The following is a 1067270-nucleotide window of genomic DNA, read 5'->3' on the forward strand; positions in this document are numbered from 1 at the left end:
TTAGTATTAGAAAGTTGTTTGAATAGAAAGTGCAGATCGCGAAGGGCAAAGTATTCGTAGGGACGCAAGGGTGGCTGAACTCGCTAGGGCAGAAATGTAGGTCAGTTTTTGTTTCGCGCCGAAATTCGGTTAGTGGGTTTGTCTTGAGTCGTATGGAATGCCGATAAATCGAACTTTTCCAAATTCAATTTTTAATTTTATATTTAATAATGTAATTTTTGATATCATGATTTTAATACAATAGTTATAAATGAATTGAATATTTTGTGCAATTTTTAATAGGATTAGAATTTTGAATATTATTCTTACAGAAGAATTAAATTAATATAAATGTTTTTTTTTTTAATTTTAAAATTATTTTAGAAATTATTTGTACACAATAAATCCATCTAATCTTCTTTTCGATTAGCTAATTATTATAAACGAATATTTTTATACTACATTATTATAATATATATTGTAATAGCAAACATAATAACCCATCTCAAGACTCGGGCCTCGTTGAACACCGTACGTTCTAAGTTTCATTCCGCTCCGCACGAGATGGCGCCACTAATAGCAAAACATATTTTCATACAGTTTGATTTGAGGAGATTAGAAAAAATAATACATATTTTTGAAAACCTATATTTTTATAATACTATTATAATATTTTAGAGTAATTTAGAATTAAGAGAAAATAGTTTTTTTAATACTAAAAAGAACGTCACAGAATCGATGAACAATCCAATATCATTTGTGTCGTGTACTAATATTTGTTACGAATAGGCTCCAAAACATTCCAAATTTTGATTGATTTTGATTCTAGCACCATAAGAATGCAAATTATCTGAATAATACAGGCCGATATGAATATTTAAATATGCCATACAAAGCCAAGACACACCGCAAGTGAAACAATAACTAAAAATAACGTTTAATTATTGATCGATTGATAATTCAATAAACGAATTTTAAAATCCGATTATCTCATATATTTAAAGCTTAATAAGTTGCTACGGGTTAAAGATTTTTAAAATACTTCTGATTTCGTCCGCAATTTTTATACATTAAAATATATAGCGAGATCAAAGACAACCGACACGTAAACATAGTAAAACATTAATAATTAATGAAGCTTAACGGCTTTATTAAGTGGTCGTGTTTCTTAATGTATTTTTATTGCTTTAACAGCTACTAAACACCTCTAAATTGCAGACATAAGGTATAAAGTTGTATCTTTATGCGTGTGTCGTATGCGTCAAAGATTCTTCGAAATTTCATAATAAAAGCATTTAAAACTATTAATTACATGTTAAATGTCAGGAAATCATCATTTTATTCCATGTTTATCGTTAATATTTTATTCGATTTTTAAATATCATTCAATCAATATTGTATTCCATTTTTGAAAATCGTTAAAATATAATTTTAATTGTTACATTTTTAAATATAGTTAAAATAACATTCATTCTATTTTTGAATTTCGTTTAATTCATATTTTATTCCATTTATAAATATCGTTAAATAAGTATTTAGTGCACAGTAGATAGCATGCTCTTAGCATCCATTACACAAGGGATTGTGTGAACGCTCGTTCACAGTTCATTATCGGTTCTTTTTTTTATATCAATTTGTACCCAAATTTTATTTTAACATTTAAATGAAGCTGTAACATTACTACATGAATATTTTAAATGTAGTCCAGAAGATTATACGCCACCTGTGCTTTGCTCGTCCATTTATCGTCAACCAGATCGAATTGTTTGTGAAGAAAGGATAAAGTGCTCTTCCGACCATCCCCAAAGGCAGTTGCCGAGACGTTGTCTGTGTACAAAGTGGCGTAATTCAGTATAATACATACATTAATAGAAAACATATTTGCCATATACCGATATAGAGCGTATTCTAAATAATTAAATCTCCTTGGAGATACAATTCGTGAATTTTTTAAATATTCTGTGTAATAAATTACTTTTTATATTCTGTGTACAATTTTTTTATTTATGTAATTTTCTCAATGACAGCCCGCACAAGGTTGGTGGCAGGGTATAATGCTTTTTGGACCCTGGATCACTTCGAATTGCCATCAGCCTTCATTTAGGAGTGCCCATATGCCCCCTCATAAATGTCCTCGTGGCTTTGAAGCCTAGCTTTGGACATAACAGCTTCCATTTCCAAGACAGTGCAGGTTGTTTTTCGCCACATACTCTTTTCTCTCCGTGAATATTTCAACTATTTTGGGGCCATCTGCGGTCGCTAGACATGATCCCTTGAAGACGGGTTAATTAAATTTGTATTATATATTGTTATATATTATAAGTATTATATATAAGCTATGTTAAGCTTTTAATAAAAACACTTTTAACTGTAAAATCACAGCGTGCGTGGAACGCTGTGAGCACGCAAAACGTCGGATAAATTTAAAATTTATGTTTAAATAATTATAACTTTACAATTATACATCTATTCAATCCGGTAAAAAAGTGTTTTCTTTAAATGTAATAATCTAGATTTCAATTTTTAATTATAGTAAGTAGTTTATGAATATTGGAAAAAGTGTATATTTGTGTGTCGTAGAATCACAATACACTAATATCCAGTGAGTATTCAAATGAAAAATGATGTTAAAGAATTCTTTTGCGTCTAATTAATTCTATTGAAAGAAGCAAAAAACCCTTTAAATGAACGTTTTTATTTCAAATTAACTTTGATAGAATTTTTCATAACTTGAGCTAATAAATCATTGGAAAATTAATAATTAATAACGCGACGCGACGGGGTGAAATCGGACGTGAAATTCAGTATTTGCATAAGAAGGGATGTTTTTTGAATTTCTTTCTCTGATGGAGTTGTATGGATAGTCCTATATTTTGGAAAATTTTTGCGGGTAAAGCAAGAGATAACTCCGCCCATTGCACAATATATTAAAATATATTTGGACATTAACACATTGAAATCTTAAATAATGGATACAGATAGCCGGAAACCAAAACTTTTATGGCAAATTTTGATTAAGTGATTATGAATGTTTGAAAATATGTATGTACATTATAAAAATAAAATAAACATTTTTCGAATTCGAGTGCTCGGCATATAGGGTGCTGAATACTCGGATCCGAGAGCTAGGGATGGCAATGGTTTAAAAGAATGAACGGGACGTTGCCTCCGTTTAGGCGGCATAGCTACCATGACCCTACTCCACTCGGATCCGAGAAAAGAAAACTTCAATGTGTTAAAGTGTTAGTAAAGATGGTGTTTTAGATTAACAATTACACACTGCAGTGTGGGTCTAGTGGATTCAGTGTGCGAATCTCACCCGTCAGGGTACAGGTTCGATTCCCCGAACACCAATAGAGTTTCTCTCTATGTGCGTTCTCGAACGAAGGCATCGTGAGGAAACCGATTTTCCGTAGACTCGTAATGATATGACGAATCTTACATGATCATTAAATTTCATAGATAATACACAGATAGATGATCAGCCATCTGTGCCTTCACGTCATTTAGAGTTTTGGATTTAAGGCAAGTTAGCAATATTTTTCGAATGTTAAATTCGCATATAAAATTCTATCGGTGGTCAGGGATTGAACCTACGGCCTCAGGGATGAGCCGCACGCTGCAGCCACTAGACATAACTTTATTATTAAACTTATTTAATAATAAAGTTATGTCCATATAAGTTAACCCCAACCCTTTCTTAAAATCGAAGGGAGTAGAACAGATGTCGTTATGTCTAAGATAAAGATTTCAATTCTTTAAAATATCTAATATCCTAGCTTTCTCTTTGGTAATGTAAATTAAAAAAACAATTCTTAATAGGCCAGCAACGCACTCGCGAGGACTAGTAATGTTACTGTCCTTGGGCGGTGGTAACACTTAACATCAGGTGAGCGTAATGCCCGTTTTACTTGTATTTTTGTATTATATAACAATAAGAAAGGCCGGCAACGCACACGCTTTCTGGCAATGTGAGTGTCCATGGGCGGTGGTATCATATAACATCAGGTGAACCTCCTGCCCGTTTGCACTATATAATACATATTTTAATAAAAAAGGCTGGCAACGCAAAAGTGAACCTTCTGGCAATGTGAGAGTCTATGGTGGTGGTGGTATGACGTGCCTCCTGTTATAGAAAAACACTTTCTATAACAAGAAAATCTAACTTGAAAATCTTCTTTTTGAAGCGGGTTTTACAAAACTACAAATCAGTATGATGACGTCATATCCTTCAGATGTTCAAAAATTATACGCTATTGTCCGCGATCTTCCATTTTTAAATTAGTACGCTATGTTGATGTTTGACATTTAACTATAATCCCATTCGGTGTCGAGACCCTTGGTCCGTGGGGTCCTAGCGCATTAAAGCTTTTTAAGGAATTATCAAAAAGGTTAGTCGACATCACAGGAGATCGAAGAGCTGGCAGCTACCTCGCACAAAGAATTAGTCTAGCTATTCAAAGGGGCAACGCTGCTAGTATCTTCGGAACCTTGCCTAAAGGGACTCCTTTTAATAATATTTTTTAATAATTAAATTTTAAGGTTAGTTATTAGATATATTTTTATGTATTAGGTGATGTAGTTGGGTTAAATATATTTTTATCTAAAATGTATAATACAATATTGAAACATGTCTACGATTTCAGATCTTAGAATATATTTGGCGACGAGTGTTCGATTTTTGAATAATGCCCACATGTTCCATTGTTTCACCACAATCGGTCTTATTAATTAATACATCATTAGGCACTTACAGTTGCAGTGTGAATGATCATAAATGTAGAGTTAGTGATACCATAGACACGACACAGACCAAACATAAAATTCCAAATTTAAATTAGTTAAAGAACATCCTGTAATGTCGTTTTTTTATATTTTATTTTATATTGGTAAAGGCTTAACCAGCTTTTGTAATTATCTTTGCCAAAAAAGAATGATAGTTGACGTTATGTTACAGTTTAGATTTTAATGTTATTATGACTTTTCTATTTGAGACAAATATTCGCTTAAAATTAATTTTAAATTTAAAATATTTTTTTTCCAATAACCGTTACTCTCATATGAGAACCGATAAATTAAACTCTTTATATATTTTATATCTGTGGTAAAACAATTAGAATTAGATGATGCGGGCGCAGTGTTCTTGCACTCTGCAATGACCCATTATTTCGTTCATTATAATTTTATACATTTTGGTTTTACACTCCCACTCACTCACACAAACGCATATCATTCCTTTGTCGAACCACCTCCATGCTTAAGTGGTACGTATGTCTTGTATATATTTGGGGTTTGACTCCCTGTAAAATAATTTCCTGATTTTTCTATTTATGCAAATAGTTGATTATCGTGAGCCTGATAATACGATACTATCAAATACAATACTTTTATAATACTATAGATGGTCTTGGCTTTAAATATTTCTTAGAAATTTTGAAGAGTGTACTAACCCGCGACCATAGGGTTGTCTACTTATAATATTTATATTAGTAATCGAAAGTACAATTGAAATACAATACAAGTACAAGACAGCTGGTGTCAAAGGATGTTGCAACAGCTGATAACTTTTTATGTTTTTTAACACTCCAAACTTTCGCTATCTGTCATATTTTTTATCTCCCATCGAATTTAAATTTAGAACACATATCTGTATACATTTGAATTTCAAAACAAAATGATTATAACGAATATAGAAAAAGAATTTATCCATGATTATAATCTTTATTTTTTTTTTAAATCGAACGCAAATAAACAAGCTGCGAGCAGTGTCAAAAATAATTTATAATCTATCAAAGAATAATTGTTATAATTACTTATGCAAGAGCGAACAAGATCTCCCCTTAGTTTATTTTTTTATTATTCAAATCCACTAATGACTGAAGCCATTGTCAGTGTTTGATCAACGTCCGGGCGCTCGAATAAATCAATGGTTTGTAAAAAATATGACAGGATATGAAAAAAAATGCAGATCAATTGCTATTTTTGCGAAAACCATTTTTTTAATATTGAATTTTAATGCTCTTTATTCTATTAGCTGTATTTTCGTCGTCAGTAACTTATGTAACTTATTAATGAATTACACATTTATATAGGTCACAAATAAAAACTATTTTAAGTTACCTCTTTATACAAATATAATTTTAAAATAAATAAACAAATTTCAAAAATCGAATATTATTCGCTCATATTTATTTAAAAATGGAACAATGCAATCGGGCAAATGTGGATCAATGGTTGAATACGATCCAATCATCCATCTTTGTTGCTTATGTCAATTTTTTGACAATTTGCATATGAAAAGCGCATTGTTAAAATATGGGACCCGTGTCAGTTTGTGTTTTACGGATGTTTGCTGTTTAATATAAAAGGATTTCTTATTGTATAAATGATAAAAGAGTTTTAAGATGCTTTGTGGAGAGATAGCTGGGAGCTGCATTATAGTAAGGTCGATTTAATTACGTCAAGTTGAATAATCAATTGAAGAGAAATACTTTTTTAATATAGTTTTAGGTCGTAAAATATTTATGTTATAGGTAGGTATGTTAGGAGTATAGTTATGTATGACGGTATGTCAAAATCAATGTATTTGACATATCATCATCATTCCCGATACTCTAAGAGGATTTATTAATTTTGTCGGTTGCTACAGTTTTTCGAAAAAAAAAAATCTTAACTATTGTAAAATTTAAAAACCGGCAACGCACTTGCGGGACTTCGGGTAATATCTTCCACTTTCACTTAACACTGTTAAATAAAAATAAAAAATAAATCACACATTTTAATTTCAATAATAATAATAATTGGTCAAACATGAGATTTAGCCCATAGAATTGAAGTCTAAAAAAATGGCAACATCACCTAATGATGCTGAGGCTAAAAAGAGATCGGTGATAGGTTACACGCTAGTTGGAGAGAGAGAATCGATTCGATTCACCGGAAATGACATAATATATGGTGCATTGTTAGTAATGAGATCAGTTTGTATGTCCGTCCGTGGGCGGCAACTTACTTTTTTGTGTTATCATACGCTTGTTGAATAAATTGTATGATATTAATAGAATCGAGCTATTTGAATATTATTTATTAAGAATTCTCGATTTTGTAAGTAAATTCTCCTCTGCGTTGGTTTTGTGTTCATTTTTCAAAAATATATAGGCACAGACCAGAGTTTACACTACTGTCAGCAGGCTACTATCTAGTTAGTAAATTAGAAGTTCTAGAATAAAGACTTCTAGAAGTGATACTTTTGTAATGGGTTAAAAATATTATATTAGTCGTACCCCATGTAATTATTTTTTCCCGCTGGCCACATTTCTATACTGTATAGCCACTAGCGGAACTGACGTTCGATATTTGAAATTCAAATTCGGATATCCATTAGTGCTCGTCATTTTAATGTGACACCGTATTGAGTTACTCTAATTGATGGCATTGCTCCACTTTCGATGGGTGTTTTTTTTAAATTCGAACGTAAAAAGAGTTCGAACATCCTGACATTTGAGATTGAATAATTTTTGTTATTCGATATTTGAAAAGTCGAGTTGTATTTTGGTGGCGTGTCTGCACTTTAGTACTTGCTGCTATGGAAGAATTAAGCTTGTAAATTAATATTTTAATAATAATTAAAATATTAATTTACAAAAGTAATATTTTTTAAGTATAGGCATTTTATTTGATTGACTGTTTTGTATACGCAAGAGTAGTGTTGGCCTAGTGGCTTTACTGTGCGACCAATAGACTGTCTATGTGCGTATTTATCATTCGAACGAATTTTTTATTCCATTTTTAACTGAATATGAACAGCTGATGAACAATAAAAGCAAAGATGTTATTAATCGATTCGCAATCGAAGCGTATAATTAATATAGATGATTTCATCGATTGTGACATATCATTAATCTAATTTTAAATCCGTTTCCAGATTCATTTTTTGAATTCGATTCGCATTTTAAAATTGTAACGGGGTAGTTACGGAAGGTGAAAAGATAAAATGGCCCTCAGATGTCTTTTTCTTTATATATAATGATTTACACGCAGTCGACTTTTTAGTTCTAAAACAACATGGTCTTACGATGTTTTCCTTCATCGTTCGAGCAAATGTTAAATGCGCATATATAGATGCGATATATGTACAGCCGTGGATCGAACTTACGACCTCAATGAGAGGTCGATGATGCCACCAGGCAAACACTGCTCTTTTCTATACTACTTACGTAAATAGATTGCTCTGGGAAAAGTATTGGAAATATAAACGTCTTACACAATTAAAATTATATTTTAGAATATTTAAAGTTTTGTTAGTCCCTTAGCACCCGGTATCACCACGGAACAGCTGAGTCACTTAGCGCGGTCTGTGACGCGTGTCCGCTAACCGACTTGGAAGGAGGTCACATGTTTAATGAAGCGAGAACGCACCTGTCGGTAATCACTACTGGCTCGAGATACTGGAGACAGTTTCTTGATGAAATAAACTACTAACTAACTAGAATTCTTTTTTTGTATGACCTCATAAGAATTAGAACACTTTTTATGGAGCCTAAAGTCACATTGGTTCGGAAATACTTCAGTGGGCAGCTCACATGGTAATGGTGCGCGGCAAAAATTAAGAAAATATCTGTTGTGGAACGACATATATATATATATACATATGTGATTTTTTACTATTACGCTTTATTAACGTTTTATTACAGGCCAAATCTTGTGTCTTCAGAACGTGTTTCAGAACTGTGTGGACTCAGTTTCAGTTAGACGCTCATTTGGTCCGTTGTGCATCAAGTCCTGGATAATGACGCCAGCCTAGCCCCTTCCAGTCGCTCAGAGCTGGGGACTTCACTGCTGGATTTATGTTTAATGGAAAGCCACTCATTCCAGGACTACTGACTGATTCCTCTACGCTGAAACAGCCTCTGGTCCCTATAACTATTATGAGATTAGTTTGTTGAGGCAGTGTCATATTAACATATCGGTACCAGATCGGATATTATTAATTCGGATAAGACTTTTGCTTTAGACCTGCTTTAGGCATTGTTATATGTATAGGATTTGATAAGTTTCTATTAAAATCAGCAAGATTTTAATGTTATTAAGACATGAAGGATTGGTGAATGTCCAAAAAGTTCAAACCATTCAAAAGCTCAACTAAGCCGTCTCCATAGTGGCATAGCCTTAAAGAAACGAAATTCAGTTATAATTTCTCTTTAATGATATTTGTGGGCATTTAATTGATCGATTGATCAACGAAAAGGGCTGTCATACTGTAAGCATCGTAATTGTGTAGCTCCGTATTATTGAGTGCTAAAAAATAATTTCGTACACTGTTCTTGAGACTGCGACGTCACAAAACACAAATTGAAGTGTCGTCCGTGTAGTGGAACTACCGATTTCACACAATATCACGTAAGTTCTTGAATTTCAACAAAAGTATCTCCAAAAAGTGATAATTAGAGGTTAGAAATCCACCAATCATATTGAGCATAGACAAAAGAGCAATGACATTGACACTTGTCACAGTAACAGCTAACTAGTGTTGCCAGAGCAAGTAAATAAAAACTACCACTAATTACGTTCCATAACACGCAGATTTAGTTTACAAGAATGGAGGATCAGTTTCAACTATTGTTTGATAAAATGAAGAATGAAATCTTGAACCAAACAATAGAATTGAAAGATTCGATAACAAATAATATAATGGAGAGATTAGACGAAAAACTTCAACCTATTATAACAGAAAATAGAAACTTAAAAATAAAAGTAGAAAATCTCGAAAAGGAAGTAGAAAGTTTAAAAAGAGGAAAGAAGCAAAACAATTTGATAATGTTTGGAGTAAATGAAGGCGAAAGGTCTACACAAGAATTAATACAAAATACAATACATATTTTCAAAACTGACCTTGACATACAATTACAAGAACATGAGATAAACAAAATATATCGTCTAGGAAAGGGAAAGTCTTCTGGAAAACCAAGACCAATTCTGATTTCCTTTACGAGCGAATGGAAGAAGAATGAAGTTATGGGAAAGAAGAAAAACTTCAAAAATGTATATGTTACAGAAGACTACACAAAGGAAGTAATAGAGAAAAGGAAAACGTTGCAGGCGCAGCTAAAAGAGGAGAGAGAAAAGGGAAATATCGCGTACCTGAAATTTGACAAACTAGTAGTAAAAGGAAAAAATACTAACATAAATAAGGAAAAGCGCAAAAGAGAAACATCATCATCCCCACAAAACAATGCTCAACCAAGGAAACAACAAACTCTAATGCCGCCGATTAACAATAGACCAAATGCTTTCGACGTAATGAGGATTAGAGCTAATTCTCTTTCGTCTCTTCCCGCTAAGACAACAACTAACAAAGAATAACAATTAACTGTCGGTAAACGGAAAAATAAACAGCTCAACAACATGAACCAACATAAAATAACAAAACAAAATACTTCCCCAAGCCGACTGGTCATCGTGGGGAAAAATGACCACGACCCTCTAAAGGAAAAAAATAACACTAACATGAAAAACAAAGTAAATGACATCCACATAGCAACTATTAACTGTCGATCTCTTAGAACGTGCTTAAAGTGGAGGTGGGCTGGGCATATGATAAGAGAGAAGAAGGAGAAATGGACGAGAATAATAACTGAATGGCAACCACGAGATAGTAAAAGAAACAGAGGCAGACAGACTAGAAGATGGGAGGACGACATCAAAAAAGTGGCGGGCCCAATATGGACGCGCATAGCGAAAAATAGAACAGAGTGGAAATCTTTAGAGGAGGCCTATGTCGAAAGACAAGCTGAAATGTAGAAACGACCGTTTACCGATACCTGATTTATGAAAAGAAAAGAAACTGTTAAAAGTTATAAACGTATTTGTAAGAAAAATTACTGTAAAAATAAGTTCAGCAATAAAGGCTATTTTATTTATTTTATTTATTTTTATTTAATTGATCGATTGTTAGAATTTAACTAAATGTTATACAAATATAATGTTTTGACAGTTAACGGCCCTAAACTCTTTTAATACCTCACCGTTAAAGCTAAATCAGTATTTCAAATGTTCCGTGAGGGCGTGTAGGGGGGAGGGGGGGTCTTTGATTTTCTTATTTGGTTACTACGTCAACCAATATTTTTGAGACCTTTGCTAACTGTTGCTGACAACACTGGAAGGAATTGGTGTACAGCCGGGAATCGAACCTACGACCCCAGGGATGATAGTCACAAACTGAAGCATTTTTTTATAATCTGGATATAAATTTTATGTTTGTAAGTAATTTTTAGTTTATTATTATTATTTATATAATCCCCTGTAAATAGTCGTAAATACAAAAGAAGCAGAAACTTTTTAAAACATTTGAAAATTTTATCTGAAACATGATACGATGTTTTTAAAAATATCTGTGCATCTGTCATCGGCATATTGATGCACCCCAAACTAAATTTGCATACGCCATTTATGGGTTAACGAACATAATGCTCATGCTAACGAATCAAACATTCGTAATTTTGAGGGATTCAAGTCTTACAGAAACTTATAGTTAAAGAACATTTTAATCAAATATACTAATCGTTTATGAAATTATTCAAAATTTTCTTCATCAAAAATCAAATCATTTATTCCAATTCCACCTAAAATGGCACTTTTTAACGTTAAATAAAATATAAAGATGATTCCAGTAGCCCCTTCCAAAAGAGTTTCGCGTGGAGAATGGGCAAGAAACTCCACACTTACTCTTTTCATACAGAATTCACAATATTTGTATACAAGTTAAATTATGTGAAGACAATATGTACTCCTAGAATGAAACTACTATACAGGTCTATTATTATATTGTCAGTAATACATGTTCCTCACATATTTACAAATATCGAACACGTTGAATATTACCTATACATTAAAGATTAATAAACAATTAAACAGCGTGTGAAACAATTTAAAAAAAAATTGGTCTCTGTGGTGGTGGAACCTTTAACGCTGGCAGCATTTTCTGACTGTATTACGATACTTGATGGTAAAAGTACCAGATCTGGGGTCACCCTTATCTACCAGGTGCAAACCTAAAAAAAAGAGTGTGTGTACTTATGTACACGCGTTAGAAGTTATATTTCTTTGGCGTAGGAAAAAATAACTTAAATGCAGTAGTGATTAACGATAAATATTAAAATTAATAAAAATATTTTATATAAATAAATAATTAGTAAATACTGTCACCATCGTATATGAAATTGATTTAAAAACACCAAAATTTATTTATTCACACTGTTTAATTGTACTGTTACGAAACACGTGTTCTAAATATAAAAATACTAGAATATACAACTTGAACATTGTTATCGATTTCCATGCCACCTAGACCTAACTTTACGATGTCGAATTTAGGTGTGCGCGCGCATTGTAAAAATTCATCATTTCTCTCCAACGCGCCAAAAGAAGTATATCTTCAAAATATGTTATATTAACTTCGAAATCACATTGGCAGCTTACAATTGTTCAACTTAACCATGTTCCGAAAGCCGTAAATCGCGTGTCAGATTTCGTATGGGAATCACTTAACCCTCAATAGCTTATGTTAATTTTTAGCGCGGATTTATTTTTGCTATCATTTTTCAATAGCTCATTAAATGCCGCTAAGCCAATTCGGGCGTAAGTGCCGGAGATTTTGAATAAGTATTGTGACGAGGCCGATTTTATGGGTTTCATTTTGGCTCTTGATGGGTTATTTGCATGATTGTTATTTATGGTTTATTTGTGCATCTATTTTGCATTAAGTGCGTTTCCTTGTACTATACCGACGGTGAGAGAAGTTCGGCTTTGGCGCGACTCTCATCTCTGAGGTCGTAGGTTTGATTCCCCGTGCACCAGTGAACTTTAAAAAAAAACTAATTCTGAAAAATCGTGAGGACATTTTGCCGGGTGTAAGTCGACGTGAGTTTACTGGAAGCTGATCTACTTGTTTATAGATTGATAGAAATCTATCAACAAACAGATAGAGAAATCTGAGGCCCAGAACTAAAAAGGCTGTTGTAGTTAGTTGTCGCTAATTCATTTAATCTTTTCGTCAGGGCTGGAATAACGGTCATTATTGCATATCTGTAAAACATGCCATGGTATGCCATTTTTTTAGCCTGTCTACATCCACTGAACACAGGTCTATTCTCTAAATTGCCAGTACAGCCGATTCCTTGACATCCAACTCCTCCACCTGTCAATCTAGTGGAGGCCGTTCCACGTTTCGCTAACTGGTCCCTGGTATTAATTGAAAGATTTCAATGCCCTATCTGCGATTGGTTCTTTATGCACCAGTTCAGACACAAACTGGCAGTATTGGGCATCTTTTTTTATTAAAGACTTTTTAATTGTCATACACAAATATTAGATATACGTTTTCTTATCGTTGTAAAGAATTATAACGCAACGACTCCAAAAAATCGTTAAAACTTCGATAAAATCGATAATTAAAGGAGCCATCAGACACATGTCGCTAAACAAAACCTCTCACATGAGCTAATTAGTAATTACTGTACCCCTAAAGCGAGACAGGCACATCGATACAGACGTGTGCGATAGAGAAGCGATGATCGGAAGCCGATTGTGACGCACCACTGCGCACTGACCGAATGTGGTTTTTTGATAATTAAAAGCGCCTGATAAATGGATCTTAACTTAAGGGTCATGGGGAATATTAGTTCACTAAGATAACTACAAGTGGGATAATGCATTCCCGCGGCACGGTTGCCTGGTGGTGAAGGGACTCGCTACTGTGTATATCCACTAAACCCCACTGCGCCACCAACAAACGCCGGAGGCAGGATACGGTAACAGCCTGTCCGTATGAGCTTTCCTGCCTAACCTAACCTATCATCATCATCCACTTTGTATGATTTTAAGCAAATTGGAAAACTTGTATTGTGCAATTTTATATTAAGAATATTTGTGTATGTGACAAATTATAAAGATGCAAGGATCAATTAAGCGGCTAATAGGCACATCTTAGACAGGCATCTGATAGACTTAGACATAGACACATCATTTATTACAAAAAAACACACACAAATATAACAATAATTAAAGAGAAAAATGTTATAGGTATATAAATTCAATAGGCCGCATAACGTCATTTACCAGATCTGTGTCAAAATTAAAACTTCGCTATGCCCACGTTTTGTACCAACCATAGACAAGTTACTGTTAAAACACACCAGACAGGACTATACGAATGTTGGTAATTATTTTAGAATAACCCAACAATTCAACGTTAAAATCTAAATATCGACTGATTGGTATCTATCAATACGTATGGCTTACCAACTTCCTTTGCAGACCGCAACACACATACCCTCTAATTGCTTTTGTATAGCTTACAGGTGCACCCAGTGTGACGGCCCGCTCAACCAGAAACATATGCTATTCAGTTCTTTATTTATATGACAGTAAAGTATATAATTGTGTGAGACAATTACAATGGCCGAAATGAGTAGAGGTTCCGATGTTTTTAACTTCGTTTTACTTAAGGTCAGTAGCATTGGTTTTAATTTATTAGGTCTTTAAGTAATTATTTTTGGCTCACCAGGGAAAAGAAAGATCGTCTTCTTGCACGATGGGCTGATAAGCCTAAAGGAGTGGCTGGGAGAACTAAGATAGAGGAGGATTGGAGGAGAACTATAAGATTCATAGTAAAATATGATTATATCTGAATTTAATTAAAAATTAATTGTTTATCAAATAAATGTTATGTAGTAAAAATTTACTTTATTAATAAAACCGGATCCTTAAGAAATTTAGCCTAAATTAATGCATAAAAACATGTGAAACATCAGCAAAAGTGAAGTAAAAATAATCTTTTTAACTATAAATTGAGTTTATAATTGCAAAATAACCTTAAAATAAACAGAAAAACCGAACAAATTATTATCAATTTAATTTTAATACGAATTAGAATAATTTATCTGATTTCTAATAAGAATAGGTTTTGATGCATTTTTTTTTATTTAAATTATTATTCATATTCATGTAATACTTTCTAGTTTCTGTACTTTTGATTAAACTGATTAAAAATATTATGATGAAAACGAATCCATAAATTTCACCCCCTTTTTCATTCAAGTTAGAAAATTCCAAACCGACCTATATTACTTTCATATTGATAATAACATGTATGGATTGAATAGCAGTTTAAATTCCTCATACATCTAGGTACTAAAGTGCACCAATCCATCGATTCTGACCCAAGTCCGCAATTATATCATATTTTAGCGCCACGAGAAAAGAAACTGATAGTGGTTGGTCAAGAAAATTACATGGCTGTTCCAAGAGGTGTACCAAGTGAAAGACTCATCCTCTTCAAAGCTATATAAATAAAGAACCAGTAGAAACAAGTCGATGTTTTGTAGCTGACAATTACCAGTCATGAGCTACCGACTGAAGAGAGTATTAGATAGATAGATTAAAAAGAAAGTCATGTTTGAATGTTTACAAATAGATATTTTCATAGAATAAAATAGGATAGGTAATAAAAGTTCGGTTAACACGCCACCGGTCGTTCGTTAAAATTATGTATATTAAGTCTCAACTGACTTTCTTATCGACATCAAAAGTCCGCTATAATGCGATCGAATACACTTGATACTTGAATCTTCGTTTCAAGTAATACAATTCGTTTTAGAAAAAATAACAGTAAAACCCAAAATAAATACATTGGACATAAAGAAAAACACTTTTTTACGGATTATCGTTATGTATTATTGTATTTAAACTTATAATTATTTATAATCCGTAAAAAGTGTTTTTCTTTAAATTTGTAAAAGTTATGTTATTAAAGACAATACTACATTGGATATATCCACAAAAAGTTTCACTGATAAAAAATATAATACAAAGCATAACAAAACATGACAGAAAAAAAAATTTAATTAGGACAACGAGAAACAAACTAGTTTCTATACATTGTGTCTCTATCTGCTTCACCTGGATGACCTGGAAGCCTTCCACGTTTTACTTGGTAACACATTAACTTTGACGAACTATCTCGACGCGACTCACAGTCGCGGTCTTCCCAGGAAGAACGACCTCCAATTGTTTAAAAAACAGTTCACTCCCTCAAAGGCCGGCAACGCACCCATTAAAATCAGTATCCACCTATAAAAAAAGAATAATAATATTTTCATACAAAATATTTAATGATCAAAACTTGTTGCTCCATCCACATGACACATTGATATCGCATGTAACTAACAATCTAATTACAACCCACGGGAATCGAACCCCGATCCGTCCGATAGCCGATCAAGGGGCCGATTGACCCGCGCCCTTTTTTAAATTAATTCAAATTGTTTAATAGTGATGTGGTCGGTTTTTGTACATGTATTGGGAATGTGGCTATGACGTAATTATGACGTCCAAAGTATTTTTGGGGTATGGGACATTTGGAGATTAGTTACGTGAAGAGTTTCGAACTTTGGTAGGGCAGAGTTTAATTTAGTTTTTTAATATCGTCCATGCAACCTTTGTGTCTATGACATAAATATGGTCATTATTTTCAAGAGTGATAAACAGTGTATTTTAACATAATAAATTAAATAATAATGAAACAAGTCTAAATAGAAAAATAAAACTAATTAAAAATAAATGGCAGTGACCTTTAACGCTGGCATTTCTTTGCTTACGAGACAGAATCATTCAAGTAAGCTGAGTTCACCAGTACTGTCTGACACCAACTCAAAGATTTTATTAAAAAAAATCAGTGGCGCTACAACCTCTTTAGGTCTTGGCCTCAGATTTTTGAATCTGTTTCATGATCATTTTTAAATCTTATAGGCACGTAAGTGATCAGCGTCCAGTACCTGACACACGTCGTCGACTTTTTGGGTCTAAGACATGTCGGTTTCCTCACGATGGAATATAAGATACAGGTATCACTTATTCTACGTCATTAAAATTGAATGAGCATCCCTACTAATAGGCAAAGAAGACAGAGGCCGAAAGAAAAAGCGGGCGTATAGAACTCTCGCTACTCTTTTAAAATAGCAAATCATTAAACAACATTTATTTAAAAACAAATATCGCAAATTGTTAGTAATATACTTTCTTTTAAAAGGTCTGAAAGTGACATACTTCATTGATAACGTTGAATTTATTTTTAATTCTATTATCAAAAATCAGGAACATATTCAAAAGTCCCAAGTCTGAGTGGGGGTTCGACGCCGGGCGACAATAATTAAATCGAAAGGACATTGCAGTGCGGGGTGCACTCACAATTTACAGCCTTCACGCTATTTTCAATTAAAACCCTAATGGCTCACGCTTCGCCAATCTACCGATTGTCTAATTGTAGATATCTATAGAGCTGCTACAACTACAAGCAAACTGTAAACGTAAAATTATGCTTTCTCTTTGGTTCACTCATTCAAGGCTTTGGGTCCCAAAAAGAGGACAAGGCTCTTCCATAACGAACGCCGCCTTTGCCTCGCGCGCGACTCTAATTCTTGTGATCGTAATTTCGATCCCCAGATTTCCACCGATGGACTATCATTATCACGAACATTAATAGTTGCTAGAATCGTGAAAAAAAACATCGTGAGGAAACAAGCTTGTCTTATCCCCAAAAAGTCTCTTTTCTATTACATCAAATTGCTCTTGCGTATTAGATTGTTCATGATCATATGCAGAAATTTGAGGCCAAGACCTAAAATTTTTGTAGCGCTACTAATTTATTCTTTTATATTTTAGAACAGACTATTAATAAGTTGATTTTGTAATATATTATCTATTACAAAATCAACGTTCCTAGAAATCTAGAACAGCTCATTTCACTTATCAAGCATTTTACATGCGTAATAGCAGCTCTATATAAAAACACTAGGTCACAACCACACCCTTTCTGAAAAACTTTACTCTTAATCGTTTTACATTACGATCGTGTAATGTGCTAAGTTTAAATTTCATTGTTATTGAAAATTTTCCAATATGCCCGCATCCGAACGGTTTCCTCAGAAGTTTCCCACATTGAGGGGTTTTCTTAATAGAAATATTAATCATTATATAATACTAATGTAATGAGACTGGTTGAGGATAGAGTGCTGTGGAGAAAGCAAGTCAAGGAGTTTTTCAAGACAGGCTCGACGATCAATGTTACGATATTAATGATAATGTAGACAAGAATCAGTACCGTAAATCGGGCTCAAACTCAAAATCAAAACCACTTTATTAAAATAGGTAACCAAGTACACTTATGAACAGAAAAGATGTTAAATTAATTCTTAATTTACATTTATTACTTAAAGCGTAGAAGATCTTTTTAATCGCCAAGTTCTGAGTCTTAATTTTTTGAAAGGTAGGCATAAATATTTGAACTGGAACAAATTATCCCAAGAACTAGGATCATAGAGATATCCATTTAGATGCCCGTAGACAAGTTGCCCGTCACCAGTAGCGACCTCAAGTAACTTGGCAGCAGCAGCCTTCTGAGTGGCATTCAGTAAGTCGTAATTATTATATAGGGCCAACAGCAATATGCTCTTAACTGATGGAAATTTTTTCGCAATAGACGAACATTACAATAAGGAAAATGATGTTTACGCTTACAGTTCTAAAGAAGCTGAACGGAAAGGAACAATGTGGTCATCATCCTGCGTCAGTGATGGTTAGGTGGGTTGTCAAGGAGTCACAATACTGCATTTTTGTGAAAAAGGAGTGAAAACTCCAGCCAAAGTAAATCAAGAGTCTTGAATCATGATGGCACCCCAAAAATATACTTTTTTAAAAATGTACCGTAGACTTTCCAGCAGTTTCTGGACTTTATAAAAGCTGAAGGCTGCTCATCATCTAGTTCACACCGCAACCCTTTAGACTTCAAATTTTGGTCAGTTTTAGAGGATATGAACTCCTCTAAACAACACGGCGCTTAAAAATCTTAGAATAAAGCAGAAAATTCAGTTGGAAACAGTGCGTAAATCCATAGATTCATGGCTAAACAGATTAAAGGCCCGTGCAAAAGTTAAAGCTGGCAATTTGGAATAGAATATTTTTTCCGTTTTCTTCCTGGGATTTATTAAATATGTTATATATTTTAATAATAAATTTCATTAAAAAAGTGCATTTTCATTTGTAACAGAACTTTTCTTACATTAAAGTTGGAGTTCCTTAATGATTTGGTATGAAGTGGTCATGAAGAATTAATTGCATAGTTTATTTGTGGATAATTATACAAAGACGAAAGCGAATCACGTGTCGCCTTACGTTTTACGAAATATTTTAGAGAAATCCTCGCCTCGCGTAATGAGTGTCATATTCGATGTAGCGTCAGCACAACAGTTGAGGAATTCGAGACAAGAGAGTTCTAAGCGTTTTTATTTATTTTCAATAATAATAATAAATGCACGTTTAGTTTCCAATCGTCAATTTATTAATCAGTGGCGCCTTCAACCTATGAAGGCTTCAGATTTGTCATTTTTCACGGCAAGATGATCAGCCTCATTGGCAACGCGCTTGTGATCCTTCTGGCTGTGCGAGTGTCCATAGGCGGTGGTATTACTTAACATCAGGTGAGCCTGCCCATTTGCCATAAAAAATATTTGTTTTATAGCAACAAGACATTATATATGCTTTTATGCATATTAAAAATAATCTTCTGTCGTCACTTTTTTGCTAAAGCTGGATATGGGCATCATGGCAGGGTGATAAAGGAAGAAGTCGACCATCTAAGTTGGCCATCATTACATTGCCAGTCCACGCCAAAACAATGAGTTTTTCGTCGTAAATGGAACCAGGTAGTAGAAAACGTCTTCAAAACGCCTATCCGTCTTGCGGACCCTACAAACACTACACATCCGACACATCCGAAGTGTAGCGACGTGTAAAATCTGCATTTCTTTGAGATGCACTTGTGTCCCCCTCGCCCCTCCCCCGCCCCCCGGCTCTCAGATAAAGGGGGCTCTAGTTTCGCGCTTTGAACACTCCTAGGTTTTGTTAGAAGTGCCTAGGTAGATAGGTGTTGTTTTGTTTCGCAAATAAAACGCGTGAGTCACAATTTCTATTGTGTCTGCTCGATTTTTTGTGAGGAGGGTGCGATTTGAGGGATTTTTAATAAACTATGATGGGCTCAATATACAATAAACGCCCTCATGAGAGCTGAGATCTGCAGGCTTTGTCTAACTTACCTATACTGCATATATCACACATTTTATCTCGTTCTTGTTAATGATATATATAGTCCTGATTATTGGAAACTACAAATTCAGAAGGATGTGGAAGAACCTGAGACTTACTTATTAATATGCACATTGTTATATTGTGACATTGGTTATTTTTTCCTTCAAGAAAAGATTGCACCAATTCTTGAAAAGCCGACAACGTACTTGCGAGCATTCTGGCATTGAGTGTCTATAGTCAGCTGTATCACTTAACATCAGATGAGCCTCATGATGAGATATTAACTGTCCAATGTTCAAAAACTGGTTTGGTAGGCCAAAAACGACCACGATATTAAAAAAAGGATCGGCCTATACCAAGTTCTAGGTAAAATATTTTTTTCAGAGGTCTCGCGAGTGCTGTGCCGGCCTATTATTGGTACGCGTTTTTCTTGAAGGACCCTAAGACAATATCATTGCTGATAAGTGACGGTATCTGATTTAAAAAAAATCCAAGGATATTCAATACTCCAACATAAAATATTAAAGTAATTTCTTTACATTTACAACGTATAAAGAAAACTCGGCGAAAAAAAACGCAAAGAGAAGCGAGGAAAATGCATTAATTGCACTAATTTGTAATTCAAACATCGGGACCGACACACATGAAACTTTTATATATATTTAATTTTGTATATTGCAATACAGCGGTGTTAGCCAAGTAGCTACAGCGTGCGACTCTCATCCTTGAGGTCGTAGGTTCAATCCCCGATGCACCAATAGACTGTCTATGTGCGCATCATTCGCTCAAAACCTTAGACCTAAAAAGTCAAAAGCATGTAATACAGATTGCATATCACAGTGACATATGATCATGACACAGGTACAGAAATCTGAGGCCCAGACCGAATCTCAGCTGCAGGATCCGAACAACTCTGAACACTCTCCATGGTAACCTCGGACCCCACATCTCTACGCATTGCCAAGGACTCCAGCCGCACGGAAAGTGACTGGCCCTCTGATTGATGAGACTACTTTGTGTGCTTTTATCTTAGCTCTCTTAGGATTTAATTTTAGCATGGGAGGGGGGGGGATAACGAGCCTACGAGACGTCCATCGCATCCTATGAATACCCTTTTTAGTAGATGCCATGCTGGCTTTTGAGGGGTATAAGTTCTTACTTTGAGCAATGGAATGGAATCTCTCAGAAAAGTGAAGCGGACTGTAAAGGCATCAAGGTGATGTCGATGAAACAACGTGATGATCGGTCTGCTATCAGATCCTATTCTTGAATATTGATGCCGATAACTCTGTCCTTCTACTCAGTTTTAGATTTTATTCCGCCATTATCAGAAAATCAGCATGTCAGAAAATGTACCTTACATGAAAAAAGCGTGTTTATGTAGAAAATAGAAACAATAAATTCGTGTTTCTAATCGTTTTATTAAAATATGTACATAATCAAAAGACAAACAATTTGAAATACGTCAAACGAAACCGCGGCGGGTACTAGTTAGCACATAAAAATGTCAATACCACGCTCACAACAAAATACGAAATAAAATAGTAACGCACACATTGGTATAGTGTATATGTGTGCGGGGGGTGGGTCATACATTTTCAGGAAGGCTACGTCACAGGCGTCTTTCAGCGTTCCAATGGCGCACACACCGCCAGCTATCGGTGAGACGAAGTAAAGAGCATAGATTATGGTTGTATAGAGATTTTTAAAAATCGATTTTAGCTTTTGAATCTGTAGAAGATATTTTTAATCTATGGTGTTCGATTTTTAAAAATCGAATACGTACCTATACCTACCGAATATTCTATTTAAAGATGGAATAGTATCAGATCTATAGTGTTCCATATTTAAAAATTGAATTAATTTTGGCCGTCTAGGTAAATAGCTAAGTTTAAGTGTTAATGAACAGTGATATTATATACTTGTATTGTAATTTCCTAATATCAGTATTTTAACTCCAAATTCGTTCAACAAATAACGCCCACGCCCCACTTTCGAATGAGTTTTGATAGCAATTTTAACGATTTAAATGAAACGTTTGGTGGCTCTGTTTTTCTCCCAGCATTAACCTACACAATCGAGCTTCAGATCAGTGGGGGTAGAGTGTGAGTCTGGGTGGGGGGGATACGTATGTGTTCGGAAAAATGCCTTATGATCCGAGCAACCGAGCGCCCGGACGCTAAGTTTTTCCCTGAACATTGTTTGAATTCGAATTCAAGATTATTTTTCATATACCCATTGTTCAAATATCAATACGAGCTTTGCATTCGAATCTGCTCGTTAAATATTTCATAATATTTCCATTTTAATGTCATTAGATAATTAGACAATATTTTTTTTGTATAATACGTAAAATAAGTAGGTAGAACTTTATTAAAATCTATGTATTTTGACACATATTTTTTTCAACATATCACTGATAAGATAAGAACACTCGATACATACTTCTTTATGTAATAGAAGGTTCACCTGATGAAGTGATATCACCGCCCATGGACACTCACATTGCCAGGCTCGCGTGTGCGTTGCCGGCCTTTTAAGCATTCAAGACAAAAGCGTCCCGCTCTTGTCTGGAAAGGCCCTTAATCGAATTGGTTCGGAAATACTTCAGTGGGCAGGTGAAATATAACATATGTAATTAGGAGATATTTGGATGGTTTCGTCGTTTTAACCCCGGTTAAAAATCTGAAATTGTTTAGTTCGGTACTAGCAGACTAAAAAACTACTTGTTGAAATTCTATCTCATCTAAACACACTCACAACTCATCAAAGAACGACAAATAACATTTAAGTTCCAACGTAATACATCAACTTAAATTATCTGCATAATAAAACGTGTTCTTAAAAATCCTTTCGCACCCCTCCCCCCTAGGATCCCTCCCAGGGGGGGGAACAGGTGGGGCCACGTTGTATTAGTTGCTAGTATTGACTAAAATTTTACAGCGTTGCTTTTTACGTATGTGAGTTTAATATTTGCGAAATGAAAATGTTTTGTTACGAAAAATAGTTTTCACAATCACTTCACGTTTTAATGATTTTGCTAATTATGAGAATTTTATAGGGAAGTTGTTCTGTAATAGTAATTAAAATTAACTCTATGTATAATTAGTTTGAGTTTCATTACATGTATAGTTGATATAACAAAAAATACTGAAATAATTTAAATAAACGTCAACTGTAACCAAAATTAGAATATACTTGATTTTTAACAATATTCATATTTCGTTTTTATAAACAGATTATTAAATATTCCCCTCGATGCCATCATCAGATCCTGGTTTCCTTATATCACGGTTTTTGAAGACCAGCTACTAGAAGAAAAGACTTTCCTGTATGCATGTCTTTCAGTGTTCTACTGACTTTGATAATGTCTCATTTGGTTACGCCGTCGTCCTGTCACATCAACGAAAGACAGTTCACTTTCTAACCAACACAAAGGCCGTACTGAAGGCCATCTAGTAGAAGAAAAGACTTTCTTGTATGCATGTTTGTGCTGACTTTGATGATGTGACCTGCAAATTATCAGCCCTTGACCTAAACTGACAGCATAAACCTTCTACGTGAGGAAATACGTGTCCAAAACAACAAAAATGGCTAAGGGTATTTTATTTCAATTATGGCGAACATCTGTATGCCAGCTGATTTATCGCTCTCTGCTCGTGAAAGCTAGATATCTTGGCTCTTCACATGAAATACTTCGTACCTGTGTTTTATCATACTTTTATAAGGAACTGCTTCTGATTGAAGTCATAATAATATATTGGTAAAGGTAGATTTAGCCTTTGTTTTTTTTAGTGCTGATATAGGACATAAATTAATAAATTATTTTGAATTTGACTTTACCATGCACGAGCAGTATTGACCTCTCAACTCTGAGGTCGTGTGTTCGAATCATTTATGATTCTTTCTATGTGCGTGTGATGATTTATAAAATTTTTTTTGGCATTTTTAAGGCTGCCTGTTACGTAAAATATGATCTGTAGTTCGGCAATTTGTAGCTATCCTTCCACCATAACCAAATATGTATATTATACAAAATATAATTGTATAAAAAAACAGTAAATATGATTACAATTCATATACAACTCCCTCGTGTGTGCGATATGCGAATTTTGTCACTACCCTTTTGTTATAAATAAAGTTTTTTATTATATTATTTTTAATTTAGATTTTAATTAGTATATAGTAAGTTTTAGCCCATAGCATTATTGGAAGTGGCCCCAAATGTTCTAATACCTGCGCGAAAGCCTGAAATTCGTATAACGAGCACAAAGGTTATTGACCCTAATTTAAATTAATTTGAAATTAAAAACCGAACATTTAAGTCCGTTACAAATTCCGAGCGCGTTCTATATTCAAATTGGGCTCCACTATTGGCTGCCGGCGGGCTGTATTTTACATCGAATGAAATTTCGCCGGTACAGCGTAATGTCTATGCATAAAGTATTTTAAACTTGTTAAAATGCAACGTATTCCGTTGAAAGTGTAGCTCGCGTTATCAAAAGGGGTTATTTAGTGGATCTTCTTGTCCTTTGTGAGGTGTAAAGGTATTTTCAGAGCTCCGATATAAACTTGAATTACTTTTAGGTTTAATAGTTAACTAAAATATGTTAGATGAAAATTATGTTAGATTTTTAGATAAACTCCGGAGGATTTTTGATATTTTAAAAGTGTAGCCAGTATTTTACACTAGGCAAGAATATTTATAATATATAGAAAGTATAACTTTACCGTCAATATGAGACCTTAATCGAAGACCTGGACGCCGTCGTCCTGTCACGGCAGTAGAAGACAGATCACTGTTTAACCAAGAGAAAGGCCGTAGTGAGTACCACCGCACTATGTTTTCATTCACTGTTCAAGCGTACATGAAAAGCGACTTAGAAAGGAAGTTTATTGGTGCACAGCCGCGGATCGAATGGAGGAATACAAGGATGAGAGCAGGCTAAAGCCACTAGGCTGCTCTTTTACGAATTCACCTTTTAAGAAATGCTCCGTTATTTTCTTTGTATATTGAGTGGTACATATATGAGATTATGGGCTTTACCTCTCTCAACGCAGTCGGTTAGAACCAAGAAAGATAACTGTTTCATTTATTTTGTATTTCGGTAAAAAGTTCCAGTTTAACTTGGCTTTAATCAAGCTCAAAACGAGATTTTCATTTTGAAATTTTTCAATATTCCCTCGGCTAACTTAAACTTATTTTTCACCTTTATATAAAATCAAAGTACCCGCAAGTTCTGAGATTTTATGAGCTCTATAAAGCAAGATATCCGTTATTTATTTTTGCCTTTTTACCGACTTCGAAAAAGGGTATTTTCAGACGGTTTTATTCGGTCTTAAGTATCGCTATAGAATGTTACTTTGACATTAAAGTTTTCTAGTTTAGAATCCGAGTTTACTGAAAGAAGTTATGAATCTAATTATCTTCTAAATAGCATTAACAGTACTTCGGCAAACGGACCATCAATCTCCTAGGTTTTAATATAGGAATTAAAAATCAATCAAATTATATTGTTAAACTTAAAACTTGTTTTAATAAAAATTTTCGTGTGTAAAAAGCATACATGTCAGAAGTAAAACGTCTTTGTAAATTAACTATTACTAAGATAAAAGATGATCAAGTACCAGTACATGCTCACTTCATGTGATTGTATATATTCACACTATTTACACACTATATACGTGCTAATAATGTTAGCACGTATATTACGATAAATAAAAAATCTGCGTTTTGCAATTGCAATTTAAAGTTCTGATATGTAACTTCCAAACGAATACATCCACCAATAGCGTATTACCAAATTAATATTTTTTTCTTCTCGATCTCCCTTTCTCACTCTCTCTCTCAATCGCTCTCTCCCAAAGGGGTAAAGATAAAATTTAGTTAAAAATAAGTAAGTTTATAATAATATAGAAATAAAATAAGTATTTATTATTATTATAGATATTATAATAAATTTTCGCATAGTTTTTAAGATTTATATATAATTTAATGGGTCAGATATTTAGTGCGAGTTCAAATTTTATGTAAAATACAACTCAAGAGTCACTCGTGGGAATTTCGGCGCATCACTATTTAAAATTTATAAAATATTGGATGCGCTATAGTGATGTTAATATGTCGATAAAGTCGTATATGCATTTTGTATTTTGATGCTCTTGAAAGCCTAATGTGTCATATGCAAATACTACAGGATTCCATTATCACTTATAATATCACAAGCAGGAGGCTCATCTGATGTTTACTGATATCGCCGCCCATGGACACTCTCAAAGCCAGAGCTCGCAAGTGTGTTGTCGGTGCTTAAACAATTGGTACACTCTTTTCTTGTAGGACCCTAAGTCGAATGGGTAAATATTATTTACAATATTCTTAACCTACATGATAATAATTTAAAAAAAAAGATATTATGATAGATAGATACTAAAACATATTTAAAATGTTTGGTCCCTATGGCAGCCGAATTGCCTTTCTGTAATGCAAGAATAATTATTCATTGAAGAAAACACCAGCTCTTGTGTCACCGGTACCATCAACCTGTGCTTGAACCACACGACCCAAATGTTTACTCCATTCGAAGAGTATTTACTCTTATATTTCAGACGTTTATTATTCTGTTAACCTTTATTTATTATACTTTACCCATTTTCTCCTGCATTTCCACTTTGTAGTCTCGATTTTCCTAATCGCTTTAATTCCGGTAATAAATTCTCCCTAAATTAGTACATATATTTGAAATTTTGATGGTACTATTTTAAAAGATATATTAATGATTTCGACAATATATATATCGATATAAGTCCAACAATATTTCACTGAGATCGAGTGGAACCGACGCGCCGTATATCGAGCCCGAGCGCCACCGAACGTCATATACCGAATTACCTAAAGATTGGGATATACTGGGCCCATGTAACATTTATTCTGTGGTCATAGATCCGACAATGATAAGTACATGGTTTCTCAGTATGACTTATCATATTCTGCCATGTGGCCACAGTATTATTTTGTCAAGAGTGTCATGCTACTTTACTTACTTAATATCCTATAACCTTGTGATGGGGAAGAGGTTATTCACAGAAAAAGGCCCATTCGCGTCTTTGAGCCTGGTATTTCACCTCGTTCTGGCTTGCTTTGCCTCATATGTACGACTCCAACACGCTTGCTTGGAACCGCCAAGCTTTCCTTGCAATCAAGTCAAGCCGTTGAGCAGGCATATGAATAATTTCAATAAATTATTTTTATTTGCCCCAGGTTCTACAAAAAAAAAAAAAAAATTCTAAAAACCCTTGTTTAGCTTGTATTCATTTTTCGGTTAAACAAAGCCTACTTGAAGGTCTACTTGAATTAAAACTAATCAAAGGATTCGATGAATGTGTCTATGTTTCATTGAATACAAATGTTAAATTTGCAAGCATCAACTATTGTTAACAAAGTTGTTTTTTTAGGAGACGCAAGTGAGCCTCTATTGGCTTGCCTGCATTTGAGGAAACTGTACGCTCTTTTCTCGACCCTGGACCCTTCCAGAGTTGTATCTACAGTCAGCTGGTTTTGGCCTTAATAGAGCGCTGTAGTTGGACCGTACCACGCCACGGTTTTTGTCAATTTCACTATTTAATTGCACCTATTGTGTCCCCAGATTAACGTCAGAGCGACTGCTGCGATTCTTCGACCGAATGGTGAATATCTACCTCGCCCCACGCTACGTTAGTATGAGGTTATAACTGAAAATTCTGTGATTTTCCACATTTTCAGTAAGGATTCACTTCCACCACTAATGAACTGACTCGATTGGATATATCCTGAATAATTCAATAGTGCGCAGGATTTAATGTTTTTAGGACCAGATTTAAGAGATATGGCCAAAGTCATTTGAAATCATACTCTTAAAATTATAATACCACTCACTTTTATATATGTATTATAAACAGAACACTAACTGGTCATTTGCTACTACCGATCTTTAGTAACACAGTTTTTATACAGCTAGAAACAAACTCCAAAGCATACGTAGGCAGAATTTTTACGCCACACCTTCATGCCTTTTTGTGTTGTATGCAAGGTGGAAATGCATTTGCGCATGCTCCCAAAAGAGCTGCAGAGGTATGTGGAACCACCCACCTCTGTCAACCCACACCAGAATCTTTGCTATTGACAGAACCTGCGTGAGCAAAACCCACTAAAACCAACTGTAGTCGGATTCTACCGGCATGTTACATTCAATAAATCTTCACCCATATACTCTGCATCTTAGGATTCGTCCTAAAGCGCATACTCTCTTATTACGCTGTCTCCGTCAGTAGCATTACTTGCTCACAGATGGATACCACTGCATTCCATACCTCGTTACTGATGACCATTTCTTGGACAACACAAAGCAAGCCTAACACAGAACAAAGATTATGACGCAGCTGGAAACGTAGATAAACATCAACAAAGAGACTTGCTGGTAGGCGTCATTATAGCAATATACAGCCTAGCGACATTATTGCTATAATTATATTTTAATCCTGCTTGTTTCTTGTAGATTTGTGCATCACCAAAGTGGAGGGTGGATCTCAACTATTTCAATCTTCTCCATCTCTATCTAAGTAACCCATTGAAGAACATTTAAATATCTCATATGCACCCGTTTCCATTCCGTCCGCAGAATGAAAGTAGGAAAAATATTTTTCCATTTTAAATAAGTTTACGGAAAGCGCATATATTTGCCTTACCTATTAAGGCTTGAAATCGCTATTTTATTAAAGGTTAGTTATAGGTATATTCTTTAAGTTTTCCTAACATAATTCCACGTCATTAGGTTAGGTTAGGTAAGTGGACTCATTTTCCGCAACTAGACTCAAATTTGGTCCGTTTTGCGTAAAGCCCTAGCTAGTTTAGCCAGCCTAGTCCTTCCTCGGCGTGGTGATCATTCCATAGAACGCCTTGTCGTCCAGGGGAAGTGGAAGGCACTAGACCGCGCGGCAGGTCACCTACACGTTGGACTGATCAGATTAAGTCTGCCCTAGGAGAATCAGTGAATCAGTGCAGCAGGATGACCTCCAGGCAACGATGGCGGAACGTCGTGAAGCGCATCACATCTGCGCCTTCTATGTACCACATAGCGATCACGACCGCTTTGTCAAGAGTGTACCGAATAAGAAGAAGAAGAGAAGAGCTCCTTCCAGAATCACAGAAGTCTCCTGGGCACTTCACAGGCTTCACGGAGCGAGGATTTCTGATCGTTGTTTAGTCACAGCCTCGCATTCCAGGACTAAGTGGGTGACTGATTCAATTTCAAGCCATAACAAAATTCGGGAATTTTTCGGGTCTAGTGGTTTCAGGGTACGTCTCTCATCCTTGTGGTCGTAGGTTCGATTCCCGGCTGTGCACCAAACATCGACATTCTATAACATATTTAGAAATCTGAGGCCCAGACCTAAAGAGGTTGTAGCTCCTACTGTCTTTGTTGTTATTGTCACTTATTAAATTTGAAAAATAATTATGCCATATATTTACATTTTCTTCCAATTCTCATATTAAGGGCGTATACCTAAACAAGAATAATGATAAGATACATACATATTATAGTTACAATAACAGAGAAGTTGTCACTTACTGTAATATTATATTCTTAGAGTCTTAGTAAAGATAAGCTCTTAATAAAGTTATTATTAATGAACTAGAATTTATTTAGAAGGGAAATAAAACGCCAGTACAAAATTTCCCATACCTACACTCTTACCAATAACGTTCAACATACGTGAAAAAAACGTAGAAAATCTACGTAACGTGAATCCCAGCCAATGGTAGGTTCAATACCCGATCGGTGGCCAGAACCTATTGAGCCCCGAACGCTGCATTTGTGCGCCGAAGTACCCTGTAATTGGGTTGAATGAGCTCTCTATCAGAGGTCACTGTGTTCTGGTTATTCGTAACAAGTGCGAATGGCGTGCCCTGATTGGTTGATCGGTTCTGCGCGATTGGGCGCGCGCATACTCGATATAGGTATCGCCTATCGATAGAGTATCAATACGTAATATATGCTGGATTATTTGTATGGCTATAATTTCAACTTAATAAGGCAAGCGTTGATTTATTTTCTAAGGAGGCTATATGTTTTGAATTAGCAATCCTTTTAGAAGACTAAGGGCCTGTTTCACAATGTATGGATAAAGTACCAAATAGCTATGCAACACATAAATAATTCAAAAGATAAAAGTTACGAATAAGGTACTTCGCGTCATGACGATTAGCGACAGTCGTGAAACGCAAAAATACTGTTTATCCTACCAAGAAGTAATAAATAGCTTATTTGGAACTTATCCGGACATTGTGAAACAGACCCTAAGGCTAAATACTAGACAGGCTCTCATCCATGAGATCGTCGGCTCGGCGCACCTCGGACAATATATCTATGAGCAGTGAGCACAATTAACAAGTTATGTACTAGATATATAATAAAGAGCAGTGTTGGCCTAGTGGCTTCAGCGTGCGACTCTCATACAGGATCGTAGGTTTGATCCCGAGCTGTGCACAAATGGACTTTCTTTCTATGTGCGTATTCAATATTTGCTCGAACGGTGAAGGAATACATCAACATCATCACATGTCTTAGACCCAAAATGTCGATGATGTGTGTCAGGCATGGAGGCTGATCACCTACTTGCTAGATATAAAAATGATCATGAAACAGATACAGAAATCTGAGGCCAGGACCTCAAGAGGTTGTAGCGCCACTGATTTATTATTTATTTATATAATATAATTGGGTAAAAATGATGACTAAGCGTTTATCATTTAAAACTGTTATAGTGTTTCAAAAATATTTTCCACAATATCGAATACGAGACGCAATATAAAACGCGGCGTACTCAACTAAAAAGCAATCGTGTTAATGGAATTTCAATTTAACAGCAAAGTTAACTAGAAATCCGAGCGGCAATATCGCGACGTCACTCGCAAGATACGTCTACACTAAAAATTTTCTTTCAGTCTGTATTTTCCGATCCGCTTTAACTTTGTTCTTTGGCTTTCGCCAGGGAAAAAGTGCCTCAGCAAGTAGGTAGTAAGCGCAAATTCGGCTGTACTGGAGAACTGTTCTCACCTCTGGACTGAAACTCCCTTCCGCTGGAGCGTATTGAACGAAGAGAGATTCGAGTTGTCGACGTCCAGTCACTTTCCATGCGGCTTGATCTATTGGCGTTGTGTAGATGTGGGGTGTCTCTGCATCTTTTACCACATTTACCATGAAGAGGTGGTTCAGAGGAGTTGTTCAGACTATCTGCAGCTGAGTTTCATCATAGGACGTCAAAGCATAATATAAAATACTGTCTGTATCATCTCCACGTTTCACAACTGAGGGTTTCTTGAGGCAGTTTTTGCTGTGCACTACCAATGTGTGGAACCAGCTGCCCACTGAAGTATCACCAAGTCGACTTAGGGTCCTTTATGAAAAGAGCGTATCAATTCTTGCGCTTGCCAAACTTCTGGCGGTGTAAATTGCCATGGGCATGGTATCACTTTTCATCAGATGAGCGGTCCGTTCAATTACCTCCTGTAATATAAAAAAGATGGTCTCAATATCCCTAAAGCAAGGAGGATAGAGTGGTGAAGAGGCAGCATATCGGGGTCAGGACTCTTCAATACAGACACAACTTCCACTAATGGAGACTAAGAAGAAGAACGTAGTTATCATAGAACACGAGAATGTGTGGCATAGACACTTATTGTTGGCATCAACCCATGGCCAGACACACTGCCTGGTTTTATTTAAAAGAACAGTATCCACTAAGGAAATATTAGGATATACAAGGATTTCAGGTTATCATTTTTTTTTAATTTTAATTTCCGATTAAGTTTAAAAACAGTTATTACTAAGTAAACCAGTGGCGAAGTTATAGTGCATATCGGCGCGTTGCAGGCGGTAAAAAGAAAAATACATAAAGACGACAGCGGGTGGGGGTAACGGGTTGCCCCCTGGGGTATGGGGCATCTATCCGAGGTGCTAGCTCTTAGGTGGATGTACGGTATTACGAACTTATTGATCTGACGTACTTTGTAAGGCTGCAGTTGCCTTAATTTAAAAATTAAAGCATTAGAATTTTTAATGAAATAAATTGTGATATTTTACTATTTTACTGCCAAGTGGTTTGCAGATCCAGTTCTCGGGTTCCAAGCCGAGTGAGTTACTGAATAATATATAAAGTTTTCTTGGAATATTTTAATGGTAGCCTTTGATTAGGACGTCATTGGTTTTTAAGTATCCCCATGTTTCGTATGCGCTTGCGTTTCTCAATAATCGTCGGGGTAAATACGCTCAAAAAAATTATTAGGGCATTTTTGTGTAGCAAACTAATAGGTGCGTACCTCTGTTGCAGTAGTTCAACTTTTCTCTGTGTGTATATTTAAGAATGTCCTGATTGACAAAAACATAAATATTTAAAGTTAATGGTAATAAACATATGTCGAAGTAGAGGCATACATTCGATTAGCCAAAAATCTGGAATTCTATAGAAAAAACATATTTTGTATGGCAATCAAGTTTTATAATTATTTACCAAAAACATTAAAAGTTGAAATATCGTAAATGTGAATATCAATTATTAATATATTTTTTAATAACAAATAAAATTAAAGCAAACGGGCTGGCCTCATCTGATGTTAAGTGATACCGCCGCCCATGGACACTATCAATGCTAGAGGGTTCGCGTATGAGTTGCCTTTTAAAAATTGGTACGCTCTTTACTTGAAGGACCCTAAGTTGAATTGGTTCCGAAATACTTCAGTGTGCAGCTGGTTCCACAAAGTGGTGGTGGCGCCAAAAACTGCCTTGAAAAAGCTTGCAGTTGTGGAACGGCGGACGTCGAGGTGATAGGCGATTGATTTAGGCTTAGGTAATCCTTTTTGGAGGCTAAAGATCCTATAAAATCGTATAGAACGAGAAACGTCGTATAGTATGACCGCTATTATTTTTTTCCGCCTACGAACTTTTCAGCCCTTCTTTAAGACCTGCTTGAAGACGATAGTAAATAAGAAGCTATTGTTGATATATCATTTCTATATTTGAGATTACTGAATCTTTATTTATAATCCTACATCTATGAATTATATATAACGAAAAATTACATAATATGTACAAAAATGTTAAAAGGCAGTTTTCTGTTTTATAAAATTGTCAAAAACGTGTGATTACTTTCCAGTCTAATAGGCAAATAAAAAAATTCTATTCTATTGACAGACATGCACATTTAAATGTGAAAATCTGTCACATTAGACAATGCAGACATTTAATCCTTTTGTGAATGATTAAAGAAGCACAATGTGTGAACGTCATGGTGCGTGGAGATGTTTAAAATGACATTACTTGTTTCACGCCTATGCATAGATTTGAAAGTTTGGTAATCGTTTGGTTAATGAGCCTTGGTTTAATGAGATTCAAAAGCATATGCTCTTATTTGGATATCAAACAAAAGAACAGAGTTGTTGGCCTAGTGTCTGCAGCGTACACCTCTCATGCTTCAAAACCCAGCTGAAGGAAAACGTCTTGAGAAAACTGGCTTGTCTTAGACTCAATAATAGGACGACATGGATCACGCACAGGAGATAAAAATGATCATGAAACAGATACAGAAATCTGAGGCCAAGACCTAAACAAATTGTAGCGCCATTGATAAAAGAAAGACGAAACATTTTGTTTTCTTTATGTAACATTTATTTTAGCAGGGGAGTTACTTTGGACAAAGCGTTTACCGCTGCCCATGGACCTGCAACTATGGGGAATAGCGAGTTTGGGGCTGACATTTCTTGGATTGTGCAATAGAAATTGGCACCTCATCATTTCCATTTCGTGATGATGGAGCAACAGAAGAGAGTATCTCCGATGTATATTCACTGTGTAATATTTTTTGTTATAATGGTTATTTAAACCGCACTTCGCTTGCATGTGCTATCACCATTAAGGATCAATGCCGAGGTGATGATGATGAGGCAAGGAATCTTAGAGTTCTTTACTGAAGGCCAGCTCACCTTGCTGCAGCCCGAGTATTCTATAAACTTAATCTCTAAAATACAACAATTATTAAATTGGTATTGGTTCATACAAAAATTTATATGAATTGTACAGAAAACCACATTTTGTATAACAATCAAGGTTTATAATAATTTACCAAAAACATTCAAATATCTACATCAGTTAAAAAAAATATATTACCGTATCAAAATTTCAGCGAAACATAATTATGTAATATAAATTTGACTACATAATAAAGTATATTAATAATGAAGTGATAAAATAATGCAGGAATAAACTAATATGTAAAATACAATTTCTTAATTTGGTTAGACAAATTTGCACGCCATCACATGCTTAATTAAGAATGTACCACCTTAACATTTTTGTACCATATTCTTACAAAATATATTACTAACAAATCACACAAGGTCAACCTTCAGGAAAAAGAAACATGAAAAGACCACAAAAACTTTTTTTTTAATGTTACACGAGGCAAGGAGTCTTACCTGATGTTAGGTGATAGAGCTGCCCATGGACACTCACATTACCAGAAGGCTCGCAAATGCGTTGTCGGGTTTTAAGATTTGGTACGCTCTTTTTCTGAAGAACCCTATCGAATTGGTTCGGGTATACTTCTATGGGTAGTGGATTCCACATAATGGTAGTGCAAAAACTGCATTATGAAACAGTTGTAAAAAAGTGGCTTTATTATTTAAAAATCATAGGCACTAACGCAAACTTGGAATAAATAATCGAACCGCAATGCATTCAAGCCTTTTTGTCTATTTACGAATGATTCGGCCAAGCACAAGTATTACCGAACCCGTTATAGACAGTTATTGATGATAATGTTAGAATGTTGGCACTGCGCATCAGTCGTCATCAGTGATGTCTATATTTAGTTTTATGAGTTCAATATATTTTCCAGCGTTTTGACTAATGTTAAACGTGGAGTGTTATTCTATTACATTATACGGTTTGTAGCTTATAGGTCAAGTCTCGAGGTTCTTGCACCTTCTCCTTTCTGTGTTATCAGGTCTGGGGTTTGGTAATCTGACAGACGGGTGTCCACGTCCATAGACGATGGGGAGATATATTCATAATTATGATTGGTTATTAATACATAATATATTACTTTAGTTAAAATATGACCTAATATTGGATTTATTTATTTATTCAAGTTGACCATATCATACATAATATGAATAAAAATGTATGAAAATTAGGGAAAGAGATATGTTAAATACATTTAAAACATATACAAGATAAAATAAAAATACCAGAAGTTTTCTGTTAAGGTAAAAAAAAAACCGCATAATCACGAATAATTCTAAAGAGATGTACCTGAACTGTTATAAAATGTGCCAAGGTATTGCTATTTTACTGTGCCTAAGCAGAAACATAAGTTTTCCGTACGGAAAATGAAATCTGTCTAAATTATGAAGCAGTCTTAATACAAACTATGACTCAAAAACCCATGACATTTTTTAGTCGCAATTAGCGCTAAATCTGGACTCAGGAACTTACATTAAATTCCTTATTTAACTATATTAATATTATAATTACCGAACAACTATGAAAAGATATATAAATACATAACCCTTATTTAAATTAAAGCAAAGTTTAAGAGCGTAATCGATAACGCATCGGCAGCGCCCGCGCATGATTTGTGTCGCACAGGTGCAGACGCAAATATCGTTTGGTTTCACTCGCAATTGGCATTTTGGGTGTACTTCTCAAACTGTTTATTCGTTATTAATAGTTAAATGAATAGATAGTAATCTATCGTATATTACACTAAAGAGTAGTGGGCTTAGTGGGTTTAGCGAGCGATACTTAGGTCGTGTGTTCAAATTCTGACTGCACCAATGGGCTTTTCTTTCTATGTGACTTAAAAATCAGCTCCCTGATAAAGAAAATAGTAATCAAAGAAATTAAAAAATTGATTTCAAGACCGATATAGAAACCCTGTTTTATTTAATGTATAATAATACTAATCCAACTCATGTACAATGTAATATATTTAAAAAACCCAGCAACACAGTCAAACACAGAAAAGAAATAAAATTGCAAAAGGCGAACGCAAGAATGCATTAGACATAGTTACTTAGATAACATAGCCAAACAGTTGAAACATATTTTAAAAAGGCAATAATAAAAAAAAAACATGAAAAAGAAAAAGAAAAGACACATTTTGCAGCGATTTCAATACAATAATGGTTTTTTTTGGACTACCTCATTTCTGTAGTGCTTCGGAGATGTTCGCCCAAGCCCGTAGAAATGATTTCTGGTCTACTAGAATTAAATACAGGATCTTTGTTAAGCCGGATACGGGGCAGTCGGAACAGCATCTTGAAGACTGTGACAGATGACCTGTCATCGCCTATCATGAGACATTTAAGGTGTACACTTGTCGGTACAGATTGACTGGTATACATTCTTCATGAGTTTTTATGTTTCTTTATTTCGCTTTTTAAAAATAATATACTAACACTAGTCTGTAAGTTTATACTAACATAATGATGGATTATTTTATCAGAACATATATATTAATAAATCATAATAATAATAATGCTGTGTAGTATACGTGTTCCACAGCGCTGGTTATTCTGCGACTACTACAGTTCAGAGACTACTGCAGTTTGTGTAGCAATATAAAATATTAATGTTTGAGAAACTGCAATCATAAGTTGAGCCCCGTCGATAAATCTATGAAAATGAACGTCGCTCTTAATGTACTGGAATGCTTTCATGATCTGCTATACAGGGACTGACTGGACATTTAACTAATGCGAAAAAGACGGATGTTATTTGTCTAAAGATTATTTTTATTGCTTGTTGCATATAAAATATCAAGAAATAAAATTTAATAGTCAAATTTAAATAAAACCATGTTGTTGTTAACTAAATTATATCTTTAAAAATTCAAAATCATTAATTCATTGGTAACATAATGTACACTTATGAACGTCAAAAAAAGAAATATACATTAAATGCTTATAATTTTACATTTACTGCCAGTTCAAGTATAATATAAAAAAACTTACACTTTGGGATATTGAGGCAGCGACACACTTATCAATATATATGTACTTTATTCTTAGCTTACACTCTAAGCCATATTCCTCCATACAAGTTACCCGTAGTTCTTTCTTCGTACAAATGCAAGTATGGATCAAGCAAGACTCAATGTTGACAGTACGCTTAATCACTACTCTCGATTGATATAATATTTTAATAATATAATTATATGAGTCCGTCCCTCCATAACTAACAAATGATACGACAAGCGCCGATGTCCAGTCTATATTTAGATGTACTTCGCAGAACACATCAATGTTATATGAATTAATATTCTCAATATCATATTTTTATAGTCTAACAGACGCCAGTGACAATGTATGGTACGACAATTTAGATTACATAAAGCTGAGATAACTAACGCCAAAACCCAATAAATAGGTTATGGTCCATTTTTGACCATCTGAGATAGACATCTTAATCCGAATATTGATAAATGTGTGCCAAAAACCATTTGTTAATACAAGCTATCCATGGTAGGTCGGATCGGTGTATGTGGATAGACCTTTCCTATCTTAAGATTAGAAGCTATTTGATATGTTTTAAACATAGAAATGTATATTTTAATATTATTAGTACGGTTTTATTTACTTTATTTGGTTTATATTGATTATCAAATGAGTGTAAAGAGCAAAGAGACTGCATTCTATCCAACGCCAAAAATGGATTGTCTTCTAGGGTTTGGTTATTGGGATGCAGATAGGAGATCGATCGACTGTCTCGGTCCGATTTCAGATTGTTTTCAAAGCGAGATTGTGGATTAATTAATGGGCGTAAATGAAAAATCTTTTGAAGTTCCGAGTGACAAACTTTAAAAATATTAATAAATGTGTTTTCGTGTATTGAGACGTCCAAGGCAAAGAGATCACCTTGGAAACAAAGATTTTATGTTGTAAAGAAACTTGTTAGAAAATAATCGTTACATTTTATTGCGATCGGTAAAAGTATAAAAGTTCACAGTAGAGTGATTGTTGAAATCTAGATCAAACGTCGGATAGATCGGATCGACGCAAATCGACGCGCAGCGACGCGTGCGCACTTCCTAGCATTGTCTTATGTGACAAATACTGTGACAGGTTGTAATCAGATTATGTATAAAAATGTTATACAGACATATTTATTTTTATGAGATAAATATCGGAAAGTGCTGTATATCGTACTCATACAAAGATAAAAAGGAACACAGTATCTATTATTTACAACATGTATATATACATGTTATACTTTATATATAGGACATAGGACACCGTTTGCAAAGGAGTGGTTCAAATGGAGAGAGCATGTTTCCTTCTGGTAACCGAAGAAAATAATTGCGTCTGCTAAGAACCAGTTGAAACCATTGGAGGTAGCCTCTGCCAGGCATATAGATATATGGGACATTAACTTTAGTATATTTTAAAGGGATTTTTTTTGTAAATGATCATAAATTTAATAGATCTATAATATAACAGTCCAACCCCAAACCTATTAAGTATGTGACTGAAGGAACGAAATAACGATGACGTTCTATCAATAGAAACTTATACAGAAAAGCTGTAAATTATTGTAGAAATAAGCCACTTATGGGAATTAATTCCAATTTTGAAAATCGTGTTTGCTCTGTCAAATGTTTCTTATAATTTTGGAAGTACGTCATCGAAATTAGGTAACACTGTAAAAGCTCAAAGCTCATCGCTATTCGATTGTCTATGGGAATGCCAAGTAAATAGTTACTAATTGGCTTTCTCTATGTAATTTGTTTTACAGTGTAAAGGGTACTGAATAGTTTTCACACTTTCAGCGTGTTCATACATCAGTGATTCATTCGAGGCGGAAGTAAGTTTTTGCGGATCTCTAAATCACTCGCCGCTCCACCAGGATACTGTTATCCTGGTATTTAATTATGATCACACTATTAGGCTGAGTATACACGATACGTAAGTTAATTATATTATGATCCTATACTTCTTGGGGCATTGATCGTGAGATCGTTCGCCTACGAAGTGTCCAGGAAACTTCTGAGCTTTTGGAAGGAGCTTTATTAGCTAAGACTCTATGTGCAACGGACAGTGGTAATTCATTCTACATGATCCTAAACTATCTCCTACTAGGATCCTAAACTTGGGTATGTATGAGTGAGTAAGAATGTCACGTTTTATTGCAATATAAAATATTTATAGTTTCCAACTGTTAAAACTGAGTACGAAGTCCAATTGGGACATAGAACACATATCTGCATCTGCTTTTCGGGAATATATCGTAAATAAAGAAAACATTCTGTGCCTGAATCATGATTTTTGGGATTTAGAAGGATGCTTGACGATGTCGTTTCTGCTATTGTGAACCATTGTTTCTTGTGCTTATAAAGAGTAAAATAAAACCACTAGGATAAAATTCAATCGTCTCAATTACGTTTAGGATTAAATTTCTTGTGGTTTTACCCGAGTTCTTAATCTAGCTAAAATATCTAATTAATCATTGCCATTAATTATGTAGCTTATATTTGAAACATTTATAATTTCCTAATAAGTTAATTAAATTATTCTAATGATTCTCGCAAGTGTACCTAAGATGTCATCTAGTCTCACGAATCAAGTGTTAAGTGTCAACAACTTAATTACTGAAACGTAAATTATACGGAACTATTTACCTAATATTAACTGGACTACTTTTCACATAAACCCGAACATTTCACCCGTCTATTCATATAAATACTTTAAAATAATAAAAAATTTATTGCACTGAGACCACCTTTGTCTCTTTTCTTTACAATGTAAACACCATTTGATAGTAAGAGACGAAACAGAAGTTTATTTAAAAGAATGCAACTTATTCAGTTTTATTAATGGGGTGGTTCCAAATTTACAAATTTAAAAATTATCGATCAATTATTATTCATTTATTTATTCAATTTCAGCCCATACATGGCTGTAAACTAAAATATATTAATTATAAAATAACATAAATACAGTAGATGCCATACTCTAATACCCTCCAAGTATACCCTCAAATCAGAGTAAACTACCCCCATACTCTTACCAAATAGGTCGCTCTCTGGTGAATTCTGTTATATTAAAGCAAAAGGGTTTACAAGGGGGTACAAGTAGAGCTTTTTGTTTAAAATGTGTGCCGAAAAAGGGCCATTTCTGTCTGCATTCTGCCACTCTCTGCTATATACCTCCTGGTGATTCCATTGCAAGATCTATTAAACAGAGAAAGTCGATACTAAAGTAATCATTAAGGGCATGCGTAAAACACTATTGAAACAAAGAGTGGAAAGCGCGGTCGCCGGTCTCACGCGAACCGATCGTAATAGCGCGATTATCTCGACATCTTAACGCTCCACACCACTTCCTTTGCTCTATTGTCGTTGCTATCAATCGAAGTAGCTAAATTGCTATAGCATTTTACACTAGTGAATAGTGATATCGCATCACATCTCCGTGATTTTTCACCGCATGACTGAGATTACGTACGTTCCACAACTGAACGTTTTTAAGGCTTTCTGCTCTGAAGTATTTCAGAACTATTTGACTTAGGCCATGCAACGCACTCGCGATTCTTCTAGCAATGAGTGTATCACTTAAAATCAAGTGAGGCTCGCTTGCTTGTTTGCCCTGTCCTATAAACAATAATAAAAGTCACTATTTTGTTAGTTTTAAAGTATCGTTTATGTAGGTATACGTTATCGATGGACGATGGGACAGAAGAGTAAAGATCGCGAAAGAGTCGACGAAGTGTAGGACGGCGTCCTAATAAGTGGATTGAAGATCAGGTGAGGGAGGAGGAAAGGCATTTGATGAGCGGCGATCGTATGGGAAACTTCGGGGATCTATGTTCAGCTGTAGATAGGCTCCACGCTGTAACTAAGTATTTTCATAAATTATTAACCTATATATTCCCGACATATCGGTGGTTCATACCAAAGAATTTACGCAATAATTTGCATACATCACGTAGGTATGATGTGATTTCCCGTCATACAGACCAAAAATCTACTAACTGTCTAAACGTACTTAGCCAGTATAGAGGGTTATCTAAAACCCAGGAATATAATTCTGCTCGCATAGTATAGACGAAGAAGTCTCCATGTCCCATTAGGCTTGTTCGTCGCGAGCATCCTGTACTTAAAATAAACATGATTCGCATCGTTAACCCGTCACCTACGATATTGATGTTAAACTACCCAAAAGTGTGGTGTCACGGGCCATTAGGCCCCTAAAGGTGAGGGCTTGATTGATTCGTCCCACCACTGTTTACGGCTGGATTGTCCCACGCGACCTAAGTGAATAAGTTGGGAACTCTTGCGCATCCACTGATGCTTTTGTATGACGAAAATATCCATCTGGGTTCACTACAGCAGCGGACGTCCGCCTGACATAAGAATCGCTTATGAAGTCTTAAAATTACTTATGACAAGGTTTTTTAAATGCATATAACAGTAGTTTTTTAATTTACTTTTTAGGTTGGTTAATGTTTATTTAATAAGTGACTGGGTAGTCCATTTATCAGCCGTAAAGCAAATAAATCAACGATGTTGTGTTACCACGTGTGAGTCATACTCAACTCATTGTTTTATGTCATCTCGAAAAATGTATTTTTCTTCCTTTTATTAGATAGAAAACTGAATTCAACTCAACTCGTTTCTAAGTTGCCTCTTACCTATACGTGTTGTTCCCAGGAAAATGTTAGTGCGTGCTCCTATTTCACCATGCCTTCTTCTGATAGAGGACAAATATTTGATTTTAATTTATTTTATTATTATTAATTACTTACGATGAAATATGGAACATGGAGTAATGGTTGCAGCTCCTTACAAAAATTGTGTAAAACAAAAAACGATTAGAAAGTGTAGCACAGAGCTTTTGCCAGTTCTTTTGCGTTCTAAACCCTTGATTTGAGAACTGGCAGTACATGTACAAAGCATTGAATATTTATTTATTTTGACATTCACGTTACATTGTGTTACTTAAATGAATAAAGATTTTGATTTGATAAGAAGAACACTTCTGTTGACCTTCGTTGGCGGAAGACAGTTATAACGTTATAACGTGTAGTATATAAGTTATAATAAGTGTTTAAAAGTTTTTATTACCAATTAAACAGTTCGCGATCAATGATCAAAGATGCCGCTAATTAATAATTCTTCAATATAATGCGCATGATTGCTCGCAATTACACTACTTGTTATGTAGACATGTGGTTGTTATCATAACTCGAAGTCATGCGGCAATGAATCTCAAATTATACATTTGAAATTATACAACAATGTACAGTATTTTTGACCGACTTGAAAAAAATTGTATTAGCCGTCTTCAGACCTACGACGAACCGTATTTTCAGACATTACTTGCGGCGTATCACCCTGCTGCAATTCCAGGTATTCTCTGATGTCAAGCCTTCAAGAGAGAAGAACCTCTAAGGCTAAGAACGCACTTGAAAGCCTCTTGGTATTGCAGATTTCTGGGAATATGGGTGGCGCGAAAAATTTAATTCTCACTGACAAGCGTTCTCATCTGCTTGCTATCCTATACAAATGACGTGTATGTTTTTTTGTACACAGATAATGTGATATGCATGTCTTCACTGCCAATCCTCCTAAAATGTTGCTCTTAGTATTTGATGCCCATCTTTATATATAACTTTAGACTATGTATGTGTATGTCTCTGAATTCCTCTTAAACGTCAGGATCGATTTGAATGAATATTTTTGTAGGAATATATTTGCGTTTGGGTGGTGCCCTGAATGGTTTAGATTCACGAATCACACAGATTGCGGAATCTTTATATGCGGATTGCAGAATATTTAATTAAAGAATTAGATTTTTGTCTAAATAAAATTTAATTTTAACAGCCTTTTCCTTAACCAGCCCATTGATTGATGTTTGTTTAAAGTTGTGCAATGCATATTTATGCTACAATATGCAGTGAGAATCTTAACTATTTAATAGCGGACTTAAATAACTATTAAACTTTTGTTCAGTCATTAAAAAATATGGTAAAAACTTTCTCCATATGTTCATAGATCTTTGAAGTGTTTAAGTTTAAAAGAGTATAATGACATTTTCAATTCAATCAACAAATATCTGTTTATTTTTAAAACCATGCTTATTGATTGTATCACAAAAGAGATCGTCACAGAACGAAAAAAATTGTTTTCCTGATTCTTCATTTGTTTGTAAACAAATATCTAACTATCAAGGCTAAAGAAAACCTTTGTCAATCGTTACTCCAGATTCATTTTTTCATTAAAGTTCATTAACTGTACTAAGGTATAGGTGTTTAGATGAAATCTAAATGTAGGAAGGAAGCGAGCAGTCAATGGTGACATTCGACAATGATTACAGGCAGACAGGCGTGACGCCCCTGTAGTGGCTTTAAATATATTACTAGTGTTTTGAATAAACTTGTTCGTATGGACACTCTGTATTGGAATGAATCACCCACTCTTACACATATTTACTCTCACAACCTATGCTTTTAGTTTTATTTTATTTTATTTATTTAAGTATTCCTACAGCTAATAACTAAACAATATTCAAACAATTACATTACACACAAAAGCCAAAACGGAATACACATTGAAACAGAAACATAAAGCACAGTTTTACAAAGTACAGTTGTTAGATTGATTGATTGGTAGATTAAAATATATATTTAATTTAAAGAATTTTTTAGTCACTTTAAATATATCGATTTGCTGGTAATTTATGTTGTAAAGTTGTAGAGTTTCGTTTATTATTATAGTTAATTTATAGATAGTCACTTGTATTCATATTTTCTGTCCACGATCGAATACTGGTGACCTGTTATTTACATGACATCTTTAATCCAATTACAGAGAAGCCTCTAACAAAGATGCTGCATATAAAATCGCGAAATGGATTATTTTTATATCTCATAAAGAATATTACAGCATACATGTAAAAATATACTAACTAGGAATACACTAGTGTAATACACAATTTCTAGAAAGAAAATATACACATACAGAAACACAATCAGAGATGTGACGGTATTACAATATTTATTGTGCTACCAGAATTTATCCCATATTAAATGTTTACTTTTAAAAAATTTACAAAATATTCTTTATTGATTGGAGTTTTCAGCCAGTTTCCTTTTGATTTTTTCCCCTTCCTTACCACCTAGTGTTTAATGTACATATAGAAGGAAAGGGAGAAAGATACGATAAGATGTCATGTAGAACAACAATTGTTGCAGCTCCTTACAAACGCTGTGTAAAAGAAAAATTAAAAATAGTGGCGGAAAGTTTATTGTCAGTTCTTTTCTTCCGGTTTACGCGCTTGTTTTAGAACTGGCAGCAGGTAAATGTGAAATTAGAAGCGTTCAATGTATATTTATTTCTTGATGTTATAAAAGTACACTGTGTTACCTACATGAATAAATTATTTTTAATTCATTGATTTGATTGATTTTGGTCAAGCCATAAGCTCAAAAAAAGTTTAGTTTAGCTTTCAAAGATTTAGCCAATTCCGATGACCTTTGATGCCCTCGTCATATTAACTGGTTCCACATTAGTGACCAGTGTAAAGTAATGATTGTTTCCTTTCGCTAAGGATGTTCTACAAATCAGTGGACGGTCGGTTGGTTGCGCTAACGACCAGCTATTATAAGCAAGGACAAGGTTTACATGTTGAATATTGGGATTTTGGCTCTTACTTTGCACGTGGTTCGGTTAGTATAAACGAATTATTTAATAAGAAGAAGTCTTAGAACTTCGGCTGAGGTTACTCGTACAGCCAAATTAAAAACCAAGAAATTTTTCTTAAACAGACTAAAAATATGATTTTAATTTCTTATAAATAAAATTTAAAATTTGGTAAATACCTAAACTTTGGATCACGACGTGTTTCAGTCACTGGAGGCTGATCACCTACTGGCCGATTAGATTTAGAAATGATCATGAAACAGAAATCTGAGGCCAAGACCTAAAGGGGTTGTAGCGCCACTGATTTCATTGATATATTTTACAACAATCTACCAAATTATTATTATTAAAATTCAAAAGTATTTCCGAACCCATTCGACTTCAGGGTCCTTCAGGAAAAGAGTATACCAATTCTTAAAGGGCTGGCAACGCACTCGCGAGTCATCTGGCATTGAGAGTGTCCATGGGCGGCGGTATCACTTAACATCAAGTGAGCCTCCTGTCCTATTCTATTAAAAAAATATATCGTTACATTGTTTATCATGCTCTTGAGAATCTCTCCTTTAGTTTTAGTTATAAATAATGATTTTTTATTTTGTCGTTCTTGTTCATGTTCTGATATTGATGTGAATACGTGTAAAATCTGTGTATGTAATATTGGCTAATAAATTTATCCATGAAATAAAAACCATATTACTTTGTAACACTAAAACTAAGACAATCTCTAATAGCAAGCGAATTCTTAAACCTTGGATATCACTAGGAGCCCTACGCTGTATTAAACTTCGCAATAAAATGCAACTTAAACTAAAGAAAAATCCTTTTAACGTAATCTTAAAAATAACATTTAGACGCTTTCGTAACTTCTGTTCAAACTTAATTAAAAAACTTAAACGACAATTTCATAAAACTCAAATAGCTAACTCAGTTAAAAATCCTAAACAGCTTTGGATAAAAATTAATGAAGTAACTCAATTTAAAACCCCCAAATCCTCAAATACATGTCTACTGAATATTACTCCGAATCCGCTTGACTCACTAAACCGTATCAACCAATTCTTTGTTAAAATAGGGTCAACTTTAGCTGAGGACATTTTACTTAACTTCGGTAACCCAACAACTACAGACATTTGTTCTCGGGTGTCTTCGTTTGTTCTTCTTGAGACTAGTCCTCGTGAGGTGGATGCTATACTCATGGGTCTCGATTCTGGGAGCGCACCTGGTTGGGATGGTATACCCACAAAGTTTTTGAAAATGTCCAGAGACTTTATTGTCCCGCTCATTAGCCAGCTGGCTAATTCCTGCTTCAAAACAGGAATATTTCCAGCCGTATTTAAGAGATCGTTGATTACGCCTGTGCATAAGAGTGGGGACCTGAACGACGTCAATAACTACCGTCCTATATCCGTACTGCCATGTATCTCTAAAATATTAGAAAAGTTACTGAACAATAGACTGGTCAATTACTTAAATAAATTCAAAATTTTATCCAACACACAATACGGATTTAGGAAGGGCCTGTCTACACAAGATGCCGTGACTGCACTTACTAATGACATAATTGATAATGTAGACAGAGGTATTAAATGCGTAACAATATTCTTGGACCTTAAAAAGGCATTTGATACCGTTTCCGTTCCCATTCTTCTGCGCAGGCTGGAAGCCATAGGAATTCGTGATACAGCTCTCTCCCTTTTTAGAAGTTATCTACAAGGTCGAAAACAACAAGTTAAAATTAATAATTTGATAAGTGAAGAAGAAACCGTGGAATATGGCGTCCCGCAGGGAAGCGTGCTTGGCCCGACATTGTTCCTGATATATATAAATGACCTTTGTAATATTCGGAGCAATGGCGGACGGATCTACTCATACGCGGATGATACCGCGATTGTGTACACGGGAGCGACTTGGATGGCTGTGAAATCCGCAGCTGAACTAGGTCTGGCTGAAGTAGCTGGCTGGCTTAATACCAACTTACTTTCACTTAATGTTAATAAAACAAATTTTATATGTTTTACTGCGAATCAAAGATCTCAGCCGGGTTACGACTTTGGAGTTAGGATTCATAGGTGTGGTGATCCGATTGCCCAGAATTGTAGCTGTCAGACCATAGAACGTGTCAACTCTACCAAATATCTTGGAGTTACAGTGGACCAAAGGTTATCATGGCACTTACACATCGAAACAATTATGGCCCGGGTTAGAAAACTTATTTGGATATTTAAAAACTTACGCTACGTCATGCCCGCGTCATTGCTTAATAAAGTTTATCTAGCCCTGGCTCAATCTATTATAATGTTACGAGCTAGGGGATCGGATAGAAAACGCCGTCGAATTATTCAAGGGTTTATTTCAATAAAATCTATGAGGAGTTCGTTTACACTAATATCTTGAAATTACGCACAGAAAAACACTAATAACACACACAATGAAACACTGTCACTAATCACTTAAATCACTCAGTACTTTATCACTGGTATCACTTAATCGCACTTTTTCTCTTCGCTGTTTATCGCTTGGAATCGCATTCAAAACTGAACTGAGTGGTCGCGTTTTGGCTCGCTTATATATCCCTAGGAAGAATCTCGAACGATGTTTCCGATGTTTACGAGAACTTTCTAGGCGGGAGCGCTACTGAGTAGCGATCGCCTAATTCTAGAACGCGCGTACTTGCTATCTCTTTCGCACACTGCTACGTGCTTGTCGTACGGCGTTCTAGAGTTCTCGGTCTAGCTTCGAGAAGGTTCTTATCTTTTCTCTCTTTCGCGTATCAAACAGTGCTTGTCCCACACCTAGAAAATTCGTTCTAGAATATTCCTTCATCGAAGGGCTATAACCAGGCCTGAAAACGCCTGAAAACGGGTCTGCTGAAAAGTGTACCATTCGTCTATACGTGTTCTGAAACCGACTGAAAAAATGTTTCAGCCTCCTGAAAACTACGGCAACATTACGTAAATTTCGATTTTCTAATATGTGATTGACCCTCTCCTGAAACGGTCATAAATCATATTTCAGCCTGCTGAAAAGTTCTCTAAGTAGTGGAAAAATCTAAAAACATTGCAGTTGACCCGTCTTCGTAACACTACCCTCTCCTTAGACATGCTCGTCCCGAGCATCATCACTTCCTGTCATCATTATCCTTTTCCATCGCGACCGAGTCTGTGAATCCTTATCGTCTGCACAAGCTTCACATTTCTTGATCCAGTCTTCTACATCTTCACGATAATTAATCCAGTAAAATGTTTCTTTAACCTTCCTAAGAGTCCCTTTTACTCCTGAATGTCCACTAGACAACTCAACATGACACATTTCTAATATGTCGCGAACCTTGGATCTTGGCACCACTAACTGCAAATGATCACCTTGAGCATTTTTCAATTTGCGACATAACACTCCATTATGTAGAACTAAACTTTCCCATTCAGCCCAGTAACTCTTAGTAGTGCTACTTGTAGATGCAACTTTACTCCATTGTGGCTTGACAGCTGAAGATTTCATCCAATCCAGAATTGGTTTAATGTCACAATCCTCTTGCTGTGCTATCTGCATCAATCTCCCACCGTAATCTGAACGAATGGTATCTGTTCTAAGCATCCTCACGTGACCATCCCTTCCGTCCTGTTTGGTGACTTTTTCACTTGGCCTTTGAGACGCATCATCTGAACTCCTTATTAGCTCTCTTTCATGGATCGCTAACATATCAGAAAATTTCTTTAATTGTTCCTCTGACTTTGATAGGTGTATTGACAAGGCTTCCTCATAGTTATCCGGAAATGTTCGAACTGCGTTCAACTCTTGTTGTTTACTGGCCTGTCCGTCCACATCGATTACTCTACAGATGTTATAACCACAATTTGAAGAATTGCCTTTTAAGGAGACTTCCTGTTCTCCGCACTTGAAGATCCCCTTTTCCAGATCTATCTTACATTTGTAAAACTTCATAAAGTCTAAACCGATTATACAGTCATCTACTATGTCAGCAAGAACTACCTTGTGTCTGTAAAAACGTTCACCAATCTTGAAGGTCGCGATACCTTCTCCCCGATCGGCTATGCGTTGACCCGTAGCTGTAACAAGCTGTGCAGTTCCTCTAGATGGGCTTCTAGAAAATGTCTTCAGAAGTTGGTGTCTGATTACTGTTCGTGAAGCTCCAGTATCAAGTGTCACATCACACTTAGTTCCATTGACTTCTCCGTCGATGACTAAAGTATTTCCACGTCTAGCCTTTACATCACCTCGGAAGTCTTTCTTAGGGCACGAAAACCTCATGTGCCCTACTTCCCCACAGATGTAACAGGTTGGCCCACGTTGACCAGTAGCTCTTTCCGTGACAGCCCTAATACGGTAAGGTTGAGGATCTTTCTGAATCGCCTCTACCTCCAACGCATGGGCTAGAGCGTCCTTCAGGTTCTTGTGGTGACCAAGGTTCACTCTCAGCCTGACTTCACGATCTCTTATTCCATCTATGAAGGTTTGCACTAATATCTTGTCTGCTACATCTGGTAAGGATGCGTAAGCTTTCCTTACCAGCTTCTCTATTTCCAGACCCCATTCTTGCAAGCTCTCACTTGGTCGCTGCATTCTCTCTCGTAATTGAGCCCTGTATACTGGCTCTAAATGTGAGTCTCCATAACGTGACTCCAAGGCATCCAGCAGTCGCGTCAGCGTCACATCTCCTTTCATAACTTCCAACACGTCCAGGGCTTCACCTCGCAGTCCCAACATAAGGGCAGCCACAGCCTGATTATCTTTCCAACCGTTTATCTTGCATAAAGCCTCAAACTGTACCTTGTAGGCGTCCCAAGAAGAAGAACCATTAAAAGTAGGTGCTTCCATCGTTCCAGATGATTCCACAAATCCAGACATCTTAAGGCACTGAACCTCCTTTTCTAACTCAAGCAAGCGTTTCTCCTGTTCGGAAAACCTACTGTCCAGGTTTTCAAACTTTGATATTAGAGTCTCCGTTTTCTTTGTCTGCATCTCTGCATCTGCTGCAGACACTGTCACGAACTCCTCTTGATTCTCCCTTGGAGTAATTGGCATTTTTCTATCCCCAATTCTGACACCAAAATGTTACGAGCTAGGGGATCGGATAGAAAACGCCGTCGAATTATTCAAGGGTTTATTTCAATAAAATCTATGAGGAGTTCGTTTACACTAATATCTTGAAATTACGCACAGAAAAACACTAATAACACACACAATGAAACACTGTCACTAATCACTTAAATCACTCAGTACTTTATCACTGGTATCACTTAATCGCACTTTTTCTCTTCGCTGTTTATCGCTTGGAATCGCATTCAAAACTGAACTGAGTGGTCGCGTTTTGGCTCGCTTATATATCCCTAGGAAGAATCTCGAACGATGTTTCCGATGTTTACGAGAACTTTCTAGGCGGGAGCGCTACTGAGTAGCGATCGCCTAATTCTAGAACGCGCGTACTTGCTATCTCTTTCGCACACTGCTACGTGCTTGTCGTACGGCGTTCTAGAGTTCTCGGTCTAGCTTCGAGAAGGTTCTTATCTTTTCTCTCTTTCGCGTATCAAACAGTGCTTGTCCCACACCTAGAAAATTCGTTCTAGAATATTCCTTCATCGAAGGGCTATAACCAGGCCTGAAAACGCCTGAAAACGGGTCTGCTGAAAAGTGTACCATTCGTCTATACGTGTTCTGAAACCGACTGAAAAAATGTTTCAGCCTCCTGAAAACTACGGCAACATTACGTAAATTTCGATTTTCTAATATGTGATTGACCCTCTCCTGAAACGGTCATAAATCATATTTCAGCCTGCTGAAAAGTTCTCTAAGTAGTGGAAAAATCTAAAAACATTGCAGTTGACCCGTCTTCGTAACAATAATATACTGCATTCCCGTATGGGGAGGAGCAACTAAAACTAAGTTTTTAGATTTAGAGAGATCTCAAAGGGCCCTTATTAAAGTAATGAACTACAAACCATATAGATACTCTACCGATGACCTTTACAGAAATAGTGGCTTATTGAGCGTTAGAAAATTATACATTTTGCATATCACCCTACGTATGCACAAAACACTACCATTTAGTCCAGGTAAACTAAAGAAGAGACGTAAAGATATTGTAGCATACGCCCCACGCGTGCACACAGTTTTTGCTCAACGTCAATATACTACACAGGCTGCCTACATCTATAATAAACTGAATCAGAAATTAAATATATATCCGATGTTATTATATAATTGTAAGAATACCGTAACTGGGTGGTTGAAAACTATCACATATGAAGAATCAGAATTAATTTTGACGAGAATCAGATAAACACACACACACACACACGCACGCACGCACGCACACACACACACACACACTCACACACACACACACACGCGCACACAAACACACACACACACACACACACACACAAACACACATGCACGCACTCACACGCACGCACGCAAAGACCGTGCGTTATTATTTGTTTAATTTAGTTAGTTTTTAATTCAAAAATAAATAAATAGAAAAATAATATATTTTGTAACTAAGTTTGTCAAGTCATATTTCAGTTGTTTTGGTCCAAACATTGTAATCTATAATTTAAGGGAAGTTGCGAGGTTGCTCCATCACAAGTATTATTTAACTTACTGGGGCTACCTCAATTTTACATGTATGTTAATGTTTGTGATTCAATAAAATACTTTTTTTTTTTTTTTATGTAATATTTTCTTGTATAGTTCCATGCATACATTTATTTAGAAATAAATTATATAAATCTGTTATAAGCGTATTTATAAGAAAGTACTTAAATACTAACCTGGTTTACAAAAATCCTCGGAACCTGAACCTAACCTAACCTGCCCAGGAAGCTTTTCTGTGCTTTTGGAAGGAGTTAGGCACAACGAACCTATTGAGTGTCTAAGTGCGGAAACAGAGTCCACATACATACATACATGTATACAGGTTACACAAGTAAACCTCCAATGCGACCATCTATAAAGTACCAAAAGGTATGACTCAACCAGTAATAGTTGAAAATTGTTAGTTCCTTTTACAAGCAATTTGCATTATGACATTGTTCACACTACATTGTGTGACATCAATTTGACCGAATTCCCGAATTAGCAACATTATACTTTTGGAGTGAGCTGTTACGATATCTTTAATATTTATTGAATTTTTCTATAAAACAGGGGGCAAAGATCACCTGATGTTAACCATGATACTATGGACATTCTCAATGCCGGAAGACTCACGAGTGCTTTTCCGGCCCTTTAAATCTCGGAATATTTTTGTATATAACAGGAGGCTCATTTGAAATGAAGTGATACTACCTCCCATGAAAATTCACATTGCACACTAGCGAGTAAGTTGCCGGAAAAGAAAGAGAAAAGAAAAAGAAGTTTAGTTAAATGTGGAATTAGAGAAATATAAATAAATCAGTCATCAACGTTTTTAGGTCTAAGCCTCAGTATTCTGTATCTGTTCCATGATTATTTGCAAATCTTATAGGCAAGTAAGTGATTGGCCTCATATGCCTGACTCATGTCGACTTTTTGGGTCTAAGGCAAGTCGGTTTTCTCACGATGTACCTATGCACCGTGACTGTGAATGTTAAATGCGCACATGGAAAGAAAGTCCATAGGTGCACATTCGGGAATCGAACCGGCAACCTCAATTCTCTAACTTTTGAACAGTTACGTCCACATCCTATTCCATTTCTCACGTTAGTCATGTAATCGGATCTTGCAAATTGTGTTAATTTGATCATGGTTGTTGTTAAGGGATCAAATATCTGGTGCTGAATGAACTAGATCTGGAGAGACTATGAAGAATCAGACATAAGGTACAAGATGACACGGAGACATCAAGTAGGCTGGTAGCTTAGAATTAAATGCTGTGCGGCAGCACATGCATCACCAGAATCGCAAGTGCGTTGCCGACCCTCGAACGATTCGAAAAACTTGGAAAGGCAGGCTCCATACGGTGGTGGTGCGCAAGTGTCTTTAAACGCAATGTTGGAATTTGAGATTTTTACATTATCTGCAGGAAGTAAAGTTCTGTTCCTCTAAAATTCTGCTCTGATTTTGACCAGTCCAGCTACTGTCTGGGCTGAAGACCCTGATGACTGACGTTGAGAGTATACTCACTGGTCCGTAGCACTTTGATAGGCAAAATTTCCGATGATGAAACACAGCTACAGGTAGTAGGGCTACAGTCCGAATAGCTCCACTGAATACTCTCCATGGTAAATGCGGTAGAAGATGCAGATTAATTTTTAACTTTAAAGACTACAATATGGAGAAAGATATGGAGAAGAAAGAGAAGCGGGTGCCCCAAAGGTGAATAGAAGAAATAGAAGCGTAAGCAGGAAGCGAATGAAACTAAGAAACTGACTACTAAGAGACTGAGAAAAAGCTGCCTTAAAAATATAAATCTTTAATTATTTGAATGTTAGCTAATTTGATATTAAATGTCAAATGTGTTATGAAGAGTATAACATGTATAGTATGACAGTACAATATCTTCGACAATAATGGCGGAATTGCGTCAAATGTCAAATTAGACGTTTGCCTTCTCGTCGTTTGCATTTCGTACTGTATTAGATCACATTGATTATATCACACTGTTGTGTAACTTATGATGCCAACTTAAAGTTCTAAAATAAAAATAAATCACCTTGGAATTTGCCTATTAAATTGACAAATGATCATGAGAGACATACAAAAATCTAATTCTATCTAAAACAGTTGTATGGCCAGTGATTTTTGTTTCTTAGTAAAAATTGCAAGAGAAATAAAAGTCAAAAACGTAATCATTATCAACCAGTTAATTTGTTCAAACGGCATATTGATACAAAGAAAATTAATTAAGTGGAGAATATAATGCGATAACTTCCTGTATTGAATATTGAAAACAATAATTATTTTAATGGATTTATCTGTTCAATAGATAACCATAAAAACACTTCGCGTGTAAGCTCAGATTATTCTTATAATATAAGTCTGTAAGCCATGTCTGTCTGTATATACCAAAAAAACGTTCATTGATTGTCCATAATTGAATTTATGCTTAATTAATTTTACAAGTATAAAATAAATCTTGACCTCGTCCATTTAAGCAATAGGTTTATCCGATGCTATGTGATAACCCAAGGAGGCTCACAATCTTTCTCATGTCCTATAACCCCTGGGGCAGATGGCGTCCACAGCGAGTCTCCATCGCGTTCGGTCTTGGGCCTCGTATTTCACCTCGCTCCAAGTCTTACCAACTCTCGTTGCCTCGTCCGTTGCTGTACGGAGGCTCACAATGCCTGAGGATATATCCCTATGTCATTACAACTAGGGACGCCTGGAAGATATTGTTTGTTAGACACAAAACCGCAGTGTTTTGCTTTAAATTTTAAGGTTTATTTCATAATAGATTTATATATTAATTATTAGTGATGATCGTAGAAAGAAAAAATTGCAAAAATTTATGGCTGCATTTGTGAATATGTACAGCATCTACATAATAACTTATTTATATATTGTTTAACTCCATGCGGCTATTTTATTTTATTACAGTAGTTTTTTGTTATAGGTCTTCATATATCATTATCAAATCAAAGTATACAAAATGTTATAAAATTTTGTACATAAACATTAACATTCTTCTCCATATGAAACTACCTTTAGCTTGGGATAACTCCTAATTTCGTTAAATAATTTTAACTTGTAATTTTGACTTTTAAATGTGTCTTTAAAGGATTAATTGAAATAAATTTGACTCTGACTAAGTATTGGTATCTGTATACAGCTGATGCTGCAGACCGAAGCTAGTTAAAAATAACGATATCTATTACACAGTTTTACCCAGTTTTTTGCGTTAATAAGTCGATAACGTGACGTTGTTCAACGGTCCATTAATTTCAAAAATCGTTACGGTTCGGTGTGATAAGCGGCCCGTTTCGTGGTTTTTATAAAGACTTATTGGATTCTATTGAGAAAAAATGTCGCTTCCAATATTAAACTGTCATGTCACTTAATGCAAAAGATCAGAAAATAGACAAAGACGAAAACAAATAAGACAATTACAATAGATTTATTTCCAACATACAACTATATATATGTACGTTAGCAACATTTACAATATTCTTAAACTAATTTTTTTTTATAGAACAGGGGGCAAACGGGCAGGAGGCTCACCTGATGTTAAGTGATAACGCCGCCCATGAACACTCTCAATACCAGAGGGCTCGCGAGTTCATTGCCGGCCTTTTATATAGTAGTTTTTAATAGTAATAATAATAGTAATGATAAATAAAAATGTATAAATATACTTATACAAATTTAAATAGTTGGTTCCCTGCGGTACGATAATGTTGCACAAGACACTTGCACTTGTCAATTATATTATTTACTTTGAGTTGAGGCGTTAATAGGTTAGCCTAGCCTTGTTTAAGACTATTAAAGAATAGATTTATTTCATACAAGCACAGTTCATCAGACCAAAGACAATAAAACCACAACATTTCGTCGCGATGTTTTCTTTCACGGTTCGAGCGAATGTTAAATGCGCCCACAGATAGTCCATTGGTGCACGGCTTGGATCCGAAACTACGACACCAAGGATTAGATGAGACTGTCACCATTTAAACACAAGACGTAAGAATAGACTTGTTTTTCCAGCTTTCAGACTGTTGAACTGTCATTCTCATACAAAGGTCTATCCACATACACCGATCCGATTTACAATGGATAGCTTGTATCGACAGATGGCTATTACAATCCGTCGATTGATATTTGGCACAATTTTATCAATATTTGGATTAAGGTGTCTATCTCCGATGGTCAAAAATGGATTAAATCAAATCAAAATATCTTTATTCATATAGGTAAACATGTACACTTATGAACGTCAATAAAAACAAATTAAATTAATTGTAAATTTACATTTGCAACCAGTTTGCAAGTCAAGGGCGTAAAGCGGGTAAGAGATTAAGGTAGGTTATTGGGTTTGGGCGTAAGTCAAATTGGTTCGGAGACACTTCTGTGGGCAGCTGGTTCCTAAGTGATGGTGCGCGGCAAAAACTGCCTTAAAAACACTCAAACAGTTGTGGAACGATGGACGTCGAAGTAATAAGGGCGGAATTTGTATAACATCAAAATTATACATTTCACATCGGAATTAACATACACATACAATAAACTTCGATTTACGAATAACAAGTCAATAGTTGTGTGTTGTCCATACTAATGTGTATGTAATGTGTGAATGAACAGAATTTTTAAACAATTGTGTGTTATACGGTGGGGAAAAATTGGTAACAGTATGGTGCTGATGCAGTGATTTTTTTGGGGGCACATGGTAGGAGGTTTACCTGATGTTAAGTGATACCACTGCCCATGGACACTTTCAATGCCAGAGGGCTCGAGAGTGCGCTGTCGGCCTTTATTATTGTTATATAACAAGGGGCAAACAGGCAGGAGGCTCACCTGATATTACGCCATACCACTGCCCATGGATACTTTCAATGCCATAAATTATGCACAATTAAATATTTTATAATTATAAAAATCTCATCACAAATCTTAAAACTATTTAGGTTTGATTGACAAACTGAAATATAATATTGGAAGCATATGTTGTTAATTATTTTGTCTGTATGTAACAGGCGTCTGTCAATCAGTTTAACAATTATTGGTGGTTGGCCAACCGTGCCTAACTACCGACCCATTGAAATTATTCAGCTCTTTACATCGGATATGTACAGACATTTTGATTATTTCAATAAGAGACCCATAGACAATACCATAGCAGCAGGACTACTGAGTAAATATGGAGTATTCATTTTATCAATCCTTACCATTATCGAAGTGCAAAAGATAACTGTTACGTCATTATAGTTTGCCCCCTGTTCTATAAAAAAAAACATCTTAATACTTAATATGAAAGACTTAAAGTAATTGACTTAAGTAATTCTCTTTGATTAAAAGAAATATTATATTAGTTCGCATAAATGCCAAAACTCGACTATAGATTTTCAATATTACGTACGGCTACCTCTAAGTCTCGAATCGAATTAGCTATCCGCGTATCTTAAAAAAGTAGTTTGTGTATTTGTGTATAAATATTATTTCTTCACATTTACTTTTTATTTACTATACACTTTTACATAAGACTTTATTACTAAACACTGCAAACTTTTTTTTTCTACTAAGTATTAGTATTACTACATTACTATTATTTTTTTCGATTACTGGCTGATTGACCAGCGTCGTAGAATAGTCTGCTCCTCAGCATAATGTTGAGCCAATTACAACCACACACACGCACTACATATTTAAAACATACCTTGTTCTCTTTTTTCTTTTGATTATTGTTATTTTGTCTGTTTCTCTGTGTGTGTTTTGTTAGTAATAAATGTAATGTCTATGCCTTTTTTATCCACTTTTATTAAAAATTATAGATCCATTTTATCGGATACAAATAAATTAATTCCAAGAGATTTATTAAATCAATGAATGTGCGAATCCAATATATATATATGTATAATGTATATAAAATAAGTGAAAAATGTTCTATAAATTTAAATATCTATATCTAAATATATTTATCTACTTAGTCCATATAACCATAACAATCACATCTGATATTTCATAATCTTTGTGGTTTCGGTTCACAGATTTCGTGGGATGCATTGTATCGGCTGATGATGGGGTTGGTGGTGAATTGATTGATGTCCTCTTTTGTATTCAATTGGTCACGCTTCGTATGTTCATTCAAATACTATCAAATTTACACTATGTTACCTTACTAACATTACTATTGTTACGAGCCAGGGTCATCACAATTAATATACCTTACGTACGTTACGTATTCTAAATATGTAACTACGGCTGAAGTCTTATCGAAGTTTGAGAGAAGAGACGAGGATCCTTGCATTCTAATAATTATCATATAGCAATTCTATAACAGTTTATTTAATATTCTCTATAAGTATCGTTATGATATGTTGTGACTACCTCCAAGCTTCAGGTTGTTCCAGATGACAATGGGCGGCGGATACTTAACTATAACTTGCCTTATTTTTCACCACTAAATAAATTAATAAATTTTTACTTCACTATATGAAACCTATACTGAAGTATTTCAGAACCAATTCGACATAGGGTCCTTCAAGAAAAGAGCGTACCAATTCTTAATAGACCGGCCATGTACCCGCGATCCCTCTGGCAATGAGAGTGTCTATAATATTGCTCAACATCACGTAAGCTTCCTGACCGTTTTCTTTTTTCGTGTGCTTTTCCATTCCTCTCTGCACTGTGCCACTCTCTGCCATGTACCACCTGCTGTTTCTTTTATATGGACTATCTACTTTCTAAGGGAGCGTTCAAGTATTACATCACGCATTTTTTGGGGATCCTTGGCCCTTCTTTAACTAGAAACACCGCGACACGAGAATTTTATATATTAGATTACTTACTATTATAAATATCACCGAAAAAATCTATTCAAGTCAATGGGGCAGCGCCCGTTTTCACCCCGTTTCACAAGAAAAAGATTATACCAAAGAGAAATACATAAGCAGTAGCAGAAACGTATTAACTTGAATCGCTAGTGAAATAAACACTTGTTATGTTTAAAACAATATTAATGTAACGCAACCATTGTCAAAATAACAATTGGTTTGCGAAAGGAAGTCGGAATGTCGTGACGAACAATAATAGCTGTGCTTGCGCATTGTACAAATCTATGATTACTTTTGTAATCGTATATTTTTACGAAAGAATTATTTTAAAAGGGAAGTGAGAGTATCTTCAAGTCTAAGCATGCTGTGAGGTCATGCGTTCGAAATACGGCCACGGCTAATGTGTTGGTAGTAGCACTGATAGGATCCAATACATTTCTGAGGAGTCACATTTAACGCCAAATCATGGTTCTGAGTCTAACTATTACGGCTAAGACAACAGACGAAATTTATCAGTCACGTAAAACTGACCATCTCGTCACTTAAGAGCAATGTTATAGCCTTATTACTATTAGTAAGATGGCAAGAAAAGAGATAGAAAAGAGAAATATTTTTTTTAAATAAATAAAAAATATTAAAGTGACAAATTAGGGGAAATTTGTCACTTTCACCACCACCCCATAAACACAGACCATCGTTGTCTCAATGCGCCAACCTTCTACCAAAAACTATTTTCTATAAGATGATCTCTAGTTGACGCAGATATAGAGTGCATGGTGTACTGCAGAAAAATGAAGGAAGCCTTCAGAACTTGACCAAAAGTAGAAGCTGATGATGATAGATAAAAATACTAAGAAGAAAAAAAGATTACAGAAATCATTTCATGGAAACATATCGAGCTAGGGTGCCTGTTGTATGACCTGCAAACTTGAAACTGCAATTTGGTAACACTAGTTACCAAAAATCATGGTGGGTTCCTTCTATTTTAAAGGTCGCTAATGCTTTGCCGGCCTTCTTAGAATCTTATGTAAAGATTGACCCATTTTTACCTTAGAATAAGGTAATTCTAATTACATTTATAACCAGTGTTTGATTTGTTCAAAATAAGCATTTCACATCATTTCATTTATTATAATATTAACCTAAACCATAACAAAACCTATACGGCGCCATCTATCGACACTCATGCGCAGCCAAACAGTCGTTAGCCATAAAAACATCGGTTGGAACATTCTAATTAGGCCCAACCGATCACAGATTGTGATCTCCCCTTGGTGAACTGATGCGTTAAGTAGCTAAAACGCAGATGTATTTTGACTTTAATTTTTCAAAATCATTAGGAGCATTCTTAATATTAAAACCATAAGACGGTTAGACGAGCTTATGTAGTGTGTACCGCCTTATATGAACTCAGACAGGCCTCAACAAGGCCTTTTAAAAAGTGTTATAGATGCACGCTCTTTTCTTCTCAGTCCTATTCTTTTGCTAACCTACTAGCTAGATAGGTAACTTTTTGGGTCTAAGACAAGCCAGTTTCCTCACGATGTTTTATTTCACAGTTCGAGCGAATGTTCCATTAGTCATAGAGGATAAAACCTACGACCTCAGGGATAAATCACACGCTGAAGCCACTAGGCCAACACTGTTTGACTAAAGAAGTTTGAAAAAGGTGGCTGATCTTAATCGTTTCAATTTACTAAATAGATTCTTAGAATTTGTTTATGTCTCTAAAGAATCATTTATTCTTAGAAAAATAATAAAAGAGATTAATAAATGGCTCAAATATAAGTCATTTCTTTAACTGTGGTTTTGTTTTCTGTGGAGTAGAGACTCTTGGGCAGAGGAGTCGAATAGGCAGTTCTTCTCTTCCGTTCTACTCCATTGATTTGAGAACTGACAGTAAATGTAAAATTAGAAGCATTCAAATATATTTGTACATTATGTTACCTACATGAATAAATGAGTTTTGGATTCGAATTTGAGTGCCAGTGACTCTAGACCTGATGATTTCCGTCCCCAACGAATAAGTATCACAATGCGGAGAAGAATACCTGCGTTATACGTGTACTGCCACAGGGACCAAACTTTTTAAAATTGTCTTAGAATATTAATACATTTTTAATTATTATTAGTAGGTTAAGAATATCGTAAGTACTATATTTTTGTGTGTTGGTAATAAACGCTAATTGCATTGATTGTACACAGCAAGTTGTTAAAAAAATAGGGTGTGTGTACTTATGTACACGCGTTAAAAGTTATACTTCTTTGGCGTATGGAAAAAAATAACTAAAATACAGTAGTGATAAACGATAAATATCAAAAAGATTTTATTTAAATGAATTATTAATAAATACTATCACGGTCGTACCTATATGTAATTGATTTATTAAAAACACCAAAATAATATTTATTTATTGACACTGTTTAATTGTACTGTTACGAAACACGTGAAAATTACTCGAATATACAACTTGAATATCGATTTCCATGCCACCTAGAACTAACCTTACGATGTCGAGTTTAGGTGTCGGTGTGCGCGCGCATCGTAAAAATTCACTCTCATCATTTTTCTCCATCGCGCCAAAAGAAGCATAAAAATCCACGTAAAAATATCATCATAGTTATAAAGAATTTCTATACTAAATTTATCTGACAATTATTTTTTCTATTACATATGAACAATGACAAGCCGTGTTACTTAATTACAAATAATTGGTGATATCCTACAAATTTTGTTCATGGAATTTTAACCACTATTCTCTAGGCATAAGATGTAAATTGCTATGACAAATTAACGTATTGTTGCACAAACATAGAGTTATTACATTTAATATAATTTTTATTAAGGTAGAGTGCAGAGAAGCGAATCTATCTTGAAACTAATCGTCGCCAGTAATGATAGAAGCCTCTTGTAATTATTTTGAACTACTGGCTGACTTATTCTGAGATATAAAGAAACTGGATGTGACTTGATTTATAATAAAGTTTCAAGATTAATCTAATTAAAGATTACATTGCTACATGGACCAAACCATTTAAATTTATTGTACCTATTATATGTTATATATGATAAAGTAAATTATGGATATGTTAAAGTTTAATTAATTCTTAAAAGGCTGGCAATGCACTCGCGAGCCCTCTAGCATTGAGAGTGTCCACGGGCGGCGGTATCACTTAACATCAGGTGAGCCTCCTGCCCGTTTGCCCCCTATTCTATAAAAAAAACTTAAAATTGCCTGCGCCTGGTACCTGTGATCCCAGAGCTGGTGCTGTCCTCGCTCAGCGAATAAGTATCGCAATACAGCGAAGAAATGTCAGCATTAAAGTTTTATACCAAACTTTTTTAACCTAACATATAGACAGTCTATTGGCGAAGGGGTCGATCTTAGTGATGAGAAACGAACTCTGAAGATACTACGCTACCAATGCCAAAAAATCATATTTTTTTTAAAAATATTAACGAGTTCACTTAAAGTTAAAACTCACTTTTTCATATAATATAACCGTTATAAAATTAAATAATACGTGGTCTATTGAAATCGTCTTATATCTCGGCTATATTCATCACATCTAGGAGCTTTATATACCTACCACTACTTTATTACGGTAATAGTAATTTTTACGTAACCACTGGCGATAGTATCACGCAGATTGCGAACAGCCTGATTGCTAAACTGCGGCTTCGCGTACCCACGCTCGTATTCAATAGATCAGGGTAAGTAGAGATCGGGACGGTTTGTTTTGTGATGGGTGTCACATCAATTAATTACCAAATTTACTATTTACCTGTAAGTTGTGGGTAGTTAAGAGCGTTAGCAGAAGAGGCTCTAAAGGAAAAATTTACGGGTCTACAGTATTAAAAATTACGTCTGTATGTCAATACCAATTCTTTAAGTCAAAATCATTTATTCTTTTAGGTACACACATACAACACAATGTATACTTATGAACGTCAATAAAGCAAAATGAAATTAAAAATGTAAAAGGCCGTCAACACAATTCTTCTGGTATTGTATCTCCATAGGCGTCAGTGTCATTCCTAGAGCCGCTAGAACGTTTGCCTCCTATTACATAAATAAAAACATAACTTAATTTTATTATTGTTTACTCACTTCAAAAAACGAAGACTCAGGATAAACTGGTTTGAGAAGATAATGAGAGAGTCAGGCACAGAACATTGATCGGCCACTTGCCTATAATAAAAAGCTCTGTGAAACAGGGGGCAAACGGGCAGAAAGGCTCATGTGATGTTAAGTGATACCGCCGTACATGGACATACTCCATGCCCGAGTGATCGCTAGTACCCAAAGTCGAATTGGTTCGGAAATACTTCAGTGGGCAGCTGGTTCCAAAACATGGTGTTGTGCAAAAATTCCCTTGAAACTCGCACAGTTGTGGAACGGCGGACCTCGAGGTGATACGGGTGGAATTTCCATGGTAAATGCGGAAAGATGTAGAGACGCAAGACTTATTATTAGTACCTACGTGTTATTTTTGAGTTTATCATTGCACCAAGTTTTAATATGGGAAATGGGACGTTAAATGCTTGTTAAACCCACAGTAGCGGTACAATAAAATAGTTTCTGTAAAACGATTTGTAACCGGTGACAATTTCACGCGTAACGGGTGTAATATACATACACACAATCTACATCGGCATCTTGAAAGTGGACATGCGAGTATGTACAGGCGTGGTCAGAAGTGAATTATTTTTGTTACAGTGGAAACGTTGATCTCATTAGATTTAAATACTTAATCTCTTTAGTTGGTAGTAAAACATCTAGAGACGAATCTGTTTCCACCGGATTCCAGCACATGTCTTACAGTGAACAGTTTTGGCACGATGAATCTTGATCGGTCCATTTATTTCGTGAGTGGACACGTGATTTACCCAGGCGAAGAGTTTATTGCCAGTTCGTTTCTTCCGTTCTGCGCCCTTGATTTGAGAACTGGCAGTAAATGTAAAATTAAAAGCATTTAATGTATATTTCTTTTTTGATGTTCATAAGTGTACATTATGTTACCTATATGAATAAATGATTTTTGAATTTGTCATGATACAATTATTGTAAGTAAGGGTTTAAGCGTCTAGCTTTGTTTTACTCATCTGTGGCTTATTATTTAACCGTTCAAAACTAATGCAGTGAATTAAATACTAACACAAAGCAAGACAGAGAGAGATTATTATAAATATTATTTGATGGGTAATTTTTAATAGTTTGAAATTAAACTGGATTTATTATAATGTGATTTAAAAAGAGTCTATTTATGATTACATTAAAACCAATTTAGCACCCGACTGTCCACGGTTAGTCATCGCTCTGTCTTCTAAGAAAAGACTATATTCATAATATTTTATGTAATATAAATACAGGTGTGATTTACTTCAAGTTTTCTTGGCATTTGTCGCTTATCTCGCATCTTAATTGTTATGTTTATCGACACTTCATATAATTAGCATTTGACTAACCCTAGGTCATCTATGATAATTTTGCGTATTTTGATATGAAAATCATATGTTGTTTAAGCTAGACTAAATGTAATTGTTTCTTATTAACAAACGTACAAACCATTTTAATAAAATGATAGTTTAGCACAAGTGTGTGCACGCTAAATATATGTTCTTTTCCTGTCATATGAATCTGGTATGGATTACTCGTTCTAGGTTAGTGGACTCAGTATCCGCACTTAAAATCTTAATTGGTCCGTTGTGCCTAAAGTCCTGGTTAATTTAGCCAGCCTAGCTCCTTCCAGAAGCACCGAAGTCTCCTGGGTATGCACGCATTTCTGCGCTTGACTGGACTGATTTACAGATTAAATGTTTGAGCTGTCTTGTATTGCCTTGACTAGTTTAAGCGAATGCTAGATTAACGCATGGAAAACAACAATTTGAATATTTTCGTATTACAATAGAAGAAGAAGTTTTGTTTATAAATAAGTTAGAATTGTTTATAAATAAAATAAATAAAAACAATTTGAAAACAAAACAAATTACACGTATCGCGTTTAATCGCTTTCCGTAAATTGAATAACAAATCTTAATTTATATTGTCAAAAACGACCCAATTAAAACCGACTCCCATATTTATTAATTGAACGATCAATAAAATCCACTACAGCCACAATAAAATGTCCGAAAGGGCGATAATGCTCCACGAAGTGAATTTTATTGGTAAATGACACTCATTATGTATCGGTACTAACTTAGCTGCCTTCAAAAATAATTATCAAAGTAATAATATGGTATATTAAGTGTCGGAAAGAATTGTGAATTGTATTGGTATTAGCAATTAATATTGAAATATCTACTGTTTTATGTAGTAATGAGTAATGTTCGTCTAGTGCAGTGGTTCCCAAAGTGGTCTATATCGACCCGTAGGGGTCTATGGCAAGGGGTCTACGTCAGCGAAAAAAAATTTGGGGGTCCATGAAATGAAAATGGATACGATAGTGAATCTCAACACATACACTGATAGTATCTATTTACTGAGATCATACTATCTTATCTTATGTGTTTTTACTTTAAGTTTTTAACACTAAACTTCACTACAGTTAGAAATTTACAGGAAATCAATATCAGGTTAGTAGGGGGTCTACCCAACACGGAAAAACATGGCAAGGGGTCTAAGACACAAAAAAGTTTGGGGAACTCTGGTCTAGTGGTTTGAGCGAAGAGCTCTGACTGTGCAAGCCTAAATATTTCTTTCTATCTTCTTCAATGAACGATAACATTGTAAGGAAACCGGTATTAGATCTAAAAGTCGTGTCACAGATCTTGTATCAACTTGCTTATACACGAAACAGATGTAGAAATTCAACGACCTACTGATGACGTTTATTTTTTAACTCATACACACAGCTAAATAATGTATAAGACAAAATAAGGCAAGTTTGTTGCTTCAAGATACGAATTAAGATCGGTGGCTGTTCTTGTATGAAGATATTCAAACGCTTTGCTGGCTAACAACCGACTTTAATGGTTTAAAATATAAGTTTATAAGTAACATAAAATTACGGGTAGTGGGGTTAACAAAAACTAACTTGACTTATGTATTCACAAATCTAAAATACATATATGTTATAGGACATTATCGCAAACGGGAATGTCCAATTACTTCAAGCGATGTTTTTGTTTTCGCTTAGTAACTAGAATATATGAAACTTAACTAAAGATTACACTAATATAACTATGAATTACTACTACAATTATGAGCCTTCTGTAAGTGTTCATTATCACTTTACATCCTAAGAACTGTTAACAGTTCTATAAAAAAATACTTGGCCTGTCAAACATAACCCTTTAAAAATCTCAATATACAATTCTTAAGTCTTTCCTACAATTTCTAATTGCCTTCTAAACATCTGATACGTATAAGAAATAATTATTACTGTAATAACATGGCATTATAACTCCTTTATATTCAATACAGGAGCCAATTCTCGGAATAGGACGTGCATCACCTTTTTTACCGATTTTATCGAATCGAAACGAGTTTTTTGGACGAAAACATTAAAAATCTCGACACCGATTCGACGAACAATAAAATTTTATGTCTCTATCAGAATTTGTGATTGAAAGTGATAAAATTGATATTTTTTAACATTTCTTCACGTATCTGATATACGCTGGTTTAATGAGCTAATCATTTAGGTATTAATATAATTGACAAAAAAATAAGAGATAAAACAGGGTTTGTTGTCGTTAGATACAAAACAAAAAATGGAAATGGGCTGGTCATACCACAAGAGGACCAGATAAATGGAGCAAAATATAACAATTTCAAAGGTGGGCCGATGATATCATGAAAAGGGCTGGAAACACTAACACCTGATCAATATTGGAAAGACGAAGGAAATATTGAGGATTTTGCACGTAGGCACAAAGAATTGGTTTTCATATTAAGACAAATAATCACTATAATGTATAGAAGTTGTATTTTTAATATAAATAAATAATTTATAAAATAAGTGTGTCCATTTTTATTATTATATTCTACTCCTGGCTTAGGTTCTTATGAATGTGTGTTTATGTATGACACAACATGCTCCATTACTGGAAGACAAATATCTTAATTATGAAATACCTGGCTTTTGGTATCTATGACATCTCGCATCGGCTCCAACTCTTCGTCAACAATGTCAGCCGTAGTTTTGGTATCACCAATTGAGAATCTCTAACGAGCAACTTTGGAAGCCCTGTGATGAAGACTCACTGTGGACGCCCTTTGCCCCATAATATGATATGCTAGTAAGTAGTACAATTATATCATACACAAAAGATTAAAACGGAATACACAAACGAAAAAAAAGCACAGTTTTGCCTATTTTTACAAAAAAATATAACAATGCACAATTTCACACAATTCTAATTAATAAGTTCTAAGACTCATTGATGATTATAATAAATATTTAATATAAAGGAAGAATAACAAAGCCATTATTTATAAAAGATACCGGAGTATTTTTTTTAATTTTAAGCATTTTTAAGTCACATCAAATATCTATTATAATACATAATTTCTTAGTAAATATATATATTGGACCCAATCAGTATTTTTATCAATTCTACTAATATCTATCTCAAATTCCTAGCTTTACGACTTAAGATAAAATCGCCCTGCATTGGTTTATATGATTTTGAAATCGTTAAGTAGAAATTTTATTGTCAACTAATATGAGGACGAGACTTAGGTATTTTAATACGTTTTTATAATTAAGTCAAACAGTGATTCGTTTTAACATTTTATTTCAAACTTTTTATCTACACTAAAATAATCAATAAATTCCTCGATCTAAGACCAACTATTTACGAAACTCGGTTATGTATCGTATACCTATAGATTACAATATAAATTACCAGTAAATCGATATATTTAATGTGACTTAGATTCTTAAAAATATTAAAAAAAACTCTGGTATCTTTTACTAATAATGGCTTTTTTCCATTATTAATATAAAGGAACAATTTAATAATATATATTATAATCTATCAATCAATCAATCTTAGAACTTATAATTTAGAATTTAGTATGAATTTGTGTGTTGTAAAACTGTGCTTTATATATATTTGAATGTGTATTCCGTTTTGGCCTTTGTGTATAAAATTATAATTTGAATAATGTTTAATGAGTAGCCGTAGGAATAGTTTAATAACTAAAATAAATAAATACACTAATGTTATAAATAGCAGAGAAATGATTGTTTGTACAATTCTTTCACCATTGGAACCCTACGTTATCCCTGACGAACATAGGCAGAAAATTAAAGAACAGAAGGAAAAAGGGCAGAAGAATCATCTGTTCTTAAGACATATCGCCGCCTATGAACGGCCGGCAACGCACTCGCGAGCTCTCCGGCATTGAGAGTGTCCCTGGGCGGCGGTATCACTTCATCGGGTGAGCGTCCTACCCATTTGCCCCATTTATTTGTTCTATAAAAAAGATAGGTTATATAATTTCCCTTCTTTCAACTGCTTGACAAAGCTAAGTAAGAAATGGTGTATGTAACGGTAAGCTTACAATGTCTTCAGACTTAATTTCAACTTAATGACTTAAGATAGAGCGTGTCCCAATAAATCGTGCACGGGCCGTAGTACGTCCAAAACCCCATTGTGTCTAATCGTAACAAAATTCCTATTGTAATTACTAAAACCCTTTCTACAGTAAATTTGCGCTTCGCAATAAAACAGTGGCATGAATGTGTCGTTTTATTACCACTGCTAATTGCCTGAGGGTCGAATCTATTAATAATTGTTCATTACTTTCGGGAGGTCATAGATCGTGCGAATAGTTTATTAAATATTGACGGTTATAATGAAATAAAAAAAAAATTAAATCACTACTACACTTTTTAGGTTTGGGCCTCAGATTCTGGATCTGTTTCATTATCATTTGTCAATCCAATTAGCAAGTTGGTGATCAGCCTCCTGACACAAGTCATCCTCACGATGTTTTCCTTCATCGCTCGAGAGAATTTTAAATACGCATATAAAAAAAGAAAAACCGTCCAAGGCCGGGGATCGAACCTACGATCCCTGGGATGCGAGTCGCACGCTGAAGCTACTTGGCCAATAATTTTCTATTATATAGTGCGTACAGTGTGTTGAAAAGTGATAAATGGATACTTTAAGTACAAGTAATTTAGTTCCAAATAAATTACTCAAAAATAAAAATTAATAGATATGAGTATTAGTTTCCGAGAAATTTGTGGACTAATATACACGAATAGTATACATGCTCGTGATCCTAATTATACTTTAACATTATCAATTTAAGACACCATTTTTTTAGCATTAAAATCATTGTTAATATACCAGTAAAGATAATCGACATGTTCTCAATGTTCTCCTGTCGACATCACAGGAGAACGAAGAGCTGGCAGCTACCTCGCACAAAGAATTAGTCTAGCTATTCAAAGAGGGAACGCTGCTAGTATCTTCGGAACCTTGCCTAAAGGGACTCCTTTTAATAATATTTTTTAATAATTAAATTTTAAGGTTAGTTATTAGATATATTTTTAGTTTGTAATTATATATTAATATAATTAAATGTATTTTTTATATATAATAACATACAATATAAACATTTACGTAAGGTTATATTTAAATAAACATTATTATTCATAACTAAAGATAATTAACATACAAGTCTACATACATATACAAGTCTATCAGTTAACCAAGATAATGCACTAAGTCGCTTTTTAAAGACTCTAGTTAAAAGATCTTTTAATTCTTTCGGTAATTTATTGTAAACTTAAATTTAATACTTAAATAATAAAAAAGTTTTTCCGAAACAGTTCTAAATTTATTTTTGACACAGCCAATTTTTTTTTTATAGAGCAGGGGGCAAACGGGCAGGAGGCTCACCTGATGTTAAGTGATATGGTCACTCTCAATGCCAGAGGGCTCGCGAGTGCGTTGCCGGCCTTTTAATTTCTCACTACTTCTTACTTCAACTTCAATAAACAGTATTAAACAGTACCTAATGTACTATACTACAATAATAAATATAATTGATGAATAGAAAATGAAAATATATTTCAAAAGTTTTGCCCCGGTGGCTGTAATGCTATACTTATTCGTTGTCGAAAGCACCACCTCTGGTCATCCTGATCCCTTACATCCCACGACCCAAGAGCCTAAATAGAAAATATTGATTATTTCCCAATAATGTCTATACAAAAATGTATCGTTACAATTACGATATCTAAAATATCTTATGTTCCGTTCAATCGGGAATATTGTAATGTCGCCCCAAAGAAAGGGGTTGATATTTATCGTGAAGTGTTTATTACGTAAATTATTACCCTTAATGACTTCCCAAACCCCCCAAGAATATCCTATTGGCAATTAACAGCAAAGGAATGCTAAATTATTGCTCACGACATTTTGGAGGTACATTTGAATTTTGTGGGTAGTTGGTAGCCGTGTGATGAAATTAATACAAGAATGGGATAGGTGTATATTAACAGCACTATATAACCGTTACAATGATTTCTTTTAAAAAAAATATTTTGTGCTGTTTTTAACATTATTTTAAGTATTTATATGTCTGCAATTAACGCCTACTCTCTCAGTTAAAACAGATCTTTGGACCGAAAAATACACAGAAGGCTTCCCTTTATAAAATAGTAGTTATAGATTTTACCCTACGCTCTACCAATTTTTAGTTGAGGGGATCGCGGGGTGCGGAGAGTTAGCTCCGAGCATCAGAAAGCATCTTTCACTTGATATGATACTCTCACCTGATTAGTCTATTCATTGTAGTGTGCGTGTATACCGATATACCAAACATTGAGGGAAGCTTGCACACATATACTATAAACGGATAGGAGGAATGGTGGGGCGCGTCTTCGTGGATGGAACTATCTGTACTAGTTAGTTTATTATAAGTAGAACATAAAACAACGTAATGTTGCGTAACCGGCCCACTTGTTGGACCGCTACTACCTCCTTCAATTAAGTATAAGTCCGGGGTAAACGGCGTGTTGGTAGAAGGAAAAAATTTATGGCTTTGCAACATTAGGGAGTGTGCGGGTATTGCGATTTCGGAAGCGTTGTTGCATCTTTAATTGTATTGAAACTACTCAATCTGTGATAATTGGAACATACATGACAGATTATTGGAAATAATCATGGCTTGGCTTATGCAAGTGAAGAAAACTGAATAATAACTTATTATAAATTCTAGATGAAAATGTCCTTTCTGAAGATCGTGTTAGTAGCGCCATACAACTTCCTCCACTCTCCCATGCCTTCAGCAGGCCTCTGGCTTGAGCACTGTAGCATAGAGGTTATTGCATCGAAAGGTTTTTCGTGGGAAAAAGTTTTTACTTGAATTATCTTCCTGACATAACAGAGATGTATTTATCTATTATTTAATTGGTTCTTACAAAAAGTGTTCTATATAGTTTTATTACTATAAAACTAATGTACATAGATACAAGAGGCTTAAATAAATCTACCCTATCTTAATTTATTCCTAGTATTTACTTCGGTTCGATTAAGATGCGATATTTGAGGGTAGAACAAAAAGCAGCCATTCCGGACGTCCACACTTGCAATTTATTGCTCAAGGGGTTGGCGTTCGATTTTCGCTTCAAACATGTAAGGTTAAATTGTTTTTATTAAGGAGAGATTTTTTATCGACATAATATTGCATTTTTTTCCATGGAAATAAATTGTTTAAAGATCTTTTCTATCTCTTTTGATCATAGATTAACCATTTCTGATAGAACAAGACGAAGTAGTAGCAGTACTTTAGATACAAGAGTTACTTAATTGTTTTTTAATAAATGGGTTTAGTTCTTTACTCGTGCCAGCCACTGACTTTGAGATTGGTCCTTTGAGCCGGAATTTTTAATTCTGTTGAATTTCTGAAGCCCCATTTACCAGAAACTTCTGCCAACGATCTGATTCTCTTTATATCCATCCGACCGTTATCAGTGTACAAATTTTGTGCAATGAATCAGTGGCGCTACAATCTTTTTAGGGCTGGGACTCAGATTTCTGTATCTGATTGATGACCAATCTAATAGATAAGTAGATGATCAGCCTCCTGTGGCTGACACACGCTGTCGACATGTTGGGTCTAATGCAAGCCGGATTCCTCATGATGTTGTTGACTACCGTTCGAGCGAATGTTAAATGCGCATATAGACCGAAAGTCCATATTTAATTTTATGTTAATTTAATTGTTTATTTCAATTTAAACAAGGTTCCATAACAGTGTTAGTAATTACAACTTAATAACTTAGATCTAAGTGTTAGTTGGTTTACATTATATTCATACCGGAATCATTCCGCATGAAAAGTGGAACAGTGATTGAGGTATGGGCAATTGACTCGGTCCGCGATCATGCGGAGGATGCTGTTACCGCTAGCTCGCATCCTGCGCACCAAGGATGCACATCTCTTGCGCATGGTGGCGTACAGGCGGCAGTCCACCCGCGCCTCCGCAAACATCAAATTAACGCCATTAGCATAGCCAAGCGTCGAACCTACAACCTCCGGGATGAGAGTCGCACGTAGGAGCCACTAGGCTAGGCTCTTGTGTTTGTTATACATACATTAATACTACATTCATCCGCCGAACAAAAACTCGATACAATTTTGTAATTACTTATTAAAGTATTCAAGTTGTGTTTTTAAACTTATATGAAGCGACTTTTTGCGTTTTAATCCTTACCTCACCTTACGTAAATTATATTTTACTTAATTCCCATAAAAATAATTTAAAGATTAAAACATAAAATTTAATGATTGTCGGCGCAGTGATATAAAAATGCATAAATCCTGCTTTATGGTCCAAAGAGCATTTTTATCGATATTTATCGAGATATCGGTACAACACTGATTGTTTTGTTGTGCTATTGATTTGTTTTATTGTTATTAGTGGTGTAATCTGATATGTTTTTCTGATGTTCGATTAGTATAGATCTTTTAATTCGTATAATTATTTAAAGAATTGAGCAGTGTTGGCTTCAGCGTGAAACTGTCATTCTTGTGGTCATAAGTTCGAGCCCCGTGCACCAATGGGCTTTCTTTCTACATTCAATTTTTGTTCGAGCGAGGTAATCACGATGTTTTCCTTCAGCGGAAAACTTTGGAAACAAGTCGAAGGCTTGTCTCCTACTTGCCTATTAGATTAACATATGATGATGCAATAGACCTAAAAACTAGCGCCATTGATTTTAAGTGTTTCATAAAATACTAAATTACATGTTCTTACTGGAAAACAGCGAAAAACAGTTTTGTGGTTATTTCAATGATTATTCCAACTGGAAAGAATTTCTCTTCTACTCACGAATATCCATACTGTTATACGCCATTAGCCACGTAGGTGTTTTATAAAATTGGCGCTACCACCCCTTAGCCTCAGATCAGACTAATACACGTCGGCTTTTGGATTCTGACCTCATAGTCCGGCAACGCACTCGCGAGCCCTCTAGCATCGAGTGCCCATGGGCGGCGGTGTCACTTAACATCAGGTGAGCCTCCTGCCCGTTTGCCCCCAGTTCTATAAAAACCATCAACGGACTAATTATGATAGAAGAAGATAAAAATATTTTATACTACCTTAACAGTACCTTTTCAGTAAAATTATTTTAATAAAGTATTTTACAGATATTGTTTTCATAAGTTCACATCCACACTATTATAACTTATCGATGTCGTATCGTTATATTTATCGTTATCGTTATTATCGGTCGTTATATCTGATTTAACGACGAAATGAACAGAAATTATCTCTTACCTGCATTTAAATTTAGGTTTACATCGAGTCTATCGGAAACTTTTCTTTTGACGACATTTTTAATAGACTTTCAATAATGTTATTAGTGTGACCTTCTAATATTGGTCCTTCCTTTGTTTGTCTACGAATTATACATATACACGAGACAATGATAATTTACCAAAACATTCAAACTTCGAGTTTTTAAAAATCGAATTAATATAATATTTATTTACTTATGAACACTTATAATACAATTGACACAAATAAAACTAAGATTTGTGAATTTAGGAATTCTAAATACATCTAATATGATGTTTTGTTTGTTTGTCTAGACTCTAGTCAATATATTTACATAAGTTTTTGTTTATATCTGACATTAGTAGATTTTAGAAATACGAAATTCCACCCGAATCACGTCGAAGTCCACGACTGAGAGTTTTTAAGCCAGTTTTTTTCGTGCATCACCACTATGCGGAACCAGCTGCCCACTGAACAGGTACGGTACCAATTCTTAAACGCCCTATGTCATTGAGAGTGTCCATGGCCGGCAGTATCACTCAACATCAGATGAGTCCGTTTGCCACTTTTCTTATGTAAAAAACATGAAATAATTTTAAATACGCCTTCAAATCATATATTTAAAAATATGTATAATATTTTTGGGAATAAATTAAATTCGATGTCTCGAAGTGAATTTTCTGTATTTCTTTTACGCCTAACATCCTCAATACTTGAAGAATGTGCGTCCCGTCCACGTGCACCTTGCACTTGGGGATTCTTCAATCCCCAGGTAGAAGTGCAAAGTAGCTGCAAAACCACACCAAAAACGAATTATTCAAATGTCTTCTTTAACTTTGGTCACGATACGCCAGACGTCGCTCGGTCGCCGCATTGTTGCTCTTCGAACCAGAAACCAAAGCCTTCAAAATAAGGTAAAGTTCGATTAGAAAGCTCCAAGAATTTGACTTAACGATTCACGTTCCCCATACGATTATTCTACTCCAGGCAATAAATACGTCTTACGAATGTTTTAGAGTATAAACTATAAACCCTTTCACAAACAAAATTAAAATATAAACAGATAAAATAACTGAAATAAATAATTCTTTCAAGTCGCTTTATGAGGGAATTAAAAGATTTTTATTTAAAGTTCAGGCGCATATGTACAAAGTATTACGCTTGATTAAAAACATCAATGTGCACGCTCGATGCCTTAATTAGAACTGTTTTAGTGATGTGCTCTTTGTCGATAATTTTAATTGTTTGTCGATGAATCATTGTCTATTGTCTCACTTTTGATTTTAGGAATGTTTCTAATAAATTTCAACAACGACACATTTGTATACTGTCACAATATCAAATGTACAGTGGTTACAATTTTCTTAAGATACTATTTATAATAAAAATAACTTTTTAAATTGCTTTTTTCGCAGCACTTTCTCGCTGTATTGCGATACTTATTCGTTGAGCGAGAAAAATTTTATACAGAATTAAATATATTCTTTTCAAGGACCTCTTATAGAGTACAGGCTTTCCAACTAGGTCTATCTTTATAATTTTTCTCCCAATCTTCTTCATCAGTGTTTAAGCTCGTTACTCACCATGTAAGGGGACAACCTCTCATTCTTTTTCCAGGTGGCTCTTAGACGCAGTTATATAGTAATCGAACTATTTTTATTTTATTATCATCTTTTTAGACGACAAGTTCCAGCATCAAGAAAGCGAGCCTTTGTCTGTGAGTCAACAAAGATGCATGTATACTTAACATCAGGTGAGACGCTAATAAGAAATCCACTACTACGAAGAAATCAATAAATCATCGACATAAATATACATCACTAGTGTTAATAGATGTAACACCAGAGTCATTGAATACGGTCGTAATCGTAATTATTTTTAATTAATAATCAACACGCCATTAGAATGGTGCTGTAATAAGGATGCTCTGATGTCGATGTCCCTTCGGCTAAATACATTTTATTATTAGTCATTTCGTGTGTCTGTTTGACACGTTTTAATACACATCCGGCCTGTTCATTTAGATTTGGGCGTCAATTGATGTTCAAGGAATAATTTGCTATTAACTGTTAAATGTCAATGTAAACACTTGGTTATTTTTACGTAAATTGATTTTTTATTAACATAATTCAAATCCTAGCAATTTAAAGGCATTTTTACCGACGCATTACTATGTTGAATTACCGTACCTATAGCTGTTAATAGGCCGACATCACACTCGCAAACTAAGTTAAATAAATACACCAACAGTTGTATTTATTTAACTTAGTTTCAGGTATGAACCGCAAATATTTGCAACAGCGTTGGTATTCTGTCATTCCATTTAGTTCTCACAAAATTCCAACAAAACGTTATCGATCTATAGGAAGCTATTGAGAACCTGCGCAGGCGCATGACCAATAGTACATATATTTCCACTTCCAACATCAACCAGTGTGCCGTATATAAACCAAATAAATTAAAATTCTTACAATTCTAACGCAAGTGTAACAGACACTTACCAAAACTTTAAACTTACCGACATGCGCCTGCGCAAATAAAACCCCCAAATCATTGAAAACACTTATCACAACCTGCCGTGACGCATTCACAACACCTTTGTATCAATAGGAAATCAGATCAATTTGATTTATATCTGTAAATCACGACAAGAGATTATAAGACTTAGATCATTTGGATAAAGTTTAAAATACTGTGAGTATTTTGGAAGATACATGAACAATTATGTATACGGGAATTTGGAGTGTAAACAGTTGTAATAATGTATACTTTCGCATGCATTATTTTCCGAAGACCTACCACCTAAGAAGAATTGACCAGTTAGGATTGATTTATTTCTGATACGGCGTATTAAAGTTTCGTTTTTGTTTCTTTCAAATGTAAAATCCGTTATTTATGGGTTCAAAATCGAGAGGTTTTTAAATTATGTCCGATAAAATGAGATTTATGGCGGCGTGTTTCCCCTATTTGTCTATTATAAGGTGGGTTTTTATATCAAAAATCTGTGACTAATTTGACGTTATACAAAAATTTGATTTTGTTTTTGTGGGAATGATTTAGGGGCTATTAAATTAATTGCTTTATTGGGACTTAATGTTCTGATCAACAGATTGTTTTAGTAATAATATTTTTATTACATTCTTTTAGGATGTTTTTTTAGTGTTTATGCTTTCTGTAAGTGATGTCTATGAATTGCTAGTTCAAGTACTTTTTTGTACTCTTTGTATATTTTAAACATTATAAGGACAAAAAAATAAATTTAAGTAGCTCTTCAGGCACTAAGGTTAAGGAATCTTATTTTTTTTATCTTGCCTGCACTGTTAAAAAATAATTAAAGGTTTTTTTCTAGCTCAAACTGAAACTCAAAATACCTTTATTCATATTTAAAAAAAGCACACTTTTAAACGTAAAAAAATTGTAAATTTACATTTACTACTAGTTCGCAAGTCTTACGTGTTACTTAAGTTAAAGTTTTTTTTTATTTTTTTTTTATAGAACCGGGGGCAAACGGGCAGGAGGCTCACCTGATGTTAAGTGATACCGCCGCCCATGGACACTCTCAATGCCAGAGGGCTCGCGAGTCCGTTGCCGACCTTTTAAGAATTGGTACGCTCTTTTCTTGAAGGACCCTAAGTCGAATTGGTTCGGAAATACTTCAGCGATTCTTATTCCTTGAGCATCAGCTCTGGGGTCACCGGTACTTATCCGGCAAACTTAGTAACCGCACAGCCAAGTAGTATAACGTATAGTAGTTATCCAAGTAGAAGAAACACAAATTAACTACCTGAAGTCAAATCAAACCATAACACAAAGTTCGACAATAAAAATAAAAACAAATCGGGCAACTGATCTAGCAACAAATCAAGCAACAATGCCCGATCAAAGTGCATATTAATCAGAAGGATGTATACGATCGATTCAATTATTAAATACGTTCTTTACAATGCCTCAATGGATGTCGTGGTATTTGTTATTTCGACTTTTACTTATCCCGAGCTCAGGGCTGGTTGGTGTGGAAGCGATTCTTCAAATCTAATATAATATTAGAAAATAATTTACGCTCGACGGCTTTGCCTTTAGGCTATATATATAATATTTTGTGATATTTATTTATAAAAAAGCCTTTGCATTCAAGGAATAAAACGCTTTGACAACGTTAAAATTATTTTCTTAATAATATAATTTAATTACATATATTCTTTTAATTAAATATAATTTAATTATTTTCTTAATAATAATTCGTTTCTTCGTTCGTTTGTTTTTCTTAAATTGCTAGTTTTTAATTGCGCAAAACTGTCAACCTGGCTATTTCTTATGTGTTATATAAAACCTCAGTTTGGTTTAAATATATGTGTAGATTTTACCAAACAGAGTTCTTGAGCGTCTAAGTATTTTTTGTAGCTTTTAAAATTCCTGTTTTATTAAAAGCATACTTGGTCCATTCGTTAAGACACATATCTGCACGTGTGTAGAATTACCTACCCAAACGTACTTTAAACTAATAACTCTATGAAATACATAAATATAATAAAAGAAAAAGTTTAAAAAGTGAGCCTCCATACAATTTAGCATCTAGTAGCTCTTGGGAGGGCCGATCTAGCGTTGATGTTGGCTACTGTGGGTGTACTGTGCCCGGTCCCTTACAATACAGCCTCGATCGTTCACCTTTACATTTGGCCTTAAAGGACCTTATGGTCAGAAACTGTTTAATTTATCGATTGTAAATCCTTTACAGTAAATGATTCAACACGAATTATTTTTGTTTGTTTCTCGATTACTCGACGTCGGCTAGAGGTGTGTGATTAAGTTTGAGAGCCCTTTAGCTAACTAACAAACAAAAAACGTATAGTATTTTCGGGAATGGATATGATAATTGAGCAGATACAAACTATCACTTACGATATTGTGTCTTATTTAATTCAAGAAAAGTACGTACCAATTCTTAAAAGGCCGGCATCGCATTGGCGAGCCCTCTGGCATTGATCAGTTAACATGTTCTATATAAAAAAAAACATTAGTTCAACTTGGGGCCAAGTAACAGTTGCTTTAAAATCAAAAGAGCGTATCAACTCTTAAAAGGTCGGCAACGCACTCGGGAGCTCCTCAGGTGAGCCATAAGCCGTCTACCACCTGTACCATAAAGAAACACATATCATTAATTATACATTAAACCGTTAAAACGGTATAAAACACTAATTAAACACAATTTGACATCGTCCAAAGTGTGGATCGCATTAATTATCAAGCAAAGCACTTGTACTTCATTTAACATATTATATCTTAAGATCAGGCGTTTTGAAATTCGTCCGCTACCAATTTTTAATTTAAACAACTAGTTACTTGCCCCGACTGAGCTGGGAATATCATAATAATAAAGCTGGTTCATTTCCAATCTTTACAAATGTAAAAAATCAAAACTGTATAGTGTATACGTCGCAGTAAAGTAGTGAAATCAGAGACTTAATTGAATCTCTAGACAGTTAATTAAATATCGATATTCAATCAAGTCGTAGCATTTTGATTTAAATTTGCTAAATTTCTCGAAAACGTTTAACTATATCTATCTGACCAAAAGCCAACATGTTGATTATTAATGTAAACTATATTCTTACTTCCTTCAATAAGTATCTCTATCCATGGCTTTCTGTCTCCATTCGCTTCCTGCGTCTATATTTTTTTAAAAGGAACTGATCTTACCTGATGCTATCCACCGGATGTGTTTTGTTATGTATCACTTGATTCAGCCGCCCATGGACACTCTCAATGCCAGAGGGCTCGGGAGTGCGTTGCCCTTGCGCTCTTTTCTTATAGGACCCTATCTACCTATCTCCCGTTTTTTAGGGAGTCCTCTTCTCCTTCTTCCCCTTGGTCGGTTTCCATGTAGTTGAAAGTATATATTTTATCTGTGCATTTTGCTATAATATGTAGCTCATTACCACTTCAGTTTTTACTTTATGCATTCTTCTTATGTACCTGTAGAGAATGTAAATTGTTATATACCTAAGTACAGACGCAACAGTGGGTTGAAGTTAAAATTACTCTTAAGTTAGTCTTCTGACGTCACAGATGGAAAAAAGAAGGAAAAAGGAAAGGAGTCCTGGAGCCCACGAACAAAGGCTACACCATCACCATCACGAGAACATGGAAGGACTATCGAATTTAATGATTAATGTTAGTCTTCCTAATAGTGACACACAGATCACAAGAACAGAGTGTCCTCTGAATAGAGACTGTAGTGCTATAGGAAATTTTATGTTCCCAACTACAACTAAAACATATATAGAAAAGTCTTCGTTACATTATTAATAAAATACATAATATTGCATATTATTAATGAAAACGTATTCAATTGTATTTTAAGTTTCACTAACTTATATATTTTTTAAAAGAGCATTTCTTAATCCTAGATGGGGAAGAGAGCGTCCACAGACCCTAGTGAATAAAGTTTAAGGTACTGCATCTATACTTTGTAATAACAGCGATTACTTTCCCTAAGTTTTTGTATGCAAGTGCGATCTTCGTGGTAATGCGATGGAAGTTCCTGAGTAAGGACGCTTCACGTACGTTTATATACGGTTGAGAAACACACAGACAGTTCAAACATTTTATTAACATCGATTAAAATCAGATCGGAATTTCTCACTTGAAACAGCTGATACAATCTTAAAATTCATTTTAAAAAGCTTGTTTTCCCCGTAATTGGGTGCCGTATCGTTTGTAGTGATAATGTCGAAATACAATCTAAGTGAAATGGGTTTGTATTGATTTTTCGAAAAATGATAACCAAATCGAAAATTTCACATGTAATGCACCTTTTATTGGGATAAAAACATATAAATTTTAAACTTATATTAACAGTTGTCAGCCATTGAAAGTAATCAGACATATAATTATAATTGTACATTATACTTAACTTTATATTACTTTTATGTGTGTTGTTGTCATGTATTATTTTTTGTATCATATATAAGTGTAACCTGTTGTAGATGCATCCAGTGTGTTTGTGTTTGTTTTATTTTTGACTGTGTTTTTATTAAGGATGTCTCTGTTTGGTTTCCCAATAAATAAATAAATAAAATAAATACTAAGAAAAACGATTATTTAAAATAATGTTTGAGTAAATAATGCTTATTTTTATTATTTTTATGCATTTCAAACAAAATAGAGACTAAACAATAGAAAGGAATATTCTCGGAATTCAAATACGCGACAAACGTAAACTAAACGCTGACGCTGAGCAATATGCCTAAAACTTAATTGGAGATGGGCAAGCCTTGGTCCAATCCTGGACTGGACTGGTCCAAAGGAAACAAGAAACAAAGGAAGACTAATACTGACGGGATCGAGAGGGTAGCTGGAAGAAATTGGATGACGATGGCACAAAATAAATTAGGGTGGAAAAAGTTGGAGGAGGCCTTCTCCCGGACAGTAGCCGCATCTTTGTTAAAATTGTATTTATATCTATTTTTTTTATTTTATGTAAATAGGATGTGAATAAAGGCTTACTATTATTATTATGTTTAGAGACATTCCGCTATTGGTGGCATAATATCAAATAAATTGTAAAAAAAAAACCTACATGGATTAACGTAAGACTCACAGTCGATACTGAGTGAGTCCTTAACACGCGTAATGCTAATTATTACTTACCTAACAATATGTAATTATTATTGTTGATTTCCATTATGTTACCTACATGAATAAATTATATAAACATTATGTGTGTAAGTATTTTAGACGAAATATTCAGGGATATTTAGTTTCAGACCATTATTTACCGAACAAATCTCGAAATAGTGCGCTCCATAATATAGACATTAGCATTCAGAACACTACACTATGTTAATGTTAATGCAATCGATTTTTCATACAACAGCATCGTGAGTATACTAAGATTAATAGCCAATAGGACGTATGTTCTGGACGTACAAACAAACAAACGAACGGACAGAGTGGCGTGCGACATGAGGGCCCAATATGCAGGCAATAATTTTAACATTTGCAACACCTACGTAGGAATGTAGAGAAAGTGTTATTCTTGATTATTTAAACGATTTCAAAACGTTACTTAACTCGAAGTTTTTATTCAAACATTCTTAAAAGTATGCTTATACGTAATATTGTACCTACCTCAAAGAAGAAAGAAATCTTCGTTTGATTGTCTATTTGGACTACAAAAGAGCGTTCTTGAAAGGCCGGCAACTCACTTGCGAGCCTTCTGGTAATGTGAGTGTACTAAACATTGGGTGAGCCATTTGCCTCTTATTACATGAAAGTAAAGTACAAACACATGTTAGAACAAGTTTAACTTCACACAAATTTATATTAATCTTTTTATATCTAATTATTTGAAATTCAGTGACGCTACAACCTTTTTGGTCTAGACCATATAGGCATCATATTAGGCAAGTAGCCGGTACTGACACACTCGACTTTCTGGGTCTAGCCGGTTTTCTCACGATTTCCTTCACCGTTTGAGCGAATATTAAATGCGCACATTAACATTGGTGCAGGAACAAAGCTTCGACTTTAGAGATTTAAACAACTGTAACATTTAAGAACGTCACTTAGCATGTATAGAACATAAAAGAACCTCAAAGGAGCGATTAAGTCTCCAGAATACAGCCTTAAAATCACAATCGTCTTGAAGGATTAGCTTGGTCGCACTCACTAAATCAAATAGTCGATAAAAGGTAAATTCTGTCCGATTGTGTGGCGTGAACTTTTGCATGTAGATTTATGTACTCCTGATAAATTAAGTGACGGCGTGCAGTGAGTTATGGCTCGCCTTTTGTGTTTACATTCAGCGGGACAGTGTTCGATGCCCACGTGTTTCCTTTATATTTTGGTTTTGGCACACTTATTCACAAACTTGCTCGTTCCAGGATTCTAGACGTTTTCGACACGCAAGGGCTTTGGTCATATTAGATGGAAAATAGAGATATTACGTGTAGGCCTCAGAGTTCTGTATCTGTTTTGTTATAATTTTTTTTTGTAACGAGCAAGTAGGTGAGCGGCCTATTATCCCTAACACACTACATCTTAACTTTACGTTATGTATCCTATATCAGTTTAGTTTTTTTTTGTTCCTTTTAAGTTTTTTTTCTTATTATTATATATGAATACTATTTGCACTTCTTGCCTACCTTATGTAATTTAATTTTTTTTTCTGTACTCTCACTGGTTGCCTGGAAGAAATCGTTCGAAAGCAATAAGGCCAGTGGCCCTTATTTTCATTTAATTAAGTTAAATTTTTATATTGTAATGTAACGAAGTGTTAATAAAATAAAAAAAAATACTTCTTAGGTTCCCAACGTTTTTCGCGAGCGATTTAAGGAACACAGAAAGAAAAGTCCATTTGTGCACACCGAGATTCGGATCTACGTCCAAAAATAATTCGCTGCCTCATTTGTGTATATCACTGAATATCTTATTTATTTAATTTACATATAAAATTAATTTAACAAAAAACAATAATATACTAACTAAAACACATTATTATTACTTCAAACTGCATAAATTTAGGACCATTTTTTTTATTATGAATTTAATAAACAGGATTTCGTGAATTACTAAGAAATTTTAGCTATAAAAGTAAATCAAATACGTCTATCGACTTCAGAGTGACTGATTGTAGCATCATCTTTTATAAATTGCTCGGCTCGGTTTAATGGCCCTCCGATTACTGATAAGACGGTTGTATCCCAGATGGTATACAGTCAAGTTTATTCCTAATTTAACTAAAAAATAAGAAATTTATATTTTTTTTAAATAATCTATATCCTTTAAATTTTTTTGTAACATCACTATATATGCCTAGTAATTTTTTTGGACGCCAGAAATCCATTCTTTGTCTTAATCGTTTAAAAACTGCCTTTACCAGTCCCAAGAGTCGTTAGATGTCAATCAAGCAATATAATTGTAGGTATTTATTTTTTGGTAAACATACAGATAACATCTATATTATAAAACAGATTACATCGATAACTGTAACAGAAAAAGGTAAGACAAAAAGAAAGAAAACTGAAATATAACATTAAATAAAGGACAATTGCAAACAAACTAATTTACATTTCCTTGCATTCTCTATGGTGAGGTGAAAAATATCAACATCTTCATTATTAGTATCATAGCTAAAACCCGAAATATTGATGAATTATGCAGGTAACTATTTTTCTTACGAGGCACATGGAACAAGAGATAGAAGGTATCGTATAAGATTATATTTTGACTAACATGCTGTCTTTGTCTTTTGATGTCTTTTTGATCAGTAACATTCTGTATTAGTCCGTCACACAATGACATTTTCTTATACCCAAGAAATGTTCTTTGATAGTTATACATTTTTATTTAATCCTTTTATAAGACAGACCAGGAAGATAAAGTCAGGCTATAAAAAAACGTAGGCAGAAACATTCCTATTGAAAACTTATTAAATTACGATAATTACAGAATATAATTAAATTGAGAGGCCGCATTAATTATGACGACCAACGCAATTTATCAGAAACTTGATTCCTACGACTTTATTATTTTTAGACACAAGTGGCATATACATATGTTTGTAACCAGCGTTTTGTATATAGTATTATAGGCGTATTATCTTTTCCTGAGGGAAACGTTTGAACCTCGACTAATTCCAATTGAGATTGTATCTTCATTTTTTCACTCGTACGGAGGCTAACCTGGCCTTAGACCCAAAAAGTCAAAAGCGTGTGTTAAGCACAGAATATCCCAAATATGCAAATTGGTAATGGGCCAAACAGGCAGGCTCATCTGATGTTAAGTAATTCCGCCATGGACACTCGCACCGCCGGAGGCCTCGCAAGTACATTGCCTGCCTATTAAGTTTTAGTAAATGCTATTTTCTTGAAGGGCTCTAAGTCGAATTGCTTCGGAAATACTTCAGTGGGTCGCTGGTATCACATAGTGCGCGAAAAATTTCCTTAAAAACGCTCAGTTGTAAAACGACATTGAGGTACAAGGTTCTTGTCAATTGGAAAAAACATATGATATCGCATAAGATACAGAGATCTGAGGCTTAGGGGTCAAAGGGTGTAGCGCTTTTTCATATTTGTGTATAAAGTTTAGATTTGATAGATTTTTTGAAGTGAAACTTCTTTAGGCGCCTGCGGGCAAAATTTTTGCGGAACGTCACGAATATGTGCAGCGGTTTTGTCGAAGAAAAGGGAGAGAGCGATTGAGACCGATTGAGAGAGAGTGAGATAGGGAGTTCGAGAAATACATGCTATGGGTTGGGGTATGGTTAGAACTTTAGATGGCAATTCTGTCACATAACGTCTTGTGGAGAAAACTCAGATTATTTATTTATATCATTAGCACGTATATAGTGTGTAAACAGTGTGAATATAGACATACAAATACATGGAGTGATCATATATTGGTGCATGATCATCTATAGGGGCTTTTATCTGTGTAATAATTAAGTTACAAACAAGTTTCACTTCCGACTTGTGCGCATGCGCGACATACGCACTTTTTTTAAATCGGATACCTGTAGGTTCGTTTGACTTTATTAATTTATCATTAGTGATAACTTGATGGACTGTGAGTACAGCTGTTACTAATTAAACAAAACCAATTGAATGAAAAGTAATTGTCGGTATTTGGTACTGGCCTTAATTGGACAAAAACGGACATATCCGGGAAATAAGTACAAGTTTTGTGAGTTAAATTTAAACGATAATTAATAAGGAATTAATAATTTATATTGTTAAAAAACCAATACACAACAACAAAGCGTTTGCCTTAACAATAACTGATAAACCCTTTTTTAGTAGATTAGAATTAAATTAGGTATAGGCTAGATCGTTATGTTAAATGATTTCTTAAAAGGTTTACAGTTTAAAACTGAAATTTATACTAAAATTAATCCAATACGCACGTTCTAAATTCTGGGTGAGAATAAAGTCAGAACTTCGCAGAATTTATTTGTATGATTTCTTACAGTTTTCTCATATATTGACGACCAACCAAATATAAAAAAAATATAATAAGGCCAATTCCTATATGAACCTTTGACGAGCAATTTACAGTGCACCTGCGCTATGTCGATATGCGGCCTTAGGTGGATAAGATATTAAAGCTTTCAAAACCAACTTCATTTCGATACATTTAAATTGTTTTCTATAGAATATTTTGTTTTAGCGAATCACTTGGTAAATGTAGTTCCAGTTACATGACAATGTTATTTAACTTTAAACAAAACTCTTGTTAAAACACTTAATCAATTGTATTCTTTTAATATAATATACCTTTCCTTTCTGCCAAATACAGTTTTCGTTGTGCTAAAAAGGGACAGAATTCTTACAGTGGTGTAATTATATTGATTTATATTTTAAAGATAAGGGGACAAAAGTAAATATTTCATTACAGTATTAGAATTCACAATATTTTAGCAATCAATATTAATAATGATTTTGCCCAAGGCTTACTGGCTGTGCGCAGAAGGATCATAATACATATAATTTTACAAGGTTTACTTCGGTCATGGTAGCGTGTGAAGTCGGGGCGAGTCGTTAGTTAACATTGAAGAAATTTTCCGAAGTAGCCAAAGTTTTAAGATATTTTTAGACCTTATCCACAATTTCCTTACACAATAATTTTGTGTGTTTGTCATTCCATTGCTTAATAAGCGTTCGACTTTAATGATTAAAATTTTATTCCCTTTAATGATCCTATAAACAAAACAAATAAAAAGTATTTACAATTAATGATACAATTATATTTTAAATTGTTTCTTTTCACTAAAGCTATTGACGTATGACTAAAGATGATTTATCCAATGACAAATTCAGAAAAAGTTTTAAGCTTTACTTTAGAAAAATGTTAAAAAATTTGAAAAAAAAAAAACATAAGTTTGGTCCCTGAGTCAGTCAACCTTTGCTGTCAGCTTTTTCCACGCTGTATTGCGTTGCTTATTCGTTGAGCAGGAAACCACCAGCTCTGGGGTCACAGGTACCATATACCATTGTACCTAAATCAGTTCTAATTTGTATAAAAATTCTAAAACTGATTATTGGTAGTAGCGAGGTGAAGAATGCGGAGAGCCTCTCCCTGAGCAAGTAATGCTAAAGAAGAAGTTTGCTGAAAGAGAGAAAAAAATGGATAAGAAGCTATGCACACTTTGTCGACGCTATTAGCAGTGGCGGAGCTACTAACAGGCTGAGTAGACTGGAGTAGGACGGCAGATTTTTAAGGCAGCAAATTTGGGATTTTCTGATACCTCCTAGAAATCAAAAAGTTTTCTGCATGACAGTTTTCTGATGTTTTACGAATCTAGTCAGCAGCAAACTTTGCTGACGACTTTCCCCTCTTACTTGGTGTAGCAAATTTCCACCACTGTAAAAGAACCTTTGCTGCGGTCGTGTTGTCTGTGGTTTTAAAGAGTATAAGGTCACCCAGTTCACTGCATAGTGAGTCAAGTTCCACATACCTAGTTAATAGTACCTTTGTGACTTTTGGTGCAACATTCATATCTTAGTAAAAACCCACAGTAAAATATTTTCAACATAGAGTTATTTTTCATTAAAAGATCGGACTTTTTTTATAAGTAAAAAAATCATATAAATATGCAAAAGCAGGTGGAAATCTAAAGTATTGAAGAGTTCTATTCTAACACAAATCTGCATGAGCGCATTGTAACCTCTTGAGGTGTATGATCGAACATCGCCACGGGACAACAGAACAACAATACAATAGCATCTGTTGAATCTGTCATCGGGATTAAAAAACATAACGCCATGACAAAAATGGGGATTTCATAGACAGTTTTATAGATTAAAGTTTTGAGATATTGTATTAACTGTCTGTATCTTTATAGTATATGTAGTCTATGTGTGCAAGCAGTAGATAGCTAAATACATAAGAGATGTAAGAATCTAACAACACATTTATAAGCCAGACATATCGGAACACTTAAATATTGAATATATAAATACATACATACGGGATGTCTGCACCAAGAGGCCCAAGGTAACAGACGGAGGCCTATTTGTAGGATCAAAGCTATCAGGCAAGCTCACCACGATAATTAAGTAGTCTTCGCCACTTTGAGAACAAGTTCGCTTCAGGGATCTTTTTTGTGTCACTTATATATTTATCAAACTTTCTTGTCAAACAAATTTGGTTTGTCTGTGTTAAAGAAGCTAAATAAAATCATTTATTGTATGTCTAATGCTAATGTGGCAGCCTATTTGTTTCGAGTCATTTGGCTTGTATTTACAAAAACGTTGACACCAAAGGAACGTAGTAATAACTGTAATACATAATTTACTTAACTTAATATTTTTTTATGGCCTTTAAGTTATCTTTAGCTACTATCTATTGACGTTGTTTATTTTATAGAGGTCTCGCGAGTGTTGTCGTCCTGTTAAGAAGGTAAGGTAAGTCCAGGTAAGCTCTTTTAAATATCCTAAGTCAAGTTGGAATAAGTGTTAATTCTCAATACGAATCAAAAATTAATAAAAATGCTTAATCACTACATCTTAGAAATCCCCTTTACACCCACAATCGCGTTTAATCCGAAATCTTTAATTTTTTACCACAAAAACTGATCCATCTCACAGCCGAAGAAACACGAATCGATGGGAACCAAAGAACATACGATTCATCGGAGGTTTTAATAGAAAATTGTCAAGTTGATCTTCGAATTACGACCTTATCAACCAGTTACGGATTAATCTATAAATCTACTATACTTAATGCAAGGCGATAGAGTTGAAATTGAATACAAAGAATTGACAATCAAATCGATGAGGATTGATTTCAATCAGATAGACAGTAGGTGGCAACCGAATTACGACTGACCGTTTGAAAGTTGCTTTACTTGTTCCTTAAATTCAAAATTATTTATTTTTATTTAGGTAACACAATGTAAACTTATGAACAACAAAAACAGATGCGTATGAAATACTTCTAATTTTACATATACTGCCAGTTTTCAAATTATGGGCGTAGAATGTAAAAAATGTTTTGGCTTCCGGAATGAGAAACTTTCCTGTGCTACCTCCCACCAATTGTTGAAGGAAGCCTGCTCAACTAAGTCTGTTTAGTAGGTCTAGATGAGTGGATGACCTGCAGCAGCTGAAAGCGGCCAACTTTATTTCATCAGAAATTCATTTTTATCATTTTTTTAAAGAAAACATTGTCCAACCAACTAAACAACCACCAAATTTAAAAATACTATAATTACTAGAAAAAGAGAAATACAATAGTCTATTTGTATCACGGGTCTTATAAGTTTAGGCCTAAATAAGCATATTAATTTAGCACTAGAAGCGCCATCAATGTCTGTGTCTTCATGTCATCTATGTGCCTATTACTATGTTCTTTTTAGCCTATCTAAAATTTGTCTATATTCAATACGTTTTTATGCAAATTATAAATATTCAGGCAAACGAGGCACCTATACTAAAGAAGATTGAAAGTGGAGCTACCTTCAAATATACAAAAATCACGTAATTACTATAATAATTCTAATCCAAGATCGTTGAACTTGAATTCAGGGAAAACCAATATTTTTTTCGTTTCGATAAAAACTATTGGATAATTTAAATTATACGTGAATTGACAACAAAATGAGCAGGCAATTTCTATAACAGTAATAATAATTTAATAAACTCTATTAAGTTTAGTTAAACTTACTTGATGATTAACGTCCTATAACATATGTATATAACAATATATACATATGGATATTTGGGAAACTTAAACGCGTACCATCTGTATTATAATAAAAATATTTATTTTATGATATAAAATATACTTATTCCTTAATTAAATTTGAATGGGCATCCCTACTCATCGGCAAAGAAGACAGAGTAGGCCGATAAAAAAGACGGAGTAAAAACCTCTCAGTACTCTTTTAAAATAGCAAATCATCAAACAACACTTATTTTAAAACAAATATCGCAAATTAATTAGAATGTCTTTGAGTAGTCCAGTATCGACACTTACTCAATGCTTTCGGGGCTTTGTTAACATATTAATGCGGCCCAGGTGTTCCATTACCCATGAAGGAGATAAAGATCTGATAACAAAAGTATTATACTTCCTACGTTGGCTCTGCGACCCAAAAAGTTTCTTGGCCAGCGCCCTTCCAGCGCGCCTGTCTGTCCTATACCTTCCGCCAATTACTGGCTTTCAGCTGCAATTCCGAACGTAATTACAGGACAATCCAAGACTAAATTTCCTTTCTATGTAGTTTTAAGGTCCTAAAAACCTTTGGGAAAATTTGCGTTATAGAAATGCAATTTGAAATTAGTTCTACAGCATCTATTAGTTAGATATTTCAAGTATTTAGTAGTAGTTATTACATTTCGAAATACACTTAAAGGCCAGTGCACATTACGTTGCGTTAACTATACAAGATATAAAGCTATATTTGTTTATTTCCTATTATACAATAATCTAATACTAATACAATACAAAAAAAAATTACAACATAACATATTCGATAACTGTTTCTGTGTGCCAGCATTGTGCTCCATTTTTCCTTATTGTATACCAATCTCATCCAAGTGCAGCTATTTCCATGATCACATCAGCCCACCATTTAAATTTCCTACCTCTCTTTAACCTCCCTTTTATTGCCTGCATATTCTATTTTCTTTAAGAAAAACTGTAAAAACTCCAATTTTTAAAAGCCAGAGTGCAACTAAATATATCACGTGCAATAATATTTAGGACACGAACGATACGCATAAATGGTGCTTCTATGAGCTATCAGCTGTATTGCTACAAGGACAAGCAGATATTTCTTTAAACCTGAGACCTGTAAAGATATGACAAGAATCTACATTGAGCAGTCAACATCTGGTTAAACCTGTATATATTCATGGCATGTTCAGACACTGGGTGAGCCATACCTACTAAAACCACCTCGAGTAGTTTCTACAGAGTCGCGTTACAGGGGCTCCGGGGTCGCTCTCAAATTCTACCAGGACCTCAACAGCATGTTACACTCAAAAACCTCCACTACACACTACATAGTAGGTAGGAGATGGGCATATATTTTCCTACTTACTCCGCGTCTTGAAAATATTGAGAGGTCACCCTCTTGGACTGAACCTAAAGAAGATGGTGTCGAACATTGGCAGCTCAAGATAGGAATAGATGGAGCCGGTTGGACGAGTCCTTTACTTTTTAAGGGAAGAAAAAACTATTTCTGTATAAAATTGTGTGTATCATATATTAATGACGCTTTATTAATTAATATGATAAATAATTATGAATGAAATAAAACCTCTCAGTCCACGATTACTGGTTAATTAGCGAGGATCTTAAAAACCTAATAACTTTAGAATATATGTATGTCTTACATAGTTTTCGGCTAAAGAATAGTATAGCTATAGCTGGTATCAAGACTATTTTATAACGCGATAAACGCCTGTACATACCGCGGCTCGACATCACACGGTTCAAAGGCCGTTTTTTATTCACCACATACGCCCCTCCCTGTCACATAGTTCACGCGTGAGCGGGACGGATGACACGCACCAGGCCTTTGATGTGGCCGCTCATGTTTATCGTAAAACATTTGCAATTTTTTCCATATCGAAAACTAAGAAAAAACTATAATGGCTTGGTTTAGTAGTCATTCTGTGTGATCCGAACGTTTGGCAGCTTATATCAATTACAAACTTGGTTTTGCGGCGAATTATGTGACATTAACATTTATTCCATTACATTAAGGTCGATTTTACTAATGATATGATGTTACAAAACCAGCAGCTGATTACAAGGGCTTAATTGATTTTGGCGGGCAAATACCAATTTGAAGGGCCTGGAATTATTCTGAATGGTCGTTCTGCTTGTGTAGTACCGACGTATGCGCAATTAGACGCCTCATGTTTCGATAAAAAATATCGATATTATCATTTATCGGCGTCGTTTATCGATAAATGTGTCCTTATGATGAATACTAGGGAAGGGATGTATGTGATCTTGAATGACGTATATCTAAGGGTACAGCAGTATTGGCCTCGTGGCTTCAGATTGCGACTCTCATCCATGAGATTGTTGAATGTACTTAGTTTCTATGACGTATTTAACGTTCGCTCGAACACTGAAGGAAAATATAGTGAGGAAAACTCTATCCTTCATGAATCGTGTAAGACATAGCACCAATGGTATCTAGTAGGCTTTCCATGCCTCACTTGCCACAGAGCGGTCGTGATGGCTAGTAGTAGTAATAGAATGGGTATATATATATGGTGTATATTATGTGTATTGGTGCAGCTCCTTACAAACATTTTGTAAAAAAAAAACGTGGCGATTAAATAAGGTTTTCTTCTCTTCCTTCTACGCCCTTGACTTGAAAACTAACAGTTAATGTAAATTTAAAAGCATTTAGAATGTAATATGTATTTCTTTGTCGATGTTCATACGTGTATATTGTGTTACTTAAATGAATAATTAATTTTGACCAGCAACTTCGACCGTTCTTTAGAACTCGTGACGACATATATCTACTCTTATATATCTTGATATATATGGTTAAGAAAATTTACGATATGCCACTGAAAGCTCTGATGAAGCTTTCAGACAGAAGCCACTTGATATTTGGCAAAACGAAACGTGCCCAATAATTTCGATACTAAAGAACTTGAGGATCGGATAAATTTTAAAACAAACTTCAATTTGCAAACAATCAAAACAGTACTCGAAGTGTCTCGGGACGTCAGGGGTCACCGAGGACCCTTCAGCAGGCAAGGGTTGTTACTGTCTCCGAGAATTTTACAACGAATGATTTGGATTTCCTGATTGGCTCGGGGTTGATTACGTAAAGACAGTGACTATCATAAGGACACTCTATAAAGTAACGCGAAACTATGTACATTCATTATCCATTATGCTATATGAAATACATACATAAAACTTGGCCCTAGCAATGCAATACGCACACCAACGCTGTGCCTGTAAAAATCTTAAGACACGAAGAGTTGTTAAAATGACACTTATAAGGGCTGATTAGGTAGCGTGATACACTATTTCTGATAAGTCTTGATGCAATTACTATGAGTTATAATAATAACATTTGCAAAAATAACATATAAAAATATTATGGTGGTACAATGAAAAGTTCGAATATTCTGCCATATACACCACTCGTATTGTGCATCCAAATTTGCCTAAAAAGATAAAATTTAAAAGTAACAAATCAGTTCACATTAGTCAATTCTTATGATTCATCACATAATTAAAATTTATTATCACGTTAAAAAATTAATTATTAATAGATTTTATACTTCATTTATTATAATATATTTATTATTGAATTAGTTTGTCATGGTGCCTTATCAAATAATGTATATGTAACCAGTACCTGATCGGGGCGTGACATCAGTTTGTTTTTCACTTGTCATTTTCCAACAGATTGTGCCGTAGGGCTCTACACTCGATGGCTCTCGAACCTGCCTTTGATGCATTGTTCCATCAATCACTCCCATCAATAAAGGAAAATCAAGGAAATGTTTTGTATTAGTGAAAAACTTTGTTTGATTGAAAGTTCATTAAAGTACTAAAGATATTTGGCCGGCAACGCATTCGTGAGTAGTGAGAGTGTCCATGGGCACAGGCGGTATCACACAACATCAGGTGTTTGCGCGTTCATTTACAGAAAAGAAAAACAAAAATCTACCATACAGTATACTAAACCAACCTAGGTAATGAGAGTACAAATTTTTAAAAGGCTGGCTACGCACTTGCGAGCCTCCTCTTGGCAATTGCCTCGTAATATATAAAAAAAGGGAAGGGAAATAAAAACCTAACACACGATGACGTAATATAGTTGCAGCCAATACGCGTTAGAGCGGAAAACAACACATACTGCGTCTCACATTGGTCTGGTGTGATCGGTGTCGTAGCGCAGGTGTGTTAGAGTGGGACAGAACGCATACTGTGTATTCACATCTCTATGCCGAGATCGGTGACGTAGCGTAAAGGCAGCCGTTGCAGCCGGTACGCGTTAGAGTGAAACAGACTATATAGGCCTGTTAGTCTGAGTCTGGTCGAGTGGTAAAGTAGTAGATTGAATTAGTATCAAAGAAAGCAAATGCTATGCAATGTGCCACTCGTTTTTTTTGTTAATGTGTTCTATGTATATATTTTCCTGTACAGAGTCTGAGAGAAATTTCTATAATTCTTAAAGAGTTTTAAGACGACATTCCATTAAAAAAATATAATCTTAATGGAGGCCTCCTGCTAATACTAATTACTTAGGAATACCTATTGGTTATGATTAAAATAGCGTTAGCAAAAAAAATCATTGAGCTATTTGGTTTTTGTACAATAATATCTAATTTAAGTATACCATAGAGGCTAGTGTTAATTTTTTTTTCTATTACATTATATTAAATTAACAAATAATTGTTTATGATAAAGTAAATTTCTAAAGTAATACTGGTGCAATATTAAGTTTTTATAATATACAAAATCTAACCTGTGCATTCTAAAGTGGAGGAAATCTAAGTTGAAGGAAAGACTCATATACTCTTAAACAAAATTGTATTGCTTTGATTAACTTATATACAATACTAACTAATACAAAAAAATATACAATATTTATTTTATAGTTTTTTGCAAACCATACTAATTTAGATTAGCCATTTTCCATTTTGTTTTTTCGCATTTTCAACAAATGCCAAATTCGTGTCTCGTGGGATGTACTTAACGCGTCCCTCAAACGGTTCACGAAAAATATAAGCCCCTCCGCCAATCTATAAGATACGGTTTCCTCCGACTAAAACATACTCATTATGTTTATTTGTGGTTTCAACGTGCGACTCTCGACCCTGAGGTCATAGGTTCAAAATTTTGTTGTTCCAAATACAGAACGTACTCAAGAAAGGACAAGATACCATAACCGACGAGCATGCATGGTGAAGGAAGCGAGAGATGTATGTAAGGACTGGTCAGTCATCAGTGGTTTTTAAACCTTTATGAGAAGGCGTGAAAATATAAAAAAATAATAATGATTGAATTTTAATTGTATATAACAATTAATTTAACTGTTTTACGTTCATAAGTGTAATTGTTCACCTATATGAATAAATATATTTTGAGTTTGACTATGAATACTTTATTTAAAAATGTGGAGCTGGCCGCTTTTATATTTTCGCATGTATGTTAATTTTAACATCTGTTTGTACTAATTTTGTGATCCAAATAAAAAAAAGATAAATAAAAATCATGATAATATATAAAAATAATTACAAAATACACCGAGCAAAAATTTTATCTAAGAACACAGAACCTTATTAGCGACCTATCTTGGTTTGACACGGCTTAATAGTTATATTAATTCTGAAATAATTTTTGAAATCTGCCAAGTAGTTATACGATAAAGAACATGAACACATAATTAAAATACGTAACAAAATTGTCAAATTTCGTGTAAAATCGAAAATGTCTGCATTGTTATATATAAAATAATAGGAAGGAAGAAATTAAAACAGCTAATTGCTTATTATTTTGGACAAAAAATAGTATTGAGAGCGTCCATTGACTCGACATCCGCCACCAAATTTCCACTCAAAAGAATAACAGTTCGTGTACCGAAAAATAAAAGCGGCAATGGTGAGTTGGATATGGAAGATGGGTTCTGTTAACAGAAAATAACTGTTCTAAACAGGAGAGTTAAGTAAACTTATCACTGTTTAACCGAAATTTAGAGTTTATTTTGGATTGGTGATTATTTCTCAACTGAAATAACAAACTCTAAATGTTTTATTCTATATATTAAATGCATAATATATAGAATATCGCCACTATTTTGTTTACGTGAATCGGTGCAACAGATTGGTTCTGGCCTTGGCTAACAACCTTAGTCTTTGCCGTCGCACATATACGAAGTACTTAGAGAACACTTGGGTTGCACACCACCCCCCAAAGACGGTAAGGTAGGTAAGAATATTTAATTAGGTCCTTATTAAGTCCTTTATAAGGTACAATACCTGTGTCTATCAGTCGAGTCGTAACATTCCTTTCTTAAAATTGCTGATGCAGTATTGCATCAATATGATCAATAAAACGGGACCCTAAAGATTCAGCAAGTTAATGATGACGCAGGAAACAATTCGGTCGGCCATTGAAAAGACTGAAAAATGAACGCAATCGTTGTTTGGAAGAAATCTTCAGAATAATGCGAATATGAAGAGAATGAAAGAAACAAAGGGGCAATTGAAGATGAAAATAATGAAGGACAAACAATTAACACACGACCGTCTAATTAGTCTAAGAGTTAAATAATTTAATAATATTTTTTTTTCAATGACATTTTATTTCAATGAGTTCAAAAACACTTACTTATTAGTAAGAAGAAGATAAGTTAATTGAGACGTGAGTGAACACGAACGGTACCGACTTCTTTAAGTCATTATGATGGGTAAGTTCGAGGGAAAGGACCACAGAAAGAGGAAGTCGTGGCTCCACAATATCAGAGATTGAACAGGAATGGCCAGCATCGAACAGCTAATGCGCTTGCCGACGAATAAGAAGAAGTATAACAAGCTGACCACCAACCTGCAGTTGTGGCGAGGCACTATGAGAAGAAGAATTAGTAAATACACAACTCATAAATCATAGACTCAGAATCAACGTGTCAGGAATGCTGATTAAACACATGCCGTAAACCATAGTAAAAAGGATTTGATTTGTAATGAGTTCATGGATATTAACAAAATTACTTTTGTTAGTGCATCTTTACAATTAAGTATAGAATCGATCTAACCGTTTTATAAACACAAAAACTTGTGTAAACCTTATAAACATGTAAACTTTGCGTGTGTGGGTTTCGCACACGAATTCCTAGATTCAGAATTGACGCGGTATTTAGAAATCTCGTATGACATACCAATAAGTTTTTTACTTATATGTTGATTATAGCGCCATGCCTCGTTTTTAATACTACCTTTAGTATTAACAAGGTTTCCGTGGCCTTGTGAATACTTAAATCATGGTTTTAACAAACTGTTTTTATTCCCATCAATAGGATCAAAAATGATTCGCAAGCTCCGAATGCAGTTGTCAAGTATTTTAGTAGCAACTCCTATCGCATATTATGTGGTAAAATTAATTAATTACGTTAGCTCTTAGACAAAAATGCCTTAAAAATCTAAGTAGACATGTATTGTTAAAAAATCTCCCCAAAGGGTTGTTCTCCCTTAAAGAATCCGCTTCAGCAAACCATGAACTTCAGAGGTTTCGTTTTGTGATAATTTCTCGTTTGTTTCAAAAAGCTTTCAAATTTCCACCGCCATTATTTTACAAAATACATTATTTACAAAACCGAAGTATGTCGCAAAAGCAATCAAAACCAGCTTTCCTCGCTCAAGGAATTATTTTCTATTAATCAATTTTTGGTTTTATTATTTTTGGTTTTATCTTGGTTCAGAATGATGTAAAAACTGTGTATTTTTGTGTTGGATTTAAATATTGTTGATGAGTAAAAATATAGAACAATCCTTTAAACATCTTACCAACATATGTCGTTGTATAACGCGTTGAAAAGTATTTTTTTTATGAAACTTTTGGCGCATAAGTGTAATTTTTACTAAACGTCACGAAGTTTTTGTCGAAAAAAGGAAAAAAGCCATAAGACCGATTGAGAGAGGGTGAGAAAGAGAGATCGATAAAAAACAATATTGTGTTATTTGTGTTTCTTTCTAGCAACGAAGTGTGAATAAATAAATAAATAAATATTGGTTGATGAATTTCTTTAGTAGATACATATTAGAATTAGTGATGGAAAATGCAGATTTTTTTATATATTCATGTTTTCATTAGCACGTGTACATTGTGAATATAGATAAACAAATACATGGAGTGATCATATACTGGTACATGTCCTTGGTAATAATTAATTTACAAAAAAGTTTCACTTCTGACATGTCTACTTTGCGCACGCATTCTTTTTTTAATTTAAGTTGAACTTGAACAAACCCGACCATGAATCTAGTAAAACCAATATAAACAAAAGTATGGCGATACAATCTCGCACGAACAAGATACAAATCCAACGTTTTTTGGAAATGCCGCGGCCATAATTGAGTGTTTACGAATTCGGGGAACCGGACATTTTATTGTGTCTTTTGAGTTAAGGGTTTAAATTCGTGATGTTATTATACCTTTGATAATTATACATAAATCTATTATATACCTTTTCTCAGAATAAAAATATTCATTTAATCTTGTAATCGAGTAATACTGACTGAAATGGTGCGTTAGAACCCTGGCTGTGTACGGGGTGAGGGGGGAGGGTAAAAGTTGGGAGTATTGTCATGTTCCTACTCATATGGAAGCGGACATTTTAGCGCCTTTCGATTTGTGGAATTCTTGTAAAATTTCGGTTGAAGAAATTTTGATAAATTTTGAAATAACTAAACCCGATAAAACAGTTAATGTAGTCAAATAACTTCTTCTTCGTGAAGACTAAAGTATCTTGAGACATAATACTAAGCTACCAAATGTTCAACATGGATCGGAATATAAAAATAGAAGCTAATCTAAAAGAAATAACGAGAAGAGAGACACCGAGAACGGAAGAAACATCTTCCAAAACTTCATTTGTAATTAGAAATTTTAACAGAAATACATAATAATATTAACATATTAACGAGTATATTAGCTAATGATAATATGCAATTTAAAATAGTATAATCGACGACAAAATAGGCGGCGATATGAGCAAAGACTAATAAATATAAAACAAAATACTTTCAAGATTACAAAACCAGTTAATAGAATATCAATATTCAAGGTATGAATCAATTGATGCAGACATTGAAATTGTAGCCGGTTCGATATCCGAGAGGACAATAATCATAAGTCAGAGAGGGCTCGTAAAGTGTGCATCCCTTGCGTCTTAATTTGTAAGGAGCGGGTACACACACATAAATAATGTAAAAACAATGAACAACCTAACACTGTGGGAGCGAGAAAATATAGCCCTAGGAAGATTTAGACCTGTTAAAGAATATCTTTATAAATTAATTTTAATTATTAAAAGAGCAGCGATGGCCTAGTGGCTTTGGCTGCGAATCTCCTGCTTCATTGGTTCGATCCCCGTAGTTACAGGAGGCTGATCACCTACTTGCCTATTAGATTCACAAATCAGTCATGAAACAGATACAGAAATCTGAGCGAGAAAGTAATGGTTACAAATTTATTATTTTAAAATTATTTGTTTTATTTATTCAAAAGATTTACAGCATAATATAGAAATAGATGTATATATCCCTGATAAATTTGAGTGTCCATGTGTAGTGTTACTTAACATATGAGACTCCTACCAATTTATTCCCTGTTAAAAATGTAGATCCTGCCACAGACTTAATGGCAACTTTTGGTAATATATATTAAAGTAATTTCTTAATTGATGGGTAATTTTACAACGAATACTGGTAACCCTAAACAGTGTCTATCGGCAGAGAACATCCTGCCACAGGGCTACAAACATACAACAGCATGTTACTCATGACAATATTTATTAAATATAATAGAGATTCTCTAAACATTGTTAATTCTTAAGACACGTTTACTGCGGCGACTTTGACATGTACAGAAAAGTCTAAAATCATAAAGCACGAACCGCTGCGGTATCGGATTGCGATTGCTTCTTGAATGCTAATCATCTATCTATCTCGCTCGCACTTGGGATATCTAAATATAGTAGGTTTATGACAATTATTGCATTATATTATTTATTAAGGGATAAATTCAAAATCATATTAAATTTTGTTGCGAAATGTTTATGTTCCTTTGATATTTATCACTGAAGCTGTAGGTTCAAGATGTATCCATAATTGACACGTGGCATCTGCCTCGGAATACATCTTCCTATTAGAAAAGTATGACCACGGAATAGGTTCAGAAATTTGTGCTCATGTCTAAGGGTGGTTCTACTGGGTGTAAGTATGACCTTTACATCATTCATGGCAATAGGGAGCCGTGATTCGTGACCTGACTGGAGGATTGCTGGTGATGCTGTAGGGTTTTAGTGGGTAATCACAGTGAGTTCCACATAACCAGCTGCCCACTGAAGTATTTCCAAACCAATTCGACTTAGGGTCCTTCAAGAAAAGAGCGTACCAATTCTTAAAAGGCCGGCAACACACTCGTGAGGCCTCTGGCATTGAGTGTCCATGGGCGGCGGTATCACTTAACAGTAGGTGAGCTTTGCCCGTTTGCCCCCTGTTCTATAAAAAAAAACCTTTTAAAAAAGCATCTTTTAAAATCTACTTATTTAAGTAATTGAAAAAGATCAGGAAACTCAATTCGCCTTATTATTATATATATTATTAATAAGCGAACTTCTAGATTATCAAATGACATAGGGTTTCAAATAAAAACACAAAAACTAATTTAAAATCAAGTAAACAGCTCAAGCAAAGGAGATTTTAACATAGTTTTATTGTTCATGCGGCGTATATTTCGCAAGATATGACTAGCGATACAAGATAATGCCGGACAGATTTGTGAACATACGGACAATCGTAAACTCTGCTTATATTTTTATATAATGAACTGTTTGTATGTTTTATATGTACACTAACACTGTGTTAACAATATATACAATAAATTTATAAATAAGAGTTCGTTAGCCTGCAAGTGAAGAGGTACAAATTAATTTTAACAGATTTTTCATTCAAGGAAAAGTGAATAAATGGAACGCTGACACAGAAGTATTTCCGAAACGAACCAGTCCTTTTGCGAGCTTTCAGGCAATGAGAGTGTCTATGGGCAATCAATAGACATTTTTTTACAGTTTAAATTTGGCCATACATCCGTTTTCTATGAAAAAAGAAATATCTGCTCTTTAGTCAAAGAATTTCAAAATCAGCACTACATAAAAAATATTTTCTCATTTTAGAAAAAAAACCTTTGAACGAAATCAATGTGGTATTTTCTAAATCGTTATCCAAATGCAATAAATCATAATTAGAGCGAAGGCTTCAACGGCTGCCGATCCTTACGATCCATTCACTTGGTACCTGACTTTGCGCATAATTTATCGACTGTGAGCTTAAAATGACGCTGGAGTTCTGAAAAAAAAAACAAAAACGAATTTTAAATTCAGGAATAAGTCAATATTGAAACAAATATAATTATAATTTAATTAATAAGTAGAGGAATCGCCAGGGTACCTGGATCGACAGAGTGGAGGACCGTCTGCAGCTGAAAGCCAGCAATTGGTGTTCTCCTTATTATCCTCTGACACACGTCGTCGATGTTTTGGATGTAATTCAGGCCGGTTTCATAGCAATGTTTTTCTCTATACAATATGTACGAGTTGTTTAATCCGCACATAGATATAAGAGTCCATTTGTGCACAAGTGGGGTTCGAACCTAAAAACTCAGATATGGCAGTTCCACTTGCCAATAAAACATATAAAATACAATTGTTTGAAACTTCGCGTTTATTAAACAATGCATTATTTTTCAATTAACTTTCTATCATCTTATCTTATTTCTAATGATCTCTATCTAAGTGTCGACTGGTTTAATGTACCACGGAATATAGCCACAGCACTAAATCTGCATCATGAGCAAACCCCACACATCTCCAAATACATACCCTCACTTTCACACCAACACACAACACAGCTGATTATTACTTAATGTATTTAATATTGTTTATTAATTTATTTCCTTTCGCAAATATTTATTACTTTTGTATATATGTATTCCTTTGACTACATCGTTTGTATAATTATTTTTTGTTATGTTAGCTTTACAAAATCAATGTGGTATTAACGATTTAGTCTTTCCAAGCTTCATCTTACAGCCACATTCAATCAAAATATTGTAAGTTAATTTTATTTATTGATCAAGTGTGGGCGGTGCGACAAGTATCCATAAATACTATTCAATACCTTTCAATTATCTCTTACCGAAACCGATTTTTAATAAACAAAACATGTGCAAACTCGATTATATCGACACGTAATCGATGCATGATTCGATTATTTCCAGCAGCGAGCGAGTTGTTTTGACACAAGTGACTAATTGGTGGCGAGTGGCTGAGATTCATTGCCCTTGTTCGGTTGGAATAAATATTGATCAATTGATTTAATTTATCAACAAAAATACATTATACGATATGTGTGTATGTCCAGTTAATAAGTATTTATTTCCAACACAGTATTAACAATTTTCTTAAATAACATAGAAATAATAATTTAAAAAAAAAGATTAAAAAAAGTTTGCTCCTTGTGGCAGTACTTTTAACGCTGGCAGCATGGAAATGCTGCTCTGAAGTCTCGGGTACCATGTACCAGGCGCCAACTTAAATTTAATTTAATTAGCGTCTGGGCACTTGGATTCCACTCACACATACTAGTGGTTCAGTGTGTCAACTTTATCCCTGAGATCGTGTGTTCGAATGAAATAAATACTTGAATAGTCTTATACTCCAAAATCTTCAAGGCTAACCTATTAACGCCTTAGTTTAGACTCCAAAATCTTCAAGCCTTATATATATATATACGCCTTAGTTTAAAGAAAATAATACAATTGACAAGTGCGTAGATAGTACCGGTGTCTCCAGACCTGGTGCTTTCAAATACTATTACTATTAAGAAAAATGCTGCAGCATTTTCTTTTCTGGCGGTCCACAGGGACCAAACTTTAAAAATTTGTGTTAATATTCTATGTAACAATTTATTTTAATTTTTTTATTATTACTATGTAGTTTATAAATATTGTTTATACTGTATATATCTGTCCTGCAAATAAATACCAGTACATAATACAAAATGGTGTCAAATTTATTTGTAAGACTTTCGTTCAACACAGTAGGTACATGTGAATAATAAATAATCGCGTAAGATTGTAAATCAATTGATGAACGATGCGTCGCGTCGGTTTAATTGCGCGGGCGCACCGTGTGACGTGTCGCATTAATGGAGCCGGGTTTATTTTTGTGTCCGACACTTGATCGCAAATAGATGATGCGAATTCAAATCAAAAGTTTGGAATTGTTTAAATTTTTAAACCATTTTTTCACAACCTCCAATTTTTTTGTTTAAGAGTATACTTACTCTCTAAAAGGCCTGTAACACACCCACTAAAACGGGTGTCTATGGACTGCGATGACTGCCCTTTTTGGGCGTACCGTGGGCTCGTTTTCCCATTGACCGAATATTAAATGCGCTCATAGAAAGTTCATATAACCTTAGGGAAGAGAGTCGCACGCTGAAGCCACTATAAATAGGCCGACATTCCTCCACTCATACGATTATGACAGCAATTCCTATTGCGGTGACCAATAGTTTAATTAAAATACACCTAACGGTTCACTGGTAATGTACATATGGAATCAATTGAATAATTTCGTTTATAAGTTGTTATCTACAGAAGACGTGTTTTGTGTATTTCTATTAGCAGGAAATTCACATCTAATCCTAAAGAATTTCATTGATACTGACCCATCGAATTAATAACACAAAAAACATACAGCATTTTAATTCAAGCAAGTTTAAGTTTTAGTTGGTTAGGTTAAGGTTTATTTTCTCGTGTAGTGGAACAAATTTTGATTAATAGTTTGGGCTTACAGTAGCTCATTTTTTGAACGTCCGGCGAGTTTCGATATTTTATTCGATACATTTATCAAAACGTCTAATTATGACTCGAATTGATCGATTGTTGGACATAGATATTCGGATGATCGGGGAATTTACCGATTTTAAAAAGACGGTAATGTTTACAATTTTTTTACTTTGAGATATAACATATAACTTTTGTATTAACATTCATATCTATTCACACCCTTTTGCTAGGAATTTGTTCTCATAGTCGTTCATTAAAAGTAAAGGAACCTTAACCTAAGTTTACATTTACATGAACCTATTAAATTTCGCTTTGCTATACAATTTTAGGGATACAAATATAAATCTAGCATCAAAAATAATTAAATAGACATCAAGAGTCTTTTATATAGCCTATATAGTATACTATAATTTTAATCTTATATGAATAATTTCAATTTGAATCACGGAATCGATTTGATTGAAATTTGTTATAAGGTTGAACTTGATAAAGAACATAGAGAGAAGCGCTTTATCGCGAAAATTAACAGAGTGTATGAAAGTCTATTTGATCTGAATGATTTGAATCTATTGAAAGATTATTCTTAAAAATTGTCTTCAAAAGCAGACAACGTCGCGAGCAAAAGCTTGTCGTTTATAAATAAAACACATCTGAGTGAAACAAATGGGTGGAAGCATTGAACGCTGTTCGATTCCAAAGATTATCTATCACGGGGACACTATCGCGGTTTCTATCGGAGATTACAAACACAGAGTGTTCAATAAATTTACTAGAAAAAATATTTAATATACGTATATTTGAAGAGTTCTAATACATTTACCTCCATCGGGGCCTATATGTAGACGACGTCATGTAGTTACTACTATATTACTACTATACTACTATTACACTACTATTATACTACTATTACATTTAAGAAATAGCAATAAAGATTACTTAATCGCGTACGCTGCGGAAGCGATTGACGGGTAAAGCGATGTACCTACTATACGTACAGTTTTATAAAAGACATTAATATTTATTTATTTATTTATTTATTTTCCATTAAATTTTCCTATCTTTACAGTTACAACTAATGCGATAGAATTCCATTATATTACCCACACCAACTAACCTACATACAAACATTAAAAAATTAAACTAAAATTCCTAAATCTTATAACTAACAATATCTACAAACAAATCTGCTAACATAAGAAAAAAAAATTGTTTTGCAATTAAAAGTCGATTTTACATTTTGCTAAGACAGCAAAATGCAAAATGTAATTTCATGGTGAAACAGCAAAACAAAATAAATAATAAAATAATAAATCGTTATTTAGTTATTTTTATGAAAACTATGATATATTTGTTGAGTTCTTCAACAAAAATATATATGTAAACTTTCTTCTTTTAACCAACACCCTGTATGCACTTTATCTTAGGTATCCCGATCTCATCAATACACCATCTGATCGGGTTAAGCACTACGATCGATCAAGTCTTGCCGATACTTAGTCTTCTGATTAGTCAAGTTTAAGTTCAGTTGTTGAAGTGGAATCTTTTATATTTGTTTAAAACAATTTCAATGTCAAACTTGACTTATAGTCGAGTCTAGCCTGGAAAGTGTTTTTTTACATTCTAAACATCTGGAATGGAGACAAATATGTTTGATTTAATTATTTGTAAAATTTCTGACTGACTGACTAGAATATAGGATACAGATTAAAGGACTGGCATTTATCAAGTAGAGTTTTCACAGGAGTTTGTATTATTAAGTTACATACATATATATAGATATATAGAGATATCCGCACCAATTCTTGAAAGTGCGAAAACCCACTAGCTCTAGCGGCAATGTGAGTCTACGGTATTACTAAGATCAGGTGATCCACCTGCACGTATGCTATATAAAGCGATAGTAACTTCCGAAAGCGATAGCGACTGCAATCACGTTTGTATATTATTCTTTGTCTCTAATGGCCAAAAGAGTACTCGGCTATGCCTTGAGCTTGCACCTTTAAACTGTCAGGTCTACCGTTAGAATTACACAAATGGTATTTTCCACTGTGTATATCTGTGTGTGCATATCAGGCACTGGCTGTTCATGCTTAATATGAAAAGCCCATCGAAAATAATTATAGAAATCTCAGGGTCTCTTAATCTCAAGATTTTTTAAAATTAATATGTATTGCACTTGTGTTGCAACCTTAGTCTAGCTAACCTAACCTTGGACACCAGACAGACCTTGGAGTACTGAATCTGTATTTTACAGAAAATACAATCATTAACAAAAGCCCCACCCACGTTTATCTCGGTAAATTTAATATATTCAATACAAACAATACGTCCATTTGAATATGAAACAATATGAATCCTTCTAATCCAGCGTCTCTGGAATCGAACTCGCCTATTGTCTCGTCAGTGACAAATCTCTCGATGCTTTATTGAAACCAATCTGGCTTACAGTCCATCTGTGTGTCGAATTCTTTGAGGTAAACATACCTCTATCCGTCCAGTTTACTGAGCACGATTTTGTGAGTATCTGTTTATTAAAGTTTACTACATGATATATAATACTATATCTACAATATGGCATAATTCTTACTGATTGGGTTCTGTGACACTAATTAAACCAAATACACATAACAGACTCTTATATACTATTAGTTTCTGTCTGTTTGTGTATGTCTTTCTTGCAAATTACCGTATCGTATGCCCGCTATACTATAATACACAACAATGAAAATTTGATTTCATGACTAATGTTTGGATACAACTACATATTTATCTGAATATTACATGGTTTAATTATTTCTAGTCTTAATTTTAACGGCAATGCATCTATAAGCCTTCTGGAAATGTGTCTATTGACGGCTTCATTTAACATCACATGAACCCGTTTGCCTTCTGCAAAATAAAAGAAATATAAAATGTTCTTACATTTTGTACTGGTCACATAGAAAACCCTTTACCCTACCATCAAATCACCTACTTATTACGAACCAGCACACAAAGGCATATGTGATATTTTATTGTCAGTGTTAAATAAAGACATTATTTTGATTGAAGGCTTCGCGTGTTTTTTGTCACTTCGACCTTTCGAGACAAATCGATCACTAGACCTTGTGATTCATTCCTAGAAATAGGGCTCAAAGTTGCTTAGCAGAAATATATAAAGATGTTTAGGTTTGATATTGACTAATAACCGTTTCAATCGTATAGAAACGAACAAATGAGTTCTATAAGATTGCTAAGAACGTGCGATTTGTTGTATTTTTTTATTATTGGCGGCTCCATTGATCCATAGCTGGTAATATTTTATAATGAAAGCGATATAATTTTAAATTTTTACATTATAATGTGAACTAGACTATAAAGGATTTTTTATTTCACTTTCAGTACTCGATTAACATTTAATTGAACATTATGTTGTCATTATGACAAGCTTAGTAAATATAAAAGGCACTTCATATTTTTGTCGGTCTGATTACTGAGTTTTATCATGGATTAGTACGATATGTTTAGGATTTGAAACTTTCAAATTAATTTAAGACTGTTCATATTTTCGTTATACATGGATGATTTAACTTACTATTATACATGTGGGAAGATTTTGACGTCCAAATAGAATGAATTTTCATTGGAAATCAAACCCAGGTTTCTTATATTAAGTTTAGTTTTAGTTCTTATTTTAAGTATTTAACGTAATACTAAGCAGTGATGTATTTGGCCAGCTTTATCTACAATTGTTTTTTATTTATCAGTTTATCCTTTCCCTAATACAGAAGTGACTTTATTAAATGCAAGAAAGTACTTTAATTAGCTGGGACTATATTATCTTAATATATATATTTCTTGTGTGCGTGTGTAGGTATGTGACTGAACTCCTCCTAAACGACTGGACCGATTTAGACGAAATTTTTTGTGTGTGTTCAAGGGGATCTGGGAATGGTTTAGATTCACAATTTTGTCCGCTGGACAATGTTTTTTTAATTAATTTTCAATTTATTAGTTGTTGATTGATTGATTTTGGAATGTTTTACATTGGATCCGACAGACGGCGCTACCATCGCAGTGTCAAATTTTAAATAATATTCGAATTTTAATTTTAGTCTGTCCCGAAATTTAAAAAAAGTTTTGTTATCATTGTGTTATATTGTGTGTGACCATGTGCTGGATCGTTAGATATTGTCGTAACATTTGTATAATAATTTTCATCAAAATGGCTTATTAAAAATTGAAATTTTGAAATTAAAGAGGTGTAGACAGGACAACGTCTGTCGGATCCGCTAGTATATATATAAAACTATTTAAATTTTATTTCTTACTGGAAGTTGCTTAGCTATCCGCATCCTCCAGGTAAATTCTGTGTTCAGCGTGAGTCATTATCTGGTTCAATGATATTTATTTCACAGCCACGTTTGTTTTCTGCTATAATTCGCACCTGGATGTCCCATACGCCGAACTGTCCAGAAGCCTGTGGAACTTTCTTTCTTCGGTGTTATTATCACAGTGGTTTACCAGCTACAAATCTGTGTAAAAGGCATTTATGATTGGAGTAGCTTTTAAAATAATTCAAAAAAAGAATTAAAATATGAAATCGGTGGGGGTGGGGTTGTTAGAAGAGCATCGCTTTAATATCAATAAACAGTCGATGTACAATGAAAGAAAGCCTGTCTTCGTTAGAAAACAATCGGCAAATGATTCGAGGGCGGGCTTAATGGCAAAATGGCGATTGCATTGTGATTATCGGCGACGCAGATGTGGCGTTGAATATGGGTGAGAATTTTTAAAGAATTGTTGTTGCTTGTGATCATAGTGGTAGATATATTTTAAACCAAGAGTTTATTTCTTTCTCAACAGCCGCAAAACATCTATCAAAATATATATATACATGGGCGGCGATTCCATTTAAGGTACAAATAAATGAATGAAACCAATTGAGAATAAATGGTCTAAATGATGATGATGATGTTTTCCTACAGCGGATGAACACGCTACACCTCGACGTCCGTCTTTCCACAACTGAGTGTTTTTTAAATAAGTTTTTGCCGCGCACCACCACTATGTAGAACCAGCTGCATACTGAAGTATTTCCCAACCAATTTGACTTAGAGCCCTTTAAGAAAAGAGCCACCCATTTTAAAAGGGCAGGCCCTTCTGCACAAAATTGGTGACTTAAAAGTAGCAAAGAGAATTGCCAGTTCTTCTCGTCCGTTCTACTCCCTAGAAAACTGGCTGGTTTATAAGTGTTAAAGTACACTTTAATTATATTTGAAAATGCGTTTATACTTAGAAAATATTGCATCTCATACTGATCATGCTACCAAAGTAAATATTGTTGCATATCTGTATTTTACTCTATGCCAGGCTGTACGGGTAACCGTCATTAATGTAAGTGACTCCGCGTTCGATGCGAACGTTTTTGTCTACGTGATTGATAAAGAAATGCTATGGATGCGACAATATGGGTCTGATTTACCTCAACCAAGGTATTGTAAGCCTTATAGCTATAGAGATAGAAACGAAAATGCTTGGTATATGAAATACTTTTGTTAATTGTCAAAACCTATGGTATTAGGATAAAGCGATGATACCAGTTAAAAGTACTATTTATTCGAAGCCATGTTAGCCTAATAAACATACAAACTCTAAGTAAGGTTTCAGTTCAAATGTGTACCATGAATGTACCATTGTTAGCTGGTACGAAAGAAAAATATCGTTAAGAAGTCGCCATTTTAAAATCTAAAAAATTAATTTTCGAGGCTGCTAACTGCTCCTGTTAAAATATATGAATATGTTCATTCATGTATGATGATGATGATGATAATGATGGAATGATGTTATCCTACAGCGTTTGAACAAGGAATACTGCAAGTACCTATTTCCTATTTCCTATCTATTATATTCTTATCTCTTCATTCTATTTTTTTTTTTTACTTGGGGAAATGCATTGCGCATACCCTTCCGCGGCGCGACTGCTTGGTGTAGAAGGATTATGTGGGACTCGCCATTGTGCATACCCACTAAAACCCCAAGGTGCCACCAACAATCGCCTTATGCGGGATGCGGTAACAGCAGAGCCTTATCCGCTTCCCAACACGCGATGCGGCGGTTGCGTCCGCCTCTTCCCGCCCATTGTTGGTTTGTGAGGATGCTTGACACAGCAAGCACCTTTACAGACCGGGCCATACGCATTTATAAATAGCTAGGGGAGATCGGGTCCAGTACTTGCAGGGATGGGTCATCATCCCTTCTTTTAGACTCATGGACCCCTGCTCCCCGCTTAGGCACTTTTTAGGCGGCGAGAATTTGGTGAGCGCGTCGCGCGTTTACGCGACGGGCCTGCGGTTTTCTTCACCGTCGCGGATGGGCATCGGGACAAAGCTCCCTGGTCCTTTCCGCCTCTTCTTTTATTTTCATGACCGCCTCGCAGAAATTATAAAATATTTTCCACGGGCCGTCATTTCTCGTGCTCACTAAAACCTTCAATACATTTGGAAGTGTTGCGTCCTCGCCCTGGAGTGCATCCAGCAACGGTCCCCTTTCCACGTCCCATGCTGGGCAGTCCCTCAGCGTATGCAGGGCGTCATCCGGGCTGTCTCCGACACAGTGGTGGCAGGTTGGTGCCTCTTCACACCCTACTACTCTGTGCAGATAACTACCGAAACATCCGTGTCCGGACAGGATCTGCACAAGACGATAGCTGAGCTGGCCCCAGCGCCTCCTTACCCAGTGTTGGAGCAGGGGTCTGAGGGCTTCTATAGTATATTTACCGGCAGTCGCTCCCGCCAGCTCCTTTTCCCACTCTGCTAGCATTTCTTGGGCTTCCAGGGCTCGCCAGTCTCTTCATTCTATGAGCGAGGGTTAGTTAACCAAAAATATAGGATGATGATGATGCCTGAACTCTAGGTTAAAATCACACATTCAAACCACTGAGCCTGCTTTCTACTAAATACAGATTACTGTAAAAAACGAAAGAGGTTGTCATCGACGAAATCTCTTAAAAAACGTATTATGTGATTTTGTATTAAAATTCGTTTAAATAGAAACTTATACAAAATGTCAACAATACGTTTCTTTTGTTACTCTTTGGTACTAAAAAGTATATTGAAAGGCTTATCGTCAAAGAGATGTATACCTGTTTTGTTTGCTATATATTTAAATGCTTTTTTTAAATTGACTTTCTCAATTTTCAACTCATCTTTAAATTTATACATACATATATATTATGTATGATGTTTAATAAAACAAGTATTTAAGTATTTGTTTATAAGCAAGTACATATATGTATATATATATATATATATATACACATGCAATATATATATATATATGTACTTGCTTATAAACAAGAATGATCAGTCAGAAACGATTTCCACTATCACTATATAAGTTAGTATTAATTATTTTAATTATTAGCATGGGAAGACAGGAGTGGATCAAGTTGTGCGGCGCCGAAACATAACCTTCAGGGATGAAGAGTGCGACTGAAGAAGATAAGTTGCAGTTCAGCACAATTCTTTTATAATTATTTATTGTCATTATTATAAGTTTATTTTAATTCTTTTATGAGCAATGTGTATCACTAGGAAACCCATGGATTCAAGCTTATCTTGGCATATAGTCCCGACAAAATTTGATTCGATATACCTACTGCCATTGGACTAGACTTCAATCAGCCATGATATAATTTTAATTACAAACACATTGTATTTGAATTAATGTATTCATTATAGTATTTAGCTCTTAGACTATTTTGATATCAATGACACGCAATGATCCTTTACCTGCGAGACACCTGGTATTGACAAGTGGTGTTTCCAAATATTTATCGGCCTTACCGACACCGGAAATGTGAGTCATGATTTTTTAAACTGATATATTGATTTGTTTAAAACATTAAAATAAAACCATATTGTAACTTAATTATTAGAATTTAATATTGTAAAGCGTTCTATACAATAAATTCGTGACGGAAATATACAACTCTCGTGTCTCAATGTTCGTTCCCATACTCTTACGGAACGGCTCGACCGATTCTTATGACATTTTTATGCATATTCTGTAAGTCTGTGAATCGGCTACTATTTGTCTTTAAAACCCTTAAGTGTCCACCCCAAAAAAGTATTTTTTTTATTTTATATAAAATTTTATTTTTGTTTTTATTTTTTTATGATACAATACACAAAAATACATATAACCCATAATTTTCACCCCTCTACAATCCAACCCCACTTTTTATTATTGTAGATAGTTATTTTTATTATACAAAAAAAATGTTTCCTAGAAATAATGTAACTACCTACATGGCAAAAAATCATTTGGCGGATCAGCTAATAATATATGTATAAACAAAACGTTCAAACATTCACAAAAAGAAAAATCTATAAACAATTCTTAATATTACATAGAACTAAGTAATGTTGTGTGATGGTGTGAAAGTGGTATGTACATTATCGTGTATGGTGTGTACTCATCTTGAAGGTTAAGCATATCCGCGATAGCTTTTTTAAATAATTACTTCAAAAGAAATATAAAAATACTTTTAGTTCCTTAACGACAGTCATTTTAAAGCACACAGTAGCCAGACAATAATCGAATAAAAATAAAAATCAACTCAAGATAATTATGGCAGGCAAATCGAGTCGGAATCGATTCGTCGGCGGCTTTGATGGAACCATCATACGAAAGGTTTTTTTATTGTATTTATTATACGAGATGGGATTCGGAATTATATTTACTTCTGTGTATTTTACAAGTTATAATGTTTTCGAATGGTTGAGGGTAGACGTGAAACAACTCGTATCGTGTCCCCAATTCTTTGTATTTTTAAAATCAAACAAGAAATAATATCGTTTCAAAAGTAGAAAAAGTGGTGTAATATTTCGAGATAAAAAAGTGTAAATGTTATTCCGCCGAGAAACATTGTAAAAGCATAAATAATTCGCCAAAATCACAACGCTTCAAACGAGTGACTTTTGTAGATAACTTATGTTGAAAAGAATACCTAAAATGCAGGAATTGTGCACAATGAACAACATTAAAGTGAAATAGTGTAGTGATGTGAAGTGAACTAATTTTTGCAAAAAATAAGGGCACAAGTGTCAAGACTTGGTATAACACTGACTCATTTAGTGTCTGTGACGCGTGTAACTTGTACGATATTTTCAAGCATATGCAGTAAAGACACTTAGTCAATTCGCTTGCGGTGCCGGTGACGTTCTCATTGGGTTCGAGTTCGAATCACTCTAGAGAAAAATAACTTTCAAAAATTTATTTTTCAATAAATATTGAACACTTAATTTTAATATAAGAATATCACAAATAGAATATAAAATATATATATACATCTTTCATAGAGGGCACTAAGTGCATCATAACAGGCGATGGAGGAAATAAAAAATATGTTAGTTATCATGCAGCAAGATATAAAGCAACAAAAACAAGACATGCTAGATATGAAAGAAGATATTAAATGTACAATAATCAACAGCCTCAACGAGAAGTTTAATCACTTAGAACTAAAAAACGAGCTTTTGGAGAAAAACCTAGAAGAACAAACAAAAAAAATAAACAACCTAGAAAGACAGTTTAGACGCAAAAATCTAATCTTGTTTGGCGTAGAAGAGAGCGAAAAGTCATACGATGGACTCGAAGAAATGGTCATAAACATAATAAATACATACATCAAAATTTCATGCGAAACTCACAATATAGAAGCTGTTAGAAGACTGGGGAAAAAAGGCAAAAAAGTTAGACCTATAGTAATAACATTCAACACATTGGGATTCAAATTAAAAATCCAAAAAAATAAACATTACCTCCAAAATACTTCATATTACCTAAAAGAAGACTACCCAATCGAAATTTTAAATAAGCGTAGAGAACTTCAAGTCCAAGTTCAAAAAGAAAAAGATGCAGGCAATACTGCCTTTATAAAGTACGACAAAATTATTATATTGAACAACAAACAACCGTTGTATAAACAGTCAAACAAAAGAAATCTCTCTGAATCCCCGGAGACACTTCACCCCGGCAGCCAAGATGTTCAACAAACTAAAAAGCAACAACCTAAGAAAAACAAAGGAAGCATGAAGAACTATTTTATACAAAAGCCCAAACTAATCCTCACTCAAGCAGAAACAACTCAACGCCAAACGAATACATCACAACACAACACTGAATAGCAATCTCTCCCAACCTCAAATCTCCCAATACGGCCGGTCACCGCGGGAGAGTACGACCAAAACCCTCCTAAAAAAGCCACACAGACGGTGATCAGACAATACAAAAACACAACCAAATTAAAAATCGCAGCTTACAACGTCAGGACCCTATCTTCACATGAACGCTGTTTGGAGTTAAATGAAGCAACAAAAAAAATCAATTCTGACGTAATCGGTATCTCAGAGATCAGACGACTTGGTAATAAAATAGAGGAATATGACAACTTAATATTCTGCTACATTGGTAGTACACCAGGTAAATTTGGAGTGGGCTTCATTATTAAGAAGTCTCTTAAAAACAACATCGAAAGCTTCATCGGCCTAACAGAACGAGTGGCAATGCTAAATTTAATACTTCACGAATTTAAGATATCCATTATACAGGTATATGCACCCACAGAATCCGCAAAAGAAGAAGAAATAGAGGAATTTTATAAAACTATTGACAAAGCTATGGAAATAACACATAAGAACATTATACTAATGGGCGACTTTAATGCGAATGTAGGGGCTCCTAAAGAAGGTGAATACTTAATACTGCATCAACATGGGGACGGTGAAAGAAACGATAGAGGACAGAGACTTGTCGACTACGCACTTGAACACAATTTAACTATCATCAATACATGCTTCAAGAAAAACCGTAGCCGGAGATGGACGTGGCGATCCCCAAATGGACAACACAAAAATGAGATCGACTATATACTATCCAACCAACCAAAACTATTCAATAACTTTGAAGCCCTGAATTTAAACTATCCGTCAGACCACCGATTAATTAGATCAACATTAAAAATAGCGAAACAAAAACAAAGTAAGACAGAGACAAATGGGCATCTTTGGAGGAGGCCTTCACCCAATAATGGGGTTCCTACAAATTATATTATTTAAGTATACTAAAATCTAACCAAGCTAGCTAATAATACAAAAAAAATAATGTAATAGTAAATATAATCTAGTAGTAAATATGATATATAAAGTAGATGGTATTAATTTTAATTAGATAAGTAAGCGTATATTTGTAGGAAATAAAAAGGCTTTTTATTTATTTATTTATTATTTATAATGTTTTCGAAATCGATTAGTTTTATTACGATTAACTTGGGATTTTTTTAGGCGAGGCAAACGGGCTGCAAACTTATCTGATTTCAAGTGATATAGACCTTTTAAGAATTGGTACCCTGTCTTGAAGCATGGATTAGTTGTGTATCAATTTGGAACTTAAATATACATATGAAGGAGTCAAAGTCAAAGTCAAAATTTATTTATTCATATAGGTAACATAATGTACACTTGTCAAAAAAAAAAGAAATATTAAATGAATCTAATTTTACATTTACTGCCAGCTCTCAAATCAAGGGCGTAGAACGGAAGAGAAGAACTGGCAATAACCTCTCCGTCACTCTTTTTAATCGCCAAGTTTTTTTACACAATGTTTCTAAGGAGCTGCAACCACTACACCATGTTCCATATGACATATTGAGTAATAAAGTTGGTAAGGAAGGATCTTTTTAAAGCTCGGTGCACTTATAGTCTTTAGAAATAAAATTTGTGATATTTTAGAACCAATTGAGCTTATGTTAAAAAAAATATTAGAACGAGACAGATGTGGAGTATCGTTTAAGAGTGAAAGTGATAGAGATGACGCCATCGGGATTGCAGTCGGTAAAGCCCAGTAGCAATCGCAATTACAGTGATCTTGGACTGAGGCAATTTCTCGGTTCTTCATAAATATGTTAGAATAAAATATGGTATGGACAACGGGAAGCTTTCAATGGCTGTCTCGCTATGTTGACTGAATCTAAATCTAATTTTAAAAGTTACTTGAGAAAAAAATACTTTTTTTTATTTTATTTCCATAGACATATGACACTGGAAGATAATAAAATCAAAATCAATAGGTAATTTGTAAACTTCCGTAGGATTCTAAACGAGAGATAATATTATTTTACGCCCAACTTTAAAAAAAAACCCTAATTCTATAGTAATAAAGTCTATTTTGCTTTTGAAAATAAATAAATAAAATTTAATTATTATAACTGCTTTAGATTGAGTAAAATGCATGAGAATCTTATTATTGAATATGATAATATTCATTGTATAGGGCCAAAAACCTAACGAACAAAACTGAAAGGACGGTCATCACAACCTATGGTCACCTATTTTAGTGGATGCTTATCCGGCTTGTGAAGGTGGAGCATACTCGGTCTTTAAACAATTGGAATTCGTATTTCCCAGGGATCACCGGGAATCGATTCCACAATTCGCTAATTCGCAAACGAAACTATCTGTTGACTTCTAGCCATCAAGGTGATGATTAAACTCTAATTTTATACAACGGTGTCGAGTAGCATGCCCATCACAACAGCTCTGTCATCTGTATCTGTTCTGTATAACATAAAATTATGTAATTAGTATTTTATGTCTGTATGTATATGACATACGGTACTAAAAATCTAAATTTTGTACAGCCCTATACTCGCCACCATACCCTTTATTATCTACCATGTTTCAAACTATCTACTAATTAGGTAGTCTTAGTAATCGAATTGCGGCTTATCATTATTCTGATTGCATTCGCAAATCGAATTTAGTGCTGTGTAATTGTGAGAGAAATGAGGTAAAAACTGCGTTTATGTTTTGTTTTTATAAGTTTACGCTGATTGGCCACGTTTATTTATATAATTTGCGGTGTTCGAAATTCAAAAATCTACTGTCATATTCGTACCTTGATTCGTAATAGTGTTCGTCATTTGGGTTTTATTCTGAATTTTATTTGAAAATCATGTTAAGGCATCCTTAAAGGCCGTTAATGTACTCGCGAGCCCTCTGGTGCCTACGGGTGCTATCACTTACCATCAGGTGACACTCCTACCCATTTGCCCCTAGTTCTATGAAAAAGGCGTAGAACTTACCAGAAACTTAGGTATTGGTTTCCAAATCCAGCTGTATGACCTCTCTCAAATTATATTTCGTATATATAACAGAGATGCCCAATACTTAGCTTTTAGTCTTAAAGGCATAAAAAATATTATTTTAGTTTCTGATTTGTTTTTAAAATATTATAACTCTTATCTATCTTATCTTATCTAATCTTGTTCATATCCTATTTATATATACATTAATTCTAAATCACATAAAATATGATTTCCAATGGTGCATTGTCTGACGTCTGACGTTTCTAACTATACTAAAGTCTAGTTTATATCCCGAGTAATATTAGCTTTAAACTTATTTATTAAATCACCGTACAGCCATTCGTCAAGTCAATGACCCACCCGTCGACATTACACCAAAATCTCAACCACGTTGAAACAATACAACACGAATCATCGCATTAAGATCACAGCGATAATGTTATGGTGTATTTTATTAAAATTTATGTCTTATTCCAACTTCTGGGAATTTATTAATCGGCTAATATGAATTCCTTGTACGTTTACCGACAAAACCTGATATTTTTACTTCGATAGGCTTTGACAATTTATTTCGAGATTTGAGACCGTTCGTTTTGTTTATGGCAGTGTTTAGGTTCTAAATTTGAAATACTCTACCGGATATCCACTTGTGTCGATTGCGTTCTAAATTTAAACAAAGTAAAGGTTGTTTTGAATTTTTATCGTTTTATACGCTTTTATTAATTAAATACAATTTCAATCGCTGCAGTAGTTTCTAGGCAGTCTATTTATAGGAATAGTTACCAATCGCTGTGTTCCAAAAAAAGCATCATATCACTGAATTATTTCGACTATGTACATATTAGATAGTTGTTCCCACTAGAACGTTATAGAGTGATCCTATTCCTCACCTCATCTGCTGCTCACACTACTGATGGAGATGGTTGCAGCTCCTTACAAATATTTTGTAAAACAAACAAATTGACGATTAAAAAGAGTGGCGGACAGTATTGACAGTTATTCTTGTCCGTTTTACGCCCTTGTTTTGACTGGCAGTAACTGTAATATTAGAAGCATTTTTTGCATTTCGCTTGTATTTCTTTATTGACGTTCATAAGTGTACATTGTGTTACCTAAATGAATTAAAAAAGGAATCAAACAACATATCCTTCCTCGAAATTAAAGGTGATAAGCAAAACACTACACCGGCCCGACCCCGGGTTAGAGAAACCGACTCCAAACTGCCGTATTCAGTCATTTGTCAAACCGTGTGGATATTTATTTATGATCGACCCTCCGCGTACAAGAAATACCTGATACTCTTAAAACCGACAATTTCTAACGCTCAGTAATAGGGTTTAATTTGGATTAAATAAATTTGTTGTCATTAAAAACCCGTGGTAATGTGAAGGTTGCTTTTGTGTGGAATTGTTTGAGTCGTAAATTAGCAGTTCGTAAAATGGAAATAAATTTAAAATCTATACGGTTTTTGGACCCAGGCCACTGTTTGGGTGTTAATAGATTATGTGTTTTTTGTTTGTTGTTATTTATGTTTTTATTAGGCGGGATAAATGGTTGCTATGTTGGTGTGTTTGTTTAGACTACGTGTTTAAACTACTTGAACGGGTAATCCAATCGGGATGGTTTTAACTCCTATGTATAAAAATAAATAATGCTTTTTAGGCCTGGGCCTCAGATTTATATATCTGTTTCTTTGACTTTTTGGGTCTTAGACAAGCTAGTTTCCTCACGATACTTTCCTTCACCGTTCCAGCGATTGTTAAATGCGCACATATAAAAAAGTCCATTGTTAAACAGGCGGAGGAATCGAACCTACGACTTGAGGGATGAGAGTCGCACGCTGAAGCTACTACTGCTCCAACATGTCCATGTATATCCAAGGCTTTATTTATGTACCTGCATTCTATGGTCCAATAATGGTCAAATCATGGAATCCTGGAGATTTGGGCAGTGATTGCACTATTGAATTCTACATACATGAGTGACTTCTGTGGATTTTTTACTGACTCCAAAATAAGTGGTTATCAAGTTGATCTATGTAGTATTTTTGGACTTGGTATTTGCACGTGTGCTGTATGTTTGTCCTAAAATTACTCGGAAACTCAGTCATGAGATAATTTTGATTTTCAAAAAAATCCAATATTCTGGTTACGTCTTATTTATTTGGAGTCGCTTAATTTTGTTTCATCTACACCAATATTGTATAAAGAGGAATGATTTTTTTCATTATTTGTTTGTATTGAAACAACAAGACTGATTTAAAAAAATATTTTCACAATAGAACCATCGGTATTAATTGATAAACATAGATAGAAAGAATGCGCTATATCATATGACTAACAAACAAATATTACTTTTGTATTACATAGACATAGCCATAAGCATCGGCTTGGGCCTTTGCGGGGTGGTCAATCGCCACGGCAGGACGGAAACTCTTTGGAGTGAGCGATGTAAAATAAAGTAAAGGTCCTCGCCTTCCCCGGTGAATGCGGTTTTTTACCCTATTCTGTTTATGGCTATCAGCTATCTTGATTGGATCATCTAGATCGGTTATGTGTCAGGGCCTCCTACGAGCCTTTTTCAGGAACAGTTTGCTGACAACAGATGCCCTTCTATTAAAAATATCGCAGCAATCAAAACAATTCTTCGCTTAATTTAGTATCGTCCTAAATTAAAGTCTTGTCCTGCGATGTATTGAACAAGATGTATCTCTGTGACAAGCTATTATTTACCCCGGATCTGCTTGTTCGAGGAACCCACATACAAAGGCACATAATATTAACAATATTAATAGGTACGCGAGCATATACTGCTGGATAAGCTAGGCCAAGATATATTTTGAATAAGAGTAACCATAGACAATAAACAAGAAGGGTCGCCAATCTGTGGTGATACGTGGGTAACACTGAAAATGTTTAGAACAGGCCAGTTAGAAATATTGCTACTGAAAACTTTTTTTTAATTTCAATTTTAGAACTCTTTGTTAACCTAATGTAGACTATATTGCATTCATTTGTCATTTGTTTTTGTTAATTGGCGGAAAATCTAAAACTCTTGTTACACGTGAAAATGAACCTAACGCGAGAAAATTTTTGGTCAATGATTTATTATGACTTTCGTTGGGGGCTTACTCATCAACAAAGCTATGATAGGCTACGATTAGTATTTCTTTATGAAGCACTATCTCGTGCCACTGTTTACAGTTGTATTAACGAGTTTAAGGACGTAACAATCTCAATGATGATCACCTACCTAAGAATAAATACTGTCATATTAAGTCCAGATTTAGCCAGGCTGTTTTAGGTTTTTACCGATATATGTGGGTGACTCCACAACGCCTATTTTGGCTAGTATTTGAAAATTATTAAATATTAAAAGAGAGAGTTGTCAGTTGAATAAACCTCATATCGTTTTTTTTAAATAATCAATAAAGTATGGAATCAAACACACAATTTGAGTAATAAATACCAGTTCTAAACAATCCAGCTATCCTAATTCCGTGGTAACCGTCCGCGGTGGTCAGTCAGCTAGTCTATAATAATTATACAACACATATTGCCCTCTACAAGAGAAATCACGACATAATAATAATGTCATAACTAGATAGCTTATATGTTTTTATGGACAATAATATTAATAGCATTTGATTCTAAAACTTAAGTATGAGTATAGAAGTTTCATTGATTTTTTATTAAAAATAAAGTTTTAACATTAAATACACTTTAACATTTAAGAATAATCTTGTAAAGCATGTCCACCATTGGACTTGGGCCTCCACTCGTATCTGTCGTGATCCAGGCGCGACCCTGCGGACGGTGCATGGATGGATTCTATGGACAGTGGCGAAATACTGGGTCAGGTGTTGGAGCTCTGTTGCTCGGTAATTGAATTTCTTTATGTCTTGTAGCTTTGCCTGGCTCACCTAATGTTAAGTGACACTCATATTTAAAGAAAAACATTTTTTTACGGATTATAGTTATGTATTATTGTATTTAAACTTATAATTATTTGTACTTTTTGACATTTAACACCTTTGTCTTCAGTCACCGTGACCACGCACGCTGTAAGGCACGCGAAACGTCGGTTTAAATTTAAATTATGTACAAATAATTATAAGTTTAAATACAATAATACATAACTATAATCCGTAAAAAAGTGTTTTTCTTTAAATGTGTAAAAGTTATGTAAATAAAAGACAATACTATGTGACACTCATATTGCCAGAAGGCTCGCAAGTGCATTACCGGTATTTAAGAAGAGGCACATTCTTTTATTTATTCTTAAAACTGTATTGAACGTGTGTTTTTACTATTTTCAACAAGGCTTTTAACCTCTTGTCAGTTTCTCATACAATTGATTTTATTTGAACCCAATTCAAACGATGATACCAATTTAATTCCACAGCAGTGTTTTGCAGCTCAATACTTTTGCGTATATGCTGAAAAATAAAACGTGTTTATCCATCTGTCCCTTTCATATTCGTGTCATCGTAAAACAAAAATATAATGTTTAAAGATATTGTTTGTACGTGATGCGGCGAGATGTCCTATCACTTGAGTTCGTTCACTTGTGACCATGATACATGGCGATTACAGGATACTCGTACGTGCGATTGTCTCTAACCTTCTCTTTGGTTTAATGACCATCGACTAGAAATCAGGGCTCAGGTATCAGGTTATTTTTTAGATTAAAAAAAAGAGGGAACTTATCCTTGGAATATCCTAACCCGAGATATCAAGTATGGAAGCTATGCAATGAGGTGACAATTGACTAGTCCAGAATGAAGTGGATCCTTGGATGGAAGATCCAAGCACGATAGCTTGCTTGGATCCTTCCGGAATCAATGCAAAAGGAAGGATCAATGCAGCGGCAAAGTCAAAGTCAAAAATCATTTAAGTATTCATATATTGTTGTACACTTATAAAAAAGAAATATACTTCAAATGCTTCTAATTTTACATTCAGTGCCAGTTCTCAAATTAAGGCCGTAGAATGGAAGAAAAGAATTGGCAAAAAAAATCTCCGCCACTCTTTTTAATCGCCAAGTTTTTTTAAAAGTATTTAAGGTGGAATGACGTACAGTGTGATACACGACTCTTCCTCATGTCAACAATTTATATGAAACCTGAAGCTTCCCTACCCTGAAGCTACAGAAAGTATTTTCGAATCAAATCAACATAGGGTTCTACAAGAAAAATCTTACCTATTGCTAAAAGCCAACGTACTTGCGAGCCACCTGGCAATGTGAGTGTCCATGGGCGGATTCACTTATCTTCAAGTGAGTCTCCTGCCCGTTTGCCCTCTAATATATAAAATAAAAATAAACATTTAGACATGTTGATTATGTCACGGAGTTATCATTTAAATAGTATTCAGGATATATAAAACCTTACTGCACGGCGTTTAAACGCTTAAAGCTCAGGTAGATTTTAACCACGTATGCTGTGTAACACGTTTAAATATTTAAAATCAGAACCTACAGATCTCTTATTTCCGTTCAATTTCATATTTCGATTGTTATCAATTTTTTGTTAGTATTTTTCTAAATGACTGCATAATGCTACCGGATCTTAATCACATCAAAGGAACTGGATATATCATCAGCCATTCTAAATTCAAACACATCCCGCTTTAATAGAGTCAAAATTCGCTCAATGAAAATATTAATCGATATTATTTTTCGATTATTACATTCGATTTCCAAATGAACGCGTCCGAGATTGGCGCTTCAATCGATTACAAATTCGAAACGTCAATTCGACGCCATGACAGTTTAAATGTCAATCTTTATTGGTTAATTAACTTTTTGTCGTCCATTAATGTATTTTTAAATTTAAAATATGTTACGGTAATTAAACACTAGAAATTATAAATATAATAATTTATTACGTTTCACATAAACACTAATTTATTACTTTTTTACAAAAGACTATATGCGCTCAACAACTTTAAAACCGTTAATAATAAAGTAAAATGTTAGTATATGCAATGTGTCACAATCTCGTCTTGAGCGCGATCAAATATGTTTAACTTAATACATTAAAAATGCTTGAACATCTCTTAAACTAGATTTAAGATGACGTTGTATGCGCCAAACAAACAAATACAGCAATAACTAAGTACTAAAAATGCTTTTTGTGATAGAGATGGCAGAACGATTCCAAAATGGCCGCCGTTTTTAAATACATATATCAAGGCAGATAGTTAGTCGACTTTCAAAGTTTTTTTATAGTCCTATTAGAATGTTCAGATATTAACATAATATATAATATATGCATTGTAGGTGTAAATTGAAAAGGTTAAAAAGAGGTCGTGTCGTCACCAAAAACATGTGTTTTTACATCTCAGCGGGTATCGTGTCTTAAGGAATCGAATAATGAGGACACCCAGACGTAAACTGAAGAAGACATACATTACAATAAACAATTATTATAATTCAAAGTGGACATTATATTAACGTGTGGTACAAGCGATTAGGGAACAGCGTTTCGATTTTTTTAAATTGATAAAGATATAATTCAGATCCATCGTCGAGGTAGAAAACAAAATTCCACCTATATCACATTGACGTCCTTCGTTCTATAGGCTTCTGTGACAAAATCCATCCATATGTCATATTATGTCTATTACGATTTTGTCACAGTTTGCATGAGTGCTTGTTACCCCTAAACATTAATTGATTTTCTCCTTCTTGTTGTGCCTTCCAGTAGTGACTGGGGGTTGGCAATCAGCTCGTCATACTTCTTCTTATTCTTCGCCAAGCGCATCAGCTGCTCTACGTTGGCTACTCTCCGTCCATAGTCTGATATAGCGGAGCAACTTCTTCCTTCTGCCAGCGCGCCTTTTCCCGTCTACCTTGCCCATCATGATAATTTGAAGAGGTCGGAACCGTTCGTGTTGAAGCGTATATCCCATAGGATAACTAATCTTGATCTTAAAGAATCGTTAAATCGAAGGTCTGAGTCAGTTGAATCATCCTTACGAACAGTGTAAAGCTGCTTAACTCATCTCCGCCTGCGAATCTGCGCCTGCTTTTGCTGGGAATCAGCGAACTGTGACAGAGATAGATAATTAATTAGCCTTTAAAAATCAGACGCAAGAATTTGTCAGCACCACGCTTTGGGAGCTCAAACTCCATCGCTCACCGCTTATGACGTAAACCAAACCAAAAGATTCCATTTAACTTAAAAACTGACGATTATTACCCGAATGCAATTCCGATTACAACAGCAATTTGTTTATCGAATTCGGAAAAATGGCGGAATAACATTTATGGCGGATTTAACGTCGAAACCCAATAATACACGACGTCTCCATATACGGCCATGTCAATGATACTTTTGGCTGATTTAAGATGCCAATTATAACTTTTAATGGGATTTTCTGCATACTTTCCCTTTTAATTGAGTTATGGCTTTATAGTGATGTGGAAAGTTATCGCGAGGTTGATTGCCTGCATTTTCCGCATTTACATGGCTGCAACTGAGTTTCATCATCTACTTTCGACGCAGTATTTTCCACCAGCATCACCTCGATTTCATTGCGCTCACAATTACTATGTGGAACCTATTGATGTAATTCCGAACAGAATTGAGTTAGGAGCCTTTAAAAATAGCAATTCGTAAAGGCCGGTAACGCACTCGCGATCCTTCTTGTAACACCTGACATCAGCCCTTTGCCTGTTTCCCTATTCCATTAAAATCTTACACGTAGAATTAACTTAATTCTTTATTTTATTTAGGTCATTAAAATATTGATTTTCTCTTTTTATAAATACTAGCTGCCCCGGGAACTTCGTTTCTCCTTAATGCCTAGCATACCTTTTTATTACATATCACCATGAAACATTATGTCGTGCTACCCATTAAGGGTTGTATGTATTTTTGTATGATGTATCATAAAAAAATAAAAACAAAAAAAATGTCTAAAAATATAAAAATAAAATTTCGAGTGGGCACCCTTTATACCTTAGGGGTTTAAAATATACATAGTGGCCGATTCTCAGACTTACTGGATATGAATAAAAACTTCATTAGAATCAGTCGAGCTGTTTCGGAGAAGTATGTGAACTTACATTGTGACACGAGAATTTTATATAAAATATATGGCTGAAATAATATTATTATAAGAGTATTTCCTCCAACTACTATATATTTTATCGTTATATAGATGAATCGAATTGGCCCCGTGTGTGGGGAATGGACTGTAGATAGATTTTTAAATTACAAGTGATAATAAAAATACATAGCGCAGAGATATCGTTTCTCGTTAAGGTAGGAGCGCATTTAAAAAGTTTGATTGAAGCGACAGCTCGAAGTTTTGATTGTATTTGAAAGTTCGGCAAAAACATCGTATAAATAATGTCGAAAAATAAAGAGGGCAATTTCATTACGAGAGCATTGAGTTGTTTGTTCCTAACGATTTGCTCTCTCGACGTTTCGTAAGTTTTCGATTTTAATGAAACCCCCTAATGGAAGGTTTGTTATATGTAATGTAATGTAATTTAATTGTAAAGAGTGTTAATGGAATCTCTAGACAGTTAATTGAATATCGATATTCAATCAACTCGATAAAGTTCCATTAGACAAATGGCTGAACGAAACGTTTGACGAGTGTCCTAAACAAGGCAACAAGACTAACCTAAAATAACCATTAACAATAAAACAAAACACGAAATTTCCAAGCTCTCAGTTCTTCACGATCACACCGAAATATTCATGGTGGATTCGACGACAAGTTTACAATTTCACCAAGGACAACAATTTGAAACAAAATCTCTAAAAGTTATCTATCAGCTGTTATCGTGACCGCCATATTGTTTAATCAACTCGCTGGCTTTCGGTCAGATAGATAGTAAAACGTTATCGACGCTGCTTTAAGTGCTAGCGACTTGATAGAATATCGATCTTTAATTAACTGTCTAGAGATTCAATTCTCTGTTTAACTATTTTACTATACATACCAGCTGTCCCCGCAAACTTCGTAATTAAAGGTATGTGTTTATGTATGAAGATCATAAAAAATAAAAACAAAAAATGTACTAAAAATAAAAATAAAATTTTTGGGGGACACCTCTTATCACTAAGGGGTTTGAAAGATAGATAGTAGCCGAATCTCAGACTTATTGAATATGCATTAACAAATTCATAAGTTGACTCCAGAAATTGTTCCTGTTATGAAATGCCGAATTCGCCTTTCAATTTCTGGTCAGTTGTCCTTGTCAATGCTTCTCCTAGGTAAACATACTTGTTTGTTTATTTCAGAAATTGTAAATTAAATTAATATTCAATATGTGTAAAAATCGATTAACAAACCGATGTTAGAGCATTAATTAAAACATGTAGAGTTTTGCATTTTAATGTGTCTGACTGCATCAATTATTTAATTTAAATAACTAATTAAAATTAAACAGCAATTTTAACCTACTTAAAGTGAAGGATACTTGCAATACCTTTTCGAATTACGAATATTTTCTGCCTTACCACTTTTGATGTTCAAACAAAATTAGCCTATAGTCGACCATCGACACAAAAAGCATTCTTAATTATGAACCAGTAATGCCAGAGATTAGCAGGACCATCAAATAAAATTAGTTTTACACGTTTACATAAATATACTATCGTATACACAAAGATTTGGAGGCAACATAATATCCACCTAAACAAGTTTTACAAAATTAAGTAATAAGTTGTGGAAATACTTCTCTAGCCTATTTTAACTCTTCTTCTTCTTTCTAATCTTCTTTTAGTTTACTTTAACTTTATTTATATTTTTATTATATTAAGATCCACCATCGTATATCTATTTGTTTATTGGTTAAGCGAGAGGTGCAAAAAAACCAACCCTTATTATTTCTTTTTCTTTCGTTTATTTTCCATACTTGGTTGGCCTGGAAGAGATCGCTTGTTAGTGAGGTCGCCTGTTGCATCCCTAATAATTTATAATGAATTTTTAATAATTAAAATTTAAATAGTAGTAAAACAGCCACTATAACAAACCCTATGACATCACTACTAAAATGCAAATTAGCTGATAAATGAAGAATATAAAACGAAAAGGAATCCTCGATTTCACATTACAATAACAAGTTTGACAAAAATAAGATGAAGCCTGTTATGATATTGTTCGTGCTGCTTCTGCTATGGACTGTAATAGGTATGTTTTTTTTATTTATTTTAACTGACTTATTACCAATATCAAGTTATTTATCGTCCGTTCCTGTGGGTGTCCGATCAGAAGATGGGAGTACCCCTGCCAGGGACGTTTTCCATATCTTATATGTTATTTTTTTTACTGAAAAGACACATAAAATAGGATACTTATTTATGTTGCGCGTCTCACGAGATACGCCCCGGCTAAATCGGTTTTTTTTTTTTAATTTCCAATATTCATGGGCGAGCCGGGGCATTTGCTCGCGGACCCCGTTCTTTTATTTTTGTTGGCGTCATTTACCGGTCTTTTGGTTACTGCTGAGTTTCAATCCTCTGTAACCGTACGGTCTTTGCACCAGTTCTGTGGTATTGGGTTGAGCCATCTGATTGAGTAATAAATATTGTCCTTCAAGACATGGCCCGCCTTTTATAACTCAAATATGTTTTTATAACTCCTTTTTTAAAACAAATAAAAAATTTCTATGAATCTTATTGTTTCATTAATTTTTGTTACATGCACTACATAATTTATTTATTTAAATCGGTGAGATATATTATCGCCTTTTTTAGTTTTTCATTTTATTGATTAAATTTTAGGAGGTCAAGTTACAACTGACTGTCCTGAGTGTTCTAATATGACTAGGATACCGGATTATGAGGAAGTTGAAACAACAGAAGTTCCCATATATACTACAGACTACACATGGAACCCTGGAACTGATAACATAACTGATCACACGGTACAGAATGAAGGCTCAACGGAAGAGCCACATGAAGAATAAGATATTGAAATATTATAAGTATATAATTAGGAACTGTGGACGTATTTTACAATAAAAAATCAAAAGTTGTATTAGTAAACATATTTAATAATTGCTCCAGGTTTATAACCTGGAATAAAATCTGATATTCATATGTTTTTGTTTTACAGTAGCAATATTGTGTTGTTGTGTGTATTGGGTTAGTACTGTAAGGATAATGTATATATTTATGGAAATAAATAAATATTTATTTAAACCAATCTTAATTGAATCATGCAGATCTTTACCAGTTTGATTACACGAAAAGTGAGAATTTTTTCACTTAGGGAAACCAATGTATATTCTGAATGTCAATACAGAAATACATTTTAAATGCTTCTAATTTTACATTTACTGCCAGTTCTCACATCAAGGGCGTATTAGAATCGAGAAGAATTGGCAATAAACTTTCCGCCACACTTTTTAGTTGCCAAGTTTTTTGTTTTACAATGTGTTTGTAAGGAGCTGCAACCATTACACCATTTTCTGATTGGGTCAACTGTCCCTGGAAAGTAAAAGTAAACCTTCGTACCTACTCCAGCATCAGGACCACATTTTAATAGTAAATTGTCAAATTTATTCACAGATAACACAATAAAAAGAAATTATGATTTCAAAATTTTTTTTTCTTACAATACTGCTAATAACAAATCGGTCAAAATAACTGGCATGCCTTAATCCCAAAAAATACGATATGTATCAGTGACGCAGAAGGCTGACGTTCTACTTTAAACTCTGTGACATTATGGCAGTGTCAGCTATCAGTAGCGGCAATAGTTCGACATATAATATACTATAAGGCCAAGCGTTGCTGTGGCTAAGGTTTTTGTTATATTACATAGTAGTAAACTATTCAAGGGAAACGGTGGGAGAACTTATGTGACAGGTAGATAGCTTATGATATATGATATAAAGATCTAAGCTATCTTATTTCTTAAGTTGGATCAGACTGCTCAAGGTGTGCCAATTTAATTTAAAATCGGTTAAGTAGTTTAGGAGTCCATCGCGGAAAAACATCGTGACAGGAGATTTATATATATTAAGATAAACAATATATGCCCATGCGAAATTATAAAAATCGTTTGAAACCATCTCAAGGCAAATTAGGATAATATAATTGTTATTATATATATATATATATATATATATAGTTTATAATTACGTTATTAACTTACTAAGTTTATTACCAACCAAAATCTATTCATTAAAATAAAAATAAAACAATAAATCAGTGGTATGGTATATAATGGTCTGGGCCTCAAATATATGTATCTGTATTCTGTGTGTTTGATCATTTGTCAATCTAACAGACAAATAGACTCCTGTGGCTGACACACGTCGTCGAACTATTGAGTCTAAGGCAAGCCGGTTTCCTCACGAATTTTCCTTCACCGTTCTAGCAAACGAGCCAGACGCTCATATAGGGCAGTCGTGGTAGGAAGTTTGAGGGAGGAGTACTTACTAACTAATAGAAGGTCGTATCTGCCAGAGAAGACCCCACTCACTTTTTAGAAAACAAAAAAAGATGCAATGTCGCTGCGTAAAGAGAGAATCTAAATTAATATAAATGAAAATGGATATTCTGATAGAATATAGAGGCAACTTCATATTAATTTAACAATAAATAAGATAACAATATTATTAACAATTTATTTTTTTATTTAACAATTATTGTTAAATCAAAACATAATATATATTATGTTTATCTGTTTCACTGTCAAAACAAATTCTCAATTAAACTGGTGTTATTTAACTGAAACTAACTTAATTCATATAGATAACTAAGTACACTTAAGAACGTCAAAAGAAAAGATATTTATTCTAAATTGACATTGACAGTTTGCAAGTCAAGAGCGAGCAACCAGAACTGTCAAGCTTTGAGTCCTACAAATTTTTCGAAATGAAATAAATACACAAAATGGCTGTATTAAGCGAATATATCTCATACCGATTTTAATTTTAATAACTAAGGCAATTGTAAGACTTCTCATTCATGTAGCATCGACTGCGCCTACGCATTCTGGGTTGTCACTTATTCATTTAAATTGTGACTATTTCATTTACCTTAAATATAATAGCTAAAATTTAAATTGTCCAAATCAAGTCACTTTAAATCAAAAACAAACTTAAATATTACTCTTGTTATAGTAAGTATAGACTAAACGCTAGCTCTCCGAGAAAAATAGATTTTGAATACTATGCTGGTAACCATCGCCTGGTATCAGCCTTGCACGTCGTCAATCCTTGAATGTGTAAATAAAATCTAAAAAATACCACATAGAATGTATTTATGTAAATACATGGGTGTAGGCTTCGAATATGGTTTTGTCCCATTCGGTGTCGAAACCCTTGGTCCGTGGTGTCCTAGCGCTATAAGCCTTTTTAGGGAAATATAAAGAGGTTAGACGACATCACAGGAGACCGAAGAGCTGGCAGCTACCTTGGAAAAAGAATTAGTCTAGATATTCAAAAGGGGAACGCTGCCAGTATCTTCGGAACCCTGCCTTAAGGGACTCCTTTTAATAATATATTTTGGTTATTACATATATAACATAAGTTGTATGTCAGATTTGCATTTGTTAAGTTGAGTTCATTATATTAGAATTATTTTTATATTTTAATACTATTACAAACAATATAGGATTTCTAGTAATGAATTGGATTTATTTATTAATTTTACCTTTTATACATCCTCCCTAGTAAGACATGCGATGAGAAAGTTTCACTCTTCTTTAATTATTTTTTTTTAATATAATGGAAGGCAAACGGGCAGGAGGTAAGGTGGTAAGAGATACCATACACTCACATTGCCAGGTTTGCCTTTCAAGAACTGGTACGGCTATTTCTTGAAGGATCCTAAGTCGAATTGGTTCGGAAATACTTCAGTGGGCTGCTGTTAATGAGCGTTTCATGTACTTGAAGTTTTGATTTTGAATATAATTCACGTAACATTATTTATACTTATTATATAATACACACAAGCAATCTATATAATCTGTCAACTTGATGTGGCAACCTCTTGAAATAGACAAGATTAATACCAAATTGCAATTTTAACTAAATTTTGCGAGGTGGCAACCTTGTTAAGATATATTGTAAAGTTGACATTTTTACCTGCAACTATACGGTTTGATTCAGTACCTATTGTGCGCCTACGCTGCTTGCTAATTCATTCCTTTTATTTCACGGGCTTTTGCGTCGGATTGTTTAGAGTACGCTGGATTAAATCATATATCATAAATCATATACTTCATACAGTATGAACGACAAAGATCGTAAGCTTGGACATTAGAAGTAAAGAGATGTATGAGTGATTAAATATTAAAAAAACTTATATATGCTGTGACAAGAAGCAAATACGTACATTCATGAAACACACACACACACATACACAATCTCCATGTGTTTTACTTCAATAATTATTTCGTTAATGTTACAACCTCTTATGCATGTTTAATAATAATTGTTTATATTGTATTGTATATGTATAATACAATATAATATTAAACACAGGTACCTTTAACAGGCATCATCACAAAAAACATTTCACTCTAAAAAATAAATATTATTATCGTACATGGTGCTTTAAACAATTTGAATGCACATAAGAGCAAACAGACACATTTCTGTATTTCAGACATTTGGATTATATCTTCATTTATTAGACATGGCGATGGGTTAGAATACAATATATATGACTCTATAGGTTTTCTTGATAAACGGACTGCAAGATGTCTCGCAAGTACGTCACCGACCTATCGAGAATGGCACTCTCTTGAAGGAGCTTAAGTTGAAATACCTACATCATTGATGACATCATTTGTGGAACGCCGGATGTCGAGGAGATAGAGTTGATGAAACTGCAGTTATTAATCCATCTCCTCGGAAATCTTCATGGTAATGCGTTAGAAGATGCAAAGCAACTATGCTAACTAATCCTTGGAATTGGAAGGCAATCTTACTTCTTCTTCTTTATTTCTTTTAGATAAGAGTTAACTTTATGTTAATATTTATGGCGATAAATCATAATCACTTTCGCTCAAACCCAATAACCTATCTCAATCCATTTATGACCATCTGAGATAGAAATCTTAATCCAAGTATAAATATAATGTAATAGCAATCTGACGACACAAGCTATCCATGGTAGGTCGGATCGGTGTATCTGGATAGACCTTTGTATGAAACAGTTCAACTATGCCATTATCCTATCTTAAGATTTATATTTTAATATTAGACATGTATATTTTAATATTATCTGTACTCTATTTGTGTACTTTATTTGTTTTATATTGATTATCAAATATGAGTGTACAGAGCGAAGAGATTGCATTCTATCCGTCGCCAAAAATGGATAGTCTGCGTAGGGATGCAGATAGGAGATCGATCGACTGTCACGGGCTGATTTCAGATTGTGTTCAATCTGAGATTGTGGCTTATTTATTGGATCGGGCGTTAGACTCCTCATCAAAGTTGCATTGACATAGTGATAAAAAAAGAAAAATATCGTACTGAGTGACTAAGCATCATACCTATTAATTACTATAGTTTATATATATTGTCCACAGCTTTATTCGCCAAGTAATAAATCATTATATAAGCCTTACTGCGGTAAGAGATCCTGTCACCGCCTCTAATCCTTTTTCTTATAACTCACATTATAGTATAGGGAAAAACAGATGCATACTGTTTGATTTCCTAAGTAACATTTTTAAGTAGACGCACCAGCCCCACTACGATAGCCAAAAAAATATATTATTATCTATATTTTTTTATCCTATAGTATTGTAAATTGAGTCGCACGCTGAAACCTCTAGGCCAATACTACTCGTGCCGTTATAAGTTACAAAATCTACACTAATATTATAAAGAGGAAAACTTTGTTTGTTTGATTGTAATGGATAGGCTCATAAACTACTGGACCGATTTTAAAAATTCTTTCACCATTCGAAAGCTACATTATCAACGAGTTTTATATTTATTATTATTATATATATTTAGTTTAATTTTGAACAAAAATAGAGTTCGGAGTTTTCGGACACAAGGTGTAAAAAATCATCCAAAACAGTTACTTATTTTGCGTACCCTGCCTAAACTATTAAAGATAGAACCATAAAATGTTCAAAGTAATTGTAGATCTTATAAATATCTACAAAAAAGTCCCCGACACACTATACCTATCTATGTCGAGTGAGGCACAATAACCATAAATGATATACATGGCAAAACGACGTTTGCCAGTTCAGCTAGTATACAATAAAATGAAAATGATGCCAAATTCGACTTGGATAATTTTTTAATTGGCTCTTTTTTTTAACAGCCTAAATTCACGGTTCCATCATCATCTATAAATGTCGTTCAGAATCATCAAATACTTTTTAGCATTTCTTCTTCTCATTTGTATTCTTCATTGCTAAAAGTGTTACTGTAAGGTGCCTGTCTGGTGTGATAACACTCCACTTCTCTCCTCGCAGCCACGGAGCCCGTGAAAATCGTGACTTGTTCATACCAGCAGTCTTGCCTTGCGACAAACTTGGCAACAGAAACCAGCTTATCCAGGATATCTGGATGACCAAGGTAATAAATAAATAAAAATACCTTTGTCGTTAGCGTACGTTTTTCCTTTTACTATATTGAAGTTTGTTTGAATTGAAAGTCACAGTCAATAGGGACAATGAGGCTTTTTATCATTTTTATTAATTCAATCTACAGTGACATAGCCTTTATGATATGATTAATATACTAATAGCGATAGTAGTATTTAATTATAACTAATTTCTTTTGACATGTCTTTCTTAAGTGTCGTATTCATCTGGAGTCAAGTTTGATTTGTCTTTTGTACTAAAGCTGAACAAACAATGACATTATTATATCCCTTCAGAATAAGAAGTCATCTCCATATTAGTATAAAAAAAACAAAAATCATTTATTCATATAGGTAACGTAATGTACACTTATGAACGTCAAAAAAAAGAAATATACATTAAATGATTCTTATTTTACATTTACTGCCAGTTCTCAAATCAAAGGCGTAGAACGGAAGAGAAGAACTGGCAATAAACTCTCCGCCACTCTCGCTAGGAAATGCTGCTAGCGTTAAAGGTACACTGCCAACAGAGAAATAAATTTGTTTTAACTTTGTGTTTGACCGACATGTCTTAGACCCAAAAAATCGACGACGTGTATCAGGCACTGGGGGCTGATCACTTGCCTTTTAGATTAAAAAGTGATCAATAAACAGATTCAGATCAAGACCTAAAGAGGTTGTAGCGCCACTGATTTAATATTTTTTTAATTTTATGTTTAATTATTATTAGGTCACGAATAGGCTTAGAATATATAATTGTTTGTCTGTGGTTCGTTTATACTCTTTACTTACTTCCTTTTGATGACTTTGATAAACTTAGGTTGTGGGTACATATAATAATCTCAAATAAAACTTTTTCAACAAGTAAATGATTATTCAATTACACTCTGCTAACAATAATAAATGTAATTTTATCTAGCGCCACAAGTCGTGTGCGATTACTCAATTGTTAAAAAAACTTCAAACGCATGCAAGTGTCGAATACTCGCATAATAGTTGAATACGGAAGCCGGTGATCATGTGACGAATGATTCATTAATTATAATCAATCGACGCCTCTCTCACAAGCATTAAGCCCAATCTAATCTTGTTAATTTAATCCAGCCCACGCTCAGGAAGACAATCATCTTTTTAACAATATTGGTGTTACGGTGTCAGATGGCATTGTATTGGCTGTTAGCGAATTCGCTGACATGTCTTGAACATGCTGCAGGACTTTAAACCACAGCTGATACAGCTTGAACAAGATTATTATTATACATTTCACGAGGAAGACAGCTTCCTATTGAATCATCATCATATTTATACTCTGAATCTGGCGTACCAAATACGTATGCAGTTACCAAGTTACTTATACGATTTTTACCAGTAAGAGCGTACCAATTCTTTGAAAGGCCGGCACTTGCGAGCCTTTTGGCATTGTGGCAACTTAACATAAATTAAGCCTTCTGCCTGCCTCCTTTTAAAAAAAAGCTTACCGCCTAGCTTTAATGTTTAAAGAACTTTATTTCTCATTACAAAACAGAAATATTTTATTTACATGAGAAACTTAATATTAATATGTATATATTAGATACGAGCGAGATACACGTCGCCATTAGCCGTAACAATTTTAGTCAGCCATGTTCATTCTAACATGCATCTTTAATGCCTTTTTGAATTTGTCAAACACTCCAATATTACGAATTTGAGATGGTAATTGGTTAAATAATTGCACACCTTCATACCTAATAGATTTCTTCAAATAATTTGTACGCGGCTTCGGTAAGATAAGCAAACTCGCTCGACGAGTATTGCGTGTCGTTGTGTGTTTGATTTTTTTAAACGACAATGACAGCTTTAATAATTGCCATTTGAATATAAAAATGATTCTGTGTTTTGAACATCGACACTATATATAATACGAGCCCATGATTTTTGTATGTGTTCCATGATCATTTGTCAATCTAATAGTCACATAGGCCTCCTCCTATGTCTGACAGATGCTGTCGACTTTCTGGGTCTAACGATGTTTTCCCTCATCGTTCAAGTGAATGTTAAATGAAAGTAAATTGGTGCACAGCCGGGTATCAAACCCGGAGGTAGGAGTGTAACGAGTGAGAACGCTTATCCCACTAGGCCAATACGGATTTAAATGTCACTTATTTGGAATATACTACATTTAAGTAAAAACCGATGGTTCCGATATGACTAAACATTTAAAGCCGAATTTTACATCATTGACAAATACAATATTACATGCAGGTCAAACTGATAGCCTTTTTTTAAGTAGGTTAAAACATACTATAATATAACACCTCCAATTACCTGTCAAAAATCGTTTTTAACAATATAATACACCAATTTCCTTTGGCTTTGTCACAAAGTGCAGCAATTATCATACAATGCAGTACAAAATTGATCTGATCAGACCTTGGATGTAAGCATACGTTGACACGTGTAAATTTGGTGGGCTGTCACGCCATTGTTTATTTGAGATTTTATCTGTTATGGTAATCTCATAATTTGGTTTTCGATTACAAAAAGCTATGCTATGATCCTGTAACAAAAGTTTACGAACGTGAATAAAGTCTGGTGGCGATTTTTGAAGTGAACTTCTGTATCGGAGTTGGACAAAAATGTATCGTCACAATTTTTGGTTACGCGTTACATTTCTCCGTTACGCGCCATCTTAAACAATATATTTTAAATTCCAGTTATCATAAGCCATTGATAACAAAAATTTATAATAACGATAATTCTATTACAATTAATGAAATTCTGTAATAATCTTATTAGTAATAAGGTAAAATAATATAGTTTTGTCAATTGAGTTCTAGTCTAAAAAGTCGGGGTTTAAATATCATTTAACTAAAGTTTGCCTTTTTATCTATGTGTTATTTTATTTGTTATCGAATCATGCGCATCTTGCACGTGGCTCCATCTAGCGTCGAATAGCGTATCTTCATACAAATATCAATACGTCAACTATTTCTCTTCATTTATTCGCGATAACTAATATTTGTGTATATAAATAGATTTATAAGTAATTTAACGATTAAGTACAGTATAAATAAAGAAAACTGATTAATTATTGCATTTGTTAAGGATATAAATAACACTGTTTATTGTCTCTATAAAATTAGCCAGTGACAGAGAACTGTGTCAGTATTACCAGTTTTAAAAAACCTACTAAGAATATGATACCATCTCAAGACAAAACAAAATCGTGGCATCAATGAGTATAAAATTTTTGAATATTCACTTCTCCCACGTTTGAGGCAATAAAGATAATTTTAATATGAAACTTTGTTCACGATCTCACTGTCATGATGCGATAAAAATCGTGCGCTTGCATCTCGGGGCGTGGCCTCGCCGTCTCTCTCCAAACATTTAGAAGCCTTAGGTGGGAGCGAGATGGTTGTATGTCACGGTTGATCAGTTTCCGAGAAGGTTTTAAATAGTACGAAAAAGTTAGTGATTATAATTGGTGTATTTATTGCTACCGGTTTTTTGAATTATTTGTTAGGTCGTAAGATTAATTCGACAATTTGCAAACGCACATGCTATTCTGTGGAATTGCTGTGTCAGAATCTATGAGATAGTATATCTTTATATATTGCAACAGGAATTAAGTTCAGTGTCGGCTGTTATAGATCAGATATACCTATCGTTAATGAAATGAGCAGAGTTGGCGAAGTGGCTTCAGCGTGCGACTCTCATTCCTGAGGTCGTAGGTTCGATCCCGGGCTGTGCACCAATGGAGTTTCTTTCTATGTGCGCATTTAACATTTCTCGAACGCTGAAGGAAAACATCGTGAGGAAACCGACATGTCTTAGACCCAAAAAGTCGACGATGTTTGTCAGGCACTGGAGGCTGATCACCTACTTGCCTATTAGATTAAAAAATGATCATGAAACGGATTCAGAAATCTGAGGCCAGGACCTAAAGAGGTTGCTGGATAATTATTTAAAACATGATGCTTATGACTAAGATAACATTAAGGGTAGTGAAGTGGCAACGTTGAATTAACAAAAAACTAACTTTACCTACTTATTAAGGAGTTCGTAAATCTAAGTGAGACTTTAGACATTATTGGAAACCAGAATGTTAAATTGCAATTGAGTTGGTACTATAATTATTCAGATATAAACTATATTCAACGTATCCTGCGTCAAATGTTGCGTCTTAAACAGAATTGGTGGTGATGTTCTAACAAAGTCGGTTCTTGTGTTTTACTCCAAATATATATATTAAAGAAAATTATATGTAATCTAAGTTGCTCTTATATACTATAAGCAGTTACCGAATCATACGATGCCAGCACACTACGAATTGTCTGAATATAAAATCGTATCAAATAACTGTGTGTTTTCAACAGTATATGCATTCTTAAATTCTATATCAGAAATATAGAATTCTAGATTATTTTCACATCGTTTCATTATGTTTGTACCAATAACAGGTCAACGTCTAAACGGAATCGACTGGTTCGATACATAGATGGAAGAAGGAAGCATGGTTCACAAGTATATAAACCTTCTGTAACACATTTATGTATGTTAGCGAGCTGTGCACCACTAGACTTTCTGTCTATTAAAGACAGAAAGTCTAGTGGTGCACAGCCGGGGATCGAACCTACAACCTCAACACAGTTTATTGCTATTAAAATTCCCTATTACGATTGACTATATCATTACAAATGTACTAATTAGAAATATCTCAAGCTCAAAATCGCTCCGATCCGCATCACGGTTGAATTTTTCCGTAACTCACATCTGAAGCCAAATTAATGATCCGATGAGTCTAGTCATACGGTGCCGCCATAAAAACGCTGCGAACAATTTTGTTTCGCTACCAACGTTTGAAAATTAGGACGTGGTATATAGAAAGTCTGAGTATATTATATATTTAATAGTATGGAAGTATAAATTCTACTATTTGTTGCCGATGTGTTTGTTTACGATTATATATTTGTGTAATATATCGTTTAATAAAATCTGAACATGACGATTAAATATTAGTATTTTTAGTCATATATAATAATAGTAATGATATTATTGTAAATACAATATTTTGTATAATTAGATCTTTCAATAAGTAAAACACATAATAATAATAATAATCAAAACATAAAAATAACAAAATGTTTTGGAATTATGTAGTAATATTATGGAAAACACTTAAAATGTAGATATCTAGGCCGGCAACGCACTCGCGAACCCACTGGCATTGAGAGTGTCCATGGGCGGCGGTATCACTTAACATCAGGTGAGCCTCCTGCCCGTTTGCCCCCTATTCTTTAAAAACAAAATTATTTTCTTTTTCCATAATTTCCTGTTATTGTTCCTTTTTTATTATTATTATTTTGTGTGTTAGTAATAAATGTTGTCTTTGACTATGTTATATGTCTATTGGATATATTGAAGTATCCCTGTATCTGTTTCTGAGAGCTCATATAAATGTTTGAATAACTGTCCCGAAATTCAAAATTCAATAAAAAAAAGATCATGAAACAGGTTCAGAAATCTGAGGCCAAGACCTAAAGAGGGTGTAGCGCCATTTACTTATTTTGTTGTTGTTAAAGTTCAAGCCAAATATTTTTTGTTGAGGGTTCTAGAACGAATTTTTGCTATAATCACATCACTTCTAGAGTATATCTAGGGCACACTTTTCGTGATCACCTTGGCAATTTGCACCGTGCAAGGCCTGGGTGTATACAGAGGCATCCTGGTCGAGAAACACTTCAGCAAGTGACTCATTCAAGGTTAGTCTACAGAGATTTGATCGGGGCCCATTTAACTATTAAGAAAAGATTAATATTTTTTTCCACAGGCAATTAAGTGTATGTTGTGTCAGCCTGTAATAGAATCTGCATATATACCTCATAGGTGTCTTTCCTTCAACTTTGATTTTGTTCGCTTTGGAGTGGAGACTCGTGGGTGTGGTTCTCTAATTAAACATATATGTTGGCACCTAGTAGATAGAACCGGTGACTCCAAAGCAATTTTCAACAGAAATTCTGCTTGATAGGTACACTGCCACAAGTGCCAAACTTTTAAAATTTGTTTCAATGTTCTATTTAACATTTTTATGTAGATTAACAATAATGTAAATACTATATATTGTACACTAATTTGTCCTACTTTCAGGTAACAAGTCCATGCCACATCCAAGCCAGTGTCACCTATCAGTTCGTAGTTCTGAGGGGGACCTTTAATTGCTCTCATCTTGATACGGGTGGTACATGGAGCGAGGAAATGGGTTTTTCGCGGTAACTGTCGCAACTTTGTACAATACCATTATCGGATTTGTTGAGGAATTTTAGCTTTACCGCTTTGTACAGACATGCGTTTTAGAATACAACCTTTTATGATAGTCTCTGCCTATCTGAGTTTTACTGACTGAAGGATGCCATTACTTAATTATATATGCAGAATGGTTGTTGTTGGAAGGAAGAAGGAAAAAGAACTAACTTAACTGAACTTAAAACTAGAACTATAGTTTAAGAGTGAGAAGGCTTAGAGCAGTTTTCCCCAACCATTTTTGTGCCCCATACCCCAGATTAGGCTTTCTAAAATATTTATGAGATATAATGTTATAAGTTTAAAATTTATATTATTAAGATACCTATATAATGTTAATATTACAAAAATGTTCACTCAAGAAAGAATATTTGAGAAAGAAATTTTTAACAAAACAGAGTAAGTATATTATTTTCAAACAAAACTATAATATTTTCGAATATATTAGAAATTGAGTTGCCCCTCTGTAAGAAACACTGTTTTAGAGTGTTTAATAACTACTTGGTTATGTTCTGTCAGTTCTTCTTCAAAATTGGTGCACTGGAAATTGGAATCTTCTCAGAAACCCTGCTAATGATGACGCCTTTCTTGTGTATCTATGGGAAGGTTGGTTTAGAACGTTCATGGTTTTATTACTTTGACTTCTACTTCAAGCACCTCTCCTGGAAATATTAATAATATTATAATGAGAATGCAATAATTATTATTATGAGATTTTTTATAGAACAGGGCAAACGAGCAGGAGGCTCATCTGTTGACACCCTCAATACCAGAAGGCACGCGATTGCGTTGCTGGCCTTTTAAAAATTAAATATTACTGTCCAATCAATTATAACAAATTTAATTTGCAGCAGACCCAAAACAAATGATCTTTCTTGACTGACTAGTAGTCAGGTGCCTACACTGAATACAAAGATAATATCTACTCATTAAAACCCAGTAAAAATGTCATTTGCAAACTAATCAGATTATCCACGCATCGATAAAAAAATGCGGTCAATTAAAATAATTCCCCAGTTTTTGTGCCCTCTGGCTCATCAGTGGGAATGCTTCAAAATAACAATAATTATATGTTCTGAACGAATAATGATTGAAAGCTAACTTTATTATAGAGTAGTTTATTTTTAGATTAGGGATATTGTACTCTTAAGGTGAATATTTAACTTACGACAAAGATGTTTGTGTCATCAAGTGTTTTCTAAATTACAATGCATTGATTGTAATTCTTAATTACAAATGTTTCTTATCAATACAACAACATATTATAATGACTACCTATCGCAAATGAATATACCTATTAAAACTGCAAAATATATTTTATTATTTTCTAGCTATCTTACATTTGTATATATATATTTTATTTTGTAATTATATACAGTCATGTAAGAATTTCTATGTCTTGCGTTAATTCATTACATACAAAAAATAGTGTGGATTTATTGATTTAGGCGCGAGAGCATTTATATATAATTGTCAACCCCTTATGCTCAGTGGTTGACGCAAATTGTCTTTAGTGATGAAGTTCAATTTCCGGTGAGGCCCAAACACACTTGTAAACATTTACTTTGTGTTTACAAGTGTGTTTCTCCCATATCGGATTTGTCTCGTCCGAAGTTCGTAAGTCCCTCTGTTATGACTTTACTCTATATCAAAGCAAGAGATCGCCCGAAGCAACCCATCTGAATCGTATGAACGCTTGTCGAACGAAAACCTCTGTTATTAAAAGGCATTTAGGCGACAACAAGTATGAAACAGCCTTTAAACACACGAATTTAAACCTTAAATCCTTAAAACAAAGTCTATATTAAACGTAGAAACACGACTAATCTAGCTTAATTGACAAAGTTATCTGTCGAAATATCAGGGAAACTTAGACCTTATTTATTGCTAATAAGAACTAAGGTGTCTGAAGTTAAACTTGTTCCACGGTCATCTGGATTTGTGGTGATTAGTACAAATGAATTAACCACCGGTTATTCGATTCTGTTCATTTATAAATTATATTGTTTGTTGAAATATCGTAAACGATGGTTCATTTCTGTGTAATAATTTACAACTTGGTAGTTAACTTATCTTAAAGGCTGCAACGCACCTAGTATCCATGGGCGGCGGTATCACTTAACATCAAATGAACCGCCCGTTATCCCCTCTTCTAAAAATCAAATTTTAGTAGGTATTCTGGTATTGAACGTCCATGGGCGGCGGCACCTGATATTTCAGGTGAGCCACCTGCCCGTTTGCCCCTGTACTAAAAAAAAGTTAAAAAATATATATATACTTAGGATGTATAGTATTTATTGAGATGAAACTAATGGAACGAATCAAAGCAATTCAACAATTATCCCTGGGGCTTAGATAGTCGTAGTATGTAGCCTTTTTTCAGTGAAATTAATATATTATCTTAATAAAAATGAACCCTTCAAAAACCAGATAAACAATGTACAAAGCGTCCCTTTCTTACCACAAAAAAGTTTTCGCGGGCCAAACGGGCATTTTTCCTTTCCCTCACAAACGGACCACAGTGTTTGAAAAAAAGTTGCACGCCCGGACAAAGAGATATTTTTTTGTATTTTATATTTCGAATTTCGTCTCGTAATTTCGTTCGTTAGCGGTTAACATTCGTTGGATATTCGAAATTATTCCGTAAGCTTTCAAAAGTTTTTTTCGCGTTGTTATTCTTTTTTCAAAGTTCGTCAAAGGGTAAGCTTCTTAAAAATTAAAAACAATTTTATGCAATTAACTAGTAACAAGGTTGGATATAACTGGTATGAACGAACGTTTTATTCTGTTTTAATATTGAATTATCTATTGCAATGATATCACAAATAATATAATATATTTTATTTATGAAGCCTACTCAACAGTCTATCATATACAACACAATGATTTAATAATATTAAAGATATAAGTAATTTAATAAAAGCACTGATAACTAGAAATATTCTAGCAAAGTTTACATGAAAATTCTTATGTGATAATTTATTAAAACGCACTTTTTTGACTTCTTGATCTCTTGGCATTTCTTGACGTAACACATTTACCATGGAGAGTGTTCAAAGGAGTTATTCGGACAAACTCTTGCAGCTCAGCTGCATTTTTTTATCAGACGTCAAGGCACATATTAAAATATTTTTCATTTTCATTTTTTTCATACAAATTACCATCCGTATCACCTCGACACCACAACTGAGTGTTCCATAAGGAAGTATTTGCCGCGAAACATCTCTATGTGGAACCAGCTAGCTTACTCCACATAAAGCTGGTTAATAAACCATTTTTTGGTGCACTCTTTTAATAAAAAGAGTTTTCCAATTCTTAAAAAAATCGGCAACACATTCTTTCTTTTTTTCTATTTCTTTGTGAGTCTTTTGGAAATGTGAGTTCCTTGCCCGTTTGCCCGTTTGCCCGTGTACCTTACATAAATAATAAATAAAAAAAATATACTTACTTTTACTAACTAAAAACTGCACAAAGACTTTTAAAATCATATTTGTATTTTGTCAGTGGCGGAGAGTTTATTGCCAGTTCTTCTCTTATATTCTACGCCCTTGATTTGAGAACTGGAAAAAATGTAAAATTAGAAGCATTCAATGTGTATTTCTTTTTTGACGTTCAAAAGTGTACATTGTGACTTTGACACAATTTAAAAATTGTGTCCGTATAAGCGTCTTTTCTACAACAATTTAGTTAAATTGTCAACAATCACCAATAAAATTGCATATTGATACAAACGATGAGAGTTATTATCAAATTGTCTGACGATTTCCGAATCTCCATTGGGGAAATGCACAGACGCTAGTTATTTTAATTACCTGCTGATTTAGTAGCATATTTAAACAGTAGTTAGAGGTGATTTCGTGCAATTCTCGGTATAATCTCAAGGGTATACTCAGGTATTCAGTTACGAATATTACACACCAATCCCAGATACAATGTACCTACTACAGGTGGCAACCCTTCGATCGTATTGTATGGAGCACTTGAACAGGCCAGTGAATATCTCAATCGTATATTAATATGTTGTCGTTAGGCCAGTGTTAACCCAGAGACATTCTTTCTATTGAATGAAAATATCCTGAATTCCTGTTCACCTTGCCTATTAATGATGAACCACCAACTATACACAATCATGATATGGAAATCTTAAATTGTTAGCTTAAATTGTTGTAGTGCCCAATGGCACAATAATAATAATGGCAAATCAATATATATTATTATGTTTTTATGTGGACGTTGTTATTATAGCCTCTTTGTATCCTCAGAACTTGACACTGGAATATTAGAAGCGATGAACAGAAACCTATCAGAGTATAAAAAAATGGCCAGGGGTTTATTGCCAGTTCTTCTTTTCCGTTCTAGGCCCTTTGAGACCTGGCAGCAAATGTAAAATTAGAAGCATTTTATATATATTTCTTTTTTTGACGTTCATAAGTGTACATTATGTTACCTATATGAGTAAAATTTTTTTGATTTGATTTGATATCCTAAGCTACCAACTTAAAATATTGTGGTGTCGTCTGCCCGCAACTGTTAACAGAAATTTTATTTAACAAAGAAAATAGACAAGAGAAAGAGATCCTTTAATTGATAAAATACTTTAAATGCAACGCGAGTAGTTCAAACACAGCACAGGTATATGCAATCTCTTGAGAGACAGCTGAGGACAGAATTATCTCAACTAACTGTTCGATTGTCTCCGTGCACCACGTGAATCGCTTTACTCATTCATGATCATTTGCAATACTGCTGATTGCATTCATTAAATATACATTGGTTTAAATACCTTTGTTTTATTAAGACCATGTTCTACTGTTCTGCGGAAGCGGAGCGGTGCGCATTCAAAATTTATTTATTTATTTATTTATTCAGAAGATTCACAGCACAATACAAAAATAGATGAATATATACATAACAATATGGGCCAATTATAAATCTTCATAAATAGTTAATTTTTTATATATATATATATAACAAGAAGGTAAACATTTCAAACATTTTTAGTGTTAAACAAAAAAAAGAAAAACAGAATTTAATTTGTTGACAATGAAAATGAAGTCAATAAGTTACAATGGCTAAAATTTTCCTTTTGACGTATGTAAACTTGTAAAGAATTTAGCTCAAACAGTTATTGATACGTAAGAATTCATTTAATGAGACTGATTTAAAAACCTAATTTACTTGATGGCCTTGATTACAAAGGAAGATTTTTGTCAACGTTTTTATATCATCAAACACTCGCGAGCCCTCTATCATCGAGAGTGTCCATGGGCGGCGGTATCACTTAACATCAGATGAGCCACCTATCCGTTTGCCCCCTGTTCTCTAAAAGAAATCGTCAATATAATATCAAGAGACATTTCTAAGTCCAAGCGTTGTAGTGAAATATTTTTTATCTGGAGTTATCTTACAAATTATTGCTTAAAACTACTACCGATTTGATAAACGCTTTCATCATTAGAATCCTACACTATCCCTGATACATGTGGGCTATAGAATATTTTCTATTAATTGAAGAAACCCTAAGAAAACTTAGAAAATGTAATCCATGTGATAAAATACCCAATATCGCGTACGGGAACTATTGTTTTTAAGATAATCTACAAAGATCCAATAAGTCTATAACATATCTAATTAAATAGATATACTAAAGTAGCAGTAGTACTGATACTTCATGTCAGGGAGTCTTCTTATTGAACATACAATTTTTTCGATTACTTCGGCCCATCCCTCTATTGGTCTGCCCTAGTTCCTTTGGACCAGTTCATCATATTAACCAACTATGTCATAATAGTATAACTCCAATAGTTCACTAGCAAATAAAAAGCTAGTAAAGCTCCTGAGAATTAAAGACAAAAACACAAAGCTCTTAATATAAATTCATTATTTCGAGACATTTTACGAACACGGGGTGGTCTGCGTATAAAAATAAACTGCTATATAATATTATTATCATAAACCGAAGTGGACTCCACAAATGGGCATAGACAATATAAGCTACAATTTCCTCTTTCTTTAAGAATAGAGCTATCTCCTTCAATGCAATTCTTAATCGGATACTTATTCAGTTGATGGTAAAGCTGGGGACACTCTGAGTGTTCCTTCTCTTTGTAATTTTATCTGTTATTAGCATTTTTTTCAACATTTCTTGTGTATTTTGACATGTTCTTTAATATTGTGGAAGATTTTTTTTTGTTTTATCATCAATAAATTTCTCAGTCCATGCGATGAAATGTATTTTATAGTCCAATTTAGACCTTGGGTAACATTATTGTAGTTTTAGTAGGGCACATTGAAATAGCATATATTTATGAGTGATAATGTACTATTAAAAGGGTGGAAGTATTTTTTAAATCGGTCAAGTTCTTTTTGAGCCAATTCGTTATAATACATATCATACATACCCTCGAATATGTTGTTGTTTTATGACAAAACACAAAAAAACTTTCGTAAATTTGTGTTTATTTAATTTTGTTATTAGCACTGAGTGTATCACCAGCCTTTCCGTAATATTACGAGTAAAGTCGATGTGTATTTACATCGAGGACGTACAATGGCCCACCCCTAATTTGAATATCTTGCCGTATTGCGATCCGCCGACTCAAAATATGAGCAATAAGCCATGCTACGTCAATTCACCAATGGTTGCCACAAAGATATTAAATTAATCACTCTTATTACTATATTAGTATTAAATTTTAAAAAATATAGCCACATTAGAAACGATTTATATTGGACGATTTCATGAAATTCGAATACGATACAATAATGAAAAAGATTTATTAAAAAAATAGGATTTCGCCAACCCTATGACGAATAGTGAACAATACGGAGTGGACAAATATGAAAATAACTGGAAGCGAACAGGTATCGGCATTGTACAACTCATTTGACTACCGTGCGCGGTACAGGCGAAGAGAAAAGCATTTCCAATGTTTTAGGTTGCCCTCGAAATCCCACTATTCCTGTACGCACTCTGCCACTCTCTGCCATGTACCACACTTTTGCTTCCATAATTTGGTCTATCCACCTTGGTTTATACCTTGGACATAAGTTTATAGGCGTTTATGTCCCCCCTTCAACTTAATATCTTAATAATAATAATAACCTTAATTCAGATTACACATTACATTTGCATTAAAACAAATTTATATTCCATTGCATTGCTTCTAGTGTATTGCCCTTTTTGGCAAAGGGCTCCTCCAATGCCCGACATTACTCTCTGCCATGTACCTCCTGCTGTTTCTTTATTACATTAATTAGCCGTAACTGATTATAAAGCTAATTAATTTCCAATAAATATATGTGGAATAAACAGTTTAGCTTTATCCTATCTTCCTTCTTCCTTTTGCACAATGATCACATCTTCATGTGAAAAGGCCTTCTCCAGGCTTTCTCTATCCATGGCTTTCCTTCTTCATTCGTTTCCTGCTAATACTTGTATATCTTCTATCCATCTTGTTTTAGGGTGCCTTCTCGCCCTTTCTTTTAGTTTAGTTAGTTGTATTTAAAGTCCAACTTAAATTACGGTAAATTGTTTTGGCTGTCTTGGGAGGGCTCCCAATTTATTGTGTCCTATTTACCAAACCACATTTTTCACATATTTACATATCAATACCTTTCTTACACAACTGTACATACGCGACGATTCAATAAATAAACAATCATGATGTTTTGCTTTGTTTCGTATTTGCGATCGGCCCGCGACGGAATGACCACATGCACAATGCCCTATACTGCCTAGGGGTGCCTATAACCTGCAATTTATTAGGTCTTCAGTCTTTCGTATGCTTGTTATACGTAATTATTAATACACAAATATACAATAGTATTAATTCAATACTTTTTAATTAAATGCAAGATATTTATATATGTAATTATTAGTGTGCTGATTTATCCAAGTTTCACAGAGAAACTTCATAAATGTGGAGTTTGTAAATGAGGCAAAATGTGTTTGTTTCATTAAATTGTATTCAGGCTTATAAGCTAATTAAAAATAATTATTGTATCCCGAATGCAAGTCAGGGTTACTTACTAAGCTACGGGTAGAATAAATAATAGAATATAAATAAATAATAATAATAGAAAAGGCATATAAATGTTAGTTTTCCTCGAAAAACAATATGGTAATACCAGTACGGTAATAGTATGATATTACTATTACTGTACTGTAGTATTACAGGTGATACAATTTTCAATATTTATGTCTTATACCAGCCCTATTCATACTGCGATGCATTTATTGATTTTTAATAAGTGGCTACTATGCATAATGCAAAACAAATATGAGGTTGATAGCAATAAGGAGTTGAATAATTGTTGGACGATAATTTCAACTGCAGGAATCCATTGTTCCCTTTAGCTTAGTTGACAATAAATGCTACATATTTCTGCTAGGAATATTCGAATAGTTAAATCTGTGTATCATCATGAATGGCTCATTGAAGCGAATACAGTCATTGCTTACATAGGCGATTTCGGCAGTTGTTGCTCGAAAATAAGGAGACTGTTCATTCTTGCTAAGGGTCTAGGTTTCAGAACTATAAGTCAGCACTGGTCCCAGCAGTTTTGTACAGACCAAGCTTGGTATTCTTCTTGAAGACATTCTAAGTGCTAAGCCCAATTCTCTCGGCTGAGCATGACGAAATAAAGAAATCCGTCACCGCTTTAAGCTTATGTTTTCCACTATAAAGGTGCTTTTTTGCTGCAACCTCCGGTGGCATCATTTGGTATCAAAATTTATTAACAGACCTAGACCCCAGATGAGCTGGCATTTCGAATTATAAACATTCATGTAACTGGCTTTTGGTCAGGTCTATAGTTTTACCAGATTCACCATGAGAGACACCATAATCTAGGTTCGGCTTATGTCGTACTAAATTATAATGTGTAGGTATACCACAACGGTTTGCATGCCATTGTATTATTATTAATGGCAGACATATTTATGTCATTTTAATTTTTATTGTGAATCTGTCAATACGGTCTGTACATAATCAAAAATTAATAACATACTGTATTGTTTTGAGGGGCCTCGTTGTCTAATTAACGGAAACAAATTATTGTGACTGATTCCTCTGTGCTGAAACTCTGCACATGTGGCTGTCTGTCACGCCTAGAACAAAAAAATGTTGATTAAGAGATTAATGGGCCGTAATTTTCCTGACCATTGTTATGTGATAAGTTGTGTTCAGACTTAGGCGCGAACTAGTGGATTAAGTGCTGGCAGGGCCATTATGGACTGTCTGCAGTCCGCGCTTTTATACCATCGTTTATGTTGGAGTTCTGCAGATCTTCGGCGTATCCGTACTTGCTAGAAGAGCAAGGAACAGGTAAAAAGAATTAATAATTATAACGTATACCAATTAGTGGTTAGCCTAGTCTAAGATTGTCCCTACAGGTCATAGGACATTGACACAAGAGTAGCTCCGTCTTTCCTCCACTTCTACTTAAACATTTTATCCAATCTTTGTTTGTAAACTCTTTCGAAGCCACTCAAGCGATTTGCGCAAATCAATAAAAAAACGATTTAATAAGAGAATTTAAAAAGAACCGACATGTGTCGGTAGGATTAACCGAGCTATCAAGAATTAGAAAAAAAATCGATGATACGGTTTTCAAAAAATTATGAACCGAATTGGACGTCCAGCTGTGAGCTCACAATGTATGGCCGTTCGTTTAGGGATGGGTATTACTTTTGGAAATTAAAAAATATCTTATATTTAATTGTAAACGGCATTTTAATTTGTAGCCGGATTTTATATAGCTTTTTACTGACGCCCTAGAGGTTTCTATCCAACAAAATAAATACAATTTACATGAAATAACAAAACGATGCAAACTTAAAAAAAAAAACAAAATTAAAAAATCATTTATTCATGTAGGTAACATAAATAACATTTGCTAGTAAAAACGGATTAAATATTCGATATTTCAAAACACTTATGATATAGAACAAAAATTACAAATAATATTCTATTACAAAGCAGATAAAAGCAGACACAAGACATGAAAATGAGTGGTCTCACTTCTGCACAGTTTCTTCCAGACAACGCAGACGTAATCATTAATCTAAACATATTTATTTATTTATAAAAGCACTCATGCCTTAGTGACCTTAAATTGACAAGAGTGAACAATAATAATATACTTTACACACGAAAAAACACAAAGAAACAAACATATAAAATTAAATAAATTAAAGAAATTTTCTAACTATAGGCACTAACAAATATTAACTTTTGTAGCTGTGTAAAAAGTAGTTTAAAAATAAATTATTTTTAACCCTTCATTTATATATAAATCAAAATAAATCGCAAAAAATTGTAGCGCAGTTCTCGAACCGTGGTCTACTCCATTCGTCAAAGTCTTTTACATAGAATAATTTAAAAATTATCTCGAAAATATCTAAAAACCAGTTTTTATTTTCTGTAACTATGACCGCAACCTCAAGGCGACAAAATATTCCATATGGCCAAGTAAATAAGGCGAAACAAAGTTCGCGGACGCAGTAATAAAAACCATGTTTAAATTTTTGTTATATTTAATTTAAATTCAAAACTGACGGAACCCATACACTTTTTTCTTGATTCGCGATTGAACCTGCATCTACTGTCCATGTCAATCATTGTGCTCCGCCTTCACGCACAAATCACATACTTTTCACATATTTGATACACAAAATAATTTGTATAATTATTTTTTATAAAACTGTTAGAAAATCTATTGGCATTACGGAATTGGGGAAATGCACTTAGAATAGGTCTTTTAAAAAACAATATAACCCAGTTAAAAATAAATATTCTCATTTAATAATATAATGGGGTTATTCATAATGACTGAAATGAAAGATGGTTTATAAAAACCGCTATTTAAGATGCACTTGAAATTGCTAATATTCTGGCCAATTTTACTTATTTTATTTCGCCCATAATCATGTATAATTTAGTGATTTATTAAGGCTATTGATGTTATTAATTTACCTCTCTTATAGTTTCTATAATAATTGTTCCATTGAACCGAAGACTAACTAAAACGTGTTTTATCCAAAGAAATATCAGAGGGAGTTACGTATCTTTTACATACCTTACTTATTTGTAAGTAAATTGTGTGGTATTAAACATATTTTAATTTTACACAAATTTTAGTTGCCTAAATCTTATCAAAAGAATTAGTTATTTTCTTACAACTTGTTTAAAATTAGCATCAACGACGACAGAACCGTTCTTTGTAATGGGTATGTGACACAAATATATTTCGTTTTTATTTATTTGTATGTTTGTTTTATTTGTTGTATTTGATTGATCAGTTCACTTTTTATTTAGCACTCGTGGTAATTGTGGTAATATCAATTTAGTTATTTAACATTTATTTATCGATTAAAAATTTAAAATATAAATGTAGTTAATTCTAATATAATAACTAACCCTAAAATGTAATAATTAAAATATATTATTAAATGGACTCACTTTAGGCAAGGTTCCGAAGATACTGGCAGCGTTTCCCCTTTGAATAGCTAGACTAATTCTTTGTCCGAGGTAGCTGCCAGCTGTATTTCCTGTGATGTTGACTTACCTTTTTGATATTTGCCTAAAAAGCCATATAGCCCTAGGACCCCATGGACCAAGGGTCTCGACAGTGATTGGGACAAACTCATATTCTAACCCTAGACCCCTGTATTTGCAGGCTTTAGCTTTTTCAGCCGCATCACATGCCGGACCAGCTCTGTTGTTGTTGGTAGATGGGAAGGGGCCAGTGTGTCTGAACACTAATTCATTATAATGTTAAACTTATGTTAAGTTTGATTGACAGATTACAATTAAATACGTTCGTATCCAAAAAGTATTCAGGGAAAATATTAAAAAAAGTAATTAGTATTTGTATCCCTTTATTTCAGGTTTTATCTGTAATAAATTAACCAAGAACGTGCACGAATCACATTGAAGCTATATTAAGTGCAACGCGAATCGGTCTTAGATACTCCTACCTCGACATTGATCGACAGAGAATTAAAAAACGATCGCGATTTTAATTACAAACCCATCCCATCAAACCGATACAATAAGACAATCGAAATTCTAAAGTGTAATATTTCGAATTATAATTGGCTATCGCTTGACTCTTGGCCCTTGTGTGTAAAAGGAAAAGTCGATTCTATTAACAGGAAATTGAGTTCAAAATTGGAAAGCACTCAAAATGTATAATATTTATAAGACGTATCACATCCAAGTCTTCCAAGCCGATGACGTTTGACGTGCACTGACATCCCCTTTACGCTGGTACAAGGGATAGGCCGCGAAATTTAAGCATTTATTTATATTTAATATGAATTTATTCATCATTGAGTAATTTCCTTCAATTATGTTAAATAAGGTTTTAATCCTTGATTGACGTCAGTTTCATATATATATGGCTGTCTCTCTCTCTTAAGTGGGTACCTCATATCTGAGCGTCCTGGAAGTCAGGAAATTTCTGGAGAGGAAAATCTGTTTAGACTGTCCTCTCCAGAAGTTTCCTGACTTCGGTTGACCGTCGGTGGAAACCCACCGGTTTCTGTCCTGCGCTTCATTTATAACAGTTTTGAGGATCATGACACTTTCACTTCAGTCCATCTGGTTGGTGAACAGCCAGGTGATTTGCATTTTATGCTATCACCCAGGATCAGTTTCTCTAAGCTCTCGTTGCCTCTGCGTATGACACGTATGTTGACGCTTTTACCAAGCCAATAGTTTGGTTCGAGAAGACAAATCTCTGTACAATTTAGTTTCAACATGTATAGTTACTGAGGTAAATAATTATATACAGTAAAGTTACTGTCCTGTGCAGCATGAATGTAGTAGATTGAAGAGTCTACTGCCTTCTGAACGTATAAACTTTACGGTTAATAAGTTATATAAGGAAGGACAATGTATAAAGGGTAATTAAATTTGAATTTTTGTGTAACTTTTTAGTAAACAATAATTTTCTCTTTACAATAAATACAGTTGAAATCGCTACAGTTTATCAAATATACCACAGAAATAGTATCGCAACTCGATGAGCAAATAAAACTCTTGAAAGATCCCATAACACGAGCTTTGAATAAGTTAGAACCAATATGGAGATTGTTTATCATATATATATATCCATATTATGTTAGGGAAATTTATTTAAATACTTAACGTTTCACTTATGATATGGTATTTAATTTAACAAATAAACGAATCGACGACGACCTACCGCACAGTTGATTTTCTCTGCACGCTGTCATACCCCCTAAGAATAAATATATTATCAGTGGCACTTCAACCCTTTCGTATATTTGTTTCATAATCGTTCGTCAGCCTAATAAGCAATCAGCCGCCTGTGCCTGACCCACCCCGTCGACTTTTTGGGTCTAAGGCAGCCATTTTCCTACACGTTTCTTCAATGAATGAGCAAATGTGAAATTCATGTATAGAAAGAAAGTACATAGATGCTCAGCCCGGATGGAACCTTTAACCTCAGAGTAAGAGTGTCGCCCTGAAGACACTTGGCCTACTTTTCAACACACTGCAACTAAGAATATACTCCTACTTTTCTGGCGATTCCTTCAAGGTCTCTGCAGTAGCAAGGCTATGGAATTCACTTCCCGTCCCAATTAGCTTAGCTCCTTCTCTATCTTCCTTTAAATTTCTTCCTTAAATCTTTCTCTTCTTTAAATACATCCTCTTTGGTAAGGTAGATTATTACGATATTTGTGCTCTTCTATTCGTACGAGGCACATCAATTGTGAACATCGTTGAATATTGTTTATTCACTTCCTAAGCCGCAGCGAACGAAGCCTACAACTACTTTTAATATAAGAAGGAAAATTCAGTTCAAACATTGTATTGTGTCTTGAGTGGCGTCTCGGCAATTTTTGATATTAAAATCTTCAATAATACCTAATGGATGTCTCTGATATTGAGTGCACCCTTCAACATTCATTTTTTAATATCCTTTGTACTCTTTTGTCTTTGCTCCCCTTTTGTAGTGTTATAATTATGTCATTTGGGGGGGAATTGGTAATGGTTTCATCAAACACTTGAAACGATTTTAAGGTGATCGAATGAATCTCTGGGAGTACTAAACCTATTTTAATGTATCACCATTAGTATACTATTTCTCTGTCTTTATTGACTTAAATACATTATTAGTATAAGTTTAATTATTTGTTTTTTTGCTTACTTAATACTGTTTTTAAATAATATAGAAATCAATCAGTCTATAACCATTTCTTAGATCTTGGTTTCATGATCAATACAAGATATACTTCTTGGGCCTAACAGGCTTGACATTTTGATTCTAAGTCAAGCCGGTTTCTCCAGATCTCTTTCACCGTTCGAGCATATTTTAAATGTGCCTGTAGAAATAAGCCCACTGGTGCAAGACCGGGGATCGAACCTATGACCTCGGGGATGAGAGTCGCATACTGAAGACACTACGACAACACGTATGGTTGTTTTTCTTAGAGGAATATAAAATAATCTAATTTTACATAGATATAACATCCTTAACATAGTTGGATAGAAGTTGGGTTGTTTGCCTTGTCGTATTTTTTTTCTGTAATAGGAGCCAATCGGGCAGGAGACTCACTTAATGATAAGTGATACCGCCCCTGCACACTTACATTGCTAGAAGGCTTCAAAGCCAACGCAGCTATTTATTAATAATTCGTAGCTTTTAGCATTTCTTGTAGATGTGCTTGCCAATAAATTAAATATCTTATTAGAAAATAAAAATTTTATCGACACCAGATCCAATATGACAACCATAAACAAATTATATCGAAATCTACCCTCAAAGAAACGACGAAAAATGCCCGACCGTAATAAAGAAGCGCGATAAACCGAGCAAAAAAATGGCGGACATGAATTCATCGGTATGACATTTGGGGTTTCGAATGGTCACGGTTATAGCACAAATTTTCCTCTAGACATATTTCCTGCTTATAGTTTTATGGGATTGCATCTAAATAACGCAGTTGGAGTGTTAAAAAATGCTCCGAAAACGCCTTAAATCTCTTACAAAATTAAAGTCAATTTTTTTTAAAACATGTCTACTAAGACATCATGGAAAATTACGATTTAGCCTTAGCCTAACCTAATTTACTAATCAGGATTTTTAATATAAGAAAGTGTCCAATAAAACTCGTGTGCTAATAAATTATCAATGACACAAAAATATGTTTATTCACGCGTAAAATGAGTTTATTCACGCGTTGTCTTACATTTCCTGTTAATTATAATGTAAAATTTAATTTATTTAAAAAGCAAACAGGCATTTAATAAACATGCAAAGTAATTTGCTAGAAATTAATAAGACTCTTATTAGAATCTCAATTTAATGGTGAATAATAATGATATAGTATAAAGTTTATTTGGTATTTATCGTCTTTGTTAGTTGCCGCTGCTTATATGAAACTAAAGAAGTCATGTGGAAACCGGTTACCAAGCTTCCCGGACAGACTAAAACGTCGATATTAAAATACCGATGTTCAATTAACTAAAATTACTTGATACTTGTGGGTACTAGTAATACGTCAGGTTTGAGCACACGTACTGTGCGTATTACGTCTTTATTCCTACTGAATTAACTATCCTGCGTTATCTGTCCTATCTTTTATTGGCGGCTGAGAATCTTGTCAATCCTATTACGCCGCGGTCGTTTAGTCGACGGCCTCTTTTTAGGGTTATGACGATCCGATATTGAATGTTCAATAGACATTTATGTATTATTTATTACGTCATCACTTCCTTAAAGCCTGTGCGAATTTGTAAATTTTTGTGACGTCATTATTTATTTATTTTTAGAAATTATCCCAAAATAACACTTTATGTATTTTATCTATACAATATAAAAAGACGAGAATGTAAAAACGCGATCCGAACGCGAAAAAAATTACTACTAAAACCAGTTAATTACAGACAAATATGTATGTTTGTATAGCCTTCATGGGTATACAAATAACAAAGTTCGTTGCGTAAGGTATAAGCAAGCAACGCACCCACGCACAAGTGATATCCTAGTGATTACTACCTTTTAAAGAAATCTGGGGTTATTTATTTAAAGGTTAAAGTTAAAGGTAATATATATACATATACAAAGTGTATTTTTATCCCTCTTTAAAGAAATGTATACAAAGTGTATAATCGATTTTAAAACCAGATACTACGTACTGACACTACTATACTGATTCAATATTAGTTTTTGGAAAAGTAGTCAATAACTTAGTTATGTGTTAGTAACTAACAAATAACAAGTAACTGAGTTCGTGTATTATTACTTATTGTGTTTTTTTACTAAGCCTACCTTTTCAGCAAGCACATACCAATATATGGAACATTTTGAAATGCTACACACCATAGACTATAGATAGATATGCTTTTCCTATTAAATTTTATTTTTCTAATTTTCCTCTCAGGTAAGAATAAGAAATACACGGATTTTTAAGTCATCTTCATTTTTATTATATACAGATAGGATAAAACAATATATAGTTCTAATATGTACAAATGAGTCTCACGTAAAATAGTTACTAACACTATGAACATATTTACGAGATCTATTTATAAAAATTGTTCAATATACATGACAAAAATAATATAAAGGAAACTAAAACACATTTAAAAACTTTGGTCCCCATGGCAATGTACCATAAACTCTGGCAGCAATTCCTTGCTGTATTGCGATACTTTTTCGTTAAAATCACCATCTATGGGGTCACTGGTACTACCTACTAGACGTCTTATTAACTCTATTAGGCCCTGAACACATGACAATATGCCTAAAAGTATTCATGAGTTCCGTAACACTGTGATAATAGATATCGCCGAAAATTTTGGCTAAAATGGCCGAAGAAAATCGAGGCGGTTTAAGCGCAGAATAATCTAGAGCTATTTAGGCTAACTAAAGGTAAGTGCAGAGGCGGTTTGGCCAGCCCGGGGCGACAACCGACCGATATGTTTTGTCGCTTCAGACCTACCCTGAACGCGAGTCCCAAGGATTACGTGTACATGGATGAGGTAGTTTTTGTTTATTATTATGTAACCTATTTATTTTTTATTTTAATTTCTTCTTGATCTAATAATTAACTGATAATAAGCTGCTGCTGATAATTGATGCTGAAACATTTAACAACAGGCTCCTGTTGGATTAAGACTATAGTTTCTAATTAGAATCGCAGCAATTCAAAGCCACATGTTTGCCATAGATAGATAGAACGATATAGGGACAAAATAATATATACAAAAACACATAATTAAGAAGAGCAACTATGGTAGCAGATGTTATGAAAAATTAAATAAGCTTAAATGGGAATGGGCAAGAGGAATAGAACAGTGGAGCAAGAAAGTTTGATGCTCAATGTAAACATCTAAAAATAATTCCAATAAGAATGTTATCACAATATTGGGCTGATTTATATATAACGTAATGTTTATTATTATATCAGTAATAGTAGTAATAGTAGTATTAGTAGTCAAGTTATCTATGTGTTAAATAAATGAAGCCTTGTAATCTGGAAAGACCTCTTCAAGGTGTACATAAAGAAACATATTTTTAAATATAATAGGGAAACATGGCAGTCACATCACAAATAAAAGATATTTAAAAAATATATATACGAGTTATAGAAATTATATAGTTTTACAGATAAGAATTGATTTGAAGCACGAAAACATCTCAACGCAATTTTTATATAGGCCGTCATCGCAGCCCATGCTAATTTTAGTGGGTGTGTTGCCAGCCTCTTTCTTTAAATTATTTGCTACTTCGCAAAAGAAAGCGTCTTGTGAACCAGACTGACTACCTGAATTAAGACATTTTTTTTAATTTTAAATATACTTGTCAACCGACTCCATTAAAAAAAAAAGGAACGGTCGCCTCCGATCTTCGTAGCTCGACGCGCAATGTCCACGATCCGTGTGGCTAGCCGAAATTTAGATGTCACGAATACAACGCTTTCCTACCTAATGTCTGCTGTACGCAATTGCTGTTTGTTAGTGACTCGATGCGGTAGGCACAAGATTGAAGATAGGGCACGAATTATACTTCCATGCGAGTGTAAATCTTCCAGTGCGTTCAATTGTAATTGCAGCGTGATTTAGTTGCATTCATGATTTCAATTCATTGTGTTTCTTGGAGCATTCCGTTTGCGATAGAGTTTAAATTGCAATGATTCAATAATTTTATGTAATTTTAACACGCTAGCTATTGGCTTTAACAGCGATTCTTATGTCTGAGATCGTAGGTTTGATCCCCGGCTGTACACTAATGAATTGTATTTTTATGTGCACATTTAATAATCGAACGTTGAAGGAAAACATCGTGAAACCGGCTTGGCTTAGACCCAAGAAGTCGAAGGTGTGGTGTCAGGCACAGGCTCATCACCTACTAGCCTATCAGAATGACAAAAGATGAAAGAAACAATATGAGTCCCAGATCTAAAAAGGTTGTAGTGCCACTGATTTATTGAATTTTATCACAAGTTTTATTTATTTAAAATTTCTACTTTTCACATTACAAATTGATTTATGGAGCATATGGGCAAAGATTACAAAATTTATCACATGTCAAATTGAATTTGGTTTTACAAATCTAATCTTCATACGTAATAATACTAAAATGTTGTTTAATATTAATTTGAATCAAAAGAAAAATGGATTAAACATTCAAATGAGAATGACAATAGTATTGATTAGTGCAGAGTTACAATCAGAGCGGGCTGTTACAACGACCCTCGCAATTAGTTGCATGTTCACATCGATATGAAATACAGCCTCCCGGATCGGCTAAGACATATAGATTAGTTTCGGACACACGGATGTTACGAGTGGCGGAAATGGAATAGAATTTAAAAAAATCTAGTACTATGCAGATACTTAGTGTCAAGACTAGTGTTAGATCAATTCTGTCACAGCTTCTGTTATGAATAAATTTTACAATTTTTTATTTATTTATGATCAAGTACACAGTTTTCTACTTTTACAGCTTACATTTCGCAGCGACTAAAGTCTTAGTAGAGATCGAAGTAATATTTAAACTAGTAAAGTCTAATATTGGTTTGTATTCAGGAGTTACAGCAGCACAGTTTTCTTTATAAAGAGAGTAGGATTTGGGAGTGTAAATGAGGGGAGTTTAAGGCGTTATACTTACTGGCAAATATACTTACAGTGGAAACAGATTAAAACCTCTTCATATTTCGTCGTTCCACTTGCAGTACCAGCCTTTGCGAGTTATACACTCGGTTGTCATATTTCAAACAAACAAAGACAAACTTCGTAGGCCATCGAACCTCATACACAAACATTGAAAATGAATGTCATACAGAGACGCAGAAGTCTGATCGAAATGGGTGAAGATATTATAGTCCAAAAAATATATCTGAGGCCAAGGGTTGTAGGGCCACTTTATTATTTTTATTGGCATCCCACAGACCTCTAAAACGCATTGATTAAATTTACAAGTTATTTTGATAACAGTTAACACATGTATCCTTATATACTCATACACACTGTAATAGGCACTATAAAAGTAAAATTTACGTCAAAAATTAAATTACGTGGATTTGCATATCAAACGTACACCTACCGTCATGTTATTTTTAAGATTTGTATTTTTAGTTCTGTTTCCACCATCCGTAAGTATCAGCAATAGTTCCAACACATGCCAAATCCACGCTTCAAACGTTTTGCATTCAATGTCCCTTTTGCATGACGTCACTGTACATCATCAACAAACGTCAGAACTACCCTCAAAATATTTTTGTAAAATTAAACCGTAAATTCACCGATTTTGGTTGAATATCCTTTGTCTGCTGTTAAGGCTGTATCGTATAGTTTCACCTTCATTGAATCCGTGATAAATTGATTGCAGGGGAAGATTATTGAATAACAAGTGTGGTCGGTTGATCGCACGTCATTTGTAAGCTTTGCAGTGCGGTCGGGGCCTTATGACGAATTCCGAATCGGAATTTGTAATCACACCCTGTATAAATCACGGATTATTGAATGTGATTAATTATCTGATTGCTTATTGGCGCATTATACACGCTGGAGTGATATTCCTAACATTTAAATGGATTTGATAAACAATTAAGAAATAAGCAAACATTTAGAATTTTTCGGATTAATGTGTTTAATAATGATAATATTTATTTTGAATTAAATAGCGCAAGTAGGTTTTATTAATTTAGAAGAAAAATCTTTAGCCCGAGAAAAACCATTCAAAGTGTACGGCTGTTGAGGTGACATTAAGTCGGTCAGTTTTAATATAGTAACATATATATATGTCGAAGTGTGAATTCGGAGGCTATTTAACTCCCTGACAACACGGGCCTAGTGAGAGGCCTAAAAAGGATAAAATGATTTGAACTTGAGAATTAGTGTTAGTGCACGTTAGTATTAAGTACTAAACTGTGAATGAACAATAGAGCACAATAACAGAGTGTTTTCTAATTAAATATAAGTGTTATTAAACACTTTCTTATGTTAAAAATGCTTTTTAGTATATAAGTTGTACTTAAATTACAAAAGCCTTAAGTTAGACTAGATCGTTATGTTCCATTGTTTTGTAAAGGCATGTGTATAAAAAATATATAATTCAACATTACAATTAATTACAGTTTAAAGATGTCTGGCAGTTGGCAGCTGTTAAAACTGTACAGAAATGAATAACGTGATTTCTAAAGTTATCCTGCAGAAAATATAAAAAAATTACTTTATTCTATTAGGTATTCATTGTACTATTTGCCACACCTTTACGACCTGTTACCTTTTAATCGCTGGTTGTTGTTACATGTGTTTTAGGCATATACTTATAGCTTGTATATATAACTATATAACTATTCCTATCATATTTTCTGTTTAAAATTTAATAATGTCAATGCTGTAGCTTCTAGTTAACAGACTATATACTCGAATCACAGAGTAAACGTCTCTATTACAAATGTGATCAGTGATTGTCTATTGATTGTTTTAACCGGATGTAGACAAGTGATTAATGCGCAATGCTACTGTCATATCATTACTGAGTTATCGGTTTGTAGGCTTGTTCATGATTATAATTTAATCACTACCTATTACAATATATCCTATCTAAGTTATCGATAAATTTCTGTTTGATTGATTTCAAAAAATCGCCCTCTGAATCTTCCAAATAGCAAGTGTTGCCATATAAAAATCTATTAGTAGCCGGCGTTCGAACGCCTGATTAAGAGGTTAAGAATCCCATTATATATTGTAAAACAAAAAAGCATATTATAATGACTCTCTACGTATTCGTTTATATTAAAATTTCATTTTAATACTTTGTATACTTTGTATATAGAACAAAGATTTTCATATTTATTGTCGCAAACGAAATCCTTAAAAGACATTTTTACTATAACCTATTTCCGTACACACAATATGAAGACTTTGTCTTTTTGGTGCGCCATAGTAAGATGGTTCCAACCCTGGCACCGAGATAATCTTTCTATGTCCGCATTTATTATTAGCTTGTACAGTGATAGAAAACATCGACCCAAGTATATATATATAATCACAAAATAGATACCAAGGAATCCATGTCTTGGACCAATAGTAAAAATGATATATTAAAATCTCTAATGCAAATAAAACAATGGCGTCACTGCTACGTCCTCATGATGCGTCCCTCTGATTGATTTATATATCCGCCAGCGCGGCTCCATTTCCCCACTGTCGCGTCTAATTACAACAATAATTCATGTCTAATAATAATCTTGTACTATTATCGGTTTGTATGAACAGGTGAGGATGCCCTATTGTACTGGCGATTCGAAATTATGAGGAACAAACATGTTTCGCTATGACCTATAGAATCTTTTTTTCATAACCGCTTCTTTTACTAAAGGAAGCAATTGTTTGTTGTTAATTCCAGATGTCAAGTATTTTATATATGTGTTCATAATTTGAGTACAAAGGGCCGGCAACGCACTTGCGAACCCTGTCACTATGGGCGGCGGTATATATAATTTTTGTGCTGGAGGCTCGTCTGATGTTAGGTGATACCACCGCCTACGGATAATTACATTAACTCCCATGTGCGTTGCTGACCTTTTAAAAAATATGTACGGTTCTTGAAGGATCCTCAGACGAATTGGTTCGGAAATTCTTCAGTGGACAGCTGATTCCACATAGTGGGATTGCGCGGGAGAAAGTTTGGTGGTGGCTTGTAGTACAGGGAGCAAACGGGCAGGAGTTTATCTGATGTTATTATGTGCATTCATCCCGCGACTGAGTCGTCGGCCTTTTAAAAATTGGTACGCTCAGTCGAAGGACTTGGCTATACTCAATGCGAACTGTTCATATGATAGGAAATAAATCACCCAAACAACAAAAAGGACATGTATTATGACAGACCTATGAACCCACAAATCTTAGTTTACACTAACATCTCACTAATGTGATCTGTTTATTGCGTGTCATTTACATGTCAGTGTCCCGTTTACGACTAATTAACGATTTTAATGTTACGCTAAAATCGTGACTTATAAATGTAATGTGTGAATATATTCTTAATTGCGTATATAAATATGTTAATAAAGCTAAATTACAACGTTATGTTTGTCTAGAAATACTAAACTGATTTTCACCTACATAAAACTCTGTTATTCCCAAATATTATAAAACTCTGCAAATTATGGTGGCGTATATTGAGAATAAGAGAAGATAATAAAAAAGAAGGGCTAGGTTCCACAGCTGAGCGTTGTTTAAGGCAGTTTTTCACCATCGCTACGTGGAACCAGCTGCCCACCGAAGTATTTCCGAACCAGTTTAACTTAGAGTCTTTCAAAAATAGAGCGTACATATATATAATAACTCTTATAAGGCCGGAAAGCCCTCGCGATCTCTGGCATTGAGATTTCTTCTTTTATAAAAAAAGTATTATAAAGCTCTAGACACTGATAAAGAAGAAGATACGTCCCTTGTCAAATTTGTCATGTGTCAAACTGTTGTCGAAAACTACACGACGTTACAACATCGTATCGTACGTTGTAAAGCGTCCAGCATATCTGCCACAGAATAGTGGCCGCGTCTAATATTGAAATAGTGATTTATTAGGCTATAAATCCGTTGAGTGTCCACCCGACAAACGGATAATCGCATGACATACGCCCAAGTGTCCAGTGTTGCCAGGTGTCATCTGACGTTTTAACGTTGCCAAGAGACCTACCTAAATTATTTCGTTGCATTTTGAATTTCCGCTTACACCAGTTTATTTATGAGGTTTTTTAAGATATTTGGAATAATTGATTTGAATAAGGTTTTAAATAAAAAGTTACATTAACACTTTTTTAATTGTTTTATTTTTATTATCGACGTCTACAAATCTATACATAAGACAAAGCAGTATTAAATTATTTTATTGACATTTTAGTATTGCTTTTCAAAAACTCTTTAATTTTTTTTCTGCTATGTAAGATTTCTGTAAATGAATATTTAGCAAAATCTAAATTTTTACTGTTATCTTCGGTGTTTTGTGGTCAATAAAATGATTAACCTTTTTTGCAAGACGTAGCGCACCTCGTATAAAAATAATATCAAAGTAATAAGCCCGTGTCTGTATTGCTGACATAGGTACAATCCAGAGATTTGATACATATAAAAGTTTTATAGATATACTATATACATTATAGTAAAATTATAGATATACAAGTAGTATAACATAGCAGAAAAAATCTTTGAAATAGTTTGTGTATAATATATATGTTAAAAAAATAATTTAAAATTACATGTATAGAAAGGCTGCAAAACAACAACCAAGGAGTTCTCATCTCTCATTCGAATCCTTTGCGAATAAAACAAAATAAAAACTACTTACCTAGAGCTTAATATATTCAGTATTCTGATTAATTAAAAAAAAATAACAATTGTTAAGTGCCTATCTGATACCATATCCGCTGCAATATTTTTCTTCATCTATTTCAGAATACCTACTTTGACTCATGTACTGTAGATATCGATATAGATTATATGATATTAACTTTAATAAATAAATAGAATCTCATTCCAGTAACACATTTATTACTTTAGCCAACTGTATTAATCAGCTCCTAATCTAATTACGATTCTAATAACCTTCCCCTGACACAATCGGGTTAAATATTCAAATGGAGGGTGCATAGGTGTGGTGTATGGATGACTTGTCACTTTCAGAGGAACACGTCGTTACGCCCGGCTTGTACCGCACTGCAAAGCCTATTGCATATTTTAGTGCGAGAGATTTGTATGGACATACTGTTATTAAATCTGTAGTCAAAGTCAAAGTCAAAAATCATTTATTCTACGCCCAAACCGAAAACCTATCTCAATCCATTTTTGAAAATCTGTGATAAAGAGCGTACAAATTTTTTAAAGGCCGGAAACGCACTTGCGAGCCCTCTAGCATCGAGGGTGTCCATGGGCGGCGGTATCACTTAACATCAGGTGAGCCTCCTGCCCGTTTGCCCCCAGTTGTATAACAAAAAATATAAATATTGATAAAAGTGTGCCAATAACTAATCGACGGATTGTAAGAGCCACCTGTCACCTATCAATGGTAGGTCGGTTCATGTGAAGACCTTTGTATGACCATGACAGTTCAACTGTGCCAATAGATTTTAACTTACAGCAGTTTTTGAAATAATTAAAAATATATTTGATATGTTGTAAACATAGACATGTATATTTTAATATTATTTGTACGGTTTTATTTACTTTATATTAATTATAAAATATGAGTGTAAAGAGCGAAGAGATCTCATTCTATCCGTCGCCAAAAACGGATTGTCTTCGTAGGGTTTGGTTATTGGGATGCAGATAGGAGATCGATCGACTGTCACGGCTAAAACAAGACTGATTAATCCCAGGCAGAAATAATTTGGACCAAGATTTAGCAAAACACACAAGATATCTTCTCTTATTTCAAACCCTGAATCCTTGATGTGATGTCAATTCCATGTTTTCCCGACGTACTAACCGCACTATTTATATCAAGCAAGTGCAGACCAATCACTGTGCACAATTTGAATTCGGAACTCTGAAATCTTTACTAAAGTACAAATGGCAATTACTGGCTATATGTTTTTTTTACATGTATTGTACAATTCTAGTAATGATTATTTGTTTCATTTATTCGGCGATTAATTCTTTTAAATATATCAAACATTAAAACTTTTTCTCTTTTGATACACACTTAACTTGAAAGCTCAATATCGGTTTTAATACAATAACTATAGTGATTTTTTTTCACTCATTAATATTAAACAAGAGAGGTTAAAAGATACAATATCATGTATTTTAACGATATCTATTCGTTTTTTATGCTAGTCGTTGATATAAGTTAGCCTTTCGCTTTGCGTGTGTGTACGTTGTGATTTATGTGATTGTTCGATGAATTATTCCTAGGCCCGTGTCGCAAACTCGCACTTTGCGATAGCTTATTGTAAATTGTTATCAATTTGTCTTTACGTTATCAAATAACATATATTTGTTGTGAAGTATTTATTGCCTTTATGTATGAGTGTCGTTCGAAAATCTGATTCTTGAGTAGAAGTAAAATCACGATGATGTTTTCTATAATATACCGAACAGCACTGCTCATCTGGTAAAAGCTTATTTTTTGGAGACCAGTCGATCGGCTTATATACCGCTGGATCGACATGTGTAGTGGAAGAGGACCTGCTGCAGCTAAAAGCCAGTATTACAAATACAGTAATAATAGGTATCAATATGAATTTAAAAAGAGAAAATACAATTAGGACAAAAAAATGATTTACAAAAGAATATACAACGACAAGTGAAGAAAAAACTTAGAGGTACATAGAGAACAGAAACATTTACATTTTAACATGTCAACAAACTCGTGTAACACTCAATGCCAATAAACAGAGCAAGTGGTTAAATTAACCTAAACTTGTGATAATGTGTCGTTAAAAGTTCTAAGCGCGATGTCAACATCAACACCGCTAAATATATTCTATATCTGCCACTTTCACTGATACTTCGCGAGTGACTCGAACGACTAATTTTGGTGCGACTTTACAAGCCACAGTCTGTTTGAATGTTCATAGATTGATTTGATGTCAAAGAATTTCTTGGCTGAGAAAATTTAAGCTAGGTTAGTTGTGTAAATCGTGGTATCAAATTATTAGAAATCAGCAAAATAAAATAAATATATTTATATATTTATTAGTATAAATATATTTAATACTAATATTAGTTACTCTGCAAATATAAACAATGTTTAATGTAACTCGTGTAAATTGCAGCGTCATGTGCCGTGCTGATTTGTGAATAAGTTCCATCTGGAACCCATACGAAAAAAATCATTCAAATTTGTCCAGCCGTTTAAGACGAGCTCAGTGACATAGATACGTAAAGTATAATTATATATGTAAAGATAGATTAAATATATTTCACATAAAAATATTAATTTCATTTAGTACTACGGCTTATGAAGTCCAAAGATGTCACATGTTAACATTAGGATTCGTGTGACACTACTTTTCGTCGAACGTAGAGTGATTTCATATGAAACTGATCCCAAAGGCGCACACACAAAACTGTTCTTATCGCGCCCGCCACTTACGTTAGTTTTAATTAGGTAACACTCGAAATTTTGTGCTAGTCGAAAATTAATCAAATCATTTATGCTAGGGTGAGGTATTGTGGATGGCTTTATGCAATCTTACAACTATGTGCATGTGATGTAAAATACAAATTCATTTATACAGAAATTATATCATTTGTAAAAAACGATTTACAATGCCGAAATGTTCAAGTTCAAATTAATTATCTTACTTACGCTAAATTTCTTATATTGTTCTCTTTTTCTCATGTGTTTTAATACGTATGTATGGTATAAGTTTCTTGTGTTATACCTGTTTTATATAGGTGGGATCTCTAGCTGTGTCAGGATGAACACAATTGACTTTGCCTTTTCAATTGATATGTATGATACCATCCACGTACACAAGAAGTTAAAAGCATGTCAGAGTGTATGGGGAGGCAATCTGAGAGCGACACCTGTTCACTAAATTAAATAAAATACTATGTATGTATGTATAGATAATACATTCCCCATTCAATCTTTGGTTACACATGTAATTTTCATAATAAGAAATGCCGGCAGTCGGCAGACATGCACAAATGATCAAATAATGTAAGATGGACACTAGACGGAGCTTGTCACCTCTATCGGCTGAATAGATACACCTAAAAAACATGAAGAAACAGAAAAAATCATTTCTGTTTAGCGTAGTTTTTCTTAAAATAAATCAAGTTATACATATAACCTAAAGATTCACAAAAGCTATTTGATTCAACACTTGTATAATATATGATTATGCATTATATAAATATTTTTAATCCAGTTCGAAGGACCAATTTTTATTTATTAATTTATTCACCAAAAATGCACACACTAATCTAACAGTACTTAGTCAATATGATAATGTCGAAAAAATATATATATCAAATACATAATATATACAATACTGTGAGCTCACCCTGCCACCATATAAAGATGTGCAACAGATGATTCTGGACCTTGTTATTGCAACAACCTTCTTCGAGTCCAAGTTCCAACCAAGTCTTCGCCATCGCCCATATCCCCAGTAACAAAGAAACTGAGTAGTTGGAGAACACTTGAGTTATTCAGCTGCCGCAAGACTTTAGGTATATATTAGGCCAATGATAACTACTGATTCTTATTCATAGCAATTTCAACTGTAAATAAACAAAATGAAATTAAAATCTTGTATGTAACATTAGAAACGCTAATGTAAAAATTGCGTTGTTTTGTTTCCCAGCCAGCGTCAAGTACTTGCGAAGTACTATTGTTTCCTCATGTCGAATCAACAGCCTCCCTTTTTACGAACCGTTAGACATCACCAACTACAAGTGCAGTACTTAATAACAACTTAGCCTCCCCCCTCCCCCCGTGTCGTCTGTCAAACGTATGACAGGCGCAGATTCGCTTTGTACTTGTCAAAAATATAGCAAACAAAAGATACGGCGCACGAAATGAAGTGAGCTGATGTATTTCGCTCGCTAGTGATGTGTGATTTATCGATAGTGATAATAGATAGAATGATTGTTGATTTTAATTATAAGAACATCGTGTTTTTTGTTGCATTAGTGATATTTTTTTAATGTAATAGATAGCAATCAAGCAGGAGGCTCACATTGTGTTAAATGATACATTGAATTGCCAGATGGGCGCTCTATTCTTGAAGGCAGATAAGTCGAATTGGTTTGGAAATACTACAGTGGTCAGCTGGTTCCACATAGTAGTGGTGCGAGGTGTAAATGCCTTACAAAAGGCTCAGTTGTGGAACGACGGATGTCGAGATGAAACGGATGGCATTTATTTAGTACGATATGAAATTTTAAAACTTTAAACAAAGTTATTTGTATTAATTTATATTAAACGGCAATTATGCATTCAAATATTTAAAAAAACATTGCTTTAGTAGGTATATTTAATCTTATATAAATTCAGTTTTCTAAAAGTATAATATATATCAACAAATCTTAAAACCCTAATTATGTACATGTCCCGTTCTATCAACATCATAACGATAACAAATAAGTTCTATCGATAAAGCACCCCATCCCCAACAACAATACGTGTAGGCTATATAATATAGCAGACATATCGCACACTGACACCCAGGCATCCGCGAAGTATGCAAAGAAGTTGTTTCTTTACCCCAAACAGTCTTGATACTAGCACAGCCCGCGGCTGACAACTGACATGTGACGCTCTCTGTGTAACTCCTTGATTAGAATTTTCGATTACATGTGTTCTAAATATGAAAGAAAATTAAAGGACGCTTTAAGAGTAATTTGTATTTTTACAACTATTATTTGGTTGTATGGTTTTACTGTCGTGTCTTACTTTGACATTATTGCACAACACATGGTATGTAATTTGAAGTTCCTATACTTAATAGTACTTATAAATGGATTAATTCTTGAGACCAGTAATTGTGTTAAGGAAAGTAGGAGTTGCTATTCCTTTCGCCTAAAGGGAAAATGCTTTGGACTGTGATGACTAAAGAAAAAAGTGACTTAACTGTCAAGTAACTTTTACAGTTTTTTCGCACACCTCATGGTATATAAGGTAGAGTTTCTGCACATAGCAGTGTTGTAAGTATATTTGATTGCGGGACAAGAAACTGTGTGAAAGAAGTACGGTGGTGCTCTTTCTCCGACCTACAGGGAAAATGCTCGACCAGTCTAACCACAGACCGGCACGACCCCCAGTTGAGATAAGTTGTATAGATCCTTGGAGGCTGGATAAGTTTGACAGTGGGTTTCAGTGTTGTCGTAGCAAATTGTAGGAACAGATTGTGGGTGTTGCTTGAATTATTCTACGTTAGCGGCTGGCTTTAATAAGTTTACAATTAACCTGACGAAAAGACTTGATAGGTATATCTACTATATATAGGTACTTAAATCTATCTCCTTTATAAGAAAGCCCAATCGTAGTCAAAACTTTTTTAAAGTGAATTTAAATGCTAAGTATTTAAAGTTTCTTCGTATATAATGAAATTTTGAAAGTGTGTACACTCAGAGCACGTATATGAAGGACATAAATATTTTTAAGGTTAATTTTTGACAGAACCGTAAAGTATCAAAGTATGTCAGTCCAAATACATATCGACAGTAGCTCTAACAATAATAGTTCCATATCCCATTTGAATATTAGAACATCCATCTACTGAAGATTTCTCTCCACAGGGTGCCCCCCTACGCCCCCAGCACACAGTGATTCTGTGTCACCGTATATAAAGAAAATTTGACATTGTATAAAAAGACTAGCGTGTATAAATATTTTGGAAACGGTAATTAAATTAGTAAAAATACATAATTTTATTATTTAAAAATTTAAACATCGCATATATAGATTTTATTTATGCGATTATAAATAAGAAGTTCTGTTATTATCCTATAATGGGCAAACGACAATCTTGAATTAAACCTGTAGATTCCACGACCACTTCGTTCACAACAAATTTTACTAAAATATTATAAAATACTCCTCTGTATTCCAGAACACCAATCAAATCCAAATCCAGTTCTAATAAGCTGAATGATGTTTTGTATGTTTGCATGCTCAATCGTAATTTGAGTTGCCAGTTGACATCACAGCATGTCATCATAATAAAAAACTAGCAATTAATAAACCTACCGAATTCCCCTTACGCCAGTAGCATGATATCCACACACGCTTCGAAATTAACAAAAGAGGATATTGTTCTACTTATTGACTAGAGGCAAAATATTCATAATTGTTTATCTTGTATTCAGAAAACCTTGTCAAATGCAGTATAAATACGCCCATATTCAAGTTTTTATAATTAAGGCTCGGGCTCATGAAGTTCCGCATTTTTTGTCATTATACAAAGTAGGTACATGATTCTGTTTTAATATGAGCATTTTTTTTATAGAACAGGGGGCAAACGGGCAGGAGGCTCACCTGATGTTAAGTGATACCGCCGCCCATGGACACTCTCAATGCCACAGGGCTCGTGAATGCGTTGCCGGTCTTTTAAGAATTCGTACACTCTTTTCTTGAAAGACCCTAAGTCGAATTGATTCGGAAATACTTCAGTGGGCAGCTGGTTCCACAAAGTTGTGGTGCGCGGCAAAAATTCTGTCAATTTATTTATTTCTTTTTGTAGATAATCTTTTCTTACATACGTCATCGATTCACCGATTTTCTGACGATGTTGTCTTACATTACCAAGTGTCGATTGGGCGCACAAAGACGTCTATTACCTCAATCACTTTTCCAACGCACCCCACAAACAAACCGAATATATTAATTTTGTTTCTTTAAGTTCTTTTATAATCGTTTGTTTATCGGTTATGCAAACTTCAATTTAACATTTTAATTTATTCATTAACGATTTGCATGAGTGTTTAATCATTGTTAATAATCATTATAAATACGTCATTAAAATAACCAAAAACGCCACCTTAGATTTCACGTACTGGAAAACGATAAAAATATTTTCAACCAGCGAATGGAGGTTGGTAAATACATAGATGTGGTCCATTAAAATGTATCTCACTCATTTGCGTAAATGCAAACCAACTTACAGGTCAATGTCCTCATGATTTTATACGGAATGCCTTTTACAAGAGTTTAGATCAGTGTAAATTTTGCGTAAAAAATATTTTGTCTTGCCACGAACCAAACCCAGGATAGAGGTTTGATATGAATTCGTTCGTTTCAGCATTGACATCCAGTACTGGACTCAGGCCTCTCCTTTAAATTACCATTATCCCCATCATATATTTCCATGTTCAATTATCCAACTAGTGAAACAGTCTTCTTTTCATCATCGTCTTTGGGCAATGTACTCCACCATTCAGCCCATCTTGCCATTTCAGCTTATACGCTTTTTTCTATTTCCCTTTGTTCTTTAACGAATGTCTTCTTTTCTTTCCATCGCATACAGACACATCCACCACATCAGTATTTATATTTTTTTTATAGGCTCTATTTCGTAGTGATTCTTTCACATACACGTTGACAAACAGGGGCGAATCAATTTATAGAGGCATTTATGCAAAAGGGGAAGGTTGATATTGAAATCGAAAATCCACGAAAATATATAAATATGAATACAAATGGCATCGTAGGCTGTATTATTTGAAATATGTTAACAATAACGTAAATATACGAGCCACTTATGATCTATAAATCCGATATAACGTACGTTTTAGTGAAATTGGATATTTTCGCGGCGCCATGTTTTTGATTGTTTTGTTTATAAAGAATTAAATTATGAACGAAAGCCTATTTTAATTTTTTATATAAAAATGGTACCTATAACCGCTATATATGCTCGAAGGCAAATCAAATTAAATCCTATGGAAAACATTTCTTGTGTTTCTCTTTTCAGGCCACATACCTAGTATAAATAACCTGTAAATAATTATTTATTAATCGAAAAATATGTAATAAAAAACTAATTGATTTTTATGATTTCACGAAACCGTCACAGATTAGTCGAATCGACGACGTAGCAGAATTATAAAAAAATAAAATTTGTGTAATAATATAAAAAGTGTTAGAATGATACCTAAAAAACTTAAAAGAAAATCCGTGGCGTATCATAGAGACTGGTATGACGTCATCAAGAAGAGAAGAGTTTTAGCGGGCATGTAATTATGAATGTTTAATTTGAATTTTAAATACAAACAAACTTAATAAAATCAAAAATAACAATTCATATTGGATATAGGCACTAGTAATTGAATTTGTTTATAATCTAATCAAATAGATTATTAAATGAAGTAATAAATATTTGTTTTGACGTTTCTAATTCTATCAATCGGTTTATAACGCATATCCATTACCGGAAAAGTTTCACATAGGGTTCACAATGTTACCAGCTTCTTGATGTTGGGGCGGTTGAATTTTTAAGCACATATATCTCTTAGAATGTTTGCATAATGCATGCAAACGAACCCATTGAGCATTCTAACCAAGCAATTATGAATTCAATACTAGTAATAATTGACTTTTAAATTGTCTCAAGTGAAACGAAACTAGCTTAGGAAAGAGAATACTGTCAACGATTGCATCAAAGAGCTGCATTTTAATTTTCATCACTACGCTGTAGTTGTAAAAGGTGGAAAAGAATTTTCTATGGATTTAACTATAAATTATTGAAGCATTGTTTAATTATATTTAATGTATTAGACTATACGGACAACATGACCCCATACAAAATCATCAGCGGCTATAACCTGCAAGTTTCATGATGATTTGTCAATCTTATTAGATGCTTATTGGCAAGTAGGTGATCAGAATCCTATCTACGCCTGACCAACCCGAACTCATAGATAAGAAGTTTCCTTTTTGTCTAAGGCAAGTTTTCTCACGATGTTTTCCTTCACCGTTGAAGCGAATGTTAAATGCGTACATAAAACGAAAGTCCATTGGTGCACAGCTGGGGTTTGAACCTACGTCCTCAGGTATGACAGTTGCACGGGAAAGCCACTATGCCAAATGCATAACAATATTACTGTATCAACTATGATCCTGTGAACCTGAAATTATTATTTTTATAGAATAAACCTATTTGATGGAAAAATTTGTATCACGGCTTAACCTTACAACAGCTACAAATATTTTTCTACGGTTCTTTACGATATTTGTATTTAACCCAAATAGGAAGATATTAATAAGGCGCATAGCTTTGTTTGTACTCCTTAATAATATTATAAAAAAACATATAGATAATATTACATGCATGATGTAAATGAAAGTCTGAATCTCTGTGAATTATATTAGCTAAGGTTTTTTAATCTAAGTGGCGTTTGTGATCAGGTTAGGTTAGGTAAAGCCAAAAAATACCGTCTTTCATTCATTTCACAAATCATGATATATGGATTAATTTCTATAGGGTTAAAGAGCATGTACCACCACATTATTGCATGGAGTACGATGCAATAATGGATCCGATTATTCGGCACCCAATGTGCACTGCCGGCCACTCGGGTCCGAAAAATATTTTATTTAAAAAAATAAATAATATACTTTCATACATATTTACTTAATCACCATTCGCCATAAAAAGTTTTGGTTTTCAGCGATTACTCTTATGTCTTAAGAATATTGTCAATACTGTATATTACTTCACTTATACGCTTCAGTCATAAAAAATACAATGAACCAAACAAAACAATTCACATACAGCATCAGAGCAGAGCGCTACTCATCCATATTCAACTTGAATGCATGTTGCATACATTGTCTGTGCCGATAACTTTGATCATAGTCAAGGGTCTCAAATCAAAAATACGCCAATCTCACTCAACGAGTATGAAGTATCATTGTCTTTGTTTTGATTGAGTTACTTTAACTGAATTGTTTGTATGTGAAACCCTCTGAAGCTCACTGTAGAACAGATGATTATGAAACTCAATCGTTTTTGTTATCTAAATGGATGTAATTCAATCAAAATTATATTCAAAAATCATTTATTCACGTTGGTAACATAATGTACATTTATGAACGTCAATAAAAGAAATGTAATGTATTTAGATACTTCTAGTTTTACATTTACTGCCAGTTCTCAAATCAAGGGCGTAGAACGGAAAAGAAGAACTCGCAATAAACTCTCCGGCACTCTTTTTAATCACCAAGTTTTATATAGAATCTATTTTACGTCTCCCTCGTAGGTTTGATCCGGCTGTGCACCAATGGACTTTCTGTGGGCATCTAACACTCGCTTGCACAGTCAAATCATAATCCATAAGTCAGATTTAGAAGCAGATACATGTATATTAGGAAAACAAATGATCACGATTTTAATACAGAAATCTCATGCCAAAAAGATTGTTACACTGGTTTTTTGTACCCCTATACTTTTTAATTAGTTAATGAATGCCGTATCACATTATCAACGATACTTATTTATTTATTTATTATAGAAATACATACATTACCCTTACAGCCTATGCCAATACGTTAATGTCGAGAAACATTTAATAAAAATATAATAAATTACACACAACATATATTAAACACATAATGTACATAATATCGCTACTGTGAATTCACTCTGCGAACATACAAATATGTCGAGTGTCGGAGATAGCATTCAGTAGTCGCAACGTCTTGGATAACGGGCAGCAGGCTTGTTCTTGCCTTTAGTATCGCAAATAACCTGGGCCTTCGACGTCACACATATCCCGTAGGTATTAATAAAACCCAGTTCTTGGAGTACACTTGGGTTACACAATACACGAAGACTTTCAGTACGTAGCAGGCCATCTGTACCGTCTGGTTTCCAATTTATTGTACCCCACCTCTAAGACAAATAATGTTTGATACATTATTGGCGGTATCACTTAACATCTGGTAAGCCTCCTGTTTGCCTCCTGTTCTATAAAAAAAACATTAATGGTAAAAGTATCAGCATTATATAACATAGTATTTATTAGCATTTATTTCTAGAGACTTGCCAAATAAACAAAGCCATTGCCAATTTCCATAAGCGTAGGACAAATGGTAGACCATAAAAAGTCAGTTTTATTGTCGATCTTGATAATGTTTTTTACTTATGATATTTTATTTTTAAGTCCATGCTTCTAGGTCACAATAATTATGTCAGTAATAATAACATGTAATAAAGTTAATATTAACAGATGTTACAATTACAAGGTTGTTAAATATACAAATTTTTGACTAACATAGTGAAAATGATACAGTAAGTTAAGTTACGAAGCTCATGCATTGGTGGCCTTTTCATAAATTAACACATAAATATTAACTGTAACAGACACAAATGACCAAAAACAATTCTTAATTGGCAAATTAGGTCTAAAATGTTTTTTTATAGAAACGTTGCCGGCCTTTGAAGTAAGATTTTTCTAGAACGACCCTAAGTCGAATTGGTTCGGACATACTTCAGTCGATTGCTGATTCACTCTCCATCGTAAGAGAAGATACAGGAAGAAGATACAGAGTGACCCCACATCTCTATGCAACGCTAAGAGATCAAGGCGGGCAAGGGATCATGAGAGGAATTGTTGAAAACGGTCAAGCGGAAGGAGCTGGTGGATAAATCACGTTAAATGTTCAATATAGGCAGCAACTTCCACTTGCCAAGGTCCTGACATACCTTCTCATCAGGAGGTATATCACCTCTATCATTCTAAAAATACCCTAAAAAACCATTCGCATTTATGGAGAGTATACATATGAATCATCATGATACACCGAACACAAATGCCGCGATACAATCTAAATTGTCTCCGAGAAATTCAAACGTACTAAAAATTACCAAAAACTTTGAACGAATGACGTTAACTTTTATATTTACTTATAACCTGTGACCATAAAAGTTGGATTATTACTGCGATTACAGTTTAAATCACAGAGGTTTAAACTATTGAATTGACAGTTCAGTGACCCGGATCTTTCATTTCACGTGAATATTTGTCTTTAGAAACAAATAACAAGCCAAGTAGCCGTTGAAGTCTAAAAATGACGAGTCTGATGCAGTTGCTATGTGGAAAGGAAAAGAATCCGGCAGTGCTAGTGCTAAGGCCTGTCAAGAGGCGACATCGACCGCAGTTACTATACGTACCCTCATAGAAAACTAATCTCTTGTGTACCCACATGACACCATGTAAGAAAATAATTAATAAAATACATAGGTTATACACAGACATTATGAATTTTCCGTTAAAGTGAAAAAAGGTCTTCTTATTCATATAATAAATAACCTTTTTTGAATATTTAAATTTATGTTTTGTGTTGTGTTGTTTTTTCTGTGTACGTATTATTTTGTTTGTGATATAAATTAAATAAAAACGCATTAAAGTTATCTGTAATTATATCTTATTAAATAAACAATATTAAAATTTACGCAAGGTTTCGTGTAATATGTTTTCTTACTATTACAGCAAAGAAATATTATATGCTTTTTAAAATTTAAATATGCTTAAATTCTCAATACGCATATAAACCAATAATTTACATCACAACAGCCTTGCAACCGGAAGCACTTCGTCTCAGCATGACATCTGCGAATCGTCGTTATAGCGACACTTAACGCCGTTATATTGACAGTGCATCCGCGCTTTTCTCAAACCCCTTTATTGCTTTTTATGGCTTTTCATATTTCCACTTCCCGTTGAATTTAAATCGATTGAAGGGATGTCTTGAGAATTTTTAAGAAAATATGGTGTGAATATTATCGGATCAATAGAAACTACTGTATTATGAATTTTAATTCTACTCAGATATCTGTACCTAACCCAATTTATTTATATATATAGACTACGCCACGGCGTTTTTTTTAATTTTTTACCCTCAAACATCACATATATTACAAGGAGGGCAATCAAAAGGCAAACTAATGGTAGGTAATAATATATTATAGAAAGGATTCACACGTGTGAAAATAATATGACAACTTAAGAACCAGATCCATGCAAATTCCTGGAGGAGCAAAGCATCCGCGAATGTACACTGTATATACATTATGTAGGGATGAAGAAAATAATAATAATATCAAATAATTAACACTCGTTATCTAAAGCGATACTGTCGCAACGACAATATTTAGGGACAATAAACATTTGAAAAAAAAAATTTATTTAACACATATTTAATATCGATACTGTAAGCTTGCTCTACGAACAAAATATCGAATAGCACTTGGCCACAACGTCTTTTGAAATTAAACTTGTCACTATGTTCACTTACATAAGCCTAATTCACGAGTACGTTGCTAGCCTTTAAACAACTAAAAACGGAGTAGGCACCCATTTCCATCACCATTAGAAGAGTGTTGGTAGGAGAAATAATTATTATGGAACATTTCTAGTGAAAGGATATGTTTATGTTGCTTTTATTTGTCATCAAAGCTTTGTAGTCAAAGTGTCAGTTCTCACTTGATAGATGTATGAGATGTCATATTGGTTGCAGATTCCTATAAGCAACATACAAATAATTTACTTAGAGTGTTTTCAATTGGAAGCATGGGCTGTAGAATCGATGAGTTACCGCTCCGCTAATTATAATAACCATCATAAATATATATAATTTCTGGACAGAATGCAGAATAACGAAGAAGATACTGACGGTTCGGAGACTTAAGTATTTCGAACAAGTTATATAATACTAAGAAATAGCTACTTAAATAAAAATCCTTCAGTTAGAAGTCGCGGTCGCGGTCGTTTCGTCAAAGCGCGAAGTCATTGTTAAGAACCACGGCATCCAAAATTAAAAGCTATGATGATCACCAACCTTAGCAAGGAGATGGCGCTATAAGAAGATTTCCTTAGATTTATTAGTTTTTTTTAACCTTCTTATACCTAATTTAATATAATGATCTTTATTTATGTATGTACCTAAGTCGATCTGAATAAAATATTATTATTATTAACCATGCTAACACTGACTCGACTTGCATGTATTTTTATCAATAAGGAAACATGACAGACAAATAATGTAAAAAAAAATGTATTCAAGTTATAATCATAGAAGTGTTTTTAAATTGTTTTACAGATAAGATTTTTTTTTTGCAATAAAACTGTAAGTAACTAGCAAAATACTACTACTACTATATACTACTATATATATACTAGTAAAATAACAGCAATTTTAATTATACACTTATGTGTTTATTACATTTTATTATTCAAATTAAAGTCCATTTAACTACAAATTGAAATAAAATAAAAATCCATTTCAAAGTAACCACAGCCAATAAGAGAATAATTTTATAACATTCCGATATTTGTTATAGCCGATTTTAATTTAAAACTTTGTTAATCTAAGAGCCAGCCACAAAGAGTGGATCAGAACGATGAAAAATTATTGAAAGGGGGTGAACGCAAAAGGGTGGGGGGTGAGGCATCGACTCTTAGCTTGAACCAATTTAAATATACCACAGAGCTGTCAATGTTCATCCTTATTGCGTTTGAGTAAGGTTTACTTTTCCATGGCATGTGTTTTTGACGAACGAGCGTATTTTGTATGTAACCACAAAGGGGGCAGAGTAATAATCGTGATTTTTTAATCAAATTTCATCTGTACGGGAAGAGAGGTTATATTTTTTCATTATTTAATTTTCGGTTTTCCATGCTCCTTGAAGGGACAATGTTTGAAGCGTTTTTCTATGTTTGAACAATTACACCGCAGTTTAATATTAATTGAAAAAGTATGAATACACTTTATTGGAATATATGATTATATAATGATATTAAACATCCAAAAGATATTCTCTATTAAGTACTAGCGGCTCATCCTGGCCTAGCACTAGATATTTGTGTTTTTTAAGTTGTAGATATTGACACGTTCTTTAATATTGTGTAACATTTTTTGTTCTAACATCAATAGTTTTCGCAGCACATGGGATGAAAGATATTTTATAAGCCGTTTTTACACCTTGGGTAACATTATTGTAGTTGTAGTAGGAATCCTTATTTTAACTTGCAATTAAAATTAGCCTGTATAAATATAATTAGTCATAATGACACATTCAAATGGTGTAAGAATTTTTAAAATCGGTCCAGTATTTTTGAGCCAATCCTTTTTAAACATATTTTTTTATAATATTAGGTGTTTTTTGTTTAAGGTTTCTTTTTTATCTATTGGTGTACCTAAATTTCTGTTTGATATATTTTGTTTACCAATCTCATCTGTTTTAGATTTGTTTTGCTATAATAATATGGATATTTGTTAGCTGTAAGATTAATAAAAATTACAAAACTAATGTAATGAGATTATAAACTATGAGTGCAAATTCAAGTGTTGTGTTTAAACAAAATTGTGCCATTAAAGGGCGGGAACGCACCCACTAAAATGGGTGTCCATGGGCTGAGATGACTGCCCATTTTGGAAGTACCGTGGGCTTAATTGCCCCCCCCCCCATGCAATAAATAAATTCATTCATTTTAAAGCAATAAAAATTTATTTTTACTAATGGTATATTTTTACGAGCGTCACGAAGATGTGCAGCGTTTTCGACGAAGAAAAGGGATAGACCGATTGTAACCGATTGAGAAACAGTGAGACAGGTAGTTCGAGAAAAAATCACGCCATTGGTATTCGTTATGTCTTCGTTTAATAGTTACATATTAGATGGAATTTCTGTCTCATAACGTCTTGTAAACGCGGATTAGCACGTATACACTATACAGTATGTAAACAGTGTGAATATAGATATACAACTATATGCAGTGATCATAATATACTGGTACACAATTAACTTATGGGGTTTTTACCTTAGTAATAATTAATTTTTCAGAAGTTTCACTTTTGACATGTGCACTTTGTATGCAGACACATTTTTTAAAGTAATTCCAATTTCATATAAAACGAACCTCATTTGTAAAGTCGGTAAAAAATTACATCTCGGTGTAACACAGCCTCAGGTTCATTTCATGGTTAATATAACGTTTGTTCTATTCCGATTCAGCTTATAATTGTTATTGCTAGATAACGATGTTGAAGTTTCAATTTTTTTGATTGGAGTGCCTCAAGCGATTCATTTTACGTTACGCTTCTGTCTGTAATTGTATTAGGGTTTTTCGTTTTATTTTCAAATAAAAAAGCGTGGTGTAATATCGCCTGATGTTAACATTATCATATATTATGCATGAATTAAACTGTATAATATATCAAAGCCTTGATTACGATGCAACAGAAATTTTGAGGCCATTTGATGTAGACTTTAATTCACACTAATTATTATTTTTACAGACGTTTAACTCGCACACTATTACACTATTGCACAGTCCACTGGCCATTTATTTTTAGTTTCTGATTTTTTTCTATATTCAAATCTGATTTATTATTCAAAGACAAGTATAGTCCTATTATGGGCACCAGCCTCTCATAAAGATGGTCAACCTGGAGCATGCCAATCTGAAAAAGAGGCAAATGAAATTTTTTAGTATTATAATATTATCAGTAGAATAAAAAGTCACTGTCACACGGTTTCGTGGGTAGCCAATGCTTCGAAAAAATGTAAGGGTAGACTTTTGAATTAATATTAATCAAACTCAAACTCGAAACTCAAAATTTATCAAATATAATAGTTTGTGTTATCATTACATATTCATATGCTTTTTGAAGAATTCTTATTGGTATCGTATTAAGATGGGAAACTGTTCCATGAAGTTGTTGTATGTGCTTCCTTAACGCGATTCGTCAATACAGACGTCGAGGTGATGCGTATGTGTATATAAAAAAAGACGCCATTATGTAATTGATAATACAAAAATTAATTAAATAATTTATGTAATATATAACTTGGCTTGTTACTATCGTTAGCTATACATAAAAGCAAATCACATATACTCCAAATGGCAATAAAGAAAATTGATAAAAAGTCTGAAATTTCTTTTCAATCGAGGACTAAAACCAATAAAACAGAAATTCACACCCAGAGCAAATCACAAAGGCTTTTCAATTACGTCATTAATTCGAAAAGCCACTTAGCAATTCAAATCGAACATTACCGATCCCCGTGAGAAAATCCAGTGAAAAAGTGAAAAATAGCCAGGAAAAACCCCGGCAAATGTCCCGTAGACAATCCTGCTTGTCGATAGGTTTCAACGGCTTTTTTATGTGGGAGCTTATAGACTTTTTTGTCTTACATAAATGTATCTCTACTTATTTATATAAAGACTTTTTGAATTGTCTGATTCAGAATTAAAAAACATGTCAACCACAATTGACTATTCTTGTTACATTCTTAACTCCCTGTTTAGGCCGGCAACGCACTTGCGATCCCTCTGACAATGTTAGTTTCTTTAAGCAGCTTCAGGTCAGGCTCCTGCCCATTTGCCCCTGTTATATAAGATTTTTGTTTTATTATGACCGAATAAAAAAAACATATTTTATCTCTTTTCATCACATCGTAGCACAATTTGAAATAATGGATCGAAAAAGTACTTTAGTTTTAAAGAAATATGCTTTCAAATACCGTTACAATAGTGCAGTTATGTTGATATGGTTTTATGCATACATTTTAAGAACGAAAAAACATGTCACACATTAAAAAGGATATTTAGTTTAAATAGAAAGTGTACTAGACATTAGCCACCACTGGCATGGGCAGCCTTTTTTTTAATTTGACTCATCAACGGTATGACTTTATTTATCAAATTACCGATATAACCTGATCCGATCAAATTTAAATTTTTATATAGACAGAGTATTAAAAACAAATTATGCCTTGACAACGTAATTAAATAAAAATGAAGTTAATGAAGCTAGACATTTGTAAATTTATACTGACAATTTTGTTTCATTATAATAGCCACACAACTTTTTATAAGAACATAATTAAAGGTAAACATTTTTATTGTAGAGCATCATTAAAACCAACTGAAAACTGAAACCTATATTTATAGATTCGCTGAAACCATTGAAACGTGTGAGGCTCAAGTGGGACCCTTGTGTATCACCTATCTTGCTCTAACATTAAATTTTTCCTATTTTACGTCCCGTTCTAGCATCCCATTGAAGGATATCGAATGTTCGACGCAACAGGTTGTATTGGCTTTGGTTTTAGGGTTGGTACTTTGATCGGTTCTAAAAATATTTAATAGGCAGTTGTATAAGGTTGCAATAACTTGTTAAAAAAGGGGCAGCTATTAGGTCGTGGATATTATTTTCATTAAAAAAAAATAATATTGTTTATGTTGTGACATCATCGCAGAATACGTAATTCCACCCGTATCACCTCGACAGTGGTACGACACAATTTATCGTTTCTAAGCCAGCTTTTGCCGCGTATCACCTCTGGAAAAACCATCTTCACATCGATTTATTTCAGAACAAATTTGGCTAAGGGTCTTTGAAGTAAAGAGCGCACCAATTCTTACAATTACAGTGTCTAATAGAGGCGGTATAACATGGGTGAACCAACTGCCCTGGTTGTGGTCGTTGTATAAAAATAATGTTGAAACCTAATTTAAAATAACTAACTGGTAAAACATATCCAAATACCTAACTCGATGTCTTAATTTGTTAATAGAAATGTCACGTCAAAATATCAACAAACATAGTATCTGCTATAGACAGATGTATGTTTGTGTAGACGTTGTAACGTTTCTGTATAGAAACAACTTATGCTTGTTTTGAGCGTTAATAAACGAGTAATAAATTTGATGTGCCAACCCTAAACTCATCGTTTTTCAACAGGATAATATCGAAGGCTGTACGGGCCGTCCCATTCCCGGATATCAGGTGTTCGGAAAATTCCATATTCACTATTAATTGCTCAACACTTTTTGATCTTTTCGTGCCATAGACTCAACATATTGGCGTACATTTTTTAATACAAGTGAAATGTGTTTTATCGTGGAAAACATTTGTCTTTTAAGACTTAACTTTACATATTATTTTGGTTGTGTATTGCTATTATTATATTATTGTTGTAGTAACACTAGTTGAAGGTAATGTATCGAAACAGGCAAATCTTAGAATGCTGTTCACTAACCTTAAAAATTATGGATGAAATACAGACAGATACAGATAAATAAATGACATACAACTACCGGTTCCATGCTTTTGGGTTATTAAAGTTCAAGACAATAACATAATATTTAAAATTATAATAAATACTAAAATGGTAGCGATTCAGATGATAATATCTCACTTTAGAGAGATATTATAACTAAAATACACTTTTTAATATGTTATATAGTGGTTAGTGGAAAAGAAGTACACAAGAACAGAGTTTATTTCTTTAATGAAGACTGAAAGTCATTTAATACATTATTTTAATAAATATGTATTAGTTACGATAGACGAAATTTTCCAAATTCCGTATGCAAAAACCAACCCAGGAGTTCAGGCATCTCTCGAATTCGACGCGATCATAACTGATTAAACAGTACTTATCCAGGTATATACATATTCGGTAATTGGCTGATCTATTTTAAAGAAAGCATTGTTAAGCTGTTTAATTGGTATTTTATTTTGCAAAAGAAATACTTATTTTGTTTTATTGTATTTCTTTTTTATCTTGTATTTATTTTTATTGTGTTAGACAAAACAGTTTGCAAAATTTACCTACTGTAGATATAGTATTATGTATGATATGGTAAACTGGATTTAATAAATATACTTAAATTAGTTATTAGTCTAAACTATATCATAATGATAAATGTTTTAAAAAACTTTGTTCTTTGTTCTTATTTTTTTAATAAATCTTTATCCAAGTTTTATTCATAACAAACCTAAAGGTTACACGTATCCAACCATAAAATAAACACAGTTTATCGCTAACAGGTGAATAGCTAACAAGCACTTAAAGTGGAACAGTTTGAAGTGTCAGGTTAATCACTAATTCACTAACTAGAGATTAGTTTAACCCATAACCTCAACCTTGAATTATCAATCAATCTGTAATAGTGATTAGTTAATTGAAAATAGATTTTTGTTGTGCGACAGGAGACAAACGAGCAGGAGTAGGCAACTGCACATGGTCAACTGTAACGCCGGGGGCTAGCGGGTGTGTTGCTTTCAGGGAATGGTACGCTCATTTTGTGAAAGTCGAATCGGTTTGCAATCATATTTACTGGCAGCTGGTCCCACATACAGGTGGTACGCGGCGGAATGGGTAGGACCCAAAGGTAAGAACAGTACCTACTCCATGTTGGGCCGAATTTGATATTTATATACTACTACTACATTTGATTTTAAATAAAAGGTAACGGAGATTAATTAAAAACTTTCACCAGGTGCTTTCACCGTCAGTTACCGCTTATTCCTGGCTTTTAAGGGAGTTATCAATTATTTGTACATCATTAGGCCTAATAAAATTTGTACAAAGATAGTGTGAATAAAGGGGGTACTTGCAGAAACCACAAAACAGTTGAGGAGTTACTGATTTTTATAATATCAGGCACTAGGCTTCATACAGATTCACATACACTTGACGATAAGGAAAATTGTTTGGCTTGCACCTTGACCTTCGCCAGATTTAAGAAGCGCCACTTAGTTGACAGGGACACATATAGTTGGTATCAATATGTGCTACTTACAATACATGGGTGCAAAATGTTCTATGTAAAAAGCTCTTCAAAGCTCAGCATTCTTTTGGATCAGGACATTCTTCATGCTAATTGATACGTTATCGCAAGTGTCATAATATAAAAAAACTGATTTTATTATAAATTTTGTTCGTTGTTGATATTAAATGTAGGTATAATGTTAGTTAAGAGCATTGCCACATTTGCTTTGTGGAGACTTCTGTACATATGGCCTGAGGGAAACATAGAGTTGTAATTTACAGACACTATATTTAAAAATCAATTATATTTCACTCATTACATCAGATATGTTTTGTATGTTAATACTAAATGATACGAAGCAATACTATGTTATCTCACAGCAAATTCTTTTGAATGGCTGTCATAACGAATAAATAACGAGCTGAGAATATATGTATAACCTTGATTGTCACTCATATAGTGACAATGTACATATAAATCTATGTATATTATATGAAAATCGAAAATAGAATTAAACTACATTCACCTGATTCTAATTTATAATCTCAAGTCACAATTTCGTTATTAGCGATGTGAAATGTCACATAAAAAAACTTTTTGATATATTTTGAAACTAGATATAAGTTATATAAGGCCAAATAATTGTTATACTTGCTGTAAATGTTATCCAAAAAGTTGTTAACCTCTCACAACATCGTCTTGCCTAACCAAGGTCCTTATTGTTATAGATTATAACGTGTCACTCGTAAAATAGCATAAGGAATACAATAAAGATTTGATTTGAGTTTGAGTACATATTGTGTATCGCTGTGTTGGAAATAAATAGTTTGTCTAAATATTCTACGAGCTATGTCCGTTTGATCCCACTGTTATGGTAAGTGATATGTGGCTAACTTCTTTGTCGGAGCGCCGCGGTCATTGGGCGATATTTCACATGACTTTCGGATAATTTTCGTTAAGTATGACATGTTTGACACTACTTTATGTGTGTGAGATGTTTTTTAAATTTTATTGAGCGCAAAGCATAATAACACAATTCATTTTGTATCGCTTCGCAGAAAGAAGTTCCTTTATAATAAAATTTCCCAATCTATGGATTCTGAGATCAAACTATCGAGATACAAACTTACAAATTACGCTAGCTGCATTGGATATAGAATCTACAGATGCCTTACTATCGTCTACTACGTACTAATACAGGCACAGCGTCCGCTTATACAACTCTTAGCTACGCTCTTAAACACATGCGCACAGACACATTCACACATACATAATCGCTTATAAGACTTGAGTTTGATTAGTTGTAACACTAAACGTCCACTGAGCCACCTCAAGTGAGCGTTTTTAAGTCAGGTTTGGCGGAAACCACTACTATGAGGAACCAGCTGCCCACTGAAGTACTTCCGAACCAATTTGACTTAGGGTCCTTCGAGAGCGTACCATTTCTAAAAAGGACAGCAACACAGTTGCGATCATTCTGGCAATGTGAGGCAAATGTAAGTGTCCATGGGCGGCGATATCATAACATCAGATGAGCCTAAAAAATTGTTTATTTAGGTACATATCTTATTATAATATCTTATTATAATAATTTAGGTTAAATTAACAGTAATTTAAAATGGAAATATTGTTTCATATAATTTTTATATTCCTCGGAAACGGCTCGACTGATTCTTATGAGATAGACCGATAACAACCTATAAAGTTTTCATTCCGAAAAACCGAACAGTCTCCGGGGTAGCATAGCAAAATATTCCATGTTGGTATGTACTAAAAACATAGGCTAAGTAAAATTACATTCAGGAGGAACGAAGTTCACGGAGGCAGCTAGTTTTTATATAAAATTGTATGCCGGCAACCAAACCATTCTTTGCCTGTATTAATTATCATGTTCTTACAGAGAGCACAAATTTTCACCTTTGTTATCAAATACCAAGTAATAATGCCCGAAGGTTGCTTTGGCCAGGAGCGGCGGCGTAAAGGAATAGTTTAGATGCTGACAGCTAGCTAATACTAAGATGTGATGGAGCACATGTCCGTACTATAACATCTTTCTTATAGTTGAAGTGTTACATGGGGAAAGTTAAATGCATTTTGCATAATGTTAGCCCCCTATTAAAAAAAGGGAAAAAAGGGCAAACGGGCACGAAGCCTACCTGATGTGAAGTGATAAACTCTCAGTGCCAGGCATCCAAGTGCTGGTTTTTAGAATTGGTACGATCTTTTCTTGAAGGACCTGTTGAGGTGACACGTCCGATGATGAAACTCAGCTGCATGTATACTGCATCTCTGTTCACCGTCCATGATAAATCCGGTAGATGCAGATAGACCCCGTAGAGTGGAAGGAGCTGCACTGGGGAGAAATCTCCTTTGAACGCTGGACACTAAGCCAATAGGCTCTCTACGCATAAAATACGAAATTTGGAATATGCAGTACAAAGCATACATTCAGTGAAGTCATGTGAAATTTCCAAAGGATCGACCGCTTTGTCACGAAGTGAGCAATTGTCTTTGTGACGTGTTATTATGGAAACGGTTCAAGTCAATTGTCAATTGTTATCATAATTAGGAGGCCAAAGCGATTCCCGTGCGTCTGTATTCTCTGTAGTACAAGATTGACGACATCGTATGGAGAGCGGCAGTCTTGTCAGTCAGTCCCGAAATTGCTGGCTGGTGTTAAGCTACTCTTCTATTTAAAATAATCTTTTTATTTTAGTCCATTGATTCACTAGGACCTGATATTGAGTATAACGTAATTTATTTGTTTATTAATCTTACATATAACATACATATTATAAAACACTTAGATAATTTACAAAGCCAAAACAGATTACATAGAAATACAATATATATGAAACAGAAAACATAAGTAAGTACATTAATAGACAAAAAATAAAAAAATAAAAGAAAACTAAATTTAACACTAAAAAAACGACAGTTGATTATTTTTAAAGAAAAACCTAAATTGTTAGCTAGTGCTAAACAAAGTCTTCCCGCCTCTTCAAATATTTCCTCACGTCCTCTAGTGAAGTGGAAAATATTAAAAAAAAAATCAGTGGCGCTACAACCTCTTTAGGTCCTGGCCTCAGATTTCTGAATCTGTTTCATGATCAATTTTTAAATCTAATAGGCAAGTAGGTGATCAGACTCCAGTGACTCACGTCGTCAACTTTTTGGATCTAAGACAATATGTCGGTTTCCTCACGATGTTTTCCTTCACCGTTCGAGCAAATGTTGAATACGCACATAGAAAGAAAGCCTATTGGTGCACAGCCCGGGATCGAACCTACGACTTCAGGTATGAGAGTTGCATGCTGAAGCCACTAGACCAACACTGCTCACAACTATAGAAATCTATGGTTAAGCACTCAATTTTTTTGTGTGATTTTTTATTGCGATTTCAATTTTTTTTTTTTTATAGAACAGGGGGCAAACGGGCAGGAGGCTCACCTGATGTTAAGTGATACCGCCGCCCATGGACACCCTCAATGCCAGAGGGCTCACGAGTGCGTTGCCGGCCTTTTAAGAATTGGTACGCTCTTTTCTTGAAAAATTCAATACTGAGGTTTCGTACCACATAGCGAACCAAATAGCACACAACGAAAGCAGCAGTACGGTAATTGAGAACTACATCGAATAATTTAGTAACTCTCAAAATGATTGAGACTACTATTATAATCGGTATTGGCTTTATAGAGAAGTAATAAAGAATTAATATTACAATATGTTGACAAGATACAAAACGTATCGCTCTTATCAGTATAATAACCAAGATAATATTAAAATAAACGAATAAAAACGTTTATTTTAACATTATCTTTTGCTCTTCCTTTACTATAGTTTCGTGTCACCGTTGATAACGTCTTATATAACATTTAGTTTATCAGTAATATGTCAACTTTGAAAAATGTAAGTATATAATAAACAGCTAGAATCTTGTTGGCGGGTTTAGACCTTTTTAATTTATTTTATTGATATTCTTGGATTGCCCTTATATATATAAACTTATATATACTTTAGTAAAACTATATAGAAGTGGGCGGGTTTTTGGATTTTCTTATTTATGTGATTACGTCAACAGTAATTATTTACTTTTTTACCCATATTACCTATATTACCCATACATTGTCTATGCTTGAAAACGAAGAGCATTTGCATGCATTGCATGCATTGTCGAGGATTCCTAGAAAAAGAAATATCCGTGTATATACTGTTATTTTTTAGAACTTTGCTAGCAAGGGAAGTGAGGGGGATTAAATTGCAATAAAACTATAATACTTGAAGGGCCGGCATTTTCTAAGACATAAATTATGTGTGTGTGTAAAATTTGCATTTTTCGTTGTTGTTTTGTAGTTAAAACTACAAAACTTGCTAGTTGTGTTATCAAAACTATTGTTCAAATCATTTTAAGTATCGCATTTCTTTTTGTTATCTAAAAACACAATACTAATATACATAACCTATATTTTTCAGGTGTTATTCAAGGCTCGTGGTTTAATGCCACCAGTTTTTACACCACTTAAACAAGACCTTACCATCAACTATGATGTCATACCAAAATATGCCGATTTCATTAGCAAAAGCGGAATTAAAGGAGTTCTGGGTATGCTTTTTAGACGAATCTTTATTTATAATAACGTGTGTATGCCACTGAACTACTCTTAAATAACTGGACCGATTTGAATGAGTGTTTTTGTACGCCTTGGAGAGGATGGTTTAGATTCAAAAATCAGCCCGGCAGATGGCGCTGCAGGTTATTTATATTACAATATCATGCAGTACAAAGTCTTTCGGGTCCGCTATTTATATTCCTACATGAGCCTTCTTTCACTCTGTATACCTACGAACAACGGTTTTTTAGATTGGTCATCTATTACGTTGGTGAACCCGCAGAAGAACACTTACATCTGAACACCAGGAAGTATTGGGTCTACAAACAACAGCAGTTCCTACTGTCGAGTAGCTCCGACAAGTCTACTTCTCTTATTTTGAATCTTCTGTCTCAATCACTTACTTTTCATTTTATGAAAAAAACCCTTTCCCTGAAGGAAGACAAATAACGCTTTTTCTTGCAGCAGTAACTTCATTAAAAAATTAATTTTGACTTGAATATATACATCAAAGTAGAAGACCACGCGTAAGAACGTCGCTAAAGATTAAAAACCGCTCCTTGGTCTACTCTCCTCTCGTTTTTACTGCTCTCTTTAGTAGTATTAGTAACCTTAAGTCACTCGTTAACTGTCGTAATATGTTACAGTGTAATCAAATTTTCCACTTGTTATTTTATAAATAGTTGTTTTTATATACAAACTTAAAAATGTATTTATTTATAAAATCAATATAAATACATTATATGCATTATATGCAAAAATAAAAACCATTGATTAGTGGTCTGTGGGTGGTGTCAAAAATTAGATTACCATAAAAAATTCGGGTAGATCAAGTAGGCAAAGAAGACTAATCTTAATCATTCATCTTTCCTACGGTATTTCGAAAATAAAACTTGAATCAATTTACAGTTGGAGGTACAGCAGGAGGACACATGTCCCTCTCAATGCCAGAAAGGAAGAAATTAGTAGAAGAATGGGTGAAAGCAGCAAGAGCAAGAGATCTTCACGTGATGGTGCAAGTTGGGGGTGCATCTATGCCTGACGTACTTGAAATGGTAGATATGTTAATATTATATAGTGTCTAAAACAGCCTTTGTATACCTTCAAATAAAGCACTCTTTCTGTCGTGTATGCGAGTTGGTTGATAAAAAATAACTATAATTGAAACTTCAATTTCACTAATATTTCTAATCACCTGGAAGTGTCATTCCACTGAAATGCCCTCTTTTTCTACACCTATTTCATGAGGTGCAGAAGAAAAGGTATATTAATATACCGTATAATATGTAGGCAGATATAACAGCCTTGTTTCAATAACAATTTTTTGATGCATTTTCTATTTCTCTCCAGGATTCATACTTTTTATTATCCAGGTAAGGTTACTCTTATCATTGTCTATTACTCAAGTAGGAGGTAAAGGGCCGTTAAAAGACACAATTTCTTACAATTTAAACCTATTTTTCAGGCTGGTTTCTGTGCCAAGAGTTGCGTGGACTCCATTCTTACGTTACCAGAAACCTACTTCCGACCGAAGAACATAACTGAACTCGTGGATTATGTGGAAACTGTCGCAAAATCTGCCCCCAATCTTCCAATTTTATATTACCACATACCGCATATGACCAATGTTTTAGGTACTTAAGAGTTTTACTTAGAGAATAGAACTTTAAAATGGACGCCAAGAGTACCATGCACCTTGTGTTAAATACGCACATAAGACGTTTGATTTCATACATTTGATTTGAAGAAACGGATAACAATTGTGTTCCTAGGTGCTCGCTAATAAATAATTATTTTATAAAAGAATATGATCCAGATGACCTGATGAATTTTTAAAAGGCCAGTGCAGGATTGTGAGCCTTCTGGCAGCGTGAATGTCCATGGGCAGCGGCATCACTTAAGATCTGGTTAGCCTCCTGCCCGTCTGCCTTATGTAAAATAAAAAAAGAAAAAGAAAAATGTCGGTAGTAATAAAACTAAAGTTTTACAAAAATGAAGGTATTTATAAAAAAGAAACGATTCGATGTTAAATTTGCAATTGTATTAACTAGACGTACGTATGGTTGATGTATATGCCGGACAAAGGTCATGGGTTCGAAACACTATCATACCAGGGCAACTTTTTTGCCTAGATCATCTCGTCTGGGGATCTACCTGGGAGATACTACCTCCAATTGTTTAAAGAATTTACCTTCGTTACGTCGGCAATCCCCTAAAATCGGTGTCCATAAGTGGGTGACTGCCCTTAAATAATCCACTCGCCATAAATACTTATACATTACAGTAAATATGCCAGCGTTCGTCTCCGAGGCCAGCAATCGTATACCCACATTCAAAGGCATCAAGTTTTCCTCCAATGATCTGAGCGAGGCGGCTCAGGTGTTGCGGAATCTTAAGGTTGACCAGCAGATTTTCTTGGGAACAGCCACTGTAAGAAATTATTTTATATTTACACTATTTGCCGGTGATATACAACGGTGTATATGTGCCACGGTTCTCTCTTGGTATTAACACTATATTATGTATATAGTTTAGGTAGCTTAGTAAACTCACCTTAGAGAGCCCCTACAATTATTTATTTTTTACATATTATAAACGCAACAGATTTTAAATATATAAACGTTGCTATTAAAAAAAAGTGCGTGCGAACAAAGTACACATTTCAGCAGTGAAACTTCTTTGTAAATTAATTATTACTAAGGTAAAAGCTCCAATAGATAATCATGTATCAGTATATGAGCACTCCATGCATTTGTATACCTATATTCACACTGTATACGTGCTATTGATAATATAAATAAATAAAAAAATCTGTGTTTACTGCACAAGTTTTAATATGTATCTACTAAAATAATATATCAACCAATAGCGTGTATTTTTTCCCACTCTCTCTTAATCGGTCTTAATCACTCTCTCTCTTTTCTGCAACAAAACGCTGCACATTTTCGTGACGTTTCGTAAAAATTTTACCCTCATACGCCTAAAGAAGTTTCACTTCAAAAACTATTTTATTTATATTTTAGTTACTGGCACCTGCGGGTCTACTCGGCATAAAGTCCAGTATTGGAACCGTGTACAACTTCATGCCAAAGCTAGCTCTAGAAATACAAGAAGCGATAGAACAATCCGATGTTGAAAAGGCCAGAAAATTGCAGGAGAAACTCAGCTTGGTCATAGAGGCTTTGGTGCCAGAAGGTATTTTTATAAAAAAAAGTCATTTTACATAATCGTTGATATAACTATAATATCATTTTTTATAATTTAAACAATACTTAAATAGTTAATCTTTAACTTGGATTTATTTGATAAAAGACACATAATATGTTTCCTAAGCCTTTTTATTTCCTGTTTTACAATGGTTGTTGTAGTTGTTATATTACAGTTACTAATTATTTTGTCAGTACTTTAGCTTTGATTATGTTAGTAATATCTATATATATTATTCATTTATGAATTAACAGGAACCACGATTTGGGTAAAGGCTGATTTTGTAAACGCACTATAATACTACGTTAAAAATATTTAATAATGTCGCTTACAACTAAGGGCGTGTATACATTTACAGGTGGTTGGGTGCCAGTTATGAAAGCGGGTATGGAAGTAGTGACAGGTATAGAAGTTGGTCCTGCATCAGCACCACAGAAGCCCGTAACAGAGGACGGAAAGAAGAGAATAGAAGAGAGACTGCGAAAACTTGGAGTTATTTAAAAATATGTTGTTAATGTAATACAATGTTTACAATAAACTTATTTATAATTAATAAACCAGTTTTATTACACTAAACTCATCTGTTTCTTTTTATCACAATTCGAAAGACAGAGACAAAAAAATACTTATCTTTTTAGAATTTAAGCTAACAAAATTTCTGCAACCATATTATATTAAAAATAAACATTCCAGTCGATTTTAAAACCAAAAAATACTACTAAAATTTAAGAACCGAATATTAAATAGGAAAATGAATCAAATTATGTTTCATTTTTTGTAAGATTCAATATATTATGACTTTGTAACAGGTCATACTTAGCGCTTAGTATCGCCTCAGAATTACCTTTTGTGTTGTAGACTGTGCAGTAAGCAAAAAAAATTACACGCCAAATTCTACACCTATACACATAATACATGAACATAGTACATATATATTATAAAAAAACCTCCTTAAATTGTGATTACAAATCCAATTAAACATCTTGTCAATTGATCTGAGAGGGTTGTGGTTCCTCCCAGGGGGTTCCTAAGAATAAATGCTTTACATAAACACACGAGAGAAATGTACGTGAGGATTCTTAACACCCCGAAAAATATATCCATATAGAGCTGCTTACACAAATATTTTTATTTTATACGTATAGCAATATTTTTCTACCTAAATTTTATCGTATTGCAGCCTGTGTCTGTTAACGTGAATTAATTATCGTAGTTAGGATCAAACTTCTAGAATACCCTGACAGGCTAACGAAGTAATTCAGGAGTACTCAAGAGTTTTTTATATATAATAGGGGGCAAACGAGCCTACGGGACCCCCAAAAAGGGCGGTCATCGTAGCCCAGAGACACTCAAAACGTTTTGCCAGCGAATGATGAGTGAATGATCTTGTGAAGGGATTTGTTTGTGTTCTTAAAGCAATGTATGAATTTAAAGAACGTCTGAGTGTGAGACTACATAAAAAGGCACATTTCAACTTTAATTGAATCATTAACAGCTCTATATAATTCCCGAACGTACACCCCGCGAAACGCGTACAGTATCGCATTATATCATTTATAAACAAAATGTGTTAAAATAAATCGCGACGTTGGCAGCCGCAGATACGCGGATTTAATGTACACGCTACGATTTTCGGTACAATTTGCGTGAGCCCAATGTATGTGGAAATAGATGTAGATATGTTAATTTGTTCTATATTATATTTATAGTTTAACCGTCGGTTAGAATACACTTAATATTTACGTAGAGCGAAATTTCGCGAGAATAACATCGCTGTGATATTTGAGCCTTCTTCTGACGTCATGACTGCCCACCGAACCAACCCTGCTTTCTTTTTTTGACAGGGCTTTTTTTATAGAACAGCAGGCAAACGAACAGGAGTCTCACCTGAAGTTAAGTGATACCGCCCATGGATGAAAAAAAAAAAAAAAAAAAAAAAAAAAAAATGGATGCAGATGATGAGTCCACATATCCACGTAACGCCGAGGTTTCAAGCCGAACGGAGAGGCATTGGTTGTCGACGATATGCACCACTCTTCGTTGAATATGCTGAAGTGAATGGAGCTTGTAGAGGACTGGACTGGAGAGATGAAAACAGTACTCCATGTGGGGCCAAATTTCCTTGCGGTGGCCCGGAGTGAAGTACCGTCTTACTTTATTGAGCTTAGCAAGGTCCTTTAAGAAAAGGGCGTATCGATTCTTTAAAGGCCGGCAGCGCGCTTGCGAGCTTCCTGGCGGAGTGTCACTGACCATCAGGTGAGCCTCCTGCCCGTCTGCCTCCTTTTACATTAAAAAACGGGCTTGTTAAACTTACCCCACTTTTAATAAAGATCATATTAAACTTACTACAACCATATATAGACATATACAAAGGATCAATAAATATACAGCAGGCGAACGTATTCCTTCTTAGTGCCCCTCAGTGATATATCACGGCATTTTCTCACCTAATAAATAATACGTGTTCCTTGAAATGTGTATTTTGTGTGTGAGGGCTTGGAAAATAAATCTATACATCACAATTAATGCACTATTATGATTCCGTTTTAATTAAGTTTAGGTTTTTAGGTTTGAGCGTTAGATTTCTGTATCTGTTTCATGATTAGTCAATCTAATAGGCAAGTCGGTGATCAGCCTCGATGCATGGACACTTGAACTAAACAAAAAAGTTAAGTAAAATATTGTTTAATTTGATTTTCAAATTAAATTTTTAGAGCGCCACCTCTGATTACCGTGAACCATGGACTCTGTCAATGCCGCAGGGCTTGCTGGTGCGATGCCGGCCTTTTAAGATTTGGTACGCTTTTCTTGAAGGAACCTAAGTCTTTTTAAATTGCACTTGAATGTATGATAAAAAATTGACGTGATAGGATGGTTTCAGATGTCAAAAGAATTTCTATGACATTTGCTTAATATCCCAATTATTTTATCATTTCCCTAAAATATCATCATTGATCATGTCACGAAATTTCAATATACCGAACATTGCGTAGAAATTTGAATATTATGATTTATTACAACTATTTCGGAAGCCAACAACGACCACTCTATGTAGACCTCTACCACGTCAAATCTGGGGTCACATTCTGATACAAATAATGGGCAATATATTATCTTCGAGTGCGGTAAAACGTTTACTTACAGTTATTCCCGTTTACAAACATATAAAAGAATTAGGCTATTCGGTAAGCAAGTGACTTTCTACCCGTTCTATGTGTATCTATGTATATTATCTTCTGTTTGTATCTAAATAAGTTAAGCTCATTTCAAAAACATCGTAAAAAGATACGCTACACAAGGACAGTATAAAGTTCTTGCTTACCTATTTTTAACAATAATTTAGTTTAATTTAAAACTTTTGAGACGTTACTAAGCCGTACGCGTAAGATGATAATATTACAATTTTAAATTCAATATATTCATATTTTCGCTGTCAAATACAAAAGATCTGACTTTACCAGAAAAGCATCAAAACAAAAATTTCCCATGGTTTTTTGTATAAGACTAAGAAATACAAAACAAAACAATTAGATATCTTTAATATTAAATCCTACAACTTTCTCCCGGTAGCTAAGTTCAATATACATTGGTTTCTCTCCCCTTTATACAAATATTGCAAGGAATACCTTGCGTATGTGTCATTTTTGTTCCAATAAATCTTTAACTTAATACACTAGAGTCGATAGGATTAGGTAGGGATATTTGTATATGCTATTGTTTTGGGGCAAGTAAAAATTAAAAAAAAATACGATAAAAATGCACTGTAAAGAGTGCATGCACATATACAACGAGAATATGTTGAATTACTTAGAAAATATTTCAAAATTCTGAAACCAAGTATTTTGTTTTACAAATACGGTATCGTTGTATGTTTGAATGCGGACATAGAAAGAAAATTGATTGGTGCACAGCCTTTGATCCTTGGACCTCATGGATGAGAATCACTTTTTAATATTAATACATACCTAAGTAGTTAATAATAGTGGGTTTAAAATGAATCTCCGAAATAATATTGTTTATTATTAGGAATATCTATCCACTTGTCCACAACATATCTTCATAACAACGAAAGCTCTGAAGGGTAAACAATAAAAACCTTTGTTCATTCATGCCCCTTGTTTCCGAGAAATATCTCTTATATCTTCATTTCTGACACGTATTTTTTTAAATATGGTTTTGGTTTATAGAAGTCATACTTACCGTCATGTTATTATCCTAACGTCGACAAAATACCATCATACAATACCTCTGCATAGTTTTCTGACTGTTGCTAAAACCTTTGTGTATTTGAGTGATTGTTTGGGTACCGTTTGTAAAGACTACATTTTACAAATGCCATGTATTTAAAGTCATTAAATAATTAGTTTAAATAGGCTTTTTATGATACAAAGCAAACACGGGATCCCTAATCGATCAGACACTCGGAAAACATTGTGAATCTGTAGAACAACGTTCGTCTTGTTATCGGAACGCAAACATGATTTTTGGGGGAACTTATTGTTTGGGAGCGATAAGATGACGCTTTTGAAATGTTACATCCATCAAAATACGATTTTTCTCCTCTACCTCTGAAGCGTTGGGATCACATTCATCAGTGCTATGTAATCTTAGATTTTATGTCGTCACGCGGTTAATAAGAAAGAAATTTCTTCATCGTATTTCGAGGTAGAATACGAAATTCCACACATTTATTTATTTATTTTCCATTTAAATTTTCCTATCTTAACAGTTAGGTACAACTAATGCGATAGAATTCCATAATATTACCCACACCAACTAACCTACATATAAACATTAAAAAATTAAACTATCACCATATCACCATCATAAACATATCACCTCGACGTCCGTTGTTCCACAATTTTCCACGCAGCACCACCATTTGGAACCAGCTACCCACTGAAGTATATATTTCCAACCAATTCTAAATTAGGGTGCACTCTCGACTGATATTAAGTGATACAGCTGCCCATAGACACTCAGACGGGCAAACACTCATTGCCTTACATATATACAATATATGTAATGTATATATGTAAGGTAATTAGTGTATGTATGTTTATCCCCTGGTCTATTTAAAAAAACTAGCAATGTATAATCTTAATATCAGCTCTTTTTAATTGAATTATATTATTTTGAAACTTTTAAGGTACTAGTAATTGATATTTGAAGTAGTAATTAAAGGTTGTGTTATTATCTTTCTAAAATAAAAGAAATTGTGTCTTTCGATAGGAAATACATAAACAGACTTAAGATTATGCAGCATTCTATCACCCCACAACCCTAAGACGCCCTAACCACTGTTTTCTTTGTTCGAATCCTTGGCCCAATATTTGGTATAATTATACACTTGATTTCACACTTAGACTAAATTTTCGTTTGTCTTTCTTACAAATCATTTCTCAGGGGCTTTAAACCGACTAAGAGAGTTTAATACGTCAGTCAAAATAATTTGATAAAATTACGAAAATTTTGACAAATAATATAATATTATCCTTTAATTCATAATATTGAACGCTCTAGCAAAATTTGAAATATACCTTGTTTTATTAAAAATTGCTGTCTCGCATTCTTTTGGTTATCATTACGGTGTTTGTAATAGTTTTTTTTGTATAAAGGGGATAGACATCGTAATCCACAAATAACACCAGACGGATATCCGACATCTATCGTTCCACAATTGAGCTATTTTCAAGGCAGTTTCTGGCGCACACCAACACTATGTGGAACCAGCTACCTAGATGTAGCTTACGTTACAACATTCGTAGATTGATGAGAATAATAATAAAAGTTATTTACAATAAAAATAATATGATGTCTTATACCATTACTTATACAGAACTTAAAAGCTTTTGTAGAAGCAACAAGGTCGATTTATTACAGCTACGAAGTTTAATCAATAGTTCAATGCATAATGTAACCAAGCTGAGGGGAATCACGGCAAAGATTAAACATTTCAAGCGAACACTATTAATCAGATCACCGATTGCACTCACTAAATAGTTTTAGTGCTGAACGTAATATAACGATAAAGGTTTTATTACCTATTTTTAATAAAAAAGAACAACCCATGGACATCTTAATGAAAGAGAAAGAATTGGTACGCCCTTTTCTTCAAGGAATTCGAATAGGTTAGAAAATACTTCAGTGGAGTGGAGTCCACATATTGGTTGTGCGGCAAAAACAGCCTTAAAAAACTCGCTGTTGTAGGAGTAGTGGCCAAAACAGTGGGAGAGATTGGCTGTGAATGGCTAATTGTTTATAGCTTTACATTTTTAGTTTTGCAATGAAAAAAAGTGACTAAACATGGCCAGAGATGACTGACTTACAATTTAAACTAAGCTATAGAAGAGATACACAATACACCAATGTGATAAATAAGAAATATGTAAAATAATGAAGATGGCTAGCAAATTAAATAGGTTTATCAACACGCACACACACATACACACGCTAACACACACCCTAGCATTTGTTCTATTCCTTATTTAAAATGTTAAATTTGTTCAAATTACCCATATATATATGTACTTTTTCTTACCACCTGTGAAGCCTTTCTCTCAATACCTTCTTAACTGTAATTATTATATTTGATTTTCAAGGACAGAATATTCCATATGTATCGCATCGATAATAGCACATCCCTAAAATCAAAGGGTTAAGAGCGCCGCCTGGTTAGTGTGAACTAAATGAATCATTAATAATGTACAGTTAACGCAACCCAGCGACCACCAAACATCGATGTCGGCAAACTTGTTTGGAACACTGTTTAATACGTGTTTATACAATTACACGATTTAAGGCTTTCAGTGACAAATGCATGTAGCCAATTAGACAACAGTTTATTCGATGTTTTATTTTATTATTATGCTCCAACGATCGGCACATTGATACATTGTTACAAGAAAAATACAATACAATTTTTTTTTCTTATGTATTAAGTTTGTTAAGAAAGAGCTGGAAACATAAAAGTGTTTCCAAATCTTATACATTTCTGTCAAATGAATAAACCCCTTTTTATATAAGACAAAATTGCATGCCTTTGTGTGTGCCAGAATATGCAGTGTAGAATGTACCACGATAGTAATTTTGTATCATATCCTTACAAACAGATACATTATTATTATTATTATAAATAAAAGAAATCAGATGTGTTCTTTCTTATAAATTCAGAAATGAAATTCACTAGCCTACAGGCAAACCGAAACACAATTTCTTATTTATAAAATATAAACTATGAACACATAAGGGTTGATGAAAAATGGTTTCAATAAGTCAGGTCGTATTAACGTCGAGATCTGAGTGTGAATAATAGAAGGGAAATCACATTCGGGACTCAATCGTCACTGTTCAAGCACCATTAGGATGGGATGAAACGGGTATGGCGAAAACTACTTTAAAATAAACTTATTTTTGTAATATTAATAATAGACTTCGACTTAGGGTCCTTCAATAAAAGAGCGTTCCAATTCTTAAAAGGCCGGCAACGCACTCGCGAGCCCTCTGGCATTAACAGTGTCCATAGGGGGCGGTATCACTTAACATTAGGAGCCTCTTGCCCCTTTTGCCCCCTGTTCATATATAAAGAATAGTTTCATTCAAAAGAAAGTAAATCAGATTGATTAATTATAATTAACTGCAGAATGACTCAAATCATACTCAAACTCAAAGTATTTTATTCATATTCAGGTAACAAAGCACCCTTTTAAACAGAAAAGATGTTACATTGATTTTAAATTTAATGCATCGCATGCTATTATAAAAATCTCGTAGCACTTCATAAAGCCTACGAATCGCGTAGCACATCCATAATAGGAATTAGTAAACAGAGCATTTATTCCAATTTTGAATTTGATTTTGAATAAGGAATACTTGTGGTGCACAAGTCATATAACTCTGTACTAAAATATATGCTGTATCAGCACTTTTACCGTACAGGTAGTATATATATAAAAGTACTGGTTGTGCATACTTACATTGAAGATATACATGTTAATGTATTTTATATATTGATAAGTAATGTTACAGCTAACACATATCGATATTAATAAAAATTAATAAACAATTAGATAATATAAAAACCTAAAACATTAAATTGATAAACATAATATATGGACCAGATTAGACAGAACAGATGAGAAATTAAAGCAACAAACATCTTTTCTATTTTAAATACTTATGTTTTAAAATATTTTATCTTATGCATATCCATATCAAGTGATTACTGTACATTACACGATCAATCAAAATCTCTAATCCGGGTTTAATTCTAACCCTTCTCCGGTCCATCGCATGTCATTTGTTACAAGCAAATCCGCGGGGTACGGCAGACCCACTCCTTGATATCTCTTATTTATTGTCAAAACGCCGACTTGGATGGGGTGAACACTATTTGTCATTGACAAAGCATTTTGCGAATCCACTATGGTATGTTCGGAATATGTAAATATTTCTTTTTTTTTTGTTTCGCATCCATTTGGTAAGTGGTATTGACTGTTGCGGGATTTTGCGTATGGTTTATGTAGATTTTGCTTATTGGGTTTTTGATAAATGGATTGACTGAAGATAAATGTGTATGGGTGAATATACTTTTATTAAAAGTAACCTAAAGAAAATGAAATAACCTACCTATGCCTGTTAGGGCATAGGATATATTTATACTTTCAAATTATGTGAGCAGCAGTTGGCCTAGTGACTTCCGCGTGCGACTGTTATCCCTGAGGTCATAGGTTCGATCCTCGGCTGTGCGTTAATGGACTTTCAATTTCAAAATATACAAATATAAAAACAGTCAAAAAATATTTTGCTAGAAATTGAAGGGTTTTTTATTTAGTATTAATATGTTACTTATCTATTGTAACAAACGAATTTTAAGAACTATTGTATGTGTAATAAACAGTATTTAATTTTGATCTGATAGAAAAAATATAATATGAACCTAAAATCCATACTTGTCTATGCAGACGATTTAAATACTATGCAAAACGTTTCAAGAATAAATCAGTGCGTCCACAATACCATTCCAAATTTAAATATTTGACGTGACATTTCTAATATCGTCGTCAAGCACGCAACATTAAAGTATCATAAATAACTGATAAAGGGTCCGATAGTCCCCACATTTGCGTAGGGTTGACAATAACATATCGTCAAAGACGCCAATCCCTTGTATCGTTATAAAGACATTTTGTAACGTCCATTTCTGATGTTTAATATATACGTCCCATTTGTGAGGGTACTAATTGTTCAGTATTATTGTGGTACATAGCATTGAAGGCAAGCCTAAGTTTTAAACTATTAATTTTGTGTTTTCCTGGAAGAGAAATGACATGCTTAACGCTTTAAGCAATATTTTTTGGTTGGCACTAAAGTAGTGGCCAATCATATATTCTATGCTTTGAGTTGTTCGGCTCAATACCTGCAGAAACGAAATATCACCCGTATCAACTCAAGTTCGTCGTTCCACAACTGAGCGTTTAATTGTAAAAGGATGGCTACGCACTCGCCAGTCCTCTGGCATTGAGAGAATCCCTGGCGGTATCACTTAACATTACGAGAGTCTCATTTGTTGTGCTCATTCGTTTGCCGCCTATTCTATAAAAAATATGGTAAACGTAAACACAAGGCACAGACAGACAAGGCTTTTAATCTATATGTAAAGAGGACGGTGAAAACTAAATGTTAATGGTGCATGCTTAAGATAATTCTGTGAAAATAGGGATATACCCGGATCGAGTTATCATGCCCTATGTCCAATTACTGTTCATTTTTCTTGTCCAAATCCAGCCAAGTGACGTCCGTCCGGGTAAGGGTTAGTAATCGTCCGGTGATAAATGATCCGGGTGACATCGGACGGACTTAAGGATCCGGTGTGTATGAGTCAAATAGTAAGCGATAAAAAAGCTACGGTAATGCGATAAAAAACTAATAGCGGTTCTATACTTAAATGGTTGATTTAGTTGGTTACCAATTCGTGGTTTACGACTTGGGATCCCCCTTTAAAGATAGCATTCATTGTCAAGTCTTGAGGTATGTCAATAACGTATTGGATGTACATGACAATTGGGTACACGGGAGGCAAAGGCAAAATTAGCTTTTTAAGTTTTCAGCACTTAAGTAATAGCTTCGTATCTGCAGATAATCGAAGCTTTCGTTCAGAAAAGTTTAGAAAGAAAGCCCATTGGTCCAAGCCCAAAGGTGCACGGCCGGGGATCGAACCTACGACCTCAGATATGAGAGTCGCACGCTGAAGCTACTAGGCCAACACCGCTCAAATTATGAATGTTAGCCTACTTTACATTTATTACTCTGACGTAACGTTAATTATATAGCTTTGACTGTCTGACTGAAGCCTAACATAGGATAACCGGGTCACAAACGTGAAATACAGGTTGAGAAGATAGTCACAATTGATGGTTTTCTTATTATTTCTAGTCTCGGAGCTTTCGTTAAATGCATATATTTTATGCCTCCATGCCTTTGTTTACAAATTGTATACACATAATAATCAATAAATATAAATTTATAGGAAATATCACTCAGTTAAAATTTTGGCAAATCAATATTATTTAGAGTTGATAAAATATGCATCAGACACAATTTATTAAATCTTTAATTAATCATTTATGATACTGTAAGGTATTTTTTGTATAAAATGGAGCTAATAGGCCACATTACCCGATAATACTGATAATAACCGAAGACACATACATATAAAATATAGTTGTAATAGTTATTTGCATTGGAGCATGTGATTCGGAAGTGCACATGAGTTCGTAGACTGTTCAATTGAATTGATTCACACACGTGTTGCCATTTCGATAGGAAATTATTACGCAGGCATTTTTGCGTTTGTAAAAATAATCGAAGCATTGATGATATTTAAATTTTCAAACGAACCATTTTTTTGTCAATTACGACAAATATTTTTTTTAAACAATAAATAATAATACATTTGTTGATTGAAACAGATTCATGGACTAATAAAAATTTTAAAAACTTATTTATAGTAAAAATCAGCTCAGCTCAATTGCAGTTCTAAGTAGTGGCTGCAGCAGCTTCCAGTGGACGACTAGGATTTGAATGACTATGACTGGCCTAGGTTTTACTTCCACTAGTGTTCCACTACATAACACAGCAGGTACTTAGCTTTAACAGATTTATTATCAACACATATGACCTCTCTGATATATATTGTACGTATATACACATGACAATGTGATCACCCTATAATCATTTGACCGGAAAGGGATTTGAACCAGATGTTTTATCCGGTCATACGTATCATCCCTACTGAATTAATAGAATAGTGATAATACTGACTTAAATTATTTATTAAATAACACAAAATATGATCGGTCTTTCGGATTTCGCTCCTATTTCACCTATCCTCCTATTTTACCTCCTATTTTATAAATATTATTATTATTTATTACTTAAGATGTTATGTGGAACATGGTGTAATGGTTGCAGCTTACAAACGCTGTGTAAAACAATAAACTTGGGAATTAAAAAGAGTGGCGGAGAGTTTATTGCCATATCGTCTCTTCCGTTCTATATACTTGATTTGAGAACTGGCAGATAATGATATAATAATTAATGTATATTTCTTTTAACGTTCATAAATTTACAATTTGGTATATGAATAACTTTTTCGACTTGACTTGATCCTTTTCCTCCTGTTCTGTAGTCTTCATATCTGATGATCGTGCCTGCCTTGAATAACCGAAACTATTATCCGCTTTTTTCAGGGTTATAGGGATATTAGGACCCATAGTTGTCTTTCTTTGTTCAGACCAACGGGCAACGGGTAGGCTATCGACCTCAACTTCTTCTGCCGTCACTCCTCCCTACCACCACATTTATCGGGCCTATTCGGTTCTCTCCCGGCAATTTGGCCAAAGGATCTAAGCACCCGTATGTAAGTAATAGGTGGCAATCTTGTGGTGATTGGTTATTTTTGCAGAATTTTAGAACTGTCAATTAATTTATGATACATTTACAAAAAATAAAATACTAAGCAGTACATAACATTCGCTCCCGAAAAATGAACATATAATATCGGATAATAGCATTACAGTAAAACAAAAAGGCAATAGCGAAGTTGTATGAGTTGTGAGCACCGCATCGCTCCATTAGTGATTATTGTCCAACTTGGGCTAAGTGGACGCTCACGTTCATAAAGTACTGGATATGACACTTTATACTTCAAATGTAACCACGCCTACATTCATCATTCCGTTTCACCTAACTTGATTTCCACACTTATTCTCTTGTAAAATACAAAACCATCCATAGCACCTTGATTTCCAAAAGCGATTCTTAAGGCAATTTATTCCGCGCACCACCACTATGTGGAACCAGCTGCCCACCGTATTTCGGAACTAATCGAACTAAGGGTTCTTGAAAGATGAGCGTACCAATTCTTAAAAGGCCGGCAGCGCGCTTGCGAGCCATCTGGCAGTGCGAGTGTCCTTGGGTGGAGGTGTTACTTAACATCAGGTGAGCCTGCTGTCCGACTGCCTCTTGTAGCATAAAAAAAATCCTGAGAAATAAAAAGTAATTGTACGTGACAAGTAATATGAAAACACAGATGGCGCTGTCCTGAGATTTTAACGTATTTTACAAACAAAAATATTCGTAAAAGTCGATGTTAATTTTAGTTATATGCAACATATTTGTTTTTTGGGGTCGGAGGCAAGATAGCACCTTGAATAAAGTGGTAACCGCCGCCTATATATTACAGTATCCAGCGATATTATTTTTTTTAACAATCAAAAAACATTATAAAAGTTTTAAAAATAATACTTACAATTATTTTTTTCTTAATGTTTAAATAAATTTGATCAGTAAGCCTAAAAACCATTTTATATCCATAAGCTGGACAAATCCTTGTCGTTTCGGTAAACTTTATGTCCACGAAACTGGACTCTATGACTGCCAAATACTTTGTACTTATTTACGCCAGCTGTAATTTATGAGGTAAATATCGACTGCGACCCTTGGGCTGCCAAAACTGTATTAGTTTGGCAAGCTTAAGCACTTCTAGTATTTTATTTCACTGTCATTTTAAACTTTACAATATACTGACCGGGATTTGATTTTTAGTAAAAATATTATTTCATGAAACCTACATACTTTTGAATTATTAAATTATTTTCACTTTTTTAACAATGGTTTACTAACAGTTATAGAATGAACCTTTCATATAATTGAACTTAAATCAACTAACATATCAAAAATTTCCCTTGACTACTTTAACACAAATCAAAGGAGACTTTTTGTGATGATTATTAGTATATTTTGCAAAAAAACTTGACTATAATCTGTGTGTATAATTTATATTTTTTGTCGGCGGTAAATACGATGCATAGACATAGACTGATAACAAAATGCATAGACCATCGATGACTTGATGCCTTCAATCATTGGCTTGAGCGTGAGTCGTAGGTTCGATCCCGACACTAATGTTACATACATCTTTCAGTTTGCATTAAGCACTGGCTGACGATGGAGAACAATCTTGAAAGGAAAGTCCGAAAAATTCCCTTCACCTTTCTTATTGAGGATTATTAAGAAACACATAATGAAATCTGTGCATATTGCTTCTAATCGAGCAGTAAGTTCACCTATAATTCCGCCGCCCATAGACACTGACTTTGCCAGAGGGCTCCCAATTGTCAGTCTTTTAAGAATTGGTACGCTCTTTTCTTGAAGCACCTTCATCAGTTCGGAAATATATCGGTGGGCAGATGCTTCCACATAGAGGTGGTGAGCAAAAGATGATTTGCCAGACCAACGCTTTTTGGAAGGCTCTAAGTCATGTAATTTAGCGTACGAGAATTTTAAATGCGAACATAGACAGAAAAGTATGTTACATTGGGTGGACCAACTCTCGCTCAAACCATTGACTATTCATGATACACAAGCTGCTATATATATTAAAGCTCTTCCGGGTTTAGGTAATATACAAGCAAATATGAACTGCGATATATTAGGCTATACGCCGTGATGCAATCGCACCGCTAAGGCCACCTTAGTCGCCATACTTTATGTGCACTCACAATTAGTTGCCGCGAGATGGCAGGTGAAACTATGGGACATGGGAGCCATGGAGCTGTCTTATACTAGAATATTGAGGCTTACGTATTGTGTCCAAAATTCAGTATAAATTGCCTTATCCAAAATGTCTAATTATTTGCAAGAGAATTAAATAAATGTTTATAAGTGTGAATATTTAAGTAACAGATGATACTCCGAAGAGACTTTAGAACAAAATAAAACGAAAAATGGCTGAAAATAGAATATTTTAACATTCGTATAAAATAAAGGTATGTGCCCGAGGTGTCTGTTTTATGATTAATTTACAATCTAATTGGCAAGTAGGTAATCAGCCTCCTGTACCTGACGCACGCCATCGACTTTTCGGATCTTTCAGGAAATCCGCAATTTTTTCCTTCACTGTTTGAGCGATTGTTATATGTGCACATACAAAGTCAATTGGAGCAGTCAAGGATCAAACCTACGATCTCAGAGATGAGAGTCACACGTTGAAACCACTGCTTATTCTCTTACATACACAGTATCAATCACACAGTAAATAGCTAATTACTATAAAATAACATGATAAACTACTCCATTCCACTGCTATGCTCTCGTAAAGCATCTCAGCGCAAAAGTCGTTAGTAACAAACTCCACACATTTGTGTCACCGGATACAATCCTATTATAATTTTAAATTTTAAGCCCATCCATTTGTGTTGCCACCAATCTGACGCCACTCTACAATCTTTGATACTCTTTTAATCTTTTGGAAGAGCAATCTTGTCTATGTTTTCTAACTTAGTACTCTTTAAAGTTTGCTACTTAAAACAGAACTTTAGTTGCTCTTTAGTATACTAATAATGAAAGTTTTCTTATAGAAACCATTCTCTATTTGACATGGATTTAGGAGGCTTTATAATCGTTGTAGGCCTATTTGTGTACTACATCTATAGTAATGCGAGCAGTTGCAGGACGAGACAAGGATTTGGACCAGGAGCCGATCACTTTGAAAACAGTGCACGATTAAAAATAAGACTTCCCTGTATGCAAGCAGCTGAAACTACGGCTATCGGGGTTTGAAAACCACTAATATTTGTAATAGTAATAGCCTTTATTTCCAAAACTTAATAATAATAGATGATAAGTTTCATTGATTTTTAATTGAGAAAAAAAAAATACACATGCACATGAACTCTAATTACCAGAATGATCGCAAGTGCGTTGCGGGTCTTTTGAGTATTGCTTCGCACTTATATTACTATATAATATTAGTATAGTCTACTTATGAGCAATATTGAATTATAGGTTAATGATATAGTGAATAGACTGTATTTGTTTAATTAAATATATAAAACAAATAGCCAGCTATATGATAATCGAGAAAGGATACTTTTTAGAGGATGATTTTCTGAAATATGCAGAAAGATTTTCAATTTACCAAGACCGCCATTACGTACCGAAAACGTTGGTTTTTCCTAACGTTAGGCACACGTAAAATTTTAATTAAAAAGGGATTACACATTTTTGCTAATGTACAGGATTCTTTCTTAATTGTTTCGGTGCAAAATACCTCTTGAAATTACATAAGAATTGAGATTAATTTTCAGTGCAGTTTGGGTTCGTTTTCATTAATTAGATTTTACTATTTTACAAATGTACACCTGTAATAATGTAAAAGTAATAATATTATATTTAGTACTGCCCACAGGTGGATATTGGAAGTCACTATATATGCTTTGAGCCACCATGTATGTGTTAATTTATATATTTGAATTTATTCCTGTTCGTTAGTCTCGCTGGAATGGCTTCAAATATTCCTTCAGAGAAGGTTTAAACGGAGAAACGCGTATAATAGATATTCCAAAAAATTATACAATGTTTTGCTGTCAAATATATACATATAATAGAAATATAAACATATAAAAGAATTTTTTTAGTTTTATGGCAAAAGTTCGAGAATATTTCAAATTTATAACTTAATGTTTATTTTAATTTTATAATTAAATCATACACCTCACATAAAATATAGGTGTACAAGCCTTTTTTACTCTCAAAAATGTATTTGTATTGAAATGTCTTAATCGTGGTTTGATAGAAAAATACTGTTATACAATCAAATAATATGGTCAATTAATAAACGTACTAAAATTCTGATTTAGTTAAATGAACGCAATTTGCTTCGTTAGAGTAAATGAGTTATTTAAGATTTCTAAGGTTTTATTAATAAAGCCTAAGACTAATAATTATTAACCCATAAATAATAGAATAAGGAAAAATAAGAAAATACAATCCATACTTTACATCGCACCTGGTCAGAGGAGACGGGGGACAAATGGTACAGCGCTAATTAAATATAGCGAGAAATATTTTAATAAGTTTATGAGTGTACCGTCGATAAAGCAGTCTATACACGAGTAGGTTTCACGCTTTGTAATCACTGCTAGTTAAGTAGTTTCTTATACCAGTGCGAAGTTGTGAACAAATTACAAAGTACGACAATTGTTTGAAATTATTTGAATAATTATTTGTTACTATACATTACTTTTTATTGAGTGTTTAATGTTCATGATTTTAATTTGACGATTTAATTCATAAGCAGATAGATGGAAGCTCTACGAATAATAATACAGCGAGAAATGTTGCCAGCAAGGGTCAACTGCCAAAGGGTCCAAACTTTTAAAATTTGTTTTAATTTTCCATTTATTTATTATTATTATTATTATATAGGTTAGGAATATTGTAAATACTGTCGGAAATAATTTTAATAATTTTGACTGGAACTGACGAATGTTTATTTATTGGTTGTATGCTTATTATAAATCTTCTTCATCATATTTATTTCTGCTTCGTTATATTTGATTCAGACAGGAACCGTCAAATCTGGATTAGCCAGCATCGTTATAAGTTCTGCCTACTGGAGAGCCGTATTTAACATGTGACGGATGAGAGCTGTCGGAATCACAGGTTTAGATAGAGAGAAAGACTGCAGAAGATATGCAGAACGTTTCACACGTTCGTGTATACTCAACCTATCCTTAAAACAAATATTATGTTTAGGTGCAGTGTGAGTGTTGAATTTTAATATCATTACTTGAGCTGCGTTTTTAATTTTATAAAAGCACTGCCTTCTTTTTGTTATGTCGGTTTAGATGTTTTTGTTTGGACCTGGCTTTATTTATGTGGGATTGGCTTTACCGAAACAGATACAAAAACTTTTTGTCTCTTACCCTCATTATTACGCTATAATAGAAAGAGAAAAAACATTGCTTTTGTTAGTGGGATTTTTTTTTACAAATTATATTCACAACAAAACTCATAATAAGAAATGTTAACTAAACTATTTTCAAAAGACATCATGAAAAATTACGATCGAACCAAACTTAAGGCTAATAGATAATTTAAGACTAACCGAATTTACTAAAAAGGATTTTTATCATAAGAAAGTGTCCAATAACACTACTTACAGTCCCTATTAAAGGGAAGCCACTCTGTTATTGTGTTCCATTGTGTCACTCACTGCTTAGCACTTTATACTAACGTGTACTAACACTAATTCACTAGTTTACATGGTTTTATCCTTTTCAGTCTTCTTACATGTTGTGGAAACGTAATTTACATTAAGGTTCCGCCAGAGGTCGATAACGATAATAAAAACTTTATATTTATATGAACCCCTACGGGTATAAGCCTCCTCCACCATTTATAAAAATTTGCTGTCTCCAGCCATCTTTCTCCAGCCATCTTTCTCCAGCCATCATTCTCCAGTCGTCATCTCAATTTCGTCTGTTCTCTCGATTTAGCGCCTCGTAGCCATTTCACCAATATTTAAGTCTTCGTTGTAGCTGGCCACATGTTTAACCCATTTTCTTTGAAAGTGCATCAATGATAGTTGTTTTTTTCGGATATTAACTACAAAATTCTCCTTACAACAAATCAAACATTTTCAGACAACATAACGAAGAATGGAGAGATGTTGGTATTAGGCAATTACGTAGACAACACAGTTTTAAAACCAATTTTAAAGCCATAATAAATAAATTATTCCTTGTCAATAGTTAGTTTAACGGTCTTTTACAAAATGAGACGAATAAATTGTAATGTCTACCGATCAATCTCCTTAATTGAGAGCATCTTCGTAATTTTTCCCAATAACATTTCTAATTACTTTTCTCGTATCCATTCTTCGCTCAATCAACTCGACTCTTTCAGCCGCTTCACTGTTAAGGCGGGTGCAGATATAGAAGTTCTATAAAATCGTATTTTAAAAGGTTATTATGTGTTCTATATATATAGTAAAATAATTGGACATTAAAACGCTAAAATATTGTGTATCACATCTTGACAAAGATACTATAGATTATTACATATTTTTATTAATTGACATGTGATATATAAACTGACCATAAAATGAAACAACTAAAATATATTATTAAAAGGACTCCCTTTAGGCAAGGTTCCGAAGATACTGGCAGCGTTCCCCCTTTGAATAGCCAGACTAATTCTTTGTCCGAGGTAGCTGCCAGCTCCTCGGTCTCCTGTGATATCGACTAACCGTTTTGCTATTTTCTTAAAAAGCCTTTATCGCTAGAACCCCAAGGATCAAGGGGGCATTCAACACCGAATGGGACAAAATCATATACGGAACCTAGACCATGTATTCGCATGCTTAAGCTTTTTCAGTCGCATCACAAGCCGCACCAACTTTATTGTTGCTCCCATGTAGATTGTAAATAACCAGTGTGTCTAAACGAATGAAATCTTAAAGAATGCAACCTGCATTCCATACCACCATCGTTGGATTGCATTCATGGAATAAAACTCAAACCGTCCGGTCTCTTCCCATCGTCAGGTTATCAAGTAGTCACATCGTTATATAAATTAATAACCACCGATTCGATCTTTTTCGGAAATATGCAGACTATTTAATTAGTGTTATGAATATGAGCAACTTAAATATATGTATACTATGTTACATACAACTATCTTCGACCGTGTCTGTTCTCGCCTTAACGTTATTAAGGGGGTGCGGAGAATTGCAGTGCTGAAGTGGGGTGTCCTCGAAGGAGGAATCAAAAATTTAAATTGCAGACATTCTTCACTCGTTTGACGCGTCTTTATTGGACGGATACGGGCGTAGTCTGTTCTTTAAAAATTGCTTCTGATATTCGCCTAGACTTGACTTTAATACGGACAAGTAAAACGATAACTGCTACATGGGACTAGTACCCAATCAATTGGTTCCAAGCAAATCAATTGGGTCTTTCTTGCGTTTCTCATGAAAGGCCTTCGCAGTCACAGGTCTTCTTGTGTTGTGGCCGTCAATTAGCAATAGTAATTCGAAATTTTAAGTGGATTTACGAATCAATATGACAGCAATGATCGAATAACTAAAAAATATTATACATAAAATGAAAAAGAATCACATAAGTTGATAAGCGCAAAACTCGTCGCGACAATAATAAAAAAAAAAGCTTCAACCTACGAACTTCCACCACGAGGTTCCACCATTACTTCAATTTCGTTATTTAACTTCTTGACACCACGGGTCAGGTGAGAAGAATGAAAAGGCCAAAACGATTTGAATTAGTGAATAAGTTTTAGTGCAGGTAAGTCTTAAGACAGTGGTAAACCGTGAATAAAAAAAAATTAACACAAGAACAGAGTGTCTTCCCTTTAATAGAGACTGTAGGTAGTGTTGTTGGACTCTTTCTTATGATAAAAATCCTTTTTAGTAAATTAGGTTAGACTTAAATTACTTATTAGTTGTAAGTTAGTCTAGATCGTAATGTTCCATTATGTCTTAGTAAAGATATATGTATTAAAGCGCCCAACTTTCTCTCAGCCCAATTCATTAAAAAAAAATTACGAATTTTGATTTTTATTTCGGAAAAGCGAACAGTTTTATAGGGTAACAGGAAAATTTCTCATATAAGTGTGAAGCTATTACAAATGTAGACTAAGTAAAACAATCATATCACGCAGCAAAGTACGCGGGGTCAGCTATTATATAAATAAAACTCAAAATAATTTCGATTCTTATATTTTGAAAGAGAATTACGGAACAATATATTGTTCTCGCATTTGAATCAACTTTATATTTCACCCAATTATATTAAGAATTGTTAGTGGTCTTCGTATCATCCACATAAATATGTGTAAAAACATAATAAAACCAAAATAGCTATGAAACACAAATTTATGAAGGTATGATAAGTACCTAAGTGAGATTTTTTTTCTGAACACACAAAAGAACAATATTTCCCAGCTTGGAATACTTTTTGTCAAATAAACACAATTTTTACTTTTTTACTTTTATTTCTCACCATTAACTTTTTTTGTGTTGTGGCACCACTGTTTTTTATGAAGTATTAATAAAGTAAGCTATATAATCTTCTACTGCATTTACCATGGAGAGTTTCAGAGATGTTCGGTCTTATACCTGCAGCTTCATTCCTGAGTTTCATTATCGGACATCAAGGCAAAATACAAAATACCATCCGTATTACCTCGAAGTCCGTCGTTCCACTACAGAGCGTTTTCTAAGGCAGTTTTTGCCGCGCACCACCACTATGTGGAACCTGCTGCCCACTATTTACGAGCCAATTCGACTTAGGGTCCTTCAAAGAGCGTACCAATTCTCGAAAGACCGGCAACGCATTTGCGAAGCTTCTAGCAATGTGAGTGTCCATGGTGAGCGTCCTTCCCGTTTGCCTTCTATTACAAAAAGACATATTTATATAAAAAAAAAATGTTTGGACTTACACCGACTATAAAGTTTTGACTACAATGAATCCCTTTAAACGCAGTAAAGCCTACAAATTCAGCCTTTATGTTATGAAATCAACCAACTATCGAGGGAGTATGAATTATGGCACTTCCTTAGGTTTGTAAACGCAGGGGCGGAGAGGGTTAAGGACGATTTTTCCTGTTTCTAGTTCAACAGTTTTATTTTCACCCCTGGGGCAAGATGTCGATAAACTACGCAATCTTGTTTTGTGGCCACTTTGAGTTATTGGTAATAGTTTTGATTTGTTGTTAGATATGCAGTCGTATAAAATGTATGTGAAATGATATAAACTTCAGATATATATCTAGCCTAGATAATTATCATCAATTATTTTTATTAAGACCGTATCACGCCATTTCATCTCCTAAGTAAAATAAACTGCTATATGGTATCAATGATAGCATTAATAATATTTTTTATTTGTATTTAATTGGGCGATTATAACGTGCCAATGGTTCTATACTAGACTATGTGTGGTTTGTGTGTGTAAAGAGTGTGTCTGAGGTGTCTGAACTTTTAAGTTGGTTGCTTGATTAACTCTGCTGATTTCAAATCAAGGGAATGAATTTGGGACGACGATATCATCATCTAAAATCAACATACAACATATTTACAAGTTAATTAACTGTAACAAAATGCGAATCCAATTAGTAAAATCTACGATAAGACATCGTTTTCCATCCAACCATCCAAAACAATTTGCGAACTAAATAAATCGCCTGTCTATAATCGTTGAAAGGGTCAAATAAACATGGGACTACCCTCCGATGTCTTCAATAAATAAAAGTGGACTGGAGGAAAAAAGCGACCACTAACAGACCAACTTCCGAACCGGGATATTTATGGATAGAAGGGGTGTTTTATTGCATGTACCATTTTAACCCACTTGCCCTGGGCTATCTATTTGGACGTGTCTTACACCGTACCTTTTTGACATATTTTTTTGGCTGGGAATCATTTAAGGCTTTGTTCGTGTATGATTAAATAACAGACAAGGTCACATTTCGGATTAGTAGACACAATTTTAATTTTTAGTAAGTAGTTAGTAAATTGGGTAGTCATACATGTAAAAAAAATTGTTTAAGCTATTGCATAGATTTTATCGCGGGCTTTCAGCACGGCGACCAAAACAAGAAATTCCGTAACGAAATTAAAACCTAAAACACGAGGACGCAATATTGGTGTGGCCAATACGCGTTAGAGCAAGACGGTACGCATACTGCATGTCACAGCGGCCTGGCGGGACCGCTACGTAGCGCAGGTGCGTTAGAGTGGGACAGAATGCATACTGTGTATTCATATGTCTCTGACGAGATTGGTGACGTACCGTAAGCGCGGCCGGTACCTAATTCTAATATAATAACTAAAATATATTATTAAAAGGAGTCCCTTTAGGCAAGGTCCCGAAGATACTGGCAGCGTTCCTCTTTTGAATAGCTAGACTAATTCTTTGTCCAAGGTAGCTGCCAGTCTTCGGTCTCTAGAACACTACTGTTAATGAACATTATCTTAGTTTAAGCTATTTATTAGTATTGTAGAAAATTAAGTCAACATAATATTACTTATTGACCATAATTATTGTATAGGCTAGATTGTAATTCAAGTAAAGTTGCACTCATTTTTTGTGAACTTTATTTTAAGAAAAAAAATGATTACTAATAAACAGTTTAGAAATTCGGAACGAATCAATTTGAAACACTTCAATCCGGCAAACGGTGTAACACAGGGCCTGGTTTATTCGGCGTTTTGGAAAAATAACTTTATTTTTATCTCAGTATTTATTCCTTATAGCGGCCCTTATAGCCCTGATAAGGTCATTCGCACTGATACAGCATATTGTTACGTTTCAACAATTTTTATATTTGACAGGTCATTCGGCGTTATGGCGTCTCCTTTTGATTTGTGTCGATATTTACATTTTTATCGCTCTGAGCAGTTTAGACACGGGCTTGCTTTTAGGAAAATTGGGTAAGTATTTGAAAATAATAGAACATGTATTTGTTAATAGGTGTTAGTAACAACATATTTGTATATATCATATAGAACATGCTATGATCTACCTACATATCACAAGTAATATTATGTAGCATACCCTGTATGACATTTTGCTACGTTTGCAGCCTTTTATTAAAATTTTACTAAAATCATAGTATATACTAACCACAGATTTACACTTTGCATTGGTCAAATGAACAAGAATTATTTCGGTGGTTTTATAGATAGAGTTCATTTATATTTAAAAATTATAAATAGACTACGAAAACTAAAAAAAAAATAATACAGTACTCGTACAAATTTAATTTTAATTTCTAATAAACTGGAGTAAAAAATATACAGTCAATGCAAAATCTCAACGAAAACAATAAAACAAATAAAAAAAAACATTTTTATGCACACTATCTTAAATTTAAGGAGCCAAGCACAATACAGATTGGCCAAAAAATTCCCTTTTACACTTTTCGCGTATTATTTTGAGATTTTACAATAAACAATTAAGAAGTAGCGAAACATACAGACAGGCAGACTTTTATAATATGTAAGGATACATATCTACAGTTAATTTATTGGTAATTATTTTGTTTAATTCCCATAGTTCTTCTGTCATTTGTTTATTGAAAGGTTCCGTTTTTACGACATTTTCCTTTAGCAATTACAACTTGCTAGCACGGTTAAAGAAATAAAAATATTGATGCATTGTCTACCATACGACTTACTAATCTTTTAAAAAAATACTTTATTTAGACGCATTATAATAAAACAATATCTCTTTCATCCATTGTTTATAGCCCCTGTCCATAACATGAATTGTTAAAAAGAAAAATCTCTCGGGCCGATAAAAAATATCCGGCGATTGGGAGATTGAAAGGGGCGAATCACTTAACGTCTTCAATTTATGGCTAAATCTCTCCCGGGAGAGATCCGTGGTCAGACTAACAATATTACGCTATTTACCCGGGTGTAGACTGATAGGTGTCCAAGATATTTATATGGGTATAAAATTGGCTTTTTGCAGAGGACATATAAATTTAGGACGGGATATTTGTTAGAGCAATGTATAATGGGAGAATTTCTCATATGAAATAAATTGAATATTATATGGCATTTAAAATCACAATCTGTTTTCTGATAAAAAATTTCTTAACACATTCCCGTGCCTGACACATGTCAACGTTTGGTTCAATGTCTATTTTGCTTCACCGTTCAAGTGCGCACACAGAAGTCCCATGAAGTCTAGCTGGAATTGGAAAACACGACCGCAGAAGTGCCATGCCACCAACACTGCGTTCTAAAAACGAACTTCTCATATCTTCTGTTTCATGCACATTATTTCGACCGTAATGTTATATTATATAAACTATATATTTCTCTGGTAAGACGATAGAACAGAAAACCTTTTACCTAAACAAGCTTTAGCTTTATGTATTAGGACAATATTACTTATTATTTTATTACATACAGAACACTGAAACAGAAACAGAAAAAGTAAAATTTGGGAAAATCAGTAATAAAAACAATATTATGGGAGTTACACCTCTTGCAAGCTGTAGACAATATAATTGTGACCTTTTGACAGTACCAAGTTTATATATCTTTGAAGCAGTTATGACTTTAAAAAATCATCCTAAATCGTTCAAAACATTCAAAGAAACTTATTTACCGAGGAATTTAACACAATTGTTGTACCACGATATATTCAATTATTTTTACACCATGGCTATCAAACTATTTAATTACCTTCCTAGAAGTTATAAATCACTGACGTGTAATGCTTTAGATGAATAAATTTTTAAAGGTGCCTTTAATGAGAAAGTATTGAAACCATAATTTTGACAATTAAAAATAACTTGGCCTATTATTACGACATTAAAATTCTTATTATATGATTTTATTAAAATAAGGATCACATTTGCACGCTTTTTATATGGTTGTATGTGTGTGTATAAAATTAAAATAAATACTACGGTTAAAATAGAACATTTCCTTTAATTTAAAATAATTTTATTTAAAACGGCAACGAGCCCTCTGCAGCATTCCATGGGCAACATTAAACATCAGGTGAGCCTGGGCGATTTCTCTATTAAAAAAATATCAGAATTTTTTTATTTGCATTTTATAGAGGTTCTTGTAATATTATCTAGGCTTCAAGACAATTGAAGCAGTGACCTAGATAGGGGAAACTCAATAGTGTGGCCACAATGACTAGACAATGACGCTACCGATGTGAGACCGATACACAGAGTGCTTCTTCTATTCTATAGATTATACCTTCTTATACAGTGTGATCTTTTATGTCTGATACAATGTTTTTGGTGTGTTTGTTATGGATGTTTTTAAAGGTTAGAAAGGGTATTTTTAAAGCTAAAATTAACAGTAATTTGTTTTGGTTACATTAAATGCATTGACAAAGACAATTGACAATGTCTTATGGCGAAGTTAATGAATAAGTATTATATATATTTACTCATATATATAAGCCTATGCTTATGCCTTTTACATGTATATAATTATTTCAGTAAGAATTGAGTTCGCCGGGCGTCTGAATTTTTAAAACTTGTCAAACAAGAAATCACTTTAGATTATGTATTAAGACGCGTAATTAATAAAAAAGAAGCTGCAGGACATCCTGTATCAAACAAGTCTCGGGTGTCAAGCAACACGCGACTATTGTCAACACATTGCCACGTCATTGTGACGGCCGCGCATCGGTGACCACCATTTATCAACACCATCTATAGGTATCTTATCAACAATTCCATTATTGTAAGGGTTCTAAGATAAAACCGATATTAATTGATCTAGCTCTTTCTAAGCTTTTGATTTTATGAATACTTTGATGTATTTTGTATGCATGAGGCTTAAAAGGCCGTCAGCGTGCTTGCGAGCCTTCTAGTGCGAATGTCCATGGGCGGCGGTATCACATAAAATCGAATAAGTTTCCTACTCGTTTACCTCCTGTAATAAAAACAAAACCTGTAAGTTGATATAGTGGTTAAGCGTGGTACTCTGAGGTCTGCTTATCTTTCTATGACATCCCAAAGAAATCTAAATACTAAGGTACCATTGCATTTCTATCGTTCATAAAATTAAAAGAAAGAGAACCGCCGTGATAGATATACGAGACCTCCTGTCGAGGTATTCCCGAACTGTTTGCACTTAGGATCCTGCAAGTAAAGAGCGTTCTCGATAAAAGGCCAGCCGGTAGCAGCATTCTGCTATAAAGAGATGAGAATCCAGGGCGCTATTCTATAGATGTATTTATTTTCGACCTATTTTTTTTTGATCGATAACAGTAACTCAATGGACACCTCGCTACAATATCAAGCGAAGGAAAGGAAGACCAAGGAAGAAGGAAGCTAACGGTCCTCTGTGGCAAAGACCTGCCAGGGATAGGAAGCACTGGAAACAGCTGGAAGAGGTCTTTGTGCCACAAAGCAAGCTGTACAAGAGGATAGCTGTGCAACAAACCCTTAAAAAACTTTCTTATCTTAATATATATATTTCTTGTGTGCGTGTGTATGTGACTGAACTCCTCCTAAACGACTGGACCGATTTAGACGAAATTTTTTGTGTGTGTTCAAGGGGATCTGGGAATGGTTTAGATTCACAATTTTGTCCGCTGGACAATGTTATTTTAATTAATTTTCAATTTATTAGTTGTTGTTGATTTTGGAATGTTTTACATTGGATCCGACAGACGGCGCTACCATCGCAGTGTCAAATTTTAAATAATATTCGAATTTTAATATTTTAGTCTGTCCCGAAATTTAAAAAAAGTTTTGTTATCATTGTGTTATATCGTGTGTGACCATGTGCTGGATCGTTAGATATTGTCATAACATTTGAATAATAATTTTCATCAAAATGGCTTATTAAAAATTGAAATTTTGAAATTAAAGACGTGTAGACAGGACAACGTCTGTCGGATCCACTAGTATACATATATATTTTTATAAACTTCTCTTGTATTAGTTGTAATAAAGACTTTGAAATTGAAATTTATATTTAAGAAATCTATTTTGTATTCCTGTGTGTGTGCTATTCAGAAATCCAACGATCGAATAAGACAGAATTCTTAAGTGCATCAAGCTCAAACGTAATAAAAGGCAACATTGATAAATTGAGATCATTAAATACATTTTTCCTAGTCAAGAACAGTGTCAAAACAAACTCACCCCAATAAAAAACAACGAACCATCAAACCATCCCTCATTATCTATTCATTACGTTTAAAAAAATTAACATCAAAGACAAATATTCTTCATCCGAATCGGAAAAGGCCATCAATAATTAATCAGCCATCTCGTCTTGAATTAGCCGCCGTTTCAGTGAAGTTTGTAAAAAATCCCTCTCTACGCCCTTAGGGAAATTTTATATAACTCTCTATCGATTCGGTGTATTGCTATAGAGAGCTGGATAGGGCATTGAACTTGCTGCGAAGTAATCGCTACGAGAGAATTCTCAATCATGTTTAGTGTCAAATATGTATCCCGATAATAGTACCAGTCGATAAAACCTAATTAATTAAAAGAATACAAATAAGTCAATGTTATGATCATGTGACTGAAGCTGGTCAGCCGTGAATATCACAAGACTGTTTTTTGTGATATTATTTTATTTAAAAAATATATATTCGTCAACGTATTGTTGCGTAGTTGTTATTTACAATTTGACCTCTTTTTTCTTATATTATTCCTTAATCCAGTAATATATAAATTTTACGTTAAATCATAATCAATTTCACGTCAATTTTGACAATAGACAAGAGAATGGATTTAGTTATGTATGTTATACATAAAATTATCAAAAGCCAAGGATAGATACTAGTGTTGCCCAAAATCGGTCTTGGTCTTGCAGTCTTGGTCTTGTTCTTGCATTTTTGCAAGACCAATACCAATACCAAGACCACCTTATCGTAGCAAGACCAATACCAAGACTGAAGCCTGCAAGACTTGAGCAAGACAATACTTAAGCCTGCAATACTCTTGCGTCTTGCAGTTAGGACAAACTGAGATTTGGGCGTTATCAAATTTTCAACTTTATCACTAGAGAAATAAGGTTCAAGGTTGATGTGGAAAATGTGACGTTCTGCGAATAAACTGTTGGTCGGTCGGTGTATTATATACCTACATATTTGATAATTTACGAACAAAGACGCCGCGGTTTGCAACAAGTGTATCACAGCATTTGACACGCTGTCTCGATAGTGGGTGATTTAAACAAATTTGAAACGTGGAAAAACTCCAAATATGAGCGACGTCATATTGCTTTACGCATTTGGTTTTAAAATCACACATTTCCAAAAATCGAGATTTGCAGTGTCGGTTTATCAACTTCTATCGTATCTACTCTAGTAGCTAGTAACCTCCATAAAAACAGCAGGCAACGTATAGTTCCAATAAAAAAGGAACATAATAAACAATATTATTTGCATAATTATCTACACTTTATTTTTGCGTAGGCACAAAACCTATTTGATTTTGATTCTGATACTTCTGTTTTTTAATCTTTCAAAGATTTATTCTATCTATCAAAGAATGCCGCATTTTTCTTTGTCGGTCTTCGGCTTGTGTGCTTATAAATATGAGTTTTTATTTCAATTTCAGTCATTTCTAATTGAGTTTCGCTTCGAGTCTATCTTATTTATTATTCTCGCCCATTTACCTAGCTAGGTACTCTAAATTCTTATTGCTTTCGGAGTGAATGTTTACAATTTGACATGAGTGACGAACAAATAGCAATAGGCTAATAGGTATTACAAGTCTTGCGAGACTTGCGAGACTCTTGCTGCAAGATCAAGACCAAGACCAAGACTGAGAGCGCAATACCAATACCAAGACCAAGACCAGGTGTATTGACGCAAGACCAATACCAAGACTGGTCTAAGTCTCGTCTTGGTCTTGCATTTGGGCAACACTAATAGATACATAATCTTGAGTATTTTTCGATGTCTTCCGCAGAACCTTCCTTGGTTCTAAAACATGCATTCCTAGGATGTGTAAATATATAAAAAAATCCCCCAAAGTGCCATCCACCTCTCTTACTCATACTTTTCCAAAGCTATCCTCTCCGATGTTTACAATATCTTATCATTTATATCGCCAGTTTCATAACTTATACTTATTTGTAATATATGTTGGTATAAATATAATAATAATATACAAAACTTTTTTAAAATAAATATTTCAAACAAACACGTGGCACATCCAGTTGACTATATCAATTATCATGACCCCTGAATTAATGAAAAATGAAATCGACTTGGAAGATTTAATTTTTACAGTCGCCGCTATCCGACTTCGTCTATAGATGTACAAATAATATGAGATTTCCCTTTCAAATACTTTGAAACTGTTTAAGACCAATTTTGTAACTCACTAATTAGGCTTTCTGTCTCCATGTGTTTTGGGTTTAATTGTTTGGTGAAAACATTTCTCTGCTAGTTTGATGAGATTATTTAGAAAATATAAATAGTAGTTCAATTAATAATTTACTTGATGCATGAAGATTTAATAATTTGACGTTTAATATGCAGTATTTTAAATTTAAATAATTATCTATAATATGCTTATTTTATTACACGAGTGTATAGTGTGATACATACATTCTCACTCATTAACTCAGGCGTGTTGAAAACAGTTGTAAAAACAAAATAATACTTGTAATTAAATTATAAATAACATAGTTTTTTTATTTTATTATTTCTATTATTACTTTGTATGTTAACTAAATTGTAAATATCAAAGCAGGTTACATAATTTACTAGGCAACGGGCAACTTTATATACTTATCCAAATTTATCATATTTGGTTATTCCAGATTACGTCTCTTAGCTCGTAGAGCGTACCAATTTTTAAAAGGCCGGTAACGCACTTGTGAGCTTTCTGGTATTGTGAGTGTCCATGGGCGGCGGTATCACTTAACATCAGGTGAGCTTCCTGCCCCTTTGCCCCCTGTTCTATAAAAAAAATCTACAAGGAATATATGTATAACATATTGAAACTTTGTATAATCAAAAGTAAGGAAAAATATTATGCGTATTGCGAAAAAAATTGACAAAACCGTCGCCGAAATTTGACCGAAACATCCCTTGAGGACGCATTTTTAAACTGTCATTAATTTTAAGTACCTCCCCCCACAATTGCCAAGGGGTGATTAAACACTCTTTAATGTCACCCCAAAAAATAAAATCTTACTAATCAACAGATTGGTTCGAAATTTTTTCACTCGGAAAAACTTTTGGAAATCCCCCGAGTATTTTTTATGTCAATTTTTGAGGATTTTAGGCCTGAATTTGATGGCGTAATTCGCCTGCAGATATTCGTATTTTCGAGATTTGAAATTATAATATTTTCGCCTTCAGCTCCTAATATTTATTTGTTGAGGCTATCGTTATGTACCTACCTACGCCAGATGTATATTGGTTATACAAAATACAAGATTATAGACAATCAGTTATTATAGTATTCAAAACTAGTTTATTACGGTTATTGTAACTTGAGAAAAAACACATGTGCTGTTTCCCTGACTTGACTGGACTCTAGAAATAACTAACTATGGGATATGTGCGACGCCTACCGAGTTCACAGAGAGAATTCACACTAGCGATATTGTGTATATTATGTGTTATTATATATGCAGTTTATTTAATTTTATTAAATAATTCTCGATATTATCGTATTGGCAAAGTCTGTAAGGATAATGTATGTATTTTTGTAATAAATAAATAAATAGGCTTTGTGAAGTTATTTAAAAAGTTCCAAAACCTTTAAAAATAAGCTTATTATACAGTATTTACAATTTTCTTAACCCAATAGTAATAATAAAAATTAATAAATAGAAATTTAAACAAATTTTAAAAGTTTGGTCCCTCTTACCGTGTACCTTGAATACTGGCAGCATTCCCTCGCTGGTGAGCTCATTATTATATATTGTCTTGAGTCTGATAAAGTCTTTATTTACCCTTAAATAAAAGGAAAAAAATTACATTAAAAATCCCATTTGCTAAGTTAAAATCGACGTCATCGGGAAATATTTTTTGTTTATTCGCGCACAAACGATGTATTTGGGGGTCGGTGATGGGAGGTGGGTGGTATAGCTGATTCTTTGTATTTGGAAATGGTATTAGCAATATAAAGTTCTGTTGCTTGATTCATAAGTATGATGAATAAATTTGGTATGTAATAAGTGTAATTATTATTAACTATTTTTAAATATAAGTGACAAATAGAAAATGCTTTGTAATTTGTCACTTATATTAACAGATTTCATGATGTCATGTGGAAGGAGAGTTTATTGCCAGTTCAGTTCTTCAGTTCTACGCCCTTGATTTGAGAACTAGCAGTAAATGTAAAATTAGAAGCATTATAGGTATATTTCTTTTTTTGACGATCCTATGTGTACATTGTGTTACCTACATGAGTAAATGATTAGGATTAGGAACTCCGCTACTAAGTTGTGGAATAGGCTGCCGGTCTAGATTGGCTACATAGCTATCATCTTTTAAAACTTTTCTGCATAAGCTCTCGTGAGAATAGCTTTTAAGTTTTTTTGTCCTATTTGTTATGTATTACTTTCGAATAAGGTTCTATATATCCTTTTTTTTCATGTATCGTGTTATGAATTTCTTGCAGTTTAAACATCATATTTTTTTGGTATTTCCCTTACTTAGATCGCTTGTTAGCGATAACTCCACCCGTTGCATGCTTTTTAATTTTATTTTTGTGTATTATGTTATTTGTGTATTCTTTATTACAATGAAGTGTGAATAAACTAAATAGATTTTAAAAGTTGGTTTCTCTGGCACTTTTTATGCTGGCATTTCCCCGCTGTATTGCGGTTCGTTGTTAAATATTATAATTATTATTTTCTTATTTAGGCAAGTAAGAAAGTAGATTCTTCAATGTTTGATACATCCTCTCGACGGAAGTCATGTAAGGTGTCATTGGTGAAAGGTAATCAGAATATGGTTCAAAGCCAGTAATTATAATATTAATCTAAATTTAATTAACAGAAATTTGTATATATTTTGTACATAATTTAAATATCGCACAATTCTCGAAAGCGGAAAAGATTTAGTTCTTCACATTATCGTTTACCCTGGAACGAACGAGCGGACTAAATCGACCATGAAACTGAGCATAAAAATTAACAAAAAAACAATAGAATTAACATAGAAAACATCTGCGACTAAAATCATTATCTAATCCTCTACTACGGTATGCGCGAAATAATCATCTAAAAAAACTCGAACGCAAACATTCTCATCTAAAATCTCGAATGATGTTCGCGCTTATTTGGTTAGTTCAATAAAAATAAAAATACAGTAAATTATATTAGTAATTATAACTATTAATAGAAATACAGAACAGAGTTCACTGGTTCGATCCCCGGCTGTGCACCAATGGTTCCTCTTTGTATAGATGCATTAAACATTCACTCAAATGGTGAAGGAAAACATCGTGAGGAAACCGGCTTGCCTTAGACCAGAAGTTAATGCCTTATAGATTTACGAATGATCATAAAACAAATACAGAAATATTATCTATAAAAGTATGTTGTCATACTTGTAATGAAATGTTAATTTAAATTAACTATCGCATCCTTTACTTGACAACATTTTATTTCATGTTTAATTTTTTTTAATACATTTTCTTTGCTTCCGAAGGAGTAAGTCATTGCAAATGTTCTCTAAGAATAAAAGAAAAACGTTAAAAATAATAAAATATATTTATTTATCATTATTTTTATTTTAAAGGGCGTATCAATTCTTAAAAAAACCGGCAGCGCATTTGCGAACCTTCTGGCAGTGCTTATGGGCGACGGTATCACTTATCATCTGGTGAGCCTCCTGCCCGTCTGATTTCTGTAACATAAAAAAAATTAATGAGCCAAAATAATATTTACGAGAATTAATACCCTTAGTAGGGGCAAATCTTACCGCATTGATTCCTCTCCCCAGGGGGTGTTATCTGGCAAAAAGCAATAAACATTAAAAATAAAATGGCGAATCCACCCCCGATCGTCTTTCTCGTCCTATTTCGATCCACTAAGCTTTGCACAGATTGCTAAGATCTTAATTACTGTCTCATCTTTTTGAATGTACAAGAATATTTTGTATTACGAAAGAAAAGTGCATAACCAGCTAACGGAATGGAAAAAATAAGACTAGTTGAATTTAAAGAAGAGAAAGTCAGCTTGACTCCTGCGATTTTATTTAATAGTTCACGTAGCAGGCTTGAGGCATTACCTATTTGCTAATTAAAAGCCAGAAAACCTCACTCGAATTCGACAATGTACCCTGGCAAGACTATCAACTATATTGAATAGCTCAAATACATTTAGTGGGAGTGTACAATGGAGAATTTTCTCATAATGTACACATATGAACGTCAATAAAGAATACATATTAAATGCTTCTAATTTAGTATTATCTTTATTTTACAAAATAATATAGTATGTTACAATATGTTACATTAGAAAACCGCTGTGGTTTGTATTAATGTAACCATAGCAGTCTTGTTTAGGAGCGCAACAAATGCATGTTAAAGTAGTTTTTTAATTAAGAATTTATGTTGGTTAGTGTTAGGCTATCTGTTATGTGATTGGATAGACTATTAATTATTAGCCGCGGTAGCAATTACCGCAACGTTCTCTCGCCAATGGACACTCTTTACGCCAAAGGGCTCGCCAGTGCATTGCTGACTTTTTAAAGAATTAGTATGAAAATACTTCAGTGGTCAGCTGGTTCCACAAACTGGTGGTGTGCGGCAAAAACTGCCATAACAACGCTCAGTTCTGGAACGACGGTATTTTGATATATTTTGTATTATATATTAATTTGTAGAAGAAACCGAAATCAATTTAACAATGATACAAGATAATAACCAATATACAGAAAACACGTGTCTAACAAAACTATAAAAGCGGGATCAATGGAAAAACTCGGGAGTGGTGAGGAAAGATAACACAACATGTAGAAAGACCACATAATATCGAAGGATAGTGTATAGAGAACTGGAATTGACACAATTATTTCTTTTCCCATTTGGCCGTATTGAGAAACAGAGTAGTGTTGGCCTAGCTCACGCATGCTTCTCGTTAAGCCGTAGATTCGAACCCCGTAATTTAACGGCAATTTAACGATCTTTGGAAAAGCCTACTTGGTATATACCAAGTAGGCTTTTCCAAAGAGTTTTGATGTAAAAAAGGTTTGATGTAAAACTAAAACACATTTAAAAATAAAATAAATCAGTGGCGCTACAACCTCTTTAGGTCTTAGCCTCAGATTTCAGAATCTGTTTCATTATCATTTTTAAATTTAATAGGCACGTAGATGATCGGCCTCCAGTGCCTGACACACGTCGTCGTCGGTCTAAGACATGTCGGTATCTTCACGATGTTTTCCTTCACCGTTCGAGCAAATGTTAAATGCGTACATAGAAAGAAACTCCATTGGTGCACAGCCGGGGATCGAACCTATGACCTCAGGTATGAGTCGCACTACATAACTTTTAATCTTTGTAAAACAAGACAAAATTATATAGTTTTTTTGTACTAATTAGGTAGTTTTAGAGTCAGTTTTATTTAAAATGACCGTATAAGCAATATTTTTGGTGGTATAACCTTTCATCTAGAACTTTATATCCCAACCAATACTCGTAATAAGAGGCGCATGGCACATAAACTTGATTCTGCGCAAACAAAGGAATATCACCACCATCTCCTAAGGGAATACGCTTCTAAGGGTCAATATTGCGCGAAACATAACTTCTAATAAGATAATATGCTTTCCAATAGGCCGGCTAATGATGGTGAGATTAGAATTGATGTTTCTTTTGCGCTTTGGGGAGGCGCTATTGACAATTGTATTGATTATGAATTATTTTCGCCTGCACTGTAGTACAGTGGTTACATTTAGAATGTAAACATTCATTAAAATCTCTTTCTATTTGTAGTTCAATTAGTTACATTAGTTGAATTTCAAGACACTAAGCGAAATAAAAATTAATATAAAAAAATCAAATGTTTTGTCCCCATGATAGTTGGTAGTTCCTCGCTGTATTGCGATACTTTTGTTGAGCGAGGAAATAACCAGCTCTGGGGTCACCAGTACTATACCAATTCTTAAAAGGCCGGCAACGCACTCGCGAGCACTCTGGCATTGAGAGTGTCCATGGGCGGCGGTATCACTTATCATCAGGTGAGCCTCCTGCCCGTTTGCCCCCTGTTCTATGTAAAAACACACCAACTTAAATCTTTAATTACCGTCTGAGCACTTGTACCCCACAGCCTGAGACTCTCTCTGGCTCCAAAAGAAGAAAATCAGAGACTAAACACTTTTACTATGTATATTATGGCAAAAATTTGTTTCTCTTTTTTGCAAAATATGTGTCATCACATCCAAAAAGCTGATGAAGGAATAAAAACATTCGATCAGTATTACTGGAATTTCAAGGACTCAAGTGAAATCTGGGTTTAATTAAGACCTCGAAATATAGAACATCCTATATCTGTTATTACCCACGTACGAAAGAAGGAAACGTATTAATACATGTTAGACATTAATGATGTGCCGATTACGGTTATTGGGAAATATGGGAGGGGCGGTAATGATAAAATATGACACATTCGATAACTTTTCATTGAGTATTTTTGGGGAGGTAATATTACCGCCATGAGTTTGCGGCCTAGAAAGCTTCTTGGTTCGATGGCTAGACAATAGTTATAATAATAGTAATGCTATGTCTAAGTTTTTACAATATTATTAACCTACATCTTAAAAATAATAATAAAAAATTAATACTTAGAAATATAGAATTAAACCAATTTCGACTTAGGGTCCTTCAAGAAAAGAGCGTACCAATTCTTAAAAGGCCGGCAACGCACTCGCGAGCCCTCTGGCATTGAGGGTGTCCATGGGCGGCGGTATCACTTAACATAAGGTGATCCTCCTGCCCGTTTGCCCCCTGTTCTATAAAAAAAAAAAAAAAAACCAATTGTTAAAAGTTTGATCCCTGTGGAAGAAAACCATCAGTTCTGAAGTCCCCGGTATCTGGGTACCCAGTCGCCATCCTAATTTTTTAATTAGCCTGTGTCCACGGCCCAAGAGTCTCCAAAGGGTATAAATTCAAAGTTGGAGGAAATATTCTTATATTTGAGATGTTTATTACGTACCTGATCTCGCCCGTACCATAATTTTTTAAATAAAAAAAAATACATTTAAGCATCAAAGTTCAAAAATTTTTTAATGAAAGTATAGAAAATTGATTTTCAAATGTCGTCCAAACGTCCTTGGTACCTGTAGGGAGATACCAAATCACTTCAATTGTAAAGATGAATTTAAATTTTAAATCAGGTATATTTCAGCCAAGTTCCATCAAAATTGGTTTAGTGCTTATTGTGTATTTCGTTTCAATTAGAATGTTTTAGTTATTATTACAAAAGATAATCTACTAAAATACATCTGCGTTGTATCAGATGCTATTCGTTAGTACGAAACAAAATAACGTGTAGCCAAATATAATCTTATTTATCGCGAGGGGATGTCTTCGGTAAATGGGATTCGATGAGCAAAGAAGCACTTAACGCTTTTGATGTCCACCCGCGCCCAGTCTCCCCTATAAAGATGTGTGTATACTGAGCTCTTTATGTACTAGCAAGACGTTGTATTCATGTTGAAATTCGCAAGGATATTTGCAACAATACTGCGGTGTTGATCACTTTTAAAAATCGTTCTTATTGACGATATGATTGTGATTTGAAAAGAATTGCTGCACCATAAGTAGCACGTCTTATGTATTAGATTAAATTAGTAATTCATGTAACTTAAACAAGTGTTTATATACATTATACTAAGTGTAATGACGGCATAATAATAATAGTTAGGATCAAATGTCAATCACGCACCTACATTTCATGTGCGTTGTGAGCTAAGTGTACCACAAACTTTACGTCGTTATAGATATGACAAAAATTTTCTTTCTTTGATTATGGCCATTAGCCGTATTTACCAATAATGTATGATTTACAGGGATTAGGCCACATGTGGTTATGATAGGGGCTTCTAATAAGTAACTAATGTGTCTTATATGTCGTCAAAAGGCAAGAAAATATCTCTAGTATTTTCACCTAATTTAAAATTTTATGAAGCGGTATAGTGTAAATCATTTTTTGGATAATGTTGATGCAGTCGTCTGATCTAAAGTAAGGATTATCAATGCCCCACCAATACCAGTTATAACCTCTTTACGTCTAGGCCTCAGATGTCTGAATCTGTTATATTATCATTTGTCAATATAATAGGCAAGTAGGTGATCAGACTCCTGTGACACATGCCGTCGACATTTTGGGTCTCAGGCAAGCCGATTTCCTCACGATGTCCCCATGACTGTTCCAGCAAATGTTAAATGCGCACATAGAAAGTCCATTGGTGCACGTGATCGAACCTTATGCCGCGTATACCCAACTTAAAAAAGACGTGTCTGTGTAGAGGACTATACATACATCAGTTAAAGTTGTTACTTATAAACACTTAAGTATCCAAAATAAAAGTCCAAATATTCAAATCTTATTCTGAATTTTAAAAGGTATTAACTCGATCCAATTATATAGTAGCTTGGCATATCGAATGCAAATCGAACCTCGGTCCCACGAGCATCTGACGTGCTGATTGAACACGACACTTGACGTATATATATATAGAGTTGTTCCAGCCTTAAGTTGATTTAATTTATTAGCAAGAAAGCGTATTTTTATACAGATAAAGTAATTTTGCGAACGATTACTATCTTTAAAACACTTCTAACTGAAACTGTTGGATATTGACAATATTTTTAATAAAACTGGTAGATTTCTTATTAAACCAATGTTTAATTACTTATTACAATTTGCATTACAGTGTTATTATATATTCTTAATAAAAAGTATACACAAGGTTAGTGCAAAGTTGACAGTTTGTCCATTGATACACCTATGAACTAGTTACTAGATTATAAATTTATTTGAAGAAACAATTTGAATTAAACCTTGTTTAGTATTTGAATTGGGTCCAACAACTCTGTATATATCCGACAAATCTTAAGTCACTCGTCTTGGATAATTTGGTTTGAATTTAATTAAATACTGGCATCGATTCCTTACGTGAGTGACGGAGGCGATGTAATTTGCAGCTAGGAATGCCGCCCTGATTGGGGTCTGTCTTCGCGTCATGTATTCACTACTGTTTATAGGCAAAAAATGCAAATATTAAACTACACTTACCTAATATATCGATCATTTGTTAATCGTGGAACGAAATAGAAATAGTATTAGTTTATTATTAGTCTTAATAATTTTTAAAGTGACTGAAATTATAGTGATTCATGTTCTTTTTATGTCATAGGATGCAAACGGGTTCCTACCCGGGTTTGATGTTAAGTAATCGCAAGTACGTTGCCGGGATTTTAAGAATTGATACATATTGTATCCTTTTCTAGTCCTTTTATCGACTTTAGTTTTAAATGATCTGGGTGTAAGTAATGGCCTATATTTTCGCAAAGTACTCCAAAATTATTAATTTGGTTGAAACCAATATGGCCTACAACGTTTTCGATCTAAGGCAAGTTTCCTCATGATATTCATCACCGTTCAAGCGAATGTCACATAGAACGTAAATCCATTGGTGCACAGCCGGGGATTGAACCTACAATCTCAGAGATGGCAGCGGCACGCGGAATGAAACCAATACTGCCATCTATGAACCCATCTAAAAACTCCATCCAGAAATTTAAAAAGAAAACCGTTCAACGGATGTAAATTATTTTCCTTTAAATATGAAAAATTATGTAAGCACAAGTCGTATTTATTCGCTTATTGCGATTTCTTTGCAAAGTTTTCACCGAGTTCATTATTAACGTATGCATCAAAGGCTGTAAACTCATATGGTTTTTTGTAAACCGCTTTGAGAAACGTCGACTAAGTTTTCCATGTGTTAATCGATTTTCAACGCTGAGTTTCGTAAAGATTTCCATGTCGGGAAAGTCTTTGTTCCTTTTCAATTACGTTTAATAAATGTACGAGTTTATATGGCCGTCAATGCCATGTTGGGTGTGGAGTGTTCATGGGCGAGTAGGTGGCCAGCCTTTTAAGAATTGATACGCCCTTTTCTTGACCCTAAATTAGGTAGGTGGACTTTCCGCAACTAGAATCAAATTTGGGCCGTTTTGCGTATAGCTCTGGCTAATTTAACCAGCCTAGCTCCTTCCAGAAGCACAGAAGTATCCTGGGCACTTCACAGGCTTCACGGAGTGAACTCACTGTTCCGAGGATTTCTGTACGTTGTTTAGCCACATCCTCGCAAAAAAATTTTTTTATTTAGTTTGCTATGGGAGATGGAAATCCTAACACAGATATGTGTTAAATCTTCCCATATCTCACAATTTTAATGCATACTGGTAGCACACACACATATTTACTATATTTTTTTATATATATCTTTTTCTCAATTATCGTTTTTATATATCTTGCCAATTATTGTTTATTGATGATTGAAATCTATTAGAGATTTAAAATTACCTAGATTTAGGATTTATCTTTGTCATCCCTGAGGTCCTAGATTCGATCGGCTGTGCACGAATTGACTTTCTATCTGCGCATATAATATTCGCTCGAACGGTGAAGGAAAACATCGTCCGATGCCGGCTTGCCTTACGTATCAGGCACAGGTGGCTGATCAGCAACTTGCCTGTTAGATTAACAAATTTCGAGCGCAGCAATTGTCAAAAACGACAAAAAAACTGCTCGCCTTATACTCTTCGTCGTCGTCGTCGAACGTATCTTAAAAACAAGAAAGAAGAAATTACAAATTTATGTGTTACGAGTTTTTAGTTCTTGAATAAATTAATCCAAGGTAAATACAAGATATAAGAGATTCAGATAAATACATACAATATATCAAATATAGATATAGCTGAAATAGATGTGCCGCATTAAGGAGTTAGCCTGCGGCAGTGCTTCTTTTAAATGAAGAGGAAAATTTTAATTTCCTATCGCGTACCGGACTAGTGTTGTTTGGTGCTATCGATAATTTATCACGTTATTTTAAAACTTTGTGTTATCGACTACGAATCTTGGCATAATGGCCTGGGTTGTTTAAAATATGTGAACGGTTTATTTAAGATTCAGATTGCCCCAAGCTAAATTTAAAATTAAGTTTCTAGATTATTTCATTTGTCCCTTGCAAAAACACGCGTTTTGGCATAAAAAATCTCCTATATACAATATTTATACAACAACATTATAGTTATATATAGTTTCCTTTTTTGATGCTTATAACATTAAATACGGTATTTTATTTTTATTGTACCAATGTAACAGTGTACTCGGTACATTTGTCTGCAAGCTGTTATATATAAATAAATAATATAATAACCAAATACCTATGCAATACATAAATTATTCGAAAGATAAAAGTTCCAAATAAGATACTTCGCTTTTCATGACGAATAGCGCTATCTCACAGTCGTGAAACGCAAAAGTACTGTTTATCCTACCAATAAGTAATAAAAAGCTTATTTGGTACTTATCCGGACATTGTGAAACAGACCCTTAAAGTGTTAAACTTATATATATTTAACTATATGTTTAAATTTAGTGTTTAGATTTTTAGACGTTATCAATAATTACTTTGTTATTTCAAAAAATATTTTTTTAACTTAAATAACGTGGTCTAAATGGCTACAGAACATGCAAAGATTTCTGATTTTGCATTATTATTTTACCAAAGACAAATAGGAAAGCATTATAGTTGTTATGAGGTTCAAACCATGGCTGATTCTGATGTCCTGGAGTTTAAACGCCCGCCCTCTAGATGGTGAGGCCCACTTATAGCTTAATTTATATATGATTATAAATTTAATATCAAAAAGGTTTGTCGACATCACAGGAGACCGAAGAGCTGGCAGCTACCTCGGACAAAGAATTAGTCTAGCTATTCAAAGGGGGAACGCTGCTAGTATCTTCGGAACCTTGCCTAAAGGGACTCCTTTTAATAATATATTTTAATTATTAAATTTTAAGGTTAGTTAGTAGGTATTTTAGAATTAATATAATTGAATATTGTTTAAGAACAAAGTCACTAATAGAGAGATGACCTCATGAGGTGTAGAATCAATTTGACATCAATAATTGAATGATAACAATATGGGACACTATCGGACGATCAAGTGGTGATGTCATATCGATTGACAAAATGTTACTGATTCACATTCGGTGATATTTTACGTACAGAACACAGTAGTTTTTAAGTATTGAAGGATTTTCTTATATAATTAGGAAAATTCTACTAATACATAATTGTTGCTAATCATCCTCATAAGATCCACGTAGGTACTATTGTTAAAAAAAGTTTTTCAGTTGGGGTCGATGTCAACATCCCCTTGCGTTGAATGTGCATTTATAGCTATCAGTATAGCCACGCCTACTCTTGTACCGTAAGTCAAGAGTATGGTCTGGAGTAATCCAGGACCATAAGGTCGCTGGAGTTGTGTCGGGCATCTGTTCCATTAAAATTTGAGTTCTGAAATTAATAGTTGCTATCGTGGCCTATACTGCTTAGGAAATTTAAAACTCTGTACCAGATGGAGAAAAGAAATCACCTAATGTGCAAGTGTCATAGACAGAAATTGATTGTATCGTGCAATCAATTTGTGCATCATCAGAGTCACATTGTTTAGCGATCGTGTCATCACACTCATTGATATTATTTACTAGAACCAATCAATTTCTGATCTCATCGTTCATTCAAGATTCCACACGTAATAAACCAAATTGTTCTAAGAATTGATCGTACAGAAAAATTCAATAAATTTTCGTGTTGTGACTCTTATTTCTTATTTAGTTTATAAATAATTGTAAACAAAAATAAATATAAAATGCAGCAAGATTTCTATTCAACAGCCTCACAGAGCAAATAGTTTAGCTCGATTATTAAATTACTTATTAAGGTTTGTAAATATGGTACATTCTTACAACTTACTTACTTTACTAAATGCCTTACTAAAGTCAAGATTAATATGTAAGGGAAATCAAGGCCCTAACTGGTCTTACCAGGCCGAAGACAGGGGAGAAAGAGTAGTTATGCGGTGTCACTAGACTTAAGTGAAGATGATTAAAGAAAAAGAGAAGAAATGTAATGAAAAATATTTTTTAAAATAAAAAAATATTAATTTCTTAGTCATACAACGATAGCCAATCAAATGAATTGCACAAGGTTGATTGTTACAATTATTGGACGCTAGATTAATTACAATTTGTACCAGTCACATGCCAATATTAATCATAATCATTTTATTAGTTATTAATAGATGTCACTCTTTCATTATCGTTAAAAGAAAAATGTTGACTGTCGAAGACTACTGTACGTTTTATCGAAAATACACCGGTATAAATATCGTGTGCTTAGATATTTCAATAATTAATAGGTATAACATAATAATTAAGGCGTATCTATTCCTTGAAACATTCATCCATCTTTACAAAATACACAATATTTTATACAGAAAAAATATAAATATATTTTTCCAAGGACCTCTTATTGAGTTTATTCTCTCCCAACCTCCACCAACTACTTTAAGCCGTCTGACACTTTTACAGCAAACAACGCTAAATACTCACTGTTTGGTTAGTGACAGAACTGGCAAATAGAATGTGTGTGAAAAAATGTGTCCAAACAGTCTGCAAAGATGGGTCATAATATGATGAGAGAAAAGAAGCAAAGGAACAGAAGTGGGAAAAAAAGAGAGGTAGGTCCAATGTGGATTTGAACTAGAGAACGTCAAAATTGGAAAAATTTAGAGGCATCGTCCAAGGTGTAAATAAATAAATAACCGTTTAACTGAACATAATACCAATATGAAGAATTATTATATGCCTATTATTTATTTTATATATGTATATTTCTATCTAAAAAATTATAATGAATCGCTGCCTTGACATGACATGCAATGTGTCGCTCAAACAATCATAATTACTACATTAGCAATTTATATATATTTCTTTTTTCGACGTTCAAAAGTGTACATTATATTACCTACATGAATGAAAATGATTTTGAATTTTTCAATTTGTTTATTTAGTTATTAGTTAACTATAACTTAACGTTAACTATAATACCATTTACATCCCATATAACTTTTATGTATTATCTACTTATGTGATTTGTTTTAGCATAAATGTAGCTAAATACAATTACTATTCCACTGGGAAACGAATCAATAATCACCGGCTTTTTTATGTCACGGTAGGATTCTGAGATAATAGTTACCTAAAATATTCAAAATTAATTATCGATAAATGTGGCCCAGCACTAAACCTAACCTCCGTCGTTAAAAATATTGCTGTTTGAACGCGGAGTTCGCTTAGCGTTTTAATAAATTTGGAAAATTAAAGATTCATATCTGATGGTTTCACTAGTTAATACGTTGGGCTCCCTTTGCTGACATTTGGGAAAATGCACTGAAAGAAAATTATAGCTTTATATATTATCTATGGAAAACATATCTATATCTTTCATGTATTGAGTGTTGTGTTATGCTATTTGTGTGTAAAATTGATTCCCTTGATTTTCATGATTATATGCTTAGCTAATAATGTGTTAATGAAACATTGGTGAAGTATTAATTTATAAATGTCCTAGTGTAACTAAATTAATTAAAAATAAAAATTTTAGACCCGTGTTGGCCTGGCATAGACCGACCTTTGGGGTCCTAGATTCGATCTCCGGCTGTGCATAGTCTTTCTGTCTATGAGCGCATTTAACATTCGGTCGAATGGTGAAGGAAAACTTAATCAGGAAACCGGCTTGCGTTTGACTCAAAAAGTTCGGCGTGTGTCAGGAAAGGTTAAAAAAATTGAATTGTATTAGTTTTTGAGTGTGCACTAGATAGACAGATTTTTTGTGTCATTAAAAAGAGTAAGGTGGGGCCTTACCCTTTTAAAATTGGTATGCCCCGAACCTAATGTCGTTTTTAATATTAAAAAAATGATTTGAATCGTTCATATAAGAAACTCAAAAATTACTAGGAAATTGTCAACGAAACTCAGTAAGTAAATTTTAAAACAATGCAAAACTTTATTCAAATTTTAAATAATCGTAATACATTTTTGAATAACCCCTCTTAGCAATCAAATTGCCCTCTGGGGCATGGGCCCCATGTAGGGAAAACATTGCTAGATATTATGATATCTTCAATACACAAAATAGTTGATAGAGTATATTGAGAAAAGCTGTCAAAGAGGTAAAAAAAACCTGATGTAGACTTCCCAGATTAATGCCAAATTCAGTTGCTCATTGGTTATTTATTTTTAATTAGCAAAAAGGTGGCTTCTAATTATACCATCGCTTATCTAAGGGATGATTTACGGGGTCTTCCGCTATCATTTTTAAGGTTTTTTTTCAATTATAAATTGCTTGGGGATGTTTAATTTGATTATGTTATTAATCAATGTAATCTAATTAATTCTGTCTTGTGGTTTATATCTTTCGGTGTTTTTGATCAGTTCTTTCAAATATTTGGTCTGCTATTTTGAAATATTTTGTGAAATAAATACTAACGAAAAGCTTCTTTAATTTAATTAATATTTATTATATACTTTGATAAAATAAATAAAACTAAAATAGTCTTTATTTGACTACCAGTAACCAGTGGGGTGGCAGGTACTATTTACTAGACGCCTGTCATCTTTAATTAGTGCCTATCAACCTGAACCCCACGGCCAAGAGACTCCAATGGGAAATCAATCTTTAAAAAATTAGTCCTTAATATCTATTATAATTGGTAAATAAAATGCATATCATATATCGGCAATACAATTTCGGTTTTGCGTAAAACAAAAAGCGAAAAGCCAACACACGCCGCTGACCGCAACTATTGGCGAACGAATGCAATTGACAGGCCTGCTCAATTTATGGGCCATACTGTCTACGGTGGGACCTGGAATTAGAGCACTAGATGTAACTTCGGAGCATTGTGTAAATTGATCGATATAAATTGACGTTTAACTGTTTTTTTTTTTATGCAAACTGCAAACAGCAGGTTCCACATGGTGGTGGTGCGCGTCAAAAATTGCCTTGGAAAACGTTGTTATGGAACGGCGCACGTCGAGATAATACGCAGCTGCATTTATTAAACATAACAACTTATCAAATTTTGATAAAAGAAAGGAATTTATTTGGTCTTTACAACATTTTTAACTTCATTTTTTTTTAATATTATATATTAGTTACGCTAAAAAGACTACTCAGATTTTTCTGAAGAGTTCTTTTAGCTGAGCCCTCCCTTCTATTTCTTCTCATATTTTGATTGGTTTAATTAAATATTGGTCTTGACGTGTATAATAAATAATTAAAAAAACTTGTGTGTACTTATGTGGACCCAAGAAAGTAATCTTAGAAAAAAACGACACTAATCATTTGACAACAATTCATTATAATTTGTAAGATTTGGGAACCCTTTTAAAAATTTACCTGTGTTTTCCACGTGTATTCATGTTTATATGTTTTAAGGGTTATTCATATCTAGGTTCTATATATCCATCGGTGGGCTGTATTTAATTAATTCTGACATTGGAATAGTGTGAATTTTGACTGCAACTGAAGCCAACTGTTATTTGTTTTGTCGTTTTAAATTAACGTTGAATGTTGGTAATCACTTCACGCCTATTACTGTGAAATGGGTTTTTTAGAACAAAATACTCACCTGATTTACGTTACACTACCAGAAGGCTTGCAAGTGCGTTGCCGGGACATACTTACAATCGCTGTAGTACATACCTGCTTTGATTCAGTGTTGTAGTTAAGCGCCAATATTTTGACATACGAGATTATAGTTTCTGCTATGTCATACATTCACAAAGGAACAATTAAATGTACAGATCTCCGGTGAGAGTGTTACAAAGTCGATCGTATCGTATTGTAATCGTATTCTCTCTTTATATATTTTTATTATATGATAGTACTAACATAGTTGTAGCTATTGCTAAATAATAGTTAATCCGGAAAACAAGTGCAGGTCTCTACTCTACCAATAATTATGCTAGGAACTGAACCAGGGCGTTTGAAATTCACGCCATGCCACGCAGTTTAGTTTGAATAAAGAACTACGTCGAACTGCAAAGTCCCTATATTGCGTATTATTTTCAAAAAAATTTTAAAAGAATTAAAAATGACGGAATAAGCGTCATATCTAATACGTTCTATTAATTTGATAACTTGTACATCGCCTCGGTGGCGCAGTAGGCAGCGCGTAAGTCTCATAATCTTAAGGTCGTGAGTTCGATCCTCACCCGGGGCATATCTTTTTTGCATTTTAGACATTTTTATTATAATAATTTATACTAACATACGCATACTATTTTAACTGGCTACTTACTACAAGACACATTTTCCTGTTATGACAAAGTATAATGTATTTCTTATAAACCTACCTTATCTAACTTTGAATGTAAATTGTAAACATTATCAAGTGATAAGTGCTCGGCTCCATTTACCGCTAATATAATATTAAAAAAAGGTTTGTTTATGTGCTTTTTGACGTTAATATAATTTTAAATATTAAATAATTAATATGATTTTAGCTTATTACATAGAAATAGCCTATTGTCGCATATTGACAAAACGTCAACATCGGTGAAAAAAAATTTAAAACCTTAATCATTGCTTGATCTCCATGATATGATGAAAGTGACATCAATTGTGTTCTCGCTTTAAAGGTTACACAATAAATCAATTTTATTGATATTAAATCTTTCCGATCGGTTGTCCTACATCGTAAGTGGTTCTAGTTAACTCACATCTATATTTAGACCAATTGATGAACGTCTGCTTTGTCTAATAATAGAAACTGCATGTCACACGATGCCTGAGTGATTCAATTGTCAATATCATTAGTCACATGGATGTTATATATTATAATCCTTCCATGTATATTTCTATTGCAAGAGACGATGGCAAGAGACCAGACGGTATGAATTTGATTCCATGGAAGATTGGCCGGGTTTTGGTATGGGATGCCACCTATTCAGACACACTGGCCCCTTTCCATCTTCATGGAACCAACAACAGAGCTGGTGCGGCTTGTGATGCGGTTGAAAAAGCTAAAGCCAGCAAATATAGGGGTCTAGGCTCTGAATATGATTTTGTCATATTCGGTGTCAAGACTCTTGGTCCATGGGGTCCTAGCGCGATAAGGCTTTTTAGGGAAATATCAAAAAGGTTAGTCGACATCACAGGAGAACGAAGAGCTGACAGCTACCTCGCACAAAGAATTAGTCTAGCTATTCAAAGGGGGAACGCTGCCAGTATCTTCGAAACCTTGCCTAAAGGGACTCCTTTTAATAATATATTTTAATTATTAAATTTTAAAATTAGTTATTAGGTATATTAGAATTACTATACGTACAATTTGTAAATGTAAATAAATAAAAAATAATATTTCTATGTAATTAAGTCTTTATTAACATAAGAATATGTCAAATAACACTACTTACAGTCTCTAAGGAAGACACTTAGTTCTTGTGTTCTACATTTTCACATACAAAAGAAGTTTTGTCCATTTCAGTCTTCTCACTAGGCTCGTGGTGTCAAGGGTTGAATAGCCTTGATATTCACGTGATGGTGGACATCCAGTGTTTTCTATTATTGTGGCCGCGTCCTCTATATTGAGGTCCAGATGGAGGTCGTGATGGCGAATGTACCAGAGAGCATGGTGACTGGCCGTATTTGAACTCGTATATGCGGCGATGTTAGTTATTTTGACTATGTATTTGTTTATTGTTCCCACGAGAATGTAAGTGCGTGCTCCTATTTCTCCTCTCCTGCTGATAGAGGACAAATCTTTGTTTTAATTTATTATTTATTACTTAAGATCATGGTGTAATGGTTGCACAATGGTTGGTTAACGATAAAAAAGAGTGGCGGAGAGTTTATTGCAAGTTCTTCTCTTCCGTTCTACGCCAATTCTAAATAACTTAAGGAAGCTTTTATTATTACATTATTTTAATGTACTAAACGAATATAAGATAAGCGTTTTATATATCTTGTAGGTATATAAAAACTTCAAGTTTTGATTGTAGGTATACCTTAATATTTTGAAGTAGGTATAAAGTTCGCAGTCAGAGCAATAACGATTGATAAGAAAATTGACCTGGCGCTGCACTCAGGCGCAGACAGACGTCGGCCCACTCTAATAACTATTTATTGCGAATTGTGACCTATCTAAGTGATGATCTATTAATAACTGCAGTTTAGATTCAGTCGATTACAGTGTATTTTTTATGAGCTGTAATTCAACAATATTTATTTACTAGCGACCCGCCCCGGCTTCGCACGGGTGCAATGCTGATACTAAATACAATAAATCTGTGAACGTTGTATATAAAAATGTGGGTTATCCATAAGAGATAGACATATACCATCACGTACTTTTCTGTAGACCTTTTCAATGTGTACAATACTTAGTACATTATTTTGATAAAACTCGTAGGGTTCAGCTTGCGTTTGCAGTTTAAGCGGAAAAAATGTAATTATTTACGACATCACATTAGAAACCTCAAAAATAACAGTACTTCTCCACTATTTAATGGATGTTATTATACATATAAACCTTCCTCTTGAATAGTGATTCATTTGATAGAGTGCTATCAATTAAAAAACTCTTTAATACTTATCCACTATTTAATGGTTGTTATCACTACATAGTATAAAACAAAGTCGCTTTCTCTGTCCCTGTGTTCCTTGATATGCTTAAATCTTTGAAACTACGCAACGGATTTTGATGCGGTTTTTAATAGATAGTGAAACGAAAATAAACGAAGATAAACGAAAATACACGAAAATAAACGAATGTAAACGAAAATACACGAAAATAAACGAAGGTAAACGAAAATACACGAATGTAAGCCAGAGTACAACATATTATACTTCTACTTCGATATTAATCTTAATATATATAAATCTCGTGTCACAATGTTTGTCCTCAATGGACTCCTAAACCACTTAACCGATTATAATAAAATGCACACCATGTGCAGTTCGATCCAACTTGAGAGATAGGATAGGTAAGATCTTTAATTATAGTCGCAATTTTATTTTATTGCAAATTATTTGTTTATTATTTGATACAATTCTAACAGATGGCGCTGAGTTAAAGGTAGTTTAGTTTAGGTCCGTGTCGTGGTACCAACGTTTCACATAAGTTCTCCTACGGTTTCCCTTGATTAATTTACTACTATGTAATATAACAAAAACCTAAGCCACAGCAACGCTTGTCCGAGTCTGCCAGTTTATTATATGTATCGCTGGAGTGGCGCCTCGGTAATCAAGTGTAAATCTGATCTAAATGTAAAGTGTGCTTTTGTGTGACCACGTCCTTGGTATGAACTCGTAGACTACGCCATCCCTTCGCAAAACTATTACGTATACGATTTAAAGTGTGTGTATCTTTTGTAAAATGGTGCAAGGAATAACAGAGACTTGATTATTTTTATTATGTGACAGCAATACAACCGAATCTAATGAGTATAATTTAAGTCATTCATAATAACTCAGTTAAAAGATGGTCACGCTTAATCGTGGTATCAAAATATTTATGAAAACGTACCACCATATAAAATGACCCAATTATGTCTCAGCGAAGTAGCTGAAGCCAGTATCAAATAATTAATATAACGATGGCCAAAAATGCAAAAGATATTAATTAAAACTCCTCAAGCGCCATAAATCTATAAGTTTTGAAAATTTAAATTAAAATGCTGCTATCGCGAGGGAGCTGATAATTCCGGGACAATACCCACAGAGAAATATTGGTTTCGTTCAACGATAAATAAAACTAAATTTATGATCAAAAAGTTTACTTAAATGCAAAGATAAAGAATGAATCTGTGAGTGCTTAGAGACGCCTGTTAAATTATCTTTAATTATAGATTAGTAATTACTACTGGTTAAGTCCTACCCAAACGTACTTGGTTTGGTTACTAATTAACCAACCTAGCTCCTATATGTTCAGAAGTTTCCAGGGCACTTCGCTAGCTACACAGTGCTACCTTACTGGTACAAGGATTTCTGTTAGTTGGGAATCTGCAGCCAGCCATTTCACGACTACGTGGGTGCTGATTCCTCTGCAGCTAATTTTCAGAAAGGTCTCTTAACACTAGAAAGACGGGAAAATCTAACTACCTACAAAGACGGCGACCGGTCAAATGACTCCTCCAATATATTAAACCTTTTTTTATTATTTTAGCTGTTCAAAATGGTAACTATAGTAATAAAACAGGGTTTGATGTATGATTAATTATAATATTTATACACATATTTTACATTTTAACATTTTCTTTACATTACAAGAGCCGCAAAGTGGCTTTTTACAAGCGTCTTTATTAGTTTTAATTTTGCACTTTTGTACATTTAACATTTTCCGAGTTTCCGGATTTTGAGTAGCAGATCGAGAAGAATTGAAAAAATGTACGGCCACCTTCGAGATGCCGCTTTGACACTATGATTTTATGCCATCTGGTAAGCCACATCCACGCCGTACTTGGTGCATTGTAGAAAGGCACAGTTTTTGGCTTTTTCTTAGGGTGATTGGAGTCTATTTCAACATTGTTATGTAACGTGCTAAGGAATAACACGTTCTTTTTTCGTTTTCCTTGATAAATTGTGAGTGTACATCTATCGGATTTCAGGATTTTTGTTTCAAACAAAGTCATATGAAGTGATTTGACGTAAGGTGGAATCTCTCGTAGTGCCCTGTTCATGGTTCCTACAATCGTAGTGCGTTTTGCGAGCAAGTTATTTACCAAGCTTATCGATGTAAAGAAGTTGTCAGTAGTTATATTTCGGCCAGTATTTGCAAAAGGTTCCACGAGACGCATAACAACGGATTCACCAAGGCTTTGGTTTTGTGGCCTGCTTTCGTCCTTTCCTAAATAAGGAAAGCCGTTGCACAAACTGTGAATCCACATTGACACAAGCAAGAAATTTTATTCCAAACTTATCAGGCTTGTTAGCAATGTAATGAAGAAACCTGCATGTAACCTTAGTAGAAAACAGTTGTTCGTCTACTGTAAAATTTTCTCCTGGCTTGTAGCATGATAAGCAGTTCTCAATAAATTTCTTCCAAACGTCTGATATTAGTGCAAATTTGTTTAATTGAAGTGACCACGACGTACCGTCGGTAGAGGTGATAAGACCTTGAAGCTCAGAAACTTTTAAAAACTTAAACTTGAAACTTATAAACACTTATCGGATCTCAGCCGTCAAATGACTGCCGCCGTCTTTGTCGGTATATCAAGATTTTAAATAATAAACAAAAGCGATGTGAGTTATTTTGATATATAGTTTCATTTAACTACTAATATTAATAAAAGTCACAAAGTTTCAATACGTTACGTCAAATGGTTTGTGAATTATTCAACATTAAATTCAAATTGACAGTCAAATGACTGCTCCCGTCTTTCTAGTGTTAAGCTTTGACATTATTTCTTTGAAGTTTGTCTATAATATGTTCATATCTATAGATGTTTAGTGTTCTACTCTACTACTACCTCTTCTTGACGCTTTCTTAGCCAGTTAGAGTTCATCGGGAGTCACTATATCTTTTATTAGAATGACTAGTTTTCTATAATTTTAACACCGTATCAGCGCCATCTTTAAAAATAACACGGAACTATAATAAATTCTGAAGGTCAACGTCGTTTTCGATTGAATTTCGATTTATCAATTTCGTAACGTAATTATCTATGAGATGGCGCTTTACTGCGTTACAAAGAACTTCATATATTTTATTTGCGTATTAAGTTTATAGAAATTATTGATATTTTAATATTATGTATTTTAATATTTAATGTATTAGTGAATACTATTTTATTATTTTGATTGATGCTTTACAGCGCCATCTTTCCATTATTCTGACAAACTATATTGACGAACTATCGATCCGTTTTTGTAGTTCTTATTGTATACAGTAGATGGCGATTTAAGTTTTATTATAATATTGTTATTACTCTTTTATAATTTGTTTGCTTTAATTATTACAATTTAGGATATTACGTAGTTTCAATAGACTTTAATTCATAGAAATATACGGTTACGTTATCGGCTTCTCTGGAAACCACATTTTGATAATATTTTTAATTGTATCAGTATATTGATAAGATAAGGGCTATTTGTAGTTGAGATATTGATAACAATAAAAACGAATGAATTTCCATTACTTCATTAAAAAATAAAATGTTAGCTCGTTACTTTAATCGCGTACAATAGAAGTACATCATATATATTAGGTATTTAGCATTGAAATATTGGAGATTTGTATGAAAAATTTAAAATATTAAAATAATCATCTTTCCATTTTGATGGCTTGGATGGTTTATCCCATTACTGTAGAAGTCAGCCGGACGAGAGGCGATGAAGTCAGTAAAAGCATTTTGTATGTGAAAAAGCTTTAGCGCAGAGTGTGAAAGCTCTGCTTCTGGAAGGATCTAGTCTGGCTTGGTTAGCCATGACTTTACGCACAACGGAGCTTGAGAGAGTCAGAATGGGGAAACTGTCCACCAACCTTTGACCTGTTATCAGCTGTTTAAAGACTTCAATTACATAGGTAAAGACATTAGATTTCAATTCAACGCTTTAAAATATTATATTTAATCACGTAAATAACATATGCAATTAATTTTAAAAGTAAGGTAAAAATAATTTAATTCATTCAATTGTTAAAATATTTATTGCCTTAATTGGTTTACAATCATTAGTTACAATTATCCTAGTAAATTGTTTGACTAGCATTGTATGTTCTTAATAAATCAAAAGCGCAAACAATTGAAGATCATGAACAATGAAACACTACTTAATAAAATTATTTTATAATATTTCCATACTGACTAGATGCACTCAGTATTTTGTCAATTTAATAGGAATCCAGTAACGATTCGTTTAAGTTACCGTATACATTATCTTTTCTACGTGTAACTTTAATCTCCGAGAGACTATCATAGGTTTAAGCTTTGTGGGTAATAGATCTTTTGTCCTTATCAAGCCATACGGCTAGTGTTCTTCCATCCCTGAACAATAAAGGGTTCTTCAGGAATATTTGCTATTACTGTTCTGTCGGCTCCAGGAACCCGTGGACTGACTGCGATTCGGGAACATTGGAGCTGAACCCGTGGGGGTGGTTGGTGGCGATGGAGGTATCAGATTTGTCGCCGGGTGGTACACACGCGCTGACATTGTGGTTTCATCTGGAAGAGAAATACGTTATTGAATGATGCTTTGAAATTTGAGGCATTAATACTGATGCTTTAACATTAATCATGCGATTAGATTCTCTCTAAAAGCGTCACACGTCCTTAAAATTAGAGACAATCTCGGGAAAGTGGTGGAGAGCATTCTAGATCGCCTGATTTCGCATCGCATTCTAGGTTTTGTAGGCAACTAAGTCAAGAATTCCGGCGAGCTTCAACAAGGCCCTTGCTTTTCCTTAATTTGATGAGCTCACTACCGATAATATCAAGTAGTGTTTATTCTTACTGACCAAGATAAACTACACAAGTATTTAATAACCTTGAACTATAATATTATCAGACTACACATAACTTTGGTTTAATATTCAATATTTCATTATAAGAAATATAAGATCTTTATAACTTTTACTATACAAACAACATATGGACATATAAATTGGTTTGAAATAAATGATTTTTTTTTTATTTATTTATTTATAACCAGTTGGTATGAGCGCAGATGTAAAATAGATTGTATATATAAGAAAGAAGAGAAAATAGGTAGATAAAAGTACTTACTATTAGAAAGTGACCGCCCATATGCAGCTTTTGCGTTGTAGTCTTTTGCTGGCGGCATGATGAATCTGGAAAGAATAGAAAATTACTTCTAAAATCATATTTCAATAAATTTCTATGGGTTTAAAAAACACGGAACATTATTGCATGGTACACCATTGCCATAGTGATGAAAATATGTAGAAAAATTTAAGAGCTGTTTCAATGTGTCGTGGTTAAAAAAAGTACCTATATTTTAAAATACATAATATATAATGTGTATGTATGTCCTTTTCTAAATTGTACAGGTATGTGTGTAAGCCATTGTTGATTGATGTAATAAAACATGTAAACTGGATAAGATACAAAATCATAAAGAATTGATTGCTTTATAAACATCTGTCTACATGGAGGACTTCAAAAAGTCTTTGTAATCAATAAATCAGTACACGTAAAATTCATAAAAAGATCAAAATCCCTTTGTGTATCGAGACGCGGCTAATCGCACGAAAGCCTTCGATGGAGCCTTACCTCGATCCCGTTCTATTCAATTAAAATCAATCTTTGAAGCGTTTTTGTAAAGAATACGATCAAAAGACGTCAAACATAATCAATTTTACAAACACCACTTTCCCCCTTTTGTGTATTTCAGCGCCATCTAGTGACAGACGATTGTCAACTTTATAACTTTGGAAAAAGGTATACATTTCGAGACATGAGTCGAAAAATATGATTTATCGAATGTAACTTTATTAGAATGAATGTGTTTAGAAATAGAATCCTTACAAGTCTTGGTTTAAGGATGAAATAGGCTTGAAATTCTCAGTGGATTTATAACGTTCTCACCATGAGTTGTAGTCATCAATACTGTATCGTCGTATTATCGTTATAACATGGTATTAAGAGTAAATCGGTGAAGGGAAAAATTGCTTAATAAATGCTCATATGAAAAATGTTCGTCCACAAAAAGGTATTGTATTATTACTTTGTATTCACCGTGTACTGTGTACTGCGTTTAGTAGTAGACAATTTTTATCTTTGTAGTTTGCAATTTGATTTTATTTAATATCTACGTCCTTATAGGCTGTAAAGAAAGTAATTAGTCGTTGCCTGGAAGAGATCACTCCAAAGCGATAAGCGTCCAGTCGCCATTCATTTAATTATGTCAATTGTTTTGTTTATGCAACGAAGTGTTAATAATGTAAATATAATAAATAAATCGTTTGGAAATTACCGACTTTTCAACAGATCAGTTTGTACTATGATTTAAAAATTATAAAAAAAACATAACTGTGTAAATTAGTTCCGGATTTTATATAACTTGTAAAAAACTTAATTTTTCTTAATTCTTAAATTGTACTGGCTTATTTAACATAATTTAATAAAATACTTAAATTTTCTAATAACACAATCTTAAAACCTTAGAACTGATAAGATAATTATTATCAATCCTTTTGAAGGCACTATTATTGTTTGTAGGTTCCTCAGGCGATCATCAATTTCCAATTCAATAGGATCAGTTATTTATGTTCTAGTGTCAAGATACAGGGATCGATGTGCTTCCGTTTCCGGTTTATTATCAGCCTCATTATATTAATATTGGTAATATATTACAGACATTCGGTTGAACATTTATCAGGTACTTCGAAAATATATCTTATAATAAAAAAGTACTAGTGTACCCACGTTCGAAGTGAAACATCTTTATGGCCCGGCTTTATTTTTCTAAAAATGATCTGCTATATGCAAATTTACAGAAATTGGTTAAATAAAGTTAATTTAGATACAGTTTAACAAAAGGCTATTATTATCATAGACATGAATACAAATATTTCATTTTTCCTTATATACAGAATTTAATTAACTGTAATATAATACTATCATTGTTATCGTTATTTTTTATATTATTGTTATTAATGGCTTTGAATCTCTGCGAATCAAACGATTACAAGATGGCGCGTAACCGAAAAATGTGACGGTAAATTTTTTAACATTTTTTATTCAGATTTTTGGCATAGCCACGTTCTCCCACTTCGACAGAAGTCTATTCCCGTTGACTTAAAAATATTTATGCGAAACATATCTAAAATATACGTACAGGGAAGAGATAAAATTTTGAGTTTCTTGAACAAATTTTCGCAACTATCAAGATAGTTTGCACCACAAATAGCTCTAAATTCATTTTTTAAACTTTAAATACCCATTTACTTCGACTGAATTTTCCCAAACTATAATATTAATCATTACTGTTTCTAATTTTTACATATTACATTAAATGCTTGCATAAATAACTGTCCGAAATAACGTTCGAATATAAGGAAATATAAGTTTTATTTCTAAAGCAATATGTATGTACTAAATATTTGTGTAAGGTAGAAACTGTATCGGCGCCGCTTTCACGCCGAACACAAATGCGCTCAAACTTTGCCTCGCTACAAATGCTTATTTTATACGTTGTATGATTATGGACATACTTTTTCACTTCTAATTGTCAAAATATTAACTTGTTTAGCTTTTGTTAAATGCATTTATTTAAAGAAAATAATAAACATAAAATTGTTTTTATAACACATAGTAATGTGGTTTGACTACTTTAGACTTCAAAGAAAGAGGTAGGTAATTCTTGTGTAAGTACCAAGTGATGATTCAATTACTGAAGACCAACGCAATTAATTTATCTATCATTATCTACAATTAAACACGTTCATAACTTTATAAGCACGTGTCGCCTAAAAATCACGAATTCATTGTGAACTTCTCACGTTTGGTTCAGCAGATTTCTGTTCAGATGAAAATAGATAAGAATAAATGTATACGTCAAAATTGAAATCATGAACACCTTAATATACTTAAAAACAATTGTTTATTTATTTCAACTAATACGGTAGAACCACACAATTATTCTAAAGTAATATAAATATTTAAAAAATAGATCTCATTACAAATAACATACCAAGAAGGTTCTGTGTCAACACAACATAATATAACATTTATTATACTTTATACATACATTTACAGAAATATACATAACAATAATTAACAAGGAAAAATTATAAAATTTTAGGACCATAAGGTAAACCGTATAAATTAAATGTGTAATGTGTGTGCGTTGTGTTTGTTACTGGCTCAGCATCATGCGCTGGTCTTTCTGCCAGAGATTACAACATTTAATTATAATAATAGTAAAAATTATCAGTGTAAGTGAAGATTTGATTGAAAAATATATAGTAATATAGTCGAGGCAGAATACGAAATTCCACCCGTATCACCTCGACGTCCGCCGTTCCACAACTGCGCGTTTTTCAAGGCAGTTTTTGCCGCGCACCACCACTTTGTGGAACCAGCTGCCCACTGAAGTATTTCCGAACCAATTCGACTTAGGGTCCTTCAAGAAAAGAGCGTAAAAAAATATAAAAGACCGACAACGCACTCGCGAGCCCTCTAGCATCGAGAGTGTATATGGGCGGCGGTATCACTTAATATCAGGTGAGCCTCCTGCCCGTTTGCCCCCTGTTCTATAAAAAAAAAGTAAAAAAAAAAATAATGTAAGAGTTGAGATAGTTTTTAATGAAGCATTGCTCAGTTTGGCTAGTTCATCGTATATGACACACAGATGCACCAATCAAAACGAAAACTATGTCAACCATAGTTGTTCTAAAGAGTGGTTTCAAATTCGTTCATGAGTCATCTATCATAGCTTTCACTTTTTCAAAGATGACAGATAACTGTTTCTGGGAATTCCCTGGGCTATTAATAATGCGCATGAAAGTGAACTTTTACTATATTTCAAAAGGAAATACCTAATACTTTTTTATAGAACAATCGCGCATAGCTTTCTAACTTTTAAAATATTTCCATTGGTAGCTGGTTCTATTGTGGTGGTGCGTGGAATAGAGCGCCTAAAGCACGCTAATATGAATGACAGACATCGAGGTGATACGGGTGGAATTTCGTATTCTATATCGATAAACTTAGCTGCAGGTATTGACACGAAACTCTCCAACAAACACTCTCCATGTGAACCCATCACATGGAAGATGAAGAAGCGGCATCACAATTAACTTCGAAAACTAAACATAGTCGGTAATTATTTTTTATTAATAAAATCACTAAAATAATAATAAAAAGGTCTTCATTCATTTTAAGTACATTTTCTTTTCAAAGTGTAAGATTTGGAAACTCTTTTAAGTAAAAATACCTGTGTTAGGGTTCCCAGCTCTTCCATAACAAACTTAATTACTTAAAATAATGACATTATTGAACCTATATATAACTATAGATGATTAGATCCAATCAAATCCTTAAAAATGTATTTTGATAGGTAGGGAGAAGGTATATGAATTTTGAAGCGAGTTAATTTCGTGATAGCACCATTTTATATACATTTATAGTTATAAAAACCAGGGGCGCTTCAACTCTTTTTAGATCTGGGCCTCAGTTTCTGTTTCGGGATCATTGTCAGTGTCTCGTGCCTGACACACGCCGTCAGATTTATTGAGTCTAAGGCAAGCCGGTTTCCTCACGTTTTCCTTCATTTGAGCGAATGCTAAATATGCACATAGAAAGTCCATTTGTTCGCAGCCGGGGATTGAAGCTCAAGTATCTCATAAACAGTTCGATTGAGGGTCCTTCAACAAATGAGCGTACCATCGCAATTGCAAGCCTTCTAGCAATGTCCATGGGCGGTGGTATCACTTAACATCAGATGCCAGTTTGTCTCCTATTACATAGAAAACCTTTCGAATTTCTCACGCATCCTAACTTTTCATATATTATATTTAAGGTGTATCCATATTAATCTTTTTCCTGCGAGGCTTTGTTAGGTTCGTTCGTAGTGCATACAAGTTGCATATCTATTTATTTATGTATTTACTTTTCATCGGTGACAGCCATTCTAGTTATCAACTTGATGAAATGTGTTGTTAGTAATATCTGTGTTAAAATCAATGTTGAATTACTTTCCCGTACTGAGTTGATATTCTTGTATTCTTTTGTCTGTCTCAATTAATTGATTTACAACATTAAATAGCAGAAAATTCTTCTTCAATTAATATTGGATAAAATCCAGGATAAACGCGTGTTGGTAGAAGGAAAAATCATTGAAATGTGATGATGATTGAAAATTGAAATCTGTTCTGTGTTCTACATTACTTGGGTCGATTATTCTTATAATTAGACGATAAAAAAGAGCCAATTTTTAAAAGGCCGCCAACCCGCCATCGAGCCTTCTAGGAACGAGTATCACATTTTTTTATATAGAACAGGGGGCAAACGAGAATGAAGATCACCTGATATTAAATAATACCACTATCTATAGATGCCATCGACGCCAGAGGGCTCGCGAGTGCGTTGCCGTTCTTTTAAGAATAGATAGGCTCTTTTCTTGAAGGACCCTAAGTTGAATTGGTCTAGAAATACTTCAGATGAGCCTCCTTGTCGCTTGTTAATTAGAAAAAACTTATTTCCCTATCCTATTATTTCGCTGTAATCAGAACGTTTATTTAAAAAAACCTATATATTAAGTTAATTATCATCCCATTTAATTGCTTGAATCCCGCGATATGTTCGCAAATCCGCCAATTTCTCACCGTCCCTTCATTAGTCAAGTGAAAAAAATCATCAATACAAAATGGCCACCCCCACCCCGGCAGAGACAATCGCTAATTATACAACGTAAGCCATACAAATCGCCAAGAATGTTGCCTCGTTAAAAAAGTAAGAGCGAGACGTGATCTGGGTTCTGTATAATAAAGCCTGTTTCTTATTTCCATACCCTTAATTTCTATTTCAAATGTTAGTAGTGAAATGTATATTGCCTGTGGGTAACATACATACAGGCAACATACATTTCACTATGGGGCTGTTTTCGCCATTTTGTCGTTTAAAGGCTCCAATATCGGTTGATGGTGGCTTTTCCTTTTTAAAATTGGTGATCGATACTGTCTTTATCTCAATAGTACAAGAGAACAGAGTGTCTTCTCCTTAATAGACTGAGTAGTGTTATAGGACACTGTGTCTTTCTGCAGACACATTTTATACTAAAAAATCTTAATGTGGATGGTTTTCTCTATTTCCCAACGTAATCCTAATAAAAAGAAGGAAAAAATTATACCCGCCAAACGAACTTATTTAGCCGGGCGGGATTTAATAAGGATTTTTCAAGGAGTTTTCGCTAAAGATTTATATTTTCTTAAAAAAAAAACGTTTTTCATTCAAATGAAATTAGTTAGCAAATGCTGTTTTGTAGAAATGTTAATCTATGCTAGTTAATTAATGCTAAGGTTAATTAAATTATAAGACAATTTCGGAGTTGTTTCATAAGTACTGGCGTATTTGTAGACAAATAAATATATGCGATAGAGTTTTAGTTCTATTTTTTTATAGAACGGCGCAAAGTGAGCTTCATAAGTGATACCGCCTATAGACTCAAATAACAGACGGCTCGCGAGTGCGTTACCGACCTTTAAGCTACTCTCCTTTCTTGAAGGACGCTAATTGGTTCGGAAATATTATTATTTTTAAACTAACAAACAAGAGATTATTCCCCAGAAATAGAAGTATGGTATCATAAATAAAATATTCACTAAAGTCTCTTGACGAGGATGTGGCATCCCATAGGCACAACGCTAGTGAAGCAGTTTCTGCCGAGCAACACTACTATGTGGAACCAGCTGCCCGTAATTCTCAACCCATTCGACTTATGGTTCTTGAAGAGAGGGTAACAATTCTTAAAATACTTGCGAGCCTCTACCAATGTCTATGGGCGGCGTCACTTACATCAGGTAAGTTTGTTTTCTCTCAGTTATATAAGAAAGGTCACTAAGAAGTCATAGGAGGAAGGTTACTTCTGTAACTCCTGGAAGTTGCTTTACAGACAATCAACACTTTTTATTTTATTCAAATAAAATCAAAAGACTTAAATCAATAATTGAGTATATGTAACCAGTGTTTTACCAGTGATTTTGGCGATTATATAGATTATATAGGTTTTATTGTTTATTTGTTTCAAACATACGAAAATTCCAATATGTAAAATATTAGTTTAGATATAGGTAACGTGGCAGTGTTGGCTTACGCCCGAACCCAATAATTAATCCACAATTTCAGATTGAAATCAATCTAAGATCAGACCGTGACAGTCGATCGATGTCCTTTGCGCATCCGCATAACCAAACCCTAGGAAGACAATCAATTTTTGGCGACGGATAGAATGCAATCTCTTCGCTCGTTACACTCATATTTGATAATCAATTTAAACCAAATAAAGGAAATAAAACCGTTCAAAAATCTTAAAATATACATGTCTTTGTTAAAACATGTCAAACAGTTGTTTAATTATTTAATATAGGATATTGGCACAGTAGAACTGTCATTTTCATACATTGGTCTATCCACATACACCAATCCGATCTACCGTGGATACCAATGGCTTTTGCGTGCGAATCTCATACTTTCGATCCACGGCTGTGCAACCAAATCGGACTGACATAGGTGGCTTATCTTTCTTCTCGAGACCTTAAAAAATTTTAGCGCCACTGGTTTTATTTTTTTGAATGTGTGTAGAAAATCATGTAAAGAAACAATTGTTTTAACAGTAAGTACATACATAATCTAGTTGTGTGTCTATAAAGTGCAAACCAAATAAAGTAAATATGAAATCTAGACATTATCAATCTGTTCTAACTTGAAAGATAAGATAAGTTTGATAGATTCACGATAAACATCACATTAAAGTGATAATCTTAATGAATTAAAAATTAATTTATGTATTTTGCAGGCTGTTATAAATGCTGGATAGATAAAAAGGTCGCCCTCTGGCCATAGGCGGCATAACTTTACAACAGAAAAGAAAATGTTAGCCAGTAACTATGGTCTTGGTTCTTTCTTATCTATGAATTTATATGTTGTGTAAATATGTCCATCAACAAAGATAATAGGAACTGGCAATGTATAAGTGTTACCTAAATAGGTAATTTAGGTAATCAAATCAAATCATTTATTCCAATTAGACCACCTAGAATGGCTTTTTAACGTAAGGTAAAGTTGGAAGGAAAATGCCCTTCTTCGTCACATTTCACACACGTCGACTGCGGAAGAGATGCCAACCTCCAGTATTGGAGAGGCATCGGAGAGGAAAAATATTTAGAATCTGCATAGTAATAATACTAATTAAAACTTGATAAATTAAATTAATTGTAAAAAGTTTGGTCCCTGTGGCTGTGTAACTTTAGTGACGGCAGCATTACCTCGATGTAATGATAAAATTAAAAAACAAATACTAGCAGTTAGAACCTACACTATACAATATTCCCTCGATAATTTTTGCTCGCCCCTTCGATCGAAAGAATGAGATTAAAAAAAGCACCAGACTTCAAACAAAAGCTACAAAGGACCCCCACCAAATATTAAATTACTCAATATTTCATACCGATACTAATTTCGTTATCTTAACCCTTCGCCGGCCGCGGAAAGACACGAAATATTGCCGAAAAAAAAATAAGAAAAAACGTCCCAGTTTAATTGACATTCTTTATGAACGTCAGCCTTGAGACGGGGATATTTTTTAATTAGATATATTTTATGGGCTTTTTTTCGAAGGGGGAACGAATAAAGGGTTAACATTTGTTTGAGGAGGGGGGTCAATATTAGCGTCCCGGTAATCAGGCGGGAAAAAATGGTCGATTAGGCCCCGAGGTGGCGTAAATTTAAGATCATTGGAGTCGGGACGTGAGGTGCGTCAACCCTCGCTGCTTAATGGGACACTTCCTGGATAGCGATTAAAGATATTTTTAAATGCAAATGAAGGGTTAAGACTTTATGTCGATGTAGTTGGGGGTAAGATACGTTTATCTTTCTATAGATTACATTTTTAACACAGAGTTGTTTCAGTTTCATTGTATATCAGCATTTTTACCGACACCAATAAAAATATTTGCCAAAAAAAAAAAATAATGAATATAAAGTTAATCGGTCTGTTACTGGTTTTATGATCAACGTCGTCGTGGTTGACTTTTTGGTCTAAGCCAAGTAGGTTTCTTCACGACTTCCTTCACCGTTCGAGCGAATTAAATATACATAGACCGAAAGTCCATTGCGCACAGTCAGGGACGTGTATATTAATCCCGTAAAAAAGGAATGTTCTTGCTATTGTTTATTCTTAACGGTTAATGAATCATTTTTATCAATGTCATTGACATTGCAAGCTTTAAACCACAAACGATAAATTGACGTCCCATTATACTTAAATGTAAATAGGGTAAATTAGAGATATAGTATGTTTTGAGGTTCATGTGCAAACCCCAAAACATACTATACACTTTCACACCAAAGCACAGCCGAATTAGGCATTACATATTTTATATTCTATTTATCCTTTCGTAAATTTTTGAACCTCTTATATTATTTACTGTATAATTTTTCATTATACTTCGTGACTTACACTGCTAATATTATTTTTTTTCTACTAAGTATTGATTCATGTCTTTGGCAGAATGACCAGGGCTGTGGAACAGTTTCATTACAGTTTGGCTGGGTTGGTGTGTTGTGGTAGCATTATGCTGAGGAGCAATTACAACCACAACACACACGCGACACACGATTAGATTTGTTCTTTAAAATATTTAATCTCTCATTATTTTTTAAATTTATTTTGTGTGTTTCTGTGTCTATGTATATATTATATCCATGTATACATTATATGCCATCTTTATATGTTATACAATTGTTTTTGTTCTACCTTGGTTAGAAATAAAATTTCCATATATGATTGCATCTAATTAAATCTTCGGAAATAATTATGTATGAGTAAATACTTTTTTAAGATATGCCACCATTCACTCCTTGCGTTTTACTTCGATAAGTGAAAATTTCGTAATTTCAAAAAAATCCAGCCCAGTTTCAAATGCCGGCTTTTTTTATAGAACAGGCAAACAGGCCAGAGCAATCACCTGATGTTAAGTGATACCGCCGCCCATGAACACTCTCGACGCCAGAGGGCTAGCGAGTGCGTCACCGGCCTATTTGTACGTTCTTTTCTTTAGAAAAGTTAATTAGGTTAAAGTTAGATTCACGTGCCTAGTTGTTGATCAAAAATAGGACAGAATATGATTGTCTTTCTAAGAAGAAACAGAATCACTCGGCACTTTGATTCAGTAGTCGTTAACATAATATAACATCGCTTCTCGATATCCTTGATTGAACTTAATTGGCGAAAGGGGAACACTCAGTCGTAAGGATATAGAGAACAATTCATCAGGAATAATGGGACCGGTTAGAATGATAAAAATATACCTAACCCAGAGAACAATAAAAGTTCACAAAACTCTGACCAAGTAATATAATTATTAAATAAAAGTTATAACGACAAAGAGAAAACATTATGTCAAATCAAACAGGCGTTGTGCCGTGTCAAAACAATAGTCTAATACAAAACTTATGATATATTATCTATTACAATAAATTACTTGACCAGCACCATACAAATTTGTTCAGATAAAACCTACGGCTGAGTCTCATCATCGGACGTCAAGGCAGAATACGAAATTCCACCCGTATCACCGTCTCGCACCACCACTTTGGGGAACCAGCTGCCGACTGAAGTATTTCCGAACCAATTCGACTTAGGATCCTTCAAGAATATCCAATCAATTCTTAAAAGGCCGGCAACGCACTTGCGAGCCTTCTGGCAATGTGCGGCGGTACCATTTAATACCAAACAAATACTAAACCGTTTTAATATATAACATGCAGTCTTTTGTCTTATAACAAAGAAACCCAAATTAGTCAATGAGGAAGCCCAGATCTTTAATTACCGTTTGTCAAGGTCAAACCACAATAGGAACCTTCATTCATTATTGGACAGGTCAGGGTCAATATTAATTACTAACAAATACATTTAGATGTGATCTAGTTACGCTAATGATATTGATAATTCGGCGCACGCGTCTCACGGATATCAATGAGGCTTCTGATAACGTATGCCACGGCGAGACTAATGTATGCAATTTTGATATAAAAACTAAAACTATTTAGATCTGGGCCTCAAATTTCTGTTTCTGTTTAAGGATCATTTGTTAATCCAACAGGTAGGTGATCAGCCTCCTGTGCCTGATACACGTCGTCAACTTTTTGTGTCTAAGGCTAGCCTCACGATTTCCTTCACCGTTCAAGCGAATGTTAAATGTCCATGAGTGCTCAACTGAGCATCGAACCTAAGACCTTAGTGATGAGAGTCGCATGCTAAAGCCAATAAGCCAACACTGGTCTAGTTAGATATAGTTTTCTCAATAATTGTCTGCCGAAGACAACATTTTACAAAGATCTAAATTTATGCTCATTGAAATTTGCTATTATAGGATAGATAGATTATAACTGTACAAAATTCTATGATATGCTATTGCTATTGCTTTATAAATAATTAGATAGCGAATACAGAAATGAGATATTTTTTGATCCCTAATCAGGCATGATCAGGCAGATCGTTGGCTGTCTCCCGGCATACTGTTAATTCTTAGAGAGGTTTATACTCCTTCTAGCAGGTAGCCAAGTTAAGTAAAAAGTAACTAAACAAAACTTGGCGATTAAAAAGAGTGGCGGAGAGTTTATTGCCAGTTCTTCTCTTCCGTTCTACGCCCTTGATTTCAGAACTGGCAGTAAATGTAAAATTAGAATCATTTTATATTTCTTTTCTTTTTTTGACGTTCATAAGTGTACATTATGTTACCTATATGAATAAATTATTTTTGACTTTGACTTTGAGTATGTTCTCTGCGGTCGAGATTCAGTATTAGAGTATATACGTATTTATTTTCTTTATTATATTTACTGAATTAACTGTATAAACTCGACCTTTTAACTCGAATCCTTGCGCAAGATTTCGCCACCTTCCGACACAGAGGTCAATGACCACCGCAAATATTTGCAATAGTATAGAACCTGTATTAGTGTCCCTGTGTTATAATTCCGTTATTTAATATGAACTTATTGTACTTCAAAAATCAGAGGCACGTCAAATACACGTCATACGTCTAGCATACGTCGGTACGATAATTTGTATTTGGCAGCTCCAATCGACATGTCACAGAATTTGTTTACTACTATACAGACTCCGTTTAGTTTATTATCCTTGGTGATGCGTGTGCCGACACTGTAAAGATAATGTGTGAGGGGATAATTTTATAATGATTTTGTATTTTTATTACTGAACATACCTACTAATTTAATATTTAGGTAACTAACACAATAAACGATAGGATTTTCTGCTTAAATAAATAAATTATAATTATTATTTACGATATACTTTCCTATTACGATATCTATCCGATTATACGTATTTCAATACAAACAATCAACAAGTAATAATAATATAATTAACTAATTACTACCACAAATCTGTTGTTTTTAACAATGATTGACATTTAATTCTTTTATTTACAGACAGAAATGGCGGCATTTGGAGCCTTTGCGAAATAACCGCACACAGATAGTTTAATGTAAAATATCTAAAATACAAGGCTTTTCTTATTATTACTTTTGGTAATTATAAAGTCTTGTAATGGAATGCGTAAGTAACGGTTACTTTACTCTGAGTCATAGGCAGGTAGACGGAATCCTAATTATCTTGACTCATAAAGAATGAAATCGGAGAGAAAGTATCAAAGAACTAAGGAAAGAACACGAATATCTTTATTCATGACGAACACTATATTATAGAACTAGTGACATACTGATATTTTTTTAATCTACTGCATTGTATATGCGCGCCTATTTTATTTTAGTTTAGTTCTAGGTGCATTGTATTGCAAATAATTATATTATTATTATTATTATTATAAAAACTATTTCAAAAGAGCAATGGAGTTTCTTGCCTATTCTTCTACATATGAAACTAATTATTTTTTTAGAAATATCGATATATAACTAGTAAATTTGACTTTCAAAAGTGCTTTTTTGATAGGCCAACTTGAAATAAACGATCTGTCTTTTTAGTGGGTTAGTGGGTTTTAGGTATACATGCAATGTACACCTTTTCTTGATGACAATCAAGCAAGAGAAATCCAGAAATAGATATCCCGCAGACGTGTATAATGTATAAACTAAGCACGGCATATAATGTTTTTCATAGAAACTAAATTGTACTCTTTCTCTAAGGTGCTCTGTCATCTCTTTCTGTTACTGTACAGATGAGATTTTAATTTTTAAGAATAAAGAAGTAACAGTATATTTTACAATCGGTTTTTGGTTATAATTTGGCCTATAATTGTGTTCGTCTTCCAGCTTCCCACTGAAATATTCACGAACCCATTCGACTTAGGGTCCTTCAAGAAAAGAGCTCAGCCTTGTGGCACCGTGGATGTCCATGGGCGGTATTACTTAATATCGGGTGAGCCCGTTTGCCACTCATTACATAAAAATACACTGTATCTCTGCTAATAAACGAGTTAAATGCTTCATCTTAGGTTTAAAAGTAACTTTTACTTTTTCATGTCCTTTTTTATTATTGTTATTTTAACTGTTTATATGTTTAAATTCCATTTCTTTGTTCCATTAGTTTTGTCTATATAACTATATGATGTCTGGAAGAGATCGCTTGAAAGCGAAAAGGCCGCCAGTGTTCCTTTTTTAATATAATTTTTTTATAGTAAGACGTTTTTTTTATCATAATACGTTTCTGTACAGTTACAACTAAGTGGTTATAAATAAATTCGTTCTAAAGGTTAAAAGTGCACTTTAATTTATGTTAATCTTTCTTTCCCTCTTTAACTGATCCATTTTAGATGTAAGTCTTCCACGTCTGTATATATGAACAGACTACTGTTAGTGCGGTTTTTTACCAAGAACTACATGATTTCTTAAGTGTGAGAAAGGTTATATGGCTGAAATAAGTATGTATTGTTGAGGATTGGACAAAATACCAGAAAACCACGCCACTGAATGCTTCCGCTGATAAACCACAAAACTTGAACATTTATCTAATTAACATAGTTAAACAAACGAAAATGATTTTTTTAAACAATTAAAAAAATATAAACTATATATTATATATGTACCTAAATACTGTAACAAATAGTGGAATTTAATATTATTATATGTGTTATCGGTATAATTAAATTGTATAAATGATAAAATATGATTAAAGGAAGTGATACGATAATTTAAAAGTTATTTCAAAGTTATGAGATGTATTTTAAAAAAATATTTAATTTTTACCAGATATTTGTTATTTAGGTTTGTTTTGTGTACTTAGAAATAGACTACCAATAATTCGTGTATATCTTTGGTGAGTTGACACAGACAAAAATAAATTTAAAATAAAATAAGAAACAAAAACTTACAATAAAAATCCAAATAAAATCCAATCACACAGTTACAAAATAGATTAAATAAAAAAATTAAACACAAAACTGCCAGCATTCAATGCAACCACACTACTGAATGAACTATCCGTTTGGCACACATTGACAAAGAAAATCAAGAACAGCGTATATACATTGAACTGTGTTATTCAAAATTCGACTTTATTCGAATAGCATAAAGTGTAATTTCAAATAACTGTACAATATTACCGTATTGAGGTCAGTGACGTTGTTTTTTATGTTGCGAATGTGAGATAATTGTCGATGTGGGAAAGGGATGGTTGTGGTCAAGCCGGATATTCTAAAAATAATAATAAGTAATCGGGTAAAATTTTCGAAATTGAAAAAAAAAATTATGATAATATGATTTAAATAGAAATAGAATTCAAAAAAATCCTTCAACAAATCTTTTTTTTTCATTTTGAAGTTATTAAAACCTAAAAGAAAGCTTTTATAAAATATTATGTTAAATAATAATTTTTATTTAATAATATTTAATAGATATTAACGGGAATTTTATTATTTGTTATTTAAATTAAAACAGCTGTCGTAATTATAGAGTTCCTAATTATTAAAAACATCAATAATCACACTAAATTAACTAAAGTACCTACTGAAAGAGAAGTAGAATCCCAACCCATAATCATGCGGGAAGCGAATAGACTGTACTGACCACCTACAGAGCGTTCGTTCAGCGTTCTCTTATCTCAGACTCACTATGGGCGCCAGCGGAGAAAGTAACGAATCTGTCTGTCTCTTTTCATCTAATAGTAAACACAATTTGATAGAAAGATACGAAATAGTAATTTCTTAATATGTATATATATTCATAAACATATACGAATATTATATTGTCATAATCAAAACTAAATTTAATTAATTGTCAAAGACTAGATACTTTTTTTTTATCCAGAACTGGTGAGCCTCCTGCCCGTTTGTCCCCTGTTCTATATAAAAAAAACATAATCGCACCTGATGCAAAGTGAGATGCGGCTTAATAAAGGAGATACGCCTATCCAGAAGATGCCCACTTAACCACCGCTTAAATTATCCCATAATAAACTGTGTCGGGAAACATGCATGAAGAAGAATGGAAGGAGCAAGGAGTTCCACGCTTTTGATGTTTTTACCAGAAACGCCGATCCAAAGAGTGCAGTGCGTTACTTGGGTATGTCAACTATGAGAGCATAGAACTCCAGCGTCCTCCTAGATAAACGTTCTTTGAAACGGGATGACGGAATCAGGATGTGTAGTTCCATGAAGCATTCTCCATAACATTATTCAATGTCCTAAAAGTTATAATTTTGATCGAGATCTAGTGGGATCGATACGGTTTATTTATTTATGTATATTAAATGGAAAACACATAACATAAGCGATCTCATCCAGGTTTTTTTTTATAGAACAGGGGGCAAACGGGCAGGGGGCCCACCTGATGTTAAGTGATACCGCCGCCCATGGACACTCTCAATGCCAGAGGGCTCGCGAGTGCGTTGCCGGCCTTTTAAGAATTGGTACGCTCTTTTCTTGAAGGACCCTAAGTCGAATTGGTTCGGAAATACTTCAGGTTACCCTGGGACGGAAGAAAATACATATTTCTGGGGTAAAGTGCAAGAAGTGTATAACCAAATCAACAAAAATTAAATTACAAGCGGATATAATGTATATATTAACAAGCGTGCTTTTGTGTAAGGTCTGACCGTCACCTTGCTTGCATGCATGAATATGGAAAATCTAATTATTATTATCTGCGGTTCGCATACGAACAATTGAATATTTCAGCGAACACATATGAATATAATTCGTACTAAATATATCAAATACGAGGAAGATCAGCTATTGTTGAATTCTTAGGAGTCATTTATTAAATAAAAAAATACCTAGGTAACACTGAAAATGTTTAGAACTGGCCAGTTAAAAACATTGCTAATGAAAACTTTTTTTGAATTTCAATTCTATAACTCTTTGGTAACCTAATGTATGCATTCATAAGTCATTTGTTTTTGTGAATTGGCGGCAAATCTAAAACTCTTGTTACACATGAAAATAAACCTAACCCGAGAAAATTTTCGGTCAATGATTTATTTACTTTCATTGTGGGCTTACTCAACAACAAATCTATGATAGGCCGCGATGAGCATTTCTTTAGGCTGGGCCCATGTACCACAACAATTGGTTTAACGAATTTAAGCATGGACGCAGCATCTCAATGATGATCCACGTAAGAAACGTCCTATAACAGCGACTACTGAAGATAACATCAGTGCTGTGCGATGCATGATGGCGGAAGAAAAGAGTGACCTATCAGCAGCTACGGGCAAGCCTAGGTGTTCATCACTAATCTCCCAAATAGCAAAAACCTAGCTGAGTAGAGGTCTCAAACTGCAGCTCTGAATCTCAAAAGTCAGATCTGAATCTCTAAATGATAGCGTCAGAAATGTATTGGATACAGGAACAGCCCAAAATGTCAAAAGCCCTCACAATAGAGATATATTCATAATAATCTGACTGATAATCTGATCTATACTTGTTTTCAAAATAAATTATGTATTAGAAAACTCGAGTGAGAATATTATTATTTTATAAGTAAAACATATTGCACTGAACAAAAATTGCTTACAAATGATTTTGTAAATTTTCTTAAGACTTCACTCCACTCCACTCCCAATTGGGATTAAATTTATTTTATCTTTATAAATTGAAACAGAAGGTAAGATTTTGTAATCTAATGATTTTATAATCCAATTGTACTGTTATGCAAGTCCTTTGTCGATAAAAATAGTATTACTTGTAAAGTGTTAATAAATTTATTTATCTTTCTGTTCTTCGTTTTCATTGGTCTTCTTTTTGGGCTTCGGCGACCCAGGTGGTGTATCTGGAGGCGTGCTGTCTCGAGAGGGAGGTAACTGATTTGTGGGTTTTTGGTACACCCTGGCTTCCACGAGCGAAGAGGAAGCTGAAATTTTTCATAGTAGTTTTGACAGGTGTTTTAATAAAATATATAGGTATGAAAGCAGGTTCAGCAAGCTTACTATGTCTTAAAATTCAGTTAAAATTTTTTGCTCCTCATATATTTATTCTCTATAAAGGATATTGTTAAATAGATTTTTTTTATATAACAGGGGGCAAACGGGCAGGAGGCTCACCTGATGTTAAGTGATATCGCCGCCCATGGACACTCAATGCCAGAGGGCTCGCGACTGCGTTGCCGGCCTTTTAAAATCGGCCTTTTTACGTATGTGAAACGGAAGATACTAGTTGCCCACGACACAGAGAATCCAATTTTTTACTAAACATCCTATATAGTACGTGTTATATATATATATATATTTTACTAGTCGCTAACCCACGGAATGACTTGTTATAAGATTTATTTCTTTTGCGCCTTTCCAAAAATGATGGGCAAATCATAGAATCGTTACTCAATAGTAAGGATACAAAACCTATTTATATCTAATTTACACAGTTTTCCTTATTAACAGACTTTTATTATACATAAACTCAAACCAAAATAACTGTATTCATATAGGTAAACAATTACTTGTATACGTCAACAGAATGGATGGTAAATTTATTCAAAATTTTGCATTTACTAATTCGCAAGACAAGGGCGTAGAGCGGGAAAGAACTGGCAAAAACTCTCTGCCCCTCTTCGCTAAGTTGAGATAAAGAAATTATTTGAACTCGAGCAAATCAATCCTAAGGAGCGTTTAAATAATTGTTAAATAAAAATAATAATAAGCTTATTGATTAATTTACGTTTAACGAGACGTAAAAGTATTAACCTTGTGATGTAAATAATTAAATATAGTTAATTTTTTTTAAAATTCGCCAACGTTATCATTAATACAACTAGAGGAACTTTATTTTCTGTTAGTCTGTTGTATCACCGACAATTTCCCAATAAATCCCAGGAGGAGAAGATTCATCAGATGTTAGGCAATACCGCTGACCATGGACACGCACATCGGCAGAACACTCGCCAGTGCATTGCCGGCCTTTTGAAAATCGGTACGCTCTTCTTCCTGTGATGTACAGTCGACTCTGCTTAGAAGACCATGGCAGTCTATTGATACTTTATTGATCATTATCTTATAGCTTTGTGTTTTTTAACTATGTATTATTTGTGTCTAAAAAACAAAATAAATACTTACTTCGTGGTTCCGATGGAGGCAGAACACTTTTAATAAATTTAAAAAATGAATCCATTTTTGAAATGTAAAAGACACGAGCGTCGCTCACCAAAACGGAAACGTCTTTGATAAATTGTAAATATAAATTATTATCTGCGGTCAGCGTGTAATATTTGACAACGATTGACAGCTTTATTCACATTTGGATTTAACTTGAGGAATGTGCTGATAAATGTTCTAATTTTAACAGGTTTTATTTAAATAAAAACGCACTTATCACACATTATTATTATAAACAAATACAGCTTTCGATACAAATATTACAAATTTAGAGTCTTATCAACCGTTTTCGTCTATAAATGTTCTAAGATAACAGAAACATTTGACAATCATGAAGCGTTCTCGGAGAATTTATACGTTATCAGCAAAGCTAAAACATCACCATATCAACATCTTTAAACCATTTTTTTTTATATTCATGTAGAACTTTAAAACGAATGTGGTGTTAATGTGTGTTTAAATAATAACATTTGTGAGCTAATTTTGTATGTGCAGCTGTACTAATATGTAAAACTTTGAAGTTTGACAATTCAGTCAAAATAATGCTCATTGTCGCGTAGAAATCTCTCGTGTACATACAGTACGCATTTACAGGTGATGCCAGGAAATCTCTATAACTCTCTCTATTTACATTAAAATATCAGAATATCTGTAATGATTTTGATACGATAGCGGGTCAGGGTCATCGAAATACACATTTCGAATTCATTCTTATGACATGTAGCTTAAGAAGTAATGATACTAAAAGTTAACTAAAAATTCTTAGCACATTTTCATTTCTTGATTTTGTGGATTTCTGATAGCTTTCTTCCCATCCGCGGACTTTTCAGGTGGGATTTTAGGTAATAAATTAGTAGGTTTCTGGTAAACATTAGCGGCGATATATTCTGAAAAATAAAATAGATATAAAAAATCTAAGCGATGGATGCGTTTCATTAAACAATATAAATTAATATATAACGGGTATATATAACGTTGAGGAACGTGATGCGTGAATGTGAACGACTCATGAACAATAATCGTTGGAATCCTTTTTGGGCACAGTATTTTTTTTAAATAAGTGATAATTAACGTTATGCCGAAATTTTTTCTTAACTAAAATTAATCTTAATACTTACGTGGATATTTTTTATTTCCACTCATTTTCACTTGTTATACAAAGACGACTACTCTTCAAAATACCTTATCAACAACTGTTGCAGTGATTTGTCACTATGAATGACTTCATACATGGCAGGGACTTCCATTGAAGGGGATTTTTTGAGTGTCATATTATTTATAAATATAATTTGTCAATAAATATTTGACATTTCTAAGGGTATAACCTTATGTTATTTTAATTACTTTTACATTTATTTGAAGAGAGGTTAAGTGTTGATTTTAGAGAGAAATGTATGGGTAAAGCTAATGTTCCGTGTGCAAAAGATTTCGTTTCTAATATTAAAATTTTCACCTAAATATGGTCATTTTTTAAAACTTTAATCGTGATGAAATAGGGTGTGAAAGTATTCATACATCGCTTATCACCAAACTAGGAAATTCAAGATAGGTAATAAAATTCATCAGTAGATCGTACATTTTATTTGTGTACTAATTTAAGAAAAATTTAGTTGATAAAAGAAAATACATATTAACTGAAAATAATACGAATAATTAATTATTTCACTATTATATAATATTATACCCATATATCACAAAAAAAAATATAGAGCAGTGTCCTAGTCAGTGGCCTAGTGGCTTTAGCCTGCGCCTTTCACCCCTAAGTTCGTAGGTTCGATCCCCGGCTATGCACCACTTTCTTATTGGCGCAGGAAGACATTGCGAGGAAACCGGCTTAGACCCAAAAAGACGAAATCGTGCGTCAGGCATAGGAGGCTTACCACCTACTTGCTTATTAGATTAACAAATAATCATGAAACAGATACAGACATCTGAGTCCCAGACCTAAAAAACTAGAGACCCGAATTGGATTTATGTGTTCCCATAGTTCGAATAGACCTCATTTATATCGGTATAATTTATTTGATTGGTTTCAAACATTATTATTATTAGAATTAAAATTTCACAGCAATTTTGAAAGTGTGTAAAATTATTTCTATAGTACTTGGGAACGAATAGTGATACAATTTAATAAACATTTCATGTTAACGTCTTGCAAATATCTTAGTAGATAATATTGAATTCAATTAAGATGAACAAAAGCGATCAACACAAAAGCGCTAAGAGAAGTTCTCACTTGTACTTGATTGTAAGTTAGCGCGACCACGCGTCATAATCTTGGGTGTCCGGTTGGAAACTTCTCCTTAACCGGACAATATGTTGGACAACTTCCTTTTACATAAATACCTATATATGCCTGCTTTACCACAATGCTGACATATCTATTAAAATCTATGGCTAGCTTTTATAACTCGCTGTATCCGTCTGTCTGACTTATGTCATCCTAATACTTGTATATTTGAATAAGAAAGCCCACTTAACATGTATACAAGAAAAATATTTAATGTTTAAAGAACTTTATTTCTCATTACAAAAAAAACATTTTATTTACATGAGAAACTTAATATTAATATGTATATATACGAGCGAGATACACGTCGCCATTAGCCGTTTCAATTTTAGTCAACTGTTTTCACTTTAACATGCATTTTTAATGCCCTTTTGAATTTGTCAAACACACCAATATTGCGAATATATGGTATTATATATAGCGAATATTGATACAATAATTGCACACCCTCATATTTAATGGACTTCTGCAAATAATTTGTACGCAGCTTCGGCAAGATAAGCAAACTCGCTCGACGAGTATTGCGTGTAGTTGTGTATTTGATTTTTTTAAATGATAAAATACTATGAAGAGAGTTTTTTATTTTTTTTTAAATTAAGATACAGGTGCCATAGACATATAGTTGTTTAATCGTCATAATTTTGCTTTCTTAGTAGATTTTATTAACCACCGAGCGTTTTAACAGAAACTAACTTGGTAGAGGCATCGCTGGAACGGGTTTTATGGGTGCTACTTGTGTGGACGCTAGTTTTGTCTTATCTCCCTCGGACATAAGTTTTAAATAAAACATTTGGTAGATAAGATAATATTAATTTTACGTTCACTTCATCGATAAAGTTGAATGTACGATTAGGTAGTTTGCGAATTTAAGTCTTTACTAAATAGCTGTGAAGAATTATAATTGTAAATACTAAATAGGTGTATGTCGGCGCGAAGGGCCTGTAAATAACGAATCCAGATTAATTAAAGCTGTCATTAAATTATTGAAGATAATGACGTCAGTAATACTGGTGTCATAGATTAGTTTGTTGGCATCTGCCATTTAATTTCGACATTAGAGTCTACACTTTAAAGGCTTCTGCTTGGTTCGACCGCTCAATCGAACTGAGGCTCGCACCAATCAGTTCCTGTATTTATAACAACCAGAATTTGTAATAAACAAGCTTCGTAACATTTCGGGTACTCGTTCCACGACCGAACCCGAATAGACCACAGAGTCAAACAGAGTCGTAGGAACGAGTGTCAAAGATTACTTTAATATTTATTGTTATTAAGTCTCTAATATTTAAAATTATGATAAATAACTTTCCATAATAATAATTATGACTATGGAGTCATAATTATTATCGATCATTGAATAGTGATTTATTATAAGATCTAGCAACATTGACAAGTTAAATGAACTAGTCATATTAACGGTTTTAAAGAGATTTGACTTCGATGTCATTAAATGATAATGACAGTGGCAGCTGACACTAACACGCCATTGCTGTAACATAAATAATAAAGAATATAAAATTACTACAGACTATCATAAAATATGAATCCCAAACATTATTAATATTTTTCGTAACAATATATAAATTTGCGCCGATATGTACTTATAAATACTTTTACCAGCAATTGCCACCTAAAAGGCTTGTGTTGAATATCCCGTTAGTCGTCAAAAGCCCGATTCAGGATACTTATTGTAGCAGCAAAGTCGCACATAATTTTAAAGATAATTATTTTGAGTGTGTTACGGTTAGTAAACTTTGTTTAAAACAAGTGTCTTATAGATTTATCAAACACTGTACAAATTTTAAATAAAGAATTCCTTTCAAAATTAAAAAAAGGAATTCCGCGAAAACCGATTTTACCCTTTTCCGATTTCCAGACACATTTCTAATACAAATTGGGTGTTAAATTACAGTGCTACGTGACATTTTAATACAGCTCTTTTCTTTTTGTAATAACGAGTCAATTTTATGAAGGGCTTTTTTATTTCGAGGGTAGGCTTAAGGACTATTTTCGAACGAATAATTAATAACATTACAATTTATTCAGAAGACCAGCACGCTTTAATAATATTATGATAGTTTATTTTTTAATGCTAATACCCACGCAATCAGGCAGGTCTCAAGAAGCTAATCAGCAGGGCAGTGTCAGATCTCCCTTTTGGAGGACATTATTAACCAAAACTAGATCTGAGGCTTGGCTTCTCCCTCCGGGCTGGGTCGAGGACTACTCTATTACAGACTTAAATATTTGTGTTATTATTTGATAGTGGCAGTATAACAGTGGCAAATGTTATGTGATACCACCGCCAATGGACACTGACAATGCCAGAGTGTGAGTGCGTTGCCGGCCTATTAATAATTTGAACGCTCTTTTCTTGAAGTCGCATTGTTCTCGACCAAATCAAGCTCTGCAATTAGGTCGAATTGGAAGATGTGGCCCCTGCTAATGTTCATTTCACATTGGCCACACGTGTCCTTCGTGGGGCGATAGCTGGTGGCGCTGGGTTTTAGTAGGTATGCACAGCAAGCCCCACATAACTCTCCATCACAAGGCACATGTGAACAACAAAGGCATCGTGATGATGTCAGTTTCAATTAACGTGTCGTTAATCCTCAAAATTGGGATTGCTATAACAACAGCTGGTATTGTGGTCGCAAGAAACATTCTAGGAATACAAAGCCGCGTTTACACCCATATATTACCATCGCGGGTAACGCAGTCTTGATAACCTATAAAGAAAAATTAAAAATCTGCAGATGGAATATTATCCATTTGCAATACGTTTTTCGGTTTTAAGGGTCTCCTGGGACATCAAAATCAAAATCTCTTTAGCCTCGCCCGAATATAAAGTTATATTTTGTGGTATATAATCAATACGTTACGACGTTTCAATAAATGTCTGGTTTTTACGGTAGCGAGTGTCTTGGGAGTATGTTACGGCTAACTTTACTTAGTGATTTTATATCACCTATCAATCCAGCAGCTCTGCACTTTGACGCGTACTATGCCATTTCATACAAACCTCGCAATTGAATAAAGTAGCTTTTTCATGCTAAATGCAGTCATTGAAAGGCATTGGCATAGCAGGAGATCGAACCTACGACCTCAAGGATGACAGTCGAGGGGCATATGACCTACGTAAAACGTACCTTAATTATTCTAAAAAAATATGTTATCTCTCATTCTTTTCGAAGGAAAACTTCTTAAGGTGGATTAGGTTACATTTTTACGGATACGTCACGAGGATGTGCAGCGTTTTTGTCGAAGAAAGGGAGAGAGCGATTGAGACCGATTGAGAGAGAGTGAGAAAGGGAGATCGAGAAAAAATACAGGCTATGAGTTGATGTATTCGTTCAGTAGTTACATATTAGAATTTTAGATGGCAATTCTGTCGCATAACGTCGTATGTAAACTCAGATTATTTATTTATTTGTTTTATTATTAGCACGCATACAGCGTGTATACAGTGTGATTACTGATTAAAGATATACAAATACATGGAGTGATTATATACTGGTACATGATTATATATTGGGACTTTTTGCTTAGTATTAATTAATTTACAGAGATGATTTACTTCTGACATGTGTACTTTGTACTGTATTGTATTTGTATCTATGAAATAAGAGAACGCCAAAGCTAACTCGCACACGTTTTCAAGTCTTGTGAAGTGGCATTATATTTACAACACTGTCAATCCGCAGTTTGTCTGTTTTATCGTCCTCACCTTCCGTCTGATGCGCTAAACCACTACCCTCAATTATATCATTGTTTTGGCTCACACGGATTTTATTATTTTCCTTACTTAGCTTTATAACCTAAGTAAGGAAAATAATTGTACTGTTTTTGTTTAATACAATTTATTCAATACTTAATTATTAACATATGCTATTTTGTCTTAGTCTTAGCCCTGTTCTGCAGCTGACGACTTTTATCCCATAGTTCCTAGGTTCGATCCCCGGCTGTGCACCAATTGACTTTCTTTCTATGTGCGCATTTAACATTCGCTCGAGCGGCGAAGGAAAGTATGTGGATCAGTAATGACGGATCCGTTGAACGTTAAACGGTGCCTATGTGTGTTAAATACGTACTAGTAAAATGGACACGTGTGAACGGGCCGTATCATTGAACAATGATAGAATCACCAAACTAAATCTAAAATTATATAAAAACAATTAAAAAACTAGATTCTAAAAAACGGAGTTATGAATTACAATTCAATACAAACATAATTCATATTTAGTTAAATACTTAGAGTCCTTCAAGAAAAGAGCGTACCATCAGGTGAGCCTCCTGCCCGTTTGCCCCCGGTTCTATAAAAAAAAAACTAGTTGAACCCTGTCCTGAAATAACAGGACGTAGAAAGTGAACTAGCACGCAAGATCCCTAAATCTGAGTTTCTTTACTATAAGGCAATTTGGCCCACGGGGTGGGGTTATTGGTACAATAAAATGGGACATCCCTGTATTGACCACAGTTTACTGCCAGTAAATGGGCCGTAAAATTTTTATACCCAACTTATGGGGGTTTAATGGCTAAGGGAAAATTATTTTCAGGTTGGTTGCGAATCTTGAAGATTTGTCATACGAGTTTAAATATTAACTCAGTTAACTGTGTTACGAAGCTTGGGACACGAGTGATTTTTCTTTCTATATCCGCCATCAACACTTGCTAGTGCGAAGTGGTAACCTGCTTGCTTAGATCCAAAAGTTAAAATATAACAGGCATAGCTGACAGCTGAAGTAATAAGAAAGATAGACAATTAAACAGATATCTGAGGTTGGCAAAACTTTAAACGTAAAGCGAATTTTACTATTTTGACAACTCCAACTCAAATCATATTATATACTTTTAATATTTATTTAAAAAATATGGTCACAAATTTGTCACTATTTCTCCCTTCACCAAGGAATTGTCATTCATCATACATCATATGTGTGATTGGGACAATATATGTTAATACATCTGTGTAGTTCAATTTATTACCAGAAATCTTACGTTATGCATTCAAATCTGTATGTATTTTATTACAATAGCTATTCAATTTCTTTCGAATAACACTCGGTCATACAATGAAAACATCTTGAAAATACCTGCATGCCTTACACCGCAGCGTAAACACAGAAGTTTAAAACAGATACAGAAAATTGAGGGACTAAAACTTTTTAGCGCCATTGATATTTCCGATTAACTCTTCTTGGACTAACGGGACCCAAATGACTTATATCAACCTTTTATTCAGAAAAATAAATTAGGCCTGTACAACCGACAGCAGCAAAAGACGCAATTTCATAAGGTGACCCAGGTTATTAGAGGTAGTGTATATTAAGCCCGGATTCGCTCGTAAAAATCCTTCAGCACTGCGATAAAGCATCGTTGGGTTTAGTGCTAGTATGCTGCCGAATGTGGCTTACGTGATTCTTGGCTTTGACCAGAGATATATGCACTAATAGATCTACAAAATCATTGTTGAAGACATTTAATGCTTAAACAAATAATACATATATGGATACAAAGTAAAAGCCGGATACTAAAGCATTTTACGGTGACTTTTGATTAAGTAAATATGAATGTTTAAAAATATGTATGAATGTATATTATTATTTTTATTAGGGATTGCAATGGTTTAAATCAATTAACGGGACGCTCGCACGGATCCGAGTGGCCGGCACCACAACTATGGTCCCGCTCCACTCGGATCTGCGAAAAGAAAAATATATTTTCTGTCAAGTAACGATAACGTGTCAAAGGAGACTAGCTGCCCATGACATGGGCTTCGTAGTGTGAGGGCTAGTTCACTTTCTTTTTAACAATAAAAGTTAGGCTTTTTAAAAGCATCCATGCACCATTAGACATTCCGTTCTTATAGTTGAAAAACAAAAATTAATCGATCAATATAAGAGGGCCCAAAATATTTATCATTAGAACAAACCGTTTTTAAAGAAAAGGTTAATACATTTAGATAGTGAAAAAAGTCTAATTTACATATGATTCATTATAAAAACTTTGTTTTTGAAGGTTTCACTTCTACCACGTGTGAATTACACACATGTTTTTATGTAAACGTATTCTATAGCTCTTTCAAACTAATCTCCACATGCATTTAATATTTGTAATCGTTAATAACTGTGCATTTTAATCGCGTCTAAAAGCTTGTACACTCTATACAACGCGTAGGTAAATATAAGTGTGACGGATGCCCCGGGTGCGTTTGAAGGATATCCGCGATAGATACCCGGCTATACCCGGCTCTGCCCACAATACCCGGCCGTGATGTGAATAACTCTGTATTCTTTATTATTTTCCCGAAGAAACTCGTAAAATGTACGCATTCAAAGATGTATTCCCATGATTTATACTTTGCTACAAATGATTTAGGATTTTCTCTGGACGTTTCGTCTTTTCGTGACGGTAATATATATTTATTTATTTAACTAAATAAGCCATTATTACTATCCAGTTACTATTTACATATAAATACCATACAAATCAAAACATACACAAAAAAAACAACACAACATTAAACAGTAGTGTATTAAAATATTCATAAATGATTAGCTTTTTATTTATTTTTAAAACAATTGTATGGTGTTCCTACAGCTTTTCTCGGTAAACAGACTTTGAATGTTTTTAAAAGACATATCGCGGACATAGTAGATATTGATGTTTTCTATAAAACTGTAGTACATCACTTTGCTCTATTGTTTATAGATTTAAAGCGTACGCGATTTACAAATTGTAGTTGTCTTTGGAGTTACTGTATCGTAAAATAGAACTTTATTTAAAAATATTCTATAGTAATAAGAGCCTTTATTATTATTACTATTATAGAATTATTTACTATAATAATACTTTACTATAAATATTCTATAATAATAATAAAATAAACATTAATCATTCTATTATACAAGCTGTATGTCCTTGGAAATAGGCCTCCTCTAAGAACTTCCACACTTTTCGTTTCCAGATTTGTGTAGCCACATAGGGCCAGCTGCTCTTCGCAAATCATCTTCCTATGTTTTAATTGTCTGCTTCGTTTCCTTTTGTAATAGCGCGGAAGCCATTCCGTCACATTCACGTCCATCTATCTTCTCTTATAATGTGTACTATAAATATTCTAATGATGGGCAAGTGTGTTGCCGGCCTTAAAAAAGATATGAACTGTCTAACATTATCAGATATTATCAAGCATTCAATACGTATTAAATCGCGGGGAAATACCTAGAGTAGTGTTCCTAACATGAATTTATGTGCGATATAATTTTCCAATCTCCAAGAGCAATGTTTCGTTGAAACACATCGCTTGCCGCCATACATTCTCTGCATCGCTAGTTTGTGTACTCTCCATTTAGGCAAGTGTATTAGACACTATCCGTTATCTTTGTTTTTCATTTCATTTCAGCACCAATTCGACCAATTTGATTTATAGAAAACAGTGTACAACTTCTTAAACCCGCAACGCACTCGCAAGCGCCGTGGCCCTCTGGCATTGAGAGTGTCCATGGGCGGCTGTATCACTTAAAATCAGGTGAGCCTCGTTTGCCCCCTGTTCTATAAAAAATATGTATAAATAATACTTATAATAATTGTAATGAATGATGAACAATAACGACGTTTAAGAACATGTAATTTAAACTGTTATCATTTTAGGTGCATATTGAATAATTTGCGTTGTTATCATTTGTTTTTACAGATGTCACTGTCTGTACTGATAAGATATGCTTATCAAGAAATACGTTAATTATCTTATTTCTAAGGTTATATTGATAAATTGTTGTTTATCTTTTTTGCATAAAAATACACAGCTGTTTCACTTTCTTTGTTTAATTGATTTATAATTATTTAAAATGATATTGATTATTGTGTCAAATACAAGATCCGTACTGTAAGATCTCATTCAAATACAGCAGAGGAAACGTCGTATCACGGGAGGAATCAAACGCCGGAAGCGGAAAGGAGCGTATTTTTCGAATTTGAATTTCGAACTCTAGCTACTTCCAGCGGAAACTGGAGCATTTACGAGATGGAAGTTTTAAACGGAATTCGAAATTTGAATTTTACTCTCCAATTCAGTTACAGTTATATGAAAGTTTATTTTTCGGTTTTACGCTCTAGTTGGGAACATTTTTTTTTATTCTTCAACATTCCTAATAACGGTTTTTGTTAAGTATTATTAGTTTATAATTTCCCATAATAATTTAGAGGCCTTTTAAAAAATAAAGAAAAAAATTATATGTGGTAAGTTGACTGTTTTTTATTGGCTTGAAAATATAAACACTATCTCTTAATATCAAGGAAAAAATTGTGAGGAAACATCCATGTCTTAAATCTAAAAAGTCGAGTATCACACAGAGCACTACTTGCCAATAAGGAAAAACAAACAGATACAGAAATGTAAAACTTTTTATTACGATAAAATTACGTTTCGTATTTCTAACCAGTCGTAAGCGTTCCACCCCAATGCAACAAAATAAATAATTCAATATGCCAACTATTTATATTGGATCCGTCTTGGAATGTATTATTTCGCCTAATCTGTCAATCTACAAATGCTCCGAATTCCCGGCTTTTGGTTAAGATTTCTATGAAATGGGAAAATCATGTTTATTCATTTTACGTTTTATGAAATACTTATACATATCGAACGCAAGACCATTCTTTAACATCCCCATGTGGGTCTTTGTCCTCTTAAGTACACTTTGCCCAGTGGTTCCCGCGTCCAATTTCGAACCCCTGTTTCAAGATCCTCTCCTCCATCCAACAACTCCATCCCACCAACGCAGCCTCGGTCTGCCAGCTTTTCTCTTACCACCGCGGGCAAGTTTCAGAACCATAAGTGAGATCTTGTCGTAGCAGTTTTGTACAGAAAAAGCACTCTCAATCCAGTAGGCCAAAACTTTTCTCTACTTTACGACAATAATTAAAAAAAATATATACATTAATGCAGGGTTATATAAACAGAGTTTCACAGCACGAACTCAGTCAATCACAATTGAATTTCTGTATCCTGCCTATCTGATAAACGCCGTCAGTGACGGTTATCAGCTCAGGCCAATTTCCTCACGATGTGGTTCTTAGCAATTCTAGATACTGTTAAATAAAACGTAAGTCTGTTGTTGGTGAACCTGCGTCAGAAAGCGCTGAAGGTACTAGGGCAAAAAGAAAGTCTCACGAGTAGCAAAGTCTTATACAATATCTTCGCAAAAAGATCACATTGATTGAACAACAATCAAAGACCACTTAAGGTAACATATTCCAATTTGACATCGCTCGGGGCGGACGCAAATTGAGACGCGATTTGATTTTATTTTTACAATTCCTTATAAAGGGTGTGGGGAAAACTGAAACGATGATGGGAAACGGTTCAAGTTTTCTGTATGTGTGATGGTGAAAACATACGGTCGATAACAAGTGATAGAAACTAAATTCCTGTACACGAAAGTTTTTTTTTAACGGGCAAACGGGCAGGAGGCTCAATTGATGTAATGTTCCCATGGACAGACTCAATACCGGAGTGCTTGCAAGTTGGTTGCAGTCACTCCAGAGGAAATTAATCGGCATTATGCTAAGCCAGGGCCAGAAAAATAGGAAAAAGATTTTTTTTTTATTGTTCTTGATAATTTTATTTTTTTCTTTGATTATTGTTATTTTGTGTTGTTATGTGTGTGTGTTTTTGTTTATAATAAATGCTATGTTTACGTCTATATTCTTATTATTGAATCTGCCTCATTTATATTTGTAGGAAGCAGAACCCTTCCAGTTGCAACAATTATCTTATAGTATATTTTGTTAAATAAGCTCACACGAATTTCGGAATATTCATTTTCATACTCAGAATTACATAGAACTCAATTGTCTTCAGAATTATTATTAACTGCGCGTCTTAGAACAAACTTCTCACCCGTATTTTTCCCTAAGCGAAGAAAAACGGTGCCTAATGTTCGATTCTTGATGTATATCAAATGTGATCTTTTTGCTCGTGTAATGGCACGTGTGGGGGTGGGGTAAGGGGGGTAGGGGGCGTTATTGATGTTCCCTTCAGATAAACATGTCTGATCTTGTTATTTGATGTGTTGATGTAACTGAGCTTGTGGTTTTGTCGATTTGATTTTTTGAATTGTTCCTTTATTTAAAATTATTTTTATGTATTAATAAAAAAAAAACGATCGTGTCCTGTGCCCTTCACTTGTTGCTTCATCACTCATCAGAAAAGTTAAATTTAGAATTAATTATTCTTCTCTTCTGACGCTTATTAGAGTACTTTTTTTATATACATTTCATATACATTTCACTAAGACATCATGGAACATTACGACCTAACCGAGCCTAACATAACTATTAAGAATGGAGCGTACCAATTATTAAAAGACCGGCAACGCACCCGCAAGACCGAGGCATTAAGAGTGTCTATGGGCGGCGGTATCACTTAACATCAGGTGATCCTCCTACCCGTTTGCCCCCTGTTCTATAAAAAAAAAACAAGAATATAATATCTTTATGGAAAAGGTAGTATCCTAGTTCCTTTTCAGTAATTAAGGTTAGATTTAAATTTATCTATATATATATATATATATATATATATATATCTAACCTTAATAGTAATTAAGGTTAGATATTAATTATTCTTAATTGAGACTGTAATAATTAATAACTTAATTTACAACCTGTAAACTCGGTTCAATATCCTTACATTTTGCCTCAAATAACACGAAATTCCATTTAAAACATACAAAAGACGGGAAAAAGTAATACAAAATCTCCCCTTTAGATAGCCAATAGATATGTATCGGAAACGACGTCTCAATTGCTGAGTTTCAAATTGACACAATTTACAACAAGCGACACCCTTGTATTGGAGAATTTTCACTTGCAAAGAATTGCTCAAATATTTATTTGATTGAAATATTTTCAATGTTTATAAATTATTTTAAAAAAAAATTAAAAAATATTCAATGCAGCTACAAACCTTTAGGTCTAGGCTTCAGATTTCTGAGTCTGTTTCATAATCATTTGTCATTCTAATTTGTAAGTAGGTGATGACATACGCCGTTGACTTTTTGAATCTAAGACAAGCCGATTTCTCACTTTGCTTTCAGTCACCGTTGTTAAACACGCACATAAAAAGGAATTCAATTGGTGCACAGCCGGGAGTTAAATCTTGTGTTGTGTGGTGGCGTGCGACTCTCATCCCTGAGGTCCTAGGTTCAATCTGCGGCTGTGCACAAATGGACTTTGTTCCTTTGTGCGTAATATTCGCTGGAACGGACAGAATGACATCATGAAGAAACCGACATGTCTTAGACCGAAAACGTCGACGGTTTGTGTTACGCAGCAATCGGTAATCAGCCTCCAGGGCTGATCACCTACTTGCTAAGCTTAACTACAAAAAAACTTTTTTTATAGGTTAAAAAATTTTAAATACTGTATATTTGATTGTTCTGTTTAGGTTTTGTTGACCTTAAAAAATATTTATAAAATTGGTCTGATAAAAACAATAATACCAATAAATCAAACTATCTACATGATGATAATAAGCATCTATTATCACTAATAGCGTATGTGCCAGCGACACATGTGCGTGACGTGTAAAACTAAGTTAGCTCCACTCCTAATTCAGTGTCCTATTTTACATTCAGCCGCAGTTCTTTCACAAACATTCACATATTCAATAAATGACCGTCATCACAATTAAAAATAGAATTCAAGAACTATGTTTTTCTAATTTAATAAATTTCATATTTTGTAAATAGATTTTAAATCTTTTATTTTAACAAGCATGACAACGGACAGAAGACTCAACTGACACCGATGAAATCAGATGAGCTCGATGCCAGAGGGCTCGCGAATTCTTGCTGGCATTTTAAGAATTGGGACGTACTTTTCTTGAAGGACCCTGAGTCGAATTAACTACAGTAAGGTATTATCAGTCAGCTTGAAGAAAAAAACCTCATTAAAATATCCCTTTTTGTAGGAGGTCATAAGAAGATATAAGTGTAATACTTAGTAATAATATATTATGCGATGAAAGCAATAGATCCACTCTCACTCTCTTCAGTAGGTAATACGTAGTCAGTAAGGAAACATCTGGAACGGACAATCCTTTTCCACTGGCTTAGTCCAGCGCCTCTACTATAACATAGTTCTGAGGACGTATTTTCTCGTATATAGTTTTATGGACAATAAGTCTTAATGCATCCATCTGGTTGATGAAGGGCCACGTGATTCACCTTACCACGATCGGTTTCTCCAAGTTCTCATCGCCTCTGCGCATTGAATTGTTTCTCTATTCAGCTTATATTTAATACGAATGCTTGCCAAAAAGGACCATACCATCCCTGATTGCGAATTAATCAGCTAATGCTAATCTATTGGTGACGCTAATCAAATCGTCGTAATTGCTATTTGCTGGTCACTCCGCCGTTTGTCACTCAAACTACATGATATTTCTATTATCACCTCGTGTATTGCATCTAACAGGCTTATTAGCAAGAGTTTATTACTATTTAAAAAAAATCTGTGGTGGTACTGCCTTGAACCTCAGATTTCTATGTTTGTTTGAACATCAAATAGGTGCAGGTGCGCCGTCGACATTTGGGGACTACTGTAACCTGCTTGCGATGTTTTACTTCACCGTTCGAGCGTTTATTAAATGAACAAATGGTCAGAGAGTCCATTGACGTAAAGTCACTTGGGCAACATTGTTTTCTGCACAATTATTATTACTATTTTATAACTCTATAAATTTGATGAACTTGAACTCAATAGAGTAAACAAACTCAGAGTAACTTCGTTAGAGGGATACAGGCTATGATGTCACCGCAGATATAAGCAGAGATCGCTACAATTGATTATGGATAATTATTATCGTTTCCGCCATTATTATTACCAGTTTCATATAATACATCTAAGTATCGTCTGTGAACGATAGAAATGTATAATTGTTCATTATTACTTGTTGGCGTCTCAAGAAAATATAACCAATATTACAATACAACAGGTAGTTTCAGTTTACAGTCACTGATCTATCATGTACAGATACATTTTTAAATTAAGAATTTCATTATTTGTTTTTATTACTAGCATGTATGCATGCGCTAAACGACTTAGCACAATTCATAGTCATAGATGATTTATAAAAAAGTCTTTATTAATTATAATTATGTATTATACGTTCCTATACAAAATGTTAAATGGCCAAATATTTTTATAAAACGCGTTATTAAGCGTCTATCGGATCCCATGCTCGCATTGTGAAGCAACAAAAATACTAGTAAAATCTTAAATTGGAAGTGAAATTTTTGTCTTTGATATTTACCATTATTGTCATGTATTTTAAAATAAAAAACTTGTTAACATACTGTTCATGTGTGTTTTAGAATAACTTGTAATATACTTGTAAAGAAAAAATATTTGATGTAATAAACTTTAACAAATACATATATAACAATATATTAAATATAATTCAAATATTAAGCTCCATCACACACCAGTTTTCTTGTAATTCCTTCGTACCAGAAGTTTAACGTTTACTAACATTACTTATAAACTAAGTACTTTGAAATAAATTACTTAAACATTCAACACCCATCCGAATTCGGTCGATTAAAATGGGGATAGATCTTTATTCGAAGTGCAATTTTACATTTTTTACCCCAAGACGTCGACAGATCTAAACGATTCCGGTCGATCGAGTGCGCTTAAATTCTGCGTGACAAATTTTACACTCGCACGCTTGACGTTGTTTTATTGTAGGCTTAATTCCCCTTTTGGGTATGGTACAAGATACAGGAGAATGTACCTAAACCTTAGCGGACTGGAAGTAGCGGTAGTAATAATGATAAATCATTTATTTCCAAAGAAAGTGGTACATTTAGATTGATTAACAATAAAAAACCGCACAAGACATATAAAAATATGAATTCAATGTCGCAAAATTGAAATATTGACCACACAAAAATGAAACAACTAATACAATTGTATATATAAATATATCACTTCGCATCAAATCGCATTTAAAATAAGCTTTTTTGGAATCAATAGTTAGTTTTAGTTGAAGTCTCTAGGTAGATAGATCTGCCCACTTAACATCAGGTGAGCCTCCTGCCCGTTAGCCTCCTATCTCATAAAATAAATGCTTAACTATTTTGATTCTTAGATAAGGTAATTACACTTCTAGATAATTTTGTTTTATATTTATTATTCACGACGAGGTATTAAAAATATACTTTGCAACTGACGTCACAAATACAAATTATAATATTTATCGCTTTCGCCTCTATTTTGAACCAGTCACTTTAGTGAGTATCGAAGTATAAACTCCTTTTTTCGTAATGTATCCCGAATGTGATCGGGAGACTGCAATTGAAATGAATGGATGTGGTGTATACTGTAATCCTCAAAAATCCTTCAGCCGTGCTACGCCACGTTATTGTACAATTATAATATAAATTATTGTAATATAAAATAATTGCTTATGTTTTCAGATAGTCTTCATTTAAATACATTTATATTTCATCTCATTATCTGTGTGCCATGTTTTGATCTCCTCCAAATATACCTGCAGGTTAAATCTGGTCTATCAACTTTTTCCGTTTATTGTACCGTATTCACCCGTTTAATATACGTACTTTGTTGATCCAGTTTTCTGTTCCTCTTGCCATGTACCTCGCTGATTATATTAATTCAGGTACAAAGTTGCCATAATAGAGTGGATACAATTTTGCATCCGTTTCATTGATTTTTCTTAAATCTATGTATTAGCCTTAAAAGCAGGGATTCTGACAATGAAAAGATGCATACAGGACTTCACTGTCATGCACTTAGCCTGTAGAATTTATAAATGTATGATAACATTAAGTTGGATTTGTAATATAACCTTTACATTTACTCAATAACACTTGTAGACGTGGTAAACCCAAGCTACGGCGTAGTCCACTACGATTTTGCTACGAAATCGATTTGGATTAGCTTGCACATAATTTTTACGTTTGCTTTTATTAAAGAAATATCTGTTATGCATTTAAGTGGCTGATAATAAAATGTATTTTTCAAATATAATAAAAGATATTTTTATATATTTGCCGTATCCATATAGCCTAGCGCGAGGTATCATAAAAACCTCAAGCTATTGGATGATATACTGTGGTAAGTTCCACGGAATGTGACGTCATGAAACATTGAGCCGACTGATCCAGTGATAAATATCTGTAAGTTATGGGGTTCGAATCTTAAGTTTTTCGATATCCGAGGTGGAAATGTAATTGTAGATACTCCCAAAAATAGCAGACATATGTATCTATCTATTTAAAGACTAGGTGAGCGATACCCACTAACACCACCTCGAGTAGTTTCTACAAAGACTCCGGGGTCGACCACATATTCTACTGGAACTTCAAGCGCAACTGGTATACTTGAAATCTAAAATGTGTACCGGACATAACACATGGCATAGATAGTGTAATCGTTTCCATGGTTACAGTTTTCCATTTTGAAACGGTAACCATAGTAACAAGAAATCGTTTAAGGCGGCAAAAAAGAAAACACGATAAAAGTCTTCTCGGTCAATAAAACCTCAATTCAATGGAAATTTTAGAAGCCTCAATTTTAAGTAAAATATTCCTGCTATTAGCGCAAGTAAACAGGCCGTGAACGAAATATATGACTTGATTATTTATAATTTTTCATTATTATTTTCTTCTAACTAGCGATTGATGACATGTTGGAATAATTAAGTGTATATATAAAATTAAATAACAATGGCGCTACAGCGTATAAGGTTTGGGATATATGATCATTACCAATAGGCAATTGGGTCTAAAAAAATCGTATGATGAGTATATGATCAATCTACTATGCCTGACCCACAGTAGTCTTTTTGGGTCTAGATCTGATTTCCTCGCGATTTCCCTTCACCGCTCGAATGTTAAATGAGTACTTACAAAGTCCATTGGTCGAAAGCCGGGGTTCGAACCTACGACCTCCCCTGAAAGCCACTAGCCCATCTCTGCTCTTCTATATGAACATATTATATAAAGTATGTTTATAGTAAAATATTACGATGTTTTCAATATCAGAAACCCTCCCTTATTATACTTAGAAGACATTTTAAAATCTGTCAAAATCCGAACATTTATTATGAAACGCGACGGTCTCGTGTTTTTAATATCAACCGCATAATAAATAGGTTAAACATTCTCTTTATGAAGGGAAAACCTATTAACGACCGGCAAATGTATCAGGGGGTGGATTATCATAACTTTCGTAGAGGTTATAATTATATAATATTTATGAAAAAAAATTGGTGGAATTAAAGCCTTTTTAAGTATGAGTCTCAGATCCCAGTATCTGTTCCATGATTATTTGTCAATCTAATAGGCAAGTTGGTGATCAGACACCTGTGACACGCACCGTCAACTTCTTTGGGTCTAAGGCAAGCCTTCTTCACGATGTTTTCCTTCACCATTCGAGTCAATGTTAATGGGCATATAGATAAGAAGTCCATTTGTGCACAGCCGTGGATCGAATCTATGACTTATAGGATGACAGTCGCACGCTGAAGCCACTAGGTGAACACTGCTCAGTCTCTTACAAAGTTCAAGGAAATAATGTTGACAAAACCAAGAGACATATTTCTAGAATTTGCTGTAAAATATGTTATACAAACAGTTTTAAAAAGAAATAAAGTAGTGTTTAACCATCGTACTAAATAAGACGTTATCACTTCAAACAAATTGTAGCCTCAAACTTGTTCATTACTTATTGATTGATTTATTGCCAGTTCTTCTCTTCCGTTCTACACCCTTGATTTGACAACTGGCAGTAAATGTATTTTTTTAAAATTAAAAGCACTTAATTCATATTACTTTTTTTGACGTTCATAGATGTACATTATGTTATTTGATTTTTGATTTGATTTGATTGCATTATATGTGAACGAGTGCTAGGAGTCGAAATATAAAACAATTAAATAATTAATGAAATAAAGCATACTTAGAGATTCCAACTTTTTTGGTTTCTGTCCCATTTCTTAGTTCTTAGTTGGTAACTTTTTAAACCTACAAACGTGGCAAGTTCATTTCTGTTGAAAACTCTAATAATTGTCATCCTTAAAGTCACCGCCCATATCAATGCTGGAAGCCTCGCTAATACCCACCTTTTAAGCATTGGAACACTCTTTCTTGAAGAACCCTAAGTCGAATTGGTTCGGAAATACTTCAGTGGGCAGCTGGTTCCACTCAGTACTAGCTGTTTGTTATGACAATTCCTCGATATAAAAAACACCGTTTTTCGTCTCAGTATCGTGCATCACATTAATAGCCCCCCCAAACGTTGTATAAACACCCTAAAAGCGACAAAATAAAATATCTATTACTATTAAGGATAACGATGGCTCGTCTTAAACATGACTTAATATCTGTAGGGAAAAAAATTAGAGCCATCAGCGAGCGGTATTTATTTTTCAACGCTAATGCAAAGGTATTTACGATATCACTCGACATTTTGTGTCGTTCGCATAATGAGGGAGACGCTACTTAATAGGCCCTATTATAGATAGCTTACAATATTTAAATAAGCTATATAGCTAGGTAATAAGCTAAGAAGCTTAACGTTCGAGCTATGTTGGCCTAGTGGCGTGAATGTGACCCTCTAACCTGGAGATCTTGCGTTCGAATCACGGTCCAGCAATGGATCTTTCTATGCTCACAATTAACACATTAAGTGCCCTATTCTCGGATCCGAGTATAGCGGGTTCCTAGTAGCGGTGCCACCCATTCGGATTCGTGCGAGCGACCCGTTCATTTTTTTTACCATCCCTAGAGCACCCAATGTACTGTACGCTGACCACTCGGATCCGAAAACTACATAATTTCAAACATTCATATGTACCTAATCAAAATTTGCCATAAAAAGTTTGTTTCCGGCTATTATTTTGTATCAATTGTTTAAGCATTCGATGTGATAACACTTGCTTGTACGTTGAAGGAAAAAAGTCATAGTATAATATTATAGTTTGGCGTATGTCAAATCCAAGCATAGTTGAAATGTGTCAGACAGACTGATCAAAATTGGTTGCTTCCACGGAAATTTTTACAAATAATATGTATTACTTCCAGAGATTGGCCACACTGTATATATCTATTTATGAAAATGTCTATTTTTTGTATAAACAGTGCAGCAAAACTATAGAAACGATCTTTAGCGGCTCTACTACCTCTTTAGGTCTTGGTCTCAGATTTCTGAATCTGTTTCATGATCATATTTAAATCTAATAGGCAAGTAGGTGATCAGCCTCCAGTGCCTGACACACGTCGTCGACTTTTTGGGTCTAAGACATGTCGGTTTCCTCACGATGTTTTCCTTCACCGTTCGAGCAAATGTTAAATGCGCACATAGAAAGAGACTCCATCGGTGTACAGCCTGGGATCGAACCTACGATCTCAGGTATGAGAGTCGCACGCTGAAGCCACTAGGCCAACACTGCTCTTTGAATTAATATCAAATAAAAAATACTGCATGAATAAAAATAAAGTAAATATATAATATAATAAGCATAAAATGCCTAACCGTGGTAGTCCCCTAATCCCACACGTTTTTATTTTTCACTAGCTTTTGGGCTTGTCTAAATATATTACTTATAATTATTATTAATGTAGGTTTTCATTAAATATCATTTGATCTTCTACTATCAATTAAACTGATCACAATTAGATATATGTAACGACGATTCGATTAATATATAAGGATATATTTTCAACTTTTTGATCATATAATATTTAACGGATAAAAGCCGAAAGAATAGACGGGGACCGCTAACGAGTATAGTTTGCGAAGAACCGTTTATCATCGCCTATCTCATGCTGGCTGTACTCAATAAATGTACTAGACGCAAAAAAGTTATAATATGGTAATATCTTGGAGTTTTTTATGTAAATATATTTCAGAGATTTAAGTTAGATTTTCGTCCCAGAAGTCACACTTTCTACTACTTGCACACTGGTTTTTGTGAGCAACTTGAAATCTTGATAAAGAATCAAAAAGAAGTAAAAAAATTGTCTTCTTTGTCGAGGATAGATTGTTTTAAGAATAATGAACAAACAAAAGTCAAATGTCAAAAATCATTTATTCATATAGGTAACAGAATGTACTTATGAACGTCAAAAAAAGGAATATGCTTCCAATTTAACATTTACTGCCAGTTCTCAAATGTACCAAGATATTCTTCTTTTTCTTTATTGTTGTATTTTTCTATCCTTACCAATATAAGCCAGTAACTGAAACTTTCATCATTATCGAAAGCTCCTAAGCATATGTCCACGTCTTAATCGAGCAGAAAATATTTCTAAAAGTTACCACTACTACGGCAACTCGATATATTTTTATTGGTATATATAAACTGCATTAGTGTAAAAGTACTTTTGTACTACTATTATTGTTATTTCAGAGTACTTTAGGTAGATAGTACCGGTGACTCCAGAGCTAAATCCAGATACCAAAATCGCAATACTGCGAAGAAATGCTGCCAGCATTAATATCAAAGAAAAAAAAGTGTGTGTACTTATGTACACGCGTTAAAATGTATGAAAAAAAAAAACTAAAATGCAGTAGTGATTAACAATAAATATTAAAATTAAGCAATAAGATTTTATTTAAATAAGTAAATTATTAGTCGTATATGAAATTGATTTAATAAAAACACCAAAATAATATTTATTTATTCACACTGTTTAATTGTACTGTTACGAAACACGTGTTCTAAATATAAAAATACTAGAATATACAACTTGAACATAGTTAAAGGTAAACTGTACATAAACTTTTTAAATTTATGAGAATTATTTTATTTTTTTAAACATATTTTGTCGCGATAACTATGTGGAACTAGTATATTGCAGTATAGCATATTGCAGTATTTGCAAACCAATTCAATTAAGGGCTCTTTAAATAAAAAAGTGCACAAATTCTTAAAAGGCCGGCAACGCACTCGAACTTCTCTGGCATTGAGTGTCCATGGGCGACGGTATCATTAAACATCTGATGAGCCTCCTGCCCTCTCCTCTCCTCATATATACCTAACTAAATTTCTAACTTAAATAGTTGTTTTAAAAGCGCCTTCGTATATGAAATATACCCTAAATATGAACCTGGCTTAACAATAGTAGTGGTGAGGTCCAGTAAATTATTTATAGAGGAAAGTTTTGTATTGTTTTCCATTCGGAATAACATTTTATTAAATATTGCTCTAACTGCGACCGAAGTTCACAAACTCCGTACTATTGTTGACAGGGTACAATGTAAAAACATCGTTAAAGAAAAGTCAGTTACAAGCATTCATATTGTTTCTTTCTATTAAGAAGTACTTTTAATAACAGAACTTGAAATTTTTTACGCTGATACAAAAATTTACCGACGAATTAAAAACTCAATAAATAATTATTTGCCATTAAAATTACATCATTAAACTTAAAATATGTTTTTAAATTTAGAACAACTGAGTACTTTGCAGTAGATACCAAGTGTGGAACCAGCTGACCACTGAAGTATTTCCGAACCAATTCGACTTAGGGTCCTTCAAGAAAAGGATGTACCAATTCTTAAAAGGCCAGCAACGCAATCGCGAGCCCTCTGGCATTGAGAGTGTCCATGGACGGCGGTATCACTTAACATCAGGTGAGCCTCCTGCCCCTGTTCTATAAAAAAAAAGTTGAGGCCGTGCCTAATTCACTGAATTAAACGCGTCGCGTCGTACCATAATAATATAATAACACTGTAACGAATTGCTTCTGGATCTGGCCACCAACTTTTTCCTCTTCTCAGAGCTCATGAGAATTCTCTGGACAGAGTGCGCTGATGAGGAGGTAACCGACGAAAGTGAAGCCTATTTTGAACCGAGAGTTACTTTAAAAATTGGTATTTAAATGTATACCCACTAAAAAAGAATCGCTCTCGAAGACTACTGTAGTGAATAATCAAATCTAATTCTATCAAAAAACAATACTTTTTCTAAGTTAACCTATAAACCTATGAATAGCAGCTTTTTGTGCTACCATCCAATTTCTTTCGTGTGATTTTTCTTCATGCGTGCGTAATAATTACTATGCAGTTTCATATTTATTTTACTATAAAAAACACAGAATACTAATAATTAATAATAATAGAAGTAAATTAACCAGTCAACGATGCTTTATGAAAATTGACGGGGGCGCACCTGTCACCTGCGCTAAACGGGGTGAAATTGATTCATTTATGTGGGGAAGGGTTGATTTTTCGATAATGTGCTAACAATTTTAATATACAGATATTTGACAAAAATTTTGAAATTGCAGCTTTTGACATTGGGGCATCTTGGTCTATTTTTCGATATTTGACAGATGGTTTTTGCGGTATCTAGAGCTATTTTTAGATATTTGACAAACAGCTTTTGACATTGGGGCATCTAAGAATATTTTTCCATATTTGACAGATAGCTATTGATATTGGGGAATCCTGTATCTGTTTTATGATCATTTGTCACTCTAATAAGCAAGTAGGTGATCAGCCTCCTGTGCCTGACTAACGTCGTCGACATTTTAGGTTTAAGGAAAGCCAGTTTCCTCAGGACGTTTTCCTTCACCGTTTGAGCGAATGTTAAATGCGCACATAGAATGTCGATTGGTGCATGGCCGGGAATTGAACCTACGACCTCAGGGATGACAGCCGCTGAAGCCACTAGGCAAACACTTCTCACAATACATCATACAATAATTTTGATAAGTAAATAATGTAATTAATAAATAATACTAGTAAACCTTGTTATGCAAATAACGTGAGAAATATATTTTTAGGAGGGTCAAAATCCTAAATAAACTTATAAACTATACAATTAGTAAAATGAGCTTATAATATAGGCCTAAACAATATCAGGGAATAAATATTTAGCGAAGGGCTGTAGTGTCCACTATTGGGTCAGGTCTTGAATCTACTATATTTGGACGAGGTTATAAAAAATATATTTGAAATATTAGTAATAATATGTAATTTATATAATAAGAATTTATAATTAATGCTAAGCATAATTTTTTTATAAAGCAATACAAATGTTAAATGTTACACACAACACACAACAAAAATATTGTTTATTTTAGCAATTGAACATGAATGGTATCATGAAAGTGGATGAAGCGAGAGAGGTATGTGGTAGATCCGTGGTCGAGAAAAATTCTTCTGGAAAAAAGGTGTATGTGTGTAGATAGATAACTATTTTAATGTATTATTTTGCTTAGCAAGATTATAGGACAGTACTAGGAGACCTGAATGTAAAATGAAAGATCCGAGACGAAATGTGATTTTTTTTCAAGATGTCTACCTCTCTCTTTGTAAAATACTGTCATGTTGTTCTTTTAAATACAAGTTCAGAATAAAAATTGCTTCGATTCTTGTCAACAGTCCCTTAAGAAAGCTGGACAAAGTATTATCTTCTCATCTTAAACGAAACGCAAATTCACTAACACCGATAATACTTTGACAATCATAATTTAATTGATTATAACTAATTGCTATATTGGAAGTATTATCTATGTTATCAAACAAATATACAGTACAATTCTTAACCTAAAAAGTAACAATAATAATTAAAAACAATTTTAAATATTTTGGTTCCTGTGCATGAAAAGCATCAGACCTGAGGTCTCCGGTTCTATATTATAATATTTTGTAAAAAACATTTCCATATACTTTAGAAATACATTCATGACATATTGCGATTTATTTTAGCCGTATCCATTTCTCCTTCGTCAAGTGTATCATAGTTTGGTCAAACGTTAAAATATGTAAGTCCTGGGTACAGTCCCCCGCGCAACGCCAGCTACATTATTTAACGCCCGTTGACAAAGGGCATATTTAATAAGAAATTCAAGTAATTGTTGCGTTAAGCGTTACATATTCCGATCGTAAATGTGGTCGTACATATAACAAGCATTGTTGCATAGCAAACGCTTTTGGATTGCACTAAGGATATTCTTTATTTATTAATGAACTTTGATAAATGTAGATGTTAATATTTATTTATTCTCAATAAACCTTACATAATATATATAATAAACACAATATCGCTACTGTGATGTCACTCTGCCTATGTGATATAAAGCCGGAGACAATATTCAACGTCTATGCAACTGACTGATTCTGGCCTTTCGTATCGCTAATAACTTACACCCAAGCGCAATAATTAATCCACAATCTCAGTCAGACCGTAACAGACGATCGATCTCCTATCTCCTATCTGCATCCCAATAACCAAACCCTATGAGTCGGTGTATGAGGATTGACCATTGTACGAAAATGACAGTTCAATATTATCCTATCTTAAGATTTTAACTTACACCAGTTTTTAAAATGATTAAAAAGCTATTTGATGTGTTTTAAACATAGACATATATGTTTTAATAATATTTATACGAGTTTAATTACTGTATATTGATATTCAAATATGAGTGTAAGGAGCGAAGGGATTGCATTCTATCCGTTGACAAATATGGATTATGTCTTCGTAGAGTTCGATTGATCGATCAACTTTTACTTTTGTTAGTAGCTATATTCTCTGAATTCCAACCACACAATTTTATCAATCCTAAAAGTATCTAAATAGTATGTCTTTCATCACGCAATCAATTAACAGCCTAAGTAAAGGGGTTAAAATTTGAATCGCGTGTATTTAACGTTTACACCCATTAGCTATAACTGACGATAGATAATTACTTTATAGGGTTTGGCTGGTAATAGCTTTTTATGCTTTGTTATATAACTTTTTAATTGAATTTTTGGACAAGCTTACAGTACGCCCAAACAGGGAAGTCAATTGTGGGTGCGTTGCCGGCCTTTGTTTTTTTTTAAAAGATACTACTTTGTCAATCTCTTTATACTAATTACCTGTAGCAATATTTTAAACCTGCGCCTCTGGGATTTCTATATTTGTTTCGTAATCGTTTGTTTTTTTAGTTATTTTGTGTCTATGGATTTCCTGACAATTTTCCTTCTACGTAAGAGTGGGTAATGCGCACTTGGACGGTCATTGCACAGCTGGTCTTCAAACTTACGATTTATGGATTTAAGTGGCACGAACCTTTAAAGAAAAACACTTTTTTAACGGATTATAGATATGTATTATTATATTTAAACTTATAATTATTTGTACATAATTTTAAATTTAAACCGACGTTTCTACGACGTTTTTACGGATATCTATAATCCGTTAAAAAAGTGTTTTTCTTTAAATGTGTAAAAGTTATGTAAATAAAAGACAATACTATGGCACGAACCTACTAGGCGAACACTACATAAAATAAATATCTAGATATTAATAATAAATAATTTAGTATGGTCTCTGTCGTGCTAAAGTACCCGAGGGATATAAAGCGACAATTTCTAACAAATATTTATTTTTACCTATCACCTAACGAATATTTGTTTTCCTATTCGATCACGCAAGTATACAAAGAATGTCCCTAGAGGCTGAACCTCTATTGAATATATTTTTTCATATGTTACATACGCTTAAAAATAAACTTGTTGGCTAGTAATATCACCCAGGTTAGTTGCATTTAAAGTGAGCAAGCCTCTGAAGGCTCTTACATATATTGATTTGTATGTTTAAAAAAATTATTTACTTATTAATTAATTATTTAATTATTAATTACTTATTTGTATAAGTAACTTATTCTAAAGACTAATGTAAGAAGATCTAAATTACCTAATACTAATAATTTACTAGTACTAATTTACTACTATAAATACTAATAAGATGCCTGCAGCTATGTATCGTCATCGGTTATCGAGGCAGAGTGCCAAATTGTATCACTTTGACGTTCCAAAAATGAACAAATACAATTATGTCAATTTTTTAATGAAGGCTGCGGAACGCGGAGGCCGATTGTGCCTCTTTGTCACTCGTTCTTCGCTCTCGCTTGCACTTCAAGGTTTAAATGTAACGCCTCAGAGCGAGGTAACGCCGCATGTGTCATGTTTTTTCGTGCGTGCAGCCGGCTCCATCGAATTATAAGACGTTGTCACGTCAAAAACTTGTAATGAGTGCTATTAAATCTGCCAAATCATGCAAAGAAGAGTAGTAGATCTTTAATCTCAAATCACTTCAGAACGAGATAATTCCTACATTTTTACTTTCTACATAAATCAATGGTACACAGTAATGCACTTATAAATCAGAGCATTTCGAACGCAAGCCCACTCGACGCATCCTCAACGAAATTGATGCGTTCAATAAATCAACTGTATTCTTTACCACCCAAACACTTCACTAATAGGGATTTATGCTGTGCTGTTCGTACATACAGGGATGAATCAGATCTCTGTTTTGAAAAGGAAATGCAAAGTAATAAAGTAGGACTACTACTACTACTTAGCTATGTCAAATTAAATCGTATATATATCGTATATAAATCGTAAATATAGTCCATTCGGAAATGGACTGTCAACAAAATTATAATTATTATATTTGAAGGTTTTGATACATGATATTTTAAAAAATCCAGTGACGCTGCAACCATTGCAACATTATTTTTAATTTTTGTATCTGTTTCGCAATTTATTTATTTATTAATTAAGTTTATCACATCATGCATAGTATTAAATCTACGGCAAATTTAAAATAATCATCGTTCCAAAATGTATGACAATTGATGTAAACATAAGTGATACAAAAAAAATACAGCTACTAAAGCTACTACTGTGAATCTTTTCCTCAAGTTTATTATTAGAAATGTTAATACAGTAAAAATATATTATAACGATACTAAGTACCTAATACAATAGAATTCAGCCGGGACCTTTGATTTTGGTCAATATAAGCGGTATGTTGTACTAAACGATGTCGTCGTAAACGACTATAGTAATATTTATTAATAATTATAGAGAGGTTGTGGTCTCATAGACTGTACACGCAAAACAATGAAACATTAGCGCAGGTCACATATCACCTATCACATACATTTTTCGAAGCACCGATCGGCTAATGGCCGACCTCGAAAAATCTAAACTGATACAGTGAAAATATTCGTACGAAAGAGAATAATAGAAGAAATATTGATATTATTTTAGGATAAGTTTCTTTTGTATTTTTATATTTATTGGCTTGTTAGGAATCATATCTGGACCATATTATATCGGACGATTTATAATAATATAATAATAATTGGGTATTTATTATTACTCATAAGTAAAGAAACCATTTTTAATTTCAACACTAATCAGTGTTATCCCCAATATTGTCCCATGCCTCATTTACAGGACTCCACACAATATTTAGATGTTTTTTTTGAATTCTGAAAGCGGTCATTAAAAATCTTTGTTCTTAATTCATCAAAATAAATGGAAAAATGTATTTTCCTATTTGATTTTTCCATTTGCCAAACATTGTTTTTTACGGTTTTGACATATGATACATTTCCCTTGAAATATGTGCCAATATATATTTCTCAATTAGAAAGTGGGGAACGGTGAAATATGCCCGATTTTTCGCGGAAAAAATATCATTTTTCGCTTCATCGGGATTTATAGGGTGTCAAATGTTTTCAGTGGATAGTGATAAAGCCTTTTTTGAGAAAACATCGGTGACAAATAAGTTATAAAAACTTGTATATAGATCCCAATTTGATTGATATTATAATGCTAAAATAGGTGTTAGCACTACTTTTTATAAATGGAAAATTAGGATCAATTTTTCTTTCTTAAAGAAAAAAACAAACACATACTATCTCCACCGATACTCACTACAAAGTTATGTACTATGGATATAATATACAACTTCTGAAACTTAGCCATTGTGACCTATCAGTGTTTAATCAGGTCGAGAATCCTCTCTTTAGGTTGGAGGAAGACATTTGTTTCTTTACATATATTATATAGCATTATCACAGTCCTTATATACTGCTGTCCTTATATACTGCTGTCCTTATGTATAGTATTTACCGTAAATCAAATTATAAGGAATAGAACATGTCTGGCATTATAGTGAAAAAAGTAAATACACCTGCAGTTATATTAAAAACGCATGGGAAATACACGAATCGTACTTAGGTATCATGAATCTGAATTTGAACTTTAGATTCACGTCATGCACCGGGTTTTAATCACCTAATTTAAGGGGATTTAAGTAACAAGCCCTAAATCGATTCTAAGAAAATCACGATAAAGGGGTGCGAGTGATCGATTTGTACAAATTACACCTGATTTCAGTTTAGCGTGTTTCCATGATTGTCTCAATTACATCTCCAATTTGTTTTCAAAACGACTTTCAAAACATTCTATCTACACACGCCTTTTAGGCAGAGGCTTACCTTCAGGAAAAGGTGGAAGACCACGGATCTCCACTTTCTGACGGTCCTGACTTCTCTTGCTTCAGATGTATGAATGGTTTATTTTATTATTTATTATTATATTATTTAAAAATCATAGTGCGATTTTGTAAGTAGGGTCAGAAGAAAACTTAGCCTGTTTCTTAAAGAGTTTTACACTTGTTTTATATAGAATACCAAAAGAAATGTGATTTTGAGGCGTAATATATGGGCCGTCATCACAGTCCATGGACATTTTTAGTAGGTGGCGGACTTATAATTGATTTCAGCATAAACACACACAAACAGTAGATAGTAATGACAGTTAACAGTGTCCTCTTAATGTTAAGGCGTGGCATTGACAACCCCAATTTCGTTCGTATCCCAATCAATCGATTGGGATACGAACTATGAATACTACTACGAATTGTTTGCTACCCCAAATTCGAATTTTATTTAAAGATGTAAAATAATGTAATAATGTTCATAAAACATTTTGTTTTATGTAGCCTGCTGTTCTTTTATATAGAGAAGTAGGTCGTTAGTAGATAGATCAGCCCATCGTTTTTGTGGTCTTCCCGAATTTCTGTTTCCTGGAGGTTCCTTATGATATCGCGTTTCCATTAATTACCAAATGCATAGATATGTATGACAACTAGAGAATTTTTTAAATCTTCTTGAGTCCTCTTCCAATTATGTTTTTAGTTTAGAGCAATTAAAGTTCCATTAAATTACCAATCGAATCAGACTAGATAAGTATCCGATGGAAAGACCTATTTGTATCAATAAAAAGGTTTCCTACAACGCAGTTAACCCTAAAATTAATACACGCTCAAGAGTATTATTACATCGCTTCAATGGACCACAAGTACCTATAAAGTAGAAAGATATAGACTGCGTATGGCTCATTTGATATAAAATAAATAAATGTTTAAAGCTTCTGTGTATTTGTACTTTTATATAAAAAAACGAGTGAGAGGGTAAGTATTTAATTGTTGTTTATTTCATAAATTCTTACTAATAAATTATATAATTAAACAAAATTATGCAAAAAAAAAGAGCCAAAGATCATAATATATAAAAAAGATTCAAACATCAACGAAAGGAAAAATTAAATAAAAATCTATTAAATACGCAATACCCAATTGAGTATGTGAGTTGTGCTCATGATATATTATGTAATTTAGCACTATGGATATTCTTATTATTGCTTTTAACCACATACCGCGATATGTATTTATATATTTAAGGAAAATGTATAAAATACAATTTTAAATACTGTATTTATAATGAATTTAATATATAATATCTATAAACAGAATATTACATAAATACTGAGGCAAAAATAAATTATATTGCATATTAAAGATACAGAATACTAGTGCTTACCCGAAAACTTATATCCAAAATTTAACATCGTATTTTCGTACAATCCTCTACTTAATACAAAAATGATCACTAAACAAATTTAAAAAGGCCATGGCTTGTACCTTGTATGTAGTTTTAATTTTATTATTCATTATTTGTATATACCGTCGTCCATGGACAGTCGCAAGTGCGTCGCCAGGCTTTTCTTAAAGGACCCTAAATCGAATTGGTTCGGAAACACTTCAGTGGGCAGCTGGTTCCACTCAGTTGTGGAACGTCATATTGTAATTAGACGTTTTCTCGACTTAAAAGTTGCTGAAGCAATTCCTTTGTTTGTTTACTCATACACGCTACACGCGCTCTATATCCCCTGTACCCGTCTTGTTATATCACTGATCATTTTGACCCCCGCTCCATGCTGAGTCCTTGCAGAAAAACTGCGGCTCAAGTGTATTCAATCTTTCAACCGACATAATTATCGTCGGATAGACATTGAGATAATGATCTAGTGATACTGGATGAATAAAAAAAACCAAACATTCCAAACATTAAGTTAAAAACTAAAATTAATCAGCATCACATTCCATGGAAGCCTGCCATAGTCTGCTTCATGTGACATTTAATTCTGCGAACTAGCTAACTGTGGAATCAAACGGCTACCATTTTTTTTTATAGAACAGGGGGCGAACGGGCAGGAGGCTCACCTGATGTTAAGTGATACCGCCGCCCATGGACACTCTCAATGCCAGAGAGCTGGCGAGTGCGTTGCCGGCCTTTTAAAAATTGGTCCGCTCTTTTCTTGAAGGACCCTAAGTCGAATTGGTTCGTAAATACTTCAGTCGGCAGCTGGTTGTTCAAAGAACTATACTACTCCCTCAAAGGCCGGCAACGCACACACTGTTTGCGGGCTGCAATGCCCTTTTGGGCGTCCCGTAGGCTCGTTTGTACCCCTGTACTGTTGTTGTGTTCTTATAAAAAAGTTATTTATTATTTATAATTTATTAAAGCAGGGTTCTTCATCATGGATGATACTACCGGGGCCCCGAGAGCTGATGATGATTTCTTCGCTCAACGGAAGAGTACAGTGCCACAGATACCAAACTTTTTAAATTTGGTTAAAAGAGTTAAGAATGTATTATATACTATATATTTGAGTATTATATTTACTAACAAAGGTTATTTGATTACGACAACATAGTTTAATAAATATTTGTAATGCTTATGTTACCATCTAGTTGTCAGTTATCCCTGGCCCTCCCTAAGGGGTATGGGGTATAGGGAGATTGTCTCTTGAAAAAGTCTCAATAACTCGTCAGCGCGGAACGCCGAATGACATCGTTAGCGGAAGTGGTACGAAGAAAAGGCACCACTTTCTAGGCGCTACAATATCTATCGGCCTATTATATAGTATGTTCACATTAATTTTAATTAATTTTATTACAATTTATATCTTGTATTGATTTGTTAACATTGTTACATTTAAGAACCCTTTCTAATATCAGATTTTTTGGACCTTGTTTATTTTATATCGTCCAAAATAAACAAAGTACAAATTTTTTTTTTTTTATTATCTAAATTGTAAGGAATACTAAACCACCAATTAGGCAAAAAATAGCTAATAGAAAAACTTGAGTAATCGGCATAATGGGTTTTAATAAAAGAGCGTACCGATTCTTAAAAGCCGCCGACGCATTTGCGGGGCCTTCTACCAATGTCTAAGGACGTCGGTATCACTTTGCATTAGGCCTCTTGCCCGTTTGCCAACTATTGCACTAATTCCATAGATAAATAAAATGATAAATTTAGTCACTTACCAATAAATTCCATAGACATTTATGGCTTATTCTATAGTATTTCTATTAATATCAATATTTCCTCAGCTTACAGTTACCAGATTGAAACTGCCCATGAGCGCAGATGTGTGTGTTTATGTGGCAAACAGTTTGCCTTAGACCCCAAATATTGACGTATCCTGACATACGTCAATATTTGGGGTATAACACAGAAGGATTACCTCTTTGCCTAGATTAGATTGATGGTCATGAAACAGGTACTTACAGACATCTGAGGCCCAGACCTAAAAAGGCGCCATTGATTATTATTATTATTAATATATTACAAAACAACCTGTACACGAATATTGGCACGATTTGAATAACGTACATAATAAAGCGACTTGTTCATTTGGCGGACAGACTATTCACGGACCCTCGAGCATGCGATGAATTTAAAACCTTATTATCATATAATAAAGTCGAATTTCACATAACAAGTGGTACACTCGACCCGTGATCATGCATCACTTATTCCGAACTTCACGTAGCGAAATCGTAGTTTTCGGAAATGAAACCGATTCGAAATTCAAATATTTATAAATTAAACTGTCTATGATTGAGTTTGGGATTTGAAACATACAATTATACAAAGATTTAGCGGGTTCGTAGCGGTGGAAAAAAACTTCATTGCTTACTTAATTTGTCAAAAATAGTCTTGTTAAATACTATGTTTATATTTGTACAACTCTATACAATGTATACGATTCCTATCTGTACCTACTCCTACTGGCGATATGCGCTCTTGACAATCGGCTAGCGACAAACTAAATACAGTATACCTGAATATTTTTATAATTTCTAATTATTTAATGATAATCTTAGTTAAAGTTAAATAGTGTACGACTTTTTAATACCGTATCTTTACAATGTTCATGGGTTAATTAAACGATGAGCTTTTTAGGATAGGGGTAAAACTTACAAAGCCTTAAAATAAGCTTAAATTGTTTTCGTTAAAAGTTAAAACATAAAAATAGTTAGCAAAGAGAGCAACCTAATTGTCTTAGTTGTAGTTGTTAATGAGTTAAATTAACATCTAACTTGCATTCATTAGTAGTTAAAAGCTAATCCTTTGTCATGTTACACGCCATTTTAACTAGTCTTTTCGAAAATTCAATACACCCGTTACTTTATATGTAACGTAAAAAATGTAATCTTTGTGTGTTATTATTTTTAACTTTTACACAGATATTATTAATAATATAGTTTTATTGTATTGCGTTAACATACTAACACATACAGGAGGCATAAAAAGTATGTAATAAAAATGTGTATAAATATATAACCCTACGAGTAAAAGCCTCCTCTAAGGAATTCCACCATTTTCTATGTTCTGCCATCCCAGCATTTCTACTGAACAAATTATTTAGAAAAGAAAAAAATACGGAAGACATACAGGAATAGCGATGTGCTGGAAAAATATTGGGTGCACAAGGAACTGTTTATCATTAATGACGTAGTGGTTTATGACATTTTCCTTTGAAAAATTGTTATATAGAGGGAGGGTAAATCTTGCTGAGTTTCTTGCCCGTTCTTCTCAGAACAAGTCTTCCTAGTAGTTTTTCGAACTGATAGCGTACTCTTGCCCTTTACGAATTTTGTAGAAAATCTTGACATTCATAAGCATGCCCTAAGACGCATCTAAACTAAATAAACTTATTTTAATTTACAGAAATCATACTTATGGTTGCCAGACTTGGATGTTTGATATGAATTACATAAATGATATAGTTAAATTTTCTCAGGATTTGTGTATTTCGCACTTTTTCGCGATCTGTTTAATATATATATGGTATATGTCAATAAATTTACATACAACCAAAATTTTACATCTAAGCCTTCCTAACGCCCTCTATTGGCAAAAACCACACGTTCATTCGGGTCAATAATATATGAATTAAAATGGAAATGTATTGTAAAAGCTAACCCACATATATTAAGCTCGCAAAAGCATATATATCTATAAACTCCGTACAAAGAAAGCTATAGCAGCAATATCCTAGGTAAGTTATATCCTTACCTAGAAACCGAGAAAGCCGGCAACACATAAATCCACAAAGGTCGCCTGTCTACTTGCTATCAGTAAAAATATATTCCCTTCCAATAGCCAAGATAAGACTTTATGAATGCAACTGTACTTACATTCTTAGGATTGTCGCTATTGCTGGTTCAAAATGTATGGAGGAGGCTTTTATTACAGTAAAATCATTAAATTAATGATTCACAAAAAAGCACTTACAATGAACATAATGCCAATATGATAGAGTCGAAATTAAAAATTATATATGTAATATTAAATGCTAACATATAAAGATGTCAGATATAAATATGTAATGTGTCAGAGAGAGCATTAATTAGGCAATGTCTGTTAACAGGGCTCTGTGCAACCAACTGGTTCTGGCCCGTGTTATCGCACACAACCTTCGCCTTCGTCGTCGCATATATCCTCTAGTATATCAAACTGCCTCTTACTTAATATAATTTCATTCAAACATCAAAACATCGTGGTGAGACTACAGTAGAAATTCCGTCGCTAATATACTGTGTTAGAATTATATAAAAAGTGAAAAACAATCAAAAATAAAATAGTAGCTAAAGCAGACTTTTAAAAAAACTCTTCCGTCTTTAAAATCTATTTAAACATCAAATATATATTTATTAGGCTCTTCAAATTGACAGGCTTGCCTAAGGTTAAGTGATTGATTGATAGGGACAATTACGGTCTACGTTCTATGGTTCCTAAATAAACATATCTTTGTCCTTGCCACGACAGTCCCTTGTGCAGAGGTTGTTTAAGCACAGAGGAATCAGTCACGTAGTATACAGTCTTTGTAATACATGGCTTTCCGACGACCTGCCTGCAAAGTTCCCAAGAAACTTCTGAGCTTCTGGAAGGAGCTTCTTCTTTTAGTGCATCTCCATTAATGGAGTTGGCCGTCAGTCAACCCTTAATTTTCATCCCTCTACTATCAACCTATTTTGTATTATAGTATATAGATATTTTTATTGTACTAAAAAATTGTTTTTTTGAAATAATATAGAGTAGAACAACATTTGCCGGATCAGCTAATTAATTATCTTAATTTAAATGGTGATTTATCTATCTCATAAATGTATTTTTCGAAATTAAAAATTTGTAATGTACTTATCAATCAACACACTTAATTAGAATCCTTTTCCATGATCTTTAGCCCTTTCTGGGTTGCAATAAACAAGAGACAACGACACTGCACTCGATATTTTCTATCGAGATCGCATGTCGATCGTGCGATAGTATTTTATAGATATTATTCATAACCTAATTTCCTCAACCAAGGTAATTCGGTTAGCGTGGCCTTCGAATCGAAAGTTATTTATAAAATATCTATGTCAGCTAAAATTTCTTTATTTGCGCATAACAGCAAGTTTTGGATTCAATTATTTTTTAAATAGGCAAATGGATCACCGACGATTACTAGACACGTATTTTGGCCTGCTGTAGTGATATAATATTTGAACGTCAAATATCTAAATAGCAGTAATAGGTCAGCTGTTTTTTTTTTTTTAATTTTGTTAAAAATATTTTTTTAAATCTAAGTCTCTGCCTTAATGAGCAGACTTCATAGGTTTTTTTTTCGTGAGGAAATGCGTTACGCTTACCCTCCCGCGGCACGGTTGCCTGTGAAGGGTTATGTGGGACTCGCCACTGTGCATACCCACTAAAGCCCCACGGAGCCACCAACAATCGCCCGAGTAACTGCGGTAACAGTTTAGCCTTGTCCGCATCAGACTTCATACGTTAACTTCTGGTTAAAGTTAAAATCATTTATTCATTTGTAACACAATGTACACTTATAAACGTCAAAAAAAGAGGTGTCAATGGACACCCGGATGTGTGATTCGATGAATTTATAATTTATAATGGTATCATAACAGTATAATAGATTTTCTCGACACAAATATTATATTTCATCGTCTATTAAAGTTTTAAGAGACCAATTTAAAAGAGGAAGAAGGATAATATCGTACTACGCAGGGACCAAATATTAAAATTCCCTAAATATAAATTAAGTGGCAAAATATGTTTTAATTAAGTCTCATCTGGTTCAGCTCCTTCTCTTCTCTCCATCTTATATAAGCTATTCTCGATGTGATAACAGTTCACTAAGTTTTAAATATTATGAATTTCATGACATTTTCCTGAAACATTATTTATTTATTTATTATAATGAATATTTTTTTAAGAAAGTTGATAATGTATTTTGCAAGGAAACTAGGGACCCCGCAATTATTGTACAGAGATTCTGGTGTACGTTTGATCTCTCGAAACCAAAACAAGACTTGTTTTGTTAAGTGATTCAAAAAATAATTTTTATTTTTTATCCCTACGAAAATAAAAGAAGCCAACATCACGAGGTGTTCCCAGGCGGTCACCCATCCAAGTACTGACCTCGCCCGACGTTGCTTAGCTTCGGTGATCGGACGAGAACCGGTGTATTCAACGTGGTATGGACGTTGGCGATAGTTTTATCGAAATTATAAAATAAAACTGTTTCAAAGTGTATTTAACACTTTTGGCTTAATTTTTTCCATTTAGCGTCTTTTATCAACGCGCTATAAGAAAATTCGGTCCAAAAAGAATAAATTTAATATGCTTCTAATGTTACATTGACTGCCAGTTCTGAAATCAAGAGCGTAGAACGGAAGAAAAGAACTAGAAAAAAACTCTCCGCCACTCTTTCCACTAACGTGAACTATCAAATGTGTCAAGACAAGAATATCTATTGATGGCACAGACAATAAAACGCACCATTTATAGAAAACTTTATTACATGTAATAAAAAAGGATTCCCTGATACGTGGTCATCTCTTCCATTTGATATTTGATGTTAGGATGTTGCTTAAGATTGTTTTTTGAATGTATAGAATCGATAGTGAAAATTTTGACGAAATTGGTTAAACTGAGTGGGTGAAGAAAGTCGGTTTTTGGGTAGATTACTTATTTGTATATTTTCGTTGTCTATAATGTGGTGTGGCGTTATTTCCAAAGTCGACAAACTGCTATTAAATATAATTGTCTAAAGGTTAAAATTTTCGTTGTACTATTATGAATTTCGGTAGCGAAAAGTTATTTAGGAATTCTTATTGTGCAAATAAGAATTTACGAACTAAGTATGTATAGTATACTTGGCACAAATAAGAAAGGAATGAAGGATTGTAAAATTCTGCCAAGGATGAGAGATAAGTGAGAGAATTTGGGAGAGGAATGCATATCGAAAACTAATCAACAGTCAAAATCAAAAATCATTTAGGTAGTAGTACAATGTACACTTATGAACAAAAAAGAAATATACATTGATAGGTTCTAATTTCACATTTACTGCCAGTTCTCAATTTATTTTTCCAAATTAATGATATGGATTTAATGTAATCTAAGAATTAAGCAAAATAAATAAAATAATATATTTTTGTTTTTATTTTAATTATAAAAATAAATTAGATATGTACTAAGGCAAAATAAAAGGAAGCCGCTGTAACCCTAAGCAAAATTGTTTTGAAGGGGAATCCTAATTATTCCCAAACATACATTTCTCGAAGACATTCCGTATCGGAGTTAAGTACGGTAGCAAATGCTACAGCTAAGGGTTGATATTTATCTGCTTGGCCACTTTTATTGGAAGGACGCTGGTCACTTCGGAATTTGCGCTATTTATTTATTGTACTGTAGCGTCTTGTGACATATGCCTGGGATAATCGTGTGGAAAAGTGATTTTTATGAATAAATTTTTGTCTTGTCATTGTTGAAGCACTGTGTTTTTCAATTACAATTTATCTGTGGGAGTACTTCACTACGATTCACATAGTGTAGTTTATCACAATCAATATTTTTGCCTACAATGAATTATATTTTATAACGAACGATTACGAAACGTATATTGAAATCTGTCTTGACCAAGGGTTTTAATACCTCACCTATCACTATTTTCCATTATTTTTTTTTATGTAGTCAATACACATTTGGAATAATACATATTTGGCAGAAGGCTCACCTCATGTTATGACACCGCCCGTAGACACACTTAATACCGAGCCCTCGCAAGTGCAATGCCTACCTTTTAACCCTATACCCTATTGTAAAGTATGATCATAAGGGATGCAATAAAGATTTGTGTTTGGCCTTGAACCTACGTAGAATTGGTTTGGTAATGCTTAAGTGGGCAGTTGGTTCCATAAAGCGGTACACGGCAAAAGTTGTCTTAAAAACGCTTAGTCGTATAGCTCAAGTTAATAAATAATTTTTTAAAAGCACTTTTCTTAGCGACTGTACAGTGTAGTATATTAAACGCGGGACAGGACTAGCATTTGGTTTTTATACACCAATACTTTGTCGCATTCTTGCCGACTTTTGTATATTGGCCAACATAGACATAGAATTTCATAGACGCGAATTCTTTTGCCAAGTAATACTTACATACAGAAGAAACAAAAGGTATAATAGGATTACACACCTGTACTCAGATGGGGGATATCCACAGATTTTTTATAACATTTTAATTGGTAAAGTTCGTGGTAGGTTAAGACATTTCAAATCTAGTCCGACAACCAGGTCATCAGATCAGTATGAGAGTCAGTGTGTCATACTATAAGTGTCATAAAAAATGGAGGGTAGGAGGTATGAAAGTGAAATAAAAGACGAGATATTCACTGTCCTTCGTTCTTTTTGAGCCGTCATAATGTGCGGACATTCCTAGACTTAGTGAGAGTGACAATATTTAAACCAATTTATCAAAGTATTGTTCTAAATTGCTTCTCTTTATTATGCTTAAGTTGTATGCTTCTTCTGATAATTATATTAATACGGTCCTACATAATTATATAAGTTTAAAATTTGAGTGACCGTCTACATGTTTCTATATCTATTCGTCTGGCCGTCTCAACTAATAAGCCTACAGGGGGCTAATAAATCTACCATAATGTTGTCTGCCCACGTTATTGATTCCAGTCATTGCGTATTTTCCTGTTTTCCCGAATAAAAGTTAATTACGATATACACACAATAAACCTGTTTTTATTTTAATTAAATGCAATTATAAAACTTGGTGTAATGTTGAACGTAAACTTTTCTCAAATCTTTAACACTGGTATCACGCCCAGGTTGGCCTATTAAGAAAAAGCTGATGATCACGAAATGGTTAAGACTAAGGGTTATAGCGCCTAACTCATCACAACTATTTCATTAGAAAAATGGCTCGCCTCAACAATACTGCCACTTCTAGACACTGCAGAGGGTGCGTGAGTGCGTTACCGGCCTATGAAGATGAAGATGATGTTGGTGCGGACCCTACGTCGAACTAGTTCCTCATAGTGGTGGTGCGCGGCCGACTCAGCCTTAAACGCTCACTTTTAGAACTGCGGACGTGATACGAGTGGAATTTCGTAACCTTGGCGTGATGATGATGATGATGAAAAGCTGCAATCAGCTGCAGGTATTCATCCGAACAACTCCTCTGAACACTTTCCACTGTAGACGGACCAACAACTCTTTGAAAGTAATACGTATCAGTAGACAAGACCATACATTATTTAAGAATCTTTTTTATATTTGACAAATGAATATCGTATCTCGTTTTTGTTATTATCACATTTTGTGAACATAAGTTCATGTATATCATGCGTAAAGTAAACCGATGTCGACAAAATATTACACTAGCAATTATATTATTGGTTGAATAATTAATTAAATTGCCGAATTACATTGCCACAACTGTTATTGAGTGTGTGAAATGGACAGGTCCTAAGGATGGCGTCAGTTTATATCGATACATTTTAAATCAATAAAATTATTTGACGCGAATTTATTATACTTTTACATCCGATGTCTCGATTACTATTCGGCAATCAATCAAGAGAGAGAGAGCAATCTTGGTCGGAAGGAGACGAAATATATTATAATTTTCATATTATTATTGTTATTATAGAAATTTCCAGCTGGTGGTCACAAAGTGACTTGTATGCATCAATAAAATAAATCTCAATATAATGTAATATAGATACGGGCCACTGTCTCCTAAAAGATCGTATCGCTTTATCCGTGCCGAGACAGTCCCCTGTTTCAGCGCTGTAGCCCAGGAATCCGTGATTGTTGATAATGAGTAGAAAGAAGAAGAAGTCTGTGAAGTGGGCAGAAAACTTCTAATCTTCTGGAAGAAGCGAGGCTAGCTTAATTAGCCACGCCTTAGCAATCAACCAACTGGGCGTATAAGACGCGTACATACACTACACACTAGATTAAATTCTTTATAATATCCAGATTTAATTTGTTAATTGTGACCTCCATAATCTATAATTAATTCGTGACATTCCAAGCCTGCGTTTCGTGACTGACGACTGACGACTGAAAAATCTTAGTTAAAAGAAGGATGACCACTTACGTGTATATGAAATATAATTGATTAAAGAAACCCATGTAACCTGAGGCCATCACATGATTATTATATAAATATCATTGTCGGATATTTAGACAATAAATATTGTTTACACAAAAAAGTTTTGTTTATAAGTCCATGCATTGATCACCAAACTATCGTAAAGAATTATCGATATAAGTACATCACTGTACGATAAATACTATCCAGGTTGTTCAATACACAGTGGGCCATTACGTCCGGAGCACGAATTAATGCTGATTTTATTCCATACAATCCACCACTCAACTGTTATAGCTCATATCGAAATTATGTACCTTAATATGTTAACTGACTACACAAAAGGATTCGATATTACTTTTGATTACCAGATACCATCATAGTGTTAAATGACTCTTTAAACTTTAGACTTTGTTTTTTTTGTATTGTACTTGTTATTGATACTTAATAAAACGCACTAAAGTTAGTTAGACCTCGCAGTTATTGACAGACCTTCAAAACATATATTTAACAGTGACCAAATTTATCAAGTGTTTTTTAATTTACTATATATCTGAAATTTTCTGTACTTAAAGTCACGAAAGTAACTTAAAATCATTTTGTTATATAACTTTCATATTATTATTACATACTGTACAGTGTATCGTGTATTAAAATATATTTTGTAACATCAACAATATTAAGTTCAATTGATTTAACTAAAGTAAAAATTGGCGGTAAAATTACAAGAAACTTTTTTTTACCATCTTTTTTCACGAAGTTTTTATAAAGAGCTGCTTCTAGCAGTGTTTGTTGATGGCATTATTACGGCATAATACAGGCAAACTTTCTTCCCGCTTCTTGTTCTGTATATAAAATATATACTTTACACATCTATTGGTGAAAATTTATATTCATAGACATCATTTCTAATATAATTAAAGCGTATTTCTACGCAACACAATATAAACAAGTGTATGTTTCAATCGTTTGTGTAGGCTGTACTGTATCGAGTTACAATTAACCGAGCAATAAGGAAAACCGTTAACCGACCGAGAGAAATAAAAGATAATAGTACAACCACTTAACGGTGGCCAATCGGCGATTTGTAATTGGTAGGGCTTGTTTCGAATGTTTGGTCATTTTGAACCAACTATTACGAACCAACCGAATATATGAAACCAAAAATGACTGTAATAAAGTCATATGGGCCGGTCCCAACATAACCAATATTACAATAGCATTATGGTAAAATTAACGATGTCCACGTCTACGCCAAGGCGACCTATTGAGATATGCCATCGAAGATTTACTATAACGGATACAGGTAGTGCTACTAACTACTACTACTTAAATAAAAACACTTTTTTAACGGATTGAAGTTATGTATTATTGTAAACTTATAATTATTTAAACATAATTTTAAATTTAACCGACGTTTCGACGTTTCGTCCTTTACAGCGTGCGTGGCCACGGTGACTGAAGACAAAAGGTGTTGAATGTCAAAAAAGTATCACAGCTGTAGAAAATATTGTATTTATTATAAGTTTACAGTAATACATGACTTCAATCCGTTATAAAAGTGTTTTTCTTTAAACGTGTAAAAGTTATGTTAATAAAAGACAATACTATGTACTACTACTTTATTAGATACTAAGTAATTTGTGTAGATATCTAGTCTGTTTATTACTATTATTATATTATTATTATTTTTTTGTAATGTTTCATGTGTCCTTTTAATTGTCTACATATGCATTGTTTTGTTCCATTATTCATGTCTAATTACATACTATGTTTAAGTCTTTCGCTTACTTTATTTTTCTCCTTACAGTGGTTGCTTAGAGATCTCCGCTTTTTATTGAAGTATTATTGTATTTTATTTTAATTATTAATTCATTGCTTTATGACGTCATGTATGTATACAAACAGGCGGGAGGTTTGCCTGTATTAAATGAGTACGCCCATGGACAATAAATGAAAATGGCGTCATAGTTGCAAATAGTAACGTAGAAAAAAGTTGGGAACTAATTGTATAAATGTAATAACTAAATCAAGTATGATAAAAAGAGATAAATAAATATAATTTGCATACATTTTGTACTTTAATAAGTTTGTCTTATACCAAAAATTACATCGCTAATTCATGTTATAAAGCAAATTTAAAAAATCCAATTTATCTCAAACGCCGCGAGCCAACTCAAATATTCATATTATAAAAATACTCGTCGAACATTGTCCCCCATTACGACCAAAAAGAGTAGAGGTGTGTCGGTGGAAAATTAAAACCGCCTCGGGCATCAGTAATATTCTCTTTCATACAGACGATTGCCTGCGCCAGGTATTGTAGTAAACTGTTGGCTTTGTACCTTAAAGTGCAGTGCGTGGAAGATATATGGTTGCGGTTCGATTTCGACTTCTCACTATTAGTATAGCCTCAGATTTGTACCGGTCCTCTTACATTTTCCTTATAAAATATCGAAGGTGAAGAAAAATGTAAATCCTTCGCCATAGCAAGTATCAATTATACTCACTAAATAAATACATTACACACTGCGCAAAGTCGATGAGGTATCTAACTATCATATATTACCAAATATACTTATTTGTTTTATTATGTGTCTATGTATGATTATACATTAATCATGTTTAAATGTGACGCACATTGCAGCAAATATGTTTCGACGACTTATCACAATATTTCGATCTTAGAAGAGAATAGTTTTTGCTTGAAACACGTCTGCATCACCGCATTTACCAAGGATTTATTTGATACCACAAATTATGGTACATAACTATTCTACTAAAAATAGCCTAATTGTCAACTGTCATTTGTTTAATCCGATTTTCAAAAAGATAAATTCTTATTGAAAATCAAAGACTATAGAAAAACAGTTCTAATAATAAATATGAAGCGTAAAAGCCTCAGGAGTTCTAAGACTTAATTACTGTCCTCTGGTAAATAAAATAAATATAAGTTAATAGAACAGTGAAGCTATATTGTGATAAAGTACGTCGCGGTTGGCTAGAATAAATTCAGGTTCGCTATTTTGTTGGTCATAATGAACGCTAAGATTAAGATTTGTGCGCGATTGTCCTTTTGTTTGCATTGTGCTACCTGGGTAAAGTTAGCAAAGAAAAATTGTAAAATTTATTTTTATTTAATTTATATCTACTGAATTGAAACTGATTTTTTAAGTAAAACCTTACGCTTTTAAAAAGTCTCTGTTAATTGATAAATCAATACACATATTTTTTTTATGCAGAATAAAGTATAAAAGCTATAAATATTTATAAAATTTTGATACCCGGTCATCACATATAATTATCAAATCAATGTTTACAAAATAATGTGAAAAAAAATATTTTAAAAGTAGTATTGAGTTGTTAGTATTTTATATAAATGGTAAATGAACACGTCTCTATTGAAATATGGCATAATTAATCAATAAAACTATATAAATTCATCAATCAATAAAGCCATAATTTCTGGTTTTTGTATATAACAGGAGGTAAAATGGCAGCTCAGTGGCCGGCATTTTTAGAATATGAACGCTGTTATCTTCGACTCCATGTCGAATTGGTTCGGAGATAGTGGCGGCGGCAAAAACTGTCTGTTGGAATGACGAAATATTTTATTACCTAATACTTTATTTGCAGCCAATACTTATCGCTTGAGGCAAGTTTCTCCAGTTAATGCACATGTACTCTGCTACCGAGTTGACAGGGCGATGCAAACGAGCGACTAATCATAGGAACTTGCGATTTTACAAAATGTATATTCAATATTAATGTATATAATATTGTTTACATATTATATAATGTGTATAATTGTGTACAACAACGCCGTATGTATAGTATTCTTCGCCATAGCAAGTATCAATTATACTTATTAATAAATACATTACAAATTGCGCAAAATCGATGAAGTATCTTACAATCATAATATATTACTGAATACACTTATTTGTTTGATTATGTATGTATGTATGATCATTAGTCATGTTCTATTAAAGCTAATAAAAAAAAATAAAGATTATTTGTGTGTAATACCCCTACAAGATACATAAGTTTTATATCCCTAATGAAAGGTAGGCTTAATGATAATCCTAATAATAACATAATATTTATTATGACATATTATATCGCCATTAAATGGGATAGCATCGTAAATTGTAGGAATGTTGTCTTCCATAATCGTAAGGGTGTATAGAAAGAACTTTAATTCGCAATTCTATTATAAAAAATATTTTAAATCCAATAAATGTCTAGTATTAATAAAAACATCTGTAAGTAGACGATCAACTTCTCTTCTCTTCTCATGTTGAATTACTGAAACTCCTCCTTCCATTTCCGTAACTTGAAAATTCACAAGTCGGGTTTAAGTTTGTTTTTTAGGAAATTATTGTCAGAGAATTGATTCCTATATTACCTATACACAACTATACATGCATATATGTGTTGTCAGATATCTTTACGAGGCAACAATAGCCTGTGTACACGATCACTATTAGCTCCCATAAACGTTATTGGATACGGTAAAAATTATCGTAATAAAAATTGTAGCATGACAGGAAATTAAAAAAATACACAAGTTGGTTCTGTTATTTGGAATCTATCATTTTGTATGTTTTGTATTGCATCGCAATTCATGAATCAGTGAGATTAGCTTTGTAGTTTTTATTTTATTTTTTAAATCAAGGTTATTAGATTCTACAAAATTTTTTAAAAGATTTGGTTATGCACTTTACCCATCATGTTTATTTTTTTAGTTATTCTATCTAGGGTTGTCTGGAAGAGATATTAGCGATAAGGTCGCCCGTTGCTGCCCTTATAATTTATTTGTGTAATTTGTTTTTCTAAAAATATAACAAATTGTGAATAAATAATTAAATATGGTTTTATTATCTATACTTATTAACTTCACTATTATTGATACATTTTTGTTTTTCTTGCCAGTTTTGTGTACACTTAATATATCTTACAATTGATTCGTTACTCCATGGTCCATATCTTCCACACACGTGTACACAGAGATCGTAAAAGAAAATGCTTCTACTGTCCGTTTGCAATTTGGGAATGTCTATGGGTATTGATTCGTTGCGTTATATAAATTGACCAAAAATATTAGGTACGAAATAAGAATCATATTTATGCATGAATATATACTACAGTTTTTTTCTTTTTGTAATTCTTATTGAAGTGTGAATTCAACATATTTTTTTCAAGGTTGTAATTCATGAAACCTGTACGAGCCTCATGTTTTCTAATTTGTTTAATTAATTTTATTGATAGACTGACTCACCTATCTACTCCATATATACGTTTTAAATATGGAGTAATTTTCGGCAGGAATTCGAACTTAAAGCTTCACTGTCTGTCTAAATACTAATTGCACGAAATATGTATTATATTTGTTAACAGATTCTTATAGAACCTTCTCCATTTAAAGGTTGGCATTTTAAGTTGGTATGCCGCGATTCTAAATGACTTGGAGACCTAACAATTCTCGAACATTCCGTTCATTACATTCCATATACGGCCAGGCTACCTTAGTTTAAAGTACAAATGTAAAACATTAAATCATTAAAAACGAAAGCTATTTATAAATCTAGACATAACAATCACATACATACATTTTCCTTACCTAGTAATAATATTTCTTATTATTTTCCACCTGCCCTGCACCTTTTTGCTTGTCCGATTTGCTTCGTAAATCTACCTAAGCTTTTTTCATACGAAACATCAAGGCCATAATAATAAATAGCCCAATAATTATATAAAATATTATACACCATAAAATATAAGGGTCTGGGAGCTTAATGACTAAATGATAGTCGATCGTTAAATGCCTTATTTGGATCGGATTACTCCACACTTGTACGACGCTTTATGACTTATGAAACTAGGGAGACGTTGATTAAAGTAAAAGGTATATAGTCATGGTTACATTCTATTATTTAGATCAATCAAATCATTTATTCCAATTAGACTACCTAAAATGGCAGTTTTGAACGTTAAATAAAATATAAAGATGATTCCAGTTGCCCCTTCCAAAAACTAGACACTTACTTTTGGACTATGTGCTGCTTAACTTTACTATTTGAAATTCCCATACGACCACTAGTGTTCCCTACAATGTGTGTGATAAATTGGAATACCTAATACCAACTGTGATATGGGGTTTCGAAGGTGCAAGAGAAATAAGAGACGAGCGGAGTAGAATAGGCTCTACGCCGTAGCATACCGTAGCAAGACAGCTCTACCGAAAGACATAATATAAGACATGTATGTAAGACATGTATGTAAGACATATAAGACATATAAGACATGTAAAACGTATAAGACATGTTGGGGTACCAATTGTACAAATCGTATTACTGTTTAAAATACCGAAAATTCAACTCATCACAACTTAAAAGTTGTTAGCTTTTTTTAAAAGTGTCACGTGTAGCATTGTGTATTGGTTATAGCTCTTTATAAGCATGTCTTTAAAAACATTAATTAAAATTAGCAGAGGTATTACCAGTTATTATCGTACCTCCTTCAGTAAATTTAAATTAGGAAATTAAATATTTTGCTTGAGTAAGTATGATGTAAGTGTAAATACTATTTCATATTATTTTAAAGCCATATGTTATAAATATAATATAGAAGCGGTCTTAATATATGTTAGATCAAAACCAACAAATAAATATTATTTAAGTAGTATTGTAAAGTTCATTAGGCAAAAATAAAATAGCAAAAATTAAACGCGACGCGATGCCGTGGTCCGAATATTTTTACACGCTGTTCCAACAATCCGCTGATAAGCAAAGTTACTTGTGGTACTTAAAATGTTTACTTAAATATATTATTTGTTTAAGTTTTTAATTTTTCAGTAACACTTTAATTAATCTAAAAAAATATATATAATAATAGTTTATTTTAATAAGGCCTAAAATACACTTGTGAAAGTCAAAATTACAAGTTAGTTACAAAAGGTAAGTCTATACTTACTGTTTTAAAAAAGTTTTTACAATATTTTGTAAAAATTGATTTGATAATTATTTGTAAAGACCCTGTACATGGAACAACACTAATATACTGATATTAGTCCGGTCAATTTAGACCAAAAAATACCAACAAATATATTATATATAGGTTTATATTTTTAACTTAATGTAGTTAGATTAGAAACCAGTTGATTTTGTCTGGTTTGATTGTCCTTTAGAGCAAGACCAGTAGTTCTCCAAGCAATTTTAGCTTGAAAATAATTATATAAAGAGTATTTTTAAATATTGTTTCATTTACAGATACCAAACATTCTTCCATATCAAACTTTCGGGGATATATTTTATTTGTATTTTTTTCCGCAGATTGCAGCAACATTTTAGCACTAAAACCCAATGCAACACGACCCTGAGATCGACTAATGTATTTAAATTCATAGTCTTATAAAGTTAGGGGGGGGGGGGGGGTTTGCTCACAGTGGAGGATCAGTTTCGTGACTACGTTTTAACGTAAACCCATTTTTTTTAAGAAACAATTTCAATGCTTTGAATAATTAGATTATAACGTGTATAATTTGATTGTATAAATTTTTTTTTATTTTACTATTTTACCTATTTTTACATTAATAGGGTAGCCTCTGGCAATATTTTTTAGATTAAAATATATTAAACAATATGTGTGCTTTCTCGTTATTGTGGCTAGTTCTACTTCCTTGTCAGTCTAACCCCTTCTACCGCCATTTGTTTTTATCATTCCTATTGCCTTAATCTACTCACTAATGTGCCCGTCATATATAATGCAATGCGATAGAGTAGAAAAAACCTAGGACCTAATAACATACCTAGTACGGCACCCACATGTATGCTACATTTGTCGTAATATATCAATACATCTTTAATATATTTTTATATTATGATTTATTCAGAATAATCATAGAATAATAAATATATAGTTTTAATTACATAAGATACACAGTATCGCTTCACTCTGTGAACATATAAAAGTAAAGTTTCGAGGACAGCATTCTGTAGGTAATGTCATACGCCCTAATATTAAAATCGGAAATTCAACGCTTATCAAATCTTATTATCCCTAGAGCATCAATAAGTAAAACAAGATACGTGTCGGTCATAAAATTTGACTTATCACCGCTAACCCGACCCGCGAAGGAGTTAAAATGTTACAGACCGTGTCATAGCATAAATTAACGGCTAAGGAGCCCGCTCTATCGCCATTTTGTTTAAGATTAACGTAGCCTATTAATATTCATAATGCGACCACAAAAACTGAAACTTTCGATTAGAATATTGACTTAATCAAACTTTGATGAGAGTTTTAATCAATGTATGAAGTTTGTGTATTAAGTAACGTTAAATTATTGTTTGTATTGGAAGTAATAATTGAGTGGCGGTTCATCCCTTATTATTTAAGTGTGTGTATATTTTCAAATAATTTCAAAAAAGGAATTATGAATTATTTACGAAAATGAACAAGATACATGTACAATATAGGCCTAGCGTTACAAATAAATTTTTAAAAAATTAATTATTAATTACGGTATTGGAATCAACTGATACAAACTGAATAAAGACGTATTATGCCGAACATGATTCATGTCCAATTATACTTCCACACATAGAAATAAAAATTTCAATCCAAAGAGTAGAAGGTGAAAAATAAATATTGCACGCTACTACTTCTAATATTTAAGAATCATTCTTTTTCTTCTAATATATAATGCCTTGATATTAATGAAGTATTTCGTCTTATGTGTAAATTTATATTAGGTCCTTATACATGAAATTAATATTTTGGCTTACTGGCCACTTTAACCCTTAAATATAGAAGATATGTTCTTTGGTTAGGAATTCCAAATTATATTTTTTATAGTTATTTACTTGTGCATTTGTTTTTCGAATACCCGTTTTATTTTTTTCTTTATATCACTATTTATAAAATGGAAAATGAGTACGAGTTGAAAAGCTGCTAAACAAGTCGAAGTCTGGATAACTTCTTCTTTGGTAAAAAATTCAACTCTGACAGACAGTCAAAACCTGCTTCGAAGATTTTATTGATTCCCGTCCAAATGGTTTTTTATTAAAGGAATGATGGCAAAAGCATAGATAGCAATGCTACATCAATCCATACAAAACACCAATTTCATATGTCATGCATGTCATATACAGTAGGTATTACACGCGCATAAATTAAAGATTGTGTTAGGTAATATGTAACACCCAAATGTGACTGAAGGGAATATAGCACGATTAAATATAATATTCCACTAATTAAATAATTACAAGAATACTATTACAGACAGAAGCTATCGACATTTCCACAAATGGGAACCCGAAAAAGGTCTTCCGGATATATTTTCCGCTTGGTTAGGCGATTTTCCGCGCAATTGATTTTAAGGCCTCCACTCAAATGCCGGAGTCGAAGCCGCGACCCCTCGGACAATGGGCCGATAGTTTATCGGTGTTGCCATTTCGAGAGAGCGATTTGATAATGTTAACAGCTTTGTAGGCGTGATACAGGATGGGAAAATGTTTTTATTTTCAAAGTGAAAATGGTTTAAAGGATTTGATCAAAATAAGTGTATTTTTACAATCGGTTGTAAAAATACACTAATAGATATAACACTTACCTGAGTGTATAATGAGAAAAAATAAAAGAAAAAAATATTTAAAAATCTTCTTTATATTATTTTTTACTATTTAAGTATGGATATTTAAATAAAATACTAACGAATTAATTAATTACAAACAAGAATAATAACTGACCTTAAAATATAATAACTAAACATAACATAAAAAATAATATTTCTTTTTATGTTAATTCTAGCAGGAAAGAAAATTATAATTTTAATAATAAATATGTTATAAATTTATTATACACACTTTAGTATGGAATGGAAGTTTTCGTAATTATTTTTTATGCAATTTTATATCGAAATTCCTTTCCGTCTTTGCCAAACATTTTCTGAGTTCAAAGCTAAACTGTCCCTACTTCTACAAAAATTAGTCAACGATTACATAGTAAATTGACTAATAATTATTTATTATAGATATGCTTATACATAACACTGAGTGTAAGACACACAAGCTTGCAATCCCGTCTTTGACGGTGCATGGAGCACATTCATGATTTTTTTTCTTTATAAGCATGTGTTTTGACTTCGATATACTCAGATTTTTAGTGTACAAGTACTTATTACATACAAATAATTTTGTCCGAAGTTTAAACGCCGTGATGAAAACTATTTAATTACGAGGCTAACACTGCCCTTGATATACACCCTGTATAAAGTACAAATCGGTAGTGCTACTGCGTGTTTTATGCCAAGGGTCCAGTTTTACGAGCGACCTATAATTGGAAGTGACCACTATACGTGGATCCCATTAGACAACATAAACTATCTATAGTGCTAATCACTAGTTTTATATGAAAACTAAAATTGGTTGACTTAATTAGTTGATTTTTAGTTTGAGAAATCTACTAGGCTGAATATTAATGGAATTGACTTTAATTTTGTTTGGGTCGTGCCTAGTAAAGTGTGTGTGTGCCTAGTCACAAGGTATTTCAAGCGACAATTTTTAACAAATATAAACTGTTACCTATCACCTAAGGAATAAATAGGAAAAAAATCCTATTTTTTTTTATAGAACAGGGGTCAAACGGGCAGGAGGCTCACCTGATGTTAAGTGATACCGCCGCCCATGGACACTCCCAATGCCAGAGGGCTCGCGAGTGCGATGCCGGCCTTTTAAGAATTGGTACGCTCTTTTCTTGAAGGACCCTAAGCCGAATTGGTTCGGAAATACTTCAGTCGGCAGCTGGTTCCACAAAGTTCCTATTCGACAAAGCAAGTGTACAAGGAATCAGTCAAATTTATTATAACCACTATTATATATGGAACCAGCTACCTACAGAAGTAATTCCGAACCAATTTAGTGTACAATAAAAGAGCGTACCAGTACTGTTTTTTTTTATAATGACTAGAAAATGCATAATTCCATTATTATTATTTACGATTTGAATTCATAATAGTTATTTTTTTTCAATATTCAGATTTGAAATTTTCTTCTAAGAACATATCTGCCAATCATATACTTATGCAATACGTTTATAAATTGTATTATTTTGAGTTACGTGCCCCCTCTCTTTCCTTTCTTCCCTTTCTTCTCTTTCTTGTGTTATGAGTAACTATCACCGTTTTGTTACGTGACAAAAAAATTGTTGTAACCTTTTTGTAATAGTATTATAACTGTAATTTTCTCTCAATTTTATACGGAGATTCAAAGTTATATTTTTCAAAGCTATTAAGGAACATCTGAAATAAAAAATGATATAAATCAAGTCAAAATATACGAAACGAGCTGGTCACGCTTGTGGTATCTCGGGACGGCGAGGACAACTTCCTCTCATAAATTCATTAAGCACCTGTGATATTTTTTTCATTACCTCTGTTTAAACTATAAAATATTGAGATAGGAATACAAAGTTAAGTTTTGTACAATTTATTACAATGTAATAAAAATACAACTGTGTGTGATTGGGTTTTGATTATTCTAAACTATTTATTTATTGAAGGGAAACTTCTTTAGGCTCATGAGGGTAAACATTTTACGGATGAAACGCAATAATAATAATTTTAGCGTCACGAAGATGTGCAGCGTTTTTTGTCGAAGATAAGGGAGAGAGCGATTGAGACCAATTGAGAGAGAGTGAGAAAGGGGAACGTACAATGAATCTAATAGCCATGGAGCAAGAGTAGCAAGCATGTGAGAAAGATCAAAAGAAAGAGAGTGAGATAGAGTAAACGTCGCATCACGCACAGTGCCATGGACCGATATGGGATAGAGGTGGGAGATAGCTATAGTGAGAAAGATTGAGAGAGATCAAGAAAAATTCACGCTGTTGGTTGATGTATTCGTTTCATATTAAGTAGAACTTTAGATGGCAGTTCTGTTGTAATATAATATATTCTAATAAGAATTAAATGAAGATGATTTCTCATTAATATCATTTTTGATATATTTTTTTTATTTAAATTTAATATTGCTTCTTGTTATATTAGTAAGAAATAAAATTCTATAAATATACACATCCTTTTTATGTTTCTACCTTTTTAACATTCACTTTAAAAGCATGAAAACCGGTAGAGATAATCAGAAAAACTAACCACAATTCTAAGGTACCAAGTATGGGAGCCTTTAAGTAAATAATTTCGTTAACTTTGTTGTTTCTTCTAGAATAAAGATCGCGAAAGTCCAACATTACATAAATTACAATCGTACACAATAATTATGGCTATTAAGTTATTAGCCATAATTAAGTTGTTACACATATAATTTGACTTAATTTTCTATAATACTAGTGAATTAAAGTAAAGTAGGTAATGTTCATTAACAGTCTCAGTTCTATAATTTTTGACAATATGTTCGTGTGTGTAATACTGCTTATATTCACTACAATAGGTCTATTACATAAAAAGGTTTAATTATCTTTAGGCGTCTTGTTCCTGTTACATCAAGAACTTGAATTGCCTCAGCATTCTTCTTCTTATTCGCGGCGGTCGCTAGCGGTCGTGACTGCTATGTGGTAGAAGGCGCAGATGTGATGCGCTTCACGACGTTCCGCCATCGTTGCCTATTGGAGGTCATCCTGCTGCACTGATTCACTGATTCTCCTAGGGCGGACTTAATCTGATCAGTCCAACGTGTTGGTGACCTGACGCGCGGTCTAGAGCCTTCCACCTTCCCCTGAACGACAAGGCGTTCTATGGACTGATCACCACACCGAGATGCGCAGCATTATAATGGATACAAACTGAATCGCAAATTTCAAAAAATTCGCATCTAAGTTCTGTAAATACTAAACATTATATAAGCAAAGTGAATCGATCTTTACTGATTACAATTATTTTTATTTACATAAAATGTTGACTTTTATTTAACTATGTCATTGATTACTTTTAAATGTATGTAAAAGAAAAATCCATAGTCCATCCATAGTAGAGATATATAGAAATAATTTACACAAAGCTCAAAAAAAATAATTACCCCACAGATCTAATTACCTATCAAAAATGCGTTTGAAGAATGGCTACAAAGTGGCTGCTATCTCTGAGTTTTATGTCTTTTTTGTTGGGTAATTAAAAATATTATAGGTATTTATTGCGATGGGTGCCCGTTTGCGTGTTTGTAAGAACAGCTAATCGTTTTGTTTACATTAATTAACCATATTTCAGGAGTGTTACCTAACTTAATTGCTAATATAAATTTCGCCAGAATTTATGAAAGGAAGTGCTTGTTTTTTTGGATAAAAAAAGATAATTTGTACGTGCCATCTGTCCCTAGTAATATATTGTCCATTTTGCTCATTAGCGTTTGTGTTTTAAGGTAATTGCGATATAATTTTAATGTTAATTATACATTTTATTACATTTCAAATTAACTGGCTTTCGAAACCAATTATGCATATTATTACATTCAAATTATGTGCAAATAATGAAATTTAGTTACTAGAAACTAGTGACAACATTTATAAAACAATCAACAAGAATAAAATAAATCAAATATGATATAAATTTTCAATCAACGCCAACGGAAGTATGGTAATACTATGAAACATTTCAGTAATTTACTACAAACATATTTTTGCGTCTGATTCTATATCTTTTGATAATGAAACTATATCGTATGCAAATATAGAAGCGCGGCAATGAAGGCGCCAGGCTTTGATTGCTGCCGACGGCTATTGCGCCCGCCTCGTACGATATATTACTGTGACTAATCTGCTTTGATACTTGACTTTTTTTTAAACCGTTCTCTGTAGTTATTGGTTTAAGGTTAATGAAAAGGATTAGTCCTTCAGCCATCATCAATCTATACGATGTTTCTTTTGTCTGTACATATATTTATCATTATCCCCATCGCACGACTCTTTTGGTGCATGACCTTATATTATACACATATTTTGTGCAAAGTATATATTTATCCTTTATTTATAGACGAATGGGGGTATATATACAGTATACAGTATACTCGCCTCCGCTCTAGTTGTAGTGAGTGATGCATTTCACCATCTTACTGCAGCAATCTTCCAGTTGCATCTGAAGTTTTTTAATGTTTCGACGATGATGTCACTAACCTACGCTCTATGTTAAGTTAACCTATATAATACATATCAATTTGTATTGCCGTGTATTTCATATACTAGCCTTGTGTGTTTTTGGAATCACAAAATTTGGTCATTTTTATTTTTAACTTTCATTAAGAAATTTTCTATTATATTTTGCTGTATGTACATACATATTGACTTTTAATTTAACTCTTATTTCCTTTTCTTCTCAGTCTGTTTATTAATTTAAATAATAAAATGTATCAAACTTATAATCTAAATATTCGCTCATGCTATAAAAACACTTTGGCTGTATAAATTTAAATTAAGTATTCAGTACAAGTGGTATCTAACTTGCTAAAGTATCAAAACTGTTCACCCGCAGTATGCAGTATGCAGACTCCTGACCCAAATGTTGTGATAGTTCCCAATAACAGCTGGGGGCGGTCAATTATTGCTGTTATTAATTAAATGGGCCCACCTGCCAGAACTTTACATCAAGTTTCAATTATTTCTCCACTATGCTATAATGCCTGCCAACTGTATCCTCCTATATTTATAAGCCATGGGCTTGATAACCATACAACTCAATATATATATATATATATATATATATATATATATATATAAACTTTTCTATCGCAAATTCTTGGGAATGCCGCGACCTTTAGTTTGATTGAGCGGTCGAACCAACAGAATCATTTAAGAAGTATACTCTAATTAAATGGCTTGGAATCAAAGTAATTTTTGAGAATCTTCATTAACACATTAAGTGCTTTCTCGGATCCCAATGGAAGGGGGCCATATTATCAGTGTCGCCCACTCAGATTCGTGTGTGTTTAAAAAGTTTTAGTTTCCGGATATTATTTTGTATCCACTGTTTATACGTTTATAATAATTAATTGGCATTTTATGTTTTTGTTAAAAATCACGTGCTTTCTTGTTGTTGTCCCTATTTCTCTGCCCACTTAGTCTATCTTATCTCTTTCCCGTCATATTTATTATTAGAATAGTGTGTAAATCTAACTAAAAAATATAACAAAAAAAACCCTAATCTCTAAACGATTAAAACAATGTTAAACTCAGTTAAAAGAATAGCGAATCGGAAATGTTCCACTTGAAGGCTCCCACGATATCCAGTCATTCGTGAGATGTGATTAGGATTTTTCCTTCAGTTCTTTCCAAACTTTATTGAGGTTACTTAAGGAACAATCAACCACTGAACGTAATCGAATTGATGCGTAGAATATAAGAGGGTTTGGTCATTTCTTGCTGTCGTGTTTTGGGTGTAAGTTACTTATGAATCCTTTGATACTGCTGTGGTCTCTGGCATAATGACCAGCGCTGTGAAACAGTCTGCTCCTCAGCATAATGCTGAGCCAGGGCCAATTACAGCCACAGCACACACGCATTACTCATTTGAAACGAGCCGAATGAGAAAAGATTTTTTTTTTCTTTTTATTGATTTTGATATCTCATTTTATTATTATTTTTTTCTTTGACTATTGTTATTTTGTGTTGATATGTGTGTTTGATTGTAATAAATATTATGTCTGTCTATCTAGATAGATATATGACATATGAGATTAGTGCACGGCTAATTTCGAACTCAGAATAGAGAATCGCAGTCATGCCTAAAGTTAAAATTTTTAGGATACCTTCTTTTTGTGTTATGAATATTAAAGTCAGGTAGGACCCTTACAACTTAATATTGCAAAACAAAAACGCGGGTCGCAACAAATTTTATTATCTTTATTTACATATTAAAATAATTATAATTAAACACAGAGTTGGCATGAATTTTTATCTTCATAATTTATTTTAGCTTTTATCGAAAGTTTAACACTTTTATTAACTTTTTAGTTAAAAATATATTTTCAATATTTGAATATCTCTGTCCTGTATAACAAGATGTCCTGTATACAAATAATTCAATTTCACAAATTCTTTATTTAATGTTCAATAAAAATTAAAAGTGCTACATGTCCAGTGTACATTAATTCCTGGAATGTAGCAAACTTATAACTAACACGTTTTATTAAAAGCCGTATTGCTTTTTTAAAAAAACTTATGAGAAGGAACAGATAAAAACTAAAGTTATAATAATTCGAGATTTAGCATTGATAATAAGGTAAACTCTGCAATCTTTAGCTGAGATTTGCGATTTTTGACATATCTAGATTTAACTAAATAATGAATTATAACTAACAATAAAAATAGGGTATAATTATAAAAATAAAATTAAAAATAGGGTATTATAGCACCGAGAACAAAGGAGCGGACGGCAAGCAATCATAATAGGAACAGTCACCCGCTAAGGGCGCGAGCATCGATAACGCGACGCGATTGAAAATTGATTTGTATACAAATAGGCAAGTACACTTACGAACGTCAACAGAAAATATGTTTGATTCTATATTTACATTTACCACCGTGTCACAAGTCCAGGGGTAATGGGGGCAAGAAGAACTGGTAAAATCTCTCCGCTTCTCTTTTAAATTACCAAGTTTTAAGTCATACAAAACAGTGTTTGAATGTCAGTGTAATCGTGTCACGGGTACATTGTACCAAAATATGGTCTAATACAATAAATTTGCACAGTAAATAAATCATTTAGTACGAAGAGTAATTTTTGTTGCAATCTTTACTGCGACTTAAGTAGTATGCAGGGTACATTGCATCTTAAAAAGTTTACACACTGAATAAAAGTTGTTAAACACTTGACGAATAGATTTTGTCTAGCTTTATTTCCATGTTATGTAAAATTAAGAGCAGCGTTTTTTAATAATTTTTCGGGTCACAAATATTAGCACAAAGGTCCGAAAGTAGATGAGGGCCCACATAAATTACATTTAAATATAAATGAATACGATCGCCACTATGTGAAAAACTCTGAATATAAATAGGGGTTTTTGATATTTTAATATTATCATAATATAGAAAGGCTGCCACGTGTTTTTTTTAAAGTATATACTGTTTAATATTTTGGTTGCTTTTTGAATTAAAATTTTTGCTTCTTTGCGAGCCTTCTGACAATGGTAATCCATGGGTGGCGGTATATATTAACATAACATGAGCCTCCTGCCCGATTGCCTCCTATTACATAAAAACAAAGTAATTCTTGGAACTAACATTCAGAGTAAGGACAACGTTAAGCATGACTCTTTTGTTATTAACATGCTGGTACTCTGAAATCTGAATATTACGACACGAAATCGTCAGTAACATTTTTGAAAAAAAAAAAACACCCGCTGCTTCACATCAAACAAGAACAAACCTATATACAAGCAACCCAAAGATCGCACTTTCTTCGCCCAAGGCTTTTTCTCCTTCCGATGCCTGATGATGATGATCTTTAACCACTTCCTTAAATACAAAATTATCAGTAACAGTTTAAAGTCTCAAACAATATCTTGTTGACTTGTCCCATAGGATTGGAGAGACATTTTAAATATTTTTAAAAATAGTTAATAAATAGAGTTATGTAGAAATTATTAACTAAATTACTGTTTACTTGTCAAAAGAATACAACACAGGGAATCCTTTAAGGGGGTAAGTGTAGTTTATCTAATCCTTCATATTGTGTATAATAAACTTATTTCTTTACGTTCTATTTAAATAAAAATATTTCTAAAAAAATAACAACATTCGAAACAGTTTTCCGAACTATAAAATCAAGAGGAAACAAATAAAATTGCTCCCCAGTCAATCGTTGAAGGGGTAAATATGATATATTTTTCTTTATATTATTCCCCGAATGATATAGTGAGGATAAATCGACTGATACGTCACCCTTGGGGCTGTTTATCGGCAATATCTTTTGTTTTTTCGAGATTTCCGCTATTTTTATGAAAGGATAAGTTCGCCGAGATTCTGTCTCGATATTGTGTTAGAGGAAATACAAATCTCAATATAGTTTTGCCATTTAATTCAACCTTTTATAAGAGAATAACTTTAAACATAAAAATACAAATAACGTAATCGCACACTCAAAAACTTTGTTTTTTAAAATCACAAATCAAAATTAAACTCAATAAACTTTTTTCGTACAAAACTTGAAATTTTTAATCCGAAATTTAATATTGGTTTTCTGTTTTTTTTTAAATTATTGTTAGCATCTTAAACCAACTTTGTTTTAAATTAAAGATTGTGCTTTAAGTAGACAAGTGCTGATCTGTTCTCAGTCAAATTAATACTTAATAAGCTATGTTCTATCGATCTTAATAATATGATTAAAACCTCATTTGCCTCCAGAACCGTCAGTATTACCGGTGGATATTAAATAACTCAATTCGTTTGTAATTTGTCGACGATTGTTCCCGACAAAGGCAAGGCACGAACGAGTGCTCGCGAGTATGAAGGAAGTCGGCAGCTAGAGGGTATAGGGATGGGTCTATTCCATCGTTATTAATTCAAGAACTTCGATGATAATATTAGATTTCCTTTCAGTTTTTTAGATTATCTCTAAATGGTTAGGTAATACCACTACTACTAGATATAGTTGGAATTGCTCGTAATATATCTTAAATTTATCATTTTTTTGAATAGAACATCATTAAAATTAACTTTGACATCGCAAATTCTCTCAAATAAGTTAAATGAAACATTTGCATTTTGATTACAACAACGAAGTAGTGAAAATCCTAGTAAAAGTCTATTCTCGATTGAAATTCCCCAATACCAATCATTACTCAATTGAAACATTACAAAAGTATAGATATAGACTCCTTTTGTTTATGTTCAACCTACTATATCCATAACTGTCTATTCTCAATTATTTATTATCTTTTATTGATCCGAAGTGGTGGAGGCCTGATGACCTGTAACACAGGTGCTCTAACCTTTAACAGGCATCAGTCTCAAAAAAACAATAATTTTGATAATAAAGATAATTATTATTATAATCATCGATATCAATATATCATGGGCGACATATCCCATCACTAGTCGTACAAAGCAAACGCCATTGCCACTGGCGTTGTCGGGGCGGTGCGCCGATGCGTTTATAATATTTCATTTATTCATAATAAATTATAATCGTATACAAGCAGTAAATTACATTTAATCTTGCTATTTAGCGGACATCTTGTGCGTCTGAGATTTCCTTTGCATCGTGAATTGAAATACTTTTTCTGGAAAAATGCATTCAAATCTATTAGGATAACTGCAATAATTTAAATTCAGTTTTTGATGGACTGGATGGCATAGATTTTTTTTATATCTGTCCGATAAGAAGGACTTTTATACACCATTTACTAAGTCTTGGGCGGTTTGAGCAGACAATATTTCTAAATTTGTTCGATACACAGTAATCTGTGGGAATTGCACGATGTTGTCGGGGCGTCAAATTTCTGAATCTATCCCATAATCATTTGTAATCGGTAAGTAAGAGATAAATCTTCTATTCCTGATACACAACATCGACTTTTAAATCTTTTAAAAATAATTTTTTTACGAGCGAGTATTGAATGCCGGGAATCGAACCTATGATCTCAGGTATGACAGTCTGCTGCCGTATGTAACTTTCGTAGCATCTATTTTGTTTCGAGTACCGGTCAAGAATAAAACTAGCTGTATCCTACAGTTATTTATATATATACGGTTATTTATATATAATAAAACTAGTTGTACGGACTAATACCTATGGCTGAAATTCGTTATCTGACCTCAAGGAAGAATACAAAATACAAATGCATATCACCTCTACGTCCATCGTTCCACAACGTTATATTATTTTGTTAATAAATAGATTATCCAAACAAAAAAATGCAGTTAGAAAGATTATTTTATTACAACAAAACATACAGAACCCATATAATATTGGCATATATTTAGGTTTTTCTGTTAATATAATAAATTCTCAACGAATAAAATTGTAATGTATGGAATATTATAATGAACTATATTTGTAAAGGACATGAATGCGTGGAGTTAATATTCTCTATAAATCAATTATTCTTTCTGAGTTACATTTAAAAATAAAATGTTTATGTAGAAAAACTGACAAGAATTAAAAAAAAACTCAAATAGCCACAAACTGTACAAAATATCTCTGCCAGGAGTTCACTCGCTTAATACAAACCTAATCCTTAGAACAATTATGGGCCATTGTATCCTTAATAATCATCTTTTTTTCCTACAGCGATAGACAGTCACATGTGCAAAATTGTTTTAGCGTTTTTTAAGGTCGTGAAGCCTACGAAGTACCTATGAGACTTCTGTACTTCTGGAAGGAGCTTCTCATACAGCAGTTAGCTGCGGAAACTGAGATCACCTATCATGCACTATTATTTACATAAATGTCTGTACCGAACTTATAAATATCATATAACCCATATTGTTTCGTTAGCCTCGACTATTGTTATGTGTAAATGTATGTGATAATAAAAAAAAAAATTTAATTTTAATACATGACTGAAATAACGTATGACTAAATAAAGAGTGAACATTAAAAGCAGAACTTCTAAGCATCACAAACTATGGAGTCAAAAATAATCAAACAATGAGTGAGTTCCGTCGCGGGGTCGTATTTCACTTACACAAAGCAAACCGGAGAGAACCGCCGAGAACCGGTTTCTTGAGACGATGAGAACAAAGAGCGAGTTATTGCTTCCGCCGGAACGAAAAATGAGATATGAAGACATCGATTGTTGAAACTTCACTATTGTATGATTTTCGATATTAAAAAAAATATTTGTAAGATTTTCTATGCAATTTATATATTCAAATCTTATGCAGTCATAATATGTCTAGCTCAACGCTTGTTTCGTGCAAAATGTTAATATTTAACGGATTAATACCTTTTTAAAACATAAGTTTAAGGTCATACATAATAAGACGCTATTAATGAGCAGTGTTTTCCTAGTGGCTTCAACGTGCGACTCTCATCCCTGAGGTCGTAGGTTCGATCCCCGGCTGTGCAACAATGGACTTTCTTACTACGGTGCGCATTTAAAATTCGCTAAAGATAGTTTTCTAAAAGCCAAAAGTAAACCGGTTACCTTTGGCTCAAAAAGTCGACGACGTGTGTGAAGCATAGGAGTCTGATCACCTACTTGTTAGATTGACAAATTATATATATTATATGTATATATAGGTATATTATAATATACAGAAATCTGAGGCCCAGACGTAAAGAAAGGAGGCACTATTTGTTTATAATAATTACAGCCTAAAATTATTTTTCAACGTACATCAAATAAGATATGTCCTAAATATATACATACAGGGTGGCCAGAAAATCGTGGATCAAACGCAACTAGGGATAGATGGGGTCATCAGCTGCAAAATATTGTTCTGCGGGAGGTTCTTCAGCTCAACTCCTGCATTTTTAATTTATTTTGCGTTTTTATAAGAAAATTAAATTCGAAAAAATCTACTTGCTGTATATTTCTCATAATATCCACTAGATTGATACTGATAAATCCTTCCGTTAGACATGCTATTTATGATTGTTTTTTTGGGTATATTGAAGATAATATTACGTTATACTATATAAAACTTTTTATTTAATCATAACTTTCCGTTTACTTCGGACGTCACTGTTAAAAAATACTGAACCAAAAAGTGACATTGTAATACAAAATGTGTTGCATTTAATGGGAATTCTGAAAAGGTATTACACATGGCCATGAGAGGTTCTGATGTCTAGCTTTCGCCACCCTGATTAGAATAGGTTGATAGCCACTTTAAACATCGAATTGCATGTTAAACATTTCATATTATTAAAGATAATAATATGTGCTATTAAACGTTTTAGGAAGGAAAAACTATAATTAAAGATATTATACCATTCCGGTGTAGGCTTATATTATTAAGTCTTAATAAGGTTTATCATCTCTACACATCCTAGTCTTGTCTTAGTTCATTACAAAGTTCTAGTCACAAAATGCTGATAATATAATAAATACCTTACTTATAAGGACCTTGTGTAAAGAAAGGTAAAGGTTGTATAAATTTTTTTTTCCTGAATCAACTGCTTGAATGAAAGAAACGTGAACATTTGAGTTACCGCTAATAATGGATGGTGACAAAACAATTTTGCCTAAGCGTCGTAAAAAGGGCTGTGCCGACATGTATCAAACTGTCGTCTTAGACTTATTTATGAGAGTTTTTCCTATTCGTTTCTGGGAATGGAAATGGAAAATAATATTCGTTACTTTTCGTGAAATTTGTATTCGAGTGAAACGTCAACTTTATTTTTGAATTTATTTATTTTAGCACAAATACTTGTAAACTATTAAAGAGTTGAAAATCTCATAAATAAAGCTCCTCAACGTGTTACGAGTGGCATTACATTGAATTTTGTATATTATTCTATTTATTAATCAAAACTGGAATTAAAAAGCAAGTTCTTTTTACAATAACAACACAACTTTGGTTTTCTTTAAAAAATAAATTATTTTATTTATAATGCTGTACATAATAAAACTAAATATTAAAAATTATACGCCTTAAAATATATTACAACTACCGCCATCTGTTGGAGAGTAGCTGAATCAATCGTAAGGGTCTTTACGACGCTTATTTCGTCAATTTGCTAACTAAAACTTTATTTTTGTAAGAAATTGTTAATTTATATAATTAAACAGGACTTAAAACTGATAAAAATAAGATAATAGAAATATTTTTATTTTACATTTTGAAAAGGTCTATCTACTGAACTTGCGGTTCAATGATTTTACCTTTAATCCTACGACGTAGAACTTAGCTACGCCGTAGCTATAATTCATTTCATTCAAGTGCCTAAATGAGTAATAATTAGGGTAATAATATTTCATAATCCCATCACTCCCCGGGGAAACCCGAACCCGGCTACATAAAATCTTTAAAATAATATTAATGCTATAATAACCCTTCCCAAACTCAAAAGTGAATGCAAATAAATAATAATAAAGTCTTGACTCACCTTAAAACGAAAATTGTGTCTTTGTTAAGGAAGTGAAAATTTATGGACTCCGCAATTATATGACTTAATGAGTGCTAGTGTGCTGAAATTTTATAAGTCTGTATAAAGTAGTTTTTTTAGCTTTAAAAACTACAATTCATATTAGGGCTAATTCAGTGTACTCTTGGTTACTTTTCTTTTAGGAATTATTATACTTGTCGTATTAGCTATCCAAATAATGAATATGTCATTAATTAATTAGTAATACAGAATATCCCACAATTGTATAAGTAAAAAATTGTTCTGTCAATTGTACTAGTGGTTCGGTGACACAGGGGTGGGATTTATCTCTTGTGTTTTCTTCCCTGTGATACAATGTTAACAACATAGTAATCAGTTATCATAGTAATGCTTAATTTGTGACTTATTTGCAAACTTGTAATCAACACATAGCAATCTTTTTAACATAATGACAACTGTAAAGTAACCAACATATTTGAGAGATAAAATAAGAGATAAATAAGTTATTAAAAGTAGTCATTAAATCTAACCTTGATTCCCAAATGAAGTTACTATAAACCAATAGTATTCAACAGAAGGTAGGTACATCAAAGACATTTTAAACTATCAATAAAGCTCCGCCCAACATTTATCGGTTATCGGTTCGAGTCTGCGCAGATGTGAATAGAGCCTTAAACAGCCTTACAATTCAAATATTAAAATCTCTAAATTTCTACTGGACATTGAAATCTTGTCACAAATATATTTCGTTTTGATTTATCGAAATAGCTTTGCATTGCTCAATAAAATTAATTATATTTTAGATGTCAAAAATACTCCTTAAATTTGTTATGAAATAGGGTTGAACAACTGAAGTAATTGTAAAGGATTTAAGATTATTTTGCAGTAAAATATTGTTAACATAAAAAACAATTCTGTTGTGTCAGCGCTGATTATTAGCACGAAATCCTTTTAGTACGTTGTTTATTACCGAAAAGTTCGGTTAAAAGCAATAAAAATTAGTTTAATCATCGCAGATTGCTGCTAAGAAAAAGCTGGCAGCGCTCAGCAGTCGCAGCAGTGTAATTCGCTTTTGGGGCAATCGTGAACTATAATTTAGTTACGTGTTGAGTTTAAACTGTCAAAGTTTTAAACGCGTTTGTTATCGTTATATTTGTTATAATGTTTATTGTATTAATTTAATAATCTTTCATGAATTTTAGTCAACAATCTGGAATATATTTTACGTATAGACTATTTTATTTACTAAGTCATATATAACTAACTAACGTAGTATGATTAACAGCTACTTAAAAATTCGGTAAATGGAAGCTGACATGCACACACTCACTCACACACACAGCACACACACATACACACACAAACACACATAGAAGCAATTCATAGCCATTCTATGAGAATAACTATGAGAATTTGTATAAATAAGAGAAGTAGTGAGTCGACCCCAACACAAGTGTCTCTTGACTACTTACGGGGGCTGTCTCATACTCATGTATTAATGTAAAATTTGAGAAACAATAAACATTTTTATGATTATTATTATTAAAAATTCGGTAACTGGAAGCTGATCGACAAACGATATGAAATTTATCAAAGATCAAACGTCATTTTTTTTATAGAACAGAGGGCAAACGGGCAGGGCTTTTTTGATTCACTAATCTACCATTAAAGATAATTGACGCATCTGATTCTTTAAAATGAATTGCTGTAAAATTTACTGCTACATATTAAACGTCTAAAGATACCTTCAGACTATGTTGCTGCTATTATATTTTGTATCAAGAGGATATTGAAAGGTTTTCCGCCCACATCAAGGCGTATTCAATATATCGATACCCGATCGCCACGCCCTGGAGGAAAAAAATCAACTCCAACGGCGCATGTCCAATCCTCTCTAACCGATAACGTTAGGAGAAGGAAAAGAATGATATTTTAAAATATTAACTGAGAACTTTTTCTGCCGTTATTCTATTGATGAACGTTTAATCTTCTTCAAGTTTGTTTGCCCGATGACAAACAACAATTATTAGGTCACTAATAAAAGTAGTGCTTGCGTATGTGAAACTGCTGAGGTATTTATTTTATTTGATTAAATATACATAATTCTATTAAGTACTTTTTTTTAACTACGGAACAAAACAAGTCTGCGGTCTTGCAATAAGGATGATTCAAAGATGTTTATAAATATAGATAAGATTTTGATCTATATATTTTTTAATTAAACATTAGATTTTAAGGATCATTATAGGTTTAAAATTTTTAACTTAATATTGAGTTAAGTGTAAGAAATTTTTAAGTTGTAGTTTTTAATCATGGTATTTTAATGTTTTAATATTAACATTTTAATAAATTTACGTCTGGATTGTCTGGAAGAAACTGCTCTTAGCTGTGACTGTTCTTAATATCCCTTGTGCACTTATATTTTCACTTGTTACAACAAAACGTATTTTAAAGTCATTATTAAGTAATTATTATTTTCTATAAATAGTTTTTCTTATTTACGACTAACCAAGAGGAAGTCAATAAATAATATTGAAAAATTTGATATGTTACACTTATATTCTGACACCAACGCTATTTTTTTTGGAATATACTCTAATACATTTTTACAGTTTAAAGAATCCATTACACCAATTTTCAAATCAATATTTGCTTTGAAAAATAGGTCTAATGGATTTGCAATATCATACTGCTTTTCAAAGGTACGTCGTAGAGTTCGGAAGATATTTTGACGTTTATAGTCAATACATATATATATATTGAGTATGAGGGTATACTTGGAGAGTCTTAGGGGTTAGAATAAACTGTGTTTTATGTTATTTTAATTAATTTTGTACTGTATATATTATAGTCTATTTTATTGTGAGTTTAGCCATGTCTGTAATTAATAAATAAATAAATATATAATGTACTAGTTCTATACAATTTTTTAAGTAAAAAGTTTACAAATTAGATAAAGTAAGCGTAAAAAGCGTAAAGCAGACTGTACTTTATAAAAGATAAAAGCTTGCCAACGCTCAGCAAACTAATACAACGTGAAGAACCGCAAAATACATTTTTATTGTATGACAAGAAGATATATGCTAACATGACATATACGAAGAGATCATACAAATATTAAACAAAGCCTTTACCAATAAAACAATATAAAACTTGATTTTAACGTGTGATGGAATATGGATATCCAGACCTAATTTTTTTTGGGCAAACGAGCAGGAGGCTCACCTGATGTTAAGTGATACCGCCGCCCATGGACACTCTGAATGCCAGAAGGCTCGCGAGTTCATTCGCGGCCTTTTAAGAATTGGTACGTTTTCTTGAAGGACCCTAAGTCAAAAAAGGACCTAGGTCGTTTTATCAGAATTTTCAATCTGTATATCTGTATATGTTGGCCTAAACGCGTTCTTCGGAAGGATTGGAATGTAATGCCTGGAAGGGGATTACTTTAAATATTAAATGGTGCAGAAAAGTTTCGGTCCCAAGTCTCGTTTTGTAGTTTTGTAACAAGTACCTTGAAGTTATAGATGTGTGAAACTTAATTATATCATCTACAAATTATTGCATCTAATTGAAGCATACATAAAAGTCACATTCAGTCAAAAGCACTCACAAAGTTCCTCTCAATCCTCTCAAGAAACTAAACACTCACGAAATCTCGTTTTCGTAAAAAGATACGAAAAAACTCCGCCAATGCGGTGTGAGTATTTGAACTTAGAACGCGTTATAGGTTATCGATTGGTTTCCAATCAGCCAATAGGGGCAGAGTAACACGCCCGGACACACGCCTACCATGAAGGCTCTATTGAATATTGATTCGTGAATGTGTTATAGGATATGTATAGGAGAGATTTAGAACCATTCGACGGGTATTGGTTGAACGCTTAGGTTGCCCAGAATCTCAAAAGACGATTAGTCTATGTATTTGTATTAATAAAATCAAGTATTTTATATTGAATCATAATTCAATACAGGTGGAGTGTCTTACAAGTGTCTTGTTAAACAAAATATTTGGCAATTACAAGATGTGCCGGAGTGTCACTTGGCAGTTCTCAACGTCCGTTCTATGTACTTGATTTGAGAAGACATTTGATGTTTATATATAAAATGAAAAATAAATAAACGAATGGCGCTAGAACCTTTTTATGTCTGTATCTCAGATTTCTGTAACTATTTCTTCTAAGTTCTAGACTCTATGCCAGAGACAGCACATCGTCTTTTTGGGTCTATGGTTTTGTCATGATATCCTTCACCATTTTGTTATTTGGCTGTATAATTAATAATGTTCAAACATGTCAGAATAGTAGAATTAGATTTCAAAGCTTACTCAATTTCTTAAGGCTGTTTTCGTCATATGAAAATTGTATGTTATTAATTTATACATGTCTTAGTACGAATAAAAATTACAAAACTATTAATAATATATAAATAGTAATGCAAACGTTTTCCAATGTTATATATTATAATGTAAAATTTAATTATTTTTAATTAGACAATTTTAGTATATATGAACAAAAGTTCTACGTATCTTCTCCTAACCTAAACCTTGTATAATAAATATAACGAAATATGATTATTTTGTGAATCTAAATAAAAAACCTTAAATTAAAAGTTTTTATTAGTAATCAGAAAAATTAAATACAGTATTAACAATTTTATACCAACATAGTAATAATAAAATACATATTAATGAAATGGAAGTTAAAACAAATTTAAAAACTTTGCCTGTTGCAGTTTACCTTTAACGCTAGCAGCATTTTCTCGCTGTCTACTTGGAAGTTATTTAAATTTAAGACTTATCAAATAATAAGTATCGATAAAAATTTTTTGATTGGAGAGGGTTATTATATAAGGAATAAACACAAAAACTACGTATTTTTTACCAGAAACAGAGACAGCTTAAACGTTAAGGAAATTACGAAACGAAACTTAAAGACAATAACCCTGAGAAATATTTACACACAACTGACCCAGTGAGAGTCAAAGTGCGGGAACTGAGTCTACCAACATTAACCCTGAAAAACATAGTTTTTTACATTTACTTAAATGATAAATCTCCAACCAGGCAAAATTGCTAGTATATACTATAAAGGCCTCATTAAAAATCAGAACCATTACACTTGAATTATCGAAAAAGGAAAAACAAATATAATTTATTCATAAAAATTTCATTAAATTTATCACGGCTTCAAAGAGAACAATGCCAGTCATACAGCGAGTGGATCGGACAAACTAATTTGTAGGACTCTATCTTAAAGGATAAAAATAATTACAAGATAAAAGATATTCCTTCAACGGCGGACATTTTTTTACGTTTTGTTTTTTCGGAGACGCGATCCGTCGACTGTAAATCGGATGGGCTGGGCATATTGTGGATATAAGGCTATTAAAATAATAAGTTAAGGCTTTTTGGGGAATTATCAAAAAGGTTAGTCGACATCACAGGAGAATGAAGAGCTGGCAGTTACCTCACACAAAGAATTAGTCTAGCTATTCAAAGGGGGAACGCTGCTAGTATCTTCGGAACCTTGCCTAAAGGGACTCCTTTTAATAATATTTTTTAATAATTAAATTTTAAGGTTAGTTATTAGATATATTTTTATGTATTATGTTATTTGTTTTGAATTGTATGTAAATAAGTACATATATTTAAAGTCCAGAATATTTCATTATTATTATTTTTAATACTATGTAGGTTATGATATTGTATATACTGTATATTTGTATGTTGGAAATAATTAAACCTGATGCTGTCCTCGTCAGCTGTGTCGGATGAGTGAAATGATATATTTTTTACACTACGTTTCCTTAAATACATGAAAATAAAAATAACTGTCTGGGCCCCAGATTTCTGTATCTAATACATTATCATTTGTCTATCAAATAGGCAAGTAGGTGATCAGCCTGTGCCCACGTGGATGTGGGTCTAAGGCGATCTGATCTCCTCACAATGTTTTCCTTTACCGTTTCATAAATGCGCACATAGAAAGTCCATTGGTGCACGGGAATCGAACCTACGAACTTAAGGATTCACACGCAGACGACACTAGACCAACACTGCTCCTCAAATAAAGCTTCACAAAAATATCTAATCCTCTTATCCATGCTACACCAACGTGCCATTTTAATTCAATTCTCGGTCCATACTAATTAACCCTTTCTAGAGAATTCTTCACAGAGACAATAATAATAAACGACGACCTGAGCTAATTCTATATTCTTTTTACGCTTTTTACAAGAAAAATCAATATGTAGAACTCACAACAGCTTTACTAAGTTTTATTTCTTCAATTTTAGAACCAAATATCTTAAATATCAGCGAAAGATATGAAGTTACTTAAAATTAATATCATATCATACATCACGATACGGTCTTTAGTGTTTAAACAATTATATCCGAGCCAATTCGACTTCGGGACCTTCAAGAAAGGTCTGCAACAATTCAGGACGGCAGTGCGCTTGCGAGCATTTTGGCAGTGTGTGTCCATGGGCGGCGGAATCATTTAAGCCGTCAGGTAAGCCACCTGCCTTCTGTTATATAAAAAAAGATACCTATACATACACATTGTTTTTTTTATAGAACAAATTAAAATTTATAGGGTAAAAGGGCGGAAGTCTCACCAGAGGGCTCGCGAGTGAGTTGCCGGCCTCTCAAGAATTGGCACATTCTTTTCTTGAAGGACCCTAAGAGGAATTGGTTCAGAAATACTTGAGTGGGCAGCTCCACATAGCAATGGTCCGCGGCAAAAACTGCCTCAGAAAACGCTGATTTGTTGAATGTGGATTTTTGTATTTTGCCTTGATGTCCGATAATGTATCTCAGCTGCACCTGTTAAAATAAGTTATTTTTTTATTTAAATGCTCTAAATTATAATCCTTACGATTATTGTTGACGACATATGTTTAGCGTTTCAGACATTTGAAGGAAACAAAAATACAAATCCAATCCTTTTTGAAGGGTTACTAAAAAATACAAAACGTGTGTTAATTCACAGGTGGTATTAAAGTTGGGTCCCCCGGGGTCATTAGGGCCGTCTTAATCAAGCCGACAAAGGACAATCGCTTGACCCCTTACGAGAGGGTTAGCTCCAAACTAATTATTGTCATTGGTAGTTGATCAATGTTTAATGTCCTTTCTACAAGTTAATTATTCGAATTTCGCACGCTTTATTTGTGATTGTATTAAAAGTGTTAGATTATGTTAATCATTGCATTTTGATTAATGGCGCAAAATTATGAAATTGTCAAAATCAAAAATTAGGGTCAAAAACATAATTAATATAACTAAATCTTTTGATATTTAATATGTAATTTGAAATGTGTCTTTTTGAATCGAAATTGTTTGGAAATACTTGTGGAAATACGTGGACAGCTGGGTGCACAAATGCTGCCTTAAAATGCTCAATTCTGGTCATTCAAGGTGATATGTTGTCAGTCCTGTATTGAGTATGCTCAAATTTAAGGTAATTCTTAATAATAGAAGCTGTGTCTAGTTGCTACAGCCTGTGACTTCCTGAGGTTGAAGATTCGATCCCCGATTGTGCACCAATGTACTTCTTTTCTCTGTGTGCATTAAACATTCACTCGAACGGTGAAGGAAAACATCCTGAGGCTACCGACATTACTCTTATACCCAAAAACTCTCTTAATATTCTTATACCAAAAAAGCCGACGGCGTGTGTCAGACATAGTAATCGAATCACCTACTTGCCTATTAGATTGAAATATAATCATGAAACAGATACAGAAATTTGAGGCCTAGACCTAAAGAGGATGTAGCCCCACTGATTCTGTTTGTTTAGTAATAAAAGCTAGTTTATTGTAAGTATAATAGCAGTAAAGTAATATATTTTATCAGCTATTCATATAACTAATAATAGATAGTCCTCCTCTGTTTTTTACATTGTTAATTAACGTATTTATATTTAAAAAGACATAAAAAATTATTGTATCCTATAATAATACACAATTCCTCGCTTCTTTCACAAATATTTTGAGAGTTTTCTACAGAAAACCTGCAAATCGTTGCCTTTTATTGTTAAATCAGGCCTAAGTCCACAGATTACAAGAACTCGTTTCAAATATTTTAAAAGACGCGATAAAAGCTCGTTTTTTAAAATTTGATATTTTACCAACCAATATAATTGATGGTATGATGTAATTTATATTGATTAAATACAATTGAGTCTCTTATTAAACTTAATCGGCTTATCATTTAGTTCATAATTAATTATTTCCAACACAAAAGAGTAATAATTAAACATCCATAAATAGAAAATTAAAACAAATGTAAAATTGTTAGTTTCTGTGGCAGTGTACCTTTAATGCTAATAATCCCTCACTATACACTCCACACCGATACTATGGTCACCGGTACTATGTATCTACGAAGCACCAACTTAAAAATATTTTATATATCACATTTTAAAGCAAAAAAACTGTCGTATCTTAAGTATGTACCACTTATATCAGAATGTATTTTTTTTCTAATCGACTTATTTATTAATTTGGTCAAACTGTTTGAGCCACTATATTAGGACATATATGTATAATTTAAAAGTGAAAAGATTTTCATCATCGTACGTAAAGGGAGAACTGTAGCGACTGTTGTAACTATGGCCGGATAGAAATTTGAATCAAGATAAGAATTCAATTTTGCGCGGCAGCATTGAGATCTTTTACAATTCTCGTCGATACGCAAAAAGGGTTAAGATTTTAAACAAAAAGTTAATATAACTCTGACCCATTAACTTGTACCTTTAAAGAGATGTTATAGTTTTTTTTTATAGAAGAGGGATCAAACGGGCAGAGGCTCATCTGATGTTAAGTGATAACGCCGCCCATGGACACTCACATTGTCAGAAGACTCGCAAGTCCGTTACCGGCCTTTAAAATAATATACTAATCATCGTAACAATTACCAAACCATACATTGATATGTAATATACATAGAAGCAGTAACTAAAAAATGAAAATACATACTTTTGATTTTTCTTTCTTGAAAACTCTTGTTTATTTATAATATAAGCGTTTACGGCCATACACACGAATTAGATGAGGGCTAAGGGTGAATCTAAAAAAAACCGACATATATTTCAATTACTTTAATTAAACTATTACAATTATTGAACTTATATAAATATCTTAAACTAGCAATTCTTGTATATATATATATAATTGGAATCTTGGAATCGGCTCCAACGATTTTCATGAAATTAAGTATACGGGGGGTTTCGGGGGCGATAAATCGATCTAGATAGGAATCATTTATATAAAATGTCATTTTATTCGTGTTTTATCAACTTAAACATATGATTGCTGTTTAAAGATGTCAGTCAAACAAAAACTTAAATATGAATATATTTTATTCGATAATAACATTCATATTTCATCATTTTATTAGTTTGCAATTCGTATTTAAATATAATTTCCAATAAAAACAATTGATAAAAAATTTAAAAAAATACCGAGTGAAGCTCGGTCATTCAGGTACTGACTATTTAATTGGTATCAGATCAAAGCTATCGAGTGTTATCCGCTTCCGGTTATGCTATTGCGTCAGAGCGGTACAGGTGTCACGGGGCAAAGGGGGTGCAATGGATATGTACGTGCATATCTGAATGTATTTGATATGCACATGAGTCCAATCAATAATATAACATTACTAACTTTGCACAAGCACAAATGATATATTCTCTTTACAATATAAGTATAGATATATAATTATCTTACCTTCTCTTAAAGCCCTTATCTAAATGCTAATGTTGTTTGCATTATCAATTATATCCACATATCTATATATCTAATAAAAATTACATAAATTTTTGTTGACATCAACTCGACAAGTGAATTCGACTATCTTCTGAAGAACAAAAAACAAAGTTCAAACGCTGAAACTGACAGCCCAAACAAACAGCTCTATACAAATACCGATGATCTGAAAACCAAAAAGAATTCAAAGACAATACAGGGGACGTCCTTCTAGTTAACTCGCCGTTATAATTTAGTCCCGATTGGGATCAAGACGAAATTAAGAAAAAATAAAGGGACAAAGGAAAGGGCCCTGATTGTCTTTTTTATCTCGAGTTGATTTCACAAACAAACTCTTGATTCGAATCGGCTAATAAATAAAAGGATTCGGGGGACGTTTTTCGATATTTTTAATTAAAGATGTTGGAGTGAAAAATGAATTGTCAGTCATAAAAGATGATTGAAAATTGTCGTTTTCGTTGGTAGTATGAACGATTTGATGGATAAGCTAAGACTGTTTGTAATGGTTTTATTTAATTGGCAATACATATAATTTTGTACACAGTACCTTGGTTCAAAGTGTAATTAATTGAAACATTTAATTTTGTATGTATCGTAATTAAAAGCGTAGTTTATATTGTTGCAAAAACGTCGTTATTATTTTATCATAAGGAGGTTTTAAGTTCAATTTAGATCGAGAAAAATATTCCCTCGTTAAATACCTTACTAAATCAATACCGTTATAGGTTGTAGTATGACTTAGTACTGATTATTGTAAGTTAGATACATGAACTTATGTGGTATTGTTAGTGACAATTTTGTATATCCCAAGTCATCAAGATGCGGACTTAATAACACATACATTACAACAACAAACAATTTTTTTTTAATTTTTTTTTTGTTACAGGAGGCAGACGAGCAGGAGCTTTACCTGATTAAGTGACACCGCCGCCCGTGGACACTCGCACTGCCAGAAGGCTCGCGAGCGCGCTGACGGCCCTTTAAAGAATCGGTACATTGAATAATATATAAGGTTAATTATTCGTGATGTATTGAAATGCGTATAAAAGAATTGCGAATATGAGTTGCTAAAAGTGTTATTTAGCTAACAATACACCCAGTTAATAGGTGATTGACCTGACAGCATATGAGTATCACTTGTCTGCATAAAAGCCTCTTGAATAACCAGGTTACAACAGTTATGAAATTGAGGGAAAAATAGTAAACCATCTTCAATTAACTCCAAGTGCCACTAGTGTTGCCAGTTAATTAATTTACATGTTTTTATAAAACTGGCGTTGACATGTCGCTTTTGTTACACAGTGATTTGTTAGAATTTTTTTGCACAATAGTTGATATGATTGCAGCAAGGAGACCTGCACCCGTCAATGGTTTGAAGGAAGGTGGGATATTATTAGGATATCTAATAATTGTATATAACAAATCTATGCTGCATATTCATACTTTTGTAATGATTGGAAATAAAATGGGCTTTTAATGACTGATTGAATAAATACAATACAGCTGTTTTAAATATATAATTATATCGCGTTTTCAAATCCCGACAAGAAATGGGTATTATTTGCATTTTTTTATTAAAAATAATTTAATCACATAAGTAACACAATGATAACTTAACGTCAAAAAATAAATCTATATTAAATGCTTTTAATTCAACATTTACTGCCAGTTTTCAAATCAAGGGCCTAGAACAGAAGAGAAGGACTGGCATCGATCTTTAAGATTTGATACGCACTTTACTTGAATGAGTTGCGATCAGAGGTACCCATAAACCAAAGTTTAAACCTATAAAATTATATAAGTTCAAGTTATATTTGAATAACAATAAAAAAATTGTGTCTCCATAGGATAAGTCATTGTACTCTGTAAAAACGAAAAAAAACTGTTTATCTTTATAAGAGGCGTTAACTGCTTAACTTCTGAACTTCGCTTCAACTTGTCATCGGCGACTTTATTTAGTACTTCAGCTTTTAAAGGCTTCTTCAGATGAACTGCGATCAAACGTACAAAGAACGGTTGTCAAAGTAATGTCATATACATTAATTGCCACCTCTTTCAAGTTTTCAAGATGTTCGGTGTGTTCGGTGACTGACTGACACCGTTGACTTTTTGGATCTTAGGCATGCTTGTTTCCTGATGATGTTTTCCTGCACCGTACAAGCGAGTTGTTAATGCGCAATGGACAAAAAGTTAATTGTTGCATAGCCGAGGATCCCAGGGGTGAAACTCCCACGCTAAAGTCAATAAATCATTGTCTGACATTATATGTTTATATACCCACATACTGTGTGCAAAATAAAGTTTATATTTAGTTTTTTACTTTAGCTCTACCTGTTATTTTTACTTGTAATTTGTTTTAGAATTTGATGTTTTCATAAATATCAGTTTATTTTTAAATTCTGTTGATAAAGGAATATCTAAAACAATCAAATCCGCCGTAAAGGAGTGCGGTAGCGGATCGTATGAAGTGCTCTAACTATTATGCTAATAAAATGATATTGTTTTCTTTACAAAGTGCTATTAATTAAGAAGTGTGACAGTCACATTTTGTTAATCCCAACCAAGTTAGAAGCTACCCCATTAATGTTCCCAACTCCTCTTTAAAGACAGAAGGTGCGACAGTAAAACACACTTTATTTATTCCCTAATAATTCACAGTTTAATGGGATGTTTTTCGAAATTATGATTTCTTTTAAGTGTGAATTATATTGTGTTATTAACGCGAATATAAATGAAACACAAAAACTCAATAAGCTACCGTCACAGATTAATGTGGCAAATTTTTAGATTTAAATCACATACGAAACAAATTTCTATTAAAGTTTACCACATCATACGTATATGTTATAAACTCTAAAATGTATGACACTTTAGTTGAACATAAATATTACAAAAAAAACATTAAAAGATCAGAATTTTTTCTTAAGCACAAAAAATTACCAGCAAAACAGCGAATTAATATAGTACTACTTTATGCAATCGCCAACTATAATGTTAATTATTCTAATAAGGATCTGCTATTATATTTAGATCCTGAATTATTTCGCCGAAAAGTATCCATTGTTGGTAAAAATATGGCCGAAACATTAATGCTCGACTTGCCTTTTAGCGTCACGTTCAATAAATTAAAAGTGCTAATGGAACTGTACCCGCGGCCCAAAACTTCGGCCACATAAATATGGCCGATATTACGAACTAAGGCGCTACAGCAAAAATCCATCTCAAACTTGTCGCTTAAGGGCACTCGGGATATGTGCCGTGTGAACGCGCCTTTATTCCGCGTATTTTTGGATGTGCTTTCCTGGAATTTAAAGAATTTTTTAATAATTTCAAATGAGTTTCTAGTTTGTTAATTCAAATTTGGAACAAATAAATTTTTCAAATTTCAAAATTTCGGATATCAAATTTGGAACAAATATAAAAGTACTACTCACAATAGTGTGCGTCATTTAGATTCTAAATTCAAAACTCCAATCAAGTTACATACATGTCAAATCATGCATACTGAAGGATAACTTCCTATAAAGGCATTTATTTATTGCCAAATCTATGTTTAAATGTTTTACTAATTTTTATATATACAAATTAGTTTGCAAGAACCAGTCAGATGAAGGCCGCCTCCAAGGATCAGGTAACTTCCTCTAAATACCACCTCCTAAAAAGCTCTTCCGACATCATCGTACTAGGTGCGATACATTAGCACACGCGTCATTTGGGGCGCGATAGAAACAATAATGAGCGTTGGAGATTTCCCAAACGTGCCTCTGGAACCTACGAATTTGGATAAAGTTATCAAATTTTCAAAGCCGAGCGGTAGTTGAGCTTCGCACCTAATTATAATTGCAATTACTCTGACGTGTATAATGGCATAATCCACGACAATTCACCGGTATCCATTTTCTCTGGTTTATTTTGTTCATGCATTAGCGTTAGAACTTAGTGTTCCCCATTTTGAAGGAGAAAATTCGGAATGATTCTACCGATCGCCGTCTGACAAAAAATTTTATATTCGTTATTTAAGTGAATTTTCTTTATCTCCTTTCGAAAAAATACCGTCACATCTTTCGGTTACACGTCACGTTTATCCGTTACGCGACATCTTAAACAATATATTTCATATTTAAGTTACGACAAAACATTATTAACAAATATATATAATATCGATAACAATGATAGTAATAATTATTATTACAATTAATGAATCTTAGAAGTAATTTGGTTAAACGAATCAATTGTATTATTTGTATTTATGTCTATGATAATAAAAGACTTTTGTTAAACTAATTTAACAGTATATAACCAATTTCTGTAATTGTAACAATAATAAACACGCACAATAATTTATTTTACTATCACTGCTTAAATAAACATGTTTCACAGGTAAGAAAATATAAGAAAACAAATATTTTAATTTATTTTAACTACAAAAGTTTAGGTGTTAGCCGGTAGACACATGTGGACAGAAAGTTTGCGAGTGCGTTACCAGCCTTTACGTAGTGCACGTTTGTAGCACGATCTCGCCTCGAAATTCCAGAAGTAACGGCTCCGAAATACCTGGAACAGCTGCTGTAACGCCTGGGTCGCGCTAAGTCGTTGAACGCCAGATGTGACGGTGGAACGGGTAGAATTTTGCATTGTCTTGACGTCCGATGATGAATTTCGGCTGTTTAATCTGAAATGTTTATCAGAACACCTCTCATCGCTAACTTAACGACAAACTTGCCTTAAATTTTAAAGTAGGTACAGTTTGTTAACAATTTTTAAAGTTAAAGGAATCAACGCACGCTTAAACCTAGTATTAAATATCATATCACATGTATAATTTGTTTACCATTTTATATTATTTAAGAACAGTTTTATCTTAGGCGTGGCCTCGTAACGCCAGTAGTAGTTTCAATCGTCGCTGTGTATCAATAGGATTGTAAAATTGCGCATTTACGCTCGTTTGGTGAAGGAAAATATCGTGAGGAAACCAGCATGACTGAGACCCAAATAGTTGAAAGTGTGTTGTAGGAACATGATTATTTTTTTCTAGTTAATATCAGCTAGCTAACAATGTTATAGACGCTCTATGTAAGTAACAATATAATTATAATAAGCAATGATTACACGTTAAAGTATAGTGGTATCTATCTCTCAGCTCATAACGATAGATTGTTTAAGAGCTGGTATTACACAATATAAATCTGTTCGTAAATTAGCCAGATTTTGGGTGATTTTTAACCATTTATTATTTTGGCCAACTAATTATTTGAATTATGTTAGTTAATTCAATTATGACGTATAGTTCATGTGAGTAATTACTTGTTTTGTAGTAAAAAAATCGAAAAATTTTGTCTAAAAAATAAATAAAAAAATTTAGGGGTGGACCACCCTTTACATTTAGGGGGATGAAAAATAGATGTCGTTCGATTGTCAGACCTACCCAATACGCACACAAGATTTCATGAGAATCGGTCGAGCCGTTTCGGAGGAGTTCGGTTACTAACCACGTGACACAGGAATATATATATTAGATGTATTAGCAGCACATTATATTCCAGCTAATAATCTCATTCGACACGCGGCAATTTTCAGTTCATTTGATATTAAAAGCTTTTCACGGAGGAGTCTGCATCGTCTATTCAGTCAAATGGCGGGAACTAGCGGCGCCCGCGCGGTTATTGCAATTAGTATCATTTTATATCATATTGGCTTACATTATACACTAACGAATATTACCACCTTCGAATCACATTGTTCGTTAATAGAGCCATTAATTTAAAATCTAAATCGTGTATGGGGTGATGTTAGTTGCGTGTTGTTACCACGAGAATGTAAGTGCGTGCTCTAATTTCACCATGCTGATAGATCTTTGATGATCTGAGACAAATCATTGTTTTAAATTTAAATTATAATTATCTATTACTTAAGATGTCACGTGGAAAATGGTGTAATGGTTGCAGCTCCTTACAAACGTTGTGTAAAACAAAAAACAAAACTTGGCGATTTAAAAGAGTGGCGGAGAGTTTATCGCATGAAAACACATCGCAAATTAGAAGCATTTAATGTATATTTCTTTTTTGACGTTCATAAGTGTACACTGTTACCTATATGTCGAAGTCAAAAGTAAAAATATAAATTATTTTTACTTCTGTCTTTGTCTTTGAAACTATTTTAAGTGAAGTAATGTTGGACTAGCGGCTTTAGCAATTTCCTTGTTCGATTCCCGGCTGTGCACCAACTTTCTTTCTATGTGCGCACTTAACATTTGCTTGTATCGTACAAGGAAAACATCGTAAGGAAACTGGACCCAAATCATCTTGTCCACAGCGTGAAAGATTTCGTGTTACATCTATATTGATTTCTATAAAGATTTACATTTCACTCAAACCATACGAAACTGTTTTTAAATTAAACTAAAAATATATTTTTTTAATTATGAAATATTTCTGCATTATTATTTTAATGGTTTTACCCATAATATTCCCCAAAGTAACCCGAACCGAATCTGAATTTGAAATGTATTTAAAACGAAAATAACTTAATGAAATAATAGAAAAACTTATAAATATTCAAGGAAATCTTAAACCTTTAGCGACTGACGGATTCGTTTTTACTTATTCCGCAGAAAATCTGCTTAAAATCTGTATTTAAAAGAATCACTCGGAATTTATTTGCTCCATGGTTTAAATTATAGATTGTAGCGGAATCTTACTTTAGTTCAATAATCTTCAAGAATACATCGGTAAGTTGTTTACCTGGGCGAAGTGTTGCGCCATGACTGCCATCATCTACTTTTATTAATTATAATGGCTAAAATCCAGGGTAAAACGCCAATTAACAGTAGGAAAAAATCATGGCATCGCAACGTTAAGGAGTGATGGGGTATTGCTAGTGCCGAAGGGTTATTGCATCTGGCACACATGACAAGACACGGTTAAGGAGACTGATAGCCCACCTCCAGTAATGGAGAGGCACCAAAAGAAGAAGAGAAAGATACTAGACAAAAACCATACATTGTAATAGGTGTTATAGAGTTCTACAAGGATAATGTGTGGTGTTTGATGTTTCTTTAAAAGACAATCAAAAACTAGACTATAGACCTGAGACCTGTTAACTAAGCTTAAATAATCTTCTAACTAACTGTGTGTATTAAGTATTTGCTCTTAATTAAATACACAGATTTTATTACGTTATGACACGTGCATTTTGTTTGCCCAGATGGTTTCTTTACTAACATTTTATGATAATTCACATTAAACTAGCACCACGGATACATATGTAGTATTTTTTTATAGCATTTGTATGGAATATCTTCAATAATAATCAAATAAACCTCGATCCTCACACTTTCTAGTATTGTAATCATACAAACAGGCAGTGAATTCTTTTGGCTTGATTTACCAATACAATAAAAGCTTATAACTTGGGCTAAACATAGCTTCTTATCTCTTAGCAATGGTCTCGATTCGCGGTTACCCTTTGGAAGTCGTAGCGAATGATTTTAAATGTAAAAATTATTCAAATGGCGCGGATAAGTCGCGGCTCGAATGGCGTTTGATCGCGGATCGTAGCCCACTTGATCGTCTATTTTGTTTTATTAAAGTTTACCAGCATTCTGCCGTCTTCAAACTGCTGCACTCAGGTCATAAAGATAAGTTAATTAATTTGTCAAATCTAAGTGGTATTGAGATGTTGAGAACAAAATCAGTCGCCGTACTTTTAGACTATTATTATTAACTGATGAATAACTCCAAACAAACAAAACAAAAATCATTTTTTCATAAAGGTAACGTAATGTACACTTATGAACGTCAAAAAAAAAGAAATATACATTAAATAATTCTAATATTGCATTTACTGCCAGTTCTCAAATCAAGGGCGTAGAACGGTAGAGAAGAATTGGCAATAAACTCTCCGCCACTCTTTTTAAACGCCAAGTTTTTTTTACACAATGTTTGTAAGGAGCTACAACCATTACACCATGTTCCATATGACATCTTGAGTAATAAAGAATAATAAAATAAATTAAAAACAAAGATTTGTCCTCTATCAACAGGAGGCATGGTGAAATACATAAACATGGTCTAATGTTGAGGAGGGGTCATGCAAAATGGAACCAGTTTGGCTTTTAAATAGTAATGCATGAATTGATGCTGGATCTAGGCCTCTAACGAGAAAGTCCTTAATAGAGATAGAATATCGGAAAATCTTATGAATTCAACAACGGAAAGTAGTGTAGCTGGGCCACATACTTTCATGGCTAAAATCTGGTGTAATTAAGTGTTGGTAAAAGGAAAAGTCATGGCTTCACGACGTTAGGGATGGGTATTGCGACTGCGGTGTTGGTATTTAGTGCATCTGACACATGAATGATGGACGCCATACTCCAGTAATGGAGTGCCACCCAAAGAAGAAAAAGAGAAAGCCACCAGTAGTCCTACGAGCCTACGGGACTGCCAAAAAGAGTAGTCATAGCAGCCCATAGACGTACATTTTTAATGGGTGCGTTGCCGGCCTTTGAGCGAGACACTCGAATTTTCAATGTTTCATTTATTTTTTTGTTTAAGAACGAACTATGTTTTTCTTGTAAACGAATTTAAGACGCATGACAATTGTGTAAAAGCTAGTTGATCTAGTAGGAAATAAAACACTCTAATGATATAATTATATATTATATCATTAGTGTGTTTTATATAATTCACCTACTGATTTTACATACACTATAATATCTTCAAACTTCAACAAAGGAATTGCCCATGCGCATGTGTTACAACTTCTTTTATATATATTCCCTACTCCAACCCGACTATCCCACTTCGGGCAGTTCGTAAACAACCGAATCGAATTCACCAGGAAGAATATGTTTCATAAAAAAATGTTAAAAATTTAATTAAGTAAATATTAAAAGCTAACAAGTGTAAACAATCTTACTTGGCTTAAGGCAATATTGATGAAAGTTATTAAGTACACAGGAACTTGTTCAATATGCCTCGCCACAGGATAGTCAACACAGCAGACAAACATATGTATGTGACTAATCATACGAGTTGAGGCTTTCAGATATATCTTCATCTTGCTACTAGAGATTGTCATTACTAGGGAAAGTTACACACCAAATCCAAGACATGACAATCAAACAGTTTAATTCAATAAACAATTAATATATTTTGTCTATTTACTTGATATGGATAGAAAATCTGTATATTTTCGTCAGATGGACTCGACAAGTTTAGCAAGTTTTTCCTAAATATGATTGACAAAATGATATACATATGTTAACTACTAGTTTATGTAACAGAGCCTTCATTATGTATATGTATACATTAAATTCCAATTGTATGTCGTAAATAATAATATTCATTGCATGCACACAAATACTTAAAATATTCCAAAACTAATTGTAATGAAAAGTTGATAATTTTTTTATGTTTTTTTATAGAACAGGGGGCAAACGGGCAGACGGCTCACCTGATGTTAAGTGATACCGCCGCCCATGGACACTCTCAATGCCAGAAGGCTCACGAGTGCGTTACTGGCCTTTTAAAAATACGCTCTTATCGTGTTTAGTAACATCCGTAATATTAAAGACATTTTATAGTATTATTCAAATAAATTAAACCAATAAAAAATAACTAACCTTAAAATTTAATAATTAAAATATATTATTAAAAGGATTCCCTTTAGGCAAGGTTCCGAAGATACTGGCAGCGTTCCCCCTTTAAATAGCTAGACTAATTCTTTGTCCGAGGAGGCTGCCAGCTCTTCGGTCTCCTGTGATATCGACTAATCTTTACCTTTCATTACATAGTTACATAATGAAATCATCCTAGGCTCATTTAGTATTTCAAAAACATTTTATTCAAAATTCATAATGCACAAACTACAAAGAACCCTATGTTGCTACGAAATTTTAAACTTTTAGAACATCTGCGTAAATACCTTAACCGAGAAACGGATGTTTAAATTCATAAAAGCCTCCTCGTATCTGAATATCCGTCATTCAAAATATCTTAAGGCTGTTAATTAATATTTAAACATCATTTATTTAGACAAGATCAAGCTACTACCAAAGATGTAACAGTACTAATACTTGAAAACCACTGCAAGCAAATCCATGATATTATCTTAACATCAGATGAGTTTGCTCGGTCAAAAACCTATATTAAAGACAAACGCATCTTTTCACTGCATTGGTCAGTGGTCATTCAAAGGGATGTATAAATGTTGACCTACAGTCAACGATTTGTGTATGTTTACATGTGATAGTTGACTGGAATGTCTCTTGCTAGCTTGCTTATTATTGAAGCCGTTACAGTTGTTGTAATTACATGATCAAACACACGTTTTTTTCCATCTATTATCACATTTTTTAAATATCGGATTTAATATTTAGAAGCTAAGTTGACCTAGTAGCTTCAGCGTGCGACTTTCATCACTCAGGCAGTAGGATCGATCTGCTTTCTATGTGCACATTTATTATTGTACGGTTTCGATATTTGCAAATACTAACAATGCAATATTGGACCTGTATAGTAGTTTCATTCTAAGAGTACATAGTCTTAACATAATATAATTATTTAACTAATGTATACAAATATTGTAAATTCTATTTTAAAGAGTAGGTGTGGAGTTTCTTGCCCATTTCTCTCCACACGAAACTACATTTTGGAAGGGGCAACTAGAATAATGATTTTGTATGAAAAGTGAAGGAAAACAACTTGAGGAAACCCGCTTACCCTAGAACCAAACAGTCGACGGCGTGTGTCAGGCACATGACGATGATCACCTACTTCCCTATTAGATTAACAAATTATCACGAAACAGATACATCTTAGGCCCAGATCTAAAAAGGGTGTAGCGCCTCTGATTTATTTTAATTTTATTAATATATTAAATTCGTCTTCATATCCGGAAAGATCTATTTAGTCATGCGTCACTGTACGCTTTTCGATCTAGTAGGGTGTTGGTGCAAACGAGGCACACGCAGGTCACACAGGTAATGATGTCCTATTGAGTGCGGTCAGACTATCTCCCGGTCAATGTAAACATGGCACAGAGGGAACGATTGCGGAATGCAAAGCGACATCTTTTGGCCTCGATTGAATGTGTGATCTTCCCTTTGCTTGACTTTTCTTTTCATTCCCGAAGATGTTTCAATTGCTTTCCTATTTACAGGTGTATAACAAGCTACTGGCCTCATCATAATGCATATAAGACAAATATGGATATTATACAGAAAAAAAAAATAATAAAATTGAAAATTTGATTTTCTCAAAATTTACACCTAGTTTTTACTAGTCGCTTTTTTTTAATTCATCAACCCACTTCCACTTCATATATTATGAAGATATATACTGTTAGAGAAAATGTCACTACCAAGGTTGATTCGTAGAGATTCGAAGCCATTAATAACAAAAATATATCGTAACGATAACAATGATAGTAATAATTCTATTACAATTGATTAATTTACAAAAAATATACAATATATGTATTTCAAAATTTATATTTAGTTTTTTTTATTTAATTTAGAAATTCTCTAACTAAACTTTATTTAACCAATTTCTGTAAAGTTGCAAATAGTAGATAATTTTTCGAATAAGGTCATTGTTAAAAATATAAGTTGTCTAAAATTTATCCTGTATATTATATGTTAAATTTCGCGCCTTTCTATGTTCTGTACTGTTGTAACATCTCTCTCTGCTCTGTGACATAATAAAAGACAGTTTGTTGTACTAGATAACTTTTATTACCCAAAAGTAAATCCACTATTGTAACAGTGATAAATAAGTTTCACTTCTTACGGGTGTACGCTAGTACATGCACACATTTTTTTTACCTATGATGGTTATGTCAATTATGGCTACGTCCATGTATAATACTCTTCTATAAATTCGTTACTAAATTTTCAATAACCCAAGCAATAATATTGTACTATGCCTTCAGTTTTTCAATTGAATTTTTTACAAGATTTTTTTTTACAATTAAAACATGTTTATTATATACAAATAATTATTACACGTAGGATTAAGATTTTATATAGAAATCGGGCTTGCTTTTACGACTTATCTAAGCAATTTTACAGCGTCAAGTTATTCCCTGTTTGTACTTTATAATTCCGCTGTCATTTTATTTATATTTTCCCAAGATATCGCCGGTATCTTGCTAATAAACTTTGCGATGAGATCGGTCGGAATTTTAAGTATTATTTTATGTTAATTGCAGTCATAGTTGAAGCCCCGTCGTAACTTTTAACTTTGATTTCATTTGCATTGTTCAAAATAACTTCGTTACATTACAAAGCTTTTAATATTATATATAAAGAAAAGTGTTATAATATTTCGCGTGTCAAAATGATCTTATTATGTAGTGAATTTTAATGCAAAAATTTGTTTAATTTTCTACTGATTTACGGCGATTTAAAAATTATTTACGTAATTTTTTGATTTGACATTAATTCTCCCGCCGCTAGTGATTCATCTTCTGTCATACAAATCTTATGATCCTGTCAGTAACACTCCCAGATTAGCCCAGCAGAAATTTACTCTGATGCATTGACAGAAGATTTTTTTTCAATTATCTCTAACTAAAACGTCAATGTGGAACTAGCTGCAAATAAAAACTATTTCGTTCCAACAAAGTTCGTCTTCGTCTTAAAAAATAAAAGCGTACCAATATACAAAGGCAACACAGTAGCGAGCCGTCTGGCAATGTAACTGTCTTTGAGTGGTGGTATCGCTTAACACAGCCTCCTGTCCGCTTGCCCGCAGTTATATAAAATTCTAACGAGGCTGGTCAAGCAACATGGAACAAATGTTATACTTTTAAACCAATAACGTCAGGTAGTACGTATGCACTTTCAATGTATGTACTTTACTGCAGAAAGAAAAAGGTAATTGAAAAGGATATTTTACAGATTTGTTGCCGATACTAGGCTCAAACGCCTTCTAAGTTAGACGTATGCTACATTTAACTATATTAAAAATAATTTTATATATGGCTCAGAAAATTCATTAATAATTCAAATACATAATTAAACAGATTTCACACTGCAAAGTTATCACTTTCGTGTATTTGAGAGGTCAATTCAAACAGCCTGAGGGTTCTAAGGTGTTCCTTTGAACTGGCAAGTGGTGATGTATAGTTTTGATGTGGGGTGACCAAGATTACATGTTACTGCAAAAAAGAAATCAATTGTTTTTAGTTTACAAAATTGACGTAAATGTAAACATTCATCAGGCCATTTAAAATATATTTTATGTTCATGGTGGAGTATTTTATCAAATACTTTAATAACTTTAATAAAAAAAAAATGTCAACTTATTCTTTACTTCCGTTATTTATATATCCGTTATTATAAATAAATACACCCTTTTAAATTTTCTTTTCAGAGAATCAATTTGAGATCTAATTGGTTGTTATATGGCCAATCAGCACTGATGCTTAACGGATAAGAAAGAAGATGTCTTGTAAATGGTAAAGATGGATGATGATGACGTCATAAAATTTAATTTCTTTTTACATGGAATTATTTACTTTTGTTATAATAAAATAAATGAGTAGCGCTACAACCTTTTCGGTTTTTCAAGTTTCTCTATCTGCTTAAGCTTAAGAAATAGCCTGATACCAAGGGTTCAAACCCAATCAACACATATTCTCAAGATAACTTCTAAGTGTGTAATTCATGATTAATTAATCCCAAAATTGAAGATGTGTCTCAAAAAACTTATTAGCCAAAAAACCTGTAAGATTCAAAGTGAGCTTCTCCTTCAGGTGTGTTTTATTGCTAAAGGATTGCTGTTAACAACTATTAGCTTATGCTAGAGTAAAAAGCTCTTCGGCAGATGTGGTGCCAGCCACTCCCGTACCGCAACCACGACTTCTTCCTTCTACCAGCTTCAGCTTAGTGCTTAGTCTGCCTTATGTTATAAACTTAGATTTTGACATACGAGAGTCTTACACACAAGCACCATTATAGAATGGTACAGCAATATGCTAAATCGTGGTCACCCTTGCAAGATACCTTTAAGTGGCAATGTTTGCTAAGGAAGTTGACCTGTATTGACTCATCTGATTTGCTTAGTCCTGTAGTTTTGGAGTTATTAACGAACATACATAATAGCCTAATTGATGTTTGCCAAGGTCTATGTGGGCTTAAGATAAACCCGTTAATCATTTGTGACCAAAATGTTTGTAATACTTGGATTATGGACACACTCTGTTATTACTTGAATTAATTTATTATAAATATTATATTATATATAATTTATATATTAATTTAATTAGTGTGCAAAAAAAGTTTAGTTATAAATTGTGTTATGTAGTATTGTCAAATATTATAGTCAAATGGACAAGACTAGTGCACTTTTTTAATATTGATAAATATCATTTTTATTGTGTATAATAAATTTTTTATTAGTTTTCTTTACAATCACAATACAAAATACGTTGATACTTTTCGTTCGTAAGCATCAAAGTTGAATCATTTCTCCGCTAACTTAGACTTTAAATTCTAAGGGCCTCTTTCACAATGTATGGATAAAGTACCAAATAGCTATGCCACACATAAGTTATTCGAAAGATAAAAGTTCCAAATAAGAAACTTCGCGTTTCATGACGAATAGCGATTATCTGACAATCGTGAAACGCAATACCAATATGTAATAAATAGTTTATTTGGAAATTATCCGGGCATTGTGAAACAGACCCTCAATCTCATCTTTGGACATCAGTTAAAAACAAAAGCGTAAATGAAGCATAGATTATAGAATATTGTATTAAAGTAAAAAATAATGCCCGAGCGACATATGCTATTGCATTTGTGATTAATACAGTTTACATACACGCACAATCACTTAGATTAACCCTTTAAAACATTTAATTATGAATGGATCAAAATACGCTTGTCATTGAAATATAAAAAAATCACTACGCTAATTAAGGTGCGGTTTAAGTAATAGATTGGTTATCTCACGAACCTTTGCGGTTATTAATGTAATTCATTTGAATTGAAAACGTTAAGCGAAAATAGGTTTGCCTGTATTAAAGATAAATTAATCGGAAAGGATTAATTATCTTACTATTAAAATGTATAATTATTATTAATTTACTATTAAAATGTGTCGTCTTTCATCGGTCGTATGTTCTTTTCTTATAGGCAGGAGGCTCACCTGATGTTAAGTGATACCGCCGCCCATATTGCCTGAAGGCTCGCAAGTGCGTTGCCGACTTTACAAAAATTAGTAAATTCTTATAAAGCCGGCCGGTGGGCAGCAGTGCAAAAACTGCCTTCGAAAACGCTCCGTTGTGGAACGACGGACATCCAGGTGATACGGATGGTATTTTGTATTTTGCCTTGGCGTCTGATAATGAAACTCAGCTGCAGATCAGACTGAATAACTCTTCCACACTCTCCATGGTAAATGCGGTAGAAAATGCAGAGAGAACCCACATCTCTACGCAACGCCAAGGAATCAAGCCGCGCGAAAAGTTGGGCTTTAACGATTCGAATCGCTGTTCCTTGAATACGGTCAAGTGGAAGGAGCTGGTACTGGGGAGCTCCCGTCCAGAATTGAATCACGCAATGGACGTTTGTGAAAAAGTATATTTCGTTAGAACTATATTATCTTTCATTAGTTATACAAGAATAATGATAAAAAATATAGTAATTTCATTTATTTTTTACCATTATTTTGGTCTTCGTCGTCACATGATTCAAAATTTCTTACGGTCATTTTTAAATTTTCTTAATAAAATTCACCGAAAATCTTTAAATCAAACATATGATTCACTAAGGGAGCTGTAATTGTTATAACACACGCGACGGCGACATTGTTATTAATTTCTGTCATTCCACCATGCTTTTACGATCGTTAGGCGGCTAATATACCATAAATATTATTGTTATATGTTTGTGGGTGACAGAACTCCCGAAACTATTAAATTTTCTATGAACTAGACGTTTAAATGCTTAGAATTTCGTTAAAAAACCTCTAGTGAGCAACAACTTTAATGTTTCTTAGGTAGATAAATAATTTGAATAGTTTTTTTTATTATAGTAAAAAGTTTTTTTTTTTCAAATTTAGATTTGGCTAAGCAATTCTTCATAATATTATTTTTTTTAGTTTTTTCCTTATTAGGGATGCCTGGAAAAGATTACTTGTTAGCGATAAGGCCACCAGTTGCATATATTATTTGGTTTTCTGTAAATGTTACGAAGTGTAATTATACAAGTATTATGCAGGTTTTGCCACGCACCACCAATATGTGAAACTAGCTGCCCAGGATTTCCGAACCAGTTCAACTTAAACGGTCAAGAAAACAGTGTACCAATTCTTAATAAGCAGTGCATTCCCAAATCCTCTGGCATCGAGTGTGCTTGGCGGCTGTATCACTTAATATCAGGTAATATTCACGCAAAATTTCCCCCTGTTCCATAAAAGCTACAGCAAAATAGACACACACATAATAAATGTGTACATTTATTGAATATAACCAACAATACAAATATTACCGCAGACAATGAAGTTTTTTTTTAATTTAAGAGAAGGCAACCGGCCTGGAGTGTGATAATGCCAATGGACACTCACATTACCAGTTGTTGTTTCTTTCAAAACACTCATGTTAATAATATTAACTTGAACTGTTCTGGATGTAATACCGTGTATTAAAGAAATATACTTTTAGACAAAGCAAACCTACGTTCACTTGTTTTTTACTGAGTCGTACTGATAGTCAAAATTGGTGGTAGCTTACAGCTTGGACTTAATAGCTTAAATATTAAGTCAAATAAGTGAACGGAAGTTAAATACCTGAGGTCTTAGGTTCGATCACCGGCTGTGCACCAATGGACTTTCTTTCTATGTGCGTATTTTACATTTGCTTGAACGGTGAAGGAAGACATCGTGAGAAAACCGATCGACGACGTGTTTGCACTGAATGCTGATCACCTGAAATCTGAAGCCAAGGCCTGGAAATATTTTATTTTTTAAGTGACTTATAATAAAAACCAACTAAAGTTCGACAAAACCATTGTTGAATAAGAAAGTTTAGTACGTATCGTTATAATTTTATTGTAATACAAAACAACAACATTCATATAAGTCGCTTATTACATTAATATTCGTATATTAAAAAATAATTAAGGTCACATTACACCGCCCTATAATTAATCAGAACAAATCCGCTCCCAGCTATTCCGAAACATATTATTAATTACAAGTATATCACGATATACATTTATGTCTTTTATTTGCATATCTGTATGGGCGAGGTTCGGCATGCGATCTGTTTGGTGCAAGGTACACACTTACGCGAACCTTTAGCGTTTGAAGGAAAGATCAAATACCGCAACTAAGAATCTTTTTATTCCACATAAAGCCTTTTTAATGCAGTTCTTCTACCACATCTATGTGAAACTAGTTACCTACTGGAGTATTTCCGAAGCAATTCAACTTAGTCCTTAAAGAAAAGAGCGTACCAATTCTTGAAAGGCAACGCAAGCCCTCTGGCATTGAAAGAATCCATGAGTATCGCTTAACATCAGGTGAGACTCCTATAATTCCACCCCCCCCCCCCATTACCACATCAGGCTGCCACAACGAGCTCCTGCCCGTTCGCCATCTATTGTTTAAAAAAATCTTTTACGTTCATGCTATCTCGCTTCCTTCAATTTAAGGCAGCGTGTCCGTTTACACCTGTATCAGAGCTAACGGCTCCATCTTGATGTATTCCTATGGAATTTTCAGGATGACACTCTCAATAAGTATGCTCACTGGCAAGGAAAAAATATAAACCAATTAGGGTCATAATAAATAAATAATTACAAGAAAATACCCTACCAATTCTTTAAAGCCTAGCCACGCAACCATAATGTACATAAGGTTCTTAAATATTCTACTGTTTCCAAGGAATTTTTATATGTATTAATAATCTACTCCTGTCTTTTCTATTATTTCGATCTCACACTGTAATGTAAAGGAATATAAGTCTGTAACTTACACCACAAATATATTTTGATGGAAATATGGGTGTATCCATCGAAATACGAGTGAACTGTCCTCGTTTACTTGGTTTAGGGTTAAAACAGTAACGTTCAAAACCCCTTTGCATACGTGCAAGCCGTATTTCATAATTATTATATTGCCATAGATTTTCGAATATATGCTCCTTAAAATATTCACATATCAATAAAAAAGAAAAAGAAACCATTTTCGTGATCATGCGTTGATATAAGTTGTTTATACGTATTTGCGTGTTGTTCTCACGAGTATGTAAGTGGATGCTCCTATTTCACCATGCCTCCTGCTGATAGAGGAGAAATCTTTGTTTTAATTTATTTTATTATTCTTTATTACTCAAGATGTCATATGGAACATGGTGTAATGGTTGCAGCTCCTTGCAAACATTATGTAAAAAATTGCCAATTCTTCTTTTCCGTTCTACGCCCTTGATTATAATATATAATTGATAGTATTTATATATGGACAGTAGAATAGTGCGGCACATGTTTGGTCAATCAAAACAAAAATATACAGAACCCTCAAATTACAACGCTCTTTTCCTAATAGTTTTTTGGAATTATGCGCATGATAATAATAAATTCTGACCTTATCGAAAGATTAGAAATTTTTAGATTTAATTAAATGAATTCACGAAAGGTATTACCTAGATATCACAAGTAATGTGAAGTTAGTATAAATATATATTTATATAATGAAAATTTATATTTATATCTGGGCTTCAGATTTCTGTATTCGTAATAATTTTTACAATAGGTGATTGCTGCGTTAACGAATATTATAAACATTAAAGTATTTGGTCTGTGTATATCATAAAAAAAATGGGAGAAAAACGGCACCGAATGGAATCCCAGATATGAGAGGCGAAGAGGCCGTCAACTAAAGAGATGGGCAGACGATCTGCCGGAAGAAAAGACAAGATCAGCTCTTGAAAGAGATGAGTGGAAAAATCGTGGGGAGGCCTGTGTCGAATGACAATCGGAGCTGTCAATCAGACGGTAAAAGCTTTTATTATTATTATTATAGATGATTGCATCTTCTATGCCTGACACAATCTGTTGATGTTCGAATGTTAAATGCGTACATAGAAAGAAAATCTGTTATTGCACAGGTGCAATTGGAATTTGCTTTCAAAAGACCGAAGTAAAGGGAAGCCTTTTTGGGTTTTTACTGGTTAAAAATATATTTGAGACATAATATATTTCTCTTGACATCTTACACCAAGACTTCCAAGAAGTCCAAAACTTGACTATTCGTTTGCCATATATTTTTTTACTTACACGTCTATTTAGATAAAACTTATCTTGATTTTAACGGAATATAAAATTTCCAAGTCCAAAATCACTGTAAACTGATTGAGATAAAATATTAAGAAATATTTTTCTCCCAATATCAACACAATTACATACATTTTCCTTTCGGAAAAACTGACAAAGGCCGCCAAAACATTCGAAATCCCAAATTGCCATAAGTTAAACATTAATACCCCATTATACAGCCTCAAAGCGAACGACACAAGAAAAAATCACTTCAAGTGTATGCTACTAAATTTTTCATCTTTCATTACGGGGTTTTTCCGTTTTTGGCGCTTTTTTGCTTAATTTCAACCTTATTGACAAAGAATACGTATGATTCCATACTTAGTTATTAATCCACAAGTGACTTTCTGGTTGGAGTCTTTGTGTGATTTTTAGTTGTTCAATATTATTTCTATTGATCAAGGCAATAACATAGCCAAAGTTTGAACGACATAGATTTCGATAGAAAAATGTCACACAGAGTTTCTCTTTTGTATAGCCAAAAAACTTCTTTCTAGCTCTCTATCCTCGACCTGGTTGTCCGTCAGTATCTTGAAGCGTATCTTTAAGATTAATTTGCGTAAACATTGCTGACTAGACTATTTAATTTGTCAAAAATTTCCCGCCATTTACAATAACTGCACCGTTTAAATAATTTTGGAATCTATTCTTATATAAAGCCGCATCAGATCAGACTTCAATTCAGTTCAACCGTAAAACGCACAAGCACATATCCACCATCCCACTATGATTTTTTTTGTTTTTTAGCCGTATTTTCGGGTTATTCATACTCTTTATCCCAATACGGCAGAGTTCATTGAAAAATAATCCAAAGCGTACAGGTTAAAAATACGAGTCCTCTGACGCGCGCATCTCGACATCGGTCGTCCATTTTTGATGAGGAATCTTTTGATAACCACCCCCCCGGCCACCCTGACTCAGATAATGCGGTGGACATACGGTGTATAAGAATGTTTATCTGAATTGCCTTTTTCAGCTTTATATTATACGAGTATTATTGTTAATAACTGTGCAGGCCCTGTTGCCTCAGCGACTCTCATACCTGAGTTTTGTGATGATTCCTTATTTTGTTATTCTCTGTTTTTTTTTTATGAACAATGGGCAAATGGGCAGGAGGCTTACCTGATACTTGACGACCATGAACACTCTTAATGGCAGAGAGTGCGAGTGCGTTTCGGGCCTTTATGTGACGACATGACATATACCAGTAATATGTTTTACTTTATTATTTAGTTACAGATACTTTTCTTAGCCGGTAAGTCTCTGTCAAGATTTTTAGTAATAACAGTAAATAAAAATTAACCATTATAAGGGGAATAATTTGACTTGAAGACTAACTTAATAATTTATTGAAATGTCATAATAAAACAATGTATAGATAGTAGAAAATACAGTTCTAGGTTTAAATAAATATGTCATAAACTTAGGAACCACTGATGTTATCGGTCAGAATAAGAAAAATATCGGATAAGCTATCGCGAATCTCTGTAAATTAATTAATTTTGAATGAATGCAAACAGCATGTGGTGCCATCTCTTCACAAAACATTTGCTTATTATTACCTTCCTTCCTTCCTTTCTTGTATTACCGAAATTAAGTTTAACTAAAGTAATTAGAAGACTGTTAGGCGGAGTGAAGTTCGCAGGGTCAGCTAGTATTATAAAACATAGAAAAGCAAAAACTTTTTAATTTAATACGTTTCGCTATCAAATTCACATTGAGTAAAGCTTGCCATCTTTCTCCCCCGTGTGTCCCCATAAACCCCACTCGGTCTGTCCGTATTGAAATTTTTGAATATGCCAACACTCGAGGATCCAGTACTCGAGTGTATCCCAAATTTTCGGCGTAATTATACAGTCGAGAGGTTCTCGATTTTAGTTCACCGATATTATGTTTTGCCAGGCTTGCCGCATTGCCTTTTTGCTGTTTTAACCGCTAAAGAGGCATGCTTTATAACTGAATACGGATTGATATACTACAACCTATAATGTAAAATGATTTTTCGAATCTTTGGACACAGGTCATTGAAAGTTGCTATTTTAATTAGACTGTCTAGTTTGTAGATTACAAAACATACAACGATCTGTTTTTTGAAATACATATACATTAACAACTTACAAATTATAAATTAGTTATGTCTTATTTTAATTATTTATTTATAATAATAATAATAATAATAAAATCATTTATTTCAGACCAATCAACTAGTCCATATGTTGTTAGTATAGTAAAACTTATAAGACTTATAACTATGTTAGTAAAATTATTAAAAACATTTAGTTCATTAGTCTACGGTGATTTGAGACACCCGGCACACGGGCATGTATATGAACCCAGTGTCTCAAAACAGCACATTCAGGCTTATTTGCTATAACCATCAGGATATTGTTGGTACTCGCACGAACCCCACGCATCAGTGAGGCGTAACCACTGGTGCTTTCGGGACAGCCAATCATAAGACTTGTCGAAGATGCTTCCATTAGGTTGGATGCACTATACACCAGCCATCCTACACAGATTATAACAATTTCTATTTTTATTTTAATTAATTAATTAATTAAAAATTTATGTTCAACCATATCCCATATTTTAATTATAAATTAAAACTACTTAGCACAGCGGTTCGACGCCATAACATGAGATGAGATCCAATGCTTGAGAATCGAACCGTCCATTCTTTGAGCGACAACTTGCAGAATGCTGCTCGCACTGCCACGCACACGGCACATCAGAGACGCCACTCGTTTACGAATTATAGATGGAAAATCATGTATTCGCGCTTCCGCAAACATGCCTGATGCGCTACAAAAACGCGGCAGCCCCAGCAGCATCCTGAAAGCATTATTATACTGTATGCGAAGAGCGCTGAATGCCCGTTGAGTATAGTCGGTCCACAAGCTGCATGTGTAAAAGCTCTGGCAATAGGCCCTAAATAGTGTAAGCTTGACATTTTTAGAGCATTTAGCAAACCTACGAATCAACATGTTACTCCTGACAGCCAGCGCCCTTCGCTCCCTTTCAACATCCATATCGTCACTCAGTGAATCAGTGACCCAGTGTCCCAGATACTTAAAACTAGAAACTACTTTGAGTACTCTGCCTCCAAGAGAGACAGGCGGTATTTGTTGGTGCTGTTTAGTTCCCGCCTTAAATATAAGCAACTCACTCTTAGCAGCGTTGTATCTGAGCCCATGGGCCTCCGCATAACGCTCACAAATGCTCAAAAGTTTTCTTAGGGCACTGATTGATGGGCTCAACAACACCATATCATCAGCGTAGCTTATATTGTTGATGATCATCCCATCTATAGAGCATCCTACCATGGAGTCATTGAGCTCACCAATCAGCCTGTCCATATACAGATTGAAGAGCTTTGTTGACGTTATCCCCCCCTGTCTTACTCCACACTCCATTCTGTATGTTTGTGATAGTGATCCTGCCCACCGCACAACATTTTCTTGAGACCCATACCAAAACTTAAACAATTCTATACAGCATTACAAAAATAATTATAATGTATAGACTAACTTTTATATACTAACTTAAACTACCTTTCTTTTAAAAAAAACTTACATTCATCTCTTAGGTCCTGTCAAACTTGTTACAAATATATCCAGTTCTGGTGCAGAACTGAGGAACCGGTGAAGAAGCGAGATTTTAATCGGTATTTATTGTTTATTAATTTCCTACTTATATAGTAACTTAATACTAATCCAATAGAATTTTATTAATCAAAAAATTCAACAAGACAACAAGAAGAGAAGAAAAGACCTAAAACTCTATATAAGTACTTAGTTATAAATAATGCAATTCTTTTGAAATCAGTCAGTGTACAACTAAAAATATCTCATATTTAATAATATCTCATATATACATACGCAGGGTGCATGCGTGTATTTATGTAATATATAAATGTATACTCAGAATAAATGTAACTTCAATATCACTCTCCATTTAAAAAAAAAAATCACATGGCAGTAACTAACCTATAATTCATAGATCGAACTAGTACGAAGATGTCATACCCTGAATCACGTTGTGTAAAAGCATATTACTGCTAAGGTTATATACAATTTCTCGATCGGGCCTGGTGCATAGACTGGTTGGGAATTCAACTATCATTCTGGTATTTGATCTACAACAGATTTTTTGTTACAGGAGATGATGAAACTCAGCTGCAGGTCACTCTCCACAACACTCTCCATGGTAAATGCGCTAGAAGATGCAGAGATATCCCACATCTCTATGCAGCCTCTATCTGGTCGTCGACGATTCGAATCGCTCTTCATTTAATATGGTCAATTACTCAACTGATTTGAAGAAGCCTAGTAGTGACTTGTTATCAAAAAAAAACATACTTTAAAAACAAAAAAATACCTTGTTCGATTCGTTTACATTGTAACGAATTTAAACGATCTAGGGCAAACTATTTTAAAATTCAAAGAAACAATATCGAATGTGTTCCCTACATTTTCGGTACTTTACGAGCGTTCAGGGAAATGTGACATGTTTGCAAAGTGACGTTTTTCGTGGCGTTGCCGAATCATTTATTCCATCAAGCGATAGCTTAAACTCTAATAGGGTATGATATACATTTAGATAGTATTTCTAGACAGCTTTTTGTCAATCAATAGTTTGAAATCGATATAGTATTGGGCTAAGAAAAAGATCTTTTTGCTATTGTTTTTATTCATCTATTAATAATTAAAGTAATAACTAATTATGGGATGAAAACCGCTTCGTTACGTAACGCGTTACGGCGCTAGCTGTCACTCACGCATATGGCAGAGGTAGGCAGGCTCCTCTTCTTTCTTTTCACTGTTTAGTAAGTTTAAGACATTGATCGATTTAGCAAAACAATAAAGAACCTTGTTTTAATATGTAAAGTATAATCATTAACAGAGAGATGTAGTTTTATTTATTAAATAGCCTATATATATACAAAAAATTCAAGTATAACCTGAGATTTTCATAAGTCAAACAATTTCAATATTAAATAGTCAACTTAGTTTAGTTTAAGTTATCATTTCTGTCGTTCGTCCAGAGACGCACACATTTCTTCTTCATACTATTTCATCTTGAACTCATTAATATTTGATCTTAGTATAATAGGAAATATGTATTTAGGAAATTAAATATGTGAAATAAATGTTAAATAAAACATTTTCTAAACTATTTATTAGTTTATTTTCATAAAGTTTTCAGTACATTATATTGTGTAATATTCCTTTGATATAATTACTTTGATTTTATTCCCTTTGGAGTAGAGACTCTTGGGCCGTGGAGTTGAAGTGCATAGGCGCAAATTAAAGATTTCAGTCTACGCCTGGTATATAGATAGATAGTATACCGGTGACTCCAGAGGTGGTGTTTTCCTCTAGGAATAATCTATCTAAATCAATTTAAAATCTTGTGGTATCATCTACTCGGAAATATAAAAAAACTCTTTCATTTTACAACGATATTTTGTAGAAAAAACACTGTATGAACATCGCTCTTGAGCACGTATCAAAAGACCAAATTCGATTCCGAGATGTTTTCAAGAGCCCTTAAATATGAGTGGTAACCCTGGTTTTAAGTCAATATAGATCTGTGCTTTCAAATATTCTATGAAAAAACATTGCTTACATAACATTCAGTATTATACTTGGCATTTTAAAGTATCCTTTTGGAAGCGTTTATTTTAGAAGTTATACATACTTCTTATGGCGCGATGGAGAAAAATGATGGGAGTGAATTTTTCCGCGCACACCAACACCTAAATTCGAAATCGTAAAGTTCGGCCTCGATGGCATGGTAATCGATAACTATGTACAAGTTGTTTACTCTAGTATTTTTACATTTAGAAAACGTGTTTCGTAACAGTACAATTAAACAGTGTGAATAAATATATAATAAGAAACTTCGCATTTCATGATGAATAGCGCTATCTGACAGTGAAACACAACAATAGTGTTTATCCTACCAATAAGTAATAAATAGCTAATTTGGATCTTATCCGGACATTGTGAAATAGACCCTAAGAAATAAGGCTTTCGATTTTAATGTCTAAATGTAAATTAATGTAAATCAAAGTTTTTGTCTTACTTATTATTATATAATACATACTAAGGATTTACGAGTAGTAAGTATTGAAATAATTTTTTAATTCACGAAATCATAATTACGTAATAATTTTAAAAAATCACATAATTTTCAAATTGATATTCGTATCCATTCAAATATAGAACAAAAACGTATTCACAGACAGCGTCTCTACGCTCAATAGGTGGCATAGACAAGCGACAGTTGTCTATACTCTACGCATACGGCGCCCATAAACAATATTATTGTTTTAATATGGAGCGAACTGCGAATGAATTGAAACCTGAATAAAACCTAGGGGAATGAGTGATTAAAATTAATATAAAAGATTTAAATGTGCCTATTTCTTCTATTACCCTTCTGAATTTTTCTAATGAACGAGGGACACCTTTGTTTTATGTCCATGGGCGTGAATCTATTGATTTTGAGTTTATTTACTAAAACATTTAAAAACATTATGCTTAAAATTATGCAAGAAAATATGACCTGGCTATAACTGGCAGTAAATGTAAAATTAGAAGCATTCAACGTATATTTCTTTTTTGACGTTCAGTGTACATTATGTTACCTACATGAATGATTTTTGATGAATATGAAGACGAGAAATAAAGAATTGTTTTTACGCGTAGGATTTTTCGTCTTCAACAAGGATTAATTATTATGACAACAGATTTATTGCTACGAATTTGACTTCATAAAAATATTCGCTCAATATGTACTAATAAATATATCTTAATAACAAGTGAGACGGACGCCTAGTTGGTTGAACTTCGGGCAATAAAAATGTGTACCCATAAAAAGAATTATTAGTAGGAATGCAATTTCCTCGTCCAAGGCATATGTCACGTCCGGTTGGCAAATGAATAAAAATCAACCACTCACGACAAACTGAGACTAATGACTCGTGGGATTTGTACTATCGATCTAATGCTTTATTTTCATGACGGTACATTTAACGTATTGTTATATGTGAGGGTAGTTTTGTTTCGATGTTTATCTAATTTTTAATATCTACTAGCAATCTACTATTGATGATTTGTATTTTAAATTATATAGAGACTTCATTTAATATTACGATCTAGTTTTAAAACTAATAAGTAATTTAAAACTAGACTAATATTCTAAGGATGTATATAATGTCTTACAGTCTCTATTAAAGAAACACTTATTAATTATTTTTTTCCACTAAGATTAACGTTTTTCATAATATGACATTTAAAATGATTTTTTTATCATACACGGAAGTCACACATACGTTTTGGCCTATTTTGTTTACATAGATTAATTGATAATTTGTCTGTAAAAGGAAAATGTATTTTTTTTTTTTTTTGTAGAACAGGGTGTAAGTGGGCAGGAGGCTCATTTGATGTTAAGTGATTCCGCCGCCCATGGACACTATCAATGTCAAAGGGTTCGAAAGTGGGTTGCCGGCCTTTTTAAGATCTTTCTTTCATGAATCCCTTACAGCCTTTAAGTTTTCAGTTGGTTTTATTAATATTTTTTTAGATTACAATCTTTTTTTTAGTTTTTCTAATACTAGGGGTTTCCTGGAAGAGATTGCTTGTTAGCGATAAGACTCATACTTTTTATGTATTACATTATTTGTTTTTGTATAAATATTACGAACTGTAAATGAATGGATAACCTTTTGAACCGCTAATACTAAAATCTTCAGGCGTATTTTTTGCGTAACAATATATTATAAATTTAATATAAACTCAGCGTAAACAATACATCCATTACCCCAACGCAAGATTGAACAAAGATAAGACGTTAATCAAGTTAGGTCAGACCATCATAAGGCCTGCGGATTAAATTTATGCCCCCAAAATAATTAATTCCCTTTAACTTCATTAAGACACCCGCATAGGTGTAATTAGAATGAACTAAGGAATCTTAATTGTTGAATTGAATGGACACACGGCTACAGAAAATGGTCAGATGAAGCTCCTTTTATTAATTTTGTATTGTAGTTCTTGTACGAACCGTAAATAATTAAATCTTTATATGTTTAAAACCGAGTTAAATTTATTATTATTCTCGAAGATTCATAAGAAACTTTCATAATAATTTCAAGGGCCTGATTCAAAGTGTAAGCAATTGCTTATTAAAGTAATATTGCTTTCTAAAGGCCGGCAACGCACTCGCAATCTGTGGCATTTAGAGTGTCCATAGGCGGCGGTATCACTTGACATCAGGTGAGCCTCCTGCCCGTTTGCCCCTATTCTATTAAAAAAAATATTCCTTTTATCGAATTCTGTGTTCTTTCTCTCCGTAATCATAAATATTACAAAATTTTTAAAGTTCTTATCTTCATCACAGCGTATACAAAATTTGACAGATTACTCAAAAGAGTACAATTAGACTGAATTAGTATAATTATAAACTGTTAATCTCCACCAAGATCTTAACACTAATTGTTAGTTAAAACGAGCGAATCAACAAGAAACACTAAACAGCTGTGAGTCTCGAATCCCAGTGTTATTCATGATAATATAATGGGATAAATGTATGGTTTAGCGTTCGGTCAAGGCGTGATGCCATAACAATAAGATGTATACCGTCATTGTTCGCGACCTTTCGAGTAATATATAGAGGAATTAGTGTATTAACGCTTCATGAATATTACCGATTATTAAAGGATATGTCTGTAATTGACACTAAAAAGGATTACTTGGCTAGATTGATAAGAGTAATGATGGCATATTGGCTATTGGTGTTCTTTTGAGGTTAGGTTGTAAGACGTAATGTTGAACATGGTGTAATGCTTGCAGCTCGTTACAAACGTTGTATAAAACAAACTTGGTGATTAAAAAGAGTCGCGGAGAGTTTATTGCCAGTTCTTCTCTTTCGTTCTACGCCCTAGATTTGAGAACGGGCAGTATATGTAAAATTAGAAGAATTCAATCTATATTTCTTTTTGGTAAGTGTACATTGTGTTATCTACATGTATAAATGATTTTTTTGACTGTGATTCCCGGCTGCGCCAATGGACTTTCTGTAATGCATCTAAACATTTGTTCGTCGTGAGGAAATGATGCCTTAAATGATGATGGCGTGTGTCAGGCACGAGCAGATCATCTACTTGCCTATTTTATTGAAAAATGATCATGAAACAGATACAGATCTGAGCTATTATAGCATCAGATCTCAATTTAGGATTTTACTTAAGATGATTCGAGACAGACTTCTATGCTCTTTGACATCTATGACTGAACTAAAATTTTATCGTACCCGTCATGTAACAGAATTCGCAATTTCACCTATAAAATTAGAACAACATCAACTAATTTATAAGAGAATACCAATTCTTAATAAAATCGGTCTGTTTGTACCATAATTCCAGACAAAAAATTCTATCGCAATTTACAGAGAAAAATTCCATGGCAACCTTTTCTTTTGATTGAAAGATATTACCGTAATACCTAATAGAAGCGGCAAAGGCTTCAACTCGTTCGAGTAGCACTAGGTTCGAAATGAGAAAAGTTTAGCGAAACGCTGTCGAGTCAATACTGACTATAAACAACTCAATGTAATGAGAGCACGCAAAATTGAATCCTATTACCAACACATAAAGTTTATTTTTCCGTGTGTTATTTCTATTTTGCGTATGGCTCCGCTTACCGATAAAGTTTTTCTAATAAGGTTCACTGCTGCATTATTAGGACGGGAATTAAAAGTTACATAATATGATGCATGCGAAATACATAATAGGTTAATGAACCTTATTCAATAATTCTTAATTCAAAATTTTATCAGCGTCATAGTTGATGACTGAAAATGTTCCATCGTCCGTTTCACAAGACACTTTCTTTTGCGGACTAGCGAACTGTGAAATCGACTCCCGCGGGGTCTTAAAGTAAAATACTCCTCTCGCAAAGGCCGCCACAAGAATGAGTATCCATGGGTTACTCGTTTACTATAGAATATAGAATACTACACAAAATCACATACTTAAATTAAAATCTTTATTAGTATTGAATAAATAAAAACAAATCAGTGGCTCTGTTTTATGATCTTTTTATAATCTAACTAGCTGACCTGGCAAACGTCGTCTTGTCAAACTACTACCTTTAACTCAGCGCCATCTGTTAGAATTGTATCAAATAATAAACAAATGTTAATGTTATCGTAATTTTAGTAAGGATGCCTATTTTTTTGAAAATGAAATATAGCCTATGTCACTCAGGAATGATGTAGCTTTCCAACAGTGAAAGAATTTTTCAAATCTGCCAAGTAGTTTCGGAGCCTATTCAATTCATACAAACAAACAAAAAATCAAACCTTTCCTCTTTATAATATTAGTATAGATATAGATAAGCAAGTATCAGATCAGCGTCTTGTGTCTGACACACGCCGTCGAATTGTTAGGTGTACGGCAAGCTGTTATCCTCAAAATGTTTTTAATAAAAGGTGTTTATCAATTTTACTGCTAGTAAAAGATCAATTTTTAAAGAGTGCCGCTTTGCCGATGAGCAGAGATGGTTACTGATTCAAATTTAATGACGTGGTTTATACAACATATGTTCCATAATAAACATATTTTATTTTACTTTTTAATTAAAAAGAAGTTGTCTACCCCATTTGCGGGTTCAGGGATTTCATACAAACTATGATGTTAAGTTGAATTATATGTATGATCATAGTAATTGTCGTGACCATTAACAATTTTAACATAATATTATCATATAATATATACTTTTATTTTGACTTTGATTTTATGCGTGAGGCAACTATAACATTTTATGTTAATAGATATTTATAGTTTAGCAGTTATATTATGTTTGATTAAGATAATAAATTGTTATATCTGACTTAGAAGATCTATTAAATTTGCTCAACAATCGATCATAGATAACAAACTAAATCTGTTATTTATAAATGTTTTTATAAATGACGAATAAGCATTTATATATATATATATATATATGTCGCAGTAAAATAGTTATATCAGAGAGTTAATTGAATCTCTAGACAGTTCTCTTACCCATGGACATGTATAAAAAAACGTGATATTTTTTTGCTTATACAAGTATACCTATACCTTACTAAAGTACCTATTTTACATTTGTCACAATAAATTTTTCATATCTTAGTGTAAGTCATTACGAAGTTAAATTATCATTCTAATAATTACCGTCTTCGAGGCTGAAAGTGCATTAAAATAATGAGTTTTGCTAACAAAGTGTTACTAGTAACTGGTGCTGGATCAGGTATTGGAGCAGGAACTGCTATTAAATTTGCAAAAGAAGGCGCCAACGTGGCAATCGTTGGCCGAAATGTAGATAAGCTAAAGATAATTGCAGAAAAATGCGAGAAAATTGGACCCAAACCCTTAATAATACAATCAGACGTGAGTCATGATGAATCAGCGTCCAAAATTATTAACGAAGTAATTGCAGCATTTAAAAGATTAGATGTTTTAGTAAACAATGCTGGTGTATTGAAATTTGGAACAATAATGAAAGGGAACTTATTAGAAGCCTACGATACATCAATGGCTGTTAATGTACGCGCCCCAATTCATTTAACAGCAATAGCCGCGCCACATCTCGTCAAAACTAAGGGAAACATCATTAATATATCTAGTCTGGCGGGCACAGCAGCCCCAGAAAAGCCACCAACCAGTGCCTATCACATCTCAAAAGCTGCTCTTAGCCACTTTTCGCGATGTGCAGCGTTAGAACTCTCTAAACATGGAGTAAGAGTCAACACTATAAGTCCTGGCCCAGTTAAAACAGATCTTATGGATAATGCTGGAATCGGTCATGTTAAGTTTGAAGATATGGCTAAAACCTTACCCTTGCAAAGAGTGTCTGAAGCGGGGGAAATTGCTGATCTTATTGCATTTTTGGCGAGTGATAAGGCCGTAGGTATTACGGGGACAGAGATATTTGTTGATAACGGTTATCTTTTAAGACATGGATAATTTTTAATTATAAAGATGTTATTTTACTTAGTTGCATTTCATTATGTCATAACTGGGATACATTTTGTACTTAATTTTAATTAGTATTATTCACTTATTTAATTATTTATTACAGAAACAGCCAATACGATAATGTCGAGAAACTTTTAATATAATATAACAAAATACATAACAATTAAACACATAATATACACAATATCACTACTGTAAATTCACTCTGCGAACATACAAATACATATGTCAATAGTGTCGGAGACAGCATTCAGTAGGCGCAACGGCCTCGATAACGGGGATGGTGCAATAGACTGGTTCTTGCCTTTGGTATCGCAAATTACCTAGGCCTTCGCCGTCGCACATATGTACCCAGAAACCCAGTTCTTGGAGTACACTTGGGTTGCACATTACACCCCTCAAGATGATTAGTACGTAGTAGGCCAACTGTAAGTCCCGTCTGGTTTCCATCTACAATTATTCAATTACAATATTAGCTATGAATAATATAGCTTGGGTCTACAAACAACTGATAACAAAATTTTAAATTGGGATAATACATACTTTTGCTTCGTGTCATTTCTATTTTTAGCCTCTGATTAAATCATATTTGCAATAATTGTAATATTGTGTAATATGTATTTGACTACTTATAAAAACAAGGAAAATTATGGAAAAAACACTTTTAAGCTACGGGTTAATTTATTATTAACCTCATAAAATCTTTTGTAACATCGTATTAAATATAGACGTTAAGGTGTTGCATAGCAAGATATTTGCAAAGGACACGAGTGCGTTGTCTGATAAGTGTGATAACGAAAACTGGGAAACCTCTATAAAATATAAATTACAATACTAAAATTTAGTTTAATTTTTTGGATATTTATTTATAAATTCAAATCAATGCATTGTAATAAAAATAATATCGTGCAAATATCACTGTTATGTTTTAATAATTATAATTTGGTTTTTTATGAACTTAACTTGTAGTATAAACAGTTATTGAAGCTGGTATAACCGGAGGATTTATTTTAGTATTTTCCTGTTACGATGTCCGCGTCTGCTCATGTAATTACATATATAGCGAATCGATCGACTTCAGTCTGCGTCTGCATTGCGGACAGTGCGCACGCCAAAATGAGTTTTAAAAATAAAGTTGTGATTGTGACCGGCGCCAGCTCCGGTATTGGTGCTGCTACCGCATTGAAATTCTCAAAAGAAGGCGCTGCGGTCGTAATGGTAGCTCGTGACGAGGCAAAACTCAAAGCTGTCAAGAAAAAATGCGACGCCGAAGGTTGGCCTGCATTCATTATCAAGGCCGACATATCTGAGGAGGAGGAAGCTGAAAGTGTTATCGAAAAAACTGTAAATGAATTTGGCAAAATAGACATCTTAATAAACAATGCAGGTATACTACGATGTGGACGAATAGTTGACGGATCTATCCTAGAAACATACGACGAGGTTATGAATACAAACATACGAGCTGTAGTATATCTCACAACATATGCAACACCACATCTAATAAATAGTTCAGGGAATATTGTGAATATTTCTACTATAGGAGGCGAGAGAGTTATATGTTCTGACTACAATGCATATTGTGTTTCAAAGGCGGCCTTAACACATTTCACACGTGCGGCCGCGATGGAATTAGGTGAACATGGCGTAAGAGTGAATACAGTAAGCCCTGGAATTGTGAGAACTGACTTATTAAAAAACGCGGGGTTCAATACAGATGATGATGATAACTTTATATTCAAAACTGTTATGAATAAGTGGACTGAGCCAGAGGAAATAGCTGATTTAATTCTTTACGTTGCCAGTGATAAGGCCAAAAGTATAACTGGCTCGAACTTTGTTAGTGATAATGGTAATTTGTTAATTTAAAAAGACATTTGAGTAGTACAACGGGTTTATGAGATTTCACCCTCTCTTTCGTTTCATGCTGGTTGATGCGAGAGAGCATGTATGCTTACAGAACATAGCCATATTATGCTTACATTTTGTGTAATTATTATGAATGACTTTTTTAGTTTTAGTTATAATATTTCGATAAATCGATATTATAGTTTAGTTACTATTCCAGCCTGGAGGCAAACCAAAGAACTGATTCTTACTATAAGTGTTCCTGAAATTTTTGTAAATAAAAAACTAAATAACTAATTGTTTTTGTTTATTTCCCTTTACTTACAAATCATATGTTCCACATTAAGATAAAATAGAAATGTACTTTTATATGTATATTCAGAAAAAAAATGTATGTAAGATGAATAAACTTAGGTAATTAAGCATTTTGTTATTAAAATCAAAAGTAGACCTAACTAGTATGAAGGTAATCCTATAATCCTTTTCTTGATTATTTTTTTTTTTGATTTCCTATTTTTGTTTGGATTTTGATGATAGATAATCTTACTTATCTATCTATACGGGATTCCCCTATCAGAAAATAACGTATATTTTCTTAGATTGTCATGCAGTATGATAACTGATTAGCAAAACGGTTTTTCACGGTTCCTACTGGTTTCCTTTAACTTTATTATTTTAGTTAGTTCTTATATAGACAAGAAAAACAACAATTTCAAAAAAACATTCTAGTAGTCATATGACATTTGTTTTTAATGAAACTATCTATTTAGTATGCTTCTTACCACCTTTTCTTTTTCAGTTTTTATTAGTTTTCTTTATTTTTTAGAGTTTGTGCGCTTTAATGTCACAGATACAATTTGCCTGTTTTGTGATTTTATGACGTAATCGTGGTGGGTCGCCAGTAATTCAAGGCCAAGGAATGTGTCACAGATTTAGACAGATTAGACATAACAAATTGCAATAAAAAAATATTTTTTCTTTTGGAAAAAAGATTTAAATTTAGAATATAATTTTATTTTTCTTAGTAGCTACCAATAAATTATAACTGTAAATAAGAACGTAGTAGAACATCAGTACCTACATCCTTTATTCTCTCGCAAATTAAAGTAATAATTGTAATTAATTGTTTTCAAACCAACACAAACCAACTGTACATGAAGCTGTCTATTTTTCCCAATTACTTGTTTTATGTATAATGTGTATGAAACATATCATCAACCATGGCTTGGACGTCGGTGGCTTAACTTATCATCAGGTGGAACGTACCTTCCAAGCCTTCCATACAAAACATAGCATGTTGGGTTTTTTGCAACGCGCCGTTTTCCTCGTTTTGCTAACTGAAATATAAGACTGGGGACTTTGAAACCTGTTTTGTGGCTACCATATGGACCATATACTAATTATTTTCCTTGCGTTGTTTGAAATTAAATACCTATACGCATAATATAAGCTAAACTTGCCAGAGACATGTATTCATAATTTTTCTCAATCAATATTGTTTGTTTTAAAAGTAAAAGTAACCTAAATTTCTTGTATAATCTTTTCTAATTTATATTTATATCAGATTTCGCAGGTCCTATGTCGATAGATGACTTATTAATAAATAAATCAATAGCTCTGTTATTATTTTAAAAAGATAAACATACATTATTAATTTCATACAATAAGTAGCTTATTTAACTGAAGTAGAAGCAAACTAAAATAATAAAATAGATTCTAGCTCCAATTTTCTGACTTTTAAGAATCTTATTCGATTGGCCTTGTCGTAAATATGAAATAACGCATCATCGGCTCGCGCTTAGTTCGTTCGGATCGCTATAGCGCGTTACGACCTCATGGGTCATTGAGCGAACGAATTATTTTCAACGAAGTGTCAAGTGACCCATTCGTGAGCGGGGATTTGAAGATCTGGTTCTTTTGAGCCGTTCAATCGCGAACGACACACTCATATGAGTCATCTTAGCAACAAATTTCACAATGTGTTGCATTTTATACAATTCTTTAGGTATATTTTCCTGTTCCGAACGAAGTTTGTAACATGTGAATTACATTACGTCACCTCCTTTCCAGTATAAGATTTCGAAAATCGTAAATCAATCACTCGAGTTCCACTCGTTTTAAACTAAAGACGACATGCGTTTTAAAGATAAAGTTGTCATTGTAACCGGTGCAAATGCAAATTTTGGTAAAGAAATATCCGTGCAGTTTATTCTTGAAGGTGCATTCGTAGTGTTAGTTGGCAAAAATGGAGATAAACTCAACAGTTTGAAGAAAATTTGTGACGCCAAAAAAGATGATCAGACACAACCGGCTTTTGTCATCAGAGCGGACTTGACTCAAGACGATGAAGTTACAAATGTAATAAGTCAAACAATAGAGAAGTTTGGCAAGTTAGATATATTGATAAATAACGCGGAGATTGTGCGTGAAGGCAGTCTTATTGACAAAAGTGTTTTAAGTACATTCGATGATGTTATGAACATCAATCTACGCGCCGTTGTAGCCATCACTACTTCTGCGGTACCACACCTCATCACGACGAAGGGAAATATAGTGAATATATCTTTTGTTGGCGCTGAAAGAATTTTAGGTAACAATCACATAGCTTACTTTATTTCAAAAGCTGGGCTTAATCATTTTACAAGAGCATGTGCCATGGAATTAGGAAATAAAGGAGTCAGGGTGAACACAGTTAGTGTAGGAGCATCTTCAGACAGCTTTAGTTATAGTACATGCATTCACACTGATATTGACCCCGAGGAAGTAGCTGCCTTGGTTCTCCATGTTGCTAGCAATACATCTAAAGGAATTACAGGTTCAAATCTAGTCAATGATTGTGGACATTTAGTTGCCCTTGTTAAATCGTGGTAAACATTTTAAAGACTGGATTTTTAACTACAATTCTGTACATAGTTTTTAATACAATCCAACTCTCATGGAATATTTTAATAAGTGTAAGAGTAATAAGGAAAACATTGTTTGTTTTGATTTGCTATCTTAAAAACTGATGATAATAGTATAATAGTACATATTTTAAATTGTAAATACTAGATAAGTGAATCATAGAATAAATTATTTTACTGATGTATAGTGATTATATCAATTTTTGTAATTATTTATTTATACGAAGAGAATCATGATCCTATATTATATAAAGTAAGTAAAACAAAATATCTGAACTTATATAGGTATGCTATTAAACTTCATCTTTGATTACTTCTTTTATTTATAGAAAAAATATTTAAATTTTGTAAACCTCCAACTTAATAAAGTATAATATTAAATTGCTAAACCAGTTGAGAGGAAGCAGATTATATATTGTGTGTTAATTTCAAAGCCTTAAACATTTATTCCTTTTGTTTTATTTTTTTGACAGTATGCATTACTGTTTAATTGATCCAGTTTCACTGTTTGTTTAAATATGGATAAATATATAAAATTTAATTTTTGTTTAGATCCATGGGCAGAACTAAGCTTGTAAGCCAATTCCTAACTTTTGAATTACAATTTGATCTTGTCATGGTATTTTTTATTAGCAACTAAGATGAGCCATCCACGAGGCTAGGCTAGGTAGGAGTTACTTATTTTTGTTAATAACATAAATTATTTAGGATGTAACAACCTTATATCTAACAAACAATCTCTTCCAGGCAAACATTTAAACAACTTTTCTAACATAAAAAAAAATTAACTATACCACTAGTGTATTTGGCATCATAAGAATTGGTTAATATCTATGTAATAGGTATACAAAAATAACAAATCTCACCTGATAACGCTTTTAATATATATAGGTAAAGGTATATCTAATAATCGTTTTACTTGGTTTTTACTTTACTTTTTATCAAGGCTGTATTAATCGACGATGACGTAACTAACGACGAAAAATTGATAAATACGGTAAAATTGATAATCTTGTAAATAATGCTTGTATTTATTTCTTTATACTTTTTAAGTATATTATATTATGATAAGCTACGATATGATAAATGTTAGTCATGATCCTATATTATAAATAAATTAATTAATTTCACGTTAATCAGTAAGACAAAAATATCTAAAACTCAATATTCTTTTCAAACTAAATCTATGATTCTTCTTTTATTTATGGTTATTTTGTAAACCTCCTTTAAATAATAAAGTGTAAATTTAATCTAATAAGATAGTTGAGAAGGAGCAGAACAGAAGAGCCTTAAAGCTCTATTTTCAAGAGGAAGAGATGTAGTAGTAGTCTTCCGTGGCCCGGAGTGAAGTACCGTCTCGCCTTGCTGAACGCACCAAGATTTTTGGAGGCAAATTTAGCCTTCCCTTCTAAATAACAGAGAAACTGAACGTCATTCGATATGTCAACACCCAGTATTCCGATGTTAGCTGAGGCTTTAAGGATGCCTTCAAGGACACTCCCCGTGTTTAGTTAATAATTGATTATGAACATTTTTATCAGATATTATAATATATACCTACCCTAGAGATAACTCTTAGTAAAAACTTCAGATCTTCCTCTTAAAAACGCTTTGTGAATCGAGTGGCTAGTTAATAATTATTTGTATCAGTTGTGAGCTTTTAAATAACTCTTTAAGGTTAGTGTTAAAACGTAAAATTTGAATCGAGCGTATTGTCATGTCTATCTTTCTATTTGAAGTTTAACCATAGTTAAACAGTAGTTATAGTGAACATATTCAAGAATTTACTTAAGCTTAAAAATAGTTATTCCACATATTTATTTGCAGTCTAACACAAGACAAAATTGTTTCTTTTTACAATTAAATCTAAACCGTATAATTTTATTGTTTATAAAAATAAGTCTAATTATCCAAAATTATTAAAAATATTTTGCATATTTAATTATTTATCTTTAATTAAAATGCTAGATAATTAAAATAACAAACTAAATTATAGTAATTAATTTATTTATTTAAATGCGTTTTATAAATTATAAAATTGTGATGCCGGTAAAGAAGGTAATTATAGGATATTAATATATTGTCATATTTTTATAACTGTGCGATAACAATTACTTATATATTTGCGTATATAAGGGAAGTTATACTTCATACCGGTCAGTTATCAGTCTCAGTCATTGCAAGCCATAGCTTGAACTGTAAAATGAGTTTTAAATCTAAAGTAGTAATTGTCACGGGTGCGAGCTCTGGCATCGGGGCACATATAGTCACAGCTTTTGCCAAAGAGGGTGCCAGCGTCGTTTTAGTAGCACGAAATGAAGAAAGATTAAAAAAAGTTGCTAAAGATTGCGAAGGCTTCGGCTGCGAACCACTCATCGTCCCAGCAGATATCACAATCGATGATGAAGGGAAAAACGTAATAGCCAAGACAATTGATAAATTCGGACGACTGGATGTGCTAGTTAACAGCGCTGGTATATTGCGAACAGGACTGCTAGAGAAAGGAGACATTATGGAAGTCTTCGACGAGGTTATGAAGATAAACGTGAGGGCTGCTGTAAATTTGATGAAGTTCGCTACTCCACACTTGATAAAAACTAAGGGCAATGTCGTTAATATTTCAAGCGTAGGTGGGCAGCAGGTGTTTTCAGAATTCATGGCCTCCTACTCAACATCAAAGGCAGCACTTGACATGTTCTCTCGTGGTGCTGCTGTTGAACTTGGCAAACATGGCGTAAGAGTGAACGTTGTTAGTCCTGGAGGTGTATTAGGAACTAGTTTATTGGCTAACGCTGGATTTGATCCAAAATTAACGGTTGATCATGTGGCATTTAGATCTCTTCTAGGCAGATGGAGTGAACCACAAGAGATTGCTGATTTAGTCATGTTCCTAGCAAGTGATAAAGCAAAGGGAATCACCAGTAGCAATTATACGTGCGATAATGGTTACCTAAATGAAAAACATTGTTTTAAAAAAGGCGTGATTTTTAAATAATTATGAGAACATATGATTCCCATTGATTTCAATGTTATTAACAATAAATTATTAAACTTTTAATTACGTTATGAAGCACCTACTTGATGGTTTAAAATTACGATTTTATTTAAGTACTGGATCTAACTGGATGTAGAGGAACTGGAGCTCATCAAGTTTAACTATTAACGGTATTTTGCCATTTCATTGCTGTTTCTTATATTGTTCTTATTTGGTCCCTGTGTTTAATAAATACAATTAATTTTTGACATCACAACGTTGGTAACATTTTATACTAAAGATGCTAACACTGATTATAAATAATTCTAAAATTTCGTTTTTAGGATTATTAATAATTGGTTTTAATTGTTTAAATATAAAATTATAATAAATCCGTCCGTAATATAAATTTAGTTTTCATTTCCGAGAAAATACATTAGATAAATTTAATCAGGACGCTCAGCGGATGTTGAGTGATACTCACGTTGCCAAAAGGCTGGCAATGCGTTGCTGGCTTTTAAGAATCGGCACGCTTTTGAGGGAACTTGATTGATATAATACTGATGACCCCTGGTTTACTTAGAAAAATTAAGAATGTCCAACTCATTTTTTTTGCACAAACATTTTTTTAGATAAAATTTAAATACGGTAAGGCAAGAAGTGCAAAAATACGGAAGACATAATATATTTATTTAGACAACACTAATGGAACAAAACAATGCAAATTTAACATAGGATAGGACAATATTTTACAAAAGGTCACATAAAAAAGGAATAAAACACATGAATCTCAATAATTTCAGATCAGTTTCAGAGCAATTAGTACGACAGTTACAGATACAATGTGGACAGGTTCTAAGGGTTGTAAGTATTATAGTTACTTTATTATTTACAGGCGCTTAATACCTAAGGTTGCGTATAAATAAAACACAGGATTTTTCTAATAATTCGTATTTAAGAAGTATCTTCAGGTGAATGTTATTTAGTATATAAATATTTGGTCGCGGTATAAATTAAGCGTTTAATAAGTTATAGTTTCTCCCCTGCCATTATAAAAACATAGCATATTTTTAATTAACATAACTTGTTTATTGTGATTTAGGTGCCCTATACGTAAGATACAACATACAATGCAGTGTTAGCAAACTTAATAAATTTGTTTGTTTGCCTGTTAATTTGTGTAAGGATTTACAACTGTAAAATACTTATTTACATAATTATAAGCAAAAGCACCTTTCTTATTCTTATTTTTTTGGACCGCAGCTGCATGATATTGACAAGTTAAGTGCTTGGTTTCAGCAAGTTGGGACCACAGTCCACATAGCCAGGGTATCCATGGAGACACTGACAGCCTTGTTTGCGAGAAAAAACATAAATCGCTTTATGGCCACATAGGTGTAGGTACATATTGTTGCCACCCAGGTCTCTCGACCCACTTACTTACTTCCTAGGTTACTTTTTTTATGGGGTTATCCCAAAGCAAGAGTTTATGATTCCCCTCTTATGAATTCTGAGCAGTAAAAGATTAAAATAACCACAGAAGTGAGAAATGACATTATTGACGTCCTGCGGCGTGTCTTTGCATATACGCGAGTCCGCTTTGAAGAAATCTTGACGGTGTCATATTGCGTACAAAAAATCAGCACTAATACATTATAATTTACTGCAATTATTAAATTACAAACATAATTTTGAGACACCCTTCATTTTGTTTATGTCCTATATGCTATGATGATGTAATTGCCATTTATTTAACGCCTTTATGTGTTTGGATTAAATTACTTCATAAGTAAAAGACCATTAACTAATTAAGGTAACACCAACAGCTTTGTCACTTGTCTATGAGACTACTATTCCGAATAATTCCAGCGTTGTTAATTTAAATATCAATTTTATTAATATTTTAATTTTACTGTAACGATAGTCCGGTATCATACATTTGCTTAACCCTGGATGGCATCAATAGCATGGCAACGGAGACGTTGAGTCTCTTCCCGCAAGGATTACATTGGAATTCTTTTTTAGAAAATTCAGTCGCGATTGCAGCACCAACCCTGAAATTTTTATCGTTTGTAATAAAAAATTTGCCCTTCAAAAACATTATTACCTTTAATCAGTGGCTTGTAAATCTAAGTCGTTTTATTTTATTTACTGAACCAATTCCAAACTTTGAACTAAGCTAGTGCTATCTTTTAAGTTTGTAATAGCTGAAATTATAATATTTTTATTATTTCTTGTAAAATTTATCTTCATCGTAATTGTCATGTATTTAAGAATAGATTAAATTTATTATAACGATGATAATAACATATAAGAAACTGTTAGGGTACTGCACATGTCAATAAGTTTAGGGAGAGAGTGTTTTAAGAATATATTATCTATATTGATGAACTTAAAATAACTTTAGCATCTATTGATTTTAGACCAGATTTGATAATTTTAACAGAATGCAGACTACAAAAAGACAAGCCAATTCCACATCTTGACAATTTTTATTCGCATTTTACCCATGATCAACTTAATCAAAATGATGGAGTTGTAGCTTTCATAAATGACATACATAGAGCTAATACTAAAGAAATCAAGCTTGATGATGCGTCGTGCCTTCAAATTGATCTACAGGACCACATTGTACTTGGCATTTACAGGTCTCCATCAACTACTAATGTTATTCCTTTTGTAAATTCGCTGTGTTCACACTTAGAAACTATTAAAAGCCACAAAAATATCACAATAACTGGAGACATTAATATAAATCTAATAGTCACTGAAAATGAAACAGCTCTTAAAAGGAAAAACAGACACTACTACCTCAATATGTTAGTGTCTTTAGGTATTATGCCTGGACACATGTTGCCGACGAGGCTACATAACTGTTTAGACCACTTTATGATAAAGTTAGATAGGAGTACAACTATTGCACGAATTGCTGTCGTAAACACCACTATTACCGACCACGCCATGATTGTTATGCTCCTGTCAAATCTTAAGACTAGTTCTAATGTGTCCAAATATGCTACAAAAACTGACTACAATAAAGCTCTACTTAGTTTAGCCGAGAAAAACTTATCTGAGCTAATGTTTTGTAATGACCCACATTTACTCATTGACCTTCTCACAAATGCTGTATCTGAGTCTTTACAAGCAAACACTAAAACTATAACTATTCCAAATAGCAAAAGAACCATAAAACCGTGGATAACTCCAGGTTTACTACGCTGCATACGAAATAGAAATAAACAACAAAAACAGTTAAGAAATGATCCTGATAATGATGTCTTAAAAATTACTTACAGACGCTATCGTAATTACTGCAATAATCTTATTAAAAAAATCAAAAGATCATATGAAAGACGACTTTTGGAAATTTCTGCTAAAAACTCAAAAAGTCTTTGGAAGACTATAAATAGTATTACTTACTCTAAACTACCCAAAGCCGATAACACACAATTACTTAGCTTAAAACAATCAACTTCACAGTCTTTAAATTTTGTCAATGAATATTTTTCTAACATTGGAAGTGACTTAGCCAACCAAATAACAACACCACCTATGCCTAACACATTAAGTGCTGATTATTTAAATTTAAAAAATAGACTACCGGACTCTTTTGCTCTATTAGATACGGATTTTGAAGAAACAGAGTTAACGATAATGAATTTAAAGAGTACAAGTGCTTCAGGTTATGATGCTATTCCCACTAGCTTTATAAAACTTGCTAAAAATGAATTAGTTCCTGTGCTGACTCATTTTATAAATCTTTGCATTAATCAAGGTGTATTTCCCATTGCCTTGAAAAAGGCTATTGTGACACCAGTTTACAAGGGAGGGGACAGAGACGATGTTGGCAACTTTAGACCAATATCAGTACTTACAGTTTTTGCTAAAATATTAGAAAAAATTATCAATAAAAGACTGATCAACTATCTTAATAAATTCAACATCATATCTGACCATCAGTTTGGATTTAGACAAAACAAATCAACGGAAGACGCTGTTCTAGCTCTAAGTACATTAATTGTTGAACAACTTGACAAAGGAAACAAATGTCTCACAGCTTTCCTAGATTTAAAAAAGGCGTTTGACACCGTGTCTGTCCCGATTCTTGTAAAAAAACTGGAATACATAGGTATAAGAGGTATACCTCTAGCTCTTTTTAAAGATTATTTATCTGATAGGCAACAGTGTGTCAAAGTAGATAATAAGGTGAGTCAGTATTGTAACATATCTTTTGGAGTGCCCCAAGGAAGCGTACTTGGGCCTACACTGTTTCTCATCTATATTAACGATTTACTAATGTCTCAACTTAAAAATGGAAACTTTTTCTCATATGCGGATGATACCGCTATAGTTTTTACGGGTAAGACTTGGAAATCTATAGTTAGCGACACTCAAGCAGGACTCTCTCAAGTTGATCTTTGGTTAAGCCACAATCTACTGACCCTAAACACGCAAAAGACGAAGTATTTATGCCATACTATAAATAAATCCACTCAACCTCCTCCAGATCTAAAAATATACATACATAAATATAGCTGTCAATCCCTGGAAAACTGTTCTTGTCCCACAATTGAAAAAGTTTTCTCTATAAAATATCTTGGTGTACACTTAGATCAGCACTTAACGTGGTATGTACATCTTGAGGCAATAGGTAATAGAGTAAGGAAACTTATCTGGATCTTTAAAAACCTACGGCACGTGGCATCCAAGCTTCTGCTAAATTCAATTTACTTGGCTCTTGCGCAATCAATCATAATTTATTGTATTACGGTATGGGGCAGTGCCGCAAGAACCAAGTTTTTGGATGTAGAAAGATCACAGAGGGCTCTTCTAAAAGTTGCCTACTTTAAACCTAGACTGTACTCCACTGAGAAATTGTATAAAGATTGTGACCTGTTGTCGATTAGAAAACTATATGTTCTTCATGCAACACTCAGAAAACATAGTTCCATTATTCCTGATCCCGCCCATCTTTTGAAAAGAAGAAAAGATGCAGTTGTCATGTTGACCAGTTTTTCGAGCAGTTTTGCTGGGCGTCAATATAAAATACAAGCAGAGCATCTGTATAAAGTGGTAAATGGAAGGCTTAGTATCTACATGCTAAATAAACATGATGTTAAACATAGGGTGACTGAATGGTTAAAGTCATTAGATTATGCTGAAGTTGAGGATCTTTTGATGTACCCTAGATAAAGCTGCACGCACCGCACTGTTACCTACACACACACACACACACAAATACACACACACACACACACTCACCACACATTTCTTTCATTTCATGAATCACAGAAATCACAACTACATGGTACGAAAATCTTTTTGCTATGGAAGAGCGTGGCCTTCTAACACAGGTGTTTTTACACTTAATTGACGGTCGCAACCATGGAATGTTTTTTTTTTTTTTTTGTACCGTTTTTGAAGAAATAAAATATTTTTCATTTTCATTTCATTTCATTTGATTCACAAGTAAAATAAATATCCAGTGGCGCTACAACTCTTAACATTTGTTTTTTTTTTATATTTTTAATATCATAATTAACCAAATACAATCACCCTTCTAAATCATAATTGTACTTTGATATTTGGATTTTACTGGTTTTCTCACGATACTATCAATATAGTAAGATCCATTTGTGCAGAGCTGTGATTCGAACGTTCGATGATGAATTATTTACTACAAAATTCACAAACACAACACACTTATTTGGATATGGAGAAATATAAAAAAAATCTCGAATAACATGAAATATTATATAAAACGTTACATACATAAAGTTAAAAAGCATGTAAGTACATCTTATATAAGTAACGCCCCATTATCCAGTAAGAAGTTTGATCCCGTCACACCGATACATTTTTTACCTGATAAATACATTATCATGTCGGCTACTTCTTCCGGGGTAGATACTCTATTCAAAGCTGTTTTAATTTCATCGAAACAGTTCAATGCTCCTTCTGGTTTGAGCCCTGCGTTTATCAAAATATCTGTGTACACTGGTCCAGGACTGATCGCGTTAACTCTCACACCGTGAGGTGCTAATTCTGCCGCAGCCGCTTTTGTAAATACATCTAAGCCCGCCTTCCCTATTGCATACGATGTCAATAAAAGATTTTTTGGCACAGCTTTTCCAGAAACACTCGATATGTTAACGATGTTTCCTTTCGTCTTTATAATATGCGGAGCAACGAGGGTCGTGACTTTCATGATGCCTCTAAGATTAGTTTTAATAATCTCATCAAATACGTTCATTAAATTTCCCTTCAAAATAGACGCAAATCGGCAGATACCAGCATTATTTACAAGAATATCAATTTTACCGTATTTATCAATTGTTTCTTGGACTATCCTAGTTACGTCATCATCGATTGATATATCTGCATTGATAACGAGTGGATTTTTACCATTCTTTTTACATTCTGCTGCGACACTTTGGAGTTTATCTTCCTTTCGGCCCACAATCACAACATCAGCACCTTCTTTTGTAAACTCTATAGCTGTTGAAGCACCAATTCCCGAGCTTGCACCAATAACAAGAACAACTTTCTCAACGAAACTCATTTTTAGTGGTTTTCAATAAAACTAAGCCAGAAAAAATATTAGTAAGTATATATTAAGTACGTTATCAGCTAAGAAATGAGTTTTGTTGTTTCGGTATGCCTATTATCTTGATAATTAAGCAGTTCTTATCTATATTGTCAAATGCACTTGTTGTCAGTGCTTTAGTTCATGTTTTTTTATTTTTCGATTTTATAAACTACTGCCTAATTGAATAATTTTCAGTGTATTAAAAAATTTAGTTTTTTTCCTTAGTAAGGTAGCCTGGAAGACGATAATATCAAGCTTCAAGCTTAGTTCTGCCCATGGGATAAAAACATTTCATTCAATGCATTTATACACATTTAAACAAACATAATGATGGTTATTTGGATTCATTTAATTCGCTGTCAAAAATTAAAATAATCAATATAAAACATTTCGGGAATTTTATTTTATTTATTTAAGTATTCCCACAGCTAATCACTAAACAATATCCAAACAATTACATTAAACACAAAACCCCAAAACCGAATACACATATAAACAGAAACATAAAGCACAGAAACTAAGTAATTTAATTTTACAATTAATTAAATTTGAGGTTTACAAAGTGACTATAAATAAAATAAAGAATTAAAGATGGAGATTAAATAGAATATATAATTACTGATATTTTGTTTTTTTAATATACTATCACCACTAACACTTATCATGATTTTGATATTAAACTAAAAATATATAAGTTGCTATCTCAAATTAATATCATTTAGAATTAATCAGAATTTAATGAATGAATCATAGTAGACTATATAGGTAGATGATATAAAAGGATTTCGCCAGGTCTAACAATTATCCTGTTAAGGATCCACATTCTTTTATTGTATATTTAAGATCTGTGGATTTCGTGATTTTATGATCTATCAAATGGATCTCTCTTACTATGTTGATGGTATCGTTCACTGGCTATTAATTAACGGCTAATTAAGCTAGTTGGCTGCGACATGTAAATATTTATTTATTTTGTGAAAAGAAAATGCCAGATATTTAAAATGACTACAGTAAACAATTGATTTATTTGTCCTTAACGCCTTTTATAAATATGAAAATTGTGATGCGGGTAAATAAAGGTTATCGAATATGTCTGAACAAACAGTAAACATGAATACGATATTGGTTACAAAGCGATAACAAGAACTTATCGAATATAAGGAAAGTTTTTCTGCATACCCGTCAGTCTCTCGTTGCAAGCCCTGGTTTCGAATGTAAAATGAGTTTTAAATCTAAAGTGGTAATTGTCACGGGTGCGAGCTCTGGCATCGGGGCACATATAGTCACAGCTTTTGCCAAAGAGGGCGCTAATGTCGTTTTAGTAGCACGAAATGAAGAAAGATTAAAAAAAGTTGCTAAAGATTGCGAAGGCTTCGGCTGCGAACCACTCATCGTCCCAGCAGACATCACAATCGACGATGAAGGGAAAACCGTAATCGCCAAGACAATTGATAGATTCGGACGACTGGATGTGCTAGTTAACAGCGCTGGTATATTGCGAACAGGACTGCTAGAGAAAGGAGACATTATGGAAGTCTTCGACGAGGTTATGAAGATAAACGTGAGGGCTGCTGTAAATTTGATGAAGTTCGCTACTCCACACTTGATTAAAACTAAAGGCAATGTCGTTAATATTTCAAGCGTAGGTGGGCAGCAGGTTTTTTCAGAATTCATGGCCTCCTACTCAACATCAAAGGCAGCACTAGACATGTTCTCTCGTGGTGCTGCTGTTGAACTTGGAAAATACGGCGTAAGAGTGAATGTTGTTAGTCCTGGAGGTGTATTAGGAACTAATATATTGGCTAACGCTGGCTTTGATCCAAAATTAACAGCGGATGATTTTGCATCTAGATCTCTTCTAGGCAGATGGAGTGAACTACAAGAGATTTCTGATTTAGTCTTGTTCCTAGCCAGTGATAAAGCCAAGGGAGTCACAGGTAGCAACTATACGTGCGATAATGGTTACCTAAATGATAAACAATGTTTTAAAAAAGGCGTGCTTTTAAAATAATTATGAGAACATCTGATTTCTAATAATTTCAAAAAAACAACGAATTATTAAACTGAGTTACCGGAATTATGAAGCACCTACTTTATGGTTTGAAAATACGATCTTATTTACTGGAGCTAACTGGGTGTGGAGGAACTGGAGCTCATCAATTAATATTATAATATAATATAGTTAATACTGTTAACGGTATTTTGCCGTTTGCTTGCTGGTTCTTATACTTACAATATTGTTCCTTTTTAATGATAATAAAATACGCTAACACTGATTATTATTAATAATCGAGAAATTTGTAAACTAAGTAAGTAAAAAAGTAAAAAATTTCTTTATTTGACCCAAAAACAATTACCACGTTACATATATTACAACATTCATTGTGGTCAACCTTATATATAATATACATAACTGATAATATAATTAAAATACAAATATTTTATTATTTATGCAAAATGTTTATTATTATAATATGATATTTGCAGTTCGATTAAAAGCGTTATAAACAATATGAATCTAGTTTTTGTTTCCAAGCGAAAAAAAATACAAATACCTATATATTTTGTATGTAACGAAAGCAAACGGGCAGATGCTCACCTGATGTTAAGTAATATATAATAATTAATACCGATCATCACATTGCCCGAAGGCTAGCAAATGCGTTGCTGGTCTTTAAGAATTAGTTAGTTTTTTTCTTAAAGGTTAGTCGAATTGATAAAGTTACTTCTTTACCTCTCTTCTCCGAATGTTCCATGTCTAAATAATACACGGAACCTTTACGTTACCTTACGAAGGAACTTTTTAAAATTATATACCTTTTACCTAACCAAAGGTGAAGGTACAGAGTGTCTCTTAAACATTTTGTTATGTAGCTATAACAATAAAGGAAATAAAATCTTCATTCTTGTGATGTCAACAATTACTGAAAATCTATCTGGCGAATGACGCCATGAGATTGTGCCTGTATATTAGAGTTAATACCGTTTATCGTGAGTCTGAGAAGAGGTCGTAAACTATTATCTCTAAGTGATAAGTGAAGCAGTTAGCCGATTGGCTTCACCGTGCGAGTCTCGCATAAATATGCCTGACATGCCAGGAACTCCAGGTCTAATTAGACTTTTAGTCCGGACCGTATGAGTTTGTATCCAAGGAAGATGGGCCGGGTGCTGGTACGGGATGCAACCTGTTCAGACACATTGGCCCCTTTCCCACCTACATGGAACCAACAACAGAGCTGGAGCGGTTTGTGATGCGGCTGAAAAAGCTAAATCCTGCAAGTACCGGGGTCGAGGCTCAGAATATGAGTTTGTCCCATTCAGTGTCGAGACCCTTGGTCCGTGGAGTCCTAAGGCTATAGGGCTTTTTAGGGAAATATCAAAAAGAGAGCCAGTATCTTCGAAACCTTGCCTAAAGGGACTCCTTTTAATAATATATTTTAGTTATTACATTTTTAGGTTATTTATTGTATCTATTGTTCATATTATATTCGTTATTGGATTAATAAATGTAATGCATTAGACTTTATCTCTATATGCCTATTTATTCCTCGCACATATAATGGTGGAAAAAAATCGTGAGACCGTGAGACCGTGAGACCTTAGAACTTAAAAGTAGACCGCGACGTGTGTTACAGATGACATTACCTTCCATACTAAGGTTGATGTAATAATCTTACAAAAGAACTTTTGCCGGGACAGCATATGGCATATAGATACATATCATTTTAATAACGATAACAAATAATCTCTTTGAGGCTACCCAGTAATTAAAAAAAACAAAAAAAAATACAAGTAACGCAGCCTAAAATAAAAAAAGGACGGGTTGCACTCTGTAAATGCAGGCAGAAGTGAAAACTTGAATATATACGTTGTATTATTTTGCACGAATTGCTTTATTTATCAGTATAAAAGTACTATCATTTATGTGGTAGAATATAATATTTAATTATCGCGCTATCGTACACACACATGACAATTTATATTATTACATTAAATACGCCGCGCCAGCTATCTACTCTCCATCAGTCTTACGAATTTTCGATCAGGTCACGTGTCCTGACCTCGCGTCAAATACTCAAAACAAAGCAATTAAAACATATTATGTAAAAAGGAAACAGTAACGTAAAAGGACACATTAAAAAGAAATAGCGCACATTGACCGCGATAGTTTCAGATCAGTCGGGACGAAAGTTGACAGCTAATGCTCGTAAATGTTGTAGATACTTTATTATTAACAGGAACTGAATACCTAACGTTGCTTTACTAAATAAAACACAGCATTTTCTAAATGATTCGTACGTAAAATGTATTTTCAGGTAAATGTTAAACAATACAGACCCCGGTCTAGATTAAGCGTTTAATAAGTTATAGTTTCTCCCCTGGCATTACTGAAATATAGCTTAGTTTGAATTATCATATTATATAATATGCTAGGCACACATGAACACTTGTTAATTGTCGTTTAGGCTTATACGGATGATATAATATACAATGCAGTGTTAGCAAACCCTTATAAACAAAAATAATGTGGACCTTAATAGTAAGTAGTGGCAAATAACGTGTGAATTGTGGACAAGATAATTGTTAGACCTGGCGAAATCCTTTTATATCACCTACCTATATAGTCTACTAGGATTCATTCATTAATAAATAATCATCCTTCAAAAATACTTAGCTTAGGCCCGTGTGCGATAATGTACCAGGATTGATTCATTAAATCCTGGGCTAAAGTAAATAGTTAGGCATACAATAACAATAATTAATTGAAATTAATTTGAGATTGCTATTTATATCTTTTTAGTTTTATATTATATAATGATAAGCTATGATATGATAAATGTAAGTCATATTATGATAAAAAAATAGTTTCATGTTATGCAGTAAAACATTATACATATATGGTTATTTTATAAATCTCCAATTGAATAAAGTGTAATATTACATACTTAAATAGTTGAAAAGGCACAGATTATATTGTTACGAGCTAGATAGAAAATTCTCTACAAATCGAATCGAAATCTCTTCAATGGTTTATTTCTAAACAAATCAATGAGGAATGTATAGACACAAATTACTCGCAGAAATGTACAAATTACACAAAATACAGTCACTAATTACTTTAATAACGCGCACTTAATGCTTTATCACTCTATAACACTAGTCTTCACTTTATTCGCACTTAATCTCTTCGGTGGTGGTGGTTCTTCGGTTTAGTGGTGGTCGTAGTGTGTGGGTCTCTTGAAAGGCATTCGAAACTGACTTCATTTGTCGCGTTTCGAATCGCTGATATATCCCTGGGAATAATCTTGAGCGATGTTCGAGAACTCTCTAGGCGGGATTGCTACCGAGTAGTGATTGCACAATTCTAGAACGTTCGTACTCTTTGGACGCGGATTGCTCAGTCCTTGTCCCACACCTTGGAAATTCGTTCTAGAATATTTCTTCATCAAAGGGGAATAACTAGGCCTGAAAATGCCTGAAAACGAATATCTCTAAAATTGTACCATTTGACACTATACTTGTCGACTATACTTGTTCTGAAACTAGCTTAAAATGCTTCCACCTGAAAACTAGGGTAACATTGTGCAAAATACGAATTTCTATAATGTGACCATCCCCTAAACCAAGTAACATTATATTAGGCATCAAACTTTTCTAAAATAAACAAAACATGAACTATGAAACTAGTGTATTTGATATTATAGATAAGAACTTCTTAGTTATCAACATAATAGGCAAACAGAAACAACAAAACTCATATCTCAGCTGATAAGATTCTTAATATATACCTACTAACATTTTTTACTGGCTTAGTCCTATTGAAAATCACTAAAAATGAGTTTCGTTGAGAAAGTTGTTCTTGTTATTGGTGCAAGTTCGGGTATTGGTGCCTCAACAGCTATAGAGTTTACAAAAGAAGGTGCTGATGTTGTGATTGTGGGCCGAAAGGAAGATAAACTCCAAAGTGTCGCAGCAGAATGTAAAAAGAATGGTAAAAATCCACTCGTTATCAATGCAGATATATCAATCGATGATGACGTAACTAGGATAGTCCAAGAAACAATTGATAAATACGGTAAAATTGATATTCTTGTAAATAATGCTGGTATCGGCCGATTTGGGTCCATTTTAAAGGGAAATTTAATGAACGTATTTGATGAGATTATTAAAACTAATCTTAGAGGCATCATGAAAGTTACGACCCTAGTTGCTCCGCATATTATAAAGACGAAAGGAAACATCGTTAACATATCAAGTGTTGCTGGACAAGCTGTGCCAAAAAATCCTTTATTGACATCGTATGCAATCAGTAAAGCGGGCTTAGATGTATTTACAAAAGCAGCTGCGGCAGAATTAGCGCCCCACGGTGTGAGAGTCAACGCGATCAGTCCTGGACCAGTGTACACAGATATTTTGATAAACGCGGGGCTAAAACCAGATGAAGGAGCAATAAAGTCATTTGATGATATTAAAACAGCTTTGAATAGAGTATCTACCCCGGAAGAAGTAGCTAACATGATAATGTATTTATCGGGTAAAAAATGTATCGGTGTGACGGGATCAAACTTCTTACTGGATAATGGGGCGTTACTTATATAAAATGTATGCTTTTTAGCTGAATGTTCTAAGCTTTTATGATAAATAATTTGTTATTTAAGACTTTTTTTACTACTCCATATCCTAATAAGTGCTTTTTGTATGTGAATTTTTTAGTTATTAATTTTGTTCCAAGAGTAATGTTGCGTCGTCGTGCATTTGAATCACATCTCTACATCTTATAGGTCGTCTAACTACATTGATGGTTTCGTGAGAAAAAAAGTAAAATTCAAATATTAATCAAATAATGGTGATTATTTGCTTAAGTAGTATTCAAAGAACCAAATATAAAGGGTTATAGAGCCACTGAATAAGTATTAAAATTGTGAATCAAATATAGATAATATATTCTCCAAACACTCTCGTCCTCAAATTTTGACCATTAAGCAATCAACTATTAGAATTTATGGTTTATTTATTTATTATCACTTCGTTTAGACATAATTAAATAAAAAGGAGGGAAACTCGCACTGTAAAAAGAAAAAATAAATGAGGTAAACACAAGAAGTGTAGAAATACATAAGTTACTTGGACAAAAATAATGAACAAAACAAAGCAGTAACAAAGCACATATTAAGTACTGACCTGAGTTTAGAAACTCTTCTCTACTACTCCGGCATCCGGTTGTTAAAGGTCCGATAACTTGATAGATCCAAATATAAACTCCAACTCTGGGTACAGCTTAAATATTAAAAAACAATAATTTAATCCGAACGAATAATGGCTAAATAATGTATGAAAAGAAAATTAATGACGAAAAGGCTAAAAAATTTTGCCAAGAAACGAAACACTGAATTCGAAGAAAGAAAGTTAAGAAATAAAAAATAAGAATCCTTGCATCTCATTATTATTATCATTAATATTATTCGGTCATTGATTAATATATTATATAAATATGTAAAACGTACCCACATAAATAAACAGCTATTTTTTACTACTTCGACATATTTTTAATTCATATTTGAAATTACCTCTCAAACCAAGTGTCACAAAAACTGTATTTTATTTATTTATTGATTTATTTATTCACTACATTGTTCTATCTTAACAGTAATTACTAATACGATAGAATACCAAAATAATTCCCACACCAACTATTCTAGATAAAAACATTAAAAAATTAAACTTATATTCCTAAATCTATCTATCTATAACTAACAATATAGCAAGCAACTCTTGTGAACTCAGCCAGTGTACAAACAAATAGGTTCACCTCAATAGAGACACTGTTCACTATCCGTATTGCCCGCGTGAGTGGTGCTTTGCTAACCAAGTAGTGTAGTTGTTTTTGATCGACATTTAGGGGTATTTGAAGTTTGTCCTAGGGGGAACATTTTGTAGGAGTTGGCAACCCTGGCACCGCGCATCCAACCTGGGTGTAGTGTACGTTTATGGATATGATGTCGTCAGGTAATACTTGTAAGTATTGTACTTTTTTTGCAGGCGCTATGGGGCTGATATACCTTTATATATAACGTTACCGCTAATATATAATGTTGATTTACTAAATAAAACACATCATTATTTAAATAATTATTATACAATTTATAATATTTAGTCCCGCCATTTGAACGTTAGCAAACATACTTAATGTATTTGTTTGCCTTTTAATTATGGTAAGGATTTACAACAGTACATTATTTATATAAATCATTATAAGCAAAAGAGCCTTTAATATATATGCTTGGATAAAATGTGATTGACAATTATTTAACCCCAATATGTTAAAATTACTTCATAAGTAAAAGACCATTGTCTACCGTGTAATTTGAACCAGTAACACCAACAGCTTTGTCACTTGCCAGGAACAAAACAACATCAGCAATTTCTTCTGGATAACTCCAACGATTAAGAGCAGTTTTCAGGGTTGCTTTTGCTTGACCAATAGTGATACTAGCACCGTCATATATCTCAGTTTTCACAGGTCCTGGACTAACTGTATTTACTCTTACACCATATTTCCCCAGTTCTAAGGCAGCGCCACGAGTGAAGTGGTCTAAACTAGCTTTTAACATGCTATATGCTGCATAATCTACACCAAGTATCTGCCTTCCTGCAACACCGGATATATTGACAATATTTCCTTTGCTTGCAATTAGGTATGGGGTTGCCAGATTTACCAAATTCACCGCAGCTCGCAAGTTCAATTTGAGAATTTCATCAAATGCTTCTAAGAAACTGCCGTCTATAAGACTACTCTTCCGTAGAATTCCAGCGTTGTTTATCAAAATATCAATTTTATTAAACTTTTTGACAGTTTCTTGTATGACCCTTGCTGCCTCGCTATCAACTGTTATATCTGCGTTTATGACAGTCGGACAACATCCATTTGCTTCACACTGCAAGGCAACTTCGTTGAGTCTAGTCTCGTTTCTTCCCACAAGAATTACATCGGAACTCTTTTTAGAAAATTCAATAGCGATTGCAGCACCAATACCGGCACTTGCACCGGTTATAATAACAACTTTGCCCTTCAAAGACATTATTACCTTGGACCAGCGGCTTGAAAGCGACTGATTATTGTGAATCTATGTCGTTTCATTTTATTTACTGTACCTATCCCAAAGTTTGAACTAAGCCGGTACTATCTATTGTGTTTGTTTTAAATATGCATTGAAATGATGACAATCTTATTTTTATTATACATGACTTTCAATTCTTGCTTAGCAACAATAATATTATTGTAAATGTAATAATCTTAGAATTATTCCCAAGTACTATATAATAAAGGCTACTTATCCAGACTATATATTATATTCAATAATGGCTGTTTAATTAATAAAAATGTTGCTAACCGACTATCGGGTGTAATCCGCTTGAGCTAATAAGTAAACATGGAAACTAGGACTAGAAACTAAAACTTATAGATTTTATTTTTTGTATAATTTAGGTTCACCTACATTGTCATGTAGTTTAGAATAGAACAATTTTATTCTAATGTAGAAAATGACTTATATAATATGTCGGAGCAATGGCAGATGGTATTGTAATTAGGTATAATTTAATAACGTCTAAGTCAATATAGTTCAAAACCGTTAATACAAATGGTTTATTTGATTTTTCAATATTGCTAGCTCTATAAATAAATAACTATTCAATGTGCGATAAGGATGAGTCCCAACTTAGTAAGACTTGTAAAAGTAATTTATCGTAACTTTGAACGTATGAAATTACAATAAACATTAAAAATAAGTTTAAAAATAAAATAATAATCAGAAAATTTCTGAAAACTTTATTTTGAAGTAGTAAATAGCGAATTGATGTCATGTAACAGTTACTAGTGAACTCCACAAGTATTCATTGCCGTAATCCAGTTTGAAATATAAATATATTTTTATCAGACATTTTATGATAAGTTTATCACCTAATTTAAAAACTTATATTAAAGTTTAAAATTTTTTTTTTAAATACAGCACTCTGTTTCACATTTAGAATACTCCCTGTGTATTGTGTGTTGTGGTAACCCCTGTATCTGCCAATGTATTAATAATTGATTATGAACATTTTACTCAGATATTATATATATATATACGTATAACTTAGAAATATCTCTTTGTAAAAACTTATGATTTTCCTTTTAAAAACGCGTTGGGAAACATGTTGCTATTTATTTTTGTATGAATTGGAACTTTTTACTAATCCGGCTTTAAAGTCAGTTTTAACCTAAAAGAGTAGTTTTAATTGTATTGTAGGGTCAATTTTGACCTATTTTGGGATATAAATTTAATTTTCTCAGTCATAGTAGTTTGATATTGTATGACTTTTATTTATTCGCTTCAATTTATTTATTATTTGAATAAGTTTATCATAAATTATAATTTAACACGTATGATATTTTTTTACTGTAACGGTTTTTCGGTCAGAAGTGACCCCAGCTAATAACAAGCACAAAGTGCAAAGTGCCTGTTATCTTCCAAATAGTTTATGTATCGTATATTTTTTTATAGAGACATTTACCCACACAAATCTTAGTGTTATATTGTTAATCAATTGAACAACACGTACCCTAGTTTACAATCTATTCGTGCAATCTATAATTTAAAAGTAGTGAATCTTTGAGAGATAAATTCAAGGAAATTAATATACTTACCTTACCGTCGCAATATATTAATGAAAATATCATGTATGTATACAAAAATAGAGGTAAGTTTACAAGAATAGATCATACGTACAAAGTTAATAATCGGAACAAACGCAGGCTGCAATTTCCCCGTACTACTAGTACTACTAGTAGGTATACTATCTCTGCCTTTTAATAAATTTAAGAAATGTATTAAAGAAAAGCTATGTAAAAAGGCATACTATAATGTTAACGATTATCTAGTTGATAAAGGGGCAAAAAGTTAGTGTTACCTGTATCTATGTTCCATAATAAACACATTTTATTTGAACAGTGGTGAAAACTTTAATTTCTTATACAGAAATTATAGACAGTATGTAAGATAGTAATGAATCTTGTTCTGAAACAGAACATTATATCGAAGAAACTGAACCATATTTTTTTTATAGAACAGGAACGGGCAGAAGGTCTCACCTGATGTTAAGTGATACCGCCGCCCATGGACACTCTCAATGCCAGAGATTATTTATTATACATAATTATTTCTTCACCCTATTTGAAATATACTAATTTGGATGGTAAACGTATTTTCGCTGATGATTGCAATGACAGTTACGATATTGATACGTTCGAATACATAGGGCTACTATTACTATCTGGTGTATTTCGTTTAAATAATGAAAGTACCGAAAGCAGATGGGATAGTGAGAAAGGCCGACCTATTGGGGGCAGTCATGCCACTAAAGGCTTTCAAAAAATCATCAAAGTTGATAAGTTTTGACAATAGAGGAACACGATCCGAACGTTCGTTAAATCTAATTCGAGATCAGTCTTGACCTGTTTCCAAAATTTTATAATCTTTATGAAATCTTATGAAAACTTTACAGTGGAGGAGTAGCTTGTGTATTCAGACGGGATTTCCATTTCAACAGTACATGCCATCGAAGCCTAAAATTTTGGCTTCTATTTTACTGATACGAGATATGTTTGGAATATCCAATCCCACACGGGTTAAAAAATATAAATCTGAAGAAACCAAGGCATGCATGTAACCCTAGATTTGACTCGTAGCCAGAAAGGACAATCTTACAGTGGATATATTTTTTATATCACATCAACTTGGACAAAATTTTTAATAAACCGACTTTAAAGACAGTTTTAACCTTCTTAAGATAAGATTTTAATCTTCGTACAGTAGATACATCGGATAAAGCTGTCTCCTGTACCATGCGCAAAAGAAAATAAAACGATGGTCGCAATTGTTTTTTAATAAAATGGCAGATCCAACAATGCTCTCATATTATTCAAGGCTGCTAATAGCAGCTGGAAAGAAGGCTGTCTAGCAAAACGACGACACTATTTGGAAAACTAAGATATACAATTAGTTATGTAGTGTATAAAAAACAGGAAAGCACTACCTAGGTCACCTTCTTCAACAGAAATTGCAATCTAGTGACAACGTACAGATATAACTTCATTACATTAAACCAATAAAAAATATAATTGTACTTAATTCTAATATACCTAATAACTAACCTTAAAATGTAATAATTAAAATATATTATTATAAGGAGTCCCTTTAGGCAAGGTTCCGAAGATACTGGCAGCGTTCCCCCTTTGAATAGCTAGACTAATTCTTTGTGCGAGGTAGCTGCCAGCTCTTCGTTCTCCTGTGATGTCGACTAACTTTTTTGATATTTGCCTAAAAAGCCCTATAGCGCTAGGGCCCCACGGACCAAGGGTCTCGACACGGAATGGGACAAAATAATTAAAGAAATGTATTAAAGGAAAAGCTAAAGAGGACAGTTAAACCATCTGTATAGATTGTATGAAATTTATATGTAACAAACTGATGATTGATAATTTCATTTACATTTTTTTAATTCACTATTAGTCTCTTCATATTATAATATTTATAACATTGAATATTCTTTTTTCTATTAGTAATTTCTAATAAATGCATATTTTTTTATTTTAAATTGTTTTTTCAGTAATTTTTTGCTTTCTTTTGACCAAGGTCAAATCTGACCCAAAAGACAGCAACGTTTGTAAACATTAAAGACCTTATGATAGTGAAAACGTCAAACTTCCCGCGAAAAAATCTAGTGTCAAGTGTACGTGACATGACATTTGACACTCGATCTTTATATTTATAGTTTAACTTTGTCAAGAATGGACTAAAACTTAAAATTTTTTTTTTATTTAAACTCGTAATATTACTACATATCTTTGCAGACAGTTCTTTACAATAAAAATTTAATCAATTAAATATGCATTATAATAAACTACTTATGAAAATTTAATAACAAAATTATTTCTATAATTTATCTTCAATGGAATTGCCAGATAATTTTTTAATTAACTGTTACGTTATTTCTAACGTACTGAAATTAATAATAAGACAAAAATATAAAATTGTTTTAATTTTGTTTACATAATATCTTAATACTTTGTTATGAAATAAAACACTCGCCCAATCATGATGACAATGCGTTTTTTTTATCAGGCATTGATATTCTTTATATTTATTTTACTTTATTAATTATTATACGCTGAAGATTATTTTGATTAAGAGATAAATAACATTTTAAGAGATAGATAGAAGATTAAAAACATGGCTATTGATACTAATTAAATAATTTATTAATAAAATAAAAAAATAAATAGTTTTTTTAACCATATAATATGATTACACATAATATTTGCAGTCTAACACTTTAGTGAATATAATTTTTTCATAACAAGAAATATTATTAAAATAAATATTTCTAAAATATATATTTAGTGATAAAAATAGAAAATTTTACATAACGCTTTGAATGAATGAATTTATTTATTTTGAACGCGTTTTATAAATTTAAAATTGATGATACGGGTAAAAAAGTTGTCGGAACAAATTTTAGAAATCAATGCGATATTGCTGTATTGTTTTCATAGAGATAACAATTCCTTAGAATATATAAGGAAATTCCTTCTTGATACTGGTCAGTCGCTCGTTGCAAGCCTTAGGTTCTAGTGCAAAATGAGTTTCACATCTAAAGTCGTCGCTGTCACGGGTGCAAGCTCTGGCATTGGGGCCTATATAGCCAGTGCTTTTGCAAAACAGGGCGCCAACGTCGTTTTTGTAGCACGTAATCAAGAAAGACTAAAAAAAGTCGCTAAAGATTGCGAAGGCTTCGGCTCTGAACAACTCGTCGTTCCAGCAGACCTCACAAACGACAATGAAGGAAAAAACGTAATCGCCAAGACAATTGATAAATTCGGACGACTGGATGTGCTAGTTAACAGCGCTGGTATATTGCGAACAGGTCTGCTCGAGAAAGACAACGTTCTGAAGATCTACGATGAGGTCATGAACATAAACGTGAGGGCTCCAGTAAATTTGATAAACTGCGCTACTCCACACTTGATAAAATCTAAGGGAAATGTCGTTAATATTTCAAGCGTTGGGGGACAGCAGGTGTTTGCGGAATTCATGGCCTCCTACTCAACGTCAAAGGCTGCAATTGATATGTTCTCTCGTGGTGCTGCTGTTGAACTTGGCAAACATGGCGTAAGAGTGAACGTTGTTAGTCCTGGAGGTGTATTAGGAACTAATTTAATGGCTAACGCTGGATTTGATCCAAATGTTGATTTGGGATTTAGATCTCTTCTAGGCAGATGGAGTGACCTACAAGAGATTGCTGATTTAGTCATGTTCCTAGCAAGTGATAAAGCAAAGGGTATCACCGGAAGCATTTATACGTGCGATAATGGTTACCTAAATGTTAAACATTGTTATAAATAAGTGTGCAGTTTTTAAATAAATATGAGAATAAGTCATCGAAAGACTTTCAATTTTCTTAACAACAAATCAAACTGAGTCACCGACGTTATGAAGCACCTACTTTATGGTTTGAAATTACGAACTTATTTACTGGAGCTAATAGGAAAACGTGTATCTAAGAGAGTTCATTAATATACACAAATTATACATCATGTTATGTACGAATTTATAAATGGCATTTTTGTTATAGTTCTTTGAACTTAACTAAAATTAAATTAATTTTTTTATTATTTTAAAAATTAATGTTTTCTTCGTTTTTCGTCCCTATGTTTGACAAATACAATTATTAATTTTTGACATCAAAAAGTTCGTAACATTTTTATACTTATTACGCTGACACTGATTATTTGAAATCGTGGAAATTATGAACTGATACTATAATTACAATTGAATTATTTTATTATTTAATAAGGTATCTGTAGTTTGTTTACAGTCATTAAACGCCATATAAAGGTTTGATTTCCGATTAAATGTGCCAAAATACCTACGCTCTTTTCTTAAGTTGAATTGATATAATTTTGATACCCCTACTTAACTTAGAAAATTGTGAATTTATATGTCTAAATAATACACAATTTACGGAACCTTCAGCTTACGATGGCAATTTTTAATATTACGTATACGAACGAACTTTTTAAATACCCAAAGATGAAGGCACCGACCGTCTCTTTAAAGTATTTTAAATTTATTAGTAATCATAACAGTATTTACAATTTTCTTTAAATACATAGTCTATAATAAAAAAATTATGGCGAATTAAAGATAGGGACAGACTGAAAGTTTTTGTAATTCAATCAGTTGAATTTTTTTTTGCATGCAGCTCATTTTAGACGTGTGGTCACGTTAGTCATTGCAATAGTACTAGCTTAATATAATCTTAGCCTCGTGTAAGCAGAACTAACAAAAATAACAGATTCCATTGTCAGCAAGCCAGGACAGTACCAGCTTGCTATCTTAGGTTGAAAAACTAGCCTCGTGTCTAGTTACACGAGGGGATATCGATAGATAGATAGTGCATTAAGTGATAAGGAAGCAGTTAGCCGATTGGTGTCAGCTTGCGACTCTCCGTGACATCGTAGGTTCAAACCCTGCCTGTGCAGGGTTAACAAGGCTAAACCTTGACCTTAAATCGACGGCGTGTGTCAGGCACAGAAGACAAATCCCCGCGTACGAAGCTTAACATAAGAATCTTACAAAACTACTGTTGCCGGAACGGCATATGTCATAAACATTTTAATAAAATTCAGAAGCCTCTTAACAGCCCATTGGTAAATATATTAAAAATATCTAAAATCTTCTAAAAGCTTTTAAAATGCAAATCTTTAAAGTGATCGAGTTACTTTGCCTCCCAATCTTAGCAAAATGCATCAACTTGCACCTGTAACGGCCTTATTTCGTCTGCGGCTACTCATTGACTAAATGTTCTATAGCCTCTAGGTGGAGCGATGGCGTCCGGTCTTCATCGCGTTCGGTATTGAGCTTCGTATTTCACCTCGCTCCAAAGTCTTTCCGGATCTCTTAGCCTAATCTACATTTGTTATACGCAAGGTTTCCTTGGGACGTGGATGACTCGGTATGGCCGGGGTCTACTTACACTAGTGTTCCACTACATCAACAGACTGTTTGTTGGTTTATTCTAAGCATTACTGATCTCACTCCATCAGCAACTTCCACTATCACCGATCCCATTCCTGGCGATTACTACCAAAAAAATTGACACTAAACCTTATGTATAAATAGTTTATTAACGACTTCTCTGCTCTGAAGTATTTAGTACTGATAAATACAGATTACCTGATCACTGAAACAGACGCAAAAATGTGTATTGCCAGAACCTTTTCCATTGGGGGTAAGTAACTTAGTTAGGCTATCGTAGTGTTCATACCTAAATTTTATAATAATCTAATAACTTCAATTGCCACCTCAGAATTTATCAACAGGCTCCGTCACGAGTTGATATCCACTTCAAATCAACGAATCAACAACCAAATTACATTCGCCGAGATCTTCCTATTCATGGGTAATAAACAACAGATAAATATTCTTGTAAATAATGCTGGTATCGGCCGATTTTGGTCAATTTTAAAGGGAAATTTAATGAATGTATTTGATGAGATTATTAAAACTGATCTTAGAGGCATCATGAAAGTCACGACCCTCGTTGCTCCGCATATTATTAAGACGAAAGGAAACATCGTTAACATATCAAGTGTTGCTGGACAAGCTGTGCCAAAAAATCCTTTATTGACATCGTATGCAATCAGTAAAGCGGGCTTAGATGTATTTACAAAAGCAGCTGCGGCAGAATTAGCACCTCACGGTGTGAGAGTCAACGCGATCAGTCCTGGACCAGTGTACACAGATATTTTGATAAACGCGGGGCTAAAACCAGATGAAGGAGCAATAAAGTCATTTGATGACATTAAAACAGCTTTGAATAGAGTATCTACCCCGGAAGAAGTAGCTGACATGATAATGTATTTATCGGGTAAAAAATGTATCGGTGTGACGGGATTAAACTTCTTACTGGATAATGGGGCGTTACTTATATAAAATGTATGCTTTTTACCTTAATGTTCTAAGCTTTTATGTTATATATTATGTTAAGACTTTGTTTTATTACTCCATATCTTAATAAATGTTTTTGTTCGTGAATTTTGTAGTTATTAATTTTGTAGTAAGAGTAGTGTTACTTCGTCGTGCATTCGAATCACATCTCTGCATCTTATAGGTTGTTCTAACTACGTTGATGGTATCGTGAGAAAACCAGCAAAATTCAAATATCAATCAAATAAAGGTGACTATTTGCTTATGTAGTAGCCAAAGAAACAAATATAAAGGATTGTAGAGCTACTGAATAATTATTAAAATTGTGAATCAAACATAGATAATATATTCTCCAAACACTCTCCGTATACCTATGGAATTTATTAGTACTCCGTATACTTGTGGAAGTATATAGGGGAACAAATTAAATCTTATTTTAAGCAATATGACAGTATAATATACAAGAACGAATTTGGGTTAAAGCTCGAGACTGCTATCGCGTTTCACGGACGAAGTAAATAATAAGATAAATCGTAAAAAATATACTCTTGCTTTATTTATCGATTTTTCCCGCGCTTTTGACACCTTGGATCATAAACAACTTGAGGATAGACTAAATCATATAGCAATTCAGGGGGCACTAGGCACTTGGTGTTCAGATTATTTAAAAAATCGTACTTATGTAGTGAAAGTAAACAATACCCTCAGCGATGTAGTTCCAGTATCTGAAGGCACTACACAAGGCTCGGTCCTCGGGCCACTGCATTTTCTGAAGTAAGTAAACCAAATTCATAACCTAATTGAACACTCCACTTGTTACCAGATCTTCATAAAGCTATTGATCGATTACAGTCTGATTTTAACAACATTTTAAATTGGTGCCACGACGCTAAACTTATACTTAATATTGATAAGACTAAAAATAAATAAGGTAAACACAAAAAGTATAGTAATACATAAGTTACTTGGACAAAACAAATAAACAAAACAAAGCAGTTAAAAATATGTTAACAGTGAACAAGATAATATTAAAGAATATTATAAATATATATTATATTAAGGTCATGTAATACTTGTAAGTATTGGAGTTTTACGTAATATTACTAAACATCTTTGCAGTCAGTTCTTTACAATTTATACAGTTTATAAATATTTAGTCCCGCCATTTTAACGTTAGCAAACATATAATATAAGATATTATTAGCAAACATACTAAATGTATTTGTTTGCCTTTTAATTATGGTAAGGATTTACAACACTAAGGGCCTGTTTCACAATGTCCGGATAAGTTCCAAATAAGCTATTTGTTACTTATTTGTAGGATAAACGGTATTTTTGCGTTTCACGACTGTCAGATAGCGCTATTTGTCAAGAAATGCCAAGTACCTTATTCGGAACTTTTATCTTTCGAATAATTTATGTGTTACATAGCTATTTGGCACTTTATCCATACAAACAGGCCCTAAAATATTTATTTAAATCATTATATAAGCAAAGGAGCCTTTAATATATATGCTTGGATAAAAAGTGATTGACAATTATTTAAACAAAATTTAGAAAATTTAAACATATGAAATGACAATAAACATTAAAGAAGTCTTTGATACTCGTTCATATGATTACCATTAGACTCTGTAAAATCAGTTCAAAAATAAAACAATAATCAGAAAATTTCTGAAAACTCTATTTTGAAGTAGTAAATAGAGAGTTGATGACATGTAACAGTTACTAGTGAACTCCACAAGGGTTCATTGCCGTAATCCAGTTAGCAATATTAATATATTTTTATCAGACATATCAAAAATTATAAGTTTATCACTTAATTTAATTAACTTATAGTAAACTTAATTTTTTTTCCTTTAAAATACGGCACGATAAGTACAATATTCTAAATGTGAAACGGAGTTCTGGTAACCCCTTGACTCTATCTGTTAATGTATTAATAATTTATTATAAACATTTTCCTCAGATATTATATAACAACTTAGAAATAACTGTTTGTAAAAACTTTAGATTTTCATTTTAAAACCTCGTTCGGACACAACTGGCTTGCTTGTTTAGGGTTATTTATCGTAAATTTTTTTTATAGAGACATTTACCCATACAAATCTTAGTGTTACATTGTTCATCAATTAACCAACACGTACCCTAGTTTACAGTCTATTCGTGCAATCTATAATTTAAAAAAGAAAATAACACTTGTTTAGCTAAAAAGGCTCTCAAAAAAGTCGTTGCCAAATATGTGCTGAAACTGACAGTAAAACACCTTTGATCTGTATAGATTGTACGAATTTTATATGTACAAAACAGTTGTTCTATGTACCCAGTGTAATAAGATATAATTCCATTTACATTTTTTTAATTCACTACTTAGGTTATTCATATAAAAATATCTAATAACATTGAATATCTTTGTCTATTAGAAGTATAAAATTATAATTTATATGAAAATAAAAAGTAATTCTATTGTAATTCCAAATAAATGCATAAAAAACTTTATTTTAAATCCTTCTTTCAGTATAATTTTATTTCTTGGTCAAATCTGACCCAAAAGACAGCAACGTTTATAAAAATTAAAGACATTATGAAGGTGAAAACGTCAAACTTTCCGCAAAAAAATCGAGTGTCAAGTGTACGTGACATTTGACACTCGATCTTTATAGTCTAACTTTGTCTAGAATGGACTAAAACTAAAATATAGATTTTTGTTTAAACTCGTAATATTACTACACATCTTTGCAGTCTCTCAGTCAGTTCTTTACAATAAAAATTTAATCAAGTAAAGATGCATTATAATAAACTAATGATGAAAATTTAATAACAAAATGATTTCTATAATTTATCTTCAATGGAATTGCCGGATAATTTCTCAATTATCTGTTACGTTTTTTCTAACGTACTGAAAATAATAATTACAAAAAAAATATAAAATTGTTTTGATTTTGTTTACATAACAAAATAAAACTTTGTTATGAAATAAAACACGCGCCCATTCATGATGACAATGCGGCGTTTTTTATCAGGCGTAGATATTATTTATATTAATTATTATAATTTAGAGATAAGTAACATTTTTAAGAGATGGATAGATGATTAAAAACATTGCTATTTATACTAAATAATTTATTAATAAACTTATAAATAGTTTTTTTAACCATATAATATATTTACACCGATTTGCAGTCTAACACTTTAGATATTACATATAACTTTTTCACAATAAGAAATAAAGGTCTATAATATAAAATTAATAGTAATATTTATTTGATAATATTGCATATATGTATTATTAAAAAAAATATTTCTACAATATATTTTATATTTAGTGATAAAAATAGAAAATTTTACATAACGCCTTGAATGAATGAATTTATTTATTCTGAACGCGTATTTTAAATTAAAAATTGATGATGCGGCTAAAAAAAGGTTATCAAAGTTGTCGTAACAAATTTTAGAAATCAATGCGACATTGCTGTATTGTTTACATAGAGATAACAATTCCTTAGAGTATATAAGGAAATTCATTCTTGATACTGGTCAGTCGCTCGTTGCAAGCCTTAGGTTCTAGTGCAAAATGAGTTTCACATCTAAAGTCGTCGCTGTCACGGGTGCAAGCTCTGGCATTGGGGCCTATTTAGCCAGTGCTTTTGCCAAACAGGGCGCCAACGTCGTTTTAGTAGCACGTAATCAAGAAAGACTGAAAAAAGTCGCTAAAGATTGCGAAGGCTTCGGCTCTGAACAACTCGTCGTTCCAGCAGACCTCACAAACGACAATGAAGGAAAAAACGTAATCGCCAAGACAATTGATAAATTCGGACGGCTGGATGTGCTAGTTAATAGCGCTGGTATATTGCGAACAGGTCTGCTCGAGAAAGACAACGTTCTGAAGATCTACGATGAGGTCATGAACATAAACGTGAGGGCTCCAGTAAATTTGATAAACTGCGCTACTCCACACTTGATAAAATCTAAGGGAAATGTCGTTAGTATTTCAAGCGTTGGGGGACAGCAGGTTTTTGCGGAATTCATGGCCTCCTACTCAACATCAAAGGCTGCAATTGATATGTTCTCTCGTGGTGCTGCTGTTGAACTTGGCAAACATGGCGTAAGAGTGAACGTTGTTAGTCCTGGAGCTGTAAACGGAACTGGTTTATTGGCCAATGCTGGATTTGATCCAAAATTAACAGCTGATGATGTCGGATTTAGATCTCTTCTAGGCAGATGGAGTGACCTACAAGAGATTGCTGATTTAGTCATGTTCCTAGCAAGTGATAAAGCAAAGGGTATCACCGGTAGCATTTATACGTGCGATAATGGTTACCTAAATGTTAAACATTGTTATAAATAAGTGTGTAGTTTTAAAATAAATATGAGAATAAGTCTTTCAATTTTAATTTTCTTAACAACAAATTAAACTGAGTCACCGACGTTATGAAGCACCTACTTTATGGTTTGAAATTACGATCTTATTTACTGGAGCTAATAGGAAAACGTGTATCTAAGAGAGTTCATTAATATAAACAAATTATACATTATATAGGTATTCAGTCGTTTGGTTTGTACGAATTTATAAATGACATTTTTGTTATAGTTCCTTAAAATTAACTAAAATTAAAAAAAAATTTTATTATCTCAAAAATTAATGTTTTCGTCATCCCTATGTTTGACAAATACAGTCATTAATTTTTGACATCAAAAAGTTCGGAACATTTTTATTAAAAAATTGTGGCGAATTAGAGAAAGGGACAGAGAGAAAGTTTTTGTAACTCTTCTTCCAGTTCGTCTATTGCGAATAAGCACTGTTTTCTTTCACTGAAGTAACTCAATCAGTTGAATTTTATTTTCGCATGCAACTCATTTTAGTCGTATGATCACGTTAGTCATTGCAATAGTATTAGCTTAAAATCATCTTAGCCTCATGTTAACAGAACTAGTATATTCCAATCCAGGTCAGCAAGCCAGGACAGTAGTAGCTTGCCATCTAAGGTAGAAAACAAACAAAAAAACTCGTTACAAAAATTAACTCGGGCATTAGGGATAGTAGAAACTATTATCCCTAAGTGATAAGGAAACAGTTAGCCGATTGGTGATAACTTGCGACTCCTGGTGACATCGTAGGTTCAAACCCTGGCTGTGTACTTTACCTTAAATCGACGGCGTGTGGCAGGCACAGAAGACAGATTCCCGCGTACGAAGCTTAACATAATAATCTTACAAAACTACTGTTGCCGGAACGGCATATATATTAAACATTTTAATAACATTCAGAAGCCTCTTATAAGCTAATCGGTAAATATATTAAAAATTTCCAAAATCTTCTAAAAGCTTTTAAAATGCAAATCTTTAAAGTTATCGAGTTACTTTGCCTCCCAATCTTAGCAAAATGCGTCAACGTGCACCTGTAACGGAACTCTGTAATATTGTACGTAAATATCGTGAACGGGCTTAATATTAAAACGGCCATGCAATGCCGTTATGTTTAACGCGACGCTGTTTAGATTGGGTTTACATGTCGCTTTATAGGAGAGGACAATTTGTTTTTAATTTATTTTAATATTATTAATAAACTTTTTATTACTTAAGATGTTACATGGAACATGGTGTAATAATAAAAAAGTGTTTATTTATTTTAAATGTAATAATTGCAGTTTACAAACATTTTGTACAACAAAAAAAAATTTTTTTTTTCTTTTCTGATGTTCGTAATTGTACATTGTGTTACCTCCACGGTGACTCTTCTTTCTGAATCTCTTCGCCTAATCTTTTGTTAGACGTCAGGTTAGCTTGGGACGTGGATGACTCGGTATGGTCTATGGACTAGTGTTCCACTACATCAGCAGGGGGTTTTTTGTTTTTTCTAAGAATTGCTGATCACACTCCATCGGCAATTTTCACTATCACCGATCCCATTCCTGGCGATTATTGCTACCTAAATTGACACTAAAACATTAGGTATAAATATTTTATCAACGACTTCTATGCTTGGAAGTATTTGGTACTGATAAATCCAGATTACCTGATCACTGAAACAGACGCAAATGTGTATTGCCTGAACCTTATGAACCTTGAAATTGGGGGTAAGTACTTACTTTGTTAGGCTATCGTAGTACCTAAAAGTGACCCTAATTTTTATATAGATCTTATAACTTCATTTGCAACCCCAGAAGTTATCAACAGGCTCCGTCACGAGTTAATATCCACTTCAAATCAACAACCAAATGACATTCGCCGAGATCTTCCTAGTAAATTCATGGGTACAGCGACATATAAGCCAACGGTAACCACGACAAGGTGATACCAAGATACACCGAGCTCACAAGATAGTGCTTGGGGGTCATCGCAAACAAATGAGGGGTGTAAATCCTCCCCATACCCCATCCACAGGTAGAATAGGAAGGTTGCTTAACCCTTTCTTGGCTAACGTATGTACCGCGCGCGCGGCTAAGACACACTTCAAGTGTTTCGGACGTACTTCTGAATTTATAGGCGGTATATTGGTTTTGTTTTAGGTACAATAGTAAATTCAAGTTAATTTACGTTTAAGACTAATGCACGGAGTAAGTGCTCGGTTCCTGTGCTATTGGATTTATGTTTTGGCTTCGCTTACGATGTGGTATACGTGCGATGTTATTTTTTAATATTGGTATTAGGTATCAGATTAGTTACTTGCGTTCCGTTTAATTTTAAATGGGCATTAAACAACTTGTTTGAATTGGAGCAAATCATGCTCAAGAATTAGGATCATTTAAGTATTCGTCAAATAATAAATTTACTTATTTGATTAATTTCCTCTTAACGAGGGTGACACATGTCAGTACTACTGGTTGGAGGCTGCAAACTACATCCCAAATCGTATATGGTTGGTTTGTAATACTCAAAAACGGAACCCATTATCGTCATGTTACATGTTTGTAGGGGCAAGCAAAATTTCATAGCTAATATCCTTGAAAATTTGTTAAACCGCCACTGCATTTGTTTTAAGGCTAGATGAATATTTATTTATTTATTTGGAAACAAAACGGATACATCTTTACAATAAAAATAAAGTTAAAAATAAAACATAAAATAAACACATTGGATGTATCCACAATAGGTTTCACTAATATAACTATATGATACAAACAAAACAAAACATGACAACAATATAGTTAGGACATTAACAGTTATTTTATTTTATTTTTAAATAAAGCGGTAGAGGAGTGCGAAAAAGGGTCAATGTTTTTGATAGAATCTAAAGAAGAACACATCCTGTGAAAAGGCTCGCGGAACCCAATGTTGGTTCTGGGAGTCGGAAAATTAAAAGTTCTATGTGAGCGTAGAGACCTGGCAGGAACATTTAATGTTATGAGTTCAAGAAGATCTGAACAACTTATTTCATATAAATATCTTACGCATATTTTTCTCACAGTGACACAATCTATCAAATTTCGCCTAGTACTCAGAGAAGGTAAATCATATATTTTTAAAGTTCCTTGTGTTTACTATTCATCCGATAATTTAAAACTGTGGAATATACAATATAAAATACGTCCAAATTCAGACGAAATTCACGGATAGACGATAAAATAACATCACGTATCTATTAGATGTATTAATCATGTTGATTGTCTTGACATACCCTAACAAAAACACGTAATTTTTTGTAAGCCAAATTCCCTAGTCCAGGAAAGTAATAGATAGGATACAGTGGAACAATTCAAACGGTAATTGGGGTAGACGCCTCGGAGGGCCAGTGACATATGACGTATGACGATATTGTGTAAATTGTGTATACATATTTCATACGTTAGTTTTATTATGGGATTAATAAGGGTGTTTATTAGAATTATTTATTTATTCAAATTCACCACATCATAATATATATTTTTGCAATGTTAAAAGCTATGTTGTCTTACGCCCACACCCAATAACCTATCTCAATACATTTTTTACCATCTATAGACATCTTAATCCAAATATTGATAAAAGTGTGCCAATAACCAATCGAGGGATTGTAATAGTCATCTGTCGATACAAGCTATCCATCGTAGGTCGGATCAGTGTATGTGGTTTAGACCTTTGTATGAAAATGACAGTTCAACTGTGCCAATAGCTTATCTTAAGATTTTACTTACACCAGTTTTTAAAATAATTAAAAAACTATTTGATATGTTTTAAACATAGACGTGTATATTTTAATATTATTTGTACGGTTTTATTTACTATATTTGGTTTAAATGAATTTTCAAATATAGTGTAAAGCCAATAATGGATTGTCTTCGTAGGGTTTGGTTATTGGGATACAGATAGGAGATCATCGACGGTCTGATCTCTGATTGTTTTCAATCTGAGATTATGGATTAATTTAATTTTGGCTTCGGGCATCAAGAAATCACTGCCGATTTTATATTTTCCTAGTATTTTTTTTTTTTTGAAACCAGCGGATTAGATATTAGACTTAACAATGGTATTATTTTTAATTTATCAGAAAACTGAATATATAAATTATCAAGTGTTTATTGATTGTGTTATTATGTTATATTCACGAAGAATTCGAATGAAAGGTTGCTTTTTATACACGGAATATGGAAAATTCTGCTGATTTTGAACCTAGGAAATGTTCTCATGTTCTGACCGACTGTCCAACGTAGGTTTAACACTGAGCAAGCAACGGCATAAAAATAACGATCAATATTAAATTAAGAGGCATATTTTTGGGATATGCTGTAAAGATCATACAAAAAGTAGGTAAAAGAAATAGGTAGTAGTGTTTTATCATCCGAGTTACCAATACCACTTATGTAAGCTGATACCTCCGACGACTACATAGTCAGGGAATTATTTAGAAAATATTTATAAAAAAATAAAATAAAAAATAAACCTAGGGAATAAATTTATCTTTATCTGTAAGATTGCTATTGATTTGCTTTGTAACTCGGTACCTACCTTTACGTTGCACAATATGTGTATAAATAAAATGAATAATCACTAAGTACTAATAAAGTGATTGTGCATTAATTTGTCTACATAATCTTTTTTATCATACCTATCATATATTATAATTTCTTTTTAATCCTTGTCGATACATTTACATACATTTTTGTTAATAAAAGACAATACTACCTTGTCGATACATGCAAAGCAATGTCTACCAAACCCAATCTATGCCTACATGATAGCTATCTTGCCTAAACTGCGCCCTTGACTTGCGAACTGGTAGTAAATATAAATTTAGAATCAATTTAACATATTTTCTATTGACGTTCATATCACTACTTATTTGGTACACTGGTAGGTCTATATGAATAGTTATTTTGAGTTGAGTTTGATATAAGAAGGATACAATAACTAAAATTAATAACTTGGAATTGCAATGTGAGCCGTAGGTACATGGTAATAAATAAATAAACAATTAATATATTAATTATAAATATAATATAATACACATTATCGCTACTGTACTAAATAAATAAATAGTAAAAGTTTCTACGAAGCCGTTATAAATAAACTAATAATTAGTTCAGCTTAATGTTTTTATTATATAATCAACTGAATAATGTTATATGTATTCATTTTATCTTTCAATAATGTATGTCAAGTACAAAGGTTAAAAACTCAGAAAAATCATGATGATTATTAAAACTTGCGAGGGCTGTCATCTATCAATTAAGTTTATAATGATTTTAGTGTGCATCTGCATATTATTACCAATTAAAAAAAAGCGTTAGAAGTTATACTTCTTTGGCGTAACAAGATAATTTTTTTTATTTTATATTTCGCCTTATTCTACGTTTGTGGAAAAAACGACACTAATAATAGAAAAAAAACTGAAATCTTGACTATACGTTACTTCAGGGCGTAGGTGTTTTGTGACGGTGTCCGCGTGCATCGTAAAAATTTACTCGTAATTTCCCCTAACGCGCCAAAATAAGTATAACCTCAAAAATAATTGTCTCGAAAGAGGGATTGAATATTGTGAATTAACCAAATGCTTCAACTTTCGGCTTAGGTTTTTCCAAAGGAATCAAAATTAATTAAATGTTTTCAATGTAATTATTTTTTCACTTTGAAAACAGAGCCTTTTAAATAAAAAATAATTGTACCCGTTCAAGCGAATTTTAAATGCGTAAATAGAAAGGAAGTCCATTGGTGCACAACCGGGGATCGAACCAACGACCTTACGATGAGAGTCGCTTAACCCGACACATCTATATAAATGGACATAGTAATAACAATTAAATATTTAAATTTGGAATTTCCTATATACGAAACACGATCCCTTAGCAAACTTTTCTTCAAGTTCTAAAACAATTCACGTACCGCTAATGTCGTGATGTATAGACGTATGAACCGAAATAAATATTGTTTGTTGGCATCATAAATAAGGCTGGAGACAGACGGAGGGACACACGTCACCTTTTGATACATTTCCGCTGTCGTTATTAATGACGACTCATCGGAGCCGTCCCGCCGGGCTGCTTTAGGGCTAACACATTAGATTCTAGCATCTTTTATACTTACTTTAGAAGAATGTTACCCTTAGTAAAAATATTGTATAAAAAAATTGGTTGCCTGTAAAGTCGGTATTCGGGCGAAAGTTTTACGTGACAACGACTTTGAGTGGTAAAATAATTTTAATGTGAATATTCATTCGTATAGTAGGAAGAAGGATGAATCACTTTTTATGTCTGTCTCTCTCGCTCTTAGGCGGGCTAACCATGCCCGAGTGGAAGGGACGCGTGCCTCTCACTCGCTCTCATTGTGAGCGCATAACGTGAGCGGAGCGTAACGCAGTTTCTTGAAGTGTCACCCGGCAAACCAATATATTAGACGTTGTCACGTCAAAAAACCTTAACCAACAAAAGGAACTCTTGCACTCAATGCTGGTAACACCTGTTTTAATTAAATAAAGGAATATATTTTTATTTATCAGTGTTTAATTATTAAGCTTAAAAATATTACAAATACGATAAAGTTTTATAGGCAAGGCCTTTATAGTGTGGGCGAGTATTTAGATCGTATGAAAATAATAATGAATAACTTATTATTATGCAATTAATGAGCTTTGGATGCCTTTTTTTATGGCTTATTGTGCGGATTTTTATAATTAACGGGTCTAAGTGTACCACTTTCTTCTATTTATTTGTGTGCTATGAATTAAATACATTATTTAGTTATTTGTAAATAACATATATCCTTGTATCAATCACAGCTTAATAGTGAGATAACTAGAACATGGATATATGCGTGTGGAAGTAGCACCAGCAAACGGTATTTATTTGTACTTTGGAGAAAGTTATGGATAGAGAAATTTGGAAAATTTGGAAGCTTTTACCCGTGAAGAAGATCCGACCAACTATACTGAAGGAAGCTAGAATATTAGGGGTACCAAATCTAAGCTGTATATTCTACTTTAACGGCCTTTTATTATTTTATATTATTACTCAAGGTCAATTGTATTTCAGAAACTTACTTGTGGCAACCCTGCCGCCCGCGATCTGCCCAGCATAATAATGGGTACAGGGTGGCGATGTTGCCACCCCGTAATATCATGTGAGACGTTGGTAAATTTATCAATAGAATTATATCGCGAGTACTCGCGCCTTATATTTTATTCAGTCTACGATGTTTTGACATCGATCTCAGCTCATCCTGAGTTATTTCTACCTCTGCACAATAGAAATCCCTTAAGAATTCTTCGCTATACCTTTGATCTACGGCTTGATCCTTGTGCTATATATTAACTTAGTTAGTTTATTAATTGTATCTTTGTTGGGACTGGAAGATCAAACATTATATTAGTGAGCAGTGTTAGCCTAGTGGCTTCAGTGTGACTCTCATGTCTGAGGTCGTAGGTTCGAGACCAATCCTTCTATGTACGCATTTAATATTCGCTCGAACGGTGTAGGAAATCGTGAGGAAACCAGCCTTTGACCAAAAAAATCGACCTACTTTCCTATTAAATTGACTAATGATAATGTACAGAAACAGAAACAAAAATCTGAGTTCCAGGCCTAAAAATTGATTTATTTTGTTTTATAAATAGTATTTATAATTAATTATACATAATACGGTAATTTATACATCTGTGTGTATGTGTGTGTATGTCTGTACATATGGAGTATTGATTCAGATTTCACACTGTGACGCCTATTTGGTCCATTGTGCTTAAAGTTCAGGCTAATTAAGCCTAGCACCTTCCAGAAGCTTCAAACTTTCCTGGGTACTTCGCAGGCTTCACGGAGAAACCTCACTGCTCCGAGGATTTCTGTTGAGAAGCCACAGACAGGCTTTCCAGGCCTACATGGGTGACTGATTTTTCTGTACAAGGGACTGTCTGTCGCGTCAAGGAAAAAGAGATGTTAACTAAGAATAAAGTGACCCGTAATCCTTAACATTATTATTTTGACATATTTATTTAAAAAAGTTCCGAACTCGTTTGCCTTCAATTCATATATTTATATATATATACACGGTGTTAAGGTTGCAGCTCCTCACAAACGTTGGGTTAAAAAAAATTTTGGCGATTAAAAGGAGTGGCGGAGAGATTTTGTTATTGCTACTTCTTCTCTTCCGTTCTACGCCCTTGATTTCAGAACTGGCAGTAAATGTAAAATTAGTAGCATTCAATGTATATTTCTTTTTTGACGTTCATAAATGTACATTATCTTACCTACGTGAATAAATTATTTTTGATTGATTTAAATATTATTTACATTTACATAGAAAAGTAGAGAAAATCAGCCCAGTCAGCACATTCCAATCTAAAATGATGATTTACTTGGCTACGAATCTATCCGCTACTGCATATACTGTTTTGATGAATAACAATTGGTAATAATATATTTTTCCTTCATAACACCAAATTCGATACATCTAAGAAGTCAATGTAAGAAAACCCAACATTTTCCTGTATCTGTAGAATAATGTTAATATGGTATGACCGCAATCAGGAAAATCAAGCAATTCCATTGAAGGTAAATAACCCACAACAAAAAGGTTTTATTAATTTTAAATGATAAACCAAATAATTATCTATGATTCAAACTGTTTATAGTCGTTGAAAAAACAGAATGTGAGCGCGGTATTACCGTTTAAAACCAAGAATTTAAATTACAACAGCAGGCGTTCGCACAAATCTTGCCAACGCGAAATTTATCGCGGCCTATAACTTGGTTTATTTATAAGAAAGCAGGCGTTGAGATGAAATTACGTGATACCATTTAGATTTTGAGAGAAACGACAGAGCTTGTAAAGGAACAATCAGTTACTTGAGACGCATGACGTACATTCTGCAACGTACGCGTTGAACGTACGTCTTGACAACTACAAGTACCGACGTCCAACATCAAAGTGCTAATTTTCCTTAACGTGACAACTAATACTTTAAATTTGAGGCTTAAAGTTTTTTTTCTTTCGAATATATCCGAAATCTTCGAAACGAACTGAATATTCGACACAGTTAACAAATATGTCCACTATAACGCGACACTATTATTGCAAGTAATTGAACTCCAGAAATTTATTAAAATTAAAATACACTTAATTTCTTATGCTATTTTTTTCTATACGAGTAAGGTTAAAATTATATTCAAAAAGTTCGTTTAAAGAAACCTGCAACGTCGAAAATTTCCAAGTTAAAATGTAATATTTTAATATACCACATAATTATATTTTAATTATTAATATACTTATACTGTTTAGAATAATTAGATCTAGGTTAGTTCTCAAATTTAATATTCAGTACCTGGATGGCCGAGCTTTGCTCGGTATTTTTATTTTTTTATAATTTGTGTTTTTGGAAATAATATAATACGAATTACATACTAATAAAATGATGAAATATGAACAATATAGATTATATTATATGCTGGAATATACTGAAATAATATACAAGAATTGCTCGTTTAAAGATATAAGATAAGATTAAAGTATACATTTTATATTAAGTAAAATTTTGCGTTAACCGGAACATTCTTGGCGCGTTATTTGAATATGGCTGTCAAATTTAAGTTGTCATCATCAAGTTCGTGAGAATTTGTTTCTGGTACAATTCGTAAACAAACATAAGTTATTGAAACACTTGAAATATGGATACCCGCTTATATGAAACTAAATTAGCTCATCACAAACTATTTAAAGATTTAAAAGATACTTTCAGTGAATATTCTGGTGCGAAATTACGCAATTTGATAGAATTACAGGACGATGTTTTATATGTCTGGAATCCCATTGAAAACTGTTTATTTTGTGTGAATTTGAAATACTTAGAAGAACATGGCGATGCAAAGCAATATCAGGTATGTAATCTTGTTTTTATTTAACTATGTATGCATCAACTTGTCGGTGTTTGCGTTGTTATTTGAGGTTATGTTGTCTTGTGATACACAATAATAATATTGGTTATTTCGTTATGCATTTCGAAATGGCTATCGACGTTCTTCTCATTTCGAATAAAATGGAACTACATAGGTACGTAACAAATTTTCTACTCTACATGGTCATCGAAATTGTCTCCAACAATAGCAACAACTATTGGTTAATAATACACAGTGCCTATCCAAGATTCTAGCTTACATTCTGTAAGAAAGCACCGAAAATTACTTCACTATAAATAAAATACTAAGTGAAAGCAAGTACATATATATGATCTTGATAAACAAATACTAAAATACTTTTCCCGCTTCATAAAATTTAAAATGTATACATTGGCTATTTAGATCAGAATTTTAATAAAGGAACCTTTGTAAATACAACCTATGTTACATTATCATGAGTCATAAGAACCCTACATATCTAATTGGACAGCAGTTTACTACTGAAAAAAATAAAGTGTGATCAAATGTAGTGAATGTTGCGAGCATGGGTGTAAAACCATTTAATCCTGCAGTTATTTCTTTATCCTTCTTGGGACTGCTATGAAATTTTCCTAGTGGGAGTGCCATGCTGTGTACCTGGATAGTTTCATTATGACTATTGTTACACTGAAGTCATACTATGACTTCAGTGTAACAGTATAAAGTTTTAACTTTATAAAGTTCAAGTTATATATAAGTATGCAATTGGCATATGATTTTCCCAAACATGAGAACAGGTTATACAACCAATAAACTTAACATATCTTCTAACCGTTTCCAAAATTAGAAATCTATATAACATCATTAGGTTTGTGTTAAGTAAAATATTGTTTTTGTCTTAAACTTGTAATAAGTTCAATATATTAAGAAGTACACAAATGAAGTTCACAAATAAATTACTTAAATTATAATGATAAAAAAAATTGTCTAAAGATTAACTATTACAAATTATTATTTTCCTGTTATTTATCATGAGAAGTGTAAAAAACATTAAATTAAATTTGAAAAGTACTTAAATGAAATGGTTTTTATCAAAGTATTTAAAAATCTACTACTAATCATGACCTGATCCAATCAGTGACTTGATCATATTGTTATCTGGAATACAAAATATGTTCTAGCCAAATCCATGATAATTTATGGAATATCTAATTGTTTTACAATTATGTTTTATAATAATGTAAAGAAAATGTTAATTACTTACTTACATCTTTTGTCTGTGTGTTCATTCTGTCTTGATTTGATAGTGCGGATAAATAAATAAAAAACTAAACTTACCACTCTGTTATTTAGTCAAATGGTATTTTACACTTCAAATAAAATCATAATATTGTGTTGAATGAGTTTTTTTGTAATTCTAACACAAATCAAAATTGAAAAAATGGAAATTGATAGAAAGTATTTTTTTTTATATAGAACAGCAGGCAAACAGGCAGGAGGCTCACCTGATGTTAAGTGATACCGCCCATGAACACTCGATGCTAGAGGGCTCGCGAGTGCCTTGATCATATTGTTATACCCATTACTCTATGATAGTTTTGTTAATTATTTAAATAATTCATCTGTATTAAATGGTGTATGAAATAAAAATGTGTTCTTGATATCATCAAATTCTATAGACAAGCTAAGGCTCACTGTATCCCGACATTTAAATCTTTTCATATATTTTTTTGTTGTTTTTACTTTAATATGAGAATACTTGAAAACATATTCACATGATATACAGTCTTTTGAGACTCGTCCCCCCTTACTCTTTTCGCCTAGTGTGGACCAAAGTCAAGCTTGTCTATTGTTTGGCTAGTTTATATTTAACTCCATTAAATGATTAATGATAATTAAACAAATGTACTCAATTGGGGTTGTTTAATTGTTTAAAATCAATAGAGAACAAAACAATGAACTTGGAGACATCAGAAAGAGGTCGATTTCTAAAACCGCCATTAATCTCACTTGGCCGTTACCGCCGAATTAATTATCCTCTGACCATACGATTTAATGGGTTTCCTGAGGGACTCCGAGGTTTCCGATTAAATCACTACTTCTCATAGGGCGATTTATAGTGACCAGTGCGATACTTGAACGCAGATATAAAGTACAAGATACGGCATTTCTTAGTAATTAATTAAATTTACCCTGGCCTAACAAAACGCTTATATTGTGTCGGTATACATAGACACAAGCTTTATTTGAAATTTACTTTTAAATTAATAAAATAGACGTAAAAATGTTCTTCTCAAGACTCAAACACAAGTATACGTTGAAGCTTTATAATATTTACTACTTAAAATATAATGCGTTTTGTGCACGCCTATTAGAATAGATTAGTCGTGTATTTTGTTATGCTTGTATTACTTTTGATTACGATTTTGCTGCATTATGAACTACAGTCAAAAAATTTTATATTGACATCTCATATTTCGTCGTAAAAACCGATAGTTGTAACAACGTTGGGGTTGTTATTAAGCATCTAAAAGTTTAACTTGGGACCTTTTATTTTGCTCAATATAACCGGTATGTTGTTCTAAACGGTTTCGATTGTAATGTCATTTATAGCGAACAGAAATATTTAATAATTCAAAGACCACGTCATAAATGTAATAGTTTAATAGTTACATAATCGAAATCTGAATACTTATAATTGACAGATACAACTCAAATATTAAAAGCAAACTTTAAAATAAATAAATCAGTGGCGCTACAACCTCTTTAGGTCTTGGCCGCAGATTTCTGAATCTGTTTCATGATCATTTTTAAATCTAATAGGCAAGGTGATCCAGCCTCCAGTGCCTGACACACGTCGTCGACTTTTTGGGTTTAAGACATGTCGGTTTCCTCACGATGTTTTCTTTCACCGTTCGAGCAATGTTAAATCTGCATAGAAAAAAAGTCCATTAGTGCACAGCTGGGGATCGAACCTACGACCTCAAGTATGAGAGTCGCCAGCTTTAGCCACTAGGCCAACACTGCTCTTAAATTGAATTGCGATATAGCAAAGTTTATTGCAAATAAATTTAAGAACTGTTAATAATAGCCTTGAACTTTAAGTTACTCAACAATTTACCTACCTGTAAAAGCCCAAACCAAATATTGTCACAATTATCAGATACCATCTCAACGTAAACGTAAGGATGCCCTTCGGCAATCTCAAGACTACAGGTTCATTATGATTTAAAGGAAATGTTATTTAATTGGCCGTATGCCCCTAGCATGAGTCGTTATTTATATGTATTCAAATTTAGAATGAAGTTTTGTAACGAAAATTATACAGAAATTACGTAAAATATATTTTTTTTTAAGAAGGCACAAAGCTATACTCTCATTAAATCAATGTTCTTGAACTTATTTCAAGTTAAAGTTCTGTAGTTTTATCATGCATAAATATATTTTTATCAAAAAAATACGCAAGACTGGCCATGTTAGTTGACCATGCGAGTGAGAATGGAAAACTTAAACTTCTGAAAAGGGCATATGATACGCTGTTTTATGTAATTCTTTAGCTCGTTTTACCTAAGAAATTTTTAATGTTTGTTTTTTGATTCGTCTTAAGAACACCTGTTAGGACAGAATTGTGTTTTTTGTAAAAAAAAAGACGAAATAGGGCCATCAGTTCAGTACTTACGATAGATACGTAATTCCGTTTATCTCAATTAATTTTGTTAATTGCATTCTTATTTTCGAGAGCAGTGGTGGTTTAGTGCCTTCAGCGTGCGACTCTCATCCCTGAAGTCGTAGGTTTGATCCCCGGCTGTGAACCAATGAACTTATATCTGCGCATTTAACATTCGCTGGAACGCTGAAGGAAAACATCGTGAGAAAATTTTGTCTTAGACCCAAATAGTCGACGGCGTGTGTCGAGGATGCTGATCACTTGCCTATTAGATTGATAAATGTTCTTGATACAGATATCTGAGGCCCAGAACTAAAACGGTTGTAGCTACTGATTTTTTTCGATGGGAATCTTTCAGTACCCCTTCCATTCTAACAATGATCTGTGTATATCCGAAGGTTACTCATTAAAGCGGAAACAAGTATCTTACAAAGAACGGTAAGACGTTTCCCTCGGCGACCTGGGATCGTTTTATTGCGGTCCCGGACTTGGGGGATACTGGAACGGACTTTGGCATTCGAGTTATTCGAGCGAGGCTTTAAACTGTACGGAGTACATTGCTATACACAGCTTTGTGTTATGTAGATGAAGTAACATTTTTTTATTTATAGCCTTATATCAGAAATACAATATATATGCATTATAACTATTGTTTTACTTAATCTACGATAACCGATTCTGTGTGCCTACGAGCAAAGTCTCCCCATTGTCCTCCATTTCTCTTTATTTTACACCAATCTTGTCCAGGTCTTTCCAGCCATTTCCAAGATTTCATCAGCCCACCCTTTAAATTGCCTATCGCTTTTTCTTTTATGGTCTCTTGATTGCCATAGTGTTACAGTTTTGCTCCCAATGTTACTTCATCTTCATAGTTAAGATACTATATTTTTAATATGTCGCATAGAATGCGGCTGTGTTTACATATAGCTTTCGCTATTCGGTCTTTGATTATATATTTTAGACGATATAGAGGCACGCCAAATGAGATACATAGATGAATCCTTCTAAGCAAAATTTTGAATTTGGAATAATAATATATAAAAACTCATTTGAAGGGAAGAATTTTGTACGCAGTATTTTCCCTGGTTTTACACCCACCATTTCTTTTCACATGTAGCATGATTATCTAATAATTTGTGGGCGGTGCCTAGATCCAAACATGCTATTTATTTATTACGTAAATCATATGTATTGTATGCAGATTCTATAGAAAAATACTATTTCAATGCGGCAATTGTATATTATTTATGAACACTTTTAACACGGTTAACTTAGAGATACATAAAAACAGGTTACATAAATTTCTAGGCAGCGAGCGTCCTTATCCGCGACGATTGATTTCTTCCAGCCAACCCTAGAATGGAAAAAAAACATATAAAGTACAAGAAGTGTATAAACAAAAAAACATAAAATTACAACTAAAACTAACCTAAACTAAAATCTAAATAAAAAATAAAAATGTAAAAGCTAATCATAGTGTTATTGAATCATGATTAATATATATTCGCAAAGGATTCGAATGAGACGTGCGTATATTAATATAGGAGCTAGCCTAGCAGTGTTGCTATAAGCCGTGAACCATTTAAAACATCTTAATAGGTACATATATAAATCCAAGACATCTCCAAGTTAGCGTAAACACAAAGTGGCTCCTGCAGCCAATTCGCCACGCCACTATAAATAACACCGCAATCGGAACAAATGGACGGCGGGAAAATTAAACCCTACTTCGATTCCCGTACATTAGGAACATCGATCTAACACGTCTAAACACAACACGAATTGCTTACAAACACGCGACGATGCCGAACCTTTTTGACCTTTGCTATTGTCTATGGTTTTAGTATTAATCGAGGTTTATAATTATAGAGATGCATTCTCTATGTGGAAATGCATGCTGAAGTATTTCCGTAGAGGACTTTTCTTCAAGAAAAGAGCGTGAACTCTCTTGCCTTCTGGCAATTTGTGTCCATGGGCGGCGGACTTAAGTGATGTTTAACTGCCTGTTTGACTCCTATTACTTAAAAAATATCTAATTTTATAAATAATTAGGATTAATAAAGTTTTTTTTGTGGATGAACTTTCTGTGTGCACATGATGTTTGGATTGTTGGAGACTTATCGAATTATGATTCCAGTATGCTCAAAATTTACTGACGTGGTGTAATGTAATACAATACAAGGCAAGTTGCCTCCGCACTAACCAAAAGAGGTGTGTTTATGATATCGTTATTTGATAATATTTGAGTAAATATATATTTATTTAAACTGAAGATCACACAATATAAAAATTTCCTAAAAACCTTTCGTGTTCATAAGTATTTTCGAACTACTTCGATTTAGGCCGGCAACGCACTCGCAAGTCATTGAGAGTGTCCATAGGTAGCGGTTAATTGTAAATACTAATTTCATTAAGAACGCGTATGTTTGTAAATGTTTAGACACTTATTTGAAGTCGGGTAAAGTTTTCTAAATCTACTTTTAATATCGAAATCAGCTTAATAATGCTTAAATTTACAAGTAATTATGTATAACCTTTTCTTCCACCAGTACATAAACTTTTCTTACCATCGTTGTGTTTTGAAAGTAGCTAAATAAAAGCGAGACCGACACAGAAATACATAAGATTTAACGTGAGAAAACTTTACATTTAAATAATTTATTTATTCACTGCTATTGTACTTAATAATTTTCTGATAAAAAAAACCTAGATGTGCAAATAATTTAATAAGAGATTAATTTATTTCCATTATAAAATTATATTAGATTTATTAATTTTATTTAGGTGTTTTTATTTTAATTATTTTATTATTATTATAAAACAAATATTAGCATTGCAGATCTTGATCGAAATTAAAATTAAAAATTAAATAACATTCATCTCATTATCTTGAAACCACAATGTTTGAAGGTTTCACTTCTCCAACGTGTGAACTGCACACATGTTTTTTTATTACAGCGGTAACACAATTTATTCGTAAGAGATGAATTTGTATAATGGAGACAATTTAAAAAGATTTATTTAGTAATTAATGTATGGGGTTTGTACTACCCCTCACTTAACTACTTTTATATCTGACAGATCGTACCTTGTCATCGAAATATGAAATTTTAAAAATGGAACTTTATTTAATACATTCAGTCGTCGATTTGTTGTATCTAAATAACTACCCCGTATGAAAAACCCCACTAAGACGATATTAATTATTCACATTGTAATTACTATTTGCCGATATATGTAAATTCCCAGTGAGGTTTCTTGTATCGATAGTACAATCCGGATTAGGACCCTTAAGGATTTGTCCGCCCCGGGCATAGTCCGCTCTTTGTCTTAACCAGGTGAGGCTTCGTTTAATTAATAATGCCTTCAATACTTGCCAATAATGCTAGTTAAAATCTACTCTGATTTAGTTCGAGTTTGTAACAGGGAACACGATTACCTTTATGTTCTAAAACTAATACATTGTGTGCTCAAATAACACTTGTATTGTAAAAGCAAACGTAAAAGAGAACCTTCAAATGAATGTAATAAAAAAACCGTTTAAAAACGATGGAACAGGTGGAATCTTAGCTATACGGGTTATAGCTCATTATTAGAATATATTGCCTGGCACAGAAAGATTTTTTTTATAGAACAGGGGGCAAACCGGTAGGAGGCTCACCTGATGTTAAGTGATACCGCCGCCCATGGACACTCTCAATGCCAGAGGGCTCGCGAGTGCATTGCCGGCCTTTTAAGAATTGGTACGCTCTTTTCTTGAAGGACCCTAAGTCGAATTGGTTCGGAAATACTTCAGTCGGCAGCTGGTTCCACAAAGTGGTGGAATATAATGACTTAGAATATCTATATCCAGAAAGTATTAAGGGAGAAATAAAGTAAAACTTATATAATAGCACTCCACATGTTTTTGTATAACACTAAAATTAACGACATTCAGGCCTCTGAATTTCTAACTTTTTGATTGGAAACGGCAGTACGTGCACGATGATTTTAGTATTTAGCTATTGAAATGAAAAAGGGATTAGCCGCGGACTGAAATAGATAAATAATCAATGAGTAGCAGTGTTAACAGCTCGCAAGATAAAGGGGTCCCGTGGGATCGCGTCTTGAGCAAGGTAATTATTAACTTGCTCATCGACATCATAAGTTATGTTCCCTAGGGGTCAATAATTGTAACGTTTTCCTTAGCTCTTGATTAGATATGTATTGTGTTTGATAATATACTTAAAAGTGCCTAAGTAAAGGCGAAAAAATTAAAAGTGACGTTACAGGAAAGTAGAGCATTAGCTTTGACAACAATTATTAATAATTATAATAAATAACTTAACCGTTCTTATTAATATTAATATGACATTTAATGCTGTTTTTAGAAGGCTGAGGTCCAGTTTTTTTTATAGTATATTAAACTGAATGTACAACGTTCTTAGTAAATAAACAATTTATTTATTAATATGGGTTCATTCATTTGCATATACTATGCTGACACACCTTTCCAGATCATCTACAGATTCATAGTATATCGTCAATCTAAGGTGAAGTTCGACGCGATCTTTAAATAATACATTTAATTATAAAGTAACATTAATTATGGTCTAACGACAATAGTAAATACGCAAATGGAAATTAATACAAATGATTATCACATTGAAATAATGATTTTCTATAAAGGGACAACGAGAAAGGTTCCAACTTGGAAAACAATTGAATATTCTTTTATTATTACATTACAAATTTCCGGTCTAGAATTATCTACTAAAACTTTTGAAACATTTATACATAAATAACCAATGTCATTCGTTACATATATAACAGGATATGTGATTAAAAAGTATCATTTCTATCTTTCGTACAATTAGGACGTGTTTGTTTCACAAAGAAAGGAATCTTAAAAGACATTTCTTGTGAAAGGTAAAATAATGATTCGCCAGTATGGAGCATCTAAGATGGTGGGCGGCTCCCGCCCCCTAGATCTCGGCTAGTGTAAGGCATTCATTAACTTGGCATGTTAAGCCGACTAGTGTTTAAAGTAACTTGGAGCTGATTGAATCGCACACTATTGTTTTTTTATGACTCTAATGTATTGTAAATATGTGAGATAATATACCTGTATAGTAATTTTATTCTGGGAGTACATTACATTCACATATAAGTATTAAACTAATGTATATTGTATTGTATTTAATGTACTAATGTATATTATACACTTACTCTTTTAAAATAGAATTTACAATATTTGTAAATTCTATTTTAAAACTAGAATCAATTTTATATTTAATATAACGTTCACAAGTGCAATTTATGTGATCTCATTGGAATAAATGATTTCACATTGGAAACCCAACAAAGTGTATAAGTGTAATCATAATTCATGTAATCGAAGCCAGTAATTAAAAGGAGTAATATCGAATATATTTCTGTATTTTCAATCCACATAAAACCGTCAACTCAAGTGCAACTATTACGTGTTATAAATCGTAGTTTTTAATTAATTATATGTATAGAGAATATGTTTTGCGAATTTTACGCCTGCACCCGAACGAATTCAAAATGGCGTCATGTAAAATGTACATCGAATACTTGAGACTCGTTCTTTTCCCGCCTCAGAGTGTTGTTGGCGGCATTAAATCTTAATAAAACCCGTCATGCATCACGATGGCGTCCTTTGATTTCTCACTCGGCAAACCGCGTCTCCGCATATCAAAGAAAATCACAACTCTTTTCATTGCGCGCCGATAGAATGCTCGCACAGACCACCTTAATTGATCTCGCATTCCCCCCACCTGTTTTAAAATTTTAACCGGCGAACGACGTGCCAGAGACCTCTGTAGAATGGCCAGCGCGCCTTCAATTTACTAATACAAATAAGCGCGCTGGTCCTTCGGGCCCCAAGCTACTGGCGACGCTTTAAAGGCGCTATTGTGTTCTACCCTCAATCGCGGTCTCGATTATCGGAAAGAAAACACTCATCTATATTTTAAATAATGATCAGGGCTGGTTGGGGCAAACAATTGGAGAGTGATGGATCGCGCTTGACGCCGGCTACACCTTTGTTGTAGCCCTTGTATTTTTTGAGAAACACAAAGATGTATGTGACCTTTCACGAGGGGCCAATTAATGTGTATAACCCCTCCTATGACAGTCTCTCTCGATAAGTATATGTATGAGAAGGCGCCCAGTAAAAACGTTTGTAAGAGCTAAAAGCAGGTAATGACATTTTAGAAACGTCTTTTAATCCGAAATTAGTACAATCTTACCTCATTAGAGAGAAAAATTCAATTTTTTTTTACATCTCGAGGTAATTAGATTCAACTCCGACTAATCAGCAACATTCAGAATATATTTCTTTGAAAAAAAAGGGGGCGTGAACAAACATCATTTAATGAACCCCCACCCATACATCATTAACTGGTAGGGGTGTCGCAAACAATCCCGTTCCAGTTTTCGAAAGGGACCGCTTGATACTAGTGCATTCGTTACAGCACCTTGAGTGGCAACCATTGTGAGTGGAGTAGTCTGCGCTGTTGTGTCCGAGATGTTGATAATTGCCCCGCCGGCTGCCGAGAGAAGCGTTGCGATCATTGTTTCAGCTTCGATGTCTGTCCTATGCTCTAGCTTTTTCTTTTATGAATAGTTTTTGTATCTTTACCTACATCGTCACTTGTATGCTGAAATATATGTTATTCAGACTATTGTTTTCACTGTTGTTATGAGCCCTATAGTGGAGTCAGTTTTATTTGACTCTCACTAGTTCCACTATGCGTAATATTAGCCCTATATTTTACTTTCAATCAAAATTGTTCGATTCTCGGTTTCATTGTTCTCTCAAATAATTTTGAGCTGATAGAAAAAGAAATGTAAAGATTCGATCCCGGCACAACGCTGGCGTTACAGACTTTATAATAACAATTTGTCTGGAAACAATTACCTAAGTAATCAATATACAGAACTATTTAAATGAGCCCTCGACCCTTCTAATATAGTACCACCAATATGGCACAGTTTATAAATTTAATGGCACACATCGTATTGTTCCTAAGGATCCAGGATGTCCCTTAACAGGTAATGACGTTATTTATTGGCTATAAACTACTAGATCCAGACAATAGGTGAACGTCTTAAAGGGTACTGGTATGTCTTTGGAAGTTTCATAATTAGCCTTTGAGGAAACTAAGCGTTTAATGGGCAGTGAATATGTATATGTAATTGATTTTGTTATTTTATGTACTACGCTTTGTTGTCTTACATATTTGGTATAAATACATATAGATACTATTAAAAAAGAAGGCTTTATAATTAAAAAGAGATCTCTTTAGACAGATTTAGTAAGGGAAAATATTAAGGTTGAAGTGCCAAAAGTACATAATCAAGTAAAAAAACCTAATCTTAAGATAATGATCAACGATGTTTAGTTCTAATATATATAAAATAATTTCCTAAGAATGAAATAAAAATTGTGAATATTGTTATTTTTTTTTATTGAACTGTGTATGTCTTATGTTTTATTTTATTTCTAAGAACCTTTTAAAAGTGATTGTATGTCGAAGTTAGACATCGGCTTCCAGATGATCTTGAGCATTTTTTTATTTGGACCACAAAATTAGGACAAACTCATGTCAAATATAAAAAGCGGTGTCGTTCCTAAAACATGTGGACACTACCAGACATACATGTAGTTATATGGTCGTAAGTCAAATGTGGTCACGGCAGATTATGTATTTAGATAGATATTATAACACGTAACACAAAAAAAAACAAATCAATAATAAAGCTCTTTTCTCTATAAAATCGGATTTCCAAAAAAAATCTTCTCATCACATAAATATACTTTAATTATAGCGAAACGAAATCGCTTAGCAAACGTTTTTATAATGAGCTACAATTCCGAACGCCATTGTCTTGGGCGGAGTCATTAAAATTTTTATATTTTCCTCACAAGATATTGTCGCCTGAAGGTTTGATGGTATCCAATTGGAATTATTCAGTGCGAATAGCCGAGATCTCAACGTACAATGGGCCCTCCACTCTTTGCTGCACCGTTATTAAAATCTCGTGAAACAATCGACTCGAAAGCGCACTTCCTGAGATCGCGAAGACTTGACACTGAGGCTGAATATTCTTGAGAAAAGTCAGGATATCCTTCGAGAAATCTGCCCATTGTAAGTTATTGTGATGGTTGAGAGGTGCGGCTAAAGGATGGTTTCTGCTATTATAATACTTAGATATAATTTTTAATTAAACTATTATTATATTAGTTACAAAAATATTAAACTTTTAATAAAGCGTAGAATATGTGAATAAAATGCTTTTGGTATCAATTATGTGTTTAATAGTGAAAAACCTGTCACTTTCCATCATAGCTATATAATTGTATATATAAATAATGACAAATGTATTATATAATCGTCGTCGTATGTTAAATTGATATTGGTAGTAATATTAAGACAATTATTTTTGAATTTAGAATTTCAGGTTACGCGACAAGTCCTTTTTGAAATTAGAATTTGAATGGCAAACGTAACCTGTTCATAATTACGCGCATTCAATATCTGAACAGTCAATGCGTAGAATTAATACGGGGGCAGGACCGATGGAGATCATTACAGGATAATTATGACGCCACTTCACAGGAAACTGAAGGGTTTCACTCGGAAATCTGATTCTTTTTGTTTCACTCGCGAACGGAACTCGGAAATTTCACAAATAACGCTCAAACAATCGAAAATGGCAGTTTCAAGTGATCCCGTAATTATTTATAGGGGAGTCGTGGTAGGCATATTTTTGTAAATAATTTGTAAATAGATCGTACCTAGGTTAGCGTCGAAAATCTATTATTTATTGTGAATAAAGAGATGCCACTAGGCAACAAAGCATCCGTAAATAAGCCATGAAAAAAAATAGTCTCAAACGCAAGTTTTTTGTTTAAATGTACAATCTAAGATTTCGCCCGTAAATTTACGAAATTTTGTTATTGAAACAACTCAGTAATATATTTAAAAGTTTAAGTATCTTCTGGTGCCTGGGTACAACGATGTATAATAAATAAGCCATCGCTATCAAACTATTTAATCACCTTCCCTGAAGTTATAGATGAATATTGTGTGATCATGATTAGATTTTTATAGCTGCCTTTTAGTTTTTAGAGTTTAAAAAGTTTACAACAATTTTAAATATCTGTTTTTGCCAGCCTATTTTAATATGGCTAATTGTGCGGTAATTATTTAATCAATAAATAAATGTACCACTTTCGTTGCAAATAAACGATTTATTATTTATTTACGAAAATTACTAATTCGTGGTATCAATTTCTATGCAACATAGGGCAAAAGAGGCAGATAATTTTGCTTAAATATTTTTGGAGAGGGCGATGTTTGTCAGCACCTTTTTTTGTTTTTCGTATGACGTGTACAAATAAATATGTCAATAACTTCGGCGGCTTGTAGTTGTGAAAACAATCTTAAAAAACCTTACCCGCTAACTCGAAACTTAATAAATGTCACAAAGGCAATTCATTTTTGTAATGCAATTCTTTATAAGTTATTTTGTTTACAGTTCAAATAGTGTTTCCAACTAAACTTTTATTTGAATTTTCTTTTGTTATTTTAGCAACTCAGCCTTTCATTTGTTTCCTATACTAATATTATAAAGAGGTATTAAGTATACTTGTAACGGATTGGGTCATAAAGTACGGACCGACTTTAAAAATTCTTTCACTATTTGAATGCTATATCACTGATTAATAAAGGCTATTTAAATTGCAAGAAAAAGTAAGGTTAATGAAACTACTAATTACCCAAGGTGTAAAAAATGCCTATATCTTTAAATGATTTATTTTTCCTGTAGTTATGTTTTGAATTAGTTAAAGTATACCTGGCACGAAAAGACAAACTCACGTTTTTTTTTTAGTTTCACATGTGTATATTAAGATACATTTACATATATTGTTTTTAGTAGAAAATACGCTCGCACCATTCCCATGATATACTGCTTTGAAGCATTCACGTAAGATCAACAAATCTTTGTTTTTAATTGTGGCGGAGAGTTAATTGCCAGTTATTGCTCTTCCGTTCTACGGATCTTCTACTTGATTTGAGAACTGGCGGTAAATGTAAAATTAGAAGTATTGAAGTGAAACTTTTACTACATCGTCTCAAACTTCTTTTCTGACGTTCATAAATGTACATTATGTACCCTACATGAATAAATGATTTTTGAATTTGAAAGAGTAATTTTTCGTATACCAAAGTATTGAGCATACGATAATCTTATTTGCCAAAGCACAGTGGCACGAGAACAATGTTTGCTCCCGACCTTAACTCGGACTTAACGCGCGTAAAATTACTATCACCTTTACCTTAGGTAAATATGTCGGCAAGAAATTCGCTTTGAACCCTTTCGGGCCTTTGTTGTTCAACTAAAACTATTCACAGTTAATCCCGGGATAAACAGTAGTTGTTAATAAATTTATGTGTTATTAATATGTGCGACCGTATGGTCAGGCGGTGTCCCTCTGGGCGTTTTATTCAACAAAGGTTAAAGATGAATTCGCTGTACGGTATCGTAGGTTTTTGTTGTTAATAAATGAGTGAAGGCTTTGTCCGCTCTTACCCTTAGGTATATTTGTTTTAGGTGGGCAAAGGCACGGGCTTAGTTTGCTTAATTACTGTAAATAACATGTTTCGTTTTTGATTATATAAAGGTGAATGCGGGATCTGAAGGCTATTCAAATAAATTTCACTGAATTATTTAATCTATGCGAAGCGTAGGACTGTAATATTAGAATTATTATATGTATGGAATGTGTGTTGGTTGATTAACATGTGATGTCACACACATCACACATCTGTTACGTCATAGCGAAAGTATTACGTCACGCAATTTTTGGAGATTCCGCCCCTCCCATGTAACCTATAGTAAAACGTTTCGTAACCACCCAGTGACTCTTAATACCAATAATATGTGGTGTAAAATACCACAAAGTTTTACAAGGGGCACCCACTCCTCCCCAAACCCCAAATTCGTCATTACCTGTTAATCAACCAACATTAAGTCCATACATATAATAATTCTGATGTTACAGATTAATTAAGGTACACATTATACAAACTACCACCTACCTAATAATTCTCGAAAGCAACGATGAAGCTTCACATCAAAGCTAGGGAGTGTTGAGATAATCCTGCGAATGTATCCTAAGCTGATAAATAAGAGAAAAACTCGGTCAGGGGGGGATGTGTGGGGGCTGAGTGCTTTACGTCATATCCGAAATCCCGGTAAAGTGAGTCCGGTGAAGCCAGCCGGTGTTCGATGGCCGGCACGTTGTGATCTTAGTAATAGCAATAGCTTTGTATTAAGCCGCTTGGAAGACGTCTTTGGGTGTGGTACAATTTGTAAGAAATTTAAGGTTATGCTTGATATTTTTTTGAAAAACAATGTCTCTCCCTAAACGGACAAACTCTACTGATCCTAATTTATTTAATAGTAATTTTGCAGCTAATATACATATTATAAAGCAAAACACTTAGACAATATACAATGCCAAAACAGATAACAGGTGACCAATATATGTATGAAACAGAAAACATAATGTATAAAACATATGTTTTTGGGTATTTCCGGGTGTTATTAGAAAAGGCCTCGAAGGCAATTTTTTTATATAATGGGCAATATGCTCGCGAGTGGGTTGCCGGCCTTTTAAGTACCAGTTGAAGCCTGCTGCTAATTTGAGTTAGTCCTCCCATCTTTTGCATTGTTGGCCTCTTCAGAAAGATATCGGATACGAAAAATAATGGAACCGCCGAAAGGTTGTGACTTGGGCTTGCTATATCGGCATAGCTTAGCGCTTTTTCATCAATCCTGCTTTATTACGTTGGATTCCCTTTTGTCTACGTCGGATGCCGGTCATTTAGCTTGACCGCCTGTCTCAATAGCATACGACTCCATTCATATCTTTCGCGTGATTCATGTGATTCTTTAACCACGCCTTGAACAACGGTTTCATATATACAGTATTTTTATTGTATGTTTAGTTCTTTAAATTAAGTGTGCTACGTCTTGCATCGGCTATGTATGAAGCGTCGATGTTTTAATTGATTTGTGAGGTTTTAAGGGCGCAATTTAATGCATATAATGTTATGATATGCAGCGTAAATAGGACGAGTATTATTAATAAGTGCAGTGTTGGCCTAGTGGCCTTCAGTGACTCTCATTCTTGAGGTCGTAGGTTCGATCCCCGTCTTTGCACCAATGTACTTTCTTTCTATGTGCGCATTTAACTTTCGCTCGAACGGTAAAGGAAAACATCATGAGAAACCCGGCTTGTTTTTGACATGTCTTTTATACAAGTAATAAATAAATCATTAAACGATACGCCATTTTTCCGATACGATACCGATGACGATACTCTTATAGAAATATCGCCAATACCGATACCAACGCTTATTAAATGAAAATTAAATATATCAGTTATCAAGTTTGGTTAAATGTTTTTAATTCTTCATTTAAAATATACACACTTTCAATCTTCGAATAAGATATAAGGTTTAGTTATTACTATTCAGAATTAAGAGTAATCATTAAATTCAAATGAAATAAATAGCTGTTAATAATTAAAATTAAGTTGATAACATTTTTGTAATTCTGTATTTTATTTAATTTACATAAAAAATACTACGCGCGATGGCAGTTAAAAGCCAAATAAATAGTCCGTATCTCATTTGTAACGCACTATCACCGATACCGATTTATCGGCAAACCTAAAGTATCGCTGATATATCGGTATCCGTTGCATCCCTAGTAATTATGAATATTGAAACTAATAGTGATTTTTTGTATCTAAAGTTGATTTGCGTTTAAAAACCAAAGTAGTCTACAGTAAACTTTATAGGACATATTTTTTTTCATATCGCTAAGGTGCTTCATACTAAAAAGCTAATACGATCTGATGTTTTCACCCGTTCCTACTCCTAGATAATTAATGTCCGACAACGCACCCACAACCTTTAGCATTTATGGATCAAAAACGTCACGCCGATAAACACTTGTTTGACTTTTAATATTGAACAAGTTTATATAATTTATTTCAATTCCTTCAGAGAGCTGAACATACACGCTATAAATACACAAAAAATCTGATATAATAGTTTTTTCCTTTGCCCCGGATGTTTCATTTGGCAATTTTTAACGGGATTACACGTCTTCGCCTCACTCAATCACGTTTCCGCAGCTGCCCTCTATTTATGGGGCAATATTTTATGGAATATCGAGTAAAGTAGCCTTTAATCTACTAATATAATGGGGATTTACAGGAATTACGTCCGATTGTGTTCGGTTTCTTATTGCGTCTGTAATGGTCACGGTTCGGTCAGTAAATTCTGTGATGGTCCTGGATTAAAGTATTAGATTATATTGATTAAGATAAATGTGGTTTAGTTTTATATTAGTATTATTTTAGTTTGAATTATTTGGGAATCTAGAAGAAAAATACTAGGAACATCTGGAAATTACAGGCAAGCTAAATTTTCTCAATACAAAGTATTACGTAAGCATTGAGGGCGGGGGTATTTGATTTTCTTATTTGGTGATTACGTCACCAGTTAGAAGAAGAAGAAGACATATCCATATTATAAAACAAAACACTTAGACAATACAGTAAGCCGAACCAGATTATATTGATAAACAATTGTGAGCAACAGAAAACATAATTACGTTAATAGACTACATAAAATAATACAGATATTAAAACTTTAACAAATAACAATTAATACTTAATTGTAATCTTCGTAACGTATGTTTTATTTTGTAAAACCGGGCAGTTGCGCAGGAGGCTCATCTAATGTTAAATGATACCGCCGCCCACGGACACCCAATGCAAGAGGGATTGCGAATGCGTTGCCGGCCTTTTAATAATTCTTTCACTTCCTTCTTTCTTGAAGGCACATACCTAAGTCGAATTGGTTCGGAAATATTTCAGTGGGCACATGTTCAACAAGTGTTAATAAAACAATATTAGTGTCCTTTAAAAAACATAAACCCGCAATGGTCAATTGAACAAAAGGGAGCTATTAATTATAAATACAATAGATCAAACAACAGACGGGACAAGGGGCAGTCTATAATCATTTATCTCAAGTTTAATAAAAGGAAGATTATTTATGGTGGCGTGGAGTAATGTCGCATGATTTAATCCCATTAGATTGGGAGACGCGCCAGAATATCGGAAAATGGCACTAGACGAAGTTGAGAATGGAACTAGATAATAATAACACAAATTAAAGTAGCTTTTATTTCTGTCAGACAGATAAACATAACATTTATTACAAACAAAACACACACACATAACCACACAAAATAGCAATAATCAAAGATAAAAAAGAGATATCAAAAACAATAAAAAACAATTTTTTTAAGTGTGCTGTGGCTGGCTTTTTTTTATTAATTGGCCCTGGCTCAGCATTTTGCTGAGGAGCAGAATGTTCCACAGCTGTTTGCAAAGGAAAGACAGAAAAGGAATGTAATTAATATTAATTAGAAAAAAAATCTTTCTTACAATCAATTAAAAACAAACTTGATGCCGCATTTACATTCAGCCGTAGTGAGCAGGGAAGTGGGCAGGACGAGTGTGTAAACGCGGTACTTCTTAAGTAATACGTACGTAATAGTAAGAGTCAGTCCCGTTGCCGATTCCGGATGTCATCCTCCAGACCCCAACTAAATTTTCGATGCCGTACAACACGAAGAATGTGTGTTTTATAGTTTCTTATTAGATGTGTCTGTTTGTCATAATTTCTTTTCGTGACCTATATTTCTTCCAAACATTTGCTTGAATATGTATAGTTATATAGTATAACTGACTTAATATGTGAGGAGTATTGGTTGTAGGTGCTAACAAACTTGTAAAAAAATACCTTGCTTTAAATTTGGAATGTATATTGCTAGTTCCTCTCATCTGTTCTAGGTACGCCCTTGATTTGAGGACTCGCAGTAAATTTAAATTTAGAATGATATGTTTTGTGACGTTCATCGTAGTTTTGTCCGTGTATTGTAGAAATCGCGGTTCTCATTTCATAAAGAAAATTAAATCAAAATTTTCTTGGACAATCTAGTTTTTACTCAAATATTAGTTAAATAAATCGTTTTTTATACAGCAATTGTTTTATATTTTAATTGCCGATGTCATGTAACATTTTATGAACGAATTTTTAGATGATACAAATTCACCGTATATGCAATTAAATGAGGGTAGCATATGGTTAAAGAATTTAAAATACTGAGTCTACGAAAAGAGAAACGGTGTAGCAGTTACGCGAACTGTATATGCTTAGCGTTTTGTTAAGTACCAAGATAATTATTATAATTATGAGACAAAGACGTTTTACCACTGCAGCACATGGTTTTCATTAAATATGTAGTGAAACATATTTTCTTCGAATTTAACTATTCGTTTGTAAGGTTTTTGTATTGGTGAAACCAAGTCCCTGATCGAATGTCACACCCTTATGTGCTAATGGTATTACCTTTATCATTTGTCATTCGTTCCTCGTACGGCCTTAGATGCTCAAACATTCTGTTTAAATCTCAAACGAAGAAAATATTTTTACGAATACCCTCACAAATACTAATAAAAACATTTGTGTTATTCTTATCACTTATGCAGTGTTCAAGGAATACAGAAAAAAATACTCGAATTGGCGAGCCAGAATTGATCTTCGAATTTATATATGTCACCGTAAGATTGTAAACATCGTTATATTACAATCTATCTAGTAAGATTGTAAACTATCGATAGATTGTGAACCAAGAACCGAAAAATGATGCGTTAAATTGCAATCATAATGATACGGTTCACAATCTATCGATAGTTTACAATCTTACTAGATAGATTGTAATATAACGATGTTTACAATCTTACGGTGACATATATAAATGATAAATCATAATGCTAAACAATATATGTTCCTTTCATACTGTTTTCTTTAATTAGGGATGCCTGGAAGAGATGGCTTAGTAGCTATGAGGCCAGTTCTGTTGGTATGATTTTGTTTAATGCAAAAAGCGAATAAATCAATATATTGTTAAATATACTTGCAAGACTTAAGTTGGCGTCTGGTAGATAGTTCCGGTGACCAGACCTGGTGCTTTCCTCTTTCTACGAATAAGTATCGCATTGCGAGGAAATGCTGCCAGTGTTAAAGGTATACTGCTACCACCACCTTTTTAAATTTATTTTGATTTCTTTTTAATTATTTTTATTAGGACTTTGTAGGAGAAGAAAATTGTAAATACTTGATTGTAATCATATTAATTTAAATAAATGTATTTATATTTTATAAGTATTAACTTTGAGTATCCCTGTACTGTCATATATTGTCAAGCGGTCACCAAAAAAGATATTTGATTAGCGTCTACTGCCCGACGGGGCTTCGGCCATCTTGTTAAAGATAACTAGATGAGCCTTCAATTGTTAACTTCACTAGTTTACAGTTACAACAAACCACGATTACGAATAATTTATGATGATGAATATATTCAAACACATGTTTTTATTAAGTATGAAAAAGTTTATTTTTCAAAAATAATCTCAACAGTTGTCAAAGTTTGTATCAGTTGTTTGTAGTTATTACTAGATTGTGTGTCACCTGTCAAGCTTTGAAAAAATAGATTTCGATGTTAAAAAATTCACGTTGATCCTCTTCCCTTTTTATAAAGTCAGTTACACCTAAATTAAAAGTAATTATAACATACAAGTGATATACTGAAAACACTTATAATTAGCTAATAGTTTTTTTACCTCAGATTCTTGTTATATATCAAAAAAGCAATATTTTAAGCTCATAAAAAAACCAGTCGACTGACGACTGATATATTATAGAAACTGGTAATTATAAAAAATGTTCCCGCTAATGTTCTTTCATATTTCATGTCCAGTCGTCTAATTCGGTGTTAAAATGACCCCTGCGTCATGGGAAATACTTTTAAATAATTCGATAGTGATACTCTTGAATCGTGATGACGTACGTGAGTGATGACGTCAAGAATTTTGTGATAATAGGATTTATTGTTTGTTTGTTCAGAAGGCTGATCACCTACTTGCCTATTTAAAAGATACAGACCTATGAGGACAGGGACGTGAGCTATAGGGGATTTAAAGAAGCTATGGACTGTGAGTTTTTGGTAAAGAAGGAATACGTTCTTGGCGAAAGTTGCGAATATATGAGCGTGATCTTGTATTATTATTCTAAAAAGTCCAGTTCTCTTTCCAATCCGCTAGTAAACTCAGTATAAATACAAGATTAAAACTATGTAAATACACAATATTAATCAAGTCATGAAGTGGTATGGGAATTGCTAATGATCACTCTATCTAATGACACAGTTTTATAACGATTGCTGGAATATAAAGTGTATATGGGGTATGTACTTTTATTTCTACATAATTATTATTTACTTCTGATACACATTAGAACATTATTTATTTGCCATATTATCCTTCTATGCGATATTGTACAATATAACATAGAAGATTAGAACTAGAGAATTGATACACGTTTTGTATCAAATTTGTTGATAAAATAACTAAAATAAATTAAACTTAAATATCTGTTAGATAGTTTTACTCCTGTAAGAATTTGTAATCAACAATGGTTTGAAATACTTGCTTTATAGTTAGACAAATTAATTAATTTCATAATTTTTCCGTCTGTAAATGTGTTTTTATTTTTGGCTAATATATTTTATATATCTATAATATTTTGATGTTTTACAAACTACGTCTAGGAAAACTAATAAATGAATCGCGCAATCTTTCTAGCGATCTCTAAATACCACGTGCGTGGTTATTTTAAGTAGGTTGAAATTTAAAAGTACAACCCTGGATTGAATTGCAATTTCATTATGGCATGAATTACAATGTCAATTAATATGCTTTGACGTGTTCCCGGGTGCGGTCATAGATAGGTGGTAATTAGTGGCGACAATTAACCTCTAATCGACCAGCTAAAATGACGTGTAAGAATTGTCAAGGGAATTCTTACCTTGACAAAATCGGGTATTTACGCTGTTACAAAATTGGATGATCAATAACGGTAATAATCTAAAGTGAACAGCTGTGAAGTCGTAGAAAAAAAAGTAATTGTATAAAAATATTTGCAGAGTTTTATAATTATTTTTAGCTTAGGTCTTTCAAGAAATGAGCATACCAATTCTTGAAAAGCCGGCATAGCACTCGCGAGCCTGGCGATTTAGTGAAACCGGTTTCACTAAATATCAGATGAACCTCCTGCCCGGGTTTTTTTATGTTACAGGAGGCAGACGAGCAGAAGGCTGGCAAGCGCGCTTCCGGCCTTTTCAGAATTGGTACGCTCGTTTCTTGAAGGACCCTAAATCGAATTGGTTCGAAAATACTTCAGCGGGCAGCTGGTTCCCCATTGATGTGGTGCGCGGTATAAATTGTCTTAAGAAACGCTCAGTCTAGAAACGGTCGTCAAGGTGATACGAATGGTATTTTGTCATCTGCCTTGACGTCCTATAATGAAACTCACCTGCAGGTATTAGTCTGAACAACTCGTCTAAAAACTCTATGACAAATTTTTGCCGCCTGTTAAGAACAGAGAATTTTCTTACTAAAATAATTATGAATTACTGAACTATTTGAATAAAGACGGCTATCGATTATGTATTGTCATCAATTTAGAAAAACGTGGTACCTACACTTGTAACGGAACATTATTTAACTTTTGTAGTAAGTTTGCTCGTTTGCTAGTTGATTTTCGGGTAGTCCCTCGAGTTATGTAATCTAACGTTAGTTAAGTTACATATATATTATATTAGTTAATAATAATACTAATGAGCGCACAATTGAAGCCTTTATGAGCACTTTAGTTTTTACCACACTCATTTGTAATTTAACATTTTCGCTTCCGATAATATCCGATAATATATAAGTGTCACTTAGAGTTACGAACTGTCAAGTCAAGTTCTTTCTCATGTTTTAACACATGTGGTGTTTTATTAGAACATATCCATAACAACTGCCACCAAAGTATATTCTCGGCAAAAGAAAAATTGTATAATGTAACTTCTAAAGAAAGTTTAGTCAATTATTCCCAGCACTAATAACCTAGTAAAACATTACTGCAATTGCTAATTAGTAAAAGCATTATTTGCACACCAGAACGGTACCCACGTGTCCACATCGATACACAATCACCCCTTCCCAAAACAGAGACGAAGTGTACATTAGTGGGAGTAGGGAGATTTTATTGCCTCCCACCTTAAAATATTGTCTGATTCATTAGAGGATATTTCACATTTAAGTTTCGTATGCTCTTCCGCGCGATGTTCAAGATTCGGGGGGGGGGGGGCTGTTACGGCGTCGCCACTTTTCTAAGGATACCGTTTCGCGTAATAAGACTCTAAGAATCCGTTATACCCTTAATTATGGGGGGTATAGGGGTATAATGACATGTATGTAAATATACGTGTAACGGCTTAAGGTGGCGACGTGTGTACGCCTTAATGGCCCGGTTGTTTTCTTTGATTAAAGAATTTTATTACCGCATATAATTCACGATTAGACGCAAAAGGGTTGTGGGGTGAGAGATAAAATTGCGTAATGACGGGTGCGTGATTCGGAATCGTAATTGTTATTGGTGTGCGTTTGTTGAGTCGTATTGAGTATTTTGAGTGCTTAGATAATAGATAGTGTTTGTATAAGAGCCTTTTTTCCATACATATTCTCTATATAGTTTCTATCAACGCATACATGAAATAAATCTACCTATTCATGCGTGAATATCATTATATGAAATTATGAGCAGGTCGTAGGTTCAAACCCCGGCTGTGCAGAAATACACTTTCTTTCTATGTGCTTTTTTAAAATTCGCTCGAACGGTGAAAGAAAACATCGTGAGGAAACCTACATGTCACATAACACTTTGTATCAGTAATTAATTCTTGGGGGTCCCTCAAGAAATGAGCGTACCAGTTCTTAAAAGACCGACAACGCATTTGCGATCATTGTATCACTTAACATAACAGCTGAGCTCCTGCCAGTTGCCCCGTGTTAAAAAAATTTAGTTGAATAATTTTTTTTATGTTGTTATTAACTTTGTATATGTAGTTATGTTATGTATCCCTCAAGGCTGTATTGCTGCTAGCATTTTGACTTATTTACCTTCTTTTGTGTGCAGAACTGTTATATAGTTTTTGTACTTTATTAATTTAAATACGAACTAACGTCTACTATGGCAGAATTCTCAAAAACATAAAATCACTATACGAACAAATTAAATTATAAAATAGAAAAAAAATCACAGCCATTCAGCCCTCTATCATTAAAAATGAATATTATTCATTACAATTTTCAGATTTCTCTTTTAAAACCAACCTCATTAGTTGTAAAAACAGTGCGGAAAAATCATCCCATTATGAATTTTAATCAGTGTATCTCGTAAAACACTAATGGCAGTGCGGCTTTGGAGTAAGATAGATTTTAAAGTATTTTCTAGTACCTTTTGAGCTCTTTATAAATAAAAGTTTGGTGAGAATGTAGTGGCTTCAGCGTACGACTCAATCCTGAGATCGTAGGTTCGATCCCGATTTTGCACCAATGTACTTTCTGTCTATGGGCGCATTTTGCAGAGTTGTTCGGACTAATACCTGCAGCTGAGTTTCATCATCGGACGTACTCCACGTTGGACCGTGGACACGTTCACCACATGAGCATGATGATCTTCTTAGGAGCTGATTAATCCTTGCCTTCCAAAGGATTGCAAAGCTAATGTCATTTGATATGTCATCACCCAGTATTCCTATGCTCTCTGAGGCTATAAGGAGAGTGTATTCAAGGATAGAAGCAAGTCGCTTCTATCCTTCGTCGTGTTTTCGTAGCGGAAAACTTTTTAGTAACACTGTAAGCTCAGTGCCATAGACAGGTACTTAATATTGTTTTTGGTTTATGCGGGTACTACTTCATTTAACAAATACCCACAAATATTAAAAAGTAAGGCAGGGAAATTTCTTATGCCCCATTCTATTCAAACATCTTAATTTCCATACGCTGTTCATTTGTAATGTCTGTCCCGTGAGACCATTTTGTGGTTTCCAATATGTTTCTTGAACTTTGTACTAATCAACCGTATGGTTATATACTGGTGTATACATATATATGGTCCTTAAACACATAAGGCATGACAGTATTATATCAGTTCGGATTAGACAGAAATGCCTGGATCGTTCTGCGACTTCCAATGATTCAGATTATTAAGATCTAGTTCTCTCTAGACGTAGCGCTGAATTTTACTTTATCAGTGTCAGGCAGAAAAGCCTGGTAGTTGGTCTTAGTTTAAAGTCCATTATCCTCTATTACATAATTTTTATTATATTTTGGTACCTAGAATTAGTTTTGATTCATCATTCTTTAGATTTATTTTTCTTTTTAGTTTGGTCATTGTATAAGTCTACATTTGTACTTACATTTTTATTTTTGTTAATTTTTCAGTTTTTTTTTCGTAACATAGGTTGCCTGGAACAGTTTTCTTGTAGCGATAAGACTGCCCGTGCGCTACTATACTTGGAACAGAACCAGTGTATTCGAGGTTATATGTAAGGGCCATTCTCTACTAACTGGAAACTTGTCTATTGACAGTTGTCCTAACCTTTTTTTTCTAAAAAATAAAAATATAATATGTTAAGTCGATAGATAGTTATAATATATAAATATTTAAACAAGAAACCATCGTAATTTTCCCTTATTTGTCGAATTTTAAGCAATTCTGTGAAAAAACGCGGCAGAGGACTGTTTTGCCACCCAGAGGAATGTTTTATCTACCCAGATACCAGTTTAAGTCAATGTTTATATGAATAAAAACACAATATTAGTTATTAAATGTAATCAAATAAATTACCTTCTTTATTAAATACTGTATCACATACAGAAATATTTATATTTATTAGGAAGAAATTGCGAGTTTCGCTCTCTGAGTAACAAATTAAAATAATTATAATCAAAATTAAGCTTAGGTACTAAGAATCAGCCTTGTTTACTTATCAATGCAGACTTATTTCTCAAAAACAGGTACAGGTATATTAAAATAATAAAATATTCGTTTCCCTTTTAGGGCAATATCTGGGTTTGGCAACTTCTTTAATACTTGGTCAAAGGACACATCAGAAACATCATTTTCATCGACTCTGAACGTGTGTCCTTTGTCATCACAAATTTTTAAGAAGGTTACTGTTAGTTCGCCTTCTTCCATATCTATCTTATTAATTACTGCAGCATAACAATATTCAGTGTTTCTTACTAGAAATTTAACCAAGACGTAATCACCGATGGTGTAATTCTGTTGGTTAATTGAACTAGGTCCAGCTAGTGCAGCATCGTAGTCGGTCTTCATGTGGGATCCTGTGAGTTGTCCATGTTTTCATTTTCAGAGTCTGTGTAAATATCATCTACGTTAAGTTTTGTCTTGTTTTTGTACTGTAACGCTCCTAAATTAAAATGCTGGCACTCGTCTTCACAATTGCAACTTAAACTTTTCATTATGAGTTTAGCGCATCTTGGAGCTGATTCCAGAGGACTTCTTAATATTTCAGCCTTTATTTGATGTATTTTTAGAGTGCCATTAAAGTCTGTCTAAGTCTGCTGTTGTCATCATTTTCATAAAAGATTCGTACAGTTTTTATGCAATCAGATGAAATTTTGTCTTTGCGAGTCCGAAGCTTAGGTACTAAAACTGATTGACGTGCTGCTTTCTGAATTCTTTTATAAGATATAGCACTATCTTTGCTTCGCCATAACTTGTACTTGTGAATTAGTTTACCGGACAAGACTTTTCCGAAAATTTGTTTTTCTCGGCAGGTTTTTAAATAAGAGTAGTTTTCTTTCAGCTGTGCATTCAACACTTGACTTGAATGACTACTTCTCTGCGAGTTACTGGCGAATCACACATTTTAATAAGTTTAGTGTTAGGTGTGTCTACATTTTCCTTTGTCTTAGCTTTTTCCAAACGTTCTAATCTCTTCCTATACTTCTCGGATTTTTTTTGTAATACTCGATCTTTTTGTCTTTATCCTTTATAATTTTGTCACGTTTCTTTCTCGCATTACGCTTTCTCGCATTACTTGCATCACTTCATGGAGTGGTCATAGGACTCATAGGTAGTATTGATGGAGAGACAGAACATTAAGTAGGAGGAGAACCCTCGGTTTCGGGCGTATTTTGTCGTACAAAATTGTTTGTAATTTCTTTCAAAGCTTTTTTTTTACGCGATAGGTAGCACAGTGCTCTCTCCACTCTTTAGTCACAGCTTTGTGTTCACGTCGACTCATATCTTTAACTAGCTTTCTTGTGCCTTTTTCCTTCTTCCTTTGGTAGTTTCGTCGTTATTTTTCCTTCAATTGCTCTCTTTTTACAGGGTCATTTTTTAGCCGTTGATATCTTAACCTTTCAGCAATTCTTTTCTGCTCTTTTATTTCTTCTTTGGTTTTAGGTTTCTTCTTTGGTGGCATTTCGTCAATACTAAAACAATAAAATAAACTTTCAAAATTGAATTTAAAACGGTAGGGTTTAAAAATCCATATTAATAGAAAACAAGACCTGAATGAGCGTGGCATGCCTTTGTAAGAAAGAAAGAAGCTATCGACAAACAGTAGGTTAGTGCATACTATAAGGAATATTAATAAAATACACGGACGTCAAATAAAACAGTTCTCTGTTACATTGAACAGTTCTCTGTGTTATAAATTTCCAGAGGACTGTTGCACAGAGGACTGTTATTTTTACTTAAAAATGTCATACCACGTATGAGTTTAAATATATAACTTCATAACACTGAGACAGCTTTCAATTATCACACTAAGCAATTTTTTGTTAAATAAATATAATTATAACACATAAAACACCGTTAAATAGACTTACCAGAGGAATGTTCACTCAACACTACAGAGACGTGGCTACCATACTGACGCGGAGTTGTCACTGCGCAAAATGGCGGCGATTTGTTTAGCATGGCGTCCGAGCAAACTTCACACTGTTAACGTTCGGTTTCAAAGGCAATGTAACCAGAATTGTCTTTAATATTTTTGTGGCGCGACATTCAAATTATGACACAGGACTGTTCAAAAAATGTCTGGACAAAATTCAAACACTAGTTTTTAGTACTAAAAAATTATCTAAAATAATAATTGTTTTTTGTTCACATGCATCAAATATTCTTTATGTTTTTATAGTGTTCAAAATTTTACTTTTTTAAATAGAACTTAGAAAAACCGAACCGACTCATACTCGATCCGGAATTAGGACATAACAGAGGACTGTTTTTAGTGGCCTTTAGACCGAATTTATGAAATGATTATGATTCTAAATATTGATTAAGCTTGACTCCTTAAGTAACAGTTTTATATTATGTGTTTTAATAAATATGGCTATGCATTAATATAGCCAAAGTAAAAAAAAATGCTTGGACCATGATTTTCCTGTTAGCAGAGAAAGGCCCGTAAATTAAATTTATTGCAATCGTCACTCGTTTTTATGCCATGTAACTTTTGGACATTATCGAATTAAAATATTTAACGCCATTTCCACGCCGTGAACGTCATACAAAAGCGTCCTATAACGCCACTTGTCGTCTAATGAGGCACCTGAACCGAGGGGAGGGGTGGGGGAAGGGAGACCGCAACACTTACCGACGGTTTACGATCGCGATCTGCGTTAAACGCGCATTAAAAATGTGCTAACAGCGATGATGCTGGCACAGAGTAGGTAAAATAGTGCCCATACATATAAAGTATTTATTTACACACGAGGCTGCTATCCCATCCTTGCTACAGGCTTCTAAAATGGCAGGTGAAGAATTGTGGTATCTATTGGTACTACAGACTTCCTGATCCCTCATGATAGTGAAGACGTGAGTGACAGAAGAGTGACTGACAGGTCAAAAATAGTGAGAAATAGTTAGTCAAGTAAGTAAAGAGAGGTAGAGAAGAATGTGTTTAAGGCTGTGTAAGGACACGTTATAAACCCTAGCGTTTTATAAATCCACATATTTCTAAGAGAATCCAAATCATTATAATAATAAAAAATGTATGTGTTTGTGTGAGCGATGCTGTCGAATCGCCGTTTGTCGTTAATCGTTAGAGAACACATACATACGTTTAGTGTTTTAAATGCTTAACTGATTTGTCCACTCTGTGTTCTGTTGATTGGAACGCATAGCTGCTACTTCAAGAGCGTGGCTTAATTGGTATCTTTGATTAAATTTTTCAATAACAGCGTATTTAAAAAAGTTTTTAATTGGTACATTTTATTGTGAACTTATAGCTTTGATTATAAGAGTTCATAAGTGGTTTAGATACATAATCGGATACGACAAAAAGGGGTTAGCAAAAATCTCTTCTCTTTTATTCACGCGTTATTTTTTTGATTAAATTTATTCGTTTATTCGTTGTGGTCGACCTGTTTAGAAATGACAGATTTTTGTAGTTAGGACAGTGGACAGCCCTTTCCTTTTTTGTGGAATAAGTTATAGTATCTGTAAATAAAAAATAATAATGAATAAATTAATTCTATATTTTTGGGTATAGAAGTGTTGACCGAAGCTGTATAATATCGCGAGACTGCCATGCCACCATGCCTTAGACCCAAACAATGACGGCGTAGATGTCGCAGTTAAGTAGATAAATGAGAGAGTTAATTGAATCTCTAGACAGTTAATTAAAGATCGATGTTCGATCAAGTCGCTAAAGTTCCGTCAGACAAGTCCGTGAACGAAACGTGAAGGACGTAACATTCCTAGGCAACAAGACTAAGCTATGTATTTAAAATAAAACAAAAATTTCCAAGCTCTTAATTCTTCACGACCACACCGAAATAAAAATAATTAATGAAATAATCATGGCGGAGTCGACAACATTTTTACAATTTCACCAAAGACAAGAAAGACTCTAAAAGTAATTAGCTGTCGTCGTGCCCGCCATCTTGTTTGAGTAATTAATCAACACACTGGCTTTCTTAGACAGATACTTAAACGTTTCTGGCGCTGCTTTATTTAAATCGAAATACTAGTGACTTGATTGAATATCGATATTTCATTAACTGTCTAGAGATTCAATTAACCCTCTGATGTAACTACTTTACTGCGACATAGACACAGAAGACTGATCACCAATCTTTTAGAAGAAGCAAATGATGAAGCCAAAGCTGAAGATTTAGCAATACTTGACACTTAAATGCCATTCGTTAGCAAAACCTTTTTAATTTTAATATATAATACATAGAATAGATTTACCTTCCACATGGTATGCATTTTCCCCAAGGAGCCCTAGTCCTTCCTGTCGAGCATGGTACAATGTTCATAGCCAACATTTCTTGCACACCATTTTCATAATCAAATGAATGGTCTTGCGGATCTGAAAATACATTAAGAGACTTTGTGAATGCAGGCACAATATAGTTACATAAAAATAATACTTTTATCAGACCTTTCAGACAATATTCGAGATATTTTTGTGATACAAATTAGCTTTAAAACCCAATTAGTTTTTATGATTTTTTAAGAGTCAGTATAAGTCTGAACTCTAAATCTTATACTCAGATTCGATGTTCAATACATTTTTCGTCCTTTGTATTGAACATTGATTGTCCTAGCTTTGCACGCTTGACACATGCTTCATAGTTGAAGGAAAACGTCAAGAGGAGACCTGCATGTCTTAAATCTAAATCATACCAAACGTATGATACAGAAAAAGAGGCTATCCACCAGAAACCTGGGAAGCGTAAAACAAGCGAGGTAATATTGGAAAATAGTAACAAAGATGAGAGTCAAATAGAAGAACTTGGAGGAGGCGTTCACTCCATCGGAGGTCCTGTACTATATTAAATATGATATTAATCATACGATACGATAATAATAATAATCCTTAGCATAGTACTTGAATAAAGGTTATTTTTTGTATTTATATTGAACATACACACACTGCTTGAATCACAAATTTTGCATTATTTATAATTAGTTCTTTAAAATTTTAGGTATTATGTTTTTTTATTTAATTTTTATATTAATAAGTTTTATGTTGTATAAGTATTAAGTTGTTGAAAAAATACGTTAACACTTTAAAGTGGTTTTTCTCAGTATTAAAGGTCTTTTTAAATTTCTAAATTCAGCAAATAAATTACCTTGATAATTCTGGAGGTCATCGGTTTCTATGGTCGGCAAAGAATATGCACTTGCAACAAAACAAATGAAAATTAACAAAATAGATGTCTTCATGATTTTTTTAATAAAATTAATTATTAGCAAAACAGGTTATTAGTGTTATCACTGTCCAATACGTCAGTATTAATGCAATTAACTGCGACTTCTGACAGTTTAAATCTTGAGGATATAATACTGTTTTGACGTAATTTGATAATGACCACAATAACATGTATATTAAGTATTTTAATTGTTTTGTGGAGGAACGGATCTCGCAGACAAATCAATAAATATATATTTTATAACCAATAATAAGATTTAATTTTATTAAATTCATTTTTATTTTATTTTGTTTAGTTCTGTATATTGCACTAACTAAAACTCCTTTTAAATAAAATAAATTTGATATATACATATGAATGAAGGCAGAATAAAGCCTTTGTTATATATAGGTAGTTATACATATTCTTAGTAAATTTTATACTGAAGTAGAGATAAGATTTCTTCTACACGTTTGTAAATGTTTTATTTTTTGATTTATTATCATATATTTATTATTTGTTTCAGGTAAGAAAGTTAAAAAACCACAGACAAGGTATTACGTATATTTTTTTTAAATAAGGATAATAATGTGAAGGATAAATCGTAGTCGGCATGTATAAACTTAATAAGTCGTCGATGTGCGTCAGGAGCAGAAATCTGACCACATATTTCCTTGTATGGAAGATATTTGGAGTCTGTTTGTCTCGCTAATTTATTTTTTTTATTTATTTATTAACATTTCGTTACATTTCAATATAAAAATTGAACATAGCTGAATGAAAAGGAGAGCAACTGGCGGGCTTATCGCTTTGGAGCGATCTCTGCCAGGCAACAACTGTGAGTGAAGGAAAAAAATGAATTCACAAATAGAAAATATTTGATATATTATTAGAAAACACCTTTTGTATGACAGTTAAAGTTTACAATAGATTACCGAAATAATTAAAAGACCTTCCGACTAGAGTTATTAAAAAGCGACTTAGAGCATTACTTTTATAAAAAACGTACTACTCAATAAATGATTATTTGTGTGAGACATTGTTATTATAAAATAAATTATCATTATTATTTAAAAAAACAATCACTTTGGCCTTCAAAAGTTTATATTTCATAACAGTTTTAAGATATCTTTGGTCAGTTTTAAAATTTTGTCTTAATTTTTGACACAAATATATGTAGGTGATACAAAGCTCCGAACAGTTGCTATTCTAAACCAATATCGGCTGAACAAAAACCTCAAACCGCTAATAGCAAATTAAACTGATGACACCACGGTAAGACAAAGTAAACTTATTAAAACTCCCAATATCCGATGAATGGTTAACAAGTTTAACCCTTGCGGTAACTTGGGCGGAACGAATCGCTGAATTTTTGATCTCCACCGTGCTGGGGTGTCGCCAGCATTATTAACACTTAATATTTAGGAGACGCGAGGGGTGCTATATGGCTGCTTTATAGTATTTATGTTATAAGTTTTAAGTTCGTAAATAAGTAATAAAATATCTGATAATTTAAATAATTGAATTAAGAGAAAATTAATAATATGTTCATCACATCAATACTAATTATGCTAAAAACTCAGTTTTGTACCGCGCTGTCCGGGCATACAATGACCACTAGTTAGGCCTTGACTTGTTTAGGTTATCGCGGAATGTGGTTAAAAAGTGTATTAAGAATATCCATAGCGCAATATCACCAACTTCATGAGCACACCCCACATACACACACTTTTACACCATCACACAACACAACCAATTAAGGCTTAGTTAAATAAATTAAATCACAATTAGTGAAATGTATTAAATACTTTTTGTTTGTTTGTTCCCTTTTATAAGTATTTTGTTGTAATATGTATCATGTATTCCATCGTTGGCTATATTCTCAGTGTATTTGTTTGTAATTATGTATAATTTATGTTAGCTGTAGGAGTACTAAATAAATAAATAATTTAAAACCACCACTACACAGTGGTAATAAAGTACCGTATAAAGCACGCGAAATGTCGGATAAATTTAAAATTATGTCAAATAATTATAAGTTTACAATAAAAATACATAGCTTCAATCTGGTAAAAAAGTGTTTTCTTTAAAAGTTTAATATTCTCTATAGCAAAATTCTTCGCCGTACAAACAGATAACACATTCATATCTCAACGGAAGCTGTCTGTTTTCCTGAAGTCTAATTTGTTTAGCCCCCTCCCATTGTCTTGGAGGGCTCACGGGCGATCAATTATAGAGGTTTTCATATGCAAATATCGTGGGAGCAATTTTAATTAGCTATTTTGATTGCGTTGTATATATTGATTAGGTTCGTTTCGGCTGTTTTATTATTCACGATGTTTGGATGTTTTCGTATGGGGAGCGTGTTTTTGAAATGTTAAGTTTGTTGGAAGTTTAGCGTATCTTGTTAGGTAACTTGATAATTTTGTGTGCATTTGATAGATTTTCATATTGAAAATATTGTTGTATAGAACAGATGATAAACTCGAAGACAATAGACAATGACAGCAATTATTAACAGATCATATTTTAATTATAACGTTTAATTATAAATATTTATTTTATTTCGTTCTTAATTTACATATCTAGTATTTTGCCCTCAAACTTGTTGGTGTCATAAGTGTGTACAACGCCGAGATTTTTTATCGAAAAAAGCTTGCCTACGTTCGGCACACTGATACACAGGTAAAGGAACCACCATCATACAATGTTTAATGTTACAACCGCTTATAGGCAAACATGACATAGGTACACGAAGAGATAATACCAAAGTAATTACTAAACAAAGCAATTAAAATTTTAAAAACTATACGAAAATCGTTTTGAAGCTGAGAGGAGTTGTTTTTTAGTGCAACTGATTAAATTTTTATGAATAAATCTTTTGGAGCTAATTTTCAAGTATTTTAAGATAAAGTTTGCCTGTCTGAAGTGTCCATTAAATAACAATTTGTCAAGACATAGATTTTTTGAAGTGAAACTTCTTCGTATGAGGGAATTTTTTTTACGGATTAAACATAGGGAAAAAAACATACTTAACAGAAACAAAAGAAATAAAAATAAACTAAACTGATACAGGTACTAAACAAAACAAAAAGTACACAGTGCACATGAATCATGATAATCTAATTCAAGAAATAATTTTTATTAGCATTAGCACGTTTACAGTGTGAATATAGATATACAAATACATGGAGTGATCATATACTGGTACATGATCATCTATTGGGGCTTTTACATTAGTAATAATTTACAAAGAAGTTTTACTACTGACATGTGTACTTTGTACGCACGCATTTTTATATATCACCATACTTTAACCAATATACCTTTGTTTATTCTTTAAAATAAATGGTATTCATAGAGAAGAGTAGGACGAGTAGGCCACGCTGCACTATGAAGTGGGCACGACTTGTCAGGTGATTCACCTCCAGATGAGAGGCCTCGTAAGAACTGAGGAAGCCTACGATTTCGTTTACATGGCTAAGGATATAAAAAAATATTATATGAAACTTTAACATCAGTGTTTGTAATATAGAACCTTGCTTAGTTATCTGTATTTGAAATAAAATCAAAAATTATTGGCGCTACCCTTTTTTTATCTGGGCCTCAGATTTCTCAGATCATTTGACAATCTAATAGGCCAGTAGGTGATCAGCCTACTGTGCCTGACAAACCCCGTCGACTTTTTGCGTCTAAGGCAAACCAGTTTCTTCACTATGTTTTCCATCATCGTTCGAGAATGTCACTAGGCAAACATAGTTTAGGTATTGCATACGTAAAATTAACGGAACGGATCAAGAAAGATGGCCCAGCTGATCTATATAGGGGATCAAAGCCAAATAAATTTGTAAGTTATGGGAAACAAGTGTTTGATAGGGAACTCTCTCATCTCTCTCTTCAGTCGGCCTGCTCAGCGCCTTTAATTGGTCCATCTAGTAAGAAAACGGCCACGTGTTCTTTTGCCTTCTTTGTTCTTTCTACTCGCGATCAGTTTGTCCAAGTTCTTAGTTCTTATTCAAGTTATTAACATTTTATGATTTATTTGTATAATACGAGTAAATCGTTAAGGAAAATGTGACTTTTTGAGTAAATCTATGTGATCATGAGAGCAGCGATTAGCATTAGCCAAACGATCTTTAAACTTGGTCGTCCACTCGAAACCCAGTTATCATGTCAATCGAGGACGCACATCAGAGCTATATTCCTTGTGTATATATATATTACAGTGAAACAGTGTTCCAAAATGGTATGTTCCCATTTTAGTTATGAGATTCCATAGACTAAGTTATCGTAAATTGTGAAGTTGTTTTTTAGATTAAATTGTTAGTCGAACAAAAAGCTTTTTAAATCTTCAAACGAGTGGTTTTTACGGCCTTCTTGAAAGTAGGTACAATCTTCACAAAGCTAAGAGCTAAGCTTCAAAGGAGCTTCTAAGATTAAGTTATGATACAAAACACGGTAATACACTACTATTAAGATATATCTTCAAGAAATGGAGTTATTACGAAGTATATTTTAAAATATAAGCACTTAAAGAATCTTTTTAAATATCACGCGAACTCAATATTTTACACGAAGCTGTATCGTGTCGGTGCAATGCATTGTGTGGGGCTAGGAAACTAGCGATTAGGGTATATTACCGTTCTCTAATAACGTATTCTTGAATTCTTATAAAACAAAAATAGTAACGTTATATACGTACCTTAATCACTTTTGGTTTGTATAAAAGTGCGTTAAGATAGTACCGGCTTTGATTATCATAATGCCGATTTTATATGTCATTCATGGGATCTTAAGAACCGGTCCTTAGTCCGGACCAATTGTCCAGCTCACCTGCATAAACACGTATCATGATAGATATAAAGAATGAATTTAGCTAAGAAAAAAGGCTTCGGCTATCCATGAGTGGTGGTATTACTGCGGTGGCTAACCCGACATCGGTATGGTAGAGCAAGGCTACAAGGGTCTTAGGAGGAAATAATCCCTTATATGACTGATTAGGCAAGGTACAAAACATTTGCCCGTTTTGAGTGCTTTGTGTTTTTGCTATTATCATCGCCAGTCCTCTGGTATAGATAGATAGCTTTCAAGATAGCTGAGTTGGGGGGCATGAGAGTGACACGTCGAGCGTGTTTGGTAAATAAGTTGACGTTTGTGTCCTGCGCTACAATACTAAGCGCAAACTTCCCTTGTGCTAGCGCACACTAATGCTCAAGAAGTTCTGTAGCCATTATTGAATAGTAGTAGTATAAAAAAACGCTTCCGCAAAGCGGGTAACCGCTCGACTCATAGCGCGACCCTCAGACGAACGCGTCTACCACACTCGCGACTGTCTACTCGCCCGCGGCGACGTTTCAAGAGCTACAGCTCTCTGAAAAATTAATATATACCGGAGTTTTATACGAATGCACTGGATGGATTAAATGTTCGGCAGGTAGTGTGCACTTTGCAACTGTTTGGCCTCAAATGCGTCCTTAGACATCTAATCGTAACTTAATTTTCGGTCGTTTCACTGTCATTAGTTTAAAAGCTGTGCTGTTTATGCTTTCAGCTTTTATCCATGGCTCGATTTTAGTATTTAATACATTGATATCAATCATGAAATGTATTAATATCGAATGAAGTATCTTGTTGACTGTATACGAGTAATAGTCAAATGTCGAGTTTTCTGAACAATAATAGAAAGTTTATTTAAATTTATAGGACTGGTATCTCCCCGATCGTGGGATAGCGCGTTATAGGAAAACGCGTTGTAGGAGTATTCTCGTTAAATTATTTTACGAACTCGTATTTAATACCACCACAGAAATATAACTTAAGAAATTTTCGCGTTATAGAGGACAAAATGTTTGCCCAATTCTTTATAAAAGCTGTAACATTTGATTGCAAATAAGGGAAGATCTTTTTTAATATTATCCTGATAACGGTTTACATAAGTTTTAATTGATTTGTATTTTCCATTAGTTTTGTTAAATAACAACAGATACGCTTCTAAATAAAATAAATAAATATTAATAAAAAAATCGGTTGCCTGTAAAGTCAGCTTACTGACGATAGTTGAACGTGACGATGGAATGGTTGCATTAAAAAATAAAATTTGTTTGTTAGATATTTTGTATAGATATTAAATGGAACGCATCAGATGTAACGACGCGCCGCGAGGTAACGCCGCTCAGCCAGGTAACGCTGCATGAGTCATGTTTTTTCGAGCGTGCAGCCGGCGCCATCGAATTATTAGACGTTGTCCCCTCAAATAATACTTTAGAAATTCACACATAAAATCCCTGGCCTCAATGCCAATAATTAAAAATCTCAATTTTAACTAACCATCCAAAATCAATCGTCGCCTTGCGGCCATATTGTAATGAAAACTTGGGTTAGAGCGGCTCATTGAAGGGTAACTATTAACTCCCCATAAATTGTTCTGAGGTCCCGATAACACCTTATCGAGTTGTTAAGAGCAATATCGCAGCTATAATTGAGGCCTCCGGGGAAACGGTTAACTATTGCTATCGAAGCCTCCTAATGTTGTATTATATCGTCTATGTATTTGATATACCATCTACTACTACTACCACCATCAAACTCAGGTAAACCAGGGTAAATGAAGGAAAATCATGGCTTCGTAACGTTATGGAGTGGATGGGTACTGTGACTCTGAGTTGTTGCATCTGGACAAGACAGTGACTTCACGACACTGACGGCCAACCTCCAGTGATGGAGAAGCACCAAAAAAAGAAGAATAAATATTAAAAGTATTGGAAATAATTGTATATTAGGGCGTATCTATTACTAGTGAGTAATGTTTACATAAAGGCACTTGTTTCAATACATAATAGTCTCACATTACTGAGGAAATTTTGATTGCGATAACTAATATGGTATGTGCTTATTATCTTAATTCTCGTTAATTCATCTCCCTGTATACATGAGAATAACAAACATTAATTCCTATATTACTCTTAACGATTTTCCATATATAATGCGTATTTCCCTGTGGGCGACAATATCTGCCTAATGGCTATCGTCGAGGCTAAAATTTAGGAGACATTTTAAATCCAATTAACATTTTCTTAATGTAAGTTGCGCTCAACTCGTTAGTCGACAATCCCAACGCCCATACAAGTGACCCTATTCGATACAGTATAAGACATAGTTCCCTCCGATCCCCAAAACCCTTATCCAAACTTATCGCCATCCATGACCAATAAACTTGAAACAGAATTTAATTCACACCACAACAAACGTACACAAATACATACATATTTTCGTCGGAATAATACGACAGTTGTAATTGAATCGGCCTCGGGCGAACTCGGGGTATGTCGTTAACGCTCCTGAGGGTTCTTGCTATGGCACTACCCTAGATATGCACTAGAATGCTCCAACAAACGGGAGACAGTGATAGAGGGTTACCAACCGCACGAGTGCGGTAGAGACGCCGATATTAAAGTGTTTATTATAAACAAAGGAAAGTCTTATTGGTTGTACCGTTTTAATAGACTATTGGACACCCGTCGAATTTCACCTCCACAAGACGAAATTGTTAGGGTTGATCGGCGGTGTTTGGACGATTTTGCTCTGAGCGTATTAAGATGTCCTTTGATGTTTTGCGGTCCGAACATTGGGTTGACCGGTTAATTAAATGTAGATAGTATCGTGGACGTGTGCCTTGATCGTTTTGTAGGATTAACGGCCGGTTTATTGTTTCTGACATGTTATTTCTTTTGGGGTGCGTTTATAGGCATTAGATCAGCAGAAACCGCCATTGATGTTGAAATACTGATGCTCAGAGTACGAATTAAGCCCTAATTAACTGTTCTATTAATTTAATTAAAATACAGTAACGTTTGTATACATCTCTATATCATTGTTTTTTATAATTCGATAAAAGTGCGATACTTTTAATGTTAATTTTAATCCGAAATTATAAGGTAAAAAGTTAAAATATAATGATGTGTTTACTTTGTTTATACATTTACTAAGCATCTTAATACACATCTCAACTTATCCCATGCGGAAACGGAAAATACTCTTACAGTAAAACATTAATTTATTAATTAGTGTAGTTTGTTTTGTATTGTATTAAGATTTTTCTTTCTTTATACACTTCTTCTTTTTCACTTTTTCTTTCGACTAAGTATATACACCTAAACTGTGTAGTTGTTCTATTACGTAACTTATATTATGATTTATTGCTACTAGAAATTAATTATAGCTCGCTTCTAGAAAAATTACCCTTCCTTGTTCCTGTCTACCAGACTCGTAATCGTGTTCCTCACATCAACACTAACTATGCGAAAATTCAGTTTTGTACAACGACCAATATTTATGCCTTGACTTGTTTAATCTATGGCGGAATCTTTAAAACAGTAGGTACTAAGAATATCCATCGCGCTAAACCTGCATCATGAGCACACCCCACATACACACCATCACGTACATACCCTCACTTTTACACCATCACACAAAATAGCCAAATAAGTTACTACTTAGTATTTAATAATTTATACTGTTTTTTTCCTTTTGTGTTTATGTATGTTTAAACCTTTTTGTTTATCAATATTATGTATTCCAACTTTGGCTATATTTTTAGGTAAATTGTTTGTTATCTTAATATATATATTTCTTGTGTGCGTGTGTATGTGACTGAACTCCTCCTAAACGACTGGACCGATTTAAACAAAAAAATTTGTGTGTGTTCAAGGGGATCTGGGAATGGTTTAGATTCACAATTTTGTCCGCTGGACAATGTTTTTTTAATTAATTTTCAATTTATTAGTTGTTGTTGATTTTGGAATGTTTTACATTGGATCCGACAGACGGCGCTACCATCGCAGTGTCAAATTTTAAATAATATTCGAATTTTAATTTTAGTCTGTCCCGAAATTTAAAAAAAGTTTTGTTATCATTATTTTATATCATGTGTGACCATGTGCTGGATCGTTAGATATTGTCATAACATTTGAATAATAATTTTCATCAAAATGGCTTATTAAAAAATTGAAATTTTGAAATTAAAGACGTGTAGACAGGACAACGTCTGTCGGATCCGCTAGTTATATATATTTTTGTTAGCTGTAGGATTACGAAATAAATAACGAGTAAAAACTATTGTTTTCCCTAACTTCACTTAACCACTGTCAATATATATAAATCCTACATACAAGACAAATTACAATAGACATGAAGCGGAAAATATGTTCATTGTCTATCTGAAGTGGCTCCAACGTAAGATCGGAACACCCAATATTGTTCTCTGACAACCGAAGAATAATGGACTCAATCTAAAGGCACTCCAGTACGTCGAACAACGATTGTCGAATTGAGTGATGATTCTGCCAAAAGCCCATCTACCGGACGCCCAATCCATCATAGCAGCTATTCCGTTCATAGTGGACCAGCGACGTTGAACTCTCAGATCTTTGTGATGCCTGTTATACAATAGATCAAGATGTAGTGGCCGTTCCGCTGCAAATTATTTTCACTACTGGACCAAGCTGACGTTTCGATCTGTTTCCAAATGGATTAATTTGATTAGCCTCCGACAGATGTTTCTAAGCTCGGCTTATTGGACGTGAGAATTGTCTGTTTCGTAGCGGCCAGTCGTAAACCTGTCATTGTTATGTGCATGTTTTAATTTATTATTGAGAATCTTTGGTGTAAAAATATATAAATATTTTTTTATAAACACTCCTGTCTTAACAGTGTGACCCTAAATTGACAAGAGTGTAATAATAAGTAATATACTTTACAGGCGAAACAAAAAAAAATATCTAAATAAAAAAATATATAAATAGGTACATTGAAACTACTGAAGTACCTACTGCCGAATTTCTGTCCTTGCTATTAACAACTTTATTAAGTACATCACAAGCGTGAATTCTGGGCGTATTTTTTAACCCTAGGTTTAAACATAAAAATCTTATTAAATACACTAATCTCTACATCCGACAAAATTTTGATTTAACAATATCGGATTATATTAATGAGCGGTGTTTCTAGATTTTTTAAAATACTAAACAATTTATCTCATATAAAATTCTAGTGTCACAAGTTCGTTCTCATACGTCTCCGAAACGGCTCGACCGATTCTTAATGAATATTCAGTAAGTCTGAGAATCGGCTATTATCTATCTTTCAAACCCTTAAGTGAAAAGCGGTTTCCACCCGAAAAAAATTGTTTTATTTCTTAGACATTTATTTGTTTCAATTATTTTATGATACAGCATACAAAAATACATACAACCTCTAATTTAATGAGTAACTACAAAAGCAGCAACAGTTAAAAAATGACATTATGCAAAAAAAAACAGTGACGTTACAGCCTCTCTGTTCTCATATTATTTATCTAATAGGCAAGTATGATTAGCTCATACTCTCACACGCTGTAAAATTTCTAGATTTAATAAATGCCTGAATGGTTTTTTCACGATATTTTCCTTCACCGTACTGGAACGTATTAAATGAGCTAATAGACAGAAAAGTTCAGAACACAGCCCCCCGGCTGAGTGTCTCTGGTTGAAGCTATAACACCAATGCACATTAACCTTATGCCAGTCCATATTCAGTTACCGATTAACTGATAAACAAGCATTTAAATAACATGCCCAGAGAGTATGACTGTTAGTTGCCCTCCTATCATCAATTTTACGACCATAGACAAGAGCAACGCCTAGTTAATAATTTTACCTCAATATCCAGGATTGCTGACGATGCATTTGATTGCAAACCAAGCCAATTACCTAACATTCCGCCATTCATCTTGTTTCAATCCCCGGAAACTGCATTCCAGAGAACTTAGTTATTGCCTATATAAAGTTAGGCTTAAAAGGCTGGCAACGCACTTTAGGTTCCTATTGCCCTCAGTTGTATAAAAACAAAGCATAAAAATTACTTTTGTTGGACAATTTACGAAAAGTAGTACTTTCTAACCGAAACCGAACTTTTATACGTTTATATATAAATTAATATAATTAAATTAATATATATATTTTTTTATTTAATACTTGCAACACAAAATTTCGATTTTGAATACCGTTTCTATACTTTAGTGTACTGTTTTGTAATTTCTCTGTAATGCTATATTCTTCATAAGCAATTTCATTTCTCCCTAAGTATAGATACATCATAACCGAGGAGAAATGACATCAATAAGAAAGGATACAATGAGAATAAAAGGTATTACTATATTGTGCGCTTTTCAATGCAAAACAGGATATATAAAATTTTATTGCAATCCCTTTTAGTGATAAAACTCGCTGCGTCGGAAATATGGCTTACGTGACGTCTCCCTCGTAAGAAAAAACAATAAATCACAAACATGCAAATCCCGCTAATAACTTGCACAAAACCGAAATACCATTTCACGGTACCGAAGATATTGTTTAAAGTGTACGATTTTGTGTATACGATGTCGTGTCGTATTGTTCAATTAGCGGGGTTAAAAACGAATTCGTTAAATTAGGATTGATAATAATAAAAGCCTTTTATTTTTGATACTTAAACGTTTTTAATATTCGCTCGGTGGAGGTAAACATTGTAAGGCTAGTCTTAGATCTGAAAAGTTGACGGCGTGGAAGCACAGGAGGCTGATTACCTACTATTAGACAAATGATTATAGAACATAAACAGAAAGGAAGCCCAGACTAGAAAAGGCTGTGGCGGCACTGATTTATTTTAAAACTTAAACACATTTCTATTACCTCATTCTTTAAAATATGTGTTTTTTGGAAAAGGCTTTCAATAAATCCCGACATGCAGACAGGATGCACTGTGCCACTGTTTGACATGAACCTGCTCTTTCCTTAATCTGATCCATCTTCTAACTTGTCTTCCTCTTGGGCACCAGTTTAATTAATATATTCTTGCTCCACTTGTGTTCCTCTTGCCATGTGCCCCGTCCATTTCGACTATAGTTTATTTATTAGTTTTGATTTCATAATAAAAATTGTCAAAAATAATTAACCGTGGTTTCTTAAATTGTTATTAACAATACGACATATATTTAATTCTTTGGCATTTGCAATACTTATTGTATGAAGTATTTGATAGGTGAAATTTTATTTTATTAAAACTGAGTTACCTTACACATAAACACAAGAAACTAATTATTACTATGTAATTGGCGGCACTAATAAGCGATCTCTTCCTTACAAGGAAATACTAATAATAAATTGCAAAGTGCATAACCAAATATACAAATATGAAACCAAAGAAGTAACGCTCAAAAATTCAAAAATTACCAAACTTTATCTAATCTAAAAAAAATTTAAACTTTAAGCTATTTCGATTCGTGAATCACAATTAAAACAATAAGAGAATATATAAATTACTAAAATCATTATTTATTTATTTATTTAAAGTTCATCAAAATGATGGAACATAATTGTTTAATCATATCACATGGCACTGTCAGCATTATTTTACAGCGTTTTTCATTTCTCTATTCTGTGTTTATCGCCATAATTAATCTGACACGTGAGAGCCCCAGTCGTCATCATGTCGTCGCATATAAAGCTATCGATCTGAGGAATATTTAATACAAGTACGCAATATACACGGGGGCGGCGGAAGATCGCGGACTCCTGGGTGCTATTTCCATGCTGATGTTTAATAATTGATAATACCCCGCGAAAAACCTGCCGGGAACAAAGATATCACATGGAGTTGTTGCAACATAAATATAAGCGGCATGCGTCATTCATCTATAGTTTTACCTAAGCTTACGTCGACAGGTGTAAAATTGAAGTGTAAATTTGCATTATTGTGTCTAGAATTGTGTAAATAGGTTTTTCCATACCAGACAAAAATTTTTTGTGAAATTACACAAATTTCTTTAACACCTTCCATGCAGTGATTTAGATGTAACAAATTATAATATTAACTTAGCATTAAAAGACAATTATTCTGATTCATTCTGATGCGAGCAGTGTTTGCTTAGTCTCTTTAGTGTGAGACTCTCATCCGAGGGGTGGGGTCGTAGGTTCGATCCCCGGCTTTGCACCAATGGACTTTCTATATGCGTGGTTAACATTCGCTCGAACAGTGAAGGAAGGTCAGGTCGTTATCTCCATGTTATACTTGCGTGTCGTACTGAGAATGTTGTTCATTGGAAGGGTTCTTATGTTATCTTTCCTGTTTGTAAATCGGCTATCATCCTGTCACCAGAGAGTAACTCAATATTTAATCCCAGAACAAAGTTTAAATATGAAATCGTAAAGCTGCGACTTGAATGAGATCGAAGTTTGTTCCCGAACAACAGCTTTGTGACCATCGCCGCCTATGAAAACATTAATCCCCGTTCATTTGCATGAGTTGCAGGTGCTTTTTAATATAAAAAAACCAAATGTTTTTGTATAAGCATAGCGTGATTCCATATATTTAGAATAAAAAAAATGATAAAACAACTCTATATAATTACAGCCACCTGTATCCGGGCATCGTATTATCATCCTCCTCGACTTGTAAACTGAGCAACACAATCGATAATCATCTTGGGAGAAAACAAACCCGCGAAGAGCATTAGTATTCTTATATAATGTTTTGTTTGTGTGGTATTATTTTAACGGAATTGAATACTAGCGTATATATGTTATTTAATATTTAAAAATATTATGTGTTTTCGAACTAATTTGACTTGAAGAAAAGAGCGTAGCTATTTAAAAAAGTCGAAAGAGAGTCACACGCTGAAGCCACTAGGCTAAAACCGATCAATTAATTATGTTTGTTGTTTGTTTGTTAATATTGAATTTATTTTAAAAAATTAAGAGATACTTACAAAGAAATATTACTTACTTACTGAAAAATCTTATCTAAATAAGTGTTCTTTTAATATTTATGTGCTACTGTAAATTGGTTTGTGTATTGTGTAGTTGTGTAGTCTCAAGGGTTTTAGGGGTTCCTATGTCTTTATTACACAATTTATAAGCGTTGTACACAAATTCCAATGTTTTTTAACAATAAAAACAGAACTCGGTAAGACCAAAAAAATTATGATAGGACAAACGATTAAGAAATCAAAATGAAACAGATAAAAGGACCACTGGATTTAAATAGGGTTTACCAAGACATCACGTACTGCCTACCCAGTTACCCACTGGACCATAAAACTAATGACTGTCAATATCTAATGCTGTCGCAATACTAAACTGCATAATGTACCGGTCAGCGTCATTAGTCGCCCGTTAGCTTCAGGTGGCAATTTAAATATTTTTTTTTACTAACGAGCCCCTTTCAGCGATGTCGAGACATCTGCCTTTGAAACACGCTGAATAATACATCTCTCCTCATTCAATGTTATTTCTTTTAGTTTGATATTTGACTTGTGTCATCAGGTAATGTTTAAAGAGACTGCTAAATGCGTTTGTAAAGCATAACGATATATCAACATCTTAATATCAGTAGGTCAAATAATTTAAACCTGGGTCACAGTCCTCCCAAAACACAATAAAACATGTACCAATATTTATTTTAAAAAATCAGTGGCGCTACAACCTCTTTAGGTCTTGGCCTCAGATTTCTGAATCTGTTTCATTTTTAAATCTACTAGGCAAGTAGGTGCAGGCTCCAGTACCTGACACACGTCGTCGACTTTTTGGGTCTAAAACGTGTCGGTTTCCTCACGATGTTTTCATTCACCGTTCGAGCAAATGTTAAATACGCACAAAGAAAGAAACTCCATTGGTGCACAGCCGGGGATCCTACGACCTCAGGTATGAGAGTCGCACGCTGAAGCCACTAGGCCAACACTGCTCTGTAATGTAATATATATATATATATATAGTATACAGTCAAAATCTTTTATACCGATATCGAAGGGACTCATATTTGGTCGTAACTAATGACGTTGTTATTAAGCACCTAATATATAGAATTCAGCCGGGACCTTTGATTTTGGTCAATATAACTGGCGATTTTGGTCAATATACTGGCTAAGCAATGTCATAAACGGGTTTAACTATTGGTATATTGAATGAAACTCCGATGTGTTGCTGCAATAATTATATATTAATTCTTATCTTAGTTTTAAAATCAAAAGTCTTATCACTTCTTCCACAGAGTAACTCTCAATATAACAGTATAATAAAAAAAATATAATTTTTCTTTACGTATATAATATCTTAATCAACAGCAGAAATCGTTAAATAAATAACCCGCTTGAGCTCGGAGTTATTTCTCTTATTTCGAACTTCAACAGAAAGATGACGTAAGACAATGCATCGCATAAAATTTGCACGTTCAATTCAAAATAGCCAATTTATAAACAACAGCGTATTCATAACGCAAGCGCGGCGCAAATGAAGTCTCACCGCTGAGATGAGGGTAGCCGGAAAAATAAATTAAACACCACCTTTCCTCGAATTGATCCCGGTAATACCGTATCTATAAACATTTCAATTGTGCCGCTTATCTTGCTACGTAACTCCGTATATTTTGGAATAAATTTACGTAATCATCGTAGGCATTGCGTAGAGGAACGTAGGCATTGCGTAGTACACAAATTAGCTAATGAAGTGAAATGCTGTAGCTAGCTACGCTTATATCGCTACGGTGCTACGAAATTTTAAAGGAAATGAACGCTAACTCAATAGTACAAGAAAACAGTACGAAGATAGAATCTATTCATTATTATTTATGAAAAATATATTTTTCTCATTTAATTGTGATTTCGCTAGATAATAAAATTGTCTTATAAAGATAATTATTAAATATAAATTGTAAAATTACAGTGAAACTATAAAGTTTATTTTTGTTCTAAAGCCCAAGATTTAATGAGCAAAGTAATACGTGAAAGTTTTGTATGTAAAGGGGTTTCAATAAATGCGTTGATTCAATCATAACATTTAAAACATATATTATGTGAAGTGCTTACATAAAGACTTGTTGTGAAGAGGGAGAATTCTTTAACAGGCACGTAAAGCACTTTAGTTTTCAAAATGGCGGTAATTCACTCGTCACGCTCTTACGTGTCGCGACAGACACTTTTTTTTAATAAAAATAAAAGAGTGACAACCCTAAGTTGTGTTAGTAACCGTAAGAAGTTGTATTTACACTTTAAAGACGTTTACGCGGTTAAAAAAATGAAATTATACTCTTAATTCAGTCTGGTACCTTTAAAACAGGCTTAATCTTGGCCGAATATGTTACCATCAAAATAAATTGCGTCTACTGAAAAATTACATTAGTTAAAGAATAACCTACAAGGCTAAATCTTTAAACAAAAAGAAAGAACAATAAATGGGTTTATTTCTTTTTAGTTTACTTAATCTTGAAATAAACCTGACCTATGCTATTTTAATGGCGTTTGCTACGCGTTGAGCAAAGACGAATCATTTGCAGTGATCATCAAAAATTATTTACATAGAAGTTATTAAATGTTATATTGCTATGAGTAGTGTTGGCGTAGTGACTTCAGTGTGCGACTATCATCCCTGAGGCTACCTATATATATAACTTATGTGATGAATATATGTGCGTGAAATTTCTAACCCACAAAACATTGAAAATGAAAGATAAAATATAATACAGAAAGAAAAGTTACTGTCGTATAAGTCTGTTACGTATTACAGATCCGAAAAATGAAGAGATAGTCGGCGTGTTAATACTATATAATATTGATTTTTCTTTAGAACAGTGTTGGGCTTCAGATTACAAATCTCATCACAGAGATCATAAATTCGATCTCCGGATGCGCCCATGGAATGTCTGTCAATGTTCGCATCTAGCATTTGCTCAATCGGTGGTGGATAACATCGACCCCAAAAAGTCGACGGCTACCATTTACTTGTGTATTATATGGACAAATTACCATGTAACAGATACAGAAATCTGAGGCAAATACAAACCTTAACGTCTGCTCCAGTATTACGACACTGTTATATTACACTATTATATTATAATCAATATTAATCTTGAATTCGCGAGCAAAGGCACGTAATAACATACAAACTTTAATATCTCATTTAGCGAAGAAACGTTGATATTCTAAATTTAAAAATTCCGAGAATCGCTCATGAAAAACCTATCCGCCGATATTTTAATGATACACCTACATTCAACATTATTAAAACGTACAAGTGGCTTATTAGTCGTGTACTCGTAACGGCATATATTTTGTATATATTTTCTCTAGATACACGCTAATTTCACTTTTAATAGCTGAGGGGTACAGATTATAATCGCAACGCTGCGTTCGCGCGGGTAAAAATCATTTCTAAATATTAAAATTGTTACGTTCGAGACGTGAGTGTCGCCCATTAGATGACGAGATACCATTTGAAGACGTGTTCTCATTATATATGTATATTGTTATTGCCCTTCCTGTCGATGTAGGTAATTAATTTTGTTTTATACTTTGCGTTTTATGAAAACGGTATTTGTTTTTTAAGTGGTTCTTTTATTTGAGTATGCTTCTTAGAGGCAAAGTAATTGTGACACAAATACTTACCTTAGTTTAGTTAGTTTTAGTTAAATAGGTACCAATTCGGCTATATACAAACTAATCGAAGTTTTATAAATACCACCGAACCGTAACTACATTTCTGTTTGTTTTTTCATTTTTACGAGAAGCAGCCTTATATGTCTTGTCAATCCTAAACGTATTCTTTCCCTAGAAACCTAACTAAAGACAGCGTTTACTACGCATATACAAACTTAAACTCAAAATATCTTATAGATAAAACTATACTATGAACGTCAAAAAAAATTAATTGTAAACTAATGAAGCAGTGGCTCCACAGCGCTTTTTAGGTCTAGACCCAGATTTCCATTTGTGAATATAATAGGCAATGGGCCTCCTGTACTGCCTCACGTTTTCACCGTTCGAGTGAATGTTAAATGCGCACATAGAAAGTCCATTGGTGCACAGCCGAGGATCGAACCTACTACCTCAATAATTACTTTTTTTTTAATTCTAATTTGCAAAACTTATGTTTTTCATGAATATATATTGTCGTACATATTAGATAGATTTTATAAAATTATCAGTAGATTTCGTGATATGTATGATGTTGTAGGCTTAATAATAAATAAATGATAACACTGAAGTCATTAGGCCAACACTTCTCTCGTAAATACAATGCCTATATAAACTAAATATAAAAGTAAAACTCGAGTCTCATTTAATATACACTGGCTCATTAAAACATAAAATGTTATCAATATCAGCAATAAAGGAGCAAGGTAACAAGCTCTCTGAATTACGACAATTATTCAATGCTATCGACGCAACGCCTCATTAAGGTGGGGTGACTTGACGATGTTGTTAAAAAAATCGAGAGTGAATATTGTTACGGTATTTTCGTAATGACTTTGTCTAAGAATTAAATTCTGTTTATAAGATGTCTTTCGCAGCCGCTTTTCAACTGAATCGGTCTACGTTCTACATTATCGAATTGGCAAAGTCTAGTATTTTCTGTGATTATTAATATACATAATATGGTTGTTCTTGAATTAATTAAATGCTAGCGATGGCTTAATGTCCTATAACCCCTAGATGGAAGAGAATGTCCACAGAGATTAACAAGGTATTATTATTATTGTTAAGGCGGTGTCACTTAACATCAGGTGAGCCTCCTGCCCGCTTGCCCCCTGTTCTATAAAAAAGAGTCTCCATCGCGTTAGGTCTTGCTTCATCTCGCTTCCAGTCTTTCCGTCTCTTTGCGTCATGTGCAACTGTACGACGCCAGGTTTGTTTTGGCCACGCATCCGCTTTCCTTGTGGGTTCCAATGCCAAGCGCCTGCTTGGGGATATGATTGGACTTCTTTCGAATGTATGCCATGAGCTATGGTTTACGATGAGCCGGTAAGGATTTAGGAAAATTGAAATCAGTTTACCATAAATACATTTGGCAGCTACCAAGGTTATTAACTTTGCTGCCTAAATGAGCATTTGAACAGTTACATAGATTTACATAAGTTGATGGTTGTCTCTGAGTTCGGTGGTCAAACATAATGATTTAAAGATTTTGTTCGATTTGAAAAGTGACCACATTATACAGAAATTGTCTTCGTTTTTTAGAACATTATTTATGTTTATAATTCAGTCCTTAATTTAGAATTGCATTGAATAGATCTTTACTACATCATTAAATTCGTTTGAAACATAAGTAATATTGTTATAATTAAAAAATTGATTATTTTGCTACGACCTTTTTAAGTCTGGGCCTCAGATTTCTGTTTCAGGATAATTTGTCACTCTAATAGGCAAGTAGGTGATCAGCCTCCTGTGCCTGACACACGCCGTCGAAATTTTAAGTGGGCAAGCCGGTTTACAAAGAAAATCCAGGTAGGGTATCGAACCTACGATCCCGGACATAAGAATCGCTTGTTCTGCATTCATATAAAAACCGTTATATAGAAACTAAAATTGTATTATTAGTAAAGGCGTCATTGAACCCGATAAAGTTGAGATCATGTCGTCTTTGTAACACAAAACTACTGTAGACCCATATCATCTGTTAACAGCAGATATATAATTGACTCGCACGGCTCAGTGCCCCGCCTTTGATAACGTTGCCAGGTCAAGTGGTGGTAATCATTTAGTTTTCACTTACTGCCTTTGTGCGATTTGCGATGACGGACCGTCTTGAACATGTGAAATTATTATTGTTTATTGATAAAAGAAAAGAAATACATTAAGTCATCATAAAATGTAATCTGTTGTTTTAGCACATGAATCTTCATGAGATGATGCATACAATACATACGATTGGGTCAAATGAGAATATTAACAGTATAATAACTAAAGAAAACACTTTTTTCACGGATTATAAACTAATCATTATTTTACATAATTTTTTCCCGACGTTTCGCGTGCTTTACAGCGTGCGTGGTCACGGTGACTGAAGACAAAAGATGTTGAATGTCAAAAACTATCACAGCTGTAGAAATAAATACGTTCGGTACGAAACGGGAAAAATTTAAAATAATTTCAAATAATTATTGGTTTATGAGAATATATAGCTTCAATCCGTTAAAAAAAGTGTTTTCTTTACACTTGTAAAAGTTATGTTAATAAAAGACAATACTAAGTAAAACAACTAATTAATGTTCGTAGTAACTGATCTGAAACTCCTGTTTTATACATCAGCATACAACAGTGATCACAGTTTACATATGTTTTGATTGCTTTGTATTGTTACATTAGTTTTGTCTTAACTGTACTTTTATATTGTCTTACAGTAGTTGTTTTTAAATCATATCAAATGTATTATATTTCTGTACATATTGTGTAATCAATATAAATAATATTTAAATTTCTTATCACTGTTACTCACGTTAAAACCAGAAAATCGATGTCCTCTAACAAATTAAGCTGGCATCAATAAGTTAATTCATTTTACACTAACCCCACTGGCCTCCCTTTAATAAGGCGTCGGTCGTTTTACGCGTTTTTACTTTCTTCACCGGAAGCATGCCGCCGGCTTTATGGTTTTCATTAATGAAGGCTTTAGGGGCTGATCAGCGTAGCCTATATCGCCAAATCATGGGGTGAATCGGCGAATTTTTAGATTATTATAATTTTCTGCTTGGATTGCGGACAAGTGTCTTTATTTTCGTGTTTTTTTGATGATTAGGCGTACATGTTCGTTATTGAATTTTTTATCATTATTTTTATGTGGACCTAAACGTATTCAGTATGGAATTATTTAATTAGGAACACTGCCAATGTGTCACAACAACCTGATCACAAATGGTTGATGAAGAAAAAATGCTATTTTTTTACAATTATTTGTAATTGTTTTGTTTTGTAAATGTCAGTCGGTGTACAATGGCTTTATTAAATACTGATGAAGTTATATTCCCTAGTATGTTGCGAATTTTGTATTTTACACATGTATTTGTTTCCTTTGAAATCATTTCCAATACATTTTGAACTTTTAAGTTAATTAATATACTGAGATCGTTAGTTTTAAGTTCTTTATGCTTCACAAAATAGAGATTACTCTAATTTATTGATCTCTAATTAGCACAGAAGAGGGTAACCAACCCGAAACAATTATCGCTTTGTTATCGAAGTCAGACCACGTATGACATGCCTTAGCCATAGGTTATTGATACATTGGAGTTGAGTAAAAACAAATAAGTTTGTAAAAATGGCTATCAAGAAGGGCGCTATAATATCGTGTCCCAATACTCGTTTCAATCACAATCTCGTAAAAACAAACTGTTACAAAATCCCGAATTAATAAACGTGAAAACAGGCAGAAAAGTAGAGGCGAGGGAATAAAAAAAACGTCAACCGAGCTACTTCATTAAGCCGAAATGGAAACACCGAATGAATTGATCAATCAGAAATTTTATGGCCAAGAATCACTCAACGGAAAATAATTCCAGGGCCGTTTGGCGTGGCTCATCGCCGCCGTTTTAATTTCGTTCTCTTGGGGAGATCGAGTGTCGTCCAATCTATCTGACGACTTGGAAAAAAACACCCCCCTCTAACCCCCCAGACGTCTTAGATAATGCGCCGCGCGGGACCGTTTTAATGTCATACTTTTGACGCGGAAATAATTACAGTTTTTTTGGAATTCAGTTCACTACTGAAATGGTTATGTGATAATGTCTACCTTCTAATATATCTTGACAATCTCGTTGAATATTTATATTTAATTTAAGATACATCACATCATCATCTCGGCTATAAATATATTGAATAAGATTTCATCGACAAGAAAACGTAAATAATTTTGTCTAAAATAAAATTATAATTTCATATGTGTATTTACTACTGTTTTTTTATAAAAATCGTGACACTGAATTTGTTCGTACACTGGCTTAGTTCACAAGCATATAAGTATATTTTTTTATGTAGGATAATTGGTCTGGGTATTATTTTGGCGTTCTATCGAATTAGTAACTGTTAAAGTAGAATAATGTAGTGGAATAAATAAAGAGCGAAGTTTGTCTAAAATTACTACATACCAAAATGGCAAGTGAAAAACAGCATTCTTTATTCAAATATCGCGTTTTTGCACGTTTGAATTACGAATCGGTATTCAAATTGTGATCTTGCGTAGTCGAGTGGTCTTCACAAATATGAACAATAATTACAAAACCCCCGGGAAAAAGGAAAGATGGTAGATTGCTTCGGACACGATTATTGTTTCTGTTTGATCTTGATTAATTAGCGATTGCAAACGGAATAGATTATTAGATCTCTGATGGGTGTTAGCCCGGTAATTATACGTCAAACCGCCCGAATAATTAGTCGCGTGAACATCGATTTTGACGTTTTAGGATTGATTACATATTGCGCTGACACGCGGCACTATTGTCGGGATTGTGACAACACAGTTGTATAATCTGTGATCGGTTTTGTATGGATTAATTATCTGTAGCTGATACTAATTGTTTGATGAATGGTTAATTATTTATTTCTTAACTAACTAAATAATATACAACAAACAACTATTAAACTGAATATTTAGCCAACGATGTAATACATAATGTATGCAAAGGTTCAAATATTTATGAAAGAAAAAAATAAATAAAAATTATTAAATACGTAATAACTAATTTGGCTGTTCTGTGTGTGATGGTGTGAATCTGTGTGTATGTACGTGACGTATGGGGCGTGTGCTGATGATGCAGTTTATTTAGCGATATGGACATTCTTAGTTCTCCTGAAGCGTAATCCGCGATAAACATTGCCTTGATTTAGTTGATTAAAACTATTAGGTTTGATTCCTAGCGAAACAATAATTGTATTGGTATAGCAAGTCCATAAGGTTTATCATGAATTAGTTCTCTAGTCTATTCGATAGTTAAAAAACGTTTTTCTTATATGAATATTTGAGATGTTCTTCAAAAATATAATTGTATATAATAATAATCAATGGGGCTACAAATGTTTGAGATCTGTGCCTCAAATTTATCTGTTTCATGATCATTTTTCAATCTAATAGGCAAGTAGGTGTTCAGGCTCCTGTGCCTGACACACGCCGTCGACTTGGATCTAAGCCAAGCCGGTTTCCTCACAAAGTTTACCTTCGCCGTTCGAGCGTATGTTAAATGCGCACATAGACAGAAAGTCCATTTGTGCACAGCCGGAGATCGAACCGACGACCTCGGAAATAAACTTACTCTAAAATATCTTTGTAATACCATTAAAAACTCATTAAACCACTTCTGTTATTGTCGATCATGTATCAACAAAACCCGCATAACAAGAAAACACGCAATTACCAAGTTTATTGTTGTTTTTAATGGGACGCGACCGAACATCGACCCAAGAGCATTGTCCGAATCGGCGCATTATCCCCTTTCCCTTAATGCGTAAAGGACCTCAATAAAATTTCCTATTTGATACACCCGCCCCGTCTGATTGAAGGAAACTTTTGCTACATAGTTGTTACATATGGAATTTTGACCGGAAATATGTGTGTTAAGCTGTGACACAATCCAATAAGAAAGAGGAAAAACGCCTTAATAAACAATTAAAGATCGTCTTTGTTACCATGGTTACGAAAGTTTTATATGTAAACGTAACATAGATACTACTGTTAATAGGACATGTATTAAATGGGTTGAAAAGTTCGACTTTTTATAGAACAGGGAGCAAACTAGCACGAGGCCTGATGTTAAGTGATACCACCCCCATGAACACACAATGCCAGAAAGCTCGCAACTGTGTTGCCGGCCTTTTAAGAATTAGAATGCTCTTTTGTAGAGGAACTCTTAGTGGATTTGGTTGGTCAATATGCCTTGGGAGAGATACAATGAGCGATTATGGCGGTGATAGCGGCCTAGATATAGGCCGGATAGAAGAGCGATTAGGCTATCTAATAACTTTTATTAGCCGCGGTAACCTATTGTATGTCTTCGAGTAGGTACTATAAATGTTAGGTAGGTACACTTACAAAAAAAACATAGACATTTCAGTCACTTATATTGACTGTAGACAAAGTTGTTGGTTATGAATAAAAAGAGATAATTTGTCAGAACGCCCCTCTGCCACGCAGGCGAGAAAAACCTGTTCTTGTCATGTTTAAAAAAAAACAATGATGAATTAGCGTCCCCGATAAAAGATGCTACGCTTTTTTAATTTGCTCTTCTCGATCACAGTTTACAAGATACAGTAGTTCGATCTTTTCACACTGAAATTCTGATTATCTTTAACGAGCTATATAAAATAAAAGGCAAAGAAAACCTTGATTAATGGTATGAAATAAACTAAAATATAAAACATTTTACGTATCGACAACGATAAGAGAGGTATTTAAAGATTATTAATGAAATGTAATTTATAAACAATTAATACCTTAATTCTAAAAACCAGTGTTGCTACTTTTAGATCTAGATCTCCGATTTATTCACCTATATCGTGATCATTTCTCATAAGTTGGTGATGATTCTGTGTCTGACAAACGCTGTTGGTTTCTTTTTTCTTAAGGCTTTGTTTTCTTAACCTCACCAGCGAGGTATAAATGAACACATAGACTGGAAGTCCATTGGTGCAAAGCTTGGATTCAAATCAAATCATATTTTCCAATTAGACCACCTATAATGGCACTTTTGAATGTTAAATAAAATATAAAGATTTTTTTAAAGTTTTGTGTGGAGAAGAATGGGCAAGAAACTCCACACTCGATGTGTGTGATGAACATAAAATCATTACAGTATTATAAAAAATTAGATCAGCAACCAATTGATGATTCAAGACCCTGTGTCCTATGAAGCAGGACCAGCTTTCGAACTTGCGATGAGAGTCGAACTGTAAAAGGCTATATATTTTATAATTCATATATTATTACACAAATGAAGGAAAAATTATTAATACGTGTACCCGGAATTATAAAAGGCATGTCTAATAATTTCGCAACTACATTTCTATGTACTACAACATAGGTAGGAGATGGCCCGTGAAACGTAACGAAGGGAGGAATGTATAATATTGGAGGTGTTTTGTACTAAATTAAATTGTTTGCGCACCCTATATTAACGTGTTTTACTACGACGGGACGTCAATGTACTAATTACTCTATCTGAGTAGTGTATTACGCCGGGTGTCAGTCAATACTGAATTTGGGACTGGGGACAATAGGAAACGAGAAATTTTAACACAAAAAAATTAAAAGATAAAATTTAATTTAATCTTAATTGTAAGACTTTTTTAAATTTTGATTTCACTAATCCATGTAACGATTATTATCGGCGTATGTATACTATATAATATTGATTATTTGATTTACTAATCTTTGGAGCAGTGTTGGGTATCAGCGGGCGACTCTCATCACTGAGATCGTAGGTTCGAACCCCGGCTTTGCACCAATGGACCTATGTGCACATTTAACATTCGCTCGAACATTGTAAGAAAACATTGTGAGGAAACCGGCTTGACTTAGAGAGGCTGATCACCTATTAGATTAACAAACGATGATGAAACAGATATTTTGGCATTTTATTTGAAAAAGCCTCAATGTTACTTATATAATTAAATAGACAAATAATATCGTTAAATAAATTCAAACGTATATTGTCAAGTAAGAAATTCCAGTCTTATGCCGTACCCTTTTGCTAAGACTAGCTGAAATGGGATTTTTAATGCAATAATTTCGATAATTTCCCCCTAGATGCCGTCTCTTTGTGGTTGCGACGATTACTTCCTGTAATACAAAGCCTTTGATATCGGTATGGAAGGAATTAACGTTGCTACCTTATGAGAAAAGAACGTTCCAATTCTTAAATAGCCGGCAATGCAATTCTTAAATAGCCGGCAATGCAATTCTTAAATAGCCGGCAATGCAATTCTTAAATAGCCGGCAGTCGCGAGCATTTGGCAGTATAGTGTCTGTAAGTACTTACCTTTTGGAAAGAAAACCAATGATTACGAAACAGAAATAGAAATCGAAGATCTAAGAGGTATTTTTTTTACATGGTAGTTTGTTAATATGGTATTGTGTTGTAACTCGAGAGTTAGGGACCAATATAATTTTTGTGCATTTAGAAAATTTTGCCCCATTCGTTCGTACGTTCATACTGTTCGGACCTGGGTGGGGGAACCCCAGTACCACCACCATTTGACCGTATTCAACGAAGAGCGAATCATCGACGACCAATAACTCTCCGAGCGGCTTGATCTCTAGAGATGTGTGTTCACTATGCATCTTCTACCGCATTTATCATTAAGTGTGTTCAGCGGAATTGTTGGGATTAATTGCAGCTGAGTTTTATAAGCGGACGTCGAGGCAGACCAGTTACATCTAGAAAATATTAAAATTCAAAATTTATTTATTCATGTAGGTAACAATGTACACTTATGAACGTCAAAAAAAGAAATATTAAATGAATTTAATTTTACATTTACTGCCAGTTCTCAAATCAAGGGCGTAGAACGGAAGAGAAGAACTGGCAATAAACTCTCCGCCACTCTTTTTAATCGCCAAGTTTTTTTTTTACACAATGCTTGTAAGGAGCTGCAACCACTACACCATGTTCCATATGACATATTGAGTAATAAAGAATAAAAAATAAAAAATAAAAAAAAATTAAAAACAAAGATTTGTCCTCTATCAGCAGGAGGCATGGTGAAATAGGAGCACGCACTTACGTACTCGTGAGAACAACACGCAAAGACGTAGTATAAACAACTAATATCACCGCAAACACGAATTCAAGTACGACCAGTCACCACAAGTAGCACCCGTTCACGAGTATGACGCATGGCCAGCCATTGGCCCCCTCGCCATATTTTAGGGAGAGAGACAACCCGACGCATGGACGCCGCCACAAGCAATGACGAATACCACTAATAACCTCGCAAATATACCTAACAATTTATTACATAAATCTATTACTTTTTAATTTCCATTCACATTGTAGGCTATAATTAAATACGTGACGTCATTAAGCGGCCTCCGTCATTTGTGAAAAAGTATAAGGCTGAACGCTAATGGGGAATTGTTTTTACAATACTAATAAAGACAACAATTTGGGACATGAACATGTAAAGGTTGTTCTGACATGAACCAAATTATATTCATAATTTAATTATAATTTGGATCTATATTTGATAATTCTAGGGAAGTTTTATTCAAAGGTGTAGACAATTAGACGAAATCTTTAAATAAGTTTTAAATATTCTAATTAAGGCACATTGTGGGTCGTAGAGCCAGCCGAAATATTATATGCTAATAATATATTGGTGTGTTATATATTTTTATTGAAACATAATATATTTCATGGCATGAACGGTATAATATGTAAAACAGTATATCTGGCAACTTAACAGAGTGGTGGTGAGTTTGTGGCCAGTTCTATCAGTTCTTCTTCTCCTGTGTTCTAGGGCTTAAATGATTGGCAGTACATTTAAATAGGACGTCTAATTAGTTTTCATTTTCAAAAATTAAAAATTATCTGCATTAAATGATAGATATTTGATTTTGTTACATACACTGTTACTGTTTATTATAGAGTAAACCTCTCAAAACCAGGGGGCACGCGAGTGCGCTGTCGGCTTTTTTTTAATCTCTCGTAAAATATAAGTAAAAATATCACATAATGCTATCAGAAAGGCAATGAAGTAGGGTGTTGGCTGCAGATATAGCTAATATTACTGGAACCGAAATGCGATAGCTTCCTTGGCGTGCCGCCAGATAACTAATGATTACCTTCTAACTTTTCCATTCATATTAACGGTATCAGATTAATTAAAAAGATTTTTTACAATATTTAGAGCTTCTCGCCTTATGAGAGAACTGTCGTTTTTATACAGTTTATTCTATAGAAGTAAAGGTGATCGGTTGTTTTACCAATGCCGAATGACTATTTTTTTTTTAACAAACTTACCTCTGGTTAAGTGATACGGCCGCCGCAGAAGCATCGCAAGTGCGTTGCCAGCCTTTAAAATACCCGGTAGGCTGGTGAGTGTCGTCTATGAAGATTTATGCTCACTAAAAGCCTCTCGACCATTTATCGTTTCTTTTTTTTGGAATAATTCTGAAAAAAAAATCAGACATATTTTATTAAATTCATAAAAATGGTTTGAAAATCATATGCAATCTGAGATTAAATCACGATCTATGTGGTCAGCGGCGCTGGGTTGTTTTAATAACTACATTAGCACCATAGAAATTCGGAATAACATCATTAGAAACTTGGATCGAAAAAACCGTGTAGGAAATATGGAAATTTTGAAATTCCAACGGAAGTTGATTCGCTTCGCCGCTAACTTCGACATAATAAAGTGAAAAATCTGCATACTCCATCGGTCCACCCCCAATAAACCGATACGAGAGCGTCTAACTCCTCATTTCATTTTCCAAACTTTTAATCTCAAAGTGCCCGTGAAAGAAAAATGGTAGCTTTAAGGAAATCGCCAGCGCCACCTATTATCAACTCCTGCAACTTTGGTAATTTTTCAAAGCGCTTCAGACGTTTGAAAATCGACTTTATTTCCTACAGATAAGGTTGTGTGTGGTTTGATATTGATGGGGCGGTTATGACGCGGCACACGAGACGGATTGTTACAGAAGAGTCATAAAAAGTAAGATATTAATGTATCGCGGGAGGCATTAGACGGTCGCTGGATCGATTCCTATGCATAAAAAATGCTAATGGCCCTGGAGAGAGAACATTGTGCTGGCGTCGTTGATTTATGCGTGGAGTTTGGCGAACTATTCGCGAGGTGGTTCATGAGGTGTGTAGGATAATACTTTGGATTTTGGAGTTATATTTTTGTCATTAGTTTGGATTGTGGTGTCTACGTAATTTATACTCTTACATTATTAGTGTAAGTAACGCTCAATAGAAAATATGGACACAACGACTCCTAGCAATTACTATCGGTTTTTTAATATTTATTATAATAAGAATAATAATTCAATTAAATGTTCGTAAATATTCTGTTTTTTTTTTTAATATGGACTAACGAAAATAACATAATTTAATTATTTTTATTTATGCTATTAATGCTAAATGTTTATAGTTTTAATAATTTCTTAGTTAATTTAATTTCTACGTGGAAAAGCAGTGGTGGGGACAGCCAGGGGACTGTATTTTGAGAGCTTCTATCAAGTCTAGAAAAAAACTGTAAAATAGTATATAGTTTTTGTTTTTCATAATTTACATACTTTTAAAAAAATAGGTCGGTTCAGCCGATTACGAGTTTACACAGAATTGCCCAGAAAACTTCTTGTTCATGTATCTCTTTTTGCTTAGTTTTTTGTTCCTGTTTAGTTTTGTCCTAATAACTATATGTAATTATGTTATTTTTGCACTTCTTGCCTACCTTATCTAATTTAATACATACAAATATAATAACAAAAATGTAGCCTGAAACAGATCTCTCGATAGCAATAAGGCTGCCAGTTTCCCTGTTTTTCATTTAATTATGTTCAATTTTCAAATTGTATTGCAACGAAGTGTTAATAAATACATATTATATAATGTTAAGATCGCCACTACCAATATGTAATTATTACTTAATGAATCTTTTGTCTCGTTGCGACGTAGCAACGGCGGAACATTTAAGGCTTAACAAGGGAGGTTTATAATGTTTTTACTAAGTTATAAAGTTATAAACAACAGGTATATATTATAGAATCTACTGTTAACGTCTTTTAAATGCATAACTAAAGTTGCTTTTACCTGTGTAAAAATACATAAACATTGGTGGTCCAGTAACTTGTAATTAAAAATAATAAACAGCTTTAATACATATTGGGCACCTTATAAATTATGTATTAATTACCAAAGTTTTGGTGCATTAGCATATATCCCACATATACATTACTGAAAACATCTCAGCTTTAATTTTTTTTTATACTTTAATTTAATTGTTTATTTCGGAAAACAAGGTTCCATAGCAATGTTAGTTAATACAACTCAATCAAATGCGTATATTATTTTCACATAATCTTACCACTGTAATGCGCGTTGATCACATCTCTCAAATGGAAAGTTTCCAGAACCCAGGTAGGTGGTGGGATTATTTATGAAAATCCTCGGCTAATACACAGATAAGCCCTAACAAATAAGAGCTTGAAGCGCTGCCGGCCTCCGATATGAGCTGGCGCAGCGCCCGACCGCCTATCGCTATTGTTTCTGAATATACGAATTTAATATCTCACTTGGATTTACTATTGGGATATTATCTATGGTCATCGAGTTCGTAGGAGTACGATTATGGAAATTGTTACAAACCCAATTAGTTATTTACAATGTCAATTGTGTCAAAACTTTGTTTAAAAATCTGATTATCTGTCACACCGAAGTCATAAAGTGTACCTGTAGAGGATTTCATTTTGAGTTCAAATCGTTTATGGTGTAAGTGTTTCCCGGAGGGCAACAATAGAATTGTTAAGTAATCTATTCGGAATTTTAATTTTACTTCTTTATTATATGTTTTGATAGGTTGCTTTAAGTATTTAATTAACCATTTCCTAGTAATTACTTCCTAAAATCTATAATATATAAGTGAACACTTCAATTTTTATATAAAAATTATGTAAGGTATACTACTTAACTTAAATAGAAAATTATTTCAACAGGTGAATAAAAGAAAAACGTTTTAGATATGGTAAGGCATTAAAATTTAATACATTCGTAATTGTAAAGATTACAGATTACTCTGTATTTATTGTACTAGACTTTAGTTTAAAAAAATGTGTTTGCATTTTAAAAGCTCTTTGTTAGCCAACTCCCACGCCACCACAGATATACTCAGGCCCGCACGGTATAGTACGTTTAATCGTGTTCGTTTGATAACACCCGTGCGGTAACCTAAGTAACCTCGGTGCGGCTTTGTATACCGGTGGGGTTTGACTTCGTACTCGTTTGTCAAGACGGCTCGTCGTAACGCTGGTACCGCCTCGACCCACGCACCCCTGCTAGTGCGTAATTGTAGGTGTTGTCTTGAAATGAAACTGCGGCTTGTTCTTGTTTCTTGCTTCGCCGATTATTCGTGGATCACAGCTCGTTGTCACGGAATAAAGGAAAGAGTCGAGTCTCTACGCGCGTCTGCACCGTGTCACGTCTGAACCGAGACTGCCCGTCTGCACCGTGTCAAGTCTGAACCGCGACTGCGCGTGTGCACCGTGTCAAGTCTGAACCGCGACTGCCACTGTCTGAACTGAGACTGCCCGTCTGCACCGTGTCAAGTCTGAACCGCGACTGCGCGTGTGCACCGTGTCAAGTCTGCACCGCGACTGCGCGTGTGCACCGTGTCAAGTCTGAACCGCGACTGCCCCGAGACTCGCCCGCGCCGAGCCTAAGTACTACGCGAGTATACCGCGACGAGAGCTACGCTTACATACATTTGCGCCGGTATACCGCGTCGAGCGCTGTGACCCTTTTATTCGGCGAAGTATTCTATTTATTTATTTAATATATTTACATCCATAACTGAACCATATTTCTCACTTAAATCTGTATACATATTTTGTCTAACTTATAACTCTTAACACTCGCACTTAATTTCTATTTATAGAGTTATTTATACAATTTTCAAACCTAACTTATAATATATTTCTATTTCTATTTATGAGTCGCCAACATTCTCCCCCTCGTGCGCAGCACCGTCGTTTCTGCACGGCGACTCCGCAGGCACCAAGATCAGGATCCTCGACGATGGTCTTCGTAACTCTCACTCCCCCTTTGGTTGCGACGTCCACGATTCTGGTTATTCCGTCGGGCCCGGGGTATGTAGTTTCGATAATTCCCCTCGGCCAAGTGCATCGTAGTAGCGTTCGTTTTACGATAAAAACCACGTCGCCTGGTTGCAGCTGCTCGCCTTTCTGTAGTCTAGTCGTTTTCCTGGGCAGTAGTTTGGGCAAGTACTCCCGTAGCAATATCTTCCGAAAGTGATCAGAGAGTCGTTGGACGGACTCCAAATCTTTTCTGCCCACCAGCTTTGCATCAGGAAAATGTAGTATGCGCGCAGCTCCACTGGATCGTCCAATGAGAATGTAGTTTGGTTTTAGCGTCTCCTTTTTCGAATTGTCAGCTAGGTTCGTGATTGGTCTAGAATTGTCTATGTGTTCTGTCCCCAACAAGGTTGCTTGCATTCCAAGTCTCGGCGTAGATATTGATTTCCGAGACTTTACTCTCGACTTGGCATCAACGAGGTTTTCTAAGTATTTTCCATTACCTACAGTTGCGGCTGCATACGCTGTTTTACTCGCGTCTGCGACAGTATGCAGCTCCCCCTCAGTGCAGAATAGTGACATACATCGCGGCAGCCGATTGTCTTTTATTCTACCAATATGCTCTAAGTAGTTTTTTCGAGCTTCGGTATCGTCTTCAACGATCACTCTTTTGTTCGACGCCCATTCTCGTAACTCAAAGTGCGCTTTCATGTGGATCAAGTTCACTGGCTGTATAACTCGTTGGTAATCGTCGACACAGTGAAAACTTTGCAAATAGTCATCCATATAGCGATATTTCTCTATTGCTTGCGCTGCTTCTGGATATTTATGTACGAAGGCCTTTGCATTTTTGTTTTTTATATAAATCGTGGCACAAGGTGACACAGATCCTAAAATCACTGATAACATTCTGTTATCCTTCACTAGCGCTCTCTTGTCTTTTTGCCAAAGGAACCTGACACTGTTTCTGTCTTCTTCACATATATTCACCCGCAGAAACATTTCTTTTTTATCAGCCGCTATTGATACGAGTCCTTGACGTACTCGCAGTAACACTCCTAATATTGACTGTAGACCGGTCCTGAAGTGCGGTCCGGACAGCAGAATGTCGTTGAGGCTCACTCTGTTGTGATTGGCTACACCGTCGAACACAATTCTTAGCTTTTTCTTCACTGGGAAGTGAGGCAGGTACCACTTTTTGTTCGATGCGCAGTCGGCTGTTACTTCTTCAGCGTAGTTGCTTTTCAACAGATCTATTTGCGTGCTATATTCATTTTTAAACTTAGCGTCCTCACGCAGATATTTTTCTATTCTTTGAAATCTGTTGAAGGCCGCTGAGAATTTGTTTGGAAGTTGTACGTCTTTCCTTTTCCACAATAGTCCGACCTCGGGTCTGTCATCTTTCAATTGTTGACTATTTCTTTCCAATATTTCTAGTGCTCGCTGTTCTATATCGGTTGAAGGCTTCTTCGGCTGAACCCACAAAGACTCAATATTAAGATGTTCTCTCACTGGCTGATTTATTTTGTCTTCGACGACTCTTGCATGTGCACATGTGTTTACATAATTTATCGGAGACACGCCGTTGTTATCGTAGCCATGGATAACCCATCCTAACTTTGTTCTTGATGCCACCGGCTGCCCTGGCTTTCCACGTCGTATCTGTAACGAGACAATATATTTCCAATTGTCTTGGCCAATGAGCAGCTTCGGCGCCTCAGCTTCGTAGCACACGTCTTGCAGTAAACCCCGCAAGTGCTGACACCTCTTAAGTCGGGTTTTATCGATGAGTTGTGGGGCTAATTTCAGCTCTTTGATAGTCCTTGCCCGCTTAAGTGTGCTCTTCTCGCATTGTCTTATCCCTTTCACTTTGATATCTACAATCATTGATTCGTGATTTTTCATTTGTCCTCCGCCGATAGTTTCTATATTTAAGGTTTCGCGAGGACCCTTAATACCGATGCTAGCAGCTACATTTTCGTCGAGCAGTGTCACCGTTGAGCCTTCATCTAGCAGCGCCAGTACTTGTTTGCTCCCAGTCGGTCCATAGATCTCCACCTTAAGCATCTTTAAAATAGCTTTTGGTGTACTAATAGTATTGACCGTCGCTGTCTTGGTCGCTGCCTCTTCATGACATTGTTCGCTCTCCGATGTCACATGTAACAAGCTATGATGCCATCTTCGACACAACTTGCACGGTGGTCTTCGGCATGTTTCTTTCCGATGCTTTCCAACGAGGCACTTGAAGCAAACCTTAAGCCTCTTAACCATTTCCCATCTATCGTTGACTGCTGCATTCAGAAATCTTTGGCAGTCTTTGAGCTTATGGTTGCCTTCACAAACTGAGCACTTGATTTCTTCTGGTCTACTCTTTTCAGCAATATTAAAAGTAGCCTGTTTCACCGGTCTTCTTATCGTTGCGCTCGGTTGTACACTTTTGCTGTCTTTGAGTACCGCGAATGCACCGCATTTATCCGCTTCTAAATTGAGGAAGTCGCTTATTGTTTGAATATCTGAGAACGATTCCTCTTCCCTCACAGCCGTGTAGTCGTACCATCTGAACCTCAGAATCGCAGGCATCTTCTCAATGATAATTTTCATGATTTCCGGTGAGTACAGGTATTGCGGTTTCTTCAATCCTTTTATAGCGGCCACGCTGTTGTTTATTTGGCTAGCAAATACGCATATGTCTCTGGGATTTTCCGTTGTTCCAGGATGTGCCTTTAATTTCTCTAGTTCGGCTAGCACCAATGCGTCGGGTCTACCAAATCTTCGGCGTAAAGCGTTAATTACTTCTTCTGGCGTCGCTTCTGAGTACAAGAGGCTCTTAATACTCTCTCTCGCCGTGCCTTTAATCGCCTTACGCAGCCGCGCCATGTTCTGAACGTCCGAAAACATGGGAGATGTATCTTCGTATACAACTCGGAACGCCGTCCATTCGGAGCTGTCCCCTTCAAATATTGGCAGCTCTTGAATGTATTTCGGTTGCGGCGTTACATGGTTCATCATGACTTCCTTTATTGCGTTGGCTATTGCTCGGATGTCGCTCTTTGTTTCTATTTCTTCTGGCTTTTGTGCCGATGAGCGTATCCAGTTTGCTACTTTTTCTTCATGGTCATCGTTGACGTCTATAACGGGGTCTTCCTCTTCCGTTTCTGCTTCTAATCGCAATCTTGCCAGGTGTGCTGCGGCCTGTGCTTCCCGCAGCTCGCAGCGAGCCAACTCTTCTCTGGCCTCGGCTAGTCTTCTTGAGCTGGCTTTTGATACGGTTCTCGATGCGGCCCGCCGGGTATAACCCGCTGGTATCAGAGTCATTGCTTGCTCTGATTGGCTGGCTGCGCTCGTCGACGTGGACTGCTCGATCGTTATCTCTTCGCCTGTGGTCCGGACTTCGGACGTAGTAGCGGAGGTAACAGTCAACGTCGATTCCCCTCGCTGCATCCCATTCTGTGATCTTGTGATTGGCATTTTCTTCTCGCAATGTTCACTTCTTGATTCACTCCACTATTGTTGCAGGATCCGGCTCGAAGGACCAAATTGCATTGGGTTAGCCAATCACCACCGTCGACACCACAGATATACTCAGGCCCGCACGGTATAGTACGTTTAATCGTGTTCGTTTGATAACACCCGTGCGGTAACCTAAGTAACCTCGGTGCGGCTTTGTATACCGGTGGGGTTTGACTTCGTACTCGTTTGTCAAGACGGCTCGTCGTAACGCTGGTACCGCCTCGACCCACGCACCCCTGCTAGTGCGTAATTGTAGGTGTTGTCTTGAAATGAAACTGCGGCTTGTTCTTGTTTCTTGCTTCGCCGATTATTCGTGGATCACAGCTCGTTGTCACGGAATAAAGGAAAGAGTCGAGTCTCTACGCGCGTCTGCACCGTGTCACGTCTGAACCGAGACTGCCCGTCTGCACCGTGTCAAGTCTGAACCGCGACTGCGCGTGTGCACCGTGTCAAGTCTGAACCGCGACTGCCACTGTCTGAACTGAGACTGCCCGTCTGCACCGTGTCAAGTCTGAACCGCGACTGCGCGTGTGCACCGTGTCAAGTCTGCACCGCGACTGCGCGTGTGCACCGTGTCAAGTCTGAACCGCGACTGCCCCGAGACTCGCCCGCGCCGAGCCTAAGTACTACGCGAGTATACCGCGACGAGAGCTACGCTTACATACATTTGCGCCGGTATACCGCGTCGAGCGCTGTGACCCTTTTATTCGGCGAAGTATTCTATTTATTTATTTAATATATTTACATCCATAACTGAACCATATTTCTCACTTAAATCTGTATACATATTTTGTCTAACTTATAACTCTTAACACTCGCACTTAATTTCTATTTATAGAGTTATTTATACAATTTTCAAACCTAACTTATAATATATTTCTATTTCTATTTATGAGTCGCCAACACTCTTGTTGGAACTCGCGGCGCCATCTCGTATGGAGTAGTAAAAGCTAATAAAGGTTGTATTCGGTGTCGGCCTTACATTTAATAAAAATTGACGTCTATAGTTCAAAAATTATAAATTACTCGAGAACAGATTTTTACAATTAAGTTAACAAACCTGTTCATTATTCTAAGGCTTTTTTTTTAAACAACACATGACAATGAAACGTGTTACTCGCTAATAAATACATCTTAAAATTGGTTCTGTACATGATACGAAAAAGCCTTTTTTTATAAGGAAAAATTAATTTCTCCGTAAAACCTTTATTTATATATTGTCTATAGACTTAAATATATGAATTACACAAACATCGCATCGCCATAATCCAAAACCTGTCATTTATATTCCGTGCAGAAATTAAAAAATATCAAAACAAATAATTATTTGAGGGTAACCCGAGCGGTATAATCTTCGCCGTAGCTCAGTCACGTAGACCGAAATGGCGGAAAAAAATCTGTGTCGGACACCGATCGCGATACACGGACAGACGCGGTTTGAATATTTATATATTATTCGAAATAAAATATAGATAAGCTTTTTAATCTAATTCTAGTACGTGCTGACTTGTTGGATGGGTTGAGTCTGGGGAGAAAAAAACAATTTTCAGCCTTTTTCTTTCTTAGAGACAAGTATTTACCAATTCTTAAAAGGCCTGCAACGCACTCGCCAGCCCTCTGGCTTTGAGAGTGTCCATGGGCGGCGGTATCACTTAACATCAGGTAAGCCTCCTGCCCGTTTGCCCCCTGTTCTATAAAAAAAAACTTATAAAAACAGGCTACGTGAAGATCAATAAAATCGCTGACTTTAAAACGTTTTCATTTGAAATAGTGACGGAGATTATCACTTCAGTATTGAGGCACATGAATAAATGATTTTTTTATAGAGGACAAATGCCTGATGTAAAGTGATATCCGCCGCCCATGGACACTCAATGCCTGAAGGTTGCGAGTGCCTTTGAAGAATTGGTAGGCTCTTTTTTTGAAAGAACCTAAGATTAATTGGTTCAGAATTCAGTGGTGATACGCCTTAAAAAATCCTCAGTTTTTGATTTTCATTATCCACATAAAAGTATGAATATGATTTAAGTATAATTTAGAAAGTTCTATTTTAAAATTCACGCTCGCATGAACGGGGGTGATCAAGGCTTAATTTAAATAATATAAATTAAAATATTGTTCCCTCTAAATCCTATCCTTTAATTGTATCAGCTTAACATCGTACGTGGATCGTAACGCAGCGGCGCGGCCTTTTTTATTGTCCTTGCGGTAAAAAATTTGCATATATAATTTTGTTTTACAGCTCAATACATTCGAGAGGTAATCGTGTGAGGTGCGGGGCTAAATTTTTTCTCATAACGACCCCTTTGTATTTTATTGGCGATAAAATTTATTATTGATTGCGGGTATTTTAATATTGCACGAAATTGTGTCGTTACGCGCCAAGCAATTTATGGAGTGTGGCGATATTGAGGCTTTGTTTCATAACAATGGCGAGACGAGATTTTGAGAATGCTTTCAGTGTTGCATCTTCTTGTAATGAATCTTAGGCGTCTACCCGCCATTCGCATAATGTCTTGTTCCTAGACGTTTTCCTTATTATAGGAAAAATTCAATAAGTCATTTTATTTACAGAAAATTTATGTGTTTGATATAAATTTGTGCTGAGACACTATTTAACATAACGATCTAACCTTAATTAAGAAAATAAGTATTTTAAGTCGAATCTAATTTACTAAAAAAGATTTTTTAACATAAGAAAGTGTCCAATAATACTATTTAGTCTCTATTAAAATAAGACAATATGTTCTATTATATTTTTCCACTTACCACTGTTTAGCACTAAAGACTAACGTGCACTGACACTAGTTCAAATGTTTTTGTTTTTCAATCTGAAAATAAAGAAAATAATATAAACATACAATAATTTTTTTATTATTATATTTAAATTACTATAGGAATAAAATCCATAGTATTAAGATATTTGGTGAAATGTGTAAATTAATCCTTTCCCCATATAATTCGAAGGCATTACAGTTCGCGGAGTCAACCGTTCGGAGCTGTCAGGAGGTTTTCATCGCCTGAATTTATAGGCGCGCAGCGGTGACCACACCGCACGGTGTTTTTGTTTGGTTCAAGTACCAGCGATTCGTTTGAAATATTGCTTAGGATATCAATGATTCCTTAAAAACTCCCATCACTCCATTTGTCCCTCCTTTCAGAAGTACATGCTTAGGCCAAAACTTACAGATCCAGATTGAGCATTCGAGCTAGGTCTGGACATCCGTAGTAGCTACCCTCACACTTTAAAATAAATTTTACTTAAGTTTTTATGTTTATAAGTGCTTGTCATATTAAATATCATATTTTATTTGTTCACCAATGTATCAGAGTTCCGAGCGTCGGCAAGCTTTTATAAGTAAATAAATAAGAATATATTGACCAAAAAAATCTATTTTATATTATTATGAATGTGAATCAGACATCGCTTACAAAACCACCTTTTATTACTTCTCTAATAACACACAACATATGGAGATTTAGTGTTGCAAAGGCTCATTGACTACGTTTTGGAACACTTTAACCTTTTTTAATAAAATATCAGCATTTACTTACGGATAACATATCTCTTTTCTCTGTGACGAAACTTTACATAGTTATTTCGTACGCTAATATACAACTTCTTGACTTCGTAGTTAGACTGTTTGTATCGTCTGTTAGGTTAACCAGTCATCCAGTATGTAAAACTAAATTAATATTCGATTAACTTTTCTCTCTCTTTCTTTCATTCTCTGACTTTTGTTAAGTAGTAGTTTTTTTAAGTTTTAGTTTTAAATTTTTAGTATTATTTGTTGCTTTTAAATGTCAAATTTCAGTTTTTTTTAATTTTGTTCCTTTGTTTTTTTAATGTATCTTTGTCTGTTAGTGCGCTTGCTTTTTTTATGTTTTTTATACATAATTTGTTAAAGTATGTAATCTGTTTTGGCTTTCTGTATTGTATTAGTGTTTTGTATTATAATATATATTAAGTAAGCTGTTAGATTACTTTAAATAAATTAATTAATTAATAAAAGATAGTTTAAACTTAGAACTTTTCTTTAGTTAAAATACCTTGGTAGGAATTTATAATGGAAAATGAAGTGCGTAAGCAATCATTTCGCTGGCATTATAGCCGCGCCCTCCCGGTCGGGGTAATAAAGACCGAGAGAATTCGGGAGGGTTAACGGACTTTTGTTTCTTTTCCATAATCACTAGTTAATGCAGTTCTCTTTGTAATCCTTCTAGATAATACGTTGTCGCCTTTGAATCTATAAATACAACATTTGGAGGTAGAATTATTAACGTATTAAGAACTGCTATTGTGTGTACTTGTTGCGAGATTATTACGTTTAAAGGCTTTAAGCTGCTCAGTAAGGTTTAGTTTATGAACACAACAAATAATATTGATATATATATATCGTTGTTTTAAGTTGAAAAGAAAACATACTTTTGATATTACAATAATTATTTTGTCATATAAGTTGCAGCCCAAACACTACGTTTATATTCATGCGGAGCTTTCATAAAAGCTTCCTAAAAAGCTGGCAACGCACTCGCAAGCCCTCTGGCATTGATAATATGGGCGGCGATATCGCTCAACATCAGCAGGGTCAACTGCCTGCCTATCCTGCCCGTTTGCTCCCTGTTCTACAAAAAAAATATAGTGTTATTAAAGCCATGAAGCATAGCTTAATTCCATAGACTATGGAGCGAACTTTTTCAATTTCCTCCCATGGCCGGCATCAAACGTTAAATGATTAGAAGGAAACGAGATACCGGCACTTAATGAGAAATGAGGGAAAAATATAATAATAGAGCCACGTTTTATTGATTAAAAAACTTTACTAATCACATTGTTAGATAGTACGGTATCGCTATACTTTGTAATTGCTTTGAAATTTCTCTGAAGCATTTAATTTTGTTCGCGGTTTTTTTGTTTATTTTTTGTTATGTGTACTAAGACATAATGGAACGTTACGATTTGCCTAACTTCAGACTAATAGGTAATTCAAGTCTAACCTTATTTACTAAAAAGGATTATATTTATTTATTAAGTCTACAACATCATACATATTACGAAATCTACTGATAACTTTATAAAATCTTCTATCTAATATGTACGACAATATATGTAAACATAAGTTTTGCTAAAAATAAGAATTAAAAAAAATACAATTAAAAACATAAACAAGATAAGACAATTCCACAATAAAATATATATATAATAGACTCCCGGTATAATAGACTCCCAAAAAATGTAAAAAGTGCAGGCAGCCTAGCAATATTTAAATTAAGATTAAAAGACCATCTATTGAGTGATCCCCATCTACGGAAATGAAAGTTTCTTTTTTTTTCAAATTCTAACGTTAGCATATAAGTGTTCTCATGTAAGTGACTAATGTCTATTATGAGAATAAATGTCTTTAAACCTAATATAATAATATTATAAACATAAGAATGTGTCCAAATTAGCTACAATTTGATATATAATTATATATGTTCTTTTTACACACGTTATATACCTGGCTGCGAAAAGGTGCGGCCAATCAATTCTATTAAAAATACTAGCGGCCAAATTAGATAGATATTCAAATGATCTTTATATTTAAGCTAGGTATATATTTTCATAATTATAAATATACATAATTTATGACATTTTGCTTATTCCTTATAATTAAATTATCTATCCATTTCCAGAAGTTGCATCTCCTATCACCACCAGCTTTTCCCGTGGAGCGTCTCTCCAGCAGTGATTGTGGAACACGGCTATGCGTGTGGGGTTCGCGTGGTGTTACCATCGCTGAGCTGCCGACCAGATGGGGAAGAGGCGGCTTGTTCGAATCAGGGAATCAGACTGTCTTATGCAAGTAAGTAACAAAATGGGTTCTTTACTTGTCAGTACTTATTCCGGTCATTCTAGAATGAATCGGGACGATTTTGTTGCAATTGTGATTTGTGCCATCTGGCAATTGGTATTAGGCAAGACACTGGCTGAAGGTAGAGGTGTGGAGGCAGCAAGTTGACGTATCGGTTAAGGCTTTCAAGACTTGCTTTTCAGGTATGAGGACGATGCTGAAGAAGAAGTGATATATTTATTGTAACTGAACTCCTCTTAAACGCCTTGATTTAAAGGCAATTTGTATGCGTTTGGGTGGCCTTTTGGATGGTTTCGATTTAAATCAGTCCGCCAGATGCTGCTGTAATCTATTTTTTATTAGTATTAAGTAAAACGAAGACTTTGAATATATATCGAAACTATCTACATAAGTAAAAAATAGAAATAGCCTTTATTCTACTACATTAGATTAATATCATTATTATTCAGCATAAGTAACAACTTCAACTTCGACATAGTGTAAGGCGTCTCCAAATTCTTTCAGTTGTCATCATGGCGAGGATGACGACGAGAAAGGCCACAATGTTCCAACCCTTCTATAATTACATACATACAATAAGCCAATTGGTAACACCCAAAACAGTAGTAGTCGCCAGGAATCGAACACAAATTCCGTTGGATTCGCCTTGTACATTGTTTGGTCACACGCTCAATGACGCTTTAATATATTTTATATCTTTGTATGAAAGTGTCCCAATGTCCACTAAACCCCGTAAAGGGTGTCCTCATTATCAAACTAAATAGGTTGGATCTAATAACCTCAGATAAGTTAGCAAGAAAGCAAGCACGTAAGCATCGTGTATTTTCTACTATCACGGTAAATTTTGTTACCTATTAAGCTCCTCGAAGCGGCTATAATGTTAGCCTGAGGTAACGATTAAGCCAAAGATTATTGTGTAGATCGTGTATTTTGTAGATACGACATCCATGTACAGTAATCCCTCTATAACGCGTTGTAGGAGTGTTCTTGCAATACTGTCAAAAACTAAGCACGAATTTAATACAGTTGTATAGTTCAGTTATATAAAAACACAATTGAAGATGCAAAAGTATGTATAACTAATTATGGCTTTAAAATCATTATTAATGTCAAACTACAGAAATATAAATTGAGAAATCTCCGTGTTATAAGGGAATTATGGTGTTATTTAAATACTCTCAGAGACACGCAAACAGCGGCATAATCTATAAAAAACCCCACCCCGCCCTACTTCATCTATATCTCAGCGCGCTCGAGTCACCACTCTTTTGTACATGTTATTAGGCGGGTATATCTTGGGCATATTTCGGCAGTAAAATTAATTCGAAGATTTGCCCGCATCCACGGCAGACGCCCCCGTCTTGGGGATGTTTTTGGATTTGTGCATTCGCTTCGAGATAAACCGATACCGTCTTTTTGCTTTTCAATTATATTTAAAGAGATTCTGTAGATAAAGTTTAGACGATTCGTCAAGTCTTCACGATTTACCGTTAATGTGCAGTTGATGAATTTTAATTCCATAATGACGCCGAACCGTATTGAGTCTGTGATATTTGTAATATAAATCATATGTCAATAACTGCGATTTAATTAATTTATAAGATACCTTACCTTGATAGTGATTAAAATAATTAAAATTTAATTTAATTAACAATTAAAAATATATTCATAAATATCATTTTTAATAGTTAAAACAAATGTTACTATGTGGTTTTTGTTGGCAGTTATACTGGCAGAATTTCCTTACTTAATATCATAATTTAAGTAACACTGATAATAGACACAATATAATCCCTGACTTATGGCCGAAACAAAAAAAAAATTACCTTTTTAAAGTGCGTTGTGTGCGCGAGTGCGTTGCTGGTCTTAAATGAATTGGTACGCTCTTTTCTTAATGGTATAATGGTACAATATGCAGCTAGTATAGGCATAAAACGCTTCTTACTGTTATTTAGAAGTAACGGTTGACTATATAAACTTACAAAAGTCAAACTCAGCTTAACACATAAAGTGCTCTTTTCTCGGATCCGAGTGGAGCGGGGCCAAAGTAGCCGTACCGCCCACTCGGATCTCCAGCTCTAGCTCTCGGATCCGAGTATCGGCAGCCAATGTACTGTATGACGACCACTCGGATCCGATTTTTTTTTTAAATATAAATAATAATTTTCACACATTCATATTCAATCAAAATTCGCCATAAAAAGTTTTGCTTTCCGGTTATGACTTTGTATCCATTGTTAAAGCATTGAATGTGATGTATCCATCTAGAAGATATGGTTCACATCTCTCCTAGTATAAAAATAACACGAGAGTATAGAGATTGTTACATCGACTTATGTTAATGGCAGTAAAAGGCTGCCTCGCATTAATCCCTACAACTAATATTAGCAATAAACAGCCCCTTTCGACTAATTATCTTAAGATCCTACGGCTGAACTTAGTCTGAGATGCTCCGCGAAACTTGCCAACGATTGCAACGATGTTTTTATTGAGCGAATGCTGTGTAAGGGGAGATATTTAAACTTATTCATAAATAGTTAATGTTTTGCAACCTTAATTTACTGAGAGTCTAAACTATTAAGAGAAAAGTTAACTCCAAAATTATTATATTATTGAAATGCAGTTGTATTTTTTATTTCTAGAATATTAACATAACAAATAATTATTAATAGTAAATATATGTTTTTATCAAATCTATTGAATCTCCAAAATCATTATACTATTAAAATGTAGAATTGCCTGAGAAGCATATTTTTATTTCTAAAATATATTAAGTTCACCAGAGCAAAACATATAAATTTGTAGTTGATTTTTGGTAATATATAATTCCACATGAGCTGTTACAAACTTTGTTACCATTCTTCTTATATCCCCACCATCCATACAAATAATTAAATATTTTTGCAATTATTATCTCTTTAATATTGAAAAATTTAGAATAAAATCCTTTCGCCATCTCCTTCACCAGGCATCTTTCTCCTGTATATATATATATGTGTGTGTGTGACTGGAAGTCTAAACAGAATATTCTTAGTGCTCAATGTAAAGGTAATTATTGTCGCAGACGGACCTCAAACAACATCCTTTGCAAATAGAAGGCTCGCTTTACAATTTGTTACTTGTTTCACTGTTTACATTCGATTGTGAGAACGGTAAATTGTTAAGCAACACACATTTTTAATTGTATCTTCTTTATTTATACGTTTTTTTTATAGAACAGGGGGCAAAGGTGCAGGAGGCTCACCTGATGTTAAGTGATACCGCCCATGGACACTCTCGATGCTAGAGGGCTCGCCAGTGCGTTGCCGACGTTTTAAGAATTTATACGCTCTTTTCTTGAAGGACCCTAGGTGCAATTGGTTCGGAAATACTTCAGTGGGCAGCTGGTTCCACAAGGTGGTGGTGCGCGGCAAAAACTGCTTGAAAAACGCGCAGTTATATTTATTGTATGACGTTACACATATTTAACAAACATTTAATGGTCAAAAACGCACTCGCGATTCCTCTGGTATTAAGAGAATCCATGGGCGGCTATCTTAACTACAAGTGAACCCCCTTCCAACTTGTTTCGCTCTGTTCTATAAAAAATCTGATCATAAAATCTTACAGTGGCAGTGGTTTATCTAAAATCTCTCCGTCTAATGTTCACTGTGATGAAAAAGGTTTCTTAATACAGCTGTTATAAGACATTAAAAATCAATCAGAATTGTACATACATACCAATTATATGAAGCCATATTATAATCTGTAATAAAATATTTACCCTTTCCAGCCATCAACTTTGACATGACCCAAACTAAGAACCCGAATACAAACATTTAGAGATCAATAGATATCGTCATAATCCTTTGACCACCAAATGATCCTGTAATACTCAATTACGGCTAACCCTGATTTACCCGACCGATCCAATTTGTAAACCTTAGCCAATCGAAGTTAACATCACAGCAGTATAGCCCCTATGCCACGGTAATAAGATCTATCTATATTGATAGTCACCTTCCCGATATTGCGTAGTCATGCGAGTGATGACCGTAGCGAGAAATGTGTTTTGCAGATATGAACCCTATGTGAAAGGGATTGGGTTGAAATTCTTATATGGAGTTCCGAAGGAATGTTCTTCCTTCAATCAGACCACAAACTATTTTATCTCGCGCCCGTGACAACGTTAATCTTATTAGGATCTATTGGAATTGAAAACGTGTATTGGGGAGGATGTTATATGGTTAAAAAAAAACATTTAATGCTTAAATATTTTTACGATGATATATACAGTTAAAATCTGTTATAACGACATGGAAGGTTGTAAAAACCGATAGTTGTTTTTGTTGTTATTAAGAACCTTATACAATAGGATTCAGGGACCTTTTATTTTGGTCAATATAACCGGTATGTTGTTCTAAACGATGCTGTCGTAACTGTAAATATTTTGGCTGATTTTCAATAATAATAATAATATAAGGCTTTAATTTCACATGCTTTATATTTGAATAAATTTATATTTATTTCTTCTCATTCTTTCTAGATATCTGTGTGCTCCTCAAAGGCCTCCTCCTGATCCTGCAATTTCTGTCTGCACTGTGCCACTCTCTGCCATCTACCTGCTGTTTTCTTTAGTATATCTTCTGTCTAAATTGTCTTCTGCTTTTGCGTTCTTTCTCCACTTTACTGTTCATATTCCCACTTTTTTTTTTTAATTGTGACATCTCCTATCTTATTTATTCTTCTTAATTATGTATTATTTATATTACCTACTTTCTTTTCGTACATCGATCGACCACATCTATTGTTTTGTATTCCGCGCTTTACGATAACACTAATAAACTGTCACATGGTAATATATAAGTCATTTCACGATGTATAATTTCCCTTTCACTTATATTACAACTATATATTTTTTTCACATAGCTTTGACTTGAACCTCCCTTGATAAAAGTCTGTAGAACTCTAACCAGCCCTAACGAATAAAGTTGCATAAAATCCACAAACTCTAGAATCCACTAAATCTCACCGATTGAGATTGATTTCGGGCTGATTCCGGACTTGCTTAAACCAATTTGGCGTTTAATCCGCACCGTGAATCGAGTATTAGGGATACGAACCGACGCCTTCAGGACCCATATATTAATTGACTTGTGGCTTCACCTATTGGGTGGGATTTATTTGAAAATACTTCGTAGAGAGAGCGTCTACGTATATATAACGAGACACGGGTCTTATGGATTTCTAGAATTTTTACTTTGTCTTAGAATTGTGAAGATATGAAATATTTTCGATTGAATTATTTGTGATAATATTTGTTGAACTTAGAATTAAGTACCTTAACGGTTCGGTACATACAGAGGCAATAATGCAGAAAAACTTTAAACTGGAAAAACCAAATAAAGGGTTTGGGTGCGTAGAGGCTTATAGCATACCCGTTGAAATATCTACTGTCATATAATAATTATTTATTTGTTTGCAAAAATACGTCGCTACACATAATTTCGTGCAAATATGGTGCAAAAAAGGTTAAATTATACGTATATATTATATCGCAATAATTTATATACAAACTTTAACTCAAAATAACTTTATTTATATACAACAACAAGTAAGCAATAAAACTTAATATGATCGTCAGAAAAGTTATCATAGTCAATTCTAAATATTATTAACGATAATATTTATAATAGAAATGGACGTTGATAATTAATTAACCATTATTTGTATCATATCCTTTGAATACATCGCTTGTTAGCGTTAAGGCCAACTATTATGTGTTAGTCTTGCCACTCTCAAAGCGATCTATGGTCAAATATATCCATCATTATAATTTTCTAAGGTACTTCGACGTAAAAACTATGGTCAGCAATAATAAAAATCACGTATACTTGTTTCTTTATATTACAGCTGAGTATTCTAATTAACATTATATGTTTATGTTTCGTAGTTTAGGCAACGCACGTCTTAATCTCATAGACAGCACAACAAATAGTCAAGTGGCCGATGGTTAACTAAATTCAGTTTGCACAGGACGTGACCACTAGACCGGATGAGCAAACATTCTATTACAAGTGAGATGTAATCTTGGTCAAGTTAGTGGACTTTACCTAGTCAAAGTTTGAGATTTATAATCTGTGAGTTTATGTGAAGATAAATGATACAGAACGATACAAAAATATATGAATACTAGCTCACCTATATTGTTTTGCGATGTTTATTATTTCTAGGATTTTTAGTTCAAAGAAAATTACTATCCAGTAATAAATAATTTGGGGTTAAGCGTAGAGGGGTGAAAATTAACAGTTGTATGTATTTTTCTATTATATTTATTATATATAATTTTTTATGATATTGTAAAAAAATTCAAAAAATATTATTTTAATTTTTAGGGGGATGAAAAATAGATGTCCGATTTAAACCTAAGCGATATTCACACAAAGCCGAACACTCGAAAATCGGTCAAACAAATTTGGAGGTTTTTAATTACAAACACTACAAATTTTATTTTGTTGACAAAAACACATGTATATAACTATAATATCATCCTCTGGCATAATTGTAATCCTGGTTGTTGCGTATATCAATGGGAAGTCGTAAAAAAAAAGGTTTTAAAATAGGCTCTTATCTTTATGTTTAAAGAAATTCAACTAACTATTAGAAAACAAGCTTTAGACTATAAGTTGTACCAAGTACGATGAACTTGATTATTTTCTAGTAATGCACTTTTTATTGTTAATTATTGTAAAAACAAGTTAAAACTTATTGACCTCGATTTTGCGTTTTTCCTCAAGGGGTGAAATTTCCCACGGCCCAAGTATTCTAATCGCTTGAGTGTCGATTCTCGAGATCACAAAAGTCCCCCTTTTATCCCTTTCCTTTAGGGAGCTCCTTAAGCCGGCCACTGTCTGTATCGATGGCAAATTGGGGTTGCCACTTCTTAAGGGATCCACTGAGGCTTGTAAGGTATTTTTTATTGGATCCCGATTTATGTTGGATTTTATTTAAGCAGATGTAAAGAGGGTGAGCACGTCCATTCTCAATTGATATTTGATTTATTTATGGAAATTATGTTGCTTTTTATTGAATATTAACATCACAGTATTCGAATAGCCCGTAGAATCATTTTTTTTAATTGCAAATTTTTGACGTGATAACGTCTTATAATTCGATGGTGGCTGCACGCACGAAAAAACATTACTCATGCGGCGTTACCTCTAATAATGCGGCATAATGCTGAGCTAGGCCCAATTACAACCACAACACACACGCATTACATTCTTAGATCTTACCTAGTTCTTTAAAAGAAAGTAATGTTATCTCTTATTCTTTTTTATGTTTTTTTATTTGATTATTGTTATTTTTTGTGTTTCTGTGTGTGTGTTAAGTTAGTAATAAATGTTATGTCTATGTCTAAGATGTTGAAAATCTCCACAAAATGTATTGAAACAATCGATAACGAATTACTAAATAAATAAATAAATAAATAAATGAATTGGCCCAGTCTATATTGTACTAACCGAGTAATAATGTATGTGTAATGTAGATACGAAAGAGCATTTATATAAATCACCGCGCATAATGCAAACATACCGGCACAATGATGGAACTCGGGACAGCCGTTTAATTGCAACATAAACACGTAAAATTAACGTAAGTTTCAAAGTAAAACTTCACCGATGAAATTTCACAGGTGGTTTCATTCAGCAATTAACGATGCCGCAATCCGGCGGTTTTAATTCCGAACAAACGCTGTCCGCAAGCGAAAAACACGCCGACCGAGAGGGTATGTGATGAAAAAGGCCCAATGTCCACACACTTGAAGAATAGCAATGGAAATTACATGCGGTCGCCGCTCGTAATATCATTCCGCGCGAGTCTTGAAATTAAATTTCGCATGAAATGAAACAAAACACAAAGAAATTGGTACAAAGGTTGAGTGAGACGTGTTTTGTTTCACGTGTATGAAAATTCCTAATCAAATTACCTTTTGTTATGGCCGGCCGCTTCACTTGTAATGCAAGATGAATTTTATTACTCGCGCCCAGTATTTGTCCTGCTAATAAGCTATGTAAATTGTGTTTGTGCAATTGCTTTGCAAAAATTATGTGTTGTATGGAAGTGTGTTTTGGTAACATTTACATTTTATCAGTAAGAAAGCGTAGCACATGACTGTGCTGAATTTATTTATACTAAAATAAAGTACTGTTTTTAACAAGGTATATTCTTTTTGTTATAAAGGAATTATCTGGAAAATTTTAGGGTTTTAGGGTTGCCTGGAAGAGATCGCTTGTTAGCGATAAGGCCACCCGTTGCATCCCTTGTAATTTGTAAGTATTGTGTCATTTGTGTTTCTTTGCAACGAAGTGTGAATAAATAAATAAATAAATAAACATTTGTCCCTCCGTAATATAAAAATAATCCTTATTCATATCAAATATAATATCAATATTTGGGATTGTCTATCTTTGGTATTACCTTTCTAAAATATCGATTTATTGTCATAGAAACAACGAAATTGAAATAACGAATGAACGAACGAAAAAAAAATGGATGTCTATGGGCTGCGACGACTGCCTTTTTGGGCGTCCCGCAGGCTCGTTTGCCCCTATTTTAAAAAAAATATGAAAAATAGAAGTTTATTGGTCGTCTAACGCCAAATTGTTCTGATTCTTCGATTTCCCTGTTGCCATAAAACAAACAACTTTTTCAATGTAATAATTAATCAAGTAATCGTAATAAGCTGATTTGCATACGCTCCAGGGTAAATTAATATTATCACATATCCGGTCGGGCTCGGCTCTGGAAGAATTTTTAATGGCGCGCCTTAATTATTTGGCGGCGAGAACCGCACTAAGTTCCATTCACATTAGAGATTTCATTTTTGCTCAGTGAGCCTGACCGTTGAATTATTAACTGCACCGCCGAAAACTGAAAATTGCCGAGATCGTGTGCCGGCACATATTTATAACCAGTTCGGTGAGGGATTCAGAAACCGTTTCTACATTATGAAAGGCGCTAATTAAGCGGCCGGCGTTGAGTGTTATTAATAATGGACCGCAGGACTCCGGCTCTGATGCGCTTTGACTGAAAAATCTGTGATAATGACTCGAAATGTTGGTGGCGTTCCACGCAATATCAATAGAGTAGTTATTCGAATTTTGAAAACAGTTTGTCTGTACCTAGATTTGATGTTCTTTGCGAGTCAGTTTGATAATTCAAACAGTATCAATTCGTGTGTTCCATATTCAAAATTCAAATTCTTCTGCCCTAATCGCCGGCCACACTTATTACCAATCACAGGCCTTTAAAGAATAATACAATTTATATTTTTTATTGTTTGTCTATATTAATTGTCATTTACTTTTTTTTCAATTAAAAATCATTTATTTATGTTGGTAACATAATGTACACTTATGAACTTCAAAAAATGAAATTTAATGTACTTAAATGCTTCTAATTTTATATTAACTGCCAGTTCTCAAATTAAGGACGTCGAAGAGAAGAACTGGCAATTAACTATCCGCCACTCTTTTTAATCGCCAATATACTTTATATATTAATATATAGATTGTAATTTATAACACAGACAAAAATGTTTCACATCAACTCATAGAACTTCCGTTATGGGCAGATCTAGTCTGTAAGATATAAACGACAATCGATAAATTAAATACAGCTCAATAAGGCTTTAATGAGAAAGGATGCCACTAAAAGGTAACATGGAGGTACGCGAGTTCGCTAAAGGGCAACGAAGGGGAGCCTTATCCAATATTTATTAACTTATTTCAAAGAAAATCGTATAATTAACACCTCACCTCCCTTGGATCCTCGCGTAATAGACTAATATTATAGACTTGCCTTTTGGTTTATAAATGTAGTGTAATGGAATTATGATCAAATTTTATATTGTATGTAAGATATTAGATAGATAGTAGAGATATATTTTATGTCATAACTATAGAAAGATTAGACACTACATGAGAATTCATGTCTTGTAAAAATGAAAATTGCATATGTTGGTTTCTTTATATAATTCAATGATATATTAAAATCTGAGATATGGTGAAATTTATAATAATAATGATTTAAAAGTGTCATCAGATTAGAATTGTTATTTTTGTTAATAGACGTAAACTGCTACTGTATAAAAAGTTACAGATTTAATTAACACGATAAAAAAAGTGACGCTACAATATTTTTAGGCCTGGACCCCAGAATTTTGAATCTGTCTCATGATCATCATCAATCTCATGCCATAGACTTGTTGGGTTGGGCAAGTCGGTTTCTTTACGATGTTTTCCTTCTCTGTTTGAACCAATCTTAATACAAACAATAAATCTCCATAGGTGCCCAGGCGGTAATCAAACCCACGATCTCAAGGTTGAAAGTCGCATTCTGAAGCCAACTCTGTTCATGTTCGTGTATGAAAATCCTTAAAATAATTTGAATCCTCCCTTCTTCTACTTAAAATGTTAATAAGCAGGTTTTTCATATCGGACTATTGTCTTCAGAGTACTATAAAAAGAAAAAGTATGTTTAGACAAATACGAAAATTAACTGTTTTCATATACTTTGCTTCAAGCCTAATACGAATCCCTAATACATAAAAATAAGATAATAGAGCCGCTTCTGCGTAGGAAATCTACGCCACAATTAGTATTCAGTGCGCACCGTGTGATCCGCGCCTAATGAGTGTGTGTCGTATTTTTGAGTTCACCCTTTGAAACGAAGGAAAATATGCTAATGAAACGGTTAAGAAATGTCTTGTGGCTGTGTTTTGATCGACCTACGCTGTTGATTCTAAGTAGCTCTTTCATAATGCTTCATGTACATATAATGTAGGTTGAAATGAACTTCAATTTAAAGAAAACACTTTTTGATACACACTTGTGATACTTTTTTGAAATTCAACACTTTTTGTATTCAGTCACCGTGACCACGCATGCTGTAAAGCACGCGAAACGTGGGAAAAATTGAAAATTATGTAGAATAATTATAAGTTTATACATAGCTTCAATCCGTTAAAAAAGTGTTTTCTTTAAATTTGTAAAAGTTATGTTAATAAAAGACAATACTATTCAACATCCAGTTGAGAGGTCAAAATGTCTTCGTTCGCAAATCCGTCGTTAGCTAATTTCGTATTAAATGTAATAGCTATTATAATTACTCACAACTTTAGAGATAATTTAATGTACTTGGTACGTTAGAGATTTAGAGAGAGGATTAACAAAGCAATGGTTTCGTTTGAACCAATTATTTTTTATACGTAATCAATCTTCAGTTAATGAGATGCATGCGAACAAGACACCGATGCAAAAAAATGTTATAATTTAATAATGAGCAGGGCAACGGGTGATTACTTTGGTGCGGTTTCTTCTTGTTATAAAAAATAATATTTCATAAGGTGAGAGCAAGAAAAGAACGTATCAATTCTTAAGACCGGCAACGCACTTGCGAAAGTACTGGCAATGTCGTCAATATACAGCGATATCACAGGTGAGCCCACTATTACATTAAAAAAATAAAGAACGAAATAAACATAGATAATACAAAGGGCCTATGTATTACGATAATTACTAAATTAGACTTTATCTTAAGAATTCTATCGTAGCATTTTGTAATAAACAAAAAGCTATCAAAATATATCGATCCGAATAATTAAATTTAAAATACGGAGGCGTTAATGAAGGCAAAGCAAAGAATTAAGGTGTACCCGCGGGGCGCATCCGCCCCAAGGTTTTATCAAGGTGAAAATTACTGCCGGCCCCTGTTAGCGATTGATTGGAATTATTTATTTACCGAGATGAAGCCGAGATACGCACGAAGTTTGGCCTTTAAGAAAATGTATCTGCTGATATTATTTAGCTTTTAGGAAAACATTGGCACACCAACGTATATAATGTAGAGATTTTATAATAATTACAGGATATTTAGGCACAATAATAATTAGTGTTCTGCACCTCTGCATTAGTCATAGTAGGTATATGGTTATAGGCAATTGAACATAAAGCATCTTAATCGAACTGAGAATTATGATTAAGCAAGCCGTAGCAATAGCTACGCCGTAGCATCGTCGTAGCAAAACCTGTATATCTTAATTTTAGCGAAATAATTGTTTATTGAGTTCTTGTTAGGAATTGTACTATATCTGTAAAAACACATTCGTTCCAACGGTCAAGGAAAACATCATGAGGAAACCAGCTTGCATTAGAAAAAATTGACGGCAAGTGTCAGGCACAAGAAGATTACCTACTTGCCTATTACATTGACAAATCATCATGAAACAAATACATAAACCTTAGGTCAAGATCTATAAAGGTTATGGTACTGACACACATATGTATATACATATATGTATGAGTGTGCGTAGATATACGTAAAAGTACAGTCACAATCGAAAATATTCAACCTACAATGATTCGCACGGACGGGTTATTAGGCCTTATCACCGCATCTTGTCATTCGCGGTTACGATACAACATAACAGCCGGTAGAGGGCGCAAATTCGAATCGACATTTCGCACAGAGACCGTAAAAACAAGCGCAAAAGTCAACGAGTTGGAAAAGAAAGGATTTTTGGATTTTGAACCCTATCCCATTGTGATACATACGTTGACCCTCGATCGAAATGCAATTGGTTTGTTGAAGGAACAATGTATGCGTTTGAATTATTTAGATAAGTCTTATTCCATTTACCGCACGGTGTTTTTGTTGTTATTTTTTACGACACCACCTCTTATGTAACATATATTTAAGTGGTTAGTATTAACATGTTAAAAAGCAAAGATTTACTAAGATTCAATTAGTTTATAATGGAACATAAGATACAGGTATCACTTATCCCATGTCATTAAAGTTGAATCTGTAGGCATACTCATTGGCAAAGAAGACAGAGAGTGTAGGCCGAGAGAAAAAAACGGTGTAAAAAACTCTTGGTACTCTTTTAAAAAAGCAAAACATCACACAATACTTATTTTTAAGCAAATATAGCAAATTAATAAAAAGTAGCCAGCCCAGCACTAGTCCCAGGCCCTTTTATCAACTAGATAATCGCTTACTTTATAGTAAGTCTTTTTACACAGCTTTTCTTTAATACATTTCTTAAATTTATTAAAAGGCAGAGATAAAAGAACTCTGGGTATTAACTACTAACGGCCAAACTCTATAACCTATTTCAATCCATTTTTGACTAACTGAGATAGACCGTAATCAACATATTGATAAAAACGTGCCATTAAAAAATCAACTGATTGTAATAGCCATATGTCGATACAAGCAATCCACGTTATAATTAGGATAGGAGATCAATCGACTGTCTGATCTAAGATTTTTTTCAATCTGAGTTTGTGGATTAATTATTGGATTCGAGCGTAAGACTAAAAACCAATCGAATTCTTTAAGTTACAAGTTATATAGCGTTTTGAAAAAAACAATGAATTTCAAATTTGAATTCGTAATACCATCTACTTATTACCTTACCAAGCCAGCCACTCGTAACAGCTAACGCAAAAAAAAATTGAAACGAATTAGCAAACTTACATAGGTGTACGTCGAAGACATTTTTCCCACTTGCCCGGCGGGCCGGCACCGTAAATTAAAATGTGAATAATTAACACGAGAACACCCTGACCTCGCCCCCAACGGGTGGACCCCACCCCCTTCACTTCCAAATGTATTAGTTTTAAGCTTCGGATGCGATTTGGGGTGCAATGCTGTTAAAGTTCATAGTTAACATTTTTAAATATGAATTCGAATGTTATAAGTCTTTTTATTTTCGTTTTATATTGTACTATAAGTTAGACGTTAAGTAATTATATAGCATAAGTTATTCAGTTATTATATTATGTTAAATGGATATAATATAGTAAGATTGCAAGTGCAAGTGCAAGCAAGTGTGTGTTTGCCTAGTGGCTTAAAAGTCAAATCTTAGAGTCCTTCAGGAAAAGAGCGTACAAATTCTTAAAAGGCCGGCAACGCACTCGCGAGCCCTCTAGCATCGAGTGTCTATGGGCGGCGGTATCACTTAACATCAGGTGAGCCTCCTGTCCGTTTGACCCCTGTTCTATAAAAAAGAAAAGTTTTTATTGCGTTCCTTATGTTCTATACTTTACGTGTGACATGTTAAAATTTTGTTACTGTCAGGACCTTGGCACTTGGCACGGCAATGTTCTGAGAGGCATTATTATTATATATAATTATTTGCTATGCCTCATAGTTTCACACTATAAAGTGGTAGCGATGTATTATGGAGTTGATAAAATTTATAAATTCGGTACTTCTGAGATTAGCAGATACAAGACTCGATTTATTTTGATTAATAATAGTAATTATCACGTAACCCAGGGTTGTAACAATTTATTGTTAACATCAACATAATTTAAAATCTTACCCGTAGTCAAAGGTTCGCTCATTAATAGAGAGATGTAGATGATGTTGCGTGGTAGATGCATCTTCCACATCTACCACGGAGCGTGTTCAGAGGTTCTTCGGATCAATACCTGCAGCTGAGTTTCATCATAAGACGTTGAGGCAGAAAACGAAATTCCAACAAGTTTTAGATGGACCCAGCTGCCCATTGAAATATTTCCGAAATTGTCCTTCAACAAAAGTGCCAATCCTTAAAAACACGGCAACGCACTCGCGAGCTCTTCGACATTGAGAGTGTATCTTCATCAGATGAGCCTCCTTCTCATTTGTTATATAAAATAAATAAAACTATATGTGTGTTATATGTAAAAAATATCACTCAAAAGCCTTAAGCTAATGAACAATTCAATTTCTAGAGACATTAATTTCCAAAAAATGATCTAGTACTAATATCGAGGGTAGCAACCCCAAGAGACGAGACGCATGCATATTAAATGTCACGGACGAAATAGAATAAATGAATAATCATATTTTTCTATTCATTCAACCCCCTTGATTAATCGCCAATGCTATGTGACCCGAACGGTATCACCGCTAAGTATGTTTTCTTGTTTTAATAAATGGCTCTCTCACTTGTGATACAAGTTTTGATTTTGATTATTAATGTCTTAAAATAAATAAATCAGTTGCGCTACAACCTCTTCTACAAGCCTCAGATTTCTGAATCTGTTTCATGATTCATTTTTTTTTAAATCTGATAGACAAGTAGGTCTATTAGATTTTAAAAAAATGATCTCCAGTGCCTGACACACGTCGTCGACTTTTTGGGTCTAAGACATGTCGGTTTCCTTCACCGTTCGAGCAAAAGTTGGCCTATTGGCAACAGCGTGCGACTCTCATACCTGAGGTCGTAAGTTCGATCCCCGGCTGTGCACCAATGGACTTTCTTTCTATGTGCGCATTTAACATTCGTTTGCAAGCAGGGCCTAGAAGCGTCCTTACCTATAAGATTGACAAATGATCATGAAACAGATACAGAAATCAGAGACCTATTTGTTTTAGTTAGCAGACCATATTTTAATTAAGACTAAAATTGTAATTTTCCTATAGCATATACTAATTTATGTAGAACAAGGATAGGTATCCATAATAAATATGGAATAAAATCATAATTAAAATGGTGGCATTATTCAAATTTTATTAAAATCGTCCAAATATTATCACACAATTTATGTTTGATTGCACACCGTACATCATTTCGAGGTTTTTATTGGCGTTAGAAAAAAAGCGCCAATCGCCACAGAGCATTGTCCAGTTCAAATAATCGTAAATTCCGAACCGGCTGAATATAATAAATTGCCGATGAGATCCGAGTGCCAACATTTCGGCAAAATCTTGGCGCAGTCGAAAAATTCCCGCTAATACCTAATTTTTTAATAATACGGGCGAAAATCGCGCGGCTGTGGTTTTTCGGATGCCCAATACCCTCGTATCCGTGTCTATTTGCACTTTGTACCCTTTGTTGTGGGCTTTTTTTCGGTTGTTTCCGAGTAAAGGCTGATAGAACACGTTTTTCAAATCATTAAACAGTTTGAAGCGCGTTCGCGGTTGGCAAAAAGGAGAGCTCGAAAAAGGTTTTAAAAATCGCACGCGGCCAGAAGTGATCGTTGTTTTAGCGGGATAATGTAGTGTGCGGATATACTGATTCGGTATTCCATTTTCAAATTGATTTGGTATTAACAATTATTTTTTGTTTGCTGAAGATTTTTGCCGAATCTATAAGATCGTTTAATTTGCAGACATGTATAATTAGTGTACGCATTTACTTTTAGAAGGGTTTCCTTCAAACCTAAGAAAACCGGCATTCCTTTCACCCTAGAATCGACTGTATCAGGCACCGAAGTCTGATAGCCTGGGGGGACACGAATACAGATACGGAAGTGTGAAATCACAATCAACAAAATATATGTACTATAACAAAATTAATGAATTTATGAATGAAAATGTTTCAAAATCCAAAAAAATTAGATAAATATTTAAGGTATATTTATACATATATATCTAATAAGCATATGATATTAATTTTAATAAGATTTGTCTCATGTAAAACTGTAATATATAGCTTTACTATATTTTCAATAGTTTCTGCAGTCTATTCGTTATAGGGATTATTGGTATTTTGGGTTACATTATCTTTTTCATACATTCTTTTTAATATTTTTCTTTACTGTTCTTTTTCTATAGCCTACGCTTATCAGGGATAATGCAGGATACTAATTGTGAATTATATAAATCCGCCCAAATTGGAGTATTCAATGCAAATAAATAAATCTACCCTCTATATATTATTATATATTAATTAGTACTTACATATTGTCTGGTAAGACTGATAAAACTATTATTTGGATTTACTAAAGAACATTGAAGGTCTTTTTTGCCATTTCTCTTTCATACTACGTGGCACTAGTAGTATCAAAATAAAAGGATGAACCCAAATGTATCGCCGTCCACACTAAATGGTCCGAAACTGTGGCCTGAGACGATTTATGTACACACGAACTTCATCCTATGGGAACTTATTATGGTGGAAATACGTGAGGCCAATTTGCTTTCAAGTCTCTAAAGTTATAAAAAATATATCAAAATATTGTTAAATAATATTGTTAATTATTTTGTAATATTGTGTGAATGGGTTAGATTAGGTTTGATATTTAGAGTTGTAGAGATAAGTTAGGAGATATGGAGTCAATTGGGTGCCTATACTCTATAAAAGATGATGCAAATAAATATAGTTTAATTATATATAATTGTTTATATATAATTAAACTATATTAATAAATTTCAATTGTAGCTTTTGTAAAGATGGATGAATGTTTCAAGGAATATAGAGGCTTAATTATTATTATTATGTGAATTAGCTACGTTGATTCCCACAACGATGTAAGTGCCTATTGCTGATAGAGGACAAAGCTTTGTTTTTTATTATTACTTAACTATTAATTACTGAGATTTCATATGCAACATGGCGTGATGGTTGCAGCTCCTTACAAACATTGTGTAAAACAAAAAATTGGCTAATAAAAAGAACGGCGTATAGTTTATTTCTAGGTCTTCTACATGTAAAATTACAGACGTTTTTCATGTATATTTCTTTGTTGACGTTCATGAGTGTACATTATTACCTAAATAAATAAATAATGTTGACTTTGAGTATAAATATTCAAATAGACTCGAAGATAATAGAATTTTGAAATCATTATTTTGTAGGAAGCCGTGGATTTTTCTTATAAATATTTTTTGAACGTATTTAATTATAAATAAATAATAGTTTTAGTAATCGAATAATAATAAAACTTTATTCATGGTGGTAATAAAATTCATCTAATCCTAGCGGAACCCAGATTGGGGGAGGTCCTGCGTTGTGGGTAATTATTACGTGGTATATGGTGCATGTTAAAAACATTTTTTTAAAGTAAAAGTGTGTAGTTGTGTTTCTATACAAAACGTAATATATAAAGTCGAATATAAAAGTCGTATTATCTACTACTCAAGTAGATAATACGACATTTATATTATAGTAGGCCGGCAACGCACTTGCGAGCCTTCTGGAAACTTTACATCTGCATCCTGCCCGTTTGCCACTTTTAAGATATAGAAAATAAAAGATAATAAAAAGCATATGTATGTGTATGAAATCCGGTAACTAATAAGCCTGGGACAGACATATTTCTATATCTGGTTTTGTTCACAGTCCATATACCGAAATTGTATTTTTTTGTTACAAAATTTAGTGGATTTCTCTTAAACATACAATCTCAGCCTAGAGAAAACATTAACCATTTACCATCACTCATATAAAAACCCCAAATTTCATTGAAATTAGTTCAGTGTAATATATGTGGAATTTATTAATGCAACAACAAAGCATATTTCGTCCATAATTTTAACTCAAGGAAATTGTTTCTCTATATGTAAAAGCGGGCCTGTCTGTCCGTTCCACCGTAATAAAGGGATCTGCATGAATTCGAATTTTATAAAATATTGAGGGTATTTTTATCGGAGCTCGGGATTTGGGTGCTATTAAACTTTTTTCGAATTTTATCTTACGGAAGATATTGTTCTTGTTTTTGGCGCTTAATGTACCAAACGAATGGTTCTGACCTCAGCCATGAATTTTTGAGATAAAATTTATTATAAATGTTATATGAATTGTTATTTTAATAGGAAATTTATTGAGAATTGGTCGATTCTTGACAATTTTTTATACAGGAAGCAAACGTGCTCATCTGATGTTAAGTGATCGTAGGCTCTCTCAATGCCATGCGGATCGCAAATGCGTTGCCGGCCTTTTAATCTAAAGTTTTTCTTATGATCTTGTCTCAATTTGCAAAAAAAAATAACCTTTAGAATATGGTTGAGATAATTGAGGTTATTATATGCCCCATGTTTGAAGGATTTCATATTTGCAATAAAAGCACGTAATATCTTCGATTTAATATATTATGATTCATTAATAATAGTATCCTTTAAAAAACAACCCTACATTCAAGACATTGTCTAAAGAAAATAGCTTTGGCATTCATAGCAAATTGATATCAATCACTGACAGACGAAACGCGGGCAAATTCTTTCAATAAAGCACCTCTAAAGGCGGAGAATAATCAATTCTCATTTCGGGCCAGTATCGGAAGCAGACGACCATTTTTAATCGTCTAAGAAATCGAAAGAATACAGTCACCGACAGACAAATAGAGGTAATTAATGACATTTTACTCAGATACGGGAATAAAGGAAGGGACAAAACAAAACATCGCGCTGGTGTCGAACGAAAGAATTTATCATCGCGACCGCAGCGACAGTCCGACCGCCAATGTCCATTTGGATAATGCCCAACGCGATTAAAAATATAAAAATACCCCCCACCCCCCCGGGGGGAGGGAGTCTGACGGAGGACACCGCTCTGAGGACACAAAAGGATTATAAATGAGAAGGAATTTTAGATAATATTTGTACGTTGGATGTGGATTGTAATGTCGGTAGATCGGGCGGGCGACGTCGCGCCCGGGGGAACCACCGCGCCTTCCGCGATACTAATGAGTGTTTGTATCAATTTGTTAGTATTGTATTTGAATATTTTTCGTGCGTTCGTTACGGATTTTAATCCCTTGCGGTTGTTGCGGTGTGGATCGATGCTTTTTTGTTTTAATATTTCTCGGCCGTTTGGAGATTTTTTTGAATAATGGTTGCGTTTTGTCGTTCGTGTTGATTAAACGCTGTTTTGACTCTATTGAAATCCGACGTTCTTCGCGAGTTTGGGTTGCACAAAATAACAAATCGTTGAAATTTTATTTAAATTTCAAACAAATGAAGGAAATATTAGATGTAAGCTACGACATTTAAATTAATCCTATCTACAATGTGAAATTTGAAACAAGCTAATAAAAATATGAAATTTTTAATATGAAGAGTATTCGGAGAGTGGCCGGAGCGATAGCGCCAAAGGCTGAGATAACGTTGTAAAAATATAATTCATCGTCATAATTAATAAATTAGAATATTTTTTTCGCAGCGGGATTTTGTAACACGTACCCTGAATCCGAATGAACGCAAAAGAATAACACGAAACGACACCGCGGCCACGACGTGTTTTCAATTCATTATCTCGAAAACAAAAATTTCATTAGCCCGGAGATTTCCTTTTTAAATTTAATTATTCATATTTAAATTAAACATAATATAATAGAGGTCCGCCTCGGTAAAAACCGGTTTTATCGTATCATATTTTATTAAACGAATTTATAATTCCGCGCGGGGGGCGGCCGAATTTATGAGTACGGAGCAGAAAAATCCACAATAATATTTCAGGGATGTCCGGCGGTCTTTACTTGCCCCTGATCTATTTAAAAAAGAGGCCCGGAAGGACAAAGGGTCGTAAAAAAACTGGACACGTATAGGTCGCCCGCGTCGCGTCGGCATTGTCTGATTCTTATTTTTTACCGAATCGGAACCTTTCCTGGGCATTTTATCGGTTTTTGTTCCGGAGGTGGGTCCGGTCTGTATTTGTATTCCGTTTGTTCTAATGCACGATCGTTTGTTACCCCTTTTCTCTCGCGTGGTAAAAAGGCGACCCTTTGCAAATGTGATTTACAACGAAAGGATGCTTTTCTTATAATTTTTGCCGGTTTTAATTTATCAAACAATTTATTATGATAATTGAGACATGTTGAAGGTACAATAAAACCCTCGACACTCTGGCTAATTTCTTAAATTTTATTCTATACTAATTCAAACAAATATTAGCAATTTAAAGAAAAACACTTTTTAACGGATTATAGTTAGTATTATTGTATTTAAACTTATAATTATTTGTACATAATTTAATCTTATGATTGAACGTGGGAGAAAATGAGATAGCAGGCATTATACAGCCAGATTCTTCCCAAGATTGGTACGCGAGGCCATTGAAATCAAAAAACACGCCAATTTCAATAGAGAGGACGGCCTATAATTATCAAACACCTGGGATCCAATAATATCCAAATTAAAATCTCAAAATAAACAATCCGCGAAAATGGAGGACACCGTGAGCAATTTCTGCAAAAACCCTACATCTTTTAGTCGATACCAACTCCGGGGAAATAAATACAGATGACACAACATTTTCTGCAGCTGTAATACTTTTTGACATTTAACACCTTTGTCTTCAGTCACCGTGACCACGCACGCTGTAAAGCACGCGAAACGTCGGTTTAAATTTAAAATTATGTACAAATAATTATAAGTTTAAATACAATAAAAACATATGTGCAATTCACACATGGTAGAAGTGAAACCTTCAAAAACATTTTTTTTATTATTAATCATATATAAATTAATCATTTTCCATTATCTAAATGTGTGTGTTCTTTTAAAACAGTATATTTTAATGATAAATTTAAATTTATAAGTTTAATATAAATTTTTAATTTGGGAAAAACTAAAACATCGAAAGTTTGAAATTCGATCAAATGAAAAAGCGGCAGTAAAGAGAGGCTGTATAATGCCTGCTATCTCATTTTCTCCCACGTTCAATCATAAGATGAATTGATGTTTCTGTCTCTCTTTACCGCTGCATCCGGTTTGAAATCACGACGATTCGAAAGAAGTTTATCTATCTCATTTTCTCCCACGTTAAATCGTATGAATTAATGTTTCTGTCTCTTTTTACTGTCGCTTTTTCGTTGCATCCGGTTTGAAATCACAACGACTCTAAAGAAGTTTCACTTCAATACATAACTATAATCCGTTAAAAAGTGTTTTTCTTTAAATGTGTAAAAGTTATGTTAATAAAAGACAATACTAAATATTAGCAAGTAAGTAAAGAGAACGAAAATGGTAGAACTTACACTGTGAAGGAAATCGTAGTAACAAATGAGTGCTACGAGACGTCGTACGACACGTACGTATCGTACGACGCGAGCGAATCGTGTGTGCATAAGCATATATGGTTCCAATCATTAATTTAATTATGGTTCTCTCGAATGCCCTACTGAAGGGTTACCGCGAATCTTTAAAGGGATTAACGAATGAGGCCCATTTTTACTGATAAGGGAGGGGCCGCAGGAGATTTTTAAACAATGCTTAATTTATGTGATGCGGTTTTTGTATTAATTCTTTTACGCGGATTTGTTTTTGTACGTAACAGTAAAAGTGGAAGTTAAATATATATTATAGCAATTAACGAAGACGCGCCCCACCAATTTTTGGTTGTGGAGAGCATCTTTCACTTTGACCATGACACTCCTGATTAGTCTATTCATTGTAGTGGACGTGTGTACTGATAACACTTAAATATTGACGGAATCAGTTAGAAGGAATAGTGGGGCGCGTCTTCGTGGATTACACTATCTGTACTTGTGTTTGACTGATAAGTGCTTTAGTTTAGCTTTTTTTATGTTATAGGCGGCAAAGGGACAGGAGGCTCATCTGATGCTAAGTGCCCATTTTAGCCCATGTTATCCAATGGACACTTACGCTGCCAAGGCTGGCAAAAGCGTTGTTTTTTTAAGAATTGTAGGCTCTTTTCTTGAAGTCGAATTGTGAATATTGGGTACCCTATAATTTCTCCTTCATCTTTGCAAATTTTATCATTTATGAGAAGGAATAAGTACTCAACTTTAATAGATTTCTAAAAAAACTACATAACTAACTCATTCGAAACTTCTTTAGGTGCAATGAGGGTATTTTTTACGGATGAAACGCAATAATATAAATATTAGCGTCCCGAAGATGTGCAGCCTTTTTTTGAAAAAAAAAGGGAGAAAGTGATTGGACAGATAGCGAGAAAATTTATTTACAAAGAAGTTTCGCGCTTAATTTTTTTTTAAAAGAACAGGGCGAAAACAGGCAGGAGGTACACGTTACGATTGATGTTAATTGATACCGCCGCCCATGGACACTCTCAATGCCCGAGAGCTCGCGAGTGCGTTGCTGGCCTTTTAAGAATTGGCTTCTTATTAAAGGCCCCTAACTCAAATTGGTTCCACAGAGCGGTGGAGCGCGGCAAAAATTGTCAAAAGCCGTCAGGCTGCAACACTGCTCAATTCTAATAACACTTTATTAAAATATCATATTTACATTTCAGGAGCTATTCGCTGGACGAACGGTTTATGTACGCGAAGGGTGAGGTCCACAGAGTGCGATGGCATCCCAAGTCACTCTCACATCTACTGGTTCTACTATCGGATAATACTATGAGGTAAGAGTAATGACGATTCTTTTTACTTCCATTGACATAGATACCAGCTATCTATAGAAACTATTATCTATGATATCATCATCAGCCTTTTTATATGATTAATTTCGAGATGTATGTCTCCTTCATTTTCCTAGTGGGCGTACTAGGAAAATGAAGGAAGGTTTCCACTGGCAGCCAATGTCATTGATGTCTTCAGACCTATAAGAACTATACATGGTATACATGATAGGTTTGGTAATATGTATTTTGTCGCTGTTTGGAAAAATTGTAAAACTGTATGGTGTTGATGGGATAACGCAAACAGTAGTTTACATGATAGGAAATGGTGTTGGAAAAATATTCTCGTAAAATCGCTTTTTGGACAATCAAAAAACTAGGAACATGAATTTTTAAAAGTTATTTAGTGTACGCAAAACTAATGATGGAATTGAAAAATGTTTTTAAATTTTACAGAAATATAACATGTGAGAAAAGTAGTACGTAGGTAAAAAAAAAATTGAATCCCGGTGGGGTCTTTCCTGAGAGATGCGACCTCCAACTATTCAAAATTCGAGCGTACTTCCTCAAAGGCCGGCAACGCACCCGCTAAAAATGGGTATATTACACATTTGTCCCTCCCCGTATTATATAAAAATAATGTCAAGGCTTTTGTCCTAAGTAATTTTTAAAATTCCAGGTTATACAACATAGCACTGAAGACAGGACCAAGGATGATTAAGTCGTTCCTAATCGGACCAAAACCTGTTGGTTCCTTAGGCATGACGTTGCTGGATAGCTTCGGTGACTCGGCAGTCGATTTCACAGCCACACCCGATAATGAACACTTGCTGATTCTCAGTGGGAACGGTGATGTTTATATGATGAATACTGACTTCTTGGACAGCAAAAGGTATTTTTAGTTTTACAGAAATTTGTCATTTTATTTTTATTTGTATTACTTTCATGATACAGTCAACATAAATTATCAGCAAAGCTTTGTAAAACTGTGCTTTATGTTTCTGTTTCAATGTGTATTCCGTTTTGGCTTTTGTGTGTAATGTAGTTGTTTGAATATTGTTTAGTGATTAGCTGGAGGAATAAATAAGGTTTTTACTACCAAATATGAGTCCCTTCTATTTTATTTAACAGATTTTAACTATATTCAGTAATGTTAACCATTTTTTAATTGGGTTTTTTAGTATTCGAAATGTTTCTGATTTTTCTAATCATGTGTGTTTCGTTAAATGAATTTAATTTAATTTATGTCTGATGATTGATGTAATCAACTCGCAGTGAATCCGGATATTTTTATCAGTACATACTGCATTTAATTGTTAATATTATTCAATTAAAAATGCTTACAGTTCCCAGATGAAAACTAGAATTCTAGAATGTTAAAATTAAATTTTTGTTCTAGAGCAAAAAAATTATGTATAAAGTTTGACATTAATAGCGATAAAAACCACTTATTGATTAAAATCAAAAGCAAAAAAAATAATTCCCGTAGTTATAATGGGGCATGGGGCGAACACTTCATCAGCCTTATGTGCCCACTAAGACTAGACTAGGAGCTTCATGATTTTTTAATAAAACGTTTCAGTCCCCTACAAATAAAACTTCGCGGTCCTCTCGCCATTTACCCACCAGCTGATGATAACTATGGCTCTGAATCGTGTACCATCATGACGATGGGTGCCGCAGACTTCTCCACCGTTGTGGTCATCGCCAGTGCCACAGCATCGCTATACCATTGTCTGCTTCTGCCTAACGTAAGTTAATTTTATATCCTTATATATAAAAATCTTAATATATATATTTCTTGTGTGCGTGTGTATGTGACTGAACTCCTCCTAAACGACTGGACCGATTTAGACGAAATTTTTTGTGTGTGTTCAAGGGGATCTGGGAATGGTTTAGATTCACAATTTTGTCCGCTGGACAATGTTTTTTTAATTAATTTTCATTATTCAACAACAACTAATTAATTAATTTTAATTAGTAGTTGTTGATTTTGGAATGTTTTACATTGGATCCGACAGACGGCGCTACCATCGCAGTGTCAAATTTTAAATAATATTCGAATTTTAATTTTAGTCTGTCCCGAAATTTAAAAAAAGTTTTGTTATCATTGTGTTATATCGTGTGTGACCATGTGCTGGATCGTTAGATATTGTCATAACATTTGAATAATAATTTTCATCAAAATGGCTTATTAAAAATTGAAATTTTGAAATTAAAGACGTGTAGACAGGACAACGTCTGTCGGATCCGCTAGTATATGTATATAATTCCCGTCACCTCCTATAATATATGTCTGACTCATTAGTGAATTGCATTAAACTCGATTCATTCGTTTTTGAGATATCTGTTTTGCCAGATATCTATAAAAAACTAGCGTATGCGACAAACGTTGTCCTGTACGCATGTCGTACATACAAAAAAATCATCAAAATCTGTCCATATGTTTAGGTGTTTAATTACCAACACATGCACAGTATATATATATATACCAGCTAATAGCTATTCATTCCTTGTGATGAAACCTAGATACCGACTGCAAAATTCATTCAAATCGGTCAAGCTGTTTAAGAGGAGTTTATTTACGTACAGTAGAATTGTATACAAAAATAAAGACTAGATGAACTCGTATACTTCGTATCGCCTACATATTATATTTGTGTTCAAACGTAATACATACAAGATTTTTAAAATATACCAAAAGGCTTGCCTGAAATGGTTGTTTAATTATATTTCTCATTAACATATTTGTTATGTGCCTACTCGTACCCCACACACCTATAAATATATGACAATCAAGTTACACTGCTTAATTGTTTAAAAGTCATAGGAACACAATAGGAATTGATTTTATTGTAAAATTAAATTTTTGTTTTTAGTATGATTTTTTGTTATTATTTATGTTTCCAATTGTTAAAACCTCTGGACTTCCACAAATAATCAAAGCCGTTATCGAGTTTTAGCGAACTAACTAACAAACAGCGATTTATTTATATGTAGATATTGTTGATAGGTATTTGAAATCATATTTGTCTTAAAATTTCAGGGTTCGGAGAAGGAAGACGGCGATGGCTACGCCCTCTACGTTATGGAGTCTGTGGATTTGAACATTGTGTTGAACAGTAAAGATGATGTGTCATTTGCTTATCCGGTTCACTTGTACCCGGTAAGAGTTAACTGTATTAGCAAAATATGTTTAAACTTTAATAAAACAACAAAACTATATGTTTACAAAGGCCGGCAACACATACTTGAGCCCGGTCATTACGCGGAAGCAAAAATGATCTTGACGACACAGCTCGCGTTTTGTGTGATTGTAATATTATTTAATTATTTGATCAGGGATTGTAAGATAATTAGTAATTTCCAAATTGATTTCAGTGCTTGGGGAATACGTACGCGTGTGTGCACGCTGGTGGCGTACACTCCGTCACTTTGCCCATCATGGGACATTTAAAGGACCTAGCAGTGGCCGAAGAGAGTAAGTATATATCGCATTTAAACAGAGATTGTATTATTAAAGCCTCCAGCCACCTATTATTTGGAAGGTACTTACAAAAACTAGCCTTTTCGATTAATGGTGAAGTTTATTATTCAATTGTAAAAAGCTTTTGAGGTTGTTATCATTTATTTTGAAGTTATACTTCTTTTGGCGTGATGGGGAAAAATCACACCGACACCTAAATTCGACATCGTAAAGTTAGGTCTAGGTGGGATGAAAATCAATAACTTTGAAGTTGTATATTCTAGTATTTTTATATTTTGAACACGTGTTTCGTAACAGTACAATTAAACAGTGTGAATAAATAAATATTATTTTGGTGTTTTTAAATCAATTTTATATACAACGGTTACAGTATTAACTAATAATTTATTTATTTCATTAAAATCTTTTTGATTAATTTTATTATTTATCGTTAATCACTACGTATTTTAGTTATTTTTTATTTTGATTAATTTGAATTTTTATTTTGCACAAGCGGACCCGAAAGCCGTTTTCCAGTCTTTATTTTTCTTTATAATTGTAACAAGTGTTATGTAAGTCACGTGCATGTTAGTCTATCTGTTGCAGTGAAGTAAAAAAGTTAAATCAGTGAGTTAATTAAATCTCTAGACAGTTAATTAAAGGTCGATATTCAATCAAGTCGCTAGTATTTTGATTTAAATAAAGCAGCGTCGAAAAATATCAAATATGTATCTGACTGAAAGCAGGTGTGTTGAAAATAATGAATATGGCCTCAAATGTTTTTGTCAATTATCTATGAAATTAAAATGTTTCACATATTGTTTTCAGATGAAATAGATTCCATACTGTCCCTCATCAGCAGCAAGTCGAGTGCGGCTCGTCATCTCGTCTGCACCAGCTCGGATGAGGCTTCACCTCCGGTGGGACTCGTCTTGGCTCCTCCCCTTCATGACATTCTGGTACTTTGCTCTTCGGGGGAGTTGCTAATAAGGTGAGAGATAGAGAAGAAAGATCTTTTTACTGTGTTGTTTGCAAATGCATTTCAGAAAAATGAGGTTATGATTTTGACTTTTGTGTGTATATATTGATTAAAATAAGATATTCCAAGTTTGTTCCAGTCAAATTTAATTAGAATCAGTTCAGTAGTTTTTGGGATGAAGAGAGATTTCAATTCAAGAAACTCTTCCGGTTTAGACTGCAGTATTTGCCAGTGGCTTTAGCGTGGGACTGACATCGCTGATGTCTTAGGTTCGAACACCGGTTATGCACCAATGGACTTTCTGCGCATTTGATTTGATTTCATTTAAAACAGAAACAGAAATCTGAGGACCAGACCTAAAAGGACCTTTATTGTTTTATCGAATATTAAATGGCTACTGTTTAATTTAATAACCTAGAGAGAAAGGTTGTTTCTAACGAAAAAACTCAAAACGTTTTCAAAAATTCTTCATTAATTCATGTTATTAATTAGAAGTTCTATAAATTTCCAGAAGCCTGGAGCCGTACATCATAGAAGAGAACCTGTTCAGGGAGCTGCAACTCCAGAATCCAGCTTTGGATAGCGATGAGTTACATGAACTCTTGAAAGAGGTGATTTGATTGGTTACGTCTATAGTCGTAGACACATTGATGGAAAACAAAATGAAAAGGATTTAAATTTATTTTAAATTTTAAGTCCTTATGTTTATTACTCAATAACAAATAGTTAAGTATCCTAATGGCTATTTATTGAGATTTTAAAAATCATTTCAAAACATTTATTTGGAACGAAAGCCTACACAAATCGTTGTTATTAATTCTGTTTTGTTCTGCTTTCGGAAATCGCGTTGTAGGCTAATAAAATCTTTTTTTTTAAGAACTCTAAAACTAGGATCACTATTATTTTATAACAACACAACTGAATCAGGTGTAAAATTACAAGCTTAACAAATCATTATATATCGGCTCCATGAAAAAGTAGGACTCGTTGTCCCGTTACGCGCATTGTCCCGTTACGGTCATTGTCCCGTTACGGTCATTGTACGCTTGCACTCGTATCTACTGAAGTCTTCAAATTGAAGAGTTATCTTCAATTCGAAGACTTCAGTATGCAATTATTACATCAATGTTTTATTATAACGTTGTCACGTCAAACTATCGTCCGTAAACCGAATTTACAGAGAACAATTTTTTTTGATATCATCAAATAATATATTATTATTATTTATAAAAGCGAATTATTTTTTTCCAGCGTCAGAAACTGTCCTTCGTGACGATAATCCAAGAGATATTGGGTCGTGAGGTCTCCCAACCCATTTTGCATTTGAACAAGACTCAGGATATGGGGCCCAAGGAAATGTTAGAGGTAAAAAATAACTGAAAAAAATGATTTAATTTTTTTTTAATATAAAAAATACGGATAATTACGAACACATGAAAATCAGTCATCTTAGAGGCCATAACTTAGTGATTTTAAGAAAAGAGCGTACCTTACCTTAAAAGGCCGGCAACGCACTTGCCAGTCTTCTGGCCATGTGAGTGTCCATGAGCGGTGGTATCATTAAACATCAGATGAGCTTGTTGCCCGTTTGCCCCCTGTTCACGAAATTAGTATGTGCGTACAAAGTATATAGAAGTGAAACTTTTTTGTAAATTAATTATTACTAAGGTAAAATCCCCAATTATCCTTCTGTGAGCATGTAATGCTACAGAAGGAGTCAGTAGAACGAGAAAGGGAGCGCTTTAGGACGAATCCTAGGAGTAGAAGACGGGGAGGAAATAGGAGAAGATATGCCCATCTCTTACCTCCTATGTAGTGTATTGCACCGAAGCTTTTTGAGTGCGATAGCGACCCCGGAGCCTCTGTAACGCGGCTTTGTAGGTATTTGTCGAGGTGTTTTTAGTGGGTATTGTTCACCCAGTCTCTGAATAGCAGAGATTTTGGTGTGGGTCGAGTCCCACATACCCCTGCAACTTTCTAGGGCAGGGGATGCGCAAATGCATTTCCACCTCGAATTAATAAAAAAAAAAAGGTAAAATCCCCAATAGATGATTATATACCAGTATATGATCACTCCATATATTTCTATATCTATATACGAACTAGTGATAATGAAATAAATAAATAATCTGCGTTTACTGCATCTGACACTATGCGACAGAATAGCCATCTAATATAACTACTAAATGAATACATCAACCAATTGCGTGTATTTTTCTCTCTCCTCTTCCCCCGGACCGCCGATAGGTGTAGACGTGTAGTGGACCCCTTGTAAAAGTTTATTTAAATATTAAATAATAAATTTGGTAACACTAAATTCAAAGAAGAAAATAGGAGCGCATAAAATCACAAGAGGTAACCGGCGTGTGAAGATACCCAACGTGTGAAGACTACGTAGACAGAGAAACGATCCTGCCACCCTGGTACCTGAGATCGGTGACAACAAACCAGCGCCTGCGCAGCGAACAAGAAGTACGGGTAACACACCTAATTATTAACTATTGGTCATACGTGACCTTGAAGGCGACCACTCACCGCTAAGCTCCACCTTTCACAAGCGCCACTGGATAATTACCTAATTAGCGACACCCCTTTCGCTAATTACCTTGTGACTAATTGGCCCGTTGTAAGATACGCATTAGTGGTTACTTTGCTGTGCATTATTCCCTGGTACAATGTCCGCAACACAGTTAAATAAGTCGTTATCTGACAGTAACATAAATGAAGCAGGTATTGAAAGTACACCACCGAATTTTATTTCCATGCGAAATAGTAGGGTCAATAAAAGGTGCAGAGTAGAAAGAGAACAGGAAATGCATACTTCACCCGCTGAACCTTCGGATTTTTCTCAATTTAAATTATACATGAAAGAATTGTTCGCGTCATTTACGAAGACTCAGCAACAAGAACTTAGAGAAATTAATAACAATCTCAAGGAAATGCAATTAACTAACAGTAACATAGAAACATCAATCACGCGTTTGTTTGCTCAACAAGAAGAGTTTCAGAAGAAGATAGCATCACTAGAGGTACAGACTAAGAAAGATAGGGAGTATATTAATATCCTAGAAGATAAAATAGAGGATCTGCAAAGGACAACTCGGAAGACATGTATTGAAATTAAAAATGTGCCAAAGAACGGAAACGAAAATAGAGACGACTTAATTAATATGGTATTGTGTCTCTCAAAATCTGTAAATTTTAATATGAGCCAGCAAGACATAAAAGATATTTACAGAATCCAGAGTAGAAAGTCTGGGGTAAATAACACCCCCATAATTGTCGAACTAGCCTCATCGATTCTTAAAATGGATTTACTTCTGAAAGTCAAGAGCTACAATATTAAAAATAAAACAAAGATACAGGCTAAACATCTCGGATTTACCAAAAATGAAGAAACCCCTGTCTTTATATCGGAACAGTTAACATCAAAAGGAGCCCGACTATTTTTCCTGGCCCGAGACCTTACAAAATCAAAAGAGTACAAATTCTGCTGGACTAAACATGGCCGAGTCTTCGTCAAGAAAGATGAAAATTCTCGGGTTATCCTCATTAACAGCGAAGCCCAGGTACACCTTTTGCTACAGGAAACGTGACTATACTGTGAAACTTCTTTTTATTTCTTACTATTCTTATCGCTTATTTTTTGTGCATGTATTAGTATTAAGAAAATAATTATTAGTCTATTCATACTTAAAGTTTTAGCATTTATAATTAACCTACATTGTTTTGATAAACCAAGTAACAGTAGTTCAAAAAGTTGTAATCTACGGTATCTAAAAGTATTATTCAGTGTAAAATCCCTTTTTTACGGACATACATACACACTTAAACACACATACACAAAATCATACACACTCTTACACAATAAGTTTAACTGTCTCAATAGCACTATATGTACTCTCAAAACATCGTTATCCTGCAACGGTACTTACATGCAATTATTCAATAGAGTAAAGGGCAAGCTACGCCATTCTGCACGCGTAACTGAATATGGATAATCATTTAAACACCTTATGGGAACTAGATAATACAGAAATTAGTAACTCAAAAATAATTGACATCGAAGAATTTAGTAACTACGTTGAGCAAAATAATTTCACTGTCTTGACACAAAATATTAGAAGTATTTACAGTAATTTTGACGACCTTCAGGTAAATTTACAGCAAATGAATCATGATGTGGATGTAATGATCCTTACAGAGTGCAGACTAAATAATAGTAAACGCTTACCACTCCTCCGTAATTACTCTTCATATCATACTACAAATCAGCTCAATCAAAATGATGGCGTTGTAGGATACATAAAAAACAACCATCTCTGTCGGGTAACAGAAGTTTCACTCTCGCACGCCTCGGCTATACAGCTAATTATCGCCGAATACGTTATTATAGGTATATATCGTTCCCCATCACACGCCTGTGCAGATAATTTCATAACTTCCCTAAATAGTTATCTCGATACTATTACTGCACCTAAAAATATTATAATAACTGGGGATATAAACATCAACCTAATAGGTAGAGAGTCTGAATCCTTACAGCAGCGTCACAATAGATTAAATTATTTAAACATGCTGGCAGGACATGGGCTGCTTCCCGGGCACTGTCTACCTACTAGAGAGTCGAACTGCCTCGACCATGTTTTTCTGAAATTCGATAAACTTAAGAGCTCTGCTTTTGTGGCTGTCTTGACTACAACTATCACGGACCATGCCATGGTAGTATTAAACCTAGCACAAAAAACTGTAACTAGAAACTGCCATAGGTATTCAACTTCTATTGACTTTGAAAACGCGTGTAAAGACTTATTTAACTCAGACATGTCATTTTTCAATATTTACAATGATCCGGAGACCTTGGCTAATAAATTTATCCATGAAATAAAAACCATATTACTTTGTAACACTAAAACTAAGACAATCTCTAATAGCAAGCGAATTCTTAAACCTTGGATATCACTAGGAGCCCTACGCTGTATTAATCTTCGCAATAAAATGCAACTTAAACTAAAGAAAAATCCTTTTAACGTAATCTTAAAAATAACATTTAGACGCTTTCGTAACTTCTGTTCAAACTTAATTAAAAAACTTAAACGACAATTTCATAAAACTCAAATAGCTAACTCAGTTAAAAATCCTAAACAGCTTTGGATAAAAATTAATGAAGTAACTCAATTTAAAACCCCCAAATCCTCAAATACATGTCTACTGAATATTACTCCGAATCCGCTTGACTCACTAAACCGTATCAACCAATTCTTTGTTAAAATAGGGTCAACTTTAGCTGAGGACATTTTACTTAACTTCGGTAACCCAACAACTACAGACATTTGTTCTCGGGTGTCTTCGTTTGTTCTTCTTGAGACTAGTCCTCGTGAGGTGGATGCTATACTCATGGGTCTCGATTCTGGGAGCGCACCTGGTTGGGATGGTATACCCACAAAGTTTTTGAAAATGTCCAGAGACTTTATTGTCCCGCTCATTAGCCAGCTGGCTAATTCCTGCTTCAAAACAGGAATATTTCCAGCCGTATTTAAGAGATCGTTGATTACGCCTGTGCATAAGAGTGGGGACCTGAACGACGTCAATAACTACCGTCCTATATCCGTACTGCCATGTATCTCTAAAATATTAGAAAAGTTACTGAACAATAGACTGGTCAATTACTTAAATAAATTCAAAATTTTATCCAACACACAATACGGATTTAGGAAGGGCCTGTCTACACAAGATGCCGTGACTGCACTTACTAATGACATAACTGATAATGTAGACAGAGGTATTAAATGCGTAACAATATTCTTGGACCTTAAAAAGGCATTTGATACCGTTTCCGTTCCCATTCTTCTGCGCAGGCTGGAAGCCATAGGAATTCGTGATACAGCTCTCTCCCTTTTTAGAAGTTATCTACAAGGTCGAAAACAACAAGTTAAAATTAATAATTTGATAAGTGAAGAAGAAACCGTGGAATATGGCGTCCCGCAGGGAAGCGTGCTTGGCCCGACATTGTTCCTGATATATATAAATGACCTTTGTAATATTCGGAGCAATGGCGGACGGATCTACTCATACGCGGATGATACCGCGATTGTGTACACGGGAGCGACTTGGATGGCTGTGAAATCCGCAGCTGAACTAGGTCTGGCTGAAGTAGCTGGCTGGCTTAATACCAACTTACTTTCACTTAATGTTAATAAAACAAATTTTATATGTTTTACTGCGAATCAAAGATCTCAGCCGGGTTACGACTTTGGAGTTAGGATTCATAGGTGTGGTGATCCGATTGCCCAGAATTGTAGCTGTCAGACCATAGAACGTGTCAACTCTACCAAATATCTTGGAGTTACAGTGGACCAAAGGTTATCATGGCACTTACACATCGAAACAATTATGGCCCGGGTTAGAAAACTTATTTGGATATTTAAAAACTTACGCTACGTCATGCCCGCGTCATTGCTTAATAAAGTTTATCTAGCCCTGGCTCAATCTATTATAATATACTGCATTCCCGTATGGGGAGGAGCAACTAAAACTAAGTTTTTAGATTTAGAGAGATCTCAAAGGGCCCTTGTTAAAGTAATGAACTACAAACCATATAGATACTCTACCGATGACCTTTACAGAAATAGTGGCTTATTGAGCGTTAGAAAATTATACATTTTGCATATCACCCTACGTATGCACAAAACACTACCATTTAGTCCAGGTAAACTAAAGAAGAGACGTAAAGATATTGTAGCATACGCCCCACGCGTGCACACAGTTTCTGCTCAACGTCAATATACTACACAGGCTGCCTACATCTATAATAAACTGAATCAGAAATTAAATATATATCCGATGTTATTATATAATTGTAAGAATACCGTAACTGGGTGGTTGAAAACTATCACATATGAAGAAACAGAATTAATTTTGACGAGAATCAGATAAACACACACACACACACACACACACACACACACGCACGCACGCACACACACACACACACAAACACACAAACACACACACACACACACACAAACACACATGCACGCACTCACACGCACGCACGCAAAGACCGTGCGTTATTATTTGTTTAATTTAGTTAGTTTTTAATTCAAAAATAAATAAATAGAAAAATAATATATTTTGTAACTAAGTTTGTCAAGTCATATTTCAGTTGTTTTGGTCCAAACATTGTAATCTATAATTTAAGGGAAGTTGCGAGGTTGCTCCATCACAAGTATTATTTAACTTACTGGGGCTACCTCAATTTTACATGTATGTTAATGTTTGTGATTCAATAAAATACTTTTTTTTTTTTTTTTTTTTTTTCTCTCTCTCTCTCTCTCTCTCTCTCTCTCAATGGGTCTCAATCGCTCTCTCCCTTTCGTAGACAAAAACGCTGCACATGTACGTGACGTCATCCGTCATATAAAGAAGTTTCACTTGAAAAATGATTAATTTGTATTCGCAGATGCTAACAGAGGTGACAGTGAAGCTTCGGGAGCAGTACATCTTGCGTCAGAGCAGAGCCAATTCGGCCCTGGTCAGCAAGATCAACGCGCTGCGCTCTCTGCAGACGCAGCAGGTCGCCTGGAAGGAGGACTTGCAGGTGGGTTTAAATTAAAAAAAAAATACTACGAATATCTTAAGCGTGTATTAACTGAATATGCTGTGTGTGTGTGTGTGTGTGTGTGTGTGTGTAGGAGAAATATCGTCACTGCGTCGTCATTAGCGGGTTAACTGGGCGTCATGTGATTCCTTTTAACATAACAAATAACACTATATGGACCGGGCTGCCCACTGAAGTATTTCCGAAACATTTGGACTTAGGGTCCATCGAGCGTACTCATTCTTAAAAGGCCGGCAACGTACTCGCGAGCCCTCTGGCATTGAGAGTGTCCATGGGCGGCGGTATCACATAACATCAGGTGAGCCTCCTGCCCGTTTGCTATAAAAAAAAAATAAAGCCTTTATTGCTGTATTTATATATTAGGTACATAAAATGCCGGTTGATTTTATTATACAGCTTGGCCTTAGACATAGGCCTCGTATAAGGACAAATCTCTCAAATCTTAATTATTAACGAAAATCGACAGCCAATGAAAAAAATACGTTTATTATGGACCATAAGATATCCTCACCGGCAATGAAGACAGAGGGTGTAGGCCGACAAAAAAAGCCGGCGTAAAAAACACTCGGTACTCTTTAAAAAAAAAGCTTGATCAGAACATTTGGCATATATTGTATGTTAATCTTTTATTATATAATTACAGAAAGACATTCAAGACGTCGAACTGGAGACTGCCCTTCTGATAGAGAAGAGGAATTTGGCTGAGAAGAAGCAAGAAGATATTAAATTTAGGTAAATGAATGCAACTCCTATGTGTCACTGAAATATTTTTACCCCCCCCCCCCCCCCCTTCCGCTTACCTATTGACTATTTCTAGGAAGAAATTCTGTCTGCCAGCCAGATTAAAAATACCTGTGAAAGTACTACTTTACATATTAACAGCAATTGCATTATCGTAATAAATAAATTTCAGATGTTCCTCGGTAATTCGAGCACTAAGCTCGTCCACTATCAAGAGTCCAGCCGAACAGGAGATGATGCGACAGTTGGAGACATACAAACAAAAATCCTCACATTTGCAGACGCAAACACGAAGCCTCAGAGAACATGTTGACAAACATATACAACGGGTGAGTTTTGCTGCAGAGGTTCAATCCATATTTGTGTTGCAGAAGCGGGCTGTTCCGGGGTATTTGTTGTATTTCCCCGAGGGAGTCGGTACGGAATAGATTTAAGGAACTAAATATTATGACATTATCCGGTCAATATATACTTGAAGCTTTGTTGTATGTACAAAAAAACTTAAATGATTTTAAAACAAATGGTGACTTTCACCAGTATAATACGCGTAATAGAACTAATTTGAGTGTGCGACCAACCAGGCTCAAGAAGACAAACCACTCTTTATATGGAAATTGTATTCGTTTTTACAACAAACTCCCAAGCGAAATTAGAGAACTGTCACAAAAGCCCTTGTTAAAAGTAAATTAATTAATAAAGTCTTTTATAAATGTGACGAATACCTAAATGATCCTAATCCTTGGGATTGATTTGCTCCAGTTCAAACAATTTGTATTAAAAACTTGGCGATTGAAAAGAGTGGCGGAAAGTTTCTTGCCAGTTCTTCTTACCCGCTCTACGCCCTTGACTTGCGAACTGGTACTAAATTTTAATTTACAATTAATTTAATTTGTTTTCCTTGACGTTCATAAGTGTACATGTTTACCTAAATGAATAAAGATATTATGACTATGACTATGACTACAATCATATGAATCAATCAATTCACTCGTTCATTCGTTCTCACACTCATATATATTTACTTTAATAACGACCACACTACCCGCATACCTCGCTGTAATGACATCATAGTTACTAACTGCATAAAAAATTCAAGTAATCTTTAAGGCACTTCGAGTCTCGCAATAGGTATTATATATTTTTGGAAACAGCTCTTTATCCATAGAGATAGAATTTTAATCGCACACATAGACAGAAAATCCATTGGTGCACAGCCGGGGATCGTACAAGGGATGAGAGGCTACCAGGCCAACACTGCTCTAAGCTTTATTAGTATAGTATTTAATATACATATTTGAATTACTCATAGATTAAAGAGTGGGAAGAAGAATACAAGAAGAAAGATATCGCATTGGGCAAGTCACATAGCGACACCATCTCATCCATACTTCAACAACAGTGAGTATTATGATATATGTTTTTTAGAAGAGGGTAGTTGCAAAAAAGTTCTGATGATTGTTCATTCATAGTATGAATAGTAAAAGTTTACTAACCAACTAATAGTATTTTTTAAAGTTATTCGACTTTCGTAATTATTTTAGGAGAGGGTAGTTGCAAAAATGTTCTCATGATTGGTCATTCATAGTATGGATAGTAAAAGTACTAACCAACTAATAGTATTTTTTTTAATTTATTCGACTTAGGTAATTATTTAGAAGAGGGTAGTTGCAAAAAATTCTAATCAAATGATTCATTCTATATTGATATATTATGTAGTTAGAAGTTAACTTACCAACTGATATTATTTTTTTGTTATTAAAGTTAACCTACTTTGTTCATTATTTTAGAAGAGGGTAGTTGCAAATTCTAATCAAACGATTAATTGTTTATGTAGTTTGAAGTTTACTAACCTTTTGAAATATATGTTTAAGAATATGTGATATGATCGCTTTTTTCTCGTTTCAGAACAAATCAAGTAGCATCTCTTATTGAAGAAACAAAACTATTGAAGGATCAGCTCGGTGTTGTTTGATGTTATATTTATTGAATATTGAGTGTAATTTGTTAATTTTGTATGTAAAATAAATGTTTGAATTTTGTAATTGTTGTAATGAATGAATAAAGATGAAAATGGTGTATTATTTAAATGTCCTAACGAAAATAATAAAAACACATTATTCTTGTAAAAGTTTTTTATTTTTATCACAGAATATCGTGGCAGGTAAGCCTCCTGCTTGCCTGCCTCCTGTAACATAAAAAAAATATACCTGTATTTTACGGCTTATCCTAAATAAGGCGTTGCTACAGCGCAGCAGTGTACTGCGTTTATACTAAGCCGTTCAAGTATTACGTAAGCAGGTTTACTGCAATTGATCCCCCCCCCCTTGCTCTTGTAAGCAAAAGTAAGCAAAGCTCTAAAAAATAATTGTACACAGATATAGGAACTGTGCGGGTAAAAGTAAATAATTACTGTTAACCTAAAAAAATTAAATTAAAAGATTTTCTTATATCTTTTAATTTAATTTTTTTCGGTTGTTAGGTTGTAAACAAAGTTATTAGTTAAGTTATTAGTATAAGTTATTATTAATTAATAGAAGGTAGTTAAATAAAATACAATTTTTGTTTTATACTTTATTGATTCACATTTTGTATCAGTCAAACAATTATTATTGTATAACTCTTAATTTTATTTAATATTGTCAGTATTACGTACAACACTTGACAAAGGAGTAAAAACTTAATCTAAAGCCTCTTTTAAATTTTATGAATAATAAACTTAAACATCGATCAAAGGCCCCCAAAACATTTTTGAGACACGACTCTCGTCGTCAGTATAAAAGAAGTCTTTTCCAAGATTCACAAATTCTTTCAGTGACAGTTTTCCATCCTGAAACAAATATTTCAAGTTAAATTAATATTTATCCAGATACCATGTAGCAATATGTACACGTAATCTTCATAAAATAATGCTAAAATAAGAAACTTCTCGCTGTATCTAGCCTACATTTGTAACATTTCTAAGAACGGTCTACGTATTTATAAGTCTAAGTAAAATGTCATAATATGAATTTTGAGAGTTGAGTTGACTGTCAGTGTCAGAACGTGGCCACTCATGACTCGATAACTGGATGTCAATTGTCAGATATTATAAACAAAACTATTTTCAGACCAGCGATTTGAGGGAATTTTAAAAGTTATTGTAAATAAAAAAAACTTTAAGTAATAAATATTTACCATTGAAATAGTGTTAATATACATAACTAAATTAGGTTTATTGTACTTGAGGTGCTAAAAACGCGTACTGCGTACTAAAGTTGTAAGTATTTTAAACGTACATATATGATAAGATATCTAATAATTAATTATGTTTGAATTGCGTTCAATATATAACTTGTTTAAAAGAATTTTATTACATTACAACACGTAATTTCACCAATGCTAATAAGATCTTTTTAAATCGCTTTTTTCGAAGTATTTCAATTCTTATTTAAAAAAAATACTGAACTTTTTTGACTGAATTTTAGTTCGATGAAAAATTTGTTATTTCTATTAATTATTCTAATTAAATATTTTAATAATTTCAGTGTAGCCATGGCAACAGAAAACAAAACTTTGACACAATTATCAGTATTGTTAACTAATCAAGAAGTTAATAAAGCACTATCAAAATGGTTTAAGGAACCCACAGAGTTTACTCATTGGGAGGTAATTATTTCTAATAATGTTGGTTAAACATTTAAATTTAATGATAATCAAACATCCATTATCATTTAAAAGTTTTTATTATTTGTATAAAATGGGATTATTGTATATATATGCATTATCAGCAGCAAACAATATAAAAAGGGCCTAAGGTGTATAAAATTACCAGAAAACGAGAAAATTTTAATAACTAAAAGGCCTTTTTCAAAGGACAAGCTGTAAATAAATAACTGTTTGCTGATATATCAGAAGTATTGCTAGATAAGAAGTATTGACAGATAGGGAGTACATATTATATAACATTAGATAAATGCACTTTATATTTAGTGTGTAAGCTTTAGCTTAATTTAATTTTAAATTTTATTTGATTTATCATATTGGCTAATTTTCATTTGATTCCACTTTGTGACAAGTATAAATAATGTTTTTAGCATGTCGGAGAAATGGGAAAAGGTGATTCATATCTAAGTGATGTATATAGGATCAAAATACATGGAAAGTCAGGTGGCAACTCAAGACATCTGCAACTTATTGTTAAGACAATCCCAAAAAATATATGCAGACGACTAACATTCCGTTCTCATGACTTCTTCAGAAATGAAATTAATTTTTACCTGAATGTATTACCAGTTTTACTAAAATTCCAGTCTAATAAACAAATGACTGAACCATATGAAAATTACACAAATGTATTTCTAGCACTCACAGATGGAACACATGATGTTATCTGTCTAGAAGATGTATCTTTGCAGAATTATGGGAACCCAACACGACAAGAAGGCATTGATTATGAGCATTGCCAATTAACAGTTCAAGTGCTTGCTAAATTCCATGCACTGTCTTTTGCCATGCGTGATCAAAAACCTGAAGAATTTGCTAAACTGAGTAATGTATTACCTGAGAACTATTATGATCCTACATATTGGGATTGGTATGAAAAATTCTGGAAGCGTCTTTGCATTACAGCTATAGATGCAGTTGAGAGGGAATATCCAAACACTGTTTATGTTGACAAAATTAAAGAATTTGCTATACCAGAGCGATATCTAGATATGATTCAAGCCGTACAAGATAAAACAAATGGTGTCATATCACAAGGCGACTGCTGGACAGTTAATTTCTTGTATAAATATGAAAATAAACAACCAATTGATGCGAAAATGATAGATTTTCAACTAGCAAGGTGCGCCAGCCCAGTTTTGGACCTATCATTTGCTATATACGCCTGCACTGACCAAAATTTAAGGGAAAAACACTATGATGCCTTATTAAAAGATTATTATGATGTATTATCAAAGCAAATAAGTGAAATGGGAAGTGACCCAAAGAAAGTCTATCCTTGGAGCACATTTATGGAAGAAGTAAAGAAGTATTCATATTTTGGACTGGCATTTAGTTTTGAGTCCACACCATTTATAATTCTGGCACCTGAAGATGCTTTCAAAATGGATGATATCACGGTAAATATTCTTTAATTTATCAAACTAATTTAAAAATAATATAGCAAGAAATGATCTTTGCTAGCTTAAACCCAGTCAAACTTTCATAAATTATGTAATTATTTGAATTAAACATATAATTTTTTTCTTGTTAATCTAAATAAATTGATTTTACCAGTTAAGATTTGCAATTTAAATAATGTAGAAACTAACTCCAAAAAAAACATCATACCTAATTCTTTATATTAAAACAGGGTGATGAGAAAAGGAACATTGAAGAATTTTGGCCCGTTACTCCAATAAAGACAAAGGCAGGTAGACTGAGAGAAGCTAACAACATTGTTCACTGCGTTGATAAAGGTTTTATATAATTGCTATGTTCCTAAAGATAGGTATTATTTATGTACTACATATGATGTACTACAAATGATGTATTAATAAATATTAGTATGGGTCAATGTATATTATAGCTATAGGGTTAGTATAATAATGGTCCAGTTTTATTTATAATTATATAATATTTCAAATATGACAACATGATGTTTATCAGTATGTATGTTATGTGTTTTTTATAAAATTAACCATTATAAAAAAATAGTTGCTGCTGATTAATTATTAATTTTTAATTACTTTGACACATTATGTTTATAAATTATGCTCTATTACAAACTAAACATGACAATTCTTTACCATAGTATAAAAATACACTAAAATGACATTGACAATTGTGATTATAGGACTAAGTTTAATAGGAAATATTGGCCATTTGTAAGGTATTTTTTTTTTATATATTATCTTTTTTATATTTGTTTTTAAAAAATAGTATATGAAAAATATTAAATAGCCATAAAATAAACCTGTATGTTTTATTGTTAGTAAATAAAATATAATTTAAATTAATAAATTTTTTTTAACAGTTCAATAGCTGGAGAGTTCTAAAACTTATCTGACAATTAACAAATCACCCTAATACCATGAAGGGAAAGTACCTGAGATATCGTAGATAGAGTGTTTTATTGAAAGAAGACATGTTGTTAAAAGTTAATAATTCTGCATTTAAAAGATTTTCCCTTCATGTTCCATGCCTATACTTGATGGCTTACTAATAAAGAAAAACCCTTTATGTGGTTTTCCTTCGTTTTCAATCCATAGATACTACCTTTCATTAACATTAACTATATTTTTTCAAAAATATTTTTTTTGCTATTAGTCGTAGGTTCCTTTCGAATTCAATTTATACAATTTGTATAATTAATCAATTATCATTTATATAAATTAGATACATACCCCATTAGTATCAATCACAGCGAAGGCGACGGCCGCATGTTCATTGCTCAGGCCAAGACATTGGAAGAACAATTTGAACTCGTGTACAGATATGTACCCAGATCGATCTTTGTCGACCGCCTATAAGAATAAAATCAAACATTTCTGAGTCGATTAAACGTCATAAGTCTCTGGAATTCTGTTTCACATTCCACCATGTTCGTAGCCTACTTGAACTTCTGTTTATGAGTTATAACACTTAAATATATATAAAAAGTGTGCCACCTTCAAGATGCTGGTTACCTATCACACATACGTATATATAAACAGATACTAGAACTGTTTGTTTTGTTTGCTTAGTAAAAAACATATCAACATTTTCTTGCCTTAAAAAGATAGGGCAACCACCGATGTGCGCGCTTCTTGAGCGTTTTGTCGTTGAGAACGTGATGCATATCTTCTAAATACTGCTCCACAGTAACATAGTTGTAGGGGTCTATTGCTCCCCATTGCTCCTCCCACGTCAACTGTCGATGAAAATAAAATTAATTCTGACATTGTACTTTTAATATAATCCGTTTTGTTTTAATTTAAACAATAATACCAGTACAATAATTAAATTTTCTAACGAATCATATAGATGTTTAATTATTGTTGTTTTGTGCCAATTTTAACGAAAAGACAAAACATTAGTTCTTACTTTTTTTTAAACTTGCGAACTTGTAGTAAATGTAAATTCAGAATTAATTTAACATATTTTCTGATATTCATAAGTGTACTTGTTTACCTATATGAATAAAATTATTTTGACTATACATATAATATGAACATAAACTTATTTTAAGTAAAAGAGTTTCTTTATTATTTATTAACACATTTTTACATTACAATATAAAAATTGAACATAATTAAATGAAAAGGAGGACAACTGGCGGCCTTATCGTTTTCAAGCGATTTCTTCCAGGCAACCACTATGCGTGTTCCCACAAAAGAATTACCGTGATATAATAATCTAGCCATAAATTAATCGAACCTTGATTATATCTGTGAATTCCTTCGCCTGCTTATCATCCAAGTGACCGAGCGACTTGAATCGCTCGGAAAAGAGAAGGAAGTCATTGCATGAGATGAGTCCGTCTTTGTCTACGTCTAGAATGTTGTGGACTGTACGCATCTTGCGGCGCCAAAATTCCGACTGCAACAGAAAATTATTTCAATTAAGAACACAGTAAACCGTTTCAAAATTCGTATTTTTTTTCCAAAATAATATCAAGTTCTTTCCAATTTTGTAATAAGAGTTACTATGAAAATTTTAAGAATAAATTTATAGAAACAGCGACGTATCAAATGTAAATAAAATAATTTGCACATATGCGTCGCTATTCAAGTAAAGGGTTATTTAGTAAGTAGTTGGAAATGAGATGCGCCATTTTGAAATTTAAGTGTGGGCATTCTTTGGCGCATTCTCAAACATGCCTTGAAAGTTTGTTGACACCTAAACCCAATAACATATCTCAATCCATTTTTGACCGACTGAGATAGTAATCTTAATCCAAAAGCAAATAATTAATTGCCATCTATCGATACAAGCTATTCATGGTAGGTCGGATCTCTATAATATGTGGATGGACCTCTGTATGAAAAGATAGTTCAACCAATTGTGCCAATATCCTATCTTAAGATTTTAAATAATTAAATAGCTATATGATATGTTTTAAAAATACAAAGTTATATTTTAATATTATTTGTACGGTTTTATTTACTTCATTTGTTTTTTATTGATTATCAAATATACGTCGCCTAAAATATTGGAGGAAAATATTGAAGGATGGAGGATTGCTTGGTTATTGGGATGCAGATTTGAGAGATTCGAGATCGTGATTGTGTTAATTATTGGGTTCGGGTGTAAGTAAGTATCAAGACGATCGCTTGTTATATAATTTATTTTAATGAGTTAATTACCCTATCGAATCCCTTGCACTCAGTATCGGAGTCTGAGTCGCTATCGCTATCCTGTTTCCTTCTATCCTCTTCAGGTCTGCCATGTTGCTTGCTGTAGCTTCGAAGACCTCTTATACGCTCAGCATCAAGGTCCTTCGCGTCGTGGAATGTTTGTAAGTAGCACACCGTTCCATTGCAGGTGGCTTGAGTGTGAAGTTGCTGTGGGCGAGAATGAAAAAATATATACAAACATACTTACTTTTGTTTGTGTTTTTGTAAACATTTACAGGCTTGACCAGGCATGAAGGACCTATTTATTATTAATTGCCAGTTTATATTTAATAATGTTTCTATAGACATTGAGAAATCTGCAGTTTTGTGCCACTTTAAACTGATATATGTAATACGTATCTATAAGTTTTTATAATTATGAATGAACCTTTGGTTGTGCTCTTTTGGCTATCTAATCACTATACAACCCTCTGTGGGTCTTAGCCTTCTCAAGAACACTTCGCTATCGCAATCTATCCCTTGGAACCCGAACCCGTTTTGAGGTTCTTAACAACTCCCTTCCACCAACCAACCCAGCCTCGGTCTACCATGTTTTGCTCCTACCACTGGGTTGTAAGTTCAATGAAGACTTTGGGATTCTGTCGCTTGCCATTCGGTGCACATGGATGCACAAGCCAAACTTGAGTCTGATGCACTTTATGATTTGGACAATGTTTATTTATGAACATTTAATAAGAAAGACACCTACCTAACCAACTAGTGCCAAGGTTGTGTATTAAAAAGTCGATCTACTCCTAACGCTGTTATGAAATGATTTCCTCATACCATAATCGTAAATATTACAAAACTGTGTTACGGCTTTAATATGAGATATTTAAATAATCCGACAGACATACATGTATAATATCTGATTTTAAAATGTTTTTTTTTATTATTGACCTGTTTGACAGCTATTAGAAAAATATTTGTCGTGTTATACGATAACTTTAGAAAAAAAAACTTTACAACATTCTTAACTATTTTTAAATTATACTCTCCCACGCGTCGATAAATTGTCCATGCGGTTCTAATCATAGAGTTCTTGCGACCTATAGTTATATACTCCTTTTCATGGAATAAACAGATAAAATTTGGTGTAAATAAATACATTTTACTTTTGAACTTTTCGATTTCTATATAAGTACTATTTTTCTAGTGACACATGAGGGCTGTTCAATTATTACACATTGTCTATGCTTAAAAACGAAATGAAATTTCGAGGATGTAAACCCATGTGTGAATTAATAAACAAATGAACAATAATAACGATGCATTATTTTAGATATGTAAAGTCAGAACCTAATAATTATATACTAAATAATATTGTGTCGCAGGGTTATTTACACTTACTTGTTGCACCGAAGGCCGTAGGGTTCTTGCATAACGCGGTCAATAACCTTATTAGACATAAGCGTGGATGTAACCCAAGCCTATTACGAAATATTAACTACAATTTTCGACTTCAGAAAGTTCTAAATTAAAATGACATACTGTTTGTATGAAAGATTTATAACTAAAAAATTAAACACTTAATTTAAATCTAATACATATTATCATATTTATCATATTTATTATAATAAAGCCTTTATTGTTGTTTAACTTACTTATACTAGTATATTAAAAAAAGCACTAAAAAATAAATACGTATAAATAATCGTGAAGGCGGTCGATTCTTGTTGTATAGTTTGTCCTTGGACATAGGCCCTCCAAAAGCATCCACTCCTCTCTTTTTCCAACCCTCTGCAGCCAGCTGCTCTTCGCACATCATCCTCCCATCTTTTATTTGCCTTCCTCATTTTATTTTATTTCTGTCATAGCGTAGAATTCCGTAACTTTCTTCCATTTATCTTTATCTTCTCTCATGATATGTCCTGTCCATTTCCATTTCAATCTTTTACTAGAACTAACAGCATTTCTAAACTTTGTCATGTCCCATGTTTCTATGGGATCCAGTTTTACTCTATCTTTTAATATTAGACCTAGAACACTCATTCTGATACTATTCTGACCTTCTCTTAGTTTGTTTTCTTATTTATCAGTGAGTGACCAAATCTGATATGCGTATATAAGGCACGATAATTTACAGACATCAAATACTTTTCTCTTGTAGAACATTTTCAAGTTTCTTTTTTTCATTATTTCTGACAGTGAACAGTACTTATCTATTATCATATTTATTATGATTACTAGGTTAAGAATATTGTTAATACTTGCGTGTCATTAAATATATTATAATTTACGATAAGGTCAGTTAAGTAATATAAATTAAAAATGTCCTAGAAGTGTCATATTGTGATTTTACATTATATTCAGTCAAACTATATAGATTAACATATAACTAAATGCGATGTATCGCAACCAATTCATTCAATTTAAAATCTGTGTAGAGACAGATCGACCTGAATTTTGCAAATTATCCTCCAACATTTTAAATTGGTGACAATTTGGGGTCGTGATTTGCAGATTCATCCATCCTGTTGCTACGCAATAGTTTCCTAAGAAACGGTTTATCACCATGGTATATGAATTAAACTATAGATAATTGTCGGCCCTCCGACCTTCGTATTTAAAATTGTGCGTCAAAACAAATCCATTGATTCTACACTCGTATTTGAACGCAAGGTCATTTGAAGTAAATAAACAAAAACATACAGTTAATGTACCGACTTCATTTCTGTTGTTCCGGAAATTTAATATTGTATATCATGAATCGATAAATTGTACGGTAGAGACAAATGAGTTGTTCCTTCGGGACGTCTGTCATCATCGTATTTACTTTTATTATGCGATATTTATATCTCCCTGGAGTCTTAACCAAGAAGGCAATCTAATTTACTATATGCTTGACTAACTACTAGCTCACAATACGCAAGCTATCCTAGAGTCGAGCTTTTACTATAGCTGTGTAAGCAATTGATTCGCAAAATTATGCCAATACAAACTATGTGCAGTTCAATAATGCATAATAATATTAGTTATCATTTTAAATTAAGGTGTTACATGCGAAACAATAATGCGCATAATTGATTTCGGCTTGAAATACTTTGAAATAAACCTTGCCTATGAATAAAAATGGGTCATCTACATAAGACAAATAATAATTGTTGTACTATTAATTATTATTTATTACAATAGATAATATTTTAAAACTCATTTTGTTTATTTATTTACTTGTTTAACCCCTTTTTTAACTAAACATATTTACAAACAAAATATCTTTGCCACAATACTACTTAAAGTATGAACAGTAGAAACTACTTTACTGTGCATACAAAATTCATAATAACCCTGATAAGAGGTTATCGGCGAAAAAAAATTAAATGTCGATGGCCAAAGGTCAATAACCTGTATTCTTAATACGTCCTTATTTGTCCTATTTGGCCTGATTTATAAAAACCTAGAGATTTAAGTTCGGTAAAACGAAACTTATGATGTAATTACCACATTCACGAATCTCTAAGACAGCGCCAGATGAAGCTTTTATTGTGTTTAAAAAAATATATATCTAAACAATTTGAGTAAAATACACATATAAACATTTAACAGCACTTATTGTTTGTTTAAAAAACATAGACACAATAGGTCTTGAAGAAAGTCCGATAAGGAAGCTAACCTTGAAACTAAAAATATATTTAACCCTACGCATCTTTTTGCTTCAAGCACAAGGCTAAATATAGGGCTGCTGCGATTTCATACAATGTTTATTTACTATGTATTTACTAACGAACTCTACAGTTCTAGGTACAACACGACAATCTTTCATATGCATTAAAATCAATTTAGAATGCTTAAGAAGAATTATTCGTTTTTGGTTCGTTTCAATACTTTAAAGTACAATAATATGTTATTTTCTAAGCTACTTAAGTTTTGATAGAAAAGTAATTTCTTACAAACTCTAGGCTCTAGCAATGCACATAAAAAAATGATAATCATAGACATTAGACATAGGTCATTTACCTTGCTACGACTTGATGCACTTGTGGTTAACACAGCAGCAGCTCGTTCCAAATTTGAAATTCCAATTCTAAACCCAAGTCTTGATATGAGTACAGCCATTGCAACAAAAAACACTGTTAAATAAGATAAAATATAACACGCGTAAGTACCGGCACCCTCTTCGCACTAGAGTTGTTGCACGTTTGAAAATCGAATGTGCAGTCAAGTAGTTTTATTTAATAGACCTTTGCGCGAGAGGGACGGGTACACTTCGGGTATCCATGCGCATGGGCAGATACTATATGCATACCCGTAGACATGGTTATAAGTAGCAGGTAGAGCGTGTAATATTTTGCTAGAAGTTCTTTCTATAACGTCGCGCTTGTATATAGAATATATGTATCTTTACTTACCACGTTGTTGTACCGATGTATGATATTTTTTTTATATATTAGGTAGTTACATAATTGAATCCTTCTGAAGTCCTTTACAATGCGACGCCTTTTTTAAATATTAAGTACGTTTTAAAAATAGATTTTTAATGTTAGTTTAAAAATCAAGCATACTAATAATTTTCATCTAAAATAATTACGAAGCAAACATAAACCCAATAGGTATATACAAGCCCGATAAAAAAAATATCTTTAAAATAATAAATAAATGTTCTGTTCAAAGCCGTGACAGGCCGCTAGTATTATATAATATAATAGGCAACTGCATTTTATAATCACTATGACATCGTAAAAAAACCAGAACAAAGGCAATTCTCATTTTAATATTGTATCAGGGTTGCACTCCCCCAAAGCTTGAAAAAAACCTGTCTAGGAATCTAGAAATTATTGTTAAAATACAATTCCTAAAACAAAAGAATAAAGCTCATTTTTAAATACATCTTACGATGCACCGGCCGCGACCATTTGTCGTATTTTAACTGGTTTACGTCTTATAAACAGAACTAAGTCTAAAAATAATGTGTATATGGATTCTTTTTAAACAAATGAACAACAATTCCAGGCTAATTTTGATAGAACTGTGTTTAGTGATTACTATTTGGTATCATCTATTCTGTCACGTAGACATTGTATTTGTTAGCAAATTAGAGTATTAATATAGGTTATATCATTTATAGTCACAATTTACTAATCATTGATTCTGAACTTGTTTTGGCGTATTTATTAATTAGTTAACGTGTTAGAATGCACGTAGACAATTTTTTGTTTACGAAAAGTTTAATTTTTTGTTTACGACTAATGGCGCTACGCATTTCGATACAATAACGCACTTTAAAACCAGTCTGAGCATTGTTTCGCTTTGTTTACCTGTCTTTAGTACCTACCTGCTTCCAGCTTTGATACCTAATAACTAACATTATATATTAGAAGATACGCGTTATTGTCAATGTATATTACTTTTTGACGTTCATAAGTGTACATTATGTTACCTACATAAATAAATTATTAAGACGTCAATGTATTTTCACACACATTTTTTAAACCGAAATCACCCTTTTTATAAAACATAGAGCAAACTGGCAGGAGGCAGTAGCCCATTAACTTAAGTAATACCTCCGCCCATGAACAAGAGTTCATGACATATTAAGTATATGAATACTGCCAGAACCATCGCAAAAATCGCCTTATAGGAATAAGAACACTCATCTTTAATCCCTAACCGAATAGTTTCGAGAATACTTTTTTGGGCAGCTGGTTCCACCTTAGACTCAATTGCCTCTCACTTATGCGTATATTAAACGAGGTAGCTCCCAGCGAAAATCGACGAAAAGATGGCCGTTTTTATTGTTTTCCATTATTTTAGAGAACAAGGATTGGGCGATAGATAGGCTCTTTCTCTGCCTTTTAGTAAATTTAAGAAATGTATTGAATAAAAGCTGTGTAAAAAGGCTTACTATAAAGTTAGCGATTATCTAGTATATAAAAGGGCCTGAGACTAATGCAGGGCAGGCTACTTCTAATTTATTTGCTATATTTGTTTTAAAATATATGTTGATGATTTGCATTTTTAAAACGAGTACCGAGAGTTTTTAGCGCCGGCTTTTTCTCTCGGCTTACACAGTCTGTCTTCTTTACCGATGAGTGGGATGCCTACAGGTTCAAATTTAATGACGTGGAATAAGTGATACCTGTCTATCTTATGTTCCATAATAAACGTATTTTTATTTTAGTTGGACGGATCAGAGCGATTGCCTTTTAAGGGCTGAATAATTGTATTGCAGTGGAAGTACGCAACAGAAGGCTATTTAGCCGGCTTCGGGAATCGCACGAAACGCAATACAACAGGATGAACCTAATGTACACCGGTTTTCTGTGAGACAGTGTTTCTGCCCCAGTCGTGCCAGTCCATTTAGCAGAAGCCCGAAGGCACTCACACAAGGAAGGGGGTGACTGATTGGGCAATGGGGTCGCCCCGACGGCAAAAAAATCAGCTCTAGTTGCATAATTAAAAAATGAAATAAAACCCACTAAATAAATAAACATATTTATTCATATGGAATATAAAAAGTATTTAGAAATCATTTATAAAACGGACATCTCATGCAGACGATCGTACCTTTGCTGGCGATAAACATATAATTTGTAAAATCACTTTGGTATTTATTTCATGTTTAGTAAAAAAATGCCTGAATTTTGAATGAATTTCATATTAGGTCCTTCGTTTAGTGATACAGGGCGTACCTGAGATCCAATTCCTGGCGAAACTTTTTTTTTATGGAACGGCGCAAACCGGCAGGAGGCTCACCTCATGTTAAGTCATACCGCCGCCTATGGACACTCTCGATGCTAGAGGGCTTGCGAGTGCGTTGCCGGGCTTTTAAAGATTCTTCTCTTGTTGAAGGACCCTAAGTCGAATTGGTTCGGAAATATTTCAGTGGGCAGCTGGTTCATTAAAAGGTGTCATAAAAATTCTTGGGTTGGAATAGAATCTCGAGTGAATGAATATACATTCATTATATAATAATAAAAATTGATTTAAAGTAATAATACGATTTTTTCAATTATTATGACACAAAACAAGAATACAGTATGGTATAAAATAATTTTCAAATACAATATGTACACAAAGCCTAGATGCAATGACTGAATACTAAAATTACAAAAACAGACAGATTCTACACATCTCAAACAATTGAATGCCCTAATAATTAAATTAAATTTCTAAGTGCCTTTTAAAATGCAGAAGACTGAGAATTTATTTTTAAATACAGTTCATGTTATTTTTAATACAGTTATGTTAATGTAAGATGGCATGGCCATAATAGACATTGTTCCAATTAAAGTGCACTTTTGCCCACACTTCACTCTAGCCACCTTACACTACACTTATTATATAATAAAGAACTTTAATCATACAGCTGCATTTAACTTTATTGCCATGATGGTAACCTGTCTAAACTCTGTCATATGAACAAGTCTGACCTAAAATAAATATAATAATTCATATTTCAGTAAATAATATATGATTTCATTTGATTAGAGATTTCCATTTCTTACAGCTTACTATAATTTACATTTAGCAAATGCCATGCCAAAACCATTTAATACCTAAAATAAAATGTATAGTTTTCATGTAATATCTACCTCATAATAATTCTTAAGATTACAATATAACTGTTTAAGCTTTCTTATATTCAATTCTTTCTACTTTCACTTCGTCACCGAGCAGTTTATACACATATGTCACAACAGTTGAGCTAGTGATGTCCATTAACACAAATGATGGTGTGGCATTTCTGAAATAAAAATTGTTCATTTATTGCTGTACGCAAAATATTAACAGACCATTCCAGCGTACAGACACTCCAATTAAGTGTTTTGCAGACACTTGTTCCAGGAATAATCTAAACTACAATATTTATTATAAGTAAAAAGAAACAAAATATATTGCTATAAAAAATTAAAATACAAAAAAACAATAATTATAATAATAAACTAGGCCTTCAGTTAGTGATTTGCATGTCTTTTTGTGTGCTGTGTGCATATATTGTGTGTGGTGTTTTGATTTTAAACTGAATTATTTCTAGACATTACTTCTATAAAACAAGATGAGACTGTAGGCATAACGAAAAGTGCAACCACCACACACAAGAGTTTTATATATAAAGATATCATTCTAGTTTCAGACAATCAAAATCACAAATTATGGACATTAGCTTTTTATTTAAAGAACAGATCATATTATAACAACTACATACCAAACAGTAGTATGCTATGTATATGCTAATAAGTAATAAATCTATTAAAACTTCATTGAAGGCATTCTTAGTCATAAAAATAGCACATTTCACCAGTATATTGTAATAATGATAACATTGTTAACAGTTTGACTGTATTAAAATTTGTTTACCTGAACATAGGATTGTATGCACCAGTTGCTGATCCAGGGTTTATATAAAACTTGTTTTCATGTTCATAAGCCTCAAATCTGTGGGTATGCCCGGAGATTAATATATCTACATCTAGCTGACGCTGTATTAGAGCTAAAGATTCTTCATCTCCCCATGGCACAACTTGATGACCATGAATAAGACCAATTCTGAACTGACCAACTGTTATAACTTTTTGCTCTGGATATGTGGTGTTCTGGAATAGTATAAGGATTATCAGAAAGTTACATTGCCTAATAGCAAATAAATTATAAACAGGTCATCAAAAAGTAGCCTGTATAATAAACATGCAGCCAATTTTCAAAAGGTTCTAAACTAATCTGATGTTATAAGCTAAAGGCCACAAAATATTTATAACACTTACCTCATCAAAATCACCTCTAACAACATGTACATCACTGGCAAGTGTTTTCAAATAGTCATATGATTCTTTTGTACATAGATTACCAGTACAGAGAATATGTTGTATACGACCAGGCAACAACAGTTTCTTAAATTTGGCAGGTAAGCTACTGCAACGATGCGGAATGTGCAAATCACCAAGGACTAATACCAACTGAAATTAAGAAAGATTTCTTTCGGAGCTTTCGGAACTGATTTAATTAAACTAAGCTTCAACAAGATAAGCGACAAACTTATTTACGGATTAATACTTAATAGCTTACCATAATGTATAATTAATTGCTCTAGAGACTGTATGTAATACGTTCACAATCTCTGTTGTAATGTAATGTAATGCCCACTAAAATATAAAATAATTCTCAATAATTAAAATGGACCATGAGATAACTAGAAAAACTCCCACAAAAGTTATTTAATTATTTTGGTTTCCGGCTTCTGTCAAATGTCCACTTATCAATCCGTTATCCGACTTGTCTAAATTCTGACAGTTGACAAACTAAAAAAAGGAAAACATTTTCGTAATGAACGTATTTTGCACGAGTTTTAGTGTTTTGACTTTTGCCTTTTCATATCGCAATAATAACGATTTTCATACATTGATATGAACAACATTGTCCTAACGATGCTTGCACCTAGCTGTGAATCATTTATATCTTTTTTTGCAATAGTGCATAATGTTCACTGATTTAAACTTTTAAGTAACTACAGTTACTACTACTAACTAACTTTTAACTACTGAATAAATAGAAAACATTACACGGGGCAAAACTTTACAATAACAGCATACTTAGTTCCTCAAGTTACATGTACAATAAAAATGAAAGGCAATGGTCTTCCTGATTGTCGCTCCTCCTTCAGGATTCAGTAATAAAATGCTTCACCTGTTTTGTTGTGAATATTAAATTGGCCAAGCTGATTTCAGTATATTTTGCTCTTTGAAAGATTTTGAGATTTAAATATAAATGTAATTCATCTGTTTTGGATGAATAGAAAATATTGAACTATCTGTGCTGAGTTTTATAACTTTTTCAGTAGTCTATGCGATATATTTTGCTCATCTTTAATCTCACGTCACTTCTTTCTTTACTCTCTGATTTAGAAATAATTTCATGGTGTTGTGGGTGACACATATACGAAGAAATTTTTAGTGTAAGAAGCACATTGGCACCAACTGTTGGGAAATGGAATCAATGGAATATGAGCTCGCTAGAAACCTCACTCTATTATTCTTCGTGGAGCGCCTGCTCGATAAAGGCGAGCCGAGAACGTTGCACGATCTTTCCTGTCAGTTTGGTGCCAAGGGATTCACAAAAGAGATGCGCCAGATCGCTGGTGGGTCACAGTCGGGTCTAAAGAAATTCCTCACCCAATACCCAGCGTTGTTCAGCATAGACGGGGACTATGTTGATATCAACACGTTTCAGAGGTGCCCCACCGGTGCTGGTGCCTCCTCTAACAACGACTACATCGAGGAAGCTAAAGAATACTTTGCGGGCAAAATGGTGCAGTATGGCGAAGGAACCGAGGTGCCAATTAAAAGTCTTCTGGGACACAGGAGCCAGGCCTCACCACAGGTACGACACATCTCCGGCCAACGCATTAAAGAGTTCAAAGAATTCCTTATGAAGCACCCCGACATATTTCACATAATTGATGATAATGTTGTTCTAGTCAGTGATAATCATAGGAGAGAAAATGCACATAGTAACAATGAACAATTTCACAATTTACCCGTTGCTAATATAAACACAGATACAGCACAACAATTGTTAGACTATGTTGCTCAATGTATTGAGGCTAAGGGGCCTGTTATGGTGGATCAGCTATTTCATTTGATTGTGTCAAGATTTCCTCAAGAGTACTGGTATCAAATGTTTAAAACTCCAGCTGATTTGACTGCTTTCTTGAAATTATTCTCTGATAGTTTTCATGTACAATCAAATCTTGTCACATTAATAAGCCAACCAAAAATACCTGTTATGTATCTTAATGCAAAACCAAAAGTCAAGACTGAAACACCAAAGCCTGTTGAGGAAAAAGAACAACCACCCTCTCCACTTCCTCCAATTGTAGCTAGCCCTACACCGTCAGATGGTAAAAGAAGTCCTGCTAATAGAATACTCAGTCCTGTGGAATCTCCCCGAGTTACCCAAGCAAATATTGCTAATCAAACACTAAAGCAAAGGATAAATTCAATTGTTATTAAAAATCTAGCTGAGAATATGGTCAGAGACAGGGTGAATAATCATTTAAATTCTCGGTGCTCAGAAGACTTAAATGGGGTTAATGTGCGAAATAATTTAGTGGGAGAAGCATGGAGACAAAAGGTGCTACAAAGTACAACTGTTATAGCAAGTGCTCGAGAAAGTGCTACATTAATAGATAGTATTATGAATGCAAAATGTACCGGAAAAAGTATAGTCTCATTTGATTGTGAAGGAATAAATTTGGGCCTTAAAGGTGTTTTGACATTATGTCAAATTGCTACTATGAATGGAGAAGTATACATTTTAGATATTTTGGCTTGTCCGAATATTGTCATAGAAGGTAAAATAAAGGACTTGTTAGAAAGTGAAAATGTTATTAAAATTATACACGATTGTAGGAATGACTCTGTTAATTTGCACAATCAGTTTGAAATTACTTTGAAGAATGTGTTTGATACACAAGCAGGTCATGCAGTGCTTCAGTTACAGCAGCAAAATGTACCCGTCTACAAAGTCAAAAATTTGAGTCTCAATGCTCTTTGTGAGTTATATAATGCACCAATGAATCCAATGAAGGAGCAATTAAAAAATGTCTACAGAAGAGACCAAAGATATTGGGCTAGGAGACCATTAACAAAAGACATGATTATCTATGCCGCCTCTGATGTTTTGTCTTTAGTAAATCCTGCTATTTACACCTTTATGTCAAACAATATTAAATCTGAAAATCAACCGTTATTCGAGGAGTTAAGCAATGAGCAAGTATTTATGCACATTAAGCCAACAGAGGTGAAATTACGCAAAAGGCAAAGAAAAATAAACACAGAAGTTGCAGAGCTTAAACAAAAGTTAACTGAGACTACAAAGAATATTGTGCTCAGCAACAGAGAAATCAGATTATTGAGGTATTTAGAGTTAACAGAAGAAGAGAAAGAAAAGCTTAAGGGTTGTCACAAGATATCAAAAAAGCTGGAGAAACTAGAGGCTATTGGACAAGAAAAGGACAGTGATTCGGATGATGATGATAAAGAAAATGAAATGCAGAGCTTAGAATCCAACCCTTCTGACTCAATGTCGTCTCCACACTCACAACCTCCTAGCCTCACAGAATCTATGCAATTGATGGATGAAATATTGTCAGATGTAAATATGGACAAAGTAGAAAAAATTAACCGTTTAGAGGCAATTTTATCAGCAGTTGCACCCTTAAGCGGTGAGTTGGAAGATAAATTTTCTCAAACAATGGAACAGACACTGCCTCTGCTCAAGAATAAGGATTGGTCAAATTTGAGCCAAATTTTAAATTTAGGAGACCAAGGAAAGAATTGTTGCTGCAAGTGTCATGACTCTACTGACAATAAAATTGAAGAGATCAAGAAGGCAGAAGTAGGATCCCAGACCCTGAGCACAGGTGATATTGTGATCACCAGAATTCATTTTAGAGAAGAGGACAAATTGAACGAAAGGACAATAGACGCCACGCCCTTCAGTAAGAGGGTAGGTATCAACATGTCTTGATCTTCTCGCAAACCAAACTTCCATTTTCTGAGTGCCACTATTAATTTCGATACTCCCTGTTTGTGATCAATTCAGTTTATACGTAGTTTTAGTTATTGCCGTTATATCGGAAGTTTTTACATTAGTTTAACGGGCATACGGTGTATTTGTTCAAGATTGAATAAATTAAGCATTGATGAGAGTATGGTCGCCTACGCCGTGTTCATTTGAGCGAGGACGTGCGTGTATACTCGAATAAATGCAATGGTTACGCGTATAATACGGCTACTTAATTCCTTCGTTTGGAATTATCAGTATCTGCTGTTGTTTCTAGTACAGTTAATATTTATGTTATTGCCTAGTTAGCAATTCGAACTTGTATGTGATAGACTTTAGCCTTGGATTTTTCTCGATCTGTGTTGACTTGTAAATAAGATAACCGAGATATATTTTAGTCTAATCTTGGTAAATTCCTAATGGTCAATCATTTTGTTTTGGTGCATTGTTTTTATCACTACGATTCACTATATAGCTACTGAATAAAATGGCAATAATAGTTAAGTATAAAATAAGGTTTTGTTCAAATATTTAACTAAATAATATTAGATATAGATGTTAGTTTTAAGAAATACTGAAAATGTAGTTGTGGTGCTTGGATAACGAAAGTTGATCGTTGAAACGTTTTATACACTAGATATTTGGAATATTTGAAGGGAGTTTTTCAAGGAATATCTAATTTTGTGCCTTTATATCATATCCAAGGATTTACATACTTTATTAAAATGGTAGCTAAATCAATCTAGGTTATTAATTTGTAAAACAGTTTGGTCGCAGATTTGGACAATCTGTGTTTGTTAATAAAATACCCGCCTTCCACGGTTTATGGAACCCAAAAGTATTTAATTCAAATTTGTATTGAACTTAGTACTAAGCATGTTAAATTCTGTCGAATAGTTTATTTTTGTGTTACACAAAGTAAAAATTAGTGATTATATTACGCTTTACTGACTAGTTTGCTTGTATTTATTAACCTTAATAGGTTGACACATCAGTATTCTGATTTGTATTTCCATTTTATATTAATCATGCAGTATTTATAATTAGCAAGTTTATAAGTCTCACTGTTTTGGCAACATAGCAATCCTATTTTTGTGCCTTAGTTTTCACTTTAGTAGAATCGTCAAAATTTAAAAGTGCCACTTGATTTTATTATAAGTAGCATTTGTTTTAGTCAAATTAAGGTTCTTACCTATTAAATTGCTAACTTATAGAAGTTTATTTAACGCGTTTATGTTAATGTAATTAAATAAAGTTTTTTTAAAAGATTATAATATTTTCATTTCTACCTGACATATTTTTTTCCAACTTCGTAGTAAATTACATTTAGCACGGCAAGAAGCAAGGACATAGGGTTTTTAAATTTAAAAATTGTAATGGGCTTACTAAGAAAATGTTCAAGGTTTGAATTAAGATCTGGAGCATACTATTGTTATTTATTGGCTTATAGTTTAAAATTTGGATCCCATGTATTATAAGAAGAGTTATAGATAGTTTATCGTTAATAGTGTATGTAGACCGAGTACTGGCGACAGGATTGTAATTGAGGATTAAATACGTAATTTATTAATTCGAGCATCAACGTTGGTACCTACAGTATAGTAAATATAGAACATGTAAAGTCACGGTCGGTTACTATGTATAGGGAAGCCAATTTTGTGTATGATATTGCGGTGTTCAGTGAGACGTTTTAGCACTTGTGAGGTTTCTTATAGTCTTAATTAGAATAAAAAGCTTACAATATAATGTAATTTTAATTATCCATTTATTAGCTGCCTCATTGATATTCGTTGCTTACGTTAAATCTAATGTAATTTTGATGGATTTAGGTAAATTACTAGAAGCTTTTGTACATACCAAAGAAGTAGGTAGTTTTTTTTTGAAATTGTGTCACTATCTATAGATGGTAAATGTGGCATATAAAATTTATTATAATCTTAATAAAGAAAATTCTTCTCCAACTTTTTTTTGTGAGGAAGACAAAAATAAAAGCGTGAAATATAAATTATAAGGTTACATTTTTTAGACATTGTTAATTGTGACGAATAAATGTATTTTTTCATCTTGTAAACGTATATATAGAACATTGTTTTATAAATATTTTTTATTTTATGCATAACATACATATATTATAATCTAACAGGAAATGCAACACTGTGAAAGTTTCCTATGTACCTAAATAAATATTATTATGAAGTAGTTACTCCACATCGCACGCGGCTCGCATTGTAATTTAGAAATTAAAATATAATTAACATACTTCTCATTCATTAAGTCTCCTGACGACTCATCGATATAACCTACCTGCTATTTGTTTCTGCTTCGCCAAATGTAAAAATTATTGCGATTTCTGCACGTGAATCTGCTTGTGTACCAAATACATTCTTCTAAATGTTTTATATCCTATTTATGCAATACCTGATTTTTTCAACAGTATTGTCATTGTTGGATCAACCGTAGGTATAGGATATGGTATGATAATGTAAAGGGGCTCCTAAACGTGTGGCTGGTAGCATCAGCAGCATTTACGGCTAGACAGAAATACTCGGAAATATTTTTAGTATGGCCGGGATATATTGTGAAATATGTTTTGTACCTACGTAGGATGAATGTTTAGTGTCCCATTTACCCGAGACGTTTGCTTTTCAATCGAAAATACTGCAATATTTTTTAGCAAGGCAGACAGCTGGACGCAGACAGCCTTTGCTGTCTCGCTTTACGGCCTAAGTGCGTCCCTTTTTCATGCAAAAACCCTACAGTTATTGTAATTAATGTAAGTTGTAACAACAGATATAGCTTTTACCTATCATGTTAGTACCTTTCTTTCTATCATTGGTCCAATCTTGTGAATAATGTGATCAAAGTCTTTGTCATTCGTATAACGTTTTTAAATAATTGTTCAAGACTTAATTTCAGACTTAAAATTTTGAATGTTATACATACATACATATACCTATTGAAATTAGGTCGAATATTTTTATTCATGTTTTTTTGTTTTGACTTAGCATTTAAACCAATAAAAGCTACTGCAACGCGTCCTCCATTGTAGCCATAGGTACTAGGCACTAGCTAAGCCATTCTTATAGACCGTGTAAAAACACGTGTGTGTGTTTGTGTTTCTTTCTAGCAACGAAGTGTCAATAAATAAATAAATAAATAAAAACAAAATAATAAGCCATATTATACTGTTGCTGAAATATTTCCGAGTGCCATGTGCCGCATAAAAATGATTTTTGTATTTTGGGGCTATAGTCGGCAATGATGTAGCCACATATTACATTAAAAGTGTGGACCCCCTTTATTCATGTAAAAAACAATATAGATACTTGAGTGGCATACCAACCAATTGAAAATAATTACTTTAAAAAAATACAATAATTCACGTTCTGTTAAATCTTTTATTTGTAATCATTCTCTATTAAAACGTGCAAGACAAACGATATTCTGTGGTCATTCTAGTGTCACTGTCTTTGTCAGTTTAGGGATATTTTTAGGGGTAATTTGATATTGGATTTAAAATTCAAACTTTAACTGCTTTTGTTTTTAAAATGATAACTTTAACAAACTGAAAACAAACATATTCATATAAGAAATACATATAAGAAAACTTATGAAATTCCTTATATTTTTAATGTTAATTTATAACTAAGTGTATAAGTTATAATTATTTAAGCATAAACTTTATTAGAGATGGAAGACTTCGATATATTTGATGAAAATGAATTTGAGTCACCTGTTTATAAGAAAATTCTGAATGAATTTATGGAAAGTATGCCCCCGTTGCCATGTAGTGCAAATTACCAGAGTAAGTATACAAGAGTTAAGTTCTACCATAAAAATATATCATTAAAATTAAAAGGGTTAATTTTAAAGGTTAATTTTTTTATTACTACCCTTTCCGTTAATTGATTTAAATTCCTTAATACTATAAAATATTTGCAATATATTATTATCAGGTGGACGAAGACTTAATGGTGAAGAGTGTTTAGTAGAAAATAAGGAAGACTATGGATTTAATTTTAGTGAATCTGTATCAGCTGCTGTAAGGAGTTTAGCTGTTTATAGGGAGGACCAACAAAATCTCACAAGTGCAGACCCAGGTAACATATATAAATAAAAAATAATCTTACTTTGGTGGAAATCAGATACTAAATTTTACTTTAAACAAGTTACTGATGTTTTTGGATAAGAAAGTTAATAAGTATATTCATTGCTTGCTTTGTATTTGTTATCTCTAAAAAATAATTGATGAATATAATTTTTTTATAATTTGGCTGCCTCAAAGTCTGTGTTGGTTGTTTGGTTTAAATTCTAATATTTTTTTTATATCTATATTTATATGGTTTTAAATTTTCTGTTTCAGGAATTGATGCCTTAAAGTTAATGAACCTCTTTACAAAGTCAAGTCATAAAATAAGTCTAACACCTTTGTAAGTAAATGTAAAATATCATAAAATATAAATGTTTAAATATTTGCATAAAGAAGGATCAAAGTATTAGAAAGTTCTGGTAGTCTGTACCTTAAAATAGATTCTGTCTCATTTTATTCTTATATGAATTTAATATATTGTTTATTTTTCAGGAAAAAAGAAGACAAATATTTGGAGGATTTTTTAAAAGATGTGCGATGTGAGAGTCATGTTTCTTCAATAAAAGAAGATCCAGAAATGCCCTTTCATAAAAAATATATTAGATTTGGTACTCATAATAATGTTAAGAATTTACTTATGATTTTGGATGAATTACCTAAAGGTAATTTTTGATTTTTATTTATTGATCCAGATTTAAATTATTTAATTACAGCTTTACACACAGTTATATAGGCTTTAAGTTATATCACAAATAGCCTAACTTGTTTGCATGTTCCTTTGCAACTAAATGTGGCTTATACTGTGAATAACACTAATTGTATACTTACAATCTGATTAATGTTTTAAGTGTGGGCACCACTATCCAAATGATATAATATTTATAAACAAATGTAGATGCTTGATAAGATAACTTTGATATTTTTAAGCAGTAAATAAAGAAGATTGATGTACAGCAGTAATGAAATACAGAATTTTAATTTTCAGAATGGACTATTATACAGTTAACCTCTCGGTACAACCCAGAGGAGAATGTCAAACCATTTGATGAGTTTAAAACTGATATTAGTTCTATATTCATAACCATGTTTACAAATCATTATATCGATAAACCAATGACTGTTTTAATACCAGCTAATGTTACTAAAGGTATTCCTTTCCAAGTTGTTAATTATCATAAGGATTAGGGTAAACTCATCATCAGTCTCACTATTTATTTGTATTCCACTAATAAAAAGTATTATCATATAATAAACAAACTATATATTAGTAATCCATAAATCCTTCACAATATTAACATTGTTGCCATTTATACTTTTCTGATCACTTTGGTCATTGTATCATTTCATTCTTTTGTATTTTTAATACACTGAAAATCAATCGCAGGGCCAACACTGGTGTAGACTCGTTGCTCAGAACTAGATGTTTATTACAGAAGGAGAAAAGCCGCTATTTAAAGAACTTTATTCTCTGTTGGATGATAACTATAAGACGATAGAGAGTGCTCAATATCTAAACAATAAGAGATTGATAAAAAATTATTGGAGCAAGAGGGATGATATTGATCTACGAATGAAGGTAAAAAATGTTTCTTATTATATACCAATATCTAATGAATTCTTTGGCTGTTTTCTAAAGTTATAAAAGTAACATATGTTTTCGGTGAAATATTTTTTTTTATATTAGCATCAAAACAGACTAAAATATACCTTAGCAAGAAAACCATTTTAGGCTCATAGGTATAATTATATTCACTATAGATATATTTACTGAGTAAACAATTTTAAAGTCTAAAATCATAAATTTCAGGGTGTGTTAAACATGATGGATAAGGAGTGGCTTGGTGGATGGTGTTCCCTTCTTACGGGAAAGTTGGTGGATGCAAAGCTGAAAAATAAAATAATCCACAATGTCGACTCTACCATTTCTGATTGGGGGTATGTATTTTTTTATTCATAAATAGTGTAAGATTACTATTTAGTTAGGAAATATATCTAGCATTTGAATAACCCTGAGCATAAACAGAGATTTGAGTTTAAACAATTATTTTCTTGTGACTCAGTCACTATTGAACACAAACCTTTACCAATGCCTTTGTTTCTTCGGGTCTTACCAAGAAAAGGAAACATTTTAATAAGGCATTATAATTGAGATTAATATCTATTTATTTATTAAAGTTTACAACTTCATAAATAGCACTAAAACTATGGTATAATGTTTAAACTTTTATTTAAAATATATTACATAAAAAGAAAATAATTAAAAATACAATAGACTATATACATGATAAAATAAATAAAAAAATTAAATAAAAAAAACACCAGAAATTTTTCTCAAGAAGAAATTTTTTGATGGTCTAAAAAAAAACTAAGTCTGTGCGATAAAGTAAAATTCAAAATCTTTACTTCTCATTACAGGTTTATAAAACTAACAACCAAACAGAAAATACTGCTATACAACCTCATGGACTGCTCACCAGTGTTGTCATCACAACAAATTAAATCTTGCATCCGGCAGATTTTGACGGAACATGGAGACACTGAAGAATTAAGAACTTTTAAACGTGATATAAAGTGTTTAGATTGTGATAGTGATTTTAGATTCTCTAGTGAATTGTGCATGAATTGTTTGTCAAAGTGTTTTGAAGAAATTCACAAGTTTACTGTGGTTGATGGTATCAAGGCGTTTTCTCAAGTGGCAATGAAGATAAAGGATGATTTAGATTTTAGGGAAGCACAGCGACATCCTGTCATCTTAATTGTTGATGAGGTATGTTTATTTTAACAGTAGATAAGTTGTTTGTAACAGTAGGATAGTAAGTATAGAATAAGATAGTACGGTAGTATGAAAAACATAACTTGTAAAAATCAAGGCATGCAACTCAGTTCTAATATAACAATTTGTCAGATGTAAGGCTATCACATGAATACACAATGGATGTCACTAGTAATACATATTATATTAAATCATAACAATAAAATATACAGTATTTAAAATTTTCCACAATATAGTTAAATAAATCTAAAATGGCCGGAACTGTTTGGAGTATTAGCCGTGTCCCCAGATATTGATAAATTTAAATTCATTTAGGTAACACAATCTACTCTTATAAATAAAGAATTTAATAAGTTAATAAAGAAATATATATATAAGTATATATATAAAATGCTTCTAATTTTACATTGCCAAGTTTATGTTTTACAAAATATTCGTAAGGAGCTGCAACCATTACATTGTGTTCCACATACCATTCTAGTGAGTAATAGTTAATTAATAATAAAAATAAAAAAACGAAGATTTGTCCTCTATAAGCAGTAGGCATGGGGAAATAGGAACACGCACTTACATTCTCGTGGGAACAACACGCCAATACAAAGACGTAACCACATATACGAAATCAAGTCCAACTAAAAGGCCGGCAACGCACTCGCGAGTCCTCTGGGATTGAGAGTGTCCGTGTGCGGCGGTATCACTCAACATCAGCCTCCTGCCCGTTTGCCCCCAGTTCTATTAAAAAAAAAACTATCGTAGTACCCGTTCACGAGTATGACGCATGGCCAGCCATCAGCCTTAAACATATATATTTATGACTATTGTAGATGTACTATGTATATACTATACTCTGTGTACTATACATATTATTAAAAAAGCATTGAAAAAAACTACCAATTACCCTGCTTACTAAATTCACACACAGTCCATAAAATTTTTAAACATAGTTTTTAATTTCTTATTATATTTATTTTGTATTCTGAAATGGGTTGGTAAAAATACTTAATCCTGCAAATATATTTTCTTTCAGTTACTTGATTCATTCCCATGGGAGTCTTTACCAGCTCTGAACCCGCATCCCATCACTCGGATGGAAAATATTCACTTCCTCTACTTCCTGTACAAGACTCATGAAGACAGCATTGTTGACGGATATTTTTTAACCAAGTCAGAGGTTGGCAGATATGTTATTAATCCTGGTAAGATCATTTTTTATTTGATTTTATTGTGAAATGTATATGAATACATTACCAACATATCGTGTATCCATAATCCTACATACTACACAATATATTAATATGTATGTTTTAATATCTTATATATTAAAACGAGCAATTCTTGTATATATAATTGGAATCTCGGAATCGGCTCCAACGATTTTCATGAAATTTAGTATTCAGGGGGTTTCGGGGGCGATAAATCGATTTAGCTAGGAATCATTTCTAGAAAATGTAATTTTATTTGTGTTTTATTAACTTAAACTATGTTTAAGTAATTGCTTGTTTAAAGATGTCAGTCAAATAAAAACTTAAATATGAGTATAATTATCTTTATTCGATAATTATATTCATATTTCATAATTTTATTAGTATGTAATTCGTACTTAAATAAAATTTCCAAAAAACACGATTTATAAAAAGAAAAAAATCGGTCATCCAGGTCCTTATATAATATAATTTATATGCTACTTGCTAGTTAATTTTTTTATATTATATTTCCTCACACTCTCTTCGTTAATATATTTTCAGACAAAGATCTACAGCGTATGCAGCTTCGTATGCAGTCCTTCATAGAATATTGGTGCGGAGACTGGAAGGGTCGGATCGCTGAGCCACCAGCACCCGGAGAACTGCTTGAATATTTGAACGCAGCTGACATTTTCCTGTAAGTGAACTTAGAGCAATCGACTCGTAGAAATAACGACTCGTATTGTGAATATAGAAACAGGGGTTGAGCTATACTCTGATTTTTCATTCCGTAGAATTTTGACATTTCATATGTGTTGCTACTTAAAAAATTCTCGACTGTAAAAGGGACAAATTTGATCCCTATGAGGGCAATAAAATAAAATGCAACGTACTTTGTATGTTTTACCTACAAAAAGATAAATTGATTATTTAAATAGATATTTTAAAAAAAATATTAACTTACTCAAGTGCCCCAATACAAAAGTTACTAGTATTTAAATATCACGAACAATACATCGAATTTTAATTATGATCTTTTATTGTTTAGCTAGCATTAGCCTACTAATTTAAAGGTTTTGCAAACCTTTAAAAAAAATAAAATGTTATCTTTACTTGTGCGTTTTTTTCTGTTTGAAAAGTGACGGAATAACTCGCCGTTAAACGACTTTTAATGTGGAGCACCACATTTGATCAAATGGATATATTCACTAACAAATAAAATGTATGTATTGACTAAGATGTTCAAACTCGTATTGAAATTGATAAATGTGTTCGGCTGAAAAGGTTTGTCATCTCTGACGTGTCAAAAATAATAGCTGTCAGAATTCTACGGAATTAAAATCCGAGTATAGTTGTTAAATATTTCCTCAGTTACTGCGGCCACGGCGATGGCGTAGGGGCAGTGTGTAGTGGCAGCGGTGTGTGTCGCGGCCGTTGTGTGTGTGTGTTGTCCGGGTGTGGATCTGTGCGTCTGAGTGGCGCCAGTGGGAGGGCGCCTCCTGCCGCCCCTCATCAACACCTGCATGTCGCAGGCTGGTGAGTTTTTGAGTTCAACCACCGGAATTACTGTAATAATTTCGATGCTTGCTTGAAATTTTCTTGAATGTCTACTATGTAGAGGGGTGAATATTAAGGGTTGTGTGTGTGTATGTCGATAAAAAAAAGTATATTATATTATTATAACATATATTGGGTTGTGTGTGTGTATGTCGATAAAAAAAAGTATATTATATTATTATAACATATATTTAATATATTTTATTTTGTATGTTGTAGGTGTCATAAAAAAATAAACACAAACAAATTTGGTTTTTATCTGGGCTTTTAATTTTGTAGCTTTCATAATTTCCTAGATTGAACATAGATTTAAGTCCTCAAAGATATTTTTTTTTAGTCCTTGCGTAGTGGGAATGCTGTGGGAAGTAACGGATCTAGAAGTGGATAAAGTGGTGAGCACAATGGTAGCCCTCAGTGTCTCAAGTAAGGCACCGCTGGACTGGAAATACGTGGGCAAGGCCAAGTGGAGCCAGGGGGAAATTGGTAAGAGATATTAATACTAAAAGAGAAGTTTGAAAGTTATGTAAGAAATATGTTTGTCTAAGATAGGGAATTACGTTAACCGGCGGCAAATATGCAGGAGGTTCACGATGTTAAGTAATGCCGCGCCCATGGACACTGCTAGAAGGCTCGCAAGTGCGCTGCCGGCCTTTTAATTGAAAAAAATAAAATAAAATACGTTTATTTTGAAACATAAGATCATCAAGGTATCACTTATTCCATGTCATTAAATTTGAACTTGTAGGTATTCCTACTCATCGGCAAAGAAGTAGAAGAAGAAGAAAAAGCCTGCAGTAAACTCGTTAAACGTTTTCTTCAGTCACTTGTCTGACGGAACTTTAGCGACTTGATTGAATATCGATATTTAATCAACTTTCTATAGATTCAATTAACTCTCTGATTTAACTTTTTTACTGCGACATATACAAGGTTTAAATATTTTTTTATGTACAGATACAAATGTTGAACAGAAGCCACAGTCATCGCCGGAGCAAAACTTACTTTTAGCAATATCAAAGGCGCGCCAGGCAACCAATTATCTCATGATATCAACTAGTATTGTCTCCAGAGGGTTGCCAGTTAAAATAATTGATACAGTATAAATATATGTATATATTATAGGCAGTTGTATTATTTATTTATCCCATTCAAGTGTCGTATCACATATTGGCATGTCTGACGTCAAAGCTGTCACAATTTCAGTCTGAATTGGTTTATTGTCTTTAAATCGGTTTTATAGTCTGCTAGCAGACAGTGGCGCACCGGGTGTCGCCTTTTTGGGGTGATACCCACCCGGTCTCGCATCTTTAAGAACAATGTACAAACAAAAAAAATCGCTAGCATAAAAAAAATATTTTTCAGTGATTCCTCCATTAGCACATGCTCAGCTCTATGTAGAATTCGGGGATTCCCGCAAAAGAGCTTGACGCTGTCGTGGGGGATTCCCCGTTTCATACTCGCGATCTTTTAATAAATGATCCATGTCCTGTATCTTAAAATTTATTGCTACTTTCGATGGGGCGACACCACCGCACTGGGTGCCACCCAAGGTACGCCACTGCTAGCGGACCCGACAGACGTCGTGCACGATATTTCAAGCGATTAGGATATGAAACAAAGTTTGAAAGTACCGAGTACAGCGCCATTTGCTTGGCTGATTCGTAATTCTATCATCATCATAATCTAACCCATCCAGGGCTCCACCCAAACGCAAAAACAAAACAAATTAATTAACTTCCTTTTTTACACATACATTGTCATGGTAATTGAAAACAAAATGCATTTTAGAGAATTCCTACAAAATATTAATACGTTTATGTACTTATATTTTTGAGAGCTATGCTTACTTTTGCTGACAAGAGGGGTGTGTGTGTGTGTGTTTGTGTGTGGAAAAATTGCAGTAAATCTGCTTATGTAATAGTTGAACGGGGCAGGCTAGGAAGAGTACTGCACTAGAAGTGAGAAGTTTGAATTTGTTCTGCAGGTCATGGAACCTTATTCTATTTTCAACCAAACGTAATTTCTACTAAAGTCACAGCCCTGATTTAAATATTCTTGCAATGCACCTCGCGTCGAACGCGAGCAAACTTAAAGATGACAACACCAGCGATCTTAAATAAGCAAATATCTCAGGAGATTGCTTGGGCAAGGTTATAGCAGTTTGGTAGATTGGTTGCGAGATTGGCCCGTCTTTCGGGTGCTCGAGCCTTCTGGTGTCCATACGAAAGTCTGCTAGCCTTCCGTTCCACCTTTGAACAGATAGGATGCCTCTGCTCATACCGTGAAAAGTCGACATTTTGGGCTGTCTCTTCGCGTCCAACACAACCAAGGAAGAGCACCATCGACCATTTCGCCGATCCCTGTGTGATACTTTGATGCCGGCACTTGTCTGTCTGCTATCTTCCTTGGACATACATAAGTCCAGCTGATGGCTTCGCCCCAATTGGGCCTGGTTTTTTTGTGGTATATCTACTCGCCACTGGCTCAAAATGCTGGTTTTGGCTTTTTGAAAATTGAAGCCTTTTAATAAATCAATTGCTAAAACGATACATACGTACATATCCATACAACGATACGTTTGCTCGTAGTTTTACTACAGGCTATAATGAGATAGCGTTGTATATATCACTTTTTATATTGTAATACTAGCTGACCCGGCAAACGTTGTTTTGCCATGTTTTTGTGCCAAAAAATTAAAGTTTATAATTAACAAAAAAACATAAGGGATGATTGTAGAGGGGTAAAAATTTAGGGTTGTATGAATTTTTGTATGGTGTATCTAAAATTTTGTCTAAAAAATAAATAAAAAACTTTAGGGGTGGACCACCCTTAACATTTAGGGGCATTAAAAATAGATGTTGTTCGATTCTCAGATCTATCCAATACGCACACAAAATTTCATGAGAATCGGTCGAGCCGTTTCGGAGGAGTTCGGTTACTAACACCGTGACACAAGAATTTTATATATATGTCGCAGCCAACTAGCTTAGACGTTCAATAACCAGCCTTGCCGCTAAACTAGCGACTTAAAAGATGTTCAGCCAGTTGATCAAACAGTCTCGATGACGATTATGTTTTTATTGGAATACATTTTAATAAAGCTTTTTATAAATGTGACGAATATTTAAATGATCCTAATCCTTGGGATTGATTTGCTCCAGTTCAAACAATTTGTATTAAAAACTTGGCGATTGAAAAGAGTGGCGGAAAGTTTCTTGCCAGTTCTTCTTACCCGCTCTACGCCCTTGACTTGCGAACTGGTTGTAAATGTAAATTAACAATAAATTTGTTTTTTTGACGTTCATAAGTGTACATGTTTACCTATATGAATAAAGATATTTTTGAGTTTGAGTATGCAACATTCATATTATTTTTTTATTGAATTTTATACTGTATTTTATATATACATCATAATTTTTTTGTAATTTATATCTATATATATGTAATATAAAGAGGAAAGACTTGTATGTAAGTATGTTTGTAACGAATTGGCCCAAAAAGTACTGGACTTGGGGGCTTTTAAATGCAAGAAGAAATTAGGATCCCTACTAAAACTATTAAAATGTTACCCAAGGTGTAAAAACTGCCTAATATCTTTTATCGCATACGCTGCGAAAACTATTTATGAGAAAGAACATATCAATAACTACAAAAGATATTTAAAAAATTAATGCGTCCGTAGCCGGGACGGGCTTCTAGTCTTAATAAATTATTGAGTGTAGATATTATTTTTATGTACCAAAAGATTAAATTCTCCAATTAAATCCAACAAATGGACCTACCTAGTTCAATGAACATTAAGAAAAGATATCCATCTTACTTAACACGATCTTTTGTTCTCAAACAAGGAGTAATTCAATTAATTCAAGGTTTATAATTTTTAAATCGCAAAATGTGTTTTATGAGTGTGAGATCATTTCCTATTATAAATAAAATATGTACTAAAAATTAATGTTACTGGTTATGCCAATCCACTCACTCGGATTACCTTGATAGTATATCTGTCTCTGTCAGACATTATGAGTTTAAGATACTCTTGATAATGCTATCTCGTTTTCGCACACGTGTGTTAGTCAAAGATAAGTTAAGGCAGACAAAGACATGAAGGTATTGGCTACCTATTATAGATAGCACTCATAGAAGAAACTGAGAAATATTGAAATTATTATTTAAGAATGCGTTTAATTATTTATATATATTATGCGTTGATTTATTACCATAAAAATTACTATTTCTAAATGTTTGGAACACTGCAAAATAAACATAATAAACTAAAAAAATGATTACTTGTGGTCGCTTTAACATTTAATAACTAGGGATCTTTAGGTCACAAAAAATCTATTAATAGTCGGCTAGTATAGCCCAGGTAAATCGAGGTTAAAAGCTTTACTTGTCACAGTTGTCAATAATTTTTTAAAGCAAAGCTCTTTGAATAGTTATTCAAAGCACGTAAAAATATTCTTGTGCCACTTGTGTTTAGTCATGTAATAAAAAACGCTGTTTCTTACAAGTAAGCTTTAAAATATTAAAAGTTAATGAATTATTAAAATTTCCTAGAACTAACCCATTATAATTAATTAATTATAAGCGACGCATCTAACATTCAATTATCTATGACGCGTCATGCCCGTTCTACCTCAAAGGTTTTTCGTTGCTTTGTTGTGTCTGCACAGTTGTCGGGGTAACACCGTTGCGCAGCTCCGCACCAAACTGTTTCGGTCAGTGCAGTGCCGTGATACGGAAATGCTACGCTAGTGAACGTAAAAATTAATAATGGCATTAAAAAAGGATTTCGACATCCCCGTCAGTGTTTTCAAGCAAATTAAATTGCCCAAAAGTGCGAAAATACAGCAGGCATTCGAGAAATTGTTCAAAAAGAACAACTATACGAAAATAGTGCAAAGTTAAGAATTGTGTAAATAAATGGCTGGTGAATCTAGTGCAATTAGTAGAAATAGTTCTTTTGATACGCTTTTTATTGATGCAGAGACGGAATTTGTCGGTAAGGGTAATAAAGCTCATGTGAAAAGTAATAGAAGTAGGAGTGGGAACAGAATTACAAGTTCGTTGAGCGTTACTGATGATACATTTTACAAGGATCTAGAAGATTACGTGAAGGAAATGGCGGGTAATACGAGCGTGGAAACAGATGATGTTTGGAGGCAGTTGCAGCAGAAGGAATCTGACCTTCTCTTGGCGGCGGAGCTGGGAAAGGCACTGCTAGAAAAGAATGAAGAGTTAAAGAAGGAACAGGATAAGGCCGCTGAGGATTTCTCTAAAAAACTTGAGGTAAGAATCCCTATTTAATATAATTAATAAGCAAATAGCGTAAGGTTAAATCTTTAGTTTTAACTAATTAAACTAACTTCTACTAATTAAAAATTAATTTGGCGTAAATACCACGTCGTTATATTATCGTTCGATTTTTAAAATTTCGAAGTCATTTTACGAAACTTTATTACAGTTTAAATTTGTTCTGAATTTGGAATAGAATCAGACGAAGATATTATATACCTGAAATGTATACGCGAACTTAAAAATATTTCAGCTTAAAAAAGCCCTAGTTAATTTGATATAAAATTTATATTAATTAAAATAACAATATTATTACTTTTATTTGATATCAAAGCTATCTAGGTATTAGTTAATGTTGTGTAATGGGTAATTAGGTGTATTAATTTTATTTCAATTAATACACTAAAGGTCCGTTTCACAATGTCCGCATAAGTTCCAAATAAGCTATTTATTACATATTGGTAGGATTAAAACTATTGTTGCGTTTCACGATTGCTAACATTCATGACGAAAAGCGATATCTTAATATCGCTATTCGTCATGAAACGCGAAGTTTCTTATTTGGAACTTTTATGTTCCGAATAATTTATGTGTTAGCTATTTGGTACTTTATCCATACATTGTATGGATATAATATACTTAACTTAAAGTTGGCTTCACGTGTGTCAAAATTGAATATCTTTTTACATACAAGTATTTTCATACATCAGAGTTTATTGTTGTAAAACTACTCCCATTGATCATTACTGTAAATAACATTGAATGCCTCAGAGCACATATTGACTTTCTTTGAAAGAAATATTTAGAAATAAAAAAAATATTTTGTTCAAAAGGTAAATTTGATATGAACATGCAAAATTCTGCAACAAGTTTTATTGTAACTAATACCGGAGCAGTATTTCACTAGTTTCATCAGCGTGCGACTCTAATCCCTGAAGTCGTAGGTTCGAGCCCCGGCTATGCATCAATGGACTGTCTTTCTATGTGCGCATTTAACATTCGCTCGAATGGTGAGATTGAGAGTCGCACGCTTGAGCCACTAGGCCAACACTGCTCTAAGTAGAACGATACTATATTCGCACGAAAAACAGACGTCACCTGATACTTAGTAAAGGTATTATGTTGGCTATTATTATTGCTAATATTAACGACATTGATAAAGGCTTATCGCAAATCAATATAATGACGCAATAATGCATTGTTTCACCGCTTTTTAAATTGCAACACTGTATATATATAAGTATTTTCGTCTTGGCTTAGTGGTAAGTACATGTAATAAAACCTTTTTAGTGAGGCCTCAGATGTCTTTATCTGTTTTATGATCTTTTGTCGGTACGTCGACGTTTTGGGTCTATGGCAAGGCGGTTTCCTCACCATATTTTCCTTCAATATACGAGTGCAAATTCGCACATAGAAAGATCTTTGTTGCTCAGTCGGGGATCGAACCTAAAGCCACTAGGCTAACATTGCCTCTTATATCAGTTTTGGAAAAGTTCTGTTTCGCTTTGAGGAAGCTAAATCTGGTAGTTTTTAAATAATTTGTTAGAAAATATATCCTCTCTGTATGTAAGTATAATAGATAGATATAGGTGAGAAACTATTTGCTATAATGATCGAATTTTCTTGCATAAAAAACTATGAAAGAAATAGGATATAAACTTTATTTCAAAAATAAGTATTCGTACGCTACATCAGCGAATATTTAAACCACATTGAAATTTGGTTTATTAGACGTTCTAATTATTATAATCACAATTTACAGGGAATCACACTAAACCGCGTTATAACACGATTTCCGTCATATAACGCGCTATTTCACCGCGATAACGAGGAGTTATCAAGTTATATGTCTTTAATGTGTCAATTTCATAATTCGCTTTCAATATCTTTGCACCTGTTTCAATTGTGTTATAAACTAAAACTTTATATGGCTTTTGCGAAAACGATTCTACAACGCGATTTCCTATTTATTAGGATAGGCAATTTCTGTATTCCAAATCATTTGTTTGAATAAAATATAACTGAAATATTGTATTTAGTCTTTTATTAACATAACTTTTATACATCTAAAGAAAACACTTTATCAACGGATTCAAGCTATGCATTATAAAATTTATTATTATTACTTCACATAATTTTAATTTTTTTTTGCGTTAACTTTGAGCGGTGATACTTTTTGACATTCAACACTCTTCAGTCACCGTGATCACGCACGCTGTAAAGCACATTTTAAAATTATGTAATATTAAATTAATAAGATAGCTTCAATCCGTTGAAAAAGTATTTTCTTTAAATATTGTATTGTAAGATGTATCGGGTTCAGTGCCAAATAAAGTCAATATTGATGGCCAAGCATTGTAAACTGGTATGGCAGGCAGGTCGTTAGCACACCGTTATGGTGAATCACGGAGAAACAGGATTTTCAGCTTTAAGCTCGGAAGTTCGAATAACTTTGCTAACTTTAAATGGAACTTCAATAACCCGGTCAAGTCTTTATTAGTAGCTGTATGATACTAGCAACAATTCGGATGTAACACGATGATTGGTTAGTTTATCTCGGTTAATAGACTTAGTCAAAAATAATTTTTTTTTGACATAGACCCGTACTTTTTTAGATATTAATGTTTTCTATAAAACTGTAGTACTTCACTTCGGTCTATTGTCAATGGATGCCGCAGCGTACGGGATTTAGGAATCTTTATTGGTCTCACTTTACTGGTGGAATGTTCCAGAAAACTCTAACTTAGGTAGGTTTCAGGTCATAAAATAATTTTATTATTAAAACATAATTTATTTTAAACCGTTTATATTATGAAAATTCATTACTACAAAACTTCATAATGAATTTAAAATTTTACTTAACTTTAAAAAAAAAGATAGTATTTATTAATGTTACCATATTTCTACGTAACCATATTCTGGTTAGCATTTTTACCTGCGTCTTAAAATTAACGGTCATATTTACTAGGCGTCGCTTCTATCTGACGTTAAGTGAACCCTTCAGATAAAAAAATACATTTTTACCTAAGCAATTAAGATTAACTCATTCCTATGTTGCGATAACCAATTAGTTAACAAGTGTCGTTAACTTATAACATAATACATATTACACAATACATAACAAGTGTTAATATTAGTTTTTTTTTAAACAAGGTTTTTTTATTCTCCGTAATTTGAAGTTTATATTGACGATATGTTATGTTTTTTAGAATCAGTTCAATTCAATTTTTTTGAAATAGGTAGCCGTTTAACGTTAATCTGTATTCTAATATTTCCCTGTAGCAATGACGAACTGGTATATGGAGCGCGATACAAAGGGATACAATCTCTGGTCGTGCAATGTAAGCACGGCTGTGGACCAATAGACATTTCTTCCATTATACATTCTATTATACTGTAAATCATCATGAGGCTGGCATGCCTTAGACCTTAATATTGATAGCCTGTATGAGACACATAACTGCTTAATCCTATTTGCTAATTAAGAAAAAAAAATCATGAAACAGAATATCGTAGATTCCAATATTTTGAATGAATAAATGATTCATTTTAACTGTTTTGTATCCAATAGTACTTTTAATAACATTACACATTATCTGTTTGTACCGTTGTCAAATCTATAGTTTAAAGTAAAAAAAGATTGCATCCATGTTAAAGATTAACCAACCAAACCAAAGTTGAAAAATTGTTGTTTGTGTAACCAACATAAACAACAATTTTCCAACTTTACAATACAGAGGGAGACGGAGATAACTTAAAATTCAAAGGAGGTCATTTAATAGAAGGTTTTAATGCCCTGTTTTCCATTTACAAAGATTGAAGATTCATTATTCACATACTAGTTCTCGTTTGCCCGCGACAGTGACCTACAAATTCCAACGCTTTAGGCAAAACACGACCTCCATTTTGATTTTAGCCATTATTCATGCAGTCGTGATGTGCTTACTATGTTTAGACGCAGTGTTATACCTAAAAAATATGATAAGTTATCTATTTAATCATAGCCTACATTAAATGCAACGTATCTGATTGCGAATTACTTAAACTTTTTCACACGCATCGAGTGGATTTTTTAAAGTCTCGTGATGACCAGTTTGCCAGGGTACAACTTTCATATATAGAGCTTGAAACACAGTATTCCATCTCATTTCTCACTTATTGGATTAACAGGACTTGCTTTTTGATGCAAAGGTTTTAAGGATGCATTTTAATCAAACAGAAACGCGTTTTTTGAAAACTGAATATTTTATCATCAGTCGCAAACCAAAATAAAACTTTTAAAACCTATTAATGAATTACAGAAAAGCATAACCTCTCGGTCACACTTAGTGAAGTTGACGGTAATTTATGATTGATGTAATGTAATAAATAATGCCTTTAAAGCCAATCCGAATCAAAAATCAGGTAAGCCACCATTACGAAAGCTGTGGATAGCATATTAAATAGAAATGAATCATTCTTTGAAAACCGGTCATGCTTGTGAAACAGAGGGTTTGGCGGGCTCGTACAAGGGACCTGTCTCAGACCAATTTTGTTTCTTGTTTAATCATAATAGATTCAATATTTTTTTTGTTATGTAAGTAATCACTTGTATCTTTGTGTTAACGTTATTAATTTTTATAATAACAGTGTTAGACGCTTTATGTTTTATTAGCATATTGCATTTACTAATTAGATTGTACTTACGTCTTTTTTAAATATCTTGAATAAATATAGATGTAAATATTTATATAATTTGTGTCCTAATTCCGACTAACTTTTAGACATTATTATTTTTAACATCAAATTATTTACTCAAGTAGATTTGAAACAAACATTTGTTACAGGCATATTACATTTTGTTTTCATAAAATTTGGAATTAGTTATTTATGTAAAGTAAATCCTGTAATATCAATGCAAATATGCTGCAGAAACTACTCATTGAAAGTAAAAGATGAATTTTGAATCACTCGGTCAAACAGTTAAACCTTTTAAAGTATTTCTTTATTTTTCATAATTGTTTAATTGTTAGTCGGTGAGAGCCGGAGGTCGTGGCCTCGAAACCAAAGCCTATGCTGATTTCAGTCTTATTACATTGAAATCGTTTTTGTATTTTCGAAAAATATTAGGCTTTTAATTATTACTATAATCAAACGTATTGAGAATTATCATGCTTTTCAGAAACGAGACTAAATCGGACTCCTTTAAAATGTTTTGGATTTTGAAGTACAGATAATATCGAACTGGTGGTGGTAATTATCAACTGTGATGCTAATATGTACTATAATGAAATGAATTGGCAGTATTCAAGAAAAGATGACGCTTGCATAAGAGATCATTAATCTTTTTGCAATTATAAAAACCCAAGGTTAGACATTTAATTCTGCATCATTGGAGTCGTTATTGAGTTGCAGACTACTAGAACTGTTAGTTACTGGCACAGATTTTTATAATGAGTTTTGGTACCACGTAATTTCAAATTTGCAATATCAGCGCTATTGTAAGAACTGCTCAGATTGTCAGTGCCAATTACGCATTTGTCGAGTCAATCATTGAAAGCTTTTGAATTTACATGGTAAGCTAGCTATTTTTTTGTAAAAAGGAGCCTTAATAATATATTTCAAGAATTATATTTTATTTGTTATGTATATGACATTTTACAGCCATTTTGCACAGGTGACAATATTCTAATCTGTAGATTTATTAACACGAATCTCCTTTCTAGATTCATACTAAAAAGAGATCACGGTCCATGTAAGAATTGAATTTACCAGAATTGTCTTTATGCTATCAGTATCATTGTATTATCAGCTACTGACAAACGTAACATATAAAATAACGCTTTAAATTTGTTGTTGTTGTTTATAAGAAGTAAAGTATAAGATTTAATAAGAACTGGCTTACATAGATCACTCGATATCCTAGCCATAAGACCGGCAAATAGTTCATTTCAACTTTCCAAACTGTACTAGATCGAATATCAAAAATAATACTCTCCTGAATCTACACAATCTCTTCTGATATCTTTGTTGCTGATAAACTCTAAAAATACTGTACCAATTTCAAACATTCCTTCACCATTAGAATATTTGTTTTTCCTTGAGTAATAGGGATATTTCAAAATATCTATTTTTTTTAATTACCACGATTATTTATAACGAATGTTTTAAATATGCCTATACCAGCTTAGTAGATATTGCATAAAGTAACATTTGGCTCTTAGCGCATTTAACCTTCATTAGAGGTTGCAACGCAACATTATCCTGTATTTTATATTGCGTTAACTATTTTCCCGTGTCTTTATTAATACAAGTAGCAATTAAAGAGGCTGAAATGAATAGAACTTAGATAGTCTGAGTAGCGTGCTTGAAGACCTTAGCTCATTCAGTTAGAATAATTGTTTTTTGTTATATATTATTTATGTTAGCTGTGGGATTACGAAATAAATGAATGAAATTTATTTCTACACTCCTTATTGTAATTCTGTTTTTAATTGACTTAAGATGTTTGATTGATCTACTGAACAATCATTTATCAACATGTCTGAAAAATGTATTATTGTTCTTATTGTGATAACCTTGTTTTAAGTGCGTGATCAGATAATGCACTCAAGACATACGTTATCATTTTATCAATGTATTTATCAGAATGAAGATTTCGTCACCATTTTCAAATATATTCTTTTCAAACTAATTTTCGCGTCCAATTATTTATTTTGTACTAGCTGGTGTCCACGTCTGCGCAGATTAGTTATTGGTTTGTAGATTCTCTTTCGGCGTCTTGTTCCTGTTGTATCAAGAAGTTGGATTGCCCCAGCATTCATCACATGGTACTCAGTAATGCCAACCTTCAAAATGTACCTAGAACCAACTTCAAGTAAACAAATTTTTATTGTATACTCAAAATATATTCAAGTTGTATATTATTGAAATCTTGGAGTATTATAACTTTTTGGTATTTCGGTTCTTAGTTATAGCAACAAATTACCCCATGAATAAATGTATCTTCTAAATCTGGAAGGGAAATTCCACAAGTTTGCATCATTAATACTGTAGCCTGTTTATCTAGTACCCACATAATCTTTGAATACGTCCAGACAATTACAAGTAATTGATTTAAATATAATAAAAAAAAAAGATCTATACCTTGTACAACGCCATGTTCATGACCACGATAACTGTTATATTACATCGTTAATTATGTACTAGCCCTATACCGGATTCAAGTAGTTACTGGTTACATACCGTCACGGGAAATGCATACGGAATACTATACGTATTTATTTTACATACTTAAAATATTATACAGTGCTTCCCGGCCACACTAAATCTATGTTTGTAACTTTTTTGTCAGACTGTTGGTTTTGGGTTAAACATGCTTTGTCTCGATATTTCTGTTATCGTACCCTTTTGATAGGATCTTCTTAGTATTCTTCTACCTAACCTAACGTTTTTTTGAATATGCAAACGGGCTGGCTCGCCTGATGTTAAGTAATACAGCTGCCCATGGACACTCAGATCGGCTCGCAAATGCATTGTCGGCCTTTTAAGAGCTAGTATGCACTATTCTAGGAAGACCCGAATTGGTTTGGAAATACTTCAGTGGGCAGCTGTTTCAATATCGTGGTGGTACGCGGCAAAAACGTTTTTATGTAATAGGCAGCTAAAGCGAACAATTAACACGATATTGTTTTATTTCGCGTTTCAAACGAAGTTATCATTATAAAATCTGTATAAACACAAAATTGAAATTGAAGTACAGTAACATAAATTGAATTTGTTTATTTAATTTAAATGTTTCATTATAACGGATGGTAAATGCTGTTTGCTACAATAGGGCGTTTTAAAACACTATCTACGTATAAAGCATCGGAAGAAAGCGCCGGCTTTAATGTTTAAATGACGCCAGTATATTTTGCTAAAAGTTTCTTAGAGGAGAGTATTAAAAAAATTAAAAATAAAATCATTCTGAATTCAATCTAATAATGGATGATTCATATTTTTAGATCACCTTTTAACAAAAGAATGAATTTTATTTCACTTTGATTGCCTGCGTAACGGTATAGCGGCATAACGCACGCGCAGATGCTGTCACGGTCGAATTGTGACCAGCTGCTTCCGTCATGTGCTAAGGGCGTCTTTATAAAATAATTAAACTTTAGAATTTTTCGGGATGCCTTTGTTTGAGGAGTACAATCAGCTTCTATTAGCTTTCTCTGTCTGCTCTTCTTTTGAAGCCTCTCTAACTTGACCATTGCCAGATGCAGTAACTCTTCCGTAGGTCATGATTGTCTGCTCTTAGGCATAATTATTAGAACAGGTGCAAGAATTACCTTACCAAAACATGTAATGTATTATCAAGTAAAAAGCATATAAAAACTAGGATGGTAAATATTTTTATTCGGTTTAATGCGAACAAATATATTTAGTAAATTTTATATTGAATAAAACGTATTTTTCAAATACCAATTTCGCGGCATAGATATCGTTTATGTGGAATTTCTATAATCTCTAATTAATCATCATATCAACTGTCATCTGTCAACTATATGTGACAGTCCCTCGATGACCGCGATAGCTGAAACGTCGATTATTGTAAGAAATATATTCGTGTATCTCACTTAAAATTTTTGTTATATATACTTTTGCCTTTATATAACAGCTGAAAATTTGTTCAAATACCACATGATTTAGGTGTTGCAATCGTTGCGTCGTATTCTTGAGGCTGCATTTGAGGGTTAAAACGCGTAATAGGGCAGAAACTATCGAAGCAATTATTTCACCGGGAAACATTGACAGTAGCGCTAGCAGCTTCACTTCACTTTTTTTTTAATGGCGACTTCTATGTAAATCACAATTCCGCCACACACATCCACAGATTTGATGGATTGAATTTAATCTAAGCAGATTTACCCAAAACAAAAATGACTTCACCAAAAAACAACACACACGGATATATAATAATATATACAAGAGGTTAACATTATACTGCAAGTTATGGAGGGGAGAATCTTAAACGCTAGAAGCAATATATTGCAAGTAGCATTATCGTCAAACGTCATTGAAACTTGACAAGTGACGTCTCCATTGAAATCAATTCAGTGGTTAAAAACCACAGATAAGCGATATCGAACTTTCCTAACTGTGTAAATGTGGTTTATTTCTCTAATGAGTCATCAAAATGGAATAGATAGTAAAAGTGATACGGCCTCGAACGCCTGTACCCCTAAAACCACTTTTCGCTTGGCAAAAATTGGCTTTTGCCTTCATAACTCTTTGAGCGTTAGTTTCAGTGCAAGCGATTCTCGCTGTTAACGTGTTCGCCGCACGATTCCACAGCCGGCGGTGCTAATTAGTAATTACTAATTACCCAACAATTTGTTTACCGTTTCTTAGTTTAGCATCAGATTTATTAACTCTAAGAATGCATAAGTTATTATAATCTTGGCTACTTGCATTCGTTCACATAAGTTATAATAAATTAAGTATAAGGGAAATAAGAAATCTGAATAAACAAATATTAAATTAAAATATATCTTTACCGTTCGTTGGTTTTAGTTGACGTCCACTTGCTATAGGGTCGCCCCTAATATTTCAGTACGACCGGTTCCCCGCGCATTGCATCATATGCCTTTCCTCTAGCATCACCAGTTCATATGGGCCATATGCCTAGTGAGAGGATGAAGCATTGCCGACTGGTCCTTGGCCTCCATTCCAAGACTTATTAGCCCCATCTGTCCTCGTCGTCCGTCCGTTCTTGGGACAGGTGCCCTGGGTCAGCATTATGCTGTGGAACTGACTGTTCTACAGCGCTGGTAATTCTGCCAGAGACCACAACAGTTAGTTTCTGTCTGATTCATAAATAATTTGAGGAGCCTTCGAATTTTTCAATTTCTCCAAAAATGTAACGTAGGTATCTCCACATCAAAAGCCTAAATAAACATGTTTTTATAGCAGGCTATTTTCGCGCTTCTAAGGATTTTTACGACAATGTGCTAATAAAGTATACTCGTACAACGATGAAAAATATTATTATGTCTTCAACAAAGTAGACACAGCCAGAGTGGTTTTTAATATTTACTATGATAGATACATATTTATTATGATAGGTCCCAGTAATGGCTGGTCATCAATCCTTTTGGAAAAGCAGCTCAAAACGTTCATTTAATTGCATCGTTTTTAATACCTGTCTCTTTTCCGTGACAGTTAAACACAATTTGTCAATAAGGGACGAAAGAATTTTGGATAGTCGTAGCACTGAATTTGTTTGTATGAATATTATATATTTGGTACATTATACTGATACATGGAAAAGGCCGATTGCCTTATATCGTTAGCGACTTTCTCTAAATTAATTTTAATATCCTGAAGTTATTCAGGCTAAATACGTCTTAGTGGCGCGCGAATAGCAAAACAATATTGCAACCCAATTCCATGTTAATAACTGTTTTTAATGCGTTGCAATATTAATAAATTATCTAAAACTAAGCAATTTTTAACCATTACACTATATCAATCGCTATTATTTTGTCCTAAACAATAAACGTGACAAAATGTTACTCATAAATAATTAACAAATAAAATAGAAATCGGGCGAAAGCGGAAAATAGTTTATACAATACATATGTTGGTATTCTTTTTCTAATACAAGTTCTAATTCAATTTAAAAAACTAACTATTTTTTAACACATATACTTACTGCATCTATTAATCACTTGTTTTGTCCTTCTAAAAAATAAACGTGACAAAATAATGTCACTCATAAATCATTCAGTCATAAAACAGAAAATACATTTTTAAAGCGAAAAATCACTGTTTAACAATTTCTTGGTATCTTCTTATACAAGTTCTAATGCAATTTAGAAAAATATAGCTATAAATATATATATTTATATAATCAAGATATATTTTTTATTATTATCACTATTATTTAGTACTTGTATGTTAAACAAAATAACGTTACTCATGAAACAGAAGGTGCATTTTTAAAGTGGAAATTACACTCAAATACATGATATGTAAACAAGTTGGCTAAAATTCAATATCTCAATCGAGCGAATTTGCCTGGCACAAAAAACACAAACCACAGAACAATGATTAAGACATAGCTGAGACCACTGCGGATAATCCTCCAACGCATGCTGTGCAGTGTAATCATTTGCGCCACACTCCAAGCACGTCTGTCTATACTCTCGGGGCGTAACTCCCATGATTTATTTAATTTCTATGAGACAAATGAATGAAAAGTAATAGTGAAATAGAGTGCCTACGTCTGCGTATACCTTTGGGGAGTAACAACCACGTTTTAGTTAATTTCTATGAGACAAATGATTGCAAAGTAATAGTGGAATAGAGTGCCTACGTCTTGGTATACTTTTGGGGAGTAACAACCATGTTTTAGTTAATTTCTATGAGACAAATGAATGCAAAGTAATAGTGGAATAGAGTGCCTACGTCTTGGTATAGTTTTGGAGAGTAACAACCATGATTAAGTTAATTTCTATGAGACAAATGAATGCAAAGTAATAGTGGAATAGAGTGCCTACGTCTTGGTATACTTTTGGGGAGTAACAACCATGTTTTAGTTAATTTCTATGAGACAAATGAATGCAAAGTAATAGTGGAATAGAGTGCCTACGTCTTGGTATAGTTTTGGAGAGTAACAACCATGATTAAGTTAATTTCTATGAGACAAATGAATGCAAAGTAATAGTGGAATAGAGTGCCTACGTCTTGGTATACTTTTGGGGAGTAACAACCATGTTTTAGTTAATTTCTATGAGACAAATGAATGCAAAGTAATAGTGGAATAGAGTGCCTACGTCTTGGTATACTTTTGGGGAGTAACAACCATGTTTTAGTTAATTTCTATGAGACAAATGAATGCAAAGTAATAGTGGAATAGAGTGCCTACGTCTTGGTATAGTTTTGGAGAGTAACAACCATGATTAAGTTAATTTCTATGAGACAAATGAATGCAAAGTAATAGTGGAATAGAGTGCCTACGTCTTGGTATACTTTTGGGGAGTAACAACCATGTTTTAGTTAATTTCTATGAGACAAATGAATGCAAAGTAATAGTGGAATAGAGTGCCTACGTCTTGGTATAGTTTTGGAGAGTAACAACCATGATTAAGTTAATTTCTATGAGACAAATGAATGCAAAGTAATAGTGGAATAGAGTGCCTACGTCTTGGTATACTTTTGGGGAGTAACAACCATGTTTTAGTTAATTTCTATGAGACAAATGAATGCAAAGTAATAGTGGAATAGAGTGCCTACGTCTTGGTATACTTTTGGGGAGTAACAACCATGTTTTAGTTAATTTCTATGAGACAAATGAATGCAAAGTAATAGTGGAATAGAGTGCCTACGTCTTGGTATAGTTTTGGAGAGTAACAACCATGATTAAGTTAATTTCTATGAGACAAATGAATGCAAAGTAATAGTGGAATAGAGTGCCTACGTCTTGGTATAGTTTTGGAGAGTAACAACCATGATTAAGTTAATTTCTATGAGACAAATGAATGCAAAGTAATAGTGGAATAGAGTGCCTACGTCTTGGTATACTTTTGGGGAGTAACAACCATGTTTTAGTTAATTTCTATGAGACAAATGAATGCAAAGTAATAGTGGAAGAGAGTGCCACGCTTTTAAAACTAAGAAAGCCTCAGTGAGCAAAATGTCTCGTACAATATAACTTAACTATTGTGAGGTTATATAACTCCCGTATGTAAATATTTTTAAATAAACAAGATTGTTAGCAAGAGCTAATACTGGTCGTTGCTCTGTTTGGTTTTAGTTTCTGTAACTCTTTAGAAGGCTAGAATGATTATCTAATAGCTGTATAGTTGGTGTGTGATATCGATCGCCGGAATTTTTATCACACAAGTGTCAAATTCTCTGATATTAAACGTTATCTAATCGGAAAATGTTTTCATTAATACAAAACATCTTTATTTACTAAAATTTTTAATAAATTATAACGATCATAATTATTCTCTGAAGTCGAGTATACTTGCAGACTGTATTTTCTCTTATATTATCGATTATATGAAAAAAATTTAAAAGGAGCAGTTTTTTATGTCATGATAAGTGAGTCAGTAATTTCTACCGAATGTTGTACATCTGTTTACCTACGAAGGCGCACAGCTGTATAATAAAATACCCACAAGTATAAAAAATATTACTTCAAATTGTAGATAAGTAATCTAATCTAAATATATCTACTTATTGCTAAATTAAATTGTAACACTAAATTAAATATTGCTAACAATTTTCAACTAATTTCTTCCTAAAACTTAAGTTTTAGTTAAATTCACTTAAGTCAGAAATTTCATTTTAGATATTAAAAATTATATTATCTCATCATAAGAATTTGAGTAAAGCTAAGGTGGGGCCATAACACAAAATATTTACTTTTTATGTTTTGAATGTTTTTATTATGTAAAATACCTGTTTAATTAAAACCTAATTAAAAAAACAATTTTTATGTGTAACCTTCGCTGACGATAAATCATATGAGCGCGTACAACAAAAATGCAATAATTTATTCTTGAACGACGCAATGAAACCTTATAAAAGAAATATGTAAGCAATTGCTCAAATTACATGTTACAGACATTTTAAACTGTAAAACAGTTAATTTACACTCTATTTTAAAAAATTGTTACAATTTGCTTAAATATATATTATAATATGTGTATGTCTTTTGAATCAATTACCTTTTAATGGATATAAAAATTTGGTAAGTAATGTAATAAATGGAATGTAGGTAATGTAAATAATGGTAATAAATTCGCGGTAATATTATTAACATAATGAAACTAACGTCTAGAAATAGATACGTTATCAAGTAAAAGTTACGGATTCCAATATATCCTTAAACGGGCAGTTCTATAGAAAAAGGTTGTACGTTTATCCAGGAGCGGTTAAGGAGAAATGTGGGAGATTTTACATGAAACATAAATATCATGTCTTTTGCCCGTTTATGTACCTACTCACGTAATGCCAAATTACTTTAAACATATTATTTTTAGCGAGGGTAGAGACATGAAGATCAGGGTAGTTCAGTATTTGACCAGGGAGAGTGAACTCACCACCATAATTTTAATATAGACAACGACAAGCATGCGTACGTAGATATTTAAACTAGGCATATATTTTCAGTTTAACCCAACTACATCACCTAATACATAAAAATATATCTAATAACTAACCTTAAAATTTAATTATTAAAAAATATTATTAAAAGGAGTCCCTTTAGGCAAGGTTCCAAAGATACTAGCAGCGTTGCCCCTTTGAATAGCTAGACTAATTCTTTGTGCGAGGTAGCTGCCAGCTCTTCGATCTCCTGTGATGTCGACTAACCTTTTTGATAATTCCTTAAAAAGCATGCGTGGTCATGAAGGTAGCTAAAGTGTAAGAGGTATGTCAGGACCCTAATAAATGGAGATCTTTAGTCTCTGCCTACCCCCGGAAATATAAATAAACTTGATTAAATTAAAACAAGCTCAAGGTGCGTACTCAAACACATAAGCACACACTTATGTTAAAAACATATGCAAACGCCTGACAGTACTATTGAAGATTCTAAACAGTTTTTAGGTGTATTATAACAATTCAGACAGACAGACAGACATAAAATTTATCATAACGTAACATACACATATAACTGTATAAAATAACAATAATCAAAGAAAAAATGAGAGATAATCAACAACAAAAAAAAAAAATTAAAAAATCCCTTTTTTTCCCATTCGGTTTGTTTATTTTTCATTCGGTTCAGGAGGAGCAGAATGTTCCACAGCGCAAATAACTGAAATTATGAAATCCCGCCTCATTTACCAGCGATTATTAATTAAACAAGTTTTCTTCAAATTTCTTTAAGTTTTTCTTCAAAAAAGTTTTAAGGTTTCCAGTACACAGACTTAAACTTAAGGATATGACCGACCCTACGCTGGTAGGGTAAGTTGGTAAGTTAACGAACCAATCTAGACGTTTCAATTTACATCTGTGTAAAGTTTGCATACTTGGTGAAAATATTTATTTCAAAGGCGTTTCTTACTAAAACTGCGTCAAAATGCAGTTTATAAGTCCGTCGGTGTATTTAGATATCGTTCAAGTCAACCGTTGCGGACGAAACCTATTACCGTTGTTACAGTGTTAAATTGCCAGTATTTTTTGGCTTCTCGAATGCAACATGAGATCCACAAAGTATTACTCAATGCTATTTTTTGTTTTGTTACGTTTCAATGTTACGGCGTATTAGAGCGTGGCTGTCGTAGTCTTGTATTTAGTATTCTCCTATGAATATTTTTGAAAGGATTAATTATGTATATAAATCACAGAACAGATTTTTATTTTATTTTTTACCTATGTAACTTAAATGACGTTGTGGTTTATGACATTTTCCTTTGAATTATTGTTATGTAGAAGGAGGGTAAAACTTGCTGAGTTTCTTGCCCGTTCTTCTCAGAACAAGGCCTCCTGGTAGTTTTGCGAACGGATGGCGTAGTTTTGCTCTTTCGCGAATTTTGTAAACGCTTTTGACATTCATAAGCATGCCCTAAGACGCATCTAAATTGAATAAATGAAATTTGATTTGATAAATTTGCTCAAAAAGTATATAGTATTTTGTTTTTAGTCTAACGTGTATGGAGTCGGTTATTTGTATAAAAATCCTTAGTTTTAAATAGTGCTAATTGTCTTTAGAACTAGGTAGTGAAAACTGAAGTTAATATGTTTAAGTAATATAGATACATATATACACATAGGTTTATCTTCTTTTACTTACTTATAACAAATATAGAAATATGAGCTTTTAACTACAACGATATAGAAAAACGACTATGGAATGGGTAAAATAAAATATTGTAAATTTATTTCGCTTTTCATAAATTATTATATTCGTGCATATTATGCAATTATTATATATGTACATATTTAAATTATTAGAATACAATACTGGGAATTCACGGGCTGTGCGGGAATACTTCTATTCTCGTATACGCTTGTATAACCCCATACTAAGAAATAAGAAAGAACAGGCAAATATTTATATATATTCATGATTATTATATAAAGTACATTAAGAATATTTTAAATGCTATAAGAAAAAACTACGTTCAGTACAGAACCCGCGTCATATAGGGGACACCCGTGTTATATTTGTTAATGAAATAGTGTAATATGAAAATGCGTTATAAGAGTACCGTGTTATAAGGGGGTTTAATGTTAATATATCCTATATCTATTTTTGTAAGTTGCGAAATACTTTAGCTTCAATTAGTATTCCCTATGTTAATGAATTAACATACAATTCGTGGCCTCGCCATTTAATTGTATGTGCCATAAATCTAGCTGAGTATATTGTGCACGAAAAGATTGATTAAAGATAGCATACAACGTCTAATTATATTTATTTCTGTTACAGGTAATTACTGTTTAATTAATTCTGGTAAGTTGTGAGGTATCAAGAAAGATTACTACAGTATAATAATTATTATTTGTTTATTTAATCATAAGTACATACGGTTATTATTGTGTTAATTACAATATTGTGCTAAATATTATATTAAATTAAACATGTTTAATTATATAATTAAATAAGGCATATGTAGTCCATTGCTATGATCCAAGTATGGGTCTCCAGTCGCATTCAGCCTAGCCTATTACCGTCAGCATCTTCGCCGCACGCGTCTTATCAGAGATATAGCTTGCTTACACATGGCAAAAACAGTCTACATTTACACAACCATAGATTATAGAGACACGGCAATAGTGAGGGAGCTAGCCCGATTAACATCCAGATTTTTAAACTGAAATCAATGACTATTATGAATTATTCTTTTCAAATTTAGAACATAATAATAATTTTTCGTAATTAGAAATTAGTCTACAATTTGCTCTTTCTCTTAAAGGACGAAGACGTAACTAACACTAACGCACTTTGAGGAAAAAATACTGATACCGATCAGTATCATGTTCTATACTAGGGGAATTTGCAACGATGCCAGTAATTCCAGAGGCCGTAGATTCCATCCCGGCTGTGCACCAATGGACTTTAACATTACCTACTTGCCTATTAGATACAAATGATACCAAAGCAGACATGTAAAATCTAAACTAAGATAATTTTGCGCGCCACTGTGTGTGGCAGAATATGCGAACGACTGACAATTGTACCACCTTGACATTTTGTACCATATTCGTGCAATGAATAAATTATTATTATTATTATTAAAATCTGAGGCCCAGTCCTGAAAAAGGTTATACGCTGTGTTTTATAGACATTATTATGATTTAATTAATTTCAAAAGCGAATATATAGGGGTGGAAGAAAACGCAATTTGTAGTTATTGTTTATTAACAAAAAATGTCCCCTGATCTATATAAAAAATATTTGCCCTTTGGTCTCATAGTCTACTTTAAAGTAGTTTAACCATAGACAGATGTTACCGGTAGTGCATAAAAAGCAGCAGATGTCAGGAAACCAAAATGTCAGAAGTGCACCTTGTCCTCTAAGTGTTAGCTTGGTGAACAATAAATTCAATTTCAAAGATGTTTTGTGTTGTGTGGTTCAATCCTGAACGTATGAAGAAGACGGTACGTGGAACCAGCTGCTCACTAAACTATTTCTGAACCAATTAGACTAGAAAAGAAACTCGACTCGAAAAGAGCGGACACATTCTTAAAAGGCCGGCAACGCACCCACGAGCCGTGGCGATATTACTTATCATATATCCGCTGTAATTATACCGTACCAATATTGGTTTGATTCCTACAAAAAACAATTTTGTTTGAATCACATACTAAAGATACGCTTATGGTGACTTCATGTGATTAATATAGAACTGCACGTATGTTTTATGAGTCTTAAAGTTGCAACCATTTGCCACCCTCCGGATATCCTACGCATTATCGGCTAAAAAACAATTATACCCTCAAACGGAAGGATCTACTACAGGAAGCTAAATCTAAAGATAAATAAAAAAGTTCTGTTATCCCTGATACTAAAAAAAGGGGCAGGAAGTAATCCCTACTTTCTAGTCTTTTCAATGGAATCAATTGAAAGACCATGTGCTGATGATAAGCTAAAGATATGATAGCTATAAACAATGTTTCACTCACTCTTAGTATTAAATTCTCATGTCTTAGTCTGCCTTGATTCAAGAATAGTAAAAGTGATTGTCAACCGCAGAGGAAATTCTATACTTCCTAACATGAAACTTCAGATGTTCCGTAACACGATATTGGTGCAACAGGGGTCTCAACAGAATATACAAAAACCAACACGAGGTTTCAAGTATTGCTTTGTATTTTCTTTTTACACGTTGTCAGTTTTCTTCCTAGCCTAAAGTCTAAGCAATAAGCATACCTCATTTGTAGAGTGGAATTTGCTAGTAATTACTTTTTTTAATTCATCAGTCTCGTGAGACAAAAATATTTAAAAATGACAATTCAATTGACAAGCCCGTCTTTTTAATATTGTTTTTGATTTAATATCAGTAAATGATTCGAATTAATTAGCTGATCAGGTATTCGCAGAAATCGGTTCTATTAAATTAGGACTACCTCTCAAATGTTGCATTATCGAATTCCGATGCCAAGGACGATCATTACTAAGTAGAATGTAATAGCTATACCAAAAATGATTAAATTGCAAAAACTTCTGAGATTTTTTAAGACAAAAAATATATTGAATACTTATAGAAAATGCACGTCCGGTGCCGTATTAGGTGGTGCCTGCATATCTAGCAAATCATGAATATGACCTAAATCCATCAAGGCTAGACTTTCGAATACTTAAAAGGATTTCTTTTCTAATACAAACCTTTTACTTATAAAAATAAGCAACCAGTTCAGGCTGAAAGGGCAAAATCTTGATACCTAAGAATATTTTACTAGAACTATTTATTGTTTGACAATTTCATGGTAGAACCTTAATTTAATTCTGTAATTTATTTTTATTTAAAAGAAAGAAAACAAAAGTTTTTTTATAATTCAAAATGGTGGAACGTTGTTTAAAGTAAGAGGTTATAAATGCGTGTAACTTTTTTTGTAATGTTCATTTGTTTCTTAACATTCATAAGTGACCTCGCTGGATTTTGAGCTGATGAAGAGGTAATCGCCAGAACCGAATCCAACTTTGAGGCTAAACAACAAATCGTAATATAAAAGTGGTATCGAAAAATTGTATGACCGCTATGATCATTGTATCACTCTCGAAGGCTATCAATAAAATGTTTCTATAGCCTACAAACCTGTTAACCCACCTAAACAGTATCTCAAAGACACCATAGACTAAAAATCTTTTAGTGATAAACAATTGTCACTGTCAAATGGCCCATTATAAATCGATTACTTTGTAATTTATCGAACAGTGTAATCGAATTCCAATCAAATAAGCTCCGATTTTGAAAAACCGTGTTGCACCACTTTCGCCTGACCCGCTTAAGTCACGCTAGCAAAAAACAAAGGAATTTCGCTTTTATCGATACGATTTTAGAATAATTGTACTGCGTTAAAGCTGAATACGATCTATAGATTATATTCTTTTGTTTTAAATATAGAATAATATGAACGCGAATTCCTGTCTCAATTATTGCTTTTTTAAGTTCTATATTGGACAGATGAATGAAACTACCGGTGAAAAACTGAATGAATGTTGCTCTACAACAAAAAATAGGGAAATTTGGAGGAGGCTTAGTAACCCTTAATAAAAATACTAAACAATAAATCAGTAGCGCTACTACCTCTTTAGGTCTTGGCGTCAGATTTTTGAATCTGTTTCATGATCATTTTTAAATCTAATAGGCAAGTAGGTGCAGCCTCCAGTGCCTGACACACGCCGTCGAGTTTTTGGGTCTAAGACATATCGGTTTACTCGCAATGTTTTCCTTCACCGTACGAGCAAATGATAAATGCACACATAGAAAGCAACTGCATTGGTGCACAGCCGGAGATCGAACCTACGGCCTCAGGTATGAGAGGCTGAAGCCACTAGGCCAACACTGCTCTTAAAAATACTGACTAACACAAATATTACACATATTAAGAAATGTAAACTAATCAATTGTTGTTTGGATTAATTAATAAAGATTTAGTAATAATACACTATTGGAACATGTGCTTCTATACTGCCCTATACTCGCGACGTCCAGGCACTATCTGGAGAAAGAAATACAGATGACTGTAGACCGAAACAGCCTACAGAGCATGCAAATAAAGCACAGACTGTGCCTGGAACGGTTCTATAAAAATTATTATTCAAATTTTGTTTGTAGCTTTTATATATATTAATAAATAGGTATATAACCGATCGCCCATGAATATTGTAAATTACAAATATTACCGATGTAGCCGGGGCGTATTTCGCGACTTGTAACACGCCATTCGTGTTTATTGGAATTAATGAATCTTGTTTTTTTGGAAGAAAATTGTGAGATAGAAAAAGTCCATGGACACGATGCCAGGGTAGAGTAGTGTTAATAAAAATAATAATACACTATTAACCCAATTTCTTTTAATAGACAATAAACCTATTTCTATTTGACTTCATCAACTAAGAAAAGGTCAGCAAGGCGGATATTGTTGAATACTATGTTTACGTCACCAATGTGTCATAGTGACACATCATCGCTAATCGATTATATGCAATTCTCAAACGCTTGCAATCTTAGAACACCAGTTACCTAGAGGTATCGATCTTGTGTTTATATATTAAATTATTTAGTTAGGAGTGTTAATATCCATAGTGTTAAATTCCCTGCATAATGAGCCACATACACAGCCTCACTTTTACACCATCACACATCACAGTCAAATTAGGTACCACTTAGTTAAATGTATTGAATACTTTTTGTTTGTTTGTTCCCTTTTGTAAATCTTTGAACCTTTTTGTAGTTAAATGTATGATGTATTGCATCTTTGGCTATATTTTCAGTGTATTTGTTTGTAATTATATATAATTTATGTTAGCTGTAGGATTACGAAATAAATAAATAAATGAAAGTCAAAAGTTGTAGGCTTATAAATTTAAATGCACGAAAAGAACTGGCAAGAAAATCTGCGTCTTTTATAGATGGCCAAGGCTAATTTTTGTTTTACAAAACGCTTGTAAAGGTTATATTAATATTAATATAATACTTATTTTTAGTCAATAAATAATACCAAATACTTTTTTTTAATTACCTTTATTTATTTATTTCGTAATTATACAGCTGTATAAATTATATATAATTATATTGAAGATATATAGCTAAACATAAAAAATATATATAAAGCATATAAATAATACAGACAAAAAAGTTCAAACATTCATTAAAAAAATACATTTATCTGAATAATACCTAATTCGGCTATGGTGTAATGGTGTGTGAAACTGTCATGATGTGAGTGATTTAGCGCTATGGAGATTCTTAATACTCCGATCCGATACTTAATACTTAATAGTCGCGTCAAATTTATTTGTTAAACCTGTATGGGACACTTGACACAAAACTTGATTGTGAACTGAATCACAAATAAAAATACTTTAAACGTCGTAACTACAGGATATGCTCATAACAAGTAACAATAATTATCAAGGCATTCTTATAAATGTCAATACATTCATTATACCTACAAGTTTTTACACACGTAATAAAATAGAGAAAATATACAACAATGTACTTCATGTACTCCATAGCTCTATTGAGAATTACCATGTTAGATATGTATCCGAAAGATAAGTTTTTTTAAATAAATTTATAAAAATATTTGGAAGTGAAATCTTATCATAATTGAGCGTTGCAATATTGGATAATCGATACTCATATATTGAGGCAAAAATGAAGCTCAAAACTAGTCAGGCTTTAGCGTTTACGACGACATCGTGTAGAACAACATACCGGTTATATTGACCAAAATCAAAGGTCCCATATGAATTCTATAGTATTAAATTCTTAATAAAAACATCGCCTGTTACGACTATCGGGTTTTACGACCAAATGTGAGTAGTCCCTTCGATGTTGTTATAACAGACTTTGACTGTATTAAGACAAATTAAAAATACTACTTATCTAACTGATATTATCTTGGTTGTATTATTTTTTTTGTCTTCATATGTTTTTTTTGTTCCATTCTATATGCCTAAGTAATTGTATATCTTATGTACTTATGTTCTTCTTTCTCTCACCATATTTTGTTTTTACTTAAAGTGGCGACCAAAAGATAGCTCAAAATCAGTTAGTCGGTAAGACAGTCGCCTTATTTTTATTCAAAAACTAGGTATTCTGTATTTCTTGTATGTAACAAATAAAATCTCTCTGCAATTATGTATTTAAATATCAGAAATATATGCGGTCAGCCATTTAAAATCTTGCTTTGCGTACGCATAATCGTTCGTTTTTAGTCAAATTATGCGTCATTGTAACGGATAATAATCTGGGTCAATAGAAAAGGCTTCATTCAGGTGTGCGATAACCTTACCTCGTTTTCACACGTACCCGTATGAACGGATAGCAATATCAATTACACGGTGATTGATTTTTAAGAAGAATTAAACGGTACACGGAAATTGTATCGAATAAAATATCAAAGTTATGCTCGCGAGAATTCAGTTCGGTGGCGGTTGTTGTATGTACAAATAAAACACTGTTTGAAGCCGGGTAACAACTGGCTTAAAACGCCGGCAACGCACTCGCGTGCCCTCTGGCATTGAGAGCGGCGATATTACTTAACATCAGATGAGACTCCTGCCCGTTTGCCCCCTGTTCTATAAAAGAAAAACATGAGCTAATAACTAATTTAATATCACTTTTTGAAGAGTTCGTAAATCTAAGTGACACTTATATGTGTATGTTATTGGACATTATTGGAAATTAGAATGTTAAGTTACAGTTTGTGAGTGGTATAGAAACTAAAGGACTCATTTTAGCTTCAAGTGTGCGATGATTGCTTACAATCATGTAAGTCAGTGTTATCAGTACATATATATACGAATTTTTTATTTATATCAACGGATAGTTTTGACAAGATTTAAAAAATCATCACAAATTTAAATAAGTGTATATAATACATTGTTTTAAATTCTGTTAAGTATTGGCTTTAAAATTCAATTAAACATTAATCATTTCAAAATCCCGCCAAAACGCCTAAGGCAAGATGGCGTCGTCAAAATCAGGATGTCGTCGTGTCTATTGTCATTTTTAAATTACACATAATTTGTAGATCACAGACCAGTCTCCGACAAAATTAAACTCCAAGGTAGAATAAGGAGTCGAAGAAATATTATTTACTGGCATTACTTACTTGACTTATATTTGACCGTTTGTCTTAGTCTTGTGACTGACGTATAAGAATTAATAATTTTTTTTATGTAAGTTTGCAAATGGGACACACAAGAGGCATAGATATTTAAGTAATTATCTTTGGCAAGAGCGATCGACACTCGTGCTATGGTTGCGGAGCGCTAATTCGGAAAATTACTAGACAAAATTCATATTTCTCGGTCTGATACACTAACATTAACTTATACATATTTTATGTTTTATACATATTACTCTGAATATCACTTTACATATCTTTCATATTGTCAAAACGACTATCATGTGTATGATATGGGACACAGAAAAGACAAAAAAAGAAATTGTCTTTGGCAAGAGCAGACAGACCTTATCTCGTTCTATGGTTGCAGAGCGCAAATTAAAGGAATTACGTAATAAGAACGATATTGCTTGGTTTCACATTCTTTTAAAAATATTAAAAAATTCTTTCCGCCACACAAATATACAGTATTTACCTATATAGTAATACAAATTAAAAATTGATAAATATTAATTTAAAAGAAATCTAAAAAGTTTGGTGCCTGTGTACATTTTAGCAGCATTTCCTTGCAGCTCTTCGGTTAGCTGTACTAAAAGGCACCATAGTAAACCTTTATTTAGCGCTTGTGTATTTGAACCCCACGGCCCAAGAGAACTCCATAGTGTACAAAATCAAATCAACAATCATTTTGACAAAGCTACTCGAAGAGATTTTAATAATTATTCCACAATCGTATGGAATGTATGCAAATTGTGTTTAATGAGACGTAAATCAGTATTTTCTCTGTTTTGTAATTTTACCAACACGATATAGAACCAGTCTTTAAAAATTAATACTCAATTACGCACAAATGTTGGAAGCAATTTCTTAAAATTATATCGTACATAATTACGTAATTATATTGTCATAGTAAATACTTATGTTAGGAATATTAGAAAATTTAAGAATACTTAACCACCATATAAAGTAATCCTTACTTTTGTTACGATAGCAATGTTATTTTCAGTGCATCATAAAGCATTAGAATAATAAACACATTGTTTCTGAAATTTTTTACTTAATTATACCAATCGAAATCAATATTCATAGTTAAGACAGGACAACGTTTGTCGGATCCGCTATTAGTACAATAAGTTACTAGAGTTTCTCCTCCCACTCATAAGAGGATAAATAAAGGATTTTTTCGTGCAGTAATCTGTGTAAAGTATGATGAGAGATTGACTCTTTTGTAATCGAGAATCTCAGCTTGTTCAGGTTAACGAAGATGACCTGTTTAGCCTCTTATCCTGACTTGGGTAAATCCAGAATACGCCTGTCCTGGTTGACGTTGGATAGTAAACCATGAGGTAGATTTTGAAACACAAATGAGTAATGAGTCGTGACTTTACGCGCTGATTAGCGTATTCGAAGGGGGCTTCGGTACCGAATTTATAAGCTTTTGTAAACAAAATTGTCGTGGCAGCATTCGCATTTTGTATGGACTACGAATTTTGTTAATAACTTAAAAAAGATAGTGGATCCAATGTGGATTCGCTCGAGAGAATGCCGAGACGACGTGACGCGGATGGCCACTGACATGCTAGACGCCTCCCAAGTGTGTTGTCGGACTTTTAAGAATTGGTACGCTCTTTGAAGGACCCTAAGTCGAATTGGTTCAGAAATACTTTCAAAAGATGTTTCCACAAAGGAAAAGCGCGGAAAAGTCACTTGTTTAGCTAATTCAGGTTAAAATACAATAAATACTGCTGATATGACATTTAAGGCAGAATACAAAATATCATCCGTATCAGCTCGATTCGTCGTTCACAACAGCTGAGCAGTTTTTGCTTCGCACCACTGCTACGTGGAACCAGCTCCCACTATGTCCGAACCAATTCGACTTAGGGTCTTTCAAGAAAAGAGTGAACCAATTCTTAAAAGGCCGGCAACGCGCCGGCAATGAGCCGTCTTGCAATATGAGTGTCCATAGGCGGTGGTATCACTTAACATAAGGCGAGCGTTCTGCTCGTTTATTAAAAAAAAACATTTTTTACGATCCCTATTAAAATCCATCACACATTAAAAAAATCACTTCACACGCAAAACTGACTAGTATTTACTTCTATAAAATTTCCAAAATAAACTTAAAAAGTATTTATTTCATACATATATATTTATTAGGCAAATGACCACACGTCAATGTCACAAATGATTCAATAAGAGAGCCTTCGTGATCTCATCAGTGACTCAGTGCACCCACGTAACCGGACTGGCCTTTTTTCCATAAAAGCCTTTTGTTTATTTCATTTTCATAAGTATTTTCGACTGTAACAATGGGGTCATCAACCAAAACATAGTTTTTATTCGCTTCTCATTTTAAGCTACACAATGATGATAATTTTTTTTTTATAATTTGATTTTTAGGTGATATTATCACACTGATATAGCAGTACAGTTAGGTAGTTGAGAGCTGAGAGTGTTATGTCTAGTGAGTAGGTTTGATCCCCGGCTGTGCACCAATTAGGCTTCCTATGTGCGCATTTAACATTCACTCGAACGGTGAAGGAAAACATCGTGAGGGAACCGGATTTTTACGAATTGGAATTAAAAGTTTATAAGACCATTTATTATTTTTTTACTATATAAAAATACAATATTTTATATATAAATAAAAAAACATACGTCTTTTTAACGTTTAAGGTATTTAAGAGAATGCAATAACTCTCATTTTCATTATAAAAAAAGTTAAAAAACTAAGCAATTCTAAAGATGCTAAGATTTTTTAAATAATATACTAGTATATAGTAATATGGTTAAAAGGAATATTCAGAACATCCATAGCTGAAACCCTCCCAACTTAATTGTATTACTTAGTTATATGCGATTAATATTTTTTATTGTTTTTGTAAATGATTTCCTTTTATTTTTATATAAACCAAAGTGCCTCTATCGAACCTACACATTCGCGGGAGCAAACTACAAGGTTTCTATATCTACGTGGATAAGCGGTTCCGGAAATAATAAATCCTACTAATATCAAGTTCATTTTCCATTGAGCCTTAAGAAAATATCACGTATCCGCCGGAAGTGGGCGTTTTAAGCTCAGTTTTCTACATAATAACCTCTCATTATGATCGCTATGGTTTTTACGTGCGTTGAAACTGCAATATCATTACACTATTAAATATGATTTAAACTACGCGAGCAGTTTCTTTTATAAAATTGTTTTATCTAATATAAATATTATAATAGGTACCCATAGGTATAGGTATGAGGGTGTGAAATTTTTTAATCAATTACCATCTCAAATTCGCAATATTGGGGTGTTTGACAAATTGTAAAGATGCATGTTAGAATGAACACAGTTGACTAAAATTAAGACGGCTAATGGCGACGTGTATCTCGCTCGTATATATACATATTAACATTAAGTTTCTCATGTAAATAAACATTAAATATTATAAAGAAATGTGTGTAAAAATCATAAGATTTTTACACACATATAAAATATGATTGAAAGAACTGCTTTCGTGGTGAATTTGTTTGGTATAATCGGATATTCCGAGTCACGTAGGTCGATGAAAAAGTCGGTATTTTTGAAGGCAAGAACGTGTCCTCAGTTCGTGAGAATCTATATAATGTATACAGTTATAAGTTTTTATTTTACGCGTGACTTGATACATTTAAAGTTTTGAATGATTTTAATAGAGATTTACAGTTTTTAGTAGTAGTACTTTGGACTCAATTTTCGCTTTTATTTCCGTTGTCCTGGCTCATTAAACCAGCCTGGCTTCTTCAAACTCAGAAATTTCCTGGGCACTTAGATTTCTGTTCGTTGGGAAACCATAGCCACAATAATTTAACATTTATATTATAAATGTAACAATTTATTATCTGTTACATTTTTCTTTGTTGTTTTTCTATTGCCTTTATAATCTGTGACCTGTGATAAGGATCAGTCGCCTGTGCCTGACACGTTTATTAAGATTTCCTGGAGGAATTCGTTTAATTAGTATATGAGCAATATTTTATCACAGTTAAAGTTTCCCATACAAAAAATTACAAGAAATCGACGTATGAAACAAAAGGAAGTTAGAAGCCTACATTTCCGGTGCTAGAACAATAAATGCCATTGTCGAACATGTGGCAACAATGAACGGACATAATGCCATATTTTGATAAATTAATTAAGGTTATTGTACTATTATATTATTTCTGATGGGTTCGTCGCTGCTGAAAATGTTACCCTATACACTTTGCAGCAATACCGTCGTAGTAACTATAGTAACGCGAATTACCTATCACATGTTGTGTGTAGATATGATATTATATCATGGAAAATTTCATGGGCAGTATTCCTTCTTTATTTATAGTATTTAATCGTAATTAAAAAAATTCCTTTTATTCAGTATATAAAATAAATCAGCCGTTGGATTGAAAAATGATTTCATATATTATCTGTTAGCTCAATCGTAGAGTCTGTGATATTATTTTATAAAATTAATACGTTAAATCATGCTAGCCACGCCATAATGCCGAGATCAAAATAAAAAAATAGTCACTATTCAACCATATGAACAATGGATAATCAGGTGAAATCGATTTTAAATTTACATTTGAAAGATGTTCCTGTACTGGGCCTTTCATGACACAACAATTACATAAAGTTATCGATCACATAGACTGTCGTCAAATTTACTTCTTCAGTTTTAATTTCATCATCATCATCAATAGCTATACAACCCTTTGTGGGCCTTAGCCCCGCATATCTTTCAGTACTGCAATCTATTTCAAACATCCTTTTGTAGTCTTGACAACTCGATCCCGCGGTCTACCGGATTTTCTCTTGCCACCAAGTTGTGAGTTTAGTACGGACCCTGGGGTTTGATGAATTGAACCTTGGCGTCGTCAAGGATGTTATAAAGTTCATCAAGCGATACGACTAACGTTGTCGCAAACAATTTTATCTTTATCGCGTTTACGGAAACAATATACTCAGTAGCTCAGTAGGGCTATTGCAAAATACGTTAAAGCATTTCAAATCTAACAATGGGTCTATGTGTATCACGATTGCGGTCATTGCATGGCCCATTGTAGCTGTGGGATTTATTATATAACTGAGACTAAATAAGGATTATAATCTGGTGGCGCCTGGTGCCTTCGCTGTGCTTAACACACTAATATAATAGTTAATAATATTCTGATGATGGTTTGTTTATAATTAGCAAACTAAATAGAGGGAGACAACAGAGAAGGTGGATTGACCACATTAAAGAAACGGCAGGTGGTACATGGCAGAGAGTGGCACAGTGTAGAGAGGAATGGCGGGATTTGAAGGAGGCCTTTGCCAGAAAAGAGCACACATGCCCCAGAATTGGATAAAGATGGAAATTGGTTTAAATGTATATAAAATATAATATATATAATGTATCTGAATAAAGGCTAAAATAAGTAAAATAAAAATAAATAAATATTTATAATTATTGGAGATTAGTTTGATGAGTTTTTTAAAATACAATATAATATAATGTGATACGTGTGAACGACAGTCATTTGTCATCATCGGGATCGGCCGAATTATTTGGTCCATTTCTTCGGCCTCCTTGATGATAGTATAAAAATGTTTTCAAGTATTCGCAACTGCTGTTTTATGAGTGAAACAATAGACGAATTACATAGATGATGTAATCGAACCAGCAACCCAGTCTCAAACCACGGAACTATGTGGTATTATGATGAAAGTTTCGATACACAGCCGGTTCTCACATAAAAACTCATACAATTGTGTTTGGAGCGTAATTTCCTCGATTTTCTTGATTTTCTTATATGACGTGGGAATAGAGTTCCAATTATAGACTAACGGCGAAACTCAAAATCGATTGATAACTATCTAATAGTAGATTAGTTAGAGGTGCAACGTATACTAGCTGCCTTCAAAGGAGGCATAAGGCAGTTTTTGCCGCGCATTACCACTTTGTGGAACCACACAACTTGCAGTAACTCAGAACCAACTCGACTTAGGGTCCTTAAAGAAAAGAGTGTACTAATTCTTAAAAGGCCGGCCACGCACTCGTGAGCCCTCTAAAATTGAGTGTCCATGGTCGGCGCTATCACTTAACATTAGGTGCCTCCTGCCCGTTTGCCCCCTGTTCTATAAAAAAAAATATTTGACATACGTTTTTTTGGTATTAGCTATGACGTTACCGCTATTTTCCTTCAGTGATAATATATGCTTCTGCGCAATAATATAATGATAATAAAAGATAAGAACCCCCTGTTCTATAAGAAAATATAAAAACTCGAATTTAGATTTCAGCAGCGTACCTTTAAAGGCCGCCAACGCACTTGTAAGCTTCCTGGCATTATGAAAATAACACACTCCATGTGTCCATCTAAGCCTTTCCCGTTTGACCTATTAAACTATAACTTATACTCATTTTTCAAATCCTGTTCATCCATTTAGTGGGTTCATGACATGTAACCCGGTCGGTTCCTGTATCAATTACAGTCAAGCCTTATAGGATTATATTGTAATTAGCTTGTAAAAGCTTATATCATTTTATAGGAATTATTAAGAATACTTGCTCCTATGGGGAAGGAAAATATCTTGAGGAATGACATGATATTATGTAAAGGCTAAGATCCTTAGTCATCGTAGTGTGACATACGAGGCTGATCACCTATTATATACATCTTATATGAGTTTCATCATCGGACATCGAGGCAGAATACGAAATTCCACCCGTATCACCTCGACATCCGCCGTTCCACAACTGCGCGTTTCTCAAGGCAGTTTTTGCCGCGCACCACCACTTTGTGGAACCAGCTGCCCACCGAAGTATTTCCGAACCAATTCGACTTAGGGTCCTTCAAGAAAAGAGCGTACAAATTCTTAAAAGGCCGGCAACGCACTCGCGAGCCCTCTAGCATCGACAGTGTCCATGGGCGGTGGTATCACATAACATCAGGTGAGCCTCCTGTCCGTTTGCCCCCTGTTCTATAAAAAAATCTTAATAAATCTGAAATCTGCGGCCAAAATCTTGTTTTATTTGCGCCATTGATTTTACTATACATTTTTTAGCTACTAAATATATTTGTGTGCATCTAGAATTAGTATTAACTGGATCTAATCAAGGAAAATGTAGTCGGTAAAAGACGGTTTGATTTTCGTAACTAAAGTAAATTAACCTCGGCCCGCGCGTGAGATTTGTGTATTTTGATTATATTTTTTGCGATTTTGTCACAAACAATTGTTAAATTCCAGGAATATATAAATTTCATAGTCCATATAAAATATTCCAAACTCTTCACGGTGTAAATGAAAACAGTACAAAATCTGTTAAAGGAATTAATCGCGTACTTATAGACACTTTCTATCCTTATTATACTGGGGGACTTTATATTAAAATATATGAAGATAGGGGAAAACTCATCACCTACATATAAAATAATATAATAAAACAGACACAGAAATGTGTTTGCGCTATATTAGAGATTATTTCGAGATTATGTCCGCGCATAAGACTTGAATTTAAAACTTGTAGTTCCAAGATTCCACATCGTTAAAAGCTTAGTTTAAATCTTCGCACTTGTAAATTAATATTCACAATTCAGTATGTATTGTATATAATAATTATTGTATACAATATATCTGATTAATTGTAATTAAAAAACAGGGCTCAGGGTGGCCATATCGCTTTCGAGCGATCTCGATCGCGAACTTAATACTAATGTATAATAAAAAACATATCTTAAAACATTATATAAACATAACGAGTAAAAACTTAAAAATATTCTTATTCGTATTCAAAATTCGAGCATACCCTTAAAGACCGGCAACGCACCCACTAAAAATGGGTGTCTATGGGCTGCGATGACTGCCTATATAAGCGTCCCGCAGGCTCGTTTGCCCCCTCGTTTGCCCCCTATTATATATAAAAAAAAAACAATTTTTGTGAATTCAGCCAGTGTGCAACTTAAATTAAAACATGTGATCAAAAATTAATTTTCTATTATTAACGGCGTTTCCGCAAAGTTAAGGTGAAATGTATGTGAAAATTGTATGAATTAGCAAGAAGTTCCCACTGCCAATAAAAACATAGGTATCGAATGTTGAAACAGAACAATGGACAGTTTTTACGGAAGACATTGCCCAAGCAATCGTGTGACCTTTGCGTTGGAGTACAAGAGCTGAGAAACGAGCGATTTATAACAATGTCGTCTGCGTATACAAATGTGAAACGTCTCAATCAGTATTTCCCAACGTGAGGCCCACAGGTTGGGCAATTTCAATGTTATGGGAGGCTTTTCCATTATTAGAATTATTTGTAATCTTATTTCAGTTTTTGAAAAACATAATGAAAGAATTACTAAATTGTTTACAATTTCCTAGTAATCTTTTCCTCAAACCTATAATTTAAGTAAAACAAAAAAGTTTGTAAAACACTAGTATAGAGCTTATTAAAAGCTTTTTAATCCTTTATTTTTACACGCATAATTTTACTTAAAACATTGAGCTGGTAATATTAATAATATCCAGTGTCGTTACAATCCTAAATTGATCACGAAAAACATTTCATTCCTTCAAAATAAATATATATAATCGCTATAATCTTATAACTTGTTAACCGTCCGCTTATAGCATTGTCAGTGATCGCAATCAGATTTAGCCTTAATTTTTGCTCACAGATTAACCCAATGTATGTAGGACGTGAATTGTTCTAAATGAAAGTGTTTTATTATCTACTGGGAGTAATATAAGATTAAAACATTACCGTTAAATGTGTATGAATCTTACGTACTTAGAAATATTTGTGTTGCCATATTTGGATTTGACATACGTCATCGAATATTAGGAATAGTAGGTAAGGGAATAGCACCCCGATCTTTGACCTTTACAGACGAGATGTTGTATCTGTCGATATTACGATATACGGCTGACCAAGCTTTTGCAGTGAATATGGCCGACGGCTCCATATCCATTTTGTAGGTGATAACTGCTATCATATTTTCTTAAACACCCCATTCCATATTGTAATTCGATAATGAACACGAAAAATATGAGAAATGGTGCAAAATCGAAAGAAGTTTTTAATATAATATACGTGTTCCAAATTCAAAATAATTACTAAGATGAAAAAAAGAAAAGTTTTTATGTAACTGTATGTATGGCCAGACTAGTTAGTTTTTCTATAAAGATAAGATATACATATAACATTTGATATGATAGAACTATGTTTAGGATATAGTATGTACAGATGACCATGACATTAAGAATGAGTCATGGAACGATCAATAACTATTGATCGGGGTATTAATAAATGCTATAAAAGCTACTTAATGTTATGACAACTTTGTATGTATCCGATTTTTAAGCTTTTTGTTATAAAAATTATACGTCATAGATTGCATCCGATTTTTTTTTCACTCCATTCATAGACATGTGACATGTTGTGGCTCGAACCTACGCCCTTATCTAACACCAAAACTGCTTATTAATTTCTAGTAATATTTCAAATTCTTGGGACAATGGAACATAAATCAATTATAAAATTGCGTCCCTCGCCCGAATAAATTACTGCGGCGAGCATCTTTGGCTTATTCGCCTATTACCAATTGGAAAGAAAAAAATATTTAAAATAAAAAAGATATTTACGTAAAAAGAAAGTGCAGTAGCCCCCACAATAGGATAGAAGAAGAAAGAAGAAACTGCTGCAATCCCTGTATTGCAGCAAATTCACTTTCCATGTTTATTGTACTTGTTTATTATTTCTACATAACATTTTATAATTAAACTATTGTTGCACGATAAAAATATTTTCCGCTTCATCATAGTATAGGTCGATAAAAGTTTAAACTGGATTTTTTGTTTTTCTTAAAAAGAGACACAAATAGCAACTCTTGTTTAGAAATTACATATACCCTATTCTTATGATATCATCAAGTTGTATAATTTTTGTATAATAAAACGATTATCTTCTACTGCATTATTCATATATATATTAAATAACGTTCGTAATCTCTAATGTATAATACTTGCTAAATATTTGTTTCTATAAAATCAGAATGAGACAGGCAAAAACTCTTTTCTTTCATTTAAAGACTTTCTCCCAAGTTACATTAAAATAATTCAATAGAAGATTAGTAGAAATTAACATTTTTTGGCATGCCAGAAGGCTCCCGAGTACGTTGAGGGCCTTTTACCTTTGTTTTAAAAATTTGTACGCTCATTTTTTTAAAGGACCCAGAGTCGAATTGGTTCGGAAATACTTCAGTGAGCAGCTGGTTCCACATAGTGGTGGTGGTGAACCGACAGACGTCGAGGTGATACGGTTTTGTTTCTGCCTCGTCGTCCGATGATGAAACTAAGTATCGCAATACAATGAGGAAATGCTGCAAGGTACACTGCTAGGTCCCAAACTTTTTAAATCGGTTAACAATATTTATACTTTTAAAACTCGCTTGCAATGTTTAACCATAAACATAAGTTGCAATTTCCTTTTAATAATAAACATTCTTTTATGTAATAACAAAGTTTTGTTTGATTTAAACTGGTTAAACAACACATTCAATAAATTCCTTTTAAAACTGAAACTGACACAAAAGGGATTGGTCTTGTATAATCCAGAGAGTTTAATGTATTTAGGGATATGTTTTAAGTTTTTTTATGTGACAGGGTCATACGGGCAGGAGGCTCACCTGATATTAAGTTATAGCCAGAGGGCTCGCGAGTGCGTTGCCGGCCCTTAAAGGTTATTTCAAACATACAAATTTAATAAAATAAATCAGTCGCGCTACAACGTCTTTAGAGGTCTCAGATTTTAAATCTGTTTCATGAACATTAGTCAAATCTTATACGCCGTCGTGTACACGCCGTGAATTTTTGGGTTTTTTAGAATTCCGGTTTCCGCAGAATATTTCTCTTCACCGTTCGAGCGAATGTTCAATGCACACATAGAGAAAGGTCATTGGTGTTGGGGATCGAACCTACTCACACAAATATACAGTATTTACAATATTCGTCACCTACATAGTTATAAAAATTAATAAATAGAAAATTAAAAGATAGATAGATAGATAGATAGATTTTTTTCTCTGCGGTAATTTGCAATCAGCCCTAAGGCTATGATTAAATTTGTTCTGTGGTGCTGTCATGTGACTGACTTCCCATTGGAAGTATCTACTCATCTTCTGCCTAGAGCTACTGCTGGTATTCTAGCTCTAGAATATGGTGACGTTTTAGTCGCCTCACATATTGTCCAATGGTGAGTTGGCGAAAGCAGGATAAGTGATTTATTTATAAATAAAGAACGGAGGTAATTACGCCGTTTTTGGAGGTCGTGCCGAAAGAAACCTTGGGTTTTTAAGCTTTTTAAAATGTGTGTTTTGATTATACAGTGGCATCTCTACTCGAACCTCGTTCCCTACATCTTTATCATATCTATTTATACTCTATAACTAATTTTAAAAAGAAGGCTCCGTAAGTCCTATTTGGTAAGCGTATGGTAGTATACAGTCCGAGTCACTTGAATAGCCTCACCCCTAAATTTTGGAATTTCTGTATAAATATGAATGAATATTATTTTCATAATAGTATTAATTAGACTTCATGCGAAGTGCATTACGATACAAAACAAAACACGTACGAACCTGCACTGGAATACCGCGCCTCGCGTCGGTGCGACATTTCGTCCGCGTCACATGATTAGCCTCAGTGTTATTCGAACATTACTCGCGTGCGTTTGTTTTGGTTTTTTGGTAGCAATTCTTTATTTAAGCGTCGAATATTACGTATATATTTTTTTCGAAGTCTTATTCAAATGTTTAGCTAACATGGGTCGTGGTCGAAAATTAACTAAAATCGAAAGAGAAAAAGTGAATTTTTATTTGGATCAAAAACTATCTCACCGTGAAATTGCAATAAAAATTGGTCGCAGTCCTAAAGTAGTTAATAATTATGTGAAAAATAAAGAAAACTATGGGAAAAACTATAAAGGTCGTACAAAATTATCTACTTCGTCAAGTGAACGTCGGCTTATTTTACGTGCAGCATCTAATTCTTCCAAGACAGCGCGACAAATTGCGAATGAAGTAAACACCAGCGCATCACTGTCTACCGTGCGATGCATTATAAAGTCATCACCATACCTTAAACGGAAGAAAATCAAGAGGAAACCTCATTTGCGCGATCAATATCAAAAAGCCCGTTGTTATTTGCTAAAATACATATGTCTTAGACAAATCAATGGCATAATGTTGTTTTTAGTGATGAAAAAAAATTCAATTTAGATGGTCCAGATGGTTATTCATATTATTTTCACGATCTAAGAAAAGAAGAGCGGGTGTTATCACGTCGTCATTCGGGAGGTGGCTCAATAATGGTATGGGGGGCGGTTTCTTATACTGGGCCTATTCCAATTTCAATTCTCCGAGGCAAACAAAATTCAGCATTGTATACTAATCTATTAGAAGAAAAGAAAAAAAATATTTGTAAAATTTTAAAACACCGGAACTGGATTTTCCAACACGATAATGCCTCTTACATGTGTCACAGGAAACAAAAGCTTGGTTTCAAAAAAGTAAAATTGAAGTTTTAGATTGGCCATCGAACTCTCCGGACTTGAATATTATGGAAAATATTTAGGGCTATCTATCTCGCCAGATATTTGCCGGTTGACGCCAGTTTAATAGCAGCGCAGATCTTGAACAAGAAATTCATAAAATTGAAATAATTTGGATCATAATTACATTCATTCATTATATAAGTCTATTCCCGAACGTATTTTTGAAGTTATTAAAAGCAATGGAAAGTATACAAAGTATTAAAAACAAATTATAGCCTTATTTATTTGTGTTTTATTTCACTGAGGCTATTCAAGTGACGCACCATTTTCAGTACTTTAGTGTGCAGTTAGTACTATTTATTTATCTTATTTTTACTTTTTATGATTAAGCTATAGTAAGACGCAAATTAAGTTTACTTATGAAGTAAAACAGGCAACATTGAATATACAACAGAATTTATATTAATTTTGGGGGTGAGGCTATTCAAGTGACTCGGACTGTACTCTGATTTGAAGATATACTTGAAGGGGATTAGAGGATAGTCCAGTTCAAGCAATTTGTATTAAAAACTTGGCGATTGAAAAGAGTGGCAGAAAGTTTCTTGCCAGTTCTTCTTACTTGCTCTACGCTTTTGACTTGCGAACTGGTTGTAAATGTAAATTTACAATTAATTTAATTTGTTTTTTTTTGACGTTTATAAGTGTACATGTTTACCTAAATGAATAAAGATATTTTTGAGTTTGATAGCATTTTCTGGCAATATTTTTAATAACATAGTTGTATTTTAGTTTGTTTTTAGGCTGAGTTTGGACATGTATGGGCTGTAAGTAAATAAATAATGACGTCTTAATGCCCGAAATAGCAATAAAATCGTAACTAAATGTTCGGGTTCTGGGTTTTTAATCTTTTATTTCTATCTTGTACACGTGCAATGATTAAACACATTTATCATCAAGACGAGACCAATTCATTTAATTTCAAATAGACCCTAAAACAATTCCGCGAACAACAGCTTAACGTTATTTTAGTTAGTAAAAGAAATATTATTTGAGGTCAACGACTCAAACGGTCGAGCCGCTTTACCAGAATCGGAATCCAATACATTTTTGACGTATCTATAGTCAGTAATGTCAGTTAGTCACCCTTAACGAGGGTCTTAAGAAAACAAATGAAAACGTAATACATTTGTAGAGAAGAGTGAAAGTGAATCAGGGCGATAGTCGAGTGCTCATGTGTGCCGAGTATTAATATTCACCGCCTGCGCACTGGCACGGACTGATTTCATTAATATCTACTTCTACAGTGCTGCATTCAATTTACTCACCGGATAATCGTAAACCACAAATCTTCATATATTGTCTTCATTTTTCTGTCGCCTTTAGAAACTTAAAATTTTCGTTCCAAATATTAATAAAAAAATACGTTTATTATGGAACATAAGAACATAAGCAGATAGACAGGTATCACTTATTCCACGTCCTTAAATTTGAATCTGTAGGCATCCCTACTCATCTGCAAAGAAGACAGGGTGTATGCCGACAGAAAAAGCCTAAAAACCTCTCGGTACTCTTAAAAAAGCAAACATCAAACTACACATATTTTAAAACCTATATAGCATATAAATTAGAATTAGCTTGCCCAGCACTAGTCCCAGGCCTTTTTATCAACTAGATAATCGCTAACTTTATAGTAAGGCTTTTTACACAGCTTTTCTGTAATACTATTATTTAATATTATCTTTATAATATAAGTATAGACACTCTTGTTAATCATTTTTCGCGTTATTTTATAATTAAATGTTATTTTAAAGGGAATAATCTTGTGTCGCATTAAAACAAACATAAAACAAAATATTTGGTTAATAACATATAAAAAATGTATTGTATTTTGTTCAATCCCTCCCTGTACAACATTAGGTTGCCGTAACCATAAAGATTGCGTTGCGTCTGCGCATCCAAATCATTTGAATGACGATTGATGCTTTGATTTCATCAATCTTTGCATTATGACTTCCTTTATGTAAACACTAACGCACATTTTAGTTTATATACTTAATACAATTTCACAACATTATCTTATACGAAAATATATATTATTTTTTTAATATATTCAAGCCTTTGTTCCGAAAGGGAAAGGCAGTGATCTCGCCGGACATAACTCTATCGCTTTGGCCACTACCATATGCTACTGCGTTCGATAGTGCGTCCTGGAATTGATCCGGCCTCACCATCATGCCTTCATCCAAACTATCTATATGGACAACCTAAGCATTCCCTTTTGTATTCTTCTACGTCTTTTGTACCACTGCAGTATTGCTTATTACATTCAAGAACATATTGCTTTTTGCATGCAATAAACAATGTTTTAGCAACATTTAAAAAAATTATAGTATTTATTACAATTATTATTTTGCCAATGACTATATAATAATTAAACATAAGCAAATAGATTAGTCCGAAGAGAGCTGGCAGCTACCTAGGATAAAGAATTAGTCTAGATATTCAAAGGGGGAACGCTGCTAGTATCTTTAATAATATATTTAAGTTATTATATTTTACGGTTATTATTTTTCAATGACTAAACATTGGGATTTATAAGGATCCCAAAGCAAACAATGATTTATGGCATGTATCAATGTTTTAGCTATAAAAAATCTGTTTCATGATCATTTATAATTCTAATAGGCAAGGTAATCAGCCTCCAGTGCCTGACCCACGTCGTCGACTTTTTGGGTCTAAGACATGTCGGTTTCCTCACGATGTTTTCCTTCACCCTTCGAGCAAATGTTAAATGCGCACATTGAAAGTAAGTCCATTGGTGCACAGCCGGATATCGAACCTACGACCTCAGGTATGAAAGTCGCACGCTGAAGCCTTTAGCTGAAGTTTTATTATTATATATATAACTGCCACATCAGCCTGACAGGTTTGATATTGACTTAAGTCGTATCGTAAATTATCCTGTATGACTAATCTAGGTAAGGACATTCGATTGGAGAGCGGTAATCGAGGTTTCAGGACGATTGTGACTTGTTTGACTAATGATGATGCTAATACGGTGCCATTAAACTTACGAAATCTTACATATTGTGCTATTGGAGTAACTTATTTTATAACGTATGGGCAAAAGGGCAGGCTGTAGAGGTTCATCTGATAAGTGATACCGCCGCTTATGGGCACTGCCAGAGAGTAAAGATATTTTATCGAAGTACCCCCTAACACCCGAACCCAATAATTAATCCACAATCTCAGATTGAAAACTATCTGAGATGAGACAGTCGATCTGCTTTTCAATAACCAAAGCATACTAATAAAATCCATTTTTGGTGACGGATATGGCAAAAATGGATTTTCTTAGTAGGCAAAAAGTGTTTCTTCTTACTTCTCGATTTCAAATAATGGTGCAAGGTCAAAGAAAAAACTTCTAGTCGGAAAAAAATACGTCAATATTATTTATGTAAGAATTTAGTGTACACTCGATGAATTTCCGTCCTATTAGATACGATCTGTGTATGCAATCTTCTAAGCGAATGACTCAATTAGCCGTCGCCAAAATAGTCTGCACTTATTATTGACGTTCTAACGAACAGTCAATTTAGAATTCAGTAACTAGAAAGTAGTTATTTTGTATAGTTGTGGAGATGAACTTAAACAAAAATAGTTCGTCAATTGTTTACTCATCAAGCTTATCGAACTTTAATAAACTGTCTAGATATTCAATTAACTTCGATTTGACTACTTTACTGCGACATATATATAAGCTATAAGATTACTTATAATATTTAAATAAATAACCAATTACAACCAGACGAATCATCTTTTTTACATACACACTCCCGGATTCTTCAAGCGATATTTTCGTCTTCACTTACCGATAATCATAGCATTCTGATAGAGAGGCTAAGTTTAAAATTTAATTGATATATCATTTAAGATATTTATGAATCAGGTTGATTGACCCAACCTAAATTTAAATTTCATGTATGCGTAGGCATATGTACGCATCTCTTCATCCCATTTCTCCTTTCAGAAAAACGCGTTTTGGTCATCTATATCCAGATTGAAAATTCTGATAAAGCTAAGTCTGGATGTCCATAACTGTACATTTTCTCCGTTTTTTAGTTTCTTTATTTTTTTGTCTGTTCGTGTATTTTGTTTGCCTATAACTGTTTGTCACATTAAATATTGTATTTTATTTTTCTTGTATAGATACCGGCAAACATCTTGAACAAATGCGCCTGCGCAGAAGCGATTTTTAGGTGGGGCGGTAGAGTGTTGTGTCGATCCCGTGATGTGTAAATCAGTTGACGTTTATCCCGCACTACGATACGATACGCAAACTTTCCCCCACTCCCTTGTCTAATGCTCAAGAAGTTTGCCGATACTTGTACCGATGTATCGGTGATAATTGAAATTGAGTAAAATAAATTTACTCAATATTAACAGATCCGCTCGATGAAAACTTCAAGGAATTAGCTGATCTAAATGAGCTTATAGTTGGAAAAGCGTGTAATCGGGGGCGGTATTGTTCTCCGACCCAGATGCACTCATGGGAACCCTTGAACCGCATCTCAGTAAGTGGGACGGTTTCACATTGTCAAGACAAATGTAATTGCGTGTAAAAATGCTGAGCAGTGTCGGCCTAGTGGCTTCTGCGTAACTTTGAGGTCGTGGGTTCAATCCCCGGCTGTACACCAATGGACTTTCTATATGCGCAGTCATCGCTCGAACGGTTAAGAGGAAAGAATTCCTCCATTGTAAGAAAACCAGGTTGGCTTGCCTTAGACCCAAAACGTCGACGGCGAGTATCAGGCATAGGAGGCTGATCGCCTACATGGCAGTATCTCTGGGCGGTGCCACTTAAAAGTAGAGGAATCTTTTGCTACCTGTTATATTTAAAAAAAAGACCAGAAATCTTAAGCCCTCAATGCAAAATTCATAACCTCTGTTATTTATTTACTACATTTTTAAATGCCATCCTCTCTGTTTAAATTAAATTAGAATAAATATAAGATATCATTGGATTATGAACCGTGACGAAGTAATAATAATTATAACGTAGAAATTCCAGTTCCAGTTTAATAATTTATAAAAACAATAGAATTACCTGTCCTTCAACTCAATAACAATTGTAATAATTTGGTATTGTTATCATTTATAATACAAACACATAATTGGTTATTTAAACCGTGGAAAAAATAAAAAAATTCCATTGCCAAATAATTTCGTCTTTTTGATCTTCAACAATGCGAAGGATTCACTTGGGAAAGGAAAAGAAATGCAAAAACAAATAAGACCCTAGAAAAAAATAGAATAACTTCTGATATCCTTTGATTTTTTTTTCTTTTGGCTCTAGCACGGTTTATGCATTAGACCTTTGAAATTTAGTATAGAATTATATTTCACCAATCATACATAAATAATCAAAAGACGTAAATTCATTGCGCAAATGTATTTTATTTGCACAATTGCATCGTATTGATGACGAAACCTTCTTTTGTTTCTGCTATTTGCACAAACGTCAATGGAATTGTAAAATTGAGAACAAAAACAATATTTCTATGCAGTTATTTAAAATTGTTAATCGATGTTCTTTTGTTTCTTTAAAAGTTCTCAGCGTCAAAATTTCGACAACTTACTAAACTTTAAATAACCTTACCGTATAATCAAATAATAATATTAAAATAATTAATATATATCTAATCTTTAGTCTTTATTTTATTTTAGTTAATATATTTTTTAAATTTATCGTATAGTTTATTAAAACCTAAACATAAAAATCAAATATACCATATTAACAATATTCTTATCTTACATAGTAAGAATAATAATAATTAAAAGTTATAAAAATTAAAACAAATTTTAAATGTTTGATCCTTGTGGCAGTAACCTTCAATGCTGACAGCATTTCCTTGCTGTATTGGGAATTGGGATATTGGTTGAGCGAGGAAAGTACTGGGGTCACTGGTACTATCTACCAGGACATGTTCATATCAACTTAAATCGTCTATCTTCAGGGCCTGTTTCACAAAGTCCGGATAAGTTCCAAATAAGCTAATTATTACTTATTTGTAGGATAAACATTATTTTTGCGTTTCACGACTGTCAGATAGCGCTATACGTCATGAAATGCCAAGTATCATATTCGGAACTTTTATCTTTCGAATAATTTATGTGTTGCATAGCTATTTGGCACTTTATCCATACATTGTGAAACAGGTCCTTAATGTTATGTATTCTTGTTAAATTTTATTACATTATGTTGTTTTATAATTAATATGAGAAAAAAGAAAATTATTCTAAGTTGTAATGAACCTTGTGATATTAGCAAAAACTTAAATCAATTTCGTTTTCCAGGAATTGGAGCAAGAGAAACATCTGTTGCGGCGTCGCCTGGACACAAATCAGGGGGAGTATGAGGCGAGGATACTGGAGCTGCAGAATGACATCAAGGAGCTGAGCGCCAAGATCGACTCCAGGGATACATCTGTCAAACAGGTATTTTATTTTGTTATAATCTAAAGGGTGCTAATATAATGTATGACAAAAACAGAGCGTTGATCAAATCAAAAATCATTTATTCATATAGGTAACATAATGTACACTTATGAACGTCAAAAAAAGAAATATACATTAAGTGTTTCTAATTTTACATTTGCTGCCAGTTCTAAAATCAAGGGCGTAGAACGGAAGAGAAGAACTGGCAATAAACTCTCCGCCACTCTTTTAAATCGCCAATTTTTTATACATAATGTTTGTAAGAAGCTGCTACCATTACACCATGTTCCATATGAAATCGTGAGTAATAAAGAATAATAAAATATATTACAAACAAAGATTTGTCCTCTATCAGCAGGAGGCATGGTGAAATTGGAGCACGCGGGGCATAAGGATATTTTTATACATATCAAACAAACGCAGGGGGCAACTCTCAATGCCAGAGGGCTGGCGTGGCCTAAGTCAAATAGATTCGGAAATACTCCAGTGCGTAGTAGTGGTAGTGCGGGCCAAAAACAGTCATAAGAAACGCTCAGTTGTGGAACGACGTCGAGGTGATACAGGTGGAATTTCATATTCTGTCTCGACGTCGAAACATGAGTCTGAATCCAAACAACTGCTCCGAACACTCCATGGTAAATGCGGTAGTAGATGCAGACGGACGACGTGCTGTTGACCAATGAAATGGAACGCTGTCGTTTCGTCTTCATTTCTAAATAAATCGCTAAACTATTCTGTGCGATGTTTACTTTCACAGTACAAGCATTGAGAGTGTCCATGGGCGGCGGTATCATTTAACATCAGGTGAGCCTCCTGCCCGTTTGCCCCCAGTTCTATAAAAAAAACAAAAAAAAAACAAGCAAGTGTTTTTCATACAAAATTAGTCCACGACCTCACAGGTTGGCAGTTGCACGCTCAACCGAGTAACCAACACAGCCCGTAGGGGTATGAATCTAAAACAAAAGACGTGCGAGTGTTTCGCTTGAGTGCAGTTGGACAAATACGACAAGCGAAACGTGTGATTTATTGATACTATAGAAATATTCCACCTTCATATATATTATATTGTCTTCATCTATCACTATGGTTAAGCGAAGCGAAGTTAAACCTTTTTATACGAAGCGAAGTCATAACTTAGTATTCAATAGCTTACCTATAATTCAGTAGATAGGTAGAATTCGACATTACCCAAGGCAAATTTCAATTTAAACTTTTGTTCCTTAATCCCAAAATTACTAATGGCAGATAACTGGCAGAATGCTTTAGAGTTTAGAGCGATGATTCTATATTGTCTTTGTATTTAAAAGTAAAAACTTTTGACATTTCGACAATCAAAATTATTTTTTTTATAAAAGTTTGCCTATGCTTGACATACTGATACATTGGTACAAGAGAAGTAGAATGTAATATTTAATGTGACTTAAAGGGTAAAATACCTAGGTATTAAAAATTGGGGCTGTTTTAAGGTGAAGCCTGAACTTTTCAGAGTCAATTATTTTTTTACCTAAACATAACTATATTCTAACAACAAACATATGTGTAATTAGAAAAATACGTTAATTAATCTAACATGATTCATACTACTCATAAATTATTATTAGATAACGTACGGAGAAATTTCTTATCTTGATATTTTCTTTTGTTATACGGAAAACGCGTTCTATGATAATTAAAGAATAGATAACAAGCGTTGGCGTAGAGTGTATGTATATAATCAGGTACATATTCTAATTCAAAATTTATTCAATAACACGTAACATTTTTTTAGCTAGCGTTGGAGCCCCAGAACTAAGTCTAGGGATTGGTCATCAGGTTACTACGCTTCCAACGGTTTAATGAAATTGTAAACGTTTAACGGTTAAACGTTACTTAAATATTATGTAAAGAGACATAGAAAACTGAGACCTATTACTAAGACAAAGACACAGGTTTGATAGATTAAAACGTAGTACACACCAGAAATGAAAGAGTGAGTCAAAGTCAAAAATCTTTTATTCATATAAGTAATACTATGGACACTTATGAAAGTTAAAAAAGAAATAGATTCCTCTTTTACGTTCATTGCCAGTTCTCAAATCAAGGGCGTAGAACGGAAGAGAAGAACTTTCAATAAACTCTCCACCACTCTTTTTAATCACCTCTTTAAATACCGTATTTGGTGATTACGTCAACAATTATAATTTACTTTTTTACGCATATTACCCGCACATTGTTTATACTTGAAAACTAATTTTCGATATTTTATTATAAAAAAATAAATAATATACGTTTATTTTGGAATATAAGATCATCATGGTATCACTTATTACACGTCATAAATATAAATTCGAGCCTGTTGGCATCTCTACTCAACGGCAAAGAAGACAGAGGGTGTTGGCCGAGAAAAAAAAAATATTTTTATCAATATTACATTATCTTCTTATTTAAATATTCTCATCCCAATATTTGGCTAGTTTCAAATTACACTTTTGTAAGATTAACGAAACCCTTTTTTACCCGACAACGCTGGCGGAAGTGTTCAATGATATCACAGAAAGTCAATGCCGTAAAAAATCTAATTCCTTGTGATAAAAGAAAATTCCAATAAGCTTAAACAATACTCCTAAAGTCGGTAGTTTTGTAACAAAAACTTTGCTACCATGTTTCCTGCCACGCACGAACTCGAATTAATTAAAATCTAATCAACTGGTAACCATTATTTCCGGAACTATTTTCAACAGTAATAGCCGAGAACGATTAAATCCTACGAAAATGGTCTGTGACTATACAGCATCTCTAGTAATCCAGACGTTGTGGCAGAATACGAAATTCCGTATCACCTAAACTCCTGAATGAAAACTGAATGTTTTCAGGCACTTGAACTATGTAAACCAGTTGCCCACTGAAGTATTTACGAACCAATTATGCTTCGTTCCAAAATAGGTTTAATTTACGATCGTGAATATTGGGTTTGTGGTTAATGAAATAAATATCAAGTGTAGCAAAAAGTGTCACGGTGGTACCATTTCTAGAACAGTCTAGGCTATTTTGGAATATAATAATATAAAATTGGAAACCTGAGTTATAGAAAGGAAAAAATAGAGATTTTTAATATCGATATGGTCAGTCACCATATTGCGTAATAGACTTTGACAGAAGGTCCCGAAAGTAGGGTCTGAATAAATTGACCTACTTGGACATGGATCACAATTTTTTTTTACAAGTTTTTTGATGGCTTAAGATTTACACTTGACTAATTCACTGACGGATCTAGAAAGTTATTTCAGGGAGATCCTTGGCCTCTGTTTAATTGTCCTGCCTGGAAATTCGACATCTTAAAGTGTCTCTTTGTATTCATCAATGGTATCACCTAACAGTATTACGCACTAAGCAATTAATGTTGTAAAACTTCGTGCTTAGAACCTTTTTACCCAATCATCAATTAAACCACGCTACCATTGACCTTATCCATTGTTAGCAAAAACTTTGGTAACGATGGAGACGGGCCTCGGTGACCATTCGAGCCAAGGTCTCCATGAAGATGCAATCAAATTAAGAGACACTATCATTCACCCAATAATTTAAACTTTTTGGCAAGATTTGTATTATTACAATTCAAATAAAACATATTTTATAATATTTAAAACCCGCTAAATGATTCTCGAGGCAAGATGGCGTCGTCCCTTGTAAAATCTTGACAATTGACGTTCAATTGTCATTTTAAATTAAGAAGTATTTTCCTTTGCCTTTCCCACTAGGGATAAATTGAAAAAAAAAATAAGAAGTATGTACATATATATCTCACAGGATCTACGACGAAATTAAACTCTATAAAGAGCAAACTGACGTAGACATCATATACAACCAAGCTATGTGATGATCGATTTGACGAATCTATGATTCTGTATCACGTGACTGGCGTATTATAGATTATGGAATTTTTGATATTCTTAGATGTGATGACGTCTTATAGTCGATAAACACTGGCAAATAAATCCTGATCCATTGTCACGTTCCCCCTGAGCCGAGCGTGGAAGCGAGAGCACGGAACATCACATCAGGTGGGCAGGAAGCTCACCTGATGTGAAGTGATATCGCTGCCGACACTCACATTGTTCGAGCCTGACGAGACGGTTTTACGCCGGAGCTAAGTTTAAGACCATTACCGCATCGTGTAGTTGCGATCTGAAGGTTTACGTACGCACGTCAGTCTTTTATGGGACAACACCATGACGCCAATCAGACGACGCCGGCGCAAGATCCAGCGCGGTGAGCTATATGTGGAGTCGGCACGAAGGCTTTTTGTTTAGGCCGTGTCGTACTTGAGAAGATTATTTTTGAAGAATCATAGTATAGAGATTACATCGGCAAATCTTTTGAACCTATAACTTTATATTATTGGTTTATCGATAGCATATACGGCTTCTAAATTCTCATGGCTAAAACACGTTAAAATGTAACGTGAATATGAACGATCACGTGTACCTATGCTTTTTGGAAAATTGTTTTACCGAGCATATAATATTGTATGAAAATTTTTTCCAGCCACTGTGGGTATATAACATAAACATAACATTTACACAGGAAATAAGGCAATAAATAAATCATGTTATCTTTTTTTTTGTTTTATTTATAGAATAGGGGGCAAACGGGCAGGAGGCATTTAATTTACAAACAAATAATAACAAATACAGTAGTTTAAAGTGCTTACTTTTAAAGCTACTTAGGACAGTTTATATTTATGTTAATCACGTAAGTATTTAAGCAAGATTGATCCGCTTACAGAATTAACGATACAATGAAACGCGATACGTGATGGAGGCTCTAACTGGCTTCTTAAGGTTCAAGGGTAGAATTTGTCTAAGACGCCGTCATTATAAAAACTTTATCCTATTTTCGCTAGCTTAGTGTTTTTATAATTAGTACAAAAACGTACTGGCTTGGTCGACGATGAATACTTTCATTGATTATCCGAGAATTTTATTTAATATGTTTTGAAATTGTTGTTTTGTTTTTTAAGCAATGCTTGAGAATTAAAGTGCGTTTAAATTCTTAAAAGGCCGGCAACGCACTCGCGAGCCCTCTAGCATCGAGAGTGTCCATGGGCGGCGGTATCACTTAACATCAGGTGAGCCTCCTGCCCGTTTGCCCCCTGTTCTATAAAAAAAAAAATATCACTAAATAAATTCAAAACTCGATAAACGTAAATCAGATTTATATCTTTTTGCGCCGGATAACATAACATTTTTTTTTTATATCAGAATGTGCTTTAACATACAGTATCGCACTGCATATATATATTGGCGCTAGAGAGTAGAGAATAATTATCTTTATTTACATACAATTCAAAACAAATAACATAATACATAAAAATATATCTAATAACTAACCTTCAAATTTAATTATTAAAAAATATTATTAAAAGGTGTCCCTTTAGGCAAGGTTCTGAAGATACTGGCAGCGTTCCTCTTTTGAATAGCTAGACTAATTCTTTGTGCGAGGTAGCTGCCAGCTCTTCGTTCTCCTGTGATGTCGACTAACCTTTTTGATAATTCCCTAAAAAGCCTTAACGCGCTAGGACCCCACGGACCAAGGGTCTCGACACCGAATGGGACAAAATCATATTCAGAGCCTAAACCTCTGTATTTGCAGACTTTTTCGCAATGGCAAGCGATCAAACATGTCTGTACATGCAAAAAAAGTTTTTAATTTAATTAATATTACCCTAATAAAACCCTAAATTATGTTTAACTAAAGTTAACACAGATATTAGACAGTTAAACAAAACGATTTCGCCGGGTCAGCTATTCAATCAATAAAGCTTTTTTTATAAAATTAACGATTATTTAAATGATCTTAATCCGTTCCAACAATTTGTCTGACTTAAAATTTGGCAAATAATATAATGGCTGAGAGTTTTTTCTCGCTCTACGCCCTTGATTTGTGGACTGGTAGTAAATATAAATAGGCAGGCAATTTACCATAGGCAATCAACTACAACTTTTTCAATACATCATACAATCAACAAAAACAACTAGAACTTTTATCATTCCACTCAAAGGACAATGAAAACGGTTCGTTAACTAAATTTTTGCCCCCATTTTGTGCTCTAGAAGGTTAGTCCTAGCTGTGGGCACAACAGCATCTTCTAACGCGTGACACATCAGGCACATTGAAGCTAAGGCACTGTACTTGCCATGTAACAATTTTATGGATTACATGCATGAATTCTCGTATACTAAGGTTGTTCAAAGTCGGTCAAAATTCATTATGTACGCTTATGAACGTCAAAAAAAAGAAATATTAAATAATTCCAATTTTACATTTACTGCCAGTTCTCAAATCAAGGGCGTAGAACGGAAGAGAAGAACTGGCAATTAACTCTCCGCCACACTTTTTAATCGCCAATTTTTTTTACACAATGTTTGTAAGGAGCTGCAACAAGTAAAAATTAAAAAAAAGATTTGTCCTCTATCAGGAGGCATGGTGAAGTAGAACACGCAAATACAAAGAGGCAACTAGAATCATCTTTATATATATTTTATTTAACTTTCAAAAGTGCCATTTTAGGTGGTCTCATTTAAAGAAATGATTTGATTTGATTTGATAGATGTGTCTCACCTTTCACCCGACCATCACCTTATACTTAATTTAATAGGAATACCTAAATGATACAAGTTGGATATTTAAGCGAGTACTATTTAAAACGATATAAAATGTACGTTTGTTCGTGATATGGGGTAGGTATACTCTAGAATAAGTATTGATCATACCCGATACGAACGTCAATACGTTGCCTTGACGTCATTCAAACAAACTTTCATTAATTTCTATACTTGACCTTTCCAAGGACAGCCGCGCCTGGACACTTCGCCTAATTAATTACTGAAACCTTTTAAATATCATTATTTTAATAGACGAACTATCCTTGTTATTTTGTACTGTGTTTGTTCAGTTTGTCGCCTCGTTAACATTGTGCTTGTGTAACATTTTTTAAGAATTTTCAAAACTGCTAAAATATGTATTTTTAAAAGGCCGGCAATACAATCGCGAAGCCTTTGGCATTAAGAGTGGCCATGGGCGGCGGTATCACTTAACATCGGGTGATCCTCTTGCCCGTTTGCCTCCTATTACATAAATATATAATTATTATTCTCTCTGCTTTTAAAGAAAATTACGAAACCGGATTATAAGAAGGACACAATATGACTGATTATATGTTTGGAACCTTATAAACATGGTAACATTTAATAAACTGGCTGGCTAAATAAATAAAAACCTGAAATATCTAACACAGAAAATATCCTCTAAAAATTAAATTGTTTAACTCAGTAGAAGCTAATGCACACTTCTATTGTGCACATTACACTCTTCCATTGTACTTTTTGTTTTTTATTAAAATTAAAAAAAAACACCATCAATTTGTGGTTTGCCGACGCCATATTGACGCCATAGTAACAGTTTCGCTTCGAGTTTGAGAGTGGCAGAAAGTGGAACTAAATTAAAAATTAGGAGGCAACAGGCAAGTAATAAAACGTTATCGTTAATCAACGTCAGCTAGTTAAACTTAGCTGTTTAGTTAAGAGGCTGTTAATTAAACGGCTTAACAAGCTGCTCCGACTTATATACTTAATATACACAATCGATTACATTCAATTAAGTAAAACACGAAAACTTTAGCTTTTTACGCCATTCACTATTGCAACAGTCTTTGTCACGTCCTTCCGAAGCCATAAAAAGTAGCACAATTTTATCCAATCTCAACCGTGAGTACACACAATAAGGTTCAGTTTCTAAAAGCAAGACCCAATTAAAAGATTACGCGGATTAACCACGGCCGTTCAACACGAGAATAAGACATTTTTTGATCTTTGGGCCTCAGATTTCTGTATATAATTTAATTTGTCAATCTAACACACAAGTGATCAGCCTCCTGTGACCCAAGCCGTCGACTTTATGGGTCTATGGCAAGCCAATTCCTCACGATGTTCTCCTTCACAGCAGACAAAGTCCATTGGTGTACAGCCGAGGCTTGAACCTACGACCTCAGGGATGAGAGTCGCACTTAAATATATCCAACACTTTTTTTAATTACAATTATTAATTCTAAAAATTAATGACGCAACAAGCATGGGCGAATTGTTTTATCTATTTTCTAGATAGCTGATATTGATTAATTACAATAATAATAATTTTCTCCCATATAACATTTAAAACAATGAGCTTTGTAAGCCTGATATAAGTTTATTTTTAAGTCTTAATTCTTTTGCGACTGCTACTCGCGATGATGCCTTTATTATATGAATTATTATTATTATCTTCGGAATCTTTAATAATATATTTTTGTTTTTATATTTTAAGGTTAGTTTATGTTAAAGTAAAACAATAATTAGATAAAATAAACAAGCGTCAACATCGGTTAATATATATGAGACAATATAACATTACAATGCGATCATTTCTTGCAATCTAATTGTAGGAACGACTCCTTTTATAAATCCCGAGCCGGATTTTTGATTATCACTCATCTGGGACTGCATTGAAATAATGTTTTTCTATTTACCAGTCGTCCCTAAGTTCGTTGGCTTTCAAGAGAAACGAAAGCTGGAATACTTGTTAGGCAGGATCCTATAGGTGAAATGTCAAAGGAGGCTTTGGTCCACAACAATATTTCCTACAGTAGACATAACCTATTTTAGGTTGGTTTGAGAAAACTTCCACATAAAAATACTTTTTATTTTCAAACAAAGTTGTCCGGCGTTTCGTCACTTTCGAGCAAATTTATTTACGCTGTAATGAAAAGTGACAAAACAGCGCAATAAAACTGACTTATTTCTTGGTATGTTACAAATTAGTGTAGTAATCATATTTGTAGTCTGATTTTATATGTTGAATTCACCTGTGACCATGAGAAATGAATCGACGTATTACTTTTAATATATCTACATACAATCCAGTATTTACAATATTCTTAACCTATAAAATAATAATAATAATATACATAATTAATTTAATTTAAGAAAAACATAGTTGGAAGGTACTATATAGAACGATTACTAAACAAAAACCTCTACGGAAATGGAAACTCAACAAATTAGCTGTCAATTGTCATCGATAAGATCATGTTGCTCTATCACTTAAGTTCTTCCGATAGTTGATAAAACGATCTTTCGTTTTCGCTTTTCGATCGAACGTTGTCTACATTAATCAACTATATTTAAACAGTTTTTCTTATATTTTTTTGTTTAATTTATAAAGACTTCCTATATCTTTCTATATATATTTTATTTGAATTGTTAGGCTGAACTTGAGTAACTAAAGACATTATATTAAAAATCTTAGACCTAGTAGTCGTCGACGTGTGATAGGCACAAGGCTGATCACTTGCGTAGAAAACACTATTGATCACTATAAATATACATACATCTGAGGCCCAGACCTTAAAGTTTGTAGCGCCATGTATAAAAAGTGGAGTTACAATTATACCCTTAAATCCTGCAATCGTAGTTACGGAATCAACTAAAAATATTAACACTGAGGTTTTGTTTTGCGATATTTATTTGTGTTATTTAAAACTTATTTTTCTGTTGTAAGACACAAACAAAGAAGAAATAGACTTAAAAGATAGATATATACTACATTTATTTTCTAAATCCACTAGTCATATCGTCCTTTACTTTCCTTACCTCTATAGCTAATTTTTTTTTCCAGCGAGATGAAGAAAAGGCGAATTTGATCGCTGAACTAACAGCACAAAACTCGCGGCTCACAGCTCAGCTGAAGGAGTCTTCGGCGACGGAAGCCCAGTTACTGGCTCAACTCGACGGCCTTAAAGACCAGTGCTCCATACGGATGACAAGTCTAAAGGTAGGTTCAGTAAAATTCAGTAGATAATAATAATTTCTAAAGTAATACATGACTATAATAACTTTAATTTAAGAATTTTTTCAACTCTTGTGCATCTTTTATTTTATTTATAACTTATTATAACTTTGTCACACTCACTCACTCACTCCAATGGCTCAGCGACCCAAAAAGTGCCTTGGCCTCCAAAAGAGAATCTTCTAGCGTCCTGTTTATCATTCCACCAATTGCTGGGTTTTGGCTGCAGCAGATTCTTCTCCACTCTGTCGATCCAGCAGTCAATAGGCCTCTTCAGCCTCTTTCCGATCCCAATCTATCTACTGGTCTTGGCCCACAGCCAACGTAGTCGATGGGCCTATAATGTTAAATTTTTACACAAATATCTCATTCCTAATTTATCTCGGAAATATAATGGGTACTACACGGAAACATACAAAAATTATTAAATTGATTAACGTCTAAATTCTAATCTTACTTAACTTGCAGGACCACGTCTCAAGTTTGGCATCCTTGAAGTCCGAACTGGCATTAGTAACCGACAAGAAGCTGGACCTTGAAAAACGTCTCACCAGTTCTTTACGGGATAAAGACAATCTCTCCCAGCAACTGGAGGAAGCCAACGACAGGATTGCTGCTCTTGAGAGGCAGATGAAGGAACAGGTATATTTAAAAATGGATCACTAATAATCAATTCATTACGTTTAGTCTTCAAAATAACCCTTTTTTTGATATCCGATGTGGAAATGCATTTGCTAGAACCCTGTCCCCGACTGTTGCAGGGGTGTGTGGGACTGGAACTACACCAGTTACCTACTGCTTTCTGCTATTCAGAGACTGGGTGGGCGATACCCACCTTGAGTAGTTCCTACAAAGCCGCATTACAGAGGCTCTCTCTCCCATTCGTGACTCCGGAGAATCACCGGGGCTTCAATAACTGTTACGCTGTCGTTTTCCCGTCCCATACTCGCGATCTTTTAATAAATGATCCATGTCAATTTTTTCTCCTTTCTGCATTATCCAATTTTCTTTACACCTTATTTCTTTTTAGGAACATCTCTACCAGAACACATTGAAAGACCTTGAACGTCTCCAGCGATCACATGATACACTGGCAGAACGGATCGGTGCACCAGAACCCATCAAAACAACAAAGGCTGCTAGGTAAGAACGAATTATATGTCTAACCTAATAGACCAATGCTTTTCCGGAATTCTCAATCCAATCTTTCTAAAACAGTTCATTTGCGCTTAATCATGCGTGAATAATTTAAATCAAGGCTATGTTTATTATAATAGTTGTTTTATCAGTGATAGTTTTAGATTTTTTACGAAATATTCCAGTGACGCTTCAATCCTAGGTTTTGGCATCAGATATCTATTTCGTGATAATATGTTTCTTCATTTTTTTCTTTTGTTTTTCCAGCTTCTTACCTCTGGTTTTAGAGGCGCGTTCAATCCACCACGCCAATATATTTCAAATCAATCTTATCAATCTTTTATCATTTTTCGAAATAAATGTAAGTGTAAAAAAGTTTTAAAGCAGAGTTGTTTTGTCTCCAGGTCTCTTCATTCAGAGATGGAGACAGAACCTGATGAGCAGGACGACAGCTGGCTACGCACCGAAGCAGTGCAGGTGTTCAAGCAACTCAGGTCACTGGCTCTGCAACTTAATACAGGACACGACGACGATTCTGGTAAGTCTAGATTCACTTATAAGGAAGGCAAATAAACCAGTTCCTCTATTATATGGAGATACATCTTCATTTGTGTTATTTTTATACTTTATCAATTAAAAAGGAAATAAAAATAGCTGGGAAAGATTGGATAACACTAGCGAAGATGCGAGAGAATTGTAAGGAAGGAGGAAGCCTCACTCTTTCAGAGGTGAACTTAATGTAGCTTAAATTATAGTTCTCGAATAAGGGTTTTAATTATTGAAGGGAAAATACTTTTGGCGCATTAGGGTATTTTTACGGATGAAACGTCACAAAGACTTGCAGCGTTTTTTTCGAAGAAAAGAGAAAGAGCTATTGAGACTGATTGATTAAGACTGATTGAGAGAGATTGGGAAAAATACACGCCCGGTTGATGTATTCGTTTAGTAGTTATATATATTAGAACTTAGATGGCAATTCTGTCGCATAACGTCTTGTGCAGTAAACGATACTTCATTTATTTATATTATTATTATTTATTAGCACGCATATAGTGTGAATGTAGTATACAAATACTTGGAGAGATCATGTACTGGTACATGATCATCTATTGGGGCATTTACCTTAGTAAAAAATATTTTTCAAAGAAGTTTCACTTCTGACATTTGTATGTACGCACGCACTTTTTTTATTTTTAAATAAATCTAATATTTTTTAGCACCAATTAACTGTTAATATTTGTGAGTTAGTTTTTAGTGGTAAATGTTTTTATAGTTTATTTAAATGGAATACATACTAGAACCTACCCGCAGAACTTGACAAAAACAACTTGTAGTTTTTAATTTTAATTATAGTGTTCTCTTAGTATTTATATGCGCTTTTAAATTAGCCCATACTGTAAAGGACAACACTGTTAGGAATCCATGCAGTAGATCCAAAAAGTCGACGGCATGTCATTCGCAGACTGATCATTGCCTATTAGATTGACAAATGATCAAGTTCTTGGGTATTTCTACAAGTTATCAGGTATACAAAAATAACTCGACAAAGTATTTTAAGCAAAAAATGCAAACAACGCTTGTATATAGGATTGTATTTAATGTTTAAAATCACGAAGGTATGACCTACAATGGAACACGCTATGCACGTTACAGTGGAAATGTAAATATTTTCTTTGATTTGTAAACGAACATTAGGTTTTCAGTTAATATTTAATTGCATATTTACTCCTGTTTTATACATGGATTATGTTTTTGGCAAAAAGCCCTTTCACTCTCCATCAGCTAAGCTTTCAGAGAAAAAAACTCCATGATGCTCACAGGAGTTTTTTTTTTCTTACTCTATTTACTTTATTTCTGTTACAACAATAGTTACTCAAAACATTTAAATACCTATAATAAGCCTCTTTGCACAGACTATAAAGATAAAAGACAGAAACAACGACAATTAATAATAAATAGAGTTAGTTTGACAAATAACACCTGAATCTATAATTTATTGTCGGTCATAAAGCACGACAAACGGCAACAGTTTTGTCACTTGTCACTTGTCAACGCAGGCAGGCTATGAAATTGCCTGATAAGTAACGTAGCTAATAACTATTTTGCCGGTCATAGAAAATTTGTCTCGTTCGTAGAGCCATGATCCGGAGAAAATATTCGATATGCTTCACTTATGATTTACGTCAAGCTCCCAAAGCTAAGGTTTCATTGAAAATCAAGCGAATACAAATAAGGTCCTACTCTCTTTGAAGGGGTAGAGGACGTCCACAGAAAGTCCCCATCGCGTTTGGTATTGAGCCACGTATTTCATATCGCTCCAAGTCTTTCCGGATCTGTTTGCCTCATCTGCAACTGACACCAGGTTTGCCTGGGACGGTCTCGCTTCCTCTTTCCTTGCGGCTTCCAAGCGTCAACTTATTAACGATTTCTTCAGAATGTATGGGCTATCCATGTCCATTAGCCCAGAATACGGTATGAGACTACGTTCCGGACAATTATCATCTCTGCCAGAACCTTTTTTGCTGTGTAGTGTGTTAGTTGCTGTGACTCGCACTGCCAGCGTCATCACAAACTCCCATTCCCCGTTTAGGTAGTTGTCCCACCAACGGCAACGAAAAATTAAATTGGTTACAAAGTGTTAACTTCGGTAGCTATGTATCTAATTTGTGTATTAATCCACAAAGTGGAGGCCGTGTAATTTGTTGGAACGAAAAACTAATGCTTACATAAATGTGTAGCAAGATTATCGCTAGCGGTATTTATGTGTATTACGTGAAATTATAAATATTCGTTACGGGTTAAATCTGCTAAATATGAGGTAAATTTAGATTTGCCGTGGATGTAAAGATCGTATTGCTAAAGCGTACGAAACGCCTTACAGATATGGGCAACGCAATCACACAGTATTTGGTGGTAGAGATATGACCGTAGTATAGTAAATATCTGTTATAACGACATTGAAGGGACTAACCATATTTGGTCGTAAAAACCGATAGTCGTAACAGCCGATGACTTTGTTATAATACCTAATATAATAGAATTCAGCCGGGACTTTTGATTTTGGTCAATATAGGGCTAAACAAAATCAAAATAATTTATTAACACAGGTAACACTTATGAACGTCAGAAAAGAAGTTAAATTAATTCTATATTTACATTTTCTATTCGCAATTCAAGGGCTCAAGAATATAATACCAGTATAATATGTTGTCTAAACGATGTCGTCGTAAATAGTTTTAACTTGATAGAGCTGGTGATATGCCCTGAGATTTTAGATTATAAAGCCTCAGTAAATGGTCTATCGAACGTAAGAATATATTTTAATTCACATCAGTAGTAGAGATTACCGCGTATCAGTAGCGAGTCCAGTAGTGGCCTCTAAAACATGTATAATCAAATACAGTGGACCCCAGTCAGGCGTCTGTCTAATCCGCCATCGTCTACTATGTGACTGTGAACACACATATACGCGCCACCACAATCGGACTCCAAACGTCGGTATTGTTTTGATTCTGATAAGCTAAGCAACATTGAAAAAAACGAAAACCATCGTTCTAAAGCATTTGACCGTTTAATACAAAATACCATCCGCATCACCTCGTCATCCATCCTTCCACAACTGAGCGTTTCTTCAGGCACTTTTTAACGCGCAACACCAGTGGAACCAGCTGTCCACTGAAGTATTTGCGAACCAATTCGAAGGGTCCTTCAAGAAAAGAACGTACCAATGCTTAAAAGACGTTTGCCTCCTATTACATAAAAAAATATTCACGAATTAGTGTTTCAATCAGTAAGCTGTGTTGGCCCTAATCACCCTCTCAACCTTGAGGTCATGTGATTAAATCTGTGGACTTCTCTTTCTATCTGCTTTTTCTATTGTACGGTAACGAAAAAGATCGTGAATAAGGCACGCCTTAGACCTGGAAATTGAAGGCGTGTCTTACTTGTCTTCTAAAAATGATACGGATAAAGTACACTGAGGCCAAGAGTTAATGGTTTTCCCCACTGGTTTTTGGTGGGACCCTACTATTTCGATCGTGCCCCGTAACCTCGAAAATAAATCATCTATGCATTATTTTGCGCATTTCTCGTTTACCGTGACAGTCTGTGCCATCCGCAGTACATCAGACCCATATTTCATACAGTTTATTTATTTTATTTTCGAATTGGGTCAAGGCTGTTTCGAAGTCTTTTTGTGACTACTGAAAACTATGATTCTATATTGACACGTTTGCGATATTTGTTAATAAATTAAAAAACATATATCAGTGGCCCTACAACCTTTTAGGTCTTGGCCTCAGATGTCTGTATCTATTTCATGATCATTTCTATGTCGAGTAGGTCATACTTCTCTGCCTGCCTGGTTTGCCGTTTTCCTCAGGATGTTTTCCTTCTCCGTTCGAGCGGATGTTAGTTGCGCACATAGAAAAAAAAGTCCATTGGCGCACAGCCGGGAATCGAACCTGCGACCTCAGGGAAGAGCGTCGCACGCCACTAAGCCAACACGTCTCTAACAATTTATTATATATAACCAATACCCTACAAAATGTTGGTAAATCATACAATACAATGTTTTTAACAAATTAAAAAAGAAGAGAGATCCTACTTTTTGGAGCCTATACTTTTTCGGTCTAGCTCAGCGACATAATATTGTCGAAATATAGCATATGTTACTCATACAAAAATTAAATATATAAAAGCATGTATTCGACTACAAGTGACCTTGTGCAGGAACACGAAAAAATATTTTATTAAGAGAGGTGTAAAAGATAAAAGAAATCTAATAATAAAATTAATTTACGATACAAAAACAATTTGTGCACAGCGAAACGATGAGAAAACCAACAAGGCGACATTGCGATGTTTTTGCTATCTTAACGCTTGAGTAGTTTATAAATTAACTTGTTTCGTCACCTGTCTCTATAAAAACTACTTTTCTACATAACAATGCTGGTTCTAACTGTTCATAGTTATTCAAAGAACACAATCCCGCTATATGTGGAACATGGGATACATTTAATAATATGAATTAAAAATCCATTTTATTAATTCTGTAATTGTTGCCTCCAAAATACCGCATTAGCCTTTAAAACAAGCATCAAAAAAACTTTAATATACTAGTCGATGATAAATGAACACTACAATCAAAATTGACGAACAAATAATTTCAAATATAGAACAAATTAATTGCAATTATACCTAAATTAATAAGTATTTAAAAACCATACGTCTATAGAAAAAATACAAAATCCAGAATCCATACTTATAGCACATATTAAATGTTTAAATATAATTAATTTCAATAATTATAATAAGTGGTCTTCCTCTTTTACGTTTTCTGTACCTTAGCACTAGTTAAGCAGTTTTTTTGCTTCACTATTCCTCTTGCCATGTGCCCCGCTCATTTCCATTTAATTCATTGTTATTGTAATATCTATTACCTTAGTTATTTTCCTTAAAGCTGTATTCTTTATTTTGTCTTTTCTTTTTTCCCCTATCATACATCGTTCCATAGCTCTTTGATACACTTGTATACTATATACTTTACTACGCTTTAGCAGGCGCCCAAGTTTGTGATCCATATGTTAGTACAGGTAGTATACAGGTATTGAAGACCTTTCTTCTTTTTCATGACATCTTTAAGCGCCCAAATCTCTTCAGAGCTTTGTCCGGGCAGGATACAAAAGTCGTTTTGCATAGTTAGTGCTGACGTGGTGAAATGGCATTAATTTCGACTGAGTGACCTCAATTTACGACACATTAATGCTATAAGTTATCTGTATTTGCATAATACGCTTGCAATACTCTGTTAAAACAGCAATTTTGTAACACCTCCCGCAAATCTGACGTATTGAATTGCAATACACATTAACTTCGTCTTTGAATCACATTTTTTTTTATAAAACACATTCAGACATTAACAGGCATAATAATACAGTAGAACTTAAGTTTTTTTCACACACAAATAATCAATTGTTTTTGTCATATAACAAATTCAGACATTAACAAACTTAATACAGTAAACTTATGTCTTTTATACACACATTGAATATATGTATATTGTTTCGCCTTAATATTATTTTTTTAAATAGCCTACTATTTTAGTACGTATCAACATATGACAACATTATCAATACTGCTTTTTTAATTAGTTTCTAATTGTTCTCTCTATAAACGCCTTCCTCAGAAATAAAATAAAAAAATATTTTACTTTGTGTTTATCTTTGAGTTTTGCGCTTAGAAACATATTTTGCTATATAGATTACATATAGAAGTTTCCGAATCTTCTCTACTTAGGCTTCAATATGAGAGTACCAATTCTTAAAAGGCCGGCAGTGATGGTTGAGAAAACGAGAGCGATATACGGCAGTCTAATATACATATTACATAAAGCTATTATTTATAATATGCATATAAAGTGAGGATATTAAACTTTCTCCTTTGTATTGACATCCGCAACAACGTTCTTGATATAAACAGGAATTTTTAACAATGACATACCGCTTTTGCCATGGACAGTGTTCGAAGGAGTTTTTCCTTGGACGTCGAGGCAGAATACGTCACATTCTGTCGTTCCAAAACTTAACGGTTTTAAAGGCAGTTTAAACGACCACTATGTGGAACCAGCTGCCCAGCTGAAGTATTGCCGAACCAATTCGACTTAACAACTACGATTCCCTCAAGAATAGAGCGTACCAAAAGGCCGACAATTTACTTGCGAGTCCTCTGTCCTCTGGCATTGAGAGTGTCCATGTATCACTTAACATCAGGTGAGCCTCCTGCCCGTTTGCCCCATATAAAAAAATAGCCAGACGCAGCCACTTTCAACTGTTCGGCTTTGGCTCCAACACTGCTACAAGAGTAGTCCTGCTGACCACGCCATCAGGTATCAGCTACCGACTGAAGAGAGGAAGAGAAATTTCAATGACATCATTGTTATAACCGTATCAGTGTAAGAATTATCTAAAACAAATGAACATCACTGAAATAGTGATCCGTTTCTTAAAAGATTTTCATACCAATGTTTCTATACGGTTGCCTAGCAACCATCACATTGATCTAACCTAAAACAAGGTTAATGTTTTGTGCCAAAAATCGTGACTATGATTTCTTGAACTTTCTATTAGAGCTAATTATCATGAATATTTTTCAAATGTTTTTACTGTTGCATCTATACGAAATGCTTATAAATAAATCGTTTATTTCTTAGGTACATTAATTATATAAAACCCTCACAAACAGCCATGTAAAATAGGTTAATGACAAAATTATCATAATGTCATAATATTAGTACAGTTAATTCTAATTGTTGTCAAAATATATGGTCTAAATACTCTCCCACGCTACGGAACATTGCCTTTAAAAATTACAATTATAATATAATTACTACCTATACAAAATTTGAGTTTCTGAGTTAGACACAAAAAAAAACTTGTACCTACACTAAGTTATTTTTTAATAACGATAGCTATTTCGATTTCTTTCTTCGGAGGTCATGTACTTATCTTAAGTTACTTAATGTAATCCTTATTATAGTATAGACTTATGGTAGTCGAATACAGGCTATTTTTATTTAAGTTTTTTGGATGCCTACGAATAGATATTTCAATATTTTTTGTGAATTACTCTACAAGCATTTACACGAAATTACTCGACTACATCGATGCCTGTCGAGTACCACATAACCCTGGCTTAAGTAGCAATCCACTAGAACCACCAAAGCCTGTTAAATCCATCTCATAACTCATAAGTCACTAATTTGTAAACATCAAATGTTGCCTTCAAATTGAAGTGCACGAGAAACTGACCCCGTTCTACACTTTAATGACTTTAATTATTTCCACGTTTTTGTGATGTCTCCTTCACTCGAAGAGGTCGGTTATGTATTTCAAACTGCTTCATTAGTCTACTTAGTAGTTGTGAAAGGGCAGGGATTCTGCGATTTGGATCCCGAAAAAACACAGCATTATCAATTTTGTATGAAGAATTTCAATACAAACCTTCCAGGCTTTGAACAGTGAGCAAAGATGTCGATTCTGATCATCCGTGATGTGTATATATTTATATATATATGTGGTACAATATAAAGTACAGAAAGCGCACCTGGGCTTGTGTTATACATAAGATCTGTTGTATATGTATTTAAATACTTCTGAAAATGTAATCTTTTCGATACATTTTCTTAACATTACAATACATTGTTCTGTTGAGACTCTTGGGCCGTGAGGGCGTGCACTAATTAAACATTTAAGTTGGGCCTTAGGTGATAGTACCGGTGACCCAAGACCTGGTGTTTTCCTCTCTCAACGGATAAGTTCGCAATACAGCGAGGAATTGCTGCCAACAATTAACTGCCAGGGACCAAACTTTTAAAATTTGTTTTAATTTTCTTTTTATTAATTTTTAATTATTTTTATTATTACTACGAAGGTAAGAAAATTCTAAATATATTTAAATGTTATGATTTAGAAATTCTTTATTTAATATATTTAAAATGTAATGTATTAGTGTTCTTACACTTGCCCTTGTTGCACTACAGTCTTCCATACTATTTTTCATATAACTTTGGAAAACCTTAAAAAAAATGTTGTTTCCCGACGTTTTATTGACAGTCAATTTAATAAATAAACAGGATAGGCAAGTAATGTAACGTCAACGCAACGTCATTTGCCTAGATTTTTGATCAAATGGCTGAACGTTTCAGGCCGCTAGATCAACTGCGTTATTTAGTAATCAGACTAGGCTGTTAATTTAACGGCATATTATGCTAGTTAGCTGCAACAGCTATACATAACCAACATGTTATGGAACAATTTTCGGAGACTGTTCGATTTTTCGGAACAAAAACTGGTTTTTAGGTTTTTCCGTGCAATTATTCAAATTATTGGATCAAAAACTTCATCAGAGTACAAAAAATTAATCAAACTGGTATTGGTCTAACCGTTTTTAAATATTGCGCTTAGGAACCTAATTTTCATCGATCCATTTTAATTAGATTACTTATTATGGCGACGCTCATCCCTGAGGTCGAGGGTTCCTGGCTGAGCACCAATTCACTTTCTATGCGCATTTAACATTCGCTAGAACAGTGAAGGAAAACATCGTGAGGAAACCGGCTTGCCTTAGACCCAAAAAACGTGTGTCAAGCACAGGATGATCACCCACTTGCCTAGATTGACAAATGATCAAGAAACAGATACAGAAATCTAAGGCTATTTCATTAATTACGTCATGAACTAAATTATCATTGCTATGAAACTGTTTTTCGCATCACAATGTAAACATGTTGTGCAAAGCGGAATTTTATAGATGACTCACTTATTACGACTGTCACGATTCATGTCGAAATACTTCTTGCATGTCAAAAATGTCCTAAAGTGGTAGATATTATTATTTTTTTAGCCCATAGCTCCATTCCTTTTTAGGATCATATCATACGTAGTTGTCTCCACAGACTAACTAACATCATTATATTGTTCAAGAAAAATACATTTGTATTACATTTACGTGTTAAATGAAAGTAAGTAGTTATAATTACCACCAATTTTGTGGTTTCCTTTTCAAAATATTCTGATATTTTCGCCATTCGTTGTGTGTCTTCAATGACTGTAATATTATTAACTTATAAACCTATATGATGTTATTTCAATTAGGCCTTTATTGCGTGGGCGATTATTTAGACCATAAGTTTGCCACCATACATAACTTATTATTATGATTTGTTAATGTTTTTATTATATGACATTGTACAAATTAATGACATTTGCATGCATTGATTGTACGGATCGATCTAATTGTACCACTATCTTGGCAAATAGACTATTAATAAATAAACAATTCTTTTCAGGATTACACTCGGATCTATCAATATCGTCACTGGATGGTGATGAAGGGGAGACCCTAAGACGTGGAGCCTTGTCAGCCGCATGCGCAGATGCTGTTGCAGCTTACGCAACCCTAGAAGGCAGCAGAGTACGTGATTCCATTGCTGCACACGCGCGTCGTTCTATGGAGAGAGAGAGACAGATTGACGAGAAGAACGAATTAATTGCTGAATTGTCATCTAAGGTAAGGAATATTTATTAGAATAAAACGATGATATTTGATATATCAATGTATCAAACCACAGACTATATATAGTACGTTTATTTGATACATGCACAGAGCATGCTTAGTTAGTGGTCAATTGTACGGCATATCAGAAAACGAATAATAAAAACAATTTTCCTTTCATTCGTAAGACACATCTGTCTCATTAGCCTTTCAAAAGGCTTAAATACGACCAATTGTTTCCATAATTGACATAATTTTAGTCTTGAGGATTAAAGTCAAATTGGGATTACATTATTTTGGGTTCTAGTGACCTTTAAAAATGTTGTCTAGGTTTATAGAATGCACTGAAACACGTTTAATTAGACTTGTAACCGTATATTTCGGTTACTATTCGGTATTCGGCCTATTCGAGTGCACTTAATATATTCGGCCGAATACCGAATATCTATACATATATTATTCGGCCAAATACTGAATACTTAATGGTACTTTTAATGACTTAGAAATATCCATCGCTTATGATGCTAAGGATTTCGATATTACAAAAACTTTGTGCTTCCGGTAAGTCTCATACATTGACTTCAAAGGGCTATTAGATAACATATAATTTAATTGTAACTTTCGTATTTAATTAAAAAAATTATTATCTTACTAATGGCAGATTTTAATGCGTGCGATTTTACATAATGATTTGAATTCTAGGTCATTTACTCAATATAAATATATGACCTACAGTATGTTCTCAGTTCACTTGTATATTATAATAAAGTATATAACGTCATTTCAGGTACTCTATACTTTATGAGAATAACATAATAAGAAAATAACAAGTTGGTGTACTTTATTGCGACATTATTTCGCATTTTGAAGTTATAATTTTGGCGGGTTAGGGAAAAATTATGAGAGTAAATTTATACGATGCCCTTTTTTTGTGATATTTAAATATACTTTATTTAACTAAATAATGCGTTATAATGAAACTTTCAATGTATTAAATACCTTTTTTCTATTGTAGTTTTTTCCACAAACGTAAAATAAAATTTTAACATGTAAGTTCTAACACGTGTACATAAGTACACACACTTTATATTACTTTAGTCGTAAAAGTGGCTCATTCCCGACGAGCAGTTTGGCTTCAGGCCGGCACACTCGTGCCTTTTACAAGTTCATAGTATCACCATCATCCTTTACGAGAACAGCTCTTTGAAACCGAGGGCAATGGTTGTGCTCTTCTTCGACATAGCTAAGGCATTCGACAAGGTCTGACATAACGACTTGGTTTACAAGCTCTACCTTCAAGTGTTTCTAAACAAACAATAAACACAATTTAAATACGTGTAATAAGAACAGTGAAAAGGACACGCTGTACGCTTTCAGGATATATATATATATATATATATATATATATATATAAATATATCTTAATGTTGCGATATCTTGGCCTACATGTTTTCAATTGATATTGCGACCTCCCATTAGCTCAAATATTAAGTAAAGAAGTTTTTTATTTTTAAATGCTCTTAAATTTAACAGTATATTTATAATCCAGAGCTATAAAAACAAGATTATATACAATGACGAAATATATTCCAAATGTAATGTATTAACATAGACAATTAAATCTAGATAAAGATCCTATGGGCTTTGAAGGTCATATATCTCCGGCGTCAGCCATCGTCACTCCTTTTGGCCTAGTGGATCCAGCGCGCAACTCTTATCCCTTAAGTCCTGGGTTTGGTCCCGGCTGTGCACCAGTGGACTTTCTGTCTCTCACATTCATCATTCGCTCGAACGGTGAAGGAAAATGGCTTGCTACTATTCGACTTAAAAATGATTATGACACAGATGCAGATCTGAGGCACCGACCTAAAATGGTAGTACCGCTGATTTCAATTGTTAATATGACACGGACGGATAAATTCACAATAATCTGAACATTGACGTAAACGACCTACATGACGATAACTTCCTGTATATTGAGTACATACGAATGGTCAATGGCACCGAACAAAAAAATAACTGTTGCTATTTGACACAACGGGTTTTGAACAGCTTTTGCACGGTATAATTATATACGGTCCGGAATTGTCCGCTTGTGATTGGTTTTCGCCAAAATTGCAGTCGATAATACTAATTAATAAAGATTATTAATTAGAATAAGTGTGTTTGATTTTTCTTAGTCACTTTTGATCGCCATAATCGTTCGCTTACTATATTTTCCTTCGACGATAGTATTTTTTTATCTATCTAAATGATGGCACCTCATTTTAAAACTTTAGTCTGTATTATTGTAAAAATAGTCTGGTCGGGAGCACGACAAATGCATATAAAAATAATTATATAAGGTTCTATGTTTCTTAAAATCAAATCAAATCAATATTCATTATTCAGTTTAGATGCGTTTAAGGGCATGTTTATGAATGTCAAAAACGTTTACAAAATTCGCGAAAGAGCAAAATTACGCCATCCGTTTGCAAAACTACCAGGAGGCCTTGTTCTACTCAGAACCAAGTTCTTCTCAGATTAAGCTATCTAATAACTAGGGTAGTTAATATTCCGCGGTATCAAATACCATAGACGATTTCTCTGGAAGTACAGAACCGAGCTTGCCTTAGTGCTCAAGTGACGTCATGATGAAGTCATTATTTTATATCCAAATAAGTATGTATTGAAGTTTAAACGCATTAGTACACATACTGTAAACACTAAACCACTTAGCTAAATAAGTTCGTTAAAAATATGTTTATATAATTACCTGTTTTTTTTAAATCTTATAACTCTTTCAAATTTCAACTAATTTAGCTTTAGCTTTTCGTATCAATATTTTCAACTTGCCTGTACGGAATACCATAAAGAATTACTCTTCCATTTCATAGATCACTGTAGCGATATAAAATAATCACACGCTTCGACGTTTTATCGATTGAAATAAATTGATTTGCGGTAATAATTTCACGAATAACCTAAGTCTAGAGTATCTTAGATATGAATTTATTAAGGGTATAAATTATTTAAAAAAATATCACATATCAAAAAGAGTTAAAAGAAAATAGATAATTTTCGTTATATATATAATATAGATCTGGACAATTATTTATTCAAATAAAGCAAGAGCTCCCCTGAAAGCTCTTTTAATATTAGAAAGTAGAGAGAGAGAGATCTCTTCTTTTATCTCCAGTTCTTCCTACGGCTGACTCAAGCATGAGTTACCGACCCCAAAAGAATTAATCGATCTTATGGAGAAAAACTAACCTAACCTAATACTGTATTAAACGTGATAAACACAACAATATATATAATTAAGTCTCACTAAATAGAATAGGTACTCTATATTCAAGTATCTACTTGTAAGGATATCCACCCACATACAAACCCACGTTTGCCTTTATGGACAAAACCTCAAAACCTACTAGATGTGGTCAGTCTTTAGGAAGAGCTTTTTGTAATCTCGAAGGTTATATGACTCACGAAAAGGTCAATGCTTTTTGATCTAAAAATAATTCTTTAATAATTTAAATTCGATACTTCGTTCAGTCCAATTGGTCTAGTCCAGAGAGTTTTATTCACTGCCTATATCTAAATAAATTAAAAAAAATATATTTTTTATTTTTTTTTATAAAAACACTCCTGCCTTAACGGGTGATCCTAAATTGATACGAGTGAACAATAATAATACACTTTACAGGCGAAACACAAAAAAACAAACATGAAAAACAAAAATAGTGTAAAATGTATTTGTATACAAGAAATTTACTAACTGCAGGAACTAACAAATAATATAACTTTAGCCAGCTCACTCTAACACTCACGGACAATGAAAAAGGTCCGCTAACTTATGTATTTTGTTAAGTAAATTAACTCACCGAAATTGTAACTTGTCCAAAGTATATAGTGTTCATCATTGGTTTTTATTAGGGCTGTTTTTGTATCTGTTTCATGACCATTCGTCAATCTAATCTAGGCAATCAGCGTTCCTGACATCGACCTTTTGAGTCTAAGACAAACTGATTTCCTCAAGATGTTTTCCTGCGGTCGTGATGGCTGTGTAGTAGTGGTATAGTATATTTTCCGCACTGAGACTCATATTTGGTCCGTTTTGCGTAAAGTCCTGGCTATTTTAGCCAGCCTAGCTCCTTCTAGAAGCACAGAAGTCTCCTGGGCACATCACAGGCTTCAGGAAGCGGCCTCACTGTTCCGAGGATTATGTACGTTATTTAGCCACAATTCCAGGGCTACTTAGGTGACTGATTCCTCTGCGCTGAAACAGCCTCTGCACATGGGGCTGTCTATCGCCTAGGTCAAAAAGATGTTTATTAAGGAGACAGTGGTCCGTAGTTGTCCCTATGTGTAGTAGTGGTATCAGAGATGCGCTTCAGAACGTTTCGCCATCGTTGCTTGTTAGATGTAACTATATCATTCTAAATGCGCTTATCGTCCATTGGTGATAGAACCTACGACCTCAGAGATGAGGGTCGCACGCTCACTAAGCCAACACTGATGCTAACACAGCTTATTGAAAGCCTAAAAATAAGAACTAAGAGTATTTCCTTAGTTGTAATAAGCGTAAATCCTGGTATTTGAGTCATCGAGTGTTTTGTGAAAGTACTCGACCTTCGTGGCCCGAACACTTTGTCAAGGCCCCGCTCTACGTAATAAGCGCTTATGTTAAGTAACTTAATAATTTTATCCATATATAAGAATTTATAAAAAAAATACAACAGGGTCGGTTTTTGTTCAGAAACCGCCGTTTTCCATTTAATTCCACATTTATAGATTACTTTTAATAACGCGGCTTTTTATATACGACACACTTGGTCCTATTTCGTCTTCATTTATTCCGGGGCTTTTACAAAGATTCAGACGCCGCTATTTCGGCCCCGAATCTTTGGGCATGAATTAACTTTTCTTACTGGTGAAAATGTAACTAGGTATTTCAAGTGTGATACGTGAGTCATAGTTAACTTCTACATATTTCATTTGTTTAGATATTATTGTATTCAATTACATAATTAGTTCACGTTAAAATCTTTGCCAACAAAACCAGTCACTTTTAATAAGAATATTTTGACATTTCGTCTTTCATATATTACGTGTTTTATATATTTTGACAGCTGTCAGTAGCAGAGGTTGAATTGCGCGCCGCCGCTGAAGAACGCGACAAGCTGCTAAATGACGTAAATTACAGTAGTCTACAAAACGATGAGGCCGTCGCTCGCGCAAGACAAGAGAGGGACGAAGCTATCGAGAGGAAGAAAGCTGTCGAGGTAAGTTTAAATAAAGTTGATTTATTGTTACTGGTAACATATGCTATATGGTATTTGCTTAAGATTATTTATTATTTTATTGTTCTCTGATAGATATTAGCTACCTGAGACGCCATTATAAACCTATTGTTTAATGAGTGTACAATAGTGTTTAGCATTACTTTTTTGTCTAAGAATTTGTTCTAGCTAAGACTCTGCCCCTAGAAATAAGATTTTATCAATCATTGTAGCTAGAAAAAATCAATAGGAAAAAATTGATGTTTTAATATCTGTCAGATACTTTAGGTGAGACGCCAATATAAACCTATTGTTTAATGAGTGTATAGTAGTGTTTAGCATTACTTTTTTGTCTAAGAGTTTGTTCGGGCTAAGACTCTGCCCCTAGGAATCAGATTTTATCAGTCATCGTAGCTAGAGTAAATCAATAGCAAATAAGTGTACGGAATTTCAACATGCATTCCAAGTTAAATAATAAGGACTAATTTTTTAACGTAACATTCCAGGTATCCCTTGCGAAGACACGCGTGGAGTTGATGCAGGCGAATAGTCAGCTATACGAAGCTGTCCGACAGAAGATTGATCTCGGACAGCAGCTAGAGCAGTGGCAGGTCTGTATTAAGATAGTTGTTAGCTATTTTTGCCGTATTTTTCTTATTATATAGGTTACCAAAAATATGTCAGAATATTTAGGACCTACGATTTGATTGATAAGAATGTCTGAGATTGTCAATAATTAGTTAGGATGTTTATACATTGTTTTTTGTATTTGTTATCAAACCTTGAAATTGCTGTTTCAAATTACAGATGGACATGCAAGAGCTGATAGACGAGCAGATGAAGCACAAGTTGACGTCAGAGAAGCGTCGCAAGAGCCCTCAACCTGTGCCTCCCACTCGTACTTCGAGGATCCTGGGCTTCTTCCAGCGGTGATCTGCTGTTCTGCTCCTTCTGCTACTTGGGACCTCACATTTGCTTATACATTGACACATCCCGACATCTTTCAACCACGGAAAAGCGAGATTATTTTTAAAAGTAGCGAATTTAATTTAGTTCTTACTTTATACCTAATAACATCTTTAATTACGGCTTTATTCATAAACAATAAACCTCAAATAAGTTAATAATAACAATGTCAATATAATAATAGTAATTATTGATGCTTACGTTCGTTAATGTTTATCGTTATCTGTTTATTATTCAACATTGGATTTCTTAAATTTCTCTTGTCTGTGGCGACATCTACTTACACTAATGACACATTACATTGAGTGCATTCAAATGTGCTGTCATCGCGGCCGCCATCTTGTTCAGCGGCGTGTTTTGCCGCGTTTTAGTTCACGATTTTAACGGCGATGTATGTGTGTATATTGCAGTGATAACTTGTGTTTTAGATCATTTATTCGCTCATTTGTGTTTTCAGTATAATTTTACATTTGCACCCTTTTTAGCTATAGTTTTCTAAGTTTTAGTTTAATTATGATAACGGACCGGTTAGGAGAAGTACGGCCGGTATTGTTCTTTCGCTAAAACTTTATTAGTTTAGTACATTCATAGTTTTTCTAAGTTTATACGACAGATTCAAATATTATTTATACTTTTAAAGATTCCAATGCTTTCATCGTCATAGTTACTTAAAGCATCATTTATACATACTGTGGTACAACAACTTAGTTTTATTTGCGACTATTTCTAGGATGTAAATAAAAACAGATTAATTCCTTATTAATCAGCAGTACTGTCGCTAACCCGTCCATGTCATGTAAATAATATAGATAATCATTGCACCTATAGATTTATTTAGATCATAATATAGTTTTAAAACGCCAAACGAACTAGTGTTTTGTTGGTTATATTAAATATCTCCAAGAACGAAATGTTTTGCGAAATATTAAAATATCTAACAAAACACTATTCAAAAGCGATTATTACATTCAAACCATTTACTAGCCATATTATTAATAGTTAACGATCTGCTACAATCATTTAAAAAAATCATTTAACGTAAGTAAAAAATGGTGGTTCATAGAGAACTAATGACCATAGACTATACCATGGATTAAAGAAATAAATGTACATTCAGAGGATTACCCCAACGTGCCTTAATTGTGACAGAATAACACGGAATTATAATGAAGACGCCTTTTTTGTGCCTTAAAGTTGGGCTTAAGTGAACAAATTTTGTTCAAAAACGAAAAGCTTTGTTCGGTGCCTAAAGATCTACAAAATATATTTACAATGATTTTACATTGCATTTCGTGTAAGTTTTATCAAATGTGTGACGTTGAAATTAATGAAATACTCCTATTTTATTAATTATATGAGGTTACATTTTAGTGTGCGACACTTAATTATGAATTGCATAATCTGTATGTAATATTTTGCTCTATTTTTGTAAAACAAAAGTGAAAGTTGGCAAAATTGTATTATTTTAAAACTAAATTAGTTTGATTGCACTACTCTAACTAAAATGCTTTTTGTGATGAATTTTTAATATGATGTATCAATTTCATGATTATGATTACAATGAACATTTTAATAATCCATTATAGCATTTAATGTTGGCTTACTTAATACTTATGTTACATTCCAAGTACCAATTCACCGATAAATGTACTTAATTTAACGCCTATTTTATAATTTATTTTAAGACTGAATGTAACAGGTCTACGTCCAATGCAATAATAATTTATTATCTTTATTTAGCACAAATGTGTGTTTTGTATATCGTATTACCATCATTCCGCTATTTTAAAGGTTCATTTCGCTATGGTATTTCACAAAAATCACATAACAAGGGTATACGTTAATACCGTGCGTTAATACGTGCTTGGCGTGCACCTAAAACCTTTTTTTACATTTCTACAGAAGCCTTAATTATATGTCATAATTTTTTTATTAATTGATATTTTAATACTGTTTTTGCTCAAATCTTTGACATACTAATTACTGATTCTTTAAAAGTTTTAATTATTGAAGAATTTTACGCTCTCATAGTAAAACAATTATATTCAATTTTATATTTTACGTGTACTTACATTACGTTACATTTTTAAATGTAAACAATATAATATTAAAAGTGATTTTTGTGAGACATGATATTTTTGTTGCCATATATTGGTGAAGAGCAAATGGGCCAAGTGGGATTTTCACATTCACGAATTCCATAGGAATTTTAGCTGATAAATCTTAAAAGTTTTATACATACTAACATCCTACTTAAAATATAATATATATGTACTTAATATAAATCTACTGTGATTAGTTTTATTTGCAATATTGTATGTATTTCACTGAATAAAGTATGAATTTTAGGCTGTTTGTTTCATTATTTAATCAATCAAATAATTTAAATATTTCCATGAATTTTTTAAATTACAATTACATCACATGTTTGTGAATTATGAAACTTAAATACTCAGCTGCAGTCTCATCATTGGACATCGAGGCAGAATACGAAATTCCACCCGTATCACCTCGACGTCCACCGTTCCACAGATGAGTGTTTGGTAAGGCAGTTTTTGCTGCGTACCATCGCTATGTGGAACCAGCTGCCCACTGAAGTATTTCCGAACTAAATCGAGTTACAATCCTTCAAGATAAGACCGTACCAATCTTTAAGCCGTGGGCAGCGGTATCACTTATCATCTAATGAGCCTCCTGCCCGTTTGCCCCCTGTTCTAAACTAATAAATGACAAATAGCTTATCATTTAATCGGTACCAAGAACAATTTTGGTATTCGGGGAATCGAATCTAAGAACGTCCTAACAAAAAACCAACCCACGTAGACCTGAGATAATGTAATGAATATTAAAGCTACTATTTGCCTGATTAAATTACTTAGAAGTGTCGTAAAATGAGTGTGTTTAAAGTAATTAGTGCATTTCTAACAAAACAGATCATGAAAAAACTAAATCCTTCTTTAAATAAAACTTCAGTGACAGATTGTAAAAGAAGACACCAAATATAAAGTCACTTTTGCTACGTCAAATATTTATACTTGAAACAAATATAAAATTAATTAAAAATGCCAACGCAAGTAGAACAGAAGACTGTGGACCCAGAAGCAGAACTCAGCAATGTCCAAAGAACGGTTATTTTTTATTATATCAAACTCTTTCAATCCTTCATCTCTTATATACATATAATCAACCGACGAAGTTATGAAGAAACTATACTATTTTCGCCCAAACCCAATAACCTACCTCAATCCATTTTTGACCATCTGAGATAGACATCTTAATCCAAATGTTGTAAAAAGTGTAGCAACAGCCAATTGACGGATTGCAATAGCCATTTATCGATACTAGCTATCCATGGTAAGTCGGTTCGGTATTTGCGGATAGATCTTTGTATGAAAATGACAGTTCAACTGTGCCAACATCTTTTTTTTTTTAAATGTCGCCAAAAATGGATTTTCTTCTGCTTTGGTTATTGGGATGCAGATAGGAGATCGATCGACAGTCTGACAATCCACAATATCAGATTGTTTTCTATCTGAGATTGTGGATTAATTATTGGGTTCGGGCATTAAAGGTTAAAGCACAGATATCAACTCGAAAGGATATTATCACTGTTTCGCCTCGGCTTAAGGTTTTGGCAGGAATGTCGCGGGAAAAGGGGAAAAGTGGACGACGAGCCGTAAGCGGGGGAACTGCAAGTTAAGCACTCATCGCGGTTTGGAGCCTGTTCCGAAGCGAGGCGATTACGTTAAAATTCTGATTAGTGTGTGTTGCAGTAGGGAGTTTCATACAAACTGAACTGCTCTGGGTGATGCGGTGAAGATCCCTTTCCAAGTTGATATGTGTGGCCTTATATTCGAAAAGCATAGGTGACGAAATAATTGTTTCCTGTTGGGTGGCACTTAAAAAATATCAATACAATATGACTGCGTCATGATAACAATCCGGTGTAGTAACAACTGCCCGTATTTCTGAAACGAACGCAAACGCGATCCCTCTGCCAATGTGAGTGTCCATAGTATCGGTATCACTAACATCAGATAATTATAGGTAACATTAGTTACATATAAAAAAATACATATTACCATATTACATTTACTATCACTGTGTTTGCCCTATGAGTAATTATAGATAAAAATAATTTAATCATTTGTGCAGTCGTGATTCGATCCCAAGACCACATCGAGAGTCGCGCATTTTAGCTTTTTTGTTTGTCTCATAATGGAATAAAATATAAAATAGCTGCGTTACGACCGTTTGAGGTCTGGACCTCAGATTTCTTTATCTGTATCATGATCATTTGTTCTCAATCATAAGACAAGCAGGTTTCTCACAATATTTACCGTGACCGTTCGAGCGAATGTTAAATGTGCACATAAAAACAAAGTCATTGGTGCACAGCCTGGTATCGAACCTCAAGGATGAGAGTCACACGCTAAAACCACTAGGCCAACACTGCCTGATAACCTTAAAATATTTCATCTTATTCAGTTCCAAAAATTGGCGCCTATGTGCAGCGTGGAGAAGCGAGCTGGTGGAATTCCTCAGCTGGCTCCACAGGAGAAGCAGCTTGGCATCCTCGCTACTGAGCTTAAGGAAACCCTGCTATGCATCAACGTAAGATATATTATGGGCCTTAAATCATTTATTTCAGTTGCTCAAATGTCTATAAAGAGTTAATGTACGTTGTGAGTTTATTTGTGTATATATATATATATATATATAAATACAGTTTCAATTATTATATATACCAATCGATCTAGGATCCTTCAAGAAAATAGCGTACCTTAAAAGGCGGGCAACTCGCGAGCCCTCTAGCATTAACATTGTCTATTGGTTGCATTACCACACTTCAACAACATCAGACCGTTTGCCCCGTGTATAAAACAAAAATTTAACATTGTTGTCATTCTGGCTTATTAAATATATAAAACAAAGTCTTTTACGATTGCAAAAAAGCATGTGGTGCCATCTCTTGACAAAACTATACTTGCAAAAGTTATATTAATGTTATTACCTTAATGAAATCTTACATTAAGTTTAACTAAACTTATTGACTATTAGGCGAAACTAAGATCGCCGGATGAGCTAGTATTATTATATTTCAATGTAAAGAGTTTTATAATAAAATATATAATATATTTCCAATAGTTAGCTAAAAAGGGCCAGCATGCCCTTCGAGACAATCAACTCAAGAGTGGAACGAAGAAGTCGATAGTGGAATACGAGCACCTGGAAAGTATATTAAGAGATGAACGCGCCCAACGAGCTGAACTGGACTGCCTCAACTACTTGGCGCAGAAACAGTTGGTTGAGCTTCTGAAGAAAGTGCCAACGGAGGCTGATGTTAGTAGCTTAGGCTTGTATGGCTTTTTAATCTACCTTTTGGTTTAATTTATTTATATCATCACGCTTCTTTTTTCTCTACGTTCACTTTCATGGGTATGGGTACGTGTCCCTTGCCTCCTCCTAGATTTGGTCCAATTCTGTACCAGGCCTACCCAACCCGATTTCACAATCCAAAGTTAACGTTTCTCAGTTATCCGTTACAACCAAACCATCGAACACTAAAGGGAATTAGTGTTCTGAGGTGCAGATCTACTTATGGGCTTTTTGGCCTACAATCCAGGGCCCCGTGGATACAAAAAGCCCCAAGTCTCCAAGTGAAAACAATACGCATGTTAAAAAACCTTTTAAAACCGCTCGAATATATATATAAAATATCGTGAGGAAACCGGCTTGCTTTAAAGGCAAAAACTCTTCGGTGTGTGTCAGACACAGATCACCGACTTACCTATTTGATTGATAAATCATGAAACAGATACAAAAATATGAGGTGAGTCCTAAAAAGGTGCCACTCATTTATTTTATTTTTAATAGGAACTAGCAATGATAGAAAATGCAAATAACCGTTTACGGCGTATGGAGAACCGACTGGATTTAGCCACAAAGCGGTTCTGTCTAGTCAATACAGACAACAAGAAAGTCAGGGAGGAAATTCACAGGCTTCTAGTTGAACGGTGATCATTTTCCTCTCAATACTTTTGATCGTAATTACAATTAACACATTCGGCTTATATTAGCAAGAATAGGTTTTTCCCATCACCCATCACCCATCACCCATCACCCATTTAAGTGTGGGTGACACTCTATCTGGTGGATCTAAAAGGATATTTAGATAGAATCGAAAATGATGTGATTTTGTGTGAAAAACACTGTGGTTTGGTGGTTGCAATCTAGAATACAAAATTCAAAATCATAATAAATACATTTAGGTAACACAGTGTACACTTGTGAACGTCAATAAAAAAATAAATGCTTCCAATTTTACATTTACCACCAGTTCTCAAATCAAGTGCGTAGAACGGATGAAAAGAACTAGAAATAAACTCTTCGCCACTTTTTAATCGCCAATCGTTTTAGGTTGAACAAATTGTTTGTAATAGCTGCAACCATTACACCATGTTCACGTGAAATCTTTAACTAATTAACTATAATAAAAATATAATGGAAAAAAAACTAAAATTTGTACTCTATCTGCAGTGGGCATGGTGAAATAAGAGCACTTACATTCTCGTGGGAACAACACAAATACATATTAGAAATAAATAACATCACCGCATATATTTAGACATAGACATAGACATGTTATTTATTACAAACAAAACACACACACACATAAATACACAACATAGCAGTAATCAAAGAGAAAAAATTAAATAAAAGATATTATGAGAGGTATATTATTTTTTTCCTTTTCCGATTCGGTTCGTCTGAAGCATGTATTGCGTGTGTGCTGTGGCTGTAAATGGCCCTGGCTCAGCATTATGCTGAGGAGCAGAGTGTTCCACAGCTCTGGACTTTATACTTAGTATTCACACACACACTCACACATATATATATATACCAAAAAAAGTTCCCTACTGAATGCTGACTCCGATTATCGACATCTTTATGTATATGTTTGCAGTGTGAGTCCACAGTAGCGATATTATGTAGGTATCTTATGTATTGACTATTTTTTGTGAATAAAATAAATTGACTAACATGTTAATTTTAGTAACGACTTTAATATCCAGTGGAATCGTACAATCGGTAAACTTGTGAAGGGGAAGGAGTATCTCATGGATATTCTTGAAATCGCTACAAATGCCTTCGGAGATAGAGATGAGTGTTGCAGAAAGGTCGACGCTCTGAAGTGGAAGGGACTCTTTCAACTGAACAGAGATATATCGGTGGGTGCATCAATATGTAATCTTCTTAGTGACCTAATGTGGTACTACCCCCGAAGCTTAGATGGTAAGACAATTCATGTGACTACATGATGGTTCTTTTCGAATGGTTTCGTTTCGTACGCGGCGTTTTCGTGTCAAAACATGAGTTAATAAATTTTGCTATGTCCTGATAAAGATAAGTATTTGCAGGAAATGCAATCGTATGAAGGAGAACTGAACCATTTAGCGAAACTGGAGGAGTTTTTAAGAGTAAAAGGATCTAGGAGGATCTGTGAAGCTGATGAGATAGAGGAAATCAAAAGGCAGGAGGAAGTTCAAAGATGTGAACAGGAGATTGCACGCCATGACTCTTTGCTCGAAGGGATCTTTGTTAGTACATTGTTTCATTATTCTTTACTGTATTTGCTGGTTCGACAAGGCTTACCTTACCTTAGCCTACCATAACACAGTTTTCTAAACCAGGATGGTGGAAGGACTGTCACATTTTTAACTTTTGATTATTATCACAATAATGATTCTTATTCTCATTTTATGTTTATGACACAAAGGACACAAATGTCCAATACATTACGTAGACTTTTCCATCACATGTAGTCGTTATTTTTTTATTAAAAATAGATAAACTTATCTTAACGGGCGGATAGATAGTCCCTATTTGCTGTCGTTAAGTTCTCTAAGAATCCTTCCACCGTATGTGACAAGATACTTACAATTATTAAAAGTAAAATAAAAAATCATATAGGTAACACAATACACTTATAATTTTTAAAAAAAGGAACACACACACTAAAAGCTTCTAATTTTACATTTACTGCCAATTCTCAAATCAATGACGTAGAACGAAAGTAAAAAACTGGCAATAAACTCTCCGCATAAAAATAATAATAATAAATCATTTATTTGCAAGAAAGTGGTAGGTACATTTAGATCGATCAATTATAAAAATCAATATCACATTCAGACACACAAAAATAGGCATGCATGTCACATTAATTTTCTAATATATATACTAATATTATAAAGAGGAAAGGTTTGATTTTTTGTTTGTTTGTTTGTATGAATTGAATAGGCTCCGAAACTACTTGGCAGATTTGAAAAATTCTTTCACTGTTGGAAAGCTACATCATTCCTGAGTGACATAGGCTATATTTCATTTTCAAAAAAATAGGCATCCTTACTAAAATTACGATTACATTAACATTTGTTTATTATTTGATACAATTCTAACAGATGGCGCTGAATTAAAGGTAGTAGTTTGGCAAGACGACGTTTGCCAGGTCAGCTAGTATATAAATAAATACCCAAAGGCATGTAATAAAACACCTGAACACACGTTGCTTTCTTTGAAAAAGTCGCTAGATTGCAAGTACCACAGAACTATTCGTTGGATTTATATTATGCTCAATTTGGCCGATTCAAAGTTTAATTCACGTTGAAAATTATCATTTCAAATCTATCCAATGTGGAACCAGCTGCCCACTGAAGTATTTTCGAACCAATTCGACTTAGGGTCCTTCAAGAAAAGAGCGTACCGATTCTTAAAAGTCCATGGGCGGCGATGTCACTTAACATCAGGTGATCCTCTTGCTCGTCTGCCTCCTGTAACAAAAAAATTCACAGAGGCATGCATGTTAGTTAGATCAACTTTTTCATACCAAGTAAGATCAAGTTAGAGATAACACCAAAATAAATCCATTAGGAAGTGTACAGTCATATTCATGAAAAACTCGATTTTATTGGATTAACGTGTACTTAATGGTTAATGAATCACACATAAGGAAATCAAACTGTACAAAGAAACACTAGTTTTATTTTATCTGACATTAACATGTGAATTAGGTGTAGATATATTTCAAATTTTTTTTTCTAGCAATACGCCGGCTCTGAACGGGTAGGCGCGGTAATAAATCAATTCCAGGCAACGGAAATTCAAAACTTTTCCATATTTGTACTGCTGTGTGAAGTACTTCAAGAATCAATTTTTATGAGGAAGGAGTTGGAAATATTAAGGCAAAGAATTTGTAAGTATTGTATGGTAAAAGAAGCAAAAGCAGTGTTGGCCTAGTGGCTTCAGCGTGAGACTCATACCTGAGGTCACACGCTCCCGGCTGTGCACCAATGGAAAGTCCATCCTAAAAATAAAAAAATAAAAAAAAATAAGTACGTTTATTTTGGAACATAAGATCATTAAGGTCTCACTTATTTAAATTCCATGTAATTAAATTCAAACCTGCAGACATCCCTACTATAGGGCAAAAAAGACAGAGGGCGAGAGAAAAGCTAGAAAAGCCGGCGTAAAAAACTCTCGGTACTCTTTTTAGGTACGCAATTAAAATTCGAACGATAAAAGGCATCCTGAGGAAACCGACATGTCTTAGACCCACTGGAGGCTGATCACCTACTTGCCTTTTAGATAAGAATCAGAAATCTGAAGCCCAGACCTAAAGAGGTTGAAGCGCCACTGATTTCTTTTTTTTTGATTAAAGAGATCCTTCCTGGTCCGTAATAATTAAATATGCATGCATAAAACTTTACTAAAATAGCTATGTAAAAATAATGCGTTTATTTAAAGTGGATCAACGTGACATCAACGAGGCTCGAGAGGAGAAAGAAGACAAACGGCTTGCGGAGCTAAAACTTCAGTTAGAGAAGAAAAGAGATCGTACCGCCGTTATATTGGACGCAAACAACACCGCTGAGGCCACAATTTTGAGAGTTTTGAAAGGCATCGACGATCTTGTCAGGTCTACTATCTACTTATTTGAATTGAAGTCATTAAATCTATTAATGTCCAGATTAAATACTACTCATAAGCAGGTCAGTTTCGCGCTTATTGTATCGTGCTCGTACTAGCGGTAAATCATATTTACTATAATGTTGACAATAACAATCAAACGAGACGTCGGTTCGTCTATGTTTTATAATTTACATAAACCCAACCCGAGAGGTATTTCTAATTTATTTGTTACTTAAAGGTTGGCAAAATGTGACGTCACACCGCTTCTCTCGTTGCTCGGAAACCATAAAGAAGTGACCAAATGGAACGTTCGTAAGTTCCTTAGGATTTTGGAGTCTGAAGTGAAGAGTCTAATCGAAGTCGCTTATGGAGCTGTTAAGGTTTGTAAAGCTTGCCTTATTATATATTTAGCTTAAACTTTATAGAATGTTTTGTCTATGTCTATTTCTAACCTACACTTTTTATATCGTTGCGAAATGTGTGACGGTGGAGGGGCTACCTTATGGTTGGGGGTTATGTGGGATGCGTAAAATTTTATAGCGACACGGTAACACCGTAGCCTTGTCTGCATCTCGCCACGTGATCGGCTGTCGGAATCACAGCTTTGAAGTAGGCCTAGAAACAGCAAGGGTCATTTACATGGGCAATTTGTAAAGCTGGGAGAGATCGGGTACAATGCTTGCAGCGATGCGGACGTATGAACATTTGGGCACAGGGGGTACCTTATCTGAAGCGTCTGCGTGTCCAGGTTTACTCAATCCGTAGCACGATGGAAAGGTCATTGTGCATGGCGGCCTCGCAGAACCTTTGTAAGATTTCTCTGAAAACCGCTGTCTCTGCACGAGTCGGTGAGGAAGCCTCACCGCCTCTTCACCCGCTTCTCGAGCTGTGGTCTTGATGGTGTAACCGAATGTGTTGCTCGGTGCTTGCAGCCAGCCAGTTACTCCTGCGAGTGTCTTATTGCTTAGTTTTCAGGCCTTCTGCAATGAAGCTCACTTGAGCATCCGCTTCGAGGTGCTGAGTGTAGTGCCGGCTGAAACTCACACTGCGTCATAAAAAGCCGTGCAGTAGGCCTTCGTAACCCTCCTGGCGATAGCTCTCTGCCAATATGTTTTTTTTTTGCCGGTTTAGCTTAACCGCCCATATTGGGCAGCCGTATAATTGTATTGTCTTTTATTAACATAACTTTTACACATTTAAAGAAAACACTTTTTAACGGATTATAGTAATATAATCCGTTAAAAAGTGAATATTAAAAATATTAATCAAATAATTATAAGTTTAAATACAATAATACATAACTATAATCCGTGTTTTCAAAAATGTTTTCTTTAAGCCGTATAATTTTTTTTCGCCCGTACTACACTGGTGTATATTCCGCAACACCCCGCACGATTGGTTTCGCATTATATGTGAGAGCTTACCTGCCGTAGTATTAAGTTCTGTAATTGCCCAAAAAACGTCTGTTTCGCGAAGTGTCTTTAGAAATTTGTTATGCTCGCATTTGACTGTGGTGCAGACCAGGATGGATATTCCACCGACTATGATTATTTCACCTGGTGGAGTGATGCCCTTCAAACATGTGGCATGAAAACATTTCGCCTGCGATTTAATGCCTATTATCCAGTACATTATCGTTTTTATAAAATGAAAATTTAGTTCCATGAGCTAAATGGTATTTTCATTAGAATTATGAATACTTTGTTACCAGCCGCCCGCACCAACGCCGAAAGCCCGCAAGGGTCCAGCACAACCAGCTACCAAGTTGGTAGCAGATCCATACGTAGAGACATTACTACCAAACAAAATTGAGAAACTCGTTCCTTACCAGCCTTGTGCATAGTACGTATTTTGTCTATTTTTGTTAAATTTCTTTTTCTTTATGACAGTACTTTAAAACAATAATAACCCAGCAGCGTCCGAACCCTAGGTAGGATTATATTTATTCCATAGACAAGTAGGTGATCAAGCTTCTGTCTGAATTAAGTTGTCGATTTCTGGATTTGAGACATACCAGTTTCCTCCCAATATTTTCCTTCAACTTATGTACCAGTGTTAGATGGACACATAGACGGGAAGTCATGGACTTTGTGTCTATGCGCCGAGGATGTAACCTAAGATCAGGGATAAGAGTCGCAAACCAATAGGCAAACACTGCTTAATATTGTATTTTAATTTTATGGCGTTATTAACGTTGTTGTTTACTGATTATACTTAAACGCTGTCACTGAAACTCTGCGAAATATAAGAAACTCTCGTTCGCAGCTGTGTCGAAGACTACATTATGAATCTCGTCTTTGAGACGCCAGCAGTTCCAGCTGACAAAGAATATGTAGAAGGCATATTCCATCTTGAGGACGAGAACACTAAGTTTGGAATATACACCTTGACTATTCCCGCGTAAGTAAATTTATCAAAAAATTTCCTAATCAATCACCGATTATTTTTTATTAATTATTTGTAACAGTGGATTTATGTTGGTAAAATTTTAACAATAGCTTAGATTTTTTTAATTTTTACAGTAAACGCCATCCGTACCGGGGACCAAAGAAGGATTAATGATATTTTTTTAATATTTTGCCGAAATGTTATATAATATTAAATATCTGCACAGATACTTGTTTGTTTTTAATGAATGATGCTCCCAAAAACCACCTTTCACGATTTAATTCGCAGGTCATTTTCCTTTCGTTAGATATTAAAAAGCGGTAAAATTTAAATGATTTTGCCCTGTTTGAAAAGATAGTCTGTGCCAAGTTTGAAGTAACTTTAAAAGTGTCATTGCCGTGTGTCAATTGTCAAATTTTATTCAAATAGTTTGATGTTTCTTGTTTGTTGAGTAATGTCCCCGGGTCCGCCATTAAATTTCGTATAGCGGAGAACCGAAAAAGGTTGTGCCTTTTTAATCGGCGAAAATCTAAACGATCATTAAATTTTAATTAATAATACTTAGTCATATTTCGTGCACACAAATTATATCCAATGGCAGACAGAGATACAGATGAGTTAAACATTGATAATGTAATAAAAAAATTACTAAAAGGTAAATTATTGTTTTATTTATATTTGTGTGTTATTAAATTATATTTTTGTTACTGTTTAGTGAAGTGGTTTGTGTCAGTGTTTTTATTTCGTGATTGTTTCAGTGCGAGGCGAAAAGCCTGGGATGAATGTACAGTTAACTGAGGTAGAAATAAAAGGACTGTGTTTGAAGTCCCGAGAAATTTTCCTCTCACAGCCGATATTACTTGAATTGGAGGCTCCTCTTAAGATATGCGGTAAGCAATAATGACATTGAATCGATGCCATTTCCTTTGTTTTCAATCGTATGATTACGCGAGCTTACTTTCAAAATTATTGCCACATCGATTCTTGTTACCTACTATCAACAATTATTGTTAATTATATTTGTAAATTTTTAGTCACTGGTTTACGTTTAGTTTACCTATGTAAGGGCAATTATTACCTATTTCACTGTGAAGTGTTAATTACATTTTAGATTAATATCATTTCTGTATTCAGTCAAGACTCTTGTAATATTGTTAATATATTTTAGACATTACTTTTAAAATTACTCAAGTAGATAATTTTTATTTCTGAGCAATACAATCTTTTTTGATCCATAAACATCTTCAATGTTATCATGTTTATTTATGGTAATACTCTTTCAGGTGATATACACGGACAATACTATGATCTCCTAAGATTATTTGAATATGGAGGATTCCCACCTGAATCAAATTACCTCTTCCTTGGTGACTATGTTGATCGTGGTAAGCAGTCTCTTGAGACCATATGCCTCCTGCTCGCATATAAGATAAAGTATCCAGAAAACTTCTTCTTGTTAAGAGGAAATCACGAGTGTGCCAGTATCAATAGGATTTATGGGTAAGTGTTAAATGAACATGAATAATTTACATTTGTCATGTTTTCTTGAAAAATAATAAACATGATGAAACAAATTTTACTTTTATGAAATTTATATTATGATCATCCAATATAAAATGTATGATATGCTCAATCATAGGACACCTTATTTTTATCATTCTCGAATGTTCGTTGATAAAATTTAAAATGATTGATCTATGCCTGATTTTATTACATTATTTTATTCATAAAATTTGTCTGCTATCTGGTATTATTTACTTTCATCCTAAAAAAATACTTAGCATTTGCGTAAGTAACAAGATTATATGTTTGGTAGTTAGAGGTTCCCTTTATAGCATGCCAATAATATCAATGAGTCATACCTGTGATTCACTTAAAGGCCAAATGAATTAGTTTTTCAAAGTGAAAGATTTGTAGGAATATTTAGGCTTATTAAAGTGAACCATAAATGTCAGGAGCCAGAAATATTATTGTGTCTGTTCCTTTAATATTATTCTGTTTGTCTAATAGTATTACAAGTCAAATTAACCAAGCAATGTCATCTGTCTGGTCTTATTTGATTTTATGACAGTGGGTAAACACTAATATTTGCAGACATAAATTCTTTAATATCTTTAATAGCGAGAAATTCTCCATTTGAACTTTATTACATTGTACAAAGTATAAACAAAGACTTTGTTCTAAAATTAATAATTAGTGTAGGATGAAGCGTCTGTAGTATCAAAATATAAATAATAATTATATGTCTATTAATATATACATATATATATATGTGTACCAATTATACAATCAAATGTAATTTTTTATGTAGCATTGCAATTCTGCACTGAACACCTTGAATTATACACTTGTGTTGTAATCAAAAATTTTAATTAATATAATCAATATTGTTTATTTTATATGTTGATGTCATGTATGTGTTTGATGATAAGATTATAAGAGCAAGGACATTCCATGATCTAGACATTGATAATCTCGTGAATTGCTATTTTTATGTGTGACCACTTCTTACAGTGAAGTATAAAATCCTGACATCGCAATTATTTGGATTAGTAGTAACATTTATAATTATTTAATTATTTAATATAGTTAATGCTGTGCTCAAAAAAATGTGTTTCTGATTTAATCTTGATTGTTTATTTGTCACATTCTTTATCAGATAAGGTGATAATTAATACAAACATACAAATACTTGTAATAAATGCGTAATGTGATTTAAAAAACTCTCTCGAAGTCTCCAACTATTTTTCTTGCAGTGCTAATAGTAACAGATAACTTAATACTTTTGTAATGCAGATTGTCAATGCTTGTTTTTTTTAGGTTTTAAACAAAAAAAATTGGTCTAAAACACATCAGGTTCTATCCATCTGTTCAATTTTGACTTTAGTAATAATAAATTTATTGTAATTCATGATTTCTTAGATTATGTTTTGGATTAATTGTATAAGCTTAAATTGCTACAAGTAATTTTCTTCTTGTTAATTTACATATGCCCTTTACCAGTTTTATTATTTATATATATACAGGTGGCTTGACAGCAATGAGGCTATATGTTGCCTCTTTAATAATATGTATATGTTAACTGATATGTATTATTCCAATACATTTCTTACAAAACATTTTCATTCTGCATACAAACATTATTTCTAATTAGATGTAAGCCGTTGATCTTATTAAGTAACTAATAATAAATTATATTGAACAGGTTTTACGATGAATGCAAACGGAGGTACAACATCAAACTATGGAAGACGTTTACAGACTGCTTTAACTGCTTACCTGTTGCGGCGATAGGTAAGTGCCTATTGTTTGACGGTTTTAGTAGACAATGCCAAATATCATAGGCCTCTATTATGCTGTTTAAATCTTTCTATATGGCATGGGTATGTGCCTTAAAAAGTGGGTAACGCTGAATGCGTAGGGAAATTTCTTATTATAACATTTATTGGATTTCTTCACAGGATGTGTTCTTTTTTAGATTCTATCAAAAACATTGACCCTTTTTCGCACTCCTCTACCGCTTTATTTAAAAAAATATATAAAAAACATCTGTTAATGTCCTAACTCTTCCATATATATTTGTTGTTGTCATGTTTTGTTTTGTTTGTATCATATAGTTATATTAGTGAAACCTATTGTGGATACATCCAATGTGTTTATTTTATGTTTTATTTTTAACTTTATTTTTTATTGTAAAGATGTATCTGTTTTGTTTCCAAATAAATATAGTAAATTATTACGGAACAAGGTGTTCCATAACTTCGTCCTAGATATAAACTGTAGTTTGCTGATTCTGGCAGCTTAAAATATTATCAATAGCCTGTTAAATTAATCCGCCGTGTGAGCGTGAACCGTGCTCATCTGATTATATGATTATCTAGGGCATTTGCCACCGTTGAAAACTGCATCTAATTTTATACGCCCCTTATATACTTTTTATTTTAACACATACTTAAATGTCCTGGTGTACTTTTTCATAATTATTATTTTAATTACTTTGGTTATTATGTTTCTTAAGTAGATTTTTTTAAATGTTAACAACAGCATTAATGATATCGTCCGCGTATATAACTTTAATATATAGAAGTAAGATTTATATTTTAAACTTGAATATGACGTATTCTGTCTTAATATGTAAAGAAAATATGTGGTCATTGACCTAACTACAATTGGCAAAATACTAAGTAGAGAAATTGTAATAAACACGCATATTCGTATCGCTGTTGTATTTTACATCCTCGATTAAACTTACTGTGATATGCATAGATTTCTAGTTTAATCAGTTATTTATGTATCGAATAAAAGTTTTTAAATAAGTTGGATTTTATCGTCGAATTAGTCGTCATAATAAGGTTCAAACAAAATTTGATCTTATTATGGAGGGATTATCAAAGATATCTCTCTATCTCTTGGTCGGTAGCTCATGTCTGAGCGTCGTGGTCCATTCCAGGTTCCAACTCAGCGCCTCTTAACAGTTTTAAGGTCGGTAAGTAATACTTGATCGGTCCATCTGGTTGGTAAACGGTACCGTAACCAGACTACCCGTTTTGAACGGGACTGTACCTTTATCCAAGTCCCGGTATACCCCTAAATTAACTTTGGGACGCTAAATTGTCCCCGTTTTTAGAAACCGCGCGACAATTTGAGAAGTATATAAAAAATCGTGCCAAGCGTTGTCATTCATATTTGAAGTCACCAGCTATATTAAAACAAATTTGTTCCTCTGCTAACTATAACTAAACATTTTGGGTACCTATAATTTGTGATTCGTAACTTTAAATAAATTACTTTAAAAATAGTAGTTTTTTTAATTGACTAATTATTTGACCTAAATTAAACCAATGCCCCGTTCTGAGTTGAAGAATATCCACTGGCTATGTGGTCTTTTGCCTTGTACGCTACCACACATGATCAGTTTCTCCAAGTTCACACTGCTTCTGCACAGTTTAGGCATAAGAAGGTCGATATGTGATATATCACATCTACGCACAAGTATCGTAGTTTTACGATGCGACATTTGGTAGCTAAGGTCAACGTTAAAATGTCCTTTGCCCCGTCCTTGATATGAATTAGGTCGTGTCCCGGCGAGTATCGACCCCGCTTCAAGGACACGGAGGTGACAGGCATTTTTATTTGAAAAAATTGCACGTAAATTCGTCACGTGCACGTACATCCCAAATATAAAACTAAAATATATTACTATTACAATAATTGAAACTTAAATATGACTATTTAATCAGCCCGATAGAGTGGAAGAGAGATAAATTAAGCTCTCCGCCAGTAGAATTACAACCAAATAAACAGCAAATACTTCGTCCAAAAATAATAGAGTAAATGCATCCGATGTGATGAGAGGTCGATCTCACGAGCTTTCAACACTCCCAACTGAAACTAAGCAATAGCAAATATATTCCGGCAATCGAAATATATTTTGCTATAAGGGCGAAACATTCGGACTATAGGGGAGGACTAAGGAATGCCTTTGTATCTTTCTCCTTTATTATATCTACATAGTATGTTTGTCGTTCTCCTGATTCATAAATTTAGTAGTTATAATGCTGTCATGTTTTGTTTATCTTATTTTTTATCAGTGAAACTGTTTGTTGAATGTATTTATTTCATATTTTGTTTTTATTTTCTTACCGTTTAGATATATTTGTTTAGTTTCTTCAATATGAAAGTAGATAAACACGTGAGATAATATTGAAGGTATGAGCGTATTTATTAATTAACATGTTCGCTTTAATATAAAGTCCAAGGATTCATAAACAAGTGTGTTGATTGATTTAGTTTTATGTAGGTGGTATTAATATAGGAAATTGTTTTACCTAAAATTTACATGATTTTTGTTTGGAGCGTTTAGATCTTTATGAGCGTCAACTTAACTGTATGAACAAATTGTCTAAAAAGCACTATTTTTGCACCTTGATCCATCATGTGAAAAAGTACCAATAAAATATTACTAACAGAGCAAAATGTAATACAGTAAAGACTTCATTAAAAAATCTATAATATCATATGTTGCTGAAAAGCACTCGATAAGGTTGTTATACCAATAATTAAATGTGAAAAACCCAACAAAAGGTGAAGTCACTGATCTTTTTCATTTTACCTCGTACGAGTCTTATCTATACTAATATTATAAAGAGGAAAGGTTTGATTTTTTGTTTGTTTGTTTGTATGAATTGAATAGGCTCCGAAACTACTTGGCAGATTTGAAAAATTCTTTCACTGTTGGAAAGCTACATCATTCCTGAGTGACATAGGCTATATTTCATTTTCAAAAAAATAGGCATCCTTACTAAAATTACGATAACATTAACATTTGTTTATTATTTGATACAATTCTAACAGATGGCGCTGAGTTAAAGGTAGTAGTTTGGCAAGACGACGTTTGCCAGGTCAGCTAGTACATTTTATACGTAGGATAATAGTTTTAACTACTCGTGTTTAGGTTGTCAAAGTAGACAAGTGATATGGTTTCGAAACTATTCTAGTTCTTATTCTTACTTAAAACATACATTAAAGTATTACGGAAATTCTTAATATCTTTAGTAAAAAAATACTTAGGGTTTAGAGTTGCCAATAGAGATCTGAAACGTACAACATAGATGTTACTAAGAACTACATAGAACGGGACTACTCTATTTTATATAGTCTGAAGGGTTTAATGGATTCGCAACGCTACTTGATACAATCAAAACAGAAGACGAAAGTTGGCATTTCATTTCGCGATTAGCGTCTTTATTTGATACAAGACAATCAAATTAGGTACCTACCTACCACTTAATTTTTTGAAAGTTTTTGAACCTTTTGTAGTTAAATATTATGTATTACATCTCTGGCTTTATTTTTAGTGTTACTGTTTGTTATTATATATAATTTTTGTAAGCTGTAGGGATTACGAAATAAATAAACATACATATTCATGATACAGTAATGTTAGAGAAGATGCCCTTAACTATTTCATCATCACCAGCAGTATTACGCCTTCATTGGCGTAAAACGAGAGGACTACTAAAAATTGCATAAAGAATCGAAATTTTAGTTAATTAGGTGGGCAAACGATAAAGAAAAATCAAAATCACAAAAAGGCTTAATTATAAGACTCTCTAGAACTTACGCGCAAATATAGATTGACGTCATCGTTTGTAATCTAATCTGATAAGAGATAAGAAAAATTTGGTCTACTTATACGTATTCCGGAAACAATTTGACTTAGGAAATAATTAATTGTAACCTTCCTTACTTGATTCCAAAACTAATATTTTACTATGATAGGGTTATCTTGTTTTGCGCTGTGGAAATAATGCCCCGTCTGAGATATATGGTTTAGTAATTGTACGGGTCCTAAATGGATGAAATTATTATTTGTAGTGAAAAAAATCTTATAATAAAATGTAATACATACAGCAGTGTTCGCACATTTTTAATTAATGTTAATCTCGTGGGTTCGATATACGGCAGGGCCGATAAAAATAGAGTTGGTAGGAGAAAGAGACGATCCTCTTTGCCTGTTCATCTTAAACAATTTACTGTAAATAGGGCATCGAGCCCGGGTTTACCCGGGCCGTAAAAACCCGGGTTTTCCCGGTTCTGAGGATTACAAAAAAAACCGGGTTTCAATTTTTAAAACTCGGGTTTTCGGGTTTTTTTTTTATACTTTTGTTTTTGTTGTTTATTAAGTTTAAAGCATTTTGAATGCAATAATAAGTAAATTGAATAAAAATTCGCTTTGATAAATTATTATTTATGACACAAAAAGTAGCTTCCTTGCTACGTTCCTACCCATAAACAAGACATGCAAGTTAAATGCGCGTCGATCTCAGGACATGAGAGGGGTGAACTGTGGAGCAGTTGAGAGGGGAGGGTGTATCGTTGCGCGGGTGATGAATACCGGCGCCATTCGAGACTGATGCCAACCCAAGTATGCAGGTTATGGTGTCTCATATGGCTGCAGTTGATGGAATTTCTCTTAGAACGTTCTCAAAATCACAAGATTTAAAGTACCTTTCTGAAAAGACCGGCAACAAATTACCAACTACTGCTGATACCGTTCGCCACATAATTCTCAAAGACTTTCATAAAAGGAAGCTAGAAATAATAAACGAGATAAAAATTATACTGTCAGATGAAAAGAAGTTTTCGATATCATTCGATGAATGGACATCTATGAAAAATAGAAGATATATAGGGATCACTTTACTTTCACCAAATTTTGCAAGGGATAGCAGTTTTCGAAATCTAGGTCTCATACGCATTCACGGGTCCATGAATGCTTACAATTGATTGAGGCCAAAAGATCGAAATGCTCGAAAAAACCGGTCTACCCGGGTTTTGATTACTCTTAGACCCGAAAACCCGGGTTTTCAGAATTGAACCGAGTTTCGATGCCCTAACTGTAAATACTTGCACTGTATGGAAAAATAGGAAAAAGAAAAACGTTCAATTTTCATAGCTAAACTATTGGTTTGTTCCCACAATTTATAATTCAACAAATATAAATGGTATTGCAAAAGAAATTGTACTTTATCGCTGTAACAATGCTTGGTTTCAATACATAAATTCCCACAATTGGTTGACGTGTATCCGCCCGGCACGTGAAATCAACGGCTTAATCGATGCTGTCATTTTAAACTTAAATATGGGTTCTGTACCTTGAATACTATATGAAAATACCTATATCAGCGTTGTAAATATTTCAAATATTTGATACATAGATTGGAATATACATTTGGCCAACTATTTCTATAAATCCTATCCGGTACAGGGACACGATAATAACACGTTATTTACGTCACAGTATAATATGAGATGGATAAATAAAGAAAAAGGATGTAAATGGGCGGTCTAAGTTTCGTCCAGTGAGACTAGAGGTAAATATTCTAAACAAAAGGAAATACAGGACTGTACTACAACATAAACATTCATACAAGCAAACAAGGAGATAAAGGTTTCGATAAATATACTGAGCAGTGTTGGATTAGTGACTTCAGCGTGTGACTCGTAAGTGCGACTGTGCGAGGTCGTAAGTTCGATCCCCGGCTGTGGACTTTCTATGTGCGGATTTAACATTTGCTCTACTGGCGAAGAAAAACGTCTTGAGGAATGCCTATTAGATTTCATAAGGCCTTAAATCTGAGGCCTAGACCTAGAAAGGTTGTAGAACTACTGTTTTAATAAATACCAGAACCCAGGAGTAGGTTGAAGTCTATCAAAAGTTATATGATTGTACAGCTGCCTCTTACTAGAATGATTAAAAAGATTACTTGTTCAAACTCGAAGGATGATTGTCAGATGCATAAAAGTTCTAGTAAACTTTCGTTCCCTTCAGCGTTTTGCGTCTTATATAACGAATTCTGTAAGCTTCTTACGTCAAGAAACCGAGCATGAAATTTTCCAAGCTTTCCGCAAATGTACAAATATTATTGAGCATTGCTTTAAATAAACGCATTGCTTTCTTTACAGATAAAATATTTTTTCAGCTTACGGTCGGTTTTGATCCGTATCTCTTTTTATTCGTATTTATGAATAAAAGTATTCATTGCTCGATTTGGAAATGAAGGTATAATGAAATTTGTACTTAAATACAATAAATAGTAATACAGCCATGAAATACATAAGCCGAAGTATATAAGACTGATTTTATATTGATTAACACTGCAACATACACCGATATTCGGGAGAAAGCATTATCATATAGAGATCGGTGACTGATAATAACTGGTATCTGATTTAGTATCAGCGATACATCAGCCTGGTGTGAAGGGCGAAGGTAATCAACCGTTGGCAGACCGCCAGGTTATAAATGCTTACGTAAGCACTATAGTTGTCTGACACAACCAATTTTCCCCTCGATAGTTAAAGGAGACTAAATTTAGTATACACCTGTGATGTTTGTATCATCCTCGGGAAGCCATTCCTCTGTATATATTTTGTTTTGTTTGTTTGCGTCCAAACAAGTTACAGCTTGCTTGCTACGTTGTGTAAGGAAACGTTGAAGTATTGCATCACCCAATGTTTGGTCTAAAGTATCCGAAAGACGAAAATAATTTTAACAATAACGTATAATTCAATCCCAGCGGGGGGCATTGTCACATTTTACCCCAATGAAATTCGTTACATAGTACTTGCTCCCTAAGTTTTTGGAATTATTAGTAATCCTTGTGATCTGCTAGAACACTTAATCAAACGGAGGAAAGTATTTGAAGTTTCTAGGGGCAGTACGTATTTGTGGCACCTGGCCCGCGTAGCATAGGCGTTGCGAGTGGTTAATACTGTCTCACAGATTTGTATAATATATTCTCAGAACAAATTTGCAAGAACGACGTTAAATATTTTGCGGTAATTAAGTCTCACAACTATCGCATTGGCAATAAGATTTTTAGTTGTATAGTTAAAAGTAAATAAGAAAACCTCAGTGTTGTATCGCGCAGCCCGGACAACAACGACGAATATTTAAGCCTTGACTTGTTTAAGCTATGGCGGAATGTGGATAAAATGAGTATTAAAAATATCCATAGCGCAAAATCACCTGCATCATGAACATACCCCAAATACACACCTCCAAGTATACATGCACTTTCACTAATTACAGGCAAATTGTGAACTATTCAATACATACTTTAATTGGTTTTGTAAATATTTGCTTTTGTTGATCCTTTTTTTAAGTATTATGTATTAAATATTGATATTATTTTGAGTGTAATAATTGTTTATTGTTATTTAGCTGTAGGATTACGTAATAAATAAATGAATATTTTATAATAATTCATCAGCACGTATAACACATTGATAACCGAGGAGTTTGATAATTCATTAATCGCTAAGTCAATTTACGCCCTTGTCTATTTGTATAAATAAAGGCCTGTTTCACAGTGTCCGGATAAGTTCCATAAAGCTATTTATTACTTATTGGTAGGATAAATAGTATTTTTGCGTTTCATGACTGTGTGAAACTTTTATCTTTCGAATAATTTATGTGTTGCATAGCTATTTGGCACTTAATCCATACATTATGAAACAGGCCCTAAATGTAGTATTTTAATGAGGAGTTACTGTTTCGAAAATTAATATTCTCATTATCGTATACTGGAAGTGGAAGTGAACTAATGACGTTAACAATTTCTATTTAGAGCAAACACATCAGGAAACCATTTCCTGCAAAGGGAACTGTTCTAATATTAGAACAAAACTCAAAGAGGCCTCGACAGTATTTCATTTACAACGAAAACAATTATGTAACTTTTTTATTGGTTACAATAGATGTAATTTCGTCAGATACGAATATTTTTTATTAACCTTTTGTTATTTATCTGCTAAACGCGTAAATTAACCTGTTTTTAAATTGTATTACTTCGTTTCAATGATTTATGAGTACTTTGAACTACAATATGGCCAGGCCAAACATACTTACAAATCTCCGTCTATGGTTTATTTAATCTACGGCAACGCACTCGCGAGCCCTCTAGCATCGAGAGTGTCCATGGGCGGCGGTATCACTTCTATAGAAAAAAATTGGTTTGGTGAACGAAAGTTATAGAATATGTTCTTATTAGAATATTTATTAAAATAGTCTCGTAAATACAAGCCGTTTAGAAAAGTTATGTAGAAAACTTTACGGTAATGGTAAAGTTTTAATTAGGAGCTTGTTAGTTTAAGTTGGGATCGTCCTTATTAGTCGCAACGCTTATTTGCAAGTTGAGCTGTTAAATTAAACTCTACCTACAATGGTACTGTTATATACTACTATGAATGCCATAGTAATATCCAATACATATATATCTCTTTACTGAGACATCATGGAAAATTACAATCTAGCCTAAATTTAGACTAATAAGTAATTTAAGGCTAACCTAATTTACTAAAAAGGATTTTTAACATAAGGTGTTCAATAACATTACTTACAGTCTCTATTAAATAGGTAGACACCCAATTCTCGTGTATTTATTCACTAACCACTGTTTATCACTTAAGACTGACGTACTGACTCAAATGTTTTTTTTTTTCTTTTTCATCTCATTCAGAGCTGGAATCCTAACAGTTATCTTTTAAAAGTTTCCCAAATTCTATCAAGTTGTAAAAGGCCGGTAACGCACTCGCGAGCCCTCTAGCATCGAGTGTCCAGGGGCGGCGGTATCACTTAACATCAGGTCACAGGTGAGCCTCCTGCCCGTTTGCCCCCTGTTCTATAAAAAAATGTACCTAATGCATAAAAAAATTCATAAAGATTAGTTTATGTATAAATAGATTACATAGAACTGAATTAGTATTAAAATATAAAACTTATAATTGTCTATCACCATTACAAAAGCAAATCTATGTCCACGAGCACGTACTGATTTCAAATCTAATTTATTAGTAACGCAATGTTAGCGGTAAGTGGATACTAATCATGTTTTGTAATAATATTTCGTAATTTTATGGCACAGTTCGACGCCTTAGTTCAATGCGGTAATCCTGTATACAATATCTAAAGTATAAGGTTGCGCCAATTAGGAACTATTGTATTTTTATTTTGTTGATTCATCGAGGAAGGGTTTAGCATATATAACACCACGGTAAATCGAATTAACGGGTTGAACCCGTTATATTACATTTGTATAAAAAATATGGGGTTTTTTATAATGAATCTGAATTTGCTACTTTTTTTGCGAATAAACGATTTATTATTATTACGAAGATAAAAGGGAGTAGAACATAATCTGTGTTCTTTTTGATTGTAATTGGTAAACGTTTCAACCAATATGGGTTGTATGACACAATATCTGATTACATTTGTGTTATGGTGTACATACATACTTTAATAAAGTCCGACTTGTTTTTATTACAAACTATCTTTTATGTCTACTTATGGTCTGTGCCTGACCACGCCGACTTTATTGCTTCGTATAGCAAGCCGGTTTACTCACGATGTTTTCCATCACCGTACGAGTTAGTTTCATCAGACGCTAAAATATCTGGGCAATTTTAACAATAGATCAGATTCAATTGTTTTATTAGCAATCTGACAGAATATTCCCCAAGACTACAGGAAAACCTAAAGTATAACGGCCTTGTCTATCGGAGCTTTAAGTTAGGAAGGAAGTCGTTATACGCTATTAAATCAAACGAGAGCTGTTTCCCGTTGGGTATTTCGTAGAATTCGAACTTGAAAATTGTCTAACCAATTGTTGTAATAAAAAGCTATGGCAAAATGTATATTGACGAGAAATTGAAAAGATAAAAATATTGTAAATCTTCTGATATTTAATATAATGTTTGATTTAAATTCTGTTCCTTCTAGTTACCACATTTGATCCCGCGAAATAATTATTATTACTTATATCACAGATATTTAATGTTTTGGACCAAGCAGCAGGATTTACTAAAGTAAATCATAATACTTCAAGCGGCATTACTTAATCAATATTATAAATGATAAATTTATATCTTGATTGTCTGCAGGTTAATGTGTTAACATGTCAATTGGATACGATTTAGTGGGGATTTTTTATGCAACTAGTTCATGTAGCTATCATGGAAAAAAGGGCGTGAATTAAACATAATATGTCAATTCTTATACGCCTTGTTGCTACAGCTGAGATACTGGACGTATGTATTACAAAGCGTATGTTTTAGAAAAGCTGAAATCCGCTGTCAGGATAAATTCTCATGCGAAATGTGAAAGCTTAAAGAATTTTTGCTTATAAAACTATTATTCAAGAATGTTCTATTTATCGAGTAAGCTTGTCGACCCCAGGGTTATCGCGTGACTAGACGGCGGTGACTCGCCATGATGCGGCGCCAATACTGATATCTATTGTTTTGATGCATTATTGCCGCAGCTGGTTTTAAATACGATTCTAAGGCTTCTATTTACTACACGCTACTTTAGATTAGCTGTCTATGTAATTAAGTAAAATAAACGGGTTTTATTCTAGGCCTCATAAGTGAGGATATGTTTTTCCAAATGACGCGATGCGTGCAAATTAAATTATAATTTGTATTTATTTTGGTAGGTACACAAAAGAAGTCATTTATATTTTCTACTAGTTCCCAAATCAAGGGCGTAGAGCGGGCTAAAAAATCCTCGTTGCTCATTTCATGCAGAACTATTAGTTTTTATTAAACAAGCTCATCTTGTTCGCGTTGAAAAATCTTATTTGTTCATTATTTTTTATTTAAAAGACTTATCGTTGTGGTTCAAGGGAACTTTTCATTTTATTTAAACGGTTGTTGAAACGACACCGCCTGGATCGATTTCAAAGATAAAAGGCCGTTGAGATAGATGCAGTTACCTTTCTTGTCCTCAGATGATAGATTACCATCTGGGCATCGGATTTCTTGATCATTTGTCGATCTAATAGACAAGTAGGTGATAGGATTCCTGTGCCTGACACACGCCGTTGACATTTTGTGTCTAAGCAATTCTCTGCCGTTCTAGCGAATGTTAAATACGCACATAGAAATAAAGTCCATTGGTGCATAGCTGGCGATCGAACCTACTACCTCACGGCTGAGAGTTGCACGTATTTATATTTTTTTTTAATTTCAGTTGACGAGAAAATCTTCTGTTGCCACGGCGGGCTATCTCCGGACTTACAAGCGATGGAGCAGATCCGAAGAATCATGCGTCCGACAGATGTACCTGACCAGGGATTGCTCTGTGATCTGCTCTGGTCTGACCCTGACAAGGATGTCACTGGGTGGGGAGAAAACGACCGTGGTGTCAGCTTTACTTTTGGTACAGAGGTGAGATATATGTTGACGATACATTTGACAAATCAGTTTGAAAATTTGCAATTCTTGCGGGTAGCATCAAATATTTTACCTTTTATCAGTTTACGGACGAAGGCTATATAAGATAGTTGAATATCTGTTTAGTTTATTTAAAATAACAAAGAAGCCAAAGTTATGATAAAACAACTTTCTTTTTATATAATCTGTATTTAAATTAAAAAGATTCTAAATTTCTCCTTAGTCGCTTTACATTTACGCAAATCACACATCACGCAAGTCCAGCTAGTTTGCCTATCATGCCGATGCCGCGAATTATATAAAGAATCGATAAACTATGAGGGCTTTCAATATATTAATTAATCACATCGGCATTATCATATTTAATTTATTAAAAGGGCATTTGATACAATCTCTAACCTACGATCTCAGGTGGCGACGGGCAATACTTAAATATATAAATTATGTACTTATAAGTATTAATTTTGTTCATGAAAATAAAGTCTAAAAGAAAATTATTGTTGGACTTTACGAAATTTAAATCTATTTCCCTGATATTTGTGGTCAGATAATGTAAATTAGTTATTTAATATACAATTATAATTATCGTTTGAACTAATCACGTGTAATATATACGGAAACGCGTGAAAGTGCGGATGTTTGCACGTCTCTGTTGGAGCGGAAACTGTCATGGCCATGAGATTTATTACCGTCGATAGAGATAGAAAATTTGAGAGAAATAATATCTTTTTACTGCTTGTTAGTTTGGTTTAATTACGAAGAATGGTTCTCAAGAAAAAATATCTAGATAAGCACAAAAAAGTCCTAAGCCAAGACAGGTTTTAGTGCTAATTTTTATTAGCAGATGACAAATGTAATTAATTAATTTGCATTATTCGTTTATTGTTAACAAGCTGTATAAAAATTCGTAACAACCGTTTCTAGCCGGGTAAGACCCTTAAATATAAGATGTATTGAAAATTGGTAAATTTGCCTGAAAAATTATTTACGACTTTTATATGCTCCAAGTAATATTTAGGAGACGCATGCATGGTTTTTGAAACTTTTTGACTTAAAAAACTCAATATCGCATGCATGATGTAAAAGATGTCTCAGTTCCCAGTGAATTTACATTAGATTAGGTTTTTATTCTAAGTGGCAGGTTTGAGCCAAAAAATTGTATTTCATTCATTTCACAAATCATGATATTTTAATTAATTTACTAACACGCGATATCAATGTTTTGCCGTGTGATGAAAATATATAGGAAACAATTTAGAGCCGTGATTCGACAAATTTAACGTGAAATTAGTTGTTTACTTTAATATTTAAAATTGTTTTCATACAAATTGTGCACCCTATTACAGATCGTGGGAAAATTCTTATCTAAGCACGAGTTCGACCTCATCTGCCGAGCTCATCAAGTAGTCGAAGACGGATACGAGTTCTTCGCGAAACGGCAGCTCGTCACTCTCTTCTCAGCGCCAAACTATTGTGGAGAGTTTGATAATGCTGGTAAGAGAAAGTGTTGTCTTTTCAATAGAGATTGGGTTCATAATAATAAGATTTGTTTATCTAGTAATATAAAATTGTATTCCTTCATCAAGAACTTTAGCAATTAAGACTTATTTGCACTTTTCTTTTGTCTTCTTCTTTTCATTTGTCTCTTCTTTAATATTGTCCTAATAACTGTTTACATATGTTTTAATTAATTGCTTTGTTTTGTTCCATTCGTTTTGTCTTAATAACAATAACATGTCTTAGTATTTTTTGCACTTCTTACCTTATCTATATTTGTTCTTACAATGGTTGCCTGGAAGAGATCGCTCGAAACCAATTAGGTCGCTAGTTAGTTAACTATGTCACTTGTATTATAATTCAAAACTTAATATACTTCTCCTGCAATTAATGCTCTGAGTAAACCGTTTTTACTTAAAAAGAGTGGCCAAGAGTTTATTGCCAGTTCTTCTCTTCCGTTCTACGCCCTTGTTTTGAGAACTGGCAGAAATTGTGAAATTAGAAGCAATTAATGTATATTTCTTGTTTTTGATGTTCATAACATAGGTAACTACCTATATGAATAAATAATTTTTGACTTTGATTAAAAATAAACTCCCTTTGCCAAAAACTATATCTGTGATGATACATTGTTTTTATGTGTGACCTATGTCCACAGAATTATAAACAAATAAGTAATTAACAATTATATATTTTAATCAATCTTACGCATGTTAAAATTGTGAAATTCCAGGCGCGCTGATGTCAGTGGATGAGACGTTGATGTGCTCGTTCCAAATCCTGAAGCCGGCAGACAAGCGCAAACTCTACTCCGGCCTCAACATGGGCAGACCCAACACGCCGCCTCGGGCCCAGCCCAAGAACAAGAAGAAGTGAGTACGCTACACTATACCCCTAACACTATACCCCTAACACTATACCCCTTACACTATACCCCTTACACTAGATATATCTTACACTACACATTAAGATAATAATTCAAGTGGTCTTTAATAAAAAATACATCTGTCAAGTTTATTGTCAAGGACAGCAGTTTACTGCATTCATTGCAAAATAATGTCGTAAGAATTTTTTTAAATGAAATATTGGGTATCACAACAAGGTTTGCATATAAAAATAAAATATTTCATCCGTCTCTTTTTATCGTAGTGTAAACACAATTTGACAGAAAGAGACGAGAGATTGCTTTTGTTAAAAGTGCAGAGACTATTAAATTTTTATGTATAAAAATAATCATTTATATAAATTTACTGTGAAGTAGTACATAAGTGTAAATAGAAAGTCGAAAACGTAATTTGTATGAAAATTTTAATTTGTGTCGACAAATTTTCATAAAAATTTAGTTTTTTTACATTTAACTACTGTTAAGGCACTTTACTATGCCCCCAGGTGTGATTCTAACTTAGGCTTGTGAATATTGTGTAATTATTAATTGCAGGTTTACTATGTAAATTGGCATTGGCAAAATCATTTGTTCTAGATAAATTCCATGTTTTCTTTTATCAAAATCTTGATCCGTGCATATATAAACCTACACGGAAAATAGTTTAAAATTTGTGACACAGGAACAAGTATTTTGTACGAAAAATATAGCTACGTGGACAAGAATGTCTAAACCAGTGTTTCCCAACATGCTTCGACTATACCCCTATCCTAAGTCTTATGCCACATATTTAACATACATAATTTATATATTGAAAAATTAAATGATAGCTTTTAGAAAGAAATCACTAGGAAATTGTTAAAGAAAATAAATTTTGAAAAACCGACATGTCTTAGACGCCTAAAAAAAAGTCGACGACGCGTGTCAGGCACTGGAGGCGATCACTGGCCTGTTAGATTTAAAAATGATCATGAAACAGATTCAGAAATCTGAGGCCAAGACCTAAAGAGGTAGCGCCACTGATTTATTTTAATGAAAAACTGGAATTCAAATTCCAACTAATTTTAATTAATTTTTTTCTATATTATTTAAATATTTTAATTGAGTGAGATTCTTAAGCATGAAGCTTGCTGCACAGATATTTTATTTTAGATTTCAATTAAATTAGCTTCAGTCTCAAGTCTACAAGTTTACATACCCAGCCGATTTCGATTGCGCTCTTAACAAATAAATTGACTCCTTGTGAGACTTTGGGAAACACTGGTCTAAATTATACAATATGGAACGGAATTATATAAACATTTAGTTTTTAATTCAGTTTTGAACAATGCCAATTTCATCTATCGACATCCATACTGTACTAGAACCTCACTCTAGGTTATTTTTCAGCTGGAACATGTCGAAGTGTTGAGCAAGTAGAACTCATTTAACCTGGTATTTTACCTCATTAAGCCTTCGTTTTCGCGATAACTGACTGAAAAAGTCATTAAGCAATTAGAAAAATCTATTATCCGCGTATTAACAAACGAAGTTATATTCAAAGTATATATGTGAACGAACCCACGATGCGTAATTAAGCTGGGAATGGAGATTTGTCTATGTTAATTCTATAAGCTATGGTCATTCTTAAGAGATTTTTATAGTCTTTGTTTCATAGATGTGATTTGTAGTGATAACAAAGTTTATTTTGAATAAAGAACCTGATTTTTACAATGTAAAACAAAATCGAAACGATGACGCAGTTCGTTCAGTTGCGATGTTGCGATTGGTCGGATTGCTTCTCTGTGATTGGATCAAAGATGTCGATCATTCATTTATTTATTTAACTATAAAAAAGCTACCATGACATTATCATGCGACAACTATTAACATCACATACAAAACACAGATAAAAACAACACAATTATTATACAGTAATACTTAAAATTTTGATAATTATATATTGTGTCATATGTATACTTTTTTAACTGTATACACCATAATTGAACGATTTTTTTGTTTTACATTGTGAGGTCAAAACATTTTCTAGTGGTTGAAAAATTAAAAATAATGTTACATGTTTTTAATTTTCATAAAATAGGTCAGCTAAACGCATCTACGGTTAATAATGAATTTTATACCGAGCATGATTTGAGGTGTGATTGTTATCCATATAATACCCTGAACTCTGAAGAATTAACGTTCAGATTTTTATTCGTTGCGTCTTCCGGGGAATGTAAAACGAAAAACAGTGGTTTTTTATTCTGATCAGTTTCGAAGTTTTACAGTTCCTCCCCTTTATTATTTTAGGTATATCTGTTAAATGTATTATTGGTTCCTCAATACTCATGTGTTTGTTTGTCCGTCTCCAGCTAGCCCCTGACAGAGAGCATCGGACTCTACCCGCATGGATTCCCGTTACACTAAGCTTACTCGCGACTTAATTATTGATAGCATACGAAATATTTTAAACGCTCCTATACTCATCCATGGACATCTAGTGGGAGTAAAATTTATAATAAATTGGGCTCCGAATAATTTTAATAAATAAAAATTTCCTAAGCTATCAGTAATAGGTGAATTTGTATGGACTTAAATTTTATATAATTTATGATGAACGCGCGCTCTCTTTTGTCTGGTGCGTTTTAACAATTGCTGGACAATTGTGTTCAGAGAACTCTGTCTGTGCATAAATGTGCTTTGACAGTTTAAAAATGATGAATTATCTATAATAACTGTTGAAGCACACAGTTGAAGATAACAAGTGTTAAACATTCCTTACAGGTAATCTGTGGTTAGAAAGTTTATGGTTGACGAAAACTCTATGGTTTGAGTTCTATGCATAGACAGAGTGGACATCGATTTAAAGTACTGAATGACGTTTTTATAGCATTCTAATTTCAAATATTAAACAGTAAACAAGTGAAGACTTGACAACACGACTGGAAGTTTCCCGGTTATTTTAACGGTTTTCTGATTAAGTTTGCCTATGTTGGCTAGTGCTCAGTAAGTTTGATATTCCAAATTCAAAAATAAAGTTCCAAATTCAATAATTTAATTTCTTTAAATTGGGCGTTTAGTACTTTACATCGGTGATACAATAGCTGCCAGTGTTGCATGATGAAATTTTATTTTTTTATTTTGCGACGGGATATGCCTCGATGGGGATTGTGAATGGTGTATGTATGCGATAGTTTGTATATCTGTACGCTTGTGTATCAAATATCTATAGACACAGAGAATGAGTAATGTTTTTTTTTCTCGTCTGGATCGCTATAATTGTCCAAATTCATACAAAGAAATGGTCGTTTGTAATAGGATTAATTCGCAAATAAATGACTAGCGGATACAATGTATCTATCTCTTATGTATTCATTCTCTGTGTCTATGCAAATATCCGTGTAATTTTAGCGATCGTGCGATTTTGACACTGGCAACAATCAGTATTTAAATCGCATAAATAATACTTAAGTGAAAATGTTGCCGTTTGTAAATTGGCGGTTTTAATGTTAGATTGTATTGGTAATTTAAATTTCTTCTGTATTTGAATTTTTTAGTGTTGCCCTCTCCACCGTTTTGAGATTTTTTTTAAACAGACTGAAAGCGTACATTGAGCGGCTAACAACTTTAATCGATTATTATGAACAATATTGTATATTAATTTCGTAAATAAAATAATTTCTGAAGAGATTTTTTGTTTTATTTATTATTATTCATTCATGTTCACCAATAGTGTGTAGTATGAAAATGATGTCTTGATTATCTGAAACAAATTCGGTTAGTTAACAAGACACATGTACTGGAAGTTAACACTAAAATACTTAAATTTATAGTTGTTAGTACATTTGTCACTTTTTGTTCAGATGTGATAAAAAGAGATAGGTATGTATTTTAGTTTATACGGACCAACTAACTTTATTATGTATAAGGTGGTGTTCTTTTTTGGGTGGGAACGAAACGAAAAGGGAGAGACCGATTGAGAGAGAGTGAGAAAGAATACACGCTATTGGTTGGTATTCGTTTAGTAGTTACATATTGTAATGTTCCAATATGTAATGATGGTAATTCTATCGCAAAACATCTTGTGCAGAAAACGCATATTTTTTACTATATGTTATAATTGGCACGTATGCAGTCTGAATATTCAAATAAATGTAGTGATCGTATACTGGTACATGATCATCTATTGGGAATTTTACCTAAGTAATAATTAATTTACGAAGTTTCACAGCCCATGGACACAGTAAGTGGACAGTACCTTATAAATAAAGTATTACCAAGACAAATGTATGCAAATTCATAGGAAGGAATCTGCCAGCATGCATTATGACTGGTCTTCTATTAGCAAGCAGCATGTTTAATACAAGACGCCGTGGGGCTACACCCATGCTTATCCAGGCACTCTGATAGGCCGCTGTTGATACTCGATCTGCCTATAATACAAAATCTCAGGTGATGAAAAGTGTATGATATAAAATTTTAGCTCTGACATTGACAGTTGACTGTTTTATGGTTACATTTAAGAAAAGTATTATTAAGTAGATCTACCTGTAAAATTATCTGGTTTCCAAAATAGCAATAAACATATATATCCAGGGCAACAGCTCCAAGATATTCCACAGTGACCATATCGAATTTCTGAAATTCCCGTATTCTTTAAAAGTAATTTATTCATGCTTTTTAATCAATGTTTATTTATCGTTTCTTAATCACTTGTTAATAGCTAGTTTAAGTCACAGTATTAGAGAATCTTATTAAGGAATATTAAAAAATATATATAAATCAGTGGCGCTCCAACCTCTTTTTAGATCCTGACCTCAGATTTCTGAATCTGTTTCATGATCATTTTTAAATCTAATACAGAATCTGAGGTGATCAGCCTCCAGTGCCTGACACACGTCGTCGACTTTTTTGGGTCTAAGACATGTTGGTCTCCTCACGTTTTCCTTCACCGTTCGAGCAAATGTTAAAAGCACACGAAAGTCCATTGGTGCACAGCCTGGGAACCTACGACCTCAGGTATGAGAGTCGCACGCTGAAGCCACTAGGCCAACACTGCTCTTAAAAAATGTTTTTGAAAGAGTTTTTTTTTTCATTATCAGACGTCAAAACAAAATACGAAATTCTATTTCGTTTCAAAACTAAGCGTTTTTTAAGGCAGTTTTACTGCGCACCAAAAAGAAGTATTTCCGAACCGACTTAGGTCCTTCAAAAAAAGAGCGTACCTACCAATTCTTAAACAGCTGGTAATGCACTGGCGAGCCCTCTGGCATTGAGTGGCCATGGGCCACTTCTATAGCATGCTCTTTCCCAGTACCCAATTAAGATTCAGATATATTTTTAAATAGAATACTTACCAATGTAGCCGCATACAATAAAGTACATAGATATAGAGTAACTTGTACAACGCGCAACGCAAGTAACGGCGACACAAATGTCTCAAATTTGCCTTGATATTCCTTCACTACTTGACAGACGCGTGCGCACTCAAGTATCGCACGAGAAGTACCATCATCATAGTGTGTACTGTAGATATCTATAATTATGTATAGGATGCGTTATTTCGTCAGATTTTAAGGGACATGTGTATAAAAACCATATTTTTTTATGTTTATACATTAACTTACCGAATCGTCGATTCTTTCCGTGCTGCAATATCTGAAAAATATATTCCTAATAAGAGTTAATAAAAATACATTTTAAGTTGCGAACGAGTTTTAGTACGCAGATAGTCTCAAATCTTAGGATTAAACCCAATAGTCGACGTGTTTTAGGCAGACAGATATAAGTAGACCACTATAATCTAAGTTTTTTTGAGAATGCTTGAAGTGGTATATAACCTCCACATCATAATGGTAGTTGAATTCCGTCTCCGTCGAAATATTGTACGTATAGCTATGCTGTTCATCCTCAAGAATGCTATAGTCCTGAAGCTTCAAAGCTTCGTGAGCCACATTGTTTTGGAGCAGGGCCGTGTACCGGATATTACGCAACGAACAACACAGCAAGTCCAACTGGCCACAGAGAAGAATTGCATTGCATGCAAAAAATACACCTAAAACGTAAGGTTATTTAAAATTTCTATTGGTATACATAATTATTAAACATATTTACTTTAAATTTATTTTGTAATAGGTATGTAGTTTTTAAAAATAAAGGTATTCATTCATTCTTCCATGTACGAAGAATTTAGCATCGTTACCCTCACATTCAAAGCCGAGTAGCGTTTATGTAACTTCCAATATGTAATGTAACATATTGAATTTGACTTTTGAATAATTAGCGGTCAGTCTCGATTCTAAGTCTAACCCTTTGTGTACATAAGCCACAAGATTCCTTTACAATCACAATATAATTAAGTATAAATATCTATTTGTACAATTAAATCATTGTACTCTGTAGACAGTAGGTGATGAAAGTCGTATCAATGGCATGCGTTTATTACATAAATTTATTTACTCTGATCTATTATCGTCTAATATTTAAAATATAATAAGGCCATTACCCAACTGCCCCATAGCTAAAGCCACAAACCCTTGAGCTACACATTGTCGTAAAAATACGAAAAAGATAAAAAGACCACCGTCGACGTCCTTGTATATCCATGGATGGAGTTGATGACTGAAGAGTACTGAAAATGACAAAATAGTCTATATGTGTACCACAATTTGAATCTATTAATTAAAATAATATTCTACTTACAATAGCCAATCACTGGTAAGACAACATACATGGCAACACTAAAGAAAGTGCAAGCTGTGTAGAAATAAGCGAAATTCCTGGCAGATTTGTAACTCCCTTCCATCGTCATATTAGTGAGTCCATTGGCTGAATGCCATTTAAAATTAAAATTCATAAACTCGGTTAATTCATACAACTCTTTTTTATAAATTGCAAAATACGCCACAATCGCCACAGATACAAACAGTGGCATTCCATCCGCCATTTTGTCCAAACTTGACATTACATCCGTCCATTCGGTGTACAAGTGTACAACTAATGATAAAGGTAGATTAGTCAAAATAAATAAAATCATGCAGATATAAATATTGTTTACATAAATTTGTTTATTTACGGGGTGTGGATACCATTCCCAACATCCCACAATCTTTAATGGTAGCAACATGAAGTGAACATAGTTTTTTACTCGATCTATCCTTTTGGTTGAACTCATTTTAGTAAATGATAGTTAACTATAATTTCCCTCAACTTATAACGGTTAAGCGTATTAATAAATTAAACAAATAATTAACCCGCGCAAAGTTTAGTTTTAAACTAGTCAATTAAGAAAGTTTATCATTAATTAGTTTTAGAAACTTCGCTTACTGATGTTTAATGAGAACAAAGAGTTAAAATACTCATTAAATTAAATTAGTCAAATAATGAAAATGCAATCGAACATTTAATATTTAATTTCGTAGAAAACAAGAAATAGTCATAGTTACAAAGATTAGAAAAGCATATTTCTGCCCCTTCTTTAATTTAGATTTTCCAATATTTAAGAGGTTTGCACCGATTCTATGTCCCTGAAAAAAAATTGAAAGAACTTAATTTAATATTAAAATCTGTTTCATGTTATATACGAAAACATATACATAAAACACCTTCTGTTAATATAATTATGTTCATAGTCCCATCAACACACTACTTAATAATTATGAAAAACGTCATAAGGAGTGGCACTATTTACCCAAGATCTACCTATGTGAGTATTTTAGCCATTTGATCAATTACCAAGTGACCCAGAACAGTTCTTCCAGAAGTAGGAATTCCTATCAACAATCCCCTTAATAAAGGAATAAATAAAATACTTCAAGAATTATATTGTAGTTTTATTTACAATCCTATGAATATATTTTTAAACTGTATAGTTACTTCTCCTTGGAACGCCGCTGCGCAATCCTATAGATCCTCTTCAGTTCCAGCAACGCTCTCATCACGACCACCAGCTGCTGCTCGAAGTCCGTCGGTGACACGTCCAACGGTAGACCCTTCTGTTTACTAATTTTCACGTAGAGACCCCAGATGGCGTCACGCACGTGACATAACTCCACGTGACGCTGGGCGGCAGTTTCTTTCAGACGATTGAGGGCTAGCTCCCACTTAATAACGCGGTTTCGGACTTGGTCATACTTCCACTGCATTGACAAGCAAGGAAAGTAGTGCTATCATATCCGATTTGTTTAAATTTATTATCATTACTTGATATCTAAATAAATAAGCCACAAAATATAACGCGCAATTAGTACATTGATTTAAGGAAGATGAACCTCTTCTAAATTCAAAATTCTATAGAATTAATTTTTATTTATTTCTGTTAGTAAGTGAAACAAAAGTGGACATAATACCATCAACCTTACAAAGTAAGCTGGTAAAAAAGGTATACCTTTATTTACCTATTCTTTTTAATTTTTTTCCCGTTTTTATAAAAAACATTTATAAAAAATTCATCCAAATAACCAAGTCATATCTAGTAACCTCTTTCACAGTTCATAGGCAGAGAAGGACTATCATATAGTTGCAAAAGTATCAATCGAATTGGATCTTTGTTTGGACTAAAAACAAAGAACACACACACACAGCCTTACAACTTAGCAGTAAAAAAATTAGACATACCCTCAAATCAGCAAGCTTGTTGTTTAGTCCCATTATGAAGAGTTTCTTCTCTTCTGTCAGCGCTGCAATCTCTTGCCGGGCACTTTCTAGCATCTCTAGGTCTCGCTCTTGACGATCCGCTAACGTACTTTTAGCGGCAGCTAAAAAAATAGATCGCTAATATTCGGATATGCTGGTTATTACTGCATCTGAGTTTCATCATCTGACGTCAATGCAGAATACGAAATTCCACCCGTCTAACGATGTCCGCTGTCCCACAACTATGGGTTTTTTAAAAATGAAAAATGAAAAATATTTTATTTCTTCAAAAACGGTACAAAAAAACATTCCATGGTTGCGACCCTCAATTAAGTGTAAAAACACCTGTGTTAGAAGGCCACGCTCTTCCATAGCAAAAAGATTTTCGTACCATAGGTATATTTATAAGCAAACTTGTAAACAAGAATGTAGTTGTGATTTCTGTGATTCATGAAATGAAAGAAATGTGTGGTGAGTGTGTGTGTGTGTGTAGGTAACAGTGCGGTGCGTGCAGCTTTATCTAGGGTACATCAAAAGATCCTCAATTTCAGCATAATCTAATGACTTTAACCATTCAGTCACCCTATGTTTAACATCATGTTTATTTAGCATGTAGATACCAAGCCTTCCATTTACCACTTTATACAGATGCTCTGCTTGTATTTTATACTTTTAAGACACTTTGACCACTATACTGAAGTATTTCGGAAACAATTCAACTTATGGTCTTCTAAGAAAGAGAAGAAAGAGCGTCCTCGATTCTTAAAACGCCGATAAAAAAGGAACAATTACTGCTGACGTAATCACTCAATAAGAAAACCAAAGCTATGGGGGTCTTTGAGCTTTGTGCTTACGTAATACTTGAACGACCCCATAGATTAATATTCTTATCAATTAAATGCTAGTAGGTTAGTATATTAAACTCACCAAGCGCTTCATATCTGTTTAGGACGTCTAGTGGCTGTTTAAATTCGGGATAGCTTTGAACCACAGACATGAGGTAATCCTGAAATTATTTTTATAGTCATGTAATTTCGCAATGTGACGGTTTTTCTTTGATAAATTATAATACATGAGAATTAAACTTAATCAATCGACATTTTACAGAATGGCGAGATATTTATGATGTCACAAGTCCTTTTTCAAAATAACTTACGTCACAATTAACCAAAAACGAATTTATGGATTTATTACGCAGGACCCAAAAACAAAATTACTAATAATAACTTTTTTATTATTCAATAATTTTATTAAATAAGAATTTAGTTTTATAATAAATATAAACTAATTAAAATATACATGTAATTTATGTTTATTAAGAACGGGTACGTAACGCTAATCGTAGATTTAATTTTATTTAAGTATGTGAAGTTTGGATTAAAAACAATACAAATGTTTTGATCCTTCAAGATAATTTCAATGGTTGACTCTTATTAAAAAAACAATACAATAATAATTCCACGATACAAAACGAACACAAAGTCACCTCTTACTTTTGCCTAATTTCGATTTTGTTCAATTATGGCGAGTATTATGGAGCCACAAATGAAATACATAGTTTTCTAAGTCGGTTTACGGGCGACAACGTGACAACGTCATAGCAAGTCATTGATGAAATGATTACATACTTTTATGAATAAAATTGAATCATTTTTATTGAATTATCACTATTTTGTATGGTTATAATGAAAGAGTGAATACTCGGACGCACATGCCAATCGAATGAAAGAGAGATGGATGCTGCGGAAGCGTACAATGGGCGTAAGGGGACAATGGGCGTAACGAGACAATGAGTCATGCTTTTAATGTTTTGCAGTTCGGTAGGAAAAATTAACCATGTAGCCACTAAAACAAATCAATGTCCATAGATACCTCATAAACTGTGTAAGCCTTAACTTGCTTCTCCATAAGGTCCCTGACCTCCTCCATTTCTTCTACCCTCTCCTTCATAACCTCAGTTTCCTTAGTCTTTCGTTCAAGCACCTCAAGGTCAGCTTCCATTTTTCTTTCAGCACGCTCGCGCTTTTCTTGGTTTTCTCTTATGAACTAGTAATTGTATTTACCAATTAAATTCTTAGAATACATTAAAACATTTTTTATATTGTAACTTGACGCTTCCACTTTGGAATTGCGTCAAAAACCAAACAAAAAGGTTCGTATGCTAGTTTTTGTTAAGCAACGAAGACAAGTAAATTTGAGACTTAAGATTGGATTCAGAAACAGCACTTAGCCATAAGTGTAATTCACAAAATATGGAATAAAGGATTTTCACATGCTCGATTTACAAGTGTTGTTCGAGCCAAGTCAACATAAAACTCAAAGTTTACTTTTCTTGTCAGAAATATGGTAACAAAATTGATGTAACGTTAGTCGCGAGACCCAGTGTTATGGGTCGTATGAGACCTTAATACTTAAGCGTGAATGTATATGAGTATGTGAATGTGTGTGTGTGCGTGTAATACACTGTGTATTTGAGAGGGTAGCTGAAAGTTGTTATAAACGTGCGCTGTGTCTCTGTTAGTTATTGGTACTCGGTCAACATCTGTAGTTTGTTAGCGGGAACTGTAGCTGTTGTATGTATGTTTTTTATATTCCAAGCGTTCTATTCTTGGAGATAAGAGAGACAGATGAAGTTTATAATCTTAAAAAGTATATCTATGTTTGATATATAACGGTTTACCTTGTTAAAACTTATGAACGATTCCTTCAACAGCATCTCCTTTTCTCGAAGGTCGCTCCACTTGGCATCCATGGTCTTTCTGTTAATTCTCTCTTCTTCTCGCTTATGGGCTAATTTTTCGTCGGCCTCCATAAGGTCCCTTCGAGCCTGTTCCATTAGAACCTGAGGTGTGGGTCGAGCGACATCCCATACTGGATATTTTCTACAAGAATTTAAACACGAGTAGAAGATATGAAAGATGGAGATGGATAGATGAATTGGAGGATTAGAAGAAATAAGGACATTTCGGTAGCAAATCCAACATCGTGAAGGAAGCCAAAGCTAATAGAGTCCGCAGATCTGGCCACTTAAAGCTAGTGGGAGAGGTTCGAAGTGTCAAGAAAGCATCTGGGTTTCTAAGGGTCTGTCGGCCCGTCGGACGACCCAGATATCGCTGGAGAGAGACTTTACTTTTAATTGCTGTTAAGTAATGAAATTGCATTTATTGCTGACCTATGGCCACAGATTAATACATATATTTCAGATGGTTAACCTTCTGTCTTCAAAAAACAAATGGGATTTTTGGTGCATCTTTACCAAATGTTACAAAATTAAATGTATTCTACTTAATATTCACTAAAATTCTCACTTGACCATGCGCGCGCTTTCCATAAGAGATTTATAATATTCGGAAGTACACTCCACAGGTGGTCCATGTGGCAGCGCGATTGGAGCCAAATCTTTTGTGTTCTTTTTTATCATATTTCTTTAGTTATAATTAGCAATAATAGCAATGTAAAAACGCAAATTAAAAGTAATAATGGTTGCTAGGAAATGGTAAACAAGTTCTTTGATCCTTTGAAATCATTGACAAACGATTATAACGTTCATAAAAGTATTGTCTTTGGTTCACGCTATTTTTTATATATATTTATTACTTTAACTACGTAGAATTCGACGTTTAATATCAGATATGTGATGTCAGATATGTGATATCAGAGATGTGTTTCATTATTTCATAGTCTTAAAATAAGTATGTCTTTATTCGACTGACATAATCATTAAAAATAATTTTAGGTTTTAAAGGGTATACATAGAATACGACAATATTACAATCTTTATGATACAAAAATGTTTTTAAAAATTTGGAGGAAATGAAATGTAAACGTATCAAATCCTGCAAGATGCGTGCCAATTTCCAATAACGTTGACCCTGATGTTCGGCCTGAAACTTGAAGTAAGTATATTCGATATTCATGACTATGTTATTGTGTACGTACAAAACTTCTTTGATTTGCGCAATTTCACATCAACACAAACTCATTATCAAATAACAATGGGGTGATTAAAATTGAATTGCAGTGATCGCCTTGTACAAAGTGGATATGGAGCGGGGAGCCGTCGTCCGACAGAGCCGACACGGAGACATTATCTCTTTAAAAAACCTTTGGAGCAAGCACTGGCGAAATTTCCCTTAGAAACAGTGAATATAATAATCCCTTAGAACGTAAATCCATTGATGCGTAGCCAAAAAGATTAAAGGCCTATGTAAAAGCCAAATAAAAGGTGACCATTTGAAAAAGTATATATATTTTTTTTGCTTTAATATTTACACTTTAATAAATATGTAGATATATATAAATTTAAATAATATTACATAGTTTCGTTAAACATTTATTTTGATTTGTGACAGAAGTTATGGCTGGACGACGTATGTATATTTTATTTAATAATTAGAAGTATAATCAAAATGTAAACAATCATCGCACACGAAGCCAATATGAGCCCTTTAGTTTTTTCCACACATATAAATTGTAATTTTATTCGTTCCATTTAATCTCATTTCCGAGGATGTCCAAAAAGGTCGACTGTACTCGTATTGAAGTATTACTTAGATATATGAACCCTTAGATAAGCCAAGTTAGTTTTTGTTAGCGTCGCAACCCTACTAATATTTTATGTAAGCTCATATTTTAAACGATTAAAGGTTGTTGTTGTTAGCCAGCTTCAAACAAAGTGCATATTTTTCATTTAACATAATATATTATCTGAGCATATCCACAAGAACCGCCACCAAACTTAACTCTGAAAAACTTTTAATTTTAGATGAAATTACCATATTATCTGTCAACTAGTTCCATTTTGGTTTATTGTCAATTGTAAGTCGATAACCCATCTCTCTGTCCAAACTCCAAACCACGTTTTTGACATTTACCTCTACGAAAGCAGTTGTCAAAACATTTAGTGGTGTAGACTCGATCCGATTTACTGGTCAGCATTAAAAAAATAGAATATTTTAATATGAATTATTATTTGGTATTTATTGCAAATAATAAATGATGAAGTTATAACTTATAACCTATTTTGTTTTGTAAAACTTTTTTGTTATACTTGGAAATACACAAGTATTTTTTTAATATGTAGTTTTAGAACAAACAATAATATTGGGGCTGAAAAATAGAAAATTTTAAAACTAACATAAAAATCTGAATTTTCAGATTTATACTTTTATACTTTGATTGACTAATCAAAAATCTATAACAGACTGTATGGCGTATATCCCTACTATCCTTTAATGGATCCGATATTATTTGTCTTAGGGATGGTGGCGCACAATAAATTGGAAACCAGACGGGACTTACAGTTGGCCTACTACGTACTGAAAGTCTTGAGAGGTGTAATGTGCAACCCAAGTGCACTCCAAGAATTGGGTTTCTTAGTACCTATGGGATATGTGCGACAGCGAAGGACTATATTACTTGAGATACTAAGGGCAAGAACTAGTCTGTTGCCCGTTATCCAGGACGTTACGCCTACTGAATGCTCTCTCCGACATTATCGACTTATTTGTATGTTCACAGAGTGAAATCACAATAGCGATGTGTATAATATTTTATAAATTATGTACTTTATTATATTTTACTTAATGTCTTTCTTGAGGGGTTAAATTAACGATTTTTTTTCCCGAATTCATTATCGACGAACCGAAAACAGATTGGATAGTGAAACAATAAGTCATCCGATCGGATCGGCGTACACTACACTACTCAAGTCCTCACCTCTCAAGTCTCAGCGCTGTTTTTAAAATTATCCCTAGTTGAGGTTATCCGGTAACAAGTAATAACTCCAACAAGTTTCAAACATAAATACGAAATTTTAATAAATTAAGTCTATCATCTGATCTGTCAGCTACCACCATAAGTTCTACAAACAAGAAAATGGATTATTTTTCATTCATTTCGGGCTTAGGATGCGGCCTATGTATTGGATTATCGCTAATAACATTAAGAAAGTATTTTGGAGGATCTGTTAAAGAAGCCGGTAGAACCCTTAAAAAGGTAACTAACTACTCTTGTATTAAATATATGATGCTGAATGACGATGTAGCATTACGCAAAAGTTTTGTTCCATTACCGTTGTGTCAACCTTCATTGTTATCCTATCCGACCTTCCAATCAAACAGATTTTGTTTTCTATGGGATTTGAAACCACATTAAAATGAATAAGCTTAGTTCCATCCTAACTATAGTAATTTATGTTTCAGATTGCTTCAAATAGCGAATATAAATTGATATTAGTTGTAAGAACAGACTTAGGAATGAGTAAAGGTAAAATAGCAGCTCAGTGTGGACATGCTGCTGTTGGTGCATATGAGAAAGCATTAAAAAGAGACCCAGAAGGTTTAAAATACTGGCAAATGACTGGTCAAGCAAAGGTGGCTGTCAAAACAGACTCTGTTGATGAAATAAAACAAATAGCTGATAATGCTAAGAAAATGGGTATAATAACATCCATGATAAGAGACGCTGGACGAACACAAATTGCACCTAATTCAATAACAGTTCTTGGTATAGGTCCTGCTCCAAAAAATGTTGTTGATAAAGTAACTGGGCATTTAAAGTTGTTGTAAACTGTGTCAAAAATTTATTAGATTTAAAACCTTAGTATTAAAATAAAAATATTAAAAAAAATATGTTTATTATGGAACATAAGATACATGTATCACTTATTCCATGTCATTAAATTTGAATCTGTAGGCATCCCTACTCATTGGCAAAGAAGATGGAGTGTAGGCCGAGATAAAAAGGCAGCATAAAAAACTGTCAGTACTCTTTTACTTCTTTTATTTATATATCAATGTATATGATTACAAGACATAATATTAAAAATATTTAGTATTCATAAGTAATGTAAAAGTCTTTTGAGTAATTCTACAGTCAGCTAAGAGATGTTTCTAGATTATTATTAAAGTAATTCAATAAAATTAAAAAATACATTTTTGTTGTAATCAGTTGATTAGTCTCTGAAATGCCCATTGCTAAAAATGTAAAATCACCAAGGTAATATAACTATCATGTTATTGTTGTCATGATATTTTGCAAAGGTAAATAATCTAAATAATACTTATTATTTTTAATATTGAATCAATTTAATTATAAAAAACCAAATGAATTATTAAAACTACTTTTTTGTAGCTTAAGTACTATCTCTTAACTAAGGCACAATTGGAATATAAAAATACAATCTTTAAAAAAATCTTACACTTTTTGTGTTTTCATTTTACTTATGTTATAATCCTATACTACTACTTAAATACTTTTACTTATATCTAAAACACTGGTTACTTAACACTGAAAAATTAACTTGTAAAATAGTGTACCTGATTCAAAATTAAGAAACATTCAAAATCTGGAATGTAGTATACAACATGATTAACATTTTACTAAGTTACAAAAGAGAGATTATACAGAAAGGCGGATTTTTACAAATTACAAATATGTGAAAAGAATGGCACATGGCGACACTCATACTAATCTATTTCTCTTAAATTCAAATACTACCAACATCTTGTTACTGTAGCTAACAACTTGTCGCTCTAGAATAAAATATAGACAACAACTTAAGGACATTTATAGTATTACTAGCATAAGTTCAGTTTAGGTGGATTAACAAATACTGGCCACATATATGAATATTTACTTCAAGAAGCCAAGTGAACCTAAACCTATTGTTCCTGACCTTTTAATTGGTTAATATGTTTCATTAAATTTGTAATACTTTTGTCCAAATTATATATGACAGATGTTGTATCTGTGCTTAGTCGATTAGCTACTAAGCCTTCTCTTTTCTGTTCCATCATGTTGAGCATTACTTCAAGGCCAAGAATTGCTGTTCTGCGGCCAACTACTCCAATCTGTAAGATTAAAAATATTTCTTGTTTGCTTATTTGATTTAATAATTAGCGTTTGTTTATAGTTAGTGTGGGTGTTGAGTGACAGACTTATGTTTCAGAATATACATTCTAGCCAGTAAGAGTAAAGACAAGTAAGAATATATAACATACAAATAGATGTCAAATCAGATTAATTTATTGTCCTATAACTATCAAATGTTGTGTAAGAAATAAGAAAACAATTCACCATGCTTAAAACAATTCAAGCCAGCCTACCAACCCATATAACAATCTCTATTTCACATAGTATTTATTTGGAAACAAAAAAACAGATACAAACTATTACACATAAAGTGTACTTTACTAACTGTACTCTTTATACTCACGGCTGGCAATTTAACAACTCCATCATCTTTTTCAACAGCCTCAACCTTGACCTTCTTAACCTTGGTCTCTGGTTGCGGTGCTGATCTCTTGGTTTTGGGTAGCCCTTCGGCGACTTCATCACGGTCTATGTCCCTGCGAGGACAGGAGCAAACACGCGCACCTACAACTTGGCGACCATATATTTCGCCCCTAAACAATAAAGCTTCCATCCAGTAATGATCTCAAATATATTCCACTGCCTCATTTGTCAGGCTTTAGGCAATGTAAGTGCCCATGGGCGGTGGAATTACTTAACATTAGGTGAGCCTCCTGTCCGTTTGCCCACTGTTCTATTCTACTCAAAACTACCTTCATACCACAATTCAAATAAGCAGTCAACCACAATTATACAGAGAACACAAAGTACATAAGTATCATTTTTATGAAATAGTATATTAAACCATTCAAGGAAGAAGAATTTCATTTTAAAGGAAAATGTAATTAAGCTGCACTATATTTAATCCATACCTGAGGTCATAGGTTCGAGCCCTGGCTATGCACCAATGGAGTTTCTTTCTATGTGAGCATTTAACTGGCATATTAGATATAAAAATGATCATGAAACAGTTTCAGAAATCTGAGGCCAACACCTAAAGAGGTTGAAGCACCACTGATTTATTATTTTTATTTTATTATTTATCTCACAAAATACTCACTTAAAATCCTCTAGTGTGAAGATGATTTCTATAGGGCGTCTATTAATCCCCGAAGAACAGGAGCTCTTGCAAAGGAACAGATAAGCCAATTCTGTAGGTCGAGGAGTCCGGACAAGAACTGAGTACCAAGAATCGGGTTGATCTGGATTACCACAGTAATGGACATCAGGAGAACCATGCTCCCTAGCAGAATGGAGAACATTCATTATCGTAGCTCTGGATTTTCCTGGAATATTAATTTATAGGATTTTTTTCATACAAATGAAAAATTTATTCAGCAAGAAAAACTTCAATTAAAGGTTCTTTTTTATTTTTTACCTGGAGAATTTGCAGTTTCATGTGAGTGCTGAAAACATCGTTCAACTCTTTTCTCAGCTTGAGTAACATCTGAGAATACTGTTGTAGCACGAATGTAGGCCTCCCCAGGGAAATTACTTGCATCCCATGTAAAGCCCACTGAGAAATTCACATTCACATCCACATAGATACGGTTTAGACGATAGGAATACTGAAAGAATTAGTACAGTACCTGCTGGTTATTTACATTAAAAAAATTACCTTATTAATTAATTCTGTGAAAATTTTTCTTTGGATGAGTTTTTTATCTTAAGATCTAAACTATTTATCAATCAAATCATCATAATTTTAAATAGCTTTTTACAAATATTTCTTAAAAAGTTATTCTATTTTGAATTTCTTAACATCTGTGGCTATTGATATCTTTAGAATATCTGGTTTTGACTACCTAAAAAAATTACTAGGTATAAATAATAAAGATTACTTACTAAATACTTTTTTCTCCTTGTATGTTTACTGTCTATTTCTGCCCTGAATTTAAATACTCCCTCTAAATTTGTTCTGGCAGGTGGTCCTTGTGGAGATGTCTATAACAATAGAATTAATAAATCTAAATCTCAAATTCAACCAAGATACTTAATGAATAACATAGGTCCCACAAAAAAAACATTATAATTTGTGTGGTAATAACTAAATAAACTTACAGGTACTTGATTTGTGTCCACTGGATTTACTAATTGAATAAGATTGTTTACATCTATCGGTGCTTCATGACCAATCTCTATCTGAGAACCGGTGAATCCATCCAGGTCTCGAAGATAATTGTTTAAGACATCAGAGTCAACTCCTTCATCAAAATTTCTAAAATAAAAAAAGAAAGCTAAGCTGTAATCAAAAATATTTCAGAGTTGACATTTAATTACTTGGACCTTGATTCAAGTCAACCCATACTTGTCTTTCAGCAGCTTATTGAAGTATTTTCGATTAAGTTTATTTTATTTCATATGTAGTTTTCTGACATGCTCAATTCAGAAAAAAATATCTGGTTGGGGGCACAGTTATAGATTCTTTAATAGGAAAAATCTAGGAAAAGACTTCAATAATAAATGAAGAAATATGTAAGTTCCACTTCAATCATCACAACTTCTAAAATTTCTATTTAATTTTTTGTTTTATTTTAATTATTTGCTCTCTTATATCACACAAAAAATAAGGACAATCAAATAATGGAAATATGTTATAGAAACACATACACTAACAAGACCCATGCAACTTCCATACAATTTAGTAGCCTGCAATATTGCAGCACACAACTCGGAAGAAGTCTTTTTGTATTGTAAATACATAAATAGACCCTTACAGAGTTATAAATCTTTTTAAATTGAAATTGTATAAATTATCACTCTTATGAATATAAGTAAAGATACTTACGGTGGAACCACTCCTTCATCAGGAAATTCACACTTAAACATTGTATAAGCTGCTAAATAACTGAAAAATTAAACAAAGTTAAAAAGTATAAGAAAATACTTATTTAAATAACTGAACAGGCAAAATAAATCATGTCTTCACATTGCTGAATTTGTGTATCAACTATTTGTGCATTTCCATATATTTGTCATATAAAAACTTATCTGTCTCTTAGTTTTTTAATTCAATTTTTTTCTTATAACAAAGTTTTTTATTAACCAGCTCTAAAGCAATATGCATGATTAAAAATCAATGAAGATGACATCAGAAATGATATACATTAATCATTTTAGAAGATGAACGAGGAAATACCAAAGTGTTTTACTTACAAAAATCGAATAATAATATCACGTCCTTACAATAAAGCTTTGGTTATTATACCTATTGGTACAGTGGTATTGTAATAAATTGAACTAAGCACAACAGACTGTAAGGTTTGTGTGATCGCATTCCAATGATAGGTAAAGATTGAATTAATACAATGAACCATTGTTAACACAGTAAGATTTCAATAATACTTACACTTTCTTTTATGAATTCTGCAATTACCATAACATTCACATAACTTTAATATTTTACTTTGCTTTTCAACTCGATACAATTGAGGACGACATCAAATAGCGATCAAAAATTTGTGGAAGTAAATTGTAAATTCAAAAAAGTTCAAGTTTGGATTCAAATTCTTTACTTCTGCACGTTAGCTAATGCCATCAAACTTCAAAAAGTATAATTACCTACCAAATAATACAATCTATATTCTATGATAGTTTACTATAGTCAATTCAAATTTCACAGTTGCTACACCTCTGAGAATTGAGAAATGCGACTGTGGCTTTTCTGTAAGTTGGCATAACTGTTCAGTCATAGAGCGAGCGAAGCTCCTTGCGTTTAATTTAATTGACCTGCGAACACGTCAATATCAATTCTCATTCGAAAAAAATCATGAAATATTTAAAATTTTCAATAAATAACATTCTTAAATTTGGTCTTCTTTTGGGAATACTAGTACCTAATCTGGGTGTCTGCGTCAATTATATTTTTTTATAAAAAATAAACAAACAGTCAAAGAGGCAGACACGGGCTAATGATATGCTATAGATTTTTTTGTCGACACTTAAAGCGCTCTTAACAGAAAACGCAGCGCTACGCCAGACTATTTTTCTGCGGTCGTTCTCAGGGGTTTTAATACTGCAGGTTTGCCAACCATGCATTTATAAGTATATTATGTACCTATGTAATAAATAATTTAAAAAACAGCAAACGAAAAAGAACAAACATGACTATGAGTATCACCAGATGTGAATGTATGAATAAGAACTTAGGAGTCTCGTAGACACACGTCATATAATTTCATATTTTTTTGCCACAAAAACCTAACCTTAATCTAGATAAAATGGTTAATGCACTAGTCGAGTTAAATAATTGAAGTAATGTTCAAAATAGTTAATAATGTTAAACTTAAATATATGCTAAATCTGTGGGATAATCGTAATAACTTTTCTCTCTTTCATTTCTTAGAAATTATTACTTTTTCTAAATCGCATAAGTAAGTAAGATTAAATTTATGAAAACAATATTGGTAATTTCTCGCAAAGACTTTTTATTACCTTGTAGCGTACCGTAGATACACATTAAAATGTACATACTATATGGTGTAGTATTTTCTAAACAATTTTGATGTATTGCAACATAAATACAGGACACTTAGAAAAGAAGAAAACAGACGTCACTCAGAACAGACTTTTAAGATGAGTGAGCATATATTTTTTTCTTTGAGCGTTTCTATTAGAATATAAATTAATTACCGTTGTTTGTGAAGAAATATATCAATTTCACAAAGATAAAATGGGTTGTGATTTATAAATATAGAACATCCCATAAATGGTGACCCCGACGTGATAGGATCCCATAACCTTATGAAATATGAACTATGACTCTAAATACAGATTATCTTTCTAACTTGACATCTGTCATGGTATTACCATGTAGCAAAAAAAATAAAAATATCAAAGGATGGAGAAAAAAAATACACCAACTCCGCTTCATATGTGTTTTTTTCTAATTTCACTGTCATTAATGTGAATTTTGTGCATATTTTCTATGCAACTGTTATTTTGACTTATATTGTTCTCGATTATGTACAAATATATGGTGAATAAGATTCCGAGTGGCTGTATTAACTAAAATCAATAACAATCAGTGCCTAACAAAGGTACGCTATGTTTGCTTTTGCGGAGCGCATAACCTGTGTCCTGTGTTTTGTGATAGCGTCCGGTTGGCGTCTGTCATAGTTATCGTGGATACTACAAAATAAACGTGTAGTTCGTAATAATGAAATAAAAGAGAGTGCCATAATGTATTTGTAAGTGATTGATCTTTACACGGCTTTTGTTTCTAGTGACAAAGATGAATTATGAAGCTGAAAGAGCGATGAATCAGAAACGGCTCAGAATGGAGGGTGAGCCAGGCCACGGCGTTGTCCAAGGAAACGGGCTCCCGCTAAATTACCTAGGTAAGTCTGGTAAATGAGATTTTTGCGCGGGAAATATGTAAATAGACCTTAATTACCTTTTGTTATGATTTCTAGATAACGGCCACCAAATACCATACCAGCCGTACGCCGGTGCATATAATACCCACTATCCGCCACCGGATGCATTTGCAGCTTACGGGCCTCCGCCCCCAGGGGGATATGCTCCTCAAAATTTATCATATGCTCCACCAGCCCATCAAAACTATGCACATCATCAAAGTTTTCCCCAACAGCAAGCACAACTTCACATGGCACAGTCGCATATGGGTGAGTTGCATTCTGTTGACAATATTATTGTAGTTATGTTGAAACAGCAATACAACTCTGCTAAGTTTGTAGAGAAGTAGTCTGATAGACAAAGTATTGAAAATTTTGCTTTTGTTGTTTAGAATTATTGTTCATATTTAATCCATCTTATTAGTAACCCAATAACTTAATACCTTATTTGACTCATACATAGTAATAATTGTACAAAGGAATAACTCAATAATAATTATTAGGTATGTTGTTTAAACCCGCAGTGCAAGGCTATGCCCCGGATGTGGGCATCCACAAATCTGCCTGGCCCCCACAGCCACACTTGTTACCTCCCCTTGATGCTCAGAAACCTCTTGATATTAAACAACTGAAACCAGAAATTAAATTGGAGCCATCAGACTCTCAGAAAAGACCACATCCCGAAGCAGAGATGATTGTAAGTATATAAATATTTTCATTGAAACCTAAAGGTCTAAAAAATGACTAAACAAGTTTGCTGTTTTTTTGGTAAACAGCGGGCAAATTCACCTGATGCTAAGTAATAGTAATGTAATATAAAAAATAAGTCATACCTCACTAACAAATATATAAGTGTTTTTAACTTAAAATCAACATAATATCATGGATGCATAAATTAAGATTTTATTAATATCTTAGCCTAACTGCCCAATATTACACAATATATGTATTTTTCAGCAACCGGGTGACTTAGAGCAACCAAAAATAAAAATAAAAACAGATATCTTTAAACCAGACGATATGCGAGTTGACGACAAATCAAGAGGTTGGTACCTTTTAAATAATTTTATATAAAAATAATTAAAAAATATCCACAAAATTTCTGTTGAGGGACTACTTCATATGTAGTGTAGCTACTGCACTGTTTTGTGTTAATGAACATCAACAATTCTGTCCGAAATATAAGTAATTAAAATACCATTAAAACCTCATTTGGAACATAATTTATCTTTAAATATTGTAGAACTTTTTGAATGAATATATTTTCAGAAGCCTCCATGAAGCCCCTGGAAATGTCAAAACCAGATCAACAGGCTAAAGGTAATTATAAGGTTTTTATTTTTTTTGGTATAATATAAATCATGTAAATGTAAGGCTATCTGAACTAGTATTGATTGTTTCCTTAAAAATTATTTCAAATAAACATTATAAAGTAATTTTTTTTAGAAATTTAGTAACTTTATTTTATTTTAGACATTTTCTATGTACTTCAAATGTATTGTTAGTTAGACAAAACTCCACAGTACAGTCGGAGTTTGTAATTAATATATTGGGAATGATGTCCGACAGACCGAATAGTAAATGCAGTTAGGTGTTTATATATCCTGAGTGTTTTATACCTATCCCTTGGGATATACACTATAATAAAAATTCTTTATTTGCCAAAATTTGGAGAATATACAACAGTATATAGATAATATATGATTTCCTTTGGATATTCGCCACGTTATTTATTAGCCTCATATTTGGCAAGTGTCAAAAGCCACTGGCAGATTTGGCTTAGGGTACATTTGTTTATTAAGCACACTAACAATATACAAATGCAAGTAGACGCGCCAAAAATTGATTAAAATGAAATGTAAATAAATACATTTATATATTTAATTTAGTATGTATAAATCATTTTTTTTTAATTTTAGATGATGGCCTTTTAATAATAAGTCCATTTTTTAATTTTAGATGATGGCCTTTTAATAATTATTCCTTTTTTAATTTTAGATGATGGCCTTTTAATAATAAGTCCATTTTTTAATTTTAGATGATGGCCTTTTAATAATAATTCCTTTTTTAATTTTAGATGATGATGGCCTTTTAATAATAAGTTTTTTTTTTAATTTTAGATGATGGCCTTTAATAATAAGTCCTTTTTTTAAATTTTAGATGATGGCCTTTTAATAATAATTCCTTTTTTAATTTTAGATGATGGTCTACCACGAGTAGAATGTGAAAAGCCACCAGGTACATATATTTTGTATTAAGTAGATGGAGTTGATTTGAGAGATGAGAATTTGTTAAAATTTAATTTAATATAAATTGGCATTCAAGTACTGACGTCTCTTTTCATCACAGTCTCTACAGTACTTTAATTATTTTTTTTTATTAAAGTTTACCACAACATATATAATGCTTTATCAACAAAATATATGACAATTTTGAACACTAAATGTTAATAAAAATTTCAAATTACGTAAATTATTAAATTATGTATTATAAAAATATTAAAAAAAACAGTGTTTTTTCATGAATATCAAATATTGGTTAGTGTTATAGCGATTAAGTATTTTCCATTTCTCAATTATCTTCAATTGAGTGAGAGATGTTTTATTTTTGAAAATTATTTACTTTTCGATTTTAGAAGTTGGTGTCATATCGGGCGAAGTGAGACCTCTTGATCCTGGAACTCCCATCAAGAAGTTGTAAGTACTCTGTAACTTGTAAACATCAGTACGTATTCAATAAGTACTATTTTGTCTCTGCCAACTTTTGTTTTGTGTTGGCCTAGTGGCTTCAGTGTGCGACTGTCATGAGGTCGTAGGTTCGATCCCCGGCTGTGCACCAATGGACTTTCTTTCTATATGCGCATTTAACATTTGCTCGAAGGGTGAAGGAAAACATCGTGAGGAAACCGACATGTCTTGGATCCAAAAAGTCAAGTGTGTCAGGCACTGGAGGCTGATCACCTACTTGCCTGTTAGATTTAAAAATTACTCTAATGAAAACGAAAGAGTTAATTATATATTTTTTTTTATTTTAGGGAAGAAGAAAGAAAACCATTCAGTAGTCCAGAATTATCCCGGGGGGGTGCTACTCCTGGAAAAATCACACCTGGATTAGAGGTATAATTCAATTCTCTTGATGATTACAAGGCTGTAGATTTAGAAAAAAATAGAAGTATGTCTTAGTGTATTATATAGGTTTTTTATTTAAATAGAATCCTTACACTATATAATTTAAAAAAATTCAAAATATGTTAAGGGCAATAATCGAAGATGCTGGACCAATGCAAGAAAGTTTTTAACTTATTTTAAAGATGAAAAACTTGCAAGGAAAAACATAGAAACTATTTTTCCAGGAAAAGCTTACTATCTAATGTAGTATAGCAAAATGAACGAATTTTTAAAAACGTTTAATGACGTCACAATCTGAGAATAGACAATAGATGTTTTTTTTCCAATGATTGGTAAATCTAAATTTTATATACATAGCTTTACAAGGTTGTAGCAGGGTGGCTGAGAACTCTAACATACGAGGAACTGGGAACTGACGGGCCGAATTGTGTACTTGACAGCGTGCACACTCGCTCACACACAACACACACATGCACACATACACACACATGCACACATGCACACATACACACATGCACACATACACACACATACACGCATTCATAGATTAAGTTAATTTAGATCTAGTTAAAGTTTGTTTAGTTAAGGGAAGTAGCGAGCCAACCCCAACACAAGTGTCTCTTGACTACTTACGGGGGTTGTCTCATACTCATTTATTGATTTAAAAATTTATTATTATTATTATTATAGCCGAAGAAACGAGGTCGTCCTAAAGGCTCGACGAACAAACCGAAGCCCCCCGGGACGCCAACCAAAGGATCCCCCGGGGCTGCGACAGCGCTCCCCGCTGTTAGGCCTCCAGGCATCCCCGGGGCGAGGACGCCCGCGCCCGTGGGGAGGCCTAGGGCCGTGCCCTACCAGTACAATGTCAGGCCGTTTAGGAAGGATTTCTCGGGGATACAGTTCAGAAGGTAGATCATTATTTTTAGATATCCTAAAACAAAGAAGAAAATATGACGTCACAAATTTTCCTTCAAGAACAGAGCGTACCAATGCTTAAAAGGCCGGCAACGCATTCGCGAGCCCCCTGGCATTGAGAGTGCCCATGGGCGGCGGTAACACTTAACATCAGGTGAGCCTCCTGCCCGTTTACTCCTTGTTCTATAAAAAAAAAATGTGCAAAGTAGAGTTCTGTATGGTGGCGGTAGTAATGTTATATGAAACACTTTATTTTTAAGATCTTGAAACTTTAAAACTTTTAGCCTATAACTAACATAATAAAATAAATAATGGGCGGGGTTAACTCTAGGTTAACAAAAAAACTAATTTTACTTATTGAAGGGTTCTTAAATCTCTCTAAACGTCAAATTGTCTATGGTTGGTTTAGCTTATCTTCCATACAACGATTCACTCTACATAGCATTACACCTACTATCGACAACGACAACAATTGAATAAAAAAGTACTTTTTAAGTTGCTAAAATAACTAAATCTTCGCAAAGATCGATGTTTTTACTTATTTTCTATCCTAGCCCGTAATAAACTTGACTGTTGCCGTTTCAATCCATTTTTGACCATCTGAGATAGACATCGTAATCCAAATATTTATAAAAATGTGCTAAAAACTAATCGACGGATTGTAATAGCCTTCTGTCCATACAAACTATTGATTGGTCGGATCGGTCTTATGTGGATAGACATTTGTATGAAAATGACAGTTCAACTGTGCCAATATCTTAAGATTTTTACTAACACCTGTTTATTAAAATTATAAAGCTATTTGATATGTTTTAAACAAAGATATGTATATTTTAATAGTATTTGTACAGTTTATTTATTTATTTATTTGGTACTCCTACAGCTAACATAAATTATATATAATTACAAACAAATACACTGAGAATAAAGCCAAAGATGGAATACATGATACATTTAACAATAAAAAGATTTATAAAAGGGAACAAACAAACAAAAATTATTTAATACATTTGACTGATTGTGATTTAATTTATTTAACTAAGCTTAAATTAGTTGTGTTGTGTGATGGTGTTAAAGTGTGGGTATGTACGTGATGGTGTGTATGTGGGGTGTGTTCATGATGTGTACGTTTAAACGAAATCTCTATAACGCCATAAAAGAAAGCCATAGAGTATACACTGTATTTAATCACCTCGGAAGTTATAGATCAGTATTTACACCATAAGTATGACAAAAAATTGTAACTTATTTTTATGACTTTGTGATAATTTCTTATTGAGTGCACAGTGTCGTAATTGAATTTGGTAATTTGAAGTTGTGTTGATTTTTTTATGCATATTTTTATATGGCTGGTATTAAAATTGATTGATAAATGTACAACTTTCTTGCAAATAAATTCAATTTATTTTATTATATATATATATATTTACTAGCGGACCCGATAGGCGTTGTCCTGTCTACACGTCTTTAAATTGAAAATTTCAAACTTTTTTTTAATAAGCTAAAACATTCTGGACCATTTTGATGAAAATTATTATTTAAATGTTATGACAATATCTAACGATCCAGCACATGGTGTACAATAACACAATGATAACAAAACTTTTTTTTTTAATTTGATCGCAGCGCTAATTTTCGGGACAGACTAAAATTAAAATTCGAAAATTATTTAAAATTTGACACTGCGATGGTAGCGCCGTCCGTCGGATCCAATGTAAAACATTCCAAAATCAACAACAACTAATAAATTGAAAATTAATTAAAAAAACATTGTCCAGCAGACAAAATTGTGAATCTAAACCATTCCCAGATCCCTTTGAACACACACAAAAAATTTCGTCAAAATCGGTCCAGGTTCCAAAAAAGTTCAGTGACATACACACTCACAGAAGAATTATATATATAAATTTATATTATATGTAAAAGCAATCGTGGGGATAAGGCTGATATGTAATTTCCAGGCGATGGAGTGACGATTGCCTGGATTCCTCCCACATACCAAACGAGGTGTATTTCGGCGACGTACCAGTGCCTCTGTCGGTCCTGTACAATTACTATGACGCGAATGCCGAAAGGGAGAGACTGGCCAGCCAGGCGGCCCACATCGCAGCCCAAAAGGCTGCCGCTGCCAAGTTGGCTGCTGCCAAGTTACGTGGGGTCGTCAGTGGTGAGGTGAGTCAATAATAAACAGGGTTACATCAAGTACATGTCATTATCAACATTAATTTATTTATTTCACACACACACTCACATACACAATCCCTTACAAACTTCCTTATTGCTATGGAATGGAAGCCTGGTTATCCATATTACAGGTTCTTACCTAGTTTGGAAACCAGTCTCCCAATACTGTCACTATATTATGAATTACTATTGTTAATGTTTAAGGGAGAAAAAAAAAATATTATTATTTATTCACAATGCGTTGCAAAGAAACACAAATAACACAATACATAAAAATTACAAGAGATGCAACGGGCTGCCTTATCGATCGATCGATATATGATTGGAATCTCGGAATTGGCTTCAACGATTTTCATGAAATTTAGTTTCGGGGTTTCAGGGGCGATAAATCGATCTAGCTAGGAATCATTTCTAGAAAATGCCATTTTATTCGTGTTTTATCAACTTAATCATAGAATTGCTCGTTTAAAGATGTCAGTCAAATAAAAACTTAAATTTGAATATAATTATCTTTATTCGATTATTATATTCATACTTCATCAATTTATTAGTATGTTTCGTACTTTTATATAATTTTCAAAAAAAAAAAAATAACCGAACAAAGCTGGTCATCCATGTACTATTTGTGTTTATCATCATCAATATTTAACATTAGTTTACGCTTCCTGGATCATCGGGTACTTTAAATAATAGAAGATTTTTAATCCAACTTTGTATTAACCACTCGCGTATAACAATAGACTTTGAGTGAAATAATAGTATGTTAATTATGCAATTTAACAGTATAGATTTACTTTTACTTTATTTAGAAGAGATTACTTTGCTCTCGGGGTGTAACTCCATTGATTTAGTTAAAGTAACACGCGTCGTTGACTTTTTGGGTCTAACACATGTCGGTTTCCTCACGATGTTTTCCTTCACCGTTCGAGCAAATGTTAAATCCGCACATAGACAGAAAGTCCATTGGTGCACAGTCGGGGATCGAACCTACGACCTCAGGTAGGAGAGTCACTAGGCCAACAATTAAACTAAACGCATAAATTGAGGTTTTTTTTACAGTTTGTTTTTCACGAATCCAGTATCAGTATAGTATTTTCCTGTTATTTCCATATTTGATATGTATTTTGCACTTCTTGCCTGCCTTATGTAATTTAATACATGTTTTTTTGTTCACTCACACTGGTTGCCTGGAAAAGAAAACGCCGCCAGTTGCACTCATTTTCATTTAATTATGTTCAATTTTTATATAGTAATGTAACGAAGTGTTAATAAAAAAAAATTACAATGTTTAAACGATTTCTAGGTGACGACAGTGGATTCATCATCTGATGATGAGTCGTCAGGGTCATCGGGAAGTGGCTCCGAGGAAAGTGATGAGGTAATTATATTTCATACCAACTATAAATTCAAAATTCAAACAAACTCAATAGAATATATGTATCCGCTGATAATTTAGCTAAAAATGTTATTTGTAATGTTAAAGGGAATCTAAATTAAATATTGTTAAGAATTAGTGTATTTTGAAGATAATAATTTATATAATATTAAAAGGCCGGCAACGCACTCGAGAGCCCTGTGGCCCGTTTGCCCCCTGTTCTATAAAAAACAATAGTAATAATAATTTGATTCAATATCAGATTTAATGATTTGATTAGCTCATTGAGAGTTAGTTTAGGTTTCTTTTCATTTCATCTTTAAATTTCACTTCATATCAATAAAAAAATCTAAGACATGGGCTGTTTGGGCATAGTTTCCTTTGCCTACCCAGAATGGGTTAAGAATACAAAAAAAACTCTGCTTATATTATTTTACGGGTGGCGCCATTTTCCAAAAATGTTCTTGCGAGTTTGTTGCTCAAAATAAGTGATTTCGACGATATTTTATTTGAATTAATACCACCCGAACTCATTATAATTGCACAAAATGCTTCGGAGAATATTTTACCGGATAAGTAAAAAGTCGCTACATATCTACGTGCGACGAATTTATTGCGTGGAGAAAAAAAGCTAATAGTTTTATTAAATTGCTTAATTTATTCGCAATTGTATTAAAAGTAGTCGTTCAGTACACGCGCGGAACCGTCATTGCAACTTGTTCCGACTGTCAACATTTATCGGAACTCTTTGCAATTGGCTTTCCGCACTTGTATTGAAATATAAAAAAAAAAACAAAAATTTCCTTTATTAAGTTCCTGGTCTTAAATATACATTTTAGTACATCCCTTTTAAGTTCTATGACATACTAAGTAGTACTTACACTTAATATAACTTAATGTAACTTAATAAACAATCCAATATATAATATATTTCAAAAAACCCAAAATCTAAACAAAAGTTTACACTAATATACTATTTTTCTTAGTTTTGATGTCAGGAACTAAAGCATGAGTCTGGTAGGCAAGAATATTAAATAAATAAGCCGCACATATAAATGGCTTCACGATAATCATCTCGAGTAATCATAAAAAAATTCTCGACTATGTCGCTGTAATATACTATTTGCTGATGACACTACACTTATAATAAAAGGCAAAAACGACCAAGATTTAAAAAACAACTTAATTAAATCTCTAGACGACGCCATCAACTGGATGAATTCAAATAACCTACAAATAAACATGACCAAAACTAACATAATTCATTTTCAGACATATAACTCTAAAACACTAATAGACGTACAATATAAACACAATAAACTGGACATAATGAACGAGTGTGTATTTTTAGGTATAACGATAGATAAATTTTGTAATTGGAAATCACATATTGAAAAATTACAGAACAAAATAGACCGTTTTGTTTTTGTGTTAAAACGACTAAGGGAAACTGTTAACCATGCTGCGGTATTAGCTGCTTATCATGCATATATTGCATCTATAATTAGATATGGAATTATAATTTGGGGAAATTCAGTCGAAGTGAATAGGGTATTTAAGGCCCAAAAAAAATGTATTAGAGCAATTTGTGGAGCAAATTGCATCGATAGTTGCGTGCCTCTATTTAAGAGACTCAAAGTGTTATCTCTTCCATGTATTTATATATTAGAAATGTCCCTGTTCGTACACAGAAATATACATATTTTTAAATCGAATGTAGTAAGTAGTAGACATGGGGAGAAATTGGCTGTGCCAAAAATAAATTTAGAATTATTTCGGAAAAACGCCTTCTGTATGGCAATTAAAATTTACAATAGATTACCGAAAGAACTTAAAGATCTTCCGACAAGAATCTTTAAAAAGCGACTTAGTGCATTACTTTTAGAAAAAACGTACTACTCAATAAACGATTATTTGTGTGAGACATGGTAATTTATATAAATTTAATTATGTATGATAATTGACTTAATTGATATGAATCTGACTAATAATGTAAAATCTAAACTAAGATAAATTTGCGCGCCACTGTGTGTGGCAGAATATGCGAACGACTGACAATTGTACCACCTTGACATTTTATACCATATTCGTGCAATAAATAAATTATTATTATTATTATTATTAAATAAAAATAATAATACGACCGATTTTTTTGGAAAATCCGTTTCAAGTTTTTGATTGATTCTATTCCGGCTTATTTTGATTAAAATACAAAAGTAGTCATGATTATCATATATCTATATAATATGATTATATCTCTACAGATTTGTTATTTGATAATGTCACTATAATTGAAAATAATTAGTATGAATAACGATAGATTAATATCTTAACTTGCGCTTTAGTATAAAAAGTTGTGTAATACCTATAACTGTTATTTGACAGTTTAGGTTAAATTTTAGATAAGTTTAAATTACTTATACTTTAAACCTGATCGTTATGTTAAATTGTTTTTGGACTATGCAGGAATATGCTGGAATATGCAGAATAACATATTAGACATAATTAAATACATTTCTAATCAAATATGAATCATTTGTTCAGTAAGACGAATTGCGCAATGTTTGAACAGTATTGAATATAATTAATTTAATCATAATTAATCTATGTTTAACACACTTCACTAATTAGTGATTTTATCGGTAAAATTGGGGCAGGGGTGTGAGAGAGACGCAAATGTTTATCGTATTGTTGTCTTGTTTCTTTTTCTCAGTGCTAAACCCAGATTTAATTTTTTGCAAATAAAGTTCAGTTTACTTATAATTTCAGTTAGGCCCTTGTAATAAGAGAGCGAAATGTTTTTGAAGTTAAACTTCTTTAGGCGCATGAGGTTTAAAATTACTTCGAAATGTCACGAAGATTTGCAGCGTTTTTGTCGAAGAAAAGGGAAAGAGCGATTGAGAGAGAGTGAGAAAGGGAGATCGAGGAAAAATACCTGCTCTTGGTTGATGTATTCGTTTAGTAACATATGAGAACTTTAGATGGAAATTCTGTCGCATAACGTCTTGTGCAGTAAACGCAAATTATATATTTATTTTATTATCATAAGCATGTATACAGTGTTAATATAGATATACAAATGCATGGAGTGATCATATACCGGTACATGATCATGTGGGTCTAACCATAGTAATAATTAGCTTACAAAAAAATATCACTTCTATATTTTTAAATAAACTATCTACTACACATGAACCGTAAATAATTAGGATCAACCCCTAAAGCGCGGGCCTGGCCGACCGAAGGGGTCCCGGAATTCAACGCCCAAGGCCCCCGGTACCCCAGCAGTGCCTGGCACCCCAGGCTCTGGTCGCCGCGGGAGGCCCCCGGTGCCCCCGGAGTTGAGGCAGCCGGGCATCACGGATATGAAGAAGTTCTGCAAGGCTGCGGGCATTCGATTCGACTATAAGAAGCTGGTTGAAGGCGAGTATTCTTTAGTTATTCAGAATTTTTATTTAACATAAATAAATCATATACTCCATCTGTGGCTATGTTCTCGGTGTATTTGTTTGCTATTTATATGTATTTTGTGTTAGCTGTAGGAGTACAAAATAAATAAATAACTGTTCACTAGTTTTTTTTTTAATTTTAGGTATAGATGCAAGTTTTGAGTTTCTTTTTGTGAATTAATTATGCACTTCTTGTACTCTACCCTCTGTAGGTGTTTATTTAATTGTTCCATAATAGGGTTGCCTGGAAGAAATGGCCTGTTAGCTATAAGGCCGCCCGTTGCCTAATAACTTGTAACCTACTTTTGTTTTTTTTTTATTTATAATTATGTTTATATAGTTATTGTTGTCGGCCTTTTATAATATTAACGCAGTCGCGCGCTTTCTGGCATTGAGAGTGTTTATGGTTGGTATCTCTTAACATCAGATGACCCGTTTCCACATGATTCTATAAAAAATATGTTATTAGGTGATTTTTTATATGAATAAGTTTTCTATTGCATTAGTATTAAGTTACTGTAGTAATAGGAATAAATAATGTTACAAATCAGACACAATTGCACAGCATCTTTACAACTTATATTTTAACATCGATGCAGCGTCAATCTATAAATTCCATTTAATAGTTTGACGATTTTACGAATTACCTGAAATAATTTATAATTTATTATAAAGTACGAGTGGCAACCCTTAATGCGCTCCAAGGCGTTTTATACGTTTACTTTTTCCTACCCTCCATTATTTATGATATTTTAGAGTACCGTTTTAGTAGATTTCTTAAATTTTCGTTTAAAGGCTGAAGTTTAATTGTGATTGCTCAGGTTGCACAAAGAACAAGGAGCGGGTGGCGAAAATGCAGGAATTACTGGAAGCTGCCGGTCTGGAGGGAAAGCCCACGCTGGAGAAGTGTAGGGCGATAAAACAAGCGAAAATGGACAAGAAGGAACAAGAGAAGCAGGCCAAGAAGGATGCGAAAGCCAAGAAGTCGGAAGAGGATGGTTGGTTTATTTCTAGAACTAAAATTATTTTGAAATATAGCTTTCCAGTACAGTATCAAATTCAATAAACATTTATTCATGTAGGTAACATAATGTACACTTATAAACGTCAAAAAGGAATATATAAATGCTTCTTATTTTACATTTACTGCCAGTTCTTAAATCAAGGGCGTAGAACGGAAGAGAAGAACTGGCAATTAACTCTTCGCCACTCTTTTTAATCGCCAAGTTTTTTTTTGCTTTAAATAACGTTTGATAGGAGCTGCAACCATTACACTATGTTCCATATAACATCTTAGTAATAAATAATAATAGAAATTAAAAACAAAGATTTGTCTCAGATTGCCAAAGAGTGCAATACACGATCTCCTCCCAATTCTTTTATGTGTCTCTCTTCTTCGGCACTATTTTTCAATCTTTCTTCTCTATCTTATCTATCTTCAAAATAAAATAATAATAATTTTGTTTATAGCCATCTTACGAAAAACTAAAATCAGTGAGCTCAAAGCAAAAAATAAATACAATTTTTTTTATAAGTCTTTATCTTGAAATCAGTCAGCTAGACTATGAGCAGATGTGTTCAGAGCTAAATTTCCATAGAGACTGCTCCTCTCTATCAAGACTTAGGATTTGTTGACAAATCCTTAAATAAATACAATTTTTTTTTGGATTTGTCGACAAATCCTAAAATAAATACAATTTTTTTTGGATTTGTCGACAAATCCTAAAATAAATACATTTTTTTTTGGATTTGTTGACAAATCCTAAAATAAATACAATTTTTTTTTGGATTTGTCGACAAATCCTAAAATAAATACATTTTTTTTTTAGGCACGGAGGCAGTGGCCAGACGAATGACACGCGGCGCGACGGGCGTGAAGCCTCGTCAGCGTATCGTCATATCTTCGGATGAGGAAGACGGAACCCCAGCGGCGAGAAGGACGGTCTCCAAGCTGCGGTCCAGCGTCAATGACGAGTCTGACTCGCAGTGAGTGTTGACCATAAATAACAGATTTTCATTTTTTTTTTGTGTTCTAAGAATCGAGTGAAATTATTATTATTTTTTTTTAAATTGGTAAGCTTCTTCTGGAAAGACTTTAACACGATGCGGTAACCGTGCGTTGCGGCGCCGCAAATATTTCCAGCTATAGGGTGCCATAAGGGGCGTTGCGGTGCGATGCTAAGCGGCGGCGCAATGTGTGGTGTGATATGGTATAGTAATTTGTATAGGATGACTTTGCGGCAGGGTTCCGGCGCCGCACCGCACCGCACATTTACCGCATCGTGTGGTCGCGCTCTTATATATAACTAGCTGACCCGGCAAACGTTGTTTTGCCATGTTTTTTTGGCAAAAAATTAAAGTTTATAATTAACAAATAAAACATAAGGGACGATCTACCACCCTTAGGTGGTAGGGGGATGAAAAATAGGTGGTGTGTAGATTCTCAGACCTACCCAATACGCACACAAAATTTCATGAGAATCGGTCGAGCCGTTTCGGAGGAGTTCGATTACGTACCCCGTGACATAAGAATTTTATATATTAGATAACACTCAGTTAAAATAACAATTTAAATAAGTTTAACTGTAAAATCGCTCCCTTTACAGGTAATCCACAATGCCAGTGGCAGGACAGACAATATCGGTACAGTGAGTGGTGGGACCTTCTAGAAAGTGCTTCGACAAAGGTTCGGGTTCAAGCGTGGTGGCTCTGATTTCTGCGGGCCTAGAAATCTATAACTAATCGGTGTTCCGATGAAACCAATGCTGAAAATGAATTTATTAATTAATAATGTACTGTTAAAGGAATCGGTTCACAGAATACATATAGCCATCGACTATAGAATGTCAATCAAACTGACAGCTGTCAACTGTCAAAACTTTCTGTATGAAGTTTAACAAGACAGCGCTCAAGACGATTGTTATTTGAGATACTTAGTTTGTTATAGACGAACAAACAAACAGACATAATGATCTAAAAGCCAGTCGGAACCCAATATTTAGGCCCAGAGCATTGGCCTAGTGGCTTCAACGTTCTCTCTCTCTCTTCAACTTCTGTTATCTTTGAGGTCGTAGTATCGATCTCCGGCTGTGCACTAATGGATTAAAATTAATGCATTTATTATTCACGTCAGGCACAGAACATATGATCATGAAACGATTATAAACTGATTTTTTATGCCTAGAATTAAATAAATATAATTTGTATTACATAAACCTTTATAACTAAACGAATTGAGGTTTTTATTAAGTAATGTCTATAAATAGTCCATTAATTATTAGATTTATGGTTTAGGAAAATTTCCATTCGGAACTTAAGTACTTGATTGTTGTACGCATGAAGTATTAACATGATGGTGTGCGACAGAGATAACGCTATACGATTCCGAGATTAGCCGATTGTCTCTTTCTAATGGTAGATGTGGTTTTGGTTTCACGGAACACCTAGTTTGGAACAAGTCACTTCAGCTTTCTTGGATCAAATTGGTCCCAAAATTTCCTACTAATTTTAGGTCAAAATTAAAAAAAAAAATAAGCGTGTGTTACAGGGGTGATGACGTTTGGTTCAATTGTGTTACAATGTATACTTAAGGCTTGCACTGTGATTTTTGTTACCGTAAATTATTTATTGAATTGCGACAAAATCAAAACCCAACCTTGACTTGTATTTCAGAAACTAGTCAATATTTGAGCTTCAAAATTTTGCACCAAACGTTTATCATCTCTGATGGTAGGTGAGGGATAATAATGTCTGCAATTATTATATTTTATACATATTTATTTGGTTTTTATATGTATTTTTAAGGTGAAGAAAATCATCACATCACAAATAAAAAACGCAAATAAAACTAATTATATTGGTTTTAATTTTTGTTTACAGAGTTTTTAATTTGTTCCCTAAACTTAATTTAAAAAATAATAACTATAACATATATCCTATAGAAAATATATACATATATGTTTTTATTAAGTTTTTCTTCACCTTTTTCTAGCCTAGCTTCGCTTTTGTTAGAGTTTTTTAAAAATGTGGGTAGATTACATAGCGTAAAACTCGAAGTACCCTCAATACATAAGATAATAATTTTGAACTTGCAATAATTTCAGAATATTATTAATTGTGGAAATCATTTTAAGCTACACAGTTGAAATGATTTCCGCAATTTCCTTAGGATTTAGTAAAATTTGTCACCTCGTTTTTGGGGTACTTCCGTTTCAGCAGGCTTACCACTTATAACGCTGTTCAACCACCAACACAGTTTCGAGTTGGTGATTGAATATGGGTATTAAAGAATAGGCCTGCTGTGCCTGTGCGCTTGACTTCAAAGTAGACAATACTTGGAGAGCATAATATAGCGGATAATTTATTTTATATTGGCTAAAGTAGGAATGTGAACCCTCGCTCATTAGGTAGATGGCTTGGCACCCAGAAATGTTCGTCTGTGCCTAAACAATAATTATTGTATGTGTGTGTCTTTTATTTACTAGCAGAATATTTAAGTGAGCATAGATGTCGATTTAGTGGATTGCGTTATACCATTTAAATGTCACGTGTTCGTTTGAAAAAAAATTGCTAAAATGGCGTCATGCTGATGATGTTCTCACTAAATCTGTATCTATGAATTTATAGAATTTTTATACATGTAGCGTTTAAAAGATAACTATTAAAATAACACCAAGTCGTTGGACATTAGTGACTAATAGTTGATGTATATAATATTATAGTGTGCGAGTCCTATTAATTTTGTACAGGTTATGAATTTTTATTTGGATATCGGCTTTGTAAATAGGTGCTGTGATGACAAAATTAGACCGAGGTTCAGAAACGTACGTACGCGTACGTGTACGCGTATACGTGAACGTGCGTATACGTGTATACGTTCATGCGTACGTACTATTGTGACTACAAATTGAGTTTTCTAAACCTTGCTATTACATTTAAGGTAAAATAAATCAAGAATTATAATAATTTTATCGATTATATTATTTTATTAATTGACTAGCATTTATATAGGTTTCCTAAAGAGCATATTATTTCACGATTTTTATATGTGAATCTCAATCATATTTAGTTAATGAATTATATCAAATTTGCGCTTTTTGCTTTTAACGTAAATCATTTGTTGCAAAAGGATTTTTTTCCTTGTCATCTTTGTTTTATTACTAGCTAGCAACTTTCTAAGTCTGTATTAATTTACAGATTGCGCAGTAATTTTTAATTCGCAAAATTTAACACAGCTATAGTTCATTGTAATAAGTACATTAATATACATGCACGTTCGATTTAACTATTACGTATTGAGGCAGATTCGATTTAATTTTAATAAAATTTAAAAAAAAAAATATTTTTTCTAAATTTAATATGGACGAGCCGAAGCGCACACGAAGCGACAAACTAATTAAGTGCATACCGATATCAAATTGTAAATAAAATTTGTAGGTTGATGTAAGTGAGTTAGGTTAAGATAGATGTTTTAGTACGGTCGTTAGTTTCGAAGCATTTTATAGGCCGTAGAGGTATATTTAGTCAAGTATATATTTTAAAAATATAATATTTTAGTGAATAAGAAAAGACGCTATACACTGAAGGTTTGTGTGTTATTTCTTTACCTTACCCTGATACATAGTGACCAGCGTGTCACGTACTTATGTACGATTTTAACATCGCGACTCCAAGCAAAAACACTGCGTTGAAGTCATAACCTGAAACGTGCTAATGTTGTTGTTCTGGTCCCTAAAGATATATACATATATATGTATATCTCGTCCTTAGCGACTGAGGCCTTCAGACCAGTCCCTGGTAAAACTGAATCTTCCCGTTACATCGGAGCTACACAACAATAAAAAAGTTTTGAAAGAGCTTATTAATACTTAACGGTGATTTATAGATGTGTTTAAGATAATCACAAAAAAGTGGCGTATGAAGAATCATATGTTAATACCATTTTAGGGAATTTATTTTTTAGGCGTGCCTACAAGACATGTTAAACACTACTTTTGTATCATTTTTGTGTTCATATTATTTTCCTCTTGTCTAACACCCCGTTGTCTAAGGAGTCAAGGCACAGCGCTTTCCTGAACTGTACGCTGCAGCCCTAATTAAAACAGCTGTGTTTGGTAGCGTGCTTAATACGGCAATCAAATGACATGACAGTCAGACATTTTCAAGTATTATCAACGGAAATTTCTGGCGGAAAAACGAAAAAAATTCCACTTCAAAATAAAAGTGGAAATTCTAAGCCACATATACACTTAAAGCTTTGATATAATGTAATACCGAAATGGTATGAAATCAATCAAACTTTAGATAATTTACTTCGTAGAAATCAATATAGAATCTTTAAATAAATATAACTATTCCAATCTTTATTTTTGTTCTGATTCATTTGTGTTCACAAAAATAATAATTGCCTACGTTTTGAATAATGTTATATTTAATGTGTTAATATTGATTTGCAAAACAAGTTTGTATGAAAATGGTCACAAAGTGACAAAAAGTGAACCAATGTCTTTCTCATAAAAAGGTGTTATGTCTTGCCCGTCGTAAATTAATTTTGTCCAAGCAGTAAGCACCCGGTAAAAAGACAAAAGAACTTCATAATTAGCTATGTCAAATGTCTAAATATTACAAACAATTAAGTTGTTTGTTATGTCAAAACTTTTTTTATTAACCTGTTTAGTTTGAATTTCACATTGATTAAACAAATATTTTTTTCTATGCTGTCACATTTCATTTCCAATGTAGTATAATTATAAAACCTTCTTGAAGTGTGTGATTGGTTTTAGAGTATCTAAACAGCTATCGTTTCAATACATTATCAGACAAGGTATGCATCTAAATCGATGAGACGATATATTCCTTAGCGACAAAGATAATTTTATCTGAAATCAGTACTTACCATTAAATGTCTCATATCCCAATAATGGGGCGTGACACTATTGCATTACCGATACAAATATTATTCTGACTACGATTCTGGATGTTTTTATATATTCTACAATTCATTTTTTATTTTCTGTAAACTATATGTTTAATACAGGTACAGATAAACTGTTTATCGACTGCTGCAGACCGATTACGCAAAACTTAATAATAAAATAAGTAGTAGGCATTATAGCGGAAAACGAAACAGGATGAGTCAATTCGTAGCTAGATGCTACTCATATATTATCCTTTCACAATAAATGAACTTCTAAAAATATTTTTTTTCAATTCAACTCGTAGTTCAAAAAAGTAGTTGTAATTAGGGCGTTCAACCATAAATAACCTCCGTCAGATTTAATATATTAGTATAATATGATTCTTGTATGTATGTAACTATAGGTACCAATTTTGTAGAAATGTTGAATCCAATAATGAATTAGCTTCACTCAATAAAATTGCTCGGAAAATTTATTCTCGATACTTCTACTATGTCTGAAAATTATTGGCAGTTAGATAACGAGCCTGAATCACTAGAAAAAAAAGAATGTTAATTGGGAAAACCTTACAAATATCGGGAAATCCAGTTAATAATATTCGAGTGAACAAATGTTTTATAAGTTATTTTATCTATCCTATCGTAGAAATAAGAAAATGGAAATACCTAGAGATAACATTAATTAGTTATGTTTTTGAAAATTGCGTTCGTTTATTTTTCAATTTTACACTTGTAAAATCCATACTCAATTTAGTTAATTTAAATATAAAAGTAAAAAAGAAATATGGTAAGTGTAATATTCTTGCGCCCTGCAAGGAGCGCGCGGTGTATTAAATCAATTGATTTACGGCTTGGCGCTTGCCGCTACTGCACTCACTATATTGATCGTATTTCAGCATTGAGTCCAATAAATTGTTCGATACTTCAATAAAGTGAAGTTAGCAAAGAAACAAACATTGCTGCTAAAATCCACCTATCATGTTCCTTAACATAGACACACCTCCGATGGGTTTGAAATTGGAACACTGCGTGCGCATGCCAGAACGACGGTCTCTTCGAAGTCCATATCGGCAAACCATGTTAATTATAATCCTTAAATGACGCTTCGATTTCAAAAAAGTTTTTTTATTGTCACCCTTCGTGAGCGGACTCCACTATAAACATGACGTGACAGTGACAAAATCTTTAATGTAACGGTGACTTAAAGTAACCCGTGCGCGCTTAGCCTAACGTGGTATCGAGCGCTACTAGTTATACGTCACTGTTTTCAACTTTTCAAATTCAGTTGTCAGTTGTCAGCCAAGCCGGGCGGACGTGTGTGAATTCTAGTGATCAGTGCGCGGAGCTTTTAAACATGGCTCTGCTACGTAGGCTGGCAGTGAACGCTCCACGCGGAATTCGAGTGCTTTCTACATCATCCCAAGGCAAAGACGACCTAGATCTAACATTCAGCAGCCCGAAAGACGCGTTCAAAAGTAAAAAGACCAGTGAACTGATCCGGGCATATTTCGTCTACCAAATATGCTCCATCAATTGGATCGTCGAAAACAACGACATGGTAAGTAAATCCATAAACAGCTGATCTCTTATGTAACTTGGTAACAATGTGCCGGCATCTTTTACGTTCGTAACGCGGCTAAAATTAACTGAGACATGGTCCTTGAATTTGATTCGCCGGTACCGAGTGATGGCGAGTGAAGTTTTGTATTTTCATGTGGGTTTTCGTACTTGAACACGTTTCGCATTCCGGTTTTGCGGTATTGATAGGGTTATTATTCTCGGGCTGGGCTCAAAGGAGTATGGGCAGCCTGTTACGTCACAGTCGTAAGTAGTGTAGCGGTAAATTAAACAATTTAAAGTTGAAGGAAGTGGCAGAATTGGCAATTGCGTACCTATAAGTTCCTGTGGAATTCGACGGGGGAATAAAATAGGCGCACGTTTCGGGGTTTTCTTGAATGAAAAATGGATTTCTGTTGTAAATGTGCATGGCGCATGCGTGCTGGTCCGCTGGCTAGACGGGAATCTAGACCGAACCAGCCGAGTTCCTTTGCGGTCTGCAGGTTACGTCTAGACGTAACGACTTGTTACCTTAACCAGTTTAAATGCTAATTACTTACCGGTGAATCATTTTAGTCATGCTGAAATCTCATTTAGCTCAAATTACAAAAACGACGTCTTTTTTATTTTAGTATAAAATATACAAAAATGATGGTATGAAATCAACATTTTAATTAACTAATTCTTTTTATACGTATACTAAAAAAAATAGTAGTAATTATCACTATAATTTTGTATTCTTATATAACATTTTCATTGTAACGTAACTTATACATATAATGACTAGAAAATATCATTATTATATATTTATTGAAATACAAATTATAAATGATTCATTTACCAGGTTTCACATAAAAACATTTTTCGTAATTATATAACATTCAGCATGAAAAAGACTAAATTATTAAAAATAAAATAAAAATGTATTATATATTAGGCTTTGTATAATTAAATGATATTCGTTAAAATCCTTCTGGCTAGGCATTTCTTTTTGAACAAGTCCCGTTCCATTTAACGAGGCTTTTATCTGAAAGCCGTATAAAGTCTTTCACAGTGAAAATAAGCAGGAAAAGAAAAGTTATATAATTGCGTTTTTCATATTGAGAGTATTTTAAGACTATATTATATTGTTTTACTTGAATATTTTGTTGTACCCAAACGTTATGATAAATATATTAGTAGAATAGTATAAAACGTAGTATGCGTAGCAAGTAAAATTATTAATTATGATACTTATGATGATGCCATCATAATCATCACCTTTTACCATGAATATTAACTAGGTTACGTTTACGTCTGGGTTGTCTATAGAAGAAACATATATTGTTATTGATGGAACTCCTAGCCTCCTTCCATCTTCCCTAGACAGTATGATTTCACATGCGGCCATCAAACAGACAGATGTCTTTTCCTGGACGCCCGGTGCTCTCCGAAAGGTCACTTCTAACTTAAGTGAGATTGAGGTCCAATCGTCTTTCCAGTTCTGTATTAAAAAAATACCGAAAATCACCGATTTGACTATTGATTTTTTTTTTACTATTGATTTTACTCTATTTCCATGAAGTTCTTTCAAAATTTGGGTCGCATAGTTGGAGATCGTAAGGTTTTCAACGCTGGCAAATTGCCATTACTGGTTCCACTAATGTGTAGAAGAGTACATACTTAGTTATTGGAACCATTTTTCTGCTGCCCTGGTCATTCTGAGTTGTATCTTCAGTATGTCTGAATTCGTTCCTTATTCCCAGGCTGGAAAAGCTATGATTGAGTGATTTTTGTCAGATATGCACGGTCTATGGTGTAGGAAAATTATTAATGTTATAAGGACAATACAGCAGTAACAGATAATTTGTGACCACAGTAATGTTATAGAAACAATTGTATAAGGAAAATTATAACTATGTATATTTTCCATGTGCTGAGCATTTAACATACGTTAGAAGGGTGAAGGAAAACACCGGCTTGCCTTAGACCCTAAACGTCGACGGCGTGTGTCACAGGAGGCTGATCACCTACTTGCCTGTTAGATTGATAAATGATCATGAAACAGATACAGAAATCTAAGATCCAGACCATGGTTGTTGGTAGAATATTAACACACAATTTATTCGGTTAAATTTTAATGGAAATCGTTATCTGCAATTGTTTCCTGCAAGGTTGTAATTACCATAATTTATACATTATTGTCAGACGTGCTTTTTCATTAGAGTGACAAAGTTAAAATGGGACAATTTAAACATAATTGATTTGAAGGAGCAGTGTTGGCCTAGTGGCTTCAGCGTGCGACTCTCATACCTGAGGTCGTAGGTTCGATCCCCGGCTGTGCACCAATGGACGTGTGTCAGGCACTGGAGGCTGGTCACCTACTTGCCTATGAGATTTAAAAAAAGTCATGAAATAGATTCAAAAATCTGAGGCCAAGACCTATAGGTTTTAGCGCCACTGATTTTTTTTATAGATTTGAAGATAGAAATAAGATGGGCTCTCTGTGGAAGGAATTTCCAATTATATTTTTGTTCAAACACCAAAAAACCGTAATTTTTCTATCTATTAAATCGTTAATTAATTAAAACCATATTTTCATGACTCTTAAGTTAATGTTTTTTTAATTATTTAAACATATTTTTATTTATTTCATTGTAGGATTTTCGGTTCAGGTATAACCACAATCCATATACATATAACCACAATTATACGACAGATAATCCTTTGTAACCATAGACCGATTAAAATGTCAAACACTGCCCACTTCAAGGCTTTTCTGTCTTATGTCATAACTAGAAAATATAATTCGACATTCCATACAAATTTTTGGTATTTAATATTTTATGACTGCTAATCCTGAGACCATAAATGTCTCTGAAAAGGTACACGCATATCAAGCGTGCTGCATTGAGATAAGTTAATCCGTAGTAAAGTAAAGCCATCACTGCCGAAAACTAGGCCTATATAGTTACGAACCAAGGACATAACAAGGGTTGCCAGATTTTTTCAGCCTTGGGGCAAATGCTTGGGGCAAATGCTTAAATACGCAAAAAATACGAGATTTTAGTTTTTTACCCGGGATAATTAAAAAAGAAAATTATATTAAGACATTTTTCTGGGATATTTTTTTTATTGAACATGGGGCAAACCGGCAGGAGGCTCACCTGATGTTAAGTGATACCGCTGCCCATGGACACTCTCAATACCAGAGGGCTCGCGAGTGCTTTGCCGGCCTTTTATTTGAAAAGAATTGAAAAAATTTTTGGCCTATTATTCTGAGGAACAAAGAATTTTGATTTTTTTTAACATATAAAATTCTACTATAATCGTAATTCGAAACGGTCGCAACTAGCTTTTTATTAAATTATTATTATACATATATACATTTATTTCTCACATCAGTCAACATAATATTAGGAACGTGGATTGGGGTTGAGCTAGATATAGTAGAAACGTTTATTTTGCATCAGCAGGTAATCCACAAATTATTTAATATTAATAAAAAAAAAATTAGAATGATCGAATACGGGACTCAGACAATCCCGCCGGAATCTTAAACTAAGTCTAAAAAAAAATACGGGATGTCTGGGGAAATACGGACGTCTGAAAAACGCTAGACATAACACTAAATTTATTATTATTAATTATTAGTTATTATGTTATTATTAATGGGATTCAGAGTGAGATTCAGGATAGACTTCGCGCTAATAATATGATTTGGTTTTGACAGGAGTATTTAGTGTATGTTTTTTCGGGTCTGAATGTTAAGTTATTATTTATTTATTATTATTTATTTATCTATTTATCACTACATTTTTCTATCTTAACAGTAATTACTAATACGATAGAATTCCAAAATCCCACACCAACTATTCTAGATAAAAACATTAAAAAATTAAACTTATATTCCTAAATCTATCTATCCATAACTAACAATATGACCTATGAATTCCATATAGAATGTCTATGCTAGCGAACATTTTGAGTGAATGAAATTGCTGAAGAAATATTGTCTTAATACATGCACCACACATAGGGATGTACGTTTAAGTGCTATTTCAGACAAATTATTATTAGAACCGTTTTTAGATAAAAATCTTTTATGTAAAGGTTCGTTTCAATTTACGTAATAGTCTAGTCTAAATTCCTTTCAGTAGGATGATTTCTGCGTAGATACGATCATCATACAATCGTCATATATTCACTATCATTTACTTATGATATGGATTTCTTTGAAGTTGCTGTGATTTTTCTTTGAAAGTTATATTTTAATTTTCAATAAAATTAACTATTAACACTTTTAAGTTGCCACAAATCTTTGTTTATTAAAACCTTATTCCACTAAGGAACAGTACCCAAGCGTCCATGACATGAAAGCCTATCCTTTTGGGAAAACAACGTGAACGGATATACATGTATAGGCTCACGCCAACATATACACTCGTAGCGTACTAATAAATTTTTAAAGGGCCGGCAATGCACGTGCGACTCAGTCACTGACAGATGAAGGTCACTTATCAGATGAGCGTCTTGCCCGTTCGCTATTCTGTATAAAAAGCTACAATAAAATTAGGTATATATATACTTTACAAAGTTTAGGAATTAAAGTTTATCGTTGCTTCTAAACAGTTAGATTTATTTAACGCACACTAGACGAAATAATAACTCAAGTCGATAGTTCACTACACAAGTGAGTCATGTTATAACAAAAAAAAAACATATCTTATTATAGTCTGTGCGGAAAGTGAACCGTCTTTTGATTTGAGGTCGCAGCTGTTCCGAATTCGCTTTTTGTTGTTGATTATTACGTCTGTGGTTTGACGGTAATCTTACTTGTAGATATTTAATAGTATACTCGTGTGTATAAATGATGTGTAATACGAATTATGTTATTTATTTATTACATATTTTAGGCAATATACAAAAAATTGTTAAACAAAAAAAAATTGTTTATTTCATTTATAATATTAGTGGGTTATACAAACCCAATTTCTTTTTTTAGGTTGAGGCCTCAGATTTCTGTATCTATTTTACGATCATTTGTAAATCTATTAAAAGTCAAAGTCAAATCATGTATTCCAATTAGACCATATAAAATTGAACTTTTGAACGTTAAATAAAATATATATATATATATATATATATATATATATATATATATAATAAAGTTGATTCTCGTTGCCCCTTCCAAAAGGTAGTTTTGTGAAGAGAAGAATGAGCAAGAAACTACACAGCTACTCTTTTAAAATGTGATTTCCAATATTTGTATACAATAGTTAAATAATTATATGTGAGGACATTGTATTCCTAGAATAAAACTACGATATAATAGGCAAGTTGGTGATCAGCCTCCTGTGCCTGACACACGCTGTCGTGTTGGGTCTAAGCCAAGACTGTTGTTTGTTGAACGTTGGAGCGAATTTTGAATGTGAAAGAAAGTCATGTCACAGCCAGGGATCGAACATACCACAAGTAAGAGAGTTAACTCTGCTCTGTATGCTTTGTGTTTCTGGTGCTCTCTTAATATCCGTAGCGCTGATGCCACCACATTGAGGGGAAAACTGAAACAATCTATTTACAGGAAACACGATCTAATGACGTCTTTATTTCACCACGAACAAGGATAAAATTCGCTGAAAATTGTAAAATCCAATGGAAATTTAGACATAATATATTAAATACATAGGTTTACAATATAATATATAAGTCAACACAGTGAATTTAATAAATCAATATTGGTCATATTTTCCGGCGGAGAAATCTAGAATATATCTTGCATTGGGATAATTTGATTTTGACGGGACAGTAAAAGTAAAAATGACGGACAGTGTATTGCCAGTTCTTTTCGTTTTACGCTCTTGATTTAAGAACTGGCAGTACATTTAGAAGCTTTTTTTCATGTTTATAAGTATTAAATGAATAATGTTTTGATATTTCTAAATATATTTATCAAAGTACACTACATCACTATAAGTATTTAAAATTTATCTATTCTAAATTTCAATAGTACGTCAATTTTACAAAATTAAAAATATGTAATACACATCTAAAATGAAGAAAAACAAAGGCTGTTATAGGCTTAAATGGTCAAATATATTTTGTGTAATATTTATAATTTTGAAGGTGTGATATATGTAAGAGTATATATAATTTAAAAATATATGTACCGATGAAACAGTGAACTTCGTATCACCTTCAATTAATGTGAAAACTTAATACAACATTTTTCAAACAGACCGAATTTAATGGCTCGAAATTGTCGATAGTTAAAATTTGTTGGGCACGCCAAGTCGATCAAGATACATTTCAATCTTTTCTTAAAGCCATTTCGACCCTCTATGTCTTCGCTGTAGATAGATAGATGGAAGAAAAAAAACATAAAATACATTTATTTTGGAATATAAGATCATCAAGGTACACTTATTCCACGTCATTAAATTCGAACCTGTAGGCAACCCTAGCCTCTATTTGTTCATAAGTGTACTATGAATATAATATGAACACTATTTATATTTGATTCTATTTTAATATTCTTTCGTTTAGTTCGTTCGGACTTTAACATACAATGATTGCGAGTTTACAAATATTGTTTTAAATGTCTAATTATCTCTTAAACGCGACGATTATTTAAGAAATAATATTTTCGTTTTGTTTCTAAATTTCGGTATAACCTTGATAAAAATCACAACATTTTCCATGGTAATTTCACTACATAATCTACATGGCCTCGGTTGACGAAAAAACTATCTAGCGTTGCCATGATAACCATGGTTTGTTCATTAAAGACAAAATATTGTTAGATGATATTGTATTTTCACAATTAAGCTGATCTTAGGTTTAGGACGATTATGAAACCATATAATATTTATGTATAATTTTAATTAATAACTATCACAGACTAAGAATTACATGGTAAGAAAACTCAAATTAATGTAAATTACTGGGTAAATCCACAGATTATTGTTGCGATATAAATCTCGACTGTATATCACAAACAAAGGTGAAAATAAAGGGTTACTTATATGTATTTTTGTATCATAAAAAAATAAAAATAAAATTTTGTCTAAATATAAATTTAGGGGCCCACCCTTAAGAACCCTTGCACCCTTAGGGGCATGAAAAATAAATGTTGTCCGATTCGCAGAATTAAGTGATATACACTCAAAATTTTACGAAATTTATATTTTAATTTTATTATATTAGATTTTGAAGCTACGGTGTAAAAAATCGATTATATTTTTTTAGCAAAACAATTATCTAAATCTAATAGTTAATCTGAACTAAATACAGTTGCTATTAGATTTCTCAGTAATAACGGCTTTCTGACCTACTGCTCCTATTCGAATGTTTTTTGCTAGTTGAAAATTTGCGCTCTCGCTTATACGCCGTACAAGTTTTTGCATAGTTTTTTTCATATGTTTTTATTTTAGTAGAACACGTCATATATAATGTAGATCATAGCTACGTTTTAGTTTTTTGACAAGTGATACTTGGTTTTTTACTGTGATGCCTAAATCGTATTGCAACAACGGAAACCTAACGTTTATTTTACACTTAATCTAAGATTAAAATTCACTTCAAATTAATTCAACAATAACAATAAATAATCTAATTAGTTATCACTAAGGAGTTTAAAGTTTTTCTGTAGCGCATAAGTAAAGTTTTATCATTTTAAGTGAAGCGCCATTTCTGTGGCATAGTCTATAATGATTATCTGTGGCAGCGTAACGTCACCCGCTTAAGCGGCAAAATTATTGTAGCAATAATAAAAACAAATGGTACAATCTTAGAAGTTACAATTACTTTATCAGTCATATCAATGTAGTCATTTCCTATATAATTTCATCACATTTTTAAAATATATTATTACGTTTTCAAATTCATATCAATTGTAATGTGTCACGCAAATAATCATTAATAGAATAATATTATTTTCTAAAAGTATTACATTACGTCGATTTTTAAAACTAGTAAGAAGATCTGTTAATGTTTTTTTGTTAACTATGAGTCTTGATTGAAATAAAAGGTGTTTTTCCTATACAATTCTAGATAAATTTTTCCCTATTTACTTCGACTGACTATTTACTGACTGAGAGCAGTGTTGGCCTAGTGGCTTCAGCGTGCGACTCATACCTGAAGCAGTGCACCAATGGACTTTCTATGTGCGCATTTAATATTTGCTCGAACGGTGAAGGAAAACATCGTGAGAAAACCGACATGTCTTGGACCCAAAAAGTCGACGACGTGTGTCAAACACTGGAGGCTGATCACCTAATTGTCTATTAGATTTAAAAAATAATCATGAATATTCAGAACTCTGACGCCAAGACCTAAAAGAGGTATTATTACTTCGACTGAATTTCCCCTAACTATAACTCCATATCTAAGTATTGATGAAACATATTATGTAGACAACAGACTTTAAAAGAACAACCATTTTACTAAAAACAATGTTGTGTTTACCTAAATGCAAATAATAATGTGATTCATTAAAAATATTTTAGGGAAAATTTGATTTGCGTCAACAAAGAGAATAGTGGTTAAATTGTGATTTCCTTTTACGAAATATGGTTTAATTTTACTGCGGTTTTCGCGTCGATTTTTCCCTCTTCAATATCGTATGGGTTATACCCTAGAATACATTTCTAATATATTATTCATATGTGCGATATTCCTGGTAAACCTATTACCTTAATAAATAATTTAACGAAATAAGTTTGAGTAATTATTATTATTAATTAAATATGACACGATCTGGTCTTATATATATTTTTGAGGCCTTGTTGTATGTTCAAAGAATATAAGAGATTAAAAAAAAAATGGTGACTTTTGCCAGTAAAATACTCGAAGCAGATCTAACCTAAGCGTTCGATCTACCAGGCTCGAGAAGATTTACCACTCCTTATATGGAAATTGTATCGTTTTTACATCAAACCCACTACATGACAGGGAGCAGTGCAGCAGAGCAGTTATCTATAAAGATAATATATGAGATGATGAGAGTAATATGTGTTTGAGTGTAAATGTATCTAAAATATACGGATATTATTATTAATAATTCTATAGATGCATTTGACTACTCGGCATTTAGATATACGAACTTTAAGATAAATTATAATAATAATAAAGCCCGTTTAATTTCCAATCTTGACGCAAAGATAATATACAGCTTATATTTTTTTCATTTTATTTATACTGTTGTATCCAACAGCTTTTTCCAACTAACTGTGTCCATGGCTTTCTTTTTCCATTCGCTTCCTGTTACCGCTTCTATTTCTTCTATCCACCTTTTTATGGGGCGCCCTGTTCTTCATCCCCTTGGTCCTTTCCAAACTGTTGTCTATAAAGTCCATCTTTTATCTGTGTATCGTGCTATATGCCCCGCCCATTGCCAGTTCTGTTTTAGGGCGTTGTTGTTGTTAAGACTTGTTGTTAAGATATTATTATTCCAAATTTAAATTTCGAGTCTTAGTCAGAGACAGTGTCGCATTTGCCAGATGATGAGGAGGACATCAATCTTTTCTAAATTACGTAATAAATACCGAACGCCAAAGTTAGTTGGCGCCAAAATTCGACTTTCGTTTTCAAAATTTTGGCTGATTCTATTGAAAATCGGTCCAACTTTGCGTCATGGTTATGTAAGGTTGGAGGTGTGATCTTTCCAAGGTTGTTTGACGTGGGGCAAAGATAAGGGCTGCCGTTTATTACTCATCAGCAAAAATGGGATGCCTTAACTGTTTTTTTTTTAAGTACGTTTTAGTACTAGTGGATTTGATAGATTTTATCCTCTTCACACGTAAGAGTGTGTTACGAGATATTAAATAGTTATAATATATATAAAGAACCATATATATATATATGGTATACATACCATATAACATGGCCCAAAGATCACGAGACTTTTGACCTTGTACTCGTGTTTACTCGAAATGGCAAAACATGTGTCCTCTATAAACTTGATGCGAAACGAGAATTTAGTCTAGAAAAATCTAATTTGTTGCTTTTTGTTGACATAATATTTATATGTTGTATTATATGTTGAGTAGTTTTTGAATCTTATACTAAGACACATTAAGACTGAGTTTCCATAGGTTTTATGTTTTTCAAAATTTGGATTTAATTAGTACGAAGAATATGGAGGTGACTGTTGATGTTAAGTGATGAAAAATAAAAATATTCATATAGGTAAACAAGTATGCTTATGAGGGTCAAAAAAACTTAAATTAATTGTAAATTTACATTTACTGCCAGTTCTCAAATCAAGGGCGTAGAACGGAATAGAAGAACTGACAATAAACTCTCCGGCACTAAACTCCAAGTTTTTTCTTTTACACCTTTGTAAGGAGCTGCAACCATTACACCATGTTCCATATTGAGTAATCAAGAGTAATAAAAAAAATGTGAGCCGTCACTGGACGCCTGGCTGATGTGAAACATCGACATTATTTTGTAAAAGTAATATGCAGAAAAGAACAGACTGTGATAGGAACTAAATATGTATATCATAATGATAAAATAAAATATTACGATTTTTTTTCCAGATAACGATGACTATTTGTTGAATAAACATTATTTTTATTAAATATTTTTAATATGAAATTTACTACTGCATTTAGACTGTATATAATATAGCGTGGCGACGCGTCGCCACGGCATGCGTCGCCACGCCAGAAATCAGTTTTACGTGCGGCTATAGATGTTTCACATCAAAATAAATTAAAAACAAAGATTTGTCCTCTGTTGTGAAATGTAATTTTTTACATAAATATCTGTATTCTATAAAGGTTGCGGGCCGGCAACCACAGCGGGCGCGGGTGCAAAGCGCTTCGTTGGTCTTTTGCGTTAGGGTCGAAAGAACAGACCGCGTACCAATTCTTAAAAAGTCCGCCACCAGCGAGCCTCCTGACGTTCAAAAAAAAACGACATGTGACGTTTAAAAAAAGGCTCGCTTTATCGTACATTCAATTGGAAGCTGATTTAAAAATTGGCGGATTCTTGTAACATCACTTTTCAAATCTCAAATTGCTAATAATAGGTTATGGATAAGATAAGACTACAATGTTGTCATAGTGTTATGGTTTAAACCAGATACAATAATCATGGTTATGTTAAAAGGTATCCAAACAGTTAAGATCACTAACTCGCGAAGCACGATCGTTTCGTCTGCAAATTTTAAAGTTGGTCGAATTTAATTTATTTTTCTAAGTATATGTCGATATGTTACATTCTTATTCAACACAACGGCTTTCGGTTAGAGAGATAGTTAAACGTTTTTGACGCTGCTTTGTTTCAATCAAAACGATATCGATCTTTAACTAACTGCCTAGAGATTTAATTAACTCTCTGATTTAACAACTTTACTGCGACATATATACATCTTTAAAAACTCTTCTGTATATCTTAACCTTATTCTATTTTAATCAATCGTGTCTTGTGTAATTCTTGTATTTCCTTTATTTTTTGTATTGCATCGCTATTCATGAATCCGTAAGGTTAGCTTTTTACTTTAAGTTTTTTTTTGTATTACTTTAGATTAAAGTTCTATATTTTTTATAAGTACATAACATTTGGTTAAATATTTCTTTTTATTCGTTTTTCTCTTAATAATTAGAAAGGTTAACAAAATGTAAACAATCATCGCCCACTTGAAGCCAAATTGAGGACTTTAGTCTTACTACACTCATAAATTATTGTAGTCAGTATATATTTATTACTTTTTCAGTAATATCTAATAGGCCGACTGTGGTATTTAAGATTCAAGAAGTCGTCGCAACCACTTCCCCAATTGTATGTTGGTTATAAGCTCAGTTGACACCCAGCTTCAAACAGAGTTTCATTTAACATACTGCAGCTACAGGATTGGATAGAAAATCTATATCAAGAGTTTGTTTTTTAAGTAAATCAACGTGTCATTAAATTACTCTAAAAAACCCAAATTACGCGCAGAAATACACTAATTATGATACACAAAATTCTTATCACCAATTAATTTAAGTACAAGCACTTCACACAGTACTTTATAACTTATCTCTTCGATGTTAATCTGTTGTAATCGCTAAAACAGAAATCACTGTTCACTTTTCGGCTCGCTTGCATATATATATATATATGCATGGGAATGATCGAAGTTGAGAATAAAACATTTGAATCGGTTTAAAATAGTATTTATTTGGTTAATCTATCAGCCGTCGTAAAAGTGTCAATGTCAAGTCGAAGTGTCTCTTAATTTTTCAAATACATGCGTCATGTGTTCCTTTTTAACAGTTTAAATTAAATTGGTTCAAGCACTATGGTTTATATTAATATAACTCTGAATTGTTTCTAATCGAGTCGATAATATGGCTTTTAAAATTTGATTACGGCATACTACAGCTAACATAAATTATATACAATAAAAAAACAATTATACTAAAGATATAGCCAAAGATAACATATAATATATACAAAAAGTATCATCAACATCAGGTAAGCCATTCTGCCCGGATTCCCCATGTTACATTAAAGACAGGCCGGCAAAAAATCAGTATTCTGACCAGCGTTGACCATAGGCTATAAGATTGACAAATGTCATGGAACACATACAGACAGACAGAAATCTGAGGTCCAGACCTAAATAGATTGTAGAGACACTGGTTTGTTTTAGTTATAGCACTGACAAGATCAGACCTAATAACGAATGTTTAATTTTCCAGTTGATGAAACGTCTTCGTCAAGTCGTTGGTCAGCGGTTGTTCGAGATGATCATGAAGGCCACTTTCTACGGGCAGTTTGTTGCCGGCGAAGATCAGAACAAGATTCGACCCACAATCGAAAGGTTTGCTAGAATTTTCATTTGTCCTAATATTATAAAGATTTGTATGTATGTTTGTAACGAATTGGCTCAAAATTACTGTACAGATTTTAACAAATGTTTCACCATTTGAATGCTTCTATCACTGATTAATATAGGCTATTTTAATTGCAAGAAAAAGGATACCTACCTAAACTATAATAATGTTACTCAAGGTAAAAAATAATTATAATTAATGTATATTTTCCGGAGTTGATCGTCATACATTCTTAGGATTCTTTCAAAGTCGGTTTAGTAGTTTTTGTAAAGTATAAATGAAAACCAATACTAGGCAACCGTTGATGGTGAAGTAGGCCTTGTCGTACCTCTACTAAATCCAGGAGGTGCTAGAGAAGGAGCATCGGGGCCCTAAAAATGATGCGAGTGACAGGACCATAGCAAATGTAGATCCATGGTCTCTGCCTACCCCTTCGGGAAAAAGACAATAAAAATAAAATATTTTTATTAAAATTTGTTGATGATGGAAACTACATAATTGACTGAGTTGTAGCCGACTTGAGGCAAACTTTATATTCTCTATTAAAAAAACGAATTTTAATCACTTAACGATAATTCACTACGTATAACACTTAACATCAGGAGTGTGGCCGTGTTTTTTTAAACATTCTGTATAAAAAAAAAACAAATTCGTTTTAAAAAAATCGAATTTTAAAATTCGCGACAACTCTTTCATATAACATTGGCATTTTAAATTTAGAAATGTAATCGTGTTTATTTAATAAGCTTATTATATAGATAATAGACTTACAATGGATTATCCACATCGTGATTTGTGCATATCTTTTGATTACAGTTTTATCTGTCGTTGTTTGGAAATAGCTTCTGTATCTCGTAAGCTGTATAATCATACTTCAATAGTATTTGCCGCCAATTTCGATTTTTTTTAACATGCAAACAGGCAGGAGGCTCATCTGATGTTATGAGCCAACGCCCATGGACACTACCAATGTCAAAGCCTCGTTCATGTGTCCCGGCAAACTATTTTGAGTTAAAGAGTAGGAGCAGCTGACAGACTTCAACTCTATTTCATATATCTTTTTTTTTCCCTTTGGCTCTAACACTGTCATATATCTTTAGGCAAGTGATCAGTCAACTGTCACTTATGAATTCCATATTTCAAATCCGATTTGGACAGACTGAAGTCTCTTGTCACCTTAGACATACTGTGTTATGTGTTGGTGTCTGTGGTTTGATATCTGAGAATTACACTTAAGTATTAGTAAGAATATAATATATGTGTCCATTGACAGGTTGCGTTCATTTGGTGTGAAGTCGATTTTGGATTATTCGGTTGAAGAGGACCTGTCTCAGGAAGAGGCTGAGAAGCGCGAAGTAAGGTAAAAAGAATTTTAATACTTGATTCTTCTATCATTGGTTAGTGTATTGATTTCCGCTGTCACGCTAAGGATGTTACGATAATACCGTTTAATTACTGTACCGGTTTTTAATTTTATACGGCACATAAATAACAGGTTTAGTCACATCACTAGCCGCTTTGAGTCACGTGATAGTAAGTATGCTTTAAATTAGTTCCAGATAGGTTAATTAATGTCTCTGTTTTAGTTAAATATTCGGAAGGTATTTCATTTGTTATGAAGACTGACTCAGAACTTATTTGCACCATAGAGTATCTCTATGACATTTTTAATTTACTAGTCGCTGTCAAATTATGGAGTCACAGAATGAAAAAGTGTTTCAATTGTCATTACGGTATATATTATGTCAGTACGCGCGTACATATATTTCTACTATTTTCAGGATTTTTGAAATACATGTTTCTATGAATGTTATTAATTAATGTTTTGTTACCACTGCATTATTTTAGGAATTTATCAGTCGGCATCCAAAATAGGGTAACTGATAACTGATAACGGGTAGGTGTGAAATCTATCAATAAAATTCGTAAATCGCGTTCGCTGCAGAAACTATTGACAATAGAGCAAAGTGATCTACTACATTTTTATAGAAGACATCAATATCTACAAATATGTAGTTGCATTTAAGAGTGTTTTGGCTTGAGAATATCGTAACTGAATAAATGGGGGAATCGCAGAGCACAGTTAAATAAGAGAGTACAGTAATTCCTCCTATAATACGGTAGATTGGTTCCGCGTTATAGGAATCGCGTTGTAGGAGTATCCTCGCATAAGGCGCTTGTTTCATGCCATATAGTGAAATAAGTGCGTACACGTCATTATAAATGTCACACATAAATATAACGTGTCAAATCCCCGCAATATATGGAGACATACTCTTTGAATACGAGGGACTGAATAATAATATGAAAATGCGTTTTAAGCGTACCGAGTTCTTGTTGGAAATTCGCTAACATATTTGACACGATTGTCTTAGAACGAGACAGAAATAGAGTTGTGTGCGTGGGCGACGGAAAATGTCGCGGTAATTTTTCCCATTGTTTGAGTCATAATGAAATCGTGATATAACCCAAAGGCTTCAGTAGCCTTGTAACGTTCTCAATTGACGATAATTTACGAAGACGTAGCATTTTTTTCGTTTGAATTTCATTTGTTCTATGAAAATATTATCAAGTATAGTTTTACGGTTAGAATAACTTTATTTCTCATATGAATTAAAAAATTCGCTTACTGAGAAAAACATTACAAGACTAAATAATTATTACTAGAACGAACAGAAGGTATACCTATACAAAAATTCACAAAACAAATTTTTGTTTTGTGAATTTTTGCAGATTATAATAATAATAAATAAAATAAAATTTTTATTGTTTCTCAAATTTTTAACATCATTAAATGAGTATGAGACAACCCCCGTAAGTAGTCAAGAGACACTTGTGTTGGGGTTGGCTCGCTACTTCCCTTAACTAAACAAACTTTAACTAAATCTAAATCTAAATTAACTTAATCTATGAATGTGTGAATGTGTGTGTATGTGTGCATGTGTGTGAATGTGTGTGTATGTGTGCATGTGTGTGCTGTGTGTGAGCGAGTGTGCACGCTGTCAAGTTCATAATACGGCCCGTCTCAAACTAGCGAACTCGCACCAAAATGTGCTCAGTTTCCTCGTATGTTAGAGTTCTCAGCCACCCTACTACAACCTTTTTACAATCATACAAAACTCTATGATGAAGTCGGAGTTTAGAGTTCAATTGGTTGTAAATATATGCAGACTGACTCGCGTACTGACGGCTGGCAAAATTTGAATGGACCATTACGGAGCGGGCCACATTACCACTCCGTCTTGTATCCTGGCTAGCAGAATTAAAAGGAACACATTTATGCAGATATAAGGTGACATTTAAAAGATATAATTGCCTTACCGATAACAATCCACTTGATCTGTACAAGTTAACTGTGGGATATCGATATGGTTTAAAATACATCACTTTTATTAGAGACCGCTGCGCTCTTTCCAGCTCAAGAAGTTTAGTTTTTGTGGCACCACCCCATACTGGTATGCAATACGTAATTACTGATTGAGCTAATGCAACGTAAACATTACTCAGTATCACAGGAGACATCACATGGCGTAGCGTCTTGAAAATCCATATCAATTTCCTGACTCGTGATATAATAGTAGAAATGTGTGAGTGCCATGATAGACATTCATCAATAATGATGCCCAAGTATCTTGTAGAGGTAACTTTCTGAATAATTTGACAGTTGCACTTCTGTGTATAGTGGTCCGCACACTCATGTATCCCAGATTGTTTCGTTGTGTTTTACGCAGATTTAATAAAAATAAAATTTGCCTAATTAAACACTGTAAAAAAATTCGGGAGCAGTTAATAAAAATAATCCGCCATACAATCTATTGAATGTTTTGTCTCTATCACTCCCGTGTTACTTTGTCAATGGCTAAATAGCACGAAACATATACGCGAGAGATTTTTATAAGATATTTTTTACGATTTATTTTTATTATTTTCAGTGGCAGTACAAGTTCACGCTTGCCTGAAATGCCTAAGAATGAGGCAAAAAATTTGCAAGAACTGCTTTTGGCTGGGTTTTTATTTTTTATTTTTCGTTTTTAGTTTTTTTTTAGTACTAGAAGTATTGTTTATTGATTCGTTGATACTTTTTTTTACTAGATACAGTAGTCTTTACAGTAGACGTAGAAACAATATTACATTTTTGCTGCGTTCTATATTTAAATATTTTGACAAATATGTATTACATCACTAAAGTACACTTCCGTAGACCATAATGTATAGATCGGAGCATAGATAATTCATACAGTACGATGACAGATATTACGATTTAGACGTAGCGTTCTATATTTAAAACTGAATTTAAAAATACTTTAATTACACATACACGATAGATCAAACCATAGATTGTGTATGATTAGACAATTGTCTGATCACGATATTATGACATCATTACGACGTGTCACATAGTGTCGTAATACGCATCATCAACGATGATGATAATAAAAGATAATTTCTATAATAAATTATGAAAGTGGCGGTTTTAAAATTCGAACGATTTTTTATCCGTATAAAGGTGGAATTTTCAAAAATTGATAGACGACAATGTGAATGGTTGACTTTGACACTGATGTGTCAAGTTTCGTAAAAATATATTATTTGATGACTATTTATTTTATATGAATATAAGTACAATTATGAGTGTCAAATTTTGTCATGCTTGAGAATGTGTTTGTCAAGGCGGGGAGTTTTAAAACCTAATAGAATGGCACTTAGCGACAGCATACAATGCATGATGATCGACACGGCCTTGTCTTAGATTTTTTGTAATTTAGCCAGAGTTACGTAAATATTATCCAAACGTGCCAAAACTCCAAATAGCTTTTAGAACGTTATGACGAATTTTTTTGCTTTTTGAATTCTCCTATATCATAATTAGTATATTTCTGGTTTCAACCGGTGCCCCATCACAAGTTTTGAAACTAAAAATGCCATGGGCTGGTTATGTAACACGATACGCAGACAACAGACAACAATGGAAGTACCACCCGGAAGAAAGAGGAGTGAGCGAGATTTAATGACTTGATAGAAGTAGCAGGAAAAGACTGACGTCGCTAAGGGTTGGTGGAGGCCTTAACCAGGAGGTCCATATTGATATTTGAAATGGAAATTAAGACCGTGGAAATGCAAAAGTCTTTAATTATTATTATTACATTCCTGTTTGTAATAGTTTTTATATTTGTCATAAATTATCAATTTGTTGACAACATCAACCATTAGGACCGCATGACATTTTAATTATTATTTGTGAAGTCATTCTGAAATGATTCTTTAAGATTATTATAAAATTAAAATGACGTAATTTTTGGCACAGCAAAAAAAGGTATCGTTTGCAAACATCATGCTTGCATACAAATATATAGCTAAATACTTAGTTTATTATAGATATGTTTACGAGTAAAAATAGCAGCATTATTCAATGTCTAATAATATCACATCACTTGTCACTGTGGCACGGAAGATTGATTACATTGGTATCAAATAATGAATGGATGGAATTTTTATTAAAAATTCCATCATGTATGTGATAAAGGTGATTAGCACCCGGGTTCTATCTAGACGTTGATCTTTTACCACTGTTTGGGGAACTGACTCCTATTGCCTGGAGTCTCGTTTCTGAATCTTACTAGAAGTTGATAAGTGTATTATTGGCTCGTTGGGTAGAATGCCTAGCGAACCCTGAGGGCCCATCTTAGGGCGTGTGATGGGCTGAGGTGTTTTTAGTGGGTGGGGTCTCGCTACCCCCCTGAATAGCAGAGGGATTTGAGTGTAGATCCAGCCCCACAGTCCCCGCGTCAAGTTCGATATTCTTGATGTGGGCCTGCATTAGTGAATTTCCACCTCATTAAAAAAAACTGTATTATTGGCTATTGAAGCCTAACAAACTTTTTATAATTAAATTGCAAAAACTTTTCATAGAAGGTTTGTTAGTCGTACTACGATTCGTAGAGATTAAAGTCCCAATATTAAAACCAATCGTTAGTCGTTTTAGTATGGTGATCTGGGGCGTGGAACATATGTCCATGCGATAACGATCTTATATAGTCGATGCGTACGTCAAATTACATAACATTCAGTTGAACCATTTAAATGAAGACGTAAATAGTTATTCCAATGTATATATATCCTATCTATCTATACAGTAGATCCTATCAATCTTCCTATAGTGCCATCTCCTTTGGTGATCATCATGGCTTCTTTAATTTTTGATGGCGCGTTTCTGACCAATGACTCGTTTTGACAAAACCATTGTCAAAATTTTTTCGTGACGTGTATCCGCGGCCAGGTCTCTTACCTGCCAAATCGCTTTGTTTATTTGAAGAAGCTCGTAATTCTTGGTCTGGAAGATACTGCTTTTTGCAGTAAGACCGCCCATTTACATTAATGTAATAATAATATAGCCTTTATGTTTCAAAACTCCGTAATTTTAATATATATGATCTTTAATAAATTTTGGCTCTTGGCAAAGGCCTTCTCTAACCCTTTCAACTGTTCTTTTGCGACTCTTCTGGCCTGCTGTTAGTTTCAGTTCCTCCGATCTGTTGCGTTGTCGGCATTAAAGACTAATAAAATTATATGTTATATGTGAAATGGTTTTATTATTTATATCAGGCGCAACTTTTTTCGTAGTTTTGCTTGCACCCATCTACTAAGTATAATAAAATATTGTATCTATTCGAGATAGATTCTCCTACTGATTTTTATGCATATTATAGTAATTAAAAATTTGAATGACTAAATTTGACCCAGGAAGAAATTAATTAAAAAGAATAAAACAAACGGGGTGAGCTAAATAAAACCGTTTAAAAAATTAGTCTCTTATCCCAAGTTCATATGTACGATCCCCGGCTATGGACCAATGAATTTTCTTCCTATCGATCGCAAAGATCGAAAAGATCGTGAGGAAACTGGCTTACCTAAGCTACCCAAAAAAAACATTGAGTGTCAAGTACAGGATACGGATCACCTTCTTATTATACTATATATACTATTAGATTGACAAATGATCATGGAACAGATACAGAAATCTGAGGTTAGAACCAGACCTTGAAAGTTTGTAGCGCCACTGGTTTATTTAATTTTTATACACATTTTGTGTAAATTACATTCGTCTATAACACGAAAACCGGAGGTATATATTATATTAAACCCCAAAACCTCTGTAAATAAATGCAATCCTATACAATAGAAAGAGTGTTTTACTTGGACTTGGAACTTGGTTGAAAATCTTGTGTCTGCTTTGAGATTAATGGTATTTTTTTTCTGTCTCGAAGCTGTATCGTTCCCTTAGTACTTCGTAGAAAAACAGTTCATTTTAAATATAATTTTAATATCACTTGTCAATCAATTAGTGTGCAAATATATAATCGTATTACGATATCTAATAGCTCCCAGACTATTATCATACGTAAATCTAATCACGCCTGGGTTTTGTATGATAAAAATTTCGATAATTAATAAGCATTTATATACGTTTATCAAAACGTAGTTTTTCTGAGTCATAGTTACGTTACGTCTCGACTCTATCATTTTATCTTTTTTAGATCTAGACAGCATATAGTAAAAATATTGATTATTGATATTGATTCTCTGAAATGTGGTGCATTGGTAACCATGGTAACAAACTAGTCAGCCGCCAGCCAACTAAGGCCGTAAATAAAATATTTATAAATGAGTTTCCTGTAAAATTTTCAGCGCCTCCATCTCTGTTTGCGGTGACACCGAAGAGGAAGGTCAGCTGAAGCAGTACCACGTGGAACAGCGTTTTGCTGACCGTCGTTACAAGGTGACCAGCGCGAGGACCTACTTCTACCTCAATGAAGCCTCCTGCGAGAAGAACATGGAGGCTTTCCTTAAGAGTATCGACGCTGTTGCTGGTGAGTAGACGAGGGCGAGTGGTTTGTTGGGTTAGGTTAGTGTTGGCCTGGTGGTTTTCATTCCAGTGGTCCATTAGTGATTTTGTGGACGTAGGCTTGAACCCCTGTGCACTAATGGACTTACTATGTGCGTTTTTTTAAATAATACTAGTTCCAAATTCAAAGCTAAAAAAAAGTTTTTATGTTCAGACTATGTATCTATATATATATATACCTACTTAGTAATATCTGACTTGGTTAAATATGATTTTAAAATATTTTGGGAATGTTTTAAGGGTGGAAAACATAAGTTATATAAGCATAAATTATTAATTATTAATAAAAATCATAAATTAAATAATTGAATTTTGAAATAAAAACTGTTCCTAGCTATAAATTTGATGTATTATGTTAGAAATTGCCACTTTAGTAATTTGTTTCACAGCTGTTGTTCAAGGTCCGATCTTTGGTCTGTTTTAAAATTTGTAAAGTTTTTACATGAAACGAAGTTCAAGTACACTTTGTTTAAGAACACATGATATTCGAACGTTATCGCAAATACTTGAATTTTATTTTGTCGGACATACTCTGCATTTTTCAGCAAACAGGATGTAATTGTTTGTGATAAACTGCCGAGATTCCTATCGGAACAATAATCTGTGGGTTTCCCGTGTTATTTATAATAATTTGAGTTTTCCCACCATAACTTTGCGATATCTTTTTGATAGCATAATTCATTGATTGATTGTGTTGATCAATCATATCGGTGTCGAGTATACATATATTATATATGCGCCCGTTATGTATATGCGTTATCTTTTTCGTGTGTAACGATTATGAAAGATAACCTACAGTGAGCTTAATTGTTAAAATTGTATATTGTTTTGTCTTTTACGAACAATTGGTTACCATGACAACGGTAAAATGCTTTTATGTCAAACGAGGTCATGTAAAAGTTTGTCATTACAAGGAAGGCTAAATCTATAAGCGAAGTTTTTTGCTCGAATTGGTGGGCCCATTGCTGTGCCCCCAGATATTATTTTCCTATGCCCCATATTATATATCTTATATAAACAAATTTTAACTATCGAAAATTTCGAGTTATCAAATTCGCTTCAACTGACCAGGGAATGATTTTTCATATTTCATACGCGCCTTAATCCGGGTAGAGATATATCTGTAGCTTCATCATCATCATCAATAGCTGTATAGCCACTAGTGCTTGATGACACAATTGCCATCACAATCTACTTCGTGATTCGTGCATCCAACTTCGAATTGTTTCGAGAACTACCCATCTCACCAACGCAGACTAAGTCTACCTGGTATTCTCTTGCAACCAGGCTGTGACAACACTATGCACCTTGAGGTTCTGTCCTCAGCCATTCGGTGCATACCCAACCACTGGAGTCTGCTGCATTTTATGAATGTTGGTGTCGTCATATAGTTCTTTATTGAATAAGCAAAATCACCATCACCATCACCATCGTCCAAAATAGGGCCAAAGATTCTTCGAAGAATATTCTGTTTAAAAAATGGAGAGCAATCCTTAGTAAGGCTTCTTATCTCTAAGTTTATCCATTCACATGACACCATGCGTGCTTGTAAGGTTCTTTGACCTGTCCCTTATTCAGTAGTTCGGCCGAGTCACAAAATTCTTTTTGGTATGTTTGTCAGTATGTCCTCTTACCCTACACTGCTCACGTATCTTTCTATTTCCTGTCTTACTCTATGTCACATCACACAAGGGTTTATTGATAATGATATATATAAGAGACTAATAACTGGTTTAAAACTAATCTACTTTAATAATTGAAGATATGAAAGTGTCCAAACAACGTAGTCTCTAGTAAGGCAAAACACTGTTTTTGTGTACAATTTTCTGGTTAATCTAATTGGAATTTTATGATTTACAGGTATCACAGAGAGCACGGGTTTGATGGCTGTAAAACTGACAGCTCTTGGAAGACCACAATTACTTGTAAGTCAATATCACACATGCAGACCCTTAATAAAAGTCACCCAAAATATTCCATCTCGGGTGATAGGATACTATTTATAAAGAACAGAGACTATAGTATGGGCATAAAGGTAGAAAGGAACATAATGTAATAGTCGTAAAAAGTATTGCAGTAATATAATTATTACGAGTGATTATGAGTAGTGCATATTTATATACTAATAACTAAGACAGTATTGTAAATTCTTTTTTTTTAAAACAACCGAATTCAAAAGCTCTTTAACACCATTATGTTTTATTATCCTTTAATAACATAGGCGATATTTATCTTAAACAATAAAGACACACAGAAAGTGCCGCAGGTACAAAACAGAATCAAGTTTTTACTTAAAAAGTACTAAGTAAATATAAACTATAATGGTAGTCTTCTATTTTTTTCTATTTGTTTCCAGCTCCAATTGTCCGAGGTGATTATGCGTGCGCGTAACTACATGCAGCAGATAGCGGGTGGCACAGGCAACGTGCTGACACATCACAAGACAATAGAGGACTTCCAGAGGTACCTCGGAGAGCACTCCAGCAAACCGGAGGTTCAGGACTTCATGAAGAAGATCACCTCGGATAAGGAGGGGTTAGTAATTATTGACAACCTTGATTTGCTAATATTATACATTTACTTTAAACATAACTTTTAAAAGTTATATTGTATCTACCCGCATTTTTGTTATTTAAAAAAATATATAACAAGTATGTATTAGGCCACATTACTGTTGTATTATGGATTATGTGTTATAATTATTGACAATTGAGGGATGAAAAACATTTTATATATTTATTGCATAAATTAAATGAAAAATGTAATGTACCCTCATTTTCTGGTCCGAAGGATCAAAATACGTAACTGAGGGGCTTAAAGAAAGTCAGTGAAAATGTTTCAGTATGCTGCATTTATTCCCGTGGGACCGGTCAGTGACAACTAATTATTATCGTAAGAGTTGGATCACTCGCTAATCGGCTTTAGTTTGCTAGATTCTATTTATTGCTAGTTGAGAACTTTGCTCACAAGTTGTACCTAAATTATAAATTAATAGTCAAGTTCAATTAAAAATCTGGACTCAGTAATAAAGTTTTCTTTAAATGTATGTGCTGGGCTAGAAGTATTTGCTGTTTATTTTGTGGTTTCTTCCGTGTAGCTCGTCACGCAGTCAAAACTATTACTTTTCGATTTGGGTCTTTGCTAAAACGCATTTTTGAACGCGCCAATTTTAAATGATATGAGTCTAACCTAATTGGTACACGTCATAGTTTTCCAAAGTTACACATTTCAGTTGAGTAATACAATATAATTTGAGTATTTATAATCAACAATGTCCAATACACGGCCATGTCTGAATCACTATCCTACCTTCTTTCCTCTCTTTTATTCCCTACCTCTCTTTATTTTCCTACTTCTCTTTTATTCTAAATAACCAAACTGATCCTTGTATTAAGTCCCTTAACATATAGAAATTAGTTTTTCCGTTCATCGGTTGATTAAAAATTTCTTACTCATGACATTATATGAATTCTTGCAGCATCGTTCACTTGTTCCCCTGGTCCAACATCCTCGACAAGGACATGAATTTATCGGACTCCTTCCGGGTGCCCGACCCCAAGACCGGACAGATGCGGCGTCTCATCTCGCAGATCTCGCCCAAAGAGGAGGAAATGTTCAGGAACATGCTCAGGAGAATCAACCACATCATCCAGGTATCGTAAATTTTCTTAGTGTAAGTCGCTGTACGGATGATAGTTTAAACGTGACAACGTAATAACAAAACATTGATAAAATTATTGCATACTTAGTCTTTGAGTTATAGAGAGATAGATGCAGCGAAAGCGTACAATGAGCGTAACGGAACAATAAGCGTCACGGGACAATCATTCGTGTTTTTCGCGTTCAGCCAGCATTGATTGATTTATTAGACGTTGTCACGTCAATAATACCATTAAAAAAATTAACGGTTAATTTATTCAGTCCATACTTAAGGGACTTTCTGTTTTACGCTATTTTATTTTTAGCTAACCCAACATATGCATATGTAATACTAACCATATCAAATTACAATAATCTATTACAATACTTTTGTGTTTTAGATTTGGGATTCAAGTAATACGTTATCAACACAGGGGCGGGTTTCTTTTATTTTCTTATTTGGTGTTCATTGTGTCATTGGTCATCTTGTTTGGTGGAATGGGGGAGGGGGTGCAGTAAATCTGCTTACGTAATATTTAATGGCCCAATGCTAAGCACCAATGTCCTTTATCCGTAGGCTAGGTTACTAGGCTCCTACAAAAAATGTTTTTTTAGCTAACTCACAATTCATCAGCAGTTCCAGATCATGTTCATAATTTCTGAATTTTCAGGTTGCTGCTGAAGCAGATGTGAGGATAATGATAGATGCCGAGCAGACATACTTCCAACCTGCCATTTCCCGAATCTGCTTGGAAATGATGAGACGCTATAACAAGGTAAAAATTTTGAGCAACTTATTGACGAAAGTTTTTTAGAAAAAAAATATTAGGAAAAAATGTAAAACTGTAAACGAAATGGGATTGGATTGAAACTAATATAGAACTGATAATTTCCATTAAAAGTGATTGCGAGGATTTTTTAAATTATTTAGCAACTTATATTTATCAAATTCTTAACATTAATAATGTACGGATTATGCAATTTTGATACGTTTTTTCTTAAAACTATCAATAAAAGCCGGCTGTAAAACTCAAGTGCATTGCCGGCTAGCTTTTTGACAATGTGAGTGTCCATGGGCTGTATCGTATGTAATGACAGGAGAGATTCCGGCCCGTTTGCCCCCGTTGCCCCGTTCTAAAAAAATACCAAATATTCATATTTCGGTAACTCCATTGTTTTTGTAACGTAACGTTTCGCTTTTGGATTTTCGTACACATATACATATAAAAGATACTTTAAGTTCAAAAATTTATAAGCCACCGGAAAAAATAAAAAAAAATAATGAAAAACTGGAATTCAAATAATAATTTTAAAAAAATCTAGCTGATTTTGATTGCCCCCTTAACAATCAAACTAGCCCCTGTGGGGCGCGGGCCCCACGTGGGAAACACTGATCCTAGTCATACACTTTCGTGACGTACGAATCTTTTGCTGGAGTTGATAATTTTTTCCATATTTTTTTTTCTTTGTATTAAATCAAACGTCACAGGTGTACTACACAAAATTTTGCCAAACTGCCTGACTAGGAATCAATGTCGTGGCGAAGTGTCCATAATTGAGAAAATGGTGTACTGTTAATTGTTGTTCTATATATAATTGTATTTGTTTTGATGTTGAATCATACTATTTGCAGGGAAGATTTGTGGTGTTCAACACTTACCAGACGTACCTGAAGAACACCTACAATGAGATCGTGACTGACCTGGAGCAGGCAGAGCGTCAGAACTTCTTCTGGGGGGCCAAATTGGTGCGCGGTGCTTATATTGAACAGGTCAGTCATATTACTCTAGTCTAATATTAAGGTTTTTCGATTGGATGGTAGATGGCGCTGTTAAGCAGAAACATTTCCAGTTTCTGTTACAAGTTAGTAATGTGAATAAGAATAATACTAGAACTCAATAAGTATTAATTCATTAATTAAAGTTTACCACATCATACATACTTTATCTATGCTATATGTTACAAACTCTTTTATGTGAAAAGTTTGACAAAAAATGCAATTGAACTGTGTGTGAGATGAAATGAAAATACCAGATTTTAGTTAGCAGAAAAAAAACAGCAAAACAGGTGATAATTTTTAAACAGATTAGGTACGAAATAGGCACATTACGACCCCTTCTTTAAAACTGATCATGTATGATTTTTTTATAGTTTTACTATTAAATTAGACTGTCAAATAGTATTTTAATTATATTTTAACGAATGTATACAATCTTAGATTTTTAATTATTGTAAAATATAAATTGTTTTGTGGTAACTTTACAAATAACTCAATAGATGGCGGTATAATACAGAAACACAAATTTCAACAATGGACATTAACAAAATAATAATACGATAAAATATTCTTATCCTGCACAAATGTAATGTTATTTAGTTTAGTTATAAGGTTATTTCTTCTTAGAAACGTTTAAATCTTTAAATGAAGTCAATTCAACTAGCAATATATAGAAATAGCGATTAGAACTTATTGAATTATGATTTGGAGTAGATTTGGATTGGACATACGCACTATATTATTTTAGCCTTTAATTCAGAGTCGAATGATACTTGACAAGTCATTGTCCATTAATTTTTATGATTCCTGTGAATCAAAACACAAAGAAGCAATAATAATACAAAAATAATTGTAAGAGGGCTGATTTCTGCCAGTGGAAATAATAGTTATTAACCGTAGACTTTGAAATATACGCTTACACAATTGAATATTATGGGTCTGTTAATACAGACTATTAACCGACCCATAATACTTAATAGTGCTCATTTTCTTAATTGATTGCAGGAGCGAGCCCGTGCGGCGGCCATGGGCTATGAAGACCCGAGTTGCGAGAGCGTGGAGGCCACCACCGCCTCCTTTCACAAGTGCCTCAAAGAAATACTTGGCAGGGTCAAGGTAAGCGTTTGACACTTATAACACGATCAAATCATCTTGGCACCTGATTTGGCGATAATGACACTTGACGGGGTGCCCAGTTAACTTGTGCGTGTAGTTGGAAGCGTCGTTATAGCCTTAGGGCCTGTTTCACAATGTCCGGATTAGTTCCAAATAAGCTATTCATTACTTATTGGTAGGATAAATAGTATTTTTGCGTTTCACGACTGTCAGATATCGCTATATGTCATGAAATTCGAAGTATCTTATTTGGAACTTTTATCTTTCGAATAATTTATGTGTTGCATAGCTATTTGGCACTTTATCCATACATTGTGAAACAGGCCCTTAAACGTTTTTCAAATTTCCATAAATTTTCCCGGAAGTGGAGGAATCGGGAATAAATTATTTCAGTAACAAATTAAGTTATATAACTTGGGTCTGCGTATGCCAAATAACCACACTGTAAGTGAACTCAATTGTTGGCAGTGCCTCGAACGCGTACGAATTTACTCAGAGAATCACCATTTACCCGTCTCTTGCGCACCCTGAATATTATTGCGTGTGAGACAGATGTATTTAGTTGCACACTGGCTGAATTCATAAGAATTGCATTATTTGTAATTAGTTATAAAATTTTAGTTAGTTTTTTAGTTTATATTTTGTTTTAGTTTAGTTTTCTATTTGCATTAAGTTACTGTTAAAATAGGAAATGAGGAAATTTTAATAAAATTAAAACATTTTTTTAACAATATTAATAGTTTTGATTTAGGGTTTAAACAATAGACAACATATCAGATATGGAATTCATAGGAATATCGAATTTGATTTTTTGTATATACATAAAAAATAATTTAAATTTGATTCAATATAATGTAATTTGAAAACTTATTCCGATCAAGGGTGACCGCCAACAAAATCTGGGTATAATGGTGGCCTCCCACAACGAAGACACAATCCGATACGCCATCCAACTGATGAGGGACTACAATATCCAGCCTGATGAGAAGGTCGTGTGCTTTGGACAACTTCTGGGCATGTGCGACCACATCACCTTCCCACTTGGTGAGTAGAGCCTTTTATTTATTTATATATACATTAAACAATATGTATGCCTAAAAAATACAAGGAAATATGACATCACAAATTTAACTCACACATATAAGTACTTAAGCAAAGGAAAAAACTAAAGAAACGAAAACCAAATAAACAAAAAAAAATATAATAATTAAAAATTAATAATATAAATAGTAAGATCTAAAATAAACCATAGACAATTTCAAACACGCTTTATGAATCGCTTTTTATAGTGATAGGATTTCTTTCAGTGTAATGCCATCTACTGATATGTTATATTGATGTATTAATAATTTCAAATTTACATTAACTGTGAGTTCCATTTGTTGATTTTGTTTATTTGAGATAAATAAATATAGCCTTTAGTTACAATTAGTTTATGTTATTTGATCTGCGATGGAGTGAGACTTCATAATTTAAGTTATGTAAATGAAGGATATAATTTTTCTCATAAGAATATTGAAGTAACATAAATAATACTAACATCTTTTCTTAAATCAAACTAATTAACTTATTATGACAAGCACATCCTATCCATCCGTTTCTGTCAATCAGTATTTACTCTGTACTGAACATAGACAATTCTTAATAACAATATAGTAAGACTGAATTGTCTTTGATATCATCAAATTAAAAAAAAATGTCCGTTTCATAGGATTAATAATACCAACGAATTAATTCCAGGTCAAGCCGGCTACTCGGCCTACAAGTACGTCCCGTACGGCCCAGTGCTGGAGGTGTTGCCATATCTATCGCGACGTGCGAACGAGAACCGCGGCTTCCTCGTTAAAATCAAGAAGGAGAAGGGTCTCTTGCTCAAGGAAATTTGCCGTCGGATCCTCACCGGCAAGGCCTTCTACAAACCTGTCGGTAATTACACGCCCGTGTAGGCCAAGCCTGATCTCTAGGAGTTTCAATTTTACCGCTTTCGCTTTCGTTTACAGCCATCTACAGTCGTAAATGACAGGGGTTAAGCCAATAGAAGTTAGCTATAGACTGACAGGTGTCAAAACCGGTGTAAGATTGGCAACAACTACTAAAGTGTCAACGTCATAGTTTAGAGAACGTCAGTTTGACAGTTTGCCTTTTCTATTGGTTTAAGTTCTGATGGTCTTTTGAATATTCAGAACTGCATTCGTAGATTGAGCTTCGTCCACACGTTTTAGGAATTGAGATATAGTCTCATGTGTACGGGGCTTTAGGAATTGCTCCAGGGAATGTGGAAAGCTAGTGGAATCTTTTTGGAATTGTTTTTATGTACATATTATTGCCGATTTTTCTTCAAATTGAGCTAGTATTACGCGAATGTATTAATTCAACTTTTTTATACAAAAAATATTTTGTGTGCTGTCGATCTGTTGCATTTATGCAACATTGTAGATATTTTTAATTAAACTGAACTATCACAATTTTCATTTTCAATTTATTGTACACGTATTTTTTAATTTATTTAATTTTTAAATTGTAGTATTGTTATGTATATTTTGATTTTTTATTTTGGAATTTATTTAGTTATTTTCGATATTGATTTGTGTATTGCCAACATAAAATACGTAATAAAGAAATCTTAGTGAATTTTATAACAGCAATTTCTTAATAAAAACTCCTGGGATGTCTGTATTATAATGAAATAAAGATCTTAAAATTACAATGAGATTAATAACTAGTATTATATCAACAAGATGGCGGGCTATAAACAAAATGGCGCCAAGTATCATACGGGACTTAATGAGTGCATTTCCGTGTTCTAAGTCTTAATTTATTCATGTAAGCTAGAATGTGTTTTGTGCTATTGTTACTTTACTGTTATGTCGGGCAATAAAATGCTCAATTTTTTAAAGCCCGACTGTTAGGTATAATTTCGGTACTGCACCCTAGAATGTAACGTAAACTAAAATTATTATCTGTGCTACGAAGTTGTTACTAGATGGGAACAAAGTTTCTCATCTGTGACCGTACTTTTGTGACAGATAGAAGATTTTCACATTAACAAAAAACCCGTTAAACCGTTACACAATTAATTTATGTTCGTAAGTTTTTGTTGCATTATTTGCATACAAATTTGGCTTAGGCGCAACAAAAGTTTATTCTCGAACTGAAGGTGTAGTCAAGTATGGTATTATTTGTCTATGAATAGTTTTCGTTATCTGCATCATAACTATAGACAATTTAATACTGGAACACTATGCCTAAATTCAGTATGAGCACTGGCGAGTTTAAACCCCTTTTATGCAGTACCGAAGAATAAGTTCCTATTATAAAAAATAGGCCGATAACGCAAATAATCGTAATGTATGTATTTAGTTTTATTAATTTATTTTATCTTCATAAAGTGACCGGTAAATAGTATACATAAATTTTAGTTTAATTCCAATTTTGTTTTTAATTTAAGCTGTTTGCGATACGTTGTGATGCTAATTTAGATTTTATGAATAGACAATTAATAAAGACAAATGTTGTATATTTTTTTGTTTTTATTTCCTTTTTGTTGGCAATAATGTGTACTGTTTGACACATAAAAAGTATTTACGTCAAGGCTACAGTGACCTAATTCCAGAATAAGGATCTCTTAATGTGTCAGAACACCCATAGAACATTGTCAATGTTTAAATTATAATAAATCTAGTTATTGTTAAAGTTTACAAGATGTAGGCAAAACATTCGGTTTTTAACAGGCCGTGGTTACATCATTTGTGAGCTCTTTGAACGTGTGCCCTTAGAGAAAACACTTTGCGATAGGCATATTGCTATCGTAACACAAAATTGTCTCCATTACGAAATACATACAAATACGATTAAGGTTGGGCTGCGTCTGTCGCAAAGTCTGTAGAAACCCCTTAAACATTTATTTGCGATAGTTTTACTAAGTTGACTAAGCTGTCAACTATCAAATGGATAATCATATCTGACAATGTACTATTTAAAAAGGGAACTACGATTCTGACCTAATGTTAAGAGCTTCTGCTATAAAAAAAAAACTTAATACATTTCTGACAGTGTTTTTTGTCAATTAACTGAAGTCACGGCCTGGCGCTTGTTTTAAGGTGTGTCGTAGCTTAGTCCATGCTTGTTAAGACTATGACTTGAGGTGGTATAGATGTTAAACTATGTAGGCAGACAATAATGTTCATTATTATTGATGTATTTTACGGCAACAATAGTTACGCGTGACGTTTGCGAGGCCGATTGTGTTTTGTTTGTAAATCTTCACTCTTCGAAACAAATGAAAATCGCATTCCTTGATTATGATTGGTCTACGTCATCTCTAGACCAATCACAGTCCAGCGACATTATTCGTTTCGTACTTCAATAGTGTATTCTGAAGCCGATGTTTGGGAATTATAGATTTTGGTCACGCGATCACATTATCACTTAAGATTAATAATGAATTTTGTTAGTTTTCCATAATCTATAAATCGTGGTTTCTTTATAAAAGCGACATATGAACAGCTAATTGTTAAAATATCATGTATACCTGCTGATATCGGACTGTGATCGCCAATCTAAATGCTTTAAAGCAGTGTTTCCCAAGGTGGGGCCCGCGTGGGACCCGCACCCCGCGGTAATTCGGATAAAAATATTTTGAAAATTTGTGTAATGTAAATATTATTTTATTATTATTTCGTCAACATGTGATTTCTTTTTTATCATTTAAGTTAATTAAGGAAACAATTCAATGATTAATTTGAAGAATTATGTATGTTAAATAGCTGGAGTCATAAGAATTTTTGATTTTTGTATTTTCTAAGGTGGTGCCAAGAAAATCAGTTTTTTTACCAAAAAAGTTTGGGACACAACACTTCTTTAAAGAGACTGCTCATATTCAACTTCATTATTTCTAATTGGTAGACAGCAAGTCGACTTGCTTCAATCAATAAAACAGACGCAGAAATGACATTCAAGTCACGAGAAAATCTCTTAAACTAATCTTATTTATGTGCTAAAGACGCTAAAACAAATTCATCTCAAAAAAAATTCGTAGACATAATGTACAACTGTTTTACAAAAAACTGTCCTTTTTTGCCTTACATGACATTTACCTTAATGCCACGATATATAAGAGAACGAAGAACGAATCAAGCAAGTCTTTATTGCTGTAGGAATACTTTTGGTAGACATTTCTAAGTATTACTTAGGGCCCTTCAAGAAAATAGCGTGCCAATTCTTAAAGGACCTCTGGCATTGAGAGTGTCCATGGGCGGCGGTATCACTGAACATCAGGTGAGCCTCCTGCCCGTTTGCCCCCTGTTCTATAAAAAAAAAAAACAAACTGAAAATTATAGACAAATCAGAATCGGCCGGTATCAATCTTAAAATGTATTCCAAAAAAGTGAAGCGTAACTTTATTGCCGTATATTTTGAACTATATATCATATGTATATTATAAGTCCCAGGTAGCGTTTTTGAATGGTTTTTACACAGATATGACACTGATGTGGTTCTACTGGCATGTAATAATTTTAAGGTTTTTTTTTCTATTTGTTATTAGTAATGATTGTTACTTAGGTTTAATAGTATAAATGAAAATCTGGATGTTTGATTTATTCTTAAAAACATTGGTCCTTCGAACCGGATTGAAACGAAATTTAATACTAAGTATATTCTAGTCAAGACAAGTCCTTAACTGTCAAAGCCAGTAGTGCCATTGTTCAAGATTTAATAATGTTGACAAGATGGGGCTGTATTATATGAATAAAATTGTATTAATGTTGATATTGAAGTTTTATTTTCACACATTTTATAAGAATGAGAACGTTCATTGATGTTCCTATCTTGTGCTCTCTTGGAGCTTTTAATTATAGCTTTAAGTTTAAGGAAATCATTCTCGATAATTCTAATAATAAATACAATAAATGGAAGTAGTTCCCACCTTCCATGTCGTTATATGATGTATTATGAGTTTCCTAAGGCAATACATTTCGTGGTTTATAAGAATATCCCTATCATATTTACACCTACCAACAGTTGCACCAACTTAAAGGCTGAAATGTCCCAGAAAATAAGTTTTTACTTTTTAAGACAATTTATTTACTTTGAGTCAGATCACTAGAACTGTGGAATCGACTCCCGGTAGGGGGGTCTATCCTGGGAGATACGATCTCCAATTGTGTAAAGCAATAGCTCCTTCCTCTAAGGCCGGTTACACACCGACTAAAATCGGTGCACATAGGCGTCCTTTTGGCCGTCCCATAGGCTCGTTTCACCCCCTATACTATAAAATTAATAAGAACTTTGCAATTGCAAGACTATGCGAGTCTTAATGGTAAAGGACCAAATGTGTTTTTATTCTACTAATGGGGCTTTAACCTTGTAGGTCTTTCTTTCCGTATATGTTCTGTGTTCATTTGTAATACGTAAGTAAGTGATCAATCTTATGTGCTGTACACATACCGTCGACTTTTTGGGTCTAAAGCATCTCAGAAAGAGAAGAAAGAAAAATTGGTTGCACCAAAACGCTCGAGTCTAGTAAGTAGTAATTTTATTTAAAAAGCAAGAAACAAGCTTCTGTGATACACGCTGTCAATCAAGGTCTTACGTAAGCCGATTTCCTCATGATGTTTTCCTTCATCGTTGACAGACAGAAGGTTTAGTGGTGACCATCCGGGGATTCTACGACCGTAGGGATAAGAGTCGCACAGTCACAAGGCCGGGGATAAATCTTCGACTAAGGAGGTTGTATTATTCACATAGATGGCCAATACATACTTACAAACTTTATCAATCACCTAGAATGTAGCTGATATAAACTAGTATTTCCTATCTTCATGTATGGAGCAGAAACGTGATCTATATTTCGAGAAAGGCTTAACGTCTTTGAGATATGGTGCGAAGCGAGTGCTAAGAATACTGTGGAATCATCACATGGACTCGCCTGTCTATGCAGACCACGAATTATATTCCCGCCATACAACACGCAGAGGCGATGAGAACATGGACACTGATCGTGGTGAAATAGAAGGCAAAAGATCATGTGGACGTTCACCAAATCACCATCGTCCTCAAATACGCGATTATTATATTATAAGAGATTATAATGATATATTATAAGAGAGGCGTTGAATAGAAACCGGTGGAAACAGTTCACATTTTTCCTAGCTGCGCTCAGCCATGATCTACCAACTCAAGAGGGAGAGTTTCTATCAAAATCTACGATAAAATAAAAATTAACAACCAACAATCAATATTTATTTTCCATATAAATCTAAACATTTAACACATGCTTATCAAACGAGAAATATTGGAAAGATACTGATAATAAGAGTCTTTATACAATACAGTTGTAAAATACAATATAATAACTAAGTATACAAAATAGTTATTATACCATATTTTAAGTGTACGGTCCTCCCTCCGTACTGGATTAAAAAACACTGTATAGAAAAACTATATAAAGAAATACAATGTACTTACCTAATCACAAATATTATTTACTATTAATATTATTTACTATTTAATATTATTTTATGTTGGAAGTTATAAAGATTAAAAGTAAACAATTTTATTTGATAAATTAAACTATCGCGTACAAATAAGCTGTATTTATAGCTTTTGATAACCCTCTTATATTAATTCGCCTTTATAAATTTTATGTTTTGATACGCGAGTCGTAACAAAAACCGTTGCAATTTAAAATAGAATCATGATAATCGTCGAGTCGAGTATATAAGGCAGTGTTTGTGTGAGTGGTGATTTGATTATTAAAAGGACAATCGAAATCAGCTGGATATAACACAGAGGATACTGGAGACTGAAGCTAACCGACTTGGAACATAATATTATAAAATCTCTGAACGTCAAACATTGAGCGGAATTATCTCACTAAATTAAAATAATTTATGAATAATTGAATTGATTTAAATAATAGTGCTTAAAAAATATAAGAAAATCTTTAGTAAAATTATTTGGAATTTGATTTTCATTTTTGTTTATATGTCCTAAAAATTTAATTACTGTGTTTTTAAAACCTATTATTTGTCTATCTAAAACCTATTATTTGAAGTTTCTTAAGTAGAAAATAATAATTAACTATTGTCTATGGCAAGCTTTAGACGCGATAGTTTTGATGTATTTTGTATTATTACGTTAGTCGAACGACACATACGCAGTAGTTGTGTGTAGGTCAATTCCGATACGGATGATATTTATTTCACAGGTGATACGTTTCATTCATGAGTAAAAATCGATAATAGGTACCTTAGACTTATACAAATTCGTTATAATACATTAAAGGTAGATTTTGCAATCGCAAGACGAGTTAAAAATGTGCATATGAAATGAAATTCTATCTGAAGATATAAAGAAGCAACCATTATTACTAACAATTAACATTCACAGCACTTTAGAAAGTCTACCCTGATTGGGGAATTGGAATAGTCTATTATATACAAGGCGTGTACCAAGAATCCATACATAATGTTTATACGTATTATATCGCTTGCCCCGGGAAACAAAGTCGTAAACCACTATTACGACTGTATTCAGATTTTTTGAAAAATATTTTATTATAAAAAACACGAGAATTAAATACTACGGAAATTATTTAGGCTACAAAGTTAGCAATACTGGTTTACCTATTTTAACATTCTATAGTAAATAGATAGCAACAACCATGAAGATAATTTTAGTTTATATTGTAATTCATAGATTAAGCTTCTTGAAAACAGTGGTAGGTAGTAAATTATTACGATAAAGACATTCGTCAAAATTACCGTCGTAATATACGAAATCATAAAACGCTTTTGCTCTTCAATCTGATTAGGTAAAATACTGTTAAGCACATTTAGTTATTTTACAATTGTTAAATACATAACAACAATGTTTAAATTGCTGAATAAAATAAAATAAAAGTAGTTTTAGTTTGATATATTTATATATGTAATGTACGTAGTATCTTAGTAATATATAATAGCGTAACCTTCTTTTATTTTTTACGAAAAATAATAGATTTTGCTGTTACGATTTTGTTCCCGTTTCAAGTGATATAATACGAAAAAGCAAATTATTACATAAGAAAAATTTAGTGGTGAAAAACAGTCAATACATTAAAACGCTTAGCAAAGGCGGAAATGTACGAAGTTTCTATCACAGAATAGATTTTATGCTTGGTGTGGTCTAAAACACCCTCTGTAACATCCAATGACGACATCAATATCGATTCTGACGTGTTTGTATGCATGTTTTATTTAGTTATCCAAATATCCGTAGCCCTGATGACACATAAACTGGGTATAGCGCGGTAAATAAAATGAATAAGTGCCGTTGTATTTTTATTTAGAGACTGATATTATCGTGCGTTTTATTAATTAAACTAAAACAATGGAAGATCATTACAAAATTTTAAGTAAAAAAACTTCGGCCATTTCTGCGATATTCTTATTATATAGTGAAGACATAGATTGCAAACTATCTGAATTAAAGAAGATAACATTGCCATCTTCTTGATCATTTATGACATATTCTTGTTGCTATCTAGTTAGAAAAGATTCTGTCACTGTCAAGTAAATGAGAAAATATGACACTAAACACTGTTCATTACACCAAACATCAAAACTTGTCACTGTCAAGCCATAACATGGAATGTATTGTTCTCTCTTGCTTGGCCATATCGTCGCTAGGAGCGATGACGGATTTCCCTCCTAATCCGCAGTTCCAATATAGCATGAGACGACAAGGCTGTGAAGAGGGCAAGAGCTAGGACAGCGAGCTGTGTCCTCACACAGAGAAATTGTCGCGCAGCGCAGGCTAGAGCCAGCCCTGCATGTCGAGCGCTGAGCGTAAGGGACCAAGGTCCACGCCACCCAGGGCCTCCTACTGATATACCACCCTGAAAAAAAAAATCAGTGGCGTAAAACCTCTTTTCAGTCTGGGCCTCAGAATTTTGAATCTTGATCAGCCTCCAGTGACACACGCCGTCGACTCTTTGGATCTAAGACATATCGGTTTCCTCACGATGTATTCTTTCACCGTTCCAGCGAATGCGAAATGCGCACATAGAAAGAAAGTCCATTGGTGCACAGCCGGGAATCGAACCTACGACCTCAATTTCAATTTAAAAAAAATTTTTACATCATAGGTTGGCACCATTTGTTTTCAATAGAGAAAATTCAAATGAAATACCTGTAAAACATCCCACAAAGCGGAACAAGCGCCCCATGCAGCGGCTGCAACTGTTGGTAGAGCTAGGTCAGTTTTAGCGGCTCTCCAGCGAAGTAACGCTAGCAATAATGAAGCATGGGCTGCGGCACCTCCAGCACCTAAATAGCTACGTCTTCCTCGAGCGGCTGCCATACTGAGAGTGGCAGCGGCTAACGCTTGCAGCGCTCCAGCGCCACAAAGTGCTCGCCATGCCTCGCTCCAACCACCAACACATACGCCGTACCACTGAAAACAGGACACCGCATCAGCGTTTACAGTTACAAAAGAACATTTCCTATATAATTATGCATAATGTAGTTAATTAGGTCGTAATATATTTAAAGAAAAACACTTTTTTAACGGATAAGTTATATATTATTATTATTATAATTATTTGAACATAATTTTAAATTTAATCGACGTTTCGCGTGCTAGCGTGCTTTACAGCGTGCGTGGTCAAAAATAATTATAATAGTAATACATAACTTCAATCCGTTAAAAAAGTGTTTTTCTTTAAATGTGTAAAAGTTATGTTAACAAAAGACAATACTAGGTCGTAATATATCCCAATATGGCCTGTAAAACTGCATTACAAGTAATTATTCCTGCCATTTACTGCTTAACTGTTTTAATAACCTTGGGAAATTAATTTATTGCTTTATTATTCATATAGCTTTTAAAAATAATATCAATTAGAATTAAATCAATGTGATTTTTTTATTTGATAATATATAGAATAATGTTATTCTGACACTTATATTTAAGTTTGAAGTAATGAACATGTGATTGTATTTTCACCTTATTAGCGCCATCTGTTGACGAACTTTGTAAAGTGGAGTATCATTATTAAAATAAATTTGTAATTTGTGTAAAATAAATCATAAGGAGCTATGTAAAATACATTATAATAGTCGTGTTGTGTATTTAACTATATTTCATAATTAATTGACCAGTCATTTCGATCACATGAAGTTGCAGATGTTAATCGTTTAGTTTAAGAAAATTTGCAGCTCAAATTTAGTTCAGTTCTGTCCTATAAATTGAGTGATTAATAAACGAAGTGATATTCCGTGTGTGTTTTTATTACGTTTTTATTTTGTTATTATAGCGGAGTCTGGACGAAGATAATTCTGGCATATCGCCGTCAGCTATTTACCTTAATATATGAAGTATATATAAAACCCTGTTGCAGTCCAATAAATAATCCCATGGGAACGCCTAGAAGTCCTCTAGCATCTTTAAGCAAAGAACGAGCATCTGGAGGTGGTGAAGGTGTCGCAGCTGCCCCGTAAAGGGCCAAAATTGAGGCAACTAACGCCAAAACTGCCCAAACAGCCACCAAAACGCGGCGACCATCGGCACTTAGAGCCGTGCCCACCAGCGATTGGATGTCTGGACAACCGGACGCTCCACATGTCATTTCCTGAAAATTATTTTTCACAATTTATTTATTTATTTATTCGGAAACCAAACAGTGACATCCTTATAATAAAAACAAAGTCAAAAATAAAACACAATACAAACACACTGGATGCATCCACAACAGGTTACACTTATACAACCATATGATACAAAAAATAAAAATAAAACATGACAACAACACACATAGTATAGAGTTAAGACATTAAGAGTTGCTTTATTTTATTCTTAAACAAAGCAGTAGTGGAGTGCGAAAAAGGGTCAATGTTTTTCATTGAATCTAAAGAAGAACACATCCTGTGAAGAGGCTCGCGGAACCCAATGTTGGTTCTGGGAGTCTGAAAATTAAAAGCTCTATGTAAGCGTAGAGACCTGGCAGGAACATTAAATGGTATGAGTTCAAGAAGATCTGAACAACTTATTTCATTTACGCATATTTCTCTCACTGTGACACAATCTATTAGATTACGCCTAGTACTCAGAGAAGGTAATTTATATTTTTTTTAAAGTTCCTTGTAATTAGCCCTACCACTATTCATTCAATTATACTTAGATAGAGTACACACATACGCTGGAAGGCTTATAAACTGTGTATACCATCTAACAAAAGCGTATAATAGGTATAACACGAAACACTGGATTCTTAAATTGTATTTTAAGAATAATAATGTATACCTGAAACATTTAGCCTAGATTTTATTTTGAACAAGATCAGTGTTTAATAAGTTTAATAAAATAAAAATAAAAAGGAAATGAATTGGTTAAATTATTTTAAGTAATTAAGTTTGTTATGGAAGAGCTGGGAATCCTAACACAGGTATATTTACTTAAAAGGGTTCCCAAATCTTACACTATGAAAAGAAAGATGTACCAACTTAAATGAATAAAGACTTATTATTATTATTATAATTATGGCCTAGTAACTTCAGCATGCGCCTGAGAGTCGTAGGTTCGATCTCCGGCTGTGCAGTTATGATTTACGATTAGATTTTCTGCCTAATTGCGGATATAACATTTGTTCGACTTGTCAAGGAAAATATAGTGACAAAATCAGCTTGATGACATGAAACAGAAAAAGGCCACTGTTTTTTTAAAACATCTTGCAGCCACTCACCTCAAAATCTTCTTCAACTAAATCATCCTCCGATGGCGGCCAACTTGGCGTTGTATAATTATGTATTGCATTAGGCTGCAGTAATGGTAATAAATCTTCTGGCCAGATTAATAAAGCTCCTCCTAGCATAAGCGATCCCATCACCAGCCCTAAATCATGTGACGCTCGAAGAGCTCTTAACGCTCGTCTCAGAGCTATTTTCCTCCTACATTCATCACCAGCTGCTTGTGAAAAAGACGTCGCAGACGCAGCCAGGGCCAGTTCCATTGGAGAGAGCATAGCCCCACAAATACTATATAGAAAGAGAAGAATTGACAGAGGCGTATCAATCGTATGAGCGGCTAAGAGAACGCATATCAAAATGTAGCTTAAATTAATGACCATTCTTGTTCCTGTCTTTTGTAGGATGATGGGTGAGAAAGGTGATACAATGGCTGCGATGGTGTGCATTATAGCTAAAGGCATGGCTCCAGCTTCTGCCCCTGCATATGCCGTGAAAGGGAGAAGTGCTGTGGATGAGAGGCCACTTGCTATACAGAGAAGAGTGAACCGTGTAATAACAGGTTTGGGGAGTTTTTGAGGCTGCCGTGTAATAAGGCGCCGGACTGATGCGGCGCCGAGGGATGATGCAACTGACTCTCTTCGTCGGTTTACAGGCACAGGTGGCAATTTGATAGGGGCCTTTGTTTTCCGCCATGGCCATTCCTTCTTGTAAATTGTGCTAACAGGAATCTGAAAAAGAATTTTGAATGTGTTAATTATGGAGATTTAAATTGAAAATAGTTTATATTATTAGTAACTGATTTTAAGCCAATTTTAATACAATGTTTTACTAATGACACATACAAGACTAATTGTTTTCTTTGGTCTTAATATATGCAAATGTTATACCAGCTGGTTTTGTGTCGACATATAACGAAACGGGTTTTTATTAAATAACATGAATATATTAAAACTGATAAGTGTTAACGACTAGGCAAACGGTTGACACATAAAATATCTTAAAACCATTTCTTTCACACCTGAAACTTTATATTTACAAATAATAAGTTTGTTTGCAAGAATACTTAATAATTTATCGTCGTCTTTTATTAGGTAGTATATGATAGTAATGAGTAGAGAATTTATACATACATATTAAATACATATAAAAATTATTTAAATAATTATTTTTGGTTCTTAGACTATAAATATTTGTTAAAGTAGGTAGCAAGGTAATCGATAAAATGTAATGTATTTAAAACCCATTCAAACGCTCACAAAATGTCTTTTAAATCCAAAGTTGTAATTGTTACCGGATCCAGTGCAGGTATTGGAGCTGCCATAGCAATCGCCTTTTCAAGAGAAGGTGCTGACGTAGTCATAACCGGAAGAAATAGAGAAAGACTGGAAAAAGTAGCCGAGGAGTGTAAAGTCCATCAATCTCCACTTGTAATCCGAGCCGATCTCACTAATGATCGTGATGTCGAAGAAATTGTTAAAAAAACAATTGAAAAACACGGCAAGATAGACATTTTAGTCAATAACGCTGGAATAGTACAACTGAGCAGTCTTGTAGATGATACCTTCATAAAAGCATTTGATCAAGTAGCTCAAATAAATCTACGCGCAGTGATTAAGATGACTAATTCCGTCACGCCACACATAATTGCTACTAAAGGAAATATAATTAACATATCAAGTGTATCAGGGAGACAGCTTTATGCTTATCAGTACACCGTTTATGGAATGTTAAAGGCTTCATTAGACTATTTTACACAAGGAGCAGCATTAGAACTGGGAAAGTATGGCGTAAGAGTGAATGCTGTAAGTCCGGGACCAGTGGAAACTGATATTAAACCTGATTCTAATCCAGAGTATAAGAGGCCAACATTTCCAACTGTACTTCAGCGATACAGTACAGCAGAGGAGATAGGAGATGTCGTTTTATTCTTAGCTAGTGATAAAGCAAATGGTATTACTGGATCGAATTATACTGTTGATAATGGTTATCTATTGGTTAAAAGTTAATTTTATTGGTGACTTCTTTTCTTAATAAAGGTATATCATATCTACAGATTGCCAAGTTGTTTGCTATAAGAGCGTTTATATTTAATATAAACTGTTTGAACGAGTTTAAATTCATTTAATTGTCAATAAATTTATTTATTGTTAATTATTATGTATTACGAGGCGCACGCCAAAACATTGCCAGAAGGCTCGCAAATTCGTTCTTGCCTTTTAAGAACTGGTATGCTGTTTTCTCGAAGGACGCTAAGTCAAATTGGTTCCTTCTGTGTGCATCTGGTTCTACATAGTGGTGGTGTGCGGGTCAAACTGCGTTTATAAACGCTCAGTTGTGGAACAACGGACGTCTCTGTGATACGGATAATATTTTGTGTTCTGCCTTGACGTCCGGTAATGAAACTCAAAATCTTAATACCCATTTTAACAATATTCACTATATTAGTCTGGAGGTTAAGCGTACGATTTTTAATCTGTCTATGAAGCTGCACCGTGTACGTCAATGGTATGTTACCTGTGGTATAACGGTTCTATGTCTATTGGGGTCTGAGATGGTCCGTGCGGCTGGGCGGACGCTGGGCCGCGAACGCTCCGTCAGGTCCGGTAGGCTGCCCATGCGTCCATATACATCAACTGCTCATTTCCATTGATTGGGGCTAAAACAAAACCTTTCCATTGATTGGGGCTATAAAAAAACCTTAATATAATCTGACAGCTACCGTGCGTAACCCAACGCCCCAGAATTCTATTCATTTTACTAGAGGGGATTATTTATATATTTAGTGGATGAAGCCCGTATTTTGAGGCACCTGCTTGATTATGTCAACAAAATACCTCGTAATCTTTCAAACAATTCCAATATGTGTTTTATGACGGGAGTACTACTGTTAATAATGGCGAGCGTAAAATAACATAATGCTGTCTGTAGTATATAAATTTACTATACTGTTTTATAATTAAATGAGGTATTTCGTAGATGTCATTGTCTTTAAGGCCAAATATTAAGTTTGCTTCAGTGTTCCTTTACAATGTTATGTCGAAGAATACGGGACTTCTACTTTATAGGCTTTGGAGTATCAAAGAGTTGATGCGATTAGATTTGGGTCCATTTAGCCTTTTTTTTAAATCCATTAAGTGCCTTGTTGTAATGCAAATATAGAAAAGAAATCATACGACACAATGTTCTGTTTTTATTGCATTTGTGAATACTTTCGAGTTACTCTTTTTTTGTATTAAGAACATCTACCTATATAAAATAAATTGTATCTATTTTTGCATACATTAAAAATCACTTCTTTCTCTAATATATAAGTGAATTTATAACAGATAACTTGACAGATAAGCAGAGAGCCTTTCGTTTCTTTTTACATTTTATTACGAACTAAGCCAATTTCAAATATTTATATATTCGTAAGACCTTAACTAAAATATTTGTAAATAAATAGATCGTGTATAATAAAAAATGACTGTATATTATATTAAGGTAGAAAACTTCTTGGGTCTAGATTCTAGCCACAGCTCAAGGCCAAGGTCGGGACGCGATCTGTTGCATTGTACCTTTATCGACGCGTGGAACGCCTTTCATTACACCAGTGAAAATCAAAACACAATTGAAGAAAGCTTTTTTACTACCCGAATAAGTCAGTCATCATTAAGGTTTTATTTACGTAATAAGGCGTTTTTATTAATTATTAACAATTGTAATGTGACGCGGTAATTAATTCTTCACTGAAACATATTAATCAATGCAAACGCTGCCATAACGATACAAAAAGGACACAATACACAATGCTTACCATGGATGTGTAAATGGAAAGGAATTAATCAGATCCCTGGATATGTGTATCTATTTGATATGTTTAAAAATACCCACTACATAACAACACGGGGGTTGGGAAAATACTGGGATTACTAAAGATGAAGCGTCGGGTGAGGTGACCATAATTTACTGTATTCGGAGATTATAGAAAAAAAATTGTCAAGCCAAATATCGGTTATGCTTTTTTGGAATTGGTAATTTTTCGGGTTTTATCCACGAATACGAATATACGTGTTATCATAGCGGTTCTTAAGAATGTATTTTTGCTGTCCCTAAAAATAGTCGGATTAGAGGAGCATTCAGAAATCAGAATCTCTGCTGTTTAGAGACTGGATGGGCATATTTGCTATAAGAACTTTTACAATACACTAAAACCACCTCGAGTCTTATAAGGCATCGTCAGAGAATCGCTCTCACATTCTACAGGGGCAAGTATTTGTTTAGACCAAGAGATCCCTTATCTTTTTTCTACAGCCCTGTGTATACCATGTTGGGGTAATCATTTCATTTTCCGAGATGTGTCATAGTTGGTATGATATCAATCAAATCTACATTCGTTATGATTGATCTCTGAAATATATAAATAATTTAATGATGTTCCAATTTTTGTTGAAAATTTTAAACCTTTTCTAATTGATTTAATTAAAATTGAGAATTGTATATATTAGATTGATCTAAGCGTTGATCTTAAATTAACTTCTATACATCTCTTCTGTGCGTAAGAAAAAAAGAAAAAAAAAAACGTTGTGGCGGTAAACTGGCTGACTCGCCACCACGTCCTCTATCCACGGGTAATGACTGCAATTATAATGAAGATATGAAATAACCAAACAAACACTTATCTGAACTGTGTTTAGTCTGCTTTATTTATGTTTGCAACGAGTCGGCAATTTAGTGTCTAAGAGGTTATCGTACATTAATAATAATAGTAATTACAATAATAATAATATTTATCCCTACAAATATTGAACATGAAATAATTCTCGATATTCATTCGTTTCCAGTGTGATCTTGCAAATGGCGCCTTCAACTTTTTCCAAATATTTTCAATATATTCTATGCATCGTAAGATTTTAACTTGTAATTATTGTAGTAATAGATCTGTAATTTGAAAAGTCAATGCTAGATTTTTACATGCAGTACCACAAATAAGAGAGGGTTGGATTAGCTCTTAAAGGGTGGTTTGGTAATCAAATTTTATCCCTTTCTTTGATATTAAAGTAATCAATATTTAACAAAATTGATTTAATAGAAGCAAATTGTGCACATAAATATCTTTATTGACCAAAAGGATCATTTGTTTATTAATTACTATTACATGTATGCAAATGTTATTATTACAATTATATAACAGTATTAGCAGATATTATTTACACTACAATATTAAACCGGTTGTTCGTTTGTTTAGAACAGAGTTCCCCAAACTTTTTGGTGTCGTAGACCCCTTGCCATGTTTTTCCGTGTTGGGTCCTGATACTTACCTGATATTGATGTCCTTTAAATTAAAAAAAAATTAAAGTAAAAACAAATGTTAAGTTATACATTTATTAATTGAATTGAATTTTATTTTGTTTTATAAGTTCAAAATGTATTACGATCACAAAGCGAATACCAACATCCTACAACTTACCCAATTTTATAAACATATATAATATTTTTTTTACGTCATAGGTACTATTATAAATAATGTATATGTTTTGATATTATAACATAGTATGATGTAAGTAAATAGGTACTATCAGTGTATGTGTTGAGATCCACTATCGTGGACCCCCAAATTTTTTTTTCGCTGACGTAAAGCCCTTGCAGGTTGTCATAGACCCCTAGGGGTCGATATAGACCACTTTGGGAATCACTGGCTTAGAATATAGTAAATGTGAAGATAATTTTAATTGTTTTGACAGGTAATAATTAGCAACTATATTATTCATACCTACGATAAGATACTGAACAAGGCTACATTTTTAGCGTGATTTTAATAAGAAACGGCCTCAAAATAGCTTCTGCAATAATTATTTCAAAGATAAAAGATTCTATTTTGACAGATTAAGCAAGAATACCAAATAAAAATACATTGTATATATGTAGTAGTCTACTATTTAAAAGAGTACCGACAGTTTACGCCGGCTTTTTCTCTCGCCCTCTGTCTTCTTTGCCGATGAGTAGACATGCCTGCAGGTTCAAATTTAATGACGTGGAATAAGTGATACCTGTCTATATTATGATCCACAATAAACATATTTTTTTTATTCAATTGGACGCTTGAGTAAAGTCAAATTTTAAAACCAAAAAAACACTTTGTCGCTACTCTTCTCTTTGTAAAGCCACAGTCGGCATCGGGGAACTGGGCGTTGACGAACGACGTTCAGTTTCGCATTGATTTGAAAGGAATAATAATAATAATAGGCTAAGTTAGTCTAGAATAGCCTTGGTGTGCTCAGCAAGGCGAGACGGTTGTCTTATATGCCAGCAACCCACTCGAGTGTCATCTGGCTTTAAAAGTGTACATGGGCGGACCTAATATCAGATGATCTTCCTGCCCGTTTGCCCCCGATTCTATGTGAAAATATTGATTGTTATTAACATTATATATGTTCCAACTCTTCGTTATTCACTTGTAGTATTATGTTCATAGATTAGATAACATGAACACATTATCAAAATGTTCGTTATTCGAGATAAATGATATTTATGGTCACCCTTTTATATCTAGGGGTGTGCTGCGCATGCGTAGATGCCTCTACAGAGACAGCATTAAAATTGCACACACGTGTCGATAATATATATGTAGCCAACAAAGTATATGTTTGGGTTCATGGGTTAAGTGGCACTCATTGAGAGTTTGCTTAAAAGATTTTGTTGGCTTAAGGGTTATTTTAAGTAACTTTTGTGTAATTGAAACTACATTACCTCCTGCTCAAAGTGCTTTGTTATCTTAAAGTAAATAATGCTTTTAAATTATATGAATGGCCTTAATGTACACGTGTATATTATTTCCAAAGGACTGCGGCAAATTGTATAATTAGAAGGTTTTGCATTGCTGGTAGGTCTCATAACCACGGCCTAAGATTCAGAAAGGGGTGTATCGGCTATTTTTAACACATAAAGGGCTCATTTCTCGGATCCGAGTGGAGCGAGGTCATAGTAGCGGTGCCGACCACTTGGATCCGTGCAAGCGTCCTGTTAATTTTTTGAAACATTGCTATCCCTAGCTCTCCTAGTATTCAGCACTCGAAATGCCGACCACTCGGATCCGATCTGATTTTTTTATAAAAATAATAATATACATTTATACATATTTTCAAACATTCACATTTACTCAATCAAAATTCGTCATAAAAAGTTTTGGTTTTCGGCTATAATATAATGAAATATAGACATAATGTCATAATAATAGGTGAGTTATTTAAAATTATTACATTATGTTTTATGTTTGTATTAGGTATATGACATTATAAAAATTAATATGACATTTGCATGCCTATTTATATGGGTATTATGCGCATGTTTATAATTAATGCATCTAATTGTACCACATAGCAAATAAACGATTACATTTCATAAATTTAATTATAACAAACAAACATGTAATAATGGAACATCGACATATATACATAATATTTTCATCTTTGTTAATGTTTCATCATGCAATTGTTAATGTTTAAGAGAGAAAAATAAATAAATTATTATTATTATTATTATCTTTTTATTCATTTTGGAGTAAATTTCAAATGAATCTCCTCCACTGGTTGCGTGGTTAATACCCGAGGCTCGAATTGGATTTTCGTGGGCGTCTCCTGAACCAACTCCACTTGACACTTTCTCAGCAGTGTCAGTAGACCAGCAATTGATTGCATTTTAGCAAATCTCAGACCTGAAAAAGAAACTTTGTGAGTTCTTTCCGACACTATACTGAGAAATAATTAGGGATATGCACACTGAAGTTACACATTTAATTATCTCTCTCTTTGAAGTAGGCTTATTAAAGTGCACGGTTAGAAGATTTTTTTTGAAACTGTTATAATTAAGTCATTGTCTTGAATAAGATGAAAATGGCGCGTGGTATTTAAAATTTCAACTTGTTTTAAAATAAATATGTACCGGTTTTCATAAAGTTGTTCTGATCTAATTAGGAATCTGGTAAATCTGCTAAAAAAAGCTCTGTCTAGGAATAACTTGTTAGATTTTTTCCGTAACTACCGATAAATTCAAGGTCTGCGATTTTGTGTTCCTTTCCGCGCGATTTCACGCTATAGTAGAGTGCCGTAAGGCATAAAAATGGTCAAACCTCGGAACCCAGGGCCAGTCAATGAATCTGTATATCAAGTATGAGACTGCATTATTAAAACCTCAAATAAAAAAGTTAAAAAAAAAAATTTGACCGATCTCGATTTACAACAATTTTTAACAACAATTTACTGAAAAATGAGAGGCGGAAGGGGGAAAAAGTGTTTATAGCGAAAAATTTAATTTTATTTGTAATAAATTATATGTGCAGAGTAACTTCAATGTTAATTTATTAGATTATCGTAAAAAATAAGTTACAAAAAAACTTTTTTATCATTAACTATACACATTGTTACATCATTGTACATTATAGTCGTCGTCGTCGATCTCGTTGATATAGATTGTAGGTGAAGGATTAGTGCAGCTGTCACCATTGCATTCTAAGCAAGCTGCAGTGCAGTTTAATCCACTTTTCCTGCACCCACAAGATGCTCCACATCCTGTTTTGCATGAGCAAAAAATAATTTTTAATAAAGATTCTGGAGCTGGTCGTTGCGTCATTGTTTGCGGTGTCAATATTCCGCATTTATATTTCCAGCCCCATTCTTCTGGTAATATTTCTCTTCCAAGCCATGTTTGAACTTGCAAAAATACTCTTTTAAAGTGTTCAAATGCGCTATCTGCAGTGGGTGGTAATGACGGCAGTTTAACGCAGGTATTTTTAGCAGTTGCTTTCAAAAAAGAGTTATATCTTAATGCATTAAGATCTTTTATTTTCTGGGGGGCACCGTATAAAGCAAGAGTGCATGTAACACCAGTCTTAAAAATGTCAGTATTTTCGCATTCATTTTTGAAGACTGTCGCAGCATTTTGCAAATACGTTTTTGCCACGTTGGAAAAAAGCTGATGTCGTGTCACACCCAGTGAATGCATGTAAGAACAGAATAGGCTCTTTACACTTAGGTAATATTCTCTCTAAGCATTTGGAAGAGTACGTTTTTTGCGGTATTTTGCCTTTGAATGGTTTTCGAAAATAAATTTCTCGGTCTGTTGGTGAGAGAGCAGTCAATAAAACTAAAACATCTATATCTACTAAATCTAACACGCCTACAATTATTTTATGAATATTGCGACAATATTCACTTTTGTCTTCACATATCAAACTTACTATACTTTTCTTGAAATCAGTACTAGTGACGTAGCTGATTTGTTGTCTTGACGACTTGGACTTCCTTCTTTCCTTCATTTCATCCGCTTCTTTTTCACAAAAGAAGCACCTAGTTTTCCAATCAAAATCAATTGAAGTAGCTGTTCGAAGCTTTTTTTTAGGTGGAGAGCATGCAGATGTGGTGTTCTTTTTTTTTAAATAATAATTAATGCATCCTTTATTAATATATTTTTGTCTGCATACCGAATGCACGTAGTCGCGAGTATTTATATACTGAGAAAGTCCATCCCCTCTTTCCGCAGATGCAGCTTTTAATGATGATATGCCTCTAGTGACTTTTATAATATCTCCTAGTTCAGAGCTTAATTCAGAGCTAGATCCGATTTTATCACAAATGAGGCAATCATTGCTTGTACTATCAATACTGGATGGTTCACCCATTGCGACACGTGGCTGCAACAACAAATAGGTATTAGTAATATTAATAACTAACTTTTATATCATATATGATTTATATTATTAAATTCTACTATTATATTCTAACTTTTAACATCGATTTATTACAAAATATTCATAACTATTTTCAAAAGCATGTAATATAAATGAAAAACAAATACTTACAATTTATGCCACTATTTTCAAAGTTTTTAAAACTCAGTAATGTTCAGTAATTAACGTTTATCACACTCACTGCACAATAATATAAACATTAATTTTTAATAAACAAAAATCTGAAATAAATATTTTTCGGAACGAAAACAACAGCTACGTATTAAGTCTAGCAAGTTACAACGTGTACTATCCTGTGAGGGCCTAAGTAATTTTTAAAAAATTGAGAGCGCGAAAAAATTTTTTTTTAACATTTTTCTATATACTATTAAAAACATATTTTCAAGGTTTATATTAAGATTCATTGACTGGCCCTGGATTCCGAGGTATAAACCTTACGGCGCTCTACTACTAATCTTATTAGTGTTATGGATTGAGAGGATGAAATTAAAATTTCATACCTTTAAAATTTGTATTGAATGTCAGAGGTCCTTTTTATATTTTTTTTTTTTTTTTACTGGCAATGGAAATCAAATCCTCCTAGTTTCACATACGCAGTACAGTCTTTCAGTACATATCTTTTGTATTTAATATTTGTAGTGTATGTATTTTTGTTAATAAATTATATATTTTTTAACTAACTGTAAACTTCTTTAAGTATTTTGATGTCGCTTTATGTTTACATAGAATAAAATTATGTGTTCGTACGTACGTATGTAATGTTGTACGTATACGTATACAATAAACATATTATATAAGAAAGTTTTATTGCATATGAATATATTATGACCGAATATAAAGTGCCTAACTAAATTAACATTATTACCTATACATGTCCTTGGTCCTTCTCCGAATGGCATGTACGTAAATGGTTTTATTCGTTCCTTTTCCGCGCCTAAAAATCTTTCTGGTCTAAACACATCCGGTTCCGGAAAATATTCGGGATTATGGTGCATGTGGTGAACTGGTATATGGATGCGCACGCCCTTGGTTAGGGGAACACCCGAGGGGAGAGTGTAATCTTCTACCACTTCTCTTGTCACTACCCCAAGAACTGGATAAATTCTGAGAGTTTCACACACGCAAGCATCTAAATACGGTGTTTCATAGACACATTCGTACTCTATCCGATCATGGTTTTTGAAATACAGTTCCACTTCCTCTATCGCCCGCTTTTGTTTATCTGGATTCTTCGCAAGCTCATACAAAAGAAAAGCCAGTGTAGTCGCTGTTGTTTCAAAGGCAGCTCCAAATAATACGACACATTGCGCACTGAGAAAGGAGTCGTCTACCTCCAGACTCGTCTTTTTATATTCTCCTTTTAGGGTTGTTATACTGTCTCCCGTGATGTATTTGTTTTCCTTAAAACCTAACACAAGATCGACGAAGTCATGTCTGCCACAATGTTTGTATCCTCGCTCATCGAACACTCTTTTCAGGAGGTTTCCAAAGAAATCGGTGATGTCTGAGGGGAATGCTTGGAAGCCTAATTTATAGAATATATTCGGCCACACAGCTCGTCCAATTAACTTGAGACCTCTGGCAGTGGATGGTTCAAAGATCTTACGTCCGATAACACAGAATGGGTTTTCATGCTCTTCGCAAGAGGTTGCATTTATGTTAACGCCAAAAGCACATGATCCAATGCAGTCTATTGTAAACCTTGCCATCATCGAACGAACTCCTGCTTTGGGCTTCTGAAGCGAATCTTCAATCAATTTCTCCAGCCCGACCGTGCATTCTTCTATCAAGTAGAACATTTTCTTCATTTTCGCGGACGAAAAGAATGGAGTTAAATGCTGCCTCACAACTTTCCACCGATCACCACCTGACAGGAACAAGCCACCTGTTAAGATTTCTTTGGTTGCATAATCGCCATTTTCTCGGCTGTTAAAATAGTAGAAGTCCTTTGCTAGCACAAGTTTGATGTATTCCGGATCTTTCACAATTAGCGTCGGCTCCGTTCCATAAAATGCTCCGATGTATGGTTCTTTACGAAACGAGTCACAGATCTTGTTCACTGTGTGTGTTATTGTATTGTTGAGGATTATGTAATCTTTATAGTTGCCAAAAAAGGGAATTGGTTGGAGATACGGTACGCCTCTCCGTTTCCAGTAGTTAAATTTGCAAGTTGCTTTGTATAAAATCAATACGAATATTGCGGATAATGCAACAAGAATCATCATTTTGCGACCGCTTCAGACTGAGTCAAATGTTGAATGGTTTTTGCTTTTATGTTAAAAACCGGTAATGTCGTTTAACAACATACATTTAACGCTTCCAATGTCTTTTTAAGGACGAAGTCGGACAATGACTTTTAAAGTGTATAAAACGGCCAATGTTTCTTATGTAAAAAGATAGTGTAAAGAAAGAGATATAAAATAAATAAACCCATCATATTGTGGAAGATAATGAGCCATTATTATTATGCAACCTAACCACTTTATATAAAATCATATCAATACAAGATTGATAAGATTAGGTAGTTAAGTGTCAATATTTAAAAACAAAATTATCTATGCTAAAATGGACAGAAATTATTCAAATTAATCATTTAAATCAAACTATTGTTGCACATATTTATTACAAAATGAATTTAAACTACGTAGTCGGTTCCAAAGTTCTGTCATAAATGGAAATAATGATAAAAACAAAAGTATTGATTAGTTTTTACCGCGCGTTTTTGCCGCGGCCAGTCGTCGTCAACACGCACCATATGCAAGATCGATTTCAGAGACTTCTTTTAAAGAAAACTACAGACTCTCCAAATTTTTATGGGGCTTATCACAGACCTTCCTCTCTAACACCTTTTTTATATTGAGGGGAATGCTGCACTGCCGCACAATTTCCGCGACTAACTCTAAAAGCCCTACCCACTAAACCCCTCCCACCAATCACGTCACTGTTGGGGTAACTTGGGGTCGCTAAAGCATTATACCAAGAGACCCGTGACTGGCTGCTGCAACAACCATCTTCCATTACATTGACATCGCCTTAGAAGTCTTTACAGTAGGATTGCAATTTCTTGCACCCAACACGTGATTCAACACCTGCTAAATTTATAGTCCAAAGGATTATAGTCCGGACTGGAGGAAGGCCAATCCTCATGTCTAATTAAGTCGTTGTTTTGACGCTCAAACCAGGCTTGAGTGGTTCTTGGCTTTGTGTGCAGGCGCAGAGTCCTACTGGAATACGAACTGATGTCCCGCAAATAGCGTACTGGACAGGTCTTTGACAAGCCGATTCGAGACCGTCTCTTGTTACACCTTTGGTCTTGAGTCTTGACCCCCGTTTCGCAAAAATAAAACTCCCAACCAGACCATTACTGATGATGGATGATGTTCACGTTGCTGTTGCCTCAGAACTCCTAGCGTACAATCTATCATTCTGTTCTTATTACTTTTAGACGAGAATTTAGTAAGTACCGACTCTTTCTTTTGTATGATCGTAGACGATGAACGAACGATGGTCTTCATTAAAAACCTTTTTTACTGTTTTCCTACTGACATCCATCTGCAAAGCCATCAACTTCTGTTTTCGGACAGGATTTCTTTCTATAGGCGCCTTGATACCTTTGATTACTGGTGGTGTTCTTGCGGAGCGTGGCCGACCAATTTTTTTCTTGTCCTCAACACTGGAGACTTAATTGTACCTATCAATAGTACGGTACATAAACCTGAGCGTTACATTTTGACCAACTTGAAGACTTGGTGCTCGACGAGTACCCCGCAGCGGTGCAACGCAATAACAGCTATTCGGTTTTCTTTCAATGTCCACTCCATAGTGAAAAATTACGGTGATTGATTTAATTTAAAAGTATTCAAATGGACGAGACTAGCTCAGGGAATTGTAGTAAACTTTCTTTTTAACTAAATATCCTTTTTATTCTGGCACGTTTTGCGGCTTCATATGTGTGGACATTATATTGTTAAGCATTTGTAGATGTTTATTTGTTCTTAAATATTGTGAATTTTTTTTTGGTTCTATCATCAATAGTTTTCGCAGCATTATTGTAGTTTTACTAGGGAACTATATTTTTCTTGGAATTTTATTAGACTATATCAATCAGTGATAATGTAGTATTCAAATTTAATAATAACTTTTTTTTTAAATTGTTTTCAAAAGTTCAAATACTCCTTCCTACCCACTTGAAAGTGTTGTCTGTTTCCCAATATGTACTTTAAATAAAATGACGTTGTAATAAATAAAATCAAGGTCTTATTATAGATAAGATTATAGATAATAATTAAATACGTATATACGGAAATAAAGTAAACATGATTCTCAGCTCATTGGACGACGGCTTAGTTATGAACCGATCTGTTTTCTTATTTGGATATTTGAAAACGACTGGCCTAAATTTAGTATTACTTTATCAAATTTATCAAATTTTAATGTAATAAAAAGCTGTCATAGTTTGTTTTGTTACCAACAAGAATATCGTTTTTTGTGTAAAGCTATATTTTTAATATTGTAATGTCCAAGTAGCCTTGGAAAATGGCCACAAAACTGGCGAGGCCGCAACAGGTGGAAAATAATAAGAGGTTTTACCCCTACTTTGTTCCTGTTTTTATTCCGCTTGAGTAGAGATTCTTGCGTTCACCAAGAATACGAAAAATATAAATACAAAAAAAATCTTACAACTAAAAAAAAAGATTGTAGACATTCGCCACCTGTCACGGGTATGGCATTATCACTATTTATAATCATACAGGGACTGTCGAAAAAAATTTTGACTGGTACAAATTGTTTGGCAAAAAATTGCTGATAAGGCGGTAGGGACGACCATTTGGCCCCGTCCGGAAAGTATGGCATGTTGTTTTTACTTTTGTTGGCATAATTATCATTAACTGTGTCAAAATTAGCCTGATACAAATGGTTGATTGTTTTTAAAATTAACGCATTGGCGTCGGTATGGCGGGCTGTAAGTCACACCGGAGAAGTATGGCTGACACTGCTGTCTTATTTTTTTATGGACTATCGGAATGCACTAAAATTTTTGTGGAACAAATCGTTGGACACTCGTTATTAATCTGACGAGTTCCACTAATGCCCACACGCTTGGACCGTCGGTGCCAGCGCTATGACGATCATTATTCTATTTTTCATTTCGTAATACGCCCTGAACAACCGCTATACTTTTTTTTTTTATAGAACAGGGGGCAAACGGGCAGGAGGCTCACCTGATGTTAAGTGATACCGCCGCCCATGGACACCCTCAATGCCAGAGGGCTCGCGAGTGCGTTGCCGGCCTTTTAAGAATTGGTACGCTCTTATTACTATACACAAATGACCCAATATTTTGTTTCACTATCTCCCAGTCTACTACTAAAACTAGCCATAAAATGAATCCCTATTCGGGTTCCGTGCACCCTAAGACTATCTCTTAGTATTTAACTGGTCGAAAATATCGACTTTATATTTTACTATTTTATTGAAATGGAAATAGGCAGGCCATATTGTAAGCTAAAAAAGCAAGATAAAAATGGACCGCCGATTGATCATGACCATAATCAGTTGCTAAGTATTCAGAATTATTATTGTTGACAACAATTTTCAGTACAAGAAAAAACAATATTTTATAACAATTCTCCTAAAAAATTTCAATATTTTACTAAATTCTTCTACCTATGATGTTGTTTCATTAATAGGGAAATTAAGTAAAAAAATTAAATTTTCTACATTTATTATACCTTCTAAAATGATCATCACAGTGTTAAATAGAAACGAATGGGTACTAGTCATATTATACACAAAGAATGGTAATGAATGGTAATATTATACTCAACGAAATGATATTTAAAGTAAACGTAAATGATAGAATAATTCAGAAATAACTATGAAAACTACATTAATATTCATTATTATATTTCTCGAAAAACATAAGGCAACAAAATCAGCCAGATGTTTCTCTCAATACGAATTTCAGATTCATTCCATGTTTAGGTTGGGTGGTCAGCGCGCGTGGTTCTAATTCTATTGTCATTTGGGTGTCAGGTGCCAGTTCCACTCGAATTTTTCTCAGGATCGTGAGGAGGCCTGCAGTTATCTGCATCTTTGCGAATCTCATTCCTAAAAATATTTCGTTAAAAATAAATTCTAAATAATTACGTCACAGAGGAATAAAAATTAAAATAAACTCGAATATTTTAAGAGCAGATTATTGGAGTTCACAGGAGTGAACCATTGGAATTTTCAAAATATGTATACACTAATATATGCAGCGAAATAAAACGTCGAGAGAAAACCGTCATACTTGAGCAAAAATAAACAGTGATCACCTGCTTGCAATTCTGATGTCAAGACCAATGGTTTTAGGTATTGAAAATTTTAATATTATCTAAAAAAGTATGAATAACGTTTAAGTTACCAAGTTTTAAGTTTTGTTAAACAAAACCATAATAGTATTAGTTAAAGAATCTTATAATAAGTTATCTTATAATAATTTCAAGTTCGAATTGATTGACGTGGAATAAGTGATACCTAGATGATCTTATGTTTCAAAATAAACGTATTTTTTTTATTTTAATATAATATAACTTGCACTTACCAATACATGTTCTAGGACCTTCTCCAAACGGCATATAGGTAAATGGTTTAATGTTATCTTTTTCATCGCCCATAAACCTTTCAGGCCTGAAGACATCTGGATCAGGGTAATATTCCGCATTTCTTTGTATATGTTGAACTGGTATATGAATACGCATGCCTTTATTTAAGGGCACTCCAGATGGAAGTTTGTAATCTTCTACAAGTTCTCTTGTCAAAACACCAATTAAAGGATACAGCCGTAATGTTTCATTGATGCAAGCGTCCAGCAAAGGTGTCTCACTAACACATTCGTACGATAGTTTTTTGTTTTTCAAAAAGTAATCATCTACTTCTTCCAACACTCGTTTTTGTATTTCTGGATTCTTTGCCATTTCAAAAAGCATAAAACTCAGTGTGGTAGCTGATGTTTCAAACCCAGCTGCGAAAAACAGTGTACACTGAGAGCTTAATAGATCATGATCGACTTCCAGTGTTATTTTCTTCTTTTCACCCTTTAAGTTATTGATACTGTCACCTGTCAAAAACTTATCATCCCTCAAACCCAATACTAAATCTACAAAGTCGTGTCTGCCGGAATTCTTATATTGACGCTGTTCAAAAACATTTGTGAGAAGCTTGCTGAAAAATTCTGGAACCTCAGATGGAAAGGCTGTGAATCCTAAATTGTAGAAAATTGAAGGCCAGATAAGGCGGCTGACAACTTTTATACCTCTGACGTTAGTGGTCTCAAAAATCTTTCGAGCTATTTCCACGAAGGGGTTGTTACCTCCGTCAAGTTTCATTGCATTCGTATTGACGCCAAAAGCACAGGATCCAATACAGTCAATTGTAAATCTTGCCATTAAAGCTTTTACCTCGACGCTAGGCTCTTTACTCAAATCAATTAAGACTTTATCAAGGTTGTTTGAGCATTCTTCTATGAGGTAGAACATTTTCTTCATTTTAGCCAAAGAGAATAGTGGAGTTACGTTTTGTCGTAAAATCTTCCAATTATCACCGCTAGTGAAGAATATATTTCTACCCAAGGTCTCTTTATGTGAGTGCTGAGCAATTTCTCGGCTGTTGAAATAGTAGAAGTCTTTTGTTAGGATTATTTTTAAGTAGTCTGGGTCTTTAACTATTAACGTTGGTTCAGTTCCCATGAACGCACCAACGTATGGTTCTTTGGGGAATTTTTCGCATATTCCATTGACGACTTCGGTGAGAAATTTCTTCATCAGTATGTATTCTTTGTAATTTCCAAACAGCGGAGTCGGTGGAAGATGCGGTACATTTCGTTTCTTCCAATAATCGAATTTATATTGTGACAAATAATACAGTATTGATAATATTACACCAAGAAATGCAAGAAGCACCGCGGTTACTGCCATTTTTATCGCTTTGTGAAATGAATATTATGATAGTACCCTTTTATATACAATTCTCACTGCGTTAAGCATTCTTATCACAATTATATAAATAATCTGATCACTGATTATTAAGTAACCGATAAGCCCTAGAATAGGTTCCTAATCATGGACATGATTGCGTTGATATTATAATTAATCCATGTTCGAACATTGCTTTTGTTGCAGCTTTGTCTGTATCGATTAAGAGTGATAATTTTTGTCTGATTTAAGATAAACATCAGTGCTAATTTAACCAACTGAATTGAACCAGCTGTTTAAAGACGAAGATCTGCCCGTGTTTCATTAAGTAAATTGGTATTTGAATTGGAATCCCGAATTCTCATTAGTTGAGTGAAACCAATTTTAAACACATCGTACTAGGAGTAAACCATGCTTAAGTATTATATGGCAGTATTAACTATAGAAATATATATGTAAACTTATAAATTATAAGGGCAATTAAAAACTCTTTTAAAAATTTCTTTTTTGTTATTTTTTTATTTTGGGATATGAATATAACTCAACAATTAGTTTACTTTTACTGAAATGAATATTTCCATAATGCAAGCTGTAAAGATAAAAGATGGCCTGCCAATGTCGATCATGATGATAATCAGTAGATAAATATCACACATCGGCAACGAGAGTGTCACAACTCACAACACAAAAAATGCAGTGTTTGGGAAATCTCGATTTTTTACTAAAAAAACAAAAAACTCCATTTATTTTTTCTGAAAATACATATCAGACAACAAACAATATATTTAAGAAGATAATTTCTTTAATAGGTTTTTATGGAAATTAAAATCTAAAGACATAATATGTTCTATTTTATACTTATTTTTAGTTCTAAATATCTCTTAAACACTATTCAAATAACATCAAAATGGCGTAGGTATGTCAATACAATAGATAACCACTCCACTAGAAAACAATTCCAAAATTTTTAGACAAATATTTACACAAACAAAATGAAATTGTATTGCATAATTTGTAAACTCAACGATAGGTCTAGATGAGAAAAATGAGATATTAAGTAGCTTTTTGTACTTGCGTATTGCTTATTCTATTAACTAAAACAATCTAAAAATTAGAAAAGAAAAAACACAGTTTGTGTGGTAACAAAATGATCAAAATCGAAACCTTAAATAAAATAATTTCTATAAAAATACAATAATTACTCAGTATATATAGACTATAAGTCATAAATCATCAATCTTCAAATAAACAAATTTTAAAATAAATTAATTATGTAGTGCCAATGATGATCCATAGAGCGCACCACTTGGTCTATAAAACGCGGTATCGAAGTTTCCCCTAGAATACATGACCTCCGATTTAACATACTGTTAATTAATTTATAGTCCCACCGGACACGACGACAGGTGCCGTTGACGACATGGCAGAGTCAATGACGCAGCAACTCCAGGCGGCTCTGACGGAAGCAACAACCACGCCTCCACCGAAGGTCGTACACCCAGACCTGCCCCCTTACGTGCTAAGGATGATCCAACGGAAGCGCGCGCTCAGGAGGCAATGGCAGCATAATCGCTGCCCTGTGCAGAAGGCGCAGCTGAACCGCCTCGCCGAACGTATCAAGGTCGAGCTGGCGATACTCGGCCATCGCCCAAACCGTCCCTATCCCCCCCAGTTACCCTCCCAAGAAGACAAGCAGTGAAAACTCAGACTGAGACCCAGGATAATTAATAAAAAAAAAAACTAAAATTTATTTATAAGGTTAATGGTCTTAAATATACATTTTAGTTAGTACATCCCTTTTAAGTTCTAGAACCTGTGTTAGGGATACACACTCTTTCCTATATGTTGATACTTAACAAAGGTCTATAAACAAAACAGTGTAAGTACTTAAATAGGTAATCAAATAAATAACATATTTTAAAAATCCAAATCTAACAAAAGTTTATATTAAATCGTAATAACTACAAAAGTAGGGTAGATAAAAATTAAATAGAAAGATCGCACCATCATCTTTTGATTTAGTGTAAGACATGAGAGACATAGTTTGAGATTTTATTATATTTGAGTGATTTCTTTTGCTTAATAATGATATGTCAAGAGTTATTTTTGTGGACTTTAAGTATACATTGAAGGATGTATAGTTGCCTAACTGTTAGAAGATCTGTTTCTTTATACAGTTTTTCTGTAGAATATAGCTTACCCTTGCAAAGCATTATTTTCAAGATACATCTCTATGCACGTTCAATACTCACAAATTTTGATTTAAATAGGATAGGATAATCTAAGTTTTATCTAGTATTTTAATTATTTAATATACATATAAATTATTGTATACTGACACGGTTACTACCCTATTGGGACTAGACCATAGACTAAGTTACTGAAATATCATTGTTCTGTACTTTATATAGTTATTGATAAAGTAATCTCACTTAATATATTTCTATTTTAACGATTGACACCACAAGAAACACCCACTGAGCTGATTGTCTTTTGGTTTCGGATTCGTAGCAATATATACGGCTTTTATCACCTGTGACGATGTCAATTATAGCATTTAAGTCACCGCCGTTGAATTTATCTATCATTTGGCGACACCAGTCCATGCGAAGGTGTTTCCGGTCGTCGGTTCAAGTATGGGGAATCACTCTCTTATTTTCCTCTATCATGAGTCGTATAGCTTGCTACGTCCACACTTAAACTCGTTAAACCAATAGTGGCACGAGATGGGGTTTCAATAACAAATTCTAAGCAGCCTATCATAGCTTTTTTATTGAGTAAGCTCACAACGAAAGTTGTCATAATAAATCATTGACTGAAAATTTTCTCGCGTTAGGTTCATTTTCAAGTGTAACAAAAGTTTCAGATTTGCCAATCAAAAAACAAATGGACAAATGACAAATTACTACAAAAAATCTGAAATTATAAATTGTCAAGATTTACCTACAATTGACTGTATTGGATCCTTAAAGATCTAACCTTAACTTAGGCTCTGCTTAAATCAAATAAGACTTTATCAAGGTTGTCTGAGCATTCTTCTATGGAGTAGAACATTTTCTTCTGTTTTACCAAAGAGAATAGGGACATTGACTGACATTTTGCCGTAAAATCTTGCAATTATCGCCGCTAGTGAAGAATATACTTCTGATGAAGCTATTGAAATAGTAGAAGTGAGAAGTCTTTTGTTAGGATTAATGTTAAATAGTCTGGGTCTTTAACTATTAACGTTGGTTCTGTTCTCACGAACGCACCAATGTATGGTTCTTTTGGAAATTTTTGGGTACATATTGTTTCTTCCAATAATCGAATTAATATTGTGACAAATAATACCATATTGATAATATTTCACCAAGAAATGCAAGAAACACAGCGGTTACTGCCATTTTTATTGCTTTATGAAATGTATATGATAGTACCCTTTTATATACAATTTTCACTGCGTTAAAGATTCTTATCACAATTATATAAATAATCTGATCACAGATTATTTAGTCACCGATAAGCTAAAGCTTAAGTTTATATTCACGGAAGTGATTGTGTTGATAATTAACAGATGTTCGAACATTGCTTTGTCTGTATGATAGAGTGTAAATTTTTGTCCGATTTTAGATAAATCTCTGTCCATTCTATAGGAAAATATACCAACCAGTTTGACAGCAGTGACAATAAGACGAGCACCTGTTAGTCTTTCATAAATAAATATATAATTATATTATTGGAATTTGGGAATCCCGCACCCTCATTGGTCGAGGGAATGGTAGGTATTTTATTGCAGGATTAAGTATAGGAATACATATAAACAAAAAAAATATACAGGAAATTGAAAACTCTTTAGCAATCGTTTCTAGTAGGCTAAGATATATATATATTTACATTGATAGCTGTATCGGTGAAAGATGGGCCGCCAAAGTTAATCATGATCATAATCTGTACCTAAATGTATAAATAACGAAACTTGTATAAATATAGGTCCTAAAAAAGGCTGCCATTTTTTAAAAATCATACTTCCATGTTTTTTGTTTTTTGGCTTTTATTTTGTTTTTCCTACCGTTTTTAAATAGGGGTTTTCATTACTTTCAAATTACTCTAATATTGATAGAATGCAGGAAGGATCTTAGAAGTCATAATCGCTTGACACGTATTTTAGGAAAGGAGCAATTTTTTTCACGCCGAGTGTATTATACACAAAGAATGGTAATTAATAGTAATATTATACACAACGAAATGATATTTTAACTGTAAATGACAGAATAATTTAAAAATAATCATGAAAAACACATTACTACTTTACTCTATATTTCTTGAAACACATTAGGTGCTAAAATCAGGAAGATAATTCTCTCGGTACGAATTTCAATTTTATTCCATATTTAGGTTGGGTGGTCAGCGCGCGTGGTTCTAATTCCACTGTCATACGGGTGTCGGGTGCCAGTTCAACTCGAATTTTTCTCAGGATCGTGAGGAGGCCCGCAATTATCTGCATCTTGGCGAATCTCATTCCTAAAAAATATTTCGTAAAAAATAAATTCTTAACAAATTTTATCACAAAGAAAGATTTTTTTAATTATTTATATTTTTTATCATAACAATCAATTATACAGTATTTGCATCGAATTCCGCTGCTGACATGAACAAGAGCGGAACGCCTTTTCAAAAATAAAAAACTACTCTATGTGTCAAGCGCATTAATTTACAGTTTAGAACTCGTATGTTACATCTTCAGTGTCCAACTGACAGACACTAAGTCCAAAAAACCGAAAGTGACGTATGCGATGGCACTATAAGCCTAAGGACTCACGAAGCGGTATTCACCCGCGCCCGCAGTGAAAGACATTTATGTAAAGAATTAAAGCACGTTATCTTTTACCAGCTGGCCTCGGGCGATTGTTGACCAACCAGGCTCCAGAAGATAAACCACTCCTTATATGGAAATTGTATTCGTTTTTACAACAAACTCCCAAGCGAATAGGGATTGAGTGTGTTTTCCCAGTTTGTGGGAAAATAATATAGCTAATAATTATTTATCGTAAGTTGATTGATCGTAAGTTCTAAACTCATTATTGTGATTCATCAAATCATGATCGCTTGAAGCGAAATTAGAGAATTATCACTAAATAACTTCAAGGCCCTCGTTATAAGTAAAATAATAAGTATAGCTTTTTATAAATGTGACGAATACTTAAATGATCCTAATCCTTGGGATTGATTTGCTCCGGTTCAAACAATTTGTATTAAAACCTTGGCGATTGAAAAGAATCGCGGAAAGTTTCTTGCCAGTTCTTCTTGCCCGCTCTACGCACTTGACTTGCGAACTGGTAGTAAATGTAAATTTACAATTAATTTTTTTTTGACGTTCATAAGTATACTTGTTTATCTATTAGAATACAGATATTTTGTTGTTGTTGTTGTTGGTGGTGGCGCCGTTCTCGCAACCGCGGCGGATTGCACCCGCTCGCAGTGAGATTGACTTGTTATTACTCTTTTTTTAATTCTTCTGTGAAGTGAGTATAACGCAACAGCTCGTTTCTAGTGTGTGTCCATGCCGTTCTAGAAATATACTGATCTTGCCACCGCCCGTATTGCGATAATCAACCGCCAAGATTGAGAGCGATAATCGCAACCGCGACGACTCTGTGACCGCACAAAACTCCGTACTCCTTGTGAGCTTTGAAAATAAAACTCCATTACGGCACCGCGGCGTGCGCAGGTGAAAGCCGCTTCGTGAGTTCTTAGCCTTAGAAGAAGATATAATTTAAGTTGCACTTACCAATACATGTTCTAGGACCTTCTCCAAACGGCATATAGGTGAATGGTTTGATATTTTCTTTTTTATCGGCCATAAACCTTTCAGGCCTGAAGACATCTGGATCAGGGAAATATTCCGGATTTCGTTGTATATGTTGAACTGGTATATGAATACGCATACCCTTATTTAAAGGCACTCCAGAAGGAAGTTTGTAATCTTCTATAAGTTCTCTTGTCAAAACACCAATTAAAGGATACAGCCGTAATGTTTCATTGATGCAAGCGTCCAACAAAGGTGTCTCACTAACACATTCGTACGATAGTTTTTTGTTCTTCGAAAAGTAATCATCTACTTCTTCCAACACTCGTTTTTGTATTTCTGGATTCTTTGCCATTTCAAAAAGCATAAAACTCAGTGTGGTAGCTGATGTTTCAAACCCAGCTGCAAAGAACAGCATACACTGGGCACTTAATAGATCATGATCGACTTCCAGTGTTGTTTTCTTCTTTTCACCCTTTAAGTTACTGATACTGTCACCTGTTAAAAACTTATCATCCCTCAGACCCAATACTAAATCTACAAAATCGTGTCTGCCGGAACTCTTATATTGACGCTGTTCAAAAACATTGTTAAGAAGCTTGCTGAAAAATTCTGAAACCTCTGATGGAAAAGCATTGAAACCTAAATTGTAGAAAATTGAAGGCCAGATAAGGCGGCTGACAACTTTAATAGCTCTGACGTTAGAGGACTCAAAAATCTTTCGAGCTATTTCCACGAAGGGGTTGCTACCTTCGTCAAGTTTCATTGCATTAGTATTGACGCCAAAAGCACAGGATCCAATACAGTCAATTGTAAATCTTGCCATTATAGCTCTAACCTCGACGCTAGGCTCTTTACTCAAATCAAGTAAGACTTTATCAAGGTTGTTTGAGCATTCTTCTATGAGGTAGAACATTTTCTTCATTTTAGCCAAAGAGAATAGTGGAGTTACGTTTTGTCGTAAAATCTTCCAATTATCACCGCTAGTGAAGAATATATTTCTACCCAAGGTCTCTTTATGTGAGTGCTCGGCAATTTCTCGGCTGTTGAAATAGTAGAAGTCTTTTGTTAGGATTATTTTTAAGTAGTCTGGGTCTTTAACTATTAACGTTGGTTCAGTTCCCATGAACGCACCAACGTATGGTTCTTCGGGGAATTTTTCGCATATTCCATTGACGACTTCGGTGAGAAATTTCTTCATCAGTATGTATTCTTTGTAATTTCCAAACAGCGGAGTCGGTGGAAGATGCGGTACATTTCGTTTCTTCCAATAATCGAATTTATATTGTGACAAATAATACAGTATTGATAATATTACACCGAGAAATGCAAGAAGCACCGCGGTTACTGCCATTTTTATCGCTTTGTGAAATGAATATGATAGCACCCTTTTATATATTATATTCACTGCGCTAAAAAGTCTTATCAAAATCTTGTCAATAATCTGATTACTGATGTGTTTGTTAAGTAACGCATAACCCTTATTGAATAGGTTCTTAATCATGGACATGGTTGCGTTGATATTATAATTTTTCGATGTTCAAACGTTTCTTTTGCTGCAGGTTTGTCTATGTAGAATAAGAGTGCCACTCTCTGTCTGATTTTAGATAAATTTTTGCCCTAAATTTTCTAACTGAATTGATAGCAGGTAAAAGACGAGCACCTTCCCGTGTTTCACTGAGTAAGTATATAATAATAAAATTGTTTATTGGGAATCCCGAATTCTTATTAGTGAAGTGAAAGAAACAATGTTTTTATGTAGGATAATTGGTGAGGGAATTATTTTGAAGTTCTGTCGAATTAGTAGTAACTGTTAAGATAGAAAAGTGTGGAATAAATAAATAAATAAAGTAAGTAAATAAATTTTATAGTAATTTATGCAACTGTCATATAATAGAGGGTATTAAAACATAAGTGTAGTTTTTTAAAAACGAGTGTTTTAATACTTTTAATGCAGTTGCATACATTTCTTAATTTAATCTCATGGCTATAGCTACCTATAAATATAATATAACAAATTATATAAAATGCAATATAATGGAAACAGATTAATTATAATAATTATTCACATTTTGAATATCGCAATTATGAGCTGAACCTGAATAACAGGCTAGGACAGAGTTCCCCAAACTTTTTTGTGTCGTAGACCCCTTGCCATGTTTTAAATACTTTATTACCTTATTCAACATACATATAACAAAAATAAAAAAAGGTTAAAAAAGTTATAAGGCAACGGGTGGCCTTATCGCTTGCAAGCGATTTCTTCAAGCCACCCCTAATGTGAAACAAAGAAAAAGAAACACCAACAGAGGGTAGAGTACAATAAAAAAAAACTAAAAATAATACGTTACTACTAATAAAAATATGTATAAACAAAAATTTAAAAGCAAATCAAAAGGTTAACTGAGAAGGGAATTATATTAGCAGAGCTAATTACGAGGCAGAAAGAAAATGATCAAAAAGACACTCTCTAAATAAATTTAAAGTCTGAGCTCGTCTAATATCAATAGGTAGGGAATTCCATAGCAGGATACTTTGCACAGTAAAGGAGGAGTGATATAATTCAGTTTTATGAATAGGAGTTCCAAGAATTAGGTTGTCTAAGGAACGCAAGTCAAAACTACCGCCAGAGAGGAACATAAAATTTTGCTTTAAGTAACTGGGTGTTTTAGGATTAAAAGATTATTAAAGAAAAGTCATCGTCGTATTGTTTTACACAGTATTCCAAATTTGTTAATACCAATTCTTTGTTGGGTGCATCTCCCAGAAATGTAATTCAAAAAGAAGGAAGAATTTCTACATTAATTTGGTCGCAGTTCCATGTATTGTTTACATACTTGGTAATATTTGCCCGTTAAATTGTTGTTCCAAATTTTAACTAAAATTGATGATACGAAAACTTCGGGGTCTTTGAATTTGTATAATTCCTGTCTTCCCATTACTTAGTGAGATAGCGTTTAGTAACTAATATATTTTAATACACTTTTATTTATCTATCTAATAAGTGAATACTTCTTACCTTCGTTGGAAGATATAATTTATCGGGCGCTTTATATAAAAGTGTATTTAAGTGTTCAGCTAAAAATTCTTGGCTTTCTTTCCTATATATCCCTATGATTTTCACCAACAAAAATTAATGAAATTCGTATGTACGAAATAGCGCCAAAATGGAAAGTCTGTCATTGGTCTATTGGTTCGAAACCAGCACGCTCCCCACAGATAATGACAATGTACTTAAATTGAATTGAAACCTCCTTGTACTTTAATAATTAAAAAATTGTTTTTGTAAGGAGAATAACGCTTTAATTTAATATTTTAAGTATCTAAAATAGGTATGTAAATAAAAGTCCGTATTATTTTTATAATAAGATTATATAAAATATATTATGATAGTATTAAACATATAAATTATAGGTGTAAAAAAAACTCTTTTAACATTACCGGCTTTATTCGTAAGCTAAGATCATATTTGACAATTAATTTAAAGAAATAAAAATTCTATGTTGTATTATTTAATAAGTATCATTAAATATTTAATTTTCTTCCATTCATTTATGTCCTTAGTGTAAACTTCAAGTGGATCCCTTTAGAGGGCTGCGTTGTTATTCCACGTGGTTCAAAATCGACTTTAGTAATTGTATCTTTAGTCAATCCGATATGACACTTCCTTAAGATCGTTAATAACCCAGCTGTCACCTGCATTTTTGCAAATCTCATACCTGAAAAAAATTAAGAATATTTTAAAAGCGTATACTGATAATCACGTTAGTGTTATCTGTTTTAAGCTAAAAACATTAATATATTCTTTCATTGATAATAATTATAACTGTTAATTAGCAAATAAATTGGTACATTCAGTTTGATTAATTATAAAAAAACGCACGATCAGCCATGTACAAATAGGTACACAAATGTCAAAAAATAAGGGCCTATTTCACAATGTATGTTAAATTTATTATTAAAAAATTAATAAAGTACCAAATAGCTATGCAACACATAAGTTATTCGATAGATAATAGTTGCGAATAAGTCAAAAATAAATACTTCGCGTTTCATGACGAATAGCGCTATCTGACAGTCGTGAAACGCAAAAATACTGTTTATCCTACCAATGAGTAATAAATAACTTATTTGGAACTTATCCGGACATTGTGAAACAGACCGTAAGAATAGTAAACATATCTATTGCTTTTATTATTTATAAATAGTCTCCCAAATTATAAAGGCACAAATGCTTTTCTTTGAACATTTAATCATCGTCCCCTTGAAAGCGTGACACATGCTGTGCCTTAATAAAATATTTATATACCACATACCAATACAAATTCTCGGCCCTTCTCCAAACGGCAGAAAAGTAAACGGTATAATATTGTCCTTTTCATTGCCTAAAAACCTTTCCGGTATAAATTCATCTGGGTTTGGGAAATACTTAGGATCCCTGTGCATGGAATACACTGGTATATGAATACGAACTCCTTTATTTAATAAAACACCAGAAGGTAGTTTAAAATCTTCCATCACTTCTCTTGTCAGAACACCAAGAACTGGATACAGCCTTAAAGTCTCATTGATGCAGGCTTCTATGTATGGTGTCTCAAACATACATTCGTACCCCAATTTATTTCTCCGTTTAAAATATTCGTCAACTTCTGCAAGCGCCCGTTTTTGTTTTTCAAAATTTTTTCCCAGCTCATACAACAAAAAACTCAGTGTAGTAGCAGATGTTTCAAATCCCGCTGCGAAAAATAGCATACATTGTGCACTTAAAAAGTCATTATCAACTTCTATAACACACTTCTCCGTTCCTCCTTTCCTGTTCTTAATACTATCACCATCTAAATGTTCATTTTGTTTCAAACTCAGAACCAAATCGACGAAATCATGTCGCCCAGAATCCTTGTAATTTCTCTCTTCAAATACCTTTTTAAGCATTTTATCGAAGAACTCCGTAACTTCTGAAGGGAACAATTCAAATCCTAGTGTGTAGAATAAACCTGGCCATACAGAGCGCGCCATATTTTTAAAACCTCTTATATTGGACGCCTCGAAGATCTTCTCTCCAATAACAAAGAAAGGATTATTCTTTTCAACTAACATTGCTTTAGTCTGGATCCCAAAACCGCAAGATCCGATGCAGTCAATTGTGTACCGTGCTACCAAAGCTTTGACCTCGACACTCGGTGTTTCTGATACATCGTCCAGTAACTTCGATAGTACATTGGAGCATTCTTCTATTAGATAGAACATCTTCTTCATTTTCGCTGAAGAGAACAGCGGTGTCAGATTCTGTCTGATAACTCTCCATCTATCTCCGCTTGTGAAAAATAGGGTTTTTGTGTTCGCTTCTCTGTGACTATATTCACTTGCCTCGCGGCCATTGAAATAGTAGAAGTCTTTTGTAAAAATCTGTCTGATCAGCTCAGGCTCTTGAACAATTAAAGTTGGCAATGTACCATAGTACACTCCTATGTAAGGTTCTTTAGGAAATTTAACACAAACATCCCTTACTACTTCATGAATTGACTTTCTCAAAATAATATATTTCATATAATTACCAAACAGTGGCAGTGTTGCAGGTTGAATAACATTCCTTGATACCCAATAATTGAATTTTTTTCTCGATATCCAATATATAATTAATAATAAACAAAACAAAGTTATTATTATAGTAAGAACCGACATATTGTGTTATAGTTATATTACTAACTAAACGGAATAATAAATTGGTTTAAATATACGTGTTTACTTCATACTATGATACGACAACTGGTTTATAATGTGCGTGTTATTATATCTTATTAAACGAGATAATCCTCTTATTACTGTCCACAAAAGCATGATTGACCGAATTGAACTTTTTTAATGGCAAGAGTAGATTAACTGTGATGTTCGGGCTGTAATTTACATTTACTAAAAACGTATGCCAATTTCAAATGTCACAAGACTGAAATGTTTGAGAGTTATTTATTAGAAACATATAAGAACATATTGTGATTATTTAGAATCCTCATAAATACAAAAAACATATTGCGTACATTTTACTCACTGTTAAAGTCAGTGAGTAAAATGTACGCAATTTTATTTAGGCATTACAGTTCTTTAAAGTTTTGTAGTTGTAGTATGAATTCTGATCATAATATTAATAAATAAATTAACAGATTTTATGCTTAAACAAAGGTACAAAGTAATAGCCGGAAACCAAAAGTTTTTATGGCGAATTTTGATTAAGTAAATATGAATGTTTATTATTATTTTTATAAAACAAAACATTTTTCGGATTCGAGTGTTCCGGCTCATTGGATGCCGAATACTCGAATCCAAAAGCTACGGATGGCAATGGTTTAAACAAAATTAACGGGACACTCGCACGGATCCGAGTGTGAGGCACCGCCTATGACCCCGCTCCACTTGGATCCGAGAAAAGTGCAGTTAATGTGTTAAGTATATAAATTAGATTCAAAAATTTCAAATACATGCTTTCGAAATACCAGTGGCCTGGGTTACAATTAATAATGTTTTAGGAAAATATAGGAAACTTTTTTTATCGACACCAAAGCGCTCTTAACAAACGCAGCGTTAAGATGGTGGCAGACTATTTTTCTTATTATATTATCTTGATCTGCCAAGCGTGCGTTTCATATATATTCATATCTTGAATAGTCAGAGTTACATTTAGCCCTTTTTTATTTTATTCCTTTTGACAAGGTTTCTAAGCATGAGCCGGCAGACATAAGCAATTATATTATTATATATAGCAATTATATATATATATATATATATTATTTTGTCATTTTTACGGGGCTGTCAATCGACAATGCAATGCTGCCATGGTGGCAGTTGTGGTCCTTTACATTCCTTCTCGTATAACAATCGATTTCAAAACATTGTATTATATTTTGTGTACATTACATTAAGTGTACATAAAACTAGAGTATTAAATAAATGATTCGAAGCTACAAAAATTCCCTCAAAATAATCACGTACAAACTTTGTCATTAAAAGCTTCTTTGTTGGCTGTTATAGCATTAAATGCATAAAATTTATCATTACCTTGAGTATTATCAGATTTATTCGAAAGTCAGTTTAGTAAAATATACAATATAAATTAATTTTATTAAATTATATTACATTTTTCGGTTTAATTCTCTTTTGCTTTACTATATTTATTATATGGGTTCCGGAATAGATCGCTTATAAGAGTTATTAATATATTAATTATGTATTATGTTGTATAATTCAAATCTGCATAATATCGTCGACTTTGGGTAAGGCTCGAAACAAGACCCGCGATCTATCGGAAGCGTCCGGACCTTCTGTCAAAACTCAATACATTGTTGACGCACGGCAGTCAAATCTAGAGAAACACAAACATCAACACATCAACACACCCTCGCTCGTCGTTGCAAAACTGAGCGTTCCTTAGGAAGCAGCTGCCCACTGCAGAAAAGTGCGTACCATTTTCAAAAAGCCGGCAACGCGCTTGCGAGCCTTCTTTCATCAAATGAACCTTCTACCAGTTTGCCTCGTGTAAGAAAATAGATTTTAATTGTCCTTGTTGGTATCTCGTGCAATAAATAAGATATAAATGATATGACTTGTAAAAAGATAATAGTCCTATTATTTGTTGGTACGTTTGGAATAAAACTCCGCCCCTCATTATCCACTTAGCTGCTATCAAGGAGACCACGAAATACTGCTTAGTAATCGCAGAGTTGGTTTAGGGATAAAGTGCTCGGTGGGTTTGCGGCTTCAATCCCGGTCGTGCACCTATTCTTGAATTAAAACTTTTGGTGCGTCAGACGAAAAACGATTAGAGTAGTTGTTTTCGATTCGCGAGCACGCCGTCACAAAAAACCGACACCCCGAAGTTACTTATAGGCAACATTTGAATTTTGAAGTTATACTTCTTTTTACACGTTGGGGAAAAATGATGAGAGTAAATTTATTCTTTTCTTAGTGTAATTTTTTCTTCAAACGTAGAATATTTTTTTTTGTAGGTACCTGAAAGTAGTTAGAAGTTAACGCGTGTACAAAAGTACACACACGTTTTTTTTTTCTTTTCTATATGGAAAATTCCACCCGTATCACCTCGACGTGCGCCGTTCCACAAACGCGCGTTTTTCTATGCAGTTTATGCCGCGCACCACCACTTTGTGGAACCAGCTGCCCACTGAAGTATTTCCGAACCAATTCGACTTAGGGTCCTTCAAGTAAACAGCGTACCAATACTTAAAAGGTCCGCAACGCCCCCGCGATTTCTCCGGAATTGAGAGTGTCCATGGGCGGCGGTATCACTTAACATCAGCTGAGCCTCCTGCCCGATTGCCCGTTTTACAAAAAAAAATTACATTGCTAATCTGCTCTTTTGAAGCGGTACTTGAGTATTTCATTATTATATGAATTTGAAATGAATAAATCCCTCTAAGCATAGATCAAAGAGTTGTTGATATTTCTGATAGATAGTTACTGGTCTATATACCTACTTGTTTACTTACTACTTACTAGGTACATGTTTACATTAATTATAATAAATACTATCACGATGGTCATTAAGATTGTAAGTAGTAGATAAACAATATCAAATGTTAAACGTGTCATAGTTTTAATGTATATACAATGTTTTGATTGTTTAGTGACTCTACATTTTATGTAATATTTTTTTCTATTAAATTACTAGTATCTATCGACGTAAAATGAAAAATGTTTTCCGTCAAGGGAATATTTACATATCACACACTTTACACATTCATATTTCGCGATTCGATTAATTAACTAATTGTCCCGTGAAATTATTACGATATAAATAAAATAAAATTAAAATGAACTAAAAATAATATTTATTTATCACAAATACAAGTTATAATTATAAAAGTGTCTTTAATTTCTTTCACCAATAATATATATTTTTTTAATTTATAATACAACTAAAAATAATGATGAAAACACAGCTGTTGCTCCTAAAATAAAAAAAAATAATCTGTCAAGTAGGTGATTGTCCTCTAGTGCCTGACAAACACCGTCGACTTTTTGCATTTTTTTATTTTGTGGTGTAAGCCAGTTTCATCGCGATAATTCCCTGCACCGCTTGAGCGAATCTTAAATGCGCACATAGAAAGAAAGTCCAATTGTGCCCTGCCGGGTTTCGAACTTCAAAACCTCAAAATCGCACGCTAAAGGCACTTGGCTGACACTGCTGTAACATCGTACTTATAGACTAAGTAAAACTGAGAAGGCGGAAGACGAATTCTTCATTACTCATGAAAATCTAATTCCTTCATCTTGACTAATCAGCCGTGTTAATTGTTTAACTAATCACACTTTGTTATACTTACTTTGGTGCGTAGTCACACAGCTGATCGAAAAACTGTTTTTTCACGGTCGTGGATATGTGACTGATGCAAACAATCCTTGATGCGGAAATACATATCATGCTAAAATTTGAGATCGATCAGTGCAGAACTTTTTGAGTTTTTGAAGCGTAAACAAATCAACATAACATTTATTTATACATTTAACATTATATACATAGATTTTTTGCGTAATTAAATAAATATTCAACGGGCTCTTGAATATTTAAACAATAAAGTCTAGACATTATCTTGTTACATAACTTTATCAATCAAATAAATAATCCACTGATAAAGTGAAGAAAATTAAATATTCCTATCATTTTATCTAAAATATTACAAGTCACGATGAAATTTAATAAAAAATATTGCTTTCTCATTATGATACGTGTTTTTGGAAAATATAATTATCTGTTATTACATTATTTACAAAAGAAATTAAAATTGCTTGTGAATGTAATGTCATAAGCCTGGAAGAAATCGCTCGAAAGCGATAAGGCCGCCAGTTGCCATTTCTTACAGAAATACATACATTATCCTTACAGACTATGCCAATACGATAATGTTGAGAATCATTTAATAAAATATAATAAAGTGCATATATAATATTATAAACACATATTATACACACACACATGTACACATGTACACAATATCGCTACTGTGAATTCACTCTGCGAACATACAAATATGTCGATAGTGTCGGAGACAGCATTCAGTAGGTTAACAAATATGTAAGTTTGGGTTGTGTATGATGTTGTATGATCGATGTTTCCAAAAAAGTCTGAAAATTCCATTAAGTATACTTTCAGCATAATGCAGTACACACTATCTTAATTTTATGGGAATCGGAAGGTTTTCTGAGGCACTTGAATATATTTAGATACAGGAAAGCAGAGGTAGTTTATTTGAGGACCCCAACAAAGGCTCACACCACCACCATGGAGTCAGCTGCCCATCAAAAGGAGTCTTTGCTTGAGAGTCAATGTGATGGGCCCACGGATAATCACATATAAAAAAAATACATTTATTATGGAACATAAGATAGACAAGTATCACTTATTCCACGTCATTAAATTTGAACCTGTAGGCATCCCTACTCATCGGCAAAGTAGACAGAGGGTGTAGGCCGAGAGAAAAAGCCGGCGTAAAAAACTCTCGGTACTCTTATAAAAACATAACATCAGATGAGACTCTTTTATACATAAAAAATACATATTAAATGTCCTTTTTGGTATCTCAAGCAACAAAAAAGATATAAATTTCATATGTATAAAGATAACAATTTGTCTTGTGATTTGTTGGTTCGTTTGAAACAAAACTCCGCCCATAATTATCCACTTAGCTGCTATCAAGGAGACCACGAAATACTACTTAGCAATCGCAGAGTTGGTTTAGGGATAAAGTGCACGATGAGGTTGTGGCTTCAATCCCGGTGGTGACCAAAATTACTATTCTATCTTCACAAAAATCAGGATTAAATAATCATTAATTTTCCGAGAAATTTTCTTAATTTTTTCTTTCATAAGAACCTTCTCCTGACAATCACAAACACAATAAAACATGAATTAGCGAAATCGGTGCAGCCGTTTGCGTGTGATGCAGTGACCAAGGGAAATAGGGATTCATTTTTATATATATACTAGCTGACCCGGCAAACGTTGTTTTGCCATGTTTTTGTGCCAAGAAATTAAAGTTTATAATTAACAAAAAAAACAAAAGGGATGATTGTAGAGGTGTATAGTAAAAAAATAAAAACAAAAAATTTTGTCTAAAAAATAAATAAAAAAATTTAGGGGTGGACCACCCTTAACATTTAGGGGGATGAAAAATAGATGTTGTTCGATTCTCAGACCTACCCAATACGCACACAAAATTTCATGAGAATCGGTCGAGCCGTTTCGGAGGAGTTCGGTTACTAACCCCGTGACACAAGAATTTTATATATAAGAAGTATATATAGATTATTACTTAACATCAGGTGAGCCTCCTGATTTTCCCCATGTTCTATAAAAATTCAAGTCAAGTTAGTTAAAGAAAATAGAATATTGTGTATTATTCTTTTACATCAGGACTGGCTGTTTATTATTTTGTTTTCAAGAAAGTTAATACTTAGGTACATCAGGTATCATCTAAACTTTATCAGTCATTTAAATCATCCACTGATAAATTGATAAAAATTAAGTCTTAAATATTCATTTCATTATCATTTTATCTAAAATATTACAAGTCATGATTATAATTTAGTAAAAAATATTGCCATTTCATTATGATATTTGTTTTTTGAAAATATATTTTTGAATTTTTACTATTTTTAGAAAATTTAATTTCTCGCTATCGTAATAATATTTGCAAATCATTCGTAGTAATTTAAATGTAATGTAATAATGACTGGACTTATCTCGAATTACTTCCGTATCCATCCATCCAATCCATATAAAAAGAAAGAACTAACTTCTTACATAAATTGCTAAATAATCATATACAGATCAGTGACCTCTTACAAGGTATTAAAATTTGTAGTCCCATACTCATTACCTAGGTCTAATCACCAATATTTTCCAAGTTCATCATATCCTGATCAATCGTGACCTGTGTAATTCTTGTATCTCCTCTTCTTTTTGTATATGTAATTCACTATTTGCTATTCTTGAATCTGTAAGATTAGCTTTTTAGTTTTAGTTAGTTATTAATATTGTTTTTTTTATTTTCTCTAGATTAAGGTTCTATAGATTAATATAAATATATTTTGTTTTTTATATAACTTCTAGTTATATAAAAAACAAATACATATTTTGTTTTTTATAAAAACATATTTTGTTTTTTATGTTACTTCTAGTTATGCACTTCTTGCACTCATCATTTTTTTTTATTATATAATAGTTTAGTAGTATTATAATAGTTTTCTTTTCTTACTAGGGTTGCCTGGAAGAGATCGCCTGTTGCATCCCTTGTAATTTATATGTATTGTGTTATTTGTGTTTCTTTCTAGCAACGAAGTGTGAATAAATAAATAAATTCTTAAAAAAAAAATCTTTGCGACTTTAACGGATTGAACACAACTTATCCGGAGTTGGATATATTCGGTAGTGGGCTGATTGGTTTTAGAAAAAGCATTGTTGGGTGACTTTCTCGAACCTAATTCTCTGTTTTGCTGATGTTTTTTTTTCTCTGCTTTAAGTACCAAACATTCTTGGTGATTTTATTTTATTGTTTATTTGTCTTTTCTTGTGTATTTGTTTTTATTTGTATTTCTTTAATTCCTATTTTTTGCAAAACTTATGTTTACATATATTGTCGCACATATTAGATAGAAGATTTTATAAAATTTTCAGTAGATTTCGTAAAATGAATGGTGTTGTAGACTTAAATAAATAAATAAATAAATAAAAAACTTTATTACACATATCATCATGCGATATCATATTTGACTTTATTTACTTGACGTAATAATTTTATAAATAAACTACTGTCGCATACGAAAGATACTTTCCGCTTCTGTAAAGAATTCATTTAGAAGACGATAAATAGAAACTATATAATAACTTTATAAGTAATAGAAACTAGAGTCGACCTACCACGCCCCGAATTTTTCTTCTAACGTGTCGAAGAGATGTGAAACAAAACGCCAACATTGCCAGCAGTTTTTAAGACGGCGTGACATATGTCTCAATATCCTTGATAATATTTTAAGAAAACAATAAAGATGGCTAAATGTCAAATTTTCTTCAAGACTTGTCCCACCGCATCTGTATTTGCGTAGACATTTGCGTTTCTCTTTTGAAACGACCGCAGTGGCAGAAGATCCGCGGAAATTATTTAAAATTAATTACACTTAATATCAAAACGATAAAAAATTGTAAAAAAAAGAAGATCGCATCTCATATTGATTTTTCTCGGAGACGGTTCCCAAATGTTATAGTGCGTACTAAGTTTGAAAACACAGCAATTGTATTATTTAGTCTCATTAATAGCAAATACAATTAAGCGTTGAAACTCAATATTCATTTGGTCTTTCTTCAAATAAACCTAAACTCGTGATTACTTTTAATGAAGGATATTGAGTTTGCTTCAAAGCCGTAGTTAAATTATTCACAAACAATTTAATTTGTTTTAGGATCGAAATACCTCCTTCAATATTTTAATCATTTTATATTAACAAATATTTTAGTGAGAAGTATGAATAAATTTGAGGTCATACCCTGTTAAGAGCAGTGTTGGCTTCAGCGTGCGACTCTCATACCTGATGTCGCAGATTCGATCCCGGGCTGAGCACCAATAGACTTTCTTTCTATGTGCGCATGTAACATTTGCTCGAAAGGTGAAGGAAAACATTGTGAGAAAACCGACATGTCTTAAACCCAAAAAGTCGAAGACGTGTGTCAGGCACTGGAGGCTGATCGCCTACTTGCCTATTAGATTAAAAAAAAAATATCATGAAACAGGTTCACAAAACTGAGGCTAGGACCTAAAGAGGTTGTAGCGCCACTGATTTCTATTTTATTTCATACCCTGGCAAATGGGGTTTTATTAATTTCTTAATAGAATTCTTAAAAATCGACTTAGTATGCTAATCTTGAAAAAAAAACGATTATTATTTTGATATTTAAATAATATATTTTAATAATGTTGCTATGTGATGATAAAATAATACAAGAATGGACTATGATATTGTTGATAATATAATGTTCTTTGACCTTTTAATTATAAAAGTCAAATTTTACGCCCATAATATGCGCAGTTTAAAATGTAGAACGTTAATTTTATCATATTCTTGCAAATAACAAAATAATTCAAACTCAAACTCAAAAATATCTTTATTCATATAGGTAAACAAGTACACTTAAGAACGTCAAAAAAAATAAAAAAAATAAGTGTAAATTTACATTAAATACTAGCAAGTCAAGGGCGTAGAGCGGGTAAGAAGAACTGGCAAGAAACTTTCCGCCACTCTTTTCAATCGCCAAGTTATTATTATGTCACATAAACAGTTCCACCAGTTTAGCCATAAAGGTGTGCCACTCAAACAAATGGCGGAATATAAACATTTCAACAGGTGTATTAATTGCAGAGGAATTCTCTGATGATTCTCTGATTGGTTGATCTGAAGAGGAAGAAGAGCGTGAGCCGTAAAAGAGTAAACCCGTCATATGCTGTCCAGAATGTCACCAGGAGTCAGTTATTCTGTTCAAGGGTATTGTCAGGTCTTTTACGTTACTTAAAATTGGCGTTGAAGACGCTCCATGCAGCACGGTTTTTTTTATAGAACAGCGGCAAATGGTCAGGAGGCTCACCTGATTTTTAGTGATGGACACTTAATGCCAGAGGGTTTTCGAGTGAGAATTGTTACGCTCTTTTGTTGAAGGACTCTGAAGTCGAATTGGTTATTAGGCTTGGCTACCGTCACTGATACGTAATTGCCTATGATAAATGATTCTTACACACAAGGCTAAGCCCAATGTAACTAACTGTAATTTATTATGAATATGGAACATACTTTTTTTGATATAAAATAAGAAAAAACAGTAATAAGTAAAAGACTTTCAGTTTGTAACTAATTAGGGTTGGAATAATGGGTTGTGTCACCAGTTAGATCAATAAGTTAATGCCACGAAAAAAAATATTAGCAAAAACATTTGTATGTTTTTTGCAGGCGTTAAAATTTACAAGCAAAATTTGATTGTAAAACTATACATTCAAATTATCAAAGTTCTCACATATTTGGATGTTGGTTCTTCTGCATTCAAAAAGTAAATTAAGTGTAACTCGAGTAATTTCGTATTTTTTAAAGGAAGGTGAAAATCGTATTAAGAGTTTGAACCGACTGCAAAAAATGTATGTTTAAATAAGAATACTGGAATCTATAAGGTTTTTGTGAGTAGTACATTTTAAAAATCTGTTTGTACACATCTTTAAACGTAATCTAAGTAAAATGTTGTATTTAAATATATAATCATTTTTAAAAGTCTAAATCTTTATTATTATATTTTATTTATAGGTATACCTATACTCAATCGAAACTTAGTAGTGCATGTCAAAAATTTTGACTTAATAGTCCGGTTAATTTAATATGATCAGTAAAATTGTTCAAAACATAATTATATATAATATTTAAAAGTTCCCCATCACTCCCGTATACAATTTTTTTTATTCAATGTCAACATAATTTGACACGTTTCCATGCCACCTAGTGGTAGGCCACCAGGTGGCGCAACGCCATGAGGTAGTGAACTTAGCGCGTTTTTTTTAACGTGGTTCCTCAGTAGTCGCGGGTCAGTTGTGATCCTTTTTTTTATAGAACAGGGGGCAAACGCCGCCCATGGACACTCAATGCCAGAGGGCTCGCGAGTCGCGTTGCCGGCCTTTTAAGAATCGATCTTTTCTTGAAGGACCCTAAGATCATCATTGCTTTTATCTTTTCCATCCTATTTGATGTGAAACTATTGGAAAAGATAAAAGCAATGAAAATTAAAAAAAAAGTGGTGAAGTTTGCAATTAGGGCTACGTCTTATTCCCGGAGGTCAAAAACAATTAGATTTTTCAAAGATAACAAACGACATTACATGATAATACAATTTTTATCTTAAATATTTTAATTGTTCTTTATTAATTATTACTTATCAATTATGAAATGATTAAATGATAACAAATCTCGCGTCATCTATGTGCAATAATCTTTGTTTTTGCGGGATTTTATAAATAAATAATCCTAACTGTCAACTGTATAAATATTCGTTTCTAGAATCGGATTGTTAATTCTATATACATATGCATATGTAACGCGACATATGTGAACAAATATTTGCAATTGTCCAAGGTGAGGTCAAGAGCCCTAGGGTCTAATCATTCTTGGCAACGGAACTTTTGACTTGCTGACCTCACCAAGCGGATACGCAAAATAATTCCGGATTACTTTATGTACATTGTCATTTTGAATTTGAGAACTGGCCTAAATTAAAAAAAAAATTGAGAACTGGCCACTATTATAAAAATTATTTAAATTTGGAATTTTATTTTACATAGTTAGTTAAGTTATCTTATCTGTAGTCGGTCGTGTTTATGGATTTCTGCTTCTTTATAACGACAACGATTTACAAAAACTTCCATTCGAAATTCAAAATTCAAAATCATTAATTCATATAGGTAACACAATGTACACTTACGAACGTCAAAAATGTCTAATACTAAAACTTACTGCCAATTAAATTAATAAAATTAAATCAAGAGCGTAGAACAGAAGAGAAGAACGGGCAATAAGCTCTCCGCCACTCTTTGTGACAATAAAATTGTATTTTTTGTTTTACACAACGTTTGTAAGGAGCTGCAACCATTACATGCTCCACATAACATATTAAGTAATAACAAAATAAATTAAAAAATAAGATTAAAACATACATTGTTATGGTATTATGTAAGGGAGCCATAGTTTGTGCTTAGTCTATGGAATCTAATAAAAAATGAGGACTTTTTAGTTGGCCTAACTCATTAAATAAAGCGAATTCAATATTTATTAATAGCCGTGTACGGCTGTATCCTTAACATAGATTATTGTATAATTATCATTGTCACACAACTTCCGGTAAAGATTTATGAGGCTGCTTGCTCCATTTTTATAATACATTTTATACTTATTAAAAGTTGATTCTTTAGAAGTACTATAGAATGGTTCTAATATTCAAGTATTCTAGTATTAAGGTCCACTCTCTCAGGGGAACAGTTATATTATTAATTATTTGATTATAAGCTATTCGAAAGTTTATTCAAATTATTTGGAATTTGTATGTTTTTCTGTTTAAAAAAAAAAGTGTTTTGTTAATAATTTCTTAATAAATTCTTCCTAGAACCTATCAGTTAAGTATTCAAAAGAAACAAGTAATTTTCTAATATTATAATTTATGTTTGTTACATAGGCATAAGAAGGCTGGACACAAAAATTTTTGAAAAACACCGCTCTCAAGGAAATTAGTAATGAGCCCTGCTACCTTTTTTAGTTTAGAAGACAGGCAATGCTTACGCCAGGACCTCAATAGGTCCAAAAATTAGCTTAGATTTTTTTTGTAGACGTGTGCTTAGTGGCCTTCTCTTAAGGTCGTGAGTTCAAATCGCGTCTGTGCACGAGTGGACATTTCAAAATATTTTCCTTAGTGACAAAGCGACTTCCAAATCTAAAGTTAACTAAAGAAATGGACGATTACGGGCCACTGTCTCCTTAATAAACATCTCTTTGTCCAGTGTGACAGAAAGTACCTTGTGCAGAAGCTGTTTCAGTTTCACCTGCCCACTTGGAATGTGAATTCCCAACGAACAGAAGTCCTCGAAGTAGCAGTCTGTCTGTGAAGCCTGCGAAGTACACAGCAAACTTGTGAGCTTCTGGAAGTTTCCTGTGGCTGTGGCTAGCTGGTTTAATTGCCAGAACTAATATTGGACGAAAATGGGCGTCTACGCGCGGCAACTTACAATAAACTTCAATAGATTTTTCTTACTAAATGCGCAATTAACTCCGAAAAACATCGCGAGGAAACCGGTATACGTAAGATATCAGTCACAGAATGCTACTTGCCAATTAAGAAAATTTTCCACAAACATTTTTACTAAAGGCCCATCCAGATAATTGTTATGTTGTTGTTGTTGTTTCTGTTGTTATTGTTATTTTTGTTGTCGTTGTGTTGTTATAATAAAGTAATTAAATGTAAACAGCGATGATTGTGATAGACAATCTAATCCCATACTTAATCTTAAAGGCACTTTGGGGACGCCCAAAAACTCATAGTCATTGTAATTGATAAGTTGCTCAAATCAATTATAAGAAATAGAACCGGCCGGATTCATGACTCATTGCATGTGCAGACAGATTGTGTCCTACAATAACATATATATCCTACAATAAAGACTAAAATATGTATTTAAATATTTTACGTTTTATTTTGTGAATTGTTTTATGTTGTGTGAAAAACTGTCATGGGCCCACAACCCATTTGTCTTTGAACTATTAGTATACATTCATTATCACAGTTATCGTACGATTATTCATAAGTATTTGTCTTTTAACCATTTAGAAACTTTAAACAATAAATTATTCAATCAAGTTAATAAGACAATAAAAATGAATTGTTATATTAATATCATAGTCGTGATCCGTTAGGAAACGGAAATGCCTTGAGCCTACACCCTATATCAATAACGTACGTTTGATTGCTTTCCGATTGTCACAAAAAACACTAATACTTGTTGTATCTGTAGGCTGATTGTACACGAGAAAAATATTTCAGAAACAGAAAATCTATTTTTTATTTATTATTAAATTATCAAGCATTTTTTTACAAAATATTTGTATTTCACGATGCTCTCCATCACATCTCAATTATGGAATTAAAAAAAATCATGAGACAAAATGATTATTGATACCTGATGTGACCTGAGCAAGATATTAAGACAATTACACAACTCTCGAGTAGCTAGATCACGCATTGATGTCCAGGTCTCCTGTATATTCGTAAAACATATTATGGAAGGAAGGTGAAGCGGGAATCGGGATCTTTGAGAAACCATGCTGACTCTTGCGTTTAAAAAAACATAAATCCTGAAGCAGATACTGAAGACTTTTAATTAAATTAATAAAGACCTTGACTTAGGCAAGCTCTTGTAAACAAATGAAGTATTAATTTAAACAACTCGTATACTAAAATAATGACATAATTGTTAATATTTAATTTCCAAACGACCTCAAAGCATGAAGGTTCATTAACACTTTAAGCTTTATATATTACCATAATACACCGATAGTGAGTGGGATAAGAGATAAAGTATTGACAAATGACAATTGACAGAAAGCAAGGGGCTGGCAAAGAGGACAAGGAGAATTATGACAGAAACGAGAAAGCACAAGCTGGATTTTAAACAAAATTATAAAATTAAGTATATTGTTGGAATCATCTGTTTAAGTATTACATTCATTTACTTTGTAAAGGGTTCGGGCGTTCCATCGAGGTACACATTTTCCAGAGAATTTCCATCCAATAATACGGATTAGACAAGGTTTGTCGCCTTAGATCTTAGGGTTAATCTTCAAACTTCTTCTTGTATTGCTTAATTTTGGCTAGTGATACCATAAAATATTGTTAAAAGGCAACGCGAGCCAGGCATTGAGTGTATCCGTATATCAGATGAGGCTCCTACGCGTTTACCTCCTGTTCTAAAAAAATAACATGGAGCCCCAAATGGAAATTTATCTAAACGTATATTGTCAATGAATGAATGTTAATAAAATAACTAAATGATTATCATGAAACTAGCTTTTTTTTACAAAATTAGTAGCGGACCCGACAGTATTTCAAGCGATCAGGATATTAAGTAAAGTATGAAAGTACCGACTGCAGCGCCATCTGCAGGGCTGATTTGTGAATCTAAATCATCCAGGGCTCCATGCATACAAAAAACATTCAAATCAGTCCAGCCGTTTAAGAGGAGCTCAGTGACACTAAACATAAGAATTCTATAAATGGAAGCTTTCCTATTTTTTAAGTTGGAACTAATTGCACACGTTCTGCAAATTTCATTGAAATCGGTTTAGTAGTTTAGGAGTCCATAGCGGACAAACAACGTGACGCTTTTAAATTGTTATTTTTTCATGGAAAATGAATACATATATTTTAAAAAAGTAATAACTTTTAGTTGGATTACGTCATAATTATTGAATGATTCAATAATTTCTTTATTAATCGGAATTTTACAATTTAATGAATTACCAATTCGTTTCGAATTTTAATTCAAGGAAGTGAATTAATTAAAGATAAAAAATTGTACTAATAGAAAGTTCCATTTAAATAAACCTTGGAGGCTTTCAAGGTTGAGGTTGGGGTTTTGTAGTTCCCCATACATAATACAATTTTACTTAGACAATTTTATAAAGCTCTTCTCTATTTGTTTGTAACTCGTCATCCTTTCAAAATGGATGGATGTAACTGTTACATAGTCTATAGTCTAGCCATAAAGTATTCTAATGTTTAGTTTAATATTTAAATTTAGAATCAGCCATTCTCTCAATATGTCGTTAAAATCAATTTTCTTGTCTTTGTCGAATCTGCATTAATCCTCGTTTTTACAAAAATGGCGAACAGTTTCACTTGTCTATTACCTAAGCTATACTATGTATGATATACGTACAAATAAAATAAAAAATAAAAACTCTTTTTTAGAAAAAGGGATATTTCTCTTCTTTAATAAAATACCAGAGGCTCTTTTATCTGAGGCTCTGCCTATTAATAAATTTAAGAAATGTTTTAAAGAAAAGCTGTGTAAAAAGGCTTACTATGAAGTTAGCAATTATGTAGTTGATAAAATGGCCTGGGCCTGGGACAAATTTGAAAGCCAATGCGAACTTACCACCGTAACATTTTTGTACCGTATTCTTGCAATAAATTATTTTGAATAAAAAAGCATTTTCTTAATATTGTTGTCCCTTAGTAGAATTTTCTAGAGAAAATATTATCTGACTTTGTTTGAGATCTCTGGTATTCAGAGACTAGGTGAATAATGTCCACTAAAACCACCTCGAGAAGTTCCTACAAAGCCGCATTACAGAGAAAAATCACAGAAAACTCTAAAGAGTTTTCATTCCGGAAAACCAAACAGTCACAGGCATGTAAAAAGGTAGGCTAGGCAGTAGCTGGTAAAGTACATATAAACAGTCTATGGTGGAATCAAATTCCAGATATAACAATAAAACTTATGATTTTTATACTGCGTATATTGATGCCTACCTATACAAGTAGTGAATACTAGCCATTATAATTGACCAATTAATCGTCATTTAATGAAAAACTTAAATGAAAATGTTGATTGCTTTGTTTAATTTATTCATTGCTTATCATCATCATGACGTAAGAGTGAATCAATTAAATGCAGTCGGAATATTAAAAATACATCGCTACAACTTCTTTACGTCTTGGCCTCAAATTTCTGAATCTGTTACATGATCATTATTAAATCTAATATGTAAATAGGTGCTCAGCCTCCAGTGCCTGACACACGTCTTCGACTTTTTGGGTCTAAGACATGTCGGTTTCCTCACGATGTTTTCCTTCACCGTTCGAGCAAATCTTAAATGCGCACATAGAAAGAAACTCCATTGGTGCACAGCCGGGTATCGAACCTACGACGTCAGGTATAAGAGCCGCATGCTGAAACCACTAGGCCAACACTGCTCTTAGTCGAAAAAAAAAGTCGGCCACAGAAGGAAATAGGAACTTGATAACGTAACTGATACAGAAATCTGATCTGATGGCCAGAGATGAAAGGGTTTTTTATAGCGCGAATAGTTAAGTTTTACAGAGGTATTTATGGTAAAAAGCATACCCGATTTTCATTAATTTCAAATAGAAGGAGGTTATCAATTCGACGATAGAACAATTTAATGAGACGATAGTTTCTTTTCAAAGGTAATCATTACCAGTGGTCAGATTTCCTGTTATAGCAATTTACCCTCATAGTTCCGAGAACCTGTAGGATAAAAGAGGTAAATAACTCCTTCTCCCTCTAACCTAAGACTGGTATTTGATGGCTTATTCACGAATATTTAGAACCAACTAAAATCATGGCTAAATTTGTAAGGAACTTAAATAAAAGTGGTTGTCTGGAAGAAATCGCTCGAAAGCGATAAGGTCCCCAGTTGCTCTCCTTTTTATTTAACTATGTTAAATTTTTATATTAATGTAATGTAACGAAGTGTTAATAAATAATAAATAAAATAAATAAAGCAGCTTCAATGGCCTAAGATTGCCATCCAAAAATTACGTTTTTTAATGAATTAAAACTTATACATACATATAACATAATAACAAAAACAGATCCAAATGGAAAGTTCCGGAGGAAGCATGCACCCAAATGGTCCATACAGCCGGATATGAAACAGACTATGTGTGTAATAACAAAACCCATTTTTGTAAAAAAATTATTTTATTGTTTGGAATTCATGTGGATATTAAAATTAACATGTTTATTTTTTTGTACATAAATAAAATATAAAATGCACATTATAACTAGTAAAATATTTAAAGCACTAAGCGTATTTTCACATCCTTTTCTTCTAGCCTATGTGTGAGTGTCGTGGTGCACAAGCAAACATCCGGTTGGACCTTTTATAGTGATTCTCTTGGGAAATGAGAGGCGGCTTACCTTCGCACTCCCAGATAATAAAAAGAAAACTTGTCGGTTAAAAAGAGTGGCGGAGAGTTTATTGCCAGTTCTTCTCTTCCGTTCTACGCCCTTGATTTGAGAACTGGCAGTAAATGTAAAATTATAAGCATTCAATGTATATTTCTTTTTTGTCGTAGGTACATACACTGTACAATGTACACTACATTACCTACATTAATAAATTATTTTTGATTTGATTTGACTTTGGACTGTTCGTTTAGGGAATGGAAAGGAGTTCCCGGATTTAGTGTGTATTCAGTGGACCACTGTGGTGATGAGAAGCTGGCCCGAGTTGATTGTGATTTGTGATTGAGTAAATTGTGATTAAAAGTGAGATCGGTGCCTTGAACCCGCTGCTCGTTATAATTTAAGCTTAAAGTGTTTAATGTTATAAGGAATCTACCTAACCTAAATGCTATACGATAATTCGTGTATTTTGTGGACGTACTCTAACCACATGACGCCTACTAAGGTAATGACGATACCATATCTATGGAGTGACGATATTTCTCCATATAAGACATATATTTTCTGACACTCGTTATCTGTAACGAAATTGTACGATTTAAAGACGGTTATAAAGCGAGAATACTGCCTTATGTCCCTGTGTGCGAACATTGAACTACGTATAGAATTCCCCGTACGCATTACTTGACATTACCTATAACTTAAAAATACATAAACTTATATGGAATTAATTGTAGCGTGAAAAAATATTAAATTTATAATTTGTATAAAATAATAATTCATGGCTAAGCATAATTGATTTATTAAAACTCAAATAAAACAACAAATTATTGGTCCAATCCAAGCATTGTTCTACCGTGGACCGATCTGCAAGATGAAAATTTATTTAGATTTCTTTAGAACTTCATATACAATATGTAAATATATATTCATTTTACAATCGTTTATTAAAACCGTTAGATATACTTAGTTATAAAATAAATTTAATTAATACACCTACTTACCTATTAGATTTAAAAATGATCACGAAACAGATTCAGAAATCTGAGGCCAAGACCTAAAAAGGTTGTAGCGCCACTAATACTTTTTTTTCTATTTAATTGTAATCCTTTACAGACGATTAGCATGACACACGCGCACACCTTTAAATCAAAATTGCTGTATAATTTACATATTAATTGCAATGTATTATTATAATATACAATATTATATAAAAAGTATTATAAATGTGTGAACCATGATTATCGTAGCTAGCTTCAATATTAAAAACATCTTAATATAACAAAAGACAAGTGCAATGTTTCACAAGACAAAAGGATAATATCATTTTATATTTGAAGTCTAGATATTTTTTAATAGCTTTGAAAATAAAAAAAAGCAATAAATTTGTTTCTGTTTTCCTGGTCATTGTTGTGTTAACAATAGTTGTTGCTTCTGTAAAATAAATTCCAGTTAAATGTGGTACAAAATTAAGCTAAAGCCAATTGTTCAGTTTTCTACTTATTGAATACGTCGCCATTATTATTAAACAAATTGCTAGAGTCTACGAACAAAGGTCCACCATCACGTGAATGTCGACGCTCATCAACTTCTGTGCACCTCAGACCTAGTGAGAGCATTGAAAAAGACAAATCCATTTGAATTAGTGTTAGTGCACTTTTGTCTAAAACTAAACAGTCGTAAGTGAAAAAATCATACAAATAGGTACTTCTTTGGAGCATCAAGATAAAATCATTTCGAATATTGTATCTTTCGCCTTATTTATGTACATAGAAAAAATGACACTGACAATCGAAAAAACTTAAAATATAACTATAACTAACTTCAAGGTGTCGGTTTCTTGTGACGGTGTCCGCGTGTATCGTAAAAACTTACTTTCATCATTTTTCCCTAATGCGCCAAAAGAAGTATGACTTCAAAAATAAAATGTTGACTTTAGCTAACTTCTGGTTGTCGGTTTTTTGTGACGGTGTCCGCGTGTATTATAAAAACTTACTTTAATCATTTTTCCCGATCGCGCCAAAAGAAGTATGACTTCAAAACTAATCTGTTGACTTTAACTAACTTTAGGGTGTCGGTTTGTTGTGACGGTGTGCGCGCGCAATCGTAGGTATTTACTTTTACCATTTTCCCTAACGCGCCAAAAGAAGCTAACTACAAAAACAATTATAAGAACAGAGACTTTCTCTATAGATACCTCTGTAAGTAGCATTATTCTATCTATACTTTCGTTTGTTTAGTATCCTTAATAGAAAATAAGGTAACACTTATTATTAATGACTACTATTAATTAATTTTATTAGTCTATAGTTGGGCTACAGCGTAATCCATGATGTCACACTTAACTCACATGTCTTAAATATACATTAAGATTATAATAATAATATGTATATAAGATATCGTATACTATATAGTTAACCATTATATAGTATATATAGTAATCCATTTCACAGTAAGATTAAAAAAGTACATTTCCAATCTTGTGGATTTATTAAAAGGAATCGTTCCATGTGTCATCATGTCAGTTTATGTGACATTTATACGGTGGAAATTTCTAGCTTATAGCGATATGTGGTTTTACTAGATACTTGGTTTTACCAGTATGTACGCAGGAAAAGTTATGCGTAATTAAAATCAAGTTCTTGAGATATTCTTGTACCCATCAAAAAGAACGGAGGAAAATTTGAGTAAACGCGTAGACGCGTGATGCAGGATGATGGTAAGTATAAATCTTTCTATCTAAAATTGATAAAGGTATTCTGAAATTAAACCAAGATTATATAAAAAACACGAAGATCTAGTTGAAGGCAAAAACAACAGAAATTGTCCTTGAAGTTTCTGGTTTCCTAGGCCAAGACGTACGACTATTGGGTCGCAAAGTCAGTAGAGTGGTTTGAGACAGCTTATATTTATCGAATAAATGAATACACATCTGTCAATTAACTGTTATCATATGACATATGTAGCTACATTGATAAAATCTTATAATCTCTCAATTAAACATTATTTAATTCTAATTAATTGAGCTCGTACAACATATAAATATACTTACAATTAATTATTATAAAATTTCATATTAGTAGGCCTGTTAGCAACGAGCGTTTAATAAATAGTGTTTATAATTCTAAGGGTCTGTTTCACAATGTCCGGATAGGTTCCAAATAAGTTATTTATTACTTATTGGTAGGATAAACACTATTGTTGCATTTCACGACTGTCAGATAGCGCTATTTGTCATGAAATGCGAAGTATCTTATTCGGAACTTATATCTTTCGAATAATTATTTACGTGTTGCATAGCTATTTGGTACTTAATCCATACCTTAGGATTATTTTATTTATAATAAATAACATAGGTTGTTCAATAAAGCAATACACATGTTATCATAATTATCAATTTAATATCAACAATTATAGTATAATTATAACATAAATTCGCTTAAATAATGTCGAAATTTGCATTGTTGTCATATTGCAGCCTGCAACTGTAATCCTTGAGGTCTTGGGTTCGATCTCTGGCTGTGCACCGATGATCTTTCATTCTGTATGCGCTTTAAACATTAGCTCTAGGTTCAAGTCGATTGATCGCCCCGCGAAGGTCCAAGGCGAGGGCACTCTCAGTCGTAGGAGACTCGCTGAGCTGCCTAGCTGCCTTTAAGGCCAACAGAGAGATTCCATCCAGATGTCATCGTACTTTTTGCACCCACAGACTCTTATCGCAAACAAAACGTCTGTATATCCACAGATTTACAAAATTAAAGAATGTTAAACGAAAGCATTCAAACACCTAACATAGAAACACATAGCTATTGATAATTAATTGCCATATTCAACTGAGGCATGTTTTATTGATATTGTGATTTAATAACTTATATCCGGGTGACTGTTTCCGGCTCGAAATGATCTTGAAATTGTATGAATTATATCTAATACAATTGTAATACGAGAAATAATACATTTTTCAGGTTAAGAATATCTTTATTTCGCGTTCGAGATTGGCCTTCTTTAAAGCTGATCAGTCCCCTACCGAATATATCCAGCTCCAGATAACTACTACTTATTTTTTACTTTTGAAACGTCGGTTAAATTTAAATTATGTTTAAATAATTATAAGTTTACAATAATACATAACTTTAATCCGTTAAAAAAGTGTTTTCTTTAAACTACTTTATACTGTTTAGTGCGTTATTCGTTCGATTTTCTGGAATAAAATCCAAACTTAATAAAATAATCTGTATTTTCCTATATTTTCCAATAAAAATGACAAAGGACTTAAAGGATATAATTTAAAATACTCGAAAAGGTTCAACCTTTTTTAAGGTTTGTGCTTAGCTATATATTTTTATTTATTTAGTCAATTATTTTTCTAATTTTTCACCATAGAAAACCGTAAACATCGTTCAACGATTTAGAAAATACTGACTGTCCTACGTAGCTAAAATGCAATGATTACTTAACAAATAAGTTACATTAATAACGATTGTATTATCTACAACAATTATACATAAACGTTTCATTAATGATTGCACGCTATGATTGTCTCGGAGGATTCCTAATATACGTTTTAATTCAAAACCAAACGATAAAATTGTAAAGAAATATATCAGACAGAATATGAATCAAATTATTTTTATCTTAACACATTAAGTGCTCTTATCTCGGATCCGAGTGGAGCGGGGTCATAGTAGCGGTGCCGCCAACTTGGATCCGTACGAGCATCCCGTACATTTTTTTTAAACCATCGCTATCCCTAGCTCTCGTATCCGAGTATTCGACACCCAAGTATGCCGACAATACGAGTGGTATTCGAAAAATGATTTTTTTTAATAAAAATAATGATATACATTCATATATATTTTCATTTATCAACGGATTGTTATAGCCATATACACGCTATCCATGGTAGGTCGGATCGGTGTATGTGGATAGATCTTTGTATGAAACTGACCAGTTGCCCTGTGCCAATATTGTATCGTAAAATGTTAACCAGTATTTAAAATAATATAATTTGGTTTAATGTATATGTTAATATTTGTACGGGTTTATTGACTTTATTTGGTTTATATTTATTATCAAATAAGTGTAAAGAGCGTAGAGATTGCATCCTATCTGTCGCCAAAAATGGATTGTCTTTGAAGGGTTTGGTTATTGGGATTCAGATAGGAGATCGATCGACTGTCTCGGTCTGATTGAAAACAATCTGGGATTGTGGATAAATTATTAGTTTCAGGCGTAAGGCATGCCGGATTCCTCACCATGTTAGATATAGAATGAAAGTCCATTGGTTTTTTCAGGGGAATCGAGTCTACCGCCTCAGAGATGAGAGTCGCACACTGAAGCTACTAGGCCAAGACTGCTCTTTACAATAACAAAAATATGCAATTTTACAAGTTTAACATTAAATAATATTATAAATGTACTTTACGTAAACAATGGATATTTCCTTAAAACACCGTTTACTACGAAAATGTTTTCCTTGTTTCATTGATAATGGTAATTTCAACATAAGGTTATAAAACAATAAATTATAATGCCCTTTGTGACGTCTAGGTCCTTAGTTTATGATTCATATATTAATTGTTACAATTATCAAGGATTTTCAAAGATTTTTCATAAGGGAAGAATGCTTTTAAATAATTTCGTTCGTGACAGCGTACCATAGAATTTATTTATTTAATTTCACTACATTTTTCTATCTTAACAGTAATTACTAATACGATAGAATTCCAAATAACTCCCACACCAACTTTTCTAGATAAAAACATTAAAAATTTAAACTTATATTCCTATAGAAAGAATATTCTTGGAATTTAATTACCCGACTAACAGAAAAGTTTATGTATCCGCAAAATTTTTTTTCTCTAAACAGTTTTTAACTTTGTTATGGATGATCTGGGACTGACTAGTATCTTTACTAGGGTTCCCATCTTTTTACATTGCATTGATATTAGTTGTTGCTACTATGTATTTGCGTGTTGTTCCCACGAGAATGTAAGTGCGTGCTCCTATTTCACCATGCCTCCTGCTGATAGAGGACAAAACTTTGTTTTTAAATTTATTTTATTATTCTTTAATACTCAAGATGTCATATGGAACATGGTGTAAGGGTTGCAGCTCCTTACAAACGTTGTGTAAAAGAACAAAACTTGGCGATTAAAAAGAGTGGCGGATAACTGGCAGTAAATGTAAAATTAGAAGCATTCAATGTTTATTTCTTTTTTGACGTTCATAAGTGTATATTATGTTACCTACATAAATAAGTTTTTTTTGTTTTTTTTTTATTTTATTTGCAAATCTACTTACTTGTATAATTAATCAACACATTTTTTATTAAACACTAATGTAAGGATGTGAATTTTTTTAAAATATACTTATAAAGAATGGAAAGCATAACATAGCTGTTAATTATATATAAATTAATTAATTGTACAATAGTTATAAAATATGACGACGTGTGTCAGGCACTGGAGGCTGATCACCTTCTTGCCTATTAGATTTAAAAACGATCATGAAACAGATTCAGAAAGTTGAGGCCAAGACCTAAAGAGGTTGTAGCGCCACTGATTATTATTATACTCTTCCATCAGATAAACAGAGTGTTATGTACTCGTTTACTTGAAGAAACAGTTAATTTCTTGCATAGATTTTGGACCGCGTTGATACATTAGTTCCAATCAATTTCAAATCATTGAACACTTGTCACAAGCATTTCCGTTATAAACGCTAAACGGATATACATAATTATTGGTTAATCGATTATATCCTACGCGATGATGACTTGCAGGTTTATTAGAAGAGAATCTTAATTAAAATAATGGGATGAATTTAATTATAGGATATATTGATTATGTTCATTAAAGGTGTAAATTTATAGTTTCTAATTAATACCATACACCTGTGAATAAAAAATCTATCGTACTTATGTACGTGTATAATGAAAATTATGACAAAATTTATGAGACTGTTTTCACTGACGAAGTTTTTAATTCAATCTCTCTAAGCTTATATAAAAAATTCTCAATTAATAATAATTAATCAATAAATCTCACAGTGAAGTGAGTAAACCAGCACATCTTTCGCCTAAAATATTGTAAAATATATATTTTTTACAGAAAACCGGCCGGAGGCTCATGGACCCGCATGGTACGCTCTTCTCTTGAAGAACCCTAAGTTGAATTGGTTCGGACCGATGATGAAAATAATCTAAACGTGTTTGTTATTTGTATAGTGAAGAGAAGCGAATTACGCATTGTATGCTTAAACAATGAATACAAAGTAATAGCCTGAAACCAAAACCTTTTATAGCGAACTTTGATTAAGTAAATATGAATGTTTGAAAATGTGTATGAATGTATATATTATTATTATTATTTAAAAAAATCGGATCCGAGTGGTCGACGTACAGCTCATTGGGTGCTGAATACTCGGATCCGAGAGCTAGGATGGCAATGGTTTAAAAAATCAACGGTACGCTCGCACGGATCTGAGTGGGCGGCACTGCTACTATGGCCTCGCTTCACTCGGATCCGAGAAAAGAGCACATAATGCGTACGGCAACAATTGCGTACGACTTTAAATGTGTTGCGTAATTAAAACATTAAAAACATTTTGTACTGTGTAAGGATAACATTGTATACGTTTTATAAGCTACAATTTAACGATGCAATCATAACTTTTAAAGCTATGCCAAGTATTAATCGATAAAGTAGCAATCAATTACTACATTTTTCATATTAATCACACATTGAACCTAAACACGGTAATATCAATAAACGTAGTAATTTTAAGATTATGCAATCATTTTTGTAATTAATTGAATGATTTCGTCATTGAAAAACCTTTTTACTGGAATTGGGACATGGCAGACAAAATCTGGTTTCAGATATATATACGCATCTAGTATTCTAGTGATAGTGTCAAGTGTGCCTCTGACTAGCTGTACCTCATCAACCAAAAAAGTTGAAGCATTGTATAAAATCTTTATCCTTTCTCCTAAATTCATTGTTAATAACCGACAATTAAAGATATCCATAGACCATGGACCAAAGGTTTTCTGTTTGAAACAGTATTACCCTAGTGATATAGTGAGTAATTCTCTGATCTAAGTATGTGTGTATGTGTGGAGTCAATTTATGGACTTCAACGCTCATTTGTTTGTAAGGTCCTAACAAAACCCTAGCTCCTTCCAGAAGCTCAGAAGTTTCCTGGTTTGGAGCGAACTCACTGCTCCGATTTCTACCCGTCGGGAAGCCACAGTCACGTATTCCAGGACTACAAGACTGATTTCCTTGTGCTGAAACAGCCTCTGCCAAAAGACTGGCCGTCGCGCCAAGGACACTCACACTTCACAGTATTCCTTTATTTTTTCGACGATTTAGAAGGAAACCGTATGAATGTCTTTGATTAAAAAATCTACGATTTGTACAAGCTTTCAAGACAAATCTGGTGCTACGGGAATTAATACAATCTTAGAGGGTTTTTAGATAATATATTAATTGTATAGAACAGCAAATTATAAATCAACAAAAGACGGAAACGTCACAAGACTACCTTTTCCTGGCACTCCCGCGCATTGGCTGCACCAAGTTCTATGCAAATATTCGCTTAAATATTATGAATAAATATAATATGCTAATATTTTGTTATTACGTTTCCGTAAATATGTTATAATTTTAAATGTAATGCAACTGTTATCTATAATTAAGTATCTAGTATGAAACATAGATTGAATCTATTTAAATAATTATTTAATAGAATTATATTAAACAAATTGATTTTGAAATTACCGATTTTTTTTATAAATTCTACTCAAATGTTAAAATAATACAATATTTTTTTTAATAATTCATAAAAATTATTTAAGAATTATTAAATAAAAACATAGGTCGCGTTGAACTCTTTCCTTCACATTACTCAAATATACGCAAGAAATTAAGCTCATTTTTAAATTTAGTACCCCTAATCTTTGTTAAGTTCGATATTAATCGAGTAAAAAGTATTTATTAAACTATTTATTAATAACTTCTATTATTTCTTTACACACTTCCGTCGTGACAAATGTCTGATCGAAATCCTTGCTTTCAACAATCATGTCAGACCTAGTCCTAAACAACAAAGGACGATACTAGAGCGGTAAATAATCGAGGAATGTAGGGGATCGAAGCCTTCAAGGTTCCGCTGACCACAAGCGTAGTCAGTGGATACCGCGCACTTTGCAACAACGCACGTGCCATCATATTACCTCTAAAGAGGTTGCGAATCGAATTCGAAGTTCAAACGAAGTCGAAATCGAGTCGTGCATTTGAATTCCGCGCGTGATTTTTGGCGGGATTTAGTTGTGTTTATACTCTGTGATTTTGTGCAGTCTGTGGTGAGTTTTTGTTTGATATCCATTTTGTTTTTTAAATGTATTTTGGGGAATAATAAACTAATTAACAAGAAGTCTTGATGCAATACACAAATGTCACATATACTTTTATTATGTGTGGTTAAGTTTCTTTTTCCAAACTTCATCATTTTTTCAAATTGATACAAAGATATATTAAATAATTAATTGAGGTGTTAAAAATGTCCTTGCTTTTATTATTTATGTAAATAAGCTTCCTTGTAGAGCAACTATTGTCTGGAAATGTAATTACAAAATCGTTACAAAAATAGTCATACTGATTAAGTAACATATTGTAAAAAAAACATATAATGCATTATTTAAAAAAATATATAATGTCCTTTAATTAACTTACCTCCGGGTCTTTATTCAAAATACCAATCATAATAGCAACGTAACATATTTCAAGGATTCGAATTTAATGAAATAATAAATTCTATTTTTGAAATACTCTAAGTATAGTTCGTTTAATATTAACACAAGTATTGTTAAGCCTTCTGCATGAATATCTAGGACTACAGACATTTCGCTACTACGATTACGCCAAAAAAATTATAAATGTTAGAATAATATATATTTCATAAGTAGCCTATGGAAATACTCGTAGTACCCATCGGATAAAGCCCGAGTGACCGGTAGTATTCCTGAGATAAACCAGAAATATTAGAAACAGAGAAACCCGATGTGTTCCCTATTGTAAGCTCTTATATCTCATAAGCCTTTTAAAAAAGCGCTATAATCCTTAGCAATAGATTCTTGTATCTATTTTGTGGTCATTTTATTCTGCGGTTTGTAATTGATCATATTAATTTCACTTAATGTTAAAGAAAGAAAATTGATCAACGTTCGTGATTCGAACCCACGATCTCGAACTATACAGATAACACTAGGTATATGTACTTATTACGTAGTACGTACGTAACATTTGCAATTTTGGCGTGTTTGACAAATTCAAAAAGGCATTAAAGATTTTATAGTAGACTGAAATTGGTACGGCTAATGGCGACGTGTATCTCGCTCGTATATACATATTAAGTTTCTCATGTAAACAAAATACATTATTGTAATGAGAAATAAAGTTCTTTAAACATTATACATAATGTACGTTTACTTAATTAAGTTGAAAAGTGAATTGTGTACATAAAATGTATGGCTAAATAAATATGATACATAAATTAATGACTAATTTAACTTACGATTTAATCATTGATACGTTTTAGTTAAATGCATTCGCAAAGACTATAAAGTTGCGTGGAAAAGATAGTTTAACATTATTATAATGCATTCACAATAATTTATGTTACTTGTTTTTATCTGTAATATAACAAAGTCTTAATAAATATGTAAATATGTAACAAAATTTAATTATACTCTATAGTTTTTTACAACTGAATAAAAACTTAGATATTTAGCGCCTTTTTGTATTAAGATTTTAAAACTAGTATTTTGAACTTTGTGCTATGAATAAATTCATGATTAATATTGTTTTTTCAATTTATAATAAATATTATACTACAGATTAAATAGCAATTTTTTTATAACAACCTTATTTAGCTGAAAAAACTACAAATAGCTCATATTATCAGCTCAACTAAAACAGGACAAACTAAAACTCAATATAATAAATATGTAATGTGCATATATATGTAGACAAAATACTATATCACAAGATCACAGTTGCCAAATATTACACAATAAACTTTCAATTTTATTCGAATCTTTATTTAGATATGACATATTAAGATAATATAATTATGATAATAAACTGCGTATTTATTATCATAAGTAAGCGTTTCGAGTGTAATTGGACATATTTTGTATTATATAAGCACTCAGTAATAATGTATAGGTGGTGTAATGTTTAATTGATATATGTTAATAAAAATAAATTACGTCTATGTTGACGATGAACACCTTCTGACAACTTTATTCTGTCATTCATCATCAATCAGTTTCAATATAATATAATGTTAAAAATATGTTTCCATTATAAGTTCATTTTGATTTAATTTTTTATTTATACAAATGGAAGTTAAGGAAATGTATTTATTTCCCACACACAAACTCTTACACCACCTTCATAATGATTATATTTAAAAATATATAGAAAATTAAAACTTATTTGGTCCTTCAAGAAAAGAGCGTGCCAATTCGTAAAAGGCTGGCAACGCACTCGCGCGCCCTCTGGCATTGAGAGTGCAGTATTTCATTGCTGTATTGCGATAATTATTCGTTGAGCGATAAAATTACCAAATTCATTTTTATTTTATTTTACTTAAGTAAATTAATATAATAATTATAGACCGAAATTACTTAATTGTCTTATGTTAGGCTAGATTGCAATTAAACTTGAATAATGTCCGTAAAAGTTTTCTCATAGACAACGGACAGTCTATATGTCATACATTAAATATTCTATTGTTTATACCTATCATTGTCATTACAATTGAGCTTTATAACTAACATTTTAATCCAAACTGAAATACAATCAAACTAAATATGTACATAATATGATGGCACGATAATTAAAATCTTCGTATGTTTTATTGACAATCTAAACATATAAATACGTAAACCAACATTATTTATACATTAATTATAATTGAAAACGTTAATTGTTCTCGTGATTCTTATTGTCATGATTTGACATTTGACACTTCAATAATTATTAATGAAAAAGTGAATTAATAAGGAAGTGGGAAGTAATTGTCGTGCTGCAAGTATATGCTAGCTTTATGTGCTTTTTAAAATTTTGAAATATTCAAATACCACCAAATCTATATATGCCAGAGACAAATTATTCCTTGTATAATTGAAAAAAAATGTTTAAACATTTTTCTGCGAATAATTTATATATCCTTGAAAAAACTTATTAGGACTCTATTCTATTATCCAAAACAATACTGTTTCACCGCGAAGTTAATCCAGCACTATTTTAGCAATATTTCTTATACTAAAAAAATAATTATACAAAAAGCCTTCTTTCACTATGGCTAAAGAATGCGGTTGTTGCCAGACTAAAAAAAAACATCTTACTTTTTAGTCTATGACAAAAAGTATACTAGACGATGTAACCTTGATGAAAAGGACGTATTCCTTTTGCAAAGTACATGAAACCAGTTCTGTGTTCACACTAATATAACATACATAGATTGCATACGCAGTTAACATCGTGTGGTTCACAAAAAAATAAATAATAACCAGTATTTCTTAGCAAATAACAGCGCAAGCTGGCGGCTTGATGAGTCAAGATGACATGTATATGTAGGAAAATTTAATTTGTATGAATATTTGTTGACACGAACTGACATTTTCACACAAATGTTTTCGGCTTTCTACATACACTACTGTTAACTGTTAAGTCATTTTGACTAAACCCCATGATTCCTAATGCTGAAGTCACGCATTCGATTGAAAAACCTCCATGGAGTCATGCTCTGTGAAGATACACAGCTATAAGATTAAAATCTTTTATGACCACAGATCATGTGTAACAAATAATTAGAGAAACAGAACATTACCTCATATTTTATTTGATAACGGGGCTTGTAACTGTAGGGAGATTCTTTAATTGAACGTCAACGGTATTCGAGTAACCCTTATTTATACATTGCCCTATAATCCCATTGTCCAGGACTGTCTGGAGCTTCAAACACATATAACTGTAGACCGTAACGGCATACAGGGGTCTTAGACAAGCTGCCTTTACAGTAGTGTAAAAAGTATGTAGCAAGTCGAAAACAAAATTTGTATGAAAATGACAGTTCGTGTCGACAAATTTTGTAATGGCATCTTGTCTAAGCCCCCAGGACATGTAAACAAAGCTCAGAGCGTGCCTAACGATTCTGCGAAAAAATGATTAAATATCTGAAAAAGGTACACAAAAATTAAAAAACGGGTCTCGCAAGTAGTTGCGCCCCGTCTCGCCCTTGAATATTGTAAATAATAATAATTTGGATGTACCTGGCGTGACGCGTAACACGAATGAGTAATTCATTTATGTATATTTTTAGTAATAATGTAAGAGATAGAAAAATTCACAATGGCATTATTATATAGTAGAGAGTATTATAATATCAAAAACACTTCTTTTATTAAGATCTATTTGGCAGGACGCGATTAATATATCGATCAATTGCATTCAATAATAACAGATAATTATCTGATTCAAGTCATTTATTAGCGACATCTACAATCTATTGTATTAAATATAAGACATACAAATACACAATATTATAGAACACAAGACTGTTAAAACATTTTCTTAGTTTAATCTATTAACTAATATCATAAAAAAAATAATAGTCATAGATATGTGTAAGCTTTTAATTAATAAAACTCTTATCTAATCTCTAATCTATGTTTTAAGTTTGCTATTTAGTTATAAATAATATGTGACTAAAATCCGTCATACATTTATATCGTGCTAAAATAAGTGTTTTATAAAAAAGTTAAAATAAATTAAATCGTCCTATCGATTGTCCAGAAAACAAGTCAGCGGTTAGACTTTAGTTTGGACCATAAACCCTTTTATATGTCAAGGTTAAAAATGCACTCTGGATTTTAATATAAACTTTAGTTGATTATACCACCTCGTTTCAACCTTCGTGACTATCTTAAAAACCAGATATAAATTGTAGTTAAAAACCCAGTAGCAACAATCATAAAAGCATGCTGGTATATCAATGTCAATGTTTTTATCTACGCTAACAATTAGATTATTAATGCAGCGAATAAAAGAATTTGGCATTGAGCTGTGAGCGGTTGCAGCTGCTTGGGGTCAATATCCGGAACATTGTGGAACGATTTATGCGATAAGGAACAAGCTACACGAACGTTAAGGGCCGATTAGCCCTTTATCTCTTCTGATGCATCATAACTATAGTTGTTATTTAAATCTATATTAAATTCTTTATATCACAGAAATATGTCAATATAAAATAAAATTTGCGGTAAAATTAAAAATGCGGTATGAAAATAAAAAGGCGGTAAATATCACAATAATTAAAATTATGCACTTTTACCGAAATGTCATGAACACAAGACAATTAGATCTGAACAACGCATGGAGGAATCTAAGAAAAATATAAAGGAAGTTTCTACCGTATAAGGGGCCGTACAATATTAGACAGCAAGTTTTTACAACTCGTATTAAATGTTAAATAACCAATTTTTTGTGTGGATTTATTAATAAAGCTTTAATAAATATAAATATAAACATCGCACTCGGTCTTGATCTTCGAGTTTTATCTCGCACCAAGTCTTTCTGGATCTCTTTGCCTGCAATTATATGTCGCGTTTGGACGCCCTCTTATCTGGTTTCTATGAGGATTCCAGTCAATCCTATACAAATAAATCTACGCACAAACGCCGTATTCTTTCTATAGGTTCAACGCATAAATTAGGTTTTTATGCATAAAAAACATTATATACTTTGTACAATCAGTATTTAGGTTACACAAGAATTACTTTTAATAAAATCTGCTATATTTCTATCAATAAACATTAAGCCACAATTTAACACATATTACGTAAGATTACATTATAATTCTTCAGGATATTGTATCCTTGTAACACAGATCCGTGACCAAAGCATGATAAAATTCTACCCTAATTTAAATTCACAATACATCCTTTGACATTCCTTCCTAATGACATTGATGTTGCAATCACTGATTTGTCCGTGAAATAAAAATAGATTCGAATAATTTTAAATGTAAAAATTACGTAGGTGATATAGAATACTCAACCAGTTTTGTCATTGTTAAATCATAAATATGTAATATTGATTTTTACATCCGTCATCAGTACTTATGATGAATAAATTATCTATCGAAATATCTAATCATATTAAAGACCATCTTGAATTATTAATAAGTACCTGGATGGCCGAGCTTTGCTCGGTATTTATATATACATGTATGTACGAATTACATACTAATAAAATGATGAAATATGAACAATATAGATTATATATGCTGGAATAGCTTATTGTAGTTGTGTCATTAAAGCAATTTATTGCGAAAAAAATAGTATTTTTATGCGCCGATAGATGTCAGGAAGATACATTTTAATTGGGACTTCTCAAACACCACCTTTTTGTTATTTTCTATCATTTATTCCTAGCTAGATCGATTTATCGCTCCCGAAACCCCCCGTATACTAAATTTCATGAAAATCGTTGGAGCAGATCCCGATATTCCAATTATATATATATATATACAAGAATTGCTCGTTTAAAGATATAAGATAATTATTACTTTTTTAAATAAATTTTTTCCTTTCGTTTTAAATGGTTGAACCTTTTTGTATATATAATGTAAATATTTTCTTTAGATAGAACTATGTAAATTGGGTATCACGTTTTACATAATTTTTATAAATTGTTTGTACCTTTTTTGTATATATTATATGTATATTCCATTTTTGGCTATATATTAAGTTTAATATTTTTTATTTATAAAATAAATAAATAAATTCTGCCAGGAGTACTGCACAAAAAGGTTAGGTTAAATATCTCAGTCTATAACCACTAAAGTGCTGTTTAAACCAAATAATGAGTTCAAATGTTATATGTACGAGTAGTTATCAAAATACTGTAATTACATGAACTATTAAGTCCCAGATCGCGGATTGACCAATGATTTGAAATACCTACATTTCTTTACAAGATTTATATATATTGTATTCCCTAAATTATTAACCAATAAATAATAAAACCAGTTTAATTCAGAAATGGGTGTTCATTTTTATATTATTAGTCTAAGTTAGTTATTATTATTTCCGTAATCTCGTGTTCTGCAGTCTGTTTTTGGCATTCTCCCCTCTACTCGCAAACTTTATGTCGTCAGCCCATCGCTTTTGTGGTCTTCTCACGTTATTTTTTTTTGTCTTTCTTTTTGTCTGTACACCTTGCAATATGTTCCGTTACAGCTGTAAGGCGTAGATTAGCGCGTTTATGATCTTAGTTTCTTGAGTCACTGTGTGTTTGTATTTTGTGAATCCCTTTGATTACAATAGACGTTTTATTCATTTATTAAAGTTATTCCCGTCATATATAATCTACAGTATGTTACAAGCTATCTATTCTTAAATACTTGACATTTGATATTTCTTAAATTAAAAACAATGATAGTGAACCAAAATGTTACAATATAAAAAATTTATGCTTTCACTTCTACAATTTACTAGTTCTTAATGTTTTGCTGAAAAACGTAAATAATCTTATAAACATAATTAACGATGCATTAATGAATCGCCATTGATTACATTCAAATTGCCATATCATTAGTTGCTATTTTAAAATTCTATCATGATTCGCTTGAGTGAATTGAGAGGAAAAAATAGTAATTGTTTTAAATTACGTACTGCTTGACACCGTCCACCTTTCACTTTTATGCGAAGTTCAGGGCCGTCAAATTGTTCCTTGTAGGGTTTATTTATTCTAAAGTATATGTATATGTCTATTTAAATGACTTAAATATATTATTTAAACATAAGTGAGCAAGTTAAAGAATTGTTTTGGTTTACCTTTTACTAATGAGATTTACTGCAATCAAAAATAATGGTACGTAAATGTATTAATTTTTTGTAGGAATCCTCAAAAATACAATTCGTTTTCAAGCATAGATAATGTGAGGGTAATATGCGTAAAAAATAAATAATTAATGTTGATGTAATCACCAAATAAAGAGCGTCATAGAATCTTATTCTTATTTTCTAAACAAATTTGATCTCTTCAAATTCGAACGAATTTCTCGATCGGGCCAAACAACTTGAATCCTTTATGACCATTCATATCCTCTAAAAAGGCGTTCAAATTTTTTGCTATATTAAAACTTTTTGCTATACCACACACCACAAAAAAGCAATTTATCAATATCCGGAAGTCACAAAACATTCTTTTGTGATTTATTTATCTACTTTATTTGAAATCAATTTCAATAGCTTTTTATGCAAATAAATACATATGTTTAATGTTTTATTTTACTTTAATAATCAATCAAAACTGCTTTAGCTGATCAAAGGAGTTTTTATTAGCTATGTAGTCTGTTCAAGCTTAAAATAAGAATGTTTCGAATCTAACACAGACTAGATTATGGACAGGATCTAGTTAGCTATGGATTTGTGAGTCATAGATCTGAATCATACTTTGAATTCTTAGCTCGAGGGCTTGGAAACAAGGAAACTAAAAGAGAACCGTAGCTTATTATCATTCCTAAGTTCGCAAAAAGTTATAGTTTGGTCCTGAAACGGGACATTTATACGACACGTAGAATTAAAAAAAAACTTCCTTGACAAGGGTAAACATACATCGGGTCTCCTTAAATATGAAGGAAAAAAGTGACGGAGTGTATTTTTCACAGTATGAGTGTCTATGGGCCATGAGGTGAGCTCCTTACGAGATAATTAAAAGTCGATGTATGCAAGCAAAATGATTGATGAAACTAGTGTGAGTAAAATTACGGTAAAACGGTTTTATTTGTTGATAGATCATTCACAATGTTTATCCGGACGTAGCTTGTACATTATATAATAGGTTCTAAGTGTAAAACAAAGCCGGATTGTATGCAACCTTCATATATTTTGTCGATGGTATCACAACGGTCAAGTACGTGTCGACCTCGCAAATTTTGAATGAAGAAAGAAAGAACTATATTTTTGAAATTAAACTATTCATAATACAGATGATAATGAATTTTAATGGGACGTTTTGCTTTAAATTAATAAAAAAAAATATCTTAATAAAAGCAATTAGTAAAAGCCGGGTAAATGTGTACATTTCAATTGTAGTTCTAAAAGGAGGTAATCTAAACTCTAAAAAGTTTAGATTACCATTAGAATATGAGTATACTAATTAATTCTATATTACACCTGTCAAAGTTTGTAAGGAGCTGCAACCATTACACGATGTTCCACATGACAGGTTTAAGTAATTCATAGTTTTGTAGTCCGACCAGTCACCATAAGTAGCAACCGTTCACGAGTATGACGCATGGTCAGCCATCGGCCCCCTCGCCATATTTTAGAGAGGGAGACAACCTGACGCTTGGTCGCCGCCACAAGAATATTTAAGCGAGCATGACGATCCTTGAAATGTGAACTTGGCTACTTAAGAAAATAATAATAAAACTAATTGTACTGAAATAATTAAATACCACATGGATCAAGGTTTACTCCCACTCTACATTAAAACAGTCGTTGATGTTGATGATTGAAGATAGTAATAGGAATTTTCTCGGGCCCTCTTCTCAAGATACGCCGACGTGTCTACACCAACTCACTCATCAACATAGAGCTTTTCCTAAATCAGAATTGCATTCGTTTATATTAAGGGTGATGTAGGTCTGAGCTTATAAATTTCATATCATTTCTAAAAAAAGTTTTTTGACAGTTCTTGCCCCTTCAACGCACTTTATTTTAGAACTGGTTGGTACTACGTAGTTTAAAAATACTTAATATTGACCTTTAATATTAATATGATTTATAATTCACTCCATATTTTATCGGAAGTTATGAAAGGTCATTGCCCTCTGCTTAAATAATAAACCTTTATGAAATACGTGGCACTACCGTTTGTAATATATAATTAAAGATAATGGACTAAGTACGGCCTTATATTAGGCAACCTAAGACACTAATTACTTAAACAAACACGAGTTCATTTATTTAAGGCCGTTCGTTAATTAACCTCGCAATTTGTGTCGTTTTAATTATATTTTTCATCACACGAATTTTTAATAATGCCTTCCGAGTGTTAATGACATAAATTATGATTTAATTCTATGGGAACAAAATATTTTACCGTATTAGGATTGTATTAACTAATGTTAACATTAATATTAGCAAATGTGCTTTTTATATAGAACAGGCTAACTGGCAGGAGTATCATCTGATGTTAAGTAATACCGCCGCCCATGGACACTATCAAAGCCAGAGAGCTCACGTGTGCGTTGCCGGCCTTTTAAGAATTAGTTCGCTCTTTAGGTTTAAATACATTTATTCTCATAATAGGCATTAGTTGGTAGCGTATAAGGCATTTTTTTGTAATAATGTTTATATAAATGTTTAATTATTATGATTACTATGTATAAAAATATTATATGTGTGTGTTGGAAAGGAATATTTAAAAAAATCAAACAAATGTAAGCAAATAATTTGATTTAATAATTCGTTTAACACTCAAACTAGTTCTTATCACCCGCTCTGCGCCCTTGACTTGCGAAATGGTTGTAAATTTAAATTTAGAATCAATTTTTCATTTTTCCTCTTATGGTCAAAAGTGTAGTTTCTTTCCTATATGAATAAAGTTATTTTGAGTTTGCTTTCACTATTAGATTTTACGTCAAAGCTTCTAGAAATTAAAGAAGCGTTTTCCCTGTGACAATTTAAATCTAGTCCCAAATTCTTCAGGGTAAAAATTACGGACGAAGTTCTGAAAGAATTTTCATACTCCCTAAACAAATTGCGTCTCCAACGTAGTTTGATTTAGAAAAAGAATGCGCGAACGCCATTGCGCAAGACCGTTTGACAATTGACAACAAACAATAAAGATTGTTTGATAACATTTACCTATGTGAGTAATAATTACAATGCAAATGGGAGAAGAGGTACTATTTTCCAATTAATTATAATGATAGTATAAACACTGGAATTATTTATAATTGCGTGTTCATTAAGCGTGTTTGTCATAATATTGATAAAATATTTTTTAATTCAATGTTAAAGTTATTGATAAAATAAAATTTGCAATTCAGAGATTCGAAACTTATAATGAGCCAAGTTTACTCCAAAGGACCTTGGTTAAGAAATAAACTAGTTATCATAGCCCCGGCAATACGTCAAACGGTAAAACCCCTTCCGTCACAATTGACATTTCATCAAATTGTTACTCACTGACTGTTGTGAAGGGCATAGAATTCTTCGAATTTGCACAGATAATTAATTCTAAATGATTATTTTCTTACTTATTACTTACGGGAAAACCAAACCTAGAGGAATATTATGATTTAACTGTATTAAATGAGTTTATAGGTGAATCACAAATATGACACACGACACGATATGACAAATGTAAAAATTATTTCAGTACTTAGCGTAAAACGCTAACAACAGAGTACTTAAGACTAGTTATCTATAACACAGATCTATAAGAACATGCAATTATAATACATTTGTATTAATATCGCTATAAGCAGATATCCACATGTGACACTATAGTTCGTGGTCTTAAAAACTAAACATAAAAATATTTCAGCTAAGATTAGCCGAGGTTCAAACCTGCAATGTCGAGTATGCAAGCCGCATTTTCCATTGGAGCAACTATTCTAACATCCTAATTAAACCAGAAGAATAAAAAATCATATTTTTGTATTATAAAATAAAATAATTGAAAACAATACATTATAAATAATACATATTTCATAATGCATGCGTAATGCATAATATATTAAAATCATCTAAAAAAATAAAACCGATTAACAATTAAAAGTCGTAGTTTTGAAGAACATGCTTTGATTTCAGTAGCTCCTATTAGCTTGTACAAGTTATAAACTACTTAACTTTGCGTAAAATATTGAAATGAAAGCAGTGGTTACACGTCAATAAATTGTTTTTGTTGATTAGATGCTGATCGATAACAACTTTTTGTTCTTCGAACGTCGCAACTATTCATATTTTGAAGTAAATTCCAGTTCATAGTAACTTTCTTGACATTTTATTAAACAGCACTAACGAACACTTTGACATCAATCAAGCATCCGTCTTCGAACTTAATTTGATTTTTAATACAAATAATTGAGACATATATATTATCTAGCGTTAAATTATGGTTCATCTCATATACCTATGGTGACTTATATAGACTTATTAATAACGTGTCAAATAGTAATGTTCTGTCATACTTATACAGAGGGACACAAGAATGATAAAGACAAATTTAAGGCTATTTAAAGGTTTTAAATTTACCTATATATCATGGTGAACATTCGCTCGAATACGGTGAAGGAAAACATAGTGAGGAATTACGATTTTTTTTTAAATATCATGGTTTGGTTTTGTAAATTCGTAAAAAACCCTATAGCTGCAATAGATTGGATTGAAATTTAGAAAAAAAATACATAAAAAAATTATAAGGTTTTGACCTTATGGTCAAAACGTCAGGTCGTCAGGACAGAAGCATAATCTTGTTTGTTGAATAAAAACTATTATTACAAGATAGTATGGGTCCATTGAAAATAAGTATAGCTGGTAACAGCAACTTTAAGCTAAGTTGGTCCATTTTTTTAATTAAAATGATTGTGTTTATAATTATTTTAAATGTCATACGCACTTTAATCAAAAAAACGTGTTTTCTTTCTTCAAATTTACAAAAATAATTAAAAATGACTACAAATTAAGCTACCGATTGCTTGTTTAAAAATTAATTAAAATTAATTCTAGAAACCCCATTTCACGTTAATATTTTTATCTTAAAACCACATACGGAAACATATTAATCTTAAACTATTTACCTCGAATTTTATTACTTACATAACACGTTCATATGGAAGGTTAATCAAATAGCGTGCGTAAAACGCACTTGTTTTTTTATGTTTTATTTGAACAGCAAAGAGGCTGTATATTCTTCCCGGCCTTGTTCTTAATATTGACAATTGACGTTATAACCTGTTCGAATTTAGACAATTTGAGAAACCTTGTATTTTATTGTATACTTTAAATTTAATTACATAATTAAAAACATTATAACGCAATTAACATACTATAAAAAGTTGTTGTATAATATGTAATAACTGAGTAGACGTTAACCATACGATGTTTTTCCTTAGATTAATTATGTCATTTAGAGCCTGTTTCACAATGTCCGGATAAGTTCCAAATAAGCTATTTATTACTTATTGGTAGGATAAATAGTATTTTTGCGTTTCACGACTGTCAGATAGCGCAATACGTCATGAAATGCGAAGTATCTTATTTGGAACTTTTATCTTTCGAATAATTTATGTGTTGCATAGCTATTTGGCACTTTATCCATACATTGTGAAACAGGCTTAAATATACAAAAGCTCATTGATCGATATTTTTATTCCATACTTCCACAATCAGAAAACTGTTTTAAAATATCAAAGTGCACAATCAAGTGCTGGTGGCGTTCATGAACATGCGACATGGAAGGCTTGCATGTGTGTTACGAAAAATGTTTATTTCATAAGCTTTAAGACCTAATAGTCGTCCAGCGGAAGAAATCAAATTATAATTTATTATAGCATAATTATAAATAGCCATGATCCTAATTTATATGCACAATATCCTCACGATTTGCACATAACACTCGGGAACTGAATATAATGCATAGTGATTTGCACCGATAATATTATACAATCATGCTTTAAAATTTAAATATGCTTTAAGGACATGGCTTGTTACTAAAATTACTATTGTTATTACTGGTGAAACAATAATTATTCGAGAACTGGACATGTAAAATACAAAAACTCAAAAAAATGTCAAAAGTATATTTTGATTTCTCTTTATTCGACAGTTATTAAATAATAATAATTTCAGACATCAATCGATCCGTATGAGCGTTGTTTATAAATTATGTATTTAGCCATTTATTCCTCTTAGGCAAGGATGTAGGGGTCCCAGAAAAAAAAGACTGTCGTATCGTTACTGGAAGTTACAGTGAGGGACGAAACACAGAAAAACTGTCAATGAAACCAAGGCAAGCCATGACAATTTAAACAGGCAGGCTTCAGAATTAAGTGCTAATCATCGCAGAAGAATGACATGCGTGAAATAACTGTTCGCCGAATGCCAGTGACAAAAAAAAAACACTAAATTAAGTTACTGCCCACGCTGTGATAATATAATTATTAGCTGACAAATAATAGTTTTGAGATTACTTATGATGTCTCGTGCAGACAACAATAGGACGTGGCCTTAGCTTATTATGTTATTACAATTATTTGGGTCAGTGCTGCTACGTGACACGATGATTTTAGAATCGCCTCGACTTCTAATCCTGCACCACACTGCTTAGGGATTTATTGGTAGTAAAGTTTTTGCGAGTACCGCCCATTTAAATAATTAATCACCTTTTAATCATTTCATCAAGCCCATTTAATCACATTATTAATGATCAACGCTGAACGTGAAGCGCTGACTACGGCTGTAAATAATAATAAAACCTCATTTCTTCTTTGAAACATTAATCGATCGAGACTTAAAATTTTGTACTGAATGTTTTTGAAGTTATACTTCTTTTTGCGTGTTAGGGAAAAATGATGAGAGTAAATTTTTAGGATGAGTACGTACACTATCACAAAAAATCGACACTCGCACATCGTCACAAAAAACCGACACCCTGATATTTAAATAAACTTTATTCTACTAGATAATGCGTTATACAACTTTCAATGTATTAAACACCTTTTTTCTACTGTTCGTGTCGTTTTTAAAAACTGTAAATAAGGCCCAAGGTAAAAATTTACAAGTATTGTATCTTATTACGCCAAAGAAGTATAACTTCCAACGCGTGTACATAAGTACACCCACACGTGTTTTTTTTCTAATGTACTCTTATAGAGGTACTCTATCTCTCTCTATCTTGAGCATTTCTCTGGTCACCTTGCTTGTCTATTACGCTCTTAAGACGGAATTTTACCTAATAATAAAAAAACAGTAGGTACATCGCGGATAAAAATATCGTAAGAAATACACTCTTATAAAGTTTAAGCGTTGTTCTTCGAAACCGAAAATGATGTCTTAATTAACCCGTGATTCGAACCTACATAATCTAAGTGTAGACCAATGACACAGCCAGGACTGTATTTATATACAGATTACATATATATTTAATATAACACGTAATTATATTAAGTACATATTAATAACTACACACATACATATTAAAACTACAAGGTTAACAAGTAAACCTGACAAATGATTATCATAATAAGTACCTACGTTGCTATATTCGTGTATTAAAAAATATTCTATACATAGACAACCTGCACGGTAGCTTTAATCTACTATCTGTGAACCTTAACCTTGGGATCGTACGTTCGTACATGTAAAAATTTCTAAGCGCAAACTGTGCAACGTGAACGAAAACATTCAAATGTAGGAATATAAAACACAAGATGAAAGATAAAATATTTTATTGTGACTAACCTAACCGATCGATAGTGACGCGACACAGAACACCATTGCGCCACTGTTTTTTTATACAAAGACAAGTTTGGTCATCTCCTTAGAGTAAAATTAAGGGATGTCATACTTAGCAATTATGGTCTATACGGGTCAAATTCAGAAACAAGACTGTTTTATAGGACAAGAGGAGGACTTTCAATAAAGTTACCTGCTTGCTCCTTTACCTGTTACCTGTTACCATGTGTAACAACACCAGTACGTTCCTAAAAATCCCCTAATCCCCTAAACCGATATTTCCAGACCGCATCAGCTGGTTTCACAGAGGTGTGTTGCGCGGTGTTGTGGAACGTCAGGCGTTGACATGGATTTATTCTGCCTCGACGTCTGATGTCTATGCCTTAGCGCGAACTAGTATAATAATAGCCTTTTTTTTATCGGACATTTCGGCGTATTCTTTATTTTTATTTTTCGTAGATTGATTCTTTCTTCCATTTCTGCTTGTCCCCTTGCCAGGTGGCAAAGGCCTCCTCCAATCTACTCCATTCTGGCCTTTCTAAGGCCACTCTACCTACTACTCTATGGGGTAGAGTGACCTTAGCGCGAACTAGTAATATGTCTAAATTCATTTAATTTTTGACGAACGTACGTGTAAATCTTGCTTAGCCTCATCAAAAGGGGGTATGCCCACAGTTAAGTTCGTAGTTGGCGGCGCTGGTGTTGGTCTCTCATAAGAGATGGAGACAGACACACTGGGAGCGTCGCAGAAAGGATGTCTTCAGAACCAACTAAAACCTTAACCTTCTTGTTAATTGTGATACAGGATATATCAATGAATATAAAATACAGAAGCTAAGACCCATTGCATAACTCTTAAACATATTCGGGGAAATATTTATAAAAAGTGTTTAAGTCCGACATAGAAATGTAAAAATAATTATTATTCACGTTAAATTTTCCTCCTCGCATTCTGAGCCATACATTTGGTTTGCTTAATTAAAATGACACGCTTAATATGGAAATTTTATTGATGTTCGTGACACCGATCTTTTACAAAAATATTTGCAAATACATTACGTGATTTTTATGCACAGCTGCTGCATCTATATCGATTATATATACTCATTATTGATGCAGCAGCAACCAGCTCATAATAAACGGATGTATTTTATTCGAATAAATAAATTAATAAATTAATAAGTAAAACAATTAGCTAAAGTCAATTTTCGGTTTATACATGTCAATTAAAGATTTTATGCTATTAAATATGTATGAATCAACAGTTCCTCTGGATATTTTCGACCTGTTTTTTTCTTGATTTAGTTGAAACATTGTTTTATAAAGACAGTTCAATAAATTATTAAGTTGCAATTATTATTATAATTATTTTTATGCTACTTTTTTGAAAGCGGTTAAACATATACCAAGTACCACGGAATAATTATCTTCTAATATATCGCTAGTACCCACAATACAGGGCGTCCTTAGTGTGGGTACTAGCGATATATTAATCTTGTCACAATCCTTTTGTTATAAATAAAGGTAAAATAAATAAAACATAAATTCATATATTTCATCTTCTATTCTTCATATTACTCCCCTTAAAATTGTGTTTTTATAATCTATTAAAGAATTCAATAGACGAAAATTAATGGTTTTGTATGTTTCAGAAAAATACACAATGTTTCATGGAGGCATTTTGTCAAAGTTGCGTGGTTTCTACAAGTGGTATGTGCTGGGTTTGGTGTCTGTGGGATACATCCTTGGAGAGCTGGGACATTACCTAATAGGTGAGTAAAAGCAATTAAATATAGATCGTGTATTTTTATTTGAAAAATACATATTTTTCCATCTTGGTATTTCCTTGTTTGTATTGGTATTTCCGAAAACCTTACCTTAAAGGATGCCTTATTGAAAAATGTATCAACTCACAATATTTTTGGTAGATATCTAAAACCTGCGTCCTACTTCAAGCACATTACAATGTTCTCAACCAACATACTATTAATAATTTAAACTTGGTTATAGAAAATTAAAAAAATTAAAACAAATTTTAAGACTTTGGTCCTTGTGGCAGTAAAGTAACTTAAATGCTGGCAGTATTTCATCGTTTTATTGCAATACTTTTTCGTTGAGCGAAGAAACCCCACCAGCTCTCTCTCTATCTATCTTAATTAGCTTAAGAATCTCATTATAAAGGGAATAAAATCGAAGTTAAAGGAAAGACCTATATTTAAACCGTTTATTATATTCCGCCATCTGAACAAGTAGTTTTTATATGCGTTTTTAGCACCGTAATTTACTATATACTATTCATAATAGGCACGGATCTCACGCCATTATGGTTTAACTGTCAAACGCTTTGTTTACATAACACTTTTAACCCAAAGGTTCAAGTAAGGAATCACATGCAAAAACATTGTATGCCCCATTTAGTGTTCACCATAATTTTCATTTGCGGTAATCGAACCTGGATAAGGCTCTCATTAAGCAGTACGGACACACGCACACATGCACAGAGCCTCCGATTCAATTACGTATCAAATTAACCTTCATATAAAGCGACCTTCAAGTTGCATTCCTTGACATTGACCGCCGTATAATTTAAAGCCTCAGACAATTTTAAGTGAAAGGTAATATCAGTAAAAAATTCAGTATCAGTATTTTCCTTTGATTATATTGTATGACGAGTGTTGTAAACGGTATACTGTATGTATGTGTGTGTGTTTTAATAATGAGCTAGGGTATGTATAAACCAGTACCAGTTTAGCAAGCGATAGTTTGTTTTCCTACCTCTTAAATAAAAACAGCGCTTCAACCTTTTATTTATTAGGCTTTAGATTCGTTTTGTTAGATAAGTATGTAGATGTGCCTGACATACGCCGTCTCCTTTTTGTGTCTGGCTTGCCGGTTTCCTCACGATGTTTTCTTTACTGTACAAGCGAGTGTATATTAAAAGTTCATTGGTGCACGCAAGCCTATTGCCTCATGAATCAGCTAATCTTAAATCTCTATTGATAATATGAAATGTATACAATTTCCGTAATTTTAAATGTTTGGAAAATCCTAGACGAATGAACTGAATGCCCCGACAACTTTCTAGATATCTAGAATTTTCTACACATTAGAACCGCATTCTGGATCACGTGCGCATGAGACTGTGATCCTAATCAAACAACTGTGTCAAGGTTCGCTGTGTCGAAATGATACGAGAACGGTAATTTTATTCATTGCATAATAATTTTCGCAGATTTTTAGAAAATAGATTATTAAGAATATAGGCTATGTGACTAATATGTATGAAAATTCTTTTAATCTACCGTCTACATAATAAAAAAAATTACGGGAATTTTAAGTCAGCTGATTCGTTGCAGTATAGATAAATAACCTAGATACCGATTGCAGCGCCATCTGCCGGGCTGATTTGTGAATCTAAACAATTCAGGGCTCCATCTAAATGCATACAAAATTTAATCAAATCCATCCAGCCGTTTAAGAGGTGTTTAGTGACGTACACACGTAAAGTAGCATTATATTTGTATGATGATTTGAATTATATATGTAGATTGCAATGCTATAGTTTAAATGTATTATTAAATACTCAAGTTTCAAGTTTAGTAAGGTTCGATTAACGGAGAATTTTAACAAACATGAATATAAAATCATAGTAAAAACTATGTAGAACATAGCATTATTTTTTTCTTTATTTTACATTACATATTTTTTATAATATGGTAGAAAACCGCTGTGATTTGTAAAATGAAACCATACTAGTCTTGTTAATAGGTAAAAGTAGAGTTTTTTAATTTAATATTTTGTATAGCGTATAATTAATATTATTTATTGTGACATAATAAGAATCTGGCTGAGAGCAGTTTCTTCGAGATAACCCAGACAGCTAAACTTAAGCAATAAATTCAGCAAACTAATGTAAGGGTGAGTAAATTTTGCTAACATTTACTTACATTGTTTGCTTTACATTGGCTGTTAATGGTACACTGCCATGGGGACCAAGGATATTGTAAATACTGTATACAGCATATAGAAACCTTTACTTTATTTTGCGATTGACTTGTAAAGAATATATATGTTACAGCCAAAGTAATTAATCTGGATATTATGTATGTTATCTAGCCATTATTTATAATGTCTACTCAATTTAGATAAAGTGATAATTGACACGGAATTAATCACATTAACTAGCAATTTTATATAATATCTTCAAAGACTTGGATAATGTAATAAAACAAGTAGGTATTGTTAAGGTTTATATTAAGAATTAAAATGACATTGCCATAGATAATAATTCTACATTAATTAACATTGTTATAATGTAATTAAACTTTATAAAGTAAACTTAAAGCTTACTAGCCGTTAAAAACAACAAAAAAGAACAGATTAATACAAGTATTTGGTATCTATCGTTGAAGACTACAATAATAAAAATTTTAAAATGAACTGACATTCATTAACTGAGTCATAAGTATTATATTTTATTGTTACAAGTTAGGCTCAAGTGACATTTTGAGTTACACAAGAGGTTTGACTTTTAATATTAAGAATTAAAATAACATTGCCATAGATAATAATTCTACATTAAATAAAATTGTTTTAAAGTTATTTAACTTTACAAATTAATCACAGCGTCGGTTATATTGTGTTCGGTTTGCCTCTCCTCATTCAACTGGTTTTCGTCTTCATTCAATATAGATTCTAGCTCTTCTTCTGTTGACAGTTCAACTAGCGCGTCTCTAGGAAGACTATTTAATCCAACTTTAGCTTTACAGCCAAACATTGCTTCGTAAGGGCTACGATTTATTCCTGCGTGATACGCTTTATTACTTTGGCTAACTTTGACCCGCTATTATGAATAATATCCGGATGAAGTGATTAATTTATCATATTGTCTAGTCAATTTTGTTATTATATATAATAACCAGTCATTATGTATAATATCTATTTAATCACTGTGACTGTAACATATATATTAAATTGGCTAAATGGTGTGATTCCAGGAACAACATCGAAAGTGACAGCTGACGATCTACACTATGGTGATAAGTCGTGTATGCTGAACGCAACCCATCTGCATCTCAGCCAGCTCCCAGTTATATGTGAAAAGGTCAACTCCAGCGAAATGTGAGTCAATATACATTATATATACTTCCTGGTTGTTAATACTGCCGATAACGACAGAATATTTTTGTCGTTTTCCGGTGCAAAATGTCGATAATTTTTTTTTAACAAAAGCCAAGCCAACGTTCGGCAAACGGATACATTAATAATTAAAAAAAACAAAATACAAGATTTAATGTGACAACCACTTAAACTAACACGAAGAGGGAAACAAAATACATTGATTTATAAATAATTAAAATATAAAGTGAAATTGATTTCAAGGTGAAAGGGGAGCAACTATGGATATTTAGACTTAGCTCGTTTATATTATGCTCCATCTTGATATCAGTGACTTTTGGCCATGAGCTCTTATGAAAGCAACGGCGGATCCAAAGGGGGGGGGGGTCATGGGGGTCATGGGGGTCATGGGGGTCGAGAGCCGGTTCCAGGACTTAGGTGGACAACTAATTAAACGTTTTTTTAACCTGCAATATTTAATTAATTTAATATAATAACTTAGTGTGTACTGTTGTAACTATGATGGCAAACGTATAGTTCTTGACTTTACCACGACTATGTGACCTCCTCCTGGAGCCAAAGCTGGATGCACCCTTGTATGAAAGGATATGATTGGGATTTCTACGTACATGTAGCGTCATTATCCCAATTCGTTTTATTATACCGAACTTTCAAAGTTCTAACAACTTATGATTCTTTAAATACGTTTTACGTTTCTATTAATCAATGTATATAATATGTATATTGGATGGTATACACGTATTATGTGTATACCAAATAGATGTCCAGTGGAACTGAGTACGATTTAGGGCAAAAATCGATGCCAACACCGATTGGTGTACAATGAATCAAACACCGACATGAACCAATCATAACAGTCAAATTCATATTAATAACAATAATCTATTTAAGTAGGTACGACTTCAAAAACACGTACACTTGTCTCCAATTTGCGACTAAGTACAATCTATTGTAGTGAAGATATTGTTCTTACTACTTTACCGTCTGGGTAAAAGGGATGCCGGTTTTCGATAGCCCAGAAGTCATATACGTCTGCAAACCAATAACAGAATCGTAATGGGTTTATTATATTGAACCACGGACGACAAGGCACAAAGCGACCCGGCAGTGCAGCCAACTCAAGTATCGTAGGTGGAAACAAATCAGGAAATTAATATCCATAATTCATAAATACCACTAGCTAAGCAATTAGGTACAGATACAATTAAAATAATAAAATTTGCATACGGAATTTCCGTGTATATATAAATTGTTTTAAATTGTCATATTCTACCGATATCAACGTCATTGATATCGGTAGAATATATCGTCAATATATATTGAAAAGGCTTTTGCAAGTTTTGTGATGTTTCTATGATTTAATTAAGTTCGAAATGATTTCAAATCGTGTTGATTGAGCTCGTGATGACGGCACATGTCAGACTTGTAGTTCAGAAATTTATGTGTTGCATAGCTATTTGGCACTTTATCCATACATTGTGAAACAGGCTCTAATTATATTATGTTAAAATAAAAAAAAGCGGACACTATTTTGAACGTGTAAAAAACTGTTATATCCAATGAGGTATTACTATATAAAAGGTAATAATCACTATGATATCATAGTGCCGTCATCATAATGATGATTGATCTCTCGACAAGTCCAAGAGCTAAGTTTATTATTATTTTTATTTAGTACGACATTTCAATGTCATTTTTGATAGCTTTGATTCAGTAAATTATTGAGCGAAACGAACTTGTAAACAAATATAAAGTATATAGTACTTTATTCATGTAACTAAATATAACAAGAAAATATTCAATTACAATTTTCTTAACCTACATTGTAATAATAAAATAAATAAAAATTACTATAACAAATTTCATTTTCAAAAAATGTTTCGTCCGTGAGGCAGTGTACCTTTTTATTTGTTACTTATTCGTTGAAGGATAATTAATTTATTAAACTTTAGTATGAAAGGGCAGTGTTGGCCTAGTGGCATCAGCGTGCGACTGTCATACCTGAGGTCGCAGGTTGAATCCTCGGCTGTGTACCAATGGACTTTCTTTCTATGTGGCATTTAACATTTGCTCGAACGGTGAAGGAAAACATCGTGAGAAAACCGACATGTCTTAGACCCAAAAAGTCGACGCTAGTGTCGTCGTCGATAGTGGCGCTACGACCTCTTTAGGTCTTGGCCTCAGATATCTGAATCTGTTCCATGATCATTTTTAAATCTAATAGGCACGTAGGTGATCAGCCTCCAGACATGTCATGTCTAAGACATGTCGGTTTCCTCTACCGTTCGAGCAAATGTTAAATGCGCACATAGAAAGAAAGTCAGTCCATTGGTGCACAGCCGGGGATCGAAACTACGACCTCAGGTATGAGAGTCGCACGCTGATGCCACTAGGCCAACGCTACTCTTAAAGTTTTAGTAATAATAAAGTGACTTTTATTATTTACAGAGGCTGTCAATAAAAAAATATCTCCTATACTTGAACTAAAACCTTCACAATTGCCAATGATTAATGTTGAACTTTCGCACGATACCGACAATAGAACTGAAACTACATCAATTGTTCGCGTAATAATAAATTAGAGTTAATTGGTATTATGTCTGTCTATAATAATAAAACTTTATTATATTATAAGAGGTAAATGGGCAAGAGGCTTACCTGATGATAAGTGATACCGCCATTGACATTCACATTGCCAGAAGGCTCGCAAGTGCGTTGTCGGCCTTTCAAGAATTGGTATAGTTGTGCAAATCGCTAGTAGTAACTACAATTATTCCGTGATACATGTTCAATACATTTTTTAAATAAAAGTAGTCTTATTGTTACATTTAGTCTCGCAAAAGTCGTATAATACTGTATGTGTATCATTGTCTGTGTTACTTTTACAAACCTCAAACTCTGAGATTCATGTCAATATATGTACTTAGTAAGCGTCTGCAAAATCAAAATAATAATATTAATAATTCGGTTACCACAATTTTAAAGCGTTTTGTGAGTGTATATCTGTTTGTGTGTGGTGGTACTCCGCAAAAACTGCGTTAAATAACTCTGTTGTGGAACGACTCTCAGAGGTGTGTGGAATTTCGTATTCTGCCTTGATGTCTCATGCTTGTGCATGCATGATGATGTCTTGAAATTTGCTGTCAGTTCACAAATCTAGCATGAATGCTAGATTTCTGAACTAAATGCTTGGGCAGAAAGGCGAAGAAACTATCGTTTCTCGTTTTACAACATTGTAAAAAGCTAATAAATATGATTCAATTAAACTTTTGGACTGAAAGAACCCCGTGAAATCGAGTGGTTTTCCCAAATTATACATTTTCTGTAATAAGCAATATATACATACTTTATGCTCAATACGAAAAAGACTTTTAATGAATATATGTTTTTCAGATGCGAATCTCTTTCCCTAAACGGCACTTATTACTGCGAGTGGGGCTACAATGGCCTTGGGATAGACTACCAGGTTTTAGCTGGCCCTGCCTTCATGGCTGTCTTCACGGTTGTGGGTGTCATATTGGGCGTGGTCGCTGACAAGTAAGTTCGAAATTTAAATATTAGAAACGCAGCGGAAATGCTTTGTGTTTTTAACTATTGTATACAAATGAGACCAATATCAAGTGTATTAGGACTTGAATAGCAGCCTGAGGCATATTTGGAAATGAACGGAAGCACATACATAAAAGCTTAATAATATACAAATTGTATAATATATAGCAATCAAATCAAAGTCAAAAATCATTTATTCTAAAAAAATAAACACAATGTACACTTATAAACGTCTAAAAATAAATATTCATTGAATGCTTCTAACTTTACATTTACTGCCAGTTCTCAAATAGGGGCGTAGAACGGAAGAGAAGAACTGGCAATTAACTCTGCGCCACTCTTTTTAATTGCCAAGTTTTTTTGGAATTGGAATAAATGATTTGACTTTGATTTTGAAGACTATTGTGTCACGAACTTTCGCCTTTAATTCAAAGTCGTGCACAAGTAAATTAAAATTGTATCTGTAAACATTTGGTACAGTAATAAATCAAATGATTGATCTCTTTTTTAAATCTGACCCTGTCTTAATTGCCTTCAATTTAATAGCGAGCTTTCAATCAAGTCCTGTCGCTTAGAAGGGTATTGCAAATAAAGACATAATAAAATTAATGAAACCTTTTTACAGATTGTAAATTAATAAATATATGTTTTATTGCTGCTGCACTGTTTTTTAAATAAACAAAAAACTGGTAACCTTTTTTTGAAAAACCCCTAGTACGGGCCTGGTATAATGTGATAGTCCATCTGTACTATGCAAGTACAGATGGCCTATCATACATACATACATGTCAGCATTCTGAATACACCGTCAACTTTTCAAACAAGCGGGTGTTAATAACGCACATTGACAAAAAGTCGATTGATAGCACAGATGGGGTTCCACTACCTGAAAGATGAAAGTCAAATATCAAAGCCAATAGACTAATAATAATCTCAAATATTAAAAAAAAGGCCGTAAAATGTAGTTTAGTTGTTTTTTTATCTCAAAGGTTTTATAATAAAGGATAAATTATACCTACAATAAACAATACATACACATCGAAACGTCCATATCAGATTACAATAACAAATTCATTACATACACACATTTTGTTTATACGAAGATATAGTTTTTGAAAAGAGCGAATGCTACCAATTATGTAAATACAATTTTGAGAAATTACACAAATTAATTGATTAATACTGTCGCTATATTCGTTGAATAAATCTAAAAAAAAAATCATATCACAATGATTCATTCCCACATTTTATCTCCCAGGTACAACCGAGCAAGAATTTTATCAGTGTGTACTGTGGTCTTCGTGGTCGCTATTCTGATGATGGGCAGTGTAAATGAATACTGGCATCTAGTGATACTTCGGATGATAATGGCGGCTGGTGAATCAGGCTGCAACCCTCTAGCGACTGGTATTTTGACGGATCTCTTCCCCGAACACCAGAGGGCTCTGGTACTGTCTATATTCAACTGGGGTATCTATGGAGGATATGGTATCGCATTTCCGGTTGGCAGATACGTTCCAATTTTGAATGCTTGGGGACTGGTAAGTGTTATTTTGTGTTATATCTTTAGAAAATAAATTTTAAAAAGTCAATTGTTTTTGGATTGTTGTTAGGATCTGTGATTAATTCCTTTTTAAAAATAAACTTTGAAGTACGGGTAATAAATATTGAAAGGTTTTGATAAAATTTACAGAGCTGGCGACTATGCTACTACAGTGCTGGTATTGTGGGTCTGGTAATTGCTGCTCTTACATTACTCACTCTTCGCGAACCGGAAAGGACTACTATCGGAGAAGAAGGTGAATATACAACTTATGCAATACGAAAACATTAAAAAAAATACTGTTCTTTTTTTTAAAAGGCATTTATAAAAACGCTTTTTCATAAATCAACTACGATGCAGTGTTTTAACAAAAGTACACCCGTTTATTTTTACCAAAGGGTCAATACAATTTGATTGAAAGAGACAAAAGACGAAAGAGTACATTAATTAAAAGAATACAATTGGTAACCACTAGTTTATAAGTAAGATCATTGTTTTCAGGTACAGGAAAACCTACAGACGGTGTAGAGTCTGGCAAGAAGATGCCCCAAGTTACCATCTGGCACGTGATTGCTCAACCTAGAATTATCCTGCTCTGTCTGGCTGCATCTATCAGGCATTGCGGTATGTACACCTTTTAAGTCTTTGCTTAATTGTAAAATTGTTCATATAGTTAATAAAAAGAGATCAGACATGCAGGACTACATCCCTAAATAATAATCGTATCTTGATGGAAATGAGTAAACTAATGGGCACATTTCTTACTAAACGTACGTATTAAAATTTATTACAAGTGTTAGTCGATTGCTAACATTTGGTTTGCACATATATATATATGTAACTAATAAACGAATATATAGGATACTAGCTGCCCCCGCAAACTTTACCGAGCCTACTTGTTTTGTACACACCAAAATGGAATTTCCAATTTCCTATGTTATCCCAGAGAATTCGGTTTTCCGGAATGAAATCTTTTTAGGTTGTTCTGTGAATTTTTCTCTGTATAAACCTTAGCAAGCTTAAATATGTTTTAATAAAAATTGCAATCGTTTTTTCCATCCCATTATCGCGGCAGACCAACCCTAATAAAACATAAATTACAGGTGGTATGACCTTCGCATACAATGCAGACCTGTACTACCGAGACTACTTCCCTGACGTAGACTTGGGTTGGTGGCTGTTCGCTGTCACTGTAGGCATTGGATCCGTAGGAGTCGTTGTTGGGGGAGTTATTTCTGATAAGTAAGTGCTATATTTTATTAAAATATATAATTAAATCATGTAGTTTCTAACAGTATTCTTTTTATTTAATAGAAGGTAGTACTGCTAGTGATAGGGTGGACTAGTGGCTTTAGCAATGAAATAAAACGTTAGTAATACTTGTAACATTGTGTTTTATAAGAGAAAATATATAATCAATCTATAAATGACAACGCACATCAAAAGAAAAGAAAGCATAATCCAAAATTTAAATGTATCATAAACAATTATATGTGGATATCACCTTTAAACTAGCTAGGAGATATCTGATAACTATAGTTAGCTCGTTCGGTTGACAGAATCTTACTTAATTTGTCAGCATCACGGAACCAATTCGCTCATAGCCTTAGGGCCGATTGCAAATTACCACACAAAAAAAAATTTAAAGTGAAATTCTGAAGCGATATATCGCTTTACAGTAAAAATTGTCATAATCATCTTTATGTATATATTATTACTTATTCTGGCAAGGCAATTTTACCGCATTCCACTACGGATATCCATGGGCTGCTGACAATGATATCGTTCTTGTTGTGTAAAAAATAAAATATAGATATATTTATATGATGCGATTTAAACAATTCTTTTATCATACCCTATATATTTTAAAAATAATACCATTACATTAATGTATTACAGGTTTGTATCTCGTATGGGTGTTCGTTCGCGAGTGTTAGTATTGGCTGTCTCACAATTAATTGCTACGTTACCAGCCTTTGGATCTGTTATCTTTGGTCCTCTGTGGGCTATGATCACGCTGGCCTTCTCCTATTTCTTCGGTACGTATATTTAATTTATTGGAATATTATTATATTATTATATAAATTGAAATGGGCGGTAGGTACTTCACTGGATAGGCGGAAAAACAAATATTCGTTCAGAATAATATCCCTATAAGGCATAAATGTATTTTTGATTCGATATTTTTATGTTATACTTACTAAGTTGACTACTTATTAGAGAAGGAAAATGTACACAACTTTAATTAGATAATCTTTATTTTCAGCTGAAATGTGGTTCGGAATTGTATTCGCGATCTTAGTTGAGATCGTACCACTCTCTGTTCGATCTACAACAGTTGGAGTATTTCTCTTTGTAATGAACAATGTTGGTGGTAACTTGCCCATCCTGGTCGACCCTGTATCTAAGGCAATAGGCTACAGAGAGGCTGTCATGATCTTCTACGCTGGATTCTATGGCATTAGTAAGTTTAAAGAGAAATATAATTACAAAAGATATTCATTTGAAGTCGAAACATCGGGTCATTAACGTACTTTAATAAGTTCTATAAAGGTGCTATAAAGGTATATATCAATTACAGGTAGCATATTATTCTTCCTCACAATGTTCTTTATGGATGGAGCGGTGGAGAAACCAGAAGAGAAAACGAACGGTCTAGATAATTCCGCATACATTCAAGACGAAACTCGACACAGGCCCATACAAGATGCTAGGTTATAAACGATGAGTTCAACAAAGCGCCATCAGATGGCGTTTGCCTATTTATTTGTACTTGTGTCTGTGGCCCTACTATCTATGGAATGAAGTTCCATTTTGGCGCCAATTCGTGTCGTTCGAATTTGATATTTTGTTTAAACGTGCTAGTTAACCTCTGTCTTAACAATAATAAAATTAGTAATACATTTTTTTCTAATGTAAAATTGAGCAATTAAATTATTAGACAGGGTAGTATGGCTAATATAACGGATTACCTTCTAGAACTCGTAATGAACAATGAAGTGATATTGCACCGTTCCTTTATTTAGTTTTAAGATGTAGATAAGTAATGATTTGTATCTATTTATGTTGTTATATTTATTGTATTGAGTTGTAGCTCTCAATATTTACTCTGGCGACTACAAAACACACACAATTTAACCAGAAAATATGAGAAGGTAAAACTGTACCTAATGATTATGAAAGTTGATATTTACAATATAAAATTATTTCATTCTAAATAGGTATAAAAATCAATCAAAATCAAATCTATCATTTCTAATAGAATTGAGCAAAAATACTTAAATTACAGATATTTAATGAACCAATTTGATACATTAAAATACATATTGTACAATGTTTGAAATATGACTTAATGCCAGTTGCGTCTACCTACAAATTCGTCCTCATTCTATAATATGGAAAAGCAAATTTTATATACACCACATAAAAATTGATAAAACTATTGAGAATTAATCTCTAAAATGTTTTTTTTTTATTTTGATCACAATTTGTATTCTGTTATCTGGCAGCCTTGTTAGCCTGTCCTTCAACCAATTTAAAAAAAATTTAAAGTGTAACTTGATCCGCCTTATGGAAATCTACTTGTTTTATGACAAATGTTATATTTGTGATATTGTAAATATTTATTTGTTAAGATTTTTGTAAATAAATTAATTTGAATATTATTATAATTTTGTTTACTTTCTAAACATTCACATCTGCATATGTATAGAACAAAATATTTTACTATAATTGAAGTATAATGTGTAATGAAACAGTTATTAAACCACAACTACAAATTAAACATTTTATTCAGTAGAAATTAGAACACCTTTACCATTAGATTTATATTTAAAAACTTTTTCTTTTCTTCGGGACTTCCAACATTTAATTTCTTCTTTTGATAAAACATATTCCCCACTCACTGCAACTGATTTAATTACTTCTGAAAAATAAATTTAAAAACATCTTAAACTTGTATATACTCTAGCAATAGTGTTTATCAGGAAAATTTCTGTCTGTTCCTCTGAATGTTATTTTAAAGTAAACAAATTATTTGAATTTTTGTATGGTGAATTAATAATTACTTTTTTGTTTTTAAAATATTTGTATAATCTAAAAGTAAATCAGATATTATAAAGTATGTTTTAAAAATATTATATTTGGTATACTACCTTCATCGATTTCCACACATTCTTTTATTTGTTTCAACTTTTTTGCCTTTACATTATGATTTTCTGTAAATCTGTCCTCAGCTTCATGACAAGATAAATAGTCATCTGAATCCCTGAATAGTCTTACACCACCTTTAATTTTTCTTTTACTAAACAATACAAAATTCAGTATTATCATATATTACAGCTGTAACCTATGCAACAAATGCCATTTACATACATTACAGCTTACTGTTTTTTTTATGTAAGTACTTCTAATTCAACTGAATATTTATACCAATTTATCACTGAGATTACAACTACAAGAATCTGGCAATTGTTTCATAAATTTGATGACCATAATTAAGTTCTACCAAAAAACTGTAGATTACTAGGTACTGACCATATTTTATATATCTAGGACTTCCAAAGTTAAAAATTATTTTCTAATCAAAGCTCTAAGGCCTTTTTAAGCAGAATAAAAGTAACAAAAAATATCTTACTTTGTTGATATTAAATTATTTTTAAATGTAAGGAATACTTGAAAGCAAGACAGATACCCATTTATAACAATTTCACAATATAAAACATTCAACATAGTAATACTTAACTTGAAACACAGAAATTATTATAACTGATAAGAAATCAAAACAAGAATTATTCAATCTTGCTTACTTGGTACTTACATTTTTTTTGGTTCTATGTCAACAAATTCAACACATTGGTTAATTATGGAGGAAATTTTCTTGCCAATCTTTAATTGTAACTCTTTAGGGACTTTCACATCATTATAATGCGTTGATTCTGCTAAATATCTCTCCGATTTTTTCTTAATTTCTGAAACATTAATGAATTTGTCAAGTAATTTTTTGATCAGGACTAAACCAAATTAAAATATCGTAATTTATGTTCTATTGCTATTTATGACACACATGAAGAAATAAATTAAAAGTTAGATAGGAATGTACCTGGTGCGTTGTTTCTTATTTCGGACCTATTGTATGACAGGTTTATATCGTTGGTGAAACTTGTATCTACAACATCTTTAAACCGGGATAAATCTTCCTCTTCTGAAGAATCTGACGCGGACATTGTGCCTATTAATTAATTAGAAACTATTTAATAATATTACTCAATTATTTACTTATTGCTAACGATGCATACACGATGCCATGCTCAATTCAAACTTCAATCAAACTCAGCTGACACTGTAAATTGTAAATTTTAGTGACAGCTGAGGGTCACTGTAGCAGTAAACTTTTCTGCTTTCGTTACGTCACTTTACATTCTACAATATTTAATAAATTGAAAAAAAAAATCTATAATATTTACTACTGTAAATTGTCAACTTCAAAGTTCAAACAATTTTAAAATAAATAAGTGTGCAAACTGGTTATAGTTTTAGCTAATTATAAGAGCGTACAAGTATTACAGTAAAATTTCATGTAGAATTATTGTTGGTAAAGAATGGCAGAATATACAAAACCACCTCTTGATAAAGATTTAGTGAACTTTTCGCAAAAAAATGATTACGATTCACTCGCAAAGTATCTCATTGGAAACATTTATAGATATCGTGAAAATATAATAATTCCAAGAGTGTTAGGTCCTGTTATTATTAAAACAAATGAGGAGAAAATGATTGAATCCACAATCGAAAGTTGCCCCTTTAAATCATTGACCAGTTGCATTATAGGTTAGTAACATTATTATGTGTATATTCTTACTGAGGTAGTTTTTAAAATGTTATATTTAAGATATATAATAAGATGCTTTGTATCAACTGTTGAATTTAATTTCAAATACATAACACTATTGATAGACAAATTATGTGTTATATATAGTAAAATTAAAGGTACTTAAAGTTTAATTTTACTATAATTTAAGTTAATCTAGGAAGAAATAACATTGCTGTACAAAATAATTATTGCAGGATATGGTCTTGGTCTTGCTGTTGGTTTGTTTACATCCTCTCTTATGCCAAACATGACTGATCCAATGGCACAACAGAACCAGACTGCAAGAGAAATTCTAAGAGAAATGAAAACATCAATGTTAAGTTATGCTAAGAATTTTGCAATACTAGGAGCAGTTTTCTCTGGAGTAGAATGTAGTATTGAGTCAGCTAGAGGAAAGTCAGACTGGAAAAATGGAACATATGCTGGTGGTGTAACGGGAGGTCTGATTGGGTTAAGGGGTAGGTTTATAAAAATATATATTTTTATGTTTTAAGAATAACAGGGATAATAATAATTAAGCCTCATTTATTGCTTGAAAAAATTATAAAATAAAATTTACAAATTTTACACACAAAATAACATTATACACACATAACTACGGCCTACCCATTTCCACTTAAGTTTTTTGCAATGGGATAGTGCATCAATAACCTTTGTATTGTTTCTTATTTGTGTTCTTCTAATCCTTCAACCTTTTCACTCTATTCAATTTAAGTACACAGCATTCCATTTCTTGTTGCCAAGTTGTTATTTTTCAATGAGTGTTTGTGTCATATATCCATGATAGGCTACCGTAAGAAAGACATACATGTGTCTAAGACTTTTTTCTTTAAGTATATTATTCTCTGCCTTCAGTACTTCTTTGCAGGAAGGAATAACAGGGATTTTGTTTTAATTATAGGTACTCTCCAAATAGAATAAAAAATAATTTATATTATCATTGACCTAACCTGATAATATTTCAGGTGGCTTAAGGGCTGGGGTGTTTGGTGCTGCTGGCTTTGCAGCATTTTCTACTGTAATAGATTACTATATGCATCAACGCTGAATTGTTATTCTTATTTTTTAACTAGGACATGTTAATAAATTAAATTAGTTATCAAATTTATATAAATATTTTATTCATAGAAATATCGACCTTAAGAGTTACTACCTATAGTAACATACTATATATACATATAAATAGCACTAGAACCTTTTATTTCTAGTCCTCAGATTTCTGTATCTGGTGCGCGATAATTTTTAAGTCGATGATCAACCTTCTGGGCCTGTCACACTGTCGACTTTCCTGGGTCTACGGCATGGCAGTTTCTTTACGATGTTTTCCTTCACCGTACGAACGAGCGTTAACTGCGCACACAGCAAGACCATTAGTGTATAGCCTTTGATCGAACCTTCGACCCCAAAGATAAGAGTCGCATATGAAATGGGTCCGCTAACACTGCTCTTAGTTAAAAAATATACTTATAAAATAATATTGATATAGTTAATGGAATGAACAAATAATAATAATTAGCAATTTTATTGTACATTATGCCATCCTGCATCTGTGGTTAATTGAACAATACAATGACAGTAACACAAATGTATGTCACTTTATCTGTGGCAGGCGCAGACGCGCTAGAGATGGGCGGGCGGTATAATATAAAAAAATAACGATCAAAAACGGAAAACGTATTCAGTGCAGTGTATTAAGTATTTATTTTATCGTTTATGAATTAAATATTGATAACTACTTTATGTAATGAATTAAAAGGTGCATATTTTGCTACTCTATTTTACACATTTATAAGATTAATTCCTTATTTGCGTAATAAAACTGTAAAACACAAAAATGAAGGATCCCTTTGTTACCGACTCCTATATTGATTCGCCTACACGGGACAATTTAAAGCATATTGACGGGTGTTACAGTAAAAATATGTTTAAAAACAAATCCTTTATGAATTCTCGTCGTGCCTTACAATCTGGTGCAGATAAAATCTCAAGAACATTCAAGAATATGCGGAATACTTTTGGAGACTTGTCTCAGGTACGATGTAAACGGCATGTCGAATTTAATTTAATGTTTTAAAATTATTACTACTGGTATATAGTTAATTATATTCTTTTGTAACGAATGCTTCATTTTCAAATAATGTTACTAGTGATATGAAGTAGTTAGCAAAATACATAAATTAACATATTGAACCTTAAAGTTAAGGTCAGAGTTATAGTAGAAAAGTTCTGCACCTTTATTATAAAATATTATGGCAGTGTCTTTAACATGCTAGACTTATTAAACATTAGTTTATAAATTAAATTTCAGCATTTTAGACTGGGTGGAAGAAGGAGGCACCGATTAGCTGAAGCAACCTCACCATGCAGAACACCATGTACTCCGGTTACAAAGAAAAAACAGGTTATTTAAAATTATTAATGTCAAGTTTTATATCTGTGACTTATGCAGATATTAAGTGAATACTTTTGCCTGTAGATACCATTCATTTGAGTTCTGTTTCCTGTTTGATTATATATGAAGTAAACATAAATATATGTCCAAATAAGTTAAGTAAGTTTTAAGGGATATATATGTCACAGCTAACTAGCTTAATAAGCTGTTCAATTAACAGCTTTGCCTTTTATCTAAACAGTACCTATTAACTAAATATATTTAATAGGTACTGTTAATAATATATTTAAATATACATAGTTAAATATATTAGTGTTTTGTTACAGATCTTAGGCCGCAGTCCCACCAAACTATACAGTCCATTTGGTATTGAGACACCAAGGAGCAGGGACTTTAGGATGTCTCCATATATGCCTAACACACCAGAACACGAGTAAGTTTCTAAATTAATATAATTAATTAAATTATTTTCCGCAAATAGATGCACTAAATTAATAATATAGACTAACCTTAAAATTTTGAAATCCTAAAATTTGCGGTCCGGATGCAATAATAGGGGTTTAGCGCCACTGATTTATTTATATAGTAAACAGTTCTGGGGGTTTTTTATGATATATTTTATACCAAATTTTTATGATATATGATAGGCAACTTGGTAGATATACATTCTCCTTATTATAAATAGCCATAAAAATTTGGTTAACAGCAAATTACCGATGAGTGCACTAAGCCTGCAGCCGGATCATAACTAAGCACCCTGATATTTTGTAAAATACATTTTTGAAGGCTTTATGTTATTATGATTATTATTTTAGGATTTCACCAAAACGGCGCAAGGGAATCGCTCATTGGCACCTTTTGGGAAAGAAACCGAGAGCCCTTTTTCAGTAAGACATTTCCAACGCACAATTCCCACCGCTTAGTATTTACTATTTATTAGCTATATCCAAGATGTATGAATACGTGATTGGTGCTATGTGTGACTGAGACTGATGTGAAAAATATACCCATCTCATTCAAACCTCCTTCATTACCATATAGCTTGGCTGTTTTTTCTTAGCTAATTCCACGATCTTTGGATGGTATACATTTTTAGCAATTAAATATAAGATAACTCGCTATCTTAAAAGGCCGGCAACGCACTCGCGAGTCCTGTGGCAATTTAAGTATCTATGGGCGGCATTATCGCTTAACATTATTTGCCTGTTGTTAGGTAAAACAATAAATTCACATTTAATTAGTGTTTTGTTTTGTGTATTTTATTTACTAACGGTTTTTGCCAACGGCAGGCCAAATCAGTTAGTACAGTAAAATCAATAATTTTACCCGTACATACAGTACTAATATAAATTAATTTATTTGTAGACATAGTTGGGTATATTTTTTACTAGCGTGCTTACATTTAATTGTCATATCGTATGGTATGCCTTGGTGCAGTGATATTTACATAGCATATACTTATGTACAAACAAACATAGCTGCTCAATATTGTAACGGCTTGTAAATTAATATTTATTTGATCATGTTTAGACTCTTTACAATTTGTATGGAGAAACTTTAAGTACTTAAAAGAATACTTTTTTTAATTTAAATATAATTAGAATTTTAATTTTAACTTTAGTAGGATTACATTTCGTGTGTTCACATATAAGGCTTTTTTAAAATCATAGGTTATTCGAATTCGTATCTCAATTCTCAAGTCTGTATCTCGACTTGCGTGCTGTCAAATATGTCAAACGTCATACAGAAAAACAGCCTTTGACAATGGATTAGTTTGTGACAAATGATTGTGTTTGACGGTTTTAGAATACAGACAGAATTTAGTTTTCTAGAGAGTAGAGACTGCTGGTTGATTTGACAGTTATCTATCTATCTATATTTTAATTGAGAGAGATTTTAGATATAGCAAAATCTAGGATTTTTTTGCAAAAGTTATTAAATCTGTTTCAAATCACTCAAATCATCGTATGTGAGGAATAAATTTGCGTCTTAAAGAAGTTTAATCTAAATGTATTTAAGTGTGAATAAAACACTGCCCTAAAGAACAATAATTAATCATATCCAGTATTATATACGCCAAAACGCTTCGTGTATTGTAGTTTTAAGGTTTTCTACGCTTTTATGACAATATAAACTATGGTAAGTATTAAGGATTGTGTAGCTTAGGCCCAGTCTATTTAAACACGTATGGTAACTGTTACGAAACGTATAATGTCAGTAATCGTATAGTTAAATACTATTTTGAAGCTGAATCGGTTCAAATATAATACGTGTAGTAAAACTATACAGTTTGTATGATAAATACTATACTTCGAGAATTCAATCTCAGCTCCATCACATATATATGTGTATTAGAACTTTGTAGGTTCGATTTCACGCCAAAATGTTCTATTACGTCAACTGTTCGATTTCACGTATAGTTAAATCTGCGGCTAGAAGTATTTACGACCCGTAGCAGATACGAGTGAATCTTTGCATTGAGAAAGCAAGAGTAAGAATATTTGGTTCTATGATCTACGGAATGTATTATTTTGTCGATGAATCTGACGACAAGAAATGGCTTAAGTATACTTAGTAGATGACGTCAAAAATTAGTTATTCAAATACAAAATCATTATCCATTTAGTATTCTAGTATATACCAAATTGTGTTAACCTTTTGTGAACAATTGAAAAGCGTCAGGACATTTCAAGCCATAGAACTGAATATCGACTGATAACTTAGGTATTTCTAAAATTTGTATACAAATTACAATAAACAATTTATATGTATTGGCGTTGGTAAATCTGCAATTTAGTTCCCACATTTTCTATTAAGAGCAGAAATTCTATGCTATTGAAATCGGATTGAGACAACTCAACAAAACGCACAAAAAAATTACCTTCTAACATAGTTTTGGTGCCTCATTTCTCGTCGTCACTGTGAGAAATCTAAAATCAATTGTACGTCATTTTTAATTTATTGTTAAAATTTACATGTTTATAAACAATAATTTTAAGTTTAATTATAATTTGTTCACAATTCTCAAGCTCAATCGAATCCTACTTAAGAATATTTGTATTGTCCGACGCTACTGCTGTGTATTTAATAAATTTTTACATGTGTGTTTTTTTTTATAAAAGAAAAAATATATGAAAATACTTTATTTTCAAAATAACTTAATACGATTTTCAACAGGTTTTAAGCTCAAACTTTTATTGAGTCAAAACTAATGGCAAAAAATACTGCTTTTGTTTTTTGCATAGTTAAGATAATCTTGTGTCCTGTAAAAATTGAAATAAACTTTTGTTCAGACATTGCCATGAGTTTTTTGACTTACTATACATAATTTAAGTCGTTGATGTATTAATACTTTATGTATTAATATGTCGATGTATTAATAGGAACTTTTTTAATAGATAAAGCACTTTTGCTTGTTGCTAATCTATTAAAAATTGCCAGTTTATTTCAGTTAAGATTTACAACACAATAGTCTAATATAAACGATTATCTTAAATAAAAGATCTGCCTTCCAATGCGAAACAGACCAAAATGATGGAGAAACAATATGCAATGTTCTGGAGAATGACTTATCTGGGTTGCCATCTGTCCCTCTGTTATCTCAACGATTGTTTTGTCAAGCATACGATAATGTAATTCTTCGACAGCTCTCTTTTTAAAAACAATCGAAGTAGATCTCAACCTCACTCGTGAAAACTTACACAATTCTTCAAAACAATTTTAAGAGGCCGGCAACGCATTCGCACATCAGGTGAGCCTCCCGCCCGTTTGCATAAATAAAAAAAAAAACAAGTCTCGTTAAATATTACCAACCCCTTAGTTTTACTATGCAACCAAAACAACTCCGATGGCATACACGGAACTAACCGAAAGCTAATCGTTTCGCGTAGTTCCAAATACGCGCGAAGTTGTATGTGATACGAGTGGTGGATGAAAACGTATTACTTAATGGATTCCATTATTGAGGTATTTAAATTTATAAATTCTCGGTAAGAAAATATAAAGCTCTTAGACACTCTAAATATGCTTAAGCTAAGACTAGTTATCGCTTAATATGATATCATATTTAAATACCGTGCAAATTAAATTCAAGACGTAGGTACATCATTTGGCAACAAATGTGGAAAAAAACTTAGCTAAAAATCACTGGTACTTTATACTTCCTAGATCTCACTTTGCTCACAGGATTTAAATTTTTAGTAATAAAAGTAACAGTTTTTGTCCACTCTTTACCCCCATACCCAACAACCTATCTCAATCCATTTATGCCCAGCTGAGATTAATACAAATATTGATAAGTGTGCCAATAATCGACGGATTGTAATAGCCATTTGTCGATACAAGCTATCCATGGTAGGTCGGAGCGGTGTATATGAATATACATTTGTATGAAAATGACAGTTCAACTGTGCCATAGGATATTGGTTAGAGCTAAGGTTAAGATTTTAACTTACACCCGTTTTTAAAATATTAAAAAGGCTATTTGATATGTTTTAAACATAGACATGTATATTTGAATATTATTTGAACGGTTTTAAATACTTTATATTGATGATCAAATATGAGTGTAAAGAGCGAACAAATATTTTTTTTTATTTTATTTTTATAATTTTGGTCAAATGTTTAAAAATTGTTGAAGTTACATGTAAAAATAGGATCTTAAAAGAGATTCATATCATGTTAGTTAAATTATAAAATTGGAAATCTACTATACCCAAACTACTGCCGTCATCCAACACAAACCAAAATCATAACTAAAGGCACGATTCCGTAAGGCAAATGTCCTAGGTTTGATACACGAATTTATCTTGTCTTGCAAATTAAGAATAAGTACCACTCTACAGATATGTACTATAGCTACAACCTTTTTTTACATAAAGCATAATATACAATTTCAATTATCAAAAAAACAAGTAATTATATAAACATACAGTACCCGTACACTATGTAACAGTAGTTTAGTATGTTGAATGTTTACATTCTGAACAATGTGTAAATGTAAGATTTTATTTTGTATGATTATTTTATGAGAGCCTGAGCAACATGGGCGTATTTGGTACTAAACGCGACTACATAATATAATATACTAAATCCCTTTTTATACGTTTGTTATTGATACATTACTATAGGTACTTCTTCGCTATCGTTCCAAATACGCATAAATATGTAGGACCAAAGGAACGGCCATAGGGGTCATGACCTCATCTGAACAAGGAGTTTTGCTTAAAGATTAATAATTTTAATTTATTCATAAAACTTAAAAATATTCCGACAATTTCATTGTTCGTGTTAAGGCTACAGATAAAAAATTTAATGCCACAACAAAATTGAATTATCTATTCTGTCTATGCATTTTGATAAACTTTTCAAAGATAACAGAGACTGTTCATAGGTAACACCAGAGACTCAGATTTTCACCACAGAGTTATAAACAATTGTACCATACATTTACATATTAAGATCACTATACGGCCTTTTATTTTTCTTTGGAGGTATATTCTGAAACAATGGTAATAAACGATCATCAAATAAGGGCACATTCATTTCAAAAATTAGTAATTAATAATAATTAAGTTAATTCCGTTGCGCTATAAATACAAAATGAATATGTATTTGATTTCTTAAGCATAAAGAGAAGTAATGTGTTGTATGCACAGTGCATTGGGTTTTTTTTATTTATTTTGTATTTATAAAACATTGCCAACGAAAAATGATATATTAATAATGTTTTAAAATAAAAACTAAAGGAAAATTGATTTAAAAAAGTAAGGAGACCAACTATGAATATCCAGACCTAGATCGTTTATCAGGATATCGGTAAATTTTGGCCAAAACGTGTACTTCTGAGGGACAAATGGGATGCCCGAGGTAGGTATAGGGCACATTAAATTTAAATTGAATAAAAAGGTGGGGTCAATCAACCTAATCCTGTCTGTTATTCAAACTTAATTAAACCGGTTAATTTCGGTCAGAATCCATGTGAGCACTTGAAACAAAACGGTAGAGTTGTAAAAATATTTAGCAAAAAGTATGTATGTATATCATATAGTGATATACCTACAAACGTCAAAACTATTGTATAATGACTTTAATTTTTGAGTTCATTCATAAAAACTATATCACTCTTTTACTGATTTATCATATTTTTAAATGTTTTACTTAAAGGAAAAAATACAACATTAAATATGCATTATTTACGAAAGAGAATTACGTATTAAAAATATTATAAACAATACAATACATTAAAAATACAACTTCGTGAAGTTGAGATGGGTTGTAATGAAAATTGTAAGTATCTTTTTCTTATATTTGGTGTATATGTTGCAGCTTAGTAAGCCTTTTAATTAACAGCCTAGCCTTTTAACTAAACAGCGCCGTTTAATAAGCGACCTGAAAGATATCTTTAGAAGAAAAGACGTAGCGTTTGTAACAACATTTAATAAACTGGCTGGCGAATACTTAGGGCATTACTACGATCGTGTGACACAAAAATGGACATTCTTTATTCAAAAGTGTTCTTAAGTGTAGTGACACTAAGAGTACGCTAGTGTCACTACACTTCTTCCATACAATTTTTCATTAAACTTTGGAAAACATCATCAAATTTGTTGTTTGCTGACTTTTTGAAGTTATACTTCTTTAGGCGCGTTATGAAAAATTGATGAGAGTGAAATTTTACGATGCGCGCGCACCGTGACACAAAATTAACATAGTGAAGTTGCCCACTAAATCGCTCATTAAATTGAGGAAAAAATGCTACCAACAAAACAGAAATGGTACCTCTGTCAGTGGCGCATATTCACTGTGTATTTATATTTATCCACATGCTTTGAGTTTCTACATTTAAAACACGTGTTAAAACATTTTATTTCCATTATACAAGTGCGAATTGTATATGTGCGTCTTTAGTGCTAATAAAATCAAGTAATATAATGTCATCGATCCAAGTGATTTTCTAGCTATTTGATGATTTGGCTGAATATCATTCAGGCCGCTAGTTCATCGGCGCTGTTTAGTAAACAGCCTGTTAATTGAACGCCCGATTAAGCTTGGCTGCAACATATACCTACGTTCTTATATATTTCTTTTAATGTTCTTTATTCAACTCTGTTACGAAATGAGATAAAATGTTAAAAAAATCCTTATATCTTAATACATAAAGCACAGGAATAGCACAACTCATCCTACCTGTTGTGAGGTAAAACGTTGACTAATGAATGGTGGTATCTGTGGAGTTCCAGGTCTAAATGTTCTGGAGAATTGGTTAATAGGAGCCGGACTGCCCCAAATGAATTGAGGCCTATGCGGTTGAAATGCGTCTGGTTCCACATATTCATGTCTATCCTGTAAAGTACAATGCATTTAACCTCTTCAAAGGGAGATTTTTGACGCCCTTAGAGAATCAAAAAAACCATTAATGATTAAGTGTATGTTCAGAAATTTTTCCTAAGTTATATTAGGTTAGGTTAGGAGTTATAGTTATATTAGGAGACTTAATCAATCTATTGCAATCAGCAAAATTTTTTAATAGCTATGCAAGAAAATGTTTATCCAATTTTTAACTAAAAGAAGATAAAGAGAGTGATTCTTTGTACTTAGTAAAATGAAGTAAGGGATTTATAGAACTAAGCAGAATATTGATGCCTTTCAATAAATTAAAAAAAAATCTTACCAGATTGTCTTTGTTTGTAGTATCTGGAGAGCACCTGATGGCATTATCAGATATATTCCACACTGTATCACCATTATCTATTCTTGTGCACTGATTACTAGATGAGTCTCTTAACTTAATATATTCTTTATGCAACTGATTGTCAAATTTCAAAAGTTTTTGCTCAAAAACATTAATCAATGAATTACAAAACACTACCCTATCAGTCCTCTTCAATATTTCAATAACCGCTTGCGCTAAATCAGACGAATACGGCAAAATACACAACCTTTCTACAATCTGCAACACTGTCTCACTGTTAAAAGTCCTATTTCGTTGACACATTAATATTGCCAACTTCACAAACACTTCTTTAAATCTAGAGAAGTTTTGAGTTTGTCCTATTACTTCCAAAAACTTATCACACACATAAACACCTGGATTAAATTCGGAAATCAATAAGTCACTAATTTTACTCAAATCCACTTGATTCAAATATAACAACGTCCTTTCCACTATTTCAGTTAGCATTTGCTTTTCTTGGGTATGTTCAAAACTAATTAAAGCATGTAATGTTATTTTTACTACTATTCTATAATTTTTTCGACGAATTCCTTCATTTATATATACAAGTCCATATAACCTTAATAATTGAGCCTGATTACATACCATTTGAAATTCTTGTTGGAATTGTTTTTTAGTCAATTCAATTAACTTTTCACTTACAAAACGTTGTGTCGGAGTAGTGTGTGGGAAATGACAAATACTATTCTTGCAAATTTTCACTATGTTGAAAATGCAGAAGCCCTTAAAGACAGTACTTCTTATAAGTTTCAATGGTATGTCTGATCCTGGCAAGACTGGTGATAAAATGTGACTTTTTGTTGTTTTAGTAGTAAACTTGTTGTTGAGTTTAGTTTCAGGTTTAATATACTCAATTTTTTTACCAGAAATATCAGATAGTCCAAATGATGTTGAGTCGGCTTTTTGTTTCTCACAAACCTGAATACACTGTTTAAGTACTACTGGTTTTGGGATTTTGAAGATGCCAGTATCATCTCTAATATCAACAATAGGTTCATTCTTATCTACTTTAGAATTGTAAGACACTATAGAGTTAGTTTCAAAATTTGAAATGCTTTCAGCAAAAAGTGATATGGTGTCGTCATCATCATCATCGTTAGTATTATCAAAATTTTCTGGATCATAATCTGATCCTTCTATAACAGCTTCAGGTACTTGCTCTGTAACGTTTGGTTTGGGTGTGTTGTTTAATTTTTTCACATTTATTTGTAGTGATATTGATTCTTTATCAACATTATCACTACTTGAAGAAGCATCACTTCTAATTATTCCTCCAAATTTAATAATTTTTAATTCTTCTGTTTGTATATTTAAATTCAATTTTTTTTTCGAAAAGTCAACATTCTTTTCAACACTGAATCCAGTATATTGGTGTAACATTGATGTGTAGTGATCTAAGAAATGCAACGGGTCTAATTCCATCTCCTGAGAGGGGTCTCCACTCGGTGATGTATCTTGGCATAAAGCATCTGAACTAAGGTCAATATTATTCCCACAATTACTTTGTCCACTAGTATTAGAATTATTGTTATTTTCCAAAGATTTTTCAGACTTATCTCTTATATAACTGCTATTATCAATTACAAGTTTTTTAAGTTTTATAAATGGATTTTTTTTAAGATTATCAGATGGTAAAGCATCAAAACATTTAGTGGTTGTATTTATTGTTGGCATCTCTGAGTTAGTCTCATTTTCTATAGGAACTTCATCAGGTACATAGTCATTGACAAATGTTTTTACAATTTTAAGATCTTTAGGATTTACTTTACATTTTAATGTCAGAGGTTTAGATTTTACATCACTCTTTTCTTTTTTCTTTACTGAAAATAGATAACTTTATGATAAACTCAGTAATCACTTTTCAATTAAAGTTTTTTATGGAAGGATTAATACAATTTATTATACAAATTAATTTAGATAATGATAGCATTAGAAGTAAGCATCTACTGTTATTAAGAATAGAACCCACCATGTAATAACATTTAAGTATTCATTCACACAATATGCACAACAAAGGCACAATTATTGTAAAAGTATCAGATTGTTTTTAAAAACTCTGTCAGTATAATTTATACTCACCAGAGTAAATGTCTAACTTAGATAGAAATGTGTAATTAAATAATTTAAATTTATGAATAACAACTTACAAAATAAAGCATTTCAATTTAAGACAAACCTAATACTGAATTTATCTAAATTCTTCATTAAAATAATAAGCTACAAATATAATAATTTATTTAAAACATTCAATTCCTAGGAATAGTAAGTTTATTGCAAATCTAATGTATAATATAATTTAGATAAAACAAACCTTGAGCATTTCTTTTACGATTTCTGGCGACATTACTAGACTTAATGTCTAGTTTACGAGTAATTCTTCTTTTCTTATCAAGAGTTTGATTATTATTTGAAGAATTTATTTCAGTATTTTTACTGTCATTTGCTGCCTGTTCATTGTTAACAGCTTCAATTTTATTTTGGGTACCTTTTCTTTTTATGCCTCTGGTCACTGGTTTTATATCTGTTTTGCAGCTGATCACGATGTCGCCACCTAAATCATCTTGAAAAGCATTAATAGGCATTTCAAACTATAAGATAAATCAATAACTAATACTATTTATTGACAATTAAATTACAAAAGTAATAATTCTACATCTTTCGAAAATATATTGTCAATGTGCCTACCCTTGCAAACTTTGCTTGAATTTTTGACTATACATTTTCTCCGTAGCCGAGTTAGTTTTTGCTCACCAGAAATCAACCCGGTGGAAGTTTTTTTCTTAGGAGACATTTGGGTATCATTCAATATAATTTAATATATAATATTATTCTCGTCAATAAACGCCTCAAAAAAATTTTTAACAGACTGCAAACTGTAAATAAAAATTCAACTTTCAAATGATAAAATATGATAATTGGCACATCTATATTCTGTAGTCTGTACTCTACTCAAAACTCAAATGGCCATAGTCAATTTTTTTTTCAATGTATCCATAATGGAAAAGGCAAAGGACTTTAGCCATAGTCAATACCTGTGAATGACAATTACCTAAAACGACAGTCAATTAAATTTCGATAAAAATTTATTCGCCATTAAATTGTCTAATGAAATTTAAAGAAGCCTTTAAATATAACTCGTAAATAACTATGATATAACATTTTAAAAATCGATTGGCAACACAGAACTATTCTCAATCAGATTTAAGGTCAAAAAGGTCATCAATGTCAAAATAGAGGACGAATCACGAAAGTAAAACGATACTCTACTAATCTAAATTTTCCGGCCGGTGAAAACTTTTGTCGTATTTTTAATTATAAAAATGGGTGGGAAGTATAAAATTGTTATGATTCGCCATGGTGAAAGCGAATGGAACCAGAAAAACTTATTCTGTGGCTGGTTCGATGCTGACCTCAGTGACAAAGGTGAAAACATTCTTCTAAGTTATTTTTTTCCTTAAATTATTAAATTTGAATATTTTTATTTGAACTACATAAAAATCACACAGTAAATATCTTGTAAATTAGTAAAATATCCTTCATAATTAGCTTAGTATCTTAAATTAGTTTTTGCCCTTAATGCATTTAGTTAATTTTATAATTAATTTCTAACACAACATTGTTTAAGAAATGTTGAACAGTAACATTTAATTTATTATTATAAGATATATTTTATTTAATACAGAAATATTATATATATAATGTATAATATTATATATGATTAACAATAAAAAATATATAGAATTTTATTATTACATACTTAACTCATGAATGATGCAATTTAACCAGGACGAGAAGAAGCACTATCTGCTGGTAAAGCTTTAAAAGCTGAAGGTTATCAGTTTGATGTCGCTCACACATCTGTACTAAAGCGGGCACAAATTACACTGAACTCTGTCTTGAAGGAAATTGGTCAAACAGACATTCCAATTAATAAGACTTGGAGATTGAATGAAAGGCACTACGGAGGTTTAACAGGCTTAAACAAGGCTGAAACTGCTGCTAAATATGGGGAAGCTCAGGTATATTATTATTATTCATTTCATAAATAAATAAGTTTTTAAATCATACTAGTGCTATATGTACAGTTAAAACCGTTTACAATGACATTGTTAAGTTGTAAATGGTTTTAACTGTATATATGACTAAAATCTGGTTATATTGACTAAAATCATAGGTCCCTGTTAAATTCTATTAAATTAGGTACTAAATATCAACATCATCACCTATTACAACTATCACTTTGTACTACCAAATATGTGTAGGCCCTTCGATGTTGTTGTAACAGATTTTGTCTGTTGTAGATGTATTAAGGGACAAGTTTATCGAATAACTAAGAAAAGTGGTTAAAAAATATTTAATTCTTTTAAAATATCACTGTGTTTAATTTTAGGTACAAATTTGGCGTCGTAGTTTTGATGTACCTCCACCAGCTATGGAGAAAGACCATCCATACTATGATACTATTGTGAATGATCCCCGCTATGCTGGTGACCCAAAACCAGATGAATTTCCCATGTTTGAAAGCCTAAAACTTACCATTGATAGAACTTTACCATACTGGAATGATGTTATTGTGCCCCAGGTAATTTTTTTTTTTTTAAATTAGTGTACACAATTACAACAGCCATTTCATTCACAAATGCTAGTAAGTTTTAAAGTGTCTATTGTCTTATCTTACAGTCACAAATTACTATTCTATTTGTCTTAAATCCAAATAATGTATGAATTACTACTCATTTTTTAATATTTAAATATGTAAGCCTTGTTTTGGTTCAGTCATATTCTCAAAATTACTATTGCTTATAGTATAATCTGAACATTCTTTAATTTTAGATAAAGGAAGGTAAAAAAATAATCATTGCTGCCCATGGGAACAGTCTCAGAGGGATTGTCAAGCATTTAGACAGTGAGTTATGAACAATATTTATAATTAAATCATTCATCATTAATCTCAATCTACATGTATTGAAAGTTGAAACCTCATACATTAAAAACATCATAATATAAAACAAAACAGTTGTTTAGTTTGTTCAGTTTAATCAGAAAGAAAAATTTCTTTACCACATTAAGATCTAAACAATTTGCAAAGCCAACTAGATGTTTATTTAAACCAAATAAAGATGTTTATTAGCAAATGCAGAAATTGTTCATTTGTTTCATTTCGAAAATGAAAAAAAGTCAAGCTAATAGGTTAATGTCTTCCGATGGCATCTGTTTCCTTGTAAATATTCCTTTATATGTATGTTTTTTTATAAATAATACAGATTTATGTATAAGTATTTATGGCTCTTGGATAAGTTTTTACAATATTCTCCAAAACTGTATGAGCTGTATAAATAAAACATGATGGAGATACCATTAAACACATTATCAATTTAGATCTTAGTGATGCAGCCATCATGGAATTGAACTTACCGACTGGTATTCCCTTTGTCTACGAATTGGACGAAGACATGAAGCCAGTTGATTCCATGGTCTTTCTTGGAGATGAGGAAACAGTGAAAAAAGCCATGGCAGCTGTCGCAGCGCAGGGCAAGGCAAAGTAGATTTGTGTTCCGATATGTAACTTACGGATTCAGTCCTTTAATAGCTATTACTTGATTTGCATGTAAAGATTAAGTCTTGAATTGTTTATAATCCGTAAGATGTGTGAAAAGTTTATGCTTGTGAAGATATGATGGAAATAATGTGTTATTTTAAATATTATATAGTCTTACATCATATATATCAATTACATAATTAGACGATTTCCATCATATAGTGATATTTTTACTATTTAAGTAAACCAGCTGGAATCTATTTTTATTTAATAGCTATTTATTAAACAGTGAATGTCGATTGTGAATAAAAGTGATGTTATTTGAATTTGTTTTTATTTTACCAATGTTTAGCAGCTTACTGTATGAAATTCAAAAATAATTTTTTATATAGGTAACATAATGTACACTTATGAACGTCAAAAAAGAAATATACATTAAATGCTTCTAATTTAACATTTACTGCCAGTTCTCGAATCAAGGGCGTAGAACGGAAGAGAAGAACTGGCAATAAACTTTCCGCCACTCTTTTTATTCGCCAAGTTTTGTTCTTTTAGACAATGTTTGTTAGGAGCTGCAACCATTACACCATGTTCCATATGACATATTGAGTAATAAAGAATAAAAAAATACATTAAAAACAAAGATTTGTCCTCTATTAGCAGGAGGCATGGTGAAATAGGAGCACGCATTTACATACTTGTGAGAACAACACGCAAATACGTAGTAGAAACAACTAATACAACAATAGTTGCTGTTGCCCAGTTCAATTTTCATAGAAGTAATATGGAAGTTATGAAATTTCAGTGTAAAAATACTTTTGTCATAAAGCTGACGAATTTCTAAATGATATATAAATAAAAAAAAAATAATGAAAACAAACTCAGAAATAATGTTTTATTGTGGTAAGTTTTCCCTTAAACTGTTCACAACCATGTCAATGTCAACTGAACTGTTAGCCTTTGTGTCATTTGTAAACTTTTTGCCCGAATATTTAAAACTTTTGTTCCTGTTATTGCAAAACATGAATTTCTTCTCAGTATCCACATCCATTGCATCAGATTTGTTTTTCTTTTTCTTTGGCTTTTGATCGAATCTAAAGTCTTTAGGTATTTTGTGAATTTTTACACCATGATCCATTCTTTCATCTGGTGACAAAAACTTCTCTTTACATTCTTCTATGTAACAGCAATACTGTAACATTAAAAAAAACTGTATAAAATGTAATAAAAATTTGTATAGTTAATTAAAAAATCTACCCAGTAGGGATTTAAAAGTTTATTTAGTGTTGAATAGTAAATTTACCTTGAGTAACATATTATATGTATTTGTTTCTAAATTAGTTCAATAAGTAAATGTCAAGTCATGCGAAGCTAAGATTTAGCTAGCATCTTCAAAAGTTTATGTTCTTTGTTTTGAAATGAAACTAAAACAGTGTAATTTTAAAACTGATGATAAACATGCTTAGGTAAAATTGTCTTAAGTCATTATTCACACAAAAATTCTTTAGCGGACAAAGCTTTATAATAATATTTTATTTATTGAATAACACTTCTATTCATTACTATGTATATAAAAATTGAAAATTATTAAATGAAAAGCAGGGCAACTGGCGGCCTTATCGCTTTCTAGCGATCTCTTCCAGGCAACCACTGTGAGTAAAGAAAAAAATTGTATTAAATTATATAAGGTAGACAAGAAGTGCAAAAATACATGTTTCATAAAGTTACAATGAATGAAAACAAAAACTAAACTGATACAAGATATATGAAAAGTAAAAAGTGCACATGAATCATGATAATTTAATTATAAAACTGTTGATATAGTCACAGTTTAAAAGAAATAACATATTTTTTCCATAGAAAAGAGTAGGGTGAGATTCATAAACCTCCCGACTCCCGTACGTCAAATATTTTTTTTTATAGAACAGGGGGCAAACGGGCAGGAGGCTCACCTGATGTTAAATAATGGATTTTGACACATGAGAGCCATAACTCATAGTTCGGCCTGTCTTAGTGTTACTTTGTAACTTCAAATAGCGAGCCACAATTTAAGTTTGTACCTCACCGTTATTACGTTGCGACATCAGCGCTACGGATAATGAGAGAACTAAATCAAACTTAAAAACGTCGGAATCGATATCGCTACTGAAAGTTACACTTACCGGATTATTCGAGTTCGAGAAAATCTTTTCCGACTTACCGATGGCTTTTTTAAAGCACTAACTGCAAAGAAGGAGTCGTGCGTTTCTTGTAAATGAAGATCGAGCAAGTGTGGTGAAGGCAGTATCTTCTTACATTCACAGCATGAGTACCTATGCCTAGAGTTGTAATGATTCTCGAAATCCAACAAGGAGTCAGTTGTGTATTTACATCCTGGTATCGAGCATGTTGATGTTATTCTAAAAAATAATTTATGAAAATAAAATACCTGCTTCGATTCAGAAACTTTTTAAATAAGGTAACATTTTGATAATTATACAATGCCTTAAATCTGTCCGCGATTATACAGTAGTGTTATGTGATAACTGGTTTATAATGATGTGTATAAATAAAACTTGTATATAATCACTGATAATCCATATTTAAGCTAAAATTGAATAAAATTAAATAATTTTTCTTATTTATTTAAGTTCTAAAACAACGTGTAAGTGTAAGGGCAAACGGGCAGGAGGCATCTGATGTTAAGTGATGCCGCAGCCCATGGACCAGAGGGCTCGCGTGCGTTGTCAGCCTTTTAAATATTAGTACGTTCTTTTCTTGAAGGAACCTAAGTAATTGGTTCGTCGAAATGTGTAAAGTAGAAGATTTCATTTGTCCATTTACTGTCATTGCTGAGGTGAAGAGACAGATAGGTTTTGCAATTAGAATGAAATTATGATGGATACTGATTACTTACATTTCATGGCATAGCTCTTCATCATCAACATCATAAACCCCGAGAACCTTAGGCGGAAACTCATTCACGAATAAGACATCATCAAGTTTCCGTTTCCCCACGCCGTAAACTGTGAGTTTTTCTAGCAAATCTTGCATTTTCTGAAGTAGAATATAATATTTAATGATCCAAATAAAAAAAAAATGCTAACACGTGGTCTAGGTCTTAGTTTGATGATCATTTGTTTTATTCTAATTGGCAAGTAAGCCTTCTGTACCTGGCATACGCCGTACAATTTTTGGGCATAATGCCATCCACACAATGTTTTTCTTCACAGAAAATCTGCACAGAGTTCGAATCTACGACCTCGGGATAAGAGTCGCAATATTAACAATTAAAATTTTAAAAACATGATAACAAGATGTCCGCATAAATAGGTATATGGCTCTCTTGCGTCTACAATATTTGGGTGTGAACTGTTTTTACTCTACAAGGCGCAAGAAAGCAGTGGTAATTTCGAGAAGGAGTGCTCTTAATTGGGTCTTTGTAATACACGTGCATACACGGTAATATTACCGTACAAGTCGGATTTGCTAATATAATATTTAAGACAATATTGTTACCAGCACATAAAACCGTATATAATCGTCCGTTAAATAAAATTATTATTATAAACCTAAATAAATGTTTTGTATAATTAGACATCTATTTATTAAAAAAATATGATAAGATTTATATAATCGTACGACTACTTCGTTTCGTCACGTTTAATTATTTGTGCTGTCACAAATATAAACAAGATATAACGAAGTTGTTAATATATACATAGTACTTATAACTTTATACACAGAAAAGAAAAGAGAGTTCTGAAAATTGAGTAGCGCTACAATATTTTTAGGTCTTGGCCTCAGATATATGTTTCATGATCATTTGTCAACCTAATAGGCAAGTAGCTGATCAGCCTCCTGTGACAAACGCAGTCTACTATTTGGGTCTAAAGCAAGCCGGTTTCCTCACGATCTTTTCCTTGACCGTACGAGCGAGTGTTAAATCCATTATTAAGAAAGTCCATTGGTGCACAAGCCGGTGATCTAGCTTAAGACCTCAGGGATGAGAGTCGCATGCCACTAGGCCAACATACTCCTAAATAAGGAAGCTCTACGAAATTTAAGTTCTTTTTAATTTCCTCTATAACTGATTCCTCATCTGGTGATGATGCATTAATCAGCGGATCTTCCTGAAAGGCCAGCTAAACTTCTATTCTTATTATTAATAAATTATACATTTAAAAATAAAGTTTTTTATCAAAAATGTATCGTTATGTATATGTCGCAATAAAGTAGTAAAATAAGAGAGTTAATTAAATCTCTAGACAGTTAATTAAAGATAACTTTATTACCTACTTTACTGCGACATATAGATGGTTACAAAAGATTTTTATAATGATAGATGTCATGCCTCATGTCGTTACACATCTATTTCTCCTTTATTGGTCAATCCATTTCTGTCAATTCCTATACAATTCAAGTGATCCCATTGCAATCAGTGATGATTTTACTAGAAAACCCTTCATAATAGTTCTTATATACAATGTGTTAATTCATCATGACATTATATAACTAAAAATGACTGTGCTATTTCTCATGGTTCTTTTAACTTGTAATCTTATCTTTATAAGGAAATAAGGTTACAAATATGTAAACAATATATATTATTGTATCTTTTAATTGAAAGTAATACTCTGCTCCAACTGGCTGCTAATCTAGTCATATATATGGTCATAGGTAATTTTGCTTTTATTTTTCTTTTAAAAAGAAATCAGCTTTGACATAATTCACACTGTTTGATCATATGTTAATTATGTATTTTTTATAATGAATAACGTAAAATCTATACTTGCAATATTGGTATATTATACCAGGTATTTACATAATAATTTAGTTATTTGTTTCATTATTTTTTTATAACTTTGCCTTACATGCACCTACTTATTTTATTTTAGTAGTAGTAGGTTTTTTATTCTAGGTACATGGTAACTTATATATAACATTCAAATCAAAGTATACAAAATACATACTTTTTTTATAATTATTTCTATATAACATTTTAATTGTGTATATTTTGTAAAGATGTTTCAAGGAATAAATGAGGTTTAATTATTGTTCTTATTTATTTTATATAATATTGTATGCCTTTATTTATTTATTTATTTATTAACACTTCGTTGCATTACATAAAAGGAAAATATTAAACATAATTTAATGACAAGCAACTGGCGGCCTTATCGCTTTAGACCGATTTTTTCCAGACAACCACTGTATTTATAATAATTAAAATTGCCTTTATTAATAATTAAAATTATATTCGAGTACTAGATAGAAGGATTACATTAAGTTTACGTTATCGTATTTAATATAAGTACATGATCTTCGACGGAGTGAAGGCCTCGTCTAAATTCTGCCACTTCTCGCTATCTTCGATACTATTATCCAATCTTTCGATTTTATTACAGACAGACAGATATACCATTTATTACAAACAAAACACACACATATAACCACACAAAATAACAATAATCAAAGGTAAAAAAATGAAAAAAAAAAAAGATATATCAAAAACGATAAAAATATCGATTTTAAGATTCTCATTCGGCACGTTTCAAATGAGTGTGTGCTGTGGCTGTAATTGGCCCTGGCTTACCATTATGCTGAGGAGCAGAATGGTCCACAGCGCTGGTTATCCTACCAGAGACCACAGAAGCTAGTTTGTGTCTCAGTCGCAAAGGAAGGAAAGAAAAGGAATGTAATAAATAATTTAATAAACATTAATACAATAAATAAATCCATCCATTGCCAGACAAACTATATATCTTAGATAGCTAAGAATTGTATGCTCTATTTTAAAGATACAGAGGCAGTGTAGTATTGAATCACTGTATTATCTTGTCATGTCGACCTAGATGCACTAGTAAGTATGAATAGACAGTATCATTTGTGGAAAGTGATTATTTTACTGATATTTACAAAATAATTATAAATATCTCATAAGATTATAGTTCCTATCAGTATTTTTTTGCGCTTAAAGTGCCAGATAGGCGCTTGATATTAAGCATAATATCAGCAATATTTATATATTATCAATTATTTTAATATGAATCAGCCCACAACCGAATTTATCAAGCAATGGATAAGTAGTGTTTTTTTTGTTATATTCAGGAGTAAAACGAATGAGAGGTGTCACAACTCCTAGTTTGGCTTTTAAAGGCGGCAATTTCGAAAATTCTGCCGATTTTAAACATTGAGAATTAATACGAGACGTTAATTCCGTAAGAGATCTATGCACAAACGTCTTAAATCTTAATATAGATGAAATTAATATTTAAATTATTTTCTTACTGAAAGTACATTAACCGCTAATGATTCATTCTGAAGTTACATGACATGATAATACAATTCATATGGAGGTAACATATTTGATCTGACATACCATTCTAGTATATCATCTTGCTGATTAGTATTTAAATAATTATTGCAATTAGAAGACGTATAATTTTGAAATATCTAACGCATATAATGGATTTTGGGTTCGTCTTATATTTACATTACTTATATCATATATGTACAGACGCGGCGCATTTGTTTTTACTTTAGTTAAATCTATGGTCAACATTTCTGTTCTATTTTTGTTCGTTTTATGTGTGCCGATTAAACTAAATTATCTTTCTGGTTGTTAAAATAAAATTTATCAATTGTAGATAGTATTTAGGTAAAAGTGAAACAATTATCGCATTGGCTATTAGCTATAAATATAAATAAATAAATAATTTCAGGAAACTATCAATCATTGACCACATACAGCTGTCGGATGACGTGAGTAGTTTAGAGATATTTGACTTGACTGTGCTTATAAAGCATATCATATATGTATAACATTTTTAGAAAGAAACATATCAGAAGAAATATAGATAACACTTGTGTAACCACAGTTTACACAAATGTTACAAAGGCCATTGGAACTGACCTCTTCTAACAAAGAAAAGGTGATGAAAATTGAATTGTTTAAAATTTACCGAACCAAACAATTAGTCAAGCCCGAAGTCAGAGAATATTATTGGTAAATGAATTTTATTCCAGGGAATTTATTATCGAGAGCAGTGTTGGCGTAGTGGCTTTAGCGTAGTAGGTTCGGTGCCCGGCCATACAATGACTTTGTGCGCATTTAACATTCGCTCGAACGCTGAAAGAAAACGTGAGGAAACCAACTTGCCTGAGACTGAAAAAGTAGAAGGCGTGTATCAGGCATCTCCTTTCCGGCAGGCCGATCACCTACTAGCCTATTTGATAGACAAATAATCGTGAAACAGATACAAAACGTATTTTTCGAGTTACCAACCAGATTGTTTTTTATCGATGTGGTTTAGAATGAGAACCAATTACCAAAGAAATAACTATAAAGCGTAAAAAACTTGACGCTACAAGGTCACTTCACGTCTGCAATTTAGTTTCAAAGTGAACAAAAACAATGTTGTCTTTAATAATTTTTAAGAGACTTTTTCCTAAGATACATCTGTTAAATTTGTGAACTTGTATGAGCTAGCCATCTCTCCTTGTTATGTTATAATTATTCCAGTTTCGTATTTGGGCTAGGTTCGGCGAAGTGTAATTCGTGTTTATAACTACTATAGGAAAAACTAATTCGACATAGAAGATATATCGTAGGAATAGAATACATGTGTATAGAAATTTACTTGCAAATGGTTTAGTGACTTAGAAAATCAATGTTTCAAAAAGGGCTTTCAAATTATAATAGTGTAGTAAAGAGTGTATTTTATATTAATCTATACTGTTTAAGAAACAGGCAAAAAAACAATTAAAAAGCATTTTTTTCTAATTAAAATGATAGAGCAATATTTATAATCAGGTAATTTTAAATCCTATTATTAACAATTTTCATCACTAATTACAGTAATTAAGTAATGAAGGTCATTGTAACATTAATGTTCATTATTTTATGTACATCATAATTATATTTACGATAAAGATTACTATTGACTTCGACGAGTCGTGGTGCCGGTGTCTCAAAACGCGCGCGGCCTTGCACCTAACGATACCTATTCGTTATTAGAAATATTACGCAATACCAAGTGACAAAGATATATATATCTTAAGTTGATTTTACTGAATTTTTGTTTCAATAAGAGTAAAATTTACTCCTATTAAGGACAGTGTAATTTTTATAATGAGTGAGATACGACAAAGAAAGGTAGGTGTTCGTAACTGTATTAAAGTGTAAACAATGTATGAAAACAGAACGATAACTTTTTAGTTATCGCAAATCTCAATAGCAATTAGCTTACGGTTAAATTATTCGTGTTATAATAAGATGAATTAAAAGGTTCTCAAATAAATTAACTCAAATTAATGAATCTGTAACTTACCTTTTCACTTATCTGATGAACTTAGATTGTCCACACTGGAAATTAGTGGGAAATTAAGATAAACTTTTTAACCAACAAAGTACAAGCCATATGAAATTTAAATGATATTTGTAATCCTTATAATATCACATTACGCAGCACTCTTCAGGAATTTTAAAATATTATAATTTAAATTTTACTAATATTTTGTTCACTTCTGTTTTTATTTTTGACCTTGACAGCTTTGTTAGCTACAAATATTAAATGTCAATTGTCAGTACTCAGTATCAATAAATTAATTAGAAGTTCTACATGTAATGAAATTACAAGTATAAGATTATAGTTTTACTATTATATACCATATTAACAAGTTTTTATCTAGCTATAAAATGACGTTACAACAAATTAATATTTGAAAATGACATTTCCGGCCCCTGTATATAATTAAATCGACTTTAGTTCATGCCAATTGTCAAAATAGTAATGACAATTGACATTTTCCATATACCAATTCAAGATTGAGGAATTTATTTTAATCTTGATTATTCTTTATTATTCAAAACATAAGATACAACTTTATTAATATTGCACCTTTAGTATCTAATAAAAGTATCTAAATGTAGTCCAGCTATTTGATAAAATGACTATATTTATATTATACCTTGCTTAAGCGTACAGGTTGTGATGTTTACCCATTATGGGAAAATTCAGTACGTACAGGTATTTAGAGGTAGGTATTTGCTGCATAAATTATTATTAACCGTTATAATATCTCATAGCACTGCTGGGTAACATATAGTTTAATGTTATGTCTGTTATATATGTTATAGAAATTAATGGGTTAAATGAATACATGAGTTTTGCACGAAAACTGAGAAATTTAGTGTCTATAAAAACTAGCTGCAACACTATATGGTATTGGGTTATTATAACTAATGTTTAAAACCTGGGGCGGCTACAGAACAGGTAGAAAATAATAAACGGCACAAATATAAAAGTCTTTCCTCCAACTTCGAGAACCATTGGGTTCAAGTGCACAGGCGCTTAATAAAGATTTAAGTTGGCGCGTAGTAGATAGTACCAATGACCCCAGAGCTGTCACATTCCTGGCTCAGCATATAAGTATCGCAATATAGCTAGGAATGCTGCCATAATGTTGTTGCCTTAGGGACACTGCCACCAAAAAAAAAAATGTTTTTAAAATGTCTATTAAGTATTTTTATTTTTATTATTTCTATTATTACATTGCAGGTTAAGAAAATTGCAAATACTGTATACTTATATGTCTAAAACTAAGTTTAATTTTTTTAGTTAAAAGATGATACCTCAAACTCACATATCAATGTAAGAAGAAGCCTGAAGCAGCCTCGGAGATTCAAAAAGGTCTTCATTTTTTTGATAGCTTTAGGACTATGCGGCACATATTTATTGGGTAAGTGTATTTCTATAAATTGTATGTTTTAGTTATATATATATATACAGATTTATATTTATTAAATTAAACTCATCATAATTATCATACAATTTAAATTTACTATTAATGTATTTTTTATTTATGAAAGTAGTAATAAAACAGATAATATCTGTTTGAAAATTCTTTCTTTCTTCTTATTAATAATATTATAACTAGTGAAGTTGTTAATGTAAGTAGTGTAAATAATATTGAAAAGGGCTGTATATCATCTCATCAACCAGTTTTTAATTACATAAATAGGATATTGAAAATTTTCTGAACAATATACTTGATAAGCGTTTTAACTTAAGGCTAGTCTAACTGATTATTTCTTGCATAACTGCATGACTGCATTACTGTAGAAAAACATTGTAATATTATAACTAGTTCATTTCATCCATCACATGAATATTGTTTGCAGCAATAGTTTTTTTTAAGAATATTTTAAGATAAAATTATGAAATTATCTTATGGGCTTTGTAACAATTTGTGCTAAACTATTTTTGCTATTACTGTTTTTCCTTTACAATATAAACTTATATTGTTAATTCGTATTAACATTACAAATTCTAAAAACCTTCAAACAGTTATAACTCTACACTTTAAATAAAATCAAATTAATGATTTACTTCAAAATGAAGGATAAATTAATCTAATGTTGTTAATTATTACTTTAAGTGTAACCTTATATAGATGGCACAGTTACCTTAACTAGAGCATGTAACTTAACCAAAGCCTTGTTAGGTTTTTAGTTTCTAGGTCAAAAAGAGATCTTTATGCTAAAAACATTTTAGGTTTGATATTTATTAAATAATGCCCTGATAGTTTTAAATGTTCCTTACAGTGCAGGTGCACTTGAATAAAATTCCTAACAATTTCACAAATTCTGTAGTTATTTATGATAATCAATACTCCAGGGTATCATTTTTATGATTATCAGATCCGGAATTAGGGGAAGGCAATGGCCCTGGGGCCTCTACAAAAAGAAAAAATTGGTATTTCAATCTTAATATATATAAATCTCGTGTCACAATGTTTGTCCTCAATGTACTCCTAAACCACTTAACCGATTATAATAAAATTCGCACACCATGTGCAGTTCGATCCAATTTGAGAGATAGGATAGGTAAGATCTTTAATTATAGTCGCAATTTTATTTTATTGCAAATTATTTGTTTATTATTTGATACAATTCTAACAGATGGCGCTGAGTTAAAGGTAGTTTAGTTTAAGTCCGTGTCGTGGTTTCAAATAAGTTCTCCTTCGGTTTTCCTTGATTAATTTACTACTATGTAATATAACAAAAACCTTAGCCACAGCAACGCTTGGCCGAGTCTGCTAGTAAATTATATATTGGCATAGTTGCAAAATTTTCTATTCTTTTGAAAATATCTTGCCTTTAAATCTTTTGATTACACATTCTGTAGGCTCCAAAAAGTAGCTTTTGACAGACTCCAAGGTATTTCAAAACCAAAGCCATCACAGATGTTTGCTGATAACAATATTGTTGCCAAGTATAACTTAAATATCTGAATAGGGGTCGTACATGTAAGAGACGTAGGCGTACAGATTTACTGCAATTTATCCCCCCTCTTCCTCTTGTTTAGCAAAAGCAAGCTGTCAGAAACAGTACATAAACATAATAATTTTTTGTGGGAATCCTCGAAAATGTATTTCGTTTTCAAGAATAGACAATGTCTAGGTAATATGTATGTGTAAAAAAGTAAATTAATACTTTTGTCGAAATGACCAAATAAGAATGAAAAAGAGACCGCCCCCTCCCCCTTACTTTAAACTTCAACATAAATATAACTCCCCCATAAAACAATAATTTTTTTAAATAAAAAATGATTTGTAATTGTTTCTGCCTGCCTTAACTGAATTGGATGATTGTTATGGCCTATGTAATACGATGTTTATAGTTAAAAGTTTTATCGGCACGCGCAGCTTCAGTAGTTATTGATATAAGTGGAGTGACTGGACGTGTGACGTGAAAAGAATGGCAAACGCCACGGTAGTGCGTACACTGACTTTGTTAATACCAGGTACATTTATTATACATTTGCAGTCAAACATAAGGTGACCCACTATTTTGTTTAAAAACAGTACACTTTGCAAGTATTTCTTAGGTAAAAAAAAGAAGAAAAATCGATCAAAACTTTATTTAAAAAAAAAACATATTTTTCTTCGGTGTGTATTTTTTTGCTAAGTGAGGGTGTTCGCTTATTTTGCATATTAAATTTGACTTTAAAGACGGCAGATAATGTTTTTACAGAAAATTGCGACTTATAGTCATTACCTAGTTAAAAAAACTCTTACAACAGCAGCATTAGTGCCTGGACAACATAAGGAAAAACTTTAGAAAAAAAATTATACAAATGAGTACTTTCAAAGCACAGGTATGAGTATAGTTAGTCACCTTTTCAAACATCACACATGTTAAAAATACAAGAGAACTTAAGAAGGCACAGATCTTCAATATTGAACGATTAATGCAACTTTCTCACAACTAGCGGGTTTGTAGCCGGAATATACAGAATATTTTTTTTAGAAGTATAACTTCTAACGCGTGTACATACGTGTACATTTAACTATAAAAAATAATGTGTGTAACATTGCTAAACTGTTGTTCACGATGTTTTGGAACTTTTGTATTAAAATGAAACCGTCAACAATGAAAAATCTAAATTTAATAACATGGTTGTAAAACAATATTAGACGGGAAGTTTCATATCAAAATGTATCCTGTTTACACTATTTAATATATGGGCTGTCAATTATATGATTGTTCATTGAATCGGCTCTCCACTGTAACACTCTCTTCTTGAATATTATATTTTCGTGTGTCTGTCTGTAAGGTCTGTGTTTGACACGTGTCGTGCCGGTTTCGTCACGATCATGATCATTCATCACCTACGTGCACATCCGTATATAGAAAGATTCATTGGGGCACTGACGGAATTTTGATCACCTTGGTTGAGGGTTGCCTAGTCTCTAAGGCCACAAATCAAAAAATATTTATTAACTTTTGAAGAACAAAAGTGATTCATGAACGATTTGATTCCGGTAAATGTAATGTGTCATTCATGCTTTATTTAATGTTACTCATACAAGAACAGTCAACCTGGATAGGTGGAGATCAAGGGACCGTGATCTCATGTTCTCTTATAGGGGCTTCTGTAGCTTACCGAGGTACATATACATATAGTGCCTGTATGTATATGTACTCATATATAGAGAGTATCTCACATATAGAGTTTAAATTATATAATGAATTATTCAAAACTGTTGCTTATTAACGTTTAAAGTGTACGAATTATTGACAAAACAATTGAAATGTTTGTGCGATATTATCGTCTCTCAGGTACATGTTTTAGAAACAAATTGTAATCTAGTATTAAAACATATCTTTTTCGCTGTAAATATCGAAAATTTAGTAGCTAACTGAACCGTTTTGACGTACAATGTAAGAAAATAAAGATGGTATACAGTAATACCCCGACTTACGCTACCTCGACTTACGCGAATTCGGAGTTACGCGATTTAATTTTCTCGTCTATTCGTTTTTTGTTTGAACGCCGCGCAGTTAAAGTCAAGCGGCGGCGTTTGTTTCTGACTCCCCCCGCATTATTATTCGTTCAGTTTACAACAGGCACAGACGTGTAGTGAAGTAAACTGTGTAGGATAGTGATGATGTTCCAGAGCTTGTAGATTCACACAATGAGGAGGTCACAAATGATGAGGTCATATCAATGCGTGAACAAGAGGAAAAAATTGATAATCATGATTCTTTGGATCCAGTTCAATTGGAAGATCAAATGACAGTTGGAAACTTGACAGAAGCCCTCAGTTCGATTGAAAAAGGGTTAACAATTTTGGAAAGCGTAGACTCCAATGAAGAGCGCATTTTTGTTACAAAACATGGAATTAAAAAATTACTAGGATGCTACGAGGAGATATACGGGAGAAGAAAACGACTTTGTAATTACAATTTATGAAACCTTCTACATCAAACTAACTTCGGTTTGCGTTTATACAATTACAATATTAATATAGTTTGTCATATTGTCTAGAATGAGATACTAATTATTTCCTAAATTATTGTTTTATTTAGTCTCCAGTCCCAATTAAACATACTTTGTATGTATTTATATGCAAATTTGTACCCCGACTTACGCGAATTCGACTTACGCGGATAGCACTCAGTCCCACCTATCGCGTAAGTCCGGGGTATTACTGTATAAGAAAATAAAGAAAATTCCGCCAGAACGGAAATCTTAGGCTTAAAGAAGTTTATTCTCGTAAAAAACACATAACATCATTTATATGAGAAAAAAAAACAAAAAAAATATATCGCTGTTACTGCATTGGCTACTAGCAAAAAACTCTGCTTATTCAAAATGGGTCCACTGCATCCATTTCCCGTATCTCAGGAGGCAAGCGGTTGTAAAGAAACGAAATAGGTTTTATTTTTGCAACCGTTTTCGGTTCGGAATTTAACAAATGAATACTAATTTCAGGTCTTTTCGCGGGCCAGACACAGTGGTTCGATGGCATCGCGAAGAGTCTCGGTTACGAGAGCATTACCCATCACGCTGTCATCATTGACGCTGGATCCTCAGGGTCCAGGGTCCTAGCTTATAAGTTCAGGGTGCCATTCACAGGTATTTAACAATTTGCTTAATTATCTTTTTCATTTGAAACCCCAATATTATAAGAATTGTTAGTTAGCATTGTTAGTGTCCATATTTACCCTAAAGATGTATTTTTATATGGTTGTAATGAATAAAATCTTTCAATCTAAACTTTTACCAAAGCAATAAATAAAATATAACCACGTCTAAATATAGAATAGAGTAAAAATACACTTGAAAACTAAATGATACGTGACATTGACAGTTTACATAATTATTGACAGTTGTCTCTGTACTATTTTGATGTCATTCCTGCAACAATATTTCTTTACAAGAAATGTCCAGGACAGTATTGTATTGAAGTATTTACATTACACATAAATATTGGTATGTGATTCGGACGCATGATCTCAGGTTGAGAGAAGACTATTATTTATTGGAGATTCAAGTAAATTCCTAGGGAACAGTGCAAGTTTCATAAAAATCTAATCTACATATATGGGTAGCTTCGATATTTAAGGTAAATTAAATTAACAGGTATTTGTACATATACGGTATGTTAAATACAGAAATGTATTTCCTCTGTTCCAGTATTCGGTCAAACCAGCCTAGATCTAGTAGATGAATATTTCGAAGAAAGCAAGCCGGGACTTTCTTCTTATGTCGATGACCCTAAAAAGGTATTATAACATGCATTTAATTGACAATTAACATTTAAATAATTCATCAAGATTTTTTTAAGTAAATGGAAGATCTTTCATCTGTCATATTTATACTAAGCGGTAAGTAACACTTAGGTCCATATAAAAATAAGTATGACGTCAACATAGCGACTGTCGCCACAGATTGTAGGTGTCTCTGATAAACAATGCGTACATGTCATTCGGTCTTAAATGTCAAATGTCAGTTACAACCCTTGTGTTGCGACATAGATTTTTAAATCCATACTGTTTGATATATGCCATAAACACATACGGAGCAAATGACATTACAGTTTATACTCTACTTTTGTTATTGTATAAGATTTTTCAAAAGCTTGCCAACGCGATTTCAAAACAAGATTTGATGATCAAACAACAATCACACGAAGAGAGAAAAATTTTAATTAATAAAAACTTATTTTAAATATTTGTGAATTTGCTTTCGGCTTAGGTTTATTAAAGAGCCTAAATAAATTTTAAATTTCAGGGTGCCGATACAATAGTCCAATTAATAAAAAAGGCGGAATTTCTCACCCCGGTGGAGAAACGTCGCTTTACGCCCGTTATCGTTCGGGCTACGGCCGGGTTGAGGCTCCTACCCGCTGATAAAGCCAAGCAGCTTGTACAAGAAGTCGCTGATGCAATAGCCAAGTATGTATACTTTTTTTTTCTTTTTTTCATGTCATGGATACAAGTCCTTCTGTCGGAAAGTAACATTTAGATATTAATGTTACCATGTTAACTTTAAGTCAAATTAAAATAACTGGGGAGCTGTACAATCCAATTTTAGCGTCAAATATACTCCTCTCTTAAAGGCCGGCAACGCATCGATTACCAAAAGTATCAATACCGCTTTCTTTGTAGGTTGCTTCGTCATCATCTTAATATATGTAAATTACGTGTGTATGTCACTGAACTCCTCTTAAACGGCTGGACAGATTTAAATTATTTTTTTGTGAGCGTATGGGTGGAGCCCTGGATGGTTTAGTCTCACAAATCAGCCTGATGTTGCTGCAGTCGGTGATTTCATATTCTTGTTTTATATCCTAATCGCTTGAAATATCATGCAGGTCTAAAAAATATCTTAAAATCGTAGTGATCAGTTTTTTTGACAAATATATCCAAAGAACCTCCTTAAAAGCTTGATATAAGAGAAAAACTGTTTGATGTCTATAATATTTGATATTTTCCAGACTTGGCTACGATGTGGGACCGAACAGTGTTGAAATTATGGACGGATCTGATGAAGGAATCTTCATTTGGTACACCGTTAACTTATTGCACAGTAAGTTTAAAACAGTATTCCACTTCTCTAGGCATTTTCTTTGGCCGCGTAAAATCGTCTGTTTTTTTTTGTTTTGCGAACTAGCGAACTGTGGAATCGACTACCGGCGGGGGTCTTCCCTGAGAGATAGGACCTCAAACAATTCAAAATTACCCCTTAAAGGCCGGCAACGCACCCACTTAAAATGGTTGTTTATAGGCTGCGACGACTGCCATTTTGGGCGTACTGCAGGCTCGTTTGTCCCCCTATTATATAAAAAAAAAGAAAAAAAATAGGACTTTCAACTGTTTAAGAAAAACAGCTTAGTATAGTTCCTGGGTCAGGTTCTGATTCTATCACGTATAAGAGATTTAGCTATATTATGATAATATATGAATGCTTTAATATGAAGAGAGCACCCGCGTCTGGAGTCTATAACTGAATAACTAATGACTAGTCCATGGGCAACCTGAAAAAATTGTTCAGACTTTATTCAGGCATACTCCTCCCTAAAAGGTCCACAACGCACTCGCTAATATGGATGTCCATGGGCAAACTGAAAAACTAAGAAAACCTGAGTAAAATGTACGGACTTGGTTCCTCCACGCATATTCCTCCCTAAAAGGTCCACAACGCACTCGCTAACATGGTGTCCATGGGCAAGTTGAAAAAACTAAGAAAGCCTGAGTACAATGTAAAGACTTGGTTCCCACACGCATATTCCTCCCTAAAAGGTCCACGACGCACCCGCTAACATGGGTGTCTATGGGCAAACTGAAAAACTAAGAAAGCCTGAGTAAAATGTACCGACTTGGTTCCTACAAACATACTCCTCCCTTAAAGGTCGACAACACACCCGCTAACATGGGTGTCCATGGGCTGCAGTAGCCTTTTATGCCAGCGTAGACAAATTATTTTCCAAATATAATCTTGCAGCATCTATATTTTGATGTAGCCTTTTATGTAGGAGGTGTTAATTTTTATCTGTAATGTTACAGATCTGATAGGAGGAGAAACAATGGCTGCTTTGGACCTCGGTGGAGGTTCGACTCAGATAACCTTCCAACTGAGCGATGAAGATACAAAAATGTATCCAACTGCTGATCAGTTTGTGGTACCTGCTGGTGATAACATCACTTTGTATACTCACAGGTATGTATATAAGAAGAAAAACACACATAGTGTGTATTATAAATTTTAAGATATTTTTATAACAATAACTGATTATGACTGATCAAACTAAATTTATGGTCATTTTATGTCCCTTTTTTATTGTCCTTTTCGTTGCTTGCATGTATTGGAAAATATTATATATATATATATATCACAGATATATAAATATCTACCTATACAAACTCACAAACATGAATTCTTATAACAACTCTTAGCTATACTCTCAAATAAATACGCACACACACCTAATCACACACTCACGCATTCACGCATACTTAATGCCTTAAAAGACTTGTGTTTCATTAATTGTATCACAATTCACAAAGATTTGTTTAAAACGCAGGCATTTCCTAGGGACTAGCGATATATAAATTTTGTCGCTACCCATGTAATGAATAAAGTTTTTTTTATTATTATATGTTTTTTATGCTTTGTAGTTCTGTAGTTCTTGTGTTATTGGACACTTTTATATGTTAAATATCCTTATTAATAAGTAAAGTTACAACAAAACTACTTATTAGTCTAAAGTTTGGATTGATCGTATCTTAAATGATGTATCGTAAATAATTACTTTAAAATAACCTATCCTGACGGCACAAGTCAATATCTTTATTATTTTCTAAAAGAAAATACTATACTTTAAAAAAGTTTTTATTTATGTCCAACACAATATTATCATTTTTTTTCAGTTACTTGAACTTGGGTCTTCTAGCGGCTAGACACGGGGTATTTAAACAGGAGGTAGGCGATAATGACACGAATGAGTTTGTCTCAGTGTGCGTTGACCCTATCGTCCAAAAGGAGAAATGGACGTACGCTAACAAACAGTATATTATTAGGTAAGCAACATTTATGTGTAATATTTTAAACCTTTTTTAAATGCAAAATGTATGCTTTTTATGAGTGTGTTTGAAGTAATACTTAATTAGGCGCATGAGGGTAATTTTTTTACGGTTGAAACGTAACGAAGGTGTGCAGCGTTTTTGTCGAAGAAAAGGGAGAGAGCGATTGAGACCGATTGAGAGAGAGTGAGAAAGGGAGAGCGAGAAAAATACACGCTATCGGTTGATGTATTATTTTAGTAGAACATATTAGAACTTTAGATGGAAATTCTGTCGCATAACGTCTTGTGCAGTAAAGTGAGGATTTTTTATTTATTTATATCATCATTATAGCGGTATACGTGCTATACCGCCTGTAAACAGTGAGAATAAAGATATTCAAATTCATGGTGATCGTATACTGGTACATGATCATCTATTGGGGCTGTTACCTTCGATACGCACGTACTTTTTTTTAAATACTCAAGTGCGTGCAAAAAAATGCAGATTTTGTTGGGTATCAAATATGGGTCCATCTGTTTCCTTAAGCTAGAGAAAATAATTTTTCTATGTAATCTTAACGTCTGTGTTTGTATTTGCATGTGTTTATTTTATTTTTATTTTTAAATTTAGGTACAAAAACAGAAAACAGATTGATTACATACATACAATTATTACACACTAAACAACATTTGAAAATCTGATTTCCAATTATATCTGTACATCTGTACATTATATCTGTACATTTACACTAAATATCAACTAAACAACATACACATATCAAACTGAATGACAAAAAAAAAAGAAAAAAAAAGAAAAAAAAAGAAAAGAAGAAAATTTTTAGTGTATCATAATTGTGATATCTACTATTTACCTATGATTTTTTTATATATATGTTGTGTTATTTATATGAAAATATGTTTTAGTGGCGCCCCCCGGCCCGAAGGCATGAAGCGTGAAGCCGTGTACAAGCGATGTCACGCGGCTGTCACGCGATACGTGGAGCGGACACTGGATTGGGTCCCGCGTCGTGCTCCAAGTGGAAGCGTTGCAGCCATGAGCTATTTCTATGATGTGGCCGCTGATGCTGGACTCATAGGTGAGATTTTTTCGATATACAGTGTAAACTCTTTATAACGATAAACTCCCTATAACGTTGGAGTGAGCCCAAGTTGGTTGGTTTGCGTTAAAACTCACATATTAAACACTCTTTATAGCGATACGCCATTCTCTATAACGAAGAAATGTTTTCATATTTGTAGACAGTAAATATTTATTATCGGTATTATTATTTATGTTATGTTATCAGGTAACAAAAGACTTTGAAGCTCCGAAACATCCGAGGTCGGTCTAGCTTTTGTTATCCTTAATTGTCTTGTACACGTGCAGTAGGACGCATTGTTTTCTCGGAAGTGATGGTCTTCGACCAAGCATACTGGGTACCTATCGTATTATCAGTCGTAAACCTACTTTGAAACTGTTAACATGGCCAGTAAACGGAAAGCGATTAGTAAAATTCTTATTAATTTGTTTTTTTTTTGTTCATGCCATATAACGATAATTCTCTATAACGACAAAAAATGCTCAGTCCCTCGAGTTTCGTTATTAAGAGTTTACACTGTATTTTTATGTATTTTGTCTACATTAATTTAGGTTCATGTTAAAATTGTTGTCTCGTTACTGAATGTTACCTGCCAGTTTGCCCTTGTATTATATAAAGATCCATTGTTCTTGTCAAACTTCATGACGTCTAGTTTCTATTGTTTTTGGTATGATTACAGAGAAAACGGTTTCGTTAATCTGTGAAGCCTGACTTCAATTTCTAAAACATTTTTAAACCAATCTTGATTTTTGTTGTTTTTGTGAATAAAAAAAAAAAATATTTCCCGTAGACGTTATGACGGGCGGGCAAGTGTCAGTGAGTGCGTACCGTTCGGCGGCGGGAAGGGCGTGTTCCGCGTCCAACGTGGAACAGCCATGGGCCTGTATCGATCTGGTGTATATGGTCGCCTTATTGCACGATGCCTATAAGATACGCGATGAAGAACCCATTTCGGTGAGTACATTAAGTCAAGTCAAAGTCAAATCGTTTATTTGCCAGAATAGTCTTACAATTAGTTACATAAATTACAAAAATCCGCCACATATGAATAGGCATGCAAATGTCATCTTATATTTTATTTATTTATTTATTTGATCTATTGAATAACAAGACTAGTTATTAAATCTTACATTTAGAAAAAGGACAAATGAATGAAGGCTTTAATATTCATTACTACAAAATTTCAAATTTAAAGCTGATTTTGTATCCAATTTCAGATATCTTTTTTATTAGTTGCCAGTTAGTTTAGTATCCGATTTTTAACCTCGTTATATTTCGAAAAAAATCATTAAAATCGGTCCAGCCGTTTTAGAGGAGTTCACATACACACGTACAGTGTAATTATATATAGAAATATAAACTATCTTTCCAACTGTGCGTAAAGATATGAAAAATAAAGATTAATATTGTTTGTTTGTTTTCTTTAGTTTAAACTAATTAATATGGAAATTTTCAGCTGTTTAAGAAAGTGAATGGTCACGAAGTTTCGTGGGCATTGGGGCTCGCGTACACGACGGTTATGAACAAAATAACAACGGCCCCGGCCGCTTAGTAAATACTTAATTTATATTAAATGTACCAAGTTTTAACTTGACAAAATAATTATTTGACAAAATAATTATTAATATGACTTGACCATAGTACGATGTCTTGCTCCAAAAATTAGTCTAAAAATCTTAAGGCTTAACAGTCATCATAAACTATAGAATAACAGACTACACTTTAATATGACAATTCTGACACTGATCTGTCACTGTCATAATTGTCATATTACTTGACAGATTTAGACAAGGGTGCTGAATCGCCTTAATTGATTATGATTATTATTTGAATGCATAAATGTAAATACTTTTGTTTTATTGGGTTATGAAAATTTTCTTATGTCAAATGGTTACCATGGCAACCAGTTTACGTTTTAAACGTATTTTTGTGAACTTGGTACATTTAGGTAAGATTTCCACAATTTTGTATAATATTTTGCACCCTACTTTAAGTAATGCAAGCGGCCTTTTGGTTTTAATACATGAATTTTTATATGCAATATACAATTTTTTTTGAAATGGTTGTGTGAATTTTTGACAATTATACACCCGCAATAGATTATTGAACGTTTTGAGTTGAGTTCAAAGGGGCGTATAATGTTATATGCTTCGAGACAGCGCTAAGTTCGACTCCCATATGTCAAAAACGATATTATGGGAGTCGTACCTAGCTTTGTTTGAATTTTACCTTTCCTAGTATTTGAATTCGAATTTTAAGCTTTGACTTCAAGGAAAAATATATACAGTATTTTACGTTTACACCGAATATTGTTTTTAATAATATAATATTCGTATCAATGACGAATTGAATTAAGATAAATTTTATGGAATGCTTTCAGAGACTCTGGTAAGACAAATCCCGGTTTCATCAAAATAATAAAATTGTTAGGGGTGCGTTTCCTAGAATTTTGACGGCTAAACAGCGTAAAGTAATAAATTGTAGCTATTACGACACGTATTTGTTAGAGTCCAGTGCTTGATGAGTCTTGCAGGGCAGAAGTAAAATTTGTTTTATGATAAATAAAATAAATATTTAGCAATTAATTTTACAGAATAAAAGACATTTTTACTCAGTTATTATATTGACATTTATAACAAGCAACAATGGTTTGTGAATTTTTCGTTTGATGTACCTACCTATATTGAAAAATAATAAAATAACGTTAAATGTATCACTGATACTGCGATCTGGAATGATTATTAAATAGTCGCTGTTAACTACGAGTTGTCAACACTAGCTCTGCTCTTGCAGTATACTCAGATTTTTTATTTCGTAGAATTCTAACATTTCATAAGTGTTGCTACTAAAGTTCTCCACCTAAAAAGGGGCAAATTTGACGCAATAAAATAAAATGCTTCGTATTTTTATGTTTTACCTACAAAAAGGTAAATCTTAATATTTAATTACTCAAGTGACCTAATACAATAATAACAAATAATTAAAAAAATAAAATGTTATCTTTACTTGTTCGTTTTATACTGTTTGTGATGAATAGGGACTTAATTATGACTCGCCGTTAAACCATTTTTAATGTAGCACCTCACTTAATAAAATGGATACATTAACTAACAAAGAAAATTTATGTATAGACTCAGATATTCAGACTCTTATTGACATAGAAAAAATGTGCCCGGCGCAAAAGGTTACCTTCTCTGAAATGTCAATATATGATAGCTGTCAGAATTCTACAGAATCAAAAATTAGAGTATAGCAGCTGCAAAGTACTAGGTGTTAGAACGCAATAAACAATCATTTAATTTCTTTCATTTGTGTAATCAGAGAGTACTTGCCAATGGATAGGGAGGTTTGAACATAAATGAATATAGTTTTAAATTGAAAAGTTTTTGCTGAACCGTTTTGATATGCCCTTTAACATATATGAATTGGAATAATTATATTTGTAAAATAATTTTTATGTGATTTTAAATTTTTTGACACATTGTCAAGCTTTGTGCACTTCGCGATTTTGTAACGGGTATGTTAAATACAAAATGTACAAAAATTTAATAAATGTTGGATTTTAAATATTAATATTGGCTTTTATTTGATACCCTTTCCTCTGAGTAGAAGCAAGTGAGATTAATTCGCAAAAAAATGTGAGCTGCCACGGGAATCCAGGCGTATGTGTAATATCGTAATTATTTTGTAAAAGTTATAATACGATTTTTTTCTATAAAATGATATCTGTTTATTTAATAAACATTTTTTTTGAGAAAGTTTTGCTTATTTCGATCTTATGAACACTCACTGTAAATATGTATCTAAGACCTACATCATGAGCACACCCCACATACACACCATCACGTATATACCCACACTTTTACACCATCACACAACACAACCAATTTAGGCTTAGTTAAATAAATTAAATCACAATTAGTTAAATGTATTAAATGTTTTTTGTTTGTTGGTCCCCTTATTAAATCTTTTTGTTTTTTAAAATGTATCATGTATTCCATTTTTGGCTATATTTTTAGTGTATTTGTTTGTAATTATATATAATTTATGTTATCTGTAGTATTACTAAATAAATAAATAGACAAGAAAATGATTTCACTCTACATAAGAAATAAACTGTTTTCCTTCTCACATCAAACCTTTTTTGTCGTTTCTCGGTAACTCCAAACAGCGAGTTGTTCGAAATTCAAAATCAATATGAACTGATATAATAAACTTCGGGACACAATAGAGGGGTAAATTAAAAAAGACACATAAGTTTAATAATTTATTAAGAATCATTTAAAAGGTAGGTACAATAAAAATGTTACACTAATGTTAACATGAAGGGATTCAGTCTCCTAAAATGATTATAAAATTAGGACTTAAAATTAACTTATAGAAGCAAAGATTACATAGTTTAATATAAATGAATATTCTAAATTGTAGCTACATACTGATAAAACTATAAATTCTATACGTCCACTATACAGCAAGAAATGAGTGACGAGTCAAAACAAATTACATATTGTATGGCAAAATTCTCTTTGGTGTTAAACTCGTTACTAATTATTGAAATCGGCCTAGATTTAAGAGAGTAGGGTTGCTTTTATATCACCAGAGATTCAAGAGTACATGTGCGTATTATTTTTATTACGTCTTTTATAAGGGCGATAGAACAATAATTTTTAATAGGGGCAACTAATTTGTTCATATATTATGTGTTCTACATGCTATTTCAAAGTGAAAAACATCCCTACCAGTAACAACATGTAACAATTCAACAACTATTGAACGTTGATATGATCAGAGAGGTTTACTAATTTTTTAAACTTATGTCTATGTTTTCCATATGTTCTAGATAGAGACAACTAAACACTATGGAATGTAAAAATAATATATTCAAGAAGTTTTTAATGTAGCCGTCACGGTCTGCCTTGCACAACTCTACATTAAGTTGGACAGGTGTCAATTGTCAAACCTGTGGTGTTGACTCTAATTATTTCTGCAAAACTCGCATTAACATCACATCAATAACAGATTTTTAATGTAATTGTTTTTAAGTTTTTTTTTGTTCACTTCCGAGGCCAAATCATAACTGTAAATTACTGTTTACTGTGCTGTTTACCTGTGTAGGTACACAGAAATAGGTATTTCAAATTTGTGGTTCAGGTATATGACAATATATCTGGGTTTGATTATAGGATGATTATTAGTTCATCAGTATTTATTAATCTGACAAATAATAGACAAGCAACAACATTCGCTCAAAAAAAATAATGTAGCATCATGTTTTAAAATTATTTATTTGGTATTTTGAAAATCAATGAAAAACACTAGTAGCAATTTTTTTTAAACTTTCAATATAAGCGTTATATTGAAACCTTCATAATTGGTATAGATACGAAGTTATCCAACTCACGGCGTACTTGGGCTCTATTTGTATTAAGTAAATAAAATATTATGTACTATACTATGACTACAGGAAATTGAGTAAAATTAACATTCTTTGGTATATCTAAATATGTTTGGAAGAATGTTATTACGAGTTATACGCTATTTACTAATGCTACAAGGTATCACTTCGATTTGGGAAACTTTATTTTTTTACAATTTCTTATACCAGAATAAATAATGTTCGCCGTCTTCAACCAGCAAATCGTCAACGCCTGAAAACAATAATAATTAAGTTTCCTAAGCTGTTGTAAGTCGCTAAGGACATACTCAGAGTCCAGACTTAAGTGTGACTCACGTATGTAAAAAATGTTTAGTCATAGATTCGACTTCAAATCTTAACTTTTCTTTAAAATGCGTGAAATTGATTCAAAATTTAAAAAAAAACAAATTAGTCTTATCTCTATTTAAGACAAAATTCTATATATATTCTATGTATACGTGGCAGCCAACTAGCTTAGCCGTTTAACTAACGGCCTGAAGGCCATTTAGCGACTTGATCAAACAGCTAGGCAAATGACTTATTTATATGACGTTCCATTACTTGCCTAGCTTGTTGACTGTTAATTTAAATTGAATTACAATTTTTGCCACTCTCAAACTTGAAATGAAACTTTTCAAACTGTCAATATGGCGTCGGTAAACCACAACTTTGATGTTGTTTTCCAAAGATTCATGAAAACGAACGAGTACAATGGAAGAGTGAAGTGACAATAAAAGAGTAAAAAAGAGTGGCGGAGAGTTTATTGCCAGTTCTTCGTTTTTTTTTTTTTTTATAGAACAGGGGGCAAACGGGCAGGAGGCTCACCTGATGTTAAGTGATACCGCCGCCCATGGACACCCTCAATGCCAGAGGGCTCGCGAGTGCGTTGCCGGCCTTTTAAGAATTGGTACGGTCTTTTCTTGAAGGACCCTAAGTCGAATTGGTTCGGAAATACTTCAGTTGGCAGCTGGTTCCACAGAGTGGTGGTGCGCGGCAAAAACTGCCTGGAAAAACGCGCAGTTGTGGAACGGCGGACGTCGAGGTGATACGGGTGGAATTTCGTATTCTGCCTCGACGTCCGATGATGAAACTCAGCTGCAGGTATTAATCCGAACAACTCCTCTGAACACTCTCCATGGTAAATGCGGTAGAAGATGCAGAGAGACCCCACATCTCTACGCAACGCCAAAGGATCAAGCCGCTTGGAGAGATTTTGGTCATCAACGATTCGAACCGCTCTTCGTTGAATACGGTCAAGTGGAAGAAGCTGGTACTGGGGAGCACCCGCCCAAAGGTGGGAACAGTACTCCATGTGGGGCCGAATTTGCGCTTTATATAGTTGCAAGCGGTGGCCCGGAGTGAAGTACCGTCTCGCCCTGCTGAGCACACCGAGCTTTTTGGAGGCTAGTTTTGCCTTTCCCTCCAAGTGACCGCGAAACTGAACGTCGTTCGATATGTCAACGCCAAGTATTCCAATGCTGGCTGTGGCTTTAAGGAGAGTGTTTTCGAAAAGAGGAGTAGCGAAAAGGGTGTTTTTTTAGCGGAAAACGCGCAAACTTGTGTCTTTTTGGGGTTAAATTGGACTAGGTTTAGTCTGCCCCAGTCAGAGACTCCACGTAGTAGGGTTTCTACTTCAGACACAAGTTTGTTCCGGTACTCATCGACATCTGCCCGAGAAATACTTGCCCGGCCAGTGTAAAGAGTGTCCCCAGTGCTGTCATCCGCATAGCAGTGAATGTTGCTAAGTTGCAACATATCATTGATATGCAGAAGAAACAGGGTCGGGGATAAAACACAGCCTTGTGGGACCCCAGCGTTCACGGGTTTAAGGTCGGAACATGCTCCGTCGATGACGACCTTGATGCTCCGATCGGCCAGAAAGCTGGAGATACAATCGCATAATTTCTCGGGAAGCCCATAGGCTGGAAGCTTCGAGAGCAGTGCTCTGTGCCACACCCGATCGAAGGCTTTCGCTATGTCCAAACTAACCGCTAGAGCCTCCCCCTTGGACTCAATTGCCTCCGCCCATCTATGCGTAAGGTATACAAGAAGGTCACCAGCCGAACGACCACGACGAAAGCCGTACTGAGAGTCACTTATCAGCTGGTGGCCCTCCAGATACTCCAGGAGCTGGCAATTAATAATGGATTACATTATTTTGGAGAACAAGGAGGTTATCGCTATTGGGCGATAGTTGGACGGATCGGAGCGATCGCCTTTTTTAGGGATCGGATGTATCGATGCGATCTTCCAGCACTTCGGGACAGTGCCAAGCGAGTACAGGTACCGGAAAAGGCGCGTTAAGACCGGAGCCAACTCAGGAGCACAAGTACGCAGCACAATTGGAGGAATACCATCCGGCCCGCTCGACTTATGTATGTCCAAGGAAGATAATGCTTTACGGACAGCACGTTGCCGGAATGTAACTTCCGGCATCGAAGAATCACACCGTGAAATGCTCGGTGGTGATCTCCCTCGGTCATCCAAAGTCGAGTTGGACGCGAAGAGACAGCCTAAAAGGTCGGCCTTCTCCTTCGCAGTGTGGGCCAGCGAGTCATCCTCCCTGTGCAATGGTGGAATGGAGGGCTGACAAAAATTCCCTTGGACAGCTTTGGCTAGAGACCAGAAGGCTCGAGTCCCCGAAGGGAGTTGGGCCAATCTCTCGCCAAATCTGGCAATGTGCTCTGACTTTGCTTTAGTGATTTCCCGTTTGAAGGACCTGGAGGCTGAGTTATGTGCTTTTTTGAGTTCGCTGGTATTAGCATCACGAGATTTCGCCGCTTCTGCCCATGCCTTAAAGCATTCTCGCTTTCGTCGCGAGGCTGTCTTGCAAGAACGCTTAAACCAGGGCTGAGACTTGCCACCGATCGGCACCGCAGAAAAAGGAATAAAGAGTTCCATTCCCTGCAGAACCACTTCGGCGACAGAGGCAGCGACGGAATCTGGAGCTTCTTCTCTTCCGTTCTACGCCCTTGATTTGAGAACTGGCAGTACCTAAATGTTAAATTAGAAGCATTTGATGTATATTTTTTTTTTGACGTTCATAAGTGTTCATTATGTTACCTACATGAATAAATGATTTTTGAATTTGAATTTGAATAATAATGTGAATTTGATTTAAGCAATTTCATTTTAAAATATTTTTTTTTTCATATATTTATTTGTTTATAGTTCTGCCAAATAATGACTGTATCGTACGAATGTATTATCCAGCCAGCCAGTTTATTAAATGTACGTTACGCTACGGCTAAATATCTTTCAGGCCGTTAGTTAAACGGCGCCGTTTAGTAAAAGGCTAGGCTGTTAATTAAATGGCTAATACACAAGTTGGCTGCGACATATATTATATATATATATTGAAACTGAATATTGTTAATTATACTACCCTTTTTATATCTTATATCTTTAAACGAGCAATTCTTGTATATACATATATATAATTGGAATCTCGGAATCGGCTCCAACGATTTTCATGAAATTTAGTATACAGAGGGTTTCGGGGGCGATAAATCGATTTAGCTAGGAATCATTTCTAGAAAATGTCATTTTATTTGTGTTTTATCAACTTAAACATAGAATTGCTCGTTTAAAAATGTCGGTCAAATAAAAACTTAAATATGAATATAATTATCTTTATTCGAAAATTATATTCATATTTCATAATTTTATTAGTATGTAATTCGTACTTTAATAAAATTTCCAAAAAACACGATTTATAAAAAAAAAAATACCGAGCTAAGCTCGGTCATCCAGGTCCTATACTTTTAATGTGTAAACTAACCAACGGGGGCGACGAGCTGGTTTCCAGGTGGGCTGGCTGGGTCAGGCACTTCTGGGAGACGGTAGAGAAGCCAGTAGTGATATCCCATTGGCTCCTCCTTGTGACCAGCCAGGGTGTGGACGTAGTGACCATTTGGCCATTCGCTGGCCTCGAACTTGAATTTCGGGTCTTGCTCGGCCGCCATTTGCATCACGTGGTAGAATGATACGTTCCTAAAAAGTTCCAAATGGATTCGCACTTTTTAGGTCCGGGCCTCAGATGTCTGAGTCTGTTTCATGATTTGTCAATCAATAGGCTGGTTGGTGATCAACCACCTGTGCCTGACACATGCTGACTTTTTGGGTTTCAGGCGAGCCGGTTTCCTCACGATGTTTTCCTTCACCATTCGAGGGAATGTTAAAGGCACACAGATAGTCCGTTGGTTCCCAGCCGGGGATCGAACTTACGACCTCAGGTATGAGAGTCACACGCTGAAGCTATGGTCAGGATGACCCCAACAATAATTAAAAGAGCTGATGAGTTGTGTCTTCAATGCATCCGTAAACCCTGATGACGTATATTCGAGTCAGGGTAAAAGAAAACATTTTTATGACTTCGGTATTAGATTTAAAATGTGTCAGACACATATGGCTGATCACAACTTGCGTAGAAAAAAAAAACCTTTAGTTTGTATCACGTTTTTAATTAACATACCTTGGAGCAACCATGTACAGGGTGTAATTTTCAGTGACATTTGTGCCTAACCACAGCGTGTATGTGAAAGAGACGTTGCGAGCGTCAGATTCGTTGCCGGCGTGCCCTGACTGATAAGCCACCTTCAGGTTTCCATCTCCTCCATTCTCTGGAAAAATAAATAATTTCTCAAACGAGTTAATTCTTTTACTATAGCCTATTGTAATTTTTTACAAAAACAATCAGTCAAGAAATGAGCGTACCAGTTCTTAAAAGGCCGGCAACGCACTTGCGACTTGCAAGGCGTCTGGGAATGTGAATGTCCATGGGCGGCGGAAAACTTATTTCTCGTCCTCCACATAGCTTTACTAAGAAGGGTTTCAGAGGAGGGTTATATTTAATGAAAATAGTTTAAAATAAAATACCAAAAGGTTCATGGCGGCTGTCCAATAGTTTATCACTACAGTGCGGTGGCCGAACAGCAGCTAAAGACGCAGGTGTCAGTGCTGCAACAGCTGCAGCGGTCTTCTCCACATCTCCCCAGCCTCCGTCTGCTTGCTGACGCTCCAGGAGCCACTTCCGGGCTGCCGGTAGACTCCAATGCTGGTGAGCGCCTGGACCGCTGTCTGAATCTTCGAGGGCCTGGAACGACATTAAAATATCTTTGTGATCTTATATCTTTACGAGCAATTCTTATATATATATATATATATATAATTGGAATCTCGGAATCGGCTCCAACGATTTTCACAGAATTTAGTATACGAGGGGTTTCGGGGGCGATAAATCGATATAGGAATTCTATAGTATTACTAGAAAATGTCATTTCTGTCGGTAAGATCAAAAAGTATTATTCATATTTCATCATTTTATTAGTATATAATTCGTACTTAAATATAATTTACAAAAAACACAATTTATAAAAATCAAAAAATTCCCATCTGTCATCCAGGTACTGTTACTTAAAAACTAAAAAGTACTTACGTTTTGTTTTCATCTACTTTATAAAATATAAATTTTATACACTTACTAACACATTCAAAAAAAGTATATAGATTAAAATTTTCTTGTAACTTTAACATACTTGAATAGCGAGAGCTGTAGTGGTGAGTGATCCAAAGCTGCCGTCGGGATGTTGCTGACGAGCAAGACCGGCCATGGGGCGACGGACGAAGTGCAATAGACTACGGTGTCTATGGTCTTGAACCACACAGCGAAGCGCCAGTATTACCATAGATATCGTGTCTATGAAATAAAATATTTGTTATTTATGTCCACATCGTTGCAATTGAGCAATGATCTCAGGATGGAGACGGTTCTATTAGTAATATATAAAAACGCATATGACAAAAACTATAAGGTATTTTATTTGTATTCAGAAACACTTAGGGCCTGTTTCACAATGTATGGATAAAGTGCCAAATAGCTATGCAACACATAAATTATTCGAAAGATAAAAGTTCCAAATAAGATACTTCGAATTTCATGACGTATGACTATCTGACAGTCGTGAAACGCAAAAATCATAGACTTAGTATATACTGGCGTACGCCAGTATATAGCAATAAAATAGTCTATGGCAAAAATACTATTTATCATAACAAAAAGTAATAAATAGCTTATTTGGAACTTATCCGGACATTGTGAAAAAGGCCCTTACTATATTAGAAACAACGAGTACTACTATTATAAAGTGATAAATTATTGATCATATTATATCTAAAAGAAAATGATTATTATGGAACATAAGATAGGTATCACTTATTCCACGTCATTAAATTTGAACCTGTAGGCCTTTGTCTTCTATCCCTAGTAATCCCTACTCATCGGCATAGAAGACAGAGGGTGTAGGTCGAGAGAAAAAGCCGCCTTAAAAAACTCTCGGTACTCTTTTAAAAAAGCAACTCATTAAACAATCAAATTTAAAACAACAATATAGCAAATTAATTAAAAGTAGCCTGTCTAGCACTAGTCCCAGGCCCATTTATCAACTAGATAATCGCTAACTTCATAACACCTACCCACATATTACATACCTAAGCTATGATCAGCAGCAGCATTTGCAATGTCCAGTAATCGACGAATATGGCGACGGCGGACATGAGCTGCGGAGGAGCAGGCAGCGAGGGTGGCATACGCGAACTCCAGGTCATGGGGTGGTTCACGATGAAGGAGCGCTGATACCAGGTCCCTGCCGTGGAACGACCGAGGGTCTTTGCAAAGCGCGCCCAGAGCCAAAGTGTAGGCAGCAAGACGTCCCAATGGAGGTGGGGATTCATGGTGCCTGTAAAATTGAGTTTGATACCATCCGTTAGGGTAAGATTCTCATAGAGACCGCTAAGTATAACTCCTGTAAGTCAAAGCGTTTTATAGTTAAGTTAGGTAAGTCAGTAATTGATTCCAAATCATGAGACTGCAGTAAAAAATAATCATTCTTATTGCTACTTATCTTCTCTTCGTCTCTTTCTTTTAAATTCTGTTAACGCTGTCATAATGACAGAATTATTTCGATAAAACAGTGCAATTACGCCGATTTATTAAAAATACTTACTTATATCCCAGACTTATTAATATACGACACATTATACACGTGACATAAATCGAATATAACTTAAATTAACATAGACAAGACCCGACGCGTCGGGAAAAACGGGAAAATAATATTTCCTTCTGAGAGCGTCCCTCATTTTAGTTAAAAGCACCGTTTCGCGATCGTTCTTAGGTTTGTTTTAAGTCTAACATTGTCTAGTATTGTCGTAATATTGAGAAAGGCTGTTGTCTGTAATTTATTCATTTCCTACATATATATAAAACTACACAACTATCTACGCCGATAATTCTACAATTAAAATTAAATTAAAAATGTGTATACCTAGAACCTAATAATGAAGCACGCATCTCTTGTGAACTCAGCCTGTACCAACAAATAGGTCTACCTCGATAGAAACCTTATTTATTACAATATTGCTCGCGTGTGGCGTCTCGCTAAAGTTAAAAGAGTACGCGCACTACATCCAAAAGTTGTGCCTCAGATTCTTGCTGGGCTGGACCCAGTCTCCATTATATCCATATAACGCAACCGACACATACACACTGATATAGCAAGCTCTCTTCTGGGCGTAGCATAACCCATCATAACCAGAAAAAAAACATATGTGCAATTCACACATGGTAGAAGTGAAACCTTTAAGAGCAAAGTTTTTATAATTAATCAAATATAAATTAATCATTTTCCACTATCTAAATGTGTGTGTTCTTTAAAAACAGTATATTTTAATAATACATTTTAATTTATAAGTTTAATGGAAATCTTTAGTTTGGCAAAATCTAAAACAATGAAAGTTTGAAATTCGATCAAATGAAAAAGCGGCAGTAAAGAGAGGCTGTATAATGCCTCCTATCTCATTTTCTCTCACGTTAAATCATATGAATTAATGTTTCTGTCTCGCTTTACCGCTGCATCCGGTTTGAAATCACGACGATTCTAAAGAAGTTTATCTATCTCATTTTCTCCCACGTTAAATCATATGAATTAATGTTTCTGTCTCTTTTTACTGTCGCTTTTCCGTTGCATCCGGTTTGAAATCACGACGATTCTAAAGAAGTTTCACTTCAAAAAGGTATGGTACATAAGCCAAAACAAAATAATCCATCGTAGAGATACGAGTGAATAATTTTTAACTCGCTCTAACATGCACACATTTACCACAGCATAGAAAATATACCTATATGTTACATGCTAACTCTTTTAAAATATGCCACAATTTTGGTAAACATGTTAGGAAAAAAAGTGGCACGCGTACAAAGTACACATATCAGAAGTGAAACTTCTATGTTAATTTCTCAATCAGCAGATTTTTTTAAATTTTTATTAAAGAATTTAATTAATTCCGTCTAGCCAACCTAGGAGCATCTCTAATTCGAATTCTTCGCGATTATAATGGATAAAACTGTACTTATCCTCACCTGGATATATTCGGTTTTAAAGAAAGCGTTGTCAAGTAACTAACTTAATATTTCTAGTATTTCACGGAACGTCACGAAGATGTGCAGCGTTTTTGTCGAAAAATGGAGAGAGCGATTGAGACCCATTGAGAGAGAGTGAGAAAGGGAGATCGAGGAAAAATACTGTTGGTTGATGTATTCGTTTATTAGTTACATATTAGAACTTTAGATGGCAATTCCGTCGCATAACGTCTTGTGCAGTAAACGCAGATTTTTTATTTGTTTATATTATCATTAGTACGTATACAGTGTATAAACAGAGTAAATATGGAGTGATCATATAATGGCACATGATCTTCCATAGACATATAATTTACAAAGAAGTTTGACTTCTGATATGTGTACTTTGTACGTACGCATATTTTTTCAATTACCCTCAGGCTAATTTGGGCCTTATATTACGCATTGTTGAGAGGCAAGAAGCAAACAATGGAAGAGCAATCTCATCTGACCTATATTTTTAATTTGCCCAGTGAAGCGGAAATCTCCCATCCTGGTTTTAATCAACATTATCGCATACTTGAATACTGGAGTGTGATTTAATTTTCATATTTTAAAGTCATTATTTGATTTATTACTTATCTGTGGTAGCCAGCTTCAATCGTGTAACATTTTGAGACCAGAAAAATTATGTTTCTTGATAAACAAACTGGTGATTATTTTTCTGACTGACGATGTTTATGTTCGCCATATGAGAGAATATAATAAGTGCAAATATAAAGAAATGCTTTCATCATGACCTCAGGGTAACGCTGCCTTTTACTTAATGTTCTGTGATGGAGAATTTCTGTTTGTGATGGTTACCGCGAAATCATTCGAGTTCAATTACTTAGACATTTAGTTTGAATGTGTCTCTAAGAGATCAAGATAATTTTTATTTATTAATTAAAAACTTATGACCCCTAATGTTTTTTACATTTTCGATAAAAAAAAAATATGATACAGCATTAGTAAATACATATAACCCTGAATTTGAAACCCTTTAAAAACAACCCCTATTTTTTAATTGATTATTAAGAACTTATGTTGTGAAATCTGAGGCTTATACTGACAAAAATTCACAGAACAACCTAAAAAGATTTCATTCCGGGAAACCGAAGTCTCTGGGATAGCATAGCAAAATGTTCCATGCTGGTATGTACTAAACAGGTAGGCTCAGTAAAATCTCATTAAGGAGAAACGAAGTTCGCGGGTCAGCTAGTATAATAAAATAATTTGTTAGATACTCACTTGGACATCATAAGTAAGATCTCGATTTCCATCTGCTTAGCTGACAGCTGCATCTCCATGCCTTGTTGTTCTATTTCCTTTCCAGTGTTATTTGCCAACTGTAAGGAATTCGTTAGATTTATCCGAATTGTAATCTGCGTTATTTTATTTATTCTGCGTTATTTATATATTATATATAATTGTTTATTTATAAAAGTTTGCAAAAGCTCGGCACATAGATTCACATTGGAACAAGAAAAATAAAATACATTTTTTTGTGTGACAAACAAATATAACTTACAAGAGATAATAAAAATAAATTAAACAAAACAATTTAATTATAAAATCTAAACGAAAATCGATTTCATGTGAACGTGACAACATTATAGGAAAATACTAATGAAATGGTTGCATTTTTCAAAAGAAAATTTTATTTGTTTGCTAGATGTTTTGTATGGATATAGAGAAGGAGATAAATGGAAATCACAATTGAATTGATCAAGTTACATTTATTTGTACGCATAAATATGCTTGCACTTCAAGCTTTAAATGGAACGTATCAGAGGGAACGACGCGCCGCGAGGTAACGCCGCGCCGCGCGGTAACGCTGCAAGAGTCATGTTTTTTCGTGAGTACAGCCGGCTTCATCGAATTATAAGACGTAAAATGCGTCTAACATAGCCCGAGTAGATCTCAACAATGATTAAGGAAAAAACGGCAGCGTAAAAATATTTTGGATTACCCTCATAAAACGCAATTTTACGCAAAAAGGACCAATTTTGAGTCTAGTTGCGGAAATTGAGCCCACCTACCTAATACCCTCATAAAATTTTATAAAACAAAAATTATGTATTTCGAACAATTAATTATGAACACTTGAAAGCATACCTGTAAAGTGAGCATGACATGGTGGGTGTCGTTGGCCCAACCCCAATCAGGTTGTCGATGTTGGAGGAGGTACTGCAGAGCCTTCTGGATAGCCTGTCCCTCGTTTAACGGTTCCGTCACCCAGACTACAGTGCTTGATGGTAGCGTGGTGGTACTTGGAGCTTTAGTTGTTAACGTCGTTGGTGCATCTGTTTCTAGGATTTTCATTTAAGTTTTAATATTTTTAATGTGTGTATGGTGGGTAATATTTTCACCAAGACTGTAGGAGATACTGAAAATCATATTCTAGCAACTTTAAGTTAAGCCCGTGTTGGTTAATAGATTTTCTTTGTGTATATTGATTTATTCAAATATTTTTTTTATTTCCGTATAAAGAGGTTTCATATTCACATGTAAACTTATAAAACATAGGTTCTAGCAGCGTTCATATGTTTTATTAATTCAATAAACAATATATAATAACAAATAATTATTCGTGTTCTATTTTTGCTGATAAAACCATACCGCGATAAATCCGACGGATTGCTGACAAAGTTGAATCCTACAACTTTATAAGAAAATGTAGAGATTTTCAAAACTAACTTTTTACGGACTTTAGCGTTTGAAAAGTTCGAAAAGAAGTTGTCTTTAGGATCCGCATAAATATGATTCAAACCTATGTTTTTTTAATATTTATAAAATATCTTATTTCTAGTAGGTATTACGTTCCTGAAATGTTGATGATTTTCAGTGGGCCCATCTAGGAGCTTGAACCATTATGCAAACACACAAAAAAGTTATGAAATAAACAAATTTAGAATATAAAACATGAGAGAATGCAATAAGTGTCTTAAAAGGCCGGCAACGCAATCGCGAGCCCCCGAGATTTTCCATGAGCGGCGGTATCACTTAACATCGGGTGAGCCTCTTGTCTGTTTGCTCCCTGTTCTATAAAAAAAGTAAGATTTTTTAAGTTTTGTAAGATTACTACTATAGTGAATTATAATATAAAAATTACGAACGGAAATGTGTAGACATTTAATGTATTGGGGTGACAGATAATTGCTTTTCTCTAAAAAGTTATTATTTTAACTCACCAGTTTGCGCCTTTCCAGGAGCAACCAGAAGTAGCAGACATAACGTTAACACGACACTGGGCAACATGGCTACCTGTCAAAAATATACATTAATTACAAATTATGCTCATTTTTATAACACAATAACAATTTCAATGAAAACTTAAACTGTTTTCCCGCGAAAATACGCGATCGATTTAGTACTGACAAAAGTAGCACCAAGGAAATGTCAAGATTTTTTTACATGACATGACGGCTTGTGTCATATGTCAGCTATGCTTGTCATACTCATGATATGTTTTATTGTCACTGTCAAAATATGATGAAACAATTTTGATTGTGTGGAATAATCTAAGAATTAAAAAAAATTCATAAATACAGATTATCAGACGACGATGTAGATTTTTCTAAGCCTGCATTTTCCCTAAAGACCTAACCAATCTCTTTCCGAGCTATTTGCAGTACAATTTATCTCTTTGAAAGAGCTTTTTCAACAGACGATTCTCAGGTGAATAACTGAATAAAAATGCTTCGAAGGAAATACTTCTTCAATATAAGATTGAAGGCGTCATATTTTGCGATTATTCCGTGTTATTGGAATTCTGATATGATTTGAATAATTGTGGTAAACGAATCTAAAAAATTCTGATAATTTGTTACGAGTTCTAAATATTTCTGGCGCAGTTTAAATATATATACATGTGTTTTCTTGTTTATATATTATCTATTAGGTATATATATATTTCATCTAATAATAACTCAATTTTTAATTTTGGTCTTTGGTTTGGGTAGCTTTTTAAAATCTAGATAGAAAAATAATATGAATAGTTCCTGTATAAAGATTTTAGTTCTTTATAATATTATCACTGTATTAATTAATCGAATCTTTAGAATTTTACTGAGAATATTTCTAAACAAACATTATAATTAAGCTATTACCTTCTGCACGATATTTCTTATACTTTGGCAAATCATAATTTAAATCAAGGCCTGAATATAGAAAGGCGATTAAAAATTAATTAATATAAAAAACGAGGCGGCGTGTAGGCGAGTTAGAGCGTGTTTAATTCAGGGTTTTACGGGCGAGCACCGGCGGGCCCTTCAATTAGTGCAGCAGACGGAAAATTAGCGCCGCGCTGTTAGTCACTGCTGGCCTTACAAGTGTGTACACGAGCGGGTACAGCGCGGTTATCGGATGGGTTCATACAATGGGCTTTTTAATAAAATAAAAACATATACTATACTAGCGGATCCGACAGACGTTGTCCTGTCTATATGTCTTTAATTTGAAAATTTCAAACTTTTTTTAATAAGCTAAAACATTCTGGACCATTTTGATGAAAATTATTATTCAAATGTTATGACAATATCTAACGATCCAGCACATGGTCTACAATAACACAATGATAACAAAACTTTTTTTTAATTTGATCGCAGCGCTAACTGTCGGGACAGACTAAAATTAAAATTCGAATATTATTTAAAATTTGACAGTGCGATGGTAGCGCCGTCTGTCGGATCCAATGTAAAACATTCCAAAATCAACAAATACTAATTAATTAAAAAAAAGCCAGTCCAGCGGACAAAATTGTGAATCTAAACCATTCTCGAATCTCCACGAACACACACAAAAAATTTCATCAAAATTGGTCCAGTCGTTTAGGAGGAGTTCAGTCACATACACACGCACACAAGAAATATATATACTAAGATATATTGACTATACCAATTGTTATTTTTAGTTCTTTAAAAAATTGGCTATAAAATTCAAATAAAAGAGTTTCGAAAACAGTTCGAAACGCTTCTTTACTGAAGATGGTGTCGCACTTTTACATACAATTAGCCTGTACATGAACTTTATGTTTTTATTTATCATTCTTAAATTACAGAAATAAATATAATATTACCATGTTTGACGAAATTAAACTAGAAGAAAGTATTACGAATACTTTCTTCTAGTCTTAAAACGAGGGCAAAAATGTAAAATAAATGGCGATGTGGTTTTGCTTGATTGGTCAACAACGCTAGTTCAAAAATTCACAAATGCTACACGAACGTTTCGTTTGACTAATAATTACGGCTTTTCCCGCCAAATATAAATAAAAAGGAAATCGCCCAAATGAATACTCTTTAATGAATTAATCTGGACAAAAAAATGTTTATATAGCAGAGTTACGCTAAAATAATGTATTTGTGAGTTCGTTTGTAAATAGCCTAAAACATTATTTGTTTTAATAATGTATTACAAATTCATGTATGTGTTTCGTTAAAAACATTTAAAACACTTTGATATTATGAATTATAATTAATTTGAATGTATACTGTTTAAATACGCTGTTTTTTCTTTCGAATATAAGTGAATAAAATTGCCAATTTTCTATGGCATGGTATGCTCTGCTGAGAGAAAGCGAAGAGTTCTGGCCTGGGATAACTATTTTGCCTAGATCTAATAGAACTTCCTATGTCTAGACACAATATTTTTTTTAAGTTTTCAAATAATTGGAAGGAAGAAACAATACAACTATCGTGTGTACTATCGAGAACTCATTAGTACTCAAGTAGTAAAGTACCACTATAGATTACATATATTTTATTCTTTTTTAATGACAGTAACAAATATATAGCTAAAGATTATATTAATTGAATTAAGCCAGCTTTGTCTGTGGTCTGTAATAAAATAATACGTGGTATTCAATTGCACAAGGGAGTAATGTAGACTTATAGCCTAGACATAAGTACACATATTAAACTTTTGACTCCTATAGAGCGCTCAAAGTTAGTATGAACGAACTGTACTGCTTATTTATTTTCTAAATCTATATTTTATGATAAAGGTTCAATAGAGCTTGGCATACACCCGATGCATCGTGAAAGTCTTGAGAGTTGAGACCCTTAAAAAAGCACTCACGTCCCGTTCAATATTATTAACAAATTAAGTGCTCTTTTCTGGGATCCGAGTAGAGCGAGGTTATAGTAGCGGTGCCGCTCACTCGGATCCGTGCGAGCATCCCGTTCATTTTTTTCTCTCGGATCCAAGTATGCGGCACCCGATATGCTGTATGGACGCGGATCCGATTTTTTTTAATAAAAATAATAATAAGTTAATAAGTTTATTATAAGTTTTGGGTTCCGGCTGTTATTTTATATCCATTGTTTAAGTATTTAATGTGATTAATTTAGCAAAAGCTTTAATTAATTTAGCTAAGCTTTCCATGTAACTTTACAGTCAGTCGTGGGAATCTGCCTATGTTTTCACTAAATTGCGAGCTTACTACCTCAGCTTAAGGCACTTAGAGAAATTAACGGTTGTACTCGCCTTGTTTTGTACATTAAATACACGTCAATCAAAACTATATTATTTTACACAAATAAAAGAAATTTGTAGCGACATCTACAATCTGCGCTTATAAATCACTGACGTCAAACGCGCTAACGCATACCGGCTGCTATGGATATGTAGAACCTCCACAAATTGTATTATAATATATGAAGTAAAATTTCTGACAGTGTGAGCAATGATTTATAGAAAGCTTTAAAAAAAATAGAATACTAAATAAGTCACCACAGTCAACTTCTTAAAACTTCAGCTTAGCAAAAAGTAAGATTTAAACTACATACATCTTAGACTATGGTTTGGTCAAAGCACCAAGTTATTGTTCAGAAGCACGGCATCCAAAATTATATTAACTATGATGATGAAGAATTGAGATGAGAATGTTTACCATAATAAAACTGGCATGTAACAATAATATTAAAACTTTCAAAAGTTACTCCTTTTTTTGTAATAAACCTATTTTTCTTTTTAAAAGTAAGATGTACCAACCAGTACGCTTTATAGATATATATATATATAAGCCGCTCATAAGCGGAGCTCGCTCTCTATATCCATATATGGTACATAGGGGGCGATTGTTGCGGTAAAAATGTAAATAGCTGTCTTCCCCCGACACACTAATGCATATTTTACATACACCGATAAGCATATTTGCATGTGTTATACGCGTTATAGCCATGAATATTTGATGTTTCGAAATTGGGCTCGCTATCACATTTAACGGGTCTTTTGTGAAAAAATTCGATGAATGTGCATATATGTGTGCGTATGTGTATATTCGATTATAGAGGGCTAGAATATCTACCTACCGTTGCTCTCTTTGTTATAGAAATTTTATGTGCTATTTAAAAGTAAATTTAAAACAAAGAAATACAAAAAAAAAATGCCCTATAATCTTTTAATGGATTTGATTTTTAGATTTCTGTATCCGTTTTCTGATAATTTGTGTTTTTTGGAACAAGTGGGTGATTAGCCTTCTTCTGACATATGGTTTCTATAAGAGCATTGAACGAGATTGTTAAAAGTGCACGGAGAAAGGCCATTCTGCTGCTAATCGAACCCTGAATGTCGCCTGTCTCATAAGAATTGCACGCTTCAGTCACTAGGCCAATACTGCTTCTAAACAAATATTGTTTTTGTAATTTTGGATAGTAATTTAATTTTGAAAATATTTAGTCCTAAAGTCAGTTTATTTCTGTACTTTAATTTTTAGAAGTAAATACAACACAAAAGTTTTGTCCATTTCTCACGACTTTATCTAGGATTTTTTAATAAGCGTAGACGAGCCTATGGGACGTACAACAAAGACAGACAACGAATGTTTGCGTTGTTGGATTTTAAGGATGGAGGATATTCTTATTTTGAGCTCCGACCGTCGCCATTTTATGCGTTTTCTCATTTGTAAATGCTTATTTAAAATACATTTAAAAACACTAAGGAATATCTACCGTTTGGTTTTAGATATATATAATCTACATTTATATCACATACTATAGTCAGGTCACGTCGTCATATAAAAATATTCGATCCCCGAGGGACACAAGTGGCTCAGTTTTGACGGACTATTGTATTCTCAGCGTATTGGATTTTTATACAATTCATTCTCTTCAAAGGCGATAGTATTTTTATAGAACAGGGGTTTACATAAAGCTTAGTGAATCCGCCGTCCATGGACACTAGGCCTCGCGAGTACCTTTTATGAATTAATATGCTCTTTTATTCAAGTTCAATTAGTAAGCTAGTGTTTTCGAATTAATTTTTTTCAATTGAAAACTTCACCGCCGGTGTGGAACAATGGACGTCGAGGTGATACGGGCGGAAATCTGCCGACTTTCGAAGATTATTTAAATATGTTTTGTGTTAAAGATTAATTGTATAAATGTTTAATTTAGGTCCAATCCAAATTAATGAGAAAATTAGAGATTATAAAAATAAATCACAGCGATTGGAAGTCCAGGCCTTAGATTTATGTATCTGTTTCATGATTGTTTGTCCATCTCATAGGCATGACCCATGGCCCATGATCAGCCTCCTGAACCTGACTCATGCGGACAACTATTTGGGTATAAGGCAAGGCGGTGTACTCACGATGTTTTCCTTTCCTACGTGATACTTGCCGTAATTAGAAATAATGTTCATTGGTGCACAGCCGGTGATTGAATCTACGATCCCAGATCCTACTGAATATGTGAAGATGTATAGATCGCAATTAGCACTGATTAACCAAATTCGGGACGTAATGCACTGTATATCGAGTTCACGATACAAATTGTGCCGCGGGGCTGTAATCGACCGGCAGGTAATTGGGTGCTAGTCTAATTTGGCCCGGAATCCCGCAGCGTCAGTTTAATTATATGAATGATATGTGTATTTAAACAATAAAAATAATATCAGGCATCAATAACTATCAAGAACCTGTAGGGAGCGTATCAACTCGAAGAAGGCTTTAAGATAAATTATAGACTAGTTATAAATTGTTACTAAAAAAAATTGATACAACCAAACAAACCAAAGGGAGCTTCTCAAAAGTAATCATTTCATCTTGTTGAAGTGAAACGTCTTTAGGCGCATGAAATTTAAAAAATGAGTATTACAGTTTACCTAAAACAAAAAATTAAAGACTTTTTAGCTTATCCGGTGAACTTTGTACCGTCTAACAGTTAATTAATGTCAATAATGTGAGTTTATTTTCTAAATTTAAATACGCCATTATCCGAATATTTCGAAACCTCTATCTAAATAAATGGCGCCACCCAAACGCCGACAAAAATACATTCTAATAATATACATGTAAAAAAAAATCCTAATGCAAATACGCTAGAAACGAATTGGGCATTTTTTTATAGAATCGATAAGTAACACGGTCCAGCGTTGGTCTTGTGCGAATCTCAGGGGTCGTAGGTTCGATCCCCGTCCTTGCACCAACGGACTATCTAGTATAGTTATTTAACGGTAACGGTTATTTTTTAATTTAATTTTGGTTAACGGTATCTTTTTTATCGTGAGGAAACCGGTTTGCCTTAGACCAAAAAAGTCGACGGCGTGTGTCAAAGGGTGCTGATCAAGTGATCACCTATTATATTATTTTATTATTTATATTATTATTATTATTATATATATTAAATTGACAAATGTTGTTGTAACAAATACAAAAATCTAGGGGCCAAATGTTTATTTATTATTTAACTAACTAATAAGGTTAAATCTGTACTTATCATAATCTAGCTGTAAAATGATTTGTCATCTGTCACTTAAACCGCGTTATGTTAACCATAGATTAATACATGTAACTGATTGTCAATAGTGACACGCTCTATAAATTATGGAGTATTGGCGCGAGGCCAAGACACGCTAATATGAATCATCAAAGTCATTGCTGGTTATTGGAGTCATAAATTTACGGCCATAAACAAACTGGGTGAGAATGCAAAATCAAAGACAAAATGTTGTTTCATTGTTATCTGTTCATATGTGTTAGATCAGTGCTTATTTATTTATAAGAGCTTGCCAACTCTCGGCAGACGGTACAAGAAAAATGAAATACAATATAGAATGTGACAAGTGCTTGCCAAGCGGCAAACATAACATATACGAAGAAATAAAAAAGATTTAGTTATAAAAACAAAAGAAAAATTGATTTCAAAGTATGAAGGGTGCAGCTATGGGTATCCAGATTAATGAAGTTTAAGTTTTCATTCAGTTAAGGTTAACATTCTTATTTTACCTTTTTAGTTTTTGTTATTAATGTAGGTTTTTTTATTTTGTGTTTGTTTATTTAATTTTTTTCCTTTGATAGATTACTTATGTCCTAATATAATTGAAGCGAATGTGTGTTAAATTTGTGATGTCATAATATATTCTTGTATCGTTCGTTACTGAATCGTTCGTCTTTTGTTTTACGCTTTCACCCCTCGACTGAAGGGTAAGATGCAGAAATGTGACAAGCGAGAGAATGACATACAGGCGTTACACTTAGTGCTAAAGCTCGATAGTCAGACGTCTGTCTGTCAGACGTCATAAATGTATTGGATTCCGATATACGGGATTCATAGTTAGCGCTGTGCACTCGCGTGGCAGTTTTATAATCAATGTCAAAACATCGACAAGTAAATTATTAAATATATATTTCGCGCCTTTTGTAAAATTTGTAGAGTCTGTGCCTCGTTTTCCCTAAATACGAGTATCATTTTTGTAATTGTATTTAAATTAAAAAATAACTAATAAATTCATAAAACGTCAAAAAATAAGTTAAATTATCCGCCATTCCTTTTATCGCTAAGTTTTGAGTGAGCGTGAGCAAACTTTTGTAAATAAAAAATGTAAATAAAGAATAAGTTTGTAATAGGTTCTCTAGTGGGTTGTAAGACCCAACTAAATTGCCACTCGTTTCTATAGTCATTTTACTATCGTCGAAATGACCCTGTTAAGATAAAAATGAATTTCGTAGAACAAACGCACTCAGTTATTCCCTAGTCAGTCACGACTTTTAGATAGAATGGCTAGCTAGCGATCTCTGAAGGTTAAAGAGTTAAAGTAAAAGTAAAAAACCCGAGAGAAGATTGTGATTTTATATTAAAATTTTGGTTGAGTATTATGTATGACCCTCGTCTACAAGCCTCATATAACGTTTTTAGTATATCAAGGCACGAAAAGAAATCTTGATCCGATCAATCAAAACCCAAATAAAACGGGGGCAAGGGATACTCAATTGATCACAATTCATCTTTCCCTAATTTTATTCGATATTTTTCGGACAATGGAGCTTAGATTGAAGTGATTTGATTCGATTCCTTCGTTTTTTTTGCGTCCCGCATTTGTTTTTTCTTATACTTTTCTTTAACGTCAGGAAATGTTACACATACACCTAAGGCATATTGCTCTAGCAGGGATTATTAGGAGTCAAACTTAATTTAAAACCCTAACCCCGCAGTTGGAGTTTATTATGTAGGAGTCAAACTTAATTAGAAACCTTACGGATGCCTTCAGCTCGCTAATGGGTGGAAGCAGGTAACAGCTGAGCCAAACGCGAATGCCATACTCGTGACCTTCCACACACCAATCTTCAAAACAGTTTCGTAGGGCAGAAGTGGCAAAGCATGGCATTCTTACCCCGGTTTTCGTTCCTTTCCGGTGGAGGATTCTCTTTCTGAGTCATGAAGGCCTCACAAAAATCCTTGAAGGCATTCTAGGGACCGTCACTGTCAGGTTCCACCATTGAATAAATAATTAGTGGATGCGGCAGATTGCCAACAATACTATCAGCAAGGTATAACTAACGCCATTCTTATATCCGTAAAAAAATACCCTTATGTGCCTAAAGAAGTTTAACTTCAAAAACTATTCATTACCGCTGATCTAAAAAATCCAAATAATTGGAATTGATTTTTATGATTTCACTGACTTTGATGCTAAAAAAAATTTCAGGGGTTCTCAATATTACTAAGTAATAATTATGATACTTGGACAAAAACTGACTTATTTAACAATGTTTTTCCTTATGTTACAGGAGGCAGACGAGCAGGAGGCTTACTTGATGAAGTGACACCGCATGACAGTTTAATCGTAATAGTTAATATTGTATTTTTAGGTTCAATAATGTGTTTACTTATTAAAACAGATAGAGCCATTAGTTAAGATTATATTTTAGGTGGAAATTATTTAATCTCGGATATGAATATTAAGTACATCCCAAAGTAATTTATAGGACGCTCTGGTATAAGCTCATTTGGGATTATTAAGTTTAAATTTAATTAAGAAATATATAATTTAGTTATATACAATACGAATAAATGGTGTTTGGAGTAAAGATTAATTTTGCTTTTCAATTTAAGATCTTTTGTATCAGCGTAATGCGAAAAAAATACATTATTTTTATTAAAGGGCTTAATCATCTTTAATCACTTTCTTGAAAATAAAATAATTCACTAACAATCTTAAACAACATTATCTCAAACTGTCCTATGTTGAAAAAGAAAAGGATTTCTCTTGTGCAATAGTTGTTAAATTTGTACTATATAAAATTGTAAGTGTCATGTGGAACTTATTAAGTAAAGTATATAAAATAATTAATTGTCTGCTTATGTTGGAAGGAAAGGTTAATTTATTTAGAAGATAAAACCATTGATAAAATTTTCTTGCCTATTTAGTGTTGTAAAAGTATAGTTAAAAATAATATTGGATATAGTTTAATTTTGTTACTTCAATATTTTTTTAAGCTATAGCATAGATTTTATCGCGGACTTTGAGCGTGGCGACCAAATCAAGAAATTCCGTAACGAAAATAAAACTAACACACGATGACGTAATATAGGTGCGGCCAATTCGCGTTAGACTGACTGATGTGACCGGTGATCTAGCGTCAACGCGTCTGGCGTAGCTGGAGACAGACTATACAGACAGACAGGCGTGTTAGTCTGAGTGTGGTACAGAGGTAGATTGACTTAATATCAAAAAAAAATATAAAAATATATATAAAACAAATAAAAATTTATTATAAATAATTTTAATTGCAAAAGTTGAAAAAAATGCTATGCAATAGCTAATATCTGTACCGCTGCAGTCTCGAGTGCCCAGCTGTGTGAGTGAGAGCTACATATCTGTGTACTTTGATTTTTACACGAGGTTTTGAAGAGCAAATAAAACCATTTATTGGTAGCTGTGTTAGCCTGAGGTCAGGTGTTGGACCTCCGGCTGGAATAATATTTTTCTCTCTAAAAACAAACGCAAACTCCGCATTTTTTTTTTTCTGATTCGTTAGACTGTCTAATCTGAATAACAAAGACGCTGTCTGACTGTTTAAAAATGATAAGGTTAATATGCCTTTTAATATAAAGTACCTGGATGGCCGAGCTTTGCTCGGTATTTTTATTTTTTTATAAATTGTGTTTTTGGAAATTATATATAAGTACGAATTACATACTAATAAAATGATGAAATATGAACAATATAGATTATATATGCTGGAATAGCTTTAGAGTTGTTGTGTCGTTAAAGCAATTTAAAAAAAATAGTATTATTATTCGCCGATAGATTCATTTTTCAGTCTAAATTGGGACTACTCTAGTATTATTATTCGCCGATAGATGTCAGGAAGATTCATTTTTCAGTTTAAATTGGGACTACTCAAACACCACCTTTTTGTTATTTTCTATCATTTATTCCTAGCTAGATCGATTTATCGCCCCCGAAACACCCACTCTCTAACCTAACAGGAAATTGCACTCTGGCAATAAATACGATTGAACTTCCTATTTTTCTTATTGAAACACAACTCTGTTTTATAACAGTATTATATATTATATAGTTGACTTTAAATTGTTTTTGTTTAATACAGTTACAGATAATTTTGTATAATATTATTTTCTAACGTACTGAGTAGGAAAATATAACTCATTAAGAGATCTTTTCTCGGATCCGTGGAAGGGTCCTGTTCATTTTTTAAAACCATTGCCTAGCTCTTGGATCCGAGTATTCGGAACTATGTGTCGTAAAAAAATAAAAATACGTTTATTTTGGAACATAAGATCATCAGGGTATCACTTATTCCACGTTATTAAATTCGAACCTGTAGGCATCCCTACTCATCGCCAAAAAAGACACAGGGTGAAAGAAAAGGCCGGCGTATGCCAACCTCTCGGATCCAAAAAATGTTTTTTTAATAAAATAATAATATACATTCATATTTACTTAATCAGAATTCGCTCTAGAAAGTTTTACTATCCGGCTATTACTTTGTATAAATTGTTAAAGCATTCAATATAACATTAGATAAAAAAAGAAATAAAAACATAATTTATACATTCCTTCGTTTTCGTTTTTATTGTCCTCGTAGATATACTATTAACAGATGTGAATGAAGTGTCTCTAATAATGATTGCGTGTCAAAGCGACTATCGCCACAATTAATTACATTTTATATAACCAACTTTATGATAATTCTGTTAACTCAATTTACTATTTTTGGAATAAGGTTTTATTTAAGTTTGACGTATTTTCAGCCCCTCCCAACACTGCGTTCGTAAGATCGTAAGTTGACCTCTATTTCTAAGTGCGCAATTAACACTAGCTAAAAATATGACGAGGAACATGACATGCCTTAGACTTAAAATTGTCGACATGGATTAGGCGCAGAAGACCTCCTTGTTTAAATGATCTCGAGATTCAGAAAACGGACACCTAGAGATTTTAGCGCCACTGGTTAATAAATTAAGCAAATCATTTTATTTATGTATTTGTTATTGGAGTAAAAGGACTTAAAAAATTGAAATTGGTGGAAACCAGAGGGATTCCAGTCACATTGCCAAGCAAAGACTTGACAGGAATTCATAAGAAAAACAACCTTTTTTTTAATGAGGTGGAAATGCACTAATGCAGGCCCGCACACAAAAACCCCTACACTCAAAACCCTCTGCTATTCAGAGGGGTAGCGAGATCCTATCCACTAAAAACACCTCAGCCTATCACACGCCCTTAAGATGGGCCCTCGGGGTTCGCTAGGCATTCTACCCAAGAAGAAAAAACAACCTAGCATGACCAAGAATAACCTAGAATGACCTGTAGAGAAATTAAAAGAATTGCCCACGGCAAATCATGTTGGTGTTCTATTCTGTCTGCCCTCTGGCCTATCTAGAAGACATGGAACTTAAACTTAAGTATAACAAATAAATCAAATATAACAGCGAAATTTATTTTTAACGCGAGACGAGCTGAAATTGTATCTTTAAAGAAATGGTAAAAGCGGCGAAGTAATAGAAAAGTTTTGAATTGCGACGTCGTAATTTAGAGTTTATTCAAAGATACGAAGTTATCTTGAGAAATTGTTTTAAAGTTTTAAATATTCTCTTAAATTAATTGAACGTCGAGTTCTTGACTATGTTGTCTGTAAAACATATTAAATATAAAAAGAAAAAAAGTATTTATATATTTTCATATTGTGTCGCCTAAATAATTATTGGAAAATTACACAAAAACTTTTATATTAAATACCTTATCCATTAAATTGAAAAAAAAAATCAAGCAATGTGAAGGCAGACAAGGCCGCTAGTAATAATGAAAAGTATTTCAATCAAATAGATTTTTATTTGAATACTTATGTGAAAAAGAAATATTTGAATTGCCATCTAAAATTCTCATGTGTAACAACTAAACGAATACATCAACCAATAGCGTATATTTTCTCTCGATCACCCTTTCTCACTCTCTCTCAATCGCTCTCTCCCTTTTTATCGACAAAAACGCTGCACATCTTCGTGACGTTTCATCCGTAAAAATTACCCTCAGGCGCCTAAAGAAGTTTCACTTTAAAAGTGTTTTATTTAATCATAAAACAGCCACCGAATTTATTTTATCAAAATTGAAATAGGTTTACGTAACAAAGGAATACTTTGAATATTCCAAAAGTTAGCACACTTAGTCCATTCATAACGCTTGAAAAAACTGAAAAATCCTTCTTTTCGTGCGCTAAAAATGTCGAACAATGCACATAGGAAGCAAGAACAAAGCTCTTTGCCTGCATTTGTACTGTATCGTTGCACTCGACATAGATTCTAAACTCTTTTGATATGCAAATCATACATCTGTATGTTACAGAAATCGTTAGGAATGTCAAAGCTTTTGACGATTGACTTGCACGTGATCCAAATTTGATATAAAATGTAATATCAGGGGTAATAAAGTGTAACTTTCGAATCAATATATAATTGTTTTATTTATAAATAAACCTATTACATATTTATTATACTTACTACATAAATAACATAAATTAATAAACGAACTTTAAATTGATAATTGTATTTATTCAGCAATTCTTCTTCACACATATAGATACAAAATGCCGTACTGTCATTCAATACACAGGTAATAAATAAATATTTTGAGAACAGGTTCGATCCCCGTCTATGCATTAATGAACTTTCTTTCTATGTGCGCATATAACACTCGCGGTGTACGGTGAAGCAAAACATCGTGAATAAACCGGCTTGCCTTAGACCCAAAAAGTCGACGTCGTGTGTCAGGCACAGAATGCTCATCACCTACTTGACTATTAGATTAGCAAATGATCATGAAACAGATGCAGAAATCTGAGGTTAAGACCTAAAAAGGTTGTAGCGCCATTGATGAGCAAGAAACTATAATTAAAGACGTAAGTCGTATAACGTATCATGACGTATATGTGTGTGTATCAGTCAGTATACGCTTAATAGAGCTTACAGTAAAATCTTATAGTTGGCATATATCCCCGTTAGTATTGTTTCATTGTTCTAGTCTATTACTAGGCTGTGTAGGGTGACTCGTATTGTTTTAATGAGTATTTGATAACAAGAATACGAGTGCGCGTTTCAAGAGTGTATGAGTTCAATGTATCTACGAGATCGTTATATATATTTTTAAAGTTTGATCTTTGACCTGTATTGGAATTGGATAATAGTTTAAATGACGTGAAAGATAAAACGTCACTTGTAGTGATAAATGTGTAAATGTGACAGAGTATAAGGTTTAAATAGTATCGTACAATTCAAACTTCGCATTCATATTAATGTATAAGTAAAATTAATATATAAATAGAAATAGTTGAATTATTTTGTTATATTACGTATGTTTTATTATCCGTTGCATATGACATGTCTCGTATTTGAAGCATTATATAGATTCTACCATTGATTCGGGTCCCAGAAGAAATATGTAAAATCAAATTGAAAACTAGCGATACATGTATTAACAACTTGCGCACTTGACAGAACTAAACACAGGCAGGCATTGTTTGAATATAATATCACCTATCACTGAAATTATTGTATTGACCCATGAAAGTTGTAAAAACTTGTTTAGATTATAAACAGGTAGAAACGTGTATTTTTTATCTCACTAGTGAAAAGATTATGAAATCCACCAAGAAATATGAAATTCTTTTTAGGACTACGTAGGTTCTTGATATAGCCAGATCGACTGTATTGCTTTGAAGTGTAATTTGCACTTACATACAAGCCTGGCCTTGATGATAATCGTATAGTTATAAATATGTATGGGAAGTTATATTGGAGTATAAAATTCCTATGTTCTTTCTTAAAGTAGCACTAAATATATACGTTCTGCTTCTAAAATGAGTCTTTCGACGAAAAATTGTGTTCTAAAGTCTCTCCTCATAATGACTGGGACATTCAAATGTAGATATTTGCTTGAGTTGGCGAGAAAAATGTGAAATCCCGGGGCCAGCGAACGAGTTAATTTCCTCGGCGGATGCCAGAATGTCGTGCTAGCTTATTGTGGGATCTCCTATCTGAAAATTGCTCTGAGAATCGGGAAAAACCGCAGAATGAACCAATTATAACATTTGTTTAACACAAAAGTCTGTAAAACCGGTAAATTTAAATTCATAATTGAGTGAAATAATAAATATGTTTGTAGCCCTGAATAGAGTAAAAGACGACCAATTCAAGGAGTACAAAAATAATATTTTTTGTTTCTGATATTTATAAATATTGTAGGCCGAAAGTAATTTGTTAAAATTTGAGTTTGCCTAATGTGTGATTACTACGCCGTGTAAGCTCATCCTAAGTTATTAAAATACTGATAGAGCTTAGACAGAGAGTAATTATTGCAATAACTTAAGATATCGTCTACCTTCAGCTATAGACATTTTATATATGCATAATTACAAACTTATATGAGCTGTCGGAAAAGATAGAATGCGTTGTCTATGATTAATTAGTGAATCTGTGGACCAAAGACAACACACGCGTCTTTTGTTTTATCATTATTTTATAACCCATTTAGTGAAATAAAGATGATTAATATTATTTGAAACGCGAGTCAAATATGTTTTCAAAAACGCGAGCGAGTTTTTAAATTCTTTTTTAAAGATATGTCAGTGAATATTTTCATTATGCGCATATGAAATAGGTCATATAAAAACTGTTCCATTGATGCTTAAGCCTGTACACGATCGTAGGATAATTTTAAAGTACTTACGTACGTTTCTGTAAAATTTTGTAAATGTAATTAAAATGAAACTACGTGATATTATTCAACAAAAACAAGAATATTAGTAATAAGTATTACTTTATTATTTTCTTTCATGATGATTAAGGATTTTTATATACATATATTTATTTATATTACGTTAAGTATACTAACGTTTTGTTATAGTTATGAAGCGATGTTGGCTTAGTGGCTTCAGCGTGCGACTGTCATACCTGAGGTCGTAGGTTCGATCACTGACTGTGCACCAATGGACTTTCTTTCTATGTGCGGATTTAATACTCGCTTGAACGGTGAAGGAAAACTTGGACCCAAAAAGTCGATAGCGTGCATAGGATCACCTACTTACATTGACAAATGATCATGAAACAGATACAGAAATCTGAGGTCCAAACCTAACAAGATGGTAGCGCCACCGACTTTTTACATTTTTTTTTATAGTTATTAGATAGGTTGACAGCATTTGATATGTCAATTTTGAGAGATATGTCAATGATATGGCGATTAAAAAGAGTTGCGGAGAATTTATTGCCAGTTCTTCTCTGCCGTTCTACGCCCTTGATTTGAGAACTGGTAGTAAATGTAAAATTAGAATCATTTTATATTTCTTTTCTTTTTTTGACGTTCATAAGTGTACATTATGTTACCTATATGAAGAAATTATTTTTGACTTTTGATATCTATGTTTTATTCAAATGTTAAACTGAAAACAATATATAAATATTTTTCCACTTACAATTTTTTTTCCCAGAACCGTATTCGTCATCTTTACTATACAATATACTTTTTTCCATTACTCATACAATAAGATGTAAATAACCTATGTTATGCATATAACAAAAAATTGTAGTAAAACATAGTAAAAATAAATTCAAAAAGTTGAGTAATATTGGAAAGTGTTATTGTTGTAATAATGTTATTTGAATTTAATTAATAATGAAAGATAAATCAAATATTTAAAATACAAATTAATCTATATAAGTTAAATTAAATTACGGATTTAGACTAACAAGTAACAACTAAGACTTTTTTGTCAAAATTAATAAAATACCTAAAGGTTCAGCTAGTGAAAACGATTTCTCAAGATGTCTTCCAATTCAATATTTCAAGAATCTTTTATATGATATCTTCTATCTGGTACAAATATTTTAAAAGAATATTTTTCCATTGTAACCTAGATTTAAGTCATTCTTATAATAATGTTTAACTCTCAGAAAACTATACCTTAATAATAATGTTAGATTTTTTTTACCTTATGGTGAAATGCCAAGGCACACGGTGTCAAATGATATTGTCCATAGATGCTTAAAATACTAAAATTCTTGCTAATGCGGCAAACTGTTAAAAATTATTATGCTCTTTTCTTTATGTACCCAAGTCTAATTGTTTTGGAAATATATCAACAGTCTTAAGATATGCTAGATCTTAATGTTTCATTATGTCTTAGTGATGACAGATGTATATAAAAAAAGCCTTCAATCTACGAGAAATCGTATCGTATAACAAAAAAATTTCCTAGATCAATAAACAAACCTACATTAATGAAAGCAAATGTTAACGTGTTGGTAAAATGAAAAAAGTTTGTACATAATGCAAATGTGAATGCCATGTCTAAACAATGCCTACGCAAGGAGAATTTAATCAAACTTACTTCCAACACATTATACTTCAGCTCCAAATATTAAGACGTGTAAGGTTGGTTTGTTCCCATTTAAGAAAACCATATAATTATTTTGTTTGGCGTGTAAAGGAAAATTAAGTAATTATATGTTTAAGCAAACGACATCTAATCTATTTTAAATTATTTATTCTTCATAATAATAAAAGGATAATAGATTAAACAAAGTCAGTTGAGTATTGCTTATTATGATACTGTAAAACATAATATTATATATACATTTACGATATTATATAAACTTTGAGTAAATCAGAACAATTACTTAACAGTTGAGCTCGGCAGATGTTTGATTCTGATAAGTTTCCTCTGAAACGCTTGCATTAATTAACTTAATATCTATTTAACATGTTAGCACAAATTAATTATAATGTTCCACATGTAATTTTTATAATTTTCCAATTTCAATATCATTCTGGTAACTTTGAAGTCGATAAAAAATAGTATTTCTAAATATCCATAATTATTTACACTACGCAAGATGCTACATAATGCTACGCCTTTCTTGCGTAGCAGCCGTAGACATTGAGTTTTTAGTTTAGTAAAATATTTACATGATTATCAGTCGTTGCAATATCGTTAATGGTGTCTTATTCATGATCAAATTTTTTTGTCATTGTCATTTTCTATTCCATCTACTTATTTAGTAACTTAATATAAAACTTATTACTATAAAAATGAACTTATTATTACAGTAACAAAACAAAAAGCTAAACGTTTTTATAACTGATTATAAATAATTAAATTCTTGTAAATTCCGTCAGTGTGCAACTAAACAAATCAGTATCACATATATTCAAGGTGCGCAAGAGACGCGTAAATATTGCTTCTCTGAGTAAATTTGTACGCGCGCGAAGCACTACAAGCAATTGGGACTGCTTACACACGTCCAGTGTGATTATTTAGTAAACGCAGCCCCAGTCTCCAATATCTCCGCATTATATATTCCACCTCTACAAAACTTAAAAATATAATTTAATATTAAAGTCCCTCCTTACCTCTAACTTATTGTAGGCTACCAAACCTACCAAAGAAAGTTGGATACATAACTGGATGACGCATGGACAATCTCATGTAAATGTATCTGCTAAATTTCCGCTCCACCATTGTAGAATAGTTTTTTCTACTATTTTTTTTATACGGGGCAAACGGGCAGGCTCACCTGATGTTAAGTGATACCGCCGCCCATGGACACTCTCAATGCCAGAGGGTTCGCGAGTGCGTTGCGGGCCTTTTGATAATACTGTACTATATTCTAAAAATCTATATTACTACGCTTCGCTATTGCTAGGAAAATGCTTGTATTCCGTAATGTACAGTGCACTTTAAAGTAGATTAGTCGGCAGTTACATTTATCAGTAGTGCGAATGCATAGCTATGCTAGGACACTTGAAGTCTGCAGTTTCTGTGATATATAGTCTGTAATATTTGCTGTAGTAGTAATGTGTGTATGCGCTTAAAGAGAAGTGTGTAATATGTTTTATTAATTTAAACAAATTGTACATATAGTTATTCTAATATACCTAATAACTAACCTTAAAATTTAATAATCAAAATATATTATTAAAAGGAGTCCCTTTAGGCAAGGTTCCGAAGATATTGGCAGCGTTCCCCCTTTGAATAGCTAGACTAATTCTTTGTGCGAGGTAGCTGCCAGCTCTTCGATCTCCTGTGATGTCGACTAACCTTTTTGATATTTCCAAAAAAGCCTTATCGCCCTAGGACCCCACGGACCATGGACCACGACACCCACTTACATACAGTGTTTAAGAATTAACGCAAAGGTCTAGTCTAGAAGGTTTTCTGTAGAATCAATTTAAATTTTCGTCAAAGGATCGAATACACTTTGGAAATTATTGTTTGAGTTAAAGGGAATACAAAGTTTGTTTGATTAAGAATAAAACGGAATATATTTTGGAACCTCTATTTTGTTTCTTTTATTTTTCATAAATATTGTTACTACAACGATTGTTATGAGAAAATATAAAATTATGTTCCAGTTCTATGGAAACAATACCGCGAAGTATAGGAAATTAATCTAGTGAATTTTGAATGTATATACTATGAATGTATGTACACTGAAGAACACGACGTATTGTAAATAACAATAAATACCATCTAACTAACGTATAAACTAATACCTATCTAATTTACATTTTTTATTCTAAGTTTGTGTATTTTACTAAAAATCTTAGAAATATGTTGGACTATCCCGCGACATGAATATTCTTATACAATGCTTCTTATTTTAACATCAAAATGCTTAATAATCAGCAAATTAAAAATAATTATAGTCTGTATTATGCCTTGAACATTACAAATAACTATCAGACTGAGATGAAAACAAAAAAAAATCTATGAATTCAACTCAATTCACGAAAAAGAATCACATAAATTTTCTATAATATACTGGGTATATTCTGTGAATATTAACAATTTTCAATCTCCATTTAATTCAAATACTTTGCAGTAAGCAATATGGTGCAGGCATTGTATAGTCTGTGACCGCTGAAGCTTTCAGATTCAATACGTGCCTTCAGCTTGCGCCTGACAAATGTAAATTGCCGGCCGAGCCTTTTGTGTCATGGTAAAGCATCGAATATTACCAGTTACAATGTAAAGTAAACCCTGGTTTAATGTATACATAGTTTATATATAAAAGTGTTGTTTGATGATTTGCTTTTTTAAAAGAGTACCGAGAGTTTTTACGCCGGCTTTTTCTCTCGGCCTACACCCTCTGTCTTCTTAGCCGATGAGTAGGGATGCCTACAGATTCAAATTTAATGACGTGGAATAAGTGATACCTGTTTATCTTATGTTCCAAAATAAATGTATTTTTATTATATTTTTAAAATTTTGCTTAGTAACCAGTGAAAATAGTATAGTATAGTTTCAGAAATATATTTACATACAACTAAGATTCTTGGGCCGAGAGGTTGAAGTGCATAGGCACTAATTAAAGATTGAAGCTGGCTTCTGGTAGATGGAACTGATGCTTTCCTCGCTCAACGAATTAGTATCACAAGAGCGAGGAAATGCTGCCAACATTAAAGATCACGACGACTCACTCGAAGGCTGATCTCCCAGTTCTTGGGCGCCCTTGAGCGTAGAACGGAAGAGAAGAACTTGAGAACTGTCTAAAATAAAATTAGAAGCATTTCATATACATTTTTGTTTTTGACGTTAATAAGTGTACTTTGGGTTTATATGAATGAATGATTTTGAATTTGGCTTTATTTATTATAAGGATGGATGACCTAGCTTAGCTCGGTATTTTTTTTATTAATCGTGTTTTTTTGGAAATTTTATTTAAGTACGAATTACATACTAATAAAATTATTAAATATGAATATAATTATCGAATAAAGATAATTATATTCATATTTAAGTTTTTATTTGACTGACATCTTTAAACGAGCAATTCTATGTTTAAGTTGATAAAACACAAATAAAATGACATTTTCTAGAAATGATTCCTAGCTAAATCGATTTATCGCCCCCGAAACCCTCTGTATACTAAATTTCATGAAAATCGTTGGAGCCGATTCCGAGATTCCAATTATATATATATAATTACATATAAATAAATAATAAATATACAAGAATTTCTCGTTTAAAGATATAAGATATTTCGCATGTTTCAATGGATAAAAGGTTTATATATAACATGAAAAAAATCGACAGAGCGTGCTCGTTATCCCGCGTTTGATCAGCGGCCAGGCGTGACCCAACATACCCACGTTATTTATAGACTTGTTTGCCTTCATAATTATAATATGAAATAATACGCCATGAGTACCTTATGATTTATTGAATATGTTTTACTGGGTCCATTCTTGAATAGTTTATAGATTCTTCTCGGTTCACAGGAATAGGATATGTAAGAACATATGTAATAATAAGTAAGGATGAATGCAGTTCAAATTAATTGCGTTCAATTTGTGCAGTCATTTCCGTAGTTGGCGTCTGCGACCGGTGGAGTAATCGCGTGCCTGATATGCTCTATGTCATAAAAGAAACTGAGTTAAAAAAATATTAATTAAAAAAAAAATTAAAAAGAAATAAAATTAAAACATGGACAGTGAGCGGTAGAATTTTCTCGTCTCGCCATAGTAAGTAGATTTTATGACTTTTTACTTGTAATTTTAAATCTCATAAAATTATTAATAACTATCTCAAATAGTGTCATATTTCATCTTCTCCTTCCAGTTAAAAGAGTGTTTTTCTTTAAATGTGTAAAAGTTATGTTAATAAAAGACAATAGTATATTGATATGTTTTGATCGTACTCTATCAACAATCCTTCTGTTGTAAAGATAATAAATAGTTCTCAAAGCTTTTACATAAGGGACCTCGATGAAGTCTTAGCCTTTCTTAATCATATAGACAACATTTGTATTTTTTTTACATTTTCTTAGATTTTATATTTATTGTTACAACTAGTTAAGATTGTTGATTACCCGCAATTAAATAAAGGTTTTAAATTAAATAATGGCTTAAAAACTCAATGGTTCACTAATTTTAGGAATTTGTAAAAATGCTACTGTAAGCTTTCTTCTTCAAATAAATAAACAAGAGCTGAACGATAAAGTAATACACAAAACTAATTTGACAGCCCCTATATATAATACATGGCTGAACGTTCATTATACATATGTTCCGAATATTTAACCTTAACATAGAACGCTGGTAGCAGGTACACATACATATCTGTAAGGATATATGTCTGTATGTATTTTTTTGTAATAAATGAATTAAAAAAAAAACATTAATCTCCGAAGACTACTTCTACAAGTAGCCTGTTATCGCCACAGGAGCCATAAGTTTCAAGAACTGGCTTAATTCGAACAAAATAAGCTTTTATTTAAACAGAATGTTAAAAGACGATTGCTTATTTAATTGCGAAAAAACATGGTAGAAATCAATAAAGATAAAACGGAAAATGTTTTTCATTAAGTTTGAATCGTGGTTACTGAATGGAGAAACAATAAAAAATACTTTACGTTTGAGTTTGCGACTTTAGATTGCGAAATTCTGGTTTTTTAAAGGTGAATTAAATATATATTTAAAAAAAGATTATCGGTATGAGAGATTCTTAAATACAAAATATTTGAGTCCACAAATATGAAAATTAAAAGTCATTTCGTAAAGCCTTTGAATAATTCATCAGCCTTTGAGAGAATCACAGGATTCATGGAATCATTCCAGGAATACGTAAAAAAAAAATTAACTTAGAATTTCTATTAATTATTATTATTATAACTGGAAAATTGTAAACATATTTGTGTATTGGAAATAAATACTAGTTTAAGGTAAAATGTATTCCTGTTTTCCTTTTTATACATTAATCAAAATCTCATTTTTTCAAGATGAAATTATTTCTTATAAATAAATATTGCCTTTATTGACAACCTTGTAAGTTACATTTTATCTTATTTCTAATTTATTTACTACTTATACTTATTAACGAAATTTAGTTAAATGTAAATATAATCATATTATTTCCTATTAGACACCAGTTTCTTCATCGTCTTGCTTTACAGCATAGGCCTCCCCTAGCGTTCTCCAAAATGATCGATCTCTTGCGTTCCTACACACCAAATTACTTTACTATACGTAGGCATCCTTTTTAATTTAATAACGCAAGCACCCTTCGTTCAAAATAAACGCTACAATTTTACCTTTCATTACCATTTCGTTTTATTCTGATAAAACCTTTTACTAAAGGGTCAAAATGCTTTTAGAGTTGAACTAAGAGCTCTTGAAAATATTGAAACAGTAGATGGTCGCTATAATGGAGTGTCGTCTCTGATCAGTATCTGACCTAAATTATTTCAACAGGAATTTTCGTAGGAGTTAATAATTATCTTAAGTGTTTGAAATAGTTTAAATGTTTTGGCTCTGTACAGAATTACGATTTGGGGATTAGATATAGTGTTCAGCAGTGCTTAGCAGTAATTATAGTTCGTGGTGTGAAATTTAGTTGCTTACTTATCGCTCCACATATTCTCGTTTTATATTTTAACACAATTTACACACTATCCAATAGAAACTCTGATCTCAATATGTGTATTATGGAGCGATGTGGCGGATTTCTTTTTTAAGGGATCAGGGAGTGAAATGAAGGCGTGTTCCCCGTAAGTCTACGAGAGGAGAAAAGCAATGTCACTGGCAGGTAATTTTACAATAATCTTATATAATATTTTATTAAATTAATCATCATAAGAATATGATGATTTATTATGTCATATTTATGCAATAATACTTATTAATAATTTAATTAAGCTCCGAAAGTTAAAAGCATTTTGTAAAACGAATTTAATCCCCGCAACTTTGGAAGGTTGCTTAAGCATCCAACAAAGATTTGCATTAAAATTTTGATGCACCCATTTAAAATATCTCATTTCACAAAATAGTTTCATAATTAAACTTATGATTAAATTGTTCAAAGAAGTCTTTGAAAATATTTCTAGATTGTTTTTACTTACCTATTTCACATAAACACAAAAGGAACTAAGATTAAGTGTATTTGTACTCTTAAGCTATGTAAAAAATTACCATAGTAAAGTTATAATTAAAAAAGGGTGTGTGTACACGCGTTAGAAGTAATACTTCTTTGGCGTAAGGAAAAAAATAACTAAAATGCAGTAGTGATTAACGATATATATTAAAATTAATCAAAAAGATTTTAATTTAATAAATTAATTATTAAATTAAAATCTTTTAATTTAATAATTAATTTATTTATTATTATTTATTAGTAAATACTATCACCGACGTTTATGAAATTGATTAAAAAACACCAAAATAATATTTATTTATTCAAACTCTTTAATTGTACTGTTACGAAACACGTGTTCTAAATTTAAAAATATTAGAATATACAACTTCAACATAGTTATCGATTTCCATGCCACCTAGACCTAACTTTACGATGTCGAAATAAGGTGTTGGTGTGCGCGCATCGTAAAAATTCACTCTCATCATTTTTCTCCATTGCGCCAAAAGAAGTATAACTTTGTAGTGACATCATATTCAATCATACATTAATATTGTACTTGTGTGTAGTAGTCATAAACGTTTGCTTTGTTTGTAATATTTTTCATGTTGATTAGTCTAGATCCAACCAGTGCTACTTAGCGCTCATAATAAATTAAATATTTCTTTACTGAATTTTTATTAACAGTACGACAAAGGTAGATCATCACTAAATTAACTTCATCCGTACAACAAAGTTCTTACAACTTCAAAAATATATCAAACTGACAACCGGTTGCAGCGCCACTGATTAATTTCACTGGGCTTTAGATTTCATGATCATTTGTCAAATCTAATAGGCAAGTAGGTAATCAGCCTCCTGTACCTGTGAAACGCAGTCTTCTATTTGGTTCAAAGTCAAGCCAGTTTCTTCACGATGTTTTCCTTCACCCTTCGAGTGAATGTTAAATGCGCAAATAAACAGAAGGTTGGTTTAGCCAGGATCAAGTGCCTCAGGGTTGGGAGTCTTACAAGACATTACGCCAATTCTGCGAACAGTTATACTCGTACTAGTACTAGCAATAAGGTAAACTGCCAAAAACTTCGATAACAAACAACTCTCTAATTAACTAATTAATAATCGATAAATTATAATCCAGACAAGGCGTGGTTTTTGCGTCATAAAAATAATGCCCTAATTGTGTGTAATTGTAAGGTTTTATATGCGAATCAAACGCTTGTGTAGTGAGGAAACCGAAATGCCTTACCATTGACGTGCAAGAAAAATAATTGATAACGAAACGGATACAGAAATCTGAGGCTAGGAGACAGGTAACGCTCAATGACTGAGTAGCACACAAACGACGAATTTAAGATTTTTATTCAAATGTTTATAAATAAAGTAAAAATAGCTTTTATTCGAGTACTGATCTCATGTCGTTTACACTAGTACTCGACCTCCGATGGAGTGAAGGCCTCCTTCAAATTATAAAAATCTATTATTCTTGACAATTCCAATAATGCCCCACTATCTCTGATTACCACTTCCCAAGTTTCTGGTGGGCGTCCTTTCTTCTTCCCAATTGGCCATTTTAAGTCATCTTCACCTATCTGCCATCACTTCCACTTTAACACTTGCATGTGCTATATATTTATTCTTTGTTTGTTATAATGTCTTGTACACTGCGAAGTGTATCCTAGTTATAAACAGTGGTTCCATTTTGTCAAATGCATACTCGGTCTAATGTAGACACTTCAGTATAAATGACTTATTTAGATATAATCTAGACTTGTTGAAACTGTGCGCAATTTGTAATTGAAATCATAAGTTTAATTATAGACTAAAGTTATTAGAACTTGCTGTTTTTAACAGCCGCCGGCAACCATCATACTCCTTATCAAACATAATATTACTGGCAATATGTAAACGCTGGTAAAATCGATAACACAATTTTACATAGTCTTTTGTCTCGCATCCGATACGTTAATTGGCAATAATCTGAAGCAATCGAGTGTTGGCAACACAATACCTGCATTGGGTATTAATCGTACATCGGCTCGCTCAAAGACGACCGGAAATTGCCGTCGATCGGTTGTAAAAAGAGAAGCTGTGTAAAGAGGATATTTCGTTATTAGATAAACTGATTTTTTTATATTTTACCCTATTATTAAGTGAACTATGATTCTCATATGCAAAGCAGTGGCTTCATCGTGCGACTCTAATCCCTGAGGTTGGTTCGATGCTCGGCTGTGCACAAATAGATAATCGTATGTGCACTCGAACGGTAAAAGAAAACATCGTGAGGAAAATGTCGACGGCGTATGTCAGGCACAGGTGGCTGATCATCTACTTGCTTATTAGAATGTTAATTATCATAAAACATATATACAACTCTGAGGTGCAGATATAAAGGTTACAGCCTCTTTGACCTGCAACTATTTAAAATTCGAGTGTACTCCTCCCTCAAAGGCCGACAACGCATCCACCAAAAATAAGTGTCTATAGGCTACGACTGCCCTTTATGGGCATCCCGTAGGCTCGTTTGCCCCATAAAAAACATTATTGACTCCGATAATGTACAAAAGGTCGACTACACATATATTGAAGTGTTACTTAGATTTAAGAACCCGTACGCCAGATATAGGCCCATGTTTTAAAAGTTTAAAACCAGTTTAAAACCATAAATTTAAAATTATGTTAAATAATAATTATAAGTTTACAATAATAATACAAAGTTTTCGGTAAAAAAGTGTTTTCTTTAAATAAGTTTTCAAAACACATTTTCCAGAACAAATATGATTACTAATTTCGAATACAATTAAAATTTAATGTGATCATGAAAAAGTAATTATATTCATAAGGTTCAAGGGGCGGTGACTGATTTCCCCGACAATTTGCTCAGTAAGCAATTTTCTTGAAGCCAATCAGATGTCAGAGACAGCTGCCGGCCGATATTTACGCTTTCGTCCTCTGTAATAGACCTTCTCGTTCTTATTGAATATTATTCTGATATTTGGCTGTCCTTTAAAAATATTTGTACTGATAACAATCCTGACTGGACTGGTCTCGTTATTAAATATTTTATTTCAGCACTTTACAATAATATACAAAATCATTTATACATAAAAAAAACAAAAAAGCAGGTTAAAAATTTAAGAAATGCATTATTAATAAACAAAAAGAACGACATATGACGTGTAACTATAACTAAAATAAAATATGAATAATGTATGTACAAAAATGTAAAAGCTTGTGAAATGTTAATTAAGTCACAAATATTTTCTATCAATATGGTTATATACAATTAAATTTTCACCTACCACTTTCTCACATTAGAATGAGTAATGCCCAAAGCCAATAATCTATCTCAAACCTTGATATACCAAATAAAGAAAAAAAAGGAAACTCTAACGATTATATTAAAGCAATTCCCAACTAACGTTTGACCCCATCAGACGCCATAACGACACAATTTCCAAAGGACGTCTATTTCGCTCCCAACATTCGAATAACGTTTTCTACTTTCTTGAGCTATTTTACTATAATAAGCTAACTTTCTTAAATATTTACAGTAAGAAAAATGAAAAAAGCTCTTTCTATATTTTAAGTCTTTATTATGATGCAACAAAAGATTTGTTGTGTAGCCATTTGACTTAGACTTTAAACTAAAGTATTTTTTTTAACTTATTTTACTTTTATTTTATTTTTTAGTTTAGTCATTAGTTTAGTAGTAGATGGAAGGCTGTTGACCTGTATCACATAACTACCTCTTTCAAAGGTGGTCAATAACAGTTACAATATATATTTTACCTTTTTATAATAATTATTATTTAATAATTTGTAATTTTACCTTTAATATGTAGTATTATTGGCAAATAAATTGTTTTATTATCGTTAAATGAACTATAAAATAGGCATAGTTTAAGAGCAATTGCTTTGTTTGTAATAGGACGCAAAGGGGCAGATGGCTCATCTGATTACAATCATATTGCCAGAAGGCTTGCAAGTACGTTGCCAGCTTATTAAAATTTGGTACCCTGTTTTCTTAAAGGAGTCTGGTTCGGAAATACCTACTTCAGTGGGCAGCTGGTTTCACATAGTACGCAAAAACTGCCTCAGTTTTGGAATGAGTCCATCATTCCATCCATCATCAGCCGAGGTGATACGGATGGTATTTTGTATTCTGCCTTGACATCCGATAATTAAACTTAGCTGCAGGTATAGTCCGAACGACTCCCCTGAACAATCTACATGGTAAATGCGGTAGAAGATGTAGAGATCACTAAACAATAAAGTAAGGATTTTTGAAGAAATAGTTGGTGATATTTTTAATAAAAGGAAGAAACGTACTCGTCATTTAGGAAGTTTCATTTACTTAAAAGTTAATTTATTCACGAGCTCGAGGTACCAGGCGAATATAAACGCGAGAGTGTACAAGTTTCAACTCGCATTTACTTTGTATGAATTTTAATTAATTATATTATTATCTCTTCGTTATAGTAGCATAGGAACTTGTTAAACAACAGTAATTTTATTATAACTTTGGGGTGAAAGCAATTTAAATGAATTGCAATATAAATACAATAATGAAAAAAATTTTGTTTAATTAAAAATGCAGATTTCTTCAAATTAATCTTTTATAAACTGATAACATTTTACAGCAGCACGTGTACATAAGTACATACACGTTTTTAAAAGGAAAGAAGTTATAATTCATTGGCGTATCAAGATAAAATTCTTTTATCAAATTCAAATTCAAAAGTCATTTATTCATGTAGGTAACATAATGTACACTTATGAACGTCAAAAAAGAAATATACATTGAATGCATCTAATTTTACATTTACTGCCAGTTCTCAAATCAAGGACGTAGAACGGAAGAGTTTTCTTTTACACAACACTATAACATGTTCAATATGACATCTTGAGTAATTAAGACTAATAAAATAAATCAAAAACAAAGATTTGTCCTCTATCAGCAGGAGACATAGGAGCACGCATACTCGTGGGAACAACATGCAAATACGTAGTAGAAACAACTAATATCATCGCATACACGAATTCAAGTACGACCAGTAACCACAAGTAGCATCCGTTCACGAGTATGACGCATGGCCAGCCATCGGCCCCTCGCCATATTTTAGGGAGGGGGACAATCAGACGCATGGACGCCGCCATAAGTAATGACATTTTAGTGAGCATGACGATCATTGAAATGTGGACTTGGCTACACATATTTCGTCTTATGCTACGTTTGGAGAAACGACACCAAAAATTGAACAAATTTACTCTCATTATTTTTCCCTAACGTGCCAAAAGTAGTATAACTTCATAAATAGTAAATTCAATAAAAATATGAAATGCCTTGTACGAGCCCAGGTACATTTTACGAAGGCTTTCTTAGTTTTATAAGGGCAATTACGTAAATATTTGGAGTTACGCCCCGAGAGTGTAGCCAGTCCTAGACACTGTTAAGCGTTTTATTAGCATTAAATAATGAATAGAATTTAGAGTGCAATTAATACTGCTTATTTGTATCCCTAACATCAGGTGAGCCTCCTGCTCGTCTGCCTCCTGTTGAATTAAAAAAAAAATCCGTTGACTGAGGTACAGTACATGTCTTCATCTTTATATTAAACTAATGTGGAGCATCATAAGCTATTAATATACAATGTAATTAACAAATGGATCAAAGGCACGAATAATGACTGAAAACTAATCAAATTTGTAACGGTTCCATCATATTTGTCAATTAGCAAATTGAATGTATGAACAGTACCAATTTAATTGGGTTACAATACATTTTTCTAAAACAAAGAGGTTTTATTGGAAAGAACATTTTGAAGCGAATATTCAAATTAGGAATGTTGTCTATGATTCCATATATTTCGCAGGCTACATAGCAATATGAGAGCTAGTTAATAAGTTGATAATGTAAAATCCTACTACCCGGTGAACTTCGTATTACCTATGTATATTTATCTAAAATTAATACAAAATTTTTAACATACCAATGATATCGGACCTGATTCTGAATATATTTAAAAATACAAAATACTCAAATATTTCCCAGCTATATTAGAGAAAATTTAATTGAAGTGTTTAAGTATTTTTCTTTACCTGCTATTTATGTCTAGTATGGTTTAAACCATACCTAAACATCCTCAAATATTTTAAGACCAAAATTTGTACAGCCATTCAAGTTTAAGTGTGACCCTCAAACAGCAATTCATTTTTATATAGGTATACAGGTAAGTCTACAGATTGAAGTCTAACTTCCATAGACCATCGACTAAATTTATTATTATAATTCATTATTTAATTCCAAAGCTGTGTTCAATTGTCTCTGGTAATTTCTAAATGTCTTTGCATATTAGACAAACCACATTCGTACATATTGTGAGTAAAGTAATTTATCGTAGACATAATATCTGAAATTTACAAATACTCGTAATTCCATTTGTTGTGCGGCATTTACCTCTGACAGAAGCCTTTGCACCAATTTGTCTCAGTTTACAATTATATCTTTGTAATTAGTATCCTGAAATGCATTTATCATAATATGAAAGAATTACATCGAATCATACGGAGCGCTGTGCTTGAATCTCTGATTGATTGCAGCCAAAGTTTGTTTATTCCACCCAAATATATGTGTTAAATTGTGTGGACGAGCGACACAATTTAACATTAATATCTGTATCTTATTTCTGACTGTATTTGAAATTTGGCTGACACTTCATTTTCCAAATAATACCAGGGCTAAGGAGACTGAGAATTTAAAGTATAAAAAAACATACGCGCCGCAACCCTTGTTTCTAGCGTTAGATTTCTGTATGTGTTTTCATAATCATCTGTTTTTTCTTAATAGGTAGGATCAACCTTCGGCCCCTGACACACCATTGACTTTTTGCATTTGATCAGCTTTCTCTCGATGTTTTCCTTCACCGTATGAGCTAGTGTAAAATGCGCAGAAAGAAAGTCCATTGGTACTTAACAAACTCAACGAAATAATAAGGATAGTAAAAATAGTCGTAAAAAGGTATGAAAATGACATTAATGTATCACCCACTGAATTGTGATAAATGTTGTCAGCAGAGAAAATTATCTACGCGGGAAATGCACCAAGATGGCGTATCAAGATTTATATCCTGTGCTCATGGAATATTTTTACATTTTTAGATTACTTGAAAAATGTAACTAAAACTTAAATAATCAGTCTTCACTAAAGATGAGATTAATATACATTTTAATTCAGTTATACACAGATTGTTTTATAACTTTCCTTTGTAATGTCAAGATAAAACTGCCACGAAGGCCTACAGATAAGGTACTCACCAAAGCCTTTTTCTTGACAGTTGCTGCGAATCTGCAAATATATGGGACAATTTAAATTATGGTCCAACAAACTTTTTTAAATAAACAGAATTTCTTTGTTTACCATAGCAGTATTCTATGTAACAATATTATTTTACTCAAACAATTACGTGTTTACCCATATATCAAAATTACGGAAATCAGACAATTTTAACGATAGCTTCTTGTTTGAGTGCACATATAAAAATACATAATACTGAAACACAGTAACTAATACAATCAATTAGAAACAACACAGGACCGTCGTGGTTCATGTTACAACCCTCGCGAAGGGGATGTTCGGGGTATATGCCCATTTTAAATGGAATATGAAGTGTTTGTTATGAGTAAATAGAATAAAAGGTAATTTTAACTAAAATAGCAAACTTTAAATGTTGTTTCTAAAAAGAAATATTTTGCAACACTTTTCTTTATACATATATTTTATTCGTCATTATAGTATGGGCTTAGCATTATGAGACTAAGGTTTATTATGTATTTTTAGAGAATAAATAAAAATAATATGTAAATGGAGCGTCGATAAATTGTTATGAATTAAAAAAAAAACTAGCTATGATTTAAAATAAACTTTACAAATATACGAGATCGTATAAAAATACAGATAAAATCAGAGAGTCGTCTATTAAAACGCGCCGCTGACGTATTCGCAATTAATGACGTCACACGTGCGTTCTCTGAATATTGATGACGCCACTGCTCACCAAGTGTCGACAAAAACCTTTCAGTAAAAATCATAATCTTTCTATACATTCTCTCAGTCTATACATTAAATAGGGCCAGAATTAATAAATCAATTTATACCTGGTGCTAGTTTCTGTGAGTTTAAAACCCTTTTTTGAGAATTGTGGTATACATTACGGACCGTCTGGATTTTGGAATTGTGAAAAAACATGGCGTGTCTCATCTTCTAATTCAGCCTTTGCTGTGCTACAAACTTTATAAGATAATACTGACATTTGCCGAAAGCACGCGAAAATAAATAAATAAATACATAACTTTAATCCGTAAAAAAATTGTTTTTTTTAAATAATATAATATACTGCTTATTTTAAAAAGTGGGATGGGCCACACAACTCTGAAGCCGTAGATTTGACCCCGTCTATACCGAGAGTTTCTTTCTATATACACTCATCTCACAGTCTTAAAAACAATACTTATGTAAAAATACTGAAAAATATATAAACTTGTTAGTAAAACATTAAAAACGTTACCAGCTGTATGTGCACTTGCATTTGAATTAAATAACATGCGATGTGCAATTGTAAAAACACTCTATATGCACAGCTTTTGAATAGACTAGCTCGTGAAATAACGTATAACATGATAACTAGGATAAGTTTTTGTTTTCGGAATGAATTTGGAACATTCGTATGTACTTTTAAAGAAGGAAATTTGCATTATATAATGTATACAATTTGAATGACACAGATTTTACCTTAATACCTTTTTAAAATGGTATATAAAGTATGTATATTTTTTATTGGGCTAATAAAAAAAGCTGATCTTAATTTTTTTTTTATGTGACAGGAGGCCGACGAGCAGGAGGTTAGCCGTCATGGGCACTCGCATTGCCAGGTAGGCAGTTTAGTTGCTTGCCTGGCAATGATATGATGAATGAATGATGATTTATGTATATACATATAATTTTATTTTATCAATATGTTTTTTAGGAAAATAAGATCATCAAGGTATCACTTATTCCACATCATTTAATTTGAACCTGTAGACATCCCTATTCATCGGCAAAGAAGACAGAGTGGTCGAGAGAAAAAGCCGGCGTAAAAAACTCTCGGTACTCTTTTAAAAAAGCAAATCATCAAACAATACAATGTATGTAATGTGTTATAATTTTAGTACAGATTGGTTTAAGGTAATATTAATTCTTATATAATAAGGGGCAAACGGGGAGCCTGCTTATCTGTTGTTAATATGCCCATGGATAATCATACTGCGACTTGCTAGCCTTGAAAGTTTAATCCGCTCATAATTCACACATATATGAGATATACAATTCTTACGTTAATTAATAATAATAATAATAGTCTTTTAATTAAGATACTTTCGCATTATAACACGTTTCTATTTTTCAATCTTCTGATAGGTATCTCTGCACTTTTTTGGTTAACGCGTCCTCCTAATCTCGCCATTTCTCTCAGCCCTGAGCCACTCTCTGCCACAATCAGCTGTTTCTTTTATTTAGTCTATCCACCTTCTAAGATGTTATCCTCTTCTCGTATATTATTAACTCTTATATATAATTTAATGAACAGGTGTCGCGAATGCACTAGCGGTTTATCTATTAGCAAATCTGATACAGTACGTTGGCATAATGCCACCCACGCGGCTTAAGCGATTGCAGTATGGTTAGCAAAATAAACAGTTGTTTCTTTTATTGTAAAATGGCGAGATGGTTGAATCAAGGAATATACTTTTTGATACTGTTCGAAATTGTATATATTATTATATAATAAGCAGATATTTATGAAAAATAAATTCTCAATTCTTTTTAGTTTGTAATAAAAAAAAAATATGTGCAGTGACACCATCAAAAGTTTTGGTTTTAAGACGAATGTAATTTTAATTTTTAGTTTAGAATCAATTGTTTATCTTGATAAAACTACAATGAATAAAGTTTGAAATAAAAAGAAAAAGAGACAGACATACATCAGATTTAACGTGAGAGAAAATGAGATAGGAAGCATCTGTTATTTTGTAGCCACTTTTTCTGATTTTGTATATGTCATCCAGACTTATTAATGATATTGTTTTTTTAATGTCAACCATATTTTTTAAAATTAAATATAATTAATTTCTATCTACATTTGTGCTCGGCTTAGTATCCTTCCATTAACTCTAATGTCAAAAATCTAAAGAATCAAACTTCCCAAACATATAAGATACTTCAGAAAGTTAGTCTTTCAAAAAAGAAAATTCTCTTAGCAATTTATTTGCTGACGCTCATTGTAAGTGTGTTATATATGCACGTCTCAAGCAGTGAAACAATGGAAATGTACGGTCGATAGCGCATGTGAGAAAAATGTTTCCGATTCAAAAGAAGGTTTTATTATACTAACGTAATTCTAATATCGATAGCGATACCGTCTTCAATATTTCACAAGATTTCAACATGTGCGCTCCGGGTAGTGAGAGAATCTAAATTGCATACAAAAACTCCGGGTTTGGTCTATTAGACTTTGGTGCAGTGTTTCCTAATAGTGTTAAGTAGTGGGGCCCATGTCCCAAATGGGGACGGGGAATTTGATTGTAAAGCTGGGCAATTCTAAAATAAACTCGACGTATTAAGTTATATGTAAAAAAGATTTTTATGTAAATAACCAAATTTTTTTTATAGAAAAGTGGGCGAGCGGGCAGGAGGCTCGCCTGATGTTAAGTGATACCGCCGCCGATGGACACTCTCAATGCCAGAGGGCTCGCGAGTGCGTTGCCGGCCTTTTAGGAATTACGTTCGCTCTTTTCTTGAAGGAGTCCCAAAAGGAACGCAACTGCTCTCAAAATGAATTAAATCCATTATTTAATTTGATATCAAACGCAAAGTAAAGAATAACGCAAATAAGGAATGTATATAAATAAAACTTATTTACATAAAGTATTTGTATACCTCAGCTAAGCAAGAACAAACCTTTTCCTGAACAGCTGTTATCGATTCCCTCAACACCTGTTATGCGCAATTCGGAACTTAGTTCATTATTAATGAAACAAAGAACGTTGGATTATGCTCGAACATTTTAACTTCAGCTTTCGTTGAAAGAACCCGAACTTTATATGCATTTCAGAACTGTTTTGTTCTGAAGTTCCCTTTTATTATCTAGTCTTATCACAAGTAAGTTTATTAATCTGTGTGATGTACTTTAGATCTGTAGATGTACTGCTCCAACGAATTAAAAATAAGTCGGCGCTATATTTTTAAGATTAAAAACCAGCTTACATTTTCAACTGTTATTGATAATATTAAACTGTTTCGTCTTTATTCACTTTTATGCATACAATCCTTTTTAAATAGATTAAGCCAATAAGTCACAATATGAATCCAATTTCGAATAACGTTTGGCAACATTACAAGACACTAATGTTTATGATACTCTGTGGCAATAATAATTACAGAAATGTCAAAGCAAAGACAATAGAAGATATTAAGTGAGTCTGTGGTCAAACTGGAGAACCGCCAAATGGTTTTGAATTTTATTTAATTATTCTTTATACTGAGACATGGTGTGTGTTGTAATTAAAGAATGCATCGTTTATTTAATTTATTACATTATAATATAATGTTTATATAAGTTCTATCAGATATATAAATATAATTATATTTTTTTTTATATTAACTAGCTGTTTAATTTTTAAATTAAACTTTTTGTATAATATTTACTGCTCATTTTGAAAAGATGTTATACTCTGTAATCTATGCCTATCTAATATGCTATGTAAAATAATAATATTACCAATGTAGCCGGGGCGTATCTCGCGAACATATCAATCGTGAACTAGTTTAATGTAATTAATATAATGTATCTTTAGTAAAAATTTAAGCGATAGAAAAATTCCCTGGACGCAATAGCAGGAGAGTAGAGTATTATTATAATTAAAAAATATGCCAGATAAGGAAAGGGAACGATAGTAACATACAGCAACAAAGTTGATTCACGGTTCTTAAGAAGGAAGTTCTTAAAACAGTATTCACATTCCCCTGAAATACCCGACTCTTCTTAATTTTTTGGAAAATAGCTCTGAACTGAATCTAATACATTCTCTCGTGTAGAATGCATTACGAATCAACTATTTTCCGTTCTAATAGAAACATTGACTAATGATTTTCACTTCCTTCCGCTTCGTGAATTAAAGAAAGGAATTTTATACTCTTTGTTGGAGCACAATTGCTACAAATACGAAGATGTATTGTTTTCTCTAACAAATACACGAAATGCTTTTTACCGCATTTTCTTTTTTCGTACTGGCGATATATTTTAATAAATACCCGTGTAGAATGTTTAGTTTTAGCGGTTTGTAACATATTGTCATTAAACAATACGTCACTTGTAAAAGGACATAAATTCAAGATACTTATATGCTTCCACGAGCTATATTTAAGTAAACAAAATCGTTACTTATTAATGAAAAATATTCCATTTCTAACATATTTAGTTTTTGATACTAGATTCAGAGACTTGAGCCGTGGGGTTCAAATTTAAGTTTTGTAACGATACAATTAGTGATATTAAAATCCCTCATTGACATTTAAAAGGCGCTATGAGATATCCCAGAGACACTGTTATCTCTGCGTTTTAATTAATTTAAGAAATGTATTAAAGAAAGGCTGTGTAAGCAGGCTTACTATAAATTTAGGTATTATCTAGTTGATAAAAGGGCCTGGGACTAGTGTTGGGCAGGTTACTTCTAATTAATTTGCTATATTTGCTTTACAATAAGTATTGTTTGATGATTGGCTTTTTTAAAAGAGTACCGAGAGTTTTTTACGCCGGCTTTTCTCTCGGCAACACCTTCTGTCTTCTTTGCCGATGAGTAGGGATGCCTACAGGTTCGAATTTATTGACGAGGAATAAGTGATGATCTTATGTTCCAAAATAAACGCATTTTATTTCTATTTAATGATCATGTTTTATTTCTATACCTTGTAACACACAATTGCATATTGTGTGTGTTGTTTAATCTAACAGATAGGAATCCTATTTAAATGTTTATTTGGCAATACACATGTCCTGAAGTATAATATCGCCTACAATGATCGTCGTGCACAATTAAGATGTTAACACACACGTAAGCGATAATTATTTAGTTAAAAAATTAATAACAAAAGTATTTCATTTCGTATTCCCGACTTTTAATGTCTTTATGTTCCGATGTATGGAATATTCAATAATTTTACAGTCTACTAGTCATTTACCCAACTATTTTGAAAATTTCGCAATAACTAAATTACAAATAGTTTCAAGTACTGTACAATTGATCTTGTCTATGTCCCTCAATAATATTTATATTGAAATAACAAACGTGATTCACAATTTCAAATATTTATTGTGAATTACTTTTGTAATATGTAAATGGAAAAGCATCATACAATCCTAGTGAAATGTACTTAATTAAGTTGAATTCTTTAAGCTAAAACTTCTCAAAGGATTCTATTTAAACTTCCGTTTGTAATTAAACCGGAAGCCACTAACCGGAAGTCGAGTAAGGTTTATTTTAATTTATTAAAATCGAAACACTCTTTTTAAAGCTATCTTGTAAATTACGAGTACGTTTTTCAATTAACTCGACGTTCAAATGAAAGGTACCCAGGGTCCAATGAAAATTTTGTGACATAATATTCAGAGTTTATTAAGGGTGCGTTTTTATTGAGAAATAAATTTGATAAAAGAGTAATAAAAACTCAATCCGCCCTTAAAGTACCTTCCTTTCTATAAAATCCTTTTGAGCTGTGATAAAGACAGATCGGCTGTGATCAGCTGGCGAAACTGCGGGTAGGTCATCAAGAAACTGTCGCATCCTATGGACACTCAATTAGCACGATATCTGCTTTTGAGGCCCTTTGCTAGTGTTTTAAACACCTGGAGATTAGAAAGATAGTTTACTACTTCGCAAAATAAAATAAAATGCTGCAAAATTCGGTCGTTGGCATGGGACGAGAACGGCTATCAATTAAATAAAAAGCAACCGTAGTTTTTAAACATTACTATACAAATTAATATTTTATTTTATATTCAACATCAGAAACTATTATGGATTAACGCATCAACAGTAAACTAATGGCATCGAACGTTCGAATTGTAATATTCCAACAGAGAATACAGTGCTGCTCCAGGAATTGAAGCGAAAACTATACATACAAGAGGTAACAATTTGGTATAACAATTTCATAATCTAACCTAGGAATATAATAATAAAGCCTTTATTTTGAAACAGAAGATTTAATAACTGTTACTCTGTAACACACCCAATCACCCACACATACACACACGCACACCCATACACATAGAGACAAACACATAAATAATCATTATTACCTTGTATGTGAATGTGAGAGAAGAAATAAAGATAATTATTATTATTGTTGTTAACAAGATTTACACAGAGTAGTTTCGTGTGCCTATAATTAATTGACTTATGACTACTATCTAAAAAAACACATTTTGACTATTAACTAGATTTTTACTAATATACTAACAATTTAAATATCTATTGATTATCGGAAAACGGTAGTTCGGTTACAACTTGTCTTCCGACAAAGGCTTCCTAGTATGTAGTAAATAAATGTCGAAAATCATTTATTTGACAAATTTGATTTCAAAGACGTGTCTCATTACGCATGACACTATGTCATTAATAATAATTGGCCGCCAATCAAGCGTTTTCTATTATGTTCTTCACGCTGGTAAGGCTTTCAAATGTCAAGAAAATGTAAAATTATTTGCCTTCATCAAAAGGTGTTTTTTTAGAACAGGGCCAAACGGGCAGAAGGCTCACCTGATGCTAATTGATACCGCCTTCCATGGACACTCTCAATGCCAGAGGTCCTTTAAGAATTGGTACGCTATTTTCTTGAAGGACCCTAATTCGAATGTTATATACATGATATATGAAATGTTAGTTTTAATTTTAAAACCTCGAAACTTTTCAGTGATAAAAAGCTTTGAAGAACACAAAGACTTGATATATATTACATTTGTATACAACGTATGGGCAGGTAGGCAAAATTAAAAATTCACGTACATTTTACGTTATCACACGGACCAGAAGCTTTTAAAGCATCCGTTAACAACCATTATGGCTGGAACGAGAAAAATGGCGCATTGTCAGGGGAGACTTACATATGAGTTTTTGTTTACAAAAAAACATTATTCACGCTGATACGGACATATTTATTTATTTATTATGCTAGATAATTCTGTTATCTTTTATATAACATCGCAAAGGGGCTAACGGGCAGGACTTCCATGGACATTTTATGAATTGTTAAGCTCTTTTTTTGAAGAATTGGTTCGCATATACTTTAGTGGTGGCAGGTAGTTCCACACTTCTTTATTTATTCGGACCACAGATAACAAATGAAATGTCAGTTATTACATCATTATCGGATATTCTTTCGAAACATAAACGACTCAAAGGCAAGTAATGGTAAGCTGATATTATAAATGTATCCGATTTTTCTTTTAAGATTATCTGAAGCACACTCATATGAGTGCACTTGCTTCTCGGAAGATTTTAATGAATACATTATACAGAAGTATACATATTCATAACGGTAACATAATGTTCATCAACATGAATAAAATAATCTCAGTTCTCAAATCAAGTGCAAGTAACAAGAACTGGCGAATTGTTTTGTTTTTTTTAATAAGAGCATGCACTTACATTATATTGAACCACACGCAAAGTTATAATAAGAAAACAATCTTTGGTGTGTTAAAACATCAACTTTACGGGTGTAAGACAGCAAGGGCCCGTTGGAGGCACAATACATAAAATAAAAATAAATATATAAAGAATTCACATTCAAAGTAAATTTATTCATTTAGGTAACTTAATGTACATATGAACGTCAAAAAAAGAAAGTTACATAAAATGCTTCTAATTTTACATTTACTGCCAGTTCTCAAACGCCCCTGGCGTAGAACGGATGATAAGAACTGGCACTACAGATAAGAGTTAAAAATCGTCATCCACGTTTCCACGTGGAACGCTCCTTTGTATTTCCCTCGGTGAGCTTCCGATTCCCCCGACAAGCGATTGACCCAACCGAGGTACGAGTCTCGTAGGCAATGCTTGTGCTAATCATGGGTAAAGACTAAAGCGCCTACAGCTGCTGCCGAGTCGCTGGAGGTTTCTCATTTTAGTTTGCAGGAAGCGCATATAAATAGAAATACCTTTGAAAAAACTTTTTGAAGTGAAAGTTCTTAAGGCGTATAAAGGTACATTTTTTACGGATCGTCACGAAGATGTGCAGCGTTTTGTCGAAGAAAAGGGACAGAGCGATTGAGACCGTTTTAGAGAGAGTGAGAAAGGTAGATCGAGGAAAAATAAACGCTATTGGTTGATGTAGTCGTTTATTTATATCCATCTTGTGCAGTAAAGCGCAGATTTTTTATTAATTTATATAATTATCGGTGTGTAAACAGTGTGAATATAATATATATAATAAATTATATTTGTATTTTTTGTCACTTATTTAATTAATTTCTCATTGTATATATTTTACAATTTCTGTGACTCTTGGTTGGCAGGACTGCCAAAAGCCACTTAGACCATCATTCATAAAGGCTTTACAATTAAAAATTACTATACTTTAATAATAATTAAATAGCGTTCCGTTTTATGCTTTTTTGCATTAAATATCTTTTATAGACGATGTTTATGTCTCATGCAAAATTTATAATTTATGGTAACTTTATTTGCGATACAAAAGCGGTGCGATTAATTTAACTACTACTACTAAATTTAACTTTAATACTAAACCTAAGGCACGTACCGCTATTAGATATACTTTATCTTGAAAATACTTAGAAATGAGAAAATATTTACCGAACTTCATTCGCACACAGCTGTTACCATATGATGTATTTTAGAATTGCCTTTTATTAAAGTGTGTATTAACCAATAAAACCCATGTAATTTTTTTATTTAAATGATAAACGACTAATAATTTTGTAAGTTTATGTGATAAATAAAATTCTATAGTTTTAATCTAGGCTTTTTTATACAGAACAGGGGTAACCGGGCACACGGGCGATATTGGCACTCTCAACCATGGATACTCTCAACGCCAGAGGGCTCGCTAGTGCGTTGCGGGCCTTTTAAGAATTGATATGCTCTTTTCTTGAAGAACCCTAAGTCAAATTGGTCCATTCCAAACCAATTCAACTTAGAGACTTTAATTTTTTCTTAAAAAAACTAAATATAACTATATATAATATACCTATAGTGAAGACAAAGTAAATAATAGTTAATAACATGAAGTTATTATAGAATTAACATTTTGAGTTTGATAGTTTGCAAAAGTTCATTAAAACAAATTCCTAATCAATTTAAATAATCCGCCAGTTTTGATTAACAATAAAAAACTACAATTATTTTTTTACATACATATAATGTTTAATATCGTTTTCCGTACATTCTTTTTCTCACTTTTAAACATTATAGGCACGGCGACACAGCAAAACTAATGTAACCTTCTTTAAAACTAATAAAAAGAGAAAAGACGAAATGAATGAATATACTAAAAATGTAAATGATGAAGCCAAGAAATCACACCCCAGGTTGTCCAAGGAACTCGTTAATAAAAAGGTAGACGTGTAGAATAAAAATTTGGCTCGTTATGAGCGTTTGAACTTCATATTACTTTAGTCCAAAGGTACCGTCAGCAGCCTGAACAAAAGCATTATCATTTAATTTGTCCGTTTAAGTGTAGCATTGTTTGTATATTGTCTTTATGCAAACTATGTGACTCAGTTTTAAAAATGTTGTGTGGTGTTATAAAACCAGGGTAAAAGTGAAACTTTTTTTCACATTATACACATTTAGCTAAAAATTTTTGGAATAATATTCCATTAAGGGTATAAAATCGCTTTAGCAATCTTAATTTATACTTGGAAAATTGGAATGATAATGGGACTGATAAAAGTAGACTAAGCCTCCAACTAATATTTTTATTGAATTCTGTGTCTTAGAGAGTACTTCATACATAATACTTAACAATTATTTAGATTATGTACACATATTAAAATAGCGTGGAGCACTGGCACAAATGAATAATAGTCTATACACTATACGGTCAGCTGCTGCGATATAAAAAAAATCAACTCAATGAAATATCCTTTGTTAATATTTTAACTTACACCAGTATTTAAAATAATTAAAAAGCTATTTGATGTGTTTTAAACATGTACATGTATATTTTTATATTATTTATACAATTTATTAACTTTATTCGGTTTATATTGATTATGAAATTTGAGTGTAAAGAGCGAAGAGTGCATTCTATACTTTGCTATGGATTGTCTTCATAGGGTTTGGTTATTGGGATGCAGATAGGAGATCAAACGACTGTCATAGTCATAATATATTTATTCATTTAGGTAAACATGTACACTTATGAACGTCAAGAAAAACAAATTTAATTAATCGTAAATTTACATTTACCACCAGTTCGCAAGTCAAGGGCATAGAGCGGGTAAGAAGAACTGAGCCGTACTTGTATACATACACATATAAATTCATTCCCTATGTGGTCAAGTCATTTTTTTTTATAGAACTGGGGGCAAACGGGCAGGAGGCTCGCCTGATGTTAAGAGATACCGTCGCCTATGGACACTCTCAATGCCAGAGGGCTCGCGAGTGCATTGCCGGCCTTTTAAGAATTGGTACGCTCTTTTATTCAAGGACCTTTAATCGAATTGGTTCGGAAATATTCAGTGGGTAGCTGGTTCCACAATTGACCCGTGATTTTAACTGTTTGGTTTATCATTGAAATCTTTTCTATAAATTTTGTAACTCATAATTTAATTTGTTTTGTTGTTATTTAATTGTTTCATAGTTTGAAAACATTACTTAACCTGACAGTATTTACAGGGAATGCAGGTCAATACTGATTGAGTATTCCGTGGAGCATTGGTGATGAGAGTTTAGACCGAGTAGATTGTGATTAGGAGTGAGATCGGTGAACTGATTTCGCAGCTCACAATTAAAGTATTAAATTTCCCGCTAATCACGATGTCAATTTCAAGGGAGTGACGATATCTCTCCGACAGATATATACATTATGTTATTATACATAAAAACCTTCCTCTTGAATTACTATATCTATTAAAAAAAACCGCATCAAAATCCGTTGCGTAGTTTCAATGATTTAATCATACAAAGGACATCGGGACAGAGAAAGCGACTTTGTTTTATACTATGTAGTGATTGTAACTGTAAGCTGTTCTGTGGACATGAAAAGGTTAATTAAATAAAACAGATACAGATTTAAAGAAAACACTTTTTTAACGGATTAAAGTCGTAACTTTAATACATATATTATTGTAAACTTATAATTATTTAAACATAATTTAAATGTCGCTTAAATTTTTTGTTTTGTTTCGCGTGCTTTACAGCGTGCGTGGTCACGGTGACTGAAGACAAAGGTGTTAAATGTCAAAAAGTATTACAGCTGTAGATAATGTTGTATTATCAGTATTTACTTCCCCGGAGTTGGTATCGAGTAAAAGATGTAGGGTTAATATTTAAGCAAGCAATACTTACCAGTTATATACTTAACAATACGGTAAAATACAATGACGAGTTATCAAGAAACACCCAGTATATAAAGTGCAATGTCGCTCATTATTTCATTGTTAGAGCGATCATCTCATACGGTGTCCTTCATGCGGACATTATACCGTTATTATGTCATCAACTCCATGTATACAGTATCATACCTACAAAAGTTCTATACACTTTAACGCGAATGTTAGACTTATAAAACTTCTTATAATAATTTATGATCATTAATACCACTATAAAGATCATTGTTAGCCTAGTGGCGTCAGTAGGCTACTCTAATCCCTGAGATCGTAGGTTCAGTCCCCGGCTATGCATCATTAGACTTTCTATTTGTGCAACATTCACTCGGACGCTGAAGGAAAAAATGAGGAAACCGGCTTGCCTTGAACCTAAAAAGTCCACAGCAGGCTGATCTACTTTCCTATTAGATTGAAAAGTTATCCTGAAACAGATATATAAATCTGAGGCCCAGAGCTAAAAAGGTAGTGGCAATACTGATTAGTTTATTTATTTATTTATACATAAAAATGCTACAATACTTTTTTAAATGGCCCTGTGGCAGAATACAAGCATTTGTTTGTGCCATCGCAATAATGATTATCTATCAAGAAAAGATTGTCTCTGGTGTATTTATATATGTATAATTTTAACTGTTATTGACTGATTAAATGGAGTTTCTTCATAAATTGTGTTACAAATGCTAAAAATTGTAATAAATTATTTTGTAAGCTATCGAATACGTTTTTGACATTGAAATCTGTGATATATCGTGAATACTTAATATCTTCTAATATTTTTAGAGTAAGCATCTATAAATGTAAAAATATGTGTACTTGTGTACACGTAAGAATTATAACTCCTTTATAATATTTTTAATGTACTTATCACCAATTAGCGATCTCTTCCACGCAAAACCAATGAAAAGAAGTATCATGGAGCTGAAGAAGTAACAACACAAAAGTGTAATTAGTACAATTTTCATATTAATATTGATTAAGTTAGAATGTTATGTGGTTATGAAATCGCAGAACATTTAACTAGAACGAATTTATAGTTTAAAGAGTTCATAAAAATTTTAACATAAGCGATTAAAAACCTCCTGGACCGAGAACAATTCTTGACATTACACCAAAAGTAGATGTAGGTCAGAAGATAATCACACTTCAATTCTGAAGTCAGGTCAGGTCAAAACGATTTTAACGCAACTTGAGTTAAAATTTCGCGATTTGCATTCCTGACTATTTGTTTATAACAGGAGGTAAACAGCTTTAAAGGATACCGCTGCAGATGGACACGTTGCGATAAGGCTCGCAAGTGCGTTGCCGGCCTTTTAGCATTTGGTACGCTATTTCTTATAGGACCCTAAATTGGTTAGGAAATACTTCAATACTGCCTAAAGAAACTCTCAATTGTGGAACGAATACGTCGAGCTGAGCTGATACTGAGTTGCAGGTAGTGATTAAAACACTTAACTTACTTTTAAAAATAAATAAAAATGAAACATTAAATTCATCAATTGTGGACAAGTGACAGTGATGCCAACTCCTACAGAACATATGTCATAGAACCATATTTAAATACTCCTTAATATTGAAAATACATGTTTAAAATACATTAAATAGTAATTTGATCGTGGAGAATTATAAGTTTTTGATATTTCAGTTATGATCATATACGTTTGGATTTTATATTTGGTAAAGTTTGTTGATTGGGTTCAAAAATTAATTTAGATTGTAAAGAATCGTGCGTTTTTAGAAAAAAATCTTGTATGGGTAAACACTAAAAACCCACGACATCTTCAAAACCATAATAAATTGGGGTTTTTTAAATAGTTTATTATATATTATGATATTTAGTATATAATATGATTGATTTATTAAAATGCCATATGTACGCCATCTCATCTATTGACACAAAACTGCTGTCTACAATAATTCAGGGACAAAGAAAAAAATTGTGTTCATTATTTTTGAGTTAAAACAATAATTCAAGCCTTTATGGGTTTGTTTTTTTTAATCAAATGCTTAGTTGTACAAAACAGTTATTAATAACAATATCAGTCATCAGGATAATTAAATATCGTAATATAATTATGTAAGATATATTAATCATTTTTAAAATATATTACATATACAAGTGCTGCAAACCAATGAAATGGAGTCAGAATTAAGATGAATTTCATACTGATCCATTGAACAAAAAACTTTTCAAGTTAGTTGAATAATAATGAACGACTTGCGGTTCTATACAAAGGTGGATTTTCCTAACACACAATTAGTTTACGTTAATCACACCCTTATCTCGTCAACAAGGACGTCTTAGTGGCGGTATAAATTTAAAATAATAATGTAAATTATTTTTTCCTGATTAAATACCATTTTTAGATAAATAATAATTGCAGTTGGATCTGGCAACATCACAGTTTATGTCGGTTGGCTCAAGAAGGTTGTTCACCTACTTGCCAATTGGGAATCTACTTGTCCTATTTCATTATATATTTGTATGAAATTTTATATAAATAAATATATTTATGACATTTTATTATGAATAAAAAAATATTTATTAGGAGAATTCAAATTCAAAAATCATTTATTCATGTAGGTAACATAATGTACACTTATGAACGTCAAAAAGAAATAAACATTAAATGCTTCTAATTTTACATTTACTGCCAGTTCTATAATCAAGGGCGTAGAACGAAAGAGAAGAATGGGCAATAAACTCTCCGCCACTCTTTTTAATGAGAGAAAAATGCGAATATACGGGATTTATAGTTAAAGATTAATTCTTATTATAGACTTATTCCATACTTGAATACTATTTGAAAATGTATCTGCAACAAACAAAAACAAATGCAGTCTTAAATTCGGTAGATGTAAATGGAGCAAACCTTCTTTTTAAGCGGTTAAAAGGATAGCAACTTGAATGAGAAATATAAAATTTATGATTAATGTAGCGTCTGTAAGCATTCAATTTTACTAAGAAATCTCAAACAAGGGGTTTAACAATTTAATTTACTGCTTTTTTAAGTCTTAATATTTACAATAGGTACTAAACCTTACCTTAAATTACCGTAATATTTCAAAGTGGAGCACGCGGCACGCCCGATCTACTCGAGGGCGACGCGAGAACTGAAACAGAATAAATTAGGGATGTATAGACATACACCCTTCGGCAAACTGAATGCATACATTCCTAATAATTCAGGGAAATTTCAACCTTACTAACATCGATTTTAATTAATTAAATTGCGAATGAAAAGAATCGCTCAAAGTTGAGCATAAACAACGGTTTAAGGTTTTTGTTGTAATTTAAAAATTTATTAATTAAGTAAATATGTGTAATGAAAGTAGGATTTACTTTTGTCTATTATGACAGGAAATTATTTTGTTACTACAGTTGTTTTTAAGGTCTATACTGGCGTATGTTTTAATGTCCCGTCGGCAAATAGTCTGGTATTCATGACTCAAGAGGATTTTGCGACATGTGTATGCTTGAACTGAAGCTATGACTCCGCTGAGTTATGAATTTTAAGCATTTTATGCAGGGTTTTATATAAATATATCTTAAATTTATTATACAGTATTATGTAATATAAAAATTTATTGTATAAGTTTTCGTTTTTAAAGCAAGTACACGTCGAAAGCTCATAAATCTCCTGTCCGCGATGGACTCCTAAAGTACTTAACCGATTTTAAATTAAATTGGCACACCGTGAGCAGTCTGGTCCAACTTAAGAGATAGGATAGCTTAGGTCTTTAATTATAGTCGCAATTTTATTTTATTGCAAATAATTGTTTATTATTTGATACAAGTCTAACAGATGGCACTGTGTTAATAGTACCAATGTTTCACTTAATCTACCATTGACATAAGTTCTACAATCTCCCTTGAATAGTTTACTACTATGTAATATAACAAAAACCTTAGCCACAGCAACGCTTGGCCGAGTCTGCTAGTGGGTATATAAAATATGCAGAATTTACGATGTCTTCCTACACCATGCAAGTAAAGAAAGAAAACGTGTATTTGCGACGAGCGTTTGAAGTTTTACAACGGGATTTGATTGATGATTAAACTAAGGTATCCCATGTTTATATTGAATAATAACAAACATTTAGTTCGTTAATTAATTTGGCCGAATTTTCCAATGTATGTTTCTATTTGTAAACAGTAAAGTACTTTTTTAAAACTATATGTTTATTTTCTTTAAGAACAAAAACCTATAAGTGATAATGGAGGATTATTAAAACGAATAAGATGTTTTTGATTCGTTACATGAATAATACAAAACTTTTCACTTTATAAAGTATGTACAAGTAACGGAGACATTTTCATTAAGTGATTTTAGATTTAACAAAGTGTGAGGTTCTCTCAGAAACGTTCGATACTTGTTAATTCGAGGGAAAATCTTTCTGTCTATCTTTAAAACGGATTTTTAAGGGATGTACCTAAATATAAACAATCATTTTATATGATTTTATTGCGATGCCTATCATTCAGTTATTTTTATTGCATTTAGAATATGAAAAATGTCTCGAGGCATATAAGGGGCATATAAGGGGCCATAAGGGGCGTGAATAAAACACCAGAATATTCGATACTTTTATATAATTTAACTTACAAAGTGCCTCACAAAGACTGGCACTCTGAAATGTCTTTACATGTTTATTTATAGCACAAAATATCTAGTATGTATGTAAATGTGATCAATTTTGTGTCATAACATCGTTGACATTCTGCGGCACCCTTAACAGTTTAGGTCTAGTGATGTGCATGCGATATCGATAAAATTTAATTAACTTGGCAACATTATTTACAACATATGTATGAAAAGGCATTAATTTTATCTCTTAACTTATCTTGACATACTATTTACTAACCTAATCTTACTTGTTCGTATCTTCCTTTCCTTGGGATATTATTCCCGTCCAACAAACTATCAAATATACACAAAATTAAAATATAATTAATCTTTTAATTAGATTATTTTTCAAAACCACTCAACATCTAAAATTTTTAAAATTACAAAGTGCTAGAGAAACTGCTGCTCGTCGTTTAGAAGCGCAAATAAACCTATTAATAACATACGGGAAGATAACCCTATTGCCATATACCATTGGGCAAACTCTTAGCAAAAACAAGGATCGGATCTTATAACATTAATCTCCAAAATTGCAGCAAAACTTATAATTAAAAAAGTGAACAAAATACAACTTGGCTTTGTACTACAGGCTTTATGACCGCCAAACACGCAATCCGTACTCTTTTTAGATATCGTGATAGTTCGCGTCAAAAAAGAAATAAATCAGTTAGCAGGCCGACAAAGGCTTTTAAAAACATATATATGTATATATAATACTTTAAAGTTTGACAATGCACTTGCGAGCCTTCTGGCAATGTTATTTGTCCATGGGTGGTTGATATCACTTTACATCAGGTAAGCTCGTCTGTTCCGTTATATTTACTATCTTTTACAGTGTTACATAGAGCCGTCAAAAATAACATACAAAGTTATGAAAATTTCTTCAAAAGTTGGTTGTCTTTAAGCCTCATAGGCTGGCTATTTTAGGTCTCGCTCGCAGCCCTGGTAGTATTGGCCACGGATACCGATGGAGTGGCCTCTATTGTCAAAAGAGTGTAAGCCATTTTCTGCGCTCAGCGATATCTCAGCGGTGCGGAATACGCCGCTCTCTTGCCTCTGTCAATATTCCAACAATTTCGAAGCCAACAGGCATCTAGGCTAGCGGCCGGATCGAATGTTTTTGTTTCATAACGATTTATCAGTTTATTTAACGATGAAAACGTTTATCGATGTTTAAAGCCATCACTATTTAGAGAACGAATGCCGCCATTTTACGACAGTGCATGCTGTAGGCAACAAAGATTTACAACGACTATGTTTGAAAAGCACAGCTTTTAATCAATATTTTTTATACTGAAGTATTATTTAGTAATGTTTTGTGTATGTATGTATTTGTAACTAACAAAACTAATGTACACATTTTAAATATAAATAACTGATATAGAGGTTTCATGATCCCGTTTCATCAAGTCATGATGATGGGATGGTCAGCCTCCATTGAGTGACACTCGCCGTTAACATTTCTGTTCCTCACTATATTTTCCTTCACCATCCGAGAGAATGTTAACGCACATAGGAAGAAAGTACATTGATGCACAGCCGGGGATCGAACCTACTACCTAAGGAAGGAGAGTCGCACGTCGATGCGCTATGGAAAGACTTTTTTATAGTAAGGGCCTGTTTCACAATGTATGGATAAAGTACCAAATAGCTATGCAATACATAAATTATTCGAAAGAAATTCCGAATAAGATACATCGCGTTTCATGACGAATAGCGCTATCTGACAGTCGTGAAACGCAAAAATAGTGTTTATCATACCATTGTCAAACAGACCCTTAGTGTAATAATATATATTTTAAATAATTACTCGAATTAAAAAAGGAAAATACCTTATTCAATTATACAATAGAAAATTAAATTTTATAGACATACATAATCAAAAAATAATTCATTATTTATTTATGAACAGTTCGTTACATTACAATACAAAAATTGAAGATAATTAAATGAAAAGGAGGGCAACTGGCTGCCTTATCGCTTATCGAGTGATTTCTTTCAGGCAATTGTATTTATTAAAAAAAATAATAAATCTCTATTTTAATAATTTAGTTATTGCTTAATGAAGCCTATAATATTGTGTCAGCTTATTTTATTTTTGAATTTTTTGTAACATTCATATTGACCCTAACTGTCATATATTTTAAAATAATAATAAAAACTGTATTGTTTCTCAAATTTTTTACATTAATAAATGAGTATGAGACAACTCCCGTAAGTAGTCAGAGACATTTGGGGTTGACTCGCTACTTCCCTTAATTATACAAAAAATATATATAATATTTTATAAAAGATAGTTTGTAACATATTCTATAGATATAAGAACTTTAAAAAACCGAATACTATTAAAACTCATGAATGATTCGTGCCTTTATAGACCAAATTTAACCTAATTATGAATTTCTAAGTCTCAAGTATCCTGAAAATTATTAAACGCTATTCAATAGTTCCAGAATATGCCAAATAGTTCGAAGCGAGTTCGCAAATTGAGGCATTAAAGTGTATTATCGAGGTCTCTGCAGACTGTTAAGCATTATCAAAAGGTAATTAAGCCCGCTTTGTATTCTCGAAAATTTATAAAAAAAAATTGTTTCACCAATAGTGCTGATAAGATGAAAAGAACTCTTAAAGCTTGTTTTTCGTATAGTAAAGAATCTAAAGCCATGGGCTATTTTTAAAGCGAACTATCACTTCGCCGCGTAATTAAAAGATTAGTATTAGATGGTTCTATGGGTGCGTAGTAAATACAATTTAAAAAAAATACTTGAGAGATGTCAAGGGAAACCCGATTGGAACGAAGTTCTTTTCGATTAATTAGTGAAGGCATTGTAATAAAATTTTATTTTTTTAAGTTACATTTTTTTTATTATTAACAAATATAATGTTATTGAAACTTTATCAGTAGTAGGCTTTAGTAATAATTGGCTTGTGGTCATTGAAGTAGGAATAATATGTTTGGAATTCTATTTTATGTCTGCTGGGATAGCGTTTTTTTATTTAATATAATAGTATTTTTAATTTATATGTCGCCATGTCTTAGAAGAATTGTCATAGAAGTTCCAAAGGTCTGCGTTTTCCTGCGTATAGTTCGCACTAAATCTAATATTAAAGTTTTGCAAGTTCATAACCAGCAGTACTGCATCATAATATGGTGAAACATTGTGTCAGCTCTTTCATTTTAAGTTTCAATATTATTAAAAAACAATCCGAATATTTTTTTATTTGTCGGACATTTATTCCTTATTAGGGCATGCAACTCTTACAGGATAGTTGTGAAATCTGTGGAAGTCTTCCCAAGTTTTTTATGTCTACAAGAAAAGAGCTTATAGTGGCACCTACTATATCCGGCTACAACAGTATTACTACGTCATAACCTGAAACGCATTGACAGAGTTATTCCGACCTTAGTCATTGGTTTCTTTTGGCTTATAAGTTAGATAGGTCGGTCGAAAATCCTTCCTGTTGGGCGGAGAAACAATACCAATCCATCTTCCACAAACTGTGGCGGGATATCTATTATTTTTGGTTTCTGCTAGTGTCTATGACAATTCGGATTAATCTTGCTGATACCCCAACAAGTCTATCCTTATTTTATGATTTAATTATCGGGTGTATTGTCACCAAAATTGCAAGACGCTTCTAAGTAAATAAATTAAAATTGTAAAACATTAACCTATATCTGAGGAAAAGTTTATCCAAGTTAAAGTATAACCCACCATAATATTTGTTTAGTATCTCTAAATAGGTCATTTCATAAATAATGAATATGCTTAAAGTGACATCTATGTGTAATTTATGTCAATACGTTAAATTACGTAATGGTTACAGACTTCTTGTTGTAGCATTTTATTTTAATACAATATTAAAATCATAGATGGCGTTAAACTATGTTTCGAAAAAAATTTATAAATTTTATTACAAATGTCTCGAATAATAATTTGACATTTTACTTTGACAAACTTACTTAACTTAATTCATAAAAGTTCTGATGACATAATATAATGGCTTTACTATGTTTTACGACTGTGTTGGTATATTTACAGTCGACTATTCCTTCAACGAGTATTTTTCAAGGAACTTGAAAAAAAAACTATGGAGATATTAAAATTAATGCGTGCCAAATTATCGAGAGTCCACAGTTTTTATAATTAGTACACAATTAATTGCATTATTGACATTTAACTATCATTAGGGTTTTGGAATTGAAAAATAATAACTAAATACGTTGTTACGACGCCCATTATCTGAAAATAACAGAATTATTAATGTTTTGATAGAAAAATACATTAAACGGTTATGGAGTAGTTCGAATAAATAATACAAATAATTTACAACCTTTAGGGCCTGTTTCACAATGTATGGATACCAAATAGCTATGTAACAGATAAATTATTCGAAAGATAAAAGTTCCGAATAAGATACTTCGCGTTTCATGACGAATAGCGCTATCTGACAGTCGTGAAACGCAACAATATTGTTTAACCTACCAATTACAGTAACAAATAGCTTATTTGCAACTTATCCGGACATTGTGAAACAGACCCTTATCGTGTCAAATATATCAGTTTCGTATACGCATGGGCATCAACTCACACTATTCGCCTCTGTATAGGGGAAATAATATATTGGGTACTGTTGCCCGTCTTGAAGTTAATTTAGCGTGCGACTTTTATCTCCAAACTTGTGTCTGAAGTCACCGGGAGCGACTTACGCCCAAACCCAATTACCTATCACAATTCATTTTTGACCATCTGAGATAGAAATCTTAATTCAAATATTGATAAAAGTAACCAATAGACGGATTGTAATAGCCATCTGTCGAGGAGAACCATCTAGAGAGTCGTCGCCGTGTAGACACACAAAACTAAATGCCTAAATGCTTAGTAGAAAAAACAAATGATCACGAAATAGATAAAGAAACTAGAAACCTTCATGTAGCTCTGTATTTTTAAAGTTACATATGTGGATACATATTATTTTAGATCAGTGTTGGCCTAGTAGCTTCAGCGTGCGACTCTCATACCTGAGGTCGTTGATTCGATCCCCGGCTGTGCACCAATGGAGTGTCTTTCTATGTGCGCATTTAATATTTGCTCGAACAGTGAAGGAAAACCTCGTGAGGAAACCGACATGTCTTAGACCCAAAAAGTCGACGGCATGTGTCAGGCCCTGGAGGCTGATCACCTACTTAAAAGTGATCATGAAACAGATTCATAAATCTGAGGCCAAGACCTAAAGAGGTTGTAGCGCCACGGATTTATTTTTATACATTTTAAATGTCTTACCGTTACTATCAATGGCCTATCCAGTACGCACAAGCTGTAAGGTGAATACACAGTTGTTTTCAGCATGAGAACTCGGTAGAAGATGTTCAGCTCCTCATACAAAGTGTCATAGGTGTGCACGCGCCGGAATAACTGACTTACGAGTAGACGTGTACGTTGTGTCTGAAATAAATAATTAAATATCCAATTTAAAAAGTAATAATAATATTTATAAAAAATTACTTTATAATTAATTGAGTCTATACAACTAACAGTTAAGATTAACTGCCTTTTTAAATTGTGAGAAAATGCCTGGCATCGTACTTGCGAGAGCTGGCATTTAGAGAGTCTATGGCGGTATGACTTAACATCAGGTGAGGCTGCTGCCCATTTGCCCCCTGTTCTATAATTAGAAAAAAACTTCGCGCGCTGCGAATGCGATATCATTTATTTCAGGCCGTATATGTAAAATTCAAAAAAACTTTCTCATATCTTGACAAAAAAAGCTTTGTGACTAAGGGTCTGTTTCATAATGTCCGAATAAGTTTCAAATTAGCTATTTATTACTTATTGGTAGGATAAATAATGTTGCGTATCACGACTGTCTGGTAGCGCAAAATTTCTTCGAATCTTTTATCTTCCGAATAATTTATGTGTTGCATAGCTATTAGGAACTTTATCCATACATTGTGAAACAGGCCCTTAATATACTATTTTACACGTAAAATCTTTTACCTCGACTAGAGTTTGGTGGCACGGTTCAAGGAATATTGCTAGATTAAATAAATTAAATATAAACCATGCAACGCGTAGTAGTAAAATAAAAGGGGTTTCAATAAGATTATCTGAAACAATTTATTAATATATTAAAATATCTAAAACTCATTTTGTAGAAATTCGTATAATTTCGTAGAACGCGAAAATTTGTTTTTCATTCCTTCATATTTCGTATTACCACATTCTTAATTTATATTAGGTTCATCATTAAATAGTTTTGCGTGTGTCTCTGACAGCCGTGTCAGGCTTACAAAAATCAGTGTTACAGGATATAGCCACTCAAATCAACTTTCTTTAAGTATTTTGTGTTTTTTACTCTGTGTTTTTAAATTATTTAAACCCGTTGCTTAGTAAAAATTTGTATCACTTATAATATATTCTGATATTTTAATTATTCAAAAGTTCGTATACTTACATATGTTCAAAAATATCTGATAGTACGGTATAATAACTATATAGAGGAAGAAAGAACCTAAAAAAAGGAGAAGTAATGGTTCATGTTTGGTACCAAGTCGTTCTATAATATCACATATAGAGGTATATATGTTAACCAGCTCCCGAACTAATTGTGTGACTTTTTGATTCACTTCTTTTTCTGAAACATAATGCACACTTGAAAAATATTAATGTGTCCAATAAGAAGTGAGTTCAATAAGAGCTTCAAGTCAAATATGCCCATTTGATGATTCAATCTAATTTAAAACCAAATTATTAATACAAAAAGTTATACATTTATAATTTTGTGTGTAAATAAAATGCCGAAAGGAAGAGGGAATTTAATATAATAGATTACGTAACTTCCACGGCTTTATTTAATCACTGACTAAAGATTGTGATGATAAAGAGAAGTAAATAAACTGAAACTTAAAAACAACTTTATTCATATACCTAGTACACTAATTATGAATGTCAACAGAATTTTTATAAAATTGATTCTAAATTTAAATATACTACCAGTTCGCAAGTCAAGGGCGTTGAGAGGGCAAGAAACTTTTAATAGACAATTTTTGAGTCATACAATTGTTTGTAACGCAAAGGCGCCATAAATATTTTAACTGGTGCAATCGCAAGGATTTGAAATACATGTTTTTAAAACGTTTTTTTAGTTTACATTTAACAAGAGTTTTGAATTAAATCAGTGATAATTATCTAATTTCGCCTTAAAAATCCCGTAGAGTACGTACCCGATCTTTTGTATTCCATAGTCATCGAATCAATAACCCTATTTATATTTTTGGATTTAATTTTGTTAGAGTTCAAGTACAAAGTACTCTCTCGATCATCAAGTCTATCTAAAATCATTATTAAGTACGATTAAAATGTAGTTTAATTAGTTATTATATTATCATGTGTTAACCGAATTAATATCATGTCAATTAAGAAAATTTTATAAATGGCGGCAAACACAAAGTACATCCACAGATAATTTGTATTTACCAGAGAGTATAGATCGCTATAATTAACGTCTGACATGATATAAACACAACTGTTTTGTGCAATAAAAGTAAAATTTATTACCTTTAATATCCTGCAATTTATCATTCATCTGTTTGAGTAAATTTTTGACCTCAGTCGCAAGTAATGTGAACTGTAGTAGCAAAACCTCACGGATCAAATATCCAATAGAGAAGGTAGAAATCATTCCTATCAATTTTACTAAAAATATTAAATTAACCTATAGGCCAGCTCTATATAAAAACTAACCTTAAATATAATGGCTAAAATTGGCACGAAAATTATAATTAAAAACTAGCTGTGGTAATAAGGCAAAGTAATAACTTTGCCTTATTTCGGATTTATATAATATAAAAGTTCATATTAAAATTATTTTTGAATTCAATCAATTATTGAAAAACCTTACTTTCAAAAATAAATAAATCGCGAACTTAAAAAAAAAGTATATTTTTGTTTTTAAATAAGTACCATCGTAATTCGCGATAATTTCCTTAGATATATCTGTATACTCGTCTAGAGCTACAAGAGTACTGATTAGTGCATAGCAGGCGTAGAGTGTCAAAAACTCTTCTCGTTCTGAACGCTTGCTCCAACTGTTTGGAACGTTAGCTCCAATTTCATACTTAAGCTGAAACAAGTTTTAGGTTGAAATATGTTTTAAAATATTCCTGTTTCAAGCTTAAGGTCTTTACATTACATAATAATCATCTGTAGCCAAACTGAATGGTTGATGAAGTACATGGAGAAGTATTGCCTAAATAACAAAATAGACTGAAGTTAGGGCAGGGTTGGAGCTGCCCATTTGCTTTCTGGATGGGTCAAAAAACACAGAAAATAGAAGTTTCAATGTGTAAATACTACGGTTAGAGCAACAGGCTTGACGAGGTCTTGCCTCGTCAAGGGCAAAATCTTAAGAGCGCTTTGACTTAGCTCAAACTTTACTTACGAATTTTTTACTTTACTTATGCTTAGTGTAAGCTATGATTTAGTATTTTAACGGCGGAGGCTAAACAAAAGCTAAGATAGAAAATGATAAAATACAAAGTGATGTTTCATTTCATGGAATACCTTCTTTATTATCCTTTAAAAAAGTTAACAATAACAAATATTTAAACGTCTAAAACGGTACAGATTTATCTTCTATTTATTTATTTTATTATTGCAACTACAATAAAAAAGAAATTTACAAGTAACCTTCAGAAAATTTATTTGTTAGGCCATTATTTTTGTTAGGCTTAGTCAAAGTTTGTGGTAAGTCGTCTATTTCGTGGACTTGAGATTAAGCTAAGCCAACACTCAGAGAGATTCGCAATTTGCTCTATAAATACCAACTTAACTCAAAAGTTAATTCTCAGCAGTGTAAGTGCGCTCTATAGATCTTGGCATTAGAATCACTGCGTCTATGTGCAGTTTGCAGGGCTCTATAACCTGCAAGACCACTACACCAGTTAGTCTTACTATTTTATAATATTACCTTTTCGATCAGATTCAAGGCATGAATAACGTATTTCAATCTTCCGCGTGCGTCATACACACCGACAAATGTTATAGCTGTAATGAGGGTAATGTTAGTAATCCACACTGCCCGGGAAGTAATAGTTTTTCCACGAATCGAATGTTCTGTATCAGACAGATCAACGCTGAAGCTGACTAACATTATGATTGCTGGAAAATAAGAAATTTTGTGTAATATTTGAAGATATCATGCTTACCGAAAGGAAAGCAGCGGCATTCTGGACCTACACTGCTATTAATTTTACTAATAAAATAATTTTAAAAAATGTGCACATTCCATTTCAGTTGAGAATCAATCAATTAATTTTTTTATTACTAAAATGAATTACTGTGTTCTGACCATCAGAACATCTCTATAAATTTCTGTTTATAAAATTTCTAATTTCTTCTGTCTATTTTTCTTTTTTTCATATCGTGGTCAGTCAGAAATGTTGCTTGTATTAAAATGTTAACGTAAATATACTTTTAATATATATATATTTAATACCAATAATTTTACCAAATCAACTTATATGAATTAATAAAAAAAAGGTAAACTTACTCAAGGCTAGCACGATTGATCCGCTTAAAATACCATAAAGTCTCGAATATTTTATTCCGTTTGGCGTAACTGTTATCGGGGCAACACAAAACAGGCGAGATATTTTCAAATGTCGGCCTAGAGCACCGGTTAAAACATATTTGTGTTTATGCATCTTGTTAGAATTTTATACTAAACCGTTTAGTATGAACTAAAGTTCGTTCCATAAACGTTTTGAACCAATATTTTCTTAGCGCCTTGAGTGATTTATTAATCTTAAATAAATGTTATTCTTCGTTCACCATGTTTGTGTACGGGGTTATATTTATTCTATTTTAATATTGTGTTTCAATGACTGAGCTGTTTTGGCTCAGAGCTTAAAAGCACGAAGTAACTTTAGTTAATACCTTTATTAAAAAATGGCGGAGAGTTTATTGCCAGTTCTTCTCTTCCGCCTTTGATATGAGAACTGGCAGTAAATGTAAAATAAGAATCATTTAAATGAATTACATTTATTTTACATGAATAAATGATTTTTGAATTGAATCTTGAATTTGAAAATTGAATTTGGTATATAAGTTACTTCGAAATGGTAAAAAAGTAATATTTATTTAATAAAAATAAATACTTATTTAATTCCATAAAATATGACAAAAGACATGAACTGAGATGAAATCTTAAATCTTAATATATTTATACCAATACACTATTTTTTAATCTTTAGCTGTCTCAAGCAATCTTTCGCATAATCCGTGTAGTTTAATATAAAAAAAAAGCCAATTGATTTTCGAATAAAGTAATAAAAATGTTATATTTTGAATTGACTTTATTCGGAAACAGATAAATTATGAATTTAGATGTTATTATTACTTGTGTCTTTAATAGGTTCTTAATTGTTGCAGTAACTAAGTTGCGTTGTAAAGAAGTTGCCAGCGACTGGGTTTCCGAGGCCATAGGTCTTTGCGAAATCAGCTATGCGCGTTATAATACGGCTCCTCGCCAACCTATCAATCAATAAAGTCGTCAATTAAATTGTACACCTGCGGTAGTTTATTTTCTGTTGCTGGCAGGGTAACAGTTATACGTTCATTAAAAGTAGGCCACAGAATAACTTTAACTGTGTTTTTATTATTTTTATTCAATTCATGTTTCAGTTAAATATATGATCTTATTAAGCTCACTATCGTATGTTGAAGATTAATGCTATCTTTAGGAAAATTAAAACTTTCTCAGGGAAACAAATAATGTAATGCATAGCACATGTATCGTCTGATCGTGAATTTGTACTCTGGGCTTATACGGGGAAGTCCCCAACGCAAAAAGTTCACCGACCGAAAACTAGCGACGGGGATTTCCTCGTTCATTGATCACAGGGATTCCAATATTATGATTGGATTTTTTTAAATTTCATATATGACTTGCAGCTATGGATGATGGCTCACTCGAGGCACCAAAAACATCTCAGTACAACACGACTTCATGAAAGATTCCTTCAGAGTCGTTTTCGCGTTCTTCGGGACCTCAGCTCTACAGCATTGGTCATGCTTAATAATAATTTCAATCAATCAATCAAAATGTATTTATTCAGTTTAGAAGCGACTTAAGGCATGCTTATGAATGTCAAAAACGTTTACAAAATTCGCGAAAGAGCAAAACTACGCCATCCGTTCGCAAGACTACCAGGAGGTCTTGTTCTGAGAAGAACGGGCAAGAAACTCAGCAAGTTTTATCCTCCTTATCCTCCTTATTAATAATTTTAATATATCCAACCTAACCTCAATAACCTCACCTATAAAGATTAATGTCTTCAGTGTTAATTGGGCGTTCTTGTTCGTACACAAGCCCAATAATGCGGTGTAATCCGGTCCCTACTTCAGGAGAAGCTGGAGTGAAGGGAACAATTATATGACCAAAACAGACGTCCAGTGTGCTTGGAAGGTTCATCACTAAAAGGTTAACGAAGCCTCTATAATGACGTGGCAGATTCGTTGGACTATCAATGTCTGGAAGCGAACAAATATAGGATATAAAACTTAAATATGATAATACTTACGAATTAGTTTGTTGTATTATTTAACGTGATTTCTATACAGTTTTAACTTATTTTTGTAAATAATTTAAAATAGTCACATTTGTATGTGACAAAATGAAATAATTTTTTTTTCACGTTAGTGTATACAGAATTGAAACAACGTTTATGATGATGTGATGTGGTTAAACGAAATAATTACTTTTTTGGCCTTTATTGCTATATTAAGCTTAATAGTCAGTCAGTTAGTTAATTGTATTGAATACTTTGTTTGTTTGTTCCTTTTTGTAAATCTTTTTATTATAACGTATCATGTATTCCATCTGTGGCTATGTTCTCGGTGTATTTGTTTGATATTATATGTATTTTGTGTTAGCTGTAGGAGTACAAAAAATAAAAATAAAATAAAAATAAAATAACAAAAAAAGGCCGGCAACGCGCTCGCAAGCACTCTAGCATCGAGAGTGACCATGGGCGGCGGTATCACTTAACATCATATAAAAAAAAAACATTTTGTAATTCATTTAGTAGACATCGCTGGGGCCAATTCGGCAGGGCGATTGGCGAGACACACACTTAAAAATATACAAATAAAACACGGAAAATGTTGATAAAGTTTAAAACAAAAATTTACTTACCGATCACTATCAATGTGTGTAGTTTGTTAGCGTTGCCATTTTCAAAGGAAAACGTATCGGGGTCTAAGGTCCTAAGAGGAGAAATGAAATTCCCCAAATTTACATCTACTGAAGAGAAAGGCGCCTAAAAAAAGTACAATACTATGTAAAAATATACATATACAAATACAAAATATATGGTCTACATATTCCATTTTTGGAAGGTTTTCGATTTAAATTTTTAGATCAACTTCTGTATATTGAACTCACGAGTTTGTAACCTAGGAATGACAGTGGACTTCTATGTAAGTATTTTTACTCAAAAATTAGAATCGCTTCAGAAGAAGTTATAATAATAATAAACTGCGTTTTTAAGGCAGTTTTTGCCGCACACCACCACTTTGTGGAACCAGCTGCCCACTGAAGTATTTCCGAACCAATTCGACTTAGGTTCCTTCATGAGCGTACCAATTCTTAAAAGGCCGGCAACGCACTCGCGAGCCCTCTAGCATTGAGAGTGTCCATGGGGGGCGGTATCACTGAATATCAGGTAAAACTCCTGCCCGTTTGCCCCCAGTTCTATAAAAAAACTATAGCAATAACCGCCATCTATTGAAGATCTATTTTATTTTTTATTATTTTAACAACAATTATAATCTAAAATCTGGCGGGGTTTAAAAAGCCTTGTGATAGAAATCTTACAAATTATGATAATTTTACCTCCATCAATTTCTGCGGTGGTATCGGTAGATAATTGGGTGTAATATTGAAGTTACGGAACGCGTCTGGTACTGAAAACTGCGATTTTGGAGCTTCAAACCTTCCAGGAATACAGGAGCAATCATTGCAACATTGCCCTTGCGCTCCGACGATCAAAATCAGAACTAATAAAGGCACCATTATGCTCTATTTCAAGTGGCAAGTGTAATGAATTACGCACATTCTTTTTATATTATACCTTTCGAATAAAAGCATATACGCAAATAAGGTAAATAAAATATTGACATTGTTAATATTTGAATTGAGTTAGTTAATTATTTATTTAGTAGTTTAGTACGTATGTGTGTATCATTTGTATACACACATTTGCTGTGTTTGAATCTAATATTTTGTTTTTTTTTATTAATTACAAAAACAAAATATTTACTAAAAATTTACGAGATCTAAGACTACAGCATTTGATCGACTAAATTCTTATAAAATCAAAAGCCGATAAAAGCCAGTTTAACAGCTATTTTAACAATTTTTGTCCGAAGATAGCAGTCATTTAGAGCTTCCTCTTAAATTTCTGTCTTGTCATCTCCTTCCCAACTTCTTACATTATGGGATTCACTGATAATACGGGACAAGTATTTTGACTACTTCGTTAAATACGGTTAATGGTGATCGGTACAGTCATGCCAGGTGTTACCTGTTTTACCAATACTACGTCCTCAAAACTATACACTGTTACAGGAGAAGCGTTGGACAGAAACCCGTGAAGACAGATAGTCCGTTCCAGATGTTACCTTGCTGATCAAGACGCTCCAACATGATCTACTGATTGAAGAGTTTAAGACAACTTTATTGAAATTCAAAATCATTTTTTTATATAAGTAATATTTATGTAGCTTACTTCTGTTTTTGACGTACATGAGGACGATGTGTATAGAGGAACGGAGATTACTTCGAAAAACAATAAAAGTATTGGCAACTTTCTACATTAAGCCGTTTTTTATTTTCTAAACATTTTCAGTGCTACCCACGTATATGAAATACTTCTAATTTAACATTTACAGCCAGTTCTCAAATCTAGAGCGTAGAAGGGAAGAGAAGAACTGCTTATAAACTCCCCGCTACTCTTTTTAATCGCCAAGTTTTTAAGGTGCTGCAATCATTACACCATGTTCCACATGACATCTTTAGTAATTAATAATAATAAAATAAATTAAAAACAAAATTACACAATCATAAAATACACAATTAGCAAAATACATTTTTCTAATTTAAAATGTTTTAGTTAAACTTGCAGTGTTAGCTAGGTTTATACAGGTTTTGTGTAAAAAATTCTGAATACACAGCTGTGTACACATCATAATTTATGTTGTCTAATTGTTTAAACTGATTAGAAGAGGTTGGTACCTATGTGGTCATGAATTGAATCTAAAACTGCCAAATGTAGAACAAATTTAATTCTTTTTTTGGTTGAGATTAATTATTTCTATGAATGTAGGACATAGGACATTTTAGCATAGAGTAAAGAACTTATAGAACTTTCTATAAGTTATGCCAATACGATAAATGTATCGTATTCTTCACATGGTTGGGTGTCAATGGGCTGCGATGACTGCATTTTTTGGGCGTCCCGCAGGCACGTTCGTCCCCATATTATATAAAAATTTTCTTACATAGGACAATTTACACGTATTATGGGGTAATTTATAAAATAGAATTAATTTTATTTCTCATTTTTAAATAAGTAAAATAGAGCCATGTTAAATTTTATTATTATAATTAGGTATTTATTTAAATACACACAAAAAAAAAATTAGGAATTATTTATCATTTGAATCACATTGCATTATATATATATATTTATATAGATATATATTGCATATATAGATAACTATTTGATCACTATCGCAGTTTGACAGAAATTTACATAATCTTTCACATTATTCTACACTGTCATCGTTGTCCGCACATTCATCAGAACTGTCACAGTGTCTCAACTCCGTTGTATACAAGTTACCAGCGATGGGGTTTCCAAGGTGATAGGTCTTCGCGAACTTTGTAAGGTCAGGTATTACTGGATATCTCGATAATCTGAAAATAATATACACTTACTGTAAACTAATGTTTTCGACTCACGGCTACTGCTACGGCAAAGGCTAGGCTGATAATTAAACGGCTAATTAAGCTAGTTGTTTGCGACATATATACCACAGAGCATGTTAAAAGATTATCGCCATGAGGACTCTGTCCACATATGCCATAATAACCGAGTGGTTATTATGCATATGTGGTATATTTAATCAGGATACACTAATTTCATTCCTTTTTTTAACCAATTTCAAAAATAAGTAGTACTTACTTTAAAAGATCTAGTCGGTTTGTATCAATATGTCCTTTTTGCTCGTACAACAATTTTCCATGACGATGGACTCCACTTCCTAAAGCAGGTAATGGCGGAGTAAACAAGACTATCACATCTCCAGATGTTGGTACTACCTTCTCCAAATCCCTTATATTCATCAGAAGGTCGATAACTTTTCCATTTGATTCACCATCAAAGTCTAAAAAGTAAGTTTTAAATTATTGCGTACTAGAAAACTAATCATTGTTTTATACATCTGCTGGTTATCAAACGGTGAAAAAAAAATCAAAAATCTAGGTAGAGAAATCTATTTTTTTTATAGAACAGGGGGCAAACGGGCAGGAGCCTACACCTGATGTTAACCGATGTTACCGCCGCCCATGGACACTCTCAATGCCAGAGGGCTCGCGAGTGCGTTGTCGGCCTTTTTTTTCGACATGATACGTAAAAAAAATCGATTGTGTTAGTAGTAGTCTTTTAACAAAGTAATTGAGGAATGTACTCACCGATCGATAGCAATGTGTAATATGCACGTTTTTTTCCTTTATTGTAACTTACAGTTTTAGCATCAACAAGTCTAAGAGGAGGTATGAAATTCCCTAAATTAACTCTTGCCGTTTTATAGTCCACCTTAAACATATAACTGTTAAAGTCAGATATATAAAAATAATATGTAACTATCGTAAAATGTTTATAAAACGATCAAAATCATAAACACAAGATTTTGTGCTAAAATATAATATAAAAGCAATGTTTTACGGATAAACACGAATTTCACTTCGTGCAAGCTTAGAGTTTTGTATTTTTTTTAATAATAAATCGTTTATCGATTAATTATAATAATCTACATTTCTAAAAAAGTATGTGCAAAAATTTTAATGATTAAATTAAATTTTAAATTAAAATAAATTCATAAAGGGATATAACAATATAGGTAAGAGTTACGCAAGAAATTCGTTAATATCAGTCGAACCGTTTAGAAAGAGTTTGGTTACAAGAATTGTAAAAATTATATTTATGTACAATAGTTTAAATGAATGCTAGTGTTTACATAAATATCCTTTTTATTGTATAGTGTTTTATTTCTTTTTTCCATTCAGACAAAATTGATAATACCTCTAGAAAATGCTTTGGTGCGATTTCTACGTAGTCCGGAGTTATGTTAAAATTTCTAAATGCCTCAGGGACACTTGAAGAAGATTTTTCGGACTTTAAATTCCCTGATATGCAAGTACAATCTTGGCCACAGCTATCTAAGTTACTACTTCCTAGAACTGCTTGAGTAAGTAACAGCACATAGAGAAGCAGTACCATTTTGATAGTTCTGGAATTTTGAATGATAATCATTAGTCTAAAACCAACTACTGCTTTGACAAAATTTAAAACGCCCATTATATAAATACTCTGTTATATATATATATATATATATATATATAAATATTCGCATGAATAGCTTTAGTTTTGACCGACCAATACCAGGCATTTGATATGACTTATCATCTTATCTTAGGTACTTACAGATTCATTGATAATGAATGTTCCTAATTCTATCCGGTAGAGATATAAAATAATAAACTGAACGTTTAAATTACCAACTATTAGCGAATTGGCTTTGAGACAATTTAACGAACTAAGCTAGAATGCACCACTAGCGATCGCCAACTTATATATTCGATTAATATTATGTATCATTATTTATATTAGGTAATAAAGCCTTATCTTTAAGAAAAAAACACGACAATAGTGTAAAGTATTTAAATATATTAATAGTGTTAAAATAAAAATACTGTCATTTTATTATTGTGGTTACATTATTATATCGTTACTCTCCTTTAAGGCTAGGGTATATTTTAGTTAGTGGCCCAGATCGTATTTAGTAGGAAGTATAAAGTCTACAGACTCGAAGATTTCATCTTCTATGTCCACTGTTTAAGATCCAACAACAAATGATGATAACAACAAAGTTTACCGCCTTCCTGGTTTTCCCAAAAGAAAAATATTATCAAACAGTTCACTGCGTAGTCAAAAACCATCTAACTAAAATTTACAAGTAACAAATAGTACTTCAACCAGATATTAAATACAGGTACTACTTGGCGATTGAAAAGAAAAGTAAAGTTTCTTGCCAGTTCTTCTTGCCCGCTCTACGCCCTTGACTTGCGAGCTGGTAGTAAATGTAAATTTACAATTAATTAATATTTTTGACGTTCATAAGTGTACTTGTTCACCTGGATGAATAAAGATATTGTTTGTTTACTGTATTAATCCAAACTAAGCGAGAAGGAAAGGGACAACTCGTCCACTATTGCCTTAATCCACTAAATCCTATAGCTACTAAAACTACCTACGCCTATCTGCTACTTAATAGGTCCAGCGAATGGGCTATCTTGCTCTTACAACTTCGTTTCTAACATTGATATATTTTACATCAACCTTCCAACTTACCGTAACATTGTTTACCTTGCTCTTAATGAGGTTTAAGTTTCCATTTAGTTTAAGTTATTATTATTACAGTTTAAGTTATGATTTTGTGGTTGCTTGTTTTATTTTTCCTTTGCTAGCTTGATTATGGTCTAATATAATCGATATGTATGTGTATTTATATGTATGTGTTATGTGTAAGTTGTGATTTCATTTTTCTCTTATATAATCTTTTAGAAATTATGATCAAATAAAAAATATAATAAAACAGTCAGAAAAGATTGAGATTCTCATCAATTGAAAAGAAAGACTAAAACTTTCTTGCTGGTTCTTCTCGTGCGCCCATTTATTTGAGTACTGGTTTATGTACGTTAAGCGTTATTTGAGTACTTTTTTGAAGTGAAACTTCTTGAGGGTACAATTTTAATGGAACGCAGCAATTTTGTCGAAGAAAGCGCGAAAGGGAGATCGAGAAACATACACCTTATTGGTGGATGTATTCGTTTAGTAGTTACAAATTAGAACTCAAGATGGAAATTCTGTTGTATAACGTCTTGTGCAGTCAACGCAGATTATTTATTTATTTATATTATCATTAACATGTATACAATGTGTAAACAGTGTAAATATAGATAAAACAAATACATTGAGTGATCATATACTGGTACATGATCATCTATTGTAGAATTAAACTTAGTATTAATAATTAATTTACAAAGAAGATTTACTTCTGACATGTGTACTTTGTACGACCGCCTTTTTTTATTAATTATTAAGTAATCTTACACTTGCACATATCGTTATTATAAAAGAAAACATTTAGACAATATACAAAGCTAAAACAGATTAAATATATTAATTGATAAAAAACAAAACTGTAATCAAACATTAAACAAAACAAAGATAATATTTTAAAGAAAAACTATATAGTGTCTATTACTAAATAAAATCAAGGTATATTACCGCTTCTTTCAATATTTCCTTAGAATCTCTTTGGTTAAACAGTATAAAGACGCGGGCATCGACTAGTACATCTATTATTTAAAAGCAATATATCTATAACGTTTACATACATTTAACATAAAATTTACCTTATCACATCCAGACGCTAATATATTATTGTCGACTGATTACTATGTATTTAAATATGCAAATAAGGAAAATGTTCCCAATTTTTTTTTAACAGGGGGAAAACGGGCAGGAGGCTCACATGATGATAAGTGACACCACCGCCCATGGACACTCTCAATGCCAGAGGACTCACGAGTGCGTTGCCGGCCTTTTAATAATCTGTACTCTCTTTTCATGGACCCTAAGTCGAATTTGTTCGGGAATACTTCGGCAGAAATTGCCTTAAGAATCGCTTTGTTGTGGAACGACGTCAAGGTAATACGGATGGTGTTTTGTATTTTGCCTTGACGTCCGGTGATTAAACTCAGCTGCAGGTATTAGTCCGAACAACTCCTCTGAATACTCTCCATGGTAAATGCGGTAGAAGATGCAGAGTGACCCCACATCTCTACGCAATGCTAAAGGATCAAGCCGCTCGTATAGGGATGATTGACGGTCGTCGACAATTCGAACCGCTCTTCGTTGAATACGGTCAAGTTGAAGGAGCTGGTACTGGGGAGCCTCCGCCAAGGGGTGAGATCAGTAGGTACTCCATATAAAGCGCAATTTCGGCCCCAATTCAATAATTATGTAAAACATATTGTAATTATAATAATTACTAGCGACCCGTCCCGGCGAATAAGTTGTTACCGCCTTTTGTAAACCGACCTACGCAAGCGGACCTCATTGCTGAAACCACATGAAAACCTACGCAATATTTTTGTTTATCGCTAACCAGCAGAAAAACTTCGTTTTATAGTATGTTTTTATTTAGTATTGTCTTTTTATTACGAACGTTTAGATTTTTTATTTAATAGAAACATCGGTTAAATTTAAATTATGTTTAAATTATTACAAGTTTACAATAATACATAACTTTAATGCGTTAAAAAAATGTTTTTTTTTAAATGTTTTTTTTTCTTCATTTTATGGTGACGACTATGATTGTCAAATTAGCTAAGTTTAAAATATATCATGACTTGGAGGAATCCAAGATGATGATGAATATGAGTTTAGGAGGATTCCTCCAATATCCGGAAACTTACTCTACCGCTAAGTTTCCAGGATAAGGTAGAAGGTAGCCTACGAGAATTCTGATAGCTCCGAAGACGAAATGTGTGATTACGTCAATGTATAATAATATCTAATATGCTCTCAAAGATGTTTTTTTAATTGAATGACAATTATTATAATTAAATATGAAATGAAAAATACGCAAGATATTTTGTTCTTTTTTAATCGTTAGCTGTTATCTGTAAAGTTAATTAGTTTTTATCTATGTACGTCATACGCATATTATGACGAATTTTAAACATTAATATGAATTGGGTTCATCAACGTATGATATGATACGTTAAATAAATATAAGTTCCTAGTAGCTTAAAACTATTTGCCTCGTATTGCAGAATAGAATTTCTATCAATAGTCGGGAAAGGGATTATGTACTTTTAATTAGTATTCAATTTTTTTGTAGAATTAATAATACAATGATTGTAAATGCAGTCTTAAAATAATAGTTCTCTCATAGAAACTTTTACTTCTTAAAATTCTCGCTTACATTATTCCTTTAACCATATCTTTATTTAGTTCTAAAACAACTTTTATGCTAAAAATTATACAAGAAAATATGACATCACTAAATACACATCAACTATATTAGAACATAAGCAAGCTGGCAAGGGAAATAATTAGACCAGCAACCAAAAAATAAAGAGTTAAAAAAATGAGTTTGAAGTATAATTTTATAACATTACAATTTCCTGACACATCGTAAGTTAGTTTTTTATTTATTGTGTACCTATACAACCAAATATTTTTAAGGTTTTATTAACAAAACTTTTTTTAGGGTAAAATCCTCCTTGGAAAAAAACTCATTACGGCATACTTCACCAGCTTTCTATGTAGGAGAAATAAAAATGGGATAAATAAATTGACATTGATATCTTTATTTAATTATTGCAATTTGAATCATCTTCTTCATTCAGAAGACTTATTTACACAATCGTTCATTCATTTACATCATCGATCAGACCTTCGTTCTCGGCTTTCTCACAGTGGTCGAGTTCAGTCCGATAGAAGTTGCCAGCTACGGGGTCCATAAGGCGGTATTTCTTTGTGAAGTTCGAGAGGTTTATACTTCTTGTTCTTGCCAGCCTAAAAAGTGTTTATTGGTTTAATTAATAGCTATAATTAACTCAACGTCCAAAAGGTAGACTGTCTGTTTTGGAAACTGTAAATCACTCGAAATATGAATACATAAATAGTGTTACATATTTCAATACATTTCCATTATGTCTACATTAAAGTCACCTTTTTCTTAGCTCTTAGATACCTGACCTGGAGTTTTTATGAAATATTGAATTCTATCGGGTACTTTAACTTTTATATATATATATAGTTATACTATACATCGATAATTTAGAATCTATCATCGCGTTTGGCTAAATCATGTGCGTGAATCGCACCTCATAACTCAATTTAAATTAAAAAAAAATTCTATATACAATATGAATCACCAATTCTATATTTGTCTATGATAAAAACGGAGTACTGATATTAGTTTATATCTCACTCATATAATTCTCTTTTTTCAGGGTTTATCCGTCCTTTCTGCTCGTACAGCAACCCAACTATACGATGAATTCCGCTGCCAAGATTGACCATGGGTGCGCTCAGAGGTACAAGAGAGTCTCCCGATAAAATAAGGTTATTCTCGCTCTTGGGTACATTAATATTAAGGCTGACTATATAGCTTTTTGAAGGGCTACTGCCTGGGCCATCAATATCTGAAAATATATTTTTTAAGTATTGCGTGTATTGTGGGTATGGCGTGTGTCAGATACAAAATGCTTCATTCTTGGCTATTAGCAAATGAACGCGAAACAGATTTGTTTTAGAATACAGTAACGATAATTGCAAGAGGTATCTCACAAGGGAGACAATTGTGCCCACGTAGTTTTAGCTTCTCTATTAATGATGACATGCTAAAGTTCTATACATTTATTATTTTTAAGTCCAATAAGAAGAATTTATGAAGCCCAATTATTTTTAATAGTAGTAATACAGGTGTAGGTTATATTTTTTATAAAAGTTATAACAATTTTAAGCTTGCCTGGAAGCGCTTAAAAGCGGTAAGGCCGCCAGTTTCCCTTCTATTCCTTAAATTATGTCTGCTGTATGTTATGTATGCAACGAATTGTTAATAAATGACTATTGCGGAAAAAAAGAACAACTTACCTATTATAAATATGGTGTAATAAACATTATTTTTTCCTTTCGAATATTTTATCTCTGGTTCGCCAGTTCTGATAGGTGGTACAAAGTTACCTAGATGAACATCAGCTGAAAGCAGGTTGCCCTTAAAATCAAAATCAAAATTCGTTTATTCAGTTAAGATGCGTCTTAAGGCATGCTTAAGAATGTCAAAAACGTTTACGAAAGAGCAAGACTAGGACATCCGTTCGCAAAACTACCAGGAGGCCTTGTTTTGAGCTGAACGGGAAAGAAACTCAGCAAGTTTCCTCCTTCTACATAACAATTATTCAAAGGAAAATGTTATAAACCACAACGTCATTAAAGTTATATAAGTAAAAAATAAAATAAAAATCTGTTTTGTGATTTACCATTACACACATATTGACAACATTTCCTAGCAACAATATAATTAGAACTATTGCCAAGCGGTTTTTATCTCCTATGTAGGCTATTTAACAAGCCAATAAATATAACAAATTATATTATTTAAGATATTCTTAAAAGTTGGCCTGCTTGAGACGCTAATCCCTGAATCCCTCAATGTCGACGCTGTTTACACCAAAAGGCTGCCTATTTCTCAAAATATCACGATACAGAGACATAAATCATAGGCAAAGGCTGGTGTTGCCACTGATTTTTCAGTCTACAGTCACCAAACACCTATTGAAAGAGGCGACAAGGGACTCAACCTCATCCAACTTGTTTCAGCAGCTTTAGAAATGGTAATGAGCCGAATGGTAATTAATCTGAGTAAAGATTCGGAGATGATTCAGTGATGTTTATAGTATGTGGATTATGCTTCAACAACTTGTAGATTCCAGCACGAACAAAACGAGAAAATAGTTTTGAGATATGCTTTTGGACCCAGGAACTGAAGAATGGCTTGCCTGTCTATTAATACTGAATTTAACTGCTATTTACACTGTGATATATCTCAGTTAATATTTTGATATTAGTCTTGTTCTGTCTATAATTTTTTGGGAAATGTTATGTTTTTGATCTAGTTTAGATTAGGGTATTTTATTGTTTAAAAAAATATAATTAGAATTTTTGTAAAACAAATATTATTTACCTCCAATAAGTATTCCGGCGGGTCTGGTAAGTATTTAGGAGTAATGTCATATTTCTCAAACGCCTCAGACACACTTAAATTAGTTTTTTCTGCTTTTAAGTAGTTTTCAATACATGTGCACTCTCTGTTGCGGTCACGGTCCCCAATAGTTCCATGTATTGCTATTAAAAATAGTAGTAAAAGCATTTTCCTCTAAGCTGAAAATAAGGGGCGTATTAGCCATACAGAAACATACATTTTGAAGCCGTCAGAGCTTCTTTTAACATCAAAATAATCCTTACCTTCACAGTAACACAACTTCAAAAGGAACACAAAATAGTAAGTAGTAACATTCTAATTTACTTATATACTTACTACTCAACATGTATCTTTGTATAATTTACATACCATCATAAATATACCTTATCATTTTTGCAAATTATATACATATTTATTTTGTGTAACTTAGTTTTAAAATAGCGATACTATTTTCAAAAACTTAAATAAGTTGATTTTTTTTTCTCCTTGTCTAAAATCATCTGTGACACAAGACGCCGAGTTTAAACGCATTCCATGCACCACACACAAATCCTATTACCATTATGTTTATATTGCTCAACGCATTTAAACAAATTTTGATTGTGACCTCCCATCATCCCAAAAAGTCAGATTTCTCCTTCGCGGTTTGTGCCAGCGAGTCATCCTCCCTGTGTTGGACAGCGAGAGACCAGAAGGGTTGAGTACTATGCTAGAGAAATATCCTGTTTAAAGAACTTTTTTAAGTATCTCAGTATTCCATTACGAGATGTCACTGCCGCCGAGCCAGCCATCATGATGGCAGTTAGAATCACTTATGTGCTCAATCACGAGTTACGAGTCAAGAGCATATCCGCTATGGGACATCCCGCGTTGTTCATCACCGTCTACGCCTTATCAGAAGATACCTTCAAGCGTCCTGACGCGAAGAGAACAAATATCCTCCGCAATGTAAAGTGAGAGCGTATATCTACAACACTTATATTATTCAGCATAGATTTTTGATGTTGTTGTAAAATTGGTTGAATGCGCTTTCTTAAGATCGATATCAGGAAGTAAATACCTCCTAAATGGAGCACGGACCAAATTAAGACAGGTAGAACCGCAGAGCACAGCTAGTGTATGTGTATTTTATTGTAAATGCAAATTATGTTTAATACTGTGATAGTTAATATCTATCATGTGAATATATATAATTATATACGATACATACGTATCCGTTTTCATTTATAAAACAAATGACAATATAACAATAATCTAAAAAACCCTTCCACCACAGAAACCATAAATTTTACCCACGACGTCATGTGAAAAATGCAAGTCATTTTTGTTGGTCGCAATATTATAATGACCCAGAACGCTAGAAGAGCCAATTTCCTCCGATAGAATACGGCAGGGAACCCGAGAGTCACTGAGAGCAACTGCAGGTGAACCCCATCAGGGTTCTGGTTTTAGTGGTTTTATCTGAAGTGACTTGAAACCCTCATAATTTATGGTGGATGCCATTCCCACCTCAAATATCAAAAAATATTGGAATTGCGTAGATATTGTTTTACTTAACGAAACCTAACAAATTTATTATATATATTATACAAAGTTTTTATGTTGTTAAAATGTAAATGCATATGTTTAAAGTAGCTAGACATAAATAATTTCTACAGATAGGAAGAACCAATGTAGGAGTATATCATTTTCTTGAAGGTTCTTGAAGTTTTGTATCCATTCATAGGTTATTAAAAATCTTATTAATGTTAGTTTTTATAACATACGTTTATTTTAAAAGTTACAAAAATATTATATAATATTTCTTTATCCGCATCGTTTAAGTTCAGTCGTGTAGAAAGTCCCCGCTACAGGCTCAGGTTTAAGATTGTACTTCTTGACGATTGGTTGCAGTTGTATAACACGAGTTTTTATCAATCTGTAATATTATAAATACATTCACATATTGCATTCAGCCACTTAGACAAGACAATACGGATAACTAGAGAAAATACCAAATTTTTTTAAATAATAATAAGAAACCAATGTCATACTTCATCAATTCCATTTGATCAGGGTCAATGTGGTCGTTCTGCTCATACAAGAGAGCTGCTAGTCTGTGAACACCAGTTCCTAAATGAGGCACAGGTGGAATGAAAGGTACAGCTATGTCACCCCCAATCAATAAGTTCTCGCTGTTTGGTACATTCACATACATGCCTATGAGGTGTGCGTTCGGAGGAGGACCTTGCTGTCCATCAAAATCTATAATGTATAGAAAGTATTTTTTATTTTATTTTATTGATAAAAATGCCAACGCATGGCACACTGTTACATCGCTAAAAAAAATCACTAAAACAATTTTAAATGTGACAGGCTCTTATAGGCAAACATGACAGACAGGAAGAGATCGAATATTAAACAAAACAAAACAACTATTTGACAAAACAAAAAAAACACTAGTAAAAAAAATAAACTTAAGAAACCAAACAAAAAATAAACAAAAACCGATTTCAATGAATAAGAAATGAACTAAATTGAGCAACTATGGCTATCCAGACCTAGCTCGTATTGAAATTGATAATATTGCGTACTGACTTTGATGCAATTCTATTAAAAACTAATTGTCCACTAATAATATCTCTTTAATAAAATATCTTCAACTTACCAACGAGGAATAACGTGTATTTGACGTCACTCTTTCCACGTGGATATGAAATATACTTCGTGTCTATAGTTCTGAGTGGATCAATGAAATTTCCTAACTCCACATCTGCTGTCATAAAAGAACTCTGAAAAAATAGTTTTGTTTTAATATTCAGTCGTAAATTAATAATTAGGAATTTTTAACCAACCTTAATACTATGAATCTTAATAATAAACAGAACACAATTCCTAATGAAATAACTTAAAGATTGGATGAATTAAACACTAAACTAGGCTCGTGCAGCAAATTCATTCAATAATGTGTTTATTACATAAATCCATATCGTTCCTTTTATTTTCCGGTCAAATACAATCAAATATATTTAAAAACAATCAACTACAATCAAATGATGAAATATCATCAAATATAATGAAATCAAGTCAAACTTAAAATCTTACCTTTAGCTTGTCCTTAGGCGGGTCTGGCAAGAATGTCGGAGTAATTCCAAACTTCTTGAAGGCGATTGGAGCAGACAGTCCTAGTTTGGCCTTTAAGAATCCTGGTATACAGGAGCAGGTGCGAGGCAATGCTCCCAATATCCCAGATGATCCTAGTATTACAAATAATATACTGAACAATAATCGCATTTTTCCGAATTAAAAAAAATACTTTTTCGTCAATAGAATGGTTGCTTCGACTTAAAACAATGCTTTATATATTGCTTTTTGTGTACGAAGTTAATTGATCTTAAAATTAATTACTTGTTGTTCTTCAAAGGTTTTATGTAGTATGAAAGACCGCAGTTTTGTTCCACTTTTTTCCTCTGAGGAATTGCGTTACGCATACGATTCCATGGCACGACTGCCTTATGGTCAAGGGTTATGTGGGACTGGCTACCATTCATTCCCACTAAAGGTCCTCGGTGCCACCAGCAATAAACCCAGGCAGGATACGGTAACAGCAAACCCATCAGTCCGCCCCCTTTGGCCATGAATAAGGTCAGGTACAACGCTTGCGAGGATGCGCCAGCATCCATTCTGTTAAATGCATGAATCCCTGCTCCCTGAAGGGGGGTAGGCACTCCCCTGCTGAAACGTCTGCGTGGCCAGGATTACACACCGAGTTGTACCGTATTCTTCCACTTTTCCTCAAACTACAGAACCACTGATCATCATGATTTTGAATGTAAGAATAAAGAACGAAAGCGTTCTATACTAATCAAAGTTTACATTTCGTTATTACAGTTTTTCTTTAATTTATTTATCTATACATATATACAAAAAATTACTTTCTTACGACTGTGAATTAATTAACAATTGTATTGGTTTTTTTTCAATAATTACATTTTTTTAATGTCGCTATTGTATTTAAATTACTTAATATTAATAAGGTAATGAAAAATTTAATTGATTTTACCCGTTGTATTTTTCGTTTAAATATATAAAATCGCATTTAAAAACTGATTAAACTCCCATTAAAAGTAACGTGGCCCTTAACTTTATACTTCGCTAACACCCATACCCAAATAACCTATCTCAATCCATTTTTGACCATCTTAGATAGACATCTTATTCTAAATATTAAATAAGTGTGTCAATAACCAATCGACGGATTGTAATAGCGATCTGTCGATACAAGCTAACCATGGCCGGTTTATATGAAAATTATGAAAATGGCAATTCAACTGTGCCAATATTCTATCTTAAGATTTTAACTTACACCAGTTTTTAAAATAATTAAAATTTTAAAATAAATATTTGATATGATTTAGACATAGACATGCATATTTTAATATTATTTGTACGGTTAATTTATTTTATTTGGTTTATATTGATTATCAAATATGAGTGATAAGAGCGAAGATATTGCTTTCTATCCGTCGCCAAAAATGGATTATCTTCGCAGGGTTTGGTTATTGCAGATAGCATTTTGTTCGACTTTCACGGTCTGATCTCAGATAGTCTTCGCTCTGAGATTGTGTAGTAATTATTGGGTTTGGGCGTAGGCGTCCTTAAATTTTACAACTCTGTTTGATAGAAAAATATTTTATAAGCAAGTTGCTGATTTTGATTTCTATATCTGATAGTCATCTTACTGTTGTATGGCTAAGCCTTTCTCTTAAAATAGTCTCAAAAAAGAATTATTACTATGTATGTAAGAAGTGTAATTGGTTTTTAATTCTAAAATCGAAATATCATTATTTTACCAACTATAGGTACCTCACACGTTATTTAGGTATGCGCAAACGTAGGTAGAGTGTAAATCATATAACCATTATATTGGTAAAACATAAGATGTTTTGGATTCTCTTTAAGGTCTAACTAACTAGACTTGAAGTATGAATAATTTAGGCGCTCTTCCAAAGTCTGCTCCATATCTTATTGATTTTAACTATGTAAAGACATTGATATTGATAATTGGAAAGGAAATTATGTGGTATATAGGTAGATACTTTTAATTGGATAATAATAATATAAATAACGTCACCTGATCACAAAGTAATGCTATGAAATAATAATTAAAATTCAATTTTAATTATAAAAATAATTAATTAGACAAGGCACCATAATGTTATTTGGATTCTTGTAATTATCCTCATTCGAGACTGCGTGTGCCGAGCCATTATTGTTTAGAATTATTTTAAAGATAAAATTAAAATTAAAATTTATTTATTTACGTATCAATATGTTTATTTAAAAAGAACATATTAAACTATTTTTAAATTATATTTTAATGTTATCCGCAACTTTTGAGTTCAGTGGTGTAGAAAGTCCCCGCTAATGGTTCAGGCTTTAGATTGTAAGTCTTAGCGAATTGTCCCAGTTGTATAACACGGCTTTTTGACATTCTGTAAAGAAACAGTATAAAAATATATGCATTCCAAATCATTGTCGATATAAAAACGATACTATAACTACGAGACTATTATATAAGAACTGATAAATGTTCAAAGGTTTTAATTTTAAAAAATTCTTACAATTGTATCATGAATAAAAATACTGCCCCATCGTGTGCATTATTATCTGCTTATCCACTAGTTATAATATAAATTGTATAAATACATCTCCTGTAGTATCATTGATTAGATATAGGATTAGGAAAAAAGAGAATTCGTCCCGCAAGCACAGAAAGAATCAAACCAAATTAATTATATAAAATGATACCTAGTTATAGGATTTAACTATAACTCACTTTAAAAACTCAATTTGGTCGGGATCTATGTAGCCGTTCTGTTCATACAAGATGCCTGCGATTCTGTGAATGCCGGTTCCTAAGCTTGGCACGAATGAGATCAAAGGCACAGCTTTCTGCCCACCAAATATTAAATTATTGCTGTATGGTACATTTACATCAATAGCGAGGATGCGAGCGTTCGGTGGAGGTCCCTGCTGAGCGTCGAAATCTGTCAAATAAACACGCAATTATGAACCGAATTTTCTTAGTTAGGGCATGCAAATGGTACGTTTTGTCGTGTCACACCTGTGATAACACTAAACAACATTTGTTTGTTTTTATAGAACAGGGGGAAAACGGGCAGGAAGCTCACCTGATGTTAAGTGTGTTAAGTTTACTGGAAATAAATAAATAAAGTGATTCCGCCGCCCATGGACACCTGTATTTTCCAATTACATCTGTATTTTAGTGGCATCTTCAGTACTAGTTTACTAAATATGAACTATTATACATACAGTATACATACACATACAGGTTGCTTTGATTGAAATGCTTGACAATTGCTTCATTCAAAAAATTTCCTTTCTGATGAAATCGATTGCGGGCTTAAAGGCTGTTTTTATAGCATAGTTAGTATTGGCACGTGATAATGTTAGTTTAAGTAGGATCTCTACTTACCGACCAATATTAGGGTGTAATTGTCACTTTTCTTTCCTTTTAGATACCTAATATACACTGGATCAATAGTTCTTAGTGGATCTATGTAATTACCCAATTCTACATCTGCAGTCGCAAAACCACCCTGCGATTATTAATACACCATTATAATAAAATTACTGATGAATAAAACCCATCTCAATCATTATATAAAAACAATTTAAATTTCGAATAGAAATGTAGTGAAAGGTCCAGAAGTATAAATCAAAAAAGAAAGCTATAAAAGTAAGTTAAAAATATATCCTTCTTACATTAAAATATAAAAACGAAATATTTTCTATAACACCAGATAATCATAATACATAAAAATATATAAATTCCTTACCTTAAGCTTATCTTTAGGTGGAACAGGCATGAATGTAGGCGTAATACCGAACTTTTTAAAGGCAAGTGGAGCAGATAATCTTAACATCGCTTTCTGGTATGAAGCGATACAGGAACATTCCTTCACATCTTTAAGCAAAACCCTTTTGAAACCTATAGGATAATCTGCCAAAACTTCATACGTCCCTATTGCGACTAATAATATAATTAAAAATCGCATTTTTGTAAAATTACTTTCCTAGTATACAATATAATGTATTCAATTGTAATAGACCTTTGACGAAGAACAATGCTTTTTATATTGTTTTTTTTTTAATTTACTCCTTAATTGCCTAGCTTAAAACTAATTATAATCGTTATTACTGTATTTTCATTACATATTGTATAGAATTAAAAATCGCTGGTTTATTTGTAGATTTTTGCTATGGCTGAATAGACATTTTTTTGGCTTTTATCAGATTTGAAGTAAGGCAGTTAGGGAACGCAAATTCAACAATTTTTCCACTCCATCCGTAAGACTCCGTAGATTGTCAGACTGCGGCAAGTTTCGCCCTTGTAACGAATAGACAATTAAAAATGAAAAACAAGTTTTCAAATAATGATACATGAAATTTTCGATTTTTTTAACCTGGGAAGAATGGTATCTCGAAACGCGATATGAAAGGAGAATATTTGTAGTTATTAATATAATAATAATAATAATGTTAATAGTAATAATGATGTTAAAAAAGTGTTCCGACTGAAGAGACAAGACAAGTCTTGCATACTACTGACGATACGCTCTATATTCTCCATTGTGTCCTGAGGAGGCACGCAACCTACAACATAGTCCAGATAAACCTCAAAACAGGCCCCAACATAATATAATTAGCTACACAATTTGCAAGACTATTTTTGCATGTAATCAATTCAATAATTGCTCAGCCTATCTCTTTAATAGTTTAAATAAATCCCTTAACTTGCATAATCTGACATACCACAAATGTAAAAAAGAAGTTAAAAGCTCGGTAAAAGTTAACTCAATTAAGAAGCATTGTTAAATCCTTTAAGATATTTTTTTCCTTTATCCAACTTTTCATGCGCTTAGATTTCTGGACTTACTAGGGAGGCCTCACGGCGCAGGCCATCTGAATCCTATTGTACATATTGCTAAACAATTAAATAATTTTGATTTTTTGATTAATTCAGCTCTCACATAGTTTTAGCATTAATTCATAATCTAATTTTTATTAAGATATGTGTAAAGCAGCAGGCAGCGTTTATACTTTTAATTGCCACAATTTCCAATCATTAATATTTTTTTAATTATTACCTTAGACTTGAATTTAAATATCTCTGCAAACATTTTTTAATATCTAAAATGACGAGGAATTTTGATATTATTACAATGTTATCGAGTTATTTAAGTGAAGAATTAGAAATCTTATTAATATTATAATATATCTCAAATTTATTTGTTAATTAAAATCTTGCCTGTAGTTAAAATATTACCTAGCTAAATTATATTATTTTTTGAAATCGGTCGAAAAAACGATAAAGAGTTTCACACGAAGCAGTATAGTCGTTAGGAAAACAGCTATTTTATTTTGTATTACATCGACCATCCTTCAAAAAGAAAAAAAAATCCTTCAAGGAAAAAGTTAACAAATTCTTTGCACTTACGAGCCTTTAAAATGTTAATATTGCTTAACTTGTGATGATTGTCTAGCCGGTGTGCCGATCGGTGGTATAAGAGCCGAGTCAGTTCTCATGGTGGCCGTAGATGTCACCAACTATCACGATTTCGGCGTTAGGGACTTTTTCAAACAGGTAATTTGTAGCCTTTGTTTTGTCGTTGCATACCAATGTATGTGCTCAATAAGTCAGTCAGTTTCGTTTCCGCTATGATATCTATATAGGAACGCGAAGAATCTCAGATGGTCATCGCAGTCTACGTCTAGCCTTAGATAACTTTTAAGCGTCCAGAGGAAGCGACAACAATTAATATCCTCCCGTATGTATAGGCATACTACCGCCTACGGCACAATCTAATCTATGTCTTTGTCTATGTGTATGTCAGTTAGAAATTAACATACAACACAGTAGATGCTAACCTCTAATTCCAAGTATACCCTCAAATCAGAGTATACTCGCTGTAAACGCTCACCAAATAGGTCGCTCTCCGGTGAAGAGTCGAGAAACCCATTAAGCATCGAGAGTAATCGAGGAATGGGAGCTTATTGACGCGGGACAGTGCGAGCCGAACGCACAGCAAAGAGGTTATCTAAGGACATTTCCTTTGCCATAGGCCTTCCCAAGTGGCATCCATCTCGCTCTTCGAGCTATTCTCCAACCCTAGGTGACGCTTAAAAAACTACAAAATTGCATATAACATTTGAAAACGAATTATAATAATTATTTTTCATTTTTTATATTCATTGCAAAAACCTACAAAGAAACCAGTGTTTTTTTTATTCTATACACTATTTAGTGAAAAATACAGGAATGATGATAACAACTAGTCTTAAGCTAGGCAATTAAGGAGTAATTTAAAAAAAAAACAATATATAATTCATTGTTATTCGTCGAAGGTCTTTTACAATTGAATACATTATATTGTACACTTGGAAAGTAATTTTACAAAAATGAGATTATTAATTATATTATTTGTCGCAATAGGGACGTATGAAGTTTTGGGAGATTATCCTATTGGTTTCAAAAGGGGTTTGCTTAAAGATGTGAGGGGATGTTCCTGTATCGCTTCATACCAGAAAGCCAAGTTAAGATTATCTGCTCCATATGAATTTAAAAGGTTCGGGATTACGCCTACATTCATGCCCGATCCGCCTAAAGATATGCTTAAGGTAAGGAATTTATATATTTTTATGTATTATGATGATCTGGTGTTATAAGAAAATATTTAATTTTTATATTTTAATGTAAGAAGGATATATTTTTAATTTACTTTTATAGCTTTCTTTTTTGATTTACACTTCTGGACCACTCAGTTTTATTCGAAATTTACAAATTGTTTTTATGTAATGATTAAGACGGATTTTAATCAGTAGTAATTTTATTATAATGGTGTATTGATAATCGCAGGGTGGTTTTGCGACTGCAGAATTAAAGTTGGGAAATTATATTGACCCACTTAGAACTATTGATCCAGTGTTTATTACGTATCTAAAAGGAAAGAAAAGTGACAATTACACCCTAATATTGGTCGGTAAGTAGAGATCCTACTTAAACTAACATTATGACGTGCTAATACTAACTATGTTATAAAAACAGCCTTTGAGCCCACAATCAATTTCATCAGTAAGGAAATTTTTTGAATGAAGAAATTGTCAAGCATTTTAATCAAAGCAACCTAAATACCTTATACTCTTTGTGATTATATTTAATTTATGTATACTGTATGTAATAGTTCATATTTAGTAAACATGCACTGAAGATGCCACTGAAATGTTGTGTACAGTTGTAATTTTACTTTGGGTTAACAAAATAGTTTGTAATAAGTGTTATCACACGACAAAATGTTCCATTTGCATGCCCTAACTAAGAAAATTCTGTTCAAAATTACATGTGTATTTGACAGATTTCGACGCTCACCAGGGACCTCCACCGAACGCTCGCGTCCTCGCTATTCATGTAAATGTACCATACAACAAGAATTTAATATTTGATGGGGACGTAGCTGTGCCTTTAATCTCATTCGTGCCAAGCTTAGGAACCGGCATTCACAGAATCGCAGGCATCTTGTATGAACAAAACAGCTTCATAGATTCCGACCAAATTGAGTTTTTAAAGTGAGTTATAGTTAAATCCCATAACAAGGTATCATTTTATATAATCAATTTGGTTTGATTCTTCCTGTGCTTGCTGGACGAATTCTCTTTTTTCCTAATCCTAGGTCTAATCAATGATACTACAGGAGATGTTTTTATACAATTTATATTATAACTGGTGGATAAACAGATAATAATGCACACGATGGGGCAGTATTTTTATTCATGACACAATTGTAAAAAAATTTTTATTTAAGTAATACAGAAATCAATATTATATTATAATACATATAACTTGATGATCCGGATATAATGGAGAGACTGGGTCTACGGGTACCAAGTAGAAACCTGAGGCTTACGTCTAAGTTTTTGGATGTACCGCGCGTACATTCCAACTTGGTTAGCAAAGCGCCACTCACGCGAGCAATACAGATCATTAACAAAATTTCCATTGAGGTGGACTTATTTGTTTGTACGCTGGCTGAGTTCACAAGAGTTGCTTGCTATATTGTTAGTTATAAGATTTAGGAATTTTAGTTTAATTTTTTAATGTTTGTATGTAGGTTAGTTGGTGTGGGTAGTATAATGGATTTCTATCGCATTAGTTGTAACTGTAAAGATAGGAAAATTTAATGGAAAATAAATAAATAAACTTTAAAGTAAGTAAGTACTAAGTAGTAAAACCAAACATACAAATTCTACATAATATAGAAGTGAGTATGAATTTCATTACAATACTCTGAAATAATCTTTATTCACATACAATTCAAAACAAATAAAAAATTTTTTTATATATTATTTTATAGTATCGTTTTCATATCAACAATGATTTGGAATGCATATATTTACTGTTTCTTTACAGATTGTCAAAAAGCCGTGTTATACAACTGGAACAATTCGCTAAGACTTACAATCTAAAACCTGAACCTTTGGCGGGGACTTTCTACACCACTGAACTCGAAAGTTGCGGATACAATTAAAATATAATTTAAAATAGTATAATAACTAAAATCATATTAATAAGGAAATAAATAAATTTTAATTTTAAATTTTATATATAAATATTTATTTTATCTTTAAAATTCTTTAAAATAATTCTAAACAATAATGGCTCGGCACACGGAACATCGAATAAGGATAATTATAATAATCCAAATGACATTATGGTGCCTTGTATAATTAATTATGTTTATAATTAAAATTGAAATCATAGCAATACTTTGTGATCAGGTGAGGTTATTTATATCCTCGTTTATATTATTATCCAGAAGCACGAAGATAAATAGCGTCTTCTATGTATCGATGCACCGTAATGCTGTAAATGTAATCCGATTTACGACATTAATATAGAAATATGACCATGTGTCTAAGTTCCGCAGGCAGCTGGGGTGGCTACCTATTCGACTCAGACGTGACGCTCATATTCTTCAGCTTCTATATTCAATTTCTTTTCAATCCCAAAACCCCTTCTTTTCTCAAAAATAATTTCAAATTCTTAGGTCCTTCTAACTATACGCTACGCTCTTCCAATAGATGTCTATTGGAAATTCCATCCCACAGCTCTTCCTTCATAGGCAATTCATTTAGGATTTCCGCCATTAGGCTGTGGAATAAGCTGCCTGAGTCTATACGATTGGCTTCCTCCCTATCGTCTTTTAAAACTCTTCTATATAAATATTTCCTAACCTTATCATATCCTGATCAATCGTGACCTGTGTAATTCTTGTATCTCCAGTTCGTTTTGTAAATGTAATTCTCTATTTTCTTGAATTTGTAAGATTAGCTTTTTAGTTTTAGTTAGTTATTATAATATATATAGTTACTAATAGATTAAGGTTCTATATCTATAATATAAAAATGAATCGCAAAATGTGTTGGTAAGCGCATAACTCAACAACGCCTGGACCAATTTGGCCAAATCTTTTTTTAAAATTTTCGTTGAAGTTCAAGGATGGTTTTTACGGCGAGAAAAATTAGAATTATTGCTTGAAAAACCCTAAAAATAGCCCTTTTCTTTTTCCATACAAATGATTTGTAACTAAAACGTAGTCAATTTGAGCTTTATTGCTATGGTATAAAGTTCATATTAAATTACAAGCACTCACTGTTGTCTAAGCAATGTAGGTGTGTTCATAACGTAAAAGATCATATGCGCGTGTGTGTGTTGGAGCACAGAATACATAGTTGGAGGAGTTTAATGTCGCGTTCCGAAACTCGCGTTTCTTTTGTATTATCTTCGGCACGCGAGATAAAATGCAGTTTCCAAGTCATTACATCAGTAAAAAAAAACCGCGTTACCAACAGTGTTTTGTTATTTTTAATATCCAAATTTTAAATAAATAAAACAATTCGTACGGCTTAAAAGGATTTGACTTCAAGTCATATCAAATTTAAAAAAAAAAAAACAAATCTTCCACTGTTAAATGAACAACAGAAGTATGTATTTGAAACTATTATGAAAGTAACAAATGATGAAACTGGAGGGATTTACTTCTTAGATGCACCTGGTGGTATAGAAAAAACTTTCTTGATTACATTAATATTAGCAACAATTCGCTCACAAAATAAAAATTCACTTGCACTCGCTTCGTCGGGAATCGCAGCAACTTTGCTTGAAGGTGGTCGAACAGCCCATTCAGCACTAAAATTGCCATTAAATATGCAAAGCAATGAAACTCCAACCTGCAACGTTTCGAAGAACTCTGCAATGGCAAAGGTTTTGCAGCAATGTAAATTGATTGTTTGGGATGAATGCACGATGGCATATAAAAAATCTTTGGAGGCTTTAGACAGAACCTTAAAAGATCTACGGAGCAATAATAACCGATTTGGTGGTGCAATGATTTTATTAGCAGGAGATTTTCGTCAAACATTGCCAGTGATTCCACGATCAACGCCAGCTGATGAACTCAATGCATGTCTAAAGTCCTCCAATTTGTGGAAACATGTGAAAGTACTTAATTTAAGCAAGAATATGCGTGTCGAGTTGCAAAATGACCAATCTGGAAACATATTCTCTAAACAACTCATTGACATTGGTAATGGCAAATTTCCTATAGACATGTTGACTGGCTGTATTAACTTTCCTCAAAGTTTTTGTCAGTTAACTCGATCAAAAGATGAACTTATTCAGAAGGTGTTTCCAGATGTTTCTCAAAATTACAAAAACCATGATTGGTTGAGCGAACGAGCTATACTGGCTGCAAAAAACATAGATGTAAATAAATTAAATTTCAAAATTCAAGAACAAATTAAAGGCGAATTGAGGATATATAAATCAGTTGATTCGGCTACTAATCAAGATGATGTAGTCAACTATCCACCGGAATTTTTAAACTCGCTGGATTTGCCAGGATTGCCACCTCACAATCTTCAATTAAAGGTTGGATCGGTGGTTATAATGTTGCGAAATATCAACCAACCGCGTCTTTGCAACGGTACACGGTTAGCGATAAAAAAATTACTAAACAATGTGATAGAAGCAACTATACTCAAAGGAAAGTATAAAGATAGTTCATAGTAAATACTTGCAACCTTAATTACTAATTTAATTGATTAATGTATAAATATATATACATGTGTGTGTGTGTATGTATATATATATATTTTCTTTTATTTTTTATTTTTTTGTCATTCGGTTTGATATGTGTATGTTGTTTAGTTGATATTTAGTGTAAATGCTGTGTACAGATAACTGGAAATAAAAATTTTAAATGTTGTTTAGTGTGTAATAATTTTTATGTATGTAATCAATCTGTTTTCTGTTTTTGTACCTAAATGTGAAAATAAAATAAAAATAAAATAAAGGAGAAGATGTTCTCATACCGCGCATCCCAATGATTCCGACTGATGTGCCATTTGAGTTTAAACGACTACAGTTTCCAGTGCGGCTTGCTTTTGCTATGACTATAAACAAATATATATATAATTATAATTAAGTGTTTGTGGTATTAATCTAGAAAACCCATGTTTCTCACATGGTCAATTGTATGTTGCCTGTTCCCGTGTTGGAAAACCATCAGATTTGTTTATCTATGCGCCAGGTAATCAAACAAAAAACATGGTATACCACAAAGCACTACAATGATAACAATAATAATTATGATTCACATGATTAACAATAAAGCGATTACTTACTTTTAAATCTTATATATGTGTTATTTAATTATTTTTTATTCACAACGCCCTATCACCAGAGTGACGGTTCTGTTCAGGAGAATTTTTTAAAGTACTTAGGCACAAGAACTGCCACATTACAAATCTTTTTGACAGGACGAAGTCTGTCGGGTCAGCTAGTTTTTATATAAATTTATTTTGTTTTTTATATAACTTCTGCACTTCTTGCACCCATCATTTTTTTTATTTATTTCTATTCTTACTAGGGTTGCCTGGAAGAGATCGCTTGTTAGCGATAAGGCCGCCCGTTACATCCCTTGTAATTTATATATACTGTGTTATTTGTATTTCTTTAGCAACGAAGTGTAAATAAATAAATAAAAAATAAATAAATCTAATTAATCGGATCGACAAACCACTCATACTACAAGTATCAACGGCTTTATGAGAATCCCAAACATTTAAAACCAATACAAAGGTCATATAACTTAAACTCCTTAAATTCGACCTACGCCTGCGCATGCCTAAATCACGTATGAGGTACCCATATATTATTAATTGTTAAAATATTGACGTTACGATTTTAGAATTAAAACCAATTATCATTCTTAACCCATTCAACTCATAAACATTTTTAAAACTATTTTAAGAGAAAGGTGGCTATAGCCATATTTTGAGATGACTAGCAGATAGCACTGCTGCGCTCAAATAACTAATAAATATCCTTATTAAAGATGATTAAACCGATTTAGGAAAATCGGGTTAAATTTACGGCATTTTGGTGCCGTTGCAAGGGAGAAGCTATCTATCTAAGTGTTTCTGGAAAATAGTATTCTTTTAATATCCTCATGCGAGGCTACTTGTGCCGAGCTATGATTAGAATTATTTTAAAGGTAAAACGAAATATAAAAGTAACTATCATAAAACTCAAAATCAATATATTTATTTCCATGAACATATTAATTTTAGATTATATTTTAATGTTTTCCGCAACGTTTGAGTTCAGTGGTGTAGAAAGTCCCCGCCAAAGGCTCAGGCTTGAGATTGTAGGTCTTTGTGAATTGTCCCAGGTGTACAACACGGCTTTTTGCCAATCTGTAAAGAAACAGTATGATAATATATGCATTACAAATCATTATTAATATTAAAACCATACTATAACTACGCAAGTTTCATATGAAAAGCAATAAATGTTCAAAGCCTTATTCTTTCAATATTATTATAAATATTATATATTGCCCCATTGTCTGCAGCAGATGGACAACCAGATTAAAATTTCTTCTTGTCCACCGTATATATTATTATATCGTATACATCTCCTGTAAGATCGATGATCAGACCTAGGATTAGGGAAATATAGAATACATGTAGCAAACACAGGAAAAATGAAGCAAAATTGATTATAATTATGGGATTAACATCACTCACTTTAAAAACGCAATTTGGTCGGGATCTATGTGGTCGTTCTGCTCGTACAAGATGCCTGCGATTCTGTGAATGCCGGTTCCTAAGCTTGGGACGGGTGAGATGAAGGGCACAGCTACCTCCCCACCAGCCATTAAATTCTTGCTATTTGGTACATTAACAAAAATAGCTATCAAGTGGACATTCGGTGCAGGTCCCTGATGACCGTCGAAATCTGGCAAATAAACACGTAATTTTGAATCCAATTTTCATACAAGCAAATTTTGTCGTATGCTGTGTCTGACATATTTAAATAGTCTATTTTGACTTTCGAATTATTTTCTGGAGGAATCGACTAAACGATATATAGCGTACGCGACTATAGCGTAGATACTAACTATTTAATAAAGGTTGACGTAGCTTTTACGCCCGAATCCAATAATGAATCCACAATCCCAGATTGAAACCAATCTGAGATCTGACCGTGACAGTCGATCGATCTTCTATCAGCATTCCAATAACCAAGCCCTACGAACACAATTCATTTTTGGAGACGGATAGATTGCAATAGCCTCGCTCTTTACACTCATAATTGTTAATCAATATAAACCAATTTCGTACATAAATAAGACCGTACAAATAATATTTTAATATACGAGTTTATGTTTAAAACATATCAATAGCTTTTTAATTATTTTAAAAACTTGTAAGTTAAAATCTAAGGAAAGGATATTGGGGCAGTTGAACTGTCATTTTCATACAAAGGTCTATCCACATACATCGATCCGACCTACCATGGATGGCTTGTATCGACAGATGGCTTTTACAATCCATCGATTGGATATTGGCACTCTTTTATCAATATTTGGATTAAGATGTCAAAAGGTCAAAAATGGATTGAGATAGGTTATTGGGATATCATTTCTTTTACACTACTATCCAATGTAGATTTTTTCTAATTAGCTATTTCCAATTGCAAACATCTTTAGGGGGGACCATATATCTACTTACCTATCATTATTAGAGTGTATTTTACATTTTCCTTTCCTTTTGGATAACTGACATACGCTGGATCAATAGTTCTAAGTGGATCAATGAAATTTCCCAACTCTACATCTGCAGTCACAAAACCACCCTGCGATTATTAATACACCATTATAATAAAATTACTGATGAATAAAATCTGTCTTAAACATTATTAACAATTTAAATTTCGAATAAAAATGTAGTGAAAGGAGTGGTCCAGAATTATAAATCAAAACAGAAAGCTATAAAAGTAAATTCCAAATCCTTCTTACATTAAAATATCAAAGTAAATATTTCATTATGACATAAGATCTTCGAAATTCAAAAAAAAATATAAATTCCTTACCTTAAGCTTATCTTTAGGCGGAACAGGCATGTATTTAGGCGAAATCCCGAACTTTTTAAAGGCAATTGGGGCAGATAATTTTATCTTGGCTTTCAGGTATGAAGATATACAGGAACATGCCCTCAGATCTTTAGGCAAAACCCTTAAGAAACTCGTAGGATAATCTCCCAAAACTCCATACGACCCTAGTGCGACAAAAAATATAATTAATAATCGCATTTTGGCAAAATTACTTTCCATGTATACAATACAATGTATTCAATTGTAATAGACATTTGACGAAGAGCAATGCATTTTATACTGTTTTTTTTTTAATTTACTTATTAATTACCTAGCTTAAAACAAATTGCTATTGTGATTACTGTATTTTTAATCAATAATTGTATTTAAGATCGCGGGTTTGTTTATAAATTGGTGCAATAGCCGGATTGACAATAAAGAATGCAAAAAAATATAATAATTAATAATCCCCTTTCAAATATGATATGCATTGTTTTTTATCCTTCACTGAGGGATGAAGAATGTTAGTTCGAAGAGCTAGATAGAAGGCACTTGGGAAGACCTATGTCAAAAGACAAACGCACATATTTTTTTAAAATTATTTTTACTTAATAAAACATCTCTCATAAAAGTTTATCGTTAAGGTATCATTATTTTATCTTTTTTAAGACGTGTTTTAATTAAAAAAACGGAGGGAGTGTTTGGAGGGCAAAATATAAATACTTTTTTATTTAGACAATATATTTTAAATAAGATCTCAACATGACAGTTGACAGAAATTTCCTTTAAAGAAAACTCTTTTTTAACGGATTAAAGTTATGTATTATTGTAAACTTATAATTATTTAAACATAATTGAAATTTAACCGACGTTTCGCGTGTTTTACAGCGTGCTTGTTAAATGTCAAAAAGTATCACAGCTGTAGAAAATGTTGTATTATCTGCATTTATTTCCCCGGAGTTGGTATCGACTAAAAGATGTAGGGTTTCTGCAGAAATTCTCTCTTGCTCGTTTTCCAAGTTGTTGTTAAGACACGGAAATACTGACTATTATTTTATTTTCAAATTCAAATTCAAATCATTTATTTGCTAGAATTAGTCTTACAATTAGTTACATAAATTACAAAAATCCGCCACATATGAATAGGCATGCAAATGTCATCTTATATTTTATTTATTTATTTATTTGATCTAATGAATAACAAGACTAGTTATCAAATTCCACATTTAGAAAAACACATTTAGAAAAATGACAGCGTAGAGCTAGTTAGACACCAATATTTGTAAAAATTCCTATCCAAAAAATACAATGATATAAACGTTAGGCTTCTTTTTCTTGTATTTAATAACATCTGAAGTGATGTTCCCCACGTTAATTTCAAACCTATGATCTAGGTAGTCGCCCACGCTATAAAAACACCTTGCCTTTAAGAACCCAATCACCTTCCCCTTGAAAACATTACATGGTAGCGATCTATAGCTTCTAGGAAGGTGATTAAATATTCTTACGGCCACCATCTTTCCACTAAAAAACATATTCATTCTAAATCTATTTGTTTAATTAACGTCTTCGCAATACGACAAGGAAGTGGTGAAGAAATTTCCCGCTACAGGCTCAGCTTTGAGATTGTATTTCTTTACGAATTCTTCCACTTGTAATACACGAGTTTTCAACAGTCTGCGAAAAATAATAAAAGGTATAATTAATATCATCAAAGTACCTTAAAATTCTCAATTTTACATTTAGATAAAGGTTTTATTTATATAAATGTTAGCTGTAGGAGTACTAAATAAATAAATAAAAATAAATTAGTCTTAACGCAACCCTTTTTAGACGTTTGCTCTTTCATATCAGCGATATAATCTAAAAGACTAGTTAGAAAATTTATAATAATGAATATATATTTTATGAATAATTTAATAAAAATCGTTCGTTATGACAGAATGACGAATCATCGCATAATATATATAACAACTTCGTAAGTGAATTCATATTCATTGACTTTTATTTTCTTCTTCTTTCGTGCCTCTCCAGTACTTGGTTGGCCGTCAGTCTCTTGAGGCGTGTCTTGTTTTCCTACCCCTGTCCCATCAAAGGGACGCCAGGAACTCGGGGCTGTGTTTTAATAGACTTTTTCTTTTGCTGACTACTAGGGAAAAAATGTTGAGCGGTTTCTCGTTGCCTTCTGCCCCAGACTTTTAAGGGATTATTTCCTCCCAAGGTCGCTGTAGCCTCTACTAATCCGTTGCCGGATTAGGTGTGTTGTTATCCCGCCTTTGTTCGGTCACCAGAGCCTCATCCGTTATGTAGCAGGGAGCACCATGATACAGGGTATCGCCGCAGTGTCGCGAGTGCAGGTGAGGTTGACAATTGGGCCGAGGATGATGTTAGTTCCATTATCCCTTTACTCCCCATACTTACTTTTATTTTTGTATAAATTTAATTAAAGAACTCACTTTGTCAACTCCGTTTGGTCTGGGTCTATGTGCTCGTTTTGTTCATATAAAAGCCCTGTTGGGCGATGGGTACCAGTTCCCACACGGGGCAAAGGCGGTACGTAATTTACAACTGTGTCACTATTGATAATTAGATTGCTACTTGGTGCATTCACGAACAACCCAATGATGTATACATCTGGGTGACGACTTTGGGCTGCATCAAAATCTGAAAAATTTGCAAGAAGTTTTTAATTGTAATTTATCGTTTTTCTCCTGCATATAAATGTTATTAATATAGATTTATTAGTTGATCAGCTCTGAACATTAATCATTGATATCACAAATATAGCCTTGGCCTTGAGTCTCCAGCGTCCCATAAATGGTTTACTGGTGCAAAGGATCTCCGGATGGGATAGCGAACAAAAATAACGACACATGCTATAAATTGGAACATGGAATGTATACAGTCTTAAAATGCAGAGGATCCTAGAAAATGTCATTAAAGAAATGAGGCGCCTAGAAATTGGTGTGTGATAATATAAATACAAGAAGAAGAAGATTTACTCTCTAAAAAATAAAATCCCACTCACCCGACATATTTATGACTTAATGACAGTTTGACTAACAGTATTTTATAACTAACAGTTTTTAGTTTGAACTATATTATAACTTTCTTTTACAATACTCGTTACACAGAACCTACTTACCCAACAAGAATAATGTGTATTTAACGTCATCTTTTCCGTTTGGATACTTTACATATGCAGTATCAAGAGTTCGCAGTGGATCAATGAAGTTTCCTAACACCACATTTGCTGTCTCAAAAGCACCCTATAACAAATGAATGTTTATATATTTCTACCCTCACTCAAACCAGTAAAAATAGTCCCAACTTGATGAACACGTGTTGAGAACCTCATATAAAGGAAAATATCTCGGTGCAAAGTCCTGATTTAAATGCGCACTAGGCCAATACTCAAACTCAAACTCATCTTATCTTTATTAATATAGGTAAACAAGTACACTTATAGTCTAGTCAACAAGTTCAACAACGTGAAAAATAGAGATAGAGGTCCTAAAAATATAAGCGATGGCTCATTCGATTCGGAATCACTTCTAGAAAAATGTTTTGAAGGATTTTGGTGCAGGTTAAAAATTGCGATTCCTAATAATAAAATAAGATGAAAAAAATGATATTTCGTTTTTTGTTAATATCTCAAAAAATATTAACATTTAAGCAATTTTAAAAAAGCTCGAGAAAAAAAAGATAGCAAGGAAATTTTTAATAAAAAAGTCTTAACTCTCGCAATTCTATCTCCATTATTTATAATTTTAATTAGACGTTGAAAATAGGGCTCCGCGCGTCACCGCTCATATTTTAAGGGACCTTTATCTCTATTTTCCACTTTATTGAACTTGTTGACTAGACTATTATAAACTTGAAAAAAAATTCAATCAATTGTAACTTTACATATACTATCAGTTCGCAAGTCAAATCACTTCTTTTCATAACCAACCGATAAAAAATAGAATTCAAAATCTTACCATTAGCATATCTTTGGGAGGAATGGGTATGTGTTTTGGAGTAAGTCCATATTTCTTAAAAGCTTCTGGGTCAAATGTTTCCGTTGGAGTAGTTAAGTTACCAGAGATACAGGTACAAAGCTTAGTTTCTTCTCCAAGAACGCCATACGATGCTACTACAAATAATAAACTGAGTAGAACTCGCATTTTAAATATCACAATATCTAATATTAATTGTACAACAACAACAACGCTTTATATATTGTGTTTAGATTTACGTATTCATTTCCTAAATTAAAATTAATTACATACTTGTCATTGGCGTCATACTGTCCTTTTTATAAAGGTTATTTATTTATCTTAATATATATAAATCTCCCGTCACGATGTTTGTCCGCGATGGACTCCTAAACTACCGAACTGATATGAATCAAATTTACACACGGTGTGCAGTTTGATCTAACTTAAAAGATAGGATAGCATACATCTCTCAATTTATACCCGCAATATTATTTTATTGCAAATATTTGTTTATTATTTGATACAATTCTGACAGATGGCGTTGTGTTAATAGTACCAACGTTTCACATAAGCTTTCACATAACTTCTCCTACCGTTTCCCTTGAATAGTTTAATACTATGTAATATAATAAAAACCTTAGCCAAGTAAAAAGCCTTAGTTTTATATTATAATTTAATAAATAATTAATTTATTAACTAAAATGTCATACATTAAAATCCTTTTTGTAAATATGTGTAGCTCAAATTACGGACGTTTAAAAAAATAATTAGATCCATTTGATTATATCTTGTATACCTTATTTTTCTCTTCACCTATTTTATTCATATTTCAATTACACAATTTTTAAACTAACATATTATTTTCTACCGGCGCTACAGAAATATTGCAACTTGATGTGAGAAAACCGGCCTATACGTGTGTATTAGTAGTTAAGTAAGTGTTTGTTTTTGTGTGTCTGGTTACGCACAACACAGAATTGCGTAAGTGTAATTGTATGATATTTATTTAATTACTATATGACAAGCATTTGTATGATAATTCAACAATGAAAAAAAAAATTAATAAATTATTATATTATGATTATTATTGTAGCAATACCAAATAAGAGGTTTTTGACATTTTCAATATTGTCAATTTCCGTGAAAGTAAGTGTTGTGACCCATGGGACTATGTAGTACAAAAATTCAACATTAAAGTTTACCTCATTATCATGATTTTAAATGAGTTAATTTGGAATTTAATTAAATTTCCTCCGGGCTAATATTCGTTTTTGGCTTTTCGTTATTACGCCATCGGTTTTATGGTATTTAAGGGAGAGGAAGAATTTTAAAAGAAAATTTTTCTTACTACGTATACTGTTGATAAGTTTTCTAGTTCTAAAACTACGAAAGTAAGCTAGCCGAATATGTTTTTCCACAGAGGCTTATAAAATATTGTAACAAGTAAAATTAATTTTAATGTTTCTATACAGCCCATAATTGTTTGCCCCCATATTGGTATAGATCTAGCTATGCCTTTTTTTCTATTCAGAGGGGAAGCAAAACACTACCCACTAAAACACCTCAGCCAATGACACGCCCTTAAGATAGGCCCTCGGGGTTCACTAGGCGTTCTACCAAAGGGACCCCGGCTTATATCCGACAAAGAGCTCTTTTAAGACCTGCGGTTCCGGGCCACTCAAGGTCGAGCCCCCAGCCTTGAACTACCGGTCCTTCTACAGTCATCCCCAGACCTCTCCCTCAATCGCTCAGCTGCCTCCTTCTGCCGCATTACATGCTCACAGAAGGAGACCATTGCACTCCGTTTTCCGTCCATTTTCCATTTCACAACTGCGCGTTTTTCTAGGCAGTTTTTGCCGCGCACCACCACTTTGTGGTACCAGCTGCCCACTGAAGTATTTCCGAACCAATTCGACTTAGGGTCCTTCAAGAAAAGAGCGTACAAATTCTTAAAAGGCCGGCAACGCACTCGCGAGCACTCTGGCATCGAGAGTGTCCATAGGCACTTAACATCAGGTTAGCCTCCTCTCCGTTTGCCCCCTGTTCTATAAAAAAAAAATGTTTCTATACACCCCCATAATAGTTTCCAGGAATATTGGTATATATATATATAGCTAGCTCTATGCTTAGTTATGCTTAGGCATAGAGGGTCGATGACAGAGATCTTTCAAATGTTTGTATAATATGTGCATACAAAACAGTAATTTTTATACGCTTCGAGTTAAACGTCTCATGTTCTGGTCAGAGTTGCCAACACGCCGCATGACATTGCCGAAGGTAAATTACCTGAGTTAATTAGAAGTATTATTTACGTTTTCAAGAAGTGAAAAAACTTAATGTTTATATTAATATTGCTTTAATTGGCTATTTTGACGCGCATATAATAATCATTAAAACTAATAACTGTTTTGTACCGACGTGGTTTGTACAACAAAACAAAAAGTGTATTAACAATTAGCGCGTAAAAGCAAGTACATTCGTTACCACAAGCATTAACAATAACATTCATAACAAATATAATAAAAAATAGTTATTTGTTTTGTGTAATAATTCCACTATTTAATGTATATTTCATTTTTTTGACGTTAATGAGTGTACATTATGTTACATACACGAATAAATGATTTTTGAAATTGAACTTGAATATTACATTTATTACTATTATATCACATTAGAAATCTCAAAAATAATAAAGTATTTCTGTAATATTTACGCCCAAACCTAATAACCTATATCAATACAATTTTGACCATCTGAGACATTTTGGTGTATAGGTATAATGGTGTAAGTGTGCCAATAACAAACGGCGGATTGTAATAGCCATCTGTCGATACAACCTATCCATGGTAGGTCGGATCGGTGTATGTGCATAGACCTTGGTATGAAAATGACACTAAGGGCCTGTTTCACAATGTCCGGATAAGTTCCAAATAAGCTATTTGTTACTTATTTGTAGGATAAACAGTATTTTTGCGTTTCACGACTGTCAGATAGCGCTATTTGTCATGAAATGCCAAGTATCTTATTCGGAACCTTTATCTTTCGAATAATTTATGTGTTGCATAGCTATTTGGCACTTTATCCATACATTGTGAAACAGGCCATAAAACTATGCCAATATCCTATGTTAAGATTAAAAGTTGCACTAGTTTTCAAAATAATTATAAACTTTTATTTACTTATTTGGTTTATATTGATTATCAAATATGAAATATAGCGAAAAGATTGCATTCTATCCGTCGCCAAAAAATTGATTGTCTTCGTAGGGTCTGGTTATTGGGATGCAGATAGGAGATCGATCGACTGTCACGGTCTGATCTCAGATTGTTTTCAATTGTGGATAAATTATTGGGTTCGGACGTTAATCGATGTTATTATACATATAAATCTACCTCTTCAATCACTCTATCTATGAAAAAAAATAACCACCAAAATCCGTTGCGTAGTGTTAAAGATTTAAACATACATTGGGATATGGAAAAAGCGACTTTATTTTATACTATGTAGTGAAGTATTTAAATTGTGTTTATAATTATATCCATTTTAATTGTCTTATTAAAAGTTTTAATTAGACAATTAATATGGATATAAATTAATTAACATTTTATTATTTTATAACAACGGATTACGTAAGCTGTCTACAATTCTAGATTTAAATTAATCATTAACTTTTGTTGACTTTGGGTTTTAAGTATATATAAATGAAATTTTCCATTTAAGTGCGATATTATATTAAAACTTGGGGATTGGCAGAGTGGCACAGAATGATATTTCTTCAGCTATTGATATAGACAATCTTAACTCTCACTTTACCTCTTCTACTACCCATGATAAATCTTCTCTTGAGAAGACACTCAATAATCTAGCATCTCTTCCTACTCCAAACTTCATTCCCTTTAATTTCACTGAATTCACCGAGCCTGAAGTGGAGGGTTGCATCCGGTCCATCTCTTCGGATGCTGTCGGATGTGACCAAGTTAGTCGAGCTATGATATTACCTATCTTGCCAGCTGTCCTTCAAGTTATCACTCATATCTTCAATTATTCAGTTAAGGCTGGTAAATTTCCTACTTCTTGGAAAGATAGTTTAGTCATTCCTATTCCCAAACGGCCTGATCCTACTAACCTTTCTGACTACCGGCCCATTTCCATTCTACCATTCCTATCTAAAGCTCTAGAGCGCCTTATACACTCGCAGCTTAGCGGATTTCTGAATAAGAACTCCATACTAGATCCTTTTCAATCGGGTTTCCGCCCGGGGCATAGCACGACTACTGCATTGGTTAAGGTCTCTGACGACATTCGTCAGGGGATGGATGATGGGCAGCTCACTGTTCTCACTCTGCTTGACTTTAGCAATGCTTTCAATACTGTGAACTTTGAAATTCTGCTTGGGTTGCTTCGTTCTTTAAAAATATCTCCATCTGCTATTGCTTGGTTCGATAGCTATCTCAACGGTCGTCGCCAGCGTATTAAAATTAATGAAACACACTCGCAGTGGAATAATGTAAGTACTGGTGTTCCGCAGGGTGGAGTACTTTCGCCTCTTCTATTTTCTATCTTTATTAACACACTGACAGCACGTCTTTTGGTTCATTATCACCTTTACGCTGATGACCTCCAGGTTTACGTTCAGTCTACACTGGATCGGCTTCCTCTCGAAATACAAACGATGAATGATGCTCTTAAAAATGTAGCTTACTGGAGTAAAGACTTTGGTCTTAAAATTAATCCTTCCAAGAGTCAGGTAATTGTCATAGGAAGCCCTTTCTTTATTTCAAGAGTGAAATGGGCTCAGATCCCTGGCGTTTACCTTGACGGTGTGGCTTTGGCTCTTAATAAAAATGTAAAAAACCTTGGGGTCTTCTTCGACCAAACGCTATCCTGGGGTCATCACGTAAAGGTAATCAGCCGTAAACTATACGCCGCGTCTAATTCTCTGAGACGTCTTTCTAATTTCCTTCCTATCCGCACTAAAACTATGTTAGCGCAATCTCTTCTGCTTCCTATTCTCGACTATGCGGACTCCTGCACCTCTGATATGAATGAAGAGCTACTCAACAAGCTCGAACGCCTGCAGAACTTGTGCATACGTTTCATATTTGGTCTTAGGAAATATGACCATGTGTCTAAGTTCCGCAGGCAGCTGGGGTGGCTACCTATTCGACTCAGACGTGACGCTCATATTCTTCAGCTTCTATATTCAATTCTTTTCAATCCCAAAACCCCTTCTTATCTCAAAAATAATTTCAAATTCTTAGGTCCTTCTAACTATACGCTACGCTCTTCTAATAGATGTCTATTGGAAATTCCATCCCACAGCTCTTCCTTCTTAGGCAATTCATTTTGGATTTCCGCCATTAGGCTGTGGAATAAGCTGCCTGAGTCTATACGATTGGCTTCCTCCCTATCGTCTTTTAAAACCCTTCTATACAAATATTTCCTAACCTTATCCTATCCTGATCAATCGTGACCTGTGTAATTCTTGAATCTCCTGTTCGTTTTGTAAATTCTCTATTTTCTTGAATTTGTAAGATTAGTTTTAGTTAGTTATTATAATATATATAGTTACTAATAGATTAAGGATCTATATTTTAATATAAATTTATTTTGTTTTTTATATAACTTCTGCACTTCTTGCACCCATCATTTTTCTTTATTTTTTCTATTCTTACTAGGGTTGCCTGGAAGAGATCGCTTGTTAGCGATAAGGCCGCCCGTTGCATCCCTTGTAATTTAAATATACTGTGTTATTTGTATTTCTTTAGCAACGAAGTGTAAATAAATAAATAAATAAATAAAAAATATTATCATTACAAACGTTTTTACATAAATATTTAAAAATACTAGTCATACCTGCATAGGTATGAGCTGAAAGACCGTGATATAATTATCTCTTACAGAGGTTTCTCAATAACTAGAGGTTGCGGGCCCGCAGGCTTTGTAAAGAAAAGATATTTATTTAAAACATTAAATCACATTAAATCAATATAATTTATTTCATAAATTCCACGCAGCGTAAGCGATTGTTTGCTGGGCCCGCCGCACCGGACAGTGACGGCTGGTGGGAAATCAAAAGATTCTGCCAAGCCGTCATGCGCCATAAAGAAGAGACGGAGAGGGCCAGGGAAATCGATCCCGCAGCCTATCCGCACCGCCATAGGAGACCACAGCTTCGCCGTTGCACTGTGCAAGCATTGTACCTCCCAGCTTCATTAAAAAGGGCGAATTGGCCGATGTTAATGGTCCTTCATGAGCCAAGGTCCATTCGACATCATTCATGGCCGCAGAAGACCGTGAGTTTTAACGGCTGATCGCGTGGTTGGATGCGGACAAGGCTAAGCTGTTACCGTGTCCTGCCTCGGGCGATTGTTGGTGGCACCGTGGGGTTTTTTTGGGTTTTTTTTGTGGGTATGCACAGTGGCGAGTCCCACATAAACCTTCACCATTAGGCAACCGTGCCGCGGTATGCATAACGTATTTCCCCACGTAAAAAGAAGTGTAAGGGCAGTTACTGCCAACATTTCCTCTGGTGATATAGGATATCGCCCGTATTTGGATAATCAACCGCCAAGTTTGCGGGCGATAATCGCAACCGAAAATATTTAAATTTTTAGACTGTTTTTGTATTATGCATATAGATATCTTATGAGATGAAAACATTATGTTTATTTTATCCTTAAACTCTACGCTGTGGAGTCAACTGTTTATATACTTGATATAGTCATCGTAACTATTATACTTATTTATGTTAGAGGGGCAAACGAGACTGAACAACCCAATGTTTATGGGTTAAGACCGAAGTATGTTTTTTTTAAGTTTAGAGGGCGTATCTTCCAGCAAAGGCATCCACTGAGGGCCGATTCCACAGCACGCCAGTTTGTATAGGAAATGCCTTAGAGTTGGTGCGGATGAAGCCGGGAAATATTTTTCCAGGCACATATTATTAAAACGCAATCTAAGTTAAAGATTTCTCTTTGAAGTTTTACTTATTGGATAGTTACTAGTACTGATGACAAGATTCTGACCTGGTTTGAACAGTATATGTTGTTATTTAGGCGATTATATTTCTTTACCTATATATAAATAATAAATATATTAGTTATTATTAATAATTTGTTTTTTGTTTTATTTTTATTTTTGTTTATTTTGTGGTCGTTTCTTTAGTTTTTTTCCTTTGATATATTGCTTAAGTTCTAATGTAATTGATGTGTATGTGTAAGTGTGTTAAATTTGTGGTGTCATATTTTCTTGTATTTTTAGGCATACACATTGTTTTAGAATGTATATATAAATAAATACAAATAAATAAAATAAATAAATATCAGTGTAACGTCTTTGTAATGAATTTCAAGGGACCAACCATATGTTTTCGTTATAGGGAAAAGAATAAAAAACAAATTTAACGAATTACAGCAACTTAAAGGTTAGGTTATAAGCTTATTATAAAAACAATTACACTCAAGTATGTTTTTTATGTCTAAATATGAAAAAAATTCTTCGTAATAGCGATAAATTGTGCGTTATAAAGAATGAAATAATGTATTCGTTTTGTGTTAAACCAAACTAATATAACTCATTTTTACGTTATATACTGATGTTTTCTTTATAGCAAATGAAAAAGAGGTTACACTGTATATAGATAACATTTTTATACGTTTACACTAAAATGAAAATACCAATTTATATAGTCTCTTTAATAATAACCATACACTAGTGTTTAAACTACTCTTTTACAGATTCTTTATCAATATTTACCAAAGACAAACTGTAAATGACGTTTTAGCTACATTTAATTCGCTAATATTTAATTAATTTTTAAATATTAGAGAAGTTACACAGATAATAGAGTTAGTCCTAAGTTATGCACTGGTGAAGGTACATTCCATAGCGAATCTTGGTGTTGGTTGAAAATATTGTCTGCATCTGAAAAAAATATATGAAAAATAATTAATTGTTAAAGGTATCTGTTTTTAATCGAGTGACCACTATCATACATATAATCTATATAAACATATAGGCAATTATTACTTTTTCCCGATGAAAAAGTAATAATTGCATATAAAAAAATTGTGGACATGCCAGGGCTTAAAGGCCGCATCTACATTAGGCTTGCTTTATAAGTCATTAATGACGCTAATAATTAAATGTATGAAATAGTGTATGCGATGTGTGTCTGAATTTAAGGTGTGGTTTAAAAAGTGTAGGTAAATCCAAATTTATTACCTATTATTCCTTTGCTTGCATAGTAACCTCCATCAATCTGGTCCTAAAATAAATATAACATTAATTTCTACTAATCACAGATTAGTATCAGGTAGTAATAGAAAGCTCAATTATATTGGATTTTAATTAAGTGTATCAGGGAGAAGGCTCTACTGGGTCATCACAACCTAAACTTATATTTTACAATATTTTTCCTACTTTTTGTAATTATTTTATAGCCATATAAAAAATATGGCATTTATTTATGATAACTATGGTTTAAAAAAATAAGCGGGACGATCGCACGGATCCGAGTGGGCATACCGCTACTATGACCCCGCTCCATTCGGATCCGAGAAAAGGGCACTCAATATGTTAAGGTCGTTATTACTTTCATTGTAATCGCACTGGCCACGTTGCGCCTATATTTATATAAATCAGTGTTGCACTTACGAATTGCATGCTGGTATCTGGTCCACCAAATTTTAGATATTTTTCCGCCAAACCAGGGCATTCGTTTATTATCTCGTGTTTTGATAGGCATAGTGAGACATCTTGACCAGCCTGGATCTGCGCTACTATCAACAGGAATACTAACACCAAGATGCACATTTTGAAATCTGAAATAAGATAATAAATAAATAATAAACTCACGTACTAGGTGAATGGTTAGACAGCGGGCCTTGTGGCCAAGTCTCAAAATGGGAAATGATCGCGATATAAATTTTGTGATTTTATCAAATCAAATCATTTATTCCAATTAGACCACCTAAAATAGCACCTTTGTATGGTCAATTAAATATAAAGATGATACTAGTTGATTTTCCAACTTCGATTTATATATACTAGACACGATGATCGAAACTTAGAGATGGTACGATGAGCACTGTTTACATTTTTCTCTTTTGAAATAGATTACCGGCTGGACCTTGAATAGGATTCTTCACAGCCTTTGTGCCTAGGGTAGAGTTTAAGTGAGCCAAAACGAGATTTTAAGGTAGAAGCTAGTTTTCGCAAGTGAAGGTTTAGGTGACTCTTTCATAGATAGTGAGTTAAGGGTTAATGGCTCAAGACATAGACTATTGTTCTGAACGACAGGAAAGATTAGTTATTTTGTAAAATAGGCTTTTAAGATCAGAATCAAATGAAAAATTAACACATTTTTGTTAAATGGTATCAAACTAAATCAGGTCTATTTAATGTCTTAACACTGCAATGATCTGCTTTCACTACACCGTAAATAAAATTTGTCACAATATTTTTTTAATATTTCGAGACAGAAGAAGAGAAGAAACCAGTAGGGATACAACTTCCGGGCCTCACATTTCTGTAACTGTTTCGTCATCATTTGATTCTTCTGAGAGGCAAGTAAGAATCCAGCCAACCGCTTTATGCGTTGCAAAGTTCCTCACGATTTTTTTCTTCATACGAGCATGAAATGCGCATTTAGATAGAAATTCCATTAGGGCACAGGGGATCGAACCAAAACCTTCAGGGATCCGCTAATACACCACTCCTTTCAACTCCCCTCCCTCTGATATTCAGAGGAGTACCACACGCGCTCAAAATGAACCCTCGAGGTTCGCCAAGGCTTTCAAGAAGGACGCTTACTAGTACACCAACATTAATTAGATACAAAAACACTGATTTATATGAATCTTACCTTTCACGTATACTTAGAGAATTAAACAGTGTTAGGTTTCAAAAATGATTGATATTTATATGACAGCTGTTTCCACTTTAAGAATATAACGAGCACTGAAGTGTAAATAATAACGATAATTATTGTAATTATGATAACTATATATTTTAATTGCTGTATGGAATTATTATTATTTCTTATTTAATTTTCATTTCAAAATTCAAATTTTAAACAGAAAAAATGTTATTAATTATGTTTGTTGCATGTAGGCCTTATAAATGAAATTGTTTACTGTCAATTGAATTAAATATTCCGCGGACATCAGTAATGTAAGTTTTTATTTTTATTTAATAGATAAGATAAAAGTGTTCTCATCCAAGCATTTGGAAAAATCTTATCTATTTAAAGTGATAATTAAATTAATTATAGTCTTCGAAAGCAGTTCAATTTTACTGACTAATCACACCCCAATCGAAGGCATTCAGATTGTCCAAAGCTACCGCCAGCACCTTCCCCTTGGACTCCATTGCCTCTGCCCACCTATGTGTAAAGTACACAAGGAGTTTAGCTAACCAGGGCCAAAACCGTATTGAGCTGCCTGGTAATAATAGTATCCATTACTTTGGTCACCAAGGAGGTTATAGCTATTGGACGATAGATGGTCGGATCAATCATATCAGAATTATTTGATTAACCATGAACTAACTGTACGTGGTCCTTTCGTACCTACACTTAGCTGTTGAAATTGGAATTTCCATTGTAAAATCACTCGAAGTTCTCTTTAACAGTCTGTCCCTTCCTAACATCTTAACTTTCATATTTGCAAGAACGCTTTTATAGTGTAACAAAAGTCTTAAGTTATGCCTTCTATTCATAAACTCTAAAAGGCTCTCCCTTTAGAATTATCTGGCCTCGTCCGACTAAATATCAACCTTCCTACCAAATTAAGTTATTAATTTGTGTAAAGCAACTTCAGATTATACCACATCTATATACATATTGTTTCATGACTTTTAATAACCTCGGTTAAACATATCAATACATGCGACTGGATGCCCAAATATTCAGCATCATATAGATATTTGCAAGGAAGCATACTTAAGAATAGGATTTGTGCTTCAAAGGGCATTACCGTTCAGTAATATTAAATCCATCTAAAGCTTGAAAATCACATTGGATATAAGTATGTGAGAACTTTACTCGTCTGTTTTGTTTAGTTACCACTATACCTTTATGACGTCAATGCCTGAATATGAATTGGTGGGTACAATAAATTGTAAACCAGATCGAACTTAGTGTAGTTTTGTTGATATACTGAAAGGCTTGCGAGGAGTGGCAACCCGTGTTCATCCAAAAACGGTTTCTTTGTACCTAAGTACGACGGCAAGGCCAGAACCAGTCTGTTCCGCAGATCCCCGTCAACGAGACGTTGCACCTACTGAATGCAGTTTTCGACATATTTATATGATCTCAGAGGAAATTCACAGTATAGTTTATATTAAGTGATTATTGTTGTATTGGCGTAGTCGTGTGAGTATCATGTTCTGTTAATAAATTAATACGTTTCTTTTCAGTTATTTAAGATGTTCACACTAATTTTGTATGCGGTGTTAGTTTTGTGCGCAAACGCACAACAGTGCTTGAAGGATGTGCAAAAAGTTGTGGTTATGGAGGAAGGCATGACAAGTAACAAAGGCTTCCACGATTTTGGAATTATTGATGACGATATACCAATGGCTCCAAAATATGATCTTATAGTAAGTATTTAATTGAGTATCAAAGTTATTAAGTAATAAAAATAATTGATAATGTTAAGTGAAACCGCCTATGGACACTCACAATGCCACATCATTTTTAACTCATCACTATGAGTAAACATTCTGTAATATTTATAATCTGTTAAATATTTTCATTCCTACGTCTGAAGATTTATTTAAGGTCGTACTGATATAAGTAAGTCTCATAATTTTCTATACTGGCTACTTTGCTAGTTCATTTTGATATTTGATATATATATATATATAACTAGCGGTTCAATAAGTAAAAACTTATTGAAACTTACATAACCAATATTCGAAATTTAAGATTTTAACATTTGCTGAAACGGTAAAGCAAATGTTGCCTTGTCTAAGTCGATAGTCGATTGGAATACTTGGATCCGACAGCTATGGGTGGCAATTGTTAAAAAAATTAACGCGACGCTCGCACGGATCGGCTTCCGGTCACTCGGATCCGAGAATAGAGCACTTAATATGTTATGCACATTTTAAACCACTTTTACAGGTTAGTTTGGGCTCACAGAAGCTGCCAATAGGTCTCATCTTCTCACCAGCGTTGACCTTTGGAGTGAAGCCGATTATAGCATGTGAAGAAGTTGAAAAAGGCCAAAATTACACTGTTATGATGTTAGGTAACTTAGTTTTTTTTTATAGAACTGGGGGCAAACGGGCATGAGGCTCACCTGATGTTAAGTGATACCGCCGCCCATGGATACTCTCAATGCCAGAGCGATCGCGAGTGCGTTGCCGGCCTTTTAAGAATTGGTACGCTCTCTTCTTGAAGGACCCTAAGTCGAATTGTTTTTTAGAACTTATATCATATAAGTCTGCATCAGTAGAATTAAACTTATATTTTATTTATTTATTTAATTATAAGTAATCTAACAGCTTATACTTATTATAATACAAAACACTAAGACAATACAGAAAGCCAAAATAGATTACATAGATAAACAATTTATTTATAAAAAAACAGAAAACAAGCAAGTGCATTAATCGATAAAGATACATTAAAAAAAACAAAAGAATAAAACTAAAGTAAACTGAAATGTAATATTTAAAAACAACAAATAATTCGTAAAATTAAATTAAATTAATTTAAAACTAACTTAACTCGGAGGTTATATTGTTATAACATAAGGTACCTTGTGTCGTGTTATAAACTATTATGTATTTGTTTAGTAGATGTAATTAAACAAAATCTATATATTAAAACGTTCAAGAAACAATAACAAATAAACGAAAGGGACGGACTTTGAATTTGATAACGTAATTTCCACCATTAGAGCACTTGCTCATAAGAAGCACAAAAAGCTCAATTAAAGCTTTCGGCAAATCAATTTCATATGTTTTCAGATGTTGACTGGCCGTCGAGTAAGAACAAAAGCCAGGGAGCGTACATTAATGCCATAATCGTTAACAGCCCGTCGGATAATTTGAATAAAGGTGATATTGTAGTAGCATATACCCCAACTGTGCCAAAACTGAATTCTGGTCTCCACCGCTACGTGGGGTTGCTATACAAGCAATCGCGCTATATTGACGCAGACGCGACAGAATTGTTACAGTAAGTATTCTAGTAGTTCCAACCACACCCCACCATATTTACTAACCAATATTAACTCAGCACCTTGTTATGAGGCAGTGACAAAAACTTATTTTTACTAACAAAAACTTTATTTAAAATTATGCTTACAAAACTAGTGTTCAAATGGGAATATGGAATGGAAGTGTCTTTCAAAGGATCGGGCTTGATACTTAAAAGTTTTGGTCTTGTCGTTTAAGAGTAGGGATACATTAAGTGGAACAACTAATTAATCTTAATTTATCGTAAACAGATGTTTAAAAAGGTTTGGGTTTTGTCGTTTAAGAATAGGGATACATTAAGTCGAACAAACTAATTAATCTTAAATTATATCGTAAACAGTAGGTTAAAGAAATAGTACTTAGGTAAATAGAAATATTAATAATATAGTGGGGACCACATAACAACCTTATTACGTGGATTTGAATTAAATAATAATAATAATTTTATGTGTTTATTTAATTATAAGTAATCTAACAGCTTATACTTGTACATATCATGATATAAAACACTGAGACAATACAGAAAGCCAAAACAGATTACATTGATAAACAATTTATGTATATAAAACAGAAAACAAGCAAGTGCATTAATAGATAAAGATACATTAAAAAAAACTAAGTAAACTGAAATTTTAAATTTAAAAACAACAAAATAATACTTAGAATTTAAAACTACTACTTAAACAAAATCAGAGTCTTCCCGCTTCTTCAAGTACTTCTTGACATCTTTCTTTTTGAGGTGGAAAAGATCAATATCTTGATAATGGATGTCATAGTTCGATAAAACCTGAGAAAGATAATGCCAACCACTTAAAATGACACTTATATTATTATTTTCTACTTAGTATTAATTATTTTCATTTTGTGTGACTGAGGCACAAAGTAGCTGCTGTGGTCTTTGGCCTTAATCTTGCAACCAAACAGAAAAACACATTGAATGCGTAAAAATTATACCATTCGTAGATGGTTCTTTGTACCTTAGCTGTCCTGGTACAAAGACTGAAAAATTGATAATTTTACTTGAAAATCGTTGTCTAAAAAGTCATTGTACCAGTACAATAGGAGCTACAAGGAGCTATTGACGCACATGTTTTAATCTTGCCGCCAAACAGAAAAACACATTGAATGCGTAAAAATTATACCATTCGTAGATGGCTCTTTGTTCCTTTGCTGTCCTGGTACACAGACTGAAAAATTGATAATTTTACTTGAAAATCGTTGTCTAAAAAGTCATTGTACCAGTACAATAGGAGCTACAAGGAGCTATTGACGCACATGTTTTAATCTTGCCGCCAAACAGAAAAACACATTGAATGCGTAAAAATTATACCATTCGTAGATGGCTCTTTGTTCCTTTGCTGTCCTGGTACACAGACTGAAAAATTGATAATTTTACTTGAAAATCGTTGTCTAAAAAGTCATTGTACCAGTACAATAGGAGCTACAAGGAGCTATTGACGCACATGTTTTAATCTTGCCGCCAAACAGAAAAACACATTGAATGCGTAAAAATTATACCATTCGTAGATGGCTCTTTGTTCCTTTGCTGTCCTGGTACACAGACTGAAAAATTGATAATTTTACTTGAAAATCGTTGTCTAAAAAGTCATTGTACCAGTACAATAGGAGCTACAAGGAGCTATTGACGCACATGTTTAAATCTTGCCGCCAAACAGAAAAACACATTGAATGCGTAAAAATTATACAATTCGTAGATGGCTCTTTGTTTCTTAGCTTTCCTGGTACACACACTGAAAAATTAATAATTTTACGATTATTTGTTTTAATTCAAGAGATGATAGCTTATGTTAGGGATTATTTGATAGTGCTGCGAAATACACGGAAAACTACTAATTAATTATTCGGCTTTGATTGAATTATTTAACTTTGAATTATTCTTCAAATTTTTATCTTTTGTATTTGTATCATGATAGTTTGTCTAATATAGGCAAGTAGGTGATCAGCCTCCTGTGTCTGACACACACCGTGAATTTTTGGGTGTAAGGCAAGCTGGTTTCCTCACGATTTTTTCCTTCACCGTTCGGGCGAATGTTACATACGCACATAAACAGAAAGTCTAATGTATAGTTGGGGATAGTACCTACAACCTCAGGGAGGAGAGTCGCATGTTGAAGACACTAGGCGCACACTGCTCTATGTATAAAAAAAAATAGTTACTCTGGTATTGAGAGAGTCCATGGGCGGCGGTATCACTTAACATCAGGTGAGCCTCCTGCCCGTTTGCCCCCTGGTTCATAAAAAAAAAAACAAAAACTTTCAATCGACACCCATTTTTGTTTTTACAGCAAATTTATTAACGATGTTATTTAATATTTCTTCGAAAGTCATAAGCCAAATGGGTAAACGTCATATATTATTCAAATCAACACTAATTTGAATATTACCTGAATTTTAAACTTAATTAGAAAATTTGTTTTGTGGAAGTTCTTTTAACACAAGTGAGACGTTTCCTTGTTTTTCTGAACGGTTTTTGTGCACGTTATAGTCATTAATCTTATATAAATGTTGATTATTAATCCACAAAACACAATTTCTAAGACGAATATTCTGGTGATATAAACTTTTCAGATACATTTTGCCGAATACAATGTCGCCTCGTTTTCTGTTATATACAAAATAAACCCTACATATCTAATACATACATTTGACGATGCGATTTTTTTTTAATCGTACTAAATAGGTATTATTAATATAAAATACGTTATTTAAATTTTAGTAGATTGTTAGTTGGATTGCAAGCTATAGTCCTGTATTATTATTTATTTTTAGTTTGGCAAGAAAGAAGGAAGGATTCAGTGCGAAGCAGTTTGCAGATCAATATGGTCTTGATGATCCCCTCGCCGGCAGCTTATTTTTTGCTGAAATTACCGAATGCTAAAGAAATAAATGTCACAATCTGATTGTATACCTATATAATAATTAAATATGTATTAAATCATAAAAAAAGGAATTCTTACATTTTCTTTTTTTTTTTATGTGTTTCCTTATTTTTTACACAATTGCCCTAATTTTAATACCAATCGCCTAATCAGCCATTTGACAAGCGTTTGTGACTGATTCACAAACGACCAAACATTAACACAGAACTCTTACATGCGTCGTCTGTTTGATTGATTCCCATCCTATGCCATAAAATATAGCCGCTAAGGAATCATACAAGGCAAAGTGACAGGTAGAAAACCTGGCCGCATACACACGTCTTGGTTAAAAAACTTAAGACTGGTTTGATCAAAGGATCAAGTCATTGTTTAGAAGTGCGGCATCTAACATTAAACTAATAATAATGATTGCCAACCTTCGCAAGGAGATACCAGCTAAGCTAATCTTATTAAACGACCCAAAAAAAAATATTGTTATCCTTAATCTTCCAGAATACTCGATACTTACCTTAACAGAGCATTGAAAATATACAATTTTAATAATTAGCTATAAATAATTTAATTATTGTATGTCGTAATTTTATGTCACAACACCACCTAGTATCTTTACAGAAAAGTCACGTTTACTCTATAAATCACATAATTGATATAAAATAATCAATTTAAGATAATGATAAGATGATTTGTCTGTATAAAAATAATAAATGATATAATTAGATGTGTATTTCATCTTGCGATCTGGGATTGTACGTGGTTTGTGAAAATGTGGAGATGTGTTGGCCTCCTGCTGTTTTTAGGACAATGTATTATAGTGAGTATAAATTTTATTTAAAAATAATTAACTCAATATTGTATTCACAATAATTAAATCTTAAAGAAGAGGACTGTGTGACATAGAAGTGTAGTTTTAGCTTGGGTTCGTAGGCTGTCACATAGATGGCGCTACTAGTATTAAATAACTTAAATTTGTAGTAAGCCAGTTGTTAGTTTTGTAAACAACACGTGTATGATTTTGCAACTTTGGTACTATTAGTTTGTGGGGTAGTATTTTGTATCTCTAAAAAAATTGATAGAAATACTTGTCGTTGTCAGCCATATCAGAAACTGTCTCATTTGCGATTGGTGTTTTTATGAATTTTTGCGTCTCACAATAACAACAATTATATTTAAGTGATACTATACCTTACTCTATCTTACCCACTCTACGCCCTTGACTTGCGAACTGTCGGTAAATGTAAATTTACGATTAATTTAATTTGTTTTTCTTGACGTTCATAAGTGTTATGTTCATGTTTATCTAAATGAATAAAGATATTTTGATTGATTGATTGATTATACTTCCCTTAAAAAAACAACGCAGTTTGTTATTCAATAGATATTTGTTTTATTACTTAAGGTTTGCTCGGAATCCAGCGATACCCCAAGCACACGTAATACCAGAAACACAGAATGCTGCCCTTGTCCAGAGGGTAGAAATGCTGATCTCACTGCGTCGGCAACTACTCATTTCAATGATGATTGCCCGTGCAAGGCACGAAGTGCCGATTCTGATCCTGCAGCATCAATTTTCACACCAATCTTTCGTACTGCTCGTCCACCCGCTAGGTAACTATTTAATATGTTTTGTTTTGTTATTTTTTTATAGTGTGTAATGTTCGGGTTTCAAATTGTGTTCTTTTTAATATATTCATAAAAAAACAATTTTTGTCGTGGAAGGTCCTCAATCTTTGAATTTGTTGCAGACAAACACAACAAAATGATATGAAGCCTTTATTAGAACCGGAAGTAGGTCTTGCGTCTTCGGTACTTGAAACTTTGCGAGAAGCTACTGAAGAAGAATACCAAGAAGCACTGGCTAGAGATGCTGCCAGGAATGCTTTACAGGATGATATAAATAAACATGTTAAAATCGTAGTGAATCATGACCCTCGAGAGGCTGATGCTGAGCCAGAAGCTTCAAACAGTCATTCCGTAAGGTGTGCTGATCCTTTAGAAAATAACTTTTTGGCACGCAGCTCTCTTGATTATCCTAGTATTGGACAAACGCCGATTCCTGACAGATTCCTAATATATAAAAGGCCCCTGCAAAACAAGTTCAAAACACCCGTTCCAGAACAAGATTTATTTGTTTTGCCTACAGACAATTTAAATAAATTTATACAAGGATCTGATGACTTACCTGTTACGTCTTTATTGCATGCAAGAAATAACCTACAAAAGCAATTGGATTTAAGACATATGTTTAATTTAGATAAACTTGCATCACTTCTTCCGAATGAAATATTAAGTGGAAGGAATATAATAATACCAGGTAGGATAAACAATTTACCAGGTTATAACCCTGAATATCTTTTAGATGTAGCGTCGGCTGAGACGGAAAACATAAAACATTGTGTAACTGAAGATAAATCAAATAATAGTGAAGGGACTGTTACAACAAAAATATTAAACATTCTTCCAACACAAAACAACCATGAAATTCAACCAAAAACCTCTGAAGATTCAGATTTTCATGAAGAAAATATATTTAATGAAGGAGACGGCACGGTTGAAGAAAGTCGTGACAATTTCAAGACGGCTTTTTCTCCTGATATTAACGGCTACAAGAGTTTGCCAAGCTCCTTAGATGGTGAAGATTTAGACCCACAATTCAAAACTGAACATTTAACCTCACTAGATGAAGATATTCCTTCAATTAAGGGAAGTATTATTAAAACTTTTGAAGACTTTAAGGAAGCAAATGCTGCCATTCACGAGAACTTAAAATCAAGTCTTGATAATGTTTTAAAACTAAATTCAGCTCGTACGGAATCTAACGGTGATTATATCACACGAGCTGTTCCTGTTACACTCGATGCTCAAGCAAGGAAAAATAAACTTGAAGAGTCGCCTAGGTTAAAATATGCCGACCAAGACGCTCTTTTAAAAAGCTCTGATGCGTTAGTTTCAAACAAGTTAGATAACCAAAACCAGCAAATAACAAATTTACATTCAAATCGAGAAACTGATCAAAGAAATGCTGAAAGTCAGACAAAAACAGATATAATGGAAAAGGACAGTGAAAATATTGATACATGTTTGGTGTATGGCAGAAGCCAAAGCAAAAATGCAAACAGTGATCTAAGTGAAATGAAAATGGCTGCAAGTGAACCATTCAATAGGCGATATGGATTTTCACAAAACAGTTTAGAAAATAGACCTCAAAAATCTATTTATTTACGGGACCCAATAAAGAATGTAGAGGATATAAATTTAGATATATTCGATTTTCAACCATTCTCTTTGGATCAAGATAATACAAAAAATGCAATTAATTCGTTACCACGGTTAAATATGAAATCTTATAAAACTAGAGTACCGATACTTCAGTCGTTGGATTTAAAACCTGTCAAGTTACAAAAGGCCTTTAGAAAAGGTAATGATGTACTGGGAGCTGTTTTAACGATCCAACCACATTTTGAAGGAAAAAGCAACAACATGGTATCATCTCAAAGTAGGAGTAGTGATAATATTTTTAATCATCCCTTGGGGATGCTACCAAATTTTAATGATTTACGATCATTTTTAGAAAATAGTGCAAAACATATACTGAAGTTACCACACCTATCAAGAAATGTTGGAAATTTGGATTCCCCACTCATCAATATAGAAGACGCTGCAGATAACCTAAGAACATACACAGAAGATACGTTAAAAAACGTTCAACAGTCTTTGGGAAATACATTGCATAACGTTCGGGACAGAGATCGCACTATATTAGGAGATGCACTTCTTAATCCAAATGGCTTAGTTGAATCGTTATCTAAAAATAATTTAGATGTGAACGAGAAGCTACAGGACTTACAGATAAATCTAAATGATAGATTGCAAAGAATATTTGACCAATCTAGATCATCTTCCAACATACAGCCATCAAACTCACGGTACAATTTATATCCCAAAAATATTCCAAGTCAAAGGAAACAAACAAATACAGACCAAAAATTATTAAGTAACAGAATAAATCAAAATAGACCTCTTTCTAAGATATCTTCAAATAGAGAGAGTACCATTTTGCATCGAAAGCTAAATCCAAAAGTCTCAATACAGAGTCAAAGGGTTTTCGAAAATACAAATCTCCCTGTTAGAAAAGTAGACAAACCCATTACTTTACAGAATGCACGATTTAGCAAAACGGTTGAATCAAATCGCAATTTACAAAGAGTATTTCAACCCAAGGAATATAAGAGCGTTCCTTCACTTACTTCAAAGAAAGCATCGATACTAGAATCGCTTACAAACAAAAAGCCTTTATTGCCAATATTGGAAAAAAAATTGTCTAGAAACAGTCAACCCGATCGCAATTTCTTAACACGAAATACACTAACACGTGAGCAAAAAACTTCACCAAGTGAAAGTGTATATAAAACTGTACCCGAAGAAACAGCCAGAGACAGTGTACACGCCAAAAACATCGATGACAAAAAATTTAGGGCAGCACTGCCCCCATCAATTTTGAAAAAATCATTCTTACCTAACATTGCTGAAAATAACTTTTTGTCGAAGGTAAAAGAAGCTGTCACCAAGGACTCACTAGCAAATTCTAATATTGGAGATAGAAATGATGTTATACCATCCCCTTCAGAAATTGTTAAGTCTGCTGAACCTCCAAGAGAAAATATAGCATTTAACTGCAAAATGGTTTGTGATAAGGCTTAAATTTATAAAGACTGCTATTAATAATAAATATAAACATGAAGAAAAATCTTTTATTTCTGTTTCTCAAATTATAATATACTTACACATAATATGATAATGCATGAATCAGCAGACACTAGTTTTTATATATTTTTGTCGGATTTGGTAGTAAAACCGTTTTTTAATGATTGACCTAATAATTGGTTTGAAATTGCTAGTATCAAATATTTTTGAATACGTATGACATCATCTCTAAAAACTTGTAAGGTTCAAAAATTAAATATTGAACTAACAGGTTAACTCTGCAACATTATTTTCCCTATTTCGTGGATTTATGATAAAATACTCGGTTTTTGATAGATAATCATATAAATTTATCCGATAAATCACGTTATTGAAATTATTTTGTTACGCACGTAAACAAAAATTTGTCACGTGCACTAACGCAATGTATGGCTAGTTTTCATAATTTAAATTGTCGAAAGCAGCGGGCTATGTGAATAAATTAAAAAAAAATATTTTAGTTAATACCTTTAGATAGATATAGAGATAGTGTAGATAGAGCAATGTATCTATTATTATAGTCTCCGTAAATATGGACAATTATATGTGTAAATATTTAAGTCTATTTTCTAAAACTCATGTACTATGTGCAATAAAATGATATTTTCCGAGACTAATATTACAACAACCTTTAGTAGTATAAGAGATAAGTAGCAAATTCATATTACGTGCCAAATAGTGAATAGTATATCGATCGTAAAAGCAATTTATTTTTGATAAATAATTTATTAAATTACAAAAAATATTGAATACACTTGCGTTTTCTCAAAGGATAATCTGTACTTTCTCATATAATTAAATAGTTTTATTTAAATTTTTTAATGCTTCTTGATTTTGTATACCCCGTATGCACTATATCTTATCAAAGAAAGTGATGCGGTGCAAGAAGTTGTGCGGCCACTAACACATTTGGATCATGAAGAGCGTGACTAAACTATTTATTGTGCGTACATAGGCAATACTCAAAAGAGATAAGCCGCCGTGACCTACACTGGTTTTTCATCATATAGGCACAATTATATTATCACTTTCGGAATATTTGTAATAAAGGTACATAATATTTTTTCCCATTTCAGTATTAAATCGAATGCCTCAAGAGTAGGAATGTAAATATGAAACACTCTATATTTTTAATAGTTCTATTAAGTGTGAACTGTTTTGGAGGTGAGTTTAATAAATATTATATTTAATTAATTTAACGCTTAAAAATATCTTTAATTGAAATAGTGAAAAGCGTTGCTAGGGAGATATTTTGACTTATTATGAACATTATGTTGACGCATACATATTACAAATGTTTCCACTTTACTTGTATTTATAATCATTTGTTTCTTAGAAGTAGGTTAACGAAAGGCATTGACTACTTATGTAAATTGTCGGATACAAATAGTAAATAATAAAAAACAGCACTTTAACAATGTATGATATGATATGTACGATACAAACAATATAAGAATTGACCAATTCATATGACTAATAATGTAAAATTTGAAATATGAGAACTAACAATTGTATCTTTTACACATTTTTGTACCATAATATCTTGAAATAAATTATTATTTTTATAAATTTTCGTAATAAGTTAAATGGTATTTAGTCTAATTGAATTGAGCTAATAATTTGAATATTACTTATAGACAAACCGTGCTCCGTACGCAAAATAATAGGGCATTCAGTCGTATGTGTGTGTAACTCCACTTATTGCGATGAAGTGCGACGAAGGCTGCCAGGTGCCGGTCAATTCGTGATTTATGAAAGTAATGAGGTAAAATTTTAAGTTTTGTTGTGTTTTGTCGCATATTGAGACACTATTACTACTACTACTCGTATACTAAGCAATTTTAGACTACCTTGAAATATTATAGGTGATTTTATTAAATGTTTTTGAGAAACAAAAGACATTTAGTAAAACACCTGTAATTTATAAATAATATTAATAATTACATTAAAAAATAATTTAGTATTAAGTTTAACAAATAAAGTAAACGTTTTTTTATTCAGAATCCCACAACTTGATTCCTATGAAATTAATTTTAAATTTAATCTTTGTATAATTATTTTACTAATAAAATCCGATCCATAAAAAGTGGCCGCAAGCAGAGATTGAAGTGCTCTGATTTAAGACCGTCTATGTATACATATTATATTATAATACTGATGGTACATTATCATACAATAGTGTCAGTAAAAAATATTATCACTAGTATTTGTTAATATACATTCAATGTTATTTTTTAACGCTTTCTATATGTTTTAGGCTGGAGCACGATTCGAAAAATATGATGGAAACGTGTTGAATTACGATGCAAGTAAGTTTTTTATTAAAAAGAATATTTACATAATTTGATTATAAAATCACGTCTATACCCTGTTTTTGTTTGTATTTATTTACAACAACATTTTTAATACTCGCTTAAACGAAAACAATTAGTAAATACCAGGAAATAATAACATTGAGTTCTCAAACGCGTCGATATTTCAAACAATTTGTAAATAGGTACGTCCACACAGATCGAGCGGCCTCGCGAGGCATTTGCCGCGCGTGCACGCTTACCTCGGCCGAGGCAATTCCACACTCACTGAGCTACTTCGCGAGGTAAATGCCTCGCGAGGCTGTGTGGTCGCACCCAATGAATTCTCTCCGAACAATGTAGGTACGTTAATTTGTTTAATTCCAAATAACCATGTGCTGTTCTATAATGTGTATACCAATATGTATTATAACAAGAAAACATTTGTGTTTTTGTATGTCTTTGTAATGTTTTCACATGAAAGTTTCTGGATCGATTTCAAATGGTGAAAAATTCTTTCACCATTTGAAAACGGCATCTTCATTGATTGACATAATAATATAAACTATACTATATTTCAGCAATAAAATTGGGTGTGATGCTAGAGCTGGATTTCTCTAAACAATACCAAGAGATTATAGGTTTTGGCGGGGCTATCACTGATTCAAGTGGCATCAATTGGAAGAGCCTATCAGATGATGCTCAACAGCAATTAATAAAGTAAGTTAACTTAAAATAAGTAAAACTTTCGCAATTGTGTTTTTTGTAACACTTTATTTCTTTCATTTATGTTCATAAGTTACCTACTTGTATATATAAACAATATTCGGTCCAAATTGTATGCTCGTCGTAATCCATATTTTTTATTAAGTATATTATTTGTATCCTGTCTTTTATTTTCCTTTTATTTAATCTTAGTTATATTTAGCATTAATTTTTGTCTGTAACTAAGGGTACTGTTATGTTTGTAGACGTGATTTTTCTTAATAAGTTAAATAAATAAATAAACTCCTTATATTCTAACTAAAAAACTTAATATAATAATTACGAAGAACTCTACATTTGAAGAAAAACCAAATTGCTTAAAGGATATAGGAGAAACGTCATTTCGTCACATCTTTATTAAGGGGCGTGATAATTATCATTAGGCGCGTCCACACAGCGCGAGCAGCCTCGCTAGGCATTTGCCGCTCGGTTAGTGTGGACGTGCCTCGGCCGAGCATGCGCGCGCGCTGCCGCGGGCGAGCGACCGATCGCCCGAGCCATCAAGAGTCTGCTTTTTGATTTGTTCAAAGGTGCCTCATTCGTTTACTGCACACACTCTGTCGCACTCTCGGCAAATGCCTCGCGAGGCTGTTCGCTGTGTGTGGACCCGCCTAATCAATAGCTATTCCAAAATCTAATAATGACAGGCGCCATAACACATTCCTTTTATCACATTACCAATCCCAAGGAAGGAAATGGCATGTGAAATTCTAACTAATTGTACGTATTACTATATATACTATATAATCTATTTAACCCTTATATAAAACAACCTCTATTCAACAAAATTTCAGCGCATATTTCAGTGAAAGTGGCATTGAATACAGTGTTTTACGTGTTCCCATTGCCGGATCAGATTTCTCCACACGCAAATATGCATACAATGAAAGTCCCGAAAATGACGTCAATCTTTCAAACTACACCTTAGCCCCCGAGGACTTTGATTATAAGGTATTTAATTATTTTTAATAATTTATTTCTTTATACTATATTAAAAGTCACTACTAATACGAAAGACCAATGTATCACCTACACCGATAATTCGCTGCTAAAGTGTGCGCATGGTAAATGTAGTTTTTAAGGAAATATCAGAAAGGCTAGTCGACATCACTGGAGACTGAAGAGCTGGCAGCAACCTTGGATAAAGAATAAGTCTAGCTTTTCAAAGTGGGAACGCTGCCAATATCTTCGGAACCTTGCCTAAAGGGACTCCTTTTAATTATATATTTTAATTATTAAATTTTAAGGGTAGATATTAGTTTTTATTTAATATGTTATACTTATGCAATCTAAACATTGAACTGAAAAGAGCAAATAATTAGTTATTAACGATAACGAACTGGATTGGCCTATTATATATTAAAATCTAACCTCGACAAAACAAGAATAACTCAATTACTAATTCATATGGACTTATGAATGTTTGTTTAATTAAATACATTATTTAATAATTCATCCCACTGCACAATGATCCCATGCACTGTCATTTTGATAGTAATAGTCTGATACTAGAAGGATATTTGTGTGATATTTCCACAGTAATATCAATTATACCTATAGCTGATAAAAACCCGTATGTTTTATAAAAGCTAGAAAATATTTCAGATACCATTTATAAAAGCGGCATCAGCCGTTTCACCAACTCCAATCCTTAACTTGGCATCTCCATGGTCGCCACCCGATTGGATGAAGGAGGGTTTGGAGATGAACAAGTGTGGTCGTCTCAAAAAGGAATACTTTCAAACATATGCAGACTATTTATACAGGTAAAGAGCATAAATAAATTTAATTATCGTTATCTGAGATCGAAATATAAATGAAATATTTTGGATTAGACATCTAGAAGGCTGAAAGTAAAGATCTTTTAGATATAAGGGTGATTCGTTTTTTTCTGACCATGCTTATGATTAATAGTAATACATACAAGTAAGTTATATTTCAGTTAAATGAATTTATTAAAACCTAGAGATAATTAAGACTAATTTTATTGTATGTTTTTAATAAATTTTGCATATTGTTAATTAAAAACTTTACTGAGATATTATATTCTAATAGAATGTGTTGGTTTAGAGGTCGTCGAACTTCCTGTATATGTAATATGACAGTCGTTTGTACGGTGATGCCTTGTGTGCAAAAGTGTCTACTTTTGTGTGGTTGTGCCAGGCACTGAAGGCTTTTCACTTACTTGCCTCTTACAAAATGACTACGAAGCAGAAACAAGATGTTAAAAAAAGGTCAGCTGCGCACGGCTAGAATTTTTTTTTCAATCCATTATATAAATGAGACAAAATGTCTAGATATTTATTTGTTTTAATTTGTTATCGTCTTGTTATCGTCAAAGAAAGACTGGTACATAATCTTAGCTTTATAATAATAGTAATAAAAATGTGAAAGAACAATTTCAAACTGTATGTTATAACTATTTGTATTCAGGTTTATCGATCTTTATAACGACGAGGGCGTACCCATATGGGGCTTGACTCCAGTCAACGAACCAACGAATGGAATAAAGCCAGATACACAAATTAATTGCATGTCTTGGAACGTCGATATGATGGTATTTTATTCTTTATCTCTCTCTTCTTTTTCTCCTTCTTTATCTCTGGGTAATGTGAGCTAGAGACAGAAGTCACTTTCATGGAATTATTCATTAGCTAGCATACACAGCCTAGAAATGTACTTGGAGGATACTAGAAGTTTGTACGGAGGGTTTAACGGCTGATCGCGGGGCTGGATACTGATGAGGCTAAGCTGTTACCGTGTCCTGCCTCGCGCGGTTGCTGGTGGCACCGTGGGGTTTTAGTGGGTATGCAAAGTAGCGAGTCCCACATAACCCTTCACCACCAGGCAACCGTGCCGCGGGAGGGTATGCGTAACGCATTTCCCCACGAAAAAGAAAACGGTTCTACGAAGGGAAACTATCAAACGCACTTTGAATGTATCACTCATTGTAACTTAATGCAAAAAATGCTGAAGGAAAAATATTTCAGAGCCGGTAACTTTCAATGGCGATAACGATAGAAATCCGACTTTCCTATGACATTTTTATATACTCGTACTTCTTTCAATATCCGCTTAAGGCGGGATCATAATTGCTTTTCTTGGCTACAGAGTAGTTCCCTTTGCAGCTAATCTAGGTTTTATGAGAAACCGAAATTTTGCATTAGGTTATAAAATCTCACTCACTCACTCAAACAAATGTTTGGTGCAAATGCACCCACACACTAACTCATGCACTCTGAGTGCATGATGTTATTAGGTAATGGTTGAAAAAAGATAAATAAAATAAGGTTAAATAATGTAATTATTTTAAGTAATTAAGAATTAAGTTTGTTTATGGAAGAGCTGGGAACCCTGACACAGGAACTTTTTACTTAAAAGGGTTTCCAAATCTTACACCTAGGAATGAAAATGTACCTACTTAAAATGAATGAACACTTTTTTATTTTATTTTTTATTTAAATCCAAAACTAAAAACATTATTATTATTATTATGTAGATATACACACTAGCAGTTTTTATGCTGATGCGCGCGTTTTTACGGATTTAGAAAAATTACCCAATCTTCTTTTTACAGGCCTCAAAGATTTCAAACATATTGTAATTTTTCCAGGGAAATTTTATTAAGAGAAACCTTGGGCCCACAATTCGCAGCTCGAACTTTAGCGATGTCAAAATCGTCGCCTGTGACGACCAACGACCGTTTATGCCGTACTGGGTCAATGGGGTAAGAAATATTCGTTTAGCAAACTGTTGGCCATAGACCAGTAGCAAACCTCTAGTTTTTCTGATACGTTTTAATTTTGATTGTTATCTGAAACACGCCCTAAACTTTGGGTCAGTTTTGGTCAACTTTTGGTCAAAATATCGTAAGGAAACTGGCATGCAGTTTCCTTACGATATTTTACTCAATCGCCACTTTTGTTATAGCGTGATCTTCAACCTATACCCACAAAGAGAAAAGAAATTCGTTTTTTCAATTTTCTCGAAAAGAAAAGAAAAATCGTTGAAAACTAGTGGATGATTTTAGAAATTCGTTTATAATTATAATACCTGACAGGTTAAGTTTATTTCCAAGATTTTAAAACAAAAAGTTCAGTGCAAAGCAGTGCCGTCTAAACTATATTGCCAGTTCTTCTCTTCCGTTCTACGCCCTTGACTTGAGAACTGGCAGTAAATGTAAAATTAGATTCATTTAATATTTCTTTTTTTTTGACGATCATAAGTGTACATTATATTACCTATATGAATAAATAAATTTTGATTTGATTTGATTTGAATTCAAAATAAAGAAAAATCGAATCTATTAATTGGTTCCTGAGATATTTAAAAAAATTGTAATTTGTAACAGTAGTGTTGACACAAACATTTGCGTTTATATTATTAGTAGGAGTTATTATATATTATATTATTACGGGTCGGGTTCATAATCTGGGACTGGGTTTACGGTTACCAAGTAGAAACCTGAGGCTTACGTCTAAACTTTTGGATGTACCGCGCGCACATTCCAATTGCTAGCTATATTGTTACTTAAAAGATTTAGTCATACCTATAAATATATTTTTTTTATGTAGTATAATTGTTATGGGTATTATTTTGACGTTCTATCGACTTAGTAGTAACTGTTAATGTTAATGTAGTGGGATAAATAAATAAACAAAATTATTTATTAAGGCTTTTGAAACGTGTGCGACATTACAAAATCGGCTAACGAGTGAATAAATTATTCCTCTTATTATATTAATTATCTCTCTTTCTCATTCTTCTTTATCTTCAGATGTTCAACATGCACCCAGAAACTCTGGACTTCGTCGATGGCCTTGCCGTTCACTACTACTTCGACACTGATCTTAATTCGGTGATCATAGACAATATTAATAGAAAATATCCATCCAAATTCATCATTAATACAGAGGCTTCTGAAGGTATGAATTATTACAAACTCAGATCGCTTTTAAAAGAAAGAAAGAAAGAAATAACTTTATTAGACACAAAATACATTAATTGTTTCTATAAAGTAGAGTGCTCTGGCCCCCACACTAGGATTCCCTGTGTTGTGGGCAGCCAGTCTCTTCCTTTTACATCTAAACGTTACTTAATTAATTAATTTTACTTAACAAATTTATACCTATTCTATTTTTGTACGATAAGAATGTTTTCTGTGTTAGTATATGACAGCTTAACAAGATATTTTTTGAGTTTTTTAGTGAAAGTATGAAGTGTGATTTTTGAAATGTTAGTGATAATTTTATTTTTAATAAGGTGGTTAAAGATGAATGGACCTCGGAAGGAGAAAAAGCGTTGAGCGAAGAAAGTGCGATTTTTAGGATGCTTATATAAAGGTTTGCGTTTGGTTAGATTTGGTGTAGGGGGTGTTTGTTTCCAAAAAAGCCTGCATATTGCCATTAAATAAAGTTGTCTTACAGTTAGGAGCCCTGCTTCGCTGTACAATTTTGAAGTTGGGTAGCGGAAAGGTTTTTAAAAACATCAAGTGATCTCTGCTTGCCACGTAACAAACAATTTGGTAGTATAATTCCTTAATTCAGATGATTAACTCATATTTTGCTAAATGGATTAGTAAACAAAAAAGCTGTGAACCAAAAAAGTTTCCAACTGTCATATATTCGATCTACCCCAGTGTTGCCTTGATGGTTGAAGGAACACCTTCTCTCATACACAGATTTAACTTTATTTTAATAACTTTTTCAGGTATGTCGGAAATGAAAAAAGTTCAAGAAGGATCTTGGAGCAGAGCAGAACGGTACATCAAAGATATAATACAAGTAGGTTTATTATGATTTGCTGATCCAAATTGCTAACCAGGCAAAGGTTGTTTTGTCATAGAAAGATACCTCTATTATCGCTATTAAAGTATTGCTTTATTTCTCCTGCCATTGTGTCCAAACATTTTCCATCTCTTATATTTTTTTTTTCAAAAGATACATACATTAAAGTCAAACTCAAACGTGTCTCCAAGGATACGCCTCGGCTACATTGGTAATATTATTGTATCCGTAATGTATTACCGGTATTAGTAATATAAAATATATTAATTTTAAACTTCTCCGCATCTGCCATTTGGTTAAGTATTTCTTTCAATCGTTAATATTGAGGTAAGATACAGTAACTAGTTCTATCTGCTAAGTTCGACGAATCGTTTGTTAAATTTTACCCCTACTGACGGTAGCACGGGTCGACATTTATTTTTTAAATATTTTCGTAGATATGTTCTATAATATTGTAGAACATTTAATCAATAGTTTTCGCAGCGCATGCGATGAAAGATATTCTATAGGCTTTTTTACACCTTCAGTAGCATTATTATAATTTTAAATTATTATAATAAAAACGGTCCGCTACTTTTTGAGCCAATATGTTACAAACATACAAACAAATCTTTCCTCTTTATAATATTAGTATAGATTATTGTTTAAAACTGCAATAATGAAATGATTATACCCTTCCGTCATTGTAAGTGTTTCATATTTTAATTATGAAGAAGTTACACCTACATACATACCTTTGATTAAGGTTTTACTGATATTAACTATATTTTTTAGGATCTCAACTTGAACTTAGTTGGCTGGATGGATTGGAATCTGTGTCTAGACATGTCTGGAGGGCCCACATGGTGCCACAATGAAGTGGATGCCCCAATTCTGATCGACGCTAGAAAGGGGGAGTTCATTAAACAACCCATGTTCTATGCGTTGGGTCACTTCTCTAAGTTCATACCGCGGGGGTCTCGAAGAGTGAAGATAAATTCGAAAAGCAAGAAAAAGGTTTCTCACGTGGGTTTCGTTACACCACAGAACACGGCAGTTGTAATTCTATATAATGAGTATGTATTAAATATTAATTACATGTATATTATATTTAATATATACGTGAAATTATAACTAACACAAAATTTTAAGAATCAAGAAAACACTTTTTTACCGGAATGAAGCTATGTATTTTTATAAACTTTTTTTTTTAATTTTTCCGACGTTCCGCGTGATTTACAGTGTGCGTGGTCAAAATATGTTTCCTTTAAATGTGTTAAAGCTATGTTAATAAAATACTATACTATTTCGAGTGCTTTATATAGGTATATATAATTTTATGTTGACAATTGATGCAGACAATTAAGTTTAAGAAGGGTATTAAAACACTACACTCTTCTAATTTAAGAACTATTTGGTTCTTTTCTGCTAAATTGAGTTTACGCTATTATGATCAGATACAGTTAAGTACTTTGGTAAAACGTTGCAATTTAACTGATATTGGTTTAAGATTAAAGATTTGTACTACAAAAATCGTATTAACTGAATCAATAATAATATTTATAATTTCAGTGGTAACCCGACTGTTGCATCAATCAAACTTAAGGATAAACAAGTTATTGTACCTTTGGAAAGGAAATCTATTGTTACTGTTGAAATAAAGCCAGAATAGTAAGTATTAATAAGTAATTACCTATTTGATATAATCAAAACCTTGACTTTATTGAACACTATTCGATAATCAGCTAATTTATATAAATATAATAGCGTATATATAAAGTACATATGATAAAAATAATAGTCACAATTTTTATATAATAACTATTTTCTTTATTTTTATTCATATTCGTTTTCATTCATTCTAAGAGCAAAATTGGTAACCTAGTGATTTCAGTGTACGAGACCTCATATCTGAGGTCGTAGGTTCGATCCCAGGCTGTGCACCGCTCGAACGGTGAAGGAAAACATCGTGAGGAGCTTGCCTTTGACCCAAAAAGTCGACGGCGTGTGTCTCGCACAGGAGTCACCTTCTTTCATATTAGTTTGACTAATGGTCATGAAACTGATACAGAAATCTGAGGCCTAGACCTTCACTGATTATTAATCTTCAGCTTGTCCTTCGACAAGGGCCTCTTCTAATAATATCGATCATATCTTTGATGGCGTCGTAGGGACCGCTATCTCTTTTAGTTCCTCTCATCTACTTTCCCCTCCTACGTTACCAATTGTATAGACTCCATTATGTTCTATGCACAACTGGTGAAACGCTGTAAAGAAGAGTTTTACTTGGGAACCCAGAGAAATATAGTTTTTTGTCTCTGCTATTAACAGGTCAAAGAAAAGTTTTATTTAAAGGCATTCACGCTAAAATAATTTCCGTTAATATGTTAATTATTATTATTTTTTTACAAATTAAAGTAGTTACGTTACTAGTGACCTAGTAACGTAACTACTTTAATAAAAGTACTAGTGACCTAGTACAAAAATTTACTACTGCATATATATTGCATGTATATACCATCATATAGCGTGGCGACGTGTCGCCACGGCATGCGTCGACACGCCAGAAATCGGTTTTACGTGCGGCTATAGATGTTTCACATCAAAATTTAATTTAAAAATCATTACCACAGAGTCGTAATATTATGAAAGTAATTTGTGATATGTTCAATGACGTCAGCGCAAGTTATTTAAAAAATGTTGTGTATTCAACTGTCTTACTTTAGTTTGTTAATTGAATAGTATTTTACAATAATAAATTAAAATTGTTGATGTCATAAAAATATTTGAATTGGAAAGAAATTAAGAAGACAATACGTCTTCTTAATTTTTAAACACAATGTTGAATATTATTAACTATATAATCTGGAAGTTGATTAGGTATGTAACCATGGTTTTGAAATAGAATCTCAGAAAAATCGTAGTCATAAAACGACATGTTGAAGATACGGTGATATCGTGTTAACAATTGCCGCAAAAGGAAAATAAAATCGCGTAATATGCATTTATATGAATAAAAAACCCACGTGTGTGTTTCTACTCTATGGTTTATAATACAAACAACAACTAAAAAAATCGATTAAGGACTATTTAAATTCATATAACGTCAAACTCGAAAACGTGATTCTCCGTAACTAATTGTTTTTAAGTAATTTAGAAATCTATCTATCTATCATTTATATAAAATACAAAATTTCTTTTGACTTACAAATTCTACTGTTTTCATATATTCATTCTTAACATAAGCTAATTTTTAATTCAGTAATTACCATGATTTTGTTAAACACAAGAACTTATTTTTTAGATAATATATTCTCAAATCATTCATAATAAATTTAATTTTTCAGTACACCAGGTGGACGTAAAGCAAAGAAACTTAAACGAAGAAAAGAAAGAAAACTAAGAAGAAACCTTTATTAAATGTTATAGATACTTTTACAAAGGTCAAGCGGCGACGCCACGAGATTAATGTATACATTTTTTTATGTTTGTCTCTTGTAGCTGAATTGGTAGTTATTATTTGTCTATTCTTTACTTAATCATAATTCCTTTTTTCTTGACTTTTCTTTTAACATCCATAAATATTATAATTTTTCAACCAAAAAATAATAACTTCCATTAATTATTATTAATTCGTAGGATAAGTTTATTGTAAATGTATTTACTTAGATAATTATATAATAAATATATTATGATTGATGATTTCCTTAGTAAAAATTCAATACATTCATGTTTTTTATTAAATTTTCTATGGCTTTAACAGTTTCTTGTTTATACTTTAATAAATAATAATAATAAAAGGTCTATTCATTTGAAGTACATTTTCTTTTCAAAGTGTAAATTTGGAAACCTCTTTAAGTAAAAATACCTATGTTAGGGTTCCCAGCTCTTCCATAACAAACTTAATTTCTTAAAGTAATGACATTATTTAACCTATTTTTTTTAACCGTTTCCTTTTTATTTTTCTATTTTGAACCGTTATCATCAAAGCTGAGTAAGTGTGTGGGTGTAAATGTGTGAGAGAGTGAATGAGTGATTGAGTGAGTGATACTCTCATTCTGAAGCTCTTGTTTTCTTATTGTAAATAAAAATAATCAATGTAGCAAAAATTTGTGAGATAGAAAAAGACCCTGGACACAATGGCAGTACAGTATTTTTAATAATAGAAAAACTCTTGTTTTCTTATTCTTTCTGCATAGTCTTCAACACTGATGATCATGTCTTGAGAAGCCCTTACCTATACGTCGACTTGCTGCTTCCACACCACTTTATCCGGAGTCTCATGCATATTGAGACCCATAATTTTCCCGATTTGGTCAGACCTGAACCCGATTTCTCCTGCCATTACTTCTTCCTGCATTACCTGATTTTCGAGACTATGCGGTTCCCTTCTGGCAATATGGTATATCAAATTCTCGTGTCACAATGTTAGTTCCCATAGTCCTCCAGAATGGCTCGACCGATTCTTATGAAATTTTATACGTATCCAGTAGGTCTGAAAATCAGCTATCTATCTTTCGGATCGCTAAGCGATAAGGGGACTGCTGAGCTGGATAAAATCAATAAACTTTTTTATTATTTATAAGACAATTTTTTTGTTTTTATTTTTATGATACAGCATACATACCACCCCTAATTTTCACCCCTCTACAATTAACCCTTATTTTTATTTGTTAGTTAAGAACCTATAACTTTAACTGTGAGGATTATAATATGGAGAAAAATCACATTCGGTCATCACAATCGGATTCGGTTTTCTGTGAACCGAACATAGTTTCTGGGTCGGCATAGCAAAATGTTCCATGTTGGTAAGGAGAACAAATTTTGCAGGGCAGCTAGTATTATATATAAATATTTAATTCAAGTTAAGGAACCCTAATTAACACGATTGACGAATAAACATAGCGGATTATAAGCAGAAAGTATAAATTAAACAGTTTTTCTTAATATACAGTGAAAAGCTATCCACTAAATTGTGCAAAATGATTATTTATTTAGCTTCACAAATAATTGTTTTTTTAACGTTATCAACTATATGCTGTTTAGCAGGTAATTGTTTTCAGTAATTAACTCATTAATTATTCGAAAAATAACTGTTTGAACTATTTTATTAAAACCTTATAATCATTTGCGGGTAGTTCGATCTGATATAATGAATTTGCTTTTGAAAATCGTAAATTGCGACTAAAATTAATAATATCTCAAAATTAAGCTTACAATATAAAAAATACTTTTATTCAAATACAATTTTTCTTTTAAAAAAGTAACATTTTAATACGTGTATTTTAATCCATTGAGATTACTTAGGTTCTCCTCTGCCATCGTGACTTTTTCTCTCACATTTTTTTTTTTGCTTCCAATAAACTATTTTTCGAATGACGTGCTACGCGTCGGGAAATACGCCCCTGCAACGTTGGTAAATCAACATACACAAATCGTCTAAACAGCCGTTTAAAAAAAATTTAACAGATCTACCATGTGCGTATCGACAAGGAGACAAGCCAGATAGATTAGTCTGCGTGTGTAATGCGACATACTGCGACACAATCGACAGAGTTCCGCCTCCACAAGATAGCTACATAACATACACCAGTTCTAAGGTAATTTATCTTTCTTTCTATTTGTCTTCGCTATATTATTTTTCGTGGAGTGCAAAATTTTATTATTGATAAGGTTGATATAAAAATTATAATTCAGACGCACATATACAATTCGCACTTGTATAATGAAAACACGTGTTTTAAATGTAGAAACTCAAAGCATGTGGATAAATATAAATACACAGTGAACAGAGGCGGCGTGCATGCCAACATGCGCCACTAACAGAGGTTCCATTTCTGTTTTGTTGCTAGCATTTTTTCCTCAACTTAATAAGCGATTTAGTGGCCAACTTCACTATGTTAATTTTGTGTCACGATGCGCGCGCATCGTAAAATTTCACTTTCATCAATTTTTCATAACGCGCCTAAAGAACTTCAAAAAAACGTGTTGTATTTTTGAAGTGAAACTTCAACATGAGACACATGAGTGTAGCCTAAAATTTTTTGGTTACGAAGATGTGTAGCGTTTTTGTCCAAGAAAAGGGAGAGAGCGATTGACATTGAATGAGAGAGAGTAAGAAAGGGAGATCGAGAAAAATACACGTTATGGTTGATGTATTCGTTTAGTACACATTTTTGATGGCAATTCCGTCGCATAACGTCTTGAGCAGTAATCGCAGATTTTTTATTTAGTTATATTATAGCACGTATTCAGTGTGTAAACAGTGTGAATATAGATATACAAATACATGTAGTGATCATATACTAGTACACGATCATGTATTGAGGCTTTACCTTAGTAATAATAATTAATTTACAAAGAAGTTTCGCTTCTGACATGTCTACGCGCGCACTTTTTTATCGAATCCATTTTTTATACTAAGGCCGATAACAAACGTCCGCGTCATTGGATCGAATAACATTATATAATTTACATATTTTAGATTTTTGATTTTGATGATTTTTATTCTTATTGTTTGTTACAATATATTTAATATATGTAAAATAAAACAATTATGTGATGTTACAGGCTGGATCAAGATTTTTAAAAGGCACCGGACGCATTGTTGATGCGGTAGATGGTAAATTTTAATTATAATATTTTGTAATCCTACAGCTAACATAATTTATACAAAAGAATATTTTACTAAATATACAGTCAAGTTAAAAACTACTGTTAATCCGTTAAAATAATCTCTAGAAGCTGGGACAGGTCGTTATTTAAAAATCGAATATGACAAATATGTATATTAGTACATTTATACATAAGTTGTATGTGCTGAGTTCTATTTAATGAATTCAGTTTCGAAAAAAGTATGGCCTTCTTAAAAGTATGTATAGAATAATAATTTTATTAATTTTTACATTATAAAGATAATTAAATATTTTATAATTTAATTGATTAAACATATATTTGAACAAATTATACATATAGTAATTGGAATATACCTAATAACTAACCTTAAAATTTAATAATTAAAATATATATTACTCGCTAAAAAGATATAACATTCTAGATGGAAATTATGACCGAGTAATCCAGCTCTACCCAGATGAAAGATATCAGACTATACATGGATTTGGAGGAGCTGCTACTGATGCTGCTTGTATTAAGTGGAAGTCGCTCCCCAAGGGCGCTCAGGAGAGATTTATAGAGTAAGTATGGAGTACTATACGCGATAAATACATATTATTTATTTCATTTGTATTGACGTTTTGATTGAGTATTAGCAATTGTGTTTAGCGACTTATTGCCAAGTTCCACATGTCTTCTTAAGTAATAAGTAATAATAAAAAATAAGATTTGTCCTCTACCAGCAAGAGGCATGAGAACGTCGGAACAACACGCTCACACAATATATAGTTAAAACAACTAACATCACCGCATATACGAATTCAAGTACGACCAGTCACCACAAGTAGCACCCGTTCACGAGTATGACGCATGGCCAGCCATCGGCCCTCTCCCCATATTTTAGGCAGAGAGACAACCCGACGCATGGACGCCGCATTATCATAGCTTTAAATAAAGTTTCACAGAATAAGCAATTGCAATTGTTTTTCAGATCTTACTTCAGCAAACGTGGAATAGAATACACAATGATCCGTGTGCCAGTAGCATCTTCAGATTTTTCGACTCATCCCTATCATTACAATGAATACCCAGAAAATGACAAAGAACTCACTAACTTTACTTACACCAAAGAAGATACAGAGTACAAGGTATACTTAGTATAGTAAAATTATCAGTGTTGCCCGTAGTTTTAGTATTTCCATTTCTTTCTACGTCGGTTTAGAACTCCTACAGTGAAGGCAACATGAGTTGAGGCATGTGTTAGACCCAGTAAAGCAGCGAATGCGTGTGTCAGGCATAGATTAGCTGCTTGCCTATTGGAAAAAGCAAATGATCTGAGGCCAAGACCTAAAAGGTTGTAGCGCCACTGTTTTTTTTTTGTCTGACTGATATATAAATTAACACAATTTTGATTTTTTAAGATAGGACAAAGTTAGGTAAATTGGACTGTGCCGATACATGTAAGGGAAAAAAATATGAAATGGCTTTACTGGTAAATTAACATTTACGACCAGTTCTGAAATAAAGGATGAAGCACGGGCGAGACGTGAAAAGAAACTGTCTGGCACTCTTTTAAGTTACAATTAATTTATTTTAAAATATACTCTAAAGGCAATCATTACAACATAAAAAAGAAATAGTTTATTTAAAAATTAAAAAATAAAGTCTATAAGCATAACACATTGTGAAATAGGAACATTCACTTACATCATCAGTACGGCGAGATCATTACGGTAAAATTACAATTGATTAAGATGGGACAAAACATCCCGAAGTTCTTGTCAACTGCGTCATTAGAAGCTTTGATTTGAAGCAATTTTACGAGTTGTGTATTAGACCTGTAACCCTTATCATTTCTACAGTAAACGGAAATAAAATAAGCTAATGAATTATTATTTAATAAGTTTACAAAAGTTTTTCTGCAGATCACTAGGCTCTAAACTCCCAAGCAAAATATAGAAATGGCCTTATCTTTTCAGCTGCCTCTAATAAAAGGTGCAATGGAAGTAGCTACTGATGAGATATCGGTTGTAGCAGCTGTCTGGTCTCCACCAATGTGGATGAAAGTCGTAGACCCTGGATCAACAGCAAATAGACTTAAGGCAGAATTTTATCAAACTTACGCTAACTATCATTGCGAGTATGTTTTATTTTTTAATAGTATCAGCTTAATACGTAAATAAATAGTTTTTCTTAGTACAATACTTACAACTGTAAAAGTAATGCTTTATACTTAATTGTTTAGTATTTTAAAAAGCTTAACAGATAAAAATATGTTTTACAGATTTTACAAATGATATGTTTTACAGATTTGTCAAGCTATACGAAAAAGCTGGAGTTCCCATATGGGGAGTGTCCACATCTAATGAACCAATTAACGGTGCTTTTATGCAAACTGAGTTCGGACCACAAGATACTATAGGATGGTCTGTTGATCAGATGGTAAATACTTTTTTGACCGCTGTTATTTGTTCGCAGCAGTAAGCAGTGTTGGCCTAGTGGCTTCAGCGTGCGACTCTCATACCTGAGGTATTAGATTGAAAAAAGATCAATAAAAAGATTCAGAAATCTGAGCTCCAAACCTAAAGAGATAGAAAGCGCTACTATTTTTTTTAATTATACTCTAATAAATGATGAATCAAAATTTTTTTTAATTATACTCTAATAAATATTTAAAAAAAGATTTAAAACATGTTAAATACCGCCTATAATTTTCTTTTCAGAAAAAATGGTTGAAGAACAACTTTGGTCCAACGATGCGCAACTGTAATGGGAAAAAAATTAATATCCTAGCTATGGACGACCAGCGATATTTGCTGCCTGCATGGAATGTTGTGGTAAATACATAATTTGTTCAGAAACCTTTAAGGCATTACATTACTGTATTCAGTTACCAAAAATATATTGCTTCCAACTATAGTAAAGAAAAAAAACGAGGGTGCTTATGACCACACGACTGAAGTGAAACTTCTTTCGTGTACAATATATACATGTATGTACATATACATATATTAATTTTCTACAAATATTTAAACTTATTTCATGTTTTTATTGGTAAATTAGTATTTTGCATGGGTCTTTTATTTTATTCATTATTTTAATTATTGGATACATCAGTAATTACTGTGGTTGATTGTAAAACCGAGACAATAGGCTTATAAAAAAACAGAAGTGTGTTTTTATACGGAACGTATTTGGCTATGAGAGGAAGAGAGAAAGAAAATGTGCGTACGCACTGCTGTGTCTTGCTTATATATCCCACTCAACTTCCGTTCGCCTTCCCCATCACACTTTTCGTAACGCTTACGTCACGCGTTCGCCAGCTTACTCCCCAAGTCAAGCGTGCGTGAAGAAGTTTCACTTCAAAAAATATATTTGAAAAGTCGCGATTATCTATTAATTGCGCTTGATTTCCACGAAAGAAATGGATAGTCAAGTCAAGTCAAGTCAAATTAATTATTCCAATTCCACCTAAATTGGCACTTCCAAAAAGTAGTTTCGTGTGGAGCAGGATGGGCAATATACATTCTCCTTGTTTTTTTTATAGAACAGGGGGTAAACGGGCAGGAGGCTCACCTGATGTTAAGTCATACCGCCTCCCATGGACACTCTCGATGCTAGAGGGCTCGCAAGTGCGTTGCCGGCCTTTTAAGAATTTGTAGGCTCTTTTCTTGAAGGACCCTAAGTCGAATTGGTTCTGAAATAACCAACTCAATCAAATCAGATGCCCACTGAAGTATATACAAAAATTATACATAAAAATTTGTTTTTTAGCGAATAACCGATGAGCGCAATAATCCTACAGCCAGATCTTAGACCATAAGCGCTCATGGAGCATAATAGTATAATGGTATATATATATGTATATGGATAATGATTCTATTCGTTTTTGCTTTTGTAGATTGTAGGAACAGACAAAGAAATTTCAAAATACGTTGATGGTTTCGCAATGCACTCCTACATCGATCCTTATACGCCAGCGAGTATTATAGATATAAACATGAAGAATTTTCCTGACAAATTCGTTCTGGGGACCGAATTCAGCTCAAGTAAGTTTCGAATAATATTATAATAATTATCCAGTGACGATACAACACTTTATGCGTCTGGGCCTCATCACCACATCCGTATATATATATAGACATAGACATAGATATATTATTTATTACAAACAAAACACACACACATAAATACACAACACAGCAGTAATCAAAGAGAAAAATTTAAATAAAAGATATAAAGAGAGGTATATTATTTTTGTCACTTTCCCCTTCGGTCCGTCTCAAGCATATATTGCGTGTGTGCTGTGGCTGTAAATGGCCCTGGCTCAGCATTATGCTGAGGAGCAGAGTGTTCCACAGCGCTGGTCATTCTGCCAGAGACCACATCAGCTAGTTTGCGCCTCAGTCGCAAAAAAAAGAATATATTAATACTCAGTAGGAAATGATAATAATAGTATTATTGAAACTTAGCAATATCGATAACAAAGTCTTGTGTAATATAGTGTAAAGTAAATAGGTAAAATTGAAGGTTAAAATAAGAATAATTGTTAAGTTTTATTATTACAATTTTTAATCCGCAATTTATATATATATATATATATATATATATATATATATATTGATATAAAATTTGAAATTTCAGAGGGTTCCGATAGCGCAGTACCCCTAGGAGATTGGGGCGAAGGAGAGGTGTATGCCGAAACAATTCTTGAAGTGAGTGATACAGGGAATTACTGCTAAAATCAGTTTCTAACGCAAACCAGACGTAAAAAATAATAAAAATTGAATAATCTACTATATTTCTACTCAATATAAAAATAACAAATGGGTTCATCGACACAATAGCGTTAATTTGTAAATAACTAACTCTGCCTGTTTGAGAAAAAAAAATCTTCTTTAAGATATAATTAAATTAATTTTTAAACCAAAGGTTTGATGGTAAAAAAGCTTGGAAGGTTGCTGATGTGATAATAAAAAAAAATAAAAAAAATCGCCAGCTGAACAAACCAACCCAAGAAAATTCAATTTTAATATTGACTGGCAGTTTCGGCCTAGTGCATTCAGCGTGCGGCACTCATCCCTGAGGTCGTAGGTTCGATCCCCGGCTGTGCAATGGACTTTCTATGCGCATTTGTCATTTACGAACATTCAAAGGAAACCGGCTTGTCTATAAAGAGTCGACGATACATCGCAAGGAAACCGGCTTGTCTATAAAGAGTCGACGATGGGTATTTGCCGTAGGAGTCTGTCAAATGATTGACAAATGATCATCATCTGAAGCTCAAGCCAAGAAACCAAGCTTTTTTTTTCATTGACTAAATAATATAGTTTTTCTATTCCAGAATCTAGTCTCCAACTACGTAGGTTTTATAGACTGGAACCTGGCTTTAGACCCTGATGGTGGGCCAAACTGGGCGAAAAACTTTGTTGATGCACCAATCATAATAAATTCAACAAGTGGGGAGTTTTACAAGCAACCTATATTCTATGTTTTAGGACATTTTTCTAAACTTATACCTCGCTGGTCACAAAGAATAAAGTCTGTCCGCCAGAGTCCTATTCATTATACGCCTGATAAAAAGAACATGTAAGTTATACATTGCATTAACTAAAGGTATAGTGTAGCTAATTCTTCAGGAGCAGAATTTGAGTCAAAATCTCTTTGAGGCTCAGACAGCCTCAGAATTCTGTATGTGTTTAGTGATTTTTTTTCTTAATACGTGATCAGATATGACTGCCAAATGCCTTCGACTTTTCATGTTTAAAGCATGCCGGTTACTTCACGATGTTTTCCTTTCCCATACATAAAATACGTACATAGAAGACAAGTCTACCTATAGACTTACCCCACAGAACTAAATATTACTGATATAATTAAATCTGATATAATCTTCCTGAGATTATATCAGATTTAAAAAAAAAACACCTCCAAATTGCTTGCCGCAAATGCAATGAAACTGTATAATTCAGGGACCTGTTTCAAACATACTTTGCGGCATCTAACTGTAATAGAAATAATTTACAAATAGTCACGTGACCGAGCGTAAGGTGTCATTTACGTTAATACAAATGTTGCTTGACATTAGTGGGCTCCGGAATTATATTCCAGAGACAAGTGTAGTTGCCCATTGAAGAAGTGTTATCATACTGAGGGTTATTAAAACACGAAATCAGCTATTTTCTTTGTCTATTTAATCATATCACACAAATACACACACACTCACATACACAATCCCTTCCAAACTTCCTTTTTGTTATGTATATGACTTGCTATGGAATGTAAGCCTGGTTATCCATATTACAGGTTCTTACCTAGTTTGGAAACCAGTCTCCCAATACTGTCACTATATTATGAATTATTATTGTTAATGTTTAAGGGAGAAAAATAAATAAATTATTATTATTATTATTATTATATTTCTTGATAAAATTACCCGTTCGCATGTCATTAATTTGGTTCAAGGCGACAGTAGCAAGAAAGGATCTGGAGTGGACTGTCTGATTTCACTGGTTTTTAGCGCCTCTCTTATAACAGCTGTACGCTGTTTTAAGGACGATATGTTTTTCACCTGTTATCGGTCCTTCTGGTTGGTTAAAGTCATCTTTTGCCTGATCACCATATATAATTGATATTTTTAGATATGATTCGACTCCACCAAGAAAATACATCTACGACCATGTGGCGTTTGTGACTGTCAGAAATACAATAGTCGTTGTGATTGCAAACTAGTAAGTATTCTTATTAAAACACCCGCAAACTTTTTTTTCACTATAATAAGATGTTTTTTCTTGGGCTTTTTTTCAAATTTTAATATCTATAAAAACCTATTTGCTATTTATATACATATTTTACCACAAAAGAGTGAGCGATTTTATATGAATTACAATCTAGCATTTAGAATAATAATAGCTAAAAAGTAAAATTATGTTTGTTTAGTTTGTAACTGAGTTGGAATTTAGAAATAAAGAAAACGGCGCTCAGTTAGGCAAATGATGCCTGACAATCTGTATAATCACATACTTCGTAGGTAATAGTTAAGTAGTTGAGTTCAGCTTGACAATGTTGACTTAATTTTTTGCAATACTAATAAATTGCTAAAAGTAAGGTTCATTAACAGTCTTAGTGTTCTATAATGCTTTTGAAACTAGGATCGTCTCTCTGAAATACCGCACTATATTCAGTACAATCTAATAAATACAAATTAATGAAGTTTTAATGTTTTTTCAGTGATGAAGCACAGAATGCCGCTATTATGTTTGGATCGAAACAAGTGACGGTGTTTTTGGAAGCCAATTCCATTGTTTCAGTGGAATTCCCTTACTCTTTATGATGTTTTATCAAATAAGATCTTAGTCATAACTTAAGTGATTTTTTAAGTCGTTCAGTGTCATTACCTGACAAGAATTTCGACAAGAACTCCAGCTTTTAAGTTGTTATTTTCTGCTTAAAAATTAGAAATGTGGTGTTACATAGTAATATACTTGTCATAAATAAACATTTGATTTTTAATACAATAGCTTTTAGTCTAATTTACTAACCTCATGGTAACTTCAATAATATATATTTTATTTATTTATTCATTAGCTCACATGTACATAAATATAATTCAACTGACATAATTAAATAATAAAGGAGAGCGACTGGCGGCCTTATCGCTTTCGAGAGATCTCTTTCAAGCAACCACTGTATAAACAAAAATATACGTCGCCTTCGTTAATAATATAGTTACTCAGTATCTGTTATTCAGTCTTCTAAGCCTAAAATGTGTTGAAGCCTAAAATAAGATCCCCGTTATCGAAGACGTTGCGTCTACTGCATTCTGTCTCCGATGCTATCGACATCTTTATATGTTTGCAGAATGACATAACAGTAGCAATACTGTGTATCTTATGTATTTTTTTTCGATATTATGTCATTAGTTCAGTACTGTAAAGATAGGGTATGAATTTTTTGTGAGTAAAAAATAAAATATCATGCCTTCAAATCCGTTAATATCGCGTTATACTTCCAATTTCATTTGAAAAATTTCCTTAGTGAATATTTTTTTATAGGACAAGCAAGAGGCTAATCTGAATCTTTTAAGTGCGCGCTCGCGAGTATAAACCCATCCTTTGATATGAAATTCAAATTAAAAAATCGGATCGTCGTCAACATGGCTTGGAATTAGCAGATGCTACTCGTGTTACTGAAATACTATATCAACTGTACCTGAAGGCGCTTTACAAATGTAGCAACTTCAGACGAGGCAACTATTAACTTCTTAATACAAGAAACTTTATTCAAAACAAATAACATAATACATAAAGATATACCTAATAAATAACCTTAAAATTTAATTATTAAAACCCTTTAGGCAAGGTTCCGAAGATACTGGCAGCGTTCCCGTAGACTAACCTTTTTGATAATTCCCTATACTTCTTAACTGTATATTACAATTCTACATCTGTGGAATGCTCTACCGGTTATAACGCAACTGAACCTTGATCAGGTGACTGGACCACTTCCACATCCTCGGCAGGATCTATATGAATAGATATAATTTTAAGAATCAACTTAGAATTTTATATTAATTAATTCAAGGGAAAGGTGATTCAATTTTTAAACACTAAGTGCTTTTATAGTGTGAGCGAATATCTAGATTATAAGTTTGACACAGATTTTAAATACCTAACCTACCTATTATATCTATATGACATTATAAACTCTCTCTGTCTCAATTATACCCATGTATTTTTAAATATTTATATTAAATATATATTATAGATTATATAATATATATTTAATATAAATATTTATTATATAATCATATATAATGTATAAAATATTATAATTATAGATTAGTTTTAAGTTTGGGATTGTGTTTTATTAGACGCCTAATTACGTCATTGGAAGTATGGCTTTAGCAGTAATACCGCTCATTTTATTTTTTTTATATTCTTCACTTTTATTATGTCATTAAAATGTTTATTATTTTGCGATAAAATACATATGTAAAGAAATAGTAATATTTTTTAGATTAGATTTTATATTATTAATAAATAATCTATCATGTGTCAACTGTTTCATTTATTTTGTTTGTTATTCTGTGGAAAAATCGCTTATTTTTTGTCAGAACATTCTGGATTATTTAAAAAAAATGGGACAAAAGTAATTGTTTTCAAGTAAAATAAACACTAAATGTTGTTTCTTAGAATACATATTCAGCAACATATTAAAGTTCATCAGAAATATAATATTATAGACAGTTATTTATTTTATTTATTTCAAACATACACACATCACTTTCCTTGCATTTCGCCGATCACCGCAACTCGTCTCTACGCATGCGCAGTTCCAACGACAGCTGCCAGTGACTTAGTTGCTCCACTTGCAAATCGCCTAACGCGACCTTTGACTTTGATAACATACCTTTGTCCATCCCTATCACATTGTATTGGCCTAAGAAGGACGGCCTTAGTACTCCGGTTAATAGAATATCATCAATTGTCTCAACTCTCAAACAGCAATTACCTTTCGCTATGTAACGACGTATTTAAAATTTCCAGCACAAATAAGTCTTTATAAAATGATTACAAAAATAATATTTTCGTTTATATTCATATCGTGTATAGTTAAAACTAAATCAGGTAAGATCAATAAATCTTTTAATATCATTTTATTGCCACGATTGTGTCCTTATCAGACGTAATTTATTTTTTTATTATTGACAATTTTAGTGTGCTCTAGTTCAAATTTAAGTGTGCGAAAACGTGAACATAACTGTCGTTGGATTAGCAGCAGTGATAAATTACCCTTTCTGTTATATTAAAAACACTGTAATTTGTTCGACAATAATCATATTGATGTTAATTATAAAAGTATATAATTCTCATGAATTAATGAAATGACACGTAAAAGAATTATCATAACCACTATGCCGGTTCTCTTCCTGCACAGCTCAATTTATATCGATTTTTAACCAAATTTGTATAAGCTACTAAATAAATAAATTTTTATTGTTTACGTTATTATAGAATTTATCCTCAAGTAAAATTAAACCTCATTATCTCGTGTCAAAGCTATTAGCTAATTAAGTTTTATTATTTACTTTTAAGACTTGTAAATGGACTTAGTAAGTTCTTAAATATTTTTAAAAGTTAAAGGTCTAGATCAGAGTTTTCCAAACTTTTTCGTGTCGTAGACCCCTTGCCATGTTTTTCCGTGTTGGGTAGATACGCTTACCTGATATTGATTTCCTGTAAATTTCTAACCGTAGTGAAGTTTAGTGTTAAAAACTTAAAGTATAAACACATATATATATGTTAATTTATTAATTGAATTGATTTTTTTTTGTTTTATAAGAACTTACACAATTTTATAAAAATTATTTTGTTTACTTCATAGGTACTTTAATAAATAATGTATATGTTTTGATATGTAAGTAAATAGGTACTATCAATGTATGTGTAGAGATGAACTTTCGTGGACCCCCATTTTCATTTCATGGACCCCCAAATATTTTTCGCTGATGTAGACCCCTTGCAGGTTGTCATAGACCCCTAGGGGTCGATATAGACCACTTTGGGAATCACTGGTCTAGATTAAGCCGGATGTCAAGGAATTCTGACAGAAATCAAATTTCACAATAAAATATCAACTGCTTTTTGTTTATTCATTGGCATTATGTAATTAGTATTGGCCTAGTAGCTTCAGCATGTGATTCTCATCCCTAAGTTCGTAGTTTCGATCTCCTACTGTGCACCGATAGACATTTTTATATAATGCGCACAGCATTTAACCAAAGGAAATCAAATCAAATCAAGAATCATTTACTCATGTAGGTAACACAATGTACACTTATGAACTTCAAAAAATATACATTCAATGCTTCCAATTTTACATTGACTGCCAGTTCTGAAATCGTAGAACGGAAGAGAAGAACAGGCAATAAACTCTTTTAATCGTCAAGTTTTTCTTTTACACTACGTTTATAAGGAACTGCAACTGCAACTGCAACCATTACACCATGTTCCATATGACATCTTAAGTAATAAAGAATAATAAAATAAATTAAAAACAAAGATTTATCATCTATCAGGCATGGTGAAATATTATGAGCACGCACTTACATTCTCGTGGGAACAACACGCAAATACATAGTCGAAGCAACTCATCATCAACTATCACCGGCTTTCCTTAGACCCATAAAGTCGGGGTGTGTTGGGCACAGAGGGCATAGTAAATAAATAAAGATTTAAGGGCCACTGATTATTTATTTAAATTGTGATATTTCGTATTAATAAAATCTCTAATGATTATAATGTATGCCATCTTTAGATAAGCCATGTGCAGTGAAGCATATATTAGGAGAATCCATAGTTTGTGTTTGCAACTCTACATACTGTGATGACTTCATACGAGAACCACCAACAGACGGATATATCACTTATACTTCTTCAAAGGTAAGATTATTTTATATTTTAGCATTTTAAAGTTTTCCTTGTAATACGAAATTATTTTTGTTGAAGAGTTTAAGTCGGTGTTTAGTTGTTATATAATATAATAAATACGGTACTAAAACTCGTGAACTATAAGTGAACTCCAGCTGGCAAACTTTGGCGACACACACGAAAACACCATCTGTTGATTAATAAATGAAATTATTAATTTAGAAAGTTTAACAAATTGTCTTCAGAAATATGACAATTTCTGGATTTCGGATATATTTTTTAAGATTTTCGAAAGAATAATATAAAATAATAATAATTAAAATATAATTTCAGGACGGATTGCGTTTTAAAAAAGAGGTGCACAGTTTTCTGAATGCCAGTAAGTACACCTACTCAGCTAAATATCTACTACGTATATATAAAGTGTCTCCATACATTAGATTTTTTTATTTTTTGTATACATTATCTTACATAGAACGAAGTTGGTGTGGTGAAAACACAAACTGGACACAGTTTTTCCGTCTACCAGAACGTTGAACATATTATTATTTCAATAATTATATATATATACTAAGGCCAGTGACATAATATACAATATTACATTTTTACTATTAGACCATCAAAAATTGGAAGAACAACGTAATAAACTATTTGAAACATTGTCGCACTGTTCTTGACGACAATTCTCATTCCTCAACGGATATAAAATTTTGCCCACAATTATCTAAAGATTATTTATACATCATATTGTAGGTACAACATCTATTTTCAGGTGACGAAAATTGTGTAAAATGTTCAGAAATCCACTTAGATGTGGATCCATCAGTGACATATCAAAGGATAGAAGGCTTTGGTGGAGCCGTCACTGACTCCGCGGGTATTAACTGGAAGAGTCTTGAACCTGCTCTTCAATATTATATGATCAAGTAAGTTTCACTTTAAACTGTAAGACTAACTCAAGGAATAAAAAATGTTGTTTTATATATAACAATGTACTTATGAACGTTAAAAACAGAAATGTATGTGAAATGCTTCCAATTTTATAATAACTGCCAATTCTCAAATTACATGATCCCTCTATCGACGTAATTGCCAGCCAGTTTATTAAGGGCCTGTTTCACAATGTATGGATAAAGTGCCAAATAGCTATGCAACACATAAATTATTCGAAAGATAAAAGTTCCAAATAAGATACTTCGCATTTTATGACGTATTGCGCTATCTGACAGTCGTGAAACGCAAAAATACTATTTATCCTACCAATGAGTAATAAATAGCTTATTTGGAACTTATCCGGACATTGTGAAACAGGCCTTAAATGTTGAACTGGTTTGGAAATACTTTAAGGGGGAACCATATACGAATTAAAAACTTTTATTTGATTTCATTTATTGTTTAAAAAAATACTTTATGCTTGATGTACAATCATTTTTTTAAAATATAAATATATGTTAAAATATTTTTTATAGATCATATTATTCCGAAGAAGGTCTCGAATACAATATGGCTAGAGTACCAATAGGAGGAACGGACTTCTCAACCCGGAAATACGCTTACAATGAACTTCCGGTAGATGATGTTAATCTCACCAACTTCCACTTGGCTCATGAAGACTATAACTACAAGGTTTAATTTATTCCTATTACAAAAAATCTTAAATTACTTCTTTATTGGTAATACAGCCTTGCCAAAAAACGAACTCATGTCAGAAACGCGATGTTTCTTAACATTTGAAACTTAATTAATTAGGATTATAATTGGCAGACTATTTTAATTTCTCGGAGATACCGAGTTTAATATTGAGTACCTAATTTCGACTGATCATCGGAGCAGTCAGGCCGCTTCGTGATGACTGTGAAGTGCCCAGGAAACTTCTCAGCTTCTTAGTCTGGCTTAATTAGCCAGGATTTACAACGCTATCATATTTGTAATCGCTTTTAAAAGTCACAAAATACCTGTGTTACAGGGCCATTGTCAAATTCTTCGTTTTCACTAGTTCAATAACATCGAGAAACGCAAAATGGCGTTTCTGGTTCTATAAAAAAAAATACGTTTACATTGGAACATAAGATCATCGAGGTACCACTTATTCCACGTCATTAAATTTGAACCTAGAGGCATCCCTACTCATTGACAAAGAAGACAGAGAGTGTAGGCCGAGAGAATAAGCCCGCATATAAAACTCTCGGCAAACTTCTAAACTTCTCTTTTAAAAAAGCAAATCATCAAACAATACTTATTTTAAAGCAAATATAGCATATTAATAAGAAGTAGCCTGCCCAGCATTTCTGTTAACTAACGTGTCACTACAATTGATTAGTAAGCGTGTTAAAGATAATCAGAAACTAGTATACTATTGATTTGCTGGGTTATTATTGTGGGTACCTTTTGTTCCTCCCACTACTCCAAAGTTAAATTTTGTAACAATGATTCCACATGATGTTTATGACTACTGTTTTAAACGTACTTATACGGTTTCCATTCCATGTATTTCTAAATAAATTTTACGATATATATACTTACTCATAATATAGTTTGTTTATATATATATATCTCTCTCGGTACTATAGGTGTATTAAAAAAAGGTTGAATTTAATTATTTTATTTTAACATTTGTATTTCGCAGATGCCTATGCTATGGGCAATTCAGAACACATCAAAAGTACCTGTACACATAGTTAGTACCACCTGGTCACCGCCACCTTGGATGAAAACGAACAATGCGTTCACTGGCTATAGCCGTTTAAAAGAAAAATACTATCAGACATACGCTGATTATCATTTCAGGTAATATTCATGTCTCAATTGTATTGTTTGCTTCTATAAATAATGGTTCACCATCAACAAAATGGATTTATAACATTAGAAAAATGTCATTATTTCTTTTATATTCTATTGTTGTAGCCAATCATTAATGTAGAATAAAACTAAAGGCCATCATTTAAAGCACCCGGATTACCCAGGAACCATCGTTATATTTTTGTTGAATATAACTTTTGATATTTAATTTAGACGAAGTAAATTTAATGTTTGAAAATATCGTTCTATAAGTAAGTATATTTATTACATTGCTGGCAAAGATTAATCAAGTAGATTTATGAACTATGAAAGAGATTTATACAATAGGTAGATACTTAATGCATTATTTACAGGTTTTTAGAAGAGTATGAGGCTGCGGGAATACCGATTTGGGCAATCACTACCACTAATGAACCAATCAATGGCGTTTTTAATGTAGCGAGTTTCAACTCCCTTGGATGGACTGTAAATGAGTTGGTATGTTCACATATTCACTTGTTGAAGTTATACTTCTTTTGGCGCGTTAGGGAATATTGATGTGAGTAAATTTTTTGTCACAAAAAGAACGTCACCCTGAAGTTAGCTATAGTCAATATTTTAGTTTTTCGTGATATTTAAATAAGCTTTATTTAACTATATAATGTGATGTAATAAAACTTACAATGTATTGAATACCTTTTTTCTATTGTTAGTGTTGTTTTTTCTAGAAACGAAGAATAATTTTTTTTAAGTAAGTATAACATCTAACGCGTTTACAGAAGTATACACACGTTTTTGTTTTAAATTACTACAAAGGTGATGCATGTATTAATCTTAAATTTATTTTCCTATTTAAAAATTACATAAAAACGCGCTTAAATGTTGACAAACATACCTACCTACCTTATGACTACTTAAATAAAACATTTAATACTAAAGTGATAAGCTAAATGTAATATAAAGTTAAATCATTTTTATCAATATATATAACAGGCCTATAAAAAATATATTTTCTAAGACAAAATAACAAGTGAAAATTATTTACGAAAATAACTAGTTCCCCTTTTCAAATGTATATAAATATACTTGTAATGATACTCGTAAATTTATTACGTGGGTTTTTCTATAGCTTTTGCCAGTACGTATTTTTTTTTGTTATATATATGAAATCAATGTATTTATATCAATGTTTTGTATACAACACATTGTAAAAAAAAAGAGTAATTATGGAGTTACTTGCCGATTCTTCTCCATAAAGCTATATTTTTTTATATACTTACTTCACTCAAAACAAGTTATATATATGCTTGTAACACAGATCCAACAAATTATCTTATACTCTTATTTTTTTAGGGGAAATGGATAGTAAATCATCTGGGTCCAACCATTCGTAACTCAAAATACAAAAACGTCAAAATTCTTACGTGTGACGATCAGCGATTCACAATACCATTTTTCTTTAATATGGTGAGTTATTTTATCACAATTTTTCACTACAACCGTATATATTTGTAAGAGGCCATGGAGAACTATAGAGAGACAGTTTAGCGTTAGCGGTAATGGGTAATGCTGGCCCGGAGGTTTGCGCTAAGCGCAAGGCGTATTGTCAGGCCCTTTACTCTTGCAGCCTATGGGCCCGTTTTACCCAGAAGTAATACGCTCCGTATTCAGCATAACAACACGTTTAGGTTGCTATTGGGCTTGTCTAGGAACTGTAGTGGGTCAGTTCCGTTTCAGGGTTTAGCGAGACTTGATTGTAATACCATCATCGGTCAATTGAAAAGAGTGGCGTTCATGATGCATCGTGTTAGGAATTGTACCATTTGTATCCTGAATTTGTTGAGTATGTATATTTTAAAATGTTGGTATGCGGTCTATGTAGTGGATAGGAGTATTTTTGTTTTGTTTACTAAAGAAAAAAAAGGAATTCTATATTTATTTTAAAGGCCTGATTATATACATATATTCAGTAGTGGGCTGATCGGTTTTAGAGAAAGCATTGTTGGGTGCCGGTGATGATTTTTTTTTGTCTCTGCTATAAGTACCAACAATTCTTGGTAATATTATTTTATTGTGTATTTGTCTTATCTTGTATATGTTTTTAATTGTATTTTTTTAATTCCTATTTTTTGCAAAACTTATGTTTACATTGTCATTTGTCGTACATATTAGATAGAACATTTTGTAAAATTATCAGTAGATTTCGTAATATGTATGATGTTGTAGACTTAATAAATAAATTATGCCTAGATGTTTCGCTTGATAACTCATAACTAATCTATCATTCGAGTGCAAATAAGCTATATGCAGATATTTTCAGATGTTACACCAACACCCCAAAGCATTGGACATTATAGATGGAATCGGTGTACACTTTTACAATGACAGAATAACCCCGGCGTCAATATTCAACTTCGTAACGAAATATTATCCGGATAAATTTATTCTGGCCACTGAAGCCAGTGAAGGTAAATTTATTTTTATTTTATTTATTTTTTTATAAAAACACTCCTATAACAGGCGATTCTAAATTGACAAGTGTGAACAATTAGTGAATAAAATTTACAGACGAAACAAAAAAAAAGGAAATATACGAAAAAAAAACATATATGCAATTCTCACGTGGTAGAAGTGAAACCTTCAAAAACAAAGTTTGTTCTATCGAAATGCATTAAACTATTCTTTAACATTTATTTTAAATGATTATATTTTAATGATAAATTTTTAAATCTTTAATTTGGCAAAAACTAAAACGAAAGTTTTAAATTATTAAATATAACATTATTAAAAATATTTAAAAAATGAAAAGGCGGCAGTAAAAAGAGGCTGTAAAATGCCTTCTATCTCATTTTCTCCCACGTTAAATCTTATGAATTTATGTTTCTGTCTCTTTTTACTGTCGCTTTTTATGTTGTAACCGGTTTGAAATCACAACGATTCTAAATAAGTTTCACTTCAAAAAAATCTTTACATTACTTATATTAATAGTTAACGATCAATTTCTAATAATTTTTATTGTGTAAACAGAAACGATTTTAAATAACGCTTGCAAGCAATAGAGGACCACGAAAAAATCTCAGTTCTATTAGACATATTTTTATGATTCCAAGAAACCCGAAGTTATTGTAGTACCAATATTCATGTACGGAAGAAGAAAAAATCTTATCTATTTTAATGACGCACTGAAAATCATTTGATTGATTGAGGTTTTATAACAACCAATAAACTTATTTACATAAAGAATAACAATTTTAAAATACGCCTATTGGTAAACTTAACTTTCACAAGTTGGAAATTCATTTGCCGTTGAACATTCAAATCACTAAGGCGCCTTAATTAGCGACAGATGAATGATAAAAAATTAAATAAATTTTTCTTTCTAATTTCAGGTGCCTTTCCTTGGCAAGCAAAGGTGCTTTTAGGGTCTTGGGATCGAGCGGAAAGCTATATTAGGGATATTTTAGAGGTAAGGATTCATTATATCATGAGACGTATAAAGATGTATGAGCAGTGATGGCCTAGTGTCTTCGTGCGAAGCTAATCCCGTCATGGGTTCAATCCCCGGCTAAAGTAATAAGTAGTAAGTAATAACGTGAATATTTAACACTCGGTATACGACCGAAGATGTAGGAAGGTGAAGGAAAACATGTGAAAAAAACCCTTCTTGTTTTAGAGTCGACAGCGCGTTTCGGGCATAGAGCACAGCACAGTCTATTCGTGCCAAATAAAAATATGATCATGAAACACATACATACCTAAAAACTTTCAAACAAATGTAATAAGTAAAAAAAAGTAATTCCTCGGCGATCGCAATTGCAGAAAGCACTCACGATGTCGAAGAATTCTCTATTATTTCAATTTTAGTTAAGAATTTTTGGATTTATGTTGTAGTTACTATAATAATACTACTAGTTTCATTATTAAATAAGCTTCTAAGTTGATTAAACTCGCGAATGGGTTATTTTACAGGTTTCTTTTTGGGGGTTTTATAGAGATATATTAATATTAAATATTATAATGTATTTATTTCAGGATCTTAACCACAACCTTGTCGGTTGGATCGATTGGAACCTATGTTTAAACTTAATAGGAGGTCCAAATTGGGAGCTAAACTTCGTCGACTCCCCGATTATTGTGAATGCGTTGCGTCAGGAATTCTACAAACAGCCAATGTTCTATGCGCTAGGACAAGTATCAAAGTTTGTCCCGAGGGACTCCATAAGGATCCAAGTGAACGAGACGAAATCATTCTTTCAGACTTCTGTGAAACATGTTGGGTTTTTGACACCCAGAAATACGACTGTGCTGATTCTTTATAATAGGTACTTTACAATGTTATTAATCTAGTAATAATAATAATAATTCAAAGCGGATAAATAGAAATCATAGTAGGCAAAGGGCAGGTAACAACCATTATCCCCGTTTGTGTAATATAATATTTGATTAACTTCTATATGTTATAAAAATATTTAAATAGCGCCGATACTGACCAAGTGCTATCATTATTAGGCAATCCTTTTTAATGATTGCTTTTTTTTTCAGTGAAAAGGAAAAGTCCATTACAGTAAGATGCGTGGAGAATATTATGCATCTGCACCTCCCAGCTCGCTCTATAACGACGGTCGAATTCCAAACCAAGAAGAGAGAAATGAAACCAGAAGATTTATTAGAAAATCCCTGATTAGTTGGACAATAAATATTTCTTACTAGTTGAGCTAAAACTTGTTTCATATTCAAATTTGCTACCCATAATAGCCAACGTAATTTTACTAAAGATTAAGAATTAAAAAATGTGTGTGTTCTTATGCGTTGGAAATTATACTCCTCAGTAGCCCGTGGTTATTTACCTATAATACACATTTTATTGGTTACCCATATCTACTGAATGATGACGAATTTCTAATGATAAAGATTGAATTTTCGTTAACTTTGTAAAAAAAAGTATACATATATTTTGTATCATGTGGTCTGCTAAAAGGCAGGCTTCACTAAATTAGACTCACATTTTAGCCAATATCACATTGAGCTCAAACCAAATATGTCCAATTTTATAGTCGATCAAATATATTTTATAACGATACTAATTTGGTAAGTTATAGATTTTTGAGGATTATATGATATGTTATCTATACGTATAGTTGAACTTTAAAAAAAATCTGTGGCGCTACAACCTCTTAAGGTCTGGGCCTCAGATTACTGAATCTGTTTCATGATCATTTTTAAATCCAGTGGCTGACACACGCCGTCGACTTTTTGGGTCTGTGACATATCAGTTTCTTCACAATGTTTTACTTCACCATTCGAGCGAATGTTAAATGCGCACATAGAAAGAAAGTCCATTGGTGCACAACCTTCGATCGAATCTCAGGGGCTTAGGACACACACACTCAATACAAACAAAACACAAACAAATTCTAGAGTCTAAATACTTTTGATGAACAGATAAACAATATTAGTTAGAACAATGCAAATTCTACGTAAATAAGAAAGTCTTTGCTGAGTCATCGAAAGAGATGTCGCTTACGTGGCTTCCTTGTGACTCAGTAAAGTCATAGAATAAACAAATCAGTACTGCCAGACGCCAGTTATAATAACTAACTGATTGGAGAAGGTATCAATAATGCGAAAGGAAATATTGTATAGAACTTACTTACGGTTAGAATAACTTTATTTCTCATATGAATTAAAAAAATTCGCTTACTGAGAAAAAAACATTACAAGACTAAATAATTATTACTAGAACGCACAGAAGGTACCTATACAAAAATTAACAAATCAAATACAGTAACAAAAATGCAGGTAGACACAACAGACTCGAAACGGTCAACCAAGCAAATACATAGGTTTAGGATTGGACTTATTACTGGATGTGGCATTGATGGCATAGCCTGATATAACAGGTTTATATTAATTACTTTTTATATTTATACATTATTTATTATATTATATTATATATATTTATATGTCATATTTATACATTATATTATATGTATTATATTATGCTATACTATATTATATTATATATATATTTAATAAGACTATTTTATTTTTAGTTTATTGTTCTATTTAGATATTTTAGGTAAATACATTTATATGATTTATATGGGTTCATAAAATATTTTATGTACCTATTGGGTTTTATTTGTTTTTGTCTAATAGAAGTAATGAATAATTAATATTTAAACTTTAGCGGTGTAAATCTAATCCAAATGGGGTGTATTGCTTTATTTATATATACATATATTTAATCACTTATTTGTATGTATTAACTGTGTGTGCTTTTAGCAGCTTTTTGAACCGGGCATAACTTTGTTCTCCTTTTATAACCGATGGTAACTTATTATAAATTGTAACACCCTCAAACTCCAGATTTCTTTTTCCATAGTTAGTTCTAGGAGGGCGCGTCACCAAGTAACTAGCGCGTCTTAAGTTAATCTTTCGTGTCTGTTGTTTTGTTACAAATGTTATATTGGAATTAATTTCCTTATTTAATATTTTACGTATTAGGATACAAGTGTAGTATATGTACGTTTGTTTTATGTTCATTATTTTTGTTTCTTCGTATATCTTTTTAGTTGGTGTCCGTAATTTATAGTTAAATAAATTTTTTATTAATTTATTCTGAACTCTTTGAATTGAATCTAGATAAGACTTCACTGCAGTACCCCACACCTCAATAAGGTAGTCGATATGAGGCTTTACCAAAGAATTATAGATAAGATATCGCACCTTTCGAGGGAGACAATTTGTTATATTTCGTAGTGCACCTGTGAGTGGGATTAGTTTAAGTTTGATTTTTTCTAAGTGTGGCTTCCAGGTTAGGTTACTGTCCAAAGTTAGTCCGAGATATTTTTCTTTGGTTTTTCGTTCAAGTAGTTTTTCGTCTATTTTTAGTTCGAAATTATTATTTATTTTTTTATTTTTTGCTGCAAAGATTACATAATTCGTTTTTGTAATATTAATAGTTAAAAGATTTGACTGAAACCACTCATGTAAGAGATTGAGATCATTTTGAGCGTCGGCTACCAGAACTTCGACCGAGTTTCCAAAGTAAAAGAGACTTGTATCGTCTGCATAAAGGGAGATGTCTCCTTTGAGACCCAACTCAAAGATACTGTTAATATAAGTAAGGAACAGGAGGGGGCCTAATATTGATCCTTGGGGAACGCCATAATTCAGGGCACAGGGATTGCTTTCATATTCACCTATTTTTACTATTTGTGTACGGTTCTCCATATATGATTTAAAAATTTCAAGTGCTTTGCCTGTAACACCGGTGAGTTCAAGTTTTTGTAATAATTTTTCATGACTGATGGTGTCAAACGCTTTTTTTAGATCGATAAATATACCTAAGGCAAGTTGTTTTTGATCAATTTTATTTTTAATCTTGGTTACGAGGTCAATTGTAGCAGCGAGGGTATTTGATTGGGCTCTAAATCCATATTGTTTTTGGTAAAAGAAATCTTTTGAATTAAGGAATGACTGTAGGCGCTTATAAAGAATCTTCTCAAAGACCTTTGAAAGCACTGGGAGAACTGATATAGGGCGGTAATTGCACGGGTCAAATTTACTTCCGGCCTTATGAATTGGTACAATTTTTGCAACTTTTAGCTCGTTGGGAAAAGTACCTCGTGCCAAATGATAGTTAATGCAGAGTGTTAGTTCTGTGGCAATTATGTCTTTTACGCATTTAATTGATTTTGTACTAATACCATCAATGCCAGATGCAGTATTACAGTCAAAATTTTTAATTATGGTAATAACTTCCTTCGCAGTTACTGGTTTCAGAAATCGCAATTCTGTTCTATCAGTTAGCCTACATTCTTCTAAAATTTGAATAACTTTTGATTTTTTAGAAATCATATTTGCTAGGGTTGAGCCAATGGTCGAAAAATATGAGTTAAAACTTTCACATATTTCTTTTTTGTCAGTAATAGTACCAGCTTCCGTTTCAAGTTTGTCCGGGCCAGTTCTACTATGCAGTTTATTTTTAGATAGTTCATTTATGAGTTGCCACATTTTTCTTGGTTTACTAGAGTTTTCTTCAAACCTTTTACAATAATATTCACTTTTCGATTTTCTTATATGATATTACTTAATTAAATAAGGAAACCTACTTAATATGTATAAGCTATAATAAACGTTTTTCTTTCTCTCTGTTTCATTCCGTTTTTTGTATTTATTGTTTTCCAACTCTGCAGCTTATTTGGTATTTATAATTTATACTGTGCTGTAGCCTTTCAGACAGCAGTGCGGTTAGTGGTTTTTTGCTGTTTCTGCACTTTTAGTAAATGTAAAATAAACTAAAATAATATATAAAGCAATAAAAAAAATAAAAAATATTGTGTACCAAATTAGGTCTTTGAAATCACTAAGTCACCTTCAAGGAACCCTTTTAAGTAAAAATATACAAGGGTTCCCAGCCCTCTCTTAGCAGACTGAATATTTAATGCCAGAAAAAAAACATGGAAATAATAAGTACAATGCTATTCTTAAATTGTGTTTGAAACTGCTTGAATTGATCTGTGCTCGACCTTGTTTGGCTTCCACGTAACGGTGACGAATCAATTTGCATAAACTTAAGTAGATCAAACTTCAAAAAACAATCAACACTAAAGAAAGGAAATATTGTTTGTTTATATTAACCGATTGAAAAATTCTTTCACTATTAGAATCCTAAATTATCCTAAAGGAACATCGGTTGTTGAATATTTTCAAAAAAGATAGGGATCCGCATGATAACTTTAATTAACAAAAGCTGTAAATAAAATCCCTATATCGCGTACGTTCGAATACAATGACAATGAAGCAAATGTGCTTAGACCTAATAAGGCTTTAGCGCCACTGGTTTTATCAATAATACGTGTACACATATAAACATAGCCTATTTATATTCTGTGGAATAAGTCTTAGGATCAGGCCTTAAAGTCAAGAAAAAACAATGTATGATTTTTATATACAAACCAATAGGTTCCAAATTCAAGTTTATGTTTTTTTTTTTTTTGTAAGATTGGCACATCCGTTTTTATAAATTTGTATGAATAGCTTAAAAATTTAGTGTCGCTACAACCCTATATAGATAGTCCATTTCTGTATTCAAAGTTCCTATGATCTCGAGGATGTGTCAATGAAACCATGTTTTTTTTTTCAGGTAAAATGCGTAACGCTTTCCGAGGTGGGATAAGATTCTACTGATGATAGAAGGATTCTGTGCATACTTAAAACTACAGAGCACCACTTCTGATTGCAAAGTTTTACTTTTATTTAAAAAAACGTAAATATGCGAAATAGCCGGTCTGAATCATTAAATCCTGCCCTCCTGTTTGATCAAGTACAGCTTATATCCGATCTATTATTATATTAACGGCCCGGAAGATGTGTCACAGCCATAATTGAACAATAGTCATGAGAAACAATTCACCAACTATTAGCGTCTGGATTGTATTAAGACTTACTTTAAAAACATCTTTGTATTTCGTCACTAATTGTTAATTAAGTTACTATAGCTGTCGTTATAAAGATTTTTAAATCAACGGAAATAAACATGTATTGAAGTAGACGTGGGGAGAAATTGGCCAAAAATTAATCTGAAATAATATAGGAATACTAACTTTTGTATGGCAATTAATATCTATAATATAATTGGTAATAAATATCTTAGTATGCATTTTTTAAGTCGTAGAAAGCTAGGGTATGTTATCAAGACTAGATATATATATGCCATATATATCTAGTAGAAAATTGTATAAACGATTACTAGATCTTTATAACAAACATTGAGCAGTGGCCTAGTGGCCTTGCGTGTGACTCTCATCCCTGAGGTTGTAGGTTCGATGCTCGACTGTACGCCAATGAACTTTCTTCTATGTGCGCATCGCTCGAACGGTGAAGAAAAACATCGTTAGGAAACCGGCTATCGTTATACCTACTTGCCTTAGATTAACTAATGATCATGAAACAGACTTAGAAATCTGAGGCCTAGACCTAAAAAGATTGTAACGCCACTGATTTATAATAATATTTTTTAAATAAAACAAACATCTAACATTGGGCAACTTATTATTATTAAACTGTTCTTAATTTGAATATAATTAAATATATTTCTACCTCATTAAAAACAGGAAAATAACATGTTTATGTTTATCTTTGACCCTAAGTACAATATGACCCCTTATTTATTCCATACTTCAAAACACATTGAATTAAATTTAAAATTTTTTTATATAAAACTAATACCCATCTTCATACAAGCAACTTTCTATACAAACAACTATTTTTATGCTTTACTTAGTATAAGGTAATTCAATAAGAGGTCAATCTTTTTAGCTTCCACTAGAAGCGGCTTACAAACGATTCCTAGAAATGTAATCATCTTATTTATATTGCGTCGCGTCATAAAGAAGCAGTATATCGTCGGGTTCCATTCACGAAGGTTGTGTCACTATGTTGCGAGTGTGTTTAGGTGTTTTGGCACTATGTGGTGTTGTACTGACCCACACATATCATCTTGGAGCCTGTCCTGTTGTTGAACCGATGCCAGGTTTCGATATGAATCAGGTAACCGGTTTTATTTCTTCAAATAGACTTTGTTCGTATGTTTCTAGTTATTTTATACATCGATAAGACTTTCGTTTGTGTATATACTGTCGTAATGTTGTCTTAGAATTGAAATCAATTTTTTTGTTCGAGTGTAGTCATTATAAAACGCTTTTGATGAATCTAGTATATTATATTCGTGGAGCCCACGACGAAATCATCCTAAATGCTTAAAATTAATGTATAGTAATAGTTATTTGAAGTGTATTTAATAATTAGGAACTTATATATAATATATTCAAGTAGGAACCATTATTTACTACTATAGAAACACTAAGGGTTTTCTTTATCTAAGAATATAGGTCTTCAACAAATCTACATTATAAAAGAAAATATAATGCACAATTTTTTGTTGTATGTAATTATATAAACAACATATTTAAATGATGTAGTTACGTGTTTGTTATATATTATTTGTATTATCAAAACAGAAAAGGTCTTATCGATCTATGTACATTGTTCACATATGTACACAAGAGATACTTGACCCCTGTCGCACTGATAAACAATGATTCATTGACTAACAGTGTCATTCTTCAACGGTATTGGGCATTATGACTCTAACAAAACAAATATGATACATATTTGTTATTGTCATAATACGAATGTATATGAACCTACTTGGTTCACTGTTATAAAGTTAAGATATTTATTTAAACTCTTAAATAACCTTAATTGTATATTTATAGTTCATATAACTATAAAATATAACATATTAAAAAATCAATATGAATATAACAAAAAATCAAAACTTAAAATATATTAAAAAAATACTATTATTAAAAACCGTCTAGGACGAGACTTTAACTATATATAGCAAAGATCTGAACGAAGATGGTCCCTATCCAAGGCGACAGTAATGAACGAAATTGAATAAGTCTAAAAAAAATATCTGAATATATTGATTTTTCCACATATATTTATATATAAAGTATACAAGTCCCATTCGGTCTAGATATTAAAGGACGTATATAAGTAATCCTCAATCAAGTCGAAGTAATATAAAATAAAAAATAATTTCACTAAACACTAGCCTTAAATTTTTTTTTTCCTTCTTATTTTTTTTTTTTTTTTTAGAACTTTGTTACTCAGGGTAGAATATTTGGAATAGGTTATTAGCTGGACTAATAAGTGTAGCACTTTTTGAGTTCATTTAAAACAAAATTTGTTTGTTTTGATTTAATCAACATAATATAATTTTGTATTATAGTTAAAATTTCATTTAGTGGATTTGTCACGAACGATGTTTGTGTGACTGGTACGTAGGCGCAATAAAATACTTACTTCCGTCAATTTTATATTATTAAGAAAATAATAAATAAGTAGGTACATATTTAATTAACTTTTGTTTGTTTATTTGTTAATTTACATCCATATCTTAGACATTGTTTTTGTTGTTTTTTGTATATTCTATTCATTTTTTTTTTGTTTTTTTTTGTGTTGTCTTACTGTAACAATATATTGTAAAGTTTGTGTGGCAGAAACAAAGATTCTTTAAACATAACAATACACGGCATTACGTTGAATTCTCTAGATTTAACTACTAAAACAAAACATACTACAAACAACCTCTTCATTTTATACATATGTATCAGATATACATTATATATGCTCTAGTCCATTTAAAATTACCATGTGAAATGTTAATATGAATCGACATTTTCTAGATGCTCGGAGTATGGTATGTAATACAGAAGACGTCTACCGCCTCTCACTGCATCACTTATAACTTCACAAGAACAGATGAACCTGGCACATACCAGCTGGAACAGGTATCACAGCACTTCATATTGGGGCTGACACCACTCAAACATGACTACAGGTTAGTGTTTGGGTCATCTAGAAAAGATCTGCTAGACTATTTACCACGGACAATACATTGCATAATAAAATTATTTTATTTGAGGATCGAAAAATTAGACATGGATTCCAGTGGAAAACTGTTTAACTCCATTGTATACTAAGTCAAATCATCATTGGCCACTCAAGAAACTCCATACCTTCAAAAGAGATTTTAGAATATTTTTTCTACATTAATTTGATAATTATACATATAATTATAGAGTACATACATATAAAAAAGCTACTATTTTAAAATAATATATGGTGTTATAAAAAAAGCAATACAACAGATAATTAACTTATTATGTTACTTATATGTTAGATACAAATCTTATGTGTAAATTGGAGTAATAATTATTGATGAATTTTAGAAAGTATAGAGCAATGATGTCCTGTTTCAGATTCCGTTAGAATTATGGCAATGTTATTGCAAAATTAACATTTCTTGGGATGCTCGTCAAAAATGTAAAAACTTTATACAAAAATTGTTCGACGCTCGTAAACTCTTTTATTGTAATTTAATACATGCGTTTATTGACCAATGAGTACTTAAGACACTTATCTTGAAAAGAAAGAGTATTATGGGAGTAACAAGAAACCAAGACAATACTTAAATATTTTATTTTCATTAAATTTATACGTACATAGAGTACGATTTTTTTTAATCATTTACATGATCTATATTTGATAATTTTAACAAATTAATAAAATATTGTTATTTAATTCCAGATATACAGGAATTTTGACAGTAGAAGATCCATCAGTGCCTGCTCGCATGAGAGTCCGGTTTCCACTTAGTAAGTGTCCTATATGCAATTTTATATACAATAGTATTGACATAAGACATGTATATTCGACATCAGCATCAAAAGATTTGTCAGTGTCAATAACAAGCATTTTTCCAGGTGTTGCTGGTTCAGCTAGTTACACTGTCTTAGCCACAGATTATACCAAATACGCGGCTATCTTTACTTGCCAGAAGATGTCATTCGCTCATCGGCAATCAGCTACCATTCTCTCCAGGAGTAAGGAACTGGATAAGATGTTTGTTGACAAGGTAAGTCAAATTTAATTCAATTTATTTATTTCTACATAATTCTGATCTAATAATAGAAGTAGCTGCTTCATAAAGATACTAAGACATTAGCTAATTGAGTTGAATTCCTCAAACTATTTCCGTTAATTTAGCAATCAAAATATTATTTATTCAAGTAGGCAAACTAAACTAAACTACACGTCAGTAAAAAAATGGTTCTAATTTTACCGGCCAGTTATCGATCAGGAGCGTAAAACGTACCAGAAGAACTAGTAATACATCCGGAAGTCTATTAAATCGTCAAGGTTTTTTTAATGTTGTAATAAATAAATAAGAAACCCAAACGTTTCACCTCTAGAAGCAAGGCGGTAAATAAAAGTAACACTAACATTACCATGGGAACATCACAAACAATTCACAAAGAATACATAGGCTGCTCAATATCAACACGCTCACCACGCAAAATTTAAAAAAAGAATCGTTTCAGAACTGGCTTCTAAACACATCTTATGCTCAGACCTGCTGCTGAGACCTGACACATTGATACACATAATTACACACACATCCACTCACGCACTCATTTAATCATGCACTCCTGTGCAAAAAATTCTAAATTTTGTATATTGAAGTAATTACTAATTTCATTTTATTTTCAGATGCGCACCAAATTAGCATCATTTAGTGTCGATCCATACGATTTATCAATCATCTCTCAGAATGAATGTCCCAAACACCCGAACGGTACCAGTGAAGGTGTGAACATCAACATTGATCCTAACACATTCTCATCACATAACATAGGAGAGGCTGTGAGGAAAACTGGAGGTGTCATTGGTGAGCATTTCAATCTTTAAATGACAGGAGCCCGGTACTTGATTTTTCTGAATACGTTGATTTTTGGGTTAAAGAAATTTCGGTTTCCTCACGATGTTTGTCTTCTACGTAGTGTCAACTATTAGCACGTGGGAAAACACGAAAATAGCAGGCTGAAGCCACTATTCCAACAATCTTCAATAACACTTAAAAAGTAATTTACATCTAGCTTTATTTGTTACAGCTGATGGAGTAGAATACGTCGTGGATGCTGGCAAGAAAGTATATCACAAAGTAGCAAGCAGCAAAGAAGATCTTACTGAAACACCTCACCAGGGTCGTAACATGAACGATGATGCTGAATGGTTACCATAGAATACTATTTATGCTTCAATAAGTCCTAATGTGATAAAGTTGTCTTAGGTATTGTTAGAACATTAATTTTTCTGGCCTTGGTAACATGAACTCGTCCAGATATATCAAGAAGTAAATGCTAAATTTGAAGATGAATTGTATCGAAACAAATGTAGAATGTTTAAATACTTTTGATAGCATGAAAGTCAGTGTTGCTCAATGAGAATGTATAATCCTTTGCAAAGAGTCAAGTCTATGTTTGTCTGCAAGGAGTCTTACAAAAAGAGGTTTTTTAAACGTCTATGAAAGGTTGTTGTTTGTGGCATAGTTAAGATATCAACAAATTATGGAAACCACTGCAACATGGCAAGAGCATTTTAAAAGAATCTTAATAAACTACATATTCGGTGTAAAATAGTTCCTTTGTAACAAGTAATACTCAGTATTTTGTATTATTGTGTGTGTTTAAACCTAATAAATGCATTTTAATTTCAAATTGACGTTGCGTTTCCTTTGTAAGTTAATTATAATTTATTTATTTTGATTCGTGCGTATATTATACCGGTTAAGTTAGTTACTATGCGTTTTGTATATAAATATCTATTGGGGAAACTTATTATTTCATGTTAAAAACTATGTTTAAAATCTTGTGCAGGATTTGTCGGGCTACTTTCGTAAAAATTTTACGATCTAACTTAATCTACTTAATAATTTTTAGAACGATCACTGGTACATCAACGACTTACACATTACATACACTAACACATTTTACTCCGCATGTATAAATTGAAAAAAAGTATCTATTTGTTTTATAGAAATGCTTTCTGCCATTATCCCTCTGTTCCTGGCACCTGGTGTTAAGTAATACCGCCGCCCATGGACATTTCCAATACCAGAGGGCATGGTATGAAGCCTTCCTAGGACCGCTTCACAAGACATTTACTTCTGCGAACTGTGGAACTCGACTTTTGGTGGTAGTCTTTCTTGGGAGATACGATCTCCAATTCTTTAAGAAAGAGAATACTCTTCCCTGAAACACCGGCATTCATCAGCCAATTTGGGCGCCCCGTTGGCCCCCTTTTAAAAAAATAAAGGAAAGCCTGGTTGTCCGTGAGCATTATCACTTCACATCTGGTGAGCCGCTAGAAGTTTGCCACTGTTCAATACAATTACATATAGTAGATATTTTATGAACAATCGAATTCATGGGTCCCATGATAGAAGAAAAGTTCTTGTGCGACTTAGAAAATAACTAAAATTAAATAAAGAAAAAAATTATCAAATATAATTCATTTGTTTTGGTAACATTCATGAATATGTAAACATGTAAAAATCTGCTTGAATTATACATTAATTTTAATAAAATTACGTTAAATGCAAAAAGTGCAATAAAAATATATAAATCTGATGAAAATCTATGTAAAATTACGTTCAACAATATTGCGTAGTAATATTTATTTTAGACATCGACTTTTCATTTATTTTATCAACTATTATACATTTAACACAATTTAATGTAATATTATAATAATGAAAACTTAATACACTGCTTTTTTTTACAATGCTTTTTGACATCAAAATATAAAATTAATAAAACATGCCTACATCACTCCTGCCACTCGTGATGAAGAACAGAGTGGCCCAAGAAAGGTATGAATGGAAAAGTTTGGCGGAGGCCTTTGCCGACTGGCAAACAAATCTGCAATAAACCAGCAAGATACAAATATTAGTATAGTTTTTTTTCTTAACCTTCTCATACTTAGTTTAATGTTTATATGTACCTAAAAAGTTGATCTGAATAAAAGGCTATATTATATTATTATGATAAAATAAGCAAACATATTTGGTTGAATTACACATCGCTTACTTCAATAATGTATTATCATTGCAAAGATTATAATAAAGCCTCCTATAAGTCTTTATCCTTATTGGCAGAATTAAAGCTGTGTTAAAGCCTTGCTTGTGTTAAAGAAGCTTCCAAAGTTTCTGTTTCACTGCAGACGTGTATGGCCTGTCTGGAACAAAACACTTCATATGCTTTTCTGGTCGACCTGGACTGACAGTAGAAATGCGAATTTAGTGTTTGTATGTGGAAACAGGGAGTAAGGGGAGAACGGAAATAACATCTTTACCGGCCCTACAGTCAACCTCACCTGCACGCGTTGGTGGTTCGTTATGAATAGCCGACGGCGGCACCGGCCGCGGTACTCCCTGCTAGATAACGGACGAGGCTCTGGCGACCGAGCAATGGCGGTATATCCATACAACCGGCTGGGCAACCAACCGAAGAGGCAACAGCGGCCTTGAAGTATAAATAACTTCAAAAATGTCTGGGAGTGGAAGGCAACGGGAAACCACCACTCCTAATTTCCCAAGAGAGTCAGCATGAAAGGTCTAAGAACAGAAAGTGGTATGTCTGGCAATCCGGATGACGCCCGGCGCCATCTTCCCGGCAGAGGTGGTGTGAAATATGCTACCGGCCATGCGGCAGTGGATCGTCAGGCACCGCATGGAAATTCAGCTACTGATGAAACTAACATCTACAAATCGATTCGTCATCCCCATCTCATCGGAACGTGGAATGTGCGCGGTCTTAATCAATCAGGTAAACTGAGAATTGTGGAAAACGAAATGCACAGAAAGAATATTCACCTGCTAGGGCTAAGCGAAACACACTGGAAAGGACAGGGTCATTTTACAACAGACCTAGGAAGTACAGTATATTTCTCGGGCCCGGAACTCGAACATAGCAAAGGAGTGGCCTTTGTTGTGCCGCGATCGCTGAACAGGTGTGTTATAGGATATAGACCAGTTTGTGATCGTATAATTACAGTTAAAATCAACACCATACCTTGTAAGCTAAATATCGTACAGGTATACGCGCCGACATCGCAATCTACTGTAGAAGAAATGGAGAACTTTTACGAAACGCTGAGTAAGACACTGAAAGAACTTCCAAAAAGAGAAGTTACCATCATCTTGGGGGACTTCAATGCCAAAGTTGGGATAACAACAGACGATGACCATCTTCGTCGTATTGCGGGCAGATTTGGGATCGGAGAACGTAATGATCGAGGCGAGCGTTTGCTACAGTTTTGCTGTGAAGAAAACTTCACCATCACCAATACATGCTTCAAGAAACACATCCGAAGACTGTACACCTGGGTATCCCCTGGCGACAGATGTCGAAATCAAATAGACTATATATTAATAGGGGCCCGATGGAGAAGCTCAGTGACGAACGCTACTACTTACCCGGGTGCTGACTGTGGATCCGATCATCAGCTCCTTGTGGCAACTGTGCAAGTGCGTTTTAAGAGAATATATAAACCTAAGCAGGGTCCAAATATGCAACGTCTAAACGCCGATGGATTCAGACAAGGTATTGCTCAGAAAATGATTGTGTTTCATAATGAAGAGAGAGATAGTAACAGCAAATGGGAGAGTCTCAAAAGGGTGATCGAAGAAACAGTTAGAGAAAACATGCTAGTGAAACCCGTAATGAAAGATTTCATAACACCAAAGACGGCCAAAGTCATCCTAGAGAGACGGGAACTAAAGGAAAATGGTATTCGCTCGCTAGAAGATCAGCAACGGTATGCAGATTTAAGCCGTCTGGTTCAACTTTACTGTCGGAAAGACTATGAACTTCACATCAACGAAATCTGTCTCGAAATCGAACAGCACTCTTTGAAAAACGAATCCAGATATCTTTTTCAAAAAGTAAAAGAACTGACTGGTACTCGTAAGCCAAGAACGTGTGCTATCGAAGGTACAGATGGGCGTCTAATTACAGATGTGGCTCAAGTGTTGGACCGCTGGAAGAACTACTGCGCGGAACTATATGACGCTGAAGGGATTAGCAAGAGCAGCTCATGGGCAACAGAAGAGCCTGATATTCTACCATCTGAAATTGAGCATGCCATCAAAGCTCTCAAGTGCAACAAATCGCCAGGTAAAGATGGTGTGACAGCCGAAATATTAAAAAACCTAGGTCACCGAGGTACAAAGGCTATAATCGAGATCTGCAACACCATATGGCGGTCTGGAAGGTGGCCAAATGACTGGACAGAATCGGTGTTTATACCTCTGCACAAGAAAGGCTCTTCTAAAGTCTGTGGGAATTACAGAACTATAGCATTGATATCTAATGCGAGTAAGATCCTTCTCCATGTAATTAACCGACGTCTTAATTACTACCTTAGCCGACAAATACCTGAGGAGCAGGCAGGCTTCGTTAGAGGCAAAGGAACGCGGGAACAAATCCTTAACATTCGCCAAATCATTGAAAAGAGTAGGGAATTCAACACTCCCGTGATCTTATGCTTTGTTGACTATACAAAAGCCTTTGACTATGTGCAATGGGATAAACTATGGAGGGTTCTACTTGAGATGGGAGTTCCTGAACACCTCGTAGCTTTAATACAGAATTTGTACATAGAAAACCGTTCCTTCATCAGGATGGGCACTGAATACTCCAATATGTTCCAAACAAAAAAAGGTGTGAGACAGGGCTGCATTCTGTCACCCGCACTATTTAACATATATGGAGAGTACATTATTCGGAAGACAATGGAAAATTGGGAGAAGGGTTTTGCAGTAGGCGGAAAGAGAATAGCAAACCTACGATATGCTGATGACACGGTTCTTCTGGCAACATCCATGGAAGATATGGAAGAACTGTTCCAAAGACTCGAGTTAGAAAGCACAAACATAGGCCTCGCAGTGAACAGAACAAAAACTAAACTGATGTTAGTGGATCGAGCCAGTAAGCTTCCTCGTGTCACTTGTAACATTCCTGGAATTAATATCGTAGACCGCTTTATATATCTTGGATCCCAGATCTCCAACGACGGTAGCTCTGTCCCCGAAATAAAAAGGCGAATCGGCATGGCTAAGGATGCCATGACACGTTTAGGCAACATCTGGAAGAAAAGAGGAATTGGCATCAAAACTAAAATAAGACTGATACGGGCTCTGGTTTTCCCTATCTTCCTGTATGGAGTAGAAACGTGGACCATCCTGGCTCGAGAACGACAAAGAATCGATGCCTTTGAGATGTGGTGCTGGCGGCGAATGCTCAGAATACCGTGGACTGCAAAGCGCACCAACACATCAATCCTGACCCAACTTCGCATACGAACTCGCTTGTCTACCGTATGCCTACAGCGAATCGTATCGTATTTCGGCCACACAATGCGCAAAGGCGATGAGAACTTGGAGAAGCTGATCGTGGTTGGTAACACAGAAGGCAAAAGATCACGTGGCCGTTCACCAACCAGATGGACCGATCAAGTGAAAGACTCATCGTCTTCAAAGCTATACAATGTTATAAGAGAAGCGCTGGACAGAAACCGGTGGAAGCAGATAGTCCGCGCTAAATGTTTAGTTGCTGACCACGACGCTCAGAAATGAGCTGCCGACTAAAGAGAGAGAGATGTGGAAACAATTATTCATAATAAAATCCCTCATAATTCAACGTTAGTAGGTCGCCGTTTGAAATGATTCACGCCACTTTGACCACGATCGTTTTTGCACAATACTATCATTTCGGAGTAATGCGTTTCAAACAAACACACTTGGGGAAAAATCCAGTATATCTTCGGCTGTGACCTGTTACACATAAATTCATAAACAAATATCAATCATTCGACGTTACAAATGTAATTTTATATGACTTGACAACCTTTTTTAGACAATCACTATAAAACAATTTTTATCAGTTCTCATTCACAATTAAATTATTTACTTAGAGTCGATGTTATTATGACTATTAGACTATATATATATATTTAAAAATGTAATTAAATTATTTTATAACTTATAAATGTGTGATATCTAAAGAAAATTTTTAATTTATACTACAAATCTCAACAATGTTAATAATAATTCATATTTGTCATATGGATAAAATACCTTCCCTTTTCACTCATCAACTTTTATTTTCCAATTATATAACAAAAAACAACTAACTTTAAAATATAACAAAAATTTTTTTATTAAAAGTAGTCCCTATAGGCAAGTTTCCGAAGATACTGGCAGCGTTACCCCTTTGAATAGCTATTCGATTGTATACTAACTTATTGCATTCTATGTTCTACACTTTCTTTTCGTTTTAATTAACATAACAAGTAAATGCGATTTACTTTGTAACTTTGGTTTGTGTCAGCCCATTACGTCATTGTGGAAAATTTTTAGTGAGGCTTCGCCCTTATGAACTTTATAAACATCATACGAATACCTAAATGGTTTTGCAACTGTGTTCTATCAGATAACAATTAAACATTTGTTATTTTATTCAACCATCAATTTGTTAAGTCTACGGATTGTGAGATTTTAAAAAAAGTTAAATACAGCTCTTAGATGTAAGATATACACATGTATGCCGACAACTGCAAGAAACGCATCATTTCGTAACTTCCAATACAGATTTCAATACATTGTTTTATTTTTAATACATGTGCCTTTACTTCTTATTTATTTGTTAAACTTTAACACATTATACTATCCTTCTAAATTCGTATGACAATTGAAACATAAGTGTTAATAAAAAATAAAAATATATAAGATAAAATAAGGACACAATAAAATTACCAGGAATTCATCGTAAATCAGAAAAAAATCATCAACAAAACAGCGAATTAGGTTCGAGACTTATTTAAGACAAAAACTAATTAAAGTCTAACCAAATTTACTAATAAAGATATTAAACATAAGAAAATGCCTAATAACACTACTTACAGTGTCTAAAATTGAAGGCACTCCGTTCTTGCGTTTTTTTAACTTACAATTATTTTGCAATTCTTAATGAATTTTCGTATCGCGTGATACCAAATTTTGAAATCTACTATGCTGTCTATAATATATATATAATACTATGCTATCTACTATATAAATGCTACCAGTGCTACGGATATTAAGAGAACTAAAAAATTATCGTACAAACATATCGGAAAGGGGATCGATATTAGAAGTCACAGAGTGTGCCTATATTATCTTTTCATGTAGCCTTCTTTAAGAAATATTAGCCCTAAATGGGTATTAAATCAGTACCGAGTTAAATCATAGCAATGATCAGTCTTTAATATAACTAACTAGCAAACTCGGCCAAGCGTTGCTGTGGCTAAGGTTTTTGTTATATTACATAGTAGTAAATTAATCAAGGGAAACCGTAGGAGAACTTATGTGAAACGTTGGTACCACGACACGGACCTAAACTAAACTACCTTTAACTCAGCGCCATCTGTTAGAATTGTATCAAATAATAAACAAATGTTAATGTTATCGTAATTTTAGTAAGGATGCCTATTTTTTTTGAAAATGAAATATAGCCTATGTCACTCAGGAATGATGTAGCTTTCCAACAGTGAAAGAATTTTTCAAATCTGCCAAGTAGTTTCGGAGCCTATTCAATTCATACAAACAAACAAACAAAAAATCAAACCTTTCCTCTTTATAATATTAGTATAGATAAAAAATTATGCACATCGTATATGCCTGTAAGAAAAAATGTTACTTATAATTCCTGAATAGGCAAGTCTATGTATATATCGGCACAAATTTATATATTGTTACGAAAAATATTAATAATGTTTGGGATTCATATTTTATATGATAGTCTGTAGTAATTTTATAGTCTTTATTATTTATGTTACAGCAATGGCGTGTTAGTGTCAGCTGCCACTGTCATTATCATTAATTAATGACATCGAAGTCAAATCTGTTTAAAACCGTTAATATGACTAGTTCATTTAACTTGTCAATGTTGCTAGATCTTATAATTAATCACTATTCAATGATCGATAATAATTATGACTCCATAGTCATAATTATTATTATGGAAAGTTAATTATCACAATTTTAAATATTAGAGACTTAATAACAATAAATATTAAAGTAATCTTTGACACTCGTTCTTATGACTCTGTTTGACTCTGTGGTCTATTCGGGTTCGGTCGTGGAACGAGTACCCGAAATGTTACGAAGCTTGTTTAATACAAATTCTGGTTGTTATAAATACAGGAACTGATTGGTGCGGCCCTCAGTTCGATTGAGCGATAGAACCAAGCAGAAGCCTTTAAAGTGTAGACTCTAATGTCGAAATTAAAAGGCAGATGCCAACAAACTAATCTATGACACCAGTATTACTGACGTCATTATCTTCAATAATTTAATGACAGCTTTAATGAATCTGGATTCGTTAATTACAGGCGCCTAGCGCCGACATATACGGCTTGAAATGTGTTTTGTTAGTAGGAAGATTTGTACAATGCTTAAACAACCCAGAGGCCTAAAATGAAAAATTCGAGAAAGTCAACTCATACAAAGAATGGAGAGCTCCAACAACAGTTTCTTGGCGATTCAGTCTTTGCACCAATTTTAAATCCGATTTTACCACAAGAGGTGGCATACAGTCATTCCCATATAAGAAGAATTAATAAAAGAACGTTGCTTTGGCATTTCGAAGCAACGATTTAGGTGACTTCTTCTTGGATTCTCAGCGTCATTAGTCAAACTTCCGCCTTGTTTCAGCAGGGTGCAAAGACACCATAAGAAGGGGGCACATGCCCCGTACGGTTTTAGGCATGCCCCTCGCGAGGGAGGACGCAACAAATACCACGACGGTTTGACTGAGTATGCCTCAGAAGAACCAAGGCAATCAGGCTGTTTTTTTACATAGGTGAGATAGTTAAGGACATGAAATAAATAAAAAGTTATATTTTATTATTTTTTTCGCTAATTACAATTTGCGCCATCGTACATGCTTCTGTCTAGCCCATTCGGCAAGTTTCTTGTCAACCAGTGTGTCTTGTCTTCGGCAGCTTGTTTCCATGCTCTTCCTGCAAACACTTATATTTCTATTATATTTAATCATCCTGTATTATTTTATAATATATCAGTCTCCAATGAAATTCAAATTCACGAACCTATTGACTTTTATTATAATTAATTGTTAATATAAGTGACTTTATTTACTTTCTTTAGTGAGTGATTCGCAAGCAAAATAATTGTCTAATTGAGTAAAATTTGAGTTTTATAGTAAGTGATTTATCGAGTAAACGCCGAAGCATTTTTTTAGAAATCGTGTCTAACTATAGTAAGCCTAATAAATGTTTGTAAAGGTTTTGGAGCCCATCTGTTTTTTATCATATTTCTTTTGAGAGATGTGTTTGTGTTAGGCTTCATGTGCCTGATACAGGCAATCTATTTCAAAGGTCTAACACGTTTTTCTTATTATTCTTTCTTCCTGCAACATATAACCAAGTACTTAAACAATTGCATAGACGAATGACCTGCGTTTACAATGTTATTTTGCATACAATTATAGTAATTTATTTAAATTGTCTGGGATTTGCAATGGAATTGGGTTAGTGAAAATTTAATAAACAATAAGCGGTTAAGTATGACACATTTAAAACTGTTTTATTTTTAATTGTATTTTGAATATTATAATTTTTGATTTTGATATAATTATGACGGTTTCTGTTGCATAGATGGCGCCAAAACCTCAAGATTTCGTCGGTTCAAAGAAAGATAAGAGTGTCTTTCATGACGATGCGGTTGTCATCTCTGGTATGTCAGGACTCTACCCTGCCTGTCACAGTTTAAAGGAGCTCTCGGATCTGCTATACAATAAGGTGTTTATTTAATAATATGTATAAAACCGTTTGCCTCCCGATACATAAAAAAATTATAGCTTATATATAAAAGTTTGAAAATAAATCATAAGAAAATGTTTTAAAAGTTAATAAGAATACGAAACTAATTGCTACTATTCGAATTCTTGAAATATATTTTTTTAATACATATTTAATAAATCTTCTAGCGCATTTACCATGGAGAGTGTTCAGAGGAGTTGTTCGGATTAATACCTGCAGCTGAGTTTTATTATCGGACGTCGCGTCGAGGCAGAATACGAAATTCCACCCGTATCATCTCGACGTCCGATGATGAAACTCTTCGGTAAGTATTACTCCAAACAACTCCTCTGAACACTCTCCATAGTAAATGCGCTAGAAGATAGCATCATCATCATCATAGACGCAATATGAAGCCGCTCGGAATGTGACTGGTCGTCGACGATTCGAATCGCTCTTCGTTGTATACGGTCAAGTGGAACGAGCAATTCTACATTATTATATTTTTTCTACTAACTACTTCTATAGTTAGCCCGCTAACAAACTGCTTAATAAATTAAAGTACAGGACCAGTGGGGGATGTCTTCGTGTGTATACATCTAATATTTTTTTGTTCCAGGTTAACCCTATATCTGCTGGAAATCCACGTTGGGAATACAACCATCCCGAAGTCATTGACTATGTTGGCCAAGCACCCGACATAGAACACTTTGATGCTCAGTTCTTCAAAGTGCATTATCGCCAAGCCTTCAGCATGGATTCCATGTCTAGAAAGATTTTAGAACAGTCGTACCAGGCTATTTATGATGCAGGTAGTATTTTAATACAATAATTCTCCTTCCTACAAGTTTTAGTGTATTATAACGATTTAAATAAAAAACCTGTTAGCAGTTCAAACTTTTATGATTTCCCAAGGCATTTTTTTCTTATAAATACTTGTGATCAGGCTCCTGACTCAGGCTGATATAAGCCATGCCAGTGTCCTCACGATGTTTTTCTTCCGCGTACGTACTTGCAAGTACTAAAACCGCACATTAAAACTCCATTGTTGTACAGCCGGGGATCGAATCCACGATCTCAAGAGAGTCGCTGTCCAGATCTAGAAGTTAACATATATTATATGATCTGATGATTGATGATTTTTCAAGCTTTTCAAACACTATTTATGTCATATGTCATATGATCCAGTTTTTATGGATAGCTAAGTGTGCCTCCTGTGTGTCAAAAACATAATGGACATACATACATATTGAGTTTGTACGTAGCGCTTTATCATAAAGTTGAAATTGAGTGTGTGCCACGAGGCAAATATAGTGTGATTTAACTTCTGGCGTGTCGTTGTTTTTTTGTATTATTTGTAATAATTACTGAGACTAAGTTTTAGTCCTCGTTGAAAAATATCTCAAGCAATTTCTACACCATATGATAATTGTGCTATAAAGCTATTCAATAAATTATATAAAATTACAGGTGTAAACTGTGAGTACCTTTCTGGCAAAAAAGTGGGCGTCTACGTCGGAAACTCTTTTTCGGAGACTGAGAAGTCGTGTGTTTATGTCAACAACATTAATGGCGGCTTAGGCATTGCTGGGTATGTACATACTCTCTATTTCTATCTAATACTTGACTCCAGAGAGCGATGCAATATTACGGCGACGATGCAATATTACGGCGACATTGCCGGATTGGAAATCATAGTCAGAGATGAATGGAGTGCAGTAACAGTGCAACGGGATCAAGAGTATCAGGAAGCTCAGCAGTAAGCCAGCAGGCGGACGAAGACATAAGAAAACAAAGTCAAATCATTTATTTTCAATTAGGCACTTTTGAAAGTAAAAATTACAAATCCAAATTATTACTCTAGTTGCCCCTTCCAAAAGGTAGTTTCTTATAAATAAGAATTGGCAAGAAAGTATGTATTTTCTCTTTTATAATACATTGATATTTATTTTATTTGATAATTATATGTGAAAACCTAGAAAAAAAAACTACCATACTTACAAAATGCTTACATATTTACAATATTGATAGCTATATGACGGCGCCTATATGATTTATAGTATATCAATAAATATATTAAAATGATAGAAATTCTTATAAACCTTTCAAAAATGCATACCTTTTGGTTTAGGATAATTTTGCGTTTGCAATAAGTCTTGAGAGTGTCTATGGCCTGTGGTATTACTTTGCCATCTTCTTTTACGCCTATATCTCCTTTTGCTTTTTCTTTGTTGTGCCTGTATTGTTTTTTTTCGTAGTGTAGTATTCACATTCATAATCAACTAATGTCTAAGATTACGACTGCTTATGAACAAAGATCAAAATCTATGTATATGCTATTCTCTATGCAACCTTACACCAGTCGTAAACTGATCGGACAAATCTTAATATATATATTTCTTGTGTGCGTGTGTATGTGACTGAACTCCTCCTAAACGACTGGACCGATTTAGACGAAATTTTTTGTGTGTGTTCAAGGGGATCTGGGAATGGTTTAGATTCACAATTATGTCCGCTGGACAATATTTTTTTAATTAATTTTCAATTTATTAGTTGTTGATTGATTGATTTTGGAATGTTTTACATTGGATCCGACAGACGGCGCTACCATCGCAGTGTCAAATTTTAAATAATATTCGAATTTTAATTTTAGTCTGTCCCGAAATTTAAAAAAAGTTTTGTTATCATTGTGTTATATCGTGTGTGACCATGTGCTGGATCGTTAGATATTGTCATAACATTTGAATAATAATTTTCATCAAAATGGCTTATTAAAAATTGAAATTTTGAAATTAAAGACGTGTAGACAGGACAACGTCTGTCGGATCCGCTAGTTATATATAATTATTTATCAACTGTTCGATTATTTTATAATCTTGCAGATGCAGTAAAGCTATGTTCGCGAATCGTATATCCTATTGGTTGAACTCCAAGGGACCATCAATGGTTGTGGATCAGGCCTGCTGCAGTTCCTCTGTGGCTCTAGAACTCGCCTACCAAGCAATCAAACGTGGGGATTGTGAGGCCGCTCTTGTAGGAGGGTGTGTTCTATGTCTTCATCCACATTCTTTTATCCATTATGGAAGGTTAGTATTAATCAAAGAAAAGATCTTTGGAAAGCAAGGGAGGTAGCTTTGTTCAAACGCGATTGTTCTAGAAAGAAGTAAGTATTAGTTCCTCTTGCGTAACACAGAGAATATAAATAAATAAATCAGTGACGCTACAACCTCTTTAGGTGTGGGACTCAGATTTATAAATGTCTTTCATGATCATTTTTAAATCTAATAGGCAAGTTGGTAATCAGCCTTCAGTGACACACGCTGTTGATTTTGAGTCTGAGTCATGTCAGTTTCTTCACGATGTTTTCCTTCACCGTTTGAGCGAATGTTGATTGCACATAGAAAGAAGGTCCATTGGTGCACAGCCGGCTAATCAACCTATGAACTCAGGGTGAGAGTCGCACGCTGAAACCACTAGGCCTACAATGCTCATATCAGAAAATACCGTTATAGATATTTCAGACACGTACAAATAAATAATTTTATTATTTTAATTTCGAGCCCTTCTATACATTTCTTTCTTCGTAACTTCGATCCTTGCGCTGTGAACCAACTCAGATGCTGCACAAAATGAGTTCAAGATCAAGATGTACAGGGACGTAATGAATCAAGTCAAAATCCTAACGTTTTTGACATACAGCAAACATAAGCGGTAATTTCGGCTCTAACACCTTTTACTTTCCAAAATTATGTCAAATAAATACCCTACGTAAATTAATTAGGCTAATTTGAATACTGCATTATCATTTTTCTTTTGTGTGTTAATTCTGTTACAAATTAGTTTTTATTATGTGTTACGAGTTACGCATGCGATGTCATAATTGTCAGTAACAATTAACTATTTTTAAATTGTAAATTTGTACTTTAATTGTAGTGCTACTGTTTCATAGGTCTGTTGAAATTTGCGCTTTCTTCCTGATTTTTATGATAAAGGCTACTAGTATTGGTTTTGACTCAGGTGCCATGTATTTCTTTGGTGATTTATTTGTATAGATCAGAAGTTGATCAGGCTTTTGTTTTCTGATATACGTCGTAAATTTTTACCGTACAGGCAACATCCAATGCTCAAAGAAGGATCCATTCCTGATGATTTTCTGAATTTACAGCATCATCTTAAGACTTAGTACTAAACTAATACTATTTATATGCAATATAGTAAAGATGACAAAATTAATCTAACTAATGCTAGCAATAAGAGCAATATTAGAAAAAGCACAAGGATTGCAGCAATCAAACAAGAAATTATTGCATGTATTGTCAGTCACCCCTGGTATTAGTCATCCGTTCTATTAAGATTGATTTGTGTCTTATTTACAGAATCATGCCTTTGAGCAAGGATGGAAAAACAAGATCATTTGATCAGAATGGATGCGGCTGCGCTAAATCTGATGCGATTAACGTAATCTTCGTACAAAAAGCAAAAGATGCTTTCCGGTAATACAACTTATATTTATGAAATTTTATATAAATGAAATACCCATAATGAACATGAACTTCAACAGGGTATACGCAGAAGTGGTGCATGTACGATCAGAATTCACATCATTTGTAGAAGGCGAAGAAGGTCCAAGATTTGGTTTCTACCGTAACCCAAAAGAAGTTGTTAACTTCATGAAGAAGTTTTACCACGATGCCAAGGTTTCGCCGAAAGAAATCGAATATGTGGAAGCATTTGGTTCTGGTATATGTAAAGTCTATCTTATTGAATATATGGCAGTAATACTAAAATGAGATAAATATCTTTGCATAGTATGCATAATCAGTGCTATCTACAACGTAAGGTTAACCTTAGTCTTGGATTACACTTGGTCAGCTTTCTGTGATACAACAGGTTGGTGATTTTTGGGAGTAAGTAGGATTCCTCGCGATGTTTTTCTTCAACAACAATCCAAAAATAAAGCCGTGAAACGAATACATCTTACTAGCCAATAGCCTGACAGATTTAAATACTTATACATACGAAATAATAACAAATTCTTTATTAATTATTTTCATATAAATATCAGAATATTAATAAAACACCTTTAGTATTCGAGATATATTTTAAATAAATATAATATTAGAAGTCTATAATTAGGATTACACACATTAAATTTATTCCATTCATTTAATATCCTATATTTATGTCAACCACCTTCAGCGGAGTGAAGACCTCCTCCAAATTCTTCTCTTCGCTAATAATATCCCCGTTATCCCTCATACCAGGTTTCTATTTGGCGCCTTCTCTTTTTTTTCTACAAGGTTATTCCAAGTTACGGTCTTTTTGACCCGTCTATCGTGATAGCGTTACCTAATAACGCTATCACGATAAAGACTAAGACGAATATTATATCACCCGAATAATTGACAATTTAAGGGATGGTGGAAGCCGATGAAGCTGAACTGAAGGCTATTGATGAAGTTTTCTGCGAAGGCCGCACAGACGCACTACCCATCGGCAGTATTATGTCCAATATTGGTTATAGTGAGGCAGCTTGTGGGATATCTTCTATAACTAAGGTTAGAAGAGTAACTATCCGTCTTAGTAGCTATAGTACATAAGAGTATTCTGTTATTCATATACGTCCAAACACTATTCTTCTCCAATTGCTGAACTTTGGGACACTTTAATAATTGAATTAGCTGGAGTGCCTCTTCCAATATTCCGTCTTTCCAGGTTCTTCTGGGTTTTGAAAGAGGTGAATTCGCAGCGAACATCAACCTTGAAATGCCGCGAGATGACGTGGCAGCTATCCGTGATGGTCGAATTAAAGTGATCACGGATCACTGTCCAACAAATCATGGCTATGTTGCAGTCAACACTTTCTCAGTTACGGGCTCCAACGCTCACGTACTTCTCAAAGGACGATACAAACCAAAGGTTTGATATTAAATAATATGGTTTTCAAATTATCAAGACAGATTTACTTAAGTAACAGTTACTTTGATTCATATTTATTTTGTAAATTGTATTTCTAATAACCAATGGTAACCAACCAAGTGTATTATTACAAATAAATAAATTAAATCACAAGTTATATTACACGTATTATATGGCAATATATAACATCATAGGCTTGCCACCCATGACAAGAAAACATAGCGTTTAGAGTTTCTCAACCATTTAAATGTTGCGATCCATGAAAAAGCCAAAATATTTTGTAAAATAGTCTTGCGACCCCGTCACTGCAGGATTATAATCAGTAACACAGAGATTATAACACTAGACTGCAATTATTCATTCCCTTAATAAACGAATCTTTTGTACCTATATGAAGTTTGTATTTATTATTTTTCAACAGACTGCTCTTAGCGCACCCTTTTCACCCCCCCCCCCCCCCCCCCCCAAGGATAATAACCTTGAATAACGATGGTTTACAGTAAATACAAAGCTAGTTTCATAATTCATCAAAACATCAAACCTTGTTTAATTAAAATTACGACAGTGTGTACTCACAACCTTTAACAACTCCTATAAAGAGAGCCGTCGACAGGTCGTTGTTTGGCTATTATTTATTTATTTAGTACTCCTACAGCTAACATAAATAATATAAAATTACAAACAAATATACTGAGAATATACCCAAAGATGGAATACATAGATGATACATACATTTAACAGCAAAAATATTTAAAAAAGGGAACAAACAAACAAAAATTATTTATTATTTAATATACATTTGACTAAATGTGATTTAATTTATTTAACTAAGCTTAAATTAGTTAATATAGTATGTGGGGTATGCTCATGATGTGTGTGATTTTGCGCTATGTATATTCTTAATACATTTTTTAACAACATTCCGCGATAACCCAAACAAGTCAAGGCCCAAATAGTGGTCATTGTATGTCCGGGCAGCGCGATTCAAAACTAAGTTTTTTGCATAATTAGTATTGATTTGAGGAACGTGAAACAAAGCACTATTATTAATATTAATCTATCCTACAGGACTTACCCCGATACAAAAGCAGCATTCCCCACCTAGTAATGATTTCTGGGAGACAGGACTCTTCTGTGAAAAAGATTTTCAACGATCTAAAGAGTCGGCCAGTGGATCCTGAGGAACTGGCTCTCTTCCGTAACATTCATAAGGCCCCCATCGCCGGACATTTGGGACGTGGATTTTTGCTTCTTGGTAATATCTTTCTTCTTGAATGCCATGAAGTTTTTTACATAAACTACTTTACTATAACTTCTTGGCGTCCTAATTTGATCTTGGGTTCAGAACTTTGACCACTTTGATATACAGTATAACAGTAGTAATAATAACTCAAATCTAAAAGCAATATAATACACATAATTTCTTATTTTTTATATTTATCCATTTATATACAACAGACTGCGAGACCCAACGGATAACGGCCCCCAAGGATAACAACCTTGAGTAACGATGGTTTACACTTGCTACAAAGCTTACTATTACATTAAACTAAAAACATGTATAATTTTCTTTTTTTTATGATTTAATATAAACAAAAAGCTTAACCTTTTTATAACTATTTATAAATAATGCAATAGTTGTGAAAGGGTCTGGGGCTAGTGCTGGGCAGGCTACTTCTAATTAATTTGCTATATTTGTTTTAAATATTGTAGGATTGTTTGATGATATGCTTTTTTTTAAAAAGAGTACCGAGAGTTTTTTCGCCGTCTTTTTCTCTCGGCCAACACACTCTGTCTTCTTTGCCGATGAGTAGGGATGCCAACAGGCTCGAATTTAATGACGTGTAATAAGTGATACCATCATGATCCCATGTTCCAAATTAAACGTATTTTCTTTTTCTTCTTTTCTTTTAAAGAATTCAGCCGGAACATAATTTTAGCTTTTACTAACAATTTTCAGACACGAATGAAAATAACGAAACGGTGACCCTTTGTGAGAAATGCGATTACTTCGATAACGCCGTTCGTCCTCTCTGGTTCGTCTATAGTGGTATGGGATCGCAATGGACCGGCATGGGTACTCAACTCATGCGCATTCCAGTTTTTGCAGCTGCAATTCAGAAGTATGTTTACGTTTACTATTTTTAGAATGTACAATACAATATGACTGAAACCTATAAAAATAAAATATACCAGTAAGTCGGAATAATCCTGGCACTTTTACCTCAGAATTTTTTTAGTAGACCTATAAATGTACAGATATCTAAAAATACTTTATTATCATTTATTACAGACCAGCTTCTTTTGTTTTCTCCAAATAATTTTTATATAATAAATTATAAAACCTGGATGACTGATGATTTTTTTTATATATTGTGTTTTTTGGAAATTATATTGAAGTACGAATTACATACTTATAAAATGATGCAATATAAATAATATTTTTCGGTCTTACCGACAGAATAATAAAAACATGTGAACTGATTAATTAAATTTAAAGAAAAAGAAACATATTTCCTAGCTAAATCGATTTATCGCCCCGAAACCCCCCGTATACTAAATTTCATGAAAATCGTTGGAGCCGCTTTTGAGATTCCAATTATATATATATATATATATATATATATATATATATATATATATATATATATATATATATATACAAGAATTGCTCGTTTAAAGATATAAGATAATATTTACAGGTGTCACCTTGTTCTGAAGCCAAAAGGCATAGATATTGTGGACATAATCACGTCAACAGATAAAACTACCTTCGATAACATCCTGCATTCCTTCGTCGGTATTGCAGCTGTACAAATTGGTCTCACAGATGTACTATCCTCTATAGGAATCTTCCCAGATAAGATTATTGGTATGTAAATTATTAATAAAAATAGGTAAAAAAACTTTTTAAGTAAAACGGTTTTATGTTAAACATACATTGCAATGTTTAAGATAAATGTACTAAAAACCAAAAAAATAATAAAATAGATACAGTCGTGGGAATTATAAACATATTCACCATCATAAGATACTATCTGTCATCTTTACAATTGAGATTAATTAAAGACCATCCGATAAATTTATAACGAAGAACGGAAAGTTAAAACCGACATAAATGCCATCTAGAATTAGTTTGTTTCCCGTACTAACAAGTATGACATTTTCAGGTCATAGTGTAGGAGAGTTGGGATGCGCATACGCAGATGGCTGTTTTACAGCCGAAGAAATGGTCCTCTCTGCATACTGCCGTGGCCTTGTATCCAAACAAACACCGTTCATTAAAGGCTCTATGGCTGCCATTGGTTTGGGCCATACCCAGGTAAACATTATACTCTAATATAACTAAAAATAGTATGTAACGATCTCATTCTGAATATTGTCTCCAACAGATTTCTAAATTATGTCCATCTGAAATACAAGTGGCTTGCCACAACAGTTCCGAGTCTTGCACCATATCAGGCCCAGTTGATGTTATGAAAGAATTTGTTGCGAAGTTAACAGCTCAGAACATTTTCGCTAAAGAGGTGCCATGTTCCAACATTGCGTATCATTCTCGTTATATTGCGGAAGCAGGTAATGCAACAGTAAACATATACTAAAGAAAACATTTTTTACCGGAAGCTATGTATTATTGTAAACTTATAATTATTTAACGTAATTTTAAATTTTTATTTTCCGACGTTACGCGTGACGCTTATACATAGCTTCAAATCGGTAAAAAAGTGTTTTCTTCAAATGTGTAAAAGCTATGTTAATAAAAGACAATAAAAATATACTAACTTTGTAGTTTGGATGAATGCTTAGTTATTGATATCGTTTTAAGGTCCCGGCTTACAGAAGTACTTAAGTGAAATCATTACAAACCCAAAGCCGCGGAGTGAACGTTGGCTCTCCACTTCAGTTCCAGAAAACAGATGGGACGAGGAAACAGCCAAGTACTCTTCGCCAGAGTATCACACCAATAACCTATTGGTAAATACCATATTGCTATTACGTATTAAAAGTAAGTACTTAGTTCTATATCGCCATCATGCGATTATATGCGGTTTTTTTTTAGATTGTATAAACAAATGAATCATAGTTTAAAATATTTTGAACACTGCTTGAGTATTAATATTGCGTTATAAAAAAAAACAAAAATTAAAATTCGATAACATTTACATTTTTAGAAAATATTGGAGTCCCTGAACTGAGTCTAGGGAAATCTGTACAATTTATGAGCCGTGTCGGCCAAGTGGCTTCAGCGTACGATTCTCATCCCTAAAGACTATAGGTTCGAACCCCGGCTGTCCACCAATGGAATTTCTTACTATGTGCACATATGACATTCGGTCGAACGGCGAAGGAAAACATCGTGAGGCAACCGGCCTGTCTTAGACCCAAAAAATCGACGGTGTGTGTCAGGCACAAAGACTGATCATCTACTTCCTTATTAGATTGACACATGATCGTGAAACACATACAGAAATCTGAAGTCCAGATCTAAAGAATATCATCATATCATATTATTGACTTTTCTCTGCTGGTGTAAATCATGTCTTTTTTCTACAGAATCCGGTCCTCTTCGAAGAGACATCTCGCCATATTCCCGCTAACGCTGTGCTCATAGAAATAGCTCCTCACGGATTACTTCAAGCCATTCTCAAGAGATCCTTACCTGAAAGTTGCCAGAACATTTCCCTTACACGCCGAGGACACCCCGACAATGCAAGGTTCCTATTAGAAGCTATTGGCCAGTGAGTATGACTTGTATTGATATTGAATTATGCTTTTGGTAAAATAATAATTTAAATACAATCGGTAATTTAAGTAAAAAAGAAAGAAACGAATAAGTATCGCCATACACCGAGGAAATGCTGCCAGGATTAAAGGTGCCACAGGGACCAAACTATTTTAATTTGTTTTGATTTTCTTTTAATATATTTTTAATAACTTTCCCACATATTTGCAATAAAAACAGTTTCCAGTTCAATGCCTTATTAAAATTTGTAGTGAGACAATCTTTTAAAGTTAAATTTGATTATTGTATTTACTTATGTTTTCCTATGGCACTATATTGTTTATCAATGTCTGGCATTATTTTTATTTTATTTTACATTGACTTATTTCATATGTATGTTATCTATAAGATTACTAATAAATAAATATACATTTTAAACTATTAAAATAGATTTTCAAGGCAGTTTTTGCCGCGCACCACCACTTTGTTGTACCAGCTGCCCACTGAAGTATTTCCGAACCAATTTGACTTAGGGTCCTTCAAGAAAAGACCGTACAAATTCTTAAAAAGGCCGACAACGCACTCGCAAGCCCTCTGGCATTGAGTGTCAAAATAGATAGTTAAAATGTTAACATATATAAAAGTAAGAGAGAAATTATATATTATAATTAATTGTAATATATTATAAATACCGGCAAGTTCTTTTAAATATCAAACACCAAAACCGAGGAAGTAAATGTTAATTTTTAATTTAAACATTATTTGTGCAAATTTTAACAGGATTTATATGGAAGGCTACCACCCTAAGATTCAAGAATTATATCCCAAAATAGTGTTTCCTGTATCCACGGGCACCCCGATGCTAGCACACCATGTTGAGTGGGCACAATCTGAGTCTTGGTTAGTCTATTTAAAAGAAGTTATAGTTTAATATTAAGCGTAAGATTATTTCGTGAGCCATGTTCAGTTATGGAAATAATAATATTAAATGGATAAAAATTTAATTTATTCATCGATTTATTATTCTATTTTTTAAGTTTAGTTTTATTTTAATACGTATTTTTGCACTTCTGTCTTACCTTATCTAATTTAATACATTTTTTTTCACAGTGGTTGCTTGGAAAGGACTCCTTCATTGATTTATTTTCGTTTCTATTATGTTTATACAACGAAGTGTTAATAAATAAAATTAAATAGAATTTTTATTTATTAGAAAAACAACTGTTCCAGGCCACTACCCCTATTCAAGATGGAAAATCGTAAGAACGCAGCCGCGTGCCGTTTTGTCATTTCCATACATGACGACGAACATAAATACATGCGAGGCCATGTTGTGAAAGGTAGGTGTAGGTTTGTGTAGGTTTTTTTGCTTTTCAGCGTGGGTGATCACTTTCTTTGCAAAAAATATTATTACATTATAAGCGTACTTTGTCTCGATCTGAACCACCGACACTGCTCTCAAAATAAAACTCGAAGAGGAGTTATAATTCTTCCGTTTATTGGTCGAACGTTAGTGATGGTCAAACACAATTACAAGGCGAAGCAAGTTTATGACTAACGTCCGTCCGGCACGGCTGCGTAAATCTATCTCCTAACTCCCAAGTACACAAATAACTTCAAACTAAACCTCAACTACGCGCCGACCACTTCCTAGAACAACATACGGCTGCCATATTCGTTCACCAGTTATCTAAATTGCATTGTTCGTTGTCCGTAACATCTGAAGAGCAGCAGTTGATTTTCTAGGTGTCAACGTGTATCCATATGCGGGAGCACTAATATGCGTGTGGGACACGCTGTCTATGGTATGTGGCAAGGAGCGACAGCATATGTCAGTGAGATTCCAGGATGTTCACTTCAAAGTACAACCTTTGCTGCTAGAGCAGCAGCAGTTACGCCTGAACGTCAATTTGCATCGTGGTACTGGAAGGTTTGAGGTAGGCATCATCATGCTAGATGAAGCAACTTTTCCGGAGTCACAATACTTGTCCACTCCCTAACTTTGCGAAGCCATGGTTACTTCCTTTTAACAATGCATTACATATTATAATTAACTGAAGGAGTTGGTAGCAGATCATTGCATGAGGCCTGTTTTTGGATCTAATTTTGTTACTCTTCAGGTAACTACAGAAAACACAGAAATTATGTCTGGGTATATAATTCGGAAATATGAGAGAGGGATGGTACAACTCCCAACCGAAATTGATGAAGAATTAATATTATCATCGGAGGATGTCTCCAAACTATTGAAGACCAAGGAATATAATTTCTCGTAAGGAATAATATATATAATCATAATAATCAACATACTTATCATAAATATTAGTGCTTTTTTAATATTTTATATTTTACCCTCAGCGGAGACTTTTTAAGTATCAAAAATGCGGCCACATCTTTGAATCAAGCTAAAATACTCTGGAACAAGAATTGGGTGACGCTGATTGATGGTTTACTTCAATTAACTATGCTACAACAAACAGAGGGCGTTTCAGAGTTGGATTACATCCGTCAAATTGACCTAAATGTAAAAGATCTATTCAATATTGAGATGAATAAAATTAATCATAACAATGCAGTTCTTGTCGATGGTTATGTTTTGGATACCCTAGACGTTTCCTGGTAAGAATTGTAAAGATTTCCATTAGGTATCTCTATCAGTTTCTCCGGCTAATAGTACTGAAATCGCCTTTGGGTAATTCAAGAAAAGACCATATAAATTCTTAAAACAGCAACGCCCTTACGAGTCTTCCGACATTGAGAGAGTCCATGAGCGGTATGACATAATTCAAATAATTCCCATTTGCCCCCTGTTCTATAAAAAAGTAAAGCAAAGGTGCTTCAGTTTCCTGGCCAATCAATAATTGTTGAACTCACAAAAGATTACGCTAGACTAAATTGCTTATAAATGAATCCAAAGTAGAAATGGGATGTGTGGAGGAAAATGAAAAATAGAACATTAATGTTAGAGAAAATAAAAAAAATAATTTTCCAGGTGTCCTGGAGTATCACTTCATAATGTCAGATTCCGTTCTCTCCCAGCGAGCGACGGCAATGTTTCTTTAAAAGTGAACAAATTTGTGCCTCATTACCCTGAAGGACTAAGTAATGTGAGTTTTGTATCCTATTTATTAAATGTTGTTCACGCCATCCAATTACCTATTGTCTCTGTACTCATTTTTTATCCTAACTGCACCCATTCCTTAAACACCATTTCTATATTCATGTGTGGAAGCCATTCTACATGCTTCCGCGCTTGACTTTTTTTGGATAGTGTAAACAAATGTGAAGAAATTAAATTAGTTGAGATAAATTGATTACAAAATGTATGGACCTATACATCTTTTTTTTATATTTGTATACAGAAAGAAACCGGTATGGCAAAAAGTGGTAATTTTTATAGGTATAAATAAAATACACAATTATTTCAGGAAGCATCCGCACTTTCCGTGTTCTTCCAAATAATAGCTGAAAATTTAAACAAAAGCACAATATATGCATTAATTGTTAACGAAACTGGATCTAAATTTGGTCAATTGAAAGCCGTTACTCGAGAGATCCCGGGGGTCAAAGTAAACCTAACATATGTAGAAAAGAGTGCTCTTAACAAACTCACCAATATTGAAACTCAATTTCATGTATTGCTTTTATGTGACCTATCGATCCAGGAATCTGTAAGTATTTTAAAAGTCGTTAGAAATTTAAGTTAATAAAAATAATTTAACAATCTCTTACTGTCACATAAAGAAGAAAAAATTTAAATAAAAGTCAAATAATGATATATATACGTATAATATCTATTGTACATGTGTACCATCCAAGGCACACGTGTAAATGTGTGCCTTTGATGGTTTAGGTTTACAAATGAGGCCAGCAGATGGCACCATAGTCGGTATCTAGGTGATTTATATAGATAAAGAATGCGCGTAGCGGAAAAATTTGACGGTAATTTTTTTTCCAACACCGACAAAAAAGTTTCACTTCAAATAATTCAAATGTGTTTTATTTTTAGCTTACAGAAACCCTACATAACATCCTTCCACGTGATTTCTTTATCATAAACAAGGAATTTTCTGAACCAAAGCAAAGACTTGCTTCTCTCTATAGCCCATTGTCAACGCACAACATTTCTAATGCTAAAGTTCAACTGCTACGTTGGCGTCCAACTCTATCCAGTTCCATTTCTAGCACAATTGCTGTTCAGTCTACTAAGGATATTGCCTTGTTAAACACCAGGTTTTTCCAACTACCTCCTAAACATAACGTTGTTATAGTATCCACATATCCTTATATCTTAGAATTGAAGCAGTTAGTACAACAACAGAGGAAAATGATGGTAGGAAACGATAAAAATATATACATGATTGAACTAAACCAAATATTGAATGAAGAATGTTTGAGAAATTTACCATCTCTAAATTTAACTTTCAATGCATTGGATCACGTAAGTTATTATTGAATTTACTTTTATTTATATTTATTTTAAAATTTTTGTTCAGTTGTGAGACCCTTGGTGATCTGAATGATAAGTATCATTATCATCACAATCACTATTTACATTCTGTTGACAATCTCAAAAGTCATCTCTATTGTGATTCTCTATTCAATTGAATTTACTGTCAAATGGGTATAAAACCACTATAATATTACTATAATCTCCATTTACTTTGATTTGATCTTCTAGGGCGTCTTGGGAGGCAAATACTACCTGCCGGTAGAATCTCAAGTGCAATGCAAGAGAAATGCAATACTCCAGACCTTTAACATTGGAGACATCGATTCGTTGACCTGGGTTGAAGCCCCTGATGTTTCGGGAGCAGGGATTGATGTAAAGGTGTGTACTTCACAGTCCTAAAGCAAATTCACTGCCTTTAATCATACAAAATCTCTACTCTAAATTAAAGGTTTGTCTCAAAAGCTTAGCAATTTAAAAAAATAATTTATTTATTTAATAGGTTCATTATTCCACGTTGAATAGCCTTGATGTAAAACGGAGTATGGGAGCGATACCTGTGGATTTTAATTCGGACCTAACGTTTGGAATGGACTTCAGCGGTGTGACTGAAACGTACGATTTTTTTAAACATTGATTTATAATTCTTAGTCTTTAGTCTTTGGACAAAAGTCACTTCTAAATTTGTACAATTTTGGCTTTCTCCAGCGGTTTGAATCCATTGGACCCACTGCCTTGTTAATATCATCCTCCCATCTTCTTATCTGCCTATTTCTCTTTCCCACCTCATAGCGAATAATTCGTTACTATTCTGAGGATGAGAATTGGACCTAAAACGGGTTGCATTGACAAAAATCCTGGTCATTTTGATCCATTTTATGTAGCAATTTTAAGATTTATTATGTCCTAAGAGATCTTTATCTTTCTTATCTTTTAAAATAGACTTATCTATTTCAGTGGAGTCCGCGTGATGGGTATTATTAAATCGGGTTCCGTGAGTACAATGGTGCGAGCCAAGAGTGAGCAATTGTGGCCTGTGCCAGCCCACTGGACCCTTGAGGATGCTGCTACTGTGCCATTGGCCTACTGTTTAGCTTTCTACTGCTTGGTAGGTGCTTTGGTTTATACTACATAATATACCTACCATCTCTCTCATCATTCATTAACATTTTGTTTACAACCACTTCATTTTCTTAGTGAAGTGTGTTCGAATGTGATATTGATCCAAAAATTTCATTTAAATTATGAAGTCTTATAATTTTTAGTACAGCAACTTATGATTCGGCGCGTATTAACAAATTTTAGAAAAATATTAATCTCAAAAATTCCTAGTATATACAGTTATTTTTTTTAGAAGCTTTAGAGTAGTTAAATCTGTTTTGCTTATATTAAAACCATACAAAATATAGCTAAAACCATTTTTAATAGACCAGCAGAAGTCAATTAGTACCTCGTATGAGAATTCTTGTGCATGGTGGAACTGGAGCATTAGGTCAAGCCGCAATCTCCATTGCACTAGCTTTTGACTGTGAAGTCTTTACCACGGTCAGCAACCAGGCGAAGAAGCAATTCATTAGGAAACTCTTCCCTCAGTTGAAAGGTAATTTACAAAGTATTAAGCTAAAACTACAAGAGGAAGATGATGCAACGACCGAATTTAAGGAACCTAAAAAACTTTAAGGAATATTCCTTACGTATGCCGGTCCAAGCTTAAATTTATTTGTCCAATTTTGTTTTCCAGAAGACCATATCGGTTACTCCCGTGACCACACCTTTGGAGACATGGTGATGTCAGCCACGAAGGGTAGGGGTTGCGAAATCATCATCAGCTGCGCAAATAAGGAGTTAAAGAATGTGCGTTTAGAATTGTGCAGTCTACCTTTTAAGATTACTATGGTTCAGTTCGAAATAAGAGTCCCATTATATTAAATATCTTATAATAACATTACATGTGCTATAATAGGTAAATGTTATAAAGGAAAATTAAACTTGATTTCTTCTCAGACAACTCACTAAACATTATTTTGCTATTGCATCTTTGGGCTTAACCAGGCCTTATTCAAATTAGAGTCCGACAAATAATCCTATATTTTCAGGTGTCAATAAGATGTCTAAGCGAATACGGAGTATATTACGATGCCAGTGTATTACACGAACATGAAAACTTTTACTTGGGAATGAATCACTTTACCAAATGCCGATCTTATGCCACTATTGATCTTCGCGGTATTTTCGACAATGAAAATGATATGAAGGTAAATTAAAACAAATTATTGAACTTCAATTTTAACATCGCTGTTACTGATAATGACTGTGCTATAATTAAGTTATTTAGAACTTTAGATCATGTTTTAGAATTTGAATGTAACATTGTAAATATTATTTTTATTTTTACTATTTTTATACTGAAGGAATTTTGAGAGTAAAAATGTAATTATAATAGAATCGAGCATTTGACGATTCGCGAAACTGTAGGCGGTGTGAGTCAAGGCGCCGATATCACAGTTTTTTCCCTTATAAGAAATGTATTCAGTTTTATACGAGACCTCCTCCTAGCCTTAATTCATTACTCGTGGAAAGGTTAGTTTCATATCTTCTTCTACGTCATAATATTTCCAGCGCCTGCAAGTGCTGGTAAGCGAAGGAATAGCGCGTGGCTACGTGCGTCCTCTGTCCCGTTTATCCTTTCCGCCCAATGAAGTCACTCGTGCCTTCCGCCTCTTGGCTGCAAGTAGACATCGCGGGCGAGTGCTTCTTGACATGCAGCAGCCCATTCCTAATATAAAACCTAGGTAACAATAAAAACTATATATCTTATGCTTTTTATTTTTATTTATGCTTTTTATTAAGATTATTTATTATCTTGAATTTTCAGGCTTCAAATATCACCCGAATCATCCAATGTGATTATATCAGATGACGATGTATTGGCGATACAGCTGGCTGATGGACTGGTCGCACGAGGTGCTAAGCAACTGTACATTCAGGCACCTTATAGTAACGCCTTTCTCGTCAAACAGAGGTGAAGACTTTGTTAAACATACCAAAAAGAAATTCCAAAATCTAACTTGAATCTTGTATACATTTATTTTCGACTTATAAAAAAACCTCACCACTGGGAGTTATAAAATTCAGCTGGTATATTTTTATATTGGCAAAAACATTTGTTTCCAGATCGTGGCAAAGGGCTGGAGTGCACTCGGTAATCGACAGGCAAGGACTCTTTAACAAGAGTTATTGTGATATTCTGATTAAAAAAGCTAGAGTTTTGGGGACAATCGAGGTGATATACACGATTATCTGTAAAGAACAGAAGAACCCTGATGTTACTACTTATTTAAACAATTTAGTATCAGTCGTCGAAAGCTCAGTCCCAAGTCTCAAGTAAGTGAATTGTTCAGGCAGAGGTGACTTTACCTATGATGCAGAGTATACGATGCACATGGACGCAACGGTGATAGGCACCGACACTTTTAATAAACCTGCAAATTTGTATGTCTACCATTTCTAACGGGTTCTCAGTAGAAGGCGTAGCCCTTGCTTTTGTTTACATAATTCTGTTCAAACGCATCTGAATTACCGATTTAAACACTGTCGTAGGCATTATATGCTAATCTATGTAGACAGTCACGGGATTTCGATTTCTTTTCTCCATGTATCTCGTATATTCTAAACAAATGTCAGTAAAACAAAATTAATATAATCAATCTTTGATAATGAAATGATTTTTTTTATTGAACTCAGGCACCTAGCCGTTATCGATGTGGGTAATCGTATCAGTGATGAGGAAGTAAGATCACCAATTGTTAGTTATCGAAAGATGACAATTATCAAATCACAACTTCAAACGGTAAGTTTGTGAAACTCGCAATAATAATAAGTAAATTAATCAGTGTTGCTACAATACAATAGGCAAAAGGGTGATCATCCTTCTGTGCCCTACACACGCCGTCGACTTTTTGGGTCTGAGGCGGATTCATCACTTTGTTCATCGTTAGAATCACATGCTGAAGTCACTAGGCCAACACGTCTGCTTTTAAATGGCAACTCGCAATACTATAATAATAAGTGAATTTATTTATAAAGAAATTAAGAAATCAGAATTTTCGAATGAACAACATAAGACATGTTTAAATTTGTGTTTTTATGATTATACTCGTACTTTAAATCATATTCTAAATTGTATAAACATATTTCATATAATTTAATTATTTGCGTTTTTGGCCCTATTTTTTAGGTGCAAGGTGCATTATCAATAAAGCCAATGCTAAAAGTACTGGAACAAGGTTTGAATTCCAAAGAACCTGTGGTCATGCTGTGTGAGCATACTAAGGAGAAATCTTCGTTGGAAGAAATCGCTAATATTGCGAGTAAGTCATTTGCTTCCTTAAGTGCTTCTGTTAATCATTCGCATATACTAATGACCAAACGCTGAATCCAATATAGTTAAAAAAATATTTTATAAGGATCTTAACATTTTAAATAAATGTTGTAAGCAGTTCTTAAATAACTGAATATATTATTTAATAAGTATTAATAGTTTTGATGATAATAACAAAGCTATAACAGCCTCAGTTACTGAGTCAAATCCTGCAAAAAACAGAAACGGGCACGTAAGTCATAAGCGAACCATCGAAGAATTTTGATCTGTTTTTGATGTGGGTTGCGAATACTTTTAGAAACTATGTTGTCGGTACAGATGATAATTTGTTTCCAGAATTTTATCTACCAAACAAGCTTATGAATACGATAACTCTTAAGGAGCTCTGCAAGGACTCGACCACACTCATTCCAGTGACAGCTTACTTGCGCGATAAGTATCACATCATTTTGTCTGAAGAGGAGATACCAGATCTAACTATAAGCCAGTATGTTCTGTTCCATTATTATAATTTCTGTCTCTTTTAGAAACATTAAATACAGTTTTGTTCCAGGATCAAAAAACTTGAAGAGAGTCTTTTAGATTCGACGTATACGGACGTCGAAGGTTTTGCAAGTTTTTATTCACCCATAGATGTCGATGAACTTAATGGTACTACGGAAATGGTCTTTCTTCCCACATTAATGAAGTCGACTGATATGGTAAGTCATTAATTGCTAATAACGTTAAGACATTATATATGACAACGTCAAATTGCATTCTACATATATATCGTTAAATACAGTCGATTGAGCGATATGATCAGCATTAGCAGACTGTTTCATGACAAAATTATAAATTCTTTAAGTCACGGTAGACATAGAATGAATTAATATGTAAGTATTTTTAACAACACAGGGGTATGACGAATTTGACGTAAACCAAAAGTTCTTATGCGTGGTACCAGGTCTGGAAGGACACAATGGAAGATTTACACTTTTATGTGAGAGACTCAAGTTATTAGCATTAGTACTCCAACCTGGCTTGACGCAACCAGATGAAACACCTCAGGAGGTAGCAGCTAGATTTGCTAAGGTCAGTATCATAGTCTTGTCTTATTAGCAAGATAAAGACATATTAACGAATAATTTAAAATGATGGGTGTCTCAAAAGAAAGTTCATATTTAGTTGATCGTTTCAAAAAAATCAAATCAAGTCATGTATCAAAAAAGTTATTATTTATAATAAAAGTATACATTTTGGGAATTTATTACTTGAAAATGATATCGTCTAAATATAGACCCTCGCATTCGCGGCACTCATTTAATCGAACAATAAAATTACTTATCGTCCGGTCAATTTAGACATAAAAATAGTGGTCGAATAACAAAAATCGCGATATCTCAGGAATGGTAACCATTCATGTAGATTTTTTTTTATTTCAAATGTCTATCTTTACCGGACTATTATGACAGTTCAGCGGGTGCACTCGGTGATGGCTGCCATTTCGTGGCGTATATTTTCTTTCAATTGCGCCAGAGAATTAGGCTTTTTGGCTTACACGTTAGATTTAAGATAAAGAACTCATAGTGATTAAAATCAGGACTGCGTGGAGCCAATTTATGTCAGTCTTATGTATTAATATGCCTTTCGAAGTCGTCTAACATTTTCAAATTACGCTAAATAAATAAATATAAACTTTCTTTTGAGACACCTGTTATTTACTCACGACTATTATATTTCAAGGTTTTGATGGAAAGAACTGGTACTTTTGGTCACTTTTATCTTTTGGGGTATGAGACTGGTGTTATCGTGGCGTTAGAAATGGCTAAAATTCTCGAGGATCATGGTAAGCACTAATTTTATTTCTGTACGATATATATATACAAATGTAATGTGAAAAAAAAAATCTTGCAGAATTTAATACTAAAACAGTACCTACCTTCGAAAGCTTTGCATCAGACCAGATATTTACTTATTTTACTCTTAAGATTTTTTTTTATTAGGTCTAAAGGGAACTGTTTTCTGTTTGGGTGGAGCTCCTAAAGATGTGCTGGCAGAAGTGAATCATATTCTTAATCAATATAAGAGCGAAGAAGAACTTCAAAATGAATTAATACATCACATGCTGCGAATGAACTTAGGCAATGATACTCATAAGATTGAGCTAAACGGCACCTGGGAGGAAAAAGTATCTTCATATATCAAATATCTTACGGGAAAAGTGTCTTTATCTTTGCAATACAGCCGAGACTACGTCTCATGCGCATATGGCCGCATAAAGCAAATCCGACGGTGCAAAGTCCAAGTTACAACCCTAAAATCTCAGGTCATATTCCTCAAGTCCAGACTATCAGTTGAATCCTATGATTCCTTCCAGGAGTATTCTGAACAACCTGTGATTGTTTATGAACTGAATACTCCGTTGGCCAATGTGACTAAAGATTTGCAGTGCACAGCAATTGTTAATAGGCATTTGGAGCAGGAAATTCTGCAAGCTTTTAATAAAACTAATCTGTGCTTTACATACTGTTGCAAGGCCAATTCTGGTGAAGATTATTAATATGAAATAGAAATAACACATTTGTTGGTTTGAATAAATTTAGAATTTCCTTTTATATATAAGATAATTAACCAAGAAATGAAAATTATATAGGAATTTTAATCAATTTATATTAATTATTTATTTAAGGCTTGAACAGTGTTCAAATCGGTCAACGAGCCCTAGTTTAAATTAAATTGTTGGAAGAACTGTCGCTCATATCCATTTGAAAAAAAATATATATTGTGGGTTGAAGCCTACTGTATCGATTGATAAAACCAAAAAAGATAAAAGCTATACCAATTTCCCAAAAAAAAATTTACCATCGAACCGTAGATTAGACATAAATTACAAATTCGCTCCAAAACGGTTAATGCGATTTATTTTAATCTTACACGTATTATTAGATATAGCATATATTATTATTTTGATAAAAAAAAAATGTATTAATTCGTTTCCTGGGCATGGAAAGTAATAAAAGCTAAATAAACTCAAGCGCAATAGGCTTCCCCCGGCAATTTCACACCCGCGAGCCCTGCATGCGGCCTGTTTCAGTCCACCTCAACGCTTAGCGACGGGAGGACTACGCTTGTGTTTTGGAGCCAATAATAATTAAATATTTGCGTATTTTAGTTTTTACCCGCGGATTTTTTTAGAAATGCCAAAATATAAAATGAAATATCAAGTGAGGCGAGGACATGAACTTCGGAAATTATTGTATGTTATAAGTATATGTATATAAGTACCTACCCAAACAAAACTCAAATTTAGAGTTGTCAAGTTTCAAGTGCAACTTGTACAACAAAGTAAAATAAGTTGCTGAACCTGATACCTGATGGAATCTGAAAGTGGGTACTGGATCTCGAGGATGGTAAGCAGTAGACATACTATCGTTTCGCTAAGCTGATTACAACGAGCTCAATGACGGTATGTCTACTGCTTACCATCCTCGAGATCCAGTACCAACCTTCAGAGTCCATCGTCAGCTGATGATGATGACTCGGTTTCGGTATTTTAGCAATACTGACATTAAAAAGTTTTAACCTCAGAACGAATTAAACATGTAAAAACATCATGTATGTACTAGTTAAATAATTGGCAGCCACCATTTTTTCTAGCCCAATATTTACTTATAAATTTTTATATTTAGCTAATAATTGGTTTCGTATTCACGTAGTTTTATTAGACTATTTACTATTTTGTTAGACGGCGTTAGGAAATTATTGTTTGTAGTAGAGGTCAAATCCTCAAAGTCATCGGCGTATGTTAGAGTCTTAATTGATTATTTTCATATAACACAAACATCGTAACCATGGCAACCATACCAACTTCTATTGACGTTTTATAAGTAGAAAAATTAAAACTCAGTTAGTAGCGTAGTACTTTTTTTTCCTTTGATTCTAAGTGGCGTTTGTGTTTTGGATATTATACTTAGCTT

General features: G+C 33.3%; 54 protein-coding genes, 4 long non-coding RNA genes and 2 other non-coding genes across 72 annotated transcripts; 34 read left to right on the forward strand and 26 right to left on the reverse strand.

Annotated features, from left to right (window-relative positions):
• Window positions 1-9229: 9229 nt before the first annotated feature.
• On the forward strand, window positions 9230-10536 carry LOC123689759. The gene has a single exon (XM_045631198.1). The coding sequence runs from the start codon at window positions 9574-9576 to the stop codon at window positions 10336-10338; it is 765 nt and encodes a 254-aa protein (XP_045487154.1). The 5' UTR covers window positions 9230-9573; the 3' UTR covers window positions 10339-10536.
• Window positions 10537-111368: 100832 nt separating this feature from the next.
• On the forward strand, window positions 111369-112841 carry LOC110997788. The gene is made up of 2 exons (XR_002600343.2): window positions 111369-111742; window positions 111946-112841. It is a non-coding gene; the product is annotated as an uncharacterized LOC110997788 (long non-coding RNA).
• A 74029-nt stretch (window positions 112842-186870) lies between these two features.
• LOC111003276 (N-acetylneuraminate lyase) lies at window positions 186871-191417 on the forward strand. Its single transcript, XM_022273703.2, has 7 exons — window positions 186871-186977; window positions 187542-187671; window positions 188588-188733; window positions 189144-189312; window positions 189963-190108; window positions 190702-190873; window positions 191244-191417. The coding sequence occupies exons 1-7, from the start codon at window positions 186960-186962 to the stop codon at window positions 191384-191386; spliced, it is 924 nt and encodes a 307-aa protein (XP_022129395.2). The 5' UTR covers window positions 186871-186959; the 3' UTR covers window positions 191387-191417.
• Window positions 191418-236970: 45553 nt separating this feature from the next.
• On the forward strand, window positions 236971-237043 carry Trnam-cau. The gene has a single exon. It is a non-coding gene; the product is annotated as a tRNA-Met (tRNA).
• Window positions 237044-261526: 24483 nt separating this feature from the next.
• On the reverse strand, window positions 261527-264308 carry LOC111003528. Its single transcript, XR_002600583.2, has 3 exons — window positions 264186-264308; window positions 263029-263954; window positions 261527-261830 (listed from the first exon to the last, which is right to left on the reverse strand). It is a non-coding gene; the product is annotated as an uncharacterized LOC111003528 (long non-coding RNA).
• Window positions 264309-300260: 35952 nt separating this feature from the next.
• Window positions 300261-300379, reverse strand: LOC123689769. The gene has a single exon (XR_006750655.1). It is a non-coding gene; the product is annotated as a 5S ribosomal RNA (ribosomal RNA).
• A 67233-nt stretch (window positions 300380-367612) lies between these two features.
• LOC111003559 (uncharacterized oxidoreductase TM_0325-like) lies at window positions 367613-368422 on the forward strand. Its single transcript, XM_022274148.2, has one exon. The coding sequence runs from the start codon at window positions 367631-367633 to the stop codon at window positions 368390-368392; it is 762 nt and encodes a 253-aa protein (XP_022129840.2). The 5' UTR covers window positions 367613-367630; the 3' UTR covers window positions 368393-368422.
• Window positions 368423-369422: 1000 nt separating this feature from the next.
• On the forward strand, window positions 369423-370549 carry LOC111003537 (uncharacterized oxidoreductase SSP0419-like). The gene has a single exon (XM_022274116.2). It carries the CDS (start codon window positions 369434-369436, stop codon window positions 370271-370273), a length of 840 nt encoding a protein of 279 aa, XP_022129808.2. The 5' UTR covers window positions 369423-369433; the 3' UTR covers window positions 370274-370549.
• A 4775-nt stretch (window positions 370550-375324) lies between these two features.
• Window positions 375325-376172, forward strand: LOC111003318 (3-oxoacyl-[acyl-carrier-protein] reductase FabG-like). Its single transcript, XM_022273760.2, has one exon. The coding sequence runs from the start codon at window positions 375359-375361 to the stop codon at window positions 376148-376150; it is 792 nt and encodes a 263-aa protein (XP_022129452.2). The 5' UTR covers window positions 375325-375358; the 3' UTR covers window positions 376151-376172.
• A 7718-nt stretch (window positions 376173-383890) lies between these two features.
• On the forward strand, window positions 383891-385231 carry LOC111003435 (uncharacterized oxidoreductase TM_0325). Its single transcript, XM_022273951.2, has one exon. It carries the CDS (start codon window positions 383938-383940, stop codon window positions 384727-384729), a length of 792 nt encoding a protein of 263 aa, XP_022129643.2. The 5' UTR covers window positions 383891-383937; the 3' UTR covers window positions 384730-385231.
• A 3285-nt stretch (window positions 385232-388516) lies between these two features.
• Window positions 388517-389376, forward strand: LOC111000878 (3-oxoacyl-[acyl-carrier-protein] reductase FabG-like). The gene has a single exon (XM_022270481.2). The coding sequence runs from the start codon at window positions 388554-388556 to the stop codon at window positions 389316-389318; it is 765 nt and encodes a 254-aa protein (XP_022126173.2). The 5' UTR covers window positions 388517-388553; the 3' UTR covers window positions 389319-389376.
• A 1530-nt stretch (window positions 389377-390906) lies between these two features.
• Window positions 390907-391887, reverse strand: LOC111000879 (uncharacterized oxidoreductase SERP2049-like). Its single transcript, XM_022270482.2, has one exon. The coding sequence runs from the start codon at window positions 391796-391798 to the stop codon at window positions 391046-391048; it is 753 nt and encodes a 250-aa protein (XP_022126174.2). The 5' UTR covers window positions 391799-391887; the 3' UTR covers window positions 390907-391045.
• Window positions 391888-413725: 21838 nt separating this feature from the next.
• LOC111000562 (nucleoporin 88) lies at window positions 413726-523819 on the forward strand. The gene is made up of 15 exons (XM_045631009.1): window positions 413726-414027; window positions 485696-485865; window positions 508850-508963; window positions 509640-509852; window positions 510543-510711; window positions 512007-512126; window positions 512342-512441; window positions 513255-513417; window positions 513917-514016; window positions 514657-514770; window positions 520868-521005; window positions 521670-521758; window positions 521940-522096; window positions 523077-523165; window positions 523673-523819. Exons 1-15 carry the CDS (start codon window positions 413818-413820, stop codon window positions 523737-523739), a joined length of 2013 nt encoding a protein of 670 aa, XP_045486965.1. The 5' UTR covers window positions 413726-413817; the 3' UTR covers window positions 523740-523819.
• On the reverse strand, window positions 442956-445056 carry LOC123689709. The gene is made up of 3 exons (XR_006750621.1): window positions 444864-445056; window positions 443977-444097; window positions 442956-443220 (listed from the first exon to the last, which is right to left on the reverse strand). It is a non-coding gene; the product is annotated as an uncharacterized LOC123689709 (long non-coding RNA).
• A 513-nt stretch (window positions 523820-524332) lies between the features above and the next one.
• LOC111000273 (sarcoplasmic calcium-binding protein) lies at window positions 524333-534269 on the reverse strand. Its single transcript, XM_022269660.2, has 6 exons — window positions 534064-534269; window positions 530077-530274; window positions 529148-529309; window positions 528501-528641; window positions 528136-528255; window positions 524333-524594 (listed from the first exon to the last, which is right to left on the reverse strand). The coding sequence occupies exons 1-6, from the start codon at window positions 534160-534162 to the stop codon at window positions 524484-524486; spliced, it is 831 nt and encodes a 276-aa protein (XP_022125352.2). The 5' UTR covers window positions 534163-534269; the 3' UTR covers window positions 524333-524483.
• On the forward strand, window positions 524873-527635 carry LOC111000272. The gene is made up of 4 exons (XM_022269658.2): window positions 524873-525023; window positions 525292-525412; window positions 525841-526869; window positions 527103-527635. The coding sequence occupies exons 2-4, from the start codon at window positions 525299-525301 to the stop codon at window positions 527217-527219; spliced, it is 1260 nt and encodes a 419-aa protein (XP_022125350.2). The 5' UTR covers window positions 524873-525023; window positions 525292-525298; the 3' UTR covers window positions 527220-527635.
• A 2536-nt stretch (window positions 534270-536805) lies between the features above and the next one.
• Window positions 536806-539296, reverse strand: LOC111000276 (vacuolar protein sorting-associated protein 29). The gene is made up of 4 exons (XM_022269662.2): window positions 539110-539296; window positions 538809-539000; window positions 538405-538640; window positions 536806-537790 (listed from the first exon to the last, which is right to left on the reverse strand). The coding sequence occupies exons 1-4, from the start codon at window positions 539110-539112 to the stop codon at window positions 537673-537675; spliced, it is 549 nt and encodes a 182-aa protein (XP_022125354.1). The 5' UTR covers window positions 539113-539296; the 3' UTR covers window positions 536806-537672.
• A 621-nt stretch (window positions 539297-539917) lies between these two features.
• On the forward strand, window positions 539918-543876 carry LOC111000279 (egalitarian protein homolog). The gene has a single exon (XM_022269666.2). It carries the CDS (start codon window positions 540028-540030, stop codon window positions 542569-542571), a length of 2544 nt encoding a protein of 847 aa, XP_022125358.2. The 5' UTR covers window positions 539918-540027; the 3' UTR covers window positions 542572-543876.
• Window positions 543877-546161: 2285 nt separating this feature from the next.
• Window positions 546162-553332, forward strand: LOC111000278 (separin). Its single transcript, XM_022269665.2, has 13 exons — window positions 546162-546412; window positions 546564-546707; window positions 546971-547037; window positions 547190-547359; window positions 547683-547844; window positions 548131-548273; window positions 548505-548632; window positions 549113-549464; window positions 550498-550666; window positions 551216-551351; window positions 552026-552190; window positions 552549-552694; window positions 553166-553332. The coding sequence occupies exons 1-13, from the start codon at window positions 546298-546300 to the stop codon at window positions 553312-553314; spliced, it is 2046 nt and encodes a 681-aa protein (XP_022125357.2). The 5' UTR covers window positions 546162-546297; the 3' UTR covers window positions 553315-553332.
• A 3545-nt stretch (window positions 553333-556877) lies between these two features.
• Window positions 556878-629459, forward strand: LOC111000280 (bicaudal D-related protein homolog). The gene is made up of 10 exons (XM_022269667.2): window positions 556878-557500; window positions 599695-599835; window positions 609526-609681; window positions 610165-610338; window positions 610727-610839; window positions 611238-611371; window positions 620681-620901; window positions 625998-626150; window positions 626654-626758; window positions 626955-629459. The coding sequence occupies exons 1-10, from the start codon at window positions 557135-557137 to the stop codon at window positions 627078-627080; spliced, it is 1689 nt and encodes a 562-aa protein (XP_022125359.2). The 5' UTR covers window positions 556878-557134; the 3' UTR covers window positions 627081-629459.
• A 660-nt stretch (window positions 629460-630119) lies between these two features.
• Window positions 630120-639663, forward strand: LOC111000277. The gene is made up of 12 exons (XM_022269663.2): window positions 630120-630241; window positions 631602-631727; window positions 632262-632456; window positions 632991-633130; window positions 634171-634345; window positions 634535-634714; window positions 636216-636366; window positions 636918-637089; window positions 637321-637462; window positions 638794-638924; window positions 639348-639482; window positions 639605-639663. Exons 1-12 carry the CDS (start codon window positions 630176-630178, stop codon window positions 639639-639641), a joined length of 1650 nt encoding a protein of 549 aa, XP_022125355.2. The 5' UTR covers window positions 630120-630175; the 3' UTR covers window positions 639642-639663.
• A 241-nt stretch (window positions 639664-639904) lies between these two features.
• Window positions 639905-660258, forward strand: LOC111000270 (serine/threonine-protein phosphatase alpha-2 isoform). The gene is made up of 8 exons (XM_022269656.2): window positions 639905-640125; window positions 640229-640360; window positions 640754-640970; window positions 642676-642764; window positions 654007-654203; window positions 655556-655703; window positions 656440-656578; window positions 658941-660258. The coding sequence occupies exons 1-8, from the start codon at window positions 640065-640067 to the stop codon at window positions 658942-658944; spliced, it is 987 nt and encodes a 328-aa protein (XP_022125348.1). The 5' UTR covers window positions 639905-640064; the 3' UTR covers window positions 658945-660258.
• Window positions 660259-661385: 1127 nt separating this feature from the next.
• On the reverse strand, window positions 661386-663730 carry LOC111000269 (putative odorant receptor 85e). The gene is made up of 5 exons (XM_045631152.1): window positions 663271-663730; window positions 663074-663199; window positions 662409-662623; window positions 662196-662226; window positions 661386-661399 (listed from the first exon to the last, which is right to left on the reverse strand). The coding sequence occupies exons 1-5, from the start codon at window positions 663692-663694 to the stop codon at window positions 661386-661388; spliced, it is 810 nt and encodes a 269-aa protein (XP_045487108.1). The 5' UTR covers window positions 663695-663730.
• Window positions 663731-663965: 235 nt separating this feature from the next.
• On the reverse strand, window positions 663966-668820 carry LOC111000275 (coiled-coil domain-containing protein 42 homolog). Its single transcript, XM_045631217.1, has 7 exons — window positions 668511-668820; window positions 667883-668084; window positions 667075-667248; window positions 666130-666208; window positions 665185-665324; window positions 664444-664706; window positions 663966-664094 (listed from the first exon to the last, which is right to left on the reverse strand). The coding sequence occupies exons 1-7, from the start codon at window positions 668621-668623 to the stop codon at window positions 664067-664069; spliced, it is 999 nt and encodes a 332-aa protein (XP_045487173.1). The 5' UTR covers window positions 668624-668820; the 3' UTR covers window positions 663966-664066.
• A 2070-nt stretch (window positions 668821-670890) lies between these two features.
• Window positions 670891-671899, forward strand: LOC111001135 (peptidyl-tRNA hydrolase 2, mitochondrial). The gene is made up of 2 exons (XM_022270856.2): window positions 670891-671199; window positions 671406-671899. Exons 1-2 carry the CDS (start codon window positions 671080-671082, stop codon window positions 671769-671771), a joined length of 486 nt encoding a protein of 161 aa, XP_022126548.2. The 5' UTR covers window positions 670891-671079; the 3' UTR covers window positions 671772-671899.
• A 556-nt stretch (window positions 671900-672455) lies between these two features.
• On the reverse strand, window positions 672456-677705 carry LOC111001134 (cellular tumor antigen p53). Its single transcript, XM_045631124.1, has 8 exons — window positions 677689-677705; window positions 675845-675904; window positions 675118-675274; window positions 674902-675000; window positions 674435-674624; window positions 674117-674342; window positions 673421-673610; window positions 672456-673055 (listed from the first exon to the last, which is right to left on the reverse strand). Exons 2-8 carry the CDS (start codon window positions 675883-675885, stop codon window positions 672867-672869), a joined length of 1092 nt encoding a protein of 363 aa, XP_045487080.1. The 5' UTR covers window positions 675886-675904; window positions 677689-677705; the 3' UTR covers window positions 672456-672866.
• Window positions 677706-677900: 195 nt separating this feature from the next.
• Window positions 677901-695051, forward strand: LOC111001132 (HIRA-interacting protein 3). 3 transcript variants are annotated; one of them, XM_045631042.1, is made up of 16 exons: window positions 677901-678095; window positions 678282-678395; window positions 678471-678683; window positions 678917-679110; window positions 679371-679458; window positions 679683-679733; window positions 680613-680651; window positions 681049-681109; window positions 681448-681529; window positions 682232-682452; window positions 684421-684631; window positions 685947-686021; window positions 689228-689441; window positions 690289-690465; window positions 691297-691453; window positions 692074-695051. In XM_045631042.1, exons 2-16 carry the CDS (start codon window positions 678290-678292, stop codon window positions 692075-692077), a joined length of 1893 nt encoding a protein of 630 aa, XP_045486998.1. In that variant the 5' UTR covers window positions 677901-678095; window positions 678282-678289; the 3' UTR covers window positions 692078-695051. The 3 variants fall into 3 exon arrangements, with proteins under 3 accessions (XP_045486998.1, XP_045487000.1, XP_022126544.2); XM_045631044.1 differs by having other exon boundaries at window positions 689243-689441; XM_022270852.2 differs by having other exon boundaries at window positions 678938-679110.
• Window positions 695052-697653: 2602 nt separating this feature from the next.
• LOC111001140 (proline dehydrogenase 1, mitochondrial) lies at window positions 697654-730953 on the forward strand. The gene is made up of 12 exons (XM_022270863.2): window positions 697654-697941; window positions 710615-710736; window positions 712023-712109; window positions 718436-718617; window positions 720513-720577; window positions 721009-721187; window positions 722131-722305; window positions 722963-723067; window positions 723925-724062; window positions 725074-725184; window positions 726066-726228; window positions 726925-730953. Exons 1-12 carry the CDS (start codon window positions 697738-697740, stop codon window positions 727128-727130), a joined length of 1737 nt encoding a protein of 578 aa, XP_022126555.1. The 5' UTR covers window positions 697654-697737; the 3' UTR covers window positions 727131-730953.
• Window positions 730954-734515: 3562 nt separating this feature from the next.
• On the reverse strand, window positions 734516-741802 carry LOC111001136. The gene is made up of 6 exons (XM_022270858.2): window positions 741709-741802; window positions 740427-740568; window positions 737909-738640; window positions 736532-736798; window positions 735358-735621; window positions 734516-735064 (listed from the first exon to the last, which is right to left on the reverse strand). Exons 2-6 carry the CDS (start codon window positions 740526-740528, stop codon window positions 734852-734854), a joined length of 1578 nt encoding a protein of 525 aa, XP_022126550.1. The 5' UTR covers window positions 740529-740568; window positions 741709-741802; the 3' UTR covers window positions 734516-734851.
• Window positions 739162-739923, forward strand: LOC111001138 (uncharacterized oxidoreductase SSP0419-like). Its single transcript, XM_022270860.2, has one exon. The coding sequence runs from the start codon at window positions 739172-739174 to the stop codon at window positions 739916-739918; it is 747 nt and encodes a 248-aa protein (XP_022126552.2). The 5' UTR covers window positions 739162-739171; the 3' UTR covers window positions 739919-739923.
• A 3520-nt stretch (window positions 741803-745322) lies between the features above and the next one.
• On the reverse strand, window positions 745323-749952 carry LOC111001137 (cytochrome P450 6B2). Its single transcript, XM_045631129.1, has 3 exons — window positions 748502-749952; window positions 745434-745605; window positions 745323-745358 (listed from the first exon to the last, which is right to left on the reverse strand). Exons 1-2 carry the CDS (start codon window positions 749859-749861, stop codon window positions 745442-745444), a joined length of 1524 nt encoding a protein of 507 aa, XP_045487085.1. The 5' UTR covers window positions 749862-749952; the 3' UTR covers window positions 745323-745358; window positions 745434-745441.
• Window positions 749953-753526: 3574 nt separating this feature from the next.
• Window positions 753527-755625, reverse strand: LOC111001131 (cytochrome P450 6B2). The gene is made up of 2 exons (XM_022270851.2): window positions 754226-755625; window positions 753527-753747 (listed from the first exon to the last, which is right to left on the reverse strand). The coding sequence occupies exons 1-2, from the start codon at window positions 755595-755597 to the stop codon at window positions 753572-753574; spliced, it is 1548 nt and encodes a 515-aa protein (XP_022126543.2). The 5' UTR covers window positions 755598-755625; the 3' UTR covers window positions 753527-753571.
• A 4248-nt stretch (window positions 755626-759873) lies between these two features.
• LOC111001133 (cytochrome P450 6B2-like) lies at window positions 759874-762771 on the reverse strand. The gene is made up of 2 exons (XM_022270854.2): window positions 761362-762771; window positions 759874-760094 (listed from the first exon to the last, which is right to left on the reverse strand). Exons 1-2 carry the CDS (start codon window positions 762731-762733, stop codon window positions 759919-759921), a joined length of 1548 nt encoding a protein of 515 aa, XP_022126546.2. The 5' UTR covers window positions 762734-762771; the 3' UTR covers window positions 759874-759918.
• Window positions 762772-764808: 2037 nt separating this feature from the next.
• LOC111001139 (cytochrome P450 6B5) lies at window positions 764809-767143 on the reverse strand. Its single transcript, XM_022270862.2, has 2 exons — window positions 765696-767143; window positions 764809-765098 (listed from the first exon to the last, which is right to left on the reverse strand). Exons 1-2 carry the CDS (start codon window positions 767059-767061, stop codon window positions 764932-764934), a joined length of 1533 nt encoding a protein of 510 aa, XP_022126554.2. The 5' UTR covers window positions 767062-767143; the 3' UTR covers window positions 764809-764931.
• A 25925-nt stretch (window positions 767144-793068) lies between these two features.
• On the forward strand, window positions 793069-822330 carry LOC111002394 (probable 4-methylmuconolactone transporter). Its single transcript, XM_045630971.1, has 11 exons — window positions 793069-793257; window positions 810093-810212; window positions 813438-813561; window positions 816973-817116; window positions 818387-818669; window positions 818822-818927; window positions 819173-819295; window positions 819775-819913; window positions 820571-820710; window positions 820938-821135; window positions 821253-822330. Exons 2-11 carry the CDS (start codon window positions 810104-810106, stop codon window positions 821390-821392), a joined length of 1506 nt encoding a protein of 501 aa, XP_045486927.1. The 5' UTR covers window positions 793069-793257; window positions 810093-810103; the 3' UTR covers window positions 821393-822330.
• A 114-nt stretch (window positions 822331-822444) lies between these two features.
• On the reverse strand, window positions 822445-824019 carry LOC111002078. 2 transcript variants are annotated; one of them, XM_045630972.1, is made up of 4 exons: window positions 823773-824019; window positions 823491-823641; window positions 822826-822974; window positions 822445-822593 (listed from the first exon to the last, which is right to left on the reverse strand). In XM_045630972.1, the coding sequence occupies exons 1-4, from the start codon at window positions 823894-823896 to the stop codon at window positions 822460-822462; spliced, it is 558 nt and encodes a 185-aa protein (XP_045486928.1). In that variant the 5' UTR covers window positions 823897-824019; the 3' UTR covers window positions 822445-822459. The 2 variants fall into 2 exon arrangements, with proteins under 2 accessions (XP_045486928.1, XP_022127872.2); XM_022272180.2 differs by having other exon boundaries at window positions 822445-822596; window positions 823773-824012.
• A 123-nt stretch (window positions 824020-824142) lies between these two features.
• LOC111002075 (mitochondrial import inner membrane translocase subunit Tim22) lies at window positions 824143-825664 on the forward strand. The gene is made up of 3 exons (XM_022272177.2): window positions 824143-824500; window positions 824738-825001; window positions 825509-825664. Exons 1-3 carry the CDS (start codon window positions 824272-824274, stop codon window positions 825589-825591), a joined length of 576 nt encoding a protein of 191 aa, XP_022127869.2. The 5' UTR covers window positions 824143-824271; the 3' UTR covers window positions 825592-825664.
• Window positions 825665-826028: 364 nt separating this feature from the next.
• Window positions 826029-830039, forward strand: LOC111002076. The gene is made up of 4 exons (XM_022272178.2): window positions 826029-826575; window positions 826852-826944; window positions 827262-827368; window positions 827751-830039. The coding sequence occupies exons 1-4, from the start codon at window positions 826378-826380 to the stop codon at window positions 827824-827826; spliced, it is 474 nt and encodes a 157-aa protein (XP_022127870.2). The 5' UTR covers window positions 826029-826377; the 3' UTR covers window positions 827827-830039.
• A 24-nt stretch (window positions 830040-830063) lies between these two features.
• LOC111002079 lies at window positions 830064-837555 on the reverse strand. Of its 3 annotated transcripts, none has more exons than XM_022272183.2 (5): window positions 837422-837555; window positions 836982-837221; window positions 834608-836490; window positions 834124-834279; window positions 830064-832434 (listed from the first exon to the last, which is right to left on the reverse strand). In XM_022272183.2, exons 1-5 carry the CDS (start codon window positions 837459-837461, stop codon window positions 832384-832386), a joined length of 2370 nt encoding a protein of 789 aa, XP_022127875.2. In that variant the 5' UTR covers window positions 837462-837555; the 3' UTR covers window positions 830064-832383. The 3 variants fall into 3 exon arrangements, with proteins under 3 accessions (XP_022127875.2, XP_022127874.2, XP_022127873.2); XM_022272182.2 differs by having other exon boundaries at window positions 837356-837555; XM_022272181.2 differs by having other exon boundaries at window positions 836982-837230; window positions 837356-837555.
• A 321-nt stretch (window positions 837556-837876) lies between these two features.
• Window positions 837877-840530, forward strand: LOC111002074 (phosphoglycerate mutase 1). The gene is made up of 5 exons (XM_022272176.2): window positions 837877-838093; window positions 838457-838689; window positions 839061-839252; window positions 839504-839576; window positions 840050-840530. The coding sequence occupies exons 1-5, from the start codon at window positions 837991-837993 to the stop codon at window positions 840214-840216; spliced, it is 768 nt and encodes a 255-aa protein (XP_022127868.1). The 5' UTR covers window positions 837877-837990; the 3' UTR covers window positions 840217-840530.
• A 560-nt stretch (window positions 840531-841090) lies between these two features.
• On the reverse strand, window positions 841091-848733 carry LOC111002081 (zinc finger protein 511). The gene is made up of 4 exons (XM_045630985.1): window positions 848522-848733; window positions 843106-843245; window positions 842410-842608; window positions 841091-841401 (listed from the first exon to the last, which is right to left on the reverse strand). Exons 2-4 carry the CDS (start codon window positions 843240-843242, stop codon window positions 841105-841107), a joined length of 633 nt encoding a protein of 210 aa, XP_045486941.1. The 5' UTR covers window positions 843243-843245; window positions 848522-848733; the 3' UTR covers window positions 841091-841104.
• LOC110999403 (ectonucleoside triphosphate diphosphohydrolase 5) lies at window positions 846642-863221 on the forward strand. 3 transcript variants are annotated; one of them, XM_045630982.1, is made up of 12 exons: window positions 846642-846667; window positions 846914-846953; window positions 849812-849932; window positions 854474-854617; window positions 855179-855267; window positions 855776-855939; window positions 856482-856573; window positions 857551-857704; window positions 858415-858564; window positions 859473-859645; window positions 860439-860602; window positions 861105-863221. In XM_045630982.1, exons 1-12 carry the CDS (start codon window positions 846657-846659, stop codon window positions 861198-861200), a joined length of 1398 nt encoding a protein of 465 aa, XP_045486938.1. In that variant the 5' UTR covers window positions 846642-846656; the 3' UTR covers window positions 861201-863221. The 3 variants fall into 3 exon arrangements, with proteins under 3 accessions (XP_045486938.1, XP_045486940.1, XP_045486939.1); XM_045630984.1 differs by lacking the exons at window positions 846642-846667; window positions 846914-846953 and adding an exon at window positions 848138-848346; XM_045630983.1 differs by lacking the exons at window positions 846642-846667; window positions 846914-846953 and adding an exon at window positions 849045-849230.
• Window positions 863222-863941: 720 nt separating this feature from the next.
• LOC110999418 (uncharacterized protein CG3556) lies at window positions 863942-922931 on the reverse strand. 5 transcript variants are annotated; one of them, XM_045631186.1, is made up of 11 exons: window positions 922867-922931; window positions 907472-907502; window positions 876696-876768; window positions 875620-875813; window positions 874753-874850; window positions 871554-871801; window positions 870602-870762; window positions 869943-870159; window positions 869539-869686; window positions 868846-869057; window positions 863942-865296 (listed from the first exon to the last, which is right to left on the reverse strand). In XM_045631186.1, exons 3-11 carry the CDS (start codon window positions 876760-876762, stop codon window positions 865235-865237), a joined length of 1407 nt encoding a protein of 468 aa, XP_045487142.1. In that variant the 5' UTR covers window positions 876763-876768; window positions 907472-907502; window positions 922867-922931; the 3' UTR covers window positions 863942-865234. The 5 variants fall into 5 exon arrangements, with proteins under 5 accessions (XP_045487142.1, XP_045487146.1, XP_045487143.1 ...); XM_045631190.1 differs by having other exon boundaries at window positions 875620-875807; window positions 876696-876764; window positions 922867-922927; XM_045631187.1 differs by having other exon boundaries at window positions 876696-876764; window positions 922867-922927.
• An 11928-nt stretch (window positions 922932-934859) lies between these two features.
• Window positions 934860-937530, reverse strand: LOC123689736 (protein D1-like). Its single transcript, XM_045631128.1, has 4 exons — window positions 937347-937530; window positions 936648-936771; window positions 935770-935983; window positions 934860-934984 (listed from the first exon to the last, which is right to left on the reverse strand). The coding sequence occupies exons 1-4, from the start codon at window positions 937524-937526 to the stop codon at window positions 934870-934872; spliced, it is 633 nt and encodes a 210-aa protein (XP_045487084.1). The 5' UTR covers window positions 937527-937530; the 3' UTR covers window positions 934860-934869.
• A 1571-nt stretch (window positions 937531-939101) lies between these two features.
• On the reverse strand, window positions 939102-941368 carry LOC110999401 (putative odorant-binding protein A5). The gene is made up of 5 exons (XM_022268430.2): window positions 941221-941368; window positions 940819-941026; window positions 940209-940332; window positions 939700-939901; window positions 939102-939431 (listed from the first exon to the last, which is right to left on the reverse strand). Exons 1-5 carry the CDS (start codon window positions 941226-941228, stop codon window positions 939281-939283), a joined length of 693 nt encoding a protein of 230 aa, XP_022124122.2. The 5' UTR covers window positions 941229-941368; the 3' UTR covers window positions 939102-939280.
• Window positions 941369-945186: 3818 nt separating this feature from the next.
• On the reverse strand, window positions 945187-947882 carry LOC110999400 (putative odorant-binding protein A5). The gene is made up of 5 exons (XM_045631127.1): window positions 947842-947882; window positions 947561-947757; window positions 946471-946591; window positions 945806-946019; window positions 945187-945387 (listed from the first exon to the last, which is right to left on the reverse strand). The coding sequence occupies exons 2-5, from the start codon at window positions 947744-947746 to the stop codon at window positions 945240-945242; spliced, it is 669 nt and encodes a 222-aa protein (XP_045487083.1). The 5' UTR covers window positions 947747-947757; window positions 947842-947882; the 3' UTR covers window positions 945187-945239.
• Window positions 947883-949328: 1446 nt separating this feature from the next.
• On the reverse strand, window positions 949329-950901 carry LOC110999417. The gene is made up of 4 exons (XM_022268453.2): window positions 950663-950901; window positions 950226-950349; window positions 949612-949822; window positions 949329-949496 (listed from the first exon to the last, which is right to left on the reverse strand). The coding sequence occupies exons 1-4, from the start codon at window positions 950849-950851 to the stop codon at window positions 949385-949387; spliced, it is 636 nt and encodes a 211-aa protein (XP_022124145.2). The 5' UTR covers window positions 950852-950901; the 3' UTR covers window positions 949329-949384.
• A 1990-nt stretch (window positions 950902-952891) lies between these two features.
• Window positions 952892-954693, reverse strand: LOC110999399 (phosphatidylethanolamine-binding protein 1-like). Its single transcript, XM_022268428.2, has 4 exons — window positions 954421-954693; window positions 954057-954180; window positions 953397-953607; window positions 952892-953052 (listed from the first exon to the last, which is right to left on the reverse strand). The coding sequence occupies exons 1-4, from the start codon at window positions 954637-954639 to the stop codon at window positions 952941-952943; spliced, it is 666 nt and encodes a 221-aa protein (XP_022124120.2). The 5' UTR covers window positions 954640-954693; the 3' UTR covers window positions 952892-952940.
• Window positions 954694-957022: 2329 nt separating this feature from the next.
• Window positions 957023-959166, forward strand: LOC123689743. The gene is made up of 4 exons (XM_045631153.1): window positions 957023-957262; window positions 957501-957624; window positions 957997-958207; window positions 959049-959166. The coding sequence occupies exons 1-4, from the start codon at window positions 957044-957046 to the stop codon at window positions 959164-959166; spliced, it is 672 nt and encodes a 223-aa protein (XP_045487109.1). The 5' UTR covers window positions 957023-957043.
• A 1475-nt stretch (window positions 959167-960641) lies between these two features.
• Window positions 960642-962124, forward strand: LOC123689744 (ATP-dependent DNA helicase PIF1-like). Its single transcript, XM_045631154.1, has 2 exons — window positions 960642-961695; window positions 961994-962124. Exons 1-2 carry the CDS (start codon window positions 960642-960644, stop codon window positions 962122-962124), a joined length of 1185 nt encoding a protein of 394 aa, XP_045487110.1.
• A 1133-nt stretch (window positions 962125-963257) lies between these two features.
• On the reverse strand, window positions 963258-965331 carry LOC110999416. The gene is made up of 4 exons (XM_022268452.2): window positions 965079-965331; window positions 964718-964841; window positions 963731-963941; window positions 963258-963397 (listed from the first exon to the last, which is right to left on the reverse strand). The coding sequence occupies exons 1-4, from the start codon at window positions 965316-965318 to the stop codon at window positions 963280-963282; spliced, it is 693 nt and encodes a 230-aa protein (XP_022124144.2). The 5' UTR covers window positions 965319-965331; the 3' UTR covers window positions 963258-963279.
• Window positions 965332-966596: 1265 nt separating this feature from the next.
• LOC110999414 (phosphatidylethanolamine-binding protein 1-like) lies at window positions 966597-969255 on the reverse strand. The gene is made up of 4 exons (XM_022268449.2): window positions 969062-969255; window positions 968224-968347; window positions 967535-967742; window positions 966597-966755 (listed from the first exon to the last, which is right to left on the reverse strand). The coding sequence occupies exons 1-4, from the start codon at window positions 969245-969247 to the stop codon at window positions 966635-966637; spliced, it is 639 nt and encodes a 212-aa protein (XP_022124141.2). The 5' UTR covers window positions 969248-969255; the 3' UTR covers window positions 966597-966634.
• Window positions 969256-976743: 7488 nt separating this feature from the next.
• Window positions 976744-979010, reverse strand: LOC123689762. The gene is made up of 4 exons (XR_006750650.1): window positions 978930-979010; window positions 977720-977886; window positions 977288-977330; window positions 976744-976987 (listed from the first exon to the last, which is right to left on the reverse strand). It is a non-coding gene; the product is annotated as an uncharacterized LOC123689762 (long non-coding RNA).
• A 1226-nt stretch (window positions 979011-980236) lies between these two features.
• On the forward strand, window positions 980237-985183 carry LOC110999415 (26 kDa secreted antigen-like). Of its 2 annotated transcripts, none has more exons than XM_022268450.2 (5): window positions 980237-980410; window positions 980483-980665; window positions 981192-981318; window positions 982043-982253; window positions 985064-985183. In XM_022268450.2, exons 2-5 carry the CDS (start codon window positions 980492-980494, stop codon window positions 985170-985172), a joined length of 621 nt encoding a protein of 206 aa, XP_022124142.1. In that variant the 5' UTR covers window positions 980237-980410; window positions 980483-980491; the 3' UTR covers window positions 985173-985183. The 2 variants fall into 2 exon arrangements, with proteins under 2 accessions (XP_022124142.1, XP_022124143.1); XM_022268451.2 differs by having other exon boundaries at window positions 980237-980394.
• A 735-nt stretch (window positions 985184-985918) lies between these two features.
• On the forward strand, window positions 985919-990179 carry LOC110999398. Its single transcript, XM_045631010.1, has 3 exons — window positions 985919-985984; window positions 986570-986778; window positions 986916-990179. The coding sequence occupies exons 1-3, from the start codon at window positions 985937-985939 to the stop codon at window positions 989869-989871; spliced, it is 3213 nt and encodes a 1070-aa protein (XP_045486966.1). The 5' UTR covers window positions 985919-985936; the 3' UTR covers window positions 989872-990179.
• An 825-nt stretch (window positions 990180-991004) lies between these two features.
• On the forward strand, window positions 991005-1002368 carry LOC110999397 (lysosomal acid glucosylceramidase-like). The gene is made up of 13 exons (XM_022268426.2): window positions 991005-991077; window positions 991551-991678; window positions 992171-992222; window positions 992786-992924; window positions 993764-993920; window positions 994575-994735; window positions 995403-995526; window positions 996583-996696; window positions 997747-997894; window positions 998679-998752; window positions 999530-999810; window positions 1000307-1000405; window positions 1002082-1002368. The coding sequence occupies exons 1-13, from the start codon at window positions 991026-991028 to the stop codon at window positions 1002152-1002154; spliced, it is 1602 nt and encodes a 533-aa protein (XP_022124118.2). The 5' UTR covers window positions 991005-991025; the 3' UTR covers window positions 1002155-1002368.
• Window positions 1002369-1003656: 1288 nt separating this feature from the next.
• On the forward strand, window positions 1003657-1014108 carry LOC110999412 (lysosomal acid glucosylceramidase-like). The gene is made up of 13 exons (XM_045631011.1): window positions 1003657-1003783; window positions 1004204-1004334; window positions 1005305-1005356; window positions 1005792-1005930; window positions 1006341-1006497; window positions 1007329-1007489; window positions 1007659-1007791; window positions 1008073-1008186; window positions 1009251-1009398; window positions 1009994-1010064; window positions 1010694-1010938; window positions 1011991-1012080; window positions 1012580-1014108. Exons 1-13 carry the CDS (start codon window positions 1003717-1003719, stop codon window positions 1012680-1012682), a joined length of 1611 nt encoding a protein of 536 aa, XP_045486967.1. The 5' UTR covers window positions 1003657-1003716; the 3' UTR covers window positions 1012683-1014108.
• Window positions 1014109-1014446: 338 nt separating this feature from the next.
• On the forward strand, window positions 1014447-1024280 carry LOC110999404 (putative glucosylceramidase 3). The gene is made up of 12 exons (XM_045631012.1): window positions 1014447-1014978; window positions 1016669-1016793; window positions 1017115-1017160; window positions 1017554-1017707; window positions 1018251-1018407; window positions 1019408-1019568; window positions 1019934-1020057; window positions 1020913-1021026; window positions 1021880-1022027; window positions 1022949-1023025; window positions 1023592-1023881; window positions 1024102-1024280. The coding sequence occupies exons 1-12, from the start codon at window positions 1014918-1014920 to the stop codon at window positions 1024238-1024240; spliced, it is 1596 nt and encodes a 531-aa protein (XP_045486968.1). The 5' UTR covers window positions 1014447-1014917; the 3' UTR covers window positions 1024241-1024280.
• A 5670-nt stretch (window positions 1024281-1029950) lies between these two features.
• LOC110999405 (apolipoprotein D) lies at window positions 1029951-1034700 on the forward strand. Its single transcript, XM_022268437.2, has 6 exons — window positions 1029951-1030116; window positions 1031823-1031977; window positions 1032727-1032794; window positions 1032903-1033054; window positions 1033690-1033867; window positions 1034091-1034700. Exons 1-6 carry the CDS (start codon window positions 1030003-1030005, stop codon window positions 1034219-1034221), a joined length of 798 nt encoding a protein of 265 aa, XP_022124129.1. The 5' UTR covers window positions 1029951-1030002; the 3' UTR covers window positions 1034222-1034700.
• An 8492-nt stretch (window positions 1034701-1043192) lies between these two features.
• Window positions 1043193-1065898, forward strand: LOC110999406 (fatty acid synthase). Its single transcript, XM_045630999.1, has 40 exons — window positions 1043193-1043239; window positions 1043695-1043838; window positions 1044458-1044650; window positions 1045309-1045429; window positions 1046721-1046924; window positions 1048215-1048331; window positions 1048400-1048578; window positions 1049254-1049396; window positions 1049554-1049757; window positions 1050826-1051012; window positions 1051718-1051880; window positions 1052460-1052629; window positions 1052928-1053079; window positions 1053150-1053333; window positions 1053584-1053732; window positions 1054312-1054496; window positions 1055261-1055380; window positions 1055711-1055820; window positions 1056227-1056417; window positions 1056601-1056752; window positions 1056839-1057099; window positions 1057473-1057587; window positions 1057909-1058151; window positions 1058490-1058921; window positions 1059162-1059311; window positions 1059433-1059545; window positions 1059888-1060038; window positions 1060359-1060530; window positions 1060672-1060784; window positions 1061027-1061185; window positions 1061550-1061722; window positions 1061806-1061952; window positions 1062105-1062314; window positions 1062675-1062780; window positions 1063168-1063300; window positions 1063648-1063798; window positions 1063865-1064012; window positions 1064209-1064385; window positions 1065037-1065139; window positions 1065297-1065898. The coding sequence occupies exons 2-40, from the start codon at window positions 1043695-1043697 to the stop codon at window positions 1065851-1065853; spliced, it is 6882 nt and encodes a 2293-aa protein (XP_045486955.1). The 5' UTR covers window positions 1043193-1043239; the 3' UTR covers window positions 1065854-1065898.
• The last annotated feature ends 1372 nt before the right edge of the window (window positions 1065899-1067270 follow it).

This window comes from Pieris rapae, chromosome 14, assembly GCF_905147795.1.
Source record: "Pieris rapae chromosome 14, ilPieRapa1.1, whole genome shotgun sequence".
Classification (NCBI taxonomy): domain Eukaryota; kingdom Metazoa; phylum Arthropoda; class Insecta; order Lepidoptera; family Pieridae; genus Pieris; species Pieris rapae.

What these genes read in the sequence shown, in the direction of transcription:
- LOC111002078 (XM_022272180.2), bottom strand. Translation starts at nt 823,896, where the DNA reads ATGTCCGCGTCAGATTCTTCAGAAGAGGAAGATTTATCCCGGTTTAAA. An exon ending in GACATAGAACCAAAAAAAAT is followed by an intron (nt 822,975 to 823,490) that starts GTAAGTACCAAG and finishes TGTATTGTTTAG; the next exon opens with TAAAAGAAAAATTAAAGGTG. An exon ending in ATGTGTGGAAATCGATGAAG is followed by an intron (nt 822,597 to 822,825) that starts GTAGTATACCAA and finishes TTTATTTTTCAG; the next exon opens with AAGTAATTAAATCAGTTGCA.
- LOC111000276 (XM_022269662.2), bottom strand. An exon ending in TTAGAGGTGATTTTGATGAG is followed by an intron (nt 538,641 to 538,808) that starts GTAAGTGTTATA and finishes ATACTATTCCAG; the next exon opens with AACACCACATATCCAGAGCA. An exon ending in GCATACAATCCTATGTTCAG is followed by an intron (nt 537,791 to 538,404) that starts GTAAACAAATTT and finishes TTTTTATTTCAG; the next exon opens with AAATGCCACACCATCATTTG.
- LOC110999415 (XM_022268450.2), top strand. Translation starts at nt 980,492, where the DNA reads ATGTTCACACTAATTTTGTATGCGGTGTTAGTTTTGTGCGCAAACGCA. An exon ending in TTACACTGTTATGATGTTAG is followed by an intron (nt 981,319 to 982,042) that starts GTAACTTAGTTT and finishes ATATGTTTTCAG; the next exon opens with ATGTTGACTGGCCGTCGAGT. An exon ending in GACGCGACAGAATTGTTACA is followed by an intron (nt 982,254 to 985,063) that starts GTAAGTATTCTA and finishes ATTTATTTTTAG; the next exon opens with TTTGGCAAGAAAGAAGGAAG.
- LOC111000270 (XM_022269656.2), top strand. Translation starts at nt 640,065, where the DNA reads ATGGCAGACAGAGATACAGATGAGTTAAACATTGATAATGTAATAAAA. An exon ending in GGCTCCTCTTAAGATATGCG is followed by an intron (nt 640,361 to 640,753) that starts GTAAGCAATAAT and finishes ATACTCTTTCAG; the next exon opens with GTGATATACACGGACAATAC. An exon ending in AGTATCAATAGGATTTATGG is followed by an intron (nt 640,971 to 642,675) that starts GTAAGTGTTAAA and finishes TATATTGAACAG; the next exon opens with GTTTTACGATGAATGCAAAC.
- LOC111000878 (XM_022270481.2), top strand. Translation starts at nt 388,554, where the DNA reads ATGAGTTTCGTTGAGAAAGTTGTTCTTGTTATTGGTGCAAGTTCGGGT.
- LOC110999417 (XM_022268453.2), bottom strand. Translation starts at nt 950,851, where the DNA reads ATGCGATTATTGTTCAGTATATTATTTGTAATACTAGGATCATCTGGG. An exon ending in CGCCTAAGGACAAGCTAAAG is followed by an intron (nt 950,350 to 950,662) that starts GTAAGATTTTAA and finishes CTATTTTTTCAG; the next exon opens with AGTTCTTTTATGACAGCAGA. An exon ending in GATCAAATGGAATTGATGAA is followed by an intron (nt 949,497 to 949,611) that starts GTATGACATTGG and finishes ATAATATTACAG; the next exon opens with ATTGATAAAAACTCGTGTTA.
- LOC111001134 (XM_045631124.1), bottom strand. Translation starts at nt 675,885, where the DNA reads ATGTTTAAGTGTGAATTTCCTGATGAAGGAGTGGTTCCACC. An exon ending in CAAGGAGAAAAAAGTATTTA is followed by an intron (nt 674,625 to 674,901) that starts GTAAGTAATCTT and finishes TAATTCTTTCAG; the next exon opens with TATTCCTATCGTCTAAACCG. An exon ending in TGAAACTGCAAATTCTCCAG is followed by an intron (nt 674,343 to 674,434) that starts GTAAAAAATAAA and finishes TTAATATTCCAG; the next exon opens with GAAAATCCAGAGCTACGATA.
- LOC111000879 (XM_022270482.2), bottom strand. Translation starts at nt 391,798, where the DNA reads ATGTCTTTGAAGGGCAAAGTTGTTATTATAACCGGTGCAAGTGCCGGT.
- LOC111002079 (XM_022272181.2), bottom strand. Translation starts at nt 837,461, where the DNA reads ATGTCTCCTAAGAAAAAAACTTCCACCGGGTTGATTTCTGGTGAGCAA. An exon ending in CTACAAACAAAGACAATCTG is followed by an intron (nt 834,280 to 834,607) that starts GTAAGATTTTTT and finishes TGTACTTTACAG; the next exon opens with GATAGACATGAATATGTGGA. An exon ending in AACGTTTTACCTCACAACAG is followed by an intron (nt 832,435 to 834,123) that starts GTAGGATGAGTT and finishes CCATTGTTTCAG; the next exon opens with AATATACCTCCAAAGAAAAA.
- LOC110999418 (XM_045631186.1), bottom strand. Translation starts at nt 876,762, where the DNA reads ATGTTGCCCAGTGTCGTGTTAACGTTATGTCTGCTACTTCTGGTTGCT. An exon ending in ATCTTACTTATGATGTCCAA is followed by an intron (nt 871,802 to 874,752) that starts GTGAGTATCTAA and finishes TCAATTTTACAG; the next exon opens with GCACCATGAATCCCCACCTC. An exon ending in CTACAGCTCTCGCTATTCAA is followed by an intron (nt 870,160 to 870,601) that starts GTATGTTAAAGT and finishes ATGTCGTTCCAG; the next exon opens with GCCCTCGAAGATTCAGACAG.
- LOC111000280 (XM_022269667.2), top strand. Translation starts at nt 557,135, where the DNA reads ATGGCTGGTGAATCTAGTGCAATTAGTAGAAATAGTTCTTTTGATACG. An exon ending in GGGATACATCTGTCAAACAG is followed by an intron (nt 599,836 to 609,525) that starts GTATTTTATTTT and finishes TTTTTTTTCCAG; the next exon opens with CGAGATGAAGAAAAGGCGAA. An exon ending in AAAACAACAAAGGCTGCTAG is followed by an intron (nt 610,840 to 611,237) that starts GTAAGAACGAAT and finishes TTTTGTCTCCAG; the next exon opens with GTCTCTTCATTCAGAGATGG.
- LOC111001133 (XM_022270854.2), bottom strand. Translation starts at nt 762,733, where the DNA reads ATGGCAGTAACCGCGGTGCTTCTTGCATTTCTCGGTGTAATATTATCA. An exon ending in AGGTCCTAGAACATGTATTG is followed by an intron (nt 760,095 to 761,361) that starts GTAAGTGCAACT and finishes AATATTTTTTAG; the next exon opens with GAATGAGATTCGCCAAGATG.
- LOC110999399 (XM_022268428.2), bottom strand. Translation starts at nt 954,639, where the DNA reads ATGCGATTTTTAATTATATTATTAGTCGCAATAGGGACGTATGAAGTT. An exon ending in TTACACCCTAATATTGGTCG is followed by an intron (nt 953,608 to 954,056) that starts GTAAGTAGAGAT and finishes TTTATTTGACAG; the next exon opens with ATTTCGACGCTCAGCAGGGA. An exon ending in GACCAAATTGAGTTTTTAAA is followed by an intron (nt 953,053 to 953,396) that starts GTGAGTTATAGT and finishes GTTTCTTTACAG; the next exon opens with AATGTCAAAAAGCCGTGTTA.
- LOC111002075 (XM_022272177.2), top strand. Translation starts at nt 824,272, where the DNA reads ATGGCAGAATATACAAAACCACCTCTTGATAAAGATTTAGTGAACTTT. An exon ending in ATTGACCAGTTGCATTATAG is followed by an intron (nt 824,501 to 824,737) that starts GTTAGTAACATT and finishes TAATTATTGCAG; the next exon opens with GATATGGTCTTGGTCTTGCT. An exon ending in AGGTCTGATTGGGTTAAGGG is followed by an intron (nt 825,002 to 825,508) that starts GTAGGTTTATAA and finishes ATAATATTTCAG; the next exon opens with GTGGCTTAAGGGCTGGGGTG.
- LOC110999398 (XM_045631010.1), top strand. Translation starts at nt 985,937, where the DNA reads ATGTGGAGATGTGTTGGCCTCCTGCTGTTTTTAGGACAATGTATTATA. An exon ending in TTTTAGGACAATGTATTATA is followed by an intron (nt 985,985 to 986,569) that starts GTGAGTATAAAT and finishes TTATTACTTAAG; the next exon opens with GTTTGCTCGGAATCCAGCGA. An exon ending in ACTGCTCGTCCACCCGCTAG is followed by an intron (nt 986,779 to 986,915) that starts GTAACTATTTAA and finishes AATTTGTTGCAG; the next exon opens with ACAAACACAACAAAATGATA.
- LOC111003276 (XM_022273703.2), top strand. An exon ending in GCATATGACCAATGTTTTAG is followed by an intron (nt 189,313 to 189,962) that starts GTACTTAAGAGT and finishes TATACATTACAG; the next exon opens with TAAATATGCCAGCGTTCGTC. An exon ending in AGAGGCTTTGGTGCCAGAAG is followed by an intron (nt 190,874 to 191,243) that starts GTATTTTTATAA and finishes ATACATTTACAG; the next exon opens with GTGGTTGGGTGCCAGTTATG.
- LOC111000278 (XM_022269665.2), top strand. Translation starts at nt 546,298, where the DNA reads ATGGAAGACTTCGATATATTTGATGAAAATGAATTTGAGTCACCTGTT. An exon ending in TCTCACAAGTGCAGACCCAG is followed by an intron (nt 546,708 to 546,970) that starts GTAACATATATA and finishes TTTCTGTTTCAG; the next exon opens with GAATTGATGCCTTAAAGTTA. An exon ending in CACCTGCATGTCGCAGGCTG is followed by an intron (nt 552,191 to 552,548) that starts GTGAGTTTTTGA and finishes ATTTTTTTTTAG; the next exon opens with TCCTTGCGTAGTGGGAATGC.
- LOC110999416 (XM_022268452.2), bottom strand. Translation starts at nt 965,318, where the DNA reads ATGGAAAGTAATTTTGCCAAAATGCGATTATTAATTATATTTTTTGTC. An exon ending in CGCCTAAAGATAAGCTTAAG is followed by an intron (nt 964,842 to 965,078) that starts GTAAGGAATTTA and finishes TAATAATCGCAG; the next exon opens with GGTGGTTTTGTGACTGCAGA. An exon ending in ATACACTCTAATAATGATAG is followed by an intron (nt 963,942 to 964,717) that starts GTAAGTAGATAT and finishes TTTATTTGCCAG; the next exon opens with ATTTCGACGGTCATCAGGGA.
- LOC111001136 (XM_022270858.2), bottom strand. Translation starts at nt 740,528, where the DNA reads ATGGGCAGCCTACCGGACCTGACGGAGCGTTCGCGGCCCAGCGTCCGC. An exon ending in TAGTTGAAGAAGATTTTGAG is followed by an intron (nt 736,799 to 737,908) that starts GTGAGTGGCTGC and finishes AATAATTTTCAG; the next exon opens with GAAATGACATGTGGAGCGTC. An exon ending in CTTTGTGGGATGTTTTACAG is followed by an intron (nt 735,065 to 735,357) that starts GTATTTCATTTG and finishes TTTTTTTTTCAG; the next exon opens with GGTGGTATATCAGTAGGAGG.
- LOC111000279 (XM_022269666.2), top strand. Translation starts at nt 540,028, where the DNA reads ATGGAATCAATGGAATATGAGCTCGCTAGAAACCTCACTCTATTATTC.
- LOC110999405 (XM_022268437.2), top strand. Translation starts at nt 1,030,003, where the DNA reads ATGTTGCGAGTGTGTTTAGGTGTTTTGGCACTATGTGGTGTTGTACTG. An exon ending in CCACTCAAACATGACTACAG is followed by an intron (nt 1,031,978 to 1,032,726) that starts GTTAGTGTTTGG and finishes ATTTAATTCCAG; the next exon opens with ATATACAGGAATTTTGACAG. An exon ending in ATAAGATGTTTGTTGACAAG is followed by an intron (nt 1,033,055 to 1,033,689) that starts GTAAGTCAAATT and finishes TTTTATTTTCAG; the next exon opens with ATGCGCACCAAATTAGCATC.
- LOC111001137 (XM_045631129.1), bottom strand. Translation starts at nt 749,861, where the DNA reads ATGATGATTCTTGTTGCATTATCCGCAATATTCGTATTGATTTTATAC. An exon ending in AGGACCAAGGACATGTATAG is followed by an intron (nt 745,606 to 748,501) that starts GTAATAATGTTA and finishes TTTCTTTTTCAG; the next exon opens with GTCTGAGATTTGCTAAAATG.
- LOC110999412 (XM_045631011.1), top strand. Translation starts at nt 1,003,717, where the DNA reads ATGATTATTTATTTAGCTTCACAAATAATTGTTTTTTTAACGTTATCA. An exon ending in GGGGACCGAATTCAGCTCAA is followed by an intron (nt 1,009,399 to 1,009,993) that starts GTAAGTTTCGAA and finishes TTGAAATTTCAG; the next exon opens with AGGGTTCCGATAGCGCAGTA. An exon ending in ATGCCGAAACAATTCTTGAA is followed by an intron (nt 1,010,065 to 1,010,693) that starts GTGAGTGATACA and finishes TTTCTATTCCAG; the next exon opens with AATCTAGTCTCCAACTACGT.
- LOC111003537 (XM_022274116.2), top strand. Translation starts at nt 369,434, where the DNA reads ATGTCCGCGTCTGCTCATGTAATTACATATATAGCGAATCGATCGACT.
- LOC110999406 (XM_045630999.1), top strand. Translation starts at nt 1,043,695, where the DNA reads ATGGCGCCAAAACCTCAAGATTTCGTCGGTTCAAAGAAAGATAAGAGT. An exon ending in CTATTAGAAGCTATTGGCCA is followed by an intron (nt 1,054,497 to 1,055,260) that starts GTGAGTATGACT and finishes AAATTTTAACAG; the next exon opens with GATTTATATGGAAGGCTACC. An exon ending in ACTCTTCCCTCAGTTGAAAG is followed by an intron (nt 1,060,531 to 1,060,671) that starts GTAATTTACAAA and finishes TTTGTTTTCCAG; the next exon opens with AAGACCATATCGGTTACTCC.
- LOC111002074 (XM_022272176.2), top strand. Translation starts at nt 837,991, where the DNA reads ATGGGTGGGAAGTATAAAATTGTTATGATTCGCCATGGTGAAAGCGAA. An exon ending in CTAAATATGGGGAAGCTCAG is followed by an intron (nt 838,690 to 839,060) that starts GTATATTATTAT and finishes GTTTAATTTTAG; the next exon opens with GTACAAATTTGGCGTCGTAG. An exon ending in GATTGTCAAGCATTTAGACA is followed by an intron (nt 839,577 to 840,049) that starts GTGAGTTATGAA and finishes TTATCAATTTAG; the next exon opens with ATCTTAGTGATGCAGCCATC.
- LOC110999397 (XM_022268426.2), top strand. Translation starts at nt 991,026, where the DNA reads ATGAAACACTCTATATTTTTAATAGTTCTATTAAGTGTGAACTGTTTT. An exon ending in TGATTTATGAAAGTAATGAG is followed by an intron (nt 991,679 to 992,170) that starts GTAAAATTTTAA and finishes TATATGTTTTAG; the next exon opens with GCTGGAGCACGATTCGAAAA. An exon ending in GTTGTAATTCTATATAATGA is followed by an intron (nt 999,811 to 1,000,306) that starts GTATGTATTAAA and finishes TTATAATTTCAG; the next exon opens with TGGTAACCCGACTGTTGCAT.
- LOC110999401 (XM_022268430.2), bottom strand. An exon ending in TTACACATTGCTATCGATCG is followed by an intron (nt 939,902 to 940,208) that starts GTGAGTACATTC and finishes CTTACTTTTTAG; the next exon opens with ACTTTGATGGTGAATCAAAT. An exon ending in AACCGACTAGATCTTTTAAA is followed by an intron (nt 939,432 to 939,699) that starts GTAAGTACTACT and finishes TATTATTTTCAG; the next exon opens with ATTATCGAGATATCCAGTAA.
- LOC111000273 (XM_022269660.2), bottom strand. Translation starts at nt 534,162, where the DNA reads ATGGCTGTACTCATATCAAGACTTGGGTTTAGAATTGGAATTTCAAAT. An exon ending in GTGCATCAAGTCGTAGCAAG is followed by an intron (nt 530,275 to 534,063) that starts GTAAATGACCTA and finishes TCTCGCCCACAG; the next exon opens with CAACTTCACACTCAAGCCAC. An exon ending in AGTGCAAGGGATTCGATAGG is followed by an intron (nt 529,310 to 530,076) that starts GTAATTAACTCA and finishes TTTCTGTTGCAG; the next exon opens with TCGGAATTTTGGCGCCGCAA.
- LOC111002076 (XM_022272178.2), top strand. Translation starts at nt 826,378, where the DNA reads ATGAAGGATCCCTTTGTTACCGACTCCTATATTGATTCGCCTACACGG. An exon ending in CGGTTACAAAGAAAAAACAG is followed by an intron (nt 826,945 to 827,261) that starts GTTATTTAAAAT and finishes GTTTTGTTACAG; the next exon opens with ATCTTAGGCCGCAGTCCCAC. An exon ending in CCTAACACACCAGAACACGA is followed by an intron (nt 827,369 to 827,750) that starts GTAAGTTTCTAA and finishes TTATTATTTTAG; the next exon opens with GATTTCACCAAAACGGCGCA.
- LOC111001138 (XM_022270860.2), top strand. Translation starts at nt 739,172, where the DNA reads ATGTCTTTTAAATCCAAAGTTGTAATTGTTACCGGATCCAGTGCAGGT.
- LOC111000277 (XM_022269663.2), top strand. Translation starts at nt 630,176, where the DNA reads ATGCCAACGCAAGTAGAACAGAAGACTGTGGACCCAGAAGCAGAACTC. An exon ending in AAACCCTGCTATGCATCAAC is followed by an intron (nt 631,728 to 632,261) that starts GTAAGATATATT and finishes TATTTCCAATAG; the next exon opens with TTAGCTAAAAAGGGCCAGCA. An exon ending in CCTTACCAGCCTTGTGCATA is followed by an intron (nt 638,925 to 639,347) that starts GTACGTATTTTG and finishes TCTCGTTCGCAG; the next exon opens with CTGTGTCGAAGACTACATTA.
- LOC123689744 (XM_045631154.1), top strand. Translation starts at nt 960,642, where the DNA reads ATGAAAGTAACAAATGATGAAACTGGAGGGATTTACTTCTTAGATGCA. An exon ending in ACTCAAAGGAAAGTATAAAG is followed by an intron (nt 961,696 to 961,993) that starts ATAGTTCATAGT and finishes AATAAAATAAAG; the next exon opens with GAGAAGATGTTCTCATACCG.
- LOC111000275 (XM_045631217.1), bottom strand. Translation starts at nt 668,623, where the DNA reads ATGATAAAAAAGAACACAAAAGATTTGGCTCCAATCGCGCTGCCACAT. An exon ending in AAACAGATATGAAGCGCTTG is followed by an intron (nt 665,325 to 666,129) that starts GTGAGTTTAATA and finishes CTATTTTTTTAG; the next exon opens with CTGCCGCTAAAAGTACGTTA. An exon ending in CAGCGGCGTTCCAAGGAGAA is followed by an intron (nt 664,095 to 664,443) that starts GTAACTATACAG and finishes ATTTTTTTTCAG; the next exon opens with GGACATAGAATCGGTGCAAA.
- LOC111003435 (XM_022273951.2), top strand. Translation starts at nt 383,938, where the DNA reads ATGAGTTTTAAATCTAAAGTGGTAATTGTCACGGGTGCGAGCTCTGGC.
- LOC111000562 (XM_045631009.1), top strand. Translation starts at nt 413,818, where the DNA reads ATGGATACCCGCTTATATGAAACTAAATTAGCTCATCACAAACTATTT. An exon ending in AATCAGACTGTCTTATGCAA is followed by an intron (nt 485,866 to 508,849) that starts GTAAGTAACAAA and finishes TTTACATTTCAG; the next exon opens with GAGCTATTCGCTGGACGAAC. An exon ending in ATCCGGTTCACTTGTACCCG is followed by an intron (nt 512,127 to 512,341) that starts GTAAGAGTTAAC and finishes AATTGATTTCAG; the next exon opens with TGCTTGGGGAATACGTACGC.
- LOC110999404 (XM_045631012.1), top strand. Translation starts at nt 1,014,918, where the DNA reads ATGATTACAAAAATAATATTTTCGTTTATATTCATATCGTGTATAGTT. An exon ending in TATAGTTAAAACTAAATCAG is followed by an intron (nt 1,014,979 to 1,016,668) that starts GTAAGATCAATA and finishes TGCCATCTTTAG; the next exon opens with ATAAGCCATGTGCAGTGAAG. An exon ending in TACGCTGATTATCATTTCAG is followed by an intron (nt 1,019,569 to 1,019,933) that starts GTAATATTCATG and finishes CATTATTTACAG; the next exon opens with GTTTTTAGAAGAGTATGAGG.
- LOC111003318 (XM_022273760.2), top strand. Translation starts at nt 375,359, where the DNA reads ATGAGTTTTAAATCTAAAGTAGTAATTGTCACGGGTGCGAGCTCTGGC.
- LOC111001132 (XM_045631042.1), top strand. Translation starts at nt 678,290, where the DNA reads ATGAATTATGAAGCTGAAAGAGCGATGAATCAGAAACGGCTCAGAATG. An exon ending in GCTCCCGCTAAATTACCTAG is followed by an intron (nt 678,396 to 678,470) that starts GTAAGTCTGGTA and finishes TATGATTTCTAG; the next exon opens with ATAACGGCCACCAAATACCA. An exon ending in GTGGGGTCGTCAGTGGTGAG is followed by an intron (nt 684,632 to 685,946) that starts GTGAGTCAATAA and finishes AACGATTTCTAG; the next exon opens with GTGACGACAGTGGATTCATC.
- LOC111001131 (XM_022270851.2), bottom strand. Translation starts at nt 755,597, where the DNA reads ATGGCAGTAACCGCGGTGCTTCTTGCATTTCTTGGTGTAATATTATCA. An exon ending in AGGTCCTAGAACATGTATTG is followed by an intron (nt 753,748 to 754,225) that starts GTAAGTGCAAGT and finishes AAATATTTTTAG; the next exon opens with GAATGAGATTCGCAAAGATG.
- LOC111000269 (XM_045631152.1), bottom strand. Translation starts at nt 663,694, where the DNA reads ATGTTGCTACCATTAAAGATTGTGGGATGTTGGGAATGGTATCCACAC. An exon ending in CTTACCAGTGATTGGCTATT is followed by an intron (nt 663,200 to 663,270) that starts GTAAGTAGAATA and finishes TGTCATTTTCAG; the next exon opens with TACTCTTCAGTCATCAACTC. An exon ending in ACTACCATTATGATGTGGAG is followed by an intron (nt 662,227 to 662,408) that starts GTTATATACCAC and finishes TATATTTTTCAG; the next exon opens with ATATTGCAGCACGGAAAGAA.
- LOC110999414 (XM_022268449.2), bottom strand. Translation starts at nt 969,247, where the DNA reads ATGCGAGTTCTACTCAGTTTATTATTTGTAGTAGCATCGTATGGCGTT. An exon ending in CTCCCAAAGATATGCTAATG is followed by an intron (nt 968,348 to 969,061) that starts GTAAGATTTTGA and finishes CATTTGTTATAG; the next exon opens with GGTGCTTTTGAGACAGCAAA. An exon ending in ATACACATTATTCTTGTTGG is followed by an intron (nt 967,743 to 968,223) that starts GTAAGTAGGTTC and finishes CAAATTTTTCAG; the next exon opens with ATTTTGATGCAGCCCAAAGT.
- LOC110999403 (XM_045630982.1), top strand. An exon ending in ACATACAGCTGTCGGATGAC is followed by an intron (nt 846,954 to 849,811) that starts GTGAGTAGTTTA and finishes TAATTTTTTTAG; the next exon opens with TTAAAAGATGATACCTCAAA. An exon ending in ATCACTTTGTATACTCACAG is followed by an intron (nt 857,705 to 858,414) that starts GTATGTATATAA and finishes ATTTTTTTTCAG; the next exon opens with TTACTTGAACTTGGGTCTTC.
- LOC111001140 (XM_022270863.2), top strand. Translation starts at nt 697,738, where the DNA reads ATGGCTCTGCTACGTAGGCTGGCAGTGAACGCTCCACGCGGAATTCGA. An exon ending in TTGGAAGACCACAATTACTT is followed by an intron (nt 720,578 to 721,008) that starts GTAAGTCAATAT and finishes ATTTGTTTCCAG; the next exon opens with CTCCAATTGTCCGAGGTGAT. An exon ending in CCACATCACCTTCCCACTTG is followed by an intron (nt 726,229 to 726,924) that starts GTGAGTAGAGCC and finishes AATTAATTCCAG; the next exon opens with GTCAAGCCGGCTACTCGGCC.
- LOC111001135 (XM_022270856.2), top strand. Translation starts at nt 671,080, where the DNA reads ATGGATTATTTTTCATTCATTTCGGGCTTAGGATGCGGCCTATGTATT. An exon ending in CCGGTAGAACCCTTAAAAAG is followed by an intron (nt 671,200 to 671,405) that starts GTAACTAACTAC and finishes TTTATGTTTCAG; the next exon opens with ATTGCTTCAAATAGCGAATA.
- LOC123689743 (XM_045631153.1), top strand. Translation starts at nt 957,044, where the DNA reads ATGAGATTATTAATTATATTATTTGTCGCAATAGGGACGTATGAAGTT. An exon ending in CGCCTAAAGATATGCTTAAG is followed by an intron (nt 957,263 to 957,500) that starts GTAAGGAATTTA and finishes TGATAATCGCAG; the next exon opens with GGTGGTTTTGCGACTGCAGA. An exon ending in TTACACCCTAATATTGGTCG is followed by an intron (nt 957,625 to 957,996) that starts GTAAGTAGAGAT and finishes TGTATTTGACAG; the next exon opens with ATTTCGACGCTCACCAGGGA.
- LOC111002394 (XM_045630971.1), top strand. Translation starts at nt 810,104, where the DNA reads ATGTTTCATGGAGGCATTTTGTCAAAGTTGCGTGGTTTCTACAAGTGG. An exon ending in GGCCTTCTCCTATTTCTTCG is followed by an intron (nt 820,711 to 820,937) that starts GTACGTATATTT and finishes CTTTATTTTCAG; the next exon opens with CTGAAATGTGGTTCGGAATT. An exon ending in CGCTGGATTCTATGGCATTA is followed by an intron (nt 821,136 to 821,252) that starts GTAAGTTTAAAG and finishes TATCAATTACAG; the next exon opens with GTAGCATATTATTCTTCCTC.
- LOC123689759 (XM_045631198.1), top strand. Translation starts at nt 9,574, where the DNA reads ATGGAGGATCAGTTTCAACTATTGTTTGATAAAATGAAGAATGAAATC.
- LOC110999400 (XM_045631127.1), bottom strand. Translation starts at nt 947,746, where the DNA reads ATGCTTTTACTACTATTTTTAATAGCAATACATGGAACTATTGGGGAC. An exon ending in CGCCGGAATACTTATTGGAG is followed by an intron (nt 946,592 to 947,560) that starts GTAAATAATATT and finishes TTTGATTTTAAG; the next exon opens with GGCAACCTGCTTTCAGCTGA. An exon ending in TTACACCATATTTATAATAG is followed by an intron (nt 946,020 to 946,470) that starts GTAAGTTGTTCT and finishes ATATATTTTCAG; the next exon opens with ATATTGATGGCCCAGGCAGT.
- LOC111003559 (XM_022274148.2), top strand. Translation starts at nt 367,631, where the DNA reads ATGAGTTTTGCTAACAAAGTGTTACTAGTAACTGGTGCTGGATCAGGT.
- LOC111002081 (XM_045630985.1), bottom strand. Translation starts at nt 843,242, where the DNA reads ATGCAAGATTTGCTAGAAAAACTCACAGTTTACGGCGTGGGGAAACGG. An exon ending in GAAGAGCTATGCCATGAAAT is followed by an intron (nt 842,609 to 843,105) that starts GTAAGTAATCAG and finishes ATTATTTTTTAG; the next exon opens with AATAACATCAACATGCTCGA. An exon ending in GTGCTTTAAAAAAGCCATCG is followed by an intron (nt 841,402 to 842,409) that starts GTAAGTCGGAAA and finishes TTAATGTTACAG; the next exon opens with TATTGCTGTTACATAGAAGA.
- LOC123689736 (XM_045631128.1), bottom strand. Translation starts at nt 937,526, where the DNA reads ATGGTGCCTTTATTAGTTCTGATTTTGATCGTCGGAGCGCAAGGGCAA. An exon ending in CACCGCAGAAATTGATGGAG is followed by an intron (nt 936,772 to 937,346) that starts GTAAAATTATCA and finishes TACTTTTTTTAG; the next exon opens with GCGCCTTTCTCTTCAGTAGA. An exon ending in ACACACATTGATAGTGATCG is followed by an intron (nt 935,984 to 936,647) that starts GTAAGTAAATTT and finishes GTTCGCTTCCAG; the next exon opens with ACATTGATAGTCCAACGAAT.
- LOC111001139 (XM_022270862.2), bottom strand. Translation starts at nt 767,061, where the DNA reads ATGTCGGTTCTTACTATAATAATAACTTTGTTTTGTTTATTATTAATT. An exon ending in AGGGCCGAGAATTTGTATTG is followed by an intron (nt 765,099 to 765,695) that starts GTATGTGGTATA and finishes AATTTTTTTCAG; the next exon opens with GTATGAGATTTGCAAAAATG.
- LOC111000272 (XM_022269658.2), top strand. Translation starts at nt 525,299, where the DNA reads ATGGCAACAGAAAACAAAACTTTGACACAATTATCAGTATTGTTAACT. An exon ending in CAGAGTTTACTCATTGGGAG is followed by an intron (nt 525,413 to 525,840) that starts GTAATTATTTCT and finishes TAATGTTTTTAG; the next exon opens with CATGTCGGAGAAATGGGAAA. An exon ending in TCAAAATGGATGATATCACG is followed by an intron (nt 526,870 to 527,102) that starts GTAAATATTCTT and finishes ATATTAAAACAG; the next exon opens with GGTGATGAGAAAAGGAACAT.